General features: G+C 38.8%; 10 protein-coding genes and 1 pseudogene across 42 annotated transcripts; 4 read left to right on the forward strand and 7 right to left on the reverse strand.

Annotated features, from left to right (window-relative positions):
* Window positions 1-8568: 8568 nt before the first annotated feature.
* Window positions 8569-248497, forward strand: TANC1 (tetratricopeptide repeat, ankyrin repeat and coiled-coil containing 1). Of its 4 annotated transcripts, none has more exons than XM_082629880.1 (26): window positions 8569-8657; window positions 81921-82000; window positions 113365-113565; window positions 154947-155051; window positions 165365-165495; window positions 166543-166729; window positions 180117-180380; window positions 188093-188215; window positions 189044-189325; window positions 190119-190276; window positions 192610-192841; window positions 193984-194150; window positions 195952-196559; window positions 201185-201293; window positions 202792-202914; window positions 211763-211999; window positions 213798-213983; window positions 216422-216500; window positions 234757-234890; window positions 236451-236574; window positions 236936-237111; window positions 240090-240222; window positions 241622-241713; window positions 243363-243509; window positions 244424-244524; window positions 245191-248497. In XM_082629880.1, exons 2-26 carry the CDS (start codon window positions 81940-81942, stop codon window positions 246626-246628), a joined length of 5598 nt encoding a protein of 1865 aa, XP_082486006.1. In that variant the 5' UTR covers window positions 8569-8657; window positions 81921-81939; the 3' UTR covers window positions 246629-248497. The 4 variants fall into 4 exon arrangements, with proteins under 4 accessions (XP_082486006.1, XP_082486005.1, XP_082486007.1 ...); XM_082629879.1 differs by lacking the exon at window positions 8569-8657 and adding an exon at window positions 62392-62475; XM_082629881.1 differs by lacking the exon at window positions 8569-8657 and adding an exon at window positions 62392-62475 and having other exon boundaries at window positions 165368-165495.
* Window positions 135424-136206, reverse strand: LOC309809592 (NTF2-related export protein 2). The gene has a single exon (XM_082630831.1). It carries the CDS (start codon window positions 135835-135837, stop codon window positions 135427-135429), a length of 411 nt encoding a protein of 136 aa, XP_082486957.1. The 5' UTR covers window positions 135838-136206; the 3' UTR covers window positions 135424-135426.
* LOC309809114 (prefoldin subunit 3) lies at window positions 225969-226603 on the forward strand. The gene has a single exon (XM_082629887.1). The coding sequence runs from the start codon at window positions 226084-226086 to the stop codon at window positions 226564-226566; it is 483 nt and encodes a 160-aa protein (XP_082486013.1). The 5' UTR covers window positions 225969-226083; the 3' UTR covers window positions 226567-226603.
* A 2517-nt stretch (window positions 248498-251014) lies between the features above and the next one.
* WDSUB1 (WD repeat, sterile alpha motif and U-box domain containing 1) lies at window positions 251015-317709 on the reverse strand. Of its 6 annotated transcripts, none has more exons than XM_082631365.1 (12): window positions 317592-317709; window positions 314871-315292; window positions 313077-313261; window positions 309327-309419; window positions 304146-304239; window positions 289549-289582; window positions 288247-288287; window positions 288060-288166; window positions 287143-287322; window positions 278752-278892; window positions 258181-258334; window positions 254125-254952 (listed from the first exon to the last, which is right to left on the reverse strand). In XM_082631365.1, exons 2-12 carry the CDS (start codon window positions 315266-315268, stop codon window positions 254802-254804), a joined length of 1578 nt encoding a protein of 525 aa, XP_082487491.1. In that variant the 5' UTR covers window positions 315269-315292; window positions 317592-317709; the 3' UTR covers window positions 254125-254801. The 6 variants fall into 6 exon arrangements, with proteins under 6 accessions (XP_082487495.1, XP_082487496.1, XP_082487491.1 ...); XM_082631366.1 differs by having other exon boundaries at window positions 317549-317709; XM_082631367.1 differs by having other exon boundaries at window positions 317498-317709.
* A 12018-nt stretch (window positions 317710-329727) lies between these two features.
* Window positions 329728-705316, reverse strand: BAZ2B (bromodomain adjacent to zinc finger domain 2B). 19 transcript variants are annotated; one of them, XM_082629869.1, is made up of 40 exons: window positions 705231-705316; window positions 644493-644592; window positions 611562-611925; window positions 538969-539011; window positions 463466-463612; window positions 444030-444218; window positions 439494-439661; window positions 438354-438547; window positions 431572-431775; window positions 430640-431035; window positions 425706-426312; window positions 423761-424054; window positions 422519-422579; window positions 421627-421735; window positions 421256-421357; window positions 411430-411640; window positions 405206-405298; window positions 405029-405090; window positions 400900-400965; window positions 398924-398989; window positions 397466-397510; window positions 397220-397246; window positions 395920-395985; window positions 385331-385471; window positions 382473-382727; window positions 381053-381267; window positions 380111-380185; window positions 379056-379299; window positions 371696-371758; window positions 370324-370468; window positions 358600-359255; window positions 357936-358209; window positions 357600-357755; window positions 357060-357220; window positions 352267-352577; window positions 351744-351879; window positions 346803-346949; window positions 338586-338848; window positions 338181-338324; window positions 329729-334217 (listed from the first exon to the last, which is right to left on the reverse strand). In XM_082629869.1, the coding sequence occupies exons 5-40, from the start codon at window positions 463608-463610 to the stop codon at window positions 334064-334066; spliced, it is 6645 nt and encodes a 2214-aa protein (XP_082485995.1). In that variant the 5' UTR covers window positions 463611-463612; window positions 538969-539011; window positions 611562-611925; window positions 644493-644592; window positions 705231-705316; the 3' UTR covers window positions 329729-334063. The 19 variants fall into 19 exon arrangements, with proteins under 19 accessions (XP_082485993.1, XP_082485986.1, XP_082485999.1 ...); XM_082629868.1 differs by lacking the exon at window positions 705231-705316 and adding an exon at window positions 703628-703721; XM_082629857.1 differs by lacking the exon at window positions 705231-705316 and adding an exon at window positions 703628-703721 and having other exon boundaries at window positions 644493-644595.
* LOC309809677 (serine/threonine-protein phosphatase 2A catalytic subunit beta isoform-like) lies at window positions 549167-550768 on the reverse strand. Its single transcript, XM_082630995.1, has one exon. It carries the CDS (start codon window positions 550726-550728, stop codon window positions 549799-549801), a length of 930 nt encoding a protein of 309 aa, XP_082487121.1. The 5' UTR covers window positions 550729-550768; the 3' UTR covers window positions 549167-549798.
* Window positions 616634-625611, forward strand: LOC309809495 (small ribosomal subunit protein eS6-like; annotated as a pseudogene). Its single transcript, XR_014296192.1, has 3 exons — window positions 616634-616704; window positions 624379-624705; window positions 624821-625611. The product of XR_014296192.1 is annotated as a small ribosomal subunit protein eS6-like (transcript).
* A 99-nt stretch (window positions 705317-705415) lies between the features above and the next one.
* MARCHF7 (membrane associated ring-CH-type finger 7) lies at window positions 705416-747745 on the forward strand. Of its 2 annotated transcripts, XR_014294807.1 has the most exons (11): window positions 705416-705576; window positions 720449-720613; window positions 726363-726558; window positions 728221-728373; window positions 729993-731097; window positions 734343-734512; window positions 739699-739808; window positions 742668-742781; window positions 743888-743936; window positions 744468-744653; window positions 746446-747745. XR_014294807.1 is itself a non-coding variant. In XM_082629886.1 (10 exons), the coding sequence occupies exons 2-10, from the start codon at window positions 720461-720463 to the stop codon at window positions 746502-746504; spliced, it is 2109 nt and encodes a 702-aa protein (XP_082486012.1). In that variant the 5' UTR covers window positions 705417-705576; window positions 720449-720460; the 3' UTR covers window positions 746505-747745. The 2 variants fall into 2 exon arrangements, 1 of the variants encoding a protein (XP_082486012.1); XM_082629886.1 differs by lacking the exon at window positions 744468-744653 and having other exon boundaries at window positions 705417-705576.
* A 275-nt stretch (window positions 747746-748020) lies between these two features.
* LOC309809112 (CD302 antigen) lies at window positions 748021-876186 on the reverse strand. Of its 3 annotated transcripts, XM_082629885.1 has the most exons (39): window positions 875985-876186; window positions 869822-870193; window positions 865641-865811; window positions 862459-862623; window positions 855745-855855; window positions 854489-854629; window positions 851802-851996; window positions 850713-850870; window positions 848487-848597; window positions 847847-847935; window positions 847554-847723; window positions 844435-844634; window positions 843724-843866; window positions 832383-832464; window positions 831390-831458; window positions 828861-828975; window positions 825257-825292; window positions 824691-824866; window positions 823955-824022; window positions 823594-823673; window positions 822866-823005; window positions 820502-820607; window positions 820108-820268; window positions 816428-816557; window positions 813164-813390; window positions 808647-808812; window positions 806976-807143; window positions 805644-805760; window positions 802026-802220; window positions 799150-799376; window positions 797707-797875; window positions 793916-794065; window positions 789245-789367; window positions 787849-788016; window positions 763596-763706; window positions 756466-756582; window positions 755493-755666; window positions 754188-754214; window positions 748021-750804 (listed from the first exon to the last, which is right to left on the reverse strand). In XM_082629885.1, the coding sequence occupies exons 1-39, from the start codon at window positions 876076-876078 to the stop codon at window positions 750602-750604; spliced, it is 5625 nt and encodes a 1874-aa protein (XP_082486011.1). In that variant the 5' UTR covers window positions 876079-876186; the 3' UTR covers window positions 748021-750601. The 3 variants fall into 3 exon arrangements, with proteins under 3 accessions (XP_082486011.1, XP_082486010.1, XP_082486009.1); XM_082629883.1 differs by lacking the exons at window positions 748021-750804; window positions 754188-754214; window positions 755493-755666; window positions 756466-756582; window positions 763596-763706 and adding an exon at window positions 783958-785862; XM_082629884.1 differs by lacking the exons at window positions 787849-788016; window positions 789245-789367; window positions 793916-794065; ... (29 more) ...; window positions 869822-870193; window positions 875985-876186 and adding an exon at window positions 777461-777611.
* A 26597-nt stretch (window positions 876187-902783) lies between these two features.
* On the reverse strand, window positions 902784-1024194 carry PLA2R1 (phospholipase A2 receptor 1; the record flags this gene model as incomplete). The annotated part of the gene is given in 34 exon segments (XM_082630323.1): window positions 902784-906101; window positions 906103-906311; window positions 908800-908976; window positions 910507-910623; window positions 912471-912611; window positions 914501-914669; window positions 916240-916478; window positions 919849-919996; window positions 920367-920497; window positions 921189-921306; window positions 929042-929181; window positions 930729-930832; window positions 938715-938779; window positions 944281-944438; window positions 944908-944943; window positions 945520-945652; window positions 947846-947930; window positions 951480-951625; window positions 953569-953771; window positions 966198-966367; window positions 976728-976840; window positions 980149-980247; window positions 983106-983263; window positions 984565-984759; window positions 987959-988102; window positions 988919-989032; window positions 994296-994469; window positions 1006158-1006331; window positions 1009155-1009538; window positions 1023658-1023791; window positions 1023793-1023965; window positions 1023967-1024008; window positions 1024010-1024128; window positions 1024131-1024194. Coding segments are annotated over 34 exon segments (4821 nt in total). The 3' UTR covers window positions 902784-906056.
* Window positions 1024195-1049369: 25175 nt separating this feature from the next.
* On the reverse strand, window positions 1049370-1119975 carry ITGB6 (integrin subunit beta 6). 3 transcript variants are annotated; one of them, XM_082630763.1, is made up of 16 exons: window positions 1119926-1119975; window positions 1119742-1119817; window positions 1118915-1118994; window positions 1116100-1116304; window positions 1115240-1115486; window positions 1106560-1106725; window positions 1105139-1105300; window positions 1101943-1102038; window positions 1084440-1084529; window positions 1077842-1077976; window positions 1077205-1077622; window positions 1070634-1070856; window positions 1067599-1067696; window positions 1062761-1062880; window positions 1057308-1057474; window positions 1049370-1051520 (listed from the first exon to the last, which is right to left on the reverse strand). In XM_082630763.1, the coding sequence occupies exons 1-16, from the start codon at window positions 1119968-1119970 to the stop codon at window positions 1051422-1051424; spliced, it is 2427 nt and encodes an 808-aa protein (XP_082486889.1). In that variant the 5' UTR covers window positions 1119971-1119975; the 3' UTR covers window positions 1049370-1051421. The 3 variants fall into 3 exon arrangements, with proteins under 3 accessions (XP_082486889.1, XP_082486891.1, XP_082486890.1); XM_082630764.1 differs by lacking the exon at window positions 1049370-1051520 and adding an exon at window positions 1056320-1056646; XM_082630765.1 differs by lacking the exons at window positions 1116100-1116304; window positions 1119742-1119817; window positions 1119926-1119975 and having other exon boundaries at window positions 1118915-1118990.
* Between the last annotated feature and the right edge of the window lie 33458 nt (window positions 1119976-1153433).

Here is a 1153433-nt window from a genome sequence, read left to right on the forward strand (position 1 = left end):
GATTCCTCTCCTTGTCACACTCAGAGCTGTCTAGCCCTTGTCTGTAATGCCTTGCCTCTCAACTTACACTGAGGTCCAAAGTTCTTACCTCCTGACCCAATAAATGTTTTCCCAGTAAATACCTTCTAAAGGTGAATTCTGATGCCAGTTATTAAGAAAACAGTTTCACCTTGGGTTATAAAGAGGTTAAATCACTTTGCCAAGAAGGGGGAACTGGGTTGTGAATGCAGGTCTCCTGTCTCTGAAGCCCAAGGCCTTTTTATTACACCATGGCCACTCTCAACAGGAGCAATAAAGGTTGCTGTGTGACTTCTGAGTCTGGGTTAGAAAAGGCCACACACCTTCCACAGATGCTCTTGGGAACTTGTGCTGCGAGCCCTCAGCTACCATGTAAGAGGTCTGGCTATGATGGGGCCACCATGTGGAGAAACCACGTGGAGACAGATAGAGAGATGCCTAAGGAGCCCCAGCTCTTCTGGGTCTTCTTAGTCCAGTCTCCAGACCCCACCAGAGCCACATTCTGACTGCAACCTGAGTGAGAACTGCCTAGCTGAGCCCAGGCAAACCCTAGATCGCTATTATACAAAGACACTGAGTTTGGGATGGTTTAGTACACAGCAATAGATAACTGGGAAAAAATGCACAACTTATATTCATTCAATCATGCAACATATTCCTTGTCCTTATGGAGCTCACATTCTAGTTGGGAAAAGCTGTCAGATTCACTATGACCAGACTTTAAACAACTCTGCCATTTGGTCATCAGCATTATTTATTGTACAGATCACTCTTCTCAAGGGCCTCTGGATGGTATGTTTTAATCAACATGTTGAGACTGTCTTTGCTTTTTTTTTTTTTGCGGTACGCGGGCCTCTCACTGTTGTGGCCTCTCCCGTTGCGGAGCACAGGCTCCGGACGCACAGGCTCAGCGGCCATGGCCCACGGGCCCAGCCGCTCCGCGGCACGTGGGATCCTCCCAGACCAGAGCGTGAACCTGTGTCCCCTGCATCGGCAGGTGGACTCTCAGCCACTGTGCCACCAGGGGAGCCCCTGTCTTTGCTTTTGATACGTTTGTCATTCTGAGTGATGATACACAGGACCTTTTGTTTAATGACAGTTTTTTTCTATTATTATTTTGGTTTTCATCTTCCTGAGGTTTTTTTTTTTTTTGCCATCTGGTTTTTTTAAATTAAACTTTTTGTCTTGGGATCACTTTTTCCAACACATGCAATTGTAAGAACTAATATAGAGCTTTCCTGTCCCCTTTACCCAGTTTATCCCAAATAGTAATATCTTGCAAAACTATAGAACAGTACCACAAGGATATTGATATCGACATGGTCAAGAAACAGCAACATTTCCATCACTCCAAGGATCTCTTCTGTTGTCCTTTTATAGCCACTCTGCCCTCCCTCCACCTTGCACCAACACTGACTCCTGGCAACCAATCATCTGTCCTCCATTTCTATAATTTTGTCATTTCAAGAATGTTATATAAATGGATCATAGAGTATGTAACCTTTTAGAACTGGCTTTTTTTCACTCAGCATAATCCCCTAGAGATTCATCCAAGTTGTGTGCACCAATACTTCATTCCATTTTATTGCTGAGTAAGTAGTCCATGGCATGGGTGAACCAGTTTGTTTGGCCATCTGTCTGTTGCCGGATGTCTGGGTTGTTTCTACTTTTTGGCTATTACAAATAAAGTTGCTGTGAACATTTGTGTATAGGTTTTCGTGTGAACACAAGTCTTCATTTCACTGGGATAAATGTCCAGGAGTGTAATTGCTGGGTCACATAGTAGTTGCATATTTAGGTTTTTTTTCTTGTTTTTTTTTTTTTTTTTAAAGTAACTGCTCAATCGTTTCCCAAAGTGGCTGTATTATTTTATATTTCCACCAGCGATGTATGAGTGATCCAGTTTCTCCAAATGCCACCTGATTTTGAATAAGTTAAATATAGCTTCCCAGATAAATATTAGGACAGTTTTTTGGTTTTTTTTTTAATGCAAGTACCAACTCTTTGTTAACAAAATTTAGGCCTCTAACATTCTGGTTGGCTCTTGGGGATAGAGTGAGGGTGTGGAGAATTAGAAAGAAGATGAAGAGCCTAAGAGGACATCATCTAATTTTAAACCCCAGTGGTTGCTATCTTCTTTTGGGTTCCTGATGTCTTGTTTTAACCTGTTTCTATTGTAATTGTATCAGTAATCTCTTTCCCTTCAGGTGGTCTTTTCAAAGGTACAGAAAACCTTGAAGAGTGAGAGGCAATAGATTAGCTGTGAAAGCTAGAAGAGCTTTGAATTCACCGAAAGGTAACAGGGCTTTAGCTACAGCTCACTAGGTAGTCAAATCAATCTTTACTAAGTAGCTGGTTTTTAGAACAAATGCTCTAGGTAAGGGGTGACTTCTCTAATGAAGCCCAGTGATAATTACATCATGCCCTATTTTCTCTTAGGCAGACATGATTCCCGTTAAAGCTATTGAAACATTTAGACATGACACACACAAAAGATCTAGAGTGCAAAAGTATAGATTTAAACATTTCTGCCCCAACTTTAAAGATTTTTAATAGACTGTTTTAGATAGAACTTCTAATTATTGTATTAAATCCCAAGACTAATTTAAAAGATAGTTTTCTAAATGGAGGAATCTTGCTGTATGAACATTTTGGCTTGGAAGTTGTCTCTGTCTATCCTACATTGCCCTTTAGTAGAGAAACCTCTCTCTGTTCTAGGAAATTGATTATCATCATCATCAATAGAATCAATATTTCTCATCCATTTCTGGGTTAGGATTTTTGATCATCAAAGGGGAAACAGCAAACTGATTTTCAAACAAAACTGAACTTTCCGGTTAGGCTAGACTCTCCATATTTATGCCTCCTGTTCACTGCCCTTTAAACCTAATCTTGTGGTAGGTGCTAGTGTCTGATTTATATTTCTTCAAATAAATATGCAACTGCAAAGGAGTTTTGACTAATTCTTGGTGTTACAAAAAATGTTTATATGGGTTCAAGCTCATAATCTCCTTAGTGTATCAGTACTATTTCACAGAATTGAAAGAATGATTATTAGTTATTAATAATGTAAATAAGATGGCAGTGGCACTTGGAAAGAATCTCAGCAAGAATTTTTAAAGAAGAAACATTTCCTTTTAATCAGTGTATTGTGTAGTTAAGAATTTCCATATGTTGATTTGCATAAAGTGAGGTCCACCTGTATTGTATATATACTACAATTTTTCTTCCTTATCACTAACACAGAAGAATAATGAAAATGGCCCCTGACTACTACTGTTTGAGAAAAGAATTGCCAATTTACCCCCAGATGAGCCTCTGAGGGCTTGATTGGAGTTATTATCTACTTCTGAATCATCGTTAAGGCACTCTTCCTCTCACATTTGGCAAACGAGGGCCTTCTGGGCTGCCCTGATCAAGTCTCTAGGTTGTTATTCCAATCAAAGTGGTCCCAGGTAATGCGGAGGGAAAACACAGCTTATTGTTTATTAAATAAAAATTAGCTTTTGTAGAACATTTTCTAATTTATTAAGTGCTTTTTACCTTATTTCATTTAATCCTCCCACGAAATCTGTGAGGCAGAGATTCCATGCTACCCTCCTTATTTCATAGTTGAGGGATCGGAGGCTCAAAAAAACTGAGTGAATTGCCAGGAATCACAAACAATAACTGCCAAAGTCAGAACTGGAGTCTAGATATTATGACTGTAATGTCCGGAATTTCATATAACTTGCTGAGAAGAAGGAAGGCACCCCTCACAAGGTGGGGAATAGTAAAATGCATTTGTTATACTCAAACTTAACAGCACATTTCTCCTTTCTTTTTAAGCCATCTTAACCAGACTCAACAACATTTATTGGAAAGATTATCACCTGATTGCATTACCTTACCCTTCCTGAACACGGGAAATTTCTATTTCCCTCAACAGACCATTTCACCATCAGAATATTGGGCTAAATCTATATTTAAAATGTTAGTCAGAGGCATGCCATCTTAAACCAGATTCTCCCAGGATTTTAGTTACTCCTATATTCCAATAAGGAAATGTGAACCCCTGAATCTATCTCCCTACTTTCTTCCCTCAGTGGATTCCTTATCAGTTTAAATAATTCACGGCCTAGCCACTATTGGATGAGCTTCTACAATATTGGCAGGCCATGTGCTAGACCTGCAGAGGGGTTTGTATGTCCAGTTAGACAACTCTTTTAATTTAACTGCCTGAATAACTGTGTACAATTATGGCTTTTGATATCCCTGGATGGATGTCTGCCATTAGCCCACATCTGACCATGCGTTGGTATATGTGTGTGACCATGGATTGTCACACACACAGGAACTGTGTAAGGGTATGTAATTTCTTTGTTTTTTCCAACTGATTTCTAAATATAACCCAACTTATTTCATTATTCCCCAGGTTTTAAAAAATTAGTTTCCTCTCCAAAACGTTAAAAGGGAAAGGAGGAATGAATGGATCAAAGCAGAATGAATTCTGTAAACATTAAAAAACACTCCAAAGTAGGCAAAAAGTGTTTGTGGGCTGAATTATTTTGAGTCTGGATTGCCTACCTTGCCTTAATTTTTTTAAAGTCCTGTCTCAGTTTTTGCATTTAATTACTATACTGTTTTATTTTTTTATTTTTTTAAACATCTTTATTGGAGTATAATTGCTTTACAATGTTGTGTTAGTTTCTGCTTTATAACAAAGTGAATAAGCTATACATATATATATATATATATATCTCCCCATATCTCGTCCCTCTTGTGTCTCCCTCCCACCCTCCCTATCCCACCCCTCTGGGTGGTCACAAAGCACTGAGCTGATATCTCTGTGCGATGCGGCTGCTTCCCACTAGCTATCTATTTTACATTTGGTAGTGTATATAAGTCCATGCCACTCTCTCACTTCGTCCCAACTTACCCTTCCTCCTCCCCGTGTCCTCAAGTCCATTCTCTATGTCTGCATCTTTATTCCTGTCCTGCTCCTAGGATCTTCAGAACCATTTATTTTTTCTTTAGATTCCATATATATGTGTTAGCATAAAATATTTGTTTTTCTCTTTCTGACTTATTTCACTCTGTATGACAGACTCTAGGTCCATCCACCTCACTACAAATAACTCAACTTCGTTTCTTTTTATGGCTGAGTCATATTCCATTGTATATATGTGCCACATCTTCTTTATCCATTCATGGACACTTAGGTTGCTTCCATGTCCTGGCAATTGTAAATACAGCTGCAGTGAATATTGTGGCACATGACTCTTTCTGAATTACGGTTTTCTCAGGGTATGTGCCCAGTAGTGGAATTGCTGGGTCATATGGTAGCTCTATTTTTAGTTTCTTAAGGAACCTCCATACTGTTCTCCATAGTGGCTGTATCAATTTACATTTTCACCAACAGTGCAGGAGGGTTCCCTTTTCTCCACACCCTCTCCAGCATTTGTCGTTTGTAGATTTTCTGATGATGCCCATTCTAACAGGTGTGAGGTGATACCTCATTGTAGTTTTGATTTGCATTTCTCCAATGACTAGTGATGTTGAGCATTCTTTCATGTGTTTGTTGGCAGTCTGTACTATACTGTTTTAAACATTTCACTTCTCACTATGTCTTCTATACTACACATACCATAATAAACACTGGCTATGATCCTAACTTAGTCTTGCTTTAAAATAGAAGTACTTAAGAATCTGAGCAAGGGAAAATAGCATACTAACACTCACAAGGCACATTCTTTTCTCACGCCTTCCTCAGCCTATTGCCCTGGGTAATAAATTGTAGGGTAAAATAACCAGTTTATTTGCTGTTTTCTTTCACTCTGCTGAGAAAAGCTATGCTGCTGGCAAACTGACAGAAAATTTAAAAATAGAATCCAGTATATTGTATGTATGCTTGGTGAACGTGTTCAACATATAACATTCATGTGATCTATATTTCTTTTAATTTTTTTTGACTGGAATTAACAGAAATGTAATGAGTGAGCTTTTTAAACTGGATAGGGTAAGCAGAAATACTGTAAGAAAAGCAAGAGGTGATTCTTGCCCTCCCCTCCCCCTAAAACTCAAGCCCTCACCTAACAACTAACCAAAAACATCTTTTATTTCTTTAAGGGAAAAAGCAGATTTTTAAAAAGCATTAAAATTCATTTTTTGAACCTGTGTTCCACTAATACTACACTTATTTAGTTGCTTACAAAATGTTCATAAATTTTTCTTGCAGACTTGCTCTTAATGGATCTCCCTTTTTTTCCCTCACCCATGAATTTTTATTACTGTGTTTTTGGCCTTGTTTTCTATAAAATGTACCCTTTTCACTCACAGCTTAAGACAGCTTTGATGTTCTTAGTATGACATACTGTATGTAATGTTAACTGTTTAAAGGTGGAGATCAGATTGTGCATAATAACATAGTTAATTATAACTACCTAATAACACAAGTAGTTTGGATTATATAAACACTACAGGAAGAAGGGGAGACAGGGCCCTTCTGTGTACAAATTTCAGATTGCTAGCTGTATGCCTGTTTAGAATGTTAAACACTCCTAACTAGGCAGTGATGAAGTTACTTCTTTAATGACTGTGACTTCTGAAGCTATAAAGACAAAAAATTTTCAACTAGAAATAATTTAAAGATGATGCCAGTAATTAGCATATTTACTTTATGTGATTTTCTACTGGCTACTTAGGGAGCTTTGAGGATAGAGGGAAAATATGAATTTCTTTGTCTTCAAAGCCCAATTTAACAGAGCAATTTCATCAAAAACTTGGAGAATATAGCTTAGAAGAGCCAAAGGCAGAAGAACGTGATACAAATTGTAAATTTCATCCATTTATACATTTTACCTATTATAACGAAGTCGAAGTCAGAGGCAGGGAACTGTACCAGTCTATTTCCCTAGGATTGTTTCTTTTATATCTTAATATTTAAGATTAGTTAGACTAGCGTGGAGTTTTTTTTCTTTAATTTGTGTCATCCTTTTATTACTGAGGTTGCTGTCCTGCTTTTTCATCTGTTGTTGAAAGACTGGTAACTTCTGTGCATTTCAAGAGAAATTAAAACATATTACCGTATTTTTCAGCAATGGGATATTTCAGAGTGAAGAAATAAGTCAACCGCTCTTCTGATTTAGTCAGTTTATATTTTATTTTAAATATTCATATCCTGCTTTGTTTCAGGAAGACTTCAAGCCTGCTGATATGTTTACTGTTCAAATATCAGCACAGTAATAATCAGGCCTTTGAAACTGTGGGTGAAAAATCCAGCAAATTTCAGTCATCTTTTATATATGTAAAGAGATTGTGTGGCATTTTACTTCCTGTCCCTTTTCACGGGAACTTTAAATATGGACGCTCCTCTCATCGGGTATCTTTATATTGGGAAGCTCTGCGTGAGGTTGAAGTTTTTATGTGGGGACTTGTTTAAAACACAGTTGTCTTTAAAGGCGGATTTGTCACAGCAAGGTTAGGGGTTGCCAATAAATCCATTTATAGCAACTTCTGTATTCCCTGCTCTAGACACACCATTGGGGTGACCCGTGCATGATTCCCGCAGGCCACACAAGACAGCAAGAGTCCTAGTTGATCCCTCCGTGAACAAGGCTGGTCTAAAAGGCTTCGGGTGTGGAGTAGGCTGCGCCCCCCCAGCCTGAATTACCTGCCTGGGAACCCAGGATTCCCGAATCCATAGGCCCTACCCCGGCTTTTGCTCTGCTGGGGGATACCAAAACATTTTGGGAACTCGGGAATTTAATTTACTGCTACCGACCGAAACAATAATAGCATCTTTGTGTTTCTCCTACCTCCATACCTCCCTCCTCCCGCCGATACAAGCATGACGTTTGCCCTCCAAGGATGTAGCACAGACAACACAGGGCCAGCCCCGAGCGGCTGGAGGAGGCTGCTGGGACCCGGCCCCGGGGACGCTCAAGGCAATCACCGGTCCCCAAACCTCCCTAATTCGCGTTCGGGAAAGAAAAAGACACAGCAGGCGAGGTGCCCTTTACACCTTACATCTGCTTTAGCTCATTCTTGCCCCAGAAAGTGAGTGAGTGTGTGTGTAGTTAAGTGAGGCAGAGAAAATTCAAGAAAGCCACACAAGTCACCGTAAAGCATCCACCAAAACTTCATCTTGGTTAATTGCTCCCATATGTCCTCCTCGGCTGTTTTCAAAATGCAGCAAGGAGGGGAGGCCAGGCCACTTCACTGATTTTTTTAGAGGTTGAAAAAAAGATGGACTATCGCCCATCTTGGGTCCAATCCTGCAGGGACCCAAGCGCAGCCTCGGGGGACTAGCCCCCAGGGGGGAAGCTGGGAACCCCGCAGAAAGTTCCCAGTTGGTCCCGGGAGCCGCCGCAAGCCTGGGCGGGGAGGGGCGCGGGAGGCGCGGCCCGGGCGGGCGCGCGAGAGGAAGGTGCCTTCGGGAACACGCGCAAGGGCGGGGATTCGCGCTGCCAATGAGGCCCCGGTGTGGGCCGTGCGAGGCGGGGGGACGGGCCGGAGCGCAGCCTGAGCTGTGGCAGCTGCGGGAGCAGCGGCCGCCTTGGGAGCTGGCGGAGAGGCAGCCGCGGAGCGCAGAGCTGGCCGCGCCCCGAGGCCCGGCCCTAGCGGTGGGGAACCGCACCGAGGAGCTGGAAACTTTCCCGGTAGGTAACTCCCGCCGCCCTGGCGCCGCCGCCGGCCTCCGCGCGTCCCGGGCAGCGACAGCTGCTGCGGTGCAGAGGGGAGCAGGGGTCTCGGGAGGAGGAGAGGGTGATGGGAGAGTGGAAAGGCATGTGGGAAAGTTTCTGGAGCCTCCCTGCCCCCGCTTCGCTGGGCACACCCGGGAGCTTTCCGGGGATAGGCACGAACTTGTTGGGCGCCTCGGGCCTCGGTCCTGGCGGCTCTGGAGAATCGGTGCCTTCCCTTCGCCTCAGCTCCGCGCCGGACCGAGCCGGCCCCGGGCGGAGCTGGGGTTCGGGGGCGCCGGGAACGCGCGACGGCACGCTCGAGTTTCTGGACCACCTCCGCCCGGCGCGTCTCCGCGCCCCCCTTCCCGCTTCCTCTGTTGCCTTCGGGCTTGGCAAGGGCCTGGGCTGCGCCTGGTACCTGGGGGTGGGGGGAGGCGAGGAAGAAGCGCACCTGGCACCGCGGGGTCCAGGGCGCCCCCGGAGGGTAGGTGAGCGTGGGGCGCGAAGTTGACGGGTTAACTTAAGCCTCGGAGGGAGTCATATTGCCCCACTCTGGGCTGAAGGTATTGCTTCGCTTCCAAGAACGCTGCAATGAGTATATCTACGTTCTTTTTTGGGGGGTGGGGGGGTGAGCTACGATTAGACCTTGAGGGAGAGTGAGAATTGTTTCAAGATTGTGTATGCCCCCCGCCCCGTTCTTGGAGACTGAAGAGTGCTCACTTCTTTGGGGGGACTTATGTCAGGGCGCACGTTCTTCCTGCCGGACTTTGGGGTGCGGGCGCGCAGCGCTGTGGGTGTGACGGTCTCCCCGCTTTGGCGCGGCAGCTTTCCGGAACGGCTGGCGAGGAAGGAAGCCCCAAGGCATTGTGTGCCGAGTTTGCAGACAGAAATGTCTCTGGACTGGCGTTCTCAAAACTTACTTCACTTATTGTGTAAGGCTCCGGGAGGAAATGTGGCGGTGGCCAGGTAGAAATACGGCGCCGCGGCCAGGGCTTCGGAGGACGCCGGGCTCGGCGACAGTCTACCCCTCCCAACCCCCTCCAGCCCACTGTTGGCAGCCCCAGATCCTCGTGTATTGAGGGATGGGACTCGTCTCGGTAGCGCTGTTCCCTGCTTGAGTCAACTCCGGGAGGTTAGGAGGGCACCTTCATCTTGAACTTGACCCTGGGAGCATCGCCGTCTGGGCGGGTTACAAGGTAAAAGGAAGCTGAATTTTCCCGTGGGATGGGCCTCGAACTCTGGCATGGAAAGGAAGTGACTGGTTAAAAATCTTTGAGGAATGGCCTTAGGACTGCTGAGGTCGTTAACTCCAAATGCCACACCATCAGACTGCAGAAGTTAATGTGTTTGGAGGCGGGTGGGGATAGGAGAGGAAAGGAGAAACCTGGTGAGTTGGTACAGAGAGTTGGTATTTCTGCGTAGTGGAAATGAAGGGAGTCTGCATCTCTGCTTTCACCAGATCCGCTACTCTCTCTCTCCCTTTTTTTTTTTTTTTCTTTCCTTCCTGGGTCATCGTTATTCCAGCCAGCCTGGCACTCCTGGGATGGGGGAGGGGAAGGAGAAGAAAGCAGTTGGGAAGCTTCTCTGGCCAGCTTGGAGGTATTTAGGATCTGCTACTAGGAAGATTCCAGGATTTTAACAGCTGCTTTTTGATTGCTGGGAATGAAAGAATTTATGAGCCACCGAGAGATGTTCATTATAGTGGTAGTCTGACTGTTTTACTCATCTAAGCTACTGAAGATCTCACAAGGGACCTTCCCTGGAGTATGCCAGTTTTTGCAAAATTTGTGTCAGCCAGAATGCTTGGTGGGTGTCAGTCAGAACTCATCGTAAATATATCCTGGCGGTATTAAGATGAAAAGTATGTGGGAATGAAGGAAATATGGTATCTGACATCCTTCAGGACTTCCTCTTAGGGTTGCTCCTGTTACCTGCCAAGTGAATTTGGTCCAGGCTTCCGGATTGTTGTGATTTGACAATAAGAGATGGGAAATAGTGTCATCAATTTTAATGGAGGCAGGAAAGTCCAGAAATAAATTTAAGGTCACTTTTCATGACCCTGTCTTTCAGCTGTGATACCACAAACTTAACTTTTACTGGGATTTGGGAGCCATGGTTTTCTTGCTTTTTTGGTTTAACCACCAGAATGTCTAAATTATCATAATTTATGTCCATCGTGGAACTAAAACATAACTAACTGATTCATAGTCAGCCTTTTTCTGCTTCCCATAACAGCCTGTAGAAAAGAACATTTCGTCTCTTTAACCACACACAATTTATTTGGTGCCATAGTGGGTTTTTGATAGTGGGTGATTGAGGGCACAAATCTAAAGACAATGGAATTTTCTCGATTAAATTGTTCATTTTTAGGCAACATCCCCCTCTGAGTTGCTGATTAATCCTTTGTCTCCCGGGAACATTAAAATCGGTTTCCCTGGGCTGCTAGAACTGTAATCCATATTATAATGATGCCTGCCAGCATAGCTGGAGGTTCCTGTTATGTCGATGTTTCCATTAGACATTTCTAACCCAATTGTAAAGTTTTTTTTCTGGGTTGGGTTACAAGTAGGCTGTGAGTCTCATAGTCAGAGAGATGGCTTTATTTATTTATTTTTTTGTGGTACGCGGGCCTCTCACTGTTGTGGCCTCTCCCATTGCGGAGCACAGGCTCCGGACGCGCAGGCCCAGTGGCTATGGCTCATGGGCCCAGCCGCTCCACGGCATGTGGAATCTTCCCGGACCGGGGCACGAACCCGTGTTCCCTGCATCGGCAGGCGGACTCTCAACCACCGCGCCACCAGGGAAACCCATGGCTTTATTTTTTATCTTTCTCATGAAAAGTTTGTTTAACTTGTAAGGTACAGGAGTAAAGTTTACAAAAGCAAAATAAAGCAGAAGAAATATATGTATTGCTGGGGAGAAATTTGTTTTAGTTCCTAGGATAGCTTTGTTTTGAACCATCCTTTAAAATGCATATTTCAGTGGTGGAAAAAGTAGAACCTCTTCCCAACCTCCCACCAGTTTACAAATGTTGTCTGTTTACTAGGGTCTTAAGACTTTCTGGGCCTTAGTTTTCTCATTGTTATCATCCCTGTAATGGGATTACCTTTCAGCCGTAAAGTTCTGTGACTATCCAATAGTTTGAGAAATGTAGGCATTCTGGAGCCAGTACTGTAATATTAGAATAGTACTTTGGGGTTTGTAAAGGGCTTTACTTACATATTTTATCCTTAAACCCTCAGTTAAGTAAACTGAGGCGGGACAAGTTAGATCAGTTCGCTTGATATCATCTATAAACGGTGGAGGTGAACTTGAACCTAGGTCTTCTGATTCTGCCTATTCCCACTCCCATATCTCTCTTTATTCATGGAGTCGCAAGTAAGTTGGCTAAAACTTGACAAACAGACTAATGTTAATATGTGGCATTTCATTTATGGGTTATTCGGGTTTCAGAACCCCAGGGTTAAATTAACATCTATGCTTTGATGTCAGAGATTAAAAACAGTTCAGTAATAAAACTTTCTTCCCAAGAGAGTTTCAGAAATTCACATACCTCAAAGTAATCATTTGTTTATTTTCAACTTCTTTTTTATTAAGTAGGCTTCAGGGTCTCGTGTGATTTATAATCCAGACTAGTAACCCAGACAGCATTCTTAAGGAAATCACTTCTCAAATCTGTACATCTTTTTTAAAATAAGTAGTGAACATATCATTTGCCTTTTTTCTTGGTATCTCTCAGCTGAATTACAAAGCCTGGATAAATGTCCCATTTTTCGTGACATCCTTCTTGGGCTCTTTCTACTGATGTCTGGGTAAGTCTGATTTTGCAGCACTTTCTGTGCTAAATAAATTCTTCCCTTATGCTATTGGCTTAACGGTAAAGAAGTAGTAGGCTGCAGGTGACCCATTTTCACTGTGACTCTAAATGTTTGTACTGCGTCCTGCTTGCCTATTTAAGAGCGCTGAGTGCAACTTGACACTCATCTGGAAGCTGGTATGGATTTTCTTTAAAAGGTTCTAAAATAAAATTATGTGCTAAGCTATAGGCTCTTTTATGTCTGAGCAACCTGTTCATCTTCAGCTCTTTAAACTTATTCTCAGAAGACCATCTTTTTAAAATATTAAGCAATGGGGTTTAAACCTCAGGAAGAGGATGCATCAATGAGTTCTGATTGGCTGACAATAAAATAAAAAGGCTGCCATTTTCAGGTGTGCGTGGAGAGACAGTGTTATGAAGCAGTATTTGCTAATGAAGTTGGGAGACTTGGTTATCAGTGTAACAGAAGGGGACAAGAGCAGCAAAGCAGAGGAATGGCTTCTGGTTTTTTATTATGAGGAGAATGGATTTTGAAGGTTAGGGGAGGACTTTTGATAAAGAAGGCTATCGGGAGACGTTATCTTGTGCAGTGTCGAAGGGGTTCTGGTTTGGGTTGACTGTGTTACTGATGAGGGATGCCCTTCTAGGGTAGATGTTGTCTTTAGGGGCTCCTGCAGGTGTGTGTGATCAAGGAGAATATTCTGGAAAGAAGAGTCATATAGGTAGGAATGTCAAGGACAAGAAAAGTATTGCAGAGGGATGGCATAGTCCCTGAATTTTAGCACAGATTTTGCCACTACCATGAGGGAATTTATTAGTAAAAATCTTCCAGTCACAACTATATAGATGTGAACCCAGGATGTTCAGCCGTACAGCCCAGAACCACGGTGACTCACCACTCACCACCCTCTCTGCCACGCCCAGAACAAGGCTTATTACCTCTGTGAGTTGGGGTCGGAGTTGGGGAAGTCTCTAAGAAACACTTGGCTGTGACCTTTTCATGAATATATGCTCATGCAAAAATGGGATCTTCTATTACATGTGCTTTTGAAGAAATATGTACAAGATTTGACACACAAGGGTGCATGTAATGTATCTGCACAGTTTAGAGTACAGTATATACTTATGTGATGTGTTTTTTCTCCTGTCATATCAGTATATTCTTCTTTGGCACGGTTTTAATGGCTGTCTAGTAAATCCATTACATACATTACTATAATTTATTTTAACCAACCCATTTTGACATCTAGGTGTTTTGGAAAGAAATATCTCTCAGGCTATCAGAGCCCATTGGCTCAGATGTGATTTACTCATCATTAAATCACAGGGCCCAATAAAAAATAAATTAAAAAATCATAGGGCCCAGTACACAGGGGTACCTAGCTGCTGGTACCTTCAAAACCTCTCATCATCAAGAAACTGACTCTTTGTTCTTAGTTCCAACTGGAGAAAACCCTGGAGAGAACCCAGATTGGCCTGATGCCAGCCAAAGGAGAGTTACGGTTGGCAGTCCCCATTAGACCCACAAGATGGGACTGTGGGGAGACAAAGTATCCTACAAAGAAGGGGGTTATTATTAGTGGAAGAGAGAGGGAGCTGGGTAAACAAAAAGAGCTCGCTGTCTAATGCAGGATATGTTTCCAAAAGTGGTGTTGATGGTCATAACAACATACCACTATGCTAAAGAATGTGAACATTTTTAATGCTCTTGTGATATATACCCTATAGTCTTGAGAGTAGTAGACTTTTCCACACTCTGTGGGGATTTGAATTGCTGCGTGCACAGGCGCTTGTGTAACAGGGTATTGAATTACTGCAAAAAACTCGGAAGTTGGTCATTATTCCCATGTAACCCATTATACTCCCCTCGGTCTGCCATGCTTTATACTAAATTACTTGGGATTAGTAACATCAATTCTTAATGTTTATTGAGTGCTTGCTGACTCTGAGCTAGATGATTGAATTTTAAAAATTCTGTGGAAATGAAACAGCATTGTTCTTTCTTCACCTACTGTCCTACATATGTAGAGTGCTGTGGCAGGGATAGTTTCTTGCCCATACCACAGCATTCCCCATCCTGGTCCTCCCTGCCTTCTTGTGGCTTAAACCAACAACCTTTATTTGCTTGGGATTCAGAAATTGGAGCTGGGTTCAGCAGGGTGGCTTTTCTGCCTGGGTCTAGGCTCACTCATGCTCTGGTGGTTACATGATTCATAGCAGGGGCCCACTGCTGTAAGAATTTACCACATTGCTTGATAACCTAATCCTGCTTTTGATTAGTTTTCCATTGCCCATATGTTGCAGGGTAAGTTGGGTGTACCTCTGGACCCAGGGAGTGCATCTTGATTAAGCCAAGTCAACCTTAGTAATTACCATACCTGTTGCTAGTGACTGGTTAATGATTAAGTGTTTGACCAACTATTGGGTCCCACCATATTGAGAACCTAAGATTGTCAGCACAATAAAACAGGTTGACACTCTGAAAATCACAGAGTACAAAGACGGAAGGAGCCTAAGACCACAGGGACTTTTTTTAGCTGCTGAATTAACCAACCCTAAAACCACTGTGACTCAGAACTTCTTATGTGGGAAAATTTTTTTTTATTATTGTTTGAGGCAGTGATCTCCAAAGTGGAGTGTGCCAGACCATCCAATATGGGAAGAAAGAAAATATTAAAAGTTTATCTAGAAAAAAAATAAGCTTTACTAATATTTAATAGATGAGTTGACACTGGTTGTTATATCTGAAAGTCTTCTTGTCACTTAGGTTATAGAAGGTCGCCTGAGGGAAGAGGAGGCATTTTACAACCTGGTGGAACTGACAGTGGTGCCCTCATTCTTATTCTTGTCTTTGGTGAACTCTATCCATGTAAATGGATTTATGGGTTATATCATCTAGTTTTGTTTTCTTTTTTTTTTGCGGTATGCGGGACTCTCACTGTTGTGGCCTCTCCTGTTGCGGAGCACAGGCTCCGGATGCGCAGGCTCAATGGCCATGGCTCGCGGGCCCAGCCGCTCCACGGCATGTGGGATCCTCCCGGACCGGGACACAAACCCGTGTCCCCTGCATCGGCAGGCAGACTCTCAACCACTGTGCCACCAGGGAAGCCCTATCATCTAGTTTTAAGTAGACTGACTACAACAAAATAGGCAAGTGGTTTAAAAAGATTCTTGCAAAGAAAGTTGAATGGTAATGATGTAAATCTACAGGAATAAGAACATGTCTTATTTGAGATTAGGAAATGCCTTTTAAATCAAATTTAATGAGTTGGCACCAAAATTGTGTATGGATGTGTATTAATAAATGCAAATAAACCTAAGAATACTGTTTGGATAATTCTCATCCTTTAAAGAGTTTTTGATGGATGTTTTATAATGTATATACTACATTAGTATACACATGTAATTCATAACTAGTGTTTTAATTATGTATAAATTATTAGGGTACATGTTTACTTTTTTTTACTGTTAGGGCTGCATGATCAAAAGGTTTTGAGACCCCAGTTTAAGTCACTTATTGTCCCTTATTGTCACATAGTTTTTGTTACTTGCAGCTGAAAACACCGTAGCTAATGCAAGGACAGATAAGAGCCCTGGCTGTTGCCCTTTTATTCATAGGTTTCAAGATTCTCTATGGTCTGATTTGTAACTTTCTTTACTACACCCACTTGTCCTCCATGTGTCTCTGCCACTGAGACTGTAACTGTCCTACTTCGTTTCAATTTTGCCTCTGAGGAGGCTGTCCTCCCCTCCCCCCACCACTGAAATTTTCATTGTCCTTCAAGGCCTAGCTTAAGTAAATACTGCTTTCTCATTCACATTTTTCTGATTTCTCCCTTCTGCCTCTAAATGGTTCCTTCTATTTAATCCCCCCAGCACATTGCTTGTACATTGATTGTAATGTTTTTCTCTTTTTGTCTTTTATTAAAAAGTCATTTGCCTGCTTGCTTTGCCTATGGGTTGTAGGCCTCTTGATGGTTGGGTCCTGGCTTGCCTTAGTCATTATAAAAAATTGCTTGTTTCCCCTTCTGGGAGAAAGGCAGGCAGACAACCCGCAGTTGTTAAACACTGCTCTATGCTGTTTACCATGGGGAGGGTCTCTCTCCTCCAGCCCTTGACAACCTTAGGAGGTAGAGAGCGCCATGTACATGTGAGGGATCTGAGAGCAAGGAGCACACATGGCCAAGACAGGAAGATCCAGGATCCAAACCAGGGTCACTTTATTCCAGAGCAGTTTTGTCTGCCCTCATATGTGTTGCCTGCAGTTACACATTGTCCTTTTATGTGGGAACACTGGCATGGGTGAAAATGGAAAGCTCCATGGGATGATGCTACAAAGATATTACTGGACCATCCTAGGCAGGTGTAGTAAGTTCTAAGGAGAGTCTGCTCTCCTTGTGGAATAATAGGAAAGGCCTGGAGGATGATATGTATGAAGATCTAAATGCCTGTGGACAGTTAGCTGTCTGCAAGTACCCCCAAGCAAAATCATGTGTGATAGTCCCTGTGGTAGGGTCTGGCCTGAGCATCCCCACTGAGAGACAGGGGGTGAGGGACACTACACTGCTCAGCTGAATCAAATTATTTATGCCAACATTCTCTCCATGGTAAGGATAATTGAGGGTTGACAGGTTGTCAGCTTTCAAATTGAGCCATGTTAGATGTATGTTATGATGGAAAACAGGCGTCTCTCCAGGGTTTTGAGGGTCAGATGATGGAATGTATATGAAAGGGTTTTGAATGTTGTAAATTACTTCCTAGATGCCAGGGAGACATCAAATTTGATTCTTTCCTTGTAGTAGTGACTTCTAGCTTAGATTTCTTTGTTAACCATTTTTGTGTTCTTTTAAGTGAATGTCCAAAGGATTTTTTAAAAGTATTGGGGAATAGGACACAGTTTTTCTCAAATGAACTACAGATAACTCAAAGCTTGCTATAAAACTTTTAGCCGTGGAGTAAGTAGAATTTGTGGTAAGGTGAATTTGTCTTGGGATTTAGTTGTTCAAGTACCCATAGGATCTGTTTATAAGAATGGGACCACTTCTGGTGCATAAAGATGGAAATCTGAGGGTCTTTGAGGTAAGTTATTAGGAACCCTTAAGTACCACCTGAAGGACTGTGAAGGAGTTTTGATTTGAGGTTATGTTTTGTTCTGTTTTGTGTTTTTTTTCTGTGAAGCCAGTTACTTATTTTGAGGAGTCTCTGGAGAGGGTTTGGGGAGGGACCCTTTGAAATATCTCAAGATACTTTTGAAAGTGAAAACTAGGTGTGGTTTGAAACTTAAGAATTTGAAATCTATTCCATTGTAGATTTCCAATAAAGTGGATGTGAAAAAGTGAAATTTAAGTCCATTTGAGGGAAATTTTCCAGTGGCAATTTCATATTACAGAAAGAGTATGACATAAATTAAAGCATGTTAACTTAGAGAGTAAATATAATAATTTATCAACTCAAAAGACAGAAAAGGTGAGCGGCTCCTAAGTTGCAAATAGATGCAGTTGTGAATATTTGATTATTCAGGATTCTTGAAGCTTGCACGTGACTTAAGAGAACCTCACTTCAGGGTGGTTTATCTAGATAAGGCAGCAGTTCCCAAAGTGGGTTCCACGGAAATGGACTCTCAGGAAATTAATAGACATTATGCAGGGAAGCAAGGTTTTGTGTTCAAATAAGCAGGAAGATCTGGGTTAACAAAAGTAAAACAGGTGTTTTTGTTTTTAACTGCAGGACTTTTGAGCATCCTTATTTCTAACGTTCATTCTCAATCTCCTTGAAGGGAAACAGAGAAGTTAGTATTTCCCAAGTGCATTGAATTGTAGAAGCTTTTTTTGCAGAGCATCTCTTAGCGAAGACAATGTTGGGTTATTTTGCTGAAATATTTTAAAGCAAATCCCAGGCATCATATAATTTCACCTGACAAATTTTAGTATGCATTTCTAACTAAGGACTTAAGGACAAAAATCACCACCTCATTATCACTTTTAATAAAATTAAGAGTAATTTCTTACTGTGATCTAATTGTCCTCCAAATGTCATTTGTCACCATTTCTGGTTTTTGGAACCAGGATTCAGTCAAGGGTTACATATTGCACTGTGGGTTGTTGCTTTTGTCCCTGTAGTTTTTTTAAATATAGAAAAATGCTATCTTACCACCTCCTCCCTCCCTCTGCTGACTTTTAGAAGAGAACTTGTAGGATGTACCATATCTGAATTTGTTTCCTTGTGTTGGTGTTTACCTTGTTCGTTTGTCCTCTGTATTTTCTGTAAACTAGAGGCTTTCCTTTAATCTAAAGGCACGTTTAGATTCAGGTTAAATATTTTTCTCAAGAATGGGTCCTGGACTGTGCTTTTTTCTCCTTATGATTTGGGAGCAGGCAATTTAATTTAGCAATTCATAAGTTGCTTTCTTTAAAATATAAAGAAGTAATGGGGGCTTCCCTGGTGACGCGGTGGATAAGAATCCGCCTGCCAATGCAGGGAACATGGGTTCACGCCCTGGTCTGGGAAGATCCCACATGCCACGGAGCAACTAAGCCTGTGCACCACAACTACTGAGCCTGCACTCTAGAGCCCACGAGCCACAACTACTGAGCCCACGAGCACAACTACTGAAGCCCGTGCGCCTAGAGCCCCTGCTCCGCAACAAGAGAAGCCACAACAATGAGAGGCCGGTGCACTGCAATGAAGAGTAGCCCCCGCTCGCCATAACTAGAAAAAGCCCATGCGCAGCAACAAAGGCCCAAAGCAGCCCAAAATAAATAAAATAAAATAAATTTATTAAAAAAAAAAAGAAGTAATGGCTTAGAGTTTGTTTGGAAATTTATTAATATATCGTGGGAGAGGGGTGCAAGTTCAATTTATTCCAGTTGTGGTTGGAAACACCATGGTATTCTGAATAGTTGGCCTGGTTAAATGGGTATAAGTTTTCAGTATATCTTAAGACTATAAATCATGTGACTCTTGGGTAAAATGGCTTGAGTGTTAAACATTTCTGGTGGTAGAATTTTATTCAGAATGACAAGTTACCTGAGTTATAATGGTAAAACGCTGTTCTATAAAGATTTATTTCTAAATACATTAATTTAGGAATATGCATTAATTCTACCTCTATTCGACAAATTTTAACGGAATATTTTTCTGATAAATGCTTATGCTGATTTGAAGTACAGCCATAAATCTAAATACACCCTCAGGGTGATAATTTTATATGTACATTGTCTTGGAAACCCAGACATGTAAATAAAAGTTCGTATCATAACTGACTTTGCTAACTTAATTTGATATTTAAGTTTTTTCCCTTGATATCTTTCCAAGTGCTTGTTGTATGTCTGGGAAAAATCAAACTTAAAGGCATTTTGTATGTCTTATTGAAGAATAGCATGGTATATATAGAGTAGCTTTGATGGACGGAAGCTATCATTGGCAGTTCCCAGCATATTCTTATGTTTACTGCTTAGTGGGCAGGGATACTATTTTATACATTACACCTTGCCTGTTGTGAATAATAAGGTGCCTTGGACAGAGTAGTGCTTTGTACCTTTAGTAGTACACCAAAAATATACACATATACACTGCTTTTTTCTCCTCCTTTTTAAAAAATACAAATATATAGGAGATAGTGAAAAAAAACATGATCTTTGAAGCCAGATGAACCATGGATAGTTTACTGGACCTCTGTCGCTTTGTTTGTAAAATGGGATAGTAATTCCTGTTTCATAGGGTTCATGCCAAGACTAAAGGTGAGAACCTGTACAAAATATTTCAGCTGGCTAAAAAGTTCGTTCGGGTTTTCTGTAACATCTGACATACATAGCAGTGTGCTTGACTCATAGGTGCCCAAAACAGGTCCTTTTCTCCCTTCTCCTCTTAACCCTATTTTTATTTTTAAAAATTTTATTCATTTATTTATTTATGGCTGCATTGGGTCTTCGTCGCTGTGCACGGGCTTTCTCTAGTTGCGGCGAGCGGGGGCTACTCTCCGTTGCGGCGCGTGGGCTTCTCATTGAGGTGGCTTCTCTCGTTGCCGAGCACGGGCTTAGTTGCTCCGTGGCATGTGGGATCTTCCCAGACCAGAACTTGAATCCACGTCCCCTGCACTGGCAGGCGGATTCTTAACCACTGCGCCACCAGGGAAGCTCCTTAACCCTATTTTTAAATTCAGCTTTCTGGATCAGTAATTGAATGGAAGTTTCTGTTTGTTCTGAGGGTTTTAAAAATTGCTAACTTTAAGGTACTTGTTACAGAAGTCCAGATAAGAGCTTGATTTCAAGATAACCTTTATGCATAATTTCTCAGTTGCTTATATTAAAACAATGAGATGTTTATATGAAATGTTTTGAACAAACAAGTGGGACATTTTTAGATGGTAATATATAGAGGAGAAGGGACCAGAGAATAAAATGGGTATTTTATTATTGCCATGAGGATACTGCTAACAAACCTTCTGGTTTTAATGAAAGTCAGTATTTAAATAGTCCATTTATTTACTAAGCCTGTGAGAACATGAGATGCTCTGCACTTACGTAGAGTTTTGCTGGAGTGCGGTTTAGAATGAGAAACTTTATTTTACTTAGATGGAGTAAGTCTGTAGTGCCACACTCAAGTCCTACGTGTGGTTTATTTATGAACAGGGCCACCGCCAACGTGGAGCGCAGTCTTCCCTGCAGAGGAGAGGCATCGGTGCTTCCCTGAAGGGCCCCGAATCCTCACGAGGCGGGGAGGACTCTCTTTACTGGCTTGTGCCCTATTAAAGATTCATGGAAAGGGAGAATTAATATGATTAATTCTGATGATGTTCGAGGCCTGAGTTAGTGGGAGGAAGAATATGAACGTCAGTTGAATACCTTTTAACGTGGATTTAGGGTGCATTAGCTCCTATAACATTCGCAGAAACTTTTCAGAGTGCTGTTGTCGTTATCCTCATTTTGCAGACAAGGAAATGGGCTACGTTTGAACAGCCTACGTTTTGAACAGCAGAAGTCAAGGAACAGCTTGGAGGTTGCTTAAATAGGCATTAATGGGTGAAGCAAGATATGTTTTCTTCTATCAGGTGTTTCTAAGTCTTGGGGCATTTGGCTTTGTTAATGCTGGTGGAAGAAGAGGTCTCACGAAGACAAGGGCGCACGCTGCTCCCTGCCCTGGTAGTACCTGTTCTCTGAGAGCGACCTTGATTCCTTAAGGCCACTCAAGTTCAGGTGCACTGGAGCTTTTTTACACTTTTTTTTTTTTTTTTTACACTTTTTTTTCCTGCCATGAAGTAACAGTTTATCCCTTCCTTTCTGAAATGTTTTGTTTAAGCAAGAAGGACTCCTTAAATTGTCCAGCTCCACATACAAAAGTCAAGCCAGGAGGAATCAAAGAGCGTGATTGCCCCTCCCATCATGGAAACAGTGATGAGATACCATTTTTAGAGGGATAGTGATTGAGTTCTAAGCTGATGGGATTTATAGGCATTTGACCTTGACAGGGCTTTTTTTTTTTTGCTTTCTTCATTAAGAGCAGTCTTAGCTAGCTCAGAGAATATAATATCCTTAGGAGTTTTAGAAGTAAAAAGTTACCATGAAGGTGTTAACTGTTTGACAGATTAGAAACTGTTTTCACTTGTCAAAGGGTGGCGGAAGTCTTGCATTAATTTTTCCAACAAATATTTCTTGAGGGCTGTCATTGTGCCCTTCTGAGTTTGAAGCCCAGCTCTGTGTCAGTCTGAGGAGACAAGTGCATGCAGAGTACAAATGTTAGAGAGACACGTGCGCAGCCGGGAGCCAAGACGAGGAAGGGGAGGAGGCGTTGGGGCTGGGGAAGGCTTCAGGGCGGAGGTGGAGGATGCCTAGCCCTTTGCCAGGTGGGGAAGAGAGTGAGGGGCTTTCTATGAAGGGAGCCTGCTGAGCAGAGGCTGGGAGGCATGAAAATACAAGTCATGTTTGGGGTGTTGTTACTAGAACAGATGGTGCCTGGCATTTGGGTACAGTGGCAGGGAGGGGAGAGCCAGATTGCAAAAGGCCTTGCTTGCCAGGCAAAGAAGTACGGACTTGATCCTATGAAGCCAGTGATAGCTGTCAAAGGTTTTAAAGCAGGGAGATGATGAAATCAGAGCCGCGTGTTGGAGAAAAGCTTGGGTGGCGGCAGTGTGGAGGAGAGCCTGGCGTGGGGACAGATGGGTGGCAGGGCTCTCCGTTATGAGGCTTTTGAAGTAGGTCAGGTGAAAGATGATGTTCGAGGCCTGAGTTAGTGGGAGGAAGAATATGAACGTCAGTTGAATACCTTTTAACGTGGATTTAGGGTGCATTAGCTCCTATAACATTCGCAAAGCCTTTTCAGAGTGCTGTTGTCGTTATCCTCATTTTGCAGACGAGGAAACAGGCTCAGCCAAGATTTGAACTCAGGTTGCCGGTCCTCTGTCACCATGCTTTTAGAACAGGGATGAGAACACAGAACGTGTGCATGGAGAGATGATTTTTGCAGTGGAGTGGAAGCTGCTTCCAGAACAGAAAAGGAATACTTGGCAGCTGACTGGAGGTAGAGAGCAAGGCTGCTTCCAGGCTGGGCAGCAAGCTGGAGACGATGAATGATACCGGGAACCGAGAACCCTCTCGGGACGGGAGGGGCAGGTTCAGGGCCCCTCTGGGATACCCAGCTGGAAACGCCCAGTGGGCAGTAGGAAATTTGGTTCTTGAAGCAGCATCCCCGCCTCCCTGTAGAAACTCCTTCACGTCCTCTGGGTGGGCTTGGAGTAGAACTTCTGTGGGTGGACATAGGTAACAGCTTCTACTCCTGTAGCCCCTAGTTCCAGGCAGTATTGTGCTGCACATAGGAATCACGTGGGGCACTTACTCTGAATGCACATTTCCAGGCCTGCCCACAGGTGGTATTTCAGTAGGTCTGGAGTGGGGTTTGGCAACTACATTTGTATCAAGACCTTGGGGTGAGTGAGGAAGGGTGCAACAGGATCATACTTTTGAGAATGTTTGGCTGTGAATGGTCTAGGCTGTCTTTTAATTTTACTTCTATCACAGAGCTTTTGAGAGCTCTTTAAACAGCATGACGCTGATCTCTGGTGAAAAGCAACACCTAGGAAAATTGCTTGTTTTTAGGAACTTATGTACATTCATATTTAATTCTGCTAAGGATGCTTTTTAGTTATTTGGATTAATACTCAAAAGTAGCAAGCCCTCAAAGTTAGGTTTGTTTTTGCCTTTTTATGTATTTATTTATTTATTTTTGCGGTACGCGGGCCTCTCACTGCTGTGGCCTCTCCCGTTGCGGAGCACGGGCTCCGGACGCGCAGGCTCAGCGGCCATGGCTCACGGGCCCAGCTGCTCCGCGTCATGTGGGATCTTCCCGGACCGGGGCACGAACCCGTGTCCCCTGCATCGGCAGGCGGACTCTCAACCACTGCGCCACCAGGGAAGCCCTGTTTTTGCCTTTTAAGTGGACCTTTGGCAAGAAATTTCTAGTGAAATTAGTTTCTGAGTATTTTTCTTGCTTACGAAAAATAGGTTGGAGGAGGGAACCTGGGATGTAGAGAGTGAGGAATAATAGCATGGGGTTCTTGGTTTGCCTGGGTGTGGCCTAGGTTGTCACAGACGAAAAGGTCACTGAATGGGGATCTGATGTACAGCATGGTGACTATAATTAACCATACTATATTATAGATTTGAAAGTTGTCAAGAAAGTAGATCTTAAATGTTATCACCACACACAGACGCAAGTGGTAATTATGTGAGGGGATGGTGGTATGAACTAACCTTAATGTAATCATTTTGCAGTACTATATATGTGTGTCAAATCATCATGTTGTATGCCTTAAACTTACATACATATCCATGATATCTCAATAAAGCTGGAAAAAAAAAGTCACTGAAAGGGACTCAACTCTTAGAAATCTGGGTTTTAAACCCAATCAACCCGCCGGTTATTACACTATTTGCTTGTTATTAGTCTGACCCCAGCCTGGATCCCTCTCCCCTTCTTCTCTGTCAGTTGGGTCTTTTTTTTTTTTTTTTTTTTCCTATTGAGATAGAATTGACATGTAACATTATATTAGTTTGAGGTGTGCAACATAATGATCCAGCATTTGTAGATGCTGTGAAATGATCACCACAGTAAGTCTAGTTAACATCCATCACCACACATAGCTACAGTTTTTTATCCCTTGTGAGGAGAACTTTTAAGATCTATTTTCTTGACAACTTTCAAATATACAATACAGTATCATTAACTATAGTCACCATGCTGTACATTATATCCCCAGGACTTATTTCATAACAAGTTTTACCTTTTGGCCACCTTCACTGACATCCCCCCATTCCCTCCCCCCAGAGCCCCTCCACCCCCTACCCCTGTCTTATCTTTTTTTGGTACATGAGACTTTGAAGCCAGACAGACTGGGTTCAAGTCCCAGCTCAGCCCCTTAGCATCAGTGTGACCCTGGGCGGATTACGTAGCCTCCTGAGCTTGTTTTCTGTGACTTTGGAATGCTGGTACTTTTGAAGGTTGTTCTGGGAATTGAGTGACATGGGTCCAAACACCTGGCCCTAAACCCAGCCATACTCCCTAACCATGGGAGAGAGGGTGAGGAGTGGAGATGTGCTTCAGTCAGCACACCGCAAGTGCCTACTCACTACACTGGGCAGTATATTCAGGGATGACTGCACAGTGCGTTTCTTTACAGCCCTTACCTACCTTATTGCACCTTTCCTCCAGAGTCAGGAGGCATTCTTGTTTGGGTGTGGCTGATGATACACAGAAAGGGTTTTTTTGGTTTTTGTTTTCAGCCTGTGTGTCTTTTTTGCTGGTGTCTGGTTACCCTTGGGATAAGTTTTGCTTCTTTGTCTCCCCTAGTGAACAAGGTTTGGGTTCATTGACTGCTGCTGATTGGTTCATATTTCTCCTGTGTGGGAGGGAGGAGCTGCCTCCTCTGGTTTTCCCACCTTTGCTAAATGCCATTTACTACTTCCTGTGTTAATTAGGGGGCCTTTCCTTAGTTGCCTTTCCTTAGTCCCCATCCCGGTGGAGGGGACGGGAGGGGGCCCACTTGCTCTCTGGTTGATTTCTTCAGTCACTGGATAGATGCCAGTGAGCCCTTAACTTTGTGCCAGTTCTGTGGTAAGTGCTTATTCTTAAATTACCTACTTTCATTTTCTTAAAGACCTTACGAGGAAGTAGGTATTCTTACTCTGCCCAGTTTGGAGGGTCCATATCCGGCCCCAGGTCTCATAGCAGGTTAACAGGACCCTGGTACCCACTCCTGCAGTGCTGCCCTTCTCTCCCACCTCTTGCCCATGATAGGTGTAGCTATCTGTCGGTGCAGAACCAGCCAACTTTTAAAAAAAATTTTATTTATTTATTTATTTATGGCTGTGTTGGGTCTTCGTCGCTGTGCGCGGGATGTCTCTAGTTGTGGCAAGCGGGGGCCACTCTTCATCGCGGTGCGCGGGCCTCTCACTATCGCGGCCTCTGTTGTTGTGGAGCACAGGCTGCAGACGCGCAGGCTCAGTAATTGTGGCTCACGGGCTTAGTTGCTCCGCGGCATGTGGGATCCTCCCACACCAGGGCTCGAACCCGTATCCCCTGCATTGGCAGGCAGATTCTCAACCACAGCACCACCAGGGAAGCCCAGAACCAGTCAACTTTTAAATCCTTTAGGAGCGCTGATGCAAAGGTCAGTTTTGGTAAGTGGTCTGGAGACTTAGATGGTGCAGTGTTGGGGAGTGGGGAGAAATTTGGGACAAACCAACAGTGCTCACAGGGAGAGCAAGCTGGTGGAATTAAGTGGGGATATTGCAGCTGCTTAAGTCTGCTTGTTCTCATTTTGAATGGCTCCTGAAAGACTCAGCCTGGGTGTGCTAAGTGCATATTTGTGGATGCTATAGACAAGATTTACTTGTTCATAACCCTTTTGTTTGTTTGCCATTTTAGTCCTACATTATAGATTGCTTTTGGCTGATTTCTTTTGGAGGGGGGAACCACAGTGCCCTTAGATTATCCACAATGTTAATTAACATGTCCTACCCTTAGGGACTGCTCATTTGACCTCTTCACTTAACTTCCAGCATCCAAACATGTAGAAGAAGAATATAATGGAGAGATCGGTGGTTCTGGAGTAAAGTAGGCTTTGTTTCAAATTTCAGCTCTCCATTAATGCCCTTGGACAAATTTCTTAACTTCAGGGCCCTCAGTTTCTTCATCTGTAAAATGGGGATCATTGTACCCAGTGAGAAATAATGTTCGTACAGTACATCTTGGTAGGGCTTGGTACCTACCAAGCCCTCTTACCAAGGTAAGAGGTGTTCAGAAGTTTCCTTATTCATTTCAGCTTGATTCAACGGGTATTAAATACAGTTAGTGTGCTACACTTCGTACTAAACTCCACCAGTTACAGAGATCAGTAAGAGGTGGTTTCTGTCCTGGGGAGCTAAAATTCTAGTGGTCAGGGCTGATGCATACACATTCATCATGAGGCAGTTAGGTGCCAAGACCCAGGCTACGGCAGGAACCGAGCACAGGAGCACTTCCTCTGCCTTGAAATCCTTTCCTTCCTGAAGGAGGTTATGCCCAAGCCCTGACTTAAAGGACTGAGTAAGAATTAACCAAGCAAAGGAATGTGGGATGGGTTGCAGCCAAAGCAACAGCATAAGCAATGGATGGACGGAGTATCTGGGAGAAGTGTATGCAGCCTGGGTTTGTCTGGAAGCAGGAAGTACAGGGAAAGGAGCCCTGAGAGCCTGGTGTCTGTGAAGGTGCTGGCAGGCCTGGTATTCTGGCTGAAGAGCTTAGAAGACATAAAATTTGCTAGAATGGAGAATCCAATGTAAGGGAAAAGAATTATGTAAATAGTGATTAATAGTTTTGTCAGACATTTTCATAGTGTAGAGTCTGATAAATTCTGGTGTGTCCATACAATAAAGTGATCTGCAGATGTTAAAAGAATGAGGTAGGTTTATTTGTGCTCTTAAGGAAAAGCTTACAAGAATATTACTAAATGAAAAAAAATGCATTGGGCATCTTTGGAAGTGTATATGTATTAATAAGCAACTACTTACAGCAGTTGCCTGTGGGAGGGAGCTGGGGGGCTGGGATAGACGACAGTCTTGCATTTTACTGCAGACCCTTTTGTACTGTTCGGCCATTTTCCCGCATGCACTCATTTCTTTAAAAAATACTGTAAAGGAAATACTGTAAAGAAATGACTGATGCTGTACATTATCAGGTGAGCTGGAAACCAAGTGGCAGAGTGTAAAAATACCTTGTGTTAGTGCACTGTAATGCCATTATGCGGCATGCTAGATTATTTCATGCTCTGACAATAATACCATTCATGGGGGGTTTTAGAGCTTCCCACTTTCACATACATTATTTCAGTCAGAATTAATCACTTCCATCTGTGCTCTTCTAGCAATTAAAATATTTTAAGAATTATAAATGTTAAATGATGCTCTATAAAGTTTGGGAAAGGGGAGAAAAGAATATTATTTGCTTAATGCAACATCCATGACTTTATTCCCTTGCTTTCTTTGCATATACCTTTGTAAAAAATATAATTGTAACTAAAATATACATTTACTTAGAGGCTTTTCTATTCAGTGGGATTTCATGCATTTCCCAGGTGTTGTGTCATTGTTCTCCTTGCCTTTTTGGATGGCTGCTATTTTGTGGTACACCGTGACTCATTTACCCGTGGCCCCTTGAATCACTCACGCTCCTGTGTGCTCTCCTAGCTGTGCTGGTTTTCTGGGTTGATGTTCATCTTTCCTAGACCTCTTGTCACCAGTGCAGGGCACAGGGAAAGTGCTATTTTTGAAGGAATAGAGGTTCCTTTTGGGCTTTGCAGCAGCATTTTGAGATAGAGATGGTAGATATGGGTAGTTTACAGCCAAGGAAAGAGATTCGGTAAGCAGTCTTTCCAGAGTCACACAGCCGCTACCTGTAAGTGGCTGAATTCAACCTTGAATTCAGTTCTCCTAACCCCAGCCCAGCAGTCTTTCTACTGATCATGAAATCAGAATTTTCAGCAGGTTTTGCTGGGGGAAGAGATGGCTGGGTTCCATTGAGAGTAAGTGAGTGAACAGGTTTTTGACCTTTCCAAGAAATTTAATTGCTCTACTGTGTGTTCTGGTGATGGGTGAACTGGGTTCACACCCCAGTAGCATCTTTTTTTTTTTTTTTTTTTTTTGCGGTACGCGGGCCTCTCACTGTTGTGGCCTCTCCCGTTGTGGAGCACAGGCTCCGGACGTGCAGGCTCAGCGGCCATGGCTCACGGACCCAGCCGCTCCGCCCCCGGACCAGGGCACGAACCCGCGTCCCCTCGGCAGGCGGACTCTCAACCACTGCGCCACCAGGGAAGCCCCCCAGTAGCATCTTTGACACAGTGTATGGCCTTGGGCAAGTTACTTAACATATCTGGGCATTAGTTTCCCATCAGTTAGACTGCTGGATGGGGGAACCTTCCTCCACAGGGTTATCCTAATACACATCATAAGCCTTTTAAGATGGCACCTGGCACAGGGTAGGAGCTCACTAAATGCTAATAGAACTTTTTTTCCTGTTGGTTTGATGCAAAAGAATAATACCAGTGTTGGTAAGGGTGATGGGGAAATGAGTACTGTCATACAGTGTTGGTAGAATAAATGGGGACATCTCTTCTGGAGGGTAACCTGTCAGTGTGCTGATTTAAAGCATGACAACTCTTTGACCCAGAAATTCCAGCACTGGAAATTTATGCTAAGGAAATAATTGTACAAACACATAAAGTTATATAGATTTTCTTTGCAGTATTCCTTAATAGTAAAAAAAAAATTGGGAAAACCAAATGTTTACCTCAAAAGGAGCTTGGTGAAAACTTGGTCACCCATACAGTGGAATAACGAGCCCTTTTATACATGGTGAGGGGGAGCTGAGTGGAGTGGTGTGGAAAGATGTCTTCTGTCTACTGTTAAGTTGAAAAATAGGCCACAGAATAGTATGTATGCTGTAATCACATTTATGCTTTTTTTTCCCCTTCAAAGTATGTATTATGTAACTGTTTGACACATTTAAGGGTCTACTATGTACAGGTTCTAAGCTGGGCCCCTTTAAATGTGTTTGTACATAGAAAACAAGTGTGGAAGATCTTTGGATGGTAGGGTTGACAGTTTTCCTTAGTTAAAAAATTACACCATATTTTTCATTATTTGTTACTTTTACAATCTGTATTAAAAAAAATCTTCAAAAAAATAAGAACATCAGCATTTCCTTTCTCTCCACCTCCAAATTTCAACCCTTAAGCTTTCTTGTTAATTAAAAAAATTAATTACTAAAGTTTTATTCTGGTTTGCCTAAAAAGAAGACATTGTCTTTTGTCCTGAATCTCTTTTACTCTGTAACAAATAGCATTTGAGTGCTTCCTGTGTGAATGAATATGCTAAGGTTTGGCAGTGATACTCCAAACATCTTCAGTGTGTATTTGACAGTGTCACTCCAAAGCATTTAAAGAGAGCTTAAGAAATTAAATCATTTTAATATGGAAAACTTTTCAGGTGGTTTGGGCAAAGTAACTCTCGTATACCTGACATACTTGGTTTTAACCTTCTAGGGGGATTTCTATCTCGGGACAACAGAGATTAAACTATCAATGGGTCCTAACCTTTTATATTTCATGGTTTATAGATCACAGAATAGAACTTTCGTTTTGCAATTAATGGTAGAAGGAGAACCTCTTTTTGTGGGGAGGGGAGAGTAAGTGGAAGGGGAGGAGAAGGGATATAGAGAGGAAGAGGGTAATGTATTTTAGAATACAAACTAGATTAGTCCTCATTGAGAATGAAAAAGATCAATCTTGATGTTCATGTCTCAATTTGAGGTCTTCATATTGCAAAAAAGTTGAGTTTTTAATATTTTAGACATGCCATCATTTAAAAAAATTTACAACTTGTAATCAAGTTGATTTATTTGTGGGCGTTGTAATATCGATATTATTTTGCTAAATCATAAGTAGTTAACTTTATTGCATTGGGGCTTGAAAATATGCTTTAGATTTTTAAATTGAATTCTTGGCATCATATATGAATTATATTGTAAAAGAACTATTTTGAGAGAAAACTGACCAAATATCTCTTTTTTGTAAACGAGTGATACTGAAGGTATGTTTAAGTCTGCTTTTGAGGTTTGTTGAAACACATGACACCACTCCAAGTGAAAGATGACGGGCTTGGAGCTGGATGGAGCTGAGCGTGAACTGAAGTTTAGCCATTTCCAAACTGAGTGGCCATTTACAAGACTAATCCTTGCCTTGCTGGTTGTGAAGACTAAGATAACTTGTGTAAAACAGCTGCTGCCTTGTCTAGTTAAATGTTAACCAAATACTTGTTCCTCCTGAGCTCTTAGAGTTGAGATGCAGATTCTCTGGGTGTGTGGCCCTGCGTTTGTAGAAGGTTGTCCTATAGCTCTTTCTGTGTTTACACCTGTGTGTGATCTGGTCCTGGAGGTGGCTGGCAGGTGGGCACAGTGTTGTGCCTTGGAAAGTTATAACAAGCTGAAAGTTATTCATTGTCGCCATTGACCTTTTCAGTGTAATAGATGGTTACCATGTGTTTATTTGTGTTGTTCTATTTTAAAAAGCACTTTTGGGCTTCCTGGTGGCACAGTGGTTAAGAATCTGCCTGCCAATGCAGGGGACACGGGTTCGAGCCTTGGTCTGGGAAGATTCCACATGCCGCGGAGCAACTAAACCCATGTGCCACAACTACTGAGCCTGCACTCAGAGCCCGTGCGCCACAACTACTGAAACCCGCACGCCTAGAGCCCGTGCTCTGCAACAAGAGAAGCCACCACAATGAGAAGCCCACGCACTGCAACGAAGAGTAACCCCCACTCGCCGCAACTAGAGAAAGCCTATGCGCAGCAACGAAGACCCAACGCAGCCAGAAAGAAATAAATAAAAGCACTTTTTATAGGGATAGAGTGTAAATTCCACTGTAAAAATGTTAATCTTTGAAAACCCAGAGCTAGGACCCTGTTATCAGCCACTTGAGTGTCATCCAATCTGCTATAGGCTAACCAGATCCTGTTAGGTAATCCTGCCTCACTCCCTGCAAGCCCTTTGCCAAGAGGGCGGGACACTTTAACCAGAGGCTCCCGCTGTGGCTGTCATTTCTTTCTTTTTTTTTTTTTTTTTTTTTTTTTTTTTTTTGCGGTACGCAGGCCTCTTACTGTTGTGGCCTCTCCCGTTGCGGAGCACAGGCTCCGGACGCGCAGGCTCAGCGGCCATGGCTCACGGGCCCAGCCGCTCCGCGACATGTGGGATCCTCCCGGACCGGGGCACGAACCCGCGTCCCCTGCATCGGCAGGCTGACTCAACCACTGCGCCACCAGGGAAGCCCGGCTGTCATTTCTTAAGGTCTTCCTTGGGTTTTTATGGAATGGGATGAGAAAACTTCCAGGTGTGTGGGTAGACTTATTAATACGTGTCCCCATTCACACTGCCTCCTTCCTTCCCCCATTTAGATCTTTCCTGTCCTTGAAGGCTCTGTCCAAGCCCCACATTTCTCAGGATGCTTCCCAGACAGCTCTCCATTCCACTCTTGTACTTCTGTCTGTAGTGGACGTATTAGCATAGGCACCACTGTCCTCACCTTCTTTATGTTAGTCTCAGATTACAGGTGACCTGAGGGCATCCACCAACCGTGCTTTTGCTCCCTTTTCTTTGGTCCTTAGCTGATGTGGAACTCCAGTAGATAACTCCTGATTTTGTTTCTTCCTCTTTGTCTGGTCCAACGCCTTGTGTCTTGGAAGAATCCTCTGTAAAGTTTCCCATGTAGCAAACAATCTTCTCTCCTTTAATTTTAATTAAAAAAGAAGATAGAAAGGAACTTAAAAAAATAATTTTTTGGTATGTCCTTCCTTCAGTGTTTTTTCTTTGCACAGACGTACATGTATATGATAGATGTGTTAAACGATATGCTGTCCTTTTTATTGCATAGTTTGCCATTTTTAGATACACACACATAAGGTACATACTATCTCATATTAGTATGTATTTAACAAGTGATTTCTAATGATTGCATGTAATTCATATTCCAGCCTATAGGTATAATATAATTTTATATTTTATAATATTGTATAATTTAAAACTATTTACTTACTATTGAATTTTAAATAACACTGCAATGAACATTCTTCCTCTACAGTTTTATTCTCTAGCAATTAAACTGTTACAGTCAATTTAGTATAGTAGTTTTAAAAAATAAATTCATAGAATCTGTTCATTTTATTAGTATCTGAGTAACCACTGTGGTTCAGGATTATTATAGGTGTTGTGGGATACACTCAGATATAAGTACTAAAGTACTAAGGATAAAATAAAATATGTATACCAATAGAAAGTGATGTCAACTATTTAAATAGACTATTTATTTAGATTGGCACTAAGGGACTTATGCAGCAACCTGTGTCCATCAGTGGATGATGGATTTTAAAAATGTGATATATATACACAATAGAATAATATTCAGCCTTAAAAAACGAAGGAAATTCTGTTATTTGCGAGACCACGGGCAAACCTGGGCATTATGCCAAGTGAAATAAGCTAGATAGAGAAAAACATTGCAAGGTATCATTGATATGTGGAATCGTTAAAAAAAGAAAAGAAAAAAGGTTGAGCTTGTAGAATGAGACTAGAAAAGTGGTTGGTGAGGACGAGGGAAATAGAGTTTGGTAGAAGGGTACAAACTTTCAGTTATAAGATGAATAAGGTCTGAGGATCCAATGGCGACTATAGTTGACAACACTGTACTGTATAATTGAAATTTGCTAAGAGAGCAGAACTTACCTGTTCTCACCAAAAAAAAGGAAATATGTGAGATGATAGGTGTGTTAATTAACTTGGGTGGGGGGGAATCCTTTCACAATGTATATGTACATCAAAACATGACCTTGTGCACTATAACTATCTTACATACTTTTGTCAATTACACCTCAATAAAGCAGGAAAAGAAAAAGAACTTTATGTAAGAAACATATACAAATTAAAAACAAAAAACTGAAGGGTGTGTGGGTGTGTGTCCCAGGGTGAATGCAGACTTTGGCAAAAGAATCTCTCTGTATTACAGTTGCATGGCATAACCTCACTGAAGGGGGCAAGGACAAAAAGGCATGAACCTAAGTAACTTTGGAAAATGGTGTTTTGACTAGACACTGTAAGGCTAAAGACAAAACAAACAGTACATCAACAATGTACTCTAGTTGGTAAGATTGTTTCTCATGGGAGCACAGGTTAACAATTTTGAAATGTATTCAGGGGTCAAACAAATAAATAAGTGTATAGTGGAAGGTGGAGCCAGATTTCCCACCGTTGGAGAGAGAATTTACAGATAAGCAAGAGCAGAAGGCTGCTGGGAACCAGGCAGTGCTGGATTAGAGTTGGAGACATCACTGTGAACTCAGTATGAACATATGTTTAGCTTCATATAGATAGGTGAGTGTGCGTACGTGGGTTAGTATAAATACATGTATTTTCTAGATCTGTTCACTGAGAGGGCTTGGAAACAATGACACCCCAGTAGCCACAGTATACCCAGGTCTTGGTTTCTAAATACCATTCTTCAATAGAAGTAATCAGGACTTCTTGGAGAAATGGATAATTATAGGTCTAGAGCATCTTGTATTACCAGAAAATAAGGAAATGCTCAAAAAACAAAGGCTGGGGCATGCCAAAGGACATAGGAGCCAACCTCAAAGAGCTCCTAATAGCCAAAGCTGGAACAACTTGAGCAACAAAATAAATAGAGCGGTACTGCATTGTAACCCAAAGATTAAAGTAAATACACATAAGCTGTGTAGGGAACAGAGGTGTCCTCCTTATAGAAGAATTCCAAATGGTTTATGTAGATACTTACCCCTTCAGGAGCAGGGGCTTCATGTCCCCCAGCTCTTGAGTGTGGGCTGAATTTAGTGACTTTCTTCTAAGGAATAGATTATAGAAAGAATGAAAAGGGAAATGTACAGTGGAGAAAACTCATAAACACTACCTTAACCAAATAATCAAGGTTGACATCACCAGTGGTCATGCTGAGAGCATGCGCCCTTAGTATGATGTGATGAGAAAGACAACTTACCTCCATGGTTCCCACTTCAGAACCCATCACCCCAGTCTAACTCTGAGAAAAAACATCAGCCAAATCTGAATTGAGGGATATAATACACAGTACCTGCCCAGTATTCTTCAAAACCATCAAGGTGATGAAAAACAAGGGAAGGCTGAGAAAGTGTGACAGACCAGAGGAGACTAGGGAGATAGGATGAGTAATTTGCAAAGTGGGATCCTGGATATGGATCCTGGATATGGATCCTGGAATGGAAAGAGGACATTAGTGGGAAAGCTGGTGAAACACAAATGAAGTCTGGAATTCAGTTAACTTTTTAGAAAGGCACTAAAAACATTTCCCTCCAACATTTAATTAAGAAAATACTCACATGCCAAAGAGAAGTTGAAAGAAATGTATAGTGAACGTACCCACCACCTAGATTCTACAATTAGGATTTTGTGGTCTTTGCTTTATTACATACCTACCTATGGACCCACCTTATTCTTACACGTATTTCAGAGTAAGCTGTAATGATCAGTACGTGTAACCCCCTCTTCCACCACCACAACAAAAACCCCAAACCTGTTTAAAATGTAATTTCTGCCAAGGTTATGGTCTGTCGCCTACCAGGCACTCACAGTTAACATTGTGTCTGTGGTTGTGCTCTGTGGGGAACAGAGGCGGATGAAAAGTTGGGAGGTTGTCGGTCATGTATGCACTTTCAGAGGTGATCACGGATGTGTGAGATTCGGGGACCATGCTTGACTGAAGTAGACCTGTGCTAGCGGGCACTGTGGTGTTGGGGGGCAGTCTGTGAGCATCCAGGAATAGCAGTTGGTTTCCTGCCACGTGTTTTCAATACCTCAAAGGGTGTTAACCAATGTGGGAAACTTTCAGGGGCTGGAAGGAATGGCACGTCTGGACTGGGACTGTTGTATAATGCCTGAGCGTTTCTGTGGGGAGAGCCCAAGGCCGCCCTCCCCATGCCATTCTCCCCTCCCCTCTGGTGCCTGGGAAAATAAATAGAGCGGGAAGAGAGAGGCTTTCGCTCTGGATGGGGGTAGGAGGGCTGATCAGCTCATCAATCAGGAGAGTGTGTAATTATGCGGAAAGGACAGAAATCACTCCCTGAAAACCACAGACTTGGGGGTTTGCCCAGAAGAGAACCTTACAGCTGCTAACAGTAACCCTATTCAGCTTGGGTGCATAATGATTTTAAAACTAATCGGGAACCAAGGCCAGAGCTGGGGACAAACACAAATATCTTGTTGACAGAGCAAACGTCTAGATTTTGTCGGATAGGAAGTTGCTGAGGAAGGCCAGAGTGATGTAATGGTGTGCGCCAAGCTTTCATTCTGAAACAGATGGGCCCCTGAGGTACCATCTGCAGTGCCCCGGGGCTGTTTGAAATCACTTCCTATAAATTAAATCGTCCTAAGTTAGTATCAAGAAATTAGTATGGAAGCCATACCTGAAGTGAAACTAGACAAAGGAAGGAAATTTCCACTGGAGTTACTTGCTTCCTCTTCCTTCCTTGCCCTACAATAGACCCAAGACTTATTATTTTGGTCAACTCTCTTGTTTAGTACTTGAATCTCACTGCCTCCCCCAAATAGCCATCCAAAGTAAACTTCCCTTTCCCTTCTTAAGCACGGACAACTGTACTTATCCCTACCTAAGCCAGTGTCAGCTGGATATTTTTCATAAACTGTCTTGCTATTTTAGGTTTTCTGTTTCGGTTGAGGAGGAAGTAGTGTTTTGCTTCTGGTTCTTTCTTTTATCAAAGGAATATTTGTTCTGGGAAGGCAGGGAGGGAAGGGACGCTTCTTAGTCTAGATCAGAGGAAGAAAATATATGGCATCATATGTAAGTGACTGATCACAAATATTAATTGGTGCTGTTTCTAATAAAACATTTAATAAAACACTTCAGAGCAGAAAGCAGGATCTGTTGCCCATATCCTTTGATTTATTCAGCAGTTATTGCTACCCCTATGTGCCAGGCACTGAGAATGTGCAATGGACCATGTACCTCTGTCTCAGGGAGAGACACAGTCAGAAGAAATGGCAATGTGAAGTTTGTTGAGGTGTGTGTGGAATATTACAGGAGTCGGAGGAGTATGGGGAGACTTCTTGGAGGAGGTGATTTTTGAGCAGCATCTTAAGGGAGTAGTGAGGTGAGGTGGCGGTTGGGTGGAGGGGACACAAGCTGAGGAGTGGAAGGTAAACAGTGGGGAACAAAGTAGGTAAGTGTGAGGTAGGTGGAGCGCAGGAGGGTGTTTGTAGCAGAGGCCGGTGGAAAGGTTGATTGGGAATAGGAGTGAAGAGGAGAGGCCAGGGGAGGTGCATGTGGATACATTGGTGGGTAAAGAACAGGGGCAGGAAATTGGGGTGTTAGCATAGCAAGCCTGCTTTTTTGGGTTTCTGGGTGAAGTGGGAGGAAAGCTAGAGCAGGGTTGAGGAGAATGGTGATCAAAGTTTGAGATAGTTGTTTGGGGAATGGGAGGGGCTTTTTTAGGATACCGGGGGCCTTTTTGGGTACAGATATTCAAGTGTAGTGGCGTGTCTCCATGCGAGGGGCCACTTCTCTTTGGGGACTTTTAGGCCTAGGGCATAGGTGTGGAGACGCTGAGTAGTGGTGTGGATTCCCATTGAGGTGGCCAGAGAAGAGGCGTGCAAGCATCGAGGGTGCTGGCGAGGGGGCTGGGTCAGAAGATCACCCTCAGTGAAGAAAGAGGCACACCCAGGGATATTGGAGAACAAGTACCCTGGGGATGAGGGCGTGTGAGAGCTGGAGAGACAGAAGGTTGTGGTCACCGGCAAGAGCCATGAATTGTGCCCTCTGACTCTTAAGTTGTGGCCCTGGGAATGACGTGGACTCTAGTCCACTAGAGTCCAAGGACCAGAGGCTCAAGTGCAGTGATGGTGATAGTAACTGCCGTCACGTGCTAATGCTGTGTGCTAGGCCCTGCTCTAAGTGCTGTGAACTGTTAATTCAACAACTTCATGATGAAGTAGTATTATTCCCATTAATAGGTGAGGCAACTAAGCCCAGAGAGGTTAAGGTGTCACACAGTTAATAATTGATGGATTCCAATCCAGGTACAAGTACCTCCCCCACCCCCGACCCATCTGCTCTCATTCAGTCCTTTGGGAGCTGACTGTTGGCTGAAGAGATGACTGTGAACTGAGCCCCTCCCCTTTTGCCTGGTGAAGAGGAGAAGTTACCAAAAATAGGTAGGTGACAGCTGAGAATTGGGGTGGAGGGTGGTATGACTGTGAGTGGTGAGAGCCTCGAAGGAGGATGAATTTTTTACATGGGGTTGGAAGCGAAGCCCTCCACCAGCACCTCCCAGTAGAGAGGGGCCCTGTCCGAGGCGGGGAAGGGGGGATGGGGAGTGAGCGTTTAATGGATACAGAGTTTTAGTTTGGGAAGCTGAGAAAGTTCTGGAGATGGATGGTGGTGAAGGTTGCACAACAATGTGAATGTACTTAGTGCCACTGAAGTGTACACTTAAAAATGGCTAAAATGGGGCCTCCCTGGTGGCGCAGTGGTTGAGAGTCCGCCTGCCGATGCAGGGGATACGGGTTCGTGCCCCGGTCTGGGAGGATCCCATGTGCCGCGGAGCGGCTGGGCCCGTGAGCCATGGCCGCTGAGCCTGTGCGTCCGGAGCCTGTGTTCCGCAAGGGGAGAGGCCACAACAGTGAGAGGCCCGCGTACAGCAAAAAAAAAAAAAAAAAAATGGCTAAAATGGTAAAGTTCATGTTGTGTTTATTTTACCACCATGAAAAATAAAAAGGTGCAGGGGGAGAAAATGATCATCGCTACCATTTATGATTTTCCTGGTACAAAACGGGCACTTATTTCATATTTGAAAGTGTGCGGGGATTTTGCTAAATGCTTTATGTGTATTTTTTATTTAATCCTCACTTTCCGAGATAGGTAAACCCTGCTGTACTGATGATGAATCTCAGGTTTGAAGACATTAAACATCTCCCATCCGGAAAACAGCAGAGGCTGGGCACTGCCAGATCCCCTGACTCAAAAACCCTTGCCAGTAATCCCTAGGGAATTTAACAATGGAAAGAAGGTTCCAGAGACTGGGTGGAGAGGGAGAGGGCAGGAGTTGTAGGTAGAGGGAGGACTGGAATAGGGAAAATGCTGGATGAGGAAAGGAGGGTGGGGGATGGGAGAGAGGACCATGGGGATGAGAGGTCGGATGCAGAGATGCAAGGACTTGCATGTCCAGACCAGGCATGAGCTGTGATGGAACTGATGGGAAGTCCAGGTAACTCTGACCTGGTCTTAGGAGGGGGTTGGGGGCTACAGAGCAGCATAAGGGCCCAGTGTCGGGGGAGGTACCTGCCATCTATAGACAGTCTTGTAGGCAGCAGGCTCATCCCAGATTGGGACCTGAGGTGGGAGGAGCTGGAGATATGGACAGTACAGAGTTGGGGCTCAGCCCGTACCCCCGTTCTCATCCCCTACCTCCCTCCATTCCCCCTTCCTCCCTCCATTCCCCCTTCCTCCCTCCATTCCCCCCTTCCTACCTCCATTCCCCCCTCCCTCCCTCTCTCCCTCCCTCCCTCCCTCTCTTCCTCCCTCCCCTCCCCCTCCCTCCCTTCCTCCCTCCCTCCCCCTCCCTCCTCTCCCTTCCTTCCTTCCTTCCTTCCTTCCTTCCTTCCTTCCTTCCTTCCTTCCTATTGCCTGTTGAGTCTAAGTCTGCAACCTGATGTTGAATTTCAGTGCATGAATCTGGGGAGGAGGAGGCTGCGGGGGTGAGGAGGATTGGCTGTGTTTCTGATGCTGACAGAGCAAATACCAAGGGTGAGGTCAAATCATGGCCAACTACCTGGCCAACCAGCAAACTGCAAAGATTGTGCTGCAGATTTTTTTTCTTTTTAACAGAATGGGGTGAAACATATATATTAAGAAATAGATTTTACCTGGCTCCTCAGGAAGTTTTTGAGGTTGTAACCTAAACACCTAAGGCGCATCCTGTCTTCAGTGGTGGCCGGTGGCATTTGTGACCTTCACCCCGCCCCCGCCCCGGGTGGAGATGTGGGGCCTGACGCAGATATTTGGATTTAGCCAGGTGTTTGTGAAGTGATCTAAGCTGTTTATAAGGGAAGTGCTGTCCTGAGAGTTCCTGCTATCGTTTTACTTCACGTGTTTACTTTGGATTCAGCAGAATTCATTTATTCTCCTGCTGGTGGTTTTAGATTCTGTGCTGAAAGACAGGCTGCTTTCTGTGCATGGTGACCGTGGCAAGCATGGCCTGTGATTATATAATAATTTTGAATAAGTAAAGAGATGTTCTCATGGCAGGTCTTATAAGGGAAGCTGACATCATGAGGGATTAAGTTGCACTGCAGTGAAAATTTGCAGCTGTCAGAGGTGCAGCAGCACATCAGCTATAACCTCCAGGTGTAAATAGACCTTCATCAGCATCATTGAAAAGTCCTGGGAGGAACCAAAGCACAGCGGCATGCCATCCGTCAAAAGTCACTTGCAGAATCTTGTTCCTGGCAGTGATATGTTTTATCCCCAGTAGCTGGCACTTTACAACAATTCTTTTCAAGGAAAGGTAGAGTTTATATGCTTGCTGGTACCAAATTCTGATGAATTATTTTACTTTTCTGCCCTTTTTCTCTTGCTAAGAAACATTTGGGGGCTAGGTAAAATAAGGCAAATGGGAATTTATTTTAACATGAAAGTAGGACTAAGATAATAATAACTGAGGTTATCCTTAGTTTTGCGAAATAATGATGACTGACAGGATGCGCAGTTATCTTCTGGGCCAGGTGCCATCCGGATATTACCTAATCGGCTTCTTGAGAACATGATCTTGTCTTTTGTTCACAGACGTATCCCCCAGCCCAGAACAGTGTCTGGCACAGAGTAGGCACTGCAATGAGTGAACTCAATGTAGATAAGGATTCTGCATCACAGGGTAGTTAAGTTGCCTGCCCAGGGCCACACCATTAATAACTGGGGTTCCTTGACAATAGGTAGATGAAGAAAGTGAAAGGCACAGAGAATAATGATTAGTCTTCAGAACTCTTTCACTGAAAATATTATTTACTATGGTTTTAGAGGTGTCTTGAGTTTTCCAAAAGAAAATGTCTCCATCTATTAAAATATACTAATGTTTATAATTAATTTTATTAAAAATAAATATGACATAATTTTATAATTATAATATTATGAGGATTAAATGAGAAAGAAGTTAGAACAGTGCCTGTACTTTGTAAAGCGCCATATGTGTGAAAATTTGCCTTGGGTGTCATTTATCTTTTAAAGGATGTTTGATCATTTATTTGGTTTTAATTTTGAAGTAAAGATAAAATTTTTCTTTAACTATGGAGACTGTCTTTAAGAGTACACCTGAATGAGAAAATATAATTCAGAGATATAATAGGAAAGCCAAGAGTGAGGTCTGATTTTAGTAATGAGAATATTGTTACCATCTAAATACTACATGAGGGGCTTCCCTGGTGGCACAGTGGTTAAGACTCCGCCTGCCAATGCAGAGGACACGGGTTCTAGCCCTGGTCAGGGAAGATCCCACATGCCGCGAAGCAACTAAGTTCCTGAGCCACAACTACTGAAGCCCATGCACCTACAGCCCATGCTCTGCAACAAGAGAAGCCACCACAGTGAGAAGCCCGCGCCCCACAATGAAGAGTAGCCCCCTCTCGCCGCAACTAGAGAAAGACTGAGTGCAGCAACAAAGACCCAATGCAGCCAAAAATAAATTAAACAAATAAAATTTTAAAAATAAATAAGTACTACATGAATACACAATATTTTCTTAGCCAGACAACTAGAATACAGCGTTTTAGTAGGAATTGTCCTTAGAGCACCAAGAAGTGTATTATAAGGAAGTGTTACTCTTTAGCCCAATAGCCTAAACATTTTTTTTTTTTTTTTTTTGGTTGCGTTGGGTCTTTGTTGCTGCATGCGGGCTTTCTCTAGTTGCGGTGAGCAGGGGCTACTTTTTGTTATGGTGCGTGGGCTTCTCATTGTGGTGGCTTCTCTTGTTGTGGAGCATGGGCTCTAGGCGCACGGGCTTCAATAGTTGTGGCACGCGGGCTTGGTAGTTGTGGGCCGCGGGCTCTAGAGCACAGGCACAGTAGTTGTGGCACACAGGCTTAGTTGCTCCTCGCATGTGGGATCTTCCTGGACCAGGGCTCGAACCTGTGTCCCCTGCCTTGGCAGGCGGATTCTTAACCACTGCGCCACCAGGGAAGCCCAGGCTAAACATTTTTGACATAGCAGTTCTATCAGTAAAATACTTTCTGCTCATACCTGCAACATTTGTATATTTATGAATTATAATATTATTAAATCCACAAAAATAGAAATAAAAGAATGAGACAAGTAAACATGATTAGACATTTTAATACCTTTTTTCTATATCCAGGAGATCACCTTGCACCCTCTACTTTTGGTCTGGTTTAGAAAGACTGAAAGTCATCTAGAAGAGAAAGCACATAGCATTTTTTGAAAGAGGGCTTGCTAGATTTTTGGAGTGGTAGGTGGATGAGATATTGACAGAGAGGTACACTGTCAGGCAGATTGCGTGTAGGATGTTTTGGGGGGTAAACCAGAAAGCTATCCCTGGCCATCTGCTAGAAAATGTTGGTGAGGTGATCACAGACCAAACTCCTAAGGATTAAAGTACCCCCATTAGATTGGTCACATCACTTCCCCATAATGGATTATGCTGGGCACACTGGACTAGAGGAAAAACTATAGTTCATACGCAAGGTTTGCAAAATTGCTTTTAAATTTGAAGGGTATTTCAGCTCTTTGAAGGAAAGAGACTTGAATGGAGTGGTAAGGAAGGCAAGTTAATCATTTAGAAGTGAGAAAGTGGAAATAATGTTACTGAACCCAAGTTCCTGTGCCCGAGGCACAGTGAGGCCAAACAAACCAAAACACCAGAGTTTGGAGCAGAGAAAGGTTTGCTGTAGGGCTGAGCAAGGAGCACAGATGGCTCACACTCAAAAACCCCGAACTCCTAGATGGTTTTTGCGGAAAAGTTTTTATAGGCAGAATTTGGGGTGAGGGTTGCACTGTTGTTTCTTGACCCCCTCCTCCTTTGTTTCTGCATCTCCCCTCCCTTCCCTGATTAGCAGCTGTTTAAATCTGCCCCTTGGAACTCAGGGAAGGTCAGGGAGGCTGAATGAAGCCTATTTCCTGCAAACAAGAAACTGGGGACATGGAAAGGATTTGTACCAGGGAGGGCCCCACAGGGTCCTGCTCCATTGCAATAAGATGAAATCATTGGATTTGACCTTGGCAGGAGGGATGGGTGGATAGAGAGGTAGTGAGGAGGTGACTGAGCACCACGAAGCCCCCAGGAGAGACCTGTGTGGAGGCTGCTTTAGTCTTTGGAAGGGCAGGAGCGGAGCATAAAGTAGGGCCCTTTTTGTCATTACTGTGGAATATTTCAGGTAAATTAGTCTTCGTTTCCTCACAAATCAACACTTTCTAAGATTGTCAAATCTTAGAAACTTTACCTGTTTCTGGACTTGAAAGATCGTGTGAAGGGAGAGTATCAAGTTAACAACTGTTGTTTGCTTACCTGGGGGAGGGTGCTGTAGTATCCTCCAAGGTAGAGCTCATCAGCCTGGCACCTCAGACCAACAGGTGGGGATGAATATGAATCTAATAGGATGATGGTTGGGGTAGACTGGTCATCTGTGATTTTCTGTTGATCTCTGGGACTGGGTTTAACTACTGTGATAAACTGGGAATTTCAGACAGATTTCGAATTCAAAATTACTGTTTTCTGAAGAACTAAAAGCAGACTGGAGAAGTACCTGATGGGTTGCCCAAAGCTTCATTTTCATTTGCGAATGTGCAAAACTGTGTACTTAGTACTGAATGGAAAGTGGAATTTAATAGCCTTTCAACAGTGATGCAATTTATTGATTACCCACAAGTAAAATACTTGAGTGCTATTCGAGTATTTTCAACGGAAGCATTTCACAACAAGAGAGAGAAAAAGGCCTCTTCTGGAAATAGGTGGGCCAGATGTTAAAGAACCAGAGGAAAAAGCAAATATGGGTCCTTGGTGGGCACCTTCCATTCCCTTAGGAACTTCCTTGAAAGATGGGATAGATAGAGGGACCTAGTCTTTGGCAGCATTCAGCTCTGGAGAAGTTTTCTTAAATGGTAGTTATAATATCATTCAGAAAACACGGTAAATATTCCTGTCCTTAATTTTATATAAAAAAAGGCTTAGTCACTCTCATAAATTATTGGTTGATGTGTTTGTGGCTTAGATGGAGAATTTGAGAAACTGTGATAATAGGCAAATACTTAGAAATGACAGAAATAGATTCAGAAACTGATAAAATAAGGATTTTGGGTTGCTGGGAGCCATTGAGAAAAGTGACCTCACTCAAAGAGGGAATCAAGGAAGAGTTAGGCTGATTCCAGAAACATGACTCATTAGGGGAATGCAGCCATGCGTACCCTTCCCTGCTCTTTCATTGAAAAGGCGTGGGAGCGTCCGGTGGTGGGCCTGGCCTAAAGGGCAGGCATGCCCATAAACCTTGTGAGTCTTCCTCTCCGTCCTTTGTACGGTAAAGGAAGATCCACTACTAACACGTGGCTCTGGTGGACAGATTGTAATCCACCAAATCCTATTTCAAGAGTGTGGGAAGGGAATAACATTCAGAAATAAGTGTTTAGAGAAATGAATGAAAAGCTTTAGATTTTTTTCTCTGAGTGACCTTTGGGTCGCAATTTCCTCATCTGAAAGTAAAAGAAAGGTTTATTGGAATAATCTCCTAAAGCCCCTTCTGATTCTCAATAAGTGTGTCCGTTTTGAAGAGATGAGCCTGGGAGATGACATTTATTTAACACTACCTACTGTGTACATTCCAGGTGCTTTATGTACAAGTTCCTTTAATCCTCATTATTTCGTTGACTCTATAAATTATACCCACAAGGTAGGGATATCACTCTTCCCGTTTTATAAATGAGTGTGAGTAACATGGATAAGTTCACTCAGCTACCTCTAATCACTGGCTGAGCTGGAATACAGTGAGAAATGGTCATAATAATAGTAACAGTGATTCGTTGTCAGTTTTGAATGAAATGGAAAAAAGTCAGTGTTTTGGGTTTTAGAGTTGTTCTGTTGTCTCACAGGTCACTAGAAGTAAAATAAAGTTTTTAAAGAGAGTAAGATCTCAAAGTCTATCCCTTAAACAGGAAAACTCATTCTTTATATTGTTGGGATTTGAGGGAGGGGTGCTAAATGACACCCCACTTTTTCCTGTCAATCTGAGTTCTGAACGAGCTCTCATAGAGACAGGAGAAAGACAACATCAGGAATTCAAATTGTACCTTTTTTTTTTTTACTGATGGAACTAATATTGGAGAATGTGTCTTAAATGTATGTCAACAGTAGGCTTCCTAACCTGAGCCCCACAGTAGTCAGGCTTGTCTGGCTGCTCATGTGGTGCTGGACCATCAGGGTTTCCCCATGTGGTGGCCTGTCCCCATAGAGCCAGGATGTTTAAGAAGACTTAGATGTGCACCTCCAGAGAGTAGCTTGGCATCCAGGAAGAAGAAGATGGGAGGGGCTGTGTCACCATCCCCAGTTTCTGTTCCCAAACTTCAAGGATGAGGTATTTCACTAGGCCTTCTAAGAAGAGATGAGTGTAGGGCCAGGATGGTACGCTAGCCTGCTCTCCACCTAAAAGGAGCCAGGAACGAGGCACACACCCACCTTCCCTGAGCCCCACCCCCCAGTAATGAACGCCAGTCTGTTTCCCAAGGCCAACAACATTCTGGATAAGTTTTTTTCTACTTGAGATACTGGCTTTTGTGAAAGTGAAATTGGATTTAAAAACAAAACAAAAACCCCAAGACCATATTGTTGCTGAGGCCAATGCTGCTGCTGTTTCCATTTTAGTAGATGTCAAAGTAAAACATTCTGGGTTATATTATTCACTCGATGTTCTAAGAAAGTCACTGTAACTGCTTGTGCTAATAGTAATGTCTTTCAGAAGCTGAATTCAAACACGTGCCTTTGGAACTTTAAAATATCTTGGTACTTCTCGGCTTTTTTTTTTCTTTTTTGGAGATGGTGAATAGCTCGAAAACTTAAGGTAAACAAAAACTGCCCCAATCCATATGGCTGTTCAAGTCCCTGCGGTGCCAGAGACCCAGTGTTAAAAGTTGCTCTCTCCCCTCCCATGCTGTTTTTTCCTAAGAGGAATGGAATATGTTCAGACTGAAAATTATTGTGGGCAAAACTGGCTTGTCATTTTCTAAAGTAACGTTTTTATTCAACAAGTAAAACAAATTTGCCCAACTAAATTATTCATAGGAATTACAAAACTTGTCATTTAGAGTGGATGTTGGGATATTCAGGTCATTTAGAAGGCTGTGGTTAAAAATAAAATGACCTAAATATATAGCTCTACTTTTTTTTTTTTTTAAGGGAAGTTTAAGCTTTTAATTTTTTTTGACATTGGTCCTAATTCTGTTTCTGTTGGGAATGTAACTAGCTACTCGTTTAGTGTTCTAAATAAAGACAATTCCTTCTTCTCTTCTTGTTGGTTGTTTCTCATAGTATAATATATGGCTGTTTTTTAGTCAAGTTGTGTAAGTTCTGGATCCTTTTTGATGCATGAGGATGTACATGTGAGTGACAGAGAAACTGGAGAAATGGCAAGCAAATGACTCCTCCAAGAAAACTTGAAGAGAGTTCGTTAACTGTTCTGATCACTCCTTTTGTACTTGAAAAGAAGGAGCATTTGAAATGTGAACTTGTCCCAATCTGCTTTGGGGCAGTAACTGGAGCATAAAATGTTGAGAATCAATTATGTATTTAGGGAGGTAAAACAGGCTGACATATTGAAGGCATATTATGTTCTGTTTGGTGGACAAAGGCAGGGCAGTTACATCATATTCCTGCAGTAAAATTGTGTCCCAAAGGGGTGAGACACAGAGGATAACACATCTTTATGTATCCAGACTTCACAGAATATGAGAGTATTTATGCTGTATTTGCCATTTGTCCTGGGAAAAAATCCTGTCTTAAAACTGATTCTGCTTTTTTGGTGGTGAGCTGATAAGTATAGAATTTGCTTTTTAAAAAGTACATTCTTGGCCCTGATTTATAGTGGTGTGGTCAATTTGCAACGCATTGTACATTCCTATGCCAATTAGGAGAGGGTAGAGTTTTAGATTTCTTCTGTAACCCACTGTGCCTTATACTGCTGACTGCTACATAGCCATTTGTAGATTTGCAAGATATTTGCATGGGTGTTGTCTTATGTTCACTTGATCAAGGAAAGGTCCCTGAGGACTGGGTTGTGTTGAATCTGAGACCGTGTGTGTTGGTAAATAGTTGTATTAGTCGGCTAAGGCTGCCGTAACAAAGTCCCACAAACTAGGTGGCTTAAACAACAGAAATTTATTGTCTCAGAGTTCTGGAGGTTGGAAGTCCAAAATCAAGGTGTTGGCTTGGTGCATGTGACCACCTAGAGGGGTGGTATAGGGAGGATGAGAGGGAGACGCAAGAGGGAGGAGATATGGGGATATAGGTATATGTATAGCTGATTCACTTTGTTATAAAGCAGAAACTAACACACCATTGTAAAGCAATTATACTCCAATAAAGATGTTTAAAAAAAAAAAAAGATCAAGGTGTTGGCAGGGTTGGTTCCTTCTGAAACCTGAGAGGGAGGGATGTGTATTAGGCTCCCCTCCTTGGCTTATAACTGTCTTCACATCATCTTCTCTTTATACATCATCTGTCTCTGTTTCCAAATTTCCCCTTTTTATAAGGACACTAGTCATATTGGATTAGGGCCCCCCCAAGGGTCTCCTTTAACTTGATTATTTCTGTATAAAGACCCTGTCTTCAAATACAGTCACATTCACTTAACTGAGAGTTAAGTCTTCAACAAGAATTTCGGGGAGGGGGGACACAATTCAGCCCATAACAGCAGCAGATCTGGGGTCATACTCTCTTTTTGTCTCCTAATTCAACAACTCTCCCAGCCCTGTTTAATAAAGATTTGTTATTTGGTGTATATGCAGCTTGGACAGAGAAGGCCACATTTTCTACTCACAAAAATACCAACTCCTCTGCTTGCAGTTTCCTGCTGTGCTGGCTAGTAAATTGAAGCCATTTCTTATATGGAGACAGTTTTGTTTGAGGCTGTTTTTTAGTGAGTTTTAAAAACATTTATCTTCTCTGCCTTTGATCCCTGGAGTATAAAAATACTTGTCATTTGATGCACACATTGGCTTTAAAGAGATACAAAATGTGCACTTTGCCTATGATCTTTTCCCTTTTTGTCTTTCTGTAATACTTTTTTTTGGTCTTAGCAGGGGAAAATGATCATCAGTGTTTGAGGGTTTATATATAGGACATACAGTCACCTAGGTAGTTGGTCTCTTAACTCTCAGGCAGCAGTGGAAATCATGGTACCAGGTAGTTCTCCCATCCCAAGTTTGGGTTGATACTCAAAATGTAATATTTAAAAGATAAAATATATTCTATCACTTTGATTATTCAGTAATATTTAGAGGGATCTTTCCTGCCAAACAACATTGCTGCCAAAAAGGCATCAGTTTAGTTAAGAAATTTCGAAGTGCAGTGCAGTTTCTTCTTAGAAGGAGCTAAGTGCAGTTTGTCTGACTCAAGATTGTAAACTCATGGGGGGTGGCCCTCTAAAGGTTAGGAAATGAATATTTGCAGTGGTTCTGAGTTGGAAGACTGCACATATATACTGGATATAATGTGTGTGTGTGTGTGTTTCTCAGGTTAAATGCAGTTTTCAGAGTTTTAAATTTCCTTATATTTTATGTACTTTTTTAAAAAAATGAAGGACCGATGCCACAGAAAGCAGCCACATATAGAAATTAAAAAAATAGGACCCTGGGCTTCCCTGGTGGCGCAGTGGTTGAGAGTCCGCCTGCCGATGCAGGGGATACGGGTTCGTGCCCCGGTCCGGGAAGATCCCACATGCCGTGGAGCAGCTGGGCCCGTGAGCCATGGCCGCTGAGCCTGCGCGTCCGGAGCCCGTGCTCCGCAACGGGAGAGGCCACAACAGTAAGAGGCCCGCGTACCGCAAAAAAAAAAAAAAAAAAAAAAAATAGGACCCTGACTGAAATAGTTTGGGACATTCTCTTGTGCTTGTTGATTTACAGCCTGGCAAGACTCTTGTTGTGTGTGCGCGTTTTGAATGCTATTGTAGAACAGGCATGGAGATTAAAACGTCTTGTCACTGTTACCCGGCATCCCACAGTTCAAAGGCAGCCAGTTACATAGTACTTGGCAGGAAGCTGCCCATTTTGTATATTTTTGAAAGAAAAGAGAGAATGAGGTGTCTGTGCGGAGCATTTTATAATGAAGGAAGAACAGCCCGACTGCTGTAGACAGGTATTAAAAGGCTATCCCACTGGCCTCATAACCGTATCTGCTACAGAGTCATCCCCATGAGGCCTCCAGATTGAGAAGAAAGCCCACGGTTGTGCTGCACAGCTGTTAAAATAGTTAATACAGTTCTTCCTAAACCATTATGGGAAATGCAGCAGTTGGCTTTTGAGAACATGAACTTGTAGTGTATTGGGGGGTCTCTGGGATCATTAACAACTTGATTCTAGCAAACAGCAGCAGACGAAATTATGTCAGCTCTGTCATTCATTGTTTTAAAATTGTTTTAATGTATACATAACAAAAGTTACATTTTAACCATTTTTAAGTGTATAGTTCAGTGGCATTAAGTACATTCCAACTGTTGCATAGTCATCACCCATCCATCCCTGGTACTTTTTCATCTTCCTCAAGAGAAATTCTATACCCATTAGACACTAACTGCCCATCCTCCACTCCCTCCTGCCCTTCCAACATCTATTCTACATTCTGTCTCTGTGCCTTTGCCTCTTCTAAGTATCTCATATGCGTGAAATCATAATATTAGTCCTTTGTGAGTAGTGGGTCTCATAATGCTTAAGCTGTATCTGAACAGCTTTCACCATACGCCATTTTCTTTTTGATCATAAAATAATTTACTAGGTAACCTTAGACTATTAAAGCTCTAGGACAGAAGTTTGAAACTGACATGCCTTCAGGGGCCAGAGAGTAGTAACGTCTAATATTTATAGAGCAGTTGCTGTGTATGAGGCGCTTTGCAGGTAACGACACATTTCCCCTCACACCAGCCTTATGAGGTAAATACTATTAATACCCAGGTTTGCAGATGGGAAGCTAAGAGATGAATTACTTGCCTAAGATAATGACATGGCTGGTATGTGGCAGAGTGGAGGTGCCAGCTCAGTTGTCTCTGCTCCAGAGCTCTTGAGCTCTCCTTGATTATACGCAGGTGGAGGGAGCAAAGGCAGATGGGATCCTGAGCCAGCGAGGCAGCGAGCTGAGGGGGAAGGCTGAGCCTCAGCTCCAGTAGTGGGATTAATTAATGGAGTAGTGGAGGTCGAGGGGCTGCACGGCTGTCGTGGGGTGTCGCAGAGTAGGAATGCGGGCTCAATACTGCTGGCACTCCCAAACTTCCAAGGGAAGCTAGACCATTATTTAGGGATGACCTCTGGATTTCTGAGTGTTTGCAACCTGACTCAAGTAGAAACTACAACAGAGTGTGTGGGCCAGACAGAATATCTGTGGCACACTAGTGTGAGGCCTTTTTTCTGGAAGCCTTGTACTTATCCAGACCCTTCAACAGTTTGTACCCCTAGGACACTCATCACTTGCTGTTGTTTGGACCCAGAGGCAGGGTCTCGCTGATCTTTGCTTCCCCAGCTGCAATGTTTTCAGTTAATGTGTGCTGAGCCAGTGAGTCTTGACAGCACTCATGATTTCCTCCTGCATGCTGCCGAGTTCACTGAAAGTCTAATTCAAAACAAAACAAAGCAGTTGATTTTGAGAGGCTCATGTCCTCTCATGTAGAGCTTCATAATTCATTGTTTCATTGGGGGCTCCTTTGATTTAACAATGCTGATTAAAATAGGACTTTAAAGTGTGTTGTTTTTTTCCTTTAGAAAATCCCACCAAAGATACTCAAATATATGCTGTGTACAACACATACAAACCTGAACCGCCTTATTTTATTAACAGCTGCCAGCATTTGTGACATGCGTACGGCGTGCTCGCCACTGTGTTAAGGATTTTACATACCTTATTTTGTTAAATTCGGAGTTAATCAAGAGTTTGTGGACTTAGATTGAATTTTAGTATCGGAAGGGCTTGAACACATCTAATTCAATTTGCTGACTTTGCATACGAAGCTGGTCAGGGCGAGCAAATTTAAGAGACTGGTTCAAGGTCATCCATCTGTTGTATGGTATAGCCAGAACCTTTTGGACATACGCATCTGTTGAGTGGTATAGACATAACCCTCTCGGATGTACATATCTGTTGTGTGGTGTAGCCAGTGTCGCCACCCTGCCCGAAATACTGTCCGATAGTCTTTTTCTAGACACCACAGTGCTTCTACTTTTCTCTCTCTACCAACTGTGGGAAACACAGGGCTTATTAAGTTAAAGTGTAATAATTTGTTACCACTCATATAAACAGCTTCTGAACTATGGATCATTACCAGGGGATTTGAAGTTGTTTGCTAGTACAGGTGTGGTTTTAGAACATCTATTGTGCCTTTGTGAAATGCCTGTAGTGTGGAGTTACATGAAAGCTAAGAAGAGAGACTCAAGTCCTTACCTCATTAGCCCAGGACCCCAAACTAAAAGAGCTAGCTGATCATCTTACAGATAATACCATAATTGACAATGTAAGGCGAATGGTTAACTTAAAACAGGTTATTTACAAATGAATGATGCAGTAATCATCATATTCATCTAATATTTGACCCTTTGCCCACACTTTGGTAGTTGCCAGTGGTTTTTGAATCCGTGTTTTAAGCCAGAGGGCAGGGTTTGGGCCCTTCTCGCATTCAGCTGAAACTAATTAAGGCTTTTCTTTTTAAAAGTTATTTTCCCATTGACAAAAGCAATCTATATTCTGGTACAAATTTCTTTAAAAGTACAGAAAAGTAATTTTACCAGTCAGAAATTTACTTCAGACATTAAAATAAAGTAGTAAGTTTTATTTAAATTGAACAGAATATAACTGAAATTAAAACTGAAGGACTTGCTGAACTTAAGATGAATTTTTTTTTCAAATTTAATGTCCCCCCCACACACCTGAAGAAGATTGCTCTAAAGTTAAAAAAAATAAATTAAAAATACTGGCAAGCTAGCACAAGAATCCAGATCACTGTGACTTCAGATTTCCTGTCTTTTCTACTTTACCATATTGTCCACATATTAGAAAAGGATAAACAATATAGAGTGGCTTATAATTAAGGGCTAGAGTGTGAGATATAGGCCATAAGTCAAAGTTTAAGGGCTGGAGAGGGGACTTGGAAACTCCTATTTAAAAAATTAGGGACTTCCCTGGCAGTCCAGTGGTTAAGAGTTCACCTTCCAACGGAGGGGATGCAGGTTCGATCCCTGGTGGGGGAGCTAAGATCCCACATGCCTCATGGCCGAAAAACCAAAACACAAAACAGAAACAACATTGTAACAAACTCAATAAAGACTTAAAAGAAAAAAAAAGGTCCACATCAAAAAAATCTTAAAAAAAATAAGAGAACTAAAGACAGCTGAAAATTTTTCCTAGAGAGATCAATATCTTTTTCATCATTTCAAAATTGTACAAGAAAAATGTTCTGCTACTTAAAAATAGGTTGGAGGGAGTTCCCTGGTGGTCTAGTGGTTAGGATTTGGTGCTTTCACTGCCCTGACCTTGGCTCAATCCCTGGTCGGGGAACTGAGATGATTTGAAAGCCCTGGATGTACATTATTTGGTTGCCCAGACAGCCTTTTGAGGTGTTCGTACTTTGATCATTGAAGTCTGATCATTTTAACTCAGACTGACCCTGATAGAGGGCTGTGCCTTATAACTTTTTATATTGTACTTATTTGTCAATAGCAAGGCCTTTTCCAGGATTCAAAAAACACTCAAATTTGGAGGGCTAGATTATAAATGGCTTAGGGTACTCTGACCAGTTCCTTTGGTTTTGCTTTGATTTTTAGCCCTCTGTGTTTAGTTCACGAGCTGGAAGCATGGAGTTTGTTCTACATAATGCTACCTTTGCAGTCTTTGAAAGCGATTTCCTAGCATGCCTTCTTAGCTTGGACCAGCCCAGTGTTTGCACCCAGATGCCAGGCTTGTTGCAGTCTCCATGGGCTCAGCTTGACCTTCAGGGGTCGGCCTAAGTTGCCCTCTACTTTGAGGCTTTCCTCAACTACTTCAGCCTTCTTTGGTTCCCTGTCCCTTCTCCTTTTCTGTTATGCAGTTTAGCCCATAATTATATGCTAATCTATGTTGTTTATGCTTCTCTTGCAAGTAGGCCATATGAAGCAGTAGAAGGGATGGGAGCTTTGAAGCCAGCATAATCTGAATTCCTGAGCCTGTTTCCTCATTTTCAAAAAGTTGTGGTTTAAAAAAAAAAAAAACCACTTAAAACTTAAATTTACAGTGTATGATCCAGTATTGTTAACTATAAGCACGGTGTTGTATAGCAGATCAGTATAAATTTTTCATCTTACATCACTGAAACTTTATGTTCATGGAACAGCAACACCCCATTCCCGCCCCCACTCCCCACTCCAGCCTCTAGCAGCCACCATTCTACCTTCTGCTTCTATGAGTCTGACTGCTTTAGATTCCTCATATGAATTGGAATCTTTGCAGTGTTTGTGCTCCTGAGATTGGCTTATTTCATCGAGCAAGCATAATGTCCCCAAGTTGCGTCCGTGTTGTAGCATATGACAGGATTTTCTTTTTTTGAGGCTAAATAATATTCCATTGTACAGATGTGCCACATTTTCTTTGTCCATTCATCTGTTGATGGACATTTAGGGTGCTTCCGGTCTTAGCTATTGTGAATAAAGCTGCAGGAAACGTGGGAGTGCAGAGAGCTCTTCAAGATCCTGATTTCAGTTCTTTTGGATAAATACCCAGAAGTCGGATTGCTGGATCATATGCCTCATTTTTTTTTTTTTTTTTTTAGGGTTTGTAATACAGAATTTGTGCACCATGTAATGCCTGGCACACAGAGTGGGTCCTCTCCTGTCTGGAGTCCTTGAGCAACCTCTTTTGTACATGTATATTCACTGTGCTTTATTATAGTACTTTATCATAGTACTTCTTGCTTTACTAATGCCTTACTGTTTTTGACCATGTGTTCAGTAACTTTGGGAATTATTTTGGAGAGAAGTCATTATCCACACCTACCCCCTCAGCCCCTGCCAAAAACAAAACAAAACAAAACAAAAACCCAACAACAAAGAAACCGAAACTTTTATTCACTGGTCACTCACAGCAGCTGTGTCATTGAGGAAACATTGACATTGCTTTTGGTTTTTAAATGACTGTGTGTTATTCCTTCGCAGGACTGAAAAAATTGCAAGGTTGGAATTTTCAGGATTGTTAACGAGATCAAAAAGCAAAGATATAATGCCAAGGGGGAAAAGTCTTTCTACAAAACAGTGGTAGGAAGCAGAAAATGTCTAGAATTCTGTAGAAAATGATAGGTGTTGCAAAAATAAGCTTTGACCAGAAAATGAAGGTTGCTGTTTTTATGTTATTTTGAAATGGAAGACAGTTTAGCCATCTAGAGTTTTTAATGTCTGATTTTTTTTTAAGGCTGTGGATAAAAATGTACATATAAATTTAGCTTTGTTAATAGCGTTTTAGAAGACGACTTGATTTCTTGCAGAGAATTATCTAGTTATTTTCATATTCTGTATTTCATATTCAGTAGCCATAGATGTTAGCTTTGAAGTGGTTTATAAGAAGTCCTCTGATTCCCCTCCACCCAGGGAAGACACAGTTGCCGCCATTTCTCTGATTTTCCTCGGGTTTCATCTTAGAACTAGCGAACAAGGGTGCTGTGGCTTCAGTACCCACAGGCAGCATGGGGGTGTTGAATTCTCAGCGAACAGATATATCCTATTTGCTTTTGCTTTGTTGATGTCTCATTGCTGAGGTTTTAATTTCTGATAGGTTAAGATTCAGATCCTGTGACTTATTTGTGTTCTGGCCAGAGGACCCTCGGCTTTTTTGTGATATGAGTCATTTCCTTGTGAGGCCCACTTTGGGCCAGGAACCCTCCACCCGGAGGTGGGGACAGCAGTGCTCGCACCTGCAGCTGGAAGTCCTGTGCGCCGGGAGGAAAGAACGGGAGTCTGCAGTGCTGGTGGCCTGGCAGGGAGCGGCGCAGGGCGGCAGAGTAGCCTGACGGAGCACCTGTGTCCCCTGACCAGCTGCAGCCCAGTGGGTTCAGGGTGCACCTCCGGTCCCCTGGAGCATTTTCAAGAGCCAGGCAGCGCCTCAGAGCCCAAGGACTTACAGGTTATCCAGCGAGGGGCCTGGGCTCAGTTATCAGAACTGAACGAGAGGGTCACCCAGGCCTGTGGAATGCAGGAGAGAGAAGCCCAGTTATTAGACACAACAAGGTCAGGGCTGGTTAAGCAGCAAGAAAAACTTGGCTTGAGCTGTTTAAATCTCTTATTCTAGAAATTCCCGCTGGCTCACGCCAGGGAGGGGAGGGTGCGGGCAAGGGTCAAGAGGCTTCAGCTGTGGGGAAGGAAGGATGGGCTGTGGAAGCTGGAAACAGCAGGCCAGGCCTAGAAGGCCTGGACAGCCCAGACCTGATGAGATAAGCTTTCGGTACTGGGTGGGTTGTTGTAGCTTGTTTGCAAATGGACGGGTCTTAGAGTGTAAGTAGCATATTCAACAGTGAGCTTGAAACAAAACTGAGAGTTACTTTTGTGAATCTGGACAAAGATTGAGTTTTTAACCCGGTTTAGATAAAAAAAAAATTCATTGAACCAAGTATATATCATAATCTTATGATTATAGAACTACCAGTTAAATTCATTACTCTCTTTACTAAACCTAAAGCAAATCGGTACTTGAATGCTATTATGTATCAAGACATAAATACGGTTACCCAATAATCAGTTCTGAGTAGGTGAATAATTGAAGCCATTTGAGGTTAGGTTTCCTTTAGATAAAGGATAAACTCACCCTAACCTTTGCGGTTCAGATAGGCACATGCAGTTTGGTGCAGAATTTATGCCTGGGCTCTCTCTGTCCTGTACAGATTAGATTGCAAAGTAAATCGAGGCTTGCCCCATTGATCACAGAATTCTAACATTTAAACCTGTATTTTTTTTTTTTTTTTTTTTGGTGGTACGCGGGCCTTTCACTGTTGTGGCCTCTCCCGTTGTGGAGCACAAGCTCCGGACGCGCAGGCTCAGCGGCCATGGCTCACGGGCCCAGCCGCTCCGCAGCACGTGGGATCTTCCCGGACCGGGGCACAAACCCATGTCCCCTGCATCGGCAGGCGGACTCCCAACCACTGCGCCACCAGGGAAGCCCTAAACCTGTATTTTTAAAAACTCTGCCAGAAAGCAGGAAAACCAATACCTTTAAAGACTATAGAAATGCTTGGGCTGTTTCAAAACAGCTCATTTAGATAGCTCCTTCCTTAAGATCATCTGGCTGTAGGGCTTCCAGACAGTGTCAGTAGGCATCAGCTGTGAGATGCAGAGATGGGGGGCATGGTGTCCATGCAAAGGTGCAATCCCTCTGCTCAAGGAAGTTTATGATCTGGCGAGCAGCTTCACTCACAAGTACCACAAGAAAAGGTAGATGGGAAGTGATGAGCACGTGGCAAGTGTAAGAGTAGCCAGAAGGAAGGTTCCCAATCAGGATGGCAACACCGAGGGGTGTGTGCCTTTGAAAGTCTGTCCTGGTGGTCACTGGTATTGGAGACCACATAGGGACAGTGCATTGCAGTTGGATACAGTGCCCATTCCTTTGTTTTTTGGGTTTTTTTTGGCCTCATCGCGCAGCTTATGGGATCTTAGCTCCCCGACCAGGGATCAAACCCTGGCCACGGCAGTGAAAGCACTGAGTCCTAACCACTGGACCACCAGGGAATTCCCAGTGCCCATTCCTATTTTTGAGAACACTTGGTTCTTAGGGACTGAGGTTGCCTATGTGGGCATCTTCTCTCCTGAGTGTAGTTACTGGAGATCCACTGGAAAGAAAATAACCTTCTTTTTTTTTTTTGCGGTATGCGGGCCTCTCACTGTTGTGGCCTCTCCCGTTGCGGAGCACAGGCTCCGGACGCGCAGGCTCAGTGGCCATGGCTCACGGGCCCAGCCGCTCCGCGGCATATGGGATCCTCCCAGACCGGGGCACGAACCCGTATCCCCTGCATCGGCAGGCGGACTCTCAACCACTGCGCCACCAGGGAGGCCCGAAAATAACCTTCTTTTAGTGCCTGGGGTGATATCTCAGAGCCACTAATGGTGCTATTTTGAAATGCTCTGTTTAGGTGTTCTTGGACAGTTTTGGGGATTGAAAGCCTATTTAAACTATAACTGCCTGTAATCTGCTGTTTGGGATTTTATACATTGTCTCCTGTCAGTCATAATTTCTCAGGATTTTCATTGTGCCTTGATCTAGCAATTGCCCTCCACCTTGTTAATTTATGGTGACCCGGAAAACCAAATATTTCCCTTCTGTTAGAGTTGTATCTAGAAGAGGAGTAAACTAGCTCTCAGGGAGGGCCTGGGAAGGAGGTGTTGGATAAAAATGGGAAGAAGCTGGGAAGTTCTCTTCTGAATTGTGTGTGAATTTAGTTACTGATTTTGGCAGCTTCAGAGACTAAATAGATCTTCTTGGTTTCTAGGTGTTTTCTGGAGAGATGAGGTTGCTAGCTTATGACTTTCACCCCCTCACTCTTTCCCCACTAGTATGTAAATAATCTTTTCTCCCACCTTTGCCTGAATCAATTTTGTTATGGAAAGGAGAGAATGAAAGTTTTCCCAGGGAGAATGAGAAGAAGGTGAAAGAAGGAAAACCCAGGGCTGAAGCAAGAGCTTGGTCTGTTAGTCAACCACTGCTCTTGAAACCTAAGACGTAGTGGGCCCTGTGGAAGATACAGAGGGGTGCTGTGGGCCCTGCCTTCAAGAAGCTTGAGGTTTAGTTGGGAGAGAGAACTAGCAGACCTGAAACCCTCAATTGAAATTGGTAGAGAAGTTTTGCATCAGGTGTGCATTCAGAGAAGCGTGACTTGACTTGGGAGCTTTGAGCCAGCAGTGGTATTGAGTAAATGGCCATGCAGTGTACCTTGGAGGGACCAGATACCCTGGGAGACCACGGAGGAGGGTGAGTTAATGAAAGCCCAGTTAGGAAGTGGCAGAGGTTATGGAGAGATTTAGCAGCACCTCTGATAAACCTATTTCAAAGGAGGAGTTGTTGAGGGTTTATGACAGGTTCACAGGCCGTTGTGTCTGTGTGGTTGATTAAAATGCAGACTCTTGGGCTGTACTCCAGATATTGTGATTCCCTTCGCAGGCAGCCTGGGGTGTCCAGGAATGGCCCAGGTCCTTCTGGTACAGATGGCCTGCAGGATATACTTTGGGCAACACTGGTAATGGATGGATAATGTAAAACTGATTAATTCCTCCATGGGAGACTGAAATTGGGAAGGAGGCATCCCAGCTGGACAGGCTGATTTTTGTCCCTCTGTTACAGGACAGGTAGAGAGCAGGTAACCCTATGAACTAAGGAACAAGGAAGTGAGAATAGAATTAGCTCTCCTCAGCTGGAGACGGTGTCCCTGCAGTCCTCACCCTTCCCCCGGGTACCCAGCATCTCTTATCCACGCACTGTCACATCTGAGAGAACATCATGATGCTAATTGAGATCAGGTTTCAATTCAGCTCTCATAGGAGCCTAGGAAAGCTTTGTTCTTTGGGCATTGTAACTCGAGGCAGTTACCCTGTAATGAGGGTGTGCTTTGTCAGATTTAGTGAGCAAGAAAATATGGGTTATCAGTTAAAAAAAGAAACAAACCTGTTAGTACTGTTACTGGAAGAACCAGGAGAAATCGTAGTGGTAAATCCAGGTCTTCACATCTGAAAACCATCATATTATAATCATTTCTCACATAACAAACCCTTGACATAGGGATGGTCTTTACCGATGGGCTGTGAATTGCTTCCTCTCACCAACTCCATGACAGTGCCTATCCAGGGCTTACTTAGGGAATGACCCGGTCTGTCCCCACCCCATCCTCTCTCTGGGTAGTGTGCACCCCCAGGCCCTACTTTGCACCCACTCCAGTGATCATCCCCTTCAAGGTGTTATTCACTCCAGCTTCCTCCAGCCCTCTCCCCGTCCATCCATTTGTGTTTCTCCGCCCATTCCTTTTTTTTTTTTGTGGTACGCGGGCCTCTCACTGTTGGGGCCTCTCCCGTTGCGGAGCACAGGCTCTGGTTGCGCAGGCTCAGTGGCCATGGCTCACCGGCCTAGCCGCTCCGCGGCACGTGGGATCTTCCTGGACCGGGGCACAAACCCGTGTCCCCTGCATCAGCAGGCGGACTCTCAACCACTGCGCCACCAGGGAAGCCCCCCATTCCCTTTTCTTAGGCATAAATATTTCCTGCTCCCCACCTGCCGCAACAGAAGAAAACACCCTGAGGACAGGTCAGGGGCAGTGGTTCCAAGTCCTGGCTATGCATTAGAATCAGCTGGTCAGCTTTAAAAAGTAACATTTGGGTCCCCAGAGATTCTGATTTAATTCTTCTGGGCATCAGAATTTTTAAAGCTCCCCAGGAGATTCTGGTGGGTAGTGAGGATCGAAACCACCTCCGTGTACTTGATAGGTTTAATGGTACTAGCACTACACCTGTGTTAAGGAAAATGGAAGCCACAAGATTTGAAATGGAAATAAGTATTTTTACATAATGCCTGTTGCTGCTCGAGTCCCAGATGGATGCCGAGTCCCCAGAGTTTTCCTCCTTCCTATTTTTTCCCTTTATTTAAGCTTGCTTTCTATTAAGCACCAGCATTCAAAATGAAACAAAACAAAGACAAGAGCTTTCTTTTAGTGGCTTAAGGATTTCTGTGGTATTGTTTTCCACTGTGATGCATGAGCTCTCAGAGCGGGGTGTGACCCAGTGAAAGTTGTGGGCTTCATCACGCTGGTCACCCTCTCTGGGCCTCACCCTCTATGGAGTAGCATTCAGTGCAGCAAGACCCTGTAACACTGGAGGACTTGGACTGTCACACGAAATTGCTGGACGATAAACACAAACCCTAGTCTTTGTGGTCCGAGGATGCCCAATGCTAGGTTTCTGGAAGGATACTTAAGAGAAAAAAAGCTTATTTCTGTTGGATAAACAACGTTAAACTCTCTCTGTTCATCTTTGAAACAGAGTGATGACCAGGAGGTAAACCCTAATAATTCTCCTCAAAAGCCTTTTAAGGTTTTATTTTTAGGAACTAATTGGAAATTAGATCCATGAAAATGAAAAGGTAGTGATTGGCAATTGAAGGTCATCATTCACCTGGTCTCTGAACTTCTGTGTTTTAGGTTCCATAAAAATTCCTCCAATAAGTGTATGTTGTCTTCTTTTGCAGTTTACATGAGAATATTTTGTGGCATAATGCTTGTTTTTCAAAACTGTCTTGGGCCCAAATTTTGGACTATGCCTTGGAAATGAATGGAACCCTTTGGGTGGAGGAGTGGTGAAATGAGAAAATGTAAAAAAGTAAAAAGTTCCATTTTTTTTTTCTCATCTAACATTGATTTTAAAGGACAATTGAAAACTTGAGGCCTAGTTTCTCTTCTGAGTCTGGTGGATGAGTGATCTAACTGTAGTTATAAGTAACTTCTCAAACACCACTCAGAGTTCCTCTGGTCTCGTTGACCTCCCTTTTTCCTTTCTGTAATTACTGAATATGGCCCTTAAAACCCATGTAGGACTGAATACAGAATCTAGACTCTGTGATCTCATCACCACAAAAACAGACTGTAGGGACAGTCCTTCTTGCAGGAAGTCACCTCCCCTTGGGACTTCTGTGACTCTGTAATTTACAGAGCTGTCTTTGTCATCTTAAACTCAGAAAGGACTGCCCCACCCAGCCCGCCCTTACAGAGGTAGTAACAAATGGGTTGCTGTAGGTGAAGAGGCCAGAGAGAAAGCACGTGTGTGCATCACCTGTTAGAGATGTAGTTACAAGAGTGCACGCAGGTCCGTGGGTGCTCTGGGCAGAGGGTCTGCATGACAGCAGGCGTGTTGTGGGCTGTGATGGCTGTTCTTTTATATTTGTCTGTTGGCTGTGGTTGGGACAGTAGAGGCGACTGCCTTTTCTGCTGAGGTGTGTTATGTGGAAGGAGGTTGGCTGAAGTCCTTGCGGCAGCTGCGAGATGGATCCCTTCCCTGGCTGCCCGTCTCGGTGAAGAGGCAGGTGATCCCGTTTATGAGTGAATAATAGGATGCCTCGGATTGGAGCTGCTGTGCACCAGGCGGTGCTGTCCTGCAGTGAATGCTGAAATACTACCAGTGAGGTCAGCAACCCGGGGAGGGAAAACCCTGGAGCGCTCGGAAGCCTTGGCAGAGTGTACGGGCTGTCGCCGAACATGCGGTGAGATTTGACAGAGGGTGACCACCTGGGCCGTGTAGGTTTCTCCTCTGCGTTCTCCTTGAAGGAGATCTCAGCTGTCCTGAAGTGGGGGGGAGACTGGACCTGTGCCCTGCCTCGGTCCCTGGTTTCCTCCCAGAGAAAAGCCCCCGTGCTCCGTTCTTACCTTTGAAGTCGCAGTGGGTAAGGGGGGCATGTCTTGTAGAGCTTATGAAACAGACTTAAAAGGGAGAAAAGGCCTCCACCCGTACTTTGCATGCACAAACCTATTACACTCCGGTGCCCTGCCAAGGTGGTTTTGTTGGCCCCAACGTGACTACACACGATCCGTCCTCTTTGGCAGTGAAGCCCGGCAGCGTTGCTGCAAGGGGATTGGCTTGAGCCAGAGCCCGGTTGTCGGTGTGTTTGAGCATAGATAGCACCCTTGAAAAAACATCTTCCAGTACCAGAGTAGCAGTAAAAAAGAATATTTCCCAAGGAAATGGACTCCGAGTCAGTCATGGAGAACCTCTTGTTGGAATCCTTCAATGAACAAACATGCATTGACATCTGCCTCTACTTGTGATTACAGCAGGAGGGTGATGTAGGGGACGGCAGGGAAGACCAGCCCTTGAGAAATGGGGAGGAGGGGAGGTCAAGCAGCAGGAAGCAAATGCTAGAATGCAGGTACCCTCAAGGTGCTTTGCGTGCAGAGGAAGGACTGGCGAGGTTCCATGGGGGTGGGGTGGGCAGGCAGGTGATACTTGAGCTGTGCCTGGAGGATGACTCATCTCCAGAGTGGGGGAGGGGTTTCAGGATGAGGGACTGGGGAGAGCAAAAGTGTGAGATTGGACGGCGTGTTCGGAAATGATGAGTCGTATAGAGAGCTGGGACCTGTGAAGAGTGAGGTAGGAAATACGGGAAGAAAATGTCCTGGAGAACTTGAGCGCCCTGAGTGTTTTAGAGTGGTTCTTGGCTCGATATCTCAAACCTTTGAAACATTTGTGCGTTGGGCTGCAAACCCATTAGCATCACTTAAAGAGAAAACCCGAGATAGAGAAAGTAGTCCGGACACTGCAGTACCTTGCTCAAGACAAGGGGCTTCCAGTCAGTGTCCCTGGTCACTTGGACAGAGGGTATCGGGAGAAGGAATGCGTTTTCTTGCATTTGCCAGCCGCTCACCCTGTTTTTTCCCCTGTTAAGAGTATGTAGATGCTGACAGCTCGTTCCTCTCCACGACTGCTTTGTCTGGAGTCCTGGTTGTAGCTGGTTTTATAAACTCTGTGCTTCTTGCTTCGGAGGATGGGTATTCTGACCGGTTTTCTTTTTTGCAGTTCTCTTCCCAGCTTTCTGTGGTCACAGAGGAACTTGGGTGCCCCCCGAGTAAGACAGCGTCTCTCTGTTGCCAGCAAGTAGAGTCTGGGGTGAAGCGAGGTGAGTGAGACCCAGGGAGAATGCGTGCTCTGACAGACCAAGTTTCCCAAGATATGTTACTTTCTGAACAATTTTGAGGTCTTTGAAAGTGAACTGGGATTTTTTTTTTTTTTTTTTGCGGTACGCGGGCCTCTTACTGTTGTGGCCTCTCCCGTTGCGGAGCACAGGCTCCGGACGCGCAGGCTCAGCGGCCATGGCTCACGGGCCCAGCCACTCCGCGGCATGTGGGATCTTCCCGGACCGGGGCACGAGCCCGTATCCCCGGCATTGGCAGGCGGACTCTCAACCACTGCGCCACCAGGGAAGCCCTGAACTGTGATTATGTTCAAAGAAATTTAAGAATAATTTTTTTAAAATTCATGACTTAATTACGATGTTAAAGCAGTCATTATTAATAATAGGAATACCTTGATTCATTCTTTTAAAACTGCTGGCTTTTTTTTGGTGCCCGTTTCAGGGTTTTTTGGTCTCTGTGGTGCCTAGCACAGTGCTTTTCTACTAAAAACATTTAATATATGTTGTGTGACTGGCTTAATATCTTACAGTTTGCAAACAAAGAAGTAGAACTGATAAACATTTTCAGACTTTTATTAATGTCAGACTGGCTGTCAATTTTTTTGCTATTTTTTAAATTGAGATGTAGTTGGCATGTTACACTATTAGTTTCAGGTGTACAACGTAACGAGTCAATAGATGAATATATTGTGAGGTCTATTCTTTATCATGTCATTTTCCTGTTCCCCAATCCCCATGAAAAACTTTTCAAGTTAATTACAAACCTCCCTTTAGTTACCGAGACCAATAAGGGAATGTTTTCACCTGCCTTACCCAGCTGCTCCTCCCAGGTTGTTTTTTTTTTTTTTTTTTTTTTTTTTTTTGCGGTACGCGGGCCTCTCACTGCTGTGGCCTCTCCCGTTGCGGAGCACAGGCTCCGGACGCGCAGGCTCAGCGGCCATGGCTCACGGGCCTAGCCGCTCTGCAGCATGTGAGATCCTCCCGGACCGGGGCACGAACCTGTGTCCCCTGCATCGGCAGGCAGACTCTCAACCACTGCGCCACCAGGGAACCACCCCCCCCAGGTTGGTTTTTTAGGGCCACACCAGTTACAGTGGCTTGGGTTCCATCTCCCATCTGCTCTACATACTGTTTTTTTTTTTATAAATTTATTTATTTTTGGCTCTGTTGGGTCTTCGTTGCTGCACGCGGGCTTTCTCTTGTTGCAGCAAGCGGGGGCTACTCTTCGTTGCCGTGAGCGGGCTTCTCATTGTGGAGGCTTCTCTTGTTGCAGAGCACATGCTCTAGGCACACGGGCTTCAGTAGTTGTGGCACACGGGCCCAGTAGCTGTGGCTTATGGGCTCTAGAGCGCAGGCTCAGTAGTTGTGGCCCACGGCTTAGTTGCTCCCCAGCATGTGGGATCTTCCCGGACCAGAGCTCAAACCCGTGTCCCCTGAATTGGCAGGCGCGGATTCTTAACCACCAGGGAAGCCCATCTACATACTATCTTGTTAACCTCTTCCAAGTGTGTCCTTCCCCTCCTGGACCTTAGGAACTTTAAGCAAGTTGGTAAACTTCTCCTGTACTACGGTTTTCCTGTACTGCAGTCTTACATGTAAATTGTGAAACAAAAATACCTACTACAAGGGGTTTGGTGAGGCTGGAGGCTCCTGTGATGGTTAAGCGTTTTGTTCTGTTTCTCCTTTTTTGTTTGTATTCCCTATCTGCAGTGTGGAGCATATAGTAGGACTCAAATATTCCTTCTTTCCTTTAAGGAGAGAGAGAATTGGCTGAGCACGGAGTCTTTAATCCCATCCTAAGTACGCACAGCTTGGAGGGCTGTTGTTATCCATGCTCAGATGCTTACAGTTGAGGCTGTGGAGTAGGAATCCCCAGGAGGTCCAGGATGGAACATTGAAGGCTCTGCCCTGGATCTGTTTTCTGTGGGTGCTGGAAATGCTCCTCCCTAGGAGATGGGGTCAAGGTTAAAGCTGCTTCCAAACCTCTGAGTGTTCTTGAGACATCCATGTAACGTGCAGGTGCACTCTGCCATCTGTCCAGCATGGCTTGCTCGCAGGATTTCATATTCTGCGCTCACCCCTCCTGCTGTGCCTTGCTCGTCCATGAAGAGCACAGTGGCCAATTGCCCCCCACCTCAACTTTGTGGGAATCCTGCCAAAAGGTAAAAGCTTCTCAACAGGAGCATGGCAGGGGAGTACACGTCATAATCTCATGTGAGGTTTTAAAGATTAGGGCACCGGGACTCACCCTAGGTCTGCTGAACTAGAATTTGGGGGATGGGGAGGGCGTCCCTGCTATCTGTGTGTGTGTGTGTTTTAAGAAGCTACTCAAGAGGTGATGGTGTGTAATTTCTTGAAAGATATTTGTATGTGGAGTAGACTTGGAAAAAAAAAAAACACCTCTTTCTGAGCCTGAGCAGGTGTTTGGGGGCATTATTTTTGAACTCTGCTAACTAGTTTTACCAGTTTATACTGCCAAGCCGAGCAGTCCCTTGCATCGTAGAACCATTTTATAACTTTTATTTAAAATTGCATAGGACAACACTTTCTACGGCTGTAAGTATACAAGGAATGAGGAAAATGACACTGAAGAACAATTTACTAAATTTAACGAGAGCTTAGGCTTATTTAGAAATCCAGGTGGGGATCTGCTTAAATGGAATTTTTACCACTGTATGCAGGGATTTGCATATTGAAACCAAAGCCTTTCCGACTTGTGGTAACACATTTTTCAAAATGTTGAAATAGCAATTTATATGCATTGCCCTAAGAGAGTTATTGGACAGGAAATTTATCTAGTAAGTTAGACATCTTTTCCTCCTCCAGTTTTTGGGTGGTAGAGAATTTAAGCTAATTTTTCCTTTTCTCTTTCCCTGGGGACCAGCTTCAAGGAAATAGGAGCTTAATAGCAAAGATCATGTTAAATGGCTTTTGTGGTTTTTAACTATGTCTCTTTTGCAAATTTCCCTTTCTCTGGAGAAAAAAAACTTTGCAATCTGTTGTTGTTTGAGGTTTTAATAATTTGATGGGTTTGGAGAACGATGCGTGTCTATTTTGAAATCAAAGAATCTTACCATTTAGGGAGAGACCTTACAGATGATCTGCCATCTGGTTTCCATCACCTCAACTTTATAGAAACTGCTCCTAAGGTCACAAATGGCCTCTAATAGGACTCGTGACATGACTTTTCTGTAGCACTTGATATATTGATCACTCCTCATTTGAAACTTTCTCCTTTGGGTTCCTTTGCATTTTTCCTACTTTTCTCCTTTCGTTTCTTCCTAGGTCCTACTCTTCCTGCTGTTAAATGTTCATATTCCCTGGGCTTGCATCCTTGGTGGTTTGCTTTTAGTCTGCTCAGCCTCTTTGGGGAACTTCAATATTCCTGTGGCTTTAGCCACCACCCACATGTTAATGACCCCCAAGTCTTTCTCTGAGTTTACCCTTGTCTTAAACAATCTTTTGGACAGTTCTACTTGGATGACTCATATGTACTTTTAACTTGAGCTATCCAAACTGAACTCATTTTCCTCCTAATTATTGCCTGCTTTCCACTCTCTGCCTCCCAAAGTTCCCTCACCCCCGTGCTTCTGTCTGCTTTTCCCACTTTGGTCATTGGCACTATTCAAGACAGAAATGTGTGACTCATCCTTCACCCTCCCTCACTCAGTCAGCTCCATATCGTAATTGGCAATTAAGTTCTATCTTTTTTTTTTTTTTTTTTTTTTTTTGTGGTACACGGGCCTCTCACTGTTGTGGCCTCTCCCATTGCGGAGCACAGGCTCCGGACGCGCAGGCTCAGCGGCCATGGCTCACGGGCCCAGCCGCTCCGCGCCATGTGGGATCTTCCCAGACTGGGGCACGAACCCGTGTCCCCTGCATCGGCAGGCGGACTCTCAACCACTGCGCCACCAGGGAAGCCCAAGTTCTATCATTTTACTATCCCAAATAAGAAAGGAAAAGGCCATTCCAGTGACATTTAATTGGACTTTAAAAGTTGTAGTTCGGCTGTATAAGCAGATATAATAACGTGAGACAGTCATGACCATTTATGTCATATACATTTCTTGCTAGGCAGAGTCCTAGGTACTTGTGGTGTTTCTAATTCTTACAGTTATTCTGTAGTATGTCATCTCTGTTACAAAGGAGGATTCTAAGGTTGAGAGAGTTTAAGTTACAGACCCAGGATCACAGGGTAGGTAAAGCATGGTGGGTTAGGATTGGGGGATTTTAACCCTATGGATTGGTCTGCCTGCCTCCAAAGCCTTTACCATCATGTCACTCTGTCTTGTTATGTTCCCATGATGCCACAGATTTAGATTTCTAGTGAGGAGGTTGACTGTGTTGAAGGCAGGAACTGGGTCTTACTCAAATTTCTGTGTCACCGTGTGTGTGTGTGCTTTTTTTTTTTTTTTTTTTTTTTTACATAGTAGGTGATAAACACAAGACTCTTAAATGGCAAAACCATGGTCTGTGTCTTCTGTGGCTTCATCTGGGTTCAATCCCTTGTTTTCCTATTAGCTGTGCACTAGCTGGGTAGCCTGAGATGAGGCCGGTAGGGTCATGCTGCTTATTACCCTTGCAGGGTTTTTATGGGAAGGTGCTTTAAAATTCAGGGACAATTTTGAGAAATTCTGTTTAGTTGTGGAAGTTGATAGTTGGCCAGCCCAGATGAGCCTCTTTTTTTGGTTTTAAATAACAGCATGTGAAAATATAAACTCTTCTGGACCTCTGATCGTGCTGATTGAATCATTCGTGTGCTTGCAGTAATAAAGGCAGAAAAGTCCCTTCCACGTAAAAACCTTGTTAATGAGAATAGTATATATAGATCTGATTTTTGCCCTTAGGTCTGAATATAACTTTTGGAACAGCTGAGGATATAATCTGTGAAACCAGATAGTACATGTTTAGGTCTAGGCAAGTGAATTAAAGCATAGTCTACTGAAGTTTTTTCTTCTGTTTGATTGATCTTAGGAGGATGGACTTCAAGAAGTGCTGTACCAAAACAGTCCCTAAATCCTGGCACAGACGGTTCTGCATTTTGTTTCCTCATAGCTCTCCTTTTGCCCTGTCCTGAGAAGGAAATGCTCTTTGTTTTCCATCATAATTCTCCCTGTTCCATCATATTTTGGTAACAAGGTCCTCTGAGGAGAGGGTCCCCTTTAGTGAAGGTTTAATGGTTTCTAAATTCCACAGTGACAAATTGGTTTTATATATCCTGTCTTTAGGCCCCATGCTGTGCAATAGAGACGGGTCTTGTACATCATTTAATTTCGGGATCCAAGGCTTAGGGTGCCAAAAGTTAGGGTCTAGTGTTCTTCAAGAAAAGAAATGGAGTGCCATGTTTAGAGGGAAGGCGTGGCCTGGGCAGGCTACGAAGTTTCTCTGACTCTCACTTTCTTTATCCCCTCCTTTCATCAAAGAGTACAATTATAGTCCCTACCTCCTCCTTGCTGTGAGGACTAAACCAGACACTTCACAGTGGAAAACGTAACGGTGCCTGCTACTGGGTGCGTTTGTGTCCCCACCTCTGCTGTTATTTTTATGGTGGTTTGTTGGATTCGTGGAGTAAAGGTCTTCTGTTTGTTACAGATTCACAGTATTGATAAGAGATAATTGTAAAAAGTCATAACATAAGTCTGAGTTGGAGATGAATGGCTTTGTGGTTTTCAGTGAGTTATCAGTACATTGAAATATGGGCTTTATTAGGTTTGTGAGAAGGAATAAGGGAATTGGCTTGGGAAGTTGGACTACATAAAGACAAGGGCCAGGTATTTATTATTTTATATCCAGCTCTGTTGCAGACTCGCATATTTTTCTGTACCAGAAAGATGTTTCAGTGAGACCATGACAACTTAGTACATGTGTGCAACATCTTCATTTTATCTAGAACAGCTTCACATCTACTGTCTGTAATTCAGTCATTCAAGAAACATGTGTTCCACTGGGTTCTAATTGGGCTGTTTTTCCTTTAAGAAGGCATTGGGACCACACACACATACTTAGGAAATAACTTTGTAACTGTGTTCATGTAGTGTGTATAAGGAACCTTTCCAGTTTGGAGACTGTAGTTTCTGCAACTCAGCCCCTCACCCCCCAGCTTGAAAGGAGAGTGATCTCTGTGTATATGTATGTGCATGTGTGGTTTCCATGCCACTTCACAATACCGATTTTGTTCCTTAGGTCTGAGATATGTTTCATACTTGTGTGTATGTGCTGAGAGGTGGTGACAGAATCCATGATCAGAGGTTTCACTGCAGAGCTAAAGGGCCTTAATTGAACCTGTCTCTGTGTTTTAGAGAAAAAAAAATCTCATGTTCATACCTGGCATGTCACATAACTTCAAGTGTAAAGCTTGAACTTCATAGGTTTGATTCAAGTTTTATCTGACTTCTAAAAATAACATTTATAATCTCCATGCGTAGGAATTGTGTAATTCAGAACTTAGTCGATGTGTTTTTTGCTGTTGGGTTGGGGTTGAATGCCTCCAGCTTAGCTCAGAGCTGCCATCCCAGCTCTTCTGGAAACTGCACAAGGCTTTCATCTTTCTGGGAAGCTGGAGCGGTGAGCCAGGTTTAGGTAATTTTATTAGTCTAGAAGAAGTATTACACGTTTGCAGCTGTTGTTGTAGGTCCCCAATCATGGAAACAAAAACCGTCTCGGTTACCCAGGATCCATGAGAAATTGGCGGTGGCCCAGTGTAAGTCCATGTATTTTGGACTCCGAATTATATTTATCCTCATAGGGCATCCCCTGTGAAGGCATGCAGCTGGGGAACGACCTGGATGTATGAAGCAGAGAGGGCAGAAGAGGCCAAGCCTTGGGTACCAGTTTCACTAGGAAGCCTGATCCAGTTAACTGGAAGACTATACTTGCTAGACCTTAAATACCTTTTAAAAGGGTAAGAAGAGCATCCATGAAAACAATAAAACCGATGTAAAACACACTTGTCCCCAATATTCACCCTGGCTTTCCCGGTTTTGAATATTGTCTCACGCTGTAAATTTCTACAGCGCTCTCTCTTGCAATGCCAGGTTTGCTATTGTGAGTGAGTTAGTAATTTGGTGGTGATAGACTTCCTTGTTAAATAGAACTTTTACAGACTACTCTGTAAACTAATCATGGAACTTGGCTTTTAAATGTTAAGAGTGGTGCATATCTGGAATACCCAATCCTGCTAATGTGTGCCAATTAGTAAGTTACCATTTAATTTCCTGAATTTCAGTTGTTCCATGAGTGGTATAAAACTGAGCTACTTTTTCTCTAGAAACTCCTGGGCTATTAGCAGAGCTTTTGGCAAGTCTGAGTAATTGTTCCGTTGGGTCTGACTCTGATTCTCTGGGTCACGGTCCCTAACTCTTAGGGTCATTGGATGCACATCAGAGGATCTGTGAATGTGGGTGAGTGGGTGAAGAAAAAAAGTACACTTTTATTTTCACTATCCTCTAGCCAAAATGTGTTTTTTTCCCTCCAATCATGAAAGGGGCCCATAAGCCATGTACTGTCAGCACCTGTGGCATTGCCACTTAGAAATTACAAACTTTTGTAGCACGTTGTGGGAGATAGTTTAAGCTATCAGGTATGCCTACCACTGCTCAGAAAACTACAGTAGCTCTTAGACCTGCTCTTGTGTCATGTTATTTATGCATTAAGAAGCACACATTACTATTTTCACAGATTGCTTTCTAAATATTTTGATGTCTGTTTCAGTATAATTGATTTTCTTTGTAATCGCATTTTCTATGTCAAAATCACCCAGGAACATTCTGATTGGAGGGTCTAGATTGCTGAAGCAGCCCATGGCACTTAAAAGGTCACATGCTCCTGCCTTGGATGGCACCCTTGTATTATCTTTCCTATCTTCCTTTGAGACTGGATTTGTTAACATTAAAAAAAACCCCACAAAACTCTACATGTTTGGCCTTTATTTCCTAGCATGAGTTGTCTTTGACTTTTATTATCTAGAGCTCTGGTATTCCCCCATTTTGGGGCTGTTGGAATGGATTAAAAAATAAAGCCACCACCCGTTCCCATGTGATCTTTCTCATGGGCCCCCTGTGGCAGTCACACTGGGAGACTGCTTACTGCAGCCAAATGTTTATGGCCCAGAATGGTTTCCCTTACAAATTTCAGATAAGAGCACAGTGATCCATGTGTTGAGATATTTGCTTTAGCTGTGGGAAGAGATGATCCTGTGTGGCTTGTATGAATTTGATTCAGCTCTCCACTGCATTAGCACTGCAGGCATTCCCTAATTTATTTTAGAACTTGATGTCCAAGGTTAAGACCATCTTACATTTATTGGACTGTGTAAAACAGCCCAGAGGAGGAAAGCTTGGGCACCAGGCCATTCCTTGCCCCAGCCCATCACCTTTTATTAAGCTTCATACAATTCATTCTAGTGAGAAATGGGCAGGGTTTTTTTTTTGTTGTTTTTTTGAGCTCCCCTCTTGAATAACGTAGTTCCAAATTTCCGGGTAAGTGTTAGGAATAGGGGAAGCATTGCCCATGTGACACAGAGGTCTCTGCCCCCAAATAATCTTCCTCGTTGGCAGTATGGCCCATCTCCGTGTTCTCCCCCTATGAGCTCATGAATTGAAGAGTGTGCTCTTTTTGTTGCATGTATTTTGTTGTGTGATGCCTCCAGATCATATACATTGACAACACTGTAGTTTGAAGTAACTCTGATAAGATGGATGCCTAGTAACTCTGAGGGAGTGGACAGGAGGTGTCTTTCAACAGAGGTAGATTCTCTTTTTCAAGATAGATTGAGGAGGCATGGGATGCCTCTCTAGGGGTGACGGGGGGTTGTGTTTGTGTGTGTGTGTGTGCACGCGTGTATGTGTGGCCAAAGATGATTTTTCCCCCCTGTTGGACGGTTTTGTCTGTTTTAATACCTCACCAGGCCCCTGGGAGCTCATCTCTCATTTTTATCCAAAAAAGTAGGCCTAGGATAGGGACTTCATGGTCAGGCTCTGGAGCGAAACTGCTTGGATGGGCCCCCATGAGCTACGTGACCCTGGGCAAGTCCCAGCCTCTCTGTGCCTTCACAGAATGGAGACATTAATAGTACCCTCCCCAGAGGGCGGTTGTGAGGATTAAATGACTGTGTGTGTGTGTGTGTGTGTGTGTGTGTGTATATATATATATATATATATATATATACATACACATACATACATATGTGTGTGTATATATATAAAAGTAAAGAGCTTAGAGCAGGGCCTGGAATATAATTAGTGTTAAATACATGTTGCTGGCTGCACATCAGAATCACCTGGGGGAGTTAAAAAAAACCAAACTACATGGGTATTGAAAACTCCCAACTTAATGAAATCAGGGCCTGGGGAGGTTAAAACCTTGTTCAGAGCATCATAGCAAGTCACTGACAGAAGTGGAGGAGGGATTTTGACATCTTGTATTCTGGGGCTTTAAGAGAAAGATCCATCTGTCAGCTCTGTAAGCAAGAAATCTTTGTGTAATGAATAGCTGCCTTTCACAGGGCATCTTTGAAGTTGTCTGACCTTTTTCACTTTGAGGCCAGTTGCAGTGCAATTTAAAAAATTTAATTTCTTTAGATTTATGATACCAGGCTTCGTTCAGCTGGCACTGACTGATTGAGTACCTTTACACTTCTTGAAAAATGGACTTTCTGACATGTCTTCAAGGTCTCTTCTCCTTTCATACTAAAGGCTTATCATCAACCCATGCCATAGACTCCTCAGAGGAGTTCCTTTTTCATCTGTGGTGATGGTTTATCAGCTACTGTGATTACAGTGGCCCTATGAACAAGAAATAAATCTTCCCCCTTACAGTGATAGCACCTACAGGTGGAAGAGACTTGATATTGTCCTGTCAGATGGCAAAGGGAGCAGTGTTCCTGTTAGACAGATGAGCCCGTGAAAGGTGAAATAACTTGCCCAAGGTCGTTTTGTTAATGTAATGCCTCCTACCTTTACTCGGGGACCTGTAATTGTCACACATCAAGAAGGTGGTCAGGTTCACAGCTCTGTTGTGTGATACAAGTGGAAAACTTAACGGGAAGGAGGAGGGAAAAGAAAAGAGGATGTAATCAGAGAGGGTGGTTGTTAGGGAGCTAACCGCCATATGAGGCTTGGGACTGGGGTCTCCAGTTGCTCTAAACCTTCCACAGGGGAGCATCCTGTGATCCTGGTCACATCCTGCACGGAGCTGTGTGAGAAAGGATGGAACCACGTGCAAAGTCTGTGGTTCATATTCAAACCCTAGGTGGTTCTCTACGGGCTTTTGGCCTCATGGCCGCTGTGGCTCAGCGTTGGCTTTCTCCCGGCTCTCCTCAGCTGGATCCATAACAACGGTACTTTCACCCTCATACAAAAGCCACTTTGTCCTTTAGACTTGTATTCTGTGCTCTCCTGGTCACCTCCCTGTCCCACCTTCCCTCAGTTCATTGAGGACTTTGGAGGCAGCAGGTCAGAGCCTGAGCTTTCAAGTCAGATGTGGGTTCAAGTCCCAGCTTCACCTTTACAAATTGTGTAACCTTGGGAAAGGTGTTAATCCCTCTAAGCCTTTGCTTCCTTATTAATAAAGAGGAATCAGTGAAACTGTCCCATAGTTTGTTTTTTTTTTTTAAGGATAAAATGAGATTACATATGAATGTAAAGCTCTTCCACTTACCTGATACACAGTAAACACTTAGTAAATAATAGCTGTTAGGGTGGTGGTTGATATCCCTAATCCTGTCTCTGTTGCCGCAGGAAGCATCTGAATGGCCCTTCCCCAGACCGAGAATCAAGTGCCTTGACTTGTTTGCTTCCAACCTTCACTTGAGGATATTCCACTTCAGCAAACCATGCTGTTGGCCATCATGTGGGCTCTAACATTGTCTGGAATTGTTCCACATCCAAAGATTTAAAATTAAGAAGCCCAGACAGCCTTTTTCAGCTTCCTCATTGACTTAGTCTGACTGTATTTGCTCTTTGACCTGTTTGAGACACCATCCCTGTTCTCTCTGGTGGTCCTTCCTCTCAGGCCTCCACTTGCTTCCTGTCCAGCCTTGATTCCATGGCACGCCACTCTGAGCACTCTTGTACGAGCACCCTTACCAATCTTGTTGCGCCTGTGCTGCAAACACCCGATTACTGATCAAGCCTCTTGTCCTCCGGATGGTTCTTTCTTGGGGCTGAGCATCAGAGGATGGAGTTGCCCACTTTCATCATTTGGTGCTGTGTCTTGCTCTGCAGCCTTGGTTGGGCAATCAAAACTGTTCAGCTGTCCTTCTCATCTTGTGCTTGCCTTTCTCTCCTCTACAAGGGCTATTCTGAACCTTCTCTGCTCCTCTCATACCTTAGTTTTACTTTATAGAGAAAATGGAGGCATGGACTTGTAGCTTCCTGCCCATGTTTGTTGACAGTGTTGTCTTCCTCCTCTGTCATATTATACTTTGTGCTCCTCTTTGCTTGGCACAGAGTTGATACTCAGGAATGTGTGTAGAATGAAAAACCTGCAATTGCTAGCCCAATGCTTATTCCGTAATTGGGAAATTGGGTTGTAACCCTGTCTCTGCCACTTGCTGGCTCAGGAGAGTCAGGACAAGTTCCTCCAATGCTCAGGGCCTTGCATTTTATTTTATTTTTATTTTTATTTTAAATTGATTGATTGATTGCTGCATTGGGTCTTTGCAGCGTGCAGGCTTTAGTTGCGGCGAGCGGGGGCTACTCTGTTGTGGTGCACGGGCTTCTTATTGCAGTGGCTTCTCTTGTGGAGCGTAGGCTCTAGGTGCGCGGGCTTCAGTGGTTGTGGCTCGTGGGCTTGGTAGTTGTGGCTCGCGGGCTCTAGAGCGCAGGCTCAGTAGTTGTGGCGCACGGGCTTCGTTGCTCTGCGGCATGTGAGATCTTCCTGGACCGGGGCTCGAACCTGTGTCCCCTGCATTGGCAGGCGGATTCGTAACCACTGCACCACCAGGGAAGTCCCATGGGCCTTTCATTTTAAATGAGGATGTTACATTTACTTAAATTTATTAGGCTGGCGGTGTGTTTTGAGGTACAGTTATTTCTTTTGAGAATTATAGCTGGAAAAATTATGTTCCTCCCCGGTGTATCCATTGATATTGAAGTGAGAAAGCATACTGTGTTTGCTGGTGAAACGGAGCAAGGTCTGGCCATCCAGAGTCCCACAGACTAGTGGAGGAAGCAGGTGGGTGAGCAATTAAAGTAAGACCCAGACGGCTTCTAAGAGGAAGCTTTGGAGGTGGGTTTTGAAGTGGGCTTGTGAAGTGTCTGCTTTTTCTAATAGATTAAGTATCTGTGACTGTCTAGATGGTGGTGGTGATGGTAATAATGTCACAGTTATTTTGTCCTCTAGTTAGGTAGTGTCTTGCTGTTAGGTTGAGAGGTGGGTGCTTGGCTGGGGAACGTCCGGGTGAAGACAGCTTCTGGATGAGCAGGGGCTTTCTGCAAGACTGGTGCTCAATCTTGCTCCAGAGCCATTGGCCTGGGAGGCATGATTATTGCCAGGAAAGCTGCCCTTGGTTATTTCCTTATGAGCCCTTCCTGGTTTGAGGCAGAATGTATTGCTTTCAGGTTTTGGCTTTTCTGTTATTATATTTATCCCTTCTGTATGCATATTCGAAACGCCGAAATATAACCTGCCGGCATCTGGTGCTTCTGAAGGCCTGATAACAGAACAGGTCCTGCTATGGAGATGTGCTGTTCACCGTGTATAAGTCAGATAACTTTGGCCATAAACTTTGAAATTAGTACTTGGTATCAGAAGAATTCTTACATTATTAGTCCAAATCCCTTGTGGGAGAGAACTGATTTTGATTTCCCCTCCATAACAACCCTGCTATTCTTTCATTTAAGGAGATTTATTTAGCGTTTGTTGCATGTAAGGTACTTTTTTAGGTGCCATGGGGGATTTGTAGAGTTCAACATTTTTTACTGTGATTTTGATTGATAACCATCTGTAAGTACAAAGTGGGATGTGGAATTAAAGATACCTTTTGAATATCATGGCCTGGGAAGGCTTTATGGATGAGATAGTGTTCAAAGTTGAATGGAACAAATCCCTTCACAATCTAGAAAAATGGCTCTTGTAGCCAGAAACAGGTAGCTTCTTGATATTTTCTTCCAAAAGTGAAATTTCTTTTTTGCCAAGTGTTATCAAAATGAAAACTTCTTTAAACAAACTTGTATATAGTAATTTAGGAGAGTCAGATTTGTAAGGACACTGTTCTCAAAACAACTTGTATATCTTTCTACAGAGTATTTTAAATATGGGTTGAAAATTATTTCAATCTAATAGGGAATTTCCACTTAATCTTGTGCATCAGAACTTAAACATTTGAGTTGAAACTTCATGCCCAGAACTCTTTTACATTCATATTACTTGTGACTGTAAATTTACTTTGCTTTTAATAACTTAGGCAAAAAGACGTCAGGTTTGAGTATAAGACAAACCTAACTCTAAAGAAAAGAATAGCAGAATTTAGAGGTACAATTTGTAGAATGGCTTTGAATAAAGAGGACCAAATGGTTGGGTCTGTGTGTCTTAGGGGATAAATCACAGCCGAATGATGTCCTGTTTCCCAGCTCTGCATGTTAAGCAATACCAAGGGCCGCTTTTTTACTTACCATCACAATTGCTTTCTGGTTTCTTGATCAATAACCCCTTCTCCTCCTCCCCAGCTTTCCTGGACGAGGCGTCTGAATCCTAGTGAAGTTTGGTAACTTGTTCCCAGTCACAATGCCAGGACCAGGTCTCCTAATTCCTAGGCTCCTTCTACTACCCTGGGGGGAAAAATGGGAGAGAGACCTCCTAGAATTTCAAGTATTCATCAAAGTTGTTTTTTCCCCAGCCTCCTGGGATCTTTAAAGGAGTGTCAAGATATGGCTCTTGCTTTCAGGAAGTTTCTAGAAGGCAGTTTTCCGTGAATTTCCAGCAGCAGCCATTGCCCCCTCTAGCAGGGCTTTGTTTCCTTTTGTGGTCTCTGTCCTGCTTTGTTTTCTCTTACTTCCTCTCTACTATATTATTTATTCTGTAGGCTGCTTTAGACAGCACCTCCCCACCCATCACCACCACCCATTTCCTTTCTTTTGATAAACACTAAAGGTTGCCAATGCAAAGGAAAGTTCTAAAGGCAGTACTACAGAAGACATGGCTATGTGTAGGTGAGTCTTAATCTTATTAGGTTGAGACGTTTTTGAGCCCCTAAAATTGAGGATGTTTTTGATGTATCTCTTCTCTTAAATTAAAAAAACAATGTCTTAATGATCATGTGCATCTTACTTTCCAGTGTTTCACTTGTAGATATTGCTACTCTGCCTTTATTTATTTTGGCAAAAGAAAGCAGACACCTTCTGAGACTGCTTTGCTTTGAGGTCAGATGGATGGTTTGATGCAAGAAGCTCCTTTCAGTGGAGTGAGCACAGAGCGTGTGCTTAGGTGTCCAGGATAACTGGATAATAAGGGTTTATTATCTTGAGATTTTAAGGCTGACTCAGGTGTGGACATGAAGGGACATTATGAAATGCAGCATTTTCCTCTCAAGTATCTCTTGGATTTAACTGTTTTCTTGCATTCCTTGCAAATGAGAATATATAGGAATATTCTTTGTAATTTATAAACTGCTATGAATGTTGGTTAATTGCTTGATTTGGAGGAAATGGCTCATCTGTGTTCATTGCAGCCTTGTTAAATCTGTCAACAAATATTGAGAACAGAGTGTGTGGGAAGGCTGTGTTCCGGCTTCTGTTCCGGCTTCTGTTTGTATCTATTAAAGAATAAACATAGTCCCTGCCCTCAGCTCATGGAGTCGATTTGAAATTTCATAAATAGGTGGTATGGCACTCCAGAAGAGGAAAGTCTTTTTTTTTTTTTTTTTTTTTTTGTGATACGTGGGCCTCTCACCGCTGTGGCTTCTCCTGTTGCGGAGCACAGGCTCCGGACGCGCAGGCTCAGCGGCCATGGCTCACGGGCCCAGCCGCAGAGCGGCATGTGGGATCTTCCCAGACCGGGGCACAAACCTGTGTCCCCTGCATCGGCAGGCAGACTCTCAACCACTGCGCCACCAGGGAAGCCCCGGAAGAGGAAAGTTGTAAGGCTGGTGTTATTGTATGATTTCAGACAAGGTGGTCATGGTTATGATACTGTCATTGCGATTGCAAACTGAAATAGGTTTTTCTCTTATTTTTAAACCATCTCACTGTTTAATCTAGGATAACTTTTGTTATATTTTATATACCCTTGTAATCACTGCAGAATGCTTATTTAACACATAACATGGAGACATTGTGCCTATTTCCAAAGAGTTTATGTGTTAAGGGAGAAATCTAAGAAGTAAAAGTAAGCTCAATAGTTGGTTTAACTTCTGTGGGTTTTGAGAAGAAGAATCTATGGCATCTATGGCATTTGGGAAACTTAGATGTCGAATGATAGTAGAAAAATAAGGAAATGTAAGTGACTTCAGATCATTGACCTAAAGGTCATGTCATATACTCATATTTTACTTTCTTTGAAATGAACATTATAGGAAATTTTCTCCCATTAGATCATTGCAGTTGTTGTAATCTAGAGGCTGGTCTTTTCTCTCTTCCTCAAAAATATATAAAGAAATGAGAGCTGAAGTTCTCTACTTTTTCAAAGATTTATTTTTATTTATTTTTTATTTTTAAATAGGACTTATTCTTTTTTTTAAAAAATTAATTAATTTAGTTTTGGCTCCATTGGGTCTTCCTTGCTGTGTGCGGTCTTTCTCTAGTAGCAGCGAGCAGGGGCTACTCTTCGTTGCGGTGTGCGGGCTTCTCATTGCGGTGGCTTCTCTTATTGCAGAGCACAGGCTCTAGGCGTGGGCTTCAGTAGTTTCAGCATGCGGGCTCAGTAGTTGTGGCGCACGGGCTTAGTTGCTCCATGGCAAGTGGGATCTTCCTGGACCAGGGCTCAAACCCAGGTCCCCTGCATTGGCAGGCGGATTCCTAACCACTATGCCACCAGGGAAGTGCCATCAAAGATTTATTTTTAAATACTTAAATCCAGCCATATGTTTATACTACTTGTGTGATAGAGGCTAAAGTTTTATGGGGCAGAAATTGAGGGATTCTATTTGGGCAGTATTTATTTGAGTTACACCTGTGCCTTTTGATCTATAGTATTTAAAGTGAAAAGGGACAGCATTTCTTGTTTTATCCTATTATGCTTGTCCATAAGAACTTCCTTACATGTATGGTCCTCTAATAGGAACTTGATAGCTTCTGTCAGTTTCTTTTTTTGTGTCTGGAAGGCTGGTTTGCATCATTTCTTTGTGGTTCACTTCTGTAGCAGGGCAGTGTTCACCCTTTTTAGGGGAAAATTGTCAGTAGTTGAAGTTGCTACAGGAAGAGAAGTGATGCAGAAGGTGTCATTCGGGGAGAGCCCGCTGGCTGCCCTCATAAGACTGCTTCACGGTGGCATTTGCATTCAAGCATTTACCACTGTCTTCCTTTTGGTACTCAAACTGGAATCAGAAACTTAATATTCTTTATGTCTTAAATAGATGATACTTGGCAAAGTGATTCCCTTAAACAAAGCTCATGAGAGCTCTTGTTTAAAGCCAGAACACTGGTTTATTAATTAATTCCCAGAATCATGTCTCTCAACAAGCTAGACAATTGTGTTGGGTGGACTAGACCAGCACGCTCTCCCCCCACTGTTGTTAGGTTAAAAAGCCAAATTAAGAGGCACTGCTCATTGAGAACAGGATTAGAAGAAGGGGAAGTAGTTATGATGCCAGTGTTTAATAGCACTGGGTCCGATAGCCTGATGGGTCTGTTTCCAGAACTGGATGTGGGAGTATGTATTTGTAAGTTCACAGGTACTGTCAGGTGTGCAGATAATCTTCTCTGGACTATACTGCCAGTGTTGGCTCCTCCAGCCTATTACTATAGTTGCTTTTTCTGACCACCCCACTTCAGATGGGCATAGTCTTTAAAGGGTCTGTTGATGAATGTCACGTTCCAGTTACATCTTTCAGGCCATGACTGATTGGGACTTTGCGCAGCTCTACTCTGATCTGTATTAATTTCAGAATTTAACCCACGGGGAGCAGTCTTCTTTTTTTTCCTTTCCAGCTTGTGTGTGTATGGGGGTTCCTTAATTTTTGCACCCAGGTATAATCCGTTAAAGTTTCTCCATGTGCAGTTTGAATATCTTTTAGAGTATGAATTTAAGCTCTTTCCCTTGAGTTACTATTTAGGGAGGAAAACAAGAACTGGGAGAATAATTTACAGTGAATATCTGATAGCCTCTTCACTTGAGACCACTGATGGGGAAGATTTCACTATCCTGAAAACAGCTGAGCTCCCAAAAATAGACATCTAAGGTGTCTGGGATGAGATGCCCAAGTCTGTGTCTGCCAGTCCTTGCCCTGTGGGCTGTGTATTCCAAGTGGCATTGTAGATCTGTTGTGGGTTGGTGGTGACAAGGGTGATTAATCAGGGGCAGCTTCACCGCTGTGGTGGGGCCTGAGCTGTTCAGTGATCCAGGGAAACACGGGGAAAAGTTCCCTAAGGACCTTGGCCAAGCTTTGCTGGCCTGGCTCCATTGATATTTTTCTCTTATTTCTTTAGTATGTAGTCTTTGCTAAATGACAAACCCTGAAGGGTTGGTTGGTTGATTTATTTATTTATTTTTAATTTGGGGAAGAAAATGTCTGTGCTTACCAGGCATCTATTTATTTTTTAACTTTTCCTACCATTTTTTATGCCACAACATTTTGCATTGTTTCCTTCAAGCATGGCTGTCAGGAGAAATTTGTGTTTCCACAGCTCCCCTATGGAAGCACACTGTGGCCCACTTCCAGATTCAGTGTTTGCCCTTTACGTGAAACCCAAGTCTTTTCACAGGGGTCCATTCAAGTAGCATTTTTAAAAAGAATTAGGCTCTAAGCCATGCTCCTTTTGTGTGTAAAGACTTGTTTGTAAGACGATTTAACCCTAATAAGCTTCACTATGGCTTTTTCCAAATTCTGCTTAAGATATTTACTTCCTAGTATCTTTCAGGTTGGTTGGTTTGTTGTTAATTTTTTTGATTGTTTGATTGCTGTTTCCCAAAGCTTTCAGTGCTCTAAGCAGAGAGGCCAGCACTGGGGAAGAAGGAGGACCCTTGCTGGGAGTCCTCAGATTTGGATTCCGGCCCTGCTGTTAATTAGCTGGGTGACCCTGGGGCAAGTCAGCCTCCCAGGGTCTCTGTTTCTTCATCGGGAAAACAAAGGGCTTGGAAAAATAAATACAGGCCTGAACCCAATGATAAGAAAGGTCACCTTGTGTGCTTATGTTGTGCATGGCAGCACTTTGGGACCCTTCCTCCCTCTCAGTGGGCTCCACAAAGCCTTGGCTCAACTCTGGGGTCAAGCACTTGTGCGGGGCGTTATGCAGAGACCACTGGAAGCCTTGATGCTAACAAGGCAGGTTTTCTACAGAGGAGTCATCCCCTCTTTGTTTTCTTCAGCAGTAAGCTACTTGCTGCCGCCTTCTACCTGCTTCTACTTAGTGCCGTTAACAAGGGTGTGATGGTAACACAACCCACTCAGATTTGTTACTGTTTTGGCGTTGTCTAGCCATCTCATCTGAGTTAGTGGAGGGAAGAGAGAGCTGGAGGAGACTGACTAACTGATGAAATAATGGTCCTTTTGTCTGTCTCTTTGCTGGAGGGGTGGTTTTGTGTTTCATCTTAGGCCTGGGCCATTGTGTTGTTTTTATGTGCTCAGTACAACCCTGCTTAAAAATACAGCTCATTATTTAAAGGATTCAGCCTCAGGCCTGTTCTTCTTACCTCCCCCAACCCCCGCCCAAAGGTCATAACAATATGTGGTAAAAACCATTGCAGTGTGTGCTGTTTGACCAGACACCCCGACATCAGCGTTGAAATGTGTTCCCACTGTATTTATTTTGCAAATGTTTTTAAGGTATGTTTCATTCTGATTAACCTTCTAAAATGTTTTCCTTATGGTTATATAATCAGTAGCACCTGTAAAACATGCCTTTAACCATGTAGCTTTCCTTCTTAACCATTATCTTTTTGATTCTGTCTTAATGTTTTCTTTTGATGAGTGGGGGTTGGGAGACCCACATTCCTATGCCAGATACCTTACAGTAATGTGTCCAGATTTAGCCTCATAACCTTAATTAGATGTGGAATGCTGAGAATGCGCTGTTGTTGTGGTTTTTTTTAACTTATAACAAGACGATGAACTTCTGATCACTTCATTAAACATTATAAAACACTCCTTGTGTCTTTTAGCATTTAGTTCCCCATGTTAGTTTATTCATAGGAAATTAATGTAAAACTCAAGGTACCTTTATATTATCCTACGTGATCTGTTTGTTTGAAGACAAGTTACCGTTTGTGTCAATATGCAAGTTATGTTCCAATTTATAATACTTAATTCCTCTTCTCTCTCCTCCTTTTCTCTTTAGAAGCGAAAGAGTGTTGAAAATGTTAAAGGCTGTGCTGAAGAAGAGCCGAGAGGGAGGAAAGGGAAGCAAGAAGGAAACAGGTATGTGTCCAGGATTGAGTTGAGCTGAGCAAGCATGGTGGGCGGGAGCCAGCAAGGCACCGCTTCATCCAGGCAGGGCAGATGTTACTGCCTTGGGAATGGGTCAGAGAAGTGATATGGGTTAGAAGAAACAGCAACCTGGAGGCCATGAGAAACTAAATATATTTGTGAGCTTTCTCCTGGGAAGTGACTTTGAAGATTGAGTTTGGGTTCTGAACCAAATGCTTTCCCAGAAGACTTGTAAGGGTCATAATTTTAACAGGTCATTCAGATCCCAAGGCAGAGTTATAGACATTGAGGGAGAGCAGGTGTGTCCAGGAATTTGATTTCTAGAAAGCGCTTTCTCTTTTCCCACGCATGCTTGCATTTTATATGTTTGACCAACTGCTGGCTGACTGGTCCTCATCTTTTGAGTATCAAATTCTCCCCCTAACAGGTGTAGCCACACTCAATGCCAGGCTGCTAGTTTTCATTATGATGAGAGCTACTTCATTTGGCTTGGATTTCATTCCTGTTCGTAGAGTTCTGGTGCATATGTGGTCATTGTGACTCTACACTGCATTCCATGGGATAAGCTACTCTAAGGTTATTTTGGTGACCACTCACCAGAAAAACTACATGTTATCTACCTGTATGGCACATAAAAATCTGTTAGTATGGATCGATTTCCCTGAAATGTGCCATTTCACTGAAACTCATGTTAATCCAGAGTCAGAGAATGGCTGGTTTCTGAGTTATTGTATATTGAATAACACTTCAGTTTTAATTTCTATTAAGGTATAAATAAGTAGGCTGAGTTATAGTTAACTCTTTAATTCAAAAGATCTTGTAATGCCTTGTGGTAATATTGTTATATATGTTGTTTCTGTAAAAGAATAAGTGGACTTGTAAACTTTTTGGTTATGTGGAACCTTGACAAATTTTCTATTACTAATTTCCCTTTAACCAAACCTGCAAAAAGCAAACTTAACCTTAAAGGTAGAGACTTTGTTGTAAAGTTGCTGATAAGATTCCATTAAAAGCCTCTCATTAATGCCTGGCTAAGCAGATGCAAAGAAAAGAAGAAACCAGTTTTTGATGATAGAAACAAGAGACCATAGTTAGCTCTTAACCTTAGAAAATCAACTCCTAGCTTTGAATAATTAATTAGAATTGCTACTACAGGGAATTTTCAGTTCACATAATTTCTATCCAGGGGACCCTTCACCCTCTGCTGGGTTAAGGCCAAAACATCCTTCTCTTTAGTTCTCGAAAAGCTGTCTTAAAAACAACAACAAAAAATTTTCCCCCAGTTTTGGCTCAACTGACACTCATCCTAGGAACTATGTTATTTGCTTCTTTACATGCCTTTGTAGTTTCCAGGATAAAGTTAGATCCTAAAGCTGTCTGTTGGACTGGAGCTGCCAACCAGTGGGTTATTTTTCTCAGGGCCAGGGTCTCCAAGCCAAAACTCTCTGCTTAGTAATGGAGTCTTTCACAACAGGCTTACCATCCTCTTTGATCGGTGCCAGACTCATGTGAAATTACAGTATGTTAATGATTTTCGGCACCCTGCCTTTCAGATGGGCCAGACAGTGAACATTGTTTGCGTTTGAAACTTTTCCAGTTGTAGAGCATGTTATTTGGGGTTTATTTCCCCCTTTGGTCTTTAAGAGCAACTATTGTGTTTTCTGAATCATTTCTTCATAATAATTCCCACACTTTGGCTTTTCACTAATGCAAACCAACTTGAAAAAGCAATGGGAACATTTCTCATAAAACATCTGTATGGTGTATGCCTTTTTTCTCTTAACTAGAACCTGGTTGTATTCCACTGGGGAACAAAGCAGATGGAATTTTAAATCTTGACGAAGTTATGTCACAAGATGATTGGGGAAAATACTTGGAATTTGACCATTCATGTGTTGAGCTCTGTGCCAGCTCTCATTATATAAGTAAATCACAGCTAAGTTTCGCTGTAAATTAAAGCTGGCTAACCTACTGAGACCGCTGTGAAACTTGGGTAATATCTGCTGCAATATGGAAAAATTTTGCTCTACTGTTTCCAATTAAACCAATCTTTGTTGTAAAGACAAAGGAAAATTCATTTTTACGTACTTGAACTCACAGTCACAGAAATTTAGAAAATATTTGTCTAAAATTTTGAGTTCAGCTTTTCATATCCTTTGTAGATTGTTTTTACAAACAATCTTGAGCTACACTTTTATGTTGAACCTATTTTGAGAATTTGGAACATCACTGAGTTAAACTTAGTATTCTTCAAAAGAAAACAAATTTTTTCATAAGTATTAAAAAGTTTTTATACCCTCAGCTCCTGTCCCTAAAAGAAAATGTCACTTTATTGGTAAAATTTTAGCAGGTATTGAAATTTAAGTTTTATGTATATAAGGATATTTCAAGTATTATGTACAGTGAGATATCAAATTATTGAAAGTTATTGAAAGTCATTGAGTCAACTCTAAAAATAGCAAAATTACTTTTTTATGGTTTTTTTTTTTATACCTAGGAAATGCTTATAGCTGAGCAAAAAGTATTTTCTGGAGGCTGTAGAATCACACTGGAGAATGCAATATTAAAAACTTTAAAATTTTTTGGGAAACTACATTTACCTTGTTTCCACTAGTCCATCAGTGCAAATGAGTTCTCTTCACCTTGAGTCAGGCCTAAGGGAGCAAAAATCAATATTAAACCATAATGTGGGGAAGGCCAGACGAGGGCATCTATTTTTTCTTTCCCTGCTGTTACGTTAGGACCTTGATCTAAAACAAGCGGATGGGGTGTTATCTTTATTTTGAAGCTCTCTAGAGAGGTCTACAACCTTCCACCATGTGTGTAAATGACCTTTACTATCAGCAAACTTTCCTGTCACTATCATTAAAGTTCCTTAATTTAAAAGTAATTACTGAACTCTTAAGATTTCAGAGTATTGATGTCAAACCTGGACCTAGTAAGAGTTTAGAGCAGCATAGGAAATTAATATCTTTTCTGTATAGCAGCACTGTTTAGAAAATGAAAAGGAAAAAAGTCCCATTTTATAATAGAGACAGAAACTTTAAATATCAACCTAAGAAGAAAGGTATAAGCCTTATATTGAAGAAAATAATAAAACTTTGTTGAAGGACTTAAGGGAAGACCTGAATAAATGGAAAGAAATACTGTATTCCTGAATGGGCAAATTTATTATTTTAAACTGACTAGCTCTTACAAAATTATCTATACATGCCATTTAATCTCTAATGAAATCCCAACTATTTTCTTTTTTTTTTTTTTTTTTGAAGATGTTGGGGGTAGGAGTTTATTAATTAATTAATTTTTGCTGTGTTGGGTCTTAGTTCCTGTGCGAGGGCTTTCTCTAGTTGTGGCAAGCGGGGGCCACTCTTCAATCGCGGTGTGCAGGCCTCTCACTATCGCGGCCTCTCTTGTTGCGGAGCACAGGCTCCAGATGCACAGGCTCAGTAGTTGTGGCTCATGGGCCTAGTTGCTCCGCGGCATGTGGGATCCTCCCAGACCAGGGCTCGAACCCATGTCCCCTGCATTAGCAGGCAGATTCTCAACCAGTGCGCCATCAGGGAAGCCCCAACTATTTTCTTTTTAAAGATGTAAATTTTTTTAGAGCCAGTTTTAGGTTCACAGCAAAATTGAGAGGAAGGTGCAGAGATTTTCTGTATACCCCATGCCTCCACTCATTCCTAGCGTCCCCATTATCAATGTTCTCCCATCAAGGAGGTATATTTGTTACAACTGTTGAACCTACATTGACACATCATCACCCGCAGACCATAGTTTACATTAGGGGTCACTCTTGGTGTGGGACATCCTGTGGGTTTGCCCAAGTATATAGTGACATGTATTCACCATCATAGTATCATACCGAGTACTTTCACTGCCCTAAAAATCCTGTTTTGTTTTGCTTTTGACATAGTTGGTTTTAAAATTCATCTGGAAGTGAAAATGCTTAAGAATAACCGAGGAGAAATTGAAAGTGTGGGGTAGGTACATCAAAAGGGCTGAGCCTGGTTCCCATTCCTGGGTTCTGGCTGTAGGAGAGGCTGAGCAAGTGTGTATTTGGACTGCTTAGCTTCTCTAGGGCAGGGTGGACTTCATCTCCCACCAAGATGTGCGTTAGGGAGGATTCTCAGTTGTAGACATTTGCAGGTCCTCTCCACTTCAAAAGCTAACCAACACAGATACCTAGTATAGCTCGTTATAATAGTTACTGCTTCCACAGCAAGTACATGGCTTGGCTAGTTTTTTGGACTTTTTTTTCCTTCTGGTCTCCAAGAAATGAAACCTAATTTTATCTAACATCTACGATGTAATCAAATCTCACTGTTGATAGTGGTTTTGTTTTTTTCCTTTTAACCCTGGAAATAGTGACACCAATCTGGAAGCATTAGATGGGCAAGGCCTCTTACCCTCCTAGAAAGGGCTAATGCCTCCCTCTCTCTCTGTGTCCCTTTTGCCTCTGCCAATCTTGAAGCCATAGTCTCTTGCCCTGTCCAACTCTCCTACTTGCCCTCTATTGGTGTGGAAGTATTGGGTTGGCCAAAAAGTACCTTTGGTTTTTAAGTAAAAATAAGACACATTTTTCATTTTCACTGAGAACTTTATTGAACAACGTATTCACCCTTTTGTTCCACTACCTTCTGCCATTTTCCAGGCAACTTCATAATTCCATCTTCCCCAAATTTTATCTTTTTGAGCAAAGAACTGTTCCAGGTGCCTTTAACAGTCTTCCAGGGAATTGAAATTTTTTCTATTAAGAGAATTTTGTAAAGACCTAAATAAATGGAAATCCGAAGGTGTAATGTTTGGTGAATACAGCGGGTGAATCAAAACTTCCCAGCCAAGCTGTAACGGTTTTGGCTGGTCATCAAAGAAACATGTGGTCTTGCGGTATCCTGATGGAAGATTATGATTTTTCTGTTCACTAATTCTGGACTCTTTTCGTCGAGTGCTGCTTCCAGTTGGTCTAACTGGGAACAATACTTGTTGGAATTAGTTGTTTGATTTTCTGGAAGGAGTTCATAATAGAGGACTCCCTTCCAATCCGACCATATACACATCACCTTCTTTAGCCTTTGGTGTGGTTGGTGGTGGTTTATTTCGCTTGCCCCAGTCCACCTTATTGTATAGTATCCACTTTTCATCGCCCTTCACAATTTGTTGTAAAAATGGAATGTTTTCATTATGTTTAAGTAGAGAATCCCATGTGGAAATATGGTCAAGAAGGTTTTTTTCACTTAACTTATGTGGAACCCAAACATCAAAGCGATGAACATAACCAAGCTGGTGCAAATGATTTTCAATGCTTGATTTGGATATTTTGAGTATGTCGGCTGTCTCCTGCGTGGTATATAACATTGATTGTTCTCAGTGTCTCGATTTGATCAACTGGTCCACCTCACCGTGGAGCATCATCCAGCGAGAAATCTCCAGCACGGAACTTTGCAAACCACTTTTGACATGTTCGATCAGTCACAGCATCTTCTCCATACACTGCACAAATCTTTTTTTGCGTTTCAGTTGTTTTTACCTTTCTTGAAATAATAAAGCATAATATGCTGAAAATGTTGCTTTTTTCTTCCATCTTCAATATTAAAATGACTAAACAAAAATTCACCAATTATGATGTCTTTTTGTTTTAAATGCATGCTGATATGACAGCTGTCACATACAATCTAACAAAATTGTCTTGAATGAAGTTAAAGCCAACTAAGTGCTACTAGAGTCATCTTACAGAAAAAACAAACAAACCTTTTGGCCAACCCAGTAGCTCCAAGTTGAGGCAGAAGAGCAAAGTTTGGTGAACTCTTAATTGTGGTATTGTCTCAATTAAAGTATAGACTGATTAAGGTTGCTAAATATGCCAAAATAATTGTTTATTAGGCTTTTCCTTTCCGTTTAATTATTGGTGTTCTTTTTTCAGCAGGGGGGCGTAGTTTGAAGCAATTTATTTAAAAATTTTGACCTTCACCATTTAATCATTAAAACCCAGCTAGTTGGCTCAATACACTTGTAATTAATGGTGTTAATTAAGGCATTGGATAGTCCCTAAGCTTGACTGTGTCCTGAATCTGTTAGCTTTGCATCTAATCCTTCACTTTGAATTTGTAGTAAAAGGAAGCTGTTTGCCTCTAAAGTTTAAAAGCCATTGATGTGATTGTTAAATGTGGTATTTTAAGCCATTCCAGGCTGCAGTCTGGCTTTCAGTGGTACCTTCTAAAAATGCCTCAATACAAACGATGCTTTGTTTTACCCAGAAAATATGAAGCTGCTTTTGATTATTCTCTGCTGCATTGCCCATTTTTTGTGGTTGTGGACTATTATTTAGGAATTTAGTGCAGTGACTGTCTTGCTGAGCTATGGATATTTGGTATCTTGTTGTTAACTGACTCAAAAAATGTTTCCCAAGCAACAAAATAAGCAGAAATAGTTCAGTCTAAAGGTATTGTATTTCTATTTACCAGAGCATTTAAATAAATTCTGCAAAATCCTGTAGGACAGGATTTGAACATAGAAAGGAACAGGTTGGTTATTAGTAGGAGTGGGAATGCTGTTCCCTCTGGTTCAGTTGGTCCCTTCATCAGTTTTTCTCTGTCACCCCTCCCACGTCAGAGTCTCGAAAAAGCACAGACTTTGGAATCTGAAGATGCAAATTCAAATCCTCGCTTGTTCACTTCCGTGTGTACTTGGACAAATTTCTTAACCTAGTTAAGCTACCTTACAGGGATGTTGTTAGGGTTAAATAAGATAACCTGTCTACAGAAGTGCCTTGCTTGACATATGGCTTCTGCTAGATGTTCAGTACATCTTTTCTTCCTCAAGAAAACTGTTTGGTACTTTAAAGACAAACAAAACCCTTCTGAAACATCTTGTTCCCTCTCTGTTGATCTCAGGCAAGAGAATGATGTTCTAGAAGCTTCTATCCATGATGTCCTCTCTCCAAATACCGATTCTGCTATTGACTTTGGATACTAAAGGCTCTTCTGCCATCTTTAGCCTTTCCCTCATGATAAAACCGAAGCAGCTCTGAGTCATTTGTCTGTTGTATGGTGATTCATACTTTGATTTATAACTTGTTTTACCTTTTAACCTATATCATGTCAGTTGCATTTTATCCTTTTTTTCTTTGTGAAGTTAAACTGAGAGTCTTTTCCCCTTACTAAAGAAATTTCGGGAGTTAGCAAGAAGCTTTAAGAATAGATTTCTAAGTACAGTTTATAAAGTTGCTGAGATGTTTCATTTCAACATATCCTTATTAGTAAAGGTCTTTATATGTGGAAGGCTCCATTGCCCATCCTCTTTATAGCTTCCCCATACATTTTAGGGATATATAAAGGATGAAAGAGAAGGATGGGCACAAATACTGAGCATTTATTATGTGTGTCAGATGCTATACATGATGGACCACGGCTGGTCCATCTGAGCTGTTAACTGTGAGAGGTGTAATTAGAGAAAAGTCTGGACTGAGAAGGTGAAATCAAGACTTATCCTGGATCTTCCAATTTTTATGGCCAGTACAACATCCAGCAAGTCACAGCCTATCTGAATCATCATAAAGGCTGTAACAAAATTCTCAGACAACAACATTTATTTACTTGGGTCCCTTTTTGTATGTATATGTGTAAATGCAACAGGAAAGCTAATACAGAAATATAATAATTCAGAGTCCATTTTTATGTCAAACCTAATTTCATTTCACAGATATTTGTTCATGCAAGCTGCTTTACTGTTAAAAAACAAAAAACAACCAATGGTCTTAGTTTCTATAGACCAAGTCTTCAGAGAGTTTTGTCACGTATAGCTTCTTAATTCTCATAAAAAGCTCCATATTTGAATTTTCATGTGACCTATTGGCGTAAGTTTTATACATATTCTACAGAAATGTAGAAAACTGGATTTGATGTAATCTATTGGCAAACATAGTTCCTGAGAGGGGAGATAGGCTACCAAAAATTTTGATCTAGGTTGACTTCTTTTTTCCATGCAGGATGATCTAAACTAAATGATTCTTCTTTTAGGGATTGAGGGCTTTGACCTTACACTTGTCCTGCAGTTGACAGATGGCCGTCAGGGGTAACCCGTTGGGTAGCCCTAGCCTTGGTATACAGCATCAAATTGAGAAACCCTTATTCATATTGGAAATCATGGAGTTGGAATGTAGGATCTGTGTCGGTCTCTCACCCCCCCCTCCCTTTGGTGGCAGGCTGGTTATAACATCAGCCATCAGTGGTGCCAATATAGAATCAGATTCTTGTCCTGTGTTCTGGTGACCACAGCACTGTCATGGGAATCAGGATGAAATAAGACTTTAGAGCTGATTTTTAATTCTTCATTCTCAAAAGTTTGTGTGAGAGTTGTTCATTTTTAAGGGACTTCGGGAGCATCATACTGCTACATTGGGTACAAGATGACATTCTTTGTGCCCCGAGACTGTCCCAGAGCCCAGAGTACTCAAAAATGATGATGTCTCTGATATAAGACATACACATAGGGGCCTATAATGGTTTGGGCACTTGTCTGGAGTTTATATAGAGCATGGAAGTGGCTGGTAGCAGAGGTGAAGAGGATGCAAACTCTGGGTTGAGGATGGAAGGGAGCCGCCTGTGCACTGCTGCCTTCCTGATGATCTTACATTTGGTTCTCAAACAATGTATATGTTAATGCCTCGTATCTTTGTGAGGGCTTGTTTGTCCCCCACCTCACCAACCTACCCCAAGAAAGTTTTCTACATAACTTTAGAGTTATGTAGAAAACTTCCTTCCACGTACCAGATGTTAAAAATATTTTGACTTCTGATGGCACATTTTCTTGTAGTCTTAGTCTGGGCAGCCATAACACAATGCTATAGATTGAGTGGCTTAAACAACAGAAGTTTATTTTCTCACAGTTCTGGAGGCTAGAGTTCTGAGCTCAAGGCACCAGCATGATCAGGTTCTGGTTGAAGATTCTCTTTCTGGCTTGCAGATGGCTGCCTTATACTTGAATCCTCACATGGCAAGAGAGACAGCAAGCACTCCTGTGCCCCTTGTTATAAGGATGCAAATCCCATCATGAAGGCCCCATCCTCATGCCCTCATTTAAACCTAAGTATCTCTAAAAGGCCTCTTCAAATACCATCATGTTGGGGGTTAGGGCTTCAACATATGAATTTGAGGGAACACAGTTCAGCCCACAGCCCTTGTCTTTATTGTTCTGATTATAAATGTTACACAGTACTTCATTGGTTATAAAACACACCATTATTTTGGGTACTGCTAAGGAAGAAAGAACTGCTGTCAATTAAATTGACATACTTTACTACTTAAAATGTTATACTTTACTGAAGATTTCCTTTCTTTAGAAAGTTATTTTTACATATCTCAATCCTTTTCATACAATGGTAGGAAAGTGAATAAGTAGGTTAAGGTAATTAAAATTTATGTTCAGAACCTGATTCTTCTAAATAATTTTTTTCACCTAGTTGTCAATACTCATTTTTCTTCATATGACATCATCTTCTCTACCATTAAGAGCATTGATGTTTCAGCATTTTTTTGAGCCCTTCACTGTTTTCTCCAGGACTTTTCTTCCAAGCTGCAGACATGCATTCTGCAAGTTTGATGCCATTCTTTCATGATCTCAGAAGGAGGTTTTAATGGAAGGCTTTCAGATGAAATTCAGGGCTCTTATTCCTTCCACAGTGGACTTTAAGTGATCTGTTGACTGAAACCTGGAGGAGGTTATAATTGTCTAGTCACTCTACCAGATGTAATAACATAGGTTTGCGTGGTTAGTGCTTGCCACATTATAACCATTCCCTGGCTGGTAGCAATTTTAAGGTGCCATCAACTGTTATATCCATTTTGGCTTTGGAAAAGTTAAAGTCAGAATAAATATGGGCCTTTGATCAATGCCCAGTATAATATGTGCTCATTGTAGAAAATTTGTAAAATACTGATAAAGAATATCTTGGGTTTTTTAAATAATTCTTATCTTTTGCTTTATCCTTTCTAATGTCATTACTCTTTGAAAAATGCCTAAGAGTCTGTTGTACCAATATACCATGATTTTGTTTGGGTGAATTTTGTTTACATATTTTTCTCATTCATTAAAGAAAAACCCTCTGGAAAATATGTATCTTTGTATAAATCTCTGATTATTTTAGTGGAATGTTTCTAGGTAAGGAATTAATAGTGAAAGGAGAGGAACTTTTCAGAAGCTCATGGTACTTCTTGACAAATTGTTTTCCAGAAGGATTGTGTTGGTCGCCACCTGTGTAAGCAGTGTGTGAGTGTGTCTGCTTGCATGGCTCTTTCTAGTATTGGGTATTTGTGGATTTTAATAATCTTTGTCAAGTTTATACGTTAAAACATGTATTTGTTTTTAATTAGCATTTCTTTGAGATCGGAAGACCTCTTTAAATATTTAGTGCCCATTTATAGTTCCTCTTCAATAATTGTCTTTTTATGTCCTTGTACATTTTTTCTGTTGGGAATGTGACAGACTCTAGTTTGATTCTTCCCTTTTCCAAGTGTGGCCCTGGTGTGTAGTAGTGGGGTTTCCTTAGAAAGTTACTCATAGGGGAATTTTCCTTGAAGTTGCTTGAAAGTCACATTGCTTGTCTTCAGTGGGTAGCAGTGTCTCCTGCATTATTAAAAATTTCATGTTTGTGCTGAGGCTAGAGATCTGCTAGTCTGATTGACTTATATTTAAGAAACTTATTTTATAGAGAAACCAAAATAAAGACATAAAACCAACACAAATGAGTCATTAGGTTTTCCACGGTACCTAATAACATTCTACCTCTGTACATACACAGTCAAAAAAGTCTAAGCGCTTCCCGCTCCCTGGATGTGCTGGGAGCCCTCATCCTGTGAGTTTCTGATAGCGGGCAGGGATAATTCCAGACAGGGAAGCATCTCCTTAATAAATTGCTGTAGTCTTAAGTGTAAAAGAAAACATTGTCCATGGCTTATATTCTTAGATTATTAGGTACATGGATTTTTTTTTTTCAAACTAAGCTAAAGTAATGAAATAAAGGGTTTTAGATCTAGAAGGACCTTAAGAAATTGAGTTCAGTGTCTTCAGTTTTTGAGAAATATTTGGAAAACATTGAGCAACTGCCCAAGGCCTTATAGCTCGTTAAAACAAAGATGGGCTCAAGGTATATAGCTTTTGACTCCAGACTAGTTCAGTTTCTACTATGCCTCTGGCTAGTTCCCTTATTTTTATCTCTAGCACTGAGTAAATATGAAGGAAAACACATCCCTGAGATAGAAGACAGTGAATTACTTTATAATTTCTCTCTCCAGGGCTACTTGTTTTGATTTTTTTCCTTCTCTAGAAGTGTTTTCCCCCCTCCCTAGAAAGTTTATTTCAGAAATTCTTACATGGCCTTGATCTGCATTCAGTAGCACTGTAATATCTCTTTCTTTTTCTGTATCTTAAAGCCCATTTCTGCTTGATGTCCTTGAGACTGTTATAAATCCATCCTTTTTTTTGTAAAGTCACTCAGACACCATAAATGTAATAATTAAACATGCAATCATTTAAAAAAAGCTATACAATGGTATTAAAAGTAAAGATAACCCCCATTTCTTCTCTGCTTCCATTTTTGCTCCCCAAAGGAAATTAATGTTAATGGTTTATTTGATCTTTCTAGATATTTTCAATGCATATATGTGTGTATGCATGCATAATGTACATGTATAGATCCTTAAGAAAACCGATAGACTTTACAGTGTGTTTTATTTTGTAAGTTACCATGTTGACTGAATACATTTTTAGACATATTTTCATATTAGCACATACTAATATATAGGCTTTTAAAAAGTTTCTCAGTGTTACATTAGACAGATATACTGTAACTTGTTTTATTATTCCCGTTGATGGTTTTATCTTTTTTGTTGTCATTACAATCAATACTAGAGTAAATCTCCTTGTGCATAACTCCCTGTCCTTTCATAAGGATAGTTGTAAGAAAAATTGTTGGTTAATAAGTTTATTCATTTATAATTTTCCTAAATTTTGTCAAATTGCCCTTCAAAAAAGGTGCCATTAAATTTACAGTTGCACCTTCAATATGTGAGAATGCTTGTTTATTCACATGCTTATCAGCATAGGTTATAATCAAGCTATCAATATTTCATCTTTTCCAGTATAATAGGCAAAAGTGACATCTCATTGTTTTAATTTTGCAATTCTTTAGAGTGAATCCAAAGGCATTTTTATATGTTTATGGGCCATTTGAAGCCACACTGTCTGGATTTGTATCCTGGCTCCATAGTTTAGTAACTGTGTGAACTTGAGCAAATTACTTAACCTTTCTGTGCCTCATGGGTCACTTATGATGATTATATGAGTTAATATTTATAAAGTACTTAAATCCATGCTTGGCAGATAGTATATAAGTATTTGACAAAAATAAAATTTACATTTCTTTCTCTGTCCTGCCTGTTCATTTACCTAATTTTCTGTTGGTTTCAATAGGTGTTTTAATATTTTGTTAAGTGGTTAACCATTGATCGTTTACTAGCTAGAGTTCTAAGCAAGTGAAACATGTCATGTTTAGTTTTGAATTTTAAAACCTAAGAAGATCCATCTAACTCAGACTTCATTTTTTATAGGATTAAGGGAAGGATTTTGTTTTAATTCTGTAAGTTCAGTGTTGAGAAGTGACTGAGGTTAGTTATAAGTCATTATTTCAGGGAGGTCGGCTTTCTTTCCCTGCTTCGTGTGAGAGTTCTTTTTAATTTTTTTTTAATTTTTATTTTTTTCGTGTGAGAGTATTGATGCTGCTAATCTGATTAAACCTCCTTACATCCTTAGCTCTAAGATCCTGAAGATTAAGAGATTCTGGGGTTTCCCCCCCTCTGACCATTAAATTGTTACCATGGTTATTGGGCTCCCCAAACAGTACCTCAAATCCCTTCTGATTTATGGAAGCGGCATCTTAAAGATGGATAAGCACTCTGCTGTTTTGGCTTCAGGAAACTTAGGTAAGAGTTCCAGTTTGAATGTACCTACTAGTTCTCTTTGAAAAAGTGGTTTCATTTTTCTGAACCTCAGTTTTCTTGCCTATAAAAATGAAGCTAACAGGGACTTCCCTGGTGGCGCAGTGGTTAAGAATCCACTTGTCAATGCAGGGGACAGAGGTTCGAGCCCTGGTCCAGGAATATCCCACATGCCGTGGAGCAACTAAGCCCGTGCGCCACAACTATGGAGCCTGCTTTCTAGAGCCCGCGAGCCACAGCTACTGAGCCCGCGTGCCTAGAGCCTGTGCTCCACAGCAAGAGAAGCCACCGCAATGAGAAGCCTGCGCACTGCAACGAAAAGTAGCCCCCGGTCACCGCAACTAGAGAAAGCCCGTGTGCAGCAACGAAGACCCAAATGCAGCCAAAATATAAATTAATTAATTAATTTTAAAAAATGAAGGTTAACAATCTCTATCTGTGTCATAGAGTAATTACGAGGGTCAAATGAAAGGAAGATTTGTTTTCTTAAAACTTCAGGCATGATAATGTTGATGATGAAGGGAATTTGTTTTGTTTTATGTTCACATAGTATCTGTTTTGGGGAAATAAAATATACAGATATTTGAATTTACATGGAGAGTTTTTGATACTTGAATGTTGTGAGGGGCAGGTGAGATATTTTTCTTCTTCAAGGTATTGAAGAAACTAGGAAGTGAACTGCAGTTCATCAGGAAGTGAATCCCCTGGGGTAAAATGTGGCAGTACTAATAAAAGTTGCTCTTTGACTGTTTACTGTGTATCAGATAGTGTGGTACATGCTTATAAACAGTAGCTTATTAGTGGAAGTTAAAGAACTAACTTAAGACTGCACAGCTGCTAAGTGGCAGAGCCAGGATTTGAATCCAGTTTGTCTTTCTGTCTCCAAAACCTTATGATCAGGACAGTATAGCAGCCAGGTTGCATGGGTTCAATTCCCAGGTCAAGTTGATTAACCTCACTGTTTCCACTTTTACATCTGTAAAATGGGGATGATAACAGCATCTCCCTCTGAGGGTTTTTGGTTGTCCTGAGGATTCAGTGAGTTAAAGTGCTTGGAACAGTGCCTGGACCGTTGTAAGCATTTCATAAATGTTTGCTCTTATTATAATTGACGGTAATTTCTATACCCTTCTGGCTTCTTTGTTTCTGCCCCTTGACCCTCTCCTTTTGGCTTTAGGCCAAAATGGCAGCATCTCAGATATTTTTGTCTCCTTGGTTCCCTTGTCTGTGTGGCATACACGGCCCTGGCCATTCCATCTGGTGCAGGAGGAGAGAGTGTGGTAGGCCTGCCCCTAGTGGAGTGCTGTGGGGCAGTTGCTGCAACCGTCTGGGGTGGCATGTGTTTGCTGGAAGGGAGGAGGGGGAGGAGTGTGAGGCCAGAATGCAAGGATCCACCACCAGCATTCTGCGAAGAGAAGCTGTGTGCACTCAGAGGGTGTGTACCTGTGAGACTCAGTGTTCACCTCAGCTTTACAAGAGCAGGCTCCAGGGCAGCGATGACTAAACCTGGCTAGTTCATCTAAGGCACTTGTGACTCAAATTCCTACCAGACCTACTGCATTACTCACCGAGGTTGGACTCAGGCTTCTGTAATTTTTTTTTTTTTTATGGTTTTTGAGTGGCAAGCCAGGTTCGGGAACCACTGGCATGCCATTTGTTCCTGTGTCTGTGCAGGACCAGTTCCAGCCAACCGTGGCAGGGGTATGTGTATGTGACTTGGAAAACTCTTAGGAAAAGGAGCTAAGTGGGGGAAAAGGAGCTCCCCCACTATCTAGTAGACTGCCACGGTTGGCTGGAGCTGGTCCTGCACTTGAAATACAGGTACACAAGCAGATGAGTGAAAGGATTCCATTACAGAAATAACAACAGGCAGGATTTGATCAAAGTAATTTGTCAGTATATTTTATTTGGTTCTTGTGTTTATGCAGATTCCTCATCAACACTTGCTTCTTCTCACACTTGCAAGTTAGATACACAAAAATGAATAGCCATTGAATATAATTTTGATGTTTAATTGTTTTTAATTGAAGTATAGTTGATTTACAATGTGGTGTTAATTTCTGCTATACAGCAAAGTGACTCAGTTATACATACATGTATATTTTTTAAGATTTATCATTTATTTATTTTTGGCTGTGTCAGGTCTTAGTTGAGGCATGTGGGATCTTCGTTGAGGCATGCAGGATCTTTCGTTGCAGCGTGCGGGCTTCTCTCCTCTAGTTACGGCGTGTGGGTTTTCTCTTCTCTAGTTGTGGTACGTGGGCTCTGTAGTTGTGGCGCATGGGCTCCAGGGCGTATGGGCTCTGTAGTTTGCAGTACGTGGGCTCTAGTTGAAACACACGAGCTCAGTAGTTGTGGTGTGCAGATTTAGTTGCTCTGCGGCATGTGGGATCTTAGTTCCCTGACCAGGGATCAAACCCACGTACCCTGTACTGTAAGGTGGATTTTTTACCACTGGACCACCAGGGAAGTCCCTATACATTCTTTTTTATATTCTTTTCCATTATGGTTTATCCCAGGACAGATATATATATGTTATTTATTTGTTTGTTTGTTTCTCTATTTATTTATTTATTTACAGTGTTGTTAATTTTTCATGCAGCCTTATAGAAATTGTTAGAGGGCTGTTTTCCCAGTGATACTCAGAGACTGAATTAAGTGAGTAATGCACATGCCATTTTATATTTGAGAAATCATGATTAGAGTGGAATGTTAATATGGTTAGCTGGAGTGAGACAATATTGACATTGTTGCTAAGATATTTTACCAGACATGTCATTGAGGCTGCTGCTTCAAAAACTGAGCAATGCTTTTTTCTTTCTTTTTCCTCCCTCCCTCCCCCCCTTCTTTCTTTTTTTTAAATTTAGTTTTATTTATTTATCTATTTATTTATTTATTTTTGGCTGCATTGGGTCCTCGTTGCTGTGTGCGGGCTTTCTCTAGTTGAGGCGAGTGGGGGCTACTCTTCTTTGTGGTGTGCGGGCTTCTCATTGCAGTGGCTTCTCTTGTTGCGGAGCATGGGCTCTAGGCGCGTGGGCTTCAGTAGTTGTGGCACGTGGACTCAGTAGTTATGGCTTGCGGGCTCTAGAGCGCAGGCTCAGTAGTTGTGGCGCACGGGCTTAGTTGCTCCGCGGCATGTGGGATCTTCCCAGAGCAGGGCTCAAACCCGTGTCCCCTGCATTGGCAGGCGGATTCTTAACCACTGTGCCACCAGGGAAGCCCCCTTCCTTCTTTCTTTTGTGATGGTGGTGATGGTGGTGGTAATGATGGAGCAGGAATATAACAAATAAAATGACAGAGTCAAAGAGTGAAAAGTCATCTCATTCTCTCCCCTACTCCCTGCCCCCCCAGTACAGGCCTGAAAGGGATCTTGATAAAAAGCCACATGTACACAATTGATTTATTCTGCTGCTTTCTAGAATGTATACTGAGTTGGTTGTATTGTATTTTTAATCTGTTTGTGGGGGAGAAACTTTGAGGCATTTTCCCAAAAATGTTTATAGGTCCCATTTTCCTTGTAAGGAGTTGAAGCAGGATAAATGGTACTTCTCCCTGTCCTCTCCCTTTCTCTTGTAACGAGGCCTGTTGGCAGACAGTTTTGCTGACGGGACTGCCAGAGTTTGGATTTGAGTAGTTAGTGAGGGGTGGTGTACTGGTTATGGTATTGTTCTAAAAGTCTTTTTCCCTCCACTTATTTTTCCACCCCCAAGATGTCAGCATGTCCAATATGACAGAATGTGCCTGGTGTTTATCATTCAGGGAAACATGACTTGCTAAATTATCTGTAGATGATAGTCAGAATTCCTTAAGCACCCACAGCACTCCATGTCTGTTATGCACCGTGGTCAGGGGATCCGCGTGTTGTGGGAAGGCAGACCAGGGCAGTGCCGTGATTGGGAATTCTGACTGTGGTCTCAAGTCTGCCTGGGTTCAAATCTGGATCTACCGCTTACAGGCAACTCAGTTAGCTTCCCTTAGCCTTAGTTTCCTCGTCTGTAACTAGGGGGCGGTGACAGCATTTACTTGCAATGGGATAGGTTGAAAAAATTAGCTACTGGATAGAAAGTGCTTAGCAGGGGGTCTGTTACACCAAGTAAGGTCTTAACAATGGCCAGCTTAATCACCCTCATTATTAGGGCAGATATATTCAGTGAGCCTGCACACAGGTAAAACAGAACACTCATAATAACTCCTGACGTGTTACCTGGGTACTTGCTGAGTGCGAAGCTCGAGGGTATACTGACTCCTGACGTGTTACCTGGGTACTTGCTGAGTGCGAAGCTCGAGGGTATACTGACTCCTGACGTGTTACCTGGGTACTTGCTGAGTGCGAAGCTCGAGGGTATACTGACTCCTGACGTGTTACCTGGGTACTTGCTGAGTGCGAAGCTCGAGGGTATACTGACTCCTGACGTGTTACCTGGGTACTTGCTGAGTGCGAAGCTCGAGGGTATACTGACTCCTGACGTGTTACCTGGGTACTTGCTGAGTGCGAAGCTCGAGGGTATACTGACTCCTGACGTGTTACCTGGGTACTTGCTGAGTGCGAAGCTCGAGGGTATACTGACTCCTGACGTGTTACCTGGGTACTTGCTGAGTGCGAAGCTCGAGGGTATACTGACTCCTGACGTGTTACCTGGGTACTTGCTGAGTGCGAAGCTCGAGGGTATACTGACTCCTGACGTGTTACCTGGGTACTTGCTGAGTGCGAAGCTCGAGGGTATACTGACTCCTGACGTGTTACCTGGGTACTTGCTGAGTGCGAAGCTCGAGGGTATACTGACTCCTGACGTGTTACCTGGGTACTTGCTGAGTGCGAAGCTCGAGGGTATACTGACTCCTGACGTGTTACCTGGGTACTTGCTGAGTGCGAAGCTCGAGGGTATACTGACTCCTGACGTGTTACCTGGGTACTTGCTGAGTGCGAAGCTCGAGGGTATACTGACTCCTGACGTGTTACCTGGGTACTTGCTGAGTGCGAAGCTCGAGGGTATACTGACTCCTGACGTGTTACCTGGGTACTTGCTGAGTGCGAAGCTCGAGGGTATACTGACTCCTGACGTGTTACCTGGGTACTTGCTGAGTGCGAAGCTCGAGGGTATACTGACTCCTGACGTGTTACCTGGGTACTTGCTGAGTGCGAAGCTCGAGGGTATACTGACTCCTGACGTGTTACCTGGGTACTTGCTGAGTGCGAAGCTCGAGGGTATACTGACTCCTGACGTGTTACCTGGGTACTTGCTGAGTGCGAAGCTCGAGGGTATACTGACTCCTGACGTGTTACCTGGGTACTTGCTGAGTGCGAAGCTCGAGGGTATACTGACTCCTGACGTGTTACCTGGGTACTTGCTGAGTGCGAAGCTCGAGGGTATACTGACTCCTGACGTGTTACCTGGGTACTTGCTGAGTGCGAAGCTCGAGGGTATACTGACTCCTGACGTGTTACCTGGGTACTTGCTGAGTGCGAAGCTCGAGGGTATACTGACTCCTGACGTGTTACCTGGGTACTTGCTGAGTGCGAAGCTCGAGGGTATACTGACTCCTGACGTGTTACCTGGGTACTTGCTGAGTGCGAAGCTCGAGGGTATACTGACTCCTGACGTGTTACCTGGGTACTTGCTGAGTGCGAAGCTCGAGGGTATACTGACTCCTGACGTGTTACCTGGGTACTTGCTGAGTGCGAAGCTCGAGGGTATACTGACTCCTGACGTGTTACCTGGGTACTTGCTGAGTGCGAAGCTCGAGGGTATACTGACTCCTGACGTGTTACCTGGGTACTTGCTGAGTGCGAAGCTCGAGGGTATACTGACTCCTGACGTGTTACCTGGGTACTTGCTGAGTGCGAAGCTCGAGGGTATACTGACTCCTGACGTGTTACCTGGGTACTTGCTGAGTGCGAAGCTCGAGGGTATACTGACTCCTGACGTGTTACCTGGGTACTTGCTGAGTGCGAAGCTCGAGGGTATACTGACTCCTGACGTGTTACCTGGGTACTTGCTGAGTGCGAAGCTCGAGGGTATACTGACTCCTGACGTGTTACCTGGGTACTTGCTGAGTGCGAAGCTCGAGGGTATACTGACTCCTGACGTGTTACCTGGGTACTTGCTGAGTGCGAAGCTCGAGGGTATACTGACTCCTGACGTGTTACCTGGGTACTTGCTGAGTGCGAAGCTCGAGGGTATACTGACTCCTGACGTGTTACCTGGGTACTTGCTGAGTGCGAAGCTCGAGGGTATACTGACTCCTGACGTGTTACCTGGGTACTTGCTGAGTGCGAAGCTCGAGGGTATACTGACTCCTGACGTGTTACCTGGGTACTTGCTGAGTGCGAAGCTCGAGGGTATACTGACTCCTGACGTGTTACCTGGGTACTTGCTGAGTGCGAAGCTCGAGGGTATACTGACTCCTGACGTGTTACCTGGGTACTTAATGTGAAGCTCGAGCGTAGTGAGCTGTAATAGTTATGGTGGCACTAGGTGCGTAACTGAGGTGGAGGATGGCTTTAGCAGGTGGATACCCAGCGAGTCATTACAGTCCCCAGGGCTGCCTTATGGCACAGTTCTGGGGCACTGCCACATAGATGTGCGACGTGGGGACGGTGGTCCTTCCCTCATCATTCCTCAGCCACACCCACCCCCTCCCAAGGAAGTTCTGTGTAAAAGGTGGAGTTTTCTATGTTGTTATAAATAAGAGGGTATATTCGGGTTGCCGGGTTTTAGTTTAATGCTAAGAGAAGGATTCATTTTTTGGAGATTGGAAGTTAAAAGCAGAGAAAAGTGTAGACGGAGCTAGGGCAGTGAGGTTCCTTTTGACTACTTGGAAGTATACAGTTGAACCTTGAACAACATGGCAGGGAGGTGTGGTGACCCTCCTCGCAGTTGAAAATCTGCACGTAACGTATAGTCAGCCCTCTGTATACGTGGTTCCTCCATCTCTGCAGTTCCACATCCGTGCATTCAACCAACCACAGATTGTGTAGTACTGTAGTTTTTACTATTAAAAAAAAATCTGTGTATAAGTGGACCCACGCAGTTCCAACCCATGTCGTTCAAGGGTCAACTGTACAGGGTAGGGAACTGGATCTTGGACCACACAGTGGCTGTCACAGGAAGCCAGTCCATAGCTTCTCTGTGGGAATAATCAACAAGGAAGAACATCCCCGATCAGTAAGACCTGGGAGAAAGATGACTGTGGACAGTTTGGGCTAGATGGATGAGGGCAAATCAGCCAGGTGGACTAAGTAAAACCAGTGGGCATAGTTAGAAGAGCCTGGATAAAGGAAAAGTGAGCCCTCCTTCCTGAAGAAAGGAACTCATGAGAGCAGGAACTTGACAGGTATCCAGTGGAGGGGCTTGCTGGGAAACCTCTGGAAGTAAAAGGAGATAGATACAAATTTATGTGTCATGTAAATGTTTAATGGAAAAGTGTGTTTTGTATTATAAAACATTCTCGTTATGAAAATGTCAGAACATACGTCAACCTTAAAATGTAAAAGGAAGGGAAAAATCCATTGATAGTTCCCACCCTCTTAGGAATAACCATATCAACGTTTTATTGAATTTCCTTCTAGTTTTTGGTGGTGCATATTATTTTCCCATTGTCATCATATGGCATATACAAAATTGTGCACACTAGCTTAAATATTTATCCTGCATGTTTGAAAAATGATCCTGTGGTAAACTTAAATGCCTCCTTTTTTGTTAATTTCAGTTCCTTGGCAACAAAAATGGTCATTGTGGTGTTCTGTGCTACTCTTCTTCTTTGGGGTGCGTTATTGGAGAGAAGCAGTAAAGAGAGCTTTCTCTGCCCAGTGTCACAATCATGTAGAAAATGTTAGCCATTGTTAGCAAGTTCTGGCACAGGGCACTATTGTTTCAAGAGGTCACCAGATAAAGAGGTTCTTTCTGGGGACTTCCCTGGTGGCGCAGTGGTTGGGAATCCGCCTGCCAATGCAGCAGACACGGGTTTGAGCCCTGGTCCAGGAAGATCCCACATGCCGCAGAGCAACTAAGCCTGTGTGCCACAACTGCTGAGCCTGCACTCTGGAGCCCGTGAGCCACAACAGCTGAGCCCACGTGCTACAACTACCGAAGCCCGCGCGCCTAGAGCCCGTGCTCTGCAACAAGAGAAACCACCGCAGTGAGAAGCCCGCGCACCGCAACAAAGAGCAGCCCCCGCTTGCTGCAACTAGAGAAAGCCCACGCTCAGCCACAAAGACCCAACACAGCCAAAACTAAATAAATTTATTTTAAAAAAATTCTGCACCATGGGGTGAAGGATATGGTTTGAAAAACTCATTTCCTGAGTGAGAAGGGAGTGGAAGCAGAAGAGGGACAGTTGAGTGAAGTGTTGAAGGCTGGGCATGAGTTATAGTTTATTGCTTCCCCCCCCCCACTCATAATGTCCCCACTGTTGAGTGGTTAATTTTGATTCTTAAGTAACTTTTTCCTCAAAAAGGTTAAATGGGCTGGGCGTTTTCTGAGCCTCTGAGTACCCGAGAATACTTTTTGGTTGGTATTGCACTTGATAGAAAACTTGGTTTGGCTTTATGAGGTTTGGCCATGTTATTTGCTCCCTCAGGTTTCAAAGATACTGCTTTTTGGCTTTCGGCTCTTGATGTTGGAGAAGAGAAGTGTTGTGAGTGGAACCGTGTCCCTCCAAAAAGAAAAAGTTGCAGTCCTAACCCTTGATACCTGTGAAAGTGACCTTACTTGGAAGTAGGATCTTTGTAGACATAATCAAATGAAAATAAGGTCATAATAGATTAGGGTGGGCTCTGCTCTAGTGACTGGTGTCCTTAGAAGAGACCCAGACACAGGGAAGTATGACATGTGATTATGGAGGTCGAGCTTGCAGTGATGTGTCTACAAGCTAAGGAACGCTGAGGATTGTAGGCAACACCAGGAACTAAGAGAAAGGCGTGGACCGTATTCTCCCCTAGAGTTTTCAAAGAGAGCGTGACCCACCTGACACGTGGATTTTGGACTTAACAGCGTCCAGAAATGTGAGAATAAATTTCTGTTGTTTAAATAACCCAGTTTGTGGTACTTTGTTACAGCAGCCGTAAAAACTAATTGAAGAAGTCTGAGGGCAGTTGGGTTCTAGGTTCCTTTGAAAGTCTCTGCAGTTTTGTTTCCCCTTAATTATTTTTATAAAACTATATACTTACCTGGATGCTTGTGATACTATTTTTTTTTTTTTTTTAACTATCAACTTAAAGTTTTGCCAGGATATGTCTAGGTATGAGTCTCCCTCTAGGGAAACAGCCTAGAGCACTGTGAGTCCTTTTTTTTTTTTCCCATTGCCCTTAGCAATATTGTTTTTGAAGTATAGTTGATTTACAGTGTTGTGCTAATTTCTGCTGTATAGCAAAGTGACTCATTTATACACTTATATACATTTTTTTTTTTTTTTTTTTTTTGCGTTACGTGGGCCTCTCACTGTTGTGGCCTCTCCCGTTGTGGAGCACGGGCTCCGGACGCTCAGGCTCAGTGGCCATGGCTCACGGGCCCAGCCACTCCGCGGCATGTGGGATCTTCCCGAACCGGGGCACGAACCCGTGTCCTCTGCATTGGCAGGCGGACCCCCAACCACTGCGCCACCAGGGAAGCCCTATACATTCTTTTTTTGTATTCTTTTCCATTATGGTTTATCCCAGGAGATGGGATATGGTTTCCTGCACTGTACAGTAGGACCCTGTTGTTTATCCATCCTAAATGTAATAGTTTTCATCTACTAACCCCAAACTCCCAGTCCATCCCTCTCCCTCCCTCCGCCCCTTGGCGACCACAAGTCTGTTCTCTATGTCTGTGAGTCTGGTTCTGTTTTGTAGATAGGTTCCTTTGTGCCATATTTTAGATTCCACATATAAGTCATATCATATGGTATTTGTCTTTCTCTTTCTGACTTCACTTAGTATGATCATTTCTAGTCACATCCATGTTGCTGCAAATGGCATTATTTCTTTTTTATGGCTGAGTGGTATTCCATTGTATGTATTCTTTATCCATTCATCTGTTGATGGACATTTAGGTTGTTTCCATGTCTTGACTATTGTGAATAGTGCTGCTGTGAACATTGGGGTGCATGTATCTTTTTGAATTATGGTTTTCTCTGGGTATATGCCCAGGAGTGGGATTGCTGGATCATATGGTAGTTCTATTTTTAGTTTTCTGAGGAACCTCCATAGTGTTTTCCATAGTGGCTGCACCAACTTGCATTCCCATCAACAGTGTAGGAGGGTTCCCTTTTCTCCACACCCTCTTTAGCATTTGTTATTTGTAGACTTTAATGATGGCCATTCTGAGGCGGGTCCTTTTTTAATTTGCAAACCTCAATTCAAAAAAGATTGGGGTTTTTTTTGAGTTTTAAAAATTATTTTGTCCATATTTCTCCTCAGAAATACCTTTGTTTTCCATATCTGTAATCTTTTCTTGCATCATGAAAATGTTTGCCCCTTCCCCCTACATCCTGGGGACACCTCCTCAAGCTTGTTCTTTATCACTGAGTGGACTTTCTATAGTGTTAGTTCTACTCTTTATGCCTGAAATGTGGATAATAATTGGCTATTGCTTTTGAAATGTCCTTGCTTTTCTTCCTCTTTAATATTAGTCTATACTAATCAAAAAAGAAATGCCATATGAAGGGTATAGAGGCCATGTCCCCCTATATTCTATTGAGGGTGACAAGCAGTTCACTGAATTTTTATCTCAGCTTCTTTGTTTGAATCTTCAAAAAGATAGCCTCTTTTCTTTTGCTAATAAGCTACATTCTCCTCAGTCTCCCACCATTTATTATTTGAGGGGGGTGTTTGGGGAGTTGGCTTTTCCTGGAAAGAGAAAAGATCTCATCAGCTCTGTTTTATCTACTGGAGTCAGTTGGTTCCTGCTGGTGGCTATAGGGGGAGATACTGGAGCCAACACCGAGGCAGGGGATGGATGTCTCCCCATCCTGTGGGCTGAAGCCTGGTTAGGCCACCAGTTGTTGCAATGAAAACAAAGGATGCTCCATTGTCATCCTTAAAATTACTAGGAATTCTTTGCTTTTCTGGCACTCCCTTATCTTTTGGAGTAGATTTTGCACTTGTGAGTTGTTGTCTTTTACTTTGTAGTTACAGGTATTTTATCAGGGTGTTGGGAGGGCTTGTTAGCCAGATACAATAGTTTAAAACAGAAACGGGAATTGGTGCTTTTACCGCCCGCACCCTGCCCTGCTCCACCACTGGCTGCTTCCCTCTTCCTCCTACCTCTGTATTCCTAGGTCCCGTCCTGCCTTATTCCTTTCCCTTTTAGCCTCTCCTTACTCCCCTACCCCCCATCTAACAGGTCCCCATGTCTTACCCCTCCCTCATCTTGCCCTCTCCCTGGCAGAGCTGGTGTTTCCCTAGGGCCCTGGATTATCCTGTGTGAGCTGCTTCCACGAGTGTGCCCACACTCCACCCACAGCAGCAGAGATGACCAGGACATGAAAGAGCCAGGGTGCAGGGTGAGGAGGGAGGAAGATGGTGTTGCACAGTGGGAGCGGGAATGCTTGGGGCTGCCGAGAGTCCCACCTCTTTCAGAGCACGGCCCTGGGGCTCTTCTTACTCCCCTGTCCTGTGTCCACCTCCCATCAACCAGAAACAAGCTCACCTCCGACCAGTCAGCACGCACATCGTCACTTTGAACAGTCTTTGTGGAAGGGAGCTTCATCTCACCCACTTGCCAAGTTAGGCCACAGTGTGTGGCCCAGTTAGACTTAAGATCTTCATATCCACACCTGGCTCAATCCTAGGAAACGTAGATTTAAAATATTTATAGGAAATGTATGCACATAGCAAAAAATGTAAACCATTTAAAAGTGTATATACCTCCCATCCATGTTCCCAGTTGGTCAGTTCCTGTTCCCAGAGGCAACCACTGCTCCTGGATCCTGTGTGTCCTTCTTAGAGACCTTCCATGCATGTACGAGTGTGTATATTTACATTATTTATATATACATAAAAAAACATACAGTGTGTGCACACATGTGTATATAAACACAGATGTGTATATATACATACACTCAAGGAATGCAAATTGTGCATAAGGGGAACCTTTCTTTAATCATCTACATGATTATTCCCTCAAGTTTCTTTTCCTTTTCATCTCCTTCCCACCCCTCCCTCCCTCTCCCTTATCTTATAATAGGAACACAAAACGTTTCAGATCTTTTTGACCACTTTCTTGTGGTCTCACAATCTTTGGCGGTTCTCGTTCCTGGCTGTACGTGAGAAGCACCTAGTGAGCTTTCACTCACGACTGGTGCCCAGGCTGCACCCCAGAGCACTCACGACAGCCTTCCTGGGAAGGGCTCGGGCTCCCTTCTGTGGCAGGGCTGGGAACTCCTGCTCCAGTCCTGTGCAGCGGGCCTGGCAGATAGATCTCAAGAGTCCAAGTGTGGAGTGTTTGACAGGACCCATGGACTTGGGGAATGAGTTTATCCCAACAAGGAGATGTAGAATAATGAATTCCACACAGATGTAAGATGAACCCTGAACCCAGGTTGCTTTTGGCCACAGTTGCCCCACGGCTTCCTTCATCACCGGGCCATGTAGAGTGTTAGGATTCTGTCCTGTGTGGTGGGAATGGCATTCAGCACAGCCACCCCAGGCAGAGAGAGCAGGCCCGGAGGCTGCAAGAGTTAATGAGTTTACAGTATAAAGTGAAAGAAGAAGAAACTATTTAGGCTGCTTGATGACTGAACATCTATCTCGGATCTACTTTGCCTGTATGGTGGCAGCATAAGGTGTGACTGAAAGAAAATTAATGAACACTGGGCCTGGGTGCCTCCCAAATGGAGTGCTGTGGAGCTAATTAAGCAGCCAGCATGAAAAGTGAAAATAGGTGAGGGAACAGGTTTCTTCTCACAGTGGCCCGGTACTGTGTGCGTGTAGACCTACCTAGACTACTTTTGGTCTTCCCTGTTAGGTATACAAAACGATATAATGTGGAAAGGCATCTCTCAGTACACTTTCCTTAGGGGAGCGGTACCGAGAGAATGGACTCGGGATCACACTGCCTGGGTTCAGACCTGACTTTACCATTTGCCGGAGTCCTTGGGCGAGATACCTGATGCTTTCCGTGCCTCAGTTTCCTCATTGAAGGAGGGACATAGTACTAGCACCTACCTCCGTGAGTTGGCTGCAATGATATAAAGTGCCTGAAACCCTGTCCTAACACATAGTATATCTAAAAAAACACTTATTGTGTTAGAGTGCACCCTCCAGGGCTTGGGAGTGGGAGTGTTTCTGAGGTCATATACATATTCTTAAAACTCAGAATCTCTTGCATGGCAACATGCCTTAAAGGGAAAACTTTGACAATTAGAGAGGAAATGCCAGTCTGTTTACTCATCTGTTTTGGAATAAAGTACATTTGGTTCTGTAACCTCGAGTATTAAGAATAAAACTGTGAGGGTAGTCTTTACTGAGCTCTGTTTAGAGAACCCACTTGGAGTTTTGAAGACAAAAGGGTAAACTTGTCCTATTGACCAGATTTTTCTGTACTCTGGAGTTAGCTGCTCTGTTGCCTCTCAGCAGTATTGTTTGAGAATTAGTCATGACTGTGTGAATAATGTTTTGGAAAATTGCTTTCTTGGATACATTAATCTTTCTTTTTGAAAATGCGCATTAGCAATCAGCTCTGGCTGGGTAGTTGGGGAGATCCTGTAAGATGTAAAGCGGTTTAAAGTGCTTTCAGTTGCAGAGAGAAACTTCTGAGGGTTTCAAAAATGATACTGGATCTTGTGGAAGGAAATTTTTTCCAATTTTCTAGGTTTCTGTAAATATATATGAGTTATATGGTCATAAAACCTTATGATGGAAAATATGTTTAAGAAACATGAGAGCACTCCCAGGCAGGGACTGCACAAAAGAAGCCCTAACACATTTAATGCCCTAGTTAAATGTATTGCACAAGTCCCGTTTTCTGGAACTGGATAAACAGAACATCTTTTCTCTTTCTATTCTAAGCTTCCATTCCCCCTTCCTCCATCTAGCCACTTCAATGGCACAATAAATGGAAATCTTATTTCCTGCATCTGCAGACCTATTTACCTGAATGCCTAAGCTCACCCTTGCCTTTCTCAGATCTACTCTTTTTGAAATTCAGTTTTACTTTCATCTCCCTGGCTTCGTTGCCCTCATTTTTTTTTTTTTTTAAGCCTTCCCTAATCCTGCACTCCATGCACTTTAATCTGTAATGTTGGACATTGCCATTCTGCATAGCCTCCTTTAAACATTCATCATCGCCCAGGTTCGCATTTTCTGCCATTATGAGTTTAAATCCCTTTTCACAGCCTGTAATAGTAGAAAAAATTAAAAAAGAACTGTTATCAAAAGCCATTTCTGCCAATTTAAAAAGCCTTATTGGATGGCTTTATCCTCTTTGATAGTTCTATCTTTGCAGACTATGACTTGGATTTAGTTTTTGTGCGTGTGAGTAAGTATATATGTATATGTATTTACTTTTATTTAGTACATATATCTGTATGTGTATTTATATTTATTACAAACAGGAAGAACCTTATACCCTCATGCCCTTTCTGGTCTTTTATTTTTGAAAGTCAGAGTTGGTGATTTTAAAATAAGAAAAGGTATGTGTGTGTGTATGTTATGTATATGAATGACAGAGACTGTGTGTGACCTACAAAGCCTAAACTTTTATAGCAAAAATGTGCTGACCCCTTTATAGAATTAGCTCATTCAATAACATGTCTATTTTGGGACTTCCCTGGTGGTCCAGTAGCTAAGACTCCGTGCTCCCAGTGCAGGGGGCCTGGGTTCGATCCCGGGTCAGGGAACTCTGTCTCACATGCCGCAACTAAGAGTTCACTTGCCACAATTAAAGATCCCGTGTGCTGCAACTAAAGATCGCACGCAGCAATGAAGATCCCACGTGCTGCAACTAAGACCCGGCACAGCCAAATAAATAAATGTTAAAAAAAAAAAAAACATGTCTATTTTGAGTACCTCCTTTTTTTTTTTTTTTCTCAAAGTTAAATTCTTAAATATGTAGAGTAGTGAGTATGTTAGAGCATGAGCCAGCCACCTGGGGGGATTTTGGAAGTTGTAGCTGTGGCCCTGCTCCTCACGGATAACCCTCATGCCCTGGCTTCTTGTCTGAGAACCTGTGTGATTGGACTAGGTGCTCTCTGAGAGTGAAAGCGCCTTGGGGTGGATGTGAGTGTCCATGGTGAATCAATGGGAAACACCTGCCAGGGGAACTGGAGGAGGTAGTTGATAATATGGTTTTCCTACCCTGGAAAGGATGTGTCGTTCTCTGGCCCGGGCATTTCTGCTGCAGCAACAGGAAGGCGGACTGAGGTGTATTTCCCAGCACTTAATTGAGGTGGGGAATAAAATAGGTCACAGTCAACAGAAAAACATGTATTCAAAGCTAAAAGAAATGTGCTGGCCATGCTGGTTGTTGCAGTGAGATGTTTTTAATTCCTCTTAAACCTCTTTAAGCATCTGTTGAGGAATGTTAAATCAACTGGAGAATTTCTGGTGTCATGTTGCCTAGAACCAATATTGTTTAGTCCTATGGATGCCCCAGGAGACTTTCACCTTCTGGCACTGGCGTCGGCATCCTTGTGATGCTCTTGGACTGACTTTGACCTGAACCCCTTGCCTGATGCAGTTAAAGCACCAGACTCTGGAGTGCTGTCTCCAGCTTCTAAGCCACCCACTTCTTTGCGCCGCCTGCTCATACATAAAACTTCTTTCCCCGCTTTGTGCTTTTCTGATAAAAGGAAGTTGGACGTTAGGGATCTTTAATTGTGTCTGAAAAATAAACCAACAGAACAGTATGTTTGGGACTGATATTATGGTGAGATGTCAAAGTAAACTTGAAATAGAAACTCTTCCTCCCCAAACCCCATCTCTAAGTCCCGTTTTACTGCAGACCACATAAAATCAAAGTGCTGGAGCACAGCTGCTCCGAAGGCTGAAAGTCCTCATGGTTATGGCTTTCTTTGGAAACTCATCCCCACCAGACTTGCAGTTAATGAAAATATTTGCTTTGCTTGATATAAACAAAGTTTATGGGCAGAATTTGTAGTTAGGAAACTCTTTAATTCTCTTTTACCCCTCAGTCCCCAATTTCTCTCGTATCACTGAAGAATTCCAAGTATTTAAGAAAATAAACCCTCTCTCAGTAATGAGCTCACTGTTTTATTTCTGATGTTGTCATAAAATATGCATTTCTCCCTCATTTTGTGTCCTCATCCAGATTAAGTGACCTGAAATCTGAGGTTTGTTTGTTTTCGGTCAGAGATACTCGTGTGTGAGTAGGAAAAGACAGTGCCTTGTCACAGTGCCTGCTCCCGTCAGGCCATCCCATAGCTATTTGGGTACCCAGGTTGGTGATTTAGGCAGTGTAAGGGCAGCCACAGGGCAGGGTAGCTTTCTTCAAGCCACATGGAAAACCAGTGTCACCTCTTCAAGGCCCCCCACATTCTGTGTGTGTAACTCCCTGGGGCTGTGGCCTCAGTGCTTTCCAAGTTCTCGTCTGTCTCCTAGGGTTTCTTGTGACACATCCAGGTATCAGATGACCAGGCACCATTCTTGTAGGTACAGCACCTGCTTGCATTCCTAAGACGAGATGGAGGTGGTGGTGGGGACTGGTCATGAGAACCTGATATTGGACCAGAGAAACCAACTGTCCCTTCAACTGTCCCAAGTCTCAGCATGGTGGACCTTCAGCCCCAGTGGGAGTTGGCATTGTGGTGCAACCCCCGTTCTGCCTTAAGATCTGTTTCCTCGCCAGACTGTTGAAGGGGAAGCAGCTAGGAAGCTTCATGCCCTGGCTTAAGACACCAAGGAGGAGGTTTTTGAAAGATTTCAGGCTTGTCCACGGTGGCGTTAAGAGATTAGCTCCTGGGTCCTGGGAATTGGTGGTGATGGTATCTTATAGTGCAGGCTCGGGAAGCAGGGTGGGCAAGGGTTGTAAGAGGACCAGAGTGGGAGACACTGCAGTTCACTTGGACTTAGGAAGTAAGGATCTCCATTAACTCCTTCCTTCCTGCTTCCCTCCCTCATGGGCAGAAAGTCATTTATTTGTCTTGGGTCTTTACATAATGTCCTTGTTTTTGAAAATTCTAGTGAGAGTTTCCTGGTAATTCTCGTTGTTTCTTCAAATGTCAGTCATTTGGATATTTAGTTTCCCAAGTTTATTAAAACCCCTTCAAGCATAGCTGGCCCAGCTGAGACTGAAATTACCTTTCTGATGGTGCCAACTTATGCCTTGCGGAACCTGTGGCTTTTCTGTTCACAGCTCTGCTTGTTTTGAGTTGCCTTTGAAAGCCATGCATGAGCCTGTTTGCCTGTTTTAAATGCCCCCTGGTCTGTGGAGGGGGTAACTCTACTTCACCGTGCCTCCTAACATGAAAAACAAGTACAGTGATGCCGTTAGGAACTTGACAGTTGGGGTTGCATCCTTTTGAGTATTGTACACAAAGATCTGCATAAATTGAGTTCCCACTTGGCGAGACAAACGTTTTAAGTTCAAATCCAGGCCTCGATTTTTCGGAGTCAGGAAGGCATGGTAAACTTTCATCAGTTGGATAACTTTCATCAAAGAGAAAAGTTTGCTTGTGGAAAACTTTCTGTATCTTTCCAGTTCTGATGTATATAATTCAGAGCTTAAAGATGCTTTTTTAATCATCAGGAAAATGACTTACCTCTTCTTCTTGCACCATCTCAGTTGCTTCTTTGTATGTACCTGGGGGGTAAGGAGGAAAGCATGTCATCTGAGTACTTGAGGACTGGCTGTATTTTTTCAGAGGTGCTGGTCCTAGCCGACATAGTCCTTTCCTTGTGTCCTCTCTACACTGCAACTGCCTCCTCTGTATTTTTTTTAAAATACGTCTACCACCCTAGAATGTTTAATTTCCTTTCCTTTTTTTTTTTTTTTTTTTTTCGCTGCACCACGTGGCTCGCAGAATCTTAGTTCCCCAACCAGGGATTGAACTGATGCCCTCGACAGTGAGAGAGCAGAGTCCTAACCATTTGACTGCCAGGGAGTTCCCTAGAATGTTTAATTTCGATATAGTAAGCTTGTTTGTCATTAAGTTCATTTAGGGGTTGAATACTGAGGAGAACCTGCTTCATCAGTGAGCCACGGTTCCAGTCTCATGACTAAGGGTTTGGGCTGCTTGAGTTGTAGGACGGTGGACTCTGTGCCATGTGGAGTACGAAGTGAATGGGATGCGAGAAGAATCTTAAAAAAAAAAAATTCCACACACACATATGGCATATGGGAATTCTAAGAATGTAGTTCTTAGGAATTAAATTCGCATCTAGCTATCACGGATGGCCTAACCTAAGGTTTTTTCTCTCCACTCCAGGAGGCGACTTTGGTCTGGAGATTTCCCCTCCAGTCCTGCCCCCTGGCCATGGTGGTGAGTTTTCTGTGAGCAGCCTTCCGGTGGCAGAGGATGCCTACAGGGTGAGCTTGGCCAAAGGTGTCTCCATGTCTCTGCCTTCGTCACCTCTGCTGCCTCGACAGTCTCACTCTGCGCCATCAAGATCAACCAAAAAGTCCCCAGGTAAGCGAGCAACAAAACAGCCCCCAAACTACATGTATTGGAATTAGGCAGAACTAGTGCTTATAAGAAATCTTCTGGGAGAAGGTTTTTTTTTTGTTATGGTAACTTCTCGAAGAAGGGAATCTTAAAAAAAAAAAATGATTTGAATAGATTGATTTCTTTAGTTCAACCTATATATAAACTATTTTGATTGCCCAGGCTATACTTTTACAGAGGTTCATGTTATCAATATTAACTATCAGTTTTGTTTTCTTGTTCACAAATTAGCGAAACGCTATAATCTAAATTCATTGTGGTATGTTTAAAGGTTATGGATTTTGGCAAGTGTAATCTGACCACAGTCTGTTTATTACCACCCAGCGCTATATACTGATGTGTTTCCTTGGTTACATCATTCAGCATTTGAACAGCTATAAAATTTAATTGTTGGTGAAAATTCAGACTTGTAAAGGGGTGGAACAAGGGACTTATGGATTACTTGTATGAAGTATTTTGGCTTCCCTTATTATTACCAACTTTTTGCACTTAACTTTACCAATAAAAACCCAAACATTATTTAACTTTAGTCAGATGTGAGGAAGGCCTTTCCAAAATAATGATACCTGGCATCATAAAAGTTCTTTGATCTTCTTTTAGGTTTTCTGAGTATTTGTTTACTGAGGGCAAGATAAATTGGGGCCTTATTGATCATATGCCACTGTAAGAATTGTTCACATTTACACATAAACATGTTTGGAATTGATCTAAGTTATGCTCTGGGACTGTGAAATTGGTATCTGTTTTTCTAATCTCCTGAATGAGTGTATTACTTGAGATGTTGTATGCATTATTTCTGAATCATTTAGTGGATATTTGCAGTTTATGTGGGGTAAAATTAAGAGCGCAAACCTTAAGCTCTGAATGTTAGAAATGGTGCTGTGAATTGGTGAGTGTCCAAAATCTTTTATTGTTTTAGAACTTTCTTACTTTGGACAACACTGTTTACAATCCAGTCATTAGCTGGAACTTGGAAACCTCTTTGGTATGAAGTGATTTCCTGTGCCAAGGAATCTGACCTGTTTATCAGTATTTGGGGAAATTCCTGGAATGTCCTTTCTTCTCTTTGCCCTCCCCCTACTGCTATATCTCTTTGTCAGATTTCTTCTCTTCTTTCAAATTCCAGTTCCCACACTGCCTCTTTTGCCGGTTACCCCACTGGAATTACTCCTTTTTACAAATTGTGCACAGCATTTTACTTTTATCCTTATTGGCTTCATCATTTGTCCTTTTTTCTTGAATCAGTGTGTATGTGCTTCCTATGTCTGATGGTTGAGGACAGGCATGATGTCTTCTCTAAGTATACCTCATCTATATAAAACAGATAATAGAGGTTTCCCTCCTATAGTCTGTGCTATTACAGATGAATTGATGCTGCTTGGGCCCTAGGATTGGCGAACACCTGAGAGACTCTGGGGAATACTGTATTTCAGATATTGTTTTATTAATAAAAAAATCAGTGTTAGTTTTAGTGGGACTTCAGTCTTTAAAAATTTTTTTCCAGCTCTATTGAAATATAATCAACCCATGACATTGTAAGTTTAAGGTATACAAAGTAGTGATTTTACACACACACACATATATATATATATATATATATAATATTACAGACTGATTACCACAATAAGGTTAGCTAACATATTCATCACTTCACAGTTACTATTTCCTTATTTATTTTGTGGCATTTTAAGGGGACATCAGGTAGCAATGAATGGCATGGCAAGCTTGGGCAGAGTGGCAAGCCAGAAGAGTCTCATTTAGGCTGCAGGCACAGCTGCAGAGAAATCCCTGACAAGGCCTCGTCTCCTCTGTCCTGACCAAATTAGATATCTTTGGTTTTAGAGAAAATATCCCAAAGTTTGTTTTTCTCCATAGGAATAAATTTATTCCTACTAAGGTCTTTGCAGGGCCTTATGAATAAAGGGAGTAGTTAGCTCTGCAACATTCAACGTTTTAATGGGTTGAAGGAAATATTCTCCATATTAGATGCTTTTGGTCCAAATGATAATTAAATACACTAAGCAGATTCCTCTTTGGTGGGGCAGTGTTTGTGGATAGCCCAAATTTGTACATCAAATTAGTGTCTCACAGTGTTAATTTGGTTTTGTTATCTTGGTAATTTTAATTCGAAAAGGAAAGTTAAAGGCAGAGATGCTTGCTTAAAAATGGCAGTGACTCAGGATGCAACAGACAGTAAACAATGTTTTTTCCAGTGTGGAACACACACAGATTTCTGTTTAAACCATATTGTTGGAAAGGTATCTAGAGTCCTAATATTCTACCTGCCTATAAAAATAGTTGACGTATGGTTGTGAACATGCACTGGATTTTAAAATAGCCATCTATTTAAAAAGCTAGCACTGTTTTTGCTTATGATACAGTAAATATGGTGTGTGCCAGAGCCCGTAGGTAGAGACCCGCCCCCGCCTACCCCACCCCCTGTTTTCCCTCCCCATTTGGCTTTGCTTCAGGAGCACATCATCTTTCAGCCCCAGCTCTGAAAGATGCTGACTTCTGTTCTCATTTGTAAGATTAGATGCCTTTTTCTTTTGTTTAAGGCAAAAAAACAAAGCGAAAAAAACTGCACCGAGAACCAAACCTGTTTTACTTGTTTGGATAGAACGTCTTCACTAATTGATGCTAATCAAGAAACTGTTGGCCCGAAACTATTATTCTAGCAAAGGTCAAATACTATAAACTCCTGTCACAGGCACTCAGCACAGCCTGCATTAATAATGAAAGTTTGTATACTAGTATACTTGGTGATTGGCTGGTGGGCCATGGGAACTCAGGACCAGAGAAAATGTCGTTAATGTCGCAGTAATGTGACCCTGCATTTCACATGACTGAGTTTCTTACTTCCACTTACATTGCTAGTTATTATTTTTGTTTACTCTCCTTCCACCTTGCTCCACCTTATTTATGTTTTTCACTGCTAGTCAGAAGATTCAGTTTCCTGAGTACTGTTTCACATTTTTTGTTTTTTTCTAAATGAAACATAAATTTTCTGATAATGAAAACAAGGATCAGTATCCATTAAGTAGTTCTGTGGCTGGTGCAAGCCTTTTTTGGATTAAGAATTCATTAATATTTGTAATGCATTCTTTTGTCTCCCAGAGAAGAGCAAGCCCATTTCCTGTGGATTGTTTATTAGTAATATAATTTGTTACTTTATATTTGGATTACATTTCCCAGATCACTTTGGGCCCATCATGAAACAAAGGAGGCACAGAGCAACCATTTAAAACACTGAATGGAGTAAAACAGCAGATGGTGAAAAGTGGGTGATACTGCTTTTCTCATCCTCGCTTATATGGGGAGACTGGGTAGTGCTGCTTATAGTCATCCCCCCTTATTCGTGGTTTCTCTTTCTGTGGTTACAGTTACTCGTGGTCAATCAGTGTCCAAAAATATTAAATGGAAAATTCCAGAAGTAAACAGTTCATAATTTTTTTTTTTTTGGCTGCTTTGGGTCTTAGTTGGGGCGTGTGGGCTCTTCGTTGAGGCACGTGGGATCTTCCGTTGCGGCGCGCGGGCTCTTCACTGTGCTGCGCAGGCTTGTCTCTAGTTGTGGCCTACCTAGCCTGGCGGGCTCCAGGGCGCGTGGGCTCTGTAGTTGGGGGCACGCGGGCTCTCTAGTTGAGGTGCACGAGCTCAGTAGTTGTGGCGCGCAGGCTTAGTTGCCCCGTGGCATGTGGAATCTTAGTTCCCCGACCAGGGATCAAACCCGCATCCCCTGTGTTTGGAGGCGGATTCTTTACCACTGGACCACCAGGGAAGTCCCAACAATTCCTAAGTTTTAAATTGAGTGCCGTTCTGAGTAGCTCACGCGATGAAGCCTCGCTCTGTCCTGCCCAGAATGTGGATCGTCCCTCTGTCCAGTGTGCCCTGCCCATTAGTCTCTGCATAGCCCCCTCAGTCCTCAGATCCGCTGTTGTGATATCGAGGTGCTTGGGTTCAAGTAACCCTTATTTTACTTAATAAAGGACCTGAAATGCAAGAGTAGTGATGCTGGCGGTTCAGATACGCAAAGAGAAACCGTAAAGTGCTTCCTTTAAGTGAAAAGGTTCTTGACTTAATAAGGGAAAAAAAACCATATGCTGAGGTAGCTAAGATCTATGGTAAGAACGAATTTTCTATTCGTGAAACTGTGAAGAAGGAAAAAAATGTGTGCTAGTTTTGCTCTCGCACCTCAGACTGTAAAAGTTATGGCCACGGTATGTGATCAGTGCTTTAGTTAAGATAGAAAATGTGTTAAGTTTGTACGGTTAGGTACTTTGAGAGAGAGACCCCATTCTATTTTATTGTTAGTCACTGTCGTTAATCTTACTTTGCCTAACTTATAAATTAAACTTTATCATAGGTATGTATGCATAGGAAAAAACCCTGTAGTATATATGGGGCTCAGTACTATCAACAGTTTCAGGCATCCAGTGGGGGTCTTGGAACGTATGAGGGGAGCTGCTGTATTTGCATCTCTGCCATCTCCAGTCCCAGTTCTGTGTCAGTTGACCGAGCTGATACAGCTTTGAAAACCCCTCTGGCTGTCTGTTTCTTTAACGGAAAAACCTCAAAGCTGACAGGCTGTAAAGTGGAAATCATTCTGCCCTTTGATTCTTGGACCATGAATTAATGTTCACCAAGGCACTCCTTCCCTCACCCCGCTGGAGTGTTTCTTGTAGAAAATTTGGAAATCCCATTGTAGAGACAGAACTATGCTTAGTGTTTTTTGATTTTCTAGTTTTTTTTTTTTAATCGATTCTTCCTAAACCCAGGACCACACGTGCTTTGCCATTTTTCACTGAATATTATATCATGAGCACGTTCCAGTTTGCTTGAAGAACTTGACATTCGATGTCCATTGTTTCAATATTCCGTAATTGATTTTTAACTAATTTCTGACTGTTAGATACTTACATTATTTTTCAGTTTAAAAAAATTGTAGCGTGAGCCAAGATATTTTGTTTTTGCTATTAAATGCCTATGAATTTTTAATTTTATAAATGTATTTTATTTATTTTATTTTTGGCTGTGTTGGGTCTTCGTTGCTGCGCGTGGGCTTTTCTCTGGTTGTGGTGAGGGGGGTCTACTCTTTGTTGCGGTGCGCGGGCTTCTCATTGCGGTGGCTTCTCTTTTTGCAGAGCACGGGCTCTAGGTATGCAGGCTTCAGTAGTTGTGGCACGTGGACTCAGTAGTTGTGACGCACGGGCTTAGTTGCTCCACGACATGTGGGATCTTCCCGGATCAGGGCTCGAACCCGTGTCCCCTGCACTGGCAGGCGGATTCTTAACCACTGCACCACCAGGGAAGCCCTAATTTTTAATTTTAGATGTGATAAAATACACATAATAAAATTTCCCATCTTAACCATTTTAAAATGTACAGTTTAGTCATGTTACATACACTTACATTGTTGTGCACCCAGTCTCCAGAACTCCCCATGAGAATATTTTTGTTCAGTAACTTTTACATACGTCTGATCTCTCAAGAGTGGCAGGTTCCCGGAAGTGGAAGTATTGCACTAAATGGACTGCATTTTTAAAGATTTAAAGATTCTTGGTACATACTGCCCAGTCACTTTACAAAAAGCTGCATTGATTTCACATTCCCTCCAGCGTTCTTCGAGTGACCTCCTTTTGAAGTCAGCATCTTCAGGGGACAGTCTTGAGTGGATGGTGTTAGTGGGTGCTTTGTCAGGCCTCGTTGTGGACCACTGAGAATTAGCAAGAGGAGGCTGAGAGGAGTCGTTCTGTAACCCTCCTCTTTTGAACTTCCCTTCTGTCTGCGCTTCTCAATTTCCATTTTTTCTTTCTTTCCACGGTACTATGGCAGGGGAATTATCACAGCTGAGTCAGATCAAGTTCCTGCTCAGAACCACACTCAGCTGGCTTCCAGTTTTAGCTACTGCCGCAGTCTCTGTTCTGTGTGCGGACCTTAGAGGATCACAGACAGGTTGGGGTTGGCGAGGCCTCTAGGGCACAACCAGTCAGGCCTCCTTGCAGATACCGAAGCATCATTACGGAACTTGCCCCGGTGTGCAGGTTAAGGTGGAGGCTGCCCTAAGTCCAGCCCCCTGCCCCCGCCCTAGCACGTTCTCCTATGCCAGTGCTAGTCTGCATTGTTCTGTCTGCACAGAGCTGACACATGAGCTGTAGGTGACATGGCCCTGTGTTCCGGTTGCATGCCTGGGGGGAGGCTATAGGCTGGAGGTGGTACACACAAACATCTGTGAGGCTTCTTCCTAGGGAGGTGGAGGACAGCACAGGGAACACGCAGGCTCACACAGGTCTGCTGGAAGGACCAGCTAGTTCTCAGTCCTGCTGTCACCTCGGAGTGGTCAGGCCACAATCAGGGCTCTCGCCTTCAGCAAGGACGGTTCCTCCTGCTCTGGTGAACTGGACAGCTCTCTTTGTTTCCTCCTGCAAACTTGTTATATGACCGCCTACTCCAAGGAGCTGGGCGACCCTGCCTGTACCTTACTGCTTCATGCAGCCATGACCAGGACACACATACTTTGTTGTTCTGTGCTCACACACAGACCTGTGTGCATTTGGTTTGCTCCACTGTGAACTTGAGGACCTTTGAGTGCCGTTAATTCTCCTGCCTTTGAATCTTGGTTCACCCATACACGATTTGGCTGTACCATGCAATCATGCCCAGGAATTTTAAAGAAGACTGCTGCCTGGGTCCTACCTTCAGAGATTCTGATTTAGTGCCTGTGAGGTATGGCCTGGGCACTGGGATTTTAAAAAAAAATCTTCCCAGGTGATTCTAATATGTAGCAAAGTTTGAGAACTTTGGTAAGGAATATGTGATTATATGATAAAATTCCTTTTCAATGAAGGTAGACGTAGATATTTGTTAGCTTTATTTTTTTAATTTTAGAATATTTGTGGAGGAAAATTCATTACAAAGATGTACAGAACAAGGTACAGTAAATCTTGGTCCCTTCCACCCGCTGTGCCCCTAAAAAGACAACCATTTCTGACAGTTGGTTGAATTTCTGTTTTTTTTTTTTCTTTCTTTCTTTTATTTTTTGGCTGCGTTGGGTCTTTGTTGCTGTGCGTGGGCTTTCTCTAGTTGCAGCGAGTGAGGGCTACTCTTTGTTGCGGTGTGTGGGCTTCTCATTGCAGTGGCTTCTCTTTGTTGCAGAGCACAGGCTCTAGGCATGCGGGCTGCAGTAGTTGTGGCACGTGGGCTCAGTAATTGTGTCTCATGGGCTCTAGAGCACAGGCTCAGCAGTTGTGGCACACGGGCCTGTCTGCTCCGTGGCATGTGGGATCCTCCCAGACCAGGGCTTGAACCCTTGTCCCCTGCACTGGCAGGCGGACTCTTAACCACTGCACCACCAGGGAAGTCCGCTTGAATTTCTTTCCTGCCTTGTTTCTGTACTGAATAAACGATAGTATTTGCCCACTCCCCCGAGCATTGTACATGTAAGAAGATCCCAGTTTCCCACTAAATAAAGAATATTCTTATATATTAATATTTAAAAGCCTCTTTATATTTTCATTGGATAGGCTTTAACTCTAGGATTACTAGTTGAAAACTTTTTTGATTAATGTTGTGAATGGATTATTATATACTTATTGGTCATTTGTACTTTTTTCTTTGGGGAATTCTTGTGGTATTTGTCTTCTGTTCTACTGGGGCAATATAGAGTTCTTACTGAATTACAGCTTTCTTGTTGTTTGTTTTAAGACCATCAGTCATGTATGTTATTCAGAAATTTTCCCAGTTCATGATTTTCCGTTAGGTTTATAGTATTTTATGACTCACAGAAGTTTTTTGTTCTTTCAATTCAAATTTACACATTTTTCCATTATCATTTATCCCTTTGCATTTAAAAGAATAGCTTTATTGGGATATTTTGCATATCATATAATTCATCCATTTAAAGTTTACAGTTCAGTGTTTTTAGCATTTTCACAGGGTTGTGCATCCATTGCCACAATCTAATTTTAGAACATTTTTATGTCCCTGTAAAAAAAAATCCATTTGCATTAGCAGTTACTCCACATTCCTCCCTCCTTCCAGCCCCCCACTCCACAGCCCTAAGCAAACACTAATCTATTTTTTTTTTCCTTTATGGATTTGCCTGTTTGGGGCATTTGGTATAAATAGAATCATATGATATGTGGTCTTTTGTGACTGGCTTCTTTCATGTAGGTATTATATATGCCACGTTTTAAAATCCATTCTTCAGTTTGTGGACGTTTGAGTTGTTTCCACTTTTTGGCTACTATGAATAATGCTGCTATGAACATTTGTGTATGCATTTTTGTGTGATTGTAGCTTTTCATTTTTTTCTGGGGTACATACCAAGGAGTGGAATTGCTGGATTAATATGATAACTCTATGCTTAACCTTTTGAAGTAGTGCCAAATTATTTTCCAACATGACTGCAGTATTTTGGATTCCCAGCTGAGGAGTATGAGGTTTCCAGTTTCTCCACATCCTTGCCAACTCTTGTTATTATCAATCTTTTTGATTATAGCCATTGTAGTACATGTGAACTGGTATCTCATTGTAATTGTAAGAATTCTTTGTATGTTCTAGATACAAGTTATGCAATATGCAAATATTTTCTTCCATTCTGTGCTCTTGATACTATTGTCCTAAGTGCAAAAGTTTCAATTTTTTTTTTTTTTTTTTTTTTTTTTTGCGGTACGCGGGCCTCTCACTATTGTGGGCTCTCCCGTTGTAGAGCACAGGCTCCGGACGCGCAGGCCCAGCGGCCATGGCTCACGGGCCCAGCCGCTCCGCGGCATGTGGGATCTTCTCGGACCGGGGCACGAACCTGTGTCCCCTGCATCGGCAGGCTGACTCTCGACCACTGCACCACCAGGGAAGCCCCCTCCTAAGAGTTTTATAGTTTTAACTCTTACATTTAGGTCTGGATCCTTTTTAACTCCATTTTTCGTGAATGGTGTGTGGTAGGGGTCATTTTCATTCTTTCACGTGAGGAAGGATATCCAGTTGTCCCAGCACCATTTATTGACAAGTCGATTCTTTTCCTGCTGAATGGACTTTGGGTGATCAAGTCACTGTTGTGCCCAGACCAGCCCTTCTGTTCCACTTCCCCTTTGCTTATTCTCCTCCTTCTGTCTTAGGTCAAAACTTTCTCTTTCAGAGTTGACCTCAGGTGTGGCTTGCATCTGTTGCTACATCCAGCCTTCCTTTATGTCTCTCCTTTTCCCTGTATGAGAAAAAACTTACTGTTCCAAACACCTGTAGCACTGTGCTTCCTCCCCCCTCTGCACTGCCTTTCATGGCGTTCCTCTGCCTTGACATTCCGTGAGCTCCCTGTCTTGGGATCTTGCCTTTGTGTTTCCCCTTGGATACTTGGAAACATCTAATCACTTCCTTCAGACAGTTACCCTGGTGATGGGGCACTGGTATGCACCTATTAAAATGAGTAGGATTTTAGTAGTTCACCTTCACCAGTTCCATGTGATTGGTTGAAAATCAGAAAAGCAATTTAAATTGCAGTACCTTGCATTTGTAAAGCTGGGAACATACCTTTCCCCATATCTAGAGAGAACTGATGCTTAATCAAGGTCCTACCTCTCTCAGGACTTCGCTATGATCAGGGATGGGCAAAGAGGAGTATGTGTGAAACGGTCAGCAGCCTTCTCATGCCTCCTTTTCTATGTTCCTGTCACTCTTCTACTTTCTCAGGCTTCTGGCATTTTTTTGCTGCATGTTTCCCACCACCTGCAGTTAATGATGACTGGAGGTTTTACCCAGTCATACTTTACAGCAGTGTCAGGTGCACCCTTTGGTGGTGTCAGATGGCGGCTAGAACAAACCAAGTGCCGTACTCAGAAATGAGGGGCTTTACCTTAAGAAAATTGATGGGAGCAGAGGCAGTGGCGGTGGGAACCTCTTCTTTTTGATCATTTCTGATTCACAGAGAAACACAGAAGTCACAGAAGCCCGTGGAAGATTTCGCACCCGTATCTAACATTAATGAAAGTTAGTGAGTGGTCAAAACCGACAGGAAGGAAGGATTGATGTTCCAGCCTGAATCCTCAAATTTGTAGTGAAGCAAGTCTGTGGGTGGGTTGGCAGGAACAGCTGGCTTTACTCCAGGCAGAGTGGCAAAGGTGTGCAAAAGCTGGGAGTTGGGAAGCGAAAGTGGACATAGAATGGTGATCTCTAGAAGAGAGGTCAGTAAGAGCTGGAGTGTCCTGCAAAAGGAAAACAGGGACCATCAAGAAAATCTTCATTATTCAGGCCTGGAGTGTTGGAACCAGTAAGCTTTGCATCTGGGGGTTTATTGAGAGTTACCAGCTAACAGTTACAGATGGAACCCCTTTGCTGTGCAAGGGTTCTGAGAAATAAAATTTAGGAAACTCTTCCAAGGAGATGTGACTTTCTTTTTGCTTCTCTCACCAACAAAATGTTCCTTTATTGGCCAAAGGTCCTAAGTGGCAGTTAATGAGCTCACCTTTTTTAAAAAATAGAATTTATTTATTTATTTATAAAAATTTTTTTTGTGTGTGGTACACGGGCCTCTCACTGTTGTGGCCTCTCCCGTTGCGGAGCACAGGCTCCGGATGCGCAGGCTCAGAGGCCATGGCTCACGGGCCCAGCCGCTCCACGGCATGTGGGATCTTCCCAGACCGGGGCACGAACCCGTGTCCCCTGCATTGGCAGGCGGACTCTTAACCACTGCGCCACCAGGGAAGCCCAAAATAGAATTTATTTAAAACAGTTTTAGGTTCACTGCAAAACTGAATGGAAGGTACAGAGATTGCCTGTTGACTCCTGTCCCCATACATGCATGGCCTCCCTCATTGTCAGTATCCCCACCAGAGGGTACATTTGTTACAGCTAATGAATCTGTATCGACACATCTTTATCACCCAAAGTCCAAAGTTTACATTATGGTGTTAGACATTCTCTGAGTTTGGACAAATGTATAATGACATGTATCCATCATTGTGGTATTATACAGAATTTTTACTGCCCCCAAAATCCTCTGTGCTTCACCTAATCGTCCCTCTCTCCCTACCCCAACTCAAACCCCTGGCAACTACTGATCGTTTTACTGTCTCCATGGTTTTGCCTTTTCCAGAATGTCATATAGTTGAAATTATACAGTATGTAGCCTTTTCAGATTGGTTTTTTCATTTAGTAATAGGCATTTAAGATTCTTCCATGTCTTTTCATGGCTTGAGAGCTCATCTTCTTTTTAGTGCTGAATAATAGTCCATTGTCTGGATGTACCATGGTTATTTATCCATTCATCTACTAAAGGACATCTTGGTTGCTTTGAGGTTTTGGCAGCTATGAATAAAACTGCTGCAAACATCTGTGTGCAGGTTTTTGTGTGGACGTAGTTTTCAACTCGTTTAGGTAAATAAATACCAAGGAACGTGATTGCTGGATCATATGGTAAGAGTGCTTAGTTTCATAAGGAACCAACAAACTGTCTTCTGAAGTTGCTGTACCCATTTTGCATTCTCACAAGCAGTGAATGAGAGTTCCTCTGGCTCTGCATCCTCGCTAGCATTTGGTGGTGTTAGTGTTTTGGATTTTGGCCTTTCTAATAGGTGTATGGTGGTGTCTTGTTGTTTTAATTGGCATTTCCCTGATGACACATGTTGTGGTGCATCTTTTTGTATGCTTATTTGCCATCTGTATATCTTCCCTGGTGAGGTGTCTGCTAAGATTTCGTCCTTTTTAAAAATCAGGTTGTTTTCTTATTGTTGAGTTTTTTTTTTTGTTTGTTTGTTTTTTTTTTTGTGGTACGTGGGCCTCTCACTGTTGTGGCCTCTCCCGTTGCGGAGCACAGGCTCTGGACGCACAGGCTCAGTGGCCATGGCTCACGGGCCCAGCCGCTCCATGGCATGTGGGATCCTCCTGGACTGGGGCACGAACCCGTGTCCCCTGAGTTGGCAGGCGGACTCTCAACCACTGCGCCACCAGGGAAGCCCCTTATTGTTGAGTTTTAAGAGTTCTTTGTATATTTTGGATAACAGTCCTTTATCAGATATATCTTTTACAAATATTTTCTCCTTGTCTGTGGCTCATCTTCTTAGTCTGTTGACATTGTCTTTCTCAGAGCAGAAGCTTTTAGTTTTAATGAAGTCCAGCTTATCAGTGATTTCTCCCATGAATCATACCTTTGGTATTATATCTAAAAAGCCCTTGCCATACCCAAGGTCATATAGATTTTCTCCTATTTTACCTTCTAGAAATTTTATAGTTTTTTTTTTTTTTTTTTTTTCTTTTTTTTAATGCGGGCCTCTCACTGTTGTGGCATCTCCCGCTGCGGAGCACAGGCTCCGGACATGCAGGCTCAGCGGCCATGGCTCATGGGCCCAGCTGCTCCGCGGCACGTGGGATCCTCCCGGACCGGGGCACGAACCTGTGTCCCCTGCATTGGCAGGCGGACTCTCAACCACTGCGCCACCAGGGAAGCCCCGAAGTTTTATAGTTTTGTTTTAAGTTTGTGAGCCATTTTGAGTTAAATTTTGTGAAGGGTATGGAGTTTCTGTCCAGATTCATTTTTTTGTATGTAGATGTCCAGTTATTCCAGCACCATTTGTTGAAAAGACTTTGCTCCATTGTATTGCCTTTGCTCCTTTGTGAAAGATCAGTTGACTGTATTTATATGTGTCTATTTCTGGGCTTTCTGTTATGTTCCATTGATCTGTTTGTCTATTCTGTGCCAATACCACACTGTCTTGATTACTTTAGCTTTATAGTAAATCTTGAAGTCTGGTAGAAGAACTGTGTTCTTCTCCTTCAGTGTTATGTTGGCTATTCTGGGTCTTTTGCCTCTCCACATAAACTTCAGAATCAGTTTGTCAGTATCCACAAAATAACTTGTTGGGGCTTTGATTGAGATTATATTGAATCTGTTAATCAATTTGGGAAGGACTGACATCTTGACAGTATTGAGTCTTCCCATCCTTGAATGTGGACCATCTCATTTTGTTAGTTCTTTGATTTCTTTCTTCTGCGTTTTGTAGCTTTCCTCACATAGATCTTGTATCTATTTTGCTTTTTATACCTAAGTATTTCATTTTGAGGGATGCTAATGCAAATGGTATCCTACTTTTAATTTCATATTCCACTTGTTCATTGCTGGCATATAGAAAATTGATTGACTTTTGTATATTAACCTTGTATCTTAGAACCTTGCTATAATCCCTTGTTACAGGAGTTTTTGGTCAGTTCTTTCAGATTTTCTACATTGACAGTCATGTCATCTGTGAATAAAGACAGTTTTATTTCTTCCTTCCCAAGCTGTATACCTTTTATTTCCTTTTCTTGCCTTATTGCATTAGCTAGGACTTCTAGTATAATGTTGAAAAGGAGTGGAGAGAGGGGATATCCTTGCCTTGTTCCTGATCTCAGTGAGAAAGCTTTTTGTTTCCACCAGTAAGTATATTAGCTGTAGAGTTTTTATAGATATCTTTATCAAGGTGAGGAAGTTCCCCTCTATTCCTAGTTTACTGAGAGTTTTTATCAAGAATGTGTGTTAGATTTTGTCAAATACATATTCTGCATCTATTGATATGACCATGTGATTTTGCTTTTTAGCCTATTAATGTGATGGATTACATTAATTGATTTGCTAGTGATGAACCAGCCTTGCATACCTGGGATAAATCCCACTTGGTTGTGATGTGTAATTCTTTTTATACGTTCTTAGATTCAACTTGATAGTATTTTGTTGAGGATTTTTTCATCTATGCTCATGAGAGATATTGTTCTGTAGGTTTCTTATAATGTCTTTGTCTGGTTTTGGTATTAGAGCAATGTTGGCTTCATAGAATGAGTTAGGAAGTATTCCCTCTGCTTCCATCCTCTGACAGAGATTGTAGAGAATTGGTACCTATCTGGGCTTGGTGCTTTCTGTTTTGGAAAGTTATTAATTATTGATTCAATTTCTTTAATAGATATAGGCCTACTCAGAATCAATTTCACTTTTGGAAAAGCCTAGGAGAATAAGTTAGCCACCATAAGTTAGGGAGTTGTGAGTCTCTGGTTTTAGCTGAGTTATTAATGATCCTGATAGGTACCTTTCTCCACCGCAGTCTTGGGCAGGTTGGAACTGTATTCACCTCCCACTTGGTGTGCTTGGTTAAGTTATAGGTGTTTCTTCATCTGAGCGATGGGGGTAATAATGGTGCTTCTCTTATAGGGTAAGTGAAATTGAGATGTATACCATAAAGCGTAGGGCATGGTACACAAGCTCTCCTTTGGGGCTTGCTATTTCACTGCAACTGTCTGCCTTGGAGCCCATCTTCAACTTTCTTCATCTGACTCAGCGGCTGATTCTCACAGTACCGGTCCTCTTGATTCCCTATTCTCAGCCAGATGCTTCCCAGTGGAATTTCACCCTCAGATCTGTATGCTTTCTGGCATACATATGTCTTCTTGATGTGCAGCAGGCTTTGTTCCCTGTGAATAGGATGAAAGCAGCATAACGCAGTGACTGACCGACTGTCTGGATTCCAGTTCCAGCTCTGCCATCAACTACTTATGTTATTCATCTTCTTTTGGTTTGCACATGATTCGTGTGAAGTAATTAAAATTATGTCGTAAAATTGCCCTGTAAAGGAAGCCAGCTCTTGGAACTAGTGATGCAAATGCAAAGGTTTAAGAAAGCAGTAGTTCTTAGCAGAAAAGAGACAATTAGGTAAAGAAAAAAGGTCAGATTCCTGGTGGTGCCCTGCCTCAGTAATCTGGGAAGCTCCCGTGAGCTCTTCGTTGAAATGAGAAACAGTGATTCGTGAAGCTGATAGAGAGTAAGTGCTCCAAAATGGTTCAAATGTGTTCCCTGGGCAGTGCGAGCAAAACTCCAATGAAAGTTGAGCAGACAGCTACTTATTGTCTGAAGCTAAGCACGAGAACGGGGTTACAAAGTTGCTCCTTACACAGGTAAATGAAAAAGAATGTAAGGCAGAAACGTTTGCATCAGGTTACCCTTGAGCATCCCTTAAATGGCTCATAAATGCTACATGTAGACACAGCGTCTTTGGATGGTACCACCATTTTTCTTCTGCCATTGGCAGATTGTTGTGTTTTGTTTTTTGCACCAGGTGAAGTAGGTAGTTTGTACTTAGGATGGCATTGTACCAGAAATTACGTACTTTATACACCAGAATTCCACTATGTGAAAAGCACGTAGGGGCTGAGAGTGGCTGAAGGAGAAGCAGATGTGTGTGTCTCATCCTCCAGAACCACCCCCCATCTCGTAGAACACATGTACTTGAATGCAAGTGAGGTAACTCCACTCCACCTAACGCAGGAGGGGAGTGGCATCTGAGAATGCAGGAAGTGTTATGGACACTTCTGTCTCAGGCATTTTGACGTTTCACAATGACTCTCGATGTTGACGGTCTTCAGTAATCAAAAGAAAATATATGCCTGTTGTACACATCCTGGAGTCTAGTGTTAATATTTGACATGGAAACTAGAGGTCTTGGCAGTGCGGGTGACAGGCTAGGAATCTCCTGCTGTGTTAATCAAAGAATGATTGTCGACTTTGAGCTCTTTAGTAACTTTAGTAAATTCAATAACTTTATTAAAAATAATTTACTTTTACAAAATAATCTACAACCTTTTTTTCCACTTCTACAGCTCCTATTAGAGCCAGATGTATTCTCTAAGATTTGAATGAGTGTGTATACGTTCTCATGTACACATAAAAATATGAGTATATGCATGCAAAAGATTTGCAGAGTCCATGATTTGTTTGTTTGGGGTGTTTTTGGAAGTTGTGAGGTTTAAGCAGCTCTTGTTTGCATTAGATAAGCTTGAACTTCTGTACACTCTGCCTTTTCCCTCGCTGCCTTCTAGATGGAGAAATTCTACCCAAGCTATGTGGTGTTGTGGGAAGCTTCTGGCCGTAAAAGACAGACAGACCTGGGTTCAAATCCTGTTCTCAGTAGCTCTGTGTCCTTGGAAATTACTTTGCCGCTTCTCTGATTCTCGGTTTTCCTCATCTGGGAATGAGAATGAACTACCTAGTGTATTGGTCTTTGAGAGGATAGAGGGAATGTGTGACGAGTGCCTGGCTCCTAAAACCCCCACAAGAAACGCTTCTGCTGCCCCTGATTCCCGAGAGCGGGTAATTCGCCCCTCTCTCCCTTTGTTGGCCTCTCTCATACCTCTTGTTTTGTCTTCAGTCTGGTTTTCTGACATGGACAGCAGGGAAAGCTCCACTGCTTCAGTGCAGGGACCTGTAAAGTCTAATTGTTGATATTTGGGTATGGGTTTGTTAGCTCTGGTCATGGTTTTCATCTCCTGTTGTCTGTGCTGTTCCCGACCAAATGCCTTGTTTATTCTTGGTCCTATTGTAGCTCTTATTGAAAGTGATAAAGGTCAACCTGTGAGAATGCAAGTAACCATGTTTTGGAGGAGTGTGGAAAGCAGTTCCTAAGGAAGCAAACTGGTGCTAAAGATGTTGGGGGTGAGAGTAGGGAAACCACCCAGCATCTGTGTGTTGTCTTGAGGTGACGTTTGCTTCTGCCCGGCTGTACAGGATGCCTCGGAACGGCCACCTGAGCCCTACAAGACTCTCAGGAAGAAATGGTGTCACAGTCCAGGCCAAGGACTTGATATTAACTTGATGTTAAGTTTTACTGCATATTTTTCTTAAGTTTGTGGTGTTTTAATAAGCAATCGAAGAATAACATGTCCTTTTAAGGCAGGAAAAATATGACTGTAGCTTGATACCTGCCAGTCACGTGACTGACTCACACTGTTGCATGTAGATTTCTTCATGATACACAGAAAGGAAAAAATAAAGATGTGTTGAGTCCCATGTGTTTTCCCTGAAATGAGAAAGGCACGTCCTAGCAGACTGCTTAAGAGAATCACATTTTTAATTTGCATTTGGACACCTTTTCATTATTTTTGTGGTTCATGTTCCACATTTCTTCCTTTCATACTGGCAAGTCTTAGTTTGTGTGCCCTTTAGCCTTTAAAAGCAGCCTGTTTTTATGCACTAGTGCTCTTCTGAGCTCCTTCTCCTCCAGCTCTCCTGGACTTGCTGGCAGCTAAGCTGGCAAGAGATTGTTCAAGGCTTCCTTCTTAAGAGGACACTGTGGGTGGATGGGACTTGGGACCTTTTTTGGTGGTAAACTTTATTTTTACAAATGGCTTCAGAGGCACTCTGAGTTACTTCCATCTTTCCTTCACTCAGTGATTTCATGAGGTTCCATAAACATTTGTTTTAAGGGGTTTACTGAGCATCATCTATCAGCCCAATCAGTGTTGGGCTCTGCTCTAGGGATGAGGTAGATATAAAGGTAAATACATGCTCTGGCCTTAAGCTTTGGGGGCCTCCCAGTTTAGTGAGAGAGGCAATGACTTTTAAGACACTGTGGTGTCTACAAAGTGCTGTGACCACACAGAGAAGAGCAAGCATCTCTTTGGGGGAGCTGGCAACGTTCCAAGTGCAGGTGACATTGGAGGGTGCTCTTCAAGCATGAGTTAGGGGTTACATGGCAGACAGGGATTGGGGTGGGTGGGAAGACTGCCCCCTAGGGGAAGAAGAACCCTGCGTGAAGTCTGGACTGGCCCGCAGTGGCTGGATCTCACACAGCATTACAGGACAGGTTGCGTTTGAGGACCAAGGATGGAAATACAGTGGGGCCGGGGAGGATTTGATTCTTCTGGCAGTGTTGTCTTATTCTTTTGACTGTTTTTAAAATAGAGGGATGAAATAAGTAGATTTGGGTTGGGATAGTAAGTATTTATTTTGTACAGGCCATCTTGGAGTCGAGGAGACTGGTTGGGACTCTTTTGTAATGATTCAAAGGAGGTATAGTAGCTGAAACCTTGGCAGTGACAGAGGAGGGGAATGGAGGGAGGTGGAGGTCCATTTGAGAAAATTTTAGGAAAAGGAGTCTGTAGGTTGTGGTGACTCATTTGTACATGAGAATTAGAGAAGGCAGAAAAGTACAAAATGGGCCAGGGCTTGTGAGCCTGTTTCATGTCATGGCACATATAGGAAATATTTGTCCAGCAGTGGGGTAAATGGACTGTCCCTTGTAGCACTGCCCCAGACTGCCCTGCAGTCCACAGAGCTGGGGGATCTACATCCCAGCACATCCTGTAACAAATTCTTTGCACAGCAGTTGGGAAGCTTGCTAAGGTCTCTAGCTTGGGTTTCCAGATAGATCTAGATTCAGAAACTTTTTGCTGCGCTAGTGGCTTTATTCACATTTTTCCCCTATTGTTATGGGGTCTCCAAGGGGAGTCATTATTTTCGTGTTTTAAGTAAGGCTCTGACAGGTGGAATTTCAGCCCTGGTGCTGGGATTCCAAGTCATGCTGTCTCTGTACAGCCACAGGCATAGGTGCTGGTGTAATTAATTACAATGTGGAACACAGAAACAGGTTGGCCAGGGGGGGTGGCGACTTTGAATATCTCTAAGCTTAGTATTCTGCAGAGATCCTTGCTTGTGAAGAGCACCAGGGAATTGGAGATGCAGAGCCTGAGCTCAGATCACTGGCCTCCAGGGAGGAGGAAGGATCTCAAGACATGGCATCTGTGGCAGATGCTGGGAAGTTCAAGTATGATGAGGAATGACAAGCATCTGTCAGCTTTTGGAAATAGGAAAACAGCAGAATCAACAAACTCTTTCTGTCAAGGGTAGATAGTAAATATTTTAGGCTTTGAGGGCCATATGGTCTGTGTTGCAACGACTCACCTTTCACTGTAGTGCAGCTCAGCCATAGACAGTTCATTCATGAATGGTCATGGCCATGTTCCAGTAACATTTTATTTATAAAAACATGCAGTGGGTCAGACTTGGGTCCTAGACCATAGTTTGCCAACCTGACTTTTGCCTTAGAGGAAAGGAAGGGGGGAATGGAAACTTAGTATTTATTCAGTGCTTACCATGTACTAGACCCTTTGTAAACATTTTTAACCTTGAGATGTAGGCACGAATCCCACTTACAGTTGCTGGAAAAACCCAAGCGTTTAGATAACTTGCCTGAAGGTTATACAGCTACTTAGGGACTGACTGGGATTTGGACTTCAGTCTGCCTGAGTCCAAAGCCCGGGTCATCTCCACGTCACTTAGTTGCCACCCAGAACAGCAGCCTCAGGTCAGATCCCTCTCAAAAGGTACGCATGGCCCAGAAGCCATCAAGCTCTGCATTCCCACTGCTGTCCTTCACATAACATTCAGTGAAGCACTGTTTTTCTGCTTCACCTTTGTATTAGTTTGCTAGGGCTGCCATGACAAAGTACCACAAGATGGGTAGCTTAAACAACAGAAGTTAATTTTGTCATAGGTCTGGAGGCTGGAAGTCCAAGATCAAAGTACTGGCACGTTTGATTTCTCCTGCAGCCTCTATCCTTGGCTTCCAGATGGCCACCTTCTCCCTATGCCCTCACGTGGTCTTTCCTCTGTGTCTGTGCATCCCTGGTGTCTCTTTGTCCACATTTCCTCTTGTAAGGACAGCACTCAGATTGGATTAGGGCCCACCTCAATGGCCTCATTTTAACTCAATCACCTCTTAAAGGCCTAGTCTGCAAATATAGTCACATGCTGAGGTACTAGGACGTAGGACTTCAGCATATGAAATTTGGGGGCACATCCTTCAGCCTGTAACAACCTTCCTCCTCTATGGCGGATGTCAAGGGATTGTTGGGAACACAGCCTAAGTTCCTTAATACAGAAGCTGAAGGAATTCTCCTGTATGTGAAGGCTTTTCTTAGTTACCATTTGAGCCTTAGATAAAAAGTTTATTTTGGAATAGTTCAAAGATAGTTTGCAGTTCCCATTTATTATCACATAGCCACTTTCTTCTATCATTAACATAGTATATTAGTATGATACATTGTCACAACTAATGATCTCATACTGATACATTATTATTAACCGAAGTATGTACTTTCTATTTCTTTGGTTGATACCTAATATGCAGGATCTTAGTCAAGGATACCCTATGACATTTATTTGTCACGTTTCCTTAGGCTCCACTTGGCTCTGACAGTTTCTCAGACTTTCCTTGGTTTTGATGGCCTTGGCAGTTCTGAGGCTACTGTTCCCATGGTTTGTAGGATGCTCCTCTTTGGGGGGTTTGTCTGACGCTTCTCATGATTAGACTGAAGTTGTGAGGAGGTGGACCACAGAGGTAAAGTGCCCTTCTCATCTCATCATGCTGACACTTCAACGTGACTTATCACGGTTTTCGTTCACTGTGTTCACCCGGCCCAGGTAGAGGTTGCCAGGTTTCTCCAGGGTGAAGTTACTCTTTTTCTTACATCCCTCCCCATCCTCTACTCTCTGGAGGGAAGTTGCTATGCACAGCCCCCCATGCAGGGTGGGGACTTGGGCTCCCCACCTTGTGAGTGGAGTATGTACATAAATTATTTGGAATTTTTCTGCCTGAGCGATTCGTGTCTTCTTCCTCACTTACCTGTTTATATCAGTATAGATTCACAGGTAGATGACATGTCAGTGTTGCGCTGTGAGACATCTCACTCAGGCACTCGGCCCTTCTGCCCAACACGTTGCATCGTTGGCTCTCAGGCTGATCAGCCTTCCCCTGGCAAATATGTCAGAATTCTGTTAAGTCCAGCCTAAAATGAGGGCAGAGTTGCTGCCTGAGCAATTTTAATTTATCCATATAAACTGTTAACCATATGTATATTGCCTAAAACCTTAAAAAAAAAAAAAAACCCAAATTTTCTGGACGTTACATTCCTAACGGGTTGCAAGCGTTATTGTCTTGGTGGCGAAGAAACACAGTTCTGGATTTTGTCTGGAATTAGTGTTGAAGCAGCGCCACCGTGTGGTAAATGCAGAAGGATTGCCGTGTCCTAGAGACCCATGTCTCTTTCCTGACCCTCGTGGATGTCTAGTAGCTAAAGTACTTGAAGAAAAAAATGTTTTGAGTTTTTTTTTTTTTGATACTTATTACTTTAATGACTTAAATCCTAAAATTAGGCTACATTTTTAGGAGGTAGAAACAAGTACCAAAAGTGTACCATTTGACCACCCTGCCTTGCTTTTGGCCAACCTCGGATCTCTACACTGCTCACTTCTCATTCTCCCATTAAAACTCTTAGTACTACTACAATTCACTATCTAAAGTTACAGACCTGGAGCTGCCAAGAAAAAGCTTTCTTAAGAAGTTTTGCTTTTAAGCCAGAGTGTATCTAACACTCAGGTATCAATCGAGAACATTTTACACCTCTCTAGTAGATTAATTCACTTAAGAAAACATGCCAACATAAAAAACCCCACCTACATTACTTAACATAAAAAGACTACTGAACATCTCTACATGCCATTCTAGTATGTCAGAGTACTTATGTAAACCTAAATTAGTAATGTGTTCATTGAACTGATTTGAAAAAGCCTCATATTTAAACTGCATTACCAGTGTTTACCAAAAATTAGGTACATGTTGTACTACAAAATTAGCCTAATAACAAAAAAAACACTCCATCTTCCTCCCAGAGAGTTACATTGTGCCGATATCCCATAGACAGTACTATAAAAGGATTTCATTTTTGCAGTACACTGGGCTCACAGTGAGTATATTAGTACAGAGACCATGGGTTTAATGTTACTGTAAGAATGTCATTAGTGAAACATATATAAGGCATGTAGAAAACTAACATTAAAGCTCTTAAGGGCAAAGTTCTAAACTGGCAGCTGCTAGAAAAGGTGCCACTAGGAATAAAAAATATTAAAGAAATTTAGTTTCAGCACATATTAGTTTATAATGCTTCCACAGTGCAATGAACTACTTCTTATAAGTTTCTACTGCTGGAACTAATGTACCAAAAGAGAATGGACTTTTGCCCCCTTTAACTACTAGCCCAATCTTAAAAACGGGAGCAGTCGCTTACAGTCTTCCACACGGTATTGTTTGGAGTAGACTGAGCAGTCAGCAGGAAGTTCTGGTTGAAGTAGTGTTGTCTGTTTCCATCAAACTTCACAGTTCCACTGGTCACCACAAGAACTGTAGTCTGGGCCTGAGTAGCTTGCTCATGAACTGGCTGGCAATCTAGCATATTGACCTGAAACTCACTAGAAGGCAACATGTCAAAAAAATTAGTCAGGGCTTCCAGCCCTGTTACAACATTTCCATTCCATACTAAAGTGGCCTTGTCCAGATACAGCCTGGTTAGTGCCTGTCTTCTCTTGTCCATTGTCTCATAGTAAATATTGACAAATTCCTCAGCAGTTTTGCATGCCTGATCTACATAAGTTTTAAACTCCATGGGCGTAGCCATTGGGGAGTTGAAAGCAGCGTGTCCCCACAGTGACGGATTCGCAAAGTCCTGTCGTGTCCAGCTCCCTTGGCTGCGGAATGATCAAATACTTAGGAAGACAGAGAAACCCGCCAAACCCACAGAATTCTCTGCCCGCCCATTCTCTCTCGGAAGCAACTCGGTCCACTGTTAAAAGCCGAGTTCTTAAAAAAGAGGCTGATTGGGCCTCCCTGGTGGCGCAGTGGTTGAGAGTCCGCCTGCCGATGCAGGGGATACGGGTTCGTGCCCCGGTCTGGGAGGATCCCATATGCCGCGGAGCGGCTGGGCCCGTGAGCCATGGCCGCTGAGCCTGTGCGTCCGGAGCCTGTGCTCCGCAACGGGAGAGGCCACAACAGTGAGAGGCCTGCATACAGCAAAAAAAAAAAAAAAAAAAAAAAAGAGGCTGATTTCTGACTTTGCCTTTATACATGATTGGGTTTACATAAAAAGTGAACGCTTTAAAGTTAAAATTCCCAGTAGTTATTATTATTATTTTTGGCACATTAACTTAACAATTCTTTTTTTACTTTATTTATTTATTTATGGCTGCTTTGGGTCTTAGTTGCGTCACGAGGGATCTTCATTGTGGCGCACAGCCTTCTCTCTAGTTGTGGCCTGTGGGTTTTCCCTCTCTAGTTGTGGCGCGTGGGCTCCAGAGCGCGTGGGCTCTGTAGTTTGCAGCATGCAGGCTCTCTCATTGAGGTGCGCGGGCTCGGTAGTTGTGGCACACGGACTTAGTTGCCCCAGGGCGTGTGGGATCTTTGTTCCCCCAGCAGGGATCGAACCCGCATCCCCTGCATTGGAAGGCAGGTTCTTTACCGCTGGACCACCAGGGAAGTCTCCATTAACTTGTAATGCATATCTTAAGGTAAGCTTTTTTTCTGATTATTCAAAATTGTTTAATAGCTGAGGTATAAAAGTGCAACAGGTTGAAACTCTGCACTTCTGGAGCTTTTTATCTTTGGGTGTAGGCAGGTTGGGGACTTATTTTGTTTCATTCCTTTTTGGCCAGATGTTTTAAGAAGTTTAAGGCTGTGTGGAAGTTGGCCAGGGAGCCTGCAAATGCCCACCATGATGTGTGGGAACGGCGGGGTGGGTGGGGATTAGCAGCCCTCTGCCTCCTGCAATGCTTACATCCATAGGAGGAGTCTTCAGAACGGGAGAGGTGGGGAAGTTGGTGGGAAAGTTTAATATGGCCTGTGGTTGACCTGGGTGGGGGTTAGGGAGTGCTAAGCTGGAGACTAGTGTGACAGCCTGTTAGAGTTGGTTCTAAAGAAAATGAAGAAGCAGTCACTTTTTTTGTTGTAATAAATCAGTGTGTCATCAGGAATTCCAAAAATTTTTTTAAATTTTTATTTATTTTCTTTTATTTATTTTTGGCTGAGCTGTGTCTCCCTTACTGTGCGTGGGCTTTCTCTAGTTGCAGCGAGCGGGGGCTACTCTTTGTTGTGGTGCACGGGCTTCTCATTGCCGTGGCCTCTCTTGCTGCAGAGCATGGGCTCTAAGCGTGCAGGCTTCATTAGTTGTGGCTCGCGGGCTCTAGAGTGCAGGCTCAGCAGTTGTGGCGCACGGGCTCAGTTGCTCCACGGCTTGTGGAATCTTCCCCGGCCAGGGCTCGAACCCGGTCCCTTGCATTGGCAGGTGGATTCTTAACCACTGCGCCACCAGGGAAGCCCAGGAATTCCAAATTTAATGTTAATCTTGATCAGCTTTTGAGAGTGAGGTCAAATTGTTGCTTTTGAGGAGAGGGATGGCTATTCACTGGAAAGACCATGAGAGAACTTTCTTAAAAAAAAATTGTAATATTTTAAAACTTGATCTAGATTATTTTACATAGATATATACATATGTAAACATTTATCGAGCTGGACACTTACGATCTGTGTGTTTTAATAAATAAAGGGTATTAACATCCATTATTTAACTAAAAAAAAATTGTTTTTGCTTTGATGGATAGGAAAAGTTCATAAAGAACTTGAACTGTAACTCAGTTAATGGGGCAGCCCTTCCCTCTGCTGTGTCCTAAACCCAAGACACTAGTAGAAAATTGAACGTTGGAGCTGAGAAGGCTGTGACTGTCTCAGTCATTACAGGGGGTGGCAGCTGTGTCGGGAGGAGATGAGCTCTGCCTGTGGCTCGTCATCTGGCTCCTTGTCAGTGATGTCATGGGTTACCTATGTCATCTGTGAGTGCAATTTGTCCTGTTCAACCTCGAAAGAGATAACAGCTAAGCCTCCAGATATCACTTAGCTGCTGCCCTCTTAGGTTCCCGATGTTTTCAAGAGGTATTTCAGATAATGGAAACCACGTGCGTACAAGTGTGAGCTCCTCACCACAGAGGTCAGAGAAGGACGTTTGCCTCAAGCTCACACACCCGGCCTGTCATGGCTCTCTGGGACTATTAGAGGCCACTCGTGTGTGGCCTGACACACCAGCCTCTGACTGTGCATAGTGAGATTGCAGGCTGCTCCTGACCTGAGAGAGAGCATCTCAGAGCAGAGTGCCTCCTCTGTATAGATGTCAGGAACGTGGAGGAGTTTGTTGGGGTTGCTGACAAGTACACAGCGATGACAGTGAGAACTGCAGTAGCACATGGAAGGTTCTAGAATTTGGCTGGGGGGCCAGAAATGAATGATGGCTAGCTTTGTTGGCCGGCTGGGGGCTGTAGGTGAATTGTGGTAGACTTGGAGTTAAGGGATTTTTTTTCTCCTTTCTCCCTCCCTCCCTCCTTCTTTCCTTCCATCTTGAATTCCTTCCAGTGAGCATTTTGAAAGTGAGAGACTGACTTTAACAATGGTCTCCCCAATGTATAAAACAAGGCTTTCGATGTCTGAGAGCAGCATTTTGTGTACAGATGATGATACAAGTTTCAGATTACTGTTCATTGTATCGTAGTCAATTTTAAACGTGGCTTTCCATGGCCTTTAAATTCAACTTGCAAATCTTACGTTTATAATCTAATTTAAAACCATACATTTAAAACAGCTCATATAACTCAATATCAAAAAAAACAATCAACCCAAGAAAATGGGCAGAAAACCTGAATAGGTATTTTTCCAAAGAAGATACACCGATGGCCAACAGGCACATGAAAAGATGCTTAACGTCGCTAATTATTAGAGAAATGCCAATCAAAAGTACAATGAGGTATCATCTCACACCTGTCAGAATGGCTATTGTCAAAAAGTCTACAAATAATAAATGCTGGAGAGGGTGTGGAGAAAAGGGAACCCTCGTAAACTGTTGGTGGGAATGTAAATTGGTGCAGCCACTGTGGAGAACAGTACGAAGGTTCCTTAAAAAACTAAGAATAGACCCATATGATCCGGCAGTTCCACTCCTGGGCATATATATCTGGAAAAAGCAAAAACTCCAATTTGAAAAGATGCATGTACCCTAACGTTCATAGCAGAGCTATTTACAATAGCCAAGACATGGAAACAACCCAGGTGTCCATTAAGAGACGATTGGCTTAAGAAGATGTGAGATACATAGATAAGCAACAAGGATTTACTGTATAGCACAGGGAACTATATTCAATATCTTGTAATAACCTATAATGGAATATAATCTGCAAAAAACCTGAATTACTGTGCTGTACACCTGAAACTAGCACAATATTATAAATTGAAGTATAAATACTTCAATTTAAAAGTAATAAAAATAGGAAATATATTGCAGTAAATTTTACTTAAAGCTGAAAATTACCCATTTCAAATAGGAATCACAGAGTTAATCAGTTAGATACTCTGATATGCCACATTTTAAAAACGTTACAAATTCTTTACTACACATACTCCCTGATTATGCCCAGTGGTGCAAACTTAATCTTAACCGTAACACAGTTGTTTTGATACTTTGGGTTTGACTTCTTTTTTCTTCAACTCTTCATTTAATTCTCAACCTTGCTCAGATTGCAGGACAACCAATATGATTGATCAACGGAGGCAAGGTGAGGTTGGGGCCAGGAACTCATGATCTCAGTATGCCCCAGTATTAGGATTAAGTTTGGCTTCAAGAAAAAAAAAATCAAATATGTAGTCACTTAAACAAGATAAAAATGTGTTTCTCTCTCTCTAGTTAATGGTCTAGAGGTACGTGGCTCGGAGCCTTGGTGAGTTCAAGGTGTCGTCAAGGAACCTAGCTTGGTGCTCATCATTGGTGTTAGTTTCCTGGGGCTACCACAAACTTGGTGGCTTAAAACAACAGAAATTTATTTTCTCACACTTCTGAAGGCTGAAAGTCAGAAATCAAGGTATCAGCAGAATTGCATCCCCTGTGGAGACTAGGGAGAGTCGGTTCCTTGCCTCTTCTAGCTTCTGATGGCTCTTAGTATTCCTTGGTTTGTGGCTGCGTCATTCCATTCTCTGTCTCACATGGCCTTCTCTGTGTGTGCTGGTCTGATCCCCCTCTGCCTTTCTTTTTTTTTTTTTTTTTTTTTTTGTGGTATGCGGGCCTCACTGTTGTGGCCTCTCCCGTTGCGGAGCACAGGCTCCAGACGCACTGGCTCAGCAGTCATGGCTCACGGGCCCAGCCACTCCGCAGCATGTGGGATCTTCCCGGACCGGGGCACGAACCCGTGTCCCCTGCATCAGCAGGTGGACTCTCAACCACTGCGCCACCAGGGAAGCCCTGCCTTTCTTTTATAAGGATACTTGTGATGATTATTGTAATGGCATTTGGGGCCTACCTGGATAATCCAGAATGATGCTTTCATCTCAAAAATCCTTAACCACAGCCACATGGACCACTTTTCCAAATGAAGTAACGTGTACGGATTCTAGGGATTGGGTCCTGGACATACCTTTGGGAGCTGTTATCAGCCTACATTCCCTCTCACCACAAGGTCACCTCAGTGTCCGGTAGGAGTGTTGAGTACCACCTGGTATGTCATCATTTCTGCCAGAAAGGGGCCTCTCCCAGCTGGGTTGGCGCCCTTTAAACAATCCTTCTTGAATTCCCACCCAACACTCACTTTCCTCTCAGTGGCTGCCAAGAAGGCTAGAAAATGCAGCCTTTTATTCATTTAATGTGCTGTGCTGCTAAAGTGTGATTTTTCAAAAAAGCAAAAGTATGACATGTAAATATAAAAAGGTCCTGTGTCAACAGTTTTATTTAGCTCATTCATTAAGGCAGGAACAAGCAAGACATTAAGACCAGTTTAAATGAGAATTTGGATTACAGGGATTTATAGTCTCTGCCAGACAAAATTCATATGCATTGCCATCAGTTTTTTTGCAATTCGCAGAGCTGTAAAATAGTTCCGTTGATAGGAAGTCAATCAAGAAGAGTACACACCTATGGAATGAGATAGTCTGGAGAGTCTGCTTTACATAAACAAGCCCCAGCACCCCTCTGAAGGGATATCCTGTGATCTCTCATTTCTTTCCAGGTATTGGGTACTTTTAAAACAGTGACCAGTTAAAAACCAGGGCTCTCTTATCAAGGTGCAAAGGGATGATAGATGCTGGGGCTGGCCTCTGGCTGGTTCTGCCTCTCAGTGGGTCAGAGATGTTTACCCAGGATAGAAATTTTGTGCAGTTAGAGTCACTCCCCAGCACAGAATGACACCCTCAGTCAGGCCCACTCTTTTTTAATTAAAAATTTTTTTCACTTTTTTTTTTTTGGCGGTACGCGGGCCTCTCACTGTTGTGGCCTCTCCCATTGCGGAGCACAGGCTCCGGACGCGCAGGCTCAGTGGCCATGGGTCACGGGCCCAGCCACTCCGCGGCATGTGGGATCTTCCCAGACCGGGGCACGAACCCGTGTCCCCTGCATCGGCAGGCGGACTCTCAACCACTGCGCCACCAGGGAAGCCCCACTTATTTTTTGATTTACGTAGAATAAAATTATTTTTGCTCCATGAGCTTTGGCAGTTACATGGAGCTGTGTAAGCACCACCACAATCAAGCACAGAACAGTTCCTTCACCCCAAAATATTCCCTCATCCTGCCCCTTTGTAGTCAACCCCTACTCCCTGGCAACCACTGATACGTTCTCCAAGACTTTAGTTTGCCTTTTCCAGAATGTCATCTAAATAGAAGCATACATTATACAGCCTTTTGAATCTGGCTTCTTTCACTAAGCATAATACATTTGAAATTCATCCATGTTGTAGTGGGTGTCAGTACCTCTTTTTTTTCCCCCAATATATTTTTCTTATTGAAGTATAGTTGATTTACAACATTGTGTCTTACCGCTTTACTTTTTATTGCTGAGTAGTATTAATTTATTGCATGGACATACCGTCGTTTATCCATTCACTAGTTGAAGGACATTTGAATAGCTTTCAGGGTTTTTTTGGTGATTATGAGTAAATGTGTATGCATGTATTGCTATAAATACATTCATACGGGTTTTTGAGTAAATTTATATTTTCATTTCTCTTGAGTCAATGCGTAGTTGTGGAATTGCTTGGTGATATGTTAAACGTATTAATTTAATTTTATATGAAAATGCCGACTGTTTTCCAAAGTGGTTGTACCATTTTGCATTCCCACCAGCAGTGTAGGAGAGTTCCTATTGATCTGCATCCTCACGAGCAGTTTTTAATCATCAAAAAATTTAAAAAAAATTTCAGCCATTCTACTAGGTGTGTAGTGGTAGCTCATTGTCCTAACTGGATCTTAATGGTCTCAGTGCAAGCTAGTCAGGTTGTAACTAACATCCAAGGATAATCTTTTAACCTAATCTAATTAAACTCATAAAGTCTCCTCCTATCCAGGGTAACCATTAGAGATATTTCTCTGTATAAACTGTTGGATCCTGCATCTCTCTCACCTTTCCTTGCCCTTGATCTTGGCACCCTGAGCATAGGTAGAAGGGTTAACTTTACACAGATATGACAGGATGAGTGCCATTGCAAGTGCGTGTGAGGACGGAGCTGAGGAGAGTTTCAGGTGTTTCCTTCTGTTGCCATTATCTTTGTGACATAGGACCCGAGGGTTCCTGCAGAGGCGGGAGGGTGGGGTGTGTGTGTGCACCAGAGCTTTGTTTGAGGAGGATGGGCAAGTCTGGACCTGGGCCCTGAGGAGGATGGATTGCTGCTGCGTGAGACAGGACTACTCTTCTCCTGCCCTCTCCAGGATGGTTTAGGAGGGTCATGGAGCACCTGCCAACAGGTGGGACCTCTGGATAGACTGGAACTCATACTCTTTCCTCCCACCCCATCCCTTCCCCCACAGATCTCCTGCCCTTGGCAAAAAGAATGAATGAGGGTTAGAACAGGATTCCGCAGTAGCCACTGTACTGAATGAATATTTGAAAAAATAACCCCGAATCATAAAAGTTATTAGTTTATAGCAAATACGTATAATTTATTCAAAAAGCAGAAAGGAACTTTTTCTTGTCAAAATTAACATTTGTGTACCTACTGAGTACATGACACTTTGTGGAAGCCAACAAAAGAGGCATGGCTTTCTTCCTTCAGCTGCCTTTTTTTTTGTTTGTTTTTTTGTTTTTTTTGTTTTTTTTGCGTTACGTGGGCCTCTCACTGCTGTGGCCTCTCTCGTTGCGGAGCACAGGCTCCGGACGCGCAGGTTCAGCGGTCATGGCTCACGGGCCCAGCCGCTCCATGGCATACGGGATCCTCCCCGACTGGAGCACGAACCCGTGTCCCCTGCATCGGCAGGCGGACTCTCAACCACTGCGCCACCAGGGAAGCCCCTTCAGCTGCTTTTATTCTGTGTGGGAATGGAAAAAGTAAATCACTCTGTCTCCCACCTCTGTGCAGGCCCTCTGGGAGGAAGTGATGCCACCCCCACTTCATCCTCAGGCCCAGTTCAGGTCCCGTCTCTTCCCTCTACTGTTTTCCCCAGTCACTTAACACTGTCGGGCTGGGCAGCTCTTTCTGTCTAATCTTCTTATTTGATTGGAAGCTGCCTCAGGGCATGGACAAGGTCCTGCATTGCTAACCCCTGTGGTGGATTTCAAACCTGAGTATCCGAATCATCCCAGTGCTCTGGGGTGGGGCTGAGAATTTGCATTTCTAACAAGATCCCAGGTGGTGCTGTTGCTGCCCGTCCAGGGAATCACACTTTGAACCCTCAGGGAAAGAAAGTTCTCGAGGGCCCTGCCTCCCTGTTTCTGGGGTCTTTACTTCATCACGCAGCACAGGGCTCATCTCCTGCTTAATATCAGGAGAACTCCTTCCCCCTTGTGGGCTCCTTCCCTAGTTCCTTAGAGAAACTGAAATGATTCCAGGAAGGACTCCGATCTTTTTTCTAGGGACATCTTAGAACCAAGGTTTGTGGTTATTCATTTATTTGTGATGGTTTGGTTAGTGATTCTTACTAGCAAAACAAAACCAACTTCAGGTATTAGATTCTTTATGGTAAATTATAACTACTACCAGTAGTTACAAGACGTGAGGGCTAGAGTTTTCCTCCCTGTAAACTCACTCAGGTATGAATGAAAACAAGGGTCAGATGGCATTCTGCCCATATAGAGGTTTATTAGCAGTCTGGCACAATGCAGTCATATCGCCTGTTTTATATGCCTAGTAAAGTTCCAGCTCTGTCCTTTTAGAAGGGTCGCTGCCCTGATGGCACCTCGCATTCAGTGTTTACCTGTAGCAAGTATGGCAGCATTTCATGGACAACATGTTAGTTTTCTACTGTAGCCCTAAGAAATTACTACAAATATATCAGCTTAAAACAAATTGATTATATTACAGTTTTGTGGGTTGGAAGTCCAGGCACAGCCTGGCACAGTGGGTTCTCTGCTCTGGGTTTCACAAGGCCCAGCTTATGATGTTGCTGGGACTGCATTCCTTTCTGGGGCTCGGGATGAAATATTCCTGAACTCATTCAGGCTGGCTGAGTTCAGTGCCACATGGCTGTAGGACTGAGGTCCTCATTTCCTTGCTGGCTCTTGGCTAGGTGTCATTCTCAACTTCTAGAGGCTGCCTGCATTCCTTTGCATGTGGCCCCCTTCCTCCCATCTTCAAAACTAGCAACATGCCAAGTCCAGAAGGGCTGAATCCTTCTGAGGCTTTGAGTCTCTCTGACCATCTCCACTGCCTTCTGTCTCATTTCACCTCATACTCTTAACTCAGATTGCACTGACTTGCTACCCTTCTCTCCTTACACAAGGCCCCAGGCCTTTGTAAAAAGGCTTCTGGAAGTTCTGAAAGCCCCCTAGGGGACACATCACATGTATTCATGAGATGAAGACTGACTTCAGTCTTCCTCTTCTGCTTTTAAGGGTTCGTGTGATTACATGGGGCCCACTCAGTAATCCAGAATGATCTCTCTAGTTGAAGGTCAGCTGGTTAGTAACCTTAATTCTTTTTTTTAAAATTTATTTATTTTATTTATTTTTATTTTTGGCTGTGTTGGGTCTTGGTTGCTGCGCGCAGTCTTTCTCTAGTTGCGGCGAGCCGGGGCTACTCTTCGTTTTGGTGCGCGGACTCATTGTGGTGGCTTCTCTTGTTGTGGAGCACGGGCTCTAGGCGTGTGGGCTTCAGTAGTTGCAGCACTTTGGGCTCAGTAGTTGTGACTCGCAAGTCCTGGAGCGCAGGCCCAGTAGTTGTGGCGCACAGGCTTAGTTGCTCCGTGGCATGTGGGATCTTCTGGGACCAGGGCTCGAACCCGTGTTCCCTGCATTGACAGGCGGATTCTTAACCACTGTGCCATGAGGGAAGCCCAGTAACCTTAATTCTTAATCCCACCTGCAGACCCCCATTCACAGTAATACCTGGATTGTGTTTGATTCAATAATCAGGGCCTGGGAATCTTGGAGTGACATCTTTGGAGTTCTCCCTATCACAGACAGAACTTCAGTTATCCTGACATTTTTGAATCAGAGGCCAAATAATTCCCTGGAATTAGCAGCTGGACCTCCAGCCACTTACTTACCAAGCCTATGGCACATCTGTGAGGGCTGGCTAGATTTTTATCTGCCTGGGTCATATATGGGCCAGGGTGCTTCTGTGATATTTCTAGTCTATCCTCTTTCCTCAAATACCATGAATTCACCACTGAAAAGAGGTTTCCAGCAACTGTAATACTAAATAACAAAGTTAGTAATTTAACTTGTGTGAAATTCCATTTCTAACCTCCAGGGTGCTAATTAGCGTAACCGTGGTGCTGGTTGCTGATAAGGATGGCTAGCTGACCAACTTGGACTTGTGGTGGCCTTAGCTGTTGTGTGTGGCCTTCTGATTAAAAGCTAGTTAACTATTCCAGGAGCCTGTATTCCAGATTAGGACAAATAATTGCCCTCAGGCAGGAGATTAAAGGCAACGGACAGACACACATTTATATCACACTGTTTATGTTGAAGTGTTTTTTTTTTTTTTTTTCCTTTTTGCGATACACGGGCCTCTCACTGTTGTGGCCTCTCCTGTTGTGGAGCACAGGCTCCAGACGCGCAGGCTCAGCAGCCATGGCTCACGGGCCCATCCGCTCTGTGGCGTGTGGGATCCTCCCGGACCGGGGCACGAACCCGTGTCCCCTGCATTGGCAGGCAGACTCTCAACCACTGCGCCACCAGGGAAGCCCTGTTGAAGTGTTTTGAAATAAAATTCAGACGCTGTGATAAAGACTCTTGTCCCCTCAACTGAGAGCTTCGGGGAAGTGCCGTCACATCTTGTTGTCACCCTGTGCCTGGCACGCAGTGGATGTGCAACAGATACTTGTTGAGTAAATAAATAAGGTGAATGAATGCATTTCCATGCTGTAATACATGAAAACTTAGATACAGTATAGGAACAGCATGGCAGACAAAGTGCATTGGGAGAAAGTGGAAACATTGCTCAGGGTACTTTGAACTGAGAATTTATTGTATTCATGGTGCTGTAAGCATGCACACTGCAAGCTGAGACTTGCAAATCTTTGCCAACATTTATTTTAACGATGCTTTATTGAAAGGGGGATGGCTCCATTTCGATAGACTCTTTTCCTACTAGATTTAAGTGCCTTAATGGCAGTGCACGTTTACATCGCACGGTGCCTGTGCATCGCATGAGTAAATAAAGGCTGTCCACCCTTCTCAGTGCACTCTTACAAAAAATAAGGTATTCAAAATAAGAAAAAGGAGGCCTAATGAGAGTAATGTCAGGTAACTTTCGTATTTCGTTACCCATTTTTTCCCTCTTGCCTTCTGCTTTTTTCCTTCCCTAGAATTAGCAGTCTGAATTTCCCTAGACCTCACCTGTCTTTGGGTAATGAGGTTACAAGAGTAATAACTCAGATTACACTGACTTGTTGCCCACCTCTCTTCACACAAGGTCCCAGGCCCTTGTAAAAGTGTTTCTGGAAGCTTTGGGAAGCTCCCCAGGGGCACGTCATGTGTTCACGACCAGGGATGCTGTGGCCGCTCGGACAGCTGGTGCTTCTCTCCCGGAGCCCTGCCCCACATCAGCTCCCGGTACCCAGGTGTTATTCCCTGGAGCTGAGTCCGTTCAAGTAGCATTTTGGGGTTTTATTTACAGCCTCTCTGCTGCTGCTTGTAGGAGAAATCCAAGTGATGGATGACACACTGTGCTTGCAATTGCCCTCCCCTTGGGCCGAGGCTTTCTGACTGAGTCGGTTCATCATTTGGCTTCTTCTTCCTCAAAGTGAATCTTCCCAAGAGGCTCTCACCCCCCTTAGACAGGCTTGTGGGCAGTGCTGCCAGTTCACCTGCCCAGCCTCACCACGGCGTGGGACAAAGTGGTCAGAGGCAAGGCCAGGTTCCCTCCATCCCATAAACTTAGGCGAAGTCTTCCCCTTTCTCAGTCCCAAAGTGCGTCTCTCCCTCTCCCCACAATGCTTACTTTTGGGTGTAGGGGAGGGAGAAGGGCCAGACTTTGGAAGCTCTGTGCAGGTATTGTGCTCTTTAAAAATCCAAGACTGTGATCTGGTAGTTTACCACAGTTTACCATTTCTTTTTTTTTTTTTTTTTTTTTTTTTTTTTTTGCGGTATGCGGGCCTCTCACTGTTGTGGCCTCTCCCGTTGCGGAGCACAGGCTCCGGATGCGCAGGCCCAGCGACCATGGCTCACGGGCCCAGCCGCTCCGCGGCATATGGGATCCTCCCAGACCGGGGCACGAACCCGTATCCCCTGCATCGGCAGGCGGACTCTCAACCACTGCGCCACCAGGGAGGCCCTACCATTTCTTATTGACTATTTAATGACGTTTGCCCTAGTGATAAAGGTACCCCCGCCCTCCCCGCCCCCCCCAAAGGAATCCTCTTCCTCATCCTTTTTATTTTTCTTATCTTGTTGTGAACATTTCCCAGTGTGAGATGAAAACTCAGACCAGATAAAATCAACAGGAACCTTTACTGTGAAAGTTCAAGATGGTAAAAAAAAAAAAAAAAAAAAAAATCTCTAAAATGATTGATAACACAGGAGGGTCACTTTTCATAGTCTCCAGATGTCGTGAAAAATGTAAGATCTGCTTTAAATGCAGTAAGTAGCCTCAGGTGTTCTGTGTCCCAAATTTTGCTTTCACACACACACATATATATATACATAAATATAAATAAAATTATTTTTAACTGAAGCATTCAGAAATGAGAAGTAACCCCTGCCCTTCTCTCTCTCTCACTGCCTAGAGATAAAGCCCAGTTTGGTTTATTTCTGCCATTCCTTTAAAAAAAAATATTCCTTATATGGTAGTTTCTAAGCAGCAAAATAGTCAGCTGTGTGATTAAAATGTCAAAAGGAGTAGGAAAACTGGCCACTGGGAAAAGTGTATTTGGAGATTTACATAAAGGCAGGAAAGGCACCAGGGAGAAGGCTGTGCTCCAGGTTGTAGACCGATTTGATTGATGGAGATTGCCCCTCCCCCACCTCCAGCTGACACAAGCCCTTCTGTACAGTGCAAGGAGCTTGCAGGAGCTCTTCTGTGCCGGCTGCCTACTGGGTACCTCTTTGGGGGCACACTGTATGTTTCTCTTCATCTTGAGAGCCCTTTATCTTTAAATTTGAGAGCCCCCTTCCCCTGTATCACAGAGTAGAGAATGGGGGGCAGAGGAGGTGGGGAATCAGGATGAGGAAAGGGATCCAGAGTATGAACTGGGTGTAATTTATGGTCAAGAACAATTCCCGTTTATCTTAAACCTTGTAAACTGGGCAAGTTGGTGCCCCATCCATGGCCCTAGACCCTGCTCAGACCCTGCCAGAAGGGTGGTCTTCCTTAGAGGTCCCGCCTGTGGTGACCTGTGCTTTGCATACTTGATACCTTTGCTACCAAAGTATGGCCCATGGTCCTGACTATACCTGATAAGTGCATCAAAATCTGCATCTTGACAAGACCCCCACGGCATTCTTATGCCCAGTTAAGCTTGAAAAGTGCTTTATACCAGTGTCTTGGGTCCCCAGGAGTGACTGGGTGGCAAGGCCAGTGAGACAAGGAAGCACATTGGCTTCTGGATGAGCCCATTTTCAAGCTAATACCTGACAGTCTTGTTTTTAAGAGCCTCTTGCCTTAAACAGTTAGGAGCCCACATACCATGCTTTCTGGGTAATTATTATTGTATTATTGGATTCTGGTTAATTTGGGGGGATTAACATGAGGGCGCTTGGTTTACATAAAGAGGGGAAGTTATTTTAGGTAGTTTATGCTTGGGAATGTTGAGCATTTCATTGTAAACAAAAGCTGTGTGTAGAAAGGTGCTGGGCAGTAGTTTCCCCTGAGTAAGGGGGGTGTTAGGGGGATGGATTTTTCAGTTTTGATCTCTGTTGATAAAGAATGTGGCCACTTCATTTAGAAGGAGTTTTTCATTTCAGTGGCATAGAACTCAGTGCCATTGTGGCTTAATAGACGGCAGATTAGTGTAAGATCAGTGATTACAGTGGGTCTTAAGTGGCGTGGCCTCGGTTGTCTGTCCTGCAGTCAGTCTGGTCAGCTGACCACCTCACTAGACCCTGAAGGCCCTTGTTATAGGGCCCCCTATGTAGTGGAAACAGTAGCTCTTCTCTTTCTGGAGGGTGTACCTCCTATTAACCCTGATTGCTCAGGGTTTCTCTTTTAACCTGTTACTGTTATTTTCTTTTAGGGTAGGGTCTTTCCTTGAGTGTCTGATAATTTTAGTTTGTAAGTAAGTGCAAGGTACTAAAAAGCTGATTAAAAGGTAAGGTTGGTGTGTGTGTGGGGGGGGGGCGGGGGCAGGCTTTACGGTAGCGTGATTGGTCAGGGATCCACCATTTCTTTGAGGGCTTGTCCCCAACTGTTTCTCGTCCCAGGGAGGAATCCTCTAATCTATTCCTGCTTGGTGTGCAAGCTTGCTGTCAGCATTTTCACAGCTGGGGCAGGGGGTGTGGAGAGATGCATCTGGGGCCCACCAATCCACATGGAGAATTTTTCTTAAGGCCAGTGTTTTAGTGTAGCACTCAAGAGTTTAGCTGTTGAATCTCCACGGTCTTGGAATTCAGCCTTTCCAGGGGAAAAGCTCTGCTTCCAGGATGAAGGAGGGAATGCTTCCTGGTTTGGGAAGGGGTTCTATGGGTCTTACTCTCCCTTCAATAGATTTCCAACCCATGGTCCTGCGTTCAGCCCTGCCGCACCCCTGCCTTCAGAGGTGTCTGCTGTCTAGGAGGCTGAGCCCTTCCTACCCCGACCCCCAGCCCTAACCTTTTCTGCTGTGCTTCATCCATGCTTCTCGGCAGTCTGTTTCCACTTTCAGAAGTTTGGTTTCTTGCCTGTGGTTGTCTTCTTTTCCCACTGGTCTCTCTTAAATCCCTTTACTGCAACTTTAATGGTGTTTTGAAAGGGAGTGAGGGCAAATGAGTGTTCATCTGCTGTGTTTAATGGAAAGTGCCCAAAGAGTCTCTAACGAGCGATTGAGGGGGAAAGAAGAAAACCTATGTAGTTTTAAATTTATCTGGTTTTATAGCATTTGAGGTTCAGCTGTTTGTGAAAAGCAATTTAAATAAAAGGATCATGTTGGAGAGCAGTGGTTTATATTCACTTCGTAATATTTCAACTCTTAGTAAAAGGGGAGATCAGAGACAAGTGAGTATGAATAAAAGATTTGCTGAATGTATAGCCAAGACCTGTGGATTTGGTGGTGGAAGGTTCCACTGCCCTGGCCTTTTCTAGAATTGCCTATTTAATCTAAATTTCCTAGTTTGATAAGTGCTGAATGGTGATTCAGTACATGGGCTTCAAACCTGCACAGACCACAAAACCATTTGAATTCCTGCTTTGCCATGTGTGGGCCATGAGCAAATTGTTCCACTGATTTGAGCCTCAGCTTCCTGACCTAGAAATGGGGGAAATAGTGCTTTTCTCCCAAAGTTATTTGGATCGAATGAATTAATGTATGTAAGTGCTTAGCCTTGTGTGGTCACTGAATACAGTTGTATTTACTTTGTTACATTCTAGGTCTCCTTTTGTCTCCAGCCTCACAGGTTGCTATGCCAGGCACTGTGCCAAGTGTGGGAACCTGAGAGACCTGCCCTCTGCTTTCAGGATTTTCCCCTTAGAGCTGAACTCTCCCTCATTCATCGTTTAGCTCTGGGAGGAACTGAGGTCCGAACTGGAGAGGGAGGGAGACTGTATTTGAACCTAGGTCTGCCCAGGTCTAGAGGTTCTGCTCTTTTTTTTTAAATTAATTTTTATTGTAGTATAGTTGTATACAACATTGTATAGTTACAATGTTGTGTTAGTTTCTGCTGTATGTACAGCAAAGTGAATCAGTTACACATACACATATATCCACTCTTTCTTAGATTCTTTTCCCATGTGGGTCATTACAGAGTACTGAGTAGAGTTCCCTGTGCTATACTGTAGGTTCTTACTAGTTGTCTGTTTTATGTATAGTAGTGTGTATATGTCAATCCTAATCTCCCAATTTATCCCTCACCCCCTTACCTCTTGGTAACCATAAGTTTGTTTTCTACATCTGTGACTCTATTTCTGTTTTGTAAATAAGTTCATTTGTACCATTTTTTAGATTCCACATTTAAGCAATATCGTGATATTTGTCTTTTTCTGTCTGACTTACTTCACTCAGTATGACAATCTCTAGGTCCATCCATGTGGACCTTGTAATGCATGGCATCCATGGCATCCATGTAATGCAAATGGCATTAGTTCATTCTTTTTTATGGCTGAGTAATATTCCATCGTGTGTATGTACCACATCTTCTTTATCCATTCTAGAGGCTCTACTCTTAACACTGTCTCCTTAGTGTTGAGTATTTCTTACAGTGAGGGGTTGGCCTCTGAGTAGAACACAGTTACAGACAAACAGATGGGCATAGATGCTTTCTGAAGGCTCTGGGTGACATTGAGGTTCACATTCTAACCATTCCTAACAACAGCTGTACATCCACGTGAAATAGCCCCCATTTGAAGAGAGTGCTTATTATTAGAGAACATCTTTGAAGGATGTGTGGCGTAGGTAGATTGCCTGGAAGTAGATCTATTTAGATTGGTTATTACTATACGCTGAGGAGTTAAGGTGAACAGAATCTTACAGGTACTTCATGAGTGGTGCATGGTTGCTGGTTGGGGCAATGTGAATCATTGGACGATAATAATAAAAGGCTTTAGCTCCCTTGAGTTCTTTAAATGGAGGAGAGCAGATGATGAGAAAAAGATGCCCTTGATCTCTTTTTTTTTTGTGTGCTACGCGGGCCTCTCACTGTTGTGGCCTCTCCCATTGTGGAGCACAGGCTCCGGACATGCAGGCTCAGCGGCCATGGCTCACGGGCCCAGCCGCTCTGCAGCATGTGGGATCTTCCCGGACCGGGGCGTGAACCCACGTCCCCTGCATCGGCAGGCAGACTCTCAACCACTGCGCCACCAGGGCAGCCCCCTGCCCTTGATCTCTTTTACCATAGGGAGTAGGTTGGGAGCCAAGAGTGTGGAATGGTTCTCGTATTTGTCCATTCCTGCCTGCCCTGTTCAGGCTCTTCTTCCAAGTTGCTGTGTCCTTCACAGCAAATATCATTGTTTCCCCTTGCCCCCCAGTCTTTCCCTTCATGCATATTTATATATGGACAAGTGTGTATTTTTGATGAAATCTCAATTGTATTTTGTGTACTGTTGTATAGCTTACATTTTCCACTTAATTTTCCTTCTCTCCACCCCTCCCCCCCAAACCATTCCACTTTAACCTTTAAAAACATTCCCTTTCTGACAGGGTTAAATCAATTATGAAGACAACCATATGGTTAAATACTACATTAACCATTTTAGAACCATGATTTCTAAAGTCTGAAATAATACCCCTATCTGTCAAGCTCTATAAGCTTCTTTGATAATGCAGCCTATTTTCAGATGTGGTACATTATAACTGGCTGGGAATTATTAGAGTGTTTTTATAGTAGTGTAGATGCTTTTGCAGTAAACCTTTAGGTGGCAGCACTTTCACCGTAAACCACATTCTGAACAGAATTTCTCAGATGCATAAGATGTTTGACACAGAAGGATGCTCAGAATCCACCTGACTTACCCCTTCAGTGTGCAGTGATGGAGCTGAGGACCTGGGAGGGGCAGGGCTGTGGCTCAGGGTTGAGCAGGAGGGAGATCTGTGAACCACTGTCTGGCACTCTTCCTCCACCCTTTCTCTTACTGATGTGAAATGTTGCCTGTCTCTGTGGCATTGTTAAAAGCACACTTTAAGTATAAGGCAACCAAGGAAAATAAGAGTCAAGTGGATGATTCTGGACCAAAAGGTAATGGGCTGTTTGAAAGGACCAGACAGAATAGGCAGTCTTTTTTTTTTTAAGCAGCTTTATTTAGATATGATTCACATACCATACAGTTCACTCATTTGAAGTGTACACTGCAGCAGTTTTTAGTATATTCACAAGTTTTTGCAACCATCAGCACAACCTAATTTTAGTCCATTTTTATCACCGCAGACCCCTTAGCCATCATCACCCCACAAGCCCGCACATCCTCCAGTCCCTGGCAGCCATTCATACTTTGTTTCTATAAATTTGCCTATTCTAGATATTCCATATGAATGGAGTCACATAACATGTGGTCTTTGAGGACTGGCTTCTTTTACTTAATTTTTTACTTTATTTTTTTTTGGCTGCAATGCGTGGCATGTGGGATCTCAGTTCCCTCGTGACCAGGGATCGGACCCACGTCCCCTGCATTGGAAGCACAGAGTCTTAGCTACTGGACCGCCTGGGAAGTCCCTGGCTTCTTTTACTTATCAAAATATTTTCAGGCGTTGTCCATGTTGTAGCATGAATAAGTACTTCATTTCTTTTTATTGCCCAGTAATGTTACATTGTATGAATATATCACATTTTGTTGTCAGTTGATGGACATTTGGCTATTATGAATAATGCTGCTACAAGCATTCATGTACAGATTTTTGTCTGAACATACATTTACATAGAAGTGGATTTGTTGGGCCATATGATAACTCTATATGTGTAAACTTCTGGGGAACCACCCAGCTGTTTTCCAAAGTGGCTGCATGTGTGCATTGCCACCAGCAACGTGTGAGGGTTCCATTCGTTCTAATTCAGAATTCCAGATTTTCTGATGATAAGTTGGGGATGAAGGGGAGGTGAAAGAGATGATTCTCAGGCTCTCTTGTGTCCCCGAATCGTATGCCGGACTGCCTGTTCTGCCTTTCCGAAGATAGCTGTGTCAGCTACTAAGAAACCAGCCGGCTTCCCTGCCCCACACAATTGCTTTGCGTCACCAGGCTGATAAAATGCCTGCGGTCTGTGGCCGCGCAGAGCATACTGATGTTGTAGCCTGGTTGTTTGTAATCCTTGCCTCCTGACTTGGGAGATACCAGCAACCTGATCATCTTGGTCCCAGTTAGAGGAAAAATTCCAAATAAAAAACCCTTTGCCACAAGCCGTCCAGGTCTGGACATGTCAAAATCACTTATGTGACATACACCAAAGACAGCTGTAGAGACTGCACAGCAAAAGAGCAGCTTTTGTTTTTGTCAGAGTTTGTATTCTCCAAGCTGAGCTTTTATAGCCCTTTCTTTGGCAGCCCAGACTGGACGTTCTTACATCTGTACTGAAATGACAGTGTGTGTGTTCAAGGGAGGGGAAGGGGCCGGCTCTTCCTTTAGGCCTATCTGGGTCCTGGTGAGGACACACACTGTACATTCTGAAGCTTTGTTTGCAGCTGGAAAAAATTAGCCACACTCAGATCTTTCCCGCTGCAGGTCCTGTCAGGAAGCCCAAGTATGTGGAAAGCCCCAGAGTGCCTGGAGATACAGTCATAATCCCGTTCCGAGACGTGCCCAAGCCAACAGAGCCCAGTGAAAATGGTAAGAATATGTTTTCAATGATTTTCCCCCTTAAAGATTTTACACCATGACACTCCACTTCTGAATGAAACTTCAGTGCCTCTTGCAGGAATGCTTTGCTAAACTGAATGTATCTGGGAGGTGGTTTTCCTTGGGCAGTTATAGAGATCTGTTTAGTTAATGTAAATTCTTGGGATTATGTACACAGTGTAGGAATAGTTGAGTGGGTGCATACGCATTGTTTACAGGTTGAGACTTAACTTCCTGTCAATTTTGACCTTCCTGGTTCGGGGGGACATGAAAAGCCAGCCAGTAGACTGCTTCCAAGATTTTGTTTTGTTTTGTTTTTTAGTGCTCCGTCGTTTTAGAATATTCAACAGCAGGCTTTGGCTGAAAAGCTGAAACTGTAGCTAGACAAAGCTTATAATAACTAGCTTTCTTAGAAGCACTTGGTAGCTTTTGAAAGCTGCTTATTTTTTTTTAAACATCAAAAGTTTTTCTTTAGAGAATGTTGAAGTAGAGGCAAAAAAATATCCAAATTGATTGAAACTTTTCATGAAGACACTTTATATTTTGCCTTTTTCCCTATATCTGGAAATACATGTAACAGACATTACATACTCTAGCATTTCGTAGATGTATTAATAGTTCTTTATTTTTTTTAATCGATTCCAGAATGTACCTGTTTGTTTCTTTCTCTGGGGTGGGGGGTTGTGTCCCCAACTCACAACTCTAAGGTCTTTAATTTATGTGTTTTGAACGTACATCCTGTTTTCCTGCAGAAACACATGGTTAAGAATCCTGGCATATGTAGAGAAGCCTGTTGTACCCCCAATATGGACACAAGTTTATGTAGTAATGCTGAAAGAGAAAACTCACCCATATTTCCACCTTGGAAGACCTGGCATCCTCCTCTCCCTAAGTGTGGGTGGAGAGGGATATAGCTTCTTTATGTTCTACCACTGTATGTGCATTTCATGTTTCTGCTGAGGCATAGGAGGGAGTGGGTACGAAGTGTGGGACATAGTAGGAACATGGAGTGGGGTGTTAGTGGTGGTGGTGAAAATAAAACTAAAAAAGAGCTGAGTGTGAGGGGTTGACAGAAGATGAAAATCAAGAAGAGGAGTTTGGAGTGGGCGGGGGTCGAGATGGGACCAGGAGCTGAGCATTCTGGGCAGGGAAGAGATGCTGTTGCCTGCATCTTGGCATGAGAAATGCCACTCTTTTTCGTTCTGTCCAGGCACCCAGCCGTTTGGTTTAGGTAAGAGGTTCTCACTAGGATTTGTGCTGAGGAGGGGCAGGGCACCAGGTGTGTGGTGGTGCAGAGGGGAGGGTCCACAGTGCTGTCTGGTCAGGATAGCCGGAAACCCTGCAGACACGAGGACCCTCCTGGTTGTGAATTCACATGTGCAAGGTGTCTGTGGGTCAGTCTTCTCGCTCATTTCTATTCTGGGTGTCAAAAAGAAAGTGAAAACCTGTTCCTCTGAAGTGAATATCAATAATCTGAATTTACTGAGCTGTCTGCCCATTTCAGAATAAGCCTGCCCCCCTTTACCCTCATCCCCACCTGCCTTTGGAGTCCTGGTTGGTTATGCCCCTGGCATTTGACTGGTGTGGACTCCATTATGTGACGCCTTCCTCGGTGGCCAGGAGTCCTGTTGACATCCTGTCTAGGGTTTAGGGCTCCCCCTGGGGTAAGAATGAGGACAAATTTGGGACTTTTATTGGGCAAAGAAAAGAGGTTATAAAATAGTTCCCGCTGTCAACTTTTCTCCCCTTGCCCAAGGCAGAATTGGCTTTCTTAGGGGAGGAGGTATTCTTATGCTTGGCTGCCAGCTGAGCTAAATTCAAGCAGAGTGATTGATATTGTTGGTGTAGCCTGCAGTCTGCAGATGTGCTTACTCTCGAGACCCTAACTCCTGGATTCAGCATCATCAGTCTCCATGGGGACTGAAATTATGACATACCCGGGCTGCAAATACACACCAGGAGTTTCCAGAAGTTTCACCTAGAGTTAAGAAGAAGGGTACATTTCCCCTCTTTTGGGCGTTGGGGAAAGGGGCGTAGTTCATGCTTGTGGGCACATGGTCTTTCGTGGCTAGCCACGAAGCCGGTGGAAGCCCCAGGAGAGTTATCGGTTGGTTGATGAAGAGGTGTTTGCCTAACAAAATTTAACTTGATGATTAGTAAACGATGGTGTGTTTTGTAATCCCCATGGAATCCTTTACATTTCAATGGGGTTAATTAAGTTTGCCATATTAAAGTACAAATTTTATGTCCAGGTCACTGAATCTAAAGGCGAGGCTGGAGCAAACTAAAACTAATTGAGTTTGAGTATTAACCCAAGCATGTACAGATGCATGCATGATGGACTAAATCCTAGTTTCTAAGGTTTCATAGTAGCAGCATTACTTAAGTTTTAATTAAAAATTTGGGCTTATACTTTCCATATTTCCTTTGGGCTTTTTAAAAAAGTCTCTAAGACACTTTTCTGGATGCTGTCAATAATAGCATTTCAGTAATCCCCAGACCAACAAACTATTGACAACAGCCCCTCATGAAATGCTTTTGAAATTCCCATAGACTCGTGAAATATCAAGTTATTCCTAGATGTTTGAAATACCCTTTCCAGACTAAGCTGCCTCACTTTATGGTTATGTTGCTCCATAAATTCTTGACTCTTAGCTCTCTGAAATTTAAATCAAAGTAAAACAAAACCAATGAGCACTCTGAATTTATCCATTAACTTATAAGTAGTTGTATTTATGTGAAATCTGCTTATTTTAGCCATCTGGGTAGTGGGATATATGATATGGGCAGATGAACATTTTTATTATAAGCAAAGAACCTGTTTATTAAAGTTTACATTAATCTGGAAACATCTTTATGGAAAGAGATTCTACTTTATTCAGTATTTTAAAATATTTTGGAAAAACAGCACTTTCTACTCTGACAAAAAGAGTGACTTAATGAGGTCCTCAAACAAAATACAATCCCCTTTTTCCTGTCAAATGATCCTAATAAGCTATGTGTCATATAGAGTAAGTTCTTCACAAATAAGCTTCCTATTGCTAAACCAACATATTGTTTAAGGGGAAAATGTCACCCACAAAACAATACCTCTGCCTTAAGGGAAAATAAAAAACTAGATAAATTAGGGAGGGTTATTAGATTATAATAGGATTCACAGCTATGTTTCTTGGAATTAGGGGCAACCATAATCCATTTAGGTTCGCTTCAATCTGTCATTAGCTACTTGAGCAAGCTTTGATGGGGAGGGGTGAGAAAGTTTTAGTCTTATGAGTCATTGCTTGGTGAAGTCTCAAAATACGACGAAACGGGGCTTCTCTGGTGGCGCAGTGGTTGAGAGTCCGCCTGCCGATGCAGGGGACACGGGTTCATGCCCCGGTCCGGGAAGATCCCACATGCCGCGGAGCGGCTGGGCCCGTGAGCCATGGCCGCTGAGGCTGTGCATCTGGAGCCTGTGCTCCACAATGGGAGAGGCCACAACAGTGAGAGGCCCGCATACTGCAAAAAAAAAAAAAAAAAAAAGAACAGGATCAGGAAAAAAGTGATTCAGGAAGATTCCTGAGGAATTGCAAGGATCTGGAAGCCGTAAGAGACAAAGATGATGACATCAGGGTTTTGAGACTACATTAACCAGACACTAGGAGAGGGGGACCTGTCCATTTTGGTTTGAGTTCAGTTTCAGGCATGTTGAGTTTGAGGTCTGGGAACATCTAGGCAAAAGTGTCCAATGAACAGTTGGAAAAATCAAACTGGGGCTTAAGAAAGAGCTCAGGAGGTAAACTGGGCAGCCTTTTACTTAGAGGGAACGTGATGAGATTAGGTGCATTACACTAGGGAAAAGATCATTGAGAGAAGAGACCTGAAAACCTTTGGTATTTTATTCTTGAGCTGTGAATAAGGTAGAAGAAGCACCAGCAAAAGGGTAGAAGAACCCACAAGACCACACAGTATCCATGGGTTTCCCCTCTGAGTGTCTGATGTGACAGTTGCCACTTTTTTCCTTGGAGAGCAGAGTATCTGCCAAGGTCAAAAATTTACAGGAAAATCAAAAGAGGAGATGGGCCATGAAAAGAAAGTTACTGTGCCTAATAGGGCTGTTTTAGGAGGCTTGTGAGGGTGAATGCGTTTAAGTTGTAGGTATGTGATAAGGAAATGGAATTAATTGGTGAGGATAAACCACCTCTCTTTTACCCCTAAGAAGCTGAGCAAGTAAGGGAAGATGAGAGATCAGTTAGTAGGGTGAAGGGAGTCTGTGACTATGGTTTTATTTATTATTTTTATGAAAAGGGAGAATTTAGTACAATTGAAGACTTAAAGGTTCTACAGGAGTGGGACATGGACTTCTAGGCATCCCTAAGACCCTTGCAGAGGGTCTGTGAAGTCACAGCTCTTTGCATAATAACACTAAGATATTTCCATTTCTTTTGCATTGACAGTTGCAGTGATGGTGCGAGGGCAATTGTTGGTAAGACTTCTGATGCCTAATACACGTCAGAGCAGGGGCTCCTGCTATTCTAGGGCTACATGTACTTTTTTTTTTTACCAACACCCACTTGCATCAGAAATAATAATTCACTGAAAAATGTCCTTGATGAAGCCCTAAAAATAATGAATTTTGAGTCTTGACCCTTGAATACCCATCTTTTTAATATTCTGGGTGATGAAATGGGAAGTCCGCAGAAAGCACGTCCACTGTGTGCTGAAGTATGATGGCTGTCTCAAGGAAAAGCACCTGTGTGATTGTTTGAATTGCAAGCTGAACTAGCCTTTCTTAAAAAAAAAAAAAAAAATCATTTTTACTTGAAAGTACAACTGACAAATCAGGGTTATTCATAATTGGGTATTTGGACATATATTTTCTTGAAAAGGAACAAAATGAACACATCACTTCAATTAAAAAAACAAACAAACAAACAATCCTGACAGGGATTAGTTGCCAATGATACAATTTGACCTTTCGAATGAAAATTAGGTTTGGGGGAATTTGCATGTGTCACAAAGAGCTTGATGGCTTCCCAAGACTTTTCTATTGAGATCTGTGGTGATGTTAATGAATGTGATATTTTGGTGTTGTATAATAAAATGTGTCAACACTTGCAAGATCTGCAAAACCAGTATTTTCCAAATGACCCGGTGCATGATGTTACAAAATCTTGCATGGGTAAAATCCATTTGAAGCATAAAACAGACCATTGGATTTTACTGTAACAGAGTACAGAAAGTTCACTGATTCAGATTCAGATCAACATTGGAACTAACCTTTAAGAAATTGCTACTTGTCAAGTTTCAGGGAGGTGTCACAGAAGAATATATGTAATTAACTGGAAAGGTTCCTCCCTTTCCCAACTATTCAATACATTGCTCTCTAAAGCCACAATTCTTCACATGCTTCAACCCATAGAACCTATCACAACAGATTGAATGCAGAAGTAGACATTAGAATCCAACTGTCTTCTATTAAATCAGACATTAAAAAGAATTTGCAAAAATGTAAAACAATACCATTCTTTTTAAATTAAAATACGGTTATTATTAAAAATGTTATTTGTTAGTGTAATTTTTATTAACCTAAAATGGATTAACATAGATCTTAACATTCTTAGTTTTAATTTCAAACATGCTAAATATCAATAGACATAACCCATATAAGCCCAAGCTCTTTGGAGTTCTTAATTTTTAACAGTGAGCTCTGATACTAAAAAATTTGAGAACCACTGGCTTAGAGGAAGGAAAAGAGAGGGAGACAATAAAAATAGGTAAGAAAATTGATTCACAGACTAATAGTTATCTAGACTGGAGAGGATGAGGACTTAAAGTGGCAGTGTGACAAGAGAAAAAGGCGAATTCAGGAAACATTTTGAAACAGGAAATGGTAAGATTTGGTAACAATTTCAGTATGGGATGCATGAGATGAAAAGCCTAAAGATAACTTATATGGTAACTACCTTTTGGTATTCCAGACTAGAAACCAGTTATTGACAGAACCAGATCAGGTTCATGGATAGATGCACCTCCGTAAATGGTATTTTGGGAAATTGAAGGAGGAGGGAATGGCGATGCCTTAGGAGAAGGAGTAAGCAGAAAGAAACAGGAAAATGTTTGTGGAGTAGAAGGCAAGGAAGGCAAGAGGTTTAGCAAGAAGCAGGTCCTAGACAGGTAGAGGCAGAGGAAGGGATTTAACATCAATCAAGGCTGTGTCTCACTTAACAGACTTGATTCGGAAGTACTGTCTTGGAAGCTGATGTTAAGTCAGTGGTTCACGGCTACGTGCTAGTGAATAGCCAAGCGTCATCAACAATGCCCAGCGCTCTGTTGAGTTTGAGGAGGATGAGAGTAGAGAAAAGGCTTCTCTTTTTTATTTTTATTTTATTTTATTTATTTATTTTTACATCTTTATTGGAGTATAATTGCTTTACAATGGTGTGTTAGTTTCTGCTTGATGGCATTATCATTGGTAATCCCCAGGCACTTCCAAGGTTCTAATAGCGTCTGGCTTTAAAGAAGGCAGAATGATTATATGGGAAATGAAAGCAGTTAAGTGTGGGCCAAGTTGGAGCAGTTTGATAGCAGGAGGGGATTTGTTGTCTTGAAGGAATAGTGATTTCAGAAAAAGTTAAGGCAGAAAAATTCTGAACAGAAAACTGTTTTTTTTTCGGTAAGAGAAATATATGCACATTAAACATAGAAAGGAAGCCATGAAAACAGAAAATGAAGTAATAGTGAGAAAGTGGGCTCTCGGTGTTAAAATTGGTAGAAATAATGACCAACTTTGATACAGTGTTTTATCTCGAAGATGTTCAGCTTATAAGATGTTTCTCACATTTGTTTTGAGCTTCACAATCTATAAGAAGTAGGTGATGGCCACTTCCCTGATGAGGAAATTGAGGTTTAGAGAAGCTCACGCTGTAAGGGTTCCAGAATAGCTTTAGTGTGGGGATGTCTTTTCCTCTGAGCCTGTAGTGGGGGAGGGGGAGGGGATAGTTATTAAGGGGACAAATAGGTTTGAAGTTAGGATGGAGCCAGTCACCTTGTGGACCGTACTTGGATGTTGGCACCCCAGATGTGATCTAACAGATGTGAATAGGTAAAAAGAGCCAGGCAGGGAGTGATCAAAGAAATTCCCTTTGCCTTTCTCCATGTGATTATTCCACAGTGGTGTAATAGTGAAGATTTCATGAGAACATTATTGGGAGGAATATCGCTCTCCACTTACCTAACGGGTTCCTAGGGAGTGTGAGGCCAGATACTCTCTCACCTCCAGCTACAGTCATCATAAGTTCTTTGGATACTTAAATCTATGAGATGTTAAAGCATTGCTAAGAGATGAGGTCTTTCTCTCCAGCCCTTATCCCACTGCTGTGGGGTAAGGTACACCCATTATTGATGAATGATTTAATATTAACTCCACAAATGAAAATAGACTGTATAGAGTATCCCATTGAATTTTAGTTTGGGAGTCGTTTTGGAATCATTAGCTCAAAGAAAATCCTATCTGACTGTTCAAATCTCAGTATTTGGTAATTGACTATGGAAGGACAAATATATTTCCATTTCACAGTTGAGGGTATCAGTGTGTCTTCCCAGGCAACTCATCTCCCCCAAAATGGTACTGTCACACTTCAGCCAGGGGTCCTTCTGCCAGAATGAAAAGTTCAGCGAGAGACACTCTGTGCATTAGGGAAGGAAAGATGCGGACAGCTTGACGTGGATTAAGGAATTCAGACCAAAGGGGACTTCTGAGGGGAAGGTCACTAGGATGACATTTTAGTAGAAAGAGTAATATGAAAAGACAGTTGGGAAACTTCTGGGAGAAAGAAAATTGTAGTGGCTTAATGGATGCCAGAACTGCGGTAAAGAACATCTGTTCATTCCTCCCAAACCTGGGTAGATTTTTCGAACGTTGGTAGCCAACAAAGACCAAATTGAACAGTTAAGAGAACAAGTTAATGATGAATTTGGGCATCTCTTGTCTCTTCAGGAGACTGGAATGGCCACTGTTCCCCAACTTGTCTGAAGGGGGGAGGTTTAGAGGACTAGTTGTCTTTGAATTTATATACACACACACACATATATATATATATGTGTGTGTGTGTGTATATATATATATATATATACACAATGATATATGTATATAAAATTATTATTTTTTTAATGAAAACCTTGACCATCTGGGGCGAATCTGCTGCCTCCGGCCCTCCTCCCACCCAGGACCTACACAGGATGTGGGTCTCAGAGTGAGCCATTGGTTGTGGCCCTGTTGGTAGTCAGGGTAAATTTCGTGACAGCAGCTGCCAAATGGGAGTAGTTTTTGGCTCTTTCCCCAGAGTATTTCAGGTTGAACCAGAAGCTAGACATTCTGGGGCAGGTCACAATTGGGAAGCAGTGTAGAGATTGTTTTGAGAAGAAAGGGGGGTGTGGACTAGGGAAAGTGCTGAGTTCTGGCCCCTCACCCACTTCTTCCCCTTTCCAGCTGCATCCTGTTCTCTCCCTCCGGTCCAGCTGCCACACCTAAGATAAAGTAGCTGCCCTGCCTGAGCCTTGGGGCAAGGGAGGGTGGCACTGATCCTGTTCTGAAGTGGTCCAGCCCTTGGGTGTGCCTGGGTCACGCTGATTTGGTTCGGTTCCTGGTTTCCTTTCCCCAGTGCCCATGTACCTTAAGAGTCAAAATGTGGTTGGAGATCTCTGGTGGGAAGGGACCTTCTGTAGAGTGGCTTTGAGGGTGTGGTTGACCTGCCCTGGGGTGGCTCCCTTACCCCTGTCATTGGCTTGGGGCCACTGCTCCTTCATGTTATGGGTTTATCTCAAATGATCCAGAAACATCAGGGCTCTTTTAACCCACAACAAGCAAGCCTTGGTTATTTTATCTCTGCAGTATTCTAGAGCAGCTGAAAAATATCCAAGCTGGGAAATAGCTCTTCTTCTCACCCTGAACATTGGAAGCTTTTGAGAACAAGCAGGGGGTTGGGGCACTTTTCCTTCCTTGAAGATCCAGTCAGCCTAGTTCCCCTTATAGCTGCCATCCGGGGAGCATGACTTAGCAAAACTGATAATGTGGGTGCGGATGATACAGATGGTCTTCTCAGCTCTGCTTCTGTTGATTTTTCTAGTTTTTTTACAAAAAGCAAAGTCAGCATTGAACTTTGGTGCTGCTGTTGTAGCTCAAAAGTAATACCTCGAATTTGTTCTTTCCTCAGTTTACTTTTCTGTGACCTATTACCTATTATCTGCAGATTTCCCCATCCAGGGAAAATTGTTCATGAATGTATGGATCTAGGTACCTAGACAATTAACAAAAAACAACAAAACGTTAAGATGAATGACTGTGACGGGTTGTATGTTGTTCTTAAGTTCTAACTTTTGTAGGCACAGTTAACTTTATACGTTATTTCATTCCCTGATGGATGCTGACTTAAAACTGTAAGAGAGCTGTTAGAATGATGTGAATATCATTTTGTCCACCAAAATTAAGTTCCCTTAGGCTTTGGATACAAGGTTAACCTACAGCTCAACATTTAAGTCAAGTCCAACAATAAAATTCTCTTGAGTGCACAAAGCAAGATGACCAGCCTTAGGGCATCCAAACATGCCCTGTGACCTTCAGGTAGAACGTGCTTCCAACCTCACTGTGGAGTGTGCTGAGAACACAACCGATTTTTCTGCATCTCCCCACGGACAGCAGGGTGTACTACTGGGTCCTGTCTCTTGGGACACAGTTCATTGGGACTTAAGATCTTTGTTTCAACATGGATCCCTGATGATTGACCCTTGGGTTGGAATCCTGGTTTTGACTTTCACTCCTAGGGGGTGTGCACAGGAAGTTTCCACTGAAGTGGTCATGCCTCTTTCTTGTTACATGAGAGCTTAAATTTTCCCCCCGCATCTAATAGCTCTGGCAGCATGCCACTTGGATTTTACTTTATTTCAGCCTCCTGTTGGCATTGGACACACTGTGCTCTTCAAGAGTAAGATGAGGAGTAGGCCTTTTTCTGCCTTTGGTGTCTGAAGTACCCATTTTTCATGACATGGAAATAGGAATTGCCATCAGAAAATGACACCGTGTCTTCTGATTCAGGTCAACAATTTCACCCTTTGCACTTGGAGTTTCTCTTTTACTGTTTGCTTAACCTGTCACAGTCTCTTAATTAGAATGTATTGCTGGCGGACAGGCAGCATTGTCAAACTTTGTGCGTTTTATAAAAATATGCAAAAGCACCAGACAAGCAGCTGTAATGCCAACTCCTCCAGATGCAGATACTGAAATTCCTGAGAGGGGCGTCTTTCATTGTTTTCTTTCTTTGTTCCAGAAGCAAAGGCCGATAATGAACCGAGCTGTTCGCCAGCGGCTCAAGAATTGTTGACAAGGCTGGGATTTTTACTGGGAGAAGGGATCCCAAGTTCCACACACATCACCATTGAAGAAAAAAACGAAACCATGGTAATGCCCGAGGAAGGCACTGCATGTCATACCTGCTCAGAGGATGAATGAAGGCATGACCGTCTTCCCCCCTCCCTGAGTGGGGAGGTCATTGTTCGGGCCAAACGAGTCTGGGCTGCTGTGTATTGAAATTCATTTCAACAGTGTGTTTGTGAATCTTTGTAGTTGAGGTTGGGGCGGTGAGGAGAAGCAGAAGGGTGTAGAACTTATGAAAATGTCCACATTGACCTTCTGATCACCACCCGGAGAAGGGTAGCGGAATGAATTATAGCGGCTGAGAGAATTCCTTAGTAATGACACTACTTTTATCTTTATAGCACCGTTCTTCTCATCTGGCTGCTTTGGTATATGCTTTCCTGCGCATTTTTATCCGTTGAAAGTTTGGAGGGTCAGTGGGGTGAGGAAAAGATTTATAGGAGATGAATAGAGACAAAATAAAATGAGATCAAATGGTCCATCTACGGAAGAGCACTCCCCTTCCTAGGGAACAGCAGCCTGCCACATCCGAGCTGAGAAGTGTACGTCTGAATAGCAACGAGGGGCTGGAGCTTCTGCCCCCACTGCGAGGGTCTCAGTGAGGGGGTCATGCATTGATTGAGATCGCAGTGGCCACCCGTCTCCTTCCCCTGAGCGCAGAGCCCATAAATCTTCAGGAACTGAATCAGGTTGCAGTGCTTGTGAAACATTACAAAAACAGTTCCCAGATTTAACGCACAGAGGTCAAAGAACCCATTTGTCTTCTGCAGACGTTAAATGAAAGGAAGTCTGCCTGTTTGCTATTTCTGCTTTACTAAATGTACATTCCCACTAAATTATTTCTAAGACTGCCCTTTTAAGAAAAAAGAAGATGGCAAGGTGGGGGGGGGAACAGAACTAGGAGATTTCTCTTTTAAATTTTGGAAGACCGTATGTATTAAGATCCCTAGATTTGAAGAACAAAACAAAACACAACTGTGTTCCATTTTCCGGTTTGTAGTTTCATTGTTTTAGCATCAAAAACAAAGGGATGTGTAGCTGCGCTAACTCCTCCTTCCCTTCATCTTACAGTGCACAGCTCTGAGCCAAGGCATCAGCCCTTGCTCCACACTTACAAGCAGTACCGCGTCTCCTAGCACCGATAGCCCCTGCTCAACCTTGAATAGCTGTGTCAGCAAGACGGCAGCCAACAAAAGTCCCTGTGAGACCATTAGCAGCCCCAGTTCCACCCTGGAAAGCAAGGACAGTGGAATTATAGGTAAGAAGCTCACTCCTCGGTCATGTGCTGGCTCCATGCATTTCAGCCAGAGCATTCACCAGGCACTTCTTAAGAAGTTTTTAGCATGCGTGGTTTGTGAAGGTCGGCCCTCCGGGGCCTGCCCTGTCCTTTGCAGATAGCACCGGCTCCATGGACCAGCTGAGAGGATGAAGCACTGGCTTTTACATTCCTTGGTGTTTATTTTATAACCCTGGGTTCATTTGGTAAAAAATTTTCCAGATCAGGTCTGGCCTGTGAAGTTACAAAAATCTTCCCTCCTCACTGAGTAATTCTACTTGGTGGGGATCGGGTCTAGATAGGACACACCATAGGGCAAGGAAATCCCTGCATATTGAGAAGTCTTCCCAGCTCAGTCTCAAGGTCACTCACTGATCTCCCCACTTATTTCTGGGTGTTTGTTCTTTAGTTTCTTATAATGGCATCTGACCACTGTTTGGAGGCCAGGATTTTCTAAGGAAACCTAACTGCCCACACACACCCGTGCGCATACCCACAAAGTAGGTGTGCTTGTGCTGAGCTGAGAGTCTGGAGACACAGAGTGTAGTCCTGACTCTTAGGCTTCTTGACTAGGTGACTTGAGCAACATTTAATTGAATTCTTTGCACACTTCTTTCCTTCTCAAAGGAAATCAAAAGTAAGGCTTCTGATTAGGTCAGTAGTTTCTAGTCCCATGTTCACAGTAGAATCAACCAGGGAATTTAAGAGCCCTTGTTTTTACATCCCATCCCAGAAAGAGTGCATTCGCATTTCTGCAGGTGGGCCTGGGCGCCTGTGTGTCCCAGTCTGCAGCCTGGTGTCTTTCGGGTGAGCTATTCAGGTCTCTTGTGCGCTGAGGCCGTGCTGCTGTCTGACACCAGTGCTCTCCTGCACAGCTCAGCCCCTCCCTGTTGCCCAAGTGATGCACATGTCTTTGAGGGATATTTTATGTTTTATGTATGTAACCAAATGCAATGACATTTGAGCTTTGTTTTCTCCAGTCGCCTGCAATTTCTTTCAAGTGTAATTTGAAAAACCAAGCTCTGCAGGTTCATCCAGTTTTATTTTGGCGATTGCCCCAGAAGATCTGTGAGATGCCTAGTACTGGGTTGTGGGCTCTGTGAGGGGCCCGTCAGCGTGAGGAAGGCAGTCTCTTCCCTCAGTTTTCACTTGGATCAGGATCTTCTATGGGTTTTTGTTTCATTTTTGTTTGAATTGTCTCATTGAGATATAATTTGCTTACTATAATATTCACCCATTTAAACCATTGAGTGGTCTGTGTTTATTCAGTACTGTGCAACCATCACCACAATCTGATTTCAGAATATTTTTACCACTTCAAAAAGAAACCCTGTACCCTTAGAAGTCACACCTCGTTTCCCCACATACCCCAGCCCTACTCAACTGGTAATGGACTTTCTGTCTCTACAGACTGGCTAGCTCATTCTGGACATTTCATGTGAATGGTGGGTTGTGGGTTTTGTAGCAGGTTTGAATTCTTTTCACTCAGCTTCAAGCCCTTCCAGAGAGCTTATTCTAATTCCCCTTTCTCATCTCACTCTGCTTCCCCACCTGCTGTTTTGTCTAACAAATTTTTCCCAGTGTTACCTCTGTTTTCATGCCCCGTCTCTCTGAGCTGCCCACCACCGAAGGGTCTCTGGTATTAATTCTGTGATAGCCAGATGACTTTCTTTACAGCATTCTTAGCTCTTCTGCAATGTCCTCTCCTCCTCAGAGTTTGTCTTCCTTCAAGAAATTGGCTAGTGCTACAGATTTTTTTTTTTTTGGACAGCCTTTTACTTCTTATTCTGTGTTCTGGCATTGACGTCTCATGCCTCTGATTATGGCCAAGCCAGTTTCTTCTTTTGACAGAAACCTTTTCAATGACAGAAAACTACCCTCATTCATTCATTCATTCATTCATTCTCTGTCTCTTTCTCTCATTGAGAGATTGCTGCTATTTTAAAGGTGTTCTAAAGAGGGAAAAGAAAGTTGCTGGTTGGTTTTCTGCATTGTCAATGAACGACTGAACTGCAGGAGTATTGAGGCTCTTACTTAGTACTTGATTTAGTACAGTCCCTGCTGAGCCCAGACTGGTTAGTCCCCCTATTACATGCTCTCCATAGCATCTCAATAGTTTCAATTTACTTATTTTTTTCTTTTTAATTTTTTTTTGTTTATTTTATTTTTGGCTGTGTTGGGTCTTCGTTTCTGTGCGAGGGCTTTCTCTAGTCACGGCAAGCGGGGGTCACTCTTCATCGCGGTGTGCGGGCCTCTCACTATTGCAGCCTCTCGTGTTGTGGAGCACAGGCTCCAGACGCGCAGGCTCAGTAGTTGTGGCTCACGGGCCCAGTTGCTCCATGACATGTGGGATCCTCCCAGACCAGGGGTCGAACCTGTGTCCCCTGCATTGGCAGGCAGATTCTCAACCACTGCGCCACCAGGGAAGCCCCTCAATTTACTTATTTTTGTTTTGTTATTTACTTCTGTCTCCACATAGTTAGGGGGGCTTATTTATCTTATTCTGGCTATCTACTGGGCTCCTAGCATGGTGTTAGGCATGAGAAATTAAGGAAAGAGAATTGTGGCTACTTAACAAGTTGCATTGCAGGAGGCAGTGGTTTAGTTGGTTTCTAAGGAAGCTATGTGGGATTCCCATTCCAAGTTGGCATTGTCCAGTCTTTTCATGTCATCTGTATTTTAAGTTGTGTCTTGTCGTTAAAGTTAAATGACCCATTTCATGTCATTGAGGCTGTCCTTCCTTCCTTGGCTCAGTCAACATGTTCCCTTAACTCGGCTGAACAGGAAAAATGGCAACGATTGAGATGAAAGTGGGAGGAAACGGGAAGAGGTTCCTAAGTCCCTCTTTCAGCAAAGACCCACTGCTTCATGAGACTGTGCTTCGTGCCCGGTCACCTGATCTGCAGGGAGCGAGGACCATAGGTGCCCGAGAGGGAAACCCTGTGCTGGTGACAATGTTTCTCTGTTCTCTCTCCTTCAGTGACCTGCAGAATTAGAACCTGTTGCCAAGGGACACATTGGAGGTGTGGTAGGGAGGAGAAGGAAAAACAAGCATTTCCTCTCCAGGCAGACTTACCCACAGCTCTCTGAAGAGGTGGGCGTGGCAGGTCCAGAGGAGGGACGAGCTTCCCCCTGAATCAGTACAGGGTACGCAGGTTCCGTTGCCTCTTCAGGGAGCAGGGATCTGTGACTCATTTGTGGTTCTGTGATTGCTGGGGGTGGGCAGTGATGAACGTGTCTGTTTTTATAAGGTGTAGCCTTTGGGCATCTTAACTGTTCAACAGGGTAAAATATTCAAGAACACAGTGATCCCAGTGGGCACCGATGAAGGCGAGATACCTTGGCTTCCTGCTTTGGGAGGCCCTGCAGCTGCTTGTAAAACAGGCTGGTTAAGATTCATGTTCTGGATTACACAGGGCCTGGAGAAGGGAGAAAGAGGCTTTCCATTTAATTTTCCATTTTAAGTTGTTTGAGATTTATCAACCCATGGAGCTCAGTTTGGAGTGGCAAAGGTTTGGGGGTGGGCTGATGTAAAGAGCACACAGCTGCCATGACATGGCAAGCTTTGGGGAAGCTGTAGGCTCCCATCCAGGGCTCAGACCAGAGCTCCATGTACAGTATTAGCACAGTTTATTTAGGGGAAATTTCTAACAATGCTAACCCATCCTTAAAAACTGGGCCTCTCCCTTACTATTCAAGGTGACTTCCTTCATGATGATTCTATTCAGTCTAAATATTTTTGCCCAACAGATGCTGTGAAGGGAAGCTTGTGTTCCCACGTGCCCAGACAGCCTTCTCAGGCTGCCACAGGGTGCCCTGCCCGGGTTCTGTTTCTACTGGTTTTGATACATTTGCAGGTGAAGAGAATTTCCTTTTGGAATTGCTTAGTAGGAGAAATGGCAGGCTAACGACCATGAGAGGAATTTATTTGGGCCCCTTCCAGTCTCTCTCTGTGGAGGCCAAGGCCTAGCATGCCCCTCTCCACCACCTGCCCCATGTTCACGGTGTAATGCAGAGGGGAGTCCCACTGCATCCTATTTCAGGAGCTCCAAGTTCTTCCAACATAAATGTCTTTAGAAGTTTAATAATTCTGTCATGTAGAAATACTGTCTGAGCTGGATGGGATTAACTACATTCCCTACAAATAGCTTTTTTTTTTTTGAAGTAAAATTCCTTACTCTTTACATAATAAAATCATTGGCATTACCTAGAAGTTAGTGTCTGATTTTCAAATCTGCAATGTGAAAACCTTCTAACTGTGACAACAGCTGTACTCAGTCACCATGAAGCAGCTTTTTAATTATTTGCTTTGGAAAGGAAGACTTTATAAAGAAGTAGCATTTAAAGGTATTTCCTCCATGACAGAAAGAACATTTTTTCTTAGTGACACTCCCTTGAATATAACTTGCTTCCAACTGTTACAAATGGAAATTGTAGACTATTAATCCCGGCTTAGAAAAAAACTAAGTACGGGCAGACCTCAGGGATATTGCAGGCTTGATTCCAGACCGCCATAACAGAGCGAATATCGCAGTAGAGTGAGTCACACGAATTTTTTTGTTTCTTAATGTGTATAAAAGTTGTACTATAGGGCTTCCCTGGTGGCGCAGTGGTTGAGAGTCCGCCTGCCAATGCAGGGAACACGGGTTCGTGCCCCGGTCCGGGAGGATCCCACATGCCGCGGAGCGGCTGGGCCCGTGAGCCATGGCCACTGGGCCTGCGCGTCCGGAGCCTGTGCTCCGCAGCGGGAGAGGCCACAACAGTGAGAGGCCCGCGTACCGAAAAAAAAAAAAAAAAAAAAAAGTTGTACTATAGTCTGTTAAGTGTGCAACAGCATTATGTCTAAAGAAAAAAGCAATGTACTTACCTTAATTAAAAAATACTTTATTGCTAAAAAATGCTGACCATCATCTGTGCCTTCAGCGAGTTGTAATATTTTTGTTGGTAGAGGGTTTGAAATATTTCGAGAATGACCAAAATGTGACACAGAGACATGAAGTGAGCAAAATGCTGTTGGAAAAATGGCGCCCTTAGACTTGCTCGATGCCGAGTTGCCACAAACCTTCAATTTGAAAAAAACCCAATTTCTGTGAAGTGCAATAAAACATAGTATGCCTATATGTGTATTCATTGGAATCTGTGTGAAACCAATCTGATTAAAAAAAGAAAACATTACTGAAAATAGTGGGCTTAAAGCACTTTTTGATTTAAAGATACTGTTTAATTTTTGTTTATGTCCGTATCATGTTCAGTATTTTATGTGTGTGTGTATTTATTTCAAAGAAATGGGCTCTTTATTTAGGGAGAAAGAGGATGGATGTTGGATGAGGAGAAACAAACAAAACTCAGCTTTCCTATCAAGAGTTAAAACAATAAATCCTTCCTATCCATTAATGATAGAGGTGCCCAGGAGAAGGATTTCCAGGTAGCAATTTGAAAAATTCTGGCAGAGAGAGAGGTCGTTAAAAGTCAGCCATCCCTTCCATTTCCTTTCTCTGCCACCTGCCTGCCTGCTGACATTTATAATCTCCCAGTGGCTTTCATAGCGTGTTGGATAGGTTTCCTTTTGAGAGTTGGTGTTAGGACAGCTCCATGAAGGGAGGGGAGGGGGTTCTGAGTGGAGGACGGCCACATCTCACCTCTCACCCCACCATCTCCCGCACTGGGTGTGTCTTCTGAGCAGAGCAGGTGTGTCTCCACCTGCTCTGCTGCCCCACACCTGAGCCACCGCATTCCACCAGGCCAGGTAGCTTTCAGGATGATTAAGTGCTCAGAATTTTAAAAGGGTAAAGCAAGAACTCAGGCTTTTCCTGCTGCCTTTTTCCCCTTTCTCTGGGGAGTGGGGGAGGGAGCTTACATTTGCTCTCCCCCTGCTCACTTTGAAGCTGGGAGGCAGGTATACATTTTTTTAAATTAATTAATTTATTTGTTTTTATTTTTGGCTGTGTCAGTATACATTTAGGCAGGGGAATTACCTTCACAGGAATATTGCTCCTGCAAAAGTGGCTTGCAGTGAAATACTGGACAATTGATTAGCATCCTGCTGATCCTTGCTGGAGTTTCGATAATATTTGTTCTTCTGCCCAGTTGCTTAGGACATAAAGAAAAGTTACCGTGGGCTGACTTTTATCTTCCTGCATCTCTCTTCTCTGCCTTCCTAGGCTTGTAAAATGAAAGTGATTCCAGAGGTAGCTTTAGACCTTTTATTTCCTGGACTTTGTGTCCCAAGGGAGATGATCAGATGCAGAGAGCGGCACACAAAGAGCAGTTAATTGTACTTTATTTTCATTTTTAACTTGTTGTAACTCCTGTCCTTTTGATTTTATGCTAATACTGCTTTGTTGCCACCTGTCTTGCCCTGCTTGCTACTAAATTGAAATGCTTTGAAATTGATTTGGTAATAACTATTTAGAGTGTTTCAAATCTGTGTTACTATTCATTTTGCTACACTGCCTGCAATTTAAAAAATCATCCTTAATTATAGAAGCTTTTTAATCTCTTGGGTGAAGGGGGAAAATTTGCTTTTACATATATAATTTGGTAATGTACTTAACATGGGAAAGAAGTCCTTGGCGGTGATGGGAGTTAGCAAAGCACTTGCTATACTTGTATTCTGACCTTAGTTGGATTCTCCGGGTTGTTTTGTCAGAAGCATTTATTGGCACCGACTGCATACCAGGAGCACGTTTTTTTCAGTACTGGGACAACAGAGATAGGCACAGTATCTACTTTAAAACTTGTTTACCTGTGGAACCAAAGAATGGTCTCCTGCCCTTTGAAACTTGGGCAAGTTGTCACTAGCTGAAAAGGGTTTAAAACATGGCAGTGCCCTCTGATGGAAGGTGTATGCCGTAGGTGCATAATAATACCAACCACTAATAGTACCTTATGCTTTTTTCTGGAAGAGTCCGGAATTCTGTGGAGTCATTGGACTAAGTCAGAAGTGCCAGCGTCTAGGCCTTTGGTGTTCGGGTTATGGAAGCCTTATCAGGACACCGTGTCACGTGCTATTGCTAAAAAACTTCCTGTTGTTCAGGTCTGCAGGCTGTTCTCGGCAGGCCGCTGCCTGCCCTGTCCCACTGAGTCTGGGCCATGTGGGGTGGGGCTGAGGTTGGATGGTGTGGCCGAGTGAGGAGGCCTGTCCTCCCCTCCCCCACTGCCCCGCCCCAGCTGCCCCTTCGGGCGTCTCCACGTGAGAGGCCCGCTGAGCGCTGCCGTGACCGTTTGGCTGTGGCTCGGGCCCCTGGCCTCGCTGCCTGTCACAGCAGAGTGCGCCTTGTGCACAGCCGTGAGCGCTGAGCCAGAGATTTGGGACAGAGATCTGTCTGTCACAAGCCAAAGCTCAGGGCCCTCGGTGGTTCCCCAGGGCTGGCCAGAGGAGCCACGTGCTGCTGTCCATGCAGAGTGGCGAGAGGAAGAGCCAGAGGTGACTCAGGCCACCCCCCCGCCCCATCCTGCCAGGCGATGACGCGCGCGAGTGCCTTCGCCGGCCCCTCACCTTGCTGGGCTGCCGGAGGTGAGAGCAGCTCCCCCGGGCGGCGGCGAGCCAGACTTGTTCCCTGCGGTTTGTTAGTATGTGGGTGGGGCAGAGGGAGAAGCACCGTCTGGCATTTCTGGTCAGAAGGTTTCCTGCAGGCTGGTCTCATCCCTGCAGTCTTCCCCCTTTGTCACTCAGGGAAGTCCAGAGTGTGGCACGGCAGCCTGAACCGTGTGAGGCGTGAGTGCACAGCAGAGGAGTGCACCGAGTGCTGTCGGGTCCAGAGGATCAGGTAGTGGGCCCGTGGCTTCCTGGACCTGTCACTTTGATCTTGCCCCAGCCTCGGTGGGACGTTCTTCGCTTTCTAGAGTTGTTGGTGATCTTTATGCTGTCGGGTCAAGGAGACAGTGCACTAGTTGGATTTTTCTTTTCTTCTTTTTTTTTTTTTTTTTTTGGTACGTGGGCCTCTCACTGTTGTGGCCTCTCTCGTTGCGGAGCACAGGCTCCGGACGCGCAGGCCCAGCGGCCATGGCTCACGGGCCCAGCTGCTCCGCAGCATGTGGGATCTCTCTGGACCGGGGCACGAACCCGTGTCCCCTGCATCGGCAGGCGGACTCTCAACCACTGCGCCACCAGGGAAGCCCCGGATTTTCCTTTTTTACTCACATCCTCCCTTCCTCCACTTTCATAAGCAACCAGTCTACTTCTTTCTTGTTTGGTCTCTAATTGTTTGGTCCTGTGTTTTAACTTTTAGACTCTTCCCGTCAACCATTAAACTGGATATAGAAGCTGAAAGATGTTTGTTTGGGTTTTCTTAGTGCTACTTTATTTTTCTTCAGTTGTATGGGGAGGAAAGCATTCTTGGGTCCTTATGATATGTGAGGCACTTTACGTATGCCCTTCTATCTGATTTTCTCTCCCAGGGAGAGAGTTTAGAACAGGGCCCGGGCATGATTAACACTATTATAATATTCATGTTAGCCACTATTGTTATTCTTATTTCCTAGGGATACTTATTTATTTATATTTCATCCCTCCCTAGTGGATTTGAAATGCTCATAGGCATTTACTAAAACAAGATTTTTCTTTTTCAGGGAAGGTATGAGTTGGGAAAGAGTGAGAGAAAAGATGAAGTCATCAGTCAGGTTCATAAGATTTTATTAATTTTGCTTATAAGTGGGCAGAAAGTTTTAAGATTCCTAGTAACCTGTGTAAAGAGAGAAACACAAGATGATGTTAGTAAGGTAAGACAAAAATGTGCCCATTCCTAGTAGTGGGCCCAGAGAGACATACCCCCTTGTAGGTCCTCAAAAGAAGAAAAGCCAGAGTTTGAACCAAGCCCCTTGCACTTTTCACCTCTTGTCTTTTCCAGAGCTAAGAGAGAGAAGAATTTGGCTCTGTGTGTATGTTTGACATCAATGGCCCTTAGTTTCTAAACAATTCTGGACTAATGCATTAGTCTATAATTATTAGTCCATCTATAATTAGTCCATCTATAATTCTGGACTAATACATTAAATACTCAATGTATTTCTGTCTATCTAGATATTTATTATTTTTGGCTGCATTGTGTCTTTGTTGCTGTATGCGAGCTTTCTCTAGTTGCAGTGAGCAGGGGCTACTCTTCGTTGCAGTGCACGGGCTTCTCATTGTGGTGGCTTCTCTTGTGGAGCACAGGCTCTAGGTGCGTGGGCTTCAGTAGTTGTGGCACGCGGGCTCAGTAGTTGTGGCGCACAGGCTTAGTTGCTTCATGGCATGTGGGATCTCCCCGGACCAGGGATTGAACCCATATCCCCTGCACTGGCAGGCGGATTCTTAACCACTGCGCCACCAGGGAAGTCCCTTAATTTATTTCTTGATGTTCTTTTAAACCTACAACTTGATTTAGATCCCACCAAACTACTTACTGGGCCCTGGACTTTACTGTTTTTTTGGTTTTTTAAATTTTATTTCAAGTGAACATTCGACATATGAAAGAACCTTCAATAGGCAAAGAGGGGATGAGGGAAAGTTGGGAAGGAGAAAGAATCATTTTATTGCAGTGCCATACGTAGCAAAACGTTTAATGACTGAGTGGGTCTCTATCTTTGCTTCCCCCACCTCCCAGTCAGACTCCCTCCTGGCTGCTGTGAGCCCATGACTGGCCTCTCTCCACTAGCCCCTGCCCAGGGGCTGCTGTTTTTAACAAGGCAGATTTCATGAACTGCAAAATGCTTTTTAGCCACAGATACTTTACAGAACTCCTTTTACATGTTGAGAATTGTACAAGGCAAAGGGAGTTTTAATACACACTGCATGTGCAGTCAAAAGGACTGGTATTGGACATACCACTAACTGTGTGTGTGTGTGTGTGTGTGTGTGAGAGAGAGAGAGAGAGAGAGAGAGAGAGTGAGAGAGATAGAGAGAGAGAGAGAGATCAGTTTCTCCCCAGTGTGTTTCCATATCTATAAAGTGGATTGATGGTTCTCAGCCTTTCCACCTCTTCTCTCGTGTTGTGGTGATCATGTATATGTCTTAACATCATTAGAAAGTGCTTTGGAGGTGGTATAGCCCTGTGCAGTAGTAGGTGTGGTTAAATGTGCCGGTTCTACAGAGGAAGATAACCGCCTGTCCTTGGCTACAAGGAATTTTCAAGTTACATGGAGAGTCGGAAGTGGTAGCACAGGAGAATCAATGAGCAGTACTGAACCTAATTTAATACTGACTTGTAAGGCACAGCCGAACCTCGTAGCTTGGTAAAACTTAAGGCCTGATAAGTTGCTCATTTTACAGAATCCTTTGTGTTTGCAGACTGAGACCCAGCCTGAGTGACGATGGCAAGTCTTAATTGATGAACACTGGCATCTATAGTAGTTGAAGGAATAAGATGTTAGAATTTTTGAGTTGAGTTGTTAGGGAACTTTTCAAGATTATCCAGTCTCTGGAAAATGTCATATGGCACTGATTTTTTAGAGCTTTTTTTTTGTTTGTTTGTTTTAAAGAAACATCACAGTTAGGATGTTGCCCTGTGTGTATTAAAACTTGAAGGCGACTGGGTTAACTTAATTAGGAGTTTATTTCTGTTAGCTTGGAAGAAGAATAGGTATTTTTTGAGTAGCTTGTCACTTGTTATAAGAAATACTTTCCCTTTCTTGGAGACTGTGGAGCTTCCGTCTTTGGTGTGCTTCCTAGGTCGTGTGGGAGAACGGGGGCCTTCATCTGCCCCACTGGATCTGCTTCAGAGCTGCACTGTGCCTGAACCGAGATGAAAGGTCACTGCCTGGGCTTCCAGCCGTCAGCCTGGGTCTGGTACTGGATCCCAGGGAGGAATGTTGTGAAGTGGGGCAATCTTAGTGGAGCATCTTTTGGGGGAGGGCCCTGGCTTCAGAGCTCCTCACCTGCCTGCCTCTGAGAGGGCCCTGGTCAGTGTGGACTCTGGAACGCGTCCCTCACTTGAACTTCTTGAGGACAGTGGGAGAGTCTCCTACTTACAAACAGACTGTAAACTCGTAATATCCTCCTTTTGAAATCGTGGCCCCATCTGGGACTTCTCTTCCCAGCTGCCTGGGTGCCTTCGTCCTCCACCTGCTTCCCTTCCGCTCACTGCCACGACCTGAGTGGTGCCACTCATCAGGGCCTGGGCACCTGTGGCTGTGCTGACAGAACTGGGCGTTCGGCCTGTCCCTGCAGCCCATGAGCCCTGACCAGAATGTCCCTGCCTAGCTGCTGCTTGGGTCCCGGAAGCCCTGCTTCTGGTGCTGTCGCTGGTGACAGGGCGTAGGGAAGTCCCAGTTCCTGTTCCCACTGCTTGAGGTCTGAGTTAGGATCAGATCCTTAGGGGTTTGATTCTGAAGTGCCTGGCACTTCGGGAGAGCAAATGAGAAAGAACATCACTCTGACGTTGTTTTTCACCTTAGGAATATGTGCCCCCAGATAAAACAGCCACAACATAAAAACCAGACCAGTCGCCCCACCCACTTTCTGTAACTTAGGTGTTGGGGTAGCCTGGGAACCTAATTACAACATGCCTGCAGGAAAAGCTTTCTGAGTCCTGAGCACTGGACTTTTAAATGAAAGTTTGGAACACAGTCACAGCTTATTAATGGGGTTATCATTAGTACCTAATTACCACTGAGGCAATAATCTCCTTACTAAATTAGAGTATTCCTGTGATGCCCGTAGCACAGTCCGTGATGTATACGGTAAACCTTCAATAAATACCAGCTGCTGCTATTGCTACCACCACCTGCACGTTCAGGGTGGAAAGAGTCATACTTAATAGACGTCTGCTCTTATGAGTGATCCCTTTAGAAAACACACAGTGAAGACTGTGATCGATTCCAAATAGATGGGGGGATTAGTATTAATACGCCTGCTAGAAAACTTGGAAATGCTGGGAGTAATGACAGGTACCCTAAAGATGTGACAGGCCCATCTCAGATCAGCTTACACTTTGGCTAGAGACATAATGTCAACAATCCTGAACCAATAACAGTGAGATTAAATGTAGTTTGTTCATTTGCTCATTCGCTGAATAAGCAAACGTTTACTGAGCACTGAGTATGTGCTCAGAAAAGGAAGGGATCAGCTCGTGGTGAATCCTCTAAGGAGGCTTCAGCATGTAGAAGGGATTTTTAAACAGGGAGACAAGCAGTGGGTGATAAGTCCAGGCTGGGGCAGCAGGAGCAAAGGTAGTTTTAGAATTGTGACAGGATACCCTGCGGTGGCATCACAGGAGGAAATTGTTTTGTCCTTACTTCTAAACCATAAAGAGCATTGTAAAAATAAACAAAACAAAACCCCTTCAGACCCTTTGATCCTAGATAACAGACTCTGTTGGAGCTAATTCACCAGCCTGCTGATAAAGTGTGTATCATCGGGGTATGTTGAAGAAGCAGCTTAATCCAGGCAGCTGGGTCCTGAATGCACTCTGACCCTGTGCACTCCCATTTAAGTCTTGCAGTTAAGGGCCTGAGCTGCTGGGATCCAAATAAAGATCAGAGGACCTGGCCTCTGTTCTCAAGGACTCAAGCCAGTGTTGCTTGCAAGCGGGATCACATATGGCTCAGCGTCTTTAAATCAGAAGTGGTTGTTTGTAGATTTGTGGAGTGAATGCTGCTGCTTTCCTTCATCATATTCGTCCTCTTTTGCCAAGATGTTTTTCCATCCTGTTTTTCTTAGAAGAGGTTAAATTTTAATTCTGCTGTCAAGTGTCCTTTCCCATGCTTGCGTATTCCCGGCGCTGGTAACGTAGAGGTTTCCATTCTAAGCTGCTAAAGGAATAAAGTCAAGTCAGCCTCTCTGGATCGTCTTGAACAGATGTTATAAAGTTTAATTCTAAGGATCAAATTTCTGCTTGACTTTATAATCGTATTTTTGTTTTATAGATTTGTCTCCTGTATCTCTTCTGTATTAACTATTGTGCTGCCCTGCCCCCTCTCTTTATACACAAATGTTATTAATTTGGGAAAAATACTTAAAGGTTCAAGGGAATTTAATGAGATTTGAATTCTTTTGTGAGCAATTCATCTTTTTTAAAAGACAGGCTATATCGTTTCCAAATTACATAGATTTACTGTTAGCTCTCAGATACTTTTAGACAGCTTTTTCATTATCTTCTTATCAGAGTTTTCTTTTTCCTCCCCTGTAGAATGATTTAGCAGTTTATTTCCCCTGATAATCAACATTCTTCTAATTTACTAAAATACACTGTATGAAACATACTTTGATAACAACCTGTGCGGGCCAGAAAGCTTTCCATTGATCATGGGGAAGGGGTGTGTGTGTGTGTGTGTGTGCGCGCGCGCGTGTGCATGTGTGTGTGTGTGCGTGTGTGTGTGTGTGCGCGCGCGCGCTCGCAACAGCCCCAGCAATTCCTGGCTTCCTTCAAAGTATTTTGGTCTCTCATTTCAGCCACAATTACAAGTTCATCCGAAAATGATGACCGGAGTGGCTCCAGTTTGGAATGGAATAAGGACGGAAGCCTAAGGTTAGGGGTACAGAAGGGAGTGCTTCATGACCGCAGGGCAGATAATTGCTCCCCAGTGGCAGAAGAGGAGCCCCCTGGGCCAGCGGAGAGTGTGCTGCCCAAAGCCGAAGCCTCAGTTGGAGATGGTCCGGTCCCTTATTCTCAGAGCTCCAGCTCGCTAATAATGCCACGGCCCAACTCAGTTGCAGGTAAGGCCACGCCTCTCCCTGGAAGGGTGATCTCACTGGGTCTGAGGTGCCCCCTGCTCAGTCTCTTCACTTGGGAATCTAATCCAAACACAGGCCAAACTTGTGATCATGGGTCAGGCCCTTACCTTTTGTAGGCCTAGTTTACCATCTGTAAACATGAGGATAAACCCATATGTAAACATAAGGCTGCACTTAATGGTCTTTAAGTGACCCTTCCCCTCCGGAATTCTTTAAATCTAATATTTAGACTATATGACTCTTTGTGTTTGAGGGAAGAAAGCACCAAAAACTGTCCTTGTTTTTTGTTATTGTGAGCCGGAGTTAATTCAGGATTTATAGCTTGGTCAATGGGAATTGTTGTTTAGAATGAGTTTGTTAATATTAGCTCAAAGAATTTGTAATCCAACTTTCAAACTAATTTTTTGTAATTGAGGCCCATCACATAGGTACAAGGTCCAATTTTTGTATAATTCAGTTTTAAGGGAGCTCATAGTTTAAAACATAAGCAGCAGGAAAGAGAGCTCTCCATCAAGGAAATGAAAATAGGTGAGACAGACGTGCCTTCAGCAAGATGCGGCAGCCAGAGCTGAGAAGAGAATGCAGAAGTGGTGACTGGTGCTGTTGACTGGTCAGTGAGTGGTTGTGAGGCAAGGAGACTAGTTGGCAGTGGGTGGGGAAGGGAACTCTGCATCTGAGCTGTCGTGCCTGCTTTAAGGTCCCAGGTTTCTAACTCAGTGCTCTTCTGTTGAATTTAGAAGAGGAACTTGTTTTCATCATTCTTTGTTACCAATGAGGTGCTTTAAATTTCTCCTCTGCTAAGGCCTGGACCCAGGATCTTTCTTCCTACATCAAAGGATTTCTCTGTGATTTTATATTGATCCTTTGGGATGTACCAGGCCGCTCTGGTTGTTATTGGGTGTGTTTTACAATGGAACTCTGAAGCAGCTGATAAATAAATGGCCCTAATGGAAAAGTTCAGAGACACAACTCTTAATTCACTTTCAAAGGGATTTGGCGTGCCTGCCAGAGGGAAGTACTGAGAGCTTTATGCGTATTGAGTGATGATTCTTCCAGAAGCTTTTGTGTCCTCCCACCACCCTCCCACTATCTACAGCATAATATGTTGCACCCAAGGCATTTTAGACCCTTTTTACCTGGATATGATGAATGGTTCATTTGTATTATCCCAGGACTTCATAACTTTATTGATTTCAACAAAATAGCAAACTCATATTCAATTTAATGAAGCTATTTCAAAATTAGGAAACACATTAATAAATTACTTTAACAGTGGTAAAAGGACCCCCTTTCGGGTTATGTTTTCTGCTTGATGTTCTTTTATGTGGTTTCCTGCCACGTGAAGTGACAGTGGGTATGAGCTGAGCGTTTCCAGGAGGCTGCAGTGATTATAGAGCAGGCCTTTCTGATTTCTGCTGTGCTCATTCATTAGCATCTATGGATGCACTTGAACTGGACCTCCTGTGGAATTGGGAGGGTTTTACCTCTGGTGTTGAGCAGTGACTGCCTAGCCTAATGGGTTTGCTCATTTCTCCGTGTTGCCTATTTTATAAACTAAAAACATATTTTGGAAGGAAATAGGCAAGTGCCTTACATCATAGTATCAATTCTGCTAACAAGCTGGAAGTCTGGTAGATTCTTCATTGCCTACCCTCTTACCCCTAAAGCTGAACCTCAGTTAAGAGGGAATGCCAAGATTTTTCAAGTATCATTGAAAAGAATAAAAGACTCAGGTTATAGACTATACGCAGTGCTGTTTATCTAGGGATTAGAAGGCAGGCTGCTACAAACAGGGCAGTAGGCAACGCTCAGTGTTCGAAGGATTGAAGTAAAATGGGAAGGACCGTATACTGAAATCTCTTGGAAGTGTTTGCATGTCAAGATCCATGTAAACACAGAGAAATTGCCATTTGATAGGAAAGGTATTTTGGTACGTGAGGGCAGAGTAAGGACTAGCAGGTGAAGGAAGGGTGATGCCAGCTTCCCCAAGGGGCATGGTTCCCCTGGGGGGTGAGGGTATGGAAACAAGTTCCTAAGGCTGCCTGTCTGTACTGTCACTGAGCCTGTTACAAAGAACTGGAGTTGTCGCTTCAGTGTTAACTGTCTCGTACAATGAAATTTTTTGGTCAAAGATTATGAAAGTAAGTTGGCCAGCTATGGTGATTGTTTTGCTCTGCAGAGATTTTTCTTTGTAAAAGCATTTGTTGAAGTGGAATTGATTTAGAAAGCTGCAGTCAGGTTATTACAGTATATGCCACATCAAAATGTATGACACGGACACCTTATTTCTTCATTAAAAAGCAGAGTGAGAAGCCCTTAAAATATCTTGGATAGGGCTTCCCTGGTGGCGCAGTGGTTGAGAGTCCGCCTGCCGATGCAGGGGAAACGGGTTCGTGCCCCGGTCCGGGAAGATCCCACATGCCGCGGAGCGGCTGGGCCCGTGAGCCATGGCCGCTGAGCCTGCGCATACGGAGCCTGTGCTCTGCAACGGGAGGGGCCACAACAGTGAGAGGCCCGTGTACAGCAAAACAAAAAACAAAAAACAAAAACAAAATATCTTGGATAATCCAGAAGTTGGGTAATTGGGTTCTACCTGTTTTTAAAAATATTTATTTATTAATTTATTTGGGCTGCGCTGGGTCTTAGTTGTGGCACATGAGATCTTCGTTGTGGCATCTTTTGTTGTGGCATGCAGACTCTTTTTAAAAAATATTTGAATATTATTTTATTATTTCATACAGCAGGTTCTTATTAGTTATCCATTTTTACATATTAGTGTATACATGTCAATCCCAATCTCCCAACTCATCCCACCACCACCACCCCTGACCCGCCCTGCTTTCCCCCCTTGGTGTTCATACGTTCGTTCTCTACATCTGTGTCTCACTTTCTGCCCTGCAAACCAGTTCATCTGTACCATTTTTCTAGGTTCCACATATATGTGTTAATATACGATATTTGCTTTTCTATTTCTGGCTTACTTCACTCTGTATGACCATCTCTAGATTCATCCACATCTCTACAAATGACCCAATTTCGTTCCTTTTTATGGCTGAGTAATATTCCATTGTATATATGTACCACATCTTCCACGATGGGCACTTAAGTTGCTTCCATGACCTGGCTATTGTAAATAGTGCTGCAGTGAACATTGGGGTGCATGTGTCTTTTTGAATTATGGTTTTCCCTGGGTATATGCCCAGTAGTGGGATTCCTGGGTCATATGGTAGTTCTATTTTTAGTTTTTTAAGGAACCTCCATACTGTTCTCCATAGTGGCTGTATCAATTTACATTCCCACCAACAGTGCAAGAGGGTTCCCTTTTCTCCACACCCTCTCCAGCATTTGTTGTTAGTAGATTTTCTGATGATGCCCATTCTAACTGATGTGAGGTGATAACCTCATTGTAGTTTTGATTTGCATTTCTCTAATAATTAGTGATTCTTTTTTTTAATAGGAGTATAATTGCTTTACAATGTTGTGTTAGTTTCTGCTATACAGTGAAGTGAATCAGATATATGTATACATATGTTCCTTCCCTCTTGGACCTCCCTCCCCCCCACCCCCCATCCCATCCACCTAGGTCGTCACAAAGCACCAAGCTGAGCTCCCTGTGCTATACAGCAGGGTTCCCACTAGCTATCTGTTTAACACATGGTAGTGTATTTATGTGAAACCTAATCTCCCAGTTCATCCAACTCTTCTGTTCCCCCTCTGTGTCCACATGTCCATTCTCTATACCTATGTCTCTATTGTTGTCCTACAAATAGGTTCATCTGTACCATTTTTCTAGATTCCACATATATGCGTTAATATACAATATTTGTTTTTCTCTTTCTGGCTTACTTCACTCTGTATTGACAGTCTCTAGATCCATCCACATCTCTACAAATGACCCAATTTCATTCCTTTTTATGGCTGAGTAATATTCCATTGTATATATGTACCACATCTTCTTTATGCATTCATCTGTCTTAGGACATCTAGGTTGTTTCCGTGTCCTGGCTATTGTAAATACTGCTGCAGTGAACATTGGGGTGCATGTATCTTTTTAAATTATGGTTTTCTCAGGTTATATGCCCAGTAGTGGGATTGCTGGGTCATATGGTAGTTCTATTTTTAGTTTTTTAAGGAACCTCCATACTGTTCTCCACAGTGGCTCTATCAATTTACATTCCTACCCGACAGTTCAAGAGGGTTCCCTTTTCTCCACACCCTCTTTAGCATTTATTGTTTGTACATTTCTTGATGATGGCCACTCTGACCGGTGTGAGGTGATACCTCATTGCAGTTTTGATTTGCGTTTCTCTAATAATTAGTCATGTTGAGCATCCTTTCATGTGCCCCTTGGCCATCTGTATGTCCTCCTTGGAGAGATGTCTATTTAGGTCTTCTGCCCATTTTTTTTTTTTTTTTTCCAGTATGCGGGCCTCTCACTGTTGTGATCTCTCCCGCTATGGAGCACAGGCTCCGGAGGCGCAGGCTTATCGGCCATGGCTCACGGGCCCAGCTGCTCTGCGGCATGTGGGATCCTCCCGGACCGGGGCACGAACCCGTGTCCCCTGCATCGGCAGGCAGACTCTCAACCACTGCACCACAGGGGAAGCCCCCATTTTTTGATTGGGTTTTTTGTTTTTTTTTTTTTTATATTGAGCTCCATGAGCTGTTTGTATATTTTGGAGATTAATCCTTTGTCTGTTGCTTCATTTGCAAATATATTCTCCCATTCTTAGTTGCAGCTTGTGGGCTTCTTAGTTGCAGCATGTGTGATCTAGTTCCCCCACCAGGGGTCAAATGCGGGCCCCCCCTGCATTGGGAGCATGGAGTCTTTTACCCATTGGACCCCCAGGGAAGTCCCTGGGTTCTACCTTTTGGACTACCTGTTTTTGTCTTTTGAAATTCTAAGTGAATCACAGAACACTGTGTTTAGTGTAGGAAACCAACAAGCAAAATTACCAGCCAATTTTCTTGAAACTCTAACTGGTAATTGCCCTGGACTTAATGGTATTTACCTTTGATAGGTTAATCCATGGTGTTTCAACAGATGTTTCCCTTTGCTCAGCTTAGAGAAGTCTCCCTTTGCTTCTCCCTCCACCTACTCCACCCCCACCCCCTTTCCCCCCAAAAAACCCTCTTTCCTGCAGCATCTTAAAATGTACCTCTCACCCAGATGTTAGACACAATGTATGTATGCAGTGAGTATAAATTAATTATAATTAATTTAACTGTAGAGATACTAGCAATAGGTTTATTGCAGCATGAAATTATTGCTTCCTCTCTGATTTTTCTGGGCCCTGTATAGTGTTCAGGCTTTTGAAAGCACTTATTGTTAAATACCAGAAGCGAACTAATTTTTGTAGTGTCCGAGCATCCGTAGGCACGTGTGAAAGGACAGCACGTCAGCCTAGTCACCTGATCAGCTGGGTGGGTGTCTCCTGGGCGCTAAGCAGCTGCAGCGTCACCGCTGCTCCTGTTCCATCCATCTCAGTGGCTGTGATGATACCTTAGAAAGCAGAGGGAGCTGGCAGCTGGTGGCTTGCAGCCCTGCTGAGCAGTGGTCCATTTCAAAGCAGCATATTCATGTTTTAAATAGAGCCCTGGAGTTGCTGGGGCCGCTCTGTTGCTTGCTTCAGAGCTGAAGCTGTGGTGACGGGATATCTGAAAAGAGGCATTCAAAACGCCACTGTCTTCTGCCTCTGTGTCAAACTAGGGCTTTTTTTGCAACCCTTTCTTTGGCATGCCCTTCATAGTCTCTTCTTCTTAAACCTTTCGGTTGTTACAAGATTATGAACTGAATGTCATGTTTTGACGGGTCAGGGTGGAAAGGCAAATGGGAAACCTTTGGAGGCTGCAGGCGTCTTTGTGCTCTCCGGGCCTGAAGCAGCAGCCGGTCAGGCAGTCGTGGCTCTTCCAGCTCTGAACTGAACCGGCTTGTGGATTGTTCTACCTCAGCTTTCAACATGTGCGTTTATTCACAGTGAGGCGTGCTGAGGAGGGGGGCATTTGCAGAGGCCCGAGTCAGAGTCCCAGGTCCCAGGTGGGAGCCTGGAAATATGTTCCAAGCTATATTATTATAGGGAGCCAGGGTGATGGTTGTGGTCCTTGCGGCCCTCCGAGAAGTTTCACATGCCCTGGTTGTGGAGGACCTGGAGAGAAGCTAGAGGTTGCCATTGGATTCCCATAATTTAGGCCCATTTGGAAGTCCTGCATAAGGAGTTAGCTGAGTCTTTCTAACAGGAAAGTTTTGTGTGGCAGATTGACACAATGTGTACAGGGTGTGTGAACAGGCTGTGGATATGCACTGCAGAAGCATCAGTGTGTGCTTTTTTTGGAGTCAAGGTGTCTGATCTTTCTCCATGGCCTGGGAAGGTGAGTAGGGCACATGGTTGATTGCCCTTTGGAGACTGCAGCAAGAGGGGACACACCATCACAGAGCCAGGCCGTGGAGCCACACAGGTGCCTGTTGAATGAAGGAATGAGAGGAGGTGGTGCTAACAGTGAGGAAGAAAAGGTCCGAGGCCTTAGGAGGGGAAGTAGGAAGGGCCTAGGTCGGGCAGATGGTCCTGGTCGGTGGTCGGCAGCTGTGTCAGAGCCCGTGGGGTAGCCAGAGGGTTTTCAGCGGGCAGATGGCCCAGCTTGACTTCTGTTCCTCCAAAGTGTGTTGCACTAATGATTTCACCAGGCCTTAGAAGCCTTAGCCCTGGGAATATGAGTCCCTCTCCCCCGTCATTTACCCTCAAATGATATCTGTATTTTATCATCCTGTAAGATAATCATATGTCTAGGATTGTCGGTACTTTATAATTGGACTACTTAACCCACAAACCAAATTAGGTTTAATTTTATTTAGATTTTTCTCATTGTGACCTAGAATGTGTATGTAAATAAGAGGAGGTTCCTTTTTGTTTTTTTTAAGGCAAAAACATGTACTGTATATTTGCTTTAAAGATTTGCTAAGAATGAACAAAATTATTTTGTACTGATTATTTTTATAATTGAACTGATGTATGCTTCAGTTAACGATCCTTAATGCTTTTTAACAGGTAGCTATGTGCTATGAGTCTTATTGATTTGATCAGAGGTAAATGGGATTACTTATTTTTAGAATTAAAAAAATGCATACATAGATGTAATATAGTATAATGTGTAATCTATAATGTATACATAAAAATTTGAAGCTTTCTGATAAAGTCCACTCGGCTATTTTTACCGCCAAAAGCTGACTTTTAGGGTTCTGAGCACTGTGGAATTGTCCGTGCAGAATCTGCTCACTTAGTTAACAAGGTTGGAATTCCAGCAACAGCAGAAGGCTCCCTGGAGCTGCAGAGAAGACAAGTCACCGTGCTGCGTGTTTGCAGTCAGTACTGAAGCTTTACTGAGTGACCCTCGATTGTCAGTTTTCTTCATAAAAATTTTTGGTGAGGTCTGTCTCTTTCCAGGAGTAATGGAGACTTCTGGCAACCATATCAACATGACTTCGACTCAAGAATGAGGAACACTTAGTTTTGTCCACTTTTCAGTTAACGACATTGCCGGAAAAATTAACTGGGGTGGGCAAACAAAACCAAAATCACCCTGAAGTACATTTTGTTGAAAGCCTGAAATGAATCGCTTAGTAATTTATAATTTATAGTAGTTTGGGTATGATATTAAACTCAACTTTGAAGAGACTAAACTTCAGTTTAATATTACAGCGACGAGCTCAACCAAATTGGAAGATCTGAGTTATTTAGACGGACAGAGAAATGCTCCCCTTCGGACATCAATTAGGTTACCGTGGCACAATACGGCCAGAGGCAGGGCACAGGAAGTTAAAGGTATGTATCTTTGCATCCGCTGTGATCATGGCTATGATGAGCTCATTCGCTAAACACGGAAAGCCTGTGGTAACCAGCATTCAAGCCAGCTGTTTTAAAAAGATGCTATGAAGTGTGTGTGCGAAAAGTTTATCTGTAGGGTGTGCTAGGAGGCCATCCTTAACCGTTTTGGGGCTTCTTCCTTATACTATGTGATTAACTTGCTTCTGGAGTTGAAAAACGATTCTGCAATACGTTGTTTTGAAGTGAGGAGTCCTTTAACACTCACTAGATTTTTTGGTCACCAACAAAGAATCGGCTTTGTTACAGTTCCTTGGGCTGTACGGGCCACCTCCTGCTTCTTCTACCCGTAGTGCACAGTTGGGTGGCCAATAATCTCACCATAAGGGGCGCAAAGCACCACCACACCCTGATAAGAGCTGGGACTCTGTCTGCAGGGAAAATGCCTTTCCATTTTATTCCTGTAGGAGTGGAAGAAACATGTCTTAAGTACTGTTTCAGATAAACTGATGAGACATCATTTGGTCCCTTCACCCCTTTCTCTCATCCTCTGTGTGTCCCTCTTGAGTCATGAGAATAACTTAGAAGCATGAAAGGACTAGAAAGTCATTTTAATAGGACCCTTTATAAGGCCAATAGGGTATGATAAATGAGGTATTAGGAAGTATTACTAGAACCAAACTGGTAATATCAATACTTCCAGATCCCTTGTGTTGTAAAACCAAAGTCTGTGCTGAAAGTAACATACGAGCAATGATAAACTGAGTTTGTTGGTGTATAAAATTATGTCATTCTTCTAAAATAATGATCTTTTTTTTTTTTTCTAAGCACGATTTGCTCCCTACAAGCCGCAGGACATTTTGTTGAAACCCCTGTTGTTCGAAGTACCGAGCATAACTACAGACTCTGTGTTTGTGGGAAGGGATTGGCTCTTTCACCAGATAGAAGAAAACTTGAGGAACACAGAACTGACAGAAAACAGAGGAGCAGTGGTTGTTGGAAACGTGGGCTTTGGGAAGACGGCGATCATTTCTAAGTTGGTGGCACTGAGCTGCCACGGAAGCCGCATGAGGCAGATTGCCTCCAACAGCCCCAGTGCATCACCAAAAAGTATGTCCGTGTCTAACTGCTTGTCTAGTTTATTATATTACTGTAAGATAGATGGAGGAAATTGCTGTTTGGATAGACATAAATTCCCCATTTTCCTCAAGTTGTCCCAGCTGCTGTATCAGGTTTGCGATTGTATGCTGGAGAGCTATCAATATTTATCTCTCATGGTCCTCTGCAGCTATAACATGGCTTGAGGCCAGCCCTCCCTGGTGTTCTCCCAACTGTCAGGCCTGTCCCCCTCTTGATATGGGCAGTGAGGCCTGATCAGATGCTCTGGGGAATTCAGGGTCCTAAAACTGAGTGGGTTAGACTTCTGGCACAGCAAGCCAGAAGGAGTCTGCGCAGAGTTCGTTTGCACCATTTTCCACAGCCTTTGTCTTCTATGCCAGATTTACCAAAAGTATAAAAACTAACCTAAAATCCGAAGGAGTAGCCAAATAGTTGACTATTCTTAGCTTACTTTATATGTAAAAAAAAGAAAGTGTCTCTAACATGGTAAACAGGGACAAGTGAGCCAGGAAGGAATTTTTTTTTTTTTTTTTTTTTTTTTTTTTTTTTTTTTAACCGAAAGGAATGTAATAAAGGAAACCAGAAACAACAGTTCTCCTGGGAGGGCACCTGGATGGTGGAAGACAGGGCTGAGAGGGAGCCTTGTATCCCCATTTGGGCCTTTGCATTTGTTACCATGTTCACTCATTACCTGTTAAAATACTCTCTGGGTCCGACCAAGAAATATGTTCAATATTCCACCCTATCCTTGTTGTAAATAATGAAACTAGTCTCTTCGCTGCAGCTTCAGATTCCTCCCAGGATCTTCCTTTCACTCCATTGCTTTCACCAAGTTCTTCTACAAGTGGTATCAATGCAGCTAAATCCCCCCCTGGGTCTGGGTCTGATACTCCTGAGAACCAGAGACCAAGAGAGGATGCAGTGAAATACCTCGCTTCTAAGGTAATCTGCTCCTGCTCTATGGGAGCCTTCCAAAGAGAGAGGTTTGCTAGTTTGCCTTTTGAGAAATGAATTTTAAAAAGGGATCTTAAAACAGAGACAAGAGTTGCTTAATGCGAAAGTGTAGCATTTGATAAAATTGTGGTAGAGTACGCCAGATAAAAGGTATTAATGGAAATTAGTATCTTAGGACACTGGCAGTAGACTTTTATTCCTCCTAAACAGTGGATTGAAAGAGTTCTTCAAAGCAGCCAGAGGTATCATTGCACTTGCCACAAATCCATACTTATAAGCATGTGTCCTCCTTCATTTCGTATGAGAGCAGGAGATTGGGAGCTTTTAACCCAGTGACCCAGGGCTCCGCCCCACCTGCACTCTGTTGCCTAGAGCCCTTGGTTACAAGTGTCTTTCTGTCAGAGGTTTTTTTGTGATGTTGTAAGAGACTTGGCCAATTTTCCCTTCCTAGATTCATGGTCAGTCATGATCCTTCAGAAATTTTCTGTCTGCTTGACATCTGGCACAGGTTCATAAGCTGCCCTCCTGCATTGAAGCGGTTACACCTCTCATTCCTGGTGAGCCACTTGGGTCTCCTGGGGCAGCAGTGGCATGAGTTGGTGGAGCTGGAGAACCACCGGGGGTGGACAGTGGTGAGAAGCATCTAGGGAGGAAAGCCCGTGGGGTGAGGTTGGTGCAGGGGAACTGAAAGGAATGCTTCTCTGCCCCAGACCCCTTCTCCTCGCTTCTGCGTCCCAGATGAGGGCCGTTCCTCACCCGGCACGGGCAGCCCTGACGCCCTGACCACTGATTCGGGGCAGTCCTCTGGTCATGAATGGGTGATCGGAGATGAGGGATGTAGTGCAGACTTCAAAGCCACCCCGTGACAGTGATTTTTCAAACCACTTTGTGACCCACAATGTGAAACACATGTTACACTGAACACCTGATACTCACACACAGCATCACACACCCAACTGAAGAAAAAGCATTGTAAGACTACACTTATTCTTACATCCTATAAAATTCACTGTATTAAGTTAAAAAAAGAAAAACTTTTATGGCTCCACATTGGTTTCATCACCCACTGTTGGATTGCCAAACACCGTGCTAGGGGGACTGTGGTACTAGCTCATTGGTGGTTCGTACAAGCTCACAGGTCCTCTTGCGTTGCAGCTAATCTCTGTCCGGGTGAGAGGTGAAGAGCAGTCAGCTTTCCTCTGAGTGTCGATGATAACTTTAATCAAAACCAGAAGTCACAGGGCAGTTCCAAATTGGCCACATCTACTCTTGCCACTTGCTTTTTAAGAGTCCACAGACCAGGAATCGAATCCCAGATATTCCATGGACTGTCTGTCACCCTGGCGAGGCATTCAACCTGTGTGTCTGCTGCCCTCACCTCTGAACCGTAGCTAGTGGTTCTCGTCCTACTTATGTAGGGGTTGTAGGGCTGAGTGGGACAGCAGTGTCGCACACCCTTCTGAAAAACATAAAGCACTTTATATGAGTGTGTTTTGACCTTTTTCACCCCCCTTGTATGTGTATCCCTCCATTCATCCTCGTTTGGGAAAGTCTCAGATTTTTCACTTATCGGCAGTGTGCCTCTCCTCTCAAGACAGTGCCGCATTTGGCACTTTCCTGGACGTCTCTCTCAGGAATAGCCTGTTGCCACTTCAAATCCATCCCAACAAAAAGGATCCTCTCAGTGCTTGGGCAGGACCCTCCCTCCTCCTATGTGTCCCTTCACAAGATAGGCAGGAATTCGGTAGTGTCTGATGTTGATCCTTCAAACAGCGTTGCTGTTGAACTTCTCCATGGTGTCACTGGAGGCAGCCCTCCTGCCAGGGAGAGGAAGCAGCTGTGACTTGAGAGCCTGGCTTTCATTGCCACCAATTTTATCTGCTTTTTGGGAGCCGCAAATGGGTTCCCCAAGGAGATGCTGCTGTTTTTGAAAACAGAAATGTAGTGAATATGGTACTTGTGGATGTCGAGAACGTCGGGATTGCTTGGAATTGTTTCAAGCCAGGGTCGGCTTTAAGTTTTATGAATGACTTTTATGAGTTTATCTTCAATACAGAGTAACTTGTGCGGATCTTAGTGCCAGTCAAGACAGACTTGTGGCTGCAAGTAAAAGTCGGCCTAAAATTTGCTAAACTTCAGAATTCCTTCCAAAGTAAAGGGACAACTGAATCAATTAAGCTAAATAATGACTCAGTCTTGGGGAATAGAAGCAACATTTCTTGTTATCTTGGAGAACGGGAAAATTGCATCCCTGATGGAGAGCCTGCAAGGTGCTGTGTGAAGAGGGTGAGGCGATGCTGACAACTCTGCTTCTTCTGCAGGTCGTGGCCTACCACTACTGCCAGGCCGACAACACCTACACGTGCCTGGTGCCCGAGTTCGTGCACAGCATCGCCGCTCTGCTCTGCCGGTCCCATCAGCTGGCCGCCTACCGAGACCTGCTGCTAAGGGAGCCCCACCTCCAGAGCATGCTGAGCCTTAGGTCCTGTGTGCAGGACCCAGTGGCCGCTTTCAAGAGGGGTGTGCTGGAGCCACTCACAAGCCTGAGAGACGGTAACTCCCAGCAGCCACCCGTGTCCTCCCTGTCCCCAGGACAGTCCTCAGAAGCGGGGTGGGGGTCCACTTGACTCTGGGGTACGAGTGAAGTGGGCCCAGGGAGGATGTGAGTACATCTCTCCTCCCCTTCCTCAGAATCGTCTCCCCAGGGCTCCTCCTGGCTCCGCTCCAGATGGTCTTGTTTTAAATTTTATATCTCTAGTGAGAATTAACTCCACGGTTGAACATTTCCAAAGTAGCTAATTTGTAACCATAGGTTATTTAGATGACTTGCTCTCTAGAAACTGCTGCCTGCATATTTTGCACTCCTGAGGCGGAGGGATGTAAGTTGATTGTTTGGGGAACTTGCCAGCATGTTTTTCCAGGGGCCTCTGCTCAGTTGAACCTAAAGCTGCTTCTAGAAGTGTCCATTTGATTTTTTTGCCCTTGAATCTTCTCCACAGTAGGGGCGTTAGTGATCATTATGGGCCTTTGACTTTCCATCTTCCTTCCCCCCTTGCTCTTCACCTTTTGAGCTAGTTTACCTGCCTACATAGCACTTCTGCCAGATGGTGCCAGAGAGGGGGAATTGAAACAGATATGTCATCATTGCACCTCATCCCTGGGCAGAAAGTTGGCACTAATGAATAGAAAACTAGATTCGGGCTTGGAGGAGTCTTTACAGCAGAGTTCTCGCCTCCATTGGCTGTGTGCCTCGGACGGGATGTTTTGCCCTTTGAGGGTCAGATTTCCTCGCCAGAATCCATCCAGGGAGCTCTTGGGGGGTGGGTGGGGGGAAACCTAGAGTCTTCGGCAGGTTTCATCTCGGTCCGTGTTAGTTATCTTTGCTGTAGCTCACCCCAGTGACAGGAGTTTTTGAAGAGCTAAGTGTATCATATACATGGGTGAGATTCTGCTAATGTGTGTAATACAGTACGTTTCTGAAAACTGGTGAGAATTGGTTTTCTTTTGGCTCTGTGCTCTGGTTTTCATTACAAATTTAATAGAAAGTATGCTTCTGTGAAAACCATTTCTTCTGCCATATGTAAACCTTTTTAGTTTTCCCTAACACTTTAAATTGTGCATTAAAATACACTGGGTGGTGCTATCTTACAGAAATGTATAATTTCCTAATTAAAAAAAATTATTTTCTCCTTTAGAGCAGAAAATTCCTGAAGAAGAATACATTATTTTGATAGATGGTTTAAACGAAGCTGAGTTTCATAAACCTGATTATGGAGATACACTTTCTTCATTTATTACCAAGATTATTTCTAAATTCCCTGCCTGGTTGAAGTTGATTGTGACTGTAAGAGCAAATTTTCAGGTAAAAAAGAGTTCTCAAATGTCTTTCCAAGACCCCAAACCCCAATTTTACAATTTTTACAATTACAATTTTAGATTAATACTAACAGCTTAAACTATTGTAAACCATTTAGCTGCTGAATTGAAAACTGTGTTAGAGCTTTGAAATATTAGTGCACAGAGCTCTAAACAGGCAAAACTCTGACCTTTTTACCCCCAAGGCACATTTATCAAGATGTCAGTGAGTTTCTTATTATCATCAAGCTGTACTTGTGCTTCTAAAATAGAAGTGTCTCGCCCTGGTTCCCCATAACTCAGTGTGGGGGCCTCTTTGAGGTGCCTGGCTAACAGGTCTACCAGAGTTTAAAGTTATTCCTGCCTGTAGTTATTTGTATGGGTTTGCAGTGGGACTTTGTTTTCTTGTTTTTTGGGCTTTTTTTGTTTGTTTGTTTGTTTTAATGAAGGGAAAAGGGAGGGATGACGGAGAAAGATTTTTAAGGCCTATTCTGAATAAAAGTCTAGTTTTTCATAAAACTTAGACATGGGGTAACGCTTGCAGCGAGATGAAGAGTGTGTTTTGTTTTTTTTTTAATTCTCTTCCTCATCTGTCCCCTCATTTAAACCCTAAAATTATATCTTAACAGCCATTGACTCCTTCCCTCCTATCCATTTTTAGTAAAGACACGAGACATTAGATTCTGATCTTTTCCCTTTTAGGGTGATATTTATTTTAAAATAGCATTTGGGTTCTTTCTTTCCTCATTAAAAGTAGAATTAGACCTCATTCGAACTTGGTGTTTGTTTTTAATGGACGTTTGATCCATACACTTTTCAGTCATTTTTCACACAGCGAGCAGGATCTGGCAGTCAGCAGCACAGAAGCAGGAGTCCTGTGTTTTACATACGAGCTGTGTAAGTTTTCAGAGGCTCCGTTAGCATCTGTGTAAAAGCGGGGGGGGGGGGCGGTAATTGTCCTCAGCCTGTCTCCTACAACTGTCACGTTCAAAAGGAAATGTACTTAGCTACTTCACAAGTGATAGAGGGATTAAAAAAAAAACTCATCTCTGCTGCTAGGTGTCAGGACAGTGCTTATCTGTGGGATGGCAAAGGGACACGGGGCTTCTGGGAGCTGGCAATGTTCTTTGTCTACCTGCTGGTCCCACAGGTATATTTGACTCTGTGGAAGTGAATGACACTGTGCAGTTAGGATTTGTGCACCTCTGTGTGTCACACTTCAATTTAAGTTTACCAAAAAACAGCAACTAAAAAAACCCAGAATGACAGTGGGCTCTACGAATGTCCACCAGCTTTGTTACGGCAGGCTGTCACTGGAGCCCAGCCTGGGGGCAGTTTCAGATGTCCCAGATGGGTTATGCAGCCCCAGTATCTAATGCACAGCAAAGGATGCCTCTTGTCTGGCCATGGTCTTAGATGTACAGTGTTGGTGTGTGTCTGTCCTTGTTATAATCAGTTGCACAGTGTAAAGATTATGGGTATCAAGTCACCTGGGGGTCTCACTGCCCCTTTGCTGGTGCAGCCAGGCCGCCGCCGTCTGTTTGAGGTTCTTCCATCTCACTTGGCTCCGCGTCCTCGGATAAGGACCTCAGGAAAGCCTTTTCTGATTTGATCTCGCATCAGGAATTTCTTTCACATAAGCCTTTTATCTTCAGTTTATCCTATTACATGTTTTAATACAAAACAATGAGTCCCTGTAATCCGTGAAAATCCTCCTTGAAAGGAAACCAGTGGATCTGGTTTGAAATGCAGCTGACATGAAAAAGAAAGCTCTGTGGAGTGGCACTGGGCGTCTCATTCTTTTGCAGGAAATCGTCAGCAAGCTGCCATTCATCAAGCTGTCCTTAGATGACTTCCCAGACAACAAGGACATCCACAGCGACCTGCACGCCTACGTCCAGCACAGGGTCCACAGCAGCCAGGACATCCTCAGCAACATCTCTCTGAATGGCAAGGCCGACGCCGCCCTCATCGGGAAAGTGAGCAGCCACCTGGTGCTGCGGAGCCTCGGCTCCTACCTGTACCTCAAACTCACCTTGGACCTCTTCCAGAGGGGACACTTGGTCATCAAGAGCGCCAGCTACAAGGTGGTACCCGTGTCGCTGTCCGAGCTCTACCTGCTGCAGTGCAACATGAAGTTCATGACCCAGTCCGCCTTCGAGAGAGCGCTGCCCATTTTAAACGTGGCCCTTGCCTCCCTCCACCCCATGACAGACGAGCAGATCTTCCAGGCGATTAATGCCGGCCACATCCAAGGGGAGCAGGGCTGGGAGGACTTTCAGCAGAGGATGGACGCCCTCTCCTGCTTCCTCATTAAGAGGCGAGACAAAACCCGCATGTTCTGCCACCCGTCCTTCAGGGAGTGGCTCGTGTGGCGAGCAGATGGCGAAAACACGGCCTTCCTGTGTGAACCCAGGTACGACGGGCAGCTCTGTGCGGGGAGTCTGACGTGTGACGGGGGGAGGGACTCCAAACAGTAGTTGTGCTCTTTAACAGGAGGACAATACGGCGTGAATACTTCAGGGAGCGTGATGGAGAAATTCTCTCTGCTGCTGAACTAAAGCTTCCTTCCTTTAATTGCTAGAACTTTAGGACTCCTCAGTACACTTGGACGAAAGAGAAGCTCGGCAGTGCCCGGGCCATATTTCTCTGGTGATTCTCTTCTAGATCCCTGCCCCCTTGCACATGGGTCACCTGTGGGACAGTGTGGCATTAGCTGCAGGGAACAGCCGGCTTCCTTCGAGCCTGTTCACGGCTCAGTTGCTTCACCAGAGGGTCTGTGGACTGTCTCGCATCGTCGGTGCTGCTGCTCCCCACCACCTCTTGAGCTTGTGGCATTTTGTCCCAGAGATCTGATGTGTCTGCGGGCCCAGAGGGGAGCACAGCCATCATGTCTGGCCTCCTCGTTTTGTCTTTGTGCTCTGCACTATGTAACAGACTGGGATTTGGGGTCAGGAGGATTCAGGTTCGGAGCTCAGATGCCCCACTTACAAGATGGCGATGGGGCACCTGCATCCAGGGAGTCAGAGGTTCCACTGGGGCTTTGCAGCAGGGTTGGGCCAGGATGCAGGTCTCCTCACCACCCAGGGGAGGAGACAGGTGGGAAGCCTGCCTGCCCTGTGGCATATGGTGCCAGTCAGGGTGAGAGACTGGGGACTTCAAGGTGCGAATGCTCTCAGTAAGGGTGTGTTCATGTCCACCACCTCTGCCTGGCTCTGGCCTTGGCCGGCATCATTGCTGTCTTTCTTTTTTTTTTGGCTGCGTTGGGTCTTCATTGCTGAGCGCGGGCTACTCTTCGTCGCGGTGTGCGGGCTTCTCATTGCGGTGGCTTCTCTTGTTGGGGAGCACGGGCTCTAGGTGCGTGGGCTTCAGTAGTTGTGGCACGTGGGCTCAGTAGTCGTGGCTTGCAGGCTCTAGAGCGCAGGCTCAGTAGCTGTGGCGCACGGACTTAGTTGGCATTGGGGATCTTCCCAGACCAGGGCTCGAACCCGTGTCCCCTGCATTGGCAGGTGGATTCTTAACCACTGTGTCACCAGGGAAGTCCATCATTTCTGTCTTGAATGGCTTCTACCCTCTGTAAGTCAGAATTGCTCCCAGCCTCGTGTAAGAGGTCTGACAAGCTGCTAAACCGTCTGCTTTGGGCTGGACTGGACCTTGCATCAGATGCTGGGGCCAGAGATGAAATGAATACGCACACTCCCTTCCTTCCATGACTGTTGACTTAACATTGACACACTACTAGGTCTAGCTGCTCTTTTCATGTTGTGGATAAGGTGTTTTCTTAGGCAACACTGGACTAAGTGTTTATTATCTTTTGAACCTGCTTTCGGGCTATAAACTGTAAGTCCCAGGTTATTTAGCCAGACTGTAATCACTAGGTGAAGTGTGTGCTGTGACATGTTTAGCCAAATCAGATCATTTTCTAGGAGGGTAGTGAGGTGGAGGCCAGCCTTGCTGACATGAGATAGATGGGCCTGGCTTGGCCCGTGGGCAGTCGAGCAGAAGGAGGTGCTGTATGTAGGTCACGCTGGGGCCTTAAGCTTCAGAAACTAGGAATGGCGTTGCTCTTAGAGTGGGTAAGAAAGACATGGGCGGCTTCGGATTTTAGCAGTTTGAGTTTATGGGGTTGGCGGTGAGGTTCTGAGGCAGGTGGGGTCTAAACGGTTGGAGGAGAGGTTGGCGTTGAAGGGCTGGCGTCACTGATGGAGAGGCAGTGGTGGGATGTCATGAGGAAGTGCAGTGAGAGGAAAGGGAGCGCTGGACTTCTGGGACAAGGAGAAGGACTGAACGGAAGGAGGCGAGGGGAGTATGTGCTGCCAAGAAGTGAAGGCAGGTGAGGATGAAGGGGAAGCCATTGGCTTTTCATTGTGGGAGGAGGGTCCTAGATCCTTAGGAGAGTCCTTCCATTGGGTTGTGAGGCATGAAAGAGGAGAGAGCCAACGTCCTGGCATGGGAAGTGGAAGGGCCGAGAGGTTTCGGGTAGTTTGAGGGTGGGGAAGGGTATTGGTTTGTGGGGGTTTTTTTTGTTTTTTTTTTTTTTGGTATGCGGGCCTCTCACTGTTGTGGCCTCTCCCATTGCAGAGCGCAGGCTCAGCAGCCATGGTTCACAGGCCCAGCCGCTCTGTAGCATGTGGGATCTTCCCGGACCGGGGCACGAACCCGTGTCCCCTGCATCGGCAGGCAGACTCTCAACCACTGCGCCACCAGGGAAGCCCTGGTTTATGTTTTTAACAGCGCAGGGGATTGGGACGTTGTTGGAAGCATCATTGAGACAGCGTGGGGAAACACAATCAGCAAAGAGGGAGAAGTTGGAAACACAAGGGAACGGGGTCAGCTCGCCTCCTCTGTGCTCCCGTTGAGTCCGTTCACAGTGCCGTTCCAGCTGGATTTTGTCTTGTTTACGTGTCTCCAGTCCAGTTGCTGAGACCTCCTCAGGGCAAGGACCTCGCGTTGTTCCCCGTGGGATCCCCATTATTAAGCCATGATGCTGGTTATAGGGGGATGTTAACGCACGAATGAATGAGAAATCAGGTCACGCTGATGAAGAGCATAACAGGCACTCAACGTTGCATAGACTGTGGTCAAATTCTGCTCAGTCGTTACCACCTGTTTGATCTCGAGCACATCATTTACCTGTCCAGGCCTCTGTTTCCCCCATGGAAACAAACTGGGGATCATAAGACGTAGTGATTCACAGGGTCGAACAAGTTAATGAAATAATTTGGTTAACTTTCTGCATCTGGCACGTAGTAAAAGCTTGATATGTATAAGCTTCAGAAAATGAACAGACTCGTAAGTGCAGGTAGATTTAGAAGGGGGCACATGATCCCAGGGCCAGGAAGAAAGGACGTCAAGGTAGATGGGATGTAGAGGAGTGCAGGTGTCCAGTGACTGCATGGTGAATTGTCTCCTCAGGGAGGTGGGAAGCCACGTGCTTAGCTGAGAGCACTGGACACCTTTGGCCCAGCCACTGAGGGCTGTGTGGTCGTCACCCACAAGGGCCAGCCATCCACAGTACTTGGCATGTCCTTGTGGTCGACGCAGATGGCATGGCCACAGAGCCGGCAGACTGGGAGACTGAGGATGGCTGAGCCCATGGGTGGGAGAGTGGCCCTGACTAGAGTGATGTGGGACTAGCCCATGGATAGGGACCAGGGGAGGGCATGGAGCACTGGAAGGTGGCAGAGAGTGTTTTCCACGGGAGCAAGGGAGGCTCTCATCTGAGAGGGGAAATCGAAGCTTGAGGTCTGGGAGGTAGTGTGTGTGAGGGAGCACAGGGTATGTGCTCTAGACCCTGACAGGACGCGGGGCAGGACGCTCCATGGCAGTGTGGCCTTAAAGGTCATGCCTTCCCCTGCAGGATAAAAAGCAATCTCGTGGTTTCCACCTGCCCTGATTTCCTCGTCTGTAACATGATTTATACTTGATATGAGAAACAAGCATCTGGATAGATAAATATGATTTAAATGATGAATGCTTTTAATCCTCTAGATCAGCGACTACTAGAAAACACATTTAGAAGAATGCTTTTCTTTTTCACAGTTTATCTTTTCCTCCACAACTAGCTGCTTTTCCTCAGCAAAACAGCACTTCAAAGTTTGTCAGGTTAATAGAAATGAAAATAATTCACCCTGCACAGAGGTCACTGCTGTGACCTTGGAGTAAGCAGCCCTTAGCATCTTTTCCAAACAGATTGGCTCAGACAAAGGCATGGAGTCCACAGGAGACAGAATGAGTCCTACAGATGTAGAGGGGAAAATGGGTAGGCTGGCTCCTTCATGAGAGGGTTAGTTAGGGGATTAATTGGTGGTGTCAGTTGAATGTCTACCCTGTGCCCAGACGCAGCAAACCTGCTCATACAGCTTAGCTTTTTTACCCCTACAAGGAAGGATCTGTGTTCCATTCAAGCCTAGAATTCTAGGTGTTTCTGATCATGAGCTGTTGCTGTACATGGCCTGGTTTTTCTTCCCCTTCCATTGTAAGTTCTTGTCCTTTGGCCCAGGTCTGTCCCCAGTGGTGATTGTACTGAGGGGAGGCCTGAATGTCAGGTCTAGTGATGGTTCTGCTCCATTTGTCCACTTGCACATCTGTCCTTTGTCCATCCATCCAAGAAATGCGTATTCGCGTTCTTACTGAGTCTTGGGCATTTGCTAGGTTTTGTGGCTATAGCTGTGACTTAGACAAGACACATGGAGTTTACATTTTTATGACAGACATAAATCAACAAATAAACTGATGAGAGAGTGATGGAGGATGAACAGGGGGCGGGTGGTTCCACCTTCAAAGACCTGCCCTGTCCAGAGGCTTCTCTCTGAGTCACTCCACAGAGATAGAGGAATCCTGAGAAAGCCCTTAAAATGACTCGAGGAATAAACAGCATTGACCATCTTCTGTGGAGAAGCAGCTTTCCACCCGTTTTGTTTGGTGATGCTGAAGCACCAGGAGAACAGTTCAGGGGTCAAGGGGCGATGTTCGCCCCGAGGGCCTGCAGAGAGATGGACTCGGGTCTTTGGTTACCAACCTGTGTGTTTCTCGTCCTAGGAACGGGCATGCTCTCCTGGCATTCATGTTCTCGAGACAGGAGGGTAAGCTGAACCGCCAGCAGACCATGGAGCTCGGCCATCACATCCTGAAGGCACACATTTTCAAGGTGAGACCCACACCGCTGCAGGGAGCAGCCCTCCATGAGCCTCATTCCCAGCACAGCCTCCTCCCTAAAAGTAATTGTTGTTCTTGCTCAAGTGTGTATCTACCGCTATGATTAAATTTTACTTTTTTTTTTTTTTTTCCTGGTACATGGGCCTCTCACTGTTGTGGCCTCTCCCATTGCAGAGCACAGGCTCCGGACGCACAGGCCCAGCGGCCACGGCTCACGGGCCCAGCCGCTCCGCGGCATGTGGGATCTTCCCGGACCGGGGCACGAACCCGTGTCCCCTGCATCGGCAGGCGGACTCTCAACCACTGCGCCACCAGGGAAGCCCTAAATTTTACTTTTTCCCTCTCTAAATCTTTTCTTTTCACTTAAAGGTTCCACTTCATTCATTCCCTTTGTTTCCTTGTTATTTAGTTGTTGAAGAACCAGATTTCGTGACCTGTGTAGTTTCATACCACCTGGATTTTCTGATTGTGTCCTTATTTCTTGTGGCCTACGTTAACATGTTCCTCTTTCCTCTGCATTTTTTATCATTTGGTATTTACATTGAGCGGCTTAATCAGGTTCAGGTTTGATCCCCACCCCCTCTGCCCCACCGGGTGTCACAATTACTTTATACAGGTAAACCTTGTTTTATTGCACTTTGCTTTATCGTGCTTTGCAATTTTTTTTTTTTTTTTTTTTTGACAAATTGAAGGTCTGTGGCAACCCTGTGTTGAGCTAGACTTTCGGGACCATTTTTCCAACAGCATTTGCTTACTTCATGTCTCTGTGTCACATTTTGGAAATTCTTGCAATATTTCAAACTTTTTCATTATTACTTGTGGTGGTGATATGTGATCACTGATCTTTGATGTTACTACTATGACTTACCGAAGTCTCAGATGATGGTTAGCGTTTTTTAGCAATAAAGTATTTTTAAATTAAGGTATGCACATTTTTTGGGACAATGCTATTGCACACTGAATAGACTACAGTATAGTGTAAACATAACTTGCATGTGCACCAGGAAACCAAAAAAATTGCATGACTCGGTTTATTGCTGTGGTCTGGAACCAGACTCACAGTATCTTCGAGGTCTGCCTGTTAGAGTTAAAATGCTCTGTAAGTCTGTATAAGGTTTCTAGTGTCAGGATGCGTAGCATGTGTGCTTGGTGTGATGCCATTGGCCACGATTGGTCTCTTCCTTCATTAGGGGTTCCAGATGGTGATATTCTAACATTTATTCTTCCTTTAATTGATTGGAGAACCTCTGTAAAGAGAAACTTTCTCCTCATCTGCCCCCGCCTTTCCCCAGGCGTACAGTTGATGTACGCTAGTTCCTCAACCCTTGGCTTTAGGGCGGGAAGGCTCACAGGTTCAGGCCTTTTCTGTGTGCACAGCTTTTGCCCCGCGTTCAGCAGGGACCTGCGCCCTCCCGGGCGCGCCCGCTTTCAGACCCACACTGCAGGTGGGAAAGGAGACCTTGAAGCTGATTTGTTGCTGTTGCTTCCAGGGCCTCAGCAAGAAGACTGGAATCTCTTCAAGCCATCTGCAAGCCCTGTGGATCGGGTACAGCACCGAGGGGCTGTCTGCCGCTCTGGCCTCCCTCAGGAATCTCTACACTCCCAATGTGAAGGTAAGTGACCCTCTGCCAGGAGGGCCAGAGCCCCCTGCCCCCCTGGCCGCTGTTGCTCCAACAGTTCTCTCCCCAACACTGGCCGGTGGCCAGAGAAGGCTGGGACGCTACTACTAAAGATGCTGTTTCCCAGACCTGAATGCTCTATTGCCAGTTCTCCTCGACAAGTTTAGCTTTCACTGGGGCAGGAAGATGTGGGTGGTCAGGGGCTGCTATGTGAGCATGTGGTGACTGTTTCAGAGTAGATGAGATAAGGGAAGTAATTCACAAAGGAAATCAAAGGTCAGAGGAAAACCCTGGTCAGATATCCAGGGAAAATGGACTTTTAAGGCATCCTGGTTTCAAATCTGGACTATCTCTTTATGGTTCATCGGAAATTAAGCGCTGATGAGTAACACAAACTGGTGGGCACACAGAGGGAAACTGTTACTAAAGGTTTTGTGCACATGTGTATTCATGACCACGGAAAGCGTATCAGGGTCTGCCTGCTGCTGAGCCAAGAGCTTCCTCACTCTTGGTCAGTGGCTATCATGTCACAACATTCTGCTGAGCTTTTTAGGGTAGATTTTCCCTCCTCATTTAGTGCAGTCTAAGAATCTGCAGCACACAGAGGCCGAGTATCTGTTAAGGCAACAAAGAGGAGTTCACTCCCACAGAATGTGGAAATTATGGTCTCATATCGCTTTACCACCATCTTTCCCAGAGCAAAGTAAGATGAGATCGTGTCTTCACATTTTAGATTTCTCACCTGTTTGACGCATCTGCTAGACTCCAGGCCTTTTAGCCCCGGGCCCTGACATGCCCGGCTGCCTTCAAAAGCTCTGACATCGTTTCCCAAGGAGTCACGTTCTCCCCTTCAGTCACCTCAACGAGAACAGTCATACCTGTTCTGTCCTTAGTAGCACAAAGGTGCCCTGACGTGGTCGCAATGTGGGCAAGGGAAACCCTGGAAGTTTCCACCCCTGTTGTAGGTACGTCCCACCCTCAGCACCTGCACCGCGGGTGTGTGTCTGGGGATCAGGGCCTTACAGAGCACTTCCTGTGTCTGGTGATGTGAACTCTCCTCCCTCTTCTCCCTTCCTTGCCTTCCTGGTGTATAGTGGTCCCTCAGATCAGTTCCAGGACCTCCCACAGATACCAAAATCCAAGGATGCTCAAGTCCCATATATAAAATGGCACAGTATTTGAATATGACCTGCGCACATCCTCCCGTATACTTTATTTTTTTTGGCCACGCCTTGTGACATGTGGGATCTTAGTTGCTTGACCAGAAATCGAACCCGTGCCCCCTGCGGTGGAAGCGCAGAGTGTTAACCACTGGACTGCTGGGAAAGTCCCATTTTTCCCCCACTCCAGTGTACTTTAAATCATCTCTAGAGTACTTATAATACCTAACACAATGTAAAGGCTATGTAAATAGTTGCTGGCACACAGAAAATTCAAGTTTTGCTTTTTGGAGCTTTGTGGAAATTTTTGTTTTTGAATATTTTCAGTCTGCTGTTGGTTGAATCCACAGATGCAGAACCTACTGATACAGAGGGCAGGCTGTATTTATTTTCTTTTGCTTTTTTTTTTTTTTTTTTTTTTTTTTGCGGTACACGGGCCTCTCACTGTTGTGGCCTCTCCCATTGCGGAGCACAGGCTCCGGACGCGCAGACTCAGCGGCCATGGCTCACAGGCCTAGCCGCTCCGCGGCATGTGGGATCTTCCTGGACCGAGGCACGAACCTGCGTCCCCTGCATCGGCAGGCGGACTGTCAGCCACTGCGCCACCAGGGAAGCCCCGCTTTTTTTTTTTTTCAACTGAAATATAATTGACAGATAACATTACATCTCAGATGTACAACCTAACGATGTGTTATTTCTTTGGATTGTGAAATGACTACCACAAAAGGTCTAGTTAACAGCTATCACCACATATGGTTATAAATTTTTTCTTGCGATGAAAACTTAAGATCTGCTCCCTTAGCAACTTGGAAATATATAATACAGTATTATTAACTGTAGTTCCTGTGGTGGACATTACATCTCCGCCTGCTGGTGTATAGGAGGGAGGAGCCTGGGTGTCAGGAAGGACCTAGCGGTGCTCTGACCCTGGGACAGCTCACCCACAGCCCTGCTGCCCAGTGCAGAGCTTGGGTGTTGGTTAGAGAAAGGCCACCACCCCCTGGTGGGTTCGGACAAGGTCTTTTGCAAATAGAAAAGTGCAGGTGGGCTCAGCACTGTTGGGGTTCCAGGCTTGATGGGCAGAGGGCACATTGGATTTCAACCTGGCTCACCCCTGGGTGGGGTGCCTGGGAGTGGAGCAGCCCCAGGGAGCCGTCCCTGGGAACCTTGTGCTCAGCCCTGCTCCTTTGGACATTTCTACTCACTCTGCAGACCGCTAGGCTTGAGGGCTTGTGTCCCGACTGAAGCTACGTGCAGGTTTCACGGGGGTGAGGACAGGGAAGCCGCCTTTATAGTTAAGGAGCACTAGCTGTAAGCTGCTGCTCGGGGGTCAAAGTGAGCGCTTCCTTTCTAGATAGTGTTACTCTGCAAAAGGTAGAGAACACGCCGAGCGTAGACGTCACGTGATGAAGGAATTGTATTTAGAATTTTTGTTTTACTTTTTATAGAAATTGGAATTGAGTTTAATAACACTGTTTCATCTTTCACTTCAGTTAAAAGTATATCTTTTGGCTTCTCCATAATTAATAAAATTCTGTAATGATAGCAAGGAAGAAAGAAAGAAAAATTAAAATGGCAGTATCTGTTTTCACCATTTGAATGAATTATGGGCCCAAAAGTTATTTTACTGTGGAGAAAAGTAAATGGGAAATATCATACTCTGTTGAATATGAGTTTTTAAGACAGTAAATTAAAAGGTACAGTGTAATAATATAATGAGCTTGACCCTTCCAGGATTATAAACTTTCCTCTTTAACATATTTGCAATTTTAAGAGTTACTCATCTTTACTTTGTTTTATAGAACTCCAGTGTCACCTACCTCTACGCTATCCCCCAAATTGTATAACTTGGTTACCGAATTTTAAGGCATTCATTATCCTTCTGTTTCTTTTATCTTTCAAGAAAGAAAAAAGGGGGGGTTTCACAGAATCATGAACAAATTACGGTAATTTAAAATTATGCATGCAATTATGGAATGTTTTTAGAGAGTATTAAATGTCAGTACAGGAAGGGATGTCATTTTGAGCAATAATTGCAGTTTGCTACTTTGGTCAATTACAGCGACTTGCTCGCGAATGATTACTTGGTAGATGAATTTTAATTTTGGTGGCATGCCTGTGATTTCTAACAATGTGATCTCCCATTGCTAGGCCAGGCTTATGCCAGCCCGGGCACTGGCTGGCCCACTGGGGTGCTTGCCGCCAGTGCCTTCAGGCTCCCGTCCAGCTGGTTGTTTTGCTCACGTAGTCCAGTAGGACCGGCTGCCAGCCACAGGCTCCCGAAGGCCGAGCGCTCAAGAGAATTAAGGTTGTGATTCTTCTCTCAGCTGGAGCTGGAGCTGGAGCTGGGGGCACGGGGGAGGAGACAGGAGCTAGGCATGGACTTTGGCCTAACTTCGCTGGCTCAGAGGATCCAGTCGTATTCTGCATAACTACTAAGCAGCACACATTTACACCGGTTGTATTGATGAGAACCTCCAACATACTTAATGAGAAAACTGAGCTTCCCTCTTTACGACCCTGCTGGACAGTGTGCCTCTTCTGTTCCTCAGGATCACATCATTTTTGCCTACCCCCAGCCCCTTTTTTATTTTCTTGTACTCATCAAATCCAGAAGTATATAGGTAATATTGCCAGTTCCAGGTGTTATCCAGGGGGAGCTTCGTGGTGGTGATGACCAGACGATTTCCATGTGACTGGGAGAAAATGTACAGGAAGAACCATTTAAAACCCCTTCCTTGAAGGCAGAGTCATCTTAGCCAGAGCTGCTGCTTCGGCTGCCGGACTGCTCTGTGATTCTAATTAGCATTGTGCCCAGGGCTAATTTGTGGCTTATCTGCTCTGAGCCTCAGTTTTCTCACGTGTAAAAGGAAGGTAACAAAAGAACCTGCATCATAGAGTGATAGGAAGCCTCACTGAGATGTTAAAGCTCTTGGGAGAATACTTGACATTTATTATATGGTTAAGTGAGTCATTTTTATTTGTATTTCACCTTCCTTCTGGAAACTGAGATTCTACTGTAAGCACCTGAGAACTTGTGAGTGTGCAGGTTGGTGGTGGTGAAGGGGAGCTGCCCATCATGAGGCATTAATGGGTCCACATCTGCCCTCAAATAAGCAGGAGGTCTCCCTGCTGCTCTGTGCTGGTGAGCAGCCCAGGGGGGCCAGACCCTCCGGGTCGCCAGGTTCCTGGGGCAGGGCGCCCTCCTGTGCCTTGCAGGGGTCAGGGACTAGGGCCCTTGTCTCTTCTAAAGATTCCATCAAAGGTGATTGTAACAATAGCAAGTAATATTTATTTAGCACTTACAGGAGGCTGAGGGCTGTGCTAAGTGCTTTGTGTGTGTGGCACGTTCATTTTTAATCTTCAAAACAACCCAAGGAGATGAAACTGTTTTTATCTCCACCTTTCGGGTGAGGAAACTGAGGGCGAGGGCAGTGATAGGGTGACTCACATCCCACAGCGGGAAGGGTGCCTGCGCCGAGCAAGCCCATGCTCCTTCCACAGGTGCGCTCTGCACCTGACATGTTTGCAGCCATGGCTGCCAGCTGGAACCACTCGGGAGCCCTGGGCCCTCGCCAAGTCAGAATCTCCAAGGGTGGGGCTGGGACTTTGGAAACTTGCAAGCTCCCAGGTGATTTCACTGTGCAGCGAGGTTAAGAAACATGGGTTCGGGGTAGATCCACAGCCTGATTTGGGGGTAAGTGGTAAAAATACCCGCAGCGTTGCACCCACAAAGGAAATGTCTTTCCGAAGAAGCAGATAGAGAACTGATAACAGATACCTTTAGGAAAGCTTTGCTCCTAAGCACATACCTTCCATAAGACTTTTCTTATAAAGTATTCAGGAAGACAGCACTGAAACAACACCTTCCAACATTCTTAGGAAAGAGTTTCTGTCCAGTAGAAACATGGGGTGGTGTACTGTCATTTTCTTAGGAGTCACTTGAATCACGGAGAGGTGGAGTAATTTTCTGAAAATCACACAGCAAGTTAGTTAAGGGGCTGATTGGGAACTCAGACTATTTATATTTAATTCATCATCGTTTTCTCTTAAGCTCATGAATCTGAAGAGGGAATGGGATTGGTGGGAGAGGGGAGAGAGAGGGTAACTGGCTGTCAAAGTCACCCTGGGAATTTACAGACAGTTCCTGCCTGTCCTTTGGCGACCAGAGACCGATGTGCCCCTCAGTGATGTTATGTGTGCTTTGAAAAAGCTGCTAGGGTTCTTCTGTAATTCCTCTTGCCTAAGAACTGATTTCCTAGGCCTTGATAAAATCCCCAACTGTGTCAGCAGCACTGTCTTATTCCTGCTATACTGTTGGCGGTTACTCAAAGGAAAATAATTTTCTCAAAAACCCTTACTTTTGTTGAGCACTTACACTTTTAAAATGCTTTCAAATCCTATTTGAGTCTGTGCTGTTTTTAAGAGCAAACCTACGTAGGGTGGTAGCGCAAGCTTGGCAGGGATGGGTTTGCCCGAGGCTGAGCGTCGCCGGTCACTGTTGGGACAGGGACATCTCTCCTGATTTCTCCTCCCTGTTTTCTCGGCCCTTCCATCCTCACGTGCTGGTTGGTTGCAGGAGGCTGGGTTGGTGCTGACCCAGGTGGGGTTGAAAGATGGTCCCCCGGATTGGGTGAATGACGAGGCAGGTGTTGGTCACTTGGGTACAAGCCGTCCCCTTCCTTCCTTTTTTTTTTTAACTGAAGTATAGTTGATTTACAATGTTGTGTTAGTTTCAGGTGTACAGCAAAGTGATTCAGTTATATATATATATATATATATATATATATATATATATATATACACACAATTTTTTAGATTCTTCTCCCTTATAGGTTATTACAAAATATTGTGTTGTTCCCTGTGCTATACAGTAGGACCTTGTTGATTATTTTATACATGGTAGTGTATATGTGTTAATCCCAAACTCCTAATTTATCCCTCCCTCCAACTTCAAGCGGTCCTTCCTTAAATGTAAGTGATGGTCCTAATGGCAGAAAGGAACTGACTCATGGGCCATCCTCACCCATAAAGGGGCTTTGTTTACCTCTCTTCTCTGTGAACTTCTGTGTCTTAGAACCAGTATCTTGTGCCATGGGCTGAGCCGGGAAATGGAGTGTGCAGAGTAGATGGCCATGCACGGGGTCGGCCTCTGTGTGTGTGTGTGTTGGGGGGGGGGGCGTGTGCATGGGGAGGGCTGGGGGCATTCTGTATAGGATGGGGGGACTTCTCCCTGGTGTCCTGGCATTGAAGCAGGGACCCATAGGAAGTGATCCTTTGTCATCTGTAGCTATGGAAAGGGTATTTATTCCTGGCAGAGGGAACTATACGAGAAAGAGGGAAAGACCAGGAGGCCAGGGCCTGCTTGCCGTTGTTGTAGGACAAGCATTAGACCCAGCATAGTCACGGTGCGGGCAAGTGAGGGTAAGGGTGCTGGGAGACGAGGTCAGAGAAGGGGCTGAAGGGCTGGGTCACCCGGGGTTCCGGCTTCAGTGGCAGCCCAGACCGCTTCAGGTCTTACACTTCGGTTCTAACCTGTCTGTACACTGTCTGACTCTTCTGAGGTGTGGTGTCACCACCAGAATAATAATTTCTAGCACTTTGTAGGTATTCTGTCAGCTACTCTTGTGGACACCATATCATTGAAATACCTTGAATTTTGTGTGTTTTGTCATCTTTCTGTATCTTTTAATGATCCTGTGTGTCTCCGGTCAAATAAGAGACCTAGTCTGTGTGGTTTTCACACCCAATGGGCAGCCTGGAAGTGGCCAGGGTCTGTCGGGAGTGATTGATGTCGATCCGGGACCATTGAAGGGAACTGTTAGAAGAAATGCAGTGGGCATCTTTTTTTTTTTTTTTTTTTTGCGGTACGCGGGCCTCTGACTGCTGTAGCTTCTCCCGTTCCGGAGCACAGGCTCCGGACGCGCAGGCTCAGCAGCCATGGCTCATGGGCCCAGCCGCTCCGCGGCATGTGGGATCTTCCCGGACCGGGGCACGAACCTGTGTCCCCTGCATCAGCAGGTGGACTGTCAGCCGCTGCGCCACCAGGGAAGCCCCGCAGTGGGCATCTTTTTTTTTTTTTTACTTTTTTTTACAGTGGGCATCTTAATAGGTGTTTAAAGGAGTGTCATTTTTCCAATGACCTGGAGATTTAAAGAAGATATTAGTATAGCTAAAATTTGCATAAGGTATTCTGTGATTTTATTTTAAAACCTACAGATTACAAACTTCCCTTGATATCTGGGTCCAAGGAGTTAAGTGGGTGGTGGGTTAGTATAAATTAGTAGTAATTAGTAGAAAAAGCCGATGATTTTCTATGAGTCTTGTGCTGCTGACAACCCCAAGCATGTGAACATTTTCACGTGTTCTGCTTTTTCTTGAAGGTACAATTCCTTGTAAAGAAAAGAGAGTATTTGCTTTCACTTTTGGCTTTATTATCTCACTGTTAATTATTTAATCCTGTGATGATTATTTCATTGCCCCCCAAAATGAATTTTCTGTTTTTATTTGGATCAAACAGTGGTTTTCAAAGTGTGGTCCCCAGGGACTTTGCTGGTGGTGCAGTGGTTAGGGATCTGCCTGCCAACGCAGGGGACACGGGTTTGAGCCCTGGTCCGGGAAGATCCCACATGCCGTGGAGCAACTAAGCCCTTGAGCCACAACTGCTGAGCCTGTGCTCCGCAACAAGAGAAGCTACCGCAATGAGAAACACGCGCACTGCGACAAAGAGTAGCCCACGCTCGCCGCAACTAGGAAAAGCCCCTTCCCAGCAATGACGACCCAATGCAGCCAAAAATAACTAAATTAAATTAATTTTTTAAAAAAAGTGTGGTCCCCAGACCAACAGCATCAGTATCATCTGGGGGGAATTCATTAAAAAGGCACATTCTCAGGCCCTACCCCAGGCCTACTGAATACAGAGGTCTGATTCCAGAGAATGTGCATTTCTAAATTTTTAACTGTGATTAAAAAAAACATAAAATGTACCATCTTAACTATTTTTAAGGACAGAATTCAGTAGTGTTAAATATTTTCACATTATTGTACAGTAGGTCTCCAGAATAAAACTAAATCTCCATACCTATTAAACAATTCTCATTTCCCCCTTTTCCCAGCCCCTGGCAGCCACCATTTTACTTTCTGTCTCTATGAATTTGACTACTTTATGTCCCTTGTGTAAGTGGAATCATGTAGTATTTGTCTCTTTGTGGCTGGCTTAGTTCACTTAGCCTCATTTTCTCAAGGTTCATCTATGCTGTGGCATGTAACAGGATTTCCTTCCTTGTAAAGGCTGAGTGATTTTCCACTGTATGTACTTACATACCACACTTGTCCATTCATGTGTTGACCTTTTAGTTCACCTGCGTCTCTTGGCCATTGTGAATAGTGCTTCCGTAAACACAGCAGTGCAGATACCAAGATCCTGATTTCATTCCCTTTGGGTATGTACCCAGAGTGGGATTGCTGGATCTTAAGAAACCTCCACACTGTTTTCGGTGACAGCTGGGCCATTTTACATTCCCACCGGCAAGAATGTCCATTTTCAGTGCATGTGCAGGTCATACTGGTGCACACTCAAGTTTGAGAACCACTGGATCAAGAATACCACCCTTCTCCACAGATGTTGTTGTGACTGACATCTACGTGAGAAATTAATCTTGTTGGGGGACATTCTCCAACAGGTGAGCCGTCTCCTAATTTTGGGAGGGGCCAACGTGAACTACAGGACCGAAGTGTTAAATAACGCCCCGATCCTGTGCGTCCAGTCTCACCTTGGCCACGAGGAGGTGGTCACTCTGCTCCTGGAATTTGGCGCCTGCCTGGATGGCACGTCGGAGAACGGCATGACTGCCCTCTGCTACGCGGCCGCTGCCGGCCACACGAAGCTGGTGTGTCTGCTGGCCAAGAAGGGGGCGAGGGTAAGCAGCTCCAGGGGGGAGACGGGGGCGAAGGTGGGAGGGGTCTTCCACTGCTTGTAGAATTCTCATTTTCTGGGCCAGGCTCCTTTTGGTCTCTGCTTTGTCAAATAGCAGTGAACAGAAATCACTACATAAACAGAAAAGGTGGAGCTACAGGCTCCAGACAGTGTGGGATGTAGCCTGATGTGGGTGTGTGCGCCACCTCCGAGAAAGAGAGGGGGCCGTATGTTTTGTTCGAAGCTCTTACTCTGCTTAATCCTGCCCAAGGGGAGACTCCTGACCACCAGCAGCCTGAGTAAGGCCATCCTTTCAAAAGCCTGCAGGTGTTGCCCTGGAACTTATCACAGAATTTAACACAGCACTGGATTGGTTGAAAAGATACAAATGTTTGATTTTTTTTCTCCTTTCTTCTTATTCCGTTTCATGTCTTTTTTTTTTTTTTTTTTTTAAACAATAAAATGAGTGCTATGGGCCTTGGAATGCATATGCTTAGGCATATGGTTGCAGGAACACTAGAAGGCCCCAAATCCTCATTTCTCCAGCTGCCAGCTGGGACGTTGGGCACGTTGTTGAGCCTGTGTGCCTCAGGCTTCTCATCCGTAAAATGGGCATAACAACAGGACCTACCACAGGGCTGTTGTGTGAGCATAAGTAAATCAGTATATTAACAGTACAAAGTAACTATATTGTTAACGGGTTCCTCGAGGACTATCAATGTTAAGAGATTAAATGAGAACAGTGCCAAGTTCACAGTAAACTCTGTTTAGGTTTATTATAAGCACTTCACTGGGGAAGGGAGAAGGTACTTTTGAACAACAATAGAAGTAAATCACTGATATTTGTCTTTCTTCTTTATAGTTAGGATCTTTAAAGTTCAATGAAAAGACATTAGGCTTATAGTAACTATGGGAGTCTTTTTGTTTTTTTTCTCTCAAAAATAAAGCATTTGGGACAGGTCACCCTTAGCTCATGGAAGAAGGGAAATGTTGCTGGTAAGCCTTCCCAGTGGGTCCATTACTGTTCATCACCACACCTCCACTTCCACTTCCAGATCGTGGCTGGGCTTTATCCGGAGGCTAGCTGAAAGCTCTGTAGGAGGGGATGGGTTGTGTAGTGGCTCTTGCAAAGCCTCTGGTTTGAGGTGTAGAGCATCCTCAGAATTGCAAGCAAGCCTGGACCCTGACTCCTCTTCCAGCCCAATATTTCCAGGTTTAGACAGGGAATGACGTGTCGTCTGCTGCCTCTTGCACCATTAGGGGGTATGCAGCACTGGGGTACTCCCCATTTGGGGCTAGCCGGCCTTCCTGCCTTTGCGACCACACTTGGTATGTCCTGGGTCACCTGCCTTCCCCGATAAAATGCCGCTTGGGGTCCCTGCCTGCTCTTCCTCGTTCAGAGCTGGGTTTTCCAGATCCCTTCCTTTCGCTGGCTTTCCTGTCTCTACTCGCCAAGCCATAGCTTGTCACAGCAGATTTAGAATACTCTGCCCACGTTACCAAGGTTGGGAAGTATAGGTTTTGGTCTGTCCTCATACCTGCTTCCCAGAGAACTTGGAGCTCTGAGTCATTTGCTAGGAGGATGTCTTGTGACCACTAGTTGTACAGAGGGAACTCGAGGCCTGGAATAGTGCATTAATTACATCATAGTAATTCAGACGGAGACTCTCCAGAGAGACATACTGGGACATTATCCCCTTACACCTGCAGTGGGATGGGGTTTGTGCAGAGCATGTGTGGGGCACTGTGACAAAGTGGTGCTAAACCGTGACCTTCCCCTGTTCCTCCCCTCCCCCGCCCAGGTGGACCACTTGGATAAGAAAGGCCAGTGCGCGCTGGTCCACAGCGCACTGAGGGGCCACGGCGACATTCTCCGCTACCTGCTGACCTGTGAGTGGTCCGTGGGCCCACCCCAGCCAGGCGTGCTGAGGAAGAGCCAGGCTCTGCAGCAGGCACTGACAGCGGCCGCCAGCATGGGCCACAGCTCGGTGAGTGGGGCTGCCAGGGCCCTTCCTGGGAAACTGGGAGCCCCGTGTAGCCCAGTGGGTCAGGTATTTTGCATCCACCTTCTTCTGAGTTGCTAGCTTGTGATGCACCAAAGGAATGAAAGAAAATGAGGGTTTCACCACGTGTAAAGATCTTCTGTTGTTATCAAGCCTGTCCTGTGAGTGAAAATGCAGGGCAGTGCCCACAGTCTCAGGTGCTGGCCCGGTAGGGGCTGGCTGCTCCCACGTGGAGCCCCTCCCCGGTGTGCATTCTCTGCTCTTCCTTGTTTCTTCCCCTCTTCCTTCCTTGTTCTATTTTTACCCTCTAGCTCTGCTGTCTACCTTTTTCCCCTCTGATTCATTCTTTTGTCCTTGTGATCTTTTAACAATAATCACATGGAATCCTAATTATGAGCTTGTTCTTGAGTATTTGAAGGATTTTTAAAAATAGAACTTAAGTGCTCTGGTAGCGGGAAAGAGTGCTTGTCATTCGTGGTTCCTGCACTGAAGGAAAACTTCATGCCGTAGTTACATTGAGCACTTCACTTCTGGTAGGTGTCAGTATTCCTCGATTTGAAGAATTCATTGGCATCTCCTGACCCATGTGTCTGTGAATTTAATAATATTTTATCCTCTCTCTCTGCTGTATTACGTATCTTCAAGCAGTTATAGAGTTTGCCAGTGTTTGGTAAGATTCTTCCCTACAGTGACTAAAACGTAAATTTGGTTGCAAAGCCAGCTGGCTGACTTATAGCATTTAAAACACTAGAGCAGATACACGCACACACTGCTAGCTTATTGTTGGCATTTAAAACATCAAAAATATACATATACACTACTTCAGCCAACACAATATATTGCAATAAGTTGAATGCAGAAGCATATAAGAAAATGCAGCTGTCTTTTCTTAATACAGACATAAAAGAGATTTACAAAAATGTGAAACGATGCTAGTCAAGTCAACTTATCTAAATATTTTAGCTTGGGAGAAAATACTCATTTCATAAAAATGAAAAAATACACATTTCATAAAAATGTGTTAAATGTTACCATGTGGTGGGTTTATTATAATTCCTTTAAAATAAAAATGTAAATAAATACTTTTAACTACCCATGCCATATACATAGATTCAGAGAGAGCGCGTTAAGTACACATACTTGAATGTAGATGTTTTTCCTCTTTAAACTGTTCCCTAAATCTGTGTGGGTCCAGAATGTGCAAAATCATCTTAGGGAGCACAGGGAAGCCACATGGATGTGACCTTGGTCTCAGCTCGTTTTAAAGCTGGCTGCAGGGAGCTGTGGAAAAGCAACTGCGGTCCATCCAGTAACTGTTTCGTGGAAAAGGACAGGATTTGTTCACCAAAAGACTTGAAGGGTGTATTAGTTTCCTCAAGCTGTTGTAACAAGTGTCCACAGACTTTAGTGTCTTAAAACAACCTGTTCTGGAGGTCAGAAGCTGAAATTAAGTTGGGTCAGGAAGCCAGTGTTCTTCTGGAGGCTCCAGAGGAGAGTGTTTCTCTATTTTTTTCCAGCTTCTAGAAGCCACCTTTATTCCTTAGCTCATGACCCTGCCTCTGTCTTCAGAGTGTGTCACTCTAACTGAGGCTCCTGTCTCCTGATCTCTTCCTTCCTCTGACCCTGGTTCCTCCTGTCCCTCTTATAAACAGCTATGTTCTTATCAAGTGTATATCAAATATACACTTGGATAATTCAGGATAATCGTCCCATTTCAAGATTCGTAATCACATCCGCACGTCCCCTCCTGCCATGTAAGGTAACATTCACAGGTTTTCAGGACTAGGATGTAGGGCCCTTATTGGGAGTGGATTGAGAGACTGGAAAATGGCTTCGGTGAGCTATCTGGTCGCTGCACACAAGCAGGGTGGACGTTGGCTCTGGTTTGGGGCTCGGATACTTCTGTTTCCCCACGGGCCAGCACCCCTGCCTCCACACCTATGACCCAGCCTGCCCTTTGACAGAGGGAAAAGAATAATGTTGTCAGGAGATAAATTTGGAACAGCACTGTTTTATTTTACTGAAAAGGTATGTACATCACCTTGTTTTCCTTCCTTGTGAAAAAAGGGATTCACCATCTTCTGGCGATTTATGCAGAAACTGCACTGTGTATGATCTCCCCTGTCCTTTGTTGATTAGGCTGGCATATTTGGGTCATGTTGGAATTCATTAGAATTCTGAGTACCTAGTAATCCTGAACAATATTGCCGAAATTCACTGTCTTTTTTTCTTCTCCTTCTCAAAGTGAAAGTGTGAATAGCATACAAATTATGCTGGAAAACCGTTTTCGTTATGTTTTCTCTCCTTGTGCAGCATAAGATAATCATGGTTAAAAAACAGCACACTCTCTCCTTTGATACATAGGATACAATAAGCACATATGGCTTTGAGAACTCATTAAATTACCTTGCCACTTCTGACAGGTGGTCCAGTGCTTGCTGGGACTGGAAGAGGAGCATGAAATAGACATCAATGGCACCGACACACTGTGGGGAGAAACAGGTAATTATGGTTCCACTGCTTGTAGTTGGGGCCAAGTAGCTTCTTGACGTTTTAGCCCGCATTTTGGCCTAATTGTCTTAAGAATGACTTGGGATGCATCTAGTCCTATTGTTATTTTATCACAAGGCATTTGAAGTTAAGAGCTTTTAAAACTTCCCAAATGGCTAGTAAAACTTTTCTAGAAGCAAGTGCAATTTGAATCATTTTGGATTTACCAGCAGTTTCTGTGCATGTGATGAATGTCGGCTAGAAATACCCAAATAAGGTAGTGGTTTCTGCTTTGCTGAGTTTTCTCATGTCCTAACCAACCTGGTCTTCCTGTGACCCGTGCAGAGTTAGCAGAGCGGGAACTTCCAGCCCCATGTTCAAAGGTGCTCAGCAAGGAAGGGTCTGGCCTGCCTTCTGGAAGGAGAGTAGCCCTCAGTCCTCATGGAGCCTGCTTAAAATACTGAATACCAGCTAACAAGTCAGTTTCCAAGGGTGTGCGGGTGTGTGTTGAGCTGTAGTGGAGAAAGGAAGCCTGGGGCGAGTACATCTGAGTTGGATACTTGTCAGATTAATACAAATAACACTGCTTTGAAATTTTCCGTTCGACTGAATTGGTATTAGAAATGTAAGACTTTGTTAGCAGTTGTTGTTTAATGGATGTAACCAAAGGTGTTTAATATGCATTTCCAGGCTGTGTCCTGTGTGTATACATAGTGTATATGACTTCAGTGTCTCCTGCAGAGATTTATTTCCAAATGCTTCTCACTTATTTCCTAACAAGCCAAATGGTAGTGTGTAGAGTCCATCAGCTAACTCATACTTATTAGGAAAAGCCTCAGAGTTTCCTGGTGGGTATCACAGGTGCTCACCCCCCAACCCATGGTTGCCATCACGCACACGCGTGGGGCTTACAGTTGCTAGTTGTGGTGATGTGGGCCATGGGGGTCCCGGCGGGAGGAGAGGTGGCACGACCCGGGGTTCAGGGAGAGCACAGGACCCCCAAACGGGATTGGATTATGCTTGGGGTACACGTGTGTGGATGTAAATACTGGCCTTAATTCCTTCTGGAGTCTTTCCCCCACCCCTTTCTCTGTACCACAGTATGGGCTGCTCTGTAATTTGATAGAAGGAAAGCTTCTACCACTTTCTGTTGTGTCGCAGGCAGCAGGACAGCTGGGCAGGTTAGCACGTGACTTTCTTTGTGCTCAGCCAGAAGGTCCGAATCCCTGCCTTCCGTTGCCTGGTTATCAACTTCGGGCAGGTAACTTTGCCTCCTTGTCAAATGAGGTAAATAAGTTTTTCTAGGATTGCAGTGAAGACTAAATGAGATGAGATAATCTTGGCCAAATGTTCCCAATGATCAGGACCCCCGGGTTCTGATTCATTAGGTCTAGGGTGAGTCCAAGACTCTCCTTTCCTAACAGGGCACCCCGGTGGTTTTGTGGCTGCAGGACACATAGAGAAGCACCGTGAGAAGCTGTGTAAAGTGCCGGCCTTACAGCGCCAGTGATGAGAGGAGCCGGTGGTGATGATGCGGGTCGGTGCCAGTGGCAGTACAGTGACAGCCCTCACTCAGCTCAAATAAGCATCTCCAAGCTTTAATATCAGAGTCCAGAAAAAGTCCAGAGAAGCAGGGAAGGGCTTCATTTGAGGGCTCTGTGTGAGAAGTCTGTTCTGTCTCGAGATGATGAGTCCTGAATTTCAGTAACCACCTCCCTCCCTTCCCCCTTGAGAATCTGCTAGGTTGCAGGCTAAAGAAGCACGTAAGAGAAACTACAGACACCCATCAGCCTCAATGAAAGGATGAGTAATAGTTCAGCCTCTCCCTTCCAAAGCCTCATGCATGACCTTCAGACCACTTTGCAGCCTGAGAAGCAGGTCACATCTTCCCTCAGCAGGCATTAAGCATGAATTAACTCAGGCAAGCGTTTGAGAGACTTTTGAAAAAATTTAAACCAAGAGAAAGCTAAGCACTATTTCTCAGGCTTAGAGGCCCCAGCAGCGCTCTGTGGCTACATGTCAGTAAAACCCATCTTGCCTGCTCCGCATTTTTCTATCTGATACCTTTCTCCTGTGTTCCTTCAAAAACGTCCACCAACGTCTGCTACCACAAATCCTCCTGATTTCCAGGTCTGTGGTCGTCAGAGGAATACTTTGAAATCTTGAGGAGGAGGTTTTAGATGAGAAAACATCTGCAAATAATGGGGCTTTGCACAAGTGTCTGCTGCATTGCCCAGACTGTGAGGTCTGTGTTTGGGATTTGGCCACATAGGGTCCACATTACCTGACCCCAAATGCCTTCTGGAAGAGAAGGCCCAGTGCTGATGACAGCCTGAGTGGATGGGTCAACTCATAATCCTTGTTCTCACCAAGCCGCCAGCTGGTGGGTCCCCAGCAGCTGCTCTGTGCACTCTTTCTAATTGCTAGGGACCCTCAGAGTGAAGGCAATTGTTTTGCTTCCTGGTTTGTTTGATCCTCTTTCCTGGGTGTGGTCAATGGTGCTTTGTGTCTAAAACACTCTAAGATGGAGCTTGTCTGTCTCCAACCACAGTGAGAGGGTAGGATCCCAAGAGTGATCGTGTCTGGGGTGTGGGCAGGTGACGGGACAACCAGACGCTGTGTGTGAATAATGCAGTTCCTTATTTCTGTTTGACCCTTCTGTGAGTTCATACAAGTCTACTCAGTGTAGGTTAGCTATGAACAGCCTGGCTTTAAAATGCCAGCTGATGGGGCTCCAAGAGAGGGTCTCCAAGGTATGTTCTTGGCTCACCTGCCATCTTTGAAGGGCCCGTTGGTTTCCATGCAGCACTATGCCACCCTGTTTGGAGCACAGCTACCCGCCCATCTGTCGTCTCCCAGCCACGTCCAGGAGGTGGGAGCGCCAAGTCAGTGCGCAAAGTCCTCCTCCTCTTTTCTGCCTGGAGGGACCCTTGCAATCCCGGGGGAGCTGCTGTGTGTTGCACAAGTAGGGTTTTCACACCTGTTGCCAACTGGAAGCAGCAGGTCATCGGTGAGAGATAATGACAGCGGACAGCCGGGGAGGAGGGAGCACAGGGGGCACAGCCCCACGGGAGGCCTCCTGTCACCCAGGCCCATCTGCGTGGAGGTGATGGCAGTAGGTTCAGTTGTGTGCCTTCAGTGCCCTGAGCATCTCCCTGCTGATGACCTGGAGTCACCAAGCAGTGTCCCGAAAGGGGGTGGCTCCTGCCTTAGGTATAAAGAGACAAGACAGTGTATAGAGTAGATTTTTAAGACATTCATCTGAAATGGGAACAATGTTTACTTTGGGGTTTATTGCGGTAAACTCAGAGTTTTAAGAAAAGTTGCAGAATACAGATGTGCCTTGGCGATATATGATGACTTTGGTTCCAGACCGCTGTCATAAAGTGAATGGCACAGTAAAACCAAACCAAATTTTTTGGTTTCCCAGTGCATGTAAGTTATGTTTATACTGTACTGTAGTCTGTTAAGTGTGTAATAGCTTTATGTCTTTAAAAAATGTATATACTTGGGCTTCCCTGGTGGCGCAGTGGTTGAGAGTCTGCCTGCCGATGCAGGGGACGCGGATTCGTGCCCCGGTCCAGGAAGATCCCACATGCTGCGGAGTGGCTGGGCCCGTGAGCCATGGCCACTGAGCCTGCACGTCTGGAGCCTGTGCTCCGCAACGGGAGAGGCCACAACAGTGAGAGGCCCGCGTACTGCAAAAAAAAAAAATGTATATACCTTAATTTAAAAACACTTTATTGCTAAAGAAATGCTCACCATCATCTGAGCCTTCGGTGTGTTGTAATCTTTTTGCAATAATAACATCAAAGATCACTGATCACACATCACCATAACGAGTATATAAAAATAATGAAAAAATTTTAAATACTGCAAGAATTACCAAAGCATGACACCGGGGCACAAAGTGAGCAAAGGCACTGTCTGCAAAGTGCAATTAAATGAGTTATGCCTGTATGTGTACTGGTTTTGGAGAGCAGAGGGCCTAATTTATGTAAGGTTTCCCTTTCCACCAGCATTTGGAGCCATTTGCTTTTTATGTCTGTTTGATGTCTAGATCCAGCCCTTCAAAAATCAGTCCTGTAGCTCTTTAGCGCTTCTCCTCGGGCTCACGCAGTTGAAGGAGTGTGACACTCAGGTGGAGGGGGGGAGTAAGGAGAAAGCTCGGAGCTACTGCGCAGTGGGCTTGGGGTGCCTCTCCGCCAAGCAGCGCCGCCCGCGAGGCAGCCGAGACCCTTTGCTCGTGACGTTCACACTCTTGGTAGGACAGCCTTAATCCCCTGGTTTCCGGGCAGCCTGAACCATGACAAGAACGCATCAGATGCTTGTTATTTCTGTTTCAGGCATTCCACAGCCATAACAAGCAAGTACTGGCTCCCACGAAGTCTTGACCTAACCGAGTTACTGTTTCCTTGTCAGTGTGTGATGGGAGTCTGCCCAAACTGAAATGATCAGAAATGCTTAACTGATGACCTCATGGTGTTGTGAATTGTCAGAGGAACTGTGCTTCCAAACTCTAGGCCACTGTCAAGTCTGTGAGCCTGTTGTCTGTCTCTGGGCAGAACTTCACGCTCTTTACAGGGGCATAAAGGCCCTTCTGTTTCAGCAAGTTTGCCTGTCTTGTAAGCAAGGACTTCCCAGCCCCAGCCCCTTGGGGTCACCTTGCAGTTCCCTTTGTAGTACTTACCACTGATAAATTCGATTGTTGGTGTTGCTTATTTGATGAAAGCTTGTCATCCCCAAATTGTGGGCTTCAGGAGGGCAGAACTTTCCAGGTCTCTTGTGCTCTTCTCTGTGTGTGGTCACTGTGTCTGGTCTCGTGTTGTCCAGTAGAACTTTCTGTGGTGATGGAAATGCTTGCTTTCTGTGCTGTCCAGCCAGGTAGGCACTAGCCACTGATCTTGCCTGGTGCTTGTCACATAGGTGTTGAATGAGTGGACAAGCGGGTTTAGAGAAAACAAAGCTAGGTAACTTTTAGGGTAGGTGACACTCACTTTGCAGAATAATTTGGGGGAAATTGTGTTGTTGGAGGGGAGAGGTAAGGAGCCCAGTTGCTCATCGGGACCCAGTCCTCTGGTGTCTTCGTGTCTGTCGTTGCGAAGGTCATGTCCTGCTGGATTCCAGGCTGACCTATGTGGCTGGGTGCTGGGTTACATCTTTTGGAACACCCAGCTATTAGCAGCCACACGTGGTGTGGGCACGGGTGACAGGCCAGGATGGACCGTGCCAGCCCCTTCTGTGTGTCCATAACATCTCCGTCCCTGCATCACCAGCCCGCCTGCCCACTCCCCCGATGTGCCACGCCCTCACACTGCTGTCCCCCGGAAACCCTTCTCACTGCTTCACAGCTGGTCTGTGGCAGGCCTGGAGCCGTGGGCTTCACAAACGGACAGGACGCCGTCCCGCAGGTCACGCGACTGCTCCCAAGGGCTCCCTTCCCTAATTTCTGACCCGAGGGGCCCCGTCAGAGGGAGGTCGACATCTGACGGAAATGTTTCATGCCAAGTGTTCTTTTATGTGGTCCATGCTGTTTTAGTTGGTAAATACTTTCCAAAGAAGTTGAATCATTGTAAACACTACGTTTTTATTGCCGAAGCTGTTAACAACACCGTATTTTCCTCTCTTTCTAAGAAGGGCTGAAGTTTTCTCCCCGGTATTTAGCTGCGTGTCCCTCCATTATCATAGTTCGCACAGGCAGCTTAGTCCAGCATGTATACTGATCACAGCATGTATACTGATCACTGAATTCTGGATGGGACTTGAGTCTCAGGCCCAGCCTGTCAGCTGGGGTGTGGGCATTTCCAGGCCAGTCTTGGGGGACGGGTCCTCACATCTGTTTCCTCATGGGGCCGGGAAGCCAGGTAATGAGTTGTACTTCGTCCTTGATGTCTTAAAAGTTTCCCTCTCGTCTCCATACATTTGCTTCAGTTTCCACTCTGGGGCTCTGCCTGTCTTTCTGGGGGTGAGGTGTCCTTCTGCTCTCATGGCAGGGACCACGGACAGCAGAGCTCATCACACCCAAAGCCACCCCAGAACTCGGTGCATGCATGCCAGGCGACAGGATACCTTGTTGTTGATTTAAAAATAACCCTTTGTTTATTCAGATTTTACCTTAGGTCTTTTGGAGAGAGGAGGGCTATTGTTTGGTAAGAATTTAAAGAACGCTTGAGACTTACTGGATTGAGTTTGGCCTTCACGCAGGTTAGGTACATCTCAGGGCAGAATTCAGGTGAGAGACTGGAAAGAAAAGAATTGGTCTCTTGCTTGTTGGGGCATGTGGAGAATTTGTGTGAAGGAATTTACTAAATGTATCTTGTAGGAAAAAGCAAGTGACTTCTCTTGTATACTGAAGATACCTGATGTTTTTGGAGGTCCCGAGCCCCTCACCGGTACAGCTGTTGGAAAATCCTTGTCCAGGCATTCCTTCCTCTGCTGGTGTTTGCTTTAGGAAAGTACAATAAGATGGGTGGAAATCCAGGTTTCTGTCAGTCCTAAACAAGGTAGAAGTTCTTGGTTGTCCTTTGAAAGCATGAAAGAAGGGTAACCCAGGACCTTAGAAGGTATGAGGGAGGGGATAACCCAGAATGGGGGGGGGGGAGGTGATCCAGGATCCTGGATGGAGGGGGCAATCCAGGACCTAGGAAGGGAGGGGAAGGGTGGATAACCCAGAACCCTGGAGAGGATGGGAGGGGGGAGCTCTGGGCCCTGAATGGAGGGGAATTGGGGAATAACCCGGGACGGTGCAAGGGGAGGGACAAAGTTGAGCAATGTAGGCGCTGGGGAAGTGGGTAATATAGGTGCTGGGGGAGGGGGTAGCGCGGGCTCTGGAAGGAGGGAGATGGGCGTGGGGTCACCCTAACAATAGAGAGGATTTGGGAGGTAAGAACCAAAGGGACTGGGTTTGTCCACACCCTGTCCCCTTCCTGCTCTAGCAGACCCCTGGGGTTTGCCCCTGACGTGGGTGTGTTCTGGAGACCTTTCCTCTGCTGAGAGGACAGCAGGAATCAGCGGACCTGTGTGTCCCTGTCCTATAGGGGCAAGGAGCGGGGGCCCGTAGAAATCCACAGAGGCATTTCAGGTGTAGATGGACTGGTAGCTTGACTGCTTACCAGGACCCTGTGCTCTGCCTTCATCGTACTGCTTTGCTGTACACAGAGGCCTTTGTTCTAGTGAGTTCCTTCCTATTCATTAAAAAAACAAAAACAGGGCTTCCCTGGTGGCGCAGTGGTTGAGAGTCCGCCTGCTGATGCAGGGGACACGGGTTCGTGCCCCAGTCCGGGAAGATCCCACGTGCCGCGGAGCGGCTAGGCCCGTGAGCCATGGCCGCTGAGCCTGCGCGTCCGGAGCCTGTGCTCCGCAACGGGAGAGGCCGCAACGGTGAGAGGCCCGCGTACCGCAAAAAAACAAAAATGAAAAAAACAAAAAAAACTTGGGCTTTCACCATAAAGGCATGTGCTCATCTCCATTTTGGTAGCTTAGAGCATCTTTACCCACAGACACAGCTGCTTGTTCTTTTGGTCACTGCCTCCTAACAGGCCTGCACATGGTGCACCTGCTCTCCCACAGAAAAATCATCCTTGATTCTTCCAAATTCCTACTGCAATGATATTTGGATTCTCTTTTTTTGAGCCTGGATCTCAACTTGTGTAGGATGGTTTTGTCAAAACTGCCCCCCTTTTTACACTGACCCCTCACATGGGGTCCTGCCCATAACTCTGTTCTCCTCAGCCGACGCCCAGCCCTTTGAGGGCACGAGAAGGAGCAGCACGTTGTACGTGCTTCAAATCATTCGGTGTGTAAGAGGGTCTGTCCAAAATGTGAGCATTCTCAGCACACTTTACAAGTGACAGCTGGTCCAAGCTGCGATCTCCTGATAGATTTTTGGCACAAAGTCTGTATGAAACATGACTTATGTCATTCATAGTTTAGGAAATTGTTTTTAAGTTGAATTATGTTATTTATAGCACACATAATTCCTCAAAGGATTTGAAGAGGCTTACTTGAGATAATACATATAAGAAAAGGGAAAAAAGGCAGGAATTGGACATGAGGAAGAGCAGGGATATTCCTGCCATAATGTCCTGAATGTTTTACTAGGTCGAGCTACTGTTTTGGCCTTAGGATGCTGTGTGACCAGAGTTAGAAGGAAACATAGTCATTACAGATTATTCTTACTGTCTGTGGGAGAAAGGTTAACAGTTCTTCAGGAGAAGAAAAGTGTTTTCTAGTACCCTTGTTCTAAAACAACATTCATAGTCTGGTTTTTTTTTTTTTGTTTTTTTTTTGTGTGTGTTATGCGGGCCTCTCACTGTTGTGGCCTCTCCCATTGCGGAGCACAGGCTCTGGACGCTCAGGCCCAGCGGCCATGGCTCATGGGCCCAGCTGCTCCGCAGCATGTGGGATCTTCCTGGGCCAGGGCACGAACCCGCGTCCCCTGCATCGGCAGGCGGACTCTCAACCACTGCGCCACCAGGGAAGCCCCATAGTCTGTTTGATTAGTTGGATATTTTTTAAAAGGAGACTTTTTAGGGGCAGAAGTGTGAGAATTAAGAACTCAGATTCCAGCCAGACTCCCTGACTTCAAATCCTATCCTCCCTCCCACTAGCTGTGTGACCGTAGGTGACTTGTTCAACTTCTCTGGACCATATTTTCCTCATCTGCAGAACCAGGATGAGTGGTACTTGCCTTGTAAAAGTTAGTTGTGTGTGTGTGTGTGTGTGTGTGTGTGTGTATGTGTTTTTTAAGATTTCTGATGTGGGCCATTTTAAAGTCTTTATTGAATTTGTTACAATATTGCTTCTGTTTTATGTTTTGATTTTTTGGCCCCAAGGCATGTGATCTGGGATCTTAGTTCCCCAACCAGGGATTGAACCTGCACCTCCCTCATTGGAAGGCAAAGTCTTAACCACTGGACTGCCAGGGAAATCCCACAAGTTAGTTGTATATTAAATTAATTTATGAATTTGAAGGGCCATGAAGCGTCATGTAGGAAGCAGTTTACAATGTCAGAGTATATTATTAAAATATGTCAGGCTCTTCCTCTTTTGCTTGTGAGAAGAGGTAAGCTCAAGGTCCTTCTCTTCTGCCATCTTGTCCAGTAATCTCACATTGCACTGTTTTCTTACCCTTCTTTAAAAGTTCTCAAGACCTAGGATCCTTAGAATCACAAAGCATATCATTGAAAGAGACTAATAACCTTATGGTATAGGTGCAGATAGTTGAGGTCCAAAGAAATTTAATTATTTCATCAAGGTTTCACAGTGAATGGGTGGCAGAACCAGGACCAAAACTCTCAGATAATCAGGATCTTCCTATTTTGACTGAGAGCAAGCCTCCAGGTTCTTTCAGCTGCTTGGGTTTAATTTCTAACTGACACTGAATCAGCTTTATGATTCAGGGCAAACGATGTAACTCTTGTGACTCAGTTCCTTCATCTCAATAAAATGGACATCATAATCTTCTAATTCGGGCTTCCCCAAGGTGGCGGCCGGTAAGGAGGGTTGTGGTTTGGGAGAAGTGGCCGGAGGGAGTGGGCGGCGGCTCCACCTGGGGATTCCTGAGGCCGTTTTCGTGGAAGATGTAGATTCCTTCATGAAACAGCCTGGGAATGAGACTGCAGATACAGTACTGAAGAAGCTGGATGAACAGTACCAGAAGTATAAGTTTATGGAGCTCAACCTTGCTCAAAAGAAAAGGAGGCTAAAAGGTCAGATTCCTGAAATTAAGCAGACTTTAGAAATTCTAAAGTACATGCAGAAGAAAAAAGAGTCCACCAATTCACTGGAGACCAGGTTCTTACTGGCAGATAACCTGTATTGCAAAGCTTCAGTTCTTCCTACCGATAAAGTGTGTCTGTGGTTGGGGGCGAATGTAATGCTTGAATATGATATTGATGAAGCTCAGGCGTTGTTGGAAAAGAATTTATCGACTGCCACAAAGAATCTTGATTCTCTTGAGGAAGACCTGGACTTTCTTCGAGATCAATTTACTACCACAGAAGTCAATATGGCCAGGGTTTATAATTGGGATGTAAAAAGAAGAAACAAAGATGATCCTACCAAGAACAAAGCATAATGCTGCCAATTAAAAATGTGGTTCAATTTTCCAAACATGTTATTTTAAATACCCCAAAGTTTATCCTTAAAAGTTGACATAACTTTAAATAATTTTTAACAGCAAGAATGATGATTAAAACTTAAAAAAAGGTACAGCCACTATGGAGAACAGTATGGAGGTTCCTTAAAAAACTAAAAATAGAACTACCATATGACCCAGCAATCCCACTACTAGGCATACCCTGAGAAAACCATAATTCAAAAAGAGACATGTACCAAAATGTTCATTGCAGCTCTATTCACAGTAGCCCGGAGATGGAAACAACCTAAGTGTCCATCATCGGATGAATGGATAAAGAAGATGTGGCACATATATACAATGGAATATTACTCAGCCATAAAAAGAAACGAAACTGAGCTATTTGTAATGAGGTGGATAGACCTAGAGTCTGTCATACAGAGTGAAGTAAGTCAGAAAGAGAAAAGCAAAATACTGTATGCTAACACATATATATGGAATTTAAGAAAAAAAAATGTCATGAAGAACCTAGGGGTAAAACGGGAATAAAGACACAGACCTACTTGAGAATGGACTTGAGGATATGGGGAGGGGGAAGGGTAAGCTGTGACAAAGCGAGAGAGAGGCATGGACATATATACAGTACCAAACGTAAGGTAGGTAGATAGTGGGAAGCAGCCGCATAGCACAGGGAGATCAGCTCAGTGCTTTGTGACCGCCTGGAGGGGTGGGATAGAGAGGGTGGGAGGGAGGGAGACGCAAGAGGGAAGGGATGTTGGAACAGATGTATATGTATGACTGATTCACTCTGTTATAAAGCAGAAACTAATAAAAACTTTAAAAAAAGATAAACACCACTTTATTTATTTATAAAAACAAAATTAGTTTCAAATATTTTATGAAATTTGCAGTATTTTTATTTTTATTTTTTGCATTTCCAACAAAGTAAATGCTGCTTTCATCATTTTGTTTGTTTGTTTGTTTGTTATAAGAAAAGTCTTAGATGAAATGGCTGAAAACTGTGAGATATGCTATAGCTATAAGCTGATTTTTTGGACAGTTTAGCACACTTTACTTTTTCTTTATTGGCTGGTGTTACTCTCACTTGTGATGTGGTTAAAACCAGTTTAGAGGTAGGAAAAACAGTTTGAATATTTGAAAAATTGTTTTTCTTTAACACACGTGGGGCTTTATGGTCCTCTGTTGCTGTTATTTGTCCTGTGTAAATGGAGTTTCATGAATTACTGCTTAGCCAATAACTATTATAATATTCTGTATTTTTCAGGAAGTGGTAATTTGCATTCCTAAACAGTAAGAGGGCTATTGAGACAATACTTTCTAACCCGATATAAGTGCACAGAGCCTAGAGCGTTTGCAATGCTAACATACAGGAGGTCTTGGCCAACATGAAATAACAAAATTACGCACTGAAAACCCTTGCCTGAGGCGACTTTGTACTTCTTAACAGTTCCCCAAAGCAGCTGAACAGGAATATTAAGATAAATATAAATCTGTGATGGTTTACAGGAGTTGTGAGCTTTTTTATTCATGATAAAACTTCGTAAGAGTGTTAGAAGATCCCTAAGGAAAGCCATTGATACAGTGGCTAGTACTGGGTGATACAGAGTCTGGTAAAAACACAAATGTATTATTCCATCTCCATGTAGTAAAGAGTATACTTGTACAATGTTTTGTACTTGTATTTCATAATATTAAAACAGTGAAGTTAAAAAAAAAAAATCGGGGCTTCCCTGGTGGCGCAGTGGTTGAGAGTCCGCCTGCCGATGCAGGGGACAGGGGTTCGTGCCCCGGTCCGGGAAGATCCCACATGCCGCGGAGCGGCTGGGCCCGTGAGCCATGGCTGCTGAGCCTGCACGTCCAGAGCCTGTGCTCCAGAACGCGAGAGGCCACAACAGTGAGAGGCCCGCATACGGCAAAAAAAAAAAAAAAAAAAAAAAAAAAAATCTTCTAATTCGAAGGATTCTTGTCAAGCTTAAGTAAGAATTCACCCATAGTCTTTTGCCCAGAGCTTGGCAGCTGTCAGTGTTCAACAGATACGATGTGCTGCGAAGGTTGTGATGAGCTGATTGTTAATATTAATTATTGTAATGTATTTATGCTATACCTTTGGGCTTTTTTTTTTTTGCAGTGCGTGGGCCTCTCACTGTTGTGGCCTCTCCCGTTGTGGAGCACAGGCTCCGGACGCGCAGGCTCAGCGGCCATGGCTCATGGGCCCAGCCGCTCCGCGGTACGTGGGTTCTTCCCAGACCGGGGCACGAACCCATGTCCCCTGCATCGGCAGGTGGACTCTCAACCACTGCGCCACCAGGGAAGCCCTATACCTTTGGTCTTGATAGAGCATTGAAATGAATGCTTAAGTGACAGAATCTTAGTTACTTTGCAATTCCTTTATGGATTTGAAGGATGGAAAAGAATTTTGGTCACATGGGAAGTCCCATTTAGTGGCAATTACACATTTTATTTCTATAAAAAAATTCCTTGGTAATTTGAGGTTCCTATTTAACCTGTGTACAAAGACTGACAGCATGTTTTTACTCTAGAACTGGTCACATGCCAGGGGTGTCTTGGTTCCTCAGATTTGGTTTCTGCCTTGCTTTGTAAGTAGTTCATTGGGAAATGGGCTGATTTGGTGGGGGCATCTTTATGTGTGGTTTGGTTGCTGCCTGTTGCCTTGTCAACAGAGATTCCCTCTCCTTGACCCCAGCCCGGCCTGCAGCTGCAGGCCCTCCTGGGAGACTTAATGCCAAGTGCAGAATGACGAGGCAGGGTGAGAACAATAAGGAAGGTGTTCCAAACGGCCACTGGTGAGCTGCCGAGGGCTTCTGGGCAGAGCCGGCTTCCCGTTCGTACGGCCACCCTCCCAGCGCGGGCGTCTGGCAAGGCTGGGGGTGCTGGAGGCTCCCGGGGGTTCGTCTCCCGGTGCAATGGCATTTTTCAGTGAGGGCAGTCTTTGTTGTGTTTTATTTTATCCTTTGCATTGTTGAGGATTCAGATCTTTACGGAGATGAAGAATTTATAGCTGTTGGGGAGTTTGTTCTTCTAACGGAAGCCCTCCCCTCCTTCAGCCAGGAAGGAAATACCTAACAAAGCAAGGCTATGATACTGGACTTTTATAAATCTCAGCCCTGTCCGTAGAAGGGGGAGGGGGAGGGGGTATTGCCTGACTTCCCGGGGCAAGGACAGGGCGCTGCTTTCATTCAGAGGCCTTTGGGACCAGCCTCTCTGAGTGGCAGCCCTGCCCAGACCCAAAGGGCAGCAAAGCAAAACACAGGCCGACTAGCCTCTGGGGTGACAACTCCTCGAGTGGTCATTTGTTAAGTGCAGGGCGAGGGGCTGCCATTCCCAAAGAGGTTTAAAAAATTATAGAAACCCAAATTACATTTCAGCATTTAGATAAAATGGCTGAGAATTCCCCAGCATTCCATGTGCACTTTTACCTTTGTTCTCCTCCGGCCCGGGTTCTGTCTTCACTGCCTTTGTCGCACCTAATGGTTTCCATCTTGGTCGCAACTAGATGACATTTATGAGACCCCCGCTGCTTATCACTATTCATTTTCCACCCATTTTTATAAAAGATGGGTAAAGCCAGTGTGTCAGGAAATAAATCACACCAGTGAACAAACATATGGAAGCAAAGCTGAGCCACGCTGCCCACGACCCGGGCCGCCATCTCAGCCGGCAGGAAGCGCACTTCTGCGGGCGTGCACGTTCTGGCTCGCGTGCTCAGGTGGGGCCTAGGGGCGTGGGCTGGCTCGTCACCGTGTGGTGTATGAAAAGGTCACACTGTCCAGAAGCGGGGACCGCCTGCGTGTGCTCTGACCTGTCACCCTTTTCTGTAAGTTGGGAGAGAATCATGTGGGCAGAGGGGGGTGACAATCCATTGTTGAAGACCCCAGGCCTGCTGGCCTGGCCCAGGAACACATCCCTGTGTGTCTGAGGGACAGACCTGCCATAAAATTTCACAAACAGCCCTGCTTAGGGAATGACTGTGTTCCAGGCAAGTTGCCGTTGAGCTTTTGTAAATCACATCTTTGCCCAGAGAACTTTAGTTCTTAAAAGATTCCTGCAAATGATCCATTTTACCAGGAACCATCTCTCACTGATGTTTTCAGTGAGGATTTCTTATTGTTGAGGGTCAGTTGGGTTTTCTTAAAATGAACATCTGCCACGACAAACGTACTTATGCTCTGAAGACAGAGGACAGTATTGCCGAGGTAAAATTAATCAGAAAATGACACATGCCTTCGTGGGAATTTAATTACAAACATGCCATCTCTTTGAGGATTTTGCAGTAGAAGAAACTAAGTTTAGTTTGAGTCCTAAGACGCGCCGTGAGCTCAGGTTGATTTTGAGAGCCCCCGTTTCATACCAGGTCTTTTCTCTCCTTCCTCTCTGCATTCCGTTGGCCAGAAGCCAAGGCTTTGCCTTACTGCCAGGTGCTGTCTCCTGTCCGGCCCCTCCCCCTTCTCCTCCGGCCAGGCAGAGTGCGCTGACCCTTGTTAGGGGCTGGTGGTCTGCTCAGAGGACAGCCTTCTCAGCAGAATAGCTGGAATTCCTGAGCAGAGTTCTGCCCTGGTTTTGTTTGTTTAAGCATCTGGTTGACTATTCTTCAGCCTGGCTTGTTTCCGAATATGGTATCCTTAAATCCTCGTGGCTGCTAGAACTGGACATACACCCTTAGCCTCAGGGGTCCTGAGTGATGGCACCGAAAGGATTCCCTCTGAGTAGAAAAGGAAAACACACGTCCTGTTGTTTGGGGCATCGGGTGAAAGCGAGAGCCTCCTTAGGAAGGTGTGATCCATTTTAGGCCAGCTGTGTGAGACTCCCAGCCTGTGCTGATAGGTGCTTTACCATCTCAAAAGAAAGCTAATCACCAAAAGTGCAGCCAGTCAGGCTGGAAGGGAGAAGGGAATCCAGCCCTGTCTCCAGGCCTGGGTGGCGCTCCCCTCCGACTGTCAGCTGTTGTAACTTCTGGCTCCTCTGGCACCTCCTTCAAACACAGCACCCTATTTTTAGTGCCGGGCTGTCATTTTTGATGTGCTGTTGCAAAAAAAATTCAGTGGCAGCTGCAACAGAAATCCTGACTTAAAGGCTCCATTTATAACGCGGATGAAACCTGTTTACCAAATAAAAGAGACTGGAATGTCACGGTGATCAGCTGCTTCGGGCCTTGTCAGGTGGAAGAGCCTTGAGCTTATTACATCCACGGTGTCCTGCCTGCGCCTGGCCACGTCCCCGCCTGCAGCGCCAGTGCCCGCTCCATGCCACAGGCTGCTCCGGCAGAGGAGGGGCTCCCTAATTGCAGGAAGGATGCCAGGGAGCCGCAGGTCCAGGGAGTGGCTCAGCGTCCAGATCTTCCATCTCACAAAGCCCCCTGCTTGCAGGGACGTGGTGTTAGACCCATCCAGACAGTGTATAGAAAAGCGCCCCAAGGCCCACGTTACGTCAGAATCATCCACATTCACGCCGTGGCAGGAACAGACCGTGATGGGCATGCTCGGCAGCAGGACCAGGACCCGCTAGTGTAGAAGCTCACAGGACAGACAGGATCACCTGGCCACTGATGTTCAGACGCTGCGGGTATGGGAACTCCGACCTCCAGCCCAATGCATCAGTATATAAACCCATATCAGTACTACTCTGTTTACGGTATTTATTTGTAACTTATTTACAAGTTTAGATGTGCGATGGGTGACAACGAGCCTGTCTGTGTAACACGGATAGGAACGGCACCTGTGGTCGAGACCCGCGATAGCTTCCACTCCTTCTGTGGTTTTTACTGGTTGCCCTGTCTTGAGAAAATCAGTAAAGCGGATGGCGACTTCTTTGTCCCTGAGAGGGAGCCAAGGTCCAGGTGTCATGTTTACATCCTTTTGGTGTGTGCGGTCCTGGGAGGTAAACCGTGGCCGGGCCGACAGAGCTGGAGTAGGCGTGGTGTCTGTCCTGAGAGGGGGTCTTCAGAGGACACAGGGAAGCTGCATTGCTGAGCCCCCGGCTCCCCGTCTCAGCGACACCGGGAGACCCAGGGTTCCCAGCGACGCCGGCCCTGCCCTCTCGGAAAGGGGGCCACTGTGGGCCTGTCCTGAGACCGCCCAGCAGTGCTCTCAGTTCTGAGCTATCGCCCTGTGTGTTCTGTGTTTTGCTTCTTGGAATCTCTGATAAATTTGGGAGGCGGACCCGTTGCGCTGCATTTAGCCGTGTGGTGTTTATTTGGTGGCCCTGCAGTGTTTGCACCATGACCTGTGGTCGGCTGTCCACAGCCAGCTGGGCTGCTGCAGCTCAGGCTGTCACAAGCACGCCTCCCCGTGTGCTCCAGGGGCACGTCCGGGCACCCATCTATACCTGGGCTGCTGCGTGGAAGGATGTGTACGTCCTCAACCAGCAGTGGGTCCCATTTCTCAGTTACCTGGACTGCTAGTGAGGTTGGGCGCTTTTCATAAGTTCGTTGGCCTTTGGACTTCACCTTTTGTGAAGGATCTATTCCTGTGTCTTCCTGGTTTTCATACGGAGACGTCTGACTGATTTGGAGGGCCGCTTACTTTATTCAGGAAGCCAGAAGTTTGAGGTGTGAGGCTGTATGTAGAGACGGAGTCGCCCTAGGACTGGAGCCGAGCTGCAGCGTCAGGCTCCACCCTCTCCTTCCCCCTCTGCGTTGTAGACACTCCCAACTGCGGTGTCCCCGTCTCCCACCCTCGCCCCTTCCTGTCCTCTTCTCTGTTGAAGAGCTTTGTCTTGGCCTGGGGCTGTCCCCGCAACCTGCCACTGTCCTTCCCTCTAGACAGTGGCTCGTGCCATGGCAGAGCCCCTCTTCTACTAAACCCCTCTTCCTGCCTCCCCAGCCCCCATCAGGAATCACGCCTTGGGGGTGGGGAGGCGCAGTCATTGCTGTGCGGGGGTCCTGAGGACCCTCGGCCTCTGCGTTCTTCCCTTCACACCGTTCTTGTCTTGTCCTCGGCTGACCTCCCGGCAGCACCTCTGCTGCCGGCTACAGCTCCCTGCCTCAGGGTCACACCGGGCTGTTCGCCTGGGCGCTCAAGGCCCTCCACAGTCTAATTGTCCTTTTGTTCCTTCGTTGACATTCCTAACCCAGGATCTGGACTTGTTACAGAAATTCTAAGCTCCCTGAAGGCAGGAACGATGTGATAGGCTCTCACTGCCTCAGTAAGCGTCAGCTCTTGTTGATTGAAATGTATGACTTTAGGGTAAGAAGCTGGTCTGGACAGTAATACTGATCTCTGTGTTTGTGGGTCCCTATATTCTCGTTGTCTCTTACTGTGAAAAAAGAGAACAATAAAACAAGCGCTGAGTGGCTCCTGAATCTGCATTTGGGCCAGGCTTGTAGGGATGGCTCATCTCTGCTCTCACAGCTCTAGCTGGTGTGGCTTGACGGTGTCTGGGGATCCCTTTCCAGGATGGCACACACACACACGTAGTTGACAGCGTTGCTGGCTGTCTGCTAGGATGTTGGCCACGCACAGCTTCTCCCGGTGGGTCTCACCTCAGGGCTGTTTGGGCTTCCTCACAGGGTGCCAGCTGGTTCCAAGGAATGCTCAAGGAAGTAGAAGTTGCCCACCTCAGGGCCTGGGCCCACGCACTGGCACAGCATCATTTCTGCTCTGTTCTGTTGGTCAAAGGTGTCACAGAGGGACTTCCCTGGTGGTCCAGTGGTAAATAATCCACCTTCCAACGCAGGGGACGCAGGTTCAATCCCTGGTCGGGGAGGTAAGAACCCACATGCTGCAGAGCAACTAAGCTTGTGCGCCACAACTACTGTGCCCACACGCCTCAACTAGAGAGCCTGTGTGCTACAAACTACAGAGCCCACACACTCCGGAGCCCGCGGGCCACAGCTACAGAGTCCACGTGCTCTGGAGCCCGCATGCCACAGCTAGAGAGAGAAAACCCACGTGCCACAACTAGAGAGAAGCCGGCATGCCACAACGAAAGGTCCTGCGTGCCGCAACTAAGACCTGATGCAGCCAAAAAAAAATTTTTTTTAAAGAGAGAAAGAAAAAGGTGTCACAGAGCCTACCCAGGTTCAAGGGGGGCAGGATACGTGGTCCCCCTCCTCTCAGTGGGAGGAGTGTGAGAGAGTCTGTGGCCACCTTTAGCCACCACCATGTGGCCATCATGCTAACAGACTCCTCCTCCCCTGTGACTTCCCTCTAGCCCTGACGGCCGCTGCAGGACGAGGCAAGCTGGAGGTCTGCGAGCTGCTGCTGGAGCGTGGAGCTGCTGCGTCTCGAACTAACAGGAGAGGGGTCCCTCCGTTGTTCTGTGCGGCACGCCAGGGGCATTGGCAGGTACCCGGGGGACCCCGAGTGCTTCAGAAACAGTGAATGGGATAGAGCTCGCTACTGCCCGTCTCCCCTGCTGGGCCCTGTCTGTTTCACGTTCTTGGCTTCTGCTTGTGCTGTGAGCACCGCTGCCAAGGCAGACATTTGACAGGCCAGTACAGTCAGCCACGTTGGCTGGTAACTGGGAGCAAGGCCAGTAACCAGGTCAGAGACCCACAGCTGCTTCCCCGTAACTGGGGAGGGCAAATGGAGTGGGTGCACCCCGTCCCGACAGCAGAAGACTTGCTGTAACACAGCGGCTGCTGTGGTTGTGCAACCTACTTGTCCAGCAGGCTTGGGGGAAGAGTGGCCTTGTTGTGCTCCTTGGGAGGGGAAGCCTTTTCCCTCTGGTCCTGCACTGTGATTCAGGCTGGTTTCTTTTACAAGGAGCGACGCACCGTTGCTTTGAGTCTAATTAAGGGAGCAAGGGGTCCTTGATAGCAGCGGTTCAGTCATGTATTCCTTCATTTTGTAAACAGTGACCATGTATCTACCCCATGGCTGGCACCAGGTTACACACAGCTGCAAACAGACAGAGGGATTTCACCATCATGTCCATTATAGGAGGAATTTTCTAGACCCAAGTTTACAGTGTGGAGTCGCAACCCTTCCGATTCCTGCTAGCTCTGCTGGTAGGAGCTGTGAGGGCGCCCCACCGAGATTCTGGCTTTTCTCCTTCCCGTTTCTAAGAGCTTGGTTTGTACCGGCCACTCCCTGCCACTCTCACAAGTCCTCTCTCCTGTTCTTCGTGTTCCCGAAGTCATGGGGAAGTCTGGAGACATTTGTCAGTGTGTCAGGAACAAGAGAGCAGTGGGAATATGCCACCTTCTGCTGTGGTGTCAAGAAAACAAGCGTGGTGACAGAGGGAGAGAGGCTGGACCACAGCCCCCTGGACAGAGCAGTTCCCTCCAGGATGGTCATTGTAGGAGACGCCTCTCTGGGTTTTTTTCACCTTCTCACCATGTACTGTTTAAAGGCATAACTTGGAGGCTGAAACTCTCCTCCAGGAAGCTTTGCTAAAAATCACCTGCTATGAAGGTCCCCCAGTCCTAAGCCTCAGGAAGCAGACTGCTGAGGGGAGAGGGTGGGTGAGTGTTTTCGCATCCATTGCCCGTGCCGTGTCCTCCTGCTGCAGGAACGTGGTGTCAGCACCGCCACGGGGCCGTGGCTGTTGTGCCTTCCCTTTAGTTCTGCTCAGCTACCCCACGTGCCCCATAGTGGCTGTCCTGTCATCACTTGACTGTGCTTGGAATCCTCCCTCCTCCAAATTTCTACCTTGTGTGTGCATGTTTTATAGACATAGTAATGAATTAGGCTTGTTAAAGAGAAGATATATTTGGAAGAAGAGTCTGTTCAAAGGAATACAATAGAGAGATTTTACAGGCCCCATGGATCACATGACTTACAGGGGTTTTTAAAAAGAGGAGAGTCCTTTCACTACTCTGAAAGGTGGAAAAACCATCCCGAGTAGAGAGTACGTGATTCAAGGAGCAGCAGGAAGCGTGTCATCCGGAGTGTTTCTTTCAGATCGTCAGGTTGCTGTTGGACCGTGGCTGTGACGTGAACCTAAGTGACAAACAGGGCCGGACGCCCCTCATGGTGGCTGCTTGTGAAGGGCACTTGAGCACCGTGGAATTTCTCCTTTCTAAAGGTAGCGCACTGTCCCCCCGCCCTGCGTGGGACTCTCTTGGTTGGACAAGGACAAGAGCTTTGGCAGACTCGTTTAGTACTTTCTGATTTAGTTTTTTTGGGGTTTTTTTGTTGTTGTCTTTGTTTTGTTTTCGAAAAAATTCTTTTTGTTAAGTGTTCTTGTCCTGGAAATTTTTTAACTTGCACACAAGTAGAGGGAATAGGGATACATCCCACGTACCCTTTACTCCGCTGCAGCAGGGATGATCATTTCACCCTTGGCTTCAGATGCTGTTCAGGCCTAGGCCCCTGCGGGTGTAAAAGGGTCTGCCTCTGGCCTTGTCTTTCCACGGTCACGTTCTGTGAATGGGCTTGTCTTTCAGGTGCCGCCCTTTCTTCTCTGGACAAAGAGGGTCTGTCGGCATTAAGCTGGGCTTGTCTGAAAGGGCACAGGGTTGTGGTCCAGTTCCTGGTGGAGGAAGGAGCCAAGATCGACCAGACGGACAAGAACGGCCGCAGCCCCCTGGACCTGGCCGCCTTCTACGGCGACGCGGAGACCGTAGGTACCGCGGCGGCCACACTCCCCACCTGTGCCAGGCAGACTGGGCCGCATGGCAGCTCGGGAGCTGAGCCATCCCCAAGTGTGCATGACGCTGGCCCCGTGTGGCTGGGGCATATGTGTGTGCTGTGGGGTGGCTTTCGTTTTCCTCTAATTCTGTGGCACGCAGTCTATTCCAGAACTGGGGTAAAGATTTTAATAGACTCTAAAGGCTTAAAATTCCATGATTACAACCTGCATGCGCATACATGAATATGTGTACACACGTGCATATGTCGTTTCATTTTCTTACAATTTCCATGTAAATAGAATGCCTGTATAGATCATTTAAAAATCACTTTTATATATGTGAGAAATTACTAATCAAATAATCGGTTTCTTTTTAAACTGATGTGGCTTTGTCTAGAAATAATAGAAAATGCTTTGGGCACTGTCTTTATCTCTTTGCCAAAGGCCCAAGTCTAACTGAGGAAGGAAGGGATAAAACCTTAATAAACTAAAAACCACAAGATGTCTTTCAGGGCAAAAACCACTTTGTCAGTGTCCATATCCCAGGCACCAAGCAGGTGCTGGAGGAACGTTCATTTCTCCTTGAGAATTATCGTTTATGAATCGTTACGTGTGTCTAAGGTGAGGATTAGCTAGACAGACAGGTACTGTATTGCTGGGGGCCGTGGACCTTGGAGCAGAAGCCATCCTCACCCTGCACGTCTGTGCCTGATGGTTTTACGAGGCAGTGATGTTACAGTTAAATAGTTTCAATTTCCTGGACATTATAAACTGTACTTAAATGTCAATTTTCAGAAACAGCTATTTAACTAAACCTCACATCTCCACACTTTTCTTTTTCAGCTTATGTTACATTACCAGATCCTGTAGTTTATCAACATTAGGGAAGAGTGAAGGATCTTAGCATTCTAAGCATCATGTAAAAAGAATTTTGGTAAAAACACATAACATAAAATTTACCATTGTAACCATTCCTAGGTGAAGAGTTCAGTAGCGTTACATACATTTCACATCATTGTGCTGCCAAAGTCCAGGCTTTTTTTGTCCTGTAAAACTGAAACTGCACCCGTTAAACAGCAAGCCTCGTTACCCCCTGTTCCGGAAAACACCTTTCTGCTTTGCGTCTCTGAATGACAGCTCTGGGTCCCTCCCTGAACACAAGTGGAATCATACAATATTGTCATTTTGTGACTGACTTATTTCACTTGGCTTAATGTCTTCTAGGTTCATTCATGTGATAGCATACGTCAGGATGTCCTTTTTTTAAAGGCTGAATAATATTCCATTTATGTATTTACCACATTTTGTTAATCCATTCGTCCATCATTGGGCGCTTGGGTTGCTTCCACCTCTTGGCTATTATGAATAGTGCTGTTACGAACATGGGTGTGCACATATCTCTTAGAGAGCCTGCAGATTTTTTGAGATCTATCCATTCTTTTGGATAGATACCCAGATGTAAGATTGCTCAATCGAGGGGTAATTCTATTTTTAATTTTTTGAGGAAGCTCCATGCTGTGTCCGTAGTGGGTGCATCATTTTACATTCTCACCAACAGTGCACATGGCTATCTGTTTCTCCACACCCTCTCCAGCACTTATTTTCTGTTTGTTCTTTTTTTTGATAGCAGCCATCCTAACAGTTAATAGCTTGTTGTTTTGATTTGCAGTTCCCTAGTGATGATGAGCATCTTCTGACATGCTTATTGGCTATTTGTATATCACCTTTGGAAAAATATCTATTCAGATCCTTTGCCTATTCTTTTCTTTTCTTTTTTTTGCGGTACGCGGGCCTCTCACCGTTGCGGCCTCTCCCGTTGCGGAGCACAGGCTCCAGATGCACAGGCTCAGTGGCCTTGGCTCATGGGCCCAGCTGCTCCGTGGCATGTGGGATCCTCCCGGACCAGGGCACGAACCCGTGTCCCCTGCATCGGCAGGCGGAGTCTCAACCACTGCGCCACCAGGGAAGCCCCCTTTGCCTATTTTTTAAATTTTATTGAAATATAGTTGATTTACAATGTGTTAATTTCTGCTGTACAGCAAATCGACTCAGTTACACACACATACATATATATATATATATATATATATATATATTCTTTTTCATATTCTTTTCCATTACAGCTTATCACAGCCTTTGCCTATTTTTAAATTGGGTTTTTGAGGGTTTTGTTGTTGAGTTGTAGGAGTTCTTTATATATTCTGGATATTAATCCCTCTAGTGTCATTTTGAACAGCTGGTGGACTGATAGGATCTACTAGATCCACATGAAAATCTAAGCAGGCTACAGACTTTTCCAGTGAATAGAGCAATTTTAGTGGCCAGCATGGTTTTCCCCATTGTTCTCTGTTTAGTCCAAGTGACAGCTGTTTTATCACATCAAGGCAGTCTTTGTACCATGGTCTCAAAGTTGCCATCTTTACAGTGCCCATATTCAGGTCTCTTTCCTAAGCCTTAAGGTGAGTTATATTTGGGTCCAGTTGATCCTGATCTTTCCAGCTTCTGAACCCAGGCTGTGTGGATCTGAGTGTTTCTGAAGTGCCATTGCCATAACCTGCCAGCACGTTGGAGCTATGGCAGAAGCCTGCCTCCTAAGTAATTGGAGATGAAAAGGTGACTGTGTCTCGTCTCTGTGGCCTGGGAAGTGGGGTGAGACAGACAGGTGATAGCGTGCGTGTACTGTCTGTGGTCTGTGGGTGCACAGACACACGTCCTGCCCTGGGAACATCCACCTGCCTGTCTCATTACCAACGTCAATACCACTTTAGCAGAGTGGGTTTGAGCTGTGGATTGCAGCTCCTCTGTTCTGTTCTATGTCAACTTCATTTCCCTTCTAGGATCCCGTTAGGCCAGAAGCATCTGAGACCAGAGTGAAGCTAAGACCTCCAGCTCCTACACCGGCTGCAGCGTCGGGCAAGGTGAGGGCTCCTGCTACCCACGCCCTCAGGGTCTGTGTCTCCCTTTTGCAGGTGGTGTACCTGGTCGACAAGGGGGCTGTGATCGAGCACGTGGACCACAGCGGCATGCGGCCCTTGGACAGAGCCATTGGCTGTCGAAACACATCTGTAGTGATTACGCTGCTGAGAAAAGGAGCCAAGTTAGGTCAGTAAACTCTGCAGTTCACCAGCGAGAGGGAGGGTAGCTTCAGATTTTAGAGTACGCGAGGGACCGTACCCACCTGCTCCCGGGTTAAGAGGTAAAGATGTCAGGCGTGTGGAGATTTTTTTTGTCCCTCTCTAAGGCTCAGTTAATCACAGTCATTCAGAGTGTGTAAAAGACTCATATTATTACAGCCCACGTGGGCAGAAAGCAGAGGCCAGTGTTGAAGGACAGCCCAGCCCTGGGGGTGCTGGGGATGCTGGGAGCCACAGCGGGAGCCGTTCCGGGGGCCTCTGTGGGGAGGGCCCGAGGGCGGGTGGGCAGGAGCTGGAGGGTGGTTGTAATGAGCCGCCGAGCGCGAGGACTGCTGTTCGGGAGGGGCGGCTAGTCCTCTGGGAGGGCAGCGGCAACCCTAGCACAGGTTCTGGGAGGGGAAGTTCTCGGGGCTTACTGGAGACCAGACGGGGTGACTTGAGGATAATGTCAGGGGCCGGAGCTCTGAGGAGGTTGGAACACGGCCCAGGGTTCAGAGAGCGGGGAAGAGTGCCCCATGCGGCACCGTCTTTTCTGGTCTCACGCCAGACCTTCGGCTGCCAGCAGTTCTGGGGAGGGGACTGCGATGGAGGTGGTGAAATGGCATTATGAAGCAGCTCTTGGCATCAGGAGCTATTCTGAGCAGTTGCGTGTTTTAACTTATCTCATCCTCACCTACCCTGTAAGTAGGGAATGATGAAAGCATCATGTTACAGAGGAGGAACCCCAGGCCTGAAGATGGTGAATAGCTCCCCAGAGGTCATAGTGAGCAGCAGGTCACCTTGAACCTGAGTCCGACTCCTGAGGCCGTGCCCTTTAGCGTTGCTCCCTGTGCGTGTTCGGAAGAGGCTTAGACAGAGGTTGTGGCTGTGCCGTCAGCCGGGAGAGAAGGAGACGCAGGCGGGAGCAGGGAGGCCGAGGGCGGGGATGGTGGGAGGAGGGCAGCAAGGCCAGAGCTGGCGTCTCAGAGTGGATTTGGTGGTGACGCTGCAGCGAGCGTGAGAGACGCTGAGAAGCTTCGCCTCCACCTGCACGTGGCCCTGACAGCGCTGCAGGGAACTAAAGAGATGATTGGGAAGCAAATACCCATAGAAAGGAGGGGTGGCTTGTGGCTGCGCTGATGCTTGCATGTCCCAGTACTGTTGTCCCTCCAAGTGACAGGGTGTGCGGGGTGCAGCTTCCCGCTAAATCCTCCCTTCCCTTCGCTGTATTGTCATGCGGGACAGTACACCTGCAGGACACGCCACAGTGTCCTCTGCAGCTGGGTTCTCTGCTATTTGTGGACTTAGCTGTGACGGGGCCACAGAAGCATTGAGCTCCTTTGCTCCAAGCCCACTGGAATGCCTCTGAACACATGTTTATTTTGCAGGAAATGCTGCTTGGGCGATGGCTACTTCCAAACCTGATATTCTGATTATACTTTTACAGAAATTGATGGAGGAAGGAAACTTGATGTACAAAGTAAGTGGTGTCGCCCTTTTCTTGTGATCCTGTAACAACCTGTGAGCAGCCTCTTAGTTTGCGGTATAATGGATGTAGCTGTGCTACGGCACAGAATGCATATAGCTTAGCTAATAGAAGTTCTGGGAAGTGCTAACCTAGCCTTGTGCCCAGGCTTTGATATCCTCACAGCAGAATCTTCAATGTGGTGGAAAGCACTCCTCTTTGAGAACCATTACTTCTGAACGAATCCTTGGGGCTGTAACTGTGACTTACAGCCTGAAGCCTTGATACGAAGGCAGAGGTGCTTCTTGTTTAACAGGCACATCCTACAGGAAATTCCTTGGTGCTTGGGATCATGAGACATGGGAAAGGAACACTCAGGAGACATTTTCAGAAGAAAAGAATCATGACATCTCCCAAGCCTTTATTATCTTAATTTTAATGTCTGTAAGCCTCTGGAATTTGAAACTGTTTCTGGAGAGATTTTTACTTAAAATAGTCAAGTAATAGATAATACTCAGGAGATGGAATTAATTTCTTTTTCTCATTTTCCCTTAGAAATGGAAAGACAATTTAAAGATTAGTAAATTTGACTTTAAAGTAAAAATGTTCAAACTAACACCTGCAGTTTAGATCAGAGGGCAGTACACTTCATCTGGAAAGAGCCAGGTAGTAACCATGTCAGGCTTTGCTCTGTGGTCCCTGTCACAGCCCTCTAGCTTTGCTCTTGTGGCACAGACGCAGCCAAGATGACACACAGACAAATGAGCCAGGCCGTGTCCCAGTCAAACTGTGTTTGTAGAAACAGGTGGCAGGCCGGGTTTGGCGCAGAAACCGTAGTTTGCCAACCCCGAGTTTAGAGAGATGCTCAGGCCATTTCCATAGATCATTTTTCTTTCCAGGTCTGTGATTAGACAGAATTAAAGGATGATGAAAACAAAAAACTACATCATGACCATTTTAATCCTTTTTGGCATGAAGCTGCTGTACTTTCTGTGTTTCAGTTTTTCCTTTTCTTTTTTAATGAGAACAAATAAATAGGCATATAGCATGACCCAGCAGGGTTCCTGGCCTGGAATCAGTTTGAAATTGAGTTCAGGGTGTGTATTGTTGTGGCTTTGAAGTGGTTTTAATATGAATTTTGGTAGGCAATTATTAGCCATTTTCGAGACTTCATACCTGCTGTGCAACAGAACGAACAGAGCAAATGGATTTCTTTAGCCTTGAAAATGACGTGCAGTGCTGTGTTGAGTTTTAAATCCCGTGCTTTAGTTCCTCTTAAAAGAAAAATTATCATTCTACAGCAGCTCTAGGTTTATCCACAAGACTCTACTTGCTTTAGGGACGGCGTGGTTTTTCCATTTGATTTCTGTTACACTCTGCATTAAAGTATCTTTAGATGAGAGATCATTCATGAAATGGTTGTCAAAAATATATAACAGAGAAGATAATCTGATGTTTTAATTAAGATTGATGGTTATGGGTTTGGCAATTTACAGATCCCTTCCTGTAAACCCAGCTCTGGTTGCAGACGCCTAGGCGGACAGTGAAGCTGCGTGTCCAGGCCAGTCAGTGGACTGGTTCTGGCCGTGGCCTGTCCTCATCAGGATCTTTATTCATCTTGGAGCCTCTGGAAACGATAAATTTCTCTGATTTTTGAATCCTAGAAAGGGAAGATGAAAGAGGCAGCCCAGAGGTACCAGTATGCCTTAAGGAAGTTTCCTCGAGAAGGATTTGGAGAGGACATGAGACCGTTCAACGAGCTAAGGATTTCCCTCTATCTCAATTTGTCTCGCTGCCGAAGAAAAACAAATGTAAGCCGGGCCCCTTATTCCAGTCCTTTAGCTGTTCTCACAGTGGTGAAGGCCTGCCCTTCTACAGACCAAATCATGAGACCTCCTGTCTGGTTGGTTTGCACTTTCCTGTGAACCTGGCGCATGGGGAGCTGCTTGTCTGGGGGTGACCATCATTAGATCACAGCACCACCCACCTCCCAAGGTGTTGAGAGAGTGCACGTGGACGTAGTTTCTCTGCCTCAGTGATGACAAGCACATGCAAACTGCTCCTCCACCGCTGCCCAACTGCACGCTGCCAGCACTGTCACGAGCGGCTGTCCCCAGATTCAGAAGGAAAGGGCATCACTGTAAAGTTCACCACAAATGTGTTATAATCAGCTTAGTGTCATTATGTTTGCTCAGAGGGTAAGCCAGGAACGGGTTAATTTGTAATTAATTGTAGTTAACTCACAGTTAACTCGTAACTAGATTTGTTTCAGTACCACTTCGTTTCTTTCTTTTTTTTTTTTAACTTCATCCTCCCTCCACCAAATCCGTGACCTGCCTGCTTCTGCGCCCACGTACTCTGCCCACCTTCCTGCTGCAGGTGCTGCAGTGTCCGGGCCCCTCTGAGGCTCCCCCACCCCGCGGGCGGGCTCCCATCAGCCCTCGCCTCTGCTGCGCTGCTTCCACCACCATTCTCTCTCTCGAGTCACTGACTCTCCTGAGTCACCGATTTTTGCTTCTCTGTGAGATTCTTCTTGTAAGAACATTAATAAGCTGTAATTGTCTCCTAACTTCACAACAAAAAAACCAACTTACCTTCCTCTTCATCTCGCTCCAATTGTGTCCCAATTCTCTACTAACCTCTAGAGCAAAACTCTTATTAAAAGGTTGCCTGTAGTCATGTTTCAGTGCTGCTTCTGACTTGTGTATTTAAATATTGATACCAGGACTTCGGCATGGCAGAAGAATTTGCTTCCAAGGCTCTCGAGTTGAAACCAAAGTCCTATGAAGCCTTTTATGCCAGAGCGAGAGCAAAGAGGAGCAGCAGGTACTGTCTGGGGTTAGATATGTGACTGTGACTAGAGAAGCCTGCTTATCTTTCTCTGACATCAAAGCTGCTGCTTTGACTTTGGGGGCTTCTGATGCATAAGCATCACTCAGTGCCTCTCCTCCCTTTTAATACCGAACAGGTAGCTTCCAGAAGGTGCAGCAGTGGCTATCATTAGCAATGGCTAAACTTTTTATTTTCTCCAGACAGCTCAGCAACTATCCCCACAGTTGACATCTGCAACATAAAGTTCCTAGCTTAGTCCATGTTACCAGCGAGACCGCCAACTAGAGACACCGGGAGGTGGCGGCGGGGAGGCGGGGTGGAGTCCATAGGTATTGAGTTGTAGGTGGACGTGGTGAGAGGGATGGGGAAGGTGACCTTGAGGATTCTGACCCCCACTGCTTTCTGCCTGCGCTCACCCCAGCCCAGTGGTCTTCATAGAGACAGCAAGGCCCCGGAGCTGCTCAGGTCTGGGTTAGAGTTCAGCGATCCCACTTAGCCGAGGAACTCTAAGCTAGTTCCGTGGGGTCCGTCCACGCCGTGAGTGTGCAGGACTCACTCAGCTACCTTCTCTTTTCTTTTAGCAGAGCTGCTTTATGAACAGTTACGTTCAGAGCTTGTTCTTACGTGGCCTGTAATTATATCGTCTCTTTTAATATAAAGGCAGTTCACGGCCGCTCTGGCTGACTTGCGGGAAGCCGTGAAGCTCTGTCCCACCAACCAGGAGATCAGGAGGCTCCTGGCGCGCGTAGAGGAGGAGTGCAGGCAGCTCCAGAGGGGCCAGCAGCAGAAGCAGCAGTGCCCGCCGCCAGCGCCCCACGCCGACTCGGACCATGAGGAGGACGCCCCGACCCCCGGCCTGAACGACTGCTTTCACCTCGAGGAGGCTGAAGAGGAGGAGACTCCTCCACAGGAAGAATCCGTCCCCCTCGCTCCCAGGCCCCAGCCGCCCTCCTCTGCCCCCTCCCCATACATCCGAAACCTTCAAGAAGGGCTCCAGTCCAAACTGAGGCCGCTCTCGCCACAGAATCGGCCGGGGATGAGCAAGCCCCCGAGGGAGCCGATCGCTCAGCCGGGGCTGAGGGTGCAGCCCACCAAGCAGGCGCAGATCGTGAAAACCAGCCAGCACCTGGGTTCTGGACAAGCTGGCGTGAGAAATGCTAGCTCGAAAACGCAGGTCTCTTCACAGAATCCTCCCCCGAGTCCCATGCCTGGAAGACTCTCTGCCACCCCCGCTGCCGGAAGCAGAAACCAGCATCTGGAGGGAACAGGCACCTTCCCTGTGGGAGCAGCTTCTAGCCACTCGGGAGATCGGCTGGGGCCCAGCCCCAGCGTCCAGCTGCAGCCCAGTGAGGGTGACGCTGCGTATCCTTTACCGAGTAAGATAAAAACTGCAGAGAGGCTTCTGTCTCGTGCCACCGTGGCTGTGGACGTAGCCCCTCTAAACCCAGGCGGGCCTGTGAGCTGCAGCGACGTGCGACACCCAGCTTCCCTCACCAGCTCAGGCTCTTCCGGTTCTCCGTCAAGCAGCATCAAGATGTCAAGTTCAACTAGTAGTCTGGCTTCAAGCAGCAGTTTTTCAGAGGGCTTCAAGGTCCAAGGACCAGATGCTCGAATGAAAGACAGGGTTGGTAGCCAGGCTCCGAGTGGCCCAGCTGAGCACAGGCCGCGCAGTACTCCGTTCATGGGCATCATGGACAAGACGGCGAGGTTCCAGCAGCAGAGCCACCCTCCCAGCTGCGCCTGGCACTGCGCGGTGCCAGAGGGGCTGCCGACGAACACGCCTTCCACGGCTGGCCTGCAGGCCTCAAGCTCTGAGAAGCCCTCTCTCAAACAAGCAGGAGGATACAGTAGCCAAGCCAAAACCCGTTCTGTGTCTACTCTGGGTGGAGGGGTCCACAACGGGGCCCAGGGGAAGGAGCTAGAAGAAAAGAAGTGCCAAATTCCAGTCCACTGCCAAGACAGCCGGATAACTAAGACTGTTTCTCATGCATATCCGGAAGGTCTTTCTAAACAGCAGTCTCACATCAGCAGTGAAGCCCACAGGAGTCACCTCCCTTCAGCAAAACCAAAGCGATCATTCATAGAATCAAACGTGTGAGCCGTAAGGGAGACCCATGTGTGGTATTTGGAAAACGGTGTGCTGGCTCCTGGTAGTCATTAAATGGTTGTTTGTGAGAAAAATTACTCTTTAGTCACATATTTATTTTTCCCTTGGGGGTGGATCAGATGCCATTGATATATTGAAAATGTGGGATTAAATTTCTTTGATAAATAGATAGAAGTCACCAGAAATAAGAATGCTAACCAGAATTGAAAACTACAACTAGTTATGCCTATTAAGTTAAAAATTTAAGACAGCCAAGAAGACATTAACTCATGCTTCTCTCTTTTGAAATTGTTTGGTTTTTATCACTTTTCTCCTAGCCTTTGTTATGTGGTAAGCTCATATTATTTCTTAGATAATGTAAATGTCTAGTGATAAGTTTAACTCATGACATAATATCCAGGTGGTGTGTTCTGGAAAAGATGGAATTTTCAAGCTACAGTTCCAATGAGTCAAATCTTAATTTATATATATATGCACGTACACATACTGTTGACCCTTGAACAACATGGGACTTAGGGGCGCCGATCCCCTGTACAGTCAAAAATGTACAGTGTAACTTTTAGTCGGCCCTAGGGAGGGTTCCACATCCTCGTATTCAACCGTGGATCATGTAGTATGTATTGACTGGGGGAAAAAAAAAATCCGTGTATAAGTGGACCTGCACAATTCAAACCTTTGTTGTTCAAGGGTCAGTGTGTATGTGCATATATAAATGAAAAACCTGAGTAATTTCTAGCTGAATGTGACTGTATGTGTTATATGGCTCACTTTTTTTTGTTTTTTTAAGCAAAATACAAGAACATCCAAGTATTGTTCCCTTTATAGCAGTTCCCTTAAAAAGATTAAACACTTATTTCTGTGTTATGGTTCATTTTTTGGAACTATATTCCCGCTTCAGGGTGTTTTTTAATATTTGGAAACAGTATAAACCATTTGGAATCATGATTGGTGGTTAAGTTGAACTTGGGCTAAAATACTAAGAATACAGCATTCTCGGTGACATGTAAATTAGCTCTCAGTTGGTTCCCAAACTGCTTTTATCAATGATAGCACTCCTGGAACAAACCTTCCAAGGTCCTCTAATGACAGTATTTAATTTGGATACTTAAGGTGTGGTTGGTTATTGCTTTCGTTTTATTATACAGTCATTACTTTATAGCCACATATTGTATATATCATATAGCCAAGTTGTATTCAGACTTGTAAATATAACTATTTCAAGTAGTTAATCTTAAAGTCATATATTTGCATGTTCTTTTTAAGCTTCGTCCATGCTGGTTATTGCACTGAACGATAATATATATGGCATGTTAACAGTATACCAGTAACAGCACTTTATCTCATTTATATGAACACCTTTGAGGTGCTACTTAAGTCCAAACCGATGTATTATTCATTTGTAAAGATAAGGTACAGGAGTGAACCTTGATTTAAAGGTATTTTTATAAGAAAATGGTGTGCTAGTGGAGGATGTTAAAATACTAGTTTGAGAGCGGTGGGAGTGTATTTGTTTTGTACGTTGGGATGTGAAATTTATTTTCTAGAATTGGAGAGAAGGAAGTTCTATATTTACAGAATGTTTTAAAAATGAATAGTTGTGTATTGAAGTCCCTGTGAGCATCATTATGGTTTTGTATCAATAGGACTCTTCTGGTGTCCTTCTTCATTTGTTCCCGAGTGTGTGTACTTTGTACAGCTTTGTCAGTCTTTTTTAGACGCGTTTCATGAGTTCTGCTATAACTACTATGGCTTATTTATTATTTTCTTTAATATTTGTGGAAGTCTTACTCTTTTGTTATGTAGTTTTGTTTCTGCACAACTACTGTACTTTTCCATATGGAATAAAGACAATTAATAGAATTTGTTTTGCATTAAATGAAACAGTGGCTAAGTAGAGAAGATCCTGATGTCAGCCATCTGCCTTGCTTAAATCCTGAGTGACTTTGTTATCCTAAAGAAGTGGAAAGCCTGTTTTTCAGTAATACTACAAATACATATTTAATTTTATTTAATAATTTCAGAACAAGGGTGATGGCTTCTAGAAATCCCGAAACATTCCAGGGTCAAAATTAGTCTTTTTGCCTGAAATGAGAAGAACGCGTGAAGAGCGTTCTATACTTCTCTGTTCGGAAATCCTGGCGTGTGGTTTTAGTGGCAACAGGGCATCTTCAGTATTTAACTCTCACTTTGGCGATACATACGCTGAACACTGTGCCAGTGTGAAAGTTTGTTCTTCACATTTCTGTTATCTTTGAGTTAAAAGTGTTTGTCTTTATAACCATATTTCAGTTTCAAGGTAGTATGAATGAGTGTGAACATTAAACTGTTGGATTGTGATAAAATCCTGACGTGGAATCTTAGGCCTAAGCAACTTCAGGTTATTGTGTAGTTACTGCTATTACTAGCAAGTAAATTATTTTCAGTCTCTCTTGAAAGCCATATATTTAAACTAAAGGTAAAAAACAAAAACCTGGGTAGGAGGGAAACTCTATCAATAGATCATTCTTGTTGGATGACTTCCTGTGATTCTGCCAGTGTGACTACTAGAATTTATTATACATTATATTATGATTTGGATAGACTCTTAGTAAAGGTATTTGGTCCACTTACCCCAGGAAGTGCAGTCTCCTTGGGATGCTGCTGGTCAGTGCGGAGGACCGGGCAGTGGGCAGGCAGGTGAGGGCTGCTCCTGCCTAGTCGTGCACGGATGGTGGCCCCCAAGAGTGCAGAGGGGCCGTGTGGTGTCCTTTCCTATGGGTGAGTTTGGATTTGGTTTATTTAGTTTCTTGTTTGCTTGTGTTTGTGGGAAGGAGTAGCAGCTTAGCTTTGGTTTGTTTGTATATAAAAACAGATGCACTTCACTTTCGTAAATTGGCATCTTAGTTTTCAGCCATTTAACAAGAAACTATCCTAGTGAAACGTAAAAAAGAAAATCACCTTCTTTAACACATTTAGCAAATAACCAACATTTACTGTGTTTTGTATCAGTGACTTCAGTGATTTTCAGTAATTTTTATGTGAAAACCAGCCAGGCTTCTTTGGAAAGTAAGTATTATTTTATCTAAACAAAAGATATCTGGTCCAATGGTGGGCTCTATCAATTTTACCCAGTCTTTTGTTAGAATTATGTTAGCATACTTCCTCTATAGAATACAACAGAAAAACACCTTCTAGAACATGTTCCCATCTTTTTGTCCTCATGAGTAAGAATGTGAGTGGCATGTATAGTATGAAAAAAAAGATTTCTAGAATCACGTATTGTGAATCCCAGCTGTGACACAAAGGAAATAAAATTCAGTAATACATTAGGATGACAGAAATTTTACAAAGCAGCAATTACAAAGAATAGGTTTTTGGAGATTTCTGTGGTAGCTTTCCACCCTTCTGTGAACATACAGCATATTAGCTATAAGTTTATAAAACACTAGAAAAGGCTGATGGAATAAGTACTTACATTGATTTTTCCCTTTTATTTCTGTGTTTTCAAATTTCAGAACGACGACAGTGAGGATTTTGGGGGTAAGCACAGAGTCTTGGTCCCTGCCTGCCCTTAGAGTTTAGTTCTAACAAGCTTTCCCACTAATGGCTTCCATTCTGGTAAACAACTTGTGAGACGAATGGAGAGTCAACACAACCTCAGCTTTACGAAACTGAAGTTTTCTTCTGAATGTTTATCAGGATGTTGTATTAGCTATCAGTCTGTTGTGTAAAAATGTATAGTCACCTTAGCTTAAACTATTATGTGAGAACTTTTAAGAACTCTAAATTGTAAAAGGAGGCTAGTTTGCCACTTTATATATTTCAGCAAAGTCAACTTGATGTATCTGTGATCATTTATTTCATCTAACTTGTACCTAGGTTTGGACAATGGGGGAAAAATCATTACTACCTTGCAAACTTAGAATCTAACAAAATTGTTCATTAAACATGTCAAAGTGATTTTCTCAATTTAGTCATAAACAAATCTACAGTTGTTTTGCTAAAAATTCTCTTTAGAAGGATTCCAAGGAGTTATCAAATGAACAGTTATTAACTAGGATTTATCTGTTATATTCTAGATTATTCCAATCTTTGGTTATAATGGAATATGATCTATAACAAGAATAAATTTGAGCATGGCAATTTAAAGTTGTAAAACTTCTCTACAGGTTAAGCTTTTTTTCACTAGTATAAAAAGGCATTTATAGTAAAAATAGAAAAGATGTTATATGTGTCACTTAGTCCCTATGTTTTAAAGAATGAAAAGAGCCAGTAAATAGTTTTTATAGGTAACTAAGTTTAAGAAGTTTACCTTTCTCCTTCTGTTTTGCTTTTAATAATGTCTGATTAGTATCTGCCTTTAAATCAGTCAAATGAGATCACAGAAAATATAAATAATGCAATATAAAGTAAACAGTTTTATTTTTGATGTGTCTCCAGCCATCGATCAGTAGCCATTTTCAGAGTCCTATTTGGTATAAGTACCACTGAAGGAAGAACAAGATTTGTCATGGGACTTGTACGTTTCTTTTTGCTGATCCAATTTTCCATTGCTTCCTTTTCGTATGAATAGCCATCTAAAAACAAAACAAAACCACATACGCAAATTATTTGCAATGTAGGAAAGGGAAGTTAGGATTACTAAAATGGGTATAAAAACTCCATTGCCAAGGCCTTTACTGTAATTTAAGTGGTAGTCTTGTCTAGCACCACTGCTCCCAAAATGTTTCTGCAACAACATCCTAAATTCTACCATTTAAGATGCATTAAGATTGCAAAAGTTACCTCGAACAGTGTCAAAAAACTGAACAAAGGACTGTCAAAAATTCAGATGCAGCACAAAGGAAGAAAGGAAACGAGCCAGGTAGAGGAAAGTGGTAGTGAAGCTACAGTGCCTTGCTAGTGCTGTCAGCTACGTGTCAGTTAATGTGGCTGAAGATGGGAGCAAAAAGCTCTGGGGATGACAAGGCAAACTTTCCGACAAGTCAGGGAAACATACCAAGAGATTATAGAGCTCACCCCACTAAGGACTTGACAGTAAAAGGATCTACTATGCCAAAAAAAAAATTCATTGGCTAAGGTTTTTCATACCATGTTCTTACAAACTTTTTTGCATGTGTTAAGGTTGGAGGTTTTGCTTCACTACTTTTTTTTATACTTGTAGCTCTTTCTCTTAAACTGAAAATCTTAGTTCCTAATGACATTTATGCATTAACCTATTTCTTTTAATCTGCAATGCATACAACTGTTTCAAACTAACAATGCCAATATATTACGTAAGACTGTGAAAGATTTTTAAGATTTCTTTCTGGCTCTTTTCTGTCACCAAGATAGACCCACTAGGGTTGTCTAATTGAAATCCTGTGTTTGACAATCACTTGAAAAAAACAAAATTTCTGATTATGTTACTGGACATATAATGTGGTCCATTTGCTTCCCTTTTTATCCTCCCAATTTTTAGAGACTGGTTTGTTTTTCATGATGTATTTTAACATTTAAATGGTTTCAAAGTAAAGACTATAAAAACAAGTCACATTTAAGAGTCTCTCTGTCCAACCCGTGTTCTCTCCCCTCCCATATAGGTAACCATGTACGTTGGTTTGTTTACCCTTTCCTTCCTTTTGAAAACATAAGCAAATGTATGTGTACACACACACTGCGTATACACTCTTACGTAAAAGCTAGCATTGCTCCACACCATTCTGTACCTGGTTGGTTTGTGTTTCACTTAACTATACATTGCTTGTTTACGCCCCCACAGTACTCCCCTGTGTGGATGCATTGATGGACATCTGGGTTATTTCCCATACCTTTTTACAAACAGTGCTGCGGTGAACAGTGAGTGTTATCATTTGGGGGGAGATCCGAGCAGGAGGACTGCTGCGTCAAGAGAAAATGTATATACAATTTTGCTAGAAAGGCTAGTACTTCCACAGGAATTCTACCATTTTTTTTTCCCCACTAGCAATGTCATTTAGAGTGCCTGAATTTTCCCCAGAGCTCAACCAAGAGAATGTGCTGTCAAACTGAGTTTTTACCAGTCTCTCATGAGCAACGGTACAGTGTATCAAGTAGTTTTATTTTATTATGAGGGAGCTAGAATATTTCTTCGTATGTTTGAGCCATTTGCTTTTCTTTTTCCTGTAAACTGACCATATTTTTGGCTCACTTTTCTATTGGATTGCTCTTTATTTCAGAAGATTTATTTTTGAGATGTAACTGACAAAAGTTTCAGGTGTGCAATATGATGACGATTTTTGCTCTTCTTTCTCCAAATTGCTTTGGTTATTTGGAATCTTTTGTGGTTTCATACAAATCTTAGGATTGTTTTTTTCTGTGAAAAATGCCATTGCGATTTTGATAGAGATTGCATTAAATCTGTAGATTGCTTGGGTAGTATGGACATTTTAACAATATTCTTATCCATGAGCACAGAATATCTTTCCATTTATTTGTGTCTTCTTCAGTTACCTTAATGTCTTGTAGTTTTCAGTGCACCGATCTCTTACTTCCTGAGTTAAGTTCCTAGGTATTTTATTCTTCTTCTTGATGCAATTGCAAATGGGACTGTTTTCTTAATTTCTCTTTCTGCTAGCTTGTTACTAGTATACAGAAACACAACTGATTTTTATATATCAATTTTTGTTAACCTGCAACTTTATCGAATTGGTTGATTAGTTATAATAGTTTTTTGGTGGGCTCTATAGGGTTTTCTATATATATTATGTCACATGCAATAGAGACAAGTTTTACTACTTTTCCAATTTGGATGCCTTTTATTTCTTTTTCTTGCCGAAATGCTCTGGCTAGGACTTACAATGCTATGTTGAATCAAAGTGGTGAGAGTCTGCATCCTTGTCTTGTTCCAGATCTTTGGAGGGAGAGAGAGATTTCAGCTTTTCACCATCAAGTATGATATGAGCTGTGGGCTTGTCATATATGGCCTTTATGATGTTGAGGTAATGCTCTCTATGCCTGCTTTATTGAAAGTTTATCATAAATGGATATTAAATTTTGGCAAATGCTTTTCTGCATCTATTGAGATGGTCATATGATTTTTATCCTTCATTTTGCTAATGTGATATATCACATTGATTGATTTACAGATGCTGAATAGTTCTTGCATCCCTGGAATAAATCCCACTTGACCATGGTGTATGATTCTTTTAATGTATTGTTGAATTTGGTTTGCTGGTATTTTGTTGAGGATTTTTGCATCTATGGTTATCAGTGATATTGGCCTGTAATTTTCTTTTCTTGTGGTGTCCTCGGCTGGTTTTCTTAAGAGTAATACTGGCTTGTAAAATGAGTTTGTAAGTGTTCCCTCCTCTTCTGTTGTTTGGAAGAGTTTTAGAAGGATTGATATTAATTTTTTAATGTTTATTTCATCCATGGAATATGAACACTTTTCCATGGAATATGAACACTTTTCAATTTTTATACTTACTTCTTTTGGATTTTGAGTCCAGGTTAGGAAAGTATCCCTGTATTTCCAGGTTATCAAGGAGTTTACCTACATTTTCTTCTGGGACTTGTAAAGGTTTCATTTTTTGTATGTCTAATTCATTTGGAATTAATTTAGATGTGTAGTATGACAGATGAAGCCAGTTTTATCCTTTTCCATATGACTACTTAGTTGTCAGAATACCCCTTATTAAATTCCTTATTTTTCCCACTAATTTAAAATTTCATTTTTATCGTTCACTAAATTTCCAAATGTACTTGGATCAATATCTGGATTTTTAAGAATTATTTTCCATTAGTCTGTCTATTCATGTGCCAATCTCACACTGTATACTTTATAGAGACTTTATAACATGTTCTAATATCTGGTAGAACTCTTTATTTTTTATTATCTAGGTTATTTGTTGTGTGTTCTTTCCAATGGAACCTAATAACCACCTTCTGTATTTCTAGGAAAAAGCCTAATAGTGACATCTTGCTCACGATGAGTCTTCCTATCTATCAGTGTGCTATGCTTTCCATTTTTTTTCCAAGTAAACTTTACAGGGATGTTTTATGGTTTTCTTCATGTTGTTTTGGTAAATTTTGCATATTTCTTATGTCTAGTGTTTTGTTTTTGTTCTTGTAAATTGTCTTCCATCATACCTTTTAACTGCTTTTTGTTTACACACACACACACACACACACACGAAGGCTATTGATTCCTCATTGATGTACCTTGCTAAATGCTGATTAGCCCTATTAACCTATGGTGCCTCAGCTCCAAATCCATATGTAATGTTGAGGACTCAGCATGCTGGGAGCCAGGATACTGTAAACCACATTTCTGCTTTGCCAGCTGGCTCCTTGTTAAATCCTGCAATAGGATTCCTCTAGAAGGAGACAAAAACAAGGTGACAGCTCCTATCAGTGTTGTGCCTGGTTATGGCCCTTTATCTGGCAGGGGTAACTGGTTATACTCTCCAATTTTTTTTTTTTATTTGCTTCATTGTAGGTACTGCCCAAACCTCTTACCCTTCCCCCTTTAGAGAAAGAAGCACCAACTGGGTAGCTCCCCCTTCTTAGAAGCCTGAGTTCTGGTTCTCAGAGACCCATGTGAGGTTCTAATAACCTCAACTCATTCCCTTTGTTCCCTGAGTCCTAGAGAACATAGATGCTTTCTGCAGATACTGTTACCACCTTTTGTTTTTGAGATATGTCACATACCATAAAAGCCACCCTTTTAAATATACAATTCAGTGGTTCTTAGTATAATTTACAGAGTTGTGCAACCATCACCACTATCTAATTTCAGAACATTTTCATCATTCCATAAAGAAACTGAACCTACTGGCAGTCATTCCTCTCCCCCAGTGACCACTAATCTACTTAGTCTCTACGGATTTGCCTATTCTGGCCATTTCCTATAAACAGAACCACACAATATGTGGCCTTTGTTGTCTGGCTTCTTTCACTTAGCATAATGTTTCCAAGGTTCATCTATGTAGCATGTATAGTATCTGTTCCCTTTTGTATCTGATTAATATTCCATTGTGTAGATATACCAGATTTTTAAATTTGTCCATCCAGTGATGGGACATTTGAGTTATTACCACTTTTTGGCTATTATCAATAAGACTGCTATGAACATTCAAGTACAACTTTTTGTATGAACATATTTTCAGTTCTCTAGGATAAATATCTAGAAGTACAATTGTGTGGTCACATGGTAACTATGTTTAACTTTGAGGAACTGCCAAACTGTTTTCAACAGCAGCTGCACCATTCCCACTAGCAATATTTCTGCATTTCCTTGCCATCTTCCATCCTTTTGATTCTAGTCATCCTAGTGGGTGTGAAGGTGGTCTCTCTTTGTGGTTTTGATCTTCACATCCCTAATGATGTTGAGCACCTTTTCCAGTGTTTATTGGCCATTTGTATATCGTCTGGAGAAAGGTCTTTTCAAATCCTTTGCCTGTTTTTTCAGTTGGGTTATTTGTCTTACTATTGAGTTGTAAGAATAGTTTCAGTAGGAAAATATACTCAATTTTTATTTATGAAAAGCTGATATATAATGAACCGCAATCTTACATATCACACTAGCCTATCACTGAAAAATGATGTGCGTGTGAAATATTGTGAGTTCACTGACAGCTAATTCATTTGCCACCAAGCTAGATACATATGATAACAGCATGTTTTTAACCCTCCAGGTTAAAGGGGCCCACTTTTGTTATTTCTTAGTTACATTCCATTGTGGTGACCCAATGGTGTTTTTGTTATTTCTGGTGATATATTCAAAAAGAAGGTGTACTTCCTCTTTTGGACGGAGAGGTATGATCAAGTCTATTCCTGTGCTGTATTTCTCCTTACATGTCCTTACACTGTCTGTAGTTTCTGCTCTGTGAAAGTCGTTGCTGTGTTTGGGACTGCAGAGCTAGTAATGGTTGTCCTCACTGAGAATCGTGGTCTTCAGTATTATACAGTATCCTGTGTCATTCTCACTTTTTTTCGGTCTGAATTCTCTTGCAGGCAAGTGTATAACGCCTTTATTTTTAGTTGCAACTGTCTCATTTTTGTCTATCCTTTTATTCTAACCTTTCTGAATCTTTAAGTTAGACTGTGCTTTGTCAACTAACCTCAAATCTTTCATCTCTTTAGGGATGAGTTAAGCCAAATTGTTTATTATCAGTATGTTTGGTAATAGTTCTATCATTCTTTTTTATAGATTACTTACATAAATTCTTTCACTATAGGAGCTGGTTTCTTCCATTTTGATACTTAGGGAAGTTTGTATTTTTGATCTACTGGTTTACCTTTACACTAACAAACACCTTTTAAAAAGATGAGACCAACAGTATTAGTGTTATTGGTTTCTTACTATATCAGTAATATTCAAATTAGCTAGTAGTCTTTTTCTGTCCCTCAGTGTCTAAATTTCAGATAGGCTTTTTACTCAGTTAATAATCCGTGAGCTTATTCAACTTTTCATACTCTCTACTCTCCATGTTTAATAGTTGTATGATATCTATTGTTAGAGCCTATTATCATCTTATAGTATTTTATCACCTTTAATTGAATTCCCTTAAATGAGTAATTTTTCCTTCCCTGCCTGTGGGTTGTCAGTTTCTTGAGTGGTAGCAGTGAATAAAATATCAACCCATTCACTCTTTGGAGGTACAAGCTTCCTGCAATAAGAAAGTCAGTTACGCTGGTCACACTTTATCCTAAAGTTTAATATAAGCTTTCTGTGATATTATAAAGTAGTGATTCTTTGGAATAATCAACAGTGTTCTACTAGGGTCAAATATATTCCCTGAAACATTTGTTTAACAGAGAAAGTAGGAATTCTGAGTGGATCTAGAGCATTGCTATTTATATGTCAGCTTTCAAACTGTTCTACCAAAGTTCATCCCAAAGCACTAAAAGGTATTATCAGAGCTATAATACAAAGCAAGGACCACTTCCCCACCCACAGACAGTCTGTCATGTATAATTTAAAAAGCAATGAAACACTGTAACTAGAAATAACTGCATCTGAAAATTTGGGTTTCTTTTAAAAATTCATGCCTGAAGTTTACTACAACTAGAGTTAGCTTATTTGAAATCAAACATGTATCACTAGGGGAAAAAACTGACAGTTTTTAAAAGAAAATATATAGTGCACATTACATTCAGTATTAACTAAGTTTGTTTTCATATTTTTTAAATTGACCTAAGATTTTAAAGCTTTCAATAATTTTTTAAATTATTTTTGCCCAGACAGTACCATCTGACTCTTGCTATAAACCAAGATACTGAGTTGACAAATCAAGAGCTATACCAGATAGTTCTAGGAAATAAACAATATTTAATAAGGTCTATTCACATAATTTTACTTCATAATTATTGAATATACTCAGATAATTAAGTTGTGATAAGATACCAAAGTAATGACACTTACTTTATTCATTCCATACTGCTATTTCTAGTAATAAAGAATAAGTAAACCCCCAAATTTCTTACTAGATTATACTTAAAAGGTGCTTCTTTTAGTCACCATTTCTAACATGGATAGCTGATTTACAGGTTCAAATGGCTTTGCTCTAGTGAAAAAGTTCAAGTGAAAAATATTAGCTCACAGGCCTGGGCTCCGAAGTTTTAATACATCTGTCGTCCAAGTTCTTAGCCCACCGCTGCCCACCTGTTGTCCTGAGAAACAGACAAAGCAAGCCCAACACTCCTTTGGAGCTATATGCCCTGTTCCTGTACTCAACTTCCACAGGTAATGCTTGACTGAAGATGAGCATGCAGAAACAAAGAGAAGGATTAGGATCACACAAACCTCAGAAACTGATAATAGAAACAACCGGTGAGTATTCCTAAAATGGGAATGAATCTAAAACAATGTACTATGAAAAAGAAATATTTAATACTTACATAGCTAATTGTGTATCATTAGGCTGTTCCAGGGCACTGTTACCTGTATTATTTAATCTGTACAACTTTATGAAGAAATTCATGCATGGCCTGAATAACTTTCCAAGATCATACAAGTAGGGAAAGACACAGCTGGGATTTAAACCCAAGCAGTCTATGCGCCTGAATCCATATGCTAAATCAGATTTCCAGAAATGACAAATACTGAAATTTTGAAAAAAATCTCAATGGTATAGCATTAACACAATGCAGAATAGATGACTGGTAGGCAGGCTGGAGAAGGTGTACAGAATGAGAATAGCAAAGTTTTCCAGAATTGATAAAAGGCACAGAATTCATTCAAGAAGCAGTGTACCCTGAACAAGAGAAATAAAAATACATATCAAACTGAAACAAAAAATCAGAAACTGACATTATATTTGCACTGAAACAACAGACGCTAAAGAATGTATTCTCTATAAATAATTGAGATAAATCACCGTTGAAACACAGCAGGACCCTATGGTCCTCACCCCCCACCATGTCCTCAGCCTGCCTTTTGTCTGTGGAAAAACTTTAGCCAAAGAATAAGTTTAATCAGAGTGCAGAAACAAAGGAAAACAGTCAAAGGAGACCAAATAATAATAGTTTAGTCATTAAGCATAGTCAAGGACCTTTAGTTCCTCCTTAAGGGTTACAGATAATATACTGAGCCATATCCTGTGAGCTGTCTTATAAATACTGAAACCTCCACCAGGTCGAAGAAGTTACCTACATGATGACCAGGCTGTAGCCATGACATAAGCTGTCATAAGAATTGGCCTCAAAGAAATGGAAACAAACCAAACATGGAACTGAAGATTAACTGTACCGAAAACGATCAAGATGACTGGTCAGGCCACCGATGACCAATTTCAAGATGACTGTATTGTTTCTGCATGTAGCTCCCTCCCTCTGTCTATATACGCTCTTGCCCCCGATTGTCGGCAGCGGGGAGTCAGGCTTTGGACTGGCATCTGCCCTCCCCGCCAGTTGCCAGCCTCCAAAATAAAGCAACCTTTCCTTTCCTACCAACACTTGTCTCTCGAGAATTGGCTTTCGAGCAGCAAGCAGCCAGACCTGGGTTCGGTGAAGGCTTTAGAGAAAAATCAGCGTGCTCAGATAAGGTTTATTAGGTTTTTACAATTTAGAATGATGAGTTATAAAGTGTGAACACTTATTTTTCTAAAAATTAACATATTTAAATGTTCAGAATAGATGGAAAGCTTGACTAGTGCAAAGTTGTCATTCCTACTCACTCTACCCCCAAATTAACATTTCGTTTTTAGATTTTCTATAATTCTAATCAAAATGTCAATGACATTTTCTTTTGTAGCATAACAAAATGATTCTAAAATTTATCTGGAGGACAAAAATTGCACATGCCAATGTTTGTTTAAAAATAATGAAAGGTGAGCATAATTAAAAATATTAATATGGCAGTGCCTATCAGTACTGAGAATTTATCCAACAGAGATACTTCAATAAGTATACCTGTGTATACTATATGACTGGATTTTTTTCCTGCAGAATTTACTTGGAGAAATGTCTTAACAGAGTAAGAGTTAATATATGGAACATCCATACCATAAAATACTGTCCTGCAGTTGAGAATGATAGTTCTGACTATACTAACAAGGGAATACTATCTGATATATATTAATAAAAAAAATTTTTAATGTATCATCCTATTTGTTATAGCATAAAATTATAAGTGGCTAGAAAAATATCTGGAAGGATATACCAGAGTATGGAAGAGTCTCCACATTTTCAAAGTATTTATTTCTGTGTTGCTTAAGTGTTTTTCACCAAGCACATGCTACAGTCATAATTTAAAAGGATAGATGAAAAAATTACTGTGTAAGAATGCTGAAATAAAGGCAGAAACAAGTCTTGGAATTTTTTTTCTGGGACAGTTAATTCAACAGATGTAAGGTATAGGCCTTCCAAAACACCATGGGGAAGAAAAAAGCCAAAAAGGACATGTGATCAATTCAGGAAAGAAGGGGGAAAAGGGAAGTAGAAGAAAGCAAAAGAAATTGGTTCAGTTCTATTAAAGATAAGACTAAATTTTTAAAAATTAATTCAACTGTATATTTTCCACAGGGAACACTCCTAAAACAAAGTAACACAGTAACACAGGAAGGCTAAAAATAAATGGATGGTGACTAGCTGGGAATTATGCTAAAAGAAAAAGGTTAATCCCAAAAGGTTATATACTGTATGAGCCCATCTATATAACAATTTTGAAATGACAAAATTTTAGAAACAGGACAAACTGGGGGGTGGAGGTGGGAAGAAAGCAGGCAGGTGATGGATATAGTTATAAGAAGGCAACAGGAGGGGTCCTTGTGGGTTTTGTCTTGACTAGTGGTTGATACTCAAACCTCCAAAAGGGGCAAAACTGTATACAACTTAATACACATCTGGAGAAATATAAAGATTTGTGGATTGCATCATTGTTAATACCCTAGTTGTAATACTATAGTATCATCTGCAAAATGCTACCAGTGAGGGAACTGGGAAAAGTGCAAAAAATCTCTCATTTCTTACAGAACAGAGTGTGAATCTACAATTGTTTCAATAAAATAAAATTTAAAAATGAATGGGTGGCACCACAAAGGTTTAAATGAAAAACAAAGGCAATACTAGATGTACAGAAGGCTGTGGAGCAACTAGAACTCTCACCCACTGCTGGTGGAAGTATAAACTGATTCAACCACTCTGGATAACTACGTATATCCATTCCTAGGAATACACCCAACAGAAATGCATTTGTACATTCACACACACAAAAAATGATTAAAGGTTCATGGCAGCATGTTTATGATAGCCAACAATGACTATCAATAGTAGAATGGATAAATAAACTGTATAGTGACACGAGAATAAAAAGATTACTGCTTTGTGCAACAGCATGAACAAATCACACAAACATGATACTTAAAGAAGCTAGACCCCAAGGAGACACACTCTCTGTTTCAATTTAGATTAAAATGTGCTTCTCAGCAAAGGAAACCATAAACAAAAAGACAACCTATGGACTTGGAGAAAATATTTGCAAATGATGCAACCGATATGGGCTTAATTTCCAAAATATACAAAGAGTTCATACAACTCAACAACAAACAAACAACCCAACTGAAAAATGGGCAGAAGGCCTAAATAGACAATTCTCCAAAGAAGACATACAGATGTCCAAGAGGCATATGAAAAGATGCTCAACATCACTAATTATTAGAGAAATGCAAATCAAACCTACAATGAGGTTACCACCTCATACCAGTCAGAATGGCCACCGTTAAAAAGTCTACAAACAATAAATGCTGGAGGGGATGTGGAGAAAAGGGAACCCTTTTAACATTGTTGGTGGGAATGTAAACTGGTGCAGCCACTACGGAAAACAGTATGGAGGTTCCTCAAAAAACTAAAGACAGGGCTTCCCTGGTGGCGCAATGGTTGAGAGTCCGCCTGCTGATGCAGGGAACACGGGCTTGTGCCCTGGTCCAGGAGGATCCCACATGCCGCAGAGCGGCTGGGCCCGTGAGCCATGGTCGCTGAGCCTGCGCGTCCGGAGCCTGTGCTCCACAATGGGAGAGGCCACAACAGTGAGAGGCCCGCATACCACAAAAAAAAACAAACAAACCTAGAAACAGAACTACCATATGACCCAGCAATCCCACTACTAGGCATATACCCAGAGAAAACCATAATTCAAAAAGATACATGCACCCCAATGTTCATAGCAGCACCATTTACAATAGTCAAGACATGGAAACAACCTAAATATCCACTGATGGATGAATGAATAAAGAAGATATGGTAAAATGGAATACTACTCACCCATAAAAAAGAATGAAATAATGCCATTTGCAGCAACATGGATGGACCTAGAGATTATCATACTAAGTGAAGTTAAGTCAGAAAGAGAAAGACAAATACCATATCACTTTTATGTGGAATCTAAAATACGACACAAACATATCTACAAAACAAAAATAGATGTACAGATATAGAGAACAGACTTGTGGTTGCCAAGGGAGAGGGAAGGTTGGGCAGTTTGGGATTAGCAGATGCAAACTATTATATATAAGATGGATAAACAACAAAGTCCTACTGTATAGCACAGGGAACTATATTCAATATCCTTTGATAAACTGTAATGGAAAAGAACATGAAAAAGTATATATGTGTATAACTGAATCACTTTGCTGCACAGCAGAAATTAACACTGATAATCAACCATACTTCAGTAAAATTAAATATATATATACACTCGAAAAATAAAAATAAAAGAAGTGCTTCTGATTAATGTTAAGTCTCAATATTGACTACCCTTCTTGACTTCGTTATGTGAAAATTCAAGATGTATACTTATGTTTATTTTTAAAATACATAAAATGAAAGAAATATACCATGCAGCTATTAAAAAAACAAGAGAGCCAAGACTGAAATGTATGAGACAAAATTCAAGACAAAATACTTTAAATGATACCAACAAGAGTATTTTAAGATGATAAAAAATGCAAACCACCAAGAGAGAACAGTCACAAATTTAATTTTGTGAACTAACCTATTAAAGCTGGATTTGAATTCATTATTGAATTTGTGGTTAAGAACTCTCCTACAGGGCTTCCCTGGTGGCGCAGTGGTTGAGAGTCCGCCTGCCGATGCAGGGGACACGGGTTCGTGCCCCGGTCCGGGAGGATCCCACATGCCGCGGAGCAGCTGGGCCCGTGAGCCATGGCTGCTGAGCCTGCACGTCTGGAGCCTGTGCTCCGCAACGGGAGAGGCCACAGCAGTGAGAGGCCCGCGTACCGCAAACAAACAAACAAACAAACAAAAAAGAACTCTCCTACAAAAAACTTCAGGCCTAGATGACGTCACTGGTAAGTTCTAACAATCATTTAAGGAAAAAATAATAGCAATACCGTACAAACTCAGAAAATGGAGAGGAAACACTTAGCAATAATCATTTATGAGGCCAATTACCTTCATACCATGTCAGACAGACATTACAAGAAAACTACAGCCAATATCCCCTTATGAACACATATATAAAAATACTGGAAGTATTAGCACATCAAATCCAGCAATATGTAAAGAGGATAATTCAGATTCCACACACACACAAAATAATAAGTTCAGCTAAGTTGCAGGATACAAAATCAACATATAAAAATCACTGTGTATAGAGAAAACATACCTCAACATAATAAAGTCCATTTATGGAAAACCCACAGCTAACATCATACTAAATGGTGAAAAACTGAAAGCCTTTCCTCTAAAATCAGAAATAAGACAAGGATACCCACTCTTGCCACATCTCTTTAACGTAGTATTAAAAGTCCTAGCCACATGGGGCTTCCCTGGTGGCACAGTGGTTGAGAATCTGCCTGCCAATGCAGCGGACACGGGTTCGAGCCCCGGTCTGGGAAGATCCCACATGCTGCGGAGCAACTAGGCCCATGAGCCGCAACTACTGAGCCTGCGCGTCTGGAGCTTGTGCTCCGCAACAAGAGAGGCCGCGACAGTGAGAGGCCCACGCACCACAATGAAGAGTGGCCCCTGCTCGCAGCAACTGGAGAAAGCCCACACACAGAAATGAAGACCCAACATAGCCAAAAATAAATAAATTAAATTAAAAAAAAAATCCTAGCCACAGCAATCAGATAAGGAAAAGAAAAGGCATCCAAATTGGAAGGAAAGAAGTAAAACTGTCACATTTCCAGATGACATGATACTATATATAGAAAACCCTAAAATCTCCACCAAAAAAAATTAGAATACAGTAAAGGTGCAGGATATAAAGTTAATATACAGAAATCTGTTGCTTTTCTATACATCAATAACAAACTATCAGAGAAAGCAAGAAAACAATCCCATTTAAAATTGCATTAAAAATAACTGAATAGGAAAAAACTTCACCAAGGAAATGAAAGACCTATACTGTGAAAACTATAAAACACTGATGAAGGAAAATAAAGATGATAACAGCAAAATGGAAAGATATCCAGTGTTCTTAGGTTGGAAGAATTAATATTGTTAAAATCTCCATACTACCCAAAGCAATCTATAGATTTACACAAAAGACCCCAAATTTCCAAAGCAATTTTGAGAAAGAACAGAGCTGAGGTATCATGCCCCCTGACTTTAGACTATACTACAAAGCTACAGTCATCAACACAGTATGGTACTGGCAGAAAAACAGACACATAGATCAATGCAACAGAATAGAGCCCTGAAATAAACCCATACACTTACAGTCAATTAATCTATGACAAAGGAGGCAAGAAAATACAATAAGGAAAGGACAGTCTCTTCAATAAGTAGTACTGGAAAAACTGGACAGCTACATATAGAAGAATGGAAATAGAACATTTTCTCACGCCATATACAAAAATAAACTAAAAATGGTTTAAAGACCTATATGTAAGACCTGACACCATAAAACTCCTAGAAGAAAACAGGCAGAACACTCTTTGACATAAACTGTAGCAATAATTTTTTGGATCTTTCTCCTAAGGCAAAGGAAACAAAAGCAAAACTAAACAAATGGGAACTAATGAAACTCAAAAGCTTTTGTACAGCAAAGGAAACAAACAATAAAACAAAAAGACAACCTACTGAATGGGAGAAAATATTTGCAAATGATACAACTGATAAGGGATTAATATCTAAAATATATAAACAGCTCATACATCTCAATATCAACAAAGAACCTGATTTTAAAATGTGCAGGAGACCTGAATAGACATTTTCCCAAAGAAGACATACAGATGGCCAACAGGCACATGAAAAAAATCCTAACATTGCTAATCATCAGAGAAACGCAAATTAAAACTACAATAAGGGCTTCCCTGGTGGTGCAGTGATTGAGAGTCCACCTGCCGATGCAGGGGATACGGGTTTGTGCCCCGTTCTGGGAGGATCCCACATGCTGCAGAGCGGCTGGGCCCGTGAGCCATGGCCTCTGGGCCTGCACATCCAAAGCCTGTGCTCCGCAGCGGGAGGGGCCACAACAGTAAGAGGCCCGTGTACTGCAAAACAAAAAAAAACAAAAAAACACCTACAATAAGATATAGCCTTACAGCTGTCAGAATGGCTATCATCAAAAAGACAACAAGTAACAAATGTTGTGAGGATGTGGAGAAAGTGAACTCCAGTACACTGTTGGTGGGAATGTAAACTGGTGCAGCCACTGTGGAAAACAAGATGAAAGTTCCTCAAAAACCTAAAAACAGAACTACCATATGATCCAGCGATTCCACTGTTGGGTATATATCCGAAGAAAATGAAAAAAGTAATTCAAAAAGATACATGCACCCCAATGTTTATAGCAGCATTCTTTACATCAGCCAAGATATGAAAGCAATCTAAGTGTCCATCAATGGATGAAGGGATAAAGAAGATGTGGTATGTATGTACAATGGAATACTAGTCTGCTATAAAAAAAAGAATGAAATTTTGCCATTTTCAGCAACGTGGATGGACCTGGAGGATATTATGCTTAGTGAAATAAGTCAGAGGAAATTAAATACTGTATAGTATCACCTATATGTGGAATCTAAAAAATAAAATGAATGAATATAATTTTTTTTTACTTTAGAAAGTCAAAGGATGTATTTTAAAAGCTCTTGTTACTAATAAACTAATTAAGCAAGTCAAAAAATAAAGTAAATCTATAAAATCCAGTATGAAATATCAGGCAATTAAGAACTGGAAATCGAGACTTCCGGGGAAGATGGCGGAAGAGTAAGACGCGGAGATCACCTTCCTCCCCCAGATATACCAGAAATATAGCTACACGTGGAACAACTCCTACAGAACACCTACTGAACACTGGCAGAAGACCTCAGACCTCCCAAAAGGCAAGAAACTCCCCACGTACCTGGGAAGGGCAAAGCGGAGAGATTCCCGCACAGAGGATCGGTGCCGACCGGCACTCACCAGCCCGAGAGGCTTGTCTGCTCGCCCGCCGGGGCGGGCGGCGCTGGAAGCTGAGGCTCGGGCTTCGGTCAGAGCGCAGGGAGAGGACTGGGGCTGGTGGCGAGAACTCAGCCTGAAGGGGGCTAATGCGCCACAGCTAGCCGGGAGGGAGTCCGGGAAAACTCTGGAACTGCCGAAGAGGCAAGAGACTATTTCTTTCCTCTTGGTTTCCTGGTGCGCGAGGAGAGGGGATTAAGAGCGCTGCTTAAAGGAGCCTCACAGACGGGCGCAAGCCGCGGCTGAAAGCACGGAGCCCAGAGACGGACGTGGGGCACTGGGGCTGCTGCTGCCGCCGCCAAGAGGCCTATGTGCGAGCGCAGGTCACTGTCCACGCCGCCCTTCCGGGAGCCTGTACAGCCCATCACTGCCGGGGTCCCAGGACCCAATGACGGCTTCCCTGGGAGAACGCATGGCGCGCCTCGGGCTGGTGCAACGTCACGCCAGCCTCTGCCGCTGCAGGCTCGCCCCGCACTCCATGCCCCTCCCTCCCCCCCAGCCTGAGTGAGCCACAGTCCCCGAAGCGGCTGCTCCTTTAACCCTGTCCTGTCTGAGCGAAGAACAGACGCCCTCCGGCGACCTACACGCAGAGGCAGGGCCAAATCCAAAGCTGAGACCCAGGAGCTGTGGGAACGAAGAAGAGAAAGGGAAATCTCTCCCAGCAGCCTTAGAAGCAGCAGATTAAAGCTCCACAATCAACTTGATGTACCCTGCATCTGTGGAATACATGAATAGACAACAAATCATCCCAAATTGAGGAGCCAGGAGTCAGTGCTGTGCCTCTGAGGTGGGAGAGCCAACTTCAGGACACTGGTCCACAAGAGACCTCCCAGCTCCACATAATATCAAACGGCGAAAATCTTCCAGAGATCTCCATCTCAACACCAGCACTCAGCTTCACTCAACGACCAGCAAGCTACAGTGCTGGACACCCTATGCCAAACAACTAGCAAGACAGGAACACAACCCCACCCATTAGCAGAGAGGCTGCCTAAAATCATAAAAAGTCCACAGACACCCCAAAACACACCACCAGACGTGGACCTGCCCACCAGAAAGACAAGATCCAGCCTCATCCACCAGAACACAGGCACTAGTCCCCTAGGAAGCCTACACAACCCACTAAACCAACCTTAGCCACAAGGGACAGACACCAAAAACAACGGGAACTACAAACCTGCAGCCTGCAAAAAGGAGACCCCAAACACAGTAACATAAGCAAAATGAGAAGACAGAAAAACACAAGGCAGGAGAAGGAGCAAGATAAAAACCCACCAGACCTAACAAATGAAGAGGTAATAGGCAGTCTACCTGAAAAAGAATTCAGAATGATAGTAAAGATGATCCAAGATTCTATTTCCAAGATCCAAAATCTTGGAAATAGAATAGACAAAATGCAAGAAACAGTTAACAAGGACCTAGAAGAACTAAAGATGAGTCAAACATCGATTAAAAACACAATAAATGAAATGAAAAATACTCTAGATGGGATCAATAGCAGAATAACTGAGGCAGAAGAACAGATAAGTGAGGTGGAAGATAAAATAGTGGAAATAACTGATGCAGAGCAAAATAAAGAAAAAAGAATGAAAAGAACAGAGGACAGTCTCAGAGACCTCTGGGACAACATTAAGCGCACCAACATTCGAATTATAGGGGTTCCAGAAGAAGAAGAGAAAAAGAAAGGGACTGAGAAAATATTTGAAGAGATTATAGTTGAAAACTTCCCTAATATGGGAAAGGAAATAGTTAATCAAGTCCAGGAGGCACAGAGTCCCGTACAGAATAAATCCAAGGAGAAATACACCAAGACACATATTAATCTGTCAAAAATTAAACACAAAGAAATCATATTAAAAGCAACAAGGGAAAAAAACAAATAACACACAAGGGAATCCCCATCAGGGTAACAGCTGATCTCTCAGCAGAAACTCTCCAAGCCAGAAGGGAGTGGCAGGACATATTTAAAGTGATGAAGGAGAAAAACCTGCAACCAAGATTACTCTACCCAGCAAGGATCTCATTCAGATTTGATGGAGAAATTAAAACGTTTACAGACAAGCAAAAGCTGAGGGAGTTCAGCACCACCAAACCAGCTTTACAACAAATGCTAAAGGAACTTCTCTAGGCAAGAAACACAACAAAGGAAAAGACCTACAATAACGAACCCAAAACAATTAAGAAAATGGGAATAGGAACATACATATCGATAATTACCTTAAATGTAAATGGACTAAATGCTCCCACCAAAAGACACAGATTGGCTGAATGGATACAAAAACAAGACCCATATATATGCTGTCTACAAGAGACCCACTTCAGACCTAGAGACACATACATATTGAAAGTAAGGGGATGGAAAAAGATATTCCATGCAAATGGAAACCAAAAGAAAGCTGGAGTAGCAATTCTTATATCAGACAAAATAGACTTTAAAATAAAGACTATTAGAAGAGACAAAGAAGGACACTACATAATGATCAAGGGATTAATCCAAGAAGATATAACAATTGTAAATATTTATGCACCCAACATAGGAGCACCTCAATACATAAGGCAAATACTAACAGCCATAAAAGGGGACATCAACTATAGCACATTCATAGTAGGGGACTTTAACACCCCACTTTCACCAATGGACAGATCATCCAAAATGAAAATAAATAAGGAAACACAAGCTTTAAATGATACATTAAACAAGATGGACTTAATTGATATTTATAGGACATTCCATCCAAAAACAACAGAATACACATTTTTCTCAAGTGCTCATGGAACATTCTCCAGGATAGATCATATCTTGGGTCACAAATCAAGCCTTGGTAAATTTAAGAAAATTGAAATTGTATCAAGTATCTTTTCCGACCACAATGCTATGAGACTAGATATCAATTACAGGAAAAGAGCTGTAAAAAATACAAACACATGGAGGCTAAACAATACACTACTTAATAACGAAGTGATCACTGAAGAAATCAAAGAGAAAATTAAAAAATACCTAGAAACAAATGACAATGGAGACACGACGACCCAAAACCTATGGTATGCAGCAAAAGCAGTTCTAAGGGGGAAGTTTATAGCAATACAATCCTACCTTAAGAAACAGGAAACATCTCGAATAAACAACCTAACCTTGCACCTAAAGCAATTAGAGAAAGAAGAACAAAAACATCCCAAAGTTAGCAGAAGGAAAGAAATCATAAAAATCAGATCAGAAATAAATGAAAAAGAAATGAAGGAAACGATAGCAAAGATCAATAAAACTAAAAGCTGGTTCTTTGAGAAGATAAACAAAATTGATAAACCATTAGCCAGACTCATCAAGAAAAAAAGGGAGAAGACTCAAATCAATCGAATTAGAAATGAAAAAGGAGAAGTAACAACGGACACTGCAGAAATACAAAAGATCATGAGAGATTATTACAAGCAACTCTATGCCAATAAAATGGACAACCTGGAAGAAATGGACAAATTCTTAGAAATGCACAACCTGCCAAGACTGAATCAGGAAGAAATAGAAAATATGAACAGACAAATCACAAGCACTGAAATTGAAACTGTGACTAAAAATCTTCCAACAAACAAAAGCCTAGGACCAGATGGCTTCACAGGCGAATTCTATCAAGCATTTAGAGAAGGGCTAACACCTATCCTTCTCAAACTCTTCCAAAATATAGCAGAGGGAGGAACACTCCCAAACTCATTCTACAAGGCCACCATCACCTTGATACCAAAATCAGACAAGGATGTCACAAAGAAAGAAAACTACAAGCCAATATCACTGATGAACATAGATGCAAAAATCCTCAACAAAATACTAGCAAACAGAATCCAACAGCACATTAAAAGGATCATACACCATGATCAAGTGGGGTTTATTCCAGGAATGCAAGGATTCTTCAATATACGCAAATCAATCAACGTGATACACCATATTAACAAATTGAAGGAGAAAAACCATATGATCATCCCAATAGATGCAGAGAAAGCTTTCGACAAAATTCAACACCCATTTATGATAAAAATCACGCACAAAGTAGGCATAGAGGGAACTTTCCTCAACATAATAAAGGTCATATATGACAAACCCACAGCCAACATCGTCCTCAGCGGTGACAAACTGAAACGATTTCCACTAAGATCAGGAACAAGACAAGGTTGCCCACTCTCACCACTCTTATTCAACTTAGTTTTGGAAGTTTTAGCCACAGCAATCAGAGAAGAAAAGGAAATAAAAGGAATCCACATCAGAAAAGAAGAAGCAAAGCTGTCACTGTTTGCAGATGACATGATACTCTACACAGAGAGTCCTAAAGATGCTACCAGAAAAATACTAGAGCTAATCAATGAATTTGGTAAAGTAGCAGGATACAAAATTAATGCACAGAAATCTCTGGCATTCCTATACACTAATGATGAAAAATCTGAGAGTGAAATCAAGAAAACACTCCCATTTACCACTGCAACAAAAAGAATAACATGTCTAGGAATAAACCTACCTAAGCAGACAAAAGACCTGTATGCAGAAAATTATAAGACACTGATGAAAGAAATTAAAGATGATACAAATAGATGGAGAGATATACCATGTTCCTGGATTGGAAGAATCAACATTGTGAAAATGACTCTACTACCCAAAGCAATCTACAGATTCAATGCAATCCCTATCAAACTACCACTGGCATTTTTCACAGAACTAGAACAAAAAAGTTCACAATTTGTATGGAAACACAAAAAACCCTGTATAGCCAAAGCAACCTTGAGAATGAAAAACGGAGCTGGAGGAATCAGGCTCCCTGACTTCAGACTATACTACAAAGCTACAGTAATCAAGACAGTATGGTACTGGCACAAAAACAGAAAGATAGATCAATGGAACAGGATAGAAAGCCCAGAGATAAACCCTCGCACATATGGTCACCTTATCTTTGATAACGGAGGCAGGAATGTACAGTGGAGAAAGGACAGCCTCTTCAATAAGTGGTGCTGGGAAAACTGGACAGGGACATGTAAAAGTATGAGATTAGATCACTCCCCAACACCATACACAAAAATAAGCTCAAAATGGATTAAAGACCTAAATGTAAGGCCAGACACTATCAAACTCTTAGAGGAAAACATAGGCAGAACATTCTATGACATAAATCACAGCAAGATCCTTTTTGACCCACCTCCTAGAGAAATGGAAATAAGAACAAAAATAAACAAATGGGATCTAGTGAAACTTAAAAGCTTTTGCACAGCAAAGGAAACCATAAACAAGACCAAAAGACAACCCTCAGAATGAGAGAAAATATTTGCAAATGAAGCAACTGACAAAGGATTAATCTCCAAAATTTATAAGCAGCTCATGCAGCTCAATAGCAAAACAACAAACAACCCAATCCACAAATGGGCAGAAGACCTAAATAGACATTTCTCCAAAGTAGATATACAGACTGCCAACAAACACATGAAAGAATGCTCAACATCATTAATCATTAGAGAAATGCAAATCAAAACTACAATGAGATATCATCTCACACCAGTCAGAATGGCCATCATCAAAAAATCTAGAAACAATAAATGCTGGAGAGGGTGTGGAGAAAAGGGAACCCTCTTGCACTGCTGGTGGGAATGTGAATTGGTACAGCCACTATGGAGAACAGTATGGGGGTTCCTTAAAAAACTACAAATAGAACTACCATATGACCCAGCAATCCCACTACTGGGCATATACCCTGAGAAAACCATAATTCAAAAAGAGTCATGTACCAAAATGTTCATTGCAGCTCTACTTACAATAGCCCGGACATGGAAACAACCTAAGTGTCCATCATTGGATGAATGGGTAAAGAAGATGTGGCACATATATACAATGGAATATTACTTAGCCATAAAAAGAAGTGAAATTGAGCTATTTGTAATGAGGTGGATAGACCTAGAGTCTGTCATACAGAGTGAAGTAAGTCAGAAAGAGAAAGACAAATACTGTATGCTAACACATATATATGGAATTAAAAAAAAAAAAGGTCATGAAGAACCTAGGGGTAAAACAGGAATAAAGACACAGACCTACTTGAGAATGGACTTGAGGATATGGGGAGGCGGAAGGGTAAGCTGTGACATAGCGAGAGAGAGGCATGGACATATATACACTACCAAACGTAAGGTAGATAGCTAGTGGGAAGCAGCCGCATAGCACAGGGAGACCAGCTTGGTGCTTTGTGACCGACTGGAGTGGTGGGATAGGGAGGGTGGGAGGGAGGGAGACGCAAGAGGGAAGGAATATGGGAACAGATGTGTATGTATGGCTGATTCACTTTGTTATAAAGCAGAAACTAATACAACATTGTGAAGCAATTATACTCCAATAAAGTTATTAAATAAATAAATAAATAAAGACTGTTACAAGAAGTAAGGAAGAACACTACATAATGATCAAGGGATCAATCCAAAAAGAAAACATAACAATTATAAATATTTATGCACCCAATGTAGGAGCACCTCAATACATAAGGCAAATACCAACAGCCTTAAAAGGATAAATCGACAGTAACACAGTAATAGTGGGGGACTTTAACACCCTACTTACACCAACAGACAGATCAACCAGGCAGAAAATAAATAACACAAGCTTTAAATGACACAATAGACCAGGTAGATGTAATTAATATTTTCAGGACACACCACCCAAAAGCGGAAGAGTACACTTTCTTCTCAAGTGCACAGAAAAGTTCCCCAGAATAGATCACATCTTGAGTCACAAATCGTATCAAGTATCTTTTCCAACCACAACACTATGAGATTAGAAATCAATTACACACAAAAAAAAACTGTAAAAAACATAAATACAAGGAGGCTAAATAGTGTGCTGCTAAATAACCAGATTACTGAAGAAATCAAAAAATACCTACAAACAAATGACAAAGAAAACACGATGATACAAAACCTATGGGATGCAGCAAAAGCACTTGTAAGATGGAAGTTCATAGCAATACACGCATACCTCAAAAAACAAGAAAAATCTCAAACAATCTAACCGTACATCTAAAGGAACTAGAGAATGAAGAACAAACAAAACCCAAAGTTCGTAGAAGAAATAAAGATCAAAGAGAAATAAATGAAACAGAAACAAAGAAAACAATAAAGATCAATAAAACTAAAAGTTGTTTGAGAAGATAAACAAAATTGATAAACCTTTAGCCAGACTCAGCAAGAAAAAAAGAGAGAGGATGCAAATCAATAAAATTAGAACTGAAAAAGGAGAGATTACAACTGACACCACAGAAATACAAAAGATCATAAGAGACTACTACAAGCAACTATATGCCAATAAAATGGACAACCTGGAAGAAATGGACTAATTCTTGGAAAAGTACAAGCTTCCAAGATTGACCCAGGAAGAAAGAGAAAATATAAACAGACCAATCACAGGTAATGAAATTGAAACCGTAATGAAAAATCTTCAAACAAAAGTCCAGGACCAGATGGCTTCACAGGGGAATTCTATCAAACATTTAGAGAAGAGGTAACACCTGTCCTTCTCAAACTCTTCCAAAAAATTGCAGAGGATGGAACACTCCCAAACTCATTCTACGAGGCCACCACCAGCCTGATATCAAAACCAGACAAAGATACTACAAAAAAAGAAAATTACAGACCAACATCACTGATGAATATAGATGTAAAAATCCTCAACAAAACACTAGCAAACAGAATCCAACAACACATTAAAAAGATTGTACAGCATGATCAAGTGTGATTTATCTCAGGGATGCAAGGATTCTTCAATATATGCAAAACAATCAATGTGATACACTATATTAACAAATGAAAGAATAAAAACCATATGATCACCTCAATAGATGCAGAAACAGCTTTTGAAAAAATTCAACACCCATTTATGATAAAAACTCTCCAGAAAGTGGGCATAGAGGGAACCTACCTCAACATAATAAAGGCCATATATGACAAACCAGCAGCCAACATCATTCTCAATGGTGAAAAACTGAAAGCATTTCCTCTAAGATCAGAAACAAGACAAGGAGGTCCACTCTCGTCACTATTATTCAACATAGTATTGTAAGTCCTAGCCACAGCATTCAGAGAAGAAAAAGAAATACAAATTGGAAAAGAAGAAGTAAAACTGTCACTGTTTTCGATGACATGATACTATACAAAGAAAATCTGAAAGATGCCACCAGAAAACTACTAGAACTAATGCATTTGGTAAGGTTGCAGGATACAAAATTAATGCACAGTAATCTCTTGAATTTCTATAAACTAACAGCAAAAAATCAGAAAGAGAAATTAAGGAAACAATCCCATTTACCATCATAACAAAAAGAATAAAATACTTAGGAATAAACCTACCTAAGGAGGCAAAAGACCTGTACTCAGAAAACTATAAAACACTAATGAAAGAAATCAAAGATAACATAAACAGATGGAGGGATATACCATGCTGCTGGATCAGAAGAATCAATATTGTGAAAATGACTATACTACCCAAAGCAGGGTAGTTCAATGCAATCCCTATCAAATTACCTATGGCATTTTTCACAGAACTAGAACAAGAAATTTTACAATTTATATGGAAACACAAAAGACCCAAATAGCCATAGCAATCTCGAGAAAGAAAAACGGAGGTGGAGCAATCAGGCTCCCTGACTTCAGACTACACTACAAAGCTACAATAATTAAGACAGTATGGTACAGACACAAAAACAGAAATATAGATCAAAGGAACAGGATAGAAAGCCCAGAGATAAACCCTCGCACATATGGTCACCTTATCTTTGGTAACGGAGGCAGGAATGTACAGTGGAGAAAAGACAGTCTGATCAATAAGTGGTGCTAGGTAAAATGGACAGCTACATATAAAAGAATGAAATTGGAACACACCCTAACACCATACACAAAAACAAACTCAAAATGGATTAAAGACCTAAAATGTAAGGCCAGACACTACAAAACTCTCAGAAGAAAACATAGGTAGAACACTCTTGACATAAATCACAGCAAGATCCTTTTTGACCCATCTCCTAAAGGGAAATAAAAACAAAAATATACAAATGGAACCTAATGAAACTTAAAAGCGTTTGCACAGCAAAGGAAACCATAAATAAGACAAAAAGACAACCCTCAGAACGGGAGAAAATATTTTCAAATGAAGCAAATGACAAAGGATTAATCTCCAAAATATACAAGCAGCTCATGCAGCTCAATATCACAAAAACAAACAACCCAGTCCAAAAATGGGTGGAAGACCTAAATAGACATTTCTACAAAGAAGACATACAGATGGCCAACAAATGTGTGGAAAGATGCTCAACATCACTCATCATTAGAGAAATGCGAATCAAGACCACAATGAGGTATCACCTCACACCAGTCAGAATGGCCATCATCAAATAATCTAGAAACAGGGCTTCCCTGGTGGCGCAGTGGTTGAGAGTCCGCCTGCTGATGCAGGGGACACAGGTTCGTACCCCAGTCTGGGAAGATCCCACATGCCGCGGAACGGCTAGGCCTGTGAGCCATGGCCACTGAGCCTGCGCATCTGGAGCCTGTGCTCCGCAACGGGAGAGGCCACAACAGTGAGAAGCCCACGTACCGCAAAAAAAAAAAATCTAGAAACAATAAATGCTGGAGAGGGTGTGGAGAAAAGAGAACCCTCCTGCATTGTTGGTGGGAATGTAAATTGATACAGCCACTATGGAGAACAGTATGGAGGTTCCTTAAATAACTAAAAATAGAACTACCATATGAGCCAGCAATCCCACTACTGGGGATATACCCTGAGAAAACCGTAATTCAAAAAGAGTCATGTACCACAATGTTCATTGCAGCACTATTTACAATACCCAGGACATGGAAGCAACCTAAATGTCCATCAACAGATGCATGGATAAAGAAGATGTGGCACATATATACAATGGAATATTACTCACCCATAAAAGTAACAAAACTGAGTTATTTGCAGTGAGGTGGATGGACCTAGAATCTGCCATACGGAGTGAAGACAGTCAGAAAGAGAAAAACAAATACAGTATGCTAACGCACATATATGGAATTTAAGAAAGCAGTACTGATGAACCTAGTGGCAGGGCAGGAATAAAGACGCAGACATAGAGAACAGACTTGAGGGCACGGGGTGGGGAAGGGGAAGCTGGGATGAAGTGAGAGTAGCACTGACAAATATACACTACCAAATGTAAAATGGATGGCTAGTGGGAAGCTGCTGCTTAGCGCAGGGAGATCAGCTCAGTGCTTTGTGACGACCTAGAGGGATGGGATAGGGAGGGTGGGAGGGAGGATCAAGTGGGAGGGGATATGGGGATATATGTATACATATAGCTGATTCACTTTGTTGTGTGGCACACAAACAGTGAGGAGCATTTATACACCAATAAAGATGTGAAAAATAAAGAAAAAAGAAAAAAGAAAAGAATTACCATATAACCTAGCAATGCAACTTCTGGGTATTTACCCAAAGGAATTGAAAGCAGCAACTCAAAGAGATATTTGTATATCCCTGTTCACAGCAGCATTATTCATAATAGCCAAAAGCTGGAAGGAAACCAAACATCCATTGATGGATGAATGGATAAACAAGATGTAGTGTACACATACAATGGCGTATTATTCAGTTTTAAAAAGGAACGAATTTCTGACACAGGCTACAATGTGGATGAACCTCGAGGACATTATGCTAAATGAAATAAGCCAGACACAAAAAGACAAACACTGTATGGTTCCACTTATATGAGATATGTAGAATAGTCAAATTCATAGAAACAAGAAGGTATACACAGTTTCAGTTTTGCAAGAAGAAAATATTCTGGGGATTGGTTACACAATAGTGTAATACACTTAAAAATGGTTAAGACAGTAAATTTTATGTGTATTTTACTACAATTAAGAAAATATGTATTTAAATAATTAATGCCTGCATCTAATTACAAATTTCCCCAAATCTGGTATACCCGTCTCTCTGATGAGCTGGGTAAGGTTAGGACATAAGTCCCAGTTTATTATCACCCCCATCAACCATCAACTCACTCTCAGACTATACTCCACTACACCTCCACTGTCGTGGAATTTTGCCTCCACTATAACTGATTCAGACCAGAAATGAGGCAGTCTAAAGATTTCTGGGAAATAAAAACAAATAGAAAGGGGCCCACATGTGTACACTTTCTTAAAGACTTTTAAGTTTTACTTACTGTTTAACAATAATTTAGTTTAACTGTAAAAGTACACTACTGGCATAACAAACAAAATCAGAGTAAATAAATGTAAATTCAGCAAAAAAACAAAAATTAATTTTTTTAAAAAAGGAATACAGTTTCAAACAAGTATTAAACTTGCAAAAATAAATGAGTTCTAAAATTCAATGATCACAAAACTGGAAAAACAGGTACACTTACATACATTTCTGGTAGCATTCTAAACTATTTTTTCCTAGAAAACAATCTAATAACAAATCTAACAAGAACTATCAAAACTGTTCTTTTTAACATTCATAAAATATTCTGATTGGTTAATTCTGCTTTGGGGAACACATGTCATGAAAATACCCCTAAGTAATGGTAACAACACAATGAAAGGAGTACCAAGATATCAGCACAATGCTATTAACAATATAAAGCTTTCCAAACATATACATACACCAAACGGAAGAGTCAAATTGTAGCATAGAGCTACAATGGAATAAAGTTATTAACACTGAAAATTATGTAGACTAAGTCAATATTCAGAAATGTATAGTCTTAAAAATAAAAAGCACAATATGGATTCACTGATTACAACTATGTAAAGTATGTATGTCTGTGTTCACTGACAAAGATTAGAAATTAATGTGAAATTATGTAACTTTATAACCTCTGAATTCTTATTTCTGTAAGGTTGTTTAAATTCATGATAGACAAAATAAATATAATAGATCTCAACAGTTTATCTTAAAAAACAATATTTTAACTATACATTCTAGTAACTAAACACATATTTCACAAGTTTAAGTAAGGCTTGTCAAGCTTATTTCTTTTTGTCTCTAATCTTATCCAAACCTGCTCTATCCAATTTTATTCATTAAGAAATACAATGTTCAGTAGTTCACCTCAGATCTAAGGAATTTTTAAAAAGAAAAAAAAAAAAAAGAAAGAACTTGAGAAATAAAGTAATTTTGAAAAAGTTACACATTTAAACAAACTTCTGTGAACTGTCTACATTATTTATTCATCTAGTACATAATATGCCCTGAAACTTAGAATAGCATCACATACCTGATGCGATGACAGGATCTTTCATAAGCTCCCTAGTTATTGGACATATAAATTCATCAGGAATTCCAGAAGAAAGGGTTTTCATCTTTGTCCTGAGCTCTTCAATCTCCCGCAGAACTTTACTACGCAGCCCTAGAGATTCTGAAAAGAAATTATTCTGTTAGGGCTGGAGAACTATTACTTCTAACCTTTATGTAAGTCTTCAGCAAACAAAGAGAAATTTCATCTACTACAACCAAAAACCATCAGACATTCTGTTTTACCACATGGAACCTTTTCTTTATAAATTCTTTAATCAATATTTGTAGTATAGAATACTGTGTGATTAAAATAACTCAGCAAGAGAAAGTTTATTCTAAATAACTTTAGATTCTCAAAGATCCTCAAGAATTTCAGATTGCCCAAATACTAATATACCACACAAAATCAGAAAAGGCTCATTATTATAGGTTAATTTATTTAGACAACAAAAAATTTCCTAAAAATCATTTTTAAAGATGTTCAATTTGATAATATAAAAATTCCATCTTATATTTTTAAACATTATGAAATTGGATATATTATTTGCTGATTCTCATATAAAACACAATCTCAAGTAAAGTTCATATGTTTGTCCAAGACTCTACACATACGTTTCATTCATTTGTAATACTTTTATCTTAAGTTTTTAAAATTATCTTAGTTTTTAATTTTGGAAAGATTAATACGATTTAGTTTAGGAAGTTTAGTGTGATTATATGTTAATATTTTTAGATAATCTAGCTGACAGTTCTATTTTAGGTGGAGGTGTTTGGGGGTGTAGGGTGGGTAGGAAAAAAGAACTACATTTCAGAACACCTCAGAGTTCCCATAAAAAGCCAAATCAGCTTTCTTTCTGATTGGACGGTAATTCTCCAGTGTTTATACACACCTTAGGACACCTTTTGTCTAGCAATCTTTTCAAGGATGTCTGCAAACTTACTTGGAAGCTAGAGATAGTGTTTCCCTCCCAGTCTGAGGGCAGATTTGTTTCCTGACAAGTACAAAGATAACGTCTTCCTCTTGGACTAGTTTGCTAGCAGTCCCTTTATAAGATTGGGGGGGGTTCATAAACTCAGGGTTCCTCAGCTATGACACCAACACAAATTGCCCCCATAAGACTAGGTGGAAAGGGCAACCAATTTAAATATGAAGCTCATGCTGCCTGCCGTGCCATGAGTAATAAACTGTTCAAAACTATTTGGATTCATTGACCATATCTATGCAAGTATGGCAAGTCAACCTAGCAGCTGCCTACATCTTAGGAACTGCTTTACTGCTTTCCTATGACTTACCTCCTATGTAATTCATTGAAACAAAATTGAAGATTTTTTAAACAATTTTTTAAAAGCACAAGTTTATAATTAGACTAATTAGACACATTAATAATTACATAACTACTAACATAATTAAGTCATATAATTTAAGGGGACAATTATACAACATGTAATAAGGATATAGAGGTATTTAATATTCTGAAAACAATATATATATTACCCTGTTGAATATACATGTGTGCCAATATTTAGAATGTTTATTAATAAAGAATATAGAAACCCTATTTCAAAATGTACTGGATAAGAAAAGGTTAAATTGTGTGTTACCCTTGTCTAATTTTAATGTCATTTAAAAATGCCCTCAGGCAAGCAGTTACCAAATCATATCCACAGAACTTGGCCAGAAGAAGACATCTCCTTTTGTGATCGGGGTTTGGCAGTGAGTGTTATTAAACTTAATTGCTCAGAAAGAAAAGACCCTTACCGGCTGAGGGCTAGTAAACCCTCAGTATGGGCAGTGGGCAATATTTAGCTATATTTACTATAACTCTGAAAAGGCATCTGGCTATTAATAAGATGACAAATTAAATAGGCCATCACCTCCTGTACCCTCTTCCCCACCCCTGGAAATGCTACATAATTGAGAATTGATGGAGTCTGGACACAAATAACCATCAAAAATACAAAACAAAATTCCGAAACCTCTCAAAGAAACAGAAGTAACTAGGTTCCAGAGTAGGGGATGGGAAACAGCTTAAAGCAGAGATTTGTGTACACAAATGGAAGAAATACCTTTCTACTTGTAGCCTTCACTCTCCCCAACTTTGCCCTGTAAATATCGTTGCTAAGGCAGCAACACCAGCATGAGCTGGAGGCAGGGCAACAGGAGAGTGCTATGGCCCGGCCTAACAACTACAGCCCACTGGGCTGGTCACTGAACCACCTCTGCAATGCCCCGAGACAGAACGACAGAATCAAAAGCTGGTTTCTTGGAGAAAAAACTTTAAAACTTTTTATTTTTTAAAAATAAAATTTATTAACAAACTTCTGACTTGAAAGATCAAGAGAAAACAAGACATAAAACTATATTAGGAAAGAAAAGGGACACACAACTATAGGTACAATAGGGATTTTTTTTAAAGGATTTAGAGAAGATGGTGATAGAAGCAATATAATTTTTAAACTTCTCTGAATCCCCACATAAAAACAGAGCAACGAGATGGCAAAATCAAATCCCACCGACACTTCCAACAAAACAAAGTAGCAGGGCATCCTCATGAATCCCGCTATGTAAGTGGAAGAGAATAAACCACCAACATCCATGAGACCTGTGATTGATATCAATGCGGAAGCAACAGAACATCTGATAGGCCTGAGGAATGGAGACCCCGAAATGCCCTACTCTCAGGAAAGTGGGGTAGGCCAATTTAAGAGCAGCAGCTGAACTGGAAGGGTTACGCCCACTCTAACAGTAGGTCAGTGCACAGGCCTATACATGTGAAAGGACTATTCCACTTCCAATTGTGTGTAAAGAAAAAATGGTAAATGTTCTTGTTACTTAACAGTATATGCAGTTAGGCAACAAGTGAAAGTCTACATAAGGAAGTATTACTAGGATTTGAAACATGAAACTTCCAAAATTTAAGGATGCTAAGACAGCTGGTGCATAAAGTTTTAAAAAGCATTTAACAATTTGATATTATAATTTTTAAAGCAGAAAATGATAAAAATGTCTCATGTGCTTTTGTGGTTTCTTGAAAAGACAAGAGCAAAATGAAGAGGGAACGCTTTGAAAAAACCTCATTACCAATTAAGAATCTATGACTGATAATTAGCTGAATATAAGGGTAAGGACTGACATGATATACAATAGTTCATTGTCATTTGTCATTACATGGTTCTACCATTATATCATCTACAGCAATTCCAAACTCCAGGATAGATAGCAGTCTGCAATATTCCTGAGGCCTGGGTATAAACTGAAGCCAAACTGCAGATGAAAATCACGTGGCTAGTTAGTGGACTTAATGCTTGCCTAGTATCACATCTTAAAGAGACTTTCTTGCTCTTTATCTTCATACTTTATGCCTTTTGGTTGCAATATTAAAGGCTGTTGTAGAGTTCACAAATTCATGGATACACATGTCTTAAGACATACCTCTCTTAATATCAAGGATCTCTTGTACCTGTAATCTCTTTCTGGATATTCCTTATGCAAATACAGCATTAGATATAAGGAGTTATTTCCTACCTAAAACTGTATGTCTATTGTACCCTTAGTTTTCATTAACACTATCCTAGAAAAGCACTATTACTCTAGGTTAAAACACCAGGTTCCAACAGATACTCAAATCTATAGAAGGTTCCTTTATTGTATATTTACAAAGGCTCATTGAAAAAAGATTTGATAGACTGCTTGACTCCTTAAAAATAATTTTTAAGTGTCAAATGTAATAGATATACTACTTTGTTCCCTAACACTCCAATATACTTCACTGAAAATTAATTAACTTCCTTCATGTGATAAATGTTAAATTCATATTTATTCACATTGACACAGGAACCGTTTTAACAGCTGTACCACAAAAGCAAATGCAAGTAAAATAGTTATGCATCACAAGAGTAAAATTCATTATCACATACTCATCAGTTTGCCTCTTAACACATTTTTTTCCAGACCCAATTTCACTTCTCTATTACTCCAATTTACTGTTTTGAGGAGGAGCCTACTTTTCTTAAAACTCAAGACTAACAGAAATCCACTGTAGCTTAAAGTAGCACTTGTAGAAGATTAATGTTAGCTTGCTGACCCTTTATAATTGTGCAAAAACTTTAAAATATTGATACTATAGAATGATGTAGAAAAAATTATTTTAAAATTTATTTATTTAAAATTTTATTTACTAATTTATTCTGTATTTAATTTGTTGTATTTGCTAACTTTCCAAATCTTAAACACAAACACAAAGCGAATTCCTTACTTAATAGAGAGTATGCAATGTTCTTGTCTCCATTTATAATGATATTCCTAATTCAGCTTTTAGACCACAGCAGGCTTATTTAAATTATATTTCAATTTTGGCTTGAGCCTGGTAGTTCCAAAACTTATTTCACTGAACGTCAAAATGATCGTAACTACTAAACCCGAGACTCACCTTCAAAAACTATTTCAGGCCATTAATTGAATCCTGTAAGAATTTCTTATACTTTATTTATCGGGCTATTGGGACAGAATTTTATTCCTATTGTTTTTACTATGCTCTCTTATGTTCTGAAACATCCTTTGTTGAAATCTGAAATTATTATTTTATATTGTCATGTGCTTCTGTGTGATAAGGTATTGTTAAAACTTATTGTGAGAGAGTAATGAGAAATCAGCTAATGAACATGCTAAATTCACCAGAACTTAAAAAAAAAACAAAAACAAAACAAAACCTGTACTCTATTACCTACTTTCAGGAAGAAAGAGTAAACTATAAATTATAAAGGAAATAAGTTACTAGAGATACAAAACTAACTTTCACAGTATGGCCTGAGTACAAAACCATCTGATTCTAATTATTTTCACAAAATCATCATTCTATTAACTTCTTAAAAGGCCATAAGCTTCCAAGACACTTAAATAGGTTCACATACTATATTTACTATGCAATGAAAGTATACTACTATACTTTAGAATGATTTTCTAAAAACAAACATTTTTTTTGCTCTTTGACTCCTCATTAACAGTAAATTCACTATGGACAACCTATTTCCTAAGCTTTCTGGTTAATTAAGATTTTACTAGAGCATACTGATAAGTATCTGAGTATTATGTTCATTAGAGCACAACACTAAGACTTCAAACTGTTTTTGATAAGGATGTACTGATAATAACCAGAACACATAAAACAACTGTTACAATTCAACAATAAAAAGACAAACCAATTTTAACCAAAGAAGATAAACAGCCAATGAGCACTCGAAAATATGCTCCATATCATTAGGTAAATGCAAATCAAAAACCACAATGAAATACCACTTCACATCTATTGAATGGCTATAATCAATAAGATAGGTAATAACCAGTGCTGACAAAGAGGTGAGGAAATTGGAAAGCTCACACATTGCTGGTGGGAATGTAAAATAGTACAGCTGCTTTGGAAAACAGTCTGCCAGTTCCTCAAAATGGTAGATGTAGAGTTATTCTACTTTTAATCATATATCCAAGGGAAATGAAAATATACTCACACAAAAACTCATACATATATATTCATAGCAGCATTATTGACAACAGCCAAAAAGTAGAAACAACCCAAATGACCATCAGCTGATGAGTGGATAAACAAAATGTGGTATAGCCATACAATGGAATATTATTCAGCCATAAAAGGTAAGTACTTACACATACAAAAACATGGATGAACCTTGAAAGGTTAAATTAAAAAAGCCAGATACAAAAGGCCACATATTGTATGGTTCCACTTAAAAGAAACGTCCAAAATAGGTAGATCCTATTTCTACAGAAGATAGATTAGTGGTTGCCAAGAGGCTAGAAAGAGGAAAGAATGGGATTCTTTTAGGGGGATAAAAATGTTCTGCAATTAGATAGTGGTGACAGTTGTACAACTCTGAGTACACTAAAAACCAGTGGATTGTACACTTAAGAAAAAATGACTTGTGCATTGAAAATTACAAAGCATTGTTGAAAAAGAAATTAAGAAGACCTGAATAAACATAAAAATATCCTGTGCTTATGGATTAGAAGAATTAATATTGTTAAAATGACAATAATCCCCAAATTGATGTATAATTCCCATCAAAGTCAGGTGGCTTTTTTGCAAAATTTGACAAGTTGATCCTAAAATTCATATGGAAATGCCAAGGGACCCAAAGGAGCAAAACCAATCCTGGGGAGAAAAAAAAACCAGAGATGGAGGACACACAATTTTCAATTTCAACACTTACTACAAAGCTATAGTAATTAAGACACTGTGCCACTAGCGTATGGATAGACAAATAGATCAGTGAAATAGAATTGAGAGTCCAGAAATAAACCCTCACATTTATGGTCAACTGATATTTAACAAGGGTGCCAAGATAATGTAAAGGGGAAAGAACAGTCTTTTCAACAAATGGTGCTGGGACAACTGGATATATACATCTGAAAGAATATAACTAAACCCTCACCTCACATTATATACAAAAATTAAGTCAAAATTGATCACACACCTAAATGTACGAGCTAGAACTATAGAAGTCATAGAAGAAACACAAGTGTAAATCTTCAAGATTCAGGATTAGGTTTGGGTTTCTTAGGTATGACACCTACAGCACAAGCAATGACAGAAAAAAAAGATAAACTGGACTTCACCAAAATTTATAACTTTTGTGCATCAAAGGACACTTTCAAGAAAGCGTAATGATAACCCACAGAATGGGAGAAAATATTTACAAATCATATATCTGATTAAGGGTCTAGTATCTAAATTTATATAAACAACTCAACAATAAAAAGACAAATAACCCAGTTTTTACAATGGGCAAAGAATCTGAATAGACATTTTTCCAAAGAAGATATACAAATGGCCAATGAGCATATGGAAAGTTGTTCAACATCACTAGTCATCAGGAAAATGCGTATCAAAACCACAATGAGAAACCACTAGGATGGCTATAATTGAAAAACTAAACAAGTGTTGATGAGGATGCAGAGAAACTGGAATCCTCATACACTGCTGGTGAGAACATAAAAAGGCACAGTTGATTTGGAAAACAGCCTGGCAGTTCTTCAAATGCAAGCACAGAGTTACCATATGATCCACCAATTCCACTCGACAGTTTTCAGAGTTTTGTTTTGTATATTTGATGGTTATTTGTGTCTAGACTCCATCAGTTTTCAATTATGTAGCATTTCCAGGGATGGGGAAGGGGTGGGGAAGAGGGTACAGGAGCTGATGGACTATTTAATTTGTCATCTTATTAAGAGCCAGATGCCTTTTCAGAGTTACATTAAATATAGCCAAATGTTGCTCATTGCCCATACTGAGGGGCTACTAGCCCTCAAGCTGGTAAAGGGTCTTTTCTTCCTGAGCAATTAAGTTTAATAACACTCATTCCCAACTCCCAATCACAAAAGGAGACATCTTCTTCCGGCCAAGTTCTGTCAATATGATTTGGTAATGCCCTACAAAACTGAAAACAGATGCCCATACGAAGCATGTATATGAATGTTCATAGAAGCATTTTTCATAAAATCTAAAAAATGGGAACAATCTAAATCCAATCAACCGGTGAATGGATGAACAAAAAGTGATAAATTCATACAATGGAATATTATTTGGCCATAAAAAAGTGAAGTACTAATATATACTACAACATGTATGAACCTTGAGAACATGCTATGCAAAAGAGGCCAGACACAAAAGGCCATACATTTTATGAAACGTAGAACAGGTAAATCCTTAGAGACAGAAAGTAGATTAGTGGTTGCCAGGAGCTAGAGAGACAAGGAATAGGAGTGACTGCTAATGGGATTGGAGTTTCTTTCTGAAGTGATGAACACGTTCTGGAATCAGACAGTGGTGATGGTTATACAGCTCTGAATAGTCACTGCACTGTACACTTATAAAAGGGTAAATTCTATCACAATTTAAAAAATATACATTTTAAAAATTACAGTCACATGATCGCTTTAATTACCTAAACAAACAGTATGTAACATTTCTTTTCCATAATCTAATAAAAATATACCATATACTTCTATACACATATACCAGAACTACTACTGTGCTAGAATATTAAGAGGAAACCATTAGTGCAATTAAAACCAATCTCAGGGGCTTCCCTGGTGGCGCAGTGGTTAAGAGTCTGCCTGCCGATGCAGGGGACGCGGGTTCGTGCCCCGGTCTGGGAAGATCCCACATGCCACGGAGCGGCTGGGCCCGTGAGCCATGGCTGCTGAGCCTGTGTGTCTGGAGCCTGTGCTCCGCAACGGGAGAGGCCACAGCAGTGAGAGGCCCGTGTACCGCAAAAAAAAAAAAAAAAAAAAAAAACCAATCTCAGAGTAAATTATTAAAAGTTGTTTTTAAGACTGCCTAACTTTCACTAGTCTTACCAATTTTCAAATCATCAGCTAGACTTTCTTTTGTAAGATTCAACAGTTCTCGCCCATCAATGTTATTCGTTTTGAAAATACCAACAAGGTCTTTTAAACCTTGTGCACAAAGCCAGTTTGAGACATCGTCCTCTGACCAATCTTCAGTAAATTGCTTTGGTTGATCTTCTGCGATCCTTGCTTAAAAACAAACAAACAAAAAAACCCACAAACAAAAAGTAAGTGAAAAAACAACAAGCAAAAGAAAAAGTATATCCTTTTATAAACATTCTCACTTTGTACTAAAAAGTAAATGAAATTTTCTTAAGTCTATGTTTTCTACTTTAACATCCTTTAAGAAATTTTTAAAAATCAAATAATACTACTTATAAAGTACCACTTAATGCTACATTAAATGCTACTCTTTTGGAACATTTTACACTCCAGAAAAAGTTTATCTTTATTATATAAAATTCATATCAGCAGAAGTATTATATGTGATCTGTCATCTGCATATCAGCACCACTAATTGGTTAATTCTGACAGTGATAAAAATAAAACTCCTAAATTATGTATGTGTCAATGTTGCTTGAGAAAACCAAAAATAAAACCAACAAGATAAAACTGTCATTTCTATTTTGTTCTAGGCTATATTTATCTGAAAAATTAGTATGGAGTATAAATAAAGAGCTTACAAAACTACGGGAGGTATGATATACATGAATGTGCATCCAAAAGCATTTACCAACAGTTTTAATGTAGATGTCTGGGTTAACTTTAACACTGGGTTCTCTAAAATTATTTTTAAATTATATTAAATTTGGATGTATGCTTTATATTGAGAAAAGCAACATGAATAATTTGTCAAAAAATTACTGAATTTCTCATTTTAATGGTGAATAGTGCTGAACTGGGTTACACATGATATCCTTACTAACCTTGGCAAGGTGTTTCCAGGTCAAACTGCCAGATATTCACTGTTTTGTCCATTGAACCAGTAGCAAGTAAAAGGATACTGGGTGCAAAGGCACAAGTTGTGACATACCTAGTTAATAAAAACAACTATTATATATCCTCAGACCTATTTTTTAATTATATTAATACAAAGTGAGGTTAAGTTCAGACCTGGTATGCTGAGTCAAGGTGTGAAGTATATTCTCAGTATTCTGAAAAACAACACAAACAGCTTTATATTTACTCAGGCAAGAGTAAAGCTACTGATAAAGACTTGTTTGACCTGAATGGTTTATATACTCTATGTATTCTAATATTATGAGTCACTAATATAAACCAAAACTTTACCCACTGAATAGAGAATAGCATTTATAACTAATAACATTATCAAGTACTTATTTCACTCTTTCTCAATTATCAGCACTGCTGTCTGGTGAAATTTTTAGTATAATATAGTCCTGGCTGATTTGTCTCAACTTACTAATAGTAACCATGAAATTATTTGTATTTTTGCTATGGCATTTGACTGTACCCATTGCAGACCAGGGAGTAGAAATTAGTCATTGCAATATTGAGTACACTTAGCTGGCCATCCAACAACTAGATGTATTTAACTGAGATTCATATACATATTTTATGGAGAAAATTTAACATTATATTTATTTCTGTGAATGTAAAATCTCGTGAAAATTTCCTGAGAAATATTCAGGATCTATTTCACCTTGTTTGAGTACTCTTTCCCACTTCCTGCCAGAACTCAATAATTTGAACTGCTGTGTGGAGGACTAGCTTAGCTTCCTTGCTTGACCCACTACACTTTGATAATTCACATCTCTATTTCTTTGTTGGCATAGCTACAACCTAAGCTCAACCACTCTAAGGTCCCACTCAACACTGATTTCTCTTGGAGAATATTTTCATCAATCATACCTTCACTATATACTAAATATTCATTTTTCTTCATACTTATGCAACCTGGTCTTTATTCACATGCATCTACCAAGAAGCCCCATTTTTCCAAATCCTTTATAACCTACTTTTCTTATACTAGTCTCTAAATCCAGGTGGGACTCTATAAAGTGATAGAGCCACTTTCAGCTTTCAGCTATACCTTCCCAAAACCCTTGGGTAAACACTCCTTTGCTGTTATGGAAACCTGGTGTAAGAGTTTAATAAAAATTGACTTAAAGTGATTTTTTTAATATTGATGCTCTTTAAATCTGTATTTTCTTTGACCAGACTAAACATCTGTCTATCTTAAAACCATTATTGAAATATTTAAGGGCTCATCCCAGAACCAATACCTTACATGCATAACTATTTTAGCATTTCTGAAAATGTATATATTATATTCTTGGGCATCCTAAACAGAAAAAATATGTACATTTTTCTCATCTTGCCTAAACTTGAAGTTCAGTAGCCTAATAAGCAAACATAATTTACACAGATCACACAAGATTTTGAAATACTTACAGTATCATACACTATGACAGACTTATCCACTGATCTTTAAAAGAAAAAAAAAAAGATTATGGGTGAAAGTTCTATAAAAACAAAGTACAGTATTTACGTAATTAGTATTTTTTAATCATTTTAATAACTTTTTAAGAAAAGGCTGAAATATTGATATGCACACATTCAGAATGCAGTCTATTTTTGTTCATATGTATAAACTTTTATTTTAAAAAACTACATGCCATATACCAAATACCAAATTTATCAGAAAATTACAAACTGTATTAAACGTTAGCACATGCTATTTATACTATATAGCCATAAACAGAATAAGCATTTGTAATGTATAAATAAGATGCAATCTCATATCAAGTTAGTAACTCAAAGGGAAAAACTACTACAAGGAAAAGCTAGTACATTCTACTTGATTTTTGTTCCAAATAGCATTGCTATTATTGATATGGCCATGCCTTAATTACTAATCAATATGTATATATGTCTTGACCGTGACTCATTTTTGAAAATTATGATTCTAAACTTGATATGGACCCTACGTTGTTTCTTTCAATGCTATAAAAATTAAAACAACCATCTGGGTTTATTCTAGTGGTGAAAAAAAAAAACATCATACAAAGAAAAATGCAATAACATAACAAACTACTTAATTGAGAACAACAGATAAATATATTTCTACATGATATTTTCCCCCTGATATAGCTGTTATGACATGATATATGTTGCAAAGCAAGAAAACATATCAACAATACAAGTGTTACTGCTCTCTGTACAATTTTAACAGTATTTGTACTTATTATTATTAAAAGGTAGCTGATTACAGTCTGACCACAGGAGTCACACCTATTAGAAGGCTTAAAATTCCTTTAAGGACTTCCCTGGCAATCCAGTGGTTAAGACCCAGAGCTTCCAATGCAGGGGGCTCATGTTCGATCCCTGGTTGGGGAACTAGGATCCCACATGCCACCAAAAAAAAAAAAAAAAAAAAAAAATCCTTTGACTAAGTCTTAAAATTTATTTAGTAGTCTCTCCAGTGTTGGTGATGGATTTTGACTACAGAATCTTTGCCATAATTTCAAAATAGAACTTATATGTTGTTCAATGTAAAATAAAACAAAAGCAAATAAGAAGCATATAAATGCATTCTGGCATCAAAAACCAGAATTATAGCATTAAACATTAAATTCCAGCCAAAAAACACTGAGAAATTATATTAGCAGGTAATATGTATATGCTAGACATGATTTATAGACACACTTATTTTGTCCTAAATTCCTCCAAGTACAAAGTATTATTTCTGGAATACCTAAAATTCTTAGGGAAAACTTCATTACTTCTTAGCATCCTTAAAACAAACTAAAAGGAATTTCCACTTTCTGAGATTACCACTAGTGCAATTAAAACTAACTCATCCTAGGGGCTTCCCTGGTGGCGCAGTAGTTGAGAGTCCGCCTGCCGATGCAGGGGACACGGGTTCGTGCCCCGGTCAGGGAGGATCCCGCATGCCGCGCAGCGGCTGGGCCCGTGGGCCATGGCCGCTGGGCCTGCGCGTCCAGAGCCTGCACTCCACAACAGGAGAGGCCACAGCGGTGAGAGGCCCGCATACTGCAAAACAAAACAAAACAAACAAAAAAAACTCATCCTAATGATGTATCACTTGAGAAGCTGAATCATCATTAGACAGTCTTGTAGGCAACAGATAGCCAGCCATGATGGCAATGAAATAGGTTCACTTGCTGATGAGGTATAAAAATGAATTTGAGAAGCAAAAGGCCAAACATGAAGAACTCTTTAAGAGTCTGCTAAATCTAGGCAAGAAGACTAGAGATTATGGGCAGAGACCTGCGGACATTTAGAGATTAAAAGGATTTTAAACTCACCTCCTATAGTCCCTAATTTGACTAATGGGGATTCAAAGGAAAATGTAATGGGATTTGATAACTGATTAGATTTGGGGAGAAGGAAATTAGGATTAGGGAAAAATATAGTTTTCAATATTTGAGATTTGGGTTTCAAAGACAGAAAATAATTATAATCACTGTAAACAGACATAAAATACCTTGAAACTACTAAAACAATATAAAACCTCAAAATATTCTCTAAATAGAACGTGGGGCCTCCCTGGTGGCGCAGTGGTTGAGAGTCCGCCTGCCGATGCAGGGGATACGGGTTCGTGCCCCGGTCTGGGAGGATCCCATATGCCGCGGAGCGGCTGGGCCCGTGAGCCATGGCCGCTGGGCCTGCGCATCCGGAGCCTGTGCTCCGCAACGGGAGAGGCCACAACAGTGAGAGGCCCGCATACCGCAAAAAAAAAAAATAAATAAATAGAACGTGAACCAACAGCAAATAAAAATTCTGATTATTTGGTGCCCGTGGTTACACATCTCTTCCCTGCTATATATAACTCTTCCCCCTGCTATATATAATTCTTTCAGTACCCACAATCTGCCCTGTCACCTTAACCTCACTTTCCCTTATAAAGGATGCATTAATTGTCAAGTCTTTTGATACTCCATTCCTACCATTTTGTGGCACTCTAAAACCTTAACTCTACTCACTCAAGAATACAAGAGAGGGCTTCCCTGGTGGCGCAGTGGTTAAGAATCTGCCTGCCAATGCAAGGGACACGGGTTCGAGCCCTGGTCCGGGAAGATCCCACATGCCGCGGAGCAACTAAGCCCATGTGCCACAACTACTGAGCCTGCGCTCTAGAGCCCACAAGCCACAACTACTAAGCCCACGTGCCACAACTGAAGCCTGCGCGCCTAGAGCCCGTGCTCCACAACAAGAGAAGCCATGACAATGAGAAGCCCGCGCACTGCAACGAAGAGTAGCCCCCACTCACCACAACTAGAGAATGCCTGCACACAGCAATGAAGACCCAATGCAGCCAAAAATAAATAAAGAAATTTATTAAAAAAAGAATACAAGAGAAACACGCCAATTTTATCTAGACAGCTGCTAGGCAAGAGCAACAACACAGTTATGTGCTTGATATGGAAGAACATATAATCACAAGCTCAAGGGAGATGAGTGACACTGTAGTGACGTCGTACAGCCACCCATGTCACAAATCACCTAAAGCATTTTAATTCAAACCAGTTTTATACAATGACCAAAAAACTAATCAAATGAAATTACCCACAACTATTTCATTAGGTCAAGTATGTTCCTAAGGTTTAAAGATTTATTTTACACTCACATATTTTTATTTTAAATATATATCTATGTTTCTTCATTCAGAAAGCATGTGCAGTCTCTTACAAAGATGTAGAAAAAAGAAGATAAAAATTATGTGAAGAAACTGGGGAGGAAGAGAACATAAAGATGAGGTGGGGGAGAGAGATGAAGGTTAAGATTAGTATTTAAAATATATGTCACAACATAGAGTCCACTTTGTTAACAGAGGGCTGCAAGTTTGTTGCCGAGCTTCTTCAATAGCAATTTTAAAAAGGAAACATGATCTGTCATACAATTTAAGATAGAAACACAAACCCAATGCATGGGAAAGGGACATCAATTCTTTAGACTGAGACCTGTTGGAACTATTTCCCCCAAGGTCTTTACAGAGATGATATGAAATGTAGTCCCCAACAACTCTTCCTGAATGAAGATAAGTTTCAAACAGCTGTTTTATAATGCCCCTCAGTATAGATCAATGGCTAAAACTTAACCCAAAAAAGGCAGAAATCAGAAAATGAGGGAGTAAAATAATGTTATATAATCGCCTAATGTTCTGGATTATAAAAACAATACACAAAAATAATATTCTTGTAATATACATAATATTTAATGAACCTATACTGAGCAATTATTGTGCCCGAAACATAATAAATGCTTTGCCTGTATTTTCTTATTTAAGCTTCATAACAATCTTATGAGGACAGTGTTCTGACTTTCCCCATTTTATAATTCAGAAAAATGAAGTCGAGAGAAGATATGGAACTAGAACTTGTTTGAGGTTGCATAGCTAGCGCATCGCAGGGCTGGGATTAAAACTCAGTAACCTGTGTTTCTGGATTTTACACTTCCTAGAACATCATCCCCCATGAATGTACTATAATTAAACTTGATTCATAATGGGCACACACCCTGACAGTTTTAGCCTAAAAACTTATAAAATAGATCACATGACTATTCAAATTTCACTAGAGTTTTCACAAGACATCTATTTTTTCAAGCCCTGTAATATCTAATAACCCTCATGATAAGCAAACTGCAACATGGACTCTGGCCAAAGAACTGACTTGTTCAATAGTTCTGTTAACAATGTTGTAGAGAGTACGGGGAAATAAATGATGATTTGAGTTTTGGAAAGGTGACCTTAAGCCTTCTTATGCTAGTCATTACTGAGTGAGAGAGGGTGGCTGTTGAGCCATTACTAATTCATGACAGTAAAACTCTGCTGTCCACATTTATAAAAGATAAAACATAAACAAGCATCTTGTTGAGAAGGGGGGGACAATTACTTCCAGTTCTTTCTGGAATAAGATCCCTGGCCTCTTTTCTCCCTCTCTTGCTTAGCAGGAAAGGAATGACAGATGACTGGAAAGTCTGGGGAAGATGCTGGGCCATGTGGTTCAGCCCCTTCTGGATTTTCTTTTTTCTGATCTGCCCTTTCAGGGGAAGTCTGCAGTGGTCCATGCCACCCAAGAGCAGGTGAACAAGTCAGCTGCAGATCTACAGTCCTGCTATCTAGTAGTTATCTGCCCAGTATTTCTCTCTTACTGGTTTTCAACTCAAGAAGAAGAAAAAAAGGTGTTATTTTTGAACTCTTAAAACTCTAACAATGATAGCCATTCTTAAACTGGTTTCCAAAGAATCATAACTACTAGAACTGAGAATTTATGCAAAAAGGCAACCTCTATTTGAATTACAAAGATTGACTCTTCCTGTTTGAATAGCAGCTAATTCATATAATGTTAATTTTATCTGGTTGGATCAAGAGAAGTAATGGTGAAACAAAACACAAATTCGGCTAAGGGGCTAGAGGAAACTTATTAGAGGAGAGATGTGGAGAAAGATGGAGAGAAAAAGTTCCTACACATTTTGCTGTATGACATGTGATGCCATCATAGCCCTGAGAGCTAATGAAGTGTGTGAAGCAGATATGAGAATCTATATATCTTCTGCTAACCCAGATACTGAAGATTTTCATAAATGTACAACAATGCCACTTCTCACTACTTTTGGTTTTATTTCTCCTAAAGAAAATGTTAATATACAAGCTTATTATTATTGTTTAAACAACCAAAATATTTTAGAGTCTTCTTAGTTTTATTTTCTGTAAATAGCAATATATGGAACCCTTATAAGCGAAAGCTCTTTGGAGTCCTCAGTAACTTTTAAGAGTGTCAAACAATCCTAAGACTAAAAAGCAATGAGGTGGGTGGAGTCAAGATGGCGTACTAGGAGGACACGGAATTCGTGTCTCCTCGCAACTAGGGCACCTACCAGGCACCGGTGGGGGGCCACAGACACATAAGGGGACGGGAGGAACCCCCAGCGACCAAGTAGGACGTGGGGCGTGGGGCGAGTGAAGGGGGAGGAGAAGTGGATGTGGGATGGGACTGGCACCCCTGAAGGGTGGCTGGGGGAGGGGAAGGGATCCCACGCCTGAAGGGGGAACTTGGGGAACCACTGGGAGGGCAGAGGATCAAAAGGGAGCGTGGCCAGGTTTCCCCTGCCCACTCGGACCCCCAGGAACCTGTTGAGATACGGGGCCCGATCCTCCGCCCACCTAGGCCCCCTCCAGCTGCGCAGGTCCTGAGGGAGTGGGAGGGAGGGAAGGGGGAGCAAAAGTAAAGGCCGGACCTCTGGGACCGGCACCCCTGAGGGGCAGCTGGGGGAGGGGAGGAGTTCCTACACCCAGCGGGACCCACCCACGGTTGGGGTGCAGCAGCAACAGGGGAGACGCTGGGGGAGACGGTACGGCAGGGCGTAAAGGAACAGAAGGGAAAGGGGCCAGTGCTTTCCCTGTCCACTCAGGCACCAGGAAGCCTGTTGGGCTCCCGGGCCTAATCCTCTGCCCTCGGAGCCTCCCTCCTGCTGTGCAGAGCCCAAGCCCCGCCCCTACACCCCCACCCAGGGCCCCACCTCTACATTCGGAGACTCCCTCCAAAGAGCTGGGCCTACACCCCACCCACACACCCTCACTCAAGGCCCTACCTCCAAACTCCAGAACTCCACACTCCAGAAGCCCCACTCAGGTCTTGATGCCTCTCCCATTCCAGGCAGAACCTAAGTAGAGGCCCCATCCCACACGTGAATGTCCCATCTGTGTCCCCCCGCCCCCCAACCCCCACCTAGGCCCCGCCCCAGGCTCAAACGTCACATCCCCACCTGCCTAGGTCTCACCCTACCCTAAACCCCACCCCTGCCTAAGATCCACCCCTGCCAAAACTCCACCCCCATAGCCAAGGCTTTTTTTTTTCTTTTTTCCTTTTTTAGATTGGAGTTCTGTTTTACCTTATGGATTCACTGTTGTTGATTCTTCTACATTTTTATTTTTCCTCATAAATCTTTTATTTTTCTAATTCTACTTTATTCTTTACACTTTGTTATCGCTCTCTCCTTTTGGCTTGTTCCCCCCCACACATTTTTTTTTCTTTTGTGGTTTTATTTTACCTTGTTGCAGTTGTTTCAATTATAGTTTTATTTGTCCTAATATATTATTCATCTTCCTAATTTTATTTTGCTTATTATTCTTTGATATTTTACTGCTCCTTTCTTCTTTTTGTCTTTCTTCCCCCCCACCTTTTTTTTTTTTACCATGCCACGAAGCTTGTGGGATCTTGGTTCCCAGGCCAGAAGTTGGGCCCAAGCTCCTGTGGTGGGAGTTCCGAGTCCAAACCGATGGACCAACAGAGAACCTCAGACTCCAGGGAATATCAATCAGAGTGAGGCCTCCCAGAGGTCCTCACCTCAGCACCAACACCCAGCACTATCCAACTGCCTGCAACCTCCAGTGCTGGACGTGTCAAGCCAAACAACCAGTAAGACAGGAATACAGCACCACCCATCAAAAAAAAAAAAGAAAAAAGAAACTAGAAAAAAATATGTTACAGACGAAGCAGCAAGATAAAAACCTACAACACCAAATAAATGAAGACGAAATAGGGAACCTACCTGAAAAAGAATTAAGAGTAACGATAGTAAACATGATCGAAAATCTCGGAAACAGAATGGAGAAAATACAAGAAAAATTTAACAGGATCTAGAAGAACTAAAGAGCAAACAAACAGTGATGAACAACACAATTACGGAAATTAAAAATACTCTAGAAGGAATCAATAACAGAATAACTAAGGCAGAAGAATGAATAAGTGAGCTGGAAGATAAAATGGTGGAAATAACTGCCAGGGAGCAAAATGAAGAAAAAGGAATGAAAAGAATTGAGTACAGTCTCAGAGACCTCTGGGACAACATTAAATGCACCAACATTCGAATTATTGGGGTCCCAGAAGAAGAAGACAAAAAGACAGGGTCTGCAAAAATATTTGAAGAGATTATAGTAGACAACTTTCCTAACATGGGAAAGAAAATAGTCGATCAAGTCCAGGAAGCACAGAGAGTCCCATACAGGATAAACCCAGGAGAAACACACCAAGACACATATTAATCAAGCTATCAAAAATTAAATACAAAGAAAAAATATTAAAAGCAGCAAGGGAAAAGCAACAAAAACATACAAGGGACTCCCCATAAGGTTAACAGCTGATATTTCAGCAGACACTCTGCAAGCCAAAATGGAGTGGCAGGACATGTTTAGTGATGATAATGGAAAAACCTTCAACCAAGATTACCCAGCAAGGATCTCATTCAGATTTGATGGGGAAATTAAAACCCTTACAGACAAGCAAAAGCTATGAGATTGAGCACTACAAACCAGCTTTACAACAAATGCTAAAGGAACTTCTGTAGGCAGGAAACACAAGAGAAGGAAAAGACCTACAATAACAAACCCAAAACAATTAAGAAAATGGTAGTAAGAACATACATACCGATAATTACCTTAAATGTAAATGGATTAAATGCTCCAACCAAAATACATAGACTGGTTGAATGGATACAAAAACAAGACCTGTACATATGCTGTCTACAAGTGACCCACTTCAGACCTAGGGACACATACAGATCGAAAGTGAGGGGATGGAAAAGATATTCCATGAAAATGGAAATGGAAATTTAAAGAAAGCTAGAGTAGCAATTCTCATATCAGACAAAACAGACTTTAAAATAAAGACTACTGCAAGAGACAAAGAAGGACACTACATGATTATCAAGAGATCAATGCAAGAAGAAGATATAATAATTGTAAAAATTTATGCACCCAACAGAGGAGCACCTCAATACATAAGGCAAATGCTAACAGCCATAAAAGGGGAAATGGACAGTAACATAATAGTAGTAGGAGACTTTAACACCCCACTTTCACCAATGGACAGATCAACCAAAATGAAAATAAATAAGGAAACACAAGCTTTAAAGGACACATTAAACAAGATGAACATAATTGATACTTACAGGACATTCCATCTAAAAACAACAGAATACACTTTCTTCTCAAGTGCTCATGGAACATTCTCCAGGACAGATCATATCTTGGGTCACAAATCAAGCCTTGGTAAATGTAAGAAACTGAAATTGTATAAAGTATCTTTTCCGACCACAACGCTATGAGACTAGATAGCAACTACAGTAGAAAAGCTGTAAAAATTACAAACACATGGAGGCTAAACAATACACTACTAAATAACCAAGAGCTCACTAAAGAAATCAAAGAGAAAATCAAAAAATACCTAGAAATAAATGACATGAAAACACAACAACCCAAAACCTATGGGATGCAGCAAAGGCAGTTCTAACAGGGAAGTTTATAGCAATACAATCCTACCTCAAGAAATAAGAAAAATCTCAAATACCCTAACCTTACACCTAAAGCAATTAGAGAAAGAAGAACAAAAAAATCCCAAATTTAGCAGAAGGAAAGAAATCAAAAAGATCAGATCAGAAATAAATGAAAAAGAAATGAAGGAAACACTAGCAAAGATCAATAAAACTAAAAGCTGGTTCTTTGAGAAGATAAACAAAATTGATAAACCATTAGCCAGACTCATCAAGAAAAAAAGGGAGAAGACTCAAATCAACAATTAGAAATGAAAAAGGGGAAGTAACAACTGACACTGCAGAAATACAAAGGATCATGATAGATTACTACAAGCAACTATATGACAATAAAATGGACAACCTGGAAGAAATGGGGAAATTCTTAGGAAAGCACAACCTTCCGAGACTGAGCCAGGAATAAACAGAAAATATAAAAAGACCAATCACAAGCACGGAAATTGAGACTGTGATTAAAAATCTTCCAACAAACAAAAGCCCAGTATTAGATGGCTTCACAGGCGAATTCTATCAAACATTTAGAGAAGAGCTAACACCTATACTTCTCAAACTCCTCCAAAATATAGCAGAGGGAGGAACACTCCCAAACTCATTCTATCATGAGAATGAGAGGCCACCATCACCCTGATACCAAAACCAGACAAAGATACTACAAAAACAGAAAATTACACACCAGTATCACTGATGAATATAGATGCAAAAATCTTCAACAAAATAATAGCAAACAGAATCCAACAGCACATTAAAAGGATCCTACACCAGGATCAAGTGGGGTTTATCCCAGGAATGCAAGGATTCTTCAATATAAGCAAATCAATCAATGTGATACACCATATTAACAAACTGAAGAATAAAAACCATGATCATCTCAAGAGATGCAGGAAGAGCTTTTGATAAAATTCAACACCCATTTATGATAAAAACTCTCCAGAAAGTGGGCACAGAGGGAAGCTACCTCAATATAATTAAGGCCATATATGACAAACCCACAGCAAACATCATTCTCAATGGTGAAAAACTGAAAGCATTTCCTCTTAGATCAGGAACAAGACAAGGATGTCCACTCTCACCACTATTATTCAACATAGTTTTGGAAGTCCTAGCCAGGACTATCAGAGAAGAAAAAGAAATAAAAGGAATACAAATAGAAAAAGAAAAAGTAAAACTGTCACTCTTTGCAGATGACATGATACTATACATAGAGAATCCTGAAGATGCCACCAGAGAACTACTAGAGCTAATTAATGAATTTGGTAAAGTTGCAGGATACAAAATTAATGCACAGAAATCTCCAGCATTCCTATACACTAATGATGAAAAATCTGAAAGAGAAATTAAGGAAATACTCCCATTTACCACTGCAACAAAAAGAATAAAATACCTAGGAATAAACCGACCGAGGGAGACAAAAGAACTGTATGCAGAAAACTATAAGCCATTGATGAAAGAAATTAAAGGTGATACAGATAGATGGAGAGATATACCATGTTCTTGGACTGGAAGAACCAACACTGTGAAAATGACTACACTACCCAAAGCAATCTACAGATGCAATGCAATCTCTATCAAATTACCAATGGCATTTTTTTTTTTTTTTTTACAGAACTAGAACAAAAAAATCTTAAAATTTGTATAGAGACACAAAAGACCCCGAATAGCCAAAGCAGTCTTGAGGGAAAAAAACGGAGCTGGAGGAATCAGACTCCCTGACTTCAGACTATACTACAAAGTTACAGTAATGAAGACTATGGTACTGGCACAAAAACAGAAATATAGATCAATGGAACAGGATAGAAAGCCCAGAGATAAACCCACGTACATATGGTCAACTAATCTATGACAAAGGAGGCAAGGATATACAATGGAGAAAAGACAGTCTCTTCAACAAGTGGTGCTGGGAAAACTGGACAGCTACATGTAAAAGAATGAAATTAGAACACTCCCTAATACCAAACACAAAAATAAACTCAAAATGGATTAGAGACCTAAATTTAAGACCAGAGACTATAAAAGTCTTAGAGGAAAACATAGGAAGAACACTCTTTGACATAAATCACAGCAAGATCTTTTTTGATCCACCTCCTAGAGTAATGGAAATAAAAACAAAAATAAACAAATGGGACCTAATGAAACTTAAAAGCTTCTGCAAAGCAAAGGAAACTACAAACGAGATGAAAAGACAACCCCCAGAATGGGAGAAAATATTTGTAAATGAATCAGTGGACAAAGGATTAATCTCCAAAATATATGAACAGCTCATGCAGCTCAATATTAAAAAAACAACCCAATCCAAAAATGGGCAGAAGACCTAAATAGACATTTCTCCAAAGAAGACATACAGATGGACAAGAAGCTGCTCAACATCACTAATTATTAGAGAAATGCAAATCAAAACTGCAGTGAGGTACCACCTTACACCGGTCAGAATGGCCATCATCAAAAAGTCTACAAACAAGGAATGCTAAAGAGGGTGTGGAGAAAAGGGAACCCTCTTGCACTGTTGGCGAGAATGTAAATTGATACAGCCACTGTGGAGAACAGTATGGAGGTTCGTTAAAAAACTAAAAATAGAATTACCATATGACCCAGCAATCCCACTACTGGGAATATACCCTGAGAAAACCATAATTCAAAAGGACACGTACTCCAATGTTCACTGCAGCACTATTTACAACAGCCAGGACATAGAAACAACCTAAATGTCCAAAGACAGATGAATGGATAAAGAAGATGTGGTACATGTATACAATGGAATATTACTCAGCCATAAGAAGGAATGAAAGTGGGTCATTTGTAGAGATGTGGATGGATCTAGAGACTGTCATACAGAGTGAAGTAAGCCAGAAAGAGAAAAACAAATATTGTATATTAATGCATATATATGTGGAATGTAGAAAAATGGTACAGATGAACTTATTTGTAGGACAACAATAGAGACGTAGGTATAGAGAACGGACATGTGGACACAGAGGGGGAACAGAAGAGTTGGATGAACTGGGAGATTAGGTTTCACATAAATACACTACCATGTGTTAAACAGATAGCTAGTGGGAAGCTGCTGTATGGCACAGGGAGCTCAGCTTGGTGCTTTGTGATGACCTAGGTGGATGGGATAGGGGGTGGTGGGGAGGTCCAAGAGGGAAGGGATATATGTATACATATAGCTGATTCACTTCACTGTATAGCAGAAACTAACAGAACATTGTAAAGCAATTATACTCCTATTAAAAAAACAAAAAGAATCACTAATTATTAGAGAAATGCAAATCAAAACTACAATGAGGTTATCACCTCACACCAGTTAGAATGGGTATCATCAGAATATCTACGAACACCAAATGCTTAAGAGGGTGTGGAGAAAAGGGAACCCTCTTGCACTGTTGGTGGGAATGTAAATTGATATAGCTACTATGGAGAACAGGATGGAGGTTCCTTAAGAAACTAAAAATAGAACTACTATATGACCCAGCAATCCCACTACTGGGCATATACTCAGAGAAAACCATAATTCAAAAAGACACATGCACCCCAGTGTTCACTGCAGCACTATTTACAATAGCCAGGTCATGGAAGCAACTTAAATGCCCATCGACAGACGAATTAAAGAAAATGTGGTACATATATACAATGGAATATTACTCAGCCATAAAAAGGAATGAAATTGGGTTATTTGTATAGACGTGGACGGCTCTAGAGACTGTCATACAGAGTGAAGTAAGTCAGAAAGAGAAAAACAAATATAGTATATTAACACATATATGTGGAACCTAGAAAAATGTTACAGATGAACCGGATGAAAAAATGGTACAGATGAACTAGAAATAGAGACACAGATGTAGACAACAAACGTATAAACACCAAGCGGGGAAGGTGGTGGAGGGTGGGTGGTGGTGGGATGAATTGGGAGATTGGGATTGACATGTATACACTAATATGTATAAAACAGATAATAAGAACCTGCTGTATAAAAAAATAAATTAAATAAAATTCAAAAAAAAAGAGAATAAGACATAAAGTTTACAGTAAGAAGGTCTTATGTGCATTTAATTGGAATCCCTGAATTAGAGAAAGAAAAGGACAGAGGCAATATTGGAAGAGATGATAAATAAGAATTTCCCCCCAAACTGATGAAATATCATTGTACATCTTTAAGAAGTTCAGTAAATTCCAAGCAAACTAAATAAAAAGAAACCCAAAACTAGATACATCAATGTGCAGAAAACTCAAAATAAAATGTGTGAGAAGCCAGTTAAAAAAAATATGAATTATATCCAAAAAAGCAACAGTCAGAATAAAACTGACTTCTCTATAGCAATACACAAAAATAATGTGGCCTAAGTTGTATTTATTCCAACAAAAGATTAGTTAACATGTGTAAAGCAGATTTATAAAAATCAGTATAATTTATGACACTTATAGAATAAAAAAGAAAAAGCATATGCTCATTTCAAAAGATGCATGAAAAAACATCTGATAAACTATAACACCAATTCATGAAAAAAAATTCTTACAAACTATATAGAAGGAACAGAAGAGTTAATAAAGCTTATCTCCCCAAATCTACAGTGATCACACTTAATAATGAAAGCGTTCCCTCTGCAATTAAGTCAGACAAGGTTGGCTATTTTCACTATTTCCATTATCCTGGTAGTGTTAGCCAGTTCAGTAAGGCACAGGAGATATCAAAGGTATAAGGATTAGAAAGGAAGAGACAAAAGACAATATGATTTTATACATAAAAAATCCAAAATTAGAATCTTAACAGATAAATCCAGTCTTTCCATATATATTTCCCTATATTAGCCACATCTTTTATAATAGCAACAAAAAAATTAAGTGCCTAGAATAAATCTAATAAAAGATGAGGAGGACCTCCACAAGGATGACAAATAAACTGTCTTCTATTGAGAGACATTATACTGAGAGAAATCAAAAGACAAATGAATGGAAATATATGCCATATTCATGGGTTGGAGACTCAACATCGTAAAGATGTCAATTCTCCCCAAATTTATCAGACTCAATACAATCCCAGTCAAAATCTAAACAGGTTTGTGTGGGTAGAGGGAGGAACTGGAGACAATCTGACAAGCTAACTCTAAAATTTACATGGAAGTGTCAAAAGCCAGGAACAGCCAAATTATAAAGGCTCAGAAAGATATCAGAGAAAGGATAAACAGAAAAACAGAACAGAATAACAGGCTGAGAAAAGACCCACACATATATGATCAGTGATTTCTGACAAGGTGGCATGTGAAAATGGTAAAGAAAAGATTATCTTTTCACCTTACAGTACTGAGACAACTGGATATCCATATGGAAAGAAATGAAACTGGATTCCTATCACATATTATATACATCAGATTTGTTCAACCACTTGGAAAACAAACGTAATGTTGAGTAAAGGAAGCCAGACACAAAATAATTCATAATGTATGATTTGTTTTAAATCAATTTAAAAGGAAAAAGCAATGTTGCATATGACCTGAGGTACTGTCACCAGAAAGGGACACTTGGAAGGGGAGGACTTCTGGAGGAAAACCAGCAATGGTCTATTTCCTGACCTGAGCAGTGGTTACAAGTTTGCATCACAATGATTTATCAACCTATTCTCTTATGTTTTATGTACTTTTCTGTAAGTCTACTCTATTTCATACCAAAATGGTTTAAGGAAATTAAACTAAATAACTTACCCTGAAACTAACATCTGCCCATCGTGAGAAAAAGCACAAGTCAGAACAGGAGCACAGTGCCCACTCAGTGTACTTTTATATTTTAATTCAAAACCTGCAAACAACAAGGTGAGAAAAATTAGCAAGCTGACTGTGCTTAGAATTTATTTTTAAGTAAAAACTATTTCACTTATTTGTTCAATAAAATCTTTGAGTGCCTAAAAGACACAAAAATGAAAAAAAAAATTGTCATGCAACTCAAGTGATTAAGTGGTTTCAAAAGTTCAGTAAGGGGTAAAGAAAATGGTGGGGTCAGCAAAGGCTAGACGGGGGGGTTATAATCATCAAATTATTTTTAAATTAAAAATTTTTAAACTCTATTAAATATATAAATATATAAAATTTTAAACTATACTTCAATCTTGGTATCTTAAAAAATACACACACACCAACTGCCCAAACGCCTAGAAAGAATCAAATACCTGTAGTTTTAAATATCTGATATAAAAAAAAATTTTCTGATTCCATAAATTAAAAATAATAGTAATTTAACGTCTTATAATTCCAATATATCCTATAAAACTCCTACAAGTATGGTATATTAAAATTCTTTTTATGCTTTCTATAATTACTGTAAAGGAATATCATAACTTTTTTAAAGGTAAGCTTAGGAAATTCAATGTATTTTAGTGACAACATATAAAAACAATCACTAAGAAGTTGGCCTGGGGCTTCCCTGGTGGCGCAGCGGTTGAGAATCTACCTGCCAGCGCAGGGGACACGGGTTTGAGCCCTGGTGTGGGAAGATCCCACATGCCACGGAGCAACTAGGCCCGTGAGCCACAACTACTGAGCCTGCGCGTCTGGAGCCTGTGCTCTGCAACAAGAGAAGCCACGACAGTGAGAGGCCCGCGCACCGTGATGAAGAGTGGCCCCCATTTGCCACAACTAGAGAAAGCCCTTGCACAGAAATGAAGACCCAACACGGCCAAAAATAAAAATAAATAAATTAAAAGAAGGCTCAACATTCAAAAAAAAAAAAGAAGTTGGCCTGGCAAGACAAGGAAATAAGTGAAATCTATAATTTTCTCACACCTAATAAGAACTTTCTCGAAGTGTTAATGGCTTTTAAGATAGAAAGCATTTAACTAAACAAAAAGGTCATTAGAGCAGGTAAAAGTTTCAACAAATAGAAAATATATATTTATTTCACTTTATTATTAAGTATTTTATTTCTATTCAAAATAGAAAAAAAATATGTTTTTATATGGGAGAGCAGATATAGGCATTCAAGGCACTGATCAATACTTAGGCATATACAGATCAATAAGTAGGCACAATCAATCAAAGCAAAAATGTTAACAAGTTGCAAACTAAATGAAGATTTAATAAACCTGCAACAGGATCCTAAGAATTTGTTACATTCTCAAGTATAAGATCCATTTGTCTATCTATTCCTCTCTACAAATAAGCATTAAAATTAGGTGTAGGGGCTTCCCTGGTGGCGCAGTGGTTGGGGGTCCGCCTGCCGATGCAGGGGACACAGGTTCGTGCCCCAGTCTAGGAGGATCCCACGTGCCATGGAGCGGCTGGGCCCGTGAGCCATGGCCGCTGAGCCTGCGCTCCGCAGCGGGAGAGGCCACAGCAGTGAGAGGCCCGCGTACCGCAAAAAAACCCAAAAACCAAAACCAAACAAAATAACTTAGGTGCAAATAATGCTAAATGCTTTATTGAAGGGCTTTAACTGCACGTTTATATACTGTTATATATGTTTTTTAAAGAGCCAGTGTAAAAACACATTTTCCAGACAATGTATGAAAAGCTTTGCTTTCGAATTATTAAAGATATGTTTTATTTAGAACATCCACGTACATGACTATATTTATGGTTTCTTATAAGAATTTCACCTTGATAACAGAAGGAAGAGGTAGGATAGACCAGAGAAGTAACAGAACTCTTATCCTTACCAGCATGTCACCAAATACATTAAAAAATTACTGAATGTAACCTAACAGGCAATAAAGTAACTAAATTTCCACAAAAAGAAATGTATTTATTACTTCCTAATAGCAGACCCTTCTCTATACACTAGCATAATGACAAAGATTCTCTCCTTGACTGAACTCTATCCAGGCTCTTCTGAACTGCCTTCTGGACTAGGCCTTGACCTTGGCCTACAAAGACTTTAACACAGTTTCTAAGAGTTCAAGGTTGCATCCTTAGGAAGACCCTACCCCTGTTATAAAGTGCCTGCCCGGGAAAACTCAGGGCTGCCCAAAAAATTTACGTTTGTTCCAGCCAACACCTGGAGATAGAGCTCCTGTCTCCCCGGCTCTGTGAGAGGGGAGGAGCCTAACTTCCATAAGTGCCAGTTACAAACCCACATGGGTTTCACATGGACCAATTCCTCACTTCTTGCTTTTTGTAATTTTTTCACTTCCTGGATGCTACGGAGCCCCCATTTATCCCTGCTTTATTCCCACATTCTCCCTTTAAAATACACAGTCACCTCTGTATAAACTGAAGTTGAGCTCAGTTCATGCTGGATGCTTGCAATAGTATATCACTGATTAAAATCTATTGCAATAGTATATTAAAATCCTTCCTTACCGCTTTAACTAGTGTTCAGCTTTGTTTATCTCTAGCAATAATTTTATAAACAATGAAATATATCCCATGATTTAGCTAAAGCTTATTAGGTAACAAATAATAAAATAAGAATATTTTTGGGCATCTGAAGCAAGATGGCCAACTTACCATATAATTAAAGAGTTCCCATTAAAATGATAATGAAGGAATTAATAAAGATATAAATTCACATCAATGAAGAAAAGGGGAAGGGGGCATCAGGAAATGAGAAACTGAAACCAATTTTGGAATGGCAGATGCAAATTAATTGACGAGATAGTATACAGAAGTAACAGCTTGGGGTGTAAAATGAGGGGGCTACAGCAAAGAAGTAAGCTAATCTTCCCTAGAAAACCCCAAAAGACTTAGGACTATTAGCAGAAAACCCCAAAAGACAACTATTAACAGACAAGAAAAAAGAAAGTCAGAGATACAGATACAGACCTGAAAACAGAAAAATTAACTATAAGTCTGTTTATAAAACAATATCTACCTCCCATCCCTCCCTGACCCCACCCATAGTATGCTGCATGAAAGCTAGATGCTTCTCCCCAGGAAGAAGGAAAACAATGACTGCCTGGGGAGCGCGATGGCAGCTCCAGGGCAACACAGACACCCACATTCTCTAATTCTCCAACCCTTCCCCAATAAGGGCCAATAGCCCACCTTCTTATCCTAAAGGGGAGCCAGCAAATACAAACAACCACCATGTGCACAGAGCTTTTAAACTTCTTGTTTAATTCTTGAAAGTAAATGGAGTACTAAGGATCATCAGGCATTTGAAGAAGGTAATCATATGAAAGAGAAAGATCAGGGTAAACAAAAAAGGGCCCAAGAGCAAACAAAGTTCATCAGGAAACAGAAGGGAACTTAAAGCCAAAACAAAAAGCCTCTAATTGGTATCCTGAGAGTTTAGAGAGGATCTTGCATTACATGGAGGACACTAGGATAAAGAAACAAAAAAGATAAGCATTTGGAAAATGAAAATATTATTGATGGGATTAAAAAATCAAAAAAGGGTAAAAGACAGAGCTAAGGAATTTTATCCTAAGACAGAAAAAATGATAAAGAAATAAATGCGGGGGAAAAATAGACATAGGGAATCAAGTCAGGAGGTCCAACACTCAACTAATGGGAGTTATAAAAAGAGAAGAAGTAGAGAAGAAAGAATTAGAATAAATGAATACTGTACACCAAAAATGAAAGACATAAGTTTCCTGACTGAAGAGTCACCTGAAAGAATAATACAATGCATGGGGGAAAGACCCACACATGCTCAAAAAACAATAACTACAATGAACAAATTTAAAATGTGGTAGTACATTTCTCCCAAGAAGATATACAGACTGCCAACAAACACATGAAAGGATGCTCAACATCACTAATCATTAGAGAAATGCAAATCAAAACTACAATGAGGTATCACATCACACCAGTCAGAATGGCCATCATCAAAAAATCTACAAACAGTAAATGCTAAAGAGGGTGTGGAGAAAAGGGAACCCTCTTGCACTGTTGGTGGGAATGTAAATCGATACAGCCACTATGGAGAACAGTAGGGAGGTTCCTTAAAAAACTAAAAATAGAACTACCATACGACCCAGCAATCCCACTACTGGGCACATACCCTGAGAAAACCGTAATTCAAAAAGAGTCATGTACCACAATATTCACTGCAGCACTATTTACAATAGCCATTATATGGAAGCAACCTAAGTGTCCACTGACAGATGAATGGATAAAGAAGATGTGGCACATGTATACAATGGAATATTACTCACACATAAAGAAACGAAATTGAGTTATTTGTAGAGAGGTGGATGGACCTAGAGTCTGTCATACAGAGTGAAGTAAGTCAGAAAGAGAAAAACAAATACACATATATGTGGAATCTAAAAAAAAAAAAAAGGTTCTGAAGAACCTAGGGGCAGGACAGGAATAAAGACACAGACATAGAGAATGTACTTGAGGACATGGGGAGGGGGGAGGGCAAGCTGAGATGAAGTGAGAGAGTAGCATTGACATATATACACTATCAAATGTAAAACAGATAGCTAGTGGGAAGCAGCCGCATAGCACAGGGAGATCAGCTGGGTGTCTTGTGACCACCTAGAGGGGTGGGATAGGGAGGGTGGGAGGGAGATGCAAGAGGGAGGGGTTATGGGGATATATATATACGTATAGCTGATTCACTCTGTTATACAGCAGCAACTAACACAACAATATAAAGCAATTATACCTCAAAGATGTTAAAAAATAAATAAATTAATTAAAAACGTGGTGGTGTAAACAGTATTTAGAGAAACTCTGAAAACCATCAACAGAATTGAAAACAGAAAAAGGAGGAATGTGTGAGCAGGAATGTGTGTAGTAGTAGTGGTGAGGTCATAATGAGTAGTGTGCATACAATTTCTAAATCATGTATATGTATTACTTTGACTAAAAGTTCTTAAAATATATTTTTATAATCACTTTTAGATATCCAGAGTTCTTTAGTTAAAAAGATTAATTAAAATATAAATTTTACCTGAATCACAAAAAATCATTTTAGAGAACTACTAGTTGAATACATACCTAAGGTATGGGTAAAGGAAATAACCCACATTCTGATCTGGCAATCCTGACCACATGATGCCAGTCGAAAGAACTGAAGACCTTGTTCTCCACCTAAAAGTATAGATTTGTTAAAAATAAATACACAAGAATTGATAAAACATGTAAACCAAAAAATTTTCAATTTCTTAACTCAGATCTGTTAATTCTATTCTTTTAACCCACATTCACAAGCAATATTAATTATATTAATTAATTTATACCATATAACGAAACGTCGGTTAAAGAATTTCTATTAAGCAAGGTACTTCAAAGGATTATGACTTTAGCCCCTGAAGTTGCGACAACAAAATACCTTTTTATTTCCCTTCCACTAAGGATATAATTCAATGTTGCAAGGGACAATATTGAGCCATGAAGCTTAGGGCACCCTCCAACCCAATTTCAGAGTCTATGAGGTTAGCATTGATGGAAAAAATTAGGAAGAAAAGTCAGTTATGAGATGAGTGTTAAATGCTTAATTGCTCCCATCTTAACTTTTTTAGGATGTGTTCACTTGTTAAAAGCTTAGTCTTAATTCACATGGAATGAGACTGTTTTCCCATTTGATTTAATCAAGACAAAGACTAGAATTACATAAATCCAAAACAACATCAATTCAGTCCAATAGATTTGGTGGAAAATATTACACAAATCAGGGAAAGTAATCAGTTAAATTTGGTGTTACAAAAAAACCGCTAGTAATGCTTACTTAGATAATTTCAGTATATCATTATCTACCCACTAGCTAAGTTCCTAAATATTGTGGGTAATGTAAATATTGGTATCACCAACTCAATTTTATATGAATTCCACCTAATATCACAGGTCAAAGGAAATTTCAGCACTCATATGCAGTAAGACACAATTAAGAAACCTAATACCCATCTTAAGATTGCACTCCTGTTTTGCAAATATTTAGTATATGATATTTAATTTATACACCTGGGTATGTAAAATAAATGCTGCCCTCTGTTTTGTTGAAAGCACATATACTTTATTAACATAAAACAAATTAAAATTTCTTTTTCACTGAAAGTTTTTCTAACTGCATGGGACTTCCACATTTCAACAGCATTTTTGTTTTTGTAGCACAGGTTCAGCCAAACAGCATCCTTTCTCAGAGATCTTGATGGATGTAAGCAATTCCTAATAATCATTAAATCTTTTTAAGGCAAAACAGTTTACCCAAAAATGGCTGAGAGTAAAATATTTAAGTACTAGACTCAGTTAAGAAAACTTTTTCCTATTGTTTCTAGACTAAATAAGATCCTTACGTTAATTCAGAAGTTTCTTTCAGTAGTAAGACTTCATCTAGGACAATATAAAATTATAAAGCTTAAAATATGCCTATCCTTGAGATCCAAATATAATATTTAAAAATAGACTTTTCTTCAGGAAAAATATTTAAATTGTAATAATAATCTAATCCAAACTGTCTTTTCACTTAAAGACTGGAGAGAATTGAACATTTATCCTCCAGCACAAGCAGTATTATTTTTCCTTATTTGAGCAAAATGTCACAAAGACAGAAGATTCAATATGTCATAAGTATTTACAGATATTAACAAGTTATTAACAGATTACTAATCTGTTATTAATATAACAGATATTAACAAGTTAAAAATTACATACTTTGTCTTTTAAGAAAATACATAGTTACCACAAATTCCTATAGTAATCATTTATTGGTTTATATGCTTTAAAGCATATATTGGTCTGTTTCAGGGAATTTACACATAAGGTTAATATCTATTTTAACAGAAATTGAACTAAAGAAAGTGCAGAAGGGACATATTAGAAGTATATTGAGAAATATACTCTACAGGCAGGGTAGGGATGTGAGTATTAAACTTATTTTAGAATCTCACCAAATTTTCTGCCTAGTTTAGTGAACCTTTCCGGGACCCATGAGCTGCAACCCCTCTAAAGACAGAACAAGGATGTCCTTAGTTTTACTCCAATATCACTATAAAAATGGTATTTTAATTGAAAATCTTTTTTTCAGGTAACTTAGAATCAAAAAGGAAACCTAAATCTCCCTATGTTTATATAACTCATTAAAGATTCACTGAGTGCCTGTAAGATTTTGGAAAAGGTCTCACAGAATGGAAGAAATGGTTCTTGTCTGTTACAAGCTGGTCTTCTTAGAATAAACAGCATAAAACAATATATTAAAAGAATAAATTATCATAAGTAAATTAGGTAGGGAGTTTAATATAAGAATGGGTTCATGAAAAGAAAATCTGTTAATCTGCTATATGATACTAAAAGGCTAAGAAAACAAAAACAAGAAATTTCAACAAATCAATAAAAGGAATCTTATTCATCAGTCTGCATTTCAAGGCCTATTATATTCCAAGCACTGTAAATAAAACAGACCCAGGCCCTGCCCTATGGAGCTTACAATCTAACAGGAAAAACACCATTAAACACAATCCATATAAATAACTATATAATTAAAACCTGTGATACTTCACTAAGTCCTATTTTAAAAGAAAAGGCGTGCAACTAAAAGCCTGTATCAAAATACTTTAGACTGTGTGCAGGAGGTAAGAGCAAGGGAAACTCACCTGAAGTGATTTATTTATTTATTTTTACCTGAAATCTAAAGGATGACTAATAGTGAACCAGGTGAAGGGTCCACATGTAAAACCCTTGGAAAAATCTTAGAGACATTTAAGGAGTGAAAGGCGGCCAGTGTGGCAAGAGAATGCATGAAGCCAAGTGTGATTTGGGATGAGGCAGGGAAACAGAATATGAAGGTACTTACAGGCTTTGTGTTTGGGATTTGGTATTTTATCTTACCTTAAACATATTTTAATATGCCATTGATGGTTTTGAAATAGGGGAGTGCCAAAGCCATCCTGCTACTGGACCTGAGCTGTCCAATAAGGTAGTAACTCGCCACACATGGCTACTGAACAGTTGAAGTGTGACTACTACAAATTGAGATGTGACATAATATGCACACTAGATTTTGAAGACTTCATAACAAAATATAGTAAAATATCTTACTGATATTTTATTGACTATCAGTTATTGAAATAATAATAGGGTAAAATAAAATATGTTAAAATTAATTTCACCTACTACTAGAAATTTTTTAATTTACATATGTAGCTCACATTGTATTGCTATGGGACAGCACTGGTCTGGCAGTAAGACTGGAGCAGCCAAAAGCAGAACTTCATCCTAACATAGAAGATGAAAATAAAAGAAGACAACTTCCCAATTCACTGTATTTATTTAAAACCAAAAGTCTATATTCAGGAGTTTTTGTTTCTTCTTTTTCTGAAAACTAACTGTATTGTCAAATGCTTTATAAATTTATGTTTTGAAAGATTAAATTAGTAAATGGAAAATGAAACTTGTTTCCAATTTTTACATTCCACATTTCTATTTGAATATCAATATACAATATTTCAAAAATCACAGTAAAACCAACAGGGTTAAGGCCTCTACATTACCGTACTCAAGGAATCCAGATCTACTGCACCAAGTTGAGTCAGCCCCTACATATTTTCCCAAAGATCCTGATTTTCCCCCAAAAATATTTGTGATTTCATTTTGATCAAAAAAGATAAAGGAGAAGGATGATTCCTTGAAAGGAATGAATTAAAAGGGCTTGTTGTTTCACTAATGATGAAGTGAAAATAAGTAAAAGAACAAAAAGTTACATACAAATTGCAAATGGGAATTACTAGTGCTTACAAGAGTAAAATAACTAACCAGAAACTGGCTGTGGAGAAAAATCGCAGCAGGTAATTCCAAGATCATGTGCTTTTTCACTATGCAGACACCTCATTTTATCATCCCACACTGTTAGATCTCCACACGAGGAGCCAGTGACAAAGAGGTTTCCATTAGGAGAAAATGCACAGGCCACCAAGGAGCCATCCTTAACACTAGCACATCTGAAATAAAAGCAAAAGAAAAGGGAATTTTCATTTCAGAGCATCTTTTACTTTACAATCTCTAACAGCAGCTTGATATACTAAAAAGAGGATAAATGGCTATCACAGAACTAGAGATAAAAGGCAGTAGATGCCTATAGAAATAAAATATCATTTATATGCTTGCTAAAAGGAAGAGGATTTAAACATTATCTTAACCAAACCAAAGTCGACATATCTTCATACTTTTCCATATGGCAAGTCAGTAGGAACATGTTAAAATCTACAAAGCTTAACAAAAAAAGCAATAACAACCAACAATATCAACTACAGTCACATTTTTTTTTAAGATATAACTTTTTGATTGAAAAACATGTTACTGGGGTCAAAAGTACTTTCAACTTTTGTATTAAAATCACCTAGAAACAACAAACAGCAAAATCACCCAGAAACTTTCATCCCATCTTCAAATACAAATTCTTTATGTAAAGAAAATGCTGTGAACAAGTTAAAATTATCTAGGGAAGATTAGGAAGCACTGGCTTAACAATTATTTTCTCAATTAGGAAAAATAAACAGGTAAAAACCCAACAATTAGTGCAGTGTCCTAGCCAGTGCTTAAATCTACTGCAGTGTACCACTTTTGTATCATTAATTACATACATTAGAGAAATAATGCTAGGGAGGCAGAATTTATCACCCAATAAGTGAAAAAGATTCGTTAGCTGACAGCTGTATTTCATGCACACAAAATAACTTAAAAGGCATTTCATTCTTCCTGTGCTTTCTCTTTAAACTGTTTATTAACACCACTTAAAACACATCACTTTCCTCAATCCAAAGACCCAAATCTAAATGAGTAACAGTTGTTTACCAGCTGCTACCATTTGTGCTCTAAGTGATGCTGGGGGGTAGGGAGAAAGGAAGGTACATTAAGCTATTTTAATTGGTAACATTTGAAAGTTTATAGTTTTTAAGGTACTTAATGTCACGTTAAAAAGGTTAAAATGTTTGATGTTATATATATTTCACCACATTATAAATACATACAAGTGCATGGTTTTAATGTTGGTGAGTTGCAACACATTACCAGTGTAAATTAATTGATGTATTTTTATCCAAAAGGAGTTTTTTAAGTGATTTTTTTTTAAAAGAAACGATAACACAACACCATGCTGATCACAAGGTTCCTTCTTCTGGGCTTGGTCAGCAAGAATCCTAGTCAGGAAAGAGCTGTGTAGGTGAGATTTACCTACCATTACTTTATTATTGAGAACACCTGAGCCACGAGTGACAAAAATAAAGCCTAAAATTACTAAATTTTATTCAAAAGACTACTGTGGGGTTTTTTTTTGGCCTCTTTCCCAAAAAATCCACGAAGTCTAACAAGATTAACCTTATTTTACAAAAGAGAGATTGGAAATTTAAAACACTCAGAGCCAAGCAAATCTACTTCAAGAATCATATTTTGTTTTTATGACCTTCAGAAGATAGGTCAAAATATTTTTCCTTGTGATGTCTAAAAATTATCTGCTTCTTAACGTCATCAAAATATTCTGCCTTTTTTTCTTCTTTTTTTGGTGGACCTGTTAATAGGATTAAAAACGGAAAGTGGTTTAAATATTCCTACCTATATAACTTGTATGACTGTGCATTCCACAAAACAACAGTTCCATCAGCTGCCCCTGATACCAAACAAGTGGAGTCTGGGGAAAACTGGCAAACCCTCACGGGGCTACCACTGGGCTGTTCCATCACTGCCAAAGTTTGTCCGTTTTGAGTATCCCATAAGACAGTGGTACCATCTGTTGAACACGAAGCCAAAATATGTCCTGAAGCGGAGAAACAGCAGCAGTGGACAGCATAGGTGTGAAACTTCAATGGAGAGTGTGGCAATTCACTAAAGTCACTCAGGGAGTACAGGCGAATTGTTTTGTCCAAGGAGCAAGTGGCCAAGAGGGAAGAGGAGAAGGCACAGCAGTTGACATCATCATCATGATCCGCTAATGTGTGAATGAGTTTCACCATGTTCTTTATTTGAAGTAAAATATCCTGCAATTTTTAGACAGATAAAGGTTACTTCATCCTAGGAATCAAATAAACGCAACTCAAATCAATATAAAAGAGCCAAAAGCAATTAACTTGCTCAATGAAAGCTCCTACATTCACATTTTTAAAAGACAATATATTATACCGGGGGTTAGAATAATTTGGAGAGAAATAAAACATTTTAAGACTATAACCTCTGATGACTATCACAATCACCAGTGCCATACCAATAAAATTCCGTAACTCCTGAAAAGGAACCTAGTCAAATAACTTCAAACTGATTTGACACTGAACATCCAGAACCTTGGGTATTTATTTCACCTGTGAAGACTTTCCCTTAACTGCTACTCAACACTGCCTCATTCCACATCTGCTAATCTCAGCTTAAAAAGATTTTTCACTATTTTAACAAACTCTGCTGCTCCTTCCACAGGATGGAGCCAAGGCTACTGCTCTGACTTTAAGATGCAGAATTATATAGTTCACTCATAAAAAAGGAACAAAAGGTTTCATTCACAAGTGGCAGTGTTGAAAGCTATCATGTCATGGTTTGTCATCTTGTCTAAGAATAAAAAGATATAAAAGATTTGAGGTGAAGAATCAATGTAATAAATCAAGGAAACCAAAAAGAAAGTGGCAAAAAATGGACTCAGCTGGTCTGCACCTAAGAACAAATTTACAAATTTAGAATAAAATCCAAACTCCTCACCAAGACTTACAAAACCCTACATGGTCTGTCTCTTGCTTGCCTACTTCTCAGACCTCAACTCCTTCCACTTTCCCTCACCCTCCCCCTCTTTCCAGCCTCCCTGGTCAAAAGGATTACACCTAAGATCGTCACAAAGTGGTTTTCTTATGCTTAAATTCTCTTCCCCTTGCTTTTGGGATCTAATTTCACATTTCGATTTCACTTTCAGTGTCCTTCCTCAGAGAGAGTTTCCCAGCCTAAAGTAGCCCCTCTACAGGCTAGCACATCACCGTATTTTAATCCTCAGTGTAGCAATTACCACCCTCTGACATATTTATTATTTATTTCTCTCCCCCCACCAGAAGGTAAGCACCAAACCAACAAAGATCGGGTCTGTTTCGCTCATTTCTGCATCTACAGCATGTGAAACGTAAAACAGTATCGGCACTTAATGTGGACAAATAAATATTTGCTGAATTAACATTTTTCCCCAAATCCAGTTCTAGGCTTTAAACATTATATGTGAATATAATACAAAATGACTGGATAACTAAAAATAAAGCTACTAATACTAAAAAAAGAAAAGAAAAAAAAATCTGACTGTGGAAAAATGGTGTAGAACGAGGCAATAATCGGCCCTAAAGGGACAGGCGTAACTTTGAATTGTAAAATTCATAATACCTTGTTCTAATATTATTTACAGAAATCTTTCCAAATAGATGGAGCGAGCCTTTTCCAACATTTATCTTATCCCAAAAGTTCAGCCTCTTTTTTCAAACTTCAATGAAGTCTAAAAAACCAACCAACCAACCAACCACCAAAACCCCTGGTAGATTACCGCCTGAGGTGTTGCACTGGAAACAAACGCCATCAGGAGGTGCTTTCTGGGGAACTCCCAAATCCCAACTGTGCAAGTGCACACAGGTAATTTTCCAAACTTCCTCACCCTTGGGGCGCTCGGCTCCCTTTGCAGTTCGAGGCCCTCGAGTCGCAAGGACAGAGACGCAGTCGGCTGAACTCTTTGTTTTAAAACGCGCTCTCAAGTCTACCCCTACCTGGTGTGGGCGTCCACTTAAAAACCTCAGCCATCAAGCCGAACACTCAATTTCCGGTCATATCCCGGATCAACTCGCCAGTGTGAACACACGCATACCCATCTACTGCAAGGCAAACCCGAAATGTGCCAAGAATCCTCCAACATAAACCTCGAGACCTACTCCCACCGCGCCCACGCGGGGACCAAGGATTTGCCCAACTCTGAGAGCCAACCAGGCCTCAGCGGACCGAGCGACCCGCGGCAGGAGCGCGGCCGGCGGGGAGCAGGGCCTTCCGGGGCGCGGGGACCGGCGCTCGGGTTGGGGGGAGGGGTGGAAGCCAGCTGGGGCTTTCACGCCCCGCCGGGAGGCGCCGCCCGGCTCCCAGACCGAGGCCGCAAAACCGTGCATCGCTCTGGTCAAAGTCTCAGCAGGTCCCTGTCGCGCGCTTAGAACCTGACACCGAGAAACGGAGGGTTTAGACACCTCGAGCGGGGAAGCTCGGCGGGCTGACCCCAGTCAAGGTCCCGCACCTGCCTCCGCCGCTGCTAAACTGGCCCATGGGCACTGCCCCTTTCACCTCGAAAACCCACGACGCCCGGAATCAGCGCTCAGATGCCGGCGAGTGGCGCAGGACACGTGACGCGCAGGTGAGGCGGGCGGGGCCGACGCCGGCGGACGACCTAAGGCGAAAGGAAGGCCCCGCCCCCTGGGAGGCGGCCTGCGCCGCGGCGCATGCGCGCCCTTCCGCTTTCTGATGAGGAGATTTCTAAAACCTGGCTCTAGGATTAAAATGAGTCCGGATTGGGGAAGAACCTTTAGTTGAAATTTTTTTCTGGTTGCGGAAGCTGAGGTCTCAAGGTCTAGCGAGTGCCTGAAATGTGATTTTAAAGGGGGCATTATACAATGCCCCCTTTAACTCTCCAGTTACTACAGCTCAAAGTTTTTGAGCCTCCTTCCTCTGCTGTATTTCTTTATCCTGCTCTATTCTGTGACCTCCCTGATTGGTCTTTTCTGTTTCGGCCAGCTCTGACCTCAGTGGTTCATGACTTCAACCATCGCCTTTGTGCTCAGGTTACCCAAATCTGTCTTTCCAGGGCAGGCTGCTGGAAAGGATATCCAGGCTATCCTGCTATCACCTGAACCCGATGTGCATTTCTTACAGCGTTTCCGAGCGCCTCCTAAGCTCACGTGGAGCTTATACCGTGGTTTCCACGTGTAATTGATTACGAAGTGATTTTGCCAGTCCCTTCTGAGATTAAAAAATTGACCTGAAAAAAGTTCCTAGGCGTGCTAACACTTACGAACTAAGTGCACGTCACGGTATTGAACCATGTTCAGATTAAAATCAAAGTTACAAAGAGTTTTCTTCAGCGAGGAAACATTAAAAAATTACAAACCTGAGGAAACCAAAGTCACATATTTGAAGAGTAATAACCTAAAATACTCAAATTTAAACATGAAATTGAGATCGCTGAAGATTTGTAATGAAAAAGACAAAGGGAAAAGAGGAGATCAAAATTCATGATTTTGAGATGCTCCTGTGATTTTTAAATTGATTAACGAGTGCATTATGACTGACACTTTGAAACCTGATTACAGGCCAAAGTAATGCCAAAACAGTATTTTTCTAAAAGTAACTTTTTGATTGTATAAATAATGGAGCTCTCTCTAGGCAATATAGAAACTATAAATAAGAAAAATAACTAATAATCACATCACTCAAAAATAAGCCACTCAGATATAACATTTACTTTCAGTCTTTCATGAATAATAATATCAATAATTTTACAAAAAGACCTGCAAACTACCTTTTTCAACTTACACTTGTATCCTGAGCATTTTTCACATCTAAAATTTCTCAGTAGTGTAATTAACTGCTTCTGCCTAATGGTCCACAGCCCCAGAAACATACCATAATTTATTTAACATTTTCCCAGTTGTTTCAATATTTTTGTGCTTATTATAGATAATACTGGATTCAATGACATCGTACATAAATATTTAATGAAATTTGCTAAGGAAATTGTTAGATAGAGATGGAATTACTAGGTATAAGGGTGTAAATAGTCTTAATAAATATTGCCATATTGCTTTTCAGAGAGGCTGTATGGTCTCAGCAACATATGGTGGTGCCTGTCCACATTCTTGACAGACTTGAGTAATTTTTTAAAAATTTTCACTGATTTGATGGGTAAGATTGGTTATAATATTCTTCAAGTAAAATATGTAAAAGAAACTCCTGACTACACAGGCCAGTAATTTAGTATGGAGATCTCAAGCCCAGTATGGTCAGTTTTGCAGGACAGGCAGTTTCAAAGAGGGAAGCTTTATTGTAGCTGGTCTCTAGTCTGTGAATTTGCAATTTGGGAGATGTTAATTAAAATATCTTGGCAATATATTAGAGAAACATTTTAAGAATTTATAGAGATCTTTGATCACATGAGTGAACGGGTTATCCTACTACATAGGACAGAGTGTCAAATAATTGGAACTTTGACTTGGAACATTAAAGATTTGAACATTTTATACATTTTTTGCTCTAATTATGTAACTGTGGTCAATAATTAATCCTGTTTTATCATTAATTTCTAGTTTTGTTCCTTGTAATAATGCTTCTTGGGGAATATAGAAAACAATTTTAAGTGGTATATTTAAAGGAAAACTAACTTTTCAGTTAAATAGTAAGCAATACATGGTCTCCAAATACAATCCAGTGGGAACAGAATAGGTGTGAATTAGTTAGTGAGTCAATGATTATTCAAATGTTTAGTTGAGAGTAACCAAGAACTCAAAGGAGAGAGAGAGATGATAGGCACTGAAGTAATTAGAAAAGGTGGGTGTAGGAATGGGTTCTAAACAGGCTTGAAGTGTGGGCCAACTGAGGGATGAGCTTGGGAAATACCCAGTTTCACAGTAAATACTCAGGAATGCATTTGGGTTGTTCTGCTTTGCAGGCAGATAAGGCCAGAGTTTCCAGAACCATCAGGCAAGGTAGAGTACAAGATGTAAAAAACTCCCTGGAGGTGTTCAGTTTGCAAAAAAATGTATCAAGCTCAATATATATAATACATGCATTTGTGTGTAGTGTATATTAAAATTCAAAAAAAGTTTCTAAAAATATCCATGAGAATGGCCCAGGGATTCTCTCATACTGATGCAATCGTTCACTTTCCACACCTGGTATTATCCACAGCGCTACCTCCCAGTAGAGAGGAAGCTGTAACTGGGTGCAGGCTGTGTTATCTTCTGCATTAAGGAATAGTCTCCGAATTCCCCTTATCCTTTGAAATTAAATAAACTTTACACCCTCTAACTGGCCATGTTTCCATTAATCCACCCATAGTCCTGGATGCCAACCAAGTAATAAGAGTTCGTTAGGGTTCTTTAAGTTGGTGTTTCATACAGATAGAAGAAAGACCCAGGGGCTGCCAAATGAGGATGAGGAAGCCTCACACTGGGCACAGTGAGAGCTGCCTGATGATAGAAAACATACATGTAGCTAAAAATAAGCAGACAAGAAAGAAATGTGATGACATTTGGTATCTGTACATGCTAAAGAAATTTTGCAGTTCCAACTATGCTTTTTCTTCCTCTTTGGTACAAGAAACATTCTTCTCGTTTACGGATTTTTAAATTCCAATTTCCTATAATTAAAATTTTCCCTTTCTTATTTCTTCTGTCTCATCTTCTCAAATTCTTTATTTTCCAGTATCTTATTACTAATGCTCAAAAAGAGAATTCAAGATTTAAAATACAGTTTTGAAAAAGAAACCCACATTTTTACTTTCAGATTCCTGATTTTTTTATAACATAAGAATATAATAGACATTGTATAATCAAATTCACTTGATACTAGCCCAACTTACAGAATTATTATTAATTCAATCTCTTTGTCATAGGTCTATTTAGATATTCTCTTGCTTCTTGAGTCAGTTGCAGTACTTTGTATCTTATAGGAAGTTGTCCATTATCACCCAAGTTATCTACTTGGTCCACAGTATTCACTTAAAGTCCGTGTTTGTTTCTGCAATGTCCCCTCTTTCATTCCTGACTTTAGTAATTAGTCTTCCCTCTTTTTTCTCAGTTGGTTCAGCTAAAGCTTTGTCAATTTTGTTGATCTTTTCAAAGAACCAATTTTTGGTTTAATTAATTTTTTCTATTCTTTTATTAATTTCCACTCTAATTATTATTTCCTTCCTCCTGCTTGCTTAATGCTTCGTTTGGTCTTCTTTTTCTATTGGAAGGTTAGCTTACTGATTTATGAATTTTTTTTCCATATAGGATTTACAACTATAAATATCCCTCTAACCACTGCTTTGGCTGAAGCCCTGTAATTCTTTGTATTAATAAAATCTACCGATCATTTTTAGGTCGATCACAATTTGGGTCTCAATAATAGCATAAAGCGTTGTCCACACAAATCCATATCAGCCCAAAGTTTCACTGGGTCAAAATGCACTCCAGCCCCTCCACTTTCTTATTGGTTTTGTGTTTTCCATCATGAGGTTTCTCAAAAGCAGTGTCTCCCCTTTGAACCTAAGGTAAAATATATTAGCAGTCTTTCCTGACCATGACACATTACTACAGTTCAATCTACTTACTTTGCCAAGACCCTCTTAATCTTTTATCACACTTTCTTCAATTGTGCATTTTAGTTCTTTTCCAGGACCGTTTCATAAGTGATGGGATATAGAGAGGTAAGATATTAAGCCCTACAGGGCCTATTTTTTTTCCTTCTAATCCAATGGTTTAATAGCCAGTCTGCATCAGGATAGCCTAGGATATGAGGCAATTACAATGAACCTTAATATCTTAGTGACATAAAATAAGGTTTGTTTCTTGTTTATGCTATGTGTCCATTGTGAATTGGTAGGGAATTATGTTCAACATAGTTAATCAGAGGTCTGGGCTAACAGAACATGAGTCATTTTGAGCATTAATAGTAGCTGTGCCAGAGGGAGAAGAAAGAAATTAAATACTGGCTAACAAGATGCACATGATAATTATATTCAGATCTCTTTGGCCAGAACTAGCTTGTCAAATGGCCTCACTCAACCACAAGGAGTATAGGAAATACAATTCCATCGTGTGCCCAGGAAGATGTCTTTGATTTTATGGTATTAATGACTATACCAGATGATAGGTAATGTCCTCTTAGAAAGGAAGTGAGATCAAAGTTAGAGACCAGAGGAAAGCAATCTGGAGAATTACAAAGAAGTTTTACTTTGTACCAGATAATCCATTCCTTTTGACCTATTTAGTTCACCTGGGACGTCTTAGGTCTTTTATTATAGACATGAGCCTCTTTAACACGTCCCAGGAAGCAGCTGTATGCTATCAGAACATTACTAGGCTTCAAGATATGATTATAAAGTAATATGACCTCATATTTCATGAAATATAATCCAACATATACATGCAATAAGAGCTATCCTTTTCAAAGCAATCATTTTGAAAATTCAAACATTTATTCCAGCATAGCTGCTACCTAAAAGATATTTAGAACCTGGATTTTGGCATTGCTTTCAGAGTATAGCTCATTCTTTTGAGTATCTTCCTTGATGGGAAGGCTTTATTGACAAAGTTTTATTGGGTGCCATTAATATGTCAGACATTATACTAGATACTGGGTGTTTAAAAAATGTGTAGGACACAGTCTCTTGAGGAGCTGTGTCAGGTGAGAGTGGGAGGTACACAGCCCATAACAGCAATACCTTTAGTTATGGGAGAATATGAATTCTAGCTGCTCACAGGAAATTTGAGTGGAGGAGTAAGAAAGCCAGTTAAATCCATATATAATGGACAATTATCTCTTGTCATAAAATAAGAGCATGTCGATAAACACATGACTCATGAAATGTGCAGAATTCCAATCAGATGGCTAGAAATAATTTTAAATAGGCAGAACTGGAAAATATGATAATCAAGGAAGCTGAGATATTTCAGTTTCTCAGGAACAAAAAATGGGGATAAACATCATAGAACAGAGAAAAAGGGGAGTTTGAACAAAAAATGGGGATAAGCATCATGGAACAGAGAAAAAGGGGAGTTTGAGGGGTAAAATATGCTGTTTTATATGTATTGTCCAGGAAAGAACCCCAGAAGTTGTCAGATAGAGACTCCATTGTGGTTTGCTGTGCTGTGGAGAAGGGCTGATTCGCCTGCCCTTACCATGCCTGGATAAAACACTCCCAAGTATATCTCATTCTCATTGTATTGAGTCTATATGCTCACCTAGTATATTTCAGATAATTCAGTCTCTTTCTTAGATATCATGACACTGGAAACCTGGACATGGTACTTTAGCTAGTTGAATGGACTCTTTCCCATCATAATTTAGTTGATATTCTGGTTTATGCTTTATTTAGTGTGATTAGTGCACATCGGCAACCTCCTAAGTCTGATTAACTTTGGAGGTTGTGATAACATCATGTCCAGGCCTAAAAGAGAGTAGGTAAGTCACCAGATCCTATTGTATTTTACTAACCACCCATCTCTCTTTAGTGTCTTCATAGCTTAGTGATAACAGCATGGCTTGGGGCCAGTTGACTGTGAGTTTGAATCCTAGCCCTGACCACTAAGCAGCTATGTAACCAAACATTTATAAGCCTTGGGTTCCTCATATGTCATATCTCATAGAACTGTTCTGAAGATTAAACAAAACGCTGCACATGCAGTATTTAGCCTAGCGTTGTATACATATTAATACCACTTTCTCTGTGCAACTGTAATAGATAGGTGTGAGATCTCTGGGCAATGCAAGCACAAAGAAATTCTTTGAAGGGCCATCAAGAAGCTCAACTTTTACTGGTGGGAGCAGGCATGCATACATAATTTGTTATGATATGATGTGATAATGGCTCTGATAGTAACAAAATTCTATAAGAGTAAAAAGTAACTGCCACCTGGGGGTGGAGGGTGGGAAGGAGAATAGAGGAAGCCACAAATAATAGAATTTAGCAGGTGGTGGGTAAGCATACATTGTGTTCTGGAGTTATTTTGTGGGATGAGTAGCCAATGTAGGGAAGAGAGGATGGGGTTATGATAGGACAAAAGACTAAGAATAGGCCGAGGCTAAGTCTGAAGAGCCTTTAATGCTACACAAATACCTTTTTAGCAACAGACTGACAGAATCAGATCTGGGTTCAAGATGGCAAAGTGGTGGACAAAAGGAGGATGACTAGACTGATTTCAAAACTTATTACAACAATGGAAAAAAACATTGGGAAAGACGAGAGAGCCTAGAAATAAATCCTCACATATATGGTCAAATGATTTTCAAGAAGGGCGTTGAAACCACGAAATGGAGAAAGTTTTTTCAACAAATGGTATGGCAAAAACTGGATATCCACATGCAAAATAATGAAGTTGGACATTTACTTTATACCATGTACAAAAATTCAGTTAAAATGGATCGAAAACCTAACTGTAAGAGCTAAAACTGTTAGAAGAAAACATAGGGGGAATGATATATGACTTGGATTCACAATGATTTCTTGCATAGGACACCAAAAACATAGACAAAAGAAAAAAACAGACAAATTGGACTACATCAAAATTAAAAATTTCTGTGCATCAAGGGATATAACCAATCAACAGAGTGAAAAGGCACCCCATGGAATGGAAGAAACTGTTTGCAAATCATATATCTGATAAGGGTTGTTAATATTTAGAATATATTTAAAAAACTCCTGTAACTCAACAACAAAAACCAAACAACTTGATTTTAAAATGGGCGAAGGACTTGAACAGACACTTCTCCAAAGAAGATGTGCAAAAGGGCAACAAGCAAGTGAAAAGATACTTATCACTAACCATCAGGGAAATGCAAATCAAAACCACAGTGAGATACCACATCACACCTGTTAGGATGGCTACTATCAAAAAACAAAAATAAACAACAACACAAGTGTTGACAAAGACATAGAGAAATTGGAAACTTGTGTACTGTTGGAGGGAATGTAAAAATGGTACAGCTGCTGTGGAAATCATTACGGTGGTTTCTTAAAAAATAAAAAATAGAATTACCATCTGATCCAGCAATTCCATTTCTGGGTATAAACCCAAAAGAATTGAAAGCAGGGTCTTGAAGAGATATTTGTACACCCATGTTCATAGCAGCATTATTCACAATAGCTATAGAGTGGAAGCAACCCAAATGTCCATCAACAGATGAATACATAAACAAAATGTGGTCTATACATACACAATGGTATTATTATTCAGCCTTAAAAAGAAAGGAAATTCTGATACATGGTACAACATGGATGAATCTTGAAGACATGTTAAGTGAAATAAGTCAAATACAAAAAGACAAAAAATAGAATGGTGGTTGCCAGGGGCTGGGGGAAGGAGGAGTTACTGTGTAATGGATATAGAGTTCAGTTCTGGAATGGGTAGTGGTGATAGATGCGCAAAAATATGGATCTACTGAACACCACTGAACTGTACACTTAAAAATGAATAAGATGGCAAACTTTATGTCATGTATATTTAACCACAATTTTTTTAAAAAGGGAGGATGGCTAGAAAAAATGAGATACTGGTACTTAGCAAATGATGAGGCATAAACTAGTATAGTGGCAGAGGGAATGGAAAATTGGAGATAAATGTACACCATAGGAATTTTAGAGGAAGATTCTTCAGGATGTCATGGAGAGATGGGTAAAGTGAGAAGTCCAAAGGAATTCTGAGGTTTCCTACCATGGGTGGCTAGATGTATGTTGATTCTGTTAACCGTGGTATGGAATACAGGGGAAAGAGCAAGTGTGAAAAGTAGGAAGACCATGAGATCATTTTTAGATTGTTGAGTTTGTGTTATCTGTGTCATGTCCTAAGATAGAGTTTGAGGTCAGAAGAAGAATATAGTGTGTATTTATTGATACAGGAATCACAATGATAAGTAAGCCTGAGGTTTTCCAACTTCTAGGCAGACTCTGAATGTTATAACTAGGGGTTTTATGCTATTTTTAATGACCCAAATAGTCTCAAGTGAATGGCACATGTGCCTGTAATTATGGTGTACAGGTATTATTTTTTTTAATGCCACTGCTTTGTAAATAAAACTCTTCAAGCATTGAGACATGGAAATAAAAACAACAATAACAGTTGTACATAATAGTGAAAAGATTGGGAACCACTATAGAGGTAATACTTGAATCTATATGAAGATGAGTAAGGAATGTAACTTTTATTCCAAGTTTATATAAGGCATCAATCTGTTATATTCAAAGCTGGGTTACCCCACATTATAAAATGAAGTTCCTTTCCACTTGTCTTTCATATAATATGACTCTTAACTTACCTTAAGCATTTAGACATATTTTATGCCATCATAGCACCAGTCCCATAATGAAAAACATCAACACCAAAGGATGAACTGCAATGAAAATCCTCTACCTGTAAAGGATACTGCATCACATGCTGTAAAGTGCCGAGTTAATCAAAATAATGGGTAAGATAATAAAATTAAGACTGTAGCACCTCCAGATACTAAATCTTAGGCAGGGTAATTGTAAGGCCAGCTTCATTTCTTACTCTTCTTTCAGGAATTAGTCTTGTGTTGTAGTCTAATGTCTAAAAACATTTGTTTTATATACTTTGTTCAGTTGCCCGATTGCTTACAGCAGGAGGCTAAAGATAATTCCAGTTCCTTCCTCATGTACAGAAGCGAACTTAGTGTTCAATATTTTTTTTAGATTTTGATTCCAAAGCAATGTAACTGTTTCTAAATAAACTAGAATACATTCATCTCTTAAAAATTACCATCTTGTTATTATTCCATAACACTACCAACGCTCAAATTAGTTTTGGAATATTTTGGTGAGAAAATGCATTCAAATAATGTTCAAAGTAATCAAGAAAATCAGTGTTATGTTCTGAGCAATTTTATTTGAAGGCCAAAGACCTTACCAAGTGAAGCTTACTAAGTTTGCTGCCAATGCGTAAATTACTCGACCTTTTTGGTATTGGTTTTGTCATCTGTAAAATGGGCTATATCCTGGCCTATATGAATGGGGCCCTCTGGAATTGTGTAGCATGTAGCCTGAATTGCTGCAAAGCAGTAGCCCAGGCTATACTAAGATGCTTTCATCTGAAACAAAATATTCAAATCAAAATTGCTTATGCAATAAATTATCTCACCTAGCAAAATGTTCAGAGGTAGTGTGGCTCTAAGATTAATTTGATGGCTCATGTCATCAAGAACCCAGGTCCTTTCCATCTCCCTCACTTCCCCCATCTTCAGCATTACTGTTATCACCTCTCAGGTTTGTCTTTGCATAGCTGAATGATGGTTGCAGTAGCTCCAAGCATCATGGCCTCCTAAACCATCTCCAAAGACCAAAAGGGACAGAAATTCTCCTCTGAACAATTCCCCAGAAGACTTCTCTCATGTCACTGCCCAGGATTATATCACATGCTCATTCTTTAAGCAATCACTTTCAACAGGAATGGAATTACCATGATTGGCTTACTAATTAAAAGATTTATCCTCCTGGGGCTAAAAAAGTGCCCACTTTCCCATGAAGTTTATGGCCAACCAACATCTACAGAGTGGATGGAAGGAAGAAGACAAGACAGCCAGCTACTGAATAGGCAATTAAAGTGTCTTCCACATGAAAAATACCTATACAATAAAAAACTATTTAAGTGAAATAATAGATGTGAAAGTAATCCAGAACTCAATTATTATGTAAATGTTATGCCTTAACCTTTAAATGGCATCATTCAGTATATTCACCAGTTATATTTACCAGCTAAATTTACCATACTTGGTTTGTGACTTTTTAAATGTTAAAAAAAGCACATTTTTTTGCAGAGATATTATGATCTATAGATAAGGAAGATGACAAAGATGTTAGTCTTCCCAAATTCTACCAACCAGAGAAAAAAAGCACTGTTAATGTTTTATACATCCCTGCAGAAAAAAAAGCACTAACATTTTAGTAGATGCATCCCTGCAGTTTGCCCCATGCTAAGTGCATTAAATATATTTTAACAGAATTACTATACATACTCTACTATAACCAGCCTTTTCACTTAATTTACCAATATTAATATAGATTTTCATGATAATTTTTAATGGCTGAATAGAATCAGCCTTTGTTTTTAAACAGTCACTTCTATATTCAAAAGAATTGAGATTTGCTATAATGAGGATATTCAGAAAAGCAATATTGAAGAAGAGCTGTAAACGTAATTGAAGAATTGGAGGAATCACAGACGAGAACATACCTTTCAAGGCCTTCCACTGTCTCCATACAAACCTGCCATGTAAATGTCTTGTTAGCCTTTGGTGAAGTAATGACCTTGCTGAGCTTCCCTTTCATCTCAGTGCAAGGTTTATTCCCAACTGGCTATAAGCCTTAGGTCTCTTTCATTCACTACTGAATCCCTCTTCAAGATTCAACCACATTCTTTGGTATCCATTACCATGATTATTGGGGCTATTTTTAATTTTTATTTATTTATTTAATAAACTTATTTATTTTTGGCTGTGTTGGGTCTTCATTGCTGCACGGGGGTTTTCTCTAGTTGCGGCGAGCGGGGGCTACTCTTCACTGGGGCGCGTGGACCTCTCATTGTGGTGGCTTCTCTTGTTGCGGAGCATGGGCTCTGGGCACGCTAGCTTCAGTAGTTGTGGCTTGTGGGCTCTAGAGAGTAGGCATAGTAGTTGTGGCGCACGGGCCCAGTTGCTCCGCGGCCTGTGGGATCCTCCCAGAACAGGGCTTGAACCCGTGTCCCCTGCATGGGCAGGCGGATTCTCAACCACTGCTCCAGTAGGGAAGTCCCAGGGCTATTTTTTAATTAAAGGACATGGTAAGGAGTTTGTTCAGTGAGAATAAGGGCAGTCTTAGAAGTCCAGCTTGATACTTAAATTTTTTTTTTAATTTCAAGAATGAACTACATACAACTTATAGTATACCTCACAATGCTTTTATTTAGTCATCCAAGTGAGAACAATCCAAATGATCTTCACGTGTATGGTCAGGGTAGAGATAGAACAAATAGATCTCAGATATTAATTTTGCTGAGGTGCAAAATTCTCTTCCACTGAAGGTCCAGAGGATCCGAATTATCTTTTCCTTTAACCCTGCCTTTAGCCAACCTGTTACGCATCACACTTCCAAGCACTGCTTTTGCTACAGTAACTCATAAGTCTATATAAGCTCCAACAATACCTAAGAACTCTCAATATTTTCTACTCACCTCCATTTACCTGAGCTTTTGCCTGCTCATCTCCTGAATGTTCCGTCTCCTGAATATCATTGGCTGAATATAAAATTTGGGGCCGTTTTATAGTCCTTAAAAAGCAGATAGGGTTAGATATGATGTCTACATAAAACAAAAACTACAAAAAGGCAATCAAAGTTGAAGCTGCTAAAAAGATTGGAGAAATTGCTCGATATCCCTCAAAACATGGTATTCAAATTCAAAAATCTGTAATAAATTGTTAGTGAAAATTAATCCAAACAAATATTGAATACTGGTTGAGAAGTAGGGGGAAGAATCCTCTTCCACTGCTAGTAGGAGTGTAAACTGGTGTAGTCATCTGGAGGGTAGTATGGCAATAGCATGGAAAGTTAGTGTGCATATACCTAACAACTTGGGGATTCTCCCCTACATATAGATCCTAGAGAAACTCTTACCACAGTCTGTTAGTTATCTATTGCTATGTAACAAATTACTCAAAACTGAGTGGCTTAAAACAACGATAAACATTTATTATTCCACAGTTTCTATGGGTCAAGAATTCAGGAGTGTCTCAGGGTCTCTTCTAAAGTTGCAGTCCAGATGTTGGCCGGGGCTCCTGTCATCTGTTTAACTTCAGCTGAAGGATCCACTTCTAAGATGCTGTTGTCACATGGCTTGTACGTTGGTGCTAGCTGTTGGCTGTCCCATGGGGCTGCTACAGTGTCCTCAACAACACTGTAGTTGGCTTTACCAGGAGCAAGTGATCCAAGAGAACAAGGTGGAAATAGCAACGTATTTATGACCTAGTCTGGTAATTCACACATCACTGCCATATTATGTTGGTCACACAGGCAAAACCCGATACAATGTGGGAAGTGATTACACAGGGGCATGAATCATTTGGGACCATCTAGGAAACAGGCTTGCACACGCAGGTCCATAGAAGACATGTATGACAACATTCACTGCAGTATTATTTGCAGTGACAAGGAGTTGCAGGCAACTTAGGTTTTCATGCTGAGAGAAGTTTGAAAGTAAAATGTGGTATATGCCTGTGATGGAATACCTTGTAGCAATCAAAAGTAATGAACCAGATTTATGTACTCCTTTTTCAACTCAAAAGAAACAAAATTAGAAAAATAGAATGACGTATAGCATAATGCAACTGATACAAGTTTGAAAAACACTGTATATATATATATTTTCCCCACATTATATATTTTTAAAGATGTATGTGTTGCTAAATACATATATAAAAGGTTAACTGGAAAGACATATGTGGTTGTATGTGGGAGGAAAGGGAATTGAAGAGGAGCTGAAGGAAGAAGTAAGAAAATGAAAGAAAAGAGGGGCTTTGCAAGAACAATGTGAAGAGTGTGTCATGAATTGAGGAGAGGAATTATCTTAATTCTGTGTAGTTGAGGGTTAAAAAAAAATTTTTTTTTTTTAGGCAGAGTTGTAATGTGGTCCAAGCAGGCCTCCTAAGAGATCTAACTGAGGCAAAATTCCTAGTAGATAAGGTTCTACTAGTTTCTCTGTGTTGTATTTTTTATGAGTCATATTCCTGTGGAAGGAAAACTTCAATTGTCTTAAAATACCTCTCTTATCTCCTTGTTGGAATGAAATTCTTATAACAGAACACAAACTTCTTTTGTTTCTCAAATGCAAATAATCTTGAGAGAGGTAGCCCACAAATACAATTTATAAAAAGGAGTAAATCATTGAGATCAGATTTCCTTGTTAAGGATATATTTCATAGGAGGCTAAATGAACAGGATTTTAAATTTCTTGAAAGGGTATGGGGGTAGAGGGGATAGAAAAGAGAAGGAGCACAGAGGGGGTACATTAAGGTACCAAAGACAGATCAGCTCCCTCATGATTTTGATTAAAACTAGTGCTTTTAACAAATTTCATTTTGGGGTTGAAATAAGAAAAAGAGATTACCTTGCATTTATGGTAATTTAGTTCTTTTGAGTTCAAGGTATACCCACAGATAAATTTTCATTTGTTTAATTTTAACCACGGTTAACAACTAAATAAATATATTAATTTAATCTCTAGATGTTGTTTCAAACTGACGACTATTTTGGGGGTTTGGTAGTAGTGGATTGATTGGTTTATCCTTAGGATAAATCAAAATCTATACTTGAGGTCAGGCCAATTTTTTACAATTCACAGAGCAACCAGGACTAAAATGGAGAAGGTTCAGGTTAAAGCCTAATTTATCTTAGAAAAAGTATGTTGTGCATACTTGTAATTGTATGATAGCAGAGGGTTAGGAAAATGTTTTTATATTTGAGGAGAATAATAATACTGGTTTTATTGAAGTTAGGTCCAACCTATGGCACCATGAATGCAAGAGTCATTCACATAACAAATGATCCACATGTGTATTGTAACAATTGTTCTGGAGACTAATTGTGGCCCTTTGGGGATCATGGCCAGTACTTCTTGAACAACTACTCCTGCTGAGTAGCAACAATGAAGACAGCAGTCCAAAGTAGCCAATTGTCACCTTTCTTTTTTTCAGGGATATTTAATTTATTTTTAAAAGAAAATTAATCACTCTTGAAAAACTGTTCTTCGTGTGTGTTTAAGTATTTTATTTCTCATTCGCCCCTCGGGCACCAGACATGTTAATATCAAGCTCTTATATGCCATCTAATATAAAGTAATGTAACCACATATGCTCCCTAAGGCAAAACACCCCCATGAAGACGACTCTCCATGGAGCATCTGGCAGCCAGTTCTATAAACACAAAAACCACACACTTGATTCACAGCACCACCTTGTTCTCTGTTCCACATGGTATTTTTGATTGAGCACCAGCTCCTTAAGGCATCACTGTAATATTTGGTTAACAGAAACTGACATATGTACATAATAACAGCTGATTTTCATATAAGCCTTCACAAACACTCTAGGAATTTTGGAAAATACTCTGAGGTTATGAAGCATTCTAAAGTTTAATATTTCTTCAAAACTTTTCTATTCTCCCTTCACTACTTATTAAAAGCCCTTTACTAAGGACATTAGCTAAGGATCACATCTGCACTAGACTGTAAGCTCCATGAAGGTAGGGCCTGTGCCTGTCTTGTTCATCAATGATTCCTCAGACCCCAGCAAGGCATCAAATCATAGTTCATGAATGCTTGAACTTGTATCTCATGACTTATTAGACAAATTTATATAATAAATTTTTCTTAATGACAACTGGGTTGTATGTCTACAATAGAGACATTTCACCTATTAAAACAAGACCTTAAAAAATATTCTAATATTTTCATATTAGAAATGTGAAATAAAAAATAAGAAGTGGTCCAGAGAGGTTCAGAGACTCATGAAAGTCACATCACTTGACTTAAGACCACCTTCCTCCACCCAGCCCAATGTTCTTTGAACCACACTCTGCTGCTCCTCCTTTATGATTCTGTAAAAAGCAAATTTAAATTAACTAGCTTTTTTGAAAAAAAAAATTTCCAGGTTCATTAAGAAAAACTAAAAAACTAGTTTGTAAAAGTCTTTTATTGTATCCGTGCCACACATAGTAGTGAAAAATAACACTCCTAAAAAAAAGAATGCTACCTTTTCCACAACATTTTATTTTAAATAAAACTTCAAGTACTCTTACATAGGTACAAAAAAATTCTGATCTACTTGCCTCCAACAGGCCACCACAACACACAGTAGATAAAACACAGTGGTTACAAATGTCTTTTAAATTTATTTCTGAGGCAAGGCAAATGGGAGGGAAATGTTTCTATGAAAAAATACTGTGTGCGTAGGAAATTGTCACAATGTTATTCCACATGGATACAAATGATTATACTTTAATTTAGGCCCTGGTGGCTTAAAATTATATAACAAAATAGAAAAAATGGAAAACTAATATCCCCTACACCCTGTTTCAAAGGCAGGCACTACCAAGATCAAGGAGATGCCACAGTGTTGGCAGAGGATAATTACTGTACAAGCTGTACAGCTATAATTACCTTCAGACTAAAATAAAATGCTACAATCCTTCTAAGGCATAAACAATAATGTCTGCAAACAATATATACACATAATACATATTTAAAACAAGACTTAATATAAACAATAATGAACAGTATATACATGTCAATTTTTCTTCACTGTCTTGAAATACAATTTAACTACACAAGTGATGCAGCAACATATATATATACATATATATGTATATATATATATATATATATATATATATAAATGTACTTGTAACTCTACAGTAAAGTTTATTTTTGGTGCTTTTATAGCACATCAGTGTAAACAGTTTAACTTGGCTTTGTTTTATATTTTAAAACATTCCTTGTTGTATTTTCAAGATTTAAAGCAATTTTTCTAGTTCTTCCTTTTCACAGAAAACGAAGATTCTGGATGTGGTTTAATCATAAATAATTCATAAAATTAAATACATTCACTAAAAAATAAACTACAAAGTAAAAAAATGAAAAATAGATATTTATTGAGAGGGAAAGGAGAACCATTTCCCACGTTAGAGCTCTGGTGTTGAATATTCAGTGCGATTTGATATATTTTCATTGCTATTGCACTATAACACCCTTTCCTTTGAAAATTCTTTGGGTGTGCTTCCCTATTCTACCTAAATTAGCTGATAAATCACACAAACCAATAACCAAGGGCCTTGGTTGTTGTAGGAGTGAAGCCTTTAAAAATGGTATCATTCTTCTGATACTTTTTTTTTGAATGATATTTATTTTAAGGGAAAAAAAGTCATTATGTATGTGCCTTGCACATGTATGTAAATACAGTTCACATTGCTGGTTCGTTTGTCCTTGTTTAAAAGGAAAAAAACAAGAGAGATTATTATAACTTCAGCTCATTTGGAAAGTATCTGTCCACTTTTTTTCAAAATACTTCCTCATACTGTGGCCAGCTCTGCCTATATCAGAATCATCTTCATTAAATGTTTCACAGTTGTCAAAAACAAGCCTGACATCTACAGCAAAAGTTTCAAGGTTTGGATACCTGGAAGAAAACACATGATTACAGGTTGCTTTTGTAGGCTGGTTTTGTTTTGCAAACAAATGAAGAGGTAATAAAAGATAAAATAAAACATAAAGTTGAAAGGAAAAAGAAAAAGATTAGGGTAACTGCATTTAAACTAATATAAAACATATTATACCCTCTTATAAATAGGACGTTTAAAAGACTGCACGTGTTCTGGACATATAGAACTTAAAGACAGGTTAAATGGAAAACAGATTTCTCTTGAAGATCAAGATATATTTCAACAAACTAGCATTTTTCTTACATCCAATTTCCTGTTCGACCTGTATCACAATTTTGTTACAGGACTCATCCTACTTGATTAGTTTATTAACTCTGACCAACTGTATCACTTGCAGTACCCTGTTTTTCACACTCAAAAATATTTAGCTACAGTAGCAATAATATAAATGCTTCCCATGCACTATGTACATGACACTTGCCCTGTAGCTTTTACATACATCCCAGGATAGGTCACTCTGTGTTAAACCTTGCCCCTTTCCCATTTTTCTTCTTCTCTCTTCAGATATACTCTTTTGCTCAAACACTGTCATATGATGATCCAAAACAAGCAAAAAAAGCATGTGCTATCTTTACTCTTTACTGGAGATAACATTATCAGGAAACTGCCTCTCAATGAGAGGCACTGTGAACTCAGTGCTTTTTTTTGTGGGAAAATCCCAGTCCTCTTTCCCTGTAAGAACGCAGAGAAGAGAACTGAAAGGTGCATGACTAGACTTATTAGTAAGGAAGGAGTGGTGCATTTCAAGCCAAATAAATACATTTTGAAAAAGGGCTTTTGGAAATTCAAATTTAAATTAATTCTAACTTATGACAAATTGAATACTAAAATAATTTACCCATTAGAAATACCTATGAAGCACACACTCAAGCTCTGAGATCTGGTAAAAGTAGAATTATTTCTTTGATAAAATATCTTGTACAGTCTTTTCACTCCTTTCTGCTAATATGTGCAATAATAAAAGAAGAAAATTTATTTATCTGTAATGAGCTCACAGAATTGTCAGCCCTATGTAACGTCACCCATTGTCCTTTTCTTCTGGGAATTATTATTTTTTAAATTAAGGTGAAATGCACATAACATCATACTAACCATTTAAGGTAGATAGTTAAGGCATTTAGCACACTCACAACATTGCATTACCTAGTTCCAAAACACTGTCATTACCCCAAAAGGAAACTCTATCCATTAAGCATTTACTCTCTATTCCTTCCTATCCCCAGCCCGTGGCAACCATCAACTTGTCTTTTGGTCTCTATACATTTACCTATTCTGGACATTTCACATAAATGCAATCATATAACATGTGTGGGAATAATTTTTATAAAATATTTTAAAGTTGCCTTGAGAAATATTTATCTCTTTAGACTGTTCCTTACTACAAGAAAAGGTTAATGATTAGCACTAGGGAGAAATATCCGGGAGAGAATTTTAGGTGAGATTCTAGATGAAATAAGTACAACAGAAGGAGGGGGAAGCTGATGGAACCCAGAAAGACTCATTAAAAGAGGCACTTCCTCCCCTCTGTTCTCTAAGTTTCTAGTTTAAAATTTGAAATACTGTTTGTGAGTTTGGGTTCCAGCTCATTGATTTGGGTTTAATGAAATAAGTCGAAGTTAGAGGAGTCTGAATTCTCTGAATTCTGTCTCCCACACCTGGCACCACAAACAGGATTATAAAGAACTGCTTCTCTCTGCTTGCTTCTGCTGTGACCTCCTCCATTTACCAGCGCTCATTCTCAAAAGATTTTGCAGATCTTTTGGTACTTCTGTGTTAATGTGTAAGCCTATTTATTTTGAGGTTTAGGTTCATCCTCTATCCAGGAACTAGCGAATTATGGAAGTTAAAAATGTTCATTGCAGCTCTATTTACAATAGCCAGGACACGGAAGCAACCTAAGTATCCATCAACAGATGAATGGATAAAGAAGATGTGGCACATACATACAATGGAATATTACTCAGCCATAAAAAGAAACGAAATTGAGTTATTTGTAGTGAGGTGGATGGACCTAGAGGCTGTCATACAGAGTGAAGTAAGTCAGAAAGAGAAAAACAAATACCGTATGCTAACACATACATATGGAATCTAAGGAAAAAAAAAAGGTCATGAAGAACCTAGGAGTAAGACAGGAATAAAGACACAGACCTACTAGAGCATGGACTTGAGGATATGGGGAGGGGGAAGGGTAAGCTGTGACAAAGTGAGAGAGTGGCATGGACATATATACACTACCAAACGTAAAATAGATAGCTAGTGGGAAGCAGCCGCATAGCACAGGGAGATCAGCTAGGTGGTTTGTGACCACCTAGAGGGGTGGGATAGGGAGGGTGGGAGGGAGGGAGATGCAAGAGAGAAGAGATATGGGAACATATGTATATGTATAACTGATTCAATTTGTTATAAAGCAGAAACTAACACACCATTGTAAAGCAATTATACTCCAATAAAGATGTTAAAAAAAAAAAAAAGCAAAAGCAAAAGAACCAGTTCATATATAGACAGAAGTTTTTGCTATTTGGATCATGTAAGAACCAATAGTTTTGGGCTTCCCTGGTGGCGCAGTGGTTGAGCATCTGCCTGCCGATGCAGGGGACACGGGTTCGTGCCCCGGTCTGGGAAGATCCCACATGCCGCAGAGCGACTGGGACCGTGAGCCATGGCCGCTGAGCCTGCGCGTCTGGAGCCTGTGCTCCGCAATGGGAGAGGCCACAACACTGAGAGGCCCGCGTACCGCAAAAAAAAAAAAAGAACCAATAGTTTTAATGTTTTCGGAATTTAGGCAGGTCCCTTTCGAAATTAAAAAATAATAAAATGGGACAGACATAATTCTTTAAAAGATTGACAGTTCAGCCTCCAGAGAAATAAACTAGTCATTTGGTCAGTCTTGTAAATCATCTGATACATGTAAGACAGACACTGATCTTTATGAGTTAAGTTCTACTCAACTCTTCTAAACTGAGTTTAAATTACGGTGATTTTCACCAAAAAATATCTAGGAAGAACATAATAATAATAACAATAATAATGCAATTAAACATATTTTATAGTTTTTTTAAATGTAAAGTTCCTTCTTTCTCCTTATTTATGACCTTGCTTGAAGTGATGTGCATGGGCTACACTAAGGTAAACTGGTATGCAGGAATAAAGGGTACAGGGAGAATGGAGAAGGGAAATGCACAGCTCCTGGCCATTAACACATGGAATGCTTTTGTGTGGGCTTGTTTTGTAAGAGAACAGCCTTATTCTTGTGGCTCCAAAATGTCTAGAACCAGTGTCCAATGTCCAGAACCAACTAAATGCCAACATCTAACAGCTGCTACTCTCTGGCAAGAAGTCTGAGGCAATCTAACAAAGATCATTAACTGTGGCCCGAAGTCATTTTGCTCTTTGGATAGGATCACAAACAGAATATGGTAGAGAGGAGCAAATAATAATTTTCTTCCACATTTAATAAACACATTTTTAGTATTCTCCAACAACTCACAATAAAGCTTTTAATAGTTAAAATTTCCAGTGATCTTCTATCTCTACATTGTAATAATCTGAAAATATTACAGAGTCAATTTTTATTAAATCCACATGAGACAGTGTCAATATTCCACTGATGTACAATACAAGCTCTAGCTTACACGTAATGTACTTTGGGAGGCTTTCTTGATACTCTTCCTTACCTTCCAGGCTGAGTTTGGTGCCCTTCCAATGTCAAAATGCTTTATCACACTGTTTTTTAATTATTTAAATAATTTTAATTGATTTGTCTTACATACTATACTACCCTGACCAAACGCACACACACACACACCCCTCTCCAAAGGCAGAGCCTATGTCTTTGCTGTTAATGTATTTTTGGCTCACTAGAAAAGTACCCAGCATATACCAAGCATTCAATAAATATTGAACTGAAATGATTTACTTACTGTCCACTACTTAATTTCTCTCTAATTGTGGAAAAATCCATAGGCTTCTTAATAACTTTCTTATAACCAGGAACAAATTTCAAGTTTACAGGAAGTAGAAAAGGCCATGCATCCTCATGAGTTTCCATTTCAGTAAGGATCATACTAAACAAAACAATGTCTGAAATCAGTATCTATGCTTTAGAAATATCTATTTTTATTAAAAATTTACCTTTCATAATCTTTCAAGTAAAAAATGCAAATTAATTTATTTAAAAAGATAAAAGAATATATTTACTTATACTATAGACTTTCATTTCCTACTTACACAAATTGTCAAAAAGTTGCCTTTAGTATGGTAGGAGATTTCTAAGCAAATAAAATAGGAAGTTGCAAATATACAGTACATGAAAACTGAAATAATACCTGCAAAGAGCTAGGTCCTTGGAGTCATCTCTTTTAGGTTTCTTAACAGAAGGAAAACCTTCTTGTTTTGACAAATTAATAGAAGTGTTTTCCTCCATTTTTCTTTTTTTCAGGTCTTTGATTCCTCTTTTTAATGAACTACTTGTAGTTACAGAGTCTTCATCTTCAGTATCCCCTGTTAAAGTTACTTTCTTGCCTTTTTTTGACTCAGTCTTCTTTCCTTTGACATGAAGTTTTTTGATTTTTAGAGTTTGACCACTTGCCTTTAATTAAAAAAAAAAAAGGAAATGAGGTATAAGAAAAACAACTGTCTACAGGCCTTTTATTATTTTAAGTTAGGAAAGCCTAACAGGGCCAACAAAAAGAATATTATCTCTGATCTCGAAGGTTGATCATTTTATTATTTTCAAGAGAGATCTATGAATTTGTTCTCCCATAATATGAGGCAAAAATCTAATAAAGCATGAAAAATTTATTTTAGGAATTCTTAAAATCTGAAGATGTTGATCTCGTGGTAATCCATCTTCGGAACTATAGAACTTATCAGCAGTATTTCTTTAATCTAGGTCAGTGGACCCCAACCTTTTTGGCACCAGGGACCGGTTTCACGTAAGAAAATTTTTCCATGGACAGGGGGATGGTTCAGGCGGTGATGCGAGCAATGGGGAGGATTGGGGAGTGGCAGATGAAGCTTCGCTCGCTCCCTGCCACTCATCTCCTGCAGTGCGGCCTGGTTCCTAACAGGCCACCAAGGTAGCGGTCTGAGGCCTGGGGGTTGGGGACCCCTGGTCTAGGTCACTAACTGAATGAGTTTAAAGATACAAAAGTACTATCTTTTGGAGCACAGTATAATTAAGAACAAAGGTTGAATATAAACAAAAATATAGATCTTATTAATAAGAAAATTGAAGAGATAATTAAGAAGCTAGGCCAAAACAAGGAAAATAGCTCATGAAGTGTCCAATAGAGAAAAAGTCCTTTGTAAATGATCAGATCTACTGGAAATGGATATTTCTTTCTAGATAAAGAAAAAAAAGCATTTTCTATAAGAATAGAGTTCCACAAACTTGTGGTTACCAGGTGTGAACAAAGCATAGGTGAAGGAAGAGGGAAAAAAAATGTCTGTTTTTGAGGAAAACAATAAAGAAATAGTATAAAAGAGATTATATTTGGAATCAAAGAATATGATTTCCAGCTATGGCTCTGTCAGTAACTAGCTATGGAACTTTGTACAAAAATATCTGTGAGTCCCTGTTTTCTCACCTGTAAAATAAGAAAGATAAGCCACACAATTGGTATGGTCATTCTGGTTCTAAAATTACACGGAAAAAAAAAAAAAAAACTTCAAAAAAACTCAACATGGCCTTACTCAATCTAAATACAATGTACAGGCAGCACACTGATGTAACAATAGGTGCCCACCACACCCCTCAATCTAGAAATAGTGAAATAAATCTGTATTTTCAGATTTTACAATATTACAATAAATATATCAGATCATAGAAGAATATCAGTGCAAAGACCCTGTAATGTAGGTTTTTTGTTTTAATTTTCCAGAACAGTGTTTATCCTCTTTTAGCAAATTATTTCCTCTCTTACCCAGACTATTAAGAAATCTTAGACTTAAGACTTAGGGTCAGATATCTATCAGCTGTAATATAAAGTTGGATGTATCCTTGAAATGAATTTGGCTGAAAAACGTTTCTCTGGAGTATTTCATACCAATTTCTTTGAGGATTTCAGGACCTCTTCTAGCATTATTTTTTTTAATTGCTTTTAATCAAGCAATTAAAATTATTTGTTTCTCTATTGGTAGGTTAAAAGTATAGTTAAAGAGATATTTTAATTGACTAAAATAATAAAACAAACCATAAATCTAACATCTTCCCCATACCATATGAAAGAATCACTACCCCTTGAAACTAACTGGAATAATTAAAATGTTTTACTAAGTCTCTTCTCCATTTAGTTTATTAATTGTAATTCACTAAAATCTGATTATTTTGAGTTTTTATATTACACTGAGATTTTAGCACTCTGAAATCATAAAAAAAGAGAAAGAGAATGCTTAATTCATTAGGAAAATGTCTATTTAATGAAGATTAAATTAAGTTAGATTGAGTAATTGTGTTACTTAAAAAGAACAAAATTTCATGAATAATGGGTCAAAATTTCTAGTTCCTATTTGAATGAAAATACTATTGGATTGGCCAAGAAGTTCATTCGGGATTTTCCATAAGATGTTATGGACCCCAATAATTGGGATCATATTCTAACAAATTAATACTCATAGTAAGAAAACATGAAATTTAAATCCACAGAAATAAAAACTTTCATGATGTTTTAAAAAGACAATGAAGCCTCTCTCTTTCTTTTATAAATGATGTTTATCAGCTTACCTCATTAGATCATGCACATACACTTTTAAAAGCAAGCTTTTACACAGTTGCTCTGTTACTGATGACTTTGTTCTTGGACAGAAAAGTCCCCCTTCCCCACCCTTTCTATCTTATTAGAGCCCAAATCCAAAGAGGAACTTCAGGATATCTTAAGCCGAACCTATCAGATTACACATACAAGGGCTCATTTCTGTTATGCTTGTATATCTGTATATCAGAAGTTGTGAACTAGTGGCTCAGAGGCTGTAAACAGCCCACAGAATGTGTTGTTGTTTGGCTCATAATGCTTGTAAAAATCCTGAATTTGTTGCCAACATTTAACATTTGGGAGGGCATGCATAAAAGTCCATAATCTTGAAATACTGGTAGATCCTGGGACACTGGGCCCACATGTCTACATGATGGCTGGAGTTGAGCAATGTCTGTCACATATAAATGGGGCCATGGCTTGACTTTCCTGTTTGCTACGGTCCCAACTCTTTTGTGTTATTTGGCTTTTGTAGGCACTGGAATTTAAAATTTCTTGTGTGTGTGTGTGTGTGTGTGTGTGTGTATGAGTGTGTATAAATATGTATATATACACACATGCAAGTTTTTTGATTCTGTGATCCTGAGAGAAAGTATATATACCTATCTTTAATATATATACCTAGTGTATGTATATATATTGGCATGAAAACACACATATACACAGAATAAAAAGTCACAATGACGTATGTAGAAATAGCTATTTGAGAGCAAGATGTATAATATAAATATCTGTAAATAATTGAATTACTGGAAAGATATTTTTAAAACCTTAACTTTAAAAATCTTTACCAAAATCCAATGTTTATAACATTTTTTATTGCTGTAAGAAACATAACACCTAATCCACCACATTTAAAAAACAAGAAAGCAGAGGCTTAGAAAGCTGCATTTACATAGAAGGGTTTAGATGAGATCATACACCTCACATCTTCTAGTTCACTCCTGAAATGATAGATAGCCAGAATTCTAATTTAAGCAAATTTACAGAAAACAAAACCTCCTATAGCCTACCAGATGATACCCCCAAGAATTAAAACACTGATTTGTTAGTAATTCATAAAGTATTAGAGACACTTTCTATAACTTGACATTTATGAAGTTAAAAGATAAGTTATGTACCACCAGGGAAGATTATTATTAAACTACATTTAACTATATATAACAAAAATGATCAAGTAATGAGAAATAAAAAAGCAATTATTAGTGAATATGGTGCCATGTGAGACCTCTGCTATTTTGTAAAATATAGCCTAAAATATAATAAGGTATTAATATAAATATATCCCCCCCAAAAAATATATCACAGAATTTTAAAGTCATAAAAATCTTCAAACACACGACAATATTTGATCTTTATAAATCCCCGCAAAGCAGATATGATTCCATTTTACAGATATAACGTTGAAGCTAAGAAAGCACTCCATATTTAAAGATCTGGGAGGTGAGAAAAACCAGCAAAGGAGACTGAAAAGGAGCAAAAGCAAGAAGAAAATCAGGTGAGTATGGTATCCTAGAAGACAAGTGAAAATAGGATTTCAAGGAGGAGGGGAAGTTCCATTCTATCAAATGTAAGTGATGGGTTAGATGAGATCTAAGCACTGATCACTGGACCGAGCAATGTGGAAGTCATTTGTGGGCATAGTAAGAGAAATTTTGGAGAAGCTGTGGAGATGAAAATATGACTGGAGTGAGTTTAAGAGTGAATCAGAGGAGAGAAATCAGAAAGAACCAGAACAGAAAACTTTCCAGTAAAGGGAAGGGGAGAAATGGGGGAAGTGGATCAAGGAAGAAGTGAGGCCAAAAGAGGATTTTTGTTTAGCTTTTGTAATATGGGAGAAATAGTAGCATGTTAGTAGGCTGATAAGAAAGAACCCAGTGTAGAAGGAAAAACTGATGATGCAGGAGAAGACAGAACTGCTGGAGCCATTCTCCTAAGGAGGTGAGAGGGGATGGGATCTGAAGCACAAGTGGGGTTATTGGCTTAGTTAGGGGCACACAAGCAGTTCATGGCAACAGGAGGGAAGGTAGAGTATGAGAGCCCAGATATAGGAAGGATGGTAGGTGTGGTGGTGGATGCTTGTGATATTTTCTTCTGATGGCTTCCATTATCATAGTGAAATGGGAGTAAGGTCATCAGCTGAGGATGAGGATGGAGGAGACAGTAAATTATCAGCCACCACTAAAGGCCCTCTTGGGCTTAAATTTAAAGGGCTGGGTGTTTTCTCCAGCTACATTCAAGATACCTCTGTATCTGAATATATAGGTGCTGGAGAAGTCATAGAGTTGGATTAACCAGAATGATGGTTTTACCAAGTGAGAGAGAGGCACAGGAGCTAAGGGTGGATGCAGTGATTATAGGAGGAAAGAGAGGACATGAATGGGGAGAGGGACAGTGAAAAGGTCTTAAGATAAATGAATTGAAGGTCCTGATGATATCAAAGAATTATTGGAGGGGCTTCCCTAGTGGCTCAGTTAAGAATCTGCCTGCCAGTGCAGGGGACACGGGTTCGAGCCCTGGTCCGGGAAGATCCCACATGCCGCAGAGCAACTAAGCCTGGGGCCACTACTGAGCCTGTGCTCTAGAGCCTGTGAGCCACAACTACTGAAGCCCACGCTCCTAGAGCCCGTGCTCCACAACAAGAAGCCATTGCAATGAGAAGACCGTGCACCGCGACGAAGAGCAGCCCACGCTCACTGCAACTAGAGAAAGCCTGCGTGCAGCAACAAAGACCCAACACAGCCAAAAATAAATAAATTAATTAAAAAAAAAGAATTATTGGAGTTAGAGTGCTAGAGGGAGTGAACAGGAAAGAAAGGAGGCAGTGGTGAGATGGATGCTTGGAACTGAGTTTATGAAGTGGTGGTAGTTACTGGTAGTAACTACGTCAAGAGATTAAACATGGAAGACAGTGGCCGAGATAGGGAAAACCTAATGAAGAGTCTGGCCCTCAATACATTCTAACCCTTTCACACTTCTTACTCCTTACTTTATAACTCTAAGACCCATTTCTTTCTACTTTATCATAGTGCTACTCTTTAAACAATTAGTATTAGAATTCACAGGTTTCCAATTTATATGTGACTGGAAAGTGACTTAAAATACATATGCTTATTACCATATGACCTAGCAATTCTACTCTTAGGTATATTACAGAAAAATTGAAAACATATATTCATACAAAAACTTGAGTATGACTGTTCATAGCAGCATTATTCATAAAAGCCAAAATGTAGAAATAACCCAAATGTCCATCAGCTGAACAGATAAACAAAATGTAGTCTGTCCATATAATGAAATATCATTTGACTTTAAAGATGAAGTGCTAGAACACAGATGAACCTTGAAAATATTGTGCTAAGTGAAAGAAAAAGGCCACATATTATATGATTTGATGTATATGTAATGACAAGAATAGGCAAACCCACAGAGATAGAAAATAGATTAATGGTTGCCAAAGGCTGAGAAGAGAAGGGGAATGGGGAGTGAATGATAATGCATACAGGCATACTTTTGGGGATCATGGAGATGTTCTGGAATTTGATAGTGGTGATGGTTGTACAACTTTGTGAATATATTAAAAACCACTGAATTGCACACTTTAAAACGAATTTTACAGTATACGAGTTATATCTCAAAAAAAAAATCCCCATAAAACTCTTCATTTTGATCTGGCAATTAAAAAGTTTTAAGTAATAATACTACTTAAAAATACTGAAATTTATATGGAGCCACAAAAGACCCAGAATTGCCAAAGTAATCCTTAGGAAAAAGAACAAAGTTGGAGGCATAACCCTTCCAGACTTCAGACACTACTACAAAGCTACACTAATCAAAACAGTGTGGTATTGGGCAGAAACAGACACATAGATCAATGAAACAGAATAGAGAACCCAGAAATAAACCCGCACACCTGCAGTCAATTAATCTACAACAAAAGCAGTAAGAATATACAATGGAGAAAAAACAGTCTCTTCAGCAAGTGATGTTGGAAAAGCTGGACTGCTAAATCAGTGAAATCAGAACATTCCCTCACACCCTCACACCATATATAAAAATAAACTCAAAATAATTTAAAGACCTAAACATAAGACATAAAAGTCCTAGAAGAGAACACAGGCGAAACATTCTTGGACATAAATTGTAGCAATATTTTCTTAGATCACTTTTCCAAGGCAAAAGAAATAAAAGCAAAAATAAATGGGACCTAATCAAACTTAAAGGCTTTTCCACAGCAAAGGAAACCAACAAAGCAAAAAGACAACCTACCAGACTGGGAGAAAATATTTGCAAATGATGCAACTGACAAGGGGTTAATAACCAAAATACACAAACAGCTCATACAACTCAATATCAAAAACACAATTAACCCAATCGAAAAATGGGTGGAAGACCTAAATAGATATTTCTCTAAACAAGACATACAGCTGGCCAACAGGCGTGTGAAAAGATGCTCAGCGTTAAGTGTTACTAAGTATTAGAGAAATGTACATCAAAACCACAATGAGGTATCACCTCACACCAGTCAGAATGGCTATCATCAAAAAGTCTACAAATAATAAGTGCTGGAGAGGGTGTTGAGAAAAGAGAACCCTAGTACACTGTTGGTGGGAATGTAAATTGGTGCAGCTTGTATGGAAAACAGTATGAAGGTTCCTTAAAAAATTAAAAATAGGGGGCCTCCCTGGTGGCGCAGTGGTTGAGAGTCCGCCTGCCGATGCAGGGGATACGGGTTCGTGCCCCGGTCTGGGAGGATCCCATATGCCGCGGAGCGGCTGGGCCCGTGAGCCACGGCCGCTGGGCCTGCGCATCCGGAGCCTGTGCTCCGCAACGGGAGAGGCCACAACAGTGAGAGGCCCGCATACCGCAAAAAGAATAGAAAAAAAAAAAAATTAAAAATAGGGCCCCCTGGTGGCGCAGTGGTTGGGAGTCCACCTGCCGATGCAGGGGACACGGGTTCATGCCCCGGTCCGGGAAGATCCCACATGCCGCGGAGTGGCTGGGCCCGTGAGCCATGGCCGCTGAGCCTGCGCATCCGGAGCCTGTGCTCCACAACGGGAGAGGCCACAACAGTGAGAGGCCCGCGTACCGCAAGAAAAAAAAAAAAAAAAATTAAAAATAGAGCTTCCATATGATCCAGGAATCCCACTCCTGGGCATATACCTAGAAAAGATGAAAACTCTTAATTTGAAAAGATACATGCACCCATAATGTTCATAACAGCCCTATTTACAATAGCCAAGACATGGAAACAACCCAAGTACCCATCAACAGACAATTGGTTTAAGAAGATGTGGTACACATATACAATGGACTATTACTCAGCCATAAAAAAGAATGAAATATTGTCATTTGCAACAACATGGATGGACCTAGAGATTATGATACTAAGCGAAGTAAGTTAGACAGAGAAAGACAAATATCATATCACTTATATGTGCAATCTAAAAAATAATACAAATGAATCTATATACAAAACAGAAACAGACTCATAGACCTAGAAAACAAACTTATGGTTACCAAAGGGGAAAGGTGGTGGTGGGGGTGGTGGGAGGATAAATTAGGAGTATGGGATTCACAGATACAAACTACTACACATAAAATAGATAAGTAACAAGGATTTACTGTAGAGCACAAGGAACTCTATTCAAAATTTTGTAATAACCTATAATGGAAAAGAATCTGAAAAAAATATATAACTGAATCAATCTGTTGCATACCCGAAACTAACACAATATTGTAAATCAACTATACTTCAATAAAAAAAATTTAGTTTTAGATCAGTCTTACCTTAGCAATGCAAGCTGGACAAAACCAGTCCCCATCTGGTATAGTTGTAATCTTGGGTCTATGACAGTATGTATGACAGCCTTTGTCACAGCCATCGCAAAGGAGGAGCAGTTCTTCATTATCTCCCTTTCGACAGATCTGGCAGTACTATAATACATGGAAAATCATTTAAAATTAACACTGCTACAAATAATAGTTTTTGGGATATTAAACACACCATTAATTCCTAATTTATATTAGTAATGAACATTCCGCTTGCTAACAAATATACAGTAGCCATACACATCTATGTATCTCTCGTTACACAGATATGGACCACATGATGGGGTGAGCAGTTCAGTTGGGGTAAATGCACATTTCAGGTACACTGCAAAAAACAAAGCTAGAGGTTGAATGCCTGCACACACTTCAGAAGCATGTACACATTAACATACAAAATAATTAACATGACATTAGAGCACATAAAGCAATGAATAGCTTTAATACATGGTGTTTTAATTTTTTAATATATTTCATTGTTTGCTTATCTTAGCATCCTCATGATATCCTGAGAAAGAAATAAGTAAGAGTTAGAGTAATTTTTAAGATCAAAATTAGGAACTTGTATTAGTAACAGAATTATAAATAATAATAATAAGATGTCACTGTATTTTGACTATGTCCAAATCAGGAAACTTTGGAAATCAACCCAAATCAAACATGTGTCACAAATGTAGAAAATGGATCCTACAAAAGGATTTCTAAGGGAAAAAGAAATAGATACAATAAATTAAATAAAAGAATTTAGAAGTCATAAGTTATTTTCTAGGACTAAAAATAAAATTGTTTCTTCTCTGCTGAAAAACTTCTAATACCATTAAGAACTTTAAAGTCTATAAAGAGATTTTTTTCCCCCATGCACACATATTCTGTATAACAAGTTTCACAAAGGGAAAGAAGGAAGATTAGACAGGTAAAACTTTAAAGATGGCTTTAAAAAATGGTAAGTACTAACATTATATTTTGACATTTAGTTTTTATTTCAGTCACAGTAGACAATGTCCTGTAATCAATATTCCAAAAAATGAAAACATTACTAATATAATATTGTACATCAACTATATTTCAATTAAAAATAATTAAAACATTTAAATTATAAATAATTTGTACTAATTTTAAGTTATGTATTTATATACTCTTAAAAACAAAATAGCTTAATTGTTCAAACTTAATTTGTTTAATTTCAATAAAACATTAAATCTTAATCTGGGAATGTCTAAAATAGTCTTTCATAACTCAATACGTACACCAATGATAGCTTAAGAATCTTATCAAAACTGCAGATACATGCTATTCACCTTAACAAATATCTATCAAATATATGTAATATACATGTAATACTAAAACTGGTATGTGTACTAAGAGCAAAAGCAGTAGAGTTTAATATCCCAACAGTAAGTATTTATTTTATGACCTTTCCTGATAACCACAGCACTAAATACCTTAATATGGTGTTATTTCTCCAAATTTGAGTTATTTCTTTAAAACTTCTATTATAAAAATACTCATTGAGAAATAACATTTCGAAGGTTATATTTCAATCCCTATAACAATAAAATTTAAAAATCAGATTCATGAACATTAAGTAAATTCTCATTGTTTTCTACAATAGCTAAAAATACTATGAAGCCTGTCTTACATCTCACATTTATGATTTAAAAATAAAATTATTTTCTGATACTTATTAAGAAAGGGTGGCAGGTAGCAAGTTCATAACATTTTTGAAAATCCACAGTAATAGCTCACAATATGTTAAAGCAAATGTAGTAATATTTGGTTTTAACTCCTTTGCTACCACAGTAAAAAAAAAAACAGTGGATGTTGCCAATTGCTTAACATTAACAACAGAAAACATATTGTGGGCTGAGAAGTATCTGGAGGCAAATCATGGCAGCTCCTTCTTTCTTAGTAAGCATGGTTTCTGGTAAAGAGGATATTTCTAAAGATATTGAGCACTTTAACATTTTTTTTAGGACTTCTTATGAGGATTATTATAGGTTTTGTTACATTTCTAATTAAAGGTTACCAAGTGCTCATTAATCTTTGAATAAGAAACTGCCTTCTTTTCAAAGTAGTTTTATAGCAAATAATGTATTATTAAACATTTAAAAAAGAAATAAAAATTTTGAGATGGAGTTAAATATGATGAATGTGTATTAATTTATTAATAACAATGGAAAAGAAGTTTACAAAACCTGAAATAAAGCTTTAGATTGCAGAAAGTAAGTATACTAATATAAAGGTAGATTTTGGTACAAGTTTTGGGTTACTGTGTATAGGTTATAACAAAACTGCCTACATTGTGATGATTGTTTTGGTGTAGATGAGAAAAGTAACTGTACAAATTTCATTCTGATATAGGAATTGAATCTTTTTTTAATCATTATAGCCTACAATTCACCAAATATATTTGTCTAAGGTAACTTTAAAACTGGTTTTAATGACAATTTTTAGAAGAAAAATTATTTTTACCTGGTAAAAATGCTACCAGATGACCTGAACAATGCCTTAAAACTTATAGTAAATTCTAATCTATACGGGGAAAGACCTAAATGTGAGCATATTGTGAAAACTGCAGATTCATTATTCCATGGACATTTTAGAAAGAACTGAAAAAAACCATAGAAGAAAGCAAATTTATTTGTATAGAATGAATAAAGTATTGAGTAGTCTAAGTATAGAGGCAAAAAGGAAGGAGAGAATGCTAAATTATTTAAGATTCACTTTTCTTTGGGGAAGATTATTTAAAATAGGAATTTTACCCTTAGTCATCATGAAAACAAATCTCAAATGTTTGAATTTTAAAGCTAACCTGTAATTCAAAAGCAACTGTTAAAGTAATTCATAAAAGTCTACATATAATAGATATTTCTGTATATGATACAAAAGAGGCAAAAGGGACACGTACATGATTTAAAATAAATCTCTTTCTGGAAAATATAAGAAATATAGCTTTTATTTTGAACATATAGCATTTGTTGCCTAATACAAAGTAGAGGCCACTACATGATAACTAACTGGGCTTGAACAAAAAAGGCGAAAAAACATTTTTAACTGTTAGAGGAAAGACTAAAAGATCTACTCAATACCAACTATATCCAAATATTGGGTTGGCCAAAAGGTTCGTTCGCTTTTTTTCTGCAAGATGGCTCTAGTAACACTCAGTTGTCTATAAGTTCATTCAAAACAATTTTGTTAGATTGTATGTGACACCTATCATATCAGCGTGCATTTAAAAAAGACTTATCAAAATTGGTGAATTTTTGTGTAGCCATTTTAATACTGAAGATGGAAGAAAAAAGGCAACATTTTCGGCATATTATGCTTTATTATTTCAGGAAAGGTAAAAACGCAACCAAAATGCAAAAAAAAGATTTGTGCAGTGTATGGAGAAGGTGCTGTGACTGACTGACCACATCAAAAGTGGTCTGCGAAGTTTCATGCTGGAAATTTCTCACTGGATGATGCTCCACGGTTGGGTAGACCAGTTGAAGTTGACAGCGATCAAATCAAGACATTAATTGAGAACAATCAACGTTATACCATGCGGGAGATAGCCAACATACTCAAAATATCCAAATCAAGCGCTGAAAATCATTTACACCGGCTTGATTATGTCAATCGCTTTGATGTTTGAGTTCCACATAAATTAAGCAAAAAAACCCTTCTTGACCGTATTTCCTCATGCGATTCTCTGCTTAAACATAATGAAAATGTTCCATTTTTAAAACAAATTGTGACGGGTGATGAAAGGGGGATGCTGTACAATAATGTGGAATGGAAGAGATCATGGGGCAAGCGAAATGAAACACCACCAACCACACCAAAGGCCAGTATATGGTGGGATTGGAAGGGAGTCCTCTATTATGAGCTCCTTCCAGAAAACCAAACGATTAATTCCAACAAGTACTGCTCCCAATTAGACCAACTGAAAGCAGCACTCAACAAAAAGTGTCCAGAATTAGTCAACAGAAAATGCATAAACTTCCATCAGGATAATGCAAGACTGCATGTTTCTTTGATGACCAGGCAAAAACTGTTACAGCTTAGCTGGGAAGCTCTGATTCATCCCGCTTATTCACCAGACATTACACCTTTGGATTTCCATTTATTTAGGCTTTACAAAATTCTCTTAATGGAAAAAATTTTAATTCCCTGGAAGACTGTAAAGGGCACCTGGATCAGTTCTTTGCTCAAAAAGATAAAAAGTTTTGGGAAGATGGAATTATGAAGTTGCCTGAAAAATGGTAGAAGATAGTGGAACAAAAGGGTGAATACACTGTTCAATAAAGTTCTTGGTGAAAATGAAAAGTATATTTGTATACTTGTATACAAAAAAGTATATTTGTATATATATTTGTATAATGTATCTTTTATTTTTACTTAAAAACCGAAGGCAATTTTTTGGCCAACCCAAAACATGATATCGGTGCATAAAGGAAGAGCTCTCTGCTTATTCTGTATTTACTTAGCTAAGTATTTCTGGCATTAAGAAAAGAAAATTGATACAAATATAAAGATATTTTAGAAATTAAGTGAACGTACTTAGCAGGTAATGTTAGCAACTGGAGTGTTTACAAGATTGAAAGGGCCTTCAAAACATTCAGATTAACAACTATTATGTTGACAGAATGGAGAAGACAACTTCAGTCAGTTATAAACAATATTCAAAGGAGAGAAAAACAAGATTTTAAAAAACCAAAGATAACATTTGGTAGGTTCCTTCAAAAAGCTCAAAATAAGGAGGCAAGTATCAAACTATACAGTATTTAAGAATTAAGGAAATTCTCAAGTACAGCATACATTATTTTGACAATAAGTAATGCATAATTAAGAAATATCTGAAGATTGGAAAAAACAGGACAAAGTAAATTATAGTATTTCTTAAATAAAAACACTTACAACTTTCATAATTGATTTTTCCCATGCTACTGATTTCTGTAATTGCTGAATGCACAGAGCTACCTGTGCAGCACTGCGAGCTTCTGATAATGCCCTTCTCCATACCCTGAGCCCTGGAGCAATATCCTCTTCAATTCTGCATTGAAATATAGAAAAATTAAGTAGGTCACATCCACATTTATGGTTACTGAATGTGAAACAATCATCACACTGAAAGCCAAGCAATGACAAAAACATGTAACAGCCAATAAGTATAAGGTTTAAGCAACTAAATTTGATGTAGTGCATAGACTGTGGCTACGTGCCTCAAAGCTTAGTCACAACCAGGTAAATGTAAGATCACTTTGCAGGATTATCAACGCACATAACAACAACAAAAATGTTTTTACAAAGCACCATGCAAATAGCATGATCCATATGGATCACAGACATACAAGAAGATACATAGATAACAGGCAATAGAAAATAGGCTCCAATTAGCAAAGAAGCACAATAATTTTTCAAGTTAATCTCAATAACCTACCCGTCACCATCACCACTAACGGATGGTGCAGGAGCAGGGACAGTAACTGTGCCCACATTATCCAGTTTGATCTGAATGGTGGTACTTAAGGGGCTCTTCAGATACCTTCTTTCAATGTTCCGCTCCAAATCAGCCAGCCTGGTTACAGCTATATCTAGGGGGTTGTCACTCTTCCGTTCCAGTGCATGTGCACTGCTTTCTTCTTCGCCAGTAAATTCTCCATCATGCTCCTTGCACAATTTAGAAAATGACTTATGTTCAAAATATACCAAGTCCTCCCTTTCTGATGCAGGCTCTGGACACATCCAACCCTATATATCAAAAGAATAATGTTATTATGGTTTCCTCTTAAAATGCCTGTGGGGTGAATTACCTTTACTTAAAATACAGCAGCAGACACCAGCAGATCTTAAGGATCTTTACTAAAAGTTTTTATCTTGTGTTTCCTAATGCTAGGTAGAAACAAGAATAAAAAATTAAAAGAAACAGTTGTGAGAAGTTTGAAGAGGAAAATTTAATAACTTTTGATATTATGAAAGGTATAATGAAAATCAGCAAAGTATTCTGAGAGACTTTAGACTACATGCTTATTCATTTCAACAGAAATCTCTCAGTGGTCTCTGAATTTAGCTCTTCCTTTCCATTTCCAATCCTTCTACCACTCTTCCGTACAGGGGTCTGTACAACACTTACCATTTTTCCTTCAGCCGTAGGAGTTTGTGTGAGCTGTTATATTTGTCTGTAGAGCCTTTCCCTGTTGCTCTTAACCTGGTTAACTCCACTCATCCTGCAGCTTTCATTTTAAAAGTCCTCAGGGAATCCTTCTCTGACCTACTTTAGCAGGTAAGTCTCCATATTACAAGCCCACAAAGGACCATATAATACGCCATAGCCTTGTGGTACTCGCAATTTTTTACTATTGTGATTATTTGATTCACATCTTTTTACCTCTAAATTCCATGATGGCAGGGACCACGTCTGCTTTTACTCATTTTATCTCCAGCACAGTGAAAGCAAATAGTAGGCACTCAATACACACATGTTGATTGAATAAGTGAATGATCTTATAACTCAGCTTGCTTTTATTGATCTTCTACCTCAAAATCCTTCAAAGTTTCCCTACTGTTTAACAAAGTCCATATTTTTATCATGACATTCAAGTACCTCCATCTGCCTCTTCCTCTCATGTTCCCGTTCACACATCCTACACTGCAAATTCCACAACTTGCAACTCCACAAACATGCCCTAAACTTCTGGATCCTGGTGCTCTGCTCAGGCTGTTCCCTCTTCCTAGTATGGCATTCCTTGTCAAAAGCTGACTCACCTTCTCAAGTTCCATCTCGAATTCTACATGAAATGTTCCCTGATCTCTCCCATGTCTCCATCAGAAGTTATGTATTCTTTTTCTAAATTCTTGTATGACTCTGTACTCCTCTAGGATCAGTTAACAGATTCTGTGCAGATGTATATATGACTTATCTCCCTATTAGATGACAAGCTTTCTGACAGCAGAAACCACATTTTATCCAATTTTGTGGTGCCTACTGTCTGATGTGGAATAGGGGCTTAGTAAATGCATATTAAATGAAAAACAGAATGAACATTATTCTTTTTATTAAACCTTTTTAGAGATCATTATTTTATCTTGTATATTAGGATCAATTCCTCTTCTTTAATTCAGTAGATCATTTATATTTGTGAAGTAAGGATGGAATTATGAATAGTACATGTAAGTGCATTAGGTACATCATGCCAAATGAACCTCATTCCCATATTTTGAAAAGGGTACTAAAATTGCTAAATCAAGAGAACCCTGTAAACATAGCATATCTTGATGTCTGCAAGGCAAGTAACAAGACAAAAAATGAAGACTAGATTAAAGAAATCTAGAGGGTTGAAAAGTGCTTCCAAAAAATGGTGATTGACAGAACTTGTGTCACCTCAGAAAAGGTCCCCAGTTCCAATGTCCAAAGGCTCTGTACTTGGTTTGTCCTGTTAATACACTTATGAGTAACTTGGTTGACTGTTATTAAATCTGCAGATAATTTAAAACTAGGAAGAAAATTTAGTATTCTGTATAACAGGACTAAGATAAAAATAGTTCCATATGCTGAAAAATGTACCCACATGAAATTAATAAAAATAAAACAATGATAAATGTAAATTTTAGGTTTGAAGTTTAAGCAACTAATCACAGAAATATTGAATACTATATGTGATAGAACTCGCTTAAAAGCTCTTTAAAAGAGGGCCATGTTTTTTCATAGCATATACTCAGTGAAGCAAGAGTATGATGTGGATGCTAAAAAGCTGGTACAAAATTCAAACAGCATTAATGGAAGTATAGTGCTGGATTAAGGAAAGTAAAAGTCCCATGAACACATTCAGACAGCGCTATGTACAGTTATGGATACAACATTTTAAGAAGGATATTAACACTTGTGTTTATACAGAAGAGAATCCTGTACATGGAAACAATTTCACAGGACTAATGGTTGAAGGAATTAATTAGCTTGTAAAAGAGAAAACTTAGAAAGAGACACAGGAGCTATCTTTAGAGGAGCTGGAAGAGTAATTAGGTTTTTTGTATACTCTCAACAACAGAACTAGGACAAGAGACTTGCAGATTTTCCTACAAAGTAATAATGTCCAAATTATAAGCAATATTAAAAATATAAATGAATGCACCTAAGTAAGTCCCACAGGCCACCTGTGTGATGTGTCTTCACAATGGCTAGTTCCCCACGTTAAACATATAACTCTATTTTCTTAAAAAAAACAAACCATTAAATCTTCTATAGATGTTAAAATAATGTCTTGTGGTTATTTTCATCATTTGTCTTTTTAGACTCTTCAAGAACAATATAATTCATTTTTCAGAATAATACAGAATAATTTAGTAATACCTTAATAACAGAATATTAAAACATTTCACTTAAAAAACAAATTCTACTTTTCGTATATACTTAGAACACAGCCAAGATTGTCTAAGCAGCCAGTAATGTGATAAGGTAAATGCAGGAAAATATGAGTATGGCTCCAGGAAAATGTTTCAGGCCCACACCCTGACTTTATACTTAACTTAAAAAAGCTTGGGACTTCCCTGGTGGCACAGTGGATAATAATCCACCTGCCAATGCAGGGGACACGGGTTCGAGCCCTGGTCCGGGAAGATCCCACATGCTGCAGAGCAACTAAGCCTATGTGCCACAACTACTGAGCCTGTGTGCCACAACTACTGAAGCCCACGCACCTAGAGCCTGTGCTCTGCAACAAGAGAAGTCACTGCAATGAGAAGCCCGCGTGTAGCAATGAAGATCCAACTCAGCCAAAAATAAATAAAATTAAATCTTAAAAAAAAAAATCTTGGTGATATGTTTTCCCAACCAATAGCCAGTTACAACTGGCAAATTAGGTGGAGGAGGTTGGGGGAAAATTGGGCCAGGAGAACCAACCAAATTTAAACCAGCAAGTAGTAGCAACTGACCATGAGAGAAGACAGAAACAGACTATAGAAAGCAGACACAGTCGTTTAAAAGCAAAGCACACTAGGACCATTTAATGTAGGGGCAAAACCTCTTCACATTTCCTGAGGTAATCATTATCTAAAAATTGGTCTTCGCACTAATGATCCTGTGTCACCAAGATAATTTAAATCAAACTCATTATTCTCAATTTAAGAAGGCAGTGTAATGCATAACATAAGCGATCTGACAAACATGTTAAAAAATTATGGTGCTAAATGGAATAATTTTCATTTCTCTAGAAAATTAACTTGTGTGGAAGACTTCATTTGTTGAAGATGCCAAATAAATGAGGCATTTTTATACTGTATTATAGCACTAGGAGGAAGATATAGTTTGCTAGCAAAATAGAGTCAACAAATGATAAATTTTGTTTCCCAAAGTTGGTAATTATGTTTGCAGCAAGAAAGGGATATGTTGTTAGCTCTGAAAAGTGATATTTTTTGGAGAACTTCAAAAGTTTCCAAATGCCATAGGACAGTATTATGGCATAAGTTTCTCATTCCGAATAAAACATAAAATAGCAAATCAAATTACATGGATACTACATTTTCTAAGCCTTTTCAGGTGTCTCATACTTATTCATCATCCATCCATTTATTCTCGGAGACATCACCTTATTATCAACTGAGAAGACTTTATACCCCTCCTACCAAAACTAAAAATTCTTGCACTAAGGTAAAGCTTTTCTTTTGCCTGTCCATTGGAAGCCAGTCCGATCATGATAATGCTGTGACATGGTAATGCCCAGTAGATAAATAAATTTAAAATTTACATATATATGTAGCATGTGTGGGTATGTGTATAATGATACTGTGTATATTTGGATATATCTATATTCTCCAATTTTAAATTATATAGAGTGAAATTTTGACATACAACATAGCTTGATGCAAGGAGGTTCCTCTATATGAAACAGTATAGTAGGAATTTGATAGAGCATTATATTTATCTTGGGTAAAACTAGAAATGACACTTTTGAATACCATTAAGGAGGCAGCAAGATTTGGTAAAAAGAACACAGGTTCTGGAGTCAGATAGACTTGGATGAATACACACTTAGCTTACTATATTACCACTGGCAGGTTACTTACTTTGAGTCTTGTTCCTTACCTGTAAGATGGGGGAAATTAATTCAGGATCATTTTGAGAATTAAATGAGATAAAGTGAAAACATTTAGCAGAGTAACTGGCACATATCAGGTATACAACAAATAATAGTTACCTTCCATCACCCTAAAAACAGATTTCATTCCAATCAATTTTACCTTCACTTGCAAACTTGCTGATGCAACTCTCCTTTCTAGATCTTCTACCTGTTGAAGAATACTCAAATCCGTTTCCATTGCTTGTTCTTCTACTGACCAGTTCTCCACAATATCTCGAGTTACCTGGTTTTCTTCATGTTCATTTAATTCAATAATAGCAACTATATTTGAAAAGAAATTAATTTTAAAATCCACTTTATCCCTCAATGATTTCTTCTAAAAAGTGAATAGGGTTCCAGGGATAACATATATGTGTAACTTAACACACACAAATGTACTTGTGCATACACAGGCAGATTACTCTTAAAAGTAGGAATATTCTTTTTTAAGAAACAAAACAATATGTCTGCAGGTTGTGAGAAATTATAAGAAAGTAATACCTATTTAAGAAATGTAAAGAGTTACTGTTTGTTGAACAAAATAGAAAAAATGTCTATTAGTAATAAATTAAGAATTAGGATATACTAAAATATGTTTTAAGATAAAAGAACTAATTCTCATAACTAAGCAAGAGAGCAGAAGTCTCTTTTAGGTACATACCATCCTTATTCTTGATGCAAGCTTGAGTAATATAATCCAAGTGTTTCTGAATTTGTTTTTGTAACGCCTTTTCTCTTATTCCTCTGAGATGGAGCACTTTGAGCAAAGCTTTTAGGTCCTCTGGGTCAATAATTCTCCACCAACCAAACTGCATTTCTAAGTTAACATAAATATGTAGATCTTTTTACAAATATTTTGAATATAAATTAATGGCACAATGCAAATCAGAAGACTTATAACTATGTAGAAAACCATCAAAGATTCGGTTATAATGCAGGAAGCTATAACAATAAAATAAAGTAAGTAAGTGGCTATAAACCATCTCAGTGTACCTACCTTCTGGAATAGGTTTTGGATTAGGAAAATCTACTGGTTTTGCTACTTCAACAGCTACAGGTTGAGTTGAAGAGACTTTTTCATTCTGTGGTACTGGAGATTCACTTTTACTTGAAGCAACGTTAGGAATCAAGAATGAATTACTATTTCCTTCTGATAATCCCAACCCTGATCCCAGAGTAGGTAAAGGTGATGTAAATGGATTACTGGAAGTAAGCACACCGGTGGGCCACCCACAAAACGGGAGTCCCACCATAGATACTCCACTTTTCACCTGCAAAACAAAACCAAAACATTTTAAAAGTAAAACAATCTAAGAAGTTAGGAAAAGTGTTTAGAACCAGAAATTATTTATAAAATTCAGAAAAAAATATTCTTTCACTTATCACAATTAGAGGCAAACGTCATTTCATTTGCTCCCCAAGTAATTTCTTTTTAGATATAATGCAACAGTAATAAGTTAAAAAGTAATTAAAGAAGGCTTTGACTTAGACATCAGTAGTTCTGATGAAGCTTGGTGATAGCAATTCTGACTCTTCAATTTTCAAACCATGGTGGAGATAATATTATAAATATTCAACTGATTTCCCTTGAGAGAAAATCTTTATGGGGTCAAAGATTAAATAAAGCAACATAAAAATGAGTTACAATTAGCAGCACTAACCTGAAGAGGTGATAAAGCAAATGGATTTAGGCCAACAGGATTCTGAGTAGAAGATGATCCAAGAAGAGGAGCTGGGGCAGGCGAAGGTGACTTAGATGGTGGCTGAGACTGAGTGGTCACTAAAGAAGCAGTTGACATACCTGCATGGGTAAGTGATGTGTCATCACAAGGTGTCCTTGGCAAAAGGCTAAACCACTGTCTATTCTTTTCAGTCAGTGTTTTTAACAACTGGTCATTGGGGAGAGGACTATAGAACTTGCCTGGACCACCTGAACTGGTATTGAACAGATTATTAGAGTCTGTCTTTTCTACGCTGCTTTGTGCTGCTGTTGATTGAATGCCGCCCAATGAATGTTTTCCACTGTTCTGATAAGACAATGTGCACCCATTTGCACTACTGTTTGGTTTGGGGGTTATTACATCTGACTCAGGAGGCATCTTAGCTACTTCTAAAAGCTTGCTTAATTTTGAAAATGAACCAGGTTTCTGAAGAAACAGATTTGTGTTATCTTTTTCTTTAGTATCTTCCTTTTGCTCACAGTGATTTGGATTTGAGCAGTTTAAAGTGTCCTCAGAAGTCTCAAATATTTCTTCTTTGATCTGGATACTTTCTGCCTTTTTTAGTTTTTCTCTTTCTTTTGCAATTTCTTCTAGTCCTAAAAAATTGAAAAGCATTATAAAGATCAGTTACTCCAGATCAAACCAATACTATGATTATATTCTTTTATTACTTATCAAGTTATATGCATAAATATTTTAGGAAACTTTTCTGGATTACTTAATACTCCCCATTTCCCCCTTTTTTATAGATTAGATTCTTTTGCTCATTGGAAAATTAATGTAATTTTGTGACTAATCTTTAGAAAAACTAAAATATAAAAAATTTAAAAGCCCTAATACACAGCAAAAATTATTATTAATATTTTTGTCTAAATCCTTCCAGGCATTCTATATGCACACACATACACACTTAAACCTATAAATTAAAAAAAAAGGAAATCTCATTATATACATAATGCCTAACCTACATGTTTTGCTCTGTAAACATCCTGATACGTCAATAAATATAAAACTACATCATAAATTTTAATGGCTATAGAATATTCAATAGAATATATCATAATTTAAATAATCAACTTTCTACTGATGGCTATTAATAGGGCCCAGTTATTCACTATTATAAAAAATGCTATAAATGGTGAATGACCTTATATCTGTATCTTTGGACTTAAATTTTTAAAAAAATTTACTTCCTTAGGATAAATTTCTAGAAAACATTTACTGAGTCCTAAGATATATACTTTTCAGAGTTTTTGAAATATGTTGTCAAACTGAAAGTCTAGATCAATACACATTCATACCAGAAGCAAGAGCATCTGTTTGCCTACACCCTCAAGGAAATGAAATACTATCAGTATTTTTTGTTTTTGTCAATATCTGGGGGATAAAAATCTAAGCTGCATTTTTTTTTTCTGATCTCCAGTAAGGCTGAGTATCTTTTCATGGGCTTACTGGCATTTCTCCTTTGTGAACTTCTGGTTCATATTTTTGAACAGTGTTTTAAAAATAATTTATAAGAACTCTTAAAAAAATATAAATCCACTACTTTATTCAATTTGAAAAGTAATATATGTCCAAGGTAAAATATTCAGTAATGAGAGGTATAAAGAAAAGCCTTTCTGTCCTACTCCCTTAGTCCCTATTTCTACTCTTCAGAGGTAACCATGGTTATTCAATCATGTTTATATATCCTTCTAAAAATCTTACATGCATCTATAGGAATATCATTTTGCACTATTACATAAATGGATACTACCCTTCACTTTTCTGCAACTCAGAATAAAATCCAAACTCCTAAGCAAGGCCTACAATGCTGTATGGTCTGGTTCCTGAAAATTTCTACAACCTCTGACCACTCTTGTCCTTGCTAACCTTGCTCTTCCTTTCTTCTTTTTTTTTCAGCTTCTCAAACATACCCAGTGCTTTCCTTTTTTGGGCACTTTGCATTTGCTGCTCCCTCTGCCTGGGATATTGTTTTGTTGACTGGCTCCTTATCCTTCATGTCTCAGATCAAGTCATTTCCTCACAGAGGTTTTCTCTGATCATTTTATCTGAAGTAGGTTCCCTATTCCATTCACTTTATTTATTTGTTTTCCTGACATATGGTTGATGTACAATATTATATAAGTTACAGGTATATAATGTAGTGATTCACAATTTTTAAAGGTTATACTCCATTTACAGTTATTTTAAAATATTGGCTATATTCCCTGTGTTGTACAATACATCCTTGTGTCTTATTTTACCCATTCACTTTAGAATATCATCCTACATATTTCCATCACAGAATTTATCATTATAAACAATAACCTAATTATTTGTTTATTTTCTACTCCACTCCCACCCACACACTAGAATTTAAATCAGCAAGCTTTTAAAAGCAGAGCAATGTTTCTCTTGCTTATTATTGGATCCCAAATGCCTAACATGGTGGCTGCTATAAAATAGAAGCTCAATAAATATTTCTTGAATGATGAAATAAAAGGATGAATTTGATATTTTCACTAAATACCTTAGACAGTTTTCCATGCTAAAACATATAACCGTACTTCATTATTTTCAATCAGCTGAATAATATTCTATTTTATGGATACATCATAACTTAACCAATCCTCTACTAATGTTTGAAATCGCTTTCACATGCTTCTCTTGAAATTAGTTTCTACCCCAAAAATTAAAATCCTATACTTCAGACTTATGCTTCTGGACAGTATGGAATAACAGGGACTAGATTTACACTCTTGCATGAAACAACCAAAAAAGAGGCAAAATATATGAAACAACAGTTTGCAAAAAACTGGACTTCAGGCAACAAAAAAAGAAAACAAACACAGACCTATGATTGCCCCAGCTTATTGCTTTGGGTTGATTTCCAGGCTACAGCATAGGGAGGAAGAACCCAGGTGGAGCCTGGCAGACTCCCTGAGATGAGGAGATGGAACTGAGAGTCCAGGGAGATCAAAGTAGCTACAGTGCCCAGGAGAGAGTACTAGAGAGGAGAGCACTGCATGGAGAGAGAACTCCAGAGATCCACAGTATTCAGCTGAATAATGAGCAGTGTGTACATGTGAGGAACCTACCTGAGACCAGGAAAGAACCACCTGAAAGGATTAGAGGTGACAGTGCCAGGTGCTCATACAGGCTGGGTATCTGGTACCTGTTCCTACCAACCAGATTGGGAAACCTCAAGATTCACGGCCATCAGGTGGAGTACTCAGAAGGATCTCGCTTTACTAGTTAGGGCATAATCCATACTAGACTGAGCACTGTTTTAGTTCTGCCTAAGAAATTTTAAAAGAAAGATCTGAAAGGATCAAACTTTTCCCAAGTAACTTAACTGTGTTTCAGCTAAACAAATCTCAAAAATATTTATAGAAATTCAAAAATATCCAGCACCAAACAAGGTAAAATTCACAATGTCTCGCATTCAACCAAAATTAAAAGACATACATGAATGATACATAATTAGAGAACTCAATCAATGAAAACTAACCTCAAACTGACAAGACAGTAGCATGAGCAGACAAGGTCATTAAATTTGAAAAAATAATGGCCGAAAAATTGCCAAATTTGATGAAAATTATAAACTACAGATCCAAAAAACTCAACTCCAAGCAAAAGAAACATGAAGATACATAACTACACCAAGACATACCATGATCTAATTGCTCAAAACCAATAATAGAGAAAATCTTAAAAACAGCCAGAAAAAAATATTGTGCCTCATACGATCTTTATGCACTTCTGCACATTTGCCCTTAGAAGACCACCTACTTCATCACCTCCAATTAGGCACACATGAAAAGAGTCACAAATATTCTCTTCAAGTACCCATGCTCACAAATTTCCTTAACTTTACACAAATTATTGGCTAGTAAGGAAATATTAATATTTGTGCTTGATTTGTTCTGAGAACTAATATCTCAAAAACCACTGTCATATATCCAAAAACAAACAGACCAACCAACCAACAGACAAGTTTTTTACTGGTTTGAGACTAGTTGATGATTTCCCATTTGCACCTAGGAAAGTGAGCTGATGATACATTTCAATAGCCTATTCATGGTTGTCTTTAACTTTTATATTCAAATTGCTTAATTATAAACAACTAAACCTCTAATAGAAGTGTAAAATTATTTTAAAAATTTGAAAACTATACAGGATATTTAGTAAAACGATTTTTAAAATAGTTATCTATCTCCTATTTCACACAATCCTCTGTTCTTTCCAGCCCTTACTTCTTTGACATGTATCAATGAGTATTAAAAAAAAGTCTTCAACGCAGACGTAGAGAATGGACTTGGACATGGGGAGTGGGAAGGGTAAGCTGGGACGAAGTGAGAGAGTGGCATGGACATATATACACTACCAAATGTAAAACAGATAGCTAGTGGGAAGCAGCAGCATAGCACAGGGAGATCAGCTCGGTGCTTTGTATCCACCTAGAGGGGTGGGATAGGGAGGGAGGGAGGGAGACGCAAGAAGGAGGAGATATGGGGATATATGTATATGCATAGCTGATTCACTTTGTTATAAAGCAGAAACTAACACACCATTGTAAAGCAATTATACTCCAATAGGGATGTTAAAAAAAAAGTCTTCAAAACAGAGGAAAATAAGTAAGAGAGTAAAGTAGAGGAAAATAAGTAAGAGATGAAACAGGGAGTGCCGTTCACTTGATTAATTTCCTTGGTAGTAACTGCAAGTACATAATGACAAAGAAAATACCATTTCCCAATTAAACCAATTGAAACCAATCCTAATAAGAGCAAGTTTGCTATCGGAAAAGAGACTATGTCTTCTTGAGTTTTATCAGAATCACTTTGAAACCCTTTAGTTTACCTAATAGTTGTCACTGGACCCTAGGGGTCCACGATTCTCAGTTCGAATGAAATTTTTTCCTTTGGCTCTCCTTAGTTGGGCTGAAGCAGACTAAAACTTTCAAATAGATTTTACTAAAATCTAAGTGAAACACAGACAAAGAACACAAGAAATGTAGAAACATTGGCATTTAGAATACAGGTCTCTGTTCAGTGGCTTCCTCCCAGGGTTCAAAGGCTCTCACCCATTCAGTATAGCCTAACCTCAGGAGTACTTTCACAGCTCCTTAACAGACTTCATGTTGTCAGTACTACCACAACTGAGCTCCTAGGAGACATCTTGCTATTACTGTGTAGAAGACTCAAGGAAGCAGTTTCTTATCGTTGTCTATCTAGGATTGTTCCTTCCCAGTCTGATCCAGGAATTTTTTAAAAAGATGCCTTCATCCTTCAGGTAAGATTCCTCCACACATCCTAACAGGAATTAGTTTCTATACTTATAGACCTAATGCTGTAAACATATCCTAATACAAAATGGAAGGGTAATATTCACATCACAGTACAAAAAACTTGTTTCATTTTCCTTCCAATACTGAAGGAATTATCCACAATCCAATATACCCCAAACAGAACAGTGAATTGAAGGGCAACAAGTCCTTGGTTTTGGCTGAGTGGCCATGGGGCTTTCTTCCTTCCCACTTTCCTAGGGGCCAACAGAAGGATAGCAGAGCCTTTAGCCAGCTAATGTCAACACTGTTCTCAGGATCCTTGGTGTGTAGACTTTGATTCTTGGTATGCATACCCGCAAGCACTGTTCCTAGACCCAAATGTCCCTTGATATGTTTACTGTTACTTAGAGAAACTCAGTGCTTCTTACCCTTTCTTACACTAACCCATAAATAGAGAGCAAGGTATGGGGTATAGTGCTTTGTCTCTTGGAGTGTTCTTGTCACACATCCAAGTCCTATGGAACCGTTATGGGAGCTGGGAGATCCTATGTACTGTAACTTCTCTGCCTATAAGTTGCCTTGAGCTGGGAGATCCTATGTACTGTAACTTCTCTGCCTATAAGTTGCCTTGAGCTGGGAGATCCTATGTACTGTAACTTCTCTGCCTATAAGTTGCCTTGAGCTGGGAGATCCTATGTACTGTAACTTCTCTGCCTATAAGTTGCCTTGAGCTGGGAGATCCTATGTACTGTAACTTCTCTGCCTATAAGTTGCCTTGAGCTGGGAGATCCTATGTACTGTAACTTCTCTGCCTATTAGTTGCCTTGAGCTGGGAGATCCTATGTACTGTAACTTCTCTGCCTATTAGTTGCCTTGAGCTGGGAGATCCTATGTACTGTAACTTCTCTGCCTATAAGTTGCCTTGAGCTGGGAGATCCTATGTACTGTAACTTCTCTGCCTATAAGTTGCCTTGAGCTGGGAGATCCTATGTACTGTAACTTCTCTGCCTATAAGTTGCCTTGAGCTGGGAGATCCTATGTACTGTAACTTCTCTGCCTATAAGTTGCCTTGAGCTGGGAGATCCTATGTACTGTAACTTCTCTGCCTATAAGTTGCCTTGAGCTGGGAGATCCTATGTACTGTAACTTCTCTGCCTATAAGTTGCCTTGAGCTGGGAGATCCTATGTACTGTAACTTCTCTGCCTATAAGTTGCCTTGAGCTGGGAGATCCTATGTACTGTAACTTCTCTGCCTATAAGTTGCCTTGAGCTGGGAGATCCTATGTACTGTAACTTCTCTGCCTATAAGTTGCCTTGAGCTGGGAGATCCTATGTACTGTAACTTCTCTGCCTATAAGTTGCCTTGAGCTGGGAGATCCTATGTACTGTAACTTCTCTGCCTATAAGTTGCCTTGAGCTGGGAGATCCTATGTACTGTAACTTCTCTGCCTATAAGTTGCCTTGAGCTGGGAGATCCTATGTACTGTAACTTCTCTGCCTATTAGTTACCTTCACTAATAAATTATGCTGTTATTAGCACTATGTATGTCATTAGTGATTTTTGTGACCATGCATCTTGTACAACAACTGGTGACCAACAAAATCCCGATGTCATGGATTTCTGGAAGGGGCGCACCCAGGGGTGGAAGAATTCCTTCTTGGGGTCAGTGGTAATTCACTTGGTAGAGTTAGAATGGTCTTAGTAGCAATGCCTGAAGATGGCAGAAGCCATAAAAGTGGTATACTAAAGAGGATGACTAGCGGTGATAAGCTGACTTGAAATCTAGTTCTGTCTCTCTTCCTTACCAGCTTAGAGATTTTCATGAGCCCTAAGGGGGGGATGGTAAACTAAAAAGGGTGACGGCAGCCCCTTTAGAAGGGAAAGTGGGGCAAACTCCCACTAATACATGAGGCAACTGGCCCCTGTGTATGTGAAAAGCCAGTTATTGTGAGGCATGCCCTAAAGGAATCTGAGTGGACACAACAGCGGGAGGAAATCCAGCAGTGTACAGAGTGAGAACTAGGTTCTCAACAGGTCTACTACCATACGCACTTGGAAGGATCCTTAGAGGTTTGGCTTGTTTGTTTGCATGATGGAGGGACAGCAGTGATATTAAATGAAGCTGAGAAAGGGGAACACATGCCCCTGTTATAGAATGAGCAGTCTGGGTTGACTAATAATGCTGAGATAGGCGCTGCCACCCTGTTTCCAAACTGAATGTTTGGTAGTGTTGGTAAAATATAGCCCCATGATTTTCCTGACCCTTGAATGTGAGTGGGACTAGATCTGCAGAGGATGTAGCTGTTCTGAGACCCTGGCTGTGTTAGCATGATTATAAGAAAACCCAGGGCTTGAGAGGGGAAGGCCTGACAACACGTTCTTGGTGCAAAGTATGTTGAATCATCAAATCAGAACAGGTCCACCTGAGTGGATGACTGCTTTGACTTTACTCCATCATGTGTGAAGCACTGATAGAAATGAAATAGTTCTTTTAGGTCACACATGCCCCATCTCAGGGGAGGAAATGGAAAGAGGGAGCTTAGTAAGTGGTACAGGTTTCCGTACAAAAGAAAAAGAAAAAAGGAACAAAGGAAGGAGAAGATAAAAAGAAAAAAGAATCAAAGACAGGCTAGACTTCTGGCAGAGGCTCCCGCACACCACTAAGTGTGGTATTGCTCATAAGCAGAAGGATTAATACGACAGAAGTTGATGGCTGCGTAATCCTGAAGTGTTGGAATGTGGTCCTATTCAGAAACTTGAAAGACCTACTGAGACCGTGAAAAAGATTCCTGTGAGGTAAGACACAATATTGAATGGTTCACATGCTATACTGAAGAGTTGTTAGAAGAGTGGGAGACACCAGAAGATTAGGTGGAGAAGGTCCCTGGTAAGGAATCTCCTTCAGGGATTAGAGCTATTAAGCCTCACTCCCACAAACCATCTGGTAAGATCTCATGGCCTCTACACTCCTCAGAAAAGGACTCAGAGAATAGAACTGAGGGAAATACCCTACATTAACTTGACTCTCTTGAAATGGGATTACATCAGCTCCACCTTATGAGTTTGACTCAACTCCTGAAGCCAGGCTTCTTTGTTCCCTGACCTAAGCTCTTTCAAACTTAAGGAGGACCAGGGCTGGGCTCAGTCCCCAGGGTCTCCTCCAAGGGATCACTAACCATACTCCTCAGTTCATTATGCTGGAAAGGAGAAAAGCCTCAAACGTTTATGGGCTTGCTAGACATGAAGAACCAAGTATCTATTGTTCCAGAATGCAACAGAGCCATGGCAAGCACATTTCCCTACTGGGGTTGGGATTCTGTGTTCACTGTGGCTGGAAGACCAGAATCACAATCACTGCAAAAGCTTTTGCATGAACTCCTTCCTTCCTCGGGTTGCATACCTGGCATGGACAGACTGGGGTATTTAAGTCCTGCACAAGTATGCCCACATATCAGCTGGACTTATTTTTTGTGACCTCTACTGGTAGCTTCTATACCTGTTGGTCAGGTATGTTGCCAAAACCCAGCTATACTTACAAGGCCAGGCTGTGCAACAGTGTTGCATACCTGGAGGGGAAAGGTTGCATTTCTTCTTCTTTTTTTTTTAAAAATAAATTTATTTATTTATCTTTGGCTGTGTTGGGTCTTCGTTGCTGCGCATGGGCTTTGTCTGGTTGTGGTGAGCAGGGGCTACTCTTCACTGTGGTAAGCGGGCTTCTCATTGCAGTGGCTTCCCTTGTTGCGGAGCACGGGTTCTAGGCACGCGGGCTGCAGTAGTTGTGGCACGTGGGCTCTAGAGCGCAGGCTCAGTAGCTGTGGCGCACGGGCTTAGTTGCTCCACGGCACGTGGGATCTTCCCGGACCAGGGCTCGAACCCGTGTCCCCTGCATTGGCAGGCGGATTCTTAACCACTGTGCCACCAGGGAAGCCCGAGATCGCATTTCTTAAACAAGCAGAGATTCAGGTAGGGGTCCTGAGCAACCTCATTTCACAATTTAACAACCCTGTTTAGTCAACTTTATTTGATAGTAGTGCTACAAGTATCTGTGACTAAGTCTCTGACAAAGAGACTCTGATGACATTTGTTAGCTTTTGGATATCTGATTTCCTTTAGCCACTGAATAATATACACCTTTTCTGGATATGGAGTTACTGTGTCCCTTGTGTGTGCAGACAATACACATACTATTAAGACTGAAATGTATTTGTTATATATTGGAGTTTCCAAAAATTATACAATCAAACAATTGGGATTTTTTTCACAGCTGCTGCCATTTAACAATGGGCTTACTAATATGGTATTGGGTGGCTGATTCATGCTCCCCCTTACCCACAGGCAGCAGAGAATGCAGAAATAGCATTCTAAAAGATAGCTCCAATTGTAACCAGGCATGTTGACTGTTTTCATTGTTGCCATTGGACTAAATCTCAGAAGCTTGAATGATGGCAGCATGATTACACGGAGAAGCTCAGAATGGTGTGATTCTGAGGCTTCATTTCAATGCTCCTGTAAGTATTAAGTGCATATATTTAAAATTTTCACTTATCACAGGGAAATTTAAAATTGATTAACAAAAAATCATCTTTTTCAAAATTTCAAAGGATGTGGAAATTTGTGAAGTATAATATTTTACTTCTTTTTTTAAAAAAATTTATTTATTTATTTTTGGCCGCATTGGGTCTTTGTTGCTGTGCACGGGCTTTCTCTAGCTGTGGCAAGCAGGGCCTACTCTTCGTTTTGGTGCGCAGCCTTCTCACTGTGGTGGCTTCCCTTGTTGCGGAGCAAAGGCTCTAGGAGTGCAGGCTTCAGTAGTTGTGGCATGCAGGCTCAGTAGTTGTGGCGCACGGGCTTAGTTGCTCCGCAGCATGTGGGATCTTCCTGGACCAGGGCTGGAACCTATGTCCCCTGCATTGGCAGGTGGATTCTCAACCACTGCGCCAGCAGTGAAGTCCAATATTTTACTTCTTAAATGCCCTTTTTCCTCCTCTAATTGTGCCACCTCCGACTATGTTATCTACTATTAATGAAATTTTGTACACATTCTTTTGGGTGTACTGATAAATTAATATGCAAGTCATTTTGGGGGGGTCTATATACTAGCTACACATTTTCTATGCAGTAAACATGGTTTATATATAAATTGTAAATTTATCCAACTAATTTGTTGAAATAATTCCAATGAATTGGAACTGCTAGAACTAAGGATATCTAAAATTTTATAGTTTTGAGTCCAAACTAGAGTTTGCCCTACTATATAGATGGGACCTCATCAATCTTGTCCCCCAGTGTTTATGTGGGTATGTTTCCTAAAACTGTACAAATGTTAAATTTTTAATCTTTGGTAATATGATATTTCAAAGAAATTGCTTTTCTTCTGTTATTGTTCAGCTCAGTCATCTTCATATATGCTTAATCCTTACTAGTCACTTGTGTTATTTCATTATCTTCTGGTTTGTTTTGTTTTAATTTCCCTTGGTTTATTAATGTCTTTGTTACTGGTTTCTAAGAACTCATTTATGACTAAGGATGTTAACTATCTGTCATGCAATGCAAATGAAATATCAATATTATATTTTATTGCCATCAATTTACTATGGTGTTTTGTATTTTGGTTGTGTATTAAAATATAATCACGTTGTGTTTAAAAAAAATAAAAAAATAAAAGATAGCTGCACCAACCCCTTATACCCTGAAACCTGTAAGCACTGACATAACACTTTTGGCCCCATCAGAATTTAAACATTTGGAAATGTCCAGGTACAGAGTTCTAAAAAGTTCAATTCAGATGGTTTATTGAGCATGTATATGCATTATGTTACGTGCTAGTTAATGTAACAGGAATGGAGCCAGCGAAAAAATAGTCCAAAGGTAGACTGTAGAATTGTGTGGTAATACAGAACTGAAGAAAGGAAGAAGTTTAATGGAGGAGGAGGTGATCACAAATTTCAAACATGAACAAGATTTCAAGATGAATGAGGATTATAATAAGGGTCTTAGATTGAAGCAAGTTACCTCCAGGGATACTGTTGGGATGGATGCTTGTTGGGAAGGTTAAAGAATAAAACCACATGTTGGAAAACTTGAAAATGGGAAGGAAGAGAAATGGAGGAGTAGTTATAAAGGATAATACAGGTGAAGACCTTTGTCTGCTAAAGAAAAAGAATAGTTCATGGCTGATGTCAGTAAGAGTGGCAGAAGAAAAATCATGGAGAGAGAAGGAATATTTATCAGAGCAAGGGGCATTATGAGTTCAAAAGGAATGGGAATCAAGGTTTTACAATGTTTATCCATAAAGCAGATTTGATTCTGGAAGCACAAAATATATTGAAGGAGTAACAGGGTTTTTAAAAATATGGTTCCTTATATTACTTTGTAACAGATTAACAGTTCCTACCTTCACCACTCTCCATGCCTTCTACAAAAATCCCCCCACATTGGGGAAGAATCCAGTACCGGCGTCTGTAACGATCCTGGCCAAACATCATCGAACGTAAAGAGTGAGAAGCGTCAAAGAGCTTCCTTCTGTACTGACTTTGTTGCTGTTAAAAAATGATGCATATAATTAAGCTATGGATGTTAAGTGCTTTAAAAATTAATACATAAGCGACTTTACACTTATTATGCCTTTAGAGCAGATAAATTTCACTACTGGAAAAAGACAGCAAAAGAGTTAAATATTACAAGCCTGACTTCAATTTTAGTTACACTTATAAATATAGAAATTACTTTGAGGGTAGATGGAATATTTTTGTTGCCGTGGATTAAAGAGTTAAGTTTATTTTATCAAGTATAGTATAGTAAAGCATGTCTTATACTTAATAATAAACACTGTGACCAGGTATTTCATTAAGCCAAAGCAAATTGGCTTAATTCTATTGATTACAATATGTAACAAATAACACTCACATATGTAATCGACCAGACCTCTATTTGCCTATTTTTATACTCATGTTGTAAACCTAGGTAACATATGACTAAATTTTGGGATAAATTTGTGATGAATCTAACATGGCTATAGTATACAGGTATCTCATAATATCAATTTCATAATACTTTTAAAAACTCATTTTTTAAAACAAAAAATTCATCTAAAACTTCACTAATCCTACTGAAATTCAATTTTTAATGAGAAGTTCATAAACATTTATAGTTTACAAATCCAGTGCAAATAAAATCCACAAATATACTAATATAAAATAAAACATGAGCTGCCAAAACTATTATCATAAAATTCAACTGAATTTTTAAAGTAATTAATTCCAAGAAATAAAACCATGCATTTATTGGTATTTTATACTTAAAGAAGAGCTGAAGTACAGAGGCCCTGGTGAAATTCAGTACCATGTCTTAAGAGGCAGGTTTTTAATCTTGGCATTAAACTTTTTTTTTGCGGTACGCGGGCCTCTCACTGTCGTGGCCCCTCCCGTTGTGGAGCACAGGCTCCGGACGCGCAAGCTGAGCGGCCATGGCTCACGGGCCCAGCCGCTCCGCGGCATGTGGGATCTTCCCGGACCGGGGCACGAACCTGTGTCCCCTGCATCGGCAGGCGGACTCTCAACCACTGCGCCACCAGGGAAGCCCAGCATTAAACTTTAAAGGTTTAATTGTGAGAATGTTTCTAAAGCGCCTCATTTTAATTAGTTACAAAAAGCTTGTTTTTATTTAGCAACCAGAAAAACTAATCCCATACAAGGTGGATTTTTGAAATGCTGCAAAAAAAAAAAAAAAAAAAAAAAGATATAAACTGTAATCTGAAAAGTGCTTACTTTACTCAGTTTTTCAATCTGTTTTTCTAGCTCTTCAACACTTGCTGCTTGGTCACCTTCATCCTATACATAACAAAATACAGTATCATTTCCTGTTTTTAAGATTTATTTACTCAGTCAATCAGCAAATATTTAATGAAAGCCTCCTATATACAAAGTACTAGGATAGGCACCATGGAAATGAGAATATCAATATCAGTTCTTGCTCTCGATAAAGCATTAATCTGGTAGGGAGACACATAAAACATTACACTAATAAATAAAAACTGCCAAACAGCAGAAAGCTATAAGGACCTCAAGAGAGGTAGAGATTAACAGTCATGGAGCTCAGGGAAGGGTGAGATTACTTCTAGTGGGAACCTATACCAAGAGAGGCTATATGGAAGAAGTTATGTTTTAATTAGCTACTGAAGAATTGTTAGGATTTGATTGATCAGAGAAAAGAGGACAGGGCATTTCAGAAAGAGTTTGACCTGAAGAGGTAAGGTGGGGAGATGAGGCACAGATGAGTTTAGGGCTAAATTATCTAGAGCTGTAAGTGCTTGGCAATGGACAGTAATATGATCCTTTGAGGGAGATTAAATATCAGAACTATGCTTTACAAAGATTAATATGGTAATAGTTGTAAGATGGCCTGGAGCAGGGAAAGGACTACAGTTGGCAAATCTAGTTAGCAAATTGTTGCAATGATTCAAGAGGAAAAGAGGATGTGGGTCGTACTAGGATAAAAGAAATAGAAAAGGAAATGGATATAAGAGATAGTACATAGTCAGAACTGTTAAGTCCTGGCAGCTCACAGATACGAGGCAGAAATGGGTGAGGGAGATGAAGGAAGGAGTAAATTATGATATTAAGGGTTTAAATCTGGGAGACTGCAAAAATATTGGTATCATTAACTGAGAGTCGTTTTAGAGCAAAAAAGGGTAAATGATATTTTGAACACATTTAGCTTTTAGAAGAAAAATAATCCCTACTATATAGAGTACTGATTTCATAAATAGAAATCTTGTGATTATATAAAATTTTTCATTCTACAAAATGAATATAGGAAAGCTACACCCAAAGTATATGTTTTCGAGGGAAAGCATGACGCAATATAAAGTATATGTGCTTCTCTGGACCTCAGCTGCACGACTTCATATAGGCAAATTATTTAACTCCTCTAAAACTGTTTCCTAATCTGTAAATTGGTGATAACATTATCTTGTGATAACATTATCTGTAACCTGGGATTTTTGTGAGTACTAAATAAGAACAGATCTGAAAGCAACTAGCAGAGTTCCTGGTACCTAATATATAAATAAGGTTACTTTCCTTCTTTCTGAAAGCTGTCCATAAATTAGAAAAATGTAGGTACATCTCAGGTTTAAAAAACATAAGCAATTGTTTTTGATGTTCACTTACTATAAGCTTTTTTTTTTTTTTTTTTTTTTTTTTAGTATGCGGGCCTCTCACTGTTGTGGCCTCTCCTGTTGCGGAGCACAGGCTCCGGACGCTCAGGCTCCGCAGCCATGGCTCACGGGCCCAGCCGCTCCGCAGCATGTGGCATCTTCCCGGACCGGGGCACGAACCCGTGTTCCCTGCATCGGCAGGCGGACTCTCAACCACTGCACCACCAGGGAAGCCCCATAAGCTTTTTAAAAAAGCCACACTGCCACCAACCACTCTCACGAACAGATATTTCTAAACCAGTATAGTTATCTCGCCAACAGAAGGAAGTGAAAGGAAAACTTCAATAGTCTTACCATTCTCTATCTACTCTTTACCCAAATTTAGGGGACCAATTTACAAAGGCATTTAGGCATATTATTTGTGGTAATAATAACATCATTTCTATTTATTTATTTATTTAAACATCTTGATTGGAGTATAATTGCTTTACAATGGTGTGTTAGTTTCTGCTTTATAACAAAGTGAGTCAGCTATACGTATACATATACCCCCATATCTCCTCCCTCTTGAGCCTCCCTCCCACCCTCCCTATCCCACTCCTCTAGGTGGTCACAAAGCACCGAGCTGATCTCCCTGTGCTATGAGCTGCTTCCCACTAGCTATCTATTTTACACTTGGTAGTGTACATATGTCAATGCTACTCTCTCACTTCATCCCAGCTTACCCTTCCCCCTCCCCGTGTCCTCAAGTCCATTCTCTATGTCTGCGTCTTTTTTCCTGTCCAGCCCCTAGGTTCTTCAGAACCATTTTTTTTTTTTAAGATTCCATATATACATCATTTCTATTTAAAAGAGAACAGGCTCAATGACCCTTAAACCTTGACTCTTCAATTAAATAGATATTTAATAGCTATATGATTGTATAGTGACTGTTTGACCAGCAGGATGTTTGATAATTTGCTTACATAAAAATCAACTCAATCAACAAATATTTGAAATAAGACATCAAAGTAGCTATGTATCAGCCAAATTAGCTAACTATCAGTTCTAAGACTTTTCTTATGATGAAAAAGAAGTAAAATATCTACTAAAGTTTTATTTAAAGGAGCTTTGGCTAATAGTCCTTATAATTTAAGAGATATGAAGGAATTTGAAAGGCCAGAGAGAAAGGCAATAACTACAAAGCTAAGAACGCAAAATCTATCCCTGCCATGGTTTCCCAATCAGAAGAGAAGGCTGTTGTATGTGTCACTACATATCAAAGTTTAATTGTCCACATAACCTCCTCCACAGCAACTTGTGAGGTTAAAGCTCACCTAGATTTCAACACAAACCTAAGTATTAGGGAAAGAGTCCATGTGTTGAAGGAATGAAGAGTGAAGAAAAGAGGAAATCACCCTTGAGACAGAGGGCTGTGACTTAGTCTCAGGGCAGTATCTTCTAATTGAAAGGGATCACATGGGTCTCAATGGAAAGGCTCCTGCAATTAGTCCTTTAAGGAGTATAACTACTGACACTCTACCTATACTTTAATCAAGAGGCCAGACCTATTTTCAGAGGACAATCTTATCAATAAGGTTCATTAAATAGTTAACCTTTAATTTTATTAGGAAATTGATAAGTGGTTACTACTTCTTCATGATAAAGAAAAACTCTCAAATAATTTAAAGGAAATGCTAATTTGGTTTCTTAGGTCCTAAAATATTCATTATTTTCAAATGTTTTTAAACTGTTTTCTCACATTAATAACAAGATACACATTTGCCAGGATTTTGATCACTCTAATTAACTGTAATTCAACATTCATAAAAAATAAAAATGACTACTTTAAATGACATATCCGGTCTTAAAATATTAAAAATGATGTTTAAATCATTAGTACTGATTTTTAATAGTTTTTATCTCCCTTAAAGAAAAAAAAATGCATAGTTTGTTAATTCTCCATGTGAAAAAGGCCAGGTGAAACACAGAATTTCTGTAAATAAATTCCAGTTTAGTGGGATGACCACCCAGTAGAAGATACTGAAGTCCCAACACAAGGCTGTCAAATTTATGAGAGTTACACCTTAAAACAATTTATAATATTAAGTGATGAAAAGGGATGCTAATTCTATAAAAAGGTGATTAGTATTGGTAAGAAAAGTTTAATTCCTGCTATGGAAACAGCTCTACTTGCCAAATGAAGCAGATTGGTTATAAATAGTATCTTTGGGTAATTACAATTCTGATACCCAAATTATATACCCTTCACATTATTTGTCACAGCATGAAAGTATTTGATCAAGTGGTTTCAGAAATACAACATTATGAAGTAATTTCTGCGAGGAATCTCAATGTAGTCTCCTTTTCAGCCTGGTACTCTTAAAAGAAGTAAAGCTCACTCTAACGATTTTTATCATTCTGGTTTAAAATATAACATGGGGGGTGGAATTTATGAAAACATTTTGTATTTATGCTATTTTTACTTACGAGAAATTGTATAGCACATGATCTTATAAATTATATTATTATCCAGATTTAGTAAAAAATTTGATTCAGTAATTTGTCATTGGTCTTGATTAGATACTATTTTCACACATTCCATCAATAATTCACCTCTCTAAGTCTTCTTTCTTTATTTCTCCAGCAGTACTGAGTTGATACAAGAAAGGAAAAGAGTTCTTTCTAGACTTCCTTGGCTAAATACTCCTGGCATCAAGGGCAAAAGGAATAGTTGGCTGTATATTGTTTTTTGAATGCCATTCTGCAACCCTATCGATATTTCTAGCATTTTTTTCTGGTAAAAGGTAAACATCAACTTTATCTCCCTTTTATATATGTCCATTTCCACGGCTTATGGTAGTTTCCCTTACACACACACAGACACACACACACACACACACACACACACACACACCTCTGTGACCTTGCCTTCTTCCATTTAGCCTGCTCTTCAAAGCTAGTCCCTCTCTTTACCTTAATTGAATCCCCTCCAATATTTTTAGGGACCTTATACCATTAATTATTCTCTTCATCTCTTTAATCTTCAGTGCCCCTCTCTTATTTAATTGGCTCTTTCCCTTCAAACAAAAATCATCTCAAACCTTCCGCATCTGAAAAATCCTTGGTCTTTGTCCACCTCTAAGAACTACCCTTTCTTTTGAGGCATAATGCTTGAAACAGTTAAGTTTACTTTCTCACTTTCTATTGTTTTCTTTTTTTTTTTTTTTTTTTTTTGCTGTACGCGGGCCTCTCACTGCCGTGGCCCCTCCCGTTGCGGAGCACAGGCTCCGGACGCACAGGCCCAGCGGCCATGGCTCACGGGCCCAGCCGCTCCGCGGCATATGGGATCCTCCCAGACCGGGGCACGAACCCGTATCCCCTGCATCGGCAGGCGGACTCTCAACCACTGCGCCACCAGGGAGGCCCTTTTCTATTGTTTTCAATCAATCATAGCCTGGCTTGTGCTCTCACCCTTCCAACGAAACGGTGCTGGCATTGGTTACCAATGACCTCTGTGTTGCCAAATACAATGAACACTTTCAGTCCTCATCACACTAGGCCCCTGCTCCCTTAACATTGTTTATCACTCCCTCCTTTTTAAAATGTTCAAGTTTCTTGGTTTTTATTATTATGACATGTGTAGAAGAGAGTTAACATTGTAGGCCCTTGAAAGGTTGGCTTACAAAGTTGGCCCTTGGCTAGTGTCTGGGAACTTGAATTTTGGGGGGTTCCCCCACCCTGACTGATAAGAATAGCTCACTGGACCTAAACTGTGCTAACAATGTGGTTTATACTGAACACCTACTCTTCTTTTGGGAATCTGGAATTTTGGCACATGCTATGCAGAGGGTGCCTATGTGGCCAGCCCTGAATAAAAAACTCTGGGCACAGCGTTTCTAATGAGCTTCCTTAGAACACACCATTTCACAGATTGTCGCAATTCATTGCTGGGAGAATTAGGCCCATCCTGTGTGACTCCACTGGGAAAAGACTCTTGAAAGCTGGGCCTGGTTTCCTCTGGACTTTGGCCCATATGCCTTTTCTCTTTGCTGGTTTTGCTTTGTCTCCTTTTGCTGTAATAACCCATAGCCATGGCATGGCTAGATGCTGAGTTCTGTGAGTCATCCTAGTGAATCACTCTGACTCTGGAGGTGGTCTTGGTATTGGAAATCCCTGACCCACTATAGAAATTTTCTACCTCTTTGTTCCTTCTTCAACAAGAAGCCTTGTGGGCTCTTCTTAAATATTGACATTCCCTGGGGTTCCAACCTCAGTCCACTACTCTAATTAATAAACCAATCCCCCTGTGCAAACTTATCCAAGTCATTATTTTAAACTATTGTCTATGTGCTAATAACTTCCAGATCTACACTTTCAAGACTGAACTCTTCTCCAGACTTTAGATTCTTTTTTTTTTTTTTTTTTTTGCCGTACGCGGGCCTCTCACTGTTGTGGCCCCTCCCGTTGCGGAGCACAGGCTCCGGACGTGCAGGCTCAGCGGCCATGGTTCACGGGCCCAGCTGCTCCGCGGCATGTGAGATCTTCCCAGACCGGGGCACGAACCCATGTCCCCTGCATCGGCAGGCGGACTCTCAACCACTGTGCCACCAGGGAAGCCCCCAGACTTTAGATTCTTAAATCCAACTGACTGCTGAGCTTCTGAACAGGCACCTCAAACTCAACATGTCCAAAATAAACCTACCATCATTTCCTGTCTTCAGTTATCTGTTCCATATTCCCCTCCTCCCCGTCATCTATTTCCTCTGCTCCTTCTGATTTCTCTGTCTCAGTTAATGGCAACAATAGCAGAGCAAGCAGTCCCCAAGCCAGACAGCTGGAATCAGTCCTACCTCTCCCTCCATCAACCTACACAGTCCATCTTCAGATACTACTCATTTTCCTCCTAAATATTTGTTGAATCCTTTCCTTCCTTTAGTCCAGTTTCAGACCCCTCACAATTCACCTAAACTACTGCAATATCTCCTGACTGATCTTCCTACCTCTGATCTTGCTCTATTCAAATCTATTTCTATCTTCCACAGAGCTGCCATAGTGAGCCAATGAAAAAATCAAGTCTGACCATGTCATTCCCTCACTTATAAACCTTCAGTGGCTTCCTATTACCACGAAACTATAAAATCCAAGTTCACAGTTGTGGCGTGTGAAGCTGTCTAGTAACACTAGAGCACTTGTAAGTCCCTTAAAGCACATTGTGGTTTCAAGGCTTCTGCGCCCTTGCTCATGCTATTATCTCTGCTTGGAAGATTTTTCCATGGATTCCTGGATTCATCTCTAGGTTAACATTTAGCCCAACTTGTAGCCTCAGCTAATGAGTCCAGAAAGCCTTTGTGAAAATTTATTCCTCAGAAAGGTTCAACATCCTTCCTTCGTACCTGCCTAGTACATTGTAAATACCGCTATCAAAGCAGTTAACACTTAACACATTACATTTTCTTACTGTAAATCTTCCTCAGTGAGACTGTAAATTGAGAGGGGACTTTGATCAAAAATGCCTAGAGCTAAAAAAAAAAGAAAAGAAAAAAAGCCTAGAGCTAGGCACTTAATAAACTGGGCTTTGAGAAATACATCAGTTTCATTAAACCTGACAACACTTTTAAGGCATGATGTATTGTACAAAATAAATGTACGATAGCATGTTAAATAGATAGAATGAAAGAGGATACCTAAAATTAAGAATCTGAATAGTTCTCTGGAGAACTCTCATTATATAAACAGAAAAATTTAACTTCTTTTATTCAATGTAAATGCCCTCTATGTATAGAAGGCATTGTATTCTACTCAATATTTACCTAACCATCACAAAAAACTTTGAAGTGAATATTATAATATTCAGTTTCAGATGAAGAAACTGAGTCAAGTGTCACAACGAAATTCAAACCCAAATCTATTTGACTTCAAATTCTGTGTTATTTTCAATATGTTATATAATATTAGTTAAGTATTAAAATCAACCTAAATTTGATTACCTCATCTTCACAGATCTCAGTCTTCTTTCCTTTTTTGTCTTCTTTATCTTCTTCATCCTCATCATCTTCATCAGCTTGGTCATCACTATCATCATCATCTTCATCATCATAATCACTATCTCCTCCCTTCCTTCTTCGTTTGCGTCCTGGAGTGGGTGTGCCCAATGGATGCTGTTCTTCTCCAAGATCAATGCCACCTGAAGTGTCTCTTTTGCCTGTTTTCTTAGCATGAATGATTCTGAGCCTTTAAGTATGAAAAAATGATGATATGGAAGAAAAGCCTTCTTATACTTTTTGAAGAGCATACTATGTGTTGTAAGCAAAAATACCTTATGGTATTTCTCTCACAGTAATCAATAAGTGAATGACAATAAAAATTAGGAAACTTAAGAAATATGTTCCCAGAAACTACAAAATATATTAACATTCAAGAATTATTCTGGCTATCTCTTTGGAATTAGAATACATTTTTTAAAAACCAGAAAACTGAGAACATTAACTCAGGAATGGCCAAGTGATAAGACCTGATCCTATACTGCCTGACTGAATAAATTTCAATTCAAGTTACTGCAAAGAAACTATTCTCTTAACACAGAAGTTGAATAATTTCAGCATTATATTTCCTAGTAGGAAGCTAATTAAGTTTTAATGCTGAATACATTTGGATATGTTAGGCTCTCTGTAAAAGCAAGTTTTAATTAGAAAGCAATTAAGGAAAAAAGTAGTAGTTCCAAACAGATTCTATTTGTGACAAAAACAACCCGATAGCAACAACAATCTTAGAATATGTGATTGCTTGACTTCTTTGAAAGAAAAAAGATAAAATGACTTTCTTCTAAGTTTGAAGCATATGAGCTCAGTGAATCTCATTATATCTTTTGTCTACTGAAAATTCTGGCACTGAGTTTTATTAGTTTCATATCTCACCTTAATTAAGTTTTACCTTTTCTAATTCTTAGACAGAATAAAGTTTAAATTCTACGTTTGCAATTTGTATGTTTTACTCAGAAACTTGAAAAAAAGGAAAACCGTAGTTTTAATAAAACATGACTTACTTGCGGAGTTTACCTTCTACCACCCATTTATCTCTCCTCAAATTTGACATGTAGTCAATGTTCTTGTCGATTTCACTGCCAATGCAAAAGTTTATTAGAAGATATATATTAATCCATTATGCAATACATTAATTTGGTAAGCAAAATGATGCAGTTTTGGGGTAAGTACAAATGATGATTGCCAATGAATAGCAAAAACAAATGAAAAATTATACTAATACATAGCTAAGAGATGTATAGAAAACTTAAAGATGCCCAGCAATGGCAGAAATGCATGGCTCTGAAATGTTTGGATTGATTATTTTCCTAGAAAGGTAAAGGAATAAAAGTAACATAATTAAAATCTGTAAAATAATGAATACTAAGAACAAGATGAACATGGAATTTGTTCACCAAATCTTCAAATACTATAGTGGAGGACTTACTTTGACTCTGAAATGAGATTAAGTACTTTTTTTTTAAAAGTGCAAATTAATACACAATAAATATATAATATTAAGATTGTATCAGCACATGATAAAAAGTAGATAGATAATTCTACAAATGGCAGCTACTAAGGAAAATCAGGTAGTCATTTATCATCAAAAGATAAAAGAAAAATTCTAGGTTTTTGTAACAGTGCTGGATTCTGGAGCCATAGCAAGAAAAAACTGTTTACACTTCAGTATACAAATAAATAACAAAATTACCAAATAAACAAAACATGTTACAAAGACTATACACAGTAGGATTCAAAATTTCTTTTCTAATAGACTGCAAAGAAATACATTGAAACATTATTAGCAGTAGTCATCTCTGAATGGTGAGATTAGTGTAATTTTAATCTTTTTCTTTGTGGTAGTCTGTAACTTCAAAATTTTCTATAAGCAATTTGTATTACTTTGTGACCAGACAAATTCAAAACAGAAAAGAATCACTAGAAATGTCTGGGCATATGCTTACCTCACCACACTCTTGCTGCACGCCAGTTCATTGATCAGGAAAGCCAGAACTGAGGCTTTCTGTGCTGGAGTGTGAGCCTGAAAAGCTTTGGTCTTCAGGCTTTCAGTAAGCTCAGTTTGTCCACAGTGTGCTTCCATAAAAATTTGCAAAATCTCAGAAACATTGTCTCGATTCACACCAACATTCAGCAAATGTTCTCCAAGAGCTGTTTTGGCCTATAAAAGGTTGGTATTTTTATCAGTATTGACCACAATGACTCATAAAATATAAACAATAAGACTTTTAAATATTGGTATTATATGATTTAGGTATTACTGACAAGGGCTTTATTCACATTTTTGATGAAGTGGCGATAAAACATGACGTTCAACGTCATTTAGTCAACAGATGATAGACAAGTTTTCAAGTACTTGTAATTTTTCTATTCCTTCTTCAAACCGTTGGTTAAAAAGTTCGGTGGGGGAGAAGAGTATGTAAACTTCTGGCTAAAAATGGTCTCACCATACCTTCTTTGACTACGGACACTATCCCAAGCTTTTCCAGGCTCTACCAGTAGTAGTGGGGGAGAGGTTGAAAAGTACTAGCAATGTGTTTTCTTGCTCTATGGTGTCACGGATTTTATTGCCTAGCATGCTGAATGAATAGGGAGATGGAAAAAAAAGTAACAGGTGCATCTGGAAGATTCTCTCTACATTATCTAGAGCAAAGCTGACTGAAATGTGTATCTTAATTGGAATTAAGATAAATTTGACTTATTGAGTATCCACTTAGCAGTACAGTATCTTTTTTTTTTTTTTTTTTTTTTTTTTTTGGCGGTACGCGGGCTTCTCACTGCTGTGGCCTCTCCCGTTGCGGAGCACAGGCTCCGGATGCGCAGGCTCAGCGGCCATGGCTCACGGACCCAGCCGCTCCGCGGTATGTGGGATCTTCCCAGACCGGAGAACGAACCCGTGTCCCCTGCATCGGCAGGCGGACTCTCACCCACTGCGCCACCAGGGAAGCCCAGCAGTACAGTATCTTAACATGCTGGTCTGTAGGGGCCTTGATTAGCCTCGGTTATTCATAGTGTTTCAGAGAGAACACAGTATAATTTCAGAAGGCACACATAAGTTAATTGCTTTATCAATTAAGAATTCTCTGTTTTGCTGAATATCACTTAGGTATTTCCTTAAATCAAATTGCTTTTTGCCAAAAGCTAGAGGGAAAGAAAGTAATTTGGTAATGATTTACATTCCTTAGGCTTTGTGAACCAGGTTTTTCTAAGTTTGCACCAATTGTACCAATCTACCTTTAACTTTGTAAGAAGTTATGTAGAAAAAAATTGGATCTGTCTGTACCGTCTTCTGCTAATACACTGAAGCCAGCTATCAATGCACTGATAGTACAAACTAAAAAAAATTATGTTTTGGCTTTACTTTACCTTGTATCCTGTAATTAGACCTGGATCACATACAGCAGCTGAGAGGAGCCTCACAAGCAAGTCTTGTACTTCACCCATGCTGTCCCCTATATTTAGCAATCCCTCTTGAAGAACACTCAGGTTTGGAACATCACTATTCACATCGAAGCCCAAAACTTTACCGAAGTTTCGTAAGAACTGCACCACCATGAGACAGTCTGAAAATGTACTTCCAGAGAGAACAAGTCCTGGAATACGAGGCAACTCTGGCAAAGGCTGAAAATAAAAGAAAAGAAAAGAGAGAAAAAGTAATTTAAAAAGCCATGATTTTATATCTCCTGAAGTAAAGTAAGTTGCTATTTTTCTCTTGCTTCCCTAGGGGCATTTCTATAACCCCATGGTACTAAGCATAGAATCCTGAACACAAGTAACTACTAATAAATTTTGGTTGAACTCATCAACATGAATTTAGATCTCTGCAAAAGAGAACACTAATTTTAACTTAGGTATTGATAAAACACAGGTTACACAACTGGACCAAAAATCAGATAAAATAAGAAATAAACAACTCAAAAGTACTTTAACATGGACATACTTAGTAGGGCATGTGCAATAGTTTCTTCTACTGATGTAGACTGATTTATAATTCACACTTTTTTGGGAGCTCAGAAGTTAACAGTGTGCATCTCTGTGCTGTATGGTTGGAGAGAGTACCATCTTTGGCTAATGACTGCAGATAAATTACTAGGTCCACATGACCAGAACCCATGACCCTATCAAGAACCCAGTAATACTGCAACTATCAGTCTTTAGGTTTCCCGTATATTAGCGAAACATTGAATTTCAGTGTTAAAATTAGAGAGCTCTCTTGCTATTTCTCAAATATGCTCACATATTAACCTTTTAATGACTAAACTGTATTATCAGTTGTTATGGACATTTTAAAAGTTAAATAAATAAGTAACCTAAATTAAAAACATTTTTGTCCATGAATGGGATTCAATAATAGTACTTTCAATTCTGATTGAGAAAAATGTGGCTTGTAAATATTTCTATTTATCTAAATTTGTCCTTGTTCAAAAATGTTTCCTCGGGCCTCCCTGGTGGCGCAGTGGTTGAGAGTCCGCCTGCCGATGCAGGGGATACGGGTTCGTGCCCCGGTCTGGGAGGATCCCATATGCCGCGGAGCGGCTGGGCCCGTGAGCCATGGCCGCTGGGCCTGCGCATCCGGAGCCTGTGCTCCGCAACGGGGGAGGCCACAACAGTGAGAGGCCCGCATACCGCAAAAAAAAAAAAAAAAAAAAAAATGTTTCCTCCACTCTGTGCTTGCTGAAATAACTAACCAAAGACTTTTTCTACTAATAGTGTGGGGGAACACAGAACTATGGACAATTGCTGATATCATACAAATCTTTTGTTACATATGAAAACCATTTAATTCTGAGTTTTCTTTTTTCCTGAATCAGATCAGACATACACATTTCCATATGATTCTAAAAATTTATATAACAAAGCTAATGAAAGTAAGGCTTAAAATGGACTTATATATTTGATATATATTTGATATAGTGCATATGGATTTAAATGAAAATAAAAGATCACTTAGGACAATTTAGGATTAAAAAAAGATCATTTAGGATTAGCAAAGAAATAAAGCTCACTTAAGGATTAAAAAAATTGCTCACCAGGAGCTTATTCACTGTGTTGACTAACCACTATACCCCTTCTGTGCCTAGGAAATTTTAAACATACAATTGACTAAAACTAGAATGTATACTTTCATTTTTATTTAGAAGCATTTATGCTAGGTAAATAAATAGAATATTAGTATCATTAAATTTTCCACTTGGGCACTAAAAGTTTGCTTTAAGCACTTTAGAAAAGAGCTTGCATAATCAAGAGACAAGCACTATCTGTATATCATATGGCATGTAAGTAAATATAGATGCTATTGACCAAGTATAATATTCTATTACTGAGACAGTATTATAGATATGATATGCATTATTGTATAGTTTTCTAGGAATACTATCTTCTTAACTATAGCCAAACATAATTGATTTCTATTCATAATTATGTGAAATCATGCCAGTTATCATGGTGATTTTGCTCTTTCCAAGTTGCTACTTTTCTGTATTTTAGCAACATTATAAATCTGTGAAGCATGATGGAAGAGAAAACACACATGAGGTACTTTTCTTGGACACATTTCGTGGCTTTCAGGATCATAAACAGTATGGGCTCTGGAGTTTAAAAAACTGGGGACTGCATCCAAGTTGCCACTTATGAGCTATATAATCTTAAGCAAGTTCCTTAACCTCTCTGTGTCTCAAGTTTTCTCATCTGTAAATGGGCATAAATACGAGTCCTATAGGATTGTGGTGAGGATTAAATGAGAAAATTCATTTAAAGCACTTAGCATAGGGCCTGACATGTACTAAACATACTCAATAGTTAGCTACCATCACTAAAGCATTGAAGGAGGTTATAGGTTATAAATCCTAATTTATTTAAATATCCATGGAGGCATGGGGGAGGAGGTAGATCTTTCTGTAACTAAATTCCTGGGAAGGACCAAATGAAACACAGAAATCCTATCTATTTCTATAATTCATTTTTATAGATTTCTGCAGTATTTCTACTTAAATTTAAAAGGTTCGCAGTGCTCCATTTGTATATTAAGAACTGCCATTATCAGCACAGGGCTCTAGAGAGGTTTACTCGTGGCCATCCAGGAGAGACAGATTGACCTAGACTTGGAAATCTACTGCTCCAGCTAAAAACACAAGGCTTTCATAATGGCAGCTCTGGCAAAGGAATCAGGTGAGAACACAGAAAAAATTAAATTTATTAATGAAATGGTTTACATGATAAATTACCTTTTGGTCTGCTAAGCACATGTCTTCATTAGGCTTCTTTAGTTCCTTTGCCATTTCTAATTCTAATCTTCGTTGCTCTAGTTTACGTTCTTTATTTAATCTTTTCTCATCACGTTTTTCTTGCTTTAACCGTTCTTTTTCCTTAAAAAGAAAACCATGTCCACATATTCTCTTTAACCGTTATACGTGTTTAAAAAACCTCCAGTTAAAATTTAAAAAGTAATCAAAGTGTTATTTCCATGAACAAACATCTTAGGATGTTTAGGAATAGACTTGGAATTACATAGAAACAATGACATATTTTGCTTTTCAGCATTTTCACCTTTTGAGTTTCAAAATAATCTTATGACTCTATGTATATATACATACATATACAAAATATCAATATTAGTTTCAACCCAGATTATTTCATTATTCAAAATTTATTCAATCCTTTCCCAGGTTATAATATGAGAATAAAATACTTATTAATAAAAGCAGGTATATAAAATGCACATGGGCAAGTAAATATTCATTAAAAAAAAGTTAACTAGTATTAACAAAAATTTTTGTGTAGCTCAAGGAAGCAAGAAAAGATTTACAGCATGAAAATGGAAGCAAAATGTTTGAATCTGCAAAAGCAGTTCTTTCAAAGTGAATTAGCTAGTCTTAAGACGTGCACCTATGATGAAATAAAAATATTATTTACCACTCTAAACAACATTTAAAATAATGTAAAATGGGTTTTGAAGGCAATTCCAAAAGCTTTAAAATTATTTGGGGTAATGGCAACAATATGGAAATAATCATCCTGTTTCCCTGTTGTAGAGTATGGCATTCTTTTGGAAGAAGTGACTTTCTATAATAATACTGGTGTCATTACTTTATCGTCATACATCAAATACAATTCTCTTGTTAAACTGAAGTATAACTGACTTACAATATTATATTGGTTTTAGGTGTACAACACAGTGATTCACTATTTTTATACATTCTGAAATGATCACCATAATCAAGTCTAGTTACCATACAAAGTTATTACAATATTAATGACTATATTCCTTATGCTGTACATTACATCCCCATGACTTATTTATTTTATAACTGGACATCTTAATTCCTTCACCTATTTCATCCATTCCCCACAATCCCCCTCCCCTCTGGCAACTGCTAGTTTGTTCTCTGTATCTATGAGTTTGTTTCTGTTTTATGTTTGTTTTGCTTTCTAGGTTCTACATATAAGTGAAATCATATGGTGTTTGTCTTTGTCTGACTTATTTCACTTAAGACAATACCCTCCAGGTCCACCCATGCTGTTGCAAATGGTAAGATTTCACGCTTTTTTATGGCTGAGTAATATTCCATTGTATATATATATATATATATATATATATATATATATATATATATATATATATATATATATATATATATATATATATATCATCTTCTTTATCTATTCATCTATTGATGAACACGTAGGTTGCTTCCACGTCTTGGCGATTGTAAATAGTGCTGCAGTGAACATGGGGTGCATGTATCTTTTCGAGTTCGTGTTTCCATTTTCATTGGATAAATACCTAGGAGTGGGATTGCTGAATTATATGGTAGTTCTATTTTTAAGTTTTTGAGAAACCTCCATATAGTGGCTGCACGAGTTTACATTCCCACCAACAATGGACAAACATCCTCTTTTCTCCACATCCTTGCCAACACGTGTTACTTCTTGTCTTTTTGATAATAGGCATTTTGACAGGTGTGAGGTTATATCTCATTGTCCTCTGCCCACAATCCAATCAAATACAACTCTTATTTATTAGAGAAGAAATAATGGTAGAATCAACAGGCAATTCTAAACTATTACCACATACGTCTTTCAATTTTCTTAATTTTTGCCAAAATAAAGTCCAAATCTTTACTTTTGAATTCAGGACTCTCTTCTTTTCCAACCTTATCTCCCACTGTTATAGTCTATGTAAATTTAGTCAAACTATTTGCTATTCCTGATAAACATCTATCATTTCCTTACCTCCTTATATTGGTGTACTCCAGTTAGAAAGGTCATTATTCCCATCTTGCATACAAATCCTAATTAAAAACCTCCACCTTCTTCCTATTACTAATTTCTCTTAATTGTCTTACCTAATTATAGTTCTTACCTATAATTTTAACCTAGCACTATTGCTTCCTCTAGTATATTAGCATTTTTGCCCATATTTTAACCATCTCCATTTCAATTATCACTGGTAAAACAGCACGCTGACTGCTGTGGCAGGGCATGCCAAGGGGGAGACAGAGAGGAGTGGAGAAGTAATACATTCCCAGCCGAGCTGAGAAAGCACAATGTGTTTGAGAAATTGCTAGTAGTTTCATGACTGGAGTGTAGGTTGCGTGTTGAGTAGTTGTTGAATATTGTGATACAGAGCCAGAGGTCAGGTCATCATGAGGACTTCTTTATATGATATGCTCATATAACTGCTCATTTTTACACTGCCTCTAAATTTCTGGGTTACTGATTCACGCAGACATTTGGGAGGAAAATGATAAAAAAAGCTATATTAAGAAATTATTGTCACCAAAAAGTTCTAAAATTAATCTTATCAATTATAAACTAAAAGCAGGTTCTGAGCCTCTAATGACATAAAATATACACAATTAACATGTAACATTCCCACAATGCAGTATAGATTTTCAAATCAAATTATCATTGGTAGAACAATTTTGTTTTCCAGAACTGGATTTTCAATCTTTAAACACATGAGATGTTGCTCTAAGTACTTTTCCAAAGAAGAGAAGCCAAACTTCTTGGTCACTTACCAGAATAATGAATTACAATCACTAACAGAAAAAACATATTAAATGTCTCATAAATTTCAAAGTAGCTGGTGTAAATTTTTCTACTATATAGGACTAACCCAGAATTCTTAATGATTTTTTTGTGTGTGTGTGGTACGCGGGCCTCTCACTGCTGTGGCCTCTCCCACTGCAGAGCACAGGCTCCGGACGCGCAGGCTCAGCGGCCATGGCTCACGGGCCTAGCCGCTCCGCGGCATGTGGGATCTTCCCGGACCGGGGCACGAACCCGTGTCCCCTGCATCGGCAGGCAGACTCTCAACCACTGTGCCACCAGGGAAGCCCCTTAATGATGTTTTAATAGTAATCATAAATGAGACTTTTCTGCTATTCACTCAGAACTGTTGAAAATGGTTATTATTTCTTTTCTTTTGAAAAAAGAGAGAAAGGACCTGTGTGACACTAATGCTCTTTTCACTGTGCCAACTTCACATTAGTGGCAATCTGAGGGTATGTACACCCTTCAGTGATAGGTAGACAATGAGTTAGAGTGCATTTAATGCCATGAGGCAAAGCTGTCTTATATTCTTGGATATCATTTTTACCTAGTGATATGCAGTATTTTTTGAATTAAAAAAGCATGGCCATAATATGGAATAGAATGTAAAAGTGACATCTATATCTTAGGATAAAATGGAGGTTTGCAAGAAATCTTAGAAATTCATAGGACCTTTATTACTTAAAGACCAGCATCTACTCCCTCAATGGGATACTTTAAGGGAAACATGGAGTCTCTAAATTTAATGCATTTATTCACTAATTTATTTAGTGACTTCTACTGAATTGTATAGGACTAATACAAATCCTGTGGTTTTGGTACAAAATTACTCTCAAAGAACCAGAGCTTCTAGGATCCCCTCAACAATCAACTAACATTTAAAATGGCACATAAAGACAGTCACAATCTAGCCCCACACAAGTTCTGGTCTCCTATCTCATGATTCTCAGGGAATCTCCCAAACTCTAGGCACATTTTGTGATACAACTGTGCTGAGCAAACAGTGTAACCAGTTTGAGGCACTGCTTGGATGATAATGATAATGATTATGGTGGGGGAGGAGGGGGGAGGAGAGGGGGGAGGAGAGGGGGAGGGGGAGGAGAGGGGGAGGGGTGGAAGAAGAGGAGGAGAAGCAGCAAAGCCAAGAGAGGTATATGCACAAGGTTAAAATTGACTAACCCCCTCTTTGCACCTTCCTCCCAGGACCCTAGAGGTCCTGTTTAGTTGCAACATTGTATTTATGTACCTGTCATCCCCTCTGACTGGAATGCATAGCCCTTCCTCCTTTACACAAAAATAAAGTCTGTGTTTTAATTTTTCCCACAGCTAGTTCAGGAGTTTTAATATTTCCCTTTTTTGAGCTTCCACATAACTTATTACAGCATTTATTGCACTGAGTGACAGTTATTTGTTTAAAGTTGATCTCTCACACTGTAATGTGAACTTCTAGAGATCAGAGGAACCAACATATGCACCTCTTTATGGATCTATTCAATTCCCAGCAGGATAATTTGCCAGAAACCCTCAGGAGAGTTTTTAATATTATCTTTGTCTCTGACAACTCAAGCCTGTATCAGTGCAATTTTCCTCTCCCACTGGTCTAAATATTGTTCTTATTTCCAACTGTAATAGTTATCATATGTCTCTAATGGACATATACAGTGTGCCTTAGCATACAAAAATTATTTAAGCATTGATTAATTTGCTGAGTGATTAAATCTACAAATGCCACATTGTTTAAATTTCAGGGCAATAACTTACAGTGTCTACAAATGACTATGAAATATAGCTCTTAACTATATTTTAGATTGACTATAAACAACTACAAGCAAATTAGAATGCCTCCTTCCAATTTTTGGGGGCCTTCATTCCCAACTTTCCCTGTCCTTACCCAGTTTTCTAGATGTAGAAATTTATGAAATAAATGTGGATTCTTGGTATATATGTCATTTACAATAAAATATCTTTTTATCATCTTAATTATAGTAATGAAATTTTCTGTATCAAAATATTACTAATATCCTAATTAAGAAGTCATTTAAATTTCATTCAAAGTTGCAACACCTTTCAATAGCAAAAGTGTTAAATTTAGATTATACTAAATAGCCTAAGATACATAGGGTGAAAATTTAAAATGCATAAAAGGATTATTTTAGGGACTCTAAAAGCATAACTGAAAGTATTTCCAGAACTCGATAGCAAAATAACAAAGGTATGAAATGAATTTATTCTATTTTAGAATCATAGAAGTTTAAAAACTAAGCAATGAGTGTGGTAGGAGGATCTGTTATTATAAAGTTTTACAACTTATCAAATTGCCAAACAGGCCATTTTTAAAAGGCCATGTTGCAAAGATGCCTATGTTCCCTGTATTTTATGATTCTACTGGGTCTCTTAGGTGTTTGCTCTGGGCATAACTAGGAGATTACATTTCTTTTCACAGCAACTGTACTTAAATTTCAAAGACATAAATATTCTTTAAGAGACACAGATTTACCTCAGGGTGCAATAAGAATAAAGTGTAAATAAGATTAATAATACAAGCCATTTATAGAAGACAGATATAAAGAATAAAAGTGATACTATTTTATGTCACATATTGAGCATGAGTAGAAAAATCAGGGTAATTTTTTTTAAGGGCCTATTTTTATATTTAAAATGTAATAATAAATTAAGTTTAAACAAATGAAAAAATTATGAATCCATGATAAAAGAAATCCTTATATTTTAAATTTTTAATAAAATTATATATTATTTATATTTTATTGTATTTTACAGGTATCAATATAAAATACTATTTAAAAAGAGTAAAAATTTCCAGTTATCACATTTTTATAAAATCCACCAAAGTATTACACAAAAGTCTGTACTTACTTTAGATTAACTATCACCAAATATTCTTAGAGTAGCTACTATTATACAAATGTCTCCTAAATTAAAATCAGAATTGTTAATAATTCTTGAGTAAGTAGAGATTTTAATACATCTAAATTACATTGATAATAATTCATTCCAAAATTGTGCATGTATCTTTTAAATGTATATGACATTTAACATTTTACTGAATATTTAATATAAAATCATTTTACATGTTTTTAAAGACAATTTAATTTTAAAATTGAAATTAAGTACATTATATAAAGTACAATACACAAGTATGTCATATAAGTACATTTATTATATCTTCAACTGAAAAATGGGTTTGTTTAAACAAAACTGTCTACATGAGCAATTCTACTTTTTATTTTTCACTAAGTAATGATTAGTATAAATATAGGATTGTAAAATATTCTCATGACTTGAATCACTGAATGGGTTATACATTTTTTATGCTTGCAAATTATTAGATGATTTCTGAAACCTGAACTACTCTCTTCTATTTTATGGTTTTGTCTCCTAAAGTGCTGACATAGTCATTCTGTAATAGACGCATGTTTAACAACCTTTTGTTGTTTATTAATCCTTGGGGAGATAGATATACAAAAGACTCTGCTATGGGTACTATGGTTGATTATTCAGATAATATGAGTAAAGTGTTTATAAATTTGTGACTGACATAGTTTGAAGTTTTTATAAATGAACCAGGAGACTTTGAGCTACTTTGTCACATTGCTTAAACCAACCTAAGTTTCCAGTGATTCGTAATAATGAGAGAACAAATATATTGTAAGACTTGAATTATACTAGGATATAAGCCTTTTTTATTCATGAGGCTAAAGATTATCCTTTCTTACATTATGTAATAAAAATATTTATGAACGATGATGATACACTAAAATTAATATAATAATAAGTAAGGTTATTTATATGTCTGAATATTCTTATTAATTATAGATTTATATAAAGGAAAAACTATAGAAATTAGATTCCTAAGTTAGGGAACCAATATAAATTTGGGATGTTTTTAGTGAAAAATAAGTTAACACTAAATCAAAAAGTAAGATCAGTGTGGTGTACACAAAGAAACATAAAAATGGTGTTTGTGTTACCTTTTTACTTTGATGACTATGGGAGTTTCTTGGAATAAATTCAGATGTTATAAGAGATTTTTAATTAACAAGGTGAAAGCAATTAATTTTTCAACCTCATAATTCTTTAAACATTACCCATAACATCAGCATTTTTGTTTATCTTATTTTTTTCTTCACAACTTAATAATTAAATGCCTAAAGGTATTAAAGTTTAGAATCAAGGGTTACACATAGGTTATTTTAGAATTTTGAGTTGGCCCTGCCTAAGTATCATATGGCTTTAACTTTACAATAAAGTTTGTTCTTTTAACAGTTAATAACAGAAGAAATTGCAGTTGAGCTATTAGGAGGTAATAAGAGGCAGAATATGAAGCCAAGATGTGCCCATTACTGGCATTACTCTAGTTTCATCTCATGCACATTAATAATGAAGAAATGAACAAGTAGATATAGGAAGGGTTTGTTAATATTCACGGAGGTGTAAGTTTATGTAAAAGATATGGTGAAAGTTTGGATTATCAGTAAAAATATATGCCTAGTCACTGCTTAACTGTTTGTACTGTAAAGATTTCTCTCTCTGATATGATAAAAAGCATCTTTAATTTTTTTGCTTTTCCTGCAGCATCTAATTTAATGCTGTGTACACAACAGTCTTTTAAGAAATGTAAAACCATACTTAGTTGATTACTAAGATCTATAGGTATCATTCAATAGAGGAACACAATTTAAGATCTGAATAACTGGGGACTTCCCTGGTGGTCCAGTGGTTAAGAAGACTACACGGCTCCCAATGCAGGGGTCATGGTTTGAACCCTGATCGGAGGGGACTAGGATCCTGCATACCGCACGGTGTGGCCAAAAAAAAAAAAATCTGAATAACTGGTAAAATTCTCTAGTCCTGTTCACAGGTCTATAGTTATCAGAGGATAACAACATTTTAAGAATTCAGCTTTACCTATGGGATTCTCTCAAACATCCTGATAAAGGATTATTTGTAACATATGTTATTGTATTGTTATTTTAAATAATGGTTCCTTGTTTAAAAAAAGAAAACCACCTAGAATAAAGTAAAATGATTTTATTATTATTATATAAAGAAAATTATATAGACAGAAAACATATAATGTACTCTGTTCTGGGAAGGCCTCTTTGATAAGTTAATATTTGACCTATGACTGAACAATAGATAAGAACTACTTGAATATTCAGTGGAAGAACAGCAACAGTAGAGACCCTTTGTTTAGAAATAATAAAAAGACAAAAATGACTGGAACATAGTACATAAGGTACAAATTGTATGAGGTAAAGTTGGAGAGGTTGGCAGAGGTCAGAGCATGTGGGTCTGATATGTCATTGGTGAGGAATTTGGACTTTATTACTATTGTAACGAGAAGCCACTGGATAGTCTTTATCCAGATATAATCTGGTTTCTTTTTTGAATAGATCACTCTGGCTACTCTGTGGAGAATGCATAGGGAGTGTGCTGAGGAAAGCAAGAATGAAAGCAGGGAAAACAGGTTCTTTAAGTTATTATGCTTTAAGCTGTTACTTTATGTATACATGCATGCACATGTGCGTACACACATATATTTTTGGTTTGATATTTTGGCATAGTTTTCTTGCATTTCTTTTCTAATTACTCATGCTTGATATGAGCAGCCCTATCACAAACTTGCATTGCTCCAATACAGGTGGGTTAATTTTCCTTTAGTTTCTTCTCACTTTATCTGATAATTGTTTTTATATTTCAAAGTACTTCAAATTGAAGAGTATTTTGTATGCTATTCATGTTCCTTTTTTCTGAGGATGAAGGTAGCTAGAAGAGGGAGAGCTGTACCTGGTTTCCCATATCCCTTTCCAAGTTTTATTGGAAGCAGTGTACCTGATTTCACTCTATCTAGTCAAGGGTATATCCTTTTCCCATGAAAGATGCTCTTGGGTCTTGAGAGATTCTTAGAAGATTTCATCTGAATTATCTTCATTTATCCCATGGCTGCTAGCTTCCACTCAATGCAGACCTTACTCACCTCTCTTCAGCAGCTTTTCCTACTCTCCTCCCAGGCCACAGAGCAAATATAAAAAAAACAGTGGGAGAGGTCATGACTTTTGGGCCTTTTGGGTACCTCTTAACCTGAGCATTCACTCCCTTGGATGATCTTATCCTTACTATTCTCTTGGGTGTCCCCTTCTACCAAATCCTAGTACGTCTGGAGATAATGCTCTTGGTTATTTTCATTATTCTGCCTTTCTTTAGCTTTCCTCTCCAAGAGGAAAAATCAGAATAACAAGCCCTGGTTCTTCTTGGTCCTTCTGGTAAGAGGAATACCTGGCAGGGAAGAACTTTCCTCTTGAGGGATATTCCAGGTCTTTTCCCTGAGTTATTCCCTCAGTTCCCATCTCTCCAGATAGGAGAAAATTAGGTCGAGCTTTTAGAATTTTAATTAATCTCCTTCCCTACTCTTCCCACCATTGTGTTCAGAAGGGAACAGAGTTCGCAGCCATGCCCATTCCTGGAATCTGTTACCTCTCTCTCTTTCCCTGCCTGTCATTTTTCAGAGATTGTGGTTATAAATCCATGTGTAGATTCCCTTGCTGTGTTAGATGTAGAGGGTGTCAACGGCCCTGGATAATTAACAAGTAAGGAAAAAAACACCTATATAGTAATAAATAACTTATTGTGATAAGTAAGTAGGCACTATGTGGTGCCAGGCACTGTACCAAGAACTTTACACATACGCTCATATAGACACACACCCATTTAATCATAACTACAAACTCTATGAAATAGGAATTAGTATCATCTCCATTTTACAGATGAAAAAACTGAATCAAAGAGATGTTAAATAACTTGCCCAAGGTCATATAGCTGGAATGTACTGAAATTAGAATTCAAATCCTGATCATTTGGTTACAATGTCCAAGTTCCTAAACAATACACATACTGTGCCTTCATAGCAGAAATCTGTAATGAGTGTTTAAGCCACAGCTGAGGCCAAAAAACTGAAATATAGGGCACTCAACTTCTAGACCAAATAGTCTCATTTTCATTAATTACTATTTATTGAATGCTTATCCCACTTAATAATCTTATAATCCTACCAGAATCATTATCTCAATTTTAAAGAAGAAATAACCTGAAGAGCTAAAGCAAGTTGGTTTAGAGCCAGCATGGGTATCTGAGTCTCTGAAACTCCAAAGCCCTGGTTATAATGGCCATACCTCTATTCAACTGTTTTAATTCAGAATGCATTCCTTTGTAACACTTTTTAACCTTTAAGTGATTTCTATTAACATCCATATAAGTTCATTTTGACTTACTGCAATAATTTTCTTATTCTGAAGTATATGGTAAAAGTCTATTTCAAAGATAGTACTTAGGCCTAATTTTACACATAGAATGCTAAAGAGTAATTTTGAGGGCAGAAGTCCATGGTTGAACTGACTGATGTTTGAATTAGGACACAGGAATTATCTAGGCATGCTGTAATTTTGTGAAACTCTGGTCACAGTAAGAAGAATTCATTTTATCCAAATGAATGCCATTCACTGTATTTAAAAAAGGTAATTAAAATCTCAGCCAAGAAAATTAACTCATACATTGGAATCCATCCTATGGATTCTTTTATGTTCTAACACTTGGTTACTATCTCTAACCTTTGCTTTGCTTATGAGAGTTGGTAAATCATGACAATCCCTACTCCAAAAAATCTATACTTAGAAGAGCCAATGTTTTAAGAAAAAATATTAATTTATGACAAGATAATATTTTTCCAGAAACATACACTTACTTCTGCTTTTTTACGCGCTTCCATAGCTTTCATAAGCATCATATGCTGTCGCCTTCTCTCTCGTTCCTATTAGGCCAGATAAAATTAGGAATATAACTCAACCATAGTTAATAGTTTGATTTTCAAATGGAAAAACAAAACGAAACAGAACAAAAAAACTCGGTATAGCATGTTTAGCATTTATAGACAAGTCACAGTAAATACTAAATATAAGACAAGAATGGCCAGTCTGTGCATGTTTTAGTTCAGGTTTAGAAAGCAAATACAAGAACAATCAAAAGCAAAAAGGTAAAGCAATGAACATGGAGACAGTGTAAACAGAAGCATACAAGGTTTACTTATGGTCAGTTGTGATGCTCCTTCAAAAGCTGGCAGAACAAAAAGCATAATGGTTGGCTGGAACAGGTCAGTTACCTTACATCTGCTATTAGAAAAACCACAAATATGTACTACAGCCAATTAAACCAAAGGTTGTGCTGTTCTTAAATTTTTAGATCAGGCAGAAATTGATTTATATTCACTTTCACTTCATGGTTTTAGAATTAGTTATTTTTATTTCAAGTACACTATTATTTTGTAAATCCAATAAGCCACCGACAAATTAGAACTTTTTTTCAAGCTGTTATAGGCATGATTCATATAACAACATCAATGAAATGGGATATTCCTGTTTACTGATGTCTGCCACTTGATGCACTATTTAAAGCCACAAAAGCTGCACCATGGGCTCGTAAGTGGAATCTAAAAGGCACAGCATGAAAATAAGGTAAGCATTAGCTTATTTCGATAGTCTCATTTTACTTTAAAATAAAAAAGTCACATAGCTATAGTACTGAATCATTCCTTTTGATTAAATATACGTGGTTCCCCCAAAGGGATATTTCTAAAAATTTCTAAAATTTGTCCATAAAGCCAGAATATATTGCATATTCTCTCATCAACCTAACTCAAAATTCCCATTGTATTCAATGGCAGTTTTGCATCTAGAATGATGGGAGAATATGGGTCATAATAGTATCTAATTGGATAGTGATCCAACTTTCACTGTGACATCAGTAACGTAAACTTTTAGACAGCAGCCTTATATAAGGTCTGCCCAATTCAATTGAAGATCTTGGAAATGTACCATATTTCTTTATAGACAGACAAGCAGATGTATGCAATGCACTGTGCTGTAAAGCCATGCAGCAGTATGTAATATGACAGCAGCCAGTGCTACACTTTATGCATTGCTATGACAACCATATCACAACCAAATCACAATGCGGTGTTAGATGTACAGAAATAAACATACCCATACCATATCTAGTCTATGCCTCTCCAACTCCTGGTAGAAAGAGTTGGCACAACATTATGAAACAGAAATCACAGAGTCATGAAACCAATTTTTAACCCCCCGAAAGACACCAATCCCAAAACCAGGAATTTAAGCAGGAATTATACTGGAAATTTTAAAGAAAATATCTTGAAGATTTTTCCAAAAATAGATTTAAGAAAAATTATAAAATGTACATTTCGACAACTGTATAACTATATGTCTACAGACCTGATGCTTTAGAAGAACAGCTTGTTGTCTTCTCATTTCTTTTTCCTTAAAAATAAGAAACTTTTAAGATGGATTTTTAGGGAAAATTTAGAACATGCAACAAATATTAAAAGTTCCTTTTCTGAGATTCTACAGTCTTCCATTAGGTTGAACCATATGAAACTGCAAACATCCAATAATTTTTTACTGATATAGTGGCAACTTCAGATGGTTCTACCTAATATATAAAAACCGTATGACAGGAGCAAGGATCCTTATTCAGTAGACATTTAGAGTTGAAATTCAGTGACCTAATAGCAAGCACACTTCAATGACCCATTCATTGAACTGACTAGCTAGATAGACAGAGCATATCAGATACAACTGGCACTAAAAGAAAAGAAAAAAGAAAAAAAGAAAACATAATGAAGCAACCCTCAAATCTAGCTAATTAAAACTCTCTCCATTCTGAATATAAATCCCTAAATACACTCTGGGATTAACAGCATCTATATCATTTCTATCACTGTGTAGAAATGAAAATGACAAAAGAAAAGGAATCAGCTTGAGATTTTTATGCCCACCTATGATTGAGGGCACCATCCCAAAGGGGTAGGGCTTAATACAAACAGTTCTGGGAATGTCACCAATTTTAATCTTTTTATAAAGGTAAAATACAGATTAATTAATATTAAGGGCAGCCGTTTTGAAAAGGAGTAGAAATTCAAAGAACAAAGTAAGAGAGTCTATGTAGAAACAGGCAACAAACAGTTCCCTGGTTTTATAAGATATAGCTGTAGTGGCTGCTTCTTGAACTGGTAGGACCACATGGCTACCCAATTTCAGTAAATAACTATCAGAAAAAATGGAAGGTAGGGGTGTAATGTGTGTCGGGGTGGAGGCTGGAGGGGGAGTGAGGGTCCAACTCTCTTATGTTTCACTCCAGAAAATCAAAACCAAAACATCCCCAAACAACACATCAAGTTACAATATATAACAATGGCTAATTTTATTATTGGTAAATTATAGCTGATAAAGTTAGGTTTTTGTTTCTGTAGGCTTTTCACTTTTTAATAGTTAAAACAGTTATTAGACATTAACAAAGAGAACGTTATAATCTAAGGAGAGAATCGGATTTGGAATACAATTTGAAACTTAAACATAAATGATACAAAAGAGCTCTGGGGAGATCTTATCCATCAAAATTATATACAGGTATTATGCAATAGTTTGCATTTCTGATTTGGTCTGCTATTTAAAGAGCTCAAAGTATCACATAGAACTTGTATAATGAAATACAAAAAATACATACAATATACATACAATAAAAACACACACTATACACATGTTTTATCTGTGCTAAACATTTTTTTAGATAGTCATTTTGAGGAGGGATTTTTTAAAATATAATTGATAGTGGTATAATATCATACAGTTTTTATTTTTGAAAAATGAAAACTGATTCTCATCTAAACTAACCTTTATTCGTTTCTCGGCCTCCAATAATTTGGCATTTGCTGCTTCTTCCTTCTTTTTCTTTTTTGCCTGTGCATGCAAAACAGGTCTCAAAGTCATGCAACAGCATCACTGCAACTTGAAAGTAATCTATGACTGGAAAATGGAGCTACATGCCTCACAGGTGCAAAACAACATGGAACATATATGTAAACAATTACAGATTTTCCCACAGTTAATATTGTATTTAACATACTAATTTCATTTCTAATGTATAGATTAGCATTAAGATATAAAAAATTCTTAAATTCATAAGAGTATGCCAGCTTTTCTTGACTTCTTCAAACTCTATTAAAAGTCTGAAATAATTGAGTGTTATTATTTTACATTAAAACTTAATCACAGGGCTTCCCTGGTGGCGCAGTGGTTGAGAGTCCGCCTGCCGATGCAGGGGACACGGGTTCGTGCCCCGATCCCGGAAGATCCCACATGCCGCGGAGCGGCTGGGCCCGCGAGCCATGGCCGCGGAGCCTGTGTGTCCGGAGCCTGTGCTCCGCAACGGGAGAGGCCACAGCAGTGAGAGGCCCGCGTACAGCAAAAAAAAAAAAAAAAAAAACTTAATCACAGAAAAAATTATTTTACGTAATTTTTCCTTTTTTTCCTGATTTTTAGAAGTAAAACATGATCATAAAAAATTTAGAAGATGGGATAGATTTTAACTGATAATAAAAGTTACTTAAATATAAATCAGTAACACATTTAAAAATGAACATGTCCACTTTATTTGGATTTTTTTAATACTTGAAATTTGAGATAAAGTAATCCATTACTCAGCTGATATAAATGAAACACATTAAATCTGAGTTTCCCTAGCTGTATATTGTGACTAAATTCAAGGTTTTTTAAAAAGATAGAATGGAAACATAATCTTTCATGAAGTACATTTTGAATATCAAGGTCATGATACCAAATCTGAGCGTCATAATGTTAAAGTCATTAATTATCTAGTAGTTTGAAAACTATCCAGTAGCTATTGTCAATTTACTTGAAGATAGGAGTACTTTTGATTTGGATTTTTAAAATTAATTTGAAATGGATAAGGAAACGTGTATATTTCTAGAAGGAATAATCATGTAACATAGAACACTTCAGCTATTTGACACCCTCAGGGAATAAATCGTTTATACCAAGAGTTTCCTGAATAGCTGGGAGGTTATAGCAATTTTGAACATTAAAAGTTTATTTTCACTATTTTGGATGGAAATAATTTTGAGATATACACTGCTTAGACACACTACACTAAATATAATTTGGCTTTTTCTTGATGACTTGGGGCAATTATTCTGAACATCAGTTATTATACTCTACAGTTCCACAGAGTAATGCCTTTCAGCTGTTAAGGTGTTGAAAATTGCTTGCTATTCAACTAAAAGATTACAGACTCTTGGTAGGCTTTTGAATTCCTATACATGCTGGTTGGAGTTTTTCTGTATTTTCCCTTGCTATCTTGTGGCTATTATTTTACTGATTCCAATATATGTCCTCTAGTCCTATTCCAACAGCTTGTGGGGAAGCAGGGTATATTAGAAGCCAGAAAAACAAGCTGATTAAACTGTTTCTACGTTTAAAATTTACTTTCACTCTTGTAATGTTTTATTTCTAAATTAAAAGTAAATATCTGACTATAAGTCCTAATGAGTTTTCTAAAAGTAAAGAACACGAGTTTCAGCACATGAACCTTATGACACCTATACTGGCTGTTCAGAAGTTTTCCTGTTTTCTTCTTCTCTTTTGTCTTATTTCCTGGGTTGTTAGGATTAGGTGAGTCTGCTAAATAAGGTTCAGATAAGGTCTTACGCTATGCATTATGCTTAAAGAGAATTTCTGATGGACATATTAATTTGTATGAGTGACAGAATATGTAGGTAAGATTTTTACTTTTGGAGACTTTAAAATATATGACTATATTACTTTAATCATATCACATTTAAGAATTCTACCTCTAGAATTTGCTGGGCTCGAAGCTCTTTTTCCATTCTGATTTGTTGTATTCTCTTAATTTTTTCCTGTAGAAAAAAATTAGAATAATTTAAGATAATAAAATAAACTAAATATCTAGGTGAAAAGTATTTAAGTCAAATCAAATAAGTTAAGATATAAATACAGAGTTACCAAAGGTTGCCCATGGTGGATGTAAAACTTAATTGTTTAGTTTAACATCATATATATGTTCATGTCAAATTAATATGACTTTATAAAATTTCTCAAAACAATTTATAAAATACAAATGCTAAATATGTATACAGAAACTAGGTAAACTAAACTCATTTAGCCTGTGGATTTTTATAAGTATCTGCAGTTACAATTATACTTAGTTTTAAATAAATACAGGACAGAAAAGTAGAAAAATAGTGTATCAGGAGTGAGAAAACCTAAGGCTAGTCCTGAGTTACTGTCATTCATTGGATGATCTTGAGCAAAGAATAACTACTCTTGTATAAAATAGGGAAAGGTGTTTGCCCTCTCTCACTATGTCATGAATAAATAAAAAATGCTTTAAAAAGTGTGTGGCAGGGTCTTCCCTGGTGGCGCAGTGGTTAAGAATCCGCCTGCCAATGCAGGCCACCCGGGTTCGAGCCCTAGTCTGGGAAGATCCCACATGCCGCGGAGCAACTAAGCCCGGGTGTCACAGCTACTGAGCCTGCGCTCTAGAGTCCGCGAGCCACAACTACTGAAGCCCGCGTGCCTAGAGCCTGTGTTCCGCAACGAGAGAAGCCACCGCAATGAGAAGCCCGCGCACCGCAACGGACAGTAGCCCCCGCTCACCGCAACTAGAGAAAGCCCGTGACAGCAACGAAGACCCACCGCAGCCAAAATAAATAAATAAATAAATAAATTTATAATAAAAAAAGTGTGTGGTGCCACACAACTGTAATAGATTATCATTAACAATTTCCATACTATAATTTCTTACTTCACATGATGAATAACATGATAATATTACATTGCTTTTAACTACTACAATAAGCCAAATTCAGAAATAATCTGTAATATTATTTTTAAAAGGCTTAATTACAATTGAACATTCTAGAGAATGATTCCAATGACATAACTGGTGTTCACACTAAATTTAATGTACTAGTTATTGTTTTATAATTCAGTGATTAAAGTTTGATAAAACTTTACATTTTGATTTAAAAACTTTATCTCATATGCTATCAGCACAATGTTAACAATTTCATGTCCAGAAACCCCTTTGAAAGTCCCAAACTGGTACTCAATAATAATACATAGTTTGCTCGCAAACACCCCAATTTTCCTACTAGCAAATTGCATTTGTCGTAGGATTTCCAGAGCGAACACATTTTATACTGCTGAATGTTATAATACCTGTTCCAATTTCCAGATGCTAGCTGTACCTTTGCAAGCTATACTTTAACGTTTTTAAATATTTCTTTTTATGCACACTGATGTTATTGATCTCAATATATACATACATATACATATATATACACACACATATATATGGTAGTGGTATCATTAGCATTAGCAGAGATAAACATTATTTATAAGTTATTATAATACAGATTCACTTTATAATATTGGGTATCCAACCCCTCAGCTGGGCACTTTACATAAAATATCTTATTGATCATGAAAAGAGTTGAAATTATCTTCTTTTTACCTAATAGAAAGCTAAAGTTCCTAGAGAGTAAATATTTTGCCTTAAATCAAATAGTAAGTACAGAGCCTTGGTCACATTCCAAAGCCTTTGTTCCTTCTGCTTCATAATAATGCTTCTGTAAGCTTCCAGAATATTGTCTTGAGGACTATCTGGTGATACTGGCCTACTAGGTGGAAAAAATAATCCAGAAGCACATGCTACTATTTTATTCTAGATCTAATGCTGACTTTAAAATAGGCATTATGTAACTGACTATGTGAGTAGACCTAAGCTATACTTTGATTCACTTTGTTGGCAATAAGGAATAAGGCAGATTGTATTCTGAAACTAGCCTCAGATAAATATCTTGATAAAACTCTATGATCAGCTCATTTGTATTAACATCGCTGAAACTTTGGGACTCCAATGCTTTTTTTCTTAACATCTTTATTGAAGTATAATTGCTTTACAATTGTGTGCTAGTTTCTACTTTATAACAAAGTGAATCATCTGTACATATACACATATCCCCATATCTCCTCCCTCTTGCATCTCCCTCCCACCCTCCCTATCCCACCCCTCTAGGTGGTCACGAAGCACCGAGCTGATCTCCCTGTGCTATGCAGCTGCTTTTTTGATGAGCAGCAAAAACCATGTATATTTAGGTTGTAGCTACTTCAAGACTTTAGGGTCACAAAGCTGAATTTAAAGTGCTGATAAGATTTGATGGATCTCTAGCCACTAGGAAATAGGATAAGCTATAAAAAAGTATAATATTTAGAAACAATAGTATTTCACTTTAAAATGAAACATAAACTTATTTTTACATATATGTAATATACAGTAAATATTTATATTTTAATAAAGGCATTCATTAGACTAGATATTTATAAGTCAACCTTACAGTGTCTTTAGCAGTGACAATTAACAAACTATTTGGAATTAACAAACTAAAGGAATTCAAGTTTACAGCTGACTACTTTAAATTACGGTAAAAGAGTTTACCATGCAGTTTGGTGTTTTATATCATCTTTTAAAAAGTGAGCATTTGTTTTGTGCCAGGCACTGTTGCAGGTACTTTACATTTATCACCTCACTTAATCTTCAGATAATGCAGTTATTTTCTTTCACAGTGGAGGAAATAGAGACTTAGAGGTTAAGAAATTCATCTAAGGTTACAAAATTCTTAAGTAGCAGAGCCCATATTCAACTCTTACAGTCTGCCTGACTGTAAACTAAATTCTGAATCCCAATTCCATATCAACTCTTTCTAATCATACTGCTTTAGTCAATACTGGAAAGAACCTTCGAGACAGCCACATCAAATCCAATCCAAGCCATTTATTTAGCAGCTATTTATATAATAACACAATTGGCTTCATTTAATACTCAGAAATAACTACTTGGCATTTAAAAATTTTTAAAGAATATTAGTTATCCCCATTTCCTTTCTGCTTTAATGATTACAGTGAATATATGGAGATGGGAGAGTAGTTTATACATTCCCATCTTCAATAAAGTTGAATATCTTGCCATGTAATACTTTACCTGTAAGAATTTTAAAATTACTTTATTTACCTATACTTAATTTTGAAAACTACACACAGGAGAGGTATTGTAGATATACAACAGAATGCTGCTGAAATGATGCTTTTTTCATTTTTTGCACTGTAGTTGGCTCTCCTTATCTGCAGGTTCTGCATCCATGGACTCTACCAACCATGGATTAAAGATAAATTAGAAAAATAAATTTTCAGGAAGTTCCTAAAAGCAAAACTTGAATTTGCCCCATGCTGGCAACTATTTACATAGCCTTCACATTGTATTAGGTATTACAAATAATCAAGAGATGATTTAAAGTATACAGGAAGATGTGCATAGGTTATATGCAAATACTACACCATTTTACATAAGGGACTTGTGTCTGTGGATTTTGGTATCCATGGGGGTCCTGGAACCGATCCCTTGTGGATACTGAGAGACGACTGCAGTAATTTTTTAGTAACTCTGAAAGCAATCACAAGCAACGGAGGCAAACCTTATTCTATATAACTTGAATTTAATTTTTTACTAGTATTTTACATGTTTTAGGACAACAGCTTTTCTTATTAAAATTTGAATATTTAAGGAATATCCTTCATTTACTGATATATTAATTTAAAAAGTTTGAAAGTTATTCATGATGTCAACTTATATTCAAAGTCTATCAGGATATTAAAAGTACTTATACAATTTACTGTTTGGTAATCAACTCTTAGAAAAACTTGGAAGTAGAAGACTTCATTTTAAAATGAGGTGAATTTTAACTAATGAAAGAGGACAACTTTCTAAATAAGATATATAACTAATGTGAAATACAGTTATTTCAGAAATCAAAATGAAAATAATGTACACATAGAAAGATACAGATAGATCCCCAAAACAATGCCTGTGTTTTAAAAATCAGTTCCAATGAATAAACATACCTGTTGTTTCATAATCTTTATCTGTTCTTTTTGCTTTCGCTTCTCCTCAGCAGCCATTATTGCTATGATGAAAAATCAAGGCACAGATATCATCAGAAAAGGAACAAAGAAGAGATGCCTCTTATGAATTACCCAATACTCACTCTTCAAGTTTATGCTACCATTTAAATCACCCACCTCGCTGTTTTTTAGCTTCTTTGGCAACCCGAGCCTGTTCCTGCTTTTGCAGTTTTCTCAAAAGCTTTATTTGTGCTGCTTGCCTGGCTATTTCTGAAAAATACAAAATTTCAAGGAATGTTATTAACAACTTTACATAACTGCTAACCTAAAAACAATACCTGTGAAACTGATATCATCATGAAGGACATAATTTTTAAGAAAATTGCCAAACATTAGATACCAAGTAGGAGAACCTCAGAAAATGTCATGTTCATTTCCCCTAGAAATTGCCAAACTATTTCATCGAATATGATCCCATATACATAAGAAAAATGATGCCTCTCTTAATCCTCATCACAAAGGCTAATATAAGTACATTTTTTTTCACATTTCATGTAATCCTCACTTAGTATGAAAGTACCTGCTAATATGTAAAAAAAAGTGATTCAGCTTCGGTCTTAAAAATAACAAAATATATATAAAAAAGAAAGAGAACCCAAAATAGAACAAAGCCCCCAAACTTAGCATTTCAGTCTGCTATATAAATGGTAAAATTTTTGAATCCATTGATATTTTCATTTATGAAGGAAAGCGACTAAATCTCCTAAATAAAGAGTACAGAATGTCAATGAGTTTTAAGTACAACCTAGTTCTCATACTTTTTAAGGACAAATATATGAAACTGGGATAGACTGACATAATTAATGGTCCCAAGTCTTCATTCCTTGACTATCCATGCCATTTGTAATGTGACTTTGCGGTCCCCTCTCATCAAGATATGTGTGGAATATATCTTCTTGTTCCTTGATTTTGAGTTCAGCCATGTGATCTTCTTTGGCCAATGGGATGTAAACAGTGTGATGCAAGTAGAAGTCTGAAAGTATACCTGTACTCTTTCTACTCTTTTTACTCTTGTGCCTTGCCCTTTACTATGAGGACACGTTCGGGCTAGGCTGCCGGAGGTTGGGACACATGGAGTCAGTTGACTCCACTAATGTGAAAAAACCCAGCCAAGATCAGCAGAGATGCCTAACTGCCTAACTTGCCACCAGCTCATTCCATCCGCACAAATAGTTAGTGCTTAGAGTTGTACACCACTGAGGTTTTGTGGTTGGCCTTAATGTGGCAATAGGTAGCTGATAAAGAAAAGCATGTAATGTCACACTTTCTTCTGCTGGCAAACTTGCTATAAAAGTGGTGTATCATAATATCATTCATAAAATCATTTTAGAAAATACCACTTTACATTAGACATTGTTTTCAACTTTGTAGCAGGTGAAGAATTTTAATAAACTTATATTCACTAATAATATGATTAGGTAATCACTTGATTACCTAATCAAGTGACTGATTAGGTAATCATGTGAGTCAGGTAATCACATGATTACCTGAATCACTTGAGCTCTACTCATAACTTCCACCATTTATTGAACTGTTATATTAAACTTACATGATCTTGTTTAATTTTCATAACAACCTTATGAGATAGGCAACATTATGCCCAGCTTACAAATGAAACTAAGGCTCCCAGAAGTTAAAGAGCAGAGCTAAGATACACACCCAGAACTTTCTGACTTCACAGTCTATATGTTACTACTTCTAAATCCCTTAGAGAAATTTAAATGCCTAGAGATTTTAGAAAGAAACTTAACCCTATGTCCTTGTAACAGCTGAGGTGCAGTTGATTACTACGGTTGATTTCCTATCATGAAGACTTAAAAAAAGGGGAGGGGATATAAGAAGGTTTGATTTTATCTAGGAAACTTGAAGTGTTAATAAAAGATGAAATAGAAGCTGATACTAAAGTATACCTCCAATCTTCCAATAATTTTCAGTATTAAGAAGTTTTAAGCATCATCAAACATTTCTGAGCCGCATAAAAAGGATTCTCCTGTTCATGAAATACTCTGCGAAATAAAAATGTATCAACTGGCCTGCAGAGTTAGCAAGCTCTGATAATAATACACCTGCAGGACACTGTTCTCATCTATGATAGATCCAGGTAAACATTATTTTTTAACATATAAGAATTGAAGGCTTTCACTGAACTCTGATATAAAGACCTAAATCTGCCTTAAAACGTAAAGGGTTGCTAAGTGGTTAAAAAAAAATTTCCTAGAAAAGGTGGCATAAGTATGATGCTTTGTTCCAAGCTAAACTGATGCTTTCTAATAGAAGTTTGGCTTATAATAAAGAAAATTTTATCACATATATTGGCGTATTTTTGTATATGAATGTATCAGTCAATTTCAAACTCCACACAAGTTCACAGTAGTTTTCATGTTTAAACTCCTGGAAAAGAAAAACATTAAAAAGCTCAACTCATATCTTTTCACTTTAGCAAGGAAGATACAATTTGGATTAATCACTTAAAATTTATATAGCTTAACTTTCACGTTACAAACAGTTGGAGAAAACATGAAAAAATGTTAAAAGAAATTAGAGACACTATGGAGGAAGGAGAATGAGTTAGAGACCAAGGAAATTCACTCAGGCTCTGAGGAATAAACTGCTCCCAATATCTTCTCATTTATTTGGTTTATGGTTGCTGAATATATTATTTTTTTTTAAGATGTTGGGGGTAGGAGTTTATTAATTAATTAATTTATTTATTTTTGCTGTGTTGGGTCTTAGTTTCTGTGCGAGGGCTTTCTCTAGTTGTGGCAAGTGGGGGCCACTCTTCATCGCGGTGTGCGGGCCTCTCACTATTGCGGCCTCTCTTGTTGCGGAGCACAGGCTCCAGACGCGCAGGCTCAGTAGTTGTGGCTCACGGGCCCAGTTGCCCCGTGGCATGTGGAATCTTCCCAGACCAGGGCTCGAACCCGTGTCCCCTGCATTAGCAGGCAGATTCTCAACCACTGCGCCACCAGGGAAGCCCTGAATATATTATTATTGTAATGAGCATTTGAAATATTAATTTGAAAACTATCTTTCATGGTTGAAGAATTTGTCTCTTTAAATTTCAAAGGTAAAAAATTTATTTTGAAATAAAGTTTATTTTCACTTAGAATTAGGGATATTTTAAATATACCACACTTCTTTGATTCTAAGATGCATTTTTACACATCTAAAATCAGAGTGTGTGTAAAAATTGGCAGCACTTTTCTTCCTTAGTGGAACATCTTAAAATACTGGGGCATCGCATAGACTAGGGCATCTCAGATTCTACAATGTATGAAATGGACAAGTGTTACTCAGTATCTCAGAAAATCTGAGATATGAATGGTATTGGCCAATTAAGAAGCAGGTTTATTTAGATAGGTTAAAAGATTTTTTCATATTCAAACTTTGTCAGATTCTTATTTGTATTCCCTGAGAAATTAGAGACCTCTCATTTCACAATGCTTGAAAGTACATTCAAAGTTTGCATTTATTTTACTGTTCTGAATCTTTCTTCAAATTAAGTCCAGTTGTTCAGCCTAGTTGAGTCCTTGTATGATGATAATATATAACAGAAACTTATAGAATCCCCTTGAATAACCCCCTCAAACTGTTAATGTAGAAGCCTTTTAGAAATAAAAGGGGTGATAGTGATTCATTGCTATTTTCTTTTCTTCCCAAGAAAAAAATGCATATTATACCACATTTGCTTGTACACATTAATAATTATTATTTATCTAATGTTAAATATTTAACATTTATATACATGCGAGAAAGAACATATATACACACAGTAAGGTCAAATGTAAAATAATTTGCAAAATGCAACATAATACAACAAGGGAAAAGTATGTAACGGAATACAAACCAATTTGAAATCTAGAGGGAGAAAAAACATTGAGTAAAAGTTGAATAATCAACTTCTATTTTGTAAAAATTTAGTTACTTTTGCAAATATAAAGTTGCCATTTTGGATACTAAGTATTAACGCTATTTGTATGAGATATGCAAAACATGCATGATGAGCCCAGACTTTGGACATCAGTTAATTTCAAGCTTTCTTTTTTTTTTTTTTTTTTTTTTTTTTTTGCGGTACGAGGGCCTCTTACTGTTGCGGCCTCTCCCGTTGCGGAGCACAGGCTCTGGACGCACAGGCTCAGCAGCCACGGCTCACGGGCCCAGCCGCTCCACGGCATGTGGGATCTTCTCGGACCAGGGCACGAACCTGTGTCCCCTGCATCGGCAGGCGGATTCTCAACCACTGCGCCACCAGGGAAGCCCCAAGCTTTCTTATTTTATGCAAACAATGCACATTCCGCACTATTATACATTCTTTAGAAGAGGCAGTGGTTTATTGACAATACTAATTTTAAAAACTCATCATGTATGGCTGTATCTGTTAATATATTAACTTATTTTTAACCTTCACTAATAACTATTCAAGGGAGATAAACGTCTTAATAGAAACCAAACAGAATAACTTTTAAAATATTTTAAAAACATACTAAGACAGAGAAAAACGTATACAACATTAAGTTACATACCAGGCAGTTAACTGACATGCCACTGGTGGAAGTATGAACTGGTGCAATCTTTTTGGAGATAATATTTGCCTGATATTTACCAAAATGGAAAATGCACACACCCTTTGATTCAGAGGTTCTATCTCTAGGATTTTATATTATAGATAGCCACACCTGTAGAAGGATGTGAAGATACGTGTAATATGTACTACTGCAGCACTGTTTGTGATAGCGAATATCAGGAATAGCTAGAACAGTCACCAAAAGGAGACTAATTTAATGAAGTATGGTAGAATCATACACAGTATCACTCACTATTCAGCCATTAAAAGCAGAAGGTTGATTTTTAAGTGCTGATATAGAAAGATGTTCAAGATAAATTAAGTGGAAAAAAAGGCAAGCTGAATAGTATGTATATTATAAGCCATTTATTTTAGAAATCAAAAAGGATATATATGTAATACAACATATTATATATGCATATGTATATATATGAGTGTTTGAAGGCATGTGTGTATAGGAGTTTATGTACAGTTTATGTATAGGAGTCTCTGATAGCCTAACAAAAAACTGTTAATAATGATTCCACTCATGAATATCTTTTACAGAAAGTTTTCAGTTCTATGAGCTTTTGTCATAGATATTTGTTTCATAACAAAAACAAAGGAGCTACAAAGAAGTCAACATTATGATGTTGTTTACAATAAACAAATAAGTCAGGCTTTTCCCCCAGAGAGAACCTATGAGAAGTAAAATCCTGTTAGTCTTCTAAGTTAGTTCTTATTGTTGAACTTTTATTTTACATTGATATATATGTTTATATATATGCTTGTGAATATAAAACACCAACACATATACTGATATATATTCAGATAGCCTTCACAAGAAGCCCTTCACAAGAAGAGTCTTCCCAGTTATAACTAGTAACTCAAACTCAGGGCAGGACTGTTTTATTTTTGCCAGCTTTTTCTGTGTCAGACATAGCCTGGGAACTTAATGTTAACAATTTATGTACACTTTTTTTTTTTTTTTTTTGCGGTACGCGGGCCTCTCACTGTTGTGGCCTCTCCTGTTGCGGAGCACAGGCTCCGGACGCGCAGGCTCAGCGGCCATGGCTCACGGGCCCAGCCGCTCTGCAGCATGTGGGATCTTCCCGGATCGGGGCACGAACCCATGTCCCCTGCATCGGCAGGCAGACTCTCAACCACTGCGCCACCAGGGAAGCCCTATGTACACTTTTGAGTCATAAATAAATTTGAGGTTATTATGAGCACTTTGTGCTTGACAGTGGTACTTTCTGACGGTCTTAAAATAAATATTTGTGAAGTAAATCTATTACTTGGGCATTTTGAAAATATCTGTAATATGTGCATACTACAGAAGAACCCAAAGGCTGGGGTTACTTACCAGTAATTGGAGTTCTCTGACTGAAAGTTTACTCCACAGATCCACATATTTTGGAGTTATCCCCTTGTACCACCTCAAGGAATTGGGAGCAGTTAAAATGAGAATTTCCAGAAGGTTGGCACAACCTTAAGGCATGTGCCAAGTGCTGGTAGATGCCCTTCCAGTGCAAGCCTTAAAAGCTTATCACCCATCTTTGTAGTTCTCAACACACAGGGTCTGTTGTGTTTATGAATATGGCTCTTGAAAAGAGCTTACCTAATCAAAGAACTCCAGTTACCAGTGGGACTCCTTATTTTCTCATTTTTATTCTAACACAAATATCTACTTTTTAGAAATTGAGAGCAGTGTTAATCTTTTATCAGTCAAAAATATAAGAAATATTTACACTTTTTAATATGACTATTACAGTGTCAGATACGTTCTGTTTCTTACCTTGAGCTTGCAGTTTTCTTAGTAACTTGGCATCTGTGTTATCTAGAAATTCAGCACTGCCAACATTTGGAGGTCGACCCTTTCGACGTCTCATCCTGGATTCCTCTCTTGCTCGCTGTCTGTCTGGATTTGGTGGTCTTCCTCTACGACACTCCATTGCCCTGATACGGGGAATGACATCCTCTTCTTTCAAAAGACACCACTGCATTCCCTTTTAATTAACATTTTATAGAAATAAAGATTACAAACGAAATAAACACAAGTGATCAGTATGTCAGAAAATTCTAGGCAAATTCACAGATATTTTGAAATTTATAAAGCTGGTATAAACTTTAGGAATTTTATTTTTTTAATTAAATTTATATTTAAAATTATTCATGGACTTGGCATCTTTTTGATATTCTTAATGAATTCAACTTTAAACACAAAGAGATTTATATCTGTATCTATAAACATATAAATAGATATATATTTTTAAATAACCATTTCTGAACTACAATGACCATAAAGTTGGCAGATATTTGAAAATTAGTTGTGTGATGACACCTCTGTGGATTGTTCTCATGGGTTAACAGTTAAACTAAACATTAAACTATCCAAATAATAGATGAAAGTTCTCTTTATAGAAATATTAGAGCTAATAAATCAAGAAGGAATGTAAGAGTTAGAATATCAGCATCTTGCAATACCTGAGGAATTAATGAGTGTAAGCACTGAACTTGAATGGTTGCCAATCACCAAAAAGAGAGACAACCAGACAGATATTAGCCTCCTGATGGAGGTTCACTCAATCACCTATAAATTAGTCTTATCCTCTACAAAAGGAAATCAGATCTAGATTAGACTTAATTACTATAACTTCACAGGAAAAATTGGGTGAGAAGTATATGGTTAACTACACAGCAAAATCCAGTCGAGGAAATACTACACATTTCTTCAACAGTTTCTTCAATAAATAAATTTCAAGAGGTAAAAAAAACTGTGGGACGATTAAAGGAGCCTTAAAAGATGTACCAAACAATCCCAAAGTGTGGAGCTTACCTAGATAATGATTCAAATAGATGAACTGTTCAGAAACTTTTGACAGTTAAGGGAAATTGAAAATTTGAACAATGACTATTATTTGATGATATCAAGGAATTATTACTTTAAAGTGTGATAATGGTACCATGGTACTCTTGTAGACAACAAGAGTCCTTATCTTTTAGAGATATGAACGGAAACACTTATAGAGGAAATAACATGTATATTATTTGCTTCAACAAATTATGGAAGAGGAGAAGTGGATGGGGGTATATGTAAAATAATATTGGCCACATGATAATTTCTACAGCCAATGATGAATATATGGTGTATAATTGAGATTTCCCATTATAAGTCTCCTGATGGAAACACATTCATCAGCATAATGCTAGTGTATTATGGGAATATTCCTGTTCAGTGTATAGATACCATCAGCGTCTGGTTTTCATTATCCTTCATATGTCATTCAAAACAAATATATTATTGTTTGTGATGAGCTGCTTTTCTCTTAAAAAATACATTATTATATTACCTTACTTATAGTCCAAATCAACATGTTCAAATATAGGAAAGGCATCCTTTTAAAATAATCCTTCTAAAATAATTGTTTTCTTATTTCTTATTTCTTTTTTTAAAGAGATAATTCCTTTAGTGTGACATTTAAGAAAATGTTTTAAACATGCTTTTTTTCTTAGAAGAATATCAAACTAGGAATTTAGCTTGAACCACTATGGGCAATTCTGCAACCAAAAATAATCAAAAGTTCTTGAGTTATACTTTATGCCATGATACCTAACTTGGGGCAAGGAGACTATGAATATCTCATTCAATGGGTACTAAAAGTACAAATACCACTCCTGCTACCACTATGGATGATGGTTACATCCCACATTCCAAGCACTCTGCTTAGTTCCAGGCATTTTGATTACATTATGTAGTTTAATCTTCACAACAGTACTATCTAATATGGTGGATTTTACTGTACCTACTTTACAACTGAGAGAAGTCAGGCCCAGTTGAATAATTTCCTAAGGTACGGAGGCAATAAGGAATAATATCTAAATATCTAAAAATATCTAAATATCTAAATATCTAAAAATAATGTCTATATTAATTCTTTTCAGTAATTGCCAGGTTAAAAATAATTTTACAAATTAATTCTGAGGAAAGTAAGAATTTTTTTTGCTGAGATTTCAATGAAGTCAACAGAAACAGTAGTTGTACCAACTGCATTTTCACGCCATAAACCACTAAGAAGGAAGCCATCAAAACATTTTTATGTTCACCAGTATGGGAAGCTTTTGATTAGTTCAGGTTTTCATTTTTCTATTATGCTCTTAGGCACCAAGGCAGCATGCATCATATAAATTGAAAAATATAAAAGTGACATTCATGACACTTGAAGTAGAAGAGAAAGAATAATAAAGGAGTCTGTAAAGGAATCTGCATTCAGTTTTTAAAGTACTTTATTAATAATAAAATCAACTTTTAGCCAAGATTTGAAGGGTTTGATCAATTTATTTTTTTATTCAGTTATAATTTTACACTGTTATGTTTTACTCAGCTAGGAAAACATACCTGCCTGTGTCAAAAAAGGAATAGAATATGTTGGTGCCCCAAACTGGTAACATTATAGTGACATTATCATTTACATTTTTGCCCTTGGCATTTATAAAGTAAATGCTTTCTAAGGGAGTTGCATATATTGGACTACATATAATGTCTTTTGACTCCTGGATTTTAGAAAATGAGAACTGGATTGTTAGGAATCTGAAGCTTATATTACAGCTTTAATTCACTGAGTAGCCAAAATAACCGTGGGTAAGGAAAAAAAAAGCATTTTTCTTAATAAACTTTTCCTTAGGAAAAGCAAACACAATTTACATAACTTGCTTCATATGCTATAAATTTTTTGAAATTATTCATCAAGTTAATTTATTACTTTTTTTCTTAATTTCTAAAATTAAGATAGTAAATGGTTCCTGAAAATAATCTTTCTTGACTAAGATTTAAAAGATATGGATAAAAAGAAAATAGATATTCAACATGATGGAGATGATGGCAGATTAAGTCTCTTATACCATTATAATTCCACTTTCAAGAGTTACTAATTTAAAGCCTTAGCAATAACATACTTCTGTAAATACTATGAAGAGAAGGAAAAAAGGGTTTATGTTTTATTTCAGAAGACTGAACGAAATAATTAAGGTTAAGTGAATGAGCTAACTACATTATATACTATACACTCTAATGCATTATAAAAGACTACACTGTAAGACTATAATGTATAATAAAAATAGTTTCCAACTACTTGAACATTTGTTGAAGCACCTACTCTGTATCGGCATAACATTTTCTAAAGGTAAACTAGAGAGAGTTCTCTCCCCCAAACGACCAACATTTTTAACTAGGACCTGAGGTTCCGGCTCTTCTAATGCAGGTGATTCAAGGACCACACCCTCAGCAGTAATGAATTTGGAAAACTTTAGAGGTTGGGACAGTAAGTTGCCTCAATTGTCCACTTAAAAAATAATGATGGTCTAGATTAGGACCTGAGAATCAGAGTGGAAAGGAAAGTGAATACTTTAGTCTTTTTTTGGAGAGAGAACTTCCTGGATGTGAAGGAGAGAAGTCTGAATGGAGACCAGAAAGGTCTGGAGAAATACTTGAGAAAACTGGCAAATAAATTTATTGCTTTCAGGTATTTTATACTTTAAAGACAAAATAGAGCTTTAAAGAAAACATTTGAAATGAATTAGTTTTTAAATGTTTTCTGTATTCCGAAATTCAAAAAGGATGCTAAGAAATTTAACTTAAATAGGATTTTCTATTTCAACATTTCTATTATTCTTCATAAATGATACTCTGAACATCTCATGAGCAATTGCTTTGTTTTCACCTTATGTTAGACACTAGACACTGAATTGTCTAGTTAAGGAGATATTTGACAGTCCTAACTCTTACATTTCACTGATAACTAAAGTCAATTTGTGGCTTACCAGAAACATGTTTAGGTCTTAATGGGATGTGTTATCAAGTCTCATTCCTGCTTCAATTTTATACTCTAGCTTATCTTTATTTTTCTTTTGTTGCTCCCATTTTGCTTGATTTTGTATACTTGAAGGTTTATTTATTTTGGGGGGAAAGCAGTATATAAGTAAAGTAAACCAGTCCACCAAAAACCAATTCACTGAATGATCTATTTACCAAGTTACTGTGGTTTTTTATTTTTTGTTTTTTAAGTTTTAGTATCACCAAGACTTTGCTGCAGCAATTTCACCAGGGATTTGCAGTCCTGGGCCACTGTCAATTCCCTCATTAATATTTGAGATGCCTACTACTTCTAGAATGCTCCATGTTATATAAGCGAATGGATGATCTTTACTCATATTTTTCAGGATCAGGACCTGTATCTATCCCAGTCTTTGACTCTGATAGAAAAATAGCTGTGATGAATGTTTTAAATCTGGCTTAAGGCATTAGTCTGACAATTTTAGGTCTGTTGGTCATTCAGTGAAGGATCATTTACCGAATTGATTTCTGGCTAAATAATTTTCAGTAAATTTAACCACGGTTCAAGTAAATGAAGATAATTTTTTTCTACTACTTTTCTCTTTTAAGTGTAATTTCAGAATCTTTTACTTCCTGATACTTAGTTTATTAAAAAACTTTAGAATGTCACACCTAAAAGGGAACTGATCTTAAAGACCTCCTATAATATATATACTTCACATTACAGATGAGGAAATTAAGGCCTAGAAAAGTAGGATTCCGTTTTTCAAAGTAACATAGGATGCTGAATTACCCTGCTAGGAGTCTAAGAAAAATCTTAGGGCACAAGCAAAGCAAGGACATCAAATATTTTTCACACAACTTGACATTTCATATTTTAAGAAAAACATTAAAGTTATTTTCTTGAGAAAAATCAGAATTTTGTTGGATTTCCTTACACCTAATTCACAGTTTAGTATTATGTCTATTTTTAGTTACTTTGTGGTGCCAGAGGTAGGTAGTGAGAGCTTTATATACCATAAACTTTACAGCATTAGGGATTCTTAATCTTAATAATAAACTATATTAATATCATACACTGAATAGCACTTCAAAGATGTGAAAGAGTAAGAATATTTATCTATGCTGGGAGATGGTTGTCACCTATTAAAAACAGTTGAGGAAGATGTGGTTTGATACAATTGTTTCCACAATGCTGACTATGCTTTCCAGTTACAGTAGGTTACCCTCAAAGAGTTAGGACTGTCAGATATCTCCTTAGTTCTACTCTTGGATTCTTACAGTTGGCTTCCTAGTATAGGCCTTTGCCTAGCCATCAAAAATCCTACCTGGTAGATTAGTGACATAAATTTCCAGAGTTTTGGACTTCTGGTACTGATCTTTTGTGTTCTCAGGGTCCATATATGGCCACAGCTGTGTTGCATTAGGTATGACAGTTAACAGTAGAATTGAATTAGAACCCTGGTTGTTGACTCCCAATCTTCTGTTCTTTACTTATTTGAAATAATTACCAGCATTACAGTCTTGCCACAGACTGCGTGTTGACTGCTTTATTGTGAAGTCTCCCCTTATTCCTTATTAACAAAACCCTGATTTTAGCTGAAAAGCATTGTGCTTAGTGTTTTTTCTTCCCCAGACAACAAGCTTCTCTAAACCAGTGATCATAACTTCTATTTCTTTTGTACTCTGCAGTTTCTCCATGAACATTAGTTTTTCCTCAAAGTCAGGCTTTCAAGTTCATTTCTGTAGTGAAATGTGTTCACAATTTGCTTTATGGAAAATGCTTTTAGGGAAAATTTATTTGGGAAAAAATGCCTGGAACATTAAGTATTTGCCACAAACATCAACTGATTAAATGACTAAGAAAAAAAGCTCTTTTCAGTAAGAACTATAGATGTTTTTCTTTTCTCATGGCATTATGCCATTAAAAAAGTATCTTAAAAAATACATCTCAAATAGAGAAAGCAACATTTTTTTCCTAAGTCACTTTTAATTGTTCCTTCTTTGCATCTTTCCTTTTCTTTGCTTTTTTGGCCTGAATGCAGCAGACATTCATTGACCTTTGCTTGTTAACTTCCTGGTTGAAAAAAATAAACTTAATTGTTATATTTATGCTTAGACGTTTTGTTCTCTACCATTCACACAAAAAAATCTTTCCCAAATGAGATTATCATATATTTCAAAATAATCTTTGCCATTAACAATTCATTTTGAAACCTTCATATATCACTAATAAAAATGTGAATACTTTTTACCTAAGTATCATATTTAGGAAAATAAAAATAACCCTATTTTATATTTACCAAAATCTGCCTAGCTCAACCTTACTTTCTATTATTCTGACACTCAAAAACAAAATAAAATGAAAACAATGATAAACATTAGGTTCAACTAGTTCTTTATAATGTGATGGAGAAGTCTGTAAGAAATATATTTACCTTATTGCCTTTTCAAAGGGGTTTTACTGGCTAAAATAGTTAAAAGAATTTCAGTAAGAAGGTAGCCAGCCAGTATATCACATGATTATAAAGAGTGCTATGGTTCATTTTGTTCCATGAAATCTATCATCCTAAAATCATGATTTTTATAGAAGCCAGGAGGAAGTGTTTGGTATCTAAGGATCGGTAGATACTAAAGAGTAGGTGATTTTTCAAATCTCTTACCATATTTGTAGATTGAAATAAATAAAATTGATAATGGATAGATTAAAGGCTCCCCCCAACCCCAATTTCTTGTGTCAACCCTATCTCATTTAATTAAGGACTTCTCTTTTTAATTTTTTTAAAGTTAATCATTAGATTTTTGTCCTTTAGTTAATGATGAATTTACTAAATTTCAATAAATATGAACTCTCATACCTCTCATCTTACTGTACTGCACACAAAATTAGTCAATACTTTCAACAAATGTTTGCTGTTAATAAATATATATATAGTCACTGTCTTAAGCTCAGAAATACCTTGAGTCAAAGATGATTAACATATAAAATAACCACAGTTCTCTACTGCAGATATTGTCTTCTAATAGAAATTACCATTTCCTAAATTTCATCTGTAAAATATAGTGCTTTGGAATATCATTGCAGCAATTTTTTGAAAAACCTTGAATGAAATTAGAACTTAGAGAACTACTATTGGTTGTTTTGGGGGTTTTTTTTTGGTAAGTTTTAAGAGAAAAAAGAAAAATATGATGGAGAAAATTATATTTTCCAATGCAAATGTTTTATTAGGAGAGTGATTAAGAATATTGATGAATTTACAAATACAGCATTTCATTTGCTATCAAACACCAAAAATAAATATATGAAACTTGGAAAACTGTAGCGGTAACACTTAAAATCATTATGTAAAATCTCCATGCATTTGGAAAACTGAATGCTTAGCTTTATTGGAATACAAGGGGTAGATGCAATTATTTTTTAAATAGGAAATTGTTTTTCACACTATATATGTAATACAAGCACATTTTAGAAATTATGAAACATGCAAGAACACAGGAGAAAAAAGATCCACTGTACCACCAATCATTACATCCATTACTAAAATTTTGGTACATTTCCTTTCAGTCTTTCAATATGCATAGTTTTGTTTTTCAATATACGTACACCCATCATACCATTTATACAATTTGTATAGAGGCAGACCTATTGTAAACATATACAGATCATCACTGATTGGTAACGGAGTCTTTATCTCAAATTATATTTTATATCTTCTACAAAATTTAAGCCAATCAAAGTTATTACACATGACAGTTACTCTACCAAAAATATGTAATCTTTGTTCATTTTCATAGAAAATTGTAAGTACATACATTTCTAATTAACTATATGCTTATACATATTGATCATACAATAAAAAGTATATGGTTCTTCAACTATATGCATCTCTAATTAATTAACTAAATGTTGTTTTGATTACTCACCTTTAATTGTTGTTCTCTAAAAGTATCCTGAAATGAATTCAACTTACTCTTATTTTTTAACCAAGAGAAGTACTCTCAAAATTGCTAATATTTTCCCTTAGTAGTCTGCTGAAATGTTGGCAGCTTAACACATTCTGGATTTAGTAATTCATCATATTTCCTTGATTGGAAGTGATCTCTCAACAAGACAATATGCTTTGGAAAACACTGATTATGTTTAATAAAAAGTGAATGGATGTCAAAGAACATTCTGTTCTGCCTAATAAGGCTTTATAGACTAAGTCTAATTATCACTGATAAAAAACTAAAAGTCCCTTATGTATTGGACAGCAATTAGCTTTCCTCTCAGAATAACATTCTATTGAACTTAAAAACATAAAGATATCTTTGGCATATTTAAATGAAACAAGTAAGGTTATGATAACATGAAAATCAAAAGATTTAAAAAATGAGAATTTTTAAATAAAATTATTATTGCCTTCTAATATGTTTTGTGACTTAAAAACTGGTCTAGTATATATGGAGAGTGCAAAATAACACTGTGGTTCACTAAAATTCCGAGAATCTGTTTGGTGACAAATTTAGTCCAAGTTAGACACATTTTTAAGTTTAAAAAAGAAAAACCCTAGAATATATTTCCATAAATAAGTTAAACCTCAGATGAATACATTTTGGCATTTTAGAATTACTGGTAAAGAAACAAGTGGATGTGGACATAAAAAGTCATGGACAACAATGGAAAATAGGTTACACAATGAATGCAAAGAACACTTGTTAGAAATTTTGAGTTCAATTATGTCTCTGCCTGGTTGAGGTTGTATAATCTTGGAAAACTCCCTTAATCTTTGAGCTCTCAAAATGAACTTCTTGCAGAATTAGGAAGGCCTTTTCTACTTCTATAACTATAAGATTAAAGGGTAAGATAGTATGGAAAAGCCTGCCTATTCACAACAGAAAATATTAATTGCTGGAAAAAATCCTATGAGGCAGAAGTAAAATTATGATTGTCTCTATTCTGCAGATAAAGAAACTGAAGAAAAAGTGGGCATTATTTTGTTGTTTGAAATCACAAAACTATTTCATGGGTTAACAAGAATCTAGGTCTCCTTAGTCCATAGCTATGACCTCTTTCAATGGAGCTAATAAAGTTAAAGGGAATAATAAGCATATGTAGCTGAATCTAAGTAAGGAACAAAGGCAAACCATTAAAGGACACATATAGGAAACAAGGTTTCAGTGGTAAGTTCTTTGCGCTGATTGGTGAGGTCGTGTAATCCTCAAGCTCAAAGGGAGCTGTGGTCATAATTTCAGAAATGTGTATAATTATTTAAAAATTCAATTTCTGCAAAAAGCAGAAATTTCACTCATTTAATATTATGGAATTCCCCCTACCCCCATCAAAAGTTATCAAACTTGTGACAATGAATCATGTAGTATGGCATAATCAAATGGACAAGTTCCTTCCAAAAATGAAGGCATATTTATCCTCTCTTGGACTGACTTATAACAACATGTTTTTCCTATTCAAATTAATTTTCAAAAAACTGTTTACCTTTCAGGGAATTAAGGTTTTCCTATATTTCTCATGAACATACAGATTCTTTTATACCTGTATAAACTATAAAATTAATGACAGAACAAACAGGAAAAAGTTTACTTAAGAAATTTGAAAAAAATGTCAAAGCAAGCTCCTTGTTATTGAAATATAGTAAATTGAGGTCTTGTGAGTGTTTACCACAAAGTTATATGTATAGCTACACGAATTAACTAACAAAAGGCAATGCTCCAGAGTGTAGTGAAATTTACTTCATTTAGGTTATGTTACTACTTTTTGGTTCAAAGACTGTACTTTTTAAAAAGTGGATACCTGCGGTCCATCTCTGGCTTCATAGAAGTCACCCACTCTTATTTTTGCACTGAAGCTGAAATTGTCCCTTGAGATATCCATTATTCCATTTCTGCTGAGATACTGAAAAAATCACATATTTTTCCACTTCAGGTTTTAATAATTACAACCCAGCTCTGATGTATAGCTATCTTCAGGACACTACTGTTTTGCATATTCTATCAAGGGGCTATGGATTTACAGGAGATCAATTTAGGTTAAGCACATTCATTAGTCCCATACAAGAGAATATTTTGTATCAAGGAACTTTATCTGAGAAAGGAGTGTACTTTTTTTTCCATAAGCATGCTTAATAGGCACCAAATGTGTGTTATTTGGTGAAAAGTATGTACCTTTATTACTTCAGGGTACTGCCTAAGTTTCTTTCCACATGGAGCATAATATGCTACTTCTCCTTGAAGGCGCCCTCCAAAGTTTCTTATTCTTGTCTCTCTCTGCCAGCTACACATAATAGAAATGAGGGTTATCACATACATAATTTTAAGAAAGCTTTTAAAAATAAAAATTAAAAAAAGTTTAAGAACACATGTTCTTTAGAAAACATGAAAAATACAAAGAAAACAAATATAAACAGCCAGTCATGCAATTCAGATACATTTACTATTAAAATAATTTAGATATTTTTGCTAAGTAATTCAACTAAAAACTAATCAAAGACTCAATTTACAAATATTAAACTCCATTAAATTTTTAAAGAGATCATACTGGTATTACGTTGGGTATTTGGATATGTTCAATAACATCTGTCAATGTGTACTGATTTTTTACACCTGAAAAGCTTTAAATGAGAAAAGTACAGTAAACCTGGCTCTCTGCTCTTTGGGGATCATGAAAATTCTCAGTTCCTATTCAACCATTTTAGCCAAACTCTGCTCAAGTCCCTCAGTTTCACCCACAGTGGCTTTCACCTTCCTTTAAATCTATCTTCACAAAAACCTCTGACACTCTTAACTGTGTCTCTGCTCTTTGCCAAATGATTTGCTCTTGTGACTTTTTCAGTCATATTCCCACCTGGATGCATATGTTCCCATCTGTCATACATAAACCCAGAAGTTAGTCTTAATTTTTTTCTGGTATATCAACTTCAGATATATCAGCTTTACTTCTCTGCTCTAACAAATACTATGCAGTATATTCACTTCTCTTATTAATAGTAGAGAATGAGAAATCAAACATGCCTAAATGTGTGGGGGGACGTATAAAGATATATCTTATTTTGCATACCCATATTCCAAAGGAATACGCAGTTCACATTCATCTGCTACTCTTCTTCTTTTGGCAGTGCCTTCAAGAAAATTCAACCAGTTAACATAAAAGATTAGTTTACATACATGAAAAATTTTTGATAGTTTTGAAACTTTTCTTTGAATAATATATCTTAATGACTTGAATTATTTAGTGTATTTCTGCAACTTGTGCATTATTTTTAGATTCTTTTCAACAAAACACATTGTATATAAAGTAAAGGGTGTTTTTCTTCTTTCTTTGGTCTGCATGACAGAATAACTAGTATTTCTCTCTAATGAAAAGACAATGCAAGGTAAAAATATACAGCTTTCCTGTCATTTTGTTATTAATGAAATGGCTAAAGAAGTAGGAGGAAAAAGCAGATAGAGGTTTCGGAAAACTATGTACAGTTGTTTTCTTTGAAAATATGAGTTTTAAGATGCTGAAAAATTTCAACATCTGGATCATACATTTTAAAATAATATAACTTCTATAGCCATATGAATCTATAGTCAAAAACACTTTTAATTAATCTAGAGTACAAAGAATAGGATTATGATTATATGGAAAAATTTGCATAGATAATGATCAAGCTTCACCAATGCAAATGCACACATCTTATATTAGTAGGATATCATATTGGTTTGTGGCAAATGAAAACAAAACTAGAAAATTTCAAGAAAACAGTGAAATATGTAAAACAATATAATATTTTACTATATACATCTATATTTTCTTAGCTATTGAATGAGAATAGAGATTAATTTGGGAGTATTAATGTAAAACCTTTTAATGAAGACCTCTGCAAGTTTATAAAAGGTCAAATAGAAAAAAGATATGGCATGTTAAAGGAATAATAATGCTAACTCACTAATACAAATGACATTGGCTACGTGTTGGGCAGATATGCAATTGTACCTTAAGTAACCAAGTGAGCTCATTTTTATAAATTACAAAAAAGTCCACTGCCAAACTCTAAACTCTAGAAGCATAAACTGAACACAAAAACAGGAAAGTATGCAAACTCAAAAGCTGCCATCAATCAGGTTCTTAAATTGGAAGCACAGAGAATAAAAATGGTAATGAGTCATATCCTTTGAAAATACACGCTGACCTTTCTTAGCCAACCTAAAATCTAGCCCTTGATTCCAGTGAGATCATCCCCAGAACATTGTATAAATAAGAATTCTTGTATGGTTTGACTTCTACTTCACAATAATAAAAATAAAGTGTAGGTACCAGAGTGTGGACTTGAAGTAAGTGTGGAAGAAGGTGTGCCAAGGAAAGCAGGTGACTGGGATTCAGAACATAAGGCAGCAGGAGCAGAGCCTGGGGCTTTTGCTATGTGGAGGTTACGAGGTGTTGAGTGAGCTGTGAGACTGATGGAAGGGCTTTTGACAGAGGAAGTTGTTTTATTCAGTTTCATTGAAGTTTTCTCTCCTTCAGTATCACTATCTGATTCATCTTGGTCTTTATCATCATCATCATCCTCTTCTGATCCTTCTGTATCTGATTCTGAATTACTATCTGATTCTGGGAAGTAAAAGAAGCATTTGTATATTATAACTAGATAATCACCAACAGTTTGCAGTTTGTATTTAAATGGAATAGTTCAGGAATCAGCATCTGTGACTGAGAACTCAAGTGAGCAACTTTTCTGAAGAGTAAATGTAAAAATTACTATCTTAAAAGCTATTTGAGTACAATGTATGCAGGCTATAAATCCTCAAAATTCTTCATTAAAAGTAACTGTTTTACTCAAATCATAAAACTTAAATCATAAAACAGTTCTTCTCACATGACAGTATTCACATGATGAGTTTCTGCTTAGTGGTTTCAAAAACACTTTTAATTTAATAAAGAAGCCAAAGTACAGAGGAAACAGAATTGATTATTTAAATTAATAGATTCTAGTAGCTTAAGAAGTATACTAGGTTCAGTATGAGGAAGAGAACTCTGGAACTATCATTATCCTTTCTTCTGGGCTTTGAGGCCAAAGAAAACAATTTTTGCGGGGAGATGCTTGGCTTTGGGGGTTACATTTATCCTATTTAGCTGCAAGATTTCATCAAGCTTCTCAGGCTTTACAAAAGACTACGATTACAGAAATAACTGTGGGGAATAATTTAATGATTTAATAATTTAAGTTCATGCTAGCAATGTAGTCCTATAAATGCATCCATTCCTATAGATATGTAAAATCTATTTCTGGATTAAACTTGATAACACAGGACTAATACTTGGACTGTATCTTAATTGTTCCCAGAACAACAGCTTCTGTGGAATTGTTTTTTGTGTAGTACTAGCTGTCTACACTGAAGTTCATTATAAAAATTATCCTTGAAAATTATTAATATTGATATCCATTATCTATCATGCAAAGTTGTGTTTATGGGAACCCTAGGAAAAATATCAGGAAAAGCTGTTCTTACCCTGAGCAAGTAGGTTGTTTTTACCTTATAGACACTTTTTAAATTGTGTAATTGACTATATTTTCCCCTTCATATTGGTGGATAGAAAATTTACAATTGGATTTGTGGTTGACTAGAAACAAATCCAAAAACTTTCATAATATGTATTTCATCTTTGTATTTAAATTTTAAGCTATCTTATATTTTATGCTTTCAATCTTCTGTGGAACAAGAAGGAGAGTTAAGAGGAAATAAAACAAAAAGAAATTAAAAAGAAAACTAGAAAGTAAATCAAAATAAAATCAGGGGGTACTCTATATATGTTATTAAATACATTCTGTGTTGTTAACAAATATTCATAGGGATATAGGTTTTTGGTATTTTCTGAATGACTGTGACTACAATTTTACCTTTATTCAAAATATCTAGTGACACAATATAACAAGCAGCAGAAGAGATGAAAAAGAAAGGACAAATGAGTGGTCATGAATTAAATGAAAATTAAGCAAGTTCCTGAATTTCTTAATTCATGAATTATTTATATTCAAAAGTTATTTGTTTAATGTTAAATGAATAACAGAGCTGAGAACTTAATTTAGGATTTCCAATTTCAATTATTCCTGTATTTTACCACTCATTATAGAAAGGCGCATAGCTGTGTGAAACACAGTGAATGACAATGATTTTCAGTCTGTGAATTAAGAACCTCTTTAAAATGTTTTGGTTCACATAGCATTTAGAGAAATACTTTAAACTTAAAAATAGAAAATAACCTGATTGGCTGTCATCAGATTCATCATCTTCATCATCTTCCTCATCTTCTTCCTCATCATCTTCCTCTTCATCTTCATTTGAATCTTCAGAATCTTTGCTACTAGGAATGTCTGAATCTGTTCCTCTGAACTGTTCCACTAAAGATTTTGCATGATGAGAGTGATGCTGTGTTTTTACTGTGTTCACATTATTGCTAACTGCTTTTTCCTTCCCTTGACTATGCAGTATGGGAGAGGCAGAGGGCATGACAGTTGTCTGATTGCCAGGGGCTCTTCTCCCACTTGTACTCAGATTTACAGGTGAGGAAAAAGGGGTGCTACTTGAAGTAGCAATGTTTTCATTAACCTTGCTCTGCATTTTAGTTTTGGTAGTAAGTGCCAGAGGAGCTTCTTGAATGACACTTTGAATAACTCCATTTGGTTGATGATTACCTAAAAGTGCATTTGTCAAGAAAGGATTAGGGTGGTTGTTTTCTAATGTTTGTTTTGGATGTGCTGGTGAACTAGAGGTTGCTTTTGGATTTGACAAAGCTGCAATAACCTTCTTCAGGCTCTTAGATGACTCCTGTTTCTTTAACTGAACTGGGAATGTCTGTTTATATTGTTCCTGTTGAAACATAAGTTAAAAAAAAAATGTACCATAAGAACAAAAATTACTTTTTTTTTGCCTTCTGTATCTGACAACAGCTACTCATATGTAAATTTAAATCATGATATACAAGTGCTATAAAAGTAGTGGCAATAATGACCTAGTTGGTTTCTGAATCTTGCTAGACATAATATATTTAAAAATTCAATTAGTCTTTCTGATTCAAAACATGTTTCCTGACTGCCCACCTCTTATTACTACAGCTCCCGTTTTTCTCAATAACCCAAACTTGAAACTCTGAAAACACCTTTTACTTTTCTTTTTTCCAAGTCAGCCATATTACTATGTGGTTTGGATTCTCTCATTGAAATATTGCTCAAATTTAAGCTATACTATCACTTCTTCCTAACCACCTCCCAATATATGCTATATGCCAATGCCAATTCTCTCATCATATAAGCCATATTTTATTATATTAGCTCTTTGGTCAAAACCTTTAGTGCCTCTTCCATCACTGCCAACTTTATAAACCCTAAACAGTTAAATCTGATCCTCAAGTTACTTTTTACTACCTTTGTTGTCCAAGTGGACTATTTGCCATGCCCTGTGCATGTCATACTTTCACCACCTCCACATTTTGCTATCACCCTTTTCTTTGCATGAAATATCTTCCTCTAATAAATTTCAAGCAGATGAAGTCCTGTTCATTATTCAAAATCCAACCCAAGAAGCTTTCCATGTTTGTCCCAGCCCAAAGCACTCATTGCCTCAATCCTTGAGCTCCTTTATACCCCCTTTTATTCTATCCTGTATTACCTACAGTAATCATGATTTGAGGTTAGTGGGAAGGCTGGCTCAACATTCTGTGGGATATACTTTTGAGTGCCTTCAGCACATTAGCATTGGAAAGAGTTTAGAAAATAGTTTAGAAAAATTATACTTTCCTTGGGAAAAATTATTTTGTAAACCATTAAGCCATAAAATTTACATATGTAAATAAGAAAAAATTATTTGGCTATCAGAATCCTCATGAAAAGAATAACATCATATGAATTTCATTAAATTTGTATAATTAAAATATAAAAAAACAAACTGAAGTAGGAATGATTAAAATATCAGGTTAATAGAAATAGACTTGAATTTTGAAAGGTAAAATTCTGTAATTAAAATGGTTGCCTTGAAATTAAAATCAGCAGTACTGTCAGCATTGGACCCGGGCTGTTAACATTCAAGTCAGCAAAGCCTTGTGGTGGGTTATTTCACAAGTATAAATGCAGATGGAATGCCATATAGAATGACTTATTAAATATTTTAAAGCACCAGTACTAATAAGCAGTAAGAAATTCCTATATAAACTTCTTTATCTTATTTAACTTATCCTCACTGTATTTGTTTAGAAACCTAAGTTAATACTTTGTAAACAAAGACTGTCACATAATATTTGTATTGATACATAAGGCAATGCCTCACAAAGAGAAACTGCTTAATTGGTATATATTAAGTGAATAAAATATGAATATTATACTACATAATTGTGTTTACTTTTTTAAAAGAATTTTATAGCAAAATTTTTACATAAGATACTTTACTATAATTTTACTTAATATTTATATGAAACATAAATATTTTATATTATATATATTATGTGAGTATACATATAATGTACTTCATATTTTATACATATACTGATTTAAATTTTCAGCAGAAAAATTAATGTATTTTCATTTCTTAGAACAAAATTCTGTCACATAATCATTTTGTATTCTTTTTTTAATAGGTAGTAAATATTCCTTCCAAATACATAGGATCAAAAGAGTAATGAAAATAAAAACTTTCCCTTTAGTTTTAAATTTTATATTTTAACTTTCTGAAATTGTTTCTCACTCTATAACTCTGAAGAATCACTTCTCATATGCTGACATCTGAAGGTTTTCGAAAATAACCAACGATCACTGTATTTTATCCCAAGACTAGTATCAGTAACTCTTTTACAGCAAACGTGCTATCTTTTTTGATATTAGGGGTGTACATAAAGTAGGAGGGGAGAAAAAAGAGACCTGTATAGCAGCAAATGTCCTGCTATTTTAAGATATCCCCTTGGGTGACAGGAGTATGAGAAGAGAGAGGTTCGAAGCTTTGTGCTACCTCCAAGCTCTTGCTCCCCTAGTTCTTACCTGAGTCTCTGTAAGGCCATAAAAAATCCTCTAGGCAAAACTTGATAAAGATTTTTCACTCCTGGTCTTTATATACAATTAATGTATACTGATTTAAATTAAATGTCTACAGTATAAGGGTATGAAAGGATCCAATGATTAAATAACACTGAAGAAAATCATAAGACTAGTGTGGAAGGCAGATACATAGCAGGAAGCATGAAACAATTGAGACTATCATAAGAAATCAAGCAAAATTCTATGTTAGACTGTCACATAAAGAAAGAGAACTGATGTAAGAGAAATATTTCTAAAAATACCCTTTAACTCAATAGTAGATACCAATAAAAAGTAGATAAAGTCATTGAGATTTGAGTCTACTGTGAATGCTCATTCACATAAAATATTTCCCGTTAACAACAATTATCATTTCAGAAGCACCAAATTATTTCATCTTAATCATGGGCTTTGAAATCAGAATGATCTTGGTTTAAAACCTGTCTGCTCTTAACTTGTTATATGATGTTGAAAAGTGACTTAACCTCTCTGAGCCTTAGTTTCTTTACCTCACACAATTTTGTAAGGATTACAAAATGTAGCTTGGCTACATTTAAATAAGCAAGTGTTTAATAAATGACTTTCTAATAGGCAGTCATATGAAAATCTTTAAATAAGAATTTAAGAAACTCTGAAAAAATTAAGAAAACGTTCATAATGCAAGTAACTCGATGTGGCTCTATAAATTCATTTATTTTAAAGTGGAATATATATTAATGAAAAATTAAAATAACCCAATGTGATTTTTAATTTGCTTAATTTCTCAAGGAGAGTCAATAATGTGATGCCAATAACAATAACTCCTTATGATTGACCCACGCATTACAAGTTCTCATATGTGTGATATTATGATACCACTGGTCATTCCATTTAGATCAGTGGTTCTCAAATTTGGCTGCACATTTGAGTCACTTGGGAGGCTTTTTAGACATGTAATACCTCAGTCTCAACACAAGAGATCCTGATTTTAAATTGTTCTAAGGTGGTTAGTTCATTTTTAAAGTTTCCCAGGTGATTCTAATGTACACTTAGTCTTGAGAACTACTCATTTAGATTCTCAAAAGAGCCTGATTTGCTCAAGTCATTTTTCTTTGACCTTGTTCTGAAATTCTTCACTGTAAAATAAAAGTCAATGGACAAGGACATTGCGTCTTTTTTGAGAAAGAAAGGCAGCATATCACAGTGATTAAGAACAAGGATTCTAGTACCACACTGCCTAGGTTTGAATTCTAGCTCTGTCACAAACTAGCAGTGTGATCTTGGGGGAGTTATGTAAGTCTTATGAACCTCAATTTGATCATCTGAAAATGGACATAATATTATTAGTGGCACTTACAGATGTTAGTTTCCAATGAGTAAATGCATGTTCAGCACTTAAAACAATGAATGGCTGGCAAAACAGTAAGTGCTCTACAGGTCTTTTCCAATGATTAGGATGCCTACTGATAATTTGTATAACCAAAAGACAGGAGACTGTGTTCAAAAATAATATTTTTTCTCTAGTCTGGGTGAGTTCTAGAATAAAAAGCACTGATCATTTAATTACTAGAATTCTTCTGGACATATGACTGTAGACTATATAATATTATAATATAAAACTAACAGCAAGAAAATAAAGATGAAAAAAATTCTCTGATGAGAGTGGTTCTGGTGTTTATAGAAGTAACGTTACTAAAAATATTTTGTATTTTGTATAATTAATTAAGAATGGTAAAGGAAAAGCATTCTTTATAAAGGATTTTTATACTTAAAATTGACAAATTATAGGACTACAGAGGTAAATGACTCAAGAGTTCATTTCTTTAAAAAAGAATATACTAATATTAGAAAAAAAAGGACATTGATTTTAAACAAAAGTAATTGTAAAGTATGTCCAATACAAATATATTTCTCCCCTTACTGCTAAATCATTAAACCTGAGGAAAAATGACAAGATTGTGTTGCCAAAAATACATTCAACAGGTGTGTATGTAAATATAAAATCAGAGAAATTTAGTTTTCTGATGTGCATATTCTATTCCTGGTGACTAAAAAAGTATAACAATAAGAGTAGAATTCAGTTTAAACTTGTATAAGACTATATAAAAGCTGTTTTTATAATAGTAAAATTCTTCTATAAATAATTTTTAACTCACCCGTTTGGAACGCAATTCACTGGTCAAAGGACTAGATTCTTCAGAGGTATTTTTATTCCCTGCTTTAAGTACATCAGGAGAAGGAACTATGAGTTTCATGTAAATTTCCTTTTTGGCTTGATTTACCAAAGATAAAGGTTTCACATTGGACACCAATCCCGTAGACTGTATTACACTTGTGTGTTTGTTCACAGATTCCTCCTTTGCCTGAGAGCTTTGGAAAATAAATGGAAGCTGCTGTGACAAAACCTGAGGCTGCTTCTGCTGGGATTGGAATGATGAGTGAGTCTGGGATTCAGACACAAGAGGTAATGGCTGGTGTATTCTTTTTTCCTGGGCTTTTTCAGTTGTTTTCTGTCCTTCTGCTTTTGGGTCTGAAACACCATGTAATAGCACCTGTAAATACAAATTAAAAGGCAACTTCTTAACGTCTATTAAAACAAAGAGCATCAAGCAGTAAAACATGGAGGAAAAAAAGGGTACTTAAAAAAGTGTTCCTGGGCTTCCCTGGTGGCGCAGTGGTTGAGAGTCCGCCTGCCGATTCAGGGGACACGGGTTCGTGCCCCGGTCCGGGAAGATCTCACATGCCGCGGAGCGGCTGGGCCCGTGAGCCATGGCTGCCGAGCCTGCTCATCCGGAGCCTGTGCTCCGCAGCGGGAGAGGCCACAACAGTGAGTGGCCCGTGTACCGCAAAAAAAAAAAAAAAAAAAAAAAGTGTTCCTAATGTCTTACGATAGATATATAAAACTCACTAAAAAATACACAAAATGTTCCTTTAAAAATGTTTCACCACCTCCTTTTTTTTTCTTATGCAAAAGGAAGAACTAAAGGCAATGATTAACTTTAAACTTTATAGACTTTGAGAGTTAAGACAGTTAATTCCTAAATATGAATAACGTGTAGATATTGCCAATGAAATGATTTGTACCTACCTGGTTGTTACTTTTATGTTGTGCTTCACTCTCTGAATCAGAATCATCATCTTCACTTTCTTCAATACTTTGATCTTCTTCTTCTTCATCTTCCTCTAGATCATCTGAATCACTACTACTAATGCCTTCACTTGATGTGTCTGATGATGTGCCTGAATCACTATCACTGTTGCTAGAACTTTCCATAGCTTTCTTCCTTGGTTTCTGGATAAAGACAAGATTTTTAACAAGACTTCTATTTTTGGAAAAAATTCAAGTTTCAGTAAGAGGTATGCTCTTTTAATTTTTTTTTTTTTTTTCTTTGCGGTACGCGGGCCTCTCACTGCTGTGGCCTCTCCCGTTGCGGAGCACAGGCTCCGGACGCGCAGGCCCAGCGGCCATGGCCCACGGGCCCAGCAGCTCCGCGGCATATGGGATCCTCCCAGACCGGGGCACGAACCCGTATCCCCTGCATCGGCAGGCGGACTCTCAACCACTGCGCCACCAGGGAGGCCCGCTCTTTTAATTTTTAAATGATATTTTCCATCTCAAAACATTTTTCTAAAATGTCATTTTAGAAAAAAGTAAAAAGTCACATGTTTTAAGGGTATTTATTCAACCAACTGATCAAATTAACTTATCTGACAGGAATTCTCCAGTAAAAAGTATAAACTCTGTCAATATGCTATACAATATTCTGTATAGAATATTGAAAACATCAATATAGTGAGTATATATGTACATATGTATATATATATACACACTCATATGATTGCCATGCTTCAAAATGTAGGACAGATTAAAAATAGCAGTTTATGATAAGGGTTACATACACTGATGTTCTACATTTAGCTTTTAGTCTTCTTTCTTTGTACAAATAGTGAGTCAGTAGCCAAACACACCTTTCTAGGTGCTGGACTCCAATGAAGTCTAAGATGAGTCTCTGTCTTCAAGAAACTTACATTCTAGTGGTGGTGGTGGTGGACTAGACAGAGATTAATTACAAAGCAAATAATCTCATATAGTAAAAAGTACTGGAGAGAAAATAAAATAGGTAGAAAAAGGCTTAAGGGGCTGCTTTAATTAGGGTCAAGGAATTTAAGTTTTTTAATATTTCTGCATCAAAAAGATAGAAAAATACGATAAAGAAGGAGATTAATTTCTGGAACATTTAAAATCCTATAGGACAATGAAAATCCAAAGCTGGAAAGGGACATTTGGTTGCATAAAAGGAAAGTTGTGTGTTTAAAGGACAGACAATGGTAGTGGATAAAAAGATGAAAAATAATGAGATGAATTATAACTAATAACTATATAACAATGAAAAAGTTAAAATTCTGCCAATAGGAAGACTATAAAGGAGAAATGTCAAAACAACAGAGCAACAAGATTGAGTACAATCCAAAGTTACTTAGGAACATTTCTATAGTGTTTGCTGGTAGATAAAATAGAGAACAAGATATAGAAAAATCAGCAATAAATTACAAAAGCAGCAAATTAGAAAAGGTATGGCCTTAATAGAAATACAGGCTTTCATAACTACTGGGTTTGGGGAATAAAAGACAGTAATACACCTCTACAACAGGATGCCAGGTTGAAGCCGTAGCTACAGATTGCAAATCTACACTCTTCCCTTTGTGTCTTCTAAAATATGATTCAAATCATATAAAATACACGAGTGAGGAGAGTCACTCCTGTTATATTCTGCTTGCCATGGTACTGTGTTAACTGCTCCAAACTAGCAACTGTAACGCTTCCTCCACAGACACACCCTTCAATAAGCTAATATTTCCATCATTCCCTGAGCTACCTTCTTCCCTCACAGTAAAGCAGAAAGTGAATTGGAATAAAGGAAATCAAAGGATGAGAAAGACCAAAGTAGAGATTAAAGGGAAACAATAGTAATATAATAACATTAAACCTATCATTTATTTGGCAGAGAAACCGCTCCTTCTTTGCAACCAAAATTTGCTGTGAGTTTCCTAAGCATGTATAGCAAGACTATGAAAGTCATAAGGAATCTAAACTGAAGTTATCACTTTTGGATTTAGTAGAGGCTAAGTAAGGAAGGGAATGAGGGAGCTACCGTGATTTGGCAAAAAAAAATAAACCCCTATTTCAATGTCCAAGTAATCTGTGTAGTTTTAATTTAAAGGCAGCATGACAGATGGGTCCTATACTCCCCAAGAGTGGGTCTAGAGGTGCGGGTTCTAAAGCTTTAGGGAGCATGATATTCAGCGCAGAAGTTGCTGCAACCAGCAGATTCCTGGGTCCCAATTCCAAACAAGGCACAGGGATCTGTATGAAACAAGACCTTAATGTGATTCTGGTGCAGGTGGTCTTTGCAGAGCATACTCTGACAGTGTGCAAAGGGTTTGTGTTTTATAAGGTAACAAATTTAGTACCCATGTTAAAAAAAAAAGTAGACATGAGTAGACAAGTCCAAGTATTAGAGAAAAAGAGAAAAATGAGTTTCAGTATCACCAATTCCATCTCCTTGGTCCCTATTAACATGTGCGGGGGGTGAGGGTGGTCCTTTTGCCTGCTCACAATTAGGTAGTCTGTCTTTTCTCTGTCATTTATACATTTTAAAAATGAGTCTTCTTAGGTTCATAAAAAAATGATCAAAGGAGAGTTTATTAATGATAAACTCCACCCCCCAACCAACCTGGGAAAGCTTTTCAGAACCCTCTCCTTGAACTTTCATTTCACTTTCATTTCATTTCTTTCTTTCAATAGCAAAACAAATACATATTCAAGGCTATTATGTACCAGGCACAGTTGCTCTAGTTTCTGGGGATACAAGGGTGTGATAAACAGACAGCAAATCTGCTCTCATGGGAACAGGGAGAAGAGAATCAACAAACAATATAAATAAGGGTTTTTTAGTGATAAATATCATTTGACTAAAACAGGATAATTGAGTAGACAGTGTGTGCTGGATGGACATTTAGATGTAGTTGTCAGGTAAGACTCTTCTGAGCTGAGACCTAAATGGAGAGCAAGAGCCAGTCATAGAAAGATCAAAGGGCCTTTCAAGACAGGACAAACAGCAAAGGCAAAAGCCATGAGCTGGAAACAAGTTTGACATGTTCAAAGAATGGAAAAGTCAGCTAGACCTGCTACAGCACAGAAACCTGGGAGAGAACAGTAGGAAATAAGGCTAGACGGACTGGCAGGGGTGAGACCACACACGGTCTTATGGGCCATGGCAAGGATTTTATTCTTAGTGGGATAGGAAACTATTAGACAGAGTGATAACATAGTATGTTTTAAAATGATAAAAAATCACTTATATTTTTAAAAGACTGTTACGGCTGCTGTGGTAACAATAATTTGTATGGCAGCAGGAGTGGAACTTAACCTTGAATTGTCTTATTTTTTTCTCAACAGGCTGTATGTTAGTATATTTTAGTTTGTGTTGACTTACTTTAATTGTTTAATTTAAAAGACTTATATTTATTCTAAATATACATGTAGACTATGTGAGGGAACTGGACTTAATCAATGATTTTCAATGAGTACTACTGAGATAAGTAACCCTGCCTCCCAGGAGGGATTATCAAAATCAGCTGAAGAACATTTTTCAAACTACACAGGAAAAGGGCTGATGAAGCAATTTTTTTTTTAAGTTTTTAAAACTGAAAAACATTGGGTAAAAAAAGTATAGGATTTTCTTCTTCAACTCCCTTCCTCTTCATTTAACAACCTACTAACACAAATTCATTCCAGACCATGTATTATCCAAAGATACTCTTCTGAAATCTTAAGTTCTAGTATCCCTCACATTGATAGTCAATCTCTCTCTAGTGTTACTTCTATGTAGATGTAAATCAACACCCCTATGGTACCTGGAATTTCTTTCTTTATATCATTAAAGAGGGACCTCTGCAAGTTTTTAATACCTGCTCCTGGAAATATTTTCTACTTTAACAGCACCAATTTCGTTTAGGAATGTCAGTACTGATTCCTTACTAGAACTAAGGACACGATCTGCTTCAAATCCATTCCTCCAAAGTCTTGCCTTGTACCTTATGGAGGCACTAGAGATACTAGGTGTTACTAGATTTAGCACTACATTTTTTTTTTTTTTTGGCGGTACGCAGGCCTCCCAATGCCGTGGCCTCTCCCGTTGCGGAGCACAGGCTCCGGACGCGCAGACTCAGCGGCCATGGCTCACAGGCCCAGCCGCTCCGCGGCATGTGGGATCTTCCCGGACCGGGGCATGAACCCGTTTCCCCTGCATCGGCAGGCGGACGGACTCTCAACCACTGCACCACCAGGGAAGCCCAGCACTACTTTTAAGAGGTAGGATAGTGTAAGGTTTAAAAACATGGATGCTTAACTTTTAGAAATATAGATATAAATATATTCCATGATACAATGTCTACGACCTGCTTCAAAGTACCATGGGAGCAAGGAATGGGTGGTGTTTTCAGACAGCGTCTGGCGTGCAGAGAAGCTGGAAGCAGTACAGAGACAGGCCTTTGGAGCTCATACTAATGGGAATGCCCTTGAAACAAATCATAAGGGAAAAGAGTAAAGAGCAGTTGAAGAGGAACAGGTGGAAAGTATGACCCTAAAACCTGTGTCCCTGGAAGGAAACAACCAAGAGTCTTTTATCACATTTGCTCAAGTGCTCAGTGGGGTGGCTTGAAGAGGGAAGTAAATGTTTGTCTTGGGGCCTAAATAGAGTCCTGTCAACTTTTTGTGATGGCTATCATTAGGCTTTGAGGCTTCACCAGACGACCTTCCCCCAGACCCTCATATGTCTTACTATGTGCTGGAACACATTTATCTTCTGTTGAGAGGGAACTGAAAGATCTAGAGGAAGTATTTCTATAAAATATGCTGGCCAAAAGGGAAGAAACCTTTATTTGTTTAGCTGATCCTGGAAAATATATGGACCTCAATGCTGTCTTGAGAAAGGACAAAGAAAAATTTGATAAAATAGTTCCTTGGGGTTAAAAATTGGAGCCTGGGAGGCGTGTTGTTCAGATTTAAAGTTCAGGTCAGCGCTATCTACAATCAGTGACTACTCATACCTTGCTCTTGCTATGGTGTGTCACAAGCTTTTCAATTCCCTTATTATTATAGCTGAGGTAATGGAGAAAGTGGTATTACAGGATCACAAACTTTTGACTCTCTTCCCCCAGAAAAATCAGGCCCTGAAAGTGGTTTTTATAAAATGTAGACGAAAAGACATTGCTCTAGTTATTATCTTTGTTTCCAAAATGTTTGCAGTTGATGCTAAGGCTTTAACTCAGAATAAACCAAGACTTCACTCTCAAGAAGAAATTACCAATGGGAGCAGACCAAATTCACCGATACAGGTGCACTTACTAGAAATTCTGGATATAATGTGTTCCTGTAGCTGGAGGTATCTCAGCTTACTTGGTTGGATGAATGAAATCTGCACACAGTGGTGAACTATATTTAGTAAAGTTGAAATGTCACAGCTTCCCTGGCATGATGTGGAAGAGGAAATCCAAAGGCTTAGAGTGACCAGAATATTGGAGTGAATTTACCACGTGCAATCTGCATACCCACCCTACTCCTGATACTGCTTCTACAGCAGACAAGGTCTAGTCAGGAGGCAGAAACCACATTATCAATTTGAACAGGGAAATTTTATCATAAAGAAGCAACAACTAGTAACAGAATATGAACTACTAAGAGGGAAAGAGACCTGTAAAGAATATCGGAATAGCCGACATAGGGAAGAGCCACTTCCTGTACGGCTGAGGTAGAGTACTAAAATAAACTTGGAAGAGCGTCTTTCTTCTCCAACCCCTCATTCACCCAAGGCTGAGCTTCAGACTTTGTTGGAAAGGATGTGGCTGTTGCCCACTGGATGGCAGAGAAGCTCACTGAGGTATCACAGATCAAGGCTAGTACACAGGAGACACCACCTGCTGAAGTGCCAGAAAAACTTGCTGGGAATCTGCTATCAGGGGTGACAGTAAAATTAGCCACAAAGCCAACCACTGGCATCCCAGCAAAACTCACTAATAAGCTGCCTTCTGGGATGTCAGTGACACTCACTAGAAGGTATACACTACTGGGTCTCCTGAACACAACTGGCAGAGTAGCCACAAGCTGGTGAGGAAGCCACCCACTGGCAGCCACAGCATAAGACCAAGAAGAAAACACTTGAACCAGGAACAGAAGCCTTTTCCTCTTCCAGTGTGTCTCTAGGACCCTCTATTGACAAGGTCTAACATAGTGCCAACTGGCAAAGGAGAAAAGGAGAATTCAGCGGGGGTTATGATGAAATATAATTGGCCATGAGATGGTAACTGCTGAAACTGAATAATGGGTACACAGGATTATTATGCTATTCTGTCTTCTGTGTATACTTGAAATTTTCCATAATGAAGGGTTTTTTGTTTTTGTTTTCCTAAAGCATGGGCTCTAGAGTCAACCTGCTTGACTTTGAATCCTGACCACTTAATGGCCAACTATTTGGGGGCTCTTTTTCCCAGTTTATAATAATAGTACCTACCTCAGTAGGGGTATAAGGAGGATTGAAATAGATATTATATGCAAAGCAATTACAGCAGAACTGGCCTGTGTTAAGTTCTCAATAAATCTTATCTATGACTACTATTTGTATTATTTATACTGGTGCTGACAGTTTTAATTTTTTAGATGCATAATACTAAAACCACCCCATAAAAAGGAATATCTATAAAAATAGGAGTTGATAATTCATAAAAAGTTATTCCATAGATTCAGGTGGTTTGATCTTTAGAATACTTATATCGATCTGTTATATATTTGTGCCTCAAAGAACAACTTACCTTATCTTTGATTTTGTCAGCTCTAGCATCCAAAGGCTGGGTTTTGTTTTGTTCCTGACTACATTTTCGATTTCCTCCACCTGAGCTTATACTTTTAGTTTGTCCCACAGAACTTGAAGCAGTAGTGGATAGTACAGATGTGTTGATACCAGATGCAGACGATGTATTGTTTCCATTTATTGACCCATTTACACCTTGAAAGTAAAAATAAATATGTTTATGCAAGAGAATGTTATTCAGCCATAAAAAGGAATGAAGTAATGACATATGCCACAATGTGGATGACTCTTGAAAACATTATGCTAAGTGAAAGAAGCCAGACACAAATTGTATGATTCCATCTACATGAGATATTCACAACAGGTAAATTTATAGAGATAGAGTGCAAGCTAGTGGTTGCCAGGGACTGGGAAAGGGAATAATAGAGAGAAACTGGTTAACGGGTATGAAGTTTCCTTTCGGGGTGATGAAAATGTTTTGAAACTAGACAGAGGTGGTTGTTGTACAACACTATGAATGCATTACATGTCACTGAATTGTTCAGTTTAAAACGGTTAATTTTACATTTATGTGAATTTCACTTCAATTAAAAAATTTTTAGAAAGATAATTAAATGCGAGTATTCCCCCTTTCGGAACAAACTCCCCAAACACTTACTTAAGTGAAAAGAAAGGTAATAATAAACCATCTAAAATGCTATTATAGTTTGCAAATGTATTCTAACAACAGTTATCAACTATGAAATATTAATGACAATTTAAAAGAAAAAAGGCGTACTAACATATTAGTTTTAATTAATTTAATGCTTAATTACAGAAAAAGTAATATATTTTATTGAGTGAACGTGAAGGAGGTAATGAGATACAGAGGAAAAGGCAGTGGAGTTCGGAGTTAGAAAACCTGGGTTAAATTCTGCTATGCAATGTCAACATGTAAACAGTGCTTCCTTGAATAACTTATTTAACCTTAGCTGCAAAATGACAATGCTTCCAATCTCAAAGAGTTATTATAAGGATTAAGCAAGACAATGTGAAAGTGTCTAGCACAATGCCCCATAATTGTTACTAAATCTGAACCCTATTAAAAATAGGTATTGAAATGGAGGATTTGTAGTACTTCACTTAAAGTTAACATGGATACCTTTTTCAGGACCATTTCGATTACTTTTTCCCGAAGCCCTTGAATGGAATGAAGAAGAATCATGATTCTGGGCTGGAGGAGCAAACAGTGGTGGAATTCCCAGTAATGGTGGAAAGAAGGCTGCCCCTGCACGCGTATGAACATCTGTTGTTCGCCACCATTCTGCACCTCAAAGCCAAACACCAAACAAGCAAAAATATTTGAATTAACTTTCTAGCTAATTTAACAGTGCTTTTTATATTTTATTCCTGAAAAAAATTTTCAGGTTTCATCTTGGAACAGAATTGCTGAATTACACATAGTTCTGATCATCTTTCTAATTATAAGACAGCTGATTAGAAGTTATACACTCATCATTCTGCTCATTAAGACAGTATCCAAGGATCTTCACTTAGCAGCTTCCTTGAGTTCAAATTTATGAAGAACAGAGTAGTCTATGGTTTTAAAAATAAAATGGGGAACTTGGAATATTAAAGAACTATTTGACTCTTTGATGACTTACATCATAATTTTTCTAAATTAGTAAAGAAACAGAATATTTAAGACTATTTTAGTCTACTTTAAAACCTTAGAATTTAAGGTTACCATCTACAACCTATGTTAAGAATTTCCTTAAATTACATACAATATAAAGCTGGCTTTGATAAATCAGGTGGTTTAAATAATAATACAAAGACCACTGTAATTCAGCATATCTCAAATGCATTTATGGAAGAAAACATCCTATACTCAAACAAAACAATAGAGATAGCAAAATCAGTAAGCCTTTTTTGGGGGGGCGGTGTCTAAGCAATGAAAAGTGCTTCAAAGAAGATTTTTAAAACATGTTGTCACATTAAAATATAAAAGATTTATAGTTTCTCCCCTTAAAGTTAATGAAGAAAGCCTGAATTTTATTTATACTTCCTCTCATAAATTATAGATAACAATGTTTTATCAATGTAAAATGACTAAATGGTAGAAAATCATCAAATGCAATTTCGATAGTCAAACAGTGGCTTTTAGTTAAAACTTTTAGAAAAGGAGAGAAGACAAATTTTATAGAATACATTATTTAGGAAAGAGTGAAGATTAAGAAGAAATTTGAAATAACCCCATGGACAGTCTTGTATTGCCCCATGTAAAATCTCGGAAAGAATATTTTCCAATTGGCTAACCAGCTAGATTACCAAATCAGTTATTACGTTTCAGGCTAATCTTCCAAGAGATATAGGATACTTTTCATTGACTTGATAACCACGAAAAAATTAGAGGAAAAACCCCAATAAGATAGTATGGGAAAAATTCAATACTGTCAGTGTACTGTATTATATGACCTTTAAAGCTTTTCTAGGAATATCTCTTTATTAAAAATAGGATGTTAAGTGATGTGCACCTTCATTAACTAAAGACAAAAGTTTAGCTTAAAAAAAAGTGAAATGTTCACGGTAACTGACATTCTGAAAGGTCTAAAAAACAGTATAAGCAGAAACTGCAAAAGCTATTCTTCTGCACTGCAGGAAGGCACTGCTAGTGAAATGACACCAATGTATATTCAGCAGTGTCTGAATGATGGGAACTGAACCAAGAATAACTATACAAAACCATAAATCATTTATCTACTGTTTAGATGAAAGAACTGTATGTAGATAGGAAGAAAAACTATGTATTTGGGGCTTGTATTAGCACAGCTGGAATCTGTTGTTATTTATAGGTTTGAAAACTAGGTCCTACATAGCTGATAAAAAAGGAAATTTCAGTTTCCTGAAATATTCATATTATTTAAAATAGAGTCCATAATTAAAGCATTATAGTTGAACGTTCAGACTTTGTAAACAACCAACAAATCGGTAAGACAGTCAAAGTATGATAAGACTCAAATATTTTAGACATAATCAAACTCAGAAACAACATAAAAATGTACTTAGAATGTCAATGGTAAATAAGCACACAATAGGGATTAGAAAAAAACACAACTGGAAAATGTGTACGTTATAAATAAGGTGACATCATGAGTAAAAATACAAGTAAATAAGATCAATTAAATAAAAAGATGAAAACGGTAGCGCTTCTGATCACAAGCTTCACAAATGTCTAATAATTCATGGGAAATAACAGAATTTTTGTTAAGTGATGAGCTTATTTCTCTTCCAAATTTAAGAAAATAAAACAAAATTTAGTCACTCACAAACTAGCTTGATAAAATGAAATATACAAAATAAGAATCACATAAACCAGCACATGATGAATTTCTAAATGTATTCAAGGGCAGTAACTGCATGGTAACAACATTAATCATATTCAACTGAAAGATTCTAATATTTCAGAGGATATACTGAATCTCAATTTGAACATAGAAGACAGCAGAATTTAAAAATCTTGCAAACTTGATAGAGCCAGATACTTCACGAAAATTCACGGTAATATAAAAATATAATGATTAAAAACTGTAAATGTTTTAAAAGAACTTACCATGAAATACTATTTCAATATAAAAAACTTTACTATACTAATATCCATTAAGTAATTTGCATGTGTTGATTTAGTCATCTGAAATGCAGACAAACTTAGAAGTGGATAATATTTAAAAATAAACTATTTCTCATTTAAAATTCCTAGTAATTTCTTCCTGTGTGTCTTCATTTTTTTAGTAGGTGATTTAAAAATTTTGGCATTTTGGTTACCCTTTTGAATAAAACTAATTATAGAAAATTTAAATTTAAGTTATACAAAATGTACAACTTAAACAAATGAGGCCTCTAAAACAAGGCATAGTCTCTGTTCACTTGGCAAAAAAGTATGCTTATACAGGCATACTTTTATTACCACTAAAGACTCTGTCTTGTAATTGTCTGTTTATCTATCTCCTAAAAACTATAAGCAACATAACATATACTACGTTAGTATATTCCTCAGTGCTTGGCCTACTGCACAGAACATAGTAGATGGTCAAAGAACTTTGTATAAGAAATGAATGAGTGAATAGTTTATGTAGGCTAGGGAAGTTATCAAATTTTTTTCTATACAGTGGAAGTATCAACATTATTGAAGTTGAGATGAGTAACTCTTTATACCTGTTAAGCATGTTTTTAGTGCAGAAGATATTTGATTTTAATTATACAATAATTACATTGTGGTTTAGAAATGCTCAAAAGTAATTAATACTTTATATATCAAATATAATAAACTATGATAAAACAATTTTAAAAATTTAAGGTACTAGCAACTATCTATATTACTATTATCTATTTTAATTTTTTATTCAGCAATACTATATTTCAGCAAATACCTATTGAATACTCATCTTGCTAAGCAACCATGCTCAAAACTGACTGAAATAAATTCCTATTTGTATTTTTAAAGCAAATGTCAAGACTTAGTTTAAGACTTTGTTTTAACTTTCTAGCCACATTACTATCTCCTCTCTGAATTAAAGAAATAATATGACTCAAGAAATAGTACTTGAAATATATACTTAGCCATCTTTCCATTCTACATATCTAATTCAAACAAGATACTTGTTTCCTTTTAAAGAAACACTGGACAAGAGTAAAAACAATGATGGCTACCAATTACATACTAATTAGGTGTGCTAAACACTGCATTCAGCACTGAACATGGCTTATCTACTTTAATCTTCACAAGAACCCTAAGAGGCAGATACTATTATTATTATTGTTATTGTTATTCTCATTTTTCAGATGAGAAAACTGAGGCTGAGAGGTCAGATTACTTGTTCAATCAAGGTCACACAGCTAAAACATAACAAAGCCAGATTTAAATTCAGATCTATCTGTCTCTGAATTATGCTCTAGTTTTTAAACTACTTTCTATAACAGTAAATCATGCATCCTTAACTAAAATTTATTAAGGTAAAGTTAATCACTGGAAACACATTAAAGTTTAGACTTTCAAAATAATATAACAAGAGAAATTACAGCATGTCTGTCTAAGTTAAACTTTAATTGGTGTCTTACTGAACTCCTGAATCCTCATAATCTGTAGGATTTGGGATAATTCTGGTCTTCCTGCCACACAAGTGGTGCAAATCTATGATTGTTTTAATGAAATATGAAAAAAATAGAAATTTAAGAGCCAGGCTCATCCTACTTATAAATGCAGAGAAATGAGAACTCAAAATAAAAGTATATTCATTATAAGAACTGGACTCTAGTTTTCCACTGTAAGTTAAATATTTTTTTAAAATATCAAATAAAGCTGAGAATAATTAATCAAACTCTATACTTCCCATACATATACTTTTCTACTTCAATAAAAAGCATGAGAAAAACCTGGCTTAATTACTCACTTTTGTGGCAGATGCCTATTTTTCTAGCTTAACACTTGAATACCTAGTCAGTTGTGCTGCCACCTAGCACACAGAGTGTGTTTTATTTTTTTGCACAGGATAAAAAGGACTGAGTTAATTATTGCACAAGAGCTTTAATATACCAGGCATAATACTATTCTTTTTGTTCAAGTTAATTACCAAACTACTGCTTGAACATTTTCAAGCTTTCCTCCTTTCCTTGAACACTGTTTGTAACAGATGTTTACCTGGAAAAGACGCTAGTTGGGGGTGTGCAGCTAAGGCTGTGGGTGTACCAAGTGTCCCCAAACCACCAAATTCTGAATGCCCTGAGCTGGCTGAATGCAGACCAAAGACTGGGTGGCTGACCACTGGGAAGGCACTCGACACTGTGGACACGTTAAACAGGTGATCCCCAGCTGTTCTGAATAAATGTCCTGGGAGGGAAAAAAACACACTTAAAGTTGTACTAGAAAAAACAGATGAGATTTATTTGATTTCAGCGTTCATAGTGGGTTAAAATTTACAATAGTTTATCTATTAAATTTTTATTATACCTTTTTTTTTGCATTTCTGTTCTTCAAACCCTGCAGAATGTTTCTAGAAACATGAAAGTACTCTAAAAATAATTAAAACGAATGGTATAACCTTATTTACTTTGAATTTTGAGATTTGAGAATGATGCTTTAAGTACATAATTTTCACTAATTGTAAAGTTTGACCTGCCGAAGTGAGGCAAACTTTCTGCTAACACATGCACATTAATATTTTATCAAAAATTTTTACTCATAAGAAGGAAGATAAAAACATCTAGTTAATACGAAGTTGAAAATCAATAAAATAAATCCAGAATCTGTCACCAATTCATTACTCAAACTGTCATACACTCTAGGCAAAGAGCTCCTACTTTTTCCATGTGCCAGAATTGAAGCTATGTTCTCCATCTTTTAGGTGAGGAGAGTTGATACCAAAAATGGATTATATTCTAGCCTGATAAGGCAATGTATACGACAGCATAAAGATTTAATAAATAAACTTATTAATTTATTTCTAAATGCATCCAAGGGTGGTTATCAATATAAAAATCATTTTTAAACATTGTGATAGAAAGTTCATATTCAATCCAAATGTGTGGTTTTTCAATCTCTACGTTTACTCTAAAGAGAATCTAGTACACTAAGTGTCATAACCCCAAGTTGCAGTGTTATACCATCAAAACACAACTTATTTTTCATAGTTTGTAGGGATTTGGCAGAAGATTTGTTAATACTTGGAAATCTTCTAACTTGGAAAACTTTTACTCCCGGGAAATAATTAAGTTTCCCTGGCTTGATACTGTGAAAACAGAATATAAAAACCCACACTCCAGGCTATCTTAAGAATTTACTGCATGAAAGCTATTGTAATCTGTGTTAAAATAAACATAAGGCTTCCTTATTATACTGTTTATATCAGACCTGACTAGGCACTGCAATATAGTTTCAATATAATATGTTTAAAGTAAATTAAAAAATACAACTTAAAAATAAGTATATTTTTGTTATCATTTAGTTATCAACAAAATCCCTCCTTTTTGCTTTTTTATTCACTGAAAACTAAGAGGAAGTCATCAAAGAGGTCACAGTGTACTCTCATTGACTAATATAAGCCCTATATTCTTTACTGAAATAACAGTATATTTTTCATTGAAGTAGTAAGATTTAAATAGACTGTATCAAGTATATCTTACATTAGCCTAGAAGGTAAAAAGTTCTGATTGAGGGTTGAAGTCCCACTATAACAAAGCAATAAGTAGATCTCATAGGGAAGATCCTCAAAGTGCCTTTACAAGGAAGGCTCGCAAAGAAACTGAGGGAGGAGAACAAGGGAAGGATACAAACGTGAGTATATTTTCTAAGTCAGCCAATCTTAGTTTTTGTTCATCAAAGCCTAAACAGAAAATCTGTGAATTTGGTACTTTTGTGTAATCAGAGTTCTAGACTGCAATTAGCACTGAAGTTAAGTCAAAACAAAATAGGGCATGCTACTGGAAGAAAGGAGGTTACTCAAATATCACTATTTTTAAGACTAGTGCTATGGCACCAGAAAGATTGTGTAAATTTTTTTTGTGGAGGGGAGAACAAATTCTCAAAAACCCAGCTAGTTTCTCTAAAAAAATGAGCCTGTAACATTAAGAGCCAGTGTTTATTTTCACATGTGATTGCCTATAAAATCCCTGATTCTCACTAATCAATTCAACTTCCTGAATGACATGTCCTTAATCAAATGTTTTGTTTATAAACATACTATGATCTGTTACATTTCCTTCTACATCAGTTTTCTTGACAAGCAAGTTGAGCTAAACATTCAGTTTGTGAATTTTAGAATCATTTTTCATTTATATTTTATAAAATAAAAATTCTTAAATTATATTTGTCAACTATATATATGTAGCAGTGACTTAATACAAAAAGTTTTGTGAGGTAAGCTCAAAACTACACAAAATATTATAAAAATTCAGAACACATTAAAATTATAAAGGATCAGAAACTGATAGAAATACTGGCTAGTAAGCAGCATTCTTAGATGTATAGTTAAAACATTAATTTTCTAAATGTGAAGAAATAAATGAGCTTAAACCTTGGAGTCTCATGAACAGAAAGCATGAGTAATACCTAAATGAAGTTGTCACTCTTGCAGCAATAATTTAAGAATCGATCTTACACAACTTGATAATTTAAAAAGTTCTTTTTTTTAACTCTAAAAAGAGTGATATCTAGAAAGAGCTGAATATAAAATTTCAACAAAATATGAGCTTTATTCACCATAGATTCAAACTGGGGAAAAAAATATAGTCTTGTTCACAGAGTTATATCTATGCCTAGCAAAATTACGAAGAAGCTACCTTACTCTATTTTCTTATTCTTTCTTATAAAACTTTTGAAGATAATTAAAGCATAGAAAGTACCCAAGTGACAACAGAATCGATAGGGCCTATTCCTTGTTGGTAAGAAAAGGTTCACATCTGTATTTAGTAAAGAATATCAGGCCCACATTATAATGATTACAATGATACCATGCATTATTAAAAACACACATTAGAGATTTTCTTTGCTTTACATGGATAAAGTTATACAACAGAAGGGAAATAATTTCATATTACATTGAATAATCTTTACTAAATTTTGCCTTTATAGCAAGAATATAGAAGTCAGTGATACAAAAAAGTGTATCTTTCTCATTAAAAGGCTCTGTAATACTACATATAATTTTAGTATTGTTTTTGCCACTGCCTTAAAAAAAAAAGCCAGCTACTAATTCCATGTAAAAACCTTCCAGAATTACTGTTCTTTATTCAACAGTTTCCGTAATTCAGACATTTCATGAAGATATCTATTAAGCACCAGGTGCTATGTTTAGTAATTAGGATACAAGGATGAATAAGACATAATTCCTAGTCTTAAGGAACTCAATGGTTTGAACATAATTGAAATAGTATAAGACTGTTTTTCATACCACAATGTACAAAACAAGTTAGTTAATATTTTAATATTATAAACTGGTACTGTCACATACAGGACTTAGTAACAGATCCCAAATACCTAAAACAGTGTCTTGTACGTAGTAGATATACAATAAATATCTGTTGAGTGAATTGATTACTCATTAAGAGCAGAAGAGGCACATCCATGGGACTGATTCCAAAGGGCTTCATCAGAATAGGAAGTTGTCCTGAATTTTCATTTAAACTTGCAAGGGTGCTTCTTACTAGTTTCCTTTTGCCTTACATGTCACCAACCCTGAGTCCTAATTTTTTTTTTAAATTACCACTTGGCCTTTTATTTCTCCTTGATTCCATTTAGGCCACATGTTGGATTTGATCACATAAAATTCTACCACCTCCAAGATCTTAAATTCTTAAATTTTACTCTAACCATGGTTTCCACATTTCCATTTCCTTATTTCTCAGCATGACCGTTGGTCTCTCTCAGTCTTCTACCACCCCCTTGACCCTATCTATCTCCTTCCTTCTCAATCCCATCTCAGCATCTCTCCTTGTTAACCTTGAAAGAAAACTCTTACACTTGTATGTCTACTTCCTCCTCACTTCTCAGAATCTTTAATAGCTGTGACAAGTCCAAGCCTCCCTTCCATTTTGTCTGTAAAGGAACTTAAGTTTTCCTAACCACTAGATTCCATTAATCTTTGCTCTTCTCATTTTTAACCTGTCTCTATAAATCTGGCATTGCTGATTACCTCTTCCTTATTAAAACCCATGTTTACCCTTAAGCTCTGGGTCATGGAACTATTTTGATATTCTTCTTAACTATATTTTTCCATAATACTACTGTCCACTTTATTGGGTTTTCTTTTTTCTAAATGTAAGATTCTTAAAGATTTTGTCCAACTGTCTCTTTTTTCCTCTTTATGCTTTCTTCCTCAGTCATTTCATGGGCTTCCACTATTTTAACTATCACTTCTATGCGCATGAATTCTAAACTAGGATTTTAACTCCCTGAGAGCAAAACTGAATCTCATTCATCTTGGTAATCCCCAATACCTGGCATAATCTGAAATATAACAGGTGCTTAATGAATGTTTCCCACTGTTGTATTTTTGGGCACATTATTTCTTCTTCTTCAGACCCTCCATGCTTACATAACATGCTCTTTGACTTCTTTTGCCTTTTATAACCTTAACTATCCTTTCATAATCATCTCAAAAATATATTGCCCAAGAAGTATTCCTGAATCTCCCAGACAGATATGTTTTGGACCTCCTTTGAATATTCATGATTATTCACAATCTTTCATCATACCATTACTAGGGTATAAGGTTATAAAGGAAATAATCATTTCTTAATCATTTTTATTCTGTACAAAACACTGCATAAAGCAAACTGTTAGCAGTTGCAGGGATAATACTTCATAATACCTGCTGTGGATAACTCTAAAAATATATCTCACTTTTTTTCTCTGTTCCAATTATAAAAAGCATTCACAATGTTACTAAAAGCTCTTTGGGTAATTAAAAGCTAATTTAATGACATCTATGTTGGCTTTAATCTTGTTATACAGCAGAGGATGCTGTTTCGGTTACACCCTTTGGTTTCATTGCCAGGACAATGCCCTTTGCCTTCTCCAACTGTCTTGAAACTTCAAGCTACTGTTCACAAGGGGATTTTTGATCACAGACTGGAGATGACTCAGTGAACTCTACAACTACATTTAAAACAAAGCATATTCTGTATTAACAAAAGAGCAGAATATCTTCTTATAGGAAACAAAAGACAACACAAGCCAAACCGGCTCTATTAGATTTATGACTACAAAAATAAAATTATTTGGATATTATCATGCCCTACTTTTGGAGAATTAACTTTTCTCTACATTAATATGCCTAATATCAGAAGATCCTCCCAAATAAAAACCTGTTATGATTAAAACTCTTCAATTTTGCTCCAAGAACACATTTGCAAACTGATAAATTACATCATAAAATGAAAATAGTTTTAGAACACCATAATTATTCTTTTTTACAGACATTAACATTCAAGCATAGTTTCAATATTATAAATGCAACTTTTATTAGTTTCCATTTTAACTGACAGGTAACAATGTGCACGTACTGCATAATGAAAATATATGTCTGTAATGTCTAAATCCTCAACTTACGTTATAATAAGCTGACTACTTTTTAGCAGAGCTTTTCAGATTGTACTAGCCAATCTATATGTAAGTGATTAAAAGCAGTTACACAAAATGCCAGTGTCTCAGTAGCAATACACGGTAACTGCAAGTGTCTTTATTAATATTAATGAACTTCACACAACGACACAATAAGGGTATTTCCCCCCCACAAGAACAAAATTATGTAAATACTGTACTAATGTCTTGAACCTACACTACCAGTGGACAAATCTCCTATCAATCAGGAAAAGTCCGAATAGCAAATTAAAACAAAATGATTATAAGGGATAAGTATCCTAAAGCATCTAATCTTTTTTAAAAAATCAAGGAGACTGCTTACTATGATAGAATTCTACCTATGCTGTTTTTTGTGTGCTAAAAATGTCTTTACTTTTTCACTGCTACACAAACTTGTTGCAACATGTCTTCTAACTCTTATCTCTAGTTCTTTAAACTGTTAGCACATTTTACAGCATTGCAAAATCAGCCTCTAGTATATAACCTGCAAAGTATGGTTAATCATCAAAAATGGTAGCACACTCAAATACAGGTTACAAGAGTACTTTAACACTAGTAATAACCGAGTGTAACAAACAAAGTGAAATTACTGTAAATTAAAGAAATGCTCAAATTATTGGCCCATATATTAAAATTCTTAAACATATTAATGTTTAAATATTCTGAAACTCACAATGTACAAATTCTACAAACTTGAACTTTGATTAAAGAACAAACAGAAAGGATTCTATAGCTAATGGTGACAAAATATTTCCCCCCAATAATCTTCATTTCATTCCTTTATTCTCGTAACTTTTTTAGTAGTTAACCTTTACATTTTAACATTTAAAAAGCATGGTAGGGCCTCCCTGGTGGCGCAGTGGTTGAGAGTCCGCCTGCCGATGCAGGGGATGCGGGTTCGTGCCCCGGTCTGGGAGGATCCCATATGCCGCGGAGCGGCTGGGCCCGTGAGCCATGGCCGCTGGGCCTGCGCGTCCGGAGCCTGTGCTCCGCAATGGGGGAGGCCACAGCAGTGAGAGGCCCGCATACCACAAAAAGAAAAAAAAAAAAAAAAAAAAAAAAAAAAAAAAAAAAAAAAAAAGCATGGTATAGAAATAAAGTCTTTCATTTTATTTTTAAGTATTTGCTTTGAGATTGTTTTAGACTTACAAGAGTTGCAAAAATAGTACAGAGTTCCAACTTCCCCTATGTTAACATCTTATATGATAAAAAATAATTTTCAAAGCCAAGAAGTTAACCCCAATTAATTAACTAAAATAAAGAATTTATTCGGATCTCATTAGTTTTTCCACTAGTGTCATTTTCCTGTGCTAAGATCCAATCTAGGATCTCACATTGCATTTAGTTACTGTGTCTCCTTAATTTTCTCCGATTTGTGACAGTTCCTCAGTCTTGTCTTTCATGACCTTCATACATTAAAGAGTACTAGTCAGGTAGTTTGTAGACTGTATCTCAATGTGGGTTTGAATGATGCTTTCTCATGATTAGAAGAGGTTAAACATGATTGGGAAGAGTACCCAATGTGTCCTTCTCAGCACAACATATCTGGGGTCTGTGATGTTGCTATGTGGTGCTGGTGATATTAACTTTGATCACTCGGTTAAGTTAGTATCTGCCAGGATTCAATATAAAGTTACTAATTTCCTTTCAAACAGTCTTTTCATTAGAAAAAAAATCATAAAAGTCTAGGTAGCCTTGGGAACAAAATCTACTACTCTACATAACACTAAACATGGTGAACAAGATTTTGATTCAGTTCAGCCAATGATGTATCAATCTTCAGGCAAATGACTATTCTTCAAAGATAGGATCAGCTGCTCTTTTGTAAAAAAGCATTTTTGTTAGTTCTAATGAAAGAATTTAGAGTTCACAGATTAAAATACTAAAATTACACTATATTTTATATATATTTCTATATTCAAATATAGATATACTTTATTTTTATAATGAAATATAAAAAATAACAGTGAAAACAATCTAATTCTAAAATCTTATTTTACTTATGTTTCAATAAAGAAGTCTTAGTTTTCCCATAATGCACAAAAATTACTAAAACCAACTTTGAAGAACACATCTTTCATTGCTACATAAACTTGTTGCAACATGTCTTTAAACTCTTTTCTCTAGTTCTTTAAACTATCAGTGTATTTTTACAGCATTGCAAAATCAGCCTCTAGTATACAACCTGCAAAGTACAGCTAATCATCAGAAATGGAAGTGCATTAAAATAAAAGTCATATATTAATTTGCTGGGGCTGCCATAACAAAGTACCACAAACTGGGTGACTTAGAACAACAGAAATTTATTGGCTCAGTTCTGGAGGCTACAAAAGTCTGAAAGCAGGGTGTGGGCAAGACCATGCTCCCTCTGAAGGTACTAAGGAAGGATCTGTTCCATCCTTCTCTCCTAACGTTTGGTAACCTCAGGCATTTTTCCTATGTCTTCACATGGGCTTCTTTCTGTACACATCTCTGTGTCTAAATTCTCCCATTTTAATAAGGATACCAGTCATTTTGGTTTAGAGCCCACCCTAATAACCTCATTTTCACTTGATTACCTCTTTTAAGGACCCAATTTCCAAACAGGTCACATTCTGAGGAACCAGGGATTAAGACTTCAACATATTTTTGGGAGGAGGAAGAAACAATTTTATCCATAACCCTAGGTTCATTTTTAAGATTACTTAATTGATTTGAAGGCATTACCTTTCTTTAGTAATTTACCTATAAAATTCTAATTAAAACTCTGAAGTTCTACTCATGAAAGTTAGGTAAGGACTTCCCTAGTGGCGCAGTGGTTAAGAATCCGCCTGCCAATGCAGGGGACACGGGTTCGAGCCCTGGCCCGGGAAGATCCCACATGCCGTGAAGCAACTAAGCCCGTGTACCACAACTACTGAGCCTGCACTCTAGAGCCTGTGAGCCACAACTACTGAACCTGCATGCCACAACTATGGAAGCCCGCACTCCTACAGCCTGTGCTCTGCAATGAGAGAAGCCACTGCCATGAGAAGAGCACTCACCACAAGGAAGAGTAGCCCCCGCTCGCCACAACTAGAGAAAGCCCACTCACAGCAACGAAGACTCAAAGAAGCCATAAATAAATAAATAAATACATAAATAAATACATAAATTTAAAAGTTAGGTAAAATATATTTCAAAAATACCTGGTGCCTTGTGATCAAACCCTTCATTAAATAAATCTATTGAAAGGCAAAAAAGCTAGACAGTTGAACATTCCAGGGCCTTTATTTGTGACTTACAGATATCTAGAATATAGACAAGTAAGAAACAATTATTGTTATAATAGTTCATACTATAATATAAATACTCAAAGAGACTAAAACTTTGGCTTTATATCCAAACCCTCAAGAATAAGCCTATCTCATTCTCTTGACGATTCTCTATTGACTGTAAATGTAAGCTCCATCTTTTAAATAAAAAGTTCTAATTAATAACTTTGGATTTTCAGGGTTTATTTATTCAATGCCTCATCAGTAAGGTCTGATCTTTTAAGATTCTTTACCCTGTGGCTTATAATGCCCATCTCCAACTAAAATCGGCACAGTTATTTGGTATTAGCAGAGCAAAGCATAATACAGCCTAGAAAACTTATTAATTAGAGTAAATTTATCATTTAATTAGCAAGTCCTATTCCTGCAAGTTCACCTCTCCTTCCCTCCCTTTCTCCAACAATTGTTTCTTGAGCATATATTTTGTGCCAGGCACTGACTGGATACATATCAATAAAAAAACCGTATGGTCCCTGCCTTTTAAATGTAGAAGAAGGGACAAATAAGTAAAACAACACCAAATCTATAATTATAAACTGTGAAGAGTACTATGGAGGAAATTACTAGGTGCAAAAACAGGTAACAGTAGAGCAATAACCTAGACACTATGAACAGAGGAGACTTCTCTAATTAATGTCTCAGGACACTTAACCTGAGACAAAGCATGAAAATCAGCCTTATGCAGTTCCTCTAAGACAAAGAGAGAACATGGTTGAGACCCTGAGTTGGGATTCGATCATGGAGGGTATATCAGATAGGTTGAAAAGTACAAAACATCCAGCTCAAAATGGCTAAGTGAAAGGTAAACGTATTGATTCACATCACATAAAAGCATTTGGAAAAGGCACACTTCAGATAAAGAAGGTTGGCTGAAAGCCTACTGGGACTTAATTTCTCTTTCGTCTCTTGGCTCTACTTCCTCAGATAGGCCCTTCCTTTTAGGTTTGTGGGACAAAAGGGTATCCTCCCTCACCAGTCCCAGTAAAAATCCCAGAATGGAATCTCTTTGCCTTTGATTAGTCTCATGTGTCTTCCTTAACCAATCACTTAACCATCGTTGTGTGGGAAATATGAGGTTTGGATTGGCTAGATTGTGTCACATGTCACCCCTGGAGTCTCAGGTGAAAATTTTTTTTTTAAAAAAGTGATTCGTTTTGCAGGGGACAACTTCAGGTAATGGTGGAGTAGTAGTGAAGTGGCTACACAAATCATCCACAGAAAATAATTATAAAAATGTGATTTAAAACAACAACAAGGGACTTCCTGGTGCTCCAGTGGTTAAGACTCTGCACCCTCAAAGCAGGGGCCCCGGGGGTCCAATCCCTGGTCAGGGAACTAGATCCCACACGCCGCAACTAAGAGCCCACATGCAGCAACTAAAAGATCCCAAATGCCACAACTAAGACCTGGTGCAGCCAAATAAATAAATAAATATCAAAAAACAACAACAACAAAACTAAAGATACTGGAAAACATCCAAAAGCAGAGAAAAGCCAGGGGAAAGTTTAATCTGGAAAAAATGGTAACAAGAAGGGGCGAGAAGTGTGACTTTGTGGCTTTCTGGTCTGATACTGCTGTCTAAACCTCACAGCTATAACTCCAGAAAACAGTGGTAGATGAAACAGCAGGCTTATCAACTAAAGGTGCCAGAGGTCAGACTTCAGGGCTAAGAAAACATCAGGAAATCAGGAAATTTAAAGGGGAAATCTTGGCAGTGATCAAACCACAGAAAGGAGACTCAAATTCAGAGATTAAACTTTCCAAGTTCCTAGCTAAAAGTACACTGTGCATGGGGCACCACAAAACAGCCAGGAGAGAACGTTCAGAAAGACAGAGCTACACATAGCAGATCTGTTCAATTTGATGTATTCCTTAATTGAGTGCATACCTTCACCATGATTAGCTTAGACAGCAGAAAGCCTGAAGTGTCAGAGAACAGAGTCGAAAGCTGGCAGAGCAGCTGGAAATCAAGGGGTAATCTTAGGAGCAAGGAAACCACAAAGAGAAAGAGATGCATCTCTGCCATGTAGTTGGCTGACCCAACAACTTTCACAGGCACAGAGGAGACCCACAGGGGGCCAGTCTGCAAAAGTGGCAGTGGGAAGCCAAAAAACAGAGCACATATCATTAGCATGTTTTTTGACCACAATAAAACTAAAATGGACATCAACTGAAACATTTAACATTTAAATGTTAAATTACTGACTTTTAAACAACCCATCAGTCAAAGAAGAATTCACAAAGGAAAATAGAAAATATTTTTACTAGAATGATAATGAAATGAAAACTATCAAAATTTGTGGGAGGCGGCTATAGTTGTATTTAAAAGGGAAATTCATAGCATTAAATGCATATATAAGAAAAGGAGAAAGGTCTAATATAAATGATCTAAGTTTTCTCTTCAAGAAATTAGGAGAAAAGATGAGGAAATCCCACCCATGGAAAAACAGAAGGAAATAATAAAGAGCAGAAATCAATGAAACAGAAAACAGAATATCAGAAAAAAAAAATCAATGAAACCAAAATCTAGTTTGTCAAAAAGATTAATAAAATTGATAAAAGCTCTAGTCACAAAGGAAAAAAGAGAACAAATTATTAATATCAATAATGAAAGAGAAGATATCATTACAAATCCTACAGACATTCAAAGGATAAGGTACTATTTTTTAAATTAATTAATTAATTAATTAATTAATATTTTGGCTACGTTGGGTCTTTGCTGCTGCGTGTGGGCTTTCTCTAGTTGCGGTGAGCAGGAGCCGCTCTTTTTTTTTTTTTTTTTTTTTTTTGCTGTACGCGGGCCTCTCACTGCCGCGGCCTCTCCCGTTGCGGAGCACAGGCTCCGGACACACAGGCTCCGCGGCCATGGCTCGCGGGCCCAGCCGCTCCGCGGCATGTGGGATCCTCCGGGATCGGGGCACGAACCCGTGTCCCCTGCATCGGCAGGCGGACTCCCAACCACTGCGCCACCAGGGAAGCCCAGGAGCCGCTCTTTGTTGTGTTGCGCAGGCTTCTCATTGCGGTGGCTTCTCTTGTTGCGGAGCATGGGCTCTAGGCGTGTGGGCTTCAGTAGTTGTGGCGCATGGGCTCAGTAGTGTGGCTCACGGGTTCTACAGTGCAGGCTCAGTAGTTGGGCGCACAGGTTTAGCTGCTCTGTAGCATGTGGGATCTTCCTGGACCAGGGCTTGAACCCATGTCCCCTGCATTGGCAGGCGGATTCTTAACCATTGTGCCACCAGGGAAGTCCCAGGATAAGGTACTATTTGGAACAACTCTGTACCTGTAAATTCAATGACTTAGAGGAAATGGACAAATTCCTTGAAAGACATCACTAACAAAGCTCACTCACAAAGAAAAAGATAACCTGAATAGTCTTATACTTCTATTTTAAAAGTTGAACTCCTGGGAATTCCCTGGTCCAGTGGTTAGGACTCCATGCTCTCACTGCTGAGGGCCGGGGTTCAATCCCTGGATGGGGAACTAAAAAAGTCCCACAAGCCACACGGCGCGGCCAAAGAAAAGTTGAATCCTGATTTATTATCTTCCACAACAACATTAAAACAAACGAACAAAAAAACAACAATCTTCCAAGCCCATATGACTTCAGAGTGGATTCTACCAAACTTTTAGAGAAGAAATATTACCAATTTGATACAAACCCTTCCCTAAAAAAGGTTTTTTAAGAGGGAAGGACTGGTCAATTGTGTCAATTCTTCCGAGAGGTTGAGAGAGATGAGGACAGAAAAGTGACATTGGTGTGGACTGAGATATACATAAAAGATGAGGAAAAGGAGAAAGCAAATACAACTATGTATTTTGAGAAGTTTGGTTATAAAGTGAGGCAGAAAACAGAGTAATTGCCAGAAGAGTGTTTGGGGTGAAAGAGGGAAGGGTTTTTGGTATGTATTATTTTTTAAGATGGGAGATACTATGAGCATGCTTTTATACTAATGGACATGATCCAATAAATACAGAAAAATTAATGATACTGTATAGGAGGAATGGAGTCCTTGAAAAGTTTTTTGCAATCTTTAAAAAGAATTGATAGGTATTTGCTTTTGTGACAGTTAAGAGCCATATCGTCTTGAGTTAAGCATTTATTTTATTTGGTTTAACTTATATTATTACATAGAATAGTATATCAAAAGGGATCTGTAGTGAGTATACATGAGCTACTAGATGTATTAATGAAATACTATTTTTTTTCAGAAGAAAAGAACCACTGAAGTTGGAATAAAGTTCATGTATAGGTATCAGGAGTTTATTATAATACAAAGGTGGGGAGATATGGCAGGGGGGCTATCACCAGATGAGCTAAAATGGATAGATAATTGGCTCATAATTTAACATGTACCCCAACCTCCTTTTAGTGTACCTTCCTGTGATGCAGAAGCTGAGCAGCTAAAAAGTATATTTACCAGTCTCTCTTGCAGCCAGGGTTCTGGATATAATTTAGATTCTGCCAATCCGATGTATTTGGCACTGAGTTAAGCTGTTAGATTGGCAGTACATGAGGTATGCTTTTTGCTGGTGCAGATCTAGCAGGCAGCACAGAACAGCCCTGGAGCCTGTTATGTCAGTGGATCTTGATCACTGGGTTACAGCTGAGGTGGTATGATCCATGGAGCCATCAGTTAGAACAACGGTGTCCTGAACTAGAGGTAATTTCCTTAAGCAGGTCAATTCAACAGTAATGCTCTGAAATCACTCATAGGGGTCAGGGGTCAGCTCCTCAATAATTTTATAAGTACCTGATTCCTTGTATTAAATCTTTCTGCTTAAAATAGCATCAGTGGTTTATGTTATCTCAAGCTGAACTCACTGATACATCAAACAACAATCTCAACTGGTGATAGTTCCAAAACCCAAAAGGCAATTCAGTCTATCACAACTGGCCTGGTATCTGATAACCATATACTTTTCAAAGTAACATTAAATAAGAGATAAGTGAAATCTCAAAAATATATATGCATAACCTTGGAGGTGGAGGACAATTTCTTAGACAAAAAGCATAACCATAAATAAAAATACTGGTAAATCTGCCAACATTAAAATTGGAAGCTCTTTTCATCAAAAGACAATGTAGAATAAAAAAAGACACACCATATGGGAAAAGCTATCTCCCACAAAGATAACTGAAAGAAGGACCAGCATCCAAAATATAAAAATAACTCACAAATCTATAAGAAAAAGATGGACAACCCAATAGAAATATGCACCAAAGCCCTAAACAATCACTTCAAAAGAGAGGAAAACCCAAAAAGCTATAAACTTATTAAAAGGCACCTTAATGAACACTTCATATTCATCGACAAAAATCAAAAAGTCTGGCAATGACAAGTGTCAACATGAATGATAAGCATCAGGAATTATAATACACAGCTGATGAGAAAATAAATTGGTACTACTGGTAAAGTTGAAGACATCTTCAAAAACGTATGCATATGCATCAGGATTCATGTATAATGATGGTCATAACATTGTAATTGGCAAAAGTTGGAAACAACTCTAATATTTACCAAGAGTATTTACATGGATGTACAGTCCATTCAAATGCAACATGCAAAAAGATAAATGACCCTTTTACACTTTAAAATGTATTCTTCCTCCACATTTCTCATTACATCACCCTTCTCCCAGTTATCCAAGTCATGTCAGGGCTTCTCTCTCAATCTCTCCCTCAACATCCCTTTGCCCAAATCCAGTCATTATATCCCATAAGAATCTACTCCCAAAATATCTCTGGAACCTTGTTTCTTTCTTCATCTCCAATAACTCCTTAATTTTGGCCCTTATCATTTCTCACCCAGATAAGTTTAAGTACCTTCTAATGGTCTTCTTTGCCTCTAGTCCCATCCTCATTGCAAACTGACGCTCTACATGCTGCTAGCATGCTAACATTTTCAAATCATTAAAATCCTTCCACTTGATCAAGTATGAATAAAAATAAAGGTTACAATTTGCTAGGCACCTATTCTATGTCAGGCATTATCTCATTTATCGTTATAAAATGGGTATCATATTTATTTTATAGATGAGGTACAGAAGTTCAGAAAGGGGTAATGTACCCAAATTCACATAGCTAATAAGTGGACAAGCCAAGATTCAATTTCAGCGCCTTTCAATTGCAATGTCCTTGCTTTTAATCAATACATCATTCTGCCTAAACTCTTAAACATGGTGCATGAAGTTCTAAATGATCTGACCTTAACCTACTCCCCAACTTGATCTCCTGTCCCTCTGTTCCATTTAGCCATAGCAGATACTGGCTATCCATTCTCTCCTTATTCCTAACTAATAACCTCTATTTTCTTCAGGATGGCAATATGCTCAGCTAAAAACTAATTTTCCTGGCCTTCCTTGAAGCTGAGATTACCATTCATATAGTTCCGACAAAAGACATACTAAGTGGAAATCTCTGGATGGGGTTTCTGGGAAAGCTCTTTAAAAGGGGTCAAAGTAAGCTGGCATACAAATTTTGCCCTTTTCTACTCCACCTTCTTCCTTCCTGGAAAACAGGGCTGTAGGTGGATCAGCCTTCTAAAAGCCATGAGATGGGCTTCGCTGGTGGCGCAGTGGTTGAGAATCTGCCTGCCAATGCAGGGGATGCGGGTTCGAGCCCTGGTCTGGGAAGATCCCACATGCTGCGGAGCAACTGGGCTCGTGAGCCACAACTACTGAGCCTGTGCGTCTGGAGCCTGTGCTCTGCTACAAGAGAGGCCGCGACAGTGAGAGGCCCATGCACCGCAATGAAGAGTGGCCCCTGCTTGCCACAACTAGAGAAAGCCCTCGCACAGAAACGAAGACCCAACACAGTCAAAAATAAAATAAAATAAATAAATTTATTAAAAATAAATAAATAAATAAATAAATAAGGAACAGAGTGAAAAATATATGAAAAGTAGTAAAATTAGTAAAGAAATCCCATATAAAAGCCATGAGATAAGACACATGAGCATGAAAGTCCCATACCTCAGAAGACAGGATATAAAATTAGGATCCCAGGTCTGTGATGGCATCACCCACCACAGAACTGCGGATCTATGGACTGGTACATGTATTTGCCATGTGTTCCTATTCATAGTTAATCATTGTCGTAACTGACACATACCCTAAGTTGAGGCCTGACTGATCAATTTGCGATTTCCTCAATATACCATGATTTGGCACAGTTCTACAGAGGTAGGCCTGCAATTAAGATACATGTGTAATTCAGTCTCTAACTTTAAAAGAAAAGTAGGCATACCCCAGCTTTAATGAGAGAAGTTTTAAACAGTTTCTCTGTTTCATACATTCAGCATTTTACAAGTTTTGTTTGAAGGGTTCTACCTCAAAAATGGATTGAAAACCACTGGTCTATGGCACAGTTTAACTATCATTGAAATTTCTCAAAGTTCTATGCTTTGTTTGTATTAGGTCAAATGACCACAAATCTCGAACAAATCCACTCTGTAAAGTTTAATTTTGGAACTATGATGAAATACTATTCTTTCAGCTTTCACTCAGAGATATTATGTGAAATAGTGTCTGAATACTTATGAAATTGGCATATAGGATATTGTGTATCATGTGGCCTTTTATACGAAAGTTCTGGTGGTATATTCCCCAAACCATTCAGAGCCAGGAAAACGTTCATTTTTCTCTGAGGAACTGATATGTTCACTAGCACTAGTATGTAAGCCATGTAGCCCACTATGTTTTCTTTTTATTCTTAACAGCTAATTAGTTAAGTTTTTTGTTCAATATCTGTGGCTTTCCTTGGCTAACACTTTTATACTTTTTAGAGCCTATCTTTTAATATTTTAGTTAATTGTTTTGTTTATTGTACCAATATATTTATTGAAAGCTGTCCAAAATTATTTAGAAGTAGGCAAGTTGTTATTTTTTAAAAATCATACTTTAAAGGGAAAAGAAATATAACTCTTCCAGGACCGACAAGACCCACTATATGCAGAGAGCCTTAGATTAATCAATCTTTATTGCAGTGTTATTTTCTATCCAAGTTACTGTAATAAAATTAAAGGTGTGCTGTGAGAGACAGTCCTCCAACGTCCCTGCATGTTGTTGCTGGGTATGCCAAGAATGCAAGGTCTTGACCACTCTTTAAAATTGGGCCATTTCTCAGGATCGCAGTGAGCAACCTTGATGGATGAGGTGACATTTCCTTCCAGACAAAGAGTGGCTTTGCTTTCATTTACTATAAAAGCAGTAGGTTGCCTAAGCCATGACACAATCCCCACTATATAAGATTCAACTGGGCCCCTCCGTGTTGCCCTTGTGGGACTTGGGAGACATGGGGAGCCAATGCCAACATGATGTTTATGCTATTTGCTATGCTATAGTAATAAAATCTCTGACCTAGGAGTCTCACATCTTCTACCAGCATCATAATAGTAACAGTAGATATGTATACTCCCAGACCCTGACAAGGTGTTGATTCAAAAGAAATTAGTTGATCATTCAAAGTTCGAAAGTAGGCTTGAATTAAATCCTTTGTAACTCAGAAGAATTCCTATAGAAATATCATTAATGAAGATGACAGAGAAAGGCCAATTAAAATAACTGTTTAAAACAAAAGAATGTCCTCAAAGGAACCATTAAAGAACTGGTGAGGTTTTGACATTTTACAGATGAAAATTCTTTTTTGTTGTTTCTATACATCAAAAACATTGAGGAGATTCAAATTGTTTAAAATAAAGAGGTTAGGCGCATTATCACTCTATAATTTTACTTTTAAAAGGAGAAAATTACAGACAACGACTAGGCCAAAAACAATGAATCAAATAAGAGAAGACAGGAAAATATGATAAACTGAATTATGCAGGACAACTGAGCATTCTCCATGCATTGTAAGGCTCTACTTTAAACATAAACCACAACACTGCGAATGTTAAAAACAAAAAATAATTTTCTTAGAAAGTGAAAAAAACTCATGCTGTAGGTACTAAAGGTATAATGTGTTAATAAGTGATATATTTTGGAATAAACATTGAAATAAACTATAGTTTCATTCAATTTAAGTATCTCCACATAAAAACTCATAAACCTATTTTACTTGCAAATAAATGATGAAAACTAATTCCTTTCTACATAAGGAAATTTCTGATGTTATTCATCAACTAAGCATACCCCACCCTTCTGCAACTCTCAACTACCACTAACAAAAAATAGCACCCAACAGGTGACTACTCAGAATCATAAGCAATTCAAATGTCACTAATTCAGAAAACTAAGTGAGAAATAGGTGGTAGCAAAGGGTCCAGAAAACTCAAGGCTCTGTACTCAAGGACTGAAAGCTTCAACATTAAAAAAAAGGACATTTCCCTAGAAATATTATATATTTTAAATACAAATTCACAAGTAAATACAAAGTAAGACAGCAGATGGGAGGAATACAATGAAAGGAGCTGACACAAATGAAAGGAGAAGAGTTATAAAAAGCACGAAAGAATAATTACAAAAGTACAGCTGTGTGCAATCATTTACACAAAGAAACTTAAGGTAAAATGCCAACCATGGTATCACTATTTTTGAACACAGCATATCATCAAAGGCATTCATCATTTTATATATAGCCATCATTTTATACACAAGGGAAATGTGGATGAAGTTGTTAAATGAATATCTTAACCAAGATTGTACAAGGTGCGGGAGAACAGGAATTTTATTTATTTATTTTTAAAAATGTAATGGTATTTTATTTTAGTTATTTTATAATCACTAAGAAAATGTTAGAAAATTATTCTGATAAAATGACAAAATGACATCCTTGTCATTCCATTGATTGGAAAAAAATCAGAATAATTCAATAAATATATATTTGACAATTTGCTAGGGTATTTTGTCAGCAAACATTCCATATTTATGTATTTCATTTACCCAAAATTATAAATCTAATTTTGAAAAAGTAAAATATCATTTAGTTCTAATGTTTATACATATGAAATAATCTATAAGATAAAATATATTTAAGATTAAAAATCTTCCTAGTGATAAAGGAATAAGTTAATCAAGTTTAGGTTAAAAAAAAGAATGTATTCTACCAAATATCCAAACATGTGGTTGGGCAAAAAGTGATTTTGAGGGGTAAATAAAAATACCTTCCACATAAAACTAAAACTGAGGATATTTTCACTACTGAAATAAAGTTCCCTTTTTAGCAGTATAAATTTCATTCATGTTTAAGAAAAATTTGTCAAATATCTTAAAATATTTTTCAAAATATTTAAAACTTTAAAAATATTTTCCATCAGGTAAATGATATGCCTTAGTATACATCTTGTGAACTAGGATAGCTGGGGTTTGGTGAAGGCCAGTTTGATAACTGGAAGCAAATTTAGGGCAAATGGTCCATGGCATTGGGACCTTATCATCAAGGATTCCTTTATATTTCTTCACTCCCTCATGGGCCTATTGTTTTAAAAGAGTTTTCATGTATTAATTTATTAATTAAAATGGTCAAAGGAAGATATTAAAATGAAACTCTCAAAGCTTCTAAAAATCATAGAAAACATGGAATAAGCAGTGCTACTCCAGTGTTCTGATAAAATACAGAAAAAGCAGAGACTAAATGTTTAACCTAGCCATTGTTCAACAGATCAACAGAAGTAATGAGAACATTTTATTCAGAGTTCAGTAAAACACTATGAATGCAAATTAGTAAAAGGATGGCATTCTAAAATTGAGTTAATAAAGGGTACTCACCACATGGGTTGATTGTAGAGCTAAGTGAAGCAGCTCCAGTGGAAAGGCCGCCTTTTGAAACTGATGAAGCCACAGAAGGTATAGAAGATGAAGTCGGTGTGGCAGAGGAGGCTGTTGAGGATGGTAACCGTTCTCCAGACTCCATATCTATGGGAGGGAGACAAATGTTAATTTACAGTATTAAATAGTGGAATTAAGCAAAAGAATTAAACATATTTAAAATAAGTCAAACTTTTAGGAATACTTTTTTAAAATATGAAATAAGTTTAGAAATACATGTTCTTCAGAGAGATAAAATATGAAATAAATAAAAATAATATAATTTAAAATACCAGTTTATGAAATAAGTTTAATGTTAAGTATACCAAATCTTCTTCTAATAGACTTGCAGAATATTCTTATATAAAAAAATAATAATAGTCATTTGAATACAGTAACTTCATACAACTGTATGTTGCCATAACTTTAGGAAAATTAGCATATTAACTTCTTATTCTTCTTAAATCACCTCATGATCTATTCACTTACATCATAATACCCATATTATCTTAATGAATCAAGAAGATACTACCACATTTGAGTGAACTGTAATCCTGTCTTCTAAATCTAGATAGCAATATAGTTGTAGGTCTTAAACGTCCATGAATCTGACCTGGTAATCCCCAATACAGTGAGTCCCGCCCAAAAAAGACAAATACATTTTAGAGTTTATACTAGAGTCTAGTCTGAACTATGGTCTCAAAATGGCTTTAGTATGATCCATTTATAATGACTTAACCACTTCTAAGCATCTGTATTAATTTGCTTAGCTATTTTGGGTACAATCTTACATTGGTCTTATTGTAATAGTTTATGTTGATATTAAAAATCTAGAATGGAAATGGATGCAGCAGTCAAAAGGTACAAACTTCCAATTATAAAACAAGTAAGTCATAGGATGTAATGCGCCACATGGTGACTATTGTTAATAATACTTTATTATACATTTGAAAGTTGCTAAGAGAGTAGATCTTAAAAGTTTTCATCACAAGGAAAACAATTTGTAAATGTGTAGTGATGGATATTAACTTTTTGTGGTGTTCATTTCACAATACATACAAATATCGAATCATTATGTTGTACACTTGAAACTAGTATAATGTTATATGTCAATTATATCTCAAATTTTTAAAATCTAGAATAGGTTATGGTCATTTTAATATTCTACATACACTAATACCACAATTAAGCAAGGAAATTGTAAAGCTCACAGTTGCTTTAAGGAGTACACATATATAGAGGAAGAGACAAAAAAATACACTACTCACCCATAAATGAACTTATGATCAACCACAAGTAAACTTTCATCATTCAAATAATCTAATCACAAAAAGATTTTTGCATGCAATTCTATAGCCAATTCACATAATTACTATACGTTTTCTAAGAAAAATAATTCCATTTTGTTTAAAAATATTGGCCAATTAACACATGAAAAGATGCTCATCATTGTTAATTATTAGAGAAATATATATAAAAACTACAGTGAGGTACTACCTCATGCCAGTCAGAATGGCCATCATTAAAAAGTCTACAAATAACAAATGCTGGAGAGGGTGTGGATAAAAGGGAACCCTCCTACACTGTTGGTGGGAATGTAAATTGGTGCAGCCACTATGGAAAACAGTATGAAGGTTCCTTAGAAAACTAAAAATAGAACTACCATATGATCCAGCAATCCCATTCCTGGGCATATATCTGGACAAAACTATAATTCAAAATGATACATGCACCCCTACGTTCATAGCAGCACTATTTACAATAGCCAAGACATGGAAACAACCTAAATGTCTATCGACAGATGAATGGATAAAGAAGATGTGGTATACATATACAATGGAATATTACTCAGCCATAAAAAAGAATGAAATAATGGCATTTGCAGCAACATGGATGGACCTAGAGCTTATCATACTAAGTGAAGTAAGTTAGAAAGAGAAAGGTAAATACCATATGATATCCCTTATATGTAGAATCCAAGATATGACACACATGAACTTATCTATGAAACAGAAACAGACAGAGATAAAGAACAGACTTGTGGTTGCAGGGCGTGGGGGAGTGGGAGGGATGAGTTGGGAGTTTGTGATTAGGAGATGCAAACTATTACACATATAATGGATAAACAACAAGGTCCTACTGTATAGCACAGAGAACTATATTCAATATCCTGTAATAAACAACAATGGAAAAGAATATGAAAAAGAATATATATACATGTATAACTGAATCACTTTGCTGTATAGCAGAAATTAATACAACATTGCAAATCAACTATACTTCAATAAAATAAATTTTAAAAAATAAAGTAAAATATTGGTCAATTAAAATAATGCAAGATTAATGTTTAAATAATTGAGAATCCATATGGTATGTAGATGATTTTTCTAACAGATACATATGGAAAAGGTAATCTCAGGTTGACACAAAAGCATTATTAATAGGGCAGTTTCAATGAGTTTTCCAATCACATACAATTCAAAAACTTCTCTTCATATTCTGACATTGCTGTCAATCACCTCCAAAGATAATGAACTGCTATAACGAGTATGCCCATAATCTTAAAGAATTTTTCTTTCTCTTTATCAGCGTTCAATATGGAGAAGCATAGTTGGTACTGATGGCCACATGGAACTAATGCTTAAAAGGCAGATTTTGGGTCATCAAACAGTTACTAATAAGCTTTGAGACACATGGCTGTCTGACAGCAAGGTCCACGGCTGACAACTTCCTCTACAAACTATCTTCACCAACAAGTCTCATTTCACTAAGTACAAAACACATATATTTACAAAAAAAAAAAAAAAAACAACCCAAAACATAGATCGAGTTTACAGGAAAAGGCTGTTTTAAAAAATTTAGAGCTGATTACCTTGCTGTCTCAAAGATTTCTAAAATGTACTATTTAAATGTATTTTGGGGGTTTCTCAATGATTTTAGTTTTCATTTTGTTAATTAAAAAATTTTTTTAATTGATGTAAAATTGACCTACAACACTGTGAATTCTAGGTGCATGACATAGTGATTCAGTATTTCTATACATTACAAAATGATCACCATGATAAGTCAGTTACCATCTGTCACCATACAAAGATATTACAATATTATTGACTATATTCCCCATGCTGTACATTTCATTCTTGTGACTCATTTATTTTGTAACTGGAAGTTGGTAAATGTATTACTTTTTTTAATAATGAAAGGGTTTTTTTAAAAAAAATTTGCCTTTGTACTCCACAGCAAAAGTAATTTGGGACATAATATAGATAAGCACTTTAGCTGAGTACCTGGCATATAAAAGCTCGATGAAAGTCATTGCTTTTTATAGGACAATAGGTTATGAGCTCTAGGTATATTTCTTTCTGTTGATATAACTTCACCCAAGACTAAAACAAGGAATACCCAGAAGGCATAATGAGAAGTCTCTACATTTGCTCACTGGAGATTACTCTTCCTGGAAATATTTATTAAAATAAAAAATATACATGTACTTGGATCTACCAATCTACTTTTAAGACTCTATTCTATAGAAATAAAGCACCAATAGTTCCTTTATTATAACACTGTTTAAAGGTAAAATAAAATTGAAACCTGGCAGTACAAAAGAGTAGAACTAGAGCTAGTAGTATGAGGTTGGGAGCCTTTTTCAGTTTCAGTAAAAGTGCAGTTTACTCATTTATTCTTGTTGTTCTTGCTGTTCATTTACGTGGGGAAAGTTTACCTCTTTTTTAAAAAACATGCTTATGCAGCCATTTTCCTTAGAAGTTTTATTATATACATTATTCATATATTCTTTTATTTCAACTATTTTAATCTTAGATATATATTTCTAGCCAGTATTCCTCTCATACATAAAGTACTTTTTTCTTACACTGGTCTTAAGTTAAAACTTTTTTTCTCATGTTTTTTTAATTTCTTTTTTTTGCGGTACGCGGGCCTCTCACTGTTGTGGCCTCTCCCGTTGCGGAGCACAGGCTCCGGACGCTCAGGCTCAGCGGCCATGGCGCACGGGCCCAGCCGCTCCGCAGCATGTGGGATCTTCCCGGACCGGGGCACGAACCCGTGTCCCCTGCATTGGCAGGTGGACTCTCAACCTCTGCGCCACCAGGGAAGCCCTTTTCTCATGTTTTAATAAGTATTTCTTAGTTCTAGTAACTCAAAATTTGGCCAACTATTCCATGTTCATCTTATAGATATCTTTCTTTTCATTTTAAAGAAATTTAACAAATCCACCCTAGCCTTTGCTACTCTAGAATGAAGATTGTTTTATGCTTGCATTAACAGGGATTGGCTTTTCAAGTTTTTCTTTTTAAGTTAAATATTATTGAATTCAGATTTCATTTACTATTGTTCCCTGTTAAGCTTAACTCTGGAAAGAATCCTAGCCACCAACTTGAAAGTTAAAAGGTAGGAAGGCAATGCCTTTGTAACAGTGAATAATTCACAAAACAATCATTAGCTTGCCATATTGTAAGAACTATTCAAAGGAGAAAGTTTAAAATACATGTGCACCAAGGGATGCTAAAAGCACTAGGTGAAAGTCTGAGTAGAAACAAGGTATTTGCATAGTCTCAAAGTATCTCCTTTAAGATATTTACTAATTAAAAAGGGCAAAAAAGTAACACCACAGTGGAGAAACTATATCACCAATAATAAAACATATTGATATCATGTATCCTCTGATGTGCTTAGAAGAGCATATCACCTCTGGCATTCTTCCCAATAACATATAACCTCCGTTGAATCATGAGAAAACATCAGACAAACCCAAACTGAGAGACCATATACAAAATAATTGACTAGTATTCATCAAGTATCAAGGTCATGAAAGAAAAGGAAAGACTGAGGAACTTCCAGAAGTTGAAGACTAAGGAGATACAACAACTAAATAATGTGGGATCAGATTGGATTTTGGAACAGAAGAAGGACATTAATGGAAAAACTGGTAAAATTCATAAAAGATATGTAGTTTATTGTTAATAGTATTGTACCAATGTAAATTTTCTGATTTTTTAATTTTTATAATTGTACTATGGTTATATAAATTAATAACATTAGGGAAAGCTGGGTAAAAAATATAGGTGAATACTATATATTTGCTTTTTAACTGTTTTTTAAGTCTAAAATTATTTCAAAATAAAAAGTAAAGAAAAGAAAAAACAAAGTCTGGCATACAGTAAGCACTTAAAATATATATATAATATATATATATATAATATATATATATATATATATATTATATATATATGCATTGGGATTGAAGAGTGTAAACTTAGACCTTGAAGAAATGAAGATAGAGATTACATTGTATCAGCAAGACACTTGATAATAGATGTTATCTGGGTTTAAAAACTGTATCTGAACCTTATTAGCTATGACCTTATAAATTATGTAACTTCAGTGAACTTCCAGTTTCCTCATGAGTAGTATGAGGGTATAACTGGGAAGATTAAATGAGATAATGCATATAAAGCTCTTTATACCTAGCATTCAATAATTGTCAGCAATTGTTTTTAATAAGTGAATGTCTGTGCATATAATTATCCATGGGTATGTGTGGCAGTAAAAGGTATTTTCAGATTATTCATTTCAAGTAAATATTTCTGAGCCACATCTATTTATAGGTTATATATATATGCATAGCATGTTTGACATTTTTTACCCAGATAAATTATGATAAGGATTTAAAATAGGGAGATTGGGATTGACACATATACACTATTGATACTATGTATAAAATAGACAACTGGGCTTCCCTGGTGGCGAAGTGGTTGAGAGTCCACCTGCCAATGCAAGGGACACGGGTTCGTGCCCCGGTCCGGGAAGATCCCACATGCCGCGGAGTGGCTAGGCCTGTGAGCCATGGCCGCTGAGCCTGCGCGTCCAGAGCCTGTGCCCCACAATGGGAGAGGCCACAACAGTGAGAGGCCCGTGTACCGCAAAACAAAACAAACAAACAAACAAAAAATAGACAACTGTTGGAAACATACTGTATAGCACAGGGAACTCTAATGCACTGTGGTGTTCTAAATGGGAGGGAAATCCAAAAGGGAGGGGATACATGTATATGTATGGCTGATTCATTTTGCTGTGTAGTAGAAGCTAACACAACATTGTAAAGCAACTATACTCAAATAAAAATTTAAAAAGAAAGAATTTAAAATAAATGCCTCGGGACTTCCCTGGTGGCGCAGTGGTTAAGAATCCGTCTCCCAATGCAGGGACATGAATTCAATCCCTGGTCCAGGAAGAACCCACATGCCACAGAGCAACTAAGCCCATGCACCACAACTACTGAGCCTGCACTCTAGAGCCAGCGAACCACAACTACTGAGCCCACGTGCCACAACTACTGAAGCCCGTGAACGTAGAACCCGTGTTCCGCAACAAGAGAAGCCACCGCAATGAGAAGCCCGCGCACCGCAAGGAAGAGTAGCCCCCACTCACTGCAACTAGAGAAAAGCCCCAGCAACGAAGACCCAATGCAGCCAAAGATAAATAAATAAAATAAAATATTAAAAAAAATTTTTTTAATGCCTCACAATTGTATAGGTACAAATGGCAAGATGTTTTACCTCAAAACTTTCAAAAAAAACCTGGAGCACAAATATAAATGAAAATTAACTTATTAATTATCAGTTGAAAAAATTTACTCTGTGATCACGAGTTATTATTCATCATTCAAGCATACTACATAAAAGTTGGCAGAAATCCATTTATTCAAACCACCTTAGAAAAATACATTCATTAAAATAAAAACAGTATCCAAGAACCACCTATTCCCAGATTGCGGTTCTGGCCAAAGCATCCAGATCTGATACTTACACTCCTGTAATAGCCTCTCATTCTGACTCTGTGTGTTAAGAATACTACCTTCATCTCACACTCCAAACACCATCCAACCAATTCTTTGTGGCCAAAACCAGCCCAGACACAAGATAAAAATGAACAGACTGTAAGAACATGATCCCCACCACAACACACTCACCTATGGGAGAATATCATTAGTAGGTATGTCTTTTAGCTTAAGGCCATTCATGAGGGGATATTTTCTAATGTATAACTTCAGGATTTTCTTATTTACAAAGCTAATCAGGTAGGGTAAAGATTACTACAACTGAAAATTAACATATAACACTACAGTAAAAAAAAGTTGTTGATGTGAATGGATGAAAAATGTGCGATGATAAAGGGATTCTAAATGACTTGATCCATTAGAGATCTTTCCCATGGTCTGAAGCAGTAGTTCTGAACCAGAGGTGATGCTATAATACCCCCTCATCTACTAGGAAACATTTGACAATGTCTGGGAACAGCTTTGATTGTCATAACTGAGAAGGTGCTACTGGTATCACGTAGAAAGAGTCCAGGCAGGGATACTGCTAAACACCCTACAATTCACAGGACATTCCCACAGAGATAATTACCCGGCCCAGAATGTTATTACTGCTAAGGTTGAGAAATTCTGATCTAAAGTATCAAAAACTATATTACTTGGAATTCAATCAACCAAAACTTTCTGTTAAGTAGGAGTTCTTTATAATTATTATAAGAAGATATTACAAGCTGATTTATTGCCACTGCAATAAATGATAAAATTATATTCAACCTATCTTTATCAACATACCGCCAGTTTATTATTTTACATTTTGTCCTAATTGTTTAAAACTGATCATGTATAATATACAATTAATGCACATCATAATGTTCACGCACACTGGGTAACATGGATTTACTGTATATTACTGAGATGATATTTACCTATAACAACTCTGAGAACAGACAAAAATCAGAATTACCACAAACAACTTCCCTGCATGATGATTTTATACATGCCAAAAAAATTCAATGATCAGTTGTTAATGATAATACTAATCAAATTCATACATATCAAATGTTCCTTTTTCTGTAAACATAGAGCTTATGAACACTGACAGCTGCTAGGTATAAACCTGAACAGGTGCAAATAGGGACAGGCAAGACAAGTTGGCTCCAAAACATAAACATGATCAGCTGCCCTCTGTTTCACCTGCATGAATCCTTTAAAAGTAAAACTATAGAATAGACTGAAGATTCAGAAAGTAAATATATAAATAGACAGATATTTCTCCTGCAAAGAGTTTTCTTAGAATGTCTTTATCTTTGCTAACAATACCAAAAGTTCTCTGTGGGAGTTCAAAGCACAAAAGTAGATTTGGTGAACGCTCACTTTTCCTTACAATACAACCTCACGTGAAAAACAATAATTGGGAAGAATATCAGGAGACAGTCACTATGCTGCTTCTTTTGCTTTAGCAGGATCACTAACAGTAGAGCTTTATAAATCAATTATTTTCTCAAAGTTCTGACAAAGGCTTTTATATAACTATTTTAAAAATAACTTACAGGAAACTGAATATTTGGATAAACAATACTTCAAAATATTACGTAGCAAAACAGAAACAAAAAACAAGCAACAAACAAAAATTTTTCTATTAAAGGATTTAGAGAAATAGGAGATGAGGCAGAAATACCTTATTAGACAACAAACAAAATTATTTTCTGAATATAATATTTTTGAAGGAAAATGATTCTATTTATAACACCTTTATTTGCCTACATTTTCAGAAATAGTAATTTCAACTCATTAAGTATAATATATTGTGGTTTAAAATAAGAATATATGAAAGGGATCAACTTCCTTTGCTGCTTGACACATTTTTAACTACTACAGTAAACAGTCAAGCAATTACATCCCCAAACAAAAGTGGGCTGGCAATCAGGTGCTCTGGTTGCAGCCTGTGAGCTGGAGCAAGTCTCTGACAATACCTCTACATAATAGTTTCCTTCTCAGAAAAATGATGGGATTGAATTAAACTAGCCCTCAAATCCATATCAATTTGATGAAAAAGAACAAAACAAAACAACAACCAAAAACCTTCACATTGCATTAACATATTTAACAATTTAATTCCTCACTTCCCTTATCCTCCCTACCACTTGCCTTCATTCTATCTTCAAATGTATGTCATTCTAAATTACAGATTTCTGTTAAATCTTTAAAGATTTACTCTTGTTTTATTTATACCTCAAGAGACTTGATGATGAGAAAATTAGCCAAGAGTAAAGCACTGATTTTCATACTGCTCAGTAAGTATCTATTCAGGGAGTAAACTTTTCCATCCAAAGGATTAAGTATTCCTTTGCAATGAGCTATCTGTGAGGAAGAGGTTATCCTAAGATATAAGAAAGGATATAAAAGAATATTAAAGAAATATTTGAACAAGATTTAACATATACAGATCAACTAAACTGTAGGTAGAGTCTGTGAATTTAAATACTGATGAGAATTAACAATTTCTAAAAAGGATACAAATGTTAGAAGGATCAAAAGAGACAATGTCTGATTAATTGATCCTTTCACCTACAAATGCAAGGGGTCCCAAAGAACAAGCAAAAAGACCCAAATCTTTGCTTAACTAAGAAACACAATTACAACTAACTGAAATTTCTAAGACAATTCTGGATAGTAACTGAGGCGGATAAGTAACAGATTGAGAAAATAAAACAGGGTAACAAACCGAAATCAAGTAACTCTATGTAAAATATCTACATATACTCAGAAGTCAAGGAAAGAAAGATGCCAAGTACTACATGACTGATAAACTAGAATAAAAACTCCCTTTCAAGATCAGCTCGGTGCTTTGTGACCGCCTGGAGGGGTGGGATAGGGAGGGTGGGAGGGAGGGAGACGCAAGAGGGAAGGGATGTGGGAACAGATGTATATGTATGACTGATTCAATTTGTTATAAAGCAGAAACAAATAAAAACAAAACAAAACAAAAAACCCACTCCCTTTCAATGGGGAAGAAGCAGCGCTAACCTAACAGGGAAAACAGCATACTTCTTAAAGAACAAAATGAGCCTAAAAGTTTATGAACACCAATGAAGAAATATTTTTTTCCTGGTCACCTTAAATCTATCTAATATTATCACTCTCCTGTTCAAAAGTCTTCAATTTATCCATATCACACATATGGGTAAAGATATATGTGAAGAATATTTATTATAACATGTTAAACTGCAAAGACTTTTAAAAACAAAAAAGTTCATCAGTAAGAAACTGTTAAATTATGTATGATACTATGCAGCTGTTACCAAAGAATGAAGTAGATCTAGACTAGCAAATCTGCTGAATGAAGAGAGCAAAGTGAGGAAGAATAGAAATAGCAAGATCTCATGTGTGAAAAAGAAAAAAAGGGATATATTCTCATGAATGTATGCTCAGAATATTTCTGGAAAAATATATAAGACACTGGCAACTGTGTTTCCTTGTAGGTAAAGAGACTAGGGACTTAATCTAGGATGCGAGAATTCTTTTTCACTATATATCTTTTTCTTTTTTTTAACCACTTGAATGATTTACAGTGTGCTAGTATTAATGACAGTTAAACTAATTTTTAAAAAAGATTTCTACATGTTTGTTATTACAAGAAATTATCTTTCAGAATGTTGTGCAGAAGTCCCAGTTCAAGATGGTGACATAAGAGAATCCCGAACTCACCTCCTTCCACTGCCACACTGAGCCTACCGCTATATATGGAAGAATTTCCTTTCAAAAAACCTAAAGTCTGGGCTTCCCTGATGGCGCAGTGGTTGAACGTCCGCCTGCCGGTGCAGGGGACACGAGTTCGTGCCCCAGTCCGGGAGGATCCCACGTGCCGCGGAGCGGCTTGGCCCGTGAGTCATGGCCGCTGGGGCTGCACGTCCGGAGCCTGTGTTCCACGGCGGGAGAGGCCCCAGCAGTGAGAGGCCCACATACCGCAAAAAAAAAAAAAAAACCTAAAGTCTGGGTGGTTGATGACTACACATTGGGCAAACAAGAAGAAAACACATCAAAGACGGTACGAGAGGCTGGGATGCAACCCCACCATAAACCCCACCATTGCTGCAGCAACCCACAATGCAGAGGAACTCAAAACCTGGAGCTTCTTCCTGAGGAGCTGAGGGTTCAAAACCCACATCAGGCATCCCATATGCTTGAGACATGAGTCCCTAAAAAATCTAACTTTGAAAACCAGTAGGGCTCCTGTCTCGAGACCCACAGGACTGTAGAGATCTGAGAAAACCCTCTGAAAGAACTCACATGCTCAGACCCCAGGGCCCAGCTAAGAGGCCATGTATGGTGTCCAGACTTTAAAAAATGAAGGAGGCTCTCACCTGAGGGGCAGACACCTTAATTTAACACACATATCTAGGAGAGTGCTGGAACACTCAACAGGGATGCAAGCTGCATCTTCGCATTTTCCCTTTGCTGTGCTCCAGAGCACCAGTATCTCCAGGAAGGTGCCCCAATTTTGGTGGGTGTCATCTAGGGGACCCTCTACATCACCTGGTTCTGGTGGCCAGTAGGGCCTATGCTTGTGGGTCCCACAGGACTATAACCCATGAAGAAAGAGTTCTTAAATAGCTACCACCTCTAGGGCACAGCAAGAGACAACAGACCCAGGAGCTCAGTCTTTCTCTGAAGGCCTATTAGCTAATCATCATGCCTGTGGACTGAGGGGCAGGCTTCTAAATAAACATGCGTCTGAGGGCTGACTGTAATCCTTTCCAGACACCTCAGAGGGCAGGCCTTATCTTCATGTTTACCCTCTGCTGTGCTTCACAATGTCAGTGTCTCCTGGAGGGGAAATTACAAATGTCTGATGCCCTGGATTTTATGTCTGGTGGCCCAGTTTTTGCAGCTATCACCCAGGGAACACCCTTTATCACCTGGCTCTGGTGGCTGGGGGAAGGAGGTGAACATGTGTGTGGGGGAGGTTGCATTCTTGCATCCTATGGGACTGTGGCAGAGACGTTTCTGGACAGGCTACCATCACCATGGCACTATGCAGACAGTGAACTGAGGCACACTCTGCAGTCTTTCTGTAAGAAGGCCTCTTTGCTTGTCCTGAAACTCTGGCCTGAGGGGCAGACTTCAGGTCTGGCACATATTTAGTGGCCTACAGACCTGCTCTCAAGGAATGTTAGCTGTGGATACCATCTTGGCACTCTCCCACTGCCTTACTCCAGCTTACTGGTAAAACCCAGAAAAGAGCTAATATACTCATCTGGAGGTCTGACTTTTGTGATTGCTGCCCAGGGGACACCTCCAGATCACCTGGCTCTAGTGGCAAGCAGGGCTTATATTTGTTCTCCCACAGGACTGTATATATTTGCATACTTATAAAAGCTGATGTCTGAGGGTCTAGGTGCTGAGATCCTCCCCCTTAGGACAGTGACAGATCTTAGAACATTCTCAACTGCTGGGAGCTATTAAAAATAGGCTATTTGGACAAGCACAAAGGTTGGAGAGAAAACCAAGAGCTGAGGCAGTGTTGAATAACAAAGTTCATCTCATACTAGAGGCCCCTCCTTCAAGAATGGGAGAGGTGGTTGTTTCACCTACTATATAGAAACCAACACAGACAGTCAAGCAAAATGAAGAAACTGAGGAATATGTCCCAAGTGAAAGAATAAGATAAAACCTGAGGGGGAAAAAAAGCATAAAATCAGAGATAAGTAATGCATGTGATAAAGAGTTTAAAGTAATAGTCCTACTGATACTCACTGAACTGGGGAGAAGAATTAACTCAGTGAGAACTTCAACAAAGAGATAGAAAATATAAGAAAGTATCAAACAGAAGTCACAGAGCTGAAGAATACAAGAACTGAAATGAAATATACATAGGGTGGGGGTGTGGGGGGAGGAGGTTCAACAATAGACTAGATGAAGCAGAAGTAAGAATCAATCAACCTGAAGACCAGCCTGTGAAATTCAGCCAATCAAAGCAGCAAAACAAACAACAAAAGAAAAACAATGAAGATAGCTTAAGGGACTTATGGGAACATCAAGTGGACTAACACTCACATGATATGAATCCCATAAGGATAAGAGGGAAAGAAAACTTAGTTGAAGAAATAATGGCTGAAAAATTCCTAACCTGGGAAAGGAACAGATATCCATATCCAGGAAGTACAGAGAGTTCCAAATAAGAGGAACATAAAGAGACCCACACCAAGACACATTATAACTAAATATTAAAAGTTAAAGACAAGGAGACAATATTAAAAGCATCAAGAGAAAAACAATTTTATGAACAAGGGAACCACCATAAGACTATAAGGAGATTTTTCAGCAGAAACTTTGCAGGGCAGAAAGGACTGACATGTTATATTCAAAGTGCTGAAAGAAAAAAAATTTCCAAAAAGCACACTCTATCTCACAGAGTTATCATTCAGAAGTGAAAGAGAGAGAAAGTTTTCCAGATAAGAAAAAGCTAAGGGAGTTAAAACTGCCTTATAAGAAATGTTAAAGACACTTCTCTAAGCTGAAAAAAATTAGTAACAAGAAAACATTTGAAAGAATAAATCTCACTGGAAAGGTAAATATATAATAAAGGTAGTGGATTAATCACTTAAAAAGCAAGTATGAAGGTTAAAAGACAAAGGTAGTAAAAAAAACTATGATTATAATAATTAGTTAAGGGATACACAAGATAAAATTATGTAAAACAGCACATAAAAAACATAAAATATAGGTAAGGGAGGGAGAGTAATAATGTTGAGCTCTACAATGAAATCAAACAAGTTGTTATCAACTTTAAAACAGATTGTTATGGATGTGAGTTGTTTTATGTAAGCCTCATGGTAACCACAAAGCAAAAAGCTATAGTAAATACATAAGGGGAGGGGCTTCCCTGGTGGCGCAGTGGTTGAGAGTCTGCCTGCCGATGCAGGGGACACGGGTTCGTGCCCCGGTCTGGGAAGGTCCCGCATGCCGCGGAGCGGCTGGGCCCGTGAGCCTTGGCCGCTGAGCCTGCGCGTCTGGAGCCCGTGCTCCGCAACGGGAGAGGCCACAACAGTGAGAGGCCTGCGTACCGCAAAAAAAAAAAAAAAAAAAAAAGAAACACAAAGGAAAAGAGCAAGAGAAGAAGGAACAGACAGGAACAACAAAAACAGCCAGAAAGCAATTAGCAAAATGGCAACAAGCACATATCTATCAATAACTACTTTAAATGTAAATGGGCTAAATTCCCCAATCAAAAGATGTAGAGTGGCTGAATGGATTAAAAAAAAAACAACAACAAAAGAAACCCACCCATCTATATGCTGCCTACCAGAGACTCACTTAAGACACTGGGACACACACAGACTGAAAGTAAAGGGACAGAAAAAGATATTCCATGCAAACAGAAACCAAAAGAAAGCTAGAGTAGCTCTGCTATACTTATATCAGACAAAATAAACTTTAAAACAAAGACTGAAATAAGAGACAAAGAAGGATGTTATACATAATAATAAAAGGGGCAAGCCAACGAGAAGATTTAATATTTGTAAATATATATGCACACAACATAGCAGCACCTAAATATATAAAGCAAATATAAATAGACCTAAAGGGAGAAATACAAAGCAACACAATAATAGTAAGGGACTTTAATACCCACTTACATCAATGGATAGATCATCTGGAAAGAAAATCAATAAGGAGACACTGGCCTTAAATGACACTTTAAACCAGATGGACTTAACAAATATTTATAGAACATTCATTCAAAAGCAACAGGATATACATTTTTGTTAAATGCACATGGAACATTCTCCAGGATACATCATATGTTAGAACACAAAATAAGTCTTAATAAATTTAAGAATATTGAAACCATGTCACACAACTTTTCCAACCAGAATGGCATGAAACTAGAAATTAATTACACAAGGAAAACTTGAAAATTCACAAGTAGGTGGAGATTAAAAAATATGCTACTGAACAACCATGGGTCAAAGGAGTTATCAAAAAATATCTGAGACAAATGAAAGTAGAAATGTAACACACCAAAATTTATGGGATGCAGCAAAAGCGGTTCTAAAAGGGAGGTTCACAGTGATAAATGCCTGTTTCAATAGACCAGAAAAGTCCCAAATAAACAACCAAACTTTATACCTGATGGACCCAGAATAAGAACAAACAAAGCCCAAAGTTAGTAGAAGGGAGGAAATAAAAAAAGATTAGAGCAGAAATAAATGAAATAGAGAGTAAATAGACAAGAGCAAAGATCAATCAAAGTAAGAGCTAGTTCTTTAAAAAGATAAACAAGGGCATCCCTGGTGGCACAGTGGTTGAGAGTCCACCTGTCGATGCAGGGGACACGGGTTCGTTCCCCAGTCCGGGAAGATCCCACATGCCACGGAGCGGCTGGGCCCGTGAGCCATGGACGCTGAGCCTGCGCATCCGGAGCCTGTGCTCCACAACGGGAGAGGCCAAAACAGTGAGAGGCCCGCGTACCGCAAAAAAAAAACCAAAAACAAAAAAAACCAAGATAAACAAGATGGGGAGTTCTCTGGCAATCCAGTGGTTAGGACTCTGTGCTTCTACTGCAGGGGGCCCAGGTTCGATCCCTGGTCGGGGAACTAAGATCTCACAAGCCGTGCACGTAACCAAAATAAAATAAAATAAAATAAACAAAATGGACTGATCAAGAAAAAAGAGAGAAGATTCAAATAAATAAAATAGAAATGAAAGAGGAGACACTACCACTAATACCACAGAAATATGAAAGACCATAAGAGAGTACTACAAAGAATCAAACACCAACAAATTGAACAACCTAGAAGAAATGGATAAATTCCTATAAACATGCAACCTACCAAGACTGAATTATGATGAAATAGAAAATCTGAACAGACTGATTACTAGCAAGGAGATTGAATGAGTAATCAAAACTCTTCCAAAAAGCAAAGGTCCAGTACCAGACAGCTTTACTGGTAAATTTTATAAAACATTCGAAGAAGAATTAACACCAATCCTTCTCAAACTCCTCCAAACAATAGAAGAGGAGGGAACTCTTGCAAACTCACTTTCCAAGGCCAGCATTACCCTGATACCAAAAGCAGACAAGGATCACAAGAAAAAAAATTATAACTCAGTAACGCTGATGAACATAGATGTGAAAATCCTCAACAAAATATTAGCAAACTGAATTTAAAAATACACTGAAAGGATCATACACCATGATCAGGTGGCATTTATTCCAGGAATGCAAGGCTGGCTCAACATCAGCAAATCAGTCAATGTGATACAACACATTAACAAAATGAAAGATAAAAATCATATGATCATATCACTTGATGCAGAAAAAGCATTTGACAAAATTTAACATCCATTTATGATAAAAACTCATCAAAATGGGTATAGAAGGAACATAACCTCAACATAACAAAGGCCATAATCACAAGCCCACAGCTAACATCATACTTAATGGTAAAAAGCTGAAAGCTTTTCCTCTAAGATCAGGAACAAAACAAGGATGCCCACTCTTACTGCTTTTATTCAACATAGTGTATTGAAGGTCTAACCACAGCAATGAGATAAGAAAAAGAAGTAAAAGTAATCCAAATTGGAAAGGAAGATGTAAAACTCTCAGTATTTGCAGAAGATATAATATTACATAGAGAGAAACCTAAAGATTCTATCAAAAAACTATTAGAACTAATAAATAAATTCAGTGAAGTTGCAGGATACAAAATCAATACACAAAAATTTGTTGTGCTTCTATAATCTAATAACAAACTATCTGAGCTAGAAGTTTAAGGAAACATTCCATTTATGAGTGAATCTAAAAGCATAAAATACCTAGGAATAAATTTAACCAAGGAGGTGAAAGACCTGTATACTAAAAACCATAAGATATTACAGAAAGAAATTAAAGAATACACAAAAAAATGGAAAGATATTCTGTGCTCATGAGTTGGAAGAATCAATATTGTTAAAATGTCCCTACCAGCCAAAGCAACCTACAAACTCAGTGCAATCCCTATCAAAATTCCAATGGCATTTTTCACAGAAACAGAAAAAAAAATTGTAAAATTTGTATGGAACCGCATAAGACCCTGAATAGCCACAGCAATCTTGAGAAAGAATAAAAAAGCTGGAGGCATCATGCTACATAATTTCAAACTTTATTACAAAGCTATAGTAATTAAAAGAACATTGTATTGGCCTAAAAAATAGACACATAGACCAATGGAACAGAATTAAGCCCAGCAATAAACCCATACATATTATGGTCAACTAATTTATGACAATGGAGCCAAGAATATACTATGAGCTATCCTACTTCTGGGTACTTATACTAAGAAAATGAAAACACTAACTTGAAAAGACATATGGACCCCCATGTTCACTGCGGTGCCATTTACAATACCCAAGATATGGGATAATCCTAAGTGTCCACTGACGGATGAATGCATAAAGAAATATTGTGATAAATAAATATATAATGGAATGTTATTCAGCCATAAGAAAAATGAAATCTTGCCATTTGTAACACCATGGATAAACCTTGAGGGCATTATGCTAAGTGAAATAAGTCAGAGAAAGACAAATACTGTGTGATCTCTCTTATATGTGAAATCTCAAAAACAAAACAAAAGCAAGCTCAGAGATACAGAAAACAGACTGGTGGTTTCCAGAGGTAGGGGGTGGAAGAGGGGTGGGAGAAATGGGTAAAGCAGGTCAAAAGGTTAAAAGAAGTAAGGGGTCAGACATGATGAGGGGTCAAGAACATGTACATAACCGTGGGGAGTAAGAATAGAAGAGTGTACCCTCATGAGTGCAAGCCTCAGCAAAGGTTTCAGCTCTTGTGAGTATATGAAGTTAGGTTACAGGCCTGGAACATAGAAAAAAATATTTTTTTAAATTGTATTTCATTCTTTCACAACTAGCGTCCTGTTAACATTTTCATTTTAAACTCAGAACTATAGGATTTTTATTGTACCTGATCAATTTTTACAACACAGAATTACTCATTTGATTTATGACACAATATACAAGCAATAGCCTTAGAATAACAATACCAAAATTATAATAATACAAGAATATGTTCACTGAAAACACAGTAATTTTGGTCCTCAGAATATAGTCCACTAGGGATATATAGTCAAATTACAATATTTAAGTCACCTTAAATAGTTCTCCTCTGTGTGGTTATACCTCTAACTAGATTTTAAAAATCAAGCCTTTCATTAGATTTCATTCCAATTTTTATGGACATCATTCAACTAGACAAGCAATTCTGATAAACCAAAGACCAGTGTATCAAAAGCAATGTTTTAATCTGCACAGTCCAATATGGTGGCCATTAGCCAACCACAAGCAGATAATTAATCTTAATTAAAACTAAATAAAATTTAAAAGTCACACTAGCTACATTTCAAGTGCTCAACAGATATCACATTATCATTATAGAAAGTTCTGTTCTATAGCACTTGTCTAAATGATACTCTTCCCTCAGACACTGAAATCTTGCTTAGTGAGGTAGCCTGCTTCATACTGAGTAACTACAGCTGTTAAAACTGTCAAAGCATGAGTTGGCAACCTTAGGGCAGATACTACCTTATTAAAGTTTTCTAGAGGAAGGTTGATGGACAAGAAGTTATCTGGGTCAGCAGTTACCTCCATGAAGAAACTGAAACTATTATCATGCTATCACGGTTTGTTTACAGAGTATATTACCAAAATATTGAAAATGTTGCTAAAATCACTTGGAGATTATTTAAAATGGAGCTGAGTTATTTATAAACTATTCACTTAAAAACTTGAACTATTCACCTAGAAGGTAACTTCAAATAACTCTCTTGTTACATCTTCCTTTACTTCTTAAATGTTTCCATTAAAATATCCCTAACACAATTGTGACATCAATTATACAAAGTTTAACCATTTATGAAAACAATCTATGTTCAACCTTTCAGATAGCACTTATTAAACCATGAAGGGTTTTATTCTATTTGCAACATTGTAGGTCCAATTATTATTTGCAGAAGAGGTGATACACATATACCTGCTAAAAGTTCTCAATGTGTTTAGTTAGAGACAGAATTAAACAGAAAAAAAAAAAGTGGCTTCATAGAACAGGAGCAGATACAGGATTTCTTTGCCTGGGTTTTCCCTTGCCCCTCCACTGATGCTGATGACACTCGGTATAGGTAGGATCTTTCAAGAGTTGGAAAAGAAGCTAAAGACTTGGTGAACTACTACTCTTTATACTAGAACTTATATCAGAATTTCAGAAGAACCCACTACTCCAGTGAGAGAAGATAAATAATACACAGGAAACACTGGCTACCAATCCTAAAATTTTAAGTCATTCTTATTTACTGAATTCTTTAGTCCCAGTTGCAGCCATATTTTTAAAACTGTGGGTCATAACCCATCAGAGGGTCATGAAATCCACATAGTAGGGTCATAAAAAATGAAATATTCTGGGTTGCTGTCAAAGAAGCTTGAAAAACACTGATCTACGTGGCTTCCCAATAATGTACAGTTTTTAAAAGCAAACACAGAAGGATTTTACAATCCCTAGTCATACTAGATGCTATACTGGAATGATTATCACTATATATATACTCTTGTGTGTGTTTGTGTGTATACTACTACACTAGCAGAATTCATGCTTTTTGTAAACAGTCCATTAAAGTGAGAGTGGTTATACAAAATTCTTAGAATTCCTTTAGGACCCAGGGACCTATACTGTTAATTTTCCAGCCTATGACAAAGAAATATGGGGCATTATATTTGCTGGGCACCTGGGATGCCACCTAAATACTAGTCTTCTACTCTGCACACTCAGCTAATTAAGGATAGATCAAAGTTCTTTCACCCAGATGCTATAAGTGACATCAATTATACAAAGTTTAACCATTTATGAAAACATTCTATGTTCAACCTTTCAGACAACACTTATTAAACCAGGAAGGATGCTAGGTGTTTGGGATATAACAAATAAGTCAATTAGGTTAAGTAGTCTACTTCAAGATTTTATAGCCTAATAGGTTGAAGCAATGGTGGAAATCTAATCAAGGCTAAGTTAAACAGATTCTTACTTGCAAGAATTTGAGCTATGTGACTGTCACAGTGATACCAGGTATTGAAAGATGGTATAGGCTTAGGAGTTGGGGTAGTCTTTTGGGGGGGCCATATGTGTAGATGAGCAAACAGTCAAGTAGGAAAATAAGTCAAATATGCAGTGGAAAGATATCACATTTATTCTTTATTTTATTAATGATTAGGTATATCTATATTAAAAGCTACACATTTTCTCATATTCAGGAAAATAAAAAAAACATTTAGTATGAAAAAGTAAAATGCTTCTGAAAATAAATTGCCATCCTAGAATCCAATTCTAAGTACAGATTTATAATTGTTTTATTATATACAGGATATTTATATACTTTTAATTATTCTCTAAGGATTACATTTACGGTTCATCTATACTTGTAAATTTTAATATCTACAGAGACCACATGGCAGTATCTCATATTACAGTAAAGTAGGAGAAAGAGATGAGTATCCAAAACTATATATAAATTCTAATCAGAGAAGAAATACATTTAAAAAATTAATACTATTGAAGTTAAAGACAATGAGAAATTTGAGAATTCTAGTAAAACTTCAAGGAAAAATTAGTTTACATGAAGGATTCATTCTCTCTCTGCCTCTTATAGCTGGCCTGTTGCTAATTCATTTAACAACTATTATTGATCATCTACTACAAAATTATATAATGGCTTAGTTGCTAGAATATAAAGATGAATGTCATAATCTTTCCCTTATAAAAGTTCATCATCAAATACTTTTCATTTCACACTATTCTTACCATAATTTAATCCAAATCTAAATTACTGCAAATTAAAAAAAATTTTTCTAGTAAAGAGAAATGTATGTGCTAACTTTACAAAATTCAGAAAATATGTTAAAAATACAGGAAGGAAAAATGTTTAAATCCATCTTCTCACATACTATATAAAAGTGGGAAAGAAGAGCTAGGGTGATGAGAGGGGTGGGCATGCAGGGTGGGAGTGCAAAAGCTTAAGATTTTGGGGAGATACAACATCACTGATAGACTAAACAACCAGGAAGAAAAAAAGATCTCTGCCTTGAAGCAATTTTTATATGATGACAGTTTCCCTGAAGGCAAAATTCTACCCTTCGCCCACATCCAGGATGTAGGAGGTCCATGCCCCACTGAGATTTCCCTGTGCTTCACTCATGCTTCCTCTATACAGACCATCTAATGTACCAGACAGGACTTCTTGCTACTGAGGTAATTCTTGACCCTCAACAATGGGTCATATGACCCCACTCCTGTGGTCAAAGCTGTCTGAACCAGACATTACCCAAGGAGATAATGGCTGACCGGAAATCTATGACATGTGTTAGCTGCCTCTGAAAGATGCTATGATCTAATCAGACTCTCCCTGACACATGTCTTAACTAATAGGAGGGGAAGTTGATGTTGAGTAGGAGATCATAAAGGCTATGGGCCTAAAGATATACAAGCTAAAGAAAAGTGGGTTGGGAAAAATGTTGAAAGAATACATGTACAGAGAGGTGAGTGGTCCTGAAAGAGAGGAGATAAGAGTATGGCCAACCTCAGGTTCTTTTCCTTAGACTGCCTTTTTGATTTTTCTATATTCCCTGAGACTTCTCTGTAGCCTTCCAAGTACCTATCCTTTTAACTGAGTTTTAGTGGGTTACTGTTATTTGCAACTGAGACTGGTAGAAAACTTCCTAACAACAAATGTCATGTTTAGTCTTCTTTTGTCATTTTTACTCATGCTATTTACCTATTCTGTTTTCCCTTTCAACAATCTAAATACTATATTCTTTCAAATATAGGCCCAAGAATCACTTTATCCATAAAGCTGTATCTGACTAATCCTAGGCCACAACTTCCCATCTTTGAACTATAGAGCATTTTAGCTTCTACCCAGGAAGCCACTAATTACACGGACTGTATTTGTTTTATGAATTCACTGTATTATTCAACACATAGCCAGTATGTCTGTTGAGTCTTAGTTTCTGAATCAGTAAAATGGATTAATTACACCTCCTTTAAAGAGCAATTGTGAAGAGAATGCTTAGCACACTTCCTGCTAGGTATTTTGTTCTTAAGTGTTTGGCCAAAATTCAGAGGCAAATATCTTTATTTTCTTCAAACTAAATATACAAGAGTGAGAAAATAGCTCATTAAAAGTCAATACTATTTCTTTCATAAATTCAGTGTGAGCAAAAATAAGTTAAAAATGTCAAGAGCATTTTCATTTCCAAGAAGATTTCTTTCACAGGTAAACCTGAATAGATGGTCAAGAAGTATATTAGAGTATCCCCTGTCAATCTGCCTCTCAAAAGAGTGTTACCATTACTTTAGCTTTAGATAATACTAAAATTTAAAGTTTTGCTTTTGGATACCAGCAACACTTTCAGTTTAGTTTTTAGATAAGAAAAATAGTAAAACTGCTTTTTCCTGAGAAGATAATGCATAATTTTATAACTTTCATTATTCAAAAAATTAATTTTGTTCAGACTATAACTCTTTTTTTTAGTAATTTAAAGACCAAGATTTCTCCTTTATGACTTCAATAATTTCTAAAAATTCATAAATAGTTACAATAAGGGCTTCCCTGGTGGTGCAGTGGTTGAGAATCTGCCTGCCAATGCAGGGGACACAGGTTCAAGCCCTGGTCTGGGATGATCCCACATGCCGCGGAGCGGCTGGGCCCGTGAGGCACGACTACTGAGCCTGTGCTCCGCAACAAGAGAGGCCGCGATAGTGAGAGGCCCATGCGCCGCAATGAAGAATGGCCCCCGCTTGCCACAACTAGAGAAAGCCCTCACACAGAAACGAAGACCCAACACAGCTATAAATAAATAAATTAATTAATTAAAAAAAACAAATAGTTACAATAATTCCCTATACCATCTCTTAGCTATAAAACTTAGTCAAATTATGCACTAATATCCTTTCAAATATGCCTCTTCCATTTTCCTCTGAATTTTTTATTATGTTCTGAACTGCATATAGATGGTCCATTTCTTATTGTACTGACAGGCCAAAATATTAATATAATAATACTCCTAACTTTTCATTTGGAAGATTCAAGACCCTTCAAAACATTGCTCAGAGAGAATTTAACTGCCTACTTTCATAACACAAGGCTCTAAGTATACATCCCAAATGTGTCTTAACATGACCTGCACTAAATACATTAAAACATCATTTAACTGTTAAATATAGTGATATAATAAATATAACTATAAGCCAATTTTTTTAGTATTTCTACAAAGTACCAACTCAATAAGATCATTCTAAAAACAAGCATTAAAGTGATAAAAAATTTAAGTATCCTTTATAAATAACTTACTGATTACTAAAATAAATGTAGTATAATGACAGAACCATATACATCTATTGAAACTACAAAACTGTCTGTACTTTAAATGCTCATCTGCATATTCCACTTCAAATGTTCAAAAGTTAAGAATATTTGGGCTCCTCAAAAGGCTAAACATAGAGTTACCAGATGACCCAGCAATCCTTTTCCTAATTATATACCCAAGAGAAATTAAAACATATGTCCACACAAAAACTTGTACACAAATGTGGAAATAATCCAAATGACTATAAACTGATAAACAGATACATAAAATGTGCTATATCTATACAATGAAATATTATTCAGTAATACATGCTTCAACATGGAAGAACCTTGAAAATGTTATACTAAGTGAAATAAGCCAGTCATAAAGGACCACATATTGCATAATTCCATTTACATGAAATGCCCTGAAAGGGCAAATCTATAAAGACACAAAGTAGATTAGTAGTTGCCTTGGGCCATGGGACAGTTGAGGAAAAATGGGAGATGACTACTAATGGGAATTGGGTTTCTTTTTGGGAATGATGAAAATGTTTTAGTTGACTATGATAATGGTTGCACAACTCTGTGAATACACTAAAAACTGAGTTACAATAAAGTAAAAAAACAAAAACAAAAACAAAAAACAAAAAACCCCCTGAATTATATACTTTAAATGGGTGAATTGCATGGTATGCGAATTATAGGTCCATAAAGCTGTTAAAAAAAAGAACCTTTGGATCTCATGTTGATAAAATGCTATTTGACTTAATGCATTCTCTATTGAAATTTTAAAATCAGTATTCTTAATTCTAGCTTCCATATTCAAGACTAAATGTAGAATGTCCCTAGTATGACCTTTCATGTTTCACTTATCAAACTCAGGCACTCATCCATTTAGTTAATTTTACATCACCCTCCCTCTCTGCCTTCTACCTCCCTCCCTCCCTCCCTCCTCTCTCCCTCTCTATAGATATAGAGACAGAGACAGAGATAGAGATAGAGACAGAGATAGAGATAGATACAGAAATAATTTTTTAACTTGCTAAAGTTACATTCAGTTTGGGAACTAACAGGTTTATCCAACATATAAGCTCCTAAGTACTTACCAGACTTGTTCCACAACTTCATTCCAATAGTCACATGACTAGCTAGATTTTTATAATGGAGGGATTTAACAGAGATAAATAAGCCTGAGATTCTAAACTACAAATTATTCACCCTCTTCTGCTGACTCTGATTCCTAAATATCTTCTCTCTATTCCCACCATCATCTTAGCATAATCCTAAATCAGTTCTTACTGGAAATACTGCAAGAGCCTTCTAAGAGCCTTCCTCTGCTTCTCTTCTCCACTCCTCCATGCAGACACAGTAATCCTATTTATTTTAATAGTAATCTTTTTAATATAAAAATCTGATCCTGCCACTCTACCACTTAAAAAAATCTTTCATTATCTCTACATCAAATACACGATAAAATCCCAGGTCCTCTGTTTGGCATAAAAAGCTCTTCTTAATGAGGCCTGTGACTTCATCTTTGGTCTCACTTTCTTCTCATACACTAAGTAACTAAACTTCTCGCCATTTCCCCAAATATAATATGGTCTCCCATGCATCCATGCCATGTATTTGGCACATGGTGTTCACTTCCCTCAAATGTCCTTCCCTTATTCCCTGTTAAACTCCTATACATATTCTAGGTTTCATCTCATGTTATTACCTGGGGAACCGTTCTAATTCACTGAGGTAGTCTTAGGTACTCCTTTCTTGTTGCTCTGGTATATTCCCTAATTAAAGCACTTACAACACTGTATAGCAATTTTCTGTTTTGATATCTGACTTCCTACCACACTGTGAGATCCTTGAGAAGCAGGGACTACTGCTTATCACCTTTACAGCCTTAAACCTAGAATGTAAGACCTCAATAAAAGGCTTTGAATGAAAATGTATAATAATCATTAAAATTTATATGGAACTTGATAATTTACCAAAAAAAGTATGCACATATATTCTCACTTTACCCTAAGGACAAACCCTGAAGTAGGTAGATCTGGCATTATTACTTCAATTTTACAGATGAGGAATTCTGACTTAATATTTATCATCAATTGCCAGTCCGTTAAAAAAAAATGAGAAACTTAAGACTGAGAAAAGTCTCTCCTTACTTTTTATAAATTGTTTATGTAGGAATAACTTTAAAGTAAGTTTTCTTAAATATACTTGTCAATAACTACACAAACTGCTTATAAATTTTCAGTTTCTGAAGTAGAAAAATGTTGACCAACGAGGCCTACACACTTCCTTTAATCTATCACTCCAAAGCCAACAACAAATATTAAGGACCTGTAAGAGGGACAGACATATACTTGTCAATCATGATCCTAATTTTGAACCCACTCTCCTGTTTCTACTTGATTCTACTCTAGTGCTGTCACTACTATCAACTTTTTATTCTTCCTCATTTTTCTGATTTGATGGTTTCATTTATTGTGTAAGACCTTGGTTTCCCTTGAAAACTATTTTGATACCCTATACTAACCCCAGTGTTTCCCGCTGCTTTGTTGGACAACTCCCATAACCTTGTTAAAGTTAATACAAAGTAGTCTTTATCTTGCATTCCAAGTCTTTTATCACTTAACCTAATCCCACTACCATAATAGTAGAAAAATTTATTCATTCTTATTTTCAAGCAGTACCCACTCTGTTTTAAGTATGAATATTAACTTATCCTTTTTGGTCTTCTGTAATTTTGTACTTAGGAGCAACATATTTTATCATTGTTTATGTTTTCTTATCTAAAATATCAATTTTTAGGTGATTATAGATCTTCTAAATAAATAGCAGAAAGGTTTAACAATAGCATATTTAATAACTAACCTCACCTCATCCTCATATCCCCAAATAAGAGTAAAATAACAAGGAAGAAAAGAGCATAGGGAATAGGGATGCCTGAATTCCATTTGCAGCTATGATACTAATCAATAGCATGTGACACTGGGCAATTTAACATCTCTAAACTATAGTTTTCCCATATGCTTGGGACTTTACTTTTTTTAATACACCAGTAATGCTCCTTTTTTTTTTTTTTTAACCTTCTCCTGAAAGTTTAGTTCGGAATGCTCAAATGTCCTGTCACATTGCCTTCTCCATGAGGCCTTTCCTGGCCATATTATTTAAAAATCAGCACTACATCACCAGCACCATTTCTCCTTAGCACTTATTACCATCTAAAATATTTCATTTATTTTTCTTATTTGTCTGACTCCCCCACAAGACTATTGACTAATATATCCATTTTGTTCACTACCGTATCTTCACAAGCCTAGAATAGTCCTGGCACATAGAATGTGTTCAAAGAATATTTGTTGAATATATAGCTGAAGACTTCTTTAATTCCAAAAATTCATTCACCTAAAAAAGTAAATCAGAAAATCTCTTCAAAAAGTTTCCACAAACTGGTCAAGTAAATTGAATACAATAAATGTCTATACTTTGTTTTAACTTTGTCTAAGTATATTATAAATATACTATAAATGTGAAAATTAAAGGAAAAGCATCACTCTTGATTAGTAATTTACCCTATCATTCAAGAAACCTGACTTGTAAAGCACACAGTACAGAATGTCTTCTGTTGGCACCTAGTCCTCATTTCTGAATTTTAATAAACTGTTGAAACCAAAAGAAAAAAAAATGTAACTTGCCATTCATGTGACCTATTTGTGCCAATAAACTCTTTTCCATAGTTACACCAAACTTCTCAAATTCACTAAGGTAAGGAGTTAGGGTCTACTAGTTCATTTTTGTTAGCTAATTTTACCTTACTTAAAACATAGCAACACCCTGGGGTCAGTTGAGTCACATTTGCTTTATGAATCTCACTGAACATCTCTCTCTTAAGACGTATATTGGAGTCCCATAGAGGATAGATAAATGAGATTCCACTCAGCTTACACAATAAGATACTTTTTCATATAAATATAAAATACTATATACAAATACATAAAAGTACAGGTCTAGAATATTCCTCTAACAAAGTTTCACATAAATTTGTTTGGGTCTACTCTTCAATCTTATATAAAGGTTATATTTTAAACAAAGACACAGATAGCAAAAACGTTTCAAAATCTGCCTTAGTAAACAGAACTTGATTTACAAAGCTATATGTTTATTATATAAACACTATCAATTTATTTTAAATCTTGATGAACAGGAGGAGTAACATTATGAAAATGATTTACAAAATAGCCACAGATAAAAGTAATAAGCTACTACAAATGAAGGGACTCATCTACTTAGAGAAAATTTGACCAATTGAAAAAATCTTAATTTAGAATCTAGTGAAACAAAGGAGTGTATGATTTATTTCACAGTAGAAGAGAATTTGGCATAGTGCCTTCAACTACTAGGTTTTCAAATATCTACTGTTAAATGAATTTTTTACTACAAAAAGTTTTACCCTAGACTTTCTTTAATGCAATGATTCTCAATCCTGGCTATATATTAGAATCACCTGGGGGATCTTAAAAATATTTATATACATGCAGAGCCCAATTCCAGACCAATTATATCAGAATCTCTGGGGATGGGGGCTATGCTATGCATTAATAATTTTAGAAAGCTCTCTAGGAGATTTTAATGGGCAAGGAGGGTTGAGAATCATTGCCACAGTGCTTTACAAAGCTTCAGTTCAACATTACTAGATAATATCAATCTGGGGGTTCAAATGAAAATAACAATCAACTAGTGTTGACTGCACTGTTGGCCTGGTATATAATATTACTAATATTAAGGGTGCTATAAGTCTGACTAAAATGGAAAGAAAAAAAGAAAAAGATCTGCTAAAATGAGGTGGTGAGAGGGATTAAGATGAGTACAAGAAGAGTAGGAAAAATATACAGACAGCCTGGAAAAGAAGAGCACCATGAGAAAATAGGAAAAAAATAAAAATATTCATCATCTTAAAGTCCAAAAGCCAAGTGGGAAAATAAAAACAGAATAATTCATACAGTAAATAATTGTATACAGCAAATAATTCATAACAGCAAATACATGTAAAGGGAGCTTCTATAATTGGCTTTACTGTTACACAAAGGTTCTAAATAGGTATATATGCATAAGCTAAATAAATATTACAGACTGTCTACCCTGTATCCAGGTGAGCGTTCAGGGTGATTGGTAACAAGGGCAGGTATGAAAACTTCCAGCCATCTTCCTATCATAGTAAGGACAGAGAAATCCAAACCAAGGATCTCTCCTTCCACTCCTTCTCAAAGAACTCTCATAGGCGCTGGCTTGTATGTCCTATAAGTAGATTATTTAAACTGAGTTTTACATATACACTAGGCATATTGAAAGGAAGTAGGGAAATGGGACCACCACTCCTCCAAAAAAGTTTCTACAAGGACAAGTGACTATCTGGGTAAGGCTCTATGGTTACCCACAAATCCCTTACCAGGTAGCCCTTACCATGGTCTATCACTTCTTCAGGCTCCACCTCACCCACACACAGAGGGAGCCAGGAGGATGGGAGGGTAACTGGACCTAGCAATGGAACCTATTGTCCCAGATATTCAAGAGATTCGAATTGCAATTTGCCATATTATACTAAGATAACTGAATATCCATAAAGTTCAGTTTCAATATCATGTCTACAGAATGATTAATGAAATACACAGATTAGAACAAACCAATCTTCTTAGGCAATAAAGATTTTAGAAAAGCTTCCAGAGAGGGAAGATAGATATAGACTTCTATAAGCTGTTTATTAGGTGGAGGAATATCTCCCAGTACTTAGGCAGTAATTCCACAAAGAACCAGATAGGCCTGTTTCAGGAAACACCCCAACCTTCAGAAAGGATACTGTTAATACTTAGGCTACAGTTTAGAAAACAGGACCTGCCTTTTACGAACTATATATTTATTATAATACAGGGCCAGCAAGGGAAACATCATTACCACCCATGTGCTGTTCTCCACTTCCCAATTTTTGAGATCCTAAAAACTTTCCTTTTGGAGTTAGAGATGAATAACTGAGAGTACTGAGTCCGTTTCCACCTTCCGTAAGTTGTGTCCCAGGATGTGAGGAGGGTAAGAAAAAGCAAAGGGAAAGAATGAGGTAAGTAAAAGAATCTTAACAATATAAAATATCCAAAGAGGTTAAAGGGTCCAAAAATTGGCACTATTAGTAGGACTGATAAGTAATCCATCACTCACAAACAAACCCTTCGTTCAATATCAAGTATGATACTTTACAGGATAAGCCAGCAGAGAAGTCGTGGTACTCCTAATAAAGTATCTAAACTATGGTAATGAAAAATCATAGATTCCTGGGGTCCCCAATTAAGTTTGGAATTATAAGAAAAGAGAGCCTTCTGGCAGACGCTAGATGGCCATCAAAGAAAAGCTGGATAGCAGCAAGGAGACCTCAATGTTCCTGAGGACAAAAAATTGAGGTTTTCTTCTAAAATGTAGCCTGATATACTGAAGAGAAGCCCAAAACCTTGAGAAATCTGCTAAGAACTCTAGAAAAAGTTTATTAGGCTGACTCAGTAATAAAATTCAGAATTCAAATCATTACAATAGAGTAACAAGATAATAGGAATTCTGGCCAATCTTGGAAGAAGGAAGATAAAAAGGGGGATCTGGGAAGAGGAACAGGCAAACAAAGACACTCCCCAGCTGTTGACTCATCCACATTTGGTGTTACACTAGATAAGGCCAGTGTTTGCGTAGTAGGCAAAGGCCACAAACATACCTTGAACACCACTCCATCCAGTCTGATAGGGTTACCGGTGACAAGGTCTGGGGTAACATCCTGGAAAAACTGATAGGTGTGGAAGACTCGGAGAATATGTCAGAGACAAACAGAGACACTAACTCTAACCATATTTCCTTAGAGGACCTTGAAAAGCTTTCAAAGTGAAAGGAAACATTACTTGGACCAGTAAAGGGGAGGATTCTTCAAATTGGAATATCAACCTCCAAGTCTATTTGGACAGTTTTTCCTTTTGTTTTTTGTATGTAAAAAGTGTAGAAGCACTAGACTCTAGAATATAACCTCTCAAGAAATGGCAATAAAGAAATTACATCTAGAAAGAAAATTAATTCCAACTATTAGGTGAAAACTAAGACTTGGAAAGGTATTCTTCCTAGAAAAAAAGCAGTGGCATCTCTAAAAAAATTTCATTTGAATTTCACATAAACTAGTTCCAGAAAGTTCTAAGGCATTAAGTCTATTTGAGTGTGTGTCTACATGTTCATCAGGGATTAATTTGATTTTGGAAAATTAGATGTGTTTTTCAATCAGTGCACTAAGATACTGGGAATAAAATTAGGTCTAGGATTCGTTTGATGCTTCTGACCACATGACCAGTAATCTTTTAAAACTGAATGATAAAAGAATAAATAAAAGAACAAAAATGAGAAGGGACAAAGTAGATAACAGTTAGTTATACTAAAGGTACAGATACTTTTAAAAAGAAGGAACTTAAAAGTTTGAAAAAGTGAGGTTCAGGGCCTCCCTGGTGGCGCAGTGGTTGAGAGTCCGCCTGCCGATGCAGGGGATACGGGTTTGTGCCCCGGTCCGGGAGGATCCCATATGCCGCGGAGCGGCTGGGCCCGTGAGCCATGGCCGCTGAGCCTGCGCATCCGGAGCCTGTGCTCCGCAACGGGAGAGGCCACAACAGTGAGAGGCCCGCATACCGCAAAAAAAAAAAAAAAAAAAAAAAAAGTGAGGTTCAAAAGGGACCATATTGTTTCTAACTGGAAGTAGAGATATTTTGAAATAGAAGTAATAGCAAGATGGGATTTCCCTGGTGGTGCAGTGGCTAAGACTCCATGCTCCCAATGTAGGGGGCCTGGGTTCGATCTCTGGTCAGGGAACTAGATCCTGAATGCCGCAACTAAAAGATCCCGCATGCTGCAACTAAGACCCAATGCACCCAAGTAAATAAATAAATATTTAATAAAAAAAAAAGAATAGCAAGATAATTTGATTTCTACTATGGAATATTACACAACCTAATAAATACTCCTATCACCAGGGTGCAGCAAGTATCTTGAAAAGAAAGCTGACTTCGGTGGTCTTTTTTTACCCTCTTTTCTTTTTTTTAAAATTTATCTTACTGTCGTAAGAACACTCAATATGAAATCTACCCTTTTAACAAATTTTTAAGTGTACACTACTGTTGACTGTACGTACAATGCTGCACAACAGATCTCTAGAGCTTATTTACCTTCTTAACTGAAACTTTGTGCCCACTGTCTAGTAACCCCCCATTTCTCCTTCCCCCCAGTCCCTGGCAACTACCATCCCACTCTTTGATTCTAATAAATTTGACTATTTTAGATATTTTATATAAGTGGAATCATGCAGTATTTGTCTTCCTGTGACTGGGTTATTCCACTAAGCATAATGTCCTCAAGGTTCATCCACGTTGTCGCATATTGCAGATTTTCCTTCTTTTTTTAAGGCCAAATAGTTATTTCTCTGTATTCATATAACTACATTTTCTTTATCTATTCATCTGTTGATGGACAGTTAGGTGGTTTCTATATCTTGGCCACTGTGAACAGTGCTGTAATGAATATAGGAGCAGTAATATGTCTTTAAGATTGTGAGCTGAATTCTTTTGGATAAATACCCAGAAGTGAGTTTGCTGGATTATATGCTAATTCTATTTTTAATTTCTTGAGGAACCTCTATACTATTTTCCAAAGTGACTGCACCATTCTACATTCGCACAGTGTGCGGGGTTCCAATTTCTCCACATCCTAGTCAATACTCACTGCTTTTTGTTTTTTTGATAATAGCCACCCTGAAAGGTATGAGGTAATACCTCATTGTGGATTTGATCTGCATTTCTCTGATAATTAGTGACATTGAGCATTTTTTCATACCTGTTGGCCATTTGTATGTCTTTTTTGGAGTAATGTCTGCTCAAGTTGTTAGCCCATTTTTAAAATCAGACTATTAGTTTTTTTACTATTGAACTGTAAGAGTTCTCATATGTTTTGGAGATTAACACTTTATCAGATATGTAGTTGGCAAATATTTTTTCCCATTCCATAGGTTGCCTTTTCTGACAATTGTTTCCTTTGCTATGCAGAAGCTTTTTAGTTTGATGCAGTCTCCCTCATTTATTTTTGTTTTTGTTGCCAATGCTTTTGGTGTCATATCCGTGATACCTTTGCCACGATCAATGTCATGAAGCTTTTCCCCTGAGTTTTCTTCTAGGAATTTTACAGCTTCAGATCTTACATTGAAATCTTTAATCCATTTTGAGTTGATTTTTGTGTATGGTATAAGATAAGGGTCCAATTTCATTCTTTTGTATGTGGATATGCAGTTTGCCCAACACCATTTGTTGGAAAGACTAGGTTTTCCTTATCACATATTCTTGGCACCCTTTTTGAAGATTAGTTGACTGTATATGCATGGATTTATTTCTGGACCCTCTATTCTGTTCCTTTAGTCTATATGTTTGTCTTTATGTCAGTATTATACTGTTTTGACCACTGTAGCTTTGTAATATATTTTTATATAAGGAAATGTGATGCCTCCAACGTTGTTCTTCTTTCTAAAGATTGATTTGGCTATTTGTGATCTTTCATGGTTCCATATGAATTTTAGAATTGTTTTTTTCTATTTCTGTAAAAAATGCCATTGGGATTTTAATAGGAATTGCTTTCAGTCTGTAGGTCTCTTTATGTACTATGGACATTTTAAGAATATTGTCTTCTAATCCCCCTCCTTATTTCTATTTCAGTTAGTTTTTTTTGTTTGTTTTTTTGGGTTTTTGTTTTTGTGGTACGCGGGCCTCTCACTGTTGTGGCCTCTCCCGTTGCGGAGCACAGGCTCCAGATGCGCAGGCTCACCGGCCATGGCTCACGGGCCCAGCCACTCCGCAGCATGTGGGGATCTTCCCGGACTGGGGCACGAACCCGTGTCCCCTGCATCGGCAGGCGGACTCTCAACCACTGCGCCACCAGGGAAGCCCTCACTTAGTTTTTGATCCCTTTAAATTCTTTACTTCCTTAGCTCAACAATGCCACAATAAAAACTTTTTAAAATATTTTATCTAATTACTTAATTTTCAGTAGGTTATTCAAAGTATTTAAAAGTCTACCACAATTCTGTACTTAATAGACTATTGTCTTTTTGGTTTTAATCAAGTGGAAAATTATTTCCCAAAAGATTTTCCCTAAGTCTAAACCTTGTTGATGATTTAGACACCCCATAACCTTGTTCTCTGTTCCTACTTAGGTGTGGAAAGACTCACTAAGCTCAAATCAATATTAAGGAATTTGTCTCAGAGGTTTGAACAAAGAAAACAGAAATTATTCCATGAGCTATCTTGTGTCAATTTTCTCAAAATTGCTGGCTATTTCAAACTCCCTATGCATCAAATATTCACATGTACATCCTTGATGAGAAATACCTCTCTGATATCCTAACCAATATTCTTACCAGGAAGACCCATTACATCTGCTGTTACTATTTCCATATTGAGTTCACAAGCATGATTCATTACTCTATGTGTGCATGTGATATTACATATCTCTCCTAGGGAAATTTGTAATTAGGTCAAAAAGTTTCCCTATCCCAATATTGCTTCCCATTTCCTGAGTCATATGATCTTATCAAGCCCATGAAATAAGCTTCTTTTGGCTTAGTGGTCCCTCACTGATATATGAAAAGATAGGTAAACACTGTTTTCCTAACTCACATTGAATTCCAGAATTTATACTTTAAGAGAGTCATTTTTTTAAATGTCAACTGAAATACCTCTAGTCTTTTGCCTCAGACTTATATAAAATGTTAGACTATATGAAGTAATTAAATATAAAATGACTAAATAGAATATATTGGAATATTTTCCAGTTAAATATAATTAAGGGAGATTTTACTTTACAGTGCAAAAAAGGCAACTAAAAAACTAAAAAAGAAGTATCTTAAAATTGGGCAGAAATAAACTAAATTGCACTAACTACTTACAGAAATATCTGTACCTATCTATTTATAATAGATGCCTAGGATCTGAGAAATAGAAATTTGGTGACCATGTTTTATAAACTATTAGAGCAATATTGAGATAACATACAACCCGAAGGTTTAATTATTTTATTAAAATTCACTTTAAGAGGTAGCTCTTTATACATACACATTTTCTCATGTGTAACACATGGCTTTCTGTTTCTTTTCTTTCCTTGCTCCTTTAAAAAAATATATATGGTATTTACCGAAGCCAGTATTCATTCAGCCTAATTTTTTACATACTGTATATCTATAGTATAATAAAATAAAAATTAATGCTTGATAAGACACTTGCTATGGAAAACAGTTTGACAGTTCCTCAAAAAGCTAAACATAAAATTACCACATGACCTAGCAATTCTTCTCCAAGGTACATACATACCAAAAATAATTCAGAGACTTGAACAAATATTTGTACATCCAAATGTCCATCAATAGATGAATGGACAAATAAATGAGATATATATATATACACATTTATATATTTGTATATATATATATATATAATATTTATTTATATGTATAACGGGATATCACTGAGTCCTAAAGAGCAATGGAGTTGGGATACATGCTATAACGTGGATGAACCTTGAAAACATTATAGTGAGTGAAATAAACCTGACACAAAAGGACAAATATTATGTGACTTCACTTATAGGAAATATCTAGAATAAGCAAATCAACAGGACAGAAAGTAGATTCAAGTTTACCAGGGGCAGGGGTAGGGAGAAATGGAGTTAGTGTTTAACAGTTACAGAGTTTCTATTTAGAATGATGAAAATTTTTAGAAATAGACAGTGGTGATGTTTGCACAACATTTTGAATGTAATTAATGACAATGAATTCTAAACATAAAAAGTATTAAAATGGCAACTTTTATGTTATATATTTTTACCACCATTTCAAAAATGTAATAATGTAATTTACCAAAAACCAATGGATTGTACATTTTACATGGGTAAACTGTATGGTGTATAAATTATATCTCAATAAAAATGTTATAACAATTAATGTTTAAAGTCCCTCTTCAATGATTGAAGCGCAGGTCCCTTTTCCTTAAAGAAGCCTTCCCTGATCATTCTATGACCTTCTCTTAATATCAACTCATAGTATTTTACTTGTTTATATCACTCATTTAGCACTTAATTTCATCCTCCTTTTGAAATCTCTGGTGTTTTTAAATTACTATTACACATTTAATATTTGATTATGCCTTGTTTACAAAACAAGATTAGTTGCTCAAATTATCAAATCAAGACTCATATTTAATATTTGTTTGTATTTTTTTTTTTACCAAACGAGATTAGTAGTAGCTGAAATTCTCAAATCAGAATCCAACAGCCCTCCATCATCTTCAAATTATCAAAAAATATTTCAATTTTACACTTGCACATATCAAGTAAGAATTTCAATAACAACTGTTATTTCTGGGAAAAAATAATCAGAATACTCATTCCCTGGGCACTCCAATGAATCAAGGATGTAATAGACTTAGTTTTATAAATATTAAAAATAGGTAGTAGGATACTTATAACAGAAAATTCTGTTTGACCAATCATTTTTCTTTTTCCCCAAATGAATTAAAGATAAGATACCATCCAAACAAAAAATAAAAAAGGTGAGGGCTTCCCTGGTGGCGCAGTGGTTGAAAGGACGTCCCCTGCCGATGCAGGGGACACGGGTTCGTGCCCTGGTCCGGGAAGTTCCCACATGCCGCGGAGCGGCTAGGCCCGTAAGCCATGGCCGCTGAGCCTGCACGTCCGGAGCCTGTGCTCCGCAACAGGAGAGGCCACAAAAGTGAGAGGCCCGCGTACCGCAAAAAAAAAAAAAAAAAAAAAAAAGGTAAGGAATACACATTTAACATATATACAAATATTTTTATGTCTAAGTAGAAATGTACAGGATATATACATTTAATCCTGAACAGGATTAAATAAAATATGAAATTACACAGATAATTTAGTTATAATAAAAAAAGGTGTTTGGGGGCCAACCAAAAGTTTTGTTTACTTAAAAATCTTATTTAATAATTATAGTGATCTTAAAATAAATTATACATAAGAATTTGGGGTATAATGATGAGAGAGAAGGAAGACTTTAGAGAAAAGAACAGAAAGAATGAATATATATATATATATGATATTCCTTTGGAAAATAGCATAAAAACTTGAGAAATATATATAGCACACTTGGGATAAAGTTATATACTTATAGAACAGAGATACAAAGGCTAGGTAAATTTTCTACCTATGTAGAAAATTAATATATGCTTAAAATGACCTTTGAGGCTTATAGGCTATTTTAATCCACAGCAGGGTTTTCTTTTTTTAATTGGTACTTAAAGAAATACATAATATGTGTTTGCTAAAATATTTCTTTCCTGCAGAATGTCTGAATGATTTGCTCTTAAGTATGTCTTTGAAAACATATCATAAATGTAAAGAGTATTAGCTCACATGAAATTTAAGAAATAACGTATTTTGTTCTAAAGGCAAAAGGTTTAAGTTTTTAAAATATGGCATCATTACCTCAAAAGTAAATCTATTTCAATGAACAACTATATTTCTATTCCCCACCAAAGTAGAATGACTTATGTTCACTTTTACAGTGAAAATACCCATTGGCATCTCAGAGAATATTGCTTTTCCAGCCAGAAGTACAGCTATTTATCAAATTCACTTCCCCAGAAAACAGTCAATAAAGAGAAGGAAACAAAAAATGGTTTCCATCAGACAAAATAAATGAGTTAAAACTCATTCTTCATTAATTGGGAAGTCCTCATACCCTTAATCTCTGAGGCTTTATAATTTACACATGATCCAACAAGCTTGGATTGAGATTCCCAAGGTCACAGCATATTAGAAAGAGGGATAAAGATGATGATGATAGCAGCTGTAAATTTCTAAGCACATATTAAGCACTACACATGGGAATGAGGGCCAGGAATGGAGAGAGTATCTGTAATAGGAAACTGTACTGAAAGCTGTGTAGGAACTTAAAAAAGACCAAGAAATGGCTTGACTCCATGACCAAGAATCTAGAAATCTTATGTCTCAAGGGTATCATTATGCTACAATACAGAATAACTAATGCTCAAAAAGACAACTCCTTGAGACCTTAAACAAATGTCTAAAACTTTGCAAGGTTAAAAATATACATTTTTAAAATAAGGAGCATGGACAATACAATCCAAAGACCTAGATCTGAATCCAGACCCATCACCTAATATATCAATGACCTTAGGCAATTGTAATCTCCTCCAGACTCAGTTTCTCCAAATGTAAAATGGAAATAAAACTCACCTTACAGCATTATGGTGAGAATCAATATATGTAAAAGCACCCAGCACAACTCATGAATATAGTAGCTACTGAAATACTCTGAAAACTTAACTACTTAGAATAATTTGTTGAGATAAACAATTTTATTACTTTTAAATGTTATTATTTTTTAGATGTTTAGATGTTACTCTAGTTTGTAAATATGTAAAAGTAGAAAAAGCCGATTCATTTAAGTGTATAAAGAATGCTGTCAAAGTTCATCATAAATCACCACCAATTCATTCTTCAGCCTCAATTTAGATGGTATCTCCTCTGGAAAATCTTCCCACAATTTCCACTCGCATATCTATTAAACACTTAAAAATCTACCACGTCCAAAACCAAACTCCTGATTGTCCATCCCTATCCCAAACCTACTCCCTATGAAAACCGTCCCCATCTCACAGTTGATGGCAACGCCATCCTTCTAGTTGCTCAGCAAAAAACCTTGGAGTCATCTGGCCTTCTCTTTTTCTCGTATCCCACATCCAATCCATCAGAAAACATTTTGGTTGAACCTTAAAAACATCCAGAATTTAACCACTACCAGCCTTACCTAAGCCACTACTTTTCAATCAGATTATTCTAAGAGACTTCTAACTGGTGGTCAATGCCTCCCTACCATCTATTCTCAACATAGCAAGTGGAGTGAACCTTTACAAATATAAGCCAGATTTACCAAAAGCCCGCAATGGCTCCTTAAAGTCCCTACAGTGCTCTGTAAAGCCCCAATTACCTCTGTCAAAACGTCCTACTCTCCCTTCTCCCTCACTCTACTCCAATCATTACTCTGAACACACCGGGTATGCTTTTGCCTTGAGTCCTCTACCTGGAAGGCTCTTCCCAAAGATATCTGCATACTTTACTTTCTTGATCGTTGCTCATACATCACCCAACTCATCACCACCACAGCCTTCTTACCCTTCTCTACTTTTTCTTTCCTCCATAACACTTGTCACCTTCTAACATGCTATATACTTATTTATTATGCTTACTGTTGACTCCACCCCAATATACGTTCCACAAGAGCAGAGACGTTTGAAAATTTTATTTACTTATATATCCCTAGAACAGCACCCCAAATATAAATTAAGTATATAAATAAAAGAAGACATTAGAACTTCTTTGTGTCACCTTTAGTATCTTGCACTTACCCCTATTATATCAGTTATCACATTGTACTATAATAGCCTGTTATATTTTTGCCTCTTCCACTAAACTGTAAGTTTTGTGAAACAAGGGATTTTATTTTGCTTTCCATTACTATCACAGAATGTACTTATAGTGTCTGACACTTAGTAAGGACTCTAATATTTGATAAACTGCTGAAAAAGAACCCCATCTAAATCAAAGGCTTTAGCGCCTTTATTATCTCCGAAATATAAACACAATGCTTAAAGGCATGACACTGAAGACTGAGTTCTTTCTAGATTTTGTTAGAGATTTTGGTCTGGCTCTGGCACTTATTGACTAAAGGACATTGATGAAATCATTTAAATTCTCTACAGCTATTTCCTTATCAGTAGAAATGGGGGTAATGATACTACCTATACCTCATGTGATTATCATGAATGTAAAATAAGATGATAATGAAGGAATTCAGAACATGCTTCTTCAAAATACGCTGCTCTGGCATACTGACTGTTTTGAGTTAAAGGCACTTGAAAAACAGCAAATACAAGAAAAACACTGACCTTCCTTCTTTCTCTTAAAAGCAGGAAATGAAATTACTATACGAAAGATGTCCTCCCTATACCAGACGGAAAGTAACATTCTTATCATCAAAGAGGAAAAGTTGAGACTGAGAGAATTCTCAACAAACAGACCTTGTTAAAATAATTCTTATCTTCCTTTAGTCTCCCCAAATAGCTTAGTCACTTTTCCACAATTGCCTCTCTTTGGTCAACCTAACATAAAACAAGTAGATTTCACCATTTGTTTGGTCTTCATTCCTTTTGCAGACTCCGTTTCACACAAAACTTTGTATTAAATAAAGGTGTATGCTTTTCTCCTGTTGATCTATCTTACCTCAATTTAATTCTCAGGCCCTGCCAAATAGAACTCTAAGAGGGTAAAGTTAAAAGTTTGCTTCTCCTACAATAAAATTAGCCCAGTAGTTTGCACATATTAAGTATTCAATAAGTGACATCTATTATTTGCTATTACAAATTAAACAGGACTTCCCTGGTGGCACAATGGTTAAGAATCCGCCTGCCAGTGAAGGGGACATGGGTTCGAGCCCTGGACCAGGAAGATCCCACATGCCGCAGAGCAACTAACCCCGTGTGCCACAACTACTGAGACTGCGCTCTAGAGCCCACAAGCCACAACTACTGAGCCCACGTGCCACAACTACTGAAGCCCGCGCGCCTAGAGCCCGTGCTCCTCAACAAGAGAAGCCACCACAATGAGAAGCCTGCACACCGCAACGAAGAGTACCCCCCACTCACCGCAACCAGAGAAAGCCCGCGCGCAGCAACAAAGGCCCAATGCAGCAAAAATAAATAAATAAATAAATAAATAAACAAAAAAACCCAAATTAAACAGAGGCACTATTATAAGTCCTACTTCAATAACTTGACCAAGTTGGAATATTCATTAAATATAATCTTTGGAATCTCCTTAGAATGACCAATAAAATAAATTATCGAGTTACCTAAAATATCTTTGATAATCATTTTGCAAAAGAAGTTACCTTAACTCTCTCAGCAAAAGTATTTACATTATCTCAGAATATTTTTAAAATATTTCTGAATGTTAGGTTCTATGACCATCTTCAGTAGCTGCCTTCAGTGTTTAATAATTTCATAGTATTTTAAAATATAACCAGGATGCCTAATACTAGAGTTTAAAAATTAAACATCTTACTTTTTAGGTGAACTATACTTATAGGCCTATAATATATACACATCTTCTTCCCTCTACTCTAAATAATTTCATTTCCAGGAAGAAGACTTTTGAGAAAAAGTTAAATAATTTAAGTATATTTGTGACTCTTTACTAAATCACCTCCAAGCTTTCTACTTCTCATTTTAGTCATGTACCCAACAATATGTAGAATCCTCTGGTAATGTTATATTAGGGATTTAGCAAAACTAACAATTTTGTTGAAATTAAAAGGGCAGTTATATGGTGTTTATTTTAAACTTTACTTTCCACTATTTTACAATAGAAATAATTTTTCTATTATTTTCTTGTCTACTGTGACTCCTAAATCTTTTCCTATTCTATGTTCAGGGTCAGTTGTCCATTTTATAAAATACTTATGAATAATTATTTTCTTTACACTTTGTACTACCATAAAGAAAAACAACATTCATTTTACTTAGCACACATATGAACAGTAGACAAGAAAACCAAGGGAAGCAGTTTAAATGATTGTCCCAAGACCACAGATGGAGTGACTGCCAGCTTTAGGATTAAAACTAAGAAGCTCATTATTCCCCTTCTTATATTCTGAGTACTTAATATTGTTTTTACATCACCGGGATCTCATAATTAATTTAAGAATAATAATTTAATTTAATAATTAAAACAATTATCAATAATCCTGACAATATATTTAAATAGATTTATGAAATGTATTCAATAAAAATAAAATTAGTTTACCCAAATATTCCCTGAAAAAATTAATCTGATTTACTACATAAGTTATTTTTAAAATGTTGCTTAGAGTGTCAAGAAAGTGACAGCTTAATATAATTTATCATTTCAATGTCTTTTTTAAAAGCTAATTTCTTTAACCAAAATCTACCGTAAGTATATGAGAAGGTTGGATTTAATACCAAACAAAAATACTTTTTCATTAAAAAAAAAAATCCTCCAAACTTAAAACAGTAGTTTCTACTCTAATTGTAAACTTCAACTTCAGGAATTACTTACAACAGATATATCTAAGAAAAGACAATGATAAAAAGTAAAGAAAACACAAAATACTATTGCATTTACAGGAGAAAAAGACATACAGTATAACATTAACAGCTTACTGTGGAGAGTGGGTTTAATCAGGAAGTAGCCATTATCCTTTCGATTCAGAGCAGTGACAGCACTCCAAAACAACAAGCCGTGATATTTTTCAGTTAAAAGGCATGAAAGAATACCTACTATTGTGTCCTAGCTTTGCTGACCCTAAAGGTCACCATATGTCTTTTATCAGAAGCTATCATGAAAACATAATCCAAGTAAGCATTTACAATGCTTTATTTGTTGAAACACCTAAAATCTACCTAACACAACCTCTCTCTCTCAGTTACTCACAAAACATGGCTGTCTTATTCAGAGATTAGCAATTATTGTAATGAGATACTGTCGGAGAGGGTCAAATAGTACTTCCTGCAGTTTACACATCTTGATTTCCTGGTAAACAAACTGAAAGGCAGGTGGAGCACTTAGATCACCAGTAACCGTGAATGCTCACGTGACAAAACTAAGCCAGGTGAGGTTGATGTCTCAATCTTTCTTTTCTTAATTTTATTAACGTCAAAACAGATAATAAAGAGTTCTATCTTTCTTCCTTTTTTAAGGAGGGTTTATTCCTGACATGTGAAAGCACACAGTTTATAATAAGGAATGCTTGAGAAACGAATCTGTTTAAGTAGGTTTTAAAAATTACTTCTCGGCAGGTAAATTTAAAAACAAGGCAACACTAGCTAACAAGGTTTGAAAAGAAACTAAGATTAACTGTTCAAAAACCTGCTATCTATAGAACATGTCTTTGAATTTCAACTCCTTCAAGAAAATAGATAAAAGAAGTTTCTGAGTTATAAATAAAGACAAGCTCTTGCAAAATAAAACTATAATTCATGTGGCAGTCTTTGGGGGAAAAAATCTCGATTATATGAATCAAAAAGTTTACATAACTTGAAGCTACTCCCTGCATCATTTAAAATTCATATTTCAAAAAGAAAACAAAACCTAAAATATTTAACTGTGAGCATTTAAAAATACATATTGTTAGCTTGAAAATTAAGTTTCTCTGTCCTGAGTTCTTCCTCCAAATTGCTGTTTTTTCACTCTGAAATTTCTAGTATAGTTGAATGAAGATTGATTTAAACTAAGGGTATAAAACAAACACACTGTCAAAATGATAAACTAATTCACTAATTTAAAAATATTTAGGAGATTTTTTTAATCTATAAAATTTCATTTATCTTTAAAATTCTATATATTCTAAGGCCCAGCATCTGCCTTAACTATTATGAACACAGCATGCTTTAATTTTAATGCAAAGAGCTCTTAATGACCCTTTTACAGCAATATAATCAAGGCATTAAATTATATAACTTAAATCAGGTGTATATTTACTCTGCAAAATAAAACTCTAATGTATTGCAATAGAAAACAAAACAAAGTGACAATAAAATCACTGACAACAAAAAGAACACCTAAGTAGACAAGACTGTGCCAAGAATACAAAATATCAGAACAGGTTATGTTACAAACATTTAATATGTATCATTTGAAAGGAGTACATATTTAATACTGAACACCATTAATGCAAGTTGCTAATCACCATCTTTATTATGATGATGCATGAAATAGCAAATTTTCAGAAAACTATTACTAAAAGTTTCCGCTGAATTTCTTGGTCCAATTAAATAATTCAAATATCCTATAGTTACCTGGAATGCAAGACACAGCCCTTATTTCCTTTATAGATAATTTAAGATATAATTCCTACCAAGTAGGTAGCTTTGACTATGTAATTCATATACGGAAACAAAACAAAATTTTAAATTAGAAAACTATTATTTCAATTATTTCAAAGACCCATGACTATCTTAGTTTCCCATATGGATCAAATTTAAAGGATAATGAAATTAAGATACAGAAGTAAAGAAAATAAATTTGAAATTTTGTTTCATTCAAGGTAGCTTTTATCAAACGTCAGCAAATCTCAGGGTAAGAGTTTACAATTTGGTTGAAAGGGCAAGGATGAAAACCAGGGTAAATATGATACCCTCTGAGTTAGAAAAAGACCCCCTCTGAGCTAACACGTGAGAAAAGGAAACCTTTTCCTCCTCTAGATGTATTTCAGCTCTACTTGTTCTGGCAGTCAGGCACTCTTGCGTAAAGCACACTCAGCACAACGAACTATACCTGGCAGTTCTGTACAGGGAAAAACCTCCAGAAAGGATTCCCTTGCCCCTGGCAGGTCTAAGAACCACAGAGGAGATTAGTCCTCCATGACTTAAAAAATTCACGCAAAATGAAAATGAAAGACAGGAAAGGGGACAGGAGAAGGGAGAAAGGCTCCTACATTTATTTGCTTACATTCTGCTGGCAGTAAAGAAGCTTTCCATAGTTATTTATATCCCATCTTATTTCAAAATAACTTAAGGTGACTTATGGACATATGATTAGTAAAACATATGTCCATAAGTCACCTTTCAAAATGTAAATTAATATGAATAAAGGGAAAATAAACGGAAGCAAGAAAGATGAAACACAAAGTAAAGCTGGAACATAGAAACGCCTGTCATAAAGGCCTTGCATAACTCTAAGATGTGAGTGGTTCAGCTCTGAGCTTCCTAGCAATCAAAGTAAAGTGGGAAACAAGATCAAATTATAAAATTCTCATTCTGTATAAACTGCATTTTACAAATAAGCACCAAAGCTTTCCCTAGTACTTAGAACTGAGAGAAATATCTTCATACTTTTCAATAATGCAACCCTGGACAAAAAAATAATTTTCTCAACAGCATCTTTACAGAGATTAAATAACAAATTTCATATGAAATTCCTTTCACCCTTTCTTCGGGGCAAGTTGGGATCATAACATCATGAAAGGTTACCCAGAAAATGAGCCAACTTTCTAGGAAGCTATGTACCTAATTGGGATCTTTAAACAAACACTAACAATCCCCAGCATCTTTTGTTAAATTCACAGTCCACTTTCATATTCCAATTTCATATTTCATTTTCTAAATGCAGATTCTTCTGCTGGATGAGTAAATAAAACGGACATGCAAGTGATAACTGTGGTTCCAGATCAAGGAGAAGACATTGGTAGGATAGGTCCAGACACTTAAAAGGGATCTCTCTTTTTAACTTAAAACAGTTCCTCTCTTCCTCTTTGTTGACCTTCCATGATCCTGCTCAGTTCAACAGCCTGGGAGCCCAATCTCTGATGATTTACATTCCTCCTCAGTTTGGTATTTGTAACTACGGTAGAGAAATCTGACTTAGAGTTTCTAGATTCCTACCTTCTCAGACAGTCTGCACCAATTTCAATTTATTTTAGAGCATGAATCTTGGCATATTTTTGCAGCATTTACTTTTCATATTATTGTTGGGGGAGAAAGACAGTAAAATTAATATAAAAGCAATTTCCTATTTCCCATTTTATTATACAAGATAAAACAAGGTCCACAATAGTAGCACCTCAACACACCATACATCTGGACTGAATACGACTAAAATTTAACCACGCTACAATCTAATTTTCATGTGGGGTAAAATAAATGAGTAGTAGCAAATATATTCCATTACAGTTGTGTTGGTCTCTTCGCTGTCTCCCAAAGATGCCAAGGTTATGTTCTCTTACCTACCAGTTTGTTTATGTTGTTTCCCATTTCTTCCTTACCACACTATCAGCTTAGATCTCATCATTTTCAGGAGGCCCCTCACTCAGAGCCTAACTATTTGAGCCCAGAAAACCTTCTTTCTCCACATGATTTAGCTCTGTATTACTCTCTAATTATTTTAGGGATCTCCCTTACTAGATTTTGAAATTTCTTATTTTGTATTACCCATTGTGAACAATAAAATGTAAACATTATAAGTACAAATTAAATTAAGATGGTGCATTAATAAACTGCTGTACATATTTATAACAGCTCATGTTTGTCCAACATAAACAAGTTATTTATTATGATTGCATCAAGTGAACCGGAAGGCCAATTTTTATTTTTATTTATTTATTTTTGGCTGCGTTGGGTCTTCGTGGTTGCGCGCAGGCTTTCTCTAGTTGCGGCGAGTGGGTGCTACTCTTCGTTGCGGTGCACGGGCTTCTCATTGCGGTGGCGTCTCTTGTTGCGGAGCACGGGCTCTAGGTGCTGGCTTCAGTAGTTTCAGCATGCGGGCTCAGTAATTGTGGCTCGCGGGCTCTAGAGCACAGGCTCAGTAGTTGTGGCGCACAGGCTTAGTTGCTCCACGGCAAGTGGGATCTTCCTGGACCAGGGCTCGAGCCCGTGTCCCCTGCATTGGCAGGCGGATTCTTAACCACTGTGCCACCAGGGAAGTCCCCAATTTTTATTATATAGATAATTTCTAAATGATATACAATCAACCTATATTAAATCAAATCTTGGGCTTTTCTATTTTCAAGCTTGTCAAAAGAATTTTAGTTATGACAACTTTTGATAACACTACCAAAAGCCAAATAGATTTTGTAAATTATTGTCAGACCTCAAAATGACTAAAATTAAATGACAATTGTGTCCAGTACAGTTTGATCCACATTTGAATTCATATACATAACCCTAAGAGTCATGCAGTCTTTTACCTGATTAAATGAACTCTTCCAATGTGGAGCCACTGAAATTTGTTATTTCTGAACTTCCTATTTTATGAAAATTGAAATCTAACTATAGTAATCTCAACATACAATTTTTGCTATTGCAAAGGGTAGTAGTATTTACATTTGGCATAATATGTACACTTGCTTAACATTCTTCTTGCAATAAGAAAACCCATCCTAACATTTAAAAATGTTAGAAAGCTTATGGTTAACCTCATATTAATTATCAACTTAAATCAAGATTATAGTCTATTCATGTAAAAAGTTATAGGATAATTTAAATGGTTACTTTATTAACCACCTTACAATTGTTTATTTCAGGGAACAAAAGTAGGAAATATAGCTATAATATAAATTGAAAAGCTTTGAATAAATTTAATAACAAAAGAAAGAATATAATTCAATTTTCTCTCTTTTTCTAAAAGACAAACTGAAAAGAGTAAACCAAAGAAAGCTACACATATATATTTTTTCATTTATTGTAACATAATAGATACACACAGAGCCTGTAAAAATACAATATTCATTTTGCTGCAGAAGAACAGACATTGCATAACAATGAGATTTGCTAATGAAATCAACCATCAACCTGGAATACATATGTATTAAACCAAGACCCCAGTGTCATTTTCTTTTTGCATCGTTTGTTCTTTCTTTCATTTTTTCTTGACCTTGTCAGTATTTTTGTCCTTTAGATTTCGGAACTTTGGTAAAGAAAAATCAAGACTATAACATTATTATATAGAGTACTGCTTTTTATTCATCACATTTATTTTTAATGTAAATTCCAATTGTTCTGCTTCTATCAGCACTATTAATGTATCCTTGGGAAAAAAAAAATCAATGGATGCTACCAGAAGAAACAAAGGAGGTTTATTTCTATACAAAATTGTTGAATCAGGTTTGAAGAAAACTTTTATCAACATTTGACATAAATTCCATATAAAAACTTTTATAGCAATATTAGTCCTTACTTAAGAAATAAGAAAATAATAATATATTTTAAAGGCACTTTTGTAATAATGTAATTCTTCCAGCAGTTCTCACTACTGACAATTAGTAGATGAAATAATGTAAGGCTGATATAATAACCATGTTTTTAGATAAAAATCATAACTTTTCCCCCCAAAATGCTCTGCTGTTCTGGTCTACAAAGTTAATCACTAATTTCCATTTATCAAAAATAAGCAATTTTGAGAATTTTCTTAAAGATTTATGACTTAAATTTATGATTTAGTTATTACAATTTTCTGTAAAAGCCCAAAAGACTATGAAAATATTTGATATATATGTCTTAAAGAAAAGCATTAATGTCCCTCAGAATTGATTTATATCTTTTTGAGTATAAGCTATTTAACTAAATGACTATCTGTCCTATTGGTTGTCCATTTACACAAATTAAGTTTTCAGTTCACATGTACTACAGATAAAATTAACAGCCTAGCCTGCTGTGGTATACAATTGCTACTAATTCATGATTATAATAGTTTTTTTTAAAAGCAGTACTTATACCAGCTAAAGCAACTTTAGCCAAACAAAACTGTTTCCTATTTTTATTTTCATAACAACTTAATATCTAACCTCAAACAATATCCTGCAAAATAACAAAAGTCAATAAATATTACAGTTTTATTAGAAAAGTAAACCAAACAGATATTCCTTATCAAACTTAAATTCTCTGAAAGTTGCCACTGACAGTCTAATAGTTCTCAAGGCTAACTATTTTAAAAATAGTGCAGGATAATTTTAAACAAAGAACTACATAATCACAGGGCAATCATTAATCCACACACGAAGTATTTCCCTAAAACCCCAGAAATTTCTATTAAAATGGCAAAATATAAATCAGTCTGTAGGGAAACAGACAGCTAAAAAAATGTCTATGGCAATCCCGAAAACCTACTTTCACTAAGGCAAAGGATGAAATCCTAATAAAATGTGGTGATAGGCTTTGGAAGGTTATAAGCTCCTTGCTACTCAAACTGTAGTCCACAGACCAGCAACGCTGAAACTACTTGTTAGAAATAAAGAATCTCAAGCACTAGCCCAGACCAAATGAATCAGAATCTTATGCACATTAAATTTTAAGAAGCCATGATCTAGAGAACTCCTTAGCCTACCTAACAATTTGTATATCAATTCCAGTAACTCCTGATATTCTAATAACTCCTCAAAAGTCCATATTAAAATTCAGAATATTCGGAGAATAAACTATTTGTCATGTTCAAAGCCCATTACCTACTATTTGCTTAATTATCTGAAGTTTCGTATTCACATGGACTACAGATTTTAAATTTGTAGTAATACAAAAAAATAAGAAGGTGGGAATAATGTATTTTCTTAGATCTTAGAAAATATTAAATAAATGGATAAAATTGAAGTATTATACAGTCTTAGCAATTATTTTAAACTACTTCAGCAAAAGAATCCTTTCTTAAATAAAATCCTGTGAAGAAGCCCTGTATACTAAAAAAGAAATAAAAGGCTGCTCTTTGGGGCAGAGGAAGCACCCAGCAGTAGCCAACACATCTCAACAGAACCAACTCATACGATTCCTCAGAGTACAGTTTGAAAACCTGATTTAAGGGAATTTTAACTTAAGAGTCTAAAAGTGAACTGAACAACTGTTATACTGATCACAAATAAAGTTTACTATTCATCAAAGCAAGTTGTAAAGATCGCTAAATAGAAACCCACCCATAATTTAGTTTTTCTATACTGTTTTAAAGTAAGAACACTAGATAAAATTACATAATTAAGCATTTTTTTTCTAATTCAAATTGATCTTTCCCCAAATAGGTCTAATTGGTGAACTTGGATTTAACTAATATGTTATCTTCAATTAAATTATTTTAGTTAGCAGTTTGCCTACCTTATATAAGACATTATGTTAAATGCTATATGGGCAATACAGATGAATAGACAAAGTACTTATCACCGTGGAAGTCTAAGACAAATACATGAAATACAGTATGTGCCATGAAAGCAATAGAAATATAGTACTATAGGAGCAAAGTTAACTGAGGATATCAGAAAAGACTTCATGCAAAGCTAACATCTTAAGTAGGCCTTGAAAAGTATATAGGAGTTTTTTGAAAGGCAAAGATGGCTAGGCAGAGAAACTAGGAAAAAAGGTATCCTAAGTGGAGGGAAAACAATATGCTGAGGGTAGAGGCTGAAAAGTATTGGGCATGCTCAAAGAATAGCTTGAGGTAGCTTGCAAGTCCCCCAATAACAAGAAGCATGAGTTATTAATCTTTATAATAGTAGCACTTACAAAACTCAAGTGTTAATATACTTGTATAGCCTAATAAAAGCTTTCAGTATCTACTGTTTGAATGAATTAATCAATCAATAAGTGAATGTAATCTAGTCTAGCTAGTATATAAGGCATATATAGAAAATAGTGGGAGATGTGGCTGAAAAGCTAGTTTAGGACCTTATTAGAGACAACCTTGAACATCACTTTAAGTGTTAAATTTATTCAACACTGCAAACAGTGGTAAACTACTTGCATTAGAAATATTGATCTAGCAGTTTTAAGCAGGATGAATTGGAGCAGAAAGAGATTTCCAAGAGGGATATTACAATATTCAGCCTGTTGCAAAAGATTAGGCAAGAGGAAAGGGTCTGAACTAATAAGATTGTGGCAGTTGAGTCAGAAATACGGAGATAAATATGAATATGAAAGATAAGATGAATCAATTCTTTTTTTACTTGTTGACTGGTCAAAGTAGAGCAAGAAACAAAAAATTAAATTATAGATGTAAAATCTATTGAACTTCATAGCAGATTCTACATAGACGGAGTAGGAAGGCAAAAATTACGGAAAATCCAAAAGTTGGGAAAAATGTAGACCAGGAAATCTCTTATGCACTTACGGTGTAAACTCATATAACCACTGCAGAAAGAAATTAAGCAATACTTAGTAAAATCAAAGCTGTATGTAGTCAATATCACAGAAATTCCACTTCTGGGTATGTAACCCAGAAAAACTCTCATACATATGCATAAAGTCATATACAAAAATGTAAACTACAGCATTATTTGTATAGTGAAATACTAGAAAATAAATAAAAGATTGTGGTGTGTTTTTATAATGAAATATATAGCAATTAAAATAAATGAACTAGAGCTACACATGTTAACATGGATATATATCTTTAATATACAAATACAACCACTTATGGGAAGTAAAGGTTATGTTGGTTTGTTTACTTCTATTTATCATTTTATTTAAGATAGGACAATCTGAAATAAATCAGTCAAGAAAGGAGAAGCTGGATATGTCTTATGAATAATCAATGAAACAAGTCTCTGGAGGACACAGAAAAGGATAAAAATCAAAAAGCATGAATAAAGTCTTAGGTTTAGTAAGGAGGCAAAATATTTTTTGTTTTTACCAGGACTGATTTATTTTATAACTGGAAGTTTTTGAAAACCCTCACCGATTTCACCCACCCCCCCACCTCTGGCAACCACCAATCTGTTCTCTGTTAACTATGAGTTTGGGTATTTTGTTTTTGTTTTTAGATTCCACATATAAGTGAGATCATACAGTATTTGTCTTTCTCTGTCTTACTTCATGTAGCAAAATGCCCTCAAGGTCCATCCATGTTGCTGCAAATGGCAGGATTTCCTTCTTTTTATGGCTGAGTAATATTCCATTGTATAAATATATAACATTTTTTCTTTATCCACTTATCCATCAGTGGACTCTTAGGTTTTTTCTACGTCTTGGCTATTGTAAGTAATGCTGCAATAAACATGGAAGTGCAAGGTAAAACAATTTTTTTTCTCAGGGATGGGTGGGAAGGTAGAAGAAAAAAAGACAATTTTGTAACTTTTTAATTTGAAATAACTATATATTTACAGAAAGTTGCAAAAATAGTATAGTGAGATGGCATGTACTCATCACTCAGGTCCCACTAATGGTTACACCTTATATAACTATAGTACAATATCAAAACCAGGAAACTAACTACAATGTATACATGTATACATGTATATATACATACATGTATATATGTATACAATGTATACATATAGTTCTATGTCTTACCACAGATCTAGATTCATGTAAACAGCACTGCAAACAAGATACAGATCTATTCCATCACCACAAAGATCTTTCTCATGCTACTCCTTTACAGTCACACCCAAACCCCACTCTCCTCTACCATCCCTAACCCCTGGTACCACAAATTTGTTCTCAGTCTCTATAATTTTGTCTTTACATAAATGGAATTATTGAGTGACCTTTTGAGATTGACTTTTCTCACTGAGCCTGATGTCCTTGAGATCTGTGTATCAATAGTTGATACCTTTGTATTGCTGAGTAGTATTGCATGGTATGGACACACCATACCGTGTTTAGCCATTCACTTATTGTGAGACATTTTGATAGTTTCCAGTTTTGGCTATTACAAAGAAAAGCTGTCATTTTGCTGGGATAAATGCCCAGGAGTGCATTTGCTGGGTCATGTATTTCGCATATGTTTAGTTTTTTGTTTGTTTGTTTTTTTGTTTTTTTAAGAAACTACCAAACTCTTTTCCAGAGCAGTTGTACCATTTTACATTCCCAATGGCAATGTATAAGAGCTCAATTTCTCCACATTCTTGCCAGTGGTAGATATTGTCACTAATTTTTGTTTTAGCTGTTCTGATAGGTGACTAGTGATAGTTCATTTTTGTATTCCTCTGATGGCTAATGATTTTGAACATCTTTTCATGTGCTCGTTTGACATCTGGATATCCTCTTCAGTGAAATGTTACTTCAGTGAAATGTTACTGAGTTTTCTAATTATACTGTTGGCATTTTTACTGTTGAGTTTTGAGAGTTTTTATATATCCTAGATATGAGTCCTTTGTCAGATATGTGGTTTTCCATATTTTCTCCTAGTATATAGCTTGTTTCTTCACCATCATAACAGGGTATTTTACAAAGCAAACAGTTTTGATTTTTGTAAAGTCCAATTTATTGATATTTTTTACTTTCAAGGGTTGTGGTTTTTTGTGTCAGGTATCAATATAAGAACTCTTCATCAAGTTAGGACTTACAGATTTTCCCTTATGTTTTCTTCTAAAAGTTTTACAGTTTTATGTTTTACATTTAAGTCTATAATCCAAACAGATCTTGAACTGGAAAAAAGGGAAATTGATAGATCTGTTTATAAGAAAGTCTTCAACTACTTGGTAGAGTTATTTGCCACATTTATTGGGTATCTACGTAAAGTATGAAGCACTTAAGATACAGATATAAAGTACAGAATATAGAGAATGGAGAAAACACATAGTTTTACTTCATTGTTTTAAGTGCTTTGGCAGAATTGTACGTCAGTGCACCTGACTTAGACAGGAAGAACTTGAGAGTATTCTTCAAGAAGAGTATGTCTGCTCTAAATCTTTAAGAATGGAGAAATTAGGCTACTCACAGAGGGAAGGCTATGTCAGCAAGAAATAATAGCACTGAACAAAGGCAAAAAGACTATATACCCACTGCCTGCTTTAAGGAAGTATAAATGGCTTCAAAGTTGGGGAATACTAAGTATGGGAAATTTAGGCAAAATTTTAGATGTAGATAGGAGACAGATGTAGAAGATATCATATACCCTGTAAATGAGATTAAATTTTATTCTGTAGTGATGGGAAGCTAGTAAAGGATTTTAAGTAGGTGAATAATCAAGTTAGATTTGTGATGGCATTTAAATGGTCACTGAAGAGGACGCTGAATCTGGACACAGCAAGACTAGAGGTAGAGCCACCGGTTAGGAGGCTACTGTGATAGCCCAGGTGAGGCATAATGCAAACGTACATAAAGATTTAGGCATTACGAATAGAGAAAAAAGGATGGATTTGAGAATTATTTAGGAAAACAATAAAGAAATGTCTTTACTGAAAAAGCAGGCAGAGAGAAATGTTGGCTTAAGGAGCACAGAGGTTATGAAACAGCAATTGTGGAAAATCCTTTTAGTAACCAATAGTTAATCTGTAGGATTATATAATACAGCATTTACCAAAGCATTGAAAAACACTAGCCCCTCTTAAGAGGTTCTTTGAAGGAAGGGTCAAAGATTGGAGATTCACAAAACACGTTAGCACATTAAAAGATGTGCCTAAACAGTTGTTAAACAAAACAAAACCTGTTTACCTTTGTTTAACATCAACCCTAGGTTTTTCAAACTTACTTGACCATGGAATCTTTTTATCAAGCAATACTCACTCTACACAACTAAGGCTCTAGCAAAACTATTTTGGGGATCACTGGTTTAGCAACAATATGAGCTTTAGTTAAGCTTACAGCATAATTTTTTTCAATATTCTCTTTTTAAAAAAAAACTTAATTCTTAAATGTAGGTCTATGTGAAATCTCTCTAGCTTCATTTATTACTCCCTTTCATTACTCACACCACTCCAGACACACTGGTTTCCTTATTGTTACTGGAATATGCCAAGTACAATCTTCCTCAGTGTCTTGGCACTGGCTGTTTTCTTTGGAAGAGTCATCACCCAGATATATGCATGACTTGGTCCTTCACTTTCCTAAGATCTCTGTTAAACTGTCATCTTCTTAGGAGGGGCTTCACCAACCACCCTATAACAAATACTAACTTCACAACCCTGACACTCATGACTCTTAATTTGCTTTATCTTTTTTCATAGTGTTGATTACCATCTAATATAGTAAATATTAGTTTACTAACTGTTATCCCTTTCGCTCATTGACTGTTAGCCCCATGTGTGCACAGTCTGTTTTGTTCACTGCCTTATCCTCAGCATTTGCATGTACTAGGCACCCAATAATTAGTCACTGAATAATTTAGTAACCATCATTTAACCTCTATCTGAGTGTATTTACTTCATACCAAAGTAGATTATAGGTGAATAGCTACATATCAACATATCCATTGATAGGAATAGTATTCTTTATGATGTTATGGTTAATATTTTTTATGCTCACTTTCTATCTAAAAGGTCTAACCAGTTTTATCCTTAAAAACAAAAAAAAAACCCAAAAGAAAAAAAACTTACTTCAAGATTTGGGGACCTTTCAAATTTTTCTCCTAATCAAAAACAATTGTAAAATTGTATAATTTTATCTTTAGAAAATGCACGGACATTATTTTGAATAATTGTTGTTAAATTTCTCTTTAAGTTTACTTCTTTAGACACTGGCTTAAGAAAGACTACAAATTGAAGCAATTTGTACAGCAACCTTGACCTTCTAGAACAAAGGGTAGTTTTCTTCCATGATGTACAGAAATTCCTTTCTATAACTTTAGCAACTGTCAAATGCTTTAGTAGGTTTTACGTGTGTAATGCTTCCACTTTTAATTTTAGCCATGACTTACTACTCTTCAGTATAAGTCAGCTGTCCAATTGAATATACTCCACATGGTAGTACACTCTCATGGGGACCTATATTCCTCTAAAAACTGGATTTCTCACTGATACATGCAACAATATATTCTAACATGAAATACTATCTCTAAAAGAAAGAACTTTTAAAAATATACAAATAAATCAACACAAGATACATATTTGACCCAGGTATAAACTCTTCATTCAACAAAAAATTTTCTGTACAGCAATCTAGCAATGATTAAAATGAAAAACTTGAATTCTTTCCAATAAAAATATGTGCAATTAAATAGTAAATAAAAGTCTCTAAAATTATGTATGCTCATTATGCAGTGGTCATGAATAAGTAGGTGTACTCTTTAGTATTCTAAGTTTTATTCAAAGAGACTAGTTTCTTTTACCTTCATAACTAAAGCTATTTTATATGTATAACAAGTCATAATCTAAGGGTCACCTAATGTTTTTCATGAACTAGTTTAATGACCTTAGTTGAATCACAGTCTATGAGACTCAGTTCCTTCATCTGTAAAATGAGAAAGTTTGTCTAGGATTTTTAACATATTATTTTCTAGCTTTAATACTCTGTGAGTCTAAAAATATACCTTTTCAGTTAAACTCTATTGTTTTTACCCTTGCAAACTAACAGAGAAATATTTCTGATTCCAAGAAGTGCCTGTTCCCTTAAAAGCTTACTTCTTTAAGAACTAGATAATAAAATGTATTTCTATTTCTCTGTAACGAACACCTCAATTTGTACTGAAATATGATAAGTACTGTTTAACTACGTTAGGTGAATAAAAGCTGAGGACAATTTATTAGAGCATAAGAAAGACTCCTGAATACTAGAAGGTCACAGACTGTGTGCTGAGCTGCTAGCAAAACATCTATGATGCTCCAAAGCTGCCATTTTTCTTCCTTGACAAAGACTCCATCTGCCACTGAGCCATTTACAGCCTCCAAGTCAGAATATCAATGATTTCCAACCATTCTGCAAGCTTGCTTTCACCTTGACATCACCTCTGTAATACATCTAATGCAGAAGATACATATATCCCCAACTATAAGCATGAAGCCCATGCTTTATTCACCTGATAGGTATTTAAACTACCCTCTAATGTACCATTTTTATTCATGTTGAATTGTAAAGGAATTTTAAAGTGTATATATTTGCTATAATTCTTGTTGCTTTACTTACTTGCTTTCAATCAGATATATTCATAAAACTTTAAAACCTGAAAAGACTGTACTAGGTAGTTTTCAACTAAGACAACAGAACTATATCATGTTTCCATTTAATATAATCTGCTCTAAAATGATTTCATATAAGACATTTTATTTCCTTAAAAGTTGAGAACATTAAAGCAATGAAGAAATGTTGATAAAATTTAGTTTTGCACTCGAATCTGTGTTCTTTACATTGTAAACAAGTGAAACCCATTTACTTAGCAATGAAAGAGAAAATTTTTCAATTATGTTTTGTTGTTTCCTACTATTTTGTAGTGGAAATAGATGCAAATTGCCAAAAACTATTAAAAATTCTTCTTCCATTCCTTTTAAACAAAAGCAGTATAGGGACTTCCCTGGCGGTCCAGCAGTTAAGGATCCATGCTTCCACTGCAGGGGGCATGGGTTCGATCCCTGGTCGGGTAACTAAGATCCCGCATGCCACACAGTGCAGCCAAAAACAAAAGCAGTATAATACTTAATCATTAATATTTATAAAAATGGAAATAACCTTACTTAAAATATTGCTTCTCTACAAAGTAAATAATGAATTAAGACCTACTCTGTGCAAAACATTAAGGGGAGTATAAAAAAGTTTACAACAAGATTCTCGGCCTCAAGTAGAGGAAATAATAAATGTACTCATGAAAAACTATATAAAAAGACAAGGTATTTTATAGTGAGCGGAAGTGTGTTACACGAGAAGAAATTATGGATTACAGGTTAGGAGACAAGTCTAATTACATCTTTGCTCTGAACCCTCCAAGTACCTAGTTATTTATCCAGAAAAAACACTTACTCACCTGTAAAGTGAGGTGACTAGAATAAGTGATATCTAAAGTCTCTTCCTGCCCTAGCATGCTATGATAATAGGACACCATGAGTCTAGACGTCAGATGATTACAGATACTAACTGACCCTAAATTTTCAAAGGGTACTCCCTTTAGGTAGATATGGCTAGTCCTGAAAAGGAAATGAGATTTGAATTGGGTCTTGAAGGATGTACAGCATTTGAATATATATGCAGAGGTAGAAAAAGAATCTTCACAAAAAAAGGTAATATTATAAACAAAGACACGGAAAAAGAAATCATGATTTCAGATATGTTAATATGGCAATGTTAACCATAATCAGTAAGAAGAGGAGACATGATCCTGGAGACAGAGAAGCTAGTAAGTAAACCAATAGAGCAATCTAAACATGATCTAAATAGGGTGGTGGTAGGAATGACAGGAAGACAAAGAATGCAAAAAGTACTGAAGCTAGAACACAGCCACTTTTAAGTTTGGATTATCTAGAGCCAGAGGAAGGAGAGTAATGCAAAATGATAACAGCATTCATATATTGATGTGGGAAATAGTGATACTATTAACAGAAATAGACCTGAAATGTGATCATCTTTCTAAAATAATATGAAAGAAATATATAATACATTAAAAAGAAATAAAATCATCTAATTTTCAGAAAAAGAACTGGATTAGGAAGTAGCTACTGATGCTGGAGTCTCTGCCATAAACTGACTGTGTAACATCCAGCCAATCACTCTAAGGTTTGGTTTTCTAAAATGAGAGTACTGAACATAATATGATTTTAAGATTCTTTTCAGTTTTATATATAACACATCATATTAATTTCTGAATAAACTTGAAGTTGTAGAGGCAATCTTTTGAAATAGTCTTAATCCTGACTGACTGAAGATTTAACATTTTGTGTACATATGAAAAGTTGAGAAATACAAAGTAATTCAACCAAAAAATTATTTAAATATTTATTTTCACCTACAGGTACAACCAAAACACAAGTGCCACAAAACTAAAGGCAAAAGCAGCAATTTCAGAACTAACCCTGCATTTTTGATCCTACATTACTCATTAGCTAACTCATTAAACACCTTTTACTAGGAACTAAGGGAAAACCAAAACAGAATAGTTTCCATGTTTAAGCTTATCATAACTTTATTGGTGAGGTAAAATGAATGTATGTAAAATAATAAAAAGTTGCCTTTTGATATATACTAACCCACATACAAAGAAAATCATAGCTTAACATTATTTCAAAGGGGAAATGAACCCCGAAGTGCAATCTAAAAAACGTAATGGATATGAACTTTGGTGAAAGGAGAAAATATTCTTAGAAAGTTTCTTAAAAGAGAGGCCACAATCAAATCAAAATTTTATTCATATTTCATACTTATTTTTATACAATGATTACTCATAATTTCAAGAAAAGAACCTCATATTTATTCCAATGTCATGATTAAAAATATATGGAGGATTTATAAAGTGTGCTTCTAGAGGTATGTGTGAAACAAAATAAAACAATTTTTTTTCTAAACGTTAAGTTACAATTAAATCATATTCTGAAATAATTTGTATTCTAAAAATAATTTTTATATTAAGTTATAGTTTTAATATTTTTCAGGAAAGTACTTAAATTTAACAAACATACAAAAGAGGGAAGTCAATTTCTAGTAATGCCTTATTTCTTCCATGAAGTATGCTTACAATAAATAATTAAAACAGCATATCAGAGCTTATTACTATTAATTTCTCTACTTAATATTAACATTATACTCAACTAAAGATATAATTACATTGGCAAGTGCTACACATGTTACAGTGTGGTAAACTTTTATTCTTTGGGAAAAATATTTCTATGCACTCATAGACTTCGATCTACAAGATGACATCTTTCTTATTAAAATATATGTTTATTTTATTTGAAGACTAAACCTTCTCTAGTTTCCCTAATAAGTCCAATATTCAGTATGCAAAAATGATCACAATACAATACTTAAAATAGACAAAGAAAATAGATTAGAAAGTGTTACTTATAAAAGTACAACTTCAGATAATAATGAACTCAGCTCTCTTCAAAGATATGAATATCCTCTTTTTATTATTAACACTTAACTAAAAAAAAATCAACTCTTTTCCCACCTCTCCAAGTGAAATCCACAGTAAAAAGTGGTCTGGAGTTACTGCAGTTGTCCAGTAGCTTACTTAAACAATGCTGAGGATATCTGTGTGGCAACAGTCTAAATGAGTTATTGCTACTACAGTGATTTGATAATTGGTTTGGTCCCCAAGTCCTCATATATTAATCCCTCTTTAAATGGTGCCTTAGACAAGAAAAATTAATAGAAGGTAACTGGATCACAGTATGGGTAAAATTATATACAGATTTGCTCAATACATGCGTAAATAACTATACATACACATTTAGAAACCTACTCAATCCAACAAATACTTACTGGAAACAAGTTTGAGGGCTTAAGCTCCAACAACTGTGAACAGACATATGTGAATAAGATAGTTTTGTCCACAAAGAACTTACAACTGAATACTGTTAGTTAAAAACTTCTCAAGGAGTTTCATGCAGAGTTTCATAGTGTTCATATTTTAAATGAGGTAATAATGAGCTTAAAAATCTATTTTCAATAGCAAAGAAAATATAACTTTCTCAATACGCAAAAAAGAATAGGCTGAGAACCTTAAATGTATATCACGTATGGTAATGAGGGACAACTGTTAAGGATGCTCATGATACTCAATCCCTATGAACACTGGCATAGTTGCCATGAAGGTTTTGATGCTTTTTACATTTTTTAATTTGTTAAAGAATAGAAGCATGAGGTGCATTAACAAAGAAATGAAAGCCAATAAGGACATAAAATGACAATTCAGCAAAATCATCCCAAGATCTTCACCAAATTCCAACTGCATTCATCTCATCAAAATTCTTATACAGGGCTTCCCTGGTGGCACAGGGGTTAAGAACCCTCCTGCCAATGCAGGGGAGATGGGTTCAAGCCCTGTTCCAGGAAGATCCCACATGCCACGGAGCAACAAAGCCCGTGTGCCACAACTACTGAGCCTGCGCTCTAGAGCCCGCAAGCCACAACTACTGAGCCCGCATGCCACAACTACTGAAGCCTGCGCTCCTAGAGCCCATGCTCCACAACAAGAGAAGCCACCACAATAAGCCTGCACACCACAACAAAGAGTAGCCCCTGCTCGCCGCAACTAGAGAAAGCCCGTGTGCAGCAACGAAGACCCAACGCAGACAAAAATAAATAAAATAAAAAATAAATTGAAAAAAAACTTCTTATACAGCACCTCGAAATATCTTTATTATTTCAAAAACCAATGTAAAGATGAAAAACTGTAATGATAATCCTCTTTAAAATGAAAAACCAAACTGGATGCAATTATCTTTTTCTGAATTAGGACAAAAATTATAAAACTAAACCAGTGTGGGACTTCCCTGTTGGTCCAGTGGGTAAGACTTTGTGCTCCTGGTGCAGGGGGTCCAGGTTTGATCCCTGGTGGGGAACTAGATCCCGCATGCATGCTGCAACTAAGAACTCCGCATGGCACAAGGAAGATCCCACGAGCCACAACTAAGACCCAGTGCAGACTAAATAAATAAATAAATATTAAAAAAAAAAAAAACTAAACCAGTGTATTTGTTGATACTGTAAGAACTTCAAACATTAGCAAATGAAAGCAATTTTGAACTTTTAAACTGTTGGAACACTGTTACATTTAAACCTATGCTTAATAAACCAAATAAAAATGTCATTTTAAAATGTTGATATCACAATAGTGAAGAGTTGGAAGCAACTTGTGTCCAATGGAGGATGAATGGATAAAGAAAATGTGGTATATATATATATATATATATATATATATTGCAATATATATATTTAAAAAGGAAGGAAATTCTGACACATGCTACAATATGGTTGAATGTCTCAAGGACATTATAAATACTAAGTGAAATAAGCCAGTTACAAAACAAAAAATATTTTATAAACCCACTAATGGTACTTAAGAGTAATCAAATTCATAGAAACAGCACGTAGAATGGTGGTTGCCAAGGGCTAGAGGGATGGAATATGGGGATTGTTTGATGTGTATAGAGTTTCAGTTCTGCAAAATGAAAAAGTTCTGGAGATTGGTTGCAAAACAGTGTGAATATACTTAACACTATTCAACTGTACAATCAGAAATTGTTAAGATGGTAAATTCTATGTTATGCTTTTTTTTTTTTTTTTTTTTTGCGGTATGCGGGCCTCTCACTGTTGTGGCCTCTCCCGTTGTGGAGCACAGGCTCCGGACGCACAGGCCCAGCGGCCATGGCTCACGGGCCCAGCTGCTCCGCGGCACGTGGGATCCTCCCAGACCGGGGCACGAACCCGCGTCCCCTGCATCGGCAAGCGGACTCCCAACCACTGCGCCACCAGGGAAGCCCTATGTTATGCATTTTTATCACAGTAAAAAAAAGAAAAGACCTTCAGGTGGTTATTCAGAGGTGCCTGGCTTAAAAGTTGATAAGGTATGTCTTATATAATTAAAAATAAATTAAAATTGTGTCCCTTGCACGGGTTTGATCACTGGTCCGGGAAGATCCCACATGCCGCGGAGAAACTAAGCCTGTGCACCCCAGCTACTGAGCCTGCGCTCTAGAGCCCATGAGCCACAACTACTGAGCCCACATGTCACAACTACTGAAGCCCGCACGCTTAGAGGCCGTGCTCCGCAACAAGAGAAGCCACTGCAATGAGAAGCCCACGCACTGCAACGAAGAGTAGCACCTACTTGTCGCAACTAGAGAAAGTCCGTGCGCAGCAACGAAGACCCAACGCAGCCATAAATAAATAAATAAATTTATTGATAAAATAAAATAGTGCATTTTCTACCCTTGTAAAGTAGAAAAAAATTGTCTTTATATATTCAAAGATTAAATTCAAATGATATTATATTTATTGATGTACTGATCAAACATATAGCATTTCTACTGAAAATCAACTTATTATATGTTATACAAAAACTGATTAGAGATTATATTTCCTAAAGAGATTCATAAGATTATACATTATTATAAACAAGGTTTAAGAGATCTTAATAATACTAAAAATGACATAAGCAAATAAATTATAAACAGCAGCTAAAGGAAATAATAAAAGATAGTCACAGTTCTCCATCCAAGAGAGGAGCACAGTGATATTTTATTCAATTTGGGAGTGTAAAAAGGCTTAATTGAGAAGGCAAATAAGTTTTAAGAATAAATAGAGAGTTCAATACAAGAAAATCCATCAATGTAACATACCACACCAGAACGAAGGGGGAAAAAATCACATGAGTATCTCAACCAACACAGATAAAACGTTTGACAAAATCCACCAATTTTTCATGATTAAAAAAACACTCAGAAAACTAGTAATATAGGGGAACATTCTCAACATAAGAAGGGCATTCCGGAAAACCCACAGCTAACATCATAGTAAATGGTGAAAGACCAAAAGCTTTCCTCCTAAGATCAGGAAGAAGAAAAGAACGCCTGCTTTCACCACTGAAAGATCTAAGCTCCCAGTTGAGGATCTCAGAAGATGCTATCACCAGCTCAGAAATAAATCAATTCTCTTTTTACAATGACATATCCCCTTCAAAAACCAAACCAAACAAATCAAAAACAAAAAACGAAACTTGCTGTGAAGACTTCCTTCAAAACTTTTAACATTTTATCTTCTTCCTACTGCAGGTACACTTACAAAAATGGAAGATAAAGGGTGAGAGAAAACAGAAGGGGAAAAAGGCAGCAGTAATAAAGAGCACCATAACGATTTTTCACCCTCCACTTAGAAGAGAAATTTGACTTTCTAGTGTATAAGTTAAATACCACTTATTTATTTTGCTATATAGCTGGAAATCATAAACTCTTTGTAAAGATTTTTTTGCAGCATAAACATCCTGTTCAAATACTGATACCTGGCTCCTAGTATGCTTCAAAAAGCAGGATGAGGGCTTCCCTGGTGATGCAGTGGTTAGGAATCCACCCACCAATGCAGGGGACACGGTTTGATCCCTGATCGGGGAGGATCTCACATGCCTCAGAGCAACTGCACCCGTGTGCCACAGCTGCTGAGCCTGCGCTCTGGAGCCTGCGAGCCACAGCTACAGAGGCCCGCACACCTGGAGCCCGTCCTCCACAGCAGGAGAGGCCACCAAAATGAGAAGCCCACGAGCAGCAATGAAGGCCCAATGCAGTGAAAAATAAACAAACAAACAAACTTATTTATTTATTTATTTTTTATTTTTTAAAAGCAGGATGAAAATCTTTGTAGAATGAACATTTTTATAGAATGAGTATTTTTGATGAGGCCTTTCCCACCCCCAGGGATCACACCATCCTTTCTATATTCAAAAAATATTATACATGACTGGTTTGTGTGTCAGTTTCTCCACTAGACTGTAAGCTCTCAAAGAAGAGAAGAGGGACAGTATATTTTCCATGTTTATAAACTTCCTAAGTAATTCAAAAGGAATAATGAATATCCATGAATTTCTCTTTAAGATGATAGAAACTTCTTAACTACAATAGTAATGGTATTTAATTTAGGAATAAGACAGTAGAATGTCTCCAAAAATATAAATTCATACAAAACATAAAGAATTTACAATAATGCTTTAATGTCACCAATGTAATAGACATTCCTCCTTAAAGCTTCCAATAGGAAGCTGAATGTAGTACATTTTCAAATTAAACAAGGGATTGAGGGGAAATCAAATCAACTATTATAAAGTGGTTTCTCTTCACATTAGAAAGAGTTCTAACTAGTTTCAGTGATATCTGTCTACCTCAATTCCCTGAGCTCACAGTGTCCTAGCTCCATTGGCACTGTGATTCCCAGTTTCTCAGACCCTCACATGGCTGGCTACTTCTGGTGATTCATTTCTCAACGCAAGCATTGCCTCCTCACGGAGGTCTTCCCAAACTTTTATATGTATTCTGCCCTTCATTCTACCCTGACCCCCGTGTACGCTATCACATTTTCCTTACTTTTCCCCCTCCTTTGGAGCTCTTATCAATATTTGAAAATATTTTATTTATTTCTTTACTTCTCCTACTAGAAAGTAAACTTAATAGCAGAAGGAACTTCGTCTTATTGACCATAGCATCCCCAACCGGTAGATGGTAGAATATGTCAGTGCTCCATAAATGTTTGTTGAATGAATGAACAAATGAATGAGTGACTGACTGAATGTGAAGCACATAATATATTGATTGACCGAATGAAATACTCACAATCCCTACCTAGGGAATATTTTATTAGATAGAATATTTGAGAACAAGCAACTTTCCACTTGACAGCATACATCATGTCTCTTTCCTTACTGAGTATCAATACTATAACTAAGGTATACAAAACTAAAGATAATTAAATAAGAGAGAGAAAGGCAGTATATAAATTGTTTGAAGAATGTGTCTTAGAAAATCACCTCAGGGCACATATCGGCTGATTCTAGAATTCTTTCCTCCCATAATTCTGCTTCTGTCATTCAATCAGCTAACAAATATTTATTGAGCATTATGTACTTTATTTCTAAGTATATATACTCAGGTCTCTTGAACACAAATTAGTTTTATATTCTTTGAGTAAATTATAGTAGAAACATTATTGTCTTTAGTTAGAGAAATACGAACCTGAATCCCAGTTACGACCATAACTAATTATGTCAACTTGGAGCAGTTATTTAACATCAGTAAGACTAAGATAAAATGATACTTGGAAACTGTCTGGCACATAATTAGCCTTCATTATTAATTCTCCCTTAGAGGACAGGAATTGAGAGGTGAAAGAAATCATAAGAACAGATCTAATATATGTTTGTTCTAATGGTCACCGTTGAACACTGTGTGGGTTCACCTGTTTACTGAGAAGCAACAGGTCACAAACAGAGCTAACAAAACTGATAGAACCATGACTGCATTTGGAAAGGGTAAAATCACATCCCTCAAACACAGTAGGCATTTAGTTATCATCTGCTGAAATAATAAAGTAAAGAACAATTTCAGGTCACAGAATTTCAAGCTTATAATTTCTTAAATATTTCTTAAATTTGGTAGTCAAAACATTTCTCATTGATTTTAAGGTAAAGGAAAAAAATCCTTACCTTATTCTACTATGTTCTATATTTTCTGGTTGTTAATTTCAAACCATAATCTTTGATCTCTGTACTCTAGTTACGCTGAGTAACTTCTTTCCTTTGAAGTACTATGTTCTTTACCCATTTACCTATGTAGTTACCTTTACTGGAGTTCTTTATTTCTTCATATGGCTTTTAGTTACTGTCTAGTGTCCTTTCATTTCAGCCTGAAGAACTACCTTTTTCATTTCTTGTAGGGGAGGTTTACTAGCAACAAATTCCCTGTCTTAAATATGTTTAAAATTGTTAAAAGAAACCATGGACAAAGAACAAAAGGAAACACAGAAAATGATGTATGAACAAAATGAGAATCTACACATCCAACAAGCTCAATATACTTCATGTAGGAGAAACTCATAGAGAATCATGCCAAGATACATTATAGTCAACCTGTTGAAAGACAAAGATAGAATCTTGAAAGCAGCAAGAGAGAAGCAACTTGTCATGTACAAGAAGTCTTCAATAAAATTAACAGCCAATTTCTTAACAGAAAGCATGGAGGCCAGAGGCAGTGGGATGACATATTTAAAAGAAAAACAACTGTTAACCAAGGATTCTATACCTGGCAAAACTATACTTTGGAAAAGAATGAGAAATTAAGACATTCCTAGATAAATGAAATTAATGAGATAAATATTAATAGCACCTGGCACCAATGCAAAAAGAGAAGCAGTGTAGCATAGTAAAGACACAGGCTCCATGTCAAACTGCCTGGATTTGAACCCTGAACTTCACTGATTAATAACCATGTGACCCTGGGCAACTTGCTTAACCTCTCTATAACTCAGTTTTCTCAAAAGTAAAATGAGGATACCTCCCTCATGAAGCTAGGAAGATGAAATAAGTTAAAACAATAAACTCATAAAAGGGTGCCTAGTATATAATTAAGCACTTAAATGTTGACTATCACCACCACCACCACCACCATCACCATCATCACTTTTATAGAGGTTCTAGAAATGTTAGTTTTTATTCCCCTGAACCTCCCACATCTCTGTGAAACAAACACTGAATATTGAGAAACTATGACACAATAGTGATCTTTTTTTGTAGGAGAATTATGGTTAGTAAAATCATGAAATTATATTTTATTTGTAATAATGACATCAGGCTAAATGCTTTGTTACCCCCTTTAGCAAATTCTCTTTCATCAGAGGTGCCAAGTAAAAAGAAAATAAGTGACTGGTGAATGCACTTTTATTCCTCAAGCTCAGCCTTTGACAAAGATGCTTATGCTTCTTGGCACAGACTTGTGTTACATCAACAAACAGCCCAATACTACTATCATATCTAAGATAATTTCTAACAACAATACTTTAATATTAAGTATTTAGTGTATACATTTCTTTGTCTTATAATATTTTAAAAGCGATTGTTTGAATCTGGACTCAAATATGATCCATACGTTAGAACCGGATGATATTTATTTCTCTCTAGTCCCCTTTAATCTGTAACTGCTCCTACCATATCCCCATGCCAGGCTTTTTTTCCATTAATATTTTCAGTTGAAGAAAATAGATCTTCTGTCTTTTAGAGTTTCCCAGTCTGGACTTTCCTGACTTTATGCCCCTGGTGTCATTTAATGTCCCTCTATCCTTACTATTTCTTGTAAACTAGGCTCAATCATATTCAATTTTTTTCTTTTTTTAAGCTGGATAGACAGCTTCATGGGTACTTTTGTTAGCAAATTCATGTTTTCTTACCTAAAATATGAATGATAAATAAAGTTATTAAGGAGATTGAGTTACCACAGATCAAATGCTTAGATTAGTACCTGGCATAGAGCAAGCACTCCATAAACAGTAGCTCTTATTACTACACTGCATGTAGAGAATCAACAGAATTTGAAGTCAGATTAGATAGATGAGAGTTTTTGAAGAAGTTAACTAACATTTCTAGCTTGAATGGCTGAGTAGATGTTGATATCACTGATCAATACAGGGAATACATAAAGAGGGAAAGGTTTCTGGGAAATTGGAAGAGAATGAGTTCAACTTTTAGACATCCTGAATTACTGCCTGTGGGATGGCCAGGTACAAATGTCACATACAGAGCTGGAAATAGGGAGTCTAAAATTTAAAGAGAGGTCTGTGGGCAGGAAATAAAGATCAAATGTTGACAGGAAAGGGAGCTCAGTGAAGGTCACAGTTGTCATAAAAGATTACAAGACCACTTGAAGAATGAATTGGCACTGGAGAAAGAAAGGTAACAGCACTTCAAGAAAAGGAAATGATATTCGGGAAAAGACATGTAGACAAAATCATTACTACATGTTGTGGTTATAAGACTGTTCTGACTAGCAAACAAACTGTGTTGGAAAAATAGATGGAAATGAAGTTACATGGATAGAACAAGGCTAACTCTGAATGGTTTTGAAATTTAGGGATAGGTAATTCAATTTTTTTTTTAAAGATAATTTTATGAAAGTTTATTTTATTTATTTATTTATTTATGGCTGCATTGGGTCTACATTGCTGTGTGTGGGCTTTCTCTAGTTGCGGCGAGCAGGGGCTACTCTTCTCACTGCAGTGGCTTCTCTTGTTGCAGAGCACAGGCTCTAGGCACGTGGGCTTCACTAGTTGTGCCACGCGGGATCAGTAGTTGTGGCTCGGGGGCTCTAGAGAGCAGGCTCAGTAGTTGTGACGCACGGGCTTAGTTGCTCCGTGGCATGTGGGATCTCCCCGGACCAGGGCTCGAACCTGTGTCCCCTGCATTGGCAGGCATATTCTTAAACAACGCGCCACCAGGGAAGTCCTGGTAATTCAATTTAAATAAGAAATAGGAATGCCCTGAAGAATTTAGCAAGACAACTGAACTCTATATTGTGTCAATGTTATACAAAAATCTACCATAACAGATCGGAAAAGTAGAAAATGTAGTTGCCATATTATTCTAGAAGATTTAAATTTATGCCAGTCTTACTTCTGGCCAAGCTAAAGGGAACACTCCCTAGGCACTGTGGCTTCAGGCCAATACCCAAAAGGAGTGAGATGGTGTCTTTAGTACCTTCCCATATCCCTCTCCATTCCCTTCTCTTTTCTCTCCTCTTCCCTGGGAAACCGATGCTCTCAAGCTGCCCTAACTATATAAAACTACGTTTTTGCAATCATGCACTGTCATGCTCCCTGAAGCACTCTTGTTACATCTCCACATTCAGTTCTAGCCTGCCATGAAACCTTCATTCTCCCACTGGCACCCTACAGATCCTTTGATTATCTAATTAAAGTAATTCATACAACACTGAAAGTGACCAAAATCCTACAGGACATTTAATTTAAAAATAGGAATTTGTTAACTTATATGAATTTCAAATTGTTAAAATGTATATTGCCTATATTGTTTTCTATATATTTACCCATTCTAGTTCAATTGAACAGATTATCCACACTAAGAGGCACATTTGCATAGGCCAGTTTTTTGCATAAACATCTGCTGTGCCACTACTGGGGATAAGGCATTTTAATAGACTCTAAAGGGACTGCAAGAATTAATAAAACATAATCTATGGCTTCACTAGACTGTAAGGACTTTACAATCTAATAGTTGAAACAGCCAAACACACAACTCATCTCATATGGCAGATAAAGGCTCTATAAGAATGTTTCTGAAACTTAGGTTATGTATAAATCCTCATAAAGGGAGAAAAAAATGTATTGTGGACACGTGTTGACACGTTAATTAAATTATTATGTTACTGAAATACCTAGAAAAGTAAAACTATGGATAAGGATAAACTCTTCTTCTTGCTTGCAGATCTTATTCAAAAATAGTATCGAAACAAATTTACAAAGTGTGCACATAAAAGCTACAAAACTAATGGATTTCTAATTGTTATCAATATGATGTTTTTGCTAAAATAAAATCATTGTACTCAACATGAATATGGTACTGACTGCTATTTCCCCATTAGTTTCCAGTTACCTTTGAGTTTGGCATGTGTATCTTATGGTCTAGCGTTCACTGAACAATTTAATATTCCACCATTTCTTTCTACTCAAACTACTACAAAGCTATAATTTAGTTCACTCTGATGTCAACTGGCCTTCACTTGGTACAAATGAACCATTTGTACATATCAAATCTAGTTTTGTTCTTTTCTTATTAAACTGACATAATTAAATACAATCATAGCCCTGAAAGTCGATGGCAGTGACTGTTTATAAGGTAAGCATCCCAGATGATCCAAGAATATTTCTTTTACATTAATGTTGAACTTTGTAAATTCTTATAGCAAACTCTCTCTCTCCCCCACAGAGAATATATCTACATACTCAGGAGGTCCAAGGACTCCAGTGTTGAAGAACAATGCTGTGATAGAAATAACAAATACTAGACAGGCAGAAATGATGGGGAGAGTAATTCCAACTGCAGAGGTTTCATGGAAGAGGCAACATTTGAGGGGAGCTGTGATATTTGAGTTTAGTGCCAAGTGTGTATGATCAACACTGAAAAAATGAAACAAACTAGAGTAAAAAAGGACACAGGAATATTCATTGGTAAAGGCAATAAAGAGACAATAATTATGAATTTTATGAACAAAAGTTGAGGACTTTTTCCTAAGAAAGAAAATCAGATAATAAAATTGCAAGTATTATAAAAATAGATGGCATACTTTGCACATGGAAAAGTTTACACATACTATCTTATATTATGATGGAAATGTACCTATTGATGCAATGTTTTTTAAATATACTCACATAAGGAGAGCATCAGGAATATTTGTATTAGTCAGATTTTTTAAAACATCTATGACATGCTAATTTTAGGTATCCTTTTGATGAATACAATAAGAATTTTTCCATTTATATCAAAATATTTTCTCCTCCAGTTTTTCATTTGTGTATTTATAGAAAAGGAATGAAGAGTCAAATATCATAATCCCATAACTCAGTCTATAACACCCTCTTCTCATCCCTAAAACAGTTTCTGTAGACTGTACTTGTAGTTTGTCTACTCCTTGACTAACATTTCAATGAATGTACATCTCACAGCAGATGTGTGCATTGATGTTCTAGAAAGTGTGAGGGGAAAAGAATAATGTATTAACCAGATTAACTTTCAAGTCACTTTAATTCATAAAATACTGACCTAGTGGTCTAGGTGCTAGACTCTTTTGCTGATTACAATTAAAAAACACCAAACCAAATTAGAAAATTAGTTTTTCTTTTATATTCTTTCATGCCTCTATAATTATTTCTAAGATATATTAAGGTTACTGTATTTTTTTTAGGTTACTGTATTTTTTATTTTTAGGCAGATTTATTAAATAGTAGCTCATTTAGAGTTATTAGATAAGAACTAATCTTTAAACCAAACAAGTGTGTAACATTATATACTTTTACTTGTTCAAAGAAGTTCAGTTGGGTCTCTGCAGCAGGGTGTCATTTCTATCTATAGGTGCTCATACTAAGAACACCATGCATGCTTTTAGCTGCATTAATGTTAAAACAGTGCAACTTTTTGGTGAGGTGCAATAGGAGATGGAGGCTTCTTTTATCCAAATATACATTTAGGAATAGCAATGGAAATTTGATTTGTATGAAGTAATTTAAATGGCTGCTATACACTAACTTTGAAGATACTCTTCACAATTCAGACTCTAGAAAACAAAATGTTTACTAGTTTATAACTTTAAGATATTAGATTTTTAAAATTTAATATTTTAGATGTATTCATTGGCGTAAATATGGAAATTCTTATATAGACTTTACTTCTGGTTTGATCACTGTTATTATATTTTACCAAAGATATTTTAAATTTGACCATAACTCTCTTTTTGGTATTAGAAAAGTAGAAAAATAAAGGTCAGACAACACATAGCAGACTTGTTCTTAAATGGTTGATTTTTGTACTTTCCAAATAACGACTTAACTACCACACTGGGAAAGACACTTGACTCTTCTGAGTCTCAGTTTAGCCATCTGTAAAATGTAATAATATGTCTTCTAAAATTGTTAAAGGCTCAAATAGAAATCACCTAGTATCTTAATCCGTGAATAAATAAATAATAGTTTTGTTCTTCCTTCCTAAACGCTTGTATAAAAATATATTTCTTTTAAAAATATTTAATGTTAAAACCATAAGTCATATTAAAATTATTAACATTAAAAGAAACTTTGCTAGGTACTTAGCACTTACCAAACTTCTTGGTTTGTAAATTCCTATAAGATCTGACCTTTAGGCTCATTTACTTCCTCAAATTTTACATTTCAACAATATTTAACTAAAATAGTTGCATGTCCCTGAACATATGTTCTTTCCAATCTATATGCCTATTTTCTTTCTGGATTCTCTTCTAACTCATATCTCAAAAATCTAGCCTAAATGTCTCCCCTCTCTTTAAAGACTTCCCTAGTCTCCTCTCCTAGACAGTGAGTGAATCATTCCTTTTTGTATTCTCCTCCTAAAATTGAAGCTATCAAAAAAGTGACAACAGAGTCCAAGAAAAATAAATGAAATGTAAACAAATCAAAGACATTTAAACAATGACATAAACTTTGTAAAATTATCTTGATGTAATCAGGATTAATTTTGGTCACGAGTGACAGAAAGCCAAAACTCAAGTGTCTTACAAGATAGAAGTTTATCTCAGTCAAGTCAAAGATGTAGACAGGTCAGTGCGGGCAGGGTGACACCCTGAAGTGATCAGGGACTTTCCATCTTATTGCTTTGCCCGTTCATAGCTTGTGGTTTCCACTCATTGTCCAATTATCATGCCCACATCTCAGCAAGCATGGAGGAAGGGGGAAAAATAGGGTGTGCCCACCTTCCTTTAACAATACTTTCTTCAAGGTGCACACAGTACTACTGCTTATGTATCTCTAGCCAAAACTCAGTCACATGACCACATTTAGCTGTAAGAGAGACTGAAAGTGATATTTTTATTCCAGGTAGTGATAGGCTGGGAACAAAAGTAGTAGACGGAGAAAATTGATATTAGGGTACAAGAATCAGTCATTGCCATGCTTGTTTATATCTTATCTGTGGTAGGTACCTAACTGACATTTAAAATTTACTATCTAACACCAATATTTCTAATAGTGTGTACACTGTAAAATTATATAGTAATTTCTTCTAAATTTGAATTTTTAAGTTAAATATTTCTATTGGTAGAGATAAATCTCTATGAAATTTAAATAATATTCACAATAAAATTACCAAAGGAAAAAAAGAAATTTTAATAAAAACAGGAAAAGCCACTTTATTTTAAAAGTTGCTTTGTAACAAGTTACTAAATATGAAGCAAAATGTTAAATAAGAATATTTAAAATAAAATATAGCCACTGTATTAATAAAATTACATATAAACAAAACTGCACGTAAGCAAAATTGCATGAATACTCTCAGAGAGGATAGAGGATTTGGGGAGATTTGAGAAGAAAAAAGTCTATGAGTTATTTTATTATACTTCCTACAAATGCCATTCAGAGATTTTTAATCAATTAAGAGGTGATCACGAAACAGAAGTAAAAATTATAATAGAATAAAGCAAAACCAGGTTTGGATCAAGATCTCACACTATGTGACTTTGGGCAAGTAACTTTACAGATAGATGATGATGACTATGACAAGGGGTCAACAGAATTTCCCATGTCAGCCTCTGTGCTGCGCTTTTATTATAAGCATTTTTTGTTTAATATTCACAACACTCCTGAAGTATAAACATTACTCTGCTTTAGAGAAAAAAAAACTGGCTCTTAGACTATGTAACTGACTCAAGATCAAAACAGCTATATAAATATTACAGCACAAACTTAAAGATTTTTCTGACCCAGTTCCTCTTCTTAACCATTATGCATGTTACTTCCCTTCAAATTCTCTGGATGTTGGTTTCCTCATCTGTTATATAAGGGGAATGTAGCACAACCTAAACTTTTCTAAAGTTCATTCTGGCCTTTTAAGATACTGGTATTCTAGTGAGGTCTGACTCTCCCCACCCCAAAAAAGCCCATTGTATCAATAGATCTAATCAGCCTCCTTGCTGGAACTTATGTAAGTCAACAAAATTATCATTATTATATGTAATGTAGAAAGTAAAAATCCATACATTAAAACGTACAGATGAAAGGATCACAATGTGTAAGTAAGGTAAATTTGGATATATCTCTCATCTTTATAGTTGATGTCCTACCCCTCTCATATCAATAAAGGAGTAAACCATAACATTAAACAAGTAAGAGGGAAGAAAGGTAACTAATATTTATAAAAATCCTTTTAAATATATGCATAAATCATTTTCTGCAGATACTGAGGCACAAAGAGGCTGACTTGCTAAAGGTCATATACACAGTATACAGTGGCATCAGTACTTGAACTTGCTCTGGTTCTAAAACCTATGTTCTTTCCTAACTACCCTGCTTCCGGTTCAATTTTGGATATGCATGTATTAATATCCTTGTTTCAATTTTAATATAAGAAAACTAAAGATACTAATTAATTTAGTTCTTTCTGGGGTATTTATGATTACTAGCAACATTTGCTAAATACTCATTTGCTGAGTACAATTGGAAAATACATATTAAAATATGCAGAATACAAGGGAATATATGTTATCAATTACATAAGAATAATAAAAATTAAGCATCACCAGACTACTAAGGAGGGAGAATCACTTTCAATTAGGATCATTAGGGAAGGCCTCAAAGAGATGATTACATGTATACAGGGCATTAGAAGGGAGGTTTGATTTCATCAGGAGAAACAAAAGCCTGAAAAGGAAAAAGGATATTCTAGGAAAAGGGAATGACATGAATGTAAGTATGGAGACAAAATGTATACTCAAGGTGGAGTATGTAGTTCACATTGTATAGAATGTAGGGTTCTTCTTCTTGAATAATAGGATATTTGTCTGGGAAATATGTTAGAGCCAAACTAAGGAGGGGTCTTGAATACCAAGTTAGAAAGCCTGAATTTGATCTGATAAGAAGTGGAAAGTCACTAAACATCTTCAGGTAGAGAAATAAAAGAATCAGAGCAACGCTTTAATAAAGTTCAACTGAGGATCACATATAGGCTTCAACAGAATTGATGATGGCCAAGAGGAAAAGAGATCATTTAGAAGATCTTGACACTTCAGAGAAATGTAACATAAGGAGTAAAAACAGAAATTCTCCTGAGTTCTGAAAATTTCTGAAGAAAAAAATATACAAGGTATATATTATATATGAATACTCCAGCTCCAGCTCTGAAACAATCTATAATAGCCCCTTTCTAACCACAGCATTCTACTCTTTTAGTTCTTTATCATCTCATTTCACCAGCTTATCTACCTCTGACTAGTCCTTTCTCCATTTTCTCTGAATATATCAGCCCTTCCCTGGCCTCATTTTATTCCAGTCCCATGGTCAACACTTGAACTACTCTCTCAATACTCTCAGCCTGAATCAGTGATGAAATCTACCCTCTTCTTGACTCAAGGAGCTAGAGAAAGCCTCACAACCCGGAGATTATTACACAGGGTTTCTATTATCAGTCACTTATGAAACTCTCAAATGAATACTTCTTAATTTTTAACTTATTTAACATCTGATAATATTGAACACCACCTCTCTTCCTGAAATTCTTGAATTCAGAACAGCTGCAATTAAGTGTTCTCTTAATATTACCCTAAAAATGTACTGAGAGTTAGCATTTTTTAATTAAAAAAAACCTTTTTCATCCAATGCTAATTTTAACTTCCTTGATTATAAAATATCAGATGCAAAACAGAAGGTTACTACAGAAATATGTTAATATTTTGTTGTAAACCATTCATTTAGGGCAATAAAGTTCTGATTAAGGAAAAACAAACAAGCAAAGAGCAACAAATCAGAGATAGCTAAAATGCTCCCTTAGGAAAATGAACATGCCATATACATCTGTAGACTCATGATAAAGCCTTTAAAAATAAAATAAAAGCTGTCTCTGGCCTCTCTGAAAAATGTTAAATTTAACAAATGTACCAGTTTTCCAAAAAAAATGTTAAAACATTAAGATTTTATATACACGGAATAACATTTCTGATAATTACTGCTTCTAATGAACAATTAAAACGGGATTTAAGAAGCAGATTAACTGAGTAAATAATTTACTCAATTTTTTTCCTCTGTTACTTAAAAGGAGTTTTCAAAAATGCTGTAAAATTTCATTACTGCAATTCAGATTTTAATAGTTAGAATTTTCTAATAATGTAGATCAAAGCCTTGGATAGAGTTTTTCTTTAAGTAACATATTTCCTTATACACAGTAGAAATTAACACTTTAAATAAAATTAAAGCGGAAAAGTTCAGTTTCTTAAGAGAACTATCCTTTTCAACAACTCTCCATATTTGGAAGACTGTTTATAAATCATTTAAATATCAATGAAAAATTTAATCAAGAAGTCTAAGAATCCTTTCAATGCTGTTTTCACAGTCTTTCCTTAATATGTGATTACAGTCCCAAGTAATTTTATTTTTGTAATTTTTTTCCTAATGTGAAGTCACCTTAAATGTTTAATGCCATATTTTAATAAAAACAAAAACTAAAAAAGATGATGTTCAGATTATGATTCACACTGAAATGTTAGTATAATTAGGCATATAATTTCAGTTATAAATTAAGTGTAATTTTCATTTAAAATGTTTTAAGATCATTTAAAGAAGTATTTAAATAACTAGAGTGTGAGATGTGAATCATTAAATGTAAACATTCATTTGGCTCTTGAAAGAAAGAATAACAATCTAAAATCACAAATATTTTCTAACTTAATTCTCATTCTCAGAGAAAACGAAACATCCTTAAAAGCTTAATTATCATTTTAGTCTTACTGTGATCAATGTGGTCAGTCTTGTGACATAACTGTTGAGAAATCTGCAATAAGAAAACAGAAATAGCATTCAGCTGAATCATACTTGAGTAAGTAATTTTAGAAACTAAAAAGTTTGTTTAGAATATTTGTCTTTCCTGATGCCATAAGTCATATTTAAATTAATCTAAAATTGTCAGGAAAAGTACAACTGGCATGACACAAATAAGCATAAAACACCTGGAGTTTATTTATAGGTCATTACTTATTATAGTATGGTAAATTATGTTTTGTTATAATCAACAACACCCCAGGGTTAACATAATATAACATATTAGTAAATAAACTATAGGTCATTTGGTTTAGTTTTATTTGTTTTCAAATATTTACCGAGAGGAGAATCACAGTGTCTTAAATATACTACAAAACAAAAGACAGCCAGGTATTGTTTACCTTTTTCTCTATGATTAGATTAGCAGTGCAGTCTATGGCCAGAGCATGATCTACTTATTATCAATTAATAGGAGAAATTGCTTCATGCTAATCCTTAAGAACAGTGTCAAAACTATTAAAGATTGAAAATATCATTGGAAAGGAACTATACACTATAAACCCAGGGGAAATTATAAGTTAAACTATTTCCTAAGCTATATATGAGTTAGAGTTCTGTTTCCTGTCAAATCTAAGCTTTTAGAAATTTCTTAATTAGCAAGGTATGATTTAATTTAAGGTGAACTTTTAAATGTTTAGTGTTAAAAAGTACTACAGGGCTTCCCTGGTGGTGCAGTGGTTGAGAGTCCGCCTGCCAATGCAGGGGACACGGGTTCGTGCCCCAGTCCGGGAGGATCCCACATGCCGCGGAGCGGCTGGGCCCGTGAGCCATGGCCGCTGAGCCTGCGCGTCCGGAGCCTGTGCTCCACAACGGGAGAGGCCACAACAGTGAGAGACCCGCGTACCGCAAAAAAAAAAAAAAAAAAAAAAAGTAATACAATGTTAATGGTGTTTTAAGATTCATAATTAGCTTTCATGTGTTATTTCATCAGATCCTCATAACAATTCCTTCACAGAAGTGGGAAAGAGGTATTTCTCATTATATACTCAGGAAAATAGATATTGGAGAGGATACATGACTTGTCCAAGCACACAGAACTGAGTTTTCCTTGGTTCCTTTATCTCACACCTCCCATCCAATCTATCCTTTCAACCATTCTTCCTCATTCTATCCTTAATTCAAAACACTTATTACTGCTTTTTACCTCACTAGTTCAAGATATTGCTCTCCAATATTACTATTATAGTCTCCCTACTTCTATTCTTAACTTAGCCACAAATATATCAGCTCACAACACTGCCTTACTCAAAACTGTCCAAAGGCTTTTCCATCACTTAGGATAAAATCCATAATACCTACCATGGCCTATTAGTCCCTCTGTCACCTGGTCTCCTGACTACATCTCCTGTCACTCCCTCTCTACTATGTTCCAGTCACCATGACCTTTATGACACTCCCCAAACATACCAAACTTGTCCCTCTTCAGGGCCTTGACATTTGCTGTTCTCTCAGCCTGCAGCTACTGTTCCCCATATCTTTGCAGGACTGGCTTTCTCATTTCATTCAGGTCTGATAACAAATGTCACCTCCTCAGAGAAGCCTTCTCTTCTCACCAGAGACTGTTTTCAGCTGTAAGCTGCATGAGAGAAGATCACTGGAGCACTAGTATAAGAGCTGGAAGCCAACAACTACTCAAGAAGGAGTTGCTGAATGAATGAGTGAACAATTACTTACTGATTTCCTACTGCATCCAGCACTATGCCCAGAGGGATATATAAATAAAAATGCTTACAATTTCTATTTAAGGAAAATATGCATTAACAACTTTGTATACATTTTAAAAGGTCACTGCAGGGAGATTTTGGGAAGCTCGAGAAAAAAAAAAAAGAGGCAAAGCGGGGTTGGTGTGAAAGTGGTTGTAGTGAGTTAACAGGTGTGATACAATGAGGGTCTGGATGGTGCAGATGAGTACAGAGAGAATGGGAAACCCAAGATACATCTTACATGGAGAAACAAGAGGACTTCATGCTAAATTAAGTACAGGAACGAGGACAGCAGAGAAAGATTACCAGGGACACAATGAAAGAAACCTGTAGTTGTAGGGTGGAGTGACTTTTATTTTGGACAGTAAGTAAGCCCAGTGTTACCACAGGCTATTCAAATGGAGACGCTTCTCAACAACGGGTAGATATTGCGATTCAGAATAGTCCAAGGTTTAAAAATCAGTCATATAAAAAGTATAATTCAAGCCAAGAGAGTGGGTGAGTTTACCAAGGGAATGAATATAAAGAAAAGACAAGACTATCCAACAGAATTTGGGGGATACCTATAAATAAGGCTCATGGGAAGCAAGAGAGGTGACACTGTATGGTGTTTTGTTATGTTTTAAGTCCAAGAAATAGAGAAATGGAAAATACACTGAAGGCAAAAGAGGAAAGATTTCTAAGGAGGAGAACGTGTTAGCTTTAAATGATGCATGGAGGCATAAAAGAATATAAGACCGGAAACTTATTCTCTCCAAATTATCTATGTTCCCACCATATCAAATCAGATCAGAAAAAGGCTACATAAATGGAATGCATTACTCTCTGTATCCAAAGACCTGCCTTCAGTGAACTCCTTCCTAGCATTATGCTTTCAACTTCAATCAATACAAAAAAAAACAGGCTTGTGATTGTAAAGAGTCAATAAAAAGGCTTGTGAAAGAAACAAATATACTTTCTATAAAACTCTGTAATTTAAAAAGCTATTAAATATTTTTAAATAGTTACATTCAAATAATATAAGTAACTGAATAAAAAGATAAATGTTCCATTTTATTTTTTATTTTCTTGGACAAAAACAAGATAATTAAGACTAAATCTATAATTTAAAATGCATACTTGATTTAAAGCCCTAATCCTTAGAGTATAAAAGCCTAGTAAAGGCATTCCTTCATCATGGTAGCAATTTTTACACATAACTTACTGGATATTTGGCAAATGCATGAGGAAAAAAAAATACATGAAATTAAGACGACACTAGAGGTTAAAGTCAGACAAATCTTAGGGCTTCTCATAAAAATCCTGGGTGGCTTTTACAATGAAAATGTAATTCTTTAAAATCATCTTGAAACTAGGAAATATATTCAAATCAGACATATAAAAAGTAATATTACATTTTATGAAAACATAATTCAACTAATGTATTGGTTATGTACTTTTCCCCTACCAGACACCATCTTAGTAAATACGCACAGAGAAAATCTCAACTATATTTACCAGTTTACCAACTATATTTACTATGTTTCCAGTAATTAGCATGTAACTATCTCTATTTTTCTTCTTCCTCTGCCCCCAAATGGAAAAAGTCTTTCCTTATCTAATCAATTTTAGCATACTCAAGACTTTACCTTCACTTGACAACCTTACATAAGTTTCAATATATACAACGTAAGGATATTTATCCTACCAAGCTTATTGAAAAGATTCAAAGGAATAAATGAATAAAAAATCTACTGGCTTTTCTCACTCTATTCAATCTGAGCATGGAAATATATGCTAATTAACCCAAAAATTCATTTAAATAGTAAAATATTTAATCATTAATTTATATATCAGTTTAATGTTTTGTCTGTGTTCTATGCTCATTTCAAGGTGTGGTTATATAATAAAAATTATCTCTAAAATTTACATATGAAAAGTAATCTCATAAACCATATGCTACTGGTAGGCTATTTCAGTGTTGCAATATTGGATTGTAGACATGGAAATTCTGTCTTTATCATTCTCTTTTTAGAGAATCACAACTATGCACAATTTGGCATAAGTTTTTAAGGTCAATAACAAACTTTATAAAAATCTAAACATGCTTCTACCATCATCTAGCTATTTCAAATCCTGTCTATTGTTATTATTATTATTATTACTTGGGGAAATTACTTGGTAGGAAAAAAATCACATGCTTCAATAAGCAATACTTTAGGGGGGAAGGATACTTGTAAATAATAGGAATCTATAAAACCGGAGAAACTGGTAAAAATGTGCTCTACCACTAATGGAATACATATCAATATCCATGGGATGTGGGTCCCACAGATAAGGGAAGCCTGACTGTACTATGCTGCTTTATATAAGAGACTTGTGCATCTACAGATTTTGGTACCTGTGGCAGGTCCTAGAATCAATCCCCCACTGATATCAACGCTATTCTATACAGAGCTGTGCAATGGAACTTAATGCAATAATGGAAAAGTTTACTATCTGCACTGTCCGATACCTAGCCCCTAGCCAAATGTGGCTATTGAGTACCTGTAATATGGTTAGTGTGACTAAGGAACTGACTTTTAAATATTAACTAATTTAAATTTAAATTTAAGTATCCACATGCAGCTAGTGACTACCATATTAGCACAACTAGGCATTTCTGAAACTATACTAAGATCAAAGTGTAAATGATCCTCATAAAATATTTGAAAATATATTTTCTCTATTTTTTTTTTAGACATACGGAAAAAACCCTCAACTGTGTTGGGAAGAATATGTTCCATTCAGGAACAGTGCTCTAAATTTGGAGGGAAATTATTTTACCTTCAAATAACTTTCAAGTTTATGTTGGGTGGAAAAGAAGGTTTACTTTATTGCAGAATTCTTAATGTACCATAGTGCTTATAAGAGGAAATAGTCTTAGATTTTGGAGAACTGAGTTTTAAATCTCTTTAAATTTAAATCTAAATCAGCTGGGTAGAAGTGGTTTACTTCATTTATTCATGCACTGTTATGACTAAAACCTCAACAGAACTTAGAAAAAAAAAGACATTTATTTTATTAACAATTTTAATAGTTCTGATCCTTGGGAAACTCTTTTGCCAACAATTATTTTCCCTTTCTTATTATGTTTTAAGAAAAAAACATGAGCAAGCTTTAACAACAAGACAAGAGTTTTATTTAACTAAGCACGTAATATGGTATGTATGAAAGAAGCCTGCCGTCTAGTCTAGAGTGGGCATATAAATGGAAGACTTTATATAACATTAATAGAAGTTTTGTTAAGCAGTTTTGTCAAATTATAAAAACACCAATCAATTTAGATACTTTATCTACAAGCAACAAAGCTCTAAAGTGATAGAAATCATTTCCTGACCCATACAAACAGTTGACTATGTTGGTGTCTGGCTAAAAGTTGTTTTTCTGATTTCATGGGGGGAAGAAATGGAAGGAAAGAAAACAGGCAGCTTGAATTGATAGTTCCAATTCCAAGCAGTATTTTGGTGCATAATACTCACTGAATGCTTTCTGTCCTCAGTTTCCCCTGTAGGTCTAAGCAGGGTATTCAGTAAAATATTATATCTTCCCTTAATGTTCAGAGAAGCTGTGAAGGCTGGAGTTCCAATGATTTCTGCCACTGCACATTAATCCATGCAAATTAATCCAATCCCTCCCAGATACCAAGGGACGACTGTAATTCAACACCTGCTGTTAGAAAATAACCAGAGCCCACTACCTACACTAGAGATACCCAGGAAGTTAAAAAGTGATTACTCTATAGCCTCCCAAGAGAAGTCTAGAAATAAAACAAATGATAGTTTCTCATTTTAAAACACCAAACTTTGTCATATCACAACCTAAAACAAAGTGAGCTTCCCCTTAAGAGAACTGCTTTAAGTATTAAAGAAAACCAAAAGCAGAAACAGAAAAGTTGTACATCTCTTTAAGTTTTTAAAGAGATGATTTACCACGGTTCTAACTTTTTGCCACTCTTTCCAAACTACTACTCTCTTCAGCTAAACTACTTCATACTAAACTACTAAATACTACTTCTGGTAAAACCAAATATAAACAGATGGCATTTAAAAAAGCACTTCTTGGAGAAAACTCTAATTTGAAAAGATACATGCACCCCAATGTCCACAGCAGCACTATTTACAATAGCCAAGACATGGAAGCAACCTAAATGTCCATCTATAGATGAATGGATAAAGAATATGTGGTACATATATACAACAGAATACTACTCACCCATAAAAAGGAATAAAATAGGGACTTCCCTGGTGGCACAGTGGTTAAGAATCTGCCTGCCAATGCAGGGGACACGGGTTTGAGCCCTGGTCTGGGAAGATTCCACATGCCGCGGAGCAACTAAGCCCATGCCCAACAAATACTGAGCCTGTGCTCTAGAGCCTGTGAGCCACAATTACTCAGCCCATGTGCCACAACTACTGAAACCTGCACACCTAGAGCCCGTGCTCTGCAACAAAAGAAGCCACTGCAATGAGAAGCCTGCGCACTGCAACGAAGAGCTGACCCTGCTTGCTTCAACTAGAGAAAGCCTGCGTGCAGCAACAAAGACCCAATGCAGCCATAAATAAATAAATTTATTTTTTAAAAAAAGAATGAAATAATGCCATTTGCAGAAACATGGATGGATCTAGAGACTATCATACTAAGTGAAGTCAGACAAACATGATATGGTATCACTTATATATCTATATAAGTGGAATCTAAAAAAATGATACAAATGAACTTATTTGCAAAACAGAAATAGACCCATAGACATAGAAAACAAACTTATGGTTACCAAACAAGAAAGAGGGGAGAGGGATAAATTAGGAGTTTGGGATTAACAGATACACACTAGTATATGTAAAATAGATAAATATGGTCCTACTGTATAGCACAGGGAACTATACTCAATATCTTGTAATGACCTATAATGGAAAATAATCTATATGTACACTTTGCTGTACACCAGAAACTATCACAACATTGTAAATCAACTATACTTCAATAAAAAATAAATATAAAATAAAATAAAACAGCACTTCTTGTATTATCAGTGATTTTACATTTCTTATAAAATAAAATTACATTTCCATAAATTACTAAAATATATCAATAATTTCACTATCCTTACTACAAAAAGCTGTCATTCCCTCAAAATATATCATATCCTTCATTTGCAACACTTGTCCTTACTGTTCTGTGTGAATGAAACTTCTCTAGAAGAGTTATAATTCCCACAGGTTAACTTACAAATGTTTAGACAACTAACATAAGCCTTACTACAATGAAGTTTAGCTAGAGCTCAGATGGCAACTTTATAATTTTGCTGATAATAAAAACCATGCAAACAAAGCACAACTGGCTATTAAACTTGGTGAATGGTTTTTTAATTTAAGTATATATAAAGCTGTGTGCTTTTCTAAAGTTTACCACCCTATTCTTTCAACAATAATTAGTACCTCTCAAAATCTTTACTCCCTCTTCATGGGTTTCTGCTTTAGAGCCATAAATGGGCATCCAGTAGAGGAAGAAAGTGGTAGCACTGTCAAGAGGTGTTGAAACACTCTTGAGGCTAATATATACACAATATCCAAAAATGAACTAATCACTTGGATGAAGTAATATAATGAAGGGCCTCACTTGAGAAAAATTATATGCTGTTTTGGCTGTATTTTTATTTCTCTAACTATAAGTTTTTTAGGGAATTCAACTCAAATTGTAGCAATAGAGAGGTAAAGCCTTTAGGAATTACTATTAACTAAACTAAAATATATTATTTGAATATAAATTTTGGGGAAATTTTAGTTTTTATCTAAATTAGAGTCCATCTCAGTCTTGTCAACAAATGCCAAATGAATAATTTGCCACTGATAAGACTGCCTTGAAAAAAACCACCTTACTTGAACAGGCTAGCAATCAAGACAAACATAAAGCTCATAGTTTTATAAAGGTTACATGTACCATAGCTAAAAGACTTAAATGAAACTATTCCACTCCAAACCTTCAAAGATCCAGTTCAGATTATGGCTATGAAGACTTGGTGAAGCAATTAAGCAATCTAACAACATACAATCAAAAAAATATATTTCATTAGATATAACAAAGTTGCCATCACTAATAAATACTAGATTTCAGATAGTACACATTCTATTCTTTTCTATTAAAAGAACTTTGCTATGAATATTTAGGGATATTAAGTAATCATTACTACTATTGTACTTTTCCTGAGAATTCTTAGAATGATTTCATTATAAAAAAGAAATCTGGTCTAATGCTGTCAACAGGGACTACATTACCCTGGTCCACTTTCAAAGTTTTGGCATACATGCATAAGATACCTTAGGCAATCTCTTAGTACATCAGTTTGCCATGCCATAATTATCTACTTCACAAGGATGTTGTGAAGTTTTAGTTTATTATGCTTATAAAAATTTTTGAGGTATACAGATGAAAAAGAGGTGTAAGGCTCAGATCCAATCAATTGCTGTGTACTTGATGAAAAAAGATGCCACTTAAAAGCATTTATTAGTAACAACATGGATGAGATGGAGAAGACTTGGGTAGGAATAAGTGGTGATGGCGACAGTGATAGTTTAAAGAAATCAGGAATTTGGTTTTGGCAAAGTACCCAAGTGAAAAGTTTCAGAAAAAAGAAAATGACATGATTGACTGTGACAGTGCTGCTGGGAAAACACTTAACCTAAGGACTGAGACATGACCATTGGATTTAGCTAGATAAACTTCACTGGTGCCCATGACACGAATGTTGTCATCAGAGTGGTGTGGACAAAAGCACTGAATAGGATAAGTAAAGCGGAGAAAGTGCAATGAGTATGTAGAAGCAGCATATATGGACAACTCTTTGAAGGGGTTTTGCTATAAAAAACTGTAGAGAAACAGCACTGTAGCTTGAGAGGGATGTGGGACCTTGAAAGGTTTTTGTATTAAGATGGAGGAATACTACAGCATGTTTATATGCTGATGAGATAGATTTAGGGAAGGAAAAAATGATGATAGGAAAAATTACAAAAGCAAAATCAATGATTACTAAGCACTTAATAAACGTATAAATCTGTCCTTGCTGCTAGAAATGCAAAGATAATAAAGATATGAACTAATTTAATAATTCTATGGAAGCTATATTAAAAATGATAGGGGAAAATACCACATATAATTAAATTAAAAATCCTTTAGAAACAATATTATTTTGTAATAGAGGCTGCCATGTTAAAAATATGAAAGCAATGTTGACATATTTTATGATGTGACAGCAATGTCCTTCTAAGCTATACACATGCAGCTGCACAGTATAAAAATAATGCCATACACAGCTCTTATTTGATTAGGCACAGTGGGGCTTAAATAGGATCAATGTTAGACAGAAAGTACAGCCAGCAATTTCAGAAAACATCTCCACTGTATTTTCCCTTTTCTCTCCTCTGTATTGACCTATTTCCACTTTTGGATTTCCAGCACCATCCTATACTATAACACTCTATTCAAAACAGAAAGCAATTCATATTATCAATCATTTATACAAATGTTTATAATTTCCAAAGTTCCATTCTTTTTGCTTATTATTTCCTACCATTTTCCCCTGCCTCCTCTGTATTGACCTATTTCCACTTTTGGATTTCCAGCACCATCCTATTCTATAACTTATCACCCTATTCAAAACAGAAAACAATTCATATTATCATATTATCAATCATTATATTGATATTATCAATCATTTTATACAATTATCAATCATTTATACAAATGTTTATCAATCATTTATACAAATGTTTATCATTTCCAAAGTTCCATTCTCTTTGCTTATTACTTCCTACCATTTTCCCCTGCCTCCTTAAAAAAGTTAAAACTTAGTTATAAAGAATTTGAAAGTTATAAAGACAGTTACTAATTACATATGAGGGTAAATTAATCTAGATAAGTTTCTCAAACACATTTGCATTTCAGGCTTTTTTCCCTCTAATTATAACATCCTTTATCTCTGTATATTTTTATACCCTGTCCTGTTCTAAAATATGAGGTAATAAACTAAGATGAGGTAAGCTACTAATAAGGTACATAATATCCATAATACAAATAAGAACCTGAGAGTGAAAAAAATAAGATCAGGCCAAGAGGTTAGTTTCAAAACTGCATGCCATAAGGCCCTGTACTCTTTGTTGCTGAAGGATGAAATATGTCTTTGAGTTTCCTGATAACCAATGCAAAGAAGAAATGATTGTCATATGCAGCTTTTGCTTGTATATATTATTCACAGTACTCATAAAATGAAAAGAAATAATTTTCTTAAAGAAAGCACAGCTCTTTTTGTTACTGTGACCTGAGGAAAGTTGTTCTATTGAGTGGTCAAAAATATTCCAGCAATAAACAAAATAATGAGTTTTTTGTGTTTTTTTGTTTGTTTGTTTAAAATGGAAGGTTTATTTGCTCAGTACACCAAATAGAATGCAAGCACTGTCATGACAAATATACAGAAATATGCAGATCAACATAAAATAGTAATTTAGTTTAAAGGAAGGGAAATCTCTTTAAATGTTATGACAATGTACTCCCAAGAATCTTTTTTTCAGTTAATTATACATTTCAATAAAATACACGGTAATGAATTAAGTGGAAGTTAGCTTGTGAATTTTTAAAAAAATATAAATCCAACCCTATTAATCCATGCCAGTTAAACACTCTAACTAAAATTTCCAAGTAAGTGCAAAAGGAGATGGAGTTAGTTACCTTTTTTGCTTGAACAGTCCCAAGGAAAATGGTTACTACAAACACAGCAGGCAAACTGTTAAGACCGACCGATCTAGAACATAGTGTAGAACTAATTTCAGTCTCAAGTTGTGCTAAATGCTCATCATTAGTATGGCACAGTTTGGTCCATGATATGGTTTAATGCCAAGACAGATCCCAGTTTGTTACAGAAACACATAGATTAACTGTTGCTTTTCTTTGTTTTGTTTCTAAATATATATATTTTAAAAAGCCAGGTATACTTCCACATACAAAGGCAGGTTTTCCCAGGAGGAATTTACAGAAAGTAGTCTGGGGTGCGCCGGGTCACATGAGGCTCTCCACGACGAGGTGCTGGGTCAAACTGAAGGAAGGAATACTTCAAAGTGTCATCTAATTCCATGATAGCAGCCTGGTTCCCACAACGATAGCAGTAATTTGGCGTACTGAAAATGGTAACCACATTCCGATCGTGACACCAATTGTATCCCTCCATTACAAGTTGGTGAGCACGAGAAACCAGTGTGAGACCATTGGCATGGTTAAATGTTTCAGAAATATCTTGTCCAAATGTGTAGCCAGCGCCGCGTGGTGAAATACCCCACCCACCACGATCATCTGGATCTGACCATAACAGATCACACATTGGGCCCTCATGTGGAACTTCTTGTAAACGATCCAGGGCTCTTATATGATCCAGTGTATCTATGGATGGGGAGAGGCCACCATGGAGGCAGAATATCTGTCCATCTACTAAAGCGGTAAGTGGCAGATAGTCAAACAGATCTGTAAAGTATTTCCAAACATTGGCATTCCCATACTTTCGCAGACATTCATCATAAAAGCCATATACTTGGGTAATTTGTCGGCTTTCGTGGTTTCCTCTCAATATTGTAATACGTTCTGGATAACGCACCTTTAATGCCACAAGAAGAGTCACAGTCTCCACAGAATAATAACCTCTGTCTACATAGTCACCCATGAATAGATAGTTTGTATCTGGTGACTTCCCACCGATTCTAAAGAGTTCCATAAGATCATGGAATTGACCATGCACATCTCCACAGACGTTAACAGGACAACGGACCTCTTGCACATTTGATTCTTTTGTTAAAATTTCCTTAGCCTTTTCGCACAGCGTCCGCACCTGGTTCTCGTTCAGTTGTTTACACTCGTTCAGCTGCTCGACCCACTGGTCCAGCTCTTTGGTGAACGCCTTGTCGTCCATGGTGGCCCGAGCCCCTCCCCCGCTGCCTCCCGCCCCCCGCCCCGCCCCCGCGCGCCCCAGCCCCGGGCGCCGCTCCCCTCGCCCGGCGCCGCCGCCGCCGCCAGCTCCCAGCGGGAGAGGAAGGAGCCGGGGAGCGCGACCCCGCGCCCCGCCCAAGCCCCGCGGGCGGCTCCGGGCGCAGGGCCTCCAGGAGACCCCTGCCCGCCCTGGCCCGTCGGGCCACGCGCCCCAGGAGTCGGTGAAGGGCGCGGGGAGGTGCGGGGCTTCCGCGCAGCTCCTGCCGGACGATGGGCACCTGCCACCGCCGCCTCCCCTTTGTGTGTTTTTTTGTTTGTGTGTGTTTTGGCCATGCCACATGGCTTGTGGGATCCTAGTTCCCCAACCAGGCATTGAACCCTGGCCACCGGCACTGAGAGCATGGAGTCCTAACCACTGGATCACCAGGGAATTCCCAAATAATGAGTTTTGAAGAACTATTTCTTTAACTTCCCTCAGAGATTGGCCACTGCCATCATACCAGAGAGCATTTTAGCAGCTAAAACAGCATGGTTCAAGTATGTCACACATAAGTTTAATTCAAGGATAAGATATGGACAATGCAGAGCAGTATTCTACATGTTTCAGGTATTCTTCCGCCAAATATTAAGATTTTAGAAATCACAATGAATTTTTTAGATTGAGATACAATTCACATAAAATAAAATTCACCATTTTAAAGTGTACACTTCAGTGGTTTTAGTATATTCATAATTTTGTGCAACCATCACCACTATTTAATTCCAGAACATTTTCATCAACCCAAAAAGAAACACCATACCAATTAAGTAGTCATTACCTATTCTCCCCTTCACTCTCTCTTCCAGCCCCTGGCAACCACTGATCTACTTTCTGTCTCTATGAATTTGCCTATTCTGGACATCTCATATAAATGGAATCATATAATATGTGAACTTTTGTGTGTGGCTTCATTCCCAATATGTTTAAAAAAAAAAGGTAAATGTTTGTTGTTACCACTTCTGCTTAATATTGTAACTCCTACTCAATGAAATAAGTTAAGTCTGTAGGATTTCTGGCTTGCAGCCAAGGTGAAGTCCCAGTCAACAACTAGCATCTACCACAAGATGCCAGCAAAGGTATCTACAGATAATTCCCACAGCAGTCAAGCCACCCCAGACTTCCAGTCATTCCATCTGAGGCATGTGGAACAGAAACAAGGCAACTTTGCTATAAGCTTTCTGAACTCTGAACACACAGAAACCAGGATATATAATAAAATAACTGTTGTTGATTAAAGCAACTAAGTTTTGGGTTCTCACTGGAACAATGAAACAACAGGGAAATTTTTTTAAAAGCATAATCATAAAATAAAAAGCTAACTTTGAAAGTTAACAATTTTTAAGTTGCTATACAACAAAGGCACTTAAATCAAAGTCAAAAGACAAGGCACTGAATGAGAGAAGACATATCCAATGCATTTAGGATATATGTAGAGTAAGAAATACACCTAATTTTGAAAAATGGGCCAAGAATATGAATAGGCAATTCACAAAAGAAGAAACTTAGATGACTAGTAAACACATGAAAGGTGTTCAACCAGAAAAATCAGAGAATTTAAAATAACAATCAGCTATCATTTAATAATCAGTCAGACTGATAAAAAATTTAAGTCTGAATATCAAATTCATTCAGTATCAAAAGAAATGGAAAATTGCATGCATTTTGTCACAGCAACTTCTCCTGAATGATGATGTTTAGAAAAGCCAGGGGCCTACTGCCAGGACAGCAGCAGGCATGGGGGGATTGAGTCACTTGGGAACACTGAAGGGGACACCCTGAGGGATGGGAGAGTGGTCCACTGGCAGCCATGAGGTCAGAGCTATCCCAAATCGCAGCACAGGCTGGTCTGTGGAATGTTAATTGTATAACCATCAGAGAGAGAGCAATTTGTCAACAGCTAATCATTTCAAGGTGCAAGTCTAGTTCTAGATACATATGCTTCAGTACTCACACAGCTATGCCTAAGAAGACAGGTAGAAGAATGTTCCTTGTGGCATTTATAGTAAAACATTATAAACATTCTACCTATCCATTATTAGGAGAAGAGAAATTAATTGTATTATAGTCATACAATGAAGTACAATTCAGCAATTATGATGAATGACTTACAGTACATGAATAAAAATGGACAAAGATTAAAAAAAAACTAGTGAAAAACACAGGTTGGAAAATGATATATACAGTATAATGCTACATAAGGTGTTAAAACATGCCAAACAATGCTGCATATCATATACATGTGTGGTAAAAAAAAAGGTACAAACATTTTCATAGGAATGATCAACATAAATCTCTCTTCTGTGGAGAGAGGGAAGAGAAATATTACAATACCATATTAAGGTTTTTGTGCCCATACCATACATAGACTGATGGACAATGTTGCTTTCTCACATTATATACCATCCTTGGTTTTTGCCTTATGTCATCACTAGATAAGCTCTATAAACAATTTACATTACAAAAAGGTGAGCGAGACTTCATATTTATGGAAGGGCTTAATGCCCTGATTTAATTATAGAAAAGATATAAGTAGTAAAGAATCTTCTGATAGAACTCCAAATCTGTCTCCTGTAATTGATTTATAGTGTCCTAGCTCCAATCTTGTCTATCTGAATAAAATTTTACAATTTATAAAAATACTTTACATATATTTTTTTATTATTTCTTATTATATTAATGAGGTACATAGAGCAAGCATCACTGAAGGAAAGGCAACTGAAGCTAAGAGAGAGATCAAGTGATTTAACACAATTATACAGACAGTAAAGTGGCAGATCACAGAGGACTTAAACACCAATGTGCTACAAACCTTAACAACTGGAAGGACTTCTCTACGTCATGTGACAGGAATAGGTGAAGGGAAATATAAAAAAGTGGCTATGCAGAACCAAAAGCAGGATACTGTCACTATCCTACTAGATCTAAACCATCAAGATTACATCATAATATCTGCTAGATACCTCACAGAACCACAGGAACCTTGGCACTTCATTTTGTTCTGGTCAGCAAAAAGCAAACATGTTCTACTTCCAAAATTTCTACTACACTAAAAACACTGAATCAGACAGTGATTTTAAAAGCTTTTTGTTTGGGGCATGTATAGAAGAACCAACAGGAGAGCAAATAGTAAATAATGGTGCAATATATATTAGTTCTCTTTCAAGATAAGCTCTTCAGTGAGAAGGTTTTAACCTGAATCGTAATTATAACCCAGAACCAAGCAAATAAAGGATCAAATAAGTTAGGAACAAGGAATGAAGACAGAAGAGAGTCATGGAAAAAGGCTGGTCCACCACACTGGGATATGCTTTCCCTTGCCATTGATCAAAAGCATCATTGTTGCAGAAGCACAGCTGAAAGAGAATAAGCACAGCCAGTCCTCATCGTTTACCTCTGACCCAGACTCCAAAGACTGGTTAGGGCTTGCTCTGATCATGGGGTGTGGTTGGAGGGAGAATCTCTCCAGTTGGCAATATATAAGAAGAAACACTACAGGAAAGATCGACACCAATCTTCTTGGAGTTTTTTTCACAGCTGTATAATAACAGCAATAGAGGCTGCACTTGATAGGGATGAGAGCATGGATGGATATAGTCTCACCAAATAGAGAGCTTTTAGGCAGCGGGATAAATTTTCAAACTATCTTCTTACCAAGTGGGCACTCTAAAGTGGGAGTGAAAACAGAATTGGAGCCTGGGCAGGCAGTTTCTCAAAGGTATGAGCCTAAATGTGAATGTAAGGGTATCAAAGAAAAAAAAAAAATCAACAAAGTCAAAGGTTAAATTTCCTCCTTAACCCTCTCAGGCTACAGAATGAGGAACTAAATGATTGCATAAAGCTACATTATTAAAGCCCTCTGGATACAAAACAGTATCCAGATAAACAGGGAAGGAAATCAAGAATCTTACCTATTCAAAAGTAAATAATAGGTCTATATAAATCTGCCCTTTTATGAAGATGACTTAACCAGAAAAAAAGGAACCTGAACAAAAATTTGGTGATTAAAATGCATGAAATAAACACAGTATGTGAAAGATTAATGAAAAAGATATATATCAGGAAACAAGAATGAACAAATACCCTCTATTCCTGGGAAAATCAAGAAAAATTTTCTTTATAAATTATAAAATGAAATAAAACAACAGAATAAGTCAAAATTTGTAATTTTTTTTATCAGTTTCTGCTTTATAACGAAGTGAATCAGTTATACATATACATCTGTTCCCATATCCCTTCCCTCTTGCATCTCCCTCCCTCCCACCCTCCCTATCCACCGCCCCCCCTGCCACCGCCCCCCCCGCCGCTCCAGGTGGTCACAAACCACCGAGCTGATCTCCCTGTGCTATGCGGCTGCTTCCCACTATCTATCTACCTTACCTTTGGTACTGTATATATGTCCATGCCTCTCTCTCGCTTTGTCACAGCTTACCCTTCCCCCTCCCCATATCCTCAAGTCCATTCTCAAGTAGGTCTGTGTCTTTATTCCTGTTTTACCCCTAGGTTCTTCATGACTTTTTTTTTTTCTTAAATTCCATATATATGTGTTAGCATATGGTATTTGTCTTTCTCTTTCTGACTTACTTCACTCTGTATGACAGACTCTAGGTCTATCCACCTCATTACAAAAATTTGTAAATTTAATCCAACCGCTATCAAAACTCAAAGGGTTATTTTCTGGAACTTGACAAAAATGGTCAAAATATACCTGAAAAAAATAACTAACAGAAGAATTCTTAAGTAAATGAGCAAAGATTAGAGATCTGCCCTAAGAAATATCAAAACTTATACAGCTAGCAATTAAAAGTGAGGTACTGAGGAAGAAATAAGAAGATGCAAAATCAATACAAAGAATACAAAAACAATCCTGTGAATTTATTTATTTATTTATGGCTGCGCTGCAAGCATGCAGGATCCTAGTTCCCTGACCAGGGATCGAACCCGCGCCCCCTGCATTGGGAGCACAGAGTCTTAACCACTGGACCTCCAGGGAAGTCCCACCTGTGAGTTTAGTATATATTTTAAAAGGGGTATTTCAAATTAGTGAAAAAGGGGATAAGTATTCAATAAATAGTGTTGGGACAACTGACTAGAAATTTAAGAGAAAAATTAGACTGAATCCATAACACACAATTCCAGATTTCCAAATCAGACTAAAAGGAAAACATTAAAAAATATCAGCAGAATCACTTTAGCACAAAGAATGACCTCCTGATAAGTAAGCATGGCACCTGTGTCACAGACTACTCTTTATCCCCTCAATGTCCATTCTCTCCTTTTTAGCTTAGTGACAGAACTCTATTCCCCCCAACACCTCACAAAAACCCAAATTGTAGCTGGGCACTTCACTATCAGCTGTCAGTTTCATTCCCCAATGCTTTCTTGTAGCCTTGTGACTAAGTTCTGGACAACTTGATATGAACAAAGTGATTTGTGCAACTTCCAAGTTATATTCTTAAAAGAGGCCCAACTTCCACTTCTGTCTCCCTCTCTGATTCTGGGAGAAAGCAAAGCAACAATTAGTACAGTCACCTTGGACTCACATATGGAATTCACATGGTAGGGATGACAAAGCCATTTCTCAACCACTCCCCTCTGGGCTATTATGTGTAAAAGAAAGTTTTATCGTATTTACTAGTTTTGTTCTTTTTGTTATAGCACGTTAGCATATACTTTAACATCAAAGTTATAAAATGTAAAGGGAAAAAAAATCTTAGTACTTATGAAACAAAAATCTTTCATAAAGAACATGTATACAATTAAATTTATACAGTTAATTATACAAAGTTAAAATGTAAACAACAAACTGTGAAAAATATATTTACAACATATGTGGTAAAATTTTCATTCTTATGAATAACTAAAATAGGACATCTACCTAAAAGAAAAGTGGACAAAATATACAGGCAGGAAATTCCAAAGAAAACGTAAATACCAAAGAAAACTGACACTACGATTTACATCTAATATTCTAATAAACACACATCTAAATGATATATAATTTTTTCCTTATTAGATTGGTAAGGATTAAAAGGGTGGGAAAATGGGAACTCTCATACAGTTAATGGAAATATAAATTGGCAAAACATTTCTACAAAGAAATCTGCCAAAATAGATAAAATTTAATGTACGTACTCTTTGATCCAATAATTCTACTATATCTTAAGGAAATAATCCCCCCCACACACACACATAAACATTTCTCACAGAAACATCTGACAGTGAAAAGTAAAGATACTTACATTTCCTTGTTTAACCAATTTGATTGGTTAAACAAATTAAGAGTATATCCACATGGGACTTCTCTGGTGGTCCAGTGGCAAAGAATCATCCTCCGAACACTCCCAAACCCATTCTACGAGGCCACCATCACCCTGATACCAAAACCAGACAAAAACACTACAAAACAAGAAAATTACAGACCAATATCACTGATGAATATAGATGCAAAAGTCCTCAACAAAATACAAGCAAACAGAATCCAACAACACATTAAAAGGATCATGCACCATGATCAAGTGGGATTTATCCCAGGGATGCAAAGATTCTTCAATATACGCAAATCAGTCAATGTGATACACCATATTAACAAATTGAAGAATGACAACCATATGATCATCTCAATAGATGCAGAAAAAGCTTTTGACAAAATTCAACACCCATTTATGATAAAAACTCTCCAGAAAGTGGGCATAGAGGGAACCTACTTCAACATAATGAAAGCCATATATGACATACCCACAGCAAACATCATTCTCAATGGTGAAAAACTGAAAGCATTTCCTCTAAGATCAGGAACAAGACAAGGATGTCCACTCTCGCCACGATTATTCAACATAGATTTGGAAGTCCTTGCCACGGCACTCAGAGAAGAAAAAGAAATAAAAGGAATACAAATTGGAAAAGAAGAAGTAAAACTGTCACTGTTTGCAGATGACATGATACTATACATAGAGAATCCTAAAGATGCCACCAGAAAACTATTAGAGCTAATCAATGAATTTGGTAAAGTTGCAGGATACAAAATTAATACACAGAAATCTCTTGCATTCCTATACACTAATGATGAAAAATCTAAAAGAGAAATTAAGGAAACACTCCCATTTACAACTGCAGCAAAAAGAATAATATACCTAGGAATAAACCTACCTAGGGAGACAAAAGACCTGTATGCAGAAAATGAAAAGACACTGCTGAAAGAAGTTAAAGATGATACCAACAGATGGAGAGAAATACCATGGTCTTCAATTGGAAGAATCAATATTGTGAAAATGACTCCACCACCCAAAGCAATCTACAGATTCAATGCAATCCCTATCAAACTACCAATGGCATTTTGTACGGAACTAGAACAAAAAATCTTAAAATTTGTATGGAGACACAAAAGACCCCAAATAGCCAAAGCGGTCTTGAGGGAAAAAAACAGAGCTGGAGGAATCAGACTCCCTGACTTCAGACTATACAACAAAGCTACAGTAATCAAGACAATATGGTACTGGCACAAAAACAGAAATATAGATCAATGGAACAGGAGAGAAAGCCCAGAGATAAACCCATGCACCTATGGTCAACTAATCTATGACAAAGGAGGCAAGGATATACAATGGAGAAAAGACAGTCTCTTCAATAAGTGGTGCTGGGAAAACTGGACAGCTACACGTAAAAGAATGAAATTACAACACTCCCTAACACCATACACAAAAATAAACTCAAAATGGATTTGAGACCTAAATGTAAGACCGGACACTATAAAACTCTTAGAGGAAAACATAGGAAGAACACTCTTTGACATAAATCACAGCAAGATCCTTTTTGACCCACCTCTTAGAGAAAGGGAAATACAAACAAAAATAAACAAATGGAACCTAATGAAACTTCAAAGCTTTTGCAAAGCAAAGGAAACTACAAATAAGACAAAAAGACAACCCTCAGAATGGGAGAAAATATTTGCAAACAAATCAACGGACAAAGGATTAATCTCCAAAATACATAAACAGCTCATGCAGCTCAATATTAAAAAAAAAAAAAAACCCACACAAAACCTGGGCAGAAGACTGAAACAGACATTTCTCCAAAGAAGAGATACAGATGGCCAAGAAGCACATGAAAAGCTGCTCAGCATCACTAATTATTAGAGAAATGCAAATCAGAACTACAATGAGGTATCACCTCACACCAGTCAGAATGGACATCATCAGAAAATCTACAAACAACAAATGCTGGAGAGTGTGTGGAGAAAAGGGAACCCTCTTGCACTGTTGGTGGGAATGTAAATTGATACAGTCACTGTGAACAGTATGGAGGTTCCTTAAAAAACTAAAAATCGAAGTACCATATGACCCAGCAATCCCACTACTGGGCATATACCCAGAGAAAACCATAATTCAAAAAGACACATGCACCCCAATGTTCATTGCAGCACTATTTACAATAGCCAGGACATGGACGCAACCTAAGTGTCCGACAGATGAATGTATAAAGAAGATGTGGTACATATATACAATGGAATATTACTCAGCCATAAAAAGGAACAATGAGTCATTTGTAGAGACGTGGATGGATCTAGAGACTGTCATACAGAGTAAAGTAAGTCAGAAAAAGAAAACAAATATCATATATTAATGCATATATGTGGAACCTAGAAAAATGGTACAGATGAACTGGTTTGCAGGGCAGAAATTGAGACATATATGTACAGAACAAACGTATGGACACCAAGCGGGGAAAGTGGTGGTGGGGGTGGTGGTGATGGTGGGATGAATTGGGAGATTGCGATTGACATACACACATTAATATGTATAAAATGGATAACTAATAAGAACCTGCTGTATAAGAAATGAATAAAATTAAAAAATAAATAAATAAAAAAGAATCACCTTCCAAATACAGGGGATGAGGGTTGAATCCCTGGTCAGGGAACTAAGATCCCACATGCCACGGGGCAACTAAGCCTGTGTGCCACAATTATTGAGCTCATGAGCCTCAATGAGAGAGCCTGCGTGCCACAAACTACAGAGCCCACATGCTCTGGAGCCTGAGCGCCACAACTAGAGAGAAAAACCTGCACACCACAACTAGAGAGAAGCCCGCATACCGCAGTGAAGAGGGCGCTTGTTGTGACGAAAGATCCCGCATGCCGCAACTAAGACCCAATGCAGCCAAAAAGAAAATAAAGTAAGTAAATAAATCAATTAATTAAATAGTTTTTTAAATCATAAAAAAAGAGTATGTCCACAAAAAGGGAGGGAACCTGACAGCTCAGAGAAAGGCAAAAGTAAGATCAATTAAGGTGACAAGATTCAATAGTATCTCTATTTTAAAACATACCTAGAATTAATCTAGATTGACTAGAGTATTCCTATACACTACAATAATTAAAACTAGGAACTTGAATGATGAAGACAAAGACAAAAGAAATAACTAAGAAATTTACTAGGCACATTCAAACTTAATACTACTTTTCAAGTAACTCTTACTCTTAAAGTTACTGAAAGAATTATTCAACATAAGAAAGGAACTAGTAGTTCATTTATGTCACAGGACTTAAATGATTTAGGAAAGTAGTATAATTTTTAATAATTCCTTTATTTGTCTCTAATTATGAGAAAGGGTGGCTTATACAATGTTATATATTTTCTTTTCTGCAGTGCAGTGCATTATCATTCTCCAAAGAGAAACCTGCTTGAATCCTTTTTTTCACTTATCACTAGTTACCTACCAAGGCATAGCATACTGACATCAAGAAAAACCTACAGACACACAAAATGTTAACTTCCCGTAGTATCAACACATGAAATCTATTTTTTCCCTTATAAAAAATTCCAGTGTTTAACTTTCCTATTTGAATTCAGGAAAAAGCATTAAATGAAGATTAAATTCAAAACAAAAGGAACAACATGGAACAAGTATCAAGAAACCGAGGGTATGGTTTCAATTTTCCATTACCTCAGTCTCAATTTTCTTACAAGTGAAATAACAAGATTGACCAGAACTCCAAATACATTTAATAGAGCATCAGAGCTATGACAAGTTCTTTGAAAGAATTACATGCTTCATGAAAATATTGGTGAAATAAGTTCAGGAAATTGCACATAATTTATGCTCTTTGGAGATTCATACACACTGTACTGCAGAAAAGAAAATATTTAACTTTGTATAACCTACTGTTAACGATAATTAGATATAAACTATATGTCTGTCAGTAAAGAAATTATAAAATTATACATCATTGTGTAATCTTTACAAAGAATATATTTTATATATTGACATGGCAGATCTCTGTGACACAAGTTAGAAGAGATAAACTACAGAAAAATACAGATATTAACTAGCTTTTTTTTTATATTTTAGTTTTTGTGTATACACTTGTCCTTTTGTATCCACAGGGACCCCCAAGGATACCAAAATCTGAAAAGGCTCAAGTCCTTTTTATAAAATGGCACAGTGTTTGCTAACCTATGCACATCCTCCAGTGTACTTTAAATCATCTCCAGATTACTTACAAGGTAAATGCTATGTAAATAGTAGTAAATACAATGTAAATGTTATGTAGGGACTTCCCTGGTGGTCCAACGGTTAAGACTCTGCCTTCCAATGCAGGGGGCGCAGGTTTGATCTCTGCTCGGGGAAATAAGATCCCACATGCTGTAGGGCAACTAAGCCTGTGCACCGCAACTACTGAGCCCACTCACTCTGGAGGCCTCGTGCCACAACTAGAGAGCCCGTGCACCATAACTACTGAGCCCACGTGCTCTGGAGCTTGCGCACTGCAGCTAGAGAGAAGCCTGCGTGCTGCAGCGAAGATCCTGTGTGCCGCAACTAAGATCCGATGCAGCCAAATTAATTAATTAATTATTTTTAAAATGCCATGTAAATAGTTGCCAGCTCAGCAAATTCAAGTTTTGCTTTTTGAACTTTTAGAATTTCTTTTCCCTGAATATTTTCAGTCTGTGGTTGGTTGAATCCATGGATATGGAACCCATGGATATGGAGGGCCGACTGTATATATACGTATATTTATATGTAGTCATATGTATATAAAAAGGTCTAAAAGGATGCATAACGAACATCTTTAACAGTGATTCTGGAAATGGCAATTGGCAGGGCCCAAGGGGATACATTTACTTTATAAACTGATAGATTTGAGTTTTTCCAAATAAAAGTATATCTTTCTGTAATAAGAACAAGTAGCCAAGAAAAAAATATAAATGCACTAGGGCAGTTCATACTATTTAAAGTGAATCTTTTCACAACAGAAATATACTGGCTCTTTTATAAATGTGAAATTTCATGCATTTTTTAATACCATGGTGTACCTCCAGGTTACTGAATTAAAGGCTTCCTGAAATATTCACTTAGACCTTATCTGTAATAAATACAAGCTGTAAAAACTTAAATGCTCCTAACAATAAATAGCTAAGTAAAGGATAAACAACCCAAGAGAATTTTTCAGTGTTATCTGTTTTATTAATTCCCTACATGGTTTCATAAGAATTGTGAAAGTTAATTCAACAAAATGATATGTATAACTATGTAGAATCCATAGCAACTAAAAAACTACTTGTCAACATAAGTGAAAAAATTCCAATGTGTAATTTTGTTATGATTATACTTGTGTAAAATGAGAAGTATATTTTTTGATAAATTGAACAAATGTATGCAACCATGTGTGCTAAACCCTGAAGAAACAGAAGTTGCAGCACTTGACTATGAAGCTTCTAGTCAAGTGAAATAGAGACAAGTAAATCAATTATAATAACACGAGATTCACTTATTCCACAAAAAAATGTATTCAGTGCCTACTATGTGCCAAGCGCTGTCTAGATGCTATTCGCTAGTGAACCGAAACAAAAAATAATTCTTGCCTTCTTCTGGAGAAAATCTACATTTGAAGGCCGTAAGTGCCATAAGAAAAAAAAGAGTGGAAAATGGGATAGAGAGTAAGTGCAGGGTGGAAGGTTTCCAATTTTGGTTAGGGTATTAAAAGAAAGAGTCATTGCTTTGAGCAATGGTTTGAAAGAGATGAGAACAAGCCATGAGGTTATTTGAAGAAATGGGGAATGCAAATGTCTTAAGACAAGAGTGTATCTGATAAGTACAGAAGAAACAATAAGGAAGCTAGTGTAGCTGGCCTAGAGTAAACTGGAGGAAATGTAGCAAGAAATGATGTGAAAGAGGTAACGGGCTGTAAGGAATATCATGCAAGGCCTTACAGGTTACTGCAAGGACTCATATGGGTTTGTTGGTTAGTTGGTTTTTGTAGACTTTATTTTTTAGAGGGGTTTTAGGTTCACAGCAAAACTGAGAGGAAGGTACAGAGATTTCTCATATACCCCTCACTCTGACACATGCATACCCATTATCAACATCCAGAAATGTATATTTGTTACAAAGATGAATCTACATTAATACATCATTATCATACAAAGTCCACAGTTTGCATTATGGTTCACTCTTGGTGTTGCACATTCTACGGGTTTGGACAAATGTATAATGACATATATCCACCATTATAACATCATACAGAGTAGTTTCACTGCCCTAAAAAACCTCTTTGATCTACCTATTCATCTCTCTCTCCTCCCGCAACCTTTGGCAAACACTGATCTTTTTACTGTCTCCAGTTTTGCCTTTTCCAGAATGTCATATAGTTGGAATTATACAGTCTGTAGCCTTTTCAGATTGCCTTCTTTGACTTAGTAATAGGCATTTAAAGTTCCTCTATGTCCATTCATGGTTTGATAACTCATTTCTTTATAGCACTGGATAGTACTCCATTGTCTGAAGGTACCACAGTTTATTTATCCATTCATCTACTAAAGGACATCTTGTTTGCTTCCAGGTTTTGGCAATCATGAATGAAACTACAGGTTTTTGTGTGGACAAAAGTTTTCAACTAATTTGAGTAAATACCAAGGAGAGCGATTGCTGGATCCTATAGTAAGAATATGGTAAGTTTTGTAAGAAATGGCCAAACTGTCTTCCAAAGTGGCTGCACTCTGTTGCAGTCCCACCATCAAAAAAGAAAAGAAAAAAGAAAGATAGTGAGTGTTCCTGTTGCTCCACATTCTTACCAGAATTCAGTGTTGTCGATGTTTTGAATTTTGTCCATTCTAATATGTGTATAGTGGTATCTCGTTGTTTCAATTTGCATTTCCCTGATGACATATGATGCAGAGCATCTTTTCATGTGTTTATATGCCATCAGTGTTTCCTTGATGAATTATCTGTTAAGATCTTTGGCCCACTTTTTAATTAGATTGTTTACTGTGGTATTGTTGAGTTTTAAGAGTTATTTATATGTTTTGGATAACAGTCCTTTATCAGATGTGTGTTTTGCAAATATTTTCTCCCACTCTGTGCCTTATCTTCTCATTCTCTTGTGTCTTTCATAGAACAGTTTTTAATTTTAATAAAATCCAGCTTATCAATAATTTCTTTCATGAATCATGGCTTTGGTGTTATATCTAAAAAGGCATCCATACCAAAGGTCATCTAGGTTTTTTCCTATGTTATCCTCTGGAGTTTTATAGTTTTGCCTTTTACATTTAGGTTTGTGATTCATTTTACATTAATTTTTGTGAAGGTTCTAAGGTCTGTGTCAAAATTAATTTTTGCACGTGGATGTCCGGATGTCACAGCACCGACTGTTGAAAAGACTATCTTGCTCCACTGTATTATTGTCTTTGCCCCTTTGTCAAAGATCGGTTGCCTATGTGAATCTATTTCTGGGTTTTCCATTTTGTTCAATTCAGCTATTTGTCTATTGTTTGGCCCATACCACACTGTCTTGATTACTGCAGCCCTATAGTATGTCTTCAAGTTGGGTAGTATCAGTTCTCCAACATTAACACTGAGCATGTTAAATTTGAGATGCCTAGTAAACATGCAGGTATGGATATCAAGAAGGCAGTTAGTTATGAGAATCTGAGTTCAAGAAAAAAAATTTCAACTTTTAATTACTTCATTTTAAAAAGAGGTCCTTTTCAAAACTCTTCCAAAAAATGTAAGAGGAGGAAACACACACAAACTCACATTGAGGCCAGCATTACCCTGATTCTAAAACCATACAAAGACACTGCAAGAAAAGAAATTTACTGACCTATTAAATCTGATGAACACAGATGAAAAATTCCTGAACAAAGTATTATATTTTGTATTATAAAAATGCATGAAAGGGATCATACATCATGATCAAGTAGGACTTATCCCTGGGATACAAGTATGGTTTGACATCCAGAAATCAATTAATGTAAAACACCGCAATAACAAAATGAAGGGTAAAAATCATCATCATCTCAATAGATGTAGAAAAGCATCTGACAAAATTCAACATCCATTTATGATAAAAACTCTCATCAAAATGGGTATGGAAGAAATATACCTCAACATAATAAAGGCCATATATGACTATCCCACAGCAAATATAATACTCAATGGTGAAAACCTGAATGCTTTTCCTCTAAGATCAGGAACAAGACAAGAGACAAGAATGCCCACTCTCACCACTTTTATTCAACATAGTATTGGAAGCTCTACCCAAAGCTGTTAGACAAGAAAGAGAAATAAGAGGCATCCAAATCAGAAAGAAAGTAGTAAAACTGTCTCTATTTGCAGATGACATGATATTATATATAGAATCTTTGAACCATAAAGATTCTACCAAAAAACTGTCACAATTAAAAAATGAATTCAGAAAGCTGCAGGATATAAAATCAATATACAAAAATCTGTTGTTTGTATACACTATAAATTAACTATCAGAAAGAGAAATTAAGAAAACAACAAGATCCTACTATATAGCACAGAGAACTATATTCAATGTCCTGTGATAAACCATAATGGAAAAGAATATAAAAAAAGAATATATATATATATATGTATAACGGAATCACTTTGCTGTACAGCAGAAATTAACACAACATTGTGAATCAACTACACTTCAATTTAAAAAAAAGAAAACAGCCCCATTACAATCACATCAAAAAGAATAAAATACCTAGGTATAAGTTAACCAAGGAAGTGAAAGATCTGTATACTGAAAACTATAATACACTGATGAAGACACAAAAAAATGAAAAGACAGTCCAGTCCATGCACATGGATTGGAAGAATTAATATTGTTAAAATGTCCATACTACCCAAAGCAATCTACAGATTCAATGCAATGCCTATCAAGATTCCAATGGCATGTTTCACAGAAATAGAACAAACAGTCCTAAAATTTGTATGGAACTACAAAAGACCTCAAATAGCCAAAGCAATCTTGAGGAAAAAAGAACAAAGCTGAAGGCATCACGTTTCCAAACACTATTACAAAGCTATAGTAATCAATAGAGTGTGGTATTGGGATAAGAACAGACACATAGATCATGGAACAGAAAAGAAAGCCCAGCAATAAACCCATCCATATATGGTCAATTAATTAAACAGAGGAGCCAAGAATACACATTACGGAAAGGATACCATCTTTTTTTCCCCATGATGTCCTACATCTTTTTTTTGTTAAATTGAACTATAGTTAATTTATAATGTTGTATTAGTTTTAAGTGTACAGGAAAGTGATTCAGTTATATATATATAATATATATATTATATATATTATATATATATAATATATATATATATTCTTTTTCAGATTCTTTTCCATTATAGGTTAACACAAGATATTGAGTATAGTTCCCTGTGCTATACAGTAGGTCCTTGTTGTTCAAACAAACATAGTAGTGTTTATGTTAATCCCAAGCCCCTAATTTATTCCTCCCCTTTCCCCTTTAGTAACCATAAGTTTGTTTTCTGTGTCTGTGAGTCAGTTTCTGTTTTATAAATAAGTTCATTTGTATCATTTTTTAAGATTCCACAAATATGTGATATGATATTTCTCTTTCTCTGACTTATTTCAATTAATGATAACCTCTAGGTCCATCCATGTTGCTACAAATGGCATTATTTCATTCTTTTTTATGGCTGAGCAATATTCCATTGTATATACACATCACATCTTCTTTATCAATTCATCTGTTAATGGACATTTAGGTTGCTTCCATGTCTTGGCTATCATAAACAGTGCTGCTATGAACACTGGGGTGCATGTATCTTCTCGAATTGGAGTTTTCTTCAGATATATGCCCAGGGGTGGGATTACAGGATCATATGGTAACTCTATTTTTAATTTTTTAAAGGAACATTTATTTATTTATGGCTGCATTGGGTCTTTGCTGCTGCACGCGGGCTTTCTCTAGTTGCGGCGAGCGGGGGATACTCTTCGTTGTGGTGCATGGAATTCTCATTGCAGTGGCTTCTCATTGCGGAGCATGGGCTCTAGGTGCGTGGGCTCAGCAGTTGTGGCACGTGAGCTCAGTAGTCGCAGCTTGGAGGCTCCAGAACACAGAGCACAGGCTCAGCAGTTGTGGCACATGGGTTTAGTTGCTCCACGGCATGTGGGATCTTCCTGGACCAGGGCTTGAACATGTGTCCCCTGCATTGGCAGGCAGATTCTTAAGAACTGTGTCACCAGGGAAGTCCCGGTAACTCTATTTTTAGTTTTTTAAGGAACCACCATACTGTTCTCCATAGTGGCTGCCCCAATTTATATTCCCACCAACACTGTAGGAGTGTTCCTTTTTCTCCACACCCTCTCCAGCATTTATTTTTGGTAGACTTTTTAATAATGGCCATTCTGATTGCTCTGAGGTCACACTTCATTGCAGTTTTGATTTGCACTTCTCTAATAATTAGTGATATTGAACATCTTTTCATGTGCATGTTGCACATCTGTATGTCTTCTTTGGAGAAATGTTTACTTAGGTCTCCTGACCAATTTTTTTTTTCTCTTGATATTAAGCTATATGACCTGCTCATATATTTTGGAAATTAATCCCTTGTCAATAGCATTGTTTGCAAATACTTTCTCCCAGTCCATAGGTTGTTTTTTCATTTAATTTATGGTTTGCTTTGCTGTACAATAGCTTTTAAGTTCCATTTGTTTATTTTTGTTTTAATTTCCATTATTCTATGACACAGATCCAAAAAAATATTGCTGCAATTTATGTCAGTGTTCTACCCATGTTTTCCTCTAGTTTTATAGTATATGGCCTTACGTTTAGGTCTTTAATCAATTTTCAGTATACTTTCATATATGGTGTTAGAGAATGTTCTAATTTCATTCCTTTGCATGTAGCTGTCCAGTTACCCCAGCATCACTTTTGAGACTGTTGTGGTGTATTCCTCTATGGGTTACCTCAGTATGTGACTCTGCACTTTCTGAACTTGGGTGACTGTTTCCTTCCCCAGGTTAAAGATTTTTTCAGGTATTACATCTTCAAATATTTTCTCAGGCCTTTTCTCTCTCTCTTCTCCTTCTGGGACCCCTGTAATGTGAATATTAGCATGCTTGATACTATCCCAGAGGGCTCTTAAAACTGTCCTCATTTCTTTTCATTCTTTTTTCTTTTTTCTATCCAGTGTCAATGATTTCCATTACTCTGTCTTCCAGCTCACTGATCCATTCTTCATCCTCATTTAGCCTACTATTGATTCCTTCTGATATATTTTTCATTTCAGTTATTGTATCCTTTAATTCTGTATGGTTGTTCTTTATATTTTCTTTATTTTTTTGAATTTTATTTTATTTATTTTTTTATGCAACAGGTTCTTATTAGTCATCAATTTTATACACATCAGTGTATACATGTCAATCCCAATCGCCCAATTCAGCACACCACCATCCCACCCCCCCCACCCCGCGGTTTTCCCCCCTTGGTGTGCATACGTTTGTTCTCTACATCTTTGTATCAACTTCTGCCCTGCAAACTGGTTTATCTGTACCATTTTTCTAAGTTCCACATACATGCGTTAATATAGGATATTTGTTTTTCTCTTTCTGACTTACTTCACTCTGTATGACAGTCTCTAGATCCATCCACATCTCAACAAATGACTCAATTTCATCCCTTTTTATGGCTGAGTAATATTCCATTGTATATATGTAGCACAACTTCTTTTTCAATTCGTCTGTCGATGGGCATTTAGGTTGCTTCCATGTCCTGGCTATTCTAAATAGTGCTGCAATGAACATTGGGGTGCATGTGTCTTTTTGAATTACGGTTTTCTCTGGGTATATGCCCAGTAGTGAGATTGCTGGATCATATGGTAATTCTATTTTCAGTTTTTAAAGGAACCTCCATACTGTTCTCCACAGTGGTTGTACCAATTTACATTCCCACCAACAGTGCAAGAGGGTTCCCTTTTCTCCACACCCACTCCAGCATTTGTTGTTTGTAGATTTTCTGATGATGCCCATTCTAACTGGTGTGAGGTGATACCTCACTGTAGTTTTGATTTGCATTTCTCTAATGATTAGTGATGTTGAGCAGCTTTTCATGTGCTTCTTGGCCATCTGTATGTCTTCTTTGGAGAAATATCTATTTAGGTCTTCTGCCCATTTTTGGATTGGGTTGTTTGTTTCTTTAAATTTGAGCTGCATGAGCTGTTTATATATTTTGGAGGTTAATCCTTTGTCCGTTGATTCGTTTGCAAATATTTTCTCCCATTCTGAGGGTTGTCTTTTCGTCTTGTTTATGGTTTCCTTTGCTGTGCAAAAGCTTTGAAGTTTCATTAGGTTCCATTTGTTTATTTTTGTTTTCATTTCCATTACTGTAGGAAGTGGATCAAAAAAGATCTTGCTGTGATTTATGTCAAAGAGTGTTCTTCCTATGTTTTCCTCTAAGAGTTTTATAGTGTCCGGTCTTACATTTAGGTCTCAAATCCATTTTGAGTTTATTTTTGTGTATGGTGTTAGGGAGTGTTGTAATTTCATTCTTTTACGTGTAGCTGTCCAGTTTTCCCAGCACCACTTATTGAAGAGACTGTCTTTTCTCCATTGTATATCCTTGCCTCCTTTGTCATAGATTAGTTGACCATAGGTGTGTGGGTTTATCTCTGGGCTTTCTATCTTGTTCCATTGATCTATGTTTCTGTTTTTGTGCCAGTACCATATTGTCTTCATTACTGTAGCTTTGTAGTATAGTCTGAAGTCAGGGAGTCTGATTCCTCCAGCTCCGTTTTTTTCCCTCAAGACTGCTTTGGCTATTTGGGGTCTTTTCTGTCTCCATATAAATTTTAAGATTTTTTGCTCTAGTTCCGTAAAAAATGCCATTGGTACTTTGATAGGATTGCACTGAATCTGTAGATTGCTTTGGGGAGTACAGTCATTTTCACAATGTTGATTCTTCCAATCCAAGAACGTGGTATATCTCTCCACCTGTTGGTATCATCTTTAATTTCTTTCATCAGTCTCTTATAGTTTTCTGCATATAGGTCTTTTGTCTCCTTAGGTAGGTTTACTCCTGGGTATTTTATTCTTTTTGTTGCAATGGTAAATGGGAGTGTTTCCTTAATTTCTCTCAGGTTTTTCATCATCAGTGTATAGGAATGCAACAGATTTCTGTGCATTAATTTTGTATCCTGCAACTTTATCTAATTCATTGATTAGTTCTAGTAGTTTTCTGGTGGCATCTTTAGGATTCTCTATGTATAGTATCATGTCCTGTGCAAACAGTGACAGTTTTACTTCTTCTTTTCTAATTTGTATTCCTTTTATTTGTTTTTCTTCTCTGAGTCCCATGGCTAGGACTTCCAAGACTATGTTGAATAATAGTGGTGAGAGTGCACATCCTTGTCTTGTTCCTGATCTTAGAGGAAATGCTTTCAGTTTTTCACCATTGAGAATGACGTTTGCTGTGGGTTTGTCCTATATGGCCTTTATTATGTTGAGGTAGGTTCCCTCTATGCCCACTTTCTGAAGAGTTTTTATCATAAATGGCTGTTGAATGTTGTCAAAACCTTTTTCTGCATCTACTGAGATGATCATATGGTTTTCATTTTTCAATTTGTTAATATGGTGTATCACATTGATTGATTTGCGTATATTGAAGAATCCTTGCATCCCTGGATTAATCCCACTTGATCATGGTGCATGATCCTTTTAATGTGTTGTTGGATTCTGTTTGCTAGTATTTTGTTGAGGATTTTTGCATCTATATTCATCAGTGATATTGGTCTGTAATTTTCTTTTTTTGTAGTATCTTTGGTTTTGCTATCAGGGTGATGGTGGCCTCACAGAATGAGTTTGGGAGTGTTCCTTCCTCTGCAATTTTTTGGAAGAGTTTGAGAAGGATGAGTGTTAGGTCTTCTCTAAATGTTTGATAGAACACAGCTGTGAAGCCATCTGGTCCTGGACTTTTGTTTGTTGGAAGATTTTTAGTCACAGTTTCAATTTCGTTACTTGTGATTGGTCTGTTCATATTTTCTATTTCTTCCTGGTTCAGCCTTGGAAGGTTATACCTTTCTAAGAATTTGTCCATTTCTTCCAGGTTGTCCATTTTAACGGCATAGAGTTGCTGGTAGTAGTCTCTTAGGATGCTTTGTATTTCTCTGGTGTCTGTTGTAACTTCTCCTTTTTCATTTCTAATTTTATTGATTTGAGTCCTCTCCCTCTTTTTCTTGATGAGTCTGGCTAATGGTTTATCAATTTTGTTTATCTTCTCAAAGAACCAGCTTTTAGTTTTATTGATCTTTGCCATTGTTTTCTTTGTTTCTATTTCACTTATTTCTGCTCTGATATTTATGATTTCTTTCCTTCTGCTAACTTTGGGTTTTGTTTGACCTTCTTTCTCTAGTTCCTTTAGGTGTAAGGTTAGATTGTTTATTTGAGATTTTTCTTGTTTCTTGAGGTAGGCTCATATTGCTATAAACTTCCCTCTTAGGGTTTCCCTGGTGGCGCAGTGGTTGAGAGTCCACCTGCCGATGCAGGGGACACGGGTTCATGCTCTGATCCGGGAAGATCCCACATCCTGCGGAGCGGCTGGGCCCGTGAGCCATGTCCGCTGAGCCTGCGCGTCTGGAGCCTGTGCTCCGCAACGGGAGAGGCCACAACAGTGAGAGGCCCATGTACCGCAAAAAAAAAAAAAAAAGAAACCTTCCCTCTTAGAACTCCTTTTGCTGCATCCCATAAGTTTTGGATCGTTGTGTTTTCATTGTCATTCGTTGCTAGGTATTTTTTGATTTCCTCTTTGATTTCTTCAGTGATGTCTTGGTTATTTAGTAATGTATTGTTTAGCCTCCATGTGTCTGTGTTTTTTACCTTTTTTTCCCTGTAATTCATTTCTAATCTCATAGCATTGTGGTCAGAAAAGATGCTTGATATGATTTCAATTTTCTTAAATTTACTGAGGCTTGATTTGTGACCCAAGATGTGATCTATCCTGGAGAATGTTCCATGCGCACTTGAGAAGAAAGTGTAACCTGTTGTTTTTGGATGGAATGTCCCATAAATATCAGTTAAATCTATCTGGTCTATTGTGTCATTTAAAGCTTTTGTTTCCTTATTTATTTTCATTTTGGATTATCTGTCCATTGGTGTAAGTGAGGTGTTAAAGTCCCCCACTGTTGTGTTATTGTCGATTTCCCCTGTTATAGATGTTAGCAGTTGCCTTATGTATTTAGGTGCTCCTATGCTGGGTGCATATATATTTATAAGTGTTATACCTTCTTCTTGGATTGATCCCTTGATCATTACGTAGTGTCCTTCCTTGTCTCTTGTAACATTCTTTGTTTTAAAGTCTATTTTTTTGGATATGAGTATAGCTACTCCAGCTTTCTTTTGATTTCCATTTGCATGGAATATCTTTTTCCATCCCCTCACTTTCAGTCTGTATGTGTCCCTAGGTCTGAAGTGGGTCTCTTGTAGACAGCATATATATGGGTTTTGTTTTTGTATACATTCAGCAAGCCTGTGTCTTTTGGTTGGAGCATTTAATCCATTCACGTTTAAGGTAATTATCAATATGTATGTTCCTATGACTATTTTCTTAATTGTTTTAGGTTTGTTTTTGTAGGTCCTTTTCTTCTCTTGTGTTTCCCACTTCGAGAAGTTCCTTTAGCATTTGTTGTAGAGATGGTTTGGTGGTGTTGAATTCTTTTAGCTTTGGCTTGTCTGTAAAGCTTTTGATTTCTCCTTCGAATCTGAATGAGATCCTTGCCGGGTAGAGCAATCTTGGTTGTAGGTTCTTCCCTTTCACCACTTTAAGTATATCATGCTACTCCCTTCTGGCTTGTAGAGTTTCTGCTAAGAAATCAGCTGTTAACCTTATGGGAGTTCCCTTGTATGTTATTTGTCATTTTTCCCTTGCTGCTTTCAATAATTTTTCTTTGTCTTTAATTTTTCCCAATTTGATTACTATGTGTCTCGGCATGTTTCTCCTGGGTTTATCCGGATGGGACTCACTGCGCTTCCTGGACTTGGGTGGCTCTTTCCTTTACCATGTTAGGGAAGTTTTCGACTATAATCTCTTCAAATATTTTCTCAGGTCCTTTCTCTCCCTCTTCTCCTTCTAGGACCCCTATAATGCGAATGTTGTTGCGTTTAATGTTGATCCAGAGGTCTCTCAGGCTGTCTTCATTTCTTTTCATTCTTTTTTCTTTATTCTGTTCCACAGCAGTGAATTCCACCATTCTGTCTTCCAGGTCACTTATCCGTTCTTCTGCCTCAGTCATTCTGCTGTTGATTCCTTCTAGTGTAGTTTTCATTTCAGTAATTGTATTGTTCATCTCTTTGTTTGTTCTTTAATTCTTCTAGGTCTTTGATAAACATTTCTTGCACCTTCTCGATCTTTGCCTCCATTCTTTTTCCGAGGTCCTGGACCATCTTCACTATCATTATTCTGAATTATTTTTCTGGAAGGTTGCCTATCTCCACTCATTTAGTTGTTTTTCTGGGGTTTTATCTTGTTCCTTCATCTGGTACATAGCCCTCTGCCTTTTCATCTTGTCTATCTTTCTGTGAATGTGGTTTTTGTTCCACAGGCTGCAGAACTGTAGTTCTTCTTGCTTCTGCTGTCTGCCCTCTGGTGGATGAGGCTATCTAAGAGGCTTGTGTACATTTCCTGATGTTCTTTATATTTTCTAATTATTTGTTGAAAATTTCTAATCTCTCACTCTGTGCATTCATTCTCCTCCCTAGTTCTTTGATCATCTTTATGATCATTACTCTAAATTCTTTCTTGGGTAGATTGCCTATCTCCACATCACTTAATTCTTCTTCTGTCATTTCACTTTGTTCCTTCTTCTGAAAATATTTCTCTGTCACGTCATTCTGTCTAAATTGCTATTTGTATTTTTACATGTGTGGTGGGTTGGTTACATTGCTTGACATTGGAGAAGTGGCTCTCTGTAGGAGATGTCCTATGCATCCCAGAAGTGCACTCCCCTCTCATCACCCAAGGGCCAGAGGCCAGATGGTCCCAGGGTGGTGTCTGGCCTATGTCTGCAGACTCGGTCTGCAGGCAGTGGGACTGTAGTTTTCTTGCTTCTGGTGTCTGTCCTCTGGTGGGTGAGGCTGGTCTAGAGGCTTGTGCAGGCTTCCTGGTGGGAGGGGACTGTGCCTGCCACCTGGTGGGTGGAGCTGGGTCTTGGTCCTCTGGTGGGCAGGGCCATGTCAAGGGGTGTGTCTAGAGGCAGCTATGGGCTCAGAAAGTCTTTAGGCAGCTTGTCTGTTGATGGGTAGGACTGTGCCCCTGCCCAGTTTGTTCTTTGGCCTGAGGCCTACCAGCACTGGAGCCTACAGGCTGTTGGGTGGGGCCAGGACTTGGTGCCAATGTGTCAGCGTCTAGGAGAGCTCACGCAGATGAATGTTCCCTTATATATTCGCCACCACTGTCTATGTGCCCAGGACTACAGCCTGACTACTGCCGCCTCCCAGCTTCCCAGAAGATGCTCTAAGACTAACAGGTAGGTCTGTCCCAGGCTCCTATCAAATTACTGCTTTTGCCCTTGGTCACAGTGTGCATGACATTTTGTGTGTGCCCTTTAAGAGTGAGGAGCTCCTGCAATCAAGCCTCACTGGCCTTCAAAGCCAAATGCTCTGGGGGCTCCTCTTCCCAGTGCCGGACTGCCAGGCTGGGAAGCCTGACATGGGGCTTGGAACTCTCACTCTGTGGGAGAACTTCTGTAATATAATTATTCTCCAGTTTGTGGGTTGCCCACCGGGGGTGGGTATCGGATTTGATTATATCTCAAGTCCGCCCCTCTGACCAGTCTAGCTGTGGTTCTGTCTTTATATCTTTATCTGTAGAGCTTCTGAGGATCTTTTGTGGTAGCTATCAGTCTTTTTCAGTGATGGCTGTTTTGCAGATTGTTGTGATTTTGGTGTGTTCATGAGAGGAGGTGAGCTTAGGGTCCTTCTACTCCACCATCTTGACCACTCTCCAGGGAAGAATAGCATCTTAAATAAATGGTGCTGGTAAAACTGGACAGCCATATGCAAAAGAATGAAACTGGACTACCACCTTACATCATACACAAAAACTAGCTCAAAATGGATTAAAGACTTGAATGTAAGACCTAAAACCATAAAACTCCTAAAAGAAAAGATAAGCAGTAAGTACCTTGACATGGGTCTTAGCAATAACTTTTTGGTTTTGACAGAAAAAGAAAAGGCAACAAAAACAAAAATAAACAAGTAGGACTAAATCAAACTAAAAAGCTTCTATGCAGAAAAGAAAACCACCAAAAAACTGAAAAGGCAATTAATACTGAATGGGAGAAAATATTTGCACATCATATATCTGATAAGGGGTTAATATTCAAAACATATAAAGAATTCATAAAACTCAAAAGCAAAAGAACAAACAATCTGAATAAAAAATGGGCAGAATATCTGAATAGACATTTTTCCAAAGAAGACATTCAGACATCAGATACATGATTAGGTGCTCAAAATCACTAATCATCAGAAAACTGCAAATCAAAACAGTGATATATCAACCTCACACCTGTTAGAATAGCTACCATCAAAAAGACACACAATAGGGCTTCCCTGGTGGCGCAATGGTTGAGAGTCCGCCTGCCGATGCAGGGGACACGGGTTCGTGCCCCAGTCCGGGAAGATCCCACATGCTGTGGAGCGGCTGGGCTCGTGAGTCATGGCCACTGAGCCTGTGCGTCTGGAGACTGTGCTCTGCAATGGGAGAGGCCACAACAGTGAGAGGCCCAAGTACCACAAAAACAAACAAAAAAAAAGACATACAATAATAAAGTGTTGGCAAGAATGTGGAGAAAAGGGAATACCTGTGCATTGTTAGTGGTAATGTACATTGGTGCAGTCACTATGGAAAACAGTATGGAGGTTCCTCAAAAAGTTAAAATCAGAACTACCATATGATCCAACAATTCCACTTCTGGGTATTTATCCAAAGAAAATGAAAACACTAACTGGACAAGATATATGCACCCTGATGTTCACTGCAGCAATATTTACAACAGCCAAGACATGGAAACAACCTAAGTGTCCAAGGGTCCATCAATGTATAAAGAAATGAATAAAGAAAATGTGATACATACACATATATATATGTATATATATATGGTGGAATATTATTCAGCAATAAAAAAGGAAATCCTGCCATCTGTGATAACTGCATGGACCTTGGGGGCATTATGCTAACTAAAATAAGGCAGAGAAAGATAAATACCATATGATCTCACTTATATGTGGAATCTAAGAAAAACAAAAACACAATAAGGATAACCAAACTCATAGATACAGAGAACAGACTGGTGGTTGCCAGAGGCAATGGATGGGGGTGGTGCGTGAAATGGGTGAAGGGAATTGAATATAAAATAATGTCATGGGATGTAATGTACAGTATGATGACAATAGTTAATAATATTGTATTGTATATTTGAAAGTTGCTAAGGGAATAAAGTTCTCATTACAAGAAAAATATTTTGTAACTATACGTGGTGATGGATGTTAACCAGACTCACCATAGTGATCATTTCACAATATACACAAATATTGAATCATTATGTTGTACACCTCAAGCCAAAATAACATTATGTGTCAATTATATCTCAATTTTTTAAATTCCCCTTTTAAAAAACAAATAAACAAATTTGGGAGTCATTAGCATTTAGATGCTATCTAAATCCAGGTGAGTGAATTATTTCACCAATAAAGTGATGACAGTGAAAGAACAGAAGTTGTACAAGGACAGCAGCCTGGAGCATGGATGGCGAGATGAAGAGAAACAAGCAAAAAAAAGGGAGAATAGAAAACTAGGAGAAGAAACAAACTATGAAATTCTGGAATGAAAAGTAAAAAGCATGTTTTAAAGAGGATAGAATGGTAAAATGTGTCAAATGCTACAAGTTTTGTCATGAAAGATGAGAACTGAGAACTGACTGAAGTTACAGAGGTCACCAGAGACACTGGCAAGAACAGTTTCAGTGAAGTTGATATGAAGCAAAAGCATGACTGAAGCCAGATCAAGAAGGAATGGTAGGAGAGCATTATAAGTAGCAAATATAGAGAATTAGGACAATAATGAGGGGAATGAAAATGTCAAGAGAGGATTTTTTTTCCTAGCATGTTGATGGTAATAATCCAAGAAAGGGAAAAACTATGATGCAGGAGGAAGATAAGTGAGTAATATGAAGACACCATAGGAAAACAGAAAGTATTATGTCTATGTAATAAAAACCTCAGGGGTCTGGGGGAGCAGGAGGGTGAGTATACCAGAGCTGACCTCCTGGAACTACCTCAGGGCAGATCTCTTTGAGATACCTTTCAAAGATGATTTGATTTGATGATGAGTGTGGGTAATACCAGGCCCGTGGAACAAAGAATTTTTGCAAAGGCAAAAATCTTAATGGCAATTATTTATTTCACTTTCCAGTAGGCCATCGTATTTTTGTTTCCATTATTTGATTTGCATGCCTAAGAAATTTTGTTTGTTCTCAAACCTATTAAGGTTAGTAATATCTGATACTGTATTCATATAATTCAGTTAATTACAACATAAAACAATCAGTGCAAAAAGAAAGGTATTTCCCTGAAAATTCAATGCTTCTGAAAAACTTGATAAAAGTGTGTTTTAAAAAAACTTACTGTTAAATTAGATGTAGGTAAATTATATGTAGGTAAAACAAGTATAAAATATTGGCAGCAAACATGATAAAAATGTACTGGGATCCGTACCCAGAAATTCTAGTAAGTATCTAACTTCCGGCTCCAATTTAAAGAATCTGATATGAAACTTCTATTCAGGGAGTTTGTTCAAGAAAAACAACAATGTGTGTTCAAGAAAGACAACAATAATTTCCAATTAGGAAATCCATCCTCAAAGAAAAAGTATGGATTGGCCCCCGCAAACACATAAAAAAATTGCAAATGAATGTGAAAGTTTCAATTTATTAAATGCTTACATCTAAATGTGTATGTCTTTTTTTAGGATTTCCCATTTTGAACTAAAAGGATTAAATGAATAGCTATCAGCTCCAAATGCACTGGAGAAGTTTTCATTCCTGTAAATTCTACAAATAACAGAAGCCATTTTTAAAAATTTAAGTATCCACATTTAAATATTCTAAATAAAATGGTTAAGATACTTTCCCTTCTTCCTTAAATAGTTCCCTTTTTTCTGATACTTAGAATCACCTAACAAATCAACCAGATATTTCCTATGTATTAGCTTTATGGCCATAATATGGTGATGCTCTCATTAAATGACTAGGACTTTGTCCCTATGTGAAATGGCGCCAGCCAGACAGCTTTCAAGTTTTCCAGTTCTCTCTCTTATGAGAAGGCTTGTAGCAGTGACCTGCTTGCTGCCTGAATGCTTACTTAAAAATAATCTTTTTAACATTACTGACCTAAATAAATAGCTTTTTTCTTTACAGGCCTACTTATTCCATATTTTAGCAAAAGTCACCTTTACAATGTTCATTAAGAAACTTTTTAAGTATGAGTAAGGCAGATTTAATATTTAGAATTTAAATGTATTAATAAGTCATTTTATGTGTGGTAAAGATGCAGATGATTGTTTTTACAATAATATAATTATTTCACAGCTCCAGCCTTAACATTAAAAATCACATTAAAAAAAAATCGCCGTTTACTTGTTAATTTATTGACGATCTAGAGTTTGTGGTAATTATATTATGATTAGAAGTTACATTCGGCATAGCAAAAAAGGATTTGAGAGGATCTCAAGACAAAAAGTTATCACTTGACTCTGGAAAATATGTTTTCATTTTGTGACCCAAATAGTTTTGTTTGTTTGGGTTTTTGTGTGGAAGGTGCTAGGCTATATACAAATCTTCTGAGTGGAAGTAATCAAATCACCTAATAGTACGTAAAACTCAGAATTTTTCTTGCGAATTAGTACTAAGCTTTTTATCCAGCTGCCTTAAAAATGTTAACTAATCTTCAGTTGAACCAGTTTATTAACTTTAGGCTTAAAACTTTCTTACTTAAAAAAAAATTAAGCAAGATCACTAATTATTCTCCCTGTCTATAACCAAACACCAATGGTATAAATGAATTAGTTATTTTGAACATTAAAAAACTTACAGTTATAAAGAATAACTAAAAATGTATTGAAAAATTAAAATCATTCAATACAAAATATAGACTAGAATAATATAAACTCTAAAACTAAATAATATAAATTAAAGTATGAAAACTTGATTTTCAGGTAACATTTTGATCCTACAAGGTCTTACATGTGTTAAGTTCACAACTAAGAAATGATAACATCTCTCTCTTCTCCCTCTACATCTTCCACAGTGTTAAGAGGGATACCTTTCTGAAATCTAAATCTAACTAAATCTAATCATATCTCTCCCCCTCTCTAAATACTTAATTTAAAACCCCCATAACTTGGGACCTCCCTGGTGGCGCAGTGGATGGGATTCTGTACTCCCAATGCAGGGGGCCTGGGTTCGATCCCCAGTCAGGGAGCTAGATCTCACATGCATGCTGCAACTAAGAGTTAGCACGCCACAACTAAGGAGCCCGCCCGCCACAACTAAGACCTAGTACAACCAAATAAAGAAATAAATATTAAAAAAAACAAACAAAAACACACCTATAACTTTAATGATGTCCCATCACCTGCAAGCTTCTTCACTGCTTATCTAAGCCTCATCTTCTAACATTATTTGCTAACACTTCCTACAATGCCCAAGTTCTTTAAGCCTGCCTGTCCCTTCCCACTTTGCCTACCTGGCCATACTTCAATTAATTCTTCAAAACTTTGCTAAGATGGCATGCCCCCCCCCCAGAAAAAATCATTTGCTAAGATATCAACTTGTTTAATCACTAATATTTATTGACTATGATTACACTACCAAGTTTAAGGTCCAGTGATATGTGTTGTAAATATGTAACTTTTAGATGAAAAGATGCAGGCAGTACTTTCCCTCAGAGAGTTTAACAACATGATGACTTTCTCCCTAAAACCTTACCCCTCTGAGCTACCTTTCTCAGAGCTACCTCTTTACATTAAATCTAATTCTTCTGATGTACGTATCATACTTTATTGTAATTATTTATATGACTCTTTCCTCCTACTAGCTTGTGAACAGGGAGAAAAGTAACTGTTATTTATCTCTATAGTCTCAGCACCTGGCCAAATGAATTACCAATAGTAGTTGCTCAATGCTACAATGAATTTTATGAGCAAAAACAATTTGCCAATGCAAGGAAAATATCTTTTATGGTCATACTTTGCCATTATATCAACATATGTAAATGAGCTTTAATTTTAATCTATAATATAGAAAAAATAATCTATGAATTAATTGTGAGTCTTCCTAACAAATGATAACTCTAAAATACGACTTTAGCCCTGTGTTTCACAGTTACTACTATCATCTTGGATGGGACAATTCTTCACTGGAGTGAGGCTGTTCCAAACCTTGCAGATGGCTAATACTTCTGGCCTTGCCCTCTCAGTGTCAATAGCTGCCCTTTAGTCACTGTGGAATCAACACATCCTACATGCTTGAAAGTGCCCCATAGGTGAATAATTCCCCCTTGAGATGATAACTCCTGCTTATTTCAACTTTGTGACTTTGTTCAACTTTATTTGCAAATAAATCTACTCCGTAGAGAATAGCTGCTGTGCATCTTTAAACTAAAAATTAAAATACGTGTAAAATAAAAAATTTAATATAAAATCATTTCTTTGTATATGAGGTATAGATTTAATATTTAGCCTCTCTACCTTAAAGAGATATACATAAGCAAAAAAAGACTAAACAATTTATTTAAATATAGGAAGAAATCATACAGAGTCCAATTTGGGGGGAAACATGGGCTATATTACCAAGGCTTTGAATGGAATGTCACATTTGAGAGAGATGTGCATAGACTCAGATATGACCAGACAGCTTCAATGAACTGCTTGGAAAAATCAACCTGGAACCCTGCTTACAAGGTCCCAGGCAAAGCAGTTTTTAAAAAGAAATTATAGGGTCAATCACTATTCTTGCTGTAGTTATAAATAAATCAGGCCAAGTTTAATATAAACAAATTTGTTTCACTATGATTATCTTTGGGGAAAAGTGGGAGTAATTGTAGAGAGAAAAATTATGTTTGCACCTTTGTAGACATTAGATTCTAGTCCTGTTAACTGCCTTTGAGCTTTTGTTATATACCTGTAAACTGGACTAGATCTGAATTCTTCTAGTTTCCTCAAATATCTGGCTAGACTCACCAAACTAATGTTTCCCATTTTCTCCCACACTTCTGATTGGGAATCACCAAGAATAAAGTCAACCCTGGAGCCCCACTTACCAATTTCTCCTAACCACTGACACTGCTGCAAAACTAGAAAGTATTGAGCCTTGGGTACACATCTCACAGCTGAAAAAGGCCCCACCTGATACCTGGTCCAGTATAAACAATGGAGCCCTACAAATCAAACTGATGAGGAAGAGAAGTAGCTGATATCGATGTAGACTGCTTCTGCCCAAGATGCCAGATCAAGACTCCCTACTCTGGCTAAACATGAAACCCTTTCTTTTTTTCTTTCTTTCCTTTATTCTGACATTGGCCTGGAAAGATAATATCCTCATTGTATCTCCCAGGCCATTGCTAAGGGAAGTAATCTTTGGATTTAGAATAACTCTTTATTTCAGGCTAGAAGAAAATCGAACTTAACTCCTGGCTTGAATGGACAATTGTGCCCTGACAGGATTTATCTTTGTCTGTGATTATCATTCTCCTTGGGCTTATGAATGCTTAGATGACCGGTGCACAGCTGGGCAATGTCTCTTAGGTTATTTAACTGTGCCACTAACTGTTCTAAAAAAAAAAAAAAAAACCTACCAGGAGGATTTTCATGATACAGGGTTCACTTCCTTTGGCAGGGCTATATTTCCCTGGTTAGGAGTAAATATGAATGAGAATATAATCAGAAGCCTCTCCTTAACTCTTGAAAGTACTGCAGAATCCGCTGCTGCTGGGGAGGGTGGGAGGGAGGGAGATGCATGAGGGAAGGGATGTGGGAACAGATGTATATGTATGACTGATTCACTTTGTTATAAAGCAGAAACTAATAAAAAAATAAATAAAATAAAAATAAAAAAATAAAAAAGAATCTGCTGCTGCTAAAGCATTAGCTGCCCAGAAAAGATCCTAACACTCTCTGGTCAAAGTTTTTCTTGAAAATATAATAGCCATTGATTATCTTCTAGCTAAGCAAGCAGGTATGTGTGTTAGGGCCACCACCACCCGTTTTATCTGGATTGACATTTCTGGGAAAGTTAAAACTCAGTTACATAAGACCATTGAGCAAACCACTTGGCTTAAAAGGGTGACTCCAAGATCCCCCTTCAAGGGGGTCTTTGATTGGTTTGGGTCTTGCAGACCAGGGCTCTGAAGTGCACTCCAAACACTGGGAATTATCCTGCTCATAGTTAAATCAAAATAATCTCCCTGGCACTGTATTCTCTCAAAAAATTTTAAATGCATTTTGCAGCAGCCAACTGCCAAGCAAATGATATCACTAAGACTGGAATTTCAGAAAAGTAACCAAAAGAATGACCAACTTAAAATTCATGAACCTGGAACTGTGACCCATAGATGTCATAGAGATTAAGCAAAAACTTCATGCCACGCCAAGGATCAATAGCTGAGAATGACACTAATACATTAATTTTTAATCACATCTCTCTGTTAAGCTGAGAGTCTGATGAAAGGGGAGGGAATTGTTAAATAGGAAACCACAGGCCCAAAATGGCGTCACTTGTGCTAAAGCCCATAATTTTACCAAACCTACACTTAATACCTGACAATTGCAGTTATGCTCTTCCCCAGAAATGTAATCTTAATCAACCAGTTTAGAATTTTCTGGTTGGCACCAATGAGGTAGTCTGTCACATGGGCCCTCTCCATCCAACCTGCCCCCCCCAACCCTGACCCCTGCCCCCAGAGGAAAAAGAAGCAATCTGCACATAAAAAATCCCTGCCTTCTCTTGACTTCAAAAAGATGTCCTGGTCTAAAAATAATTCTTTCTTTTCTTTGCTAATAGCACCCTTGCCCCACCCTTCTTCCTATAAAGACCTTCCATTTTGTACAACCCCTTGGAGTGCCTTCTAGTTGCTAACGGGATGCTGGCTGGTTCATGAATTGCCTAATGAAGCTAATTAGACCTTCAAAACAAAACTTAGTTAGGAAAAATAAGAAAAATTTGCTAAATACTAACACTAATATTTAACACATGAATTGAGACTAGAGACACCCCCGTGGGGTTGAATGTTAGGCATTTATGCAATACATATGGTACCCAAGCTCTCCTGTGGGAAGACTGTGAGTTCCACACTGTAGAACAGTTCACAGTGTTAATCATTTGGTCAGCACGTTGTCCAGAGTCACAATTATATAGGTCTATGGTAAACCAGATTTACAAATTATATCAATTGCAGTGGGCCCTCCATACCTCCAGTCCACATCTGCATGTATGATCCGTGGTTGGTTGAATCCGCAGATATGGAGAGCTGACTAAGGGACTTGAGCATCTGTGTATTTTGGAACTGATGGGGGTCCTGGAACCAATCCCCACCAGATCGCGAGACATGACTGTATTTTAAACCAACTTTCACAACATGAGAGGGGCTTAAAGATTCCTTTTTAAAAAGTCATGGATTAAATATGCTATGGTCTGACTGTTTGTGTCGCTACTCCCTCCAAGTTTATATTGAAATCCTAACCCCAATGTGATGGTATTAAGAGGGAGGGCCTCTGGTAGATAATTAGTGTAACCAGCCCAAACTGACCCCATCCTGTTTCTCAAAGGATAACTGAGCTGTTTTTTAAGAGACTACGGAACAAAACCACCAATCATGCAGCTGAAGCACGTGCAGAGGAGAAAATTTTGACCTCAAATACACCTGGAACCAAAGTTTATCCCCCGCTCCATGGAACCAAAGGACCGGGACATGACCGGAACCAGAACGCCGGAACCCATTCAGAAGCAAAGGGTCCATCGTCCAGGAAGATGTGATGTTGAATCCCCTTTACCATAAATGGCCAGGTTCCAAAGCTCTCCAACTGGAAGATCCACATACCAACCCTACCAGCTAACTCATAAAAGCTTGATCTAACCCTAGATCTTAGAGACAGATTTGAGCCTTGCCAGCTCACATCACAATAAAGCTTTTTCTTTTCTCAAAAGCCTGTACCATAGTACTGGCTACTATGTGAATCAGGCAGTGACCCCTTGCTAGCTAACATTAGGACATGAGGACAGAGCCCTTATGAATGAGACTAGTGCCGATATAAAAAGAGGCCCCAAAGAGCTCCCTTGCTGCCCAACCACATGAAGACACAGCAAAACAAGATGGCCATGGTCTATGGAACCAGACTTGGAATCTGCCAGTGCCTTGATCTTGATTTCACAGCCTCCAGAACTGTGAGATATAAATTTCTGTGGTTTACAAGCCACCCAGTCTATGGTATTCTCTTACATCAGGCTAAACGAACTAAGACAGAATATAATAATAGTAATAAAGTCACAAGAGACAACATGAAAATGCCAAAGCTGATGCTTCTGCTCCAAGTTATCAGCCACATTATGAGGAAAAAACAAGGATGACCTCAGCTAAAAATAACTATGAGTTTAACAATACATCATTTGAAATATAGATATCTACTATTGTTAACAACTATCCCCCTACATGTTCAATGCACTTTGAGAAACTGGTTAATAATATAAAGTCTTCATCATTAGCAAAATATTTTAGGATCCTATTTATATCATCTTTATCTCATTTTATTTTCATTTATATTCATTAGTACATCATATATCCTACATACTATATTAGAATATTAAATTTATGTAGTTCATTAAAAATGTACATATATTGGTATATATTGGTGATCTATGCTCCAAAACATTTTAACTGATAGGCAAGCACAATCAAAAATAGTTCAGAACAAGACCATTAATATAGAAGACTGGAGGCTAAAAATCATGTAGTCTAAGAAGAATTAAGAGTGAACCAGATTTAAAGACAATACCCTAATAAAGGTCACCCAGCAAGAAGCAACTACAGTTGACCCTCAGTATCCACAGGTTCCTTATCTGCAGGTTCCACATTCGCAGATTCAACAACCGAGGATCAAAAAATCTTTGGAAAAAAAAATTCCAGAGAGTTCCAAAAAGCAAAACTTGAATTTGCCCCAAATCCAGAAACTATTTACATAGCCGTTATGTTGTATTTACAACTATTTACATAGCATTTACATAGTATTAGGTATTATAAGTAATCTAGAGAGGATTTAAAGTATACAGGGGTCCGATTTTAACCAGTGAGAACACCGAGACCCAGAGAGTCGAGATAACTGGCTGGAGATCATCCCATAATGATACATCACGATCTTCACACGGATAGGGAAGATGTTTGATGCTGTCACTGGAAACCTTCCACAATCCCTCCCAGAACTGGCCTTCCAGGGATTCATAAACATCAGTTAACTCCCAAGAAAGTGGACACAATATGCACAGATGTCAACTCAGTATATTTTTAAAAAGTGATACATTTGGCTTGAGCTTATTTTAATGGCTAGTAGGAGAATCATGGGGAAGGAAATCAACCAGTTTTGGTATTCTGTGCCCCAACTCAAAAATAAAATAGGTGTTATTTTAAAGTCAAATATATATATATATATATATATATATATATATATATATATATATATATATATATATATATATATACAGGAGGATGTGCCTAGGTTATATGCAAATACTATGCAATTTTATATAAGGGACATGAGCATCCACAGACTTTGGTATCCACAGGGGTCCTGGAAACAATGCCTAACCTAGGGACCACTGTTTTGTTAATCACCCACTCAAAGGAAAATCAAGTAAAAGTTCTTCAAAACCAAACAAAAAATAGGTCTATAAGATAGATTCAATATAAGAATTAAAAATTTTAAAGGCTACAACCAGAGGAAGGAAACTTCAGTTTAGGTTTCTAAAGCAAAAATTTCCAAAAGGTATGCTGTTTCTTAATTGCAAAAAAAGGGGGGAAAAAATGAAGGAAGCAAACTTCTAGCAATCGCTAATAATTCATCTATTCCCAATATGGACATTATCAGATTTATCTACATTTCAAGAGGAAAACAAAAAATGCAAAGAAGCATGGTTTAAAAGCTGCTAACTAGCCTTAAAACATGGCATTTTACATTTTAAAATATAACTTTTTTTTTTTTTTTTTTTGGCCACGCCATGTGGCTGGCAGGATCCTAGTTCCCATACCAGGGATCGAACCTGACCCCAGAAGTGAAAGCGCCAAGTCCTAACCACTGGACCGCCAGGGAACTTCCTAAAATTTAACTATTTTAAAACATTTCTTTCTTGACGTGATAAACAAATAACAGTCTGGTTAAATTTAATAATATTTTAATACCTTCTTACAGAATTTAAGATCTCTATTTATTTTTCAAGGTTCACTTAAATAATGTGTAAAAAAAATTTTGACCACAGGAGGCATCAAAATAACATCAAAATAATATCAAAACTCATCCCCTAGGGGCTTCCCCTTCCCCTCCCTGGTGGCGCAGTGGTTGAGAATCTGCCTGCCGATGCAGGGAACGCGGGTTCGTGCCCCGGTCCGGGAGGATCCCACATGCCACGGAGCAGCTGGGCCCGTGAGCCACGGCCGCTGAGCCTGCGCGTCTCGAGCCTGTTGCTCCGCAACGGGAGAGGCCACAGCAGTGAGAGGCCCGCGTAACGCAAAAAAAAAAAAAAAAAAAAACTCATCCCCTAGAAAAACATGTATTATTTTAATACCTACAAATGAAAAGCACATTATAAACATTTTAATGTATAATAGTATGGAATGGAAAGTGGTCTAACCGTTTCACAAGAATGAAAATCTCTTTCCCAAGCTATTAGAAAAGCTCTTTCATCATACTGTAGCTTTCTAGGCAAGTGAAGAAGTCTGAAGCAAATGAGTTAAGTTCCCGGCTTTTTTTTCCCTCCCTGTGCGAGCCTGTGGGTGGGTGGGGTTGTGAGGGCCTCTCGGGGCTCAGCGGGGACCCAGCCCTGTGCCCCCTCCACCCCGAGCCCCTGCACACGAGCACTCCGCTGGTCAGAGTCTGCCCAGGTGGGCAGCAGCCTCACCTTGGCTTTCTTCACACGCTCCACGGCCTCAGCATGTTCCTCGGGGCTGGTGCCGAACACCTGCACAGGGCCGGCAGCTGTGAGGGCCCAGCTACCGCTGAAGCAGGGCTGACTCTCGTCCTGGGGCCTCACGGGGTTGGGGGAGCACTCACAGGTGAAGAATAAAGGTGTCTGTCCGTTTGTTAGTTTGTCCTTTCTACTTTTTTTAAGGCATCCTAGTCAACAGGCCGTATGTTGCCTGCTTATTTCTACTAAAACAAGAGTAGGAATGGGACAGGACAACTAAAGGTGATGAGTTAGAATGCTCATTAATTTCAGTTACTGGTCATCTTAAAAGTTCCCTAGTCGGCTTCTGTTTCTATGGTAACAAAGGTAGAAACAGGAAGCGGAAGCAAAGACTTTTAACAGTTAAGTAGTGAGAGTCAAGTATTGAACGGCATATATAGTAATTTCATTTTAAGAAAATCTAAAATGTAAAAAGGAAGAAGGGAATCATAGTTCATACAATCTTAAAGACACTCAAAGGGAGGAGCCTACCAGTCCAGTATTTTTCCCTTGATTGTTTTAATTGAGAATTATTTACATTTTACTTTTAACTTTTCTAAAAATTTGATTCCACTCCCACCATGGGTGGCCACAAAAACAAAACAAAAACCTAGAATCACCAAGTGTCCTGATTCACTTTCTAGAACAAAATTCACAGTACTAGATTTAAGGCTTTTAAATATAATACCATATTTTGTGAGCCTAAATAGAATTTGATTTTAAGATTTTTCTTTGAAATAGTGATCCTAATATGACTTTTTAAGTCAAGCAAAGCAGCTATCTTTAAGAATGAAAATAAACCTTCTGTTAATACTGATATGAACCTTTCCTGTATACACACACACACACACACACACACACACCCCTTATACCAGTGAAATATATACAATGTGTTTAGAATGGAAATTTCTTCAGTATATTTTCTAAGTATTTCTGGGATTGTCTTAAGTTTGTCAGTATCCAAAATCATGACTTTATTAGAATTTTTAAACTGTTTATTCTTTTCCAAATTGCTTTATGTTCAAACTTTTCTTCTTCCTCTCTCAAAACACTGTCACTGCAAAGAGTCTCTGTCTCTTGTCTCTCATCATTCACTCTGGGGGCAGCAACCTGCCATGTCATAAGCAGCACTATGGAAATGACCATGTGACAAAGAACTGAGGCCTCCTGCCAAAGCCAACATGGAACTGAGGTCAGCCAGTAACCTGTGAGCTTGGTAGCAGATCCGCCAGCCACAGCTGAGACTTGAGGTGACTGCCGTCCCAACAGACTTGACAGCCACCTCGTGAGAAAACCCGAGCTAAAACCACCTAAATTAATCCCAGATTCCTGACCCCCAGAAACTGAAATAAATATTTGTTGTTTTAAGCTGCTAAATCTTAGAAATTTTTTGCTAAACAGAATTAGATAATCAATAAAGTATCTTATTCATCTTTTTATTTTCTCCCATCCCAACTCTAAGAGTTCCTTGACTTTAGCAAATACTTGACAAATATATCACAAAGTAAAGCACTAAAATATAATGCAGTTTGGCCAAAACTCCTACCAAATGGGCTTGCCCTACTGCTAAGGGAAACAGAAAAATTGTAAGCCCCCATCTCCTTGTGACAAATGAAATAATTTTTTTAATGTTCATTTATAAAACATATGATGTCCTAACCTGTAAACATCAGAAAACAAAGAGTATGGCCAAAAGCTATATTTCAACCCTATCTACCACTGTTTTCCACAGTGAACATTCAAACGTTGGCCAAATTTTTGCATCTCATCTTTATCTATAGACAATCTGAACTGTACCTTTAATTCTGCACATCCAAATCTCACCTCTCTTGTAATAACGTTCCTAAGAGGAAAAATTGTGGAAGACTTACCAAAGGCAAAGAAAGATTGCTGATATCCTATCTAGGACATCTTACCTAGTTATCTGTGCCTTTCGTTGTCTTTTTTTTTTTGTGGTGATAAAATATATATAACATATCATTTACCACTGTAATAATTTTTAAATGTACGCTTCAGTGGTATTGAGTACATTCATATAGTGCAGTACCACCCCTCTCCATTTCCAGGCCTTTCATTGTCTTTAAACCAAATTTCTCAGAGAATAAAAAAACTGAACTTCTAATATCTTAAATGTGCATTACAAAACAAATTTTAAAAATACTTAATAAAAACAAAGTCAGGACCTTTTAAGAACCCAAGTTTGCATAATTAAGGCAAATCTTTGGTAAATAGATTAATTTAATAAATTTTGTTTTAAAAAAGTTATGGCTTTAACCCAATAAGCTAAAATTAATCCCATACAATGTTTATAATTTTGAAAATTTTCTATGTTCTAATAAATTGGATCATTATTCTAGCAAAATTTTTCTTCAATAGTAACTATTTTGTAGCATGGCAGCTTGAAGGTAATTTCAAGATCTTTAGGTAACCTAAAGCCTTGGACTGATATTAAATTAACTAAATGATGATTATTAGAGTCCTAGAAAAAAATCTAAGTAAGATAAAATACTGAAACATTAATTACTAAGCACAGTTTTAAGCTTATATACTTTTGCTTCTTATTTTAATATTGACAGGCTATAGTTCTGGGTCATGTTAATGGAAGTGTCGATTTTTGCCTCTTTAAGGTTTAAAGGCATTTATATGGCTAGAAAAAGTTGTCTTGTGTGTGATCAAGAGCTCTGCTAGTCTGCTAAAATGCTGGTGTATGGCAGACAGTTCTCAATTACCCACCCCTAACTTATCTCTGTGAAACAGAAATTAGTTTAGCTAAAAGGTACAATCAATATGAGCAGCTGAGGCTACTTTAGGAGCAACAGTGACAGAGAAGTACAACTCAGTATGTGCATTTATTTGTCTAAAAAAAAAAAGTGTTTCACCCCAAAGAAAGGATTCTTGGGATTTTTTGGTCTCCAGACCCCATTCCACTCTTTGAAATTATTGAGGACTCCAAAGAGCTTTTATTTTATATGGATTATAGTTATTGATGTTTACTATATTGGAAATTAAAACCGAGGTATTATTTTAAATACTTATTTACTGACACATTTGAAAATAGCAATGATTAATGTATTGCACAATAATACAAATAACATCTTAGTATTGTTACAAATATTGTTTTGACCTCGCAGATCCCCTTAGAGAGAACCACTAACCTCTAAGGGGATCTTAGTGAAGTGTCTGTTTATTCCAGAACATGAAAGACAATAAAGAAGGACCTAACTTGGAAAGTGAATTTTGTTTGCCTTGATTTATAACAGCCAGTTCTGAAAAGAAGCTATGAAACATTTTAAATTTTAGCAAATTTCATTCAATGTTGATGGGCTTGCTTCCTTGAGGTACTGATTAATACCTTTATCTTCAATATGAAAGGCTGTTCCATACCTTCTGTGCAGTGTGCGTAAAGAGTAGAAATGCTGTGTCCTACCAGAATAATTTTCTGTGCTTTATGCTCACTTTTTTATTTCCTTGATTACCTAAAGAAAAAAAAAGTAATAAAGGTTCCTCCTCACTTATGAATCAGCAAACATATTATCTTCTGTTTATTTTTAATGTTACTTTGATTAAATAGATAACCAAATATTATTGTTTTATATGTTACTATTCTAAGAGTCACATGGGAAAAGATGTCAAATCAAAAAAAGACACCTATCCTTTCCTAGGTTAAGTCTGTATAGGTAACATGTTATTAATGTAAATATTTCAGAAATTTTGTGGTGTGAGAAGTCCCTGGAGATGTGTCAACGCCCTCACTGTCCATTATATTTTTACCCTCAGGGGAAATGCTGATCAAAACTTTTATGACATATTTACACACCATACCCCAATAGAGAATTTTATTCTCTTCCATTTTCATGGTATGAAGTAGAGTCACAAATTAACCACAGCCATTAAGTCTCTGTTTTCCACAGAGAGCTTTTGTTTTACTTTGATGTTTTCTTGAAAGCTCTGCCATAAGCTATAAGCGAGAGTTTGTGTCTTCAACAAAAAACTTTCAGAGTTTGTGGAAAGAATTGTGCCAGGTATTTGTAACTATTAACACTTCCAAGAATAAAATATCGATAAGGCTTTTTGGTGACATCTCTCGAACAACTTTCAGACCATCTTTGGACTAAGTAAAAATTTCCAGGACTCTTTTTAGTCTAGAGGCAGAAACGTTCATAACAACAGACAGCTAACCCAAGCTCCAGAGAAACAACACCAAACACCACACATATAGTACTGAATGAACTGACTATAGGAAGTTTATCTGCCTGGAATACTGTTGATACTGTTTTAGTGTCCTGTTTTCTTTCTTCTTAAGCTATCTATAGCCACAACACTTTAGTAAACTCTGCTTTTGTTTGTAAACCAAAATGAAGCTTTAAAAATATTATCTGACTCTTTCTAACCCTTAGAATTCAGAAACTCTTTAGAGAATCACCGTTTCATGGCAGTAGAGATATCTGCACAGATACAGTTAAGAATCTGTCCTCCTTTTTATTAGGATATAATTGGACAACTCTATTAAGCAACCCAAGTTTTGTTACCTAGAGTATCACATTTGAGAACAATGCTCATTTAAACAGGTATTTGTAAGAAACTAAGATTGGCTTTACTTAAGGATCCAATGCCTAGAGAGCCCTTGCAGGAAACCTGGCCTGGTCCCTGGCTTATAAGGCTCAGCCTTACCTGTGATAAGGAAGATCACTTGCTGGCAGGCTAGGAACCTTAAGAAATTTGAGGGATATTTAAGGGTACTCCTGTAGGTGAAATCTGGTAGTGTCCTGGGCTGGCTTTCCTAGCCTGAGGAAAGCAAATAACAGTAGCTTTTAAATGTCCTAGCTGAGATTCCCTATGGAAAGTTACAGTCAAGTTAATGTTGTAGCCTTAATAGTTGTACAGTAGTGTATAGGCTCTAGGTTTGCAAAAGCCAACTCAAGGAGGCCTACATGGCTAACCCTTGTTGCACCTGTGATAATAACCAGCCATACCTTACAATGAGACCAGCTGTTTGGGGATTACTGCTGTCACGTCACTCCAAAACTCTTGCCTAAACCACCCCTCCTAAACAATTCAAACATAAATACCATACCCCAATATATTTAGAAACCTCTGATTATTGGTAACAATGAAGGATATACAAATTAAAATGAAATTATTCCCATTAAGAATACAATGAAAAAAATCCTCAGAGTCCAGCAGCAGTAGTTTAAAATGGTATAACCTTTTCTGAGGAGAATTTTTTGGATATGTGAAAAGAGCTTTAAAATCTGAATAAGATAGCATCCATTCACATAATCACTGCCAAAAATCCACCAAAAAGGACCAAAATTCGTGAGGGAAATGCCATTATTCAAGAAGCCGGGGAAAATACCAATATTATAAAAAGATTTTTATTTTATACATATATGCCCCAAGAGTACAAGGTGTAGATTTTAGGAAATAAGTGAGAATATTCTGAAATACCCCAACTTGTAACTTGCAGAATTAAAGTTTAGGGACACGGAAGGCCTGTAAGAGAAGTGGGAATCACAGAGCTTGGGACCCATGTTCGCACAGCAGAAAAACATCATGGGCTACATTTTGGCCTCATTGTTTTAATTTTCCTCAACCAGTCATTAGGGTTGAAAAAGAGCCATATTTTTGCAGGTAATGATCAAGTCTGACTAGGTAGACATAAGTAAGCACTGACTCGCCATAAAAAACTCATAATGCACAGTATTAGAGTGGCCATTCTCCTCTTCCTGCTGCCCCCTCCCCCGCCCCATTCACAGGTCGGCCAGGATGAAGCAGCAGAACTGCTAAAATCAAAGGCTGACCCTCAAACATAGGATCACAGGTACACCCACAGCGCAGATCTCAAGAGATTCAGAGAAAAAGTTCCAGGGGAAAACACATCTGAATTTTATTTTCTGTTGCTCAGGTCACCTTGTTGCTTACCCCAAATAGCAAAGGCCATCAATATCTAAACCTCTAGCACAAAATAGAAAACAAAATCCAACCAAACCAACTTAAACAACACTAAGGTAAATGGAGAAGGTCATCAAGAATTACCAAGCTGCTCATGCATTTAAATAAAATTAAACTTCCTTTCTGAATTTTTTAAGTCTTAATAAAATAGAAATAAATGGATACTTGCTTAATGTGATTTTCATAAACACATATAACAAACCAAAAGCCGCCAAAAAAGCGCCAAAACTAGTGAGGGAAATGCCATCATTAAAGAAGCCAATAGACGATGATACAGTATTTGAAGCATTTCCAAATTCAGAAAAAAATAAGGACGCTCAATGTTAACACTGCTTTGTAGGTACTGACCAACTTTATTCTTTACACAGAAAAATAAAGTTAAAAGTACTAGAATCAAGGGATGTGGGAACAGATGTATATGTATGACTGATTCACTTTGTTATAAAGCAGAAACTAAAAAAAAAAAAAAAGTACTAGAATCAAAGGCAGCAAAGTTATCTTTATTTGCATAATATAATTATATATTTAGAAAATCCTAGAGAATTAAGTAAAAAATTATTAGAAACAATAAGAGAGTTTTGGGGGAAAAAAGCTGGGAATCCACACTTCACTTCTTTCACTTGAATAGAGTCTATCTATAATAAAATTCAAGAGTACAGCAAGATTAACCTCAAAGCCATAAACAGAAAGAATAAACCATTTGTCTTCTAAGTATTTATATTTCTTCCTATATTGAAAACAGCAATCTTGGAAGAAAAATTCCACCATAAATATCAGAAAAGGGAAGAAGGAAGGAGAAGAGGAAAGGAAGAGGAGGATAAAAAAGAAAAAGAAAAAAAAAGATAACCTAGCAGTGGTGTGCTGGAGCTTACTCATAATAGCTCACAAGAGCCAACTGTTAAATTTTCAGGAATTTTGTGACCCAGTTGTTAAACATAGTCATTATTAAAAGTTAAATTATATAAATTTACCATTCAATAAATTATATTAATAAGGTAATAAACACTTAAAACTGATCACTCCCTAATTATGTCACTTATTTTACTACATTTTATTATTGCCTATGGTGTTGACATCATTTACGTCTACTTTATCAGTTTGGTGTAAATACTATATAATGGTTGTATGACTGCACATCTCATATCTGTTCAGTGGTATTAAGTTGTTGGATTGAAATAGACCATGTTTGGAGTATTACACCAAAGAAAACAACACACATTACAAATCAGGGCTCCCTCCACCAGACATACAAGCCAGTTGTTAACATTTACCAGAATACCAGAATACCGCTGCATATATGTAAAATATTCATATGCTTTGACACAGCAATTCAATCTCCAGGAATGTATCGTAAGGAAATAAGTTAGAATATGCAAAAAGGCTTAGGGATGTTTGATGTAATATTCCATTATATATTGTAACATATGCTAACCAAAAACAATTTAAATGTCCCAAACTTAGACAGTTGAATCAATTATGATATGCTGTTTAAAAATATTTAATGACATGAGAAAATGCTCATAATATAATCCAAAAAGGAAATAAAGTGTAAAAAGCAGAATGCAAAACTACATGTAACATTGCTATTTTGTAAAATATATATGTATATATTGACATATACATATATACATGCATACATAGAAAAAAGATTGGAAATTAAAACTTTGTTTTATTAAAAAACAGCAAAAAGCCATTTCTGGTTGAAGAATTTCTGATATTTGGAACCTGAACTCTCTGAAATTTCTTTCCACCAAAGCTGCAATCTCACTGTTGTATACATCCACAGATTTTCCAATTCCCTCTAATTACAGAAGTACTCCTCCTTCTATTTAATGTCAATCAGTCTAACATGGGTCTGGAACCTGTTTCTTCTCACTTCTCAAAGAATTTCTGAGTCATATTCCCTGCCACTATATCTTTATTTTCATTACTAAGAAAGTCATCTTCAAGCCCACATTTCCTTCCTGAACACTTCCCAATCTCTTTTCCTTTTCCTTTACAAGAAAGAAAGAAAAGCTATCTAAACTCCATGTTTCTATTTCTTCACCTTTAGTCCAAACCATTCCACTGAAACTATTATTGCCAAGGTCACCAGTGTTCTTATCGCTTAATCCAATGGGTTTTTTTGGTTCTTTCTTAGTTGATATCACAAAAGTATTTCACTCCATGCCCACTCCCCTCATTTACACCTTTTAGAAGGGAGGTTCATCACACTAACTTGCTGTTTCATTTATGAACACTTTCGTTTCACTAAATAAACTTCAACATAAAATAAATTTAAAAAGCAAATAATAGAATTTTGGATATTTGAAAGTTTTATCTTAATAGTTTTCTGTGTTTTTTCAAAACTGAGAATATTTTTTAGTAAAAAATATACTTTTAATTTTAAGAAAAGTCATGTTGTACTTCTGAAACTAATATAATGTTATATGTCAATCATACCTCAATTTTTTTTTAGAGTGCTCTTTAAAAAAAAAATTTATTTATTTATTTATTTATTTGGCTGTGCCAGGTCTTAGTTGCGGCACACTGGATCTTCTTTTGCCACGTGCGGGATCTTCCTCGCAGCATGCAGGATCTTTAGTTGTGGCATGAGAACCTTTAGTTGCAGCATGTGGGATCTAGTTCCCTGACCAGGGATCAAACCCAGGCCCCCTTCACTGGGAGTGCAGAATCTTAGCCACTGGACCACCAAGGAAGCCCCTATACCTCAATTTTTTTTAAAGTTAGAAAGTAAGCAATAAAATGAATATAAAAAAAGAAAAATCAAAGGGCAATGAACATGATTAATTGTAAGAAGAAATAACTGGCAAGCTGTACAGCTGCATTTACAACTTATTTTTATCATAAACAAGCAAACAGTTCAAATATAATATGAGAATTTATTTTTTAAAGGTGCAAGTTATATTCTCAAATAGTCTTAATTCAGGTATCTAATAAGAAATAGAATTATTTACCAGGATGACAACCCTACCTGATCAATGAAAATTTATTTTTAATATGTTCATAACTATCTAATAAAATTAATATTTTTTAGAAAGAGTCCTTTAACAAGAGGTAGAAAAAATAATAAAAAATTGACAATGCTTTAAAAAGCTGACCTTTAGTTATCTAGTTTAACATTCCTTATAGCAGAGCTTTTGAGGAAATGTAGTATAGATAATAAGTACTGATGGGAAGCTGGGCCTTAATATGGGCATTAAAAGACAGTTTTCCTAGCAAAAAGAAATGGGGAAGACTTAAATGCCAAAAACAAAATACAGAACAAACTAGTGGTTACCAGTAGAGAGAGAGGGACAGGCAAGATAGGGGTATCAGATTAAGAGATACAAACTACTATGTATAAAATAAATAAACAACAAGGATATATTGTACAGCACAGGGAAATATAGCTATTATTTTTTAATAGCTTTAGATGGAGTATTATCTATACAAATATTGAATCACTATGTTGTACATCTGAAACTAATATAGTATTGTAAATCAACAATAGTTCAATAAAAAAAATTTTTTTAAACCTGAGGAAAAAGAACAAAGTTGGAAGTATAACCATTCCAGACTTCAGACAATACTACAAAGCTCCAGTAATCAAAACAGTGTGGTATTAGCACAAAAACAGACATATGGATCAGTGGAACAGAACAGAGTCCAGAAATAAACCCATACACCTACAGTCAATTAATCTAAGACAAAGGAGGCAAGAATATACAATGGGAAAAAAAAGACAGTCTCTTCAGCAAGTGTTGTTGGGAAAGCTAGACAGCTCCATGTAAATCAATGAAATTAGAACACTTCTTCACACCCTCACAGCATATACAAAAATCAACTCAAAATGGTTTAAAGACCTAAATGTAAGACACCACAGAACTCCTAGAAGAGAACATAGGCAAAACATTCTCTGACATAACTCGTAGCAATGTCAGTGCCGATTCTGACTGTTTCTTAGGTCAGTCTCCCAAGGCAATAGAAATAAAAGCAAAAATAAACAAATGGGACCTAACCAAACTTAAAAGCTTTTGCACAAAAAAGGAAACCCTAAACAAAACAAAAAGACACCCTACAGACTGGGAGGAAATATTCACAAACCATGCCACCAACAAGGGCTTAATTTCCAAAATACTGTACAAACAGCTCATACAACTCAAAATCAAAAACACAAACAGCCCAATCAAAATATGGGCAGAAGACCTAAATAGACATTTCTCCAAAGAAGACATACAGATGGTCAAGAGGCACACAAAAAGATGTTCAATATCACTAATTATTAGAGAAATGCAAATCAAAACTACAATAAGGTATCACTTCACACTGGTCAGGATGGCCATCATCAAAAAGCCTACAAATAATAAATGCTGGAGGTGGTATAGAGAAAAGGGAACCCTCCTACACTGTTGGTTGGAATGTAAATTGGTACAGCCACTGTGGAAAACAGTCTGGAGGTTCCTTAAAAAACTAAAAATAGAGTTACCATAGGATCCAGCAACCCCACTCCTGGGCATATAGCTGGAAAAGATGAAAACTCTTAATTTGAAAAGATACATGCACTCCAATATTCACAGCAGCACTATTTGCAATAGCCAAGACGTGGAAGCAACCCAAGTGCTCATTAACAGACTACTGGTTTAAGAAGATGTAGTATGTATACAGAATGGAATATTACTCAGCCATAAAAAAGAATAAAATATTGCCATTTGCAGCAACATGGATGGACCTAGAGAATATCATATTAAGTGAAGTAAGTCAGACAGAGAAAGACAAATATGATATGATACCACTTATATGTGGAATCTGAAAAATAATACAAATGAATCTATATGTAAAACAGAAACAGGTTCACAGACATAGAAAACAAACTATGGTTACCAAAGAGGAAAGGGAGTCGGAGGAGGGATAAATTAGAAGTATGGGAATAACAGATACAAACTACTATATATAAAATAGATAAGCAACAAAGATTTACTGTATGGCCCAGGGAACTATATTCAATATCTTCTAATAACCTATAATGGAAAATAATCTGAAAAATATATATATATATAACTGAATCACTGTGCTGTACACTTGAAACTAACAAAATGCTATACATCAACTATACTTCAATTTAAAAAGAAAACTCTGCTTCTCTTCAATCTAAAGATTTATGCCTTCATTGAGAAAAATTAGTCCTCCAAAATTTATTTTTTTAATAATTAAATAAATAAATAAGATAAAAATATGAGAAGTGACTATAAAAATTCTGCCAAGGGCATTTTTAAGCTTAAAAATGGAAGTAAAATGTTTTTTAAAATCTGAAGAACTGACAATTTAATATTTCACATTTCTGTAAATTAAAACACTATTATAAAGCCAAGTAATTATAGTAAATATAATTAAAACATACTATTAATATTTAGAAGAATTTATAAATAGTTTATCATAAACATACTAAGATCTCAGTGCAATAGCAGGTAAACATCAAAGACTAACTACAAAAGAGGAATACAACAGGTAAAGACACTGAAAAATGGTCACTCTAATTATTCACAGAAATGCAGATTAAATAAGATACATTTTTGGGAATTCCCTGGTGGTCCAGTGGTTATGACTCCACGCTTTCACTGCCGAGGGTCTGGGTTCAATCCCTGGTCAGGGAACTAAGACCCTGCAAGCCATGTGGCATGGCCAAAAAAATAAAATAAAATAAAAAATAAGGTAGAGTTTTTTGCAACGCAATTGGCAAGGGCTAAAAATAATGAATATACCCAATCCAATGAAAGTGTGGTAAATAGGTAAAGTTATGTATTGCTACTGAGATATAAAATCATACAAAAGCCAAATTCACAATTTGCAAAAGCCAAATTCACAATACATAGATTAAGAGTTTTAAAATATTCCAGGCACTTGACCCAGCAATTGCATTTCTGGGAATTCGTGCTATGAAATAATGTCAAACAACAACAAATAAAAGCATTATGAATAAAAAATGTTCACTGAAGCATTATTTATAAAGGTAGGAAGGAAGAAATCTATTTGCACAACCGTGTATTCCACCATTAGCACTCAACTGGGGCACAAAGGGAAGAATCTGATAATCTTGTGGGGAGGTAGACAGTTGGGAAGATTTCACAAAAGTAACCCTTCAGAAGGATATTAGAAAATAAGCAGATTCTATCAAGCAAGAAGAAAGAAAATAATAATTGCATATAGGGAAGATCATACGCAAAATCTTGGAGTCATGAAAGTCTACACTCAGGGATCCATAACATATGGTATGCTGCCTCCTATCTTCCAGTCGTTTTCAGAAAGTGATGTCTGGCAGTGGCATAAATACATACAGAGCTATAAACATAAATGCAAATGAAAAATATTAGGCTAACTGGATGTGATTATTCATCTATACATAATGTGATATACCAGGAGGGAAGTAGAGGGGTTTTAAAAAGCAGATGAGAGTTTGTCTTAAGCTAAACTCATCATGAGATTGTATGATGTATTAGAAAAAATATCTAACCACTGGTGAGCGGTAAGCCACAGTCAATCTCTCTAGTTTTCACTTTCATCGTCTGAAAAGGAGGAAACAAGTGTTCAACTACATCAAATTATTGTTATGGTCATATGAAATTAATTTAAATGTAAGGTAATACAATCTCCTACCTCCCCCAACTAGCCCAACACCATTCCTTTAAATTATGTACCTCATATCAATCCTTCTGCCCATTCACGTTGCTATTAGTCTAGTCATTATCACCTAACACTGGAATTTCTGTAATAAATTACTGATCTTTCTTTTCATAGCCTCTTCTTTCTATAGAGTTAACAGATTTCTTCCAAATCTATCTTTCTAAAACAACTTTTTAATCATGTCACACCTCTGCTTGAAAATCTATTAGCTATACTCCCTTTCTAACTTTATCTCCCATGATTTTCAAACAAATTTTAGCTAGGTAGGTTTCCCTCCATCCTCTCCTTTGTTCAGGTTGCTGTTCTAAGCTAAAATATCTACTACTTCCTTCAAAGCCCAACTGAAAAAAAAAAAAAAAAAAAAAAGCCCAACTGAAGTTTCACCATCTCCCTGAACCCTTTTAAATCCAAAGCAATTTTTTTTTTAACATTTTGGGGACAGGAATACTTAAGCATATAAACTATCTCAAACCATGCAACCTTCATATACAGTAGAAACTCATCTTACTGGTGGATTGGGGAGTGCGGTAGGTTCTATTCAGTAGGTTGTATTAAAATATAATAAAAAATATCACCTTAAATCAACCATACTCCAATATTATTACAATTTTAAATATATATCATTGACATGGACCACACTGGAGACAGATTATACTGTTCTTCATAAGTCCAACCCAGCCAGTTTTACCACCAACAATAAAGCAGATGCAATTTATGTAATTGAGCTCCGGATACCCATAGCTAGCCTGCATTTAGAAGCTATGATGATATACAAAAAACATTTATATTAAGACATAAGAGCCACATTTACTGCAAGATGCCCCACTGTGAGAGTTACTCAGGAACAGAGAGCACCGGACATGTATCCCACTTGGAGCATAAGTTTCACTAAGTCAGTGATGGCTGTTGAAATTGTTTTTCAGGACTTCCCTGGTGGTGCAGTGGTTAAGAATCCGCCTGCCAATGCAGGGAACACGGGTTCAATCCCTGGTCCAGGAAGATCCCACATGCCGCAGAGCAACTAAGCCCCAGCACCACAACTAGAGAAAGCCTGCGCACAGCAGTGAAGACCCAATACAGCCAAAAATTAATTAATTAATTTTAAAAAATTGTTTTTCCTTTCCTACCCCAAGCTTTTTTCCTGACATAAATAATTGAATTTCTAATATAAAAATCACAAAAGATGAGACTTTCTGTACATCCTTTCTATGTAAATTATTAACTCCTTGAGCATATTATGGACGATGCATTTTATTTCTGGGCACCTTGAATTGTTTCTAGTTATTAAAAAATAGATGCTGACCCAATTCTTGTTTGCAATTTAACTAACAATTTATTTAACTAATCACTGCTGCCTAATACAGAACTATTAGCATATTACAACAGTACTAAACATGAGGAACTAGTAAGTGATTGTTTCCATGGGTGGCTACAGGATTATTTTTTGCTCACTTGTGAAGTGCTAAGATTACAAATACAGAAAAAAACATTCATTTTTACCCAGGCCCATGTACTTAATTTAGTTGTATCTCTGGACTTCAGCTGCAACATATCAGATGCTCCCTCCTAAGAATAAAATATTTGCAATAAATTGCCAAAAATGACCTATTTCACAAACGGTGTTTCACATTAAAATGAAAAAGGTCAAATTCAAGGTACTATGTCATAGAACAACACTTCATTTAAAACAAAAACAGGGAAATTCGGGTCACATTCTCTTTAGCTCTTCCCCTCCTCCCCCCCAGCATGCCTTGCTCCTCCCCTCCCATTTCACACTTAGTACAAAAGCATTTACATATTCTTTAAACCAATTCTTCTATGAGTTTTGGCAAGTACATCTCTTTCTGGAGAGGGAAGGGGAAAGAGCTTTTACCTAACTGGCCAAAGTTATTACATGTTCTCTTCCTGGACAAACTATCTTACTGTTTACACAGCCCTTCCTTAACCCGTCAACTTCCTACTTCAAAAATCCCAAGGTATGATTATAGATAAGAGTTATTTTCTCAACAACTGCTAAAAATATTAATAAGAACCCACAGGAATTTAATGCTAAGGTACTTAGACCAGAATGAAGAAAATCTTGATACTTTCCAAGAGGACTCAATTACGTAACAGTGCTACACTCCTCTTGACTCCATTTAAAAGCCTTCTTTAAAACTGTCTCCTCTTTTTGTTGTTGTTACTGCCTACCCTCAACATTTCCTTTAGCTCTGCAGTACCCTTCTTTTAAAATAGACTTGACCCACAATCTCTGTTACTGTTGCCTTGCAGACCCTATTTCTTTCATTATGCCACACTAATAACCCATAAAAGGAGAAATACATTATTCTGTGACTTACAGGCTGCTCCCTAATTTTTTCAGATGCACAAGATAGGCTTTGCTCCTTACATCACCGTAATGTTTTTTTTGTTAACAAGACCCTTTTCCCAAGGAAGTCCAGAAGTTATGTTTCAACAACCATGTCATCATGGAAACCAGAAAAGATAATAAGTATGGCTTCTCTCTAAACTCAGATACTAGATAGCCTTCTATTTCCACTCATTTTCACATTTCATTTACTCAAAACTCATCATCATCAAGATAAGAAGTGATTACATAAAAGTTTTAAGGGTTTCTTCTAACACATACCTTCAAGTAAATGTTCATCACAATATTGCAAATAAGGAAAATGAATAGCCTTCATTATCTTAGTACAGCAACAATGAAGTATGGAAAAGTCTAATCACTGAAAATTATGACACTTTCTTGTACATTTGTCTTTGAATTTTTTTAAATCTTTCCTTTTCATATTTTGTATTCTTCGTGGAATTTCTATTATAAGTGAAATTCAGTACTGATGTAATTTAAAGAAAGGGCTTATACATTCGGTTGCTTTTTGTCCTTGTGGATATTCCCATTATTGACAGTGCAGCCAGTACGTCTGTCTGTCTTCATTCATCCAAAGGAACTAAAAGAAGTAAAAGTGTTTGAGTCAGAAGACATCAAACCCCCCTGGAAAGCTAGTTCGTCATCATCAAATCTAAAAAAAGGGAAACAGAGGTGATGTCCTCTTTGCTCAATGTTCTTAGTAGGTATGACCGTGCATTAGGTTTCAAGAAAAAACATTTATAGAAGCATAGGAACATGAGGGAGAAGAAAGTGGTTCTGGTTAATCTTACGTTAAGCACAATATTTGAATAACTCTGACCAGAAAGGGCAGTTTTGTCAGTTATAACCTGGCTTCCACAAACAACAATCCTATCATTGAAATGGATGATTTGAAACTGATCAACCCACCTTCTCCAGAGAAAGCCAAGCAGCAGACTTTGAAAGCAATGGAGGAAAAGCAGGACCCCATAACATTTTCTCTTCCTTCTGGGGTGACCCCAGAAAGGCTGCACAACCACTCCAGATGCCCAATAGATCTAGCCTGAATTAATTTGTTCTAGAGGGGGCTCAGGCTGTCCTATTTTAGTTGCATTCTTTCTTCCAGATCTCTGAATATTCAGTTTATTCATTCTTCTTGGTCTAATTCAAAGCTGCCTAAACCAAAGAGCCTTTTCTAATGATTCCGAACAGAAGTCATCTCTCGCCTACTCTGAGCTTTCACAAACTTTATTCCACGAGTATGCCTGAAGACAGCATTCAGTACAAACTTGATGAATGAAGGTAGCTGCCCTCCTTTTCCCCTATTATTATTGCTAGAACAATAAAAGTGTATCAAATACCTGTGATTCTCCTGTAGTTGTGGTTATTGAGTCAATTCAGTTTTCAAGTACTGGCTAAATTTTCCACTGTTTTGTTGGGTTACTAATATTTTAAAAACTGAATCCATCACCTCACTTTCCTTTTTATCTAAATATAATTATCTGTTATAATGAGAACCAGAAAAGGTAGACAAATAAAATCCTAAACCTTGATTTTGGTGAAAATCTAAGGACTTCTCTCCATCTGATCTACCAAGAAGCGGGGGAGGAAGCAAAACTAGACCCATTTGAAATTTATTTCCTTTTATTTCCTCAGCTTATTCTGTGTTAAGATGCTAAAGAGCAGGGAAATCACTGAAAGGTCAATAGTCAAAAGGGAGAGAAAAAAAGGGCATAGAATAATTCACAAAATGACTAATGCAACCTCCAATAATGGCAAATTAAATATATATATATATAAAGTTATTGCAAAACTAAAACATTGTCCTTTAATAACCTTTGAATTTATTATTTAGGAAAAAGTACAGCCTACTGTCAGCTAGATTAAATTTGGCCATATATTCTGTGATATTACCAACATATCCAGCCATTTGTGAAACCAAGAAACAGTAAAATGCACTCTTAGGACTGGTACTCAACCTTGAAGTGCTGAAAGCTACTTCATCATCTAGTGTAGGGACAAACACATGCATGCACATGTGAAGCTAACACTATACTGTGTGGAAAGCTTGATATAATCACCACACCACTGTAAATCACTCAGGCATCCACTTACTTTAACATACACAAATCAAGGCAGAGCTCCCTGTGATTCCTACCAGAATATCTGAAATCACATTTAACATTTTTTCCTCCTACTCTTCTCACTTGTGATAAGTGATTTTCTTTTCAATGTGAAAACTTGGGATGTCGTGGGTTTCTCCTCTCTTTTCAGTCACTACTAGGCAGCACAACATGCAGGAACACTATTATAGCTGGACTAGCTTACACATGTCATTTCAATACTGGAACCGTATAGCTGTGCTTTATATTCCAGAAGTGACCGAAAAAGCAGAAGAGACTCCTCATTAGATTCCTTCTAAAAATTCTGAATAGCTTTATAGTTTTAGGATTAGCATTATTCTAATCCAATTGTAATGTCTTATTGATTTTCCTTTCTATCTTGCCTTATACCGCTCAAAAGTACTGTCATTTTACTCCATATTAGATGAAACTGTTTTACACGCTAATTAATCAGTTTATTGTTTGTGTTGTTTCTTAAAACTATACCTAACTAGTAAAATATAATTAACAATATATTCATATCAAAGATAATTTGGTTATTCATCTATGGACAAAATCATAAAACATATTTTCCAAAAATTACAATGGTTGTACAATCTAGGTTGGTTTGTTTTGGGCCAAGATGAGACATATAATGAGTAATACATTATTGACCTTTTACATTTGGTTCCTTCAAAGCTTCTTCATTTTATTCAGCGTTTAATTTAAATATTTAAAATTGAAGCTGTTCTATGTTGCAAACACAGCTAAAATGAAGAGCTTCTGTAGCAGCAGTGACCAGATTTTAAATGCAGGTAGATCAATAAAAAAAAAAAAAAATCCACCAAGCACAGGCTCCATGTGTGAGTGGAATGGTTTATAATAGCTTGCAAATGACTATGTGCTTGCTGTAACCAGCTGTTCTTAAATTATGAATATGCAACCAATTCATGTTAAAGCCAAATCCCAGCACTATTTCTACAGAGAAATCCCAGTAGTTTTGCTTGTTCTACATGTTAGCTCTGTTAAGGATACAAATAGCAGTAAGCTTCTGAACAAATAGGACCAAACTATTGGCATTTCATGCACTGGGTCCATTATCACAGCAGGGGATGTCAATCATTGGTACATTCCTATAACAGCTCAGGCAATATAACAATGATCTCGTAGGAAAAAAAATCAAAATCTCTGCAGCAAACTCAAAGTCCTTCTGACAACCTAATGCTTTCTTACTTCGGCCAATCAGATTGTCAGACCTGACCTACTAGAAAACTTGCATCAAGCTCGAAACATTTAAAAACATCAATCATAAAAAACAAAGACAGGACACTGAATTATACAGTATTAACCTCCAGGGTTTGCATACAAAGACCTTAGATTTATTTATGTCCCAACGAGTTAAGAGCTTCAGGACACCGTTCTTTACACCAAACTGACTGCCAATTTGATGAACCTCTCTGCCCTCAGCAGGAGTGCACCGTATTTGATTAATGAGTGCACGCTTGTGGAAAAGTGTTAAGAGGAGAAAACAGAGGAAAAACACACAATTATGTCTACACATAGCTGAAGTACAATAATTATCTTCAAATAAAATGCTCCTTTTTCCTTACATACACATGCACACGTGTGCATACATAAAGTTAGTAAAGGTTCTGATCTATGTATTACCTTCATTATTACTGTTATCTGTAACATTTAATTTTTATTTGAAAGGCATTAAAAAACCAAAGTACAAGCCAAATGTCATAAATCATAAAAACTTTTCAAAGCATTAATTTATTTTTAAAAACAAATTAAAAACACCTTATCTTACATAGTAAATTCTAAATATGTGGGATAAAAACTGTACTTACTTTCACCTCATATTCTTATAAGAGCTATTCATTTAAAAAGCTCAATGTTTAACTTAAAATATCAGGTCTCTTAGATATTTTACATCTCAAACTATGTTATGACTTGCCACAAAGCATTCAAAACACATTTAAAAGTCATGCAAATTCATTTTAGTTTAAGCTCCATATGTAATTGTAAATTAATCAAATATATTTATTGCTCATAATTCCAAAGTTAATAGAGTCAACAGAAAAACTTATGAATGAAAGTTTAAACTTTTTATGACTCTTCTGTTTAGAACTGCTTTCCTTTAAGAAACCCAAAGTGGAAAAACTCCTACTTAAATTACGGGATGCTTATTTGCACTACAATTAAAATTACGTCATCTCTAAAACTGAGCTAAGCATTGAGATTCCTTTAAAGAAAGCTTATATTTAATATACAACTCAATTTACTATTTAGTTTATATGAATATCTGACATGACACAAATATTTTATGAGTAAATATATTTCTCAAAAATTGAATCATAGGCTAAGGTAACAGGATAATTTTAAGAAACTGCATGATTATATTAAAAGGTTATATAAAAGCATTATTACCCAAATATAAATTTTACCTTTAGTCTCAGTAATGTATGATCTATTTAAAAGAAAATCATGTTCAGAAAACTTATTATTTCAGGAAATCATAATTCTGAAATCACTCAGCAGTGTATTATAAGTGTTTAAATTTGTTTATATTGTATGAGAAGTCCTTTTAATGGGATTTACCTCAGCAAATTATCTATTCTAATTATCAATTTCATTTTCAGAATTTCTTTTAAAAGCAAACTTTTAAGTATGTTATAAATGTCAAGCTCTGAAAAATTGTTAGTGTACTTAAAGATTTTAAAATTAAAAGTCAATAAATATTACAACTAGAAAATATCTCTTAACATAGTGATAAGCTACATTTTATCCTTAAACTTATCACCCTTAAGTTTTTTTACACAAATTTTTTTAAATGTGTTTTTTTCTGTTGAGATTATCACTCTTCATTCTCCTTCTTTCCTATCTCCTCTCCCACCAAAAAAAAAAAAGCAAGTAATTAGAAAAAGTAGAAAACACTTCGGCACCAACAGTGATCTGACACCATTTTAGTACCACAGTATGATAGTTGAAACTACCAATATAAGTTACTAGTACAATAAAAATATAATTTCAAATTTTAAAATCATTTAATGACTACTAGTCAATTATTTAATGATATTTTACCTCCTTATAAAGAAAAGTAAACCCCAAATTGCCCTTTCCTCAATAATTCTTTTCTCCTCTGATTATCTTCTGCAACAAAAGTTTAAAGAAATGTTTATTCAAACAAGTCAACATTTATTAAATAAAGCACAGTATTTTTAAAAACCTTATGATAAAAAATATTTAATTAAATACAAGCAAAAACTTCTTAAAATACCTCGCTAGGTAACTGAATTAATCCCTCAGAATATCAAGTTTATTAAAAATCATTAAACCTTGATGATGTAATTTCATCTAGGGGTCAAAATCCCCGCATTATTTTGTGCTAAATCATACCTTCTTTTGGTGGTTCTAGCTAGGACTAGGTCAAAAACCCAAAAACTACAACTTAAAAGCTTTCTTTGAGAAACCTTTAAACCTAAAAGTAATCAAGTTCTAATGCATACTTTCACTAATTCAAGGAGATAAGACAAAAAACTGAACTTTCATGCAACTGTGATATCCTACATCTTGTATAGTAACACAAAAGTAGCAACAAAGACATTAACAATTGCAGTTTGAGCTGGGAGTGACTGTTCTGTTTCAATTCAATGACACCACTAATGGCTTCTTAGCAGCTCCATGAAATCAACCAGCTGTCAAGTTGATGCATCAGAAGGAACAGTTATGCACTCCCATAAGAAAAAGCAACACATCAGGATGTTTGGCAAAACATCTGCTCCTTTACACTGCAGTTCTATAATAAACATGCAAACAAAGAAATGGGAGAAAGGGCAACAGAATTAAAATTCCAAGGTTTCCATTACAGTCTCATATGCATTTTAAATAAATGGCTTATAAAAATAAAAACAAATTTCTGCCAAATTGAATACTTTTATTTTAAATCTTTTGAAAATGCTAAATATAATTACTCAGATTCTTCTAGAAAGGCAAAACCTACACACAAATCTTCCCATTTTTAAAACTGAGAGTAAACTATAGTTACCAAGTAAAACCTTATTATTGTTATGCACAAACTCAAAAATTAATATTAAAATATACCCTTCTTTCATTTAATATGTATTTAGTAACTTATGCCAACAGTATTCTATTAAATGCATTTCCAAGACTGAAGAGTCTGAAAATATTTTTCAGTAGTGTTTGAAAGAGTAAATGCTGCTACACAGTTCAGCCCTAGTTTAACATATAATAACAGTAAATATACTATTCTCTGTATTTCAAAATATAAATCTACTCCTACTTCTCTCCAAACCATTATATGAGTACAACAATATTAAGTTCTTACAAATAACTTCCTGTTTTAAAGCATACAATTTGATTTTCTAAAAAAAGAAAAACTCTTGTCATCACAGGCTTAAAATAATTTTATATTCAACCATTCATTTCAAACATTTGTAAAATCTTACTTTTTTCTATCTGAAACTTACAAGCACCTCAATGTGTCTAAGTTATTGATTATGCAGCACAGTGACAATATGTACAGTGTTTACAATAGGTGTGAGACATCAAATGTACTTAACTACCATTTTCTTAAACTGCTTATCCTCTGTTGCTTGCCATTTATAATCTGCCAAATCTTCTAGTCCTTTGTTGCATGTATAATTTAGAACCATCTGTTCTATGTGCTTTTAACTATTTAAACATTTTTCACCTACCTACAATTCACATAAATGGCAGGCTCAATTCAGTCAAGCTTTCTATATAGCGTTTTACATAAAGCAAATTCCTAAATAAATAGCATAGCAGATAACAAATAAGACTGCTACAGAGATAAAAGCATACCACATACACATAAGTTTTTATGTGTTAGACAAACCTTTTCAATGTACTCAGAAATGTTTCTATTAGCTTTTTTTGAGTTAACTGTAGTCAATGTTTTTCCCCAACCCAGAAGACAAAGAGAATGCAAATTAAATAGACAGTTTCATGTCCTTGTTAGAAGAGAAGTAAATATGCTGACTGAAAATGACTACAGGAGACAGAATCCCACTTTCCCATTCAATTTACAGTGCCTCTTATTTATATACCAGTCAGTGTATCATTAAGTTTGATCATGTGACCAACTGAACTTTAGTGAGGTGAAAAACTATTTTAGACAAGCAAATTAAAACACCAGTTTTTATTGTTTATCTTTTCATAATGGTTGACAAAGGGCATATAACTTGACATTATAGAATATATTTTAAAATCTATTCTGCCTTTTAAATACTAACTACATTTTCACCAATAGTTTTACTTAATACTGCTACTAAATTTTTAAAGTATCCAGTATCTCCAGGTATTTTTAATAGTTGTACCTTTTCAAATGTAAAGGCATATGTAAAAAATATAAGTTAATTACAAAAGGGGATCTAAGTCATCTAAAATAAGTATACGTAAATATTAACCAAGCTGATTAAAGACAAATCCACAGAAGAGAGTGGAGTAAATAAGAAAGGAAACATGCTAATTAAAAATAACATTCAAATCCTTTAAAGTATAAGAAACATGCAGACAAAAGCTAAGTGAATACCAAAGGACACTATAAAAGTTTCCACCATTTTTTTGCACATAATTTTCCACCTGTTACCAAAACATAAAATGTGCAGAAACTGAGGGTTCACTTTGAGAGAACACAAAAAAAAGCAGCACAGCTTATCGTCAGCCTGTTAAGTTACATGGTCCTTTACATGGTAGCTTAAAACAGGAAAAAAATTAAGCGAAAAATTTCCTCCTGGGAAAATTTCTCCATAAAGTTTATATGACGTCACTGGACCCCCTGAACATTCCCTAAACTTTAAGTCTTACCCAGACACACTTTTCGACTTTCTAAGGCTTCTTTCCATTCCTTAAAAAATAAGAAAAAAAAAAGAGGGACTTGGGAATAAAAATTGCCCAAGATGGCGAAACGCTTGTTGTTTAGAGGGCAGAGGGAAAAAATGGAGGATATTGTAATATACACAAAGGGATAAATTTCAACAACTCGGCCAAGGACTGCAGCTGCTTCTCTCTTTATAAGGAAGCAACACACAAAAGATAAATACAGAGGGAGAGAAAAGAAGGGAAAATCTCCCAAACAGCAGGGCCAGCTCTGACTCTCCTAACACTTCCTTCCTTTCCCAAGTCCCAATTCTAGGGTTCGTGGAACTACTTTAAGAGGAGAAGAGCCGCGAAAGGAAGGGGGGAGGGGGAGCAGCAAGAAGACTAGAAGACCGAAGAAGAGTTGAGAGCAGGGGGCAGCTCCCGGGGAAGAACTGCTGGGAGACAGACATTACTGTCGGAAAAGCTATGCTCCTCTAATCCTCTGCGTATTGAAACAGACTTTCCCAGGTATCCCGATCTTTTCCCAGTCCCACCTGCCCCCCTCCCCCCACCCCAGCTCACTTTCTGTAAACTCCTGAGCTCCAAGCTACTACGGGAGAGAGAGCAAACGAGGCCCGAATCGGGGGTGGGGTGGCAGGCGCAGCTAAGCAGTCCTACAGGGAAGAGGGGGCGGAGGCAAAAAAGGGCAGCAGTAGGCGGACGGGGGGGGGTATCTTGAAACTACCCCGGCGGGGATGGGGGGAGCAGCGGCTATTCCCGGGTAGGAACGGCGATCGCAACAGTGCCAGAGGTTGTTTTTTTTGAGAAGCCAAACTGTTGGCGGCGACCTGAGCGCTGGAAGACGAAGGGAGGAAGGACACGCGAAGCCCGGGCGGCCGAGCAGGGCGGCCGGCACAAAGGAGGCAGACTCGCCACAGCAGCGTCTGCCCGCGCCGGCGGAGGCACGGCCCGCGGCCCTGCTAGACCGAAGTCCCGCACCGGCAGCTAGGAATAAAGTTTACATTCTCCTGAGACCGCACCCCCCTCCCACCCAGAACCGCGCATCTCCGCGTCCTCCTCCCCAAAACTGCACTCGGGACCCCGAGCACCACCCCAGCCTTCCAGCCAGCACAACAAAGAGACAGACCGACCGGCGAGGGTAAACAGCCGCGGCAGGGCGAGCAGGACGAGCAGGGCGGGCAGGGCGAGCGTCTCGAGATAAGCAACTCTGGAGTCTAACCCGCTCTCTGGAGCGTAGTTTCTCCTTTTCGGTTTCAACCGGCTTTACGATATTTGGAATTTTTATCTTCACCCGCACCCCTCACACCCGAGGATTTTAAACTCACCTTTACTTTCGAACTGAGAGTTGCGGTGGATGGGATTTTTGCCTTCCCCAGATGGTTGAAGGTTACGATTTTTGTTTTTGGAAACCCCACCACCTCCTTATTTCAATTATTATTTTTGCAAGAAAAGTATAAAGAGAGTTGGAGTGGAGGTGAGATTTGTGATCGGGAAAGCCCTGGACGCCCTCCTTCTCCGTCTTCCGCCTCTCTCTCTCTGATTAGTTCCTATCCAGCAGCAGATTGAAGCAGGAGATGATTCTTCTCAAGGTTTGTTCAGCAGCTTCACTTCTAGGCGAAGGCTTCATGAACCAAGTGACGTCAACCAACGAGGCTTCTCTCTCTCTCCTCTCTCTAACAATGAAAGTTGCTGTTAACAAGGGAAAAAAGAGAATTGTTTATACCATTTCAGTTCCAATAATAAATGACCTATCAGCTCCTAAAGTAGCCAAGGGAGGGAGGGGGTTGCTTCTTCCTCCCAAGAATCCTGTAGCTTTGAGTTTGCACCGATCCTTGTCCCAGGAAAAAGTTAAGGAACTCAAATGTTTTGTTTTGCCGTTAAAAGTAGAGAAGACAGAAAATAGGATTGAAAACGTAATTTAAAAGAAGAAAGTACACTGGCGAATAGGGAACATATATTAACCATTTCTACCTAAACTTTTTTGTCTGTAAACTCATAATTTGGTTAAAGTCTAAAAGCCAACTAATGTAATATGCCAAAAATTCGTGGATGTTTGGAACTCAAAATAAAATAAAAAGCAGTACGCAAAATGGTCCCGGGGTAAAACGCTACTGCCCTGACACCGGCAAGTTAAGCTGCTGTAATGTTTATGGATTGAGTTAAAATTTAAATAAAACGTTAAAATAGTAAATCATTTTAAAGTTATAAGTTAGAACTGTAAAAGGTAACCTCAGTAGTTTTCCGCCCCCAGCTTCTGAGAGGGCAAAAAAAAGGGGGTGGGGAGGATAGCTAATTGTACGAATTAGAACACTTAAAAAATCAAGTTAAAACTGGGTAGCCTATTGCTCCATCTTTAAATTACACACAAGATATGCTATTTGTCTATCCCCAGAATTTCTAACTTCCTATTTTTTACCCTTCCATTTTCTCCCACCAATTTCAGCATCCTAAAACCAAAAAAGTTAAAGGTGAAGTCCACCCAATTCCCTCCTACGGCACACCACCCTGTAGCTTCCTAAAAATGATTCTTTTAAAAAGGCCTTAACCGTGGTAATGCTTTATTACCCAAGAAGATAAATAATTAAAAATTTTTTTCATTGAGGTAGTGTTTTTCCCCTGGAACACATTAAAGTCTCAAAAGTTCATATAATTTAAACTTGCATAATTTAATTTTCAGGATAAAGAGCAAGTGAAAGGCAAGCTATAGAAAATTAATTTGACCATATATGTATATTTTGTACATGCACATGTGGATAAATGTATCTTAAAAGATGCTATTGTTTTATGTTTCCTCTTCAGCCACTGGCTGTGATTTTAATTGTGCTGGAGGATCTTCATTAGTATTAACACATGGGGAGATTTCACAAAGCTGCTTCATTAAGAAAAAAAAAAAAGCTTGGCAGACTAGGTCTTTTTGCATGCACTGAGAATGTCAGCCTTACCTCGGTCATTTGTAACATAATAAGTGCAAGTACAATGATTGCAATGCAGGAGCGCTGGGGGGAAGGGCAGAAATACTGCCTGTCTAATAGGGATATCTGAAAAGAAGGCTGCTCATTATATAGTAAAATGTATGCTAAAAATTAGTGAAGATGATGTCTCAGGAGACTGATGCTAAATAAATTAATGTGCTGATATGTTTTTAATTATTATTTTTGTAGTAGTTTATTTCATTCTCAGGATTCACATTGAGCAGCAAAGCTGTGCTAGCACTTATTGATTTTTTTTCCCTGCCACATTCCCGGAATACAGATTTTAATCATTTCACTACACCACACTCAGTAATTTCATTAAAAACTGGAACCTTCCATCCCCAGAAAAGCATTTAATTTCAATGACATACAATTTCAGTCTTAGCAGAAAACTGTCTCTACAGTAAAAGCTGGCCTAAGGTTCAAATGCATAATTTAATCCTGAGTTTTCCATGCTCTGCATTCCTTTGAAGCTATAATTTGAGTAACTACCTAATAACTGTAATAAGGATAATAATTTCCTTATAATATATTATTAACTCATATTTAATTAACTCAGAGGCCAAGCTCTGTACATGTATGACTGGTCAACAGTTCCACAATATCAAAATTTACTAATGTTACAGAAGAAAAATACAGACTACAACAAGTGTGGAAAGCCGTCATTTACATATTACTTTAGCAAAATAACATATAAAAAACTTCATGCATTTTATAGAATAGTGGTCATTACTCAAAACAGTATTTTAAAATATTTGGAAGTAAACAAGACAATTCACTGATATTTCTATATGTAAATAAAGTATTTTAATATTAATATTTCAACAATCTATCTCTGACATTTTGCCTAATCATTAGCATTACTGTTGAAAATATTCAATTTTGAAAGGATAAAAAGAAATAGCTAGATTCAAATTGTCTCAATTTTCATAAAGAATTCTCTTAAAACATTTCTCTTGAAATAAAGTTGTGGCAAACTTGAATAACTTAGATAACTAGGATGTATATTTTACTTAAATACTTTAAACAGTATACTGCAAAGCACAGTTCAATTTTTGGTTCCAATAACATTTTGAAATAATACTGGGTTTGAAGATGGCACATTGGCTTTCCAAACAATAAGTTTCATAAGAATATGTAATTTACATTGCCTAGTTTTTAGAGAAAAAAACCTGTGGGGGAAACTATTTAACATAAGAAAACTCATTTAGTAATTTAAAGTTTGGATATATGCCTAATCAATAGAAAAAATGGTTCACAGATAATGAAAGTAATTAACTTATAGAAAAATTCACATTAAAAATTCCTATTATTCTCCTGGGAGACTTTAGAACCACAGTTCAAAAAAATTTTTAAAGAGAGTGTATGTATATATATATAATTTAAAATTGAAGCCACATATAACACAAAGTTGTCTTTTCCTTGGTTAAATGATGAAGTAACTTAAAATAAGACTTAGTGTCATCAAACGTTAGAATAAGGGATAAAACTGGTGATAATGAAGAACTTGATCTTGGTGTCTTTAAAATCTATTAAAACTATATTTTTATTATCATCAGGGCTCTTTACATAGTTTGAAAAATATTTTTGCAACATTCTTAAAGGTAAAATACAGTTAAATGAAAATCAATAATTAACAAAATAGTTGGCAAATGAAAAACTCACACAGATTGATATCTAAAATTTATAAAATGAATTTTCTGTATTTCAATAAAAAACAAAATCTTCAATTTTTATATTAAAATATATCTTTAAAATAATTTGTTATTTGGTAATTCAAATATATTAATTATCCAATTTAATCTATACCTTTAAAACTGATTTTTAAAAATAATGATACACTAAAAATTTGAAACTGGATTACTCCAGTGTTTGATACCCGCTTACTAAGAAGTTGTGCCTAAATTATTTTTTAATATGATTCCTTCCCTTTTTCATGTTATCACATTTGATCATTTCAGAGATGACAACATAATCATAGAGTTGAGGGGGGAAAAAAAAGAGAAAATAATCACAAGTTTTAAAATAATTTGTCTCCTATAGCACTTAGTCTTCTACTTAAGATCATCATCTAAATCAATACCTGATCATGTACAGAACTGTAAAAGAATTTAATGATCAAATAAATCTTTTCCAATATAACTGATAATTATTTCTGAAATTCTATGTGATACATACCTAAACTAATTACTAATACCAATAATTTAACTAAATTATAATGCCATAAACTAATTATTCCACCACTATAGACTAAATTGTTGCACTTTCTTCTGTAAAGCATCACCTATTTTTAGGACCAAGACAGAACTTCTTAAACAGGCAGATATAAAGATGGACAGGTATTTAATTTACTACTGTAGGTATTGTACATGGACCTTCAAAGAGTAAGGAATTGCCATGGACAGAGAACAAAGTCTAGGCTGACTACAAACTACAAAAAGCCAAACGAAGGAGAGATCTTAATAGTAGAACAAGCTGGCCACTGTCATGTCTTGTTTCTGTTTCAATCAGTACAGACTAATGAAGTTTTATTTTTTTTCATTCACTGGACAAACATTTGAGTGCTTGCTGTATGCTGTGCACTCTGCTAGAGGCTGGAAAACATGAAAAGCTCACATTCTGGTTGATGTTGAAAGTGTGAAATTCCTGGGAGATTAAAGACTCACAAAAATCACATTATAAAGATACAAATAATAAAGTTTTGTGAGAATAAAGAGGATGGGGCAACTAATTCTGACTGAGAGTCTATAAAAAGCTTTATCAAAGAAATGCCATTTGAACTGCATCTCAAATACTGAGAGCTTACCAGGCAAGGAAGGCAGGAGCAGATTCTAAGTGAAAGAAACCATAAATTTAAATGCAAAGAGCTACTAGGTGTGATGTCCATCCACTAGTGAGAAATTCATTGTAACAGGAATATTCAGTGTGAGGTGTGGAATAACAGGGACTAAGGAGGAAAAGGAGGCTGGGACCTGAGAGTGAAAGGCCTTATGTACCATGGTTGAATTTATCCTGAGAGCCAACAAAGTTCAGCAAAGAAGTGACATGATCAACCTTATTTTTAGGGAAAAATAACTGTGTAGGCAGTGCAGATGATAGACTGTAGTATGAAGAGATTGCTTAACAGTCCATGAGAAAAGGGGTAAGAGACAGTGGTATTGGAGGTTTAAAGCCAGATGTTTTTGAGGTAAAATGTGGATTTTGTGACCAACTGAAAACAGAGAGAATTAAAATAAAGGAAAGACTATAGGAAAACTAGAGAGGTTTCTGGCTTAGGGAACTGGGTAAATGCTGCAGTCATTTAGTAAGGTCCAGAATATGTAAGGTAAAACAAATCATAAGGTAGTATGGAATTAGACCTTGAATTTATGCTTTATAAGTGTTTTGTTGTTTTTTTGCCATGCTGCGCAGCATATGGGATCTTAGTTCCCTGACCAGGGATCGAATCCGCACCCCCTGCATTGGAAGCGCATAGTCTTAACCATTGGATCGCCAGGTAAGTCCCCATAGGTCATTTTTAAATGGGATTATTAAAAGCAACTGGACAGATTTTTCAAAATATACATACCCAGGCCCAATATCTAGAGATTCACTAGGTCTGGGTGGGGGCCTAGTATTTATTTCCTTTTTAAAAAAAACTCTGATGGTGCTTCAAATAAACACTGCTGATTAAGAATGCTGTTATGTGACTTCCCTGGTGGTTTAGTGGTTAACACTCCACCCTTCCACTATAGGGGGCATGGATTTGATCCCTGGTCTGGGAACTAAGATCCTGCATGCCATGCCACAAGGCACACAGCACACCACCACCACCACCACCACCCCAAAAAAAAGAACGCTGTTATAAGCACAAGTTCATTTGGAATAAAAAAAACAAGAAAAGCCCAGAAAACTCTGAAAAAGAGCATTGGGAGTAGGGGGAGGGTGTAATATCAGATATTAAAATATGCTATAAAGGCTTAATAATTTAACAGTGGCATTGGCACATGAAATAAAAAGACCAATAAACACAACAGAAAGCTGAGAAGTTACCCAAGTGCATATGGAAATTTAACTTAGACAAAAGCTGTATCTCAAAGCAGTAAGGAAGAGATGGACGTTTTCATAAGTGACATTGGGATAACTGGGTAGCCATAAGGAAAAAGATGAATTTGTATCTGTTCCAAGAATAAATTTCAAAAAGATGAGATATTTAAATATAAAAATTTGAACCACACAAGTACTAGGAGAAATTATGGGTCAATTCCTCTATAGTTGGAGAGTAGGGAAAACGTTCCTAACAATGGTCAAAACTAGATGCAGTAAAGTGAAGTATCGGTAAATCTCAATATGTAAAAATAAAAAGCTTTTGTATTGAGAAAAAGAAAAAAATACTGCAAGTGAAGTATAAAGACAAATGAGAAACTGTGAAAAAAATCTGTAACATATCAGAGATAATTTAATAACCCTACATATAAAGAGTATCTAAAAATGAATAAAACACCAACACCCTGAGAGAAAAATGGCAAGAGATATGAACAGACATTTCACAGGAAAAGAAATGCAAATGCCCCTTAAATAGAAACATTCTCAACCTTGTTCATAAGAGAAATGCAAATTAAGAATCACTGAGATACTATGTCTCGCCCAACAAATTGGCAAAAATCCAAAAGTTTCACAACACAGCCTGTTAGTGAGGCAGTTGTGGGGAAAAGGAACACTCTCAAATATTCTTTGTTAGAGTGAAAAATAGAAAAACTCCAACGAGAGAGAATTTTACAGTATCTAGCAAAGATACATATGCATTTATTTTGTGTCTAGAAAATCCCACTTCCAAGAATCTGACCAAAACTGAAAAAATATAAAATAAGTATATAAGAAAATATACATTGAAGCACTGTTTCTTATAGCAAAAGTCTGCATGAAAATTAATAGAGAAACCTCACTAAAATGGAGTCTGAAGGCCAAAAGAGGGAGCCCATGTACCAGTCAAGGTCCATACAGATCCCAATAGGAAAAGACAAACCATGCATCTCCAGCTGGAAGTGACACTGTTTTACTTACTACAAATGCCAGCAGAAGGAAGAAAGATCTCTTCCTTGCCTGGCAACAGCTCAGCCAATGAAACTGTCACAACTCAGCCAATTAAGAGTCATTATACTTTGAATTCCCAGTTTCCTCCAATGGACTTTTTGTTTATCAACATCTCTCCCAACTTCCCCTTCTCCTCTATAAAAAAGTTTTCTTTCCTTTTCTTTATTGGACTTGCATGTGATTCACATAGTTGCATGTCACGAATTGCAATTCTTTGCTGCCCCCAAATAAACCCATTTTGCTGGTAAAATAACTGGCCATTTATTGTTTTAGGTTAACATCTGGAAATAACACAAATGTCCATCATAGGGAAATGGCTGAATTAATTATGGTACACACATACAGTGAAGTACTATACAATTTTTTAAAAGGAATAAAGAATATATGGAATATAAAGTATTTCACTGTCAGCTCCAGTATTTTGTTAAGTAAAAAAAATCAAAGTAGAGAAAAGCATCTATGGCATGCTACCATTCATCTGTATATGTATTTCACTTTTTAAATGAAATGAAAAGTCAAAACCTTAAAACACGTGGTTACCTGTAAAAAGGAAAGGAGCAGGGTAGTAAAGATAGAATAGTAGGAAGGTTTCTCATAAAAATGTGATTTTGGAAACATAAAATAATTTACATAATTATAAAACAAAAATACATTAAATTTTAAAAGCAATCCCATCTAAATGAAATAAATGAACTTAATTGTATATGGAGTTGGTGGCATAACCATACAGAGAAGAATATTCTAAGTGACTTTAAACACAGTAATTTTTTAAAATCACATACAAACACAATAATTTAACAGTACTTTCCTCATAGGATTTAAACTAAGAAAATGAACTTTAAAGAAGCAACAAAATAGGAACTTAATTTGTTATCATTAGCCATAGTTTTGTGGTATTAATTGGTAGTGTTATTGTAATATTATTGTATGCATAGTCTGAGAAAAAGCAAATGGATAATTAAGTTGGTGTTTTTGATGTAGGACAAAAAAGAAACAGATGTAAAATCAATGAGTTACATAAAAATTCTGTGATCATGAATCTGAACTGGATGTATTAGAATGAATTCATCACATATTTTATATTTAAAAATATATATTTCTTAGTTCTGCCCACTGTAAATGCCTAAAAACAGGGACTACTTCAGTAGCAACAAGCACATACTTACGTTTCCAATTATGGACACTAAACATCATTTGCCCCTGAAAGAAATTCCTTGAAGCAAAGGTTGATTCTAGGTTTGGGATAGGTAATGGCCAAGATAAGCCTAAAATACCCTATCATACCTTTAAGCATGAAAACTATCAAAGATTATTGGGGTCATATAAAAAGGACTTGAGAGTAAATTTGAAGAACCCAACTTGAATTGGCTCCCACTGGCCAAAGATGAGACAATTTGAACTTGTTAAGAATAACTACAATAGATTGAAACATAACAAATATATCTTAAGACATGAGTTCATAATGATACTTAAAAAACACATTGTTCACCTTTGAAGAATGCTAGGGAACCAACTCATTACTTTGAAAACTGGGAAACAAATTAAGACTTTATTCAACATTTCATATCAAATGTTCCTTGGGAAACCTAATTTGAAATTGTGTTTGTATGTATACATATATATGTATGAATGAAGGTGTGTATATGTATTATATGTATATATGTATGTACATGTACATATGTATATATACATATATATATCTCTTAAAATTTGAACATAAGATTTGTTTTTTAAATGAAATGTTATTGGCCTGCACTAACAGTTATTATGATCAAGTGTACAATTTACCTGTGAGTTTCAAGGCAGATAAAACAAAGAGGGAACAGGATACTATTCTTGTCTGGTAAATAAGAAAGTAACCAATTCAATAAGACAAACTTAAAACATTGGAGTAAAGCAACTAAGCCCGTGCACCACAACTACTGAGCCTGCGCTCTAGAGCCTGGGAGCCACAACTACTGAAGCCTGCATACCTAGAGCCCGTGCTCTGGCACAAGAGGAGCCACCGCAATGAGAAGAATAGCCCCTGCTCGCCACAACTAGAGAAAGCCCACGTGCAGCAATGAAGACCCAATGCAGCCATAAATAAATAAATAAATAAAATTAAAAAAAAAAAAAAAACATTGGAGTAAAATGTCAAAGTTTTGATATAATCTTATAGCCAATGCATAGACATCATTTATATGGTCTTTCTTATAGCAATCCTCCGTAAAAGCCAAGGGCATAATGATGAATATGTTAAGTTGATTGCATCAAATCAATTAACAAATCAGTCACATAAGGCTGTGTAGATTATGCATGGGACCACTCCAGGGGCAGCAGTGTGAGGAATCCAACTCATACAAGCACATGCTGTCAAAAATTAAATCTTTAGGAATTCTGCAAGCTACTAGTTAAACACAGCCATTACCAAAAATAAATATTTTCAAACTTATATTAAAAACAAATAAATACAACTCATCACTTCTTATTTTATTATGCTTTACTATTATCGATGCCCTTGAGGTTATTTATGTCCATTGCAGCATGCAGAAAAAGCTATACAGTGGTGTGCTACTGCCCATCTCTTCCCAACTCTATTACCAGTGATATCACATTGGTAGCTTGAAACAGACCACAGTGGGAATGTTTACAACCTAGAAATCGGCAAATGCTACAAATCAGGGCGTAAGCTTAATGTTTTATTGATAGTCTAGATCAGGGGTCACCAAGCCCTGGGCCACGAACTGGTATCAGTCCATGGCCCAGTGGGAACTGGGCCACACAGCAGGAGGTGAGCAGTGGGCAAGCGAGCAAATCTTCATCTGTATTTACAGCCGCTCCCCATCTCTTGCATTACCGCCTGAGCTCCACCTCCTGTCAGATCAGTGGTGGCATTAGATTCTCATAGGAGCGCGAACCCTACTGCGAACTGTGCATGTGAGGCATCTAGGCTGCGCGCTCCTTATGAGAATCTAATGCCTGATGATCTGAGGTGGAGCTGAGGTGGTGATGCTAGCGGTGGGGAGTGGCTGCAAATAGAGATTATCATTAGCAGAGAGGTTTGACTGCACAGAGACCATAATAAATCAGTTGCTTGCAGACTCATATCAAAATCCTATCAGTGAGTGGCAGGTGAAAACAAGCTCAGGGCTCCCACTGATTCTGCATTATGGTGAGTTATATAATTATTTCATTATATATTACAATGTAATAATAATAGAAATAAACTGCACAATAAATGCAGTGTGCTTGAATCATCCTGAGACCATCCCCACCTGCCCCCAGTCCGTTGAAAAATTGTCTTCCATGAAACTGGTTCCTGGTGCCAAAAAGGTTGGGGACTGCTGGTCTAGACTTAAGAAAGTAATAGAAAAAAATATTAATCAAATTAAATTTAAAGTGTTATGCTGAAATAAATAATCTTCTAATACTATTTTAAAACTATTACTGAGTTAGCGAGAAGTCACATCATTGATGAAAAAGTAAAGTTTAATTTTCATCTTACCCTTTTGCTTAGACAAAAATATCAATGACCATTTATGTTAGCACTACATTCTTCAACAATTGCACACCTATAGGTTGGCTACAGACAGGGCTATAGAAACAAGAGTTTGGTAAAAATCAACCAAAGCATTCTGTAGGAATCGAGCGCCTATATGGATTTCACAATACAGTACTGTATATGTTATTATTTGTACATTGTAATTATTTTTATTCCCAGAAAGATTTACTAGCACACCTCTTTTGGGGAGGACCACGATCACTAGCCCTTGAGGAGTGCACAGTCCAACTGAGAAATGTAAATACTCCAAAATATCTGATACAATGTGTTAAATACTCTAATAGAGGTATTCAAAGTGAAATGAGTACACGTTAGAAGTGGTTATTTTTTATGGGTGGAGATGGAGGAAGAAGAATGCATATCCTATTTGTGAAACAGTCCATCTCATAGTAATAAAGCCTTCTTTGCATTATAGTTTGTCCTAATATATTATTTTCAGCACTAATGTAATAATTTAGCCCTGAAAGACAATTTTAGGCTTTTCAAACTTCTGATACATGCTGCCATTGGGGCAAGCCATCTGAAATCACAGAAATGGTCTTTTTTAGGGTCATGAAGAAATTTTTTTTTTTTTTTTTTTTTGCCGAGTAGTTTGCAGGATCTTAGTTCCCTGACCAGGGATTGAACCAGGATCCCAGCAGTGAAAGTGCTGATTCCTAACCACTGGACTGCCAGGGAATTCCCATGAAAAAATATTTTTATATCATATCTGATTTCAAAAATTCATATGACTAACTTCCCTCTTGACAGCCAACCTGTTTCAAGCTGGAAAACAAGAGTTTTCTATTCACTGCTCATTTTTTTTTTTTTTGCGGTACGCGGGCCTCTCACTGCTGTGGCCTCTCCCGTGGCGGAGCACAGGCTCCGGACGTGCAGGCTCAGCGGCCATGGCTCACAGGCCCAGCCGTTCCACGGCATGTGGGATCTTCCCGGACCAGGGCATGAACCCGTGTCCCCTGCCTCGGCAGATGAACTCTCAACCATTGCGCCACCAGCGAAGCCCCCTCACTGCTCATTTTTTTTTCACAGCATTTTGAAGAATATATACTCAAGGACCAAAATTCAATCATAGGCACAATTCTCATGATTTCCTTTAAAAAAATGAACCAAGATCAAAGTCCATATTGTTTACAGACAATTGTGCTCTGGCAATAATGCACTATGAGAAATAATATTCAAGTGTCAACTCTTTAACTAGTGTAGAGATGTTGTTGCTGTTCTCTGCTTGTACTCTGTCAATACTGAATCCAACAAACCTTTTCCAGAAAAGTTTCTGGCTCAAAAAATAACCACAAGCCAAATTTTAAAAATTTCTTCCCCTTTAAGCATGGATTTTCAGTGGTTAAAAACAGGGCTTCCCTGGTGGCGCAGTGGTTGAGAGTCCGCCTGCCGATTCAGGGGACGCGGGTTCGTGCCCCGGTCTGGGAAGATCCCGCATGCCGCGGAGCGGTTGGGCCCGTGAGCCATGGCCGCTGAGCCTGCGCATCCGGAGCCTGTGCTCCGCAACGGGAGAGGCCACAACAGTGAGAGGCCCGCGTACCGGGAAAAAAAAAAAACAAAAAAAAAAAACAAGAAGCTGTCAAGCACTTTTCCCTCATAAACAGTAAAACGTCCATGTATGCTTTTTACATAGAAGGTTTCATCCAACTTTAAAGTATCAGTTAGCATGCACATGTTAAGAGTGGGTACAGGGCTTCCCTGGTGGCGCAGTGGTTGAGAATCTGCCTGCTAATGCAGGGGAACGGGTTCGAGCCCTGATCTGGGAAGATCCCACATGCCGCGGAGCAACTAAGCCCGTGCGCCACAGCTACTGAGCCTGCGCATCTGGAGCCTGTGCTCCACAACAGGAGAAGGCCGCGACAGTGAGAGGCCCGCGCACTGTGATGAAGAGTGGCCCCCGCTCGCCGCAACTAGAGAAAGCCCTCTCCCAGAAACGAAGACCCAACACAGCCAAAAATAAATAAATAAATTTAGATGAAAGAAAAGAGTAGGTAGAGTAACTATGCTTTCTTATTACATCATTGATATTATAGGTCCAAAAGTATCACATTAAAGGAATTCTGCCAATAGTTGATCTTGAGTTCTTGCCAGACATAATATTTATTATTTTGCTGCTGGTTTAATAAACTTGGCAACTGTATGGTTTTATATCTACTTTTGCTCTGAGAAGTGCAACATTGAATTAATACTTCCTTAGCTTTAGTGTCTTTTCCACCTTTAGAGACAAAAATACTGGAAAGTGTTATTTTGTGCTTATTCTGGGAAGCTTTTACTGTTTTACCAGAATAGTTTACCAAAAAAAAAGTCATCATGTTTTGTTTAAAACAGTCAATGGCTTTAAAATATCCCAGCCCAGGGAATTCCCTGGTGGTCCAGGGGTTAGGATCCACGCTTCCACTGCAGGGAGCACGGGTTCATCCCTGGTTGGGGAACTAAGATCCCGCTTGCTACACGGATCCTAGACCAAAGTGCATTAAAATTGCTTTTTATTACTTCTCTCTCTCCCCCCATATATCTATAACCTTTCTCTCTCTTTCCCATTCTTGACTGAAGAGAGGCAATTGGAGAGAGGGAGAAAAATTATCCTCTGAGAGGCACATCAAATGATAGAAATCACCTGGAAATAAGATAATATAAGCTGAGCTCCTCTTCTTGGCGACTTGGAGGCGGTTGGCCACTTCAGAATGAGGCTGAACATCTCTTTCCCAGCCACTGACTGCCAGAAACTCATTGAAGTGGAAGATGAACGAAAACTTCGTACCTTTTATGAGAAGCGTATGGCTACAGAAGTTGCTGCTGACGCTCTGGGTGAAGAATGGAAGGGTTATGTAGTCCAAATCAGTGGTGGGAACGACAGACAGGGTTTCCCCATGAAGCAGGGTGTCTTGACCCATGTAGTTTTGATTTGCATTTCTCCAGTGATTAGTGATGTTGAGCATCCTTTCATGTGTTTGTTGGCAATCTGTATATCTTCTTTGGAAAAATGTCTATTTAGGTCTTCTGCCCATTTCTGGACATGGTCGAGTCTTCCTGCTACTGAGCAAGGGGCATTCCTGTTACAGACCAAGGAGGACTGGAGAAAGAAAGCACAAATCTGTGCGGGGTTGCATTGTGGATGCCAACTTGAGCATTCTCAATTTGGTCATCGTAAAAAAAGGGGAGAAGGATATTCCTGGACTCACTGATACTACTGTGCCTCGTCACCTGGGGCAGAAAAGAGCTAGCAGAATCCGCAAACTTTTCAAACTCCCTAAAGAAGATGATGTCCGCAGTATGTTGTGAAAAAAAGCCCCTAAACAAAGAAGGTAAGAAACCTAGGACCAGAACACCCAAGATGCAGCGTCTTGTTACTGCACGTGTTCTTCAACACAAACGTCGGCGTATTGCTCTGAAGAAACAGCGTACTAAGAAAAATAAGAGGCTGCAGAATATGCTAAACTTTTGGCCAAGAGAATGAAGGAGGCCAAAGAAAAACACCAGGAAGAGATTGTGAAGAAACGGAGGCTGTCCTCTCTGAGAGCTTCTATTTCTGAGTCCAGTCAAAAATGAGATGTTCTAAGAGTAACAAATAAATAAGATCAGACATCAAAAAAAAAAAAAAAAGATAATATAAGTTGAATCTTTAAAAATGTCAAAAAAGAAACTTATGTACTGTGAATTTTTTAGTATGGCCAAAGAATAAGAAGAGAGGAGCTTTTGTGGCAGCTTTTTTTTTTTTTTTTAACATCTTTATTGGAGTATAATTGCTTTACAATGGTGTGTTAATTTCTGCTTTATAACAAAGTGAATCAGCTATACATATACATATATCCCCATATCTCCTCCCTCTTGCGTCTCCCTCCCACCCTCCCTATCCCAGCCCTCTAAGTGGTCACAAAGCACCGAGCTGATCTCCCTGTGCTATGCGGCTGCTTCCCACAAGCTATTTATTTTACATTTGGTAGTGTATATATGTCCATGCCACTCTCTCACTTTGTCTCAGCTTACCCTTCCCCCTCCCCATATCCTCAAGTCCATTCTCTATGTCTGTGTCTTTATTCCTGTCCTGCCCCTAGGTTCTTCAGAACCTTTTTTTTTTTTTTAGATTCCACATGTATGTGTTAGCATACGGTATTTGTTTTATTCTTTCTGACTTACTTCACTCTGTATGGCAGACTCTAGGTCCATCCACCTCACTACAAATAGCTCAATTTCGTTTCTTTTTATGGCTGAGTAATATTCCAATGTATATATGTGCCACATCTTCTTTATCCATTCATCTGTCGATGGACACTTAGGTTGCTTCCATGTCCTGGCTATTGTAAATAGAGCTGCAATGAACATTGTGGTACATGACTCTTTTTGAATTATGGTTTTCTCAGGGTATATGTCCAGTAGTGGGATTGTTGGGTCATATGGTACTTCTACTTTTAGTTTTATAAGGAACTTCCATATTGTTCTCCATAGTGGCTGTATCAATTTACATTCCCACCAACAGTGCAAGAGGGTTCCCTCTTCTCCACACCCTCTCCAGCATTTATTGTTTGCACATTTTTTGATGGCCATTCTAACTGGTGTGAGGTGATACCTCATTGTAGTTTTGATTTGCATTTCTCTAATAATTAGTGATGTTGAGCAGCTCTTCATGTGCTTCTTGCCCATCTGTATGTCTTCTTTGGAGAAATGTCTGTTTAGGTCTTCTGCCCATTTTTGGACTGGGTTGTTTGTTTTTTTGATATTGAGCTGCATGAGCTGCTTGTAAATTTTGGAGGTTAATCCTTTGTCAGTTGCTTCATTTGCAAATATTTTCTTCCATTCTGAGGGTTGTCTTTTCATCTTGTTTATGGTTTCCTTTGCTGTGCAAAAGCCTCTGTTTCATTAGGTCCCATTTGTTTATTTTTGTTTTTATTTCCATTTCTCTAGGAGGTGGGTCAACAAGGATCTTGCTGTGGTTTATGTCATAGAGTGTTCTGCCTATGTTTTCCTCTTAAGAGTTTTATAGTGACCAGTCTTACATTTAGGTCTCTAATCCATTTTGACTTTATTTTTGTGTATGGTGTTAGGGAGTGTTCTAATTTCATTCTTGTACATGTAGCTGTCCAGTTTTCCCAGCACCACTTATTGAACAGGCTGTCTTTTCTCCATTGTATATTCTTTCCTCCTTTATCAAAAATGAGGTGACCATATGTGTGTGGGTTTATCCCCGGGTCTTCTATCCTGTTCCATTGATCTATATTTCTGTTTTTGTGTGTGGCAGCTTTTATGTGTGGCTTTTGTTGGAGGAATTGGGATCAGTTCTTCGAGATTTTCCTGGCGTTTCACCCTAACTACTTGGGGAGGGAACAACCTTATGCCTATAGGGAGATAGCCCTTGGGATATAGATCATTCCCTCAATTCAGGAGTCCTGAAGCCTCTGCTTCTGCCAGGAAATCATCCCTAATCCTCACTTTTCACCTTTCAGACATCTCTTCCCAGCAGCTTTTTCTACTTTCACATAGTAAGAAAAAGAAAAATGTAAGGAGACTCTACACAGTTACTCCCCCTACTATTTCAGTTGTATCAATGATGAATCTCAAGATCATCATTTATCTTGACATTAATATAAGATTTTGGGGAGAATGGGGCTGGGTGCCATTCCATGCTTTGGCAAATCTTTTTTTTTCCTCAGCTATCATCTTTTGAAATATATGACATTGAGATTCTATCCTGTTTCTTATTTCTGGTTGCTGCTGACAAATGTTTTGTTTTCTTTTTTTCTTCTGGTTCTGCTGTTCTTATCTTTTTTTTTAATTGTTGGAGATCATATCATTAGGTATCAGAGGAGGGAAATTCTGTAGCTTCTTTCTACCATCTTTACACAGGAGTCTTTTTTTTTTTTGGCCACATGTGCGGTTTGCAGGATCTCAGTTCCCCGACCAGGGACTGAACCCAGGCCACTGCAGTGAAAGCCCGGAATCCTAATCACTAGGCCACCAGGGAATTCCCCCTACACAGGAGTCTCTTTTCTTAATTGCAAACATGCTTAATTGAAAAAAGTGTATTTATTTTTAGATGATAATGATACATAATAACAAAGCTTATAATCTAGAAGAATTTTTGTCTTTAAAGCCTAAAATCCTTTAATATATCCTTTAATTACTAGACCATATCATGTATTCTCTTTAATTGTCACTTATTTGTTCCTGGAATACTTATTGAATACCTATTATGTGCCAGATACTATTCTAGGTGCTAAGGATGCAGCAGTGAAAAAAATAACTGCCTTCATAGGACTTACTTTCTTGTGGGGAGAGACAGGCAATAAACACAAGCAAACACATAGTGTATATCAGGGTCAGCAACGTTCTTCTGTAAATGGCCAAATAGTAAATGTTTTAGGCTTTAGAGGTCTCATGTCTCTATTGCGATTACTCAGCTTTGTCATTGTAGTGAAAAACCAGCCATGGCAGCATATAAAAAAGTGAGCATAGCTGTGTTCCAAGAAAACTTTATATGCAAAAACAGGTGGTAGCTAAGATTTACCCAATGGCCATAGTTTGCACATTCCTGCTATATATAATTTTGACGTGTCTTATGGAAAAAAGTAGGGAAAGCAAGATGTACAAGAAGTTCTAGAAAAGGTGAAAAAGGGCCTCCTGACAAGACATCTGAGCACAGACTTTTTAAAAGTGAGGGAATAAGGCATGTAGTCTTATGGGGGAAGAGCTTCCCAGGCAGAGGGAACAAGATTTACAAATGTCCTGTGACAGGAGCATGCTTAGTTTGTTCAACAAACAGTAAACAGGCTGATGTGGTCAAGAAGAGCACCAAGAGATAAGGTCAAGAGAGTGCCATAGATGGTGCCATATTTTGCAGGGCTTTTGAAATCATTATACAAAGATGTTGAATTTTTATCCTGAGTAGGAAACCATTGTGTGGTTTTGAGCAACGAAAGGACATGGCCTGACTTACCTTTGAAAAAGTTCTCTCTGGCTTTAGTATTAGAACAGACTGTAGTGAAAAAAGAATGAAAGTTAGACCATGTAGGAGGTCGCTAAAAATTCCAAGCAAAGGATGATCATACTAAGCTTAGAACCGATGGTAGTGATTGAAGTAGTAGAAAGTGGTCAGATTCTTTATATATGTTGAAGGTAGAGGTAAAGGATCTGTTGATGGATTTGATATGTGCTATAAGAGAAAGATTTCTAGTGAATGATGACTCCACAGTTTTTGTCCTCAGGAGCTAGAAGGCAAAAGTTAGCATTTATGTACATAGGGAGACTGCAAAAGAGCTGCTTTGGGTGAGGGTGTTGTGGTTTGGCGTAAATCAGTAGGTTTGGGACATCCCTGGCAGTCCAGTGGTAAAGAATCCACCTTCCAATGCTGGGGACGCAGGTTTAATCCCTGGTCAGGGAACTAAGATCCCACATGCTGTGGGGCAACTAAGCCCGTATGCCACAACTACTGAGCTCATGAGCCTCAATGAGAGAGCCTGCATGCCGCAAACTACAGGGCCCATGCACTCTGGAGTCCCCACGCCACAACTACAGAGCCCATGCACCCTGGAGCCCACGCGCCACAACTAGAGAGAGAAAACCTGCACACTACAACTAGAGAGGAGTCCGAACGCCGCAACTAGAGAGAAACCTGAGTGCCATAACGAAGACATCTTGCATGCCTCAACAAAGATCCAGCACACCGCAACTAAGACCTGACGCAGCCAAAAATAAATAATAAATAAAATAAATATTTTTTTTAAAAAATCAGTAGGTTTGTTTGTTACTTGTTAAGTTGTAGACACTAATTAAATATCCAGGTGGAGATGTTAAGCACAAAGATGGCTATATAAGTTTGGAGTCTGGGGAAAGGTCCTGGCTGGAAATACAAATCTGGGAGTTACTTGCTTATAGTATTTAAAATATGAAATGGTGAGATCAAAGAGTGACTGCACACAGACTAAGTTCTGTGATACTGCAATACTTAGAAGCTGGAGATGTGAGGAAACACCAGGAAAAGAAATTAAGAAGGAGTGGCTAGTGAAATGAGTACATCTTTTCATTCCCTTAAGGGTATATATATATATTTTTGTTGATGTTGTTGTTTTTGCTGTTGTTGTGGTACGCGGGCCTCTCACTGTTGTGGCCTCTCCCGTTGTGGAGCACAGGCTCCAGATGCGCAGGCCCAGCGGCCATGGCTCACGGGCCCAGCCGCTCCACGGCATGTGGGATCTTCCCGGACCAGGGCACGAACCCGTGTCCCCTGCATCGGCAGGTGGATTCTCAACCACTGTGCCACCAGGGAAGCCCTAAGGGTATATTTTTAAGAGCAGAGTTTATTTTTATCTTGATATAAACTGATTTATCAGTTTTTACTTTTATTGATCCAGCTTTTAGAAATCTTAGTAGAAAATCATGAAGATTTTCTCCTTTCCTTATGTTTTGTTCTAGAAGCTTTATAGTTGAGGTCTTATTTACATTTAGGCCTGTGATCCATTTTGAGTTACTTTTTACATATCATGCAAAGTATAGATGAAAATCCATTTCTGGCATATGGATATCCAATTTTCCCAGCTCTATCTATTGAAAAGACTATGCTTTTTCCATTAAGTTGATTCTGTACCGTTATCAAAAATCACTTGTCTTTCAGCTTTTGTATATCTATAAAAGACTTCACTTTCATGTTTCAAAGATTTTTGCTGGGTATAGGATTCTCGGTTAAAAGTATTTTCTTTATTTTAAAGATGTTGGTCTATGGTCTTCCTCTTTACATTGTTTCTGCTGCTATATCTGCTTAAATTCTGATATTTGTTGCTCTGTAGTCATGTGTCTCTTTTCTTCAAACTGCTCTCAAGATTTTCTCTTTAACACTGGTTTTGAACAATTTCGTGATGACCTACCTTGTCATGTTTTATATGTTTATTATTATTATTATTATTATTATTATTATTATTACTTGGCCACTCTGCGCAGCATGTGAGATCTTAGTTCCCCAACCAGGGATTGAACCCATGCCCCCTGCATTGGAAGCTCAGAGTCTTAACCACTGGACCGCTAGGGAAGTCCCTAGATGTTTTTTATTATTGAAATATAAATCACTTACTATAAATCTCACCCTTTTAAAGTATGCAAATCCATGTTTTTTAGTATATTCACAAGTTTGTGCAATCATCACTACTGTCTAATTCCAGATTTTCATCCCCCTAAAAAGACACCCTATACCCATTAGCAGCCACTACCAATTCTCCTCTTCACCCAGTTCCTAGCAACCACCAATCGACTTGCTCTATGGATTTGCTTATTCTGGACATTACATATGTATGGAAACATACAATATGTGGTCTTTTGTGATTGGCTTCTTTCACATAGCATAATGTTTTTAAGGTTCACCTATATTGTAGCATGTATCAGTACTTCATTCCATTTTATTGTTGAATAATATTTCACTGTATGGATATACCACATTTTCTTTTTCCATTTGTCCACTAATGCACATTTGGATTGTTTCTATCTTTTGGCTATTATGAATAATACTGCTATAAACATTCATATACAGGTTTTGGTGAACCTATGTTTTCAGTTCTCTTGGGTATACACCTGGAGTGAAATTGCTAAGTCATATACATTTAACTTTTTGAGGAACTGCCAAACTATTGTCCAGAGTAGCTGTAACATATGTATTCCCACCAGCAACGTATGAGGGTTACAATTTCTCCACATCCTCACCATCATTTGCTGCTCTCTGTCTTTGATATTATAACCATCCTTAATGGGTGTAAAGAGTGTAAAGTGCTTTTTGTTTACATTTCACCATAATTAATGATGTTGAGTGTTCAAGATGGCATTGTCAACTAACCTCCTACACTACCTCTTTATAAAAAACTGTTTAAAAATTTTAACTAACAAATATCTGATAAGCCTTTGACATTAGTGGTTTTTCAAAAATGTCATTTCTGTAAGATTTCTCCTATTAGATTATTTTTGAATTTGTTCAAATGTGTACATAATCTCAACTGTGCACAGCTGAGATAGATATTCTATACTTCCTTTAAAAGAATATATATAAAAGCGTTGGAAAGAATCATAGCTTTTAAGTTTTGTGTCACCTGGTCCCTCTCACCAAAACTTAAGGTAGTCTTTGCTTGGCATCTTATAAATGAAAACCATTTAGAATTGAATTTAAAACTGAAATAGATCTTAAAGGAAACCTGGATCAGCTGGCTTATATGATCTATTTTGTAATTACAAATAAAGTTCAGTGACTTCCAAAATCTTTCATCTAATTAATGACATATCTATAACTAAAAGCTAGATATGTTGATCACTATATTAGTGTTCTTTCTAATGGAATTCACTACAAATAAGCTCAAATAATAAAAGATGTAGCATGAAATAATGCAAAGGGCAGTGGACTGGCAAACAGAAGACCTGCCTGTATTTTATTACATTTGGTTGTTCCTAGAATCCTAATTTAACCTCTTTACTATATATTCAACAAATAGAAAATTCTACTAGATAATCTCTAATGAATTCTTCCTCATCTAAAATTCTTTGGGAGTTAATGGAGTACAAAATAGCACGAGTAACTGGACACGGGAGTTGACTTAAAAGAGTACAGAAACTTTGAACAATAAAACTTTAGTGGAATTTTCACTGTTACAAAATGGGAATGGAATCAGTAGCACATTCCATGAATAAGAATAGCACAGACTAACACAGACAGAAAAAGAACTCAACTACCACTACATGTTGCAATGTACTGATGAGTAAAAAGATAGGCATTTCCCAATTATACAGAATGATGTACTGAGGCAGCCAGAATCAGAAGCCTGATTCCAAAGGTTCCAAAGGTTCCACCTTAGCTTCTTTTGTCTGTAATATCTTCAGAGACTAAAACTGTCAGCATGAAATATATAAAGAAGTAGGGGCACATGGTGGAAACCTACAAAATTTTGCATACTTGGAGTGGAAAAGGATGGAAAGATAGACTTGAATATAGCACATACATTCTAAGCATTGTAAACTGAGATCTCACACTAACTTAGACAGAAAACCCAAGACAAAAAACACGACAGGTCAACTAATCCATACAAGACAAATGTCAATGGGTATTTCAAAATGAGGTAGAAATTTACCTTCAAAGTTAATGCTTAGAGGGCTATTTCCCAGCAGTTGTTTTAAAGTAAAAATATACAGGGGTGGGCTTCCCTGGTGGCGCAGTGGTTGAGAGTCCGCCTGCCGATGCAGGGGACACGGGTTCGTGCCCTGGTCTGGGAAGATCCCACATGCCGCAGAGCGGCTGGGCCCGTGAGCCATGGCCGCTGAGTCTGCACGTCCAGAGCCTGTGCTCCGCAACGGGAGAGGCCACAATAGTGAGAAGCCCGTGTACGGCAAAAAAAATATATATATATAATATATATTTTTTATATATACATATATATATATATACAGGGGTGCCTCTTCAATGCTGTGTATTGAAAAAATGTCAGATGGGGTTACATGAGAAGAAGTGGGGGAGGGAGGGAGAAAGAAAGAGGAGACTGCTTTGAAAAGACACTGTGGCAAATGTAAAATAGCATACATTCTATAAATGGTTTCCTCTGAACAGAATGTAAACATACAGTTTTCATCTGCTTGGTTACTTCAAAGAATATGCAACAGGAGAGGCAAAGATAGGAATTAAAACAAAAAGACAAGATGGACTGAAAAACAATTCATCAATATAAGGAATTACATAATGCAAAATAACAAATAAAATAATTAATATATGCATTATAGGCACACTAAAACAATAAAGATGTGAGAGTTTTGAAGATTTTTCAGAATGAAGAAAAATATATATAACATTGAAAAAGATTTAAAAGAAGATGGCTGATATGGAGTAAAAAAAAAAATCCTACCTAAAAATTCATAGATATATTAGCCAGAGTTCATTTAGGGCACAGATGGCACATTCAACTTGGGACAATCCAAGGAAGGTTAAGGTACAAAGGTACTATTTATAAAAGTAGGAGTGAAGAGGAACCACAAGGAACAGTGCAATAACCCAAGGCTAACAGAAGAACTTTCCCTTTCCTTATACCCGTAGGTTTAAGTAGAGGGGTTAGTGACTGTAATCAGAAGGAGGGAATAGTGTAGAAAAGGCCACTTTCAGTGTACAGACCTAGATAGCCTGCTGTGCCCCCACAGGGAGCCAGGGAAAATAAATGCTTGTTACACACTCCTCCCTTCAGTATTCCTGAGGGTCTCCTCATTGGTAAAAACTGACCAGGTGCCAGAGGGTACACCCATATGATCCAAACAATTAAGCTCCCTATGGTAAAAAGCAAAGTATACTAAGGAGAAGAGTGGATCTGGAAGGGCAAATGGAAGACAGTCATAATACTGTTTACAGGAATAAAGAAAAGAAATGTAAATTTCTGTCTTTCAATCGAAGTCCATTCACAAGTATTGTAATTACTGATACGGTTGGATTTTATTTTCCATTTTGATATTTGCTTTCTAAATGTCTTTTTTTGGTCCTCTGTTACTCCTTTAGGGTCTTTTACATAAAATAAGTATGTTTTCAATGTAACATTGTAATTCCTCTTTCAATTAAATTATTTGATTTTGTAAAGTTTCTTTTTAGTCATTGCTTTAGGGGTTAAAAAATGAATCTTTAACTTATGACAATCTATTTCAGATAAATATTGACTTAATTCTATTATAGCAAATGTGCTCCTATATGGTCCATATCCACCACCCTCGTTAGTAATATTAATATTAATTATATTACTTTCATATACATGTCCAACAATAAAGTATTGTAATTATTGCTTTAAACACTTTTGGTTTTTGAAGAAATAAGAAGACAAGGAAAAACATTATATGGTCTTTTGTACTTACCCACACATGTACCATTGCTAGTGCTCTGCATTCCTTCATGTGGCTCTGAGTTATTGCTAAGTATCATTAAGTAATGATGAAGAGTTTCATTAAGTAATGCTCGTAGTACAGATCTGCTAAGCAACAAAATCTTAGTTTTTGTTTTCCTAGAAGGAATGTTTTTCACTTTCATTACTGAAGGATAATTTTACTGCATAGAGAATTCTTAGTTGTCAGTTCCCCTACCAAACTCAACTCCAGGACCCTGAATATGTCATTATATTGTCTTCTTGATGCTCTTCTTGTTTCCGATTAGAGAACTTAGCTATTAATCACATTGTTGCTCCCTTATTCATGATGAGTTTTTTTCCTATTGCTTCTTTCAAGAGTTTCTATTTGTCTTTGCCTTTCAACAGTTTCACTGTAAAGTACCCAGGTGTATCCCTTGTCTGTTTCATATTTGGAGTTTGTTGAGCTTCTTCAATCTGTAGTTTAATGTTCTTATCAAAATTGGGGGGTTTTCATTAATTATTTCTTCAATTATTTTTTCTACCACTCCCGACCCTTCCTCTCATTTTAGCATGTCCATTAAATGCATGTTGGGATACTTCATACTATCCTAAAGTTCTCTGAGATTCTTTTTTATCACTTTTCTTCAATTTGTCTCCCTATTCCTTGCATTGGGGTATTTCTAATAATTTTCAAGTTCACGGAGTCTTTCTTTTCACTACTGAGCCCATCTAGTGAATTTTTCATTCCAGTACTTTTCATTCCAGTACTTTCCAGTATTTTTAAGCTCTAGAATTTCTATTTGGTTCTTTTTCTACAGATTGTATTTCTCTATTTAGATTCCTTTTTTGTTGAGTTGTTACTACTATGTTTTCCATTAGTTCTTTAAACTTAAGTTTTTTAAATGTTAAAAACATATTTTTAGTAGTTGCTTTGAGATCTTTGTCTGCTAAGTCTAACATTTGGACCCAGAGTTAGTTACTACTGACTATTTTATTGTCTGGTATGTGTCACTCTTTCTTTTTTTTTTTTTTTTTTTTTGCATGTCTAGCAGCTACTGATTTTTTTTACTGTCTCCCTTATTTCACTTTTTCCAGAATGTCATATAGTTGGAATCATACAGTATGTAGACTTTTCAGATTGGTTTCTTTCACTTACCAGTAAGTGTTTAAATTTCTTCCAAGTCTTCTTCTGGTTTGATAGCTCATTTCTTTTTAATGTTAAATAATATTCCATTGTATGAATACACCACAGTTTGTTTATCCACTGCCCCACTGAAGGATATCTTGGTTATTTCTAAGTTTTTGGCAATTATGAATAAGCTGTGATAGATATTTAAGTGCAGGTTTTTGTGCAGACATAAGTTTTCTACTAATTTGGGTAAATATCAAGGAGTGTTACTGCTGAGGCAAACGGTTAGAGTATGTTTAGCTTTGTAAGAAACTATTGAATTGTCTTTTCAAGTGACTGTATGATTTTATATTTCCAACATCAATAAATGAGAGTTCCTCTTGCTCCAAATCCTTGTCAGCAATTGGTGTTGTCAGTGTTTTGGATTTTGCCCATTCTAAAAGGTGGGTAGTGGTAACTTTTTGTTTTAATTTGCAATTCCCTAATGACATATGATGTTAGACATCTTTTTATATGCTTATTTGCCATCTGTATGTCTTCTTTGGTGTGATGTCTGTTCAGATCTTTTGCCCATTTATTGATTGGGTTGTTTCCTTATTGTTTTAAACACTTATTTGCATGTTGAAGCACATATCAATACTTCATTCCTTTTTGTTGCTGAATAATATTCTATTGTATGGATATACCACATTTTATATATCCATTTGCTATGTGATAGAATTTACTTTGTTTCCAACCTTTGAGCTATGATGAATAATGCTGCTATGAACATTTGTGTGAAATTCTTTTGTGGGCATATGTCTTCATTTCTCATGAGCATATACTTTGTTGTAGAATTGATTGATCTATGTTTAACCTTTTGAGGAACTGCCAAACTGCTCTTGAAAGTGGTTGCACAATTTTTCAATCCCACCAGCAGTATAGAGGGTTCCCATTTTTCCATATAATCACCAATATTTGTTATTTTTAAAAAAGCATTATTCAGGTATAACTGACATAATAAAATTCATATCTAAAGTGTATAATTTGATGTCTTGACATATGATTACACCTGTGAAACCATCACCATCATCAAAATAGTGAATATATACACCACCCCACAGTTTCCTCATTCCCTCTGTAATCATTTCTCTCTCCCTATGCCCCTATCCTTGGCCCCAGACAACCACTTATTTATTGTCACTACAGATTTGTTTGTACTTTTTAGAGTTTTATATAAATGAAATCATATGGTGTGTGTGTATATATATATATATTTTTTTCTTTTTCTTTTTGCTGGCTTACTTCACTTGGCAAAATTATTCTGGGCTTCATTCATATTGTCATGTGTTTGTTGATAGTTCATCCTTCTATACTGCTGAGTATTCCACTGTATAGTTATATCACAATTTGATTACCCACAAACCTGTTGGTGGACATTTCAGATGTTTCCAATTTGGAGTTATGACAAATAAAGTTGCTATGAATATTCCAGTACAAGATTTTATGTGGACACATGCTCCTTTCTCTTGAGCACATTCTTAAGAGTGAAATGGCTGAATCATGTGGTAGGTATGTATTTAACTTTATAAATAACTGTCAAACTGTTTTCCAAAGTGGTTTTACAATTTTACTTTCCTACCAGCAGTGAATGAGTGTTCCAATCGCTCCACAACCATGTCAAAACTTGGTATGATTGGGCTTGTTAATTTTATCAACTCAAACTGATGTGTAGAATATATTCAACATACAAAGCCCTTATCAGATATTTGATTTGAAAGTATTTTCTCCCATTCTGTGGGCTATCTTTTCACCTTCTTGATAGTATCCTTTGAAGTACAAAATTTTTAATATTGATGAAGTCCAATTTATCTATTTTTTCTTTTGGTACTAATTTTTAATAAACTGTCAAAACATTTTTTGACAGTAGCTGTGACATTTTATGTGTCCACCAGCAGTATTTGAGAATTCTGGTTGCTGCAAATCCTAACCAATGCTTAGTATTAACATCTTTTTAAATTTAACAATATTAATGAGTGTGGAGAGTCTCATTTTGATTTTAATTTGCATTTCCCTCTTGACTAATGAGGTAGAGCATATTTTCATATGCTTATTTACATATTTTTGTGATGTGCCTGTGCAAAACTTTTGCCCATTTTGAAAATTGATCATTTGTCTTCTTATTAATGAGTTGTAAGAGTTCTTTTTATATGCTGGGAGCAAGTTCTTTGAAATATATTTGCAAATATTTCCCCCCATAATGCATACTGCCTTTTCATTTTCTTAACAGTGTTTTCAAAGAGCAAAAAATTTAAATTTTTGATTAAAAAAATCCATCTATTATATTTTCTCTTACAGTTCATACTATTTGAGCCCTTATTAATCATTTCTTACTCCCAAGATAGTAAAGATTTTTCTCCTATGTTTTTTTCTTACAAAATTTATAGTGTTATGTTTCCATTTAAGTCTATGATTTGAGTTAATTTTTCTTCATGATGTCAAGTAGGATCTAATAATTTCTCCATACAGATGGCCAGTTGTATCAACATTATTTATTGAAAAGATTCTCCATTCTCTCACTGAATTACCTTGGTATCCTTGATAAAAATTAGCTAATTATTTATGCATGGGTTTATTTTAAGATTCAATTCAGTTTCATTGATACAAATGCCTGTCATTTCACCAGTAACAAGTGGTCTTGAATACAGTAACTTTATCTGAAGTATTGAAATCATTTTGGGTAAGCTCTCCTACCTTGTTTATCATTTAAAAAATTGCTTTGCCTACTGTTGGTTTATTTGTATTTCCATAAAAATTTTAGAGTCAGTTTGTTATTTTCTACCAAAGTAGTTGGAGTTTTGATTGACATCGTGTTGGGTATATTGATCAATTTGTATAGAAGTAACATCTGAATAATCTTGAATGTTCTAATCCATGAACATGGTATATCTCAGTATTAATTTAGTTGATCTTTATATTCCCTCATCATTGTTTTCTAATTTTCAGGGTAGAAGTTGTGGATGTCTTTTGTTATATTTAAGTACTATTTGGGGGTGGTGCAATTATAAATGGAATTAAAAATTTTTCCCAATTGCTTGCTGCTAGTATAAAAAATACAACTGATTTTTTAAATCTTAACTCTGTATCCTGTAACATTATTAAATTCCCTCTTTGTTCCAGCCATTTTATAGACTCCTTAGACACTCTAGGAAAGAATCACATCACCTGAAAAGAGGGACAGGTTTACTTGTTCCATTAAGAAATTCATGTGCATTATTGCTATCATCATTATTATTATTTTGCCTTACTGCAATGCTTACAGAACTTGGTACAATGTTAAATACAAGCGGCGAAAGTGGATATTCTTCCCATGTTTCTAAAACTTGGGGTAGAATATTCAGTCTTTCATCACTAAATATGATGTTAATTGAGTTTTTTCAGTAGAAACTCGTTATCAGATTAAGAAGTTCCCTATTATTCCCAGTTTGCTGAGTTTTTATCAGGAATGTATGTTGAATTTTGTCAATGCTTTTTCTTCACATTTTGGAACAAACGTGTTTTTTTATCCTCTATTTTGTTAACACAGTAAATTAACGTTAATAATGTTTTGAATGTTGACCCAGTCTTGCATTCCTGGACTAAAACCTCTTTTTTCATGGTATATTGTCCTTTTTTTATATTGTTTAGTTTAATATGCTAATATTTTACAAAGCGTTTTTGTATTTAAGTTCATGAGGGATTTGTGTAATTGTCTTTTTTAAATGTCACTGCAAGGTTTTTGTATAAAGGCTATGCTCACCTCATAAACAGTGCTGGGCAGTGTCCTCTATTTTCTGAAGAGATTGTGAACATTTGACATTAAATTTCTCAGATTTTCATTTTTCTTGTGTCAATATTTGTAAGCTCTTTTCTAAAGTAATTCATCCATCTTACCTAAGTTGCTGAATTTGATGACATTAAGTTGAAAATATTCTCTCACTATCCTATTTTTTTCTTTTTAAGTGTTTTATGTTATATTGGAGTATAGTTGATTAACAATCTTGTGTTAGTTTCAGGTGTACAGCAAAGTGATTCAGTTATACATATACATGAATCTATTCTTTTGCATATTCTTTTCCCATTTAGGTTGTTATATAATATTGAGTAGAGTTCCCTGTGCTATACAGTAGGTCCTTGTTGGTTATCCATTTTAAATATAGCAGTGTATACATGTCAATCCTAAACTCCCTAACTATGCCTCCCCCCTCCCCTTCCTTCTGGTAACAAGTTCATTCTCTAAGTCTGTGAGTCTGTTTCTGTTTTGTAAATAAGTTCATTTGCATCATTTTTTTTAGGTTCCACATATAAGTGATATCACACGATACCTCTCTTTCTCTTTCTAACTTCACTCAGTATGACAATTTCTAGGTCAATCCATGTTACTGCAAATGGCATTATTTCATTCTTTTTAATGGCTGAGTGATATTCCAGTGTGGAGTCCTAACCACTGGACTGCCAGGGAATTCCCTGTAGTCTCTTAATATGGAATCTTAGTTCATTGATTTTAGAACTTTCTTATTTTAAGGAATTAAATCTATGTTGTGTTTGAAGCACTGATTCACCTGCTTCCCCCAAATTTTTATATGTTGTGTTTTCACTGTCTTTCACTTCAAAATATTTTCTAATTTCCCTTCTAATTTCTTTTTTGCTCTATGATTTATTTAGAAGTACGTTGTTGGGCATTCCCTGGGAGTCCAGTGGTTACGACTCTGCAGTTCCACTCAATCTCTGGTCAGGGAACTTTATATCCCACATAGCTGCGCTGCCAAAAAAAAAAAAGAAAAGGAAAAAAGTATGTTGTTAAATTTCAAAGTACGTTGTTAAATTTCAAAATACTTTGTATTTTCCTATCTTATTGTTATTGACTTTTATTTTAATTGTGTTGGGTTAAGAGAATATATTCTATATAATTTCATTCCTTTCAAATTTGTTGATCTGTTTTTTTTTAATCATATGATCTATATGTGGGAATGTACCACGTGCACATGAAAAGAATATGTGTTCAGCAGTTTTTTTTTGGTGTAGCATTCTAAATGCTTATATGTAGCATATAAGTTGATAAGTGTTATATCCTCTTCTTGTATTAATCCTTTTATCATTATATAGTGTCTTTCTTAATAGTCTTTACTTTAAAGTCTATTTTGTCTTATATGAGTATTGCAACTCCTGCTTTCTTGTCATTTCTGTTTGCCTGAAATATCTTTTTCCATACCTTTAGTTTCAAACTATGTGTGTCCTTTGCTCTAAGGTGGGTCTCTTGTAGGCAGCATATTGTAGGTTCTTGTTTTTTTATCCAGTCTGCCACTCTATGTCTTCTGATTGGAGCATTCAGTCCATTGACATTTAAGGTAATTATTGATACATATGTATTCACTGCCATTTCAAATCTTGTTTTCCAGTTGATTCTTTGTTTAGTCTTTGTTCCCTTCTTTTTCTTTTTGTTTTTCTTTTTATGGTTTGATGATTTCCTTTTATTTTATGCTTGTGTTCTCTTCTTTTTGGTTTTTGTGAATTTACTGTATATTTTTGACTTGTGGTTGCCCTGTTTTCCAAGTATGTTAACCCCTTCCTATATCTGCTTGCTTTAGACTGATAATCATGTACATTTAGACACATTCTAAAAAAGAAAAAAAAAAGAATATGCATTTTCTTACTCTCCTTCCCGACATTTTATGAGTTTGATGTCCCTGTTTACATCTTCATGTTTATCCTTTTGCTGTTCCTTTTCTTTATCATTGCTTTCACAGTTTTTTTCTTTTTGATCTGTAGCCTGGTTAATTTAAGTGATTTACTTTCCAATTGTGATTTCCTCCTTCCTATATCTTTTTGCTTCTTTTCTATTTAGAGATGACCTTTCAATATTACTTTTAGGATAGGTTTAGTATTGCTGTATTCTTTTAGTTTTGGCTTGTCTGAGAAATTCTTTATTTCTCCTCATATTCTAAATGATAATCTTGCTGGGTAGAGTATTCTAGGTTGCAGATTTTTTTCTTTCAAGACTTTGAATATATTTTGCCCCCCCTTCTGGCCTGCAGTGTTTCTGTAGAGAAAACAGCTGATAGCCTTATGGGGGTTCTCTTGTAATTAACTCTGTTTTTTCTTGCTGCCTTTAGAATTCTCTCTTTAACTTTGCCATTTTTATTATATTATGTCTTGGTGTAGGTCTGTTAGGGTTCATCTTGTTTGGGACCCTCTGTGCTTCCTGTATCTGGATATCTGTTTCCTTCTTTAGGTTTAGGAAGTTTTCAGCCATAATTTCTTCATATACATTTTCAATCCCCTTTTCTCTTTCTTCTCTTTCTGGAATCCCTGTTATGCATAGATTGGCCCGCTTTATATTATTCCATATGTCTCTTATATTGCTTTCATTTTTTTTATATTTGGCTTTCCATCAAATGGAAATTTTCTGTCTGGAAATTGGGTAATTTCCATTATTCTATCTTCCACGTCACTTATTCTTTCTTCTGCTTTATTCATTCTGCTATTCATTGCCTTGAGCTCAGCTTTCGTCTTGGCAAATGAATTTTCTAATTGTTCTTGGCTCCTCCTTATAGTTTCTAGTCCCTCTTTACAGTAATCTGCATTTCTGTTGATAACCTCTCTTAATTCCTTCAGTATTTTCATTACCTCCTTTTTGAACTCAGTGTCTGTTAAACTGAAGAGATCTGTTTCATTGTTTATTCCTTCAGGGGAATTTTCTTGGTCTTTTAACTGAGAGTGGTTCCTCTGCTTCTTCATTTTGCTTATATTTCTCTTACTCTGTGAGTTTAGGAGAAACAAATATCTACTGTAGTGTTGGAGGGCTATTTATATGCGGGAGTATGTCTGCATAGCTTATGTGGGTTTAATATTTTTTTGGTGAGAGTGCTGTTTTTGGTTTGGATGCTTTCCATCTCTTTCCTCAGCCTGTGCTGGCCATTATCCCCTTGATAAGGGGTGTGCAGATGCATGGGCCACACACACGTTCCCAGGAAGGTGGGGGCAGCAGTTGGCTCCTAGTCGTGCGTCCCTTGGCAAAGGCAGCTGGCTGCACATACTCCCAGGAAGGTGGGGGCAGTGGTTGGTGCCAGGTCACAGCACTCTTAGAAGCAGCATGGATCACATGCACCCCAGGGGAGGCAGGGGCAGTGGTTGGTGCAGGGTTGTGGGACACTTGGTGTTGGTGGGCTGCACAAGCTCCTGGGAAGGTGGAGGCAGTGACCTGCACCTGTTCACAGGAACCTCCACAGAGGCTGCAGCCCACACTGCCTCTGGAGTCTGAGATGGCAGCAATGGCTTACGCCTGCCTCCATAGCTCATGTAGACAGTGCCCTGCCACCTGAGAACACATGGAGAAAGAAACTCTTATGGCGAGCCCACCCTTCTCCTTCTGGGAAGGAGATCTTCTTCCCAGATTCCCTCAGATGGGGCGCACCACACCCTAGCCCCCTCAGGCTGTCTTCACACAGCCAATCCCAGTCCTCTTCCCAGTGCCTGACCTCTGAAGCCCGAACCTCAGTACCCAGCCTCCACCAGCCCCAAAGGACAAGCATCTCAGCCTGGGAAATGCCAGTTGGCACCGCTAATCTGTGCAGGTCTCTCTCAGTTTTGCCCTCCACAAACCTGTTGCTGTGCTCTCCTCCAAGGCTCCAAAGCTCCCCCTCTGTCCTGGCTGATCTCCCGGCCAGTGAGGAGACTTCCCTGTGTGTGGAAACTTTCCTCTTTCACAGCTCCCTTCCAGGGGCACAGATTCCGTCCCAATTCCTTTTTCGCTCTTTTCTTTCTTTTTTCTTTTGTCCTACCTGGTTACATGGAGATTTTCTTGCCCTTTTGGAGGTCTGAGGTCTTCTGCCAGCATTCAGTAGCTGTGCTGTGAGAGTCATTCCACATGTAGATGTATTTTTGATGTATCTTGTGGGAAAAAGGTGAGCTCCACATCCTATTCCTCTGCCATCTTGATCCATTTCCCCTGAAATGTCCTTTTAACATTATGAAATATCCCTCTTTATCTCTAATAAGACCCTCTATCTTGAAAGCTATTTTATCTGATATTAATATAGTTATTCCTTGCTTTTAATGCTTATTGTTTGCCTAGTATAGTTTTGTCCATTCATTTACTTTCATCATACCTGTGTGTTTTTATACCTAAAAGATAATTCTTGTAAGCTGTATACAGTTTGGTCTTCCTTTTTTATCCACTCTGACAACATCTGCTTTTTAATTGCAGTGTTTAGACCTTTAATATTTAAAATAATTACTGTTATCATCAGATTTCATTCAATATTTTATTATTTTTCTTTTTATCTCTCTGCTGTTATTGCTATTTCTTCTTTCTTATCTTTTAAAAATATAACAAATAATTTTTAATCTTACCTTTTAATACTTCTATCAACTTTTAAGACATATCTCTGTATTTTTTTAGTGTTTTATTTAAGAAACACAATACATCAGAATTCAATCTGAATACTGTACATCTTCATGCAAAATAAGCATAAGTCCCTTTAACCACCTCCCCCCAACCACACTCTGAAATAGTTTTATATATTTCCTAGCAGCTTATTGATTTGTTTTATTATACACTTATGGATTACATCTGCATACATTGAAAACCCCAAAGAACAATGTTATAATTTTCCTTTAAACATCCACAGGTCTTTTTTAAAGAACTTAAGAGGATAAAAATAGTCTTTTATTTTTATCCAGATATTTACCATTTCTGATGCTCTTCATTTGCTCCTGAAGATCCAACTTTTCTGTTAATATTCTTTTTTCCTTTGAAGAACTTCCACTACAATTTCTTGTAGTACAGGTCTGCTGAAGACAAATTTCTCTTAGTTTTCCATTTATAAAATTGTGTTAACTTTGCCATCATTTCTGAAGGATATTTTCAATGGACACAGAATTTGGGGTTGACTGATTTATTGTTTCAGTTTTAAAGTCTCTATGGCCACTATGATTTCTTTTGTTGTTTTTGTTTTCATTTATGGCCACTGATTTCTGATGAAAAATCTGTTGGCATTTGAATCACTCTTCTTTTGTATGTAAAGCATCACTCTCCTCTGTCTGCTTTCAAGATTTTCTCTTTATCTTAGGGTTTCATTTTGTAATATGTCTAGGCATAGTTTTCTTAGAATAGCCCTCATGGATCTAAACTGCACTGCAACACACCTCATCCCTTGATTTCCTGCTATATCCAATATATCTGTCCTCTAAACCTAGTCCTTCCTACTATCTTTACTCATAATCTGTCCATGTTGGAATGACCAGAGCTGCTCACTTACAAGTTGATGTTTTATAATTCAACTGAGTCATCAGAGTTCCTGGAAAATACTTTAATTCTCCCAAAGGGCCATTCCAAATAAAAAAAATACATGAAGGAGAGATATGCACTAAGATAGAAAATACTTAGTAGCTACATAAGACATCAAAAACTAACCCCTTCTAGAAGATGCTACATTAAATCCTTTTTAAAATGAGTAATATAATATCTTTTAAATAAGTTCAGAGATAAAAGTTCCAATTTTAAAAAGAAGAGAACAAATCAGATAGGATAGTTAGAATTTATGGGGTGATTTCACCAATCAGACAAAAGAAAAAATTGTCCAGTCTTCCTGAAGTCATCAGAGGCCTGCTCAACAGGTGAACATTAATGTTTTCTGCTCAGAGATACTCAGGATATTGGTCAAACTAATAGAAACAAAGGATTCACATATTCTTAGTAAAGAATATGTTTATATCACTAAGATCAAAGACTGGATATGCTTATGCTAATTGCCTTTCACCATGTATTTTCTTCACTAACAGCCACTTCTCATGGATATAGTTTGTAATTATATCAATAAATTCTTTTATAAAACAACAAATCCCAATTGCATGCAATATTGTTCAACTCCTCTTAGAATGGTTCACTTGGGAGATATACAAGTATATAATCATGCTGTCAGACCTCAGAGTGACCTGAAGATTCTTCACATCACACTCATCCCACAAACCCTTTGCCTTTTGCCTTTTTTTAAAATATATCATTATCATGTTATAGTGAAATTACTATTTAATTTTCCATAAATAAACATTCTAAACTTTTGTATATGATATAAGAATAGTTTTCTGGTTGACAGGAAAATAGTAATAGTAATTTTGCTCAAAAATATGAGTGCTCATAATCAAACAATGGGATTTATGGTACACACTTCAAAAATGTTGAAGATCAAAGGGTATAACAACTGTGAATATACTTAGGATTATAATTTAGTTAATTTATATTATTCTACCAGTTTAATATACAAATTGTAACCTTCTAATTGCTAGTTCCAAAGACTCACATTGTACATAAAGAATCTTCAACAGCTGTCAAAATTGTCTACTTTTTCTTTCCTATAAATGTGTCAATTGGGAAAGATAAACACAAAAAGAACTATATGGCTTTCATTAAAATAGGAAAAATAGAAATTAGACAACACTTCATCCTGTACAGCATCCTGGGTCCCTAGAATCCTCGTGGAAATACACAGTTGCCAGTGATACTAACCAAACAGAATGAAGGTTTTTTGCAGGGATATGCAGCACCTACTTTATACTCCTGATAAAGGGGAGTGTTATAGCTTCCTGACTTCTCCCACTGCTTGAGATTCTGGAAAGTGTTTGCCAGCTAACCTGATATATGTATACAATGTACACCTAGCATGGGGGAATTTACTGAGAGGTAGGTGAGTTATAGGTCAAATCCCAAGCTTCCCTGAGCATTTGTCCAGAACTAGGCCCCAGACTTCCTTGAAGGCTCCCTCAACATATGTACAACCACACTTGTATTGGGGAGGTTCTTATACTGAACATGGTCTAAGGACCACAGTTACAAATCCATTTCTCCACAGTCTACTCCTTGATCCTTGATGAGTTATTTAGCCAGTAACCATGAGGTATATATTTTTGTGTATCTTGTAACTGAGGATCATAGATCCCCAGACATATATAGGTATGATTTTACGGAACACAATCTGTTCTTTTTGAGCATTATCATGGACTTAGGGCTTTTTACAGATTCAACTAGTTCTAGTTATTATAATCATGGTCTTCCTTTTCAATTTTAAATTATCAAAATTCAGCCAATAAAAGGTCTTTGAAACTGGCATCTTTGTCAGTACTTCTAAACATCTTGGAAAGTATTCTTGCTATCTCACAACAATAATATATTCCAGACCAGTCTTATTTATTCTGGCTGCAAACATGAATGCAGTGTTCTCCAAACAATTCTGGCTCATTTTACTTGACAATAGTATCTGCAGAAGGCCAACAAACAAGATATTTAAACTCAGAGAGCCTTAGTTTCCTCTTTACAATGAGTATTTTAGAACACACTGAGCATTCTGATGTTTTCTAAATACCATTACCCATCATACAGAACTAGGGCTCCTTGGAGAAATGGCTCATTTTAAGTCTGGGTGAAGAAATGAACAAGACAGGCATAGAGTATCTTGTAACAGAAAGAAAATAAGTACTTTAAAAAATGAGCCACCTTGGGCTTCCCTGGTGGCGCAGTGGTTGAGAATCTGCCTGCCAATGCAGGGGGCACGGGTTCGAGCCCTGGTCTGGGAAGATCCCACATGCCGCGGAGCAACAGGGCCCGTGAGCCACAACTACTGAGCTTGCGCATCTGGAGCCTGTGCTCCACAACAAGAGAGGCCGTGACAGTGAGAGGCCCGTGCACCGCGATGAAGAGTGGCCCCCACTCGCTGCAACTAGAGAAAGCCCACGCACAGAAACGAAGACCGAACACAGCCAAAAATAAATAAATAAATAAAATTTAAAAAAAAATGAGCTACCTAGAAAAAAATTTAACAAAAGAAGTGCAAGACTTGTACACTTGAAACTATAAAACATTGCTGAAAGAAATTAAGAAGATCTGAACAAATGGAAAGATAGCCTATGTTCACAAACTGAAATGCTTAGCATTATTAAAATGGCAATATTCCCCAAACTGATGAAGTGATTCAGCACAATCCCCATCCAAATCCTAGCTGCTTTTTTTTCCTCCCAGAAATCAACAGGCTGATCCTAATATTCATATGGAAATACAAGGGACCCACGAAAACCAAAACAATCTTGTAAAGAAAGAACAAGGGTGAAAGACTCACACTTCTCAATTTTGAAACTTATTACAAATCAAGAGTAATCAAGAAAGTATGGTATTGGCCTAAGGACAGACTTATACATCAATGAAAAGGAATTGAGAGTCCAAAATTAAACCCTTATATCTATGGTAAATTGATTTTTTACAAGAGTACCAAGAGAATTAAGTGAGGAAAGAAGAACATTTTTTTTTTTTTTTTTTTTTTTTTTTTTTTTTTTGCGGTATGCGGGCCTCTCACTGTTGTGGCCTCTCCCGTTGCGGAGCACAGGCTCCGGATGCGCAGGCCCAGCGGCCATGGCTCACGGGCCCAGCCGCTCCGCGGCATATGGGATCCTCCCAGACCGGGGCACGAACCCGTATCCCCTGCATCGGCAGGCGGACTCTCAACCACTGCGCCACCAGGGAGGCCCAGAAGAACATTTTTAACAAATGGTGTTAAGGAAACTGGATACCCACATGCAAAAGACTTAGTTGGACCTCTACCTCACCCTATAAACAAAAATTAAACATGGTCTCAAAATGGATCAAACTCAAACTGGATCACAGACCTAAATGTAATAGTTAAAACTATAAAACTCCTAGAAGAAAACATAGGAGTATATCTTCATTATATTGGGTTAGTCAACAATTTCTTAGATACAACACCAAAAAGGCAAAAGCAACTAAAAAAATGAATTGGACTTTATTAAAATAAAAATCTTTTGTGTTTCAAAGAACACAAGAAAGTGAAAAAGACAACTCACAAAATGGGATAAAACATTTGCAAATTATATATCTAAAAAGGGACTTTTATCCAGAGTATATAAAAAACTTACCATTCCAAAAAATAAAAATAAAAAATGGGCAAAGAATCTAAATAGACATTTCTCCAAATAAGAAATGCAAACGGCCAATAAACACATGAAAAGATGCTCAATATCATAAGTTATTAGGGAAATGCAAATAAAAACCAATAAGATACCATGTCACACTCACTAGGATAGCAAATGAAAATGATAAACAATAACAAGTATCAGTGAAGATGCAGAGAAATTGGAACCCTCATATCAACACATTGCTGGTGGGAAGGTAAAATGGTGCAGCTGCTTTCAAAACAGTTTGGCAGTTCATCAAAATACTAAACATAGAACTACCACGTGATCCAGAAATTCCACTCTCCATACCCAGGAGAATTAAAAACACATACTCAGGGACTTCCCTGGTGGTGCAGTGGTTAAGAATCCGCCTGCCAACGCAGGGGACACCGGTTCGATCCCTGGTCCGGGAAGATCCCACATGCCCTGGAGTAACTAAGCCTGTGCGCCACAACTACTGAGCTTGTGCTCTAGAGCCTGCGAGCCACAACTACTGAAGCCCACGTGCCTACAGCCCATGCTCTGCAATGAGAAGCCACCACAATGAGAAGCCCGCGCACCGCAACGAAGAGTAGCCCCAGCTCGCCGCAACTAGAGAAAGCCCGCACGCAGCAACAAAGACCCAACACAGCCAATAAACAAACAAACAAATAAATAAATAAGTGTTCTTTAAAAAAAAAAACACATGCTCAAACAAAATCTTGTGCATGAATATTCACAGAGACACTCTTCGTAACAGGCAAGAAGTGAAACAACCTATGTCCATCAACTGATGAACTGATTAACAAAATGGGGTATACCTGTACACTGGGATATTAATTGGTAATAAAAAAGAATGGCTGGCATACCAGTACATGCTTCAACAAGGATAAACCTTGAAATCATTATGTTGAGTGAAAGAAACCAGTAAAAAAAAAAAAAAAAATCCACATTTTTGTGATTGCATTTTTTTTCGCGGTACGTGGGCCTCTCACTGCCTTCCCGTTGCAGAGCACAGGCTCCGGACGCGCAGGCTCAGCGGCCATGGCTCACGGGCCCAGCTGCTCCACAGCATATGGGATCCTCCCCGACCGGGGCACAAACCCACGTCCCCTGCATCGGCAGGCAGACTCCCAGCCACTGCGCCACCAGGGAAGCCCGTGATTACATTTATACACAGTGTCTAGAACAGGCAAATTCATAGAGACAAAATAAATTAGTGGTTGCCTAGGACTGGGATGGTAGGGGTGGGGAGAAGAGCAGGAATTGAGAATGACTGCTAATGTCATTTTGGAGTTTGAAAATATTCTAAAATTAGACAGTAGTGATGGTTGTGCAACTCTGTGACTATATCAAAAACCACTAAGTTGTACAAGTTAAGTGGGTCGATTTTATGGTATGTGAAATATATTTCAATAAAGCTATGAAAAAATGCATAATCTGAATTTAATGAGAAAACAATAAGGCAAACCCAATTTTAAAGAAATTCTATAAACTATTGGACTACACTTCAAAAATGTCACTTTCATAAAAGACAAAAGCTAAGGAAGTATTCCAGATTAGACTAACAAGACATGACAATTAATGACAATACATGAGAAAAATAATTGTTATAAAGAACAGCTGAGATAAAAGTGACAAATTCTGAAAGAGGACTGCATATTATTAGATACTAGTAGTCTATCAATTGTGAATTTCCTGATTTTTATAATTATACTATAGTAATGTAACAGAATATCCTTGTTTTTATCACATACATGTTAAAGTAAAGGTATGGGGTCATGATGACTGCATGTATTATTATTATTATTATTATTATTAATTTATTTATTTTTGTTTATTTATTATTTTTGGCTGTGTTGGGTCTTCATTTCTGTGCGAGGGCTTTCTCTAGTTGCGGCGAGCTGGGGCCACTCTTCATCGCGGCGCGGTGCGTGGGCCTCTCACTGTAGCGGCCTCTCTTGTTGCGGAGCACAGGCTCCAGACGCACAGGCTCAGTAGTTGTGGCTCACGGGCCCAGTTGCCCCGTGGCATGTGGGATCTTCCCAGACCAGGGCTCGAACCTGTGTCCCCTTCATTGGCAGGCAGATTCTCAACCACTGCGCCACCAGGGAAGCCCCTGCATGTATTATTAAACAGATGATAATAATAATAGTAATAATGTATCTGTTATAGAAAGAGAGAGAAAGCAAATGTGGAAAATGTTAATAGTTACGAATTGAGGTGAAAAGTATAAAAGAAAATTCTTCTATAAGTTTGAAAGTTGGGCTTTTTATTTTTCAAAAAACTTATTTTTGAAAAATAAATTTGTTTTTCTATAATCAATTTTATCAAGTTTATTTTATTATCATAAACTATTGATTTAAAACATTTTAATAGTCAGTTTTATCAATAGTTTATTATCACAGTTAGGAAAGATTTATCCACTCCTAGGTAATAAAGAAATTAATTCATGTTTTCTTCTAGTAACTATATGGTTTCACTTGGTACATTTCCATTTTTCACAGTTCAATTTGGAATTTATTCTGGTGGATGGTTGAGAAACACTTCACTTACAGCTGTTCCTTTATGTGTATATCTAGTTTATCCCAACAATACTTGTTTAAAAGTCCTTCTTTTCCCCACTGATTTTAAATGCTATTTTAACAAATTGGGTCTAATTACAGATTTTTATTGCATTAGAGAGCTGAAACCATTGTTTCAATTATAGTAGCTGTACTGTATGTTCTATTTTCTTAAAAAAACATTTTTTGGTTGAAATATAGTTGATTTACAATGATGTATTAGTTTCAGGTTACACAGGTTCAAGTGATTCAGTTATACATATATATATATATTTGTTTTTTAGATTCTTTTCCACTCTAGGTTATTACAAGACACTGAGTATAGTTCCCTGTGCTATACAGTAGGTCCTTGTTGGTTATCTATTTTACATATAGTAGTATGTATATTTTAATCCCAGTCTCCTAATTTACCCCTCCCCCTCTTCCCCTTTGGTAACCATAAGTTTGTTTTGTATGTCTCTGAGTCACTTCTGTTTTGTAAATAAGTTCATTTGTATCATTTTTTAAAATATCATTTTTATAATATTTTCATGGTTATTCTTGCTTTTTTGTGTTTTTCCTAATAAACTTTATAAACTAAAGAAACAAAAAAGAGGATATTTGTACTGAGGTTTATATTTCAATTCATAAATTAAGGAGAACTGAGCTTTTAATGATGTTAATAAGCTTATATCCAAAAACATAATATGCCTTTCTTTGGTTCATGGCTCCTTTTGGCTCCTTCTGTGTTTTTAAAATTTTATTTATTTATTTATTTTTTATGGTTTTAGGCATTTTGTATTGAGTTTATGTCTAGATTTCTTTTTCTTGCATTATTTTTGTTTTGCTACTAAAACTTTAGTCTCCTCTTCCATTACATCTTCTAACTGCTTATTTTTGAGTCTATGAAGGTGTTAATTTTTTTTTAATTTATTTATTTTTGGCTGTGTTGGGTCTTCATTGCTGCTCATGGGCTTTCTCTAGTTGTGGCGAGCAGGGGCTACTCTTCATTGCGGTGCGTGGGCCTCTCATTGTGGTGGCTTCTCTTGCGGTAGAGCACGGGCTCTAGGCGTGCAGGCTTCAGTAGTTCTGGCACACGGGCTCAGTAGCTGTGGCTTGCGGGCTCTAGAGCGCAGGCTCAGTAGTTGTGGCACACGGGCTTAGTTGCTCTGTGGCATGTGTGATCTTCCCGGACCAGGGCTCAAACCCGTGTCCCCTGCATTGGCAGGCGGATTCTTAACCACTGCACCATCAGGGAAGTCCCAAAGGTGTTCATTATTTAATGTTGATTTTATAACCTGATATTTATATTCTCTCATTCTTTCACTAGGTTTTCCACTAATTCTTTTGGGGGTTTTTGGATATAGAATTATTCCCTCTGCAAACAGAAACAGTTTCTCTTCCTTTCCAATTTTTTATGCCTGTAAATTCTTTGTCTTTCTAAAACTTCCACCGCAATATTAGGCATCCTTATCTTTTCCTGAGTTGGTGGCAATGCTTCTATTGTTTCCCAAATAACAAAGGTATTTAACACAGGGAGTTAGATGAATACAAAATTGCAAGAAGGGCTGGAGGAAGAGGTTCTAAAAAGCCTTTAAAAATGACTCCCCCCCCCCCAAAAAAAAAGACTCCCAGAACAACCCTTCTGAACATCTCCTTGAACCTGCTGGCTAGCAGCAACAGCCAAGAGGAGCAGAAGCCTTTACTTCACTTCTTCCTTCTACATTTTCAGGAATGCATTTTATTAGAGGGATCTAATGTGTATTCAGAATCCTAGCAGCAAGGGAGTCAGGAAATGCAATATTCAGCTTCCCAGTCTCTTCAGTATAACAAGGCACCAACAGAATGTAATTTAATGGATGTTGAATGAACCAAACAACTCTAAAATTCCTCTGTTTCCTCAATAAGAGATAGAAAAAATTGTATGCATTAGTGAACTATTCTCCATTTCTACTCAAGTCAGGATATGAAAGATAAGTTCAGGGTAAAGAATGTGATAGCAACATAAGTGAAACATAACAAAGAAAAAACCTTTCCAGTTATAGAATTATGAAACTTAAGAAAGCCCATCAGGGGCCTCCCTGGTGGCGCAGTGGTTGAGAGTCCGCCTGCCGATGCAGGGGATACGGGTTCGTGCCCCGGTCTGGGAGGATCCCATATGCCGCGGAGCGGCTGGGCCTGTGAGCCATGGCCGCTGGGCCTGCGCGTCCGGAGCCTGTGCTCCGCAACGGGAGAGGCCACAACAGTGAGAGGCCCGTATACTGCAAAAAAAAAAAGAAAGCCCATCAAAGAGACAGTAAAAAACAGATCAAGTAACTATTTTTCTGGGACAATTAAGGTACACTTTTATCCAAAATAATGTACAGAAAAATAATTCTCCATATTTCCCCAACTGATTTAATTATTATCCATTTTTATATTTCCCAGCATATCAACTTATTAGAGAATATAACAAAATATTAGCTTGTCTAAGTGAAAGACTTCAATTATCTCTTGCTTACCAGTGTTGTTCAATATATCTAGTTATGATATGAATCAAATATTAATTTTAGCACAGAAAGTTCTATAAGGATTCTGTTCACTTGTTGATCTACTTACTGTGTATCTTCCCATTTAGCAACACCAAAATCTGAAGCCTTTAATTAAATTATGAATCATGTCTAAATTTCCTCTTCAGAAAATTCTAGGCATGAATAGTTAGTTGTTGACACCAATCTTTATAAGTCTCTATTGACTCTTGTTCAGAAAAACTCCAGTGGCTATGTCTGGCTTACAGTGCAAGTCCTATCTTTAAAATAGTTTCATCTGAGAGGAAGTTTCTTAAAATCAGTAAAAATATTTTTATACCATTTATTTGCTGCTTCCATTAGTAGTTTTAAACTAATGTGTCTTGAGTACAACCTAAAACAGTTAAACAAATGGAAACACCTTTAAAATGAAATATGTTTTAAAAATCCTTTTTCCTTCTCATTTGTATTCCTCTATTTCCTATGTTATACTATTTTATTATATTTGTCACCTTGAAATGAATAAAATACGGACCTTAATTATGTATGTATGTATATAGGTTAACTGATTTTTGTTTTAAGATAAAGTACATCATAGTACAAAGGAAATGTAAGCTCTCTTCAACCTGAAAATATTTAGGAAACCCTAAGAATGAATAAGATGTTTAGTAACCTTACAGATACTAGGGGCTTGTTTCTTTGTGATGCTTCATAGCTATTTGTGTGTTTTTATGTATGTACACAGTACTGCTCAGTGTTTTATTTTTTCTAAACGACAACAGTAGGCTTTACCACATTAGATGTTTTTCATCCAAGTAGAAAAATTAAAAATATGCAATCATATTAAAATTGAGTCATTCAAGGCAAATTCAGAGATGGAAAGTAGATTAGAGGTTACCAGTAGCTGAGTAAGAGTGGGGAGTTATTGCTTAATAGTTACAGAGTTTCTGTTTGTGGTGATGAAAGAGCTTTGGAAACAGCGGATGGTTGCACAACAGTGTGAATGTCATTACTACCACCGAATTTTACACTTAAAGATGGTGAAAATGGTAAAATTTATGCTATGTCTTTGTTACCACAATTTTTTAAAATGGTTAGCATGGTAAATTGTATGTTATAAGTATTTTAATCACAGTAAAAATGTAGACAGTCACTTACAAGAAGGGTTACTCCCTTAAAAATTGTTACATTTACTTATCTAAGATGTAAATATTAAATATATCATAGGGACTTCCCTGGTGGCGCAGTGGTTAAGAATTCGCCTGCCAATGCAGGGGACAGGAGTTTAAGCCCTGGTCCAGGAAAATCCCACATGCTGCGGAGCAACTAAGCCCGTGTGCCACAACTACTGAACCTGCACTCTAGAGCCCGCAAGCCACAACTACTGAGCTTGTGTGCCACAACTACTGAAGCCTGCGCACCTAGAGCCTGTGCTCTGCAACAAGAGAAGCCACCGCAATGAGAAGCCAGTGCACCGCAACAAAGAGCAGCCCCCGCTGGCCGCAACTAGAGAAAGCCTACGCAGCAATGAAGAACCAACGCAGCCAAAAATAAATAAATAAAAAGAAAAAAATCCCACCAGGCTTTAACAAATAAATAAATAAATAAATATATCATAGTCTTAGACCTCCATTTTGGGGCTAGATTTTACCTGAGAATTTCAGATATGTAATAATCTATAATTCATCCCAATTATGCCGTAAGTTGGCATAGTTTTCCCTGTTGGATAAGCCATTTAAATTATAATAAATGTGCTAAAACCTTCTGTATTTTAGCTGAGCCCAAATATTGAGGATGAAATACTGAACAACTAAAAACCTAAGACAGACTCCTAAAAGGAAACAAGTGTCAGCCCTTATTGGATAGAAGTCCTATACTGTGTTGAAAGGTAATCTTCAACAGTGATATGATGTATAGATACCAAAGCTCATATAATTATCAATAACCATGTGCATTTGCTTGAAAAGTAAAAAAATATATAGTATGAGCTAAGAAAATTCTCAAGAAATAAGGCAATTTCAACTCCCCTCATTTGAGAGATAAGAAAGAAAAAAAAAAAGTTCCCTCTCCCTAATTTTTTCCTAAGTACTCTTTAAAAGACTATTTGCACAGTCTTTTAATATAGCACAATGGTATTTTGTTTAAAAGCAATTCTTTAAAGATATTCTTAAAGTTTTGGGTAGCTATGTTTTTGCTAATTATATATAGAAAGCTAAAAATTACTAAGTCATGAAACTAACATAATTTTAGATGTACCTTTAAAGAGACAAATGATCACTCTTATTTATTTATTTATTTATTTATTTATTTATTTTCTTTTTGCGGTATGCGGGCCTCTCACTGTTGTGGCCTCTCCCGTTGCGGAGCACAGGCTCCGGATGCGCAGGCCCAGCGGCCATGGCTCACGGGCCCAGCCGCTCCGCGGCATATGGGATCCTCCCAGACCGGGGCACGAACCCGTATCCCCTGCATCGGCAGGCGGACTCTCAACCACTGCGCCACCAGGGAGGCCCCTCACTCTTTTTTAAAGTATTGAAAAGAGGATGGAAAAACCCAGAAGATGAAATTACAATGTATCTTAATTGTTACATTTTATTTCTGATTTTGTACCTATCATTAAATATGTAGCAGGACAAAATAAAGTCATAAAACCATGAATATTACATATTGTGACCATGGAGAGTCATTCAAAGAAATTATGGTTTTACAATATGCTACTTGAGCACAGACTTCACTCTTAATTCAGAAGGTTAATTTCTCCCAAATCCATATCACCGACATTTAGAAAGATAAAAACAAGTACTTGTGTGGATTTGTTCTTTGTTTTCTGCACTCTTCAGGGACTTATGCTTAAGACTGTATGGAGTTACTTCTGAGCACAAGACAAACAACAAACACTGTATTGTTTACATCCCCATCTAGTGGTCTTAAATTTCTATTCTGCTTAGTATTTAAAAATTGAATACTTAAAAACTGAAAACTCAGAAGAGTTATCTGGAAAAAATTAAAACAAAACAAAAATTTACAGCTAGGAGAGAGATTATTAGATTATATAGTCTCATACTATTTCAACTAGAGGATGTAATGGGATGTCAGGAACTATGTGAAGCCATCAGAAAAAAAAACAAAAACCATGAAGCATGTCCTAGAGCCTCTATTTTACTTAATGCTATATATTAAGGCAAACGCATATTCTGGAGTAAAATGCTTACTAGGAGTTTAAAAAGCACAGGATCCAAACTTCTTATTCTATAGAAAAAGAACCTGATGACCTGAGCAATTAAATGACTTGCTCACGTTTATTCAACCAGACAGTGATAGAGTGATATCAATAATATAGATGTTTTATACCCTTTCCATTACAAAATACAAGTACATACAAGATACAAATCAAGTTCATAAGGCACTAAATAATAACCCTAAGTGCCAAGTAGGTATACACTGGTGGGTTCTTTGGGGGTTTTTTGTATATAGAATTTCTTAGATCTTTTTATCCTCAGAATTTTCCATTCACTTCATACCATAGCACACTTACAAACTGAAGTTAACTCAAACTACTATTCTACATTCTTTTCTAAAACTTGCCTAAAATTATATTAAATTGATTTTCCTTGGGAGTAGATAGTTCTATGAATTTTAACACATGTACAGATTCATGTCACCACCACCACAATCAGGATACAGAGCACTTCTATTACCCTCCACCCCCCCAAATCTCTTGTACTATACATTTGAAGTCACACATTCCCACAATCCCTAGCTCCTGGCAACCACTGATCTGTTTTTCTATCAATATAGGTTTGTCTTTTCAAGAGTAGTTTATAAAGGGAATCATATAGAATGTAACTCTCAAGAATGGCTTCGTCATTTCAGCAATGTTGCCTTTGGGATGCATTCAAGTTGTTTCATGTATCTACAGTATATTCCTTTTTATTGTTGAAGAGTATTCTATGGTATACTATGTAATATATGGGATGGTGTATAACATAGTACAGCGTAAAGAGAAATACCATAGTTTGTTTACACATTCAGCCATTGAAGAACTTCTGGGTTGTTTCTAGTTTGGGGTGATTATGAATAAAGAGTCTATAAACATTTGTGTCTAGGCTCTTTTCTAATTCTTAAATGTAGGGGATTTACTATTAGAAGCATTTCATAAGTCATATTTATACAGAAAATGTGACACAAAATATAACTTTCATAAGGGTAAGAATTTAAATAAATACTTTCAATGTCTAAATTACTTCACCACTATTCAGGAATTAGCATTAAGAGGACAATTATTTCTACTTATACATGGGAAACATGAAATAGAAACATTGAATAATCAAACTTCCAGGCATACATCATAATTTACTTAAACACATAGGAAGGGAATGGCAAATAATGGGTCCACTATTTCCTCTTCCTCTGCTCATGGCGTATGTCAATAGTCAATCAAGGCACACTTTGCTGTAGAGCCTTGATGTAGCCTCAGAATGCTCAATACACAGCTCTAGGTTGCTACTACTACATAATCAGAGTTGGGACTCCATTTGCAACAAATTTTCCATTTCTGGTTTTAGGGGAAATTATTCTCAACAAAGTGCAGTCTGTATACAATATTTTAGGAAAAAAAATAATATTCTGGGGCTTCCCTGGTGGCGCAGTGGTTGAGAGTCTGCCTGCCGATGCAGGGGATGCGGGTTCGTGCCCTGGTCCGGGAAGATCCCACGTGCCGCGGAGCGGCTGGGCCCGTGAGCCATGGCCGCTGAGCCTGCGCGTCCGGAACCTGTGCTCCGCAGCGGGAGAAGCCACAGCAGTGAGAGGCCCGCATACCGGAAAAAAAAAAAAAAATAATAATAATATTCTGTAGCACTCTTAATCCTAGGCCTATTACCTTCCAAATGTGTAATTTTTCATAAGACAGAGCAAGAGAAACACTGACAGGGTAGTTCTGGACAGCCATTAGTACCAGAACAAAATCCAAAGTATACAAGGGAAAGGAGCCTAATCTTGTAAAAAGAAAAAAGAGGAGGAGAAGGAAGAAGAAAAGGAATAAGAGGAAGAAGAAGGGAGCATGGGAAGATAAAAAGAAGGAGGAGGAGGATAAGGAAGAAAAAGAGGAAGAGAAGGTTATAGTTCGTTGAGAAATTGTTAAAATCTTATTTGTCACCCATTGTATTAAGCTAATTCTTCCAGTTCTGTGTGTGGCACTTATTTGATAATAAGTCTGTTTTTATGCCTTCATACTACCTATTTGGTAAACATCAGTGTTAGATTATAATAGTGCACTCCCCCCTTATATTTCAAACATAAAAATGGAAGATAAAATTTTAAGGAGAGGTTGTAGGTAAAAATAGCAACATAGGAGAACCCAGCTTCCCCATCCCCCCCAGAAAGACCAAGGATTGAACAGCAGCTATCAACGAGCAGAATTAGCTCTGGGAGACCTCTAAAGTCACTTAGGAAGTTTTAGAAACACAGTGCAACAGAACAAACTGAAAATAATCACACAAGAAGAGAGGGAGACAGCTTCATTTTGGCTGCATCGTCCCATCCCCCAAGCTAGTATTGTTCAGCACCAAGAAGGAACTTTCCAGATAGAAAGACTTCTTCTTGCCAGGAAAGGAAGAGCAGGGTGAACAGCTTCTCCAGCCTCTTGGGGCACCCCATGAAGGTACTGCTTTGGTTTCACCCGGCCCAGACCAGCTAAGTTGAGACGTATAGAGATAGCTGGGTACAAGGAAGAAAAGCAGAGGCTATTACTAACAGACATGCAGCAGGAGTGATCTAGATTCACAGAGCTTAGCAGATTTCACTACTGATAAAGCCAATAGCCAGCATAGCCTCTGAAGACCCCCGGCAGATTTCACCAGATTTCGCCTCACAGGAAATAGAATTTTGTTAAAAACAGCTCACTGCAGCTGCACAAATGTTAAGTAACTAGCCACCTGAGTCCTTCCCTGTCCCTGCCAGAGTCTGGTAGTCACACTAGCAGCCAGCTGGGGCTTCTACAGCTGCACAAGTGCAAGACATCAGCCTAAACCTCCACTGCTGTGCTCAGGGCTAGACCCTCCACCTGTGCGCTTGCACACCACTGGCTTGACACCCACTATCAGCCCCCACTACAGTGCACATGCCCAGGGTGAGCGTGTACACCCACAGGCGAGCATGCAGAAAGCCAAGGCCCCGCAGCTGCTGTGGGACCAGGTCAGGCCCTGCCTCCTGTCTCTAGCTCGCACCACAGTGCTCACCTGTAGCTAGCGCTTCCAGCTGTGCACCTGAATGCCCCCAGTCTGACTCCCATCACTGGCCTCCACTGCAGTGTGCACACCTGGTGTAAGAGTGGGCAGCCACAGGAGAGCATGCCAACAGTCAGGGCCTCCACAGTTTCCGTAAGCCCATAATCAGCCCTGGCCCCTACCATTACATGTGTGTCTGCAACTGGCTCCTGCCACTACATAGGCACTAGCAGCTGACCCCCACAGCCAAGTGTAAGCACACCACTGACTCCAGCTCCCACTGCTGCTTGTCCTGGTCCCTAGTTGCTGGACCTGGAAGAGCCCAGGTCCAGCAACTAGGGACTGAATTCCAGCAGCCTGAGTCAAAAAGACATCATGACCTTTGTACCTGGTACGGCCACATGCCCCTGCACTTGACACCCCACACCATTAGAACCAAGGTCACAACTTCATCTTGTGTGTCCCCCACCAGGTGAAAGAGTTACTTTACTGAAGTTAGTCCCTAAAGTCTGAAAGAGGTGACTCCTTCTTCAAACGCTCAGATACCTATGCAAGGCTACAGTGATCACGAAGAATCAGGGGAATATGTATCTGCCTAAGGAATACAGTAAATCTTCAGTAAGTGGCCCCAAGGAAATGGAGACCCAGGAATTGCCCAACAAATAATTCAAAATAATTTTTCTACAGATTGCTTAGAGAGCTACAAGAGAACACAGGAAAACAATTTCATGATATCAGGAAGACAACAGAAGAATAAAACAGACCTTAAACAAGGAGATAGAAAACGTAAAAAGAAGCAGCAAAAATTTTGGAGCTGAGGAATACAGTGACTGAAGACTTTAGTAGAGAGCTTCAATAGTAGACTTGAATAAGCAGAAGAGAGATCTAGAAGACAGATCAACTGAAATTATCCAATCATAGGGGCAAAAAGAAAAACAAATGAAAAGGAATGAAGAAAAAAACCTATGGTATTTATGGGACACCATCAAGTGAAATAATACATGCATCACTGGAGTCCTAGAAGGGGAAGAGAGGGAGAAAGGGGTAGAAAGCTTATTTTAAAAAATAGTGGATGAAAATGTCCTAAATCTGGGGAAATATTTGGACATCCAAGTTCATAGGTCATCTCAAAATTTCAATACAAAACAACCTTCTCCAAGACATCATAATAAAACTGTTTAAAACCAGAGACAAAAAAAGAATTCTAAAACAAGTAAGAGAAAAAAATTGCTCTCATACAAGGGAACCCCCATAAAGCTATCAATAGATTTCTCAGCAGAGACCTTGCAGGCCAGAAGAGGATGGGATAATATATTCTTCGAAGTGCTAAAAGAAAGAAACTGACAACCAAGAAACTTTACCCAGTAAACCCGTCCTTTAGAATTGAAGGTAGAAATAAAAACTTTCCCTAGTAAACAAAAGCTGAAGGAATTTATCACCAGTAACCTGCCTTAAAAGAAATACTGAAAGGAGCTCTTTGACCTGAAAAAAAGGATGCAAATTAGTAATATGAAAACATAGGAACATATATAACACACTGGTAAAGGTAAGCATATAGCTAGATTCAGAATACCCTAATAATAATGTATTACAGTGATGCGTTAACTACTTAACTCTAGATAAAGGTTAAAGGACAAAAGTATTAAAAACAACTATAGCTTCAACAATTTGTTAAGGAATATACAATATAAAAAGATGTAAATGGTGACATCAAAAACATAAAAGGAAGAGAGTAAAAGGACAGAGTTTTTGTATGTGTTCAGTTGTTACCATTATAAAATAGACTGTTGTATATATATAAGATACTTTATGTAAGCCTCATGGTAACCATGAAACAAAAACCTACAGTTAATACAGAAAAAGATAAAGAAAAGAGAATTAAAGCATACCACTACAGGAAGTCATTAATCCACGAAGGTAGGCAGCAAAAAAGAAAAAAAAAGTAATAATGGCACTATAAAACAGCCAGAAAACAATAAGATAGCATTAGTAAGTCCTCACCTATCAATAATTACTCTAAAAGTAAATAGACTGAATTCTCTAATCAAAAGGCATTGAGTGGCTGGATGGATTAAAAAAAAAGACCCAACTGTATGCGGCCCATAAGAGACTCACTTCATCTTTAAAGACACACATAGGCCCAAAGCAAAGGAATGGCAAAAGATATCCCATGCAAGTAGAAACCAAAAGAGAAGAGAGGTAGCCATACTTATTTCAGACAAAATAGACTGTAAGTCAAAAATGGTAACAAGAGACAAAGATGGTCATTATATAATGATGAGGGGGTTAATTCATCAAGACAATATAACAATCATAAATATATATGCACTTAACATCAGAACACCTAAATATATCAAGCAAATACTAACAGATCTGAAGAGATAAATAGACAATTCAAGAATAGCATGGAACTTCAATACCCCATTTTCAACAATAGATAAATCATCCAGACAGAAAATCAACAAGGAAATATTGGACTTGAACCATATTTTAGACCAAATGGAGCTAACAGACATATACAGAAAATTCCATCCAATAGCAGCAGAATACACATTCTTTTCAAGTACACAAGGAACGTTTCCCAGCATATATCACAAGATAGGTCAAAAAACAAGTCTTAGCTAATTTTAAAAGTTTGAAATCATACCTAGCATGTCTGGTACTTTCAGTTACAAGCATCTTTGCTGTAGATGCCAAGAACATTTCTGCCATATAACTAACTGGCCATAAGGCAATTTTGCCATAAAAAATGAAATGAAAAATAAAAGAGGGGCATTAAAAAGGACATAAAGAAACATGATAAATTAACAACAAAATTAAAGACTTTCCTGTGAAATACAAAGTATTTGAATGCGTTTAAAATGTGTGTAGATTCATGGCAATGCTGTGCAAATAACGGATTTTATTTTGTGTTTTGCACCTAAGCATTTGTTTTCCAAGTCTTTTGTTCATGGTATTTTATACTTTTTTTTTGCTTGTTGATTCATCTCCTCCTTTGGCATTGCATTTTTTTCTTTATTGCCAAAATTTATTCCTTTGTTGAGGTGGTATCAGTTTCCAAATACTAGGACGCATATTTGTAAAAGAGATTTGTATTGCATTGTGAAAGCCTTCTACACTGTTAGCTGTTCTTGGTATATTGTCATATGTCCCTTGATAGACATTTCGAAGTTCTACACGAAATGTGGGTTCAACAATGTGCCTTCAAGGCTCTTGCCCTTATTCTCCTGCAATAGAGTATGTTCAAAATAAGAAACTAACACTTGTGGCAAATCATTATCAGCTCGATAAAGCCATCAATAATGTTGCTAACCAGAAGAAATGCCAAAGCATTTCAACGAGTTGAAACCAAACTGTCAACCCCAAAACCGTCAATCAGTTATTTTAACTTTCACGGGAAAATTGACTTATGGTCAATTAGTTATGTTGCAGAAATGCTTGTGGCAAAGATGTCTGTGGCAAAGATGCTTACGGTGAAAGTACCTAGAACCCATACGAAGTTTCTTTTCTGACCACGGTGGTATGAAACGAGAAATCAATAACGTGAGGAAAGCTGTAAAATTCACAAATTTCAGATATTAAACAATATGTTCCTAAATAACCAATGAGTCAAAGAATAAATCAAAAGGGAAATCAAGAAATACGGACATACCTCAGAATTACCTTATCGAATACGGTAATTACCATTAATACAGTACTATCCAATCCACAGACCTTCACATTTCACCAGTTGTTCCACTAATGTCCTTTATAACAAAAAAAAAATAAAATAATAAAATAAATTATTGTTTCTGTCTTGGCCCATGGTCTATTCCAGGGTAAGAATTGTAGTTAATTGTCATATCTCTTTAGTATTTTTTGATCTGGAACAAGTCCCTCATTCTTCGTCTTTCTTTCTTTTTTTTTTTTTTTTGCGGTACGCGGGCCTCTCACTGCTGTGGCCTCCCCTGTTGCAGAGCACAGGCTCCAGATGCGCAGGCTCAGCGGCCATGGCTCATGGGCCCAGCCGCTCCGCGGCATGTGGGATCTTCCCAGACCGGGGCACGAACCCGTGTCCCCTGCATCAGCAGGCGGACTCTCAACCACTGCATCACCAGGGAAGCCCTCTTCGTCTTTCTTGACCTCAACATTTTTGAAGAATATAAGCCATTTATTTTGCAAAATGCCCCTGAATTTGGGTTTGACTAATGTTTCTTGTTTAAATTCAGGTTATACATTTTTGCAGGAATGCCACAGAAGTGATGTTATGCTCTTTTCAGTGCATCCTATCAGGATGCATGATGTCTATTTGTCCCATTACTAATAACATTAATTTTGACAATGGTAAAGGTGATGCCTCCACTGTAAAGTTGCTGGTTTTTTTCCATTAATGATTAGTAAGTACCTTGTGGTGAGGTTATTTTGACACTGCAAAAATATCCTCCTTGTCATCACCTCTTCATGAATTAGTTGTACGATCCATTGATGATTCTTGCCTGAAACAATTCCTGGCTATTTTTATGTATTTGTATTTCCGTATGAATTCTATATCAACTTGGCTAGCTCTCTTTAAAAAAAGGAGTAGGTATTTTTATTGAAATTATGTTAAAATTATAAAGTAGGGAGAATTGTCTTTTCATTGGTCCAATTCAATTTTTGTGTCTTTCAGAAGTGTTTTAAAGTTTTTCTAAAATAGTTTTTGTACATGTGTTACATTTATTCCCAAATATTTTATCTTTTTTGTTGTTATTTAACTGGGATTTTCCCAACCACTATATCCTCTAACTGGTAAGTATTTGTATATGTAAAGCATGTTGAGTTCTGAATGCTAATATACCTTCTAGTTACTGAATTATTTTATTGTTTGAGATAGTTTTATTATTTGATTCTCTAGGGCAGGAGTCCACAAACTTTTTCTGTACAATGTCAGATAAAGTATTTTCAACTTTATGGGCCAAACCCTTTCTATCACAACTATCCAACTCTGCCAGTGTAGGGCAAAAGTAGCTACAGGCAATACACAAACAAAATGATGTGACCAGATGTGGCTCTCAGGCTACTTTGCTGATCTTTGCTCTAGGGTTTCTACATATACTTTCCTATCATAGTCAAATAGAGTTAGTTTTATTTCTTAATTTCCAATTGTTATACCTCTTCTGATTGCTCTTATTTAATTGCATTGCCTAATATCTCCAGTAAAATGTTGGACTGTAGTGGAGTTACTAGATATCCTTGCCTTGTTCTTGATGGCCGTAGTAAAACCCCACACATATGAAAGCATATTTCACAGAGTAATGTGTGATACATGGGTCTGCTGTGAATGCAAACTTGCTACAGCAGGAGGACAGATGCAGAGGACTTTGAAAAGTGATTTCCTCAACCTAAATGTCCATCAACAGATGAATGGATAAAGAAGATGTGGTAAGTATACACAACGGAATATTACTCAGCCGTAAAAAAGAATGAAATAATGCCATTTGCAGCAACATGGATGGACCTAGAAATTATCATACTAAGTGAAGTAAATTAGGAAGAGAAAAACAGATACCATGTGATATCACTTACATGGGGAAACTAAAATACAACACAAAAGAACTTATATATGAAACAATCAGATTCACAGACAAAGAGAACAGACTTGCGGTTGCCAAGGGGGAGGGTAGGATTGGGAGTTTGGGACTAGCAGATGCAAACTATTATATATAGAATGGATAAACTATAGGTCCTATTGTACAGCACAGGGAGCTATGTTTGAAATCCTGTAATAAACCATAATGGGATAGAAAAATAAAATAAAATTAGGTTGTCTTTTTATCATTGAGTTATAAGAGGTTCTTTATGTACTCTGGATACAAGTCCCATGTCAGATATATGACTGACAAATTTTTTCTCCTGTATGTTGCGCTCTTTCCACTTTCTTGATGGTGTCCTCTGAAGCACACACATTTAAAATTTTGATGACGTCCAATTTATTTACTCTTTTTTTGGCTGATTGAAGGTGTCATGTCTAAAAAGCCACTGCTGAATCTAAGGTCAGAATGATTTATACATATGCTTCCTTCTGAGAATTTTATATTTTGTTCTTACATTTAGATCTTCAATCCATTTTCAGTTAATTTTTGTGCATGATGTGAGATACGGGTCCAACTTCATTCTTTGCATGTTGACATCCATTTGTCAGCAGCATTTGTTGAAAATACTATTTTTTACCCATTGAATTGTCTTGGCATTCTTAGCAAAGATAAATTGACCATAAAGGTAATTTTTAAAAAATTTATTTATTTGGTTGCGCTGGGTCTTAGTTGCGGCAGGCAGGCTCCTTAGTTGTGGCATGCAAACTCTTAGTTGGGGCATGCATGTGGGACTAGTTCCCTGACCAGGGATCAAACCCAGGCCCCTGCATTGGGAGCACAGAGTCTTATCCACTGCACCATCAGGGAAGTCCTAAGGTAAGTGTTTATTACTGGACTTTCAATTCTATTCCATGGATCTATGTGTCTATTTTTATGCCTTTTTGCCAGGGGAGAGGTAGGTAATAGATATTTTCATCAACTGAACTCTTTTTATCCTCACCTTCTGTTTTTTTTTTTTTTTCTTTTTTTTTGCAGTATGCGGGCCTCTCACTGTTGTGGCCTCTCCCATTGCGGAGCACAGGCTCCAGACGCGCAGGCCCAGCGGCCATGGTTCACGGGCCCAGCCGCTCCGTGGCATGTGGGATCTTCCCGGACCAGGGCACGAACCCGTGTCCCCTGAATCGGCAGGCGGACTCTCAAACACTGCGCCACCAGGGAAGCCCTCTGTTTTCTTTTTAAATGAGTTTTATATAGTTCAAGTTGCTGTCACTTCTGCACGTCTGTGAATAGAACTGGCAATTTGGGAGAGCTTATAAGATTCCTAGTTTCAAAAATGTCCACTGCTTTAGGTAAAGTATGATTTCTTTATTGATTAGATTTGGGGGATGGGTGGTGTGAACAATTTGCCCTCCTATTTTAAAAAATATTCTTCTGCCTTGCAGGATCCTAAATTTTCTTCTCTCGCTTCTCTATTTAACTCTTTAGCTTCTAAAAGGCATTTATTTCTTCCTTTTTAACCCTCTTCTCCCCAGAAGAGTTGCCTTTCCAAAACTGCCTCTTTGAATACTATGCAAACTTATATGTCCCTTTTCTGTGGTCTATTCTTGTCTATCAGGATGTTTTTCAGTAATTTGGGAGAAATTTATTTTCCCGGAAGTGATTTTAGATCAGTCTTAAGCCTGTAACTAGTTCCCCTCTTATCCTGTGCAGTTTTTCTCAGACTACCCATGCTCTCCACCAAGGCTTGCACAAGAGTGTGAATGATTTGGTATTAATTTTTCTACTTACAGATGATTTGAAGTTGAATATTCTCTATGTTCTAGTTATGTTAAGACATGGGTTATGTGTAGTTTTATGTTCTTCTTTATTGTTTTTTTGAAGGATGTGCGGGGAAATTCAGATTCATGTATTTGCCATTATTTCAGTTACCCAATCTTTTAATATTTTTATAAGCATTTTGTTTGTTTGTTTTTCCTGGATGAAGGACTTTTGGGTTCTTAATAGTCTGGGTTACGTCTACTCTAGTATTGCAATGGTAATATTATTTGAGGATGATATTGCAACTGGCTAATCTTCATTGACTCAATGGTCAATACACTATAAGGTGAACTCTTATTAAAGACACTGTACTTCTACCATGATATTCAAATAATTAATATATCATGTGCTATCTAATCAGTGATGACAACAGTGGAAGAAAAGTAACTATTAATTAAAATACAAAATAATGCAAAAGTCCTATATGCAAAATGAGCTACTTTCTTTTGTTTACATTTCTCTCTCCACTAGGAAAATTCTTTTTCTTTTAATAGTCAAGTTTAATAAATTAGTAGTTTATTGTACTCTCATATAAATAATCTATATGAGACACTATTTGATTCACAGCCTTTTGGCTTTTCTTGAGCTTTGCTCACCAGAACAGAGCCCATGTCAAAAACTTAATGACCATGACATTAAAAATAAAATATCAAATGAAATTACTATCTCCTTAAATACAAATATCTAACAAAAATACATTTATCTGCATTTAACAGAAATTAAGTTGGAATACTTGTTTTAGTAAAGATATTTATTCTTTATTTTATTACTTTTAATTGAAGTGCAGTTGAATTATAATATTATATTAGTTTCAGGTGTATAGCATAGTGATTCAGTATTTTTACAGATTATACTCCATTAAAAGTTATTACAAGATAATGGCTATAATTCCCTGCGCTATACAATATATCCCTGTTGCTTATCTATTTTATACACTGTAGTTTGTATCTCTTAATCCCATTGCACCTCCCCCTTCTCTCTCCCCTATGAAAACCAGTTTATTTTCAATATCAGTGAATTTGTTTCTGTTTTGCATATACATTCATTTGTATTTTTTTTTTACATTCCACATATAAGTAATATCATATAGTATTTGTTTTTCTCTGTCTGATTTATTTCACTAAGCATAATATTCTCTAGGTCCATCCATGTTGCTACAAAGGGCAGAATTTCATTCAAATTTTTTATGACTAACTGTCCATTGTACACACATACCACATCTTCTTTATCCATTCGTCTGTTGATGGGCATTTGGATTGCTTCTATATCTTGACTATTGTACATAGTGCTACTACAAACACTGGGGTGAATGTATCTTTTCAAATTAGTATTCTTGTTTTTTCCAGATATATACCCAGGAGTGGAATTGCCGGATCATACGGTAGTTCTAGTTTAGTTTTTTGAGGAACCTCCATACTGTTCTCCATAGTGGCTACACCAATTTACATTCCCACCAACAGTGTAGGAGGGTTCCCTTTTCTCCACATCCTCTCCAAAATTGTTATTTGTAAAGATATTGATATTTCTTTAAATTGCTGTGACTTAGTATTTTTATTCTTGCAGCTACAATAGCATTCCTTAGGTATTACTGTACTGATTTTATTTTATGTAGGAGTTAGAAATGAATTTGGGACTATTCATTTTCCATCAGTTAAACAGTATGTGATCATAAGTAAATACTTTTGCTACTCTCAGCTTTTGCATATGAGATATGTAATTAATTTGATAATACCTATTATGAGATGTTTTGAAAGGTTTAATTAGCGTTTGTAAAATACTTTGAAATATTAGAATGAAAAGACTCAAAGCAAATTACCAATAATTATAATTTTGCCTAGTATATGTTACTATGCTAACAAACACTGCAAGAGCACTTGTTGTGGTATCTTATGAAGCTAAGAGTATCTCCAACAATCTACTATTCTCTTCAATATAAAAATATTTCATTAAAAGGTACTCTTTTATCATATATAAAAAAACTTTTATCCCTTTCTATCAAATACTATATATTATATAGTATTACAAACAGTCTTTTTCTTCTTAATATAAAAAGATTTTAATATGAGCTACTGCTATGTCATGTAATAAAAATGTTTAGTCCTTCCTACCGTATTTCTATATAATGGTGAGTTTACTTTTACTACTACCTTGAATCAGTGCTTTCTTTTTTAATGTTCTTGGGAGTTAAGATCTGTCTACTCACTTTACAGTTGTATCCAAAAGCACTAATGATAATTTTAAATTTTTTTTTTTTTCTTTTTTTGGCTGTGTCGGGTCTTAGTTGCAGCACGCAGGATCTTTGTTGCAGCATGCGGGATCTTTCATTGTGGCACTCAGGCTCTTCATTGTGGCACGCGTGCTTCTCTCTAGCTGTGGTGTGCAGGCTTCTTTCTAGTTGTGGCATGCGGGCTCCAGAGCACGTGGACTCTATAGTTGTTGCCTGTGTGTTCAGTTCAGTAGTTGCGGTGCGTGGGCTTAGTTGCCAGGTGTGGGTTTAGTTGCCCTGCGGCATATGGGATCTTAGTTCCCCGACCGGGGATCGAACCCACGTCCCCTGCATTGGAAGGCGGATTCTTAACCACTGGACCACCAGGGAAGTCCCAATAATTTTAAAATTTCTAATGGCTATAAACATTTCTTACATAATTAAATAGTATCTTGAACTAAAGATTTCTCAGCAACAGTATTTACTCTGCCTAAAATGTATTTAGGGCATATGTACTACTACCAGATAATTACCGCTTAACTAACTTTAAGTACCTTACAAAAAACAAAACCCCAATATCTCCTTGTTCGCTCATTTGCTTAACATTTACTGACTGCCTACATCTTGCCAGGACTGTTTTCTGGTTATCCCAAATATTAGAAACAGTATGTGGCAACAGAGCAAAGAATGTAAGATGGAGTTAGACATACTCATTATCCTCAGAGGGTTATGATGACATACAACTGAGGAACAGTCTCAAGTAACCCTTGAAAAACTGAGAGTGCCCCTTCATTAGAGATTTTTGAATTGAGTAGATTAAATCAATATTTAAGTAGGTCCAAGCACATCAATATTATTATTAAAAAGCCGTGGTTAGGAACAAACCCTGAATTTTCTAATTCTATTCTTCATGGAGCTTATAATAAATTTCAGTGGATACATGTCCTTTAGTATTTTGCCTCGACATTTTGATTAATCAATCACCCCAAATGCTATTTCTCACTTCTTTTTATTTGAATCTCACCCCTACTTCTAGGTCCAGTTGCAATGCCACACCCACAAAGCCTACAATGGATTTTATTCATCTTATATTACAACACATTCTATCAACTTATAATTCCTAGAACCTTATGTATTAATCTTAGCTGCTCATCTCAGCTGTAGGAGTCAACAGTCCAGGGACTTTTACTCAAATGGCATTACAGTGCAAACTCATTACTGGCAGAAAAAGGACAAACAAGTAAGAATCTTTAGAAATTGTTCAAAAATTAAAGATGTGAAGTAATGAAAAAGTGCCCACCTTCAAATGGTCTCTTGAGTCTGAAATACACGAGCTGTCAATACTATCTCTCATTACTAGTATAAATCACTTAATCAAGTTATCCTAATAAAACTTTCTAAGTATTTAAAATAGAAAACTATTTTAAGATACTTTTAAAACATCAATGAAAAGCATATTAAATGTATGTTAGATTATAACACAGCAAAGGATATGGACATAAAGTTTTCAAATTTTGTATCTTACCAACTGCCTTAAACTAACAAATTTATTTTAAATTTATTTATGTGTAAAATTATTTTAAATAAATCACAAACATAAGTAACCCTAGACAGCCAGCTATTCATCTTTCAGATAAATGTTTTTTTAAAAAGCTTTGAGAATTTGGCATTAATACTATATTTCTATATCATATCTTTAACATCTATGATAATTTTGAATGACATAGAAAGTCTTATGCATATATTCTGAAGAATCTGCGTTTTGTATTTAAATGTAAGATACTTACAGCTCTCCCAAGAAGACAGAAAAAGGAAAAACAGTGCATATGAAAAAAATTAACCTATAATAATAGCTATGCTTTATTTTGTTGGCTGCTCCTTGCAGCTTGTGGGATCTTAGTTCCCCAACCACGGATCAAACCCAGGCCCCGGCAGTAAAAACGCCAAGTCCTAACCACTGGACCACTAGGGAATTCCCAATAATGGCTATCTGAAAGAAATTTAGAGAATGAATTATATCTTCAACTTAACCACTTAAAAATCTTTTTCACAACAGATATACATAAAGTTTTTAAATGTCATTTTCCTCTTTTCAAATTATAGCAAGATACCATAATTCAGTGCATTCAAGCATATATTCTAAATTCAAGCATTTAGAATATAAAATAAATAATTGAATCGGTTTTGTTTTATTTTACTTGCTATTAACATTTTATTTTTAGATGGCGATTTCTACCCCAAACACTAATTATTTAAATAATAAAGTCTGGCAATTCAAAGACACTACTTTTTCCCCTAATATCAGACTTGCAATTTACAAAATAATTATAAAAGAGTAAATGCTACTAATTGTAAGTTCCATTTAACAGAATCTTTTTATACTATTTATTTACTATTTATTCTATACTATTTTATTTAGTTAGCAGTTAGCTTGGGCTTCTAGGACAAATAGACTGGATGGCTTAAACAACAGTTATCTCTCACAACTCTGGAGGTTAGGAATTCCAAGATCAAGATGCCTGCAGATTTGGTGTCTGGTGAGGCTCCACTTCCTGGTTTGCAGACAGTTACCTTCTCACTGTATACTCACATGACTCTCTCTTCCTCTTCTTATAGAGGCACTAATTCCATTATGAGGGTCCCACTACCATGACATAATCTAAACCTAGTTATCTCCCAAAGGTAACACCTTCTAATATCATCACGTTAGCTAGGTTAGGGATTCAACATATGAATTTGAATATGGGGGGATACAAACATTCAGTCCATGACACTAATGGACAGGATGAAAAATTTCTTAATCGCAAAAAGTGGTGTAGTCTACTTTTTCTTAGAAAAAAGACGTTCAAGCACAATTTATATTACCTATATATACTCTAAGTGAATAGATTTCATGGTTAAATTAAACATGTGATTTACTAATCATAAATAACTTTAGAGCAAATTTAACTGGCAAACAAATTTTGATTAAAGAAAGATACTACAAACTTCATTTTGATGTGCTAAATAGAGCAATGCTTAGCTTTTAATAAAAACTACAGAAAATTTTTCTAATCATGCAAGCAAAAAGAATATTACAGGGACTTCACTGCCGGTCCAGTGGTTACAACTCTGCACTTCCACTGCAGGGGGCGCAGGTTCGGTCACTGGTCAGGAACTAAGATCCCTCATGACGCGCAGGGCGGCCAGAAGATTAAAAAAAAATTATAAAGTATTCTATAAATTAAATCTAAATGTGATTAGTCTGAGTCATCAACCACCAAGAAAAAGACACATCTATTCTAAAATAAAATTTATAGGGCTTCCCTGGTGGCGCAGTGGTTGAGAGTCCACCTGCCGATGCAGGGGACATGAGTTCGTGCCCCGGTCCGGGAAGATCCCACATGCCGCGCGGCGGCTGGGCCCGTGAGCCATGGCCACTGAGCCTGCGCGTCCGGAGCCTGTGCTCCGCAAGGGGAGAGGCCACAACAGTGAGAGGCCCGTGTAACGCAAAAACAAACAAACAAACAAACAAACTTTATATATACGTTTTACAGTGCAAATATTAAGGTAGCATTCAGTTATAGATACATAGAATCTGCTAATTTTTATTTTTTATATATTTATTTATTCTCTAAGTAATAATTTTTTCTATAAGTATTAATGAAGGTTATTCTAATATACTCCTTGATTTTCAAAAATGACTTTATATTTTAAGAGCAATTTTAGGATTGAAATTGAGAGGAAAGTATAAACATTTGCCATATACCACCCACCATTCACCCATGCAGAGCTTCCCCCATTATCGACCTCACTCACCAGATGGCACTTTTTTTTTTTAATGATGAACCTACATCATTATCACTCAAAGTCCACTGTTTACACTTTGGTGTTGTACATTCTATGGGTTTGTACAAATGTATAATGACACATATTCATCATAAAAATATACAGATATTTCCACTGCCCTAGAAATTCTCTGTGGCATGCTTATTCATCTGTCCCCACCCCTACCACTGGCAACCACTAATCTTTTATTGTCTCCATAGTTTTGCCTTTTCCAAAATGTGATATACTTGGATGCATATTTTCAGATTGGCTTCTTTCACTCAGCAATATGCATTACAGCTTCCTTCATGTCTTTTCATGGCTTGATAGCTCATTTCTTTTTAGCTCTGAATAATATTCTATTGCCTAGTTGTGCCAGTTTATTTCTCCATTTAGCTATTAAAGGACATCTTGGTTGCTTCCAAGATTCGGCAAATAAATAAAACTTCTATAAACTTTCACGTGCAGTTTTTCTGTGGACACAAGTTTTCAATTCCTTTGGGTAAATACAAAGTAGTGTGATTGGTGGATCATATGGTAAGAGTATATTGTATTTTGTAAGAAATCATTTTCATCTTGTAAGAAACTATCTTCCAATGTGGCTGTAACATTTATGCCCACAAGCATTGTATGAGAGTTGCTGTGGCTCCACATCATTGCCAGCATTTGGTGTTGTCAGTGTTCTAGATTTTGGCCATTCTAATAGGTATACAGTGCTATCTCCCTGTTGTTTTAATTTGTATTTCCCTGATGACATGCAAAAATTTTTTCTATATGATGTGGAACATCTTTTCACATGCTTACTTGCTATCTGTATATCTTCTTTAGTGAAGTGTCTGTTAAGGTCTTTGGCCCATTTTAAAATTAGGTTGTTTATTTTCTTACTGTTGAGGTTTAAGTGTTTTCTGTATACTTTTTAAAAAATTATTTATTTATTTATTTATTTAGGCCACACCAGGTCTTAGTTGCAGTGTGCAGCATGCGGGCTTCTTAGTGGCGGCATGTGGACTCTTAGTTGAGGCATGCATGCAGGATCTTAGTTGCGGCATGCATGTGGGATCTAGTTCCCCGACCTGGGATCGAACCTGTGCCAACTGCATTGGGAGTGCGGAGTCTTACCCACTGAACTACCTGGGAAGTCCCTCTTTGTATACTTTGGGTAATAGTCCTTCATCAAACATTTCTTTGGCAAATATTTTCTCCTGGTCTGTGGCTTCACTTCTCATTCTCTTGTGATTGTCTTTCATAGAGCAGAAGTTTTAAATGTTAATGAAGTCCCAATTATTAATTATTTCTTTCCTGAATCATGTCTTTGGTGTTACATCTAATAAGGCATTACCATGCTGAAGATCATCTAAGTTTTCTCCTATGTGATTTCTATAGTTTTACACTCTTGCATTTTACATTTAGGTCTATGATCCATTTTGAGATAATTTTGATGAACAGTGTAAGGTCTCTGTCTAGATTTACTTTTTTGCATGTGGATATCCATTTGTTGAAGGGACTATCTTTGCTCCATTGTATTGCCTTTACTCTTTTGTCAAATATCAGTTGACTATATTTATGAAAATCTATTTCTGGGCTCTCCACTCTGTTCCACTGATCTATTTTGTCTATTCTTTCACCAATACAACACTCTCCTGATTACTGTAGCTTTAGAATAAGTCTTGAAGTTGAGTAGCATCAGTCCTCCAACTTCATTCCTCTTCAATATTGTGTTGGCTATTGAGTTTTTTTCATCTCTGTATAAACTTCAGAATCAGTTTGTCCACATCCATGAAATAACTTGCTGGGATTTTAATTGGGATAATATTGTATCCACGGATAAAGTTGGAAAGAACTGACATTTTGACAATATTGACTAATTCTAACCATGAACATGGAATCTCTCTCCATTTATTTAGTTCTTTGATTCATTTACCAGAGTTTTGTAGTTTTCCTCATTATAGATATTGTACATATTTTGTTATAGTTATACCCAAGTATTTAATTTTGGGGGTTGCTAATGTAAATAGTATTGAGTTTTACTTTCAGATTCCACTTGTTCATTATCATTATATAGGAAACCAATTGACTTTTGTATATTAGCCTTGTATCCTGCATCCTTACTATAATTGCTTATTTGTTCCAGTTTTTGTTGATTCTTTCAGATTTTCTACATAGACAATCATGTCATCTGCAAATAAAGGCAGTTTTATGTCTTCCTTGCTAAACTATATAGCTTTCCCCCTCAAATTTCAGCTTTATTTAGATATGACTGAAATAAAATTGTAAGATATTTAAAGTGTACATCATAGTAATTTGATATATGTATACGTTGTGAACCAATCTGTATACTTTTTATTGCCTTATTGCATTAGCAAGGAGTTCCAGTACAATGTTGAAAAGGAGTGGTGCGAGCAAGACATCCTTGCCTCCTACCTGATTTTAGTGAGAAAGCTTCAAGTTTTTCACCATTAAGTATGACGTTAGTTGTAGGGATTTTGTAGATAGTCTTTCTCAAGTTGAGAATGTCACCCTCTATTCCTAGTTTGCTGAGAGTTTTTATCATGAATGGGAGTTGAATTTTGTCAAATGTTTTTTTGACATCTATTGACATGATCATGTGTTTTTTCTTTTTCAGTCTGTTGATGTGATGTATTGCATTAATTGATTTTTAAATGTTGAAACAGCTGTACATACCTGAGATAAATCCCACTAGGTATGATATATAATCCTTTTTATACTTTTATACTTTTGTAAATTTGGTTTGTTAATATTTTGTTGAGAATTGTTGCATGTATGTTCTTAAGTGATATTGGTCTCTGGTTTCATTTTCTTGTAATGTCTTTGTCTGATTTTGTTACCTGGCTAATGCTGGCCACACAGAGTAAGTTAAGATAATCCAAACAGAAAATAAATAAAGAAACAGAAGCTTTAAATGACACAATAGACCAGATAGATTTAACTGATATTTATAAGACATTCCATCCAAAAACAGCAGATTACACTTTCTTCTCAAGTGCGCACGAAACATTCTCCAGGATAGATCACATCTTGGATCACAAATCAAGCCTCAGTAAATTTAAGAAAACTGAAATCATATCAAGCATCTTTTCTGACCACAACACTATGAGATTAGAAATCAATTACAGGGAAAAAAATGTAAAAAACACAAACACATGGAGGCTAAACAATACGTTACTAAATAACCAAAAGATCACTGAAGAAATCAAAGAGGAAATAAAAAAATACCTAGAGAAAAATGACAATGAAAACACGACGATCCAAAAACTATGGGATGCAGCAAAAGCAGTTCTAAGAGGGAATTTTATAGCTATACAAGCCTACCTCAAGAAACAAGAAAAATCTCAAATAAACAATCTAACCTTATACCTAAAGGAACTAGAGAAAGAAGAACAAACAAAACACAAAGTTAGCAGAAGGAAAGAAATCACAAAGATCAGAGCAGAAATAAATGAAATAGAAACAAAGAAAACAATAGCAAAGATCAATAAAACTAAAGGCTGGTTCTTTGAGAAGATAAACAAAGTTGATAAACCATTAGCCAGACTCATCAAGAAAAAGAGGGAGAGCACTCAAATCAATAAAATTAGGAATGAAAAAGGAGAAGTTACAACAGACACCGCAGATATACAAAGCATCCTAAGAGACTACTACAAGCAACTCTATGCCAATAAAATGGACAACCTGGAAGAAATGGACAAATTCTTAGAAAGGTATAACCTTCCAAGACTCAACCAGGAAGAAATAGAAAATATGAACAGACCAATCACAAGCCCTGAAATTGAAACTGTGATTAAAAATCTTCCAACAAACAAAAGTCCAGGACCAGATGGCTTCACAGGTGAATTCTATCAAACATTTAGAGAAGAGCTAACATCCATCCTTCTCAAACTCTTCCAAAAAATTGCAGAGGAAGGAACACTCCCAAACTCATTCTATGAGGCCACCATCACCCTGATTCCAAAACCAGACAAAGTTACCACAAAAAAAGAAAATTACAGACCAATATCACTGATGAATATACATGCAAAAATCCTTAACAAAATACTAGCAAACAGAATCCAACAACACATTAAAAGGATCATACACGATGATCAAGTGGAATTTACCCCAGGGATGCAAGGATTCTTCAATATATGCAAATCATCAATGTGTTACACCACATTAAAAAATTGAAGAATAAAAACCATATGATCATCTCAGTAGATGCAGAAAAAGGTTTTGACAACATTCAACATCCATTTATGATAAAAACTCTCCAGAAGGTGGGCATAGAGGGAACCTACCTCAACATAAGGAAGGTCATATATGACAAACCCACAGCAAACATCATTCTCAATGGTGAAAAACTGAAAGCATTTCTTCTAAGATCAGGAACAAGACAAGGATGTCCACTCTCGCCACGATTATTCAACATAGATTTGGAAGTCCTTGCCACGGCACTCAGAGAAGAAAAAGAAATAAAAGGAATCCAAATCAGAAAAGAAGAAGTAAAACTGTCACTGTTTGCAGATGACATAATACTATACATAGAGAATCCTAAAGATGCCACCAGAAAACTACTAGAGCTAATCAATGAATTTGGTAAAGTAGCAGGATACAAAATTAATGCACAGAAATCTCTTGCATTCCTATACACTAATGATGAAAAATCTAAAAGAGAAATTAAGGAAACACTCCCATTTACCATTACAACAAAACAAATAAAATACCTAGGAAGACAAAAGACCTGTATGCAGAAAACTATAAGACACTGATGAAAGAAATTAAAGATGATACCAACAGGTGGAGAGATATACCATGTTCTTGGATTGGAAGAATCAATATTGTGAAAATGACTCTACTACCCAAAGCAATCTACAGATTCAATGCAATCCCTATCAAATGCCAATGGCATTTTTTACAGAACTAGAACAAAAAATCTTAAAGTCTGTATGGAGACACAAAAGACCCCAAATAGCCAAAGCAGTCTTGAGGGAAAAAAATGGAGCTGGAGGAATCAGACTTCCTGACTTCAGACTATACTACAAAGCTACAGTAATGAAGACAATATGGTACTGACACAAAAACAGAAACATAGATCAATGGAACAAGATAGAAAGCCCAGAGATAAACCCACGCACCTATGGTCAACTAATCTATGACAAAGGAGGCAAGGATATATGATGGAGAAAAGACAGTCTCTTCAATAAGTGGTGCTGGGTAAACTGGACAGCTACATGTAAAAGAATGAAATTACAACACTCCCTAACACCATACACAAAAATAAACTCAAAATGGATTTGAGACCTAAATGTAAGACCGGACACTATAAAACTCTTAGAGGAAAACATAGGAAGAACACTCTTTGACATAAATCACAGCAAGATCTTTTTTGATCCACTTCCTACAGTAATGGAAATGAAAACAAAAATAAACAAATGGAACCTAATGAAACTTCAAAGCTTTTGCACAGCAAAGGAAACCATAAACAAGACGAAAAGACAACCCTCAGAATGGGAGAAAATATTTGCAAACGAATCAACGGACAAAGGATTAACCTCCAAAATATATAAACAGCTCATGCAGCTAAATATTAGAAAAACAAACAACGCAATCCAAAAATGGGCAGAAGATCTAAATAGACATTTCTCCAAAGAAGACATACAGATGGGCAAGAAGCACATGAAGAGCTGCTCAACATCACTAATTATTAGAGAAATGCAAATCAAAACTACAATGAGGTATCACCTCACACCAGTTAGAATGGGCGTCATCAGAAAATCTACAAACAACAAATGCTAGAGAGGGTGTGGAGAAAAGGGAACCCTCTTGCACTGTTGGTGGGAACGTAAATTGATACAGCCACTATGGAGAACAGTATGGAGGTTCTTTAAAAAGGAATCCTGGGCCTCCCTGGTGGCGCAGTGGTTGAGAGTCCGCCTGCCGATGCAGGGGATACGGGTTCGTGCCCCGGTCTGGGAGGATCCCATATGCCGCGGAGCGGCTGGGCCCGTGAACCATGGCCGCTGGGCCTGCGCATCCGGAGCCTGTGCTCCGCAACGGGGGAGGCCACAACAGTGAGAGGCCCGCATACCGCAAAAAAAAAAAAAGGAATCCTATTCCTGGGGACCCAGGAATCCCACTACTGGGCATATACCCAGAGAAAACCGTAATTCAAAAAGACACATGCACCCCAATGTTCATTGCAGCAGTATTTACAATAGCCAGGTCATGGAAGCAACCTAAATGCCCATCAACAGACGAATGTATAAAGAAGATGTGGTACATATATACAATGGAATATTACTCAGCCATAAAAAGAACGAAATTGGGTCATTTGTTGAGACGTAGATGGATCTAGAGACTCTAATACAGAGTGAAGTAAGTCAGAAAGAGAAAAACAAATATCGTATATTAACGCATATATGTGGAACCTAGAAAAATGGTATAGATGAACAGGTTTGCAGGGCAGAAATTGAGACACAGATGTAGAGAACAAATGTATGGACACCAAGGGGGGAAAGCGGCAGGGGGGTGGTAGTGGTGGTGTGATGAATTGGGCGATTGGGATTGACATGTATACACAGATATGTATAAAATTGATGACTAATAAGAACCTGCTGTATAAAAAAATAAATAAATAAAATGAAAAAATATAAATTTTAGGACAATTTGTTTTTAGGATGACCAACAGTCTGTGTTTGCCTGGGACTGTTCTAGTTTGAGCACTGAAAGTTATGAGTTTCAGTAAAATCCACAGTCCTTGACAAACTGAGACGATAGGTAAGTGTATTTGTGATGCAGCAATAGATCATTAATACACTTATGCATATTCTATTTCTCATGGATGCAGGTGTATTTTCAAGATATATTCCTAGAAGTGGATTTTTTGAGGTCTAAGTGGTAAATTCATCTAGAATTCCAAATTCCCCTTTGTAGGGATTGTAACATTTCATACTCCCATCTGCAATATGAAAGTGCCTGTTTCTCTGTGGTCTCTTAAGTTTCTTCTAATTATCTTTTTTTGATAATTAAGTTAATTTAATATTTGATTATATGTGTAAGTGTAAGCTGACTCAAATTAGAATAAAGTAAAAAAAAAGTATTCCTTCTGTTTCTATTCTCTGAGACTGTAGATAATTGGTTTAATTTCTTCTTAAATGTTTGGTAGAATTAACCAGTGAACCCATGTGGGCCTGATGCTTTCTGTTTTGGAATTGTTATAGATTATTGACTCAATTTCTTTAATAGATATAGGCCTATTCAGGTTATCTATTTCTTTGTGTGTGAGTTTTGACAGATTGTGTCTTTAAAGGAATTGGTCCGTTCCATCTAGGTCATCCAATTTGTGGGCACAAAGTTGTTTATAGTATTCCTTTACTATCCTTTCAATTCCTGTGGAATCTGTAGTGATGTCCTCTCTTTCACATGTGATATTAGTAAATTGGGTCCTCTCTTTTTTTCCTAATTGGCCTGGCTACAGACATCAATTTTATTGATTTCTGCCCTAGTTCTTACTATTTCTTTTCTTCTGCTTACTTTGAGTTTAATTTGTTCTTTTTCTAGTTTCCTAAGGTGGAAATATTCATTTTAGATTTTTCTTCTTTTCTAATACTTGCTTTCAATGTGATAAACTTCCCTCTAAGCATTGTTTTCACTGCATCCCACAAATTTTAATAAGTTGTTTTCATTAAGTTTAAAATATTTCTAAATTTCTTTTGAGATTTCTTCTTTGATCCATTTTTTATTTAGAAGTGTGTTGTTTAATCTCCATATATTTTGGGATTTTTTTTTAGCTGTCTTTCTGTGATTGATTCCTAGTTTATTCCATTATGGTCTGAGACAACAGCACTGTATGATTTCCAGTCTTTTAAATTTGTTAAGGTGTGTTTTATGTCCCAGAAAGTGGTTTATTTTGGTAAATGTTCCATTTAAGCTTGAGATAAATGTGAGTGCTGCTGTTTTGGATGAAGCAGTCTATCGATATCAGTTATATCCAGTCGATTGAAGGTGTTGTTGAGTTCAGATAGTCCTTACTGATTTTCATCCTGCGGAACTGTTCATTTCTGAGAGAGGGATGTGGAAGTCTCCAACTGTAATAGTGAATTCATCTACTCTTCCCTGCAGTTCTATCAGCATTTGTCTCATGTTTGATGTTGTGTTAGTAGATGTATACACATTAAAAATTGTTATATTTTCTTGGAGAATTGAACCCTTTATCACTTACGTAAGCCTCTTCTTTATCACTGATAACTTTCCTTACTTTGAAACCTAGTTTGTCTGAAATTAAAATAGCTAACTCCTGCTTTCTTTCTTTTGATTAGTGCTAGCATGGTAACACTATTTTTCTCTAACCATTTACTTTTTTTTTCTCTCTAACATCAACTCTTTATCGTATCAACACTAGCTGAATCAAATATCACAAAGTAAACACCAAAGGCTTCTCAAAAATCATATTTACACAGTGTTTTACAATATATGGAAATGCTTATTCTACAGTAAGTTTTTAAATACTAAATTTGATCTGATGTCATATGTAAAAAAGTATGCAAAGAAAAAATTTTTAACATATGTATATATGTGCATAGAAAAAAACAGAAGAAAATACGCCAAAATGCTAGCAGTGGTTGTCTGGGTGGTGTGATGCCGCAAGGCAGGCGGGCAGCCTCTTTATCTAGGAGCCACATGGTGGGGGCCTTGACACATCCTGCCCTGGATTTCTCTGCACAATCCGAGTGTTCTACCATGAGCATGCATTTTATCAGCAGAAATTCTTTTTAAAAATCACTGAAGAGGGCTTCCCTGGTGGCGCAGTGGTTGGGAGTCCGCCTGCCAATGCAGGGGGCACGGGTTCGGGCCCTGGTCCGGGAGGATCCCACATGCCGCGGAGTGGCTGGGCCCGTGAGCCACGGCTGCTGAGCCTGCGCTCTGGAGCCCGTGAGGCACAACTACTGAGCCCACGTGCCTCAACTGCTGAGGCCCGTGTGCCTGGAGCCCGTGCTCTGCAGCGGGAGGGGCCACCACGGTGAGAGGCCCGTGCGCCGCAGCGGGGAGTGGCCCCCGCTCGCCACAACTAGAGGGAGCCCACGCGTAGCAATGAGGACCCAGCGCAGCCAAAAATAAATACGTAAATAAATTTATAAAAAAAAAAAAAAAAATCACTGAAGATATGGGAATTCCCCGGCAGTCCAGAGGTTAGGACTCCTCGCTTTCACTGCCCAGGGCCTGGGTTCAATCCCTGGTCGGGGAACTAAGATCCTGCAAGCCACACAGTGCAGCCAAAAAAAAAAAATCACTGCAGATAGAAATCTGTTATCTTCAACCTCTGCCTTGGTTGGGATGGTTACGTGTATGTTGACATTGGTCATGACCCCTCAAACCACACACTTAAAGTCTGTGCATTTATTATGTCAAGTATGCCTCAATTTTAAACTGTAGCAGGACAAAACCAGTCACTGCAGCAGGGCTGTTTCACATCCACTCACTTCTGGAGCAGAAGCCTTTCCCAACCACGCCTGTTTCCCCTCCATAATGACTTCAGGAAGCATCCCTGATCTGAACAGGATTCAGGGTAACTTAGGAAACTGCTTTCAATGCAGTATTTTAAAGTTGAAGAAATTGACAGGAAAGGAAATCAGTGGGAATATCGAGGTAGTAATGGGATGTTAGCACACAAAGGAGGCACAGTCATGTCACCACGGACAAAGTGGGAGCAGAGCAGGGCCCCTGTGGCCAAAGGCCATCACAGGGCTGTGTGTCCCTTTCGGGCTACAGGCACAGGGTCACAATACCTTGGGGAGAAGCAGCCCAGCCTTCTCTTTCCTCCCTGATAGGTGTATCCATTTACTTTTAATCTATATGTTTCATTATCTTTAAAGTGGTTTCCTGTAGACAACTTATACTTGGGTCTTATTTTCTGACCCACTGTGATGATCTTTTAATTGATGCATTTAGACCATTGACATTACTGATATATTTGGATTTATATCTACTATATTTGTTACTGTTTTATATTTTTTGCCCTTGTTCTTTGTTCCTATTTTTGTCTTCCACTCTTTTTCTGCCTCTTGTTTTTTTTTAAATTGAAGTATAGTTGATTTACAATATTGTGTTAATTTCAGATGTACAGCAAAGTGATGATTCAGAGATACACACACACACATATACACTCTTTTTAAAAAATTCTTCTTCATTATAGTTTATTACAAGATACTGAATAGAGTTCCCTGTGCTATACAGTAAAATCTTATTGTTTATCTATTTTATATATGGTAGTGTGCATCTGTTAATTCCATACTCCCAATTTATTCCTCCCCACCTTCCCCTTTGGTAACCATAAATATGTTTTCTATACCTGTGAGTCTGTTTCTGTTTTGTAAGTAAATTAATTTGTACTACTTTTTAGATTCCACATATAAGTGATAGCATATAATATTTGTCTTTCTCTGTCTGACTTACTTCATTTAGTTTCATAATCTCTGTGTCCATCCATGTAGCTGTAATGGCATTATTTCACTCTTTTCTATGGCTGAGTAATATTTCACTCTCTCCCCACCCCATATATATATATATATATACACACACACATCATCTTCTTTATCCATTCATCTGTTGATGGACACTTGGATTGCTTCCATGTCTTGGCTATTGTAAATAGTGCTGCTATGAACATTGGGATGTGTGAATCTTTTCCAATTAGAGTTTTCATCTTTTCTGAATATATGCCCAGGAATGGGACTGCTGGATCATATGGCAACTCTATTTTTAGTTTTTTAAGGAGCCTCCAGATTGTTTTCCATAGCGGCTGTATCAATTTACATTCCCACCAACAGTGCAAGAATGTTCCCTTTTCTCCACACCCTCTCCAGCATTTGTTGTTTGTAGATTTTCTGATGATGCCCATTCTTACTGGTGTGAGGTGATACCTTATTGTAGTTTTTTTTTTTTTTTTTTTTTTTTTTTTGCGGTACGTGGGCCTCCCACTCTTGTGGCCCCTCCCGTTGCGGAGCACAGGCTCCGGACACGCAGGCCCAGTGGCCATGGCTCATGGGCCCAGCCACTCCGCGGCATGTGGGATCTTCCCGGACCAGGGCTTGAACCTGTGTCCTCTGCATTGGCAAGTGGATTCTTTCTTTTTTTTTTTTCCCGGTACGCGGGCCTCTCACTGTTGTGGCCTCTCCCGCTGCAGAGCACAGGCTCAGGATGCGCAGGCTCAGCGGCCATGGCTCACGGGCCCAGCCGCTCCGCGGCATGTGGGATCCTCCCGGACCGGGGCACGAACCCGCATCCCCTGCATTGGCAGGCAGACTCTCAACCACTGCACCACCAGGGAAGCCCTTATTGTAGTTTTGATTTGCATTTCTCTAATAATTTGTGATGCTGAGCAGCTTTTCATGTGCTTCTTGGCCACCTGTATGTCTTCTTTGGAGAAATGTCTATTTAGGTCTTCTGCCCATATATATATATTTTTTCTGTCAATGAGTTGTATGAGCTGTTTGTATATTTTGGAAATTAAGCCCTTGTTGGTCGCATTGTTTGCAAACATTTTCTCCCAGTCCACTGGCTGTCTTTTTGTTTTGTTTATGGTTTCCGTTGCTGTGCAAAAGCTTCTAAGTTGGATTATGTCCTCATCATCTATTTTTGCTCTTATTTCTATTGCTTTGGGAGACTGACCTAAGAAAACATTGCTACAATTTATGTCAGAGACTGTTTTGCCTATGTTCTCTTCTAGGAGTTTTATGGCAACATGTCTTATATTTAAGTCCTTAAGCCTTTTGAGTTTATTTTTGTGTATGTTGTGAGGGAGTGTTGTAACTTCACTGATTTACATGCAGCTGTCCTGCTTTCCCAACACTACTTGCTGAAGAGACTGTCTTTTCTCCATTGTATATTCTTGCCTCCTTTGTTCAAGAGTAATTGACTGTAAATGTGTGGGTTTATTTCTGGGCTCTCTTTTCTGTTCCATTGATCTATATGCCTGTTTTTGTCCCAACACCACACTGTTTTGATTACTGTAGCTTTGTAGTACTGTCTAAAGTCTGGAAGGGTTATGCCTCCAGCTTTCTTCTTTTTTTTTTTTTTTGCGTTACATGGGCCTCTCACTGTTGTGGCCTCTCCTGTTGCAGAGCACAGGCTCCGGACGCGCAGGCTCACTGGCCATGGCTCACGGGCCCAGCCGCTCCGCAGCATGTGGGATCTTCCTGGACTGGGGCACGAACCAGTGTCCCCTGCATCGGCAGGTGGACTCCCAACCAGTGCACCACCAGGGAAGGCCTCCAGCTTTGTTCTTTTTCCTCAGGATTGCTTTGGCAATTCTGTCTTTTGTGGTTCCATATAAATTTTAGGACTATTTGTTCTAGTTCTGTGAAAAACGTTATGGGTAATTTGATAGGGATCGCATTAAACCTGTAGATAGCTTTGGGTAGTATAGCCATTTTAATTTTTCCAATCCAAGAGCATGGGCTATCTTTCCATTTCCTTGAACCCTCAATTTCCTTTACCTATGTTTTATAGTTCTAAGCATATAAGTCTTTCACCTCCTTGATTAGGTTTATTCCTAGGTTTTTTGTTTTTTATGTTTTGCGGTACACAGGCCTCTCACTGCCATGGCCTCTCCCGCCACGGAGCACAGGCTCCGGACATGCAGGCCCAGCAGCCATGGCTCATGGGCCTAGCCGCCCCGGGGCATGAACCCATGTCCCCTGCATCGGCAGGCGGACTCTCAACCACTGCGCCACCAGGGAAGCCCTCCTAGGTATTTTTAAATGCAATTTTACACAATTTTATTTAACTTTCTCTTTCTGATATTACATTGTTAGTGTAAAGAAATGCAACAGATTTCTGTATATTAATCTTGTATCCTACTACCTTGCTTAATTCATTTATCAGTTCTAATAGTTTTTGTGTGGAGTCTTCAGGGTTTTCTATATAGCATGTCATCTGCACGTAATGACAATTTTACTCTTCCCTTCCAATTTGGATGCTTTTTATTTCTTTTTCTTTCTTATTTTTGTGGCTAGGACTTCCAATACTATGTTGAATAGATGTGGTGAGAATGGGCATCCTTGTCTTGTTTAGTGGGAAGACTTTCAGCTTTTTGTTTAGTATTATGTTGGCTGTGGGTTTGTCATAAATGGCTTTAATTATGTTGAGATATGTTCCCTCTATACCCAATTTGGCAAGAGTTTTTATCATGAATAAATGTTGATTTTTCTTGTTGTTGCTGTTGAATTTTATTAAATGATTTTCTGCATCTATTGAGAAGATCATGTGGTTTTTGTCTTTTCTTTTGTTAATGTGGTATATCAAATTGATTGATTTGCATATGCTAAACCATCTTTGTGACCCTGGAATGAAACTAACTTGATCATAGTGTATGATCCTTTTTATTTGTTGTTGGATTCAGTTTGCTAAAATTATGCTGAGGATTTTTGCATCTACATTCACCAAAGATATTGGCTTGTCATTTTCTTTTTGGGTAGTGTCTTTGTCTGGTTTTGGTATCAGGGTGATGTTGGCTTCATAGAATGACTTTGGGAGTGTTCCCTCCTCTTCAATCTTTTGGAAGAGTTTGAGAAGAATAGGTATAAGTTCTTTGTTTATTTAGTGGAATTCCCCAGTGAAGCCATGCAGTCCTGGATTGTCATTTGAAGAAGTTTTTAAATTACAGATTCCATTTTAGTTCTAGTATGGTCAATTCAAATTATCTATTTCTTCTTGATTCAGTTTTGATAGGCTGTATGTTTCTAGAAATTTGTCCATTTCTTCTAGGTTGTCCAATTTGTTGGCATATAACTGTTCACAGTATTCTCTTATCTGCCTCTTGTGGTTTTATTTTCTTTTTGCTATAAATACCTACAGAACTTAGTTTTATGGGTTTTTCTTCCCTTTTTTTTCCTATTATGGTTTTTTTTTTTTTTTTTTTTGCTGTACGCGGGCCTCTCACTGCTGTGGCCTCTCCCGTTGCGGAGCACAGGCTCCGGACACACAGGCTCCGCGGCCATGGCTCGCGGGCCCAGCCGCTCCGCGGCATGTGGGATCTTCCGGGATCGGGGCACGAACCCGTGTCCCCTGCATCGGCAGGCGGACTCTCAACCACTGCGCCACCAGGGAAGCCCCCTATTATGGTTTTAAATGAGCATTTATATGATTCCACTTTCTCTCCTTTCTTAGCATATCAGTTATACCTCAATTTTTGCTTTTTTGTTGGTTGTCCTAGAGTTTTCAATATACATTTACAATAGTCCAAATCCACTTTCAAATAACACTACACCACTTCACATGTAGTATACCTCATAATAACAAAATAACAAAATAATTCTAATTCCTTCCTCCTATTCCTTATATTATTGCTGTTATTCATTTCACTTATATATGCAAATACTTAAGTATATATATATACATATATAAAACATATAGATAGTTGCATATATTTTCGGTATTATTATTTTGAATAAACTACTGCTGGTTCAATTAAGAATAAGGAAGATAAAAGTTCTTATTTTATCTTCACTTTTTTCTTCTTTTGATGTTCTTCCTTTCTTTAAGTAGGTCTGAGTTTCTGAACTACATTAGTTTCCTTCACTGTAAAGAACTTGTTTTTTGTTTTTTTTTAGGGAAGGCTGGTCTACTGGCAACAAATTCTCTCAATTTTTGTTTGTCAATTTTCCCTTCAGTTTTGAAGGTAATTTCACATGATATAGAATTCTACGTTGGTGGGTTTTTTCTCCCAACAGTTTAAATATTTCACTCTTCCACACTCTTCTTGTTTGCATGGTTTCTGAGGAGGTGTTGGATGTAATTCTTATTTTGTTCCTTCATAGGTAAGGTGTTTTTTAACTCTGTCCTCTTTCAGGATGTTTTTCTTTATCTTTGTTTTTTTTTATTTGAAAGTGATGTGCTAAGGTATAGTTTTGGGGGACATTTACCCTGCTTGGTGTTCTCTGGGCTCCCTGGATCTGTGGTTAGGTGTCTAACATTAATTTGGGGGAAATTCTCAGTCATTTTTGTTTCAAATAGTTCTTCTGTTCCTTTCTTTCTTCTGATAGTAACATTACACTTATGTTAAAGTTTTTCTAGTTGTCCCACAGTCTTTGTGTAAGCAGACAGGGTGGAGGGTCCCTGGAGAAAGAGAACCAGGCATGGCTTTCTTGACATAAGGGAAGACATTTTTGGCCTAGGACATTTTGTGATCTAATCCTGGCCACAGTGCTTGAACTTGAACAGGTCTCAGTAATTAATGATCTTAAGGGAATAAAAGAACGTAGGAACAAACAACTGTTATCAGGCCAGAGAAGTAACAATAGCAAAGAATATATAACTGCTGTAAAGACTCCCAATTCTGTTTCAATGGTAAAGATTAGTCTAGAACTTGGGGACGAGGGTAAGATGGCGGAAGAGTAAGACGCAGAGATCACCTTCCTCCCCACAGATACACCAAAAATACATCTACACGTGGAACAACTCCTACAGAACACCTAATGAACGCTGGCAGAAGACCTCAGACTTCCCAAAAGGCAAGAAATTCCCCACGTACCTGGGTAGGGCAAAAGAAAAAAGAATAAACAGAGACAAAAGGATAGGAACGGGACCTGCACCAGTGGGAGGGAGCTGTGAAGGAGGAAAGGTTTCCACACACTAGGAAGCCCCTTTGTGGGCGGAGACTGCGGGTGGCGGAGGGGGAAAGCTTCAGAGCCGCGGAAGAGAGCACAACAACAGGGGTGCGGAGGGCAAAGCGGTGAGATTTCTGCACAGAGGAGTGATGCCAACCGGCACTCACCAGCCCGAGAGGCTTGTCTGCTCACCCTCCAGGGCGGGAGGGGCTGGGAGCTGAGGCTTGGGATTCGGTCGGAGCGCAGGGAGAGGACTGGGGTTGGCAGCATGAACACAGCCTGCAGGGGGTTAGTGCACCACGGCTAGATGGGAGGGAGTCCCGGGAAAAGTCTGGACCTGTCGAAGAGGCAAGAGACTTTTTCTTCCCTCTTTGTTTCCTGGTGCACAAGAAGGGATTAAGAGCGCTGCTTAAAGGAGCTCCAGAGATGGGCGCGAGCCGCGGCTAAAAGCGAAGACCCCAGAGACGGGCATGAGACGCTAAGGCTGCTGCTGCCGCCACCAAGAAGCCTGTGTGCGAACACAGGTCACTATCCACACCCCCCTTCCGGGGAGGCTGTGCAGCCTGCTACTGCCAGGGTCCCAGGATCCACGGACAACTTCCCCAGGAGAACACACGGCGCGCCTCAGGCTGGTGCAACGTCACGCCGGCCTCTGCCACTGCAGGCTCACCCCGCATTCCGTAGCCCTCCCTCCCCCTGGCCTGAGTGAGCCAGAGTCCCCGAAGCAGCTGCTCCTTTAACCCCGTCCTGTCTGAGAAAAGAACAAACGCCCTCCGGCGACCTACATGCAGAGACGGGGCCAAATCCAAAGCTGAGCCCCAGGAGCTGTGAGAACAAAGAAGAGAAAGGGAAATCTCTCCCAGCAGCCTCAGAAGGAGCAGATTAAAGCTCCACAATCAACCTGATGTACCCTGCATCTGTGGAATACATGAATAGGCAACGAATCATCCCAAATTGAGGAGGTAGACTTTGAGAGCAAGATTTATGATTTTTATCCCCTTTTCCTCTTTTTGTGAGTGTGTATGTGTATGCTTCTGTGTGAGATTTTGTCTGTATAGCTTTGCTTCCACCATTTGTCCTAGGGTTCTATCCGTCCAGTTTTTTTGTTGTTGTTTTTAATTTTTTTTCTTAATAATTATTTTTTATCTTAATAACTTTACTTTATTTTACCTTACTTTATTTTATTTTACTTTATCTTCCTTCTTTTTTCCCTCCTTCCTTCCTTCCTCCCTCCCTCCTCTTTCTTTCTCCCTTTCTTTCTTTCTTTTTCTTTCTTTCTAATTCTACTAATTCTTTCTACTTTTTCTCCCTTTTACTCTGAGCCGTGTGGATGAAAGGCTCTTGGTGCTGCAGCCAGGAGTCAGTGCTGTGCTTCTGAGGTGGGAGAGCCAACTTCAGGACACTGGTCCACAAGAGACCTCCCAGCTCCACATAATATCAAATGGCGAAAATCTCCCAGAGATCTCCATCTCAACACCAGCACCCAGCTTCACTCAACGACCAGCAAGCTACAGTGCTAGAAACCCTATGCCAAACAACTAGCAAGACAGGAACACAACCCCACCCATTAGCAGAGAGGCTGCCTAAAATCATAAGTCTACAGACACCCCAAAACACACCACCAGACGTGGACCTGCCCACCAGAAAGACAAGATCCAGGCTCATCCACCAGAACACAGGCACTAGTCCCCTCCACCAGGAAGCCTACACAACCCACTGTACCAACCTTAGCCACTGGGGACAGACACCAAAAACAAAGAGAACTACGAACGTGCAGCCTGCAAAAAGGCAACCCCAAACACAGTAAGATAAGCAAAATGAGAAGACAGAAAAACACACAGCAGGTGAAGGAGCAAGATAAAAACCCACCAGACCTAACAAATGAAGAGGAAATTGGCAGTCTACCTGAAAAATAATTCAGAATAATGATAGTAAGGATGATCCAAAATCTTGGAAATAGAATAGACAAAATGCAAGAAACATTTAACAAGGACCTAGGAGAACTAAAGATGAAACAAGCAATGATGAACAACACAATAAACGAAATTAAAAATACTCTAGATGGGATCAATAGCAGAATAACTGAGGCAGAAGAACGGATAAGTGAGGTGGAAGATAAAATAGTGGAAATAACTGCTGCAGAGCAGAATTAAGAAAAAAGAATGAAAAGAACTGAGGACAGTCTCAGAGAACTCTGGGACAACATTAAACCCACCAACATGCGAATTATAGGGGTTCCAGAAGAAGAAGAGAAAAGAAAGGGACTGAGAAAATATTTGAAGAGATTATAGTTGAAAACTTCCCTAATATGGGAAAGGAAATAGTTAATCAAGTCCAGGAGGCACAGAGAGTGCCGTACAGGATAAATCCAAGGAGAAATATGCCAAGACACATATTAATCAAACTGTCAAAAATTAAATACAAAGAAAACATATTAAAAGCAGCAAGGGAAAAACAACAAATAACACACAAGGGAATCCCCATAAGGTTAACAGCTGATATTTCAGCAGAAACTCTGCAAGCCAGAAGGGACTGGCAAGACATATTTAAAGTGATGAAGGAGAAAAACCTGCAACCAAGATTGCTCTACCCAGCAAGGATCTCATTCAGATTTGATGGAGAAATTAAAACCTTTACAGACAAGCAAAAGCTGAGAGAGTTCAGCACCACCAAACCAGCTTTACAACAAATGCTAAAGGAACATCTCTAGGCAAGAAACACAAGAGAAGGAAAAGACCTACAATAACAAACCCAAAACAATTAAGAAAATGGGAATAGGAACATACATATTGATAATTACCTTAAATGTAAATGGACTAAATGCTCCCACCAAAAGAAACAGATTGGCTGAATGGATACAAAAACAAGACCCATATATATGCTGTCTACAAGAGACCCACTTCAGACCTAGAGACACATACAGACAGAAAGTGAGGGGATGGAAAAAGTTATTCCATGCAAATGGAAACTAAAAGAAAGCTGGAGTAGCAATTCTCATATCAGACAAAATAGACTTTAAAATAAAGACTATTAGAAGAGACAAAGAAGGACACTACATAATGATCAAGGGAGCGATCCAAGAAGAAGATATAACAATTGTAAATATTTATGCACCCAACATAGGAGCACCTCAATACATAAGGCAAATACTAACAGCCATAAAAGGGGAAACCGACAGTAACACATTCATAGTAGGGGACTTTAACATCCCATTTTCACCAATGGACAGATCATCCAAAATGAAAAAAAATAAGGAAACACAAGCTTTAAATGACACATTAAACAACATGGACCTAATTGATATTTATAGGACATTCCATCCAAAAACAACAGAATACACATTTTTCTCAAGTGCTCATGGAACATTCTCCAGGAGATCATATCTTGGGTCACAAATCAAGCCTTGGTAAATTTAAGAAAATTGAAATCGTATCAAGTATCTTTTCTGACCACAACCCTATGAGACTAGATATCAATTACAGGAAAAGATCTGTAAAAAATACAAACACAAGGAGGCTAAACAATACACTACTTAATAACGAAGTGATCACTGAAGAAATCCAAGAGGAAATTGAAAAAAACCTAGAAACAAATGACAATGGAGACACAATGACCCAAAACCTATGGGATGGAGCAAAAGCAGTTCTAAGAGGGAAGTTTATAGCAATACAGTCCTACCTTAAGAAACAGGAAACATCTAGAATAAACAACCTAACCTTGCACCTAAAGCAATTAAAGAAAGAAGAACAGAAAAACCCCAAAGTTAGCAGAAGGAAAGAAATCATAAAAATCAGATCAGAAATAAATGAAAATGAAATGAAGGAAACAATAGCAAAGATCAATAAAACTAAAAGCTGGTTCTTTGAGAAGATAAACAAAATTGAAAAAGCATTAGCCAGACTCATCAAGAAAAAAAGGAAGAAGACTCAAATCAATAGGATTAGAAATGAAAAAGGAGAAGTAACAACTGACACTGCAGAAATACAAAAGATCATGAGAGATTACTACAAGCACCTCTATGCCAATAAAATGGACAACCTGGAAGAAATGGACAAATTCTTAGAAATGCCCAACCTGCCAAGACTGAATCAGGAAGAAATAGAAAATATGAACAGACCAATCACAAGCACTGAAATTGAAACTGTGATTAAAAATCTTCCAACAGACAAAAGCCCAGGACCAGATGGCTTCACAGGCGAATTCTATCAAAGATTTAGAGAAGAGCTAACACCTGTCCTTCTCAAACTCTTCTAAAATACAGCAGAGGGAGGAACACTCCCAAACTCATTCTATGTGGCCACCATCACCTTGATACCAAAACCAGACAAGGATGTCACAAAGAAAGAAAACTACAGGCCAATATCACTGATGAACATAGATGCAAAAATTCTCAACAAAATACTAGCAAACAGAATCCAACAGCACATTAAAAGGATCATACAACATAATCAAGTGGAGTTTATCCCAGGAATGCAAGCATTCTTCAGTATACACAAATCAATCAACGTGATACACCATATTAACAAATTGAAGGAGAAAAACCATATGATCATCTCAATAGATGCAGAGAAAGCTTTCGACAAAATTCAACACCCATTTATGATAAAAACCCTGCAGAAAGTAGGTATAAAGGGAACTTTCCTCAACATAATAAAGGCCATGTATGACAAACCCACAGCCAACATTGTCCTCAATGGTGAAAAACTGAAAGCATTTCCATTAAGATCAGGAAAAGGACAAGGTTGCCCACTCTCACGACTCTTATTCAACTTAGTTTTGGAAGTTTTAGCCACAGCAATCAGAGAAAAAAAGGAAATAAAAGGAATCCAAATCAGAAAAGAAGAAGTAAAGCTGTCACTGTTTGCAGATGACATGATACTCTACACAGAGAGTCCTAAAGATGCTACCAGAAAAATACTAGAGCTAATCAATGAATTTGGTAAAGTAGCTGGATACAAAATTAATGCACAGAAATCTCTCGCATTCCTATACACTAATGATGAGAAATATGAAAGCGAAATCAAGAAAACACTCCCATTTACCACTGCAACAAAAAGAATAAAATAGGTAGGAATAAACCTACCTAAGGAGACAAAAGACCTGTATGCAGAAAACTATAAGACACTGATGAAAGAAATTAAAGATGATACAAATAGATGGAGAGATATACCATGTTCTTGGATTGGAAGAATCAACATTGTGAAAATGACTCTACTACCCAAAGCAATCTACAGATTCAATGCAATCCCTATCAAACTACCAATGGCATTTTTCACAGAGCTAGAACAGAAAATTCACAATTTGTATGGAAACACAAAAGACCCCGAATATCCAAAGCAATCTTGAGAACGAAAAACGGAGCTGGAGGAATCAGGCTCTCTGACTTCAGACTATACTACAAAGCTACAGTAATCAAGACAGTATGGTACTGGCACAAAAACAGAAAGATAGATCAATGGAACAGGATAGAAAGCCCAGAGATAAACCCATGCACATATGGTCACCTTATCTTTGATAAAGGAGGCAGGAATGTACAGTGGAGAAAGGACAGCCTCTTCAATAAGTGGTGCTGGGAAAACTGGACAGGCATATGCAAAAGTATGAGATTAGATCACTCCCTAACACTATACACAAAAATAAGCTCAAAATGGATTAAAGACCTAAATGTAAGGCCAGAAACTATCAAACTCTTAGAGGAAAACATAGGCAGAACACTCTATGACATAAATCACAGCAAGATCCTTTTTGACCCACCTCCTAGAGAAATGGAAATAAAAACAAAAATAAATAAATGGGACCTAATGAAACTTCAAAGCTTTTGCACAGTGAAGGAAACCATAAACAAGACCAAAAGACAACCCTCAGAATGGGAGAAAATATTTGCAAATGAAGCAACTGACAAAGGATTAATCTCCAAAATTTATAAGCAGCTCATGCAGCTCAATAACAACAACAAAAAACCCAATCCAAAAATGGGCAGAAGACCTAAATAGACATTTCTCCATAGAAGATATACAGACTGCCAACAAACACATGAAAGGATGCTCAACATCTTTACTCATTAGAGAAATGCAAATCAAAACTACCGTGAGATATCATCTCACACCACTCAGAATGGCCATCATCAAAAAATCTAGAAACAATAAATGCTGGAGAGGGTGTGGAGAAAAGGGAACATTCTTGCACTGCTGGTGGGAATGTGAATTGGTACAGCCACTATGGAGAACAGTATGGAGATTCCTTAAAAAACTACAAATAGAACTACCATATGACCCAGCAATCCCACTACTGGGCATATACCCTGAGAAAACCATAATTCAAAAAGAGTCATGGACCAAAATGTTCATTGCAGCTCTACTTACAATAGCCGAGAGATGGAAACAACCTAAGTGTCCATCATCGGATGAATGGATAAAGAAGACGTGGCACATATATACAATGGAATATTACCCAGCCATAAAAAGAAACGAAATTGAGCTATTTGTAATGAGGTGGATAGACCTGGAGTCTGTCATACAGAGTGAAGTAAGTCAGAAAGAGAAAAGACAAATACCGTATGCTAACACATATATATGAAATTGAAGAAAAAAAAATGTCATGAAGTACCTAGGGGCAAGACGGGAATAAAGACACAGACCTACTAGAGAATGGAGTTGACGATATGGGGAGGGGGAAGGGTAAGCTGTGACAAAGTGAGAGAGAGGCATGGACATATATACACTACCAAAGGTAAGGTAGATAGCTAGTGGGAAGCAGCCGCATAGCACAGGGAGATCAGCTCAGTACTTTTTGACCGCCTGGAGGGGTGGGATAGAGAGGGTGGGAGGAAGGGAGACGCAAGAGGGAAGAGATATGGGAACATATGTATATGTATAACTGATTCACTTTGTTATAAAGCAGAAACTAACACACCATTGTAAAGCAATTATACTCCAATAAAGATGTAGAGAAAAAAAAAGATTAGCCTAAAATGCTCAACCACTAGATCAATTGGAACCTGAGGGATGATGCTGCTGATCTTTTCTCTTTTTTTTTAAATAATATAATGTATATCTTATCCGTTAGAATTTATTATTTTTTAAATAAACTTTTATTTTATTAAAATATTTTAGAAATATTGAGATAATATGACAATGTTCTACTAGAAAAATATTGCCTCAAAAAGTCTTTATTTACTGCTAATTTTTTGTTTCTTCCTATGAAATTTATATAAAACTGATGCTTTCATCTTTTCTAGATAGAGTTAAATAACATGTTCAAAAAATCTTTCACATCTGGGGGACTCTACATTCTCTCTCTTTTTTAATTTTTATTTTATATTGTAGTATAGTTGATTTACAGTGTGTTAGTTTCAGGTGTACAGCAAAGTGATTTAGTTATACATGTACAATATATCTATTCTTTTTCAGATTCTTTCTGACCCTTGTGACTTCAATCAACTAAAGCTTAGACTCTGTCAACCTTTGCCTCAAATCTATGCTGAACTCTCCTGCTCAAGTCCCTTCATGAATATGCATGTACCCTTAGCTTAAAAATTCCCCAATTTTGCTGTTGGGGAGACACTACTTTGGGAAAGCTCTCCGGTGTTCTCCTTACTTGCTGCAAGTAATAAATCTTCGCTCTCCCGATTTTCGGCTTGGTTGTGTCTTTTGGCTTGACACCCACCAAGAGGTGAACCCATTTTCAGGTTAAGACTTGGATATTCTGGTCTTTTTTTTTTTTTTTTTAAGTCTTTGTTCTCTTTGATTTTTAGTTCTCAAGGGTTCTACTGATATATCCTCTAACTCAGAGATTCTCTCCTCAGCCATATATCTAGTCTATTAATAAATTCATGAAAGACATTCTTCATCTGTGTTACAGTGTTTTCTATTTCTAGCACTTCTTTTTGGTTCTTTCTTAGGATTTCCATGTCTCTTCTTACACTGCCCAGCTGTTTTTGCATGCTGACTACTTTATCCATTAGAGTCTTTAGCATATTAATCATAGTTGTTTTAAATTCCTGTACTGATAATTCCAGCATCTCTGCTATGTCTGGTTCTGATGCTTGCTCTGTTTCTTCAAATTATGTTTTTCACCTTTTGGTATGCCTTGTAATTTTTTCTTGAAAGCCAGACACAATATACTGAGTAAAAGGAACTGCCATAAATAGGCCTTTATTAATGTAGTGGTAAGGCATGGGGGGATGGGAAGCATTCTACAGTCCTATGATTAGGTCTCAGTCTTTTAGTGAGCTTATTCCCCTGGACTATGAGTTTCACAAGAGTTTCTTGGTTTTTTTCTATCCCCTTAGGTGGAACAAAATGGCTAGAGTTGGTTATTTCTCTTCCCAAGGTTACTTAGGCTCTGATAATACCTCAGCAGGTTAGGCTGTAATTAACTAGTTTCCCCTGAGGGCAGGGTTTGTTAAGAATAGAATGCAAGAGGGAGGGGATATGGGATATATGTATGCATATGGCTGATTCACTTTATTATACAGCAGAAACTAATACAACGTTGTAAAGCAATTATACTCCAATAAAGATGTTAAAAAAAAATAAAGAATGGATACTTGTAAGAAAAAAAAAAAAAGAGTAGAATGCTGTCGTGTATTTCAAAATGGTTCCTTTTCCTCTCTCCTTGCCAGAAGCTTTTCTTTGATATTTACTGTGGATATCTGGTTGAGCTCCTGGAGGTAAACCTCTTAGAGTTGTCCACACTGAGCCTCCAGCAATTCATCAATTATAGTTCCGGTTTTCCTACCTGGCCCTGTTTCCTGTGGTGATTTGAGTTCTTGAGTCTCTCCTCCCATAAACCACAACTCCCTGTATTCAAATGCCTGTCTGTTTCTCCAGTCTTGGGGGTAGAGGTTTGCCTCTGTTCTTCCCTCTCTTATGGATCCAAAAAGAGTTATTGATTTTTCAGTCTGTTCAGCTTTTTACTTGTTGTTAAGGTAGATGGAGGACTTCCAGGCTCATGTGAGAGTGGAAACTGAACCACTATTCCTTGATTTTTAACAGAAATACATGTTCCCATTCTTAAGGACTGGAGACCTGAGTCATTTGTTTTTTTTAAATAAAGGTAGTTAACTCATTCATCTGCAGGAGGTGATGGAATGCTAAGTTCATTTTTTTTTTAATTCAGGAAAAAGGGGAAATGTTTTCTTACTACTACTTAAAAATTTTATAATTCTATCTGTATTCTAAAAATCAACTTCACATTCTATTTGTCTTAAAAGGAATTTTTTTCATCTACCTTATATTAATAATTTTTGTTCATTTCTTTTCCACGACACATTCTTTTCTTGCATAAAATAAGTTAGGAATGGGACTTCCCTGGTGGTCCAGTGGTTAAGAATCCGCCTTCCAGTGCAGCGGATGAAGGTTCAATCCCTCGTTGAGGAACTAAGATCCCACATGCTGTGGGGTAACTAAGCCTACACGCTGCAAATATTGAGCCCGCATACTCTAGCGCCCATGCACCACAGTAGTTGCCCACGTGTGGCAACTACTGAGCCCGTGTGCTCTGGAGCCCACCCGCCACATCTAGGGAGCTCATGCGCTGCTACTACTGAGCCCACGCGCTCTAGAGCCTGCGTGCCACAACTAGAGAGAAGCCTGCACACTGCAACAAGAGATCCCATGTGCTGCAACGAAGATCCTGCGTGCCACAACTAAGACCTGACACAGCCAAATTTTAAAAAAGTAATAGTAAGTTAGGAGTATTGCAAAGATAGTCTGTGCCAATTTTGCTGTGAACAAAGCTTAAATTCCAAATGTGGTTCTGATAGCAAGAAAAATCTTCTAAATAGGGCAACACTTCTATCAACGTCTAAGAGTTGCTTTTCTCCTACTTTGGTTCATTTAGAAGTGTTGTAGTAATATTTACTTCTTTGTATACAATTTTCTTTCAATAAAGAGAAGAAATGGTAATAGTTTCTACGTGGCTTTCTTCCAAGCACAGGTAAGACTAAATACTAACATTTTCCTTTCTGGACATTATCAACAAGAATTATTTAAATTTAACATTAAGTTCTTTTCCCAAACTTTTTAGATACATATTTTCATCTACTCAATTAATTTTTAATGCTGTACTTTGATTAATGTCTTATTTCTTCACATAAAAAGTTATTAATAAGGCCTATTAAAATCCTGATATACAACTTCACAAAAATAATTGTATTTTAGAAGTATTCTAGCAAGCTGTATTACTATGACTAGTAATAAAATTAAGGTATCAGAAAAACATTTGATTTTCAAACAACCTAAGGAAGTAAAGTCTAACAAAGTGGTAATATCAATTTATTTATAAGACTGTTAAAAGACATAAAGGAAACCAAATATTCATTAAAATTATATTTTATATTTTCATTCAAATCCCATGACACTAATATGCAAACACATGCCCCAAACTTTGAATTCAAGTAACTATTTGAGATAAAGTTCATAAGATTTAAAAATATCTTATTAAATGGACTTGAAAACAATGAAACAATCACTTTCCTGAGAAAAGCCTTCCCACAAATTTAGGCACAATTAACAGTATGCAAACAAAACAAAAAAAGTATTGAATTAATATCTTCTAAAAACTGAATTAAAATATAATTAATTAAAGTACAGAGTTCTTAGCTTTGAAGGGAATATTCAAACCACAACAAAATCAACAACCACCACCACATTTGTGTGATGTGCTAAAGCTAAGAATTACAAACATTAAACCTACATGAAAGATTTAAAGCACATCACCATTTTCATACCTTTTATGATGACATAATAGAGAAAAATGGTACAAACAGCCAACTTATCAAGAGTGACTAAGGCTCCATGGTAGAAAACTTAGCTTGGACTCTGGGATAGAGAACAGGGTGGTTTAAGAAACTGAATAGTATGTATGTGTGTAGGTATATAGTTTTTAAAAAAATTATTATGATATACAAAAGTATTGATGAGATGTTTTTAGATAACTGAAGTATATTCAATGGTTTTAGCAAACTGCTGAGAAAAGGAAACAAGAATAGTGGGAAAAGAAATTAAGATAATTCTTAGGCAGTTTGGTAGTATAACATGCACTGTATAATGCAAAGCTGGTTAAGTATATTGGGTGATTCTGAAGGAAATAGTTACCATTCCTTATAATTGAATAGGTAGGTGACAGAAATGCAGAACAGTATTGATATATGAAAAAGATTCAAAAGGGATCAAAACAATATTTAGAACTATAAACTATAGTTCTGAATAGTTCTGTTTAGTTTATAGTTTATAGTTCTGAATAGTTCTGTTTTCAAAATAGAAAATCCAGAAATAAATCCAGTAGAAATATGAAAAGTCAATGTATAACAAAAGTAGTCTTTCTAATCACAAAGAATAGATTATTTAAGAAATGCTACTGGCAAAACTGGCTATCCACTGAGAAGAAAATAAAATTAGATCCTATTATCTTATTCCATATACAAACATTAATTTGAGTTTAATTAAACATAGTCTAGAAAAATCTAGGATATTACATGATACAATCTAGGGATAGGTAATACTTTTTAAGCTAAGCTACAAACCCAAAAGTTATAAAAGAAATCACAGACACATTTTACCATATGAATATATCTATAGCAAAAGATAATAAATGGCAAGTCAACAGATTATAGAGTTGAAAAAACACTGTGAAGGAAGGACAGAGTAGTAATATCTATGACATCAAAAAGAAAGGATAGGACTTCCCTGGTGGCACAGTGGTTAAGAATCCGCCTGTCAATGCAGGGTTCGAGTCCTGGTCTGGGAAGATCCCACGTGCCACAGAGCAACTAAGCCCATGTGCCACAACTACTGAGCCTGTGCTCTAGAGCCTGCGAGCCATAACTACTGAGCCCGTGTGCCACAACTACTGAAGCCCTCACGCCTAGAGCCTGTGCTCCACAACAAGAGAAGCCACAACAGTGAGAAGCCTGTGCACTGCAACGAAGAGTAGCCCCCGCTCACTGCAACTAAAGAAAGCCCAGGCACAGCAACGAAGACCCAACACAGCCAAAAATAAATAAATAAATACATTTATTTTTAAAAAAGAAACGAAAGGATAAACAATCAATATAAATAGGGATTTGGAGAAAAAGGTACTTTTTGATTGAAAAATTAAGATGAATATGCACATTGAAATTTGATGCTGTTTTATAAAATAAATGGTAAAAAAATCTCTATATGAGTACTTCTCTCTGTGTGTGTGTTAAATAACTATTCCTTCAACATTGTATGACTGCAGAAAAAAATGCAGAAGGATACTCACTAATTTTTCAAGAATGTTTATGGAGTAGTAAATATGGGTAAGAGAGCCAAATTAAAAAGGAAATTATAAGGGAAGAAAAGAGAAAAAAAAGAAAAGAAAAAGGGGGAAAAAAGCAAAAGAACCATCCTATACTAAAATAGCTAGTATGTACGATGTAATCACATACATACATTGTTATAAAATTGTACACAAATGTAGACATGAAAAAAAATTAAGATTAAAAAGGACGTTGCAACCAAACTTGCCAGAGGGCATATCCAAGGAATTCATATCAGTATTTAGATGCTCTTCTGCTTGTATTCTCACAAAATATAGTCCAAAGTGGCCATGGAGGCCGAGCATAGTCCTTGATTATTATCAATCTGAAGTTGTTACGTATGTGTTCGGCTTGACAGCATTAAAGGAATAGGAGTCACTTCAATCTGGTTTTATGGTTTATTCCAGAGGTCAACAAACTTTCTATGAAAAAACCAAATAGTAAATATTTTAGGCTTTCTGGGCCGTATCATCTATATCACAGCTACTCATCTCTGCTGCTGTAGGCAAAAGCAGTAATAGATTTCGATGGTTAATTTTGTGGTTAAATTGGGGAGGCCAGAGTATCGAGTTATTTAATCATATGCTAATTTAGGCATTGTAGTGAAGATATTTTGTATAGTAAGTAGATAGATAGGTAGACAGGTAGATAGATAGTTAGGTACCACATACTATTGGTTCTGTTTCTGTGGAGAACCCTGACATACACGGATAAGACTACATAAATTAATGGACCTGGCTGTGTTCCAATAAAACTATTTACAGTAACAGGTAGTGGATCACATTTGGCCTTGTACCATAGTTTTCCAACCTTTAGTACTATCGATAATAAAAGATAGTTGCTTTTATTAAAAACTCCATGTTTCAGGCAGTGTGAAAGGTGTTTCACACATGGATTCCAAGTGCTCCATAAGGTGAGAATTGTTCCTGACCAGGCCAGATGTTCTGGAGCAGCAATGTGAGCTGGAATGATTCTCCTAGAACCAGTGAGATCTAGACCATAGCTTAAGTGTAAGAAAGAGTTTCTCAGAGAAGGCTTCAAGATGGTATTCTTTTTATTTGTTTTTATATTGTTTTACCTATTGGCTTTAGGGATTGAAAGTTATTGCAACTTTCAACAGAAGTGAACCAACAGCATGTCTTGGATGCTCACTTATTAAATGGGGCACCTTTCAACTGAACTTGATAAGGGGAAAATTAAAATTCACTAAATCAGGGGTTTATTATTTTTGGAATAAAAAGAATTTTTTACATCAAAGATTTAAAGCAAAGGACCTTTTAAGTAACATATTCCTTTGAAGACAGTCTTCAATCTATAGCTATTTTTCAATAATAAGTACCATATACTTAAAGTTATCTATAACTTTAAATAGTAGAGCCTCAATTTGGTTTATGCCACAAGGTTCCCTTCTCCAGAGATTAATAAAACTCCCATTTAAGAAGAATTGGCATCCTTTGTTTTCAACTTAGGGACCCCCCAATAAGCACTCTTATTTCATCCCAGGTATTACCTTCTGTTCCTCAAAAGTTTAAGAAATAACCTACATTTAAAATAATTTGATTTACGAAAAGCAAATATAATCACATCTTTTCAAGATCACATCATTTATGCAAAGTGGAGAATAACTATAAAATCACCCTTACCATAGAGAAGCTTCTTGGAAGGTTAGGTTGTGAATGTTAAAATGTGGGGAAAACAGGAACTTTGAAATTCAATATCTGAAAGAGAATTCTAACCTATCAGGTAGTTGAAGAGGTACTTAAGCATAAGAGTAAAAGGTTGTTATGATCATGGCCAAATGACAGGCAAATTTGTAAAATAAAAGGGGATAAATTAATAATAGTAAAGAAGACCTTAATTTAGAGAAGCCAAGTTCGAAAATGGAAACTAATGGGTTGGTGTGGCAAGTGGTGAACAAAGATATTTAGATACAAAAAGGTATGTCAGAGTTGGTCATAAGCATAAAAAGTTCAGCAAATGAAGGTCAAGTGGGGGAACTCTGTGCAAAAAAAAGGCAACTGCGGGGTCTAAATTGGTCAGAACAGTTCTAATTTCAAATAATTTGCCATCAAATCATTGGTCCTGATTTTAAGTTCAGAAAATATAGTCACAATCATACCTATTTGTATCTGCAATCTGTTATCAAACTGTCTTTAACGTAGAAAATCTTAATATTTGCTGATAATGATAATTATCTGGAACTCAAATCAGAGAAAGTACATTTAAAAACAATATCAACTAATAACTCTTAAAAAAATACTTATTAGTGGTCTTTATTTACTAGCATCAACAAGAAACTGATTTGGAAGTTCTGTTTAGCATAGGAAATTGGTGCCACACTCACCTCTGCTGATATCAGCGTTGGGTGGGGATGAAGCAACAATCTGCCAAAATCTGAACCATCCTTGCCGGGTTTGGGGTTTCTGTAGAGAAGTTACCTCTACCAAGTCTGACTGCCATAGCTCAGGAAAACAGTGCAGTCATTCCTCCTAGCGTACAATGTACTTCAGCAGAAGATATTTAAGGGACCTATGTAATAAGCCCCAGGAAGATAATATTAGTAGTGGTTTAGACAAGGAATGTAATAGCTAACAATTATGGAATGCTTATTATGTTCCAGGAACTGATGCATTATCTCATTTAATCCTTTCAACAACCTTGTGGGTTATGGGTATTCTTATTAACTCCATTTTACAGGAAACCTGGGCTTGGCAAGGTTAAAGAACTGCTCAAGACAACAAAGGTAGTAAGAGGCTGGGCTGGGATTTGAACCCATGCAGTCTGGTGCTTCAGGGCGTGTATACCCATAACCACAATGCTACAGGTACACTCAAACAGGCTGGGGGAAAAAAATCAGTTTTCTATACAGGGTAAATTAATTTTCTCAAACTTAATCTCTGTTCACTTTATCCCACACCAGATAGTTAATCTTCAACTCACATTTTTAAAAGTTATACTGGCATTTATGTGCCAACTTTAAATAATAATGATCTTTAATATTTTACAATTTACAATAGTGAAGCATGGACAGTCCGTTAGTCCCCAAGACAGAGCGAAATAGAGATGATACTGATAGTGCACACCCTCCAAGTGAAATGACAAAGAAATACACATAAACTTCATACTTCATTTATTGAAATTATTTGGATCCAATGAATTGCTTAAACAACCCAATAAAACAGGTCAGTTTACAAATCAAGTGGCATCAGTATGCCTCCAAGTTTCAATAACTTATCTTCACCGGTGAAAACCTTATATGTCTGATACATTATTCAAAACCCACATATCACCTAAATCCACAGAAACTGCGGCTTTTTTCTCTAACCTACTCCCTTTTATTCACTAGTATTCATTTACATCTTCGTTCACCACCTTTATAGCTCTTTGAAGGTTTCGTTTAATTCTCATCAGACCATTTACCTCACAATTTTCCTCCCTGTTTCTAAATGGCTCCATTTTTACTGAAAAATCTGTAGCTACACTACCAAAGATTAGTATCACGATTTAAAAGACATGACTGCAAAAGTACACCACCACCACCACCGAATTACCGCAAGGAACGAAAGGTCCCAGACAAATGAGCTCCAGCTTTTAAAGGGGAGAGCTCGCTGCTACCACCTAGGGCGGGCAGGGAATAGAAGGAGGGGAGGTCGGAAAGGCAGTGTTTGATTCAAGTCAATAAACGTTCACTGCGCCACTCACCAAGCGCAAAAAAAAAAAAAAAGATGGGCGGTATTACGAGCAGTGGGCCTTGCAGGTTTGCCGGAGAGGGCAAGAGACTGTGGCGCGGACTTGGACGCTGGGGAGCGGCAGGGATGGATCTGAGCCCTTCACCAGGCACGCGACGGCGGCCAACCACGGCCGGGCCTCCAGCGTCCCGCTCCCGAGGCCCGCACACTCGCCGGCCCAGCCACCAGCCCGACGGCCAACCAGCCGCAGCCGCTTACCGGTGGCGCCTCGCTGCCTCCCCGGAGGCAGCCCTTCAACGGTTTCCGCAGTCAGAGCACCACCCCGCGGTAGGGTACGTTGAGCCCGCCCGCAGCTCTCGGATCCGCTCAGCTCCACCACTCTCGCGAGAGGTCGGAGGAGTCCGCGAAGTGGAGGAAGGAGAAGGGAGGGGCATTTAACGGTGGTGGCTGGTTGTGCGCCGGATCCGGGAGTCGGGCGGACGCCATTGTGCTTCGCGGCCGACTCTTCTGCCTCTGTTAGAGGCCTCGAACTCCGAGGAGGAAGGCGGCGGTGTGATCGCTGGAAGCGGGAAGCGCCCTGTTCAGTGCCAGCTCTGGAGCAGAGGTAATAAGCTGCGGAGCTCGGGCTTCTCCCTCTCGGGGAGGGTGTTCTAAAGGCCGCGGGTGGGGGAGGGGAGGAAACGAAGTGCTGGCCTGGGGACGCCGAGGCCGCCTCCTTCCTCTCAGAATCGGGGCGGAGGAGCTTGATCCGGGACCGCGGGTACTAAGGGGAACCGGGCACAGGCCTCCTCTGCCGGTGGCCTTTCGTCCCGTGTTGGAGTTTGTGACGGGTGGAGGGGGCAGGCTGTGCGTCTTCCGTGTGGACGTGCGGCGGGCGAGGGCAAGGGGCCTGAGCCCTGTTTTGGCCTTTGGCTGCCTCCTCCTCGACGGGGGTGAGGAGGGTCCTCCGGGGCGGGCCGGGAGTGTCACGAGTGAGGTATTTAATGAGCGAGGTGTTGAAGGCAGGGAGGCTTAGGGCTCTGCCAACCCAGCTTCGAATTGAAGGGACTTTGCCAGCCCCTTAGATGGGATAAAGATTTGCTCATTGATCGTCCCGGATCTTGAGTATCGTGATACTTTGGAATTCCTTTTGTATTGTGGTAAATTGTATGTTATTCAAATTGAACTAGGTGGTGGTATGTATAAAAACGGACCTGTTGGCGTAAGAAGTGAAATATGGAAGGCACTAGTAGTTGAATACAGTACTCCCTCATTTTGTTGAAACTGCGTAGAGAAGATGAATGTGTACACACAGCAAAAATACTGTAATTCTTTTTTTCCTACGAACAGATGTAAATGTATGGGGAACATCTCCGTCTTGGTAATACATTGATCACGACCGTTGTCGTTTGGCGCTATTAAGAGCAAAGGTGCCAAGTGAAATTGAATTGAGTGATTTTTTTTCGATTTTGTAGGATGTTTTTAGGTTTTGTTTTTTCATTAATAAAATAATTTTAAAATTTCCCCTTTTCTTTCTCTCATCTGTTCTTTTCTGTCTAGGACTAAGAGATAAGGTTAAAGATGAATTTTTGATATAAAATCAAACGGTATACTGTTGTTGAAAAGGCAGACACACACTGTAACTAGATTTTTTCTTTTCCGTGAGATAAAATTGTGTTTCAGAAATGGGGTCAGTATTTGATTTACAGCTCTACAGCATTTTGTGAAACAGCAGTGGCGTAGGAGGCATTAGAGACCTCTCTGGGTTTGAGTCTTGATTTCGCCATAATTATTTAACCTCTTCCTAGAGTTGAAAGGATTAAATTAGATGAAGTAGTGTGTAGCAGTCAGCACGCTGGGGGAGTTAATACCTGCAGAATGAACTTTTGATGAATGTAAGCAGTTGGAATTATACTAAGTCCAGTTGTTTATATTCATGCATTCTTCAAATTTTACTCTCCCTGTAATATGTCCCTCACAGAGTACTGACTGCTTCTCACACGCACAATAATATACACTTACATAAGTTCTATACTACAAATGTTTTTAGATAAGAACATTTTACCGCTCTTCTTTTGCCCTAAATTATACCACAGGTGTAAGCATGGTCGTCGGTAAGCATAGTCCTGAGTTTTTTTCCGAAGTTGCGTGCTGGGTCAAATGTCATGAATAAGAATGGTTAAAAATTCCTGCTTATTTAAGTACAGGCAATTTCTGTTTCTGTCACATTGGTAAGAGAGCTTAATTTCCCAGGTAAAGCACAAAGATGCCCCTATATAGACATGCACATATGTTCTATGTGAAGGTGTCAGATAATCAGCTTGAACATAAATAGACATCCATGGCCCCAATTTTTAACCAGCTACATATCCATTTCACACAGCTGTTCATCTGGTATATGTTCAAGAGTTGCCCGCTTAATTTTAGGAAAATAATTGTAACGGTGTAAAACTATCAAATAATGTAAAAATTTTTGAAAGTTTGTTATTTGTTGTATTTTAGGGCTTCACATTACAAGAAGGAAGTTGACACAGCTTCTACCTTCCACAACTCACAGTTTAATCATCAGACTAATGTATAAACAACTGCTATTATCTTAGTGTAAGCATTGATATATGGTAGTATTGTGGGAGCACAGAGAAGAGGTGTTTGATCTTGGGGGAAATTTTTACAGGAAGTATTGCTTGAACTGAGATGTGAAGGATGATCAGGAGTTTGATAAGGAAACTGAAAGTCATGGTATCATGGTTTGTTTTAGGAATATACAGTTTGTTCCCCATAGCTGAAACAATTGAATGGAGGGTTAGAGCATGACATGAAAGACCTTCAGTACTGTTTTATAAAGTTAGTGCTCTGTGCTGTTGGGAATAAAGAGCTGTTGTGTCCCTAAGCCAAATAAAAAATGATTTTAAATTACCTATGCTGATACATCTTCTGTTACTACAGATAATTAAGTGCTAGTAATAAAGAACAGTGGGGAATGCATAAGTGAAATGCACAAGGTTGTATCAAACCTCATTTTTAACCAACAAATTAAACTTAACTAATGAACCTTTTAGCTGTTAAATAACAATCAACAACGGATCACATTAGTGTAATTACAATTTAAAACTGAGTAAAGATTTTGAGTTCTCACTTAGATCTACTTGAATTCACTAAAGCAGAATTATAGTGAAATAATTTATCTTCTCACAATTATTATTTTGCAAAAATTCGATTTTTAATACACTTGCTAATCATAAGATGAACACAGAAGTGGGGAGCAGGATAAAATTATAATTTGAGAGTTGGCTGGGTTTTACTTTTCATGATCTTAATTTTTAACTTTTCTTCTCTGGTCCAAACTCATGTGGTCAAAACTGGTTTTTCTTGTTCTCAAATGTATTTCTCTGGCTCTACTGGTTAGACTAGATAAGTTGAACACCTGGTTTTGAAATTACCTACTGTCATATACCCACTTTTGTCAATAACTTTAAGAAGGCAGATTTTGAACCTTAAAAGTTAGTATTCATCTCTTCATTATGATCATTGCACTTCAGTGTAACGTGTTTCCCACTTTCAGAATAACTCTAAAATGGTTTCCAGTTATGGAATGAAGATTGAAACTTGACACAGATTAAATACACTTCAAAGGAGGACAGATTATTTCAAAGTATTCTAACGTAGACTTAACATCATAGTCCTGTTTTCTCATGGAGATGTTGTACTTTTTTCTAGCTATTGATAGTATTTTTTAAGACCTGGCTGAATCTTTATGTCTTAAATATTTGTCAGCTAAAAATCAAGGCATTTTTTTAAAGACCCCAAAAGTTCTGTGCTTTAGAAGTGCTTTCCTTATGTGACTACCTTTAGTTTTCATGTCTCCATGTTCACTAGGATCAATAAAACACTAGGATTTCCCACTAAGAAAAAGAAATTTTTTTCCCAGAAGCAGATTTTTTAAACAAAAGGATATACCAAATAGAGGTAAATAAAGGAATTGTAACTGTGTTTATATTTCTGGAAGATTATTGGCTATTGAAATACATTGGTATTTTCTGTGATAACTCTGGCCTTAATGCCATGAATTTATTGTATATTAATGTTGTGCTTTTGGTAATTCAGTAACTGTAACTCCCCTGGATATTAAAGACAAAATCTAAGTTAGACCCTGAAATCGAATCAGATTTTTCGTAAGACCGGATGCATGATGATAATTGTAGGAAAGTAAAAGGAATAAGTTACAAAGCTTTACTCTATTGCTACATAACACACCACCTCAAAACCCTGTGGATTAAAACTACTGTTTACAGTGTTTTTACAGTTCTCTGTGCCTGTTGGGTAGTTCTTCTGGTTTCCCCTGGGTTCACTCGTGTATCAGTTATTCAGCTGAAGGATTTCTCAGGCTGGCAGGTCCAAGATGGCGTCACTCACATTTCTGGCACTTGGTGTTGGTTAAACATGTAGGCTTTGCTTAGTGTGGTCTTTTATGACATGGGGGTCCCAAGACAGCATTCCAGGAGAGTGAAAGTGGAAGCTATAAGACTTCTTACAGCCTTGGAAATCATATAATGTCATAGTGTATTCTTAGTCAAAGTTAAGTCTCACAAGGTAACCCACACTCAGGGGGTGGGGAAATAGATTCCACCTCCTCCTGGGCAGACCAGTAAGAGGACAATGCAAAAGGGTGTGGGTATTCAGCTGGGAGGGATTTGTAGCCATCCTTTGTAATTACCACAGGTTGCTTAGAATATTTTAAGAACAGACATTCTTAAGGATGTCATCACTGGGGTTTGCTTTAAAATAGAGAAGGGTGAAATAGTCAAATGTTGATAATTGTTGAAGAATGTTGTTTGGCTTCTGGAGGCTCATTATTGTCTCCACTTTTGTGTAAGTTTGAAATTTTTTTGTATTAAAAATAATTTTTTTAAAGCGTACTCAGGTAATCTAAACTCCACTTTGCAAAGTGATTTTGACCTTATTTTCCATTTATTATTTACCAGAATAGAGTAGTACTCTGTTGCTTAGTATTTACTACTTCCTTTGTGGTGTACAGATACTAAGGGGTATAAACCAGCAGGACTACAATTTAGAAAGGGAATTGTTTTTAGGAGTTCTTTATAGATTTTATTGTAATGTAAGATAAAAAAAAATCTTTTCATCTGCCAGTAACTGTTTCCCTTAATTATCAAAGTTAGGTCAAATACATTAAACAAGTTTTGGAATACTAAGTTAAGAAAACAAAACCGACCCGGATATACAGTGAAATGTGAATAATGGCTAATATTCCCCAATTTCGTATGCATATACTTATAAAGGTATATACATTTTCTTTACTCAGCAGCAAGTATTCTCTTGTACATAAGTCTGAATGACTTTAAAAAGTCTTTCACTATGTATTAAAGACAAATTTCAAATAATGAAAAAGCCAAAATAATGCCTACTAAGCTGTTTGTATGAAAATCTTTTAACATCTGATGGTATTGCTTAATAATAGCTGGTATTTGAGGATTATATACTGTGTGCCAGCAAAGCTCATGATATACCTGTAAAGTTGGTACTATTATTATTCCCATTTTGTAGGTGAAGAAATTGAGCATTAGATTAAGGCTAGAGTCACACCAAGCAAGGGACAGACTTAAAAGCTTGCATTCTCAAATATTGTTTTTACAAAAGTTAGAAGTTGGCTCATGTGCTAAAAATTGGGCAGTGCTTAATTTATCTTGCCTATCCTGTTTCCTGTTTTGGAAAAAGAGCCTTTGTTAATGAATACATTTAAAAGAAAGGGAAAGTCTTAGGTGTAGGTTGTACTGTTTGTTAATATGAATGGGGCTGGGGCCTTTTTGTTTGGTCATTTGGTTTATGACTACTATGTGACTGTTGACAGATCCTGAACAAGACTGTTTTTGTAGGAAGGGGACACAGTGATTTGTAGAGGATCACATGAGAGGATCTGAGAGGATACATGTTATTTGAGAGATCCCTTTATAAGCAGAATCATCGAAAAACCTTTGAGCGTTGCTCTGCTATTTCTCTTATCTTAGTATTAACAGCTTTCCAAATTTGGTAGAAAACAAAAATTCAAGTCCTATTTGGTAGACAACTTGTGGCGGTGCTCAGAAAAAACTTTACTCTTTTTTTTTTTTTTTTTCTTCTTTATTCCCGTTTTACCCCTAGGTCCTTCATGACGTTTTTTTTTTTTTAAATTCCGTATATATGTGTTAGCATACGGTATTTGTCTTTCTCTTTCTGACTTGCTTCACTCTGTATGACAGACTCTAGGTCTATCCACCTCATTACAAATAGCTCAGTTTCGTTTCTTTTTATGGCTGAGTAATATTCCATTGTATATATGTGCCACATCTTCTTTATCCATTCATCCGATGATGGACACTTAGGTTGTTTCCAGCTCCGGGCTATTGTGAATAGAGCTGCAATGAACATTTTGGTACATGACTCTTTTTGAATTATGGTTTTCTCAGGGTATATGCCTAGTAGTGGGATTGCTGGGTCATATGGTAGTTCTATTTTTAGTTTTTTAAGGAACCTCCATACTGTTCTCCATAGCGGCTGTACCAATTCACATTCCCACCAGCAGTGCAAGAGTGTTCCCTTTTCTCCACACCCTCTCCAGCATTTATTGAAAAACTTTACTCTTAAGTAATGTGTAGAACTCCTTTGTTCCAAGTGTTTTCCTATACTGCCTGAAGTTTTTCAGTTTACTTTTTCATAGTGCCCTAAGTTCTACTAATTAGACATTCATTGGGGGGCGGGACTACCAAGAGTGATGAGATAGAAGGTACAGTTCAAGCAGAAGGCAAGGAGGTAGCATATGTGTATGGGAAAAAGTAAAATCAGTGTAAGTGATTGAAAATCAGTTAGCCCAGATTGCTCTCCTGGGTTTTCAGAACTATTTCTAGCATGCTTCTAGACCTCTTTTGGGTACTTCAGGCTACCTGTTTTTTAAAACCAACTCATCTTGGTGTGCTTCTTTGTCCTCCACTCCCAACTCCCTGCAAATAAATAAAGAGAAAAATGTTTTTCATCAGTATGCTGAATAATCCAATCCCCACCCCCCACCCCCAGTACATTCCTTTCTACTTGGGATGTTCTGAATCTACCTTCTATCCATGTTTTGGCTCTCACTAATTTGTTTGGAGCCACTGTGTCTCTTCCTAATAACTTGTCCTTAGTTTGGGGCGTGGGGGTGGTGGTTTGTTTTTAGCTGTCTCAAAATTTTTAGTAGATACTAAAGCCTTTAGTAGAGCCTACTAAAAAGCCTATAGCAGTGGTTTCTTTCCCATGGTTCCACAAAGGTAATAAAATTATTGACTTTCAGAATTGTAAGAAATTTAGGGAGCTATATGAATCTATTATTAAGACTAGGCAAAACTGAAGTTTTGTTGGACCACTGATTGTTTCATCTTTGAAAGCTCTAATTGCCTGTCAGGAACTTAATTTCTGGGGTCCCTAGGGAGGAAAGTAATACACAACCTGCTCATAAAAAGCTTCAGAATTGTTGCCTTATTAAACTTCCGAGCAAAGGACACAAGATTGCCTTTACAATCCGGATATAATCTACCTTATGTATTTATTTCCTTGAGAGTCCTTGTTCTCTCTCCTTTTCCAAGCCTTCGCTTTCATCCCTAACACATTATTTTCTATTTTCCAGTTCTTCAACATGCTTTAGCATCTTTATGTTTCCTCTTTTTTTATTTTCAATCTTCAAAGGTCAACTCAAATATCACCTCATCTGAAGTCTTTCTCATCTTGTTGGAACTTCTGGTTCCCCATTCAATGCTCCCATAGCATTTTCAGAATTTTCTTAAGTGTAATGATTTTTAGCAGTCTGGTATGAATGTGTAATCTGGCAATTAGTGTAATTGCTAATTATTTTAGTTGGCTTTTTGGGGGGCTTGACTGTGATCGAATCAGTTCAGCCAATTTCTCTTCAATTTTTTTCTGTGCTCTAGTACTTTCCTTCTGTAACTCTAATTAAACGTACAGTAGTTTTTTTTACTCTTTCCTCAGTGTCTCTTAAACCCTCTCTTGTATTTACCATTATCTGTTTTTCCAAACTTCATTCTGGATAGTTTTCCTCTAGCCTATTTCCCAGTTCCCTAGTTTTTCCGTTTTGCCTAGGCTACTGGTAAATGCATCAATTTCCCAGTTTGCTAGGGCTGTCTCTTCATCTGGTTCTGTTGATTTTTATCTCTTGATGAACTGTTTTTTTTTCCCTTGTATTTTTGTCTTATAATTTTTGATTGAATGGGAAACAGTGGAAATAAAAGAATAGTAGAGACTGAGATCAATAATTTTTATGCCTGGATGTGGACATACTCTTCTGTCACCGTTAGTGTGGTGGGTTGAGTTTGTTTATTCTGTAGTTAAGCTGGGTTTGAACTTTATTATTGCTTTATATATTTTCAAAGTATTGCAGTAGTGGATTGCTGCTGCATGGTGCTTAGTGTGAGGCTGGAGTGCTGGAGGATTTCTTTGAGTATTCTTTCACTAGCCTCAACTTCCTGCAGGCCCTGCACATCTGCACCACAGAGAGGTCTAAGGCTCTAAGGCTGTTGTAACTCCCTCAGCAGTAAACTGCTGTACCTTCCTATTTGGAGCAAAGTTCATGGTGAAAGGAGGTGTTCTATGTTTTATGCATCCTTCTCCAGTCTTAGGTGGGCTCTGTGTGCCTGGTCCTCAGAGGTGGGGCCGTCCCAAGATTTATGCCCTTCTCCCTGTCTCCTGGGTATAGCGTGCAGGCACACTCCTGCCACCTTCTCCCCACCAGGGTGAACTGGAACTAGGATTTTTTTTTAAGGTGGTAGTTGGAAGTTAACTGGAAAAGGTAGGTTAGAGTTCTGGATACTGAGGCAAAGAATTTTAGACTTTGCTTTTAAGGTAGTAGAAAAACAGTTGAAAGTATGATTGGGGAGTGGTGCTGTTACTAGTAGGGTGAAATAGAAACGAAGATGTGTGGATTAATGATGAATTCTCTTTAGACAAGGCCTAGTGTGGTATTATTAGAGACAAACTTTGTTGGTTTACTTAGAGTAGGCCTCATATTCAAGTAAAGTCTTGCTGAAAAACATTGTAAGATTCAATTTAAATTTGTCTGTTTTAGTATAAGTTGTGTGATAGGTTTTCAGTTGCATTTGACATGAGACTATGAGATCTTGTTAACTTGCAGATAGCATTGGGCACAGAATTTTGCATGTCAGGTAATGAGAGAATTCTTTGAGGCTTTTTACCTAGACTAAGAAAGTTTAAGTTAAGATTATTTCCATAGAATAGATTTCAATTGGACTGTTTATAGGTGGGAGAAACTTTTTTTGGTCTAAACCTCCTTTATAGTGTTTAATGGGTCACCCAAAACATGAACTTGCTTTAAAGAACTCTTCAGAGGTTTCCTAGGAAGCCCAGCTGAATGAAATTACCTATTAAAAATGTAGTAATTTTTTACTAGGTAACAAGCCACAGGCTTATGAGATGAAAGACTACATAAATTTTGGAGTTGGTATGAATATCTGTTTTCCACTCCTGTTGGCTCATGCCAGTTACTATTAAAATGCCTGAAGGTAAGGGAACACTTAACAGTGATGTTAAGACTAGTTGGGTAAACTAGCAGTTAAATATCAGCTTCAGAGAATCTTCACAAGTTGAAAAGTTCAATATAGTAAAAATCTCAAATATTGATCATAAGATTTTTGTGGCTTTGTGGTTCATTACCTTCTTTCTGCATTTGAGGTTGAAGCAAGTTCTGAAGAATGGAAATGGAATGACTTCTTGGAGCTGTCAGTGCCTCAGCTTACTCAGACATAGATGTGTTGATAAGGAACATGAGCACACAAGTCCAGTGGATCCATCATGCCTAGGACTTGAGTGAGGCTCAAAGAGAGTAAAAATTAAGCATGTTAATAATGGAAGCTTCATAGCAATGAGGGCTGTATGCAAGTTGAGTGGCCAGGCAAAGCAGACAGGCACATGTCTCTTCTTCTCAAGCTCATGCTTCACTATCCTATCTGACTTCACTTACAAAATACAAGTTCAAACGTTAAAGTACTAATAATTTCAAGATGTCAGCAGTAGAGCTTTTAATCAAGCACAGGGTCCCATGTGTCAGCATAGGTGGACACATCTATAAACCAAGCCCTGGTGATAAGTTTTTATCTCACTAGAAAGACAGTTCAACTATCCAACTCTAGAATCAAATGTAAAGAAATTTAAAGAGACTACATAGTGGCAAAAGGAAAGTAAGAGGCTATTATATTGACCACTGAGGAAAGATGGTACGTATGAATTTTTTGTGCTTTACTTTTTAAGTCTTGGTTAAAAGCATTGAGCTTCAGATACACTTTTTTCCTGCTGGTCTTTTTTTCTGGCTTATACCTTTTCCTTTAGAGCACTTATAACTGTTTAAGTTGTGTGGTTATTTGTGTTGTTTGTTCTCTACTAGACTACAGCTTCTTCATAGTCATTATCTTAGTAGGTTCATTGTTGTCCCCTCTCCCTGTACCTTTGTTTAGTATTAATTAATGTGCCTAGCACATACTAAGCATGTAAAAAACTATTTCTTGAATGAATGAACTTGAAAGGATGCCTTGTAGTACCTTGTAAGTGGTCTGGTAGAAGTTTTTCAAGGACTGCTTATTTTAATTAATTTTATTTATTTTATTATTTCTACTTTTTGTGCTTTTGACCTACAGCTTATACAACCAGATTACGTAAGTTTTCTGGTAACACCTACATTGTCAAAATTCAATCAATTTATGTAGAGTAGTTGCCAAAAATAGTTTCATGCAGTATAAATTATAGCTCTCGGAGGACCCTGCCTCTTTGCTTTGTCCCAAGAGCTTTGTTTTGAGAGATTTCCTACTAGGTTAGTTTTATTCTGCAAGTAAGAATTGAGTATAAATATAATCAAAGTAAACGACGAGAGGTATGATTAAGAAGCACTGTTATTAAAGAACCATCTATAGACCTGTATCTTTTTAAAGACATTTTATCTTCCCTTTTAAAATCCTCAACAAATAAGTCCCTTGTTTAGTGTTTGTAGAGCCTTCTTGATAAAATAACAAATTTGCTACTTGTTAAATCTTTTATGGGCTGTTGCATGTCAGTATTTAACCATTAGTATCCTTTCTACTAATGTATGCCTTCTTTAAACGTCCAATTCATAATTCACCTTTTTAATAAAAATTTTTGAATGGATGTATATATAGAATTTATAAAAAGCTGAAGGAAGCAAAGATTTATGTTAGGTGACTGTATGCTTTATCATTCAAACCAGGCCACTTTTAAGAGACAAGGCAAGTACTATTAATAATCGTCCCAGGATAATGAGCACAAATTAGGACTTTTCTGGCCATAAACTGGGACTGGTCTAGGCAAACCAGGAAGTATGGTCATCTCTGCTTAAAAGGAAGACAGCAGTCCTTTGCCTCACCCTTTACCTCATTTCCAGTCCCTCTTTCCATAGGCAGCAATCCTCACCTTTTAGCTGTTTTAGGATTTACCTTCATATTTCTAAATGATGTGTTCATGATTTTTTAGTATTATATATGTGCTTTTTTATTCACCATTGTCCTTACTTCCCCTACCCACCTCAGTCACACAGCATGTTTGTAGCAAGACTGATACAGTAATCTATGTTTACACTATCTTAACTATATAAATATTAAAGAATTCACCCAAACACCGCAGCATCTCCTTTCTTGAACAATAGCTCTGTTTTCCCAAGTTACAAAATTAATGTATTAAATTTGCCCTTTGTTCTAAGTACTCAGCATTTTTTCCCAACTGTATTATCATCTCTGCCACGAGCCAAAATAGTTTCCGTATGATGCTATTTTTTCCTGAGAATTTGCTTCCATTTTCTGTGATCCTGTTCCAGTCTCGACCAGTTGCTCCCTATGCTTTCTACATAATTTTGTAACTGTTTCCTGGGTTCTGTGTCTGGTTCTTTAATGCTTTACACTCCCGTTTTCCTAGGACCTGCTCTTCATTTAACTAACTTCCTATGGTTTTGTTTGTTTTTTAATTGTTTTTTAAAATCTTTCATGTCTGAATACTCTTTTCTCCACCTCACATTTAGTTGCTAGATCGGAGTTCAGTGCTAAATTTTTTTCTCAGTACTATAGGCATTGCTTTATTGTCTTGAGAGTATTTAAAGTTGTAATTAAGAAGCTATTCTGATTACTTTTCTTTTGTATGTGACCCGTTTTTCCATTCTTGTAAATTATAGGATCTTCTCTTTATTTCTGGTGTTCTGAAATTTCAAGATGATAAATGGTACTTAGTGTTGGTCTTTTTTCTTTGATCCTGCCCAGTACTCTTGACCCCTTTCAATGTGGAGATTTGTGTCCTTCAATTCTAGAAAAGTTCTTTCGTTTCTTCGGTAATTTTCTCTACCTTATTTTCTTTTTTCTCTCTTTCTGTAATCATACTTACCGTCAAATGATCGATAACTCCCCTGGACAATTGTCCTGTTTTTTGAGTTATATTTTCTACTTCTGGGAGGTGTCTCAATCTTTCTGTTGGTTTATTTTAGTGTATCACATTTCTTTTTTAAATGTGTAACATTTTGAATTTCCACAAGCTGTTCATTATACTGATTGCTTTCTCAAGCATCCTGTTCTTATTTTATGAATGAATGTCTTTTGCTCCCTTTGAGGATAGTAATTAATTAGCTCCTTTCCCCAGATTTTCTCTTAAATTCCTTTTTTTGTTATTTACTTTAGTCTTATGGGAGGTTTTCCTTGGATACCTAGTGATTCTTAATGTTTGTCTATTAGAGGGAAGCACTAAAAAAAACTGATTAGAAACTCTTGGTGACTAGTGGACTTTGCTTTGGGTAGGATGGTCAAATGGCAGGCTAGGTGTGTAATTGGAAGCATTCCAAATGTCAGTATCCAGAAATTTTATCTGAGGTATTTTGTTTGGTTTTCTGACAGCATTGTAAAAACAGCACCAGGAAAGAGTTTTTGGGTCTCAACATTGAATATATAGATTTTCTTTTATTCCTTATACTTAACCTTTGCAGAGATGGTTGTATATTTGCTGGGGGGTGGGGTGGGGAGGGTTACATGGGAGATCCTTAATCTCCAGAGAATAAATATCCTGTTTTTTCAGAAGAATGGTGCTAGGGGGAGAATTGAGGGTTTTACTGCTCCAAGTACAGATTTTAATTCAGCAAATCCATGCATCATCCCTTTTTTATGATACCTTGTATCTCCAGGTCTTCATTCTTTCTAGGATGCTAAGGCCAACTGCTTTGCTTCCAGTTCCTACCTCTTTCTAAAAAGTACCTAGGGTGTATTTTTTATCCTTTCTGCTGAATTACTCTACCTCTCCTTCGACTTTTTTGGATTTTCCAAATATAACATTGAAATCTCTTGCCTTTTATGGTCCCTTTTCCTATTCTTTTCATAGTTAAAGCTTTTGAATTCATCGATGGTCATTTTATAGGGGTTTTGGAAAGAGGGACCAAAATAGATGCATAAGGATAACCTTGTCATGTTTAACTGGGACTTCAAACAGACCTTTTCTGATAAGCTATCTTTGATTTAATCATGTCCCAGAGTGTAGCTTTTACTCTGGTTTCTCATTAGCTAGATACTCTTAGTCGAATAACTGTAATTGATACTAGGCTTGTGTTATATCTTTTTCATGTTTGTTGTGTATCCTACTGCAGTGTAGGCCATATGTTTTGTTGATGTTTTTGTGTCTTCATCCTCTTTTCTGTCACTGCTTGACACCCTGTTTTGTTTTTTTTTTTGTTTTTTTTGTGGTACGTGGGCCTCTCACCATTGTGGCCTCTCCCGTTGCGGAGCACAGGCTCCGGATGTGCAGGCCCAGCGGCCACAGCCCACGGGCCCAGCTGCTCCGCGGCACGTGGGATCCTCCCGGACTGGGGCACGAACCCGCGTCCCCTGCATCGGCATGCGGACTCTCAACCACTGCGCCACCAGGGAAGCCCGACACCCTGTTTTTGAGGCACACATTGAAAAAGGAAATTCTTTTGTAGTAACTTTTAAGGTAGAATGATGCTAAAACTTAGTTGATAAGTTAATGAGTTGAAAGTGAATTAGATATTTTTAACTTAAATGTTTAGATTTGAAGATTTTAATACAGCATATATACCTGTCTAGGCTGTATATCAGGCAAGTGAAGTACATTACTTTGTTCTTGCCTTAATTTCAATCCACTACCGGAAAAATAAGGGAATAATTTTTGACCTTGAAAGTGGGTAACTGGGAGGAGTTGAAGAGATTATTGTGATTTCTTTTCTTTTTACTGTTATTTTCTTTTGCCTTTTTCTTTTTACTCTCAAGACTGGTGGTACCTCTGTTGTTCAGAGGCTGCATTGTAAATCCTTTCCCCAGAAAACTTTATAAGTTTTTCTTTAATTTATAAAATTAATATTTTTATAGCAGCCTTACTTGTAATAGCGTGAAACTGGAAACAGTCCAGTGTCCATCCACAGTAGAGTAGACAAATTGTGTGTATTGATACAGTGGAATATTACATAAACTAATTAGAGTGAACTTACTACAACTGCATGCAACAGCAGAATTAGTCTCACAGATATAATGTTGAGCAAATGAAGCCAGACATAAAAGAGTATATGTTGTATGAATCCACTTATAGAGAGAGTTAAAAAATAAGGCATAGCTAATGGTGACTCTTGGCATGTGTTGAGGAATGTTTAGTGAAGAAAACTTAGAAATTATTCTCACTTTTGAGAAGGGGAGACAGGAAAACAAATTACAGCGTGTAGTATGATGTCTTAAAAAAAGTATGTATAAAGTGGAAGTAACACTTGATCTTGTTTTAAGACTATGCCCAGGAATTGAATGGGGAACGTATAGACTTTGCAGGCACATACAAAGTCCTGTGAGAGCATATTGTGTTAGGGAATGTGCAGATACTACAGTATAGCTAATGCTGTGGTATGAGTATCGAACACTCATAATAGGAATAGCAAGAGTCAAGGGCTAATTCGTGTAGGATTTTGTTTACTTATTTACTTTATTTATTTACTTATTTAGGCTGTGCCGGGTCTTAGTTGTGGCACTCGGACTTCTTAGTTGCGGCATGCAGAGTCTTAGTTGCAGCATGCATGCGGGATCTACTTCCCCGACCAGGGATCAGAGGCAGGCCCCCTGCATTGGGAGCGTGGAGTCTTACCAACTGGACCACTAGGGAAGTCCCTAGGATTTTATACAGAGAGGAAATTGAATAAGAAAAAGAGCTCAGGCTTTAGAAACAACAAACCTCAGTTTCTCATCACCACTTTTATCATGTTTGTTTCATTTTATGGGCAATAGGGAACCTTTGATGGTCTTCAGACCTCTGCCTGTAGAAGGAGAGTGATGGTAATCTCACAGTTTACCATACCATATACGGTTAATTTGCATGGTTAATTATTGATTTGAGCTGATCATTAAGGAGAGGATTAAGAATCAAAGGTTTGCATGTTTTCCAAAAGGCAGTTAATCAAAATTTGCATTTCACAGGAAACATTAAGAATGGAGTCTAAACCTTCAAGGATTCCAAGAAGAATTTCTGTTCAACCCTCTAGCTCTTTAAGTGCTAGGATGATGTCTGGAAGCAGAGGAAGTAGTTTAAATGACACTTATCACTCAAGGGACTCTTCGTTTAGACTGGATTCTGAATATCAGGTAACATCTTAATTTGGAATGTGTGTACATACACAGTCTCATTTTCAAAATCCTTGGGGCCATGTGATTTTCTGGATTTTAGAAAAGTAGTAGAGTGTGTTTATAACCCCCTCAGCTGGATCCGAGGCATCCTGTAATCAAAAGATTAATATATCTGCAGCAGACTGACTTATTGTTCCACACTAGCAAAAACTTACTGTTTTTCAAAGTTTTGAACTTAAGAATTTTGAATAAGGGATTGTGGTCATAAGTAAAATGTTCATAGTTTCCAAAGACTTGGAAACCTTCTAACCTAAAAGCGTTGAAGTATCAGTTGAATTAACAGGCTGTCTTTACATGAATTATGGGGTTTTATTTTTACAGTTAGCAATGAGTTTGCATTGATTCATAATCTACATAAAGCAATCTAAGTTCCTTTTATGTAGCTAATTTTCCTTAGGACCAATAACACTTTGGTTTTTGAAATAGCTTATTATTGTTATAACAACGGTTGTAGTATAAAACAGTGTAAATCTCAGAGGCATGGTTTGTAGCTTTAACACAGTTTATTTTGCTCATCTTTCAAATGTTAAGTTTATCTCATTATTGGCTGAACACCTCATTAAATCGCATGACATTTGCAAAAGTCTGATGTTTCGGTAACTGACTCTAAGAGACTCCTTTAGTGAAAATGTCTGTTTAAGTCTTAAGTAATGTTTATATATTTATATATCATGCAGTGTACTGTATGACAAAGTCATTTGAAAGTTCTGAGTAGTAATAAGCATTTTATAAAATACTCAGAGAAACACAAATGAAATAAAATAATTTCTCTAAAATGCCCATATCTACTGCCAACCTGCTGACATTATGTGTACTGTTTACTTGGACTTATTTTAAATGTTGTTTGATAATGTATTTGTTTTACTCTGTTGCTAGGCAAGAGTATGCTTGCCAGAGGTGCAGAATCACATATTTTCCATTCTACAGAAATGTTGTGGGTAAATGATGGTGACTTGTTAAGAGCACACAATTGGGGTTTTTTCCTATATTAATAAAATTTTGTCTACTGATCATTGTCTAATTTTTCATATAGCTAATTAGTGAGGAACACAGACTGAAACCAGACTAAAAGTCTTGAATATATTTAGAAAACTTATTGACATTCACTTTAAAATAATATTTTCAGACTTTTTCTTCCTGTTTGTTCTTAATGTCATAGATTATTCTGAAAGTCTGATTTTTCATTGTGGAAGTTAAACAAATGCAAACATGTAAAAAAATTTTAAATGTTTTATTGATTCTTAATAAGATTAATCAGTTTTATAAATTTTGGTGTTTTCCTTAATGTTTTTCAGTTATTTTAAGTGGCTTCCAATCTTTTTTTTTTTTTCTTTCTTTAACGGGTTATAGGAATATTAGGAATATAGGAATATTTCTGGGGCACAAACCCGTGTCCCCTGCGTTGGCAGGCAGACTCCCAACCACTGCGCCACCAGGGAAGCCTGCTAATTTTTTTTCTTGCTGTGTTACACGGCTTGCAGGATCTTAGTACCCTGACCAGGGATTAAACCCAGGCCACAGCAGTGAAAGCACCAGGTCCTAACCACTATACTGTCAGGGACTTCCCGATTTGCTCATATTTTGTTCAGGATTTTTGCAGCTGTGTTCATGAGAGAGAATGCTCTATAGATTTCTTTCCTTACGTCTTTTCTGGTTTTGGAATTAAGGTACTGCTGGCCTTATATCACAGAATGAGTCAGGAAGTATTTTCTCTGCTGCTTTCCTCTGAAAGAGATTGTAGAGAATTAGTATAACTTCTTCCTTAAATGTTTGATTGAATTCTCCAGTGAACCCATGTGGGCTTGGTGTTTTCTGTTTTGAAAGCTTACTCTTGATTCAGGTTATGAGTTAAAAGTTTTTATATATTCTAGTTACAAGTTCCTAATTAGGTATATGATTTACAAATATTTTCTCATTAAGGTTCTTTTTTGCTGTACTGTTTTAAGGGCATTTGCATTGGGAATATTTTTTAGCCTTTTTTAGAAGTAATTATTTTCTGAATGCAAATACTGACTTATACAATACTGATGGTAAATAAATAATGATTTCATTGACTGTCCTTCCCGGAAACCTCTTGTTGGAAGGGCAACCTAAATAAGTATCATGAAGATAAAAATAAGTAAGTAAATAAAATGAAAATTGGATGCCTGCACAGAATGTTTGTAAACTTCCCTTCCATCAAGTTTTCAAACTGTTTAATATGATTTCTCAGATACACAAAGTAGTATTCAGCTACTGTGGTTGAGCTAGACAGCCCCCTGCACATACCATACAATTTTCCTTTCTAATCACAGATAGCCTTTTGAGAGTAACTCATAAAAATTGTTTATTACAGGAGCCAAATCTGTTACTTATTTGGGGTAGAGACTGGAAATTTAGTGAAAATGAGAGAGAACTCCATGGAACTTGAATGGATATTTAATAATTCTATCCACTTCTTATTTTCATATGAATGTTCTTAGTCTGGAGGTAATGAATGCAAAAGATTAATTGGACTTAACAAATTAAAAAACTAGTGAGTCAAGTGATACCATGAAGAGAGTGAAAAGACAACTTACAGAATGGGAGAAAATATTTGTAAACGATATGCTGTCTGACAAGGAACTTGTAACCAGACTATGTAAAGAACTCTGACATCCTAACAGTAAAAAAAAAACCCAGTTTAAAATGGGCGAAGGACCTGAATAGACATTTGTCCAAAGATGTACAAGTGGCCAATGAACGCATAAATAGATGCTCAACATCAGCCATTAGGAAATGCAAATGTACACTATAATGAGACACCACTTCATACCCACTAGAATGGCTAAAATAAAATTAAAAAGTGAGACAATAACAAGAGTTGACAAGGTTGTGGAGAAATTTGGACCCTCATAAATTGCTTGTGGGGTTTTAAACTGGTACAGCCACTTTGGAAAACAGTTTATTAATTATTCTAAAAGTCAAACTTTGAGGTATTATATGACCCATTAGTTACACCCAAGAAAATTAGAAACATGTCTACACAAAACTTGAACACAGACGTTCATAGTAGCATTATTCATAACAGCTAAGAAGTGCAAACAACCCCAAAAGTACTTTTTTAAGCATGTGGTGTCTGCAAGGCAGTATACTTAAGTATACTTTGAAGACAGACTTTTCCTGATTTCGTTTGGCCACCAATAGTTTTAGATAGCAAAAGAGATAAGACAGTATATAAATGAACCCCATCCTTTATTTAATTGTTAAAAGAATTCAGAGGGGAAAAAAGCTAATTGCTTCAGACTAAGAATATTTGAACAGTGGACAAAATTGGATTGGTAGGAACCAGGGAAAAGTTTGACTTTGAATTTAAGCCAGCAGAAAAACTGTTCAGACTTTATTTCTCCTCTCCTATACTGAGTATTTTTGTCTCTGGGATGACATGTAGGCTACCTTTTAGAGTTGTGAGTCATGAATGAAAATTGCCGAACAGTGAGTGTGTCTTTATCTCACCAGTGGCCAGTGCCAGAAAACGGTGGAGTGGCTTTATAGACATTTTGTTCATTTCTCACGTTGTCTAAATTTGATGAATTTTTATCTTTTATAATGGCTCTCTATTCCCATTACTTTCGTCCCAAGGAACGAAAGTAATGGGAATTACTAGCATTTCTTGCTAGTCCAGTGACTTCCTGATTTGCCCACTTTTTGTCCATCCCACTCTTTTAACCTTCCACAATGCTCTAAAGATCTTTCTAAGTAGTTGATCTGATGGTATTAACCTCCTTCAGTAGCTCCTAAAGTCTTACTTGTGGAGGTGCTACTCAATAACAATTTGTCCAGTCCATGCAAAATGAGAAAAATAAGGACAAGTTAGGAATTTTGTACAAGTAAAATTTATTCACCTTTCAAGTCTGTTTTATTCTGTTATGTTCTTGTTTTAGGAGCATATAAAATGCCCTTTTTAAAAAATTGGGGAATGGGGTTAGGTGGTATTCGCTATTTTCGTTTTCCTTACCTGTCAAAAGTGGCAGTTCTTTCTAAATTTTAAATCAAACTATTTTTTTTTAATTTTGGTCTTTGATATTCAAAGGTCTTAGAACCACTGGCCTGCAGGATTAAGTCCCTGATACCTTGTCAATGGCACATAAAATGATTTCATTTTGAAATATCTCATGAATTTTATCTCATGTGCTATTCCAGTTCATTGATTGGGGGCTCTGTGGACAACTTGGTGTGAAAGGCTTGTGAGACCAAGTTTGTGCTAATCTGAGGAGTTCTACATTTAATTAGCAAAATATTGAATGGGCAAGGGATGGATGAAATCCTGATATGCCCATTCCTACATTTTCAGCTTTGCATCTTCTGCTTTTCCATGTATGTGCACAGTTTATTCTGTAGAGTTACCATGGACTAATACAGTTCCCTGAATGCATGCAGTATGCTTCTCATAATTAAAAGATAATCGGAGGTCAAGTAAGTAGTGATGCCTTAGAAGAATTCCCATGGCAGAATAGTTAAGACATCTTTTTGTCTTTTTGTATTGTCTGTCTATAGTCTCCTTCCTCATTTGCCTACTCAGTGAACTCCACCTATGGAGTTCATAGTTATCACTATGAATTCTCCCCTGCTTTCCTCAGACATAATTTTTTCTTTTCTGTAAAACTTTCAACATATCTCCTATTACAGTACTTACTTATAACTATTTATTTGTTTATCTGTACTCTAAAACTCTTTGATGGAACACATTATTTGGGCTCTTATGTTTATAATACTAGGTTAACATAGACTGAATTTATGGCCCATGATAACATTCCATTTTTAACTTTTTTTTGTCAAGAAATATAACACTTTAAAGAATGTTGTTTCATTTTAATATTCTTCAATAAAATGAACTACTTACCATCTACTTACATGTTAAAATGGTTTATAAATGTCTTTTTTCCTTTACTTCCTAGAATAAAAGTTATTTCCTAGAAATAACTTTTTATGTTAGTGGTAAGTGTCTTCAAGCAATTCAGAGATTATGCGCCAAATTCGTCCTTCTTGGTCTCTTTCTGTGTGTGTGTGTGTGTGTGTGTGTGTATTTGTACATTGTAACTTCTGTGTTATTTCATGTTGTTGTACATATAATTATATGTTTAAAGAAAAAACCTTGAGCTTAGAGTTTTACAGTATATAGTTTTAGCTGTTTCTTCCTTCACTGATGAAGAAATTCCATATATTAAGTTTTTTTTTTTTAGTACCATTTATAGTGTTTTACTGTATTCCTGAGAATGGACATAAGATCCAGATACATTTTATATTAGTTGAAAATCTTATTTTTATAGTGGAGTATTCACAGTCACTTTCTATATTGGTGCCTTTCTTGGTGTTCTATCTCTAAGAAGAGGAAACAACGTTCCTCAAAAGGTTAATATTAAACCAGGAAAACAAAATGATTACATATAAAGTTTTTACTCTTCAGTGTTTCCTAGACTAGTGTTTATATTCAGTTACATAGAAGACATAATCTAAATCAGATTGGTTACCTAGCAAAGTACAATTACAGTATAAAGTAAAGGGACAAGTGGTAGAAGGGAACAAAGACTGAAAAACCTACATGGTAGAAAAATTTGTGTCTGTGAGGAATGAATGGTCCTTGGGAATTTATTAGAGCACTGTAGATTAAATGTAATATTTAAATTTAATATTTTAAAATTTCAAGTGTTTTATTGTTCCTTTAAAAAAAGTTTTTTTTAACTTACAGTCTACATCAGCATCAGCATCTGCGTTACCATTTCAGTCTACATGGTATAGTGAGTCTGAGATAACTCAGGGAGCACGCTCAAGATCTCAAAACCAGCAACGGGATCATGATTCAAAAAGACCTAAACTTTCCTATACAAACTGTACATCTACCTCAGCTGGGAGAAGTGTTGGACATGGTTTAAATGCAGTATCAGGTAATAATTAAATTTGTATAAATATAAATCACTGTATATGTATTTTGGACAAAAGCCCTTTTCCCAAGATGTAGTGTACTAATAAAATAAGCAAGTAGATTGCACATGAGACTGGGTCAGAAATAGAGCAGAGTTTCCAAAATCTTACCTTAAGTTAGTGCTAGAACTGAAATTAACTCTTCATCTTGGATTTTTGTTCTAAATTTGGTACAGATATCTTACACAAACAGGATATTAGCAGATTTTAATTAATTAGAATAGCTGATACATATGGTAATAAAATTAGTAAAAGTGATATGTTTTCATTCTGCTGGTTATTATAAGAGGTAAATTTTTTAATTGTTACTGAGAAGGCCAGATTTACTGATACATGTTAAAAATGTTTCCTTAGCATATTTTTTGTAAATAATAAACATTGTGCTATATAACATATATTTTCAGAAAATGTAGAAATTCTTTAGTTAAACAAAAAATTGTTGGTGGTATTCTAGTGGGAGTTCTATACAAGGAATTAGAAAGCTACGGTTCTAGTCCTCTATGTGACATTGGACAAGTCACTTTACCACTCTGGTATGGAAAGACTTACACATAAAGCTCCGTGCTTAGTATCTGGTACTCACAGATACTAAGATACAGGCACACATTTGTTGCACAAATTGAAAAGATCTTTTGTTGAGAGGTACTTCCTCACTTATACTTCTCTTCAAATGAAACACTAGCCAATGCCTGAAATAGTTTTAAGGTAAGATAAAACTTGTGATGACACAGTTGGAGAATAAAATTCTTGAAATGCATATGTACTACTAATTGAATTAGTGTAAGCGATTCCTTTCTATTTCGATAGGCAAGACTGCCATGGGAAAGACACTGCCCATCTGAAGGATTTTAAGAGTAGTGTGATGGGTAAGAGCAGACTGACCTTAACTTTGTAGACAAATACCATTGTGTAGAGATACTTTTGTTCTCCTCTGGTCTGTGAAGGCATAGCATTAACCCTGGGCCGTTTCCCTTAACGAAGGGAAATTATTAAGGCTATTAGGACTAGGAGAGGAAGACCCAGAATTTCAAGGTAAATGGTGAGGGGGGAAAGTTTTGAGACTTAGTTTTTAATTTCTTTTTAAATGAAATCATATCTAACAAAGTTTAGATTATAATTACAACGATACATTACTTCTTAGCATAAGAATGAACCAAATATGGCAGCAATGATAGTTCTGGCAAAATAGTATTATAACCTACAGTATAACTTTCATTTCAAGATGGCTTTGATTTTGATTTTGGCTGTTCTCCAACATCACTTTGATCAACTTTTCATGAAATTCTGCATCTTTGGCAAGCTTTATATTTTTGTTCTGTAATCATTTTACATCATGTTTATATATTGTACGGTCAGATGTTCTAGAGAGTGAGACATTGACATCCTAGATGGGGGTAGATAATAGTATCAGAGAAGGATGTGTTTGAGTAGGAGATAATTTTATAAGTGATTATTTCACTAGTGAATAATTTATGTTTTGCTCAGTTTTTGCTTTTGATTGCAACTGTGTAACTGGGGATTCCTGTAATAAACCATAATTACCTCTCTGTGTAATACTGAAGATCTGTTGTCATCAGAAACCTTGAAAGCTTTCTCTGAACTAAGACTTCTTCAATTATTTTAAGATTCTTCTTGGAGGCATAGTCAAGTTCCCAGATCTTCATCAGTGGTACTTGGATCATTTGGAACTGACTTAATGAGAGAGAGGAGAGCAGATTCCTCCATTAGTAATCTTATGGATTATAGTCACCGAAGTGGTGATTTCACAACTTCATCATGTATGTATAAACTATATTGTTATGCATAATTTATCTAATATTGTTACATTTTTGTCTTTGTATGTATCGTTAAGATCACAGTACAAAGGAATAAATGAAGTGAATATTATGAAGATTTAGAATACAGGATAGCTTGATATGTTTTCAACCTTATTTGTCATTTTACTTTTAAAAATGTAAACAATATAAAATATTTAGATATACATGAGTATCCAGATTCTGTCTGCCTATAATTTTTTCACTCTTAAGAATGTATGTTTTACATATACTTGATAATTCTTGTATACTACAATATAATTTGCCTTGTGAATTAACTAAAACTTGAAATCATCATCTTAAGACATAACTTAGAATTACTTTAGTTTAACATGAATTTGTCTTTATTTTCATTTAGTTGAAATAAAGACCCACACTGTTTCTGTCAGTGTACATAAGCCAAAACTTTTAAAAAATAGGAGTCCAATGCACTGTCCATTGTGCGACAGAGCCACCTTAAAAAAAATAAATGGCATAAAACAATAATACTAAAAAACTGAAGATAAAAAGTGCTAATTGAAGTTGACAAATATAACAGACAGAAGTAGAATTTGATTTACAGAGAAGAAAACACATTTCTATTTAAAGGTTTAACTAGATTATTTTAAATAATCCTATTGGGGCAAGCCATTGCTTTATTTAAGACAAATGAAAGCATCTTTTCATTTGCTTGGCTTTGGGTGGAGGAACTTTAGTAGACAGTGTCGGTAGCTTCTCGGTTTTGGGGGTAAAAATGTACAGAATAGAATTGATTTAGTCCCTAACAGTTAATCTTTCCATGAGACACCATGTATTAGCACAGTAGCAATCTAGCTGTTAAACTAGATGTATGGATGAATATTCTTTATGGAGGAATGCTGTGGTATTTCTCTTTCCATTTGATGATTAGAACCATCAGTAGTATATTATTAAAATCGCAGATGCCAGGGCTCTCTTCTGACTCAGTATTGGGAAAAAAAATAAATAAAGCATAGTTATGTCTGATGAGTAACCGGGCATAAGAGTCACTGCTGTTAACTTGAAAGAAAAGATAAAACATTGGAGAAATTTTGAACTGTTAGCATGGTTTGCTATAAAATTACAAGGGTGATAGTATTTATATGAAGTAACTTTTGTTCTTGTTCCAGAGTAAGAAAAATCTCCAAAACACTCTTATTATTATTTTGCTTTTACTTGTTATGAGTCATTTACCTTGAATTTGTTTGCCCATTTAAAATCCCGTATCCATTTAGTTGTTAGATATTCTTCTACCATATCAATTTCTGATTAATAAATTCAACTGTTTTGCCTTCATCAAGTTGGTAGATTGATGTTTGCCTCTCACAAGCTATAATACATTTCTTTTTAAAAAAATTTGTAATGCTGACTTTATACAGCAGTATTGGATTTTACCGAAGGCATAGAAAGATAGATAAATGTTTATTTTTTCTGTAATAATAGTTAAACTGTGTAGTTATAATATGCCAGTATTCAGTTTGAATCCAGTGTTTAATTTTTGCAGTGATTAGTGGTTAATAGACACAACCTTAATAATGCACAAATTTTTCATGTAATTGACTACCTTTCCTTTCTTTCAAAAATAGATGTTCAAGACAGAGTTCCTTCTTCATATTCACAAGGAGCAAGACCAAAAGAGAACTCATTGAGCACTTTACAATTGAATACATCATCTACAAATCACCAAATGCCTTCTGAACATCAGACCATACCATGTTCTAGGGACTCTGGTAGAAATTCTTTAAGATCAAATTTTTCTCCAAGAGAATTAGAATCTCCCCAAAGCAGTATACAGCCTGGATTTTCTTATATTTCAAATAGAGGTGAAACATCAACTATAGGCAGTTCAAATAGGGTTGGCTCATCTCAAAGATCATTTCAAGAATCTTCTGACAATGAAGGTAGACGTACAACAAGGAGATTGCTGTCACGTATAGCTTCTAGTATGTCATCTACTTTTTTTTCACGAAGGTCTAGTCAGGATTCCTTGAATACAAGATCATTGAGTTCTGAGAATTCTTACATTTCTCCAAGAATCTTGACAGCTTCACAGTCTCGTAATGCAGCATCAGCTTCTGATGGTCCTGATAATAGGGCATCCGAAGCTTCTCAGGGATTTCGATTTCTTCGGCGAAGATGGGGTTTGTCATCTCTTAGCCAAAATCATAGCTCTGAGCCAGATTCCCAAAATTTTAGCCAAGAATCTGAAGGTAGAAATACAGGACCATGGTTATCTTCCTCACTTAGAAATAGATGCACACCTTTGTTCTCTAGAAGGAGGCGAGAGGGACGAGATGAATCTTCAAGGATATCTACCTCTGATATACCATCTAGATCTCATCATATTTTTAGAAGAGAATCAAATGAAGTGGTTCACCTTGAAGCACAGAGTGATCCCCTTGGAGCTACTGCCAGCAGACCACAAGCATCTGCAGTACCAAGCAGTGCTGCTGCGGGTGGCTCCATATCGGATTCGGCTCACAGTGGACGAAGTACAGGAATAACAGGGATCCTTCCTGGTTCCTTATTCCGATTTGCAGTGCCCCCGGCACTTGGAAGTAATTTGACCGACAATGTCATGATCACTGTAGATATTATTCCTTCAGGTTGGAGTTCATCTGATGGAAAAAATGATAAAACTAAAAGTGTACCCTCAAGAGACCCAGAAAGACTGCAGAAAATAAAAGAGAGGTAAGTTTGAATACCTGTCTTAAGCCTGTGAAGAACAGATGAGAGAACTGTTTGTTTCTAAAATGGTTTCTCATAAGAGTGATGTCTGAAATTTCTTGCCTTAAAATTTACATCCAGTAAAATGTTAGCGTCTTGCTCAGAGGTAAAATGGATGAGAATTAATACTGGAGGTGGGCACTGGGGGTGTAGATTGCATTGGGAAATAATCTAAAGGTTATTTTTAACCAGCTTTGGCTACAGATACATATAGATATATGTATATATAAAATATACAAAATCTTAATATACAAATATACAAATCTTACATATACAAAATCTTAATCTCTTACCCTGTTTCTAGGTAGACTAGTGCTAAATGGGATTGGTAAAGCGGCCCAAGTCGTGGATTATCAAGACAATGTTTCAGCCTTTAATAATATCATTTATTGGGACTTGCTTGGTGGTCCAGTGGCCAAGACTGCGCTCCCAATGCAGGGGGCCTGGGTTTGATCCCTGGTGAGGGGACTAGATCCCACATGCCACAGCTAAGAGTTTGCATGCCGCAACTGAAGATCCCACGTGCCACAACTAAGACCCAGTGTGGCAAAATAAATAAATAACAAAAAAATAAGATCATTTATTTGTATTTCTCACTTCAGATCTTTTTTAGAATGAGATAAAATCGTTTCCACAAATTTTTAAATTTAGTTTTTGAAGTCTAAATATATACTGAATATTCTTTATATATTGTGACTATTTGACAGAGATATCAGTTTAAATTCAGGACGTAGAATCTTTTTATTCATGTGAAATCTTTTGTAGAGTTTAGTTGCTTAAAAATCCTTGGGAAAGGGCTTCCCTGGTGGCGCAGTGGTTGAGAGTCCGCCTGCCAATGCAGGGGACACGGGTTCATGCCCTGGTCCGGGAAAATCCCACATGCCGCAGAACGGCTGGGCCCGTGAGCCATGGCTGCTGAGCCTGCGCTTCCGGAGCCTGTGCTCCGCAACAGGAGAGGCCACAACAGTGAGAGGCCCGTGTACTGCAAAAAAAAAAAAAAAAAAAAGATGAAAGATCTGAGATTTTTCACTCCAACTTATTTTGTCATGTAAGTGTAGTTACTTAGTTTTTCCATCTATTAAAATTAGTTTTATGATAAAATGGGATAGGATAGTACGTGTGAAATATACTTGTAAGAAGAAAAGACGTATGTAACGCTAAGGTCGTTTGGTGTTTTGTTTTTTCTTGTTCTTAAAGGCTCCATGTAATGGAATTTTGGGGGAGCATAGTTGTTACTATCATTTTAGGGTCTTTTGGTCTTTAAGAGGAAATACATTCAGATCTTGCTCTGGGGAATAAAGGGAGCTTCGCATGCTTTCTGAGATATTGAACATTGACTGATATCTTCCCACTTTTCCTTATATAGGACAAATTGTTACCATGTGACTGTTCTGTTCTTTTAAAATTTGCTCTTTTTCCTTTCTTGTAGAAAGATTTACTCTGCCCTGGTAGTGTTAGCTTTAATGTTATTACAGGAGCTCCCTCTAATTGCAAGCTATCTACTGAGTAATGTAGTAACTATTATATTTCTTGTGCTCAAAGTTAGATTAATTTGAGTGCAGTGGTGTTAAGTAGGGCAAAAAATTAATTTAGTGATTTCCAAAGAGAAACTAATTAAACCATCACCACCCTGTCTGGTAAGATAGTTTAAAAAGCAGCATTTGTTGGTTATTTTGACAGAGTTTATATGTGTGTGTGTTCCTTTATTACATATTTTGCTTAAAAATGAGGATTATAAGATACCTTTACAATTAAATGAATAAAAGTGTAAAAAAATTGAGTCTCCCAGAGTAAAAACTATCAACCAAAGAAAGTTATATCTAAAGGTAAAACATAAACGTTAATGCTTGAGGTTGTATCTCTGGTTAATCCTAGGCATGAAAGTCACCTAAAAGTACGCCTGTTCCTCTTTCCACACATCTTTTGCTAAACTCATTTGGAACCCATATAATCCAGGTTATAGTTCAATAACAGTTTAGCATACTGTATCATCAATTTACTGAGTACCTTTTTCATGTCAGCAGTGGACTAAGGCAATAGGGATTTTAATTTAAAAAACTACTTGTCTTACAGTGATCATCCTGCATTTAAATTAAGCAGTACATGTTGGCCTGTGAAATAGAGGACATAGGTTAATGGAAACTGCTCCACACTTTAAAAGCCTACCCTTGTAGAAATCAGGATGATTTAATAACATCGCTGGGGTGGGGAAAATGAAAAAATTTTTAATCTCTTCTTTTGTTTTTTTTTATTATGATTTAATACAAAAAGCTTATCAGTTTAAACATATGTGGCTCTGCTAACATGTAAATTGAAAAATCACAAGTCAATATTTGTTTAATTCATCAAACTTGTCTTAAAAGTTTTGGGGGGACAGGGACTTCCCTGGTGGTCCAGTAGTTAAGACTCCATGCTCCCTATGCAGGGGGCCCAGGTTCGATCCCACCTGGGGAACTAGATCCCACATGCCACAACTAAAAGATCCCGCATGCTGCAGCTAAGAGCCCACATACTGCAACTAATAGTCCACATGCTGCAACTAAAAGATCCCGCGTGCTGCAACTAAGAGCCCACATGTCACAACTAAAAGATCCCGCATGCCACAATGAAGACCCCTCGTGCCGCAACTAAGACCCGGTGCAGCCAAATAAATATTTAAAAAAAAAAAAAAGTTTTGTAGGGACAAAAGTGATGGGTATATAAGTACATTATCTTTATACTGTTGGAATTGAAATAGTCTGTGGTACTGCAGAAATTAAAATCTTAGTGAAACTTACAAATTGATTTTGAAAAATATGGAATTTAAACTGTGGTAGCAGGGGCGGGGTGTGGTGGCAGTGGGATGAATTGGGAAACTGGGATTGACATATATACACTAATATTTATAAAATAGATTAACTAATAAGAACCTGATGTATAAAAAATAAATAAAATTAAAAAGAAATAAACTGTGGTACCAAAGACAAAATTACTTAAACCATTTGAAGATAAGTAATAGGATAGCCTACCTCATTTACCTTTAAAATATTTATTATAATTTTTATTCTTACTGATACAGTTTTTCTTAGAAGTTCCTATTTACTATTATTGTTGTTTGCCTTTTTTCTACCCAGAGAGACCATGATATTGTTTGGGATTATGTATGACTGGAAATGACCAACCAGGATGGTTTTGTTAGCTCTGTTTAGGAAATGTACCTTCTTTTCCAGCCTCCTTTTAGAGGACTCTGAAGAAGAAGAAGGTGATTTATGTAGAATTTGTCAGATGGCAGCTGCATCATCCTCTAACTTGCTGATAGAGCCATGCAAGTGCACAGGAAGTTTGCAGTATGTCCACCAAGAGTGTATGAAAAAATGGTTACAGGCCAAAATTAACTCTGGTAAGATTTACCCTTTTGTGTATTTTGTTTTCACAGTTTTTCCAAGAGATGCACGTATGTATGCATTTTAATTAACAAATACGGTTATAATTTATTGATTGTCAAATTTATACTCTTATCAAAAGCATCAATCATTTTTTGAAGCAAAAACATTGAAGAGCATTAGTCTTGCTTCATAAATTTAACGTATAGTAGTGTTTTTTATATTTCGTTTACTGAATAATCTACTCCCATACATGTATAGTGCGACTGTAATTTGTTGGTAACCCTTACATCATGCAATATCTTTTTGAATCAAAGAAATATTCTTCCTGTTTACCAACAATGTGTCCTTGAGAAAGATTTATTGTCTCTAATGTTGTTATGCAGCAATAAGATTACTGTAGGGAGTCATTGTTTATTAAGTGCCTGTTATGGAGCCAGGCATTGTTCTAGATGTGGGATATAGAGAACAAGACAGACAAGGCAGTTGCTCTCCTGGTGGGATTACGTGTTAAAGGAATGCCTTGTTGAGGTGAGGGCATTTATATTTGAACGAAGAGGAGCTAGCTATTCTAGAATGAAAAGAAAAGCATTCCAGCACACAGAACTAGTACAGAGACTTTAAGGTGGGAATGATTTAGGTGTGTTTGAGGAATTGAATGAAGGCCCAGCGTGTCTGGAGTATAATTAGTAGGAAAGGAGAGGGGTGATAAATTGAGGTAAGAGAGATTAGCAGAGGCTAGCTCATTTAGGACTTTGAAAGTTAATGTCAGAAGCTTAGATTTTTAGGTAAGTGTCGTGGGAAGCCACTGAAGGTCAGGGGAGTGAAGTGATCTTATTTATATTTTGGCTGCTCTGTGAAGAGTGGAGTTTAGTGGGACAAGAGTAGAAGCAGGGAGGTCAACCAGGAATCTGTCTTTACAAGAGGTAGTGATGGTGGTGGTAGAAATGGATGATGGATTCTGGTATGTTTTGGAGGTAGATTCTATTAAGACTCGCCAGTGGATTGGATGTGGTGGAGTGAAGGAGAAAGAACACTTAGAGAAGCTCATATTTTTGCCTTGAGCAACTAAATAAATGGTGGGGCCATTTACTGAAAATAAAGAAGACTTTGGGAGAGGAAACTGAGAATTCTGTTTAGAAATATTGTATTTGAACTGTTTATTAAATAACCATATGGAAATGGTTATGGGCAGTTAGCAAGACAGGCGTGATGTTTCAGGGGTTTTAGCACAGAAAATAACAGTTTTAGGAATCATGAGCGCATAATATTTTAAGATTTGAGATTAAGTAAGGTCACTTGAGCAAGAGCACATATTAAAAAAATGAGCCCAGGGCTTCCCTGGTGGCGCAGTGGTTGAGAGTCCGCCTGCCGATGCAGGGGACACGGGTTCGTGCCCCAGTCCGGGAAGATCCCACATGCCGCGGAGCGGCTGGGCCCGTGAGCCATGGCCGCTGAGCCTGCGCGTCCGGAGCCTGTGCTCCGCGACGGGAGAGGCCACAGCAGTGAGAGGCCCGCGTACCGCAAACAGCAACAACAACAACAACAACCAATCTGTGGCCATGAATATGATTTAGAAGTGGGATTGGGATACATGCACATTGTTTTTAGAGGCAGTTTTCAGATACGTGGATACAGATGAGGATTTGAGTTCCATGGGGTTGGGACCTTTGCCAGGCAAGTATGATGAAGGGAGTTAAGGGTGTTTGTAAGGCTGTAGTTGTGGTGAGCCTGGAAATTAGACAAAATAAGGAAGGGAGTAAGGACATTAGGAAGTGGATAGTGAGAAGTGGTAGAGTCAGTGTCTTTGAATCTCAGTGACATTGAAGAGAATTGCCAGAGTAGGTGAGCTAAAATGATGAAAAGTTGTAGATGCACAGGAGAGGATGCTTAAAATACGGATTTTAGGAGTAGTGCAGTACACTGCAATGACAGGGTCAAGGGTATGACCATAAAGTAGGTGGCTTAGGTGGGGAAGGGTAATATTGGAAGCAAGGATGTTGAGGAAGTCAGAATCAAATGTGGTCTTACGTGCATGTTGAAATAGCCAAGAAGTAAGTTGGGTAAAGAAGAGACATGCTAAAGTCATTAATGAATGAGGAGGGACTTAGAGTTTCAAAACAGCAGTAGGTGTGGGGAGGGGGCATCTATCCCTATTTCTTGGTCCTGAGGTACAAAGCGTTGTGGGGAAAAAAATGGCTGCAGAAGAGTATGTATCAGTTTGTGAGGCACTGTGGTTCAGGCTTGAAGTTGAAGAGATAATTCGTAAAGGAGATTGGTTAAGAGGAATTTAATGTTAGACTATTGAGTACCAGAGGACCTAGTGAAATGTTACTGGTAGGGGAAGAATGTGACTAGTAGGGTGGGAAATTAGATCAGAGTAATAAATGTACATAATTGTGTGAAAAGGACAGTCTGATGATGATAGCTGGGTAGCATAGGCAAACAGGTTGTGAGGTATGATGGTATTAATTTTAATAATCTGTTGGAGGAGTTTGAGTAACCTATTCAAACTGGAGATTACGAGGCTAGTGGGAAACTTTTTTCCTGCAGCAAGGTTAGCAAAGGCCTCCTTGGGGTAGGGGGTTATCTTTTCTTCTAACCTAACCTGATCCCAAATCTGTGGGATGGGCTGTCTTACTTGTAGCAGCCTCTTCTTGGCTGTATAGTGTTATGACAGCCTCATAGGCTTTATTAGTCACCACCCTGGGGTGTTATTAAGATAAAATGAGCGCTGAGCATGGTTCTTGACACTTAGCAAGGGTCCAGAAATGTTAGGTATTACCAAAATGAAAAACAACTTGACTCACCTTCTGTTATATTTGCAATAGGATTGTTAGTATTATGTAGGCAGGAAAACAGGTAATGCAATATATTGTCTAAGAACATTGGATTTTTGGAGTTAGACATGCTTAGGTTGGAATATTGACTCCAACACTTAACTGCAGGATTTTGAGTAAGTCTCTTTTAACATTGGTTCTGAACCCTGGTTGCTGATCAAAATATTAACCATTGGAGTTTTTAAAAACATAGATGCCTCAGATCCATTCCTAAACATTTTTAAGTAGGTCTGGGGTTGAGCCTCAGTTCCATCATGAATAAAATTGAGTAATAGCTTGTTGTTAAGGTCAAATGAGATGATGTTTGTGAATAGTTTCTCACAGTATTGTGAGAAACTCATAGTAAGTACTCAATTAAATAGGTTTTAAAGGTAATAATAAGTATTCATGGTCAAATGAATGTTAATATCTCAAGAACTGAACCTTCCTTTTAAGTTTCCACAAGGCTTTCTCGTATTTTCATAAAGACCCCATCTGGTAGGTGATTCTCTGGTAGAGATTCATTTAAACATTTATTAGGCAGCTACTATATATGGACTGTTAAAACTCTACAGGATGTTCAAAGATGAATAGAATATGTCTAGTACAAGTTTAGGCAGATGCAGTCAGGGCCTACTGATTGAGGTGGAGTGTAAAGGACAGAGTCCTGGATTAAAGATTGTAGGGATAAATGGGTTCCTCCCACCTGCGAATGGCCTTTTTGAACAACTTTGGTAGGCCACTTGTTCCATGGAAGAGAAAAATGAAACCCTAAGATGTGATAGACTTTGTGGTTTTTTTTTTTTTTTTTTGGTTAAAACTGAAGCTATCTTTTTTTAATTTTTATTTTTTACATTTTTATTGGAGTATAATTGCTTAACAATGGTGTGTTAGTTTCTGCTTTATAACAAAGTGAATCAGTTATACATATACATATGTTCCCATATCTCTTCCCTCTTGCGTCTCCCTCCCTCCCACCCTCTCTATCCCACCCCTCCAGGCGGTCACAAAGTACTGAGCTGATCTCCCTGTGCTATGCGGCTGCTTCCCACTAGCTATCTACCTTACCTTTGGTAGTGTATATATGTTCATGCCTCTCTTTCGCTTTGTAAGACTTTGTTTTAATGATATCCAGTGTCCATATTTTATGACCATCACATTTTTCCTGCTTCTGAATCAGAAAATAAATGTCTGATAAGAGAAAGCCTTCTAAAGTTTCACATTCTTTATATTCTCCATCAGGTCATAATTCTATGGACTTATCCTAGAATCTCCAGAACTTCTAATCTATTTTGGCACATAACAAGCACTCAGTAAATGTTAGGTAAATTGAATCTAAATCTTTATCTTGTTTATGCACATGACTTGCTCTAATTTTTATTACATTTTTTTCATTTTAAAACCCTGTCTAAAAGTAAACACAAGGGGGAAAATGGCTATATATTTAATTAGACAAGACCTACTTAATTGGAGCCAGAAGCTTAGGAGTTAACCAAATGTTGAGTGCCTATAGGGCAGGCGGAATTTTATTTAATTGTGGTAAAATATATATTGATATAGCATGAAATTTACCCTTTTAACCATTATTAACTATATAATTCAGTGACATGAAGTAGATTCCAAATGTTTTGTGACCATCACCACTATTTATTTACAAAACTTTTAAGTCATCCTAAACAGAAATGTTATACCCATTAAGCACTAACACCCTTCTCCCCCTCCTCCCCAGCCCCTGGTAACTTCTGATCTACTTTCTCTGTGAATTTGCTTATTCTACATATTTCTTACAAGTGGAATCATACAACATTTGTTCTTTTTGTATCTTATTTGTGCCTTATTTTACTTAGTGGTAGCATGTATAAGGACTTCATTCTTTTCATGGCGGAGGGGAGCTGTTTTTATCTGAACAAAGGTGGATCCCTTTTTTTGCCTTCTGTCCTGCAGGGAAGACACATTTCTTAGACCACAGAAGGTCTTAGTATATGTTGTCACATTAAAGATACTAGCCTGAGTATATGTAACTAGTTGTTTTAGATACCATGTTTTCTTGGCATCTTGCGAGAGTACTTAAGAAGGAAGTAGGAAGTACAGATAACATTCCATTGTCAGCTTCCCATATCAAAATGTATGAGCATCTGGGGGGCGGTGGAAACCACAAATAATGGGTGGAGGCTTAGGTACCACAGAGTAGGACTTGACATGCACATCAGGTGTTATTGATTATTTTAGGAGACATTACTGGTTTATGGTCGTAGCACAGTCTCCCTGCTATCTCTTCCTCCCTGCCTTCCTTTCAGTTTTCTGTATTCTAAGCTTAAACCTACAAGGAAAAATGTTTTGTGGAGACCCTGCAAAATTAAGCTTTACTTGTAATTTTTTACCAGGTTCTTCGCTAGAGGCTGTAACCACCTGTGAACTCTGTAAAGAGAAGTTGCAGCTTAACCTGGAGGATTTTGATATTCATGAACTACATAGAGCTCATGCAAATGAACAAGTTAGTATATTTTGCCTAATTTACCTTGGTAAGTGTCTATTCTGTGCTTAAAGGACAACTCTTGAAGAAAAGATTAAATCATGGTCAGAAAACCTGCATTAAAATAACAATTTTCATTTACTGCATTAGGTATGATTTTATAATTTTTCTTTACTTTCCTATAAAAGTGAAAGGCAAAAAAGCAAGTCACAGGTTTTAAATTATTAGGGTAAAATTTATTATATGGTTCCTAAATAAAAGTGAAAATAAAGGCTTATTAAGTGGTCCCCAAATAGGCATGCTAAGAGCTGTCTCAGTTGTGAATACCTCTTAGTCCTAGAACATGATTGAAACACCAAGCCCTGGATCTTCATCCTCTTCCTTCCTTCTTTCCTTCCTCCCTCCATCCCTCCCTCCCTTCCTTCCTTTTTTTTTATGTTAGGAACAGCTTTTTATGTGCCTATCTGCCCCCATGTTCTACTATCCTGGTTCCCTCCACTCTCCTCATTCCTATCTCCAACTTTATGTTGAACAACTTACTTATGAAATCTTTTATTCCAAGTTCACATTGTTTATAAGTTTTCTTTTAGTATTTGTGTCATTATAGTCTATTCATATAATGAATAATCTGATCTTATTAAATTTTATTTCAAATATTTTCTTCTCATTTCTCAGATTTTGGGGTATTATTGATAACTGTTTTCCTCCTAATGATTTGGTCACTAATTTTTGTTTCTTGAAGTTTTAAATTAAAAACATTTTTTGAGATGCTTAGATAGGTAGAATGAAGAGTTCAATATTTTCCCCCTTTTCTTCCTCCTAAAGGAAAATTCTGGGGAAAAAAGATGTTAAAGGAGATTACAAGGATGACTCAAGAGCCGTACTCTCCAAGTGTGCTTAGCATAATTGTTATAAAAAGAGATATGATGGTGGGAGAATGCATGAATGCTTGAAAAACACTTTAAGGAGTAGTGGACACCCCCCTTTTTTTGATAGAGGTAAAGTTCACATAAACATAAAAATCATTTTAAAGTGAACAATTCGGTATATTTGCGATGTTGTGCAACCACCACCGCCATCTACTTCCAAGACACTTTCATCTCTCCTAAAGAAAATCCTGTACCCGTTAACCAGTTGCTCCCTGTGCCCCCCTTCCTTCGGCAACCTCCAACTGCCTTCTGTCTCTCTGGATTTATCCATTATGGATATTTCATATAAATGGAATCAAGCAACATGATCTTTTATGGACACCTTTTACTTTTAAAATGTGGGAATAATGAATACCCTTTGAAAATCTGATTAAAATCACACTCCTAACAAAATATACAAAGACACAATATTTGTATATGATTTAAGGGATTCCCAGATCCTTTGAAGCTGATTACTTAGATCCAGGTTAAGAATCACTGATTTAATTAATGAACCATTAAGGCAATTGATGTAGCATAGATGCTATTCATACTAATTATTACTTTATTCTTTAATGAACCACTTGTCCAAAGAGAGTAGTGTTTTCATCAAGGAATTGTCTTAAATCCCTAAGGAGTCTCTCTAGACAGCTGAGCATTGATATTTTAAAGAACAGGGGAAAGAGTATGTAAAAATAGAACGATGGAAAGAAAAACATTTTTTTTCATCTTCTCAAAATGAGAGTAGGTTTCAAAGGATGGTTTTCTTCTGCCATTCTTCCTTCTCTAGGTGCTCCATCATGTCTCTTAAAGGTGGTTCTTTGGCATTTCGATTCAACCAGGAATGTTTTCATGGTTCTCCAAGGATTTAATGACCCCACAATCTTAAATTTAAGTGTGAGGAAATATTAGGTGGAGTCATTGTAAAAGCAATGACAGTCTTGATTAAGCTTCCTGGCTTTAACTTCTTTGTTCTGTGTGAACCTTGGATTCTGGGGGCCCCAAGAACTACTGTCATTTGAAATGATTAGTTTAATGCAGTTTATTTCCTCATTGTCCAGTGGCTTCAATTTTTTCAAGGTGATAAGCATTAAAATTAAAAAATTTTGAGGACATAAATTTATTTCCTTTTAAGTTAAAAATAAGAAAAGTAAGTGAATATTTAAAGAGAGTTTTAATAAGTCAATTTCAAATTTCTTGAATGCTCTGTGGAATCTGATAACCAATTACTTGCTGAAGTTGTTACTAAGAACGTATAGTTCTTAACTTCAGATGAGTTAATTGCCAAAAATGGTACAACTTACAGGTAGTTCATTGTATAAAAATTACAGGATAGATTAGATTTTTAATAACACTATATTCATGACTTGTATTCTTAGCTTCAGAACAACAATTTTGAACCAAAGGACAGTTTTTACCCACTATAAATTTCTATGTGAATGATACGAAGAACAGTTACTCTATTACCTTTATTAGTTCATTTTTATATTTGCTGTTGCCTTAAAGTTAATTATATTATGTAATAAACACTTGACCCATTTGACTAGGTTTTAATTGTATAATTTATTGATTTAGCTATAGATGAAATGATAATTTTAAGTAAACATTTATAGCCATTTGTATTAATAAAATCTGTTAGGCGCATTATAACTTGATAGAACCAGAGCATTCATTCTACCATCAAATGAGTTAAAAGTCCCACTTTTATATAAATTACATAAAAGAAGACTGTATGAAAATAAAGAGGATATTCACACACCTATTTGTACACCTTAACAGTATTAGTAAAATTATGAAATTATGGAGGGTAACTTTTTATTTCTTGGTTTAATAGATGATGCTGTATCTCTTACTAAGACTGGATATGAATACGTTTCCTCTAGTTTCTCAGTATACTTTGGATGTCAGTGTGTTGTCTATTAATTTTTCATTCTCCATATTCTTCCTTTTCTCGTTTGCTTCCCTTTTGAAGGCTGAGTATGAGTTTATCAGCTCTGGTCTCTACCTAGTTGTGTTATTGCACTTGTGCGAACAAAGCTTTTCTGATATGATGGGAAATACGAATGAACCAAGCACACGTGTCCGAGTAAGTAACCTTGGAGCAGGGGAAAAGGGAGGATGTGATGCAACAAGTCTTTGCTTTGGAAAGCAGATTGTTTTATATGTTCACAGTCTATTTCCTTTGGGGAGTTCTTACATTAAAATCTTTCTTAAAATTAAAGGTACTGTAGATTTAATAGAAATTGCTGTCTGCCTTACCTCTGTATCAAGCAGCCTGATTTTCTCATAAAGCTGTTCTAGAAAAAGAAGTAATTGTCTAGCTCTTGAAGGTGATTGGAATATATTTCAGTGAAAAACAGGGACAGAATTGGAAGTACTAAGGAAAATGCTCTTTTTAATTAAAAAACAAAAACAAGATTCAGTATTTTAACTTAGAAACCTGAAATTGAACTCCAAAAACTGAAAGAGTATGGGAAATTAACTTCGATATATTTGTTACTATCTTGTAAAAGATTACCGGTGTAGTAGTTTTTAAGCCTCCATATTTCAAACTACTTAAGATCTGGACTATTTGGTATTTAGTCTATACACTATTGCCTTAATTTAACACTTAAGCTAGCTGTTTGTTAGGTATTTTTAATAAAATGCTACTGTTATGGAAATTTATACTCTACTGTCTTGCCCATTTTATGTAGCAGGGACAAGCTTGAGTCTATATCTCATTACAGTAGCATTCTGAACACCTAATATCTTGAAATGTGTTCATAAACACATCCTTCAAACTATTTTTTATATAGATGTTCTCTTGGTGATGATTTATCATTTTAACTGACCACTAAAATTCACTTGGGTCCAAAATGCAGAGGTTTAATTTTTTTTTCTCCATAGTTTTTGAAAGTATTATATCGATGCAAGAAGACAGCGGTATTCATAGAATATTATATTATATCTGCTCCCAATTTCTACATGATTAATATATGATTTTTACATAGGTAATAATGATTATATAAGACATTAAAAAAATCATATCCTTAAGCTTGTAAGTTTTGATGTGGGGGGAGAAAGACCCCCTATTTGAAGGCTTAAAATTATGTTTGACTTTTAAGTAGAAATGAATCTCTTATACTGATTCTCTCTTTAGAACCATTTGCTACATTTAAACTACTGTATTTCTTTCTGCATTGTTTCTAGTTTATTAACCTTGCAAGAACTCTTCAGGCACATATGGAAGATCTCGAAAGTAGGTGGAATTTCCCCTCCCCAGACTTGTTGAATTTACTTTTGCAAATTAAACCCACAGAGCAAAACCTACATATATATATATATATATATATACTCTTTCTACCAAATTAGAGCTTCATTTATAGGCTTAATAATACCAGAATAATTGATTTGGAAAAGATGGGTTGGGCAACTGACACTAGTTTTTCAAGAGCCTATTTTTTAAAAATTAAATTAATTTTAATGTATGGAAGGGTGTTATTTTAACCATCGATATTTTATTTAAAATAAAAAAATATATTTAATCACCTTAATTTTAACACTTTTAATGTTAACACTTTTTTAAAAGAAGACATTTAACTACTAATCAAAACACACTTCTTTAGATTTTTTTGTGTGTGAAATTTTACTTGTTCTTTAGCTTTGTTAGGTCATAGAAGGTGTTCCCTGGGTTTATATATAGTTCTAGGAATATAATGGTGAGAGTCCTAATTCTGAGTCCCTAACAGAAGCCATAGTTTTTTTTTTTTTTTTTTTGCTCCTTGTTCAGGTCCTCATGGACCTTTAATAGGCAGCCAGCTCCGCCAGCAGCTCCAATCTCTTAAGATCACGTTCCAGCTTTAGAACTTCTGCCTGGGCTCCTATGTGAAGGCACTTAATGCCCAAATCTTTACAGGCATCTGCACAGCTTACCCTCTTCTCAAAGTCCTACAACCTCCAGGGTGCTTCATACCAGGTGGGCACAGATATTGGTGGCTCTGGAACAGTTCCTGGGAATCCAAGATTACCCTACCTATTGTGCTTTTTCACCCAAAGCAACTGGCATCCCATGATCAGATTCCAGTACACTCTTTGAAGTGTTTTTATATATGTATTCTCCAATTGATTATCTTCTATACTCATCTTCAAAATACTTGGACTGTTAACCTGTAGTGTGCATAATATTTTTACCTCTAGAGAAAGCTTAGCATCCTTTGAAGTAAGGTTTTTTTCAAGTTTTAAAAGGATTAGAGGTACAACTAGGTAATGCATTTTCACAATTTTAGTTAGTATGTGTGGAAATGGTATATAAAGGAATCAAATGGTATAATAAAGTGGGACTTCTTTAGTGTAGATCTTTTTTTCCTTCATACCTTCTTAGTTCAGATCCATCATGTTAGCTAATACAAAGATTAGCTCTGTCTTTTGTAAATTATAATTGATACTTTGTCAAATGTGATGAGAGTAATTTGTTGCAGTGTACATTTTCCCCAGATTGCTTTTTTTCAACTAACATTCTCATTTAGAATTTAGTTTTCTAAACATATAGGAGGGTCTACTCCCAACATGTGAATGAGAGGGAAAAGATGAAGTTGAAATATATACCCAGACTCAACTGAGAGTGAAAGATGTGGGTGCTACAAGTTAACTGCTAAGTACTAGAGTATTAATACATTCTGAAAATTGGTTCTGACTGAATTTTCTTCTGTAGAGTTAATCCAATAGAAAACATGAGAAATTCTCTGAAAAGCTATTTTATTTTTTAGTTTGACATTTCTCCATGATACTGCATAAAAGTTAAGCATAGGATTTACTCTTCATGAGCTAACTATATACGTGATATTTATTTAAAATGGATTTTAAATTTCTGCAAGGTAAATATATGGAGATTGAAGTTTCATCTATATGTGTTGCATAAAATTTTCTTGTTGATTCCATTTGCTGGTTGCCCTTAAATTGTCCAGTATTAAATACAAGAGTGTACATTTAACCTTTCTGCCCTTGATAATAGGGGAAATGCTGGTAGGATGTTTAGTGAACTTCTGTTTTCCTTCACATGCAGACAGTTACATAGTCTTGTACTTACTGTGTCCTTCTTAAAGACGTTCATGGAAGTTTTATATTAAACTCTTGAGCCGCTAATGACTCTAAAATAAATTGAGGTCGGACATGTTGCAAGAGTGACAAATTTCTGACAACGTGGAGGCATAGGAATATCTCAACAAAAGGTTTTTACTAAATCCAATTATATTAACTTAGGCTGTGTCTATATAAAGCTTTTTTGACTAACTAAATAGAGCTTTTTCTTGGCATTGTATAGACATAGCTCTGATGTAAATTTCAAGAACACCCATAACCTATTATTTATGTACATTTTTTTTCATTCTCATTGGATACATCAAACATGCAGCGGTAATAAGCCAGATTCTACTCAGGTGTGTGAGAGCACTTGCCTTAAGTTTACTTTTTCTTTCTCTAGTGTATTTCTCATTAGCTACTATGAACACAAATTGATCTCAGAAACTTTTTAGATGTTCTCGAACCACATTTTTAAACATTTTCATTTTAATAAAAACTAACAGAAGAAAAAAGTGTGGGGGTGGGAGCGTTGTAGACGGACCTCACCCACAGTCAGACCACCCTAACCCTGGCATATACTACATTGGGGTTTTTATCGTACAAGTCATTGCTGTTCTGGCTTCATACTTAACACTTCCATTCTCATCCCCCTTAAAATCATTCTTGATCATCCTGTTTTCTTTCAACAGCTTCAGAGGATGATTCTGAAGAAGATGGAGACCATAACAGAACATTTGATATTGCCTAACTTCATATGAGACAAATGGATGATCTGTGAACAGTGTTTATTAAAACTGGCAATTAAGTATGAATTAATTTTCTGGGGAATACCTATTGAATACATTTACTGTCTATATATATATAGAATGAAAAATATATATATATATACACACACACATATTATGCATGTATATATATGTTCATTCTCAAGTGTTGCTGAATTAAAATTCTGCTGGGCCTTTTAACATGGCCAGTGAATCTGATGTTTATAAATTGGTAATCAAAAGTATTTTTCTTTTAGATGAGTGGGGAAAGTGTTACCCTTGTTTTAAATAAGCAATGCTGACAGCCGTTTTTTGTGTTGTGATTACTGTAGTTATATTTATGAAAAAAGGTTGGGTGTTTTAGTCTCGTTAGTGAAAAAATTGGGACAAAATATGCTTTTAGAATAAATTGCCAAATGGCACCTATTTTTCTTTTTAAAATGCCTTAAGTTGCGGTCTCATTTTCATAATCATTTGCTTCCAGTGTTTAAAAAAAAAAAAGAATGGGGAGAAAGTTAAGAAGAGCATTCATTATATTAGGTTTCCAAATTTAATTTGAATTCTAAATTCACTTAGCAATGAAGTCTAATTTTTAAAATATATAAAGTGTACAATGGGTGAATTTTTGTATTGATATGCAAAATGCAGATTATATTTGATAGGCCATAGTATGTAGATATTCCTTTTAGGAATACTACAGCTGTAAATTATGTCAGAATTGCCAGTCAGATGCTATTTGGTTAAAAATATTATTGCAGTCTCAAGTTAATGAAATATTTTTAAATCCCACATTCAGAGTTTAAAACACTGGTTTTCAATGTTTTTTAGTATTGTCACTTTATAGATAAATATGATATAAACTGTTTGGATCCTGGTCATTTTTAACTGTTTCTTGGTAATTCTAAGCATTTATTTGATGACTTAATATTTTTCACTACCTTTAGAGAAGAGATGAACATTAACTGTTCACCATACTGTGGTCCTGAGTTGTGTATATGTCCATAACACTGTATATTTTCTCTGTCAACACCCTTAGGATACACTTAAAAACGCCTTCAGGCGGGTTTCAGGTTAAATAAAGTCTTTTGTCAAGCTACTTTTTCAGAACCTAAATAGAAACCGTGTAATTTCTCACATGTGAATCAACAGTTTGCCCACATTCAGTCAGATTGTTGGTCTTAATGTAAAACTTCGGCTTGAAATAAAGTGCATACTGATTGATTTACTTTATAGTTTCAAATGTTTCCTTTTAAACTGGTACTCAAAGAAGCCTTCAAACCTTATAGCCAAGAATCTTATTTTAAATCCCATTTTATATGAAATATAATTGTTTCTAAAACATTTGTTCAACTTCTGCCTGTTATCTTTGCGTTGCCTTCCTTAAAGCAGATACGCAAAATTTAAGGATGCCAGTATCAGTATCTATTCTACAGGTCTTTAGGGATGCTTTGAATTTGAAACATTTATGCTTTTAATAGAACTCAGCATGAAAATGCAGTGTCTTAACCCACAAAATTTTTTATTTAAAAATTGTAAGTAAATGGTAGAAAACATTGCATTGGTGTGCATACAGTTTATTTATGGTTTTGCTATATTAACTGCTAAATGACAGAGATACAGACAGTGGCTTGGGCTTTATAGTATTCTTGTAGTTCCTTTGTACCACTTAGTATTTCAGTATTGTATTAGCTTCTTATGTCCTGTAAATTTGAGTTAGAGGGAATAAGAAAAATCTTTCATTGGTATCACTTTTAAATTCCGAACAAAATAGAGACCATATACTACTCAAATTCCTAAGAATGTAAGATTGCAAATTCCTAAGAAAATGTAGTTAAAAGTAAATGGTAGCTAAAAGTAATGATAGTAGTTAACAGTTGCCAAACATAAGAATTACATCGTCATTATTGGGTAGAACCAAGATGTTTGAAGAAAGCAGTTTATACATTTCTGAATGTAAACAGACATGCTAATGTTACTGTTATTATTAAACATAAATACAGACTTGAATGATTCAGTTATCTGTTGACCACCAAATAGATACAAGGGCCTACTACAGATGTTCAGATACATAAAGAGAATTAAGATTAGCACTGCATTACCGGGGTCTTTAAGGACTTGTTTGAAAATAAAATCAAACATGGAAAATTAAATCAGTTAAAAAAGCCATTTTGGTAGAGCTGTCATTATTAGGTAGAAGTTATTGAAATGAACTGAAGAAAATTAGTTATGTAGAAGTGGAAGGGGAGACTCTAGAGCAGCATTGTCCACTGAAACTTTCTATGATAATGGAAATGTTCTATAATTTGCATTGCCCATCGTGGTAGCTCCTAACTGCATGTGATCTGAGCATTTGAAATATGGCTGGTGCAATTGAGGAAATGAACTTTATTTAAACAGCCACATGTGGCTAGTGGCTACTGTATTAGATACTGTAAAGATCTGTGATTGATAGTTAACAAAGCTTTAAGGAACAGATGGCTGGCCTCAGTTCTTAAAGGAGTGGTAGAATTTGAGTAGCAAAAGCAGTTAAGGAATTCCAGTCTAATGTTCACGATTAGCAGCACTATTAATACTCTATCAGTAATAAAATAGATATCTCAATCAATACACAAAATCTCAAAGCTTTTACAGTGCATAACTTTTGTAATAACACCTAGTATAAAATTTGTTTTTTAGTACCACATAGTCACATTATTCACTTTGCAGTTATTCATGTCTTATTAAGAAAACTGCCATTAATTGTGACGAGGGATGTTTCTGATTCATGGTGGCCAGTGGAAACAGACGGCGCAAGCTAGGACTTCGTTGCCACTGGTCAACCTTGAGAGATAGTGTCTCTATCCATATGAAAAGTATTCCCATAAGATGATTGATGGGATATGCGTTAGGGAGAGAGATTACTTTCCTCGCACTTCCAAGTTTCTACATATAGTAAATACAATTTTATGTGAAGTACATACATTATCTTTTCTAATAATACTGTGTTTTTAAGTTGCTAAAGAAATCATTGTTGTTTCAGCTTTCTTCCATTTTCATTTTTACCCCCCAAATGATTACTTCACCATCGTCTTAAAATGTACAATACACATACTGAAAACTTTGAACATGATCACTACAGTAGTATTTAGTTTTTCTCTGCAGTTATTGCTTACACAGGTTTCGTGTCATTGAATGATAAACTTCATCAAGGCTTGGGGAGCATGGGATATATAGGAACAGATATGGTGGTAGGAGAAAAATCCTTGAAGGACACTGACCCAAGAGTTACCCGCAATGCCAGCCTCCTCCACACCTTCCTGGTATGGCTGTCATTTTTTTTGTTTCACAAAATTTATTAAATCTTTCTTACTGAAATCCTGACCATTTATGATCAGTGCTAAATACTGTTTGTGGTCCAAAACAGTGTTCTAAAAGTACTGAAACTGTATAATTACGTGGCATATGGGGTGTTAAAAATCTGTAAAATTTTCTACATGTAAATCATGAAGATGGAAATACTAGAGGAATTATCAGAGTAACCAACATAAGTGATATCTAAATGTAGAGAATCTATTTTAAGGCAGGTTTATTCTCAATATCTTATTGATAAAGGAGCAAGACCATAGAAATTACTAAAGACCTAGTGATTGCTAAAATTACAGTGACAAGTAGAATTTTTCTTTTTTTTTTTAATTCAACTATAAGCTAAGGTGGTTCAACTCTGGGAGGGAAGATGGAGGAGGTAAAACAAGTAGACTGGGTTTTTTTGGGTTTTTTTTGTTTTGTTTTGGTTTTTACCTGATTTACTGTTAATACTTGGGCTTTAAGGTTTCCTTCATTCAAGTGAAAGGTGCATTTGGGGAGGTGGTTAAAACCATTAAATTATATCTAAGAAGATTATTCCTTTTTAAAAAACTTTGTTCTTATAATCCTAAAGATTAATTTTTGTCACAGTCAGTGATTACATGAGAATAGTGAATGTTACTGGAATTAGGTAATACATCATAAAAACCATGATTTTCATTGTTAGGTTTTATATTAAAATCTTGCATAGGAATCACTGTCAAGGTATTTGATGTCTTAATCTGAGATTTCCAGAACCTTAGTCAAATTGAACATCATACTCGTTTTCCTCTGCAATTACTAAAACACAGTCATCATTATAAGGTGATTGGGGTGCAGCTGAAAAAACTGTGGTGAAACCAGAATCCAAACTTCTTTTGTACAGGAACCAAACGACTGCTCCCAAAACTGTCAAAATTACTGTGCTAGCAATCACCAAAGCCGATATTAAAATGTGGTTATCTGAAAAGGAAAAGACAAAAGAAAATATGGGAAATCAGGATACACAAGTTGATAGTATTGCTTTTTGGGGAGCACAAATATAGTTTCATCACATAAATATTTCACTATTTTGAGAATTTCTCACATTGGTTAGAAAAACAGTTACACACATTCCTATCAAGATTTATATTTCTTAGCTTGAATAATTGCCATACTTCAAAATTTGAAATAAACTTTGGAGGTCTCCAGTCTACTTTAAGATCCTAAAATTATCCACACAGAGGGTTTCACCATATATTTCTATTTGCATATATCATTTTATGTTATCCAAAGTATACATGTGCATAGCTTAAAATTCATAGTTCTAAAGGGTATGTAATGAAAATAGTGTCCCTCCTGCCCTACTACTACTCACCCTTAATTACCATTCCTCAAAGCAGCCACTCTTGTTACTTCTGTTATTTGCCTCCATGCATGCTTATACTGCTCTTTATTTTTAAATTTTTTTAATTGTAAAATATGCATAACAAAATTTACCATCTTAACCATTTTTAAGTGTGCAGTTCAGTAGCATTAAGTACATTTACATTGTTGTGCTGTGTCACAACCATTCAACTATAGAACTTTCATCTTGCAAACCTGAAAACTATATTAAACATTAAGTCCCCATTCCCCTCTCTCCCCCGCCCCTGGCAACCACCATTCTACCTTCTGTCTCTGAGGCTGACTACTCCAGGTACCTCAAATAATTAGAGCCATACAGTATTTGTCCTTTTGTGACTGGCTTATTTCACTTAGCCTAGTGTCCTCCAGGTTCATTCATGTTGTAGCATGTGTCAGAATTGCCTTTTTAAGGCTGAATAATATTCATAGTATGTATATACCATGTTTTACTTACCCATTCATCTGTAGATGGACACTTGATTTGGTTCCACCTTCCTGGCTACTGAGAATAATACTGCTATAAACATGGTTGTTTAAATTCTGTTCAAGTCCCTGTTTTCACATCTTTTGGGTATATACTGGATCATATGGTAATTCTGTGCTAAATTTTTGGGGAAGCTCCTGTATTGTTTCCACAGCGGATGCACCATTTTACATTCCCATCAGTAGTGCACAGAGGTTCCACGGTCTCCACGTTCTTGTCAACACGTTATTTTCTGTTTTGTTTTTTGGTTTGGTTTGGTTTGGTTTTGGCTGCACCGTGCAGCATGTGGGATCTTAGTTCCCCAACCAGGGATCAAACCCATGCCCCCTGCAGTGGAAGCACAGAGTTTTAACCACTGGACCACCAGGAAGTCCGGTTTTTTTTTTCTTTCCTTTCCTTCCTCCCTCCCTCCCTTTCTTTTTTTCTCTTTCTCTCTCCCTTTCTTCCTTTTTTCTTTTTGATAGCCAACTTAATGAGTGTGAGGTGGTGCTTTGCTTGATTTTTTTTAAAGATGTTATGTTCATCTTATAGAAGAGTGAGGATTTAACTCTCCTATATACACATGAACCCACTGAACCCATAAACACTCCTTTCCTCCTCTTCTGTCATAGCAAGCTCCAAACTGAGAGAGTAATCATGATATTAAGGAAAAAATAAGGGCAAAAGAATAGGCATTTTATAAAAGAAGATACCCAAATGGCTAATAAATGTGTGAAGGTGCTCAACATCATTTTTCATCAGGGAAATTAAAATAAGATCACTCGGGCTTCCCTGGTGGCGCAGTAGTTGAGAGTCCGCCTGCCGATGCAGGGGACACGGGTTCGTGCCCCGGTCCCAGAAGATCCCACGTGCCGCGGAGCGGCTGGGCCCGTAAGCCGTGGCCGCTGAGCCTCTGCTCCACAACGGGAGAAGCCACAGCAGTGAGAGGCCAGCGTACCGCAAAAAAAAAATAATAATAAGATCACTCTACATACCCATCTGAATGGCTAAAATTAGACTGACAAGACCATCATCGGATGGACGTAGAGCAAATGGAACTTGTCAGCAGGAATGTTAACATGGTTCAACCACTTTGAAACATTATTTGATTATTTCTAATAATGCTAAACATTATTAGCTACCCTATGGCTATTTCACTCTCAAGGAAAAGGAGAACAAAGGTCCAAAAAAAAAAGTATGAGAATGTTCATAGTGTGATCACATTCATGCCAGACTAATAATGATCAAATATCCATAGGAGAATGGACAAATTATGGTGTGTTTATAAAGTAGTATGCAGCAATAGAAAAAGTACAATATATATGTGCAACACTGATGAATAAAATATTCTGACTGAAAAACTTACACTTACGTGAAGTTCAAGAACAAACAACTCTAACCTATGGTGATAGAAATCAGTAGTGGTTGCCTGTGGGGTGGATGCTGGTGGGGTGGGCATTTATTGGGAGGGGCATGCGGGAATTTTGTTCTATCTTTAAATGTTCTATCTCGATTTGAGTGGTGGTTATACAGGTATATACATAAGCAACCATCACAGTGTACATTTAAGATTGTGCATTTTATCCTCAGTTAATTACACATCAAAAATATGGAGGTTAAAAACTATGCTACACAATTTGCAAAAATATAACAGGCATTCATACATTATTTTGGGGAATGCAAAATGGTACAATTTCTCTGAAACTATCAGTATTGATCAAAGTTATATATTCATGTTCAATACGGCAGTTATATTTCAGGGAATCTAAGATAAACATGTTTGTGCAAGGTGATTCATTCCTTGCAGCACTGTAGTAATAGCAAATGTTTGGAAACAACCCAGTAGGGGTCTGGAGTTGGTGAATAATTGAATGTATCCATACAATGGATGAGTATACAGTTGTAAAAAAGAATGAAGATTTATCTATAGGTAATGATATGGAGAGATATTTAGACTATTTAGTGAATAAAAAAGTCATATCTCTTAATTTGTTTATGTTGGCAAAAGAAACACTAGACATTTAAAGAAGAAACTGAATTAGTGCCCAATAAGGGTTCAGGTAAAATAGGATGGAAGGAGGCACAGAGGGAGGAGACAGATTTTTCAGTGTTTGCCTTGTATAGTTTTGCTTTTGGAGCCACATAAATATATTACCTGTTCCTTTCCCAAAAAATACATTTAGTAAGCCCTAAGACAGATTCTTCATGAACTGTAATTACAACTATAAGAAAAAAAATTTTTAACAAAAGATGCAGTCATTTCCTGCAAAAACAGATAATGGAGCAATGAGGAGATAGAATTTGGTGTTTTAAAAAAATGTTCATTTCATACATAACTTGCAGATATATTTAAAATGTCAAGTCTTTCTGTATTCTTATAAAAGTTGTTCTACTTTACACTGTCATATAATTAAAGAGGTCTCAGTACTACTTTAATATGCTAGAATCTTAATATATTCTTTTTTGTGGGAAAAATTTAACAAAAGACCATACTTACCTGATAAATATTTCTTTTCATATGGGACTAGAATACAAAAGAAAATCATAATTAATTTAAGTATGCCTTATTCTAAGAATGCTTCTAAACACTTTCAAAGTAGTTTAAAACGAACCCTTTAATAGCTTAGTATTACCCATATTTCTGTTGCTTGGTCATGTGTCTGTATTATCTGTTTTGAACTCAGTTTTTTTTAAAAAGGATGTAGAGAGCTAAAAACTCATTAGCTCAGTTGGTGGAAAAAGAATAAGGGAACTCGAGAAAAAGACAGTGTGATGAAGTGAGGGAAATAAGAGGATTTGGGTTGGAAAGTCTGTAGAAACAGTATAAGTATACAATTGTGACCTTACCTTGGTAGTACAGACTTGCTCACTATTTCTGATGTTTTGAAGTTATAGTTTAATTAAAAATTTGGCTTATATAATGGTACCCTGAGGCATCGTATATGAAAAGAACCAACTTTCTAAAAATCCAACAAATATTGGAAGTCAAATGCTACTACCATAAAAGTGTGACTGATAAGTCAAAAACCCTGCTGAGGCAAGTTAAAAAAAAAAATTGTATGTAGTTCCAGATGTAAAGAAAGGAAATAATCGGAGGCAGATGTATAGTTTTGGTTTGCAGTTGGAGTAGAAGGGGGGAATATTAAGGATGCAATGCGGGAAATGGCTGTTTCTGTCTTGTTTCAAGCAACCCAAAATCGTATTTTGAAATTTAAATGTCTTTAGTGAGAAAACAATTCTTTCTAAAACATAAAAGAACTGTCTAATGTTTAACAATAATATGAAAATATTTGGGGACAGGATAATTTTGTTCATTAGAAAGCACTGTGATGTGTGAGAAGAAAACTTATACTTTAAGCCACAGTAAATTATAAACTATGATGCAATTTTTCTTGGCCTAATCAAAGATGTCCTTGTACTGAATCAAATTCTTTGTATGCTAACATTAGAATTGTGGAATCAGCCATGATTATTTTTCACCACTTCCACTGTTTAATCAAATCAAAAAGAGGCTATTATGATTCCTTTGAACAACATAAGAAATTTTTGACTTCTTAGAAGCTCTAAGAATAAGCAGATAGAATAAAAGTATGCCTGGTTCACATGATCTGGCCCTACCTCTGAAATGTAATAGGATTACATATTTGACTTCCAAGAGTCTTGGGAACAAACCAGCCCAGTATCTTCTGAAGTCTTACTTCCTCTTTATATTGAGGCACACATCACAAAGAAAATTATTTTAAAACCAGCCCTATTTTCCCCACCTCTCTTAGAATGGAAAAAGGCCTTCAATTATACTTACTAGCTGCTTTACAAAGGGTTCCTTCCACAGAAGAAACTTCACAATTTCCTTTTTTCCAGTCACCTGTCTTGGTGTGCAAAAAGGCACAGGTGTCAACTAGATCCTTGCCATCTTCTTGGTCTGACCACTTAACAAATGTCATATTTGACTTGTCAAACCACTTGAAACTGGCATCTGTCAGTTAAGGAAATTTTTTAACATTATGACAGTATAAAATGTGTTAAAGTCAAAGAAAGGGTCTAGCTTTATTTTTTTTTAAACTTTCTGGCCACGCCTCATGGCTTGTGGGATCTTAGTTCCCTAACCAGGGATTGAACCCGGGCCCTCAGCATGAAAGCATGGAGTCCTAACCACTGGACCACCAGGGATTTCCTGGGTCTAGTTTTAAAGGTGGGAAGTTACTAAGATATGTCTGGTCTAAACTTCTAATTGTAGGATTTAAATTAGAAGGAGGAATATATCCTGTACACAGGCAAAAGATACTGGTTCAAAAAGGTTCTGAAGAAGATCCCATTTGTGATTAAAAATATATATATAATTTTCATGAAGAAATAGTCAAGAAAATAGTTAAAATGTTAATGGTAACCTTAGTAATTTCATTTCATTTCGAAAATGATTACTTTCTATTTTCAACAGTGACAATAAATACATTTACATAGTATTACCCTGACAGTTGTCTATCTTCATCCTATTGTTGACACTAGTACCAATTTTTATTACCCTACCATATTACAGAAATACTTAGTCTAGAACCATATATTAATCCAGATGAAAGAATCAACTTTAACTTTCATGTGTGACACACATTGAGCTGCTCAGGGGAAAGCTGTGGTACATGGGTGCACACTGAAAATACAATACCTGGAAACCACAGGAAATAGTGAACTACAGAATTGAAGAATCTAAAAGTTATCAGTTTTATTAACATTAAGAAAAAAATGTAAGAAACAATTTAAGTATAAGTATCACTTACCATCTGTGTCAAAAAACATGCCTAATAGGATATCATCTGGGCCTTTCCATTGCTTTTGCAAAGTATCCAGTATAAAAGCATTTTCTTCTTCATTATGTATGCTTATCATGTCTGCTCCTGAAATTATTTTAGGGAGAAGTCAGCATGTTCCCAAAATCAATGAAAATCACATGAAGTATATACAAATTATACATTATTATAATACATTATATTTTACATCCTTTTAAAAAATTAAGCTTGAAAATATCATGCACATTTCTGAAGAGACAATAATATACTCATGAGAAAAATAAAATGATAATGTGATAAACTGAACAGAATCATACTTTTTTTTTTTTTTTTTTTTTGCGGTACGCGGGCCTCTCACTGTTGCGGCCTCTCCCGTTGCGGAGCACAGGGTCCGGACGTGCAGGCTCAGCGGCCATGGCTCACGGGCCCAGCCGCTCCGCGGCATCGGACCGGGGCACGAACCCATGTCCCCTGCATCGGCAGGCGGACTCTCAACCACTGCGCCACCAGGGAAGCCCCAGAATCATACTTTTTATTTCATTCACTTAGAGTTAGTAATCTCATAAACAACATGGAAAGAAAACATCATGGGAAGGCTGGAGCAGTAGAACACACTTCCTGCATCTCAACTTTTCACTACCCCTTCCTCTAGCAATCATGGCCCCTCCTGCCCTCAGTTCACAATTATAGGGAGGAGTAGCTCTGACCACACTGAGGAGAGCTGAAAACTACCAGGGCAACTTGCCAGAACAGTCCCAAGACCTAGTGAAGTTCAAGTAACAAGCGGTCTCTGACCTGCCTCACTTAACTGGCCACCACGTGCCTGCTGCCTGAAGCCTATGCCGTCCCATATTTTCCTCTGTGGTCGCCCTTAGGGAAGTCCTGGTTAGGGAAAGTGATAAAGGAGGTCCTTGGTCCTTGTTCTCATTGGATAGCTGATATTTCCTGGTACTGTCTCACCTGGTTTGAGTAAAGAGCAGCAGCCACATATATTTTATGTCTCACATTTTTTATCTTTTCAATCTATAAGCTACATAGCACCCTATAAAATATTAGCAGTAACTTCACTTTTCCCAGATATATTTAATCTTGTTTCTTAACCCAACAAAGATTCTCTTGCAAATTAAAAAAATCATTCCACTGTCTTAACTGGATAATACTAAGGAGAAAATGCTAATGGAGTTAGTTTCTCTCATGATATTGCATGTTTTTGCAAGTGAAGAATGAATGATGACATCAGAGCTTATAGCAACCAGAAATCTGGTGGGGAAGGTACATCTAACCCCTGGGAAAAATACATCCTTTCAGCTGTACTCAGCTAAGTGAGGAATAAACATCAAAATGTTTCTAAGAAACATGACTTTCCAGTCTCAGTAATTTTAGAAGTTAAAATTTTCATAATTTTCCAAGGAGAAGTCATTGATCCTAAACATTTTAAAAGTTATCTTGGAAGCTTTGGGTACTACAACTAATCCAGGTACTACATGGAGAGATGAGGAAGTCTCTCCTATCATTAAATTACATTCTTCCAAAATCATCCTAACTTAACAAAAGCTTCCAAAAACTTGGGAATACTGCCTTGGATCAGTGGCTCTCCAACTTTAGTGTGCACCTGAATCACATGGAGGGCTTGTTAAAACAGTGTTAGCTCCTACACCCAGAGCTTCTGATTTAGCTGAAGTAACATGGGGCCTGAGAATTTACATTCCTAACCAGTTCCCAGGTGACACTGGTGCTGCTGATCCAGGGAACACACTGAGAAATTATAGGAAACTTAGATAATAGGCTATTGTATTTATGACACCACTCTAAAATCAGTAACTTATTGGTAATTAACAGATATATGGAGATGAGGAAGAGCCATTAGGTCATGACGTGGTAAGAAAATTTGTATTAGGCAATTACTTTCACATCTTTTAAAAGAGGCTTAAAAAATAAATTTAACTACAGGGGAAAAGAAAACTACAGGGCCTAAAATCTTCCCCCAGACAAACCATACTGTTAAAGAAGAAAATCAAACTGGGCAGACGAAAGCTCTGTTATGAATAAAAAATAACAGGCAAACACCTTAATAGAAGAAAAAAAAATTGGTCTCAGACTGTTAAAAAGGCAGTAGACACGTATAGAAAACAAACTAGTGCTTACCAGTGGGGAGAGGGATGGGGGAAGGGGGCAACATAGGGGTGGGGATTAAGAGGTAATATTATGCATAAAATAAGCTACAAGGATATACTGTACAACACTGGAATACAGCCAATATTTTATAGTAACAAAAAATGGAGTAAAACCTTTAAAAATTGTGAATCACTATATTGTTCAATTTGTAACTTACTTAGTATTGTACATCGACTACACTTCAATTAAAAAAAAAAGACAATTCACCCTCACGAAAGGAAATGTAACACAAGAAGTGTGTGAAAAATGCAATTTCACTGGTAAAAGAATGAAAATAAGAGTTTCAGACGTGCCAATTAAACAGTGCTGCCTTAGGGTGTAGAAAAATAGGAACTTATAAGTGGTTAGTTGGAGTAAAAATTAGTAAAAGCTTTTTGGAGACAATTTGGCAAGATGTATGCAAGGCAATCATTGGCTCTGCTCAAATAGGCACAATCATTGATGTTCATCACATTTACAACACTGGAAGATTGGAAATAATTTAATAACCAATATTAGAGGATTAAATCAATAACGGCATATCTATATAGAGGAACAGTGTACAGTTATTAGGAAATATGCATTCTATATTTACTGCCATGGAAAAAAAAATTTTTTTTTTTCTGCGGTATGCGGACCTCTCACTGTTGTGGCCTCTCCCGTTTCGGAGCACAGGCTCCAGACGCACAGGCCCAGCGGCCATGGCTCATGGGCCCAGCCACTCTGCGGCATGTGGAATTTTCCTAGACTGGGGCACGAACCCGCATCCCCTGCATCGGCAGGCGGACTCTCAACCACTGCGCCACCAGGGAAGCCCTGGAAAAATATTTTTAAGGGAAAATGTAGATTATGGAAATATATGTACATATAGTATATATATGTATACATATATACATGTATATACACATATATATCAAATATTTATTAAAATATATCTGCCTGGGGGGTTGGAAGTCTAGAAGGATACTTACCAAAATGTTAATAGTCATTACATTTCCTTAGGATGGTACAATTTAGGGTAATTTTATTTTAAACATATTTGCATATGTGCTTTTCTATATAGCGACTGTGCACTAATCGTGTAATTAAGAACTTTTAAAAGAAAAGAAAAAATAAGACTGACCTTTAAAATACTTAATATTTTATTTATTTATTATTATTTTTTTTTGGCGGCACGCGGGCCTCTCACTGTTGTGGCCCCTTCCCGTTGCGGAGCACAGGCTCCGGACGTGCAGGCTCAGTGGCCATGGCTCATGGGCCCAGCCGCTCTGCGGCATGTGGGATCCTCCCGGACCGGGGCACGAACCCGCGTCCCCTGCACCAGCAGGCAGACTCTCAACCACTGCGCCACCAGGAAAGCCCCTAAAATACTTAATACTTTAATCCAAAGTTAGAATTCAGCAAGGTTCTCTCTCTCAGTCATAGCTCCATTTTTAAAAATGCTATGATGGTTTTCTTATCGGTTCTAGCTGCTATCACCTCCTGTTAAATGTCATACAGACTTTTAATCTGTTTTACCCTCGTACTTACTTGTACTTAGTTGTGAAATGTAACCAAAATGCCATTTTAGAAAAATCCTCAAGGGAAATATTTAACTAGGTTATAGTTTAGGCTTAGGTGTTCAGAGATGAGATTTTCATTCCTTTCTCTGACCTTGTGTCAGCCAATGGAACTTGAATGATTTTTAACATGCAATTTAAGTACATACTGTATAAACTTAAATTAATATGTCAGGAAAAAGGACACACTTTAATTTTCTTTAACAAATGATAGCATAAATCCCTGAAGAACACATGTACTCAAGCAAATTTTTTCTTTACAATGCATTACCAGTGATGCTACCTGCTGAGATGTAATTTGGGTCTTTAATTCTTTTTATGGCTAGTGACATAGCTCATACACATCACAAAAAGGAAAGACTGAAAATATTTATTTGTTCTATTATAATGAAAATATCTAAATCAAAGGTAAATGTTGCAAAATAAGAAAAATTTTAGCCTCTCACAATTATTTTCCTAGATGAACAATAACAGTACCCAAAATAAGTACAAGTAACATCAAGTAAATTACCACAAAGCACTGGGAATATTTCTAAATATAGCTCTCAGCAGTCCAAAAGGTAACAAGTCACCTATTTTCTATACCCCTAATTATAGGTTTAAGATAGGATTTTGTATACCTGTGAAGATTTTATAAATCCAAATGTAAATGTCCTAGTATTCCTTATGCTTTTCCTTCTTCATATATAGCAAACACTGAATTCATGTCCACCTACTGTTCTAAACCAAAACACTACCCTAGCCAAAAAAGTAATGGTAATATTAACCAATTTTAGCTAATTTTCTGATTCATCAATGAAATGGATATTTCCAGAGTGGAAGCAAATGTAGAGGATGATCAAATAAATGATGAGATTAGCAGAAATGTATGAGAAATTTAAATCAAATCAGTAAGACAAACTGAATTTATAAATATTTAACTGGGAAAAAAGACATTTTTCTTTAGACACAAGATAAACTTTATAAGCAAATTTATATACAACGATTTAAAATTCCTAAGTGGATACTCTACTTGAACAAGTAGAGTTAATGGACTTCAGATAATCAAAAATCAGGCCTCAAAGTTGCTGGGTGTCTTCAATTTCATTTTGCTTCTTTTTCTAAAAAAAAAATTAGCAAATACAATTAACTAGTTGTAGAGGAAGTCAGTCAACAAATATTAACTATGCCTCTGTAGAGTATGCAGTTGCTTAACTGCTGAAGTTAAGTGTTAAAGCTGGATGACGAAATCTGACCTTGTGGTTCATACAAGCTAATAGGAGTACAGGAACATGTCTTTTCTTGGCTCTGAGCCTCCAATATAATTTGTTTATTGAAATCTGTGTTTATGTCCAAGTATACCTGACATAAATGTTTTTTAAAAAAGAGATAGGAAATAGTTGTGGGGGAAACACCATTTAAAAAAAATCTTGTGGACTTCCCTGGTGGCTCAGTGGTTAAGAACCCACCTGCCAATGCAGAGGACATGGGTTCAAGTCCTGGCCCGGGAAGATCCCACATGCCACGGAGCAACTAAGCCCGTGCGCCACAACTACTGAGCCTGCGCTCTAGAGCCCGCGAGCCACAACTACTGAGCCCATGCACCACAACTACTGAAGCCTGCGCGCCTGGAGCCTGTGCTCTGCAACAAGAGAAGCCACCGCAATGAAGAGTGGCTCCTGCTTGCCGCAACTAGAGAGAGCCCGTGCGCAGCAACAGAGACCCAACACAGCCATACATACATATGTACATACATACATATATAAATAAAAATCTTGGAAGACCAGCAAAATTCCTATTACTCCATTTCCTTGGAGTGAAACCATATTAGCATGTTGGAAATGTCTTGTTTTCAAAGAGCCAATGTTCCACACCATTTAGCAAGTCAGGAAAATATGTATTGAGTATTACATGGCACTTCACAGGATTTAAAATGGCTATGCCATTTTCTTTATTCCTAAAGAAAACAATATGTACTGAGTAGTATGTGGCACTTAGGATTTAAAACTCCTATGCTTACATTTATTCCTTCTATAATAAGTGAATATGATTTTAATTAAAGCAATTTGATATTCTTCCAAAATGTTAATTGGTGGGTTGTCAGAAATTGTGTTTTTTAGATAAAGGGCATTTTTATTTTTTATTTATGTATTTTTTGGCCGTGCCCTGTGGCATGCGGGATCTTAGTTCCTCAATCAGGGATGGAACCCATGCCGCTGGCATTGGGAGCACAGAGTCTTAACCACTGGACATCCAGGGAAGTCCCAGTAAAGCACATTTTTAAATGCTGGTGTTATGAATATGCTTAAGACAAAATTTAATGAAATAAGAGATTTTTAGATCTCACACAATAATAAAAAGTACCTTTAAATAATCAAGGACTCTCATCTCACCATCATAGATATCTCAGTGGAAAAACATGCTAACTCACACCATCGTTTTAGTTTGAGCTGACAAGTATCACAATAAGAGGCTTAACAACAAGGATACACTTTGGGCCAAACAGCCAAATATATAAAGAGCACCAAGCACACCTTTTTTAAAATGACATTTTTATTTAAAAGATTTCAAAATGTGAAGTTATATTTCCCAGAGAATACTGAGCATATCATGTAGCAAATACACAGCCTTTTTTTCATTTTTATTTAACGATATGCTTCTTTACCACAGTCTCACGTCACAGTCCCATGTAATCTAACTTCTGCCCCTACTGCATGCCTGAAACAGTACTTTCAGGTCAGAATAAGAGTGATTAAGAACGCTGGTCCTAAAATGAGACAGTCCCTGGTTTGAATCCTGGCTCTGCCAATGATTTCCTGTGTGACCTTTAACAAATAACTGAACTAGTTTTATTCTCTTGATAAAAGGAGGCTAGGGCTTCCCTGGTGGCGCAGTGGTTGAGAGTCTGCCTGCCGATGCAGGGGACACGGGTTCGTGCCCCGGGCCGGGAAGATCCCACATGCCGCTGAGCGGCTGGGCCCGTGAGCCGTGGCCGCTGAGCCTGTGCATCCGGAGCCTGTGCTCCGCAACGGGAGAGGCCACAACAGTGAGAGGCCCACGTAACACACACACACACACAAAAGGAGGCTAATAATTTACTACCCGATAGGTTTGCTGTAATAATTAAAGCCAGTTAAAGTATATTATGTGTGTAAGAACAGTGCCTGACACAGAGTACTTACATTACATACACTCTGCTCTTGCTAAGGTTTTGTCACTCTGCTTTGGGCAGTGTGGTCCAACAACTGTCTTCCAGCTCAAGGGTATACCCCAATTCCACTGTTTGTGTCTTGCGTATTACAGAATAAAAGCTGTCCAGTTATTACAAGGACCAAGGTGAAAGTGAGATACAACAAAACTATTTTTTAAAGAAATTAGTGAACACTCTTTACTGATCTGTGAAAAAACAAAATAGAAAAAGCTCCTTACCATGGTCAGTACACTGATTTCTGACATCCTCTATGCTTTCTACTTTGATGGCTTCTTGAAGAAAAATGTAACAACTGTCTTGGAACTGAACCCAGGTGGATGAAGGGCAGTCTATGTGGAGAAAGAGATGCGCTATTAAATAACTTTAATTCCATGAATTCCTAAAGATAAAGATATTAGATATTAAGTTTTCACAGAAAAAAAAATGGCAATTTCCCTTGTTAATTTAGCCATAAGGCTCTTGGTCTTTGTTAAAATAAGAAATTGACTAGTGTGATAGGAATTTCTTTTTCACCATTGTACATGTGGGAAAAGGAAAATGCGCCACTGATTCCCTTCTGGTTTGACAGAGCAAAGTTACAAGGCTTTAGGTGTTTAGTAGTTCAGACGTGTAAATTATAGCATATTACATATGCTAATAACCAAGGCAATAAACTATCAAGGAAGACAACCAATCAGAATTACAAGTTTTCTTTGAAGGTTATCTTTGCAGTATATAGTAACAATTCAATTTCAAAAGTCTTAAGAGTCTTACAAGATCTTTTTGTTCAAAATATACTTTCAAGAACAGAGAAGAAAAGAAGTTGCTAGATTATGAATATTCAGACAAGTTTTCCTATTGCACAAGAAAACAAGATTGATGTTTTTATGAATGTTTTAATTTAACACTTGATCAAAGCAGATTCTTTGAACCAGTTTTATGAAACAGAACCATACTTCTTCCTCTATTGCTGTAGAGGGTCATCTCCTTCATCTCTGTCTTTTGGTGTTATTCATTATAAAGATGTGTATTTTTCAGCCTTGCCTCTGGAATTTCACTAGTTAGCATTAGAAGCAAAAGTAGGCCTGTTAAGACCTTGATTTCACTGGCCAGAATGGAGAAAGGATGTGAAGATTTTATTGAATTCCAGTGAATAAAGGAACATTAAGGCATTAACCTTCCATATTCTCTTAGGTCTGTATAGGGAAAATCACTTTTTACCTGTTTTTATTTTTGCAGGATCTCAGTTCCTCGACCAGGGATTGAACCCAGACCACAGCAGTGAAATCACCAAATCCTAACCACTAGACCTAGCGCCATGGAACTCCCTGAATTACAATTTTAATATAAACAAGTAGAAGAATGGCTTACTACAAAGATCAGAATTGAACAATCAGCTACGTTAGTCTAAATTCAACAACCTCCATTTCACTAAGCTCCGAATATGGCAGAGCCCATTCATTGTCTCCAGTACTTGACCTCAGCTTCTTATACAGCACAGACTACAGGCCACCAAGCTACACTATCTCCCAGTCTGCTGGTGGCTTCTGGATAATGAAGTGTGAGCAGAAGTGAAATGTGCAAAAATATGCCTTTAAAAGGAAAGAGTGTGCTCCCTGGACCACATTTCCTCTTTCCCTCTGGCTAAAATGTAGCTAGCTATCTTCAATCAATCGTGTAAACAATGGAAACAGCCTAGGAATAACAGTAACAAGATAAAAGGATCCTAAGTGAAGCCAACATATCACACTCAGGTTGTAAAGAGAGAGAAAATAAACTTCGATCTTGTTAAGCCATTGTTAATTCAGGTCATTGTTATAGCAGCTGAATCAATAACCTAATTAATACAATGGGCTACTTAAAATTATCTCAATTTGTGAGTCATGAGTTTTTCTCTGGCCTCATACTGCTACATTTAGTGATTAAATCATCCAAGATGTACTAGCCTGAGGGTAGGCATCCCAAGATACAATTTATTTTGTATATAGGTTTTTTTTTTTTTTCCTTCCTGCTGTTTATAAATTCTTGTCTTACACGTGTGACTACCTTGGTTTGAACTCCGGTAGGAATCTAGAACTTTCCCATTATGGTGGATTAAAGTTGGATAGGGATGTTTTAACAACAAGCACTTTGCTTTGCGAAAATGCTCACAATAAACCATTAATTTAAAAAAATCTCACTATAAAAATATATCTGCAGTATGATTCCAATGTTTAAAAAACAAGGAAGTCTAAAATATCATGTATCACTTATAAGTGGAATCTAAAAAAAGGGTACAAATGAACTTATCTACACAACAAATAGAGTTACAGACATAGAAAATAAACTTATGGTTACCAGGGGGTAATGGGGGGAGGGATAAATTGGAAGATTGGGATTGATATATATATACACTACTATATATAAAACAGATAACTAATAAGGACCTACTGTATAACACAGGGAACTCTACTCAATAATCTGTAATGGCCTATATGGCAAAAGAATCAAAAAAAGAGTGGAGATATATATATGTATAACTGATTCTCTTTGCTGTACACCTGAAACTAACTAACAAACTAACAACATTGTAAATCAACTATACTCCAATAAAAATACAAAAAATAATAAAGTAAAAGTAAATTAAATTTTAAAAAAGCAAGGAAGTCTAGAAAAGTTCAGGAATTGGAAAGGCATTTTGTAGGAAGAAGGCTCAGGAAGGGCCTGAAAACAAGGTGCTTGGTTGAAAGTCTGTATGTGGAGCAGACCCTTAGATCCTCTTCCTGAGAAGCAGTATTCAGCCATCTCGGTTTCTCCGTACACCTCTGCTGCCTTCTTTGAAAGTCTGGCCCTTACTCAGAAGAAAAGACTTTTATTCCTCCGTTTCCACTTCCAGACCATCAAACATTACTCACTGCTCATCCTTTGAGATTCAGGCCATCTATCTACTCCACTTTCTCTAAGACACCACCACTGTAATGTATTTTAACTTCCGCTTGTAATTTCATCACATAGTTCTTTCTCTTAGAAATCACCATCCAGTGGCCATGTAAAGTAGCAGAAGGAACACAACTTTGAAGTCAGACAGACCTGTATTTTTATCTTGGTGGTGAGACCTTGGACACTTATTTCCTGTGTTTCCTCAGGCAAAAAAAGGGATAACAACCTCATTGGATTGTCGTTGTGAACATTAAGAAGCAACAAAACTGCACAGCACGGTGCCTAGTACAAGGAAGGTGCTCAAAATATTGTAGCTTTTATTAACTCTACCATCCTCGGCACCCTTCTCTAGAGAGAGTGACCTCTCTGAAAATAGGGGCTGAGCCTTATTTTTGAATCCCCAACACCTCAGATAGCTCCTTGGACTATAATAGGGACCAAAATATTTTGCTAAATGAATGAATGAATCCTATCTCCTCTACATCCTTAAATGGCTTAATTTATCACCCCTTCAGCATCCTCAAACACTCCCTTTGCAGTGTATTCATCTTTTCCTTCTAGAAGCATGCTGTTTCTTATACCCTGGAATAGAACTGGATTGACCTTGCTGCCAATTCTAACACCGTTACTGGTAGAGTTGGCCCTCGGTATCTGTGGATGTGGAGCCCTCGGGTACAGAGGACCGACTGTACTATGCCACTTTATATAAGATACTTGAGCATCCTTGGATTTTGATATCCACAGAGGGTCCTGGTACCAGTCCCCTGCAGATACCAAGAGACTATACTTTTTAAAAATTAAACTTTTTATTGAAATACAATATACAATGTGCAAATCATACATACCCATCTTGGTGAATCTGCATAGAATGAACATACCCATGTAATCATCGGTGAGATGAAGAAACAGACCATTAACCAAACCCGTTTGGTCCACTCACTTCCAAAGGTAATCACACCTAACTTCTAACACCACAGATTAGTTCTGTCAGTTTTTGAACTCTATAGTAATGAACACACACAGTATGTACTCTTTTGTGTCTGGCTTCTTTTGATAAACATTACTTTTATGAGATTTATTTATGTTGTAGCATGTAGCTGTAGGTTCTTTCTCATTGCTATATAGTATTGTATGAATTTATTCATTCTGTTGATGAATGTTTGGGTAGTTTCTACTTTGTGGCCATGACAATAATATGATGCTATAAATATCCTCTGCACATGTTTTGGTGCACATATGCATGCTTTCTTGTGGGTATATTTCTAGAAGTAGATTGCTGGGCCATAGAGTGTACACGTGTCCAGCTCTGGCAGATACTGCCAAACACTTTTCCAAAGTGGTTATAATCCTTTTAAACAAGTAGGTTTAAAAAAAAAACACCCAGTTTGATAATCTTTGTCTTTTGAGTATTTCCATTAATATTTAACATAGTTATTGATGTATTTGAGTTTATATCTACCATCCTACTATTCATTTTCTATTTTTCCTATGTGTTTTATGTTCTTTTTTTTCCCCTTTGTTGTCTTCTTTTTGGATTATTAAACAATTTTATATTCCATTTTTCTTTTAGCTTATTAATTACACATTCTTTAATTTTATTTCTATAGTGGGTACCCTGAAAATTACAGCATGCAACCTTGATTTATTAGTAACTAAAATAAATTAGTACTTTTACCATTTCCTAGACAGCACTAGGATCTTACAGTAATTTAACTTCTCTTCCTTTGTGTTATGGTTGTATTACTATTTTGCATGGTCAATGTTCATTTAGTTTTAAACACATATTTACCTCCTCTGTTGCTTTTCATTCCTTCTTACATTTCTGTATTACTAATTGTAATAATTTTCTGTTTGCCTGAATAAACCCCTTTAATGGTAGGTCTACTACAAATTCCCTCAATTCTTGATTTTCTGTAAATGTCTTTATACTGCCTTCCTTTGAAGGATATTTTTGCAAATACAAAATTCTGGAATGGCAGCTTATCTTTCATTGAAGATGTAGATAATTTTACTGTTTTGGCTTCCATCATGCCTATTGAGAAATCAGGTATTAGTCTGATTGTTACTCTTTGATGGCTGCTTTCAAGATTTTCTTTGTCATCTTTGGTTTTAAGTAGTTTGACAGTGGTATGCCTAGTATTTTTTTTTTAATCCTGGTAATAATGTAATGCAATTATTGAATCTGTGGGTTTATTTTCACTGTTCACTTTTGGAAAGTTCTTGGCCATCATCACTTCAAATAATGATTCTCCTCCATTTTCTTTCTCCTCCCTTTCTGGGACTCAAAATACATATATGTTAGATTTCTCACCATGTCCAATATGTTTATTTTGCTCTTTTCTATTTTTAATACTTTTGGCTCTCCATATCATAATCTTGTTCTTTCTGGTTTACTAATCTACTCTTCAGTTTTAACAAATCTGCTATTAAACCCATCTACTGAGTTCATAATGTCAGCTATTTTTCAGTTATAGAATTTCAGCTTGTTTGTATTTTTATAGATTCTGAGTCTCTGGTGAAATTCTCAATCTTATAAACATTCTCAAACTTATTACGATTATTTTATTTTTTATTTCTTTATTTTTTATTTTATTATTTATTTGATTGCACAGGCGGGCTCCTTAGTTGCGGCACATGGGCTCCTTAGTTGTGGCTCATGGGCTCCTTAGTTGCAGCTCGCTGGCTCCTTAGTTGCAGCATGCATGTGGGATCTAGTTCCCTGACCAGGGATTGAACCCGGGCCGCCTGCATTGGGTGCGTGTAGTCTTAACCACTGCGCCACCAGGGCAGTCTCTATTACGATTATTTTAAAGTTCATTTTTGAAAACTCTAATTTCTGGGTCACCTGTTGGTCTGTTTTTATTTTCCCTGCTTTGGCCTGTTTCTTATTATGCCTGGTAGTTTTTGTTTTTGTTTCTGTTTTTTTTTTATATCAAATACCAGATACTGTGCAGGAAAAATTGCACAGTATCTGGTATTTAATATTTAAAATTAAAAAAAATTGCAGAGGCTCTAGAGGATGTCATTCTCCCCTAGAAAGGATTCTGGTAGGCATCTGGAGTATTGAAGATTATCTTAATACAATCAAGGGTGGAGTCCACCTGAGGGGGATGTTACAGCCTTTGTGAGGCCCAATATCCATGGATTCCAACTGAAAGCCTGGATATTAGCTAAAGTCCCTCCCCTCTGGCAAGTAAAAACTCAAATTTTTGTCTCCTTAACACCATGAGAATGCCAAAAACTCTGCTCTGCTTTTAGCTGCTTAAAATTTGGGCAACTCTCCTAAAGGGAAAAGTAGTGCACACAGAATATTGGGCTCGCATCAACGAGTTGCCTTAGCAGCTCTCTGATGCCTGCGAAAACCATTATTATGGAATTTTATTTAGATTTTCCAGTTGTTCTTAGTGGGAGTGTTAGTATCCCACTCCACTATAGCCAGAAGCAGAATTCCCTCTTTCACACTTTTAAGCAAGTTATCGATAAGTGCTACCATCATCCATCTAAAAATCGTTTGCTGAGCAACTCCCATATGTCAGATACAACGGTCAGTGCTAAGGAGTAAGGATAAAAGGATTTAAGGGGAATGGGTCCTACACTTGAAGTGCTCAGTCTGATAGGAGAGTCAGACACATATAAATAACAAAGGTGTGAGAGGTTAAATGCTATAAGACTATACATGAAAAAGTAATAACTTGTAGAGTAAGGAACTATTTCAAAAAGGAGACAATATTTGAGCTGCAATTTGCAGGACAAATGACTTTACCATGTGGAAAAGGAAAAATAAAAAGAAATCCCAGGCAGAGGGAACACCATAAAAAGCACAGTGACAGGCACCTAGTAAGGAGTCAAATATTTGTTGAATGGGTGAACTAAGCAGGTCTCTCCCTCCCCACACTCCTGCGACCAGATGTTTTATGTATTAAGACGTGATAGAGAAAAGAAAAGCAATCATTTCCAGAATGAAACTCAAATTGAAAGTCACAAGGGCACATACTCTGAATTGCAAACTTTGACTTTTTTTTCTTCTCCTATTTTCTTCTGGTTCCCTTTGTTGCTTTTTCTTTAGCCTTATGGAATTGAAAAAAAAATGCAAATGGAAACAGACTCCATTACCACATTTAAGGACACCTGAAACACCTTTATAAAGTGAAACACTGGAAGTCTTGAACCACGGGTTAAGAAATGCCCTCTTGTATCATTTCTAGTCAAAACTATACATAGGATTTGGTACTGACAATAAATAACTCAAGAATATAAAAAAATAATTTTTGAAATACTGTTTAAATGGAATAAAGCATGTCTATTAAGTATACAAAAATATAATCAACACCAAGTGAAGTGAAATTTATAAATTATTTCTTTGTGTACTTGTAGCTCTTAGGCTTTATAATTACAATGAACTCTGACCTCCAAACCATCTACGAAGTATATTCTTTTTTCAGTAGCAACTCGTGGGTCAATTCTCCATGAAATGTCCAACCCTCACCTTCCCATAACCTCTGATCCCTCTGAACTTCTACAGGACTTTGCACTATACAACATGTAAGAGGCCTTTTCTGGTTATAAAGACTAAAGACTTGTTCAGGTTACCCCAAATAATAGAGATGTTTTGCAAGGATACTTGGGGTAATAAGAAATCTGAGGATACTATCCCAGCAAATAGGCCTCCTAGGGTTCTTATATACCAGGTACCCACTAGGTACCCCTACGTAGCTTAGAGTAGTCAGTCTTTGATATAGGAACTTATCCTTATTTTGATTAGTTATGGCTTGGATGGTGAGCATAACATGGAACAAACCATGGCATAAGAACCGTAGGAGGCCGTTCTTGGAAAAGGGGCTGTGTTATCCTTTGATGACTAACACACATTCATGTGCACTGATAAATCCTGCTCTTCTTTATGGTAGTTATCTGATACTTATCCTGTTTTCCCAATTGGACTGTTAACTGCATGACAACAGAGATCATATCTTAAACCTGACTTGTACCCCCAATAATAACTATGATAGAGTTTTGTACATAACACAGATAGCCTGCAGAGAAATGGGACAGTGCAGGGTTCTGATTAAGCACATTAAGCTATGGAGAAAAGTCTGGCTCTGACTACATGACCTCGGGTATGTTACTTAACTGTGCTCCAATTTCCCTATTTGTAAAATGGGGATGATAACAGTACCTATCTCAGGGAGTTGTTGTGAGAAAATTGTTTTAGGTGCTAGGGATTCCACAGTGAACAAAAAGGAACAAAAATCCTGCCATCCCGGAGCTTATATTCTAGTTGAGGCAGATATATGAAGGCAAGATAAATAGGTAAAATAATATGTTAGATGGTATTTTTTTTTTTTTTTCCGGTACGCGGGCCTCTCACTGCTGTGGCCTCTCCCGTGGTGGAGCACAGGCTCCGGACGCGCAGGCTCAGCGGCCATGGCTCACGGGCCCAGCCGCTCCGTGGCACGTGGGATCCTCCCGTACCGGGGCACGAACCCGTGTCCCCTGCATCGGCAGGCAGACCCTCAACCACTGCGCCACCGGGGAAGCCCTGGTATTTTATTTAGATAGTACATTAGCAATCTATTGCTATGTAACAAATTAGCAACTTAAAACAATAAAAACCTTTATTATCTCACACAATTTCTCTGCATCAGGAATTGAGAAACAGCTGCTTAGCTGGGTGATTTTGGCTTGGCATCTCTCATAAAGTTTCAGTCAGGGTTGCATCTATCTGAAAAGTGAACTGGGGCTGGAGAATCAGCCACCAAGTGAGTAGGAGCTGGCTGTGGGTAGGAGGTCTCAGTTCCTCACCATGTGGACTTCTCCACATGGCTGCTCAAGGGTCCTTATGACATGGCAGGTGGCTTCCCTAAGAGCAAGTGATTCAAATGAGAACAAGGTAGAAGTGCAATGTCTTTTACAATCCAGCCTTGGGAGCCACTCTCCATTATTTCCACAGTGTCCTGTTGGTTATACAGGATACAGGTCAGCCCTATTCAGTGAAGAGTATGAATCCCAGGAGGCAAGAATCTTTGGGGCCATCTTGGAGGCTAGCAACCACAGATAAGAGATGCCAGGTCCTGACTGTAGGGTGGGGGCTGGGGTTGAAGTTGTAGAAAGGTGTCCAAGGAAGACGTCATTCTACAGGTGACATATACAAAAAGAGATCTGAAGGAGCTGAAGGAAAAGAGCCAAGTACTTATCTAGGTCACACAGGCCTCTGAGATGGGAATGATTGTGATGATTATGATAACTGACGAAGCCCCTTGTAGAATAATTCAATAAGCAATATGTGATAAGACAAGAAAAAGCCCCCAAACCCAAAAATAAAAACAAAAAGCTATAGGCAGAAAAGCAGAAAACAAACTGTTAACTTCATATCCTTACAACTTTCAACTGTTTTTTCCTTAGGCTCATTTTCGCATTAGCAATGAACTCCAGTTAATGTAGCACTGAACCCTTCTTCTCATGCTACCAGTCAGAGTGTCTGCCCCAGAAACAAGCTTTAAGCACTACTCAAGACATACATTTTTACTTTGGGAGAAGAGTGTTCCAACAGAGGCTGATACCTCTTGTGAGGGAACTTACTGAGGTTCACGCGCTTCATGAGCAGAAAGGCTAAACTAAGTCTTTTTCAATGCTAAGTACCTTTGCTATAATCCTGTTACAATGAAAAACCTGTCTCCCCAAAATACTGCCATAAGTTTTCAATTACGGGTTCTGTAATGTTTTCTAGAAAATATATTTAAAGAAACATCCTTGGGTCAAAAAAAAAAAAAAAAAATCCTGCCCACAAGGCTCTCTCCAAAGTGCTTTTCTGTTACTCTTGCTTCTTCTTCACAGCTGCTGAAAGATAGGTTGTTATTAATAACGCACCTAAATGACTCTTCATGGATTGTATGATTTTATAATTCTATGGATTTAATATGTACAGAAATTTAGGAGCCTGATGAAAATTTTAAAAGCTTGTACTTAAGTCCAAAAGTTTCTAAGTAGATCCTCCGCTTAAAATTATCATGTGCTAAAAGACTAAAATGGCAGAGCCACAAGAATGTTTTGCATTACCAGTCAGCTCTAATGGAAATCTCTGTTCCCTTGTAATTAATTTTTTTAAAGAACCAGGCACAGCATAAGAGGAAGTGATCCTTGGGACAGACTTGTTCTGAATGTTAACAAAGGTGGCAAGATTGTACTTTTTTTTCCTTGTCAATAATAAGACCTTTGCCCCTCTCCTATTAGACATGAGTCAGTCACTTACCTTCCGCAAGGGCAGAGGAAGAGGAAGAAAGAGGCGCTGGTTATTACCTTTATTAAGTATGGAGGAGGACATGGTGTTCCAGGCCCCTGATAATCCGGAGGGCCTGGGCTGCAAGATATCCCTGAATTGTAAGGAAATTCAGCCACTCTGACACTCAGTCCCCTCTCCACGCTACCCAACCTAGCTTCCAAGATGTCCACCCCCATCTTCTCCCTTCACGTCCCTTCTCAGAAAAGCTGTCATGACTTTTATTCATAGAATGAGGGTGCCAGTGTTTCTCTGCACCTTTCTTACTGGGCAACACTGGTCCATTTTCTTACAGATGCAATCTCAAGATTTGTCCTCGAAATCTAAAATAATCTTAAATACTTGATATGTATAATAAAAAATTGTGGACAGCGACCCTGTTGCAAAACTAATTTTCAACACGTAAGCACATTTCTAAAAGCTTCTCAACAATGAAAGAAGTCCTGAAATAATACCTAATTACTATTTCACTTTTTCATTGGAAGGCAAATAAACACTTACTAACATTTCAAAATTTACAATCTGAAATAATTTCCCCTGAAACATCACTGTGCCATTCACAAGGGCCAGAAAAAGTCACATCAACAGATTAAGGTGACTTAATGCTTTAAATTCAATTATGAGATGAGAAGTAAAAATAATTTGAAGGAAACTGCAATCCCATTATCGCCCCCTACTTCTTAAATCATTCATCTAAATTTTTTTGTCCTTTCATTATAAATTAGAATAAAGTACAGAGACACTTTTCAAAACAAAACAAAACAAAAAATCCACAAGATAGTAAAGTTTCTGCTGTTATGGAGCTCCCTTGGTAAGGGGAGCGAAAAGCAAGAAGACAGTGAAGAAACGAGATTCATTCCAAGAGAATTCAGTGCTCTGAAGAAGAGAAAACACGGGGATGTGATAGAGAAGGTGGCATATGAACAGAGCTCTGAACGATATGGGGGTGGGCAGCCATGCCAAGGACTGGGGAAGGGGAGGGGGGTCTGGGCAGAAGAGCCAGGAGGTGGCTGAGTCCCTAGAGGTCATTGTGGATAAAGAGTGAATAGCAGGAAGGGCCGTAAGAGGTGGTGTCAGGGAAGGAGGCAGAGTATTGTAGGTTATGGCAAATCAAAGTGAGAAGCGACGCAGTGACCACAGAATGGGGTTTCCTCTAACATGCTTGTGTTCACTTGTATTCACGCTGCCCACAGGAAACCACTGACCCAAGAAACAGATACCGATCATGTACCATGTACAAAAAGTGCCGTTACAGAAGAACTTTTTAAAAGGGATGCCATGGAACCTTACTCAGGTATTTTTTGTTCATTGTGATTTTTCAAGATACTATCTAAGAACAACACAAGATCATTTACACTAATAAACTACAAAATAACAGAGAACAATAACAATAATTTCCATTTCAGTATTACATTTATACTTTATGCAACACCCTAGGAGCTTTTCTGTTAAGACCTTGCCATTCAGCAAATTCCATGAGAACCTTGAAAAGCTCTTTCTTTACTTAGTTCTAAGCCAAATGTGATTCCTGATCTTGTCTGGATAGACTTGTGAAGTACGATGATAAAACACATAGTTTTTCAGCCCTGTGTTATCAACACGTATGGGAATGTGCTCAGTAACCATACACATCAACAGATATAAAGTGGCACTCGTGACATAATTTTCTAGTTGCAATAATTACCCTTCACTTCGTATGAAGAGAACAAGGGAAAACCAAGATTCACCATGCCTGGAATAGGTGCTAGACATGGAGTTCTCACTGAATGCTCACTACAGCCCTATGGGTATTATCTCCATTTTACTGAAGTGCAATGACTTGCGCAATTCGGTCAAGGCCACAGAGTCTGTACCTAACTCCAAAGCTCACGCTCCTTCAAATTAATCCTTCAAACCTCCTGAGAGAAGCTGATTAATTAATAGCAATCATTTCTTCGACAGGCACTTCTTCAGCTCTTGAAAAGTCTATTTAACCATACTGGACTTATAAAAGGAAAAAGAACAAAACTTTCCAAAGATAGTTTTGAGACAGGCTGGGACCTGGGACCCTTTGCTGCAGTGCTTGCACCTGGACAAGCGTCTCCTCCAGCAACAGAATGCAAAGAAACTATAAGAGACTAAAAATAACTGCACACATGCACAGTTGGGGCAAATTATGAGCAACAAGATACAAAAAGATCAAAACCCAACTGCCACTTCTGAGCTGCCAGGAGCAAAGGCAGGGTACTGCGCATGATCCCTGCACACAGCACACCAAGGGGGTGGGCAGTCCACCTAAGCAACCTCTCCAGCCACCCATGTCAGCTCCTACCCTCAACCCCACTTAGGGGATCAGCTCGTCCCCACTTAGGGACCAAGCAAGGGCACTTGTTACTTGTTCTCGCTCCCTCACGCTGCAGCACGAGTCCCTAATAAAGCCTCGCCTGAATTCCTCATTTGGCCTCGTCAATTTCTATTAAGGCGCCCAAGAGCCCAGGTGGGTAACAGCCTGTCTTCCACTGCTGACCAAAACAGCTTCTCTTAAAAAGAGAGATACCACACAATCTAGAAACGGACTTTTAAAAAAAATCTGACAAGAAAAGTATTTGTTTTACTGAGCCTGACATATGAAGGCGCAGCAACCCAGAGGGTGGCTTAAATGGGCGTTTAGATGTTACTGGCAAACATACGGAGGGCGTGCATAAGGACGGATTCACAGAATCTCTAGTCCAGCCTTGTTTTGGACAAAACGGATGTGCTCAGTCTCAACAGTGTGAAACTCTTGTTTCTGCTCCTCCATAGGCAGCAGATGGCATAACTGGTCATAAATGCTGGTCGACAAAAGGTGTCAGGATAGGAGCTTTGAGTTTGTAAAAAAAAAAAAAAAAAAAAGCAACTTCTGAGCTGCTTACTCTACTGCGGCCTCCAATACTGAGATCCTTTAATATATTCCCGTCTGTCAGCAGGCTTCTAGAAGGAATTTATAAAATGGCAGTGAAATTCACGGGGGGGGGGGGGAGCCAAACTCTTGCATAATCATTTTATTCAAACCCACGCAAGTACTCACTTAGTTCTTGTTTATTTTGCTCCTTAATTCCTGGAATTGTTCAATCAATAGTGATTTTGGATGGAAGTCTTTCCCCAGAGTTTCCCCCATCATTTTTGACATGTTTGCAAGAGAAACTTGTTTAAAAAAACACAAAACATTCAGGAGAATTGTCCATTTTCCTCACGATTCATTTTGGAAATGACTGACTAATCAAGAGTAATTTTTCAGATGTCACTTGCACAACAGCAGACTGGACAAAGATTTTTAAATCACACGACTTAAGTGGAATTCAGGCCTCGCCTGTTCTCGTCCCACTTCCATTCAGGGTTATTTGGCTGAACTGTTTTCCTGTTTCGACAACTTGAACACCAACCAATTGGTCAAACAACGCCGAGAGCAAAAGAGGGCCAGCTTCCTCCCACCCCCCGTCTCCGCCGCTCACGAGCTGAGGACATCTCCGCAGCCAACTTCCCCACTTCTCCTTTCAGCCCCAAATGGCCCTGAAACTATGTTCGTCCTGGGGCTCGAAGTCCCTCCGCTCTCCTGTCAATTAGCGCCGTTTGGGACCCCTGCTCGCGAGTGGGGTCTGCGCCGAGGACGGGGACGCGGCGGGAGACGAAGGGCGCTCTCGGGTCCCCGGCGACCCCCTCCCCGGCGGCGCTCTTTCGGAACCCACCGAACGCGGAGGAGGCGGGGGGTGACCAGACGCCAGGGCGCACGGGGGCGCGTGGGGTGGGCGTACAGGGGAGCGCGACATGTCCGTCGAGTTGCAGCCCTCGGCCGCGGAGTGGGTGGAGGGTCTCCGCCGGGCGGCGGGAAGGCGGTCGCTCCGGGCCCGGGCTCCCAGGCCGAAGAGGGGGCGCGGCAAGAGGCCAGCTTACCCGCGGCGGCGGCGGCGGCGACTGCGAGGCCCAGCAACGGCAGCAGGAGAGCGGGCGGCGCGGCGCGGGGCATGACTGTGCTGCGGGCCCGGCGCGCGCGCTGCTCGGAAGTGCGGAGCCGCCGCCCGACCCCTCCCACCCGCGGCCCCTAACCCGCCCGAGTGCCCGCCCGCGCTGCCTTCCGGCCGGCGCTCCGGCTCTCCGTGATTTTTAACACTTGTCGTCTGAACTGAAATAAATTCAGCCTCTCAAAAATGTTGCCAAAGTAGTACAAGGAATTTCCGTAACCCTTCAGCCAGCTTTTCTAAATATTAACGTCGTATGTAACTCCAGTACAATGAGTCAAAGCCAGCATGTTAACACGGGTGTAATACTGTGGACTAATCTACAGCCGTTATCACATTTCACCAATTGTCCCTCTGATGTTCTTTTTCTGTTCTAAAATCCAAGCCAGGGTCATACACTGTTGAGATGTGACGTCTCCTCAGTCTCTTTAATGTGGGACAGTTCCTGTGTCATTGCTTATCTTTCACCATCGATCTGGACACAAGTTTAAAGAGTACTGGCCAGTCGCTATGTAGAATGTCCTTTAGTTTCAGTTTGTCTGATGTCTCTTCCTGAGGGAGATTAGAAGAACAGGATTCAGGTTACGTTTTTGTTTTGTTGTTGTTTGTTTGTTTTCTGGCAAGAGTACCACAAAAGCCATATGCCCAGCCCAGGAGGACCATGTCATTCTGTCTCATCACTGGTGATGTTAACTTTGATCCCTTGGTTAAAGTGGTGTTTGTCCTTTGGACCTAATGGTCAGAAACCTTTTCAAAGGCTCTTCTCTCAGTGGACTGTGGCCCTCAGACAGCTCTTCTCTGTCAGCAGCTCCTGGATTAAGGGTCTTTAAACTACGCTTGTACGGCCCTTGGAAGGAACCAACTCTGATGGATACCTTGATGTTGAACTTCTGGCCTCCAGAACTGTGACACAATAAATTTCTGTCGTTTAAGAAAAAAAAAAAAAGGAAACCACCCATACTTGTTATTATATGTATAAACTATCCAACTGTAACTCCACTAGTGAGTGTCTCTGGAACCAGACAATCAAGGCCAGGCAGGCTGCTTGTTTAAACCCTGACATTGTCTCATGTCATTACCAAAAGAGTGTTTTAAAATCAAGTCTAAACTCTACAAACACAAACAACTCCATTTTAAAATGTACAAATGAGCTGAACAGACACTTTGACAGAGAAGATACACAGATGGCAAAAAGCATATGAAAACATACAACGTCACATGTCACTAGGGAATTGCAAATTAAAACAAGATACCACTACACACCTATTAGAATGGCTTTTAAAATCCAAAACACTGACAATACCAAATGCTGATGAAGATGGAGAGCAAAACGAACTCTCATTCATTGCTGGTGAGAATGCAAAATGGTACAGCCACTTTGGAAGACACTTTGCAACTTCTTGCAAACTAAATATACTCTTACCATATGATTCAGTGATCATGCTCCTTGGTATTTATCCAAACAAGCTGAAACCTTACATATTCACAAATTTTAAAAAATATTTTATTTATTTATTTTTAAATTTTAATATTTTATTTAAAATTTTAAAAAAATAATTTATTTATTTATTTATTTATGGCTGTGCCAGGTCTTAGTTGTGGCATGCAGATCTTAGTTGCAGCATGTGGGATCTTTAGTTGCAGCATGCAGACTTCTTAGCTGCGGTATGAGGACTCTTAGTTTCGACCTGCACGTGGGACCTAGTTCCCTGATCAGGGATTGAACCCAGGCCCCCTGTATTGGATTACCCACTGGACCACCAGGGAAGTCCCTATCACAAAAATTTATATGTAGATATTTACAGTGGCTTTATTCATAATTGCCAAAACCTGGAAGCAACCCAGATATCCTTCAATAGGTGAATGGATAAATAAACTGTGGTACATCCAGACAATGAAATATTATTCAGCACTAAAAAGAAATGCACTATCAGTCCATGAAAAGACATGGAGGAACCTTAAATGCATATTGCTAAGTGAAAGAAGACAATCTGAAAGTCCATATACCCTGTAATTTTAACTTTATATTTTGGAAAAGGCAAAACTGTGGTATCAGTAAAAGATCAGTGGTTGCCAAGGGTTGGGGGAGGTGGGAAGGGGGGCATGAAGAGGTGGAGCACAGAGAACTTTTAGGGCAGTGAAGCTGTTCTGTAAGATACTATAATGGTAGACACATATCATTATACATTTGTCAAAACCCATAGAATATACAACATAAAGATGAATCTTAATGTAAACTATGGACTTTAGTTAATAATAATGTATCCATACTGGATCATCAGTTTTACCAAATGTCCCACACTAATGCAAGATGCTAATAATAGGGAAATGTGGGGAGAGATAAGGAGGTATATGGGAACTCTCTGTACTTTCTGCTCATTTTTTAACCTAAGACTGCTCAAAAATTAAAGTTTATTCTAAAAGATCAAGTCTAACCTTTTCCAATCCTTTCTAACCCTTTCCATTCCTCTAATAGTCCAGTCGGAAATGGAGTGATTGCACCAAGGAAATCTATCTGACCAAAGGGGTCTATAAGGAGAGTCACAGAATGTTAGAGGTGGTAGGGGCCATCTTCATTTACTGATAAGGAAACTGAGGTCCAAAGAAGGGACATCACTTAGCCACAGGCACACAGTGAATGCCAAAAAATGAACCAGAGCCCAGGTCTTCTGCTGGACTCTCCCACCCTCTCCAGGTTCAGTCTCTCTTGCCAAAGTATCAATGTCTTGCTCAACTTATTCATGTCCATCATTCCTCTCAGACTGTCAATAATGGGTTTATATACTAAACTCAAATCCAAAGCAAATCCTTCCAAATGTACACAATGTTTATTAAATACAAAAACATCCTGATTCTGGACACTTCTGTCCTGCTAACTACACAAGTAAAATGAACAGCTCTATGCAGTCATGTATTTGGAAAAGTCATCTCCACCCCCCACCTCGGGCACCAAAGCATATTGTATCAATGTGGATTACTCTGTGTGAAAACTAATTGTCATATAATGGTTAGATTTACCATAGAAGTAGAACCTTAATGAATCAACATCATTTAGGCAAATAACCCATTTCAGCAGTCTTTTATTTTTAAGTCATTTGAACTAAGGGAAGACATATTTTCCCCACTGTTAACTCTGATGCATACTTCCTCATTTTTTATGCTAATATGACAAAACAGACTACTTAACCACGTCTGCATGGAATAATACACTATTTTATCAAAATCTCTCACTATGATGTTCTACTTTCCAGTTACGCCTCATACCTTTTATTTTTCCTTCTCTTTCACTTCTCTTTGACCTCATTCCAGACTCCAATCCCTTGACTTCATTTTTCCTGGCCTTTTATTTCTCCCTTCTTCATCGAGCCTGGATACCATACCCTCCCTTGTTTCTCTGTTGCATCCACCTGGCCAACTCTGACTCCTGGGGTCTCTTCCTTTTTTCCCTTTTTCAAAATTAAAAAAATTTTTTAAAACTTCCAGCTTTATTGAAATATTTTGAAATATAATTGACATATAACCTTTTGTAAATTTAAGGTGCACAGTGTGTTGATTTGATGTATATTGCAAAAGGATGACCACCATAGCGTTCCATCTTGTCACATAACTACCATTTCTTTTTCGTGGTGAGAACATTTAATATCTACTCTCAAAGCAACTTTTAACTATATTACACAGTATTGTTAACTATAATCACCATGCTGTATATTCCTCAGAACTTATTCATCTTATAACTGGAAGTTTGTACCCTTAAACCACATCCCCCCTTTTCCCCTACTCCCACCCCTGGTAACCACCATTCTACTCTCTATGAGTTTGGTTCTTTTAGATTCCACATATGAGTGATATCATACATATTTGTCATTCTTTGTCTGACTTACTTCACTGAGTATAATGCCCTCCAGATTCACCAATATTGTTGAAAATGGCAGAATTTCTTTCTTTCTCATGGCTAAATAATATTCGTGTGTGTGTGTGTGTGTATCACATCTTCTTTATCCATTCATCCATTGATGGATACTTAGGTTGTTACCATACCTTGGCTATTGTGAATAATGCTGCAATGAACATGGGAGTGCAGTTCTCTCTTCAAGATCCTGTTTCCATTTCCTTTGGATATACACCCAGAAGTGGGATTGTTGGATCACATGGTAGTTCTATTTTTAAGTTTTTGAGGATGGGGTCTCTTCTTTCTTCTTCTTAGTCTCCTTTCCCTCAGTTTTAGTGAAGTAGCTGAGGGCAGGTAGAGGAAATCTATTAATTCTCTTGATGCTTGCCTCTACTAATATATGGCTTTTAATTTCATCTGGGCCCAGTAAGCCTCTTCTGCAATCTTTTTATTTTGTCTTGCTCATTCTCCTCTCTCATTCCCCACACAGAATATTTCAATTTTTTTTATTATGCTCTTCACGCTGAAACCCCATTTGATACTTGTCTTTCTCGGCAGAAAACCTCACCTTCTACTCAATAGGAAAATAGGGGCCATCAGGTGTAGACAAACGTCTTCAAATACTTATCTGCTCTCCCCTTCCCTTCCACACAGGTCTTTCTCTTTTGTCCTCAGAGAGGAATGCATGCTTCCTCCCATCCCATCCAAACCTAGTTCCTCTTTATGTGGGTTTAGAACTGCCCCTCTCATCCCATCTTCTCCAAGATTTTCTTCCATTAATAACTCCCCATCTCTCCCCGGCATCATCAACTTCTCTCTGTCCATCGTTTTTAGTTTTTGGTGTGTTTTGTTTTCTTTCCTCTATGCTTCTCAACCTGTGAATCTCTTTCTGCTCTCCTTTGGGAAAAAATCTTCTTCAACTCTCCTTCTCTCTCTAGCTATGGCCCATCTCTACATACTTCTCAAGATTTCATGTTCTCTATTTCCTAATTTCCCTTTCATTTTTCAGCTCACTCCCATCTGGATTCTGGTGATCTCCTGCATTTCCATTGGTTAAAATCACCAATGTTTTCCTGATTCCTGGATTCCAGTTTTATCTGACTTTGGCTCTTTGTTGTTTAGCAATTGGAGCAATATTGACTTGACCTTACATTGTATTAAGAGGGTATTTGGCCAGGGAACCAGATACCCTCTTAGGACTTCTCAGGACTTACATCAACCCACATAAGGTCCCTGGGGAGGGTCCTGGGCTGGGCACTGCTGAGCTCCCTTGTTGTGAGATAAGTTAGGCCTAGATAACTTTAGACCAAAACAGAGGGGGAGTCCTCCTCTGTGAATTTCAGGTCCCCTAGGCCCAGGAACGGGAAAAATGGGATGAAGAGGAAAGGCTGATGAGGAAGACCAGTGAAGAGCCTCGTGCAGATAATCCAGGGAGCAAAAAAGGATAGAGGTCTGAATTAAGACAGCTGGCAATGGAGATAACCAGTTCATGAGAAGTGTGGGAAAAAACTGACAGAATTGTTGGATTAGAGAGATGAGAAAGAGAATTTAAGGATGACTTCTGAGTTTCTAGCTTGGGAAACAAGGGGTATACTGTCTTCATATTAATTCAAGGAGAATATAAGAAGAAGAACTGTTTAGGAGAATAGAAAAAAAGTCTCAAATTCTGCTTGTGATTAAGTTAGCTTGGGAAAAAAGAGAAATAGGTGTATACTAAATTTGTTGAGATGTAATATTGTGAAAATGTTTGAATGTAGAATATACAGGAAATCAGAGTTAACTTTGTACAGATCATGAGGTCTAATTAAAAAAAAAGTCTTTGATATATATAGTTAAAATTTGTCTTTTTAGATAAAAAGTTGTTGAGCAAAGACCTAACAATCAGGTCTCTGTTTCTCCAAGAGGGTTTTAGGATTAAATGAACCTAAAAGAAAGGAACCTGAATCTCTGGCTTTCCCTAGATTCAACTCAGCAGTGGGGTCAGGACTGGGGGTTGCCAACACTACAGCAGCCATTTGCAGAGGAGATCTCCCAAATAATGAAACATCTTGCCCTGGGATCAGGGAAGGGAACATGCTGTGAGAGGACAGTCATTGGTAGCACTTCTAAATTTGTCCCCTATACCTGATCATTGGGTGTATTTGCCTGCTTTTTTAGGTGCCTGGTTTTGAAATATCAATTTTGTCAGATCACATGTGGGTGTTGGATTAGTTAGGAAGATTGGAAAAAGTTGTCTTCAGTTCTTCTGAGACATTTGGAACAGGGGAAATGAGGAAGGGAACACAATACAGGCAGTTCTGATCATGCTGAGAAGGACTTTCATGGAGATTGTTCAGTGGGAGTTAGAAACATAAACTAGATATTTGAACTACTGACTTAGAAGTGGTTGATGAATGTCGTGGGGTGGGAGGTGGTATACGGGATCTCCTGAAGGGAGCACACAGAATGAGGAGCAAGTGGATGATAGGTGGAATCCCTGCTGATCCAGTAGTTTAAAGAAACGCTGAGTCAGAGGAATCAAAAAAAGAGCCTAAGATCAAACATTCAGAGATGTAGGGATGATTTCGTTTATTCTTTTAAAAATGCACACAAAATCTTAAGGATGCCTTGCTTTACAATAGCTGGACACTTTATTTCTTGTCCTGCTATATGCCTAAGATAATAAAGCCCAATCTAGAGATTTCTTTTCCCCAACAAGGATCAACAACACTTTTACTTAAAAAATAAAACGACTTTATTATGTCATCACTACTACATATACCTGTACTTTTTGCATCCAGTTTGTTTAGTTCTTTGAAGGAAGTCTTAACAACTAAAATTGTACAGATCATAGAGCAAGAGAATTAGTTTAACAAATTCAGTAAAAAATAGTTCAGGACAACTGTACTACAGAGTTTTAGACTGTACTAAAGTTGTCTTAGAAATTTATTTACAATGTTATCATAGTATAAACACTCTAAATTTTAAAATAAATCTGTGGATTTTATACAAAAATATTCTAAAGTACAAGTATAAGTTAAACACTGAATAAAACATTCACCATATGCAGTAGAAGCTATTATTGAGAATATATTCTAGGTGGTAAAATTCAAAACGATAACCACAAGACTGTTTCCTAAACCATTCCTAATTTTAAATATTTTAGTAGTAATCACAAGGTTTAGAGTTTCATGGTAAAATTTTCATTTTTACAAATGTGAGATACACAGTTACCTTCACAGGCCTCTTTTCTCTTTAGCTTATGTAAAAAGGCAACAAAGTCATAAAAATTTCTTAGTCAGAAGTTGTTATACTATGTAAGTATATTAATTGTGAAATTTAAAAAAAATCTTATCCTTAGTTGATTCCCTTTAAAAAGAAAAGTTATATGTTGTACATAAAACAAAAAAACACATTTCAGAAAAATGTTAAGTACTAAATCTTTTTTAAAAAAAAACTATGGAGCTTCCCTAGTGGCGCACTGGTTGAGAGTCCACCTGCCGATGCAGGGGACACGGGTTCATGCCCCGGTCTGGGAAGATCCCACATGCCGCGGAGCGACTGGGCCCGTGAGCCATGGCCGCTGAGCCTGCGCGCCTGGAGCCTGTGCTCCGCAACGGGAGAGGCCACAACAGTGAGAGGCCCGCATACGGCAAAAAAAAAACACAAAAAAACAAAAAACCCAAAACTATGAACAGAACAAAACATTTGCATTTAAATAATTTTGGTGTGAAATATCTTTGGAATAGTATAAGAAACTCTTGCCAAGAGGCACCATTTTGCTGTTTACATGTTTCATTGTTCAATAATTTCCCCCAAATGCTACAAATGACTATTTTAAAACAATGTTGACATTATTTACAGTTGTGTTTTTACCTTGAGGTACTAATTTTGCATTTGGCTCGGATGTTCTTAAAAGGTAGATCTGTGACCTAGTAATATGCCAGTTTTGATTTCCTAAGATGTTGTGTTAAAATACCATTAAAATATACATATCCTTATTACCAACCACATTCTTACAGAGAAAAATGCACATTAAACTTATTACCTTATGAACAATTTGGACTTTAGTTCCAGCTTTGGTTCCTTTTCATTCTATTAAGTAGAGTTATAAACATGGCATTTGTGGGTAATTGTGTAATTGTAGATACCAGGATAGCAATTAAACAAAAAAAGAAAAAGTACTTAAGACTTCTATGTTGAAACAGAGTAAATACTGACACTGGGAAAATTTTAAATGGCTCATTTTTCCTAAACCATCAGTGCAAATTAGCAAACCTTTAGAAGAGTTTAGTCATGGAAAGAAGGAAGCATAATTTCATCTTCATTGGCTCCTTGTTGATACCGAACTGAAGAGAAGCCCACCCAGTGCAAACGGTTCCTTTGGAAAAGGAACCAGACCAATCCACTGATGAGAGCTAAGAAACTGAGCACAGCAAATGTGATACCCATTCCTCTGTAATCAGGGCCTAGAACAGGGAAAGGTTTGACAGTGGAGGAGAGAATATAAAAGTGGTTATTATTGATTTTATACATTAGGCTCTATGTCACATATGTAAACACTGTACAAATTAGATACACTAAGTACCTGATTGTGAACACAATTCATCATCAGACACTTAAGTGTTTTCTTTTCCAATTTAACTCTTTTCATTCAAATCCTCTTCATTGCTATAGCAATTTTCTTCCAAAGAAATTAAAGGGCTATCATTATTCTCACTTCCCTTCCTATCATCCCTGAGACCATCATTCCCAGTATATTACCTTACTCTGATAGCAAACTGCTAAAAGTTGTAAATGTTTGTATTTGACTTACCTAGTGCCAAATAAAGTATTATTTGCTTCAGAGGAATTTAAGCCTTTAGGATGACCTCATTTAGTTCCTTGCTATTCAATTTCAAACACTGTCCCAGGCTCCTGTTTACATGCTGTCGAGATGCACTCATTTTTTCCCATGGCTTTAATACCATCTCTATGCTGACCTCCCTTCTCTCTCATATGTCCAAAGGCACACACTGCACATGCCATGTGGATAGCTCATCTCCACATGGATAGTTCAAAATGCCAAAGCAGAATTCTTGGTTTATACTACTCTAACTCTGCTCCCCCACAAATCTTTTTTTTTTCCCCCCAAATCTTTTAGTCACTCTGCATTCCACTCAGAATGCAACCTGAACTCTTGACTCAGGATTCCAAAGCCCTAAGTGTCTGGCACCTGTCTACTTTGCAGCTCTTCCCTGAGCCCACAGCAAGTTCTTCTGTCTTAGGCTCTCTGCTCCAGCTGGCACCTCTGCCTGCTATGACTCCTACCCTGGTCCCCAAGGCCTTTCCGATCTCAGCTTCAATATCTCCTTCTCTAAGATGTCTTCTCTGATAACCTGATCTAGAGTAGTCAATCCCCTAGTCTCCATTATATAGAGTTTATAACTATTTGATATTTTCCTCTCTCTTAAAAACAGACCTGCTTGGTTACTTATTATCTGTCTTCCTCCATTAGACTGTAAGCTCTGTGAGAAAAGGAATCTTATCTGTCTTGTACATGGGTATAGCTCCACACATAAAACAGATAATCTAAATATTCGCTGAATCAATGCATAAATATATAGATACTGGTCACCTAGAATTAGGGTTTTATTTTTAATATTTGTACACCAAACTGAACGTTTTATGCTAATCTTTAAATATGTTGATGTGAAAATTTTAGAGCTTATTAAGATAAGATTTTTGTGGTTATTTTATGTATCAGTTATGATGAAATGGAAGTTCAAATTATGATTTCCTATAGATACTCAGGACACTTAAAGTAATTAAATAGTTTTGCATTGTTGTTAATTATGAGTTTTATGGGAATGAGGAGAAAGGAAACAAACTAACTGCAGAATTAGACCTTTGAGTTTTTTTTTTTTTTTTTGCCGTACGTGGGCCTCTCGCCGTTGTGGCCTCTCCCGTTGCGGAGCACAGGCTCCGGACGCGCAGGCTGGGCGGCCATGGCTCATGGGCCCAGCTGCTCTGTGGCACGTGGGATCTTCCCGGACCGGGGCACGAACCCGTGTCCCCTGCATCGGCAGGCGGACTCTCAACCACTGCGCCACCAGGGAAGCCCAGACCTTTGAGTTTTTACATGTTTGAACTATGGAATAAAATACACCTTAACATTTTCAAAGAAATGACCTCCCTAATACTCTGGCAGCTTCCATTTTTCTTAGGAAAGAATATACAAAGTTTGGACAGTTTAGCACTTTCCTCTGGGAGTCCCAGACATCTTATGCATTTACTGTCATTTGTAATCTATTTTTCTGAGGGAAAGAATCTATGAGTTAATCAAGATTGTTTGGATATAATCTAAGGACTAAGTACTTTAACACAAAGTACAAAACTTTGCACATTGTTGAATTGTACATTTATTTCCTGACCTATTCTGCAAAGTGTTCCTTAAGGACAGGTTACATACTTACCCAAGGGAACTGTGCAGACAACTCTTCCATAGCCACGTGAACATTCAACTTTTATCCAAGTTTCATTTGAAGCTAACAAAATGCTACATTGTCCACTGCCACTCTTAAATTTATTTGCCCATTTGACAAATGTCACTTTTGATCCATCTAACCAATTCCAGGACTGATCTAAAGAAAGAAATTAAGTACAACTATGTTTATTGCAACTAAATTACTAAGGTTAAAAGGTACATGGCTCATATAATTTATTTCCTTAGAACTGTGCTGTGCCACTATTTTAAAATGAAATTTATTGAAAGTGAAAAAATTAAAATCAGTCCATCACCTGCACTTGCCACATTTCAAGGGTTCAATAGCCATATATGGCTAGTGATTATTACACTGGACAGGGTAGATATAGAACAATTTCATCTTTGCAGAAAGTTCTGTTAGACAGCACTGATGCAGAATATGGTGCTTTGATTAAAGTGCAGAATGCCTGTACATTTATTCTGTGACGGATAGGCTTCTAAAGACCTGTATCCCTTTTCTCTTGCTCTCCGCCCCCCTCCCCCATTAATAATCATTCCCGGTGGGCAAGGAAAGGTCCAGCGGGGTCCAAGAAGGCCTCCTCACCATGACTCCGTTTTTGCTTTCCAGCTGAGGTTGCGCCACCTTGTGGTGACAGTATAAACACAATTTATAATTCATTTAGATGGCCAACTTTGAATTCACTGACTTTTTGACACATACTTAATATTTTGGAATTCACATTATTTAGAATTCAAATTTGCATAAAATGTGAAGCAGACTTCCTATTCTTCTATCAAATTTGTACTCTTCATTCTTTATCAATTCCAAGTACACTGAAACCCTCTATCTATTACGCCTTGTTGAAAAACTCTTCCACAAACCTTTTTGAACCAAATTTCTGCAATTTTACTAAGCTAGTATGAAAAAAAAATCACCATTAAGACTTAATTTAGCTCTATGGTAAAAAACGTTCCAAGAGGGAAGGGAACAACAGGAAGAGAACTTTCTGAATAACAGTTAAAAGCTACAAAAACACTGTGTGATAGACACTAGAAATCTAAGGGTTCCTGGTGGGGGACACGAGGGACACAGATATTGCCACAGGAGAAAAACAAATTCTGTTGACCCAAGTATCTTAAGCCTCTAAAACAATTCCAGTTGATTTAACCTGATTTTCTATTTCATTAGTGTTTCCATCATTACTAATAAGTCACCTGTTTATTCATTAGGAATTTATGAGCCTCTAAAACAGCAGACCTAGTTTATTCATCACTAAGAAGCATTCGAATTAGCCACCACTTGACATTCTTTAGTGAGGCCGACTTGGTATTTAGGACAAGTTAGAACTCTCTTTGCACACTGTACATACAGATATGTCATTTACCAGCAGAAAGTTGAGATAATCCAAGCCAAACTCTCATGGTAATGTTATTATTTTCCCTCATCAGTCTGCTCACAAATTTATTCTCATCTTCATCCTTTATGGTAACGATAGTTGCAGAATGATCTGTTGAAGGAAAACAAACCCCAAACCAATTAGCTTTATGCAAACTAGGGAAGTGGTTTATTCTCAACCAGCCATTTGAAAAAAACTATCATGATCAAGATCACGAAGATATTCAAACTTGACACAGAATGTTCTTAAAATCTGATATTTCAGATTTTTAAAAATATAACATTAATACCTTCTAAAAAAGTTAGTAATGTTCTAGATTGAAACTTTGTATATAGAAATTTTGCATTTCCTCAAAATGTTTACCTGGTAATATTTTTGGATCTTGGAACTACCTAACCAGTGAGACCTTTCTGTATGAACAGCTAGTCATAAGCATGGGGTATGTAATGGTAGAAGTCTGTGCTCCCCTATAGATTTTCAACACTCTCTCCTCAACAACCAGCTCCGTATAATAACTCAGCTTTAACTTTGCTTCTGTTAAAATGAAAATAAAAGCAAATAGGTTTGCGATGTCAGAGAGCATTGGCCTTCCTTTTAATATGATTTCATACTTAAGAGTACTTGGTCATCCATTGTAAGTTCCTAAATATACTATGGCACTGAATGAGTGAGTATTCTTGAAGTTTGATAGGTTGCCCTAAACCCACAGAGATAACAGTGCTATCACCAGTATCAGGTAAGGGATAGAAACAAAAGAATAACTAGACTTGGAAATCCATCCTAAATGGAATCAAATAGTCTTCAACCCAAACAAGCTTATCCATACTTGAACTAAGGCATTTATTTTGTGGTGTGAAATATTTAAAGAAGGGCAAAGGAAAGCCTTTTCTCCTCTACAGATCACCACAGTGTGCAGGTACTGTACCTTGTTTAATACTACGTAATCCTGTAGAAAAGGTATTATCACTATTTTACAGATGTGGAAATGGAGGGGCAAGAAGATTAAGTAAGTTTGTCAGACTTTCATAGCTAGACAGCTTTAGAAATAGAAAGTCAATCTCAATCTTTCTGATGATAAGAGTAGTTACGAATGCTCTCCATTTGCAGAGCTCTGTGATAAATTAGCACACATTATCCCATTTCATTCATTCCTACAACAACCCAAACTTTACCCAAACTGTGAAGTGAGTACTATTTTCATTCTCATTGTTCAGAGGAGAAAGAGAAACAATTATGTAGCTCCCACAATATCATTCAGCTTAGTTAGTAGGGAAGCTGGGATTTGAACCCAGACCTGTCTGTCTCCAAGGCTTGAGTGCTTAAACCCTACACTACAATGACAGTAAACCTTTTTTTCTCCTTTAGGAGCAAGAGGCTTCTGACTTTCAGAACATGTATATAGAGCTCAAAATAGTTCCCATCACGTGTAACATGTATAACACACAACAGTTCCCACACAAAAGTTTCCATCATGTAGCTAAGCAGTAACAAGGAGATTTTTAAATCAGTAAAGTGTCTCCACAAGTTAGTAAAATACATAAGATAAATGTCATCTGCCTGCCTAAATTGAGACCCAAGGATGCAGGTACTTGAAATACTCTAGGTGGTCTCCCTAGAAGTCGTTTCACAGTTTGACTACCTGCCAAGTTTCTCATGGGAGGGAGTCAATCATTGCTGCTCTTTCATTTTAGTTAAATCTGAAGACAAAAAGTCCTGTCCCTTATAGTGTTCAGAGGTGTGGGCCACCCCTTTTGCAGAATGGATGAACAATCCATGCTTCTTAGACTTTGTTACCCTGGTCAGGCTAAGCTCACTTATTAATGACTAGGTAATGAAAAATCTACAATTTTGTATTTACTGCTTAACCAACTTTATTAATCCTTTCATTTAAGCATATCTAGCTATATTTAAAATGGTTTCATTTGTCAGTATTTTCACATAATAGTTTACTTAGCAGTTTTTTGTTTTGTTTTTTTTCTTTGTTGGTTTTTTTTTTTTTTTTTGCGGTACACGGGCCTCTCACTGTTGTGGCCTCTCCCGTTGTGGAGCACAGGCACCGGACGCACAGGCTCAGCGGCCATGGCTCAAGGGCCCAGCCGCTCCGCAGCATGTGGCATCTTCCCGGACTGGGGCACGAACCCGTGTCCCCTGCATCGGCAGGCAGACTCTCAACCACTGCGCCACCAGGGAAGCCTGATCATTTTCTTTTTATAACATCTTTATTGGAGCATAATTGCTTTTCAATGTTGTGTTAGTTTCTGCTGTATAACAAAGTGAATCAGCTATATTCATACGTATATCCCCATATCCCCTCCCTCTTGTGTCTCCCTCCCACCCTCCCTATCCGACCCCTGTAGGAGGTCACAAAGCACCAACCTGATCTCGCTGTGCTATGCGGCTGCTTCCCAATAGCTATCTATTTTACATTTGGTAGTGTATATATGTCAATATTACTCTCTCACTTCGTCTCAGCTTACCCTTCCCCCTCCCGGTGTCCTCAAGTCCATTCTCTACGTCTGTGTCTTTATTCCTGTCCTGCCCCTAGGTTCGTCAGACCATTTTTTTTTTTTAGATTCCGTATATGTGTGTTAGCATACGGTATTTGCTTTTCTCTTTCTGACTTACTTCACTCTGTATGACAGGCTCTATGTCCATCCACCTCACTACAAATAACTCAATTTCGTTTCTTTTTATGGCTGAGTAATATTCCATTGTATATATGTGCCACATCTTCTTTATCCATTCATCTGTCGATGGACACTTAGGTCGCTTCCATGTCCTGGCTATTACAAATAGTGCTGTAATGAACATTGTGGTACATGACTCTTTTTGAATTATGGTTTTCTCAGGGTATCTGCCCAGTAGTGGGATTCCTGGGTCATATGGTAGTTCTATTTTTTAGTTTTTTAAGGAATCTCCATACTCTTCTCCATAGTGGCTGTATCAAAATACATTCCCACCAACAGTGCAACAGGGTTCCCTTTACTCCACACCCTCTCCAGCATTTATTGTTTGTAGACTTTTTGACCAGTGTGAGGTGATACCTCATTGTAGTTTTGATTTGCATTTCTCTAATGATTAGTGATGTGCTATATTTTGGAAGAGTTTGAGAAGGATAGGTGTTAGCTCTTCTCTAAATGTTTGGGAAGCCATCCAGTCCTGGGCTTTTGTTTGTTGGAAGATTTTAAATCACAGTCTCAATTTCAGTGCTTGTGATCGGTATGTTTATATTTTCTATTTCTTCCTGGTTCAGTCTTGGAAGGTTGTGCTTTTCCAAGAATTTGTCCATTTCTTCCAGGTTGTCCATTTTATTGGCATAGAGGTGCTTGTAGTAATCTCTCATGATCTTTTGTATTTCTGCAGTGTCAGTTGTTACTTCTCCTTTTTCATTTCTAATCCTATTGATTTGAGTCTTCTTCCTTTTTTTCTTGATGAGTCTGGCTAATGCTTTTTCAATTTTGTTTATCTTCTCAAAGAACCAGCTTTTAGTTTTATTGATCTTTGCTATTGTTTCCTTCATTTCATTTTCATTTATTTCTGATCTGATTTTTATGATTTCTTTCCTTCTGCTAACTTTGGGGTTTTTTTGTTCTTCTTTCTCTAATTGCTTTAGGTGTAAGGTTAGGTTGTTTATTTGAGATTTTTCTTGCTTCTTGAGGTAAGACTGTATTGCTATAAACTTCCCTCTTTGAGCTGCTTTTGCTGCATCCTGTAGGTTTTGGGTCGTCGTGTTCTCATTGTCATTTATTTCTAGGTATTTTTTGATTTCCTCTTTGATTTGTTCAGTGATCTGTTTATTTAGTAGCATATTGTTTAGACTCCATGTGTTTGTATTTTTTACAGGTTTCTTCCTGTAATTGATATCTAGTCTCATAGCGTTGTGGTCAGAAAAGATACTTGATATGATTTCAATTTTCCTAAATTTACCAAGGCTTGATTTGTGACCCAAGATATGCTCTATCCTGGAGAATGTTCCATGAGCACTTGAGAAGAAAGTGTGTTCTGTTGTTTTTGGATGGAATGTCCTATAAATATCAATTAAATCCATCTTGTTTAATGTGTCATTTAAAGCTTGTGTTTCCTTATTCATTTTCATTTTGGATGATCTGTCCATTGGTGAAAGTGGGGTGTTAATGTCCCCTACTATTATTGTGTTATTGTCAATTTCCCCCTTTATGGCTGTTAGCATTTGCCTTATATATTGAGGTGCTCCTATGTTGGGTGCATAAATATTTATAATTGTTATATCTTCTTCTTGGATTAATCCTTTGATCCTTATATAGTGTCCTTCTTTGTCTCTTGTAACAGTCTTTATTTTAAAGTCTATTTTGTCTGATATGAGAATTGCTACTTCAGCTTTCTTTTGATTTCCATTTGCATGGAATATCTTTTTCCATCCCCTCACTTTCAGTCTGTATGTGTCCCTAGGTCTGACACTGATCATTTTTAATGGCTATTTCAATATTACATTGAGCTCATATATCATAAAATACTTAACCATTTCCCCACCACTTGGCAATTGCATAATAATGCTATTATAATTAGTCAGTGCTTTAGAAATATTTTCAAAAATATAATCTTTGTTTTAAAGGGTTTCGCTAAGAAAAATTCCAGTGATTAAATTATTAAGTCAAAGAAAGTCAACACATTTTAACTTACCAAGCTCTGAACAAAACCGTCTGGCTTCTGAGAAACTGTGCAATGCCTGATCAGATGTGTAACAGTGGTCCCTGTACTGAATCCACTGTGACTCATTCCCTTTTACTGCTGGACATCTTGATGAGTATGTATGAGAGGACACCTCTTTAGCTGTAAAAATGTTAGACATAACTGTGAAAATGCACAGAAAAAAATGACTGACTTTTTAAATCTCATTAAATGTCACTGACACTGTGGTTGACACTGTGGTTCCTGTGGGTAAGAAGCATTCAACTCAATACACATCGGAGAGAGCTGCAGCCCACACTTGCATTCTTGTTAGTTTTTGGAATACCATTTTTAAAACTGAGAATACAGAGGAAAGTACTTAGCCCTCTAAGATGAATTTAGACTAAAGTAAAAACAGTTGGAAAGACAGACTAGGAGAAGAAGAAAAGACAGCCTGGGTAGACCTGTAACTACTTTGAAATAATAATTAAAATTCTTTATTTCTTTGGATTCCTTTTTATAGTAATAATAAAAACGTAGTTGTAACTTGCCATAAAAAAAAATCACACCCACAAGTGAAAATTTGTAATTTGTTTACAAAGCACAAAGATCAGCACAGCAAAATCTGTCTCAAACAAAAAAAAGTAAGTGTGGCTTCGCAGCTCTTAACAATTCCCCTCGTTTCCATTTACTCTTTAATTTTTAATTGTGCTGTGTAACACAAGAAGCCTGTGTAATGAAGCCTGTGCCCCTTAAGACCATTGTTAATTCCAACAGAAGAGAGTATGAGAACTGGAAAGTAAATTGCTGGCATCCTGTTGATGGGGTACAGATTATCTGAATCAAGTATCTGACCTCGTATGGCCAGTAATCTCAACCCAAACCATTGTTCTGTATGCATTATGTATGGTCTGCGTATTCTTCAGTCAATGAAGGCCTCTTCTGCTTTTTTCTCCTTGTCACAATTTGGTAGAATTCTTTTTATTTATGATCCCTATGATTCCAGAAGAATGGCTGCTGTCCTTTCTTTCTTCATCAGGAGACTTCAGGATGGCTCTCCATTCCTCCTTCTGCTTCTCTATCCTCTGTTTCTCCACCTGGGCTTGTTCTTTTTTGAAATCTAGTTACTTGGTTGGCTTCTGCCTCCTTACTTCCCATCAATGCCACTAGTTTGAGTTCTAAGTCTTCCTTCAGTTTGACAATTGATTACTCCTGGGTAAGTTTCCTAGTTGCAGATGACGTTTGGTCATCTGCAAATTCATCTGCAAAGCCTGTAAGACTTGTGACAATTCTTCATTAATGCTGCCGGAGGAGGAAGATGGTATTAGCAAGCTCTTGATTCTACCACATTGTGAATATAGTTTCTTTGCCAAAAATATACAGCTGACTACTCCTTCATTGCACAGGCAGTAATGTGTGTTGCTTCATTAGATGCAAAACATGTTGAACATTGGCTACCAGTGCATGGCTAGGACAAGGGGACTTTTATGAATGGGCTGGCTTTAAAAAAATTCTTCTTACACTGGGAACATATGGAAATGCCTTATCTTCAAAGTCTGTTTGTTTCTAGTCCAGGCTGCAACTGGGCTGTTTTAGACTGCCTACATTTTCTTTCCTTACTGTTCTTCATGAAGTTTTGCTTCCAACTCTTGCATTGTGGTAAGTTTGTTATATTCCTGTCAAGAAGGTTCAACTTTTTTCAAAGGGTAAAATACACACAACATAAAATTTACCACTGTAACTATTTTTAACTGTACTGTTCAGTGGCATTAAGTACATTCACGTTATTGTGCAAGCATCACCACCATCCACCTCCAAAATTTTTTCATCTTGCAAAATTGAAACTTTGTTCCCATTAAATAATAACTCCTCATTCCTCCCTCCTCCCCACAACCACCATTCTACTTTATGTCCCTGTGAATTTGGCAACTCTAGGTACCTCATATAAGTGGAATCATACAGTATTTGTCCTTTTGTGACTGGCTTATTTCACTAAGCATAATGTTAATGTCTTCAAGGTTCATCCATGTCGCATTATGTGTCAGAATTTCCTTTCTTTTTAAGGCTGAATAATATTCCACAGGATGTACACAGCACATTTTGCTTATCCATTCATCTATCAATGGACACTTGAGTTGCTTCTACCTTTTGGCTATTGTGAATAGTGCTGCTATGAACATAGTTTTACAAATATCTGTTCAAGTCCTTGTTTTCACTTCTTTTGGGTACATACCCAGATGTGGGATTGCTGGATCATACAGTAATTCTATGTTAAATTTTTTGAGGAGTCATCATACCATTTTCTACAGTGGCTACACACCATTTTATAGTCCCACCAGCAATGCACAAGGGTTCCAATTTCTCCACATCCTCACCAGTACTTGTTATTTTCTTTTTAAGATCCAGTTTAAGTTTGCACTTGTATTCGTTTCCCAGGGCTGCCATAATAAATTAGCACAAACTTGTTGACTTAAAACGACAGAAATTTATTCCCTCATAGTTCTGGAGACTAGAAGTCTGAAAATAAGGTGTTAGCAGGGTTGGTTCTTTCTAGAGGCTCTGAGGAAGGATCTGTTTCATGCCTCTCTCCTAGCTTCTCATGGTTGCTGGCAATCCTTGGCTTGTAGCTGCATCACTGCAATCTCTGCCTCTGTTATCAAATGGCCTTCTTCCTGTGTGTCTGAGTCTCTCCTCTTATAAGAACACCAGTCATTGGATTTAGGGTCCATCCTAATCCAGTATGACCTCATCGTAACTAACTACCTCTGTAAAGACTATTTCTAAATAAGGTCACATGTTGTGGTTCTGGGTGGACATGCATTTTGGGGAACACCATTCAACCCAGTACATCACTGAATTTGTGTTTGAGCTGTTGTCATTCTCCTTTATCCTATAAAGTCTGTTTCCCTAACACAGATGTCCTCTCCATTTCTACATGCTTTATCATATTTCTCCTGTGTTTCAATTGTTTTTCTAAAAGATTAAATTTATTTTCTATACCTAACAACTAAGATGTCAGCTCTTGATTGTGTCTTTATTCCTCATTCTCTATATCATTCTCCTTTTCTTGTATTCACTTGTATATCTAGATAAGGTGTTCACATTTTCTTCTGCTTAAGTCTGTTGAAATTCCAAATGTTAAATCTTCTCTTGAGGATTCTTCAGAGCAGAAAAGATGGTAAGCACTGAGAGAACCAGTGAGAACCAGAAGCTTCAGCTAACCACATGGCCACCATCTCGTGGCCTGCCCAGAGGGTCTCTGCAGCTTGTGCTGTAGGTTCCTGTGCTCTTCATCAAGATTCATACGCCACCCACCAGGGACGACCCCAGGTCCAGCCCCTGATGGAAGGGGCTCTTTCCTTAGATTTTAAGGATCCTATATGTTTGGAAAACGTTTAGTTACACAAAACATTTCTTTACTATAGAGACTCCTTACTATAGAAACTTTCAGAGCCATCAATATGGTATATCATAGAGGTATTTCCCAAATTTCTATGCTGTGGAACCCTTTTTTTTAAAGGAGCATCTCAGCCTTTGAAAAACATTGCTAAGTGAAATTAAAATTCACAAATTCTAGAGTAAAACTCATCTAGTGACAGAACAATTGAAAGTCTTTGAGAACAAATTCCCTGAATGGGCATATCATATTTGTTTCTCTTCACAAAGTATCAAAAGTATTTTGATAGGACTTGTGAATAAACCTTATTTAAAATCTACAAAAAGTTCCTTTGAGTATTTAATCATGTGCATAAAATAAATGTCATGTTTTAGTAAATATACAGTTATTTGAAATCAAGTCTTACATTTTGTAGGTTTAAAACAAATAGCACCATCCTTAACAGAGTTGCATTTTTCATGTTTCCAAATTCCTTTTGGATCCAAGACAACACAATTTCCAGCAGATTTTTTATCTTTCCACGGGATATAGTCAAAGGCACTGCCATCAGACCATTCAAAACTTGATTCACTTCCCTGTGTTAAGAATAATAGAGATAACTTGAATTCAGATGTATGACTTCAAAAAGAACATTAAGAAGAACATGCATGCTTTAAAAAATACAGGGATGGAGTGTTAATTATTTGTTTGCAAGTATTGTAGATCTGGACCTACTTGTAATATCAGGGATTTATTTTTGATGCATTGATTTGAGACATTTGCTCTGGCATAATTTAAATAGGACTTTAAATTTAGAGACAGGGTTACTATACTCTATCTCTAGATTTGTTTTTTTTGTTTAAAGGATGAGTTTATATAACACTTGAAATTAAATGACATGCAAATGTCTTCCATTTGTCACAATTACAGATTTACAGTCTCAACCTTCACATTATTCTAAATATTGTCTGTTTTATAGTTTTGTGCTTTGTGTCTCTGGCTAGATTTTTTCATATTACAGAAGTCATCAAGCAGCAGGGGTCTGGAAGAGAAAAATACTTCCCAAGAAACTCATACGGGGAGATTAGTTTTGACTTGTCCTCGATTCTATAATCCTAATTTGCCATCCTTTTATTTTCCCCACTTTGTTCTAAAGATTATTTAAATTAAGCCTTCAATTCTAATCTCAATAGATGTCTATTTTTTGTATACTAGACATCATTATCAGTACATGAATATACTAATGAATAGGGTTCGAATAGTGGTACAAAAGACGTGTTTACCTGCAGAAGATTATTTTCAAATAGTGTTAATTTCTAGGGAGAAAGTGGGGAGAAAATATACATCTATTAGTCCTAATGTTAAGAGTTTTACTTGGCACCTTATACAGTATAAATTTTGTGCTAATAATCCTCTATTAAGGAAAATGTTATCACCCCAATTTTACAGATGAGGAAATAAGCTTGCAAAGGTTTAATAACTTGCTTGTGATCACCCAACATGTAAACAGGAGACCTGCCACTCGTATTGGAACTCAGGTTTTTCTGATCCTGTGCTATTACCTTTTCACCAGCTCTCCAACTGGTCTATCCCAAATAAGTTACAGGGCTGTTGTTGAGACATTAATCTACTAAGCCCTTGGGATGGATTGGCAGTGTCTAGGGCAGCTGCAGTTCTGGCCATTTGCCTAGCTCACTCTAGAATATAATTTTCCATTTGCTCTATGTTGTGAAAAGATAGAAAGCACTATGGGATGCAAATGTAATCCGAGGACTTAATCTGATGTTATACTTTGAATTAATATCTTATGCTCAAATTTCCAACCCTCTAACATATTTGGAAAATTTCTGGAAAACAAAACAAGACTTACATCATGACTTGAGAGCCCAACCCACAGTGGAAATCCATCACGCTTCACGATATCTTCCAGAAAAAGCTGGCCATTTTGGTCATGAACACTTGCCAAATGACCTCCACTTTGAGAACATGTATTTAATGCTTCATACCATGTTACCCTTTTTTGAATAACATTATAAATACCATCTTTATGTGGAATAAACCGTGGCAGAGTAGTATTATAGTCTTCTTTGTAGTCAACTGTAATATTTAAATTAAGGGTGTTAGTGATTAAATTTAAATTATTCAAAATACATATTTTGGGTAAGGTTGGACATGCAATCATTTCAAAAGTTAAATAAAACTGGGGCTTCCCTGGTGGCACAGTGGTTGAGAATCTGCCTGCCAGTGCAGGGGACACAGGTTCGAGCCCTGGTCTGGGAAGAGTCCACATGCCACGGAGCAACTGGGCCCGTGAGCCACAATTACTGAGCCTGCGCGTCTGGAGCCTGTGTTCCGCAACAACAGATGCCGCGACAGTGAGAGGCCTGCGCACCACGATGACGAGTGGTCCCCGCTTGCCACAACTAGAGAAAGCCCACGCACAGAAACGAAGACCCAACACAGCCAAAAATAAATAAATAAATAAATATTTTTTTAAAAAAACCTTCCTCCCCTGAACCCTTGGATAGCCTTGATCAGATACTTTTAAATAAATAAATAAATAAATAAAACTGGGCCTCTTAATAAGGGAGGTCAAATGCATACTTTCTTTTTCTTATAGCCACAGCACATATAATAGGCTCTTAACTATTACAATTGTCTGAGTGATTTAAAAAAGGCATAAACATTGTCTTTTATTTAAGGAGCTCACATATTAGTTGGGCACAGAAAACAACAACACCTGAAATGAGGGCAAAACAATTAACCACTAAAATATGTGTGACTGACTAGAGAAAGAAAGAGTCATCTGAATTAAGGGAGTCAGAAAACCTGCTTCATAAATTAGATCTCCAGACTTGAGGTTAGCTGAAATTAGGACTCAAAAGAAATAAGGTAACCAGAAAGTCAGCTAAAAACAAACAACAGTAATAACAAAACCACAATGATGAGGGTATTTCAAAAGGACACAGAAGCCAAGTAAAAGAGCTCCCAAAGGCCAAATCTGAAACAATTTGAGCAAAATATTAAATAATATAGTCTATTAGCTTAAAACCCAAAGTATAAAATAAATAACCATGAGCCCGTGCTGATATAAATAAATGACAAAATAAAATTTTTTTAATGGGAGCGAATAGACAAATCTCCTGTGTAGAATTCCAAGCATAGATACTTCCCACCTCAGGAAGGTAGAGAATAACTCTGCATTTCACAAGTAAGGACTGAGTATGGTAACTTCCTTACAAAGAGTATGATATAGAAAGGGGGAAGAATAGTAACTCTGCAGTGGAGAAAGCTAATGAAAGTTACCTAGACCCAGGTGATCAAGGTCAAAATCGACAGTGATAAGTAAGTCATGCTGACAGAATATACCCTTCACAGGATGTGATGAGAATGACATTTTACCTCTGTGTTTTTTTCCCTAAACCCCAAACTCATAACCCCAGTTTAATCATGAGAAAAACATCAGCCAACCCAAACTGAGGGACATCCTACAAAACACATGACCAGTGCTCCGTGAAACTGTCAAAAAAAGCAAGAAAATCTGAGAAACTATCACAGCTGAGAAGAACCTAAAAAGACATGAAGACCAAGTGTAACGTGGTATCCTGGATGAATTCCTGAACAGAAAACCAACATAAAGTAAAAACTAAGAAAATCTGAACAAGGTATGGACTTTAGGTAATAATAATTTACCAACATTGGTTTATTTGTTGTGACAAGTGTACCATACTAATGTTAGATGTCAACAACAGGGGAAACTGGTTATGGTGTATATGGGAACTCTCTGTACTATCTTTGCGACTTTTCTGTAAATATAAAACTATTCTAAAATGAAAATTTATTTAAAAAGGAAAGAAAAAAGAAGGTAGAAGACATCATGACAGGAAAAAAAAATAAATAAAGGTGCAAATGAGAATGGGTATACACTGTACATGGGACAGTGAAGAGATCAGCCTGACAGGAAAAGATACTTACTGAACCAAAAATGGGGAAAAAAATGGAGACTGGGAGAAAACCTAGAATTTTAGAATAGACTCTGGTTTCTAAAAAGTCTCAAAAGCTTACATGAACTCAAAGCAATTAATAATAGGGAATCCCTGGAGATTGTTGATGGAAATGGTGCATCAGAAAGTTATTCTGCAGGACTATGAAGGGAGAAAATGGGCCTGGATGCAACTGTGATGGGCTCCATGTTAGCAGAGGGCTTAGAGCAGAATGGCCATAGGAACAGTTTTTAAGCTGTGAAAAATTTAAATCTGACATGCATTTAAAAATACACGTATTTAAGGAATTAGGCATGGTTGAGAGACATTCACTTTCAGCCTGGAATCTCAAAACTCTACCCAAACACATTTCCTTATTTATAGAAATCTTATCCATCCTTCAAGGCCCAACCAAGTTTTTCCTCCTCCTCAGTGCATTCTTTGTTTTCATTACTCCTGTTTTCATTGGTCTCTTTTGACTTCCCAACAAATGTAAGCCTGTACCAAATAAGCTAAGACTAACCTGCATAAAACAGTGATAAACATTTAATGCTGTCTCCCCAACTACATTTTATTCCTTGAGATCAAGACCATGACACCAGGGAGTGTGTCTTTTCCTTCCTCTGTGATGTCTACAGCGCCTCTCATAGGACCGAATACAAGGGAGCCACTCAAAAAGTACAACTGCATGATTCCCACTAGTGAAGCTAATGACTTTACATTCTTCTTCCCTGGAGTAGAAACTCTACATTAGCATACTTACCCATTTCAATTTTGCAAGCCAGAATGCTGTGCTGGTGAAAGTAAAGTATGTCCTCAACAACATGAAAGGTTTGAATATCCCAGAAGCCATCAGTATTCAAGCCAGCAAAAAACTTGCCATTTTTTACAGCTGGTCTTCCTGATCTCCAGTGTGTATATGACAGCGTGGTCTTATCAGACCACATGAGGGAATTATCTAGAAAAGAAACACTTTTTTCTATGCTTAGAGATTAAATCAAGACTTGAATTACACTTATGAGGTTAATATTTCAAACTCAACTAATTTTCTTTCTTCTTTCACCAGCTTCTAAAAGGTTGTATCATTATGTGTGTCCCTCTAAAATATTTTCTAATTATAACAGTAAACCATGCTTATTTTTAATATAGAAAGTACACATTATAAACATGAAAATTAAAATTTATTTATCATTCAACCATCCTGAAGTAACTTTACATTTTGTTATTTTTTCATCCAATATTCATTTTTTCCTACATATATGTTTAATTGTAATGGAAATTAACACAATTATTTTATTTAAAAAATTAACATATATAAAACTAGTGATAGAAACCTCTTCTCTGGACCTAAACTGTGCACAATTTATGTCGATTGATTTTTGACAAGGGTGCCAAGACAATTCAATGGGGAAAGAATAGTTCCTGGGACAACAGGATATCTACATGCAAAAAAAATGAAGTTGGACCTTCTCCTTTCACCATACAAAAAACTCAAAATTGATCACAGACCTATATATAAGAGCTAAAACTATAAAACTCTTAGAAGAAAACACAGGAGTATGTCTTCACGAGCCTAGGATAGGCAAAGTCGATAGACACAAGTGATAAAATAAAAAATAGATAAACTGGGCTTCATTAAAATTTTTAAAGTTTTTGTGCTACAAATTATACTACCAAGAAAGTGATGAGAGAAAATATTTATAGATCATTTCTTTGACAAGGGACTTATATCCAGAATACATTAAAAAATGCTTAAAACTCAATAATAAAAAAGACAAATAATTTAAAAAATGGGAAAAGGATTAGAATATAGATTTCTCCAAAGATAACATACAAATAGTCAATAAGCACACGAAATGATGTTTAATATCATTAATCAATAGGGATATGAAATAAAAACCTCAATGAGATACCACTTCATGCCCACTGGAATGGCTATAATCAACATAACAGATAAAAGCAACTGTTGGCATGATATAGAGAAATTGGAACCCCTAAAGGAAAATGGTACAGCAGCTTTGGAAAACCGTCTATTAGTTCTTCAAAGGGTTACACAAAGACCCAGCAATTCCACTCCTAGGTATATACCCAAGAGAAACAAAAACATATATCCACATAAAAACTTGTACATGAATGTTATTCATAATAACCAAAAAAGTGAAAACCTAAATACCCATCAACCAATGAATGGATAAATAAAACGTGGTATATCCATACAATGGGATATTATTCAGCCAAAAAAGGAATGAAACTTTTTACAGTGCCACATGCATAAACCTTGAAACCATTATGCTAAGTGGAATAAGCCAGTCACAAAATAGTCACATATTATATGATCTCACGTACATGAAATGTCTAGAGTAGGCAATCTGTAGAGACAGAAAATAGATCAGTGGTTGCTGAGGGTTGGGAGAGGGGATGGGGAATGAGGAGGGACTGCTAAATGGGTATGATGTTTCTTTGGGGGATAGCGATAGTTGCACAACCCTGTGAGTATACCAAAAGCCACTAAATTGTATACCTTAAGTGGCTGAATTGTATGCTACGTGAATATACCTTACTAAAGTTTTTGGTAAAACAAGTTGCTAGGCCTATTAAAATTATGAATTGGTATGAAGAGTGATGTCATTATTACCTACACATACTCCTTGTTGTCCTGGTTATTTCTTCCTTTTACTGATTACCATCTCCCAAGGCATTCTACCTAAACATCTGCCTGCAGCCATGATACACAAGAAATATGGTACATATGATTTGGTTCTTGCTTGCTGCTTTATATCACCTCATGTCTTTGAGTCCCTCTTTCCCTCTCCCCAAATGTTAATAAAGTTACAATTTTCTGGCCAATGCGATGGGCAATGGTATATTTCTAAAGTTGTTATAACAAAAGAGTCACTTTTTCACTTGGCTTGAAATATCTCTCAGTTGACACATGGCTTCTCTTAGTAATTTCTATTCGCAGCCCTACTTTTGAAGAAGTCAGAACTTTAAAAAAAAAACAGAATCCTTTGTATAGGTGGTATATACAATTAAATAGTATTTAAGCATATTTAAATGATACAAAACCGCTATGGATATAAATTAAGCCAGTAAGAATTAGTTTTAAGCCAAATTTACTGTTTGCTGGAAATATCTTTCTATATGTCTCTCATATGTCTGTATATTTTAATAGAAGTTTTGTTACAACTACATTTTATAAAATAAGTTAAGATGATTAAAAGAAAGCCTACAGATCTGAAAATGCTTTTCAGAATACAGAATACACTTTCAGTTGTTTCTGATAATATAACTAACCAAGTACAGCAAAGGGTACAATTGAAATATCTTAACTATATCCTGGGTATAGTTTCTGTTGCTCCACATGGGATCAATGTTTCCTCAGTTACTTTCAGGTAAAGCTTGGGAACTTTCTACCTAGTTCCTCTCCATTTTTTTCCATTCCTAAATTTAAGAGTGTTCAAGCATCATTAGAGAAAAGGATTGGGCAACTAAGTCCTACCATGATGAACTCATCTTCAGCTGGCAACCCAAGTCTTACCCATTACTTGATAGCTTAATTTTTGTTAGCTCATCTGCAAGCCATAAACATTTAAGAAAAACCTGAGTAATTCTAAGAAAGAGACAGGTTAGATAGCAAAGAGAAGACTATTTATAAAATGGTCAGATTTGAGTAATTAAGTTTCTTTGCCTACACTACCTCTAGCTATCATTGTCCTGTGCCCCTTATTAAGCCCCTTTTTTGGGGTGAATGTATGATTTTGATGCTTTATGCCCACACAGTGATTTTTTTTCTAATTCCAAAACTTTATGATTTTCAGGACACCTCTAATTGAGTATCTTTCTAAATTGGTCTTATTTCCCCTATTATTAGAGTCTGTGTTTTTAAAAAATTTTCACAGCAATTATATCTTGAATTTGTGGCATTTGCAATCTCAAATATTCTATCCCATTGGCAGACTATGTGTCTCATTTTTCTAATGTATACCCCAAGCCAATGATATAAAACCAAAGATGCAACATTAGTAGAAGTGTATTTCTGTTCTCACTCATCCCACATACATAGAGATATAAAGTAAGTATGGGAGATTTATGCAGCAGTGCAGTCATTTTAGTTAGTCTTGTACTGCTAGGAGGGAGGGTGAAGAAAGGAAATTATTTTCCACCATTTAACTCTAAGCTTGGTGGTAAAGGCATTTTAGTGGCAGAGCAGAGACACAAAAACTGTCTTGGTATTCGTATTAAGTTATGCTGACTGCATAATTATAATTTTGTATACTGATTAACATATACTCTGAAGTATATACTTTCACAGCTTGATAAACAAGTAGTTTATAATGAACTATGAATATAAATAGTGAAAACCAGTAGATTTATAACTTACTTTCATAAGTTATACCTAACATGACCCATGAAGCCATGTAATTGTAGTGTAGAAGCTGCTCAAGAACAAAGTTATTCTCTTTTTCATCTCGAATACTCAGAATATATGATTTTGGATCTGTTAAATAAAAAATAGTCAATAATTTAAATAATTAATTACTTAGAACACTTTGTTTGATAGATTTAGTAATTTTTATTTCCCAGTTTAACACACTCCAAAACTTAAACAATAGTAGAAAATAAGAAAGACATATAAATTAAAACTATCTTGTTGTACTAAATGAATAGGTTAAAACGTTTTCAAACATTTTGATCTTAAATTTGGTCGCACAGAATAGTGGAAAACTAGTAGCTGAAAGGCGAATTTGAAACATTGATTCACTTTACTTTTCCCCATTTAAGGCTTATTTTGAGTTGGTACAAATCCACCTATATTAATGACACACTGTCAAAGACTATAATAAATAAAAACCTCTTAGATGGGCTAAAAGACAGACCTTCCTTTTCCTTAGCGATCACTGTTATAACAGGATTTTAAAAGTTTAATATTTCCCAAAGTGTGTTCCTCAGGGGTTCCTCGGAAAAGAGCTACATTGAAAAAAACTTTACAAATTTTGGTTAACCAAAAGTAAACTAGTTCATTCATGTCAGTATTTCTTAAAGTATATGCTAATGCACATTTGATAATGTTTAAAAGGAAGTGAAGATGTGTGGTATTTCTCACCCTTGTTCTTTAACTAAGGATCTTTTTCTTTACAGAACATCTCAAGAATAGTGTTCCACAGAACACACTTTGGGGAATAAAGGTTTGATATTTTCCATAGGAACTTCCTACAAAGTTGATGGGTCCATTGTTCAAAAGCCACAAATCCTCAGTGGATCTCACAGGAAATATCTGGAGAGTCCTGAGAGCTGAAAGTATGAAATATGTATTTCTTTTAAGCAGAGCTGCTTCTTTCTGCCTTATCTAAGTTTTCAACCACTCAAACTGACCTATTTTCTCTTTGCCCACAGCCTAACTTGATTTAATATCCAGCTCTCTGCTCTCTGGTGTCATTTCTTTCTCTTTTTAAGTAGAACCCATTTATACGTGTAAAGAGAGACTAGTTCCCTAATGGATGGGTAAAAAAGGAGATAACTCCTGTACTTTCCATTTTAACTAAACACAAATTTTAATACTTTGTCATTGATAATGTAGAAATTAGGAGATGAATATTTTTGAGTTCTAGTTACTAGCGTTAATTAGAAATATTTATTGAATATAATACACTCAGATGAGATTTGTTTTCTAACAAGCATAATGCAACATATAATGGCCATACAACATACTTACTCAGTGTCTGGCATTTAGAATGAACTTCATCTTGTGTTGTCACTATATATCTATTCTTTGTTATCATGAAATTGTAGCAAGAGTTCTGAAATGGTATCCATGGAGTATTTAGAACAGGAGATGGACATTGAACACTGTTAACTGGTTTGACCTCTTTTTCAGTCTCATCTAGAAAAAGAATTAATGGTAACAATTCTAACTTCAGATATAAATGTTAAATCCTGTTCATCGTAATTAGACTTGATTTGTAGGAAATATTCAGGAAGCCAAGAAATAATAGCCTGGTTATGCTTGTTCTGTTTATGCTCAAATAAAAGGTGACCTCTTAACTGGCTTTCTGTAGGAAGGAAATTATTTAATACAATTTTCTTTCCCCTGATGTGGAATGAGTAGAAGAATGTGGAAAATGAGGTGTTATTAGGTTAAATGCAGTTTCTCTCTTCCTGCATCACCAAACTTCTAATACAAGGGGCCATTTCAGAGAAACTATACAAACATAATAATAGGCACCTAAATATAACTTTGAGAATTCATCTTCAATTTTCTGGTAACTGATATCTTCTCTAACTTTAAAAGAACATTTTATGAAATACTTGATATTCTAAATAAGTTATTGCTTTAACCAAAGCAAACAGAAATAATTTAAAATCTGACATCTAGAAAAATCTGAATTCAGCCTTTTTTTTTCATTTTATGAAAAGGCCACAGATTCAAAAAGATGCATATAGAGATATGCTCTATTCAAAGCCAATCAAACTGATTCAACACATGGTAGAGACTATGCAATATTTCTCCCAGCTCACAGCCACTCCCTTTGTGAAGTAGTCTTTTTTCTAACCACAAACCCACAAATGTGGGCCCCTGGAAGCTGTAAAACCACTTTCCTCTGACTGGGCTAGAGATGGCATATCTGACTTAAGCTGAGTCTATCAGATTCTCTCTAATCTATCAGATTCTCTCTTTCAATTCTTTTCAGATTTGAAAAGTGGAATTCAGAGATAGTCAATTCATCTCCAGTTATGGCTAAAATTGAAAGCTGCAGAGCTGCCATGTTTCACCATGTGCAGAGAGAAGCAGGAAATGCAGAGAGAAGCAGCAAGTACATAAAGGGAAGAGTGCAGATCCACTGAGAGAAACAGAAAGGAGAGGTGCAAGACAGCATCTCTGGCTTTGAGATCTCCTTTCCTCAGGAGGCTCAGCTCTATCCCCATTTCTGAGGATCTAAATTTCCCTTTTGGCTTAAGCTAGCGTGAGCTAATTACTGTTAGCAACCAAATGAATCTTAACAGTGACTCATAAAAGAAATGTTAAGCATTGATGATAAGAATTACAAAAGAATTCCCAAAAATGTAAGTTTTCCATAAGAATATAAACACAAAATGTATGCAAAATGAGGCTAACAAGGACTTAAAACTCAAAGGTCAATTACTATAGTCAGTTGACAAAAATAAAGATAAAACATATCTAAAATAACAAATTAATGACAAAATATTTAACATATAATAATTCTCCTCAAATACAAATTTTCACAACAGATTTTGTTGTAAAAAGGACATGATTATAATTGCTTTATAATTTTAAAACCAGATTTTACAAAACCATTTCCTCAAAATTCCACTACTCATGAGACTGATAACAATTTAAGAATTAAAATATTTGAAATTAGCATACTTCCTGAAAAATAGCAAATAGCGCCTGGTTGATTATTATCACAGTCAGATGTTTTCCAGAATCCATCAGTGTCTAATACTACACAGTCTTCAAGTTGTTCATTATTTTCAGCCCAGCGACTAAATTGAAGATGTTTCCCATCTGACCAACCAAAGTTGAGTTCATCCTGTATGGAGCAGAAATATATCTTAAGTGGTTATACTTCATGTTATCCCTATTGTATGAGTGTGACCCTCATGGTCGATCTAATAATTTTTAAATTTGTTTTATTTTATTTATTTATTTTTGGCTGTGTTTGGTCTTTGTTGCTGCACACGGGCTTTCTCTAGTTCTGGCAAGCTGGGGCTACTCTTCATTGCAGTGCGTGGGCTTCTCATTGTGGTGGCTTCTTTTGTTGCAGAGCATGGGCTCTAGGCATGCAGGCTTCAGTAGTTGTGGTGCATGGGCTCAGTAGTTGTGGTGCACAGGCTTAGCTGCTCCGTGGCATGTGGGATCTTCCCGGACCAGGGCTTGAACCCGTGTCCCCTGCACTGGCAGGTGGATTCTTAACCACTGCTCCACCAGGGAAGTCCCAATCTAATAATTTTTAATTTTATCTTATGTTTAGCATATATTTACACAGTACTTACTATGCACCAGGCACTGTTTTAGGTACTCTGCAAATATTATATAATCCTCATAACAACCATACGAGATAGGTACTATTATTATATCCATTTTACAGATGAGAAAACTGAAGCCAGTCACACAGAATGTAAACCACAGTGCTGGGATACAAATCCAGGCCATTAGGCCCTGGAGTCCATGGTCTGAACCATTATGCTTTGCTGCCTCACACATAATTGGAACCATTGGTTGTTGGAAATCAGAAAGCTAAAATGGAGTGAGGACCACTGTAAGCTCTGATTAACTTAGAGATAATATGTAGTAGTGGAAAGAACACGGGCTTTAGAGCTAAGCATACCTCGTTTTGAATTCTTCACTTTTTAGCTTTTGATTGTGGCATTACCTTGCCACTTTTCCACTCCTTCATCTATTAAATGGATGTGACACTTAATCTCATGGGGTTGGAATTAATGGGTAACGTGTAAAACACCTAAGTCAGTGGCTCGCTGGTACACAAGAAGAGCTACAGAGACGCCAGCTCCCTTCCTCTTAAACCTTCAGGCCCTGTGGATCTCACACCACCCTTTTCACATTTGTCTTTGAAGAGAAACTTCCTTATTCACTACATTCTATTGTGCACTAGAAGTCTGTGAACATCTATCTTTACGTCCTGATAAGGGCCTGACCACCCACCTGTCTTGAGAGAGGCTTAACAAGGTAGGTACAGATGTGCAGGGGATGGATTGTGAAGTACAGGCCTGCCTGAGTTTTCCTGTGGTGCTGCCAGAGCACCAGCCCTTCCACACTGACCCACTGAGCTATGCTTTCCTGAGGCCTGGGGCAATTTTGCATCACTGGTTTATTTGGAACATTGGGCCAAAGGCCACATGCAGTCTCACAGTCTCCTTAGTGAACCAAAAATAGCAGATGTGGTCAAACCTCAACACCACCAACTGTTTCATTCAGAATTGTTCTCTACCAGTGTTCCAGTTGTAAACTTATGGCCAGTTAATCTCTAAACCAAGTGGCCTCAAATGTGGCCCTTTGCCCCTGTGATGTTGCCTGTACTGAGTATGACCCTGGATTCCTTCCCCCTTGTTGCACTCCCAACGAACCCAGGTCCCTGGGCCTTTGGAACTTTGTTCCTTGTAGATAAGTCATCCCACTCCCACCATCTCTTTACTGAACAATAAATCTCTTTATTAAGACTGTAAGTATCTCTTCACTAAATTCTAGACCTTGATTGATCTTAATTAAAACCTGTCTTTTCTAATAGAATAAGTTCCTTTCAGCATCCACAAGGGAAGGCTGCTTGTTTTTTTTTAGTCTCAGATATCACAGAGCCATGAGAATGAGGTAGTGGGTATTTTTATTTCCTTCAGTCATTTCCTTTGAGGTTTATGCCCTTCTTCTCTGACATTCACTGAGGTCTTGGCAAACTCCCAGAGTCCTTCCTTCTCTCTGACATTCACTTTGGTCTTGGCCTCCTTGCTCCTCCCTGATATTTACTAAGGAGGTGTCCCATGCCTTGCTCTGTCTTCCTGGTCCTACCACTGACTTAGGGACGTCTATGTTCATGTGGATGACTCATCCCGTTCCCAAGCCTTCTTGACTTCCTCTTCTATGGACTTTCACTTCTATGTACTCAAGTGACCTGCTCTCACAGCCACACTCCAGACCTTCTATAACCCAGAACTGCTGCACTGCAGACATTGTAAACATGCCTCAGTCCAGACCAACATCATTTCCTGCATGAATGTCTACAAGAAACTCTAACTGGTCTTCTATCTCTGGACTGCTCACTTCCTTCCCCAGCTTCTGCCCAGCATAGTTTTTCTCAAGTCAAAATCTGATATTGTTACTACCATGTTTAAAATCTTTCAAAACCTTCCCATTGCTTTCAATGTAAAGTTTTATTTATTTACACTCTGCCATGTTCCAAAGATTTCAGGCAGCTTATGAAGATACATAAGAAAGAGCTATGTAAAATTTAATATGTTAAAGAGCAAAAGGGAAAAGAAAAACACAGGTGACAACTGAAAATAGGATAAGAAAGAAGACCAAAATCATCAAGTGGGGAAAAAAAGTTACAAAACTGTATGATCCGAAGTGTCTTAAAAAGAAATACATGTACGTAGAAAAATAACTTGAAGGATATATACCAAATATTTAAACCACATTTATGACTAGATACTGGGATTATAGGTGATTCCAATTTTATTCTTTTAATTTATTCTAACTTTATGATTTTTCTCCAGCAACAATATTGCTTTTGTTTAAAAAGGTTTAAGGTGGTTAAAACTAGGAAATGTAATAACTTAATTACCACCCGCGCAAGAGACACAGTGATGGGTTTCACATAATGCCAAACACAAAAGAGAAAGGAAGTAAAGCAATGTTATGAAGGAATTGATACTGTGGGGTCTAGGGAAGCAGTTCAAGCTGATAATCTGGCTGGACCTGAGGGTACATTTTAAAATCCAGAATTTTGGAGAAGCTAGCCTTCAAGCAATTTCTAAATACTGCTTTTTTAATCGAGCTTTTGACAAATGCTGGTGGTAATAAGTCCAAAGTTTGTCAAAGATAATGTTTACTTCTCCGTCTTAAGTTTTATTCATCCATTCTCCAGTTCAACTTGGGGTTTGTGCAAGGACTTAAATTGTCTTCAGTCACATTTTCTCCATGCAGCCCTGAAACCATCTTGGTATACTGAGGGTTAGCCTACCATCTACATAACTCAGGTTTGCTTCATAATGCAATGGACACTTCTTTCCTACTCTCCCAATTACCTTCCCTCTGAGAGTGGATTAGGAATACTGGTTTAGGTGACACTTATCTAACTAGGTCTTTATGGGTCACACACTGCACAGATGCAGGAAGCAAAATTCACATTACAATCTTTATAAATAAATGGCACCCCCATCAGTACACAATGTATGCAGCCTTTTATACCAGCCCTATATCTTACTTTTCAATACATCTCCGTGGGCAGAGCATCAACTTATTACATACAAGGCTCAGAAAAGAGGCAAAAATGGCCTACAATGCTGAGAGGAATGCAACAGCTTTATTTAAAAAAAAAAGATTCCCTATTAATTATAGCCAAAAGCTTTAGTAGCGTAAATATTCCTGTTTGTGCTACATGTATGTAGTTTAGTGCTGGGAATTAATAGGAGACTAGCATTCTTTGCTGGGCTATGAAATGAATGAGAAGTACCCAAAATCAGGGCTTGAGATATGGCAAAATGCTATTCTAATCCCTTTGTAGAGTGGCTTAATTTCACTCTGCTGATTCGGAAAGGGATAAAAAGCCCTTTAATAACGTTCATGGGCTTCTGCTCACCCAACCCCATCTGAATTTTTTTTTTTTAAACTTTTATTTATTTATTTATTTACTGTGGTATGCGGGCCTCTCACTGCTGTGGCCCCTCCCGTTGCGGAGCACAGGCTCCAGACGCGCAGGCCCAGCAGCCATGGCTCACGGGCCCAGCCGCTCCACGGCATGTGGGATCCTCCCGGACCGGGGCACGAACCCGCGTCCCCCGCATCGGCAGGCGGACTCTCAACCACTGTGCCACCGGGGAAGCCCCCCCCTCCCTCTCTTCTTTTCATTGGCTGAGGAGACATGGCAGCTCCTGATTCCAGCTCCATCTTCGATTGGAATAAATAAAAAGAAGTGCTCAGCTACATATGTCCATTAGACATTTTTCTTAAGCTAAATGATAAAGCACCTGATCTTTCAACAGTGGAAAGATGACTGCTGCTAAAAATTACATACCTCATGAAATTCATTCACTGGAGTAAGATTTTATGATCTCTGGTTTCTTTTAGTCTGATATGAGAGATGCTGTGTGCAATAAAAAATGTCACGTTCCATCACCCAATCCTGGCAGTGGGGACTGAAAACTTACGTCATGACTGGAGAGTCCAATCCATAAAGAAGAGTTATGAAGGACCGCCTGCACAGTCAGGAAGGCCTGCTCGTAAGGGTCTGTGATGCTCACCAGCTGCATATTTTCTTTCTGGCACTCCTTTAGAGCATCAGTCCAAGTCAGAGTCTTCAGAATTATTTTGTACAGATTATTTTGATACTTCATAGTTTCTGAAGTATTCTGCAAGGTCTGTCTGCTTTCAATTTCTGTGTGTAAAAGAAAAATAAAGCCACAAAAACCACCTACTTGGCAAGTCATGGGACATTTTTTCAAATTTCTCCCTGTAAGAATGTACTTTAGATATTACTTATCTGTTCATTTATTTTAGATTTTGGGTGGGAGAACTAGGTATGTTTTACTGTATACCTTAGGTAAATTTGTGAACCACAAATTTGTTTTCTACAATTAGAACAAAATTCTGATTTAGCTGATCTGATTTAGGAAGGAGAAAAGCTATAAATAAAAGTAAACTGCAATAGGAGAAAAGCTATAAATAAAAGTAGACTACTTCTAATGGCAATAAGATTACCATTTCAGACTGGTGTCGAATTCTTCCTTTGTTTGAATTGCTTCAACAAGAGGTGTTGGGTGTCCCCTTACAAGTTTTCATCCGGGAGAACCCACGAAAAAATGTATACAACCACCCCTAGGAGGATATATTTGAATTATTGATTTATAGTACTTCTCTGAAAAAGGCAGTTACTAAAAAGTATGAGACAAATGAGCAAAGATTAATTTAGCAAAAAGTTCTTCAGAAGCGCATGGAGTGCTCAGAAAACTGTAAGACACTGATGAAAGAAATCAAAGATGAGACAAACAGATGGAGAGATATACCATGTTCTTGGATTAGTAGAATCAATATTGTGAAAATGATCACACTATCCAAAGCAATCTACAGATTCAATGCAATCCCTATCAAATTACCAATGGCAGTTTTTACAGAACTAGAATAAAATATCTTAAAGTTTGTATGGAGACACAAAAGACCCCGAATAGCCAAAGCAGTCTTGAGGGAATAAAACTAAGCTGGAGGAATCAGACTCCCTGACTTCACACTATACTACAAAGCTACAGTCATCAAGACAATATGGTACTGGCACAAAAACAAAAATATAGATCAATGGAACAGAATAGAAAGCCCAGAGATAAACCCACACACCCATGGTCAACTAATCTATGACAAAGGAGGCAAGGATACACAATGGAGAAAAGACAGTCTCTTCAATAAATGGTGCTGGGAAAAATGGACAGCTACATGTAAATGAATGAAATTAGAACACTCCCTAACACCATACACAAAAATAAACTCAAAATGGATTAGAGACCTAAATGTAAGACCTGACACTATAAAACTCTTAGAGGAAAACATAGACAGAACACTCTATGACATAAATCACAGCAAGATCTTTTTTTTTTTTTTTTTTTTTTTTTTGCGGTACGCAGGCCTCTCACTGTTGTGGCCTCTCCCGTTGTGGAGCACAGGCTCCGGACGCGCAGGCTCAGCAGCCATGGCTCACGGGCCCAGCCGCTCCGCGGCACATGGGATCATCCCGGACCGGGGCACGAACCGGTGTCCCCTGCATTGGCAGGCGGACTTTCAACCACTGTGCCACCAGGGAAGCCCAGCAAGATCTTTTTTGACCCACCTCTTAGAGTAATGGAAATAAAAACAAAAATAAACAAATGGGACCTAAAGAAACTTAAAAGCTTTTGCACAGCAAAGGAAATGATAAACAAGATGAAAAGACGACCCTCAGAATGGGAGAAAATATTTGCAAATGAATCAACGGACAAAGGATTAATCTCCAAAATATATGAACAGCTCATGCAGCTCAATAATGAAAAAACAAACAACCCAATCCAAAAATGGGCCGAAGACCTAAATAGACATTTCTCCAAAGAAGACATACAGATGGCCAAGAAGCACATGAAAAGCTGCTCAACATCACTAATTATTAGAGAAATGCAAATCAAAACTACAATGAGGTATCACCTCACACCAGTCAGAATGGTCATCATCAGAAAATCTACAAACAACAAATGCTGGAGAGGGTGTGGAGCAAAGGGAACCCTCTTGCACTGTTGGTGGGAATGTAACTTGATACATCCACTGTGGAGGTCCCTTAAAAAACTAAACATAGAATTACCATATGACCCAACAATCCCACTACTGGGCATATCCCCTGAGAAAACCATAATTCAGAAACAGTCATGTACCACAATGTTCACTGCAGCACCACCTACAAGAGCCAGGTCATGGAAGCAACCTAAATGTCCATCGACAGACAAATGGATAAAGATGTGGTACATATATACAATAGAATATTACTCAGCCATAAGAAGGGATGAAACTGGGTCATTTGTAGAGACATGGATGGACCTAGAGACTGTCATACAGAGTGATGTAAGTTGGAAAAAGAAAAACAAATATCGTATATTAATGCAAACATGTGGAATCTAGAATAATCGTACAGATGAACTGGTTTGCAAGGCAGAAACAGAGACACAGATGTAGAGAACAAACATATGAATTGGGAGATTGGGACTGACATATATACACTAATATGTATAAAATAGATAACTAATAAGAACCTGCTGTATAAAAATAAAATAAAAACCCAGAAGCACATGGATTAGCTACTTGAAGTTCTCATTACATGGCAAAGGTTTTTTTTTTTTAATCGTTTGTTTAAAAACTTACTGTGACCAATGAAAACGATTTAATACCTTTAAAACAATATCTTTTTGCAAATATAGATGATTCCTACTTTTAAGTACACATTTTACTTTTATTTGGATTATAGGAGGGCATAGACAGTGATCCATTTATGTTTCACATCCTTTTTTTTTTTGAGTGCTACATTTAACCGTGATTGTTTATACCAAACTCAGTTAAAAACATTTTTTTCTCCTCCTTTCATCATGACAGTAAAATCTGAAAAATTCCAGAGTAGAAAGGAGAACAAAATGCAACCATAATTTACTGTCATTAGACAACACCGATGAACAAATTCCATTGGATACTTAATTTTGATATTTAATTATGGCAATGATCTTGAAAAAAAATCACATTCTATTTGAGCTAATTTGACTCACTGAGCCAGTATGGATTTAGTCATGCTAAAATTTTAAGGAAGCTGTATGATTAAAAATTAATATTAATTTATAAGATTTTTTTGTAAAAAAGTACTGTACATATCTAACAGCATAAAGTACCATAGTTATCTAAATAATAATCTGTACCTGAATATTTCTGACAGAGAGACAGAGTATGGTGTTCACTGCAGGAAGTAAAATTCCACGTCCCAGTAAAAGGTGACTTTTGGAGGTTGAGCATTAGAGCACAGTGGTAGGACAGCTCTTCATCAAAAATCTAAACAAAAAGGCAAATATGTACAAGCAGTCATGAAACTAACAGTCTGAAGATCCCAGCAAGGGAACTTTATATTACAAATTGGATTTTTCTTCCTGTAAAAAAAATCCATTAAGGAGCTGACCATGAAATCACTAAGAAAATCCTGATAAACTTTCTTATTTTTTTTTTTAACATCTTTATTGGAGCTTAATTGCTTTACAATGGTGTGTTAGTTTCTGCTTTATAACAAAGTGAATCAGTTATACATATACATATGTTTCCATATCTCTTCCCTCTTGCATCTCCCTCCCTCCCACCCTCCCTATCCCACCCCTCCAGGTGGTCTAGGAAGTTATTTATTACTCCTGGTATTTACCATGTTTCTGGAATCCCTACCACATGTAGTGAAGAATGAACAGTTATTTGCCAATTATGATTATCTAATTAGAAAACCCAAGAAAATCTACTGAAAAACTCTGAGAAGTAATAAGAGCTTTTAGTAATATGGATGCCTATGAAATAAATACACAAAAATACCCAAATAATAGATTTCCTACATATCAGTAAGACAGTTTTAAAAAGCTGCCATTCTCAATGGCAAAAAGAAAGAGAACTTCTCTAAAAACTTCACTGAGGAATTTAAAAGGAAGACTTGAATCAATGGAGAGATATGTTACACCATATTCTTGAGGGAAAATTAATAAAAAGATGTCAATTCTTCCTAAAATGTTGTCAAATTCTTACCAGAAGTTTTCTATTTAATTGTTTAGATTGGAAATTAACTAAATAATTCTAGTTTGTCTTGAAGAATAGACAAAAACAGCTAAAAATATTTTTAAAAGACATACAATAAAGGATAACTAATCCTATTATATTTTTTGAAATATGGCAACATAATAGTATTTAGATCAGTGTGGCAGCTATACAAGAATATGTCTCATACACACACACATATACATACACATGCTCACTTCACATATGATAAAAAAGGCATTCTATATTGATTTTAACAGATGGAAGTATATGCAACAAATGATGCTAGACAATTGGCCAGGATTAGGGAAAAGGATTAAGTAACCATTGACAACATATGCCATATACCATGGATGTATCATACTGTCAGAACAAAAAAGCAAGCTATAAAACAAAATGAAGAAAATAAAGGCATTCATTTAACTAACATTTACATGAGGGACTTTCTAACCTAAAAGCAATGGAGGGAAAAAAAGAAATAGAGTTGAACACAAACCAAAAAAATCAAAACTTATTTCTGTAATATTTTTGGTATTAGACCTAAAGAAAAAAAAACCTGTGAAAATATCTGCAATAAATGAAAGAAACACAGGGTTAGCACACTTAATATTTACATAGTCATAAAATCAATAAGAAATACAAAGAAGGCTTTGATAAATTGTCAAAGAATAAGAAATTCACATTGGATGAAATTCAAATTATTACTGAATTTGTATGTTTTCATTAGAAATCAGAGCAATACAAATTAAAATATGATATCATTTAAACTACCAAATTAGCAAGAATTTTTAAAAGATAATTCTCCTTAGAGCATTGTAGTAGAGGCAATGCAGTAGAGAAGCTAAGAATGCTGGCTCTGCAGACTTGGATTTAAATGCCGACCCTGCACGCATACCCTGCATGATTTCTGGCAAGTTACATGACTCTCTCTGTTTGTCTCCACATTTCTAAGATAGGAGAGGAGTACAGACTGTTTCATATCTATTGTGCACATTAAATTAAATAATGCATGTGATGCATTAGCAGAGTGTCTGACACATATTAGCTGCTCAATAAATGTTGGAAATTATTAATACACTGGTATGAATAGAAAAGTAATCACAATATATTGCTGACAAAAATATAAACTCATAAACCTTTCTGGAAACCAATTTGGTTAACCAGAGTTTTACAACTACTTATATTTTTTGATCTGGCTATATCACTTCCTAAATCTGTCTTAGGGAGGTAACCTGAAATATACAGCGAAGATTATGCATGAAGATGTTAATTGCAGCACTATTTAGGATTATGCAAAACTGGAACAGCCAAAATACCCAGAATTGTTTAGGTAAATGATGGTATATCTAGCAATAAATATTGTGCAACCATCAAAATGCTTATCAGGCACATCTTTTAATGGCATAAGAAATGACTTATGATATAATACTAAGTGAGAAAAGTAAATACAATAGTATATATACTATGATCTTATCTATGTCAAGAAGACAATGTATAGAAAAGCCCTAGAAGAAAAATGCTGAAATATTCACTGTGATTTCCTAGATCAGGATTCAAATATGGTTTGAGACTTATTTAGTAGATCATGAAATCAGTTCAGTGGATCTTGATTCTTATTTGTGATAATGAAATAGAATAGAACACAGAGAATAGGTTGACTAGACTAGACTAGATCAGACTAGAGTAGAATAGAATAGAAAAGAAAGAAATATAAGCTCTAAGGGTAAGTATTATTTCCTGAAACTTTTGTTTCAATTCAATATTATATGTATATCTATGTGCTGAATGTTAATTTAAATTTATTTCTTACTATGGGTCATGAGTTAAAAGTTTAAAAGCTACCAGCCTAAGTATAAGCAGGATAAGGGTTGATATTTTTCTTTATTTTGTTTACTCTTCTATAACTTCCAAATGTTCTACAATAACCAAGCATTATTTCAATATTTACTTTGTACATAATTACACATATTGCAGAGTTCCCTTTGCCACCAATGTCAACGTTGAGCAAAGTTCCATTGCATCAGGAATATCAGTTGATGTTGTCTAGGATGTACTTTTGGAATTCAACTTTAAAGTTAATCGCTTAATCTTTGACTTTTGTGCAAAAGGTGGTTTGTATCCAGTAAATAAGGGAGACAGAAGCAGTGGGCAGCAATATCATGGTACAGGGTAACTGCTGTTAATATAATGCCTTCTTCCATTCTATAGCTTCTTTACATTTAGATCTTAGGGAAAAATGATCACTAACCACAGATTTTGTACTTTTTAACCTCAGGAGACTGAGGCTGACTGCTCCAAATTCCAAGATGATAAGTAAAGCATTTATATTAGCTTTTATTTGCAACTCACTATTGATGGTTTTAGATGGTTCTGAAATAAGTGCTATGGAATCTGATACTACTATGAAAAACTAGGGCAGCTACGTGAAGGCTGTGGAAGCTCTGTCGTTATTCTTCTTGTGACAGCATTATTGATATAATTCATAGATGGTATAATTCATTCACTTAAAGCATATATTCTATAGTTTTAGTATATTCACAGAGTTGTGCAACCATCACCCCTAATCAATTTTAGAACATTTTCACCACCCCTGAAAGAAATTCCATATGCTTTAGGCCATCACTACCAATCCTTCTAGCCTCTTAGCCTCTGGCAACCAGTAATCTACTTTCTATCTTTATAGATTTGCCTATTTGGACGTTTCATATAAGCCGACTCATAAAATAGGCCCTTGTTCTTAATCCAATAATTTGTGGAAGACTCAGGTATTTCATAGAGCTACACAGTTTGTTGATTAAAATAAAAACAACCTTACATTTGTTGGTATTCTCAGCCTCCGACCAACCAATAATGGGTGAAAGTTACTGTATGTCAGCTCTCTGTTATCCATCCATTTGTTTATCTTTTCATAGGCAGTCCAGCGCAAACCAATCCATAAAGTAGCTTCCATATCCGGAAGCAAGGATGTAATAAAATCTGTCAGAAGATTAAAAACAAAAAACAAAAAACATTTGACTTATTCAAATTAAAGATATACTAAAAATGTCAATGAATACCTCTTGCTTATCTAACTACCAGGATAATCTTTCACCTCCTCTGTACAAAGTAATTTAATAAGATTCTTTGTATGTGTTAATTCCCCACAGCCTCCCAACACAAACACAGCCTCCAGATCAGAATAAAACATGTTTATGAAACAATTCTGCTACCTTGCTCTCTCTGGCTCAGCACTGAAGGAAGGGTTCCACCATAGGTTTGACAAGCATCGCTGGCTTCAGAAAATGTAAGAGACTTAGGTTTGATCCTTAAAAAGCACTGCAAAGAACACATATGAAGTATAAAATTCCACACACGGGAAAGCTCACATAGGAAGAAAATGCCTCATCTTTTAGAAGGCTGCTAATTTTCTGTCTGTGAGATATACACACTTACAAAGTAGTACCAAAAGAATGCAGATCTACACTCTCTTTTTTTTAAAGATTTATTTATTATTTATTTTATTTCTTATTTTTGGCTGCGTCGGGTCTTAGTTGCGGCATGCAGGCTTCTCTCTAGTTGTGGTGCGTGGGCTCCAGGGCGTGCGGGCTCTGTAGTTTGCAGCACATGGGCTCTAGCTGAGGCATGCGACCTCAGTAGTTGTGGCGCGTGGGCTCAGTTGCCCCCGCGGCATGTGGGATCTTAGTTCCCTGACAAGGGAGTGAACCCATGTCACCTGCATCGTAAGGTGGTTCCTTTACCATTGGACCACCAGGGAAGTCCCAAGAATGCAACTCTACACTTAATTTAAGCAACTGAAGAGTAGTCCTTGAGCTACTTTTGAAAAAAATCTCCCATTTACTGAGTGCTTCCTTGTGTTAAAACACTTTGCACAGTATTATCTCATTTAATTCTCACAACAAATGGGAAAACTGAGGCACAAGGACATTAAGTAACTTTACCCATAAGTGAAATAGCCATAGCATGGTATGGTCAGCATTTAGACTCTGCTCCATTTGGTTTCAAATACGTATTCTTCATCATTACCTTATATTAAAAAAACCACATTTTTAAAGAAATCATCCCCCTGTCTCTTGACAGGATATTTTAATGGGGTGAAGGGGATTAAGAGATACAAACTAACAGTTATAAAATAAATAAGTCACAGGGATGTAATGCATAGCAAAGGGAATATAGTCAGTAATTTTATAATAACTTTGTATGGTGTGTAATCTCTAGAAATATCAGATCACTACGTTGTACACCTGAAACTAATATAATATTTTCATTCAACTATACTTCAATAAAAACAAACAAAAAAACATAAACTTACATCAACTATGTAAATTAATCTAGTACTTTGGGGGGAAAAAAGATTGTCCAAATTTTAAAAAGTCAAAATATACCCCTAGGGGGCTTCCCTGGTGGCGCAGTGGTTGAGAGTCCGCCTGCCGATGCAGGGGGCACGGGTTCGTGCCCCGGTCCGGGAAGATCCCACATGCCACGGAGCGGCTGGGCCCGTGAGCCATGGCCGCTGAGCCTGCACGTCCGGAGCCTGTGGTCCGCAACGGGAGAGCCCAGAACAGTGAGAGGCTCGCGTACCACAAACAAACAAACAAACAAATATATATATATCCCTAATATTTTAACTTTACTACAGATGTTTTCAGCTGTCAGACACATCTCTTCCTTTTTCTTCTTGATATTATGATCATGTTAGTGTGGAGTAGCATGTCCCAAATTGTTTTCCTTGAAACATGCTATAAGATAGTTTTTTTTTTTTTTTCAGCCTCCTTACAGACTGGAATGGCCAGAGAAATATAAAGTCATTGGGTGGCTTCTAGAAAAGACTCTAGAGAGAACACGCTGAACTTGGGCTTGGAAGCCATAAGTTAAGGATGGCAGAGCAGAAAGACAAAGGAAGCCTGGTTTTGAAGACCACAGAGCTTTCATACCAACCCCAGCCTGCTTATCTTCAAACTTCTTTTATCTGAGAGAATAAATGTTTTAGCATACTATAATAATCTCTCTTTTTAGCAGCCAAATGCATTTCCTAAGAGATACATACACCAATATGAATTGTGCATCTCAAGGAAGCAAATATAGAATGTGGCATTTCCCAAAGCTATTTAATCATAAACCTTGCTCTGGAAGCAACATCAATGATTAACGTTTTGTTAGCATATGTGTATATTCCCAAAAAGTAGTTTGGGAAATGTTGGTCTAATTTGATTGGTAAATGCTGCTTGGATGTTTTCCTTAAGGGGGAAAATTTATCAGCCGGAAATTAAGCCAGTTTCCTACATGCCAAAGAGATAGTCCTGACTAGTCAATATATTACTATTCACTTAAAGATCAACTTTGGCAGTTTAAGTGTCAGTAGCAACAGAATAGGAACACGGTACTCTGAAAGACCTGTAGGCGTGATTAACTTGAGAGTTAACTTGGTTTCTGAAAATGTAGAGAATCAGGTGAGATACTGAAATATGCAGGGTCTATCTTAGTGAAGTTACTTGGTGGGATGCCATTCTGCCACAGGCCAGGTAACCATCATGAAAGCAATCATCATTTACACAACGTAGCAATTCTCTTTTTACCTTATTCTGAAAAGTAATCCAATCCCCAGAGCACTGTATTTTAGCAGCAGAATCTGGACTATATTTCTCTAATGAAGATACATTGTATTTTTCACAGACGAAGGGCAACTTGGTACGACAGTCTGCTGGTTTATTCAAGTCTGAGAGATGAAAAGCAGGATTACTGTGGTGAGAATTTTCCATTCAGCACATTTAAAAATCATCCAGTAGTGAAGAAAGTCTCTTTAAATCAATCTTTCCCAAATGGTTAAAATATATTCCTTTTCTTCCCTAGATATTTTTGTCTTCTATTATTATCACTCATATCAGTAAGTTGTAGCATATAAATATTGCCTATAAAAATGAACATACTTGGTACACACACAGTTACTATGGTTCCTGATGGCAGGAAATAGAGTTGAAGAAGGCTAATGAGGGGGAAAGGGATCTAAACTATACTTTAGAACTGCTGCCTGTTCAACTTTGTGAATTTGTCTATATCCTTATTGGTTATGAAAGTGGTAAGTTTATTTCTAAGTAACTGCTTTAGGATAAAGGAAGTCAAAATATTCACAGTGAAAAGCACCTTTATTTGCATTTGGAACTTGATCTATTGTCATCAGCAATAAATCAGAATATGGTGAAGCTACCAAACATATAATCAAAAGGAAAGCAAGATTAAGCTAGTAATTGAACCTGAAGTTCACATATTACATAATTAACGTTAAAGGATTTGGAATTAACCTTACCGCTAAACCAAGTCTTGGCAGAGAGGTAAAAGCATTCCTCTCCAAATGTTATAGGAAAGTGATGCAATGGATGTCGTGAGCTGAAAGAAAATGAGAGATGTGTCAGCTCATAATGTAGTTACATGTTCCATTCTGTTTTTTACTGAAGTAATTTTAATTCTAAATTTAATGTTAGGCCATTATTTTATACTACTTTTTCTTGATGCTCATTTGCTAAAGGATTTGGTTTCTCTAGTCTAGGTAGTTTATGGATTAATGTTCAAAACTAATTATAAACAGTACTCCATTTAGTAAAAGGGGATTTGGGACTGCTTCTTTTAAACGATAACTTTACAAAGGCACCATCAAGGATGTCACATACTATATAAAATGACGTTCTATTAGCTGGTCAGTAGTTCTCACCCACCATTTCTCCTCATCGCCAGATATCTGAAAAAAAAAAAAAACCACAAAAACAAAACAAAACAACTAAACACACATCCTTATATGTGCTGACTTTTCTAGAAGAGTTTTGATTTAAATACCCTGGCCCATCATAACCACAAACCACTATAATTTCCAGGTATTCATTACTTTGGTCTCTAAATTACACAAACCAGGTCCTTTCACCAAAAAAAGTAGTTTAGAAACTCTTTTTATATTCACAGGCCCTATTTTGCATACAGAAAATATGGTCACTGTAATTATGGGCATATATTAATTGGACATATAGTATCCTATTGCTACTAGTTATAAATTTAAAAATATACAAATAATTTTTCCTCCAAAAAACTATTTTGCAAAGTTAGTTATTATTAGAAACAGAATCTCAAGTTAACTACCAAGTTAACTTTTAGTAAAAAATGTGACAAGGAATTAGAATAATTTATATTATCTATTGAAGCTCATCTTATCAACTGACATTAATAATTAATCTTGAATATTTTAAAACATTAAGCAATTCTTTTTAACTTTTCTAACACGAAGTGATGAACTTATATGTTGTTAGGCAAATTTTACTTGAGAAGAACATTTAACTTTTGTAGATTTTTGAAATTTTTTTAACAGAATAAATGTAAAAATAAGAAAATATTAAAAAATATGTTCTTTCAAATTACATTTGCTATTTTGTTTTTGATGGCTCTTAGTCCTGCAAAAGATGTTAAACTAGCCAGAGAGCTGTGATTGCTAGCACAATACAGGACGGCTTCTTCATAGTTTAAACGGGGATCAGCAACAAACCAATATTCACTCCCTTCTACTACAACTGGAGGTCCATGAATTCCAGCACGCTCTAAAGAAGAAGAAAAATAGCACAATTATGACTGCATAAACCAAACTGCACCCTCTCATCATGGATTATTGTTCAAAACTATTTATAAATAACAATCCATTTAGATTACTGGCTCTCTTTGGCCAGGGCAGTGCTGCCTGGAAGGATCCAAGGATTCCTGAGCCAGTGAGTGACTCTGTTACCCTCCTGTACTCACAGAGAAGGATAAATCCAGCCTCAGAGTCTCATCCCACACCAGCTAATCATCTTCCCTGCATGGAGATACTTCATCTCATTTGAAGACATGATACAGAAGAAGCTGGCACTTAGTCCTGGGCTTAAATAATTAACGAAATACGTCACTGAAAAGGTAAAAGCAGCTTTGGATAAATTTTAGTTTTCTTAACTCACCTGGATTGTACCAGTCTGGTATTTTTGGAGTACAACCTGTATAAGAAAGCAAATGGCTTAAGTTTAGTATCCAATTACAGACCATGGTGTACTAATAAGTGCTTTAGTCTAACTCAAGAGGACTTGCAGTATGGCTGAGATTTGTCCGTTTCTGGACAGACCATCTCCTTTCATGTTATGATCACTTCGTAACACTGACTTTTGTGGGGCCCACACTAAAGCTGTTTTTGTGGCAACCAAAAAGGCAGATTTGTTAAATGTTAATACAGCATTACTAGCAGTTCTCTACCTTGCATCACGGAAGTCACAAAGGAGGACTAATGGATAAAATACAGATAATAATTAGAAAGTACAAATAAGTAAATGAATACACTGTATACACTACATAGAAGCACTAAGGAATATGCACCAAGATAATCATCACTGTAGGATGAGGTTATTCAGGAACCACATCTCCATCTAATGCAATTTGAATACACCTAGGTTGGTAGAGTTTATTGCCTCCCAAGATATCCTTGGAAAAAAATGTTCAGTGATCCAGTACTGAAACTTTTGAGAAGATGAGAGACAAAACTGGGAAGAAAATAATAAAATTCACCCAGCAGGAAATATGGTACCGTACAAAGAATTATGGTCTTTGAAGTTGGGTGAGTCAGTGTCTAAATGCCCTCAGACTCTTTGCTGCTGTGCTACTTGGGATCAGTTCTTTAACTCCCTGAGCCCCAAGTTTCTATTCTATAAAAATGAAACTCTCCTACCTAACTCACAAAGACAGTGTAAAGATCATGTAAGATCACCCCTATGCAAGCACCCCGCACAGGGCCAGGCACAGAATAGTTCCTCTCAGGATGCTAGCTGCTTTCCTCTCCCTTTTTATTCTGGTCATAGGTCACACTGGTTTCAAGCCAAAGACATAATTTGAGGAATTTTAGAAATTACAGGGTAAAATATCTGTTCTTAATTTTGCTATTGTGTCAGGGCCAATGCACGAGAGGACCCTACTCCGAGGACTGCTTATATATCCAGCATCTGTGGTTTTTCTCTCTAACTCAGTCCTCTGTATGTTGGATAATTCCCATTAACAATGCTGCAAATCAGTTTAAAAAATAGACATAGTTGGTTGTTTGTAATCTTGTCAAAGAATTCTGTTCATTTGTATGTTGGGGGAAAGCTATGCCTAACCTTTAAATTTCTTTAAATTAGTGAGAAAAGTAAAATAAAAGGTGCCTTTTTACACAGGATTACAAACATGTATGTGTGTACAAGGTATCAAGAAACACAATATAAAAAAGTTGTGTTTACAGGTCATTTTCCTAAAAACACTTTTATGAACCTTATTTTTGCTACTGTTTTCGCAACTAAAAAGGAATATTTAAAAAGTATATACATCCATAGTGATTATGATAATTAAAAAAAATTAGGTTGTCAAAATATCCCTTTTAGAGAGGAGGGGACTAATTAGAACCAGGTGTATGTGGTAATAAAAAAGGCAAGAGCTGGAGAAAAGGTTTGGTGATTTGGGCTATTGAAGAGGTAAACTGCTTTAAGAAAACCAGAAAACACAGATTAATACAGAAGTGTCCAGTTGAGCAGGCTTTGGCTGTTCTAATAGCCAAGAAAATATCCAACCAGTGAATGTGACACATTGTAACTCAGAAATTTAGGGACTGTCAAAGGGGAGTTACTATAACATTTAAACCCTGGATCAAACCATCACTGATTCTGCTTCAAATGACTGCAAATAGGCTGAGACAGGAAGTTCTTTCACTTTTAATTTTGTTTCTGCATTGGAGAGAGCAGGGGTGCAACTATTTAAAAGATTTATCTATTTGGTTACCTGATTTATGTTTGCTAAGCTAGTTAATTCCCTTCTCTTTTGTTTAAAATAACAAATACATTAAAAAGAAAAAAGAAAACCATATGTTCTTCATAATATTTCCTGTGGTTACTGGTTTGTCATTTCTAAGGTTTTCCTGGTGTATACTCTAGGGTATGCCTCAGTACTCCAACATGAGGCAGGGGAACAGCTACCAGTGAGAGCATACTTTGGAGGGAGCAGTGACACTCTCTGTGGCATGCCAAATACCAAAGAATAATAGGAGTGGTACAACTAATGCTTCAAGCCAGAGATATTGTCCAAGTTAATTATATATTAGTTACTTTGCCACTTGATTGAAAGGTATCCAAGCTGGTTTTCCTCTTTTCTTCTTTCAGGTTTAATCAATAATCAGGACTAACTCAGGTATAATTTCTCCTTTAGAAAACCCCCATCAGGGACTTCCCTGGTGGCACAGTGGTTCACAATCCACCTGCCAATGCAGGGGACACGGGTTCAAGCCCTGGTCTGGGAAGATCCCACATGCTGTGGAGCAACTAAGCCCATGCGCCACAACTACTGAGCCTGTGCCCTAGAGCTCACGAGCCACAGCTACTGAGCCCGTGACAACTACTGAAGCCTGCGCACCTAGAGCCCATGCTCCACAACAAGAGAAGCCACTGCAATGAGAAGCCCACACACTGCAATGAAGAACAGCCCCCGCTCACTGCAACTACAGAAAGCCTGCATGCAGCACCGAAGACCCAACACAGCCAAAAATAAACAAACAAACAAACAAAAAATTCCACAAAAGAAAAACCCCATCAACACACACACACACACACACACACACACACACAATTCCCCTTTTATTAATGACCCCCCAGTTTGCCCTGTGAAAGAGACTTGCCAGTTACTGCACTGGATGTTGCATCTGAAGCTCTTTTAAAGGCAAGATGGTAGCCTTGTTTAGGAAAGAAGAACAATCTTCTAATGGGCAGTTTCATGAGATAATCTCTGGGTTTTTGAGAACTTATAAGAGGAATTCCCTTTAGTTTCAATGATCTGTTTACATTCAGTTCAGAAATTCATTTTGGAACTTTCTGTGCATTTACCATTATATTAATTAATTTAATGTATCTAATATCTGCTTAAAAATAATTAGGGAGTTAAAATCTTCTTAACATTTTCTTTAATATATCCTTGACATTTTCCTACTAAAAAGTGAAGTAAAAGGATACCTATTTATTATCCTTTCTCTCTTTTTCGTCACCAAAGGCTCTACTATCAAGCTAACTGGTTTCCTGAATTTGAATGAGATAAACTATTAGTAATTTTGAGCTCACTGAAAACTGTTTCTAAATTGTAAAATTTAGATTTGGGACCTGCCCACATTTGATTTCCTGACTTTTGCTTCATTCTTCCCAAGCCTGTCTTCATTTCGTCCTTCATTTTGCAACAAAATAAAAATTAAAATGATTCCCTCTACTTCGTCTCTCCTTTCACTTGAAATAATCCTTCATTCCAAGACCTAATCTCCCTAAATTTGCCTTAAATTTTATCTCCTATACAAATTCTTTCATGACAAAAGAGGAAGGTAGTATCTAATTTCAAAAAGGCAGCATTTTACTAGGGGTAGGAGTCAGGCAGGATGGAGCTTAATATATTAACTGTAGTGTCAAAGGCTTTTAAAATTATAATTATAGACTAAAATGCCCTCTTAGGTACTTTGGCTCAGCATTTACAAGTTCACATGAGAAGACTGTGAAAAGGAATAACTACATTTACCTTTTGGAATCTGGCACATCCATTCAAGTTTTGTATCACAAGCAAAAGGCCTTAAATAAATAAATTCTCTGTCATCATAGAAATACCACCTTCTTCGCCATGGCCTATTAATGACCTAAAGGAGGAAGAGGATTGTAGAATATTTTCAAGTTGATGCAGCCCTTACACAACACTAAGCTGTAAGCCTTATGGTCTTTAACTCTGCTTTAGCTCTAGCACCTAGGATATATGTTTATGAATGAACACATGAAAGAATGCAGTGTTTAAGCAGTAACAGTCTAAGCAAGAGCTTTCAAAGGGACTGATAAAGAAAATATAGCATAGGGTCATGTTTATGTCCAAAATGCAAATTACTGGGTTTTTTTCTGTTTTTTGTTGATATGAAATTGTAGAATCTTGCAACTTTAAATTTTGCGAAGATCAAGCTAGAAAAGAATATTTGGTTCAGTGGTTTCCAAACACCAGCCTGTGATCATAGCAGGTCTGTGAAAAGTGACATAAAAGTCTGGCATCAGGGGCCCAAGTTCCACCTTTGGTGTTGCTTTGTGTTTCTGGGATATTGCCCTCCTCTGTGTGGTCTAAGATGGCTCTCTATAAATTCCAGGCAGCAAGCAACAGGGAAAGGAAAGGGGAGGACAGGACCTCGTAGGAGCATCCATCAGTTTTTGGACTGCTATCTCTTAAGGGTAACATTCTAGAGGGTTAGAAGGTGGCAGGTGAGGTAAGATTCTCCTTCCAGACACTGCCCTAGCTGGCCTTGTTACTGATCAGTGACTCTTCTGTTTAGTTTTTTTGGTAGGTTCTTCCAATCTTTTCACACATAGGGATACAACTTACATAGAATGTAGTTTATTGCATCAGTGTTCTGGAAACTTCACAAACTTCTATTAAGTTTTCATTCTTTCATGTGTTAAACGGGGAATTCTATAAAAACAGCATGATACTACCGAGTGTTTTACTAAAACAGTTACTTTGAAATAATGCTTTCCAATGGCCTTCTCAGTACTTGGTCTCAACCTTCGTGCAACATTTCTGGTCAGTCATCTTCCTGAATCTCTTTCTTGGGCTTACACAGCAAAGATATTTTCTAGATGTCTCCTCCCTCCTCATCCTCTTACATTTTATAAAATGTTGGTAATCACCCCAAATCCACTTCTTGGCCCTTCGCAATTTTTTTCTTCTTTTTTTGGCTGCGCTGCGTGGCTTGTGCGATCTCAGTTCCCTGACCAGGGACTGAACCTGGGCCCTGGCAGTAAAAGCCCGGAGTCCTAACCTCTAGGCCACTAGAGAACTCTTTTTTTAATGAACATTTTCCTTCAACTCCAGTTTCTTTATTCTAACTTACTACAGCATATTTCTTACTGTAAGCCTGGATTCAAAACATCAGTTAAACTAAAATGTACTACTATTTTCTCCATAAACAAATACCCCTTCTGACTGCTTCTGTAAATGCCATACATAGCATAGTAGACCCATACACCTGGGTTTAAATTTCAGTTCTGTAATCAGGTAAGTTACTCAGAGCTCACATTTCTTCCCCGTGAGATGGATATAGTAACAGTACCTACCTGACAAGGTTGCTTAAGTATTAAGTGAGATAATATATGTGACACGACTGTGCCTGGCTCATGAGTCAACAAGTGTTAGCTGCTGTATCATAACCGTCAGCACCGTCATTGTTACTCTCCTGTAACACTCTTGTTCTTGCATAAAATTTACACTTTGTCTGTCATAGCCCTTGTAATTGCTCTTTTACTTGTCTTTACCTCCTACGAGACTGTAAGTTCTGTGAAGACAACGACTGTTTTATATCTTGTCATTGTTGACCCCCCAGAGCATCACAGACTGCTTGGACACACTACTTATGGAACGAATAAGCAAATGAAGTCTGCAAAGGAAGAGGCCTAGCTGGTCTTCCATGTCTTCTGGTCCTATCTTTTGCATCTTGAAATATGTCTCAAGATGAATCTTCTCACACCCTCCGTAGTTCTTGACAAAAACCATTAATCATGCTCTGTTGCCTACCAAAAAATGCACAAACTCCTTAACCTGGCATCAGTCCCACCTTTGTTTTCAACCACAGCACCAACTAAAACTTCTTGATCTGCATTGTTCCCCTCACTGCCTTAGCCTCTCCATTCCACTCCCACTTTCTTTTATGCCTTACCCTATCCTACCTGTACAAACTCTATCCATCCTTAAAGGTCCAACTGAGGTCCCACCTCTTTCTGGAAATAGGCAATAGAAATCACTTCCTCTTCTGAGTTTCATTAGCCCTCCTCAGCCCTCTCATTTGGAGCTTATTACTGCATAGTAACAAGAGTCGTCTTTCTTGAATATGAATTTTACCTTCTCAAATTAAGTGTCAGTTAGGTTGCTTGAGGGCTGGGCCATGGGTGTACTTCTAACCTCTCACTGCACCTAATGTCATGCTCCACATGCAAAAGGCACTTCATGGATCTGTTGCCTGACTGCACATACTGCCAGATTTATTTTTTAAATATGCAGATTTTCCAGCATTGTACTGACCTTGACAGCAGCACAGTCTCTGATATCATAATCCTGCTGAAACTCATTTGCCGTGATAATAGTAGACACCTTAAAAGACAAGAGAGGCTTCAGAATTTAAGACTGATGTATAAATATTTGCAATTTAGATGTAATTTAGGCAGCTTTAATAACTCAAGTGTGTTCATATGCCAAGGGAGGAAAACTTTTTCATTTATTTTTTATGTCAGGATGCCAAATCACGTGAGGACTTATAAAATGCCATGAGGTCTTCAGTTTCCAAACAAAGGAGGCTACGGTTTCAGAAGTGGAGGTTAATCATGTATTAAGTTCACAGTTGGAGTCATAAAGAATCAGGAGCTTGCAAAATACTTTTTTTAAATGCATGTGTTGAAATGTTAGTTATTCGATTGACTATTCTTGGATATGCTCCAAATTGAAAATGAGGTTAAGGAATTTTACATTTCGAAAGAATACACAATGACTTGACACAACGGTAATGTGGAGCAAATATCTAATACCTGAGAATAATTTGCTCCTCTAAGTGTTACCTAAAACCTCTCCTTAGGATAATGTAAACATTTGAAATAACATTTAAGGACTATTTAAGGTTCTCCTGAATTGTTTCCTCCAATTAAAATTCTTTCTTTTTTATATAACTCATATTTTTAAAAATAAACGTTGCTCATTATGAAAATAAAGGAAAAAAAAAACAAAGAAAAAGAAAAAAAATCACTTTTACTACCCCAAAATGACCGCTATATTTATATATCTATATTTTTATGTTTTTTGGATTATATGTAGAGAGACTATGTGTATGGTTATTTTTTTAATAAAAGTGAGATTAGTAACTTATTTTTCCCCACTTCATATATGTGAATCTATTTCCATTTCAATAAAGATACATCTACATAATTTAATGGTTGTATGGCTATATTAATTAACAATCAACTTTCTTGTTATTGAAATAAATACTCTTTCCATATTATCCTAAACGAGAAAGATTAAACTCACTGGTGTATGATCACTCCATTGCCAGGATCCTTGTAAGTCAGGGCTCCTTTTGTTCAAACCTATCCAAAGCCAACGCTGGTCACTATGTGAAAAGGAAGTGTTAAGAAAATTTGAGCACAGGATTTGGCAAAAACATTTAGCATCCACAGGTCTAAAATGCTTAAGACATGTAAGTTTATTCAGAAGACCTTCTCACTAACTGAGAAACACAGCTTCAAGCTATATAAACAAGTATCCTGAAATGAAACTGAACCCTATTTACAGGGTAGCTATCAAAAAAGTACCAGACTTTTTTGGGCTTCCCTGGTGGCGCAGTGGTTGAGAGTCCGCCTGCCAATGCAGGGGACACGGGTTCGTGCCCCGGTCCGGGAAGATCCCACATGCCGCGGAGTGGCTGGGCCCGTGAGCCATGGCCGCTGAGCCTGCGCTTCCGGAGCCTGTGCTCCGCAACGGGAGAGGCCTCAACAGTGAGAGGGCTGCGTGTCGCAAAAAAAAAAAAAAAAAGTACCAGACTTTTAAAAACTAAATTTTATGTTATTTTCTTCATATGAAAGACAAAAACTATTCTGCTTTGAAAAACTTAGGAGGGAAAAAAAGTATATGATTATTTCAAAACTTTTACTGCAGAGCTTCAATATTAGATAATGTTTTCAGATACAAAAATAACCATAGCATTTCCATAAAGCATTTGTCTATAACTATCAAGTATCTTTTCTTTAAAATGAAGAACCTGGCTAACCTTTGGCTTGGCTAAACTTTTATTAAATGAGATTTTAAAAAAAATTTAATTCCCTTTGCCCACTAAGTTTAAAGTAAAACAAGCATTCAAGTATCAATATTTTCTAAATACCAAACTCCATGGGTTATACCAGAGCAATATAATTAAGCAATCACTTAAGTGAATATATTTAACCGTCATAACTATTATGCTTTTATGTACAAGGCATTGAGCTATGTGCAATGATGATACAGAGAAGTACAAGACATAATATCTACCCTCAAGTGGCATATAAACTAGTCAGGGAGACAAGATATATATGAACAAAGAAAATATGAGACCATTTTTGAAAAACATCAAATGATAAAAATTTGCATACATTTTAAGCACTACAAAAATTTCAGAAAAAGGAGAGGTCACTTCCAAAGAGAGGAAGTCAGGAAACATTTTGTAGAGTTAGTAGGACAAAAGACAGTCTTTGAAGAATTGCCAACATTTCTTTTGAGCCATAATCTGAGTGTTTACCACGTGCCAGTATTCAGGTTGGCTGAGCAGAGAAAGGATAGGCATTCCAAGGAAGAATACATACAACAACATATAGAGGCAGGGACATACATTGTAAGTGATCCCTTCCCCTCAGTTAAACTTATACTCTAACCAGGGAGATATTTTCAATAAATTGAAGTGATATAACCATAAGAAATTTCTCCACCTCTAACTTCATTGAAAATACTCTCTAAAATATAGTATACTTCTTAGGCCTTAAAAAGTAGACCATTTACCATGCAATTTTTTGGGGGAGGGGGTGGTGGGTTGGTGATGCTGGTTATTTCCATATAATTTAACCTTCTGATTGTATATGTCATGTACCACCAGTACATGAGTGAATGTTATATATGCAAAACAATGCATACATAAATGCTAAGTATAAATAGAACACATATTAGAAAAGGGGTAGAATCCAAATCTAAAGTTAATCCCTACTCTCAAGCTCAGTAGAATATATGGAACATATGGAACTACAGTTACAAGACTGCTGGGAAATAGAGTAACTCTGCATTTAAAAATATTTGCCAGTGAATCCAAGGCAGGAACAAACTTAATTTTAAATTAATTTCTCACTTTTTAATGAAATAATTGCTTTTCTTCGTCTCTTTCCTCTGTTCAACATTCCCTCATATTTTAACATCAATAAGCATGTTTTTCACCTTACCAACCTCAAGCTTTTCAACTTACTGCAATGGAATATGAGGGCAGTCCCCTTTCAGTTTTTATTGTTTTACTGTTTTCTTTCAGAAAGAAAGATTACCAATTTGCAGAGTTAAGATAAATCCAGTGGAGACAATTAAGTCTAGTTTGAATTTAGCAGCTAAAAAAGGATTTTGCAGTTTGTGTCTTCAACTAATCAGAGCTTTCCTACAGACTTCCAAATGTATCACACTTCCCAATTGCTGGATTTCTAAACCACCAGGTCTAGATAATTGCCATATACATTATAATTAAAGTCAGACAGCTAAAATAAAGAGGAGGTCAAGTTTGCTTCCTCAAACTTCATTTCCTTCTAATTTTTGTAGATTATGTATTTGGGCCTGGAGAATTTGTGCGGAATTTTGTGTTTCCCTGAAGTAAGCATTAGATATTTTATCTTCTTTGCACAATCAACAGTACGACTGGAAGATGATCAAAGATCATTTGCCATCTGCATTTACTCTATAGGCAGCTCCCACAGAAAGCTTCTTTAGGGGTCTGTCCCCACCATTTCCACTCAGTCTGCTCTTAGCTCCCCATCTTCCCTTAGAAACCTCTGCTTTCAAGCCCATTTCTGCCTCCTCTGCTGCATCTCAGAGAACAGTTTCCTAGAGAGAAGTTTGTCCCGTTGTCCAAAGCTTCTCATCTTCACTACTTTCTGAGACTGAACTTCATTGCAACCCAGACCTTTATAGTTTTCAGTTTCCATTTCAAGAGATTTATTAGTTGGTTATAAATTTAGTAAATAGTAGCTACTTGTGGGTTTTTTTTGTGTGTGTGGTAAGAGGTGGAAAATATTTCCTCATTTGTAACTTCTTCCTGGTTTGGCCTGATTTGTCTGTAGGTAAAGAGAAGAAGAAATTGGAAATCACATTAATTGTTGCACACCTCTAGTGTGGATTTTCAAAAATTTGAGGGAAGAAAAAAAATTTGTGGGAAGAAATGGATCATAACTGAGGAATTAAATCAAACTGAAAACTTCCCTCTGTATATAAATTTCTTCTGCTCCAAACTCTAAGTATATGGTTTTAAGGCTATGAGGTTAAGAAGACATTGCATGAAAGGTTACTTTGTGTATTTGCGTTAAAATTTCTACTCTCAATCAAATTTCCTGCTGCATCTGGTTCCTAAGGAAAACAGCACCTCAACCATAACCCCCAATAAACACTATTTGATGAGGGCGCTTAGTGTGCAAAGCCTTAGATTTATATCCAGATCCACTCATGCCACATCACTGGAGGTAGTGCACACAGCAGCAATCACACTGCAAACAAGGCGTTCTTCCCTAATCCTAAAACTACTTTTGATCTACAATGGCTTTCCCTGGTGGGCTGCTGTTAAGAGTTGCAAAGGTTTTAGAGCCTCAATGATCTGGTGCACCATGAACCCTTTTCATTGAAATACAGAGACATGGAACTTAGATTGTGAGAAGTAGAGCAGTAATCTGACCTTATTCCTTGGCAGGCAAAACACAATTTGGGCAATGGACGTCTTGCTGAGAAAGGTCAATCCCTGCAATAAAAAGCTAGGGTAGGGGCCTCCCTGGTGGCGCAGTGGTTGAGAGTCCGCCTGCCGATGCAGGGGATACGGGTTCGTGCCCCGGTCTGGGAGGATCCCATATGCCGCGGAGCGGCTGGGCCCGTGAGCCATGGCCGCTGGGCCTGCGCGTCCGGAGCCTGTGCTCCGCAACGGGAGAGGCCACAGCAGTGAGAGGCCCGCGTACAGCAAAAAAAAAAAAAAAAAAAAGCTAGGGTGTTCAAGGAATAAGCTTTAGATTCATTTTCTGATATAAATGGGCTGGCTTCCTTTCTTCCCTTCAAGTCATGTTTATAATATTGAATAAGTTTTAGAATATGTTGTCTAAATATAGCATGGGCAAATGATCTATTAATGGAGCACGTATTAAGCAGACGTTAGAGTCTGCTTAATACATGGTACTATATTAGCTGCTAGGATGAGTACAAATAAAATATAGTCCCTATGAGTGAAGGGATTACAGTGATGTGTTTTTCCTTTGTGCTCTTCTGTTTTCTAAATTCAATATACATTTCCTCTGTGATCAGAAAAACCTAAACATTGTATATTCTGTAGAAAATTAACTATATGATAGGAATAGAAGAAAATGGAAAAGATTTACACAAAATGTTAACTATGTTTATAGCTAGGAGCTAGGATTTGAGGTGATTTTAATTTTCTTCATTATCATTTTTTACATTCCCCAATTTTACATAATGAACCTGTATTAATTTTTAATTGAGGGGGAGAACTCATCAAGTGTGATTAGAAATTAAAAAATCAAGAAAGAGTCCTTAATTACCTCTCAGACTTTTGTTTTCTAGTGTAATTTGTTCTGCATATAGAAGCTCTTAATGATCATTTATATCTTAGATATTCCATTTTTCATCAACTGATTCCCACAAATACAGTTGCCGCTTGGTATCCACAGGGGATTGGTTCCAGGACCTCCCTCATACCAAAATCCAAAGATGCTCAAGTCCCTTATATAAAATGATGCGTATTTGCACGTAACCTAAACATGTCCTCCTGTATACTTTATTTTTAGATTACTTATTATACCTAAAACAGTTTAAATACTACGTAAATAGTTGCCAACATGAGGCAAATTCAAGTTTTGTTTTTTGGAACTTTCCAGAATTTTTTTCAAATATTTTCGATCTGAAGTTGATTGAATCTGCGGATGTGAAACGTGTAGATATGGAGGGCTGACTGTATCCACAACCTCATTGCTTAGTACTTATCCATGGCTCCCCGAACCACTTAAAGGTTCCTAACCTCTTGCTGGGTTAGGAACTTGATTCAAAACCCAGTTTGTTTATCTCAGTATTTTCCTTAAAAATACTTTAGCTTAGACAGTATGATATTGTGTGTGTCAAGCTTGAGATCTAGGGGCTAGCAAGCTGCCCGGCTGAAATTCTCTCTTCAGGGAGGGTCAGCAGGGTATTAGAAAAGTTACGTTCCAGAGGCAGCCACTACAAGGGAGTCTGCAGTCCAAAAGTCGTACTTGATACTTTGGTTGTTAGCAGAGTAAATGTCAGAAATAGGTTAATATCAGCAAACTTAGAAGCTTGTTAATCAGCATGATCTTAGAAATGGGCACTCACTGGTAAAACTGAAGATACGAGGAATAGCTAAAAATACTTAGGAACACTCTCACTCTTCATGAAAGGGTGTTAGAATCTGGTGAGGCTGGTATCCTGTACCACTGGAAATGGATCTGCGGTCTGATCCCTCTTTTTTAAAAAAATTTATTTATTTTAGGTTGCGTTGGGTCTTTGTTGCTGCGCGTGGGCTTTCTCTAGTTGCAGCGAGCGGGGGTTACTCTTCGTGGCAGCACACGAGCTTCTCGCTGCAGGGGCTTCTCTTGCTGTGGAGCATGGGCTCTAGAGTGCAGCTCAGTAGTTGTGGCTCGCGGGCTCTAGAGAACAGGCTCAGTAGTTATAGCGCACGGGCTTAGTTGCTCCGCGGCATGTGGGATCTTCCTGCACCAGGGCTCAAGTCTATGTCCCATGCAATGGCAGGCAGATTCTTAACCACTGCGCAACCAGGGAAGCCCTGGGGCCTGATCTTTTAATGGTCCCATGTCCAGTCATTGGGTCAGGTGACTGGGACTGCCTGATGCCAACTATAGTGGGAACAGAAGAATCCTGCTTCTGGAACATTGTCACATTTACCTCAAATGAGCCTTCCATGCAAGATGGTTACTGGAACCTAAAAGGACAGACTACCGGGATGTTGTAAGCTTACTAGACAGGTTATATAACATGTTTTTTGCCTGCTTCAATGACTGTTTAATAAATGTATGTCTGGAAAGATTCGGTATGAATATTGCATTCATTATACTCTACTCTCAAGGTTGTGGGCAGTAGCTAAGAAACACCTCAAAAGAAACTTAAGAGTTTGTATATTTAAATTAGCTTAGTGTGCAATGAAATTTTGTATATTAATTTCTAACGCTAAAAAATGAAGTTTAAAGTACTAGAAATTATACAACAGATGCTTAATAAATGATTGTTTATGGAACATATGTATTGTATTTTTCATCAGATTCCAAGCACACTGTAGTGAGACTTTACTTGCTTTAATGAAGAAAATACAATCATTAGCATATTAATGCAAATCTGGAAAATGTGGAAAAATGTTCAAACATTAAACACGCATTCAAAATCTATCTTCCAGAGGTAACAACGATGATCTTTTCTGACATATTTTTACAGTCTACTTTTTGATGTAAATAGTATATCTTCTACCCTTTTATAATTTGCCTTTCTTCCCACTTAATACATTACAAATACTTGCATGTTGTAATGTTTTTTAAAATCTTAATGAACAGGGGATAAGTTCCAAACAAAGATCATCAAAAGTGATGATACTAGGCATCTTTACCTTTTTTCTGACTTTCATGGAAATGCATTTAATGTTTAATCATTGTGTCATATGGCTATTGGTTGAACTACACTTCTATTTTTAATTTAATAAGAAATTATGTGTTAATTATATCAATTAAATATGCTAAGTATATATTTATATATAAAACCAGGAATGAATAGTGAATTTTACCAGATGCATTTTCAGCACCTATTAAGATGATCACGTATTTGACTAGATATATAGAGTTCCTAATACTGGCCCAACCTTGTACTCTTGGAAGAAATCCTACACAATCAAGGCATGTTATTTTGAGGTACTATAACACAGTCGGTTAAGAAAGCGGGCTTTAATGGGTTCATATATTGGATCCTTTATTTACTAACTATATAACCTTGGGCAAGTTGTTTTACTTCTCTGTGTCTCCATATCCCCATTTAGATAAAATGGGCATAGTAACCTCCCTCATAGGCCGTTGTAAGGATTAGTTAGTAGAAAATACTTAGGACATTATCTGGCACGCAATAAGCAGTATATCTGTGTTTTTTATTGTACCCCTTGTTAGTATTTACTTTTTCAAGTCTAGATATGAGGTTGGTCTATAATTCTTTGTGCTATCTTTGACAGGTTATCATATCAGAATTAGACTATTTGTGAAATAAACTGAATGCTTACACCAGTTTCTATGTAATGGAATACAATCTCTTGGTTGTACTACTGAAATACGTTGTAATGATCTATTTTTTAAAATATGAAGGAAATCACATATAAAACCATATATGTAGTTCCTATCTTTTTCTTGGAAGAAATTCTTTGTTAACTTTTTCCATTTTTTCCATGGCTATTGGATTACTGGGTTTCCACTTATTAAATCAATTATATACTAATTCATATTTCCCTAGATATTGTTCACTTTAATAATTTCATTATAATAACATAGAATTATGCATAGGATTCTTACCAATTAAAAAAATTCTCCATTGAAAGGACTTTATAATCTCTTACTTAGGTTTCATTTTAAGTATCTGTTTTCTTTTTTGTTTTCATGATTTAGTCATCAGTAGATATTTTTCCTCTGTTTTGTAGTTTTATTTCTAGAGATAAAACTCTAGGATTTGTCAGTTCTACTGCTTTTCTAGTTTCTAATTCATTCATTTCACTTTTATCTTTATTAGGTTCTTTCTTTTGGTTTCCTTTTATTTATGTTGATAAATATTTTCACTTTTAGCTGAATGCTTATTTTCATTATTTTTGTTTAATAATTAAAGCCCTTAAAGCTATTAATGTACCTCCAGCTATAGCTTTGGTTATATCTCATGAATTTCAGAATGAGTGTTTTTATTATCATCTATACAGTTTTGATTTACTTGCCAAAAGAGTTCTTAAAAACACTGAATGTTTATTTTGTAAATAAGAGTCACAAATGTAGAAAATAAACTTATGGTTACCGGGGGGAAAGGGTGGGGGATGGAATAAATTGGGAACTGGGATTGATACATACACACTACTATATATAAAATGGATAACTAATAAGGATGTACTGTATAACACAGGGAACTCTACTCAATACTCTGTAATGACCTATTTGGGAAAAGAATCTAAAAAAGAGTGGATATATGTATACTTATAACTGATTCACTTCGTTGTACACCTGAAACTAACACAACACTGTAAATCAACTATACTCCAATGAAAATATTTTTAAAAACACTGAATTTTTAGGTGAAGGGGATTTGATTTCACTTCTAATGTAACTTGTATAATTTTACCACTTTGAAATGTTAGGGTTTTTTTTTTTTTTTTTAGCTTAATAGATCCATTATTTTAAGTGATCCAGGCAAAGAGCTTGAAGAGGAAGTATATACAGACTTTTTAATCTATAAATAAAGAGGATATTATTAAATCAACCTTAATTATACTATTCATATTTTCTATGTTATTTCTATTTTGCCTGTCTCATTCGTCGATAAATGAGATGAGTGTCTCTCATTACTATTTTTTATTGAAAAATTTTAGTAATATAATTAATATTTTTGCTTTATGCATTTTGATACCTTTTAAGTGTGTAAAGGTTCTTGACTATTATAACTTCACTGTAGATAGTACCTTTAATCAATAATAAGATCTCATTTTCCCATTTAATGTCTTTTTACTTCAATTGTATTTTATCTAATATTAATACTACAACTGTAGCTTTTTCATTTACATTTACACAATATAATTTTGCCCATTATTTTAATTTTCCCATTCTAATTTTTGCATTAAGTTTGTGATTATTAACTCAATGCTACTTGGGTGAATAAGGCCCATACAGCAAATTATAAAGAAATAAAATAACATAAGTGAAGTGGCCAAGGAGTAATAAATTGGAGACCATAACAAATTGGAGAGTGATGCCACATTTTGGTGGGCCATTGGCTAATCAGCACTAATTATTGCTGCAATATGAAAATGTTGCCAGTTGTTTTAATTTTAAAAGGAGTGTCAAAAATATGGATTTTATCAAAATGTTTTGATTCTGAAACACTTTGTGGTCCCTTCCTTCCAGGAAAAGAACATAATACTCCTTGGGCTGGAAAGGTACTAATTGGCAAGATTTGTTTTAGGTATCTTTCAATAGCATAGAGTTGGGTTTCATTACCAAACACATTTGCAAACTTGGACTTAAACATAACGGATAATGGATACATTTGGTCTTCTGTCATCTTCTTTATGCTGGACTTTATGCTTTGTTATTTTATTGCTTTATAATTTGCTGTATGGGCCTTTTTTTCCCCACTCATTACATATTCAGTAGATGAACATCTCTTTACAGTTAAAAAAAAATACAAACTGTGTTTCTAAATATGATTTCCAGGTAAAATGAAGAATTTATTATACTTTCACTTTTCACAACCCTTTTATCTCTTTACATCTCAGTTTTTATTTATAAACAGAGTTATAAACTCTGGTATTAACCAGAGTTAACACCTGGTTTTATTAAAATATTCTTGTTTCTCTTTCAGAATTTAGGATAATTACATTCTAAATTTAGGATAATTTAGGGTAATTTTATAACTACATATATTGCATTATTTAGACTGGGGCTATGTTTTTATGTTATGTATTCTTCCTTCTAATTCTTTAACAACAAAATACCTGTTCATGTGTTTTGATTTTTATTCATCTCTCAACTGGAATACGTCTGAAATTTTTTTCAAGTAGGGAGCATTATCAATTACTATCTTCACAAATGAAAAACCACACAACTGGGAACTAAGATCAACACATTGCCCACATTTTCCAGTTCAAAACTCTTTAGATGTCAGTTTTTAAAATACCTTCTTATATTTAATGTCCTAGAGAAGAAGGCTAGCTGGATTTTGTGTTTTGGTACCTGTTTTATTTTTGCTATTTTTCTTTGAAGTCTTTGTTTTTTTGAGTCAAAATGATCAGGAAAGTATTCACTAAGATGTGTCCAGGTGGTGATTTCTTTTCCATAAGTTTGCCTGGTATACCCTCAATCCTTGATTTACAAGTTCTGGTCTTCTTTTTGATTCAAAAAGTGAGGGGAGGGACTTCCCTTGTGGTCCAGTGGCTAAGAATCTGCCTTCCAATGCAGGGGACTCAGGTTTGATCCCTGGTCTGGGAAATAAGATCCCACAAGCCACAGGGCAACTAAGCCCTCGCGCTGCAACTACTGAGCCCCCACACTCTGGAGCCTGCACGCCACAACTACAGAGCCTGTGTGCCACAACTACTGAGCCCACGCTCTCTGGAGCCCGGGCACCACAACTACAGAGCCTGTGTGCCGCAACTACTGAGCCCATGCTCTCTGGAGCCTGCACACCACAACTAGAGAGCCTGTGCACCACAACTACTGAGCCCACGCTCTCTGGAGCCTGTGCACCACAACTAGAGAGAAGCCTGTGCACTGCAACGAAGAGCCCATGTGCTGCAATGAAAGATCCCGCATGCTGCAACTAATACCCGACACAGCCAAAAATAAATGAATAAATAAATTTAAAAGTTCATTCCCTTAAAAAAGAAAACCAAAAAAAAGTGAGGGGAAAAATAAATTGTGAAGTAGAAGCCCCTCATACCTATGATTGTCCCCAAAGCTTCAGAAAAAATTCCCTCTATGGCAGCAACACCTGGTCCACATTTCTCCACATTATCTTTAAGGACATCAAGAAAACCGTTCAGGAAAACCGTTCCTTCTCCATAACATCAAAATCACAGTGGCTTATTGACTCCATCTTTGTTACATCTCTGATCACTTCCTTACTGTCCCATCTTACTGCCCGTCTTCAATGTAGTTTTCTACCAGCTGGGCTGTAATAGCCTTCTAATTAATTGTTCTGCATCTACCTACCATGTCTGTCTGTCTGTCTGTTTTTCTCTCTCTCTCTCTCTCTCCACACACACACACACACACACACACACACACTTTGTTTTTGTTTGTTTGTTTTTTGCCTATTGACTTAATATTAAACTCCTTCCCTGGCAAGAAAGGGTGTTCTAATTTTATACCCAAATTCCATTTTCTAGCTAAGTTCTATGGCTCATTTCTCTTTCACCATATCTGTATATTCTAGTCTCAGTTCCTTTGCTTATGTTCTGCTTTCCCTGGCTTTTTCTCCCATCTTAACTTTCAAATATTACCTTACTTCCTAAAAACCATCCTTCTTCATAACATTTTCCCCAATTATACCTCCCAGAAACACTTCCTCCCTCCTCTAAATTCCCATGGCCTCTTCTTACTCATGTTCTAGATTTTTCCACCATACTTTTCTTATCCCCACTGCTGGACATTATTACACTACACAAAGGGTGGGGACTCTGTCTCCTTCATCTCTGAATCCCTCATAGCATCTTGCACATAAAAATGTTTGATGTTGAATGACTGTTAAAGTACTGAATAACCCTTTTAGATAATAAAACATGTCAATTCTGAATATCTAGAGGACATAAAATTTAACAGAGAAGATCTCATTCTAAAAGTATTACCTGAACTGGTCTGTTAGAAAGTGAAGAAATTTCTTTATTTCATCCATATGACTGAAGCTAGGAAGGTGTCCTCCAAGTGCTTGGCAGAATCTCTCAGCTTCTTCCCAGTTCCTCTTTCTTACAATTCTTTCTATATGAAATAGCTTAACAAAATATAATGTTAATTTGTTTCCTGGTATAATCATAAAGTATTCATAATTTCGAAGTCGATTACAGTCAAATGTGTGGGTCCCTGAAATGGACTCTTAGAAGTGTAATAAAGACATAGGTAAAGGCCCATATACTGTGACACAGACAGGTCCTGCTGAAAGTGTCAACTAGAGGCCAGACTGACACGGACCCTAAAGTAAAATTTTTGACTTGTAAGAAGTGACAGAACTCTTCCCTTGACAACAATAATTAAAGGGATATGAGAATCATAAGCAAAGTATTAGCATGGCATGCAGCTCACCCAATTTCCCAAAACAAAAGAACCCTAGGAAAGAGCCAGTTCTGGCTCTGGCCCTGCTCTTTTGGGTAGCACATGAGTTTATACGGGAATGAGTCATCTGACACCAGAGGTTCAATGATACCCTGACAAGGACTCTGTGCTCCCAAACACTTCAGTAGGTGATGTATATGTCTGGGAAGGAGCACAGTTTGGACAAAGACATGGACTAGGATAGTAGACAGATAGCTTCATTGAGGGATTGAATGAGAATATTACTTTACCTTATAACAAGAAAGACCTGAGGGGAAACTATGCCAGCCTTCAGGACAGGGGTCTTCAGGCTTGGGGGCTGCTTCTTTAGGCTCAGGGGGCTCACTTATTTTCTTGCAAATTGAAAGTGCTCTGAAGCTTCTGCAGTCTTTTACCTCCCACTTTCCAAGAGACTTTCCCGTAGCCATAGCCACACATCCTCCTGGAGAAGCTGAGGTTGAACGGAAAAGTTTAATTAAAAATAACATTAAAGGGACTTCCCTGGTGGTCCAGTGGTTAAGAATCCACCTTCCAATGCAGGGGATGCGGGTTCGATCCCTGGTCAGGGAACTAAGATCCCACATGCTGCGGGACAACTAAGACCGCGCACTGCAACTACTGAGCACGTGAGCCACAACTAAGGAGAAGCCTGCATGCCACAACTAGAGAGAACCCAGCGCACCACAACAATGATCCCGTATGCCGCAATGAAGATCCCAGGTGCTGCAACTAAGACCCGACGCAGCCAAAAAATAAAATAAAATTTTTTTAAGGTTTTTTTTTCTTTTTTTCCCTAAACCCCACATTTGTTTATTTATTTATTTTTGGCTGTGTTGGGTCTTCATCTCTGTGCATGGGTTTTCTCTAGTTGCGGCAAGTGGGGGCCACTCTTCATCGCCGTGCGCGGGCCTCTCACTATCGCGGCCTCTCTTGTTGCGGAGCACAGGCTCCAGACGCACAGGCTCAGTAGTTGTGGCTCACGGGCCCAGTTGCTCTGTGGCATGTGGGATCCTCCCAGACCAGGGCTCGAACCAGTGTCCCCTGCATTAGCAGGCAGATTCTCAACCACTGCGCCACCAGGGAAGCCCAAATAAATATTTTTAAAAAACATTATAAAATTAAAGCCCAAACATTTTCTAGTGCCTACACATTTATTTGATTCAAAGTGGGGAGAGAGAATAGGAAAGAAAATGGAGGAAATAAATGTGTTGTTCACAATAATAATGATGACAGTAATATAGAGAAGTGTTTACTACTTGCCAGGTACTATTCTAAGAGGATTAAGTGAATTGATCCTCACATAGAGTGGATTCTACTGTCACACTGAGGTACAGTGAGGATTAGTGATTTGTCCAAGGTCACATGTGAGAAAGTTTCTGATCCAGAATTGGAATCTAGGTGGTGTGTGTGTAGAGCTGTACCCTAAACCACTATGATGCTCAGAACAGTCTAAATCGTTCATATTCACCTAACAGCTTTCAACAGTTTTTAAGCAACTTAGTAAACCTCAAAACAACACTCTCAGATTCAGATCCAAAGGAAGAGCTGGTACAATAAAGGTAAAAGGAGGGGCCTCCCTGGTGGCGCAGTGGTTGAGAGTCCACCTGCCGATGCAGGGGATACGGGTTCGTGCCCCGGTCTGGGAGGATCCCATATGCCGCGGAGCGGCTGGGCCCGTGAGCCATGGCCGCTGGGCCTGCGCATCCGGAGCCTGTGCTCCGCAACGGGGGAGGCCACAACAGTGAGAGGCCCGCATACCGCAAAAAGAAAAAAAAAAAAAAAAAAAAAAAAAAAGGTAAAAGGAGGTGTGTGGTAATATACATTTGTTTACTATTTATTTTATGGCAGCCTGAATTTTATTTACTCACTACAACATTAAAAGATAGTTTGTATTGTCAGATCCATTTCCAGATGAAGAATTAGTGACTTGCCCACAATCATAGTTAGTGAGTGGTGGAGTCAGAACTTGAACCCAGATTTGTCTGGCAAAATGCCATGCTCCCTTTCCCATTACATCACACTGCTAAAAATGCGCAGAGGACAAGAAGAACACACATTGCAAAGTAATAAGGACAACTTCCATTCCATCACACAGAGAAGCCATACGGTTTCATGTCTCATTATACAAGGACAGCAAGAGGAACAAGGAACTGGGAAAAATAATGCTGTATTACCCTGGATGGGTGTGCTCTTTTCTCTTATTCTACCCCCTATCCATGGCTTGCCCAATGCAAACCAAACTGGCTGAATCTGGGAGTAATAATGGTAAAGAGGACTTAAAGGCAGTCTTTCTGGCGACAGACTGAGAGAATAGCTATTACAGCTACTTCCTAAGCACCCCTGCCCCCAACCACTGAGGCTTATCCATGAAGAATGTGACACTGACTCTAAAATCTCTGAGTGTCTATAAAAGAAATCATGTATTTTGTATTTTAGAACATTCTAATTTAAGATGAAATTTAACCAGGATTAGCATCTGCATTCTCCATCTTCTACAAGTAAAAAGATGACCTGGTTATTATCAATACCACTCATATTTATATTGATGATCATGTATTACAAATTCTGTGGGCATTCTCTATTTCAAATATTGTGTTTAACTACACATTCACATGTACCAATTTCTGTTATAAAAATGGTCTTCATGATTCCATTACACAAACATAAGAAAATATAAATAATTCAAAGGAAGAAAAGTCAAATGCTGTCTCATAAAAAGCCAAAGTCCTCTAAAAAGCATTGAATTAGAAATCAGATCTGGATTTTAGCAATTCAATAACCAGGTAACCTTCGTCAAGTAAGTCACCTTTCTAAGCCTCTGTTTTCTCAACTCTAAAATCAGAAGGGCCTTCCGAGGCCTTTACTGGCTCAAATGTTCTGATTCTATGGCTAATTGTGGTCAATGCTTTAGGCTAAAGAAGGATAAACTACCTTTCAGAATAAATAATACCTATAGTACATTGCCTCCTTAATTCTCACCCATTGAGAATAATAGAAATAAACACATTCAACTTTGGAGAAAGAAGTTAAGAAGCAGAGAGGTGAAAATGTAAAGTGCTCCACAATGAAGCTTCTAGGTTCTGTTTGAGACTACATGGAAAAGATAACAAACTCACACTGATGCTTGTAGCTCTGTGCCATTAGATGGTGGTATCTGAAAACTGAGTTTTCTAGCTTTTTTTGGGTAATTGCTGAGGATTTCATAGGGAAGACATAGTCGCTGCTTCTATTTATGATTCCATAAATAGACTCTAGTCCTGAAGATCATCACCTCCTTCATATTTCAAAGGTATGTGAAGAACAGATTTGGGAGGAATGCTGCCTCTTACAAGTCACTGTATTCTACTGCTTTCAAGGCTAAGGCACTCACCTGGCTCAAGAAAATTCCAGTTGGAAAAGGTTACAGCCCGCTTTATTCCACCAGCACTTCCCCAACTATACTCTCCACTTGCATCTGTATCTCTCAGGCCAGTCCAGAAGTATTTTTCTGGAGACTTAGTATACTTTTTAATCATATCATTCAGGTACTCTTGCTCAAATCTACAAAATGAGAGTCAAATTATTAGGTGTTTTTTTACAGTGACTGAAATACTATATAAATTGAAGACGCACTTTTTTTAGGAAGATTATTTAGCAAAGGAACCCAGAGTTAAAAGTTCACACCTGCTAGTTACAGTCAGATTGCAGTTGGTTCCAAAGGGGACCTCATCCTTGTAAATCTTGTAACAGGCTTCTCCATGTCTCTTCCAGCCCTAAATCAGAGGAAAAATATCACACTGTCTTCTGCTTGATAACAAGCAAGTTTCTGTTACATAAGTAACATCTTACAACTAAGGGAAATTAAGGACATGGACAGGGAATTTAAACACATGATGAGAGTGGGATACAATTTCATAGAAAACCTGCATAAGCCTGTGAGCCTGTGTCAGACAGAAGGAATGTCTTAACTTTCTTTACCCCTAATGCCTAGCTCATCATAAGAGTATAACAGTTGTTAGTTCAATTGTTTTTGAATAAGAATAATACGAGTAAGAGAAGTAAAAAATCAGCATTGAGGATATAATCATATACATTTTTATAGAAATTCATGAATAGATAATTATTTTTCCTATAACTCTTTTTTCTTCTGTAAGAGTGCCGATATCTATGATTCACCACCTTCTGGCTTGCTCTAATGTATAAATGAACGGAACCTAGTAATTTCTTCTATTTTCCAAGTCTAAAGTATTTAAGTCTCAACTACCATATCTGACCAAGAAGGTATAATATTGCTTAGAAAAATTTCCACAGGGGTTTTACATACCTCATCTGGAGGACACATCTTATCAGATCTTGTATCATTCAATTTTTCTCCCTTTTTCTTACATACATATTTAAGTTTCTCTTCACATGATTGGACCTTCCACTGACCTAGCTTTTAAAAAACAGAAAATAATTTTTCCCACAAGAGAAATTAATTGCCACATATTTAGAATTGAACTCTTATCTTAAATCAAGATAGTTTCTTCCCACAACTATCAGGGAGGGAGAGGGGGAGGAGGGGAAGGAGGAAAGGGAGGGGGAGAAAATGAATATAAATGAATGATTAAATCTGAGAACATACTCTTAGAAAATGCTACCCAACAAACCTGGAAGCCTGTTACTTCAGCATCACCTGAAGGTCACAGTGGGGATGAATTTCATTTTCTTATAAGTGTGACAATAAAACCACCAAAGGACACTATACAGAAGTTGAAGAGAGAAGAACCCAGCCCACAGAGTTGCCAGAGTTCTAGTCTTCTTCCATATGACACAGCCAAAGTTTGTCCACAGGTTAAAAAACTTTGGGGCAACAATAGCCAGGACATGGAAGCAACCTAAGTGTCCATTGACAGATGAATGGATAAAGAAGATGTGGGACATATATACAATGGAATATCACTCAGCCATTAAAAGAAACGAAATTGAGTTATTTGTAGTGAGGTGGATGGACCTAGAGACTGTCATACAGAGTGAAGTAAGTCAGAAAGAGAAAAACAAATACCCTATGCTAACACATATATATGGAATCTAAAAAAAAAAAAAAGGTTCTGAAGAACCTAGAGGCAGGACAGGAATAAAGACGCAGATGTAGAGAATGGACTTGAGGACACAGGGAGAGGTAGGGGTAAGCTGGGACGAAGTGAGAGAGTGGCATGGACATATATACACTACCAAATGTAAAACAGATAGCTAGTGGGAAGCAACCGCATAGCACAGGGAGATCAGCTTGGTGCTTTGTGACCACCTAGAGGGGTGAGATAGGGAGGGTGGGAGGGAGACGCAAGAGGGAGGAGATATGGGGATATATGTATGTGTATAGCTGATTCACTTTGTTATACAGCAGAAACTAACACACCATTGTAAAGCAATTATACTCCAATAAGGATGTTAAAAAAACAAACAAACAAACAAAACTTTGGGGCAGGTCACCTAATCTCCCTGAGTTTCCTCATATGTAAGATGATGATGGTGATTAGAATAGCTACTCCCTAAGAATTTTAGAATCAAAAGTTTCTGCCAACTCTACTTCAGTCTAGACGTCAAAGTTCTATCTTTCAAATATGCTACTTAACATTGATTTTGCTTAAGTCACTCTGCTTTCTTTGAATTAAATTTTAGTAAGTCAATCGTGATACGGGTCAGTTTTGAACATTGGAAGCTGTCTAGATAAGCCATCAGTTCACTCTGGCCTATGGGACCTCATTTCTATCTTTGATACTCTTTTAAAGATATCCTGTGTATCCTTTTAAATAGAGCATTAAATGTGACACCCTTCTAAATTCAGCTTTACAGCTTTCTAAAAACATCTTTACTATTGAAACACTTCTAAATAGCCCTACCATTCATTGCTTCCACTTAAGTCTCTCTAGAAGTTTGAGTGACACAACTGGCCTCCCAAACAATTAGGAGTCCACAGGAAAGTGCTACAAACAAAAATATAGAGATACATATGTCCCTTCGGCTCAATAGTTTATTTTGGACTCTTCTGAAAGTTCAAGGCATGCTTTATTGAGCATGCTTACTGAAGCATGCTCAATAAACATTTATGCATTCTATAGGAGTAAGATATTCTCTGAACAAAGTCAGACCTAATTTTTTAACGAAACTAGTTTTTCAGTTCTCAAAGTTGGCTTACTTTGATCTGAACATGAGAAGATGGGATTTTCCAGGTTAAATTGTGGCTACCTGCTAAATATCACACTGGTGGTACTGAGAGAAAGCAGCTTATCAGAAGCAATCTGGCACAAGAATCTGAGCTCTAAAGGGATTCTCTTGATCTGTTTCACACCAGAGAAGATACTCTCAGACAGGAATTGGATTGCTTCTTTAGTAATTGCTTTATTTACCTTTTTTCAGCAGCTACTGGAAAGACAGTCTACAGTGCTATTACCTTTTATTTTCTTTCCCAGCTTAAACACAAATATCCCAACCAAAGTCATCTTATTATTATTATTAGATTTTCAGGTATAAAAATAAGGATATAAATAAACTTGAGGAGGTTGCCTACCTTTCCTAAATAGGAAACACAGTTGGGAGTCTTATTGTAGGGAACATGTGGCTCATTCTCATCCCAATAAGTCAGAGTAACTTCAGTACCATCTGACCACTGAAATAGAGTTGGTGTATTTATGTTCCTAAGGCCTGTCCATATTCCTTCTTTGGCATCTAAAAGAAAAATGTTTTATTTGTTTGGTTACTCAATTACATACTTCAATATGTACACTGCTACTGATTTTTACATTCTGATACGGGGTGTTAAGAGCCTTGATGGAATTTTTTTCTTTTAAAATTTTAATTCAGTGAATGGTATTCGTAATTAACCTGTAAAAGTATTGATAAGTTAGGCAGGCCTGATGATGAGGGCGTTTCAGGTCACTTATACAGGTAGGGTACACAGGTGGAACAGCTGTACTATGACCTGTAGGCTGGATGTTCCTGATACCTGGTTTAGATAAACCTTGCTTTATGAGAAATTATGAAACTCTACAAATACAGTCATAGATATTCCAATTAGAATAAGGATATTGTCCATCACAGACATGGAAGGACTATACTGCCTTCCCAGGTAAAACAGCTGGCACCATGCTGGCACAGAATAGGTATCTAGTACTTACTAAGGGTGAATCCCAGGAGGAGGTCTTAATACTGGCTCTCTAGTGTTTTGTTCTTCATTTTTCAGCTTTCAAATAATTATAAAAGTGAAACAATCATCACTTAAGTGTTGGGAGTAATTTAAATAGCATTTAGCTTATGAGAAGAGGGAAATTATTCAATCAATGGCTGTACTGTCAGGTTGGTAGTTGCTAGCTACATGCGGCTATTTAAAACTGTAAATCAATTACAATGAAATGAAAGTAAAAATTCAGTTCTCCAGTCGCCCTAGCTACATTTCAAGGGCTCAAAAGCCACAAGTGGCTGGTGGCTACTGAATTGGACAGCACAGGTTATAGAATGGTTCCATCACTGCAGAAAATTCTATTAGACAATGCTGATGTACAGGATCAAACTATCAGCTTTTCATTCTTGCTAAGAATCTGAAAACAGGGATACTTTAAAATGTTTTAAACCTCTCAAAGAGGATATCTTAAAAACTTACCCCCATTATGGAGTTTTGTGACAATCAGCTCCACATCTGCTAAAGAATGAATGCTGATGAGGTCACTGCTGAAGGTTTTGCATTTCATATGTGCCTTATCCCAGGAATCACTTTCATTTACCAGCAGATAGCAAAATCCATTATTTGGCAGCCAGTCTGCTGCATCACAACGGGTATCTGAGTATGTCCAAACATCTGGAGGAAAAGAAGCTATTTATATTCCAGTAAAGACACATCTATTTTGAATCAATATTTAAATTCTTGAATATTGAATTGCAAATTCTTCTTTCTTGAATCATAAGGCTTCTGGAAAACTGGAGAATGTGATGTCAGATGGTACAGTGACATGAATTTTTGTGGTGCCTAATGTATACATAACATCGTAAGAGTGACTGCAGGGATTCAGATAATAATGTGATTTTAAAGTGATACAGATGTGCTACATGGCTGGCCACAGACTACTTAAAGAGGGATTGCCCTTAGTCCTAGTAGACAGAAGAAAAGTGTGGGGTAAACCAGTTGTTGACAAATCTCTTCCTGGGTATGGGATTTGTGAGGTTCCTCTCCAGTCTCTGACTTTGAGAGATTATGAAGTTGAGCCTCCTTTTCATGTATGGTCAGCTTAGCAAAGGAATGTGCATTAATGCTCACTGTTGAACAGAGAACAGGCAGAGATTTAAGGAACATAAGAAAATATTTATTCACTTCACACCCAAGAAATGGCATCACTGGAGGGAAAGGGCAAAGGGCATCTCTGGACCTCTTCTTTCCTCCCCTCTGCTAGTCCTTCAGTCCATGGAATGAGGGACTCTTTGTTTTGACTATAATAAAACTCACTCAAGTGATGGTAAAGAAAGATTAGAGAAAAAGAGCAAGGTATAAACCATACAAAATACTTCTACCTACCCCTCTTAAAAGAACTAGAAAACAGTTTGGCTTTTCAGGCTTCATGGATTCGGACCATTTGGAATGTTTGTTATAAGAAAACACAGTATCTTAAAAATGTGGACAGTTTGATTTTTACTAAATGATAAAATTCAGGTTCAGCTTCTCACACTTGTAAAATAACTCAATTAGCTTTAAGGTTCTGAAATAGCACTTATTATTATGATTATATTTTACAATTATAGTAAAAGAACAGTGGGAAAAACACCCATAATTGAACTTGAAATAATTATTTTCATATTCTAGTCTTTGTCTCTATGAATACATATTTTTACAAGATTAAAATGATAGGTAGGCATATGATTTTGTTCTGCTTTTTGTATTTTCCTGCTGGCACAGTTATTTTAATAAATGCATACTGTTCAATCATGTGGAAGCATCTTGATTTACTTAATAATTGATACTACAGGATATTTATTTGATCTATCATTAGTCATCTTGGTTTACTTTCATTTGTGCTGTCTTCTCTGCTATGCCTTTTATTGTATGGACTAAATATGGTTTGACTCAACTTGGAAGATAAATGTTCATTTTCCCCTATTATTTTTTAAACTTAAAAAATAGCTTTATGCTCCTATTTGGATGATAAGAAATTTTATGCTTTATTCTCTTCCCCCAACATTCCTTAAAGCAAGACATTTTAAAACCTCCTCTTCTCCCAGTTTTAAGTATTCGTTTTTTTTATTCAGTGAGGATTTAATCAAATACCAGGTATACGGTGGGTGCTGTGAAAGACAGTAGGGCATTTCTCTTCTCCATTCTTTCAAAGACTTTTCTTTCAAACTTTTAAACTTTTCTGCACCTCAGAAGTTGCAGCTGTCCTGTGTCTCTCTTATCCCCAAACTCCCTGGAACAAACCCCCTTCTGAGTACATATTTTGTCCATCTGCACGCCTCCTTTCTACCTGATTTATCAACACAAAGAACCAGTCTGGCAAAGAAGGAGAGAGAGGTGGGCAAAGAAGGGGTGGGCATTGTGGGGAAGGGGGTGGGAACATTCCCGTGTCCATCATTTTTTACTTCCCACGGAGGCAGGTAATATGTAAGACCTGGCCTTAAAGCAGTGGCCCTCAAACTTGAGTGTGTATCAGAATCACCTGGAAGGCTTTTTATTTTTATTTATTTTTTATTTTTTTCTTTTATTTTTTTTTGCAGTACGCGGGCCTCTCACTGCTGTGGCCTCTCCCACTGCGGAGCACAGGCTCCGGACGCGCAGGCTCAGCGGCCATGGCTCACGGGCCCAGCCGCTCCGCGGCATGTGGGATCCTCCCAGACCGCGGCACGAACCCGTGTCCCCTGCATCGGCAGGTGGACTCTCAACCACTGCGCCACCAGGGAAGCCCTGGAAGGCTTTTTAAAACACAGATTGCTGGTTCCCACCCTCAGAGTTCCTGATTCAATAAATCTGGAGTAGGTCCTGAAAATTTGCATTTCTTACAGGTACAGGTGAAGCTGATGCTCTTGGTCTGGGGAACCACTGTGCTCTAGAGAAAGAAGAGCCACCTGTGAACAGAAATATATTTCCTATCTAGAATATCTCTGCCTTCTCATGGGCATATACCAAACCAAAGCTTTACTCATGTGTAGTTGATAACATCTAACCACAGGTTCAAAACCAAATACTCCCCTGCATTGGCAGTATCAGGTGAAGGAAAGGGGAAAACAGGTATCTGAAATGGATTTACTTGACTTCACAAAACTGTAATTGTGGGACCTCTTTGCTGGAGGAAGTGAGAAAGGTACCTGTCAACTCCACTGTGTTATTTAACAGTTTCTTGCAGACGTAGGGCAGTTGAGCTTCACAGGAAAAACTCTGCCACAGACCCGAGTCGGCATCCATTCTTGCACAGCTTGATCTGTCAATTATAGGTGCACTCGGCACATCTTAAACAGTAGGATTTTCAAAGAGTTAAAAGAAGGTTGGGGGCAAGGGTGGTGTTTAGAAAACATAACTTGTATTCCTAATTTTCTGCTTTTATGGGGACTCATAAAATAGTTAAAACTTTCAACTAAATTGAAATGTTTAGGCTGCAATGGACAATCGTGCTTACCTATGTCTTCTTAAATACAGGATATGAGGGGGGCGGGGGGGGGCAGGAATACTCTGATCTGTTGTAGTTAATTTAAAAAACAAAACCAAAAACCAAACCTCTGCCCCAAACCAACTTGCATGTCGTATCTTGTGGTCAGTAGCTCTTAATTTGCTACCCTACACAATAAAAATACTGATTTATGATTCTGCCATGCCTTTAAGGCTTTAAGATAAATTCTCTTTAAAGATTTTATTTACTGAGATAATAGAAAATTTATTTACTACTTATAAAATTCCATTAACTAAAATCCCCCTTTTATTGGTATTTTATTGTGCTTGTTTTTCTTATATGTATGCAGAATATTTTGGTACTGAAGTTAGTGTTAACTTTTACGTTCTACATTTGTCAGAAGCCTATGGTTTTATTTTTTAAAAAGGTATCTAAACCTTCTTTCCAGGGGGAAAAAAGGCATTTTGGCTAGTTAGTGAGTTAGGGTTTGTTTATTTAGTATAAAATTTTTTTTAAGGTCTTTTTTTGTGTATTAAAATATAACCATTATGTTGTCAGTATTTGGGTGCTGCAGCGGAAGACACCAAGAGTTTGAGGAACTATTTCCATATCAGGGTTAAGGTGCAGATGAAACACAACATGGGTCAGTCATGGACACGTCAAGTCCTCTCAGAGACACAGAATGGTTCCTGGGCCACGTAGTGGGGCTCATTCTGCTCCTCTCTAAAAATGCAGGGTCACTCTAAAGATCAGGGACAAATGCTCAGTTGCCCATGCTGGGGGTCAACTTGCCTATAATGGTATCACAAGGGTGTAGGAAAAAATATTCTTCGGAGAGGTAACCATAATAAGAGTTGTCAAGGTTTGAAATTTGTACAAGCTCTCAGGGGATGGGAAGCTCTTATTTTTTTTGAAGCTTGTGCTCTGTGCGTAGTAAGCGGAAGAGGGAGCAATTACCTGGGTCCCAGTTGAGAAAGTTTAATGGCTTGTGGTCTGACCATTCCCAGCCTCTAGCAGAGTACAGCTGATTTAAACCAATCCAGAAAATTCTCGGAATGCCTTCTTTTTCTGTAAGAATTACACATTTTTAAAAAGTGACAAAATTACCTGTTATTATCTAAGTAAGACTTAAGTTTATACTAATAGCAAAAATATCTGAAGGCCTTGATTATGAGGCAGGAACCCTGTAGGAGGCTGTCTATCCAACAAAGGCAGATGATGCTGAGAGGCAACAAAACCGCAGTCTACTGAGAAACCCAAAGGCTGCTAAGTTAATTCAATGCTGCTTTCCCATTAGCTTGTCCAATTCCCTTTCTTCTAATAAAAACAGAATTTTCTCAGAGTAGCTGTTTCACTATCTATTTTTAACCCTCTTGTACTGATATAGAAAAAGTAGTTTCCATTACATATCTAAATTTTGAAGGTCTGATTATATTCCAGACTGACAGTTTAAATTCATTAAGCACATATCATTTGCCAGGTATTAAGGACATAAAAACCAAAATGATAAAGTCCTGCCCTCACGACGATTTCAATCTAGTAGGACACAGATATGGATCCCCAAATGGTGAAGTGTAACCAGTACTGTTTCAGAAATATGTACTGAGCTAGGCAAGGGATATACAACTCTAGAGTCCAGAGGAGACATTAAGGCTGGAGATACAGAATAGAACACACACACACACAAACACTCGTGTTACAGTTGAGATGCATCATTCAAATTTATTATTTGACAACTAGATGACATTAGCATAAAAGAGAAAGAGAAGCAGAAATAATTTAAATAGAGAAGCTGAGTGCTGATATGCCACTCAGTGTGCACATGCTCACAAGCAATGGTTGCAATCATGCTTGTTGTATGGGGCCATGTGTATTAAAAAAAAGAATGTGCGAACAATTGTAAGGATTTTCACACCACTGTCAAGGAAGGCAACACCACTATTCAAGAACCTGGTAAGACTTTATCGACATCACAAAGAATTTGAAGATATTAAAGGCCAGGTAGAAGAGATAAAGCAACTAATGAAATGGTCTACAGAAGACAAGGATGATGTTGACAAACAGGAAGAGCTAACGGGTTGGAATCTCTATAAATTTGTTGAAATATTCCCAGCAATAAAACACATGATAACAGTTTCTCAATTCCTCCCAGAGAATTCTGTATGATATATTATAGTATTATATATATAATTCATGTATCTCTCTATATAAATATAAAATACAATTCTATATTACATAATTTATATATATATATTATATTATATAAATATAAATAATTCTTAAAGTATGGATTTTGTTCCATCATACATATCAGACATATCTGTTTGATTTGCATGCAGAAAACCATATCCATACTTTAACGACTCTTTGAGGGTAATTTTGACTCTATGTAATTTTTGCCTTACTTTCACACTTTACAACCCAAATGCCTAAAACAAGTAACTTCACTGGAACTGACACCTGGGAGTGGAGGAGAATCCCTGGGTAAAGCAGAAATAGCACCAGCAAAGACAAAAGTGGCCGAGAGCAGTAACCTGGACACCAACATCCAAGGGATGGGCAGGAGTCTGGGAAGAGGGTGGTAGGACAGAGGCCCAATTATCACTCCAGTAAGGAATAAATGTGAGGTTAAAAGTGAATTGTAAGGATACACTGTGCTTTCCAGGAGCTTCACTGTGAAAGATAGAGGCAGGGCTTCAGGGTCTAGGGAAAAAATTTTTAATGGTAGAAGCTTAAACAAGTTTATAGCCTATTGGGGAAGAGTCAATAGAGTGAGTGTCTATAAAAGTATAAGAGATAGAAGAAACAGTTGATGTGGATACAAAGAGCTTGGGGGAAGTAGTTAACCTTGAACGAGCTGGAGAGATAACAGTATAGATAAATTTGTAAGTGTGAGGGTGACAAACTAAGGGTCTACTTCACTTTTCTCAAGGAGATAGATGATAAGGATACTCTCTCTACTAAGGAAGGAGAAGGTGGATGCTTGGGTAGATGGCTTGAGGAGGATGTTGAAGGGAACTCTGGATTTATCCTTTCTTTTACCATGTTAGCATAAGCAAAGGCTGCCAGCACTGGCAAGGCAAGACCTTGAGGAATTACTCTAATCAAAATCTTTCTTCATTAGTAAATGTGATTGATTTTCCAGCATTCCTAAAGAAGTCCTGGGAACTATGACATATTTATGGTACTCCAGACTCAACCATACCTTGACATTCAAAATTCCTTTCATTCATTCATCTCTAACCAGCGATACTATAGAGGACCAATCCTTCCCATCTATCCCAAGTTCAATGTCCTCTTTTCCATGAAGACTTTCCAGATATCCCCCAGCAGAAAGTCTGAATAATCCTACTGCTTCCTAGGAATAATCTTATTGTTCACCTGCACACGACAAGTACACATTTACAATGGAACAAAATGACGTTTTGAGGGTGTCAGGCTCTTGTTTACTTCATCACAATGTTCTATTTGTAATCTGTATTGATGATGACTTATTCTTCACTAGAATCATAAGATTTTAAAACTGTGACTGTGTTGGTAAATTCAAATGCTCTTTATGTGTCTTGTGCCAGGTGGGTGTGATAAATTTTAAAGGCCCTAGTTGGGCAAATGCAAAGGGCAGGGATTTCTTATATGGCCTGGACAATTTGGAGCTGGATTTTTTCCTTCATAGAGTCCAGGCAAGGAATGCTATGATGCATTCCTCCAAATGCATCATTAGATTGTTTGGCAGGGCGTTGACCAATTTGAGACTCTATCAATGCCCATCTTTGCCATCAAGAATCAGATGATTGCTAGCATAAGTTCCTATATCTAATCAAATGGGCGAGTCCAATGAGCTAGATATTCTTGACTGTTCCCAACACCCCTATTCCGACATGCCCTATATTTCTATTCCTCTTCCCACAATGAGAAACTGCAGGGCCTGATAATGATCATGCATCTGGGATGAACGTCAGAAAGGCCACAGCCAGCAGGGGCCCTGACCTAGGAGTGTTCTAGCCTTGGGTCACTATCAAGGTAGTTCAAAGTGAGCAGCCCCTGAAGCCAGAGATAAATTAGAAAGAATTGAAATGTGTTGTTCCTGCTCTGGGGACTCTCAGTCCTCCTTTGAGCTCTGGGGTTGAATCTGTGGTTACAGGTCCCTGGGAAGGCCAGAGCCATAGGAAACTTGACTCTCAAACAAAATCCAGCGAGGCTGAGGAAACCAAATCCCCCACCGTAGGTCCCTGTATTAGTAAAACAAAATCAAAACAAACTAATTAGGTGCAGGGCAGGCACAAAAGAGAAAGAAAGTTATTTTAGACTGCATGGGATTTATCTTCAAGAGAGCTGATTCTGCTTTATTTCTGTCAGCAAATTCCCTAGTCCCGGGCTTCCCTGGTGGCACAGTGGTTGAGAGTCTGCCTGCCGATGCAGGGGATACGGGTTCGTGCCCCGGTCTGGGAAGATCCCACATGCCGCGGAGCGGCTGGGCCCGTGAGCCATGGCCGCTGAGCCTGCACGTCCAGAGGCTGTGCTCTGCAACGGGAGAGGCCACAGCAGTGAGAGGCCCGCGTACCGCAAAAAAAAAAAAAAAAAAAAATTCCCTAGTCCCACCTAACTACTAGCTGCAAAACCCTGAGGTCCTTTAGGAATAACATTCTCCACTATCCTCTGCGTATGTACAACTCTTATTTCCCTGACTAGATCAAGCACTTTGATCACAAAATCTCTGACTCACTTTTGTGGGCCTCACTGTTCCTAGCCCACTGTTTAACATGGTAGTTTTCAGGGAAGGGACACAATATTAATAGGGACTTCAAGAAATGTTCCAGGTGTTAAAGTACAGCTTTCTTAGGTCTTAGGAAACCAGCAATCATAATTAGGCATACTGATATCCCTAAAGGGCACTCACAGTGAAAGAGAAGCTTGGATCATTAGAAAGGGCTGTACCTATAAAATTAGTGATATGCAAAAAATGTGGGGAGTGTCTGGCCAGGGATAGGGGAAAACTGGGTCCTTTAACACATTATCTCACTTTTATGTGTTATTAAAGAAAACTGATGCATAAAGGAACCCTGCAACATTTATTCCTCCAAATGCATCATTAAATTGTTTGGTATGGTGTTGATAGTCACACTTTTGACACCTTTTTCCTTCATTGAAGCTATCAGTTTCCAAATGTTAGTATTTTGGGAGACTTAAATTTATTGGCCCTGTCTACTCTCAACAATATGTTTTGTAAGGTTTCAGCGGGGTCTGGAATAGAATTCCATTGCCAAACACTAGCCCATTATGCTTCTTTGACAGATTTCTATTCAAGACGTCTGATTATTTAAGTCCTGAACAACACAGGAAAAGGTTAAAACTATAAGAAAGAGGTCTGAATAAAGCTTAAGCCAAAAAGCATGACAGAAGACCAGCAGACTTTTTTTGAGGTTACACAGGTTTATAACATTACAGAAGTTTCATGTGCGCAACATTATATTTCAACTTCCGTATACACTACAGCGTGCTCACCACCAAATTTTAGTTTCCATCCATCACTACACAGTTGACCCCTTTTACCCATTTCACCCACTTCTCTCCCTGCTTCCCCTGATAACCATTGCTCTGTTCTCAGTATCTATGTGTTTGTTTTTGTTTGGTTTGGGTTGTTCATTTATTTATTTAAATATTTCACATGAGTGGAACCGTACAGTATTTGTCTTTATCCGTCTGACTAATTTCAGTTAACACAATACTCTCAAGTTCTCCCCATGACGTTTTTCACAGGAATAGAACAAAATTTTATATAAACAAGATTTACCTGGAGGCACAAAAGACCCCAAATAACCAAAGCAATCCTGAGAAAGAAGAACAAAGCTGGAGGTAGTCACTCTCTGATTTCAAATTTTACCACAAAGCTATAGTAATTAAAACAGTAGAGTATTGGCAGGAAAAACAGACATACAGATCAAAAGAACAGAATTGAGAGCCCAGAAATAAAGCCATGAATATATGGACAACTGATTTATAACAAAGGGACAAAGAACATACAATGGAGGAAGGATAGTCTCTTCAATAAATGGTATTGGGAAAACTGGACAGTCATGTACAAAAGAATGAAACTAGACCACTATCTTGTACCACACAAAAAAATCAACTCAAAATGGATTGAAGACTTGAATGTAAGACCTGAAACCATAAAACTCCTAAAAGAAAACATAGGCAGTATGTTCTTTGACACCAGTGTTAGCAATGTTTCTGGATATGTTTCCTTAGGCAAGAGAAACAAAAGCAAAAGTAAATAAACTGGCTTATATAAAACTGAAAGCTTCTGCACAGCAAAGGAAACTATCAACAAAACAAAAAGACAACCTACCAAATGGGAGAAAATATTTGCATGTCATTTATCCTATAAGCGGTTAATATTAAGAATATACAAAGAACTCATGCATTTCAACAACAAAAAACAAACAACCCAATTGAAAAATGGGCGGACGATCTGAACTGACATTTTTCCAAAGATGACATACTGATGGCCAACAGACATATGAAAAGATGTTCGACATCGCTAGTTATTAGGGAAACGCAAATCAAAACCGCAATGAGACATCACCTTATGCCTGTTAGAATGGCTGTTGTCAAAAGGGCAAGAAATAAAAAATGCTGGAGAGGATGTGGAGAAATGGGAACTCTCTTACACTGTTGGTGGGGATGTAAAAGTCCAGTAGACTTTCACTGATGAAAACAAAGAAAGAAAGGTATGTAAGAGGAGTAAGTACTATAGTAAAAAAGCAAGGGCTCTGGAGTTATACATGTTGATATTCAAATCCCAATTCTGGTACTTCATAGCTCTGGGATGTTGGGTATATTATTTCTCTTTTTTTTTTTTTTTTGCGGTATGCGGGCCTCTCACTGTTGTGGCCTCTCCCGTTGCGGGGCACAGGCTCCGGACGCGCAGGCTCAGCGGCCATGGCTCACGGGCCCAGCCGCTCCGCGGCATGTGGGATCTTCCCGGACCGGGGCATGAACCCGTGTCCCCTGAATCGGCAGGCGGACTCTCAACCACTGCGCCACCAGGGAAGCCCGGGGTATATTATTTCTAAACATCAATTCCTAATCTGTAAGTGGGGATAAAAATACTTGTCTTATGGTGTTGTAATGATGATTAAATTATAGTTGACTCCTGAACAATATGGGTTTGAACTATGCAGGTCCACTTATATGTCGATTTTTTTCACTAAATACATACTACAGAACTATACAATCTATGGTTGGTTGAATCTACGGATGTGGAACTGCACTCATTTATTCAAGTGTGAAGATTTTTTACCGAGGTGATCTACTCTGACTCAGCCACCTTCTCCACCTTCCTCAAGTTCTCTACCGTTCAATGTTCAAAGAGTTTAATGCTTACCTTTTTTCAAATCCCTTCACCTAGGCTTCAGGTAGCAGTTTAATCTTGCTACCTCACCTCGTTTTCTGAATATTAACCTCTCTTGGTCTCTATCATGAGATGCATTTTCAATGGACAGAATAGGATTATATTCAGTATTTTTTACTTGTGGGCTTTGGTGTTTAAGTTTAAATCCCAAGAAAAGACAAATATATGCAGAAAACAACATACCTAGATATGAAAACAGAAGGCAGACAGCACCTTTACAATCGCAGCAATTTGCTCTACCACAAGCAACTTAAACCTACCTGTAAGGTAAGCTAACTCAGCAGCACTGTTGATGCTCAGTAAGTCAGCTCCTTGATTCTGACATGAAACATAAGCTTTTTTCCAAGAAAGTGTTGCCTGAGTATTAAACTGGTAGCAACTTCCCATCTCCTCTTTCTTTTCCCAATTATCTTCACAGCCATTTTCTATTGATAAAAAGATACGTTAGTGATCATAAAGTAAGGGCACAATGTTGTCTATTACTTAGAATGCTTACAAATACTGCCATTCAATTTGCATACTTTTAGGATATGCTAAAATGGAGGCTGTCATTGTTCTACTGGACAAGATTTTGATTCTTTGGTTACACAAAAAAACTGAAGTCACAGGACAGGAAATGACTTAAGCTGGCTAAAGCTTCCACTCTCCTATCTTCTACTCTCCCTTTATCCCCATCAAGTACAATGCCATGTTTTAGCCCATGCCTACCCTCTGCCTAAAAGTAGGAGTCTTCAACTGTGCTCAACCCCTGAGCTCACTTAAAGATGGTGGCAGACTGCAGAGGGATTTGCTCATGGCCTGCAGTGAAACCACTGGATGTGCATGTGTGTGTGTTTAGACATGCTGCTTAAGTGCCCAAGATTTAAAGCCTAGTGATACCTTATTTGGGAAACTCAGTCCATTTTCTCCTTAATATTTTAATAGATGATTTAATATATGACAAATATCATATAACTAACATTATACATGCATTGTATATCTATATGTACATATATATGTGCATATATGTGTTTATAAACATACATATATGCATGTGAACATCATTTTCTTTAACAAATATCTAAAAAGCATGTATAATTTCAGATGAAGAACCTTCAAGCTCTTTCTGGGACAAGGTTTGTAGGTCTTCATACAACCAGTTCAAATATATACTCACAGCCTCCTATGGGCTCCCAACAAGAGGAGAAAACCAACATAACTTATGTCAAGTGTATCCCAGGTTTCACTTGGGGTTTTTCCAAAGGGTCTCCCATAACCAGTCAAACTTATGGACTCTCAAGCTGGAAGGCCCCTTAGAGATCATTTTGTGTAATGTCTTCATTTCACAGATAGGAACAAAGATATAGGGGTGTCTGTGGCAAAGCTATAACCAGAGTACTGTTGTCTAAGTCTGGTGTTGTTGATCTTCTGAATGGCATACACTGCTTCTTCAGCCACTTCTGAATGTCCTAAATAACAACAGAGGTTGTTGTGACATTTGGTAAAAACAAAATAGGTGGATTTGCAAGTGCATTGCCTAAAGGTTCTTTGTTACCACTAAGGCCAACACTTGTAAATCTGGAAACTTTCAGCAAGATGGCAGTGTGTTTGCTATAAAATACAGTCTCCATGGTTTGGCAGTCCTCAGGTTTGAGAAACTCACAATCTTGCTTCTTCTGTAGAAAGGGAGTCACATGAATGCACTGACAATCTCCCATCCATCCAAAGTATGCTAAAGGCACCAAGACCCATGTCAAGGCAGCAAGGTAGAATGGGATAAATACACAGGGGAATAAGGGTCAGGAATCCTGGGATCTCCACCCGGCTCCACACAAATATGGTCTGACCCAGACAGGCTATTTCATCAACCAAGGTCTGCTGCTCCTCACCTGAGAAATGAGGGTTTGCTCTGGATAACCTCTAAGCTCCCTTTCACAATCCCTAAAGTTTCTGATCCAGACTACAGCAAGATTTAAAGGAAACTGGTGTCTGGTTGACCAAAACCTGCTCGTTATCAATTATAGCTGAAGTAAATAATGGCTTTTTATCTTTCAGTAGGTTCTAAGTGTTGAAGAGCCTGTGCCTCTACCTAGAAAAGTAATTCTCAAAGTGTGGTCCCCAGACCAGCATCATCTGGGAACTCACTAAACTGCAAATTCTTGGGCCCCATTCCAAATCCACCAAATTACAATTTCTGGAGGAGGGCCCCAGAAATCTGTATTTTAACAAACTCTCCAAGTGATTCTGTTGCAACCTGAAGTTTGAGAATCATTGGCTCGATATAATTTCTTCAAGTTGCTTAGGACTCTGCATTTTGAAGCTCAGCTTCCCTTAAGGAGAGCTGAGCTCTGTTGGTGGTATTACTAATACCACCAGATTGACTACTGAATAAGGCAGGATGGTACAGTTGTTTGAGGCAAGGACTTCAGAGCCAGATATCCTGGGTTTGAATCCTAGCTCTGAAATTTATTAGCTATGTGACCTTAGGCAAATGATTTAATTCCCCTGTGCCTCACATTGCTCATCTGTAAAATGGTGATAAATAATGGTACCTACTTTACAGAACTGTGTGAGGATTAAATGAGTTAAGAAAGGCTGAATGCTTAGAATAGTACCTGACACTCAGCAGGGCCAAATAATAACTATTACTACTTTAAGTAATAACTATTACTACTTTAAGTAATAACTATTACTACTTAGGCCTGGAGCTTTTTCCTTTCTATTTACTGTAGATTCTTTTAACTTATTGCCCATTAAAAAATATTTCTTAGGCACCTATCACATGTCAGGTACCATGATCCCCTGTAATTCTCACCAGATTATCAAGAAAATATGTCTCAGTTATATACCGGATAGTGACGCAGCTGCTGCTTTAGTCTCTCTTTCTAAAGAACAATGAATATTTTAGCACACCCTGAAGAGTTTGCTTCAAGTAAGAAGCAACTAGAAAAAATGCTTTGACCAACGTACAGGTACAGCAGAGGGAACAACGTCACCAATTTTGAGAGGGATAGGGATATCTGTCTCTTGTTCGCTGCTCTTTACTCAGGCCACAAACATACTTAAGTCTCCATCATCTGAAAAGAAGCTTCCTCAGTCCACTATCACCCAGCTTCTTTGAACACTAGTTTTTTGGAAACTGCTCTATTAAAGGCCAACAGCAATTTCCTGACTGCTGCTGCCTGGTCCATTTCCCCTTCCTAAGGTATCTGTGGGTATAGAACACTTCCTCATCCTTTGTCTTCCATCACAACATCCTGTCTTGGTTTTCTTCCTGGCCTACTTCTGAAAGTAAGTTCTTAGCCACACACGACTTCTCTCTCTTTCCTCAAATATATACCCCTTCTCTAGGATATTTGTTGCCGTCATTTTTGAGTCACGATGGACCCTTCCTTCTCCCTTTTGCCTCATAGGAATGGTATCCTTTCCTTTGCACATATAAAGTTTACCAGCCCATACATACCTGGTTGTAAGCAGATGCCCCACTTTTGATCATATTCATAATTTAAGGTGGTTGCACACCATGGCCCACTGCGATCTCCATCATGAAGGCACTCATGATGCCAGGTCCCATTAACTAAGAATGGAAATTCACAAGGTCTCCCATAGGAGTTCCCATCTCTAGTATAGATCTCTGTGGGTTGGGGAGAAAGTAGAGGAAAGAAGAGTTAAAAACTGGATAATCAGCTTTAGTTAACTAATTTCTAAAACTGTTTTGAAAGAAAGATTATGTTTTCACATGTATGAGAATATAGTATCTGGGTAGGCTGCACAGTGTGGAGATTCAGAGCATGGATGCTGGCTCCCCCACTGATCATCTGTGCGTCTCTGGGCAGGCTCTCCAACCTCTATCAGTCTCAGTTTCTGCATTTGCAAATTAGAAATAATGATATGGGGCTCATAGGGTTGTTCATGAGATTCTATGAGATGATCCATGTAAAGCTTCATAAACTGTGATGCGATGAAGAGCTAAAAGATTCCAGCTTTACCAAGTAAGGATCAACTGACTACTGCGGGTAGCAGAGTACTTCACCAGAAGGGGTGCCCCGCTTGAGATTAAACTTACACTCTTTTCTTTAGTAAGAGTGAGGCTAGAAAAATACCTTGGAATCACTGAGGCTGGTTGTGGACTTTGAAACTAACTGTACAGTTAGAGAGGTGCACAAATAGCCCTGTTGTTTACAGTCTGGTGGTAGAACTGAGGCTGTGCATTTTGAGGAAGGAGGAGGAAGGGCTGCTGAGTTTCTCAGCAGTCTCTTGGAGAGGGCAGGACATGGTATTTCAGGTTATGAAAGAAGAACCAGCTTCAGCCAGGCAGTCATGGAACCAGCTGGTGACCAGCAAGGTAGCAGAACTAGCTTTTCCTTTTAACAATTTCCTCTGGTACACAGAGAGGAACTGAAAAATTATTCTAACCTCAAATATGTCTGGAAATGCTGGAGGAAGCGCTAAATACTTATGTTGATAACAGTTCTTTTGGAGAGGTGTCTTGTAGAACAGCTAACCCTGTGACTCTTTCGCTCACTTTTTTCCATAGCCTTAATTTGTTTAAAACCGTGGTTGTTACCAGATCAAATAATGACTATTAGGTAAAGCATAGTAATCAGATCTTAGCATCATTTACCAGGCTATTAGGGTCCCTCAAAATGTCTCATAGATTTGCTTGAAAGTGTGCTTAAGGTAGAATTTGATTCCATATCCTTTATTATTCTCAAATGTTCATTTAACTTAAGTGTGAGACAATTTGACAGTTCAGAATGTATTAAGCAGCAGTACAGCAAAAGGAAGAGTAATCTAGATGCTTTTACTTGCAAACAATCTTTTAAGGGACATTGGTTTTGTTTTCCTCTGACATATAAATGGTTTTGAACAGTGTACTTTTGTTAAAGAGTAATTTGACCTTATATTTTATAAGGATTCTGCTTATTAGCATGTTTTATTTTTAACCATACCAAAACTCCCAATAGCTCGTGACCGATTTCTCTTCCCAAATTACAGCACTTAAAAGGAGAGTCCCTGAGCACAATGACTATCATTTGTAGAAACATCAGGGGTTTTTTGTAAAACCTTTTGTTTCTGTAATACGAAGTACTTTCACTTGTTCTTTCCCATAAGCCCACAAGATCAGTAGGGCAAGTATTACACTTGTTTGTGAAATCCCCATTTTTGCAAAGTTAAGTGAAACATTCAGTCATTCAGCTGTGACAGGGATGAGAACTGACTCTCTGATTAGAGTCCTTGACATGTAAGGACAACTTGTGACATCAATGGCTGCTTTCTCAGGTTCCAAGTTAGTGTCATAGCTCAAAGCTGGGCTTCAATTTAAACGCTCTCCTGTTCACAATATGCTTTGAAGAAGGATAACATGGAACAACCACCACAAGAGCAGCAGCTAAATAAATTATGCTAACTACTAAGAGTTTTTTTTTTTAATAGATCTTTATTGGAGTATAATTGCTTCACAATACTGTGTTAGTTTTATTCTTGCACATTGTTCGATGCTACTGGACCTCTTAAGTCCCAAGCGTCTCCTCAGAGACACAGGCTTTCTTGAGAAGAATCTTCTCTGAATGTATGAATTTATGGTGATGGCGGCCTTAACACAACAGCTTATTCTATGATAGGCACAAATTTGTGAGATGAGATGCTTATATGGAAAACTAACTTTTTTCTTTTTTTTTTTTCTGGCCACACGGCACTGCATGCGGGATCTAGTTCCCCGACCAGGGATCGAACCCGTGCCCCCTGCATTGGGAGCATGGAGTCTTAACCACTGGACTGCCAGGGAAGTCCTGGAAAACTAACATTAATCTCTTTGGTAACACAAGACAAAATAGTTTCAATGTTTAGAGAGCTTGGCAGGCTTCTAAGTTGCTTCCTCTGCATGATTCACCAAACATTCAAAACTTGAAGACTGCTAGTGAGGTCAAGATATCTTAATGATATAAATGCATACCTGGATGCTAGTTCAGGGCAATTTATTCATAAAATTTATACAGCTAAAATTTTTCTCTGAGAGAAACATGGCTCACACAGGATGGGGGTCGCATCACAGTTTATGAAGCTTTACATGGATCATCTCATAGAATCTCATGAACAACCCTATGAGCCCCATATCATTATTTCTAATTTGCAAATGCAGACTTTTCAACTACTTAAGGGTTGAGGGCTGAAGAAAAGGAAAATCCCATCTCTGATTCTCTAATATTTCCCGTAACAGCAGAACCTGACATCTCAGAAGCTGCTGCATCTTCACTAGGAAACAGAAAGAGGTTCCCCTAGAAGAAAAAATTGTGCAGACAACAAGAAGAATGGGAGGCCAAATTTAGCTTAAGAGGAAAATCTCTGTAAAGCTATGTAAATGTACAAAGAAGAGCACAGATAATAGTTAAGACTTAGATAATTAAATATATATACATACATATATGCACCAACATTTGATGTAAGTTAGAGCAACATAATGAAAAAAAGATTTGCTTGGGTAATTTACATTTAGAGGTTTAAAAAATGAATCTACTCTTTCTTTTCAAACTCAGAAATTTGTTATAACTGAGTCTCTAGACTCAGAACAAAGTTCATGATCAGCTCCCCCAAAGGCAACAAAGACAGTTTCAGACTTACGGTGGTTTGATTTATGATTTTTCAACTTTGTGATGGTGTGAAAGCGATACTCATTCCATGAAAACCGTACTTTGAATTTGGTCTTTCCCTGGGCTATCAGTACATGGTACAATCCTCTCTCATGATGCTGGGCAGCAGCAGCCACAGCTCCCAGTCAGCCGCACGGTCATGAAGGTAAACAACTGACACACACCACTCTGTTTTTCACTTTCAGTACAGTATTCAATAAACTACATGAGACATTCAACACTTTATTATAAAATAAGCTTTGTGGTAGATGACTTTTCCCAACTGTAGGCTAATGTAAGTGTTCTGAGCATATTTAAGGTAGGCCAGGCTATGATGTTCATTAGAAGTGTATTAAATGCATTTTTGACTTATGATATTTTCAACTTATGATGGGTTTATAGGGACATAATAACCCCACTGTTAGTGGAGGAAGATCTGTACTCATATACTTATTTTTGGAAGCAAGTGAGGAAAAAGTCCACTCTTAAAATGTTGAATCATAAATACAAACATCAAAGTGTGATAGCCATGCCAAAAATAAAAGTAAAGCCCGCAAGACTCTTAAAGTTTTTCCATTACATCCAAATCTGCAGACAAGAAAAAATTCATTTCCTTTTTTTTTCCTTTCTCTTTCTTCCTTTTTAACTTAGAATAGGTTCAACTTTACTAGATCATTTGACTTTTATCCTGTGTAGAGGACTTCCTGATACTCTAACATTTCCTGTTCTCTGGAGTTCAGGATGTAATCATAGGAAGTACATATGCTCAGGCTTCGGAGAGATTTCGAATCCCAGGGTGCCACAGAATGGCTGCAAGACCTCTGACAAGGCACCTAACCTGTCCTAGCCTTGCCTGTTAAAGGGAGCAAATGGCACTGACGTCGGTGTCTGGAACTAGACACCAGCTCACTCCCCTCACAAGTGTAGGACTCTCCTTGTGGCCAGTGTTACATGCTCAAGGCCACTTTCACCAAATACAGCAGCAAGTGAGTCAAAGTGCCTCTCCAGTACTCACCATGGTAAGGCTGGGCACAGAGGTTTTCCCCTGAGCCTCCTTTTTTCCAGACATCAGATGAATTGGTACTTGCTATGACGTGTCCACCCTTCAGGGTCAACCTGTACTGGGCAGCTCCATACAGAAAGCGGTGCTCACATTTCCACCACAGCATGACATTGGAGTCACAGCTGAACATTCTCAAGGAATCCACGGGTTTGGTAATGTCCAGGCCAAGGCACTTCTGGGATTGCAAATGAAAGAGTCGATGCTGGGACACCCACTTCCACAACATGTCCTTGGTTTCATCACAGTCCTTTGCTACTATCCAGTCATTCAGTGGTGTGATGCACTTGCCTGTGTTTTCATTAACGATGGTGAATGAATCACTACCTGAGACAAGACAGGCAGGAAAGACATTTCAGGATTCTGAATTATGTGGTTGACATGCCTTGGCCCCTGTTTGCTAAGGAGAGTCTGAGCACCCCTGGACTGTTAACACACTCCAAGCTGTATAAACTGTACTGTTCTACACAAGGTCGGAGGACAGTGAGAGCCAGAGAGGCAGTTCAGTGTTGTGTGAGAGCATGGGCTCTGGAGCCAGTCTGCCTGGGCTTATAGCTTGCCTCTGCTACTTACCGGCCATGTGATCAGGACGTTATTTACCTGCTGTGCCTCAGCTTCCTCCTTTGTAAAACAGTACTTCATAGGGTAGATGTGAGGATAAAATGAGCTCATACATGCAAAGCACTTAGAATAGTACGCATATTTGTTATTGCCATTCAGTGAACTATTTCTCTCCCTTATTTAATAAGATGAAGAAGCTCCTTAGTTTTCATCTTCTTTAGATAAGTGACCTGTAGTCAATGAAAAATATCCTGAGCTTATTCAGGACTGCAATTCTGTCTTGCTTACACTTTGGCTACTACAGCAGGGTAAATTATTATATGACATTAATGTGTCTGAGAGGAAATAGAGTAGAAGTAGAATAGTGGGATAAAAGGATGAGAGGAAATGGTGGCCCGGGTTCTGATGGTAAGGGGACCTAGGACAAGCTCCACTGTTGAACCTCCAGGAAGGTGACAGGATGCCCCTGGGGAGGGGATGTGGGGACTGACCACCTGGATCACCCGGGAAGGTCAAACCTGAGCTCCAGAAATCACCTGAGCCACAGGATTCAAGACCCAGTAGGTTTGGACAACGGGAAACTCAGAAGTAATCAGTGTGAGCTGAGGGCAAAGGGAGGGATCTCCCTGAATGCTTCCCTGGCAGTTATGCATGAGCTGGGGAAGACCTCAGCAGTGACAGAAACTGAATTTCTGTTAATCTGGTAGAGTGGGACCTCAGAACAAAACTTTATTTGATTTTATGAAAATAAAGTAGTACACTGCTTCTTGCACACCTGAGTTTGTGGAGCAAGAGTCATATCTGTTACAGCAAACCACAATTAAACAATTTGGTCAGTGCTTTTACAAAGAAACATTTTTTTTTTTTTTTTTTTTTTTTGCGGTACACGGGCCTCTCACCGTTGTGGCCTCTCCCGTTGCGGAGCACAGGCTCCGGATGCGCAGGCTCAGCGGCCATGGCTCACGGGCCCAGCCGCTCCGCGGCATGTGGGATCTTCCCAGACTGGGGCATGAACCCGTGTCCCCTGCATCGGCAGGCAGACTCTCAACCACTGCGCCACCAGGGAAGCCCGACACAGAAACATTTTTGAAGGTATAGCACAGAACCTCACGTTGGTGAGGTGAAATAGTTTAGACAAACGTAAGCAATCTTTGTCAATGAACCAAAGGGTTCAGCAGAAGCAGCTGTAAAATTTTAGTTCCCAAAAGGCACTTTCATTTTGATACCAGCTTCACATTCAGTGGTTTTTTACTAACACTAAACACCTTTTCTAATAGTAATTCACAGACTTGCAGAGTTAAAAATTCTCACACTAAGGCCTTGAGGGGAAATTTCACCTTGCAAATAACAACTATAAAATTAAGTCCAATTCTAGTTTGAACTTTGGACGGAAGTTTTGTTTTAAATAGCAGTAGCAGCACCAAGAGAAACAACAGGAACAACAAGAACAAAATCCTCTAAAACTTTATTTCTGCTTTCAAGTCGGTATTTTAAAATACTGCCTAGGGTTGCAGCTAGATCTGTTTGGATAGCAGCTTCCATCCCTCACTCTTCTTTGACATCACTCTGCCATTCTCTATTTTGTGGGCACAGTTTGGAAGGATAGTTTAAAAAAAACAGAAAATGTACTATTTTAGAAGATTATCAGACCGTGATGTGCCTCTTTCCCAACCTATTCCCTCTCACTTCTCCTGTGTTCCAAAGTATCAGGAATTACCGCAGAAAAAAAGATGTCTGCTTCTGCAGGAGAGTGGGCGGTGGCCAGCCCTGCTGGAACCTTCCCCTCTCTTGCCCTATAATCTCCCTGCACTTTATAATCTTTCCTGGGCACTTTGCTCTGTGCCTTTTGACCCCGGCTTTGCCTACCTTTGCAATCTGGAGTTCTAGATTTTCCAAGTTGCCTTTGCAGAATGCAATGGATTAGCTACAGCTCTTAGAATAGTGGAAGGAGCAGTGGAATAAGGAGTTAGGGTCCTAGACTGAAGACTTACCTCTGCTCTTGGTTAGCTGGGAGACCTTGGGGAAGTCAATTAATCTCCCCAGGGTCTTCTAATCTCCAAATGTAAGATGAAAGCAGTGGATATAAGAAATCTAAGTCACTTCCAGGACTAACATCCTATGCTTCTACTAACTGAGTTTTTCTAGCCTTGTAGGCTTTACAGGTCTGTGCTAAGTTCATTGCATATTGTTCTTAAACACATATCCACAACTTTATTATGTCATGCTAGTAGAATTTTAGGTCATTTGAATTCCATCTGTATTGGGCATGTGCACTTAAGTGACAGTGCTGCTTTATAAGTATTCTTTAGAAGAGAAAAAAAATTTAACCTTTCCCATTTACTGTATGTTTAACTTTTAGGTTAACACCCATGGACTTAACAAGCTTGCAGGACCTCTGAAAGACTACAGGAGAGGTGTGGAGTAGCTACATTGAAGAGGAATTGCCAAGCTTCTTACCTAATCGCAAACATCTATGATTATAGATACTTGCCTCATTCTAAATCTGCCTTTTACCCAAGTATGTAATACCAATGCTTGACACCTATAGTGATCACTTAGCAAATACATTAATTATTGATATGATTTAAGGAAACTTGTTATTGGCCTTCATACATGATGTATGTGTAAGCATTCGTACATAATACATAACCTAGGGAGAGTCTTGTACTCATGATATTTTCCCCTGTCTTTCTTTACCCTTAAGAAGAAGCTGTTCAGTCTGCCCCAGTCTTGTGATCCTATTGGGAGGGTAGGTTGAAGAGTGGGAAGAGGGACTAAGAAAGTGCGAAAATAATTTATTTAGAAAATTTGTTAAATAAGGGTCTATGACATATATCAGAAATGTATTACACTTTGAAAAGGTGATTGCAGAGCAATTTATAAAACAGATTCTTTATTGATAGCCTTATATTGCATCTTGTTCACTTTATACTGGCCCTAAATGGAATTTTAATATTTACCTACAAATACAATATGGGGACAAGTCTAAAAGACAGAGGCTGATGAAAAGAAGCCTCAACACCTCTAGCAGCACTTTTTAACATTTCATTTTATATAAACGTTTTACTGGTGTTTGAGAGGAAATGGCTACATAGCATTATCATAATTGAAACTGAATTTTTAGACCATCACAGGAAAACTATTTCTTATTGTCTGATTGTGAAGTAACTCCTTTGTTACAAGCCCTAAACCAAAGAGTTCTGCACATTCCAAAGAGAAGCTGGACCTCAACATTTTGTAACCACAGACAAATGGAGAAGAGATGGCTTGGGAAGGCAAGAAGGATGAAGACTGCAGCTTTTTTAGTTTCAGGGGAACTTCCACAGGCCACACTGTTAAGCATTTTGTGGAGTTGCTACCATGTGTGCACAGAGTGTACACTAGGAGAGACTCAGAAGTCTGGATTTGCCAGTTCAAAAACAGGTCCTCCGGCGTGCAGCAGCGGAGACCCAAGCCAGCCAAAAATAAATAAATAAAGCCAAAACAAACAAACAAACAAAACACAGGTCCTGAAGTGACAGCTGGGTCCACATCAGTGTACCAGCAGTCAGAAAGTCATGGGGTTCAGACTGGGTGGTGTGGGCTGGTGAGAACCTCAGAAGTCCCTGAAGAATTAGTTTACTTCAAGCTGTTGGCTCTCTAAGGAGGCAAAAAAAGTTAACTAAGCAATTGGCATTTTCCCAAGGACACAGAGGTACTCCTCCAGCATCTGAGCAATGGAGACCACCTGCGCAAACCTAGCTGCGTACATGTGATGAAGCGCACGCCATCACCAGCATCATGAAGCTGGCATACTGCCAACAAGCTACCCAAGTGGCTAGGGTTTCAAAATTCCAGCGCTTCCCTTAATAGGGCCACAAGTCTGGTCTGATGGTGTGTGTAAGCTGATCAGAGCAGCTGCTCAAGGTGGGGAAGGATGCAGGAAAACAAATACCTGCGAGGACTTAGTGCAGGAAGAGTGGCGTTAATCTGGTGCTCTTTGCTTTGGGTTAATGAGAAAGGCCAGGGATTGCAGAGACTGCAAAAATTAAGGAAGTCCTGAGTTCTATGGGGGAGACAAAACAGATAAGACTAAAGCAAATGTAGATGGAAACCAAGAGTATAGTGATTGAAAGGCTAGTGTTTTTTTTGTTTTGTTTTGTTTTTTGCGGTATGTGGGCCTCTCTCTGCTGTGGCCTCTCCTGTTAGGGAGCACAGGCTCCGGACGCGCAGGCTCAGTGGCCACGGCTCACGGGTCCAGCCGCTCCGCGGCACGTGGGATCCTCCCGAACCGGGGCACGAACCCGTGTCCCCTGCATCGGCAGGTGGACTCTCAACCACTGCACCACAGGGAAGCCCGCTAGTGTGTTTTGACTATAGTTAGTCTCTGCGGTGAAAATTTTCTCCATGGGGGCAGGCAGAATAGAATTCTCACAGCAGTAAAGGCCTTTTGGTAGTTTCCAACATGGAGGATCAAAGAACACAGAAGTGTGAATCAGAACAGGGTCAACTAAAAAGTTCTTGATGTAGATAAGATGATGCCACTCATACTCTGAACAAACTATAACTCAGACAGTGACTTAGTTTAGCTGCAAAGAAAGTAAATGCCACAAGCAAACTGAAGCTTTTCAAAAGCTTTTTCAAAAACTCCCTCGACCATCTTTTACTTCCTCATCTAGACAGGATGACGGAAATGATAGGTGGGGACGGCTCACTGATTGCCTATTCAGCAGCCAGACTAAGAAACAAAATCCTCAGCACACCTTTGGCCAAGGCAAAAAGAGAAAGTAAAAGCACACTCCGGGTGCTGCGAAGGGGTTGGTGGGGAAAGCACTGCCCAGAGCATCAGCGAAGGGTGTCTGATACTGGTCCTGCTTCTAGAGTGACAGGCAGGAGGTCTCCGGGCAAGCAACCTGAGCTCCACCGCGGGACCACCGGCCTCTGGGGTGGGGCATGGGGCGGTCGTCTGGAGCTGATAAGCCAAGTAGAAGAAACGGTCGCTGCTCGAAGCACTGGGGGAGGGCATCATAACAGAGTCACGGCCATGGTCACTGTAGGAGACATGGCTTTTTGATGTGCACCATGAGCGCAGTGAAGTCAGGGAATCGTTACTCATTCTGGCGCTGTGGGTGGAAAGCTCCTCTTGACATTGAGTGGCCAAGGTGACCAAGGGACGAAGGAGGGGCGAGATGGGCGGGATGGGGCTTGGGGGTGGTGGTGGTGTTAAGGAGCCCTATACTCTAGGAAAGCAAGATTTTAGAGGAGAGAGGACGAGGAAGGAGCGGGAGCCTCGTTCTGAAAAGACTCTGGGTGCCTCCCCTACGGTGGACTCCTCGCCCTCAGCACGAGAAAAGCACGGCGCTCCCACGCCCCACCCCGCCCTCCTCCGGGACCCCGGGGGCTAATGGAGCTGCTTCTCCCCGGACCTCCCTTCGGCTCACTTGTCCGGCTCCAGCCCTGAGCAAAGCAGAGGTGACGTGACCCCGCAGCGCAGCCCTAACCCGAACTGAGGAAAGTCAGCCGGCCTGGCAACGTCGAGGTCCCTAGCCGGCCGGCGAGCGGACGCGCCCGCGGTTACCTGAGCGGCCAGAGGGCTCCACCAGACCGAAGCACGGGAGGAGCAGCACGAGCAGCTCCGCCGCACGGAGAGGGGTAGCCCTGCGCGTCCTCATCCTGAGCCGGCTCGGGCGGGTCGGTCGAATCCTCGGGGGCACTCGGCACCCAGCCCTCCCGGTGCGCGAAGTCAGCCCCGCCAGCGTCTTCGCCCCTCGCTTCCCCGGGCGCTCCGGACCCGCCCCCGCCGCCCTTGGCCAATCGGATCAGCACGTCCTCGGTCCCGGGGCGTGGCGGGGGGGGGGGGCGGTGCGGATACAAGGCGGGAAGACGATGCGTAAGGAGCTCTGCGCACCTGCGAAGGGCGGCCCCGCGAGGAGGCGGTTGGTGAGTGCCAGGCCAGAGGGCAGAGCGCCGCCCAGACTAACGGATGAGGGGGTCCTGCGCCCCGCCGCTCCTTCAGTAAAGTTGAGGAGACGCGGCCCTTGCTGGGACTTGGCACTGCCCTGGTGGGTGGTCATTTTAGGACCTTGCTTTCTGCCTAGCGCTCTTCAGTCAGGCATGACTTCTTCCTATTGCGCTGTTGACCTGGGAAGGCACCCACATCCCCTCGTACCCCAAAGAGGGAAATGTGCATCCATCCTGTTACAGCTGCGGTCGAGCCAAAGAATTCAGTCGTCCTTGGCAATGTCTTGCGTATTTTGAAAGTGCAAACAAAGGTGAGGTAATGGCACAATGAGGCTCGACCCACAGTTAAAGAATTAAAAGCAAGAGCTATTCGAGTGACCCTATAATACTTCCAAGGATGATTAAGCTTTATAACCATTTGGCTTTTGCAAGTAAGCTCTTTTCTTAATAATTAAACAGCAACAATAATAATCCAGTAGAAATGTGGAAGTCTGCATTCAAAACTGGTAATTGTGAGAGTAGAATTTATCCTCAGCCTGTGGGAACCACCATCATTATAAATAGGGTGATCTAAGTTACCTGGATATGAATGTCCTATATTTTTAAACCCGTGTTTACTGAGCACATGGTGTGTGCCGGGGATGGCCTCCCTCCCTCCCTACAGGGTGAATTCTTCCAGGAGGAGGTGATTAGGAAGTTTACCTTTTCTGATGCCAACCACCAAGGCTTGGGTGATGGCTCCCAAAGCTCCCTTGGCCCTGTTCTCTCCCCAGGCCCCTGCCTTTCGGTTCAGTGTATATATTGAGCACCTGTCAGCACAGGAACTGGGCACTTCCCAGGATGAGATGAAAGGAGGACACCCTGCCCTCTCCAGCTTACTGAGTACTGGGGGAGAGTGAGGCACACACAGTAACTCAGGGCAGAATGAATGGGGAGACTCCACAAAGCTTCAAGGAAGGCAACACCTCAACTGGGCCTTGAAGAATGGGTAATGGGTAGGCATTTGACCAGGCATAGCTGGTGGGAGGAAAATACTGACAGAACGGAGGCAGGAAAAGGCAAAGCAGTTTCAGAAGACAGTCAAGAGTCCCGTGTGGCCACCCTGCAGGGTGCAGGTGCGTATTGAAAGAAGCTGTCATGCAGGCCTAAGTGGAAATGACAGCAGAAAGGTGAGATGTGGCTATTTTGTGAAATGCCTTGAACATGATATTAAAGACTTTGACTTAATTCTGTAGGGAATGGGCAGTGGCAAGTTCTGGGTAAGACAATCTGCTACTGCTCTGATTCCCTCCACTCCTGTGGCTGCTTACCTTTCTGATCCTGCCCAGCTTGGAGCTCCTTGACAGCAGTGATCTTTTCTTCTTCATTAACAGAACCAGGCCTGTCCCAGAGTGAGCTCTCGATAAATATTAGTTTACTTAATTAATGAGTGCCTAAAGCTGCTACCTTAGCCTAGGGCAGCATGAGCTCTAGCTTGCATTGTATTGCAATAGTTTCTCAATTAACCTCACTGCCAACGGCTGTTAGCCTCTCAGGAAAGTGAAGGCTCCTAAACACGGTCTGAGACGTGCCGCCTTTCCTTCACTCACACCCTTTTAGTGCTACTTGCTTATAGCAGGGGTTCCTAAATGGGAGTTCAGGGGGATTGTGAACCCCTGAAATTGTATGCAGCTTTATGAATGCTCTTTCTTTCTTTCTTTCTTCCTTTCTCTCTTCCTTCCTTCCTTCCTTCCCTCCCTCCCTCCCTCCTTTCTTCCTTCCTTCCTTCCTTTCTCTTTCTTTCTTTCTTTCTTTTCTTTCCTTCCTTCCTTCCTTTCTTTCTTTCTCTTCCTTTCTTTCTTTCTTATGAGGAGGGGTTCAAGGCTTTCATGAGAGTCTCAAAGAAGGCCATTCCTTCAAAGAAGGAAGAAAATTCCATGTAAGATAAAGCAAGCCCCTCTACGACCCCACTCTTTATCTTTAATTACTTTCCTATGTCACTCCTTGATTCAAGCGACCTAAATGTCTTGCCTTTTCCTATCTCTGCCCATATGTTTATATTTTCCCCTATCAAGAATTCCTCTTTTCCCCCATCCTTGTCTTAGTTCCACCTTTCCAGTTAAGGCCCTGCTCAAATCTCATATTTTATATAAAATGTTTTTAAGACAATCTCTAACCTTTGGGGATTCCTTCCAATCATTGGTAGAAGGTACATTCTGTTCCCTTGGTAGTGCTACCTCCTGCGGCTCTTTTTTCTGTAAGTACATGTGCATTGACATTCCACCTAGGTTATAGATCCTAAATAAATATTTATTGTCTATGGTGACAGTAGAAAGCAGTGTATCATTTAAGCCTCAACTTGAATGTCACTTCCTCAAAGAAATCTTTCTTGACTCTGCAGGCTAGGTGAGCTTCCTCTGTGACAGGTTCTCAGTGCATGCCACACTTTGTCTTGATAGCACTTAGAACAGCTGGATTAAATAATTATGTGCCTGCTCGTTTGTTGAATGTCTGTCTCCCTCCCCAGGCCATAGGACCCATGAATGTGGTGACTGTATCTGTTTTAGTCACTTCTATGTTCGCAGTACCTAGCCCATGAGTTGCTGGATGGATAAAAGAATAAATACGTGGTAAATGCCTCATAAATGGTGCAGGCATCAGGAGGTCTAGGTATTTAAAAGAGGGAGAAATCAGGGTGAAAGTGAGGGTCTGCAGGCCTTGATCTTCCCAGACCAGGGCGTGAACCCATGTGCCCTGCACTGGCAGGTGGATTCTTAACCACTTCACAACCAGGGAAGTCCCATTTCTCTACTATTTATTACTATTATACTCATTGTGGAAACTGAAACAACACAGACAGTATCAACAACTTGACCATGGTCAGTAGCCATAAGTGAAGATACCAAGAATTTGCATGAGTGTGCGTGGTTGTTACTATTATTTTATTGCCAGTTATAATTAAGGAGAGGGAGTATGAACTTTTAGGACCCCTGAAGTCATGTTTGTTTTTTCTTTTTTAACATCTTTATTGGAGTATAATTGCTTTACAATGGTGTGTTAGTTTCTGCTGTACAACAAAGTGAATCAGCTATACATATACATGTATCCCCATATCTCCTCCCTCTTGAGTCTCCCTCCCACCCTCCCTATCCCACCTCTCTAGGTGGTCACAAAGCACGGAGCTGATCTCCCTGTGCTATGCAGTTGCTCCCCACTAGCTAGCTATTTTACATTTGGTAGTGTATATATCTCCATGCCACTCTCTCACTTCGTCCCAGCTTACCCCTCCCTCTCCCTGTGTCCTCAAGTCCATTCTCTACGTCTGAGTCTTTATTGCTGTCCTGCCCCTAGGTTCTTCAGAACCTTTTCGTTTTTTAGATCCCATATATATGTGTTAGCATAGGGTATTTGTTTTTCTCTTTCTGACTTACTTCACTCTGTTTGACAGACTCTAGGTCCATCCACCTCACTACAAATAACTCAATTTCATTTCTTTTTATGGCTGAGTAATATTCCATTGTATATATGTCCCACATCTTCTTTATCCATTTCATCTGTCAGTGGACACTTAGGTTGCTTCCATGTCCTGGCTATTGTAAATAGAGCTGCAATGAACATTGTGGTACATGACTATTTTTGAATTATGGTTTTCTCACGGTATAGCCCACTAGTGGGATTGCTGGGTCATATAGTAGTTCTGTTTTTAGTTTTTTAAGGAACCTCCATACTGTTCTCATAGTGGCTGCATCAATTTACATTCCCACCAACAGTGCAAGCGGGTTCCCTTTTCTCCACACCCTCTCCAGCATTTATTCTTTGTAGATTTTTTCATGATTGCCATTCTGACCCATCTGAAGTGATACCTCATTGAAGTTTTGACTTGAATTTCTCTAAGGATTAGGGATGTTGAGCATCCTTTCATGTGTTTGTTGGCAATCTGTATATCTTCTTTGGAAAAGTGTCTATTTAGGTTTTCTGCCCATTTTTGGATTGGGTTGTTTGTTTTTTTGATATCGAGCTGCATGAGCTGCTTGTATATTTTGGAGATTAATCCTTTGTCAGTTGCTTCATTTGCAAATATTTTCTCCCATTCTGAGGGTTGTCTCTTTGTCTTGTTTATGGTTTCCTTTGCTGTGCAAAAGTTTTTTAGTCTCATTAGGTCCCATTTGTTTACTTTTGTTTTTATTTCCATTTCTCTAGGAGGTGGGTCAAAAAGGATCTTGCTGTGATTTATGTCATAGAGTGTTCTGCCTATATTTTCCTCTAAGAGTTTTATAGTGTCTGGCCTTACATTTACGTCTTTAATCCATTTTGACTTTATTTTTATGTATGGTGTTAGGGAGTGTTCTAATTTCATTCTTTTACATGTAGCTGTCCAGTTTCCCCAGCACCACTTATTGAAGAGGCTGTCTTTTCTCCATTGTATATTCTTGCCTCCTTTATAAAAAATGAGGTGACCATATGTGCATGGGTTTATCTCTGGGCTTTCTATCCTATTCCATTGATCTATATTTCTGTTTTTGTGCCAGTACCATACTATCTTGATTACTGTAGCTTTGTAGTATAGTCTGAAGTCAGGGAGCCTGATTCCTCCAGCTCCATTTTTCTTTCTCAGGATTGCTTTGGCTATTCGGGGTCTTTTGTGTTTCCATACAAATTGTGAATTTTTTGTTCTAGCTCTGAAAAATGCCAGTGGTAGTTTGATAGGGATTGCACTGAATCTGTAGATTGCTTTGGGTAGTATAGTCATTTTCACAATGTTGATTCTTCCAATCCAAGAACATCGTATCTCTCTCCATCTATTTGTATCATCTTTAATTTCTTTCATCAGTGTCTTATACTTTTTGCATACAGGTCTTTTGTCTCCTTAGGTAGGTTTATTCCTAGGTATTTTATTCTTTTTGTTGCAGTGGTAAATGGGAGTGTTTCCTTAATTTCTCTTTCAGATTTTTCATCATTAGTGTATAGGAATGCAAGAGATTTCTGTGCATTAATTTTGTATCCTGCTACTTTACCAAATTCATTGATTAGCTCTAGTAGTTTTCTGGTGGCATCTTTAGGATTCTCTATGTATAGTATCATGTCATCTGCAAACAGTGACAGTTTTACTTCTTTGCCGATTTGGATTCCTTTTATTTCTTTTTCCTTTTATTATTTTTTTTCTTTTTCTCTGATTGCTGTGGCTAAAACTTCCAAAACTATGTTGAATAATAGTGGTGAGACTGGGCAACCTTTTCTTTTTCCTGATCTTAGTGGAAATGGTTCCAGTTTTTCACCATTGAGAATCATGTTGGCTGTGAGTTTGTTGTATATGGCCTTTATTATGTTGAGGTAAGTTCCCTCTATGCTACTTTCTGGAGAGTTTTTATCATAAATGTTGAATTCTGTCAAAAGCTTTTTCTGCATCTATTGAGATTATCATATGGCTTTTAATCCTTCAGTTTGTTAATATGGTGTATCACATTGATTGATTTGCATATATTGAAGAATCCTTGCATTCCTGGGATAAACCCCACTTGATCATGGTGTATGATCCTTTTAATGTGCTGTTGGATTCTGTTTGCTAGTGAGGATTTTTGCATCTATATTCATCAGTGATATTGGCCTACAGTTTTCTTTTTTTTGTAACATCTTTGTCTGGTTTTGGTATCAGGGTGATGCTGGCCTTGTAGAATGAGTTTGGGAGTGTTCCTCCCTCTGCTATATTTTGGAAGAGTTTGAGAAGGATAGGTGTTAGCTCTTCTCTAAATGTTTGATAGAATTCGCCTGTGAATCCATCTGGTCCTGGGCTTTTGTTTGTTGGAAGATTTTTAATCACAGTTTCAATTTCAGTGCTTGTGATTGGTCTGTTCATATTTTCTGTTTCTTCCTGGTTCAGTCTCGGAAGGTTGTGCTTTTCTAAGAATTTGTCCATTTCTTCCAGGTTGTCCATTTTATCGGCATATAGTTGCTTGTAGTAATCTCTCATGATCCTTTGTATTTCTGCAGTGTCAGTTGTTACTTCTCCTTTTTCATTTCTAATTGTATTGATTTGAGTCTTTTCCCTTTTTTTTTGATGAGTCTGGCTAATGGTTTATCAATTTTGGTTACCTTCTCAAAGAACCAGTGTTTAGTTTTATTGATCTTTGCTATCATTTTCTTCATTTCTTTTTCATTTATTTCTGATCTGATTTTTATGATTTCTTTCCTTCTCCTAACTTTGGTTTTTTTTGTCCTTCTTTCTCTAATTGCTTTAGGTGAAAGTTTAGGTAGTTTATTTGAGATTTTTCTTGTTCCTAGAGGTAGGATATTGTATTGCTATAAACTTCCCTCTTAGAACTGTTTTGCTGCATCCCATAGGTTTGGGGTTGTCATGTGTTTATTATCATTTGCTTCTAGGTATTTTTTGATTTCCTTTTTGATTTCTACAGTGATATCTTGGTTATTTAGTAGTGTATTGTTTAGCTTCCATGTGTTTGTATTTTTTACAGTTTTTTTCCTGTAATTGATATCTAGTCTTACAGTGTTGTGGTCAGAAAAGATACTTGATACTATTTCAATTTTTTTAAGTTTACCAAGGCTTGATTTGTGACCCGTGATATGATGTATCCTGGAGAATGTTCCATGAGCACTTGAGAAGAAAGTGTGTTCTGTTGTTTTTGGATGGAATGTCCTATAAATATCAATTAAGTCTATCTTGTTTAATGTATCATTTAAAGCTTGTGTTTCCTTATTTATTTTCATTTTGGTTGATGTGTCCATTGGTGAAAGTGTGGTGTTAAAGTCCCCTACTCTTATTGTGTAACTGTCGATTTCCCCTTTTACGGCTGTTAGCATTTGCCTTATGTATTGAGGTGTTCCTATATTGGGTGCATAAATATTTACAATTATTATATCTTCTTCTTGCATTGATCTCTTGATCGTCATGTAGTGTCCTTCTTTGTCTCTTGCAATAGTCTTTATTTTAAAGTCTATTTTGTGTGATATGAGAATTGCTACTCCAGCTTTCTTTTCATTTCCATTTGCATGGAATATCTTTTTCCATCCCCTCACTTTCAGTCTGTATGTGTCCCTAGGTCTGAAGTGGGTCTCTTGTAGACAGCATATATATGGGTCTTGTTTTTGTATCCCTTCAACCAGTCTATGTCTTTTGGTGGGAGCATTTAGTCCATTACATTTAAGGTATTTATCAATATGTATGTTCCTATTCCTGTTTTCTTAATTGTTTTGGGTTCGTTATTGTAGGCCTTTTCCTTCTGTTGTGTTTCTTGCCTAGAGAAGTTCCTTTAGCATTTGTTGTAAAGCTGGTTTGGTGGTGCTGAACTCTCTCAGCTTTTGCTTGTCTGTAAAGGTTTAATTTCTCTGTGGAATCTGAATGAGGTCCTTGCTGGGTAGAGTAATCTTGGTTGTAGGTTTTTCCCTTTCATCACTTTAAATATGTCCTGCCACTCCCTTCTGGCTTGTGGAGTTTCTGCTGAAGGATCAGCTGTTAACCTTATGGGGATTCCCTTGTAGTTATTTGTTGTTTTTCCCTTGCTGATTTTAATATTTTTTCTTTGTATTTAATTTTTGATAGGTTGATTAGTATGTGTCTTGGGGTGTTTCTCCTTGGATTTATCCTGTATGGGACTCTGTGCATTTCCTGGACTTGAGTGACTATTTCCTTTCCATATTAAGGAAGTTTTCAACTATAATCTCTTCAAATATTTTCTCAGTCCCTTTCTTTTTCTTCTCCTCTTCTGGGACCCCTATAGTTCGAATGTTGGTGCGTTTAATGTTGTCCCAGAGGTCTCTGAGACTGTCTTCAATTCTTTTCATTCTTTTTTCTTTATTATGCTCTACGGTAGTTATTTCCACTATTTTATCTTCCAGGTCACTTATCTGTTCTTCTGCCTCAGTTATTCTGCTATTGATTCCTTATAGAGAATTTTAAATTTCATTTATTGTGTTGTTCATCATTGTTTGTTTGCTCTTTAGTTTTTCTAGTTCCTTGTTAAACGTTTCTTGTATTTTCTCCCTTTTATTTCCAAGATTTTGGATCATCTTTACTATCATTACTCTGAATTCTTTTTCAGGTAGACTACTTATTCCCTCTTCATTTGTTTTGTCTGGTGGGTTTTTACCTTGCTCTTTCATCTGCTGCGTATTTCTCTGTCTTCTCATGTTGTATAACTTACTGTGTTTGGAATCTCCTTTTCTCTGGCTGTAGGTTTGTAGTTCCCATTGTTTGTGGTGTCTGCCCCCAGTGGGTAAGGCTGGTTCAGTGGGTTGTGTAGGCTTCCTGGTGGAGGGGACTGGTGCCTGTGTGCTGGTGGATGAGCCTGGATCTTGTCTTTCTGATGAGCAGGACTGTGTCCATTGGTATGTTTTGGGGTGTCTGTGAACTTACTATGATTTTAGGCAGCCTCTCTGCTAATAGGTGGGATTGTGTTTCTGTCTTGCTAGTTACTTATTGTAATAAACTATTACTTATTGGAGATGGTTTAAATCAGTGGTCTCCAAACTTTAAAAATTGTGTATCCAATTGATAGCTTTTGGCATGGGGTGTTGAGCACTGGAGCTTACTGTTCATTGAGTGGAGCTGGGTCTTAGCGTTGAGATGGAGATCTCTGGGAGAGCTCTCACCAATTGATATTATGTTGGGACTGGGAGGTGTCTGGTGGTCCAGTGTCCTGAACCTGGCTCTCCTACGTCAGAGGCTTAGGCCTGACACCTGGCTGGAGCACCAAGACCCTGTCAGCCACATGACCAGGTACGTGGGGAGTTTCTTGCCTTTTGGGAAGTCTGAGGTCTTCTGCCAGTGTTCAGTAGGTGTTCTGTAGGAGTTGTTCCACATGTAGGTGTATTTTTGATGTACTTGTGGGGAGGAAGGTGATCTCCATGTCTTACTCCTCCGCCATTTTCAAGGTCTCTTCAGGGACATTGAATATTATAAGCTTTTATTGAAAGGGTGAGAGATATAATTGTTATTTATAGTATTATACAATTAGGTTTCTCAATTATTTTAATGAAACTTACTTTGATGACTCTCAATCCAAGTACAGTTGAGATTCTTTGCATTTCTCTTCAGACTGTATACTGTGGTCTTGGGTTTTGTACTTTTCAACCAAACTTGTCTGCATTTAACTTGTAAATATTGGAAGAGGAGAATGAAGTCAGCCATAAAGCTGCAATCGTCCGTGTAGCTTGTCTTGTATTTGCCACAGTCCATCATTGCTGAAACGTGTTAGAATGAAGAATTTAGGAGTTTAGTCAAGATAGAAATGGGAAATTCTGGAGATATAAAGAAAACGTGGGATGGTAATGGTATTATGTAAGGAGTATATTGGTATATGTTAGTGAATAGTTCTATTAGAATATCAGCACTGTTTGGAAAGCTGTCAATGTCATCTCATATTTAAACTATTAGGTGCATAGTTAAGCTGTGCAAATCACTTGCATTCATTTCATGGCTAATCAATCCAGTCTAAAATCGTTTGCCAAATAAAAATGGGATTTTCTCTAGCAGCCAGATACTTAAGTCACTAGACACCAAATTATGGGATAAAAAATCAATTCAACATCCCAGTTAATTATTGGCTTAAAACAATATTGTCTTGAGTCCTGGCACACACCCTTTAGCAGCAGGTGTCTTGGTTTTAGACCATTTTGATGATCTTGGTAACTCTAGCATGATAAACTAATGATGGAGATTATTTTTTCATTTTAATTTTACATTGTGGATGGAGCTATTGGCCTTTAACATAACCTAGTTTCTATTGCAGCCAGGGCCTAAATTAGAACAGTAACAGTGGAGAAGGAGAGCAGGTGACATATTCCAGAGCTATTTGGAAGGTTTAGTATCTGAAAGTGGAAAGTGGGAATTGAAAGAATAAATTCCAAGCTTCTAAAGTGGGCAACTCAAATGATGGTACCATTTGCTGTGATAAGGGAGACTGGAGGAAGGGGAGATTTTAAGGGGAAGACAAATTGTGTTTTAGATTTGGTGAACTTGAGGTATTCATGGTATGGATGTGGAGAAATTCACTGAGTCTGGAATTCAGGAGGGATCTGCGTTGGAGACAGAGATTTGAGAGTCATCAGATGAAGTTATAGGACTGTCTAAGCAATGAAAGAATTCTAGGGAATACTAATATGGAGGGGAAAAGAGGGAGGAAGGGGAGAGAGGAGGCATAAAGACAGTCAGAAAGAAAAGGTGGAGGAAGAAAACTGTGAAACTATTACTTATTGGAGATGGTTTAAATCAGTGGTCTCCAAACTTTAAAAATTGTGTAGCCAATCAATAGCTTTTTTGAACAATACCCATATATGTATATTTACTTATGAATTATATATATATAACATTATCAATCCATAAGTAACTATTTGTAAAACTTAATTTCTCTAAGTTTTAGATATAAACTAAATATATTTTATTTAGTAAAAGATGTTTATTTTTCCCATTTTATGTCTGTCTATCAGGGAGCTGAAATGACATCAGTGTCCACACATATATGAATTTAGTCACAACGAATCATACCACCATTATTTGTAGGTTTAAATAAATATATAAGTTTACATAAAGCTAAAGGAGTTCTTGTAAGAAGTATTAACTAAACGTGTAAATGATAAGAAAGCTGTATCACATTTAATTGGCATGGTTTTTCCTTCTTACTGATACATAAAATAATGGTGCCTGTTACAATCAATGGAAGTTGCAAGATTTTCTTTTCCCACCCAAGTGAATCATCTTGTATGCCCCACTTTGGAGATTGGGTTTTAATTAAGAGAGAGGGGTCCACAGTGTGGAATACCTTGAAGAAATTAAATAAAATGCTGTCTTCTAATGAATGGAAAAATGTTTATCACCTTTAACAACTCGGTCACTGGGGGCCTTGATGGGGGCAGTGTCAATACTAGAAGATGTGGCAGCCAGATCATGGAGGTTCAAGGCGTAAGCAGTAACAGGTTACATTTAATACACACTCACTGCATGCCAAACTGTGCTAACTAAGCACTTTTCATATAACTCTGAGAAGTTGTGATTACCCCTGATTTAAGGTAATAATCAGAGACTTTCAGAGTTTAAGTGACTTGCCCTAGGTCATACAGCTAAGTAATTGGTCCTAGCAAAATTTGAACCCATGAGATCTGCGAGGTGCAAGAGGAGAACCATTGTTTTTCAGCTGCAGGTATGTGCAAGTGCATGAGCATCTGTGGATGGCAGACATCTGGGCAGACATGCCAGGATTTCCAGGCTTCCTCCTGAGAATCACCTACTTTGCTGCTGCAGAGGGCTGAGATCCTCAATAGTGGTTTCTACAATGTATGCATTTCTAAATTCCTTGAATTCCAGTAGTGGCTTCTCTGACCTTTGCTCTGACCTTTTCCCTGGACCTTCTAGAGACTGAGTAATCCTCTAATTTTCTGTGGTAAATCCCCTTTAACTTGATGTGTTTAGAGAGCTTTTTGTTTTCCTGACATAGCCTTGGCTAATGGATCCCCCCAGTTCTTCATTTAAGCTGGATTATGAGCTTTTCCACATCAGTATTGGTCAGGATTATCATATCTGTCAGGATTCTTAGTTGCAAGCAAGATAAAGAAAATATAGCCGATTTAAAAAGAAAAGAAATTTATTGAATGGATTCAGAAAGCGTGTGGAATTGCTGGGAGGGCTGGAAAACCAGGCTCTGAAAATGAATCTAGGCAGTAGATGGGAAACCATGGATAAAATCATGTCACAGAGCCACTGCAGTGACATCCACTGTTACAATCAGTGGTGGGTGTGCCTAATTGATGAATCTAACCCATGCCCCTCTGTCCTGGACTTAGAGGTGACAGGGCAATTGAGGATCTGACCTTTCAGCTTTTAGAGTGATAGCTCTCTGCCTCATAATTCAGAGGAACCTCAGAGAAGAGATTTAAACGCTGGGAAGCCTCATAATTCATGCATATCTTTTCTAAGATCCAATTTTTGTGAGTGTGCTCTTGTTTATACCTTTTGTTTTCTCTGGCAAACCCTCCAAATGTTCATCATCCCCACCGTGTGTATTTATCCTTTAAGATCCAGCTTCCTCCTGGAAACCTTTCCAGCTGCAAGTGCCTGCTTCCTGCCCTGAACTCCTACAGCAATTTGTACCTTGTTTGACCTTATTAAATTCTAATTTGTTTTTATTGATATCTTCAGTTTAAAATGTTAAAGTTATAGCACATTTAAGGTTGAATGAACATTACAGGTTGTCTGATGTGGCTTGCTCATCAGCTCATTGAGGTCATGGCTTGCCTTACCCAAGTTTGTAAACCCCCAGTTCCGAGAAGAGTACTTGCTTATAGTAGACACATCATAAATTAGTTACATTGAATTAAAGGAACCATACCAAGATTTGCTTGTCCCCATTTCCATTCTCTCTTCCAGCCACCACCTTCCACCACCACTTGCTGGTATTTATCTCAACCCTTCCCACATCCTCTAGGATCTTATTTCACTCCTTTTCTTCTTCTGGAATTTTCATCACCTTCTACAGATTCCTGCCCAGTGGCCTGAAATATGCTCAAATGTCCCTCATTCTAAAATAAGCATTCTTGGCTATCTTTCTTTCTACTCCCACACTTAAAAAAAAAGTTTATATACAGCCTCCATGTTGTCGCTCCTCTCAGCGGCTCGTTTCTTTTTCTTAAAGTCTGGCTTGTTTCCTCTTGAAGGTGCCAGCGACGGCAATGGGCTGATCCAGGAACCATTTGCCCGCGTCCTCTTTGGCTTCCTGGTTGTTTGCCTCTGGTGATCATGTGACCACTGCTCTTCTCTCCAGAGAGACTTGCACACCTGATTCCTCTGCTGCCTTTCCTGCCCCTTCGCTGCCCTCTTCCTCCCCTCCCCCACCCCGGCTGCTAGCCCGGTTGACTGCACCTTGCCAGTCAGAGGCCCCTGCCCAAGACAGTTAGAATGTTTTCTGCAGGTGGAGATAGCACTAAAGTCTCTGAGGGGCATGCCCTGCAGGCAGCACTGCGGTCCCTTTCTCACCAAACCATTTCCTTGGCCTGTGTGAGCTTGTTCCTCCTCACAGCTACTGGCCTCATTTGGTCATTGTTTTCTGGGCCTGGTTTTCCCCTTCCCACTCTCTAAGCCCATGTCCTATGGATACCCTCCTCTTCTGCTTAGGTGAGCCAGAGTTGGGTTCTTTGGTTTGCTCCCAAGACCCCTGGCTAGTACATTTTCTTTTCTTCCTCTTTCTGACCCTTAAGTGAAGGTATTCCTCCCAGCTCTTTCGTTGCCTGTTTTTTTTTTTTTTACCATCCACACTTTTTTTTTTTAGCACTGGCAAGCTCACCTATTTCCCAGATATCGGTTACCACATTTATGTTGATTTTTCCCAAAACTTTTTCCAGGTTCCACCTCTCTCCTGAGCTCTAATCTAATCTCATGTTTCCATATGCACACCCACTGCCTGTCCTGATGCACCCAAACCAGTAAGACTAAAATTCAGACTCACCAATTTCCATCTTGCTAATAAACCAATTTCTCCAAATTTATTTTTCTTGCTGAACACCCGGACTTTGGATTTTTCTTTCTATGGTGTCCCTCACATCCCCCAATAGTACCAAGTCTTTATTATTTTTTTCTGGACCAATACCTCTCAAATCCTTTCTTTCCAGGACTTCCCCAGCAGTACAGTGGTTAAGACTGTGCCTTCCAACGCAGGAGGCATGGGTTTGATCCATGGTTGGGGAACTAAGATCCCACATGCTGTGGGGTGTGGCCAAAAACTTAAAAAACAAAAATCCTTTCTTTCCCTCATACTGTCATTACCTTGTTGTTGCCTGAACAATTGTCACACGCTCCCCACTGAGCTCCTACCTCTAGTTGTCCCTCCGAATCAATCTGACACATGTGGTCAGATTAAATTTCCTAAAACACAGTTCTGGGCACAACACCGTCTCTCCTGCCCTTTCGCGCATCTTCTGTGCTGCAGTCTAAAGTGAAAACTCTAAAACCTGACTCTCAAGCCATCCACAGTCAGATCGTAACCTACTTCACCCTTCTTTACCCTATAGGTAGGATTTTAAAAAACACTTTATGACCCATAATCATGTTCCATACTCTCCCACTCTCAGGCCTTTGCTTAGGGTGTCTTCTTTACATGGAGTCTCTTTCTCTGTACTCAAGCCAAGAGTCAACTTAAGTGCCAAACCAAATGCCATCTCCTCCATGAAGTCCTCCTTCTGTATATTATTTATTTGTACTATTCTACAATTTTTAAAGTGCCTATTTTGCCTCCTCAAAGACAGGGATTGGGCTTGGCAAATTGTTATTTTGGTTGAATACAGTAACTCCATCAATTTATTTTAATTGAATTGAATATGCTTCTGATAGCAACTTCGTTTCTTTTCCACTCCATGGTTACCCTCACTTCTTAGTTTAATTGAATTTCAAATGGATAAATGTGTGGGAAGAAGGGGATGCTCCATATGTGATCTGCTGTAGGTGAGGATGACCCAACATTTTTAAGATAATGATAATTTAATTATTGTTATAGCTAGGATACTTAAATGCAAAAAAATGAACCCACTCTAGCTTAAGCAGAAAAGTAACTTATGAAAGTATATTAGGCAGCTCACAGAATCGTTGAGAGGGTCTGAGACTACACAGTAAAAGCAGTGCATAAATTATACCAGAGGACTCCACAGCCACACCCTTTGGACATAGAATCCGCAGCTCATAGCATATTTGGCAGTAGTTCTGGAATTTCGGCCTCTTCAGCTGTGTGCATCTGCCACCACTCTCACCACAGTGGACTCTGCAGAGCCTCTTTCTTCGTCTTTATGTTTGTTTCCAGTGTGTAACAAATTACCAGAAACTGAGTAGCTTAAAACTAAAAGTTATTTGCTCACAATTCTAGAGGTCAGAAGTCAGAAATCAGTATCACTGAGCAGAAATCAAGGAAGCTGCAGGCAGGGCTGTGCTCCCACTGGTGGCTCTAGGGGAGAATCCATTCCTTGCCTCTTCTAGCTTCTGGCTTCTGGCATTACTTGGCTTGGCTGCATAACTCCAGTCTTAAAGGCCAGGATCTTCAAATCCCTGTCTGGTCTGTCATCACATTGTCGTCTCCTCCTTGTATGTGTTAAATCTCCCTCTGCCCTCCTTTTTTAAGGATACATGCAATGTTGTGTATGTGTGTATGTGTGTATAATGAGGGTTACTCTCTCTGTCTCAATACCTTTAATTTAACCACATCTTCAAAGTCTTTACCTTATAAGTTAACATTCACAGGTTCCAGGTATTAGGATCTGATATCTTCAGGGGCCATCACTCAGCCTGCCTACCATAGTGTTTTCTTCTGCACTGAAGTCTCACTTGTGTACATCTCCCTGGTGGAGGGTCACATGCCTGCTGCTGAGCTGCAAGGAGGCTGGGAAGTAAGCTTATCAGGGAAGGTGTTCAAAGATGATAGATGGACAAAATATATGTCAAATATCAACTAAAATAGTCACCAGAACATCATAAAAATGAACTTGGTGCCAGAATCTTTAAACTGAGAGAAGCTACTTATGGCTGAATGTTTTGGGCACCAAATTTCAAGCCATGCAACTATGGACAAGGAAAATCATCAATCTGGAAAATCATTTTCTTTGACTTGGGGAGAGGGTGTGTGACAAAAACAAAACCAAAACTTCAGGAATAGCTTTGGGCTGTGTTTCTCTTTTGATCACAGGAAAAATCTTCCCTAGGATCCTAGAGTGGACAATTCAGTTAGATCCTATATTTTCTAAAGAATAACATTTGGTTATAATGTCATGGTAAATTCCATTTCCTATCTGGTCTGATGTATATCACACCTGTGGGGCCCAGCATCGTGCAATACATTTATGGCAACAAGGACTTGGACAATAGGAGATGGACAACTTCTGATTTTTCAACTCTCTGATATGATTTTCAAACAAACCAAAAGGTCCTCCTTGTACCTCCCCCCTTTTTTCCAATGCACATGTGTGCCTCCATGTCAGCAATTAATTTTCCCAGCTCATCTCCCCTGTATGTCTGCTAGAAATAATGGTGCCAACTTTTATTTGCCTAATCAGTCTGTCAAAAAAAAAAATCAAATAGTCTGGTAAGAAATGCCATGGCTTAATAGTATTGCAGTGGTGGTAGGTATCTTACAGGTTGCCCAGTGTCCAAATAACTGTGGCAGAGCTATAATTCTACATTTTGAGGTGCATGTGTATATAAGACGGGGAGGGAACCATGTAAAAGTTACTGAGATTAGCATTTATAGCAACTACATAGATGTCCATATAAATACATTTTGGGCTCTTCTGTATAAATAATCTTCTGAGAACATTGTTTTTATTGTTGACACTTAGCTGTAGGTTTCTAAGACACACTTAAAATACAATTTGTTCCCTTGAGCACTTTTTTGTGAATCTGGCAGCATAACAAAAACTTTCTTTTGGAGGCCCAGAATCAAAGTGATGAAAAAAAAGTTGTGAAAAAATTTATTTTTTCTTTAACCTTAGAGGCTTCCTATTTCTTTGATGAGAGATTTTATTCGGGAAGGGACTGTTATCATCTGATTGACAATGATCTCGGCTCCTCCAGACACTGACTGAAAAGTCTGGGGCAAATACCGAACACTTTCTGGCACTCCGCTTCTCATTATAAGATGAGAATCATAACCATGTCACTTTCTTACTTTCCAGCACCAGTCACTTTTTCCTTTATTAGATATGACTGGCATTTTTAGAAAAGTATATTTTAGTGCTTGTCTCTCCCTTGGGTTCTAGAGTGGTTTTGTGTATATCGAACATTCATCAAATGTCCATCTCTGTTTTAACGCCAACCCACTGATTCGATGTGACCTTTGTGGTAGGGGGAGGAAGGATGAAGGAGAACTGGAGAAGTTTTGGAAGCTTCACTCCATGAATTAATGCTTCTGCTTCAGCATAATTCTGGTATTTGATCAAACATAAAAAGCTTCGAGCTTTTAATGTCCTGCTGACACCAGTATCAACAAAGCATTGAAGTGGAAGCTTTCTGGCGGCTGATTAGAGGGAGATTTTATTTCACTGGCTTTAAGACTAAGCATACCTTTTAGTAGATTTTTCTCAAGGGTAAGCTACATCATGCATTATAAATCAAATTCAAGAGCTTTAATAAAGGACCCTTGGTAATTTGGTAATATATTATCACTATGTTTTGGAAAGGCGATAAATGACTGCTTTTTATAGTGTAATTTAAAATAATAATATGGATTACAGTTGTGTTCAGTCATGAAAGTATAATTTAACAGTTTGGGCTTATAATAACCTTTTTCCCTTGACAGTGTCCACTCTAATTTTAGCCCAAGAATGGCTTACTTGGGAATGATTTACTGTGCTTGCTTTTAGAGTCTAGTAGGGCTGAACATGTGTTTGACTGGAGTTTTATGTTGTTGTCTTGAAAAAGCTTCACACAAAAAAGAAATTGAAAGCTGGAGGATAAAGACTGTCAAAGTGTGAGCTGTTCCAATATCAAAAGCATGACCCAAGCTTGCTGTACCTATAGGGGCCCTCCAGGAAATGGGGAGCTCATGAGAAGTGGAACTGAAGAGAGTTTAATGAAGGAACTATTTATAAAGGTGTGGGAAGGTGCCAGGGAGCAACAAAGGACAGTGAAGCACCCAGGAATTCCTGCACTAGGAGACTTTACCACCCCAGGCCTGAAGAGATAAGTGGTTTTTCTGTTCCTGGATCTGGAAAAGGCTGTGGGACAGGGGCAGGATATGGGTGCTGTGGCCTCAGTACAAGAATGTGGTCACTGTTCAGTTGCATTTAGGCAAGGAGGGAGTCAGGGAGATTAAAATCCCCAATTGTTTTCCCTCACCTTTGAAATCTCTTTGCAGAGTCTCCCATTGGGTGGACCCAACGAAAGCTGGAAGGCAAGGAAGTCCAAGTGATATAGTCTGAGTTACAGAGCAAGGTGAAGACAGGTGGGGCGTGGATTTGGAGGACTATCCAGCACACATACCAGACTGCAGGTGAGGAAACATGAACAAAACTGATGCTAAGAGACTTTGCATTTTTATCTGATATGTATGTGACCAATTAGAACCTAAACTCAATGATCTTCTGGTTCCCATTTTTTCTGCTATCTAGCCGTTACACATAAAAAAGACTGTTTCAAAGTTCTCTTTTTCCTGAGGTTATGTGACTTTCAGAGCTGTTTGTTTTGTATCTTTAATCAAGTTGGAATGCAATGCACTAGCTTTTAACAAGAATATGTTCATCCTAGGAACACAGAACAAAACAGAAACCAACCTATTTCCTGCTACTATCCAGGACTGCAGGAGGAAATCTTGCTATTCATAAGATCCATCAAAAAAAGCAGATGGGTAACTTTGCTTTTAGTTGTTCGTCAAGTATTCTGTAGATCTCCTCTGGGCTTCCTGAATCCCCCTCCTGTATCTCCTTCCTTCAACTACCCACTTTCAGAGCTCTACCTGGGTCTTCTTCCTTGCTCCACACACCTGTTTGGATTCCAAAGCAGAACTGCAACTATGTCTTACCTTCCCAGGTATCTGAGTTAGCTGAGAAGCCTATATGCCCTTCTCTGACTTTATAGCCCAGCCTCTTTCATTGTCCTTGGTCTACCACAACCCCCACTCCTCTGAACCTCCACTTTTCTTACAGCGCTCTGGGGTCAGCCGAACTGCAGGCAGCACAGACTACTGATGAGAGCTTGGAACTGGGAATCATGAGATAGGTTCTAATTCCAACTTTGCCACAAATTAGCCATGTATCATTCATTGGTTAAATCAAAGAATATTTCGAAGCCTTGTTTTTATTATCTGGAAAACAGGGTGCATGAAACATATCTGTGATTCCCTTAAATACTACTGTGAAATCAATAGAATGAGAGTTGGTGGAAGAAACCTAGTTGTCTTCACAGGAAATGGAGGCTAAGTGGAGATGGGATGGACCCTGAAGATCACAACTGTGTCCCAGGATCTGGTTTTTGGTTTAAAGCCACAGAAACTCACCCTAGTCACTCTGGGACTACTGGGTGTCATGCCTTGACTCACCCTAACTAAACACCCACAAAATCTGGGGTAGAGATTTTTATGCCAATTTATGATTGTTCTGCCATCCAAGTAAGCACTGTGCCCTTGTTCTTTAGTCACTGTACCAGCATAAGTTCCTTGCATCTAGATCCCCTTTCCAATGAGATTACCCACCCTTGGGCACCTCCTACTGCAACATTCTGGAGCCAGCACTGCCCCAACAAAACCACACAGGAGACTGAAGTAGCTATCACAATGCCATTGTATTAATTAACAATGAGAAATTTAAGATTAGTACTTATATAATCAGCACCTTTTTTCAAGCTGCATGAGCAATTTAATCACAGTCTCAAGCTATTTCCTTTACCATAGGCAACCCCTCTCCTAAGAGCCTAATATACTCAAAGTCTGGGAAGTCAGACATTCTCACAACAGTAGGCAGATCTACACTAAGGAGATTTTTGTTGGGCATGGAAATAGAACCAAGATAGTTATGCTTACACCACAAGGTAAAATGGTTTAACAATACATCCATCTCACCCAGGGATGTCTTTGGAATGCTAAAATATCTCTGCCCAATATCCAATTCCCCTTGCCCCCAACACTGTCAAGGATGTCTGTCTCTGAGCCTGCTTCCATGGGGCCGTGATTCCCCTCCCCACCCCCTTCCTCAGCACCTTCTTGCTTTCTTTCCTCGGACATGTTTAATCAAGTTGAAATCTAGATGGTAGACAGGTGGCCTGGGGAGCTATTTTCTCTCTTTTAGATGACTTGCTTATTTATGTTCAGATCCATTCTGTGTGGATTTCAGAGTTAAGTTCTGAGGGAAATTCTCACTTCCTGTGTTTGGAGTAAATCTCAAACTCTAACAGCTGAAGAAGAAGCTGAAGACTTCACTGCCTTGGTGGGCCAGCCAAGCCCTCTGAAATATGCTGTTAAAATGAAGGCAAGGCTGGAGACTGGTTCAAGATGGCAGAGTAGAAGGCCATGCCCTCACTCCCTCTTGTGAGAGCACCACAGTTATGCCAGTTGTACTAGGTATTGTAGTTTTATAGTTTAATTGAATTTTGAAGCAAAATATGAGTATAAAAAGAGCATTCTTTTATGAAAACTAAAAGCTTTGCAAAGACTCAATAAAGGTGAATAGCTAAAAATTCTGTTGTTGAGCAAGACAATTATAAATATTGGAGAAAATTATAAAAAAATTAGGGCTTTGCACTCAGATTGGCTTACAGATATCTTTAAATTTTCACTCCACTAAAGACCATGAAACCAGTGATTTTGAAGAAAACCTTATGGATATGCTTTATGCACGAGACCAACAGGAAGCCATACTGAAATGAATGATACTGTACCTATACCAAGACATTTGTGGATAAATGTATATTTATGTGTTCTAATGAAAAATAAAATGTCTGTGCTACCTATGCATCTATCACTTTTTATGATTCCTTGCTGTAACTGATATTTTTGATTCCCTAACTAGAGATCCCAACTGAGTCAGATGAGAGTGCTTCAAATGCAGTATGAGTAATGATAATAACTACAGGATAATTATAGGGGCTACCACCCATGGAACTACATTTTTTTTAACAAATTCAGTTTATTATTAAAATGGAACAGGAAATTTACTTACTAATATGCAATTTCAGATTATCCTCTAAGGCAAAAGATAAACCAGTTGGTCTTCTTGCTCAATATCTCTCTTTTCTCTCTCTAAACTTCCCTTGGGGAGTATAAATTGAGGTACCAACTCCAGGGAGTTTCTACTGAGTGCCAGAGTCACCAGGCTCTCTGATCCTTCCCTGTTGCCAGGAGGCGCTGCTTCACTCAGATGCACCCCTTGTTGGGCAATGAGCAGAGAGACTGCTTTTCCTTTGCACCTTTAGGTGTCACAGGGAGTGAAATGGGAATAAAACAATTTTGGGTCCAACCAGAGGAGCCCTTGCTTGAAGACTGCAAGTACTGATGGCTTGGGTAAACACTGCATCTGTTCAGGGATGCTCAATCTTGAACAACTTTCTCAGTCTCCACAGAATCAAATTCTTAATCAGGAATGCCAAAGCTTTTGGTGACACATGAGGTAACACCCCTGTTAAGTTCCCATTCCTCCCTAATCCTTTCAGTGAGTTTTTCCTGATTCTGCCTTCTGTTCTGGGTCTTCCCCTCTAACCAAACTCTATAGGGGTAGGACTCTTGCTGATTCCTGTATCTTTTGAGTTGGGTTTCCAGCTCCTGCAAAGCTCCACTATCAGAGAAGGTGAAGAGTAAAGTTTAAACAACCTCCTGGGGACATGACCTCATAAGTTGGGACTGAAGGAGCTCAGGTTAATTAATAAACTACCGAACAGCAACAGTAATGAAGTCGCAATTTCAGGGTTGGGGGAGGGGCATAAAAATATGAAAAAGGTCCTTTAATAATTTGCCGTATTAAATTCAAAATATTTGGAAAATACCCAGGATAATATATAATGCTTGAATTTAATGTAAATGAGAGACTTAGGAGAAATGAGAAACGGAAAACGGCATTTTATATTAGTTTTAAAAATCAATTTCCATTATTAAATAGAAGCCTGGGAAAAAATTGAAAATGGCATAGATCAGGATGTCTTTTTTTTTTTCCAAAAAAAAAGGTATTGCTACTCATAATTACAAGAAAAGGATGACAATATTTTAAATGAGTAAACTTTGGCCCATCGTGCTCACTTCATGGTGTGAAGAAAACAGCACTTGAATGATTTTTTCCCTTAATTTGTTCTAAATTACAGCAAAGTGCTCTGCAAGAAGCAAGTGCTTGTGTTAATTAACTCTGAGTAAAGAAGGTCACTGGTATACATAGTACTCATTTTGTGGCTTTAGTTACAGATTTTCTTTTGCAATTAGAATTCTTCATTAGGCTTTATAAACGCATGCAGATTTTCACTTTTTTATCTAGCATTTTAGATTTAAGCACACTGTTATTTTTCTCTAAAAAACTTTAAAATTGCAACAGTACTAATGGAATTGACTTAAGAAATAAAACATATGGTTCAACATATTTATAAGTACACCTAAAATATTAACCTTTTATATAAGCCTGAATATTATAACTGAATTTTTAAAACTGCATACACTATTGTACTTCAAATTTTACAACATAAAAATGAACAAATCCGAGTTTTCAGTCATTTTGTATAGAGTTGTAAACATCAGAGATAAGATTCTAAACGCTATAAATTCTTGTAAGTAATCCAAGGTACCAAAAGTTTCATCTTTAGAGAACCATGAACAGCTAAGTCAATGTTTCTAAAATAGATATAACTTTTAAGTGTTTATTTCTAATGTTCAATTATAAAAGCTTTAGTTTTTTTTCAGTATAAGCCAATATTTTTATGTCTAAGGATTAAAAGAGAGCCGTAATGTGTGTTAATTAGGTTGCTCGTATAACACGTGATATAATATAGATTTTTAAACTTAAATTGTTTATGGAAGTAAATAATAATGCCATGGTATGATCAGCAATGCAGATTTACTCACCCTTTCCATTCCACTCCAGTAATAACTAGGAATAACTATAAACAAGTTGGCTTTAAATAGATTTAGCCCTAGTACAAAGATAATAATGTATGCCATTCTTGTGATTGTCTTTTTTCTGAGGATTCAAAAGTTAAGTGTATGTAAATTTGGTACATCTTTTCTTCATTATTGGCCCAAAACTAAAAACTTTCTTTCTAACTCAAAAAGATATCAAAGAAATCTGTTTTATCTAAAATTTTCTACTATTTAATAGGCGCTACTCTCTCTGTCAAGCTTCTTTCTCTACTTGACAGAATTAATCAGTACCCTTTTTTTCTGATTCTTTTCATCTTGTTAATATTTGTATTGCATTATATTGCACTTATTATTTACATATTCCTCTTCCTCTGAGACCTCATGAGCACAGAGATGGGGTTTTGTTCATATTGCCAGCTCCAGAACCTAGGGCCCTCTCTGGGCCACTGTAGGCTCTCAATAAATGTTTACTGATCAGAATTGATTATCAATACACTGAAGTGCTGTCCATGTATATAATAGTGCTTGTCAGACATGCCAAAGCATGTTAGACTTCCCATCTAGGTGTTTCTTCTTTAAATCAGGGGTCAGCAAACGTCTCCTATAAAGGGTGAGAGGTAAATACCATAGGATTGCAGGCCATTCAGTCTGTGTTGTAACCACTCAACTCTGCTGTTGTAGCCTGGAAGTGATCATACACAATGAGTGAATGAATGAGGATGGCTGTGTTCCAATAACTTTATTTACAAAAACTGGCAGCAGCCTGGACTTGGCCCTGCCAATTGCTGCTCTTTATCGTTGTTTTGAGGGGTGGAGGAAGAGGGAATAAAGATTCTAACCATGTATAGTAATAATCACCACAAAGTTTCTTATAAATGTTGGCAATAAGAATTTTGATGGATGTAACATCTTGAAATATCTCCCAATGCTTGTTCCCGAAGAACAAAGAGGAAACTAAGCAACTTTGTTTTTTTCCCCTTCTGTACTTTGTCTACCATGAAGACTAAGCCATTAGGTTGTAGTGGATAAGCATGAGTGAGAGAATTAGAAGTGCTGATTAGACACTATAGAGGTGAAATAAAAGAAGAACATAGAGGCCAGAAAGCAAATAGAAGTAACCGTGGCTGACAACAAGACATATGTTTGTCCAAATCCTCCAGCGGGTGAGCTGTTATAGACAGATTGAAGAAAAGTTGGGTTTTTCTTCCTTCTCATTTGGGGCAGGGGAAAAGAATGTCATACAGCAGTAGTCCTCAAACATTTTTGCTTGCATACTTCCTAAAAGAATTTTGAAAAAAAATGTATATCGCTTCCTACCTTTCTAATTTGACATCTAAAATTTTTTATAATTAGGATGCAATTTTCATCAAATTATAATGACATTTAAAAGTAAACACATCATGTCACCCTTTCAATATATCCAGTGGAATCTAATACCACAGCAGATTTTTAACTTTTTATTTTGAAATAATTTTAGATTTACAGAAAATTTGCCAACACAGTACAGAGAATTCCTATACACCATTCACCCAACTTCCTCTAATGGTACATATATAAACATAGTACAATCATTAAAACTAAGAAATTAATACTGATACAGTACTACTAACTATAGATTTTAATTTCACATTTTTCCATTATGTGCATTTTCCATTCCAGGATCCAATCCAGGATTCTACCTTGCATTTAGTTGTCATGGCTCCTTATGCTCCTCCAATCTGTGACATTTCCTCAATCTTTCCTTATCTTTCACGACCTGGACACTTTTGAAGTCATCAATTTTTTTGTGTAATGTTCGTCAATTCGGATTTGTCTGATATATTTTATTGTTAAATTGGGATTATACATTATTTTGGGGTGGATACCAAAAAAGTCTTGTGCCCTTCTCAGGGCATCATACTAGAGGATACATGATGCTGATGTGGCTTATTACTGCTTAAGTTAACCTTGATTACATGATTAAAGAGTTTTCTCCATTGTAAAGTCAGTACTTCCCAGTTGTAATTAATGACTATTTTGGAGGCACTATTTTAAAGCTATGAAAATTTCCCATTTCTCCTTAAACGTTCATCCACGAATTTTAGCACCCACTGGTGGATCTTGCCTGTAACAATTATTACTGTTGTGTTTTTCTAGTGGTGATTTTTCTCTCATTCCTTCTACATTTTTAATTGGGATTCTTCTGTAGAAAAGAACTGTTGCTCCTCCCCAACTTACTTATTTATTCATTCATTTATTTATTTACATTAATATGGATTCATAGATATTTATTCTATGCTTAAAATCCAATACTATTTTTATTTTGTTTCTCAAAGTGTTCCAACTTTGGCCATTGGGAACTCCTTCAGGTTAGTCCTATGTCCTTTGGACATGACCCCATCTTTTTGTAAGCATTTCCTTACTTTCTAGCATCACAAGATATTTCAGTTTCATCCTGTATTTTTCCTGCCCCAGACCTGGAATCAACCATTTCACCAAGGAGCCCTCTTTCTTTTGATTGGTGATACCATGATAATTTGAATTCTATCATAGTCTATTTAAAGATAGAAACACACAGAAACAAGCTCTTAGCAGTCAGAGATTCTTGTTTCTTTTTCTGTTTAGTCTTGTATTTCCATTCTAATCTCCACACAGAATTTTATCCTAATATTTTTATTCTTGAAACTATTTTATTCATTTCCTTGCCATATTTGCCTGTAGTAAAATATGCATATAAGTTAAAATTATTTTTAAAAATTTCCCTGTGAACATAGGCAGTGTTATACATTTTCTTCTGTATTGAGTTGCCATTTCAATTACTATCAGCACACAGTTGATCAGACCAACATGGATATATTACAGTGGTTAATAAATAATCAGTATATATAAAACTAAAATGTTATAGGTAATGTATCTCTTAATGAAATGGATGTATCATAGAAGAAATTAATTAATATTAATTAAAAATTGCTAGAATGAGCCAGGATTCAGCATGAATTCTATTCCCCCACTCCCTTTCTTTTGTAGCTATATGTGCTGAGAAAATCTGGCAGAGATTGCTGGTGCTCACTGTAGTCCATTATCCTCTCCTTCCTGAGCACACTGGGAGACCTCCCAGACTTCCTTGCAGTTAGGATGGACCCTGTGAATAACTCTGGCCAATGATATGTGAGTGGAAGTGCCATGTTGTGTTTCTAGATCCAGAAGCTTGAGTTCTCTACTCCTTTTTAAAATGACTATCAATTTTGCCTGTTACTCTTTCACTTACGGGCACCTTGCTTTACCTGGCATACAAAGTAAGGTTTGTAAAAATAAGATATTGTTAATTTCATCATACTTTTGTTGATACTACTTTTCTATTAAAATGTCTTTATATTAATACATGTTTTAATCAGAACACTGGAGTTGCACATATAGTTCATCCAATTTAATGAAAATGTTCATCATAAAACTTAACTGGTAAAGCCAATCTTCATTGTCAAAGAAATGATCCAAATAAGACAATGTTCAAAAAAAGTCTGATTTCATTTTTCAATTCAAATAAGCATGATAATACTCATCCCAAAAGCTCAGTTAGAAATCTAAGATAAATAAAGCGCAAAGTCTTGCCATGAGCTCTCAGCCCAGATAAAGTAACACATCAGGGTCTTATCAATAGCTGCACTGTCTTTACTTTGCTTTCCCTAGATTTTCTCTCCAGAAATAGTCTTTCATGATAGACAGGGGCTGGATGAGATAAAGTCTCAAAGGAATGCAGTTATCTTTCCTGCTGTTTTTATATATATATATATATATATATATATATATATATATATATATACCATGCATATTAATTTAGACTATCCTAACATGGGGCAAAATAACCCTTTTCTAATTCTCCACTTCATCCTTAACAGAAAAATGTATGAAAACAGAGGAAGACGTGAGAATTTACATGGGTTTATAAATTCCTTTATTAAAAGAAATTTCACTGACATCATTATTTTGAAATTTTGTCTTTGTCTGGTGCCATGGAGGATTTTACCAAGAGAAGGCATCATCATAATATTTGGAGTAAAAGACATGTCTTTTTTTTTTTTTTTTTTTGAGGTAGAAAAGGACATTTCTGCAAAAAGAGGTGGGAAAGAAGAACCAGCATGACACCTTGATCTCAGGCAAGTCAATTCTAAGAAAGAATATATATAAAGGTTAATGAGTCTGAAAACTGAGCTCCTTAAAAATATCCATGCCCCTGTATCCCTTGGAAGTCTTTATGTATCCACAGGGTACATATTCTCAATTTAAAGACTGTTAACTTAGAGAATGTATTTCAATAGCCCATAGAAGCTACATAATTAATCAAAGATAGATCTCTAACTTCTTCTGTCAGGCAGAGGTAGGGGACCCACTGAGGAAACCAAGGCCTTAGAAGATGGAGGACCTACTATTTAGGAGGATCCTGGACCCATGAATAACTGAATAGAGCAAAGTCTTCCTGCAACCCCATGTTGGTGTGGATGAAAAATAAACCTTCGCTGTGTTAAGCCAATGAGATTTTGGGATTGTTTGGTCCAGTATTAAGCCTCCCCTGACCAAGGGAGTAACTGATAGTGCTGCAGAGGTGACATGGCCTTATTGCCAAGAACTGTAATGTCCAGGTACGGAATTGAATGGGAGTCACAACCAGAGATAAGGCAATGCCAGGGAAAGCCAGGATGGGGCCAGTCCAAAGAGACTAGACTACAGGTTACACCAAATACAGACTTCATAGAGACGCCAGTAGAATTCCCAGGTGTGGGCCAGACAACTACCATCAGTGGACACCAGATAACACACCCACAGTCAGTTATCACGTACTCCCGCCAGTACCACAAGGACACAACAAGTTCTCATATATCCATCCCCCATTTTGAGGAGGGAATGGAAACTCCGGAAGACTGAACGTTTATCTAGTGAGACCATGTAATGCACCCTTGATAGGGAGTAGAACTTTCAATAGAAGAAACATTTAAACTGAAAGAAGACTGTTGGAATTGGAAGATCCCAGTATACCTTCAATTGGAAAAATCCAAGATTTTCTATTACGCAGAGTTATAGAAAATAATTGACTGTTTTTTGGAGGGGGCACATTAATTATGTGTGAATGAGTTTGTGACCCTGCTACTTTTTTCTTTTCATGTATAGCATGAAATCCAGCTCAGATTAAAAATAGTTGCAGAAGAAAGTTTTTAAAAGTGCACGTATGTGAATAAAACAGAGTATTTCAGTAATTCCTATTTCTGAAATTTCAGTAATGGGAAGCAGCACATGATCTGTCCATTAGGATGTGGTTCAATACTAAATATCAAAGTACAGAGCACTGACAAGCAGTACAGTTTTTTTTTTCCTGAAAAACCACTTTACTAATGACATACTTGGTCAAATTTTTATGTGTGACTGACTATTCAACTTCAATATACCTTGACTGGAAGGATAATTGATTAGCAGTTTTTACCAAGTCCACTAAAAAGAACAGAACTTTAATTTCACTTGACAGATTATTAAATTGAGCTTTTATAACATCTGGTTAGTCCAAGCCAATTTTTCCTTTGAGTCATAACTATACAACTGTCACATAATGTAATATCTTAAAAAAAAAAAAGTCCCCAAACAAACAAAATTATGGAAGTAGGTTGTCTCAGTGTGTAAACTGCACAGCAGTAGCAAAGAGATGCTTTTGGAAGCTGTGTTAACTGTTTCAGGCCGCAAGGACTTCATTCTTAGGACACGTTCTTCAAATTGTATTTCTAATGATGATAGTTTTCCACTTAGAAACTTATTCATACTTTCTCCCAAGCTCCATCTTGTGACTACTTGCCACCAGTTTTGAGGCAGCTGGTTGTAATAACTAAAATGCACACTCTAGAGAGACTCCCCCAGTTTCTCTCTATCACAGGATCTTACTTAATTTTCATGACCACCTGATATTTTCTTCTTATGCATTTCTTTACTGGTTTACCGTCGGTTTTCCTTCATTCGAAAATAAGTGCTCGCCCCAATACCTCCAATTTCTGGAATGGCTCTTGGTCCTTAACAGGAACTCAATAAACATTTACGCAATGAGTAAACTTTGAACATTGATTTTGAAGTCCTTTTACTTTATAAGAAATTAATGAAGGAAGATTAAATCTGTGAGTTTTAATTTATGGATGGTATCATACTTTTAATCATTTTTTACTGACTGCATGAACTAGCCCAATGCAAATGGAGTTGGTTCCCCCAAACCCTAGTTTACTCAATAGAACTCCCCAAATAAACTCCTTTATATAGCAAAGGTATCTAGATTACTACTGAAGAGTAATTTATTTAGTACTTGTCTTGTTCTAATGAAACTGTAATTCACATCTTTCATTTTTCCCCTTTAAATTCAAGTTACATTTTATATCTTTTGGTTGTTAGGAGTGGTATACATTTTATACCTTTAGTCTTTGATAAAGCTTGTGAATTTTAACAGTATTAGGATAACAATAAGTCCCTCTGAGCTTATCTATAAGATTTTTTAACTATCCAAGTGTGTCATCATTTAGTAATTGATGATTTTAGGCCACATTGCATGGTTGCTTATGAAATTGTGCTGCTAACCAAGATTTTTACTATTTAAAGAAAGGTTATTTTTCTTCTCCTTTAGTTTGAGAAGTCAGAACTAATAAAAATGAATGTCACCCTAAATACTAGTATAGAGCCCAGAACCTGTGAGTTTTAAGCTTAGAAATTAGTGTTTTCCAAACCCTTCTGTTAAACTGATCAAATTAAAAAACAAACAAGAAACCTCTCAAAAGCCTTTTCTCTTTTCCTCTCTTATACAAGTGTAGGACTTTAAATTTTGTTTTGCTTTTCTCTGCCTCTCTCTTTTAATGGAATGAGTATTGGTAAACGTCTGAATAGATATCAGATTAGTTTTAAAATTCCCAAAAATTTTTGGTAGAAGCATATTAATGCAAAAACTATTATTCACATTGGTTTGAGAGTTTTCATTTGGGAGTTTCTTTTAATAGTTTTTTGTTTTCTGAAGAATAGCCACTGTAAAATCTCCCCTTTTAAAGAATAGATCACAGTTCGAGGAAATGAATAAATGAACACCTATCTGATTTGGTTACAATTCAAAACCAGGAATCATTTTAAGAATAATTAAAATGGTGACACGATTCATATTAGAGTGGCATCTGGTCTGTAAAGGAAAGTACTCTTCTTTACTCATTCTCATGGCCGTGGCGTCCTCTCACTTCATTATTATTGGTCATTCTTCTCAAGATCAGAAATGAGAATATTTTCTTCTAAATGTACTGTACTAAAGTTGGTTGCAGGATAGTAAGGATTTCCAAACTGTGCAAGTCTCCTGAAGACCCCACTGTTGTGCTTGTCTATGCAGAAGGAAAGTGTGGAAATTGCCAGAATTACTATCAGTGTCACTGCTACTGCAAGGGGTAGAATGCTGTGACTTGGTCCTGAAAGAAGATGAAGAAAAGAAAACTTCAATGACAAGTAGTAAGACAGATACTGTCACATAGTTACTTTCTCTTTTATTATTCCTATGAAAAATCAAAACTTTCTCTACTGTTCTAAACCTACATTTTCCTGGATCCTCCTTTACTGTGTGAATATCTAAAAGCAAATACACAACATACTGAGATGAAAATTTCCTTTTAATCAGCAAAGTTATGTCATTGCTTATAGAAGGGCTCAGCAAATAATGGTCCATGGATCAAATCTGGGCACCTGTTTTTACAAATGACATTTTATTAGAACTCAGCCACACTAATAATGTTTCTATTGTCTATGGCTGCTTTTGTGCAACAAAGGCAGTGTGACAGAAACCATATGGCTCCTACAGCCTGAAATATTTACTATTTGGTCCTTTAAAGAAAAGTTTGCTGACCCCTGATTTATAATAATCATTATTAGTGCTCACAAACACATACACTGCTTTTTTTTTTTTTAAGCTGAAGAATCCCCATCCAGTTTCAGTACTGTGCTGCATTAAAAATATGAGTAAAATAGAGTCCCTGCCTGCAAGGAACTCAGTTTTGTTGGGATATGATGTGGAGTTGGTCCAGCAACGGTAACCTCCCTGGCTTTTTGCAAAGATTAAAAAAATCAGGACCTTCTCACCTTTTAGATCTCAAGAATCTTGGGAAATGAATAATAGCTCCTCCATTCAAAAAGTTAGAGGGTTCCTGTTTGAGGATTTTCTACTGTAAGAATGTATCTTTTCCAAGTAGACTCTATATCAAAGTTTGAACTCCGCTATTTTTGATCTAAGCAAAGATCCAGAGAAATATGTAGGGAATGACCCAGAGGCAGAGCAGTAAAGGATTTGTGAGTGGAGGGAGTGCCTTAGTGCACTCCTTATGCTCATTCACTCTTAAATGTCAACATTACCAATAGCGAAAATACACTTTAAAAAAAACAAACCTCGATTTTGCAATTTTAAAATAAAATTGTATAATTTTGCATAATATTATTGAAAACATGTAGTATTGTGTATGTGTAAAGATACTTTTTAAAGAAAGACTGTTGAATGAGTATTCATTCTCAGGATGGAGGCAGTGGGCAGGTATAGAAGGGGCATATGGAATCAGAAAATGTGGAGTGTAGTTCTCCATGTCGCCTCAGTTTGGACAAGTACTTTTCTCATCTGTAACATGGGAATACTGTATCTGCTTCACTGCCTTGGAAAGTTGCTGTGTAGGATAAAAGAGGTGTCTTATGTGGTACAGGAAGCTTTAAAGTCCTGAACAGACATGAGATGTTTCTGATTTGTTCTTGATAGTTGAATGCTAGTGGTTGCTTGGGCACACTAATAGGTTAGTCATGGTTTCCACACAGAGTTGATATCCACACTTTCAGAGCTTCAAAGTTTGGTTCCCACACCTACCAGTTTTTGCTCTTTAATTCCCAATATCTAATCAGTCACCAAAGCCTGATGATTCTCTTTTCCCATTTCCGCCTTCCCTTTTTTGTTCCCAGTTCTATCACTCAAATTACAACTGTCTCCCTTTACATCAGATGGGTGTGACTCCACTGTTGGTGTCTCTAGAGCATGTAGGTGTTCCCTGTGTCCTTCACCATGGAGTTCAGCTCTTTAGCCCAGCACTTTCTGTGGATGGATCCTGCAGTAATACGGTTTTATTCCCAACACCACCTAACATGGTCCAGTCTAAGCTCATTCTCAATTTCTGCCTTTAATCATTCTGGACCTTTTATCCAATATTCATTCCCTCCTCTATTCTCATTATCTTTTGCGATTCCAAAGACTCATCTCCTCTATGAAGTTTTCTTCAGGAGCCCAGGCCATATCAATCCCTCCTTCTTTGTGAATACCTGCATCTAGAAACTGTTGTGATTACTATAAACACCTTCCCACTGTTAATGATCCTTGTTAATGTCTTCTCTTAGAAAGCTCTATTATTTGCAACTGACTAGAATTTTCTGGCTTATATTTCTAAAATTATTTATAATCACCACAACCTAAGTATATAGCTCAAGATCAAGTTATATGACTTTTATAATATATTATGGCCTGCAGTAGAGAATCACGTCTACTTATCCACAACAAGGATACCTAGACCTGAATTATATTTCCTGGGACCAAAGATGGAGCTTAAAATTCTGAGTAGCAGCTGCCAGAATGAGGGTTGCTGGTTTACATTCCCAGCTCTATTTGCTTGAGGTAAACTTCTTTTTTTGCCCATTAAGTTAACAGCTAGGGCGACACAAGAAAATCATAGTCTTTGATTTGATTTATAATGATTTTTTTTCTTCATATCAGAGGAAGGAGCTGAAATGTTCTCCGACTTGTTTGATGTAAAACAAGATGATAATGTTAGAATCTATCTGAATACTTAGATTTTAAAAGCTTTAAGTGCTAAAGAGGTGGGTCAACTTTAGTCAAGGTAGAAGCAAAATGAAGATTTACTTTCTAACTTTACCCACCTGCTTCCATTTTACATATAAATCCTTTTTTGTCTTGACATGAGGATAACTGCCACACTCCTTCAGGAATCCTCAGGGCAACACACAGATGGGGTTTGACATGGTCCATCTCTGGCTTCCTAATACCCCAGTTTGACTGGTCTGCGAGAGTTCCATCAAACCACTTTATGGTTTCATCTGTGGAAAAAATGCTAACATGAATTATGTGCATGGTTATCAAACATACTAAGTCTGGAATGAACCTTAAAAAGCAGCCCCTAAATTTAATGAGACTCTCTCCTTATCTGATGCATTCAACAATCATGAACTCGACATCAAAATGTAGGTATAAGTGAAATTGCCTTGTGAACAACTCTCTTTATTTTATATATATTGTTCTAATTTAGTTCATTCAAGATATCATGTTTCTTGGGGCTTCCCTGGTGGCACAGTGGTTGGGAGTCCACCTGCCGATGCAGGGGACACGGGTTCATGCTCCGGTCCAGGAAGATCCCACATGCCGCAGAGCGGCTGGGCCTGTGAGCCATGGCCGCTGAGCCTGCGCGTCCGGAGCCTGTGCTCCGCAACGGGAGAGGCCACAGCAGTGAGAGACCCGTGTACCGCAAAAAAAAAAAAAAAAAAAAAAAAAAGATATCATGTTTCTTAATGTAACAGTTTGAATTTGAAATATTCTATATCATTACCAACAATTAAAAGAAACCATTTAAAGTCCTAACAGCTCTATCATTACAAAGTAGATCACTTTCTAAAAGAATTTTACAGTGAGCTTCTTTTATTTTGTAAAGTGCCCCTTAAAATTTATTAGATTTATAGATAGAATAATAAAATTTGTAGTTTGAACTTAAAAGCTTAAAGAAAAAAAAACCTTCATTACTTCAGTATATTGACTATCTTAGAAATCAAGTAGTTGCAAACAGTCCTTTATGAGCACAGAGTACAGTGAGCTTCTTTAAAAAGCAAGCCAGTGGTATACCAAGGGGTGGGGGCAGTGGTAGAATCCATCCATGTGTAGGTGATAAGGGAGTACCTTGTCTGAAAAGGATTTAAAACAAACAATAAAACTAAGCATAAGTCAGTCAGCTTTTTATTATCACCCTGTGCTAGAAGTTTTAAGCAATGTCGGTGATTGAAATACTCTTCCTTGCCAGCATGGACCTATCCTCTACCTTGGTACACCACTGTAACAAGTTCTCTATACCAGTTAAAGTAATTTTCTTTACAAGTACTTTCAACAACCATCAGTTACATAAAGAAAAGAATAGCATGCTCTCATCTGATTACAAACTCTGGTTTTTATGAGTAGCAAATAACAGTTCTCCTAGCACTATTTATCACTGAAACATTTCCATAACTCTATTGTGCTCTTATAACATTTAGAAACCTGGGGTATTTTCAAGTAAATACGGTTTGGTGTCTATGACTAAGTCTGTGAACACAAAGTTCCAACCAAACATCTTCATAATGCAAGATTAAGTATAAGATAAACTTGTTTGTTTTCATTTTTGGTTTTCTGGGATTATTTCAAAGGGCAAGAGGGTATAAAAAGGGGTTAGCAATGATGTATTTGGAAGAAATGGCTTTAGGATTTATGATATTTTTTTAAACAGCAATGTATCCAAGGAAAGTTTTCTGGTTTGCAGATGCCATTTCCATCAACCTTGACCACTGTGTATTTATTTATGCCCTCTCCTCTACCCAGTCACTTACTGTCACCATCAAACTGAGCATTCAGCCAAACCATCTGGACAGAAGAACTGAAAGCTAAAAGCTGGTCTAGGAGAAATGAATTTTCAGCTTCATCTTTGATTGTTAAAAGATTAGATCCTATAAAAGAGACAAACAGCAAATGAATAACTATTTGTGTTTACATGTAAATACCATTAAAATAATGTCTTCTATACCATAATTCATAAAGCTCAGGCGTTGATGCATGTAAATCAATGAAGTTAGAACACTCCTTCACACACCATACACAAAAATGAACTCAAAATGGTTTAAAGATTTAATATAAGACATGACACCATAAAACTCCTAGAAGAGAATGTAGGCAAAATATTCTCTGACATAAATCATAGCAATGTCTTCTTAGTTCAGTCTCCCAAAGCAAAAGAGATAAAAGCAAAAATGAACAAATGAGACCTAATTAAACTTATAAATTTTGCGTAAACAAAACGAAAAGACAACCTATGGAATGGGAGAAAATATTTGGAAACAGCGCAACCAGCAAGGCCTTGGTTTCCAAAATATACAAACAGCTCATATAGCTCACTATCAAAAAAACCACAACCCAATCAAAAAGTAGACGGAAGACCTAATTAGACATTTCTCCAAAGAAGACATACAGCTGACCAACAGGCACATGGAAAGATGCTCAACACTGCTAATTTTAGAGAAGTGCAAATCAAAACTATACTGAGATATCATCTCAATAATACTGAGATGCTATCCAGTCAGAATTGCCATCATCAAAAAGTACAAATAGTAAATGCTGGAGAGGGTGTGGAGAAAAGGGAACCTTCCTACACTGTTGGTGGGAATGTGAATTTGTGCAGCCACTATGGAGAACAGTATGGAGGTTCCTTAAAAAGTGAAAAATAGAGTTAACATATGATCCTGCAATTCCATTCCTGGACATATACCCGGAAAAGATGAAAACTCTTAATTTGAAAAGATACAGGCACCCCAACGTTCATAGCAGCACTATTTACAATAGCCAAGACATGGAAGCAACCTAAAGTGTCCATCAACAGATGAATGGATAAAGAAGATATGGTATATATACACAATAGAATATTGGCCATAAAGAAGAATGAAATAATGCCATTTGCAGCAGTATGGATGGACCTAGAGATTATCATACGAAGTGAAGTAAGGCAGACAGAGAAAGACAAATATCATATGATATCACTTATATGTGGAATCTAAAAAAATGAAACAAATGAACTTATTTACAAAACAGAAACAGATTCACAGACATAGAAAACAAACTTATGGTTACCAAAGGGGAAAGTTGGGGGAGGTATAAGATAGGAGCTTGGGATTAACAGATACATACTACTATGTATAAAATAGATAAACAACAAGGTCCTTCTGTGTTGCACAGGGAACTGTATTCAAAATCTTATAATAACCTATAATGGAAAAGAATCTGAAAAAGAATATATATCTATATATCTAACTATCTATCTATCCATATCTGAATCACTTTGCTGTACACCAGAAACTAACACATTGTAAATCAACTATACTTCAATAAAAAAATTAAAAAGCTCAGGCTTTGAAAAGTGAAAGTTTCCATTGTTAATAAGTAATTTTTGATTAGAATTTTAAAAGTAGTATGACATTTATTAAAAGATACAAGCTTGTACTTAAAGAATAGAATATTAATTTTCAGGAATATTAAAGATTCATAATTCAAATTCATTCAAAAGTAACACTTTTTTGGGAAAGTGCAGTATCCTGAGCCATTGTTTTGGGTTTTTAATTGTATACTGGACATTGAACATTTTAGCCATCCCCCAAACAAGCAAATTCAATAATATTTACTTTTTCAATTGTTTTTGTTGCTTCTAAAATCACTAAATAATCAGACAAATGAAGAAAACTACATTGTTTACTGAAATGTCAAGAAGGAACACATTGAAAGCATTTTAACACAACAAAAGAATTACCTTCCTTTTTGCAAAATTCATGAGCAGCCTCAAAACTCGTACTGTCTAAGACTGTAGAAAAACTGTAGCAATTACTTTTGAATTTTATCCAGGGAATAGATGTTTCTGAGCACAACTCTGGGTATCCAAATGGTCTTGTTTCTATGAACAAAATCAGTTATGATTTCAGGGTGGTGACTGGGTTCACTTATTGAGATAAACATTGCATTACATTCTATGAAAGACCAAGATAAATATATGTAATGAGATTTTCATGATAATACTCTGAAAGAGTGGGTTTAATGTAAATGATTACAAAACTGGAATGGCTTATAGCATGTCTGGCAGAAATAATCTTTTCCTACACATAACAGGTTATATTAATGCATAGCTTCATAGGCTTAGTTTGGGTGTTATCTTTAATATTTACAATTAGTGTCCTAAAGGTTGGAAAAACTGGGGGATATGATTCAGAGAAATACTGGCAGCTGAATGAAGTTGGTAAAAGACACTTCCAAATGTACAGAATGTGTTCTATTCAGTGCTGAAGATTTAGTAACTCCTTACCTGCTAGTCAACTTAGAGAAAATAAAGCATTCAATAAAGTAACATATCATAACATAACATAGTATAACATAATATATCATAACATAACATAGTATAACATATCATAGCAACATATATCATGACATGACATAATACAACATATCATAACATAACAAATCATATCATAACAACATATCATAATATATCATGATATAACATAACACAACACATAACTAAGGGGAATTTGGGGAAGTCTTTGTTTCAGAGGGCAAGCATGAGAGTCAGACACACCCACACTGAGATCCTAGGTGCATGGCTGTGGGTATGTTACCTATCTTCCCCACACTCCCACACACGTAAAAGAGAGCTAACAATAACATCTTTCTTACAACTTAAGAAGTTTAGGTGAGCTAGTGCCTGTCACTTAAGCACTCAATAAATGTAACGTTATTGAAAAAAGAAGGATAACTTCATGGTGTTTTAAAAGGAGAATTAGCTTTCCCAATACATATGGCTATCATTTATATTTTTGTCCTGAATTGTTTTGAGCTGAACTTACGTAATATGTGTGCTATTTGACTTATAGTATCCAGAGAGTAAGTAAATACATGCACACTTACTAAATGAGAGATTTAAAAAGAAACCAGTTAGTGTTAAGGAAATTTCTTTTTGTACACCATAGCAATCAAAGGAAAGGGGACCTGATTTAATGGGATAAACATGACATCAGAGATCAAGGAAACTTGGCTTCTTCTCCTGGTGCTGTTGACAGACATCTGTGAGATCTTCAGGAAGCTATTTAATGTTCTGAGTTTAAGTTTCATCTTTAAAATAATGTTCATCTGGTTGGGCGAGGTGAACATTCAGTGTAATGAGATACTATTATCATTACTGTCATGTTTTATATATACATATATAATATAAATACAAATATTACGATGATGATGATGATGATGATGATGCTCTAGAATCCTATTAATCTTTGACTTAAACATAAATCTTCAGTGGTATTCAAGGTCCTCCACACGTGCTCCTAATCTATGTTTCTAACCTGATTTCCTACCTCTCTCTTACCAAAAACCTGCCATGCAGGAAAATCTCAACACCAGCTTTGCTCAGCTACATGCCCAGTCCTTTCTTCTTCCCATGTCTGCCCAAGCTTTTCTGCTCAGAATGCCTCTCCATGTCCCATCGTTTCCTGATCACACCCATTCTTCAAGACCAATCTCCACAGTCATGTCCTTCAAGAAGGCTTTTTGCTTTTCCCCAAGTGGATCTGATGTGTCCATTTTCTTGCTAATCCCCCACAGCACTTGCTATGGCTCTTATATCATTTGATAGCCCTGCCTCATGTAACACTTATTTGTACATCACCTACCAGACCAGATGCTTCTCGAGGGCAGATACTTATTACTACTTTCCCTCATAGCTCTTGCTTAGCACAGTGCCTTACATACAGTAGGTTCACAGTATGTATTTCTTGAGTTGAATAGAATTGAACCTACCTGTGGGCACATGACAAATGGCTCCTTGCAGATATGACTCACAGGCTGTGCTACTCCAGTGTCCACTGGTGTCAGCGAAAACACAGTCACCCAGGAAGGATGACTCGTCGTCTTTCCAAAAAGTGAAGGAGGATTTGGTGCCATCTGACCAGTCAAAATTAAGACCATTCTGTGGAGCGAAATTGAGCCATCATTTCCTTGCCATGAATGCTGGCAACATCACCCAATGCTGTCTGAGCAGCTCTCACTTCATGCATGGATTTATATTTCCACATCTAGACTTATATTTCAGGAAGTCTAGGACAGCTTGAGGATATGGCCTGACAAAAAGGACTATCTTTCATAAGCAATATCTTTTTAGTTTTTGGGAATCCTTGGTTCCCTCCCACCATAATTTCCTGGTAAGCAATCAGAGTGAAGTTGAATCAATATCTTGTTCTTTACACCAAAATAAATTTAAGATTGATCAAAGATTCATACATATAATTGAAAACATAAAAGTGCTAAAGAAAACTTGGCTAAATATTTTATACTCTTGACATGGGAAAAATCTTTCCGAGTCTGATAAAAAAATCCAGAGGCCATAAAGCAAAACTGACTACATAAAGTTAAAAACTCTGTAATACAAAAATATAATAACCATGAGATACCATCCTTTCACCTATCCTGCTGGCAAGGATTAAAATTTTGACATACCCAGTGCTGGCAAGGATGTGAAAAAACTAGATGCTATCACACACTGTTGTTAGCATGTCAATTGGCACAAAATTTTAGAGGGCAATATGGCACCATCACTTGTTAAAATTTATAAAGAGTACTTAGGAACTTCATTCCTGGGGATTTATCCTACTTGTACAAGGATATTTGTTGTACATTGTTTGGAATTGTGAAAACTGGGAAGAACCCAAATGTCCATTCACATGAGAATGATTTAATAAATTGTGGTATATCCATATATGCTGCTGTCTCAAAGAATGTATTAGATTTTTATGAGCTGACATAGGAAGCTGAACAACGTATATTAAATTAAAAGCAAGCTTAAGGACAGTATATATAGTATGAGCTCATTTATATTTAAAAATATATATACATACTAATCCATTACATGTGTATATATATGCATACACAGAAACTTTCTAAATGACATACAAGAAACTGTTTACAGTGATTAACTTTGAGGAGTAGAACTAGAGGTCAGGATAGAATAGATTTACTTTTTGCTATTTGAGTGTGTAATACTTTTATTTAAAAAAATTTAAAAATATTACTTTCCAAACCATTTTCCTAGAGGGGGGATAACGCACATGTTAAATTCCAAGGGGGTACTGAATTAATTAATAACTGAATTTCTATGCAGGAAGCATGATTCGTTTTTCTTGGGGATTCTTTAAATGCAACATATTACCCAAACGCAGGTGCTTGAGTTCAGTATGTATTCCAGTGCACATATAAGTCAGTATCCTGAAATTTTTCAGACGTCTTCAGAGAAACTTTGAAGGGCATGAATTTCCAGAAATTAGGCAAGTAGATGTTTACCCTAAAAAGGGACACCTTTTGTAGTTATATGCTGCTCATGAGGTTGGTCAGTAGTTATTGTATAATCCAATTACCTAAATGTTACATTTACTGTTATTTCATGGCTTTTTTTTTCTGTGCTAATTTCAGTGGCTATATCACTAAGGAGGTAGATATGAAACTTAATTATGCAAGGATTGCCCAAGGGATTTTAGGACACCTACATCTTCAGTGAACAGTCCAATCCAGTGGGCATGTCCTAGCCGGTTGAGGATAACAGTGAGGAAAGACTGGTGGTACTGGTCTGTAATGCTGACCAGTTCTGCTCCGTGCATCAGGCAGGTTTTTAGTGCTGTATACCAAGTCATATTTGCATTAATTATTTTGTAAGTTCTGTTTCCATATTCTAAGGTATTGGGTATTGGATACATATCAGATGTATTTATACTGTGTCCAGAAGTATCTAGAAAAAGAACAACAAAAATTATTTGTAGAACCTGGATGAGAAAGGGGGAGGCAAAGCTTAGCATGGATCCCTGTGCAATGATCCATGCTTTCGTTAACATCAGAGTTTTTCTTCCCAGAATTGACTATTTCAAAATGAAGACAATACCTGTAAGCATAGGTGATACTAAAGAATGAAAACACTTCAGAAATTTAATGAATGAATTTTAAATATATATATAAACACATATTGAATCATTTCTAGATTTCCCAATTTTGACAATCCCTTGTCAAACTGACCACTTTTTGGTGGGACTGATAGGATCTCCTTAGGCAAGTTTACTTCTACTAGGTACACTCAGCCTAACACATGCCGCTGGCAGAACTTAATACTTACTAAGAGCATATTAACATATATAATGTAGTCAAACACTGCTTTGCAAACACAATTTACAAGTGCATATTCTCAAATATAATACTTTATTAAACTTTTGAGACTGTATGATAGTTGCTATCATGTTTAATGCTAACATGTATAATTTCTAAAGAGAAGTTAAAAAATAAGTTAATGCTTAGAAATACATACAGTTCTTATAAAACATTACTATTAATATGTCACCTATCAGAGTCAAGATTTATAAATTAAAAAACAAGGTTTTCCCACACATGATCATTGGTGCTTTGTATAAATGAGTGGCTGTGATCAAGTGAGAACCAAGCTCATGTGTTACATACAGATGTTTCCTCTTTACTATGTGCCTTTTTGTTCTGTACTATCTTTAGGCTGAGTTTAGGCATCCTAAAGCACACAAAAAAGGTAAGAATTTCTCAACTGTCTGATCCAAAGTGGCTGGGATTTCTCTCTGTATACTGGTTTTTATCATGTTTGGGGTTGAAAAGGAGCATGGTGGATAGGTCCAAAGACCTGGAACTCAATCCCAGTCCTGACCCTAAATGGCCAAATTAGTTAATCTCTCTAAACTTTAAATTTCTGGTCTGTAAGAGATTACTAAGGCCTTCGTTAGAGGTGTGTGGGTAAAATTCAAGGAGATATTCACATAGAGCACCTACTATAGGATGTGGAACACAGCAGGCACTCAATAAATGCTGCTTCTTGCTCTCCTCTCCTCTTCTTGTCACACTCTCCCAAATAAAAATGGCAGAGTGAGGATTTGACTTTTCCTGAAACTGTTACCTCAGTATAGCAGTAGTACATATTGTAAAACCAAAGAAAAATTAATCTATTCACCAATTAAATTTTGATGGACCGCACTTTTATCATCTGTTTTTCTTTGTAGAAGTCTGTTTGCCAGCTGATGTACCAAGACTAAATGTTATTTATACAAAACCAACATAATACCAAAGTAGCCATTTAAAAATGATAATTATTAAAATTAAAGTAACTGAAATTCTTTGTATGTGTGACCCAAATACCAATTTAACTGGTTTTCCCCACTAAGTTGTGCACCTGTATTTTCACATATATGAATTTCTCCCCATGTTATTGATTTAATCAAGTTTCAAAACATAAGTGATTTTGAGCACTATGATTTTGCCATCTGTTGCCCTGAGAAAGATCCATTGGAAACCAAGTTCAATATTGGGGGCCTTGACTTTGCCCTTCTGTCTCTTTTTATTCAGATATCTTTATTCTTTCAGGCAGATCAAAGATTTTAGGTTCGAAACCCAATGTAAACATATACTCACATGGCACACAAAGAAGATGAGTCAGAATTTGGATATTCATCATAGACTACAAGAACTTGTGTAGTTGAATAATATAATAGAAACAATAATAACAAAAGCAACAATTGTTTGTTAAACACATGCTAGGAACTAGCTAAGCATTGTATATATGTAGAGTCTGTGAGATAGTTATTATTCCATTTTACAGATGCAGAAATCAAGGTTCAGAGAAGATAAGAAACTTGACTGACAGTTTATTTATAGAGGTGGAATAGGAACCCAGGTGGGATTTGAACTCCACCACCACTGCTCTATACTATCCCCAAAAGAACATAAACATTGTTAGTCCCAAAAATATCAAAGAGAGAAAGTGGTCAGAGAGTACATTTCAAGAAGAGATCAACATCAAGGTCCTAGAATAGAATCATTGTATTTGAGAGAACTTGAGTATGTTACTTATTTTTCCTAAGCCTCAAGTTCCTCATCTGTAAAATGCGGAGACTTTTACCTACTTCATACAAGTGTTGGGAGGATTTTATGGCACAATACTTATAAAAAGCAAGGCACAGTGCCAGGCGCATCATAAGTGTACAAGTAATGACGTATTGATATTATTTCTTTTCTGACGAGACTCTGCTCTTCTCATAATACTTTTGCTATAGCTGATCTGGTATCTTTCAGTTCCTGATGACTACCATGCTAAAGTGATAACTGTGAACGGAAAGAGGATTTCTCTGGAACTGCTTTTCTGAGGATGGGTTGATACTTAGTATCATCAGAGTTCACATGTATGCAACACTGAGAGGTATAATTCATATTCCAAGTAAGCATATGTATCCTAGGCTGCCTAGAACTCCACACAGCTCCAGACACAAATTATGGCCTTCTAGAGAAGCCTGGGATTCAGTAAAAGCATGAGATGTGAGCTATTGTTGTTGTTTTTATTTTCGTTACTCAAGGTCACTTACAGTGCATTCACATTGTTCATGTCCCCACTGGCTACCTGTAATACTATAGCTTTGGTATTTCATACCAGAAGTCATTGGGGGTTCTGATCATCAGATCTAGAAACGGGCTGTTTGCCATATTTAGCCACAGAGACCATTCTGGGGTTCCAAGAAAGGAGTAAGTATTGAGTTGGTTTATTTCCTTGACTCTCTTCCAACATATTTTCAGTGTCTTTTTAAAAATATCTGAACAGACACGTAATCCTAGAACAAGCAGTAAAGCCTTTTTTTTTTTTTTTTTTTTTTTGGCGGTACGCGGGCCTCTCACTGCTGTGGCCTCTCCCGTTGCGGAGCACAGGCTCTGGACGCGCAGGCTCAGCGGCCATGGCTCACAGGCCCAGCCGCTCTGCGACGTGTGGGATCTTCCCGGACTGGGGCACGAACCCGTGTCCCCTGCATTGGCAGGCGGACTCTCAACCACTGCGCCACCAGGGAAGCCCAGTAAAGCCTTTTAATATGACCAAAATGTATGCATAAACTTGCTCATCACTTAAGTGGTCTCTGGAGTCCTTAGAACCCCACTAGGGGGCACAACCCTGAGGTAGTGGAGATTAAGTGACCATATATATGTAAAGCTTAAAAAATAAGTGCTGGCACTTAGCTATGAAACTATCATTTATACAGTGTATAAAACAAATGTGGAAGAGAAGAGTGGGCCATGGAAATGAAAGGAATAAAAAAACAAATATTTCTTACCCTGCATTTTTTCACAAACAAACCCATAGCCTTCTTCTCTACAGTCTTCAAAATACCATTTTCCAGTAAAATGAAAATTAGGACTATTTGACAGCAAGGCACAGAGAGGAATGCGTTTTTGAACTTCGGTGGTGTTATGACTTGGAATCTTCAAAAGAATACATGTTTTTTAAAAATGGTAACATATAATGTTATTATAGCACTGTTATTTTTATTAAGGACATAATTTTTAAAATTCAAACACTATTATTCCTTTATTTGCATTTAATAAACCTGTTCACAAATTAGTTCATAACCCACAAAATAAAAAATTATTGTGATGAGTAAAGAAATTATATTCATGGAACACATGAAAATTATATGAAATTACATTATTAAAAATTAATATATTAACAATCAACTAATAAAAATTTATGCCTACAAAATATAGGAAGTAAAAAAAGAAAAACTTCAGTAAACAAGTCTCAAATAGGATCTCTTGCTAAAATGATTTCTAAAAAATAAATCTTAAAACTTACATTTACTATATCAAATGGGGACCAATTAGAATATGACACAGGCCTTCCATTTAGCCATTTTTCATAATCATCATTTTGTAACCCTATCCACACATTAGTGGTATGGCCAAAAAGATTCATAATAATGAAAGCTGAAAAATAAGAATACATTATCAAATTTAATACCATATAAACCATTTGGGTAATCATCAAATTCTGTTTATAGCTATGATTTTATTTAAATGATAGTAAAACTTAATTACAAATCAATTGTAAGAATTTTTTACTTTGTCCTTATTAAGATGATGCCGTCTCTGTCACTTTTGTTCAGTTTAAATTGACAGAAATTAGCTGGCTAAACCTGGGATTTCATCATATCATTAGCAAAACAATTTCCAGTGTTCATTCAATGCCTTTCTAAACAAAAGAGGGTTTATCTATTATACTTAACTAAAGTATACGGTTATTGTCTAAATAGCAAATGAAAGTGTATAGGTAACTCTAAAGGGATCTAAAAAATTATACCATGCAATTATAACAGACTATACCTCAGATTATTTTAGCCATTTTGAAATGCCGATCATAAATATATCCTTATTCTTTCCACTACGCCTCATGAGACAAAAGGCTCCAAAAAAATCAGCAGTTTGTAAACAATGGAGTGTACTAACTTTTACAGATGTCATGATATAAACCTTATAGGTCAAACTGAAAACTTACGTGTCACCAGCAATATAATACTTAAAATGTTGATTTGGAAATGTTAGTATTTTGGAGGAATATTTTAACAGACGCTTGAGTAAAAATGGTGATTTTTGCCTGATTGAACATTGAGTACTCTACCTTGTTCCACCTCATTTTCAATGGCAACAAGTGTCCCCCCTTCTTCAACACAAAAATCTTGAGCAGATGTCCAGTTCTTCCAATCGCTTGGGTCCTTGGGGATTTTCATCAAAAGGCACTATAAAAATGTCCAAAAAAGCATTCATTTCCATATTTTTCTAAATGAATTAAAAGTTTCCTAAAGATACTGAGGACCAGCTTTGAAATTTTTTATAATTTTCTTGCACAGAAATGACTCTTTTTTCTTTTTTTTTTTCCCCAGCTGCTCCAAAGGTGTGAAAGAAAAGCGAAGAGGACCAGCTTTCAGGGTGAGTCAGTGCCTTTTGTGCATTTGCATCAGGCCGGAACAGAGGCAAGGATGTGTTTTGTCATGCAGGATGTCAGAACGATGTCTTCAGCTCAATGAAAAATAGCATTCCTTCTAAAAAGGAGCCAGCCTGACTGCAAAGTTTACAGTGGAGGATTTAATCTTTAAAATATTTCTTTTGGTGGCAGTTAATAGATTTGTTCAATTTTATTTACAAATACACTTCCTCACTTTAAGTGAGAGAGGAATATTGAGGTATCAAACCACATCAGGTATTTAAATTCACTAAATACTTGGAGTCAGCCATGTGGTCCAAAAGTCAAGGAGGAAGAGCCAGAAAAGAAAAAAATGAGCCCAGTGGGAAGAAAAGCAAGGGAGGACCAAGGAAACCTAGGAAGGAGAAACAAAGGGGAGGGGTGCCAACAATGTCAAGAGGAACACAAAAAAGAAGGCTGTGGGGTTTGGCAGTGAGAGTTGATTTTCACTCAAGAGAGAATCATGTCTATGGCGTGGCAGGGGTTACTCATTATGGGATGAGAAATATGGAATGGTAACTGCTAGGCAGATCAGGCAAGTTGAAGAAAATCACCCCCTCACCAAGTTCAGTGAAATTTAACCATGTTAGTTGGGCTATATGGAGTCAGGGGAGAGGGAAAGATAGAAGAGAAAGGCTGTAACCGATCAGGCAAAGTTCCAGAGAAGTCAAGAGAGACTTTATGCCAAAAATATTCCATGTGGATTATTCTCTCATTAATGAACATAGCCAACCCTGGTCATTGATAGGTTTGATCTTGAGATCTGCCACTGAGAGAATCCCAGCTACAAGATTATTCTAGGCTAATGTGGCAACCTCCATGCCACGTGAGAGCGCATCCTTCTGCATCCTTCTTTAATTTCTAAGTTTATCAGTCCCCCATCCCTTCCCTACTGTCATAGACTCCTTACAAAGCAGAGGGACTAAGTGTTACTCCTCTTTGAACAGCAAAACAAACAACGTCCTCAGTAAATATTTATGCAACAAAGTAAAAGCCAATAGACCCTGAAATGATTGTCAAATGACATTCTCAGGATTCTAGATTTAGTCCAGTGGTTCTCAAACAAGGCCATTTTGCTGCTCAGGTGATATCTTCATAATGTCTAGAGACATTTTGGTTGTCACAGTTCAAGGGGGGAGGGGGTGATGACTGCTATTGTCAGTTAGTGAGTTGAGACCAGGGATGCTGCTAAACATTCTATAATGCACCGGTCAGTCCCTCACAACACGGAACTATCCAGCCCCTAATGTCAATACTGCTCAGGTAATTCTTTTCAGAACCCAATTCCGAACATGTCACCCTTCAGGGATTTTCCACTGTTCTTAGGATAAAAACCAGGAACTCTGATCTAGCCTGAATTTGAGTTGCCAACTAAGAAAGGAAGTACATTTTCTCTTCTTCTGATCCCCTTTACCTTATTTGCTTCACAAAGAAATAGAATTGGCTTTAAAGGGTTTTAGTTTTATAACAACTATCCTTTTATCAATTTCCTTTCATTCTGCCTCTTTCCTCTAATTACAAATTCCAAAGAGTGGCACATACTAATTATTAGGAAGTCTTATCATTTAATGCGAATTCACCTGTGTTCAGATAGTTGCACTAATGAACCATTCATAAATACCAATGAACCTCACTGTTTCATTTAGCTCAATAAATCTCTCCAGAAAACACATACACACATACCCCCGCTTCCCACCCAGCCCCCCTCACACACACCCTGTGTGCCTCAGCCAGGATTTACCAGCTTGAGTATGGGAGTGTAGACCCCCATTGCCACAACTTCATTGTTTCTAAAAATATAACATGTTTAATAACACACTTTGAAATTGTGTCAGTAATTAAAGCAAAGTAGCAAGATGGAGTATAACACCCTTAATTTTAAAGTGTTTATTTACTTACTGATTTGCAAAATGTGATCAAGTTTAATGCATCTCTGATTATTACTGTGAATTAAGGATACCTTACTGTATTCCAAACGAGTTTTGAATATAAAACTCTTGTCTCAAAGTCATTTCCAGTTCAATACTTGAAAATGGAATTCATGATCTTCCTCCCAAATCTGGTCCTTTTTCAGTGTTCTTACTGACATTGAATGGCATAGTCAGTCATGCATTTACCTAAATCTGAAACCTGAGTGTCTTCTCACCCTTCAGTCACCTTCATCACCCCTTCGGTCCTACCATTTGGACATCTCATTTCTGAGACCTTCACCACCCTCCCTATTCCCACCACCCCACAGTCTCTGCCACCATCATCTTAGCCCAAAGGACTTATCTCTTGCTTGGACTATTGCAATATCTTTCTAACTGCTCTTACTTTCCTCAACCTCGCCTTCCTCCAATCTATCTTTGGTACTGAAGCCTGAATGATTCTTTTCAAAACTCAATCCCGATGATCATGTCCCTCTTTAGTTAAAACCCTTCAGGGTTTCCTATTGCTCTTAGGATAAAAACCAGAAACTCTAACACAATAATCGCCCTTGCCTACTTCTTTTGTCTCACTTTCTACATTCTAGTTCTCTAAGCTTCTTTTACTTCAATATGTCACATTCCTTCTCACCACAGGTCCTTAGTACATGTAGTCTCCCCTACTTTTAATGCTTCCTGTCCTTCTGACCACCTCAGTCAGGTCCTCCTGTTATATACTTTTATGGAACTGTGTAACTCTCCATCGCTTGTGTCACAGTTGTAAATTAGAGTTATTTTCCTGATTGATTTGCTAATGTTTTCTCCCCCTCTAGTCTGTAAACTCCCAAAGAGAAGGGATTATATTTGTTTTCCTCACCATTGAGTCGCCAATATCCAGCATAGTTAAATGCAATGAATGAATAAAGTGCTAAGAATTTGAATAATTTAAAAGAGGAGAGAGTGTTTTTTTTTTAAAGGAAAACTATGTCGTGCATGAAACCAAATATTGGCTAATCCAAAATTAGATGGTGCAAAGCAGCCATCAGCACTAAATCCAGGTCCCTGAATAAAAATGTATAAGTAGAAGCACAAGAGTTAATCTAATATACACACAGAATTTCTTCCTCTTACATACAACTCTGCTGTGACAAGTATCTTAGATGACTCACTCTTCCTGGGGTAATCCCTGGTCAAGCCTCTTTTACATCATCAAACATGGGGAAAATAATTTAAGAGAAATGAGAAAAGACACTTAACTTCTGGTATCCCAGTTTTGAAACTCTTAAAGGTTAAGAGTCAACCAAGTGGGATTTTTTTCTTAGAAATAACCAATGAAAATTTGTCCTAGGAAGTTGACAAACAAGAAACAAAGTTTAGTGGAACATAATACATTGACGCTTATTCATAATTCTGAAGTGAGTAATGTCTGTCGTTGCTATCTCCCAGTTTTCCTTCTGTAGCTTTTTTTTTGTTAGTCAGAACTATGCCCACTGGGCTTTCCACTCCTCTCAACTATGAACCCTCCTATTCCCACCTTTTCTAATGATCTGATAAACCCACTTATCCCAAAGTGTAGGTGACAGATGAGGCCATCTCAGAAATATTTCCCTTAAAAAATGTAATGGAAAGTGTTAAGGCAAAGGAATGAGACTCCAGTGGTGGGATTTTAGCCATTAATTTGCAGGGGAGAGCACTGTGGGTGGGGAGACACACTTGGGGACCCTGAAATCTCACTCTGTAAAAGGTCACCCTCTCATGAAGCCTGCTGTGACCCTATCCTTAGTAATCAAATCCTCTGAATGATTAGAAGATTAAGTTGTGTAACTGTTGCATTGCTGGGCAATTATTGGCTGCACATTAGAATAACCGAGGGAGCTCTTAAAAAATACTGATGCCTGGATCCCATGCAGATCAATTAAATCAGAATCTTTAGGATGTCACCTGCACCTTGATATTTTTAGAAATTCACCTGATGATTCTAAATACTTGATCAGGGCTGTGAACCACTAATCTAGCTACTAGTTATCAATAAAAATTAAAAATACCCTCTGAGCTACATGAAGATGTTTTAATCCTGCTCCATAGTTAGCCTCAGAAAGCCCTTCTCCTCTCATGTGTGTGTCTGTGCTTTACTCATGCCCCTTCTTATTCTTTCAAAGGAAGCATTCACTTGCTCTTTTGCCCTGGGTCTGCTGCACCATCACCATTACCATGCCCATATGTGTACATACTCCCCATGTTTACACAGGAGGAAACATGGAATAGAGCTAAGCTGTGTAGATAAGAAAGTTTAAGGAAAGGACAATGGCCAAGGGTAAACCAAAAACAACCATTGTAAGTTTCTAAGAATTATTTCTCTAATGCCAAGGGTATGACTTGTCATGAATTTCCTTAAAATATTCTTTTTTATACATGGGATGTACTTGTTTTAATAGTTGTGAAAAACTATCAGGTACAAGAATTAACTAAAAATGAATCAAAACCTAAATATAAGAGCTAAAACCATAAAGCTCTTAGAAGAAAACATGAGGTAAATATTTGTGAACTTGGATTTAGCAACATATTCTTAGATATGGCACCAAAAGCATGAGCAACAGAAGAAAAATTAGAGAAATTGAACTTCATTAAAATTAAAAACTTCTACACATCAAAGGACATTATCAATAAAGTAAAAAGACAACCTAAAGAATGAGAGAAAATACCTACAAAACATATATCTGATAAGGGTTTTATATCTGGATTATATAAAGAACTCCTACAACTCAATAACAAAAAGACAAATAACCCAAATAAAAAAGTGGGCAAAGGAGTCAAATAGACATTTTTCCAAAGACAATATACAAATGGTCAATAAGCACATGAGAAGATGCTCAACATCATTAGTCATTAGGGAAATGCAAACCAAAACCAAATCTAGTGAGATAACACTAGACTCTAGTGTTGGCAGTAATCAAAAAGACAGGTGACAAGTGTTGTCAAAAAAAAATAATAAAACAACTGTTGTCAAGGATGAGGAAAAATTGCTAGCATACACTGTTGGCAGGATTGTAAAATGGTTCAGCCACTGTGGAAAACAGTTTGCTCATTCTTCAAAAAGTTAAACATAGAATTAGCATATGATATAGCAATTCCACTCCTAGGTGTATACCCCAAAGAAGTGAAAGCAGGGACTCCAACAGATACTTGTATGCCAATGTTCATAGCCGATTTATTCACAATAGCTAAAAAGTGGAAATAACCAAAGTCCATCAACAGATGAATGGATAAACAAAATGTGGCATGGAATATTATTCAGTCATAAAAAGGAATGAAGTTCTGATACATGCTATATCATGGGTAAACTTTGAAAACATTATGCTAAGTGAAATAAGCCAGCCACAAAAGGAAAATATTGTATGAGTTCATTTATATTAATTATCTAGAATAGGCAAATTCATAGAGATGGAAAACAGATTAGAGCTTACTGTGGGCTAGAGGGGATGGGGAATAGAGAGCTATTGCTTAACCAATTACAGAGTTTCTGTCTGGGATGATGATAAGTTTTAGAAATAGAAGTGGTTGTTGAATAACATTGTGAATGTAATTAATGCCACTGAATTGTACACTTGTAAATGGTTTAAATGACATATTTTATGTTATACATATTTTACCACAATAAAAAGCTAATTGTCAAAGGTGTTAATAAAAACCTTAGTTATACTCAAGTTCTATTGAATATTTGCTATGTTTGTCATATTGAAATGTATAAGTAATTTACAACTGGTAGAAAGAGTTTATGGTTTGAGAAAATAAGAAGCAGACTGAAGGTATCAACTATTAAAAATAGTGTCTCAATACTATATAACATTTTAGAGAATGACTATATTATTTTAGAAAATATTTCACAGTGCCCCCGGACTGATTGTGTCATAGGGCTAAGGTGATTGGTAATTCTTAAGTTCTTATGTGAAATGGCAGCTGTAGGAAAGGGACAAGACTCAGGGTCAAAAAACTTAAGGTTGATTCTCAGCCTGACACTTATTCGCTGTAAGTTTCAGAAAAACCACACAATTTTATTAGACTCAGTCTTCTCATAGGTAAGATGGGATAACAATTCTGTGTATTTTAAAAATTCAATAAAACAAGAAATATATATATATTCATTATATATATATATTCATTATATATATATTTATATATTCATTATATATATATGAAATTGCCAGCAGAAACAGTTAGCTACATGGTAGAAGAAACCCAAATGTCCATCAATGGATAAATGGAAAAACAAAATGTGTTATGTACATATAATGGAATATTATTCAGTCTTAAAAAGGAAGAAAATTCTGACACATGCTACAACATGGGTGAGCCTGGAGGACACTGTGCTAAGTGAAATAAGCCAGTTACAAAAGGACAAGTACTGCATGATTCCACTTACATGTGGTGTCTGAAATAGTCAAATTAATAGAGACAAAGTAGAATAGTGGTTGCCAGGGGCTGTGGGGAGGGAGAATGAGGGGTTGTTGTTTAATGGGTTTAGAGTTTCAGTTTTACAAGATGAAAAATGTTTGCAGAGTCATTGCACAGTAGTGTGATTATACTTAACACTACTGCACTATACATTTAAAAATGGTCAAGATGGTAAATTCTATATTATGTGAATATTACCACAATTAAAAATATCAGTGCCAAATATGTAGTGGGTGCTCAATAAATGTGTATTAAGTCCAAATGGCCCCATTTCACAAATTAACAGTGAGAGGAAGATCACAAGGGAGGCAATGCCCTACCAATGTAACTAAACACATAGACTGAAAATTGTCCATGATGGAGGAGCAATTTCATGCTAGCATATGAAATTATGACACAGTTTGAGTTTTTAATTATCAAAGAGTTAAACATTTATAATTTGAGATACATTTTAATTACTTCCACCTAAGGCTTATAAAGTTATTTTATTTTAAAACATAAGGAGTGGATGGGAAGTCTCAGCCGTAATTGGAGACAGTATCAGAAATAATAAATCTAGTTTACATTATCCCCACTGGCCATTTAGAAGAAAATCCAATTCTGCATGGAAGTGCCGGCTATATGATGCTCAAGACAAAGTTGACGGAGCTACGTTATTAGTCAGGCAATTGACAAGGCGGATAGAGCTCTATGAGGGCTCCAGGCAGGAAAGACACAAAAGAAGAAGACACAGTCTGGGCCCTCTGGAGCTGACAGCTCATTTGGGAACAGGGCCTAGATACACATGCCCCCCCCCACACACATGCCCACACACACACACATGCCCACACACACGCCCACACACATGTGCACGCTCCCACATCCCACCTAATGAAACAGTCATACAGCGCAATGAATGACAATGTCAGTAGCAAAAACTGAGTACACAATATGAAGGGTGGTGTCAAGGCTGTTTTTGACAAAACCTTTTAATTTCAAGAGATCTGTCCCTAAAGAGAAAACTTCTCAAATCTCTTGAAAATTGTGACAAAAAAATTCCAGGTCCAATGGACAACTCATAGTTTTTCAAAGCCACACCTGCTTTTTGATTACTTTCTAAAATTAAAACCTACAAAAGAGAAAACAAAAGCAACTTTTTGAAAACAAGTTTACCTTATAGTCAAAATATAACCATCCTTTGGGACATGTTCCATGTTTTTTTGGTGTATCTTTCTCTTTCTCTATGATCCAAAACTTTTTTCGCTTACAGATGCTAGGCATAGAAACTGAACACTCTTCACTAGCCCAGAGTCCTGGAAGAGAAAATGGTTAGAAATGACCAGAAACAATGGTGACTCTGTAGGCATTCTCTATTGGTCACTGTTTTTTTTTTATGACTGCTGTGGTTTACCAGACTTTGTTAAATCTAGAAATTGAACTAAATTTAACTACTAATCATAGAGTTCTCTAGTGACAAGAGCTAACTGGGCAAGGTGCCAAATCAGTAATTCTAATTTAAGAGTGTAGAAAGTTTGCAAATGCAAAAGAAAAAAAAAATCTAAACAAATACTGCGATTGCAATCACAAAACTGATGAAAGTTTTAAGAATATTTGACTTGGTTAGCCAAAGAATACTTTGTAGAGTAATATTTTTGACTTAAAGTATTCAACCTCAAGATAAAAAAATTCTAAAACAATAGATGATCATTTCTACTTTATAATTATTAAAAATATAATAATTAAAAAAATAACTCAGGAACTTCTAAGGAAGAAGCACTTCTGAACCCTGACCCTTAAACAAAACACACACACTTAGAGACATGCCCTCAGGAATATATCCCAAAGTCCTCAGTCTCTTGGAAAATGTTCTTTTAGTTAGAAGAGCTATATTTTCAGAGTAAAGGTTATAGAATGCATTTCATTAGCATTCAAGTTACAAATTCCAGAATAGGGCAAGGATGCATGTAAATTGCAAGGGCAGATTCAGTTTTCTAGTGTGAGGGGTATAAGCCAAAAAGATATTGGCATTCTGAAGGAGGGGCCAGAATGCTATTTTCAATGCCGATTAGCTGCTATTCTTCCAGAATCACAAATAGCCTTTCTGTAGGCTGTTGTGACACCTGCTGGCAAAAGCGAGCTGATTAACAACATGGTTTTTCCTCTCTTAACTTTCTCTGCAGCTGCCCTTACATCAGAGATTGTTTTCCATGTTTATCCCTCTCCTGACTTGGGAGAATCTGTTAGAGTCAGGGACATCATTACCTTTTATTGGATAGAAACAGTGGGATGGATATGAGTGGACAATCAACCCCAATAACACTGTATTGATGAATAGAATTAAAAAACCCATCTGAAATGTGCATGTACTTCTAAATCCAACTGGCAAAGAGTTGGTGTTCTAAGGCAGGCAGCAATTAATGCCTGGTGTTAAAAAAAAGAACACTGAATTCAATGAAAATTTTTCTTAAATGGGAAAATGAAAGTAAATTTCAGAGGTTAAAGTTCTGACCAATTATAAACTGGATACTACGAAGAGATTTTTAAAAATGGGCCCATGTTGAAATTTCATAGTTTGTCAGGCAATTTTTAACCCATTTCAGTGGACCCATTTTTGGTAGTTTTGGTCCAAGAGGAAGGACTTATCTGGCTGTAAATTATTTTCAAGAACGTGAGTGCATGGAATAAACTGTAGGAATGGTCATCCTTAAGACTTAAGACTTACAAAATTAAACACACTCAGTTGAAAAGCAAAATAACCAAACAAAACCTTCTCACTGAACTAATGCAATGAAAAGGAGACTTCAAGTCTTCTGAAAATTATGTTTGTATTGTAAACCCAAAAGTGGATGAACAAAATAACCTGTTATGGATGAAATGAAGCCACATCTCTGGCTCTGATTAATCATGGATTCTTCTTTTCCTTTGTCCCAGTTCTGGTATATTACTGGTGATCCATCTCTCCAGCTGCAGAAAAATTAAAAAATTAAAGGTCTTCTCTCATTCTGCATGGTCAATCTCCAACACCATTTTTGGAGTTCTGGGATATGGACTGAAGACATAATATTTTATTAAATTAAAAAAAATTCATGTCTGTGGTTAGGGAAATGAAAATTTATAAGTTAAAGATAACGTTTGAAGGCTATTCAACAATTCTTTAAAATTTAATTTAATTTTATTTTTATACAGCAGGTTCTTATTAGTCATCCATTTTATACACATCAGTGTATACATGTCAATCCCAATCTCCCAATTCATCACACCACCACCACCACCACCTCTGCCATTTCCCCCCCTTGGTTTCCATATGTTTGTTTTCTACATCTGTGTCTTTATTTCTGCCCTGGAAACTGGTTCACCTGTACCATTTTTTAGGTTCCACATGTATGTGTTAATATACGATATTTGTTTTTCTCTTTCTGACTTATGTCACTCTGTATGACAGTCTCTAGATGCATCCACGTCTCTACAAATGACCCAATTTCATTCCTTTCTATGGCTGAGTAATATTCTATTGTATATATGTACCACATCTTTATCCATTTGTCTGTCGATGGACATTTAGGTTTCTTCCATGACCTGGCTATTGTCAATAGTGCTGCAATGAACATTGGGGTGAATGTGTCTTTTTGAATTATGGTTTTCTCAGGGTATATGCCCAGTAGTGGGATTGCTGGGTCATATGGTAGTTCTATGTTTAGTTTTTTAAGGAACCTCCATACTGTTCTCCATACTGGCTATATCAATTTACGTTCCCACCAACAGTGCAAGAGGATTCTCTTTTCTCCACACCCTCTCCAGAACTTGTTGTTTGTAGATTTTCTGATGATGCCCATTCTAATTGGTGTGAGGTGATACCTCACTGTAGTTTTGATTTGCATTTCTCTAATAATTAGTGACGTTGAGCAGCTTTTCATGTGCTTCTTGGCCACCTGTATGTCTTCTTTGGAGAAATGTCTATTTAGGTCTTCTGCCCATTTTTGGATTGGGTTATGTGTTTTTTTAATATTGAGCTGCATGAGCTGTTTATATATTTTGGAGATTAATCCTTTTTCCATTGATTTGTTAGCAAATATTTTTGCCCATTCTGAGGATTGTCTTTTCGTCTTGTTTATGGTTTCCTTTGCTGTGCAAAAGCTTTGAAGTTTCATTAGGTCCCATTTGTTTATTTATTTTTTTATTTCCATTACTCTAGGAGGTGGATCAAAAAAGATCTTGCTGTGATTTATGTCAAAAAGTGTTCTTCCTATGTTTCCTTCTAAGAGTTTTATAGTGTCCGGTCTTATATTTAGGTCTCGAATCCATTCTGAGTATATTTTTGTGTATGGTGTTAAGGAGTGTTCTAATTTCATTCTTTTACATGTAGCTGTCCAGTTTTCCCAGCACCACTTATTGAAGAGACTGCCTTTTCTCCATTGTATATCCTTGCCTCCTTTGTCATAGATTAGTTGACCATAGGTGCGTGGGTTTATCTCTGGGCTTTCTATCCTGTTCCATTGATCTATATTTCTGTTTTTGTGCCAGTACCATATTGTCTTTTTTTAAATTAGTTTCTGCTTTATAACAAAGTGAATCAGTCATACATACACATCTGTTCCCATATCCCTTCCCTCTTGCGTCTCCCTCCTTCCCACCCTCCCTATCCCACCCCTCCAGGCGGTCACAAAGCACCGAGCTGATCTCCCTGTGCTATGCGGCTGCTTCCCACTAGCTATCTACCTTACGTTTGGTACTGTATATATGTCCATGCCTCTCTTTTGCTTTGTCACAGCTTACCCTTCCCCCTCCCCATATCCTCAAGTCCATTCTCAAGTAGGTCTGTGTCTTTATTCCCGTTTTACCCCTAGGTTCTTCATGACATTTTTTTTCTTAAATTCCATATATATGTGTTAGCATACAGTATTTGTCTTTCTCTTTCTGACTTACTTCACTCTGTATGACAGACTCTAGGTCTATCCACCTCATTACAAATAGCTCAATTTCATTTCTTTTTATGGCTGAGTAATATTCCATTGTATATATGTGCCACATCTTCTTTATCCATTCATCCGATGATGGACACTTAGGTTGTTTCCATGTCCGGGCTATTGTGAATAGAGCTGCAATGAACATTTTGGTACATGTCTCTTTTTGAATTATGGTTTTCTCAGGGTATATGCCTAGTAGTGGGATTGCTGGGTCATATGGTAGTTCTACTTGTAGTTTTTAAAGGAATCCCCTTACTCTTCTCCATAGTGGCTGTACCAATTCACATTCCCACCAGCAGTGCAAGAGTGTTCCCTTTTCTCCACACCCTCTCCAGCATTTATTGTTTCTAGATTTTTTGATGATGGCCATTCTGACTGGTGTGAGATGATATCTCATTGTAGTTTTGATTTGCATTTCTCTAATGATTAATGATGTTGAGCATTCTTTCATGTGTTTGTTGGCAGTCTGTATGTCTTCTTTGGAGAAATGTTTATTTAGGTCTTCTACCCATTTTTGGATTGGGTTTTTTGTTTTTTTGTTATTGAGCTGCATGAGCTGCTTATAAATTTTGGAGATTAATCCTTTGTCAGTTGCTTCATTTGCAAATGTTTTCTCCCATTCTGAGGGTTGTCTTTTGGTCTTGTTTATGGTTTCCTTTGCTGTGCAAAAGCTTTGAAGTTTCATTAGGTCCCATTTGTTTATTTTTGTTTTAATTTCCATTTCTCTAGGAGGTGGGTCAAAAAGGATCTTGCTGTGATTTATGTCATAGAGTGTTCTGCCTATGTTTTCCTCTAAGAATTTGATAGTTTCTGGCCTTACATTTAGGTCTTTAATCCATTTTGAGCTTATTTTTGTGTATGGTGTTAGGGAGTGATCTAATCTCATACTTTTGCATATACCTGTCCAGTTTTCCCAGCACCACTAATTGAAGAGGCTGTCCTTTCTCCACTGTACATTCCTGCCTCCTTTATCAAAGATAAGGTGACCATATGTGCATGGGTTTATCTCTGGGCTTTCTATCCTGTTCCATTGATCTATCTTTCTGTTTTTGTGCCAGTACCACACTGTCTTGATTATTGTAGCCTTGTAGTATAGTCTGAAGTCAGGGAGTCTGATTCCTCCAGCTCCGTTTTTTTCCCTCAAGACTGCTTTGGCTGTTCGGGGTCCTTTGTGTCTCCATACAAATTTTAAGATTTTTTGTTCTAGTTCTGTAAAAAATGCCATTGGTAATTTGATAGGGATTGCATTGAATCTGTAGATTGCTTTGGGTAGTAGAGTCATTTTCACAATATTGGTTCTTCCAATCCAAGAACATGGTATATCTCTCCATCTGTTGGTTTCATCTTTAATTTCTTTCATCAGTGTCTTATAGTTTTCTGCATAAAGGTCTTTTGTCTCCCTATGTAGGTTTATTCCTAGGTATTTAATTCTTTTTGTTGCAAGTGTTGAGTGTTTCCTTAATTTCTCTTTCAGATTTTCATCATTAGTGTATAGGAATGCAAGAGACTTCTGTGCATTAATTTTGTATCCTGCTACTTTACCAAATTCATTAATTAGCTCTAGTAGTTTTCTGGTGGCATCTTTAGGATTCTCTATGTATAGTATCATGTCATCTGCAGACAGTGACAGTTTTACTTCTCTTTTCCCATTTGTATTCCTTTTATTTCTTTTTCTTCTCTGAGTGCTGTGGCTAGGACTTCCAAAACTGTGTTAAATAATAGTGGTGAGAGTGGACATCCTTGTCTCGTTCCTGATCTTAGAGGAAATGCTTTGAGTTTTTCACCATTGAGAATGATGTTTGCTGTGGGTTTGTCGTATATGGCCTTTATTTTGTTGAAGTAGGTTCCCTCTATGCCCACTTCTTGGAGAGTTTTTATCATAAATTGGTGTTGAATTTTGTCAAAAGCTTTTTCTGCATCTATTGAGATGATCACATGGTTTTTATTCTTCAGTTTGTTAATATGGTGTATCACATTGATTGATTTGCGTATATTGAGGAACCCTTGCATCTCTGGGGTAAATCCCACTTGATCATAGTGTATGATCCTTTTCATGTGTTGTGGGATTCTGTTTGCTAGTATTTTATTGAGGATTTTTGCATCTATATTCATTAGTGATATTGGTCTGTAATTTTCTTTTATTGTAGTATCTTTGTCTGGTTTTGGTAGCAGGGTGATGGTGGCCTCATAGAATGAGTTTGGGAGTTTTCCTTCCTGTGTCATTTTTTGGAAGAGTTTGAGAAGGATGGGTGTTAGCTCTTCTCTAAATGTTTGATAGAATTCACCTGTGAAGCCATCTGGTCCTGGACTTTTGTTTGTTGGAAGATTTTTAATCACAGTTTCAATTTCAGTGCTTGTGATTGGTCTGTTCATATTTTCTATTTCTTCCTGGTTCAGTCTTGGAAGGTTATACCTTTCTAAGAATTTGTCCATTTCTTCCAGGTTGTCCATTTTATTGGCATAGAGTTGCTTGTAATAGTCTCTTAGGATGCTTTGTATTTCTGCGGTGTCTGTTCTAACTTCTTTTTCATTTCTAATTTTATTGATTTGAGTCCTCTCACTCTTTTTTCTTGATGAGTCTGGCTAATGGTTTATCAATTTTGTTTATCTTCTCAAAGAACCAGCTTCTAGTTTTATTGATCTTTGCTATTGTTTTCTTTGTTTCTATTTCATTTATTTCCTCTCTCATGTTTATGATTTCTTTCCTTCTACCAACTTTCGGGTTTTTTTTGTTCTTCTTTCTCTAGTTCCTTAGGTGTAAAGTTAGATAGTTTATTTGAGATTTTTCTTGTTTCTTGAGGTAGGCTTGTATAGCTATATACTTCCCTCTTCGAGCTGCTTTTGCTGCATCCCATAGGTTTTGGATCATCGTGTTTTCATTGTCATTTGTCTCTAGGTGTTTTTTGATTTCCTGTTTGATTTCTTCAGTGATCTCTTGGTTATTTAGTAACATATTGTTTAGCCTCCATGTGTTTGTGTTTTTTTCATTTTTTTCCCTGTAATTGATTTCTAATCTCATAACATTGTGGTCAGAAAAGATGCTTGATATGATTTCAATTTTCTTAAATTTATTGAGGCTTGATTTGTGACCCAAGATGTGATCTATCCTGGAGAATGTTCTGTATGCACTTGAGAAGAAAGTGTAATCTGCTGGTTTTGGATGGAATGTGCTATAAATATCAATTAAATCTATCTGGTCTATTGGGTCACTTAAAGCTTGTGTTTCCTTATTAATTTTCTGTTTGGATGATCTGTCCATTGGTGTAAGTGAGATGTTAAGGTCCCCCACTATTACTGTGTTACTTTCAATTTCCTCTTTTATTGCTGTTAGCATTTGCCTTATGTATTGAGGTGCTCCTATGTTGGGTGCATATATATTTATAATTGTTATATCTTCTTCCTGGATTGATCCCTTGATCATTATGTAGTGTCCTCCCTTGTCTCTTGTAACATTCTTTATTTTAAAGTCTATTTTATCTGATATGAGTATTGCTATTCCAGTTTTCTTTTGATTTCCATTTGCATGGAATATCTTTTTCCATCCCCTCTCTTTCAGTCTGTGTGTGTCCCTAGGACTGAAGTGGGTCTCTTGTAGACAGCATATATATGGGTCTTGTTTTTGTATCCATTCAGCGAGCTGGTGTCTTTTGGTTGGAGCATTTAATCCATTTTTGTTTAAGGTAATTACTGATATGTATGTTCCTATGACCATTTTCTTAATTGTTTTCGGTTTGTTTTGTAGGTCCTTTTCTTCTCTTGTTTTTCCCACTTAGAGAAGTTCCTTTAGCATTTGTTGTAGGGCTGGTTTGGTGGTGCTGAATTCTCTTAGCTTTGGCTTGTCTGTAAAGCTTTTGATTTCTCCATCAAATCTGAATGAGATCCTTGCTGGGTAGAGTAATCTTGGCTGTAGGTTCTTCTCTTTCATCACTTTAAGTATATCATGCCATTCCCTTCTGGCCTGTAGAGTTTCTGCTGAGAAATCAGCTGTTAACCTTATGGGAGTTCCCTTGTATGTTGTTATTTTTCCCTTGCTGCTTTCAATAATTTTTCTTTGTCTTTAATTTTTGCCAATTTGATTACTATGTGTCTCTCATGTTTCTCCTTGGGTTTTTCCTGTATGGGACTCTCTGTGCTTCCTGGACTTGGGTGGCTATTTCCTTTCCCATGTTAGGGACGTTTTCAACTATAATCTTTTCAAATATTTTCTCGGGTCCTTTCTCTCTCTCTTCTCCTTCTGGGACCCCTAGAATGTGAATGTTGTTGCATTTAATATTGTCCCAGAGGTCTCTTAGGCTGTCTTCATTTCTTTCTTTTTTTTTTTTTTGCACAGGTCTCTCACCTTCGCGGCCTCTCTTGCTGCAGAGCACATGCTCCAGACGCGCACGCTCAGCAGCCGTGGCCCACAGGCCCAGCCGCTCCGTGGCATGTGGGATCTTCCCAGACTGGGGCACGAACCCACGTCCCCTGCATTGGCAGGCAGATTCCCAACCACTGTGCTACCAGGGAAGCTGTGTCTTCATTTCTTTTCATTCTTTATTCTTTTCCGCGGCAGTGAATTCCACCATTCTGTCTTCCAGGTCACTTATCCATTCTTCTGCCTCAGTTATTCTGCTATTGATTCCTTCTAGTGTAGTTTTCATTTCAATTATTGTATTGTTCATCTCTGTTTGTTTGTTCTTTAATTCTTCTAGATCTTTGTTAAACGTTTTTTGCATTTTCTCAATCTTTGCCTCCATTCTTTTTCCAAGGTCCTGGATCATCTTCACTATTATTATTCTGAATTCTTTTTCTGGAAGGTTGCCTATGTCCACTTCATTTAGTTGTTTTTCTGGGGTTTTATCTTGTTCCTTCATCTGGTACATAGCCCTCTGCCTTTTCATCTTGTGTATCTTTCTGTGAATGTGGTTTTTGTTCCACAGGCTGCAGGATTGTAGTTCTTCTTGCTTCTGCTGTCTTCCCTCTGGTGGATGAGGCTATCTAAGAGGCTTGTGCAAGTTTCCTGTTGGGAGGGACTGGTGGTGGGTAGAGCTGGCTGTTGCTCTGGTGGGCAGAGCTCAGTAAAACTTTAATCTGCTTGTCTGCTGATGGGTGGGGCTCGGTTCCCTCCCTGTTGGTTGTTTGGCCTGAGGTGACCCAACACTGTAGCCTATGTGGCTCTTTGGTGGGGCTAATTGTGGACTCTGGGAGGGCTGATGCCAAGGAGTAGTTCCCAGAACTTCTGCTGCCAGTGTCCTTGTCCTCACAGTGAGGCACAGCCACCCCCTACCTCTGCAGGAGACCCTCCAACACTAGCAGGTAGGTCTGGCTCAGTCTCCTATGGGGTCACTGCTCCTTCCCCTGGGTCCCAATGCACACACTACTTTGTGTGCGCCCTCCAAGAGTGAAGTCTCTGTTTCCTCCAGTCCTGTCGGTGTCCTGCAATCAAATCCCTCTAGCCTTCAAAGTCTGATTCTCTAAGAATTCCCCCCGCTCTGTTGCTGGACCCCCATGTTCGGAAGCCTGACCCTTCACTCAGAACCTTCACTCCAGTGGGTGGATTTCTGTAGTATAACTGTTCTCCAGATTGTGAGTCCCCCACCCAGCAGTTATGGGATTTGATTTTATTGTGATTGCGCCCCTCCTACAGTCTCATTTTGGCTTCTCCTTTGTCTTTGGATGTGAGGTTTCTTTTTGGTGAGTTCCAGTGTTTTCCTGTTGATGATTGTTCAGCAATTTGTTGTGATTCTGGTGGTCTCGAAAGAGGGAGTGAGAGCATATCCTTCTACTGCACCATCTTAAACCAATCTCCTATTCAACAAGTTAATCACTAAGATCTAGTCCAATCATTCTGCAAATAAAAACCTGTTAAACAAAGTTAAATGCAAATTAATCTATGTCCATACCGAAATTCATCATTGGCTCTTTCTTCCCGAAGTCCAATCCACCAGTTTACACCATACTTTGATAGCTATTTAAAAAAGAGAGAGAGAATGTCAGCATTTATCCTACTTTTTTTCCCTTTTCACTATTAAGATTAATGGGGTCACTGTTAATAGCTTTCTATTCTTCAGTATTTTACCCAATTATCTAAAGGAGAGTACACTAAGGCCTAGCATCTTGAGAAGATCTGAAACTTCATTATTCTAAACCACTCCCTCCTCATTATGTAAGAAAATTGGAGTCAAATATTGAAAATTATTTTGGTTTCATACAACATGCCATAACTTTGTTACAATGTTTCCTATATATATTTAAAAGTAAATTATCTAACTCTCATAATAGGAATTTAAAAAGTAATATTGTAATGTAAAATAGAATGTGGATTCCTTTTTTGACTAAAAATTTAGTGGTTTATGTGCTCAGTGATTTATAGAAGTTTACCATATATGCCACCTACTTGAAAAATAATTCGAGGCACAAAGACCTCAATAGTAAAAATAATTTGTATTTTAGGCATTAGCCTGATTGGTAAGTTTTTAAACTAAGTATTAGCACCCTCCCCATTCAAATGGAAACTGCGTTATAGGACAAAATAATACGACAGTATTTCCAATGTTTGACAACTAGAAAATTATCCTTTATATATTTTATGAATTTACACCATTATTTATTACATAGATCCCAGTACAATAAACAATAAACTTGAAACACCATAGGCATGCACATGCATATGCACATTAGAGCAGATGTAATACTGGACTTATGACCCAGGAAATTGAAATTCCCTCTTTAACTATAAAAGAACAGGCATTAAGGATTTCTCTAAGGTCTTTAAATCAATATTCTTTATTGTGTGTGTGCTGTGTGTGAAATGTAACTTAATTTTTTATGCTAAAATCCTGTTAATTTGAAGGCATTGTACATTTAAATTTACACTTTCATTTCTTCTGTAAAGACTTGGGAATGCATTTTAAGATATATAAGTATTTTTTCCATGTGAATTTCAGGTCATCATACAACAGAACCTAATAGCTCTCTAACATTCTAATTTATACACAGGTATTTTTACTCCTTAATCAGTGTGGCTGTCTGCCATATCAGCAATTTGAGAATAATGCAAGATGGAGCAACTATAATTTTTGATCCCTGAGTTGTTGTTTCATGGACGTGTTCTTACATGCTGAATTTAGACTCCTATTGTCAGATTTGGGAATGGGTCCATGGAGACTGGCTTTGAAATCAGTGGAAGAACCACAACAATTTCATTCAATCTAAAGAGGTCTCATGTGCAAGAAGAGTAGAAATCATGGCCTGATTGTTCACTGCCCCAATTAAGGACCTCTAAAGAGGAAGTATAACTACTGCATCTTAAGTGGCATATTTATTACTACCTCGATTATAGCACGGTAATCCTCCATAGGGCACATCACAACCTGTTGTGATATGGAACAGAAATTCATAGGACAAGATAGAAGACACCCAAAGTGAAAAATCCAATGTGAAAAATAGATGCTGTAAATTTCAGTTTAGGTATGAAACTGCAACAATAGAAGACATTAGTATTCTTTTGTATAAAAAATGTGATACAACCATGTACCTCATAGTATCAATTGTGTTTTGTTACAGAAAAGCAGTCATTCTAGATAGCATCATATGGAAGAACACACCAAAAAGAAATAACCCACAGCAATAGCCAATATATTAATCTACTAAACAGTATAAGGAAGAACAACCTGTCATCTCTTAAAATGTTTCCATAAAAATAGCAAAACCAAGTTATTTTAAGGATTTAAAACACCAGATTTTTGAGGATGACTAATAGATTTGATATATTTTTGTTAGAAATATTTTGAAATAAAATTTTAAAAGTAAGAGTAAATTGCAATTTTGAAATGCAAATATTGTACAACACAGCATAAAAATGTTAGTTCATGTCAAACAACGCCTAAAGTGCTCATTTTTTAAAACTTTTTTGGCATTAATCTGACCAACAAGATGGCTCAAAAAACTAGTACTCAAAAATTCCCTCGCATCATGCCTTGTGGTCTTCTGTTAGTCAAAGAGGAAATTCTGACTCATCACTTTTCCAAGATGGAAATATTCTGTTAAAAAAATTCTGCTTCAGATTTTAAAAAATGCATCCAGCTTTCTTTTTCAATAATTAGTTCTTCTACTCCCCAACTGAATGTTATGTTTGTCTTTCACATTTCTGAGTTACTACTCTTCTTAGAGGAGCTATACAATACATATGTAACTTTAAAAATATTTAATTATTTAATTCTTATTCTTCCTGCAATTATAGGATGGTCATGCCACAAGAATGAGTGGTATGACCTCTACATGTTTAGTTCCTCATCCAGAACTTCTGGACTGACTCATTCCAGCAAGATGTTCTTAGATATGGGATTTCTTGGTTAAGAAATGTAAATGGTCACTGTAAATACCACCACTACCACCAACAAAAATTGCCTAACTACTATAAGCAGGAGGAAGAACTGCTATAGAAATGTACAGCATTCTTTTTTCTAAATTGATACCCTTCCCATTTGGCTTTCTTGCTCCATTCTTGGTCTGCACATTCCCTATGATGATTTTCTTCTGTGGCACAGTGCAGTGTTAGATCAGTCAGCCACTCACCCGTAATACTGACAGGGCATTCTTTATTAACATGGTCATAGCTTTGGTAATAATTTTGCCATATAAGACACTACATGGTTTGAGATCACTAGATCTAGTCCTCAACTAGATCATGGCACTGGCTATGCCTTTTCAAATGTCTAAGCCTGTGGGGTTTTACTATTCCCTTCAATGGGAGGTATTAACTCTGCCATTTCCACTGGCTTCCCAACAACCAAAGACTGGGAGAGTGAATTAAGGGAAAGGTTAAGAGAGAAGACCTGCAGAGGTTCCTAAAAGAGCTAAGCTCTGCTGGAACGCTCAAAGAAGCCCTCTACTGTGCATGTCGGAGACAGAGCTGACAGCCATCTTTTGGGGAGGGATTTTATTTTATTTTATTAATTTAAAAAAGTTGAGGTATAGTTGTTTTACAATATTATATTAGTTTCAGCTATACAACATAGTGATTCAAAACTTTTATAGATTACACCCCATTTAGTTATTACAAAACAATGGCTATATTTCCCTATGCTATACAGTACATCCTTGTAGCTTATTTATTTTATACATAGTAGGTTATATCTCTTAATCCTCTCCCCCTATCTTGTCCTCCTTCTCTCTCCCCACTGATAACCACTAGTTTGTTTTCTGTATCAGTGAGTTTGTTTCTGTTCCATTATATTAATCATTTGTTTTGTTTTTTAGCTTCCACATATAAGTGATAACGTACAGTATTTATCTTTCTCTGTCTGACATTTCATGAAGCATGATGCCTTCTAGGTCCATATATGTGTTGCAAATGGCAAAATTTTATTCTTTTTTATGACTAATATTCCATTGTATATATGTGCCACATCTTCTTTATCCATTCCTCTGTTGATGGGCATTTAGGTTGCTTCCATGTCCTGGCTACTGTAAATAGTGCTGCTATGAACATTGGGGTGCATGTGTCTTTTCGAATTAGTGTTTTCACTTTTTTTTCAGATATATACCCAGGAGTGGAATTGCTGGATTTAGTTCTTTGAGGAACATCCATACTATTTTCAATAGAGGTTGCACCAACTTACATTCCCACCAACAATGAACAAGGGTTTCCTTTTTTTGGATGGATTTTAGAACTAGCATTTTAATGTAATGAATATGCTGTTCTGCTGCCTGCAGCCATTTTTTAAAATGACCTTGTAAGTCAGATGACCTGGGATCACTTCCAAATTCCACTACTCAGCTGCTGTGTAACAAAGTTCCTTCACCTCTTTGGAGTCTTAGCTTCTTCATCTGTAAATTGTGCTGACGATAGAACTTCCCACAGAGAGTTCTTAGAAAGATTAAATGCCATTAAATGTTAGTACTTAGCCATGCTTGACACCGTTACAATAAGTATTGGCCAAATATCAGCTCCTTTTGGGACGTGCACTTTGCACGTCCATGGATTAGTTTTTAGCCATTCACCTGATCTATTGTTATTGCCGCCAGGGGTGAGGAGTCTGCTGTCTAGCTAAAGAAACAAACGTATTTTCTGAGGTCATGATATGTAATTTGTTGATACTTAATATTACAGTTTTGGCTTGAGTGTTCCATTTGTAGGAGATGAAGAGTAGTAAAACAATGCATGAACCAATACTGGGGAACATCCAGTTCTCATGGTTGGTCTACCACTGAGTCTCTGTGAAGCAGTGCAGTTGTCACCTAACTCCTCTGGTTCTTGACTTTTCCATCAAAATGCAGTAGTAGTTCCAACCTGCATGCACTTCACAGGCTGTATGTGTATCAAACAGAATTATAGAAACAGGAAAGCCCAATGAGGTGTGAGGGGAGACATTTCTCTTACAAGTCAAGGATGCTTTAATCCAGAGCTTCATTTTAACAGTCAACTTACAAACATAGGAAAAGATGATAGAGCAACAAAGGATTCCTGCAGAGCATGAACTAATGTTAAATTATGGGAAAAGAAAAAAGGCTCTTTCTTATCTTCAACAATTTCCTAGGGAAAATTGGGAATGAGGTTTTTCCTCCCAGGTGCCCCCTTGATAATTTGTACAAACTGCTCCCTTTTCCCTTATTACATCGTGTTATTTCCAGCTTTTTAAAGACACTGACTGTATTTCATTTTTGTGTCTTTGATATTTTTGTGTCCTTGACATTTTTGTGTCCTTGACAAATACCACAATGTCTGAGATATACCTAATGCTCAATAAATGCTTGCTGAAGGAATACACTGAAAATCAACACTATTCCTTGGCAGTCTATTCATTGTTTAATGGATTTTGCAGGCTGCTTTCTAACAAGCCTAGCTTCTCAAAGGATTTCTCTATCTGAAGTTGAAATGGAGAACCACTCCTTACCGTTTTCTGCATAGAGTCTAAAAAAATACTGTTCTCTTTTAAGTCAAATTTGAAACGTTAAAACAGCCATGCACCTCCCAGTACTCTTTGTTCCTCATTTGTGCTTTATTTTCCTCCATGGCATTTATCCATTTATCTTTGTCTAAAATATTATGTAATTCTATTTATTTTTATTGATTACAGTCTTCCTTCCCAGACTAGACTAAAAACTCCAGGTGGGCAGGAATTTTGGTCTATTTTAACCACTGATAGAGCCTCAGCCCCTAGAAGAGTAGACTCAATAAATATGCATTGAATGATGGAATGAACCTCATAAAAACAATAAAATGCTATTTACTCATCCTTTGTTGCTAAAAAAGCATGAGGAGAAGTGAAATGACTGACCAGCATCGTAAACCTGTGTTTCCATTATTTGCTCTAAATCTCTATAACAGGAAGCAAAACAGTTCTTAAAAATCTAGGACTTTTAATGAAACAGATAAATGTCTGAAGTAATATAAAAACAAAATCCCTCAAGGACAGAAGAAGGAGTTAAGCTCTGAGTTTCTCATAGTTAATCATATTTAAGTACCGCTCTTATTTTGCCGTGGATGAATTCTTGTTCATGAGCAGAATGAATAGTGAGAATATCACTGCGCAGCCAGCCACAGACAAACTCAAACGAGGACCATTCCGAGACAGAGGTATGAAAAAGATACTCTGCATCCTGATAAAAGAGCCAGGGTGCATCTGAAAGAAAAATAAGCAACACAGGTGAGGCAACAATTATTGAGCAATGTAATACACACTTAAACAGGGTATACTATGATGGACCCCAAATGTGTAATTTGGTCACTCAGCATTAAGAAAATGTGTGTGTATACACCCACTCCCACACATAAATAAGTATACAATTTACTTATTTTCCTTGGTCTATTTCATATAAGAAACATTCACGTATATTAAAAAGTCTGGGATAGATACATATTTTAAAATCATGTGTCATGAAAATGGAGTTAAGCTATGGTATTAATCTTCAGTAATATTTAGTGACATTTATTAGTTTGATTATTTATTAATGATGAATTTGTTAATTTGAAAAAATTAGTTCTCAATTGACACAAGAAAAGAGAAACTCGATTGGAGTTATGTAATAACACAGTAATGCTACAAAACAGCACATAATTAGAAATTCAAGAACTACCGGGATAGTCCTTACCATACTGGTACCAGGGTGGAATCTTGGGTCTCACATCTGCAGAGTGAAAGCAAACCAGTTTGAGTGAACTTTACTTACAGGTGTACTATCTCTGAATTACTTTAGGTCTAAACACAATATTTTGGACTTTGCTTTTTAAAAGATCATTTAAGAACCAAGTGTTGTTTGGAAAGTGGTAAGTTCTCATACTTGAAGAGGAAGCTCAAGAGAGACCTCTGGTTAAAGAGAAAAGGATGTGAATACTTGTTGAGAGCCTACTGTGTGTCACACACTGTGCCAGGTGCTTTCACTTACTCATTTGATAAGTAATTTTGTTTGCTTGTAATGTCACAGTGACATTTCTTCCAGGTTGTACTTGCAAAATACAGTATTCCACGACATAGGCAGTTATTTTTATTTCCTACTAAGTTAGCGTACTGCACTGGTGTCATCTTTTCTCATTCCCCCATGATACATTATTTGCTAAAAGAGTACAATTTGGTTCATCATGAAGGCTGTTGTTACTGTGCTCCAGGGTGCTTAAATTTTAGACCTCTGTAACTGTTCACTTGGGAAAATGCTATAGATTATTAGAAAGCAAATAAATAGTAAAGATCTTATTCATATTTTTACCTCTTGGAATTTTGCATATCCATTCACGTTTGGAGCCACAGTATGAGGGTAGCAATGTTTTATTCGCCTTATAAACAGCACAGTTTCTTGTGTCTTCTCCAAAATAATTATTGTCTAAAAATGAAGAGACAACCTGCAGCAGATGAAGTTCATTATTCCTTAATAATGATCCCCCGCAAAAAGTTTCAAAAGATCAAAAAGGCATCCCTGTAAATAAATCACAATAGACTTCTGGAGGAAATATGGTTATGATGCCAGTTTAAGGTTGTTCCACATTTGTGAAAAGCTAATCAAAGCTTTATCATTTTTTTCTTGAAGATGCCTGTTTTGTTTTTTTTTTTTTCCTTTCTTTAAGAGGCATTCTACTCTTTTCTCCAGAAGGAACAAGTCAGATGAACTTGCACTGTTTTCTCACTGGCAAGATTAGGCTAGCCCTGGGATCCTGGGTAAACTGTTTAGAGGCTCAAGGATCTTTCAGAATCGAGTCTCACCTTTGATGTAGATTCTTTTGCATAAATACTAGGCTTTTAGTCTCTAATCACTAACTTCTAAGTCAACCCTAGCTTTAATCAGGAAACTATCTAATGTTTTCCAGGAATGATCACATAACGGGGTATTGACTAGAGATTCAACCTTCTCAATGATTTGATGACTACTCGACAGAAGAGTGGATGGACCATAAGTAAAACTGAGGTAAAAAATTTGAAAAAAAGAGGGTTTTGAAACCATTTATACTCCTCCTCAAACATCTGCACAGTCATGCAACAATTCATCTAACCTAAATATATATAAACCCAGATTCAGAGAATGGCATGAGTTTGATATTTATTTTGTCCAGAGGGAAGTGGCAAGGGACTCAGTCCACTGCTTCATCGCTAATCTCATTGATTCTGAACCAAATTGTCTATTCCTCCCCTATTACTGATGAGTTTGTTTGTTTGTTTTACTAAAACGCATTCTCAACCTCTATGTACCACATTTTATTCTCCAAGTGCCGTGTTAATGTTACCACCCAACTGTGCCACGTGGTGGCTGCCATTTATGGGGTAGGTCGACCCTGCTATGCCCCTTCCACTCTCTGCGCCTTGGTTTCTTCATCAGCAAAACAGTTGGGTGGGGCTGGGTGATCTCTAAGATCTCTTCCTGTTCTCTGGTCCTGATGCCCTTTTCAAAGAAGCAGTACTGGGATAAAATCGTTATTTTTTTAAACTAGCACACTCTTACTATTTTTGTTCCCACTATAAGCATGTAGCTTTTCCGCAAACCCCTTCCTTGCTACGGATTTGAACACCATCTATGTAGCAGGCCTAGAGATAGCTCCCTTTTCTCTATTGATCTTTACTATTTCAAAGTTTGGCTGCTGCTGTTTTGCCAGCAAGGAGGCATTATGATATTGTGGCTTTGGAGGCAGACAACCTGTGTACAAATACTGTCTCTCTTATGTATTATTTTAGGCAAACTCTTTAATCATTTTAATACCCACTGTATTGAATCACTGTAAGGATGAAATGAGATCATGCAGGAGTGCACTCAGCTCAGTGCTCAGAACATGATTAGGGCTCAATGAACAGGAGCTGCATTAAATGCTCACTGCAGGCTGTTGCTAACCCCAGTTCACAGGTGAAACTGAATAACTTGATTTTCCATGTGCCTTCAGATGGATCTCTTTTTAATCTGGGATACTGCTACTGTTTTTTCCCTATTATGAGGAAAATCTGAGAATCCTCATTGCACCTGAAAAAAAGAAACCCAAAACGTAATTGTGAGTTCCCTCTTTCCTTCATAGAGGTTTTTTTACATGTGAGGCTGAATGAAAAGCAAGTCTTTTTTTCCCTTCCATATAACTTGCTTTGTCTGAGAAGGAGGAGCTGTTTCTAAGGCTGGAATTTCTGTTCTTTTAGAGTGAGAGAAACTGAAAATGTTTCTTTTCACTGTGACACAGACAAGGGTCCCACACTCACACATTCAGGTGCTATGCAGCAGAGGCGGGGGGGCAAAGGAAGCCTGGTATTATTTTAGAGAATAGTTGCTTCTCTGCTGGAGATTCTTCACATGGGAGATGGTTTTGGGGGCTTTTTCAGAGAATTTGATTCCTTTTTGGGATGAGATGTTATAGCTGGCTTTAGAACTATCTGACTAGCAAAGGTTTCTCAAGACCTTGCTGAAATAACTCTTTTGGTACCAAGGTCTGGTGTAGTTTTTGATTTAGATTTGGGTCATGGGGAAGATGGTCATTCTTTCCAGGTTCTCTTGGTTGGATAACCAAGTGGTTCCAGGGCCGCCTGCTTTGAATTCATTTTCTTTTCTCCAGCTTGGAAAGACTTACAGGTGTTCCATCAGACCACTCCCAAGAGCCAGCATTCAGTGGGTTTCTTTTGTTAAATCCAATCCAGAACTGCCTTTCTTCTGTCCTATGAAGAGAGGAAACAAAAACTTGGCTCTTCCTGTTGAATTCACAACATTATGTAAAATGTTCAAGAAATATTTTAAAGTATTTAGTTGTGTAGGGAACAGCTGATGCTACTGGCAGAACTGGTCAAGTCAGCAAACATTTATTGAACATTTCCTGTAAGCAAAACCTGAGCTATAAAATGAACTGAGAGAAGATTAATCTCACTTCCCATTTCTCTTGGTTTGTATGGTGTGCTCATTGGTGATGGGCAGTTGGGGGAACAGTCAGCCCGTATTGAGAACATGGCTTTCGCATGTTCATTAGGAATGTCAATGTCTTTCAATTAAGACAAGAACACATGAGAGCAAGTTGGTAAGAACTTTTGGAACATCTTTTCCCTAGAGGACTATTTATTTGCTAATTTACTATGCTATTTATGTTACTTTACTCTTTTAATTTGTTGTTCTTTTGTCAAATGATCATGTATTATCTGAAGGTTAATCACCACCACCCCATTTAATAAAAGGTACACAGCAGATTTGTTTTTTTTTTTAATGTCCCAATGTAAATAATTCCACAGCAAACCAGTCTGAGGCATGGTAGATTAACTTCAGCCGTCACCACTGGCTAGTCTTGGTGAGAAGCCCCACAGAGAACCATCTTCCCTCCTATTAGGCTGAGGATGAATGCGTCAAACCAGAGAGCACTCAATAAATCAAGCAATAAAGCCTAATTGTACAACGAATCATCTGACTAAGATAATTTTCTGAGAATAATTTTGAAGAATTAAAGATTTAAAAGATTCAGAAGTCATGACAGATGCTTTATTTTCCTTAGTGCACAGAAGCAAGCCTATTCTGAAGCATCCCCTTCTCAGATATTTGAGCTCCTTTGCCTGAACGATACAAATGAAAGTAAAATGTGACTTAGAAAAGGTCAGAATCACTGAGGTGCATTGGTCACTGCCATGATAATAACTTACATTTAAGGTTGTGGGAAGGTGAGAATGCTGCCTTAAGGTTAAACCAGGCATATTAATCTTAATGGCCAGGCTGAAAACTCATGTCACTCTCCCTGCGTTGAGAGCTTTTTATTCCTTTCCTCACTGAATTCAGAATTTTACATTTTTCCTGCTATATACTGGCTCCTAAACGATGAACTGGTATTTATTTTCTCTTCATCATTTTCCTAAAATTATGTAACTTTAATGAATATAATATAATATGAATATAATAAAATAGAAAAGCAGTGCTATAAGAAGGAGAAGCATGTATGCTAACTATGAGAATTGGTTTATTTGGTATAATTAAGCATGAGATTTGGCTGAACTCCCTGGCAGTCTGGACAAAAAGTAAAACATACATTATATAGCTTTCGTGATTAAGTGCCGAAGATCAATAATTTGATAGATACTTGACACTAAATTCTATGAGACATTCCAAGTGTGAGAATTTATATAAATACAAGTGTTATAATGAAATTTGATGTTACAGCAAACTTGGAAGCAGTTTGCATGTGTTGTTTCATATAGCAAACCTCACAATATGCAAGTATGAAAGGATGTTTTGCAAGGGGCTGAAGTCATGAAGCCAAGTTACAACTTAGAACAGTGGAGACAATCACATCTCCCTTGGATCTGAGGCCCCACACCAGACTAGCAAACCAATCAACAAGGAAGCTTCTTGAACTTTTCTTCAGCCTCAGAGAATCTGACTCAGCAGCTCTGGCGTGAGACCAGAGGGCACTGTGTGAAAAAGTCTCCCAAGTGAGTGTGAGAATCAGCCAGACTTGGGAAGCATGGTCTCAGGCCAGCATTTCCTGCAGGGACTAGCAGTTCTATGGGATGTTGGTAAGTGGTCTCAAAAAAAAAAAAAAAAAAAAAAAGGGTTTTGCAGTCAAAGAAATTGCTTCCTTCTAGAAGCCTTTACAATGATAAGGTATATGGCAAATTTCCAAGATCGTGCCTTGTTTTGCAAACATATTTGACCACAAAATCCCCCTATTTCCCCTGGAGTACTTCATAAGACACACACTGGGAGATATTCCCACCTTTGAGGTCATTTTTGTAGATGCTGGAGATGAATAATTTGACAGATGTTACATATTAAGCTTCTTAGGGGAGGGTCCTAAAGGAAACTTGTGGGGAAGGCCAGGATTTTCCTCAAAAAGTAGTTCTGGATTTTCTCTGAGATTCAGGTAAGTGTTTCATTGAGACTTAGATTTCCAGAGCTTGGAACAGAGTACCTGGTACTATATTTGTGTTACATATATATGGAGGCATGCCCCTGCCCCCAGACCACGACATCCTCAGGGGCAGGATTTTGTCTGTCATGTCTATTGCATTCTCCAGCCACCCATGCATATAATAGGGTCCCTTCCATAAAAGATATTCCCAAAATACATGCTAACTGACAAGAACATTCTAGAGAAAGAGGCCAAGGGATGAGAAGACTTGCTAAAAGAGAACATGATGGCTATTTTCAAATATTTGGAAATAGAGTAGACTTGATCTGTATTGCTCTGGCTTACTAGAAAGTTGATCTTTGAAACTAGCCTCCAACAATGGAATGGGTTTTATCCCAAGTAAAGAACACTTTGAAACTGAAAGGAATTATGTAGACCAGTGGTCCCCAGCATTTTTGCACCAGGGATTGGTTTCGTGGAAGACAATTTTTCCACTGCTGGGGGTGGGAGGATTGGCGGGACGGTTCCGGCGGTAATGCCAGCAATGGGGAGCAGCAGATGAAGCTTAGCTCACTCTCCCCCTCACTTCCTGTTGTGCGTCCCAGTTCCTAATACACCGCGGACCGGTATTGGTCTGCGGCCCAGAGGTTGGGGACCCCTGATGTAGACAGTAGATGACCACAGGAAAGTAAGTAAAAGAAATTCCCGTATGGGGTCAGAGGTAGCACAAGACCTCCTATGTTTCTTCAAATTTAAATTTGATTGATTTTCTAACTTTGTTAAATTCAAGATTCTGTAAACTTGCAAAACGGATGCAGACAAGTGAATGCCTGTTTCCTCAGAGGTAAAATTAGAAGGTTGGATTGGAATTAAAAGAAAAAATTAGTGGCACTTTCTTTTTTTCAAACCAAATCTCACATGGACTCCTGTTATATACAAAACAACTAGAAATGGAGTTGGCTGGACCTGCTGAGTCAGTGAGCAAGGAACCAGGAGCTCTGTCCACTTGGCCTCTCCTGCTCTGGGGGCTCAGGACCCTCTGGACCCTCAGACAGCACTTTGAAAACCGCTGGGCTAGATAATTTCTGAACTTGGCAGAAAAGCTCTAAAATTCTGATTTGAGGTACACAGAAAAGATTTCAAATATCAAAACAATCGTCACTTTGTTCTTTGTTTTATGGAATGAGTAGTTGGTGCAATATAAATATAAAACTGTAAGTATGTATTTTTCTTTCACAACTAGTGTTTAGTTGGTTTTAGACTTAAATACTTGAGATTTTGAATATCCCAAATACCCCCAATATTTGGGATACTCATGCCTAAGAAGCCATTACTTGGAGACAAAATATGCAACTGAAATTTTTCAAAATTAACAAGTATTTACCGATTAAATTTTGAATGTAAAAGCTCATTCACAAAATTCTCTTCCTCGATATGGGCAAAGCTTGCAAGATGAGCTCCAAATTCTTCACAAAATTCTTCAGCTTCTCTCCATGTTCTTTTCGTCAGAACTTTTTCACTATGAAATACCTGTGTAGTAAAAGGAAAAAAATGTTGACACAGTCATGAATAAGGTGAGGCTGTTTAATTCTGGACAAGAAGATGACAATAATATAATTGTTGTCATTATTCTACTTTAAAAGCTTGACCGAGTAGGAAGAAATAACATTTATTGAACTAAAGTGTGTCTAGTTGTTGTAATACCATTATCTCATTTTATTCTCATGACAAAGTCATGCCGAGGATATGATAGGCTCAGTTTAACAGATGAGTACTCTTCCTCCTTGAGAACTCTTTTTTTTTCCCCTCCTAAATTCCTTGTGACTGGCATATGTTTGTCAAGAGATGAGGACAGTCAGGATAAGAGAGGTTACAAATTTCAGGTCACACAGCCACAAACTAGCAGAGCTAGGATTAGACCTAGTATTCCATAGCTGAATGAATCTGGCTAACCCAGGCGAAGAAATGAGAAATGAGACCTGGGACTTAGGGCGGGTATATTTCTAGGGTCTTTGGGTCTTAGCTGTGACTAAATTCTTTCCTGTTTCTCAGCTGTCCTCACGGTAGCAGGAAGAAGTCAGTCAAATGGCAGGCATACTTTTGACTTTATTTAAGGTCAAGGGTGAGGAACTGAAGACCTGGAGCTTCAGATTCTGGCCTCTGCACCCTTCTCATTTTTAACTGCCTGACACTATGCTGAGTCTCTAATGCCAGGCAGGCACCCTGCGGCCAGGCTTCACCAGGCTCTGATTTGCTGAGACCAGGATGAATAACCTTCCCAGTCCCATGGACCACAGCACAGCATTTCCATCTTTTAAATTATATGTCAAAACCCACCTCCTCTGGGAACGTTTTCTCGAATCACTTTAAGTTCATAAGTCCTACTGCTGTGCCCATCAAACACACCATATATTTGTTGACATATCAGGGTGATGTGTAGTAGAAAAAGCACTGGACTGGGAGTCCCAAGACTGCAATTTATTCCAACTCTGTCAATAAATAATTGTGGTCTTGGGTAAATCACTTCATCTCACTTCATGCAGCAGTTTACTCATTTCTAAGGTTTAACTTATTACTCTGTGTGGTCACTTCTGGGCCTATTATTCCATGAATTTAATGTAGGATTATACATGTGTACATTTAAATTTAGTGTATTACAGGTGTTTCAGGCCATCTATGAGACTGCAATATTTGTAGAGATAGAGGCTGTCTCCATTCTGCTCTTCATGTGCCCAGGTGCTGGAGAAGAACTTTCTCCCAGGATTTTGGAAATCTCTATTTGTACAATGAACCAAAGACAAAACCACCAAACAAAAACATCATATTTCAAAAAAGTATTTCTGAGAAGAAGATTGTAGATACTGATTTAAATCTAGGATCTAAAGATTATTTGCAAAAAGACATTTCTAACACACACACATATGTGTATATATCTATATCTATATCTATGTATCTCTCTCTACATCTATATATCTGTATATCTCTATATCTATCTCTCTGTAAATCTGTATCTATATCTCTCTCTACATCTGTATCTATATCTCTCTCTATATCTATATCTCTCTATATAAACTTTTGATCATCAAAAGCTGCGAAAGCTATTCTTGGCAGGAGAATGGTGTTATTCCAGAAGAAGGATATTATTCATTTGCTTACAAACAATATGGAATTGTACCATTTCAATACTCAGCGAATGTCTGCCTTGTTCATTTGTGTATGCAATAAGAACAATATTGATCAGGGCCTTGATATCGGTTCTCATGAGGAGGCCTCATTGTCACCAGGGATCTGTCAATATTTTGACTTAAAAATTATTTTGGAATATAACTGAAAGGATGGAGACAGCCAGCAAATATGAATTGAGTACCTGCTGTGTGCCAGGCACTATCCTGGAATAAAGGAGTTTGGGATACATGGACAAAATTGGAATAATGTTGGTCCCATTGAGAATGCCCATGTAACCTTTGTATTACCTTGAAGCAACTGGCCAGGCCAGGCTCTGACTCCCAATCCATATAGCAGGGGAAAAAGGGCTGTCTCTCTTCTTGCTCAGGTTTCTCCTGATTTTCCACTGGTTGCTTGCACAGCGACATTGCCTTAAAGTGTCTACAGTCCTTCACTTCCCAGCGACCAGGGGGACTCCTTCCTCGAATGACAACACAGCCACCACTGTAGCCTAAAAGCAGAAAACAACACTTTAATACCAGATGACTATAACATTTTGTGCTTGGAAGACAGCTCATTAGAGTGTTGAATAATTGACATCTCATAATGAAGCATCCAGACAAGAACAATAAAGATGAAAAAGGATGTTTTATTGGCATGATCATCTCATTTCTCTTCATCTCTGGAGAAGAGAATAGTAGATGGCAAAGTGAGAGAAGAGAGACTATGAAGCCTAAAATTTGGGCATTTTGAGCTCAGATGGCAAATGATGGGAAATTAGGTGCTGTTCCAACTTGGGACTGAAATATCCCCCATATCTCATCAAATGCCAACATCCCTCTACTTTGAATTATTGAGCTTTTTAACTGTGCAGAGGAAAATGTAATTCACCATTTATTGAATACCTACCCTGTACACTGTGCTTTGAAACCCTGCTGTGAAAAATTAACAATGAAAAATGCATGGTGCTGATCCTCTGAGAAATAGATTCAACAGGAAAAAAATACATAAGTGATGGAGTAAAGCAGACTGCAAGGTACACAACAGAAAACCAAACTGTACACCATGGAAGAGTGGAGAGAATGAGGTATATTCTAAATTGGGTGAAATTCTGGGGGCAGGGATGGGGCAGACATCAGGGAAAAGGGAAAGACCATTTAGTTATGGACAAATTCCATTTTATTCTTTTGCATATGTTTGAACATTTTGGAAAATGAAACATTTTTCCATAGAAGCAATTTCTATGTTAAGATTCTCAAGTTTGTCATCAAATGTATACAACTCATAAGACAGCTAAACAATGCACTTCAAATTTCAGTGACTAGTAGAAAACAAACCCGTTCCAAAAACAGGATAAAAATTGAGTAAAAATGAGCTTCTTTTTTCATCAATCCAGAACAATCATTCAACTAACTAACTCAACATTCAACAACAACAACAATAAAAGTATGCATCTGTATCTGTGCACCAGGCCAGGCTTTATATTATTAGCTGCGTGAGATAGAAGGACAAAAAACATGTAGTGTAGTGTGAGACACAAACAAATAAATGATTAATGGCAGCAAACATGATGGATTAAGTGCTATGGTAACAGTGTGTTAAAATTTCTGTGGGGAGACTTCAGACGGAGTGATGGAGTCTCAGGATATCAATAAAGGATTTGCGGGAAATGACATTTGAGCTGAATTTTGAAGGATGGGAAGGAGAGAAATGTTTTCAAGGGCTGCTTTTAAAAAAGCAAGTGATTATAGATGAAGCATCTAAAGACTTGTGACGATTCTGGACCTAAAGGCACTTTAAAAAATGTAGTCACTTGGTACTAGATATTTGTCTTGCTTAATTTCCCTTCAGAAGTAATGGCTTCAATTTCTGTAGATACAGGGTAATTGACATTATCCTTGCCAGCCATGTTTTGGTTGTTTTATGCTGATAGAAAGACTAAAGAGAGAGATAATGAGGAGTGGAATGACAAGGAAGAAGACAGAGGAAGATGCACAAAGATTTACATTCCTCCTGAAGGAATGGAAAAGAGTTTGTGAAGAAGGAGAAAGAATAATAAAGCTACAACACGAGTGTTTGTGTCTTCAACAATCCTGGTTGCACACCCCGTGTTAGACACCTGCAGGAAGCTCACAGTCGTATGTGTATGTGCACGCTGATGGCCAAAGAGACCCACGAAGATGAAAATGACCAGTGGTAAACAAGAAAACACAATTGTGTGACATGCAGAAGAAATGGAAGTCAACAGAGAGAGTCGATCCACACAAAGGCCATCAGTTGGCTCCACTGGCCAGAAGAGCTAGTTAGTGTTCAAGGTGGAGTCTGGGGGGCCAAGCAGGGGAGAGAGTATAGCATGCCACTGCCCCTGCTGTGAATGGAGCATTTCAGGCCTGCTGAGTGTAATTGTGGAACGCAGCTCACAATCTAGCGGAGTCATGAACAACAGAGGAGATGCTGCCTGCTCTGTGTAATGAAATTCGAATGAAATTGAACTGTGGAAATCCATGTGGAAGCTGAAAACCTAATATGTATATGGATGGAATTGCTCTAGTTGAAAGAGCAGGAAAAAACACACACTCCCACCTGACTCTTCCATCCTTCCTTCCCAGCAGCCTTGAACTTGGGGCCTGAACTCTGGGGTTCTAGTCCCAGCACAGATATTTAGTAACTTGAAACTCAAGGTTCATAAGTCACAAAAAGCCTTGTCTAAAACATAGGGGCAATAATTCCTTTTCTTCTTATGGATTTTCATGAAGATCTGATAAAATAATATATTAAAAAGCTCCCTGAAAGATATGAAGGGCTAAAACCTTCACTAAGATGTTGCTTCTATTCTTATTTTGACTGTTTTCATTACAAAAGCTGGGATTTTGTGGCACAGGTTCTGCCTGCATGTTCAAAGAATTTTTAAAAAGCTCAAATCAGCAAGTTTAAAATGCAATATACTTTTTTGTTGGTCTTGCATTTTGTCTTACTTTCCCACATCAGACAATGATTAAATAGCTTTGGTTTTAGACACTAGATATTCAACTCATCTTCATTAGTGAAGAAGGAGATGTTTGTGAACTGCTCTGAAGATAAAAAGTGTGCAGTAGTGTTATTGGTATTCGAAAATGGTTAACTTAATGGAACATTTGACCTAAATTTTAGAGTCTCAGCCTCAAAGAAGCAGTAAAGTGGTATAATAAAGGGAGACTGGGCTAAGGGAGATATAAACCAAATTTATAATCTTATGTTGTGGGGATGCTTGTAAAGCCAAATAATAAGGGTAGGGTGTGGAAAAGAGCAGCGGTGTTTCTTCACCCAGAGAAATTGTTCTCCAATTTGATTAACTCATCTCCCACCGGAAAAGAACAACTGTCATCCTATCCCTTAGCAGTGAATCTCACATTTGAATTGATTCTCCTCACCTGCCTTAGCCTCCCTCTATCCCCGCCCCTTTACTCTCTCCATCAAACATGAATGGGAACACATTCAGTTAATTAAGAAATTCCAATTCACCAGTCTAGTCTCTTCAATTTGGTAAAGCTATCTAGCCTTATAGTAAATTGAACCAACCTGGGAAAGCCTCCATCTTTCACTTCTCTGGCCATATACCTGAAAACAAACAAACAAAATCTATCTGTGGCCTCAGGGCAGGAGGGAATCATAACTGGGCCTTTAGACAATTATTTTACTTGAGTCTACTCGTTTCCCTTTCCCTGCAACAACTTTCACATCCTTAATCTCAGGCCCTCTGCCCTAGCCACCTTCCATCTCTCTCCTCTCCTTCTCCGTGGAGAAAAGTGAAGCTTTGGGTCAGGGAAGGTGAGCTTTCATGGAGTTCTCCTTATCTACCTGATGCCATGTTAGGCATTTTATATGGTCTTTTTCCTATTTAACTTCAAAACCTCTTTGAGGTGGATATTAGCCTCTACAGTTCACTAATGGAAAAACCAAGGCACAGAGGTGTAGTAACTTGCCTTAGGGCCATGTAGTTCTTGAGGGTTTGATCTGGAATTTGAAATCATATTTAACTGAGTCTACCATGAGACAATGTCAAGGTACAGAGGCGGTGGACATTCAATAAATAGCTGTTGAATGAATGCTTGAATCTTCCCCTCTAATTATGCTTCTCCATTTCTATGGAGCTCTCTCTCTTTCCCCTGGTCATGCTTCTCTCCTTTGTGAGACCGTAGCATTTCCTTGAAGATCTACTACCACATTTTTAGTGTGTATGACAGTTACCTATATATTTATAAAAAGAAAGGAAATACCAAAAGGGTGCTCAGAAATGAGGCTGTTTGTCCTCATTTATGTGTTGGTTCATTTCAGTACTCTGATGCGACTTAAAATGGATAACTATCTATCTGCTGGCTAGATAGGGTTCTCCTTGCCATGTGTAGGGCAGTTTCAAGAAAACAGATCTGACTGGCTCTAAGCAATCCCATTTTCCTTGTCACTGAGAGATTTCCACTGACTTGAGACAATTGGGGTAAATACTCTGGAGTTATCCCATGAGTGAAACATACCTTTTTCACAGTGCTGTCTAGATCTAGAAACACAAACCTTTTGTCACAGAGCCTGAGTTATGGATGGATGCAAAATTTTCTCTATGAAATAACTGTGAAACTCTAATATAACTTGGAAAAGTTTTTTTGAATGTCTTAAAGGATGGACTAACCTGTTTTCTTTCACCATAGAGCAGCCTCCATTTATATTGAATCCTTAATCTAAGCACAAAGTACATTTAGGTTTCTAATGCATTAGCTTCTCCCTAAATGAGAAAGGCCCTATTTGTCATCTTTCCCTTTAATCAGTGGCGCTAGTTAGTATGGATCAAAACTGTTTTTCCTGTTTTACCTGAATGGTTACGTCTCTTAAAATACCAAGTACCATAGTCTCTTTGTTGTTGTTTTAGTAAGGATAGCAGGAAATTATCTCTTTATAGAAATATCCCAGCTATGAAGCTATGAAGAAATCACTAATGAATCCATGGATCTAGGCATCGATCATTAATGGCTTCTAACATTGCAAATAGTAAGAGAACTGGACATTATATGCCTCCATATGGAGCATACAACTATCTATGAAATGGTCTTTCCAAAAAAATAAGAGTCTGATTTAGATCAGCCCTCTGATTCCAACTTTTTAAAAATGTCATTTAAAAAATATCAATTTTATGAAAAATAAAAAGAGCAGAGTAACTTTTTTTTATATTAAAGACTTCCATTTATTAGCACTGTGACACTCAGTGCAAAGAATACTCAAATGTTTGCTTTTTATACCAAAGGTAGTATATTGTTATTCTTCCAGCTCAACAAACAGTATATACTCTTTAGTGAACTGTTACTTCCTAGAATAGCAGGCGGGCCTCTTCCAGAAGAGTAACAGATTTTTAATGTGTTGTGGGCATACAATAAAAAAAACCTAGACTGAAGGAAGCTCTACAGAACAAACACATTTGCATCAACAAATAAAAATTTTAAAAAATGACAGTGGCATGGAAGAGGAAAACACAGAGATTAAAACAGACTTTAGGAGATATACCAACCAATTACAGTGCATGCACCTTTTCTTGATCTTGATTCAAATGAAGAACTCTAAAATACATTATATAATAGTTATAAATCATTTAGAAATTTGAGCATTAACTGAAGATTTATGATGCTATGGAATTATAGTTAATTACGTTTAGTTGTGATAATTGTATTATAGTCATGTTTCTAAAAAGGAGTCTTTATCTTTTAGAAATAATACTGAAATATTTATGGATGAAACGATATGATATCTGGGATTTTCTATGAAAAAATATGGGAAATGGGAGGAGTGGGTGGGAGTATAGATGAAACAAGATTGACCATGGGTTGATTATTGATGACACTGGGTGATGGGTATATATGGGTATATATGGTGGTTCATTATGCTATACATAATACAAAGTTGAAAAAATGGCAGAACTATGATTCCACCACAGATTAAATATGTTGATGATATGACATAAAGACAGAGTCTTCACTGAGTTTATAAAAAGCTGCAGGCTTCCTGTTCAGTGGTCAATTTATGTAGTCAGTCTGGGCTGGATTAAGGTTCTGACATGGGGACCAAGCTAATGGATTCTTTTGTGACAGGCAGGAAAAAAAATGTCTTTTAGGATGGTGTTTCTGCAAACTGCAATTTAAAAGAAAAAAGGAAACACAGGGGTTTTTTATATTGCTATTTTCTTCAAAAAAAGATTTACATTTTCAGAGACAATTTACTCAATGTCAATCAGCCTGAGCAGCCAAACTGAGCATCACGATATTATTTTTGCTTCAGGGAAAAGAGAAAAAGAGTAGTGCCACTCAAATAAATTACAGCAGAAACTTATGAATGACAAGGAGTTCTGCTTCAATTCCAAAGTTTAGACATCCAAATATGCCCCAAGGAAGATAACATTAAAAACTAAGAATTTTGTCTACTCAAAGTGTATTAATTTATTTTGACAGGTATAGACACTCCTAGCAATATTACAAAGTATATTAGAAATGATACCTGTTTTTTTTTTTTTTTTTTTTTTGTTTTTTTTTTTCGGTACGCGGGCCTCTCACCGCTGTGGCCTCTCCCGTTGCGGAGCACAGGCTCCGGACGCGCAGGCTCAGCGGCCATGGCTCACGGGCCCAGCCGCTCCGCGGCACATGGGATCCTCCCAGACCGGGGCACGAACCCGTATCCCCTGCATCGGCAGGCGGACTCTCAACCACTGCGCCACCAGGGAGGCCCTGTTTTTTTTCCAGTAATAGTGTGACATGGAACTTTACTATTCTCTGCATTTTAATAATATTCATAAATTTGTAGAATGAGAAGGTTGTTTATTAAGTGAATTGTGATGTTTCTTGTTTAGAGCTATGCAGTCACCGGTTTATATACAAATTTCCTAAACCAATGGTTATACACAAAGAATCTACTTTGTCTTACTTCACCTTGCATGCATCCTTTAAAAGTATAGTTAAAAAAATAAACAATATATTTTAGAGCATTTTAGGTTCACAGAAAAATTTAGCAGAAGGTACAGACTTCCCTTATACCCTGTGCCCCATGTACCTTACTACTGACATCCCATACCAGAATGGTACATTTGTTAAAACCTATATTGACACATCATTATCACCCCAAGCCCATGGTTTACATTAGGGGCCGCTCTTGATGTTGTACATTCTATGGGTTTGGACAAATGTACAATGACATATATCCACCATTGTGGTATCATATAGAATGGTTTCACCGCCCTCCAAATCCTCTGTGCTCTGCCTATAAACTCCTCCCTCCCGCAGCCCCTGGAAACCACTAATCTTTTTACTGTCTCCATAGTTTTGCCTTTTCCAGAATGTCATATGGTTGGAATTACACAGTATGCAGCCTTTTCAGATTGGCTTCTTTCACTTAGTAATACGCATTTAAGTTTCCTCCATGTCTTTTCATGACTTGACAGCTCATTTCTTTTTAGCGCTGAATAATATTCCATTGCCTGCATGTAACACAGTTTATTCACTCATCTACTAAAGGACATCTTGATTGCTTGTAAGTTTTGGCAAGTATGAATAAAGCTTCTATAAAAAAAAATCCGTATGCATGTCTTTGTGCAGACATGTTTTCAATTTATTTGGGTAAACACCAAGGAGTGCAAGTGTTGGATTGTATGGTAAGAGTATGCTTACTTCTGTAAGCAACTGCCAACCTGTCTTTGAAAGTGGCTATACCATTTTGCATTCCCACCAGCAATGTATGAGCACTCCTGTTGCTCCAAATCATTGCCAGCATTTGGTGTTGTCAATGTTTTGGATTTTGGTCATTCTAATAAGTGTGTGGCAGTATCTCGTTGTTTTAATTTGCAATTTCCTAATGACATATGATGTTGGACATATTTTCATATGCTTACTTTTCATCTATATATCTTTAAGATCTTTTGTCCATTTTAGATTGGGTTTTTTGTTTACTTGTTGTAGAGTTTTAAGAGTTCCTTGTATATTTTGTATAGCAGTTCTTTATCAGATATGACTTTTTTTTTTTTTTTTTTTTTTTTGCAGTACGTGGGCCTCTCACTGTTGTGGCCTCTCCCGTTGCGGAGCACAGGCTCCGGATGCGCAGGCTCAGCGGCCATGGCTCATGGGCCCAGCCGCTCTGTGGCATGTGGGATCTTCCTGGACTGGGGCACAAACCCGTGTCTCCTGCATTGGCAGGCGGACTCTCAACCACTGTGCCACTAGGGAAGCCTCAGATATGATTTTTACAAATATTTTCTCCCATTCTGTGGCTTGTCTTCTCATTCTCTTGACATTATCTTTCTCAGAGCACAAGTTTTAATGAAGTTTTAGTTTTAATGGAATCTAGCTCATCAATTATTTATTTCATGGATTTTGCTTTTGACATTGTATCTAAAAAGTCATCAGCATACCCAAGGTCATGTAGGTTTTCTATTATGTTATCTTCTGGGAATGTCAAAGCTTTGTGTTTTATATTTAGGTCTATGATCCATTTTGAGTTAATTTTGTTAAGGGTGTAAACTCTGTGTCTAGTTTTTTGTTTTTTTGTTTTTTTTTGGCATGTGGATGTCCAATTGGCCAAGCACCATTTGTCAAAAAGTTTTTTCTATTGTATTGTTTTTGCTTCTTTTTCAGTGATCAGCTGACTATTTTTGTGTCAGTCTATTTCTAGGCTCTTTGTACTTTTTTATTTTTTTTATTTTTATTTTTTTATTTTTTTATTTTTTTTCTTTTTTTTCTTTTTGCGGTATGCGGGCCTCTCACTGTTGTGGCCTCTCCCGTTGCGGAGCACAGGCTCCGGATGCGCAGGCCCAGCGGCCATGGCTCACGGGCCCAGCCGCTCCGCGGCATATGGGATCCTCCCAGACCGGGGCACGAACCCGTATCCCCTGCATCGGCAGGCGGACTCTCAACCACTGCGCCACCAGGGAGGCCCTGTACTTTTTTATTGATTTATTTGTCTTTTTTTTTCTTGCCAAAACCATATTGTCTTAATTACTGTAGATTTATAATAACTCTTGAAGTCAGGTAGTATCAATCCTCTGACTTTGTTCTTCTCCTTCAGTACTGAGTTGGTTATCCTGGGTCTTTTGCTTCTCATTATAAGCTTTAGAACCAGTTTGTCAATATCCACAAAATAACTTGCTGGTATTTTGATTGGGATAGCATTGAGTCTATAGGTCAATTTGTGTAGAATTGACATATTGACAATACTGAGTCTATCTATGAACATGGAATCTCTCTCTGTTTATTTAGTTCTTCTTGATTTCTGCCATTAAAAGTTATAGTTTTCCTCTATAGATCTTATATATATTGTTAGATTTATATCTAAAATTTTCATTTTGAGGGGTGTTAATGTAATATATTTTTAATTTAAAGTTCCCCTTTTCATTGCTGGTATACAGAAAAGCAATTGACTTTTGAGCATTAATCTTGTATCTTGCAATCTTGCTAATTGCTTATTAGTTCCAGGAATTGTTTTTGATTCTTTCTAATTTTCTACATAAACAATCATGTCATCTGTGAACAAAGTTTTATTTCTTTTCTTCCAATCTGTACATTTTAATTGCTTTTCTTGTCTTATTGCATTAGCTAGGACTTCTAGTACAATGTTTAAAAGAGTGTTGAAAAGAGACATCCTCGCCTTGTTCCTGATCTTAGTGGGGAAGCTTCTAGTTTTTCACCATTAAGTGTGATATCTGTGGGTTTTCTGTAGACGTTCTTTATCAAGTTGAGGAAGTTCCCCTCTATTCCTTGTTTGCTAACAGTTTTTAACATGAATGGGTGTTGAATTTTGTCAGATGCTTTTTTCTGCATCTATTGATACGATCATGTGATTTTGCTTTTTTAGCCTGTTGATATCATGGATAGCATTAATAAGTTTTCAAATGTTGAACCAGCCTTGCATACCTGGGGTAAATTCCACTTGATTGAGGTGTGTAACTCTCTTTTTACATTGTTGGATTCAATTTGTTAATATTTTGTTAAAGATTTTTTGTGCCTATGTTCATGAGAGATATTGGTCTGTAGTTTTCTTTTCTTGTAATGTCCTTGTCTTACTTTGGTATTGTGCCCTCATAGAATGAGTTACAAAGTATTCCCTCTGCTTCTAACTTCTGGAAGAGGTTGTAGACAGCTGGTATAATTTCTTCCTTAAATGTTTGGTAGAATTCACCAGTTGAACCCATATGAGCCTGCTGCTTTCTGTTTTGGAAAGTTATGAATTACTGATTCAATTTCTTAATAGATATAGGCTTATTCAGAGAGTCTATTTCTTCTTGTGTGAGTTTTGGCAGATTGTGTCTTTCAAAGAATTGATTGATTTCACCTAGGTTGTCAAATTTATGGATATAGAGTTGCTCATAATATTCCTTTTTTATCCTTTTAATGTCCATGGGATCTGTAGCGGTGTCCCTTTTTTTATTTATGATATTAGTAACTTGTGTCTCCTCTCTTTTTTCTTAGTGAGCCTGGCTAGAGGCTTATCAATTTCATTGATATTTTCAAAGAACCAGCTTTTAGTTTCATTGATTTTCTTTATTGATTTCCTGTCTTCAATTTCATTGATTTCTGCTCTAATTCTTATTATTTCTTTTCTTCTACTTACTTTGGATTTAATATGCTCTTTGTTTTCTAGTTTCCTAAGGTGGAAGCTTAGATTACTGATTTTAAATATTTCTTCTTTTCTAGTATGTGCATTCAGTGCTATAAATTCCCCTCTAAGTCCTGCTTTCTCTTCATCTCACAAATGTATTTTCATTTTCATTTAATTTAAAATGTTAAAAAATTTTCTCTTGAGATTTCTTCTTTGACCCATGCGTTATCTAGAAGTGTACTGCTTAATCTCCAAGTATTTTGGAATTTTCTCAGCTATCTTTCTGTTCTTTATTTCTATTTAATTTCATGTGATCTGAGAGCAGACATTGTATGACTTCTTTTAAATTTGTTAAGTGTGTTTTATGGCCTAGAATGTAGTCTATCTCAGTGGATGTTCCACATGAGCTTGAGAAGAATGTGTAATCTGCTGTTGCTGTTGTTGGATGAAGTAGTCTATAGATGTCAATCATATCCTGTTGATTGATAGTGCTGTTGAGTTCAATTTTGTCCTTACTGATTTTCTGTCTGCTGGATCTGTTCATTTCTGTCATAGGGGTGTTAAGAGTCTCTAACTATAACAGTAGATTCATCTATTTCTCCTTGCAGTTCTATCAGTTCTTCCCTCATATATTTTGATACTCTGTTGTTAGGTACATGTACATTAAGGATTGTTATGTCTTCCTTAGAGCTGACTTTTTGTTTTGTTTTGTTTTGTTTTTGCGGTATGCAGGCCTCTCACTGTTGTGGCCTCTCCCGTTGTGGAGCACAGGCTCCAGATATGCAGGCTCAGCAGCCATGGCTCATGGGCCCAGCCGCTCCGCAGCATGCGGGATCTTCCCAGACTGGGGCATGAACCCATGTCCCCCGCATTGGCAGGCGGACTCTCAACACTGCGCCACCAGGGAAGTCCTAGAGCTGACTTTTTTATCTTTATGTAATGTCCATTTTTATCCCTGGAAATTTTTCTTGTTCTGAAGTCTGCTTTGTGTCAAATTAATATAGCTATTCCTGCTTTCTTTTGGTTAATGTTAACATGGATATCTTTCTCTATCCCTTTACTTTTAATCTATAGGTGTCTATATTTAAAGTGGGGTTTTTGTAGACAACATATACTTGGGTCTTATTTTTTGAATGACTCTAAAAATATCTTTTAATTGGTGTTTAGTTCTTTAATTATTGTTATATATGTGATATATGATAACAATTATTATAATATTATAATAATAGTTATCTTTCCTCAGGGAAGAGCTTGAGGCCTCTAACCCATTTCCTCTAGATACAAATTTAAAGATAACCTCTTGCCTATTGTCTATTGGGGTAGCCCTGATTGAGATCCCCAGGCAAGAAAGGGACCAAGGGCTTCCCTGGCAGTGCAATGGTTAAGAATCTGCCTGCCAATGCAGGGGGCATGGGTTCGAGCCCTGGTCCGGGAAGATCCCACATGCCACAGAGCAACTAAGCCTGTGAACCACAACTACTGAGCCTGTGCTCTAGAGCCCACAAGCCACAATGAAGAGTAGTCCCCACTTGCTGCAACTAGAAAAATCCCGTGCACAGCAACAAATACCCAATGCAGCCAAAAATAAATAAATAAAATAAATAAATATATTTAAAAAAAGAAAAAGAAAGGAATCAAGGCATCCAAACAGGGTTCACACTGAGGTAAAGATGTATTGGATCTCGGTTGGTGACCTAAGATTAACACAAGGGCCTAAAACTTGGTCCACAGGGGCTGGTTTTAGTGTAGATATGGCTGAAACCATTAGCTTCTCTGGCACAGTTTCATGCTTTGGGATCCAGAGCTGAGCACAGGATGGTGAATTAATAGACCTGTAACTCTGAAATTCTGGCTAAGGTACCACAGAAGTCCATGGAGGAGATGGACTAGCAAGAATGTTACCTAAGTAACAGAGCAAAGTCACGTGGCAATGACTGTGAACTGTGAACTGATTAGATAGATATGCTCAAATGTGCCCATTTACTCTGCCTTGAAGTATGACAGACTATTCTGGACTGAGTAAGCCCCTGAGATTCTTGGACAATGAGGGTGGATGAGGAAAAGACTTTAGGAGGGAGAAACTGGACTTCTGCTAACAAAGGCATGTGTGGTCTTGAGCAATGAATTTATACCTTGAACTTGTCAAATGACTCATATGAATTATACTTTAAAAACTGGCCAGCCATATATCACCCCTGAGAACCGGTGGTAATTGTTTTAGTTGATTTATGCATTAAGAAAACACTAAGGAAGAATCAGAGGAGGTGGACCATGAGGTTGATAGAATTGGGGGGCAAAGGAAACAGGAAGGAGAAGTGGTGTGACAGTGCCCTCTACTCACGGGGCTGACGTGCATTCCAGTGTGTGTACTTCACCGGCTCTGACTTCTGTCCTGCCGTCTTCCAAGTGTATTCTCCTGTATCATTTTGATCTTGAAGAGCTATCCAAAAATAAGTGTCCTTCGTTTTTACCACACTACTGATCAAACTGGTAATAAAAGCCTGTTCAAACCTGAAAAAGGAAAAATGAAATGATTATAGTAAGTTTCTGGGCAATAAAGAAATGTTGTTAAAACATAATGAGGTGCACAGAATGGCACCTGTGTAAGCATTTCTCATGAATTCTTTAGAACATGGGACAGAAAAATACTCAGAGCCTGAACGTTACTAATAAATGCCAAACATCAGTGCAATTCCCAGAAATATATGAGTGAGGAAAATTTGATTCTCAAAGGTGGTGCTCAATTCTTTCAAGGAACAGAGTCCGGTTCCAGTTTCGGAGTGTAGGTAGTAAAGTCCAGAAAGCTAGCGATACATTTCTTGGCGCAACATGTGCCCTATTGTGTAATTAGGCCACACAGCACACACATGCTGTAATGTGCATGTGGTGGGGAGGTGGCGGTGGGGGAGGTGGAGAAGAGGGAGGAGAAGGGACACTATGCTTTTCTGAATGAGCATCTGCCGACACAGGGTTCACATGCGCCCACCCAACACACTTGCCTGGTGAGAATGGAACAGAAATTAGAGTAGCAATTTTTTTTTTTTTTTTTGGTACGCGGGCCTCCCACTGCTGTGGCCTCTCCCGTTGCGGAGCACAGGCTCCAGACGCGCAGGCTCAGCGGCCATGGCTCACGGGCCCAGCTGCTCCGCGGCACGTGGGATCCTCCCGGACCGGGGCACCCGGTCCGGGACTGATAGAACTGATAGAACTGATAGAACCCGCATCCCCTGCATCAGCAGGCGGACTCTCAACCACTGCGCCACCAGGGAAGCCCCTAGAGTAGAATTTTGTCCCCCAGAGCAGTTTGTTCGCAGGCACATGGAGTCACTGGCTTATTCAAATGTGTTCAGATGTGCATATTCACTGAAGATAAATTTAACCCCCTAGGAACTAATCCAAAGAAGTACACCCACTATATTCCCCAAACGGCTGAATGAATTAATGTTCATTGACTGCTGGCAATGCTCCCTCTTCAACATGAATGCATTGAAAGCAGAATCTAGAAAATTTGTATACATGCTTCCACATGAATACCTAACAGAAACATGTATTAAACTTTAACCAGCATTGAAATTTTAAGCTAAGTTGGAAACTATCTTGAAAAATTTACTTTCAATACATGTAAAGTTTTGAAGAAACACCTTTCAAACAGTGGTAACTTTTAGCCAGACCTGCTGAGTCATTAAGAAAGGAAACACCTGATGAAATTATCCAGGAAACCTAAGGAGAAAGCAAATTAGACTTTTTCATCTGATTTTGGATTTTTTTTCATTACCATGCATCTTTAACTTGCTAAAGGAAGCAGAAGAAATGGGGTCATTCAAGAATAGAGGAGTCTTAAAGGAAATAGGGGAGAGAAAGAGAAAAGAACACAAAGATGCAAACTTTTTAACTGCCTTATGAACATCACTAGCAACAGTTAGTTTTATGAGGCATCCATGATACTCATCTTTGCAGAGCATATGTTTTAGTGAATATTTTCTGCAGATAGTCTCTTGATAATCTAAATAGCACACATTTGAAATTAGAAAAGTTCTTTTTAAATCAGATTGCAGTGGCAGAACCTTACATAAACATGCTTCAAAAAGAAGGTATATAAAAGTAAATACTCTCTAGATGCTGTGTAAGTTTCCTTACACTTCCACTGGTTCATACTCTTATAACATAGGATTTGTTTTTACTTCTCCCCTCTGAGGCAGAGTATCATCTTTTTTTTTTTTTTTTTTTTTTTTTCTTTTTGCGGTATGCGGGCCTCTCACTGTTGTGGCCTCTCCCGTTGCGGAGCACAGGCTCCGGATGCGCAGGCCCAGCGGCCATGGCTCACGGGCCCAGCCGCTCCGCGGCATATGGGATCCTCCCAGACTGGGGCACGAACCCGTATCCCCTGCATCGGCAGGCGGACTCTCAACCACTGCGCCACCAGGGAGGCCCCAGAGTATCATCTTTATCATGCATAGCTGGTGCCTGAAACTACAATGCTAGGAGGCCAGCAAGGCACTGCACCATGGAGGCTACGGTCAGGACCACTAGTCACTGTGCTGGTTCTAAACCCAGGGGACATCACTGGTTCTTCCATTACCTTGTACTATGGCATTTATTGGATAATGGAGAGATAACGTTGTCTGTGAGCTTGGCCTCTGGTATCATTATTCATGACAACACTTTGCTTTTGTCCCCTGTTGGTTTTAGATTTATTTAGTCCACTCTGATTTGCTATTTTATAACCATTTATCATTGCTCAAAACAATACAAACCTGCTTTTTGAATTGGCAAGTATATCTTTTAAGCAGTTACATATAATACTAATACATTAAATCCTATAACCTTCAGATAAAAACAGGACTCTAGTTTTTCCTGGTCCAGTTTAGAAGATGGCATTGTTAATAACAAAATTGAGCAACTATATCTTTTTTCTAAACCATGTACTCTAAGAAATTAACTCTGGATAACAGCATGCAATCTCTTGAGTATCTGTTTCCAACTGATAAAGAAATAAGATCTTTTTATATTCTTTATCACTCACTGTTTGGCTTCAAACACTTAAAGGGTTGTGAAAGCTCTGGCTTAATGGTAATAGAGCAGATGACCTTTTAAAGTCTTTTCTGGCCCTGTGTTTTAGAATTCTTCATTTGAGAATATTCCAGATTTTCATATCTGGATTTTTTGTCTGGTTTCACTGATGTTGTTTAATTCAAATGTTATTATGATTTAAGAAACAAACAATAACCATATGTACATATTTTTATATATTTTTTGAGGAATTCAATAAAGTAAAAATTGTTATTATTCAGAAAAACAAATGATAAAATATTTTGCTTATAACCTATTTATAAAACCAAAGTCTGTAGGTGAATACTTCTTAAAAATCAGAAAAAAAGGGCTTCCCTGGTGGCGCAGTGGTTGAGGTTCTGCCTGCCAATGCAGGGGACGCGGGTTCGTGCCCCGATCCGGGAGGATCCTGCGTGCTGCGGGGCGGCTCGGCCCGTGAGCCATGGCCGCTGAGACTGCACGTCCGGAGCCTGTGCTCCGCAGCGGGAGAGGCCACAGCAGTGAGAGGCCCGCGTACCGCAAAAAAAAAAAAAAAAAAAAAAAATCAGAAAAATAAATTTCCCATCAATCCTTTAAAAAGGCAAGCAATCAAATATTTATTTTCAATGTAAACAAGAATAAAAACAAGTATCTTGAACTTCTATCAGTTTGAGAAGAATCTGTTGCTTATGGTGCTAAGCATTAAATTTTAATTTAAAAAATGCAATTTGAAGATAGCAATGCATATTTTTTGGCATACTTGACACATTTTTTCATTTCAAAGTAAATATTTTATATTTCAAAAATGCACACTTTGAAAAAGGTATTTTATGCTTAAATCTCTAATTGAACATTATATTTCTTCATCAGTTTAGCCAGTAACATATGTAGCTGAAAAAAAAAGATGTTTCTTGTCTGTGCATAACACAGTAGTTAGCAGAAATCAGTAATTAATGACTGTGTTTGTGGTACCTAAAACCAGAGTTTGAAAAAATGTAATGCATTGAAAGTAGCTTCACTAGAGAGCCATTTCAACTTAAACAATATGTATATGTATATATATATATATATATATATATATATATATATATATATATACACACACACACATACATACATGATTTGGTTAGGAGGGACTCAGCTTTGAGCTGAGTAATTGCAACTGTATTTCTCCCAATAAAACACTTGTTAGCACTTTTGATACCATTTTCAAATAACTAACTCTATTGCTGAACTAACATTAAAATGATAAATTTCTTTCTTTTAAGTAAAGAATGGCAGTAGAATATCAGTAGTTTTCAAATGGGAGACGTGTCATGACCACTATTGCAAGAAGTTTCTGCTGGTATTCCTCAAGAACTAGAAATGTTAAGTTTTTGGATATTGTTTCTTTCAAAAGACTAGAAGAAAAATATAGAATTAGAAAATACATCCAATATGTACACAAGAAATAAACCTGGAAGAGCAACTCAAACTTTTAGTGGCAGTTACCTTTGGGAAGGGAAGAGAGATTGGCTGGGAGGGGGGCAAGAGTAAAGGTAAGGGGGCACTTTCACTTTTTAGTTGATATTCTTCTGGCTTGCTTGAATTTATACCAATGAGAATGTTTCTATTGTGTAATTCTAAAAAGGGTAACCAAAATGTGTTTTTAAAAAGAAAGTTAACTGCATTCTACCAAAAAAATAAAAACTGTTAGAATTAATAAATGAATTCAGCAAGTGGAGGATACAAAATCAACACACAAAAATCAGTTGCATTTTTATATACTAACAATGAACAATCTGAAAAGGAAAATAATTCCATTTACAATAGCATCAAAAATAAAAGGGCCTCCCTGGTGGCGCAGTGGTTGAGAGTCCGCCTGCCGATGCAGGGGATACGGGTTCGTGCCCCGGTCTGGGAGGATCCCATATGCCGCGGAGCGGCTGGGTCCGTGAGCCATGGCCGCTGGGCCTGCGCGTCCGGAGCCTGTGCTCCGCAACGGGAGAGGCCACAACAGTGAGAGGCCCGCATACCGCAAAAAAAGAAAAAAAAAAAAAAAAAAAAAAAAAAATAATGAAGTACTGGGGAACGAACTTGACCAAGGAGGCAAAAGACTTGTACACTTAAAACTAGAAAACATTGCTGAAAGAAATTAAAGAAGACACAAATAGTCCATTGACAGATGAACGGATAAAGAAGATATGGCACATATATACAATGGAATATTTTTTTTTTTTTTTTTTTTTTGTGGTATGCGGGCCTCTCACTGTCGTGGCCTCTCCCGTTGAGGAGCACAGGCTCCGGACGCGCAGGCTCAGCGGCCATGGCTCACGGGCCCAGCCGCTCCGTGGCATATGGGATCCTCCCGGACCGGGGCACGAACCCGTATCCCCTGCATCGGCAGGCGGACTCTCAACCACTGCGCCACCAGGGAGGCCCCTACAATGGAATATTACTCAGCCATATAAAGAAACAAAATTGAGTTATTTATAGTGAGGTGGGTGGACCTAGAGTCTGTCATACAGAGTGAAGTAAGTCAGAAAGAGAATGACAAATACTGTATGCTAACACATATATATGGAACCTAAAAAAAAAAAAGGTTCTGTTGAACCTGAGGCAAGACAGGAATAAAGACGCAGATGTAGAGAATGGACTTGAGGACACGGGGAGGGGGAAGGTAAGCTGGGACGAAGTGAGAGAGTAGCATTGACATATATACACTACCAAATGTAAAACAGATAGCTAGTGGGAAGCAGCTGCATAGCACAGGGAGATTAACTCTGTGCTTTGTGACCACCTAGAGGGGTGGGATAGGGAGGATGTGAGTGAGACGCAAGAGGGAGGGGATATGGGGATATTTGTATACATACAGCTGATTCACTTTGTTATACAGCAGAAACTAATACAAGTTTGTAAAGCAACTATACTCCAATAAAGATGTTAAAAAAATTAAAGAAGCCACAAATAAATGTAAAGACATCCCATATTCATGGATTGGAAGATTTATTGTTAAAATGTCCATACTACCCAAAGTGATCTACAGATTGAATGCAATCCCTGTCAAAATCCCAGTGATTTTTTTTTTTTGGGCAGAAGTAGAAAAATTCATCTTAAAATTCATACAGAATTTCAAGACATCCTGAATAGCAAAAACAAGCATGAAAAAGAAGAACAAAGTTGGAGGTCTCACACTTCTTGATTTCAAAACTTACTAAAAAGTACAGTAATCTAAACAGTGTGATACTGGCATAAAGACAGACATATAGACCAATGGAATAGAATAGAGAACTCAAAAATAAATCATTGCATATATGGTCAAATGATTTTCCACAAGGGTGCCAAGACCATTCAATGAGGAAAGGACAGTCTTTTCAATAATAACGTTGTGAAAAGTGAGTATCCACCTACAAAAGAATGCAGCTGGACTCTTACCCTACACCATTTACAAAAATTAACACAAAGTGGATCAAAGACCTAAACATATGAGCTAAAACTGTAACACTCTTAGAAGAAAACGTAGGGGAAATTTTTCATGGCATTGAATGTGGCAGTGATTTCTTGGATAAAACACCAAAAGCACCGGCAAAAAAATAAGAAAGGATAAATTGGACTTAATCAAAATTAAAAACTTTTGCACATCAAAGGACACTATCAACAGAGTGAAAGGCAACCCACGAATAGGAGATAGTATTTGCAAATTATGTATCTGATAATTAATATCCAGAATATATAAAGACTCCTACAATTCAATGACAGAAAACAAACACTTCTGTTCAAAAATGGGTAAAAGACTTGAATAGACGTTTCTCCAAAGGAGATATAAAGATGCCAATAAGCACATGAAAAGATGCTCAGCATCACTAATCATTAGGAAAATGCAAATCAAAACCACAATGAGATACCACATCACATCCATAGGATGGCTATTATGTAAAAACAGAAAATAAGCAAGTTTTGGCTAGGAGGTGAGGAATTGGAGCCCTTGTGCACTATTGGTGGGAATGTACAATGTTGTAGCTCCTATGGAAACCAGTATGGTTGTTCCTCAAAAAATTAAAAATAGAATTATTATATGATCCAGAGATTCCACTTCTGGGTATAGTACCCAAAATAATTGAAAGCAGGAACTTGAAAGATATTTGGATATTCATATTCATAGCAGCATTATTCACAATATCCAAAAGGCAGAAGTATCTTGTGTCTATCAATAGATGAATGGATAAACAAAATGTAGTATATCCATACTATGGAATATTATTCAGCCTTAAAAAGGAAGGACATTCTGACACATGCTACAACATGGATTAACCTAGAGGACATCAGGATAAGTGAAATAAACCAGGCACAATAGACAACTACTGTATGATCCTACTTATCAGGTAACTGTAGTAGTCAACTTCACAGACACAGAAAGTAGAATGGTGGTTGCCAAAAGCTGGGAGCAAGGGAAATGGGGAGTTAGTGTTTAGTGGATACAGAATTTCAGTTTGGGAAGATGAAAATATTTTGGAGCTGGATGGTGGTGATGGTTGTACAATAATATGAATGTACTTATTGCCACTGGACTGTACATTTAAAATGGTTAAAATGATAATTTTGTTATGTATTATATTTTTCCACAATATTAAAAAGTTAACTGTAAATGTGTTTGGGGGATATGGTTGCAAGAAAACGGCAGAGCTATAAAAATGCTTGCAAAAAATGCACATTTAAACTTAGGGGAAAATGAGATATTGCAGCATTTCTCATTTTGGGCAAAATTCTCAAAATCGAATGTCATTTGGATTATTTTGTACAAATATTCCAAGGCTGATTGATTCAAGGTTTAGATATACATGCATTTAGACAATTATCCATGGTAACATTGGAACTCAAGCTTTGCATTCGTGCTCTGTCTGAAAGCAGGTGGCCAGGCCTAACAAAATTTTCTAACAGCAAGCAAATAAAATTCTGTTATTTGGCAATAAGGGTTTGTTTTTCTTCCCCTGTCTCTTCCACAAAGTGTTAAAAGTCCTAGGCCAGGAGCAGTTGCCCCATAACAAAAGAAGTATGTAATTTGTAGCAGGTGGTTCTGATTGTGCCCATAAAATCTGTTGCTCAGTTGTGCAGAAGAGTAGAAAATCAATTAGCAACTACAAGCTTGGGTACTGGTGAGTGACAGGGGTGTAACTCAAACAGGAAATCTGTAATGGAAGAAAATGATTACCAAGGCTGCTAGTGGATACTCCTGGATCTGAGGAGACTGTCCATCTACTGCCCAACATTCTCAGACAAAAGATGCTGTTGAAAAATACTCGAATGTGAATTGTCACTCAAAGAACAGTATGCCGTGGGTCTTTGTTTCTTATCTGATAAGGTCCGAATGAATAAAAATCAAGAGCTTAGGACACTTCCTGTCTTCAACTTCTATGTCTCATTTTTGAGTCATTGCTCTGGATGCAGACATGTTTGCAAGGCAGTGTTCATGCATGTTAACCGCCTGGGAGAGCTGCCTCACTGGGACTAACGTGTAGTACTCGGGGGCTTGACTGGTGACTGAGTAGCATGCCAGCGAAGGTCACCTGGGGGGCCCAGGAGGTCGAGGAGGGGATGAAAACAAATTTACCCAAGCTATAGATCTGCTTTAGAGTTGGACTACACATCAGCTTTGGCTACTGAATACAGTTTATAAAAAAATTTATAGTATTCACAACACACTCTCTTATTCAGTTTTGGGGGAAATGAAACATAGTAGGTTTTTTTCTGGACACTTTCTATCATTTGCATGAGGTCCCCAAAGGATTCTGAGAAAGTGAAGTGTTTGAACTCTTAACAGGTTTCTGCCTTACTTGGGTCACTTTGGCACTATGAGTTATCTGTAATGTCACTTTGAGTTTGTCCATTTATTGTGTTATTCCACTTTCTTCACTTGTTTCATGCGTTTATGTTCTATCTCTTTAGCTGCTGGCCTGCAAGTGGCACCTGGGCAACTGCACTATGCCTTTTATTTTTATTTATTTTTTTGTACAGCATGCCAGTGTTTAATATGATGCCTCTCACAGTATAGATATTCAATAAATAATTTTCTAATAAACTTTTTTTTTAATTTATTTTTTGGCTGCGTTGGGTCTTCGTTGCTGTGTGCAGGCTTTCTCTAGTTGCAGTGAGCGGGGGCTAGTCTTCCTTGCAGTGCGCGGGCTTCTCATTGCGGTGGCTTCTCTTGTTGTGGAGCATGGGCCCTAGAGCACACAGGCTTCAGTAGCTGTGGTGAGTGGGCTCAGTAGTTGTGGCTCGTGGGCTCTAGAGCGCAGGCTCAGTAGTTGTGGCACACGGGCTTAGTTGCTCCGCGGCATGTGGGATCTTCCCGGATCAGGGCCCGAACCTGTGTCCCCTGCATCGGTAGGCAGATTCTTAACCACTGCGCCACCAGGGAAGTCCCTCTAATAAACTCTTGACTGTTGATTTTTGCATAGTCAGATAACATATGAAAAGGAGTTAACACAGTGCCAGGTATGTGATAGACACTCAATGAATATTACACACAAAAAAAGAAAGAATAAGATGTAAAAACAGGTGAAATAATTAGACCTTTTTCTTCAGTGAAAAACATTATAATTAACGAAAGAGCATAGCTTCATTGGTCAAGATCCTGAATAAAGCCCAATGTTGATTCACTGACTGGAGGACTTCTAGCCCAAGGTACTCTCGAAAGCTTGTGGGTGGGTGAACAAGGCTGCAGATAAAGGCTTTCTTCTGCATGGCAGCTATTCTGGGAAGAAGAAAGGAGAACTAAAAGCAACACTGAGATACATCAGAAGTGGTGCTGTGCCCCAAAGAAAGGGTTTCTTGAGCATAACATATTTCACCTGGCAATTTATTTTGCCAAATGCGGTCAGTCTATCCCTGTGTGTGTGTGTGTGTATGTGTGTGCATTCCTGTGCATTGTTTGGAGGAAAGACTGGGACAGAGGTAAGAGGTAAGAGGAGGAAGGAAATACTGGCGGCTTTGAACGTTGACTTCCCATGTGGAGAGAGCAGAGAAAGCACACAGAATTCCTGCTACAGGTTAGACCTGCATGTGAAGGGGTCTCTAGATAAAACCATAGCACCAGTTGTCCTGCTTCCTGGTCTTCAACAGATGTTTTTAAAGGCAATGACCTCGGTAAAAAAGCAAGCGACTTGCTTTGTGGGTATAGTTTTCCACGGAACCACTGAAGAGTTCTACCTTGCTTCTGTCTTCAACCTGGAGGAGTCTGTCTCCTAGCTCTCACTGTCCTCCTGGCACTGATAGTGACACTGAGGTCTCTTCCGATGTTGGTACTTTTATCCCTTGATACACATCTGTAACATGTTGCAAATTGTATGGAGTGTAAAAAGGGCACAGTTTCTCTGTTTGTATGGTAAAGATACCTGTGCATAGAGAAATCTAAATCTAAACAAATGTAGACCTAAGAAGCAATGGGGAAGCATTTGAAAATCCTCCACAGTTTAGTTTTACTTACTTTTGTTCTATAAAAACTCCACATGACTCATAAACATTACATTTAAAAAACACTTCATACTTAAATAACATTTCTTTTCTATTACAAGCACTTAGATAAAATATCATTAGAACTGAATATATTAGCGAAGCTAGGTAATTAAGAGATCTATGGAAAATAAAAGACATCTTACATTTTACTATTTGTTACTCAAAAACCAATTTAAAATTAACATTGTATGGTTTAAATTCCTCTAAATCAATAATTTAAATAACCTAATACTCTGTTGTACAGTACACTTTAGATTTTCACTAGTTACTGATTGTGGCTAGATTTTATCACTCCAAGAACCCTCACGGCAAGAAAGCACTGCATGTTTCTGATAGAAAATTTCTATTTTACCTGTTTGTAATGGTTACAAGTGCAGGAGGACAGTAGTAACCACTGGAGGCGTGGTCAAAGCTTCGAAGGACGGTGTCAATTTTGTAACAGAATCCACCATGTCTCTCCCATCCCTTAAACAAGGAAAATGAAAATTAAGGACACAATCTGATTTAGTTAAATAGTAAAATATATATATTTTTGGTGTATTCTCATTTACCAGTTTCTTCTCTGACCCACTCAAAACTCAAAACTTGAATGTTTGTCTTGATATATTTATATTTATTCTATCTACCATTAGCTACAGCCACTTCTACATTTATTTAATTAATTCTTAAAACCTAAATGTTTTAACTAATTTAAAATCTTTAAGCCCAAAACCTTAAAAGCAAATTAAAGAAAAGGGACATTCACTCAAGATCTCTCCTTCTCTCCTTTCCTCTCTCTCTCTCTCTCTTTCTCTCTCTCTCTCTCTCTCACACACACACACACTCTCTCTCTCTCTTTCTCTCTCTCTCCATCTCTCTCTCTCTGTTCAGACTTATAAGATTTACTGTAAATGGTTCCTATGGGATGGTAAAAATCAAATGTGTTGGCTTTAAGGACAGAATGCATGGGTTTGAATCCTGGCTCCACCATCATGTGACCTTATTTAATCGCTCCGTGTCTTAGTTTTCCCCTCTGTAAATATGGATAATAATAGTATTCATGGGGTTGTTCTGAGAATCAAGGGGAGAAAATGCAGGCAGAGACCCCAGAATAGAGCCAGGAACTCGGTATGAGCAAAGAGGATATAAGTATCTAGATAACGCTGTACTGTTTTTTTTTTAAGGGTCTTTCATACTGCTTATTTCATGTTATCCCACTGAGATTAGGGACTTAGATGATCTAAGTTAGAGACTAGTGGATAAACTGGCCTGGAACCTAATTTTGGTGCAATCCAGAATGGTTTTGTCTGGATCGTCAAGTTCCGAATAGAGATTGGCTAAAATATATATATACTTTTTGGTAAAGATTATTCCTTAGTCAACTGGCTAGCCTTTTAGAGAGAAAGCAAACAAGCTTTGGTGCCTAGACAAAAAAATGACAAACGTGTATGGCTAAGCCCTGGGAGCAAAGAAGGGTGGCTCTATTCTTTAAAATCATACGGTACAGGAGACATGGGTTCATTAGTCTTCTATATTTCAACTTAGTTATTTTAGTTCTTTCTCTTCCAATATTATAAAATCATATCACTTCTATCAGTCTATTTTTATGTATTCACCAGTTTTAAAATACACTTCATTTTGTGTCATGCCAATACTTGCCAGATTTTGATCAGATATAAAATGATTTCTGCTATACTACTCAGAAAATGTCTCAACCTTGCAGTAAATTAGAGAAAAATCTTATTTTAGAAATAAGCTATTTTAGTTCAAAACATTATTAAATGAGGCGTGGATCACAGGAACACCACATCCAGCCCACCAGGATGTGCTCTGAATTCACTCCCTTAACTTCTCTCCCCAATCTTATCTGTGTGAGTAATTGACAGTGTCAGCCAGAACCCCTCCGTGGGTCACTCCAGAGGGGGCAGGGAGGTTAGACTGCTTTTGTATTTGGAAGGACAGGAGGAGGAAGGCTGACAATTTGACCTTTCTGACAAAGTACTCCTTCTTCATTAGTGGTTTTTAGATCATAGGCTGCTTAGCAAAACAAAAAACCCAAGAACTTGAACAGGCTCAAGGAAGGGGTGGGGGGGGAAATGTGGCATAGTAATAACCGAAAAACAAAGACTCTACTATAAGCCTTTGTCCGCACAATGAAAGTGGGAAGAATAATTGATTGTATTTGTGAATATCCTTTGTACATGAGGTGCCATTTCATTTTACATGAAATCATGATGGTGACAGTACTGAAACGATTGCTCATATTATCTAGTCCCCCAAAAGTGACTCAGATGGAAATAAAATTTTTAAAAATTTCTGCTTTGAAATTATCCAGACTTATTTTATAAGTTGGTTTTGCCTGTGCAGACTGCTTAGAGAATTGCACTGAAGCAGATGGCTAAAAGAAAGGAAACTTTCGAAACCATATTCATAGATGCATAAAGAAATTAATGGAATTTTGCCATAAGAGTAAAGAACTGGCTCTGAACCCAGAATCCTTAAATATTGATAAGGCTGGTCAGAAAGAGGGAAGCAGTATACAAAAGTTTAGATAGAACATCGGTTGTTTTTGCTGTGTAAGAAGTTAATTACTCTTTCGACACAAATAAAACATGTTGAGTTGCCTTGAAAGCCACTGTAGGATGGATTTTTTTCAATATTTCTGATCAGATAGAGATTAGATCAGTGATCAGTAATAACTAATTCAGGAAATGTAATCATTAGGTAAAACGTCTGGTCACATGTCAGCTATGGCACATGTATTGTTCAGCTAAAGTGTGAAGAATAACTAATATGCTTACACATTGATGAATGAATCAAATGCAGTTTCTGAAGAGAGGGGTTATCGTTTAATTGGAACATAAGTAACTGGATTAGAAGAGAAAATAATTAAAAGAGAATTGCATAAAAACCAGATTTGTGAACATTTTAAGACTCACACAGCATAAAAATCTCCAATAGTTAAATCCAAAATTTTTAGGGGTGTGTGTGTGTGTGTGTGTGTGTGTGTGTGTGTGTGTGTGTGTGAGAGAGAGAGAGAGAGAGAGAGAGAGGGAATGCATGTGCTAAGGACACTGATAGATAAATTTTTTGTAACACTGCAGAATATTGAATGTATTTTAAGAAATTTAAGACATTATTTTCTACCTTTAAAGTTTAAACCTAAAGTATGTTTTTTATTATTTTTAGTACTGAAAATAGTACTTTAAGTACCAAAAATAGCTTATTACTTAAAATACAAAGTATTTTTATTATCCCTTTCCTAAATAATAAATGTGTTGCAAACATACACTTCTCTTTGTTATTGTATTTTATTCAAATATTCAAGTTTAAGAAAAGTGAAAAGGAAAACAAGACTCTGGATGCAGAAGGTCACTCTCTGACTCAAAGGAATTCATTTGCTTTCACTCTGACAGCCTTCATTGGAAGACAATGAAAACCGCGTGTGAGACAGTGTATCACATGATAGGCATTGTTTATACAGATGGTATAACAGGATCATTTACATTTCTTATCTCAGAAGAAAACTAGTCTTGGGTGGAAGTAGATGGTAAGACAACAATCCTTCACAGAGCTGTAAATCTTTCATGTGCTCTTAGCTGATAATTGTTTGGTTTGTTACAATAGCCCACTCAGAAAAAAAAGAAGGGAAGGAAAGAAGAAAGGAAGGGAAGGAGGGGAAAGAGAGACAGGAGGGAGCCAAGGCAGGAAAGAGAGGGAGAGAGATTCACTTTAATTTGTTGGTGGATAAATCAGTCTGGTTATGAAGTCCCTGCAATGTTCACAGCTCTTACCTTTTGGCAACCTGATTCAGTTTCAGAAAGGACATGGCCTGTTTTCTTACAAACGTAAAAAAGTGTTTCTTTGCAATTTTTAACTTTCCAGTGTCCCTCCTAAGAGAAAAAATATTACAAGATGAATGAATACACTCCATTATTGATGCTGATAGTCAAAGTCAATAATTCTGAATTAAAATATGATTAATAATGCATGTTTCAAGGGGGCGTAATGTGTCAGGATCTTGTGTTAGAAAAGGTTGATTCTCTACATACGAGTGGGAGGTCTGGCTTTACAGTAAACTGCTCTCAACATTTTGTTAAAGATGGGATAAGTAGTGATTCTCAATCCTTTGTGTGCACTGGAATCACCTGCAGGGGTTACTAAAACACAGTTGATTGGGATCCGTGTGTCTCATTCAGTAAGTCAGGTGGGACCTGAGAATTTGTATTTCTAACAAGTTTTTAGGTGATGTGAATGCTGCTGCTCTGGGGGCCACACTTTGAGGGCGACTTATATGAAACTATTCCCCTGACCAAGTGAGAATGCTGCTTCTTCTCTCCAATCACTTCTAGGTGTTAAATGAATGCTTCACTGCTTACCTGATACTGTATAAACCTGATGCTGGGGAAATGCCTGGAAAGCACCATGAATCACCCGAGATAACATTATCATAGCTGAACTTCATGTTCAACCCCCAGTACCCTTCATCATGAATTCTCCAAAGCCCCACTCCATTTCCTCTTTATATGACAGGCAGATACCTTCACGTCTTCTCCTAGTTCTAATGAAGGCTGTTCTCATATCTTTCATTAATGATGAAATACAATAACTGCTAACTGATTAAAATTTTATCCTCCCAAAGTATTTTTTATTTTAATTCAAACCAGACCTTTAGGCTAAAACCACACCATTCAAATTCAAATTTTAGTTATCTCAGGCATACAGAGTTTTAGGTGAGTAGAGAGCTCTTCCATGACCCTCAGAAACATATTATGTAGGAGGCTGACACCTTCACCTGTAAGAGCAGCCTTGTAGCCCATCCCCATGGAGTCTCCAGCAAACCATCCAGTTATAGGATATTGTCAGGCACACTGTAGTTGCTTAGTAACTATTGGATGGACAGATGAATGGTTACCAACCTCTCAGATTCAAATTGAGGTATCGACCATGTTTAGCAACTAGTTAATTATAATAATTACATTCATATTGAGTTCAACTTTAGGGGAATAAGTGTTACTTTTTATGCATCTACTATTTAAGGAGCTACTGAGTTGCTAAAAAGGGGCCACAAAATACCACATTTATAGCAGCATTGTCCTAACACATCCAATAATATTAATACCTATCCTCACTCTCTTAAAAACAATTTCTCTGTCCAAATGTTGGCTCCTGCTTTGTGAATATGCTAAGTGAAATACCCATGTCTGTCAAATAAGAAAGGAGAATGTCAATAGGAAACTAAGATCAACTTAATTATATCAAAACTAATGAACCAATAAAGCATCAAATACTGTAGAATAAACTATAGTGGTTTTCAGCAGAGTAACACCCCAAATAAACATTTGGAGAGGTCATTGTTCCCCCTCAAGTGTGACTCTGAGACACTGCCTGAGCACTGTCATTGTAACTTCATGGATTTGTGACAGCCTTGAAAGATAAAACAATGAAATGTGTCATAAAGTAAGTGCTTAAAAAAAAAATAAATGCTTAGACATTTCCCATGCTTGGCTGGCACAATCACTTTGTCAAGCTACTTAAGTAACATTTAATAAACTGCTTCTTGGGGGAACTTGATATAGTATCCTGGTGTCTTAAAAGAGTAAGCTTGCCTACCAAATCCCAATAACCTCCTAAAACTTCACCAGTGATTTCAGTAGCTATCTGATCAAAGAGATTGTCTATTCTAAACATATTTTAAAAAACCCTTCAAATGTCTTGGGATTAAACAAATTCTGTATAATCAGAGGTTTTAGATAAATGAGAGACTAGCACATAAAGGTAAGTGTAATGTTAAGGTCACTGGGACCATCACATTCATGTGAAGAAAAGAGCAAGGTTTTCCATTGATTCGCAGTTTTCAAAGAGGTTACACACAGTGTTGAAATCCTTTTATGTTAAGAAGGTAATGGAGCTTAAAAACCATCACCTTCCAGAGTAATTTCCCAACTCCTTGGTTCTTCCCCTCAGCTTCACCAGGGTGGTCAGTGGCACCCCCATCCACCAAAATGGTGGGTGCTCAAACGAAAAATCTACCTGTTTCTCACCCCCATGTCTGCTTTAGCAACAATTCCTGTCTTCTAGAGGATCCTTGAATCTGTCTTCTTGTCTCCATATTCACTACCCTAATTCAACCACAGGAGTAGCTTCCAGACTGGTCTCTCTGCTTCCACCCTCTTCTCTCCAATCAATTCTCTATGTAGCAGCCACAGTTGCTCTTAAAATATAAATCAGGTCATGCTTTCGTCTCCTTGAAGCCCTTTAGTGGGTCCTATCCCAGGCCTATAAGCCTCACATTTTTGCATTCTTCCTGCCCCATCTCCTACCATCTTTCACCGTCCATACCTCCACACCATCCTGGTCTCCTTTTTGATTATCAAACATGGCAAGCCTTGGCCTGCCTTTGGGCAGCTTCCCCCTGCCTGGAATGCTCTCCTGCTCTTCAAGAGATTTTTTTTCTTCAAGTCCCAGCTTAAATGCCACCTCTTCAGAGAGCCCTCCTTGACTGTCTTGTCTGAAGTAGCTGTCCCAACCCAAGTTTCTCACCATCTTGAACCTATGTCCTCAGAGCTATCATCACAACTATAATTACCATGTGTTTTTAGTGTGTATATGTTTTACTGCTTAGTGTGGAAGCCCCAGGAGGAGCAGGCACTGTGCCTGTCTTGGTCTCTGCCACAGACCAAGTCCCTGGCACAGGTGGCCCTCAGTACAAGTCCAGCAAAGTGAGCATTGAACAAATGAATCAACTTACAGATTGCTCTGCTGAGACACATAGCTGGCTTCTATTTGGAAAAATTTGGGGCTCAAGTGTGTGCCAATTAGTAAAGATGACTGAGGAGCCATCAGACCATTCAAAGGAAACTGGAATTTTATTGTTGCTCAAACCAATCCATGTTTCTGATGTATTTTCTGCAAGAGATAAACGTAAATTACTTACAAGAATCCTAGTATCTGCAAAGGTGATAACACAGAGGGGTTATTACCAATATATACCACTTTGCATGTGATTCCTTCTTTGTTTCTTCTTGGAATTAAACCTGTTTAAGTTTTGGTATAAAATACCTGCTTAAACCTTTCCCCCCTTAATCTATCCAGATCTGCTCAATATAGGCCTTATAAGTGAGGCAGAGTGTCAGTGAAAGCCAGGGCAAGGACAAAGCTTAAGCAAGTCAGGTTGCCAGGACTCTAGTTAGTTTGTGCTACAGTATGGAAAGTAGATCTGAAAAGTCTGGTTTTTCTTCTACCCCTAAAAAGGAAAAATAAGAAGGTCAATTGAATTAAGAAAAGGCACTTAGAAAAAAACCTTTTAATGATGTCTAGCTTTACTTTTTTTTCTTTTGGCTAGGAAAAAAAAAGGAGCAGAAATTCTTAGAAGCATTGAATAGGAGCAGTGGGGTTGCTGGAAAAGTAAATAAAATAAAGCTTGCCAGTCTAGGTAGGGTGAAAAGACCCTCGATGGCTGGGAGAGTGTTCCAGTGTCCTGCTGACACAGAGGCAGCCACAGGATTCTTTCAATCCCAAATGCAAAGTGTGAGGAACAATGACAGAAGGAGTTTTGTTTTCACTACAAACTAAAACCTAACATTGAAATAGAGTAGATGCTGGATTTTTCCACTAAAAATAGATGTACTCTCAGTCAATGATTTCAATGTTTTCCAGCAGAATTCTATGTCCATATATGACATAGGTAGGGGCAGATCTGCTCTGGTGGGTAAAGTTGGGTGGAGGTCTCAGAGCTTGGAACCCCTGAACATGCTACACAGCTTGAAAAACACCACACCAAATAAATTACCCATTTTCACTGGCTAAAGTTATTTAAATATAATCATTTTTGTAAGGAATTTCCTTTATTGCTTGGATTACATGGCCACAGCACATTACTGCTATCTAGTGCCCATTATGCTAAATTACAGGTTCAGGTTTTTTAAATTAGAAGTTTCAGGAAATGACCTTTCCCCCTTAAAAAAAAAAAACAACCCAAAATGAAAGCATGTAATATATCTGGCATCTATGAGATGTTACAAAGTTTCTGAATATGTATTTTGTAAAAATTCAGTGAATTTTCACTCCTGGATATTATTTGGAAATTTCAGATACATGTGCCATAAAGAATCAATTTTAAATAGCTTAATTTCTTTTCAACTTCACTAATAAAGAGAGTTACTACATTATATTTCATACTTCTTAAACCAAAGACATTTGGCACTCACCATCTCCAAGGAGGGTTACAAGAAACTCCACTTCTGCTAACGAATCTATGTCTATTAATGCACTGTTATTGGACTGGCAAGAATGCAAAGCTTCATTCCAGGTCTTTTTTTCTTTCTGAAGTTTATAGCAATTACGATTGTGGGGATTCCAGCCAGGCTCACAGTGGGTAGCATAATATTTCCAAGCATCGTTTTCTTTTCAAACCAACAAAAAACAAAGTTATTTTCCACAATTGTTTTAACATTACTTATTACCCCCAATATAAATCACCATTAATATATGATTATTTTTTAAATTTGAAAAACAGAAGCATATAATACAATAAGATATAGATCATAGCATTCTAGATCTTCAGACTTGAAAATGATCCCATCTATGATCTGGATCTAGGATCTAATGGACCTCAATGCTTCATTTTCCAGATGAGCTATCTAAGGCACAAAGAGGTTAAGGAGACTTGATAAAGGTCATACAACCAAAGTGAGAGTCAGGGCTAGATATAAAATTTAGCATTTAGAGCTATCCATTAAAAAAAACCTTTTTACACTAAAAGAGGAGTATTATGGAACACAATTTAAATGCTTTTTAAAGGATTTTTATATACAGTATTAGGTGGGGGGGGTGTAGATAGTTATTCTCAGCTGAAAAGAATCTGAAATTCTGGCCACTTTATCTAGAACAGAGATGATAGCTTTTATTTTGGGGGTCAGGCTGAGTGCCTCTGATGTCCCTCTGGGTTCATATGGACTCTGGGTTCAACTTACAGCCAAATAATGCCACGGTGCTTTAACACTGACAGGGAAGGCAGCTGTGTGCATGCCAACTTTGGCTCTCCTCTTCTAGGAGCTTGCCCCCAGCCTGATGACAGCATTTTTACTTTATTTTATTAACCACAACTGGGTGCCTCCCTTAAGCACTAACTTAGTTAGAAACAACTTCACTGCTAATTTGGGAAACAAGACATTCTTTTAAAATCGCTTCTAGGACTCTGACAGCTATTAGAATCACAGTGGATGAATGTTAGAACATTTAGATAGATAGATAACATCAACCTAAAAACACAGTCACAGAATCCCTTAAAAAAATGAACCCTAAACTTCACTCTAGAGGTAAGATAAAAAGATAAAAGAGGAACTTCTCTGACTGACGCAAGGGTGGAGGTAAGGAAGGAACCTGGGGACCCTGGATGCACAGTTGGAAGACACTGGACTAGATCATCAAAAGTATTTGTTGGACTTGAAACAACAGCAAATAATCCAAACAAACTTAGCTTAGCTACCATCATTTCTGGTCTTCTGACCTCAATTAATAGATCAGGAGAGCAAATAAAATTGAAGAAAAGAAGGATAGCAGGAGGCAGTGCAGGAGGGCATAAGAAAAAAAAAATGAAGACAGAAGAAATTGAGGCAGGAAAATGAAAGGAAAAGAGGGAGGGACAGGACAATAACAGTGATAGCGATGTCAGCACATTCTTGACATAATGAAAAAATCTCTATGTAAAAAAATGATGAGATGCTTCTTCTCCTCAACCCCATATTCTACAATATCTTTAGGCTTAGCTACTTAAAGGAAAATAAAAGTTAAAGCTTAATTGTAAGAGGGTGTGGAGAAAAGGGAACCCTCCTACACTGTTGGCAGGAACATAAATTGGTACAACCATTATGGAAAACAGTAAGGAGGTTCCTTAAAAAGCTGAAAATAGAGTTACCATATGATCCTGCAATCCCACTCCTGAAAACTCCAGAAAAGATGAAAACTCTAATTCAAAAATATACATTCATCCCAATGTTCATAGCAGCACTATTTACAGTAGCCAAGATATGGAAGCAACCTAAATGTCCATCGACACATGAATGGATAAAGAAGATGTGGTACATATATACAATGGAGTACTACTCAGCCATAAAAAAGAATGAGGTAATGCCATTTGTAGCAACATGGATGGACCTAGAGATTATCATACTAAATGAAGTAAGTCAGACAAAGACAAATATCATATGATATCACTTATGTGTGGAATCTAAAAAAATGATACAAATGAACTTACTTATAAAAGAGAAATAGACTCACAGACATTGAAAACAAACTTATGGGTATCAAAGGGGAAAGGGGGGGAATAAATTAGATGATTGGGATTAACAGATACATACTACTCTATGTAAAATAGACAAACAGCAAGGACCTACTGTATAGCACAGGGAAATGTATTCAGTATCTTGTCATAACCTATAATGGAAAAGAATCTGAAAAATAATATATATATATACACAACTAAATCACTTTGCTATACACCTGAAACTAACACAATATTGTAAATTAACATAACATAATATCATAAATTAAAAAGCTTAATTGGGGAGTTCCCTTGTGGTGCAGTGGTTAAGAATCTGCCTACTAATGCAAGGGATATGGGTTCGATCCCTGGTCCCGGAAGATCCCACATGCCGCGGAGCAACTAAGCCCGTGAGCCACAACTACTGAACCTGTGCTCTAGAGCCCGCAAGCCACAACTACTGAAGCCCGCGTGCCCGTGCTCCACAAGAGAAGCCACCACAATGAGAAGCCCACGCACGTCGATGAAGAGTAGCCCCTGCTCGCCACAACTTGAGAAACCCCGCACACAGCAATGAAGAATCAACGTAGCCAATAAATAAATAAATAAATCTATAAAAAATAAAATAAAATAAAAAAGCTTAACTGTAAGGGATAATATTTTAGAAAGATAATTCAGATTATTATTTTAAATGTAGAGTTGTTTCTAATTATGCTGGTAATGATTCTTTAAAAATGGTTATGTTTTTATCTCTACCTCCTGAGTTCAGACATTAATTTCATAGAAACTAAGAAGAAGTAATAGATCTTAACAATAGAAATAACTGAGCTTCAGGTACTAGATTGTGATTATGTGGTATTTAAGTCTTAGGTACACCTAAAAGTTTTGTTTGTTATTTCAAGGAGGAAGTATTACTAATAAGAGATATAGAGTATGATAGGAGATCGATGAAGTAAAGAATTTTATAAAACTATTTTCTAATTCATATGTTTAATTTCTAGGGTAACCATAAATAAAACTCAACTAGAATAGAAAATGAAGCATATCTTGTTTTTCTAAGGCAGAATGAATAAGAAAGCAAAGTTTTTAAAAAGAGAGGGAGAAAATGTTTTCTATACTTAGGTTATTTTGCTTTAGTTTTTAGTAAAAACCTAAATGCATTTATTAAATTCATGGTGCCTTTGGAATAACAGATCTTATCTTGTTACACATTTTTATTCATATAAAAACTAGCCTTAGCTAAGTTTAAATTATAAATTATTAGCAAAAAATAAAGGACTTTGAATATATTGAGAGGGCAAGTAAGCAACTTATAAAAACAGCTTAAAATAAAAACTCACCAACTACTTCGTGATCAGTATGGTTTAGATATTTTTTACATATGTAAGGCAAAGTGGACTCACAATCCCGACTTCTCCAGGCATTTGGCATAAATGCATTAAAAGTTCCACAGTGATATTCAACAAATGGCTCAAAATTTATTTCTGAAAATACAATGTATGTGTATTTAATGTTAGAAGCAAAAGCAATTAGTTCAATATATACTGAAATGTAGTTTTAGCATCAAGGAGACAGCCCTTCTCTTTGGCATATGTAGTAAATCCTATAAGATATTACATTTATGATTTTGCAGTTGAAGTCCAGGCATGACAATGAAATGATTTCCCAAAGATAGCAACAGCTGATTTTATTGTTTTAAGGTAGAGAGATATTTTGCAATCTGTTGCTATTTTTTTTCACAAAATGCAATCGTACTTTATTATATTTTCCAGTTATTCAAGGTTCAACTATAACCATCTTTTAAACAACACATTTAAACAGAATGTGAGTGCGTTGTATTACATAGTTAATGTAATTGACTTAGAATCCATAAGAAAAACCAATTTTCCTTTTTTTGTGCGAGACATACTGATGTAAGACAGTAATTGATCATGTCTTTGGAGGGCAAAGGTTAACTGAAGAGAGAGGAAATTGACTAGGAGAGAGTGGGAAAAAATATACGAAAACGATCTGTACATAAACATCTACTTCTGAGATTTAATTTCTTATCTCTGTTGCTATTTTTAAAACAACTGACTAGAATCTTGGTTTTGACCCAAATCCTCCTGCAACCTTGGCTTACCTTCTCGGCCTCCATTTTCTCGTTTGGAAAAGCATGCCTTATAGAAATTCAATCAGGCTTTAAAAATGTTTATAAGCCACTTTCACAATAACACGTCGTATACATATGTGGGAAATATTGCTATTTTAGGCTATGGGACGATGCCCCCTGTTGAAGGTAAACAAAACGCTGCAGGTACCTGGGTTCCAGTTCAGATAGTTGAGTGGTGTTCTATCAGACCACTGCCAACCAGCATTTTCATCTAGCTGATTCAGACCTATCCACACTTCCACTGCTTCACTGCCAATGTGCTCTGAAATAAGAGAAATACGGAGTTTCAAAAAAAAAATCAATGTTACACGCCTTTTTTGTTTTCCTGTTCCTGGGGCATGGAGTCATAAATTAACTCCATCAATGGCAGAAAAGAGTTTAAGTGCTACTAAAGCACCCACCCTGGTGCTTCAGAGTAAAAAAAGCCAGCCTGAGAAACATGGCAGTCTCCTAAAGGCCACTGACAGCAACTGTGAAGTGCTTAATCTAAGCACACAGGAATGCTGCCTCTCAACGGTCGTCAATCCATCAATAGTTCATGGTTTCAAATCTGAGACCATCTGACCTGTGTGAGCTTACCCACTTGAGGGTTTTAGAGGAGGAAGGAGGAAGTGCCCAGGGCCAGTCCTACAAAGTGCCCCTCTGTCTTCCTTTTTTTTTGCCATGTGTGTCTGGTGGCCTCAATCTGGAGGCTCAGGTCTCAAGTATGCTGAGCTCAGGCTACCTCAGGCCCTGAGAAAGAGGAATAGGAAGAACTGCTATTAAATCTCTATAATGGGTATGTGTGTGCAGAGACGTAATGTTTACACTTGTCAATACTCTTGAAGTATTTCACAGTTAAAAAATTGAACAACTTAGAGGACCTTTTCCTTAGGGGTCTGGCTAGGAAGGGGAAGGCATATTAAGTGTTGTTAGTGTCGGGAGGCAGGCCCTCAAATTTAAGGTATGCTAAAGAAATGGGGGGAGGGCTGTCCAGTCGAGAGCCAATGGGGGTTGTCTGGCCAAGAGGAGAGCATAATCCAAGGGTCCAGAGTATGTAGAGGGATCAATAGCAGGTTGGCCAATCCAAAAATGGGCAGAAGACCTCAACAGACTTTTCTCCAAAGAAGATATACAGATAGCCAACAAATACATGAAAGGATGCTCAACATCATTAATCATTAGAGAAATGCAAATCAAAACTACAATGAGATATCAACTTACACCAGTCAGAATGGCCATCATCAAAAAATCTAGAAACAATGAATGCTGGAGAGGGTGTGGAGAAAAGGGAACCCTCTTGCACTGTTGGTGGGAATGTAAATTGATACAGCCACTATGGAGAACAGTATGGAGGTTCCTTAAAAAACTGAAAATAGAGCTACCATACGACCCAGCAATCCCACTACTGGGCATATACCCTGAGAAAACCATAATTCAGAAAGAGTCATGTACCACAATGTTCATTGCAGCTCTATTTGCAATAGCCAGGACATGGACACAACCTAAGTGTCCATCGACAGATGAATGGGTAAACAAGATGTGGCACATACATACAATGGAATATTACTCAGCCATAAAAAGAAACAAAATTGAGTTATTTGTAGTGAGGTGGATGGACCTAGAGTCTGTCATACAGAGTGAAGTTAAGTCAGGAAGAGAAAAGCAAATACCGTATGCTAACACATATATATGGAATCTTCAAAAAAAATGGTCATGAAGAACCTAGGGGCAAGACGGGAATAAAGACGCAGACCTACTAGAGAATGGACTTGAGGACATGGGGAGGTGGAAGGGTAAGCTGGGATGAAGTGAGAGAGTGGCATGGACATATATACACTACCAAATGTAAAACAGATAGCTAGTGGGAAGCAACTGCATAGCACAGGGAGATCAGCTCCGTGCTTTGTGACCACCTAGAGAAGTGGAATAGGGAGGGTGGGAGGGAGACTCAAGAGGGAAGAGATATGGGGATACATGTATATGTATAGCTGATTCACTTTGTTATAAAGCAGAAACTAACACACCATTGTAAAGCAATTATACTCCAATAAAGATGTTAAAAAAATAGCAGGTTGGGGCCATGAGCAGTGCAAACGCTTCTTCAGCTTGGTGTGGGAGAAAGCTTTCTGTAGGCCCCTTCTCCTAACCATTGTGCCTCAGCTCCTCCTGTTTTAATTCAATTCCAATTTTGTTATCAATGCTATGTAGAAACATGTGCCTTGACATGCTTGTGTAGAAAAATATGTTTATCAAAATTGTAGAATTAGGGGAAATTTTTCTTTCGTTTTCCTTTTTGTGCACCTGAACTTTAAAAAATTACTCTAGAACAAACATGTACCATGCGTGCTGTAATATTTGGGGAAAAAACAGTGTCAGAGACTTTAGTGAAAGTAACTAATTTTGTGACACTTTCAAATGTTACCATTGAATCTTCTAATCTATAAAGGAGAGCATTGATCCCTTATGATTCATCTGCTTCAGAACCCAATTTATTCTGAGCCAGATGCAGGGGCCCTGCCTGAGACTGAGACCCTGGCAGATAAGAGTTATAAATAGGGTGACTGTATGTCCCTGTTTGCCTGGAAAATTCATGGCTTATGCTGGTAGTTCCAGAATAAGTATTGATGGCAGAACCTTTTACTCTTCAAAGAGTCTCAGTTTGGATGATCGATTGTATGGTCACCAAGGTTGTAAAGATTAGTGCATTCACATCACAAGGCTGCAGCACCTTCTGTGATTGGGTATTTCGAAACAACAGTGGAAAACTGGAGGAAGCTAAACCTTTAAGGAAAGAGAAAAGGGTGCTTTATAATTTTGAGATCCCTGAAATCACTGGACAGAAACAGCGTAACATTCATGGGCCCTGCCTTTCCAAGTTTCTGGGGCATAAATACAAGTCTCTTCCTAATGACTATTTGGTTAGTCCTTCCAATAGCACCATTTGATTAAATCATCTAACTGGTATCGTCATGACAGAAGGCAGAATGGAAGATGGATTGACAAGATGGAGAAATTTCCACATTTCATATCGGGGTAAGTACCAAGTGCTGCTTTCAAGTAATCTACTTAAAATATTTAAGTATTAATTATTCTTACCTTAGAGTTATTTTGAATACTCTCTTTGTGACTGTTTTAACAGTACATATAAAAAATCATTGTATAATTTCTTATCTGTGTTTAAAAGTACAAAAATAACCTATTTAGCTTTACAAGTAAATTGGCTCACAATTCTATAATAATAAATGCAAACTTAAATTCCTTTGGCTATTTCCTGGCATTTGTGGCAGTTTAGATAATTCCTTATACCATAGTTAATGTTCATCAGCGATTAACAAGAAACAGTAGACTATTCTCAACATTAAAAAATACCTTGGTCAGAACAAGCTTCTGTCTTTATGAATACTCTTCTGTTTTCCCAACCTAAACAATCCCCGAAATCTAATTATAAAATTGTGGTATTTAAATCAAAGTCTCTGACATATCTTATTCCTTTAATCTTTATTCAAGTCTGATAAGTCCAAACCCTCTTATTAAAGATCCCAGCAGTCAAAATAGATAACAATTGTAATTCATAAATGGTGCACAAAATTTTCTATAAATACCATTACAGGCTAATAATGATTTTGGAAATGGGTGTTTTCCTGCAATATGACTCACTCAGATCAGTTTCCGTGATAATTTGCAAGTCTGTGGGGAAAGGGGCAGACATATACTGTTCATGCATTTGTTACAATCCTTCTAGAAGTTATTAACGACTTTCAAAAGCCTTAAAATGTGCTTCCTCTTCCACCCAGTGAATCCACTTCTACAAACATAGAGAGGAATAATCAGGGACCTATGCACAACAGTATGTGAGGGATGGTTTTACATAGCAACAAATAAGTAAATAAAAACAAAATAAAGAATTTCATCTACCTATCCCTATCTAATATTTGGAGATTAGCTAAATATATTATCTCTAACCTGTATCGCTATGTAACCATTAAAAACTATGATGTAGATCTATATTTATAGACATGGACAGATGTTCATTCTATGCAGGTAAATTACATAAGCATGTTACTAAACTGTGCGCATAGTTGCTGTTAAATGTTTAACACATACTGAGTGTTTGTTTTGTGTGCCAGGCACTTTTCTAAATTTTCACCTCTCCTATAACATGTAATTCTCACCACCAAAAAGTAGGTATTGTTATTATTTCCATTTGATAGAGGGGGGAAGTTGAGGCACAGAGAGGTTAAGTTACTTCTTTAGCACTGCTGGTAAGTGATGGAGGTGGGATTCAAACCCATGCAGGTGGCTCTTTGGCCCCTGTTCCTAACCTCTGTGCAACAACTGCCTCATCTTTTTATTCAATATCATTTTTCATAGATACTATGGATTATGCATGCACTTTTATGGGGTTTTTTTGCAGAAGAAACATGGTTATCTCTGGATTGTGGAACTATGAGAGTTTTTCCTTTGGTTTTCTTTCTGTATACTTGAACTTTAAAATTATCCTAGAATAATTTTATTATTGTTATTCTAGAAGAAACATGTGCAATATAATTTGGAAAAAAAGCATCAGAAACTTTTAATGAAAGTGACTAATTTTGTGACACTTTCAAATGTTTCAGAAAGATTTTTAAATGCTGCATGTACACATCTACAAACACATTTAGTCTATAAAAGAGAAGTAAAAAGAGAGTTTAGGTGAGAGGTAAAATAGATCAGACCCAGCTCCTTAGCAGTCTTTTGACAGTTTATGTTATTACTTTACAGCGTTAGTTAACAAGTGTGTGCTTTTGCTTTTCCAATTAAATTTTAAGTTCTTTGGCATCCACTGGAAACTCTACTACACACAGTGACTGACAGGTAAGATTTTGCTTAATTAGTAAACAGCTTAATTATTTATAAATGGAAACGGAATGGCTAAGCTCCTCAGCAAAGCAGGAATTCGGACTTAAGTTTAGAAGTCTCCCTATGCACTTGTTGGAGCTGAAAATTCTCCTGGGTCCCTTGCTGTAGCCTCAACTTCTCTTTTCCAGCGGGGAGAAAATAAGAGAGGCACGGCCAGGTATCAAATGGAATGGCCCAGGGTTCAGGTCAAAATTCTGGGTGTGGGCTTCCCTGGTGGCGCAGTGGTTGAGAATCTGCCTGCCAATGAAGGGGACACGGGTTCGAGCCCTGGTCTGGGAAGATCCCACATGCCACGGGGCAACTGGGCCCGTGAGCCACAACTACTGAGCCTGAGCGTCTGGAGCCTGTGCTCCGCAACAAGAGAGGCCACGACAGTGAGAGGCCCGCGCACCGTGATAAAGAGTGGCCCCCACTCGCCGGCACTAGAGAAAGTCCTCGCACAGAAAACGAAGACCCAATACAACCAAAAATAAATAAATTAAAAAAAAAAATTCTGGGTGTGAGTTTGGGCCATGTTAGTAACAGAAAAATATTTTCCAAGGGACCTTTTTTTTCCAGAAGGTATCTTGGCATACATGGACATAACTGTAAACACCAATCATTTTAATTGTACCAACATCAATGTGCATCATCCACCTACTTACTCCTTATGAAATTTTCTTCAGTCTCATCTGCAATACTTAATAAAGCACCTCCTTGCATCTGGCATGAAGAGTGTGCCTCGCTCCAGGAGAGGGAGGAAAGCAGGTTGAATTGGTAGCAAATGCGTGAATTGAGATCCTTCTCCCAGACAGCGTCACAACCCACCTCTGTAGATGCTGCAAACAAAATCCATTAAAACATTATAATCTTATTTTATTTATACAGCGATATATTTCTAAGATGAATTTGAATGGCATGATTCCAACTTGCAACTCCTAAAACTTCAGAGCCCTTACCTATTCTTGATTAGGTCTTTATGATGAAATCTGCATTGTTTTCCCATAAACACTTTATGGTAAAACTTGTTCAAGATTGAAAGGAAATTCAAGAAATTATCAATAGGGCTTCCCTGGTGGCACAGTGGTTGAGAATCTGCCGGCCAATGCAGGGGACACGGGTTCGAGCCCTGGTCTGGGAGGATCCCACATGCCGCGGAGCAACTAGGCCCGTGAGCCACAACTACTGAGCCTGCGTGCCTGGAGCTTGTGCTCCACAACAAGAGAGGCCGCGACAGTGAGGCCCGCACACCGCGATGAGGAGTGGCCCCCGCTCGCCGCAACCAGAGAAAGCCCACACACAGAAACAAAGACCCAACACAGCCATAATTAATTAATTAATTAATTAATTTAAAAAAAAGAAATTATCAATAAAGAAGCTCTGATCCTTTCTCAGAAAATGACATTAGCTATTTTTAAGAGAAGGAAATATAATTGGAATATAGATATTTGTGAAAATAACATCTGAATTCTTTAAAGTCAGAACTTTATACTGAAAGCTGTGTGAACTGAAGTAGTTATTTGAGATAGATGCAAATATTATTTCAAAAAGCTTTTCCCTGCAAATACCAAAATGCTAGATGGAATAAAAGGGATACAGAAACATGACTCTAAAATGAACAGAAGTTTTCAAATAAACATTGAGGACAGGAACACTGATATTTAGTTTAAGAAAGCTCTTTCAGTCAAAAGGAGGAGAAGCAAAATCCACTTGCAAAACATTGGCCAAGGATTGTGTAGTTTGCTTAAAAGTAAATTTAATAAAATATGATACGTGGATCTGAAAGCTGAAGTTTATTGAAATAACAGTTTATTGAAATAACAGAAAATGAAGACCTACTTTGGGTGCTTTTGCTGAAATTTTAGATCAAACCCTAAGGTGATCCTAAGCAGCCATAAAAATTACCTGAAATCAAACTCAGCCAAAGAATTTCAGAGTGTAGACAATGTGAACCATGCTACAGCATGAGTGTAACTGATGGTCAGACAATCTGCTAAAATCTAGAACAACTTTTCCCGAAGTGCAATCCACACAGTATTACAACTTCAAGAGCTCTCTAGGAAAAGCTGGGACATAGTGCATATGTAGCCTCCTCTGGGGAAGTCATAATATACAATAGCATATTAAAGGCTCTGAGAAGTTCTCTAATAAAGAAACAGCTTAATTTTAATTCAGTATACTTCAAACTTATTGGACAATGAAATCATTTCGGTTTGTTTTCTTTTTCCCACACTACTTAGTTAGATGGCTCCCTTGGGAATGTGGGAAGTTTGTTTTCATGTCTGGTTGCATTGTGCCTTCCCCAGAACTGAGTTAGTTCAGGAGAAGTTATTATATAAATCTTAGGCTGTCTACAGAGTTTCCTGACTGACACATGGATTTATAGAAGGATCCAAGATTGAAGGAGGATCTATCACCAAGAAGACAAGTCTATCACCAAGGAAAACTGTAGGAAAAGGAAGGGAAAGGGAGGAGGACATCTTCAGTAATCATCTTGCCCTGGTGGCTGAAATTTCCCCATTGAGTTTGAATACTTAGAGACCGTCTTCAGTTAAAAAGCTATGCCATCCATGAGATGGACAACACACTAAGCATTATCAGATGTCTGTTTAGCCCTGTTCATCCTGTGTGAGAGCTGAGGCCATGAAAGAGGAGTGTTTACAATTTCAGTGTGCATAAAAATCACTTAGCCAGCTTCTTAAAAAAACCACAGGTTCCTGGTTCTCAGTCTCAGAGAGTTTGAATTGGAAGGTCCAGGGTGGGATTCAGAAAGCTGACTTTCTAACGTATTACTGATTCTAATGCAAATGGTTCACAAAGCAAACACTGGGAGACCCTGGTTTGAAAGAAATCATTTGAAGCACTTCCCAAGGAGAGCAGGTATGAGTAGCCTTTGGCTACTAGAAGATAGTAGGATGTCAGAAGGGGAGATAGGAGGAGGATGTCAAAAGGAGAGATCTGGGTATAGGGTACCTGCCTCTCATCTACTGCCTTGGGTAAAGATTTGATCATAAGTCCTAATTATAAGCCTCCATGATAAGCCATGCCATGATAAGAAAAGGTTCGGAGGACACTTCAGTTGATCTCATTCCCATTTTTGCCAAGAGTTGGTCCTGCCCTTTCAACAAGACATGGATTAAGCTACGTAAAGCAGCCTTTTGCAGAAATCTGCCTGAATTCTATACATTAAACAGTTAAGATGAGAGGCTTGCAGGTGATCCTGTCTGTGCTACAAATTACACTTCCCAGTTTTGTTAGATTTCCCCTGGCTTTGTGTTATCTGTGCCAGTTCTTAAGTTTAATCAAAAGGAAACTCCCAGTCAAATGTTTGCAAAAGGTGTCCATATTCTTTTAACAAGGCAGTCCATTTGTCATTAAAATTTGGTTTTAACTAAAATATAAGAACTTGTATTTCTATGCCATCAGACACAAGTCCTCTCTTTGCTTCTCTAGATGGGCTGTGTGTCACTCCATGGATCCTATTTGAAGATTTCATGGTGACAAGTGGAATGAAGTGCCACCCTGGGCCTGGGCACTGTGATGTGTTCTTCTGATCTCCCTTCAGGACCGAAGGCCTAATTTCCCCAGCTGCCAGCAGACACCTCTCAACATGAAGCCTTCTTCAAGGATTGCCTTGGCTGAAGAGGCTCTTTGCCCAATACCACTCTCCCTTCCTAAGCACAGTCTGCAAACCATGACTGGTCAGTGCAGCGCTATAAGACCCCTCCTCTCACCCCAACTAGGGGCAAATCCAGCCTGAGAACTCCTTGTGGGTCAGTGAGGGGAGTCACCAGCCCCGCATCACCATCCTGTGCAATCCTGCTCTCTTCCCTTCGTTTCCGTGTGTATCGATCCTGAGACTCCTCCCCAGGAGGCCTCCTGCATGCTCATCTTGGCCTCAGAGACTGTTCCCCGGGAACTCCCTTGCCACAGGGTCCCATCCTGGCCTGAGGCATTTGCGTGTATTTATTCTTAATCCTCTTGCTTATTCATAACTAACTTCTGCTTCTAAGACACTGAAAATTGCAGACTGGTACATTTACTTTTTCTTGAAAAATTCTAATCTAAGGGATACCATCAGATTATCATATTTCTTTGCATCTTTGGTTGTCTTTATATCATCTCTTCTGTTGCTAAATTCTGAGTTCCTTGAAGGAAGCAGCTATGTCCTATATATCTTATTTATTTATTTATCTATCTATCTATCTATTTATTTATTTATTTATGGCTGTGTTGGGTCTTCGTTTCTGTGCGAGGGTTTTCTCCAGTTGCAGCGAGCGGGGGCCACTCTTCATCGCGGTGCGTGGGCCTCTCACTATCGCGGCCTCTCTTGTTGCGGAGCACAGGCTCCAGACGCGCAGGCTCAGTAGTTGTGGCTCACGGACCCAGCTGCTCCGCGGCATGTGGGATCTTCCCAGACCAGGGCTCGAACCCGTGTCCCCTGCATTGGCAGGCAGACTCTCAACCACTGCGCCACCAGGGAAGCCCGTCCTATATATCTTTGCATCTCCTACTGTTTGAAGAAAGATCGCCAAAAATCTTTTGCATGATGGTGATTTTCTTTCCCTTTCAAAATACACCTTTCTTCTAACGAACTGAAGTATATTCATGTCAACACCGATTTTATTATAGATTATGACTGAGATGCAGCCATTTCTCCTTCTCTATTAATATGGCTTTTTTGTCATCCCTAAGGATACAGCTTTGTCATTGTCCCAGGTGTATCTTTTCTGCCACTTTAAAAAATGGTTGTGGGGGCTCTTCCCTGGTGGCGCAGTGGTTGAGAGTACACCTGCTGATGCAGGGGACATGGGTTCGTGCCCCAGTCCGGGAAGATCCCACATGCCGTGGAGCGGCTAGGCCCGTGAGCCATGGCCGCTCAGCCTGCGCGTCTGGAGCCTGTTCTCCACAACGGGAGAGGCCACAACAGTGAGAGGCCCGCGTACCGCAAAAAAAAAAAAAAAAGAAAAGAAAAAGGTTGAATTCTTTAAAAAAAAAAAAGAACTCTTATACTATTCAAGCAACTCCAGGCTACAAAGTTACTATTTTTCTCTCTCTTTGGTCTTTCATACACTCAGCAAATAGTTATTGAATATCTGCTCCCTGAAAAGTGCTTTGTTGGTAAATCTCATGTAAAAGGGATACCAAACCAAGTCAGCACTTCCTGCTGTTCATCCCCAATGCCTTACATGCTCCTTGGTAGTCCTGATCACAGTTGAGATTAAATGACGCGTTATGGGATTGCTTATTGATTGTCTGTTTTTCCTGATAAAATTAAGTATCAGGAGAGCAGGTACCATGTTCCATCTTTTTCGTGTTATTTCCCAAGCTTGCCACCAGAATTTAAAGGCAGTTAGGCAGAGGAGACTATGCTATCAGAGGAAGCTGAGAAGCGGTGGCCACAAAGGAAAGAGGAAAACTAGTAGGTGTGGGTCCCAGAAGCCCGAGGAAAGAGATGGTGTCAGTTTGTTACACGTTGTTGAATCTTTCAGTAGGATGAGGACTGAGTCCATTAGTGACTTTATGGAGCACGTTCCAACAGAGGAATCCAATCATCTGCGTGCTCTGTGCCTGCACCCAACTGATGAGCACTGCCAAGAAAAGTCATCCGATGGATTCATTATCAACCACACCTGATACTTCCTGGAAACATTACCGGTTTTCCCCAAAAAGCTTGCTCTCCCAGCAGCCACCATGTTCATTTCACACCTTTCCTGTTGTCCAAACCTCTCACTCTTTCTTCCCCCTCTTCAGAGAAAGTCCACAGCCACTGGACTCGTTTCTCCTCATTTTCCCCATCACTTAATCCATCAACCTTCTTGGACCTGTACTATCCTCTCCTTCTTCCCTCCCATAGAGAAGGTGTCTTTACATCCATAGAAGGCCAGTCTGTCCATCTATGATCTGGACCCTATTTCCTTCTGCCTTCTGAGAGACCATATTTATTTCACCAATTGTTTCACTTTCCTGCATCCTCAACCTCTTTCTGTTAGATCCTTTCCAGATGCATTCAAAGATGACCTAGCAGCTCTCATCCTTAAAAAACAAGAAACAAAAAAAATCCCTCCCTTGGCCTCCCCATTGCAGTCTCTGCCTTTTCTCTACCCCCATTAATCATATGTTTTTATACGTATGCTGTCTCCAATTTCTCATCTCTCATTTACTCTTAAAAAAAAACAATTTCACTGAGATATAATTAACATGCCATATAACTCACCTATTTAAAGTATATAGTTCAATGGTTTTTAGTATATTCAAAGCATTGTGCAACCATCACCACAATCAAGTTTAGAACATTTTTGTGGGAACCCAATTCCCATTAGCAGTCACTTACCATTTTTCCCTCAGTCCTCACCCCTACCCCTAGCCCAAGGCAACCACTAAACTAGTGTCTGTCTCGATAGATTTGCTTATTCTGAACATTTCATATAAATGGAATTATACTGTGTGTGATCTTTTTGTGACTGGCTTCTTTCACTTAGCATAATGTTTCCAAGGGTCATCCATGTTGTAGCATGTACCAGTACTTCATTTCTTTACACTGTCCAATAATATCCCATTAAATACTACTGGGTATACTACATGTTATTTATGCATTCATCAATAGGTAGACATTTGGGTTGTTTCTATTTTTTGGCTATTATAAATAATGTTGCTATAAGCATTTGTGTAAAGGTTTTTGTGTAGGTATATGTTTTCATTTCTCCTGGATATATACTTAGGAGTAGAATTAGGGGTCATATGGTAGCCCAGTGTTTGACCTTTTAAGGAACTGACAGACTGTTTTCCAAAGCAGCTGTATCCTTTTACAATCCTTCCAGCAGTGGATGAGAGTTCCAATTTCTCTATATCCTTGTCAGCATTTGTTATTGTCTGTCTCTTTGATTTTAGCCATCCTGTGGGATGTAAAGTGGTATCTTACTGTGGTTTTTGTTTGAATTTCCCTGATGGATAATGATACTGAGCATCTTTTCATGTGGTTATTGGTCATTTGTAAACCTTTTTTTGGAGAAATGTCTGTTCAGACGCTTTACCCATTTTTAAATTGGGATTTTTGTCTTTTTATTATTGAGTTATGAGTTCTTTATATATTCTAGATATAGGTCCCTTATTAGATAACTGATTTGCAAATATTCTACCCCATTCTGTGGGTTATCTTTTCACTTTCTTGACTGTGTCCTTTGAAACACAAAAATTTTTGATTTTGATGAAGTTCAAGTTATCTATTTTTTTCTTTTATTGCTTGCATTTTGGTGTCATATCTAAGAATTCATTGCATTTTCAAGATCATGAAGATTTACCCCTATGTATTCTTGTAAGAGTTTTATAGTTTTATCTCTTCCATGTAAGTTTTTAAAATCTATTTTGAGTTAATATATTTTATAAGGTGAGAGATAGGAGTTTAATTCTATTATTTTGAATGTGGAATCCAGTTTCCCTGCACCATTTTTTGAAAAGACTATTGTTTCCCCATTGAATTGTCTTGGCATCCTTGTCAAAAATCAATGAATCATAAGTGTGGCCTCTCAGTTTTATTCCATTTTGACAGTATCACATTGTCTTGATTACAGTCACTTTGCATAAGTTTTGAAAATGATAAGTATAAGTCCTCCAACTTTGTTCTTCCTTTTCATGATTATTTGGGCTCTTCTGGGTCCTTTGAATTTCCATGTGAATTTTAGGATGAGCCTGTCAATTTCCACAAAGGAGTCGGCTAGGATTTTGATAAAGATTGCTGTAGTAGTGCCATCTTAGCAATATTAAGTCCTCTGATCACATGAACATGGAATGTCTTTCCATTTATTTAATTTTCTTTAATTTCTTTCAACAATATTTTGTAGTTTTTAGAGAGAAGTTTTTCATGTCTTTTGTTAAATTTTTCCTAAGGATTTTATCCTTTTGGATGTTACAATAAATGGATTTGTTTTCTCTCTGTCTCTTTTTTGATTTGTTTTCTTAATTTAATTTCTGGATTGTTCATTGCTACAGTATTGAAGTACAATTGATTTTTATATATTGATCTTGTATCCTGTGAATGAGTCTATTTGTTGTAGTAGTTTTTTAGTGGATTACTTAAAATTTTATGCATACAGGATCATGTCATCTGCAAATAGAGATAGTTTTACAACCCCCTTTCCAATCTGGATGACTTTAATTTTCTTGCCTACTTGCCCAGGCTAGAACCTCCAGTACAATTTTGAATAGAGGTGTTGAGAGTGGATAGTCTGTCTTACTCCTGATCTTATGGGAAAGCATCTAGTCTTCTACCATTAAGTATGCTGGCTGTGGGTTTTTCAGAGATGCCCTTTATCAGGTTGAGGAAATTCTCTTCTGTCTTTAGTTTTTTTTTTTTCATGAAGGGATGTAAAGTTTTGTCAAATGTTTTTTCTGCACCTATTGAGGTAATTGTGTGTCCTTTCTCCTATTTATATAGGTATTACATTAATTGATTTTCAGATTTTCAACCAATCTTACATTCTTGGGATAAGTTCCAGTTGGTCATGGTGTACAATTCTTTTTATATGTTGTTGGATTCTGTTTGCTAGTATTTTGTTGAGGATTTTTTCATGTATATTCATAAGAGATATTAGTCTGTAGTTTTCTTTTCTTGTGATGTCTTTAGTTTCAGTACCATGGTAATACTGGCCTCATAAAATGAATTGGGAAGTGTTCCTTCCTTCCTCTTCTGTTTTTCCCTTTACTCTTTAACCCACTCAATCTGGTAACTACAGTATATCTTGTCAAGGCCATCAATGACCTCCATGTTGTCAGATCCAGCAAACACTTAGTTTCAGACCTTGTCAAATCAGGCCCTTCAGCAGCATTCACTTGAATGTGAACTTCATTAGGGCAGGCACTGTGACTTTCATCTTTCACATTTGTGGTTATAATCACAGGACCCAGCTGAGTGCTTGGTGCATAGCAGGTGTTCAATACATATTTGTGGAAAAGAGTGAATGAATGGTTTGTGGAAATGGAGGTCAGGCATACATCTTCATAGAAGCCAAGAAGAGACAGTGCTCTGAGGAATGAAAGCAAGGTGAAGGGGTGTAGATAATTCTTTTGAGAAGTCTGTCTATGCAGGGAATGAGAGAGATAGGTATTTTCAGGAGGCTGAAGTGGAGATGAAGGAGTTGTATTATTTTAAGATGTTATTTTAAGACGTGAGTAGGTTTAACTGCTAATGAGAAGGATCCATCATTCATCTATGTTAGAGTAGGAGTGTGCATTGGAATCACCTAGAAGGCTTGTTAAAACACAGATTGCTGGGGCTGCACTTCTAGAATGTCTGATATAGGTGTCTGGGATGTGGCTGGTAATTTGCATTTATAGCAAGTTCTCAGAGAATGCTGATGCTGCTGGAAACACACTTTGAGAAACACTGAGATACAAGTTGGAGAAGAATGGACGGGAGGCTCCAGAGTCCAGATGGCGAGATTTGCCCTACGTAGGAGGAGGACCACTATTGCACAGGAAGGAGAAAAAGGAGTTGGGTGCAAACCCACGTAGGCTTAAAAGCTTGGAAGCAGGAAGTTGTCAAAACTTCCCTTCTGATGGATCCTGTTCTCTTTGAGAGGTAGGGATTGAGGTAATCTCTTAAGAGTTGGGAAGGAGAATGTAGGGCAGGGTTAGAAGTCAGGGGAGAGTAGAGGGGTTTGTATAACCCTTGCTGGGAGTGAGAGAGCAGCATGACAAGAGACACGAAATAATACTGCTGACAAAGCCGAGGTTGGCAGTCATATATCAATATTGGTACCTATCTGCTCTGTTACATCATTCAAGTTACTTATAAAAATTGTATCAGGTGAATAAGGTTCCAGGGCAATCAGATCATCCCAGAGGTTGGTACCCTAAAAATATCTCAAACTAACTAAGCCTGACTCTCCAGCTGTGTAAGACACACAACCAGGACGTACATAGTATGACACAGAATTGCCTCTAAACAAACCCAGAAAGATTCTTCTATATCATCCTTCTTCCTGAAGATCTATAGTGACAGATGTTTTATCATATCCCTCCCTGCTAGTGTGTTTTTGTATGTGTTTATTAGCACTAAATTCACATTGTGCTCACTTACAATCAACGTTTTTTAAAAAGGGCATTATTCTACATTGAGATACTAAAAAATTTCTGTGTAAGAAAGATGAGATACAGAAGTATGAATCTTTGCTTTAATCTACTCACTCCTCTCTGTTCTGTCCACTTTTTGACCCCATGGAAAGAACTATCTGCTTGCTCAGATTCCAGTCTCTGGCACATCATTTTGAGTTAAGTTGGCCACCAGGAACCAAAAGTAACAAGAAAGGAAGAAAACTGGAACTGTAATTTAGCACTGCACAAATAAACATGCTCTCTGCTGGTTGTGGTAAAAGTTAGGAGAGTTGGAATCTGGCAGGCTGTCAAGTGAAGGACGTTTCTGAACTGTAGGAAGCTGAACAACTAGATAGTCTAGGGACTGAAAAGCCCTGGGCACAACTAAACCCAGGCTTCGACCTGGGAAACCATAACTGGCTAAAGTGACAGAGCATGGTGACTGTGCTCTTCAAAGAATCTCAAGGAGAATAGTGTAGTTTAAAACAGTATTAGGGCCATGTGAAATACATGTTATTCTTATTAGTATTGGTTTATTTACTTTTAATAATGACATCTACTGGAGATGGAAATGGAAAGAGAAGATGATGTAAATAATGTGACACCTGACTCAAGAATCCAAGTATTGTAGAGATTACATGCACATACACCTCCATACAGACATTCAGATTCAGATAGAGAAGGCTGATGGTCTGACAGTTAATAAATGATGAAATACTTTCATGCTGGTTGGTGAACAGCTGCTGTCCTGAGCTCCTCAAGTGCCCCTTGCTGCCTCAGCATCCCCTCATATTACAGCAGATAAGGGGTTAATACCAGCAGTGGGCCTCTGGGACTCCTAACCTCCACATTAAGGTCTCCACTTGGATTGGCCAAGAGCTCATACTAGATTGGTTGCTAAATGTCTTGATATCACCCCTGTATATAGATGTATGTTGCATAGAACTACCTGCATATTATGAATTATCTGATGAAGAATTATCTGCCACAGGATCACCTGGGCCACTTGTCAAAAATGCAAATGCTCACTGCATCTCCGGGACTGGGCAAGGATATATGTTTTAAACTATCCACCAGGTGATTCTAGAACATCATGTCAAATATAGTCTGCATTTCCAGGCATGGAGCAAATCTGTCTGTCCTGTATTCCATCTAGAGGCCAAGTTCTTTGAAGAGAGGGCCCTAAGTCCTAACACTAAGCTTAGTGCTGTTGACAGATAATAAAGAGGTAGGATCATTGATTCAGAAGCACATGCTGAAAGGATAAATTAGGCCTGATGATGATATGATGATGATGATGATGGTAATCCTGGTGAGTACCAGGTAATATGATAAGTGGCTTAGATGCATCATCTAATTGTATCCTCTCAATAACCCGAATAGGTACTGTTATTATCTCCATTTTATAATGAGGAAGCTGAGACTCAGGATCTCATTGTTGGGAAGAAGCAGGACTCCAACCTTGGTCTTTCTGATTTCAAAACCTGCACTCTTTCTTATTCACTAAGCTGTACTGGCTCTTAGATTAGAAAACAATTCAACAGGCAATTTATAAATCAGATTCTTTGGAGTTAATCTCTTCAATTTCTTTTTGTTTCAATTTCTTTGTGGCATTTTGTTAACTATGCGGAGGGAAGGTAGGCATGGAAGATGAAGAGATTGCAAAAGCTATATTCTCTGCCTTGCAGAAACCAAGGAAGGAAATTGCATATAGAAAGTAGAAGGTATATATAAATAACCCCCAATACTTAAGAACCACTGGAAACCTTTAAGCTAAATGAAAATACAATAAAATAATAAAGTACTAACTGACAAAAAAAAATTAGAACATTGCAGCTGTCATTGGACCTTGAAAATTGGGTTAAGAAGAGAAAAAGATTTTGAGGTTATAGCTAGAAATCGAGTAACAAGGAAAGGGAATCAAGACAAGAACTCATTGTTGAGAAATAGCGAGGGCGACTGTGATTTTAAAAAGATCATCAAGGGCCAGCTGATGCCTGGACATGACAATGGGCAAGGCAAGCAGTCAGGACACGGAGAAGTTAAGGCAGCTCATAAAAAAAGAGGGAGTGGATTGGAAGGATAACTGAGCTTTATATGCATTCAGCTTTGTTTTGAAGTATCCTTCCTGGAAGCTGGGATTAATGAGATCACAGAGTATTATAATTTGATTCCGGTTAAAGCATCCTTATGTACTGAACTTAATGAGGAATGGCTAATTAACATCTTTTGAACTTAAGGAAAAAAAGGAATATACATCAGAATTGTCTTTTCAAGGCAAAAACAAACACAAAATCAAAGCCTGGATAAATGGAATCAAAGAGCTTATTCAGATTTTAGTAGATCAATCTCAGTGGTTTCCTTTAGATACAATAACTTTCTAATCATCCTTGATTCCTTCATGACATATGGGGAAGACTAGATTTTATTCTTACTGGGATCTGGGCAGAATCCCCACTTCTCATCTCTTTCATATCGGCTGGTCGTGGCACACCACAGCAAGTTGTCTTCCCGCCCTTCCCGGGTACATTCATGATGCCACTGCCGGTTATACTGGAAGGGAAACATGCACGGTGTCCCGTGGGCGTTCCCTTTGATTGTATACAAATCTAGGAGAAAGAAAAGGACAAAGTCAAATAAGTAGTATGTCAGCTTTATCTTTGGAAACTGTCATAAAGTGAATGCATTTTTTATCGACTGAAAACCTACACTGGGCAAGGCCCTCGCTTTACCACAGTGAACCCTCAGGACTTCAGTGTCTAGTGTATGGAAAAGTGCAAGGCTGACTGCTGTGTTCAGGGGAAATGCTGATAAATTGTTTGTTTGTATGTTTATCTCCTCGTTTATTCACTATGGTGCACTGCTACAGTAGCATACATATTTGTGAATGGATGAGAAGAAAAAATTTATCTATTTATTATTATTATTTTTATTTAACTATAGTTGATTTACAGTATTGTGTTAGTTTCAGGTATACAGCTTCAGATTCTTTTCCATTATTGGTTATTTCAAGATATTGTATGTAGTTGGAGGTTTCACTTTAAAATATCTTCCAGTCCCCAAATACATCAGCCATCAGCATCTGAATCTCGAGATTCATAGGCATTTATTAATTTATTCATTCAGCAGACATCTGTTGAGCATTTAATGTGTCCAGCACTGGGTATATGATGTAATAGTGAACAAATGAGTAAAAGTTGGCTTTCATATGGAGCTTCTGTTCTAGTGGGGAGAAAAAAAGAGAAGGCAAATATACAAGTAAACATGTAATTTCAGGTAGTGATAAGTACCATAAAGAAAAACAAAATACTGTAAGAACAGAATGACTCTGTGTGTGTGTGTGTGTGTGTGTGTGTGTGTGTGTGTGTGTGTGTGTGAGGGGTGGAGGCACTATTTTTGATAAGGTAGTCAGGGAAGGCCTCTCTGAATAAGACCCGGGGGAAGAGGTTTAAGTCTTTGGAAGAGAGTTCTTGGGGCATAAGGAGCAGCAAGAACAGGGGAGCACGAGGGACCTGCGACAAGAACCGTGCGGGGTGGACGGGGAAGCGCAGGGAGGCCCCGTGCGAGGCAGAACCAGGAAGGCACTGGAGCGTCAGCTCACAGAGGGCCGGTTCTGCCACGTCATGGGCTTTAACCTTTACCCTGGAGGCGGTGGGAAGTCATCAGTGGGTTTTGAATATGAAAGTCACATGATCTGACTTTTAAAGACTCACGGGGTGCACAGTGGCAAACAGAATGTACACAGAGAGAGGGCAAAGTGGATGCCCGGCTGGGGGCCCCTGCAGTGGTCCAGGAGAAAGATGGCCCTGCTGAGTGGCTGGCTGGCTGCTCCCTCAGAGTATTTCAATGATCAGTCATCCTTTGTCTTAAGCAGGAAACAACAACTTTTCATGACTCAGCTGGGGCTTTCTGTAGTGAGGGGGATCAGAGCCACCCTCAATTAAATCAGTAGGTCCTGGAGCAGAAGGGCTGGCTGCGGAGATTCCCACCCTCTCCCACAGCTGGTGGGGGGCGGGTGTTGCCTGAGCTCACTCCACACCACCAGCCCTAGAGGTTGAGTCTGTTAGGAGCTACTGGTATACCAGGACACATCCTCTTGTTTCCTTCCTCTGCCTTCTACTCAGTCTTCCTCTGCATGCATTGTGAGTGTGGGCATATGGCTAAAATGTTAACCTGGAACAAAATGCCAGGTTCTTCCTTAGAACTGTAGATTATTCAGAGTGCTGGTGTGCAGCACTTGCTTTATTGTAGTGAGTCCTGAAAATGGCTTGCTCTTGATTCTGTCTCTCTTTACTCATTTCTCGCAGGTACGGGAGAAAGTCTTGCTTTAGATCTTGGTAGCTCCTTGCTCTGTTTCCTAGAATTCTTAGAAATAGAAGCTCTTATTAAGCCATAATTCTACAGAGCACCACGAGGGCAGGGACCACACCTGTCTTGTTGGCCTTTGTAAATCAGATGCCCGGCACAGAAACAGTCAGTGTTCAATGAATGCGTGATGGACGGTGAATGGGTGGATGAATGAATGAAGAGAGCTACAAAACAAAACCTGACAAACAGGTTTGAGGGTTCAGAATTTCAGAACTAAGCTGCTTTCTTTCTCTGTTTAAAAATACCAAATATCACAGAACTTGGAAAATGAAAACACCTCCCCCTACCCGCCACCAAAACCCTGCTTTCCTACTCCCCGGCACACACCAAATAACCCCTGACAATAGTCTGCCTTTAAATGCCTTGTAACATGGGACTTCCCTGGTGGTCCAGTGGTTAAGACTTCGCCTTCCAATGCAGGGGGTGTGGGTTTGATTCCTGGTCAGGGAGCTAAGATCCCACAGGCCTCGGGGCCAAAAAACCAAAACATGAGACAGAAGCAATATTGTAACAAATTCAATAAAGACTTTAAAAATGGTCCACGTCAAAAATCTTTTTAAAAATTAATTAATTAAATAAATGCCTTGTAACATGACCACCACACGGATGCCAGCCAGGCCTTAGGAGGCACAGAGGTCCCCTGCCGACACACTCCATACATGGGACAAAGTTTCTACAATAAAAGAAATATTGACAGGAGAGGCTCTTATTTTCATCCTGAAAGTCTAACTTCAAAAAATCTTTTCCTTCTGTTTTTGTTTTCTTTCTCCCTCGTCCTCCTGTTCTTTCTCCTTTCCGTTGATTCCCAAAGTTATTTAAGTGTTTTCTCCTCTAATACCTTTAAATTCGCAGTTCTGCTTCTTTAGCAGAATTTAGCAAGCCCATTCCAAGATTCCAGTAATCCTTTTACAATAAGCGAGTAAGCAACTAAATTGTATTTAGCAGAAGTGCCTGGAGGTTCTAGGTGCTGTGCACCTCTTTCATATATTTTACAAATCTTTACTTATGGGCAAACTTGGTAAACATATCATTTCATGCGTACTTTGGTTGAAATTCTTTTTTACCTTTGTGCAGATATTCACAAATGCCTCCACCGCCTGACATATAGGAAACCCACTTATGAAGATATTTCCAGGAGGCCACAAGCGTGTTGTCGTGCTTCACCTGGACCATGTACTGGAGCGGGCCGGTGATCATCTTCTTGTTACAGCGCCACTTCAAGGAAATGTGGGTGGAATCACACTCGTATATGCTCAGTGGCTGCTCTGGATTAGACACATTCAGGCCCAGGCAGCCGCTGCCTCCGATGTTAAAGAGGCGGTGGTTTGAAGCCCACTTCCACAGCATGTATTTGTTGGGTGGTTTGCAACTCTCCAGGGTCAGTGTAGATTTGCCAGCTTGAATGCATTTCTCGAGGTTCTCACTTTGGATAATGAAGATCCCTTTATCTGAAACAGCAAAATAGAAGATTTGGTATAGAATCTTCATATATAATTAACCAGTGTCGGGAGGATCCCAATGTGCATGTCTGAGCTGTGATATGTCACATTGACAGCTGTTGCAAACAGATCTGAAGTTGATGTGGGGGGTCCACCACAGGGGCTTGATTTGCACAAAACAAAGGAGTTTCTTGGGAATCATACATGGACTTATTAGAGCTAATGGAAAACCTCTGGTCTAAGACTGCATTGGCCCTCCAGTAAAAAGGGATGCTTGTGAATCCACTCCAGAATGGTACTGATAGAAAAGGAGCTCACCACAACTGAAGAGAGAGGGGGGATTGGTGATAATACCCAGAGCTGCAAGGGAGAGACATTGGGTGCCCAGAGGCATGGTGACACTTTGGTTTTCTTCAGACAAGTGCCTGAATGTTAGGAATATGGCAGCTGAATCAAGAGCCACTGAAATGAAAATTTCAACCATCAAATTTCAGTAGAAAACCTAAAGGCTAGAAGTCAAGGGCTGCTTTGTGTCTTGATATAAGATGCAATGCTGGTGAGAAAAAAATGCTTCTCCACATGTGTTTTCTGTGCTGGGTCCATCAGGTGTAGAAGGATGGGGACATATGCTATGGGAATGGCCTCTTCCTGGGAGCATCCTTATTGGGCTACAGCAGACAGATGTCCAGGACACTAGGTGAGGCCCCTCACCTAGGTACATGAGAGGTTGCAAGAGCACTGTGACAGGATTGAAACCACACAGGCCACGTGGGAATGTGGAGGAAGTAGGCATTTTGTGATATGCCCCTGAGCCTCTAATCTTAGGGAGCCAGAAGAAGAAATTTGGGTGAGTTTCCTGTGGAAAAGCTGGCAGGGCCCAGCCAGGGCTTAGTGGTATCTACCTTCCCACTACCTGACTTTACCTCAAGTCGCTGGCCTGGAAGTCATCTATTACACAACCGTTATGAACATGTCCTCCCACAGGTTTTTTGAAGGTGGAAATCATGTCTGATTTCTTTTGTCCAAGTTCAGAGTGTCCTGAGCACATCGTGGAAGTTCAGTAAATGTTTGATGTTGATTAAACACGCTGGCAGCTGCTGCTTACTTAGGCTCATGGTTGCTGGGTTACTCAGCTCAGACTGTCTGGTCAAGTCCAAGAGCTCTTTTGTTCTCCTATTCACTAGGCTCTGCTCTCACATCTTACTTCCTGTCCATTCTTCAAAAATCTAAAGGGACATTAGCAGGTTCCCTTAAAACGGCTGTGATTTAGGGCCAGGCATGTGTGGTGGCAGGTGCATGGTGGAAACAGGCAGAGCCTTCTAGAGATTGGGAACACTGCAGAATGAGCGTCCTCATGCACTGGAATGTTTCATTTTGGTTAAAGTTCTTTTTGTTTTTCTAAAGTTGCTCAGGCCAAGAAGAACTGATTTACAATAACCGAAATCACTTAAGACACTGTTGAGAAAAGATTGTCAATGTATTAATGGAAGCTATACTTCATGTAATAATTGATAACCTTATTTATAACCATATATTTGAGGAGCTGAAATAGTTGTCAGAAAATTGCTTCAATCACCATACATCAGAACAAAAGAGAAAGGAGTGGGGGCAGGGGGCAGAGAATGAACTGTTTTAGGGAGATTTCATTTAGATCAGGAAATTTGTTTTCCTAATGAAGCCCATGTCTGTGTGGTTATTAGTATAGTCATTCAAGATCAAATCTACCTCTCTCCAATGCAGTGTGGACTCTGATAATTATTAACCTTCTCTCCAGCTCTCCTATTCACCTTTTCATGCCTGGGTAGAATGTTAACCTTAATTTCTCTTGTAATCTACTAATAACTTTCTAGCTAGCCCAGAGTCCCATTAATTTTTCACTAAAGGATAATTAGTTTACTATAATTGTTCTGTAGTTTAGCTTCTACCTAATATACATGTTCAAATATATCCAGCTCTGCAACTCACTGGCTGTACCATAGCCCTCTGGGCCTCAGTTCATACACCTAAGATAGGTGGGTAGACTACCTGGCTGGTGGTTGAGAGCTCTGGAATCAGGCAGATCCACCACAGACCAGACTTGTAACTTTGGGCAAATTTCTTGATCTCTGTGAGCCTTGCCTTTCCTCTTTGAACTAGGAATATGTATGATACTCACCTCATAGGGCTGTTAAGGGTATTCCATTAAATAACCCTTGCAAAGCACAACACGCACTACCATGGCATGGGAAGACCTCAGTAAATGTGAGTTGTTGTCATTATTGTCATTACCATCTTTCTGGCTTCCTGATTCTTAGTCTGCAGATCCATCCATAGGTCTGGTTGAACACCTGTAGAGTAGTAATTTGCGCATACCCCCAAAGACTTGTAGCATTAGCACAAAAGCTCATTTTTACTTTAGATTCTGCAGCACATAGTAGGTGTAGACTTTTTAGTTTTAAGCAGTCCAGAAATACCATGCTATCACCTTTCATGGAGGAAAAATATTCCTCAGATAACCAGGTGACAAAATCTTTGTCTCATTTGTTCAAATACATGTGTGATTATGAATTGAGTCTTCATCTATTCATCTTCCACACTGTCAACCTGTAAAGTCTATACTGCAGCTCTCTTACAAGAAAGACAGAAATGCTTGATGTTGACCAGCAGTGTATGGATGGGTAAATGAGTGGTCTGTAAGTAAATGGACATGGAAATTATAAATCACTAAAATTTGAGGTGAATAAATAATGTTTTAAAATGTCCAATTATTAAGTGTTAAGAGAAAAGGAGTGGTAGAATCAGAGCTTTTGTAGTTCTACCACTGGTCATAAAAACACCTTTCCAAAGCAGAAGATATTAGACAAACTTAATTCCCTGCTGCTCAATTTTAGGGTGCTATCATATTTCTAAGCCCAGCTGCCTGTAGGATGTGGCTTTGGAAAAGTTCCTCAGAATGTCTCATAAACAAGTAGCTGTAGCTTACCAATAACAATAAACATGCCATCACCAAAAGAATAATATGTCACATTAAGCTAAAAAAAGGCCCAATCCCATTTTCCCATTAAGCTATAATAGAATCTGCACCTAGCACATTAATCTCCATAAATTCACTGAAGAGAAAACAACTGTTTTCAAATAGACTATGAGGAAACCCAATATAGGTATCAATATTCGGATTATCATTATATGTGTATATGAGTCATCTCTAACAAAAACATAATATGAAAATAAGCCACCAATCCTTAGTGTCTGTAGACAGATTTCAAAAAGGATGAAGATCAAATGTGGAGGAATCAAGATTGATTATATATGTCAAGGACATCAGTTCTGCTTGAACACTGATTAAGTGATTAATGAAGTACTGCCAGAATTACTAAATCTCTTTGCAGTAAAATGCTATTATACTTCCCTTCATAATTGTAAGTTTAGGAGGAGAAAAAGGATTGATTTACTAGAAGTAACTTATAAACTAATTTTCATCTTTAAAAAATAAAAGAAAATCCATAGAAGATAGGGGCTCTACTTTCTACTTCTGAGTTCCTTTCGAGACAAGATCATTTTAGATCCACACTTTGGCCTCACAAGATGACATGTATTTCTAAGGAATGCAAGGAGAATTTCTTTATTCATTTATTTATTTATTCATTCATCGAACAAGCATTCACTGGTTACTGACTATGTGGAAGGCACTGTGTAGGGTACCAGAGATAGAGGAATCATTTATCTAAATATCTGTTCTTTAAAACTATATCTATTCGTTCTGGAATCATGGGAAGTCTCCTAGTTAACGAAAAGAAGGGAGTTCCATCAGTTCCAAAGAAAACATTGTAACTGCACTTAAAATAAGCCCTTAAAAACAAGTGATGAAAGATAAGAAAAAGAAAATAGACCAGAATTTAAAACACTTCACTGGATCTTCAAGTGATGTCATGTGTGAGGTGGACATGGCGCCTCAGTGTCATCAGACCTTTCTAGGTGGAGAGTGTGTGTGTGTGCGTGTGTGTGTGTGTGCACGTACTGGCCCATCTTCCGGGGAGGAGACAGCAGAAGAGCACTGGAAGGAACATGGACATAGCACAGGAGACTACCTACCCATATACCCAGAACCATGAACTTCAGCGCTGGATGGGACTGTAAAGCTCATTTAACTGAATCATTCTTATACATTTTTTTTCCAAATCCATTTTTTTCTTAGAAGTTTTATATCGATATACTTAGTGAAAACCATATAGGTCTAACTCTATTTACATCCATTCATTTATAACCTAGAAAGCAGAAAATGAGCTGCTGTAGATTGTTGCCAAATAATTTGAAGTGGGAGACTTGAAATTTCAAACAAACATTAATTGAGCACCTAATATGGTGGTGTGTTAGGAGCCCTGCAGACAGAAGGATATATGTGCCATAGTGTTTGCCCTCAAGGAACTGATGTTCTCCCTGGGAGTACATCATGAAGTGTACAGGAAGAACTATAACTTAATGCCAAAATACATATTGACGTAAGAGGTATAAGCACAATAAGGTGGAAGGCAGGAGTTAGAAGGGGTCACTTTGGCCTAGAAGATCAGAGAAATCAACCAATCAATCACTCTCTCACAAGAACACACACACACACACACACACACTTTCATTCAACAAACATTTGATAGGGACCTAATATTTGTTGTCCATGGAGGTACATGGGTGAACTAGACCAGCATGGGTGCCTGTCCTCATTACAGAGGGAAAGTTAAGGTAGTGCAGGAGGTATAGACAGAGAGGTGAAGGGCTGGGCCAGGGGGCACTGTGGACAGAGCAAAAGTCATCAAAGCTCAGAGGTGATGAAACTAATTAGCTCTAGGGTGACAGGAGCCTCACTATCTAAAAGTGTTTGGTGGTTGTAGAATATAAAGTTGGAAAGAGGTGGTTTGGGGCCATTTTATGAAGAGCTTAAATTTTACTGAAAACTTTGTATATTATTCAGATAAGGGGAATTTTTGGAACAAGAGAAGGCATGACTGAGGCTGTGGTGTGGAAGATGAATCAGGGTGGTAAATCATTCGATAAAAACATTTATTGAGCATTTTTGTGTTCCCAGCATGGTTTTAGGAGAGTAGAGGTATGAGACAAATGTCCAAGTTCCTGCCCTGGAGGAGTTCTCACTTAGCTGGGATGAGACAGCCCACGTGCAGAATGGAGAACAGTCTGAAGGCTATTGCTTTGATCCGGCAAGAGAGACAGAGGTGTCAGTTCAACTGGTGGCGATGAGAAAGGAAGGGAATGGTTAGACTCTAGTCACTAGAGAGAGAATTCAAGGAGGGAAGAAATGACAGGATTTGGTGATCGATAGAATGGGAGGATTCTGGAAAAGGTAGTTGCGATGACTTGCTTTCTGGCTTCAGGAATCTGATACTCTGTCAGATGCCGGCCAATCCCTATAATACCATGAGGTTGGAGTCTAAAGCCTGGGGCTAAGATTAGAGTTGGAAGGGTGCCAAGTGGGGGTCACTGCAGGAAGTTCCTCTTGAGGCCCTTCCACTTCATGCTCAGCACCCCTTCTGATCACTTCCACCCGCCTTTTAGTGTCCCCTTATACTTTAAACAGCTCCTCTTAGAACTGGCTGAGGTATGAAGTGTTATGTAAATAAGATACGATTTGAAATGTTAAGCCTTGATGAGATGTATATTCTTTTGATTAAAAAAAACAACAACACTTGAAACAAACAATGAAACAATTCCTAAAGAAATCCTCTTTTTATGGTGGATTTTAGGCAAGCAAAGGGTTTTCTGGTGTTTAATAAATAACACCATGATGGTGGCACCTAATCCAATCGACATATAAACCGGCCTCTGGGCCCTTCCATGTTATGGGAACTGGAAGGAAAAGCTCAAATGCACGGTTCACGTCAAGTGCAATGTTTAAGACAAGCTTCCTAAAGGAAGCCCACAGCTTGCCAACTGCACCCCAATTTCAATCTCCTACTCCATTCCCCTGGGTTTAAACCTCTTCTCCATCTACCCACACAGCTGGTGCTGGGCTCGTGCATTTCCTTCCCCAGATCATGTCTTGAATCTGTCCAGTTCCTTGCTCTTCTGACAGTATCTCAGTTTCGGCATGGAAAGGGTCCAGGAAGTATGGGGAGGGCATCTCTGCCCTGAAACCAATCTAAAGTTGAGCAGCTTCTCTCTTGAGATGTATCGACCTTTTCCAGCTACACAAATTCAGGTTTGTCCTGTCCAGTGACTCAGATTCAGATTGGATTGTTTTCCTGACTTAGATTACTCTGTAGCAGGAAGGGATGCTGTGTGGGGCTGAATCAAGTCCCGTTCATGGCTGAACGATGCAGAGAAGCTGGATTCTTAATATGACTTTCCAAACCAATAAGCAAGGAATCTCTGACGTTTGCAGCATGCAGCATGTGCACTGTACCTGAAAGGACAGAGCAAAGGGAAAAGTGTGCTCTCCCCTCCTTGGCCATCTCTGCATGAATACGTGCATTTTTATCCCAGATCATCTGAGATTTGGTGTTTATCTCTTGGCAATCTGACAGCACTTAACCAAGCCCATGGCTTGCTATCAATTGATTTCTATAATCAACTAAAAAGTTAAGTATGTTTTAAAATACCCCCTTGTCCTGTCTCAGAACTTCTTCTCTTTCCCTGCCCTAGCATTGTCCTTGACTTTGAGCCTTCTTTATTCTCCTGCAGCTTCTGAACCTGGATAATCACCACCTCCACAGGCCCGTGGGACCCCTCTTGCTAAATCTTTTTACATGTTCTCTTCCCTTTTCTTTCTAATCTCCCCAAATCATCACTCCAAGTTCCACGAGGCATACAATACTCTTTCTCACACGCAGGAAAAATGAAACCTGGCTTAATCTGCTCCACCGGGCTCCAGTTTTGTCAGGATTCAAATTGCCTGTCACCAAGCCCTGTGTGAAGTAGATTAAACCTTCCAGACTGTTCTTGCCACTCTGCCACTCTCATTCCCTTCCCGCCTCCCCCTTCGTCCATCACATTTAGCAGTACATCTTCTGACCTCTGCAGAAAATCTTCTCTCTTTCAAAGTTCTTCGCTGTGTCTCTGTATCTTACCTGTGAATTTTTAAACTGAGTTGAAAACATTTTTCTTCCTTTTAGCTTTTAGTCTATTCCTCCATCATTTTTGTCTTTATTTAACTGGAAAGTATCTAACAGACATTCAGACATTGCTGGTGTTAAACTCATTATTCACGGCGGCTCTGTTAACATTTTATAGACTGTGCTGAAAATATACCATCTCAGTCACCAGGGAGTCTTGCTACAGAAGACCATGTTATGGCAAGAAACAATCAGACAGAACATTGTTAAACTTCCCTCAACATGCCTTCATGTGGAAGCCCTGGGGGATATGATTCAAAGACTGGGTCACCAAAACAAACAAAAGCAGAAAAGAACTCAGCCAACAACCAAACAACCCTGGAAATGATGTGACGTTATTGAAAGCAAAAGTGTTTACACTGAGCTATCCATCTTATCTGCTTTGAGAATATATTCACTTAAGAAAAATATGTATTTACTTAAGTGGGAGACAGAAGTGAAAACACAACCAAGAGACTTCCCTGGTGGTCCAGTGGTTAAGACTCTGCACTCCCAATGCAGGGCGCCCAGGTTCTATCCCTGGTCAGGGAACTAGATCCCGTATGCCGCAACTAAGAGCCTGCATGCCACAAATGAAACTCCTGCACATGGCAATGAAGATCCAGCATGCCGCAACTAAGACCCGGTGCAGCCAAATAAATAAATAAATATTTTTAAAAAAGAAAGAAAGAAAAAGAAAACACAACCAAATCCAACTCTTAATGGTAGATATATTGTTAGTCCTTGTACTTGTTTGCTAAGGCTGCCATCACAAAGTACCACAAACTGAGTGGCTTAAACAGAAATTTGTTAACTCACAGATCTGGAGGTTACAAGTCAAAAATCAAGGTGTCGGCTGGGTTGGCTCCTTGGAGGCCTGTGAGGGAAGGATCTGTTCCAGGCCTCTTTCCTTGGCTTGTAGATGGCTGTCTTCTCCTTGTGTCTCTTCATATCATCTACTCTCTATGCATATTTCTGTGTCCAAATTTTCCCTTCTTAGGTGGACATCAGTCATATTAAATTAGGGCCCACCCTAATCACCTCATTGTAATTTGATTACATCTGAAAAGACCCTATCTCCAAATGAGGCCTATTCTGAGGTATTTGGGGGGTTATGAATTCAACATCTTAATTTTGAGGGGGACATAATTCAACTCATACAGTCTCATGCTTCTTACTTAGCTATGTAATTCACAGAGTCCAGAGTAAAATGAAAATGTAGGGCCCTGGAGGGGACAGGGAAGTCCAGTCAATCTTCACTTCCCGTGGGCCTGTGAGGGGTTGCAACCTCCGTGGTAGAAAGCTCTGGGAACACACTTAGTACCTGGACTGGGGACAGGTGATAGGTCTCCACTCAGTCCCCACGGAACATGCAATGGTGCTGCCAACCCGGTGGGGACAGCAGCCTTGTCTTGCCCCCAGATACCACTGGCCGTCTACTCCCAGGCCCTGGGCCTCCAGTTTCCCAGCCCCAAGGCAACCTGGTTGCCATGGTGGGCGGAGCACAGGAGTATGGAGAGAGAGGCTGAAAACCCACCCAAGGAAAATGGGGAGGTGACGTGAGGAAGGACTGAGATTTACTGGAGGCTTTAATTTCTTGGTCTGTGCTCCATTGTCCCACAGGATTTCACACCCAAAGCACAAATTCAGAAATAAAAATTACTAAGAAATCCAAGACCCCAAACCACAGAGCATTCAACCCCAAGGGCAAGGCCCTGCTGAGCATGGAGCCCTACGAGACAGTTCTGGTCACACGCCCATAAAGACTGCCCTGTTAACTGGCCAAGGCTAACACTGTGGAAAAAAGACCTTGGCAAAGCACAGAGCACTTCTTTTAGGGCAGAACTGCTTGAGGTTGAGAGTATCTGCCTTAGTTTCTCCATCTGCACAATCGGCTTAATTAATTATAGTGCTGTCCTCATAGGATCCTGATAAGGACTACCTCAGTCACTACGACCCCTTTATAAATGTTAGTAAGAGAAAAACAGATCTTAACTTTGGACATGGGTAGTGAAAAATAGCAGCTTATAACAATGCTTATAGTTAAATAATTACTTTGAATTTCCTGTTTATATTTTCATAACCGAAAAAGAAAGTTCTCAAGAGCGTGATGCAAAAAGCCAGAAATAATGAAATTTTTTCATTAGCATATTTTTTTGGAACTGTAGTAGTCTGGAAAGTATAGTCAATTAGAAAGTCATGTGGCCCCGCATGAAAGCAGAAAACTCTTATCTATTTTGTTTAGCTCTGTATCACAGAACCCAGTTTATAGGAATTCTCATAAAATTCCTCCATTTTTCTTGAATGACTTTATAAAATATTCTACCCTAAGTGACTTACTGTAGTGTGTATAAGGTGTTCTTGTGTTTGTTTCTTTTATGAACTGTAATATTTCTTTTCACTCTGATCAATTAAAAAATATAATTTATGTTCCTAGCTTTGTTTTGGAACATCTCCTAAAAGGCTTTCAAGGATAATTTCTAAAAGAAGATGGAGACAAAGGTCTATAAATGTCTCAAATACATTACTTTGATAGATCATATGAAGATTCATCACATAGGGATGAGTTCAGAAGAGGCAGAACAAAGAATTGTTTCTTCAGAAACCCTGATATAAATAAGCAAATTCTTAGCTCAAGGAAGGGAAGCTGAGGGGACAACGAAACTCCGTGTGGCTCAACCTTTCTGGTAATTGGCGTGGAACCCACATGGTGTAGTATCAGTTACTGTGACAACCAATAATAGGAAAAGAGGTTAGGAGCTAATGAGAAAGAGTAAAAAGGGCCAGAAAAATTGGAAGTCTCTGCTGACTCTCAAAGGCTCATGAGGAAAGAAGCCAGTCAGAGAAAATGGGATGAGAAAAGTATAAAGTGGAAGAGTTTCTGAAAGATGATGAACGGAGATGGAAGAAACAGAGTCTGAGGGTTGGAGTGATTGACGGCCAGGCAGGGCAGCTAAACCAGGAGCTGATCATGCTTTTACTTAAATTCCAAATCCCCAGATTAGGAGAATGGCTCATTGCCCAGGGATATAAAAATTGCCTAGAAAAAAATCAATGGCTTTGCACATTTCGGCTTTGTGAAAATATTTACTCCTACATGTGGAAGCACAGGTTTAGAAAAGGAGGAGTTGAAGAGAGCAAGAGGCTGGCCTCCTGTTCCTCCTGTCACAGAATCAAGTCACATGCTCCCAGCAAACAGCGGGATAAGAATGAGCTATTTGATCAGGTCGCAAGGCTCTACAGGGGTCCTCTGCATTAGTACTTGTGGATCCGGTTCACATCCCTACTCTACAAGTTCCTGTAGGTGCAAGTTACTCAACCTGTCTTCACCTGTGAAGGAAGGGTATGCACAATAGCACCCAGCTGGCTGCGGTGAGGGGCATTTTGACCTTTGTATTAGAAATGGGAGCTAAGGGGAAAATCTCAGGGTCACGACTCCTTCCCACAGCTGCCTCCAGGGGGTGGCTCTCACCACCCTCTTTCAGAAACCTCTCCTTTGTGGCACCCTCTCTTCATTGCTCCATACCGAGTGCACCGCCATGAACCTCTTCCTTACATTCACTGTGTGACTCCAGCACACACTCCATTGGCCTCCCCACCCCAAGGCCTTTAACTCCCAACACTCTGGCCCAGTGTTTTCTTCAGTGCAGGCTGTGGCCCATTCATGCATCATGAAATCAAGATAGAGTGGAACATTACAAAGCAAAATAGAGTAGAACAGAGTAGAAAAGTAGCAGCACATCATATCAGGTAAGGGTGTTTTTTTTTTTTTGCAGTACGCAGGCCTCTCACTGTTGTGTCCTCTCCCGTTGCAGAGCACAGGCTCCAGACGCGCAGGCTCAGCGGCCATGGCTCACGGGCCCAGCCGCTCCGCGGCATGTGGGATCCTCCCAGACCGGGGCACGAACCTGCGTCCCCTGCATCGGCAGGCGGACTCCCAACCACTGCGCCACCAGCAAAGCCCAGGTAAGGGTGTTTTTTAATGAAACTTTTGTTTCAGACGTATATGTCTGTACTGCTCTGGACGTGCGGTTCCTTGACCCCCTCTGCTCCGAGGACCTTCTTTCACTTGTTCTCGCTTTAGTGACCACTTCTGCAGCAATACCTTGGACCTGGTCACTACTGAGAATGGACCCACCTCCAAAATTCATTATTTCCATTGTATAATCCCTACCCTTCCTGTTCTGCCATCTCTCTCATCTCCTTACTTTCACCCTCACTTCTCTTGGTCATTGGCCATTCAAAAGAGCCTACCTTGACCGTCTCTGAGGACTGACACAGCAGTGGGCTCCCTCCACTCCTGCTGCTGGGAAGCTGAGTGCTGTAGGGGAAGCTCTCTTACTATGTTGATTGGGGCCATTTCACATTTATAATTTTCAGCCCTCAGTGTCGCTTCAAAATTCTTTTACTTGCCCCCAGTTCATTTCCTTTAACAACCTCCACAGAGACTATGCCCACTTTTCCCCAGGATGCCCTGTCCCCTTCTTTGATCTCCCCTCTACCCTCCCAGTATCTGGGGTACTTGAATGAAATTATCAAGTTTTAGCACTTGCTAGAATGAAGGGCTCAGATTTCAGAACCACAATGAGGTCCCTTGCTATAGCAACTAGAGATAGGAGAGAGGCTGCAGACATGCCAAGTACAGTGCTGTGCACAGGGAAGTAATTGTTACAGGACTGTCAACACGTCAAAATGGTCTGGACTGGCCAGAGGAAGAGGGCACCATGGTGATACTGAAACAAAAGGACAATACTTGGGTAAGTACTAGTATTAGTTCCATTTTTATATATGAGGAAACTGAGGCACAGAGAGCTTAAGAAACTTGCCCAGGGTCACACAGCTGGTAAATGGTAGAGCCAGGGTTTGAACCCAGACAATCTGGTTCCAGGACCCATGAACTTAACTACTATATGACACTGCATCTACTGATTTTTTAATACAAATTTATTGGTAAATGACTGAAAAGTCAGCACAATACTATCCATCATCTGCCTCTCAAGGCTGGGATGCTTATAATAAATAAGAGATCAATCAGTAACACATATCAAAGAAATTTTCAGATGATAAACACTATATGTATAATCTGCCTTGTATTACTACCTATTCCTTATTAGTGGTGCATATTTTCTCCTGGTTGCTCTGGGGATGCCAATCATGGCTAAGAGTAAGTCAGTGTAGTCCAGTGAACACAGTGGCAAACGTAGGCACCCAAACACAGCTAAAAAACACTGCTGTATTTCAGCTTCTACATCTGAAAAATGGATGGCTGGACTAGACAATGTCTCAGGTCCCTTCTAACGCTCAGATTTTGTTTTTCCATCTTTGGACAAACAGGAAAAACCTGATTTTAAACCCATCTAGATTATACTTGAAATTCCACTGATGTGAGTGCTTGGAGTCAAGGAGGGGAGCCTGTGTGAGGACTGGAGCAGTCAATGTCACACAGTCTCTGTGCTCTTCAGAAATTAGGAGCAGCATTTTCACATCTGAAGAATCTCTATGACAACTATGTCAAATGCCTTCAGATTTGCAAACTGTCACCTGGAGTGGACAGGAGGTAGTGGATGATTCTAACTTCATAGTGTCCTTGACTATCAAAAAGAAGGCATTGATTAGAAACTATCTCAGCTGGGATTTGGATCTGCTACATATAGAAGGGATTAGCCCATCAGTGCTAATCCTGGCTCAGAGGATCACCAGCGCATTCTCTCTGTGCGGCTAGGTTCCAGCTTCTGTCCTCCCGGCTGCTGCCCTGTTCTAGATGGACAGTTAGTGCTCAGGCAAGACCCACATTTTAAAATATAAAGAAATAAGCGTGGCACAGCGACTGTTAGAGGAGATGGATCACCCCATGGGCTCACAGGCGCGTCTGCAGGAGCATTTTTATTGAACTGATGAAGGAGGTAAGAGGCCTCTGAACTTCGGCCACTTTAGAATAAGAATTGCTCAACCTGTCCCTGGTAAAGCCTCCTAGGAATGCTAGAGAATACAGTCCAGAGAAGATTACCTCCAAAATGTATACATAATATGTTGAGAGGGGAAAAAAATAAACACAGACATTGGTGACATGTTTTACTCCTGTCCAAGCTTATCCCCAAAGGCTGAGAGTATGGAGGCTGCCTGGAGGCTTCTCCTGGTTTATTTAGCTTCTCCCAACCTCTTTCCTCCCTTCACACATGGCCTTGAACTTTTTGCACGCTGGCTCCTTTGCCTCAGAGGCAGCCCATACAGTTATTTACGAAAGCGGGGATCTCTCTTTCTGTCTCTGTCCATAACCCTTTATAAATCTTATGTACAGTAGGTGCTCAATAAATGTTTGATCAATTGATCCCGGGTACACGTGTATATGGCAGTGGTAACTCCGCAGGAACGCTCCACTCGCTGGCCTGCCGTGTGCCTTGCAAAGGATCACGTTTTGCCCTCAGTGGTCCTATGTCTGTCACAGGCCCCATTTTTCAAAGGGGAGAAACTGAAGAGCAAAGAGGGTAACTTGCTCCAGCTCACAAGTTCATTGGGGCCACAGGGGCTCCTCTTCCCCATCTGGTCTGAGAGGCGTTAACAGAGAAGATTGTTTTCTTTCCCGAAGGGGCACAGCGGAGAAGCCAGGCTTGGGGCCACTCCGCAGGTGGCAGCATACACCCAGAGCGCTTGCTTTGGGAGGGGACAAAATGGGACATCTTTTTGCCATCATTTATCCCAGAGATGGTCCTCCCAAATACACCGCTCTAGGAAAGTTTACGTTCGAAACATCTCCTGCCCTCCTACGCGCAGCTTGTCCCCGACTGCAGCCGAGTCAAACCGCCTGCGAGCCGAGGCCCCGCCCCACGCCGCGCCCCCGACTGAAGCCTGGAGGAAGCGGGGCGGGGGAGGGGGTGCAGGGCCTGTCCCGGTGCAGGACTAGCCCATCCGCAGGGCTTTCTCCGGACGGCAGAGACGCGGGCCACCGTATAATCCCGGCCGCCCTCGCCCGCCCCAGCTTCGCCTCTTCCTCCTCTTGCCCACCCCCACCCCCGACGTGCCCATCTGGTCCCTCTGGGCCGGGGGACACTCACCCTGCCACTCGAGAAGCCGCTCGGGGGTGAGTGCCACCGCTGCGCCCTCGGCGGAGCCCGCCGGCACCGCCAGCAGCAGCGGCAGCAGCGGTGGCAGCAGCGACAGCAGCGGCATCGCTAACCACTGGGCTCGCCGGACACTGAGCCCGGCCCTGCGGTGGGGAAGGCGGGACCGCAGCCTCCTCCGCGCTCCTCCCCTCCCTCAGGCCTCGCCACCCCTGCGTCCCGGAGATCCACTCCGTCACCGTCACCCCTGTCGCCACAGTGTACGGACACTCGGGGTTATGGGCTGGAAGGCGGAAAAGTCTAGGAGGTTTTCCCCGCCCTACCCACTCCGGCTTGGAGCGGGAGGGAGGAAGAGGGGGTGGACCATCTGCCCATCCCAGAAATTCCTGCCTTTGGGGTGGGGAGAGAGGAGGGGTGAGGCTGCCCCGTGCACGCTCCTCCTGCTTGCAGCCTTCTCTCTCCTTCTTGCGGAGGCCAAATAGGAGTTGGGGGTGAGCGAGTTGAGAATCTCTGGGACGGGAAGTCTGACATCTGGGTTTGCAAGCCACCCGGATTATGGTAAACACTGCGGGTTTGGCAGCAGGCAGTTTAGAGTAAACCGAGCTGCTCCGTGGACCCAGGCGCGCTGGGAGCGCTCTGGACCTCCTCTCCCCTGGAATGTGGAGCCCAGAGATCCCTGGGGGTGCGCCGAGGTCTCCACCCTCCTCACTCCAGAGAGCGCTGAAGGTTCTTCCGTTGTTGAGCTCCTTTCCCATTTAAAAACTACCTCCCCCTTCCATCTCCTTGGATCCTCCTAACCCAGCAAAATAGCTGGGTTATCCCGTGTTACAGCTGTTACCGCGTTGTCCCACTTTATACCTAGAAAACCGGTCCAGAAAGGCAAAGTGATTTGCTCTAAGAAGAGGTTACTCCTTAACTTGGCAAAAGTTGCTCCCTAAACTAGGAAACCCTGACTAGAATGTAGTCTTTCTAAGGGTGGTCTTTCAAATCACTGGCGGAACACTAGAAACATTCGATATTTATGAGAACAGGCTAATGTAAGATCTTTCCTAAATAGTCATTAAACAAAACATTGCTTATGACGCTAGTCATTAAAACATAAGAGGAGGGAAGAAAGCAAAAGGGAGCTTTAAAAAAATAAAAGGAAGGTGATGGGGTCTTGGAGAGCCTTGCCTTTCTCAGCTGCCTGTTGGCCAAGACCAAACCAATAGTTTTGAGTGACACTGTCAGCTTTAGACTGAATTGTGTCCCACCAGTTCCCCAATCATATGTGGAAGTCCTAACCCCCCAAATGTAGTTGTATTTCGATATAGGAATTTTAGGAGTTAATCAAGTTTAAATGAGGTCTTAAATGTGGGGTCCTAGATAAGGTCGGCTTTATAAGAAGAGGAAGAGAGAGATCTCTCCATCCAGGCACTAAGGAAAGGCCATGTGAGGACACAGCAAGAATGTAGCCATCTGCAAGGCAGGTAGAGAGACCTCATCAAAAACCAAAACCTTCAGGAACTTGATCTTGGACTTTCTAGCCTCCAAAACTGTGAGAAATACATTTCTGGTGTTTAAACCACCCTGTCTCTGATATTTTGTTGAGTCAGCCCAAACAGACTAATAAAACTGTCTTAGCCTGGTTCTCCAGAAAGCAGAGCCTGGGTTGAGATCTCTGGCAGAGAGTGGGATTGAAGATCAGAGTGAAATAAGGAAACAAGGACAGCTACTGCCTTGGCCACTGTCGTAGCAACATGCGCTCAGTCCTGCAGGAATCTCGGAAGGTCTCAGAACTGTCTGTCATGGGGAGAAGAGGAAAGGGGGAAACATTTATCCTTAGGCTGACCGTCTCTGCTAGTGAAGGTGGTCCTAGGGTTATTAACTGCTCTGCACACTTCCATAGCAGTGGTAAGCTCCAAGCTTGGTCCCATGCCTTGGCAACCCGAAAGCCCTGCGGCAGGCAGCAACAGGTGCATGGCATGGCCAGAGGTGAGGTGCTGTCACGTTGCCCCAGAGGGAACCTGTGCAGGGCTGGTTGCTGCAGAGGTGGCTGGAGTAAGAGGTGTGGCTGAGAGAACGTGAAAAGTTCCAAAGTGTGCCCTGAGTCAATAACATATTATTACATATAGAAGTCAGTATCCCTGCCTGAAACATGCAGAAAAAGGATGCTTTCAGCATACGAGACTATAAAGACCTCAGTCATGAAGTACTTATAAATCTCTCCTGTGACTCAGCACTACATCAAGTGTTATGGGAATTACCCCAAATTATAGATGGTTCAGCCCTGTCTGAGTGGGCTGGCGTCTATTGAGGCAGCCGAGCGCGATCCAAGTGGCATAATTAAGTAGGAAAGTGCAGCCTTGATATTAATCTTTGGTGAGGTGCAGTGCAGTGAACGTAAAAGTGGGAGAGGCCCGGTGGGGGGGTGGCTAGAGTGATTGCACAGGGCTAGATGTGTTCAGATGGGGTGAAGGGTATTTAGGAGGAAGAGGCTGTTCTAGGATGGGAAGAAGTCGTGAGAGAAAATACAAAGTCTGGAGTGAGAAACACTTGCACGGGAGAGAGTGAGTAGGTGGGCCTGGCTGAAGCAAAGGGTGGCTACTGGGCAGCCTGGCAAACGAGGTCAGTCACTGGGACACTGGACTACCTCCCACTGGCTGTGGGATCCTGATGAGACAACCACCTGCTACGGGCTTCAGTTGTATCCTCTCTCTAATGGGGGGAAAAAGCCTTCCCTGACCCAGAGCAGATAATATTCCAACATAGCAGAGCTATGAATATGAACAGGATAAAGAGGAGAAACCAGCCATATTTCATCTTCAAGGCATTAGCGTAATGAAGAATGGTGATGACAGCTTCCTGGCCTACTGACACCAATTTTCCTATTCAACGATTAGAGATTCCAGAAGGGCTCGTTTTCATCTCTTTGAGGTGGAAATCTGTGGCAAAAACTTTTACGCCGTCAAGAAAATGATCCTTCCCCATACCCGGGTCTTGCGTCTGTTTCAGATTCAGGAGGTAGGGTAGTGTGATGGTGAAAGTAGGTGCTTTGCTACTTACCAGCTGGTTACTTAGTCTCCTTAGCCTCAGTTTCCTTCTGTGTAAGATGCAGATGGTACTATTTGCTGCTGTATTAAATGAGATAAGATTGTGCAGTGCTTGGGACAGAGTCTAGCATATTTTCAATGTCCTTTCATGGCAGCTGTGAGGGTGGGGGGAGGAAGCAAAGAGCAAAGGGGAGCTCAGGAGCGAGCTCTGCAGAGCTCTTTCCTGCTGAACTGAGGTCTCCTGCCCCCTGCGGCCCGGAACACCTGCACCTGCAGGCCTCGTACATCTTCCATCATTTTGAATTAGAATTACTTCTTTATTTATAGCTCTCACCTGAAAGTAGGTTCCCTGAGGAACCCACTACATCTTCCTTCTCTTTGATTCTCCAGGACAGCATAGTTCCTGGCACTTAGTAAATTCTCCAAAAGTCTCTGCTCAGTGAGTGAATGAAGGAGGGAAGGAAGGAAGGAGGTGGACAGGAATATAGTGTATGGACTCATTTGAAACTCGAGAAAAATGTTAGAAACCTGAATGATGTTGAATGAAAATGGTGAAGAAGATTCGGGGATTTAAAACTTACTTAATGTGTGGGTTATGGTGAGGGTCAAGATTAGCAAATGTATTTTGAGCACTGTAGGAATCAGAGTCTCCGCAAGAAAGGGGGAGACCCCGATTTATAGTGGTTTGTAGTGAAACACTATTTACAAAGTTATGGGCAGAGTGAAGGGAACCAAAACAGGAAGGGACAGACCTAGGTTCTAGCCAGTGCTGGAAGCTGTCCTGACTGTATCAGGGCCTGAAGGAACCTGGGAGGGAGCAGTTATAGGGGCCTCATGAGAGCTGTACCTCTGCGACAGGGGCCATCTGGCAGGACGGGAGAAGAGCAATTGTTACCAAACTAGAGCCTGTCAGGGAGGAAGCTGAGAAAATGAAGAGCCTGTCCCTTCTTCTCCTGCCCTCTGATCTCTTCCAATCGGCTGACCCAGACGGGAGTCAGTGGTCCAGGAGTCCACAGAAGTCAGCTTTCCAGAACACAGTGCAGGGTGGAGGACTATGGACAGTGAGTCTGGAGAGACAGACAGTGACTATGAAAGTGAGCATGTTGTGTCCATCTCAGTACTGGTGTGGAGGATGCCACAGAGAGCAGGGTGTGATGAGTCCTTGACCATGATCACAGAGTTCTGAGTCTGGGGGAGAAACAAATAGGTAAACAAGCAATTACAATAACAAACGAATATAATAACAATTACAATGCGTGTCATGATATGAGAATGTGTCTGAAACTTGACAAGTACTTAGAAGGGCCACTCATCAAAGCTTGAGGCTCAGAGAAAGTGATGCCAAGAAAAAGTGGCATCCAAATTGGCACCTTGAATAGCTAGCTAACTTCAAAAGATATGCTTAAGAGAATGAAAGGAAAAGCCACCAACTGGGACAAACTATCTGCAAATCATATACCTGATAAAGAACTTGTATCTGGAATATATAAGGAACTCTCCAACTCAATAATAAGAAAAACCCAAATATCAAATGGGCAAAAGATTTGAGTAGATACTTTACCAAAGAAGATGTACAGATGGCAAATAAATACATGAAATGATTTCCAAGACCATTAGACATTAGGGACATACAAATTTAAACCACAGTGATATACTTCTACACATCTATTAGAATGGTTAAAGTTAGAAAGACTGACCACACTAAGTGCCAGCAAGGATGTGGAGAAATTGGAACTCTTACCCACGGCTGATAGGAATGTAAAATGGTGCAAACACTTTGGAAAATTGTTTGACAGTCTTTTAAAAAGTTAAAAAAAAAACACATAACTACTTCATTTCCTAGAACTGCCGTGACAAAGCACCATAAACTGGGTGGCTTAAAACAACAGGAATTAGTTCTCTCACAATTTTGTAGGCCAGAAGTCCAAAATCAAAGTGTCAGCAGGACTGGTTCCATCTTGAGGGTCTGAGGGACAGTCTGTTCCATGCCTCTCAACCAGCTTCTGGTGGTTGCTGGCAATCCTTAGCATCACTTGGCTTATAGTACATCATCATATGGATTTCTTCCCTTTATATCTCTCTTATAAAAACATCAGCATTGCATTTAGGGACCACTCTGATCCAGTAAGACCTGACTGTAACTAATTACATCTGAATATACCCTATTTCCAAATAAAGTCACATTCTGAGGTTCCATGTGGACATGGTTTTGGGGGGACACTATTCAATCCGGTACAACAAACATATGATCCAGCCGTTCCACCCTTAAGTGTTTACTCAAGAAAAATGAAAACACATGTCCATATAAAGTTTGTACATGAATGTTCATAGCAGCTTTATTTGTAATAGCCCAAAAGTGTACACAACTCAGATACCCAGCAACGGATGATTAGATAAATAGATTTAGGTATATCCATGCAATGGAACCCTACTCAGCAATAAAAAGGAATGAACAGCTGATGCATGTAACAACATGGTTGCATCTTGAAATAATTATGCTGAGTGAAAGAGCTAGGCAAAACAGAGTACATACTTTATGATTCAATTTCCATAAAATTCTGGAAATTGTAAACTAAAATGTGGTGACAAAAAGCAGGTGAGTGGTTGCCTGGGAATGGGAATGAGGGGCTGATGGGAGAGGAGAGACTTAGCTGAGCAGAAAAATGTTCCAGAACAGAGGGAATAGAGGCAAGAGTGGACATGAGGTGTTTGAGAAGTTCTTTTAGCAGGGAGATTGGGTACTGAAGTGGGAGGTTCTAGGAACATTAGGGCTAAATAGGAAAGCTGAGATTAGGTCTTAAATCATGTTAAAAAACCTTTATGCTTGGGGCTTCCCTGGTGGTGCAGTGGTTGAGAGTCCGCCTCCCGATGCAGGGGACACGGGTTCGTGCCCCGGTCCAGGAAGATCCCACATGCTGCGGAGCGGCTGGGCCCGTGAGCCATGGCCGCTGAGCCTGCGTGTCCGGAGCCTGTGCTCTGCAACAGGAGAGGCCACGTCAGTGAGAGGCCCACGTATGGCAAAAAAACAAAAAACAAAAAACCTTTATGTTAGAGCCAGCAGGGAGCCATTAGGGGGTTTCATTGTGACCAGATTTATATGTTACATTTTAGAAAGAACATTCCTGCCATAGTATGGAGAATGGACTGGAGGTGAGCAATTCATAAGGCTTAAGAGGCTGCGGCAGGATCCTGGATAAAGAGATGGCTCTTGTCTGGACTAGAAAGGAGACAGTAGAAGACCGGGGAAAGTGAACACACCTTGCGAGATGTATAAGAGGAAGGATCAGATCAACAAGACTTAGTGTTTGAGCAGGTGTGCTGGGGAGAAAGAGAGAGTTATCAAGAATGATGTCCCATTTCTGGCATGGCAACCTCGTGGCTTCATCCTGTGAGAAACAAGTTTGGGGAAGGAGTAGGGTTTCAGTCTGGGATACGTTGAGAAACTGGTGAAGATGTCTAGGGGGCAGTTCCATATATGGGTATTAAAGTCAGAAAGCATAGATTTGGAAGTTCTCTGTTGTTGATCATTAAAACCATGGGAGTAGATGTGATGGTTGTAGGTCAAGAGAAAAGAGGAGAGGCCTGAAAAGAATCATAGGGAACAACATTTGGGGATAGCTAGAGAAACAGACTGAGAAGGAGTTAGGTGTCTGGAAGCTGGGGAAGAGTGTTTCAAGGACAGAATCATTGACAGCTCCATATTCTCTGGAGAGATCAATGGATGTAAGGGCAGGAATGTGCACTGGATTTGGGGATGAGGAGGGAAATTATGACCTTGGGGAGAGTGCTCCTAATGGTTGGAGGAGAAGGCACGTCAGTGGTCTGGGGATGATTAGGAGCAAAGACACCAAAGGGTAGACGACTCTTCCCAGCAGCTGGTGGCCGTGGGGCGCAGGACATGTAGCTGTACAGGCTGTGCGTATATGGTTGTGGATGAGGGTGAACCTGTTGCTGCTTTTTGTTACTTTTTATTTATTTATTTATTATTTTTTTATTTTTGCGGTACGTGGACCTCTCACTGACGTGGCCTCTCCCATTGCGGAGCACAGGCTCCAGACGCGCAGGCTCAGCGGCCACGGCTCACGGGCCCAGCCGCTCCACGGCATGTGGGATCTTCCCGGACTGGGGCACAGACCCGTGTCCCCTGCATCGGCAGGCGGACTCTCAACCACTGCGCCACCAGGGAAGCCCTACTTTGTTATTTTTTAGATGAGAGACTTGAGCACGTCTAAATGCGGATGGGAAGGATCCAGCAGAGAGGGGGAATTCAAAGGTACTTACTGTTGGAAAATTCAGAGTGAGGTCCTTGAGAAGGAAGAAGTTTCCAGAGCAAAAAGTGAAAGGATTCACTTTAGAAAGGAAGGTGATGCCTCCCGTGATAGCAGGAATATAGGAAAGAATGGTTGTAGACACAGGTAAATCTGTAAACTGAAGGTAGAGTTGAGAGTTCTCTCCTCTGCTAAGTTCTAGTTTCTCTGTGAAGTAGCAGGGGCGTTCATCTGCTGAGCATGAGTGGAGAGCTGGAGTTGGGGAGAGGAGGTGAGATTGGCTCTGACGTCCTCAGAGAGAGCTGCTGGGGAAATGTGGCTGGAAATCTGGGCATAACCAGGGGCCCAAATGTGGTCAGGGACTATGATTTTAGAGTGGATTTTTGTTTTCTTAATGATGCTCAGTAGCCCAGGTACCTGCAGGGAGAAGGTGGACACTGGGCTTCATCCAGATTGATGTCACCCAATCAGGATTACCTACAGGGAGTTGAAGATATTGGCAGGAGAGAAGTTGATGATGATGATGGGATCTCACAGGACGTGGCTCCATGATCACAGGTGGACAAGCAGAGGCAGACAGAGGGGGCTCTGGGGCCATGCTGCCAGTCCCAGACCCTGGGTTTGTCATCTGCTGGTTGTATGACTAGGGCAGGTTTTATCTCCAGATGCCTTAGTTGCCTCATCTGCAAACTTGGAACAATAATAGTGCCATTTCATTGGTCTGTTATGGAGATTAAAAGAGTAAATAACTGGAAGCTGCTTAGAACAGTGACTGGCAGAGTAAACACACAGCAAAGGTAGTTTTTATTATCGTTATTACTTACATAAAAAAAATATCTGGGGGGCAAACAAAGAATGAGGATTGATTTGGTCTCTTGCTGGGTAGAGAGAAAAGCCATACGGTAGACCTTGTTTCTTCCAAGGAGCTGCCATTTCTGGAGTGCTTGCTGTATCCACAGCGTGGTGGTGAAGAGGTAAGTCTGCCTGGGTGGGAGTCTGCTCTGTGACCTACACCAAATCACTGTGCCTCGCCCAGCCTCTCTTTCCTTTCTGTAAAAGGGAGCATATGAGTGCCCACCCCATAACATAATACATGCAAAACACCCAAAACCTGGCAAGTAGTGAGTGCTCATGAGATGTAAGTACAATTATTAGATAATACCCACAAGAGTTACACTGTGAAGTAGGTATTATTACAGTCATTATATACTGATGAGGACACTGAGAGCTTAAATGACTTACTGTTGAAGCCCTACCCTGAACTACTCATTAACTTCACATAATAAGCTATCTCATTAAGAGGAAACTGTACTATAGATAGAAGAGAATATTGGTTTACATAAGACACGAGTTTTCTAACCTATTTAATATGTACTTTCAGCAGCTTTCCCCCAGCCATTTATTAAACACTTCTGGATGTGTTCAAAACATTGCTTTATGTTGTGATTTACCAGTACTGTGGTATTTTAACTAATAACACCCACAGTGACTGGAGTACTAAGGGGTGAAAACAAGTAAAAATTCATTGGGCTAAGCCAATGTCCATAATGAGTTAATGAACTAGTTTTTCACCTTAGTCTAGGCAACAATTTATATCAATTTAATTCAATTAACGGCTTTCCCAGTGTGTGGTATTTAGCCAGAAAGTTCCACTCACTTGGAAGTTTTAGCTGAGGCTCTGTCTTGACTGGGTCTTCATAGGGTATCTTAAGTCTCCCCTGTCAGCACACAGCCTAATTTCTGCATACTCACGCTCTCCTTCTGCTTCTCACACGTAACCTCGTAGGGGATGTGCAGAGGTAGCAGGCAAAGGGGCACCATCTGTAGAGGAAAGAGGAGACCCCTCCGGAGAGCATGTCACATGTTTTCTGAAACCCAGCTGTCCCAGTGGTGCTCAGCCCTCACTGTGGTCAGAGTCCCCTGGAGAACTTTTGAAAAGCACCAATACGGAGGCCCCTACCCCCAGTGATTCTGATTCAAGGGGTCGGTGGTGGGACCCAGGCAGCAGTACTCTTTTTTTTAAGCTCCCAAAGTGATTGTAATGTGCAGCTGGGGTGGGGAATGTCTCGCTTCTCCCATGAACGTGCATTGGATTCTGAATAGATGAGGGCAGGAGATAATGTCTGGCACTTGAAAAAAAAGTGAAACCGACAAGAAACCTGTCAGTTCAGGGAGAGAGGTGAGTTTTAGATGTAAAGTTTCCACTTGGCTGTGTTGTAATCACACAGGGAGGGAGAAGCAAGGTATGGGCAGCCACAGCAGACCGGGAGACCTGGCCTGGCTGTCACGGGGTATGGGACTGCCTGACTCTAGGGACCCCATTTGGAAACCTGTGCTACCAAAGAGCCTTCTCCAGCTGTGCATCTCTGGTTGTCACCCTGCAGGCTATAACTTTCCAGAACTTAATGGGAAAGCCTGGTGATGGATCAATATTTATTTTAACATTTATTAATCATTTTCTAGTAATTTAGATATCCTATTCCATTTAATAGTCAGAAAAGTGTGTAAGGTAGTTTTTGTAATCACCAATGCGCCTTTTAAATAGAAACAATAACAAAATAGAGGGGTGGCTGCACCTTTTGATTTCATCTAAAGAATTCTCTGATAAATCGAAGCAGAGTCTGTGGGAGTGTTCACATGTTGAAGGACTAGGTAAAGGGAGGAGGAGGAGAAAGAGAGCAGGGAGAGGTGATGGGTTAAAAGTTCTTCTTCCATTATTTCTCAACTGTGTTCCTTTGGTCAAATTACATAATCTTGCTGAGTTTCCTCACTATATAAATAAAAAACCCTACCATAAAAATTTCCAGCAGAAGAAAGAGAAAAGAAGTTGCCTTCTTGCTCAAGACACCGATTTTGCTACATTCCACCCAACACGCCAGAGAATTTCTGGGAAGTTGGTTTTCCTTCCACTCAGACTTGTATGGAAAGAGGTTACATTAAAGAAGATCTTGATCCTTGTCCTCGTCCAAAAAGACAGCAGTCTAGGGCTTCCCTGGTGGCGCAGTGGTTGAGAGTCTGCCTACTGATACAGGGGACATGGGTTCGTGCCCCGGTCCGGAAAGATCCCACATGCCGCAGAGCGACTGGGCCCGTGAGCCATGGCCGCTGAGCCTGCACGACTGGAGCCTGTGCTCCGCAACGGGAGAGGCCACAGCAGTGAGAGGCTCGCGTACCGCAAAAAAGACAGCAGCCTTACAATGCAATATTTTCTCGAAAAGACAAAGAGCAGAAGATATAAATGTTGAAGCAAAAACAGGAGAGGTGACAATATTCTTTTTATTTATAGTTAAAGTTGGTATTAAACATTGATTTTTTTGATCTTCTGAAAACTGATTTATAAATCATTTTTCTATTGAAAATGTTTTGAAATGGCATTTACCCATCACACAGATGACTATTTAAAAATCGATGTTTATGTCGTATTTTCTTGCTTTTGCACCTTTAAAATAAGGTGATTTATTTTGCACTCTTAAGTTAAAAGTTGTTTATTACTTTATTTGGTAATACCTAATTACAATTTTGGAGAAAAAAAAAAACCTACAATAAAAACCTACCATTCAGGGTTGTTGTAAAATGAGAAATAACGTGAGTCGAATGCCACGCACCAGCAGGGTCACCCAGATACTCTGGGACCCACAGCCATTCTGCAGGAGGGAAAATGATCCCAATGGATCGGGGCAGAGAGTCTATGGTGTGTTCCTACTTGTTTTATCACGTGTGCTTGGAGGGCTGGAGACTAGTCAAGTTTTATTTCTAAGACAATTCAAAATGTTAAAGCTCAGTGCGGAAGAAAAAATAGACATGAGATAGTCATGGGGCTATGAAAAGGAACTCGACAAAGTCTTCACCTGCCCTTCTTAGGTTAAACCAGTTAAGTATTAAAGTCCAGTGTAGCTTTCTGAGAAGAAGGTCTGCAAAGTTAAGTGAATAGATCACTGAGAAGGTGGCAAACCTGTTTTATATTGCTTGGCTTCTAGAATCTTCCAAGGCATGCTGCTTAGCTTTTCCATACCTTAACAATTTTTCTAAGTTAAAACAGGAATCATAGTGTTGTCGAATGTATGGATTTTGTAAAAGGGGAAGATATGATTGGCTAAATGACCAGGAATTTGTGAATATAACTTAATTTTTCCTGTATTAAATCAACATATAGTTTTGTTCCTGCATAGTGGCTTTATTTTCATTTTATTACTAGAAAAAAAGCAATTTATTAATATAAGGCCAGAAACCTCAGCCTTTTAAACTAAGATTGATGGGCTAAATAACATTTTAAACATATTCTTAGTGAATCCAGTGAATTAGAAAATTATAGGAGACTTTATTGAGATGAAATTGACAAACAATAAAGTACATATATGTAAAATGTACAATTTAAGAATTTTTGACATATCTTTACACCCATGAAGCCATTATCATAATCAAGACAGTGAACATATCCATCATCCTTACTAATTCCACTGTGATGCTTGGTAAGCCCTCTCTTCTATTCCTCCCCATCCCAGGCCCCAGTCAACTATAAATCTGCTTTCTGTCACTATAGATTAGCTTGAAATTTCCAGAATTTCATATAAATGAAATCGTATAGTATATGCTTTTTTGGGGGTCTGGTTTCTTCACTCAATATCATTATTTGCAAATATAGCCATACTGTTGCATGCATTAAAATTTCAATTATTTTTTATTGCTGAGTCATATTCCATTGTATGGATATACCACAATCTGTTTATCCATTTACCTACTGATAGATATTGGGTTGTTTCTAGTATTGTGCTATTATAAATTTGCGAAGAACATTCATGTATAAATCCTCACGTGGACACATCCTTTCATTTTTCTTGAGTAAATACCTACAAGAAGAATAACTGGATAACAGAGTAGTTATGTATTTAACTTTTTAAGAAACTACCAAATGGTTTTCCAAAGTAGTTGTACCATTTTACCTTCCCACCAGTAGTATGTGAGTTCCAGTTCCTCCAGATCCTCCTCACTGTTATGGGTTGAATTCTGTCCTTCCAAAAGATGTTAAAGTCCTAATCCTCAGTACTTATGACCTTATTTGGAAGTGAGGTTTTTACATGTGATCAAGTTAAGATGAGGTCATCGTGACATTTGGACACAGAGACAGGCATGCATACAGGGAAAATACCATGTGAAGATGAAGGCAGAGATTAGAAACATCTTGTGATATATCTACAAGCTAAGGAATGCCAAAGACTGCCAGAAAACCACCAGAAGCTAGGAAAGGGGCATGGAACAGATCTTTCCTTCACAGCCCTCAGAAGGGGCCAACCTTCTGACACTTTGACTTTGGACTTCTAGCCTCCAGAACTGTGAGACAATAAATCTTGTTGTTTAAGCCACCTAATTTGTAGTACTTTGTTATGGGAGCCCTTGGAATTTAATATTCTTGTCAACACTTGGTATGGTCAGTCTTTTAAATTTTAGCCATTCTAATAGGAGTATAGTGACATTTCATTGTGGCTTAAATTTGCATTTCTCATACAGCATGGTGATGTATGTAGTTAATAAGTTTATATATTGCTATGTATTGAAATTTGCTAAGAGAGTAGATCTTAAGAGAGTAGATCTTAAGTGTCCTTACCAAAAAAAAAAAAAAAAAGAGGTAACTATGTGAGGTGATGGATATGATAATTAATTTTATCATGGCAATCATTTCACAATGTATACATATATTGTATAATTTAAATGGATACAGTTTTATTTATCAATTATACCTCAATTAAAAATAAATAAATTTGCATTTCTCTAATGACTAGTGATGTTGAAAATCTTTTCATGTACTTATTTGATAACCATATATCTTCTTTGGTGGAGTATCTGCTCAAATATCTTGCTCATTTTTTATTTGATTGTTTTCTTATTACCGAGGTTTGAGAGTTTTTAATATGTTGTGGATATGAGTTCTTTATCAGATATATAATTTGCAAATATTTTTCCCAGACTGTAGCTTATTTTTTCATTCTCTTTTTTTTTTTTTTTTTTTTTTTTTTTCTTTTTGCGGTATGCGGGCCTCTCACTGCTGTGGCCTCCCCCGTTGCGGAGCACAGGCTCCGGATGCGCAGGCCCAGCGGCCATGGCTCACGGGCCCAGCCGCTCCGCGGCATATGGGATCCTCCCAGACCGGGGCACGAACCCGTATCCCCTGCATCGGCAGGCGGACTCTCAACCACTGCGCCACCAGGGAGGCCCCTCATTCTCTTAATATTGTCTTTTGAAGCGCAGAAATTTTAGATTCTGATAAAATTCATTTTATCAATTTATTCTATTATGGATCATGCTTTTGAAATCTAGTTATCTTTGCCTAATCCAAGGTCATGATGATGTTCTGTACTTTCTTCTAAATGCTTTATATTTTAAGACTCTACTTTTAGATCTCTGGTCCATTTTGAGTTAATATTTGTTACTTTGAGGTTCATTTGTTTACATGTGAATAAGCCCATTTGATTTTAAATATTGTGAGATTCAATTTGCTAACATTTTGTTTAGAATTTTTTCTGTCTATGTTCATGAAGGATATTGGTCTTTAGTTCTCTTTTCTTGTAATGTTTTATCTGGCTTTGGTATCAGATTAATGCTGGCCTCAAAGAATACTTTGGGAAGTATTCCCTTCTCTTCAATTTTCTGGAAGAGTTTGGGTAGAATTGGTAGGTATTTTTTCTTCCTTAAGCATTTGGTAGCATTCATCTGTGATGCTATCTGGGCCTGATGTTTCCTTTGTGAGAAGGTTTTTATTATAATTTCAAGTTCTGCAGATATAAGGCAATTCGGGTTACCTATTTTTTTTTTCTTGAACAAACTTTGGTAGCTCTTGTCTTTCAAGGAATTTTTCCATTTTATATAAGCTTTCAAATTTATAGGCATAAAGTTGTTCATAATAGTCCCTTATTTATTCATTTAATATCTGTAGAATCTATAGTGATGTCACCAGTCTCATTCCTGATATTGGTAACTTGTGTTCTCTCTTTTTCTTTCCCTCGTCAATCTGGCTAAAGGTTTACCAATTTTATTTACCTTAAAGAAGATTGTGGTGTATTGATTTCCTCTATTGTTTTCCTGTTTTCTGTTTCATTGGTTTTCAGTTTGATCTTTATTATTTCCTTTCTTCTGCTTATTGTGCTTTATTTTTTTCTTCTTTTTCAGTTTCTTAAAGTAGAAGCCTGAGGTCATTGATTTGAGACCTTTCTTGTTTTCTAATATAAGCATTTATTGCTATAAATTCCCTCTAATTACTGCTTTGGTGGCATGTTATGTATTCTGGTATATTGTACTTTCATTCAGTTCAAAACCTTTCTAACTTTCATTTTGAGCTCTTCTTTGACCATGGGTTACTTAGAAGTGTGTTATTTACTTTCCAAATATTTGAGGATTATCCAGATATCTTTTTGCTATTAATTACTAATGAAATTTCTGGGTCGAAGAAGACACTTTATGACTTAAGTTCTTTTAAATTTATTGAGATTCGTTTTATGGCCTGGAGGAGTATGGTCTATTATGCTAAATATTTTTGTGTGTGAAAATTATAGTACCTTGTTTATTTATATCATACCTGTTGTAAGCATCTGTAATTATTTTTTTTAATTAATTTTTATTGGAGTATAGTTTCTGCTGTACAGCACAGTGAATCAGTTACACACATATATATATCCACTCTTTCTTAGATTCTTTTCCCATACAGGCCATTACAGAGTATTGAGTAGAGTTTCCTGTGCTATATAGTAAGTTTTTATTAGTTATCTATTTTATATATAGTAGTGTGTATATGTCAATCTCAATCTCCCAATTTATCTCTCCCCCTCCTCACCTTTCCCCCTTGGTAGCCATAAGTTTGTTTTCTACATCTGTGACTCTACTTCTGTTTTGTAAATAAGATCATTTGTACCATTTCTTTTAGATTCCACATATAAGTGATATCATATTATATTTGTCTTTCTCTGTCTTACTTCACTCAGTGTGACAGTCTCTAGGTCCATCCATGTCACTGCAGTTATGCTAAATATTTCATGTGTGCTTAAAAAGATCATGTCTTCTTCTGTTTTGGGGTAGAGTGTTCTAGAAATGTTAATTAAGTAAGCTGGGACAATTGTAGGACTGTATGGTCAGGCCACCCAAGATGACTGTTCTCTTGCTTTCCTTACATCCCTGGCTGGAGCAGTCCCTGCCTTACCTACAGCCTATTCATCTGACTGACCTTCCCTTTTAATCATAGAGCCTAATCAGTAAATGCCTACCTACTTGCCCCTGGCACCAGCTAGTGGTTGTTCTTATCTTTAGGTCAGAATTCTCTCCAATATGATAGTTTGTCAAAGGGTCATTGAGAGGCATGCTCCTCTGCTCGTTTCTCTGGTAACCGATGAGGCAACCTGACGTCAACTTCCATTATAACTGGTAACCTCCCTCTCCCCAGGTAGCAAAGACTGCTGCCTTGTCTTGCCCACCATCTGACTCACTGGGTAGGGTGTCGCTCCAGGACCTTGCTTCAGACATGTGAGATTCCCTCCATGCATTAAACCATTGATGTCTCTGTCGCTGACTCCAGGCTCTTTCTTCAGTCTTGAGGCTGGGCAAATAGAGAGCTTGCAAGCCTGCGGGATACAGCCCAACAGGGACTCAGTTGTTTGTTTCCTATATCTCAGGGATAACTGCCCTTTAATGCCTGATGTCCATTTTTAATGCCTGATGAACCATTGTTTCATGTATTTTATTTGTTTGTTTTTGTTTATACAGGTGACAAGGTAAATCTGGTTGGTCCCCATTACTCTGTCTTTTTTTGTTTGAAAGCAGAAATGGGTTTTTTTTCAGGATATTTTTTCTCACATCTGCATTTGACCTTTAGATGAGGGGAAGCAGGAGACAGGAAGAAAACAGTAGCATAAGGAACTCTAGAAATCTGTAAAATAACATTTTTTTCAATGGCTTATGACTCTGCTTGGTTTTTTCCCAAGGAGTATGTGTGGTGTGTGTGTGTGATTAGTACATACAGTAATGCATTTCACACTTAGCTAGAATGAGTAGACTTCAGAACCAATGAGTAAACAAAAAACAAACCAACCAATCAAATCTGAGCGGCCAAGTTAGATGTAAAATCTTAGAAGCATGTTACTGAAGTGTCTGGGCTAAAAAGTCTGTGTTTTTAAGGGTACAAATGAACTTATTTACAAAACAGAAGTAGAGTCATAGATGTGGAAGATAGGCTTATGGTTACCAGGGGATAAGGTGGGGGAGGGATAAATTGGGAGACTGGGATTGACATATGCACACTACTATACATAAAATAGACAACTAATAAGAACCTACAGTATAGCACAGGGAACTCTACTCAATACTCTGAAATGGTCTATATGAATCTAAAAAAAAAGAGTTGATATAGGTATATGTATAACTGATTCACTTTGCCGTATACCTGAGGCTAACACAACACTGTAAATCAACTATACTCCAATAAAAATTTTTTAGAAGTCTGTGTTTTATTTAAGGAGAATACTTCAGACCCATAGTCTTATGAATGATTCTAACATTGGGACATCAGGTTTCCATCCAATTTCACAGAAATGGTATTTGAAAGACAAGGGGCTGCGCTAGGCATTCACCCTGAGAAGCCTGATGAGGGGTCCCATCTGCACTCCAGCAGCCATCCCTTTCCAGGCCAGGGCATCCCTGTTTCTGAAGCTTCTGGTCCATCTTAGGCAGTGCAGGAAAAACACTGACCAGGTCTTCCCTTCACCTTTCTTTTCCTAGGCTCCATGAAGACCATTTGCCTTCCATTAGCATTGTCTTTCCTCAGACCATAGAGTAGAAAGTACCATCAACTGTCTTGTATCTTTCTTATAGAAATCACATTCCAGCCCTTTTCTAGTTGTCTTATTTCTATTTATGGATATCCTCATTTTCCTGAGTCACTTGTTCCAAGATGGTCTCTTGGGTTATTTCTACAGGGGTTAATCATCTCCATTTGTGCTGATTTTCACTAGTGTCATTTCCAGAGTAATTTAACTTCCCGTTCTGGGGACAGCACACTTGCCCTCTAGGGGCTGGATAAAGCGATGCTGTGCTTAAACCAAATCACCCAGGCAGCTCGACAGTACTTTCTAAACCATTCCACTTCCTCCATTGTGATGAAATACGCTGCCTTGGGTTTTTTCTCTGGTCCTCTGCCTTTAATTGTACTCCCTGAGGGGGTTGTGTGACTCACCTACATAAGCTACAGAAAATCTGCATCTCTTTTCACTACATCTTTTATGTTTTGACTGCTCTCTATTCAGGCAAATTCCAGTTTATTAGTAAGAGCAATTATTTTCGGCTTGTTAGCTTGAGTTTCTTAAAAAATGAAATCTGAAATCTGTTACTTGTGTTCGTTATTTATCATAAATAGTTGCGGCCTTGTTATTTCCATCAGAATTCTTAATTTTGCCTATAGGTCCTCATGACCTACATTATTCCTCTACTCTCTGTCTCCCACCCCCCAATTTTCCCTACTGCCTTCCTGTTTCTCAGAAAAGCCTGCGATTTGTTTTCTGGGCTGCCCCTCGTGGGGGACTGGCTAGGGAAAGGACTAAGTGAGATACATTATTGTGAAGTTATTTTTAGAGCTGAGCAATGACCTCTACGGTGTACAAATGTTAATTTGAGAAATGTTCCTCGAAATTGTTTTTCCTTTGTCTACCTCCATAGCAGATACGTCTGTCCTTTGAGTCCCAAACCCTTCCAAGTGTCAGCACCCAGTGGGTTATGAATAAAGTCTTTTTAACATTGAGACCTGAATTTCGCTGGTGGTATTTTTCATCATGGTACCTAGAAGACTTAAGGGACCTCTTCTGAGGTTCATGTTCACCTCTAGTATCTGGGGATCCCCAGGGGGTACGTCCCATGCCCTATGGCAACTTGGTGGTGCTCCTTCTGGCAGCTGCCTACATGGCACCACACCCAGGCCCGGAACATCACTCCAACTCCACCGCCTGAGCTGAGTCTGTGCCTCCAGGCCGCCCTGAGGCTCCCGTCACCCAGTGTGATCCAGAGCTTGTGGGCTTTGCTCCACAAACAGCCCTGGCAGGACCTGTTCCATGATGGCCACTCACCTCTGCACCACAGCTGGATGCTCTGCCTTCCCAACCAACAGAGACCATCTGTCTTTCTTCTGCCATTTGGAGGCAGCTCCTCTCTATTGTGTTCCTCTGTTTTCAAAGGGGCCTCACAATAGGCCTCAGGGTTTAGCAGGTCAGACTTCAGTTTACACAGAGTTCTTTTTTTTTTTTTTTTTTTGCGGTATGCAGGCCTCTCACTGTTGTGGCCTCTACCGTTGCGGAGCACAGGCTCCGGACACGCAGGGTCAGCGGCCATGGCTCACGGGCCTAGCCGTTCTACGACATGTGTGATCTTCCCGGACCGGGGCACGAACCTGTGTCCCCTGCATCGGCAGGCGGACTCTCAACCACTGCGCCACCAGGGAAGCCCCAGAATTCTTTTAAGGGCTGGTTTAAGAAGCTGTCACCCCATATACTCAGAACCAGCATTCTCCTCTTACAATTTAACCCTTGTTCTGAGTTATCTAGCTCATGGTATCAGAGACTTTTCTACGTTATTCTTTTTCATGTACTTCATGGTTTTTCCGAAATTTGTCTTCTGTTTTACCTCTTCCCTTTATATCCCCACTTCTCCAATTATACCTAGACTCCAACCTTGGATACTCTGCTCTTGTTTGACAGAAGGGATTATTGGAGGCACTCAGTTAATAAACACAGCTATCATTTCCTGCATATTTATTGAGTGTATATGTCAAGTACTTTAATATATTGTTTCATTTAATTCTCACAACAACCCTAGGAAATAGGTGAGAATACATGCAGTAGTGATAAACAGAAGCCGGATAAGGACAGGAGTATCTGTCAGATTGTTACCTCTTCCCTGTGAACTTCTCAGTATGTGAAGTTAGACACATTAAATATTCACACCCTGTTACTGCCTACATCTAAGTCTAGGATATTAAAAGGTAACTTTGTGTGCCAGGAAAGTTGCTTTGCAGCTGCAGCATAAAAATTACTATGTATCGGGCTTCCCTGGTGGCGCAGTGGTTGAGAGTCCGCCTGCTGATGCAGGAGACACGGGTTCGTGCCCCGGTCCGGGAAGATCCCACATGCTGCAGAGCGGCTGGGCCCGTGAACCATGGCTGCTGGGCCTGCGTGTCCGGAGCCTGTGCTCCGCAACGGGAGAGGCCACAACAGTGAGAGGCCCGTGTACCGCAAAAAAAAAAAAAAAAAAAAGAGAGAGAATTACTATATATCCTTTCCTGTGTCCATCTGGAACTGAAGTCATTTTCAGGTTTTTTAAATTAATTATAGAATTTTATTAAAGCATGGGCTGGTTATCTCTTAAAATGAATATTAGATCTAAATAAATCAAATAATGACTGAACATGACCAAGAAAGCCTCAGAAGAAAAACATTGTATATATTTTCTTGCCTTTATGACAAATTCATCTCTTTTATTATTCCCAGTGTCTTTAATCTTCTTTTATTTATATTTTTCTTCTCGAATTCCATCTTCTTAGTAAGAGAGTTTCCAAAATCTGACACATTTCTTGAAATCAATGAAATAGACATTTAATATACCAAAACTATGCAGGATACATTTAATAGCTAGTCTGCTTAATTTAAATGTTCATTTTCCCACTGCAGTGTTTATAAAACGAATAGTATTTTGTAGAGAATATAGTAGAATATAGTCATTTATTACAGGAGATGAATAAACAAATAAAAAAAGCATAGATTTTATTTTTAAAAAGTATGAAACAAAATAGTTGTTAATCAAAGGAGAGAATTATGAAATAACTGTTAAGTTTATTAGTAGTATTAAGAAGTGTTTTTTTGTAAGACATTTCATAAAGGCGATTACAACTTTAATTTGAGCACTTTAAACACTGTAGCCTAAGAAGAACTCTTAAAAGAAGTTTTAAGCAAATGATAATCATCACCTTTAGTATTTCAAAGACTAATCACAACTTGTATCTCCACTAGCTTGTTTGGGGAAACAAACAAACAAACAAACACAACAAAGGCTTCCTAATTACCCATACTGGAGAGCCATTCCTGCGACAGTCATTACTATTTTCTGATTTCTTTTGCCATCACCATCAACCCAGCCCCACTCCTGCCTCTCCTTTCTAGGTAATTAGCTAGCAAAGTGGGGCACTCATCCACTTTTCCCTCCAAGTTCTCTGTCTTGCCACCCAGGCTGGGCCTCTCTGAGGTGCTGGATGAGGGCTTGCAGGTATTGGCTTCTTCTGGAGCAGCCCCGAGGGTGGCCGGGGGGCAGTGAGGAGAGCAATGTGTGCGCTCAGCAAGGACTTGTAGGAAGACAGAGGCTCTCCAGTCAGATAACAAAGTCCACCCACTTAGCATAAAACACCAGCATCCCACAAAATGTCCCTGTGGATGTAGAAGTCTTTGCTGCTGAGAGAAGTTTCCTTGACAGGTCAAGACCCTTACCTCCAAAATATCCTAAACTTTCCTGCCAGAACTCACAATGTGAACATCACATGCATGCATAGTGGCAGTCCTCTGAGGTATCTGACTTAAAGGGTGACAGGCAGGGCTCTAGAAGGAGAACTGAGCTGGACACGCCCCACACTGATGCTCAGGCTGGCTAACTTGGTTGGTTAGAGTCTGATGCCCTGAAAGGGTCTTTACTTTATAGCTAGATTGATCATAACCCTGCAGGGAAGCCTACGTGGTTCAGGGCAAATCCATGGTTACATCTGGGAAAGCAACTTTAAGACATATCCTACCAGATGCAGATTAGTAGTAGCGTCTTTCTTGGCATACAGAGGAAGGGGCGGAGCCAAAGGTGAGCCCTGCCATTGACCTTCAGGATAGTGTGGCGTTTAAGACTGAGGCTGCAGAGTGAGATGCGCTCAGGTCAAAATCCTGCCCTTGTATATATGTCCATGCCACTCTCTCACTTCGCCCCAGCTTACCCTTCCCCCTCCCTGTGTCCTCAAGTCCATTCTCTACGTCTGCGTCTTTATTCCTGTCCTGCCCTTAGGTTCTTCATAACCATTTTTTTTTAGATTCCATATATATGTGTTAGCATGTGGTATTTGTTTTTCTCTTTCTGACTTACTTCACTCTGTATGACAGACTCTAGGTCCATCTACCTCACTACAAATAACTCAATTTCGTTTCTTTTCCCTCAGCTTTCTGAATGCCAGTTTCCCTCTTAGTAAAGTGGGGAAAACAATACAAGCCTAAATACAATAAGATACATAACATACTTTACATAATGCTGGTTATGGTAGATAATCAAGGAATGGTGGCTTTTATCATTATTATGTCCTTAACTGGGATTTATAAGACAGTAGAGCATGGTGGTTAAGAACATGAATTCCAAATCCAGAGTTCAAATCCTGGCTTCAAAGCTTGCTAAGTTGGTGACCTGGGCAAGTTACTTAATATCTGTAAAACAGGAGATACTAATAATACCATTCCAAAGGATGGTTGTGAGCTCTGTATAAATGAGCATATAAAAAGCTCTTGGAACAGTAGATGTTACCTATTTTTATTAACAATGCAAGTTATTTAATGCTAGTAAGTTACACCTATTAAAATAAGAAACAATAAATACCTCCATTAAAATAATAGATGTATCTAATAATATACATCTATTAAAGTAAGGAAGAAATATATATGTATGTATATAATGCACACAAACACACACTGATATTAGGTCTAGTAAAGCCAGCTGGATGAAAAAAAAAACACAGTGACATTTTCCCCAGTCAGTTATTGACAAGCAGTGGAGTTTCATGATGCACTGTCTTTCAACATTGACCTGGGACTGGGTTGGCTACTATACAAGGACCATGAATGTAAACACATTTCAGGCTAAAAAAGCATATACTGTTTGAGCAGTAAGTCTCCTCATTAAACGTGTACCTAGAAACCGCAAAGATCAGATTGAAATTTCAAACTGACCTAGAACTTCTGTGGGATTTGTAAAGCCTTGAAGTTATTCACAACACAGAAGAGCACGTGTGAGTCTAATCTGTGCCTTCCAGAGCCCGGTCTCTCCCAGGGTCTAGCTCCGGGACAAGCTTAAGAGAGGAAGAATTCCTAAGTTGCCCGTGCTGCTCCCTCTTTGCTGGTTGTGCAGCCAAGTGGGAGAGAACAGAAGATCACATATTTGACCCTTTGCTCAGCCTAGGGCGATTCACATTTGGATGCCTCTAGAACACAAGGGAGGCAGCATTTAGCAGCCTACAGACCACATTTAGCAGCCTATAGCCCACATTTAACAGCCTACAGCCCACATTTTACAACCTACAGCCCACACTTAACAGCTTACAGCCCACATTTAACAGCCTACTGTCCACATTTATCAGCCTACAGTCCACATTTAACAGCCGACAGCCCACATTTAACAGGCTACAGTCCACATTTAACAGCCTACAGTCCACAGCTCAGAAGAATTCATACGTTGGCCCAAGTAGTGACTATTTGACCACTGTCCACCATCCTGGCCTCATGTAAAACTCTACTCATTTAGTACTAGATCATCCTAGCCCAGCTATTAAAAGAGGCCCCAACCACTTAAGTTCCCTAGCTTTTTAGCTGTGTTGGCTTGAGTCTGCTGCTATATAATGAAATTTAATAAAAGGGAGAATTTCTATTTATCACATTTCATTTAATCCCTGTTTCTCATTCCCTCTGAATAAGGGGAATGAATAATGAGTTTTTTTCCCATTTAGATTTCCATAAAATGAGGCTGATATAAAATCATTATGAACAACATTTAAATAAATTTACTCTCTTGAGAGATCAACTTTCTCCTGCAGTTAAAGAATATTATTGGGGGCTTCCCTGGTGACCCAGTGGTTGAGAATCTGCCTGCTAATGCAGGGGACACAGGTTCGAGCCCTGGTCTGGGAGGATCCCACAAGCGGAGCAACTAGCCCCGTGAGCCACAGCTGCTGAGCCTGCACGTCTGGAGCCTGTGCTCCACAGCAAGAGAGGCCACGATAGTGAGAGGCCCGCCCACCGCGATGAAGAGTGGACCCCACTTGCCACAACTAGAGAAAGCCCTCGCACAGAAATGAAGACCCAACACAGCAAAAATAAATAAATTAATTAAAAACAAAAGTACCAATGCCACCGTGGATGTGAGGATTAAATTAGTCAATGTTTTTTTTTTTTTTTAAAAAAAGAATATTATTGGTGGGATCGCTTCTCTTGTATCATGTCCCTTCAAGAAGTGCTGGAAGAAATGGGTGTGGAGAGGTGAAGAGAGTGATTCAGAGGACTCTTGCTTGCTTTGGGAGGATTCGGGGTCTTCCATTTGGGGGGTTTCACAAGAGTATTTCAGGGCACGACTGTTTCTGATGTTGAGGAGGGTTAAACCTGAACCAGATTAAATGCACCACGTGGGCTCAGCTGAAATCCCCATGGTACTGGGCCATCTCACTCTTGCCTTGGAGCCCTGCAGGATGCCTTCGTCAGGGGAACAGCAGGCCCCAAAGGATGAATACATTTAAAATGAACAGCCAACCACTCCCACCTCAATGTATCTCATTCTCAATATCGCCCAGAATTGCTGTCCCAAAAACTTTCTCTTCCCTTTCCCCCAAAACTTCCTGCCTCTTCCCCAAACCTAGCTGGGTAAACATTTTGTTTCTTTCCCCTCCTCTTAATGGCTCAACTCAGATCGACTTATTCTTGCATTTTTCTTTTAACATTTCTGTGTTCTTAATTACCCAGGTTTAGCTGCCACTCTGGACTTGGGCACAGGACTTGTTGTGGCCCCCGACCCCTGGGGAGTTAGGTGGAAGCTGGGGCTCTTCCCCGAAGGGAACTGTGTGAGTAGGTGTTGGAGCGACTCCCAGCTTAGACCCAGGGAACAGGTGGAGCCAAGGGGATCTGGGATGTGTGTAAACTGGATCCAGTACCCTGATAGTGTATATTTATTTGTTTGTTTTCTTCTCCCCGACTTGGGGGCACAGGGATTGGTTATTTTGTTCATTGCTGAATCCATACTCGTAAGAAATGTGTCTGGCATATATTAGGTACCCAACAATAGTGATTGAATGAATTTATTGAGCCCCTGCTATGTGTTGGGGATTGTTATAGGTGCTAGAAAAGACAGGAACTGCCACCATCTAACACGTGGAAAAACTAAGGAGAAAAGTGACTTTCTCAGAGCTATTCAAAATGGAAGCAGTTTCTGGATTTCCAGACATCTGGCCTTTCATCTACAAGAAACAGCTTGTTTCTGAATATTAGCACTCTTGACTTGACTTCCCCTGTCTTTTTGTAAAGAGAGGGCCTTTCTGAGTGAAAGGATTTTTTCTAAGCTGACTCCTTTTGTGAGCATTTGGTCTTTCTCTGCTTAATTTTTCTGATTTGGAAAATGAACATGGCATCATGGAATCTATTGGGTTGGCCAAAAATTTCTTTCGGGTTTTTCGCATAGCATCTTACAGAAAAACCCAAATGAACTTTTTGGCCAACCCAATACAAATGGATGCCCAGGAAGATAGCACTACCTGACTGTATTAGTTTGCTGGGGCTGCCATAACAAAATACCACAGACTGGGTAGCCTAAAAATAAGAAATTAATTTTTTTTTTTCCGGTATGTGGGCCTCTCACAGCTCTGGCCTCTCCTGTTGCAGAGCACAGGCTCTGGACGTGCAGGCTCAGTGGCTATGGCTCACGGGCCCAGCCGCTCCGTGGCATGTGGGATCCTCCCGGACCGGGGCACGAACCCGTGTCCCCTGCATCGGCAGATGGACTCTCAACCACTGCGCCACCAGGGAAGCCCAAGAAATTAATATTCTCACAATTCTGGAGGGCAGAAGTCCAAGATCAAGTTGTTGGCAGGTTCTTCTGAGGTCTCTCTCCTTGGGCTGTAGATAGCCGTCTTCTCCCTGTGTCTTTATGTGACCTTCCCTTCCTGCATGTCTGTGACCTAATCTCTTCTTATAAGGACACCAATCATACTGGATTAGGGTTACCTCATTGTAACTTAATTACCTCTTTAAATTTCTTATCTCCAAATGCAGTCATATTCTGAGGTACTAAATGTTAAGACTTCAGAATGTGAATTTTGAGGTGAGAATCACAGTTCAGCCCAAAACACTTACCCAAAAGAACTTGATTTTACAAAATGTGAGGTAATGTCCAGGCCTGTTTAAAAACCTCGTGATTTCAGTATTGTAAACATGCAGCAAATTACAGTCCATGCTCTGCTGTCTCCTGCCTTTGGTGGCTGCCTCTTTCTGCTCTTCTCCTTGGCCCCAGACTGAGACCAGTAAGGCGGTCAGAACAGGTCACCCAGGGATCCAGAAATCCAAGAAGAGGGTTTTGTGCCACGTAAATAAAAGGAATTACCATTCATCTAAGGTTCATTGTTTAAATTACCATGTTTATTTATGTCAACACAAAATACAATAGAACAACTTACAAAAAACCCATTTTATCATCACGTAACATAACTCTTCAGTGAACAGAAGTACTACTGTTAATGTTTTGGCCTTTTCAAGGTCCAGCCTTGGGTCAAAACAGTATTCAGAGAAATAGCAGATTCTTTTCTACCTTCCCCAATATATACACAAAGGAAATTTATATATTCTAAAATCCCATTCCAGTAATAATACAAAAATATCACATGTAGAGATGAATACCACTATTGTGTCATTGGTATTGCAACTTCCTTCTTGCTCTAGATTTCCCACTGACCCTGAGCTTCAGTCAGGAACGTATGGGTACATCAGCCCTTCAGGTTTCCCAAGTGATTAGTAATTATTTTAGTATAACTGTATACTACCCAAGTGTTTAATTTACCTGAGTTATTTAGAAGCCTGAAAAAAAAAAGTCTCCAAGTGATCAAATGTGTACCAAGCTAACTGATAGAATTGAAGAGACTTACTATAGATTAATCTGTGCCAGTTCAGTGGATAAATATGAAGCTTCCATTACCTAATGAAGTACTCACCTAGTAAAAGGCTTCACATTACCATTTACTCAAAGGTAATAAACATTGCACAAAAGTACAAGACCTCACCTACATTCCAGTAGTTTAAGTGCTATTTGCTTAGTCACTACATTATCAAACAAATGGTAGTTATCACTTACCTAACAAAATCTTTCTATCATTTCTCTGACAAGAGTCAGTCTCACCCTGTGGGAAGAAACAATGGCTTGGAGCTAGAAGACCTCAGTTTTGGACCAGTTCTACACACTATCTGAGGCTTAGTTTCCTTGTGAGGATCAAATGAGATGAAAGTGTTCTGTAAAACTGTATTAACTATAAAAACTAATATTCTACAGAGTTCATCTCTTCAATTAACCTATGGATCCCTAATTATCCACATGTATTTTGCAAGTAAAATCTTACTTTTTAAAGTAACATATTCACCATATGCAACTGAAATGTGCAAGCTGTGTTATGCAAATGAGAAAAGAATATAGATTTAAATAAGCCTATTACTCATGAGAGACTTGTGTACTCTTGATGTGTTTGATTTAAAACCACTAAAAATTTTATTCTGTTTAACCCATGGTCCTTTTGTATATTATTGGAGCTCTTTTTGAATAAGCTATCTAACCATTTAAAGTAAATTTTTTAACAAGAAATTAAAACTTTCACATGACAGTTACAGGGTTTACATGACTGTGAAACTGAGTAAAATGGGTTGAGAAATACAGAAGGAGTAATAGTTTGAAAACTCAGGGTCAATAGGGAAACTGAATATAGAAGTTTATTTTCAGGTAATTAAACATAATCTAATAATAGGCTTGTTATTTTTGTTTTTTACTGGTGACTTCCTAATTTATAAATTACTTCTTCATCTGTAAAACAAAATACTTGACTTTTGGGTACATTCAAATCCGTAGAAATTATTAACACTTCATTTTCATTCTTACACGTGGGACATTTTTGGAAGAATTGCATCCTACGGCTGAAATAAAAGTCAGCATCTCATTTTTTCATAAATTAAAAAAAATCCTCCTTCAGGAAAGGGCAGATTTACTAAAAGTTTAGAATTAATTGGCAAGTGTGAGTATATAATGTGAGCATATGGACTTTGTGACTTTGCTGAGACAAAGACGTCAGGTATTCCTGCAAGAAATGAGATTCTAATTTCAAACATTTTTCAAATGCAAATCAGGGCCCCATGAATCATTTTGATGATTTTTTGAGGCATTAATGCAACAGAGTTAGTATTCCTGAAATGATCCCCAAAGTCACCCCTTTTTTAAGGATATTTCTCTTCTTGATTATTTTGAACCTGCCACCATAGTCTCTAACCTTCACACAGAGAATGACTGATCTCCAAATGACCTATTATTATCTTAAACCAACCTCATTTTGAAACAACAAAGAAAGAAAAATTAAATAGTGCATTAACATTTCATATCAGTGAAACAGACTTTTTCCGTGCATAAAGTAGTTCTATCCATCCGTGGAAAGGTCTACCTTTTGTTTTTCCCTGTGTTTATAGGTTACATTTTTAAAGGTACTGGTGGAGCCTCTGTACAGTGGATTGGTTCCCTAAAAAAAAAAGGTCCAAATGAAAGTATGTATATTATGTTATTACATGGTTTTAATATAGCTAAATAATTTCATTGTATATTACAGATTGGAAGATGAGAGTCAGGCTCAATCTTGAAAGCCATTTGAATAGTTTTGATTAATTGGATATGTCATAATTTTAACATTTAAAAACGTGTACATCTTTATTTTTTTTATTATGAAGAACCAGTCCCATGCGTGCAACCTAGAAATCTTACCCTTTTTGGAAATGCACTAAATCATGGATAGAAAACAAGACTTTGGCTGTTTTGGTCACTGCCGTTTTACCAGAGCTGAAAACAGTTCAGCTAGCTCACAGTAGGCACTCGGAATTTATTGAATGAATAGAATGAACCAATAGGGGACCCAAAAGTGAAATGTAAAAAATAAAGATGGGAAAAGTGAACTGGTCGAAGCACACAAAGATGAACGACATAGTATCCGCCTTTAAGAAATGTGTTGCTGGTGAGAGGCATCAAACAAGGGCACAAATAGTCTTGCTAAAATGAGATCAAAATTCAGAAAGAGTGACAACTAGATGCTTGAGAGAAGCAGAGAAAGATCCCCAGGACTGCAAACACCTGATGTGGATAGTAAAAGAATTCAGTGGCTTTTCCTTACTAGAGAATAACAGTGTGGGAAAGAGGGAGTCAGTCACAAGAGACTGACATGTGGGACGCTGGGCTCATGAAGGAGTACAGGTCCCAAGGCAGGTTGGGCAAGACACCTTTGCCCTTGGGGCAATAGAAAGGTTGTGTGCCAAAGCCTGGATAATTCAGTTGTGCTATTTGGCTGTAGATGTGTTCCCAGGTGCCATCACCAGGACCAGAAGGACCAAAGCTCTCTAGGTGTTTGGAGAAATGCCCAGCCTGATCCTCCCACTGCTCTCCTTTGGTTTCATTGTTCCAGGCAGGAACAATGTCTGGGTAAGGAGCAGTTTCTTCCCTCCCATTTCCCAAGGTTGACCACACAGGCTATGGCATCAGACAGTCTGGGTTTCAAGCCAGCTCCACCACTTACTTAAGCAATTCTGAGCTTTGGCGTCCTCATCCATAAGAGAGATTACCAAAGTGCCCACCTGGTCCATGAGGTAACGTACTTCAGCATGTGCCTGGCACATAGTAAGTGTTTAATAAATGCTGCCTCTCCTTATTAGTACTTACTTATAACTCTTCTTCACATTTGGAATTTCCTTTTCTTTTAGGTCCTAGAGAGGGTACTAAAGATATTTCCTCCCAAGGCTTTGGGACTCAACATTTCCAAGCCCATTTCTGAGTATTATGGAGTCTGGGTACCACCTCTAACCCTCCAAATTACTAAATGTTATACATTGGTCTCCTTATCCCATGAACTGCAGAGACGGTAGCAATTTCTAGGCATAGATTTGAAAAAAACACAGTTGTACTTGTCTCCTCAGTACATTTCTCTCGCCTCTCAGAGGAACTGAAAAAAACTGAAAACCATTCCCTGGCCTCTGCCACTTGTTGCCCTTGGATTCGCTGCAGTGTCTTCATTGTGAGGAGGAACCACACCTGCACCTGTTTCTACATTGCCCAGAGCCAGTGGCCTGACCTCTAACTGAGTAACACGTTACCTTTGTCCATGTGCCTTTGGAGAGAGATGCTATCTCAGTAATGGAGGCAAAAAGAGAAGAGGTTACCTGGTGGTGGATGATGAGTGAAGGCCAAGTCACCATATTGCTTCTACTCCTGAGGTCAGCCTGGATAATCATGAGGACCCTACAGTCCTTATTTAGTCTCACTACGATAAGAACTTGAGATTTGAAGGGTGTAAGGCAGACTGATGTGGTCTTAGATGCAAGTGGAGTCTTGTTTGCAAACAAAAATCATGGGTAGAATTCTATTAACTTTAAGAGACTGCAAGCTATTAAGTTTAAGTTGGCTACGGAAGAATAAAGGACTCAACTGAAGAGGAAAGATGGAAAAAGTAAGATGTGTAGGCTGGGAATGATGGGTGGGGTACTGTCCTGGAGGAATAGAGGGGCTTAGGAAGCAGAAAGGACACTCGGTTAAGAGTCAATAGTCTGTGAGCAGGGTCAGGGAAGATCTTTGTAGGACTAGGAGTTCTGTTGTGCGCCCCATCCCAGATCATGTCAAACATCCCACGCTAAAAATAATTTATATGCACGACAAAGGAGGTGCCTTGAGTTGCAATTGACCGAATACACAATGCTATTTTGCGGACATTTAGTTGAATGTTTAATTTTGATTATGCAGTTTTCATTCTGTGTTTTGAAGCAACTTTGCTTATCAAGGTCTACAATATTTGTGGTGGGGGGAGCACATCTTGAAAAGCTAGTTATAGGGCCTGGGCATGCTAATAGGGTTGAGGGATGAAGCAGATCCCACCACAGTAGGAGGGTAAGGTGGAAGCTTAAAAGTGGGGAAAGAGCAAGTATACATTGTCAGGGGGCAGTAGTGTTTCCTGTCCTCAGCTGATGATCAGAACTCAGGAGAATGAGCTCAAACAGGATTTTGTTGGCAGGTGAAAGTGTGGCAATGTCCCACACAGCCTCCTCTAGTGCCACGTAGGTGGCAACCTCCCTACCTAGGATTTCCAGCTGAGACACAGGTTTGGGTCTGGCTCCCTTTCGGGTGGGTCTGCACTCCTGCACTGTTTAGACAAGGTCAGGTTTCCCCCAACTATCTGGGGTGACCAGGCTGATTTCCCCAGGAGTCTGGGGGTTGCTAATTTAGGCTGTGGATTTTACAAAGGCAATGGCACATTTTTAGAGCTTGAAAAAGTGGTATTAAGAAAGCTCTCTGTCACGACCCACAGCTCTCTTAATGAATTGCCTAACTGCCAAATGCAGACCTGATTTGCTTAGCACAGTACAAAATCAATCCATGACTGCAACGAATGTCAGACTGAACATTTTTTGCCTCTAGTTAATGACTTGTCATCCTAGAAAAAATGTCTAACCAAAAATGGATTTAAATATCTTCCCTTTGTGTTTTCATAAAGAATATGGATGGGGGGTGTTATTTCTAAAAGCATAATAAAAGGTAACTTTTCTTCATAGCTATGATGAATGAAATGTTTCAGGAGGCAATAACAAAGCTCTTTCTCATCCTGAGCTCTGTCACCTTTAGAGTCTAATGAGGGCCTAGGGGTCAGAGGTCCCACTACTGTCCCCGGAGATCCCCAGGGGTTTGAAGACCAAATTCAGTTCTTCAAGGAGAAATAGGTTTTAGATAAAAACAAAATCAAATCGAGGACCCCAAAATGGATGCACTGAGCAATATTCTTTTTTTTCCAATAGGACATATTAGTGAAATTTGAATTGAGTTATTTGAATTAAACCTCTTTTGCATCCAAGTGAATAATTATGACCCAGTCATTATCTAGTCCAGAACATCAAACACTTGTTATTCAAAGAAACTCAATTTAACAGGGAATAATATTTTTCTTTTATGCTTTTATCTGTTTAATGCATATTTTTGTTCCATTTTAGGTGAAGAGACAGCAAAAATTCAGCATTTGAATTTCAGTCATGTTCTACATCCTGAGGGAAAACAATTCATGTTTTAGGGGAAATTAACAGTTAATTAAAATGTTATTTTAAAGATATTAATCATTTGTCAGTATTCATGCCTTTGTAGGAGAACATGAAAATATGCTGGTTAGTAGATACACATCACATGATTGCCCAAGCGCTTGTTTGCGAACACCTGCCTATTCCTTCTAGGAGGGTCAAGGCTATGCTTGGAAGAAGAGGCTGCAATTAGGATTTTAGCTCCACTGTGGACCAAGAGTTTGGGAAGTCTCTTAACCTCTCTGAGCCTCAGTTTTCTTACATTCAAAATGGGAGTGTCAAGACTACTTCACAGGGCTGGTGGTTGTTGAACTAACTGCTGCTATTGTGTTTTGTGCCAACTTAATCACATTCTTTTTTGTTTGTTTGCTTGCTTCTTTTTCAAATTCTTTTCCCATTTAGGTTATTACAGAATACTGAGCCGAGTTCCCTGTGTTATACAGTAGGTCCTTGTTGGTTATCTGTTTTATATATAGTAGTGTGTATATTACCGTTACCAGGGGAAAGGGTGGGGTAGGGGAGGAATAGATTGGGAGTTTGGGATTGATGAGTACATACTAATCAGCTTGTTTTGCCTGGTTGCCTTCTGACCCCTGCCAGGCAGTGGATGAGAGTTAAAAACAACATCTGTGGCCAGGGGGTCAGGTGAAGTGAATTGCTCCAACACTTTGGCCTCATAGTACTAGGTTCTAAGTCACCAAACTAACCTGTCAGGTTACATTTTTACCTCATTAGAGATGGATACATTATAGCCTCATTGCAAATCCTCACTTGACATTCCTAAGGGTTTTGTTTAATAAGGAAAAATCCACACACACACAAAAGAAGAGGAAAGCTGTATCAAGAACCTCTGTAGACCCAGATTCAATAGTTATGAAGATTTTGCCACACTTGCTTAACTATCCCTCTCTCTCTCTCTCTTTTGGCTGAATTATTTAAAAGCAAGCCCAGCCTTCACTCCTTTTTCACTATAAACCTTAATTATTTTCTAGCAAAGCCTCATGCCATTATCATACCTAAGTGAATTAACCATAAATCCTAGCTATCAGTCTAATAACCAGTCTATATTAACTTTTTTCCAGTTGTCCAAAAATATATATTAGAGTGTTCAAATCAGGATCAAAACAAGATCCATACATTGCATTTGGTTGTTCTGTCTAAAGGCATTTTTAATGGGAAGATAAAGTAGATAAAAATTTTCATTGTCCATTGTCCTGCACCATATATTATAGTTGTTTCCAAATAACTGCACAAGATATAAACGTCCCTTATCAAGATAAATTTATCCAAAACAGAAAATTCCATTTGCTTTAGGTATTGAAGATATTATAGACCTAGAGAAAAAAGTGTTAACATCAATTTACTTGGGGGAGATGAACCCAAAGGAGCATTGTATTTGCCTGTATTGCCTCCAGTGATATCGCTGTTTTTAGAATCAGCAATGTAAGATAATTGCTATCAGATAGCTGGACACACCATTAGAGAGAGAGAGATGAAATTAAAACCATGAAATTGTTTCTGTGGGCCTCTAGAAATGGAATTATTTCTCCTGTGGAAAAGAAACAGAAAATTGGAGTCCTGTTTTGTGCTTGCCTACTATGAAGAGGAGACACATAAATTACATTTATTGAGTACATATATTTAAAAGTTGATACTTTGGGGTTTTTTTTTCAGGTAGCTGTTTAAAATTTATGTTTTTCAGAAAAACTAACTGGACGGTATTTAAAAAGTCTTCTTGACTTTGTAACTTATTATGAGTAATGAGTATTTCCATGGAAATTGGCATGAACTGTCATACTACTCATGAACATTATTCCATTAGCTCTAACAACCGATTTATGGAAATATTTAGATACAGCACCTATACTTTATCAAATGGGGCCTGCGGGATCCTCCTGGTGGTAAAGAATGAAATGCATTTCCTTGATGTTCCTAAGTAGCTATACAGTATAAGAGGAGTTTCACGAGACACTTCAGAGTAGGAGAAATCCTCATTGCTCTGAGAGACAAATGTATGTTGTGAGGGCTATCTGGGTCCCAGATAATGGACAGAGGTCCCTTTGTCCCCAAAGCAGAACAGAAATCAGCTGTTGGGGATGTGGTGAGAGGAGTACAGAAAGAACATGACATTCTAACTCTCCCAGTGCAGAAGAAAGCCGACATCCCATCTTTTGCACAGGAAAAGAAGTAGCCCCTAAGTGTGCACATACCGTTTGCCACTTGGCCTTTGACCTTTCTGTTTCAAATTTGGCAACTTCTTTCCGATCATGAAATGACACCAGCAGCTTCCAAATGCACAGTAGGACGACTCCAATGAGAAGAATAGCCAGCGAAACCCCCAACATGATCATGGGAATATTCGGAGGTTTTGGACAGTCTGTGGAAACAAAGAAAATTATATTAAGAAAATGGTACAATGAATGTTCTGATGTAGCGAAAACACTTCTCATGAAATTTTCCAACCATACTTTTTCTCCTTTTGTAACACCTTTTGTTTTGCTGAATTAAAAAAAAAAAAAAAAGAGTTACTTGTTGAAGGGTAGCCCTATTCATTCAAAGTAGAACAAAAGATAAAGTAAGAGTTTGGTTATTCAAAGCAAATGGATAGACACTTGAATGGCTGACTCAAAAAGAATTCGAATTCAAAACAGTGACAATTAACACACATGGAATATTTAAAGGATCAATAAAAAGACTATAGTTTACTAAAGATGGTCTCTTCTGGGTATATGATAAAGCAGAAATGGAACGTGTTCACACAAACACACACACACACACTTACTTTTTCATGGATTTTCTTGAACCGTATAGGAGATTATACTCAATATTAAATACAACCTACCCCTGGGAAATATACTACTCGCGCTTCCTTTTTTAATATATAGACAGAAGAAAATCATGGCTTTCAGTTTTATTTCAACTCTAATGCAGTGCCCTGGTGTCCTGGAAAATTCCTGGACTGGGTTCAGGAGAGATGGGTTCCATTCCCATCTGATGGACAGTAGCTGCCTGAAACCATCAAGTCCCTCCATCTCTCTGAGCCCCAGTGCCCTCATCTGTAAAACAAAGATGTGGGACTTTAGTGTTTCCTTAACTTCCTGATAAGTTTAAGCCCAGGTGCTCATGCTTATTAAACCCACCCCTGAAATTGCTAGACTGAACCCCTGAGATTCTGATTCGGTGGGTCTGGATGGGGCCACAAATTTTTTATTATTAAAAGTATCCCAAGTGACTCTTATCTTCAGGGAAGTTTGAGGAATTAGGTGTTCTGTATAGTCCTTTCTACTTGAACATTCTATGAAGTGTTATTTTGACTCTATTGATGATAGTAATATAATTTTACAATTACTCAGTACCTTCTCTCATTGACAGCAGAATGACTAATAATACTTGCAATATGCCTGGGAGGTGATACATTTCTTAATGAAACATTATAATTAAGCTCCGCATTTGCTTTCATGGGAGAAAAAAATCCCACACAGAAATTATCATTAAATATCTGTTTCCCTCTGCAAGAAGTGAGGCAAATCCATGGTATCTTGGTAGGAAATGAATCATGCTTAGTTTATCCTAACTCTTATTGCTTTTATATATTTAAAAAGGAGGGTTATACACACAGGACTAGTCATGCTGTTTTCAAGGTAAGATCTATAGCTGATCTGAATTTGAGCGGAATTAATGGCCCCCTAACAGCATGATGCCTGGTCTCACACACTTTTGTTCTTTGGCCAAAAAACCATTTAAGGAGATTATGCAGAAATAAGTAAAGGAGCTAATAAAATAGGTACTACAGTATGAAGATCTAAAGACTGTTTCTAGCATAGCAAATTAACCATGGCTGCTTCTAATAAGTTAGCAACACTCCTGCAAAGAAAGCGGCAGGCCTGTGTCAATGAGAATATATACTGGCTACATCTTTGACTGTGAGATGTCTGGGGCGGGGCATAGGATGTTCTTGCTCGAAGCAAGATGAAGCTTGCTGAGACCCTGCAGTCAGAACATGAATTAGGAGAGCTCTCCAGTAGGGAATAAATAATGGAGAAACAGGCATGGCCTGGTGGAGATAATTATTTTAAGAACTTAGAGTCATTGGGAATTAAACATATCTCAAGAAAGGATTTTGGCCCAAGCTCCAGAGCAGGTATTACACAACAGAAATTTCCACTTTCCATACTCTCTTTAGTATTTCTTGAGATGCTCAGACTAAAGACATATTTGTAGGTGGGGCAAAATGTTTTCTCCATCACTGTGTTCCATCCAGGGTTGCCTACTGAGTCTGGGTCAGCGCTGCGCCTAATTCTAAGGCGCTGAGTTTCTAACGCGGCCAATCTGGTTGCGCTGCCACATGTGGCTATTGCTCAATAGTCACTAGAAATGTGACTTTTCAGAATTAGGTTTTGTGTTAAGTGTGAAATACACACTGATTTTGAAGACTTGATATGAAAAAGGTAAAATATCTTATTAATAATTTTATATTGATTGTACACTGAAATAATATTTTGGATGCAATGGATTAAATAAGACATTATTAAAATTATTTTATGTTTTTTAATGTGGTTACCAGAAAATTTAAAATTACAACGTGGTTTGCATAACATTTCTATGGGAGAGTGATGATCTGACCTATTTTGGGGATTCAGATATTTATGATGCTCGTACAGCCAGTGAGAGGCAGTATAGCACAGTAGTTAAGAGCACGGGCTCTGGGCCAAACTGCCAGAGATCCCCAATCGGGGCTGGTACTTAATTGCTGCAGGACCTAGCAAATTATTAACTTCTCAATTTCCTTACCTGCAAAATGGAAATAATAGCAATACCTGCTGTATATGGTTGTTGAGGGTGTTAAATGAATCAATACATGTAAAACATATAGCATAACACCTGATATATGGTATTAGTAAGGGCTCAACAAATGACAGCTGCTGTTATTATTATTATTATTATTATTATTATTATTATTACAACAAATGCACCCTTCTCGCTTTTCTATGCTCAAGACCTCAAGGGCTTGGAATCTCCAAGTTGGAAACTGTGGGTGTAACATCCACACCCATATCCCTGCTAGGAAGGCTCCCCAACTATCATTCACTGACTGCGGCTCTCAGGAATGTGGCTGAAAGTTCCTCCAGAAAAAAGATTAGTGAAGCTCTCCCTATGTTCACACAGACACTGATGGTGACCCTTCACTGGGTTTTTTTTTTTTTTCTATTTGTTTGAAGAATACTGGTCATCCTTAACCTTCACATCCTCCTTTCTCATTTTGCCTCTTTTCTCTTCTTGCCTCCAACCGGCTACCCTGGGATTCTCTGGTCTTAAAGCTGTGAGAGGGGACTACAGATTCCTGGGGACAGGCTCTGTCCTCAGGGCCCCTGGAAGCTCCGGGCCTATCGAGGAGCTCGAACATTTACCAGGAAAGAAGCATCCCTGAAGCCATCAGGTGACTCCTGTTAAACTTCTGGGAGGTCATTTTCCCCTCACTCTTCCCTGCTACAAAAGCATAGGGAGAATAAAAAGCTTTAATAAAAAGATATCAGGGCATCTGAGGGCTCTCGGAAAGATGGCATGTTGATGTACCACTCATATTGTGTGGATGAATAAAAGAAGAAAAACCCAACAGTTCAGTAATGAGGAAGCATTTATCAACCAAAGGCATGTTTCACAAGAAAAAAAAATCAAAATCAAACCATCTAGATACAAAATCCCCTGAATTAAAAACAGAACCTACTCTGGAAGTTCATTTTTGTTTGGAGCTTGCTTCTCCAATGGAATCAATATTGTAAGGAATGGCTTTGATTTCGGGAGAACTTGCTAAAGCCACTGCCACAGTCACAAACAGAAGATGGGGGTGTAGTTGAAGAATTTGACTTTATAAAATACATAATGATGAGGCCGGTTTTCATAAAGTATTTCTTCCTTGTACAGCAGGATTCACCTTAGATTTTCTTAACTAATGACCTCTACAATGCCTTTTACATATGCATTTCAAAGAAGTCAATTTACAGAAGCTTTTCAAGAGCAAGTCTCCTGGTGCACTCTGCCCACCTGAGTGGCAAGGTCACCATCATACACTTGTCTCTTGCATTGTGCCGACCCCTCCCTCTCTGACCCTCAGCACTGCAATGTGATACTTTTCTAATTGTGTTTGCTTGGTTAGTTCATAATGTCTTCAACTTACTTTTTGGTAATTTTGTCATTGCTTTTCACACTCTTAAGTGATGGCAGCTTGGTACTCTTGGTTTCAAATTCAGGACTTAATACTTTGTCAGCCTACCGATAAACCAGCACACACAACAAAACACATCTGTCTTCTAGCCTGCCCTTGCTGCTATTGTCTGGGCCGGAACTTAGGCCTCAAGCTTTAGAGGGAAGGAGGAGGAGGCTGCTGACAAGATCTGGAGAGGTCTGATTTAATGCAGCTGTCATTTCTGGCAGAAAGGTTTAGGGACACATCATTAACTGAAGACAGAAAAGGTGAGGCACCTGTGCACATGTAAGAAGGCAGCCAGGGCTTTTAGGGCAGAGTCACTCAGAGGAGGTCTGGAAGCCACCTGTATCCGAGTTGCCTGGAGAAGTGTTAAAATGCAGAGTCCTGGGCCACACATCCAGCCTGCTGACTCAGGAGGCTGGCAGTTTAACAAGCTCCCCAGGTGAAACTTACTAAAATTTAAGAACTTCTCAACAAAAGTATCAATACCTTCCCCACTATTTTCTTTTCTACCTGCTACAAGTTTCTCTCTCCCCTTCACTGAAGATGAGATTCTTATTTGAGGGTTCCCTGAGTCCCAAGCCGACTCCATGAATTGGTATGGAGAAAAACTCACAGAAGCAACTCACAGACTCTTCCTTTACAGATCACTTCCTTCCTTCCTTGTCTCTTCACATCTTTCCTGACTCAGCATTATCATTTAAAGACCCATTAGGTAGGTTATGAACTGGTACATATTTTACATGCATTATTTCATTTAATCCTTGAATCAACCCTTAGAAGAAAGTACTGTTATTTTTCCCATTTTACGGATGAGGAAATAGAGACTCGGAGAGACAATTATCTTCCAGAATGTCAAGGAAGTGGTGGAGCAGGATTTGAGCCAAGGTTTGCCTGAGTCAAAGGTCGTTTTTGGGCTTCCCTGGTTGCGCAGTGGTTGAGAGTCCGCCTGCCGATGCAGGGGACACGGGTTCGTGCCCTGGTCCGGGAAGATCCCACATGCTATGGAGCGGCTGGGCCCGTGAGCCATGGCTGCTGAGCCTGTGCATCCGGAGCCTGTGCTCCACAACGGGAGAGGCCACAACAGTGAGAGACCCGCGTACTGCAAAAAAAAAAAGCTCGTTCTCTTAGACTGCTATGCTCCTCTTCCCTGTCAGTCTTTCCTAAAAACATACCTTTTGCTTTCATTGCATTTAATTGGTCCACCTTTCTACAATTCATCAGCCAGCTTTCGGGGATTGGTACAAAAACACTTCTCTTGTTCTTTGGTCTTAATAAGAAACATTGGAACATATCAAACCCTTCAACAGGTATATTTCAGCCATTGGGAAAGTAGAGGCACTCCATCAAAATTTGGAAATGTCTTTCCTGGCAAGCTACCCAGAGCATCTTTCTGGTTGTTTTCTCCTCTCCCATGTAATATCTCTTACCACTGGCAAGGGAAGGCATGCCACCCACCTTTCTCATTAATGCTGTGAATGATGGTTTTCCCTTCGTTATCTGTAGTTATTAGGAATGTAATAAGACATTCATTTTCTCCTCGCAGAGAACAGGCAACAGAACTATCCTTTGAGAAATCTGTAGATAAAAGAGTCATTCATTAGGTTAAATGAGATTCCAAAAGAGATTATTTTTAAAGCAAAGTAGCACTGAGTTTTATTATACAAATAGGAATTTTCAACATTGCAGAATAAGAATAGAAAAGACATAGAATTTTCCCTATCCACTGAGGTTTTAGTTTCTACTCCTGTTCCAGAAGAACTATTCCAGGTGTGGTCAATCAGGACTGACCATCGAATGCACCCATCAAAATGATGGTGGTAGGATTTCAGTAGAGTGAAGTACTTCAAGGCAGGTACGCTTAGTTGTCTTGGGAATAGAATGGCTCTGATTATGGTAATGAGGAAGCTATACGTTCTCCTTGGCTGAGAGCATCTGGGAGGAAGCTGAGATTATGTTTCAGAAAGGGACTACACAGTCCAAACTGATAGTGGTTACTTCTAAAGGGGCCTTTCCCACAATGGCATAGTCAAGATTGGGGGCCACGTATTGTCAAAACAGTATATATAAATTAATATGAGGAAATGGAAATTGAAGTGTTATGTAGCTCAGGGACCACCAGGATAAAGGTAAATCCCAGAATAAAAGGAGACCAGGATGACAGTTGGCCTACTCAGTATAGCCCTTTTCTCAATTAAAAGAAATTCAGTTTTCCTCAAATCTTTTCCAAGCAGAAGAAAAATTTTGAGCTTATTCAAGAAGCAGAAAATGAATGTCATGACAGAAATTGATAATATAGTAAAATGGTCAGTCTAAGATGCTAATACTATTTATGAACCATTTTAGTGATCTGGCACCTATGCCAAAATTATGTAGGATTTTTCTAATTAAAAAAAAAAAACTTGCTTAAAGTTCTCCTATCTTCTAAGTTAGAGACTTTTTAATGATACTGTTACAAACACTTTTTTTCAGAAACGTGTAAGTAGAATGACCTTTTGCTCTTATCCTAAAATTTTAAGACATATGATCCAAAATTAGTGTATTATGACACAATGGGTCAGAATACAAAACTGGGACTGTCCCAGATAATCTTGGACATAGTCTTGTTAGACCTATAACTTTTCTCATTAGCTTCAACATAAAAAGATTTTAATAAAACAGAATCTACGTGTGTTCCTCTGATTCTAACAAAGAAAAATTAAATAATAGTCTATTTTTTGGTTCAACAATGCTATAGCCATAGCAAGATAGAAAATTAAGTTGTTTTTGCCTTTAATTTATAAGTTAAACATCTCATGCCAGAGTCTGTAAGAAGCATGCCTGTATTATCTATCACAACCGGGACTAGTAAAACATTTGGCATTATTAATAAGATTTCAGAGGATAAATTTAAGTGAACAAACTGTCTTTGAATCCATTAGAAGCATCTATTTACATAGGAATATTAAGAAATCTAATTACAAATTATTCTCATCTGGTCCTAAATGTTTACCATCATCTAAATCACCTCAGAGTTCTGTAGTGATGGATTCCAGGGACCCACCCTGGCTATTCTGATTTGAGAAGTCCGTGGTTTGGACAGGAGCTTGCATTTTAGTGAATTGTTAATAATATTTTTAATGAGGTGATTCTGATGAAGAGGTTTGGGCACCTCTGGGCAGCACTTGATTAGTGAAATTTGTGTTATTTCATGTGTTTGACAGCAACAGAACTGTATATATAATTCATACTTTGGTCATTTTTAGACGACCTCCACCACACATTCTCCTACCAAACCCTCCAATTAGCAAGGATTCATGATGAAGTCTCCGGGAATATGCTTTTTTTTTGTTTTGGAGTGTTTTTTTCCTTCCCTCCCCGTCTCTGCCGTGACAGTGGACACCCGCCCTGTTCCTCTCAAACTTACTTAATGGAACATTTTATTCTCAGGTAGAAAATATGTGGACAGCTCATAATACTCCTTTCAGTAATATTAATCCTGCTTTTTTATTTTCCCTTAAAGAGCTACACTGAAGCACAGGGAGGCTTAATTTACTTGGCCAGGATTTTTAAAGTTTGAATGGAACCGCTAATAGGACCTTTGAGTCACGACTCCCTTCTTGCTTTAATGACTTCACCACTCCTTTTCATGACTGTTATGACTCTAGATTTAGCCTGTTTTGTAGTGTTTGGGTATTAAAATGCATTATTGAATGTGCAGTGAAAAGGTCCAGCTTGGGCTGGAGATTTGCATAATTAGCTGCTAAGGTTTTCCTTTGTTGGTTCATTAGAAATGGACCTTTCTTTTTTACCCACTTTTATGAGTGCTAGCAGCACTGTTCTAGAATAATACGATGAAAATAAGATCTCAGGCAGTCCATGAAATCATCCTTAGAAAAGGAAGAAATGTGAGAAGGGAGGTGAAAAGGCTGGGGTCTGGGAAGGTCCAGAAAAGATGTGGAAAATATAAACTGTCTGCACCACTGAACCAAGATAGCCATGTGTTTAAGACCTCGCCTCTGGGGCTGAGGTAGTAGTTCTCAGAGAATACAGTTTCCCAAAGGGAAAAAAACAAGAGTTCTGTGGTCAAATAAGTTTGGGAATCCCTCCTTACTCTAATTCCTCCCTTTGCTTCTCCTGCAAATTCACAATGCACATTTAATTTAATAGACATGACAACTCTCAGTCTTGCAAAGAAAACAAAAAGCTTAGCTTCCCATTTACAAAATTTATATGACCAGGGGTGCTTTGGTCCATTTATCGCTTTCAGAACTAGTGTTCCATGGAACACACTTTGAGTAACAATGCTCTGAGTACATGAATATGGGGGTAAATTAAAAACTTCTACTTCAGTAAAATGGCTGAATAAAGTTAAACCACATGTCCTTAGAAATACTCACACAAGTCACCACAGCACAGGTGAGGAATAATTTATTCAGATTATGAAGTTTATGGTTATCTTACTTTACTCTCCATGTCCTTATTAGGGGAAGAATGGGCTGATAAAAGACCCCATGGAAGAGCAAATATGTTGTGATAATTTCAAGATGATATGATCAATAACAGAACTGGATGAGTAACTTGAAATAGGACTTATAAAAAGGCCCATTAGAAGAGTGACTTTTTTAGTTCACAGGCTGACAAAGATAGTTTTTCTCTCAAATTCATCAAGATTAGTGCTTTAAATGGTACTGGTAATCCAATTACTATTTTGATTTCTGAGTTAGAAATAGTTGTAGTCCCCTATTTTGAAGGTAATTTAGTCAATTATACAAGAATAATGCAAAAATTTTAAATGCCACTTGAGAATCTTGTCTTCCTCTCAAATCCAAGCATTTATGATAACTTATACTCAGAAAACTGTGTATTTAAATATAGTAATTCCCTGTTCAGGATTTACCATGTTTCCAAGGTTTACTTCTTTTTTCCCCTTAGCACATTAGATTTCTCACGCTGCTAGTCAATTCAGTTCTAGTCATTTGCAGGGCATTTTCTGCAATTTTTAGTCATTTCTTTAAAACACTTGGTAAATATCCCAACTGGTTGCTGTGAAATGAAGCCAGAAGGATACGCTGAGATTTTGTACTAGTTACTAATGTGGACAGGCTACAAATCCCACTTTACTCGGTGCTTTTACTGCATCTTACCTTCGGTATTAGTGTAATGTACATACCGTCTTGTCCAATTTATGGTTATTTGGCATATTTATCTGAGACACTAGAAAAGCACAGGCGAGGGGTTTCATGAGCACTAATCACGCCCCTCCATACAGGGTTATTTAACTGTGGCCAGTCAGAAACCTCAATTTTAAAACAATGTTGGTAAGTTTCAAAACAACATAAATATCACTAACTTATTTCACTTTGGAAATGGATTAATTTCTGTATTCTAGCTTCGTCTACTCAAGATACATATCCTAGAGTGTCATAAATTATCATCTTGGTTATTCCGCTCCTCCTGAGATGCACCGTGGCGGTGCCTCTGAGGCGTGCAGAACAATGTCCCTACCTGAGCAGCAGGATAAGGCAGGGAGTTTGTGATGATGGAAAAACAAATACCCCCAGATGGTCCCTTTGGGAGAAGTCAGTCATCGGCTTTGTTTTAAAGTTCACAAGTTATTTTTTAAATGCCTTTGCAGCTAAGATACAACCAATTTACAGATCTGAAATAACATTTTGCCATTAGAACGAACCTGATTTTAAGCAAGTAACTTCAAAAATGGCAGGTGGAAGCAAGAGCAGAGTTTGCTTAGCAGTTAAAGGTAACAGACCCTTCTTGTAGTTTGGGACCAAGGCAACAGGGAATTAAGGATGACCATGTAATGCCCATGTTTGGAAAGCTGGGAGTAAAAGCATATGGAGGGGAGAGCAGGAAAAATGGCCACTAACCGGACACTGCCTGGTGTCTGAGAGTTGCTGTCAGAAAACCCATATTATACCTTACTTTGTCCTACCGTGAAATAAGGTAATCAGATGATAGAGGATGATTTCAGGTTAGGAGGTTAACGTTTAGCTATTTCTTCAATTTTCCACTCTGCTAATTCAAAAAAATATAGCATTCTGGAATTCTCTCCAATTGCATGTGTTAAGCAGAGATGAATTTGCAACAGAGCAAACAGCATAGCCGGGACTTTAAATTGCTTGTCTCCCAAGCCATCAAGTCTTTAGCCTTCTGGAATGCATTTACTCTTAAAAATGAATGCGAGTGAATTAACACCCTAGTACAAATGAGGTCGAGCTACTGAAAAGCCCTGCACCGAATTTCTGCCTCTCCAAAACTGTGCCAAGGAAAGGAAAGCAATTTCAAACAAGTAGAACCTTCTTCTTCATTGATGGTCGCACCAGCTAATTTGCATTTGTCAACACAGTCTTCTCGGGCCTGGCCATCTGCAGACAGGTAGCATTCAATGCAGCTCCTGTGAACATTATTCAACAGAGTTGATCAGTTTGTATTAGTGGAAAATAGATACGCAGCTGGGATATTGCTTTAATGCTATTACTATGGTTCTGGCTATAGGAGTGTCTCAGAGAGGATATTGTGTTTCTCGTTACTTTCAGAAAGATGGTTGGGTGACGTCCAAGAGGGAACTCCTTTATTCTGAATTCCATTCAGTAATCAGTGTTCCATGAGCCAGCTTGATAATAGCTACTATCCTCATTCATCTGTACTGATTACTTCTGATTGGTGAGATTAAAATTTTTTTCCCCCCAACAACAACAAAAAACCCAATTATTTTGGTATTTGATTTAGCTATATTTTCATTAAACATTTTCCTGGGAAGGGTTTATGGTACTAGACAAAATGTGACTTTCTTAATAGAAATGGTCTGTGTTTTAGCAAGAATTCCAAGAATTGTCATATGTCCTGAATGACTATTTTAAAGATTCACTTTTCTGTAACCCCTTTGAATGCGTCCAAGCCTTGATAAGGCATTTTCAAAAGCTGAGGATTACAGCCTGGATCCTCATTAACGCAGGTTTTTAAATAAAGGATTGCTACTTATAGAAAAGTGTATTTCCAAGAACATAGCCCAGGAATTAAGCTACTCTAATGATGTCTATACAGGTAAGTAAAGCTTAGACCCTGAATTAATCTTGTGCTGACAATCACTTTACAGCTGGATAGCGTTTGGAGTAATCCAAAGCTGCAAAAGCTTTCTTACTGTGGGCACACATTATGCTGGCCCAGGAAAGGTATGCTCCTCTAAGTGCTGGAAACATTCCCCACGCCCACCATGCCACATCAAATCTCAGCTGAAACAGCACTTCCTTAGGCAAGCCTTCCCTAATCCTTATCAGTTAGTTCCCTTGTAGTGGAAGCCTCTGAATTCCTCTGCTGGAAGGGTTTAGGAGCAGCAGTCTATGTGGAGTAGGGATAGCAGCCTTACCTGGAAGTGGCCTTTGCACTGCAAGCACACTGCACATATCTGGGTTATATATTTACTTGGAGTGGTTTTGCAGTAGGGTTGCTTGAGATTGCGGAAGCCCTTAAAAGCTCTACACCTTTGTGCATCCCACTGATGGCTGCCCGAGCTAGTCTGGTAGCTTTATCTCCTGCCATATAGCTCCACTGCACCCTCTCTATCCCTTATTGTAACTGTTAGCCCAGATATCATTATAATTACTATTTTAAATGTTCTGTCTTTCCCAGTAGATGCTCAGCAGCTGTGACAGCAGGAACTGTAACTGTTTCAGTTTCACTGTATGTCTATGGCCTAACATGATTCCTGGCCTATAGTAAGTACTTAATACCTATTTGATAAATAAGTGCATGAAAGAATAAATAGAATGGTTTCACCTCAAAACTAACAAACACCAAGGGGATCACTCTACCTGATTTCTCAAATTCAAACTACTTGGACTATTAATTTCATGTCTTATAAACCAGATTTAAGATTGAATCATGTTTGACAAAGAAAACAAACTTCTGGTTACCAAAGGGGAAAGGGGAAGGGGAGAGACACATTAGGAAGTTGGAATTAACATACACACACTACTATATATAAAATAGATAAACAACAAGGATTTACCGTATAGCACATGGAACTATATTCAATATCTTGTAATAACCTATAATGGAAAAGAATCTGAAGCTGAACACCTAAAACTAACACAACATTGTAAATCAACTATAGTTAAATAAAATATTTTTTCAAAGAAGATTGAATCATGTTTACAGAGAAGACAAAATAGAAAAATAATAGAAGAAATACCTTGAAATGACATTTTATATTAAATTCTATTCAAGTAAGTCTAACCTTGTGCCCGTGCTTCTCTCTTGGCATATGTCCAGGCACAGTGACAGAGAAGTTTTGACACCTGGATAGTGAGCAACCACTGAGTGAATATTGATATTGATTTTCTTACTTTGTTTACATTGGAAATGCACATGTCCCCATTTTAGGTACCAGAGTTAATGAAAGTATGAACTGCTTAAGCACGTTTGCTGTATAATACATTATACCTGCAATGTCCTAACACAGCCAATTTGGAGATTTGCTTCACTTAACCTGCAAATGTTGCCCCGCTTTCATTAAGAAGTTAGCTGCCAAGCAAAGAAACTTTTTTTTTTTTTTTTTTTTACTGGAAAATAAAAACAATGTGGTTGTTTTGTTGCTGTTGTTCACATTGTGTAAAAGAAAGTGTCAGTCACAATAGCTGTGTAGAATGACAACCAAAGAAAGGTGCCAAAGAGCATGAGTGGTAAAGAAGAGGGAAGGAATGGAAAGCCAAGATCATCTTTCTGCCTCTTTGCCTTTATGAGTTTATAGATAGGAATGAATCAGTAAGGTCAGGCTATAAACGTCTGGATAAGAAAGAAGCTTGTCTGTTTCCCTTAAAAAAGTACTGAATGTGAGTGTCCTCGGTCTACCCCCAGGGCATTCCTGATGTGTGGTTGGTACTGTAAGGGAGAGACTATCGATGTTATCAGCGTGGGACATCAGCTCAGCTTCCCCACTAGGCTCTCTTGCAGAAATGTGACTTTGTGGTCCTGGATCATCAGCGCTGAGAGGCAAGGGAGAGGCTGACGTTCCAGGCTGACGATCGCAGGGGCCCTGCGGGTTTGTGTGTTTTCTCCGGACGCGCAGGCTCAGCGGCCATGGCTCACGGGCCCAGCCGCTCCGCGGCATGTGGGATCCTCCCGGACCGGGGCACGAACCCGTGTCCCCTGCATCGGCAGGCGGACTCTCAACCACTGCGCCACCAGGGAAGCCCGGTTTGTGTGTTTTGATGGAGGCTTGGAGACCAAAGCCAGCAAGAACAATCCGAGGTCTGAGTGTATATAATGTCATGATAACTTTGATCACCACGCACCCTATGGAAGGAAGGACTGGTGAGCGTAGAGACATTACCATTTAGAGTTACAGGGATCGCCACAGGTGGGACAACGTTCGCAGGTGGGTCCCGAGGCTCCGGGGTTCGTGCAAACGCACTGGCCGCACACACAGCCCCCCCGCCCGCTGCAGAGCGCCCCGTCTTCGGAGATGCAGGGCTCCGTGCTCGTGGTGCAGTTACAGTACTCGCCCGTCCAGCCGCTCCTGCACACGCACTCGCCGCAGTCACAGTCGCCGTTATCTGCAAAACAAAGCCCTGGGTTTCTTAGGGCTAAAGCCACTTCCGGATCTTGGGGGCCATCTTTTCTCTTTGCCTTTGAACACCATGAAAAAGACTGAAGAAAAAAACGAGAAAAAAAGTGAGTGCGTGTGTGTGGGTGCAGGGGGGAGTGAGCGTAGATAGATTTTATGGAACGTATTTTGCGAACTGTGTATATTCATTGATCTGGTCTCTTAACTGAACCAACTTGATTGCCTGATGTTACATCCAACAGAATTTATAACCAGATGAAATAAGATAATCCAGAAGCCTATAATAGCTACTTGGTGTGTGTGCGTGTGCAAGTATGTGTGTGTATATACAGTTGGCGCTTGAACAATGCATGGGTTGGGGCACTGACCCCTCCCCCCGCCCCACTCTCACCCCTCCCCCCAGGCCAAAATCTGAGGATAACTTTGGACTCCCTCAACTCTTAACTACTAACAGCCTCCTGTTGACTGGAAGCCTTACTGATAATATAAACAGTTGATTAACACATATTTTGTATGTTATATGTATCATATACTGTATACTTACAATAAAGTGAGCTAGAGAAAAGAAAATGTTATTAAGAAAATCATAAGGAAGAGAAAATACATTTACAGTACTGTACTGTATTTATCAATGCTGTAAATTTACAAGACGAATCATCTGGCAGTACCTACATCAATATTGTCTTATAACACTGTAGATATTATACAACTTACCAACATTAGACATCAAAAATGAAAAGATAGTGTGAAAAAGAAATTCATATTTATTTACAGATATAGCTATTCATGCCTTGATAACGAAGAAGCAGCAATATGATTGCTTTTTGGTAGCCTAGTATAATTGATATAATTGCTTCCCAGTAGCCTAGCCTATACACCAACGAATGAATTGTTTAAAATGTTTATGGCATACAGTATTATAGATATATTCATATAGAAGCATGATTACATTTTCTAAAAAACCACTTACCTGTAATGGTAGGCTGATATGCAGTTTCTCCAATTATGAGAAAGGCATACTGTACAGTAATATAATGCTTTGAAAGCAAAGTTATAAAACAGTAAGAAAACTAAAACATTATTAATTTTATATTAAATATCACTCACCTTATGCCTATGTAAGAAGAGACTAGTATCTATATATACCGTATGAATTCATGACGTACCTAAATATTTTTTATTTCTGGCTATGCAGTTCATCTGTGAGTATTTTCAAATTGTTGCAAATCTCCAAAAATTTTTCCAATATATTTATTGAAAAAACATCTGCATGTAAGTGGACCCATGCACTTCAAACCCGTGTTGTTCAAGGGCCAACTGTGTGTGTGTGTGTGTGTGTGTGTGTGTCTGTGTATGTAGTTTCAAAAATTTTTTGCTTTCAATTAAGGTGCCATAGGATAGAGATACAAGATAGACTTTAGTAACCCCACCTCTACATCACTCAAGCTGAGTAATCATGAAAGCCTCATCTATAAAGTAGAGGGAATAAAAGCTGCTTCCAATGGTTGTGGTCAGATGAGATAATGTGTAAATCTCCTAGCTTTGTAGTCACCAACTAGATGTCCTACAGGCATACAGTGAGTGCCCAACAGATTCATTTATTTAACAAATTTTAACTAAGCATGTATCATGTGCCAAAGATTGTTTTAGGCTTGAGGATACAAAATTAAATGAGACAAGGTGGCTGAGCTTATAGCTTAGTCTAGGAGACAGGCAAATAGATACTACTGCTAATAAGTACAATGTGATAAGTGCCATACACACTTGTCCAAATTAGACAAGAGATTTGGGGAAGTTTCCAGAGGACGTGATGCTTGAGCTGAATTTGGAAGATAAGGATAGAAGATAGAAGAAGAGGGTTACGTGCATTATAAGCAGAGAAAAAAGCATAGGTAAATGACAGAAGTGTGTAATCATGTGACCAGCTCGATACCCATAGTAAAGTCACATGAATAAAGCCAAAGGTGCGTATGGGGTGTCTGTGAGGATAGGAGGAAAAGGTAAACAAAAATCAGAAATCAGGGGATTCCCTGGTGGCGCAGTGCTTGAGAGTCCGCCTGCCGATGCAGGGGACACGGGTTCGTGCCCCGGTCTGGGAAGGTCCCCCATGCCGCAGAGCGGCTGGGCCCGTGAGCCATGGCTGCTGAGCCTGCACGTCTGGAGCCTGTGCTCCGCAACGGGAGAGGCCACAGCAGTGAGAGGCCCGCATACCGCAAAAAAAAAAAAAAAAAAAAAAAAAAAAAAGAGGGACTCCTGAAGAACTGGCCACAGAGTAGTGTCTGAACTACTATAAAATGTTAAATACAGTGTTTCAGGTAATGGGCTTGTGTGTTCTTTCATAATATTTTTGGGGTGCCTGCCATGCCCAAGATCCTAAATTGTCTTTTGCTGTTCCAAACAAACAGCATTTACTTACAAATTTCATAACTGACACTTTTCTTCAGAAAAGGAAAAGCGCAGCAGCCATCACCTCCCAAGTTTTGCTCTTTGGCTACATTCCAAAGGCATGTGGGCATGGTGGCGGTGGCTGAGTACGTAGTGGGTGAGTGCACAGGTGTAAAGCCAGACAGCACATGTTTGGGTCCTGGCTCTGGTACGGGCTGGGCCAAGTTGGGAAAATTACTCAACCTTTCTATGCCTCAGTTTCCTCATTGGTAAGGAGGGGTTATTAATAGCACTACTTCATCGGATTGTTATGATGATTATCATAATATATAACAATGTTTAGAACAGTGCTTGGCCCATAAATAGGCAATATATAAGTTATTATCATTACTCCTAAACACTATCCAGTAAGAAGAATCTGATAACAAAATTATCCATCAGTATTAAAACTCCTGTAATTATACTGAAAACCAAACAGATGTAAAAGAAATCACAAGTGAGGCAGGTTTCCATTTGTAGGAGATGCTGCCATGTTCATTGTAGAAAGAAGGATTCTGGGTTTTCTCCTGTAAACTTTGGTCTAGAAGGTCATTACCTTTTATCTTCATGACCTGGTCTTAAGAGACATGGAGTAGGAAATCACAGAACAAAGGATAAACCACAAAGATTTTGAAGCTGGATTCTGACTTCTCCTGGTGTATGTGTACCTGTATCTATATCTATATCTATATTTATATATCTACATCTGTATCTGTATCTACATCTGTATCATCTATATCTATATAGAGAGGGTAATATAGTAATTTGTACATATAAATACTAAAAAGACTTACACTTCTCTAATGAAAGATGAGTTGAAATTTATCTGGATCCATGACATTAAGACTGCATTTCATAACCTATTTAGTTCATAATTGAACTAATTAATTCAAAGCTAAGAATAGTTGGGTTATTTAGGCCAAAACCATTCATTTAATTTTTATATGTAAGCTATCCTCTAAAGTACAATTGCTTTTTGTTTCTTCCTCAGCAAAAGGGGAAACTTACTTTCATGATAGGGGGTGATTTCCATATTGAAGTTTATTCTGAAAAATGTGTATGGTATATAAATATTGTCAAATGAAATGTGCATTTCCAAAGGCTTTGAGAATGCCCAAGTGTATCACTGCATATAAGAATTACTTGGCAGAAATTTTAGAAAACCCTTCCAAGAGCTCCTTTCAGAACTTAGAAACCCTCCCTTTCTGTGGGCCTTCCAGAACCATTAACCCAGTCACAAAAGTTGTTAATTGATATCCACAAACAACCAATTATCTAAGGTACCTGTTCATACAACAAGAAAAACAACGACAAAACTTCATAATGGCTTCATGTAGAGGCAAGATTATAACCAAAGTTCAAGAAAAAATTATCAGGCTCTTTTGAGAGGGAGAGATCTTTCTGGAATGCCATTGACTGATAACTAAGTGCACCATGGCAGGAAGTTTCTTCTGTAATGCTGTCTGCCTGTTAGTTTCCAGCCTCTTAGAATCAAAATTTAAAAGACTAATGGAATTTGGGCAAGGGAAAAATCAATGGAGCCCTCTATCTTTGAGTGCTTACGGATGGATGGAAGAAGGTGCATGAAAAGAACATTGTGATAATGGCCCTTCAGAGAAGCAGCACATTGCAGAGTATGTTAGTTGTAAAATAAGTGAGATTTACATGAGAAATGAGGCTGTAGCAGTCAGGCCTCTATGACAAACAACAACAATAGCGTGTGTGTTCACAGGGCCAGGAGCAGTTTTATCCCTACACTAAGCACAATGCCAGGCATATAGTAGGTGCTCCATTGCTCTTCGTTGAATTTGAATGATTGTACTTTTATTACACCTTTTAAAAGAGGAAGTTACTAATAATAGAGGAACATCCTTTGAGATGTTACTGAACACAAAAAAGCTTTTGAGAAACAGTCATGGTCGAGGATGGGAAAGTACCCCAGTGTATGAAGGAAATGGGCACTGGTGAAGTTTTCTGAGTCCAAATGAAAAAAAATTGTATTTTCTAAATAGAATTTCTTTAGTGATCACTGTATCTGATTCAGAGAGAGGCACTATTGTCAGACCACCTGAACTACAAATGCACAGGTCAAGGTGACTCTGAATTTATGTCCGTCCGCATGCGTGACACAAAATAAACTGAAAGACCATTAAAAAATGGGAAGAACTGTGCTTCCCTGGTGGCGCAGTGGTTGGGAGTCCGCCTGCCGATGCAGGGGACACGGGTTCGTGCCCCGGTCCGGGAAGATCCCACATGCCGCGGAGCGGCTGGGCCCGTGAGCCATGGCCGCTGAGCCTGCGCGTCCGGAGCCTGTGCTCCGCAACGGGAGAGGCCACAACAGTGAGAGGCCCGCGTAACGCAAAAAACAAAAACAAAAACAAACAAACAAAAAAACCGGGAAGAACTGTGTTGCTGAACATAACCCATCGATTTACACAGCCTTAGACCTCTGACTTCAGATCTAAAGGGTGAAATACAGGTGGGGTCATAATTGCTGTTATACTGTATTTGATTAGACTTCGGAGTTTGTTTTTTTTTTTTTTTTTTTGAAAGGCAATTTCAAGTGTCTTAAGCACATATTTTATTAAAGATTTCTATTAGAAATGCAATCTGGGGTTCCACTGAATAGACTCTTTTCGAGACTTGGTGACGGCCTCTGGCTTCAGGCTGTGTTCTGTCTGCATTGTGTGAAAAGAAGACCAATGTGGGTTTGGAAACACACCCATTAGATAAGGAAAAACACCTTTGAATGAAAGGGGAGAGAAATGTGTCTCATTCTGGACAGACCCTAAACTTTTCACTCTTTGGTGGGGAAGAAAGAAGGCAGCCTCAGAGGAGTCTATTGGCAGCAACAGCAAGAGCCAAGAAATGAAACGGAGGTGCACTTCTAAGGGTATCAGATGGTTTTCAAAGGCCTTTTCCCCTGAAAATCAGTCTCTTTTATAGTTCCTGACACTGTGGTTTGAAAACGTAACTTGCTTAGTTTTCTGTAAAGATAATGGCTTTCTGTTTTGAAAACCTATCTGCTCACACACTGTGAAAAGAAAAAGACATGAGCTTAAATTCAGCAGTTGGTTACGATTTCAATTGTAACACAAATCTGTATCATTTAAAAGTATATTAACACATTTGTAATTCTTGTCAGACTAGATTGTACTTAAATATGTATGTGCATCTCTCAGAATGATTTTATAAGTCATGTTATATGTAATATAGTTTTAAACTAAAGTGATGTTTACATCTACAAAGGCTATTAGAACATAAATATTTCTGTTACTTAAAATTTTTCTCAGTCTCAAAAAATTCCAAGGATTTTTCATTTTTACCCTTTCCATAGCCTTCTTCGCATATGTCCTTATTCATCTTTATTATACCCTGTGCCTAACCTAGTATCTGTTACATAACAGGTGTTTAATAAATATGCATGGAGTGAATGAAGGCCCTGAAAGTCCATTTAGAATTTTTGTGTCCCTCGTCCTTTGCAGTATGCTCCTTAAGTAGCCTGGCTTTTTATCTTTCCAAAGTAATAAACATTTAAGAGTTGAGTCAGATACCAAAAGCCTGATCCAGAATAGTCTGGAAGATAATGGAGTTCAATTACATGCAGTTTTGTGGCGTCTGGGTAATAACCAAGGAGAAGGCATCCGTCTTATACCTACTTACTCCCAGAAAAATAATAATAGAGATGTAAGTTCAGCTGGCAGAGATCTCACCCCTAGGGAATGTCAGAGCCAGAAAAAAAACATAAGGGAAGCTCAGTTACCTTAGTCTAAAGGTCAACCCACTCAACTGATCAGCAAATATTTATTGAGCACCTACTGTGCCCAGGTGGTTGTGGAAGGTGCAAAGGATGCAAAGCCCTTCCTTGATACGTGCACAGTCGCCCTGTAAGGTGGATTTGGGCATGGCCTACCTCCACAGAGCAGCCCTCTGTGTCTCACGCAGGAGAAGTTGTCACACTGGCAGTAAGGGCCGTAAATGTCTCCATAGGGGGACAAGTGGCAGATGCACTGCCCGCAGTAACAATCGCCTCTTCCGCTGCACGCGGGGAGTTCTGGGGCCTCCTTGCAGGAGTCAGTGCTCAGCGTGTCATCCCCACACTCGCAGTGAGGACCCATGTGGCCAGGGTGGCAGGCACACACTCCACACTGGAAGGAGCCGTTCCCGTTGCTGCATCTGGAGCTGTTCACCTCCACTTCCTTCTGACAGTCACAGCTGCATTCTGGACTGACAAGGATCTCCAGGGCATCCCCCAGCCCCACAGGCTTTATGATAATGTGCCTGCTTCTTCTCTCACAGTTTGGTATACTCACAGTCACGTTGAACGAAGCCTGGAAAAAAAGAAAATACTAATTATCTTCTTCTAGCCACCAATATGCATGGGAAGAAACAAAGCTGCTGCCTGGGGATCAGCTTGGCGAAAGCATTTATTAGGAAATCTTTGAAAATCGCTTTTGAAATTCTTGAAAAGTCTAGCTTCAGTGCACTAAGGTAACTTCTGCCAGATCATCTAGATGTTTTTTCAGATGACCCATGGGTCGTCTACTTACTGTGTCTCCCACCTTCATGTGAGAGCATTTCTTTTGGTGTGGAAAGGGGGTCCCGGTATTACAGACAGCTGTGAATGACAGGTTGAGTCCTTCTGTGTCTCCTAACACCTCCAGCTCCACCTCAGACCGGAGTTCCTTTAGATAAGACAGAAAGAGTTGAACGAAGCCACAGCCAAAAACTAGAGCCAGAAGAGAAGAATCTGTGACTCATGTTCATTAAACAACGAATAAATAAAATTAAAGTGGGTCTAAAAGAAATTCAGCATATCACCAATCAAGCAAGAAAGCAAGCAATACACACACACACACACACACACATTATATTTTATCGAATCTAAGATGCCATCAATTATAAGATACACCATTATTTTATGACAATTAAACTATGACAAAATACCTCGAGGGCATTTGGCACCACATATGAATCAAACCTGCCCGTCTATCTTTGCTTTAAAAATTACTTTATCCATTTTGAGGGTTTGACAAATTTCTCCAGTCCTGAATTGCATTGCTTGGCATATAAAAGGCAAATCTTTTGCTTGTATCTCAGTAACAAAATATAGCAATAGCTTTCTTTACTCGTATCCTAAGTATCATCATTTTTACGTCCCATAAAGCAGCTGGTTGTTACTTTATAAGGAATACAGATCATTCCTCCAACAATGAATATTTGCTTTGCTGATATCAGTATTTGCTTCCCTCTTATTCTGTTTTGGTACATTTCTGCACAAACAATAACTTTTCAGTATCGAGTCATAGTGCAAACCTGGAAGATATTTAAAAATAGCAATTGTACTCGACACAGTACCAACAGTATACTTAACGAATGGAAGTGACAATAACACATACAGCTACTGCCAAGTTTATACGTGTGCAGACCATGAAAACTACGTTGTGACTTCCATTCTATTGAAAGCATTGGTAAGACATAACTAACTATAAAATGTATCCCAATTTTAGAGATGTTAAAATGTGAGAGAAACTGTGCCTTGAAATCAGTGCTGGAATTTATAGAGTCCCTATTGTACATTTAGTACAGAGTCAGGTCTGGGGGAATGGGTATAAGATAGGATTTCTGCCCTCAAGATGATCATCTTGCTGAAAAAAGTAAGGTGGAGCCAAGTGAAGCAGTTAACATACAACGACAGTCAATGTACCATTAAATTAGAAAAAAAAAATTGTGTAATACATAAGGGTTTGGGAGAGCTCAGGAAAGAGGGCGGTCAGTGAAGGCTGAAGTATTAGAAGACTGGTCCTTAATGGCTGTGCTGGATTTAGATGTGTGGAGGGGATGACAATGGTATTTCAGGCGAGGGGACCAAAAGAGAGAAAGCTCAGTGCCAGGAGTGGTACAGAATGGAGAAAAGAGGGGCTCAACCCAAGCCTGCACCCTTACTGTCCAGGGAGACACCAGACCACAAAGAACCCTGAGGTTTGGAGAGATGAGTTAACACCTGTGGGAAATATTCCATGAAGCTTTTAGGCAGGGGCCTGATTTACTGAAAAGGCAGCTGCAGGGAGGTTGTCTGGAAGGCACGTGCAGGACAGGCTAGAGGAGGGGACAGGAAGATTTAAGTCAAGGAGGCTGGCATGTTGCTGCATTCGCCACGCCTGAGGCGTGAGGAGCAGGGATGCAGTGGCTGGGATATGCGATGACAGGGGTGGAAGAGGGGAAGACTAGATACAGGGCGTGTGGGTGATGGCAGAGGGGTACGTAAAGGCAACGTTTCCCAGGGGGAAGAATGTCAAGGAAGGGGAAGGGAGAGCTGTTTTTGGGGGGAAAGCTAGTGTTATTATTCAGACCTTCTTTATTCCTCTTTCTTTTATAGAAGAGAAGTCTGTATTTGGGGGACTTCAAAACCAAATTAATTTCAAATAATTTCAAATTAATTTCAAAACCAAATTATTTTTAAAAAACAGAATAAAAACAAATTGTAAAATACTATGAATTAAGTTATACTTCATCTAAAAGGATTTGAGTCCCTATACCCATTTCACTGATAGAATTTTAAAAGCATATTCTGCTTCAAACTTTCCTGAAATATAATTTTTGCCAGCTGCATGGTACGATGACCCTGCTTTCCTCCTAATTCTAAGTTGCTGACCGTAAATTCTAAGTCTCTCCTCTTCCCTGCTTTGTTACTTGCCCCACGTGGTCACTCCTTCCGTAGATGGGCACAGGCTGACTTTTCAGAACGTAGCCTTTGTCAGAGATTAAAGTGTCATTTCGCAGTCCTAAAGATTATTCCCATCATGTCTTAAGATTTCAGTTTCTGCCAACTTAGCATTAAAATATACCCTTTAAATCTGTTTTATCTCAACTAGTTACATTACCAGTTTATTCATTCAGAAAATATTTATTGAGTGTCCACTATGTACCAGACAGTGTTCTAGGTGCTTGGGAAACAAAAACGTCTAAAATAGCTTACCCCTTGATTGAGTTTATACTCCTGTGTGGGAAGACAGAAAGGAAACCACACAATAAATAAGAAAATTATGTAGTACGAGGAAGGTGATAAATGCTATGGAAAAAAGTTAGGTGGGATAATGAAGATTAAGAGAGTGTGGGCAGGGGGTATAGGCTACAATTTTTAAAAGGTGATCAGGGTGGGATTCATTAAGAGGGTCACATTTCAAGAAAGTGAGAGGAAATTAGCCACGCAGATATATGTGAACAGAGTGTTTCAGGAAGAGGGTGCAGCCAATGCAAAGGCCCTAAGGCAGGACCATGTCTGGCTTGCTCTGGGAGCAGAAGGGCGAGGAGGGCAGGTTTGCTGCACTGGAGCAAAATTAGAGGAGAGTAGCGGGAGGTGAAGTCAGAGGTGATGGGGTGCAGGGGAGGAGACCTGATAGGGTCCTTGTAGGCTGTTATAAAGAATTCGGCTTTTACTCTACGTAAAATGAGAAAGCAATTAGGGTCACCAACAAAAGAGTAATAGGAGTTGACTTAACATGTTTAATGAAACTTCTGGCTGTTTTGTTGAAAACAGAATGTAGGAAACCAAAGGTGGAAACGGGAAATATCATTTAGGAGGCTTTTGCAATAATTCAGGTGAATGAGGATGGTGGCTCCAGGATAGTGGACGCAGCAATTGGATCAAACTCTAAATAAATTTGAGGGTAGAGCCAACAAGATTTCCTGATGGATTAAATGTACAGTGTGAAAGAAAGAGGGGGAGTCAAGGATCGTTTGAAGCTTTTTGGTCCTAGCAACATGAAGGATGGAATTACCATGAGTTGAGAAGGAGAAAACTATGGCAAAGTATGTTTGGGAGAGTCCAGGTTACTCTGCTGATTTGCCAACTTACATATCAACTGACTCCTAGATCTCTCCATTTGGATGTTTACTAGAGAAATATAGCATGGTTGCTGGGCAGCATCGAGGGCCAGCTTGAAGTCCGTGATCATGAATTTAAAGTGAGATCCGGTAGCATGATTGTATGTTTTTCCCATTCCCATTCAGCGGTGCAGAGTGGACAGTTGGATTTTACCAGGACCACTATTGGCCAACCACCTCAAAGGAGTGCAGGGGAGTTGAGAGTGTGTCTAAGGAGTGCCACAATGTTTGAATTTAAGCTGAGGGGCCAGGTGAGAGAGGACATCAAGGGGATGAGGAACTGTACACAGAGGACAGGGTCAATTAATTGGAGATCCTGATGGGTTGGAAGAAATTTTAGGGGAACTAGCAAGAGTGAGGTGAAAAGACTGGAAATGGTGAGCAGCGAATGGATTGCATGTAACTGAGACTATCAGCAATGATAAGGTTTAAGGTATGACAAGAGTGTGAAGGTATGAGGAGGTAATTAAGAGGGAAGGGAACAAGATCATTTCAGAAGCAGAGTTCAAGAAACTGAGAGTCCAGGGTATGGGAAGGATCATATATATGTATACGTATGGGCTGAAATCATTAAGAAATAAGACAGGAGTGGTGTTGGAGACAGTGGCACTGTGAACTCAATGAGAAATGAGGGATATGACCTGAAAGTTTGTAGATGACAGCAATTAGGAGTAGTGAGTGACATAATCTAATGTAGGAAATCTCAGCAATGATCTAATTGGGATAGCATATTGCAAATTTCACCAGGAATATTTTAATGTGAATTTCCCAAAGAAAGGACATAAATGTTTGTTTGTATATTTCATCTTTTCACTCATTCATTTATTGAGCATATACTATGAACCAGGCAAAACAAAACAAGTCACTTCCCTTCTGGAACTTAAGTGCCAACAGAGGACCTTACCCTTGGGAATATGGATATTTCAGCAGCTTTTATTATGTGGTTAGGGAAGGAAGGAATGTAGTGAATCATGGCCAGGTGAATACACATCTGGTAGTTAAGGCTTTTTAAATGTCAGTACAGCACTGTAAAATACTGAGCTGAGGTTTGTCATCACTAATCATAAACACAAATTGTTTGCCTCTGCCCCACTACAAGTCAGAAGCATTTTATGTTTTCTCTCAGTATAGTCTCTTTCCTTCTCTCTCTTTTTTATAGGTTGGAAAGAAATCTAGTCTATGGATCCCCATATTTTAAGGTCCTTTTAGGATACATTTAAAGAATAACACAACAGAAAAATAATTTGAACCAGTGCCGAGATCTGTTGCATACCTCACAGTGACTCATAGAGTTTCAATCATAACTCCAGAGCAAGATGGTCTGATATAAGAATTACAGACACTTCATATTTTTGAGACAGTAAAATAAAGACACAAGATTCACTTCAAATGTTTGATGTCTTGATTTCAACTACTCTGTAAATTATGTGAGTGATTGGGGATGTAAAGTGAGACATAAACTCTGACAGAGCAAGCAGGGGCACAGACAGGGCTGGTCAGACAGGAGGGGAAATATTTTTGACAATTCACTGTTTTCTACTTTGCTTAACTCCTTTGAAAATATGAGTGGCCAGCACTTTTGAGAGTCCTGAGTTAAAGAAAATTGAGTGTGTTCTAATTCAGTGAAGAATTGCCATGTGATTTTACTTGATTCTGCACATTAAAACTTTACTGCATAAGTGGGAGGAAGGTTTTTATAGTATTTTGTTGACAATCTTTCCTGTCTGGAAGAATTTCAAGCGTGAACTAGCATGGTGATTAAATTTTTATGTGAGCTAAGAAAACTGAAGTTTCTGAGCGTATGAATTTTAAAAAAACCTCTCATCCTATAACTTTAATGGACCATCTGTATTTTCTTCTTTGAGAAAATGTATTCGAGAAAAAATAACTTGCTTTTCCCTATTAAGGTGAGTTTCAAAATTGGTGGGGTGATGTCAAAAACACCGTTTTTTTTTTTTTCTCAAAATACGTGACTCTTCCTTCCCTTAAAATTCTCCCAAGACATCTGTGAGAGGAATCTGGACACACCTATTTTTAAAAAACTTTCCAGATGATTCTGAAATGTCAAGAAATACTGGTTCAGTATATGCTAAGTATTGGCATAGAGTGCATATGGGTCATTTATTTGTCATTTTAAAGGATCAAAATTAGAATTTTATTCATTTGCTATTATGTAACTCTGTTTAGAGCAAATATTAGAGATTTACTGCTTTATAAAAGTTTATTTTTTTCATACCTGTCCTAATTTAGAGCTTCATCTTTGTGTGTATGTGTGTGTGTTTGTGTTTCTGTGTAAGTAAAGGCAAAAAGGGGGGATGATAATGATATTTAGGAACCAAAATAAAAAAGAGTTGGCAACTGGTCATCCACTGTTGATTGAGTTATAAAACGGTGACATAGAGAGAAAACATAGCAACCCTGTAGGTATGGATCTTATTTTAAGGGAAGAATTCTGTCCTCAGGCACTAATTTACAAAGACAAGGCAAAAGAAAAAAAATGTATTTATGTACATATCTGACATAAAACCAGTGGAAAATTTCTTTGGTTCTCAAAAGCAGAAAATCTACAAAGTGGTTCCTGGTGTGCTTTGGTGTTTTTTCCCTTGAGTTATGATTGAGTCTCATTAAGCCTGTGGAGTTAGTTCTCATAGCTCCGTTACTCGTTGGCAATTTAAACTTAAATTTTTTCAGGCAGAGAAGAGGGAAGCTTAATTGTACGACTCATGAAGCCTTTTCAGTAGAATTAAAATTTTGCAAGTGACAGTGCTGTTGTTGGTTATTACTATAAAAACAACCCTTATGATCAGGTTTATGATTTTTCTACATTCTGCCCCACCTTCCGGAAAGAATATCTGCAAGTAAGGTGAACAAAATGTATATTTTGGATATAATTTTTTTTTTTTTTTTTTTTGCGTTACGCGGGCCTCTCACTGTTGTGGCCTCTCCCGTTGCGGAGCACAGGCTCCGGACGCTCAGGCTCAGCGGCCATGGCTCACGGGCCCAGCCGCTCCGCGGCATGTGGGATCTTCCCGGACCGGGGCACGAACCCGCGTCCCCTGCATCGGCAGGCGGACTCTCAACCACTGCGCCACCAGGGAAGCCCTGGATATAATTTTTTATATCCATTAATGCAGAGAGATTTTCTTTGGATAAGCACTGTCTCTACCAACAAAGGAGAGCGCATTTAACAGCCTAAAGCATATCTTAGTTTTTAAACACCAAAGAAATGCATAAAGAAAACCCAACAGTAAAATATCATACTTCATAAGCCGAGATGATCAGCTGGAGAATGTTTCCAGAGTCCTTCTGAAGTACCCCTACTGTAGCTCCAGGAATGAGTTTTGCATAATTCTGTAAACAAAAAAGAATAAGTCAATCTTTGCTCACTGTAATTGAGAAGCATTAAGTGTGGGTTCAACCTGCTGGTTGAGATCACCTCTCTTTAACTGGCCGGGAGAAACAGGCTCCAGATAATAAACGGGTGTTTCTCCTGAAACTGTAGCCCTGTCTGGTGCTGCTTCCTGTGCTCAAGTGGAAAAATGAAAAGGCCAGAGCTGCTGCTGGGGAAATCCAGCACCTGTGGTGGCCTTAGTCTAGGGCTGTGATTTACATCACAATGGGAGTCAAGTCTCAAATAGAAATAACACTTACATAACATCTTCCATTCGTGGAGTACTTTTGTCTAAAAAGTTCTGAGCATACTACCAGGAACTGTCTTTTCTTTCTTTGTAGCATTGCAGAAACTAAGGCTTGGGTCACGTGGGTCCCTCACTGCTCTCAGGTCACCCTGCAGGTCATTCAGTCCAGAGGTCTTAATTGTCAATCATTGTCAATCGCTTGGTGGAGCAAAGGAGTGAATAGTTTGGATGCTTGCTGTTAACTCCCCCTTTCCTAGCAGTAATGAGTACACTTTTAAGGATGTCAGCATGATACTGGGGTTGGTTGGGATCGCTCCCCACACAACATGACCCTGTGAATCAGCACCTACCTTTAAACTATCTGCATTCTCCACCTACGTTGCTTCCCCTGAGATGTCGTTCCTACCAGAGAACTCACAATATTAGCTCATCCCTTCAGGTACCAAACATGGCCAAGGACGGAAGCATTTCAAAGAAGGCAACTTTCTAGACAGCTGAAAATTACCCCTTCCTTAAGTTTTATGTTCTAAAACTTTCTTTTCAAACAGAAAGTTTTCGAAAATGTACAGGACACATTCTTGTCTTCATAAATAAAGACATTCAAGCATACCTTGACTTTTTTCTTGAAGAAATAGCCTACATATCAATATTAACTATAACTCTATAATCGTCAAAGGCTTCTATCCATAGAATTTGCAGATAGATCACATCCTTACCAAGTGGACCCCAACTGCTATGCTTTTGTTTCGTTTATTTGTTTTTAGTTTCTGTCTTCTCCTTGTTAAGCTGTAAGGTATCACTCGCCTACCAATTCACTCATTTATTCATTTACTGTTGCATTCACCAACAACAATTAAGGAGGCTTAATATGCTGTGCTACATCAAGAAGAAACAATCACTCATTTTGTCAGCTGTTCTCTTCTAAAGTTTCCATGTATTGTGAAATCCGATGACTGAATTTATTATAATTGTAGGTAAAAAAAAGAAAAATAAGCTTTGAGTGAAGAATTTAGGGCATCTCCTAAAGTTCAAGCATAATGATATCCTATCTTATTCCAAAGAAGATTTAAGTAGTTTAGAAAATGCACAAAACTAAATTAGAATGAATAATCATGACAGTAAGTAAATAAATCAGGATGAGGGGAACCCAATGGAGGAACAAATGAAGCCAGGGTGATGTGGGAACACCAACATGTTATGGGAGGTCCCGGGCACTTGCAAGAGGTGGGCACCCGGCTCAAGTCCAAACCTTGTACTCCTCATTTATGGAAAAATGGGCTTTGGTTTTAATTTGTGGGTTTTGCAATGTTCTACTTATTTCACCATTCATAATTGTGTTTAAGTTTGAAGTTGATGGAAAGCTGAACTGTTAAAAAAGTGTCAGTCCTCCGACTGCCTTGACACTGTGTTTTATTATTGAAGGGGCTGTGGATAATAATCCAGGTAACATCCCTCTCGTTACTTTGGGTCCCTCCATCACTGCCTATTGAGGTGGGTCCCCAAGTCAGATAGAACTTGTCAAATACGAGGAAGGCACCGATTCATCAACTCACCTTTTCAAATAAACACATGTCATAAGGGCCACGAAGCATGAGACCTGTGGTTAACAGCAAATACCTAAATGGGAACTTGAATTTCACTCAAGTGGAGCTGGAATGTGTATAAATTTGACTGGTTCCAGAAGAGAAGGCGGAGGGAAACTTTAGAGTTTGGCAAAGAAAGGTTTAGAGCCTTTTGAAAGAGAATTTCAAGGCCCTTAGCTTTGCATGAAACTGCCATCCTTGAAAAATGTCCCGGTATCCCCAAGGCCAAGACATAATGGGTATTTTCCAGACGCAATAGTTCAAGGGGCCTCCAGATTCTGGGTTAATTCTTGGTTAACAAAGCCAAATCCATCTACTTCCTAAAGCATAATTATAATCCTGCATGTGGTGTGACATTTGGCTTTTGGCTACTAGGACAAGTGGTTTAACACTAATCACATTTGCTGATTGTCACCAGAGTGAGGGTATAAAGGAGTTGGCATCTAGGAGCAGTACCCAGGGATGACACTGATCATTGTGGAGAGGAAGACTATTAATTCATTTCTGGATGCTGATTCCCCCCCAAAAGCATTGCAAATAACTAACTAAGAACATGGACAACTTGGCTTCTTGATCTAACACTGTAAAAAAAATTACACTTTAAATCTTGTAGTATTATGATTACTGTAAATATCATGTGTCAGATTCATTTCTGTCACTAAAGCCCTAAAGTGTTATTATAAATTGTCCTGATTAAACATGTTTAATGTTAGAAAAAGGATGATTTTGCATGCCTGGATGTGATAAATTATAGCAGTGTGACCGGAGAAGAGAACTCTTGGGTATTAGAAATGATGAACTCTGAAAACGCGACGTGGCATGAGCTGATTAGAAATGCAAACTGCTACGCTTGGACTTGAATTTCTTGGGCTTACGTTCCCTGTTATCTGTCCATGGATTATCTTAATTATGGATTTTCTCCCTTTCCTCCCCACCATGCCACCCAGGAGTTCCTGAGGTTGCTTTTCTCGCTCGTGTCTGCAAGGTTGGCTTTTTCTGCTCACCTTCGTTTCCTTAACTTCCTTCATCGAGCCCTATTTTTTCGTTCACATTGCCCCAACCTCAAAGAAGATTTTGTATTTGTCCAACAGTCTGCATTTGCTCCCTAGAAATCTCCTGTTTGTCAAGGCTAGAGGATCAGAAGTGGACAGGCCATGATTTAGCGGGCAGGCATCGAAGGCTTCAGAGGATAGTGCCTGGATTCACACCTGCACACTTCAGGTTCCTCTCAGAGAGCATCTCTAAGTTCAGGGCCTCTGGGCGTCTGGCTGCCAGAAATCAGGGGTGCACTCCTGCTGGGCTGAGGGCAGAGGAGCTGCAGCCCCACATACCTGCAGCCCCAGGTAGCCGTGGACCGGCTGTTGGTTTGTTGTCTCTTTAAAGAGCCTCAGGTTGAGGACCTTGGCAGCCTCTCAGTTGCTCTTGGTGCTATATTGCTGTTCTCCCCATGGAAGAGACAGATCCTGACGGGGCCTTCATTTCTGCTTTGACTGCACTTCCTGTTGGGAAGTGTGACACTCTCACCTTCAGGTTCAGAGTCTCGCTCTGTTCTGGGATACAGCTTATTATTGGCTGTATCCTTGCTGGGCATTGTGATTGGGTTTTTGCCTTGGATGGTGACTCGAACGTGCCCTCATGTCCTCCTCTGGTGACATTTCTCCTGTAGCATCATGGGTTCCTCACCACCTCAGACCTGTCAGCCACCATTTTACACAGACCACAATACTCATGTGCCTCGTCAGAGGTGGGGGATGTCAGAAGTTAACTGGCCGTATATCTGCTAGTAGCATTTTTTTTTTTTTTTCGGTACACGGGCCTCTCACTGTTGTGGCCTCTCCCGTTGTGGAGCACAGGCTCCGGACGCGCAGGCTCAGCGGCCATGGCTCACGGGCCCAGCCGCTCCGCGGCATGTGGGATCTTCCCGGACCGGGGCACGAACCCGTGTCCCCTGCATCGGCAGGCGGACTCTCAACTACTGCGCCACCAGGGAAGCCCTGCTAGTAGCATTTTAATAAAGAATTTGTAAAACCAAATATTTAGAGCAACCTGCTGCTTCTCTTTAGGCTTTGTGCTTGCTTAACTCTTTCTGTGGAGCCTCACTGATGTGGAGGGATTTTATGCTCAGCGCCGTTTATTTTCAACATTATATGATTAACCAACGCCACTGTTCTTGTTCTTTAACTATACTTACTAAATGTGTTTTTGCTAAAATATATTTATTAAAAGGTTGGCTTGTATAGATTAAGAACCTATGATCTTATGTAAGCTTCTCAAAAATATTTTCTCTAGTCTTTCACAGTATTTTTTTGGTCATCATCTTGTGATGACCCACTTTAGTTAGTGGCTCCTGTTTCTGCATTCTCTCTCGCTCTCAACTTTAGTAGCAGTATAACACACATACACAATGTACAAGGAATAAGTATACAGTTCAATGAATATTTAAAAAGTAAACAAGCAAGTGCAACCACCACCAAGATCAAGAAATAAAACACAATCAGCCCCTAGAATCCTCCCTTGTTCTGCTTACTAGTCATTACTGTTCCTGTAAAAGCCTACCCACTATTTTAACTTTTATCACTGTAGAAGTTGGGGGAGATATCTTCGTTGCCTTAGGGAAAACAAAAATGTCTTAAGTAGGACACCAAAGCATGACCTATAAAGGAAAAGACTGATAAATAAAATTAAGAATTTCTGCTCTTAAAAGATGCCTTTAAGAGACTGAGAAGAAGCCATTGAATGGGAGAAAATATCTGTAACACATGTATCTGGATCAGCACCAGAATGTTCTAACAACTCCTACACACCAGCAAGGAAAAGACATCTCTTGATAAAAAATGGATATGTCAGAGGCGAAAGAGTATGTGAAAAGTGTTCAACATCATTAATCATTAGAGAAATATACACTGAAACCACAGTGAGATGCCAGGGTGCACACACTACAATGGCTACAATTGAAAAAAACTGATGATGCCCTTACACACTTCCTGCTGGAGTCTAAATTGGTACAACCACTTTGGAAAACTAGTAGTAGCTACTGTAGCTGAACTTGACCTAGCAGTTCCACTCTTAGGTGTATCCGCACAACAGAAATGAACCCACAGTGTGTGGCTGTTCTGAGATGAGCAAACGTGCAGAGAGGCATTCATTCTTGTTGCCGTCAAGAAGATGCTTCTCAGTAATGAAGATGTCACCTAAATCGGAGAAAGTGCCAGTAATCCTGAAACAGTCTCAGATCTTTCAGGTGTTTGGCCATAAGAAGTAATCAGTTCCTACCAGGATGCCTTCTACCTGGGGGTGGACCCAAGGGAGGTGTATACTGAGCAAACTTCTTGGCATTCACAGCACAGCCTGCCTCTTTCTTAATCTCACTCCTTCCACAGGAGCTGGTCCCAGGACCCAGTCCTCTTGAGCTGCAGTTACGAATTCAGGGAACCTTGTAACAGGGTGGAGAGGTCCTCATAAGCTTCCTGACATCTACAAGCACCTCTTGCTTTTCGACACCCGCATCCTCAGAAACCCAAGGCTCCTGGAGCATCTGTTGTGTGGGGACTCTGGGGCAGCACCAGGGAAGTAGCAGAAAGGCTGAGGAGGGGATCACATTGCTCTTTGTCTCCTCCATTCTACGTCCACTCACTGGTCTGGTATGATGAGCCCATCCTGCAGATGGGGCTAAAGGCACCAGAGCTCGCCTGATCGGCTGAACTACCATGATCTGGGAGAGAATAACTGGCACTGACATTCCTACCTGACAGTGTCATCTCTTTCATTCTCCACTGAAGCTCTATTTACTGTACTTAGGTACCATTATTATCCATAATAATATCCATTATTATACCAAGATACTGAGGCCAAGAGAGTTTAGGTAACTTGCCTGAAGTCATCCAGCCTGGAAGTAGTAGAGCTAGACCCACCTGCCATGCTCTGTCCTGGACTTAGATCTCTTAACCAGGCCACTGACAGTAGGTGTCTGGAAATCGCTCTTCTTGTCTGGTGATATCATTGGTGAGTCAGAGAGAGGTTAATGAGTAAACCTAAGTTAACTGAATGTATTCGCTTCCTGGGGTTGCTGTAACTAAGTACCACAAACTGGGTGGCATCCAACAACAGAAATTAATTGTTTCACAGTTCTAGAGGCCAGAAGTCTGAGCGCAAGTTGCCTCAAGCTCCCTCTGAAAGCAGTAAGGGAGAGTCTCTCTCTGCCACTTGCTCACTTCTGGTGGTTGCTGGTAATCCATGGCTGTCCTTGGCTTGTAGATCGTCCTCCAGTCTCTGCCTCCATAGTCACATGGTGCCCCCTTCTGTGTCTCTGTCTCTGTGTCTCTTCTAAGAACACCAGTCATAATGGATTAAGGGTCTACCCCGCTCAGGTATAACCTCATCTTAACTAATTACATCTGCAAGGCCCTATTGCCAAACAAGGTCACGTCCTGAGGTTCTAGGTGTTAGGACTTTAACGTATCTTTGGGGTGGGGCGGGGTGGGGCACAGGCACAATTCAACCCATAAGATTCTGCTAGGGCTCTTTTGATTTCTTTAACCTTTAAAGATATATATTTTTTGATTTATTTATTCTACTTATTTTTGGCTGCGTTGGGTCTTTGTTGCTGCACGCAGGCTTTTCTCTAGTTGCGGTGAGCGGGGGCTACTCTTCGTTGCTGTGCGTAGATTTCTCATTGTGGTGGCTTCTCTTGTTACGGAGCACAGGCTCTAGGTGCACGGGCTTCAGCAGCTGTGGAGCGCAGGCTCAGTAGTTGTGGTGCATGGGCTTAGTTGCTCCGCGGCATGTGGGATCTTCCCGGACCAGGGCTTGAACCGGTGTCCCCTGCATTGGCAGGCAGATTCTTAACCACTGTGCCACCAGGGAAGTCCCTAACCTTTAAAGATTTTAAGGCTTCGTTTTACCTGGAAAAGTGAGTACCTTGCCTGGTCACAGGGCTAATAAAGTCTTGACTTTAAAGCAAGCGCTCACTTGGCTCTCCCTGCTCACTGTGCAAATGCCAACAGCCATGGGCGGGGAGTCTCATTGGGAAGTTAAGGTAATAATGCCTGGTATTTATATATATAGGGGTTTAGAGATTATAGAACACTTTCCTACTCAAAGCAAAAAGAAAGGAAGAAAAAGCGTTGTGTCCGTAATCACTTTCACATTGAAAGGCTACATCTTGAAAGAAATGTAAGAAGTCGTGAAACCATAGAGGCAAAAACATTTTTTTCCTGGGGCACTGTACTGTACTTTTTATCTGGTCAAAGTAAAACAGCTCTTTGCAGGTGAAAGCCCGCTTTTGTCAGGAAGTGTGCTTCTTCCAGAGCTGGGGGCCGGCTGGATTGGCTGAAATAAGTCCTTCTGAAGGTAATCAGTAGGCTTTCTTCCCGTGAGGTCTTTCATTCTTGTGAGGTTTTATCCTCCTGTTCATTATCGGTAAACGCAGGGCTCCCGGTATTATGCAAAAGTTTACCCCCAGGCTCGACTGTGTTACTAGGACTCCCAAGATTCCAAAAAGAATATGTAATTGTTTCTGGCACTAGGTAGCATGAATGTCTGTCTCTGGGTTGCCTGATATCGGCTTTGCCTTCAGGCTTTTAATTGTCCGCATTCCACAGTCAGACCGGCAGCGATGGGGGTGTGCTAATTAGATCAGGTGCTTGATCTTGAAGTCTGTACCAGCCATGACTAGGTAGTCGGCTTCGGAACTTTTGAGCACTCCCTGTCTTTCTCCCAGTCTGCCCTGGAATGTAATTATCTTGTCAGCCGAGAAGCTGCAGCGCACAGCTGAACGAGTGCTCGGCAGCAGTCGCAGTGCGATAAGGGAAGACAAATGGCCCACCGTGCGTGACTGTTCTGAGACAAACAAATGCACAGAGAGGCATTGGAGAATGGAGGCTGAGAGAACAAAGGGCCTACACTGAGTATTTGTTCCTGAAGACACTTCAGATCTTCTCCGGATGCACAGGCTCAGCGGCCATGGCTCACGGGCCCAGCCGCTCCGCGGCATGTGGGATCTTCCTGGACCGGGGCATGAACCCGTGTCCCCTGCATCGGCAGGCGGACTCTCAACCACTGCGCCACCAGGGAAGCCCGCCCCACCCCCCTCCACCTGTCCAGTTTAAAATCAGATGTTTTTAAAACTATTGAATTGTATGAGTTTTTTATATATTTCGGTTATTAACCATTTATTGGGTTGCAAATATTTTCTCCTATTCTTTGGTTGCCTTTTCATTTTGTTGATGGTTTCCCTTGCTGTGCAGAGGTTTTTTAGTTTGATGTAGTCCCACTTACTCATTTTAACTTTTGTTGCCTTTGCCTTTGGAGTCAGATCCAAACAATTACTGCCAAGACTGATGTCAAGAGGAGCTCACCATCTATGTTTTCTTCTAGGAGTTTTATAGTCTTAGGTTTTACATTTAAGTCTTTAATCCATTTTGAGTTAATTTTTGTGTATTGTGGAAAATAGTGGTCTAGTTTCATTCTTTCACATGTGGATGTCCAGTTTTCCCAGCACCGTTTATTGAAGAGATGGTCCTTTTCCCATTGTATATTCTTGCCTCCTTCATTATAGATTGATTGACCACACATGAGTGGGTTTATTTCTATCATATGATCCAGCAATTCCACTTCTGGGTATTTATCCAGAGGAAATGAAAACATTAATTTGAAAAGATACATGCACTCCATGTTCATTGCAGCATTATTACAATAGCCAAGATATGGAAGCATCCTAAGGACCCATCAATGGCTGAATGGATAAAGAAGATATTGTATACATATACAATGGAATATTACTCAGTGATGAAAACGAAAGGAATCTTGCCATTTGCTACAAGAATGGACCTTGAGGTCATTATGCTAAGTTAAATAAGTCAGACAGAGAAAGACAAATACCATATGATTTCACTTACACATGGAATCTAAAAACAAACAAACTAATCAAATCAGAACAAAATAAACAAAAAAGCCAAGTTCATAGATTCAGGGAACAGATTGGTGGTTGCCAGGGGTGGGGAGGTGAGGGTGGGGGCAGGAAGTGGGAGGAATATGAGTGAAGGAATCCAAAGGTATAAACTTTCAGTTATAAAATAAGTCATGGGATGTAATGTACATCATGGTAACTATAGTTAAAATACTGTATTGCATATTTGAAAGTTGCTAAGATAGTAAATCTTAAAAGTTCCCATCACAAGAAAAAGATTTTGTAACAGTATGATGACAGGCAGTAACTAGACTTATTATGGTGATCACTTTGGGCTGTGTATACAAATATTGAGTTGTTATGTTGTACAGCCAAAATGAACATAATGTTATATGTCAATTATACCTCAATAAAAAAAAAAGAAAAGAAAAAAATGCAAAATCTCAGGCCTCAGCCCAGACCTCCTAAATCAGAGTCTATATTTTAACAGACTCCTTGGGTGATTGGAGACACCAAGGGAGATTTTTAAAAATACTGATGCCTGGGCCTCAGCCGCCGAGATACTGATTTAATTGGATCAGGGTGTGACCTGGGCCTTGGGTTTTTTAGAAAGCTTCTTAGATGATTCTAATGAGAGCCAAAGTTTAAGAATGTCTGGTACAGAATGACCTGTCCACACCATTCTTGTTGTCAAGAGGATGCTTCCAGGAATAGCTCTGGCAATTTGGAAAATAAAGTTGTTATGTTTTTGAAACTATATACCTGTAATCCATATGGGGTCCTCAGTTTGTCATACACCTGTGACATCTATTTTCTACTCAACAACAAAAGTGGTGTTTTCGAATGCCTTCTACCCATGGAATAACACTATGCTTGCCTCCCTTGGCCTTCAAGACTGGGGGGTCTTGTTTTAGCCTACCTTGCCCACTCCATCCCCTTCTACCCCAGCTCACATCAGGCTGACAAACCTCTTTTCAGTTTGTCAAACACACTGAGCACTGAGTACTTTGCTACCTCAGGGCCTTTGCACACTACTTCTCCTCTTGACCGCTCTTAACCTTCAGGTTGCTGCTTTATTCATCACTTTTTAAAAAGGGTCTTCCCTGAAGATCCTATGGAAGTAAGGTCTCACACTCTCCTCTTCCATTTTTCCCCATTGCTGTACACTACTTTCCATTTTCTTAGTAATTCTTTCAAAGCTTTTAGTATGTGGCCCAAATATTGCATGAACATACTAAAACATAAAAAATTATTTGTTGTTTAGAAATTCAAATTTAATTGGACATCCTGTATTTTTATGTGCTAAATCTGGCAACCTTATAGAAGAAGTATGCCAACCCCTGAATTAGTGAATAAAATGTGCCCAAATTGTTCAAGCTCAATAAAATTTTCTGTTTCAAAAATTTTCTGATTACTTTTTGAAGATTCAAGACTGTAAGGGCAACAAGATACTGAACTATGTTGTAACTAACAGTGGCCCCATTGTAGCATAGTTTGAGCTCTTTCAGATAATGAGCCGTAAAGTTAAAACATATAATACTCTCAAATTTCTCTTATGTTTGGGAGCTGTCAGTTTAACTTGCCCCTTGTGCCTTGATGTCCTCTGTAATTGTGTGAAAGGCTGTGCCATGTGGAGAATGCATGGGTACAGTTAAACTCTGCATGCTGGTCCAAGAAGGGGTGAGCTTCCTTTAATCATAGCTATAATTTGGTACAGCCTCACAGATACAGAGTGGCCACCTGCAGCCATAGGAAAGGCTTCAGGGGATAGATGGGTAACTGAGTCCCCTCACACTGTGGACCCTCCTAGGAAGGGAAGTGTAGGTACACAGCTTTGAGCACTTTGCAGCATGGAGAAGAGCCTTTGAAGGAACTGAGTTTGTTCACAGATGTCAGAGTCCTCACCAGTAGGGCACTTTCAGGGATAAGAAAATGGGTACTAGAAATAATTTGTTGGTCCTATTAAAGATGTTGCATGAATGTATAAAAAAGTAACCAAGTATCATTGGAATATGTAAAAAAGTGACCTGGTAGGTAAAAGTGTAGTAATTGTGGATGTTCTGGGGCTGCTAGGGGTGGGCAGCAAGTTTGCTTTTATTTTAAAACACACACCCTCTAAGTCTGGCAACCACAGATTCAGAATTCTGTAGAATGACCCTGATTTCATCTAATGCTATTCTTATTAATAAAAGTGGTTGTTCGACATATAACTAAGTGCAACTTAATTTTTATGCCTTTTTAAGACTGTAAATATATAAACACATTCTAAAAATTTGAACATACTTAATACGTACAATCTGATACCAATTATGTTAAAACATGTAAATGCATGTAAAAACAAAAGAGAAGACATTCTAAAATGTCAAGAATGGTTAGCTGTGTCTGAGTAGTGAGTTTATGAGTGATCTTTATTTTCTTCATTGTGCTTTTCTGTATCCCCCTCTTTTTTTAAATAATGTATTAATTTTATCATCAGAAAAAGAGTTTTAATGTGTGGTTTTTCTTTTTTCTGTTTTGATTTTTGGGTTTTTTTTCCACACTCCCATGTTTTTGGTAGGAGAGTAACTAAGTGACACAACCACTTTGGAAAGCAACTTGGATACACCCAGGGGGGTTAAGGATGCCACTCCTCTGTGACCCAGGGGCTTCACTTCCAGACATGGATCCTCAACAGAGAACATGCCTGCAAGGATGTGCATGGCTACAACAATTGTAATGCTGCAGGATTCGAAATGATCTGAAGCCCTCAGGTACAAAGGAACATGCTACAGTAAATACAAGTAATGAAATATGTATAGCAGTGGAACAGAGTAAATAAGAGCTCTAAGTCTTTCCACAGATAAGCCTCAAAAACGTAACTTTGGGGGCTTCCCTGGTGGCGCAGTGGTTGAGAGTCCACCTGCCCATGCAGGGGACACGGGTTCGTGCCCCAGTCCGGGAAGATCCCACATGCCGCGGAGCGGCTGGGCCCGTGAGCCGTGGCCGCTGAGCCTGCGCGTCCAGAGCCTGTGCTCCACAACGGGAGAGGCCACAACAGTGAGAGGCCCGCATATTGAAAACAAAAAAACAAAAAAACACCCAGTTTTTATTTCACCCTTTCTTTCCTCTTTTTCCTCATCTTTTGAGCTTTGCTTTTCACCATAGCAAGGGAACTGAAAGGAGGCAGAGAAATTAGGGAGAGAGATAAAACAAAAATTGGACCCTTTTGCTATTCGTAGCCTGTTCTATTATTGTTTTGCTTTATAATGTTTACTGTTGGAAAAGACCAAAACAATTTTTTCCAGTGAAAATCCCTTTATCTCTGAGATCGGTTTTTACTGAATAAAAGGACTGGAGTGGATGACCTCCAGCTTTGGTAGTCAATGATTCTGGACCTGGAGGGGGCGCAAATCACCATAAATTCCAATGATTTATACACGGATAAAGTATAGCTAGCTGTAATATAGCTAATTTTAGGGCACGGTCTAAAAAATTGTTCTTTATCTATGAACCCCATCCTGTAATTATGGGGATTCCAAATTTATGCTCTTAATGAAAATAAAATCATGTAGGAATTAAAAAGAAAACTTCTGGATTATGAGAAACGTCCATGGAGTTAATAAATTGCTCTCAATTCAAGTGTAATGGAAAAGGATTTTGATTTCTCTTTATTTGCTGGTATCTGGGGATAAAGACCAAGGAGAGCCAGCTGCCTGCACTTTCCTCATTAATAAAAACACCTCTCAGAGAGGGAGATTTTGGAAAAAAATCTCGTGTCTTCAGATTATCAGGGCAAAGTGGTTGGAAGTATTTTCCAGACTAATTAATAAACAATAAACATGAAAAATCATCAGTAGATACCCCCTAGGTTACACAGAGTACTTTGCTTCTAAAGAACACAGGGACTCATAATCCAGAAAATAAACACACAGAAAAAAAGATACAGATTTATAGTCAGGGTCTTAATGAGATGCCTTCTTAGGGAAACCCAGGTAGAAATATAAAATGAGATTTCATCAGTACTAGGCCTAAATATTTCAAGATTTACATAATACCCAGAATGTCTAACATCATTAGAACCAGGGTGCTATTGACCATAGTCTTCATTCATTCATTCATTTATCAAACATCCATGAGCCAGGCCAGGGTTGGTGACTAGAGAGAAGAAGACACAGTGTAGGGCTTCCCTGGTGGCGCAGTGGTTGAGAGTCCGCCTGCCGATACAGGGGACACGGGTTCGTGCCCTGGTCCGGTAAGATCCCACATGCCGCAGAGCGGCTGGGCCCGTGAGCCATGGCCGCTGAGCCTGTGTGTCCGGAGCCTGTGCTCCGCAACGGGAGAGGCCGCAACAGGGAGAGGCCCGCGTACCGCAAAAAAAAAAAAAAAAAAAAAAAAAGAAGACACAGTGTCTGCCTCAAGAGCATTAGCAGACTTGTAGGCTAATGATTTACCTAAAGAACACATTTTAGAGGTTGTGTTCTAGAGACCCCAAGGCAGAGTTTTACCAAGGGGCCAGAGTTTTCACATCTGTCAATGTTTTTACTCTTTTCTATTCACCGTTTTTACTAGAAGGGGCAGCAAACTGATCGACAATCTCAAAACTACCTTCGATGCTGAGCGTATCACAGTACTGGCCCTTCACTGTATAGAGGTGGAAACTGAGGGCCAGAGAGAATCTGCAACTCTGACCATGAGAGTAATAGGGAAGGTTTGCTGAGGGCTTATTAGGTGGCAGCTGGGGTTAACTATTTTAACTCACTTTATCTTTTAATCTCCTTTTTAGCGCCCCCAAAAATCCAAAAGCAAGTTGCATGTGAGAGCCAGGATTTGAGCCCAGACAGTTTGAGTCAACAGCCCCAAACACTGAGTTGAGTCACAAATGAACTTGAGTTTCTGCAGTGAAAGAGAAGGCCCGTTCCTAACCACTAGGCCAGCAGAGAAGCAGCCTTTTCACAAAGTAACCGACTTTTGAAAGTCACTGAACAGGAAGAGCACAGAGTCCATGGGACCAGCAGAGCATTTCCTGCAAACGGCAGAGTGCTTCAAGGCCAGTAAACACTGGATTTTACTTACTGTTGCTATTAACTTAGACAAGTAGAGCAATCTGAATATGTGTGGACTTGAAAAGAGACACATCTGGATTCTGCCTTGTGTGATATTTAAGCCCTGAGCAGTAAGAATGGGTCCCACAGTTAGGGAGCTTATGCCATTGGCCAACCCACCAAAAATAGCTAGTCTCTAAGGTGACCCCTATCGAGGTTTCGGCCAAAGGGGGAATAGGGGACACATGGTCTGACACAGGCTGTAGGCCTCTTATGATGATACCATTCAAGCACATGGAAAAACAGAGTAACACAATGAACACCCACATACCTCCTGCCCAGCTTTCTCCAATCTTAACATTTTGCCACTATATTTGCTTCCAATATTTTACAGAAATAAAACATTTCAGATCCAGTTGACTGCTGTGTAACTGCCGCCTCCCTCTTTCCTTCCATAGAAGTAACCAGTATCCTGAACTTAGTGCTTATCATTCCCATGTTTATTATGTGAAGCATTAAAACATATGTCTACCCATAACTAATTACATAGTTTAGGCTCACAAGTTTAATTTCAGTCTGTATGTATTATTTCTATAGTTTGCTTTTTGACTCAATGTTATGTTTTAGGATTTTTTTTAATTATGGCAAAATATACACAACATAAAATTTACCATTTTATAGGTTAAGTATATAGTTCTGTGGCATTAAGTATATTCACATTGTGGTGCTCAAAGTTACGGGGTTTTTTTTGTTTGTTTGTTTGTTTTGCGGTACGCGGGCCTCTCACTGCTGTGGCCTCTCCCTCTGCGGAGCACAGGCTCCGGACGTGCAGGCAGTTGTATGTAATATACTACCTACTGCTCAGTCTATTATCTATCATTATCTTTTGAACCCTGTAATTGGACAAACAGGAAACTATCCATAATAATAAGTTTGTTCAAAATCATCTGTTTGCTGGAGTCTGGGGCACACACTGCAGTCATATTGAACAGGAGGCAAAACTGCTCACTGTAGCCTTTCCATTGTTTGTTCATCTCTGTTACCACAAAGTATGGCAACATACACACCTGGGCAGTCCAAGGCATCTTACCAAAATTATTTTTAAAAATAGGCATTTTTTCTTTCATTCCATGAACGGGAAACATAACTCTTTATTTGCTGCAAGATGGGCACCATTGAACCTGACCTAGCTCCTGTCCCAGGTGTGTGCACATAACTCTGTGCTTAACACAGAACTGGGGCAAGCAGTTTGCCTCCTGGAATTTCCATTAGATCCAACCACTTAGTTGCTTTATTTATCCTATCACTGGTTTTATTTTTCAGTGATTCTTTCGTTGTTATGCTGCCTCTATCACAGCTATCCAAACATCAGGTCACATGGGGCTCCTTCTAAGAGATTTAAATGGAAAGGCAACCCAAGCCATTACTGGTCTATTTTCAGCTTCCATTATCAATAAAACAAGAAACCAGCATTTTCATGCTGTGCAAAACCTTCAGGGAAGTGCAATGCTGCTGTCATTATCTTTAGACCAGGCTGCCGTCTACTCCCACTAATGCAGAGGAAATGATGAGTCCATCAGAATGAAAATAAAATAATGAAAGGATCAGAGTCACAGAGTGGGCTGCTGGCCTGGTCCACTGCATGGCTCCCTGCAAATGCCCCTTTGAATTTAGTGGAGCCTAGATGGTAAAAACCACAGGTCACAACGGAACATAAATTCACCTCCTAATGAGATTAGTAGGCAGGCAAAATAAATGTCCTGCTGTTACGTTAGAGGCAGGCTCTAATCTGGTGCTTTCCTTGGAAATGATCATTTCCTTTGCAACGGGGAACCTGTGGATGCAACCTGTTTAAATCCGACAGATTCTGTTTTGCCACAGAGCTATTTTTCAGCTTGCTCTGTCTTTTTAATAGCAATTTTGAGGAGGCATTTAAATGAGTTGTGTCTTAAAGACTATTACCAAAGTGAGTTATGGGTGTCTCTGTTCATGATCATCAATCGTGTTTCCCAGATCCCCCTTTTAAGAAAACTTTGTGCAACTCCTCCTCCCCTTTCTAAGCAGGAGCCTTGCTTTGGAGGAGGTATAGTGACCCCCAGGGTCCTCTCACTCTAGCCTTACGAATCAAAGGCAGAATAGACTCACTATTGTATGTGGGGTACTTTTTAAAAATCTTTACCGCAACTCTACTACTTAAAACCACTGGAAACAAGTATCACATACTAAAAAGCCTTAAGAAAATGCCTAGATCAGGTGAACCCACATGGTCTCTGAGTAAACAAAGCCCTCGAGTATGTAGCTTGATTGCAAGGGACTTCCTTGGTTTTCAGCAGAAGGCAGTCTCACCTGGAGTACAATACCCTCCTCTCATTAAAAATGCAAGATAGGATCTCCTCCTGGATCCTTTCTACAGAACTTGATGCAAGTTCATGGATTGTACCGTCCTGAGCAGTGAGTGGCATTTAATCAAAGCCTTCTGTGAAATAATCTCAGTGTTTCCTGAGCCCTGTAAATTCACCAAGCGAGTTAAGAGGTCCTTTCAAAAGGAATGGGAGATCAGACTTTGAATTTAGGAGTATTTGAAGCTTCTACATTGAAGGCACAGAAATTTAACGGACACATATTTTCTCAGGACTCAGGCTAGAGATTCCTCCTCTGTGAAACTGCCCATTAGGAATAATAGATCATTTGCTAGTACCCCAATGCATGGCATTTTGACATATTGTTTTTCTGAGACTGGAAAGAAGCCACAGAAAGCTTTTGCACTTGTAATATGTGTTTTACAGTGTATGCAGTGATTTATGAACATTTTTTCATCTAACGAAACAATTTCCTTTCTGCCATCGCTGCTTCCATTCAAAAACTTGAACTGCAAATCCAACTACTTTAAGGGAGAAATTATTTTTTGGCCCAGGGTTTAGCAAGTTTTTTGCTTTCAACTTTTCACTTCTCAATAGTTTGAGTTGCATCTCTACTTGTGTATTTTCTATGTATTGAATTTGCAAATGTCAGAGATTTAAGTCAAGTCTCCTCCCATTCTCATAATTTTCTCTGCTCGCTATTAACTCTCCTCATCAGATGAAAGAGCTCAAGGGAAGATAGATTGATTTTCCATTAGATTGGTGGTCCTGTGTTTATTGGTACTCGCTTCCAACTTTTCATTTCCATAACTGTTTCTTCCTTATCCCACCATATCTGTCCTCCACTCTCTGCTGCACCTCTGTGTTTATAATTTTTTTTTTTTTTTTTTTTTTGCGGTATGTGGGCCTCTCACTGTTGTGGCCTCTCCCGTTGTGGAGCACAGGCTCCGGACGCACAGGCTCAGCGGCCATGGCTCACGGGCCCAGCCGCTCTGCGGCATGTGGGATCTTCCCGGACCAGGGCACGAACCCGTGTCCCCTGCATCGGCAGGCGGACTCTCAACCACTGCGCCACCAGGGAAGCCCTGTGTTTATAATTTAAATTGCAAACAGTAACTGAATCCACTTTGCCAGTGTCCAGTATATCTGGTACGTGTTAATGATTACCTATTGGCCTCCTATGTATTAAATTCAGCATTAAAGTTTCATGTCCAATAATCTCCCTGAAGGAATTTCCCAAATCATGTTTGCTTACCTCATACAAATGAACTTGTTCTTGGGTTACAGCAAAGATCAATAATACGTTATTTTGCACCAGTTTATCAATGAGTTGTCCAATTGTTGGATATTCCTAAAATTTAACACAAAGATTTTAAGTATCTTCTTAACAAAAATATGTAAAATAAAGGAATATTTCTTTCAAAGATATCTTACTGAGTTTGGCATTTTCAACTCTCACAGGCATTATTGTGTCTATCACTCCAAGTAAACAAATACATAATTAGCATTATTTTCTTAATTGGTTTAGTAATTGTTTCCTGGATATTGTAAGTCGATTTAATTCCTTAGAGTCGGTGCCTGTCAACGTGGTGTATTATGCTCTGTCACTTCCAAGGAGATCACTAAATGTATCTAAAGACTTACAGTGTGTCATCTTTTCAAGGGTAGAGATACATGTCTTTTTCTAAGTGCCACTTGCCTGCAGGCAAATATTGGAGGGAATGTTAGAATTGAGAGAGGGACTATGACTATGATGAATGTGACCGAGGTGACTCTTGCAGTTCTGAAACTCTGACTGGAGTTGGATGGGGTGGGATGAGGGCTGCAGGAGGACCAACCTGCTGAGGAAGCACACACTGCCACTCCTAAATCCCTCTGACTTGAGATATTCCTGTACCAGTTCTCCAGTTTGGTCTTACTGCCTTTTTGATGTCACGAATTGGTTTTATGGGATGCTGCAATCTTTTTACAGGGCAATTGAAAAGCCATTGTATTCAATTTACTTCTGTTGCATTGATACATTCATTCCTGAGTGATACAAGTACTTTAAGATATAAAGTCATTAATTATCATATTTGCAGATGACCTTTACTTTCCAAGCCTGGAAAAGCCGGAGCACATTTGCGTGGCGTATGACTCCAAATGTGAATAATGTGCAAAAACACCCTCAGATGAGGGAGTGGCCTGCAAACAAGGGAACTAAGAATACCATGTAGCTTATGACTGCCGTCAGCCAAAGTGCAGGAACACTGACAAATAAGCCTTCTTGCACACGAATGTGGTGTGTTCATATATTCTCAGCACTTCCGGAATATTTTTGTCTTCAGCCACAAAGTTAAAGTTGAGGGAAAAGTATAGTTTTGCCTAAGATACTCAGGTCAATTACCCAACTGCAAATCTGGCTGTGTAATGCGTGCTTTCTATCCCATTTGGATTTTTATTAGTCGATATTAGCAGAATCCAGATACTATCTATAAAGCTTTCTGAGTCTGACATTCTCAGTCTCTGTGTTTCAATTGCCCAAACATTAAGTATCCTTCAACCTTAAGCCTGAGGTCCTCCAATGCTGGTCCCTACTTATCTCCAGATGTTCTCCAAACTTTCAACTGCTGTGCCTGTGTAGCCAGGATGGCACCACGTAGCCAGGATGGCACGACGTAGCCCTCCATAGGCGGGTGAGTATGGTTTTCTATTTGATCCAGATCTATTGGTTTAATTCCCACAATTATATTCTAAGTTCCTCAAGGCCAGGGATCATGTCCTGTTATTTTGCGGCCCCAGGAGCCTGGCCCAGTGTTGAGAGCATAGAAAGTGCTCAGAGGACCTGGGGGCTATGTTGCAGGCAGGGAAATAGCCCACGGCTCTGTGCATTGTAGCAACTTACTCAATAAGAATCACTTGAACATGTATTAGAGGAGAAGGTCGTATTAGGCAACAGGCAGTATTTGCTTCTGTGATCCTGCTTTTTTCTGAGATGTCTATTATGGGGCATTTGAATAGTTGCAAGAAAAAGTAACAAAAAAGGGATCCACTTCTCACAGTTTGTTACCCCTCATTGGCTAAAAGACAAAATATGGCTATCCTCACTAATCCTGTAATATGGAAGGACAACAGATACAATTAAAAATATATAAATTTGGTGAACACTATTGATCAAAAGTTAGGTAGAAACAGCCATGTTGAAGTTTAGAAATTTAGGTCAAGAAATGATAGCAGATAATTCATGAACCATTAGAGTTTTTAAAACTAATTGCCAGCACTGTAGTAAGCATTTCTGTACATTATCTCACTAAATTCTTTTTTTAGAGGATACTTTTTCCAATCTGATATTAGAATCCTGGGTTCTCTTCCCTCTTTCTTTCTCTCCCCTACACACACTTCTACAGCATTGGCATTTAAAAAAGTCACTTAAATTCTCTGTACCATTTTTTCCCCAAGTGTTAAATGGGGATAATATGACCTTTCCAGATTGCTGCTTCATAATTCAATTCTATTTTTAGTGTGTTCCAGGCACTGTGCTGTCAGCAAATAGAGATAATAAACCAGTTCTTGTACTGAGGATGTATGTTAAAAGGCAGACAGAAACCAACAAGCACATTTCCGTATGGCGATGGCCAAGAAGCCATCTATGTACAAGAGCCAGGGGAGAGATGATCACTTTGGGGCCCAGTGGAGGTCAAACAGGGTCCTCCCCATCCCCGGAGCAGTCATGATCGAGCTGGGTTTTAAAAGATCAGTAAGAGTTTCTCAGCAGCCTTGGAGGAAAGGGCATTCCAGACAGAGGGAATGACACGTGCACCAGCGTGGCAGCCTCATGGTCTGTTCAAGGGAAACAATTAGACACATAGGGTTCTGGTGAGGATCAAATGAGATCATGTACATCAAAAGAGCTCTGAAATTTTTACCTTGTTTTACAAAAGTCAAGTTTTTTTTTTCTTTGAATGTCACGAGCATTTTTTAAATGACAAAAATAAGCCAAATTTAATAAGCTCCAGCCAAGCAGCACCTGACTAGTGGTTTCCCAGGGAGTCCCAGGGTCCATGAAAACATGGAATTATTGAGGCAGCATGACTCTGGGACTATCATTTTAAACAACTCCTAGGTGACTACTGTTCTGGTCTGAGCCTTCCTTTCCAGGACTATGGTTCAAACAGAATGAGCTGACTGTATTACATTTTGCTGGCCTCGGGCCCTTTGAAAAATTGGGGAGGTTCTGGGATCATTCGTACTATAGCAAATGTGAACTTATCACACATCGCCACCGCCCGTCTGTGCTCTTGAGGGAACCTCTAAGGGCGATGAGGATTGAGAAAGGCCAACGTGTTCATCTCAAATCAGAAAATGTGCACTGCTTCTACCAAGGGTGGGTTACTCTGCTATGTATTACAGCAATTGTTGCTCCATTCGCCTACTTGTAGCCCTGAAAACAGTGTAGAGTATAGGTTACACACCAAGACTGTTGACATGGAGTATTCATTCTTGCTGTCCAAGTGACAGAGCCCATCGTTAGGAATGACGATGCCTGCCAGTTTGCTGTCCATTCCAAAATGAGAATCGGCATCACTCACAAAGACCAGGAGATGGAGAGAGTCGTTACGCCAGCCAATTTTTTCCTACAGTGAGAAAGAAGCGTTTGGCTTGTATGGGAGAGGGGCAGACGTTTATTGAGAGTGGATCAGTTATGCTTGGACACATTCAGATTATTAAAATATATATTGCTGCTCAATCTATTTTATACTTTTTCATCTATTGTGAGTTGGTAATATTAACATATTAAAAACATGAAATTCTGCGACCTTTGTTTTATCCTGGATTACATTTTCAGATGATTTATGCTTCAGAAAAAATGGTTCCACTACTATCCGTATCCAGTTGATCTTAACATTTACACAGTTAATTATTTTTACTGTCCATTTTTCACTTTACCAGAAAAATGACAGAAGGGAGTGAGAGAGGTCATAGATTATCCCAAATCCAAGCTGAAGCAGAGCTAGTAAGAATGCAATACAGAATGGACCCGAAGTAAGCCTGTTTTATTAAAATTTCACCCAACCTGTAGGCACTTATTTCTCTTTCTACTGATATCATCCAAAAATTATAAACGTAATACAAGGATAAAAGCTGCTTATCAAAGTATGACTGCAGAGTACTGTTAATTAAGATGGTCTGCTTTCTGTCTCTTTGCAGAGCTCTCCCCTTTAATTAAGATTAGTCAAGGAACTAGTTGGACAGAAGCTCATCGTAGCTGCCCCATGGTGCCTTATCTTTTTCCTTCCTTCCTTAATTCTTTGGCCCTCCCACGTTCTAGGACCTTTGGCCCTATCTGTTTCCTGATATTTTCCATGAAGACTGTCATCTGAAGACAGGGGAATCGTTCCCATGGATATGGGTCTGATTGTCAAGGAGGAGAGGTATTCTTGCATTGTTGTAGAGACACTGTGGCTTCTGATGCTTATTTTGTTGTTTGAAACAATAGATATCTGATCATATGTAGACGTTTATTCTGAATCAGAACATTTTTACTTTTTTTCATTAATTGCTGTCTTTGTTTTTTTCTTTTTTTTCACCATGGTTAATTAAAAAACTAATGAATATGATTTGGATCTTTGAAAATTAATCATACACGACTATTCTTTTAACCAATTTTTCCCAACAGTACTACAATGTTATTAGACTATTTGAATATTAGGCATAAAAAATTGTCCCCATTTCAACATGATGGAATTAAAAAATGTACAAAAATTTTAAGTATCTGTTGTAGGAATACGGTGATTAAAGGAAAGATAAAGTTAGCAAAGCTTTTCAAAGGAGATTTGTTCACAAGAGATGAAATTTGTGTTAACAGAATGAAACACTGCTCCCCTCAGCATACCTTACATACAGCAGCTTGCATAATTGCATCAAATCCACCTTCTGGGGTGTCAATATTAGCAGAAATTTTCTGATTCTTCACAATTTCATTGAATCTCTCTGCATCATTTGTCAACGGCAAAATGTGCTTGAATCCAAATGTAGGTAAACAAATGTATGGAATACTACTGCAAAAGGAAGATGTAAAATGTTCTTGAAATATGATACAACACACAATGAATAGGTTTAATAGCCTAACAGCATTTCCTTCAATGAAGATGCATTTTTCTAAAGTGCCCGACTCAGTAACTTGGCTGTGAGTCTCACTGTTAAGGTTGTTTTCATCATCTCCCACCCAGCCCTTCCAAATTGGCCACATTAGCCAACACTTAGAACTTGCTGTGTGTCTTGCATTGGTTTAAACACAGAAAACAGATAATCAGCTGATCAGACTCCCCGTGTGTGTGTGTGTGTGTGTGTGTGTGTAATCACTACCTTCTATTGCCTCTCAACCAAAATCCACCATTAAGTTTACATGATGACAACAATTCCTTTGTATTTTCATAGCTTAAACTGTCATCGAGGATGAGTCTCCCTGTAGCAAGACTGAGAGAGGAACCTGTCTACTTCGTCCTCTGCTCAGTCCTGCCTGCCCAGGGCCTGAAAATCAGAGCAAGGCTCTTGATTCTAGAGCCCAACTTTATTGTGATAGAACAGACTATTGTGGAGAAGCCTGGGGTAAAACCACCACTAAAAACAGTTTATCTGTGAGGAAAATGCCATGTTAGGATGAGATCTGGCCTAAAGACATCACAGTAGAACAGAAATTGCTAATCCTGAATCAGCCACATTTTATTCTGAAAGCCAGCTAGTAGCTGTGCATGAGACTTTGGGCAAATTATTCAACCCTTCGGAGCTTTAGGTTTTCCTTTGTAAAGTAGAGATAAATAACATAGAGCAGAGATCCTCAAAGTGTGGTCCCTGGACCAGCCACATGAGCATCACATGGGAACTTGTTATAAATGCAAAATCTGGGGTATGACTCCAGACCTGCTGAATCAGAAATGTTAGGTGTGGACTCAGAGACCTGTGTTGAGCCAAGTCTTCCTGATGCATTCCAAAGTTTGAGAAACATGGGTGTAGAAGCACAGAGACAAAAAGGAGTAGCCCCCAGTGAGGCTGTGGTATGCTTCTGAGGAGAGCTGGTTGACTTAGGTGAGAATCTTTGCAAGTTCAACAGCCTGTCTTGGCAGCATACAAGGAGCTGATGCATCTTTGAGGAGTAGGCTCTTTTTCACCATAGTCATCTGCCTGAGGTATACAGTCAATTCTCCTTATTTACAGATTCCATATCTTTGAAAATCCATATTGCTAAAATGTATTTGTAACCCCCAAATCAGTCCTTTCGGTACTTTCTCTGTCATTCATGTACGTGCACAGAGTGACAAAAAAGCTGAGTCGGGCTTCCCTGGTGGCACAGTGGTTAAGAATCTGACTGCCAACGCAGGGGACATGGGTTCGAGCCCTGGTCCGGGAAGATCCCACATGTTGCGGAGCAACCGAGCCCGTGCGCCACAACTACTGAGCCTGCTCCCTAGAGCCCACAGGGCACAGCTACTGAGGCCCATGCACCTGGAGCCCGTGCTCCGCAACAGGAGAAGCTACCACAATGAGAAGACTGCGCACCTCAAGGAAGAGTAGCCCCCGCTCGCCACAACTAGAGAAAGCCTGCGCACAGCAACGAAGACCCAACACAGCCAAAAAAAAAAAAGTTGAGTCACCGGATATGATACGTATGTTTCCAGCTGAGGTCAAATAAGACAGCCTTCTTGTTCCAGCTCTCATACTGTAAACAAATGTCCTTTTTGTGGTCTATCTGGTGCCATGCGGGTTTTTTTTACATTTTTGTGCTTTTTGGGTGATTTTGCTGTTTAGAGAGGCCCCCAAGTGTAGTGCTGAAGTGCTGTCTGGTATTCCTAAGTGCAGGAAGACTGTGATGTGTCTTATGGGGAAAATACACGTGTTAGCTAAACTTTATTCTGGCATGAGTTATAGTGCTGTTGGCTGTGATTTCAACGTTAATAAATCAACAATATATATTAAATAAGATGTCTTTAAATAGAAACACGCAGAAAACAAAGTTATGTATTGCTCAGTTCGTGAAATGTGACCAGAGACTCGTAGGAACCTAACCCTGTGTCTCCCCTAGGAGAAATGTTCACCATTCTCTAATGCAGTTGTTGAGGAGAATTTACAGAACAAGACTTCCATAAATGATGAGAATCAACTATATATATATAAGTCAGAATGACTATGGATTTGTTTACACTGAGAAATGAAGCTCTGCCAGAACCAGAATGCTGGTGTCTGCAAGGATAATCATTTACTTCCTGTCAGTAGACTTTCACAAAACGTAGGTCATAATCTGATGCGTCCTCAGATTTCAGAACAAGGTGGGGTTAAAGGTGCCCAGCCCTGAATAGTCCAGTCTGAGATGTCCCATTTTCTTAGTGAGGTATTTTTTATTTTCTAATGATTTTAAGAACTCTATCTCTAAATAGTATTAAACTTTTGTCTTTGTAGTTTGTTTTTAAATTTTGTTTACAGTGTTTTTGGATATATACCTTAAAACTTTTTATGTAGTCGATTTTTTCCCACCTTCAAATATAAATGTATTTTGAAATGTGAAATGAGGAATTAAAAAAAAAAGTTAACCTATTAAATGATAATAATGTAGCATTTGTCCTAATTGCTCCTATAGTATTTAAAGCAACTACAGGGTAGAAGAAAATGCCATTAGATTTAGAATAAAAAGACTAAATAGTTATCTATCTTTGGGCAAGTTACTTACCCCGGACCACAGTGTCCTCATCTATAAGATGAGGGTGATAATAATAGTTACTTCACAAGGTTGTTGTAAAAATTACATTAAAAGTATTTTATAAAAAGTATATAACTGTGTGAAGTATACCATTGTCCCTGGAGCCCAACTAGTCTTGGAAATTTTTTGTTTAATCTTTTATTTGAGGGTGTTGGTTCACACAGTACCAAAATGGCATTTGAGCATCTTCTGGTGCCAGAGAACTAGTATTCCTATCTTTCGGTAAGAAATTTGCATTTTTGTTGGTTAGAATTATTTGCTATGTAGTTCTTACTAGAACTCTAATCTTTTGGAAAGGGGAATACATTTATTTAATTCAATAAACATATTCATGTGCTGGGAGATGAATGAAGCTAAAGCAAAGCAGAATGTCAGAGCTGGGTCACACCAGAAAATTTTGACTGGAGGCTGCTTGTTTTGGTCAGAGTTCTTCCTCCAACAAATGCTTATATTTGGTTGTTATTTTCTAAGACAGAAATTGAAGGAACTACTCATTGCTGAATAACTTGATTTTGAGTCCCTAGACAACAATAGATTTGCATTTAAAATGCAAATTCAAATTTAAAATTGTAAAACACAATATAAAAAGTGCTACTTACATTTTTATTAAAACTTTAAATAAAATTCATAAAATAAGACTATAATGATATATACTAAAAGGTTAACACCATCTTTTTTGAGTGGGATTAAAAATGATTTCCATTTTCTTCTTTTTGTCTGTATTCTCACTTGGGCTTGTTATTAAAAATTATATTATATACTCATATATTTTTTGTGTGTACATATAGGAAATCTAAGCATTTCATGGTTCAGTTATCTCTTTTGCAAAACTACAATGAATTCCTCACTTCAAGTCTTCAAAAACAAAACAAAACACCAAATCAAATGTGAAATGATGTTAAAAAAAAATCCCTCAAAATGTTTGATGGAGAAAATTTTACCTTTGTGTTGTTAAATATTTTTAAATGCATATTACAATTCATTACAAATAGGAAAATGGAGAAAATATGGTTTTTCTTGATGTTTCTTAGACAACAGCATAAGAGAAACTTCTTTCAAAAATGTAAACCATTCAGGCTTCTTACATGGTGAAACGAATTTTTAGTGACTTTCCATCTAACGAAGATAAAGAAAGCAAGCTACTTCAAAAAGCACTAGAGACTAGATTAAAACTGAAGTTTTAAAAATGTGGTGTGCAGACCCACAGAGGTCCCTGAGACCTTTTCAGAGAGTTTTTCAGGTCAAATGTGTTTCATAATAATAAAAGATGTTATTTGTCTTTTTCACTGTTGACATTTTCACTGATGATGCAAAGCAATGGTGAATAAAACTGCTGGTGCCTTAGCACAGATCAAGGCAGTGGCACCAAACTGCCTAGTATTCCTTATAATTTTTTTTAAATGCTAGTTTCACTTGATTGTCCTTGATGAAGCGGTAAAAGATATTAATTTTATTAAGTCTACACCCTTGGATACGTGTTTTAAAAAAAATATTTCTGTGTGACCAGATGGGGAATATGCATACAGCATTACTGCTGCACATTGAAATACATGTTTATAGTGGAAAAACACTTGCGATTGTTTGAACTGAACTGGCCTATTTTATGGAACAATCATTTGATCTGAAAGCCAAACTATCATTCCAACTTAAGTTTTTGACAGACTTGTTCTTAAAAATGACGAAAGTAAGCCTGCTACTTTCAGAAAAACGACTATCAGTATTTGTTGCCAATGATGAAATCTGAAGTAACTAGAAAATTAGAACTTCAGAAAATTATCATCTGCCACCCATGGCTTAACGGCTTCCCAATACTTCAAGATTTATCTGAGGGGATTAATGGTGATATTGACAAATATGATTTTTTTAGATATTATATCATGAAATTTGGAAGATCTACATAACTCACTGAAACTTCATTTTCCAAATGACCAAAGCGTTATATTACAAAACCACATGCACACACACACACACACACAGACACACACACACCAGTAAAAGAGCGATTCAAAGTGCAAAACAGACCAATGGTTTTAATGTAACAAAATATGAAGTTCATTGATATTTTTTCAGATTCCACATTGAAAATAAATTTACCTCTTGTACAGTTTGAATGTAATATCAAAGAAGAATGTCTACAGTTATTGGAAAAATCTATTAACTGCTTCTCCCTTTTCCAACTATATATCTGTGTGAAGTTTGACTTTCTTCATGGAATTCAACCAAAACAAAATATTACAACAGATTAGACGGAGAAGCAAGTATGAGAATCCAGTTGTCTTCTTTTAAATCAGATATTTTAAGAGATTTGTAAAAATGTAAAATAGTGCCACTCATCTTGTTAACTTTTGTTCTGTTTTGGAAAATGTAGTTATTTTTCCTAAAGGTGTGTTATTATACTAATATGCAGTGTATTTTTCATTGTAATTATTAAATAAATTGATAAATAATTATTTTTATATTTTCTTAGTTTTACATTCTAAGACATTGAATATTGATAGATATAAAGCTCTTTTGGAGGTCTTAATTTTTAAGAGTGTAAGAGAGTCCTGAGATCTAAAAGTTTGAGGACCATTAGACAAAAATAACTAGAGGAAATAAGTGTTAATGAGAGGAAAAAAATTAAAACTGGTTTTGAATGTCTATTATGTTCTGAGCCTATTCAGCTCTCATGATTAGCCCAGGAAGTGAATATTATCATCCTCATTTATAAATGAAGAGATGGGAGCCCCAAGGTTATGATTTAAGCCCAGGTCTGGAAAACACCATGCTCTTTTCTCTTACCTCTCATTGCCTTTGTACTAAAGAACATTTTATTCCATAATTATAAGGTTTGGATTGATCAAAGTATTGACTTCTGTGTTTGGTGTTTGTGTTCTTGGTGTGTAAATGTGTGGTGAGTGGAATCTGGACAAACTGGGAGAATTAAGGGTGTGATTAGAAAGGAAAAAATATAATGTTGCAGCAAAAAAGAACTCATTATTTATAACTTTAGCTAATGGTAAATTTTGCCAACAAGAATAAAAGGAAAATCTCTATGAAATAGGAAGACGCTGACCTTTCAAGAGCTCAAATATGTGATCCTCCTTTGGGTTCCCGTTCACCGAAACTTGGGCAGTGCTCTGGCCTCCCTTTACCCCACTCTGTTGGTGTTGATAGTAGCTACCACCTACTGAGAGCTTCATGGTCAAGCCCAATATCAAATGCTTCCTTTCATTATCTCACCCACTCCTTACAACCCCTCTGTGTGATCGGTATTGTTATTCCAAACTAAAGCTCTGAGAAGTGAAGCGGTTTCCCGAAGGTGACATTATGAGTGAGTAGATGAATTGTTACCTGGTAACATGGGTGTATTCAATGGATCAATGGACCAGAATAGGATGTCCAGAATTAGACACACATACAGTCAATTGCTTTTTAGCAAAGGCATCAAGATAATTCAATGGGGAAAGGAAAATCCTGCTTAACAAATAGTGCTGAAACAATTGGATAGTTGCGTGTAAACAAAAGATAGACCGAGACTTTTTCCTCCTTCCAAATAGAAACACTAATCTGAGATCATAGACCTAAGTGTAAAAGCTTCAACCGCAAAGCTTCTAGAAGAAAACAGAGGAGGAATCTTTGAGATGTTAGGATAGGCAAAGATGTCTCAGGACAAAAAAATACACTAATCATAAAACTAAAAATTGATTAATTGGACTTCATTGAAATTAAAAATTTGCTTGACCAAAGACATTGTTAGAAAAATAAAAATACAATCCACTGCCTGGGAGGAGATATCTGCAAAATATATTTGACAAAGAACTTTTGTCCAAATATACAAAGAACTTATACAATACAATATTAAGAAGAAAATCTAGTTTTTAAAAATAGGAAAAAGATTTGAAAAGATACTTCACAAAATAAGATATGAGAATGGGAAAAAATACACAAAAAGATGTTCAACATCATTTGTCATTAAGGAAATGCAAAGTAAAGCTACAATGAGATACACACCTATTAGAATGGTTAAAACTAAAAAGACTGAAATTACCAAGTATTAACAAGGATTTGAAATAAATGGAACCCTCACACATTGCTGATGGAAATGCAGAATGTTACATCCACTTTGGAAAACAATTTGATAGTTTCTTAAAAAAATTAAAACTATACTTATCATATAATTCAGCAATTCTAATTCTAGGTATCTATCCAAGAGAAACAAAAACGTACATCCACACAAAGACTTATATGCAAATGATCATAGCAGTATTTTTTCATGATCATCAGAAACTGGGAAACAACCCAAATGTCCATCAATAGATGAATAAATAAAGTGTAGTATAATAAATTCATACAAGGGACTATTACTTAAAACAAAAAGGAACAAACTACTGGTAAACACAAAACCAGGGAAGAATCTCAAAAACATTATGTTGAGCAAAAGAGCCAGGCACAAAATGTATATACCATTTTTTCCATCCATATGAAATCCAAGAATAGGCAAAACCAATCTAACGGATAGAATCAGAAAGTGGTTGCCTCTGGGGAAGCAGAACTGACTGTAATGGGGCATAAGGAAACTTTGTGTGGTGATGGAAATGTTCTATGTCTTGTTTTAAGTGGTGCTTACATTGGTATATTCAACTGTCAAAACTCATGAACATTTCTGCTGTATTTTAGTACCTGTCAATTATACCTCAAGAAGGGGGGTTGGGAACAGATATTATCTCTGATATTTGCAACCAAACACAATTCCTAAGAGTTGCAATCAGTGATGAATTCTTTTCAAGGTCAAAATATTTTTGGCGGTCAGATTCTAGTTGGGAGCCGCATTGAAATGTCTTAAAACGATACTATAAAAACTGTCTTCTATAGAGATTGATTCCTTGGGTGTATACTAGTGTTCAAAGTCAGTATATGTTTGGAAAGCCGTTTCACATATACTATATTTATAGGAGTAAAGGGCTTGGCGTTGGACGAGCCCAGATCTTGGTACAGCTCACTGATTAGTCAGGCAAATTACTAACCTCTCAGAGCCTCTGTTACTTCCTCTGAGTATAGAGATGATGAAGCCTTCTTTGACCTGAAGTTATTATGAAGATTGAATGAGGTCATCTATGTAAAATCTTTAGCATAGGGTCTGGCACAGAGCAAATGGAAGCTCTTTTTCAATAGAAGGATATCAAATAATTTTATTTTGACCATGTCATTGATATGTACAGGTAAGTCATCTCAAAGCAACTTGCCCTTGACCATCACCTGGATAATACATGGTTTTAGTAGCCGATCAGAGCATATTATAATGGAGTCATTGCCTAATTTCCAACATTGCCTAATTTCCAATTTGACAACAGTGAAGGCTACAAAGGGCTTTTCCAAGCAATACGAGAAATTCACATTTCCCAAAGTATATCAGAGGTAGCTACAAAAGCTGTTATTTTGGCAGCAATCATTGGAGTGGGGACATATACTCTGAGAAAGTGTGGGTTACTGTCAAATAGCCTCAGAGAGTGGTGGTCATTGAGGATAGAAAGCCTCTGAGGGGCTGGGGAAGGGCTCAGGCCAGTGGAACTTGCAGTGAAAGACTTAGTCTGCTTGTCTGCAGAGCACAAAGCCAAATATGTCACAGACTGACCTCTGCAGCGAGACAGAGGCTGTGAGGACCCAAGCTAGAACCAGGTATTAAGTTGACTTCCCCTTGGCTCTGAAAACCTAGGCAATTGAGAACTGCAGAGATCCAACCGGATGGGCGGGAACTGCCAGCCACTTAGCAAGCTCCTATAGCTCAGAGCAGGGCTACAGAAAATCAGTGTTCAAAGATGCCAGAAAATCATTTACTTACCTGCAAGGGTTGGCGATTTCTTCTGGTGTTGTTTTCATAAAAGGGGAGATGGGTTTTTCTACAAAAGAGCCGAAGCCCAGTCTAAAGTTGCTAGTTAATTTAGACATCTCCTTGGAAAGCAGGGAGCCTAGCTCTTTGATTGTGTTGAGGTCATCATCCATGGAGGCTGAGAGGTCCATGAGGTAATATAAGTCCACCGGGTAATCCTCAGTCTGGCGAACTTGAACTTGCAGAGTCTGTTCACTGCCTGCAACACCCCCGCAAGAAAAGCAAATCATAAAAACACATGGAGACTTCTTTGTGACTAGGCAATCACTGGCTATTTCATTTCAATAAGAACTTACTGAAGATACTTACAATTTCATACACTGTGTGGTAAAGTTTATAAATGAACAAACCCATGAAAATCTTTCAGCAGTGAATTTAGAGTAACTGAAGGAGGTGAAAGTTAGGATATTTTATATCTCCTTGGGAGAACTAACATCCATTTAGATGGAAGATAAGCTGAATTTTTTTTGTGTGTGTGTGGGTTTAGAAAAGAAGAAAATAAAGAGGAGTTTAAAGCTACATTACAACCCTTGAAGAAATGTGAGGTAAGCCTTAGCAACATTTGAGTAATTCAGATGGTTACTGTTAGATAAGGCTCTTTTTGGTAACACATTTGGAGTGCAAAGTGACCAATGTGAATAAAGAAAAGTGTTAGCCTAGCAACTCTCTATTTCCTTAAGAATGGGAAATCTGAGTCATCACAAACAATGATGTGTAATATGGTACAAGGTGTATTAATGGAATAGCAGTATTACTACATGTGATGTTAGATTTATTTACATGAGCCAGTGATTGTGTAAATCATAACATACCTGGTCTCAGTTTAAGAGCCAAGTTTTGAGGGGCAATCTGAACGATGCTGGAACTATTTTTCTGTCTGCCTACACTGAGAGGCTTATTTATAAGTATTTCTACTTGGGAGACAGGGTTTTCGATGAAGGTTAGTTGACATCCTTTAGCTAAAAGATTTGCTGGAGTATCACACCTTTCTCCAACTCCAGATAGATGGGTAAAATTCTAAAAAAAACAAAACAAAACAATAAAGAGAAAAAGATGACAATAAAGACAAAAAAGAAGACATTTCTTATGATTACTTTTTGCTTGCTTTCTAGTTTGGCATCTTGTCATAGTATACCATATCCCCACATGCCTGACATTGATTGTAGGTCTAAAGTTATAGCAGAATAACCAGAGAATTCTGCCAGTAAAATTCTGTGTAAAATTGGAGTTTCCTTTAATTATATTCAAGTGAATTCACTTAACAGGTGTTTTTTTTTTCTTTTTTCCTTTTCTTTTCTTTTCTTTTTTTCTTTCTTTCTTCTTTTTTTTTTTAATGCTCACTCCTTTACAACATCTCCTGTGCTGTGACCAGGTCCTTGAAATAGCTGGGTCATAGAGCTGACATCATCGTGTGAATTATCTGTTCAGGATAACCTGTAGGTTTGTGGAATCCTGGGACTGTCCAGACTCTCAGTGTGTCTATTACCAAATCCAGTGACAAAGAGCTTTTTCTGTGGCTTCCTAAAGGGCAAAGATTGTGACATCTCCCTATCTACTCTCTGTCCCAGTTTAATTTATGGATATATTTACCCTTCTATTACAGTATTACTTCACTAAAGTTGACCTCTTGGGGACTTTAAACTCTTAAAGTGTCTTAAAGTGTTCCAGTTTAAGGTCTTTTAGAAATTTCTCCAACATTTGGATGTGGGGAAGGGAAGTGAAAGAGAAATTGTGTAAAAGACTGCTTTTCTGTGTAGGACTCGGGAGTTTCCCAGTTCCCCTCTGATCCACCTGGATATCTGGAGGCAGTGAGATGAAGTGTTTTCAGGCAGAAATGTGGCCATCCAACCCTGGAACACCCAGAACAGAGAGATGCAGTTGAGAAATAAACACCTATCTCACCTAATAGCCACGGCTGCTCTAGAGCGGGTGAGGCTCTGGGCAAGGTTGATCTTGAGGCCTGTTGATTCTCATACTTGGAGAGAAGCAAACCAAGCTCATATTGTTTTTCCTCATTCAGAATTCTAAGCCACTCTTGCTGTTTCACCAACTAAGAAAGTTACATTTCTTCTGAAATTGATTTTTTGAGAATATAATATGTTATCTATCAGCAAGGCCTGTGTATATTTGAGGCCTTAGAGGGGGGTAGCAAATTCTGTAAGTTCCCATGATGCATCCAAAGCAAACCATGGCTTGACAAGACCTCAGAATCTTTCTTAACACAGTGTCACTGCTACCACCTGTAATCACTCTGGCTGCCAAAACGCCAGAGGCAGTTTTAACCCTGGAACCTATTTTCTATCTGCTCTAAGCAGAAGCCTAATTTACTTTTTGCTCCAACTGTCTCTACTGATATCACTGCTTCTACCATTAGTTATATCAGTGAGTGACCTCTCAGAATAATCTGGCCTTCAAATTTGATGAAAATTTGACTACGGAGTATTATCCACAAGCAAAGCTATCCATAGTAACTTAAAAGCCTCTCTTCAATACGTGCTAAAGAAGCACGTAAGCGAAAATTCTAGAGATGGGCATTTTGTTAGACCGATTTGTTGTTTTATGTCTCTATCATGAAACTAACATTGACTTCTTCAGATAGTCAATGTCAAAAAATGTGGGGTTTTCCCTCTTTGTATATTCCCAAACCTTCTTTTGATACGTGAGCTCCAAATGGCATAACTGTCTGCCCTTCTGCTTGAGCCCCCTCAGCAGAGGTGATAGCGGGAGAGTGAACTGTGTCTGTGCTCAGGTCTGCGAGCCCCTCCACAGACACATGTAGTCAAAATGTGGGTTTTAACAGTGACAGCCTGGACCTGAGTTAGGCGACCAGGTTTGTTCCACTTGAACATGCTACTCAATTCTTGCTGAACTTGGCATTCGTATGGTTGGATTTGTGTTTAGATTCTCTTTATGAGATTCAGCAGAGAACTGCTTTCATTCCAGAAAGAGCTAAGGCAGCTCCTTCTTACCAGGAATCATTTACAGATTGCCCAGTCATGTCACAGGAGACACTGATTCTGGATGGCTTGTTATGCATTCCCCAATCCCTTTCTGCTACCTTCACATCATTTTCAGTTTGATCAGATAAGGAATGTCTGTTTCGGGTTTTGTCGTCAGTGTGGTACAGAGTCACCAAGCTCACGTAGTTTTTAAAAGAACTGGATAATGTCTGAACAGTAAAGTTTTCCCCAAGCCTAGAACACTTCCCTCAGATCCTAGTAATGATTCAGAAAGGATGCTGGTCCACAGATGGAATACAACTATGATGTTGAAATCAAATGTATGTTTGAAAATTATCAACTTCATGATCTCTGGTTACCCAGAGCCTCAGCATTTTACATGTAAGCAATTAGAAATGGCTTTAAAATCAGAGGAGGATTCTTTAAAATAAAGAATCTTGAGTTACATATATTTCAGAATAATTTGACATTCACTCCGTCCTCAAATTGCTTTTGAATGTAATCACACAAAGGACACTTGGAATCACAAATGCTTACATTTTCCTTTCCTGATCTGTTTTACTTCTATAACCCTAGAGAAAGCAGGAAGCTATCAGAACACTCAAGGGTGGAATTACCGTAAATGTAAGTGCACTTTTTACAAACAGGCTGAGGTCATTTGTTTTACCTCCTGAGAACACCAGGCACACTGAGGTCCAATGAGTAAGCAGTCCTCACAGGTCTCTGCATCCCCCATGGCACAGCCACCTGTTTTTAAACCCAGCAAGACACAAGGGATTCAGCACACTCTCTGCCAGTCCATTCATGAGATCTACGGCTCTTAAAGTACTTGAACAAAACAATACCAAAGTTCATTTTTTAGTCTTCAAAGATCAGTCTTCAAAATGTGAGCAATCCATAATAAAGTTCATATTTTACATCTGTCATGTTGAAAATAGGCATGTCTTAGTAGCCAAAAATAATCATTCTCTTTTTTCTTAAAATATGAAAATATCTTAACGTTCACAAATACAGGATCATCATATTTATCGTCCTCATTCAGTATCATCCCCCTTTAACTTTTTAAAAATTATTCGCACCCATTAAAGAATGCTTCTCTCTTAAATGTACTGTATTTTAATTTAAAAACTAAGTCCCTTTTCTCTCTCAAGGTTATCACTTTCAAGTGAAAGGCCCTGTTGTACAATAAGGTAGCTAGAAAAGTTACCAAAATGGTTGTCACAAGAGTATTAAGATGTCCTCTTGTGCAGTAGTGCTGTTTAATTCTCTCATTAAGGTGCCCATGCAACCTTTGTATTTATTTATCTTAAGCCCGGAGCATTCGCTGTGGGAACAGCCTTGTGTCTGCCTGTAATTTGTTAAAGTGTTAGTTCAATGACAAAAGAGCAATTGAACAGATCAAGTAAAAAATGACTTCTGATCTAGTTTCTGAATCACACGACAGGTTTGTCAAGCACACTACGAAAGCAATATATTGGAGAACTAACGTCTTACCTTGTACGTGATCATTCCTTCCTAGAAATAGAAAGAACAGGCAAAGCAGTTCAATCCCCATCCGTTTCAGTTCTCGCTGTGCAGACAGATTAAAAAATGAATTACCTTCAACATTACAAGACTAAAGCTGAACATCGTTAAAAGTCTTTCTTTCTTGAAGTGTAAAATTGTAAATACTACTTACACTGCTTTGAAAAGAAACTTGAGATGTAAATAAAAAAGTTTTCATTGAGACTGAAATGAAAACAGAAGCTACCTGGACAGGTAAAGAAGAAAAGCTGTGCTTAAGAGCAACTTCAGCATGATTTACTTCCTTGTTCTCCTTATAAGGAAGGCAGGTGTACAATCACCAAGAAGGTGGGGAAAATTCATTCAGTAGAAATTTTTGTGTAAATTCTATTAGTCTCTCTGCATCCTAGAGAAAGTTGACACCTTTAGTAAAATATTGATCTAAAGAGCAACTGAAATATGATCTAAAGTTGTTTCTAAAATAATTATAATTTAATGTAAATAATAAAGATGATAAATAAAACACAAATATGTAAGTTATGTATAAGGAGGGTTTAAAAAATGAGCTAAAGGAAAATACCTGAGGTTTTTATGTTCCATTGTTAAATCCTTTCAGAGAATTGAGATGAACTCTGAAAAATAAAAATCATTATTTTATAATTTAGAAGGCAGTCTAGGGAAAGCAAAATACTGTGTTCCCTTGTTTTTTAAGGTGGATGAAAGATATTTTTCCATAAGTATAAAATTCCTATTTAAATGCATTATTAGAAAAAATATAATATTTCAAAATTAGTCTCAAACAATAACAATGGAAACAGAAACAATGGTGCCCAAGATTCTGAATCCCTCTCCTCCGCATAGCGACCAAGTTCTCTTTCTCGTGTATGGTCCCTGCTCCCAGTTCACTACTTGGTACATAGAAGGTATTTATTTGTTGAACAGGAAAGTGACACATTTAAAATATAACAATCTATGGCTAATTTCAGGAGTTTGATTATGAATTTTTCCTAATATATTCCAGACAGTGTTTGGGGTTTGCAGATACTGCAAACAAATATGTATTTCGATGCTCTCCAAACTGCTTGACCTTAGACAGGCTTCTCTGTGGCTTGCTTATGTCCTGGGAGATTATCTTTTAAAAGTATATTTCTAGGCAAGCATGTGAAACTTGTGAAGAGAGAAAACTAATTATAGCCTGCTCAGGTTCTTCTCAGAAAGCTATGTTCAATTTTCGACTCCATCATACACAGGAATCTGCAAGAACATGGCAAGAATCCTTCAGAGAGAAACCAGAATTATTAAAGACTTGGGAGGATACCTTTTGGGAGAAAAATACAGTTATATGAAATCAGTTGATTTAGGCTGAAGAAGAAAGATTAAGGTACCGATATCTGTGTCCCTTATATTACCTCTGGGTAATACTGGTATCCTGTATTAGCTGTCATTCATTTATTCATTCATTCATCCATTATTCAATAAATATTTATTGAGCATCTACTTTGTGCTAAGTATTGTTCTAGAAGCAGAGGATATGTCAGTGAACAAAGCCAAGCTCTTGACCTGTGAAGTATATATTCTAGGCTGGGGAACAGACAGATTCTTAAAGTCAGGCTGTCCCTAAGGGCTATGAAAAATGATAAATCTGGGTTCAAGAGGAAAGAGGGGTAGGAAGGGTGTGTTATTTTACTAGCCTACGTACAGACTTCCACCCCAGCCCTAAAATCCTAGCTGTGCTGCTTTGTTTACTATCTGTCCTCAATCACAGCCCCTGTGATGCTCACTCCCTCCCCTACCTCCAAGGCTGAGCACACACCATTTGTGCTGTCTGGAGGCGTGTGCTTCCTCCTCATTCTTCTCACTTGGCTGACTCAGCTCACTATCCAGGTCTCAGCACAGACATCAATGCCCTTAGGGAGAACTTTCTGGTCTCGCCAGGCCTCCCTTCCTGTGGACTTTCCCCAGGATGGCCCTTTCCAATCTGCTTGTAGTTGCCAAAATCCTTGCCTCCCTCCCCCAGTAGACTGTGAAGTTCTTTAAGGCGTTGATTTATTCAACAAGTATTTATTGAATTCTTTACTATGTCTCAGGCAGGGACTATGTCTCAGGCAGGGACTGTGTCTCAGTTATCTTTCTATTCCCAGCAAGTAGCATAATGCCAGACTTTGTAAGTAGTCAATTAATATTCATCAGGTAAATGGATAAATTTTATGTCTTGGCTGTCTAGTATTTTACCTGTGCCAAAGCAGCTACTCCACGAATATTGAGTAAACAGATGTGTAAATGAATAAATGGTTTTAGAAGACACGCAGTGAGTTCAGTTAGGAGAGAGGAAAGACGTCCCCTGCTTGGGTTGTGAGGAAGCTGAGCAAAGACTTAAAATGCAGGGTGGAGCACAGGGGCAGAATTTAAGAGAACATACAAAGTAGAACAACGCTACAAGAAAACCTCCATCCACTCTGTTTTTATCTTGGCACCGCTGTGGAGAATCTGTACCAGGCTATTCGTCGCAGGGGAAGTAGTCTTGCTTCCTGAAGATGTGGTGCCTGGTGCCCTCTCCTGGAAAGTACCCATCCACTCCCCTGGGGGTGCAGGGAGCCCCACTTGTTCCATAAACTGGCAAGCGCTGCATAAACCCTCCTGAATGAAAACTCTGTCCCCTTAGCCAAGCCAACCAGATTAATTACCTCTGTTTCCGTATATATATGGAATTTAAACTGGGAAATACAGACTAAAACTGGGCTTCAATAATGGGAGCTGAAGCTGGCTGAGAGAGGACCTCAGATGGAAGGAAAAGTGATGCCTCTGGAGTGAGTCCATATTAGGAAGAATCGGCAGCTACGAGGAGACAGAAGCCCAAGGCAGAGGAAAACTATAATGAGTAGACAAGGGGGTGGGTTGAGAGTATCACTAGTCAAAGCAGCCGAGAAGGGCCCCTGAGCCACATGAATGGAAAACACTAGAGTTAGACCCACAGACTTACTTTGCCGAGGGGAAGGAACACGGCCCAGGCCGACAGCTGCCATGATCCCAAATGCCCTTCCAGATTGGATCTTTCTGAGGCCCGGCCCTTCCTGGGTTTCCCCAGGATCTTGTCTCTTGGAACAATGTGTATTCTTAGAACAAATTCCCATTGCTTATGGGTTGTTGAGGGTGTCTCTGTATTTCTTAAAATCGAGAGATCCTAAGTCACACCATTTAGATTTTCAGACAGGCTGCTTGGGCCCGTAGGATAGAATCCTACCATCCCAAATGCTCAGGGCCCTGAGCCGGGGACTCTGACTCCATCTGGGGGCCTGACCCTCTTCAAGACGTCTGAGCTGAGGTGTGGGTGGAATAGCAGAGTACCACACAGCCCAGGGAAGCAACATCGCCAGCGCTCCACTCTTCAGCTGCCTTTTGCTTCTGAGATTGTCTACAGTGGAACCCTGACCTCAGGAACCCATCTGACTCACTGTATTTGGCTTGGGTCTCTCCCGGACCCAGCCCATCATTCACATTAGAGAATAACCATCTAGGGTCGGCTGGGCCAGCCCCAGGGCACCTGAAAACACTCCTGGGAGAGTAAACACTGAGTAAACCTGGCTGGGAGCCAATCTGAACCATCGGGACCTTAGTAATGACTGCCAGCTCTTGGGATGGCCTTGCTACGTTACCAGCTTTCTTTCAAGTACCAGTGACAAGTCTCCCACCAGTTGTCTTTCTAGGAAGCATTTCATAGTGAGTAGCTGAAAGGAAACGTAGAAATGGATGCCATCCCTTTGTGTCTGGTGCTGCTGTGACTGTGTTTGTGATACACTGCATGGCGGGCTGTTCACAGGATGCTATGGCTGACCTCAGATGTGTGTAACTTGGGGGCACAGAATCTGGAAGTGGACACCTTCATTTCACATTTCAAGATCTTTAGAAAAATTCTTTTAAAGAAGGATGTGTAACAGTTTCCTGTCACCTAAGTGTGTAATGCCCACAACATGCTAAGTGCTAGAGAAGTTTTTTGCAGCCTGGGACTTACATTCTAGTCTGGAGTTTACTTTTTTTAATTTGATAAAATATACATAACATAAAATTTATCATTATACCTGTTTTCAAGTGTTTTGTTCATTGGCAACAAGTACATTTACATTGTTGTGCAACCTTCACTTTCATCTCCAGAAATTTTTCATCATTCCAAACCAAAGCTCTGTATCCATTAAGCAATAACTTCCCATTTCCCCCACCCCCTATCCCCTGGAAACTACCCTTCATTCTATTTTCTGTCTCTATAAATTTGAGTGTTCTAGGTACTTCATATAAGTGGAATCATACAATGAAGCCTTTTTTGTCTGTCTTATTTCCCTTAGCATAATGTTTTCAAGGTTTATCTACATTGTAGCATGTAGCAGAATTCCATTCCTTTTTAAGGCTGAACAATATTCCATTGTGTGGATATACCACATTTTATTTATCATTCACCTGTCGCTGGACATTTGGGGTGTTTTCACCTTTTGACTATTGTGAATAATGCTGCTATGAATATTGGTGTACCAGTATCTGAGTCTAGTACTACTGTATGTCATTGGGGATAGCATGTATCTCTCGGCACTTTAATTTCTAGTCTGTGAAATAGTGATAATATCCACTTTTCAGGATTATGGTGAAGATTTAATTATACCATTCTGTGATGAATCCAGATTGGGCAGGGTCTGAAGATTGTATAATTTGGGGGACCCTGTTTAAGAAAAGGAATGCAAATGGGAAATAAATTGGATATAAAAGTGTATATTTATTTAAAGTGAGAAAGAGAGAGGGGAAAAAAAAAAACCATGACAACAAATTACTGAAGCCTTAGAGATTCCAGGTCCTTTCTTCTTGATATCACATTAGGTAATTAACCAGAAATGCTTACCCAGAAATGCTTCCTGGTGGTAATATGGCTTCCCATCCCCACCTGGAGCCATCTGCAGCTCCCAGGCACCTGGGCAAGCTAGGGGCTGGGACTGAGGCTCCATCTGTTTATGGTAAATCCCCATCTGACTTCACTCAGGATTTGTGTTTATGGTAGATAGCTTTATTGGGCACTTCCTTTGTGTCAGGCATTGTTCAATATTTTACTAGTATTGACCTATTTCATTCTCACAATACCCCTCAGAAGTAAGAACTATTTGACCTCCATTTACCAGATGAGGAAACTGAGGCAGGAGAAGCTATGGAACTTGCCCACCGTTGCAACGGTGCTCAAGCAGCAGAGCCCTGGACACGGATTTCTCCCCCCAGTCCGAGCTCCGCATCACCGTGCAAACTGCCTCCTGGTAGATAAGAGATGTTCGGAGAATCCTAAAGCAGCTGTCAGCAAGAAATGAAATTCCCCAAGGAACCTTTAGGTAAGTCTGTCTCTCCATCTCTAGACCCCACTTTCCAGCTCTAGCTCTGTATCCAGCTGTCTCCTTTTTGGTTTGTTTGTTGTTCATTCTGTGGATCATTCACCACCAAAAATGAGACAGAAATGTGGTCCTGGATTGTACAACATTTTTCTTATTCCTCCTTTGATTTACATCCCGTAAAATCACTTAAAAGCAAAGGAAACAAAACCTGTTGCCCTTCAGGGGAAGGTGACAGCGCTGGGCCTGGCATTGTGTCCAGGAGAAGACAGTGGCCGGCATTTCCTGTGGGCTGGCGATGACCCAGGATTGATTAACTCCTGGGCCTCCAGTGGCAGCCACCCTGCACCTCACGCTGGAGCGCAGGAGTCAGTCACCTACTAGGAAAAGGAGGACGGTTCTCCCTCGACAAGTCTGATGCCAATCTTGTACGTCAGATCTGCTTGGGAAAAGCACTCAAGGAAATTGTTAGGGAACTTATTTTGAAATCCTAAAAGAACTGAGCTCCTTCTGTCTTTGAGCTGTGGAATAAATCCACAGATGAGATTTTCCATAAAATATCAGAGAATATGAGTTTAATCTGCTTTGACTCTCAGAACGACTCTTTGTTGCCCGTTTCCCCATCTATGAAGCAAATGGTATGTCATGGCAGGAAGTCCATGTGAACAGACAGAAACGTTGATTGCAGAGTAATTCACTCATTCACAGCTTGCAAAACTGCTGAGCACTCTTTTCTCTTTTCTTTTCAAAAGATAACTCTAGCAGTCTAACCCGACGTTAGGATTCCTTCGTTTTAAGCAAAGTTTTTCTTTTTTTCTGATGAGCACCATCTCTTATGTCTGGGGTTGCCATGGGGCGGACATTATTAGCAAAAATTAGCTCTGATTCATTCATTCGTTCATTCATTCACTCACTCACTCATTCAGGAAGTATCTACTGAGATCCTACTACGTGCCAGGCACTGTTCTGGGAACACAGTGTTGATTAAAACTATCAAGGTCTCTGTCTCGTGGAGCTTGTGTTCCTGTAGGAGAGACAGACAATAAACACCCAAACAAATAAAGATGTCAGATGGTGATCCGTGCTGAACAAAACAAAGAATGGTAAGAGGTCAGAGAGTGAGCAGGGAGTGGTGGCCAGGGAAGCCTCTGATAAGGTGACATGAGTACAAGGCCCCCCTGGCAGGAGTGTCTGGGGACAAGCAAGGCAAGGTGGCCGGTGAGACTGGAGAGGAGTGATGGGTGAGCACAAGGAGGTAACAGGGGACCAGCCAGAGAGGCACAGGGACAGTGAAGAGCTGTCACCAGAGCCCCATGGGCCATGGTCAGGACTCTGGATTTGTACTCTGAGTGTGAAGGGAAGTTTCTATGGGGTTTCAGTGGGTCATGATATAGCTTATGTTTTGAAAGGATCCCTCTGAGCAGACTCTAGAAGCAGCAAGGATGAAGCAGGGAAACCTATCGGAGGCCATTTCAGCCTTTGAGGCCAAAGATGAAGGCTTGGACAAGGATGGTTGTGAGAAGTGATTGGTTTCTGGATATACTTCCAGGGCAGACAGGATTTACAAATGGATTGCTTGTAGGGAAGGAGAGAAATCGGGGGCTCAAGGATGACTCCAAGAGTAATGGAGGCTCCCACGTGGTAACCCCACCATCACCAACAGGTTTCTCCAGATGTGTCAGAGACACGTGGTCTAGTGCATGCCCATCAAAAGAATCACAGTGAGCTCTAGTCAACTCTCATAACCCATGAAGTGATAAGCGTGCAAAAGGTGTTCTGTGGCAGAACAGCAAAGGCCAGAACTATGCAGGAAGTGCTCTAGGGTGAGACTGTCTACACGCTTGTGTTGTCAGCATTCCTTCAGTCCAGTGAAAGTGTGATTAGCTGGTATCTTCTATTCTGGAATTTACCATGACTTGGTTTGTGGGAGCAAAAGAAAACCTGCAATATCCCTGTGGTCCTGCAGCCCTCTCTGGCTGCACAGGTAGACTATTGGGGTCAGCTTCAGTAGCAAAAGAGTCTGTCCTAACAGATTTTTTAAAAAACATATTCCTGGGGCTTCCCTGGTAGCGCAGTGGTTGAGAGTCCACCTGCCGATGCAGGGGACACCCCCGTCCAGGAGGATCCCACATGCCACGGAGCAGCTGGGCCCGTGAGCCATGGCTGCTGAGCCTGCGCGTCCTTGAGCCTGTGCTCCGCAACGGGAGAGGCCACAGCGGTGAGAGGCCCACATATTCCTCATTAGGCCACTGTAGTAAGGCAGGTGAGATGGACATATTTTACATTAAAAAAAAAATCTTGCAAAGTAGGATTTCAGACTTCTTTTCACCTTAAAGAGGCAGTTTATGAAGCCGCAACACTAAGGAAGCTTGTTATTCTTTAAAAAGCTGGGGAAAATGGTGACCAATGATTACGTTTGAGGAATATCCTTGAGGAGGTCCATGGATGATTTATTTCAACTGCCATTTTAGGGGCCTCTCTGATTGTGGCTGATGCCCACTCACTGAATCCTATCAGTACGTTTACACAAAATCGGATAGGGAAAAGGACTGAGTGTGATGCAAACACCCTAATCGTTGAAAAGACTAAACAGTAAATTATTTTAAAAAGTTGTTCAAAATTAACCAGATTAGGGCTTCCCTGGTGGCGCAGTGGTTGAGAGCCTGCCTGCCGATGCAGGGGACACGGGTTCGTGCCCTGGTCTGGGAGGATCCCACATGCCGCGGAGCGGCTGGGCCCGTGAGCCATGGCCTCTGGGCCTGCGCGTCCAGAGCCTGTGCTCCGCAACGGGAGAGGCCACAACAGTGAGGGGCCCGTGTACCGCAAAAAAAAAAAAAAAAAATTAACCAGATTAGAAGAGGTGAAAGAAGAAAAACCTTTAAAAGCAAACTCTGCTGGCATCTAATTAAAAGGTAAGTTGGATTTTTATACAAGAGAAGCAATGAATCTATATATTGCTGGGTGTAATTACTTTCAGACAAATAGTGGCTCCAATGAGCTGTCAGATGTGATAGGCTAGTTTGAGGGAGTATGACAGCCACCCGCCTGTCCTGCGACCTGTCGTCTCAGCACCACTCTGGGTGAAGCTGTGTTTGCAGATGGCCCTTCCAGATGTCACGTAGCTGACGGGAGAGTGACAGGGTTTCAACCCATGCCTTGTGCAGCGAACGGCTCAACCGTAGTTTCAACATTTGTTAAGAATTTTCTTGGGACTTCCTTGGTGGTCCAGTGGTAAATAATCTGCCTTGCAATGCAGGGGATGTGGGTTCAATCCCTGGTCGGGGGACTAAGATCCCACATGCTGCGGGGCAACTAAGTTCACGTGCCACAGCTACTGAGCTTGTGCACCTCAGCTAGAGAACCCGTGCACCCTGGAGCCTTTGCGTCACAACTAGAGAGAGAAAACCTACACACCACAACTAGAGAGAAGCCCGCATGCCGCAACGAAGAGCTTGCACCACAAGGAAAAGATCCCCCATGCCACAACTGACCCAACGCAGCCAAAAAAAAAAAAAAAAAAAAAGAATTTTCTTCATATCGAGTTCAAAGTTTTAAAGTTCCGACCCAAACACATATAGTGGAAAATTTTTGACAGGAGAAAACTGCTGTTAGTCGTGTATATTTTGGGAGGTTTGGGGTGCAAATATTCCTTACACATGGATGAAGTTATGATATCTTGGACACCAATAGAGTTGTGTCCAATAGCATGGAAAAATACAGCTGTGAGCCCTGGTCTCAGTCCAGACCTTGGTGGATTACTGGCCATTTGTTGCATGGTATCATCTATAGAAATGGTTTGGAACCTAAACTTCAGGCAATCAAGGGTGAGGAAGACAGGATTTAAATGTTAACCAACAGAATGACTTATTTTTATGTATGTCCCTAGAGGAAGAGCACTGAATAAAGTATGGACTTTAGATAATAATCATGTATCAATATTATTTCCCAAGCTGTACTCCTTGCCCTAAAAATGAAATGTTCTGATAGTTTAGTTAATATAGACTATTAAATCTCCCCTATTAGAAATTGGTGATACACACTCATCTATTAAACACCCTAAGAAACCCCACAGTGAAGAAAATTGCTTACCTTTGTTTAACAATTAAACAAAAAGTATTTGCTTAGAGAAAGCCTTTTTTTCCTCCATGTACTTATTAGCATTTCTACCTGATATAGTTTCAGGGGTGCTTGAACAGAGTACAGATGTACTGAAAGTTTTATGAAATTTTACCTATCCTGCTGTCAAGGAGACCCAAGTTCGTGCCCCGGTCCGGGAAGATCCCACATGATGCGGAGCGGCTAGGCCCGTGGCCATAGCTCACTGAGCTATGTGTGTCTGGAGCCTGTGCTTGGCAACGGGAGAGGCCACAACAGTGAGAGGCCCGCGTACCACACACAAAAAAATAAATAAATAAAAAATTGTAGCCAGATTTCTTAGGAAAATCCTGATGTGAATTCATTTGTTTCCTGCTGCATTGTGAATGCATTATCCAATTCAAAGACCTTTCAAGATGGATTTTCTTGGAGAAAATTCTTTTTCTGAGGGAAGTCCAGAGGGCAGTTCCATTTAGATGATAGTTCAGATGAAGTACTTGGAGTAGTGATGACTCATCTCCAAACTCATAACCAGGTCTTGACCTTGATTACTTAAAAGCCCAAACATTACAGTCTTAAGCTAGGCTAGTTTCCCTTGTGAAATGGATTCCAAGCACCACTGTATGTTGCTGTCCTATGATACTCTCTCACCTGGGCGGAGGGCACCCCGTTGCTACATGAGTCGGCCCTTTGCCTATTCCTTTTTGAGCTGTTGAGCTCATCTTCAGGCTCTCATCTGTCTGTCTATCAACCAACCCATCTTGCTTGCAGAAGGTCTAGAAGAGTAGTTCCCTTAAGACAACAGCATTCTCTCCTTTGGGTAGGAAGCTTCTCTTCAGGTGAGAAAGCGAGCGACATTTGTTACAAATCTGTTTCCTTTCCTGCTTTCTCAGGGTCTTAGGACACACGGCTTCAGGCAAGGTGGGAGCAGTCTGCTTGAGCCTGGATCTCTGCTCTTGGTGTCATCATTCTCCTGAAAAACCTCTCTTCTTACAATGGTCAGTTTCATGTCCTTCTTTAACAATAAAAGTGCTATTCTTTCACTGAGATGGGAATCTAAGTGAATATATAAGAAACATAATTTGTCTACCTTGTGGGGTGTCAAAATAGCAGAGTCATTGTAACTCATTCTGCTTGATTTGCCAAAAAAGAAGGTAAAATACAATATAGGTGTTTAAAAAAAAATTGAATCTCATAGCAGATTTTGGACAAACTTACCCTAAAAATATAACATCAAAATATAGCATCTAGGACTTCCCTGGTGGTGCAGTGGTTAAGAATCAGCCTGCGAATGTAGGGGACATGGATTCAATCCCTGGGCTGGGAATATCCCACATGCTGCGGAGCAACTGAGCCCGTGCACCACAACTACTGAGCCTGCGCTCTAGAGCCCGTGCACCACCACTACTGAGCCTGCGCTCTAGAGCCCGTGAGCCACAACTACTGAGCCCGCATGCCACAACTACTGAAGCCCGCGCGCCTAAAACCCGCGCTCTGCAACAAGGAAAACCACTGCAAAGAGAAGTCCGCGCACCACATGGAAGAGTCGCCTCCACTCTCTGTGACTAGAGAAAGCCCGTGAGCAGCAATGAAGACCCAAAGCAGGAAAAATAAATAAATAAAATAAATTTTAAAAAAGTTTGTTTAATAAAGGTTCTTGATTTATAAAAATATATATATAGCATCTAAAAATACAGCATCATCTTAACTTTAAAAAAAATTATTTAGCCTATTTCATGGAACACTGCAAATACTAATTCCTTGGTCTTGATACTGGCTGTAAAACAATAATTGCTAACGATGGCTCTTACAATGTGCCAAGCACTGTTCTAAATCTTTATCACGCTATGAGGTACTGAAATTTTCCCCATTTAGAAAATAATATTTACTTTTAATTTAATTTAATTTAATATTTTAGAAGAGTTTTAGATTAGTATGGAGAGTTCCCATATATCTCACACCAGTCTTCTCTATTTTTCCCTATTAGTAACATTTTACATTAGTATAGTACATTTGTTACAGTTAATAAACCAATACATTATTATTATCTGAAGTCCAAACTTTATTTAAATTTCCTTAGTTTTTACTTAATGTCCTTTTTTGATTGAAGAATCCAAACCATGAATAAAAAACAGGGACCTACTGTATAGCACAGAGAACTATATTCAATATCTTGTAATAACCTGTAATGAAAAAGAATCTGAAAACAAAAAAATCCCATCCAGGAAACCACATTACATCTGTTGCCACGTCTCCTCAGGCTCCTCTTGAATTCTTTCCATCATACAAAAGGAAAAAAATGTGGCCCAGAGAGAGGCTGAATAACTTGCCCACGGTCTCATAGTTACTAAGTGGAAAAGTTGGCCTCAAATCTAGGCAGTCTGACTCCAGGCATGTGGTTATCCTTTGTCTATTGTTATCCTAGAAGTATTATTTCAGCATGAATTTCTTTATTTGTCAGTTCAGGCAGCAGAGAGGTGAGCATACCTGATCCAGTTGTCCCTAGTCTGGTACTGGCCATAGTCACGTGGGCAGTTTTCAGTAATAAGACAATAGCTCTCTGACTCTCAGAGCCTTGAGTAGATAGATTCTGGAGGAAGCCAGGTGGCTTAAAACAACTGAAATTTATCCTCTCACAGTTCAAAAGGTCAGAAGTCCAAAATCAAGGTGTTGGCAGGGTTGCTTCCTTCTGGAGGCTCTGAGGGAGAATCCGTTCCATGCCTCTCTCGTCGCTCCTGGTGGCTGCCAGCAACCCTTGGCATTCCTTGACTTGTAGACTCATCACTCCAATGCCTTCTCTTCACATGACCTTCTCCTCTATGTGTTCTCCTTCTCTGTGTCTTTTCCTCTTCTTAGGAAGACGCTTGTCATTGGATTTAGGGCCCACCCAATAATCCAAGATAATCTCATCTCAAAATCCTTCACTTAATTACATCTGCAAAGACCCTTTTCCAAATAAGATCACAGATTCTGGGTGGACATATCTTTTGATGGGACCACCATTCAAACCACTATAGGAGCTGGTAATGCACACAGCCTTGTTGTGAGGATGAAATGAGATAAAATTACATTAGATACCTGATGCTGGCTCAGACATGTTTCAAAAACAGCCATCTTTTTTATTATTACTCTTTTGTACAATATGAGGCCCCCAATACAAAAGTGTTAACTTAGGTAAATGTCTCAACTGAAATAAATTCATTCATCTATGTCTAGTTTATATGACGATTACTATCCTTAATAATTGCTTCATATTATGGTCTTCTTAGTTTCTAACATATAGCCCTGCCAGGAACTTCACAAGGTTGAATTCAGCCTTTCGTATACGTTTTCTACGTGCTAAGGAGTGAGGGGTATCCGCAGTCAACACTTTTTAGCTAATGACACTTGTCAGGAACACTGAAGGACTTTAAGCTTATAAATGATCTCCTCTTCAAGAGAATTACGAGCCAGGGTGCTGATGAATGAATTTCCTGTCTGTTGCCCAGGCTGATAGACATGCGGCAGAAAAAACAGCTGAGAAGTCTCAGCTGTTTCTCTGCCCTTTGGTTACCCTCTGCAGTCACTGCATGCAGCAACCCCACTTTCTGATCTGGATCTTTATCTTGGGGACAGAGTTACAACTCACTCCAACCCCACTGCATTGCATTGCTTCTCCACACACCGCCCCTCCCCCCGACCTGCACTGTCTCCTGCGGTCACTTCTGGCAGCCACAGGGCTCTGAGCTGGCTTCGCTGAATTCCTTCTGCATTTGTCAGAGAGCCACAGAGTCTCAGAATGTTAGGGCAGCAGGAAGGGCCTTTAGAAAGCCAAGTCCAACCCCACTCCATTGTCTCTCTGACCCTTTCTTCAGTCAGTCAATAGATTTGTACTGAGCATTTACCCTGGGTAAGGCATGATGCTAGGTGCTAGTTACAGAGCAGCTTCCCAGAGCGACAGTGGGTCACCTCCACATTGCTGAGTAGGCATCCAGATGATCTCCCATGAGCACTGATAGCTTATGTTTTACTTAGAAATAATTCTTTAATATATGTGTTCTTCACCTGAGGTCTATCTATTAACAGCACCTTTGCCGGGGGTTGGGGGGAGGTCCATGACCTTGGAAGGGGAAATAAGTTGTATCTTCATTTGCACTAACCCAAACTGAAATTAAACATTTCCTTCATTATAAATGTAGACAAGAAACCACTGTCATTAACAGTACCTGTAATTCTCACCAAGAGGAATCACATATTTTTCATATCACTTTATAGTTGTTGCAGGTATCTCAAAATGTTGTCAACACTTATCATTGTGTCCAAATCACAGTAGTCACTAGATCTGCCACTGGGCTTTGATAAAGTGTTAATAAAGAGGTATGTGTGTTACTATAACAAAAATTTTTTTTCAGAATTTTGATAGCTATTTTTCAATCTAATTGACTTTCTTTCTAATTGTATGTATTTTATTTCAGAAATTTTCAGACATCTTTTTTTCTGAAAAGGGGTCCATAGGTTTTATTAGATAGTCAAAGAGGTTCGTGTCACACCAAAAAATTTCAGAACCCCTAAGTAAGGAAAGGAAACTAGTCATGCTGGCTGAAGACCCTTTTTCTAGACCTTCAAAAATCCACTGAAATGTTCTTCATCCCTTTACCCCTGAAATGAGATTGAGACATCAGATATACAGATGCAGGTCACACAGTTGTTCTTGGATCACCCAATTAAATGTATAAGTTGGCCCTGTGAAAGGTAAAACAAGCATGACCTGAATAAGGTATAGTATTTGGGAGTTATGTGGTCAATTTTGACTACCATTGATGTTGGTTAGGCCAATACTTCCAGATCCTCCTGAGCCCTAAAGTTAAGAGAGACCCTGAGTTTTGAGAGGGGTCAGAGAGGAGTCCCAACAATGATTCCAAGGTTGAAAACAAAAAGTTCTTAAAGAAAGTTTTAAAGAAATGTGTGCAAATAATTAATGCATTGATTTATACATCTTAAATTCAACATTTATTCAACCTTCATTGTGGGTATAACATCCCTACCCTACCTACTGATTCCCATTTGGGCAACAAATTGAATATTTTGTTAAATTAAGTAAATTTGGCTCTTTTATTTTTCAAACAATTGGCTAGAAAAAAATAAAGGTGCTGATAATATCTATAAGAAGAAGAGATATCGTGAATTTAGAAGCCATTAGGTAGAAAGCAGCCCATATTTAGCTTCATATGGATGCTCGCTGAACTGTAGGTTTACTTATGAAAGAAAAGAGCCAGATTAAAGAATATGTATTAGAAGCACACCACTGAAGACCATGCAGAGGATAGGTAGAATGGGATTGTGGGTATAAATCTTTTTAACTCTCTGGGAACAGAATCTCCCTCCCCGCCTTTCAAGGAATTATTTTGATTAGCTTTTTTTTTTTTTTTGCGGTACGCGGGCCTCTCACTGTTGTGGCCTCTCCCGTTGCGGAGCACAGGCTCCTGACGCGCAGGCTCAGCGGCCATGGCTCACGGGCCCAGCCGCTCCGCAGCACGTGGGATCTTCCCGGACCGGGGCACGAACCCGTGTCCCCTGCATCGGCAGGCAGACTCTCAACCACTGCGCCACCAAGGAAGCCCTTGGTTAGCTTTTATACCCTTAACTTCCAAACATGTTTTCAGGAAAACAGGACTGTCTGCTTTTAAACAAACAACTTAAAATATTTATATTTCACGTTGCCAACTCCCACCTCCACAAACAACAGTAATAACTCCAGTACCAATAATATTATTTCCATCACCCTCCAAACCTGCCCATCCCTATGCCAGGCTTCTCAGTTAGAGTAAGCGATTAAAATAATCTTTAATCCACTTTATGATGTCTTTAAGTAACCTCTTATTTCCCAGTCCTTTTTCCTCCCTTTACCCATTACACAACTGGCTAAAACACTACTTTTGTATGTCAACTATCTTTGGTGATTCCCCATAACCTACAGAATAAATTACAAAAACCTTAACCTGACATTCAAAGCCTTCCATAACTTTGCCCTGATCTATTGTTATAACTTATTGTGCACGACTCTCCTATGAAAACTATGGCTTCTGCAAAACAGGTTTTTCCCTATTTCCAAGCAACCCAGTTTTACCAATTTCTGCTCACTCCCTTACCCTTGTTGCAAATGCCTGCGCTCATCCACCACATCTGTTTAGATTAAACGTATCCTGTGCATTCTTAATTCCCAAGCTCAAGTCCAATCTCTTTCTAAGTATCTTGGCCACAATGCCTGCCTTACATGAATTTCCATAGTCCTAAATACATTACTCATTTGGGATTTGTTATGAGCTATGTTGAAGTTGTGGCATTTATTTTTTAAGTAAATTGTATTTCTTTTTTTGAAGTGAGAACTAGCACAGTTTCAAGCACACAGTAAGTGTTCAATAAACCCTGGCTTTTTCATTTACTGATTCTTTAATCTTGGGTTCATAACTTGACTTATCTAGCCCTTAGTCTTCTCACTGGTAGAAGAAGAATAATTGCTACCTGGCAACGTTGTTGTTAGAATTAGAGATAATATATGTCAAGGGTCTTTTATAACATAATTAATGAGACATTCCCACTCTAAAGCAGGTTACCATCTTGTTGGAGAAATAGACATAAATTTAAAAAGGCAAATTGATACGGGGAAGAATAGTAACAAGGAGCTAGATGACTTAATTTTCCTCCAAACTTAGCATCCCCTTTCCCCTTTGGTAACTATAAGTTTGTTTTCTACGTCTGTGAGTCTGTTTCTGTTTTGTAAATAATCTGTTTTGTGTTTTAGATGCCACATATAAGGCATATCATATAAGTAAGTTTGACTTACTTCACTTAGTATGATAATCTCAAAATTGGAATTATTTGTTAGCTTATGTTAGCCTTAGCTGACGACGCAGATAACAATAAAAGAAGACTTCATTAAAGAGAACACAGGGAGAAGGGATTTGCTAATTTAATGAGGGAAAGAAGAGCAGCATCTCATGGGCTTCGGGCATTAGGATGTCATCTCAGCAATGACAAGGAACTTACTAAAGTTGTCCTGCTCTGACATTCTGAATTAGAGCTGACATCAGGGCAACCAGAGGGAGATCCCTCAGGTGTCAGACCAAACCTGACTTCCTTCCCACTCCTCACTTTTCTAATTTGACCCTGACATGGGAGGTCAGCACTAGATCCAATGGAAAGTAATATTTCTGGGGCTCCCACCAGCTCACTGAGTGTGTTAAATGTCAATCACAGGAATTTGGCTTGTCATCTGCAGGCGATGGGAGTCTAATGAGATGACAACAGTGCAGTAAGAATGACCATTGGACCCAGAGCCATGATTTAAATGGACCTGAGGTGGGAGAAGGGCATTAATGAAGCTGGGCAAGAGGTGAGGGTACCTGATCTAGTGCAGGGCATTGCGAGTGAAGAGGGATGGACATTTTAGAGATCCAATTCATGTGACTGATTTACAGACTTCCTACTATTTGATGTCACTCTTGTCCTTTATATTACACCTGAAATCAGTGAACCTTCCAAAGAGGAATCCAAAATTATCTCCACTCTCACTATCAACTCATCACAGAGTCTGCTTATCCTCCATCTAATTGCCAAGCCCAGTTATCTATCATAATAATAAATGATAATAGTAGTTACTTAGCAACTACTATGCCTGGCATTGTGCTAAGCATCCTGTATACAGTAGACCCCCTTATCCATGGCGGATATAGACCCCCAGCGGATGCCTGAAACTACAGATAGTACTAACCCCTATATATATATTGTGTTTTTTCCTAAACACAAATACATATGATAAAGCTTAATTTATAAATTAGGCACAGTAAGAGATTAACAACAAAAACTAATAACAAAATAGAACAATTATAACAATATACTGCAGTAAAAGTTATGTGCATTTGGTCTCTCTCTCTCTCAAAATACCTTGTACAAATTTAATGCATTTTCTGACTTAACTAAGCACTTATTACACACTGTGGCCATAACTTTTGCAGTTTAAAGTGTGACAATAAAACTAGCGCAATGTTTTTTCTTCTTCACAATTTCATGGATAGAAGATCCCTTCTTACCATAGATCCTAACTACCGCAGCATGTGATTTTTTTTTCTTTCCTTGTTATGTTGAGAACTTTCACCTTTTCACTTAGAGGAAGGACTTTGTGGCTTCTCCTTGGCGTATCAAAATTGCCAGTGTCACTACTCTCGAGTTTTGGGACCATTATTAAGTAAAATAAGAGTTACTTGAACACAAGCACTGTGATACCTCCACAGTTGATCTGATCTGATAACCAAGATGGCTAATAAATGACTAACGGTTCGGATGTACCGGACAAAGGGATGATTCGCATCCTGGGTGGGACAGAGCTGAACAGAATGAGATTTCATCACACTACTCAGAAGAGCACACAATTGAAAACTGAGGAATGGCTTATTTCTGAAATTTTCCATCTAATATTTTCAGACTGGGATTGACCACGGGTAACTGAAACTGTGGAGAGCAAAACTGAGAATAAGGGGGGATGACTGTACATTTTTTCACTTAATCCTCACTGGGAATGGACCATTTGTTAAACTAATGTCTCTGAACTCCAGACCCAGCCCTCTAGACCCTGCTTTGCAATGCTGAAACCAGGACTCTGCAAACCACATTTCTGCTTTGCCAGCTGCTTCGTGTTAGGCTCTGCCAACAGGAGCCGTGGAGGCAGGCTGCAAGGCCAGAAGGAGAAGAAGGGACCTGCCTCTTCTTGTCTGATTCCTGTTCCAGAGTCTCCCAAGCAGCACCTCCCAGCCCTGGCAGTGGAGTTCATTGCAATAATGAGGGTTGAATCCAGTTTGCTGTTTTTTCAGCCCTCAGAACCAGCAGGCAGAACCAGCCTTCTCACGCTCACTCAGAGACCCCAGTGGCAGCCCAGCAATGCCCCTCCTCAGAGCTCTGAGTCTTGGCCCTTTGAGAACCCTCCTTAAATTTCTAAATTAATAATTCCAGATCCCTCCCTTTTTTCTCCCAATCGTAAGGGTGGGAGCTACTTCCTGCAGTTGCTACCTCAGTGATACTGTAGTATCTTTTTACCCTCTCAGATGTCTAGGTAGAAATTTGTACCCAGTCAACAATTTTTTTTTGCGGTACGCAGGCCTTTCACTGCTGTGGCCTCTCCCGTTGCGGAGCACAGGCTCCAGACGCGCAGGCTCAGCAGCCATGGCTCACGGGCCCAGCTGCTCTGTGGCATGAGGGATCTTCCTGGACTGGGGCACGAACCCGTGTCCCCTGCATCAGCAGGCGGACTCTCAACCACTACGCCACCAGGGAAGCCCTAACAATTTCTTATAGTGAATTCTTTCTGTTGAAATAACTGGTGTAGTTTCTGTCTCCTGCTGGGACTCCACCTGGTACAGTGAGGTAAATATTCTCCTTCTTTCCTTTCATAAATAAGATAGCTGATGCTTGGTATTTAGAGCCATTAAGTAACTTGCCCAATGTCATGCTGATAATAATTGAATTCAAGTCAGGATTCAGACCCCCTTTTTAACTCCAGAGCCCTGGTCATAACTCCCATTTGGGGTCTCATTATCTTGCTCACTTTTGTGAGCACTTCTCTCCTTTGTATCCCCGTGTGCCATCACTCAGAAGGCTGCTCTTCCCCCCATCTCCCACCACTCTGGGTGCAGGGTAGCAGGCCCAGGGAGTGGGTGGTGTAGATGGCATGAGTGCAGCCCGGTCTGGGACCAGAGAGATGGCCTGTCCAGCTGCTGCTGGTGCCCACAGCTGCCATGTCGAGAGTTCAGGACCTGGCATCGCAGGAAGCACTTTGCAGCCCTGCCTGAGAGTTCTCTCTGTTTCACGTGAAGAGAAATGGAGCACCAGGGTGTGCAGTCAGGACAGCCAGGAACCCGGGGCGGGGGCAGGGGGCACGCCTGGCAGGAGTGAGCAGGCGCTGGGATCTGCTGGGGGCTCCCAAGTGTTTGGCCTGTGTGTTTGAGAAGGAAGCTGAGGCTTTAAATCTTGGTCCTCCATGAATTAAGCCAGCCCAGGGTGATGTGGTTTTGCTTAGCCTCATAGCCAGAAGGCCCTTCTACAAACCAAACAAGCAGAACAATGCAAACAGTCCATCCTCCCAGCCACCAGTTGCCAGACCTGGGAGTTTCCTGCAGGTCTGACGTGGAGGCCTGTGCTGTGGGTGAGGCTGAGACTGGGGGGATGGGGAAGGAGGTGAGCCCCAGCCCCGCTGCTCCCTCCCTGAACGGTCCTTGCTGACTCCTCAGCAGAGCCTGGAGGGGAGCAGAAAGATGCTCCAGGCCTAACCCGGCCTGCCCTCCGCCTCGAGCCCCTGCCTTCTACTCCACCTGGCTCTAGGTGGGATGACCAGGTTGACACCCAGAAGGTGGTTGGGAGTGGTCTGGGGGCAGGCAGGACCCTCATGTCCCTCACAATGTCCTTGTTCCCATTTCATAGATTGAGAGAGAGAGCCTGGGAGGATCAGTCATCTGCAGACAGCTGAGAATTGTGGGAAGGGCCAGGTTGTTGACTGTGCTCCTGATGTCGATGGACATGATTAATTGAAGAATCCAAAGTTGCTTACAGTGTTTCAGGCACTGGATGAAGGTGCCTACTTAATTCAGGGAACTCGCATAGTGGGGCACTTGGGCAAACAATTCCGTTGTTGACATTGTAGATTGGTCTAGTTATTGTGACAATTTCCTAAGAGATAAAAGTAAAGTGTCTTGAGGAAGGGGTACCTTCTTTTCTAATTTCGCATAAAGGTACCACACGGGTACTATCAGTCTCCTTGGATCACGCCTCTCCTCGCACACGTGCCCTGCTATTGATTCTGTTCGCGTCTATTGGTGTCTATACACAGTAGTTGCACAGAGCTCTTTTCTTTCCTCTTGGGGAGGGAAATTGGGGAAGAAGCTGCTGGAGGAGGGAACTGCTGTGTTCTTTATCCTCATCCTGCTTAGAGGACTCCGAACTCTGGTCATGGGGGTGGTGGGAGGTGGCCAAAGGAGATAAAGGCTGCTCAGGAAGCCTCAGGAGGTGAAGTGTGGTCAGTGAACTGCCTCCGGCCCAGTGAACGGCCACTGGGGAAGGAGTCCCTCTCCTCTCTGCCTGGCGCCCGGGACTCTTCTGCCCCCGAGGACTGAGGGCCTCGGGATCGGGTGGCCGTTGCGCCCTTGACAGGAACCCTGCCCACCCCAGGATGGCTGGTGGCAGATAGGTTGCCTGTAGCTTTGTGAGTGAGGAACAGGGACCAGGGGGCCCCCGGGATGAGAGATGCTAATTGTCTTTGTGGCCATAACTACACACCTCACAGATTTAGAAGCCAACCCCTGGGCAATATCTGGGAGACCTTTGGGCGATGGTGAGATCCTGCTGTTTTTCAGTCACCAAATTTTCAGGGTGTGTTGGGGAAGTTTATCCAGTGTGGTCAGGGTGGTCTTCTCTAAGGAGGTGACATTTTATCTCAAATGACCCTAGAGGAGGAGTGCAAGGGGTAAGGGGCATTTCAGGAGGAAAGAACAAGTCCGAAGGCCTTGAGGCTGGAGCATGCAGGCTGCTCTGTGTTCCAGGACCGTCCGGTGGGCTGGGGCCATGGGTTTGGGGATCGTGATGGAGGTGGGGCAGAGAGCTAGCAGGGGACCAGACCTTGAAGGTCCGAGGGAGCACTTGGGTTTCCCTCTCGATGAGATAGAAAGCATTAGAGGGTTTTCAGCAGAGGAGTAACGTGAGATTCGATGTATGCAGATAAGGCTTTGAAATCAGCAGCCATTTGACGTTTGCCGATAGCAACCTTTGGTGGAGATATTTGGAATCTGAACCCAAGCTGAACGCGCCATGCTTTTGATCACCAATGGCTCCTGCCTCTCCACTGCTGAAAAAACTCATTATGCCTCAAGAACCTTTCCCTTCTAGCCTAGTCATAGATGTGACAAGCACCTTCCGTACCTGCCAAGTCCTTTCTGACCTCCCAGGAATGTATTGCACTGCAATCATCCTTCCCACTTTCTGGAACGCCCACCTGTCTGCATTCTCTAGGGGATGCAAATGCCTCTGGGTTAAGGATCTTATCTCAATTTATTGGGAGATCCTCCAGGTTTCCAGAGATCCAGTCCGATTAAAGCCTGCATATTTATTTAATTAAAAACAAGTCCAAATGCTGAGGCTTGGGAGACTGCCTGCCTGGTAATACAAATCTATAAATCTCTCTTCCTCCTGCTTCCAGGCTGACTGTAAATACCCTGAAAATTCAGCTTCATTGGAAATGTTTTGACCATTCTGCTTCTGGCTCAATGGGTAGTAATAAATAAATATGAACAGTGGTGGGAGAAAAACTGGATTCCATTTATTTAAAGCTTAACGTGGCTCAGCTCCAAGAGGGTGGCTAAGGACTGCTGGCTTGTTCCTGTCGTGTCTGACTCACTCTTCTCATTCCTAACCCAGGCCCTCAGGGTCTGGACAGCCATCTCCGGCCTCCGCAATGATTCACCTTCAGCTCCGAAGGTGGTGGGGACAGATGAATCACCATCATTTCAGAAGGAACAGCTGATAGAAAGAAGCTAGTTTTGTGATCTGACCAGGGCAACTATACATTCCCAACCCATAGGGAGTGCCGGCATTCACAAAGTCTACCCAGCCTGCAAGGGAGAGGGATATCAGAGGTTGGGGGTATTCTGGGAAACCTGGATGTATGGCTGCCAAAAGTCATATGAATTTGAAGTCAGGGTCTTGGAATAGCCTGAACTCTCTAAAAGGAGGGCTACCCTACAAGGACTGATATGTTTCCTAAAGCATACATTGCCTTCCTGGTAACAGCGGCTGTAGTGATGCAACAAAAATGATTGCAGTGAACCAAATAGCCCCGAGATGCTGAAGTCCAAGGCCTTCGCCTGACAATCCCTGGGAGATCCATTTGTGAAGTCAACTCTGAGACAGGCAGACTTCCCAGAGCTGGTGGCCATGCTGCCTGGATTCCACGTGGGACCAAAGTGACCAGCTGGTCCGCTGAGCAGCCCCAGGGAGGCCCATCTAAGGAGGCCCATCTAAGGAGGTGTAGCTGTGAGCTCCTTACTCAGCGGCAGCAGACATCTGTCACTCTATGACCATTTTCATCCTCTTTAGTCACAAAAACCAGCCCTCCCCTCTACCCCACACTGACCCAGGGCTTTCTTTTCTGACCGTTCAGAGGTCCCTGGGTTACTCGATGATGGCAGTAGCCCGTTGCTTTTAGGCTAGCTTTTAAGTGTCCATCCTGCCCACTGATGAACTTAGCAGTGGCGTTCGCAGGGCTCACCACTGTGGCCCTAGGCTGTCTTGATTTCTATCCTGTGGTAAGTTAACACACAAACACTCATGGGCGCACACACCCCACTGACTGTATCCACACATACACACTCAGAGGTTCTCCATCAATGGGACAAAACCAAATGTGGGAATCTTTTCTTGAGTGGGGACAGCTAGACCACCACAAAAGGTAATGTTGCACTAACTTCTTATTGTACTTAGAATTCAGCTCTGTTTAAGTAACATTGTTTTCTTTTTCCTGGGGGTGTTGATGGGAAAGGACCTGGTTCTCTCCATGTCATTAGGAACGTGCCTCCTGCATACCACACTACAGGGCTTTACCTCTGGAGGTGCGCTTCAGAGTTAGAAAGAACACTCCATTCTTTTTTTTTTTTTTTTTTTTTTTTTTTTTTGCGGTACGCGGGCCTCTCACTGTTGTGGCCTCTCCCGTTGCGGGGCACAGGCTCCGGACGCGCAGGCTCAGCAGCCATGGCTCACGGGTCTAGCCGCTGCGCGGCATGTGGAATCTACCCGGACCGAGCACGAACCCGTGTCCCCTCCATCGGCAGGCGAACTCTCAACCACTGCGCCACCAGGGAAGCCCAGAACACTCCATTCTTGTTAGCTTTTGCTTCTTTCATGCAGCAGATGTTCAGCACCTACTATGTGCAAGATCCCCGTGAGACTTTGGAAGATGTAAAAATGCATAATCATATTAAGTGAAGTAAGTCAGACAGAGGAAGACAAATATCATATGATATTGCTTATACGCAGAATCTTAAAAGAAAGTGATACAAATGAACTTATTTACAAAACAGAAACAGACTCACAGACTTAGAGAACGAACTTATGGTTACCAGGGGGGAAGGGTGGGGAGAGGGATAGATTGGGAGTTTGGGTTGACATGTATACACTGCTATATTTAAGATAGATAACCACTTCATCCCAGCTTCCTCCTTCCCCCTCGTGTCCTCAAGTCCATTCTCTATGTCTAGATTGACATGGACATATATACACTACCAAATGTAAAATAGATAGCTAGTGGGAAGCAGCCGCATAGCACAGGGAGATCAGCTCTGTGCTTTGTGACCACCTAGAGGGGTGGGTTAGGGAGTGTGGGAGGGAGGCTCAAGAGGGAGGGGATATGGGGATATATGTATGCATATGGCTGATTTGCTTTGTTATACAACAGAAACTAACACAGTATTGTGAAGCAATTATACTCCAGTAAAGATCTATTAAAAAAAAAAAAGATAATGAACAAGGACCTACTGTATTGCACAGGGAAACTCTCCTCAATATTCTGTAATAACCTAAATGGAAAAAGAATTTGGAAAAGACCAAGATACATGTATATGTAAACTAAATCAATTTGCTGTACACCTGAAACCAACACAACATTGTTAATGGACTATGCTCCATTATAAAATAAAAATATAAATGAATAAATAAATAAATAAATAAAAATGCATAAGTTCCAGTCTCTGCCCCCTAAGGAAGAAAGCTGAGTTTCTTTGTTAGTGATGTCGAAGGCAATTACATACATTTATAGTTAACCCCTTAGTAAGTGACTTCACAGACCCAATCTGAATGGAACCCTTTTGGACAATCTGGGGCACTTTCTGTGGGAGTTAACGGTGCCATGGCAGGGCAGGAAACTCTTTTCCACAGTTTGTAAACTTAGGCAGAATGTGGCCCTTGGGCAGAAAAGATTACAATTAGCTCTTGTTAATAATTATGTCTATTTAAGTGCAGAAATAGAGCAGCTGGCGGGCTTGGAGCACCATCCCAGCAGCCCACGGAGGGCTGGGTGCCACACCAGGGCTGTTGTCCTGCCCATCATTGCCTCTGGCTCCCCCTTGGCCTTGGCACTTAATAGCCTCCCAGTTGGGTAGGTCTGAACCTGTTTACTGAGCTCCTTGGCAGGGATGTAACCAAAGGTCCCCAGGACTCACCAGCCTGTGAGGCCAATTAAATCACATTTTCACTCAAATTTTGCTAGCTGAATGCCAGCCCATAATGCCAGCCCTCCATGCCTCCCCTTTCTCAAAACCTCTTTACTTATTTGGGGAGGGTCCACAGGATGTATTGAGTATGCTGAAAAAACAGTTTACAGCTTGTGCATGGTCATGGCTTGTTGGTCACTGGAAACTGCCACTCTTCTGGTACCCTGTGTGCCAACCCCTCTACTGGGGATCCAAGTCTTGGCTTTGGCCCTACCTGTCCCAGGGGACAGCTGCTGGCTGGGTCCTCTGTGAGCTTTTAGTGCCAAGGCCGTGCAGACATCTTCAGTGTCCTCAGAGTGCTTTGAGTGGACCTGGGACTCTGGTGCTGCTCAGAGCAGAGTGCGGTGATATTCCCCATGGAAACGCCCTCACTTGGCCTGATTTCCAGTGCCACAAAGCTGCGCCTTGGCCCCTGCCCCTCCTGCAAGCACCCCGGTTCTGTGTCTCCTGTGATTCCTCCCATGCTGCGACCACGCCACATTCCTTGCAGAGGTAAGGAAAACGCCCTCACCTGCCCCGTGTCGTTTTCTATATTCTGCATCCCAAAGCCCCTCTGCTTCTGCCTGAGCATCCAAAACTCCCTCTCGTGCCAACAGCTCCTCAGCTTCTGGCTCTGGCCTTGTCCTCCCTCAGGGCCCAAGCCCGGCTAGGCCTCCCTCCCTGACTTGCATACCCTTCCTCTTTCCCCCACTTCTCCCTTAGCATCCATCCCTCATTCGTTAAACTCTTCCTTGTTCCCTCAGCTGAAAAACAAGATGATGCAGCTCAGCTGTGCAAATAAATACTTGGAAACTATGCGTGGGTCCTGGTCTCACGTGCCTGATCTCCACTTACGCTCAGTGGGTCCTGCTGAGCCTCTAACAAGCAAAGCACTACACGTCTAACATGCATATTCCTTTTTCTGGCATTAGAAAGCAGCTTATAGCTTCTTGGCAGCAAGGTCCCGTGATTCCTTTTCATTAATTTCCCCACAGTTTCCCACGAGGATCAAATGAGTCAACGTGGAGAAAGTTATACCTAAATTGCAACTGGCCACGTCATTGTAATATGAGGTTATGACCCTGCCTACTGTAGATGCTCAATAGATATTATTACAGAATGTCCACTGGCCATGACACTATTTATCTAGTCATTCATTCAAAAAATACATATTAAGCACCTACTATGTGACAGGCTCTGTTCTAGACACTGGCGATATAAGGGTGAGTAAGAAAAAATATCTTAATGGAGAAAGATGAATGCTAACTACATTTAAGGTGATAAGTAAGAAACTATCAGATTATGATAAGTGCTCTGAAGAGAATTGATTTAGGGTGATGTGGTAGAGGGTGATGAGGCGCTTCTGATATAGTGGGACACCAGGGAAGGCTTCCATGAGGAGATGACAGTAAATCGAGGTTAGAAAGAAGGATGAACCATCAATGCAGAGATCAGAGGAAAGAGGATTCCAGGCAGAGCAGCAGCAAAGGAAAGTGGGCAGAGGCGAGCTCTGTGGGATCTGGTGACAGAAAGAATCTAGGGTGTCTAGGGAGGGGACAGTGGTGCCAGAAGAGGTCGGTCCTGTCTGCACGAGAGGACCAGGTGGCAGATGGCTCTGTAAGGAAGGAGAGACATTCATATTTTGCTTTAGACATAATGGAAACAGTTGGAGTTTGAAACAGGGAAGCCACATAATCTGATTATGCTCTAAAAGGATAACTTAGGCTACTGTGGGAAGAATGGATTTTAGTGGAGCAGGGAAAAGGGGCAGGGTTTGATGTGGGAGGACAGATGGTATCGGACGGTGACTGGGTGACTGAATCAGATCTGGAAAGCTGACAGATTTGGGGTCTTTGGAAGTAGAGCTGACATGAGTTGCTGATTATTTAGATCAGCAACTCATGGAAAGTGAGGAACTGAGGAACATCAGAAGGATTCCTAGACTGGCAAGGGAAGCCCCTCACAGCATGGAATATAGGTGGACTGGACCTGGGTGATTGTCAGCGTGTCTGGAGGGTGGCTGATTCTGTACGAGGAAAAAGGGGCACCAGCTCTCTCTCTCTCTCTCTCATTCTCTCTCTTTCTCTCTGTCTTCTCAGAAGAGAACCTGCTAGAAGAGATCATTTGGTTTCTGATTTTTTTTTTTCTGAAAGCAAACCAAAGCCCCAGTTCCAGAGGCTAGAAAGTCAAATAACTTTAACATAGCCCAAGGCAGGTACGTTTGTTAAAGTAGCCAGTGGTTCTGTTTACCTGTTGAAATATCCATGATAGTGGGAGGGAGAGTTCAGGGTTTGGGCTGGGCTTAGGCACTGCTGATAACAGTCTTTGCCTAGGAATTTAATTGTATTACTCAAAGGTAAACCCGTGTGTCTGTTCTCATGAAGGCTGCCAGCCCGGTCTATTCTCCAAGGACCTGAAAACCCAGACCCCAAAGGAACATTTGGCTTTACCTGTGTCCTGGTGTTTGCTGGCTTCACAAACACAACTCAATGAAAATATGAAAAGTCCCACAAAAGGGTAAATGAAATAAGGACCGCCTGGACCTCAAGGAATTTACAGATCCCTGAATTTTATCACTGTACTTATTTTATTTTTATTTTTATTTTTTGCGGTACACAGTCCTCTCACTGTTGTGGCCTCTCCCGTTGCGGAGCACAGGCTCCGGACGCGCAGGCTCAGTGGCCATGGCTCACAGGCCCAGCCGCTCTGCGGCATGTGGGATCCTCCCAGACCGGGGCACAAACCCGTGTCCCCTGCATCGGCAGGCGGACTCTCAACCACTGCCACCAGGGAAGCCCCACTGTACTTATTTTTTAATTAGAGACAATAACTTTTCCTTACAGGTTCTTATTGACAAACAAGAACACGGATGTCCCTAAAGCCTCTGATATGAACATCTTTCCCAGACCGGGAAGTACCCAGTTATCCAGCTAGTCAGGGGAACTTTTTTCTTTCCCAAGGTCCGAGACTTTCTCCTAATCCTGTCTTAGTCACACACAGTTACTCATTACCTGGAAGGGCACTAAGAGTTTATTCACGGCCACTGTACATTCTGTGCTGTTTTGTTAAACCAGGAAAAAGGCAGATGGCTGAGTCATAGTTTTCAATTAGTTTTTCCATTTCACCTGGAGCAAAGTTTTTCTATATCCATACCAATTTTATTGCTTTCCATGTTACTCTGATCATATACTTCACAAGATAATTCAGTCTTTTGCTGGAGGATATTAATAACACATATTGTAAGTGGGAAGTAGCATTATCAAAGTACTCTTAAACAGATGTAAAAAATGGAAATACTGCAAGATTTAGTATCTCACCTTCAAGAGATGGGCAGAGAAGGAGGGAGAATGAGACAATTAAGAACCTTGACAGGGCTTCCCTGGTGGCACAGTGGTTGAGAGTCCGCCTGCCGATGCAGGGGACACGGGTTCGTGCCCCGGTCTGGGAAGATCCCACATGCCGCGGAGCGGCTGGGCCCGTGAGCTATGGCCGCTGAGCCTGCGCATCCGGAGCCTGTGCTCCGCAACGGGAGAGGCCACAACAGTGAGAGGCCCACGTACCGCAAAAAAAAAAGAACCTTGACATCAGGGCAGAGCTTTGTAACCACTGGAAGAACTCACTATTCTACATGGTTTTCTAATGTAAAGTTTATTTAATTCAGCAGATCTTACACACCTCTTATAACCCAGCACCATTATACAGAATAAGTATATTCAGAGGGTCAGTAAATAAAATATTTTAGGTGCTGCTGAAGTGTAAAACACTGTAGATACGAGGGAGCCTGTCTTCAAGGAATCTTCATCTCGTTGGGTAAAAACATACACACGAACTACTTCAGTGACAAAACACAGTGGAGCATGCGATGGGCTAAAATGAGAGGTATAGGCAATGTGTGCTTGGAAGTAAAGACATAGAAACAATATAGCTGGAAATCATCAGATTCCTGACCTCAGCTGACTGCTCCTTGAAGGACAGACTTATTTGGATGAGACAGACTGAGGGACATGGCACTCCAGGCAGTGGAAGCAGCACATACAAGGGGACCTCACTGGGAAAGATTAGTGTGTGTGCAGGAGAGGGGCCCACCTGGTGAGAAGGTTTGGTGGGGATGCATTGAAAAAATGTAGACTAACACCAGTCACATCATTTGCTGTGATAAAAACAATATCATTTTGGAGTCAATAATGCCTCAGCTCACACTGAGTCTGCGTGCAATTGTGGAGGAAGTTAATCACAAGTGATCTTTCTTATCTATATTTGCATAAGTCAGGCTGGAGCTGGAAATGTTGATGATAAATCATCTCATTATAGAAGTGGTAACTCACCTCCTGGGAAGTAGGAAGAATTGGGATGGACTGATATTATTGAAGTCACTTGAGCAAAGAAGAGGCAAAATCAACAAATGATAATGAATTTACCTGCCAGGCCTATGCATTCATTTCCTACACTGAAGAGGTCCGACCTCAGAGGGGTTAGCTCTTTATTTTTGGAATTAAAAATAATCTCAAAAATCAGGAGATTCCTTTGGCTCAGAAGGTTCAGTGGACTTAAAACCGGAATGACAACTCTAGATATTGTTCAATTCTAAATTACCAGGGCCATTCATTTGCTGCGTGTGTGATCTGAATATAATTATAAAGCCCAGTTTCTTCACCTTGAAAACACTTAAGAAAGTGAAAGGTAAGATTCATTCTTTCTCTCTCTCACCGCTCTCTCTCTAACTAGAGTAATACTGTGAGTATAATCTAGCCTATTTTCAAAGCCATGGTTGGTTCTGCCACTCACTACCTGTGTGACTTTGCACAGATACTTAATTTCTACAAACTTCAGTTTCTTCTTTTTAAAGTCTGCATAATAATATCATTTGATAAGGGTATTATAAAGATTACAATGACGTGCAAAGTGTTAGCACATAGGCTAACATTCAATAAAATATAGCTATTTTTCTTTTTATTAAGTCTGTATAGCTATTTACTGTTTGTAAAGCACTCTTGTGAATTTTTCAATAATCTTTTAAGGTAAATACAATCAGCACCAACTTTAGAGATGAGAAAACTGAAGCTAAAAAATACTAAGTCCAGGGACATGCAGTGGTAGGAGACAGAGTTGGGTACCAGTTGCAACACCGTTTCACTGGTGTTTCCCTGAGCTCTAGCTATCTTTTTTAGTGAGACACACAAACTAAAAGAAAACAAGTCATATTTGTATTTTGTATAGTGCATAGTGAACCCTCATACATGAAGTTCCCTTTTGAATCCCATTCGGTAGCTAGCAAGAACTCTGGGCAACAATAAGAAGGGGGTTCCTTGCCTCAGTGCTGTCCCCTATGGTGGCCACTCCCACATGTGGCTATAAACACTTGGAATGTGGCTAGTCTGAACCAAGAAGAGATGCAAGTATAAAATATACACTGGATTTCAGAGACTTAGTGTGAAAAATATGTAAAATATCTGAATAATTTTTAAAAATTGAAGTATAGTTAATTTACAATGTTGTGTTAGTTTCAAGTGTACAGCTAAGTGATTCAGTTATATATATATATATATATATATGTGTGTGTGTGTATGTGTATATATAATCTTTTTCAGATTCTTTTCCATTGTAGGTTATTATGAGATATTGAGTATAGTTCCCTGCACTATACAGTAGGTCCTTCTCATTAATAATTTTAAAATTGATTACATGATGCAATGAAAATACTTTGGGTATGTTCAGTTAAATGTTTCACCTATTTCTTTTTACTTCCTTCTAATGTGGCTACTAGAAATTTTCAGTTGCATATCTGGCTTGCATTTGTGGCTTGCATGATATTTCTATTGTAAAGAGCTGCTCTACCTAACTCTTTGCCCTTCCACAGGTATCCCTGGGCCTCTCAGCCCTTCTCCCTCCTCCCCAAGACTCTGAGATCCTCCTGTCTGGAGAGCAGTGATCTGCTCACCTACTTTATGCCAGAGTGTTAATGAGCTCTCTCTCTCTCTTCCCCCCTCTCTAATCTGCAGAAAATCTCCTTTTAGAAAAGATACTGAAAGTGGAAGTTAATACATCTGGGATAGGGAGAGATATTAAGGCAACTATTACTATTTCAAATGTCTACAGGCGTCAGAAAGGTACCATAAGGTAGACCATGTGTGGGTGGCAATAGAGAATGGTAGGGACTGTGGCAAAATGAAGAGCATGTGCCTGATCCAAAGGGAACAGCCACCTCTCAGCTCCAGCTAGTGGTTGCTATTTTGGAATCTGGGCCCAATGTGGCCAGATCTTTTGATCTTTCAAGAGCAACCAGAAATCTAGATTCTTATAGGAGGTCTCCTGATTTTCAAAGATTTGCAACAAAATAAAACTTTTAATAAGCATTATAAATGGCCTATAAAATCTACCTTAGGCCTCTATTTGGCCCATTCAGCCTCAGTTTTCTACCTCTTGATTTACCTGTATATCTAAGGGCCAGCTGGTGAGATGTGTGGTAAACTGGACAGGTAGTGCTTATAACATTGACTTTGCCTCTTGACATTTGTAGAGCCGGAAGAGTCCTCTCCCTTTATAGATGAGATACTGAAACACAGAGAGGACAAGGGGCTCATCCACAGTCACACTGTCACTTGCTCAGGACGAGGATGTTGGGCTCCTGACTCTCTGCCCACTGTTCCTTTAAAACATCACACAGTATCTTCTGTCTGCACCAAGGTTTGCCTCCGACAAAGGATCTTGATGAGCTGAAACACTCTGCCAGGTGTGTAAGTGAGTCTTAGAGCAAAAGATGCCATAGCTATACTGGTCTCTGGATGGCTAGGAAATGGTACAAATGGCTTGTGTCCTAATGAAGCGCTCTCATACATCATAGCATTTATTCGACAAGGACACACACTCATCATTTACCCAGAGTGAACTGAAATCCCCAAACAACCCAGTGGAGAAAAATAATCACAAAGCTGAATACTCCTGTTATGTATGAGCAAGTATACATTCTAGACACCTGAGTCAGGCCCTGGGGGAAGAAAGTCTCCTGAGATTCAACTGCAGATTCAGTTGACACAGAAAGATTTTCACCTAGGGCATATTTTAAATGCTTGTGCCTGCTTCCCAATTCTGAAGTGAGAATGGCCCAACCCAGTTAGTAGAAAAAAATGCAGGTATGAAATTTAGCATTCACTCAAGATAGCATTTATTCCTCCTGGCCTCTCCTTTTGCAAATACATTTCATGGCACTTAAGACTTAAACTGCCTGCTTGTGTTATTGATAATGGTTCCAAAACAAATACCAGATCCTGAGTAATTTCTTGCGTAAAACCTGGGACTTCCCTGGGTGAGGTAAGAAGGCTGAGACTTTCCAAATTATCCAGGTTATCATAACGTTGCAGAGATAGCCAGAGTTAACTTTTTGATAATTTATAATACCATGGCTTCTAAGGTTTTCAAGTCTTAAAGAGCAATTTCATTTCTACTGGGCTACCTGTTCCTGTCAACAGTCTAATGAGATCGGAAGTACAGATTTACTATCCACATTTTAAAGATAAGGAAATGGAGTCCTAGGACTCACCTAAATAATGACAGGACCAGGTGTCTCCTGGTCCCCGTAAAATTGTCTATGAGAGCGGAAGCAGTGAGGACCTAAGACATCTTTAGCTTTTCTTCCTGAGAAGAGCTGAACCCCATTACAACATAGTACATTATTACATTGCCTTGAACATTATGCAGGCGAAAAGTAGATATAAATCATCATACTCTTTTGATTCTATCCCCTGACCTAAGTCATGAAGATTATTTATAACATGAATTTAAGAAATCAGAAAAGCAAAAAACAACAAAAAACCACCAAAAGTATTGAATTTGCCACAGTTTTTGAAAGACCTGGGGAACGTCTCTCTCTCTCTCTCTCTCTCTCTCTCTCTCTCTAGGAATCCATATGAAAGACCACATCCTTCCAAACAGGTGATCTTGATAGACTTTCTTCCTGTGGCCATTTTTCTATTGTAAGGGGAAAAAAAGGGAGGAGATTTTACTAAGGCTGTATGCTCAGTAAAGAGGTGGGAGAGGCATCAACCTTCAGAGAGAGAAGACAGAGATAAATAAAGATGTACACAGCCAGCCAAAGGGAAAGGGAAAGAAAAGACCAAGGAAAAGTCAAGAGAGGGGAGGAATGGGGGAAAAGGGCACTGGCTCAGGATGAGACATCCAGTGTGAGGTCACCAAATTAAAATCCAGAGTCCAGCTTCCCTTGAGGAAGCCAAAGATTTTCTTCAACATCTTCGAATGCTTTTCTCAAGTGTGGCCACCCAACATACATAACAACAGAGTTTCTAACTCAAGTTATATTTTGTTTAGTAATCCAACAATATTCTTTTCTACAGTTTTTCATCTTGAATTTATGGTATGCCAATTGCATTATTCTTAAATGTGATTTTGTAGCCCAGCCTGTGAAACTCTCCTCCATTGATCATGCAGGTTCTATAAGACAATGTATTCCAAGTTCCATCAGTTGAATTAAAAGTGAGTCTTAAGAATGCAAACTGTTTGTCAGTTGGAGGCTGTCTGTAAGTACAGTGACTCTGCAGTAGTGAGTTGCAGACATAGGTTATGCATCTTAGAATTGCTTCAAGAAATTGCATGTTTTACCAAATTCACTCATCACTGCACCCCAGTGCCTAGCACAATACTGGCCACTGGGTATTTCTGGGGAAATGTTTGTCAAAAGAAGTCTCACATCCTCAAGTGGACTAACATACCCCTTGTTTAGCATATGTTTTGTATTTTTAACAAATCAGGGAATAAAATAATGATTTTCTGATCACCACATGGCTCACAATAAATGTGTTTTGCCGCCTTAAAAATATATAAGTAACAAGTCCTTTGTATTAAATTATTTAACTGGTTCCAGACCCTGTGACAGTTACTCATGCAAGGAAAAATCCTTCCTTCACTCCATAAGTCTCTATGAAACTTCCATTATGTGAAACACTACTGCTGGCCTTGGGGA

Source organism: Mesoplodon mirus (genome assembly GCF_964341445.2).
Source record: "Mesoplodon mirus genome assembly, chromosome: 8".
Lineage (NCBI taxonomy): Eukaryota > Metazoa > Chordata > Mammalia > Artiodactyla > Ziphiidae > Mesoplodon > Mesoplodon mirus.

Excerpts from the sequence above, each read along its gene's own strand:
- TANC1 (XM_082629880.1), top strand. The coding sequence starts at position 81,940 with ATGTTAAAGGCTGTGCTGAAGAAGAGCCGAGAGGGAGGAAAGGGAAGC. Across the intron at positions 82,001-113,364 it reads GGGAAGCAAGAAGGAAACAG|GAGGCGACTTTGGTCTGGAG; the intron begins GTATGTGTCCAG and ends TCTCCACTCCAG. Across the intron at positions 237,112-240,089 it reads TCTACGGCGACGCGGAGACC|GTGGTGTACCTGGTCGACAA; the intron begins GTAGGTACCGCG and ends TCCCTTTTGCAG.
- LOC309809592 (XM_082630831.1), bottom strand. The coding sequence starts at position 135,837 with ATGGCTACGCCCATGGAGTTTAAAACTTATGTAGATCAGGCATGCAAA.
- LOC309809114 (XM_082629887.1), top strand. The coding sequence starts at position 226,084 with ATGAAACAGCCTGGGAATGAGACTGCAGATACAGTACTGAAGAAGCTG.
- WDSUB1 (XM_082631365.1), bottom strand. The coding sequence starts at position 315,268 with ATGGTGAAACTCATTCACACATTAGCGGATCATGATGATGATGTCAAC. Across the intron at positions 288,288-289,548 it reads CTGTCATAGTGTATGATACT|AATACTGAGAATATACTTCA; the intron begins GTAAGTATTTCA and ends GTTGTTTTTCAG. Across the intron at positions 288,167-288,246 it reads ACCTTGACTCAGCATACCAG|GTATGTCACAACTTGTGCCT; the intron begins GTCTGAACTTAA and ends TTTATTAACTAG.
- BAZ2B (XM_082629869.1), bottom strand. The coding sequence starts at position 463,610 with ATGGAGTCTGGAGAACGGTTACCATCCTCAACAGCCTCCTCTGCCACA. Across the intron at positions 397,511-398,923 it reads AGGCCGAGAAACGAATAAAG|GAAAAAGAAATGAGAAGACA; the intron begins GTTAGTTTAGAT and ends CTTATTTTTAAG. Across the intron at positions 357,756-357,935 it reads TCCAAAACCTATTCCAGAAG|AAATGCAGTTTGGTTGGTGG; the intron begins GTAGGTACACTG and ends ATGTTAACTTAG.
- LOC309809677 (XM_082630995.1), bottom strand. The coding sequence starts at position 550,728 with ATGGACGACAAGGCGTTCACCAAAGAGCTGGACCAGTGGGTCGAGCAG.
- MARCHF7 (XM_082629886.1), top strand. The coding sequence starts at position 720,461 with ATGGAGTCTAAACCTTCAAGGATTCCAAGAAGAATTTCTGTTCAACCC. Across the intron at positions 726,559-728,220 it reads TGGTTTAAATGCAGTATCAG|ATTCTTCTTGGAGGCATAGT; the intron begins GTAATAATTAAA and ends AATTATTTTAAG. Across the intron at positions 743,937-746,445 it reads ACATATGGAAGATCTCGAAA|CTTCAGAGGATGATTCTGAA; the intron begins GTAGGTGGAATT and ends TTCTTTCAACAG.
- LOC309809112 (XM_082629885.1), bottom strand. The coding sequence starts at position 876,078 with ATGAGGACGCGCAGGGCTACCCCTCTCCGTGCGGCGGAGCTGCTCGTG. Across the intron at positions 813,391-816,427 it reads TCTCTGTCAGAAATATTCAG|AAATTGAAAGCAGACAGACC; the intron begins GTACAGATTATT and ends TTTTACACACAG. Across the intron at positions 750,805-754,187 it reads TGAAAAGAAATATTTATCAG|ATAACCACATTTTAATATCG; the intron begins GTAAGTATGGTC and ends TTTCCTTTTCAG.
- ITGB6 (XM_082630763.1), bottom strand. The coding sequence starts at position 1,119,970 with ATGAAAACTTTTTTATTTACATCTCAAGTTTCTTTTCAAAGCAGT. Across the intron at positions 1,057,475-1,062,760 it reads TCACAGCATTAATGAGAAAG|ACTGTCCAAAACCTCCGAAT; the intron begins GTGGGTGGCATG and ends TTGTTTCCACAG. Across the intron at positions 1,051,521-1,057,307 it reads CAAAGGCCAAGTGGCAAACG|GGAACCAATCCACTGTACAG; the intron begins GTATGTGCACAC and ends TTTTTTTTTTAG.